This window comes from Microcaecilia unicolor, chromosome 5 (assembly GCF_901765095.1).
Source record: "Microcaecilia unicolor chromosome 5, aMicUni1.1, whole genome shotgun sequence".
In the NCBI taxonomy this organism is placed as follows: domain Eukaryota; kingdom Metazoa; phylum Chordata; class Amphibia; order Gymnophiona; family Siphonopidae; genus Microcaecilia; species Microcaecilia unicolor.
Window position 1 is genome coordinate 256390765 of NC_044035.1, and position 1127191 is coordinate 257517955.

The 1127191-nt window shown below is 43.3% G+C and overlaps 7 protein-coding genes across 14 annotated transcripts; 2 read left to right on the top strand and 5 right to left on the bottom strand.

Annotated features, from left to right (window-relative positions):
* Positions 1–129712: 129712 nt before the first annotated feature.
* On the bottom strand, positions 129713–140997 carry TENT5C (terminal nucleotidyltransferase 5C). 4 transcript variants are annotated; one of them, XM_030204023.1, is made up of 4 exons: positions 140925–140997; positions 139569–139625; positions 134807–134930; positions 129713–134157 (listed from the first exon to the last, which is right to left on the bottom strand). In XM_030204023.1, exon 4 carries the CDS (start codon positions 134138–134140, stop codon positions 132965–132967), a length of 1176 nt encoding a protein of 391 aa, XP_030059883.1. In that variant the 5' UTR covers positions 134141–134157; positions 134807–134930; positions 139569–139625; positions 140925–140997; the 3' UTR covers positions 129713–132964. The 4 variants fall into 4 exon arrangements, with proteins under 4 accessions (XP_030059883.1, XP_030059881.1, XP_030059882.1 ...); XM_030204021.1 differs by lacking the exon at positions 140925–140997 and adding an exon at positions 140681–140827; XM_030204022.1 differs by lacking the exon at positions 140925–140997 and adding an exon at positions 140677–140827.
* Positions 140998–314283: 173286 nt separating this feature from the next.
* On the bottom strand, positions 314284–803250 carry MAN1A2 (mannosidase alpha class 1A member 2). Of its 2 annotated transcripts, XM_030204024.1 has the most exons (13): positions 802245–803250; positions 622037–622292; positions 589150–589246; positions 491419–491537; positions 473377–473457; positions 448923–449017; positions 445453–445576; positions 444536–444629; positions 375386–375501; positions 359713–359932; positions 356393–356565; positions 337061–337176; positions 314284–316288 (listed from the first exon to the last, which is right to left on the bottom strand). In XM_030204024.1, exons 1-13 carry the CDS (start codon positions 802553–802555, stop codon positions 316156–316158), a joined length of 1935 nt encoding a protein of 644 aa, XP_030059884.1. In that variant the 5' UTR covers positions 802556–803250; the 3' UTR covers positions 314284–316155. The 2 variants fall into 2 exon arrangements, with proteins under 2 accessions (XP_030059884.1, XP_030059885.1); XM_030204025.1 differs by lacking the exon at positions 473377–473457.
* Positions 803251–883991: 80741 nt separating this feature from the next.
* Positions 883992–910191, top strand: VTCN1 (V-set domain containing T cell activation inhibitor 1). Its single transcript, XM_030205034.1, has 4 exons — positions 883992–884105; positions 895113–895177; positions 903378–903722; positions 909917–910191. The coding sequence occupies exons 1-4, from the start codon at positions 884074–884076 to the stop codon at positions 910189–910191; spliced, it is 717 nt and encodes a 238-aa protein (XP_030060894.1). The 5' UTR covers positions 883992–884073.
* An 85669-nt stretch (positions 910192–995860) lies between these two features.
* LOC115471335 (butyrophilin subfamily 2 member A2-like) lies at positions 995861–1022950 on the bottom strand. Its single transcript, XM_030205035.1, has 5 exons — positions 1022892–1022950; positions 1016603–1016655; positions 1013538–1013942; positions 1005530–1005811; positions 995861–996488 (listed from the first exon to the last, which is right to left on the bottom strand). The coding sequence occupies exons 1-5, from the start codon at positions 1022948–1022950 to the stop codon at positions 996454–996456; spliced, it is 834 nt and encodes a 277-aa protein (XP_030060895.1). The 3' UTR covers positions 995861–996453.
* Positions 1022951–1028047: 5097 nt separating this feature from the next.
* LOC115470666 (butyrophilin subfamily 1 member A1-like) lies at positions 1028048–1053711 on the bottom strand. The gene is made up of 5 exons (XM_030204027.1): positions 1053605–1053711; positions 1048926–1049002; positions 1045226–1045558; positions 1041486–1041767; positions 1028048–1028204 (listed from the first exon to the last, which is right to left on the bottom strand). Exons 2-5 carry the CDS (start codon positions 1048972–1048974, stop codon positions 1028170–1028172), a joined length of 699 nt encoding a protein of 232 aa, XP_030059887.1. The 5' UTR covers positions 1048975–1049002; positions 1053605–1053711; the 3' UTR covers positions 1028048–1028169.
* Positions 1053712–1067285: 13574 nt separating this feature from the next.
* LOC115470667 (butyrophilin-like protein 9) lies at positions 1067286–1093421 on the bottom strand. 4 transcript variants are annotated; one of them, XM_030204031.1, is made up of 5 exons: positions 1093368–1093421; positions 1082113–1082185; positions 1078224–1078556; positions 1072359–1072640; positions 1067286–1069329 (listed from the first exon to the last, which is right to left on the bottom strand). In XM_030204031.1, the coding sequence occupies exons 2-5, from the start codon at positions 1082159–1082161 to the stop codon at positions 1069295–1069297; spliced, it is 699 nt and encodes a 232-aa protein (XP_030059891.1). In that variant the 5' UTR covers positions 1082162–1082185; positions 1093368–1093421; the 3' UTR covers positions 1067286–1069294. The 4 variants fall into 4 exon arrangements, with proteins under 4 accessions (XP_030059891.1, XP_030059889.1, XP_030059890.1 ...); XM_030204029.1 differs by lacking the exon at positions 1093368–1093421 and adding an exon at positions 1093166–1093355; XM_030204030.1 differs by lacking the exon at positions 1093368–1093421 and adding an exon at positions 1093069–1093140.
* A 659-nt stretch (positions 1093422–1094080) lies between these two features.
* On the top strand, positions 1094081–1118415 carry TRIM45 (tripartite motif containing 45). The gene is made up of 6 exons (XM_030205102.1): positions 1094081–1094690; positions 1100085–1100818; positions 1106979–1107108; positions 1111735–1111849; positions 1114663–1114789; positions 1117229–1118415. The coding sequence occupies exons 1-6, from the start codon at positions 1094239–1094241 to the stop codon at positions 1117375–1117377; spliced, it is 1707 nt and encodes a 568-aa protein (XP_030060962.1). The 5' UTR covers positions 1094081–1094238; the 3' UTR covers positions 1117378–1118415.
* Positions 1118416–1127191: the final 8776 nt, after the last annotated feature.

The following is a 1127191-nucleotide window of genomic DNA, read 5'->3' on the forward strand; positions in this document are numbered from 1 at the left end:
TGGTTAATAAATTTAATTGCGAAATAAGGATCCCAGTAAGAATTTGACATAACTTTACAAGTTATAAGGTGGTTGCTTTGATTGGTAGACAGTTATTCTTGCTCTTATCACCTTGGTTGAACTGTTTGGTCCATCAGCTGGTGTATTGTCAAGATCTCAAAATCGGCCAAGGAAAACAATAGTATCTCTTGATATTGTATGGGTTTGTTTTCCCCAAATACTGCTTGTGTGTTTGCCAGGTTGCAGAGCAGTGCTTTGTACTTCTGTCGCTATTCTATGTGATCAAACCTACCAAAAAATGGCCTTTTTTAAAATTAAATATTTAATCCATCTAAGGTGGTTTTTTCCCCAATTTTGTTGAAAAAATCCAGTGTGATTTTTATCATTTCTTACCATTTCAAACATTATCAAAAATTGTTTCTGATTCGTTACCTGTTTTTGTGGCTGGTGTCTGTCATTCATTTCTGTTATTTTAGGGCTGGTCTTATATTGTCTGAATAATGGATGTATGTTAGTATAATGAATTTTTGTAAATGTTCCTGAAAATTGTTTTTTTTATGTGCTTTTCATGCATACGTTTTACCTGATGTAGGGGGTGGAACTGCACATGTACTTGAGAATTTAAGTGTATACATATCTAGGATCAGAAAAAGATTAGCACATGTAAATTATCTGGATACTTTTCCTGGGATAATTTTAAGTGTAAGTAAGGGTATTCATTCACTTGGAAAATCCGGCAAAGTTTGTAGAATGGAAAGCACATGTGTATTTCTCAACAGTGCATTAGTTCATGTTATCCAGAATTCTGTTAAGATAAAGAGAAAAATTGCCATGGTCTGTGCATATTAGTTTATGCAACAGATTTCTCTGAAAACAGCACAAGATACTTTCTGATAAAACTACATAGTATCAAAACTCAGCAAGGTGAGAGCAGAAGAAAGAAAACATGAAGTTTTATTTTAAAACATTTTCAATTAAAATTGTACATTTTTTCCTTTTGTAAATGAATGCATAGACTTATTTTTCTGTGTCAGCACCAGCCAATATGTATGCATCTTAGCTAATGGTGTAAAGAAAATGTTTCATGTCACAAATGATATTTGTTGGTCGATGCTTTCATGTGTCTTATTTAAAGAAAACAGATATTATGGATGATCTCATTCATTTAAATATACTATTTGTAAATAATATAGTGCATCTCTTATGAAATGAATTAGAATCTTCTATTGCCATATAATTATACATGCCCAATAATTGTATACCTAGATTTTGTACTACAGTAATGTCTAAATAAAATGTTTTTTGATTAGTCCAAGACAAAATGACATTCTTCTGACAGAAGCTGTTTTTGCAAGATTTGTATGTAGATATATATGTTTGCATATTGTTGAGAATTGAGGGGTCCCGAGCCCCCCCAAGAAGGCTAGAGTGACCTTAATCTGACTCCATCTCTAAATAGCACTAGTACTGAAATAATCGGGGAGTTGTGAAGTTCTAAGAGGAATTGCCACTGAGAGAGACGTTAGGTCTAAGGGACCCGCATTAGTCCGCCTCTCAGCACTGGCAAGGAATAGATACCAGCCTTATGACAAACTGGATTTAGGTTACAAGTTATACAATGCCGCGAAAGATAGCCTGATATAGCAAAAGCATTTATACTTACAGCCTTTCATCATTAAGTGAAGCCCACAAATCATCATTTGGAATGAGGAGTTTATTTGCTAAGGTATAAGTCAAATCAGTGATTGACAACAGGCATGTACAATCAATTAATTATAGGAATATAATAAGCTGCAAACAGGTGTTAATTATTTGCTAATCTTTTATAATTCCTTTTACCAATTAGAGGTTTTACAAGGGAAAGCAATTAGGTAATTTGTTAATTCTGCTGGACACATTGGTTTCCCTTGGAGAGAGAGTGCCAACCCTTTTCTCTCTAGCTTAAACCAGGAAATACCCTGATTTTTATAGGTGCCCTCAGGATATGGATAATATGACAGTAGATATACCTGATTGGATCTATGCTAATGTCATGGTTGTCACTGATTGGCTCATGCTAATGAGTAGCTTCTATCTTGCTAACATGGTTTTATCTTTAGCTCGCTTCTTAAGCAAGACCCTGCTCACAGGAAAGTCTCCCTCCTCTCTTGGACAGCTAGTTCCCTATTTTCTCTGCACCTGGCATGACTCACTCATTGCTCAACTTGTTTTTCTAACTTACATTAGAGAAAATTCCACTTTGTAACAGATACGGGCTTCCATTTTGTGTTGAAATCCTCCATTTTGTTTCCATATCTATTTACCTAACTTTTAGGCCTCAATCTGGGCTACAAACTAGGTCATACTTTTCCAGTAAGCTCCCAGTTATGTCAGCCATCAGATTTCTGACTCAGCCAAGGTCTGTAATGGCCTGAGCTCTATGACTGGGCCCTCCACCATTCCAGTGGGGGGGTCTCTGGCTGTACCATAATTATACAATATCAAGATTCGTAGCCTGATCTGCATGATAGCTGTGCATAAGCCCCAAGTTTTCAATTCAGGGATCCAACTGCTTCTCCCCAGGCTAGCAGAGACCAAGGATATTGTGGAAGGAGAATGGACTGAGTCTTAGCATTGCTCAATACATAGTTCTGGCTTCACTTAGAGCATATTTGTGCTAAGTTTTGGAGAAAAATGCAGTTTGTACCTTCTCAGCCAGAGGACTGCTGCTGCCACAGCTGAAGTGGATAATGTTAAGAGGGATTAAAATAAAAAAAACTTGGGTAGTTATGAATAAAAACTCAAGACACCACCTTCCTAGTAGGGAGAAATTCCAATTGAGCTTGATATTTCACAAAGATAAACAAATTCTGCCAACTGCAAGGAAATGTGTATTGGTGTTATGTTATATTGGGGGGGGGGGGGGGGGGGGGGGGGGGGGGGGGGGGGGGGGGGGTGGGGGGGGGGGGGGTGACTGAGCACATTACCACAAGTCTTTAAAAAAAAAAAAAAGTATAAAACAAAATACATGCATCCATAAAACTGCTAAGACTATGGCTGCCAAGCACTAAAAAGACTAGTTAAAAAGAAACTATGAAGCCGCAAAAGGGGCCGGTTAAGTGATAAAACTGGTTAAAACCCAAAAGAAAGAGAATAAATAAATGTAAAAACTGGATATTTAAGAAAGGCACCAGAATTACTATGAAAACTACTGAGTATATGGTACTAAACTGGCTCAAAATACTATGAACTTAAAAAATGGATGAGAGCTGTGTAGAACCATGAATGTACAAGCGATAAATACAAGTAAAAAATGCGAAAACATTTTGCCGTAGTGGCTAAGATCAAGCTGCTAAGCCTTAACTGGTGAATTTTATATATCGCACCTTAATTTCTGCATGGAAATCTAAGCATATGCTATAACATGCATAACTTTATTTAGGGGTCCTTTTACTAAGGTGCGCCAAAAAATGGCCTGCACTATTGTAGATGCATGTATTGGACGTGCGCATGTCCATTTTTCAGCGCGTCTGCAAAAGCCTTTTTTTGGCCAGAAATGGACGTGTGTCAAAATGAAAATTGGCATCTGTCCATTGTGGGTCTGAGACCTTACCGCTACCCATTCACTTAGCGGTAAGGTCTCACATGTTAACTGGGCGGTAATCATCAGCACGTGTACAATACTGATTACTGTTTGGTTAGTGCCATGCGGCAGAAAATAAATGATATTTTCTGGCACGTGTAAAAACTGAAATAACAGCCTGGGCCATGTGGTAGCTGAGCGGTAGTTCCAAGTTAGCGTGCATTGGGCGCAAATAGGTGCCTTCATGGAGTAGTAAAAGAGCCCCTTGGTTAACTACCTAATCAGCGCTGTCAATGGAGAAAAATGCAGTTTGTGCCTCTGTTAATAAGCAATTATTAGCACTAATTGGCATTAAGATTTATGTGCAGAACTTGATAAGCATATTCTGTAACGTGGTGTGCGTAAATTCTAAGTCGTATAGTTGAAAAGGGGGCAGGGTTTGGGCATTTCTAAAATTTATGCACATTGTTATAGAATACACCTGCTCTACACCTAGTTTAGGCGTCAGGATTTATGCCAAGTAAAATGTGGCATTAATGGCTGCAACTAAATTTGATTGCGAGGAGAGGCACTCGGCATAATTCTATATACCTTGTGGAAATATTCTGTAAACGTTAGGTGTAATTTAGAGAATATTCCTAGGCATATTTTTTTCCACACAGAATTTTCAGGTGCCACATATAGAATGCAGCCCTAAATGGCCGATGATGGAGACTGGTTATAGCAGGTTCTCATACCTTACGTTGAGAGTCTATGGAGTAATAAAACCATATATCAGATGGAGACAAAATAAGAAAAACTTACTACACTGGCAGTATGTTACAGCAAAAAAAAAATGAAACGCTTCCGCAGTCTGGTGAAAATAAGGAAATACGTCCTTGAACTAACATATTTAAATGCACAAAAATGAGTAATGTATGAAATAGTGATGCAATGGCCGCTTGCCATGTTCAGACATAATGCGGTATATAAACTGTCTAATAAAGTAAAACAGTTAACAACATCCAGCTAGCAAGAGGTCATATAAAATCAGCTAAAAAATATCACTGGGTAAAGAAAAAAATATTTTATATATAAATTGACCTAGAAATGAGAGTCTGAAAGAAATGGACTAGCTTAAAAAAAAAAAAAAAGAAGCCATCTAAAAAAAAAAATCCCCAATAAATGTGGAGGAGTGGTTAGAGTGGTGGACTTTGGTCCTGGGGAACTGGGTTCGATTCCCACTGCAGGCACAAGCTCCTTGTGACTCTGGGCAAGTCACTTAACCCTCCATAGCCCCAGGTACAAATAAGTACCTGTATATAATATGTAAGCCGCATTGAACCTGCTATGAGTGGGAAAGCATGGGGTACAAATGTAATAAAAATAAAATAAAGCCTGTATTAACTAAAGATAATCCGCCTGATAATTAGCACTAACTGGTCGGAACAGATGCTGACTGGTTAAATAGCGCTTAACCGGCTATCCACTGAATATCCACGGTTAGTGGTAGGCAGAAAACTGGTTATATAACCGGCTATCCGCTGATTTTAAACCAGGTTTGGCAGTCATATGTGGCAACATCAAACCCTGGTATATCTTTTGCCGGTTTAAAGATATGTCTGAATATTAGATACAAGCTTATTTATAAAAAAGGCTTTAAATCTATTTCAGAGTTCAGGCCATGTGGTAGTAAAGTATTCATGAGATACATGGTTCTCTGTTCTTAGAAGGTGCTTAGCTATATCTCCCCTTCTCCATGACACGTTAATTTATTTATTACATTTGTACCCCGCGCTTTCCCGCTCATCACAGGCTCAATGCGGCTTACATAGTAACAAGAGAATACAATCTATAGCAACAGAATCAACAAAAGGGGTATGTGATAGGACAAATGAACAAGGAGTAAATGGGATAGAAGAGGTATGAGAAAAAGGATAGGGATAGGTAAGGAGGTGGAGCGATTAAGGAGGGTAAGAAGGTTGGTAGGAGATATTTTCAGAGTCATTGTAGTTAATGGTTATTTGAACCGGTAGATACATGGTTTGCTTATGTTTGTTTATGATAGGTCAAGTCACTTGGGTAAACCTGTTTGAATAGATGGGTTTTCAATAGTTTCCTAAAAGGAAGATATTCATTAATTGACTGAATGTATCTAGGTAGAGCATTCCAGAGTTGGGATCCCAGGAAGGGGAAGTTAGATGCATGGTAGATCACTTTTTATACAAAAAAAACTTCATTGACACAGTGGTTTAATGCATTCCAGTGCTCAACTAATAGTGTAGAGAAAATGGTATGGTTGATGCAAGTTCTATGTTCAATCAAATGTGTCTTACAATTCATTTTGTTTTGCCTACATATAATAACTGGCATGGACACTTGATGATCTGTATTACTTTTGCTGTGTTACAATTGGATGAATGCCTCGGGGTATGTACTCTATCTAATTGTGGATGAATGAAGGTGGTAATTTTCAAAGTACGTGGACAAATATCCCATTGGTGCTTCTTGTGATCTTGGGCAAGTCACTTAACCCTCCATTGCCTCAGGTACAAAATTTGGGACCCTTTTACTAAGCCATGTAGGCGCCTACGTGTGCCGAATGCGCCCCAAATTGGAGTTACTGCCTGGTTACTGCATGGCCCTTGCAGTAATTTCAATTTTGGCACGCATCCACTATGCGCATCTGAAAAATATTTTTTATTTTCTGGTGCACGTAATGGATGCGCACCAAGTAGCATTTGACACTTGTAGGTCATTACCGCCCAGATTCTTTACCGCTAGGTCAATGGCTGGTGGTAAGGTCTCAGGCCCATAATGGACACATGGCAATTTTGATTTTGCCGCACGTCCATTTTCGGCAAAAAAAGCCTTTTTTTTTATAGGCACGCTAAGAAATGGATTGACACGCACCCAAAACCCACTCCTACACTACCACAAGCCATTTTTCAGCACGCCTTTGTAAAAGGACCCCTCAGTGAGCCCTCCAGGGACAGAGAAATACCCACTGTACCTGAATATAACACACCTTTGAGCTACTACTGAGAAAGGTATGATAAAAATCTATATAAATCATCTGTGTTCAAAATGAATACCTGAGAATGGGTCTCAATCAAAAGGTCTGGGGGAGCTGATAGAACAACCCTTCTAAAATGTACCAGTTTTTCCTAATGATTCTTTGTATTTTCCCTGCTATGTGAGATTATCTCAAGGTGCATGCTATATCTGAGGCCGCCTTGTCTTGTCGTGGTGTTAAAAGGTCGCTCCTTAGTTTTGTTCTGGCTTTGTCATATCCCTCTTAAGAGAAGAGCAGAGAACCCTCTATCTCATGAATACTTTAACACCACATGGCCTGAACTCTGAAATAGATTGCTTTTGATATAAATAAGCTCATACCTTTGTTGCACCTCCCCTCTTTAGTTCCTTCCCCTGGCCAGCATTCTTTATTATAATACTAGTAAAAAAGGCCCGTTTCCGAAACCAATGAAACGGGCGCTAGCATGTGGTTTTTTTTTGTGTGTGTGTGTGTATGTGTCACAGAGTTATTTTGTGTGTGAGGGTGCGGTGTGTGTGCAGGTTGTTGATGTGTGTCTTTTTTTGTTTTGTTTTGTTTTTTGCTTGGGGGTTGGGGGATGTGCTGTGCTGTCCTTGGTCGCTGTTTGCTGCTGGCTGGGTCGCGGGTAATCCTTCCAGCTGGGCCGCAGCTTGTCCTGTTCGCCCACATCCCAGATGGTGACGGGCACGTTGTTTTCCGGCTCCTCTGACTCCATGTCAAGCGATCCCAAATATAGTCTGTGCTATAGGCCCTCTGGCACTCTTCAGTACTGGCATTAGGCATTTAAAAATTTCTCCCCCCCCCCCCCCCGGTCTATTTTTGCACATACCCACAGCAGGAATATTCTTCTCTCGTTCCAGCGGTGGTTCTGTGCTCTCCGTGCTGCACAGATAATGAGCCATTCTGCTGGGGAATGCTCCTCCCTTATTGTCACGTAGTTTCCTCTGATTGGTCCGTCTTATGTTGCCTAGTGTTGCCTGGGAATGGTGTTGTGATGGTCCTTTGTGCTTTAGAATGTTGAGGGTGTTTTTTCTGATTGGTCCGTCATGCGAGGGCGGGGCAGAGAGACATGGTCAGTGTTGTGGCTTCACCACCATGAATCCATGAACCCTTCAGGGAGTGACTGAGTGACTTCAGAACGTTGTCTTCAGAACGTTGAGGGTGAGTTTTAGTATAGTAGATAGTCATCATCTTTAGTTAATACAGGCTTGCTGACATATTTATTGTGTTTTGTTTTTCAGATGGCTTCCTTTTTTCAGCTAGTCCATTTTTTTTCGGACCCTCATTTCTAGATTGGTTATATATATATATATATATATATATATATATATATATATATATATATATATATATATATATATATATAGCCACTGTGTGTTCAGGGAGGGTTGAAAATTGCTTTGAAAGTGTTGTTGGCCATGTTTGTGTACAGTTTGTTTTATTTTTGGTTGTTATTGGCTTTAATAAACTTTGTTTAAACATATGTATTTAGTCGGTTTTATATGATATCTTGCTACCCAGATGTTAACCGTTTTACTTTTTTGTCCGGTTTTTATACCGCATTACATCTGAATGTCAGGTGACCATTGCATCATCATGTCATATATTATTCATTTTTGAATGCTAGTGCAATGACATATTTCCTTCTTTTAATCTAACTGCCGTGGTGTTTCAATTTTTCACTGTAATATATTGCCATTGTAGTAAGGTTTGTTTTTTTTTTCTTATTTGGTCTCCATCCGATAACTGACTTTATTACTCCATAGACTCTCAATGTAAGGTGCGAGAACCTGATATAACCACTTTCCATAATTAGCCATTTTTTAAAGGCTTAGCAGCTTGTTTGATTTTAGCCCCATACAGCAGCATATTTTGGCATTTTTTACTTTTATTTATTGCTTGTACATTCATGGTTTTACACAGGTCTTATCCTTTTTTAAGTTCATAATGTTTGAGACAGTTTAGTACCATATACTCAGTAATTTTCACGGTAATTCTGGTGCCTTTCTTAAATATCAGTTTTTTACATTTATTTATTCTCCTTCTTATGGGTGTTAACCAGTTTTATCAATTAACTGGCTTCTTTTGTGGCTTTACAGTTTTTTAAAAATAGTCTTCTTAGTCCTTGGCGGCCATCGTCTTTTAGCGGTTTTATGGATGCATGTATTTCATTTTACACTTTTTTTTAAAGGATTGTGGTAATGTGCTCAGTCATTCCCCCCCCCCCCCCCCCAAATATAACATAATACCAATATGATGACGCGGATAAAGGGGATAGGACGACTTCCCTATGAGGAAAGGCTGAAGCGTCTAGGGCTCTTCAGCTTGGAGAAAAGATGGCTGAGGGGAGATATGATAGAGGTCTATAAAATAATGAGTGGAACAGGTAGATGTGAATCGTTTGTTCACTCTTTCCAAAAATACAAGGACTAGGGGGCATGCGAAGAAGCTACAAAGTAATACATTTAATACGAATTGGAGAAAGCTTTTCTTCACTCAACATCTAATTAAACTCTGGAATTCGTTGCCAGACAATGTGGTAAAGGCTTAGCAGGATTTAAAAAAGGTCTGAACAGCTTCCTAAAGGAAAAGTCCATAGACCGTTATTAAATTGACTTGGGAAAAATCCACTGCTTTTTTCTGGGATAAGCAGCATAAACCACCACTCCTCCTCTCTCCCTTTCAAAAGAAATCAACCTAGGGAGTGTGGCAAGGGTCCCTCCCCAACCAGGCCAGCATTATACCCTGACCACCACCTGCATGACCCTTCCGTGGTAAACCTGTTCTCTCAGCTTCCCTCGTGGGATAGCCACCTTTTCCCTTCTGCCAGCTCTCCTCCTGATTCACCTCCTTTCCTTCCAGTTTAGTCAGAGCAGCAATCTCCATCGGCTCCTCTTGCTCTAGTTCCTCCCCCTTTTCTTCCCCTTGCCAGTCCATAGGTTCCTCCCCACACCCATTGCCCAGCTGCTTTCCATTTGCATGATTGGGCAGATTCAGAACTTCTTCCCTCATCCTGGCTCTCTGGGACAGGTTTTTCCAACTCCCTTCTCTTGCCCTTCTCCTGACCTCCTCTGGGGGCTGTTGATTGAAGTTCCTGTTTCTACCATGGGACCTACTCAGGGGTTGCTGGGAATTGTAGTCTTTTCCTTTTTCTCCAATCCCCCAGGGGAAAAGACTCCTTCCTTTCTCTACCCAGATTCCCTCCCTCTCGAGCCTCCTCGTTCCTCCATGTGCCTTCATTCTCCCTCTCTCCCTCATATTCCTCACAAGTTACATGGTAAAACTTCTAAAACAAATAGGAGGAAATATTTTTTCACTCAGTGGTTAAGCTCTGGAACTCATTGCCAGAGAAAGTGGTTACAGCGGTTAGCATATCTGGGTTTAAAAAAGGTTTGGACAAGTTCCTAGAGGAAAAGTCCATAGTCTGCTATTGAGATAGACATGGGGGATGCCACTCCTTGCTCTGGGATCTAGAGGATGGAATCTTGCTATTATTTGGAATTGGCCACTATTGGAAACAGGATACTAGGCTAGATACATCTTTGGTCTGACCCAGCATATTCTTATGTTCTTATATATATTTGCCCCTCTTGTAAATCTGCCATGTAGAAGAGTACAGTACCTTCCCAGCCAATCATCCTCGTGGTCTGCTGCAGGATATGACATAAACAGGAGCATGGATGCAGCAGAGAAAAGTCTGGCCCTTTCAACTTGCTGGGATGTGGCAGAGAAAAGCCTTGCCCCTTCAAATTCACTGAACAATGAGAGTGGGGAAACAGCAGTGATAAAAATGGCATCAAAGCAAAAAAAGGCACATTTTGTCATTAAAAGACAAAATTGACATCATGGAAAAATTAAGAAAGGGAGTGTCAGGGGAAAATTGGCAAGAATATGGTGTAGGAACATCAACAATATCTGAGATAAAAAGACAAAGCGATGCTGTTGTAAACTACATCTCAGTTCTTCAAAAAGAGGGAATTGTTCCAGCAAAAAACATGAAAAGGTCACCTATTGAACAGGTAGGTACTGCTCTATATTTTTGTTCCTGCAAAAAAGATCTTTAGTTCATCCAATTTCTGGGTTGCTATTAGCCAAAAAGGAGATGTTTGTGGTTAGGGTGGTGGACTTTGGTCCTGGGGAACTGAGTTTGATTCCCGGCACAGGCAGCTCCTTGTGACTCTGGGCAAGTCACTTAACCCTCCATTGCCTGCCGCATTGAGCCTGCCATGAGTGGGAAAGCGCGGGGTACAAATGTAACAAACAAAAAAAAACAAGCAACTTCAGGGAGATTCAGACTTCAAAGCCAGCACTGTGGATGGCTTTGAAATTTTGGAGCACCACTATGGAATAAGGCACATTGAAATCCATGGTGAATAACTTTCTGACCAGCAGCTAATGACTTTCTTGTTCAATTTAATGACCTTATCAAGAACTATGACCCTGATTGTGTTTATAAATGGTAGAGGCTATTATTAAAAACAAAATTACAGAGCACATCCGAGGACATGGATTACTGAGACCAAGTCAGCATGGCTTTTGTGTGGGGAAATCTTGCCTGACCAATTTACTTCAATTCTTTGAAGGAGTGAACAAACATGTGGACAAAGGGGAGTCGGTTGATATTGAGTATCTGGATTTTCAAAAGGCGTTTGACAAGGTACCTCATGAAAGGCTACAGAGGAAATTGGAGGGTCATGGGATAGGAGGAAATGTCATATTGTGGATTAAAAACTGGTTGAAGGATAGGAAACAGAGAGTGGGGTTAAATGGGCAGTATTCACAATGGAGAAGGGTAGTTAGTGGGGTTCCTCAGGGGTCCGTGCTAGGACCGCTGCTTTTTAATATATTTATAAATGATTTAGAGATGGGAGTAACTAGCGAGGTAATTAAATTTGCTGATGACACAAAGTTATTCAAAGTCGTTAAATCGCGACAGGATTGTGAAAAATTACAAGAGGACCTTACGAGACTGGGAGACTGGGCGGCTAAATGGCAGATGATGTTTAATGTGAGCAAGTGCAAGGTGATGCATGTGGGAAAAAAGAACCCGAATTATAGCTACGTCATGCAAGGTTCCACGTTAGGAGTTACGGACCAAGAAAGGGATCTGGGTGTCGTCGTCGATAACACACTGAAACCTTCTGCTCAGTGTGTTGCTGCGGCTAAGAAAGCGAATAGAATGTTGGGTATTATTAGGAAAGGTATGGAAAACAGGTGTGAGGATGTTATAATGCCGTTGTATCGCTCCATGGTGCGACCGCACCTTGAGTATTGTGTTCAATTCTGGTCGCCGCATCTCAAGAAAGATATAGTAGAACTGGAAAGGTGCAGCGAAGGGCGACTAAAATGATAGCGGGGATGGAACGACTTCCCTATGAAGAAAGACTAAGGAGGCTAGGGCTATACAGCTTGGAGAAGAGACGGCTGAGGGGAGACATGATAGAGGTATATAAAATAGAGTGGAGTGGAACAGGTGGATGTGAAGCGTCTGTTCACGCTTTCCAAAAATACTAGGACTAGGGGGCATGTGATGAAACTACAGTGTAGTAAATTTAAAACAAATCAGAGAAAATTTTTCTTCACCCAACGTGTAATTAAACTCTGGAATTTGTTGCCGGAGAAAGTGGTGAAGGCGGTTAGCTTAGCAGAGTTTAAAAAGGGGTTGGACGGATTCCTAAAGGACAAGTCCATAAACCGCTACTAAACGGACTTGGAAAAATCCAAAATTCCAGGAATAACATGTATAGAATGTTTGTACGTTTGGGAAGCTTGCCAGGTGCCCTTGGCCTGGATTGGCCGCTGTCGTGAACAGGATGCTGGGCTCGATGGACCCTTGGTCTTTTCCCAGTATGGCATTACTTATGTACTTATGTACTTATAATGCAGATGAAATGGGTCTGAATTGGAAATCAGTTCCCAGTAAATCACTGGTTAGTCACAAGGAGCAATCTACTCCTTGAGTCAAGTCATCTAAAGAACGTGTCACACTGCTGGTTGGGGGAAATTCAATCAGTAGTCATAACTTGTAGTTATTGCTGATTGGTAAATCTAAAAATCCTTGTGCATTTAAAAATATACATAATTTTCCACAAATCCATATAGTAGTATTTTTGTATTAAAGGAAGTTTTTTTTAAATTTCAAACATGTATATTTAAGACTGGTGCTGACATACCAATCCTAGGGAATCAATCGGAGAGAAGCAGTAATCCAGAGTAAATGACTCCAAAATGTGCAGATTTTCTTTTGAATGATGTATAGTTCAAAAGCATCTCATGGTGGTGGTGGTATCCGAGTTTCTCTTCTCTATTATTCTTATTGTGATACCTGAACTCTAAAATACAAAACCAGAGCTTAAGACTTATCTTGCTAGGATGCTCAGCTTCCTCCTACTGTCCACGGCCGACTGTGGCCAAAGTTTTGAAAGCTTCGTCAGGGGCCGTGGTTAATACAGTTCACTGCTGCTGTGATTCGGTTCCACGGACCCTGACGAAGCTTTCGAAACTTTGGCCACAGTCGGCCATGGACAGTAGGAGGACGCTGAGCATCCTAGCAAGATAAGTCTTTATTTTCAATTTTTGATGTTTTAATAGTATTTGGAGGGTTTTTTGCCAATGATGACAGCAAGTGCTCCTAGAAATTAAGGAGGTGTGCCTATAACAACGGAGTCTGTTGAGGCTTTTTCCTCCAAGTTTTTTGATAACTGTGTTTGATATTGTTTCTGCAGCTAAATATGACATTACAGTGACACTTGTGTTAAGAGGATTTACTTTTTTGTTGGTGGATACCTCAACTCTGTCATATAACACTAGATTGCAAGAAATAGTTATCTGTTGTTTCTATGCATTTTCTATAGTTAGTGGAAAAAACTGCATGCTTGAGTGTTTTATAACTGCTCATACTTAAGCATAGTTACAGTAATATTTTATTGGACTTTGAGTTTGTTTGCTGATAGGTAACTGTTCACCACTTCTGTGTTACTGAGAGCAGCTAGTATGTCACCAGATGCTGTATACCTGAAGGCGAGTGATACTGATTGTATTCCAAGGAATAAGTGCTTCTTTGTATGTCACCCAATTTTGTATCTTTATTTTTTAAATACTCTATATAAATGTCAAATTGCGTTTAGTCTGATCTTCACATAATGATCAACTAGCTTAAATGTAATTTTCTTCCTCTCCTACTTCCTCTCTCCATCAGTCCGTCTTAATTCACCTTTGCTGCTGCCACTACAGCCACCCACCTTTTGCATAGATTTGAAATTCAATTAAAAGGAGTGTATGCTTTTAAAAAGTCATTTATGAGAATTAGCAGATGGTCTTGGATCAAATGACAAAGCTTAGCCTTAAGTATCAAGGTTCTGCTGCAGTTGATAAATTGTACTTGGCTGCCTGGTTTGCATTATAGTGCTGTAATCAGCTGGCTAGATTCCCTGTAATATTCCACAGCGAAACATGCTGCCTGATTTACTGAGAGCGCTATCATTTAAATTCCTTTTTTAAGTTGTAGTATGCCAGCATTGTATCAGTAGCTGTTGCTCTATCCATCATTAGAGCTGATCATCTATCAATTTTGAATGGAAAGTCAAATTTGTGCAGATGTTCAGCAAACAGTCATCTAAAAATAAAATTGCCAGATTCAACTTAAGTTGCGGCAAAATTTGTACAGTATTAAATTTGTATGGCATGGTGTGGCCTTCACAACTACAGTGAGATATCATGCTAATTTTCCTTTTACTAAAATGGCCATGTGCATAGTCTGTCCTCAGAAGCAGAGCTAAATTCTCATGCAGAATTTGGCATAGGAAATGGCAGTATCAGTCATGTATGTTCCAAAGCACATGTGTGTCTGCAGGGCCAGAAGAGGAGGAGAGGTGGCTTTCTGGGGCTGGAAGAGAAAAGTGAGCGTCACCAATATGGATGTGAAGAGCAAGAAAGTCAGCTGTGTGTCAATAGGACTAAATATGTCTGAATGATGTTAAAGGCAAGTGGGTTCAGGCCCACATGAGATGTAGATGGGGGAGCTAAAGGAAGACTTAAAGCTTGGGGGGGGGGGCGGGGAAGAATAGACTGGGTGGGAGATTCATGGGGGGAGGGTAGTAGAGAATCAGTTTGAAGGGAAAGAGCTCTGTAAGTTGAGGAGACAGGGGGGCTGTGTTGTAAATATATTATGATACAGTGGTATTTTGGGGGGGGGGGGGGTGAGATGGGGGATCCATATTCTCTGGTATAAAGTTGGGTGTGAATGGTAGTTGGGAGGCAGAAGCAGCAGAGCTATGGTCTGCTGACTGTTGTCTGGTCTCTCTGTCAGCAGAGCAGGCAGTGAAGACAGAGCATTCATTGTACTGATGCTCCTTGTAGCCCTCGCCTCTCTCCACTTGTGTGTTTTCTGTTTCAAAGCTTCAAAGCAGAACTGCACCAGTAGAAAGGTGGAAGCTTCAGGAATCAACAGCATTATCTATGCTTTGAGTTCCTGGCAATGGTGCTGCCTCAGCAACAAGGTGTAGGAGGACACTGAAAGAGAGAAGGAGCGGAAAGTAATGAGGGTGTTTGAAATAAGGGACTAGGAGCGTTATGGGATTGGGAAAGATAATGGGAGAGCAAGAAAAGGAGAGATAATATAAAGGGAAGGAAGAAAATAAAATAAAGGAAAATGTGGAAAGGAGAGAAAAAAATGTGAGTTGATTTAGGAAGGAGTGGAAGAGGAGGAAGAGTCTACTGGCCTCTTGCCTCCTTCCAACCTGACCTCTTGCCCTGCCAGATATAAATCATAAAGCCCTTATACTCTAGTGACTCCCTTCCTTCCCCAACATAATCCCCCTGCTCTACCATTATTAAAGCACAAGGGGAAAAAAAAAGCGCTTGGTATCTAATGGCACCCTCACCACCCCCCTCCCCCAGGGCATACTTACAGGAGGAATGCCTGACCCTATGTAGTGTGTCTTGGGACACACCTAAATTTAGAAGCATAAACAAATGAGTGGCAACTGGGGCAGATTTATGGTGGAGGGAAAAACTTGGGAGCATAGCATAGATTTTCAACCCTAGGCTCATTTTCCTAGGCATTTGCCTTGGGTCGGCCCTGAATCTATCAATCAAAACCTCAGCCGTGAAACTTGATGATTCATGTTCATGCCTGCAAGAATTAAGCACTCAATTTGTCATTGGTCTTCTCTTCAAATAAATAATCTTTGCAACATTACTAAGCACTGCCCATATTGTACTTTATATCTTATGGCTGTACAAAATTAAACACTTAGCTTTGTCGGCTCGGGCAAGTAGTCCGATATGACTCATGTTTCGCATATTGCTGTTTGAAGGACAAACCCCCAATAATTCAGCCAAACACATCTTACCGACCAACGTTACTATAAATTTAGTCCTGCCATTCATTCGTGTTTTCTTGGCCTTTTCAGGGACAACTTATCAGATAGGCTTGCTTGGTCTAAATAATGAGCCATAAGCTTTAAAGCCTCTGTTTGTTTCAAACAGGTTCTGAACATAATGCAGAGACACTCTTTTAGTGAAGGACAAATATGAGTGATATTCAGGGAGATTTGAGGTTACAAAGGGCAAAAGATGGATTATTGGGAAAAATACCAAAGAAGCAGAATTATGTGAAGATGACCTACAGAAAATAGTTGGTTATTGTAGAACTTACATCAAAATCTAATATCATTTAAAATCAACGTGTACAACTAGAAAAAAAAAATTCATAGCACCCCAACGACAAATATAAAGTAAATAAGGGAGGGGGAAACCATATAAATTAAAAAAAAAAAAAAAAAAGTCCTAGTCCTAGAAGTCTGCCATCTTTTGCCTCCAGAATCAATCATAGCCCCAGATAAAAGCACCTACTGTTAAACAAGATCAACGTTCCTACTCATTTACCAATTACATTTTTCTGAACTTGAATCAAAGTTTCCAATTGTAAAGGTTCCAGAAATATATCATCTTTGTCCTGAAATTTCAGGAAAAAAAAAACATGCCTAGAGACAATGCCCTGGGCTTTAACCTAGGATGTTCCCTTCGGATTGAGTCCTAGGGGAAATATCAGGAAATGCACGAATAAGCATTCAGTGATATCAGTTGCTTCCTAATAAAGTTATGGTAACTAATATTCAATTCCTTTCAGGAACATTTACAAAACTAGCCACCATTTTTGTCCTCAAAGTGAATTTCTGAAGAGATGTTTCCAGTGTAGTCAAGTCCACCTCTAAAGGTATATCAGCATCTACACCTTTCATATTTTTAATAATTCAAGAAATATAATAGGCCTTCATAATTTGTGAGAGGGGTGCTTAAGTCAAGTGTAAAATGTCTATTATGTACTGTTTCAACATCTCACTTTCAGCAATCAAACAATAAGGAAAATTTTTAAAAATGTAAATTGTTACTACAAAGCTGGTTCTCAATCCTTTCAAGTGTAGATTCAAATGTAATATCCCCCACTTGACAGTTTCAATCAGTTTGAATTTTTCAGTATATTCCTTTAACTTACTACTATGAGCAGCAATATCAGCTTACAAGGAAGTCACATTCACAGCAGCTTTCCCTGAAAAATGACAATACTGGGACAAGCAGACTGATGAAGTTGCTTCAATCTTAGTCATAATTCTCTAAAGTTCTCTGATTGTTACCTCTTGTAGCATTGTAACAGTAGTAGGACTTGCACCACCCACAAGACCTCAGAAGCTTCAGGTTTCAGTATTCATTTGTCCTTGCTTAAATGCCAATGTGGAACAGTTGTTAAATGATGTTTCAGAGCCTTCCAAACACTTTGACTGAGAGAGTAACCTCTATGCACATCCCAGTCTGGCTTTAGCAATTGCAGCCCCCCCCCCCCCCCACCCCACTCACTCACTCACTCAGGACAAGATTTCAAATGAGATGTAAAGGCTGGCTGGCTGGCTGGTGGGTGATGGATTTTGGAGGAGCATGATTACTGAGGGGGAGAGAAGGAGATGGAAAGGGAAAAGAAGCTTTAACTTTTGGTCAACTGCCAGTTGCAGAGCTGACTCAGTTAAGGGCGGGGCCCTGTGCAGCTGCCTCTTCATCCCTACTTTAAGCTGGCCCTGTTCAGATCTTATTGAACCATTTGGGTTCTGTATTACTGCATCCTGAGTTACTACACCCTGTAAGAGACTAGACTATTGAGGGGAGACAGCCTCCAGTAGGTAGCTGGAGAAGCGAGCACGAGTCTGGACTAAGGCATGGTGCTTTGGAACTATAATGTAGCTGGGGGAGAACAGGTGACACAATAGTCCCAACTGAAACAAATATATCCATTGGCTCAAGGACAAATACATAACATAACATAGTAACATAGTAGATGACGGCAGAAAAAGACCTGCATGGTCCATCCAGTCTGCCCAACAAAGTTTGCCCAACACTGTTCACTCTTCTCTTCCATTCCCTCATACTTCAACACTAACAGTACCTAAGCAAAATTAAATGCTTCAACTAAAGAGGCCTAGATGATTAATTCTTTAAAGGTGTCCTCCTGAAATAAACTTCAGGTAGCTTCTCAGGTGGCTCAGAAAGGTTAATACCTGCCCCTTTAGTATACATCTGTGGCATACCAAAGCTTTTATAGAGTTTGGCACTTTAAAGTGAAGTCTCAGGCCATGCCGGGGGATTCTCCCCTACTGGACTCTGCATTTCCAGGAAGGGCCACAATATGTCCTCCTCCACAGCTAGTCATTTTAATTAAAGTTTGAAAAGAAGGCAGCAGCAAAGTAAGCAATAGGAATAATTTAGTTCACCTCTGAATAAACTGATTCAGGCTGTGAGCAGTAGGCTGAATTCCATATACCTAATGCTACACTGTCTTTAGAGGCTGACTTTAGGCTAGATCACCCCCTTTGTGTATCAGGATTTAATACACATGGTGCAAATGATGTATGTTCTGAAGCCCTTTAAGGATGCCAGAGAGGCCCTGAGTTCAGCCACAGCCACTTTTGGATGAGGTCAATCCCTATAGTGAAGTTTCTGAAACAAACGTTGAAGTAATGTCTACTTAAACAGGAATTGTTAAAGGAAGTGTTGGTGTTAGTAGTAGAGAACTTAAAGAAGCAAGTTGAAAGTCATATTGGCTACCAAGTGTGATCCACAAGTGAAAAGGAGTACCACTGTCCAACTGAATGGAATTTGGTTCTGATATCTCAAGTCACAGAAGACTAGGGAAAGAGCAGCAATGAACAAGACAGAGAGGAAGGGCTCCCGTCACTATCATCTGCACACCAACAGCTTCAGCTACTTCTTCATCCTCCTCCTCCAACCAGTTTCTCCCCCTTGCCAGGCCAATGTCAGCTCCTCCTACAAGAGGCAACTGTAGAAACTTTGGTCAGGCATTATTTTTCTGAGCCCGTTGCAATTATGGCCACTGATCCCTTAGCCTTGTGTGCCAGGCATGCTATGATCTGGCCAGAGTTTGCCAAGCTAGCCCAACATTTCTTTTCCTATTCATCAACCAGTGTTACAAGTGCCAAGTTTTCATAATGGCAGGGGACCTTTTTTTAAACCCCGCTAATCTCTGACAACAAATTCCAGAATTTAATTACACGTTAAGTGAAGAAATATTTTCTCTGATTTTTTTTTAAATTTACTACTTTGTAGCTTCATCGCATGCCACCCTAGTCCTAGTATTTTTGGAAAGAGTAAACAAGTGATTCATGTCTACCTGTTCCACTCCTCTCATTATTTTATATACCTCAATCATATCTTCCCTCCGCCGTCTTTTCTCCAAGCTGAAGAGCCCTAGCCACATTAGCCTTTCCTTATAGGGAAGTAGTCCCATCCCCTTTATCATTTTTGCCGCCTTTCGCTATACCTTTTCTAATTCCACTATATCTTATTTGAGATGCAGTGACCAGAATTGCACATAGTATTTGAGGTGTGGTCACACCATGGAGCGATACAAAGGCATTATAATGTCCTTATTTTTGTTTTCCATTCCTTTTCTAATATACCTACCATTCTATTTGTTTTCATAGCTGCCGCTGCACACTGAGCAGAGGGTTTCAACATATCATCAATGATAACACCTAGATCCTTTTTTCTGGTCAGTGATTCCTAATGTGAAATCTTGCATCACATAGCTACAGTTTGGGTTCAGGTTCCTTTTTAGATTGTAAGCTCTTTGAGCAGGGACTGTCTTTCTTCTATGTTTGTGCAGCGCTGCGTATGCCTTGTAGCACTATAGAAATGCTAAATAGTAGTAGTAGTAGTTTTTTCCAAATGCATCAAGTTGCACTTGCTATTAAAGAAAAAATATTATTATTGTGAATTATTATTTTTTTCTTTTATTTTTCATTTTAATAAAAAATATAAACATACTCTGTAGGGAAAGGGGAATCCCATAGGTAGTAGGAAGTTAGGTCCTGACAGCCCTTGGGTGGGGGGAGGTGGTGCCTATGCAAGGGCCTGTGCTATCGTCCCTAGAGCATCAATCATTCTTTCCTGATTGGAAGCTATATGGCTGTGAAGTTCTGATGGCAGGAAATCACTATACAGAAAGGTACGTCTCATCCATTGGAAACTTTGTAAACACTACAACGTTGCTGTACTGGCAATGCATTGGGATCATGACCCTAAGAGAATCACAGAGAATGAAGATGTTATGAGGTGAAACATTACTTTTTAAGTGCAAAGCTGGCTCTATGTATTGTCCACTATCCCTCATATTCTATATATAGCGCTAAGAATTACACATATTCCCAATTTGTGTGTGCAATTTAATTGAATAATGAACTAATTAGCACTGATAATGCGGCCCTAACAATCGGTGCTAATTAAGAAGTGCCAGGATCCACAAGTAAATTTTACTTTTGGGCCCAAAAAGGGGGCACAGCCATGAGAAGGGTCATGGGTGGATTAGAGACATTCCTTCAATTTATGCATGGGGCAGTGACATAGGAGACGGGAGGAGCCTGCGAGCCAGCAGCCAATGCCTCAAGGCTGCCTAGACAGTGCCTGCCGGTGCTGCGCTTTATTTTTTTAAACATTTTTCGTTCTTAGCGTTAGCGCTTCTTCTTTTTGTAGTGCCGGCTCTGCTGCTCAACAGGAAAAGCAGCAGTGGCCGGCAATGGGAGCTGGGGCTGGCGCTGGCATGCAGGGCGGGCCTCGAGGAAAAGAGAAAAGAGGGAAAACAGATGGAAGGATGGCAGAGAAAGAGGGAAAACATGGAAGGATGGGGAGAAAAAGAGGGAAACAGATGGAAGGATGGGGAGAAAAGAGGGAAAACAGATGGAAGGATGGCAGAGAGAGGGAAAACAGATGGAAGGATGGGGAGAGAAAGAGGGAAAATGGATGGATGGGGAGAGAGACTCTGGATGGAAGGATGGGGAGAGAAAGAGGGGAGATGGATGAAAGGATGCAGAGAGAAAGGGGAGAGACTGGAAGGATGTGGAGAGAGAAGGGACACTGAACAGAAAAGGGTAGAGAGATACAGAGACACTGGTTAGAAAGAGGGAGAGAGAGACATTAGATGGAAGGATCAGGAGAGAGGGTAGATGGATGGAAGGATGGGGAGAGAAAGAGGGAAGATGCTGGATGGAAGGGTAGGGAGAAAGAGGTGACACTGGACGGAAGGATGCAGAAAGAAAGAGGGGAGACTACTGGAAGGATGGGGAGAGAGAGGGGAGACTGAAAGGATGGGGAGAGAAAGAGGAGAGCTGCTGGATGGAAAAGGGGAGGAGTGAAAGACTGGAGAATAAGAGGAAGGGGCATGGGGAGAACAAGGGTGAGAAAAAGATGAAAAGCCATAAGTAGATGAAGGAAATTAAAGAATGGATAGTAAGAATGAATTAAATCAGGACAGAGAGAGAGAAAGAGGCAGAAAAATATTGAAGAAAGCAAAGAAAAAGGAGAGAAAAATGACAAATGGCCAGGAAAACCTGGCAGAAGAGTTAAGCGAAAACGAAGGAAAGCAGAATCTAGAGACTGGGAACAACACAATGAGAAAAAGTAAATGGCCATACAAGAAAGGTAAAGAAAATAATTTTATTTTTAATTTAGGATAAAGTAATATGGTACCTGTGTTAATGAAGTTTCAGAGACCAATACTTCCTTCCTTAGGTCAGGCGAGGATACCGTAACAGCATTATACTGACCTGAGGCAGGAGGTTTTGGCCTCTGAAAGCTCACTGAAAAGGGTGTTAGGCTATTAAATTTTTTTTCTGAAATCTGATGCACTGAAAAGCAGCACTTTATCCTGTGTGACAAATGCATCTGGTTAGCGTGACTAAATTTTGCTGGGGGAGGGGGGTAGAGAGAAAATTTTGTGTCCACCCACTTTGGGTTCAGGCCCATCCAAAATTGGCAGTCTGGCTACGCCACTGCTGGGCACCCTTCTACTCATGATTCTAAAAGGAGATTGGCTATGTTCTCTGTACTTAAAGGACAATTATACCCATATACAGATACATCCAAGTCACAGGAAATATCTGAGACTCACTACCACTATCCCATACTGCTATTTGACTTCGCATTAGCACCCAGAATATGTACAATATGCCTAGCAGTCATCGCAGTGTCACTATGCAGATTGGGGAGACATGTGTTTCCTTACCTAGATGATTGCTGTTCAAGAACAGATCAGAGCAAGGAGCAAAAGAATCATTGTGCAAGACCGTTCAGGGTTCATCAAAAATTACCTCAAGACCCAGCTTGGCCCATCCCAACAATTGGAGTTTATAGGAGCCCTTCTAGACTCAACTTCTGGTATGATGATAAATATTATAAGCAAATTCACGGTGTAGCAATGGGTGCGACCCTAGCCTCATTGGTAGCTATACTCTATAGGGATTTATTTGAACCATCTTTCGTATATCCTTCAGGGAGTTTCTCGTCATCCATATTAATTTGGAAAAGATATTTGGATGACATATTTTTCATCTGGACAGGAACACAGGAACTGCTATTGCAGTTTATAGAATGGATTAACTCTCTGGATGTGAATTTAAGATTTACTACTACATCTAATCAACATTACATTAACTTTCTGGATATCCATATAGAGAAATCAGAAGGAGTGATTATTACATCACTATATAGTAAACAGACAGACCGTAATAACTATCTGCATTATAATAGCTTTCACCCGTTCCATTTGAAAAATAATCTGCCTGTAGGACAATTCTTTCGATTGCAAAGACTTTGTTCCTCCCTGGATGATTTTAAACATCATGCGAAAAACCTTACTGCTAAATTTCTAGCACATGATTATCCCTTTAGGACTGTTCGAAAAGGTTATTTGAGAGCATGATACACACAGCAGGAATTACTTCTGAAATATAGAAATAAGGAAGAACAAAACCGGTTGGTCTGCGTATTACCCTACTCTTCGCTGGCGAAATTTATCGTACAGATTATTATGTCTCACTGGGATATTTTACAAATGGATAGTGTGTTTTCAGAAAAGCCTTTAATAGCCTTCATGCATGCCAAAAGCATTGGGGAGATGTTGTCCTGGAAAAAACACTACCGGAAAACGGCTCAAGAGATACCAACTCACACCATATGTGGACACTGCCAATGGTGTCAGACTTCAATAACTGGATCAGTATGGACTGATCCTCATTCATGCTACAGTATTAAAACATGTAATGCCTCAGACTGCACCACTAAAATGGCAGTTTATATTATTTAATGTCCCTGCAATAAGGTATATGTAGGACGAAGTATGAGAGCCATAAAAGTCAATCTCACTGAACACAAATCCGGGATGCTCACCAATAAAATAGAAGCCCCTTTAGTCCAGCATTGGGTGGAACACCAGCATCAAATAACAGAATTACAATGGCGGATAATTGGTCAAGTGAAAGAGGGGTGGGAGGGAGGCGATTTAGAGAAACTGCTGAATTTCAGGGAGCAATTCTGGATTTTCACCTTAAATACCATGGAACCATATGGGCTTAACCGCAAAATTGAATGGATGACACTTATCTAAGACAATCGTCTATCTATCATGTACTACATGTGCTGGATGATTAGCTGTTCAGTCCCGGAGGGCTGATTGACGCTGACTATGACATGAAGAGTGATTGGCTATAAAGCTTCCTTTAAAAATACTGGGCGGTCATCTTAGAAGCCGCCAGTAAGAAGTAGTATTGGTCAGTAACGGTTAGGTCTTGCATCAGGGCATAATAGCTCAGTTAATAGCTGAGATTCAAGTTTGTTATTAATTTATTCTACAGGAGACTACCTTGAAACAGCTCGCAAGCGAAACATGGATCTATATCGGTGACAACGGATCTTCACCATGTATCGTCAACTGTAGCTGAAAAGCTAAGTACTAACTTGAAGATTAAGGATAAGAATGTTTGTGAAAAATCAAAAAATAATATAAATAATATAATTGACTACTATAATGAAAAAATAAGTAAAAATCATAAAATTGGATTGATGAGGATTGCGATACTGCATCTAGAAGTATGCTTGGCTCATAAAAATCATTCAGCCAATATGGAGGCAGGCACGCTGATCTGACAGATCCTATTATAGCTCTCTGATCACTTGGACCTCTGTGAAATAATAAGGATATGTATGTTGTGAAGTTGAGTATATTGAGAATGGATTGACTGTGAACTCCCTTCACTATTTAAGTTGTATATGTGCCTAGTTATTGTTGTGATAGATTTAGGTGCAGGCATGACCGATAGGCATATTCTATAAACCATGCCTAAATCTAGGTGCAATTTACAGAATATATCTAGGCTGATATATTTTCGTTACCAATTTTTCAGGCTCCATATACAGAATCTAGTCCTAAGTGTGTACAGTAAGATGCAATATGTGAAAGCTAAAATTATTTTTCTTAAATATCCTGAAACATAGAATGACTGCAATTTGCTTTATTGCAGAATGAAGCACCACCACATTCATGAGAAAGGAGATGCCATTTATCATCTAAGCATATTGTGATAAAGGATTCTTCTGAGTTTACTCTCTGGGACAAGAATTCAGCACTAAACTCCTTTATCATGAACGATAGGACACTAGTGTACTATTTATATGGTTTATTTACAAGTCTAATAGGGAGTTTCTCCACAGGCTTCTTACTAACAGCTTTCCACACTTAACATATAGCCACTTACATAGCTATTTCCACAAATTAATCCAAAGTGCTTTCTTCAAATCATAACACTTAGTAGACCCGCTATGGTCCAAACTGTAGCTTTCAGTTTTAAACAGAAATCCCAAGCTTGTGGCTTGCTACAGTAAAATCAGCGCTTGTTGCTTTAAACTGTTCATTTCCTGTTAACTTCTACCATAAGCTTACAGTTAACTTTTCTAAGTACATTTTACAGGTAGCACATAACAGTTCCACCCCGCAGGATGCTTCTTTTTAGAAAATCTTTGCTTATATGATTTACTTGCATAGTTTTTAGCCATGATGTTTATTCTAACTAGGTGATTACTTCAACTGGGCTCTCTGGCTAGCAATGTTCTGGTCTCTCACATTACTCTGGCAACACTCTAAACCGCGGTACATTTCCAGCGACCTTAGTGTCTATTGAAGCAAGGAGGTTTAATGGCAGGAGATGGCATGAGCTTATCTGGCCCATTATCTGGGCTGAAGGCAGTGGGCACAGCTTGCCACCATATTGGCTTGTCCAAACCAATAGCAAACACTATTGAAAACAACAGCAAACTTGTGAGGTTTATATTGTTTTACTAAACCTCCTTGCTCTCTGTTAGGAGGGGATCGGGAGGGAATGTAAGGGGAGTTGGGGCGGGGGAGGGGGGAGTTTTTGAGGAGTCTGTGAAGGGAGGGAGGGTTAATGTTTTGTTAGTGCTCCGCAGCTTGCTTTGTTCTTTGTAATGCTGTATTGTGGATTTCAGTGCTGTGCTATATGCCTTTATTTTTAAAATAAATTTATTAGAGAACACGAATTGCAAGTTATATGAAATTAATACACATATGCAAGTTATACAATTGATTCTCTTCTAACATGTGGCATCTAGCACATAATGAACATTCATTCCTGTCTGTCTGATGTGATTAGACTCCAACTGCCCGATGCAAAGCAATTTAACTGGGCAGGAAAGGCTCCTACCTCGTTAAATCGCTTGTGGTGCAGGTTGAATATTGACCGGCAAGTTTCCGTCTTCCTCTCTCTCCATGACTCTGCTCAATGTCTCAAACACAGAATCCCCTGGAAGCCTTTCACCGCTCCATGTGCTCTCTGACAGCTCTTTTATTTATTTGAAAGCGCTTTCCACATGTAGTTCCTCTGTGTACATCCTTATGCTACACAAGCCAGCATGTTTCAAAATATAACCGAGATATAATAACAATGCACAAGGACAATGTGGATGCAGCATCTGATAGTTTGTTTTAGGCATACCAAGATGGCGGCTGCGAAGGGAACCGGCTTTTTGATGTCATGCCGTCTCCTGTCATTAAACTCTGGAATTCATAAGATGTAAAACATATTCCCAGGTTTCTTTGAAAAATTTTCTAATAGAACAACATACATCTCAAAGAAGAGGAAATGTTTCAAAAAGATGAATTCAGCAAGAACAACAGTTCACCTGTAGATAATGTACATTGACACCTAATGGATTGAATTCAGAAATCGAACAGAGAGATTTTCTTTGAATTATTTAATTTTTTGCTGGCTAGAGATGATCATGCGGTTTCGAACTGACCTATCAAGGCTCACATGAGCTGCTTAAAAAGTATATAGTGATGCATATGTGCTGCACGTGTGCTAGTGTCTTTTAAGCAGGAGCAAAGCAGAGGGTTTTAGTGAAATGGCTGCTAAATTCGAGTAGTGGCCTTTCTCCTTGGATTTCCTAAAATCATCTGGTAAATATTCATCTGGCAGTGGTCAGTATTGTTTTGGCCACTGCCAGCTTCATGCCGGACCATGTCTGGGCATCGGCATTGAATATTCAGTTACGTGCGGCCAGCTATTAAGGTTTAGCCACCTAAGTGAAATTCGACAAAGATAGGACTGAGTTTCATGTGGTCTGATTTGTCCGGTTAACTTATCAGCACTTAACTGCATAAGTATTGACTCCACCCCTAGACTGCCAACAAAATAGCCAGCAATGGCTTAAGCGGTTACTGCTGATGTTCAGTGGCACCAATGCTTAAGTGCCACAGATAGCCCTATGCAACTGATTTAACCAGCCAAGAGCTTCTCCTGGCTGGTTAAACCACTTTGAATATTGACCCCCTATATATTTAAAGAAATTTCTTTAAAAGGCCATGATTAATTGGTTTGAATGAGTGAAGCTATAAAAGATTTAGTCTCCCTGCAGGTAGTGGCATAACTTGTCAAAGCTGAATTATTTACTGCTATGATCAACTAGTGCAGAGAGGAAATAGGAGAAGGAATGGCAAGTTGGGAGGGGGCAGGGAGAAAGAAAGGGGGAGAGGATAAGAGGTGAACAATAAAAGGAAAATTATTCCCCCTTTTATTCCTCATACATATGCACATGCGCACACACATATATATATTCACATACTCAAATAACTTTATTGGAATTACAGTTTAAATGTGTTGCAAAGTAATAATTTGAGTAGTGTCAGCTTAAAAAAAAACCCAACAAGGACAGTTTCTGGGTGTAGGTCCAAATGATCGCAAGTCAGGTTACATTTTGTTTATAATGCAACACACTTTGCTACAACTTTCTTTTGTGGGGTGGGGTCCGGCGACTTCGGGTGGGAGCGCCGTCTTGGGTGGGGGGAGCGCCATCTCGGGTGGGGGGGTGTGACCTCGGGGGGGGGGGGTTACCGGTAGTTGCAGGAGCGACGGAGGGAAGGTGGGCGGGCCAACCGTGTTTCCCCGAAATACTAAGACATCCCCTGAAATAAGACCTAGCGCCTTTTGGGTGCAAAATTAATATAAGACAGTGTCTTATATTCGGGGAAACACGGTAAAATAAGCGTGTCAGATGTGAGGGAAAGGGAGAGCGGGGCAGGCAATGCAGCAGTGCCGGAGACCAGTGCTGGACAAATGTTTCAGCTGGCATGGATTGGGGACCCCCACCAGCCAAACCAGGGGCACAGAGCCAATTTGGGGGGGTCCGGAGCCCAGGCCCTCATGGCCCCCTATAGCTACAGCACTGATGGGGACGGATTGAAAAGAAGTTAATCCATCGGCTACGTATCAGGAGAGTTATTGCTAAGAAAAACAGTAGCTGGGATGGAGAGCTCTGGGTGGGCAGTGGAGAGACCCAGCCCAGAAGTGTGCAATAGGAGCCAGTGAGTGCCCATCCCATAGTCAGGGTGAGCCAACACAAAGGTCACTCTGGGTGGAGGTCAGGCCACGGGGGCCTGGACCTGAGATGCAGAGAGGAACACAGCCTGGAACACTATCTTTGGGGATAGGCACGGACTGGAGCTGTACAAAGTGTAAATAATCCTGTTTCAGAGTACCTTCTATGCAGTTGGAATGTCCCTGTGGTTTCAAGTTGAAGAATAAACTGTTTGAGGTTTAAGCTGCTGCCTGCGGAATGGTCATTTGGATTAAAAGGTGCACAGCGGTCTCCTCACAGGCTGCCTACCTTAATTGCCAGCCTTGTTTCTCACAGAGATTTGGACCATAATTTTTGGATTCCTGAGGGAGAAGAGGGTAATCCAACTCACTAACAATTCTTTCCCCACGCGGAGGCACCACACGCCAAGAGAATGAGTGAGTGAAAGTCCGACAGAGTCTGCCTTTCACAGGGGCTCCTGCCCACTCGGACCCCGGACCCAGAAGCACACAGGCAAAGGGGCATTACAGAAGTTTACTTTTTTCTCAGTCCTGTGTACTCAGTAACACTCTGCTCATAATAGGAGCCATCATCAGTGTGACCAAGCCATTGATTTGCTGATTCTGGCCTTCTGCATGCTGAAACTGTTTGAACTGACATGACTTGTGAAGTTTCCAGAGGTGTGATCAGCTTCTGGATACGTCAAGGAAGGGATTAGTAATCACCTGCTAAAAAACAGGAGTTTATGTAAAATTAATTTGCGCGGTTCAGCTGCTCAGGAGACTGACATCAACCAATTTACCTTGCCAGATTGAAAAAGAAAGGAGGTGTATCGACTATTTTGTTAATTTAGCAGTTTAAGTCCTTCCCTTGCACAAATGCATGTCACTTAATAGTTCCCAAAACAAGCATCCTTTCTATAATATGCGAAGCATAAATATATTAGAGTGGAGGCGTAGCCTAATGGTTAGTGCAGTGGATTAAAAAACTGGGGAAGTGGGTTCAATTCCCACCATAGCTCCTTGTGACTCTGGGCAAGTTGCTTAACCCTCCATTACCACAGGTACAAAAACTTACATTGTGAGCTCTTTAGGAACAGAGAAAATACTTGCATATAAGAAATATAAACCACTTTGGTTGTACCACAGAAAGGCAGTAAATCAAATCCATGACCTTTCATCCCTTTATAATTTCTGCCTCTTAGGGAACTGGAGGGTTTTATATGGTGAATATATATCTCCAAGGTTTCAGTTTACATAGGGACTGTTTTATTAAACTGCAGTAAAGTTTAGCTGAAAATATTAACAGGCAGTAAGTGCAAAGCCTGTATGAAATCTGTTGGGGATATTCCCATACAGTTACCACAGAGAAAGGTTCTTTATCAGGGGGTAAAGTGTATTCTGTTAGTGTGGATGTGCTTTACTGCCTCCTAGTTAGAAGGTGGTAAGTGCATCAGTGACAGTTCATGCTTATAACCCACCCTGAACTGCCCATTTCCTGGCATATATCAGGTTATACCAGATTGGGTGTGAATTGGCACTCTGTCATGCTACTGCAGTAATGCACAGAAGCAAATGTGGGCACTAGAGGCCATTAGTGCCAAACCCACATTGTTAGTGAGCACAGAATGCTCAGATGATGGGAAACAGCAAGTATGCCAAAGATTACACAAATTTTATTTATTTAGATTTTGCTTACACCTTTTTCAGTAGTAGCTCAAGGTGACTCACATTCAGGTACTCTGGATATTTCTCTGTCCCAGGAGGGCTCACAATCTAAGTTTGTACCTGAGGCAATGGAGGGTTAAGTGACTTGCCCAACATCACAAGGAGCAGCAGTGCTCTAACCACTAGGCCACTCCGCCATGTTAATGAACTCATTTCCTATTCCCTCCCAATGCTCAGAGACCAGCACACAAAGCAAAGCTTACAGCCTTACTGCTGTAAAAAATAAAGCCAGAACAGAGCAGGCGTTAGGGGGTTTGAAGAGAGGATTTTTCACAATTCTTTCTCTAAAATCTGCGGATTTCTGTACAGGTTGGATGTAGAAGGAAGCCCGTGCAATTCCTTAAGTGCCAGTAGTGAGAAACAAATGTGCACGAGTCCAAGCAATCCTGAAAGTGAAAGCACACATTGGCACCTGTTTTCTGCATTTAAATATAAGCCTTCTGATTTAAATTTTTTTTTTAAAAGCTTACATTTAAAGGTGCAGAAAACAGACGCCAGTGTGTGCTTCACGTTTGGGTTTTGATTGAAGCATGCTCATGGGAGCTAGGCTTACTGTGAAACTCTTCTAAGCATGTGCCAAGCACATCCCCCCTCCTTGCTTTCGCTTTAACAGCGCACATATAATTTGCATACCATTTCCTTTTAGCATTGGCAAGCTAATTTTCTGCACTCTTCCAGCGGTATTTTTTCGGTGCTGTTGGCTTACCACAGCAGTTCTGAGCATCGGGCTGCAATTGATTAGTGCTAATTCATGTGCTAACTGCTTGGCCATTTCTTGAACCGTTAGTTCCTGGCTTCCCGCTCAACTGAAATCAGGGGTGGTGTCTCGTGTCATAAGCCTCCATTCACAACTACCTAGAGATTTATCCCTTCCAATTTACTGTAGTTCAGCCATTGCAGCAACAGTCCTCAGCCAAGGACCATGTACGAGGGTTCCTTTCAGAATCCTGCAATCACAAGTCCTATATCCAGCCATTTGATACTGCCTTGCAGATCGGCTGTCTTTTTCATTCATTCTTTCTTTTCTTTCCTTCCATCTATTTATATAGCATACATCTGGCAGCAACTGCTCTATGAATCCCCCTCCATCCATAGCCTTGACTGAGGTTAGAGAGAACAGAAGACCTGAGCTGGGAATTGAATCCAGGTCCTTCAAATGGTAGTGTGGAAGCCAAGCCAACCCTGAGGTTAATTTATTTGTAAAAACTTCAAAAATATAACTGAATGGAATAATTTGACCTCTAAAATTTTCCAATTTTATTACAAAAATGGCAAGACAATAAAGCTATGCTCTTGAAAAAGCTGTGGAGAAACAGCAGCGCTCTTCTCCACAGCTGAGCTGTTTAACTATCTGGAACAAACCGGAATGTATGAGAGTTAGCAACTATGGTGTGTACAGCAGCTGGAAGACATCTCTGTGCCAGTTAAGTAAATTACAGTCCTCTTACAGTCCTAAATATTTGAAATTATAAAAAAGTATAACATTTATAAAAAAATTATAAAAATTCTTAAATGGAGGTTTTTCTTGATCTGGGACGAAGAGCTCATCCGCAAAAACGGCAGACAAAGTTCAGCATATTGCGATCAAGAGAAGTTGAGTTTCTGAGATCTTTTCCTCTGTTTAGGTATATTATATGTGGCTCCTAGTTAACCCTTGCCTGGATTGTAATTGTAAGCTTTGGAAAATGTACATCCTTGTCTCTGCATTTTGTTCAGTACCAGTGGAAATGCAATTCTGTTTTTATTTCTCCACTGTGGCACTGCTTGTAGATTTTTGCTTTCATATCTCCATTACTGTAGTCCCTTGATCCATATTTTCTGAAGGCATGTGTACCTGAAGTGCGGTATTCTACTAATATCTAGTTTCTATGCAAAGATCAATGGGAGGACCTGCTTGTTTTGTTTTCTTAGTAGCTGTTGTATTGGTGTTCTAGGACCCAGTGTAATACAGTGCACTCCATTTAAGTGCACGTCGGATAAGTGCATGCTCTGTTTAACTGCATGCCGTACTTCGGTCCCGTTTTTGGTGCCATCAATTTCTATGGGGACAAACTTCGGTTTAGCGCACCACTGATAAGTGCAAGATTTGCTTATATGCATGATTTAAGACCGCTCCTCTGCAGGAAAGACTCCGCAAAAGCGCACGCACGGAATATGGAAGCTGATTGGCACGTGACAAAGGGGCGGTAAATTTGAAATCTCGTTGGTTAACTGCCAAAGGCAGAATAAGCAAAAGAATGTTGTTAGAGTGTACACTGGAGTAATTGTCGTCGAGCAAATGTAAGACTTTAACACTGGCTGAACGAATAGAAGTTCTTAAAAAATTAGAAAACCAAACAAAGTCAAGCATCTATTGCTAAAGAATATGGTGTCAATCCCAGTAAAATTTCACGTATCTTGAAGCAGAAAGACCAGCTTCTGGAAGACTAGCAAAACAATACAAATCCACACAGGAAATGGAAACGGGCGGGAAAAGCCGAGGATGTAGAAGATGCTCTTCTTTGGTGGTTTTCTTAAGTCAGGAACAGACAGTTTCCTGTCAGTGGTCCACTGCTTATGGAGAAAGCTAATCAGCTAGCTGAAAGTCTTGGACTAACTGAATTCAAAGCCACTGTTGGATGGTTGGAAAGATGGAAGGAGAGGAACAACATAAAATTCAAGAAACAGCATGGTGAGAAACAAGATGCTGATGACTTTGGTGCTGAAAATTGGGTCGTTTCAGTTCTTCCTACCATCTTAAATGAGTTTGCACCTCGTGACATTTTCAATGCTGATGAAAACGGTCTCTACTGGCGAGCGATTCCTGATGGAACACTTGCATTCAAACAAGCCAAAAGTACAGGAAGTAAAACGTCAAACGACTGACTGACAATCCTCCTTTGCTACAATATGGATGGGAGTGAGAAGTTGGAACCACTTGTCATTGGAAAGAGCAAACAGCCCCATTGCTTCAAGAATGTTAAGCGACTTCCTGTGTCATACGAGTTTAACGCAAATTCATGAATGACTGGGGAAATTTGGAAGCCGTGGCTAAAGAAGTTAGACACTAGAATGCGGGCATAAAAGCGTCAGATTTTGTTGTTTTGTGATAATTGTGCTGCACACAGTGATGATGTCAGGCTGTCTAACATCAAGGTGGTCTTCCTGCCACCAAACACTACCTCTCTGATCCAACCTATGGATCAGGGCATAATAGCCAATTTCAAACAACATTATCTGGCTCTTGTGCTACATCGTCTGATGAGCGTTTTGGATGACCAGACTGGCAAGGATAAATGTGCTGTTGAACTGGCTCGTAATCTATCACTGTTTGATTCCCTACATATGCAGAAAGAAGCCTGGAATCATGTTACACAGGCAACCATTGTGAACTGCTACAAGCGGGCAAGCTTTGTTAGGTATGTGGAGAGGGATGAAACAGATGCAGCTGTTGCAAATGCGTCAGATGAACAGGCTATTGACATCCAGCCGGTGTTACTGAAGAACGTCAGGAAGTATTTTTTCACAGAGAGAGTGGTGGATACTTGGAATGCCCTCCCGCGGGAGGTGGTGGAGATGAAAACAGTAACAAAATTTAAAAATGTGTGGGATAAACATAAAGGAATCCTGTTCAGAAGGAACGAAACCTCAGAAGCTTAGCAGAGATTGGGTGGCAGCACCGGTGGTTGGAAGGCAGGGCAAGCACTGGGCAGACTTCAACGGTCTAAGCCCCGAAAATGGCAAGGATAAATCAAGGTCAGGTATACATATAAAGTAGCACATATGAGTTTATCTTGTTGAGCAGACTGGATGGACCATACAGGTCTTTATCTGCTGTCATCTACTTTGTTACTATGTTACTATTGGCTCATTTTGAAAAGAGAAGGGCTCCCATCTTTCGGCACAAATCGGGAGATGGGCGTCCTTCTCCCAGGGTCGCCAAATCGGCATAATTGAAAGCTGATTTTGGGCGCCCTCAACTGCTTTCCATCGCGGGGACGACCAAAGTTCCCAGGGGTGTGTCGGAGGCAAAGCGAAGGCGGGACTGGGGCATGCTTAACACATGGGCATCCTCGGACGGTAATGGAAAAAAGAAGGGCGTCCCTCACGAACACTTGGTCGACTTTACTTGGTCCTTTTGTTTTACATCCAAGCCACAAAAATGTGCCCTAAATGACCAGATGACCACCGGAGGGAATCAGGGATGATCTCCCCCTACTCCCCCAGTGGTCACTAATCCCCTCCCACCCTAAAAATAAATGTTAAAATATTTTTCCAGCCTTTATGTCAGGCTTCTCATGGAAGCACAGGGTTTGTGAGCCCTTGGACCACTGCCGTGGAGCGGCAGTGGCAGGTAAAACCACCCTCAAACCAGAGACACAGCAGAACAGGACTGGAACCCTAGACTGGAATTGCAGCAGAGGCAAACAAGCTGGAACAGGCAGAGCAGGAACAGCTAGACTTCACCTGCGCCTGACCGCCGTTCCCCAGGAGTTGAGCCCCTGGGTGCGGGCAGTCGGCAGGACTTACAGGACAGGGTAGGAACTGGATACCAACAGGAAACACACAAAAGAGTCAGGACTAAAAGCTGCCAGGCAGCCACTAAGACAGAAACACAGACAGGTGAGAGTCAGGACTGAAAGCTGCCAAGCAGCCACTGAGAAAGAAACACAGACACAAGACAAGGAAATACAGACCAGAAATAAGACTAGGAACTAAGCAATAAAACCAAAGCTAACTACACACAAACAAACTAGAACCAGACAAGGAACTCAGACTAGAACTGGACTAGGCAGAAGTGCACAAAGCACACCCACATACCAGGGACCTTAGACGATGCAAAGGCAAACACATAAGTTTCCAGGTGGCTAATAAAGCCCACCAGCTGCTGAAGTTCAGCTGCAGGAATCACAAGGCAGCTACGGGTGCTGTTCAGGCACAAACAAGAAAAGCAAATCTGGTAGCCTGGAAGATCCGGACCGGACTGAGCTGAAGTCTGGAACGTGTGACAGTTCATAGCAGCCACCGGTTCAGGCCACCAGAGGGCGAGGTGAGCACAGACAAGGAAATAGGCACCACCGTGACACCTTTATGCCAGCCTCAGATATCATACCCATCTCCATGACAGCAGTATGCAGGTCCCTGGAGCAGTTTTAGTGGGTACTGTAGTACACTTCTGGCAGGCGGACCCAGGCCCATCCCCTCCACCTGTTAAACGTGGTGGTAAATGTGAGCCCTCCAAAACCCACCAGAAACCCAATCTACCCACATCTAGGTGCCCCCCTTCATCCCTAAGGGCTATGGTAGTGGTGTACAGTTGTGGGGAGTGGGTTTTGGGGGGTGGGGGCTCAGCACACAAAGTAAGGGAGCTTTGCACCTGGGAGCTTTTTCTGAAGGCCACTACTGTGCCCCCTAGGGTGCCCAGTTGGTGTCCTGGCATGTCAGGGGGACCAGTGCACTACGAATGCTGGCTCCTCCAATGACCAAAGGGCTTGGATTTGGTCATTTCTGAGATGGACGTCCTCGTGTTCCATTATCGCTGAAAATCAGGGACGACCATCTCTAAGGTCAACCTAAATGTGGAGATTAAGATGGCCACCCATCTTGTTTCGATAATACAGGTTTCCCTGCCCCTTCGCTGGGACGTCCTGCGAGGACAGCATCAGGAAAACTTAGGCGCCCCATTCGATTATGTCCCTCCATGTAAGGTAAGGGAACAATGGTGAGATGGTTACCTGGGAGCATTTATGAAGTCCACTGCAGTGCCCCCTAGGGTGCCCTATTGCTTTCCTGGGATGTCAGGGGGACCAGTCTACTCAAAATGCTGGCTCCTCCTACATCCTAATGTCTTGATTTTTTTTTTGAAAATGGACCAAAAAAACAAAACGTCCAAATCACAAAACCTTATTCAAAACAGTATTTTTGGGAAAAAAAATATGCTTTCTTTTTGAAAATGACCTTCCTATTCAGATTCTGGACTTAGACATATCGAAAATGCCCATCCATATATCCTTGCAACTAGAAATCTCTAACCTCTCATTTAGCAACCCTAGTTGCTGGGAACTATGCAATACTATTGACACAGGATCTAAGTCAACCTCAAATTGGTATAAATATTTTCAAAGTTGGAAGTTTACTTTAGCTTCGAGTTATGAACTTGCCTGGTCCAAAGAACTGAACAAGTCTATCTTCTCTGACTAATGGAAGTCTCTTTGGCTTGCTGTCCTTATGTTTACGAAATCAGCTTCCATAACCTAATCCGTTTACTTCTTTGTTCATAGAGCATTATAGACACCCTCTAAACTTGAAAAAATTGCCAAATCTGAGGATAGCAAATTTTGGACATGTAAATCTGAAGTAGGTAATTTGAAGTATTTATTATTTGACTGTATCTATCTGAAGAATTATTGGTTGGTAATTTGGAAAACCATCCAGCTTATAATTGAAAAAGAAAAACATCTATATTGCGACCCAAATCGGGAGATAGATGTTTATCTCACAAAAACAAATAAAGCGGTATAATCGAAAGCCGAATTTGGACGTTTTCAACTGCACTCCGTCGTGGATGCGGCCAAAGTTGATGGGGGCGTGTCGAAGGCGTGGTGAAGGCGGAACTGGGGCGTGGTTATCAGGCGATCAGAGATGGGCGCCTTTTGCCGATAATGGAAGAAAAATATGCGTTTTTAGCGAGAATTTAGGGCACTTTTCCTGGACCCTGTTTTTCCACGTATAAGGCCCCAAAAAGTGCCCTAAATGACCAGATGACCACTGGAGGGAATCGGGGATGACCTCCCCTGACTCCCCCAGTGGTCACAAACTCCCTCCCACCACAAAATATGCCGTTTCACAACTTTTTATTTTCACCCTCAAATGTCATACCCACCTCCCTGGCAGCAGTATGCAGGTCACTGGAGCAGTTATTAGGGGGTGCAGTGGACTTCAGGCAGGTGGACCCAGGCCCATCCCCCCCCATATGTTACACTTGTGCTGGTAAATGGGAGCCCTCCAAAGTGCCCCCCAAACCCACTGTACCCACATGTAGGTGCCCCCCTTCACCCCTTAGGGCTATAGTAATGGTGTAGACTTGTGGGCGGTGGGATTTGGGGGGCTCAACACCCAAGGGAAGGGTGCTATGCACCTGGGAGCTCTTTTACCTTTTTTTTTTGTTTTTGTGAAAGTGCCCCCTAGGGTGCCCGGTTGGTGTCCTGGCATGTGAGGGGGACCAGTGCACTACGACTCCTGGCCCCTCCCACGAACAAATGCCTTGGATTTATTCGTTTTTGACCTGGGCGCTTTCATTTTCCATTATCACTGAAAAACAAAAACGCCCAGCTCACAAATTGTCGAATAAAACATGGACGTCTATTTTTTTCGAAAATACGGTTCGATCCGCCCCTTCACGGACCCGTTCTCGGAGATAAACGCCCATGGAGATAGACGTTTTTGTTCAATTATGCCCCTCCATATGTCATATCCTACCCATCATTGATTCAGTAAGTTATAACCTCTTGTTGTTGGGTTCAGAATGCCTGTCATCACCCCTGGAGGATCACAAGGTGAAACCATTACACATCTTAATCCAATTAGTCATCAAACTAATACTTCAACACTGGAAGGACCTTTCCAAGCTGGATTATATTCAATGGTGGAACACTTTTATGTTTAGTTGCTAAATATGAATTTGTAAGAAGCTGAGAAAAATAGATCTATAAAGTCTTTTGATAAAATATGGGGCCATTTATGTGATTACTCTAAGCCTCCTTAACATGTAAACTCTCTTACCTACTTATTATAGTACTCCGTTATTGCTAATGTTCTGCCTATATATGCTTACCTTTGAGTTAATGATTTCATTGCAGACACTCAGGTGCTCCATTGCTTTATTGTTCTCTTGTTCTCTCTCTTATGGTACTGTTTAAGTTTCCTTTTCATCCCCCCATCCCTCCCTCCCTCCCTCTCTCCCCTTCCCCCCTCACATCCTTACTGATTGTTTAGACCAGATCCTTGTGTAATAATGATACTGTTATTGTGTTTCCTTACATTTTTATTTGTACATTTCTTGAAAATAAATACAAAACATTTTGAACTAAGAAAAATGCGGAATTACATCAAAAATAAGCAGGAAAAGAAAGTATAAGAATCCTAAAATTTATCAAACAAAAACGTTTTCAATTTCCTTTGCAATTGCATATAATTTACTTCTAATCGAATGCATGAAGGACGTTTATTCCAGATAGCAACAGCCTGGAAAGAGAACATAGCATCAAATTGATGTTTGAAATGTATTCCACTAAATGCTGTATATTTCAATAAAAGGCTCTCTCGTACTTGAGAAGAAATATAAAATGAGAATGAAGTCGAGGGTTTTTTTTTACAAAGGTGCACTAGCGTTTTTAGCGCATGATAAAAATAAGTGCGTACTAAATGTTAGAGATGCCCATATATTTCTATGGTGACTCTAGCATTCAGCATCTGTTAATCATTAGCGTGCACTAAAACCGCTAGCGTGCCTTTGTAAAAGACCTCTTGAATGAGCAATTCTGAACTGCACGTAGTGGACACATGTAAAAAATGAAATTACTGCTTAGGCCATGCGGTAGCTGGGCAGTAGTTCCCAATTGGCGCGTGTTGGGCGCTCATAGGTGCCTACGCAGCTTAGTAAAAAGGGCCCCTGAATATCACTCGTATCTGCATAACTTCTCGGTATTGCTGCTGAACTGAATATTCAATGCTGGTGCTTGGACATAGCCCAGCATTGATATCTGGGTCTAATTTATCCAATGGCAGTCAGCGTTTAAAAATACACTCACTGCCGCCAGCTGAATATTGATCTGACAGTGTCTTTTTGCTGGGTTTTGTGTTACTTCACAGTATCTCACAGTGGAAGCACCATATGTTGTCCTTATTGAAGTCACATAAAATTTTAATATAATCTTTTCTTTTTGTATTCTCTCCTCTCCTAGTCCAGCATTTCCCATCTCTCCTCCTCCGTCCTAATCCAGTGTTTCCTCTCTTTCTCTTCCTCTTCCTAGAAACATCCTAGTTCTCCTTTGCACTCATTGCACTTAATGTTCTATAATTATTGTTGTTTTATTGCAATAATATTGCTCTGTGCCTTGAACATTCTGGAAAGGAACGTATGAAATAGTACATTGGTATTTACTCTAGTGCATTATTAATTAGTTCTGATGTTTCTATAATGTATTCGTTGTTTTCTACACAATATTCTTTTTGTGTGTTTATAAACTGCAATATATAAAAAAGGAAAAGAAGACAAATTGTAGATACCTGTTTTATTAAAATAGATTAAATGAATTGTTACATAGGTGTGTATGTTATTTAGCATTGGTAAGTGCTTGAAAGAGATGAGTTCAAAATATGTAAAGTGTCACACATGATGCGTGGCAGCTGGTGCAGACTTTTACTTAGAAATCCATTTATACGAAGGCATTATTTTTCAATAACAATATAACTAATATGACTCAGACCTGGGTGCCTAATGTCCCCTCCCCCCCATGTGTGTGTGTGTGTGTGTGTGAGAGAGAGTGTGTGTGTGTAAGTTGGCCAAATGCGTGTAACTTTGTGTAAGAATTGTCACAACTGCCATCATCTAACCTTGGTAGTAGAGAGCAAACAAGCATGTAGACGGAACTGCTGTACGCACACATTGTTAGCATTGTTTCTCCAAAATAGCAGTTCAAAAACCTCACTGAGGGGCCCTTTTACTAAGCCGCGTAAGTGTCTACATATGCCCAATGCGCATCAAAATGGAGTTACCGCCCAGCTACCATGGGGCTCTTGTGGTAATTTCATTTTTGGCACGCGTCCAAAAAATATTTTTGAGTGCACATATTGGACGTGCACCAAGTGGCATTTGGTGTGCGTAGGTCACTACTGCCTGGTTACCGTGTGAGTCTTTACCGCTAGGTCAATGGCTGGCGGTAAGGTCTCAGACCCCAAATGGACGCGCAGCAATTTTCATTTTGACGCACGTCCATTTTCGGCAAAAATTTTAAAAAGGCCTTTTTTACAGGTGCACTGAAAATTAGATCGGCGCACACCAAAACCCATGCCTACACTATTGCAAGCCATTTTTCAGCGTGCCTTTGTAAAAGAACCCCTGAAACATATAAGAGGAGGAAGCACCAGGACTGTGGCAACTGAGGAGGTGGGGCTCCTGGGAAGAGCAAAGCTGTATTCAATGAACATGCTGCAGGTATACAGGGCCAGCCCTGACAGGGGCCAAAAAGCCCTTCAAGAAAGCAACATATCTTGAAAACCACCTTCTGCATTGCACTTTTATTATCTGAATGTGATAATAAATTGTGGTACTTTAATAGTTTATGGCCAGCTGGAAATAATTCTCTGGTCAACATCTGGTTGGCACTCACAGTATTATCTCTAAATGTGTTTCTATTTTCATCCTGGGCTGCTACTCTAGCAGCTGCAGCTGAAAGTGATTTAAAGCTGCTCCCCAGGATCTAGTACAAGAGTCCTGCTCTGAAAGGTTTCCTTCTGTCCAAAGATGCCCAGCCCACATCTCTCTTCTGTTTGACTATCTATGTAACCTTCCATCACTCTGCTGATCTTTAGGAAGTATAGGAGTTTATGAGGCTCAAACTATTTTCTAACCCTAGTTTATAGATAAAAAAAAAAATTAAGAAGTAAGAGTACAATTTTCATAGGCCTTTACCCAAGTAAAATGGCCTGAGTGAAAACTGCCCTCCTCAGATGGGATTAAAAGTTCACCTGGAATCTGTAGCACACGTACCATTAGTCATATGAAAAAGAGGTGTTTCTGTAGTAGGCATGTCTGGGCTAGAGGAAGAAACCCTATTTTTGCAGATAAACCCTATTTTTTTGCGGATAAACCCTATTTTACCCACAGAAAAGATTTTTTATAAAAATTACTCCAGGAGTCACTTCAATGAAATCCTCAGGCTGGCTAGATAATTTGCTCTAGGAGGCTCCTGATATCTCTTTATATTGGGGGGGGGGGGGGGGGGGGGGGGGGGGGGGGGGGGGGGGGGGGGGGGGGGTAGGGGGTGGATTGAGGGGTTGGTTTATCTGATTTGTTAGGGTGAGTTTCTGTTTTGGAGAAGGACTATAACCTATTAGATTGTAAGCTCTTTGAGCAGGGACTGTCTTTCTTCTATGTTTGTGCAGCGCTGCGTATGCCTTGTAGCGCTATAGAAATGCTAAATAGTAGTAGTAGTAGTAGTAGAACAAAGGTCCCTCTCCTGTTTGTCGTCTTTGCTATTCTTCTCACCTCCTTTTCAGATTGGAGGTTTAATCTCTGTAATTGTTTTAGATTTTTGGGATGGGGATGGGGAGGGGGAGAGTAGTAGTTGGGTTGCATTTGTGTGTTGTTTCTCTAACAGGTGTTGAATTTGTCATACTTCTCTTTGTTCCTCTGGACTGATGTAGAATATGGTATTTTGGAGGTGGAGTTTGGGAGGATGAAGGGGTGTGTTTATGGTTCACCATGTTTACTTCTTTATACTTCTGCATCTTTATTGGCCAATTGTTCCATTCTTGTTATTGTTTTATAATAAAAAAAAAAGATTTCTCATAAAAATTACTCCAGCAGTTAAGTATGTATAAAGTGGGCGCAGAGCACATTCATGCCTATTTTTAATGCACATTTGGGGAAAGAGTTTACGTGGAGTTCTGAAGTATATATGCATTTTATAAAACGTGCTTATATTTTCACCAATTTCTGAGCAGGTGTAAATGTACACAGGTCTATTTTCCTAGACTGCTGCAGGTTTTGTGAGGCTATTTTATGAAAACAAATGCGTCCTTATAAAATAGCCCCACAGGTGCCAACTTGAACTTCCTACCTAGGTGACCTTTTCTAAAATTACCCTCCATATATGTACATTAATTTTGCCCATTCTCCTCTGTCCCACCTTTCCCCTACCTTCCTCACAAATGGCAACTGCAAATGCTTTGAATGCATCACTTTGTGTTTGCTAATTTTCAAAGGGGCCCTTTTACTAAGGTGTGGGAGGGTTAACGAGCGGGTAACATGTGCCAAATCGGCACTACCACTGGGCTAGTGTATGTGCCTAGTGGTAATTCTGAGTTTGGCGCATGCTGAATCCCGCAGTTGAAAATAATTCCTCAAGTCGCTTCACTGGCTTCCTATCTGTTTTCGTATCCTGTTCAAACTTCTTCTACTAACCTATAAATGTACTTACTCTGCTGCTCCCCAGTATCTCTCCACACCAGGGGCGTAGCCACGGGTGGGCCTGGGTGGGCCCAGGCCCACCCAGTTTTGGTTCAGGCCCATCCAGCAGTGGAGGCAGCGGAGCGGTGGGAGCAGGCTGAGCTCCGTTCCCGCATCTGCCTCCCTTAATCTCACGGCAGCGCTTCCCAAACGCTGCCTCCTTCTAACCCGGAAGCGGCAGAGGAGACGCTTCCGGGTTAGAAGGAGGCAGCGTGTATGATTCGCTACCGCTGCTGCTGAGTGCTGAGACGGAGGGAGGTAAATCCGGCGATCGTGGTGGCGGTGGGCAGCGTTTGGGAAGCGCTGCCGTGAGAGTGAGAGAGGCAGATGTGGGAACGGAGCTCAGCCTGCACTGTAAATTTTTTTTTTTGGGGGGGGGAGAAGAGGGCTCTGGGCGGGCAGGTGGAATCGCAGGATATGGATGGGAGCGGGAGGGGCGAGAGGAGAATCGCTGATGGCTGGAGGGAGGGGACAAGGGAGAAAAGAGAATTGCTGGTATAAATGGATAGAGGGGGGCAGGGGCAACAACAGAATTGCTGGGTATGGCTGGATAGGGGCAGGGCAGAGAGGAGAATTGCTGGGGATGGATGAATGGAGGGGGGCAGGGGAGGGAAGAGAATTGCTGGGGATGGATGGATGGAGGGGACAAGGGGAGAGAGAAGAGAATTGCTGGGGATGGATGGATAGAGGGGGGCAGGGGAGAGAAAAGAATTGCTAGGTATGGATGGCTGGAGGGGAGAGGAGAGTTGCTGGACATGCGTGGATGGAGGGGAGGAAACAGGAGATAGGAAGGTTGCTGGACATGGGTGTATGAAGGGGAGGGCAGGGGAGAGGAGGGTTGCTGGACATAGATGGAGGGGAAGGACAGGGGAGAGGAGGGTTGCTGGACATGGATGGAAGAGAGGGAAGGGAGAGAGAAGAAATGCTGGACATGGATGGAGGGGATGGAAGAGTGAGGAAGGAGATGAGGGAAAAGGAAGAGAGGAGAAAAACTGCACATGGATGAAGAAAATAGGCAGAAGCTGGATCCACTGGACAGTCAAGTCTGCGGAGGACCCAGCTTTTACTTATGGATATAGAGCAAGAAATGAAGAAGAAAGGAGGAAAGTAAAGAAATAAATGGAAAGGAAGCCCTGGAAACGGAGTTAAGAAGACAGATAGCAGCAGAATCGGATACTGGGCCAGCATGATCAGAAAAACAGTCACCAGACAACAAAGGTAGAAAAAAATCATTTTAATTTCATTATAGTGTTTGGAATATGTCCACTTTGAGGATCAGGTGCTCAACATTAAAAGTTTATATTTATTTACTTATTTATGGCATTTTATCCAACATTAAACATGAATTAAATTGGAACCTGGGATCATTTAATTCTTTTTCCTGGAGAGAGTAATGCATTGCCCCCCCCCCCCCCCAGGCTCTCTCCCCGGCTATAGCCAGCTCTGCAATTTTGAGGAGAGGTGCACAGGTGGATGGGGGGGGGGGGGTGCAGAGGTGGACCGGGGAGAGAGCCTGTTGTTAAACATTTACCAGCACACCACTGTCTAGTGCCCACCCATCCAACCTGTTGGCCCACCCAAAAATTGACTTCTGGCTACGCCACTGCTCCACACTTGTCCTTCCCTACACCCCTTCCCGTACACTCCGCTCCATGGATAAATCCTTCTTATCTGTTCCCTTCTCCACTACTGCCAACTCCAGACTTCGCGCCTTCTGTCTCGCTGCACCCTACGCCTGGAATAAACTTCCTGAGCCCCTACGTCTTGCCCCATCCTTGGCCACCTTTAAATCTAAACTGAAAGCCCACCTCTTTAACATTGCTTTTGACTCGTAACCACTTGTAACCACTCGCCTCCACCTACCCTCCTCTCCTCCTTCCTGTACACATTAATTGATTTGATTTGCTTACTTTATTTTTTGTCTATTAGATTGTAAGCTCTTTGAGCAGGGACTGTCTTTCTTCTATGTTTGTGCAGCGCTGCGTACGCCTTGTAGTGCTACAGAAATGCTAAATAGTAGTAGTAGTAGCAATTTTCTACTGCAGGGGGAGTTCCTGGCGGTAATCAGCAGTTGGCATGCACTGTATGGTTACCACTTGGGTAGCACATGAGCCCTTACTGCTAGGTCAATGGGTGGCGGTAAGGGCTCAGGCCATAAATAGACACATGCTAGTACTAATTTCAGCACACGCCCATTTCCCATGTCCTTAAAAAAAGCCCTTTTTTCCCAGCCATGGTAAAAAAATGGCCCAGTGCGTGCCCAAAACACGCACCCACATTATCACAGGCCACTCTACCATGGCTTAGAAAAATGTTTCTTTGACAATGAGGGGCATTTTTGAATGGGGGGTGCCCATCTCTAAGGGTGTCCATCTCTGAGGACATCCTGCGAAGGAGCATCTTGTATTATCGAAACAAGATGGGCATCCATCTTTCGTTTCAATAATATTGTTGGGGACGCCCAAATCTCAACGTTTAGGTTCTCCTAAGAGATGGTCGACCTTAGAGATGGTCGTCCCCAGTTTTCGGCCATAATGGAAACCAAGGACGCTCATCTCAAAAATGACCAAATCCAAGCCCTTTGGTCGTGGGAGGAGCCAGCATTTGTAGTGCACTGGTCCCCCTCACATGCCCTAGGGGGCACTGCAGTGGACTTCATAAATAGCTCCCATGGTGCATAGCTCCCTTACCTTGGGTGCTGAGCCCCCAAAACCCGCTACCCACAACTGTACAACACTACTATAGCCCTTAAAGGGTAAAGGGGGGGCACCTGGATGTGGGTACAGTGGGTTTCTGGTGGGTTTTGGAGGGCTCACATTTACCACCACAAGTGTAACAGGTGGGGGGGGGGGAGGATGGGCCTGGGTCCGCCTGCCTGAAGTGCACTGCAGTACCCATTAAAAACTGCTCCAGAGACCTGCATACTGCTGTGATGGAGCTGGGTGTGACATTTGAGGCTGGCAAAAAAAAATTTTTAAGTTTTTTTTTCTGGGGTGGGAGCAGTGGTGTGCTGGAGCCGGCTCGCACCGGCTCGCAAGAGCCGCTTGTTAAATTTACTGGCATCTTGCGAGCCGGTTGTTGGGCAGTGCGAGCCGGCTCAGGAAATACGTCCGAAGAGGGCGGAGCCATGATGCGAGGGAAGAGAACGGAACGGAAGGCTGGAACTCAGCTGAGCCTGCTGCCTTCGCTTCAACAGCGGCGCGCCTCGAGGGAAAATAAAATTTTAAAGGCAAGCAGCGGCGCAGGAAGGAAACCAGGTCTGTCGGGGTGGGAGCAGAGGGCAGATGGATGATGGACGACCAGGGCAGCGGGGTGGGGTGGGGGGCTCGAAGAAGGCAGATGAAGGGGAGGAGGGCAGGGGGGAGACGAGGGTTGCTGGACATGGGTGGATCATGGAGGGGATGGCAGGGGGAGATGAGGGTTGCTGGATATGGGTGGATGGAGGGCAGGGGAGGGGAGGGTTGCTGGACATGGGTGGATGGAGGGGAGAGGAGGGTTGCTGGACATGGGTGGATGCAGTGCAGGGGGGAGAGGAGGGTCGCTGGACATGGGTGGATGGAGCATGGAGGGCAGGGGGGAGAGGAGGGTTGCTGGACATGGTGGATGGAGGGCAGGGGAGAGGAGGGTTGCTGGACATGGGTGGATGGAGGGGAAGAGAGGGTTGCTGGACATGGGTGGATGGAGTGGAGAGGAGGGTTGCTGGACATGGGTGGATGCAGTGCAGGGGGGAGAGGAGGGTCGCTGGACATGGGTGGATGGAGCATGGAGGGCAGGGGGGAGAGGAGGGTTGCTGGACATGGTGGATGGAGGGCATGGGGGAGAGGAGGGTTGCTGGACGGTGGATGGAGGGCAGGGGAGAGGAGGGTTGCTGGGCATAGGTGGATGGAGGGCAGGGGAGAGGAGAGGAAGGTTGCTGGACATGGGTGGGTGCAGGGCAGGGGGCAGAGGAGGTTTGCTGGACATGGTTGGATGCAGTGCAGGGGGGAGAGGAGGGTCGCTGAATATGGGTGGATGGAGGGCAGGGGGGAGGAGGGTTGCTGCTGGACATGGGTGCATGGAGGGCAGGGCAGGGGGCAGAGGAGGGTTGCTGGACATGGATGGAGGGAAGGGAAGAGTGAGGAGTGAGATGAGAAGAGGGAAAAGGAAGAGAGGAGAATAACTGCACATGGATGGAGAAAATAGGCTGAAGCTGGATCCACTGGACAGTCAAGTCTGCGGAGGACCCAGCTTTTACTTACAGATGTAGGGCAAGAAATGAAGAAGAAAGGCGGAAAGTAAAGAAATAAATGGAAAGGAAGCCCTGGAAATGGAGTTAAGAGGACAGATAGCAGAATCGGATACTGAGCCAGCATGATCAGAAAAACAAAGTCACCAGACAACAAAGGTAGAAAAAAATCATTTTATTTTCATTATAGTGTTTGGAATATGTCCACTTTGAGAATCAGGTGCTCAACATTAAAAGTTTATTTTTATTTACTTATTTATGGCATTTTATCCCACATTAAAATGAATTAGATTGCCCCCCCCAGGCTCTCTCCCCGGCTATAACCAGCTCTGCAATTTGTGGGGGGGGGGGGGGGGGGGGGGACGGGGGGGGGGGGGGGGGGGGGCGCAGAGGTGGACCGAGGAGAGAGCCTGTTGTTAAACATTTACCAGCACACCACTGGGTGGGAGGGTGTTGGTGACCACTGGGGGAGTAAGGGAAGGTCATCCCCGATTCCCTCCGGTGGTCATCTGGTCAGTTTGGGCACCTTTCGAGGCTTGGTCATGAAAAAAAAGGGACCAAGTAAAGTCGACCAAATGCTCTTTAGGGGCGCCCTTCTTTTTTCCATTATCGGCTGAGGACGCCCATCTCTTAACCATGCCTCTGTCCTGCCATCGGTACACTGCCGACACGCCCCCGGGAACTTTGGTTGTCCCTGCGATGGAAAGCAGTTGAAGGTGCCCAAAATTGGCTTTCAACCCTGAGAGAAGGACACCCATCTTCTGTTTTGTGTCGGAAGATGGGCGTCTTTCTCTTTCGATTATGCCCCTAAATGTGTGCAAATTTTAACGACATAGGTTGTTTGAAAATTGATCTCCTAAATAATGCTAATACCAGATAGAATCTCTTTAAAAGAGGGATGTTCATTGTTTTCCTGATATATTTAAAGCTTCTCAGGCAAGGCATATGGAGGATAACTTTGTATAGGTTGATAAAGTTAGATAGCAAAACAGATGTTTAGAATTATGAATGCAAAGGGAAAGCAGTATTTTAGAAAAGCGTCAGCGAATGCTGCCAAAGTTATACATAGAAATAGTGTGACATATGACTGAAAGGCTATCTTAGAGAGCTGCATGTTCAAAAAAGAGGAATGTCACACAGATGTATATGTAGTGGATTTTGGAAACCTGTATACAAGAATAGCTAATTAGAGCAACCCAAGGCACGTGGCTTTGAGCATCAGACAGGTAAGTACACACTTCGTGCTTCTCCAAGCCTCTTGAAGATTGCCAGACTGCCTACGTTGAGGATGTATTTTTAAAGGAACTCTCCTTCTTCTTGAAGGTCAATACAGCTGAATTTGTTCCACCAGGAGAAAGAGTGCTGGGTTTTTACTCAAGGTATCTTCTGAGCCCAAAGAAAACAGAACTATGTCCCATTATGGACCTGAGTACCCTGAACAACTTTCTTACAAAAGAAAAGTTCATGATGGTATCCCTAGGCAGCTGAATCCCTTTTCTTCAAAAATGAGATTGGCTATGTTTTCTAGATCTAAAAGAAGCTCACAACATATAAATATGCCCAGAGGAGATTATCTCAGATTTTTTTTTTATAGGAAACCACCACTTCCAGTATCGTATACTGCTGTTAGGTCTAGAGTCAGAGCCATGAGTTTTCAACAGAAAATCTAGTCATGGCAGATGTGCATTTATGCAAACTGGGAGTGCATGTGTTTCCCTATCTGGATAATTGTCTAATCAAGAACATCTTAGAAAAGTGCTACAGAATCAGTGAACACAAACATCTGGATGCTGGCATCACAGGTGTTCATCGTCAACTATTCCAAAACACATTTCAACCTGTCACTTCAATTGGAATTCATATGAACTCTGCTAGACATGACCTAGGTGAATGCCTTTCTTTCACAAGAAAAGATTACCAAGCTGCCCTCTGGACTGACTCCATCCTGTTTATATCTTATTGAAGATGTGGTTTCCAGAATTGTACACAAAATTTTAAATGAGGTCTCACCAGAGTCTTATACAGGGGCATCATCACCTCCTTTTTCCTATGGGCCATTCCTCTCTCTATGCACCCAAGCATCCTTTTAGCTTTCACTGTCTCCTTTTCTACCTGTTTGGCTACCTTAAGATCATCACATATGATCACACCCAAGTCCTGCTCCTCTTTTGTGCACAAAAGTTCTTCACTCCCTAAACTGTACCATTCCCTCAGGTTTTTGCAGCCCAAACTCATGACCCAGCATTTTTTAGTATTAAATTTTAGCTGCCAAATTCTGGACCATTTTTCAAGCTTTGATAGGTCCTTCCTCATTTTATCCACACCATCAGGGGTGTCTATCCTGTTGAAGATTTTAGTATCATCTGTAAAGAGGCAAACCTTACCAGACAGCCCTTCAGCAATATCACTTACAACAATGTTAAAAAGAACCAGCCAAAGAGCCAAACCTTCAATAAACCTCATGACTTCAATAAACTTGGGATTGCCATAGCACAGCATACTCTATCAAATTGGCTAGCAGATTGTATGCCTTTCATTTAAGGATAGTGAGTCCCCACATATGGGAATCCCTAGTTACCAGGCTGATTTTTAAAGGAAATGGGAGAAAAATAAAAAGTCATGTGGTAGTGATCATCAAAGAACTAGGTTTTAGTGGCAAAAATCCATTTGCATTTTTCTTACATAAATACAACCTGGAAATAAAAAAATGGACCGTAAAAGAGCAAGTCAACGTTCATAGAGGAGCCATGTCAAGCATCCATTGAAGGCAAGGTTACAATGTGAACCTTCTGTCCACACATTCACCTCTCATTATTGTTGGAGAGGGATTCACAATGTAAGTATAGTTTGTATCAATCTTTCAGGAATCTCTTTGAGGTTTAGACCTTCTAGGGCCCATTGTATTATTTCTAGGTTGTCTTCATGTAGAAAAACAAAAAAAAAAACCAACATCAAAAATGGCTTGTTGCCAACTTAAACTTGGTTCTTTGTTGTCCACTGCCACTTTGTTTTCTATTATTTTTTTCTTTTTTCTTACAGTAAGTCTGGCAGCTAGGGATTCATATATGTAGTGACTCGCTATCCTATTTGTCCTTGGAGAAAGTGACATTACTTATTTGTAATAAGTGTTCTCCAAGGACAGCAGGGTAGAAGACATCACAGTAGATGCCTACCTCCCAGAGGAACTAGCTTCTACCACCTTCCTGAGAGTTTCAGTTTAAGCTACACACAAACTGAGGTATTAATGTGGGGGTGATAAAATGTAGTAATGACCACGCATACTCAGAAGCTTTCTAAGCTAATCTTGAGCCCTGAGGGGCCAATGATAAAATTCCCCATGCTGTTATGAACAGCACTATAAAATTAGCGCCAGAACAGTGTAGGAAATAAAGCCCTGATGATCAAAACTAATAGCAAGCAAATTTATACTAGCTATTAGTTTTGATAATCGGGGTATTTCTGCGGGTGGATTATGCCTGGGCATACACCCAAGGCACAATTGTTCCACAGATGTTGTTTGACGGGTCCGGGCTGTCGAAAAAAAAAAAAAGCCCGGACCTGTCAAACCAACCTGATCAGGGGCTTGAGGTCCGGTGGACCTCCAGATTCCCCATGACACCCCCTAATACCCCCCTAAGACAAGGGGCTGACCCCTGACCACCACCACACACACAGAAGCCCCCTTCCCTCCCTCCTACCCTAGCCTGGTGGTCTAGTGACCCCCAAAAGCCCCCCTTGTACCTGGAAGCAGGAGGAGGGAGTAAGCACTCCCACCTTCTGCAAGCGCTACCTCAAAATGGCGGTGCCCTGCAATGCCTGGTGCATCCTAGGATGCACTGGGCGGGGCTTCAGTATCATATAAGGGAGCTTCTCCCCTCAGCTTCCCATCCTTGTGATGGAAAAATTTGTTGATTTTTTGTTTTTATTTATAAGTTTTAATCATAGAACCAAGAATAAAAACTTGTACAGAAAAGCTGAATAAGCTATATAAGTAAATAACAAAGAATAATATCTTCCCTAACAAAAGAAGGAAAAAAGTTCAGTTCATATCCACAAAGTAGGGGAATCCAATAGCAATCCAAGAAAACAATTTATTAACGGGAAAGAAAAGACTGCATGTAGTTTACGAAGAGCAGAATGCTCTACTAATTCCCACTAACTGTTCCACCATCAGGGGTTGCCATAGAAATTCTCCAAGTTGCCAAAAAGGTAGTCAGGTGCAAGAAGACCCAAAAAAATCCTTATTTGACTGATTACATTTACATGGAAACTTTAAGTAAAAAGCAGCTTCCATCTGAATTACTCCAGGACACAATAACAGAAGCTGTCTCTTCCTAGTCTGTGTTTTATGAGACATCTGGAAAAACAAAATCTTTGTCAATGCTAGTTGTAAAAGTCACAACCAATGTCCCATGGGAAATTCCAGATATTTCACTAAAAGAATTAAAACCTTCCAAAGTATCCACAGTAAAATCAGAACCATCAGTTACATGACACTTAGTTCAGGCAAATAATTCATATGAATAATAGATGGAATATCTTCCTGTAATAAGTGTAATACATCCAAAGAGTGCCTTTTAAACATGTCTACAAAATCCTGAGTGGTGTGGAGCGGGTGGAGGTGAATCGATTTTTCACTCATTCGAAAAGTACAAAGACCAGGGGACACGCAATGAAATTGCACGAAAATACTTTTAAAACAAATAGGAGGAAATAACAGGATCAAGTATTTTATACCATATTCATTGTTGGTTTAATCATGAATTGATAATGAGTGTGACTATTGGGCAGACTGGATAGACCATTTGGGTCTTTATCTGCTGTAATCTACTATGTTAGCAAAACTGTACATCTGCAGACATAAGAACAGCCATATTGGATCAGAAGAATGGTCCATCTAGCCCAGTATCCTGCTTCCAGCAGTGGCAAATCCAGGTCACAAGTAACTGGCAGAAATCCAATTAGTAGCACCATTCCATTATACCAATCCCAGGGCAAGCAGTGGCTTCCCCCATGTCCACCTCAATAACAGACTATGGACTTTTCTCCAGGAATTGTCCAAACCTTTTTTAAACCCAGATATGCTAACCGCTGTTACCGCATCCTCTGGCAAAATGTTCCATGGCTTAACTATTCGTTGAGTGAAAAAATATTTCCTCCTATTTGTTTTAAAAGTATTTCCATGTAACTTCCTCAAGTGTCCCCTAGTCTTTGTACTTTTGGAACGAGTTAAAAAAAATTGATTTACTTCTACTCGTTCTACATTACTCAGGATTTTATAGACCTCAGTCATATCTCCCCTCATCTGTCTCTTTTCCAAGCTGAAGAGCCCTAACCTCTTTAGCCTTTCCTCATATGAGAGGAGTTCCATCCCCTTTATCAATTTGGTCGCTCTTCTTTGAACCTTTTCTAATTTCGCTATAGCTTTTCTGAGATACCTCGCTCGTCGTTCTGATTTCCGTATCATTTATAAATACATTAAATAGCATTGGTCCCATTACACATCCCTGCAGCACTCCACTGTTCACCCTGCTCCATTGAGAGAAATGACCATTTAACCCTACCCTCGGTTTTCTGTCCAATAACCAATTTCTAATCCACACCAGAACTTTGCCTCCTATCCCATGACTCTTTAATTTTCTCAGGAGTCTCTCATGAGAAACTTTATCACAAGCTTTCTGAAAATTTAGATACACTATTGGGCTCATTTTTGAAAGAGAAGGACGTCCATCTTTTGAGATAAATCGGAAGATGGACGTCCTTCTCCTAGGGATGTGCAAATCGGTATAATGGAAACCCGATTTTGGACGTCTTCAACTGCAGTCCGTCACAAGGACATCCAAAGTTCAAGGGGGTGGTCCGGAGGCTTAGCGAAGGCGGGATTTGGGTGTGCCTAACACTTGGACATCTTTGACCCATAATCGAAAAAAACAAGGACATCCCTGACAAACACTTGGACGTTTTCACTTGGACCTGTTTTTCTTATGAATAAGGCACAAAAAGGTGCCCAAAATGACCGCATGACCCCAGTGGTTACTAACCCCCTCCCACCCTCAAAAAACATCTTTCAAAATATTTCGTGCCAGCCTCTATGCCAGCCTCAGACGTCATACTCAGGTCCATGGCAGCGCATGCAAGTCCCAGGAGCAGTTTTAGTGGGTACTGCAGTGCACTTCAGACAGGTGGACCCAGGCCCATACCCCCCTACCTGTTACATTTCTGGAGGAAACAGCGAGCCCTCCAAAACCCACCACAAACCCACTGTACCCATATATAGGTGCCCCCCTTCACCCGTAAGGGTTATGGTAGTGGTGTACAGTTGTGGGTAGTGGGTTTTGGGGGGCTCAGCACACAAGGTAAGGGAGCTGTGTATCTGGGAGCATCTTATGACGTCCACTGCAGTGCCCCCTAGGGTGCCCGGTTGGTGTCCTGGCATGTCAGGGGGACCAGTGCACTACAAATGCTGGCTCCTCCCACGCCCAAATGACTTGCATTAGGACGTTTTTGATATGGACGTCTTTGGTTTCGAAAATCGCCGAAAGTCAGAAACGTCCATGTCTAAGGACGTCCAAATTTAAGGATTTGGACATCTCTGACGGTATTTTCAAAACGAAAGATGGACGTCCATCTTGTTTTGAAAATACGGGTTTCTCCGCCCCTTGATTTCGCCATTTTGCAAGGACATCGAAATCGCAACTTGGCCGTCCCTTTCGAAAATGCTCCTCCACATCAACCAGCTAACCTTATCCACATGTTTATTCATGCCTTCAAAGAAATGAAGCAAATTGGTGAGGTCCATCAGCTATTACTGAACAGACATCCTAAATTACACCTGTTTCAGTCATGTCCAGGATACAAAAAGCAGCTGACCACTGGAGGAATTAAGGCTTGGCACCTCCTTAATCCCCCAGTAGTTGCTGTCCCCCTCCCTCTCCCCTGAAATGAAACAAAGGAGGTACTAGACTCTATGACAGCTTCAGGTATTACAGGCATTCTTAACAAAACAGGATAGCAAGTCTGAGGAGTAGCCTAGTGTTAGTACAGTGGAATTGGATGCAAGGCGGCTTGGGTCCTCTAGATCTTAAAAAACATAATTATGCTTAAGATTGGTTGTTTGATGATTTACAGGAATACATCCCCATAAATTTGGAGCGGAAACTTTTTGCTCTGTAGCATTTGTATTTTCTACTGTAGGCTGTGATGAAAAGTCTTCAGCATGAGTGCAAAAGTAGAGTGTTATTGTGGTCACTTCAAGATGCATGGTGTTATCTAGCACAGCTGTTTCATCAGCACCCTAGGCATTCAAATCTGTTACTTTTGAGATGTAACAGATTTAAATCTGGAATGTAGAGTGCGCTGAGTGCATGTTGGGCATGCGGGAGAGTTACATTATTGCATCATGTCTTTGGGGACACCGGTAGACTGTAGTCTTTTTTTTTTTAGAGCTTCAGAATAAAGGCCTAGTTGTTTGCGATGTTTTGCTTACCTCCAATTACAGCATTATGTGAGTAATTTAGATCAAGATGACCTTTCTGTGGATATAATCATACAATCCATCAACGTTTTGAAGGGTTGCTCTTCCCAAGAATAAAAAAATGTATTGTTTGAAGAAGGCAAATAGTGTAATTTTTTTTAACACAAAGAAAAGGGTAATATTTTCAAGGGTCGGAACAGCCAAAAAACCACATAAACAAAAGGAATCCACATGGTTTAAAATTACACACCATTGCCTTTTTATAATAAGAACCAAAATGTTGAAAAGCTAGGATTTTCTGTGTGAGAACTCTTAAATATATCCCAGAAAATTTTTTTTACAGCTCCTGTTATCTTTTTAATCGCTATCAAGATATTCATTGCATTTGATCTCCAAGGTGAGATTTTACCTTGAGTATTGTGTGCAATTCTGGTCACCACATCTCAAAAAAGATGTAGTGGAACTAGAAAGGGTACAGAGAAGGGCAATCAAAAAGATGCAGGGGATGGAAAGACTCATATGAGGAAAGATTAAAGAGGTTAGGACTCTTCAGCTTAGAGAAGAGACAGCTGATGAAGATATATTAGAGATCTATAAAATCCTTAATGGAGTGGAATTGGTAACCACAAACTGATTGTTTACTCTTTCAAAAAGTACAAAGACTAGGTGACACTCCATGAAGTTACATAGTAGCACATTTAAAACAAATGAGAAAAAATATTTTTCACTCAACTGGAGCTCATTACTGGAGCAAGAGGTAAAAACACTTAATCCAGCTACATTAAAAAAAAAGGTTTAGACAAATTCCTGGAGAAGTCCAAAAATCATTATTAAGGTAGACCTGGAAAGCTACTGCTTATCCCTGAGGTTAAGTAGCATGGAACCTTGTTACTTTCACTTGTGACCTGGACTGGCTACTGTTGGAAACAGGATACTGGGCTAGATGGAACCCTGATCTTAGCCTGTAGGGAAACTATTATGTTCTTATGTTCTCCTAGGACAGTTTAATCAACCGATAGTACATGCCTTCCACACTGAATAAATACATAACTTTATCAGAGTAAGTGAACTTTCTGGAGCCTTGTTTAGTAAGGGGGAATTTTTGACTCCATAATACCTAACAGGTGGTTCTTCTTGAGCAGGATTGAGGTGTAGGGGTAGGGCTGTGTTGGGGAAACTTGCACTGTTTTTGACTGTGGATAAATGGAGGACTTTGGTTTTGGTGCTGTCAATCCAGGACATTTCACAGTTGTCCAATTCAGTTTAAAAAAACCCCATTTTATTTATAATAGCCATTTTTTTCAATGCCCTACCTTCTAGGGATGTGCAGGTCAACTGAAACTCAGTTTTTGTTCCAACTTTGATACTATGAGTCCTTCCCTGCCAACCTGGGCCATTGAACTTCTCAGACTCGGGCAAAAATCCAGATCACCACTTGATTACCCCTTTCAAAAGCCATATCAGTTCCAAAAATCTGCTAATGATTTTGACACCTAGCAAGTTGCTTTTAATACGTTTGCAAATGTAAACTCTTGGGCATCCCTGTCTTCTTCAATGATTGGAACTGAATGCTTACCATTTCCTCAAAATATTTTTTAAAGGATCATTTAATTTGCTAAGCTTGTGGCTAATGGTTGCCAAAAAGAAATGCAAGGGTTTTTTTTTTTCATAGTTTTAAATCTTATCCAGGTGTCTTTACTTTGGAAAGTGATTGATTGGATTTGGGCCCAGTTGGCCTTGTCTACCATTACACTTGGTAAAGTAATTTATAAGATGTTAGTCTCTATATAATGGTTGGCCAAAGAACTGTTTGCACTTTTTATGTCATGTAATTTCATCTAATCTGTAACATTCTTCAGGCAAGAATGGAAAGTAGAAGAGAAGGGCTACCTATAAGGGCAGGACAAACGCAAAATATATGAGGGTCAGTTTTGCTTGCTTGCTCTGGTTTTCATCTATTTGATGTTACTAATGACTATAGGCCACTGATGCTGGCTTAGATAGACCATGGTTTGACTCAGCTTAGACATTCTTATGCTCGAATGTAGCAGTGAAACCGTGCACCTCTTTGCCCAAGCATTTGATTTCCTGTAGCTTCTCGAAGGCAAAGTATTCTGCAGATGAAAACTTTGCATGTAGGAGAGTAGGACTTTTGCCTTTAATGGCTACATTTAAGGGGCATCAGGCCAATAACAGATCAAGACTTGGACAGACCAGTTTATAAAGGTGGAGGGGCATTTTTGATATGACGTCTAAGTCGGAATTGAGACGTTTTGCTGAAAATGTCTCAAACCAATGTTTTTCTGATTCGATTATGGCTGTATGCTAGACAGTTTCAGGCTCAACACATCCATCAGTAAGTACCATTTTTGGGGAAAAAAATGTCCCAGGGATAAACATAGGAAAACAAGCCATAGGGAGGTCTGTCCGTCAGCATTCCTAGTGAACTAGCCACACAGACATCCCAGCAGTGCAGACGGGCAGCCTAATGGTCAGTGCAGTGGACTTCACATAAAGGAACCTAAGTACAAATCCCACCTAAACCATTCATATTGTATGGTGAGCCCTCCAGGAACAGAGAAAACCTACTCAGTGGCGTTCCGAGGGGCGCTGACACCCGGGGCAGATCGCCGATGCGCCCCGCCCCCCGGGTGCAGCGCCTCCCCTGACGAAGGGACACCCCCCACCCCGGCGAAAGAACCCCCCCAGGGTGCACGCCGGTCAGCGTAGTTCGTTTCCATGCTCCCTCTGCCCCGGAACAGGTTACTTCCTGTTCCGGGGCAGAGGGAGCATGGAAACGAACTTCGCTGACTGGCGCGCGGCACCCCCCCAGCGGCGTGCACCCGGGGCGGACCGCCCCCACTTGGTACGCCACTGAACCTATTGTACCTAAAGGTCCACCACTACAACAGCACTCAGGCTTGCAGCTCACATATATTTAGGCAAAGGAGATATTTCTATGTTCCATAAGGGCTCACATATTTGTACTGAAATGAAAGATTTAAAGAGAATTGAACCTGTGTCCTGTTCACTGTCCACTGCACTGACCACCAGGCTACTCCATTCAATTGATTGCTGCTTTCTTAGGAATGGCCATAACATCTGGAGCTATAATTGAGCCTGGTATCTACTATCACTGTCACATCTTTGGGGGGTGGGAGGTCATGTCTTAATCCTTCCAGTGGTCAGCTGATCAGTTAGGGTACCTTTTTCTGAGCCATGACTAAAACAGGTCTAGACAAAAACATGCTTCTTTTCTACCCATTATTGCAGAAAAACATCCAGATTTAGATCCTGCCCAAGTCCCACCCAAAACATGCCTCCCAACACGCCTCCTTGCTATTTGTCAAACTCAGTGAAGAATGTTCCATTTCTGCCTTTCTGACCTGGCATAAGGCCTAAATTTTGGTACACTAACTCAGCTTTGCGCTAGTATTCTTTAATGGTTTGGGTATGTCTAAGTGCTGTTATAGCATTGGCTTCTAGGTGTGCCCCATTGTGACATCTACATCTTGGTGCCAAGTTATAGATTTGCTCCTTAAGTCTGAACCTGAGGCAATTGTGGGTTAAATAACTTGCCCAGGATCACAAGAAGCATCAGTGGGAATTGTACCACTGTGTCCCTGGTTCTCAGCACACTGTCCTAATTATTAGGCTGCTACTCCATATCCAGCCATCAAGTAGAAACCTTGGAAAGGTTGTAAAATATACTTTTTTTCTACTTCTGATACAGATCTGTTTGAGTTACTGAGACCTCTCTGTCATATAGGTCTCTGCTTGAGACTAATAGGCAGACACCAAGAATTGCCCTGAAGCCACCAGCCACCCTGGAACAGTTATAAAACATACTTTTCTTTGCTTCTGGCCCAGACCTGTCTTTCTCACAGAGATGTTTGCTCTTTACAGGAGTGTCACATGCCGCAAATGCACCTTTTGTGACCCCCTCCCAAGTATCCCTGTCCCACCCCTCCCACTTCTATGATGTTAGCAAGGGAAGCCAATGGACGAGGCACAATGTTGGCACCCCAGCTTCCCGTGTGTCCAATGTGGCCTAGCTATGGCCCTGGTTCTTTGGAAACTTTGATTTTGTTTTTTGACACCTTTTCCATCAACAAATGTGTTTTGCTTTTTTGCTGAAGCACTAAAAAAGGCATAGGATCTCTTCTCTCTCTGAAAGCCTGAGAAATAGTGCACTATCCTGTCTTTCATCGGGACACTTAAAATACTTTTGATTCACATAAAAATTTAAAAATGAAGCTCTATATTTTTCTGCATCTATATGTTTTACTTGCACTGTAATGACGAGATCATCAGTAAAGAATAAGATAAAGACATCTGGCTGATATATGTGAAGTCAAAATTAAAGTCCTATTATAATTCAAAAGCTTTAAATTAAAGTGACTGTAAACATTAAAAAAAGGAATGAGTCCAAGCCTATATCATCTATACATAAATAATCATGTCATTTTTATTTCTGTTTCTAAGCTTTATAGAGCAACATCTGAGCTTGATTTTAGCCCCATGATTATTTTTTTTTAATTTTTGCAACATTGATCCAAGACCCAGATATCTTTAGCCTTCAATTTTCTTTTGCAAGCTTTTTTTTATTATTATTTAAATGTGAGAAGCCTCACAAACTTCAGGTTCCCTCCACTAAAATTATAAGTTAACCTGATATTTGGATTTGTGGTTGTAAGATGCCCAAGCAGGTTTGGGCATTATTGGAGCAATAATACAGCTGGACAGGAGATATGAGTTCAACATAAAATGAGTTTATTTACAGAACAAACAGTTTCGGTCCTGTTACCTCACAGGGCCGAGTCATAGCAAGGATAATCTTCTGCAGTTCAACAAGCAATTATTAATATTTATGATCATGTACTCTCAGGCTTATTCTTTCCAGAGCCTGAGACACAAGAGGGCGCTACCCCGGCGGTCCAACAAGCCACTTTAAGCCAGTCTCAGCTGCGGTTCAACTACAGTCCGCGGATGCAAGGTTGCCATGCCCAAACACAGTCTTTCACTTCTACTCCTTGGGTCAGGTTTACCTCCAGCTCGACCTTCAACACCTTTACACAGTTCCGTTAAGCATTAGCAATAATTCCATTGCACTTGCACAACTTAGTAAACAGTAGGTTTCATTACTTTTATACAGTTAAGTTCTTCAGTTTCTACACTTGCATTGGCTTATCACAGCTGCACAGCATTCACATGTCCTCATGGCTTGCTCCAGCCATACACCATCACTTATTCTCAAGGCTTACCTCAGCCAGCTCACAATGACTCAAATCCAGTCAGTCAATCAATCACATTCTAGTCTCCTGCGCTTCTCTTCCAAGCCCTCTCTTGCCAAGGTCTCTGTACTGGGACCTTGCTCCTCCTGGGTTCTCTCTCCTCTTGCTTTGTTCTAAGGCTTTTAGCTTCCTGCATTCTGAAGCCACACCCTCCTGGGCAGGCAGCCTCACATCCCCATACTGCACTAGATCCTGCCATGATGCCATAGTAGTTCTGCAGTTCAGACAGGGACACAGCACGTCCAGAGGCGTAGCTAGGTTTGATGTCTGGGGGAGCAGACTTTTGTAAAATAGGTGCCAGAAGGGTAGGAAGGCCATAGCATCCCACAGTAGAGAAGGTGCAACTAGACAATCTTGGAAAAGACAAGGCACTGCTAATGTGCCTCAAGCTTAGGGGACACTGGTGGCTGCTTTGGAGTCTTATTGGGATTAGCACATCTTCCAAGGCTCTGACTCTCCTATAAAGGTAACTACCAAACAGGAACTTCTCTAACCTTTTACACTATACTGCCAAGTGGCAGTCAAGTGCAAACACTAATACAAACATAGACCGAACAAATATTTTTTATACTTGCAGCCTATATTAGCATGGTAAGATGTTGGCATTTATGTACTGTGAAGTGGAATTTCATACATTAAGCAGCAGTTAGGAAAATGCTGAGGTGGATTTAGTGACAGTGCTGGTACAGTACTGAATTTGAAAGCACAAAAATACAGGTTAATAAATACAAAACAAATATATACGCTGATATCTTTTTACTGAAGTAACTTAAGACACTTTAATCAACTTACAAGTTTTGTATTATGCCTCTTAAAACCAAATTTGAATAAACAAAGTTGAACTCAACTAAATGCAGACAACCCAGCATAAAGTACCAATTATGAGCTCAATATTCAAAGAATTTATGCTCTTTACTGGGAGTTATGCCCATCTCTGTGTATTTCGATTGTCTTGCTTTCTTTTCACCAGTCTATCCTTGGTCCAATTGCGATAGAATGCATGGATATCCCTTCCCTCAGTAACAGCAACACAAAACCACTCCACTGCCAGATACTATGAAGAATCACAAAAACCAGCAAATATGCTACTCAAACTATATAGCAAACGGAATCTATGGATAGAAGACATGCAACATTATCAGTTGGGGCTGGAGGCAGCGGTTATTATTGGGGGAGGGGGGTAATGGGGAAGCAGAAATAGGGACCAGTTATGGGGATTTCAAGAACCTGACTTTCAAGATTGCTGGTCTTCCCAGCTTATAGGCATTGATGGTTGTAAAGGAAACACAAGCTTGCTATCTACACCAAATTTTATTGGCAACACCATTCCCACCTCTAGTCCGACATCAAGATTGAAGAAAACAGGAGACGGGATGACATCAAAAAGTTGAAGCCAATTAAGTTAGTCTATGTTTGCCCCTTCCCCGTGCAGCCATTCAAAACAAAGCAAGCAAACCTATGAGCTGCTACATCCTTGTCGTTCTTTATTGTTGATAGCATTTTTATTTAATCTCACTTATATTTTCAAACATGTTGGCTTGTGCAGCATATGGATGTACACAGAGGAAGTATTGTTTTCATTGGTTAGAGTACTAATTTCACTTTAAATCACTGTGTCATTTGGAGGGGCTGGCTATAGGGACTCCCCCTGTATTCGTGCAGAGATGTTTTCACCTAGTTTAGGGCCACCAAAACAGACATCGGATACAGATGTGATTCCATGTGCCCTAATGAAAGGACAGTTTAATTTTGCTTCCATTTAATTTCAGTATATTCCATCTTTATAACACCAGGCTTCCCAAAGGCAGATTACAGAAACGATTAAAATGAACAGTTAAGATCAAGAAACAGAATATTCTCATTGAAATTTTGCCATCTGTATTGTATAGAAGAGCACAAAATACAAAGGTTATCACGCTGTTTGCACCAGCTATAATCATTTTTAAGCTGTTTTAGTGATGTTCAATTTTTATTTCATGATATTTAAATCTAGATATGGGAAGCTTTCAAATAAATTAAAAGGCTGTCAAATAAGTAAAAAAGAAAACAAAATCCCACCTCCACCTTTTAAGGCACTGCCTAATGCCTATCCAACTGGAACAGCTTTAGACTTTTTACAGATGGACCATGCCTTTATTTTTAATAATCTTTTGCTATTGCTTTAGCATTTGCTATTGTTTTGGATGAACTAAAGTCCGTATAATGGACCAGATAAGAACACCCCATCTCCTGTTTTCTTCAACCTCCTTGTCCTGTGCTGTGTCGGGTCAGGTGATAGCTTCTGCAAGTGCCACGGAGGCAGAACCCACCCAATTCCATGAACCCCAGCAGCCCACAGAGTCAGCGAGCCAGAGCTCACACAGTGCATGCCATGGGAACGGTCCCTTACCTTACCCCTACTACAGCCAAGGAGCCGGCAGTCAAAGAAGAAAGAAGAACAGCTCACATAAGTCAGCTTCACACAAACAAGGCCAAGCGCTGCTGCTGCCGCCACTGAACAGCTGGGCTGAAGCATTGAGTGCAGCCTGCACCACACACCGGACGCCCCCTTCCCCTGTGCTGCTAGTGCCTGCACTGCTTGAAGCCAGGAGGAGAATGTCATCAAGAGAGCTCACCTCAGCCGCAGTGGCCTTGTGTGGTAAGTTACTTTACTACCACAATGGCTGCGGCTGAGCTCTCTGGACGATGTTCTCCTTCTACTGGCTTCTAGGGTCCGGATTTCTGCTCCTGCTCTGGGAGGGACTTTCTACTGGGGGGAATAGGGAGCCTGCTAGCATGCAAATGCATGCTGGACAGAGCTCACCATTCCTCCCCAATGGTCTGCAAACCCTAACGCCAGCTCCGAGCTGGCATAGGGTTTTCGGAGGACAGCGTGCCAATGTTTGGTGCACTGCCCACTGATCATTGGGGAGGAATATGTTTACCATGCATTTGCATGCTAGTTGCAGTCAAAGCCCACGAGCGGGTTGCTTAATGCGCTCAGGGGCTCTGATCATAGGGCGGTAGCAATCACGGTGCTGGTATGGTGCTAATAGCCTCAAGCACCTGCGTTTGCTTCTGATCATCGGCCCAGAACGCAGAAGATTTGGCATGTCTGTAATTTCATCATTATCTTCTGCAGCACTAATGTCGCTTGCAGGCTGAAAGCAAAAGACCCAGTCCCTCTCATGTGCTGTATTGTATTTCCAGGGACTGAAGCAGCCTTTGTTCATTACGACACAAACAAATATGGTCAGTAGTTAAACTGAGTTTTCTGGACCTACCTACAACTGCCTCTTCAAAAAGGTGATTGTTTATTATTTAAAACAGAGAAATGGTTTTCTACCTTGTTGGCACTCCTTAAGCAGCATTGTCCATACTGAATAATCTTGCCAAGCGTGAAAAATAATTCCCTATTGTCTACTTCAAACATTTCTTTAGAACTCCTATCACAGCTTGATGATGACAAATTTACATTTCCACTAGGTCACATACATTTGGTCATTGCTAATAAGTTGTCATTACATTTCTTGTATTTGTATATATTCTAAAGTTAATATTTTAAATTCAGCTTATGTGCATGGCAATAAAAAAATCAAATTATCGATTTTACTGTCTAGTGGTTTGGATTACAGTTTGCTTGAACATGCAAACTGAAAATGTTGCCATACATAAACTTTTTTTTAGGCCTGATATTTAAAGCCAATTATGTATTTTCTGGATGGTGGTGAACCCATAATTGGCTTATCCATATATTTTGTAAAAAATTGGTCTATTCATTTCTTTTTTAATGAAACTGAAAATGTATGTCATACAATTCTACTGTAAGAAATCCTAACACAAATCCAGTAGAGCAGCTAAGTCTGGATTCCTGCTGTCTGTGCTCAACAAACATACATGTTTTAAATACACAGTTGAAATCCAAAAATCTGGACTACCCAGGGATAGGATCAGACTGGATTTTTGCTTTTTCTGGATTCTCAGGCCCCCCACCCCCTGTGGCTATGCCTCTCCTTTCTTCCTTCCCTCTCTCCCCTCACAATCCAGCGTGTCCCCCCTACGCCCAGCCCCCACCTTGCTCCATCTCTAACCTGGAGTTTTCGCAGTAGAGTACCAGTGACAGCGGCAGTCTTACTTACTGACTGCCTCCGTCATGCACTGGGCCCTTTCCTTCTGACCCATACTGCTCCTTCTAGGTACCTGCTAATATCCTCCAGAAACTTGGCCAATGACTTTTTTAAAACCCAGCTTGATCACAATCCTCTGGCTACAAATTCCACAGGTTAGTTATGCGTTGACTGAAAATATGCCGGTCAATATTTAAAAACATGAAGTACCATTGACCTGCTTGAATATAATGCAGTTACATCTGTTCAAATAATACAATTAGTTTTTCAACGGACCTCAGTATGGGCGCTCAGTGGTTAGTGAGTTCAAATACCGCTGGTAGCATACCCAATATCGTCACCGGCCCCCTTTTTCATATATTTTCTATGAATATTTTTTTCACTTTATGCCTTAAAGAATCACAGTGGTTTCTTCTATCAGCAACTTCTAATTGCCTGAAGTTAAAATGTGATACGATAGACCATCTTTACTTATCTTAGTATTTAACAGAGTTATGTATCTCACCGCTTTTAAAAGCACTTATCCAGATAACAGCACCTGCTATCTAGATAAAGGGCATCTAACCGGAATATTTAGAGGCGCCTTCATTGGCTACCAATAGAATACAGAATTATATTTAAGATCCTCACCTTGACACATAAGGTTCTCTATACCACCACTCCTCCGTATTAGACCGCATTGACTATTCCTTACTCCCCATTCCACACTTTGTGGTTTTTAGCAGCTAACAGGTTAGTTCTGCCATACCCCTCTCGTTCCTCCGCCTTTTCCTTTTAATCACCAGCACTATGGAACTTGCTTCCCCAGACTTTCTGACTGGAGAGATCATATGTGCTCTTTAGGATTTCCATTAAGACCTACCTCTTCCAACTTGCATTTGACTCTTAGAGTTGTCCCTGGCTGGGTTCCTGTGAAGGGAAGAGAATTTTATTTGTTGATTTTATTTGGGATGCTATTTGTAAAGAGATTTTACTTGTAATGGATGAGTGAATTGACTCTCTCTTCTCTGAGTGTATGTGGGTTTGTACGGTTCCTTTCCTATCAATTTATGGAGTTCCTATTTTCCTTTTATTAGATTTGCTTTGATTGTAAACTGTTTCTATTTGCTTGGCAAATAGAAGCGGTATATAAAACTAAGAAGCAGTATATAAAACTAATAAACGATAAAGGGCTGCTAACCAGGATATTTAGAGGCACTATCTGGATAGTACTTCTGAATATCTTTACTGCCCACCTCTTCCCTATTTTACAGATCACCTCTGCCCTATGCAGATAATGCCAGAGTGGAATGGAGGCAGAGCTAGGGTGGTCCAGGAACTTAACTGGAAAGTGTCAGTATTCAATCTGCGATCCGGATACCTTAGGAAAGATAGGCTGTCCAAAGTTATCCAGATAATTTATCCAAATAGTGGAAATATCAGAAGTTCTGGCACTAACCACCTTATCCAGATATTCAGCACCAGTATATGATAATGGCTGGCACTGAATATCTGGATATTTTTGACCACCACAGCCTGCGTTTAATAACACACTGACCGCAGCTGCTGAATATTGACCTGATAGTATCTTAAATCTGTTTTAAATCTGCTACCAGCTACTTTCATGTAATGTCCTCTAAGCCTAGTGTAGCCGGTTCTCCAGGTTGTGAGGATCAGAGTGACTCCTGAAGTGGGTACAAAACAGATTCTTGGTTGTCTCTGGCTAAACACTCATTCTCTTCCACTATTCTCTTCCCATGCACAGAAGAACAAGGATAAAGGGTCCCTGGCAGTTGTCTAACAGCTTCTGAGCAGGCACATGTAGTCGAGGGGCCTAGATGGGCAGTACAGAGTTAGTTGGGATAAATAGATGGGTGACTAAACTCAAGGCAAGTTCTTTGTACAGTTAAACAAGATGTAGGGAACTGGCCTAAGTTACAGTGTGTGTAGCAAGCTAGTCCAGGTACAGAGTGGTGTATAGTCAATCACCCTATGTATTAAAGGCTTGGGGAAACAGCCAGGCTTTCACCTGCTTCCCAAAGTAGAGGTAGTCTTGAGTTAGACACAGCTCCTCTGGTTATGCATTCCAGAGTGTGTGTGTGGGGGGGGGGGGGGGGGGGGGGCTACTCCCGAGAAGGCTCACTGGTGGGTATTATATCGTGCAATTTCTTTTCATGAAAGTACAGATAGTGATGCTCCTTGAGAGGTCCTTAGAGGTCTCAAAGGTGTGTAAAGGGCTAACATCCTTTAAGTACTTTGGCCCATTTTGACTGAGGACCTTGAAAATCAAACAGAGTTTTAAATTAAGGTACTGGCAGCCAGTATAGTGTTTTGCAGTGATGTGGTCGTGCTGCAGCATTCTGAATTAGTTGGAGCTGATACAAACTCTTTTTGGTTTGACCAGTGTATAGAGCATTACAGTAGTCTAGTCATGATATTATCATGGCATGGACCACTGTGGTCAGACTCATCTTATCAATGTAAGGAGAGAGATTTTGTAGCTGCCACAGGTGATAGAGACAATTTTTAAAGGTAGGTTGAATTTGTGGGATCAGAGTGAGTGATGAGTCTAGCAGTGTCCCAAGATTCCTGACCTGTGATTTTACAGGGAGTTCATACTTCCCAAAATGTATTTTGATATCAAATATTTGTCCAAAAGAATCTCTGTTTTGCTTGGGTTGTTGTTGTTTGCCCATTTCTGAGTTTTGATTAGACAGGCAGTCAGTTTATTCAAGGCTGTGGGTAGATCTGGTTCAATGGGTATGAGTAGTTGCACAGCATCAGAACAGATACAGAATTTTGTGTTCATCAACCTAAGCAGCTCATCCAGAGGCTTGGGGTAACTATTAAATAAAATGGGAGACAGTATGGATCCTTGTGGCACTCCACAGTTCAGTGCCCAAGATAATGATGTGCTGTTGTTGAACAGAACTGATTGCTTTCTGTCTGACAAACAGGATTTGAACCATGTAAATGCTGTGCCATTGATGGCTTGTAAGCATGATATTATGATCCATAGTGTCAAATGTTGCTGAGAAATCCATCAACAGTAGTATCAAGGCAGATCCCCTGCCACGGTTTCTGTGCAGATCATCATGAAGAGATACAAGAACTGTCTCTGTTCCGTATTGAGGTCTGAAGCCAGATTGACAAGGGTCTAGCCAATTACTTTCAATTAGCCCATCGTTGGGTTGAATGCAGACTGTCTGTTCTATACGTTTTGCCAGTAAAGGAATTTAGAGACTGGTTGGTAGTTTTAGAGCTTGTCCTGGTCATGGAAGCTCTTTTTCAGTAGGAGACACACCAAAGCTCTTTTTAGTGTTTTTGGCAGCTACCTTCCAGAAGAGAGGTACTAACAATTTTACTGGCCCCTTCAATGAGGATTATGCTTGCTCACTCTATAATGTTTGCTGGGCAGGGGTCAAAAGGCCAGGTTTTAGGCCGTAGACCTTTCATAATTTTTTTAAGAGCTTCCTCTGAGACCTGGTCAAATGAATCCCAGATGGCTGTGCATGGTGGGGGAGAGGAAGCATTCTCCTCATTAGCTGGTGGGAGCTTTGATGGGACTGTCTGTGGGTCCTGATGGAGACTTTTAATTTTGTTGGCAAAGCATGCGGCAAAATCATTGCTGGTTAGTTGTGACTGGGAAGGTTGGGTCTGTTCTCCTGCATCTTTCCTCGGTATCTCTTCTCTCCTAGATTGGTCTTGCATCCCCCCCACCGGTCTCTCTGCTTCTTACACATTACCTCTAAGTGAATTGGGACCTCTAGCATCTCCAGTCTTTATGCCCTCTTGGTCTGTCAGTGCTGTCAAATGAATAAGACCTGAGGTAGACCCTGACCATTTCTCCTGCTCCTTCTTGTTCTCTTCTGTGCAGTCACCGAACAAACTGGCAAGTGCCCCCCCCCCCCCCCCAATTAGGGACTTTCTCCTCTCCTTCCATGTTACCAGAACCCCTGGTCTGCTGCAATACTGCATCCATAGGAGAAAAGCTGGAGTAAAAGTAGGGCTGTGTATATGGGAATTGAAGATACTAGATGGTTAATGGGGAGGTTACTTTTGATTGCTTAAAATTAAGCTATTGACTGAACTCTAACTAGCGTTGGTGAGGTTTGTGGATCAAATGCATGAAATAAATACATAAAACTCCAGGTTTTTATTGGATAAACACCAGAAAAACATCACTTTACCTAGTAGTCACCCCTCCCCTGGCTTGTACTGTATCCTCCACCTAGTTTTTGTGTCAAAACTGACAACTCCTAAATGACACAGATGTATATATTTGTTCCACTGGAATGAAAACATTGATAAACACTGATTTTTTGTGCACTCAAAGAACCCCTAATTAGCTGAATGACAAACACCTACATTTTACAATTCATAAACACCTAAGAATAGAAGTCCTAATTATGATGTATTAGCTTTTGTTGCAAGTATTCTATTATTTTATTTGCTAAGATCAGGGCTTCCCAAAATATTGTGGTGATTCTACAGTCAGATTATCACCAATATCCACAATGAATACACATGAGATAAATTTGCAAGGATATCCTGAAAACCCTATTGGCTATGGGGTCACCAGAACAGTTTTGGAAACCCTGTCCTAGAACCTGCTATTCTGGTAGCACATTTGTGCCATATGGCGTTCATCTCTTCCACTAAGAGATACTGTCTATTCAGTCATTACCCTCTAGATTTCTCTCTCAGAATCTGATATGTGTTTCCACTGGAAAATAAATCCAGACTTCCTGCATATCAATTGCAGTCCAGATGAAAAGAATGCCAGCCAGATGCGTTTATAGACATGATTCTGCTGGGTCCATATGGATTTACTAGTTGATTCTGGATACATTTTTTATCTGCTTTTTATTTAGCGTGTCTTTGTATAGCCGCCAGAGAGAGGTGGAGATCAAATGTTTGCCATAAACTTGTTACTAGTATTTCTGTTTTCTATAGCACATCATTAATTTACACAGACAGATCATAAAGCTGCTGCACAGTATATTGGTACTAGGGCACGAAAGCAGTGAGGTTTTCTCACTAGGATTTGCAGTACTTAAGTCTCCTGATTACAAGGATTGCAGATCTCAAATAAAAATTGAATTAAGATTTTTTTTAGTGAGCTTTATTTGTTTTATTTGTTGCATTTGTATCCCACATTTTCCCACCTATTTGCAGGCTCAATGTGGCTTACATAGTACCGAGAGGCGATCGCCTTTCTGGTATGACAAATACAGAGTGATATTATGGTATAATAAAGTGCATGTGTGACAGACACATAAGAGAATAGAAAGGAGGAAGCGTTAAGTTATGTCCAGTTCGAGTATTAGTATTGTGTTGCAGGATTCAGGCATTTAAGTTGGATTGTTAGCGTATGCCTTTTTGAATATGGCTGAAAGATACGGAAATATTCCCCAAACATGATTAAAAGGAATTTTCAAGCACGCCTAGTATTTTTGTGATTCCATTCCACTTAAAAATATTCCAGTATCACCTCAGTCATAATGCTATCAAAAACAAGAAGTTCCAGTTACATAGTATTTCTGTTCTATGACTTATAGGTTATCATTGTTTTTTAAGTGCTGTCAAGTTGGTGTTGACTCATGGTGACCCTCTGGATTGTTGCCCTGAATTGTGTTCTGTCTTCAGTCAGGAGGCTAATTGTTGATAGAATGGCATCTATAGCTTTGATTGTATCACTCCATCAAATTACTGGTCTTCCTCTTTTGCATTGACCTTCAACCTTGCCAAGCATAATGTCTTTTTCTAATGATCTTTCTCTGCACATGATGTGTCTGAAGTACGAAAGCCAAAGTCTTGTCCCAAGAAAGATTATATTTGATCCCCTCCAATACTGATTGATTTGTTCTTTAGGCAGCACCGTAATTTGAAGGCATCAATTTTCTTCCTGTCTTCTTCTTCTATCTGACGTCCCCATCCATATGACATTATTGAAAATGCCATGGGTTGGACAAGTCTCTGCATTTGAAAATCTGGTCTAGATCCTTAGTAGCTGTTCTGACGACTTGTTGTTGCTTGTTTGTTGACTCTTGTCTGCTTGTTGTTTCATTATTATTTATGCAAGCAAATTGAAGTCATCTACTATTTTTATTACTTCTTCACCAGGATCAAATTATTGATTTTATCAGTTGTCAGGATTTTTGTCTTCACATTAAAGTGAAGGCCCATTTTTAGACTATATTCCTTGATCCTGATATTCAGATGTTTTAGTTCTTCTTCACTCTCAACCAGTAATGTAGTATCATCAGCATCATGAAGGTTGTTGATGAGTCTAGCAATTTTCATACCTTGGGTTTCTTCATACAGTCCTGTTTCTCTGATGATTTGTTCTGCATATAGATTAAACAGGTAAGGGGAGCATATGAAACCTTTTTGTACACCTTTGCTGATTTTAAACTATTCTGTTTCTCCTTGTTCCATTTGAACTGTTGCTTCTTGATCAATGTGTCTTCCATTGTGATCCAGCTTTCTGCTACCTTGCACCTATTCCTTGGAAAGAAGTCCCCATAGATATTTGGTCTGAGAGATCTTATAAGGGTAATGGATTTCAGAAAACTTTCAACTTTTCCCAGTGGCAGGGACTTCTCTGTGGATCCTCCTGCCAATCGCTACCAAAACAGTCAACGTCTACCTTAGCTTTAGGAGAAAGCTAAAAACATTTATATTCCCAAAGTCTTGGGGGTATACAAGATTTTGACGAAAAATGGATGTGAAAATGATTTTTCAGCACAGATTAAACTGTGAACTAGATTTATAGGTGATATATTTGTGTTGTGGTCTGATTCTAAAGTAAAACTGATTCAATTCCATGAGTGGTTGAAGAGACATGCAAGAATCCATTTTAGTATGAATTACCATACTACTACTTTGTCCTTTCTAGATCTTCAAATTACTAAACAGAATGATAGATTTATAACAACTGTCTATAGGAAGGACACAGATAGAAATACATTTTTGCATTTTTCTAGTAATCATTCACCTACTTTGAAAAGAAGTTACTGCCAGGTTACCACGGGAGCCCTTACCACCACCTCAATAGGTAGCAGTAAGTGCTCCCTGCGCATGGCCACGTGGTAAGAGTTACCTTATCGCGTGGCCATTTTTTTTGGGGGGGGGGGGGGCATTTTACCGGCTATGGTAAAAAGGGCCCCGGCACGCAGAAAAAGCGGTCCCTGCAGCTACCGCAGGGCCCCCTTTTTCCTGCAGTTTAGTAAGAGGACCCCTCAGAGAATTGAATGGAGAAGTCTTTTTTGAGCAACATTGAAGGGCATCTTGTGGTAGTGTTTTAAGTGTGCACTAATGGCTAGAGATGTCCATAGGAACAAAGAGAAGCACAATTATTAGGGCCCAATATCCAAAATTATTTTACCATCCAAGAATGGTTCCTGGCTGGTTAAATAGCGTTTTAGCATCTAACCACGGATATTCTGCGGGAGATAACTGGTTATCTCCTGCTGAATATTTGCATTTAGCAGCTAATCGTTAACCAACTATATCATGTGACCTTGCCGATTAGGCACAGATATTCAGTGCCAAAACAGCCATGTTTAGTGGTTAAAATAAGGTGGGAGGGGATTAACCTGAGGATGAGTGCGTGGTCTATGGTTCTGAAGAAAAGGGCAATTACCCCAGAGGACAGGAATAGAGAGAGAATAGATCTGGGGGACCTTGTCTGTTGCTTAACTGCATGTGCCCCCTCCATGCATGACCTTTGCTACAGTCAGAATTGAAGACTGGAAAATGCACCATTCTGTTCATCTATGAAGCAATGGACAAGGTCCTACATCTTGCCCTTAATTCAGATGCTGGGCAGGACAACATTGAATTTTTGACTTCTAATGACCCCTGACGCAGGCGCTGTGCGCCAAAACATGGCTCGTGTCGGGTCATTGATATACAAGATTGAGGTTTTGACATATAAGGTCAATCTACGCTGTGGAATAAAAGGACGTCCCATTTTTTAAGGCTCTTGGTACTTCTTTTTGTGTTTCAGATTGTGGTTTGTGCTTTGGACCCTCTCTGTTCTGTTTCTTGGATATTTTTATTTGACAGCATTCTTTTTGTTCAGGTACTCTATTCAAAATTCAAATAAATATATATTTTGGTGTATTAGTCCTGATTTTGTACATAAAGAAATATCTATGTTTCTGTAATTAATCAAATTTCTCTTAGATTTACTATACATAGTAGGAATCGGAGTCAGAGTTGGACAGTAGAAAAATAGAGGAATTGGAGTCTGAGTCAAAGTTTTGGTGTATCAACTCCAAAACCCTGTGAGAAAACAGCAAAAAAGCCTCTAGGAGATTACGTTTTTTGCCTCACCCTGTACACTTAGCTATCCATTCATCCACCCACCAATATTTTTCTATTTAGCTGAAGCATTTTTAAAAATGTGATTACATACAGCATGTGATTAGGTTTCAATAATGTTTGTGTTCACTACTGTTTACATTCTATTGTTCTACCTTGTTCCAAATGCTGGAGATATGAAATCTCTGGTATGCAATAGTAACCCACTGCTTATATTTTGGGAGTGTTGTTTTGTTTGAATTAGCACTTAAGGCCTGGCTGATACCCTTCCTTACATGTAAGCCACATAAACTGACCTGGAACTGGTTTTCCAGGTGGGGAAAACCACAGTTCTCAGAAACTGAGGCAGTGATGACAGTCACACGAGTTCATCCCCTCTGTTTGAAAGAGCTGTGAGAAATGACTTCTCATTTTAAGAAGTCAAGTTGAAGGTAGCCTCAGAAGCACAGGCCTGTAAATCCTACACTTTGATCACTGGCCTGCTATCCCATCCACTTGAAGAGCAGTAACTTGAGACAAGTGTGGGATTATTCCAAAATACTGAGTGCAATGGATGAATAGTACATACCTGGTCTGTGACTTCTCCTTATGCTGAATCTTTTGAAACTTATTGTATCATGGCACAAAGCCCAAACTAGATTAAGCAAGAAACAAGGTATTAGAACATCTTAGAATGCCTTTTTGTTTGTTTGTTTTTTGCAATTTACAGTGTCCTGGGGGGGGGGGGGGGGGGGGGTCACATCGCCAACAACAGTTCAGAAATTACTAATTTAATTACATATTTATAACCCATTTAACCATTAACATAGGTCAAGGCAGGGCACAAAGTTAAAAATTACAGCAAACAATGGCAGAAGAATAACTTCACCTCACAAATATTCTTTTTTAAAAAGGTCTTTTACAATCACATACAGTTTCTCAAAGGACCTGAATTAGACAGAAGCATTGTCTTCCTGACAGATTATTAAGGGGGTCTTTTACTAAGCCGCAGTAGCGTTTTTAGCTCACCGTAGAAATCAGCTGGTGGTAAACGCTGAGATGCCCATTATATTCCTATGGGTGTCTCAATGTTTACTGCCAGCTGATTTCTATCATGAGCTAAGAATGCTACTGCAGCTTAGTAAAAGACCCCCTAAGAGCACTAGCTTCATAAATAGGTTAAATAATGACATTGTAGACTATAGAACTTCTTAAACAACCAAGTCTTTAAATTACGACAAAATTTCATATACTGTTGCTGTGAATGCAGATGTAAAGGTAAAGAGTACCGTCGGTGGGGAAACAGGAGATATCTACTGTAACAAAGCACCAAAACAGACAGCTAAGCAACAGTTTCTTACACTAGTTTCCTGGTTTGCCCTGAGTAAGATGATACCTTTTCCACTGACATTTTTTTAGCTTTCGAAGGCAATACCTTCCAGAAGCGTACTTCTGGTCTGTGTGCCCAAAGTAAACCTTGATACTTTCAATAATTTGTCATTGCTTCTAAGACACAACCTGCTTCTATGTGTTCTTTGCTGCAAATGGTTCTCTATTTGGCAGTTTTAGGAAACTTTTTGGCAAAAGGAAAGCTCTCCAACCCAGCCTAACCTAACACAAAGCAAACCAACCCAACACAGTGTGCACCAAAAAATCACGGTTACACAGTTTCACCCTCTCCCCTTTACAAACACTAAAGGTTACTGAGTGCTCCAGAAGCTGTAGATCTCCCGGGCAGCAAGACTATATCTGCAGAGTAAAGGTCTCTTGGCAAACAATTTAATGAAAGTAGCTACGCTATCTCAAAACATTCCTGACATTTTGGTTCTCCTAGTTCAGAGTTCTAAAACATTGGGATTGTTCTAGGACAATCTAGCTTTTTTCATTAACTCTTTGTATTTTATGAATCACAGTTCACCAATTTTTACACTGCTGTTCTATCCCAGGCATAGAAGCACAAGCGAGGTAATGATCACACCACAGGCTTCACATGATTCTAAAATGCTGGAAAAGCTGTAGCTTGCAATGTTGTTTACTGACAGACCAGCATTGGGCCTGTAATCACAGAACATTTACTTTGGCTCATATATTTCCAGACTCTAACAGCAGAGCCAGACCTCTTTAGTGTGACTTAAATTTGGCAGTAGCTCTGAATTCTTATGGCTTGCCCACCTCTCTTTATTTCTGGGTTCATGTTTTCATTCTTCAGTGTCGTGAAAGATGTGTAGATCCATCATCCCCAGCTGAGCCAGAAAGATCATTAGAAAAAGACATCATGCTTGGCAAGGTTGAAGGTCAATGCAAAAGAGTTCCTGTCTAGGTGTGGACCTGTTGCCAAAATGAACTCAGCTACTAGTATTAATTTTGCCTTTTAGACAATTATATTTGGTTGAACTTTCGCCACTGAAAGCAGTACAGCCAAAAGGGAACCCAACCACAGTTGCCCCACAAGCTCAGTGCTAATAGAACAAGCCTTCTTTTTCTGACCCTGACAAAATGTTGAGCCGATTTCTTTCAATTTGCTGATAAATTCATGATGCTGTAGTAAGATGCCAGGAAAAATACCACATTTTCTCATTTAGCAATGGAAAGATATAAAGGTTTTGGGATTCTACCAGCCTGTTTCCTCAACAAAACCTGAAACACTCGGCTGAGGTTTTTTATTTTATTTTATTTTTTCAGTTAAATTCTTTGGGAGGTTCATAAATATATTTAAACAGTTCATTCTTTCCACTAGTTTAGGTTTTAAATTGTTGCTATTATGATAAAGTTAAATTTTGAGTTGCATAGGTCTCTTTACACTAGGGAGGATCAGAACATGCTTTGTTATTCATCTAAAAGTCCACACTGGCTAAACACTTGCTAATGTGATCCACTCATTACAGCCAAAATACAAGCTTCAACTTGACCATGAATTTGATCCAGAAAAACCTCCTAGAGAATGACACGGGGACGGGGACCCGCAGTAACCGCAGGGATGGGGACGGGGACAGAGCCCGCGGGATGGGGAGGGGACAGAGCATGTGGGGACAGGGCGGGGACAGAGCCTGCAGGGACAGGGTGGGGATGGGGACAGATCCAAAGGGGACGGGGCGGGGATGGGGACACGGGGATAAACTTTGTCCTCGTGTCACTTTCTATTTTGAAACCTGTTAATGAACTGGACTGTTATTTATGATTGATTGATGCAGACGATAATATTTTTATTTTTTGGAAAAAACAAGCAAACATGCTGGCCACAGCTAGCAAAATTTGCATGGGAGATCCTGTACATCCTGCTACCAGCACATCTTCTAAGAAGACATCTTCTATTGCAGGAGGGACTGTGGAAGACAGGAAAGCTAGACTGAATCCTGAGATTGTTGATGACTTCTTATTCATCCACAGATTAAAAAAACATAACATTTATATACAACAGTTGCACAGCATATTTGTTTGAGGCTTCTGCAGATGAGAACAGAGCCCATGGGGATGGGGCGGAGATGGGGACAGAACCTGCGGGTATGGGGCAGGGACGGAGACAGGGCCTGTAGGAAAGGGACGGGGATGGAGATGCGGCCTGCAGGGACAGGGTGGGGATGGAGACGTGTAACATATTATAGTAACATAGTAGGTGATGGCAGAAAAAGACCTATATGGTCCATCCAGTCTGCCCAACAAGATAAACTCATATGCGCTACTTTATATGTATATCTGACCTTGATTTGTATCTACCATTTTCAGGGTACAGACCGTAGAAATCTGCCAGTACTAGCCCTGCCTCCCAACCACCGGCGCTGCCACCCAATCTCCACTAAGCATCTGAGGATCCATTCCTTCCGAACAGGATTCCTTTATGTTTATCCCACACAACTTGAATTCCGTTACCGTTTTCATCTCCACCACCTCCCGTGGGAGGGCATTCCAAGCATCCACCACTCTCTCTGTGAAAAAATACTTCCTGACATTTTTCCTGAGTCTGCCCCCCTTCAACCTCATTTCATGTCCTCTAGTTCTACCGCCTTCCTGTCTTCGGAACAGGTTAGTTTGCAGATTAATACCTTGCAAATATTTGAACATCTGTATCATATCATCCCTGTTTCTCCTTTCCTCCAGGGTATACATGTTCAGGTCAGCAAGACTCTCCTCATACGTTTTGTAACACAAATCCCATACCATTCTCGTAGCTTTTCTTTGCACCGCTTCAATTTCTTTTACATCCTTAGCAAGATACAGCCTCCAAAACTGAACACAATACTGCAGGTGGGACCTCACCAACGACCTGTACAGGGGCATCAACACCTCCTTTCTTCTGCTAGTCACACCTCTCTCTATACAGCCTAGCAACCTTCTGGCTACAGTCACTGCCATGTCACACTGTTTCGTTGTCTACAGATCCTCAGATACTATCACCCCAAGATCCCTCTCCCTGCCTGTACATATCAGAATCTCACCGCCTAACACATACATCTCCCGTGGATTTCTACTCCCTAAGTGCATCACTTTGCATTTCTTCGCATTGAATTTTAATTGATTGCCAAACATTAAACCATTCTTCTAGCTTCTGCAGATCCTTTTTTCATATTTTCCACTCCCTCCGGAGTGTCCACTCTGTTACAAATCTTGGTGTTATCCGCAAAAAGGCAAACTTTATCTTCTAACCCTTCGGCAATGTCACTCACAAATATATTGAAGAAAATGGGCCCCAGTACTGATCCCTGAGGCACTCCACTACTCACCTTTCCCTCATCCGAGCGAATTCCATTTACCACCAGCCTCTGGCGTCTGTCTGTCAACCAGTTCCTAATTTAGTTCATCATGTCAGGTTCTATCTTCAGCCTGCCAAGTTTATTCAAGAGCCATCTGTGGGGAACTGTGTCAAACGTTTTGCTGAAATCTAAGTAGATTACATCTATAGCACATTCCTGATTCAATTCTCTAGTCACCCAGTCAAAGAATTCAATGAGATTCGTTTGGCACGATTTACCTTTGGTAAAACCATGTTGTCTTTGATCTTGCAACTTATTGGCTTCAAGAAAATTTACTACCCTTCCTTCAGCATCGCTTCCATTACTTTTCCAATAACCGAAGTGAGGCTTACCGGCCTGTAGTTTCCAGCTTCTTCCCTATCACCATTTTTGTGAAGAGGGACCTCATCCGCTGTTCTCCAATCTCAAGGAACCTTTCCTGTCTCTAAGGATTTATTAAACAAATCTTTAAGAGGACCCGCCAGAAACTCTCTGAGCTCCCTCAATATTCTGGGGTGGGTCCTGTCCGGTCCCACGGCTTTGTCCACCTTTAGGTTTTCAAGTTGTTCATACACACTCGCTTCCATGAACGGTAATATATCCACTCTGTTCTCATATGTACTTTTGCCAATCAATCGTGGTCCTTCGCTAGGATTTTCTTCTGTGAAAACAGAACAAAAGTATTTGTTTAGCAAATTTGCTTTTCCTTCATCATTATTCACATAGCGGTTTGCAGCATCTTTCAGTCTCACAATTCCCTTTTTAGTCTTCCTCCTTTCACTAATATACCTGAAGAAATTTTTGTCGCCCTTCTTTACATTCCTAGCCATTTGTTGTTCTGCTTGCACTTTCGCCAGACGTATCTCTCTCTTGGCTTCTTTCAGTTTCATCCGGTATTCCTCTCCATGTTCCTCTTCTTGAGTTTTTCTGTATTTCATGAACGCCAACTCTTTAGCCTTTATTTTCTCAGCCACTTGCTTGGAGAACCATATCGGTTTTCTTTTTCTCATGCTTTTATTTACTCTCATTACATAAAGGCTTGTGTCCATATTTATAGCTTGTCAGGCTTCTCCCCCGAGAGCACTGGGTTCGTGAGCCCATGGGCCACTACCGTGGAGCGGCAGTGGCAGGCAAGATCACCTCCAAGGTAGAGATGAGACAAAACTGGACCGGAACCCCGGACTGGAGTTCTACACCGGAATACTCAGAACTGGAACGCACCGGAGGGGTGCGCACTGGAGTGGGGCCCGCTGGACTGGACACACTGGACCTAGGCTTCACCTACACTTGACTGCCTTCCCCCTCAGGTTGAGCCCTCGGGTTCTGGCAGCCGGTAGGACTTACAGGAACCGCAGGAATGAAGGTCCAGGAGTGCCCCCTGGCCCCTAGGCGATGGCAAGGCAGACAGGCAGGGAATGTCCGGGTTCTGGCAATAGGTAGGTTCAAAGCAATGGTCACAGAAGGGCTGGAAACCCACAGAGCAAGAACACAGAAGGGCAGGGAACCTACAGAGCAATAAACACAGAAGGGCTGGAAACCCACAAGCGATAAACACAGAAGGGCTGAAAACCCACAGCGCAATAAACACAGAAGGGCTGGAAACCCACAAAGCGATAAACACAGAAGGGCAGAAAACCCACAGCGCAATAAATACAGAAGGGCTGGAAACCCACAAAGCGATAACCACAGAAGGGCTGAACACCCACAGCGCAATAAACACAGAAGGGCAGGGAACCTACAGAGCAAAACACAGAAGGGCTGGAAACCCACAAGCGATAAACACAGAAGGGCTGAAAACCCACAGCGCAATAAACACAGAAGGGCTGGAAACCCACAAAGCGATAAACACAGAAGGGCAGAAAACCCACAGCGCAATAAATACAGAAGGGCTGGAAACCCACAAAGCGATAACCACAGAAGGGCTGAACACCCACAGCGCAATAAACACAGAAGGGCAGGGAACCTACAGAGCAATAAACACAGAAGGGCTGGAAACCCACAAGCGATAAACACAGAAGGGCTGAAAACCCACAGCGCAATAAACACAGAAGGGCTGGAAACCCACAAAGCGCTAAACACAGAAGGGCTGAAAACCCACAGAAGGGTAGGAGACCCACAGAGCAAATAACACAGAAGGGTAGGAGACCCACAGAGCAAATAACACAGAAGGGTAGGAAGCCCACAGAACAATAAACACAGAAGGGCTGAAAACCCACAGAGCAAAAGACAAGGAAAGCAAACGGTGCTAACAGCACACTAACCTCGGGACCTAAAGCACTGCGGAGGGAATGGCAATGCAAAGGCCAGGACTGTAGTCTTCAGGTGACTAATAAAGCCCATCAAGACCAGAGCCACAGCTGCAGCAATCACCTTGCAACCAAACAGAGGCTTGACACACAAAGCAGTCATTCCATAGGAAGGAACAGCGGGAGCCATCTTGGAAACTGGCAAGGAGGAAGAGGCGGCAGCCATCTTGGAAGAGGCATAGCCCACACAGGTGAGGTTCAGTAGGGCAATCAGCACACAGAGCCAGAGAGAAACTAAGACAGAGACAGACACAGAGACAAGCAGAAGCCAGCACAGCCACTGACTCCCAGAAACAGGGTAAGTATGAGGGTGGTCACGGCCACAAACGTGACAGTACCCCCTCCTCAAGACCCCCCTCTCGGTCCCCCTGAGGAGTTCTGGTGTCCAGGGGTAACTATGGTGAAACCTCCTGATGGGTCTCAAAAGCCCGACATAGATCACTGGACTGGAAGTCACAAAGAAGTTCCAAAGTGGCAGACAGGAGCGGAACTTGTCAACAGGAGGCTCCTTCCAATCCCCGCTGGGCCAACTCAGGAACTTGGAAGCATCAAGAGGAACCTCATTCAAAAGGCACCCTTCTCCGAGGGAACCCAGACTGAACTCAGGAAGCAAACCGGGACTGGGAGCCGGACTAGAGTCAAAAAGCAAACCGGGCCTGGGACCCAGGCGGGCGTCAGAAGCTTGACTAGAACTGGAACTCAGAGCAGGCTCAGCATCTTGGCTGGAAGTGGAACTAGGAACGGATTCAGCATCTTGGCTGGAACTGGAGCTCGGAGCAGGGTCAGCATCTTGGCTGGAACTGGAACTTGGAACAGACTCAGCATCTTGGCTGGAACTGGAGCTCGGAGCAGGGTCAGCATCTTGGCTGGAACTGGAGCTAGGAGCAGGCTCAGCATCTTGGCTGGAACTGGAACTTGGAACAGACTCAGCATCTTGGCTGGAACTGGGGCTCGGAGCAGGGTCAGCATCTTGGCTGGAACTGGAGCTTGGAGCAGGGTCAGCATCTTGGCTGGAACTGGAACTTTGAACAGGAGTTGAACCGGGACTGGGACCCGGACTGGAATCAGAAGCTTGACTGGCAGGGCCCCTCAAACAGGAGCTTGGCTGGGAGCGCCCCGCGAACTGGACTTTAACTGAGGCTTGGCAGAACACACCCTTTGGACAGGGATCGGAGGCTCGAGCGGAAGCACCACTCGAACTGGCCTTCGGAGCTTGATTGGAGGTACCCTCCAGACTGGAAGCGGAGGTGCCACCTGAACCACCCTGTGGACTGGCATCGGAGGCTTGGTTAGAAGCCCCCCTCGAACTGGACTCAGTGGCTTGACTGGACGGGTCACTTGAACAAGAACCGGAGACTTGACCCGAAGCGCCACTTGCACAGGAATCTGACGCTCCATCGAAGGCTTCCCTCGGACTGGACTCGGAGACTTCAAAGGGCGTGCCATTTGAAGGAGGACTGGAGGCTCGACCCGAAGCGCCACTTGCATAGGAATCTGAGGCTCCGTCAGAAGCACCCCACGGACTGGACTCCGAGACTTCAAGGGGCGTGCCACTTGAACGAGGACTGGAGGCTCGACCTGGAGCGCCACTTGCATAGGAATCTGAGGCTCCGTCAGAAGCACCCCACGGACTGGACTCGGAGACTCGAATGGAAGCGTCACCTGAACTGGCATCGGAGGCTCGGTCAGAAGCGTCCCTCGGACTGGACTCTGAAGCTTGGTTGGACGTGCTGCTCAGACTGGATTCAGAGGCTTGTCTGGGCGCGCTGCTTGAATGGGACTGGACCCCTGCTGGGCCCAGAGCATGGAATTCCCAAGACGTCTCCTCTCTGCGACAGCTTCAGGAGTATCCCACAAAGCTGGATTCAAGACCAGGCTGCGGCGATATTCAGCGAGCGTGATAAAAGGGTCCATATCTGAAACTGGGTTTTCAGCGATTCCAAGCCACCGGACACGTTTTCTCTCAGCTGCCGCTTCAGGGGTCTTCTTCAAAACAGGATGAGACAAAAGTTTCCCACGATACTGACGAAGAGTCATAGAAGGATCAAGAACAACGATAGAGCTGGACCCCAGCTGGGTCAGCTGGGTGGGGGTTCTTGCCGGGCTCATGGCCTTTGCATTCTGTCAGGTTCTGTCAGGTTCTGAGCCCACGGGACCGGGCTCTGGAGCAAACGTGAGCCCTTGGGCTGCTGACGAGGAGCGACAGCAGCAGGCAAAACCCACCAACCAACACTGGGTAAGCACAACGGCAGGGACTGCAGGCACTGCCCAGCGAACCGGAACACCTGGACTGGAATCCCCCGGACTGGAGGACACAGGACTGGAACACTGGACTGCAATCCCTCGGACTGGAACACACACCGGACCGGAACACACTGGACTGGAGCACACCAGACTGGAACACACACCGGACCGGAACACACTGGACTGGAACCCGGACTGGACCTAGGCTTCACCTACACTTGACTGCCTACCCCCTCGGGTTGAGCCTTCAGGTTCTGGCAGCCGGTAGGACTTACAGGGGCAGCAGGAATGAAGATCCAGGGGTGCCCCCTGGCACCTAAGCGATGGCAAGGCAGACAGGCAGGGAATGTCCGGGTTCTGGCAATAGGTAGGTTCAAAGCAATGGTCACAGAAGGGCTGGAAACCCACAGAGCAAGAACACAGAAGGGCAGGGAACCTACAGAGCAATAAACACAGAAGGGCTGGAAACCCACAAGCAATAAACACAGAAGGGCTGAAAACCCACAGCGCAATAAACACAGAAGGGCTGGAAACCCACAAAGCGATAAACACAGAAGGGCAGAAAACCCACAGCGCAATAAACACAGAAGGGCAGAAAACCCACAGCGCAATAAATACAGAAGGGCTGGAAACCCACAAAGCGATAACCACAGAAGGGCTGAACACCCACAGCGCAATAAACACAGAAGGGCAGGGAACCTACAGAGCAATAAACACAGAAGGGCTGGAAACCCACAAGCGATAAACACAGAAGGGCTGAAAACCCACAGCGCAATAAACACAGAAGGGCTGGAAACCCACAAAGCGCTAAACACAGAAGGGCTGAAAACCCACAGAAGGGTAGGAGACCCACAGAGCAAATAACACAGAAGGGTAGGAGACCCACAGAGCAAATAACACAGAAGGGTAGGAAGCCCACAGAACAATAACACAGAAGGGCTGAAAACCCACAGAGCAAAAGACAAGGAAAGCAAACGGTGCTAACAGCACACTAACCTCGGGACCTAAAGCACTGCGGAGGGAATGGCAATGCAAAGGCCAGGACTGTAGTCTTCAGGTGACTAATAAAGCCCATCAAGACCAGAGCCACAGCTGCAGCAATCACCTTGCAACCAAACAGAGGCTTGACACACAAAGCAGTCATTCCATAGGAAGGAACAGCGGGAGCCATCTTGGAAACTGGCAAGGAGGAAGAGGCGGCAGCCATCTTGGAAGAGGCATAGCCCACACAGGTGAGGTTCAGTAGGGCAATCAGCACACAGAGCCAGAGAGAAACTAAGACAGAGACAGACACAGAGACAAGCAGAAGCCAGCACAGCCACTGACTCCCAGAAACAGGGTAAGTATGAGGGTGGTCACGGCCACAAACGTGACATAGCTTCTTTTAGCCTGGACCACTGCCCTTCCACTTCTCGTATGTTCCCCCAGCCCATCAGCTCCTTCCTCAGGTATTTCCCCATTTTACAAAAGTCAGCATGCTTGAAATCCAGGACTTTGAGTTTTGAGTGGCCGCCCCCAACTTCAGCTGTTACATCCAACCAAACTGTTTGATGGTCACTGCTGCCCAGGTGGGCACCCACTCGGACATTTGATACACTATCCCCATTTGTGAGCACCAGATATCTCTTGTGGGTTCCATCACCATTTGTCTGAGTGGAGCACTTTGAAAAGCATCCACGATCTTTCTACTTCTTTCCGATTTCACAAATGGCAGATTGAAATCTCCCAGCAACAGCACCTCTCTTTTCTTTTCCAACTTATGGATATCTGTGACCAGATCTTTATCTAGTTCCTCCGATTGTGTCGGAGGTCTGTAGACAGCACCCAAGTGGACCGAGGTTCCATCATCTCTATTTAAGGTGATCCATATCGCTTCTTCCTTTCCCCAGGCCTCTGTCATTTCAGTCACTGCGATATCATTTCTCACATACAGAGCTACTTCTCCACCTTTACGACCATCTCTATCCTTACTAAATAGATTATAGCTTGGTTTGTTTGCATCCCATTCATGGGAATCATTGAGCCATGTCTCTGTGATTGCAACAACATCTAAGTCTGCCTCTAACATCAGGGCTTGCAGGTCATGAACTTTGTTGCTTAGACTGTGAGCATTTGTGGTCATCACTTTCCATCTACATTTCAGTGGCACTTTTGCCATCTGTTTAGTTTTTTGTTTAGTCTCACTTTCTGCTGTGCTGATAAGAAGTGATTAACTAAGATTGTTGTTTTCATTGCTTTCTTTTCTAGTGTCACATCTTGTCTTTAGCTTTAGCTGGGGGTGATCACTTGAAGTGACCTGACTCCATATGCCACCCCTGCCATCTAGTTTAAATGCCTACAAGCATATTGTCTAAATTTCTCCCCAAGGACTTTTTTTCCTGCCATAGTGAGATGCAACCCGTCATTACAATATAGTCTTTTGTTTTTCCATGTATTGCCCCATCCTCCTATGTACCTAAAACCTTCTTTGTCACACCAGGCTTTGAGCCAGCTATTGAAATTTTCAGTACTTTGCAATCTTTTCTCTCCATTTCCAAAGGTAGTACTTCAGAGAAAGCTATTGTTTGTATCAAAGGTTTTAACCCCTCTCCCAGCTCCTGAAAAGCTCTCTGCACGGCAAGTGGGGTATTACTGGACAAGTCATTTGTTCCCAGGTGAATAACAACATCAGTGTTTGACTCCTTAGTTTCTTCTCTGATTATAGAGATTATTTGCTTGGTACTCCTAGTAGCTGAGGAGCCTGGAAGGCATTTCACTTTGCATGGCCCCTTGAACTGTGTTTCAAAGTTAATGCCTCTGATAATGGAATCCCCTAGTAGCGACAGTTTCCTGGTATGAGTTTCAACATTAGTGCTTTGGGGATGTCTTTTTCTTTGGGCACCTTCATATCTTTTTGTTCCACCTTTCATCTTTTTCTTCCTCCTCAGTTCTATTTTCAGGGACATCACAGTGCTGTAATTGAGCAAAAGAATTCTGTAGGGGCAACATTTGTGAGGGCGGATGCTTCTGTGCCACATAATGTAGTGTGCCTGAGCCTACCATGAACCATCTATTCTTAGGTGGTTTTATCCTTTGAAGCAGTGGTGAGAAGTTGGTATGATTCTGTGTAGTCATAGAAGCTGCTTTAAGTGCATCCAATTCCTGCTTTACTTTACTGAGCTCCTGTTTTAAACTAGCAAGCTGAAGACAGATAGGACAAGCCTTAAGTCTCCAGATGGTTTGCCTTGGAACTAAAGCACCACAATTATTACAGAGAATAAAAATCATCTTGATTGGTTGAAATGGGTATGAACAGGTGTACTATGATAGGGTTAACAGTCTGCAAGATTGCCTGTGTGTGACTGAGGAGTAAAGTTAATGATTTTTGGCTTGTCTATATATGACTAGTTAAACCCTGAGGTGGGTGGGGTGAGGGGAGGGTGGGTGGGACTATGTCCCAGTGAGTCTGAAATGTGCTGTATCAAAAAAAAGGTTCTCTGGGTGGGGCCAGCAATGATACAGTCTGATAAATTCAATTTGATTCAACAATCAGATTCCACTAGAATATAATTTTCCTTTAGTAAATCTAAATATTCCCACTAATTACAACAGTTTCATCAATGTAAAATGCAAATTTATAACCAGTTGGGAGACTAACCAGCTTATAATTGAAAAAGAAAAATGCCTATATTTTGACCCAAATCGGGAGATGGGCGTTTTTCTTGCAAAGGTGCCCAAATCGGAATAATCGAAAGCCGATTTTGGGCGTTTCCAACTGCACTCCGTCACGGAAACGAATAAAGTTGATGGGGGCGTGTCGGAGGAGTGGTGTAGGTGGGACTGGGGCGTGGTTATCAGCTGAGGAGAGATGAGCGTCTTTAGCTGATAATCGAAAAAAAAAGGCGTTTTGATTGTGATTTTGGGTCACTTTTTTTGGACCCTTTTTTCTCACAAACAAGTTCCAAAAAAGTGCCCCAACTGCCCAGATGACCACTGGAGAGAATTGGGGATGACCTCCCCGGACTCCCCCAGTGGTCACTAACCCCCTCCCACCAAAAAACCCCCACTTTAAAAACTTTTTTTCCAGCCTGTTTGCCAGCCTCAAATGCCGTACCCACCTCCATGACAGCAGAATGTGTTTGATCCTGTCACAGCCTTTCCCTGGGTCAGATGTGGCTCTCGGGTGCAGTACAGGGTCACATAAGCATTGCATTGTGGTGGGTGTAGGGTATTGGGCTCCGTGATTTCATTAGCTTGTGTTACAGTCTCACGATGTTGGTAGTTGGTAGGCTCTTCTCCCATGGTGCTTTTCCCCCTCCCTACTGGGTCAGAGTGTGTCCTGTTGTGTTTCCTGTTGTAGTCCATGCGGTAGTGGCCATTTTTGTAAGCCAGTTTTAGTTCCCTTTCTTGTGTTAGCCACGTTAGAGAACTTAGTTATTACCTTGAATGTGGCTGAAAGAGGACATTGTACAGCATTCTGCCAGCTCTGACCTACTGCTAATCTCAGTACCAGGGAGACTCGTTGCCAGTGGGGCACAACCTCTGATCTGCAGTTAACCGTGAGTAAACGCGGTTATTCCAATAAAGGACGTTTTCGTAGAGATTAGTCTTCAGGTGTCAACTGGTGTGCCAATGTTATACAGCAGCAACAAGTCCTAGAGGCCTGCGTGTATGCAGGTCCCTGGAGCACTTTTAGTGGGTACCGCAGTGCACTTCAGCCAGGTGGCCCCAGGCCCATCCCCATCCCCCCTACCTGTAACACTTGTGCTGGTAAATGGGAGGCCTCCAAAACCCACTGTACCCACATGTAGGTGCCCCCTTCACCCCTAAGAGCTATGGTAGTGTTGTACATTTGTAGTTAGTGGGTTTTGGGGGAGGGGGGTTGGGAGCTCAGCACCCCTGGTAAGGGAGCTATGCATGTGGGAGCTTTTTCTGAAGTCCACTGCAGTGACCTAGAGTGCCCAGTTGGTGTCCTGGCATATCAGGGGGGCCAGTGTACTACAAATCCTGGCCCCTCCCATGACCAAATGGCTCGGATTAGGACGTTATTGAGCTGGCGTTTTTAGTTTCCATTATCGCTAAAAAAAACAAACGCCCAGCTCAAAAACATCCATTTTTTTGAAAATACGGTTCGGCCCGCCCTTTCACGGACCCGTTCTCGTAGATAAACGCCCATGGAGATAGGCGTTTGCATTCAATTATGCCCTTCCATGGCTGCTTTTTGTTTTTTTTTTGCCTAGGATTGGCAGAACCTGTCCACAAAGTTAGAATGCTACAGCAAGAGTTAGCAGGGTGTAGGACAAGAAACAGAAAAACCTATCCTCTCTACTTTCAGAGCTAGGCAGGAAGAGAAAGATTTTATTTTGTTGTTTTTGTCTTTTTTTTTGGGGGGGGGGGGGGGGCAGGGTTATAAGACAGAGAAGTGCACCACAATACAGATTCACAGGACAACTTAATTAAGCAATAAATTCAAGAGAATAGATATATCAGATAACTAAACCTGTAGACAGAAAGTTGATAAATTAGAATAAAATAATCAGAAATCACTTAGCAGTATTTTGGTTCAGGTCCAGCACATGGGAACGGGGACAAATTTTATCCCCATGTCATTCCCTAAAACCTCCTCAATACTTATCTGTAATTTTCAATATTTCAATTTTTCTTAACAAAACGGTACCTAATCTTAAAATTGGCTAATGCTCAACAGAGCATCTCTGTTTCACTTATTGTTTCCTCATGAGCCGTTGCCAATTGTTACCAGTCATTATTTCCTTATTGCCACCAGACTTCTTCATTTTTGGTGGAGCTAAAATGTTTTGCAATAGATAAGATCTTGGATAATATAAGGGGAGGGGATAGGGCAAAAAAACCTCTTACGATTAGAACAGTGATGGATCTTTAAATTGCAGAATGTTTTCCCAAAGGGTTTAAATATAAAGTGTAAAATATTTATATAATATGTTAGTTTGCTTCCCTCTTTTTGTGTACTTGAAGTTTTCATAGTGTCGACAAGGTCCTGATAAAATTACGGTAAATTTTGGGTGTTCAAATGATGGATGTTGGTTTAAACTATGCTAATGCACATACCATATTTATCATCCCATTTGATTGGTGCAAACTTGTTGGCAGTTTTGTTAAAAGCAAGCACCATTTTTATTAGCGTTTACCATCAAGGAATGAAGAGGTCTATGGCGATAAGGTAGGAAATAAGCTGAAAAAGCCAAATAGGAGATAGCATAAAATTAGCATGAACACTAGAATGGGGGTTTAATTTATTGTTATGTTATGCACTTAGATCAATTGCTGAAATATAGGATTAAGAACAAAATTGCTGTCCTGAGCTACGTACAAATGCAAGACATGTCCTCTGAAAGCCAGATATTTGGCAACCAGTCAGGCTCACACAATGCTCTAAGATCTCAGGGTTCATGTTGCCTTTATTAGCACTGCAGTGGCTAAGTACTGAGACTGAAAAGAATGAAAATGTTTATTTTCAAATGTGTTCCAAGGAGTCTATATGACAAGTGACATTTATTAAGAAGATCTATTAGTAATGCATAGATAGTAGAGGTATGTTTTATCTCAAAAGTGAGTTTGTTAGTCAGTCTGATACAGATTGTTTTGTATCTAGAAGATGTTCCATTTCTGTTAAGCCTTGAGCCATTGCACGTGGTGCGAGAAACCAGTTGAAATTTCCTTGTAATTATTCTCTTCAATATGAAGGTATATCATATTTGTTTTATGACCCCCAAACAGCTCCTAGAATTTATTATTTATAGAGAAGGCATGAAAGTGTTGAATGTAACTCCGCAGGCTTAATTGCTGTTAATGTCGACTGTAGGTTAACGTTGGAATTTGTCTCTGGTATTGATAATATCATTTATCTTTTATTATTTTAGGATTGTAGCCTACCCCTCATTTTTATTGTGCACGAAGGTAGTTTGTTAATTTTTACTTTTCTTGTATCTTTTTCCTTATGTATTCTTTACAATTTGCTTCTCACTTCTATTTGATATGATTGTAATTTTGAAATTATAAATGAATGTAGCATGGAAACAAAGTATCTAGTTCCACTAAGGCCTCAACCAATAGTATTTCCCCCCTAATTCTGTATATGGTGCTAAAAATTGTGTATGCAAATTTGGGCACATGTCCAATTTGCACAAGCAATTTAACTGCATAAAGAGCCAATTAGCACTGATAATTGGGTGCTATCGATTATCAGTACTAATTGACAATAATTAACATTTACGCACACATCTTTTAGTCGCTATTCTATAAAGATGCGTGTATATATTTTTACAGGTGGAATTTGTGCACAGTGTTAAAGAACTAGGCAGATATATTCCTAATTTAGGCATGAAGATTTACACCAGGTTTCAATTGGTGTAAATCCTCATGCCCATAATAGGGCGCAGATCTCGGTGCCAAATACTATACTATAAATGGCACCCAACTCAGAGCGCCATTTATAGATAATTGTTTAGCACTCATTTTTTGGGGGGTGGGGTGGGGGTACTGATTTCTCAGTGCCATATACAGAATTCAGTCCTTTGTGTTTATTTCTCTGTATTTCCTTGAGACCCCAATACCCAAGAAATGTGAATAAAGTCTAAACTGCACTGAGTCCCTGTCAGCCAAACATTTCCAAGCAATGTTCTGCTATCAATGGCTAAATTTTTATGTCCAAAACAAACTTGGGGCCCTGTTTACTAAGACGTGCTAGTGTTTTTAGCGTGTGCTAATGCCAGGGGCGTAGCCAGACTTCGGCGGGAGGGGGGTCCAGAGCCCAAGGTGAGGGGGCACATTTTAGCCCCCTGGTGCCGCCGACCCCCCCCCCCCCGCTATTGCCGACCCCCCCCGCTGCCGCCGCAGCCACCACCAACAACAACTTTGACGACCCCTGCCAACGACCCTCTCGACTCCCCCTCCTGCCGATGACCCTCTCGACCCCCCTCCTGCCCTGTCGTCACTGTGGGCTACCTTTGCTGGTGGGGGACCCCAATCCCCGCCACCCGAGGTCCTCTTCTTCCCACGAAGGCTTCGTTCTGTTTCTGACATCCTGCACTTTGTACGTGCAGGACATCAGACTCACAGAACCAGAACGAAGCCTTGCAAGATGGCTTTGTTCTGTTTCTGTGAGTCTGACGTCCTGCACGTACAATGCGCAGGACGTCAGAAACAGAACAAAGTCTTCACGGGAAGAAGAGGACCTCAGCTGGCGGGGATTGGGGTCCCCCACCAGCAAAGGTAGCCCACAGCGATGGTGATGATGGCGGCGGGGGAGGGTTGGCGGTGGGAGGGGGGTCAAGAGGGTCATCGGCAGGGGGGTCCAGGGCCAAATCTATTGGGGCACAGGCCCCCGTGGCCCCACGTAGCTACGCCACTGGCTAATGCTAGACACACCCATATATTTCTATGGGTTTCTCTAGTGTTAGCGCACGCTAAAAATGTTAGCACACCTACAGCACGGCTTAGTAAATAGGGCCCTTGGTAATTAACACTCTAAATATATAATATAACCAATTGTATTTTCTTTCTTTTGTGACTGTATTTCTACATGACCATTAAGGTCATTAAAAACTAATGGATATTGTATTTGAAATATGAAAATATTAGAACTCATTGAGAAGGCTTTCTCCTCAGTATAGTCATTATAAACCTTCATATTGGCAGAATAAAACACTTTGGGCCAGACTCAATAAATGGTGCCCAAAGTTAGGTACTGGGAAGAATTTGCATTAAGGGGCCCTGTTACTAAGCTGCGGTAAAATGTGGCCTGTGGTAGTTTGGATGCATGAAATTGGCGCATGTTGGGCCATTTTTTACCACGGCTGGGAAAAAAGGGCTTTTTAAAAAATTGGGCAGTAAAAGGCTGTGTGCTAATATTAAAAGTAGCGTGTGGCTATTTACTGCCTGAGCCCTTACCGCCACCCATTGACCTAGCGGTAAGGGCTCACATGCTACTCACGAGGTAATCATGCAGCATGCGCCAATGTAGCCGCACTGACAATTACCACCAGGAATGCCCCCGTGATAGAAAATAGAAAAATATTTTCTACCGTGGGAAACGGTGCATGCCAATTTCAAAATTATCGCCGGGCATTCACACTACCCCGGCAGTAACGTCAATTAGGTGCTCACTACCCATGTGTTAGCTCTACCACAGCTTAGAAAAAGGGCCCCTAAGTGCTGTTCTGAAAAAGGTGCTCTGGGCTGAGAATAGCACCTAGCAAGGATTCCTGCACCCAACTTTGGGCGTGAGGACTTACGCTTGCTGAAACCTGGTGTAAATGCTGGCATGCAACCAACATTATGCCCAATTTTAGGGACCGCCCCTGTACTGCCCAGGCCTCTCCCATGGCCACATCACCTTTGGAGTTGCATGCAAGACAATTTAGGCATGCAGCATTATAGAATAGCGCATAGGCAAATGCATGCTTAAGTTCAAATTAGTGCCAATTAACATCAATAACTGATTGTTCATGCCTCATTATCTAATTAATTTGGGTGTGGATCCAGAGCCCAACTTTAGGCAACCTATATAGAACCTACAGCTTTTCTTTCACCTCTGACATTCCCCACAGGCAATCATGAAGTGAGGGGCTTTATGAAAAGTCATTTCTCCTCAATTGAACTCAAATGTAGTCTGTTGACTGTGAAGCTGAATCTGTGCACACTAGACTTGTCTTGCTGCCTGCTACTGAAGAAACAGTGAAGAAATACTTTTGGCCATGTGATCTGCTTTGGCCAACCATAGCAGAGTGGCCGTTACTAGGGTTCAATAAAATAAATAAAAGTAGAGAACATGCCAAAATCCTGTCTTCTATTTGGCACTAGAAATCCTTAAGCATACCCTGTAGGAAAGGGAGCATTATTCGGACCTACAGCTAAATTCCAGTCCAAGTCAATACTATATCTTTGCTTTCCCAAATTCCCTTGAAAGACATTGTTATAGTATTTCGTCATCTTCACTTTATTCCCCAGCCCCTCTTCCTCCTCCACCAGGATGTGTATTAAGTAATATGAACTGTGGTTTGAGTTCATTTTTGAAGACATAAATAATGACATTGTAAACATGGTAAAAACATAAGACATGTGGAAGGCTGATTCACTAAACTTCCCTGGGTATATATAAATGGCTGTTTATTCTCACTAATTGCCTCTTTTACCAAACCGCGCTAGTGATTCCCATGTGGCAATGCCGACGAAGCCCATTCAAAGTGCCAGGATCGCTAGCGTGGTTTTGTAAAAGAGGCCCTAAAGCTCTTCTATGGCATTTCTACCTCATAAAGGGAAATTGATATTCATGCATTAAAACACTCTGTACTTGCATAAGTTAATGAGAAATTAATTATGCAAATAAGGAGCTCTGCATGGAATATGATTCACAAAAGTTCACAATCCTGGACAACAACGTGCACAGGGGTTTTTACTCAGAAAACTTTGCATCACCTTGGGAACGTCTGTTAGAAGGGGAAGGCCATCTTCTGTTTGTCTGCCCACAGAAAGCAGGAATTTACTCTGCTACATAAGGGAGGAGGCTGTGCTAACAATCACCACAGCAAGGAAGCCTCTGAATAAAGTAGACTAACATTAAAATGGGATAAGGGAAGATTTTATGGTCTGGTTGAGCGGGTTAGTAATTGATTGTGGCTTAAATGTCTGTATTTTGTTGGTCATTAACTCATTTTAAGTTGATTGAGAGACATAATTCATGTATTTTACTACAATTTTAATGCTTCCAGATGGCACAAAAATGACACAAGAAGTAGCAAAACTGATGCGGACAACATTGACATGGAGAGGAAAGGCAGGTGGAAGCAGGGCATAGCCATACCAGGGCAGGGGGGGCGTCCACAGCCCGAGGTGGGGGTGCACAGTATAGCCCACCTCCCCCAGCCACTTTCGACCCCTCACCACTTTCGACCCCCACCACCACTGCCGAACCCCCCAGCCACTTCAACCCCCCTCCCGCCACCGACCCTCCCCGTCGCTGCATGCGCGTAGAGCCTACCGCTGCTTAGTAAAAGGTCCCCTTAGTGTGTTGTCCTCTGCCCAACTTACCAACCATGTGTACTTCTCTTCCACCCAGGGTGTAGCTAGGTGGGGCCATGGGGGCACGGGTCCCCACTGATTTAGCCCTGGCCCCCTCTACTTTCAATCCCCCTCCCGCCGCCAACCCTCCCTCGCCACTTTCGATCCCCCCTCTACTTTCGATCCCCCCTCCCACCGCCGACTCTCCCTCACCACTTTCGATCCCCCCTCCCGCCGCTGCCGACCCTTCCCTTCCCTGCCGCCAGGTACCTTTGCTGATGGGGGTCCCCAACCTCCACCAGCTGAAGTCTTCTTTGGCGCCGGTCTCCTGCACCTTCGCCGATCTGTTTCTGTCAGTCCTGACTCCTGATGTCCTGCATGCACGTCCTGCACAGGGCTACATACAGGACGTGCATGCAGGACGTCTGGAGTATATGTATTTAAATTTGTCCCTATATGCTTTATGATGAAGACCACTGCCATTTTAGTAGGGGCCCTCTGGATCAACTCTATCCTGTTTATATGTTTTTGAAGATGTAGTCTCTAGAATTGTACACAGTGTTTTAAACAATGTCTGAACAGAAATGTATACAGAAGCACTGTTGTCTCCTTTTTCCTGCTGGCCATTCCACTTTCTATGCACTCATCATTATTCTGTCTTTCACCATCACTTTTTCTACCTGTTTAGCCTCCTTAAGATCATCAGATATGATCATTCTTTTTTCATACACAGAAGTACTTCACTCTCTATATTTTACTGCTCCCTTGGGTTTTTGCAGCCCAAATGCATGACCCTGCCTTTTTAGCATTAGATCTTAGCTGCCAAATTCTAGACCATTCCTTAGGCTTTGCTAGGTCCTTTCTCAAGTTATCCACGCCATCTGGGGTTTATACTCTAATGCAGGTTTTGGTATCATCCTCAAAAGGCAACCTTACACCAGACAGCCCTTCCATAATATTGCTTACAAAAATATTAAAAGAAACTAAACCAAAAATGGATCCATGTGGCTCTCCATCCTTTTTCTCAGGCTGTGTTCCATTTACCAGTACCCTTTCTTACCTTCCACTCAACTAGTTTCTAACCCAGTCAGTCACTTTAGAGCTCATACTGAGGACACTCAGTTTATTTATAAGTTGCCGATGTGGAACTATGTCGGTGCTGAAATGTCTAGAGCTCATCTTCTATCCAACTATCTGGTCACCCAGTAAAAGAAATTAATCAGATTCATCTGACATGACCTACCTCTAGTAAACCATGCTGCCTTAGGTCCTGCAATCTACTGGATTCCAGAAATCACACTATTCTCAGTTTTAGAAGCATTTCCTTTAATTTACTCACCTCTGAAGTCAGACTATCTAGTCTGTAGTTCTCAGGCTTCTACTTACTTATACTTGGAGAAGGACCACATCCACCCTTCTCCAGTGATTATAGCTGGATCCTACCACAGTCTCTGCTGCTGCTAGTAGCTCAGAAAGCAGGCAAGCATTCAAGCATAGGGAAAAAAAATCACAGAACTGCAGATAGAGATTTTCAACTCTGATGAATATCCAGACATAAGGGATATTATACAGATCTTTAAATACTTAGATATTAGTGAACAAATGAATGTTTTCCAAAGTAGGAGCAACTGTAGAACTAGAGGATATGATATGAAGCTACAAGGAGGTAGCCCCAGCAACATCAGGAAATATTTTTTCATGGAATGGTGGTGGATGCCTGGAATGCCATCCCAGAAAAGATGGTGCAGGCTAAAACAGTGATAGAATTCAAAAAGGGATGGGATATATAGAGTGGAGCTCTGAAAGGCAGGAGAATGGAAACCAAGCAGAGAATCAAAACAGCAGTGAAATGACCTTAGTGTATTTCTAAGAAGGCATAGAAAGGTAGCTTTGATGGAGCAGCAGTTAAATCCCCTAAAAGAAAAGCATGGGAGAGAGATTTTGCATGCAGCAGCAATTACAAGTCTAATCTTTTTACTAGGCAGACTGAATGGCCTACATTAGTCTTTATCTGCTATCATTTACTACTAGTAAAAAAAAGGCCCGTTTCTGAAAACAATGAAACGGGCGCTAGCAAGGTTTCCATTATAGTGTGTATGTTTGAGAGAGTGTGTGTGAGAGTGACTGTGTGAGAGAGAGTGACACAGTGAATGTGCGAGTGTGTGTGTGTGTGACAGAGAGTGAGGCTGTCTGTGTGACAGTGTGTGTGTGAGAATGAGAGTGAGAGAGATGCTGTCTGTGCATGGCACACTGTGTGCTTGTGTGTGTGTGTGTGTGTGTGTGTGTGTGAGTGTGAGAGATGTAGATTTTGCATTTGACAGTTTTGTGTATGAGGCAATTTGTGAGGAAGGCGGTGACTGGATTTTGGGGGGGAGGTGGGAGTTTCATGGGGTCTGTAGGTGTGTGTGGGTGTGTGAGAGAGACAGATGTTGAACTTTACTGTTACACTTTTTGTATAGAGGGTTTGGGGGAGGGAGTGGGTGTCTGTGAGTGAGAAAGACAGATGCTGTGTGTCCATGGCAGTGTGTGTATGTTGGTGTGGGGGGTTTGGTTTTTTTGGTGGGAGTTTGTGAGTTATATGAGCAATTATTGGTGCCATTTTTGTGTTGGGAGTTTGTTGGGGGGAAGGTACCAAAGGCTGCTACGTTTTTTTTTTTTTTTTGGGGGGAGGGGGGGGTGAGTCACATACGGAAAGCAGGAGCATGGGCATCAAAATGGTTTTCTTCTGTCAGCTATGTTCGGCTTCTCCGTGCTGCAGTGTAAGTGACTGGTTCTGTGTTCATTGTCCTCCCTTGTTCCGATGTAGTTGAATGTGATTGCATTCTTGCAGGTTGTTGATTGGTCCTTCGTGCGTGTTACGTATCGTTCCATCTCGTTCCATTGCCTAGCATTGTTGCAGATCGTTGATTGGTCCTCCGTGCTTCTTACATCTGGTTCCGTTGTCTACCAACATATTGGAAGTCCTTCCTTATTTCGTGCAGGTCGAAAGGGTGAGCAATTCGATTCGCTGAGTATCAGTGCTCCGCCCTCGACGTCATCACATTGTGATGCGAGGGCGGGGCAGACACTCATGGACAAAATGTGATCTACACCACTTCACATTTAGAACGTTGGGAGATTTGAGGCTTCAATAGAACGTTGGAGTTGCGAATTATGTCTGGATGGGGCGTGGCTGAGGGCAGGTCTATGAGTGAGGGTGAGTGGTGCTGACAGCCTAGCCTACCAACAGTACAGGGCTTCAGTGCCACGGAGTGAGCTTCAGAACGTTGGAGGTGAGAATTATTTATATAGATGTTGTTACGTGTTTGGACTAGCTTTTATAAAAGCATAGTGAGATTGCTCCAATCTTCTTCAGTAGGACCTTGAAATATGTGTTTTCCTTCACGCCACCCACAAAAAAGAAACCTCCAATCCACCTTATATGACCTTGGGTATTTAAGGATTACAGAAGCATAGGCATCTTTGTACAGGGTGTTTAAGACGTGCTCATAAACATGTAGTTTCAAATCAAATATGTCAGGTGAAATCCATTACTGATTTCCTCTTCTCAGATTTCATACATATTTTAAAAATATATATATTCTGCCCTCATATTGTTTCTATTAACTTTACAGCTCTAGTACTGCTTATGCCAGTAATGCAGTCCCCATCCCAGATGTTCTGTGGTTGAGAAAGAAGAGAAAACCATTCAACCAAAAAAAGGTCTGATTCTTCCCACGCTAATGCATAGTCTATACAGGCAAATGTACAAGCAGTAGGCAAGTACTGTGTAAACGGTCCTACCTAAAATTACTGAAAAGAAAACTGAGAGCACTGGGGTCAAGATGTTACATTTGTAAGGCAAACAGAAGCTTATGAATGCAAACTAAGGTCGGTTCCTCAGAGATAATCTATGGTTCCAAGGGACAGTGAGTGATGTCCTGAGGAGTTCGGTGGTGTTGGGAGCTGCATGTTAGATTAATTTATGAAATCAAGGCATGTCTCATTGAGGGAAGCATGGTTAGAAAGAGCCTTTTCATAAGAATTGGAAACACATATCCAGTGTATGCCAGCTGAAACCATATGTGCACAGCAGGCACAACACACCACTTTATGCTGCCACCTCACCCCACAGCTCACGCTAAGCACAGCTCCCTCTAAGCTGAGCAGGAGCCCTTCACCTACAGTCCTGCCAGTTGAATGTGATGTTTCACTGTCACATTTTCAATAGTGTGGGACAGGCAAACTCTGTAGGACTCCAGGGAACCTACCTGTCCCTAGTGATTGAAAACACAATATTGAAGCACTACCACCCACTGGCAGCAATGAAGTTGGAGGACTCTTGCTTAGTTTAGAGGAAACAATGCCTCTAGGGTTCCCTCAACATAGCTCCCCTCAATGTTCTCAGTCTCATGGAAACTGCTGATGTTTTAGAGGAGTCACATATCCTATGCTGTACCTTGCCCCAGTGCACTAGTGTCTCTGAAGGTATGATTGCCAATATCCTGAGAGAGCCATGGTCCTTGGGCCCAACCCCATTCCATATCAGGTCCTTATTTTCAAACCAGTAGCACCACTAGCCATTTTTATTCATTTCCACTGTTGATCAGCAAGCTGCCAGACCTTCTGGAGAATATGTCACAAGTCAGCCCCAGCTGAAGAGGTGGAGGATGAGGATGAGGCAGAAGCTGCTGGGGCTGATCGACTCCCTTCCAACTCCTCCCTCCTAACCATCCCTCACAGCTACCTCCACCCTCCATCCCATCCACCCATCTCTGGCTGTCCCACTGTATCATCCCAGGAAAAGGAGGACAACCATCAGGAGATGATACTTATTTACTTATTTCTGACAGTGCTCTAGATGCTCTGTTCTCATGCCCCTTAGCCCAGCCACCTCCTGATATGTGCCCCCCCTTGCAAAAATGTTATTTTGGAAATAAATATGGAATAACATTGGTCATCATGCACTCACAATGGTACACAGTCCCTACTCCAAAACAGAAATGATTGAGAGAGGCCATAGGAAACGAACCAGCCCAAGTGTACTGTAGGCCTGCCCTCTTCAAAGTCGTCACTCAAACCGATTACATCACTTCTTTACGGAACTCATATCTGTCCAGGTTCATATGACCATGTACCTAGGGAGAGTGACATGAAAACCAACCTCTGTACCCTCTATGATGCTAATAGTGCGCAGCTAATATCCATCACTCAGTTTCAAAGACTGATGTTTCATGTGGTGTATATCCTCATTAGCAGACATACTGCAGATTTTCCCAAGCAGCCATTTCATATGACACTAGGACATGAGGAGATGTATCTGTATAGTGAGTTCACGCCACATAATCCATATAAGGCCTGACCATTGCACCGTTGTCACCCCAGCATTCACCACAGTTCCTGATATCCCATCTTGGCCATGTAAAGTACATCCTACCCTAACTGCCACTGTACACACTCCCCTCCCTAATCAAGACCTATGCACACACAGCTGTTATCAAAGGGAGATACATAATTGACAAAGAAAAATGAGAAACAATTACATGGCTGTGCACAAAGATATAATTAATGTTAGCCTTTAAGACTGAGAACATGCATAACAGTGAGCACATGAAAGAGTCCATTCCCACATCCACTGAAATGAAATAGGAAAACACTCTGGGCCCCATGAATAAATTGGACATTGTTATATATTATTTGTGAGCAACTCCAGATCAGCATAGGATAGAAGCATATACACCTGGCAGTTTTATGAAAAGCCCACCTGAGTACATAAAAAATGGTTCTCAAGTCCCTAAAAAAATTACCCCCCAAAAGAACTTATTGGCAGCAGGAGGAAGAAAGTAAGGTATCTATGGCTGTGTAGAAGGCTTTCACAAATGGGCAGAAAGGATGAACCAGCTGATCCTTTTCTAAAACCATCTGTGTTTCAATGTTAGTATTTTTTATAAAAACAGTTTCCAAACTCACAGACTCCTAAGATAAGTGATAAGGATTCTCAACCCAGTCCTTGGGAAATACCCAGACGGACAAGTTTTCAGGATATCCTCAATGAATATGCATAAGATAGTGTTGTATGAAGATCTTCCCATACATATTTCATTGTGGGTATCCTGAAAACCTGACCCAGCTAGGTATGTCTCAAGGTCTGGTTGAGAACCACTGCTTTATATATAAAGGGCACTAGTTCCCCTTTAAAACAAAAAAAAAAGCAAAAAAAAAAAACACTGCAGTTGTCTCTGGCACACAGAACAGTCACAGTTGTTCATCTTCCCAGTAGTTCACTGTCACTTCACAATCCAGCTGGAGAGTCTGCAGATTGTAAGCCTCTAAGGAATTGGATGCAAGGTACTGACATCAGCCAGAAATGCAACTGTGTGGAGACAAATGCCATTTCTGCATATTTAGTTCTTAAAATGTTGCACAGAATTTTCCCCAGCTCCCCCAGATGTTTGTTGTATATATTCTTTGCACAGATATAATCCAGTCACCCTCCACAAATTGACAAAAGCGAGAAATGAAACTTACAGCTAGCATTTGTGTTAATAGAACATCTGTGTCTGTACTCTCTGTGTGCCTTGGCTTTATGGGACCTTGACCTTTTGTACTGCTATCTTTTTTCACTTATCCCCCTTTGTAACATATTCAGTAGCTCACCCCCCCCCCCCCCCCCCCGTTTATATAAGGTAGCAGCTGCGAAATTCTCATAGCTGTGTAATGCCTCATTTTTAGCCTACTGTTTAAGTTATAGGTTATATTTGATGGTTCAATAAATAATATATATATATATATATATGTTTTAAATTTGATGAATGAAGGAACTGTGTAATCCTACATGTGCATCTTGCTCAGGAGACTGAATTGAGAGCCTGACAGTCTGGGTGCTGAAAGTTCAGAAGAGATGCATTATCTAGTTGCACAGCTGGTCGGGCTAAAAGCAGGCTGCCGAGAGACTGAGCCGGGCCTGCCCCCGCCACCCCCCGAGGCCGCCACCCCCCCCCCCCCAATCACTACTCATCTACAGCCCCCTTCCGTCCGCCACCAGGCCCCCTGCATTCAAATCGGCAGCGCCTCACCTCCGTGTGAAAGCGGCAGATCGCCTCCCTTCGGGCCCTCCATCCCTGTGTCCCGCCCTTGTGGAAACAGGAAGTTACATAGACGAGGGCTGTCGATGGAGCCAAGGGTGGGCGGGTGAGACCGGGGATTGCAGCGCCAACGACCTGGGAGCAGGAAAGAGACCCCAGCACTGGGCCCCCCCTTGGAGACCCGGGCTCAGGGAAATTTGTCCCCCCTGCCCCCCCTCTCTCGGCGGCCCTGGATAAAAGAAGTCTGTATGTAGGTCCAATTCCAACCTTTTGAGTAGCAAAACAAAGGGGCCCTTTTACTAAGGCGCGTAGGTGCCTACCCATGTCCAACGCATGTCAAATTGGAACTAATGCCCGGCTACCACATTCCCTGGGTGGTAATTCCATTTTTGATGCGCGCCCAAAACATGCGGTAGAAATTCGTTTAATACAGAATATGGATCAGTTTATTTATTTTTTCAGGCCTTTGGTTCCCTTGATGTATGATATTATTTTATACTACACAAATCTAAACTGCTGTATGTTTTATTGTTAGAGTAATATAGTAAGGCCCCCTTTTACCGCAGCTGGTAAAAGGTAGATCTTTCTTTTTTTTAGGAAATAGCCGTGCAGCAAGTGAAGCACTTGCCATACGGCCATTTCAGGAGAAGCCCTTACTGCCACCCATTGAGGTGGTAATAAGGGCTCCCGCGCTAACCTGGCAGGTCTTCGCCAGCAGCGAGCAGCAACTTATTCCCCTTGCTCATGTCTGCTCCAAGCCTACTCTCTAATGCAATTTCCTGGTCCCACAAACAGGAAGTTGAATCACAGGGAAGGCTTGGGCTGGCGCAAGGAGGGGGAATGTGTTGCTGCTCGCTTCCGGAAAAGAACTAAAGGATTTAAAGACAGTTGGGGGGGGGGGGGATCGGGAGAATGGAGTTAAGTGATCCCCTCGATCTCCTGGAGGGCAGATGCTGATAGTCTTCAGATGGCGAGGCTTGGGGTCCCCTCCAACCACATCATGGCTGAGTGGGCTTCAGTTCATCCAGGGCTACAGCATTGAATCTGAACATGCAGTGTTAGAGCTATAGGGATGTAGCAACTGTAAATTTAGATAGGGAGGCTGGAAATCATGAAAGAAAATCCCAAGGCTGCCTCTGTGATGCATCATTTTCTATCTAGACCTTAACTTTCAATTAATCTATGGGAAATGAAAACAAATTTCACGGAATCTTGTTTTCCCAATTACAGTATCACTCTAACAGCATAGTATAAATGAGTTGGCAAAATAAATGAGAACCATACCATGGATAATATTCTCAGACAAATATTGCCTTCAGATTGTTTCTGAACTCCATTGTTCTGATCTTTTTTATGATAGGAAGGAACCAAAGAACAGACAGGGTTAGAGTGAAGAAATAATTACCTAATAGCCATAAGAGTTTCCTTGGCAGACCTGCTTGTCAGTATGTCACAACATCAAGTTGCAGACCTCCAAATGCTCACACCATCCTGGACTTGACTTTGCTTTTAAAGTTCTTGGCAGAACTAAAGGTGCAACTGTTAACACTTATTACCTCATTTATCAATTATTATTAACTGCTCTGCCATATGTTAATTAATAAAGCATATTTAGTTTTCCAACCAATCCATGATATAAATTAAGAAGGGCTTCACTAGCGCAAAACCTACTAGAGTCAGCCAGTTCTTCAAACTCTTAAATTGCCTGCACAGTCCTCTGGCTTTGGGACAGTGCAATTGTACTCCTGCCGGAAGATTACTCCTGCCGGAATTCTGCGTGACTGTGAAACACAGAATTTGTCAGAATTTTGCAGCTGCACAGAATTCTGCATTTTTATGCAGGATCTCCCCTCCCTCCCCCTCCCCTCCTCCCCCCTCTATTCTATTCTGTTTCTTATATTCTGCTCAACTTCCCTATGAATTTGCGGTGGATTACAAATTAAAGAAGCTTCAACAACACAGAAATTAATATCTCTAATTTAACATAGTGTTCATAGTATAGATGGAATAACAGTAGTTACATAGTATATAAATATGTTTTTAAAGTCTTGTGGAAAGGAGGATAAGAAGAGATCTATCTCAATTGATAAGGGAGATCATTGCACAATTTTGTCCTCTTTGATAAGCAAAAGTCAATTCAAAATGAGTCTTACAACGAAGATTTTTTACCGATGGATAACCCAAATGCTTGTTATAAAGCAACCAAGAATTATAACTATTATTCAGAATATAAAGAACATTAATTAATTCTTCAGGACCCTGAACATAAAGAGATATAGAAATTAAACATGCAAGTTTAAATGTTATCCTTTTATCAATTGAAAGCCAATAAAGGCATTCAAAGAGAGAAGAGACTCTCAAATTTTCTTTTTTTTAAAAAAAAGATCAATCTAGCTGCGGTGTTCTGCAACAATTGTAACTGCTTAAGTAATCTAGATGACAAACAATGATAAAGTGAATTGCAATAGTCTAATTGAGGTAGTAAAATAGCTTGAGTTATGATTCTGAAGCTTTGATCCATTAAAACAGAATGGATTGCTCAAAGTTGTCTAAGTTTAAAGAAATATTCCCTCAGTAGTTCATTTATTTGGTACTCAAAGCTTAATACCCAAAACTTTAGATCTATTTTCAAGTTTCACCTGAAATAACAGTAAATTCATACTTAGGAATATTATCATAATTCCCAAACCAGAGTAATCTTGTCTTCTGTTTGTTCGATGTTAAGAAGTTTCTCCTAGCCTACATATCTATTCTTGAAATATAATTTTTTATAGACAGTAACCTTATCATCAAAGCTGGAATTAACAGAAAAATGTCATCTGCGTAGGATAAAATAGAAATATCCATACTAGAGAAAAAGCTGCTCAATAATCTAAGATAAACATTGAATAATAATGGTGATAGCGGAGATATATATAATATTTTTTAATAATTGTAATTTTTTTGAAAATACATGGACTACATATCGCAGGCTTTTGCATCCAGCACAAACATTATCTTATTAGGGGATATCAATCTTCACCTCGAGGACACCGACTCCGGTACAGCTCAAGATTGTAAGGAATTCCTACAGCTCTGGGATCTCTCAACGCATATTAAAGGGCACACCTTAGACCTCTTTTCTCATAATCTTTCTGGAGATCTTGGCATAGCCATAGCTACTTCTAGATGGACACAAGTTCCATGGTCTGATCATTTTAAATTGAATCTATCCATTCACTGGTCAAAAAAGGTAACCCATCCAAAAGAACATTATACTCCATTCACCACAAGAGGTCCTATAGATGCGGTACAATTTTGGCGGACCATCTATGATACGGATTGGTTGAAACAGCCCGATTTAACTAACTTCCTAGTGGAGTGGACTTCACACTGTCACCGTGTACTAGACGACATTGTACCACTTAAAATTAGGTCTCCGCGTGTGCATTACTTCTCCCCGTGGTTCACTGATGAGCTCAATCAGTTGAAAAAACAAACTAGAAGGCACGAAAGAGCTTGGATGAAAAAGAAAAATGGGACAACATTCCTTACCTGGAAGAATATGCAGAGGAAATACAAGTTTGCTATCAGGCAAGCCAGGCGAAGGTACTATTATGTCAAAGTGGGAAAAGATAACTGTGACTCGAAGATATTATATCAACTCTTAAATAAGCTCATTAACACAAATTCAGTTGTCTCTTCGACCATTGACCACCCGTCTGCTGCTCAGCTAGCACAGTACTTTAAAGACAAAATTACAAAACTCTGTTTGTCGCTACCACCTGCCACCTCTGCTTTTGAAGATTTCCCAGCTGTTTTGGAGCCCATTGCAGATGCATTTCCGGTGGACAGATTCTGGACTACCTTTGCACCAGTCACCGTTGACACAGTTTCTAAGGTGCTCAGCAAATACTCCAGAAAACATTGTTGTCTAGACGCATGCCCGAATTATCTAATGAAAGCAGCCCCATCCTACTTTCTTGATCATCTAACATTCTATCTCAATCATATGCTTCAGTGTGGTTTATTTCCAGAGGATAATGGAAGCATTATTTTAACACCCATACTGAAAAAGGTTGCCGATGTGACTAATTATAGGCCGGTAGCATCCATTCCACTTTTAGTCAAGCTAATGGAAAATGTGGTCACCAGTCAACTCATGGATTATATCCTAAATTTCAATCTGCTTGCCTCTTCTCAATCAGGCTTCCGTGCAGGGCACAGCACTGAAACAGCACTGCTCAATCTACTAACAAAGCTCAGGCAGGAACTTGCCACCGGCAAGAACATACTGCTCCTCCAATTTGATCTGTCGAGTGCATTTGACATGGTCAATCACATATTCTTTTAAGACTGCTGGACAAAATGGGAGTAGGAGGCAACATACTCAAGTGACTGCAGGGATTTCTCACGCTTCGAACATACAAGGTCAAAGTGAATACACACTTCTCATCGGCATGGAGTGCAGACTGTGGCGTGCCTCAAGGTTCTCCCGTCGCCAATTCTTTTCAACATTATGATGACCTCATTGGCCAGCACATTAGCTCATTTGGGGCTAAATCCGTATATTTATGCCGACGATGTTGTAGTATATATTCCATTCAATTCTACAGTCTCAGAAAGTCTTCAGTCTATCAAAACCGTCCTGCAAGTCATGGACTCATGGGCAACTGCTTTTCAGTTAAAACTTAATGCTGAGAAAACACACTGCCTTGTTTTGACTTCTATTGTGGTCAATAGTCTAACCCTTCCCATCTCTGATAGTTTGAAAATTTTGGGAATAATATTTGACCATTTGTTAACATTTGAAAGTCAAGCAAAGGCGCAAGCCAAGAAGATGTTCATCACGCTGTGGAAGCTCAAGCGAGTACGTCACCTCTTCCCGAGACCACTCTTTAGAAATATGGTACAATCATTGGTGCTCTGTCATATGGACTACTGCAATGGTACATTAGCAGGGTGTAAGGGCTTTGTCTTGAGAAAGCTACAGACTGTGCAAAATACGGTGGCAAGGCTTGTCTTTAATAAAGCTCAGTTCGATAGCGCGATGCCTCTTCTTGCTAAACTTCACTGGCTTCCGATTACGGAGTGTATTGAATTCAAGGTTTGCACCATGGTCCACAAAATCATCAACGGGGAAGTCCCAAGTTATATGCTGAATATGATTGACTTGCCGGCCAGAAATGCAGACCCGTCTTCCAGATTATATCTCACCTTGCACTACCCCAGCTGGAAAGGCTGTAAGCACAGATCTATTCAGGCGTCAAGCTTTCCCTTCATCAGTGTGCAGCTATGGAATGCACTTCCTAGAGACATCACCAGTCTGAGGGACTACCTGACCTTTCGCAAGGCACTAAAAACACATCTGTTTACCAAAGCATTTTCTCCGGGAACAATGTAGGCCATTGCTTCTACCACCTGGCATACGTGGATCCTTAGTCCGAATCTTTTGTACTGTTATATGTAATGTTTCCTTTCTTTCTTGCCCTTCTACTCTACTATTCTCATTTGTATCTGATATCTCCGAAGTTCTTTCTCTCTCTCTCTCCAGTTTATATAAGCCACATTGAGCCTGCATGTCTGTGGGGATAATGTGGGGTACAAATACCTTAATAAATAAATAAAATTAGTTAGAGAGATATTCTATATTTTTGACTGGGAATAAAGTAGTTTTTTTTCCATTATTTTCCCCCTGAATATTTTGGTGTTCCTTTGCACATGCCAGGAAGCAACAAGAATTAGGGAGTTTGTGATCTGAAATTACATACAAATTCAGGTGATTTACCTCCCAGGCATTCAGCACCAGATAGCCAATAGGCTCAGCAGAGCAACTTCTTGTCCCTTCATAAGTGGGAGCTGCAGAAAGAAAGCTTCTGGGATCGGCCTGCCTTGACCACTGACACTGCTGGTGCTGAATGTGAAGGTTGGAAGAGTGTCAGGGAGGAGGAGGAAGGGAAAAAAAGAGTTGCTGGACCTTGGGGGGGAGCGCAATTGGAAGATGCCGGTTCTGGGGGAGGGCAAGTGGAAGATGCCAGTTCTAAGGGGGGATAGGTGGAAGATACCTGACCTTGGGAGGGTGTGGGACAGAGGAGAAAAAGATGCTGTAGTAGAGCAGAATGGGGGGGGGGGCAGGGAAACAAAGATGCCTGACCACGGGGCATATGGGGAGAGAGATGTTGGGGTGGGGGGAATTGGCCTGGAGAGAAAAGAGAGATTGGATAAGGCAGTACAGAAGAGAGTGGGAGAAAGGCTGGCATCATGGAGGGAAGGGGAAAGAGAGAGAGAGAGAGAGAGAGAGATGTTGGGATGGGGGGGGGGGGGGGGCAGGTGAGCAGAGGAAAGAGTTGTAAAGATGCTGGACTCAAAGCTACCTGCCCTAAGATGAGGGGGGAAAGCTGGATAGGAGGAGGGGCAGGGAAAGAGGGGGAGGGATGGAGACACAGTGGGCAGAGGGAATGCTGATGGACATGGAAAGACAAGAAATGTCAATGGACCGGAGACCCTGGAAAGAGCAGAAGATGGGACTCAGAGTTAGGGGAAAAGAGCAGAAGATGGATGGAACTAGAAGAGTGGGCTAGGGTAACAGAGCAGAAGATGACTGGGAATTGTGGATTGAGTTGGACAGTGTTTGGGGAAACTATGAATGAGATGGAGAGAGACTTTTGAAGGGATAATGAGGATCTGGCAATTAGTAGGTAAGAGTGAGGGTGTGTTGATGGGTTGGGAGAATGAGTGAGGATGTGAAGTGGTGGGGGGGGGGGAGAGTGGGGATGAAGTATGGAAAAAGGCTGAGACATAATGTGAATGACCTGGTAGACTGAAGAGAGGATGAGAGGCATTGAAAAGGGATGGTGGTCCTGAGGAGGGGCATTGGAGGAAGGGGATAGGTTTCTGATGGGGTTGAGTGAGGGTAGAAATGGGGTGGAAACGGTGGTGAAAAAGAGGCAATATGAATGGGGTACAGATTAAGGGGTCCTTTTACAAAGGCATACTAGTGTTTTTAGTGTGCGCTAAAAATAAGCTTGCACTAAACGATAGAGATGCCCATATATTCCTTGCAGAAACAGGAAATGAGGGCGGGACCAGAGCTGAGAGAGAGAGAAGGGAAAACAACTAAGCACCGAGCCAAGTCGAGCCTGCATGCTTTTTACAAATGCTGCCGTCCTAACCCCGACGAGGTAAAATAGATAACTTTTATAATTCGAAGGGAGGGGGCCTGGAACTCAAAGGGAGGAGGGAGGGGGAACGAACTTCCGGTGGGTGAAATATTGGGGGTGCTCGAGCACCCACAGCACCCACGGAGTCGGCGCCTATGGTCAGAACTTTACACTTTATACATGATTTGTGTTCATTTAACTGATATTTAACAGGTCTACTTGATCCACCTATATAAAGTAGATCACAAGGACACAAAATTGCATATACTACAGACTTAGACTCACATGTAGTTTTTCTGCAAGACCCAATAGTCTGCTGATATTTATTCAATGTCCAAATCGGTCCCTCAATAGTATTCTCGCTCCATCATTTATTATGTCCTATTTCTCCTGTCACAACTGCATAATCTCTATGTTTATATGAAAGGATTTCCCCTATTGTTTTGTCTTTCTGATAAGCAATTCAAGGACAATCTTCAAAACAAGAATGTAAAGTTAACACTTCCCAATGTTTAAAGAGGAGGGATGTTACCAAATTTACAGGAAGCATGTAAGGAAATACTGCCACTAATTTAGATATTTTAGATGTATCCTGATAACAATGCTTCACGTTGAGCAAATTTACCTCTAAGATAAACCTGATTTATAATAGATCTGGGATAGCCACAATCTCAGAACCTATTAAACAACTCTACTGTATGTCTTCCAAACTCACTCTCAGTGCAGCATATCCACCGGATTCTTAAAAACTGGCCTATAGGCAAATGTTTTCTCAGCTGATATGGATGAACACTTTTATAATGAAGGAAGAAGGTGTTATACTGTCTTTTTTATATAGTTGAACATCTAAAAAATCCAAAATAATTTTATCAGATGTCATCATGAACTAAAGATTGGGGGTCAACTCATTTATCCAAATTAGAAACTCTTTAAGATCTTGTTCAGTGCCTGAACACAAGAAAAATATATCATATATATCAAATGGACTTGGGAAAAATCCACAATTCCAGGAATAACATGTATAGAATGTTTGTACGTTGGGAAGCTCGCCAGGTGCCCTTGGCCTGGATTGGCCGCTGTCGTGGACAGGATGCTGGGCTCGATGGACCCTTGGTCTTTTCCCAGTATGGCATTACTTATGTACTTATCTAGAAATCTTTTCCAGCAACTTATTTTCTTTAACCAGATAAAAGAATATACAAAATTTTCTTCAAAAAATGCTACATATAATGTGACAACAGAGTGAGCTAACAATGCCCCCACTGCTTCCCCTTGACGCTGTTCATAAAATGTCCCTTGAAACCAAAAGTAATTTCTTGTAATAACTAGATGTGATAATTCCACTAAGAAAGGAATAGGGATGTGCTGTTTTCCATCTTTTTGGTCTAAAACTGATATTCTAATATCCAAAGCTTCTCCTTGAGAAATCTAAGGGGGTCTTTTACTAAGGTGAGCTCACGTTTTTAGCACCCACTAAAAATAGGTGAGCGCTAAACGTTAGAGACATCAATGTATTCCTATGGGCACGTTTAGTGCACACCTATTTTGAGCACGCGTTAAAACGTGAGCACGCCTTAGTAAAAAACCCAAGTATGAGACTTCACATCTAGAGATACAAAAATCATCTCTGAGGTCAATTGAATATTTTGAACCTCCTTCAAAAAGTGTGTTGTGGCTTAAATATCCACAAACTTGCTTAAAGGCTCAAGAACTATATCATTCAATGACAGGATAGGGCATCCTGGAATGTCACATTCTTGTCTATTTTAGGTACAAAGTATATTCTTGGTGTTGTGCACACAAATATGTCATTTCTTTAACTGTCAATATATTTTGTAAAAAAAGATTGTCCTACACAATTCTTTATTTCATCTTGAAGTTGAATAAATGGATTACCCTCCAACTTGTAATGAACTTCTTCATCTTGCAATTGAGACAAGGCTTCACTAATATAGGTAGCACTTGTCTGGATAGTAGTGGCACCTCCTTTGTCTGCACATAAAATTAGAATTTTCTTATTATCTTTCAAACAGTGTAATTCCTCTCTTTCTTCTCTAGTTATATTATAACAATTGTGTCTGTAGGAGAGGTCCTTTCCAACAATTTCCAAATCACGGAAAATCAACTTTTGGAAAGTCAGGATCTCTGCCACAGGGGTCTCTGGGTGAGTCCATTTAGATTTTAATTTTATAATGGATGGATAATTAATTATATTACTGTTCTCAAAATGTTTCCAAAGGTGCAACTTTCTCATAAATTTAAACAGTGCCATTTCCTCCCCTCCCCCTCCCCACTGACAGTTTGAACTTCGTGGGTGTGGCTTGGATCTCTTTCAGGGAGAGAAAACTAACAACTTATAGCAGCAGCTTCAGAGAGCATTTTCCATCTCACAGATAGGCTGCAGATAATACCTTCTCCTGCTTTAGACTTAGCCCCGCCCATCCTACCCCTCTACCCACCCACCCCTAGAGTGACATGTCTTATATAACCTCCCTATCAACCCACTCATTACTTTTACCTCACCCATTTCTATTCTTCTATCACCTTCTCCCACTACTCCAACCAGAGTTACACCTAATCACACTGACCACCCTTCAACATCTTCAGTCCTTCTGTGACTGTTCTCTTGTGCTTGATTGCTTAAATATTAAATGCTTTACTTTTTGTCTATTTAGATTGTAAGCTCTTTGAGCAGGGACTGTCTTTCTTCTGTGTTTGTACAGCGCTGCGTACACTTTGTAGCGCTCTAGAAATGTTAAATAGTAGTAGTAGTAGTACTGTTGGTACAAAATTCAAGCCTAATTCCAGCATTTTCAAATGATAGGGAGCATTTTCCAAATCCCCTATCTTTATGACTGTCAATCTTGACCCTTTCTGAAGCGGGTCTTGGGACCCATGGGTTGCTCTTGAAACCCCACTTGTCTGGATACACACCCTTGGCTCCCTAGCTTGCAATCCTGTCGGGTGTTCATTCTGTCACTCTCATTCTTTTCTGAATCTCCCGATGAATGAGTAAATTTTTTTTGATGATCCCCCCTCTGTGTGAGATCCTTATTCATCTAAGAATAAACATTATTTTATTGGTAATTTTGTTCATCACATTTATATTTTTTTAAATTTTCATCTGCTTCACTGAATCCCTAAAAGTATTCAACCTATTGAGCAGTTCTTTATGTGATTTTTCATATTCCTCCAAAACTGGTTTTCAAAGTCTCTTCAATAAATCCTATTGCCATCTTCAACTCTTGGGCAACCTTAGTGGTATTTTCAATTATCAATAGCATCAAGTCTTTGCTGCATTTATTTAAAATGCTATTCCATTTGTTCAGAAACCCAATATTATATGTAAAAATCTTAGGTTCCAACGGACTCTAAGGCTCCTTAGTATCATATGACCATGAATATATTGAGCTAAAGTGTTAGCATGCTGCTCCGCTCGAATGACTCTCGTTCTTAATTCTTCCACATAGGACCATGAAGCTTTGAAGGAGCCCAGGGATCCTTCCTCCAAATCAGTCAATCATTGAAGAATGGCTGCTTCCTGATCAGCTGTATAACTAAATTCAACTTAATCCTCAGTTGCCATGATGACAGACTGCTTTGTGATAAATCTACAACTCCACGGTGGGGTGATAGTTCAATCAATACATCATAAACCCAACACCAACACATTTTCTAAATAAAGCAGGCACAATTTGTTGAACTTGACCTCAGGAGTGACTCTTTTCACACTGAGACACAGCTCAGTGACTCACTGTAATCACAATTGGTCCATCCAATTATATCTTCAATTCTTTTAAATATTTTACAAACTTTTTATGAAATTTTATATATTTATATAAAATGCTACTTAGCTTTATTAGCAGCTTAATCTAATGCTGAAGGACCCACACTGACATGGTGCTATCAATTATAATGGTGGTTTTACCTGGTAGCTGAAACTAACTTGAGGGGGAGGGTTTCACTATGCATAGAAGTTCATGGTGTCTTCTATTGATGATTTTTAAAAGGGGGTTGGGAGAGGGGTCTGTGATATGGTGGAGGACATGATGTGTGAAAATGTTGCTTTGGCTTCCCCTCCATACCTAGCTTACCCCCCTGTTTCCACACTTAATATTTCTCCCTAGACGCCACTGTTTCAGGCACGGGGACCTGCCCCCGGCCCAGTAGACGTCTGCACATCTCTAGATCGTCTGGCAAGGGATTCACTAGCTCTAAACTAGCCTTGACCCCTCCCCTACACTTACCATCCTATTCCTTTCATAGCAAAGACTCTGTACAAGATTTTATTTTAAAAGGGCTGGCATAATGATTTTTATAGCACTCCACTGATCTCATCAGAACTGGTTCTCTCTTCTCAAAAGACTACCTGTTCTTCCTCTGTGTAGGCCTCAAATATTTCCCTCACTGATCACACAGAACAAGGGCTCTCTTTCTCATCCAAATCTCAAATTTCTAGCCCTGACAGCATGTAATTAAGCAGCATTAAGTTTTCACTCTAGGTCTCCCAACACCTGGCTGTACAGGATATATTAGTCAGTGCAAGAAAACCATCTACCAGGCATACATATGCTTTTAAATAGAGGAATTTCTCCATCTAATGTTTCACAAATGGCCACAGCCCCATTCAGTGTCATCTCAATGCCATACTGCACTTGTGCCACTTCTATCAGTTTGGGCTGCAAACATTCTCTTTTAGAGTCCATCTCCCAGCTTCACAATACCCTAGTATTATTCAGTTTATGAAAAGGCTTATTCATGTCAAACCACCAGTGCATAAACCTCCTCTGCCATGAGACCTGAGTGAGGTCCCTATATCTCTCATGAAGCTGCCTTCTTAACAGAGTCCACATCACTCAAGTTTGTCCCTGGAAAGTACTCTTTCTAGTAGTTATTCCTTCAGCTAGAAGAATATGCAAACTTCAACCTATGAACCATATATTCAGTTTCTTCAGAAAATAGTTCTTCATATTCAGCCTAAATCTTAGCAAATGTAGACATGCCTTTTTATGTCAATGAGGAAATAGTGCTTCCTATATTTTTTCCTAAACCTTATAAGAATCCCAGTGAGAAGTATTTTCATACACTTGTCTGCAAAAGGGATCTGGCTTACTACACTAAAAGAGAAAATGAATTAGAATCTATTCAGCTGATTTTCTCCGACCTCAACGGAGTTGGTATTCCAGTAGCCCAGCAAATTTTGGCAAATTGGCTGGCATCCTGCATCCAATCAAACAAATAAAAGACAAGTGACCAACTCACCTGCAAATGCGCAGTAGACACTTCCCTCTCTATCCCGCCCTCGCATCAAGACGTGATGATGTCAGAGGGCGGAATAGAGAGGGAAATGGACGCTGCCGGCCTGCCGCTGGAGAGTCTGAAGACAAAGGAAAGGAACATCACCGGCGCACCAACCTCCACCCTCCCCCCATCCCCGATGTCGTCGCTGCCGCTCCCTCCCCCCTCCGTATCGGGCCCCCTGTACTGACATGACAGCGCCTCTCACCTCCGTGTGGAAGTGCTGCAGGCAGCAGCAGAGCGATCTGCTGCTGCCTGCAGCGCTTTCACATGGAGGTGAGAGGTGCTCTCATGTCATGGCAGGGGGCCCGGCACAGAGGGGGGAGGGAGCGGTGGCGAGGAGGGTAGCTGGACATGGGGGGAAGGCAGGGGGGAGAGAGGAGGGTTGCTGGACATGAGGAGAGAGCAGGGCAGAGAGGAGGGTTGCTGGACATGGGGGAAGGGCAGGGGAGAGAACAGGGTGGGGGGAGGCCAAGGGAAAGAGGAGGGTTGCTGGATATGGGGGGACAGCAGGGGAGAGAGGATGGTTGGTGGACGGGGGGGAGGCCAGGGGATACAGGAGGGCTGCTGGACATGGGGGGAGGGCAGGGGGAGAGCAGGGTTGCTGGACATGGATCGGGAGAGGGCAGGGCAGGGGAGAGAGAAGATTTGTTGGACATGGAGGTGAGAATTACAAATCTTGCCCGTTTTAACGGGCTTAACGGCTAGTTCTATTATAAACAAACTGATACTGCTCTAACCAATAAAGTGAAACCTCATCAGAATCACTGTAGCTACTATGACTCTCTTCACTAGATATTATATGCAAAACAATTACATAGTCCTCTCTTCACTTTGCATTAGTGCTTAGGCAGTTGATAATTGGAGAAAATGCATTTGGACAAGTTGCACTGGTCAGCTTATCTTTGTAACATTAGCAACTCTTATGGCCATCTGCTCCTGGAGAATGGACAAATTATAAATGATCTGAGAAACCCAGAATATGGGCATTGTGTGCTTGACTCAGTCTGCTTGTTGATGGGAAAATACAGTTTCTCATCTATAATAGATGTTTTCCATAGAGGGCAGATGTACAATTCTTCCCATCTCTCTTAGAGTAGAATTCCTTCTTGAGCTATGGAACTAAGTGATGGGACTGAGGAGACTGCTGTGCATGGGAAGAGCGGCACATTCTCAGAATGCTACACTAGTTCTGCTCTGTAAGACAGCTGTTCTGTCCCAACTCCATGGTATGATGTCACCCATTTGTGTGTTTGATCAAACCTGTTGTCTATGCTATATCCAAAAATAGAACCTTCTTTCTGCTTTTTAAGTCAATTTTACATCACAGCCATTCAATCAATGAATGAATCCATCAAATATTTAAGAATGCCTCTCCACAATAACAGAATATTGTATATACAGAGGCACCAAAAGACCATTTAAGAAGCCTTTCTCAAAGGATCAAACATAGAGATTGGCCACATCTGGAGCCGTCGTGGCTCCCAATGCAGCACCACAAATCTGAAAATGATACTGTCCATTAAATGAAAATATTATTTTCAAGGCAATTGTCAGCCTGAACAGACAATCAGTTTGTAAGGGCCTGGGCCAAGAGGGATTAGACCAGACCAGTAGCTGAATATCATCAGCAAATAAGTATTTATTTGATTTTATTTATTTAAAAAATGCATTGTAGTAAGTGGGCAGATTATGCATTTTTTAAGAGATGATGATGCAGACTCCAGTGAGATAATCTGAGTAAGATTATGGAGGAAGGATTTGAACCAGGCTAGCACTGGACCTGCTAAATCCATGTCCTATAATGGGTAATAAGGATTTCATAGTCAAAGGTGTTGATTTTTGCAGAGAGGTTGAGGAATATAGCATGGCTGCCCGACCATCATCCAGTCCAATCTAAAGCTGGACTGGAATGGGTACAGGCCAGTTGTGCTCATACAGAAATCAGAGAGATGTACCACTATAGCTTCTTCAATGATCTTACTTGAAATAGGAAATTGAAAATTCAATACTACACATTAATTATTCAGCTCATTCAGGTTCAGGATGGTTTTTTAAAGGTTGGTCTCGCTATCATTTTTTAAGGCTGTCTGATAAGTGAGTCTAGTAACACATTTACAATGAGATGATCTAGTAGCTCTAATTTGGTCCACATGATCATCCAGGTGGGTCAGGAATCTGTAAGGCATGCTATGGCTTTAAGAAAATGGCATTGATGTTTTCCTCTATCACAGGACAAAATGTAAAGCGATTATGCAGGAGTGTAACTTTCAGATCACAAGAGAAGACAAAGTACTGTACTTCTGTTCCAGATGAAAGCAGGATAAAACCCAGGAAAATATTCAGAAATCAAAGAACACTCCTTAGATCATGGCTACCCGACACTGGATGAGCAGAAAGTGAATACATGATACTTACCCTGTTTCTTACACATGCCCTCTAAGCACACACTGGCTTGCTGCTGTTGAAAACAGGATACTGGACTGGATGAACCTTTTGCATGATTCTGTTTCTGTAAATTTTCTGTTCCTGCTAAGGTGAACTGAAAACATGAACAGTTCCTGAGGTCATGGTTTTTAGAAAACTGGAATGCATCACTTCCTCTTTTCTGCACACATGTGTAAGTATGCATCAGGCAAGTTTCATGATCGTTGTATGCTTCAGTGACATAAATGATACAATAATAACCATTAATCAAATGAGTAATCTACCATCCAGGCATTTTTTTCTGTTTATAAGCAGCATGAATTTTAGCAAAGGAAAGTCTTGTCTTACCAGTTTATTAGATATATTTGCTAGCTTGAATAAACATGTAGATAAATGCAAGTCAGTCAATGTAGTTTATTTGGATTTTCTGGAGGCATTTGACATAGTCCCTCAGGAAAGATTCCTTTGAAAATTAAAAAGTCATGGGATAGGAGACAACAATCCACTGTGCACTGGTAACTGACAGGAAACATGGAGCTGGACTAAATGGTTATTTTTCAAAAGGTAAATATTGCTAAGCCTCATGTAGTGGCATAGGTTCAAATTCTGAGACCCCAAGCAAACATTCAAAGACCCTCTCCCCCACAGTAAAAGAACTGTGGTGATGCATATGTCAAGGCCAATGGTGGCATATTAAATATGATAAAATAAATCCAAATGGGAGTCCCACCTCTGAGGATCCAGAAGCCCTATAGAAGTGGTGAGAGGAAGCAAGCTATCCTTCCCAAAACACCTAGTACTTTCCATATCCTCTTTCATCCCACCCCATGCTTCTCTGGGACTCTCTTCACCTGATTCTGGGCAAGGCATAAAGCAGTCCAATGATCCCTGCCCTGAAGCTGCTAAATCAATTCTGGCATCCTGCAGCAATCTTTAAGCTGCAGGAAATCTAAAAAGCCAAAAGATGACCTGTGAGCAGGTGGGTACTCATAGACTCTCCAGCCCACATCTACTGGCTGGGCTTTCTATTACCAAGTAAACCAATGTAGGGGGTGGGTCAATGCCAGCCTCATAGGCCTTGTGCTGGCTTTCTTTTATTGCAGTACCTCAAAGATCACAGCAGCATACCATCCTTCCTTCAGCAGCTCTGGGCAGGGACCATCAAGTTCTTTTGGGGGTAATTCTATAAAGTGGATGCTAACATTTACACATCAATTGCATGAGTAAATCATTAGAATAATGGCATATTTATGTGTAAATTCCAAAATTCCACTTAAGCACTATTCTGTAAATACGCAAATATCTTATCTGGACAGAGCATGTGCGGGACTCAACAGTTAGAAGTCTAATAAGTTACATCCGTTTCTCTAGCATTTAGGTATGATCACTTACATCAGCTCTAGGGCTGGAATAAGTACCCATGCCTAAATTATAGGCATGTATTTACTCTGTTACACTAGTATTCTATAAGGGAAAATAGGTGTCTACTATCTATAAATAGATACTGTTCTGCTCTGTCTCCTGATAGGCTCTCTATACTCAGGAGATTAGCATGCAGTTAACCAGAGTATAGATCATCACTGTAAAGACTCAGAACTCTTGAACCAAAATCTTCTTTAATGCAAATTCAAACATAAGGAAATAACTTAGAGATAGATGTGCTTGATAAGAGTCTCTGCCTTTTAGAACTTGGAGACTGTTCTCTCCCTGTTCACGCTGTATACATGGGTTGCTGGGAGTACTCAGGACCAAGCTGAAGAGTAGATGCTGTGAACATTTTTTAAACTGGTAAAAATGTGGTTATTTTACAGTAACTTGAAGGGGGAGCATTCAACAAGGTACAGCAAGTCAAGTTTTGTTGAAGACTTTCTATTCTGCCCAGAACAAGCCATCTGGGTGGCGTACAATCTAAAAAAGAGAGGAATAAAGAAGAGAGGATAGTACATACATAAAAAACATAAATACAATAGGAATGGGGGCGGGGGACTCCAATTCATATAGGAAAGATTGTAAGCTCTGTCGAGCAGGGACTGTCACTTCATGTCCAGTGTACAGCACTGCATACGTCTAGTAGCACTATAGAAATGATAAGTAGTAGTAGTAGTAAAGGTCAAAACATTAGGAAGGGGTAACTGTTTAGCTGGTATCATGCAACCCCAAGGGGGAGTCAGCAAAGGCATCTTGGAAAAGAAAGATCTTTAGCTCTATTTTGAAGGGAGAGAGAGAGGGGATTTGTTTAAGATGTGATGGCAGAGCGTTCCATAGTTTCAGACCTTGATAGGAAAACATTGTATGTCTACTGTGTTCATGAAAGATTACACAGTGACTTGGAACTGCCATGAGATTGAGTTGTGATGCTCTTATGGGGCGAGATCGAGTGTAGGGGGTAAGGTATCGTAAGAGATAGGAAGGTTCTGAGACTGTGAGAGTTTTGAAGGCTAGAAGAATCTTATAGGTGATATGGTGGGAAAGAGGAAGCCATTGAGAGTACTTGAGATAGATAGTGATGTGATCAAATTATTTTACATGAAAGAGGATTTTGATAGCAGTGTTTTGGTTCAGCTGTAAACATTGAAAATCCTAACTCTGAGGCCTAGATACAGAGAATTACAATAATCTAACTGTGAGATGATCAAAGAGTGAATTAAAATATTGCAGAGGGGTTGAGTAGTGGTTCAATGGATCGGATGGCGCGTAATTTGTAAAAAGCTCTTTGAACTACTTTACAAATTTGGTGGTGAAAGGATTAAAAAAAAAAAAATCAAAAATTAAACCTAGGATGTGGGTGGAATGTACAACACTTACTTGGGTGCTATTAAGAAGAATAGGGGTAGCTAGAGAAGTTTGTCAAGTTGGCAAGAAAATGAGCACTTTAGACTTACTTGCATTAAGGACCAAATGATTATCTGTTAGCCAGAATGTAAGAGAATGCACTCGTGAGTTAAGAGTAGAAATATCCTGAGGGTTAGAAGGGTCAATGGGGCAAAGAATTTGAATGTCACCAGTGTAAACGTACATAGTCAGATCGATTGATTGAACTAAGGTGAGTAGCAGCAACCAAGATGATTTTACAGTTCTTAGAAAAGCATGCTACAGATACTCTCTCAACTCCACTGGAGAGAGAAGGGGTGGGCTACTAGCCCTGTATACACAGGGACAATGACCAGCCAATAGGAAAAGTCTCATAAGGCATAGGGAACAGGGACATGTGCTCAGGAACAGCCTATCACAGAGCACTACAGGAAGACTAAGATTTGTAGTCCAAACTGTTACAGGCAATGCAATCTGATAAAAAATGTTTAACCTATACATATAAACAACATGCACCCTGCCTCCATGCAAATGGGGGCAGAACAGGTACCACATGTGTCCTCTGGGGGCCTAAATATAAACACAATGTTATAGAATCACATTCTTTGTTCTTGGCCCTCCTATGTTGGGTGGAAATTTCAGCCAGTGGCTTTAGGGATCTGTACCAGGATCCCTGCTATTTAACATATTCGAAAATGATCTAGAAAAGGGAGCCATGAGTGATGTAATCAAGTCAGCAGAATACACAAAATCATTCAAAGTTGTTAAGATATGAACAGACTGAAAGGAACTGTAGGAGGATCTTTCCATTTAGGGGATAATTTCATAAAAGGAAACTTAAGTGAACTGACAAAAACGGTGTCTAGTGTATGACTATTTTACAAAGACACAAGTAGCCAATCACATTTCAATATCCATCAACATTTATCATTTGATTTTTATCAATTTTTAGGACTGTCAGATGGGAGCAGAAACCAATCTATAAAACAGAAGTATACAGTTCCTTGTATTCCCATCATCCTCATGGGCCCATCTTATAAACAGTGTCCAAGAATTTACTGTTTTTCAAAATTCAAAAGATAATAGTTATTTATCTCAAATCAAACAGTGAGATGAATTTTTTTGTGTCTTTTTTTTGTTTTGTTTTCCATTCCAGAACAAATGTCATCAAGAGTGTGTACTCTTTGCAAAGATGTTGCACTATCCTTATAGTGTATGCACTATGTGAAAAAGGGTTTCACTATTACACATGCATGTGGCCTAGTGGTTAGGGTGGTGGACTCCAGTCCTGGGGAACTGAGTTTGATTCCCACTTCAGCCATGGGCAGCTCCTTGTGACTCTGGGCAACTCACTTAACCCTCCATTGCCCCAGGTACAAATAAGTACCTGTATATGTAAGCCGCATTGAGCCTGCCACAAGTGGGAAAGTACGGGGTACAAATGTAACAAAAAAAATGTACATGTGCCCACTATTGGAAAAGAGTGCACACTCTTTAAAATCTAAGCAGCATGCATGGCATTCTCACTGCTCTAAGTTTGCACTGACACTAGATGCTCCATGCAATACTACAGTGCTGTTTTCATTTGAAGCCGTCCTGTTTCTTAGAATAGGAATGTGATACAGAATCTGGCACATGTGCAATCTTAGACTCCTGATGTAAGAAGATTATGCTGAAACACAGCCATGCCAAGTTGCTGTGATTACCCAGATATATATATTGGATACTACAATAAAATGTCCACAACCACGGTGGACTCTTGAGTACTTTGTCCTCCTCCTGGTCATCACTGCTTCTTCATAGTTATTCAGTGCACACAATCTTGCTGATACTTGTATTTATAGAATAGTGCAACCAAATACACGTGTATAAACAACACTTTTCCATGTCATGTTTTACATGTGGAAGATGCTTTATAACATTTATCCCAAATGCTGTACAAACCAGAAAAGTCTCTACTTTGCTAACAAACTAGGATGTTTTTTTATTCCAAAAGATAGAACTCATTAATGTATTTTCTGCTACAATGCTTCAAATGGTTTCTTAATGAGATGTTGGCATATGGATGCTGCAACCTGTCATTTCCATGACGTAGGGAGAGAGAGAGACACATGCTATTTTATTAAAGAGAGACAATGAATTAAATACTTGTCCTTTATTAATTAGGGCTGCACCTACAATGTTTTCCATTGATGAATCATTGGCTTCTGCACTTTCTGTGGGGTTTCTGTTTGCAGACAACTGTAAGCCTCTTTTCTTGTAGCTATTATGTATAGGCACAAACAGTTTATTTTACAAGAAAATAAGCTATTTTTTAGATTGTTAAACAATATTGGTGACAAAAATCAGAGCTGTTGCTAAAATTAGAAAATGTATAAATAATGTCTTATAATCCTTCAAGCAGGCTATAGAGTAGCTATTTGAAACAGTTATGAAGATGAAAGTAGAAAAAGGGACCTGCTATTTTATTGTAGGTAGATCTGAGCAAATCTAAAGCTAATATCCATGGATAGGTTGGGGGGGGGGGAGTGAGGTGTCTGTCCTGGATTGTTGTGGAATATGTGTAGGGAAGATATTGTTGGATTGGAATTCACATGCAGAAGAGCGAGGCAGCACAACAACTGGCAGAAAGACTCCAAAGCATTGGGAAAAGGGATAAAGTTGCACCACCACTGGCAGAAAGACACCAAAGCGTTTTGGAGAGGGGTAAAGCAGCCCCACTATTGTCAGGAAGATTTTGCTTCTTTGAATTCCACTTGGTGGCAACACTCTGAGCCAGTGCACTGGTGCCACCACTGCTGCTTCCTGCCTTCTCATGCAGCTCATGTCACCCTCCTAGATCTTTTATCTAGTATCTTAATTATGTAATTTGCTTCAAACTGCTTTGTCAGCTTTAGTGGGCTATAAATAAAATAACTCTAACTCCAGTGGAAATACCCTGTATTTTTTGACACTTCTTAATCAGGGCAGGGCTGTTGCTTTCCTTGATCTACTACTACTACTACTTAGCATTTCTATAGCGCTGCCAGGGTTACGCAGCGCTGTACAAGTTTAGCATGGGGAAGGACAGTCCCTGCTCAAGAGAGCTTACAATCTAAAGGTCTAAGAAGTCTTTTACTCCTGGATGAAGTAAATATGCAAAGCATCAGATGCCATAAAAGTCCCCTTCTTTCACTGCCTTAGTGTTCTTTCTGCCATTTGTTACATATGTGAAGCATAGTTGAGGGGCTGGCAGCAAAGCAGAGAGAGACATCATTGCCCTTGTATCTGCTAAGATATGGCTTGAGGTATAACTGTCATCTGAAACCTTATTGTGCATTGTAGCGCACCATTTCCCACCTGCTTGTTTAACCTCACTATACCTACTGCTTGTCTATGCTTCCTTCAGCTCCAACTAGAGTGCCAACAACGAGAGAGAGAGGTAAATACAACTTTCTGACTACTCCAGCTGTAGCTAGTGAAATGTATGCTACTACCCTCTGCCTTAGCAAGCTATGCCAGTAGTCAAAGCACAGCACTGATAATACAGGGATTACCTATCTATTAAACGTTGGTGTGGAGGGCACTTGGTAATCGGGGGCTTTCATTTACCCTAGAATTGCCATACCGGGCGGGTTAGATAAAGATCTATGAAGTCCAGCATTCTGTTTCCAACAGTGATCAATCAGGTGACAAGTACCTGGATTTTACCTTGCTTCAAGATTAAAAAGCACAAAATAATATAGAAAAACATTCTCCTTTACTGTGGATGAATAAACAGTTCCACAGGGCGAAGTGACTAGTTATCCCCTGGAGAATCTCAACTTCCTAAGAAGTAGACACTTCAAAGTAGAGGGCAACCAAAACCAAATCTGCAGCTGAAATTTGCGACTCGGTTTCAGCTGACACTGAAACTGCCACCCCTCCCTCCTCAGCAGAAAAATGATTTCCCCAGACAACCCATCAACTCCGCCCTCCCCACACCCATAGGCCCTCACCAAACCCGCCTTCAAAGCCTGACTTTGAGGCAGGAGTGAACTCTTAATCTGTCTTGCCATGTCAGTAAGTTAAATTATTAATAAAACTAGTAAAAAAGGCCCATTTCTGTCAGAACTACTACTACTACTTAGCATTTCTATAGCGCTGCCAGGGTTACGCAGCGCTGTACAAGTTTAACATGGGGAAGGACCGTCCCTGCTCAAAAGAGCTTACAATCTAAAGGTTACAAACTATGTAGTCAGTGTAGGTATCATGAGTGGGGAAGGTGGTTATGCGCCAAAAGCAAGGGAGAAGAGATGGGCTTTGAGTAAGGACTTGAAGATGGGCAGGGAGGGCACATGACGTATGGGCTCGGGAAGGCTGTTCCAGGCATATGGTGATGTGAGGCAGAAGGGGCGGAGTCTGGAGTTAGCGGTGGTGGAGGAGGGTAAAGATAGGAGTGATTTGTCCTGAGAGCAGAAGTTACGGGTGGGAACATACGGGGAGAGGAGGGTAGAGAGGTACTGGGGGGCTGCAGATTGAGTGCATTTGAAGGTTAAAAGGAGAAGCTTGAACTGTATACGGTAGCGGATCGGGAGCCAGTGAAGTGACTTGAGGAGAGGGGTGATATGAGAGTATCGGCTCACGCGGTAGATAAGACGTGCGGCAGAATTTTGGACAGATTGAAGGGGGGATAGATGGTTAAGCGGGAGGCCAGTGAGAAGAAGGTTGCAATAGTCAAGACGAGAGGTGACGAGCGAGTGGACGAGGGTTTGGGTGGTCTGTTCAGAGAGGAATGGGCGAATTTTGCTAATATTATAGAGGAAGAAGTGACAGGTCTTAGCTGTCTGCTGGATATAGGCAGAGAAGGAGAGGGAGGAGTCGAAGATGACTCCGAGATTGCGGGCTGAAGCAACAGGGAGGATGAGGGCGTTGTCAACAGAGACGGAAAGTGGGGGAAGAGGAGAAGAGGGTTTGGGTGGAAAGACAAGGAGCTCAGTCTTTGCCATGTTCAGTTTCTGATGCCGGTTGGACATCCAGGCAGCGATGTCTGAAAGGCAGGCCGAAACTTTGACCTGGGTTTCGACCGTGATGTTGGGAGTGGAGAGATAAAGCTGGGTGTCATCAGCATAGAGATGGTACTGGAAACCATGTGATGAGATCAGCGAGCCCAGGGAAGAGGTGTAGATCGAGAAAAGAAGCGGTCCAAGGACAGAACCTTGAGGAACCCCAACAGAGAGTGGGATGGGGGTGGAAGAAGAGCCATTAGAATATACTCTGAAGGTGCATTGGGAAAGATACGAAGAGAACCAGGAGAGGACGGAGCCCTGAAACCTGAATGAGGACTGTGTGTCAAGAAGTAAATTATGATTGACGGTGTCAAAGGCGGCAGATAGGTCGAGGAGGATGAGGATGGAATAGTGACCTTTGGATTTGGCAAGGAACAAGTCATTACAGACTTTAGAGATTGCTGTTTCTGTCGAGTGTAGTGGGCGAAAGCCGGATTGGAGCGGATCGAGGACGGCCTGAGAGGAGAGGAAATCAAGGCAGCGGCTGTGGACAGCGTGTTCAAGTAATTTGGAAAGGAAGGGTAGAAGAGAGATGGGACAGTAGTTGGAGGGACAGGTGGGGTCTAGTGATGGTTTTTTGAGAAGTGGTGTGACTACAGCATGCTTGAAGGTGTCAGGGACAGTAGCAGTGGAGAGAGAGAGGTTGAGGATGTGACAGATTGAGGGGTTGACTGTAGGAGAGATGTTGTTAAGCAGTTTGGTGGGAATGGGATCAGAGGAACAGGCGGTGCACTTAGAGGAAGAGAGAAGGCGAGCAGTTTCCTCTTCGGTAATCTCAGGGAAGGAGGAGAAGGAGGAGGAGGCCAGGCTAGGTTGGTTGGGGGAGTGGGTTAAGAAGTCACAGGGAGGAGAAGGCTTGGAAGTGAATTCAAGGTTTATCTTCTGCACCTTATCGCGGAAGTAGTCAGCTAGTGTTTGAGGAGAGAGTGAGGGGGTGGGGGGGTGGGAGCGGAGGGCACTTTAAGTAGGGAGTTGAGGATGGCGAAGAGGCGACAAGGGTTGGAGCCAAGAGAATTAGTTAATTGAGAATAATATTCCTGTTTGGCAAGGAATAGGGAGGACTGGAAGGAGGATAGCATGAATTTGTAATGGGTGAAGTCTGACAGGGTGCGAGATTTCCTCCAGAGTCGTTCAGCAGATCGGGTGCAGGAGTGAAGGTAACGGATGCAAGGGGTTAACTAGGGCTGAGGATTAGTGCGCTTAGTGGGTTGAGAGACAGATGGTGCTAGGGTATCCAGAGCAGTGGAGTATCCAGAAATGAAACGGGCGCTAGCAAGGTTTTCCTCAGAGTGTATGTTTGAGAAAGAGTGTGTATGAGAGATGGAGTGTGTGTGTCAGAGAGAGAGAATGAGAGAGAGAGAGACAGAGTGTGTGTGTGTGTTTGTGAGAGAGAGTGTGTGTGAGAGAGAGTGTCTGTGTGTGTGAGACTGTGTGTGTGAAAGACAGAGAGATAGAGACTGTGTGTGTGTAACAGAGAGATAGAGTGTGATAGACAGAGAGTGTGTCAGAGACAGTGTATGTGAGAGACAGAGAGTGAGTGAGTGACTGGTCTCAGGACCCCCCCTCACCCCCTCCCTCTCCCCTGCCCCCCTGTAGCCACCCATGTCCAGCGACCCTCCTCTCCCCCTGCAGCCACGCATGTGCAGCGTCCCTCCTCTCTCCCCTGTCCCCCCATGCAGCCACCCATGACCAGCGACCCACCTCTCTCCCCTGCCCCCCATGCAGCCACCCATGTCCAGCGACCCTCCTCTCCCCCTGCAGCCACGCATGTGCAGCCTCCCTCCTGTCTCCCCTGCAGCCACCCATCTGGTCTCAGGACCCCCTCCCCACCTTCCTCTCCCCTACCCTCCCTCCAGCCATCCATGTCCAGCGACCCTCCCCTCCCCCTGCCCCCCTCGGTGCATCACCCAAGCCCCTCCCCCTGAAGCACATCAACCCCCTCGCCACCCGCAGCTGCCAATGATAACGCTGTCCAGCCACTGCTGCTTCTCCTGTTGTTGAGCAGCAGCGGCCGCTACAAAAAGAAAAAGAACCAAAAATGTTTTTAAACCTGAAGCGCGGCACGGCAGACAGCCATCAGGCATTGGCTGTCGGCTCTGCAGCCGCTTCTCCTCTCCCCTCTCACGTTGCTGCGCTCCTCTGGGATCTTACTCCAGGGGCAGTGACGTGGAGGTGAGAAGAGGAGCGGCTGCAGAGCCGACAGCCAATGCCTGATGGCTGTCTGCTGTGCTGTGCTTCAGGTTTAAAACATTTATGGGTTTTTTTCTTTTTGTAGCGGCCACTGCTGCTCAACAGGAGAAGCAGCAGCGGCCGGACAGCGTTACCACTGGCAGCTGTGGGTAGCGAAGGAGTTGATGTGCCCGGGGGGGGGGGGGGGTGTTGATGTGCTTTGGGGGAGGGGCTTGGTTGATGCACCAGGGGAGGGGCTTAGGTGATGCACCGAGGGAGGGGGGGGGTTGTCTGCGGTGCCGCGCTTGTCCTGTTGCAGGGAGCAGCACACTGCCAGCTGATTCCCAGGCAGGGGGAGGAGTAGCTGTGAGTGATATCAGCCTGGCTACGGAGCCTAGCTCAGCAACTGCAGGAGCCACGGACACAGGCAGCTACTTTAGAACGTTGGTGGTGAGAATTATTATATAGGATATCACAAACATGCATAAGTCCATGCACATTATAGGAAAGTGGCTCCTAGCTAACTGGAAGTTAAGGATGATAATTAAACTATCTCCATTTCTAAAACATGAAGCTCTAAAAACAGTGACATTAACAATGGTGATTATTTATTTATTTATTAGGATTTATTTACTGCCTTTTTGAAGGAATTCACTCAAGGCGGTGTACAGTAAGAATAGATCAAACATGAGCAGTAGGCAATTAGAGTAATAAAAATATTCAAACAACAATACTAAGTAATGCATGGCATACTACTTGCAATGACACCATATGTACTAGAACATTATAATTGGTAGTGAGGGGGTAAGGCAAAGTTGTAACATATAGATGGGTAAGAAAGTAGGAAGAGTTAGAAAGTAAGGTGACTGATTTGAAGAAAGTTGCACATGAGGTCAGAGAGATGGTTAAATATTATCTCAGTTAGGTTAGGAGTGGATAAACCTGTCCCGCTGCAGTATGTGCAGCCAGAGTCAATCCTTGTGTGTATGAATGTGACTAACAAGTTAGTTACTTCTTCCATTAAAGGCTTGGTTGAAGAGCCAAGTAGAGGTAGTCTTGTATTAAGCGGAGCCTTTCAGGCAATGCATTCCAGAGTGTGGGGGCTACTCCGGAGAAGGCTCGCTTGTGGGTATCACACCTTAGATTACTGCAACGTGCTCCATGTAGGTTTGGTTGTAAATTAATTCATAGATTGCAAATAGTACAAATTGCTGCAGTAAGATTAATGACCCATTCTGATAAAAGGGAAAGTGTTACGCCTTTATTGGAAAAACTCAACTGGCTCCCAGTTAGGGAGATATTTCTATTTAAAATGATGGTCCCAGCATTTAAGGTACTACAAAATATTAGTTCAGGTCAATTATGGGAGAGTCATAAATTATACCTGCTCAGACAATTATTACACTTGTCAGAAAAGAGCCTTCTGGTATGACCTACAGTGAAAGAAGTGAGATTAGAGAAATGGAGAAAGAAGGTTTACAGGGTTTTTGGAGCATATTAATAGAATCAACTCCCAGAGGAACTTAGAATTACGAGATTTTTTAGTGCTGTTTAGAAATACTTTTTGTTTATGCAATGACGGGTTGAAAGCTGGACTGGTGCTGTGGTGGTGTCTTTACTATTGTAAAATTTATTTCTGTTAAAATTCTGCTTTTATGTTGTTTATATTCTGTAACCCATCTTGACTGGATACTCCAAGGAGAGGTATCTATAAATTTAAATAAAGTTAATACTCCCACCTAGTATTCTCTCTTTCCAGCTGTAGTAGTTATAATATATCCAGTCAGGAAGAACTCAACCATAGTCACACAATTTGATTTTCTGTGAAGCGTTGTACCGAGTGGGAATTAGGGAAGATGAGAGGGCCAAATTTAATAAAAAAAATAAGATATGATGTGTATACAAATTTTTACTAGCTAATGGAGAGTGCAACAAAGGAAGAGTAGCCCAGGTCTTTAAATGTAATTTATTTTACTTTTTTTTTGCTTTTTAAAATGTATTTAGCTACGGAAGCCCCAGTGGCTTGCAAGACATCCTGAAACTAGTACAGCTGTATCAATGTTAACAGCAGTTAAGTTTCAATTTCTAATACTTTTTTTTGGCATTCTTTTTCTTCATTTTGAATGCCAGTAAGTTTATAAATGTGCTATCACCTGGCATGAAAATGTTGGTCTTCTATTTGTGGTTTCTCTTCCCACCCTACTAATCACACACACCTGCCTCTGCTTTTGCTAAGAGAGGTTTTGAGAAAGCTGCCTTAAAATGAAAAACAATACAGATTAAAGAATGAGGCAGGGTTTGCAAACCTCCATTCCTAGAGTGCTTAAGCAGCACAAAAGCCATGCAGCGTAGGTTTTAGAATTGCAGTGTGATAATGTAAACCTATTAATATATAAACCATTAAAAGAGAAACCACATGTAACATTAGATGGCTCTGTTTAATTACTGCCAGTTTCTGGAAGTAAGAGATTTCTGGCCAGCTATGATTTTTTAAAATTCTGTACACTGCCTCAGATGGAGGTTTTTCAGGGAACAGTATATACACTTTTTAAATTAAATCAGATCCAGAATTTTATCAGTGGTTCTCCAGACGCAGCAGCATTTTAGCACCACTGCACATTACAGATTTTGCACTGAATTCCCTTCCTGTCCATAATTCTACAAAGGGACCAGGAAGAAGCAGCTTAGTCCATTATTATCTTCACTGCTACATGCTACCACCTCCTACAGCTAGCTAGGATAACTCACCACAGAATGGGCTCAGTTTGTAATCCCTTCCCCAACACCTACTCCCTTCTCACTCCCAGAGCATAATCTGTACAAGTAGAGAAGGAAATGGCTGCATGTTAGCCCAGGCTGATTTTTTTTTTTTTTTTTTTTTGAACTGTAGAGCTCCATGCAAGCTCATGCTGTTTAAATTCAGCAATTGCCCACCACATGATAGGAGAGGTGAAGAATACAAACGCTTTCTTCTTACTTCACTTAGAATCCTGAGAGATGAAAGGTGGAGCTTCTAACCTGTACCAGCACACACCCAGGTCATGCATTCTTGAACACTGAAGTGACCTCTTATTTATTGTGAAGCGTTTCACTGAACCATTCCATGTTTCTAAAGAATATGCTGAAAACTGGGTGCTGGCTATTGAGTTGTGGTTTTAATAAAAAGATTCACTGAAAAAAGTAGTTCATAATACACTGTTCAGCACCTTGTGTGTTGTCAGGAAAAATCTTTACACCTGTTATTTTAGGTATGTTACTTGCACATGTCCATCAGAGAGGCTATATCCAACTCTCTGTTGAGAGGTATAGGTTTGCACATACATAAATTGGCTGTAACTTCAGGAGCTGGTGAAAAGTTCCCCCTATATACAGACTGCACCTCTGCAAGCAAAAAAAAAAAGACAGCCTTAGACCTTGGTGCTGCCTTGAAATGTTCATTAGCAAGAGCTACACACTATTGCACAACCACTTCAGAATCAAGTGTGTTTCCAGCCCATGGAATTAAAAGAAGGTAGCAAAAGGGACATTTTGCACTTTGACTATACCAGTCATGTACACCCTATTTCCCCACTCCCAACAACTAGAGCTATACCACAGCTCCATCCACTACTGTACTCTTGACTATGTACACCTCTGCACCTACAAAAGCCACACATACCTCACTCATCCTTACAGCCTCTATCAATGTAATCCTACTCCTACATCATTGCTGCCCAGTCTGCAAAATGCACCCATCAACTACAGTTGTAGGTAATTGTACAAAGGAGCCACCTTTACTATCACATATTGAAATTCAAGGTGGGTATAAGTAATGCAAGCTTCATCCAAACACACCATTCACTAACCTTGAGTATGCACTGAAGGGAGCCCCTCAGCTAAGAATTACTTTGTGTGACTCTTGGTAAGTAGTTTTTATCTGGGATGCAGCAGTTCTATTTGCTTTTTCTATAGTGCTATTCTACTTACTAAGGGGTCCCTTTTACTAAAGCTGTGTGTGTGCTAATGAAATAAATGTGTTAAATGCTGCATGTCCTATTTTATTCCTACAGGCCATGTGACAGTACATGCATGCTAATGTCCATTAGCACATGCTAAGCTTTAACAAAAGGGTCCAAAGTTCTTGATATAATCCTATGGAGGGATTTGTTGAGAATTTGGACATTCATGCCAGAAAAGGCCCAACTTACTTTTTTTTTTTTTTTTTAACCTACATCTTTGTTTCGATGCAGTGTTCAAAATTCAGTTCTATGAACTATTGCCTGCAGCATCCCCAAACTCATTGTGCTGCATTGAAATCTAGACCTAGAGCCTTTCCATGAGGATCTTACACAATCATGTGGCCTTGTGCAGTATCTGCTGAAGCCAGAGATAGTGAGAAACTATGGCATACTAGCCTAGAAGGGGGAGTAAGTCAGCTCTGAGCGCTCTGGCAAGGAAACAAACCACTTCTATGACAAACCCCAGTCAGGCATGGATTAAACTAATGGTTACAGCAGCAGGCTATGACCAGGGATGCCAGGGTTCAAGTCACCCAAAAGCCACAATTGGTACCTGTATCCAAGGTAATAGGTAGGGTTAAGCCTTCAAGGATCAGGCAAATGCTTATGGTACCTAAAATGTAGGTCACCTTAAGAGCCAAGAAGGCAGCAAGCTAAATCCAAGTCACCTTCCTTTCAATTAAGTTCCAGCCTACTAAATGCCATATGTAGCAGTGCATTTTACTTTTTAACTGTACCACGATCACATTACTCACATAAAAGACAATATCCATCATTAAGTGCTAACCTTTGGTGCAAATAACAGTAGTTCTGCAGATTTTAATCTGACTTCACATGGCAGCATAAAGTGTTGCCACTGTCTAGTGAGCCACAACCAGCCAATCTTCAGAGCATATCTGGATGATTTACCTCAGCATTCAGTCTTCAAATCTTACTTCTTGATCAATGAATTGCATTAGAGTAATCTCACTGGTACATGCTGTAGTCACTGTTCTGATATGTATGGACACAGTGTTTTGATTACAGTATAAAAATTAGAACACATTTGTCACTTTTAAAAATAAATCTTTATTCAAACCAAACATCACACCATTTTTCCCCAAACAAAAGAAAAAAAGTAAACCCATCTTGGTTTAAAGAAGCTTTCCTACAAGTAAGAGCCCTAATTAGGCACCAGATTTATCAATTTACAACAAAAACAAAACCCTTTTAATAGTTGTCCTATTTTTTTGCCCTTTACTCAAGGTATTACAGGTTTAAATAGCTCCTTAGTTTGTGCCACTGATCCTGGTAACTCAGTTACTTGTTGGAAAACTAGGGGCATTAGGAAGCAGTTCAATTTAAGGAAACCTATCCATTACATATAAAAATGGCAACTAGACATGGCAGTGTAGGAAGGACACCACTAAATGTCAATCCTATGTTGAACTGATCTAAGATAACATATTTGAAACTAACCAAAACACTCCCTGCCCATCGCATTTACAAGCTATCTGGAGTGTGCCAACATTTTCAAGTGAAGCCTTACCCTTGCCAATCCATTACATGGCAAGTGGAAAGTCTTTACAGTCCTTTCCACCTTCTTAGCACTGTTAGAAAAACCAAGTATTAAAAAAATGCACTGGGCAACAGATTTCGAACATTACCTACTGAATTTGAGAATACTGATGTAAAGTGTACTTGAGAAGATCCCTACATCAAATGACATAAAAACAAAAATTCCTTATCAGTACAATACAGTCTGACCCAATGTGGCAGTACACACTCATTACAGAGGGCTCTCTGACCTGGAAAGCAAGACAGGACAATGAACCCTGATATTTGACTGCAGATTGCAAACCATCATCAGGCATGCTTAGTTTCCCTTAATTATATTCATAAGAAAATGTCAAAGTACATATAGAGGTCTGAATATATGGCTGCAGATGAGGATGTCCATTGAAATATGTAATCTGGCAAAACACGTTTAGCGTGGGATTTGACGTCTTAAGACTATACTGTACTAAGACTAAGCACATTTCTGGCCGGAGCATAACCCTTAAAAGCAGCTGAACATTTGTTTGGAAAACAAAACTTTAATAAGTTTTATAACCCTGTTATTTGTGAACAGGTACACAGACTGAAGCAATGGCCCCAGTAGTTTGCTACGCTGGGTGGCACCCAGCTCCTACTCAACGTTAGGTGGCATGCTGGAAGTCTTACTGGGAGCGTATGTTTTGCTGATTTTCCGACTCACAAGCAAATAGCTGGCTAGGTATCTTACCTGTAGAAAGTTTTTTTGTCAACATGTTTGCTGAAGACCTTCTCCCATCACACTGAGGTAATTAAAATCAGTACTACTCTTACTTTTTGGCAACTGACAACCTGAAAGCCACAATGAATGTGTTAAGTGGTTGTCTGAAGCAGTTTGCCTTTAATGCAAAGTTTCAGAATTGTGCACCTGCTATAGTATGGTCAGTGACCTGTTCCTTACACACAAAAAAAAGTGAGCACACGTTTTTGTATGGAAAACTAAGGGTATACCACTTGATTGGAGAAGTTAAGGATTGTATACAGGCAGATCCTATCAGTCAAAAAAGCAAAAAAAAAACCCACCACACCACAACTTTGTATACCTAATGCATGACCCCTAACTATCACATTATATCAAAAGGCAAAGCACAAATTGGTCTATATCCCCTCAAAAAGAGAATGCGACACTGCTATACAGTAATTTTTTTTTTTTTTTACTAAATCTGAGAGATTCTTGGACACTATAGCATTTTGCTACCAGTTGGCTCAAAAGATCGAAGAAATCTGTGCACCTGCACTAATAGACTCCCATCTGTATGCCAATGGTGCCCTTGAAGCAATACAGAATTGAGTAGATTCTAGATTATCTAGCTACACATCCTGGCACCAAAACCACAACATTTCTTGCCCTATTCCTAGAATTTCTACCAAAAATTCACTCTAAGCACTCAAAAACAGTCAAAACTTAACATAAGCGTCTCTAAAATAAAATTGCTGCACCATCATAAAGACTAATACTACCATCTCACTATAACCATGGCAAATCTTTAAAAAGCAGTTTACATTAGACAGAAGACAAAGGTAATGTGAATCATGCCAACTAGTTGTGTCATTTACTATAAAATAAACTTAAAAATGGGCCTGGCTGAAGTCATATCCAGAAGTGACCCTTATTTTCTCCAAGAATCTTCAGTTTAAAAAGTGTTACACATATTCAAGCTGCTGGGAGAGATTTAAAAACAAAACAAAAAAACCCACTTTTACTGAATTTCAATGTTAAAGTACAACTGAAGAAAACAAGCTATCACTAGAAGACTTTGCATTAAGAACATTTCCTTTGTCCTATATCGTAAAGAGCGGCATATTTTTCAAACCAGCTCAAAACACAAACCATTTGAGAAGACCTAAAAAAAAAAAAAAAGTGAGTAGGCACTGTACTGTTAGCCTTAATTTTCTTCTAGAAAACAAGGAGTGTGGATCATGTATTAAGTAGTGCAGGTGACATCCCAAAGACCTTATAGCCCAAATGGCTGGAATATCTCCCATCAAAAATACCTGTTTTGAAGTCTAATGCATGCAAACCTGTCAAACTCTGCAGCTGATTGGATTTTCTAGAGGACATTTGGGAAGCCCTATCCTAAACAAGGTAGAGTGGAGAACCATGTTTTACCAACCCTGTGATCACATGCAAGGATGCTAACCTATGCATTCCAAATTTGCCTGATCAACAGTAAATAGAACCTATGCATATGCAGCTGAAATCAAAACTTTTACATCAAGCTTAAAGCTTGAACACAAAGGGCTCTGTTTACTAAAATGTGCTAGTATTTTTAGCACGTGCCATGTATGCGCCCATAGGAATATTGTGGGCACCTGCACAGCGTGTGCTAAAACACACACCTCTAGCGCAGCTTAGTAAACAGGGATCCAAGTGTCTCCTCAGCTTCTCACCAAGGGCTCCGTTTACAAAGCCATACTAGTGATTCTGGTACAGCAAGTGTAACCAAACTCATAGGAACTGAATGGGCTTTGACATTTGCTGCACAGGACTTGCTACCATGGCTTTGTAAAAGGAGCCAAAAGTGTCATAGAAACAATTTAAATGCATGTTTTATGGGGTGATCCTTGTGGCATACAGTCAGTCAATAGGCTTTTAGCAAAAAAGGAAAAGAGATCAGTTTCTGCAAGTAGGTTAAGTACAATGAGGGTATAAAATTGCTTCAGGTGGGGAATTTTAAGTATAGATCAAGGTGCTCCCTGTTTGCGGGCAGATGCTGCACACAAGACAACATCAGAGTCCTACATCAATTTGTTTGCTGCAAAGTATTAGAGATGTAGTCTTAAAATGCAAGAGGAAATGACAGCATCCAGAGACTAGACAAGTGAAGTCAGCCAATTCCCTCTCCCCCCTCCACCATAAAATCTAAAGACTGCAATTACTAGTTATGCCATAAATGCAATTCCTTACAAAGACATATTAATGCATTTTCACCTTGTATGGTATTAGATCCTACAGAAAGACAATTGTTATGTAGAGCAAGTGAAAGTTTAGACATTTTAACCAAACCATATGTATTTTGTGCTAGCTAGCAAGACTGGGTTCTTCCAGGTCACAATGCTCAATTTTGTACTCAGAAAATAGTTTGTTGCTAGAGTACACTCATTCACCATGCAAAAGTCCACAGAAGAGAATTAAGCAGCTTAACAGAAGTTGCGTGATCTCACTTTCACATCAGCATGTGTTCTGTATTAATAGTGATTACAATAGTTCTGTCTCAAATGCAGGCTGAGGAGAAGACTTTTCCACAGTATTCAGTAGATTTAGCACATCTTTAAGGGCAAGGTACAACCATTAAAAGAATTTTAAACACTAAATTTCTTTACGCTACACCCAACCACAGTGTTCTGTTTATTTTAAGTTACAAGTTTAAATTCTACAGGTGAAGAATTGAACAAAAATATTGCACTTGTGGTGAATGCTACAAGCTTTGCCATACTGATCAAGAGGAGAAAATTAAGCTTCTTGGGCATCCTAGCAGTTACCTTTCTAGTTTAACATCAATGATGGCCTTTAATGACATTCATAAGGGCCTCAGGTAGTGCACCGAAGTTACCAACTGCTGGCCTGTCCTCTAAACCCCTCAAAAAATAAATCTTTATACAAAGTAGCCAGCATGCTACTAAACCGAGCCAAGATGTGCATAGATTCAGACAAGAGACAGGTTACCAACTTTTGTGGCTTCCTAATAACAAGGAACCCAAATTCACTTCCAACATTATGTGAGAACCGCCCCCCCCCCCCCCCAACACACCCCTTTGGAGTGACCTAAAAGTCCAGGATATATTTCAAGATATGTGCTGAATGAAATCAAACTTCTGCAGCCCCTCCCACATCTCAGTGGACAAACACTGCTAATACTGATTAAGGGGCGGGGGGGGGGGGGGAGGGTCTAATCCACCTTAATTCTGCCCCTCCAATTAACATTCAAAACAGGATAGTATCCCACAACATATGAACCCCCTCCCCACTCAGCTGGACACCACCAAGATAATGTTTGAAGAGCCTTAAAAAGTTCCAAGAGTTGGAATATAATCTAGTTGCATGGCAACCAAGTGGGATACGACTGACTATACTGAACAGCAGCACTGGCAACGTAGTAATTACTGAAATTTGCATTGCTGACATAGGGGGCTGGCTGATAGTAACATGTAACATTAGTAGTATTTGGGATGATGTTCTGTTCTGCCAGCACTCGCAGAGCAAGAAGAGAAACGAGGTTGAGCGTTTGCCTCCGTTCATGTCCCATGAGGCAAACTGTGCTCTCATTGATAACACGACGCAAAATCATTAGATAATCATACTTGCTCTTTTCCTCCCCAATGAAGTGGCTTTGGAGGTAGCTCTCTAGCTTCCGTTGCTGCTCCAAGATGTCTGAGAAGTCTATGAAAAAACGGGAGCACATATAGCGCTCCAAGGATTTGATCTCTTCTTTATCCAGAGGCTTAAAGTCCCGGACTAGCAGGTTGCTGTACTTCATAAGGCCACCACCTCTGATCTCCTCAGGGTTCTTAGTTGCTATCAGCTTGTTCCGGAGGTGGTCCAAAGCAGCCTCGAAGTCACCATATACACTTTCCCCTATCACTGTAGGATGGAAGTGCTCCGACATGGGGTTTTCTGAACAATCGTAGTAAAAGAGTAAAGAGTCCAGTATTATCTGGAAGGAGTCAACACTGAACTCAAACTGACGTCGTATAGAGTTGACAAACTTGAGCTCTACGTTTCTCCCATCTTTGTTGGAGAGTGATATCAAACTCCAATGGTCAGAGTCTGTGCACACTTTCACCAGCTTCTGAACATAAGCCTCCTTCAGAGTTAAGCGGCTGATTTTCGCCTTGTTTACACCCTCTGGCAAAAAGTTCAGAAGCGACCCTAGAACAACATCTCGGACTAACTGAAATTCCCCCTCAGTGGAGAGGTCCACCTTAAAAATTAGATCAAGGTCCTTACAGCCCAAGCCATTGTCCTTGACCAAGACATGACTTGCAGCAGAACCATTGAGTCTGACATCATGCACATGGATGCCTTCGGCCTCCAGGCAATTGCGAACAGTCTGCACAATGTCCTTCAATGTAATTTCCAGGGTAGGGAAATTGCCTCGTCCATGGACTGGGACAACCTCTGTCAGAACGTCATTCAAGCGGCTGACCTGATCCCAATTCAGGACACTGCAGGATTTGCAACTACTTTCACAGCTACTGCCGTCAGCCATATTCTTGTCTTTCACAACTAGAAATAAGAAAAGATTGATAATGTGTGACAACTTCAACACTGCATAGTGCTATAGATATCTACCACCAGTCCCCAGAAGTAATGAAATGGTAATCTGCACAGTTCACCCACATATCCATAGACTTTCATTTCATTAATACTAGGGCTGTTCCAAATACTCGTATTTGATTTGGCTTCTCATAGTGCCCAGAATACATTCTTATTTGGCCAAATACTGCTTTAAATTAAACAAGTATCTGGGGCTCTACTGTACTAAATCCTACTGAAACAAACATTTAATATCCGAAGTCACATTTATTCTTTATTATTTTATGTTAAAGCTCTAGTTAACACTGTACATCCTGCTGTATCAGATCTCAGGCCAATTAGGCAAGTACATTGTTAAACTTGGCTAAAAATATACCCTTTCAGTAAATTAGAGCATGGGTTTTGAATGCTTGTATTAACCCCCCAGTAAACTCCAAAAGCAGTATGTGTGGAGAACCTGGCCAAGTAGGAGGGACTAGCAGTTTTAATAAGCAGTGAGATATGCTAGGACATGTAATTAGAGCGATTTGCATATTTGAAACTAGGATCCAGTTTACCAATACTTGGTACAAGTCAGTTAAGATGCACAAAACTGAGAAGTGGTTTAAGGACAACCTACCAAAAGAATGGAATTTGTGATGAACCTTCTCTGTAAAAGCAGGTCTCTGAATTAAAGCTGGCAAGTCACTGTGGAGGAATTTGGTAAGGAAGGGGGCAGATGGATGGTCTGGTGATCGACATACCTAAAAGAAGAATTTGGAACAGTTTAGTTCCTAGCACTGACCATCATGGCAAGTTTCACAATGGCTATGCATTCTGGTTTAGCTCCCCCACCCCCCCTTTTATATAAAACTTGACAGTGGAGAGCTTTCATAAAGCAGCAAGAATAAACATATCTTCATTTAATGTTTCCTGGAAAGTCATTTAACTCCATCTCTGATTTGGAATAGTAATGCAACAAGAAACAGAGCCTGATTGTTATCTACTACACAGTGTGTGTGAAAACAGTAACTGTCACTTCATATGATGACAGACTGACAGAGGTGCTGGCAAAAAGCCATTTGTGGTAATGGAGGTGCCTTATTATAAGACTGCCCCACAGACAAACTAGGGATCAATTCTATAATGAAATCTGGATGCCTAGATGTTATAGAATTACTACAGCCAAGTGATAACCCACCCTGTAAATAGTAAACAAATGATATTAGTTAAAATGACATCAAAATTGATATTGTGACACTTGTGCTCGGGAGCAATGCTGTTTTTGCACGCCATGGCGGATTAATGGAGGACATCTGCTCCTGATGAAGGCACCAAAACAGAGGCTGTTGATTAGTTATATACCAGGTAGGAGACAAGCCCATGCCCCACTGTGTACACCCCCTAGCAGTTACATGCTATAGCACTTATGCATGTTACAGATTAATGCGCAAGATACTTGCATGCATGTAAGTACATGAACGCAGTTACAGAAATGCCTTTAATGACACTATATTGTAGGAAAAACCCCTTGCATATAAGCAGTTAGCAGCATTTAGATTCATCATTGAATGCCCATGCTTTCCGACTCTGCTATGCAGTCTTATGGACCATATACCAGCAGCTTACAGGAGCTAGAAATGCATTGCTTTAATCAGGAAAGCAAGCTTCAATATATACATTAAGTTATGTGCATCTGAGTAGCTTGAATGCACTATTTCAGGCATTTAGATGTCTCAGCTTAGGTTACCAGCATAATATTTTTTATTTTATTTACAAAATTTGATATACCGCATAGGCCAAAGTACAGCTTCAAAGCAGTTTTCAATACAAAACAAAGTAAGCTGCTAGAGAAAGGAAAAAAAAAAAAGCGAACAATGATTTTCCACTCAATTGGAGGTGAAATTCACATTTGAAGTGTTGATTACCTGGAAGACGTTTTCAAGTGTTAAAGTGTAACCACCACCGGCATCTTTAATATCTTAGGCACCATTTTTGAATCATACCAAAAGGAATACAAAGGGCACAACAGTAAGTAGTGCTAAGTTTAACTACGTTATATTTAAAAAGAAAATTAAGCAAAATGTGCACCGTTGTGCTTCAGTTCCCTTACACCCTGAAGTAGCTCAGGCTGGGTAAACAACGAAGATTGTCTTGAACATAGCTTTGGGGGAGGGGGAAGGGAAGGCTTAACTTCAATTTTGGATGGCGTTGACTGTCCGAAAGCAAGCGTCTATGATGGAGGTCTTTCCTTCATCTGTGCAACTGCACATAAAAAAAGTCTTCATACGAGATTTTTTGCATGGTGAAAATCTATTTTTTCAGGCAATGTTTCTGGCCTTGTGAATACTACAGTATAAAAACAGTAGTTCACCTCAAAGCAGTCACACAGATGCTGGTAAAACCTTAAAGATGACCTCTATACTGTACATATATACATATAAAGCAGCAGTGGGCAGCCACAGGGCCACAATTCAATTGTGTTTTCAAGATTTTCATGATGATTATGCAAGTCACTCATGTACAATCATCATGGAAAATCCTGAAAAAAACTGGATTATGGCCCTCAAGGGCTGTGGTTGCCCACACCTGATTAGTGCAATTATAGTTCACACTACAAACATTCAATTGTAACCCCTCCTTTCTACAGAAAATAAGAAGCCAATCAATGACTAGCTTCCACAATTTGTGTATTTGGTAGCTCAAATGTCAAAACCATTTCACTTATGACTCATGAGTTCAGTACTGTATAGTTAACTTTACAGGTGCATTTGGAGATCTGTTCCACGTAGTGAAGAAAGAATATAATAGCCATACTGGATCAAACCAATGGTCCATCCAGTCCAGTATCTTGGTTTCCAACAGTGACCAATACAGGTCACAAGTACCTAGTAGAAACCCATATATTAACATTCCATGCTACCAGTCCCAGGGCAAACAGTGGCTTCCCCATGTCCATCTCAATAACAGACGATGGACTTTTCCTCCAGGAACTTGTCCAAACCTTTTTTTAAACCCAAAATACACTTACTGCTGTTACCAGATCTACGGATGTTTATCACATCCTCTGGCAAGGAGTTATTTGTTGAACGAAAAAGATTTACTCCTATTTCTTTTAAAATTATTTCCATGTAATTTCATCAAGTGTCCTTAGTCTGTACTTAGAGTAAAAAAAAAAAAAAAAATCCACTTTTACCAATGACACCACTCAGAATTTTGTAGACCCCCCCATCATAACCCCCCTAGCCATCAAGCTGAAGAGCCCTAACCTCTTTAGCCTTTTCTCATATGAGAGGAGGTCCATCATCTTTATCAATTTAGTCGCTCTTCGAGCCTTTTCTAATGCCAGTATATCTGAGATAGTGACCAAAACTGAATACAATACTCAAGGTGAGGTCCCACAATGGAGTGATACAAAGCATTATTGTAGGTTTGGGTGCCTACCCATCTTCAGTTCCAGATAAGGTTCTCCCTGGCTGATGGCATCTTGTGTGTCATGTGCTATTAGCAAAGGGCTTCAAGTTTGTTACTCACATCACAATGCATAGAAGCGTTCTGGTGTGACAGGTCATAAATATTGTGCCACTGGACAAGTACAGTTTGAATACAGCCAGGTAAGTTCTGGCAAAAAAAAAGCAGCCCACAAACAGCATGTGAAAAGCTGACGGTGATGGAAAGAACTTTACCTTTACAGTGTTGTACGAGTGTCAAGTTTTGAGTTGTAACTGGGTGTCTTGATCAAACCTAAAAGTTTCATTGAGCTTCAATGATTTCAGTCAAGAAACCTTATTGACCCTTTTAACACAGTACAGAGTATCTCAAATACAGCAGGAATATATGTTTTGGACCTAATCTGACTAAGCAGGGACATGAACTAACTGGCATGGCATGGTAGAATCAGTGTGTAGAATGAATGATGACTATTATAACTTAGTTTCTTTGAAGAATGAGCTGTTAAGATGAAAATATTCTGGATACATACCAGGATTTTTTGGAACTTTTTGAATATTGCATAAGCTCTAGATAACCCGAGGTAGCTACATGAAAACTTTGTTCAACTGCTATGATTAAGGCCAGTTTCTCTTTAGAAGAGAATCTTGAATGCTGCATTACAACTTGATTGAAAGACTTTTATATGTTTGGTATTTCCAGTCTATAAACCCCATAGGAAAAAAGTTGTTCATTACATTTACAATTAAATGCTTTATTTGCCAGATAGTGATCTGGGGCCAAGCTGCATTCTGTAAAGGCCAATTACAGTAACTGCCAGGATCCTTATCTGATTTGATCTCACCAACTACATTGAGTTTTTACTGCCTGATTAGTGGCAAGCTTTTTTTTTTGTTTGTTTAGTTTCAGTAAAAGACATGTTCATAAGACTTTTATATGCTTGGTATTTCTAGTCTTTGAACCCCATTGGGAAGCCTAAAGAAAAAAAAAAAAGTTATAGAACATATTTACAATTAAATGCTTTATTTGCCTGATAGTGCTCTGGGCCAAGCTGCATTCTGGAAAGGCCAGTTACAGTAACTGCCAGGATTCCTTATCTGATTGGATCTCACCACCTGCATTGAGTTTTATTGCTCGATTAGGTGGCAAGCTTTTTATGTTTAGCTTCAGTAAAAGCCAACATGTTCATAGAAGGTCACATGTGGGAATGTCCTAAATTCTAAACATAGAAAGAGGAACAAATTGAGGTCAAATTTGAAACCAGGCTGACATTTGCCTGGTTCAAATCAGATTAATTTCCTCTCAACTCGTCGCAAGAATTATTAAACAGCTAAGATATTTGGTGGGGGAAGGGAATGGGAATCCAAAAGTTTGCAGAAATACACTATGAAAGTTGATGTTAACAGCAGATTTATTAGAGCAAATAAATGTATTTTAACCAGAAATTGAATCTAAGAATGCTAGAGCTACTAATTTCCAAGGAGAAAAAAAAAAAGTTACAGCAAAATGTTTCGTTAAGCTGTTGCTTTATCAATATAACTAAGCAATGCTGCCAGACAAGTACTGTAACACCTAAGCAAAGGGGAAACCTATAAATCTGAGGCAAGGTGGTGGTGAGGTGGAAGAATTAATCATATTAAGTCTGTAGGCCTTAGAAAGCGTAACTCAGAAGTAAAACAGTCTGAAATCACTGGTAAACTGGCGCAACTGCTATATCCAGTTAACAGCAGCTCTTGGTCAGCTTCTACACTGACCTTTCATAATGAAGTTTAATATTTCTCTCTAGCACATTCTACTTGATTTGTTATTATAGGTAATAACAAATCAAGTAGAATGTGCTAGCGCGAATAAGTTAGCAAGTTCCTGAAAGAAAGACTTAAAAATACTTTAAGTATACAGCTCAGCATTGTGTCTTATTCAATAAATATTAATATTTTGAAATAGTTACTTACCGATTTTTAAAGTCAAATCTGCATACTTTCTCAAGACAAAGCCTTTATGAACAGCGCCTAAAAACAAAAAAAATAATTGAAGTCCAAAGAGATTAAATAACTCTAGCTCCCTTCCACTAGCCTTATAATACCTTTCCTCAACAAGATGTCAAAATGATCGGGGACCAGGGTAGGGTGCCAAACGTTTAAGTTCTTTCCCTGGACACAGTGAAGGAAGCTTACGCCATACTAAGGTTGCACAGCACCCACTAACACCGATAGAGCCCTGGCTCCCAAGCTCAGCAGGGCAAGCAAACCGAATATCTAAAACATAAGACCAATTCTGCAGAGCTACAGAAAAGTGACCCTACACAGTTGAAAACCTCAAAAAAATCATTAAATCAAGACTGCTCTAAAAGAGTTACTAAAAACCGCAAAGAACCCTGTTTAACTTCAAGTAGCCAAAACCCTATGCGCTTCGGTTCAAGGAAAGTGAAAACAATTCTTATATATTAAGAGAACCTTGACGATCTAAATATCCGCTAGATCACAAACGGGATTAAAAAAAAAATATCAACTCAGCAAGGGCTTGGTCAGCAGTTCCAGCCGATAGATTTTTTTGCTCTCTCTATTTATAACCCAAGTCAGAGGGAAATACAAGACCCGCAGAGTAGTTCTTGCTACTAGGTAGAAATGAGTTATAGCTGCTCTGTACAAGCTCAGGCTACTAACAGAAAGAGTAGTAGCCACAATTTTTCGCTGGGGAGAGGGAAGGGGTCATTGGAGTTAAGAGCCCAAGCCATGATCAGCCAAAATAATAATAGAGAGTACAATAAGGCATTAAGTATTTTGGAAAATTAAATGAGGTTCCTACTTTGTTTTTCTACACGGAGGATTCACCGCAGGTCTCAGGATAAAAGGTGCTACAAAAAAACGGGCCCCCAAACTTAAAAAACAAACAAAAACCCCAAACCACCCACCAGTCTCTGACAGCCATGAGGAAGGGGCGGCAAACTGGACTGACATGCGCGCCACCGAGGACTCACCTCAGTGAGGGAGGGGGGGGGGGGAGAAACAAACTCCAGCTTCTTCAAAGCATCCTAGTAAACCCACAGGGGTGCAAAAATACCTACTAAGACCCCGAATAAGCACTCAAGCTACGCCACCGCGACTTTTATCTGGAGCCAGACGCTTCACCAATGTATCTCTCCGCCTCGACGTGGTTGCCCCTCCCCTTTCATCTGACGCGCCGCCGCCCACCGCCCGCGAAACAGATTCAGGCAGTTGTAGAGGTGAGGGTTGAGGCGAGGATAATAGCTGCGGGCTCTACAGATGTCCCTACTACCCCTTTATTCAAGTCTCTAACTCAGGAACTACCCAGCCCACTGTTGCAGCCAGAAGAACGGAGGGTTGTGATAATGGTGGTGATAAGCCTGAAGATGTTGCTCTCCCACCATCTGATTGGCCGTCTTTCTTGAATGGTTGCTAAGGGACGAGTAAATAATGGTCGGGCTGTTCTACGACCAACACTTGGGATGGATTTAAAGGAGCTGCAGCCTATCTCTGAAGGGAGGAGGGAGGAGTCGAGTTTCGCTGGGTGGTGCAATATTATGTAGATATGAGAAAAATGAGACGGAGTGTCGTAAATGTCACCCTGAATGGGCTTGGGGGCGGAAAACAAAATGCTCACGCGTAAATTGCTGCTGAAAAAGGCCAGGTACTCTGATGTCAGCTCTCAAGTGAATTATAATGTAATCTGTGACGGCAGACATGGTAATTTTACTGTGTAACTAATGAGGTATTCCTATTGCTGCTGTAGCTTATGGTCTGTGCTGTAATAGGCACAGATTGGCTCCTACGGGACATAGGCTCTGCCAATAAAAAATTGTCAGAACAACATGGACCTAAGAGAGTATTCTTCAGGAACAGAGTTCCAATAAGCCGAATAGGCTGTGCCTAGAGTCAGCTGCCCTAGGAGCAGAAGGCTGCCTTTCATAGTCCTACTCTTATTTTAGGTGTGGATTGATGTGTGCCTAAATTTACTACATATATTCCAATTAAATCTAATTAGTTCCAATAATTGCCATAAGCCATTATTAAAATGGACTGGAAATTCCACTGCTTAGGGATAAGCAGCATGAAATGTATTGTACTGTTTTGGGATCTTGCCAGGTATTTGTGACCAGGATTGGCCACTGTTGGAAACAGGATACTGGGCTTGATGGACCCCCAGTCTGTCCCAGTATGGTTACACTTATGAAATATATCATTGGAATAAAGAGGATGAGGGGAAGGGTAAAGGCTGAAGGAGGGAGGGTGTATCCCCCCCCCCCCCCCTCCAGGAGGCCAAGGCAGTGGCTGAGGAGGGGAGAGGAGGTTCTGTAGCTAGCATCTGTGCATTTTGCCAAGTTGCAGGTCAGTGTCCTCTAGGCTTATCACCATCCTCTCCAATACAGGCTCAATTCCAGGGGCAGATATAGGGCAAGGGTCAGCTATAGCTGGAACAGCTTGAGGTCCTGCTCTGTGTATTAGAGAGGAAGAGGTTCATGGCAGGAGCCCATTGGTGTCTCCTGAGAATCTGCCAAGGCTGTCCTGGGCTGTGCCAGTAGCTTGTGGTGTGGGAAAAGGGCTCAACATACATCTCATGGGAATGAGAAAATGCAGTGAGCCAGCCCCATGCTGTCTTATCAGAAACAGGGTCTCCTATGGCAATGGACTATAAACCTTAATGTGTCCTTATTGAGGCAACAGTCTAGATAGCACCTTTGTCTCTGCATAGGTTAATTTGTGCTGTTGCCTGCTGGAAGACATATTTCACAATGTCCCTGCAATAAGACCAAAAATACTATAATGCCTTTGTATTGCTCCATGGTGCAACTGCACCTTGAGTATTGCATTCAGTTCTGGTCGCCGTATCTCAAAAAAGATATAGCGGAATTAGAAAAGGTTCAAAGAAGAGTGACCAAAATGAAAAAGGGGATGCATGGAACTCTTCTCGTATGAGAAAAGCCTAAAGAGGGTAGAGCTCTTCACTGCCTGGACAAGACACAGATGTGGGGAGATATGATTGAGGTCTACAAAATCCTGAGTGGTGAAGAATGAGAAGTAAATCAATTTTTACTCATTCCAGAAGTACAAAGACTAGGGGACACTCAAGGAAGTTACATGGAAATATTTTTAAAACAAATAGGAGGAAATATTTTTTCACTCAATGAATAGTTAAGCTTTGGAACTCTTTGACAGAAGATGTGGGAACGACGATTAGCATATCTGGGTTTTAAAAAAATTTGGACGAATTTCTGGAGGAAAAGTCCATTGCTATTGAGACAGACTTAGAAGGGCATAATCGAACGGAAACGCCTATCTCCATGGGCGTTTATCTCCGAGAACGGGTCCGTGAAGGGGCGGGCTGAACCGAATTTTTGAAAAAATGGACGTTTTTGAGCTGGGCGTTTTTAGTTTCCATTATCGCTAAAAAAACAAACGCCCAGCTCAAAAACTTCCTAATCCGAGCCATTTGGTCGTGGGAGGGGCCAGGATTGGTAGTACACTGGCCCCCCTGATATGCCAGGACACCAACTGGGCACCCTAGGTCAGTGCAGTGGACTTCAGAAAAAGCTCCCACATACATAGCTCCCTTACCACGAGTGCTGAGCTCCCAACCCCCCTCCCCCAAAACCCACTACCCACAAATGTACAACACTACCATAGCTCTTAGGGGTGAAGGGGGCACCTACATGTGGGTACAGTGGGTTTTGGAAGACTCCCATTTACCAGCACAAGTGTTACAGGTGGGGGGGGGGGATGGGCCTGGGGCCACCTGGCTGAAGTGCACTGCGGTACCCACTAAAAGTGCTCCAGGGACCTGCATACATGCAGGCTTCTAGGACTGGTTGCAGCTATATAACATTGGCACACCAGTTGACACCTGAAGACTAATCTCTCCGAAAACGTCCTTTATTGGAATAACCACCTTTACTCACAGTTAACTGCAGATCAGAGGTTGTGCCCCACTGGCAATAGGTCTCCCTGGTACTGAGCTGAGCAGTAGGTCAGAGCTGGCAGAATGCTGTACAATGCCCTCTTTCAGCCACATTCAAGGTAAGAACTAAGTTGTCTAACGTGGCTAACACAGGAAAGGGAACTAAAACTGGCTTACAAAAATGGCCACTACCGCATGGACTACAACAGGAAACACAACAGGGCACACTCTGACCCAGTAGGCAGGGGGAAAAGCATCATGGGAGAAGAGCCTACCAACTACCAACATCGTGAGACTGTAACACAAGCTAATGAAATCACGGAGCCCAATACCCTACACCCACCACAATGCAATGCTGATGTGACCCTGTACTGCACCCGAGAGCCACATCTGACCCAGGGAAAGGCTGTGACAGGATCAAACACATTCTGCTGTCATGGAGGTGGGTACGGCATTTGAGGCTGGCATACAGGCTGGAAAAAAAGTTTTTAAAGTGGGGTTTTTTTTGGTGGGAGGGGGTTAGTGACCACTGGGGGAGTCCGGGGAGGTCATCCCTGATTCCCTCCAGTGGTCATCTGGGCAGTTGGAGCACTTTTTTGGGACTTGTTCGTGAAAAAAAAGGGTCCAAAAAAAGTGACCCAAAATCGCAGTAAAAACACCTTTTTTTTCCGATTATCAGCTAAAGACACCCATCTCTCCTCGGCTGATAACCACGCCCCAGTTCCGCCTCCACCATGCCTCTGACACGCCCCCATCAACTTTATTCGTTTCCGCGACGGAGTGCAGTTGGAAACGCCCAAAATCGGCTTTCGATTATACCGATTTCAGCGCCTTTGCGAGACAAACGTCTATCTCCCGATTTAGGTCGCACTATAGGCGTTTTTCTCTTTCGAAAATACGCTGGATAGGGAAGCAACTGCTTGTCCCTGGATTAGTAGCATGGAATGTTGCTGCTAATTGGGTTTCTGCCAGGTACTTGGGTGCATGCTCACATAAATTGGGCATGCACCCAAATTTGCACTTGCGAATTTTAGCAATTTATAAAATTAGGGGGTAAATCTGATCTGCCATTTGGATGCCCAGTCTTCCAGTTTCCTAAGGTCTTCCTGCAATTTTTCACAATCCATATGCGTTTTAACAACTTTGATTAGTTTTTATTGCAAATTTAATCACCTCACTCATTCCCCTTTCCAGATCATTAATAAATAAGTTAAATAGCAGCAGTTCCAGTACAGATCCCTGGGGTACTCCACTATTCATCCTCCTCAACTGAGAGAATTGGCTATTTAACCCTACCCTCTGTTTTCTATCCATCAACCAATTCCTGATCCACAACAGAACATTGTCTCCTATCCCATGACTCTTTAATTTTCTCAGGAGTCTCTCATAAGGGACTTTGTCAAACACTTTTTGAAAATCTAGATACACTACATTAACCAGCTCGCCTTTATCCACATGTTTATTCACGCCTTCAAAGAAATGAAGCAAATTGGTGAGGCGAGACTTCCCTTGGCTGAATCCATGTTGACTCTGTCCCATTAAACCATGTTTGTCTGTATGTTCAGTGATTGCTTTAATTGGATGATATAGTTCAATTTCCTTGAGAGTTTCATTGTCGACCATCCAGGAGACTCCTGAGGCAGGTCATATTGGCCGAAACACAACTGTGTCAAGTCTTGGTTGTCATATAATAAATTCAGAAATGATGCTCCGAAGAGTCTCTGAGTCATCTCCAAAGTTTTACACAGTTTAACAAACCAGGGGAAGAGTTGTCTTAGAGAGATAAGGTAGAGTGAAACAGAATATGATGTATGATAAGTCAATACAGTCTATCCAGTCTGCCCATAGACACCAACTACTCAGCTGTACAGTATGTTGCTCATGCTTTCTTGAATTCAGATTCCTCATCTTCACTACCTCCACTCAGAGGCTACTCCACATATCTGCCACCTTCTCTATAAATAAATACTTCTTAGATTACTCCTGAGTCTATTGACTTTTACCCTCATTCTATGACCTCTTGTTCCAGAGCTTTTTTCAACTGTCTGAAAACTCATAAGCTAAAAGCTAACTGAAATATGTGTGTTTTCAACATATTCTTAATCACCCCTAGATTCTATTCTTCTTTCATGCACAGAAGGACTACATCCTCTATATTGTACCACTTCCTTGGATTTTTGAAGACCAAATGCATGATCCTGAATTTTTAGCATTAAATCTTAGCTGCCAGATTCTGTACTACTACTCAAGCTTTGCTAAATCCCTCATTCTATCTATACCTTCCAGGGTGTCTACCCTGTTGCAGATTTAGATATCACCTGCAAAGAGGAAAACATTTCCAAGTAGCCCTTCTGTAATATCACTTACAAAAATGTTGAACAGGGCTAAGGACCAATACCTATAACACACCACTAGTAAAACCTCTTTCCTAACACATGAAATTCATTTACCACCACCCTTTTCGCCTACCACTCAATCAGTTTCTGAACCAGTCACTTTAAGGCCCATACCAACAGTGCTCAGTTTATTTCTAAGTCATCTGTGTGAAGAATATCAAAAGTCTTACTGAAATCCAAGTAAACCACATCTAGTGCTCTCATCCAACTCTCTGGTCAGCCAGTCAAGAAGTTGATCAGATTCATCTGATAACCTACTTCCAATAAAAACATGCTATCTGAGATCATTTAACTGATTGGGTTGCAGAAACTGTACTGTCCTTTGTTTTAGCAGCATTTCCATTAATTTACTCACCACCGAGGTCAGACTAATAATGGGCCTATAATTACTAGTCTCCTTTTTACTTCAATTTTTGTGGTCAGAAACCACATCCACCTGTCTCCAGTCAACCACTCCCAACTCTAAATAAGCATTGAAATGGTCAGACTAGACAGAAATATTTGTTAGGCATTTCTACTTTTTTATCATAAGCTTCTACATATTGCAAATGTGATGAATGGTGGAATGTTTTGAAGTTGTTGAACTGAATGGGTGTGATCACAGATTTGGATGAACTGCCATTGTCTCTGTGAGGTAGTAGATAGTACAAGCCCAGGTTTCCTTAAGTTCACTACCTCACTGAGTAACAGTAATGGAACAGAGTTCTGGGCTTAACCAGGAGGGCCCAGTCAGAGAAGGTTAAAGCTTCAGAGAGAAAACACATCAGGGAGGTCCTCCCACTATGTGCAAAGCTGGGGCTGCAGTACATGAGGAAAGGCTCAAGGAAGCAGGGTGGCCTTTCAGCAGATGCCTGCATCACTCAGCTGTAAGCAGTAGATGCTTACTTCTGGTAAGCCAAGGTTTACCTTGGAACCTTGTGAATTATTACCTCTTGAGGCCAGGCCAGAGGCAGGCCTGGGTTTGATTAATCTTGAGTGCACACTGAGACTGTGGAGTCTGTCAGAGCCATGGCTATAGGAAGATTACAGGAACTTAAAGACTACTTTATCCAGTCTTTGAACTGAACAGGCTTATATATGTGTGAATGCTAATAAAGTGTTTGTGTTTTGCTTTCATCCCTCTGTGTGGCTGTATTTGTAAAGGCAAAGGCTCCATGCCTGGCCTCTAGCACACACTACTACAGTCCATTCCATATTTGTTCAGGATGTGTACGACACAGACACAGTGTAATCTTGCCAACTCTTTGAGGGGGAGAATGGGATGGAATGGGGACAAGCCAGAAGCCTAAGGCACTTCAGCCAATCATCTTGAAACTCTTTGACAAGCAGCCAAACAAGCCTATCCCTGCCTGATTTATCCATGTCCCATATATGATGATGTCAGCAGCTGGGCAGGAAAAGCAAGCTCAGAGAGAGAGAGAGGAGATGTAATACAAAGTGTGCAGTGACTCTAGAATACAGATGTCAAAAAAGTGTGCTTAAAAGTGGAGAAAACCCTCAGAAACCTGGGACAGACTATCACAGGTTTAGAGCTTTTCGCCACTTTACTAACTGTTTGTCAGATTACGTTGTCTATGGAATCAGCTGTCCTTGTGATAAATTATATGTGGGAATGACCACTAGAATGTTAAAAGTAAGAATATTGGAACATCGATCAAATATTCGTAGACAAGCTGTCAAAGAGCCTATGGTAGAACATTGCATTGAGAAAAATCATAGATTTGAAGATCTTCAATGCTATGCAATCGATAGAATTGATGCATCAAACAGAGGTGGAGATCGTAAGTTGAAATTACAGAGACGAGAGGCTCAGTGGATATTTGATTTAGATTCATTAGAACCTAATGGCCTTAACAGCTCTATTGACTGGCACGTTTTCTATTAGCCAATCAGTTAATTTTCACTAGCTAATCAGTCAATTGTCAGTGTAAGTCAATCTAGATTTCTATAAATGTCAGATGACACACAGATGACGCCGAGACGCCATTTTGAAATGTATGGTGCTCCGTCAAGCTGTAAGCGGATCCAAGTTTCTGTGCTTATGTGCACTTATTATACTTTTGGTTCTTTTCTGCTCAAGTTTAAATTTTCTATTTTTGCAGAATCACAACATCGCGATTCAACGCTCTGTTCCTGAGGAAGCCTTGTTGTTAGGGTGAAACGGAAGTGGCCCCCGTCGAACACAAAGATAAGAGTGTTTAACTTTGTTACTAAGTAAAGCAATGTTGGAAGCCTAATAGTGCAATAATCTAGGACCATATTTAATATGCTTGATAAAACTTTGAAATAATAAGCATACAAGTTTGACATATATAACTTTAAAAATAAACACACAGTGGAGTTTTTATACCCTATGATAGAATCTGGGCGTGTGTTACTTGTGATGTCAGTAACCTCGCTCTAAACCTGTGATAGTCTGTCCCAGGTTTCTGAGGGTTTTCTCCACTTTTAAGCACACTTTTTTGACATCTGTATTCTAGAGTCACTGCACACTTTGTATTACATTACGAGCTTTAGACTCTAGACAATACTGCAGCACGGCAATTTTTTCGAGAGAGAGAGGAGATCCCATATCTGCTTGCTACACAGCTTTGGCGCCTTCATCACAATGCATCCTCTGCTCTCTATCTCAATCCCACAGTATCTCATTACAATCAGTTCTTGTACTTCCCCCAGTCCAAAGGATCTTTTTCTGTACTTCAGGTTTTTTTTTTTTGTTACATTTGTACCCCGCGCTTTCCCACTCATGGCAGGCTCAATGCGGCTTACATGGGGCAATGGAGGGTTAAGTGACTTGCCCAGAGCCACAAGGAGCTGCCTGTGCCTGAAGTGGGAAGGTTCTTATGCTGGGACACAAGTCCTCAGTGCCAGGACTCTAAATTGGTGGCATATTAACTGACCTCACACCACTCCCACTCCTAGATTCATCCAGCCTGTGTTGCTGCTGCTTTGGTCTTCCTCAGGTGCTCTGGGCTTTTGCAAGCAGTGCTGCCACCCCATCAACTTACTCCCATTGCTTTTGGAGCCTTCATCACAGTGTATCCTCTGGCCTCTATGTAACTGCCCCAGTATCTCATTCCAAGCAGTCAGTAAACACTTCTCCCAGTCCTATTCAGGGACAAAACGCCTCTGTGCAAGGTGACCTTACCCCACTCTGATTGCCTGATGTCATCAGTCTTTCTTACTGTTGTTCTGGCCCTCCTCTGCTTTCCAGCCAATCTGGTTGCTGTATAGGCCCTTTTCCAGTGTTCCTGCACATTCCTGTTAATTTTATTACTGATCAAACCCTGCTGTATGGTCGTCCAGACTGTGCTGTTGCCACTTTACCACACTGCCAATGTCTTGGAGTCTTCTTGCCAATGCTGGTGCCATTTTACTCCTGACAAAGTGCCTTGAAATTCTCCTGCCAATTTTGGTCCTGCTTTGGGACTTCAGAACTGCACACAGTGCTCCAGGAGAGAACTTACCAGAGATTTATACACTACCTTGTGTTTATTCCACTCTTGGTACCACTCTGCCCTTCTGATGGTGATTTGTTATCTTCCTGCCACTATTAAAGAGAGTGGAACAATTCTGGAGAATAGTTACATGTTTGTCATCTATTACTGACATCAAAGGATTACCTTTTAGGTGTTGTACGATGTGGCTCTGACTTCATTGGAGTGAAGAGAGTGTGAGCAATTAATGTTTCAGCTTTGAGACCATTTATGTAGAATGTGGTAATCGGAAGGGAAATTGCATGAGATATTTGGGTATACATTGAGCAGGTGTGCTGCTGTTTGAACTATTTTCTAAAGAATTTGAACCATTCTCAAAAGAAATGTAGAGACGAATACTCCATTTTTTGGTCCCATATTTGTAAAGGATTGATTTGAGGGGGGTTGAAATGAGAGTGTTTGTTGTGAGTTGGAATTTATGTATTAGAACAACAAATTGTTACAATTTTAAGAATTTAATATTTGTATGAAGGGATGGTTTGGATATAATAAAGATTAATATTTTGAAATAGTTGTTATTATAACTGTGGTAGCTACAAACTATGCAACTATTATATAATATTTTACCTTATCATTTGTATTGTATATTACAACTTATGATCTAATTGTCAGGGTTTTGTTTCTCTTTATAGAATGACTCATTGAGCTTCACTGTAGAAAGAGAACCTGTCTTATTTCTGTCCTGGCAATTCTAATATGTGGGGAAAAAAAACCCTCAATAGAATCCACATCTTTCTATTGTCTGACTCCATCTTTGCTTGATTTATTGTACAATAACAAAAGAAACTCTGTAATTAGTGGAAAAGTACTGAATTGTCAGCTTAGAACATAAGAACATAAGTGTTGCCATACTGGGACAGACCGAAGGTCCATCAAGCCCAGTATCCAGTTTCCAACAGTGGCCAATCCAGGTTACAAGTATCTGGCAAGATCCCAAAACAGTAAAATAGATTTTATGCTACTTATCCTAGAAATAAGCAGTGGAGTTTCCCCAAGCCCATCTTAATAATGATTTATAGACTTTTCTTTTAGGAAATTAGCCAAACCTTTTTTAAACCCTGCTAAACTAACTGCTTTTACCACATTCTCTGGCAATGAATTCCAGAGTTTAATTACATGCTGAGTGAAGAAATATTTTCTCCGATTTGTTTTAAATTTACTAGTATTTTTGGAAAGAGTAAACAAGCGATACATGTCTACCCGTTCCATTCCACTCATTATTTTATAGACCTCTATCTTATCTCACCTCAGCCGTCTCTTCTCCAATGGTGTTAAATGACTTCTGCATTTAACACCAACACAGTTGACTTGAGCTTGGATCCTAGTTAATTTGGATTTTCTACACTATAGAGTAGAGGTTCTCAACGCAGTTCTCGGGACACACCTATTCAGTCAGGTTTTCAGGATATCCATAATGAATATGCATGAGGTAAATTTGTATGCACTACCTCATTTGTATGCAAATCTATCTCATACATATTCATTGTGGATATCCTGAAAAACTGACTGGCTAGGTGTCCTGAAGACTGGGTAGGTGTGTCCTGAAGACTGGGTTGAGAACCACTGCTTTAAAGGTATTCTTGGGTAAGCACTGAAGATCCCACATGGCACAGTAAGTCTGCGACTGTAGCATCTCAAAAAGGATGTAATCACGGAGACTTTCTTTGCAGAGGATGATAGATCCATAAGGGAAGGACTTTGTATGGCCATAGATAGATGTTCCATGTAAGCAGGTAAGCTGCACCAAGAAAGCTAAAGGCCGAGGGTCTCTCTAGTTCAGTGATTCCCAAACCTAGTCCTGGAGGCATCCCAGCCAGTAAGGTTTTCAGGATATCCACAATGAATATTCATGAGAGATATTTTCATGCACTGCCTCCACTGCATGCAAATCTCTCTCATGAATATTCGTTGTGGATATCCTGAAAACCTGACTGTCTGGGGTGCCTTCAGAACCAGGTTTGGGAACCACTGCTCTAGCTCATTATTTCCTAACCCTCTTCTGGAGTTCCACCCAAATTCTCTGGTTTTCAGGATACCCATAATACATATGCATGAGATAGATTTGCATGCAACTGTCTCCCAAATTAGCAAATCTATCTCATGCATGTTCACTATGGCTATCCTGAAAATTAGTCTGGATAGGTGTGCCTCCAGAAGAGGATTGAGAAACACTGCTCTAGCCCAGTCTGTGAGGCCTTTATACTTTATCCCCTATATACACTTTCCCCTGCTTTCCCATCCCTTTAAAGAGAAAACTAATTATGAATGGGATTCCTTTAAGCTTGATAAAGTAGTAATAAATACTTCTAGTTTGTAGCGCTATAGAAATGCTAAATAGTAATAGTAGTAGTAGTAGTAGTTGGGGAATTAGTTGTCTTGTCAACTTCCTGCTTGGGCACACAGAATGAATGAATTTGCAGCCTAAACATGAACTACCTGGTAATTCTCTAGTGATGCCAACCAGTTGCATCTTTTGGTATTAATAATTAGGTTCAGTTCATATGACGATATAGTGCCAGTAGGAGAGCAGATTATTCTGCCAAGTGTCATGTCCCTTTGTCTAATACTAGCAACTCTATTTTATACATGCAATGATTTGGCACTACTAATTGACAAATTTCTGATGCAGTGCAATTCCACTTTGTTGGAAGTGAAATAACATTGCTTTAACATGGTAAGCAAGTAAGAGACTAAAGGGGTTTACACTGCCCCAATATTGATGCCAGTTCCCTAGCTTATCCCTTTCTTTCTACTTGGGTGACTGTTCTTGTTCAGCAAGTGGGCAAGGAAAATAAAGGTCTGTAATTTATGAAATCTTCCATTCAAGGTTACAATGCACTCGGTGGCTCAATAGTGCACAGTACACTATCTTCTATAGTGTGTCTATTGATAAATAGTGCACATTAGTGAACATTAAGGTACACTATTGAGCTGCAGAGTACACCATTCCCAAACCTGTCCTGGGGGCTCCCCATTCAGTCAGGTTTTCAGGATATCCACAATGGATATCACATGGAGGTGAGAGGCGCTGTCAGGTCAGTGCAGGGAGCCCAGCACAGAGGGGGGAGGGAGTGGTGGCGAGGAGGGTAGCTGGAAATCTCGCCCGTTTTAACGGGCTTAACGGCTAGTGTAATATAATTTATATGAAGACATTATAGTATCCTCTGTTTTATTATTCACTCCTATTCAGATAATTAAATATTACAATAAGTTCCTGATTTTATAAGAGGACACCTGTGTGAGAAGTCCAAAAACATGCTCCTGGGCAGCATCTGAAAATGGCCTTGTATACCCCTGGAAAAAGCTAGAGAGTACCAGAAAGATCTCTACAAGTGTTTTATCAATTATTCAAAGGCATTTGATATGCTTGAGCACAACAAGCTCTGGACCTGCCTGAAGGAGATGGGCACACCACCATATCTGATTGAACTCATAAGATCACTCTATCAAGATCAAGAATCTACAGTCCGAACGCCATATGGAGACACAGATTGGTTCAAGATTAGAAAGAGCACGTGGCAAGGATGCATCTGTCACCAGCAGCTTTCAACATGTATGCTGAAACCATCATGCGACGAATAGGCCTGGATGAGTCCAAGATTGGCATGAAAATAGGTGGCAGAAACATCAACAACCTCTGATTAATACAGGAATTATTAAATGAGATTGAAGGAGGGCAGACTCAAGAAAAATGTCAGGAAGTATTTTTTCACGGAGAGGGTGGTGGATGCTTGGAATGCCCTCCCGCAGGAGGTGGTGGAGATGAAAACGGTAACGGAATTCAAGCATGCGTGGGATAAACATAAAGGAATCCTGTTCAGAAGGAAGGGATCCTCAGGAGCTTAGCCTAGAATAGGTGGCAGAGCCGGTGGTTGGGAGGCGGGGCTAGTGCTGGGCAGACTTATACGGTCTGTGCCGGGGCTGGTGGGTGGGAGGCGGGGATAGTACTGGGCAGACCTATACGGTCTGTGCCAGAGCCGGTGGTGGGAGGCAGGGCTGGTGGTTGGGAGGCGGGGATAGTACTGGGCGGACTTATATGGTCTGTGCCCTGAAAAAGACAGGTACAAATCAAGGTAAGGTATACACAAAAACTAGCACATATGAGTTTATCTTGTTGGGCAGACTGTATGGACCGTGAGGTCTTTTTCTGCCGTCACCTACTGTGTTACTATATACTGATGATACCACCTTGCTGGCTGAAAATAAGAAGGATCTGATCAGAAAAGTCAAAGAAGAAAGTACAAAGGTTGGAATGCACCTGAACATCAAAAAGACAAAGATCATGACATCAGCAAAAAATGTGAATGTTGACATCAAGATCAACAATGAAGAAATTGAAGTTGTCAAAGATTTCATCTTTCTTGGCTCCAAAATTAATCACGATGGTGAGTGCACCCCTGAGATCAAGAGATGACTGACAATTGGAAGAAGTGCAATGGTCAGCATGAACAGCATCTGGAAGAGCAAGGACATCAACCTGGCAACCAAATGTAGATTGGACAGTGCAATCATCTTCCCAATAACAATATACGGCTGTGAATCTTGGACTCTGAGAAAAGCTGACAGGTGAAAAATTGATGCATTTGAATTATGGTGTTGGAGGACTGTTACGCATTCCATGGACAGCCAAAATAACAAACCAAGCAGTTCTGGAATGTATCAAACCAAAAATCTCACTGGAGGCCAAGGTAGCAAAACAAAAGCTCTTCTATTTTGGTCACATCATGCGAAGCAAGTCCCTCGAAAAAAGGCATCATCCTTGGAATGGTTAGTGACAAAAGAAAAAGAGGCCACCCAACAATTCGCTGGATAGATACTATCAAGGCTGGACTGAACATAGCAGAACTGAAAGAAGCTGTGAGAGATCGGAAGGCATGGCGAACACTGATCCATAAAGTGAACGAGAGCCACACTCGACCGATTGAATAAGGAAGAAAGGAACCCCTGGTTCATCCCTACCTCCCCTAAAGAGCTTCCCCCCCCCCCCCCCCCAGAGAGCTTCAGCCCAGCACAGACTGCCTCTTCCTGAAGAGCTTCCCTCTACCTAAGTAGAACCCCCCTTCTTAAGACCCCCACCCCCTCTAGGCCCCCCCTCCTGAGCCCAAGTTAAGGGTTCCCTGGTGTTTAAAGGGTCAGGACAGGAGTGATCCCCTGTTGCTCCTGCCCCATTACCGATGCAAAGTTCAAAATAGCACCAGTGACCCCTAGTGGTAGTATGGTAGTATCATGGTATTACTGCTAGTGGTGAAGCTGCCATATAAGGGCAAAAGGCAGCTTGACCCCTATTGGTAGTACCACAAAACTATCTCTAGGAGCTGCTGGCACCATTTTGAACCTAGTGCCAGCAAGGGCAGGAGCAACAGGGAATCACTCCTGCCTCAAACCCACTAAACACCTAGGAACCCTTAAGCTAGGCCCAAGGGGGCCTACAAGAGGTTGAGGAGTTTTAGGATGGAGGAGCTCTTTGGAGGAAATCTGTGCTAGGGGGAAGTTCTTTAGGGGTAAGCCTTTCGGAGGGGAAATTGGAGGAGGTGCTGCCTGGGAACAAACAGGCTGTAGTTTTGTGGCCCAGTGCTCCTAGGACAGAAAAAAAAGCTGGTGATATTTTTTATAGAAAAAACACAGCTTCTGATGTTCACCTCAGGCTGCATTTTTGAATTTATATAGTAATGAGCTGTTTTGCATGCTTTGCATCTCATTACTATGTAAGCCGCTATAACTTAAACTACTGTGTTACAGTAATATAATGCATGTTATAGCCATAACACACCTTACTCCCTCAAAATGAATTGAAAGAAAGGGAGAGCAGTTCTTTTAAATGTTTTTAATTTTCTAGAAATTTTTCTCATATTTATAATGTTGCTTAGATTTCCTGTCCTTTTTTTGTATAGATTACCACATTACAGTAATTAGCAGGTGAAACAATTCACTATACTCCCACAGCTTGGAAACATTGATTAGCAGAGGCAGTTTATCTTATTGTTATGTTGGCGTGATATTTATCACCATTGTATAACAGTTGTGATAATTTATAAGCAAGAGGAGGGCAGTGGTGGGAGCTTCTTCCTGTAAGAGTCAAATGAGCTTTACAGGAATGAGTGGTGGGGGAAAATTTGCTTGGCATGTGGTGCAGAATCTTCCTTTCAGCTCGAAGAAGGAGTGAGTAGGAGAAGCAAAGGCCAAGGTGAAAGGTTTTGTAGCTGTTACCTTCAGAAACTGTGATTCACTGTAAAGCAAGTGCATTTTCTCCTACTGTGTGAATCCCATTCTCATTACATTGCTTTCTGGCATGGTAGCTGTTTTTGGATGATTAAAACTAAAACCCTATGACCCAGCTGCCCAAAGAGCTTTTTTCTACCAACAGTCAAAAGGCACAACTCTCAGTTGAGAAAGAATGGAAATCCCATGGAAGCCACCCTCTGCTAGTCAAAGGTGTCTGACACATTTATTTCTTTATTTTTATCTTTACATTTGTTACACATCTAACCACTGCATGTGTTCAAGACAGGGTTCACAAATTCCCTAATATAACAGATTAATTAAAATATATGAATAAATGCATATAATGTATAGGCATCAAACGAAAAACAGTACTAAAGTATCTTCACACAACCAATACATATAAATACAACATAGCACAATTACTGTAATTAACAGATTAGGAACTATAGATATCACATGCTAGAAGTTTACAAGAGCTGGCTCTGGCAATTTACTTACCATCTTCAAGACAGTCCTAAATATGGTATGTCCTGGGGGTTTATAGCCAAAATAGAGAGCTAGGAAATATCTAGGGAATTCTATAAATGGTACCTAAAGTTAAGCAGTAATTATGCACCCAACGTTTGGCACAGAAACCACCTCTCTGATCTCATGTGCAACTTTCTTTAAATTAGTTACCTTATTTTCTAATTCCTCTTACTCTCTTGCCTATCTATATGTTCCATCTTTGCTTATACCCTATGCTGCCTATTAAAATGTTTTAATACATAATGCCAGGGGCGACCCAAGGCAGGATGCCACCTGAGGCAGGGTCGAGATGCCATCCCCCTCCCCCGGGCTAAGTTCTGGCCAGTACTGGGCTCTTCTCTACTGCGGCTGCCTCTGAGGAAACAGGAAGTTACATCAGAGAGGCGGGCAGCAGTAAAGAGAAGAGGCAGGTGCCAGCGGCAGGACAGCATATAGGAATTGCTGCTGACGACGACTTTTTAAAAATGTAAAAAGAAGATAAACTTGGGGAATGAGGTGGAGAAAGGAGGGGGAGATGCTGCTCCTGGAAGAGTGTCACTTCAGGCCCCTGCCTTAGGTGGCCTAATGGTTGGGCCGCCCCTACATATTGTGTTGACATTGTAAGTAGTATACTATTGGGCTCATTTTCAAAAGAGAAAAACGTCCAAAAACTGGCATAAATCAGCATTTGGAGTGAGATTGAGAGCTGAATAGTGAGATTTATCATATGATGTGTCTGGGGTATAAATCTAGGAAGATGTAAATGTTATATTGCTTTGAAAATGAAAGAAACAACCTAAACTATTTGCCTTTCTTTGGTGTCTCTGAAAGAATATAGACAGGGTGGAGGCAGTATATGGGAAATTCTGAAAGGAACTTTCCCAGGAACCTAAGGGACCCTTTTACTAAAACATGTTAAAATTTGTGCTTAACGTGCATTAATTCAGGAGTTTCCCAGGTGCTAAGCCCAATATTTAGGGCATTTTAAATCTTTTTTTTTTTTATTTTGCAGGTCCCGCACTTCATTTTCCATTAGTGCACAGGACTTGCGAAAAAATTAATATGGGAGCGCTTTTCACCTTCAATTTAGGAGGCGGTAAGTGCTCCTGCATTAAGTCTGCGTTATCCAGTTAGCACATGCTAATGCGAACACACTAGCTGGATAATTCTTCCACACTTATTCTCTGCCCAAGACACACCCCTCCCAAAATATGTTAAAAAATTAACTAATATGCAATTAACGTACACAAACTGGCAAATTACTCAAAAATGCTTTAACATGTTTTGTGATAAAGCCTTTTTTCCTGCGCTAAGGGGCCCTTTTACTAAACTGTGATAAAAAGTGGCCTGCGTTAGTTTTGGTGCATGAAATTGGTGTGCGCGGGAGCCATTTTTTACCGTGGCGGGAAAAAGGCCTTTTTAAAAATGGGGCAGTAAATGGCTGAGTGCGCGGCTATTTACTGCCTGTGCCCTTACCATCACCTATTTATAAGGTGTAAGGGCTCACGCACTACTCGTGCGGTAATCAGACAGCACGCAGCAATGTGGCCACACTGCCAATTACAGCTGGGAATGCCCCCCAAGGTAGAAAACAGAAAATTATTTTCTACCACGGGAAACTGCTCGTGCCAACTTTGTAACTACCACCAGGTGCCTGCAACCCCAGCAGATGGGTCAATTTGGGGCATGCTACCTGCATGGTAGCCCTACCGTGGCTTAGTAAAAGGGCCCCTAAATGCGATTAGAGCTTAGCACCCTTTATTAAAAGGACTCCTAAGACATTACCTGGGTAAAATCTCTGGGCTAAAAATGGACCTTCACTCTGGCTAATACACAGGGATTTCACAGAACATGTACTTTTAGCTGTAGAGAAAAGAGACCTGGCAGGGAGTGACAAAATATGCAGAGAGATTTGATTCTGAAATCCCCTGGGGTTGATTCATATCTCAGGAGTTACACTGGTTAAGTCCCACTGTCTGCATTAAGCCCATATATTCAATGATGGGCCATTTTCCGGTGACTATTGAATATCTGGGTTATTTTTGGCCAGTTTGAAGATAACTGGAGTGGAGGAATCGCCCAATGGCTAGTGCAGCAGGCTCTGATCCTGGCAGCCTGGGTTTGATTCCCACTACAACTCCTTGTGACCTTGAGCAAATCACTTAACCCTCCATTACCCCAGGTACAAAAACTTAGATTGTGAGTCATCTAGGGACAGAGAAAGTACCTGCATATGTGTACAACACTGTGTATGTCTAGTAGAGCTATAAAAGGATTAGTAGTAGTAAGTTGATGTTCAGACTTAGCCTGTTATCCTCAAACCAGCAAACGATATTCCAGAGTTTGAAGTGGCCAAATATGGCTGTTATACCCGCTTTAAAAATCAGTGGCTAACTGGTTATATTGCATGATATATCTGGCTAGCCTCTATCTGGGGATATTCAGCGGTATTTAACCGGTCAGCAGCTGTTCTGACTGGTTACATAGCACTGAATATTGGGCAGCCTGTCTCTAGGTGAAAAGTCCACGGATATTTTTGTACCAGTGGACTTTGCTGGCCCAAATTGTCAAAGAGAAGCCTTTATTTGACACCAGAGAGAGACTGGAGAAACATACACACACATAGACGCTGACTCTGTAATTGCTGTGGGTGCTCCAGCACCCCCCCTGTATTTTGGGGAACAACTGTAGGCAATGGAGGCTGGCTGGAGCTCTGTATGCTACCACTGGCCCAGCACACCACTGCACCGCAAAGCTCTTCCAAAATTCATGGCCAATTGTGGCAGCAATGTTTTTGTTTGATCCTCCCTGAGACAAGTGTCCCCTGCTTGGCCTGACCCCGGCCCGAAGCTAATATAAATTTAAAAAAAATTCCAGAACAGTGAGTCACTTGATGTCGTGCACAGCTCGAGAGTGAGGCAGAAGAATGTGATGAGCCAGCCCAGGCATATAGCCAATGGGAAGAATGCAGAAGGCAGCAGCAGCTGGCATCATAATCTCTCACCTCCTAGAGGACTGGAGTCCCAATCGACTGCTCAGCGCTCCTCCTTCCACAGCCGCTCCCGACTGGCCGACGAGGTAATGTTTTTTACTTCTTGGTAGGGGGTGCGGTGACTCGTTAATATTTTAACTCTGTTGCTGACCTGCTGCTCTCCTTCCGCCTTTTCCTCTACAGCAGCCATCAGGACTCCTTTTCTCCTTCCTTGACATTCCTCATCTCCCCTGCAGGGCTGGGCTCTGCAGATACTTGAGCCATTGCCCAACTTCCTGCAGCATGGTGCAAGCACAGAAAAAAACGTTAAAACAGATAAATGCAGATTCTATTAGGCAAAACTGAAAATGGTTACACATTACACAAGAAAAGGTATGGATGAAGAACATCTGGAGAAGGCATGTATCAGGAGCAAGTTCAGAAGAATTAAACCCAAAACTGCTTGTTTAGTTTCTCAAATTTTATATGGCTTCACACATAGGAGCCAACTTTTCAAAATTATTGGGGGTGCTAAGCCCAATGAAAATAACCCCTCCTTGGACACATACAAGGAATTTTCTCAATATTGGGGGTGCTCAAGCACCCACAGCACCCACAGAATCGGCTCCAATGGCTTCACATCTGATCTGTTGATTAATGCATCATCATTATTCATGGCTCGATCTGATAGACTAGTTGCAGCACAAGACAGTGAACTAAGGCAGACACAGCTCCACGCAGCGGTGATGAGTCTTCCAGGTTTCAGCCACAACCAGCTCACACAAGGCAGGAAGCATCAGACAGAAGGCTGTGAGGTTGGCGCATCCACCATACATGATGCTGGTTGCCTGAGACCTGTGAAAGAAAAAACAACTTTTAAAAGGAGTCTGCTCATTGTGTCCAACGAGGAAGGCCACCACGAGGTGAACCTGATCCTGTGGATGTCAATTATCCCAGGAACGGATGGTGGGTGAACTGGAGAGAGCTCTACAGACCAGCACTGGGGCGTGAGTGCCCAGAGAGATGAGAAAAACGGAGGGAAAGTTGCCATCACTGGAAAATGGAAGTGTGGGCAACCCCAAGCACCACATAGTGGCTCCCTGATCCCAGGCGTGTAGACAGACACCCATTCGAACTGCGAATCCAGTTTAAAACATTTTCAATGGTTTTTATATCTCTGAGTAACAAGGTCCCTATCTCATTAGCTATTACTCTCAGAATCTAATTGCCTGCCTAGACTGTCTTTCTACCAGGTAAGACTAGATGTTTACTGCTCATTGGGTCTCTGAATGCCCCGAACGCCCTGTCTCTTGTGAAACTTGGTCGATCGTGGGGCAGGAACAACCAGTGGGCTGCACTCCGCTACCCCCAAGACTTCCTCAGCCTATTGGGCAGACAAAAGGCACCAGTCCTCACACCTGGGAACTCGGAAGAACTGCAGCCATTGAACAACCTCAAAAAGGACACCTGCAATAACCTCCAAGGTTGCCACCCTAGCAACATCCACACAGTGCCAACAAACAACCCGCCACCGAAAAGGAAACACCACCTCGGTCTGTGCCCTGAGAAAGGCAAGGACAAATCAAACTTGGATATAAATATAAAGTATCTTGTTGGGCAGACTGGATGGACCATACAGGTCTTTATCTGCCGTCATTTACTAAGTTACTACGTTACCTGACCCAGAACAGCAAACCAGCAACAACACAGTCTCAATAATAGCTACACGACCCCCTTAGAAGAATGACACCACCTCCCCCAGCTCACTCCTCCACACACCCTCTGCATAGAATACCACATGCAGTTCTACCAGACTCTAATTGAACACCAAAGAACACAGTTCACAGCCACCATGGCATCTAACCTTTGGATCTGCTTAATTTTAATCATCACTTATAGATGTCAAGGGCGTCTTATCTGACCCTTTATCCTAGCATACAACTACAATCCCCTCCCAACCATCTCCCGCTCCACTAACTGGGGACTACCTACCACCAACTTGATAGACTGCTCGCAAGTCCTCCCTCGACCCATTGACATCCTACATGGCTCGTTCAACTACAAGCACTTAAAAAACACAAAAACAAACCATATCCAGGCCCCAAAAACCAGGGTCAATTACTGAAACAGATACAAAGTCATAAAACTCACAACTCCTCGACCCCCATCCCCTGTTACTACCTCAACATTAGATCAGTGGGCAAGAAAATACCACTCATTAAAGACTAGCTAAAAGAACATCAGCTGGGATGCCTCTTCTTAACAGGGACCTAGTTATTTTCCAAAGAAGACCCCAGAATTAAAGAACTAACTCCAGCAGGATACAAATCTATAACATTATCTTGGAATGGGAAAAGGGGAGGGGGGCATTGCCCTTATATACAAGGATATATTTGATATTTCTCTCACTGACTCTCTTCTAACTCCAAACTTAGAGATCCTCACAGGTCATCTCCAAACCTCATCATCATAAGACTTTTTAACATGCATAATATGTTACAATCCCCCCCAATAAGTGGCCCAAAGCATATCTTCAATTCTGTGAATTTGTTTCAAAAATCTCTATTGATAGCCCATACAATCTACTATTAGGAGACATTAACATCCATTTAGAAAACCTGTCAGACACCAACAGGACCAATCTCTATGCTCTTTTCTCCTCCCTGAATTACACGATACCTGCCCCCCCAACCTGAAATCAAGGCCACCAACTAGATCTGGTCATCTTCAGTGATAGTGGAAACACAAATCCCACCATCAGAGTGTCAGACATCAGTTGAGAAGAATCATATGGTTTGTCCACTACCGGTGTTCTTTCACAATCAACTGGAATCACTTTAAGAAAGATTCAAAACCACAAAAACAGCAAATCACATCCAGAGGAAGAATCAACCCCAATACTTTCTGGGATTCTTTAATACAAAGACTACCTGAAGATGGAATACAGAACCTGGAAATCACCTGGCCTAAAGTAAGCCTAGAGACCCTGGATGAAATAGCACTTCTCCGCTCTAAAATCAAGCTGGTGAGGAACAGTGATAGATGGCTCACCACTGATCTATTGAAACTAAAACGAGAATGCAGAAAGCTAGAATGCAAATGGATTAGAGACAAATTTGACCCATCCAGGACCAACTGGTGATCGGCAATTCACTCCTACAAACAAGCAATAGTACTAGCCAGAAAAATATACTAAGAATTGATTCAAAGAAGGGGATTCAACAGCAAGCAACTATTCTACATTGTCAAATTGCTTACAGCACCTCCTAAAAATGAAGACACTGTGAAAAAGGATGTTCCCACTACTAACCAACAAGCCACATACTTCCAAGACAAAATCAATAAACTTAGAGCCAGTTTCTCCCCTGTAACTGACAATGATCCTGACTTGCCTTCAACCCTGCCCCCTAAAGAAGGCACCCCCGCCAACAGAAGCAGGAAAGCCTTTAAACCTACACAGTGGTCACACTTCACCAAATTCTTCTCAAAGTATGCCACCTGCCATTGCATACTAGATACATGCTCCCCCCCCCCTACTTAATGAATCCAGCTCCCTCATCATTCTGCACCATGGTACACTCATGAATTGAACAGCGACTGTCACAGGGCATCTTCCCCCAAAGATTGGCTGAAATCATCATCACATCAATATCCAAAGACCCCAATCAACCCAGACAACTGGTTTCTAACTACAGACCAGTGGCCTCCATCTCATTCTTCACTAAACTAATGGAAGGTATGTTGACTATACAGCTCAATCACTACCTAGAGAGGTATCCTTTCAGCATCCCAAACTGGATTCAGTTTTCAGCAGTTTTATGTTCCTTGCTGGACCATGTCCGACTACTGCTAAGTGAGGGGAAAAAGTGCACTCCTATGTTATGTTACTCCAATTTGATTTATCCTCAACATTTGACCTGATGGACCATCCTCTCCTACTAAGAAACTTCAAGGACATGGGGATCACAGGAAAAGTTCTAAAATGGTTTAAAGGCTTCTTGAAAAGTAGATAATACAGGGTCAAACAACAAACAAACTTATCACTGAACTGGAGTAATGGATACGGGGTCCCACAGGGCTCCCCCCTATCACTGGTACTATTTAATGTTTTTCTCCGATCCCTAAGCTCACAATTAGTCAACACTGGCTTGCTCCATTATATCTACGCGGATGACATCTCCGTGTTAATCCCCATCGAACTAACCTTCAAAATTGACATACCCAGGGTCCAGAAATGCATCACCCTACTAGAAATTTGGATATATGACCACAAACTAAAACTCAACACAGACAAAACCAAATTACTATGTTTCAACTCCAAACCAGAACAAATCCCCAAGAAGATTACCATCAAACAAGTCGACTTTACCCTTTTCATAACCATCAAAATCCTAGGTGTGCACATAGACAGTGCCCTTTCCCTAAAGACAAGTTAACACCTTAGCCAGAAAATGTTTCTTCCTAATGAGAAAGCTCTGCACCATTTGGAAATACTTTGAAATCAGCCACTCCGAGTTGCTGGTGCACGCACTGTTACTATCATCCCTAGACTACTATAACTCAATATAACTGGGCTGCACAAAGACTTTACTGAAAAGACTCCAAACCATTCAAAACACGACAGTAAGACTAATCTTCGGTCTAACAAAATTCGACAGCATCTCCCCACTGTACATCAAACTACAATGGCAGTATTCTTCAAACTGGCTTGCTTCCTTTTCAAAACATTACAAGGATTGATCCCCAGCTACCTACTAGCTCAATTCTGTTTCACAACCTCCACAAGAACGAGGAGACAAGAAACCACTATTTCACCTTCCCCTCTTCCAAGGGCAAGGAGAGACTAACACTCTTTGACAAAACTCTTGCCGTCCAAGCAGCCAAACTCTGGAAAGACATTGCCAGAATGTTCTCACCTTTACAACCATACCTCACGTTCAGAAAAAAGATCAAAACTTTACTATTTAAGAAACATATACTATAACCAGAATCCCATCTACCCCATAAGCAATCTACTGTACTTCTCAGAGGGATGTTCTGATTTTAAAAACCCTTAGATAATTGTAAACCACTTAGAACTGAACAGGTGCTAGTGGGATATAAGCCCTAATTGTAATGTAATGTAATGTAACAATTGACTCTATCCTCTCTGTTTTACAAGGGCATTGAGGTTTCAGAAGATTTTTTAGCTCTCTTTTCCCTGTATTAGGAGCTTGTCTATGGAATTCCCTTCCTCTTGTTATTAGGACAAAGAATAGCTATCTTAGCTTTAGGAAGAGGTTAAAAACTTTTTTATTTCCAAAGACTGTTACATGACTTATCATTACTGTTTTTGTATCCTTTAACTGTTTATAGGACTGCTTTTTCTTGTGTTTTCTTATTATGTAAACTGCACTGAACCCTGAAGAAGGGAATTTAGCGGTATATAAGATTTGTTTTGATTTGATCTCATTGCTGGCTATGATGTGTTGATGTCAGAAGGCTCATATACAGAAAGATATAACACAATAAGATAGCACAGCTCATTCACTGAATAGTATGGGGCCCTTTTAATTCAGTGAATTAAGCAGTTAGGTGACAGTTCTATAAAAAGGTGGCAAAAGTTAGGCACCAAGGAGGTTTCATGACAGAGATGGCATGACGTCAAAAAGTTGAAGCCGTCTTCCCCTCATAGCCACCACATTGTGTGACCCCAAATATTCACAGATGCTATTGAAAAGAATAGCAAACGTGAGGTTTATGACTGCAAAGCTGCACCAGACCAGGACTCTTTGCGTGCTGTGGCTGCTTCCTTCGGGCCGGCCCCGCCTTCTCAGATATTGGCACCCCGCCTCCTCCAAAAGAGGAGGCGGGGAATGGTGGAAACCATATGGGAGAGGGTAGGGGATGGCAAGAAAATGAATGCGAGAATAGTAATTACAAGGGGTAGAAATATGATAATGGTGAGCAAATTGAAAATGGATGGGAATGGAAGGCTGGGAAAGATGGGGAATAGAAATGCTAGTGGGTGAAAGGAGATGGAAATGTGATAGGTATCTGAAAAGTAAAAAGAAGGAAAAGGGTTAGGAAGAAGGTGAAATTTGAGTGGACAGAAAGCAGCAGAGAAAAAAATATGAAAGAGCTAAAATGGAAAGATCAATATGTCAGAGGCATGTGTAGTGAGGAAATGGTAAAAGAGGGGAGAAAAGACAAATAGCAGCTGATTGAAGGAGAATTAGCAGAAGACACAGGAAAGCGGGAAAGAGAAACTGGAACCAGCATGATGGAATAATAAAATGTCCAGACAACAAAGGTAGAAAAAGCATTTTATTTTAAATGCTTTAAATGGAATATACTAGCTTTGGAAAATGTGCATAGCGAATGTCGTACTGTGTTCAATAGAAAAGGAAATGCATTTCTATTTTTATTTCTTTAGTGTTGTAGTATATGCTGAGGTTACTCATTCAGTTTTTGTCTACATATTTTTATTTCTAATTTGTGATCCCTTGTTCTGTATTTGGTGAAGGTCTGTTGGTGTGATTATAATGGCAGATGGGGAGATTGGAGGGGAGGAGAGGGAATTGGTGGGGGGGAGAGCTTTTATTTTCTGCCCAGGGCCTCAGCATGGCTAACACCAGCCCTGACCCTGCTGTTAGCTGGTGGGGATCCCCAAGCCATGCCAGCTGAGGACTTCCTCTGAAGGTAACCAGAACTTCCTTCTACTAAGCTCGGCAGACAAGGCAATATCCTTGAGCCACCGATAACTAAGCATACATGGGGTGCCGGCATCAGTGGCTCAAGGAGTTGCTGTTGCCTGCCAAGCTTGGTAAAAGGGAGTTCTGGCCTTCTTTGGAGGAAATCTTCAGCTTGGGGATCCTCATCAGCTAAAGTATTTATATTTTGAGTTGGGAGGTGCTGGGGGGGGGGGGGGCAGAGAGAAAACTTTGTGCCCATCCACTTTGGGCTCAGGCCCATCCAAAATTGGCTGTCTGGGTACGCCACTGCTTAGTATCTTGGAGAGGAGGAGTAGGCTAATGGTTAGTGCATTGGGCTTTGATCCTAGAGACATGGGTTCAATTCCCACTGCAACTCCTTGTGACCCTGGGCAAGTCTCTTAACACCCCAGGTACATCAACCTAAACTGTGAGCCCTCTAGGGACAGAGAAGGTATGAAATGATTAGTAGCAGTAGTAGCCTTGCAATTTCATTCCTATTTTTTCTCTTTTCCCCAATATACCTAAAAAAGGTCTTGTCACCTCTCTTTACATCCTTAACCATTTTTTCTTCCGCCCACGCTTTCGCTAGCCATATTTCCCTCTTTGCTTCTTAGAGCTTAATCTGGTAATCTTTCTGTGTTCCTCTTGTTGTGTTATTCTGTATTTCTGGAACAAAGCCTCTTTTGTCCTTATTTTTTCAGCCACTTGTTTAGAGAACCATATAGGCTTCCTGTTTCTCTTGTTTTTGTTTACTTTCCTTGTGTAAAGATTGGTTGCCACATTTATAGCAGTTTTCAGCTTGGACCACTGCACTTCCACTTCTCCAATTCCTACCCCTGCCATCAGCTCCTTCTTCAAGCATTCCCCCATTTTACCAAAATCAGTACATTTGAAATCCAGTACTTTGAGTTTTGTGCTTCCGCATTCTGCTTTTGCTCTTACATCAAGCCATATCGTGTGATGATCACTATTACCTAGGTGGGCACCCACATGGACATTGGAAACACATCCTACATTTGTGAGCACTAGATCCAACGTCGACCCTCTTGGGTTCCTTCACCACAGGGGCGTAGCCATGGGTGGGCCCAGGCCCACCCATTTCCACCCAAAGCCCACCCAAAAATAATGGATCACAACTGCAACCGTGATCGCGATCGCAACCGCAGCTTCACGTGAGTCTTCTTTTCTCTCCCTCACCCCCACCGTAAAGCATCTGGGCGCAGCGTTTCAGATCCACTCCGGAGCCTTCCCTCTGTGACCTGCTGCTGAGATGAATCTCTTTCCCCTCCCTCACCCCTGCCGTAAGCATCCAGTTTAAATTAAGGGCGGGGCCAGCAGTGATTCGCTGAGCACTCCAGAGCCTTCCCTCTGCCACGATCTGCCCTCTGGGAAACAGGAAGTTGCGCTGAAGAGAGCTGATCGTGGCAGGGAAGGCTCTGGAGCAGGTCTCTTCATCTGTGATCAGCAATAGTGAGGGAGGAAAACGGAGTGAGTGGCTGTACCTGTAGGGTGGGAGAGGGACAGGCTGGGAGACAGTGGCTTCACCTGCGTGGGGGTGGGAGGTGGGGGGGCTTGAGGCCATAGGGAAGGGATTGGAGAGAGGTTCTGGACCTTCAAAGGGGGGGGGGGTTGGCTGGAGAAAAGGGAGAGAGATTCTGGACCTGCAAAAGGGGGGAGATGGCTGGCTGGAGGGAAGGGAGAGAGGTTTGGGACCTGCAAGGGGGGGGGGGGGTGGCTGGCTAGAGGGAAGGGAGCCAAGTTTGGGACCTGCAAGGGGAGAGGTTGCTGCTTGGAGGGAAGGGAGAGAGTTTTGGATCTGCAAAGGGGGGTGGTGGCTAGCTGGAAGGAAGGGAAGTTCTGGACCTGCAATGAGAGGTGGCTGGCTGGCTGGAGGCAAGGGTAAAAGGCAAGGGAGAGAGATGCTGGACCTGAAAGGGGGGGAGGAAGATGGAGGGAAGGATGAGAGGTGCTGGACCTGCAAGGGAGAGAGGCTGGGGGCTGGAGGAAAGGAAGAGAGTTGTTAGACCTGCAAGGGGGGCAGGCTGGAAGGAAGGGAGAGAGGTGCTGGACCTGTGGGGAGGGGGGCTAGAGGCTGGAGAGAAGGCCTGCAGGGGAGGCTTGAGGGAAGGGAGAGAGGTGCTGTACCAGGAGGAGAGATTAGAGGGAAGGGAAAGAGATGGCGGATCAAGGGGATGAAGGAAGAGGGAGACAAATTGTTTAACCCACAGTGGGAGAAAGAGCCAAAAGCTGGAAGAGAGAAGCAGAGTAGCTGGATAGGTGGGATCGGAGAGCAGAGAGAGACATTGGTGTGAGTGAGGAAGAAAAGGGAGATACAGAAACCGACGTGAGATGCTGTATTGGAATAACATATGAACACAGAGGGGTAATGCCTGACAGAGAGGGGGGAATGTGAGAATAGAGAGGCTATGCTGGACACTTGAAGGGAGGGGTATATGGTCACAGGGGAGAGATACTAGACATAGGGGACAATAGGAACTCAAAAGGGAGATACTGGGCATGTGAGGGCATAGGGACACAAGGGGTGATGCTGGACACAGGGGTAGGGGATAGAAGGATGGTGATGGATGCAGGAATTTGAACATAGTGGAGATACTGGACAAGGAACTATAGGGACACAGAGATGGGAGATGGATGGTGGACATGGAGAGAGAAGAAATGACAAATAGGAGACCCTGGTAAGTGAATTAAGACAGAAGAAAGCAGAAACCAGAGACTAGAACTAAGCTGATTTGAAAAATAAAATAACCAGACATCAAAAGGTAGAAAAAAAAAATCATTTTTTTTTCAATTTTGTGATTAAAATGTGTCACATTTGGAATGTACATCTTGCCAGAGCTGGTGTTAGACATGGCTGGAGCCCAGGCCATAAATTTGGGAGGGAACCCCAAAGCCCATCACCAGACTGCACTGCCTTCAGCTTCCATCATGCTTGTGGCTCTCTCTGGCCAGGCCGCCAGGGGACCAAGAGCAATTGCTCTAGTTGCACTGCAACACCATCCCTGGCACGTACTATGTTTATATTTTGCACAGGAGGAAATGCATTTCTTTCTGTATCTCTGGTATTGTATTACATGCAAGGTTTGGCTTTTTGGGGTTTTGGTTATATTTATGTTTATACATTTTAGTCAATTATTCTATATTTGGCATTTTTATTCCATGTGTGTGATCGAGGTATTCTGTTAGCATGAATTTTCTATGTAGTCTTCTGTAGTAAGTTTGGTTTGTTTAGTTTTCCCAAAAGATGTATTGATATTTTACGGCCCCACTGTAATATGTAGGGCAATGCCTTTTTCATAGATAGGATCCTTCTTTTGGAAGTTAGTGCTGGCATTGTAGATTTGCATTAGGTTATGAGTGACATTTTGTTTTAAAGATTGTTTAATTTACTATATGGCGGCTGTTGAGATTACGGTGAGTTTTATGGGGAAATGTCCTAACTCTGCTCTGTACCCATTGGGGGAGGGACAGGGGGTTCTGTGGATGCAGAATTTATTTGCCTTTAATACTAGACTATACTTTCTGGGATCATTTCTATAGCGTGTAACTGGAAAGATATGTTGAAAAGTGTTTGGTCTTGCTATACAGGCTAAGTATGTGTGTTAGGGACCCGAGGCTCAATGGAGGCGGAAGAGTGCAATCTCTTGTACTTCCCCCTGAAGCCTGCACTGCTACCCTTATTGAAGTTATTGGGAGTGGAGTAGAGCTGGAGCATGGGGTGGGGTATCAGGTGGCAAGTTTTTCAATTTCAAAAAAGTTGGCAACCCTGGTGCCCACCCATGTGACTTGTTGGCCCACCCAAAAATTGCTTTCTGGCTACGCCACAGCTTCACCAGTTGTCTGAGCAAGACACTTTGACAGGCATCCACAATCTCTCTACTTCTTTCTGATTTTGATGATGGGGAGGTTCCAATCCACATCAGGCAAGTTGAAATCTCCCAACAATAGCACCCCCCCTTTCATACCAAGCTTATGAATATCTTCTATCAAGTCTTTGTCCAGCTTCTCCATTTGTGCTGGATGTCTGTAGATAACGCCCATGTGGATATAGGTTCCATCTTCTCTTTTCAGGACAACCCATATAGCTTCTTCCTTTCCCCAAGTACCCTCCATTTCAGCCGCTCTGATATTGTTTTTCATATTCGCCACTCTACCTCTTTGGCCCTCCCTATCCTTTCTGAAAAGATTATAGCTCGTTATGGTCACATCCGATTCATGGGAATCATTGAACCATGTCTCTGTAATATCAACAATATCCAAGTTTTCCTCAAACATCAGGGCTTGCAGATCTTCAACCTTTTAACTTAGGCTATGAGCATTTGTGCTCATTGCTTTCCATGTGCTAATTGAGTTAGGATGGTTATCGTTATTTACATGACCTTTCCCTCTGCCATCATGCTTTTTTCTGGGGGTGACTTTCTGAAATCCCTTGTTTCCTTTTGTCACCCCGATCCTCTAATTTAAATGTCTAGAAATATACTGTCTGAATTTCTCCCCAAGGATCCTTTTTCCTGTCACAGAAAGATGTAGTACATCTTATGAGCGGGGTACTTGGGTCCCTATCTCCCTCTACCTGTCACACATGGTGGAAACTGTGACCCTCCCAAAGTTGCCAAAACCTTACTGTACCCACATATAGCTGCCCCCTTCACCCATAAGGACTATTGTAGCAGTGTATAGTGGGGGACAGTGTGTTTTGGCTGGGTTTTGGAGGGCTTGCGGGACAAGATAAAGGAGCAAAGATGAGATATGTACCTGGGAGCATTTTTATGAAGTGCATAGAAGTGCCCCTTAGGGTGCCCCATTGCTCTCCTGTGATGTCTGGGGGACCAGTCTGCTAAAAATGCTGGCTCCTCCTACATCCCAATGGCTTGACTTTCCACAATTTGCACTTATTTGTTTTTTTTTTTAATGAACCAAAAAACAAAACATCCAAAGTACAAAACCTTGTTTGAAATAGTATTTTCGGGGGAAAAAAAAGATAGATGTTTTTCTTTTTTGAAAATGAACTTCTTTCCTATTCAGAATTTGGATGTTTTGTGCAAAACATCCAAAGGCAGATTTAGCCATCATATCGAAAATGCCCCTCTTAGTAACCTATGGAACTTTGTAAGTTTCAGTGCTTTGAAAATGATCCCCATAGTAACTTAGAGGCTAGCACCCCTGCAAGTGAAAAGAAAGACATTTATTTTTTGGTCTTTTTTTTTTTAGATAGATGGAGATAAATTCAGCAGATAGGATATATTAAGAGAAGGAAACACAGGTAAAAGTATATTACAATCTGAATCAAACCAGACAATTTGAAAATTCTCTGATAGCTCTCTGGCAGGCACAAATCCAAGTAAAGGTGTTCTCTTGGTACATCCTGAACAAGGCTTTACAGGGAGGCGGGGATAGGGCTGGCCAGACTTATATGGTCTGTGCACTGAAGAGGACAGTACAAATAAAAAAAGTAGCATATATGAATTTATCTTCTTGGGCAGACTGGATGGAGCGTGCAGGTCTTTTTCTGCCGTCATCTACTATGTTACTATGTTATCCTGAACAAGGCTTTACAAACACGCCTTTAATGGCACACAGACTATGAGTCACCAGAAACAATTGAACCAAATTGATTAGTTGAAATCACAGGTATCTCTACAATGGCATGCAGGTACAAAACAGTTCTGATCAAAAATAGCACCTTTAAAACAAATTTTACCATAAAATGCAAAAGAGTAATTATAACTATAAGTTTTACAGAGTGCCCTTTGTAGAATAGCACGCCGTGCCGATTTTTTCCAGCACCCAAATGTGGGCACCATTTACTGAATCCAGTCCTGTGTTCCACTCATGTGTACACCCCCTTGCAGTTACCCGCTATGGGGCAGATTCTATATATGGCACCTGAAATATCCGTGCGGAAAAAATTTCCACCTAAGTGTATTCTATAAGCGGTGCCTAGATTTAGGTGTGGTATATAGAATATGCTTAGTTGATATCACAGTGCCTAAAACTATGTGCCTCCATTTACACCAACAAAAATGTGGCGTAAATCCCGGTGGGTAGATTTAGGCACAGAGGGTCATATTCTATAACTATGCACGTAAATTTCAGAACGCTCATGAAACACCCATTTCCCCAACCATAGCCATGCCCCCTTTGCATGTGTTAGAAGTTAGGCACACTACGTTACAGAATATGCTTAGTGAGTTGTGTGCGTAAATTCTAATTATTGTCAATTAGTGCTTGTTAAGTGCTGTTATCAACACTTACTGTACACCGACTTGAGTGAATTCCTTCAAAAAGGCAGTAAATAAATCCTATTAAATAAATAATTAGCTTGTTAAGCCAATTAAGCTGCATGCATTGTTATAGAATGCGCCTGGATTTCAGCACAGATCTCTAGGCACACTATATAGAATCCTGGGGTATAGCACTTGCATGCTCTCATAGTGTATAGCACACTTACTCATATGCCCAGTTATAGAATTGCCTTTATAGTGTCTTGACTTAGGAATGAGGTTCACTACTCTAATGGTATGTGCAAAACTAACAGAAGAACCAGTGCAATAAAAGGGTAAAAAGTATTTACTGTTCAGTCCATCAAAACTTCTTTTGTGGCACAAACAAGGGGACTCAAAGAACTCGATAGGCCATGTTTTGGCAACCAGTGCCTGCATTAGGAGTCATGCAGTGCTTCTAGGTGTCACAAACCACTTAAGCGATGGACAGGTGTAAGTGGACAGATATCACTGTGATTTACCAAACAGTAACAGGGATTTGAAGCAGGACTGCTGTGAAACATAAACACTATCATGTTTTGATGGACTGAACAGTAAATACTTTTTACTCTTTTATTGGACTGGTTCTTCTGTTTGATTGCCCTGCTGTTTTATCCTGTTTGTGGTTGCATGGGGCTCTATCCTTCTTCTAAATTTGACAATTACAAAACTAACCCATTTGGAGAAACAGTCCTGTGAGCATGTGTGAGTGACTTGTCTCCGTTTCTGTTGCCCTTAAAGATCTTTGGACAGTTTGCAGAAATACTATCATCTTTCTTTTCTGATTTTGCTCATTCAGCTGGGTAGATGGGGTGTGTTTCATTCATGCTCTGCCTGTTTGGTTATTACTGTTATTACGGGCTATGTACTCTCCCCTCCTCCCTTCTTACAGATAGGATTTTACAGGAAACCTTGTGGTTTACTATTATTAACTATGAAGGTTTCTGCTCTGGGGAAGACTGAGTCAACTGTTGAAGTTTTACCATTCATACATATGTAACACTGAATTCAGGCAATGACATCACTGCAATTCCAAAAAAGGAAAACCGTTACATTATGTGGTGACATCATTGCAGTGCCCTATAAGGAGCCACATTCCTGCAGTGACAAGATTTGTCCTGTTCCTACAGTTGCAGGTTCATTAAAATTCACTTCTGCCTTGACTATTGCAACCTACTCCTCACTGGCCTCCCACTTAGCCACCTACCCCCCCCCCCCCCTTCAATCCGTTCAGAACTCTGCTGCACGTCTTATCTTCTGCCTGGACTGATATGCTCATATCACCCCTCTCAAGTCACTTCTCTGGCTTCCAATCAGGTACCGCATACAGTTCAAACTTCTCCTACTAACCTACAAATGCACTCAATCTGCAGCCCCCCACTACCTCTCTACCCTTATCTCTGTTGGATTATTTGTAGTAAATAATTAGCAGATTTTAGTACACACAGCTTCAGCTTTAGAAATGTTAATTTCTTTCTTCATCTCTCTCTCATTCACCCCTGAATAATTCACTGCTGAGTCACTTTAAAGTTGAAGTAACAAAACATCTGTTTACTCACAGTTTGTAGTTAGATTATAATCAGACAGGCTTATATATACATATTACTATACATTTGTATTATCAGCTCCTTCCATGTGCTTAGATGGTAATGGATGCTCACACCACCATAGATCCTCTCAGGTTAGGAGAGAACATGAGCTCCATGTGCTCCATGTGCTGCATCTGCTGCATCTGCTGTGTCTAACCCCCACAGGAAGTTGCATAGCAGTGTGACCTCTCTAAGTAATTCACATCAGAGGTCACAGAGTAATCACAGAGAAATAATAGGTGACAGGCAATGCATGTAAAATACAATTACATTCCAACAAACCCCTTCTCATGCATAACTGTCATGCAATTATTTATTCATACAAAGTCCAAGCTTTATACGCAGATTCACAAAATGTTCTCTGGGTAACGGTTTGGTCATGATGTCAGCTGTCATCTCACTGGTGTGACAATAGTGTAGACTGATGACCCCTTCTTTTGCCAACTCTCGCACGTTGTGGTATTTCGTTGCGATGTGCTTGGTGCGTGACTGAACCTTGTCATTCTGTGACAGTCGGATGCAGCTCTGATTATCTTCCATTAACTGGATTGGTCTCTGTTCAGCTATTCCGAAATCCAGCAAAAGTTTTTCAATCCACATCAGTTCTCTGCACGCTTCCGATACGGCCACGTATTCAGCTTCTGTAGAAGACAAACTCACAATACTTTGTTTATGACTGGCCCATGAAATTTGTACATTTCCATACATAAACACATATCCACTTGTGGATTTATAATCAGAATGATCCCCTGCCCAATCTGAATCACAGTAACATATTAGTTTTGGATTACTATTGGCTGAAACCTTTAATTTACAATCAATGGTACCCTTTAAATACCTTACCATCCTTTTAACTGCAGTCCAATCTGATTTGGTAGGTGAGCTGACCCTTCTGCTCAAAATTCCTACTGCATTTGCTATATCAGCCCTGTATGTGGTAGCTAGATATAAAAGCTTACCTATGGCTGATCTATATTGGATGTTATCTGGTAAAGGTTCTCTTACTGTTTCATCCTTCAGAAAATCAGTGATCATGGGAGTGCTTACAACTTGGGCATCTTGCATACCTAAACTTTCAATAAGCTCATTTATTTTCTGCTTCTGGCTTAGAAGATAAGAACCATCATTTTGTTTCTCAATTTCTATACCAAGATAGTATGACACATTACCCAGTTCTTTTATCTCAACATTGTGGTTTAAACACTTTACAATGTCCTTGTACTCTTGCTCACTTTTGCTTGCAATGAGCAGATCATCAACAAAAGCTAAAATGTATGCATATTGTCCATTTGTGCACCTAGTGTACAAGCATTTATCTGCTTCACCTTGCTTAAATCCTAAATTTGTCAATATTTCATGCAATTTGTCATTCCAACATTTCGCACTTTGCTTTAATCCATAAAGACCTTTTTGAGTAACACAGTCTATGCATTTCTCCATTTTACCAGCACTTGCACTTATCTGAATGCCGGTGGCCAGTTGCTTACTGTAAAGATCCTGGATCACCTTAGAATCACGATGTCCCAGGCGGCGATGCCAGATTTCCAGACTACATTTACCATCATTCTTCCTTACTTGCGCCATATGTGAGGCTTCACCTGAAATGTTCAGCTTATAAACATCATTATGCATAAAAGCTTCAGCATACACTTCATCATTTTTAGAGATTGTGCACTTACTGTTTTCAAAATGAATCGCAAATCCCTTCTTATCTAATGTAGATACACTAAGCATATTGCAAACTGCTTGGGGAATATACAAGACATCACTTACAGGAATTTCTTTAACTTCATTAGACACTTTGCATTTTAAGAATCCAATACCTTTTGCTTGGATCTTAGCAGTCCCTGCGTTTGCAGTTTTAAGAATACCTTCCTCTGGACACATTTCCTGAAAGAAATCCTTACAATTGGTTAAATGGCATGTGCTCCCCGAATCCAAAATCCAAGTACTTTCATTTGAATTATTATTTACCATAGTCAAAGATTTTTCTGCCATTAGAAAGCCCTTGTGTTTATCTTTGTCCTTCATACATTTCCTGGTTTGAAAATTCTTTAGTTCCATTGGCTTAGGTGAGCTAGAGGGAGTGTTTTGTGTTTCCTTACACCATTTAGATACATGTCCCTCCTTTCCACATGAGTAGCAAATAAGCTTGCCCTTGGGTGGAGTTTTCCCATAGCTCCGCCTTCCTCTGTTCTTTGCCAAGAAATTTGTTTCATTTCTCTCTGACTTGCTTTGAGAACACATCTCCTCAGAATCATTTATTATGCATTCCTGCCTTAGTTTTGATGTTGCCTGTTCAAAAGATTGCCCTTCAATGGCCTCATTTACAGACCTAAAAACATCAAACTTCTTTGATAGTGAGGTAAAAAGAAATGCTCTTTTCAATGCATCACACATGGGAATTCCAGAAAGTTCTAGCTTTTGAAATGAAGACATAAGATGCATAATGTGATCATTACATTTACTTTTATCCCTTAATTTGGTTTCATTCAACTCTGCCAGCCAAATTGGTTGCTGCTTTGCATATGTAGTTGCATACATAGTTCTCAGTTTATATAAAATGTCCTTTGGTGTATCTTTTCCCTCCACTAATATGGCTTGTTTCTCTGAGAGAGCTTCCAAAAGCATGCACTTCACATAATAGTTTGCATTGTCCCATTCAGCCATATTTTCAGCTGTTCTGTCTTGATCTAAGCATATATTTAATCTTTTTGCTCGAAGGAGACATATGAATCTTAATTCCCACTGCTGATAATTAAACTCAGTTAATCTAGGCACCTTGAGAGAATAGAAAAATGGTGAATTTCCTCCCTCAGCCATTTTCTTAGCCTTCTGTCTGCTGTGTGGGGGGAGAGAGAGACAGACTGAATCTTTCCTTTAAAACTTAAGAGAAAAATGTGGCCTTTTTTTCTGCCTGGTAATATTTCTCTTCTTTTTCAATTCCTGGCCCTGGGCCCATAACCCTTTTGTTGGATTATTTGTAGTAAATAATTAGCAGATTTTAGTACACACAGCTTCAGCTTTAGAAATGTTAATTTCTTTCTTCATCTCTCTCTCATTCACCCCTGAATAATTCACTGCTGAGTCACTTTAAAGTTGAAGTAACAAAACATCTGTTTACTCACAGTTTGTAGTTAGATTATAATCAGACAGGCTTATATATACATATTACTATACATTTGTATTATCAGCTCCTTCCATGTGCTTAGATGGTAATGGATGCTCACACCACCATAGATCCTCTCAGGTTAGGAGAGAACATGAGCTCCATGTGCTCCATGTGCTGCATCTGCTGCATCTGCTGTGTCTAACCCCCACAGGAAGTTGCATAGCAGTGTGACCTCTCTAAGTAATTCACATCAGAGGTCACAGAGTAATCACAGAGAAATAATAGGTGACAGGCAATGCATGTAAAATACAATTACATTCCAACAATCTCCCCTTATGCTCCTACCCGAAACCTCCGCTCACAGGACAAATCCCTCCTCTCTGCTCCCTTCTCCACTATCGCCAACTCCAGGCTCCACCCTTTCTGCCTTACCTCTCCCTATGCTTGGAACAAACTCCCTGAGCCCATATGCAGAGCCCCCTCCCTGCCCATCTTCAAATCCTTACTCAAAACCCATCTCTTCAATGTCACCTTCAGCACCTAATCATTTTACCTCTATCCAGGAAATCTAGACTGCCCCAATTGACTGTCTGCACATGCTGTCCATTAGATTGTAAGCTGACTGCACATGTTGTCTTTTAGATTGTAAGCTCCTTTGAGCAGGGACTGTCCTTCTTTGTTAAACTGTACAGCGCTGCGTAACCCTAGTAGCGCTTTAGAAATGTTAAGTAGTAGTAGTAGTTCTGTCATGGTGTTAAAAGTGAGTGATTACAGGGTTCATTTCCATCAACATTCTTAAGTAGAGGAGTGTGGTAGCCGTGTTAGTCCACTCTTAAGGTTATCAATAGAAATCAAACAAAATAAAACATGGAAAAGAAAAATAAGAATCAAGAAATGTATTAAGTTATGTCCAATAAAAAAGGTATCATCTTATTTTCTTTTCCATGTTTTATTTTGTTTGATTTCTATTGATAACATCAACATTCTTAAAATATAAGTGAGCACTGGTCCCCTTCTAAAGTTTTAAAACCCACCCTTATCTCTGGCACACTGCGGAGTCCCAGTTCTTCTTCTCTGGTGGGTTCCTGAAAACCTCACACTCCAGCTGGAATCTGCAGTCCTTAAGTCACTATTACACAAAATGCAGAGATGGTGATATCAACCAGAAATGCAGTAAAGCAAAGACAAATTCCTGTAACTTTAAGGGCTATTTTTTAAAGTCCCGATGAATGGTCTAATGAAGCACATTTTCAGTCACAACTAAAATTAACCTAATCCTAGCAGGCCAATATCTGTCTTTAGGCCCTCAAGTTTAGTTTTACTCAGAATGTCCAGAATCCGAATAGCAAATATAGGGATTTTCAAAACAGCAAAATGTTTATCTTTTTTTTTTTTTTTTTTTTTAATGGCCACTTGCTAGACGTTTTTGTGCTCGTGCATTTATGTTTTTGGTCCATTTTCGGAAAAAAAAAAAAAATGTCCAAGTGAAAACCCACAAAATCAAGCCATTGGGATATAGGAGGAGCCACCATTCTTAGTACACTGGCCACATAGACATCCCAGCAGAGCAGTGGGGCACTGCAGTGGACTTCACTTAAAAGCTCCCAGGTACACACCTCACCATTGCTTCCTTACATTGAATAGTCAGCCCTTCAAAACCAACCAAAAACCTACTTTACCCAACTGTACATCACTACAATAGTGCTTATGGCTGCAGGTATCAGTAGATTTTTGGTGGTTTTGGAGGACTCATACTTTCTACCACAAGTTAACAGTTAGAGTGGATTATAGACCTGGGTTCCCTTCTCCACAGTGCACTGCACCAACCACTAGGCTACTCCAGGGACCTGCTTGCTGCTCTAATAGTACTGGCTATTAATCTGAGGCTGTCATAGAGGCTGGTTTGTCTGTTCCTTTTACATCTTTGTGGGTCAGTGACTACTGGCAGGGTTGTTTCTTTATTCCTTCAGTGGCCATCTGATCATTTAGGGCATTTTTTTGTGGCTTAGTCTTTATTAAAATAGGTCTAGCTCAAAATGTCTTAGTTTGAGGCCTGGACATTTTCCTTTTGTTCCATTATGACTGAAAACATCCAGGTCTTAGGAATGCCCAGATCCCATCCTTAACATGCCCCTGATTTGCTCCCTTGAAGTATAGATGCACTGCAGACAAGCTGCATAGAAACGCACCTGGAAAATGAGTTTCAAAATATTGATTTGGATGTTTTGGACATTTTTCTTTTTCAAAAATGAGCCCCTTAGATGTCTAAAGTGGGAAAAAAAATCAGTGCTAGTTGGCTAAGAGGGGTGTTTTCGATGTGAAATATAAATCTGATTTTGGATGTTTTGTGGAGAATGTCCAAAAGTCCAGTAGCGAACATGGCCATTCTCAAACCAGAAAAATGTCCAACTTTTTGTTTCAAAAATGGCCATTTGCTAGGTGCTTTTGTGCTCAATGAGTCTATCTTTTTGGACCATTAAAAAAAACATAACAAGGGGAAAATGCACAAAAATAAGCCATTGGGATGTATGGGAGGCCAGTATTCTTAGTAGACTGGCCACACTTAGACGCTACTTTATAACATAAGAACATAAGCGTCGCCATACTGGGACAGACCGAAGGTCTATCAAGCCCAGGCCAGCATCTGGCAAGATCCCAAAAGAGTAAAACAGATATGCTGCTTATTTTAGAAATAAGCTATAGATTTTCTGAAGTTCATCTTAATAATGGCCTATGGACTTTTCTTTTAGGAAATTATTCAAACCTTTTTTAAACCCTGCTAAGCAAACTGATTTTACTACATTCTCTGACAGTGAATTCCAGAGTTTAATTATGTTTATGTTTGTTTATGAAACTTGATTAATCACCAAAATTGGACCAGCCAAGACAAGGCAATGTACAATTAAAAACCAAAAAATACATTAAAATGATATTATCTCCCTATTGGTTTACTGTAATCTATACAAGAAGTAATGAAAGCATGATAAAGAGTGTCACGTGTTTCTGAGGTAAGAAACAGTCTCACAGTAAAAAGCTGGCACAACACCAGAAAACCTGATCTCAATACAGCAGAAATTTGTTCATTAAAGGTGAGGGAAGAGTCTATAATAACCCCTAGATATTTAAAAGAGTTCACAAGTTGCTGTGGGATGCCAAAAAAAGTAGATATAATAGGTAACTGGGGTAAATGATTTGAGATCCAGCATGTGGTAGCCCTTAGTGGAGGCTGGCTAGAGTGGCTCATTATATGGGTTTTATTCATGGTTTTCCATTATTCTAAAATGTGTAATGTCTCTTTGATAATGAATTCAATCAATAAGCGAATCTGTTTTAAGTGTCTTTTGAAATGAATCTGATGGAATGGGAAATGTAGGTGTTCTTATGCATTTTGGGACCGTGATTTCAGTGATTCTTAGTCACAGTAGTGTTTTAGGACCTGATCGGAACTAACTTACTTTCAGCTAATGAGTCATTGAACATAGAAACACAGAACAAACATGACAGCAAAAGACCACATGGCCTATCCAGTTTGCTTGGCCACGCCAATTGCTCAGATCATAAAAACATTAAGATGTATCATTATAAATTTTGTGTTACAGGGGCATAGTCAGACACCCAATTTTGGGTGGGCCTGGGCCCAAGATGGGTGGGCAGAAGAACTCCGCCTTGTCCCACAAGTGATTTGGTCTCTCCCTCTCTCGCCTGCATACCATATGGTCTCTCAAGCATTCCCCCCACCCCCACATACCTTTTAAATAGCAGATTTTCACCAGCAGCGAGCAGCAGGCGAAGATCTGCTATTTACAAGGTATGCAGGAGAGATAGTTGTTGGGAGTTTTCGGCTGGTGGGGCTTGGGAATCCCTGCCGCCCCACTAGCCTCATCATAGGTGTGCTGCTACTGGGTGGGCCTGGGCCCATCCGAGTCCACCCTTGGCTACGCCACTGGTGTAACAGTAACAGAGTTCAAGAAAGCTTGCATAAACACAGAGAATCTCCATTTGCAAAGAAGAGAAAGTTAAAGATCAACTTGGGTATATGGCATTGCACAAGGAATGGCCCTAATAATCCTTGCTTGTAGTCAAATTCTGTGTGTCTATGTAGATTTATTAAATATTCAAAAGATCTTATGCATAAGCATGAACTGTGTTTTAAAAGAGACAGAGGGAGAGCATTTGGTAAGTGCCACTGGAGCTGCACTGGTTATTCTTAGTTCAAGGCAATGAATTTTTTTTAAGTGATCTGTACTGGTAAACCATTTATATCTCAGGGAAGAGTGTGATGGTATGAGCCTGCCAGACCTTTAAGATCTAGCCAAGGTAGATTGCTAAATATTCCTTCACGTTCACAGGTCCATTTGGAATGTTGGAGGTCACAAGCATTCTCAGATGCCAGGCCCACGTGGTGGTGGTGATGGGGGGGGGGAGGGCCTAAGGAGATGCCAGACACTGTGTGTGCGTGTGTGTGGGGGGGGGGGGGGGGGAGAGATAGATCTGCAGTGGTAGGGGGAGGGAAGGAGAGAAGCTCCCACCCCCAGCCCCACTACCTTGAGAAAGATGGCCCATCTAAATTTTACCACCCAGGGCCCATTCAGTCCTAGCTACACCACTGACAATCATGATTGCTCCAATAGCACCCCTCCCAGAACAATCCTGTGAAAATGCATAATTGAACATTGTACTTTTAAATATGTGTGTGTATAGCGAGAGAGTGCATGTCAGCCCTCATGGCTTGTGCAAGAACATTAATGTCCTTTCCTATTGCTATGTATTTAGTCCAGGGTGTAAATTCTATCTCAAGTCACAAGGTGGCATTCAGGCATGTTCTAGATGAGAGCACGCTTGCAATGGCAGCATTTGGGGCCCCTTTTACTAAGCCATGTAAGCGTCTAACCGTGTTCAACGCACCCCAAAATGAACTTATCGCCCGACTACCGTGTGGCTCTTGCGGTAATTTCATTTTTGGTGCGCATCTGCTACGCGCATCTGAAAAATATTTTTTATTTTCTGGCACGTCCGCATCTGATGCGCATAGGTCATTACCGCACAAATTCTTTACCGCTAGGTCTATGACTGGTGGTAAGGTCAGAGACCCAAAATGGACGCATGGCAATTTTGATTTTACCGCATGTCCATTTTCAGGGGGGGGGGGGGGGGGGGAGGGGGAAGAGGGCTTTGTTACAGGCACGTTGAAAACCCTGTGCCTACACTACCGCAGGTCACTTTTTACCGTGGCTTAGCAAAAGGACCCCTAGATTAGGTACTCTACATACTTCAAACCTCTTGAATAAACCTGCCTCTCCTGGACAATGATACACCTCAATCTCAGTGTTTTAATGTGTGACAGAAGGATAGCAGTTGCTCCGTGCTTTTCCAGCTGCTGTTTTGAATGCTCATTTTTTTCACCCGAAATAAACAGGATCTTAACTGGCACTTCAGCAGCTGAAGCACTTGACTCATTGCCCACAAACATATCATTTTCTTCCTAGAGTCTGGCATATTTTCAGTTTAATTAAAATCCCCAGGAAGGAAGCTGTATGCCTTTACTAGATAAAGCATATCACCTAACCAGCTGTGACGATAACAATAAAAGAAGCCTGTCTTGTCTGTTCTCTAGGTCTTTTTCCATCTTATTGGTTTCTACTGTCGCCAAGAAGCAGAATAGACCTAGGGTTCCTTGTGTGACTTCCTATGGCTTCACATGCAGGAGCTGAGTTATTCTGCAGTTTAAAAAAGAGATTATTTAGTTTGTAATTTTTTTTAATTGCCTACTTGTCTGTTCTATCTAAAGCTTCAGCTGCATCTAAAACAGTTTAGTCATTGGTTAGTGCCATAGTGGTTATATAAATGAGTTTACTATTGATCACACTAGTCCAGGTCTTCCCAAATTGTGGGTTGGACCCTATATTTATTTATTTATTTATTTAACACATTTATACCCCACATTTTCCCACTAGTTGCAGGCTCAATGTGGCTTACACAGTAACATGGGTAGGCTATAGTTCAGTATAATATCATTAAACAATGTCATAGTAAAAAATTAATCGTAAACGTATCGTCTAAGACAACAAAGATAATAAAAGATAATGGAAAAACATTAGGGTCCATAAATTTTGCTGAACAGATAAGAAATGAACTAAGTAACGTCTGGATGGTACGCCTTCTTGAACAGGATGGTCTTCAATAATTTCCTGTAGTTTAGATGATTCTGAGTTGATTTTAAGAGTTTAGGCAGTGCATTCCATAGCTGAGTTCCTATTAAGGAGAAGCTTGATGCGTAGGTAGATTTGTATTTGAGGCCATTGCAATCTGGATAATGTAAAATTAAATAGGATCGGGAAAGACTGGAACTATTTCTGGGTGGTAGATCTATAAGATTTAACATGTATCCAGGAACTTCAACATAAATGATCCTATGAATCAAGGTGCAAATTTTAAAGGCAATAGGTTACTTGATGGGAAGCCAATGTAATTTTTCTCGAAGGGGCTTGGCAGATTCAAATTTAGATTTTCCAAAGATCAGTCTCACTGCTGTATTCTTTGTGGTCTGAAGTTTCTTGATTAGTTGTTCTTTGCAGCCTGTATAGATGCTGTTGCAGTAATCTAAATGGCTTAGAACCATTGATTGTAATAGGTTGCGGAAAACATCTCAAGGCAAGAAAGGTTTTATACGCTGAAGTTTCCACATTGAGTAAAACATTTTCTTTGTGGTGCATTTTACTTGGGTTTCCAGGGTCAGGTGCCGATCAATTGTGACACTAGTAGTTTTAGACTATCAGAAATAGGGAGGGAGTAGTTGGGGATATTTAAAGTTGTAGGTTTAAATTTATTATGCTGAGAAGATAAGATGAGGCAATGCATCTTCTCAGTGTTCAGTTTTAGTTGAAATGAGTTAGCCCGCTCGTCCATAGTACTCAAGCCTATCCTAATTAAATTGGTAATTTCAGTCAAGTCCTGACTAAAAGGTATATAGATAGTCACATCGTCAGCATAAATAAATGGATTTAAACCTAGGTTGGATAAAGAATTAGCCAATGGAATCATCATATTAAAGAGTGTTGGAGATAGAGGTGAACCTTGAGGGACTCTGCAGACTGCTTTCCATGAGGATGATATAATTGAATTCAATTTCACCCTATATGATCTACATGATAGAAAGCCCTTAATCCATCTGAGTACGTTTCCGCCAATCCCAAAATAGTCAAGAAGATGTAGTAAGATGGCATGGTTGACCATGTCAAATGTGCTGGACATGTCGAATTGAAGGAGAAGTATACTTTTGCCACCAGCAATTAATTGCTTGAATTTGGCCATAAGGGTAACCAATACAGTTTCTGTACTATAGCAGGAGCGAAAGCCAGATTGTGAGTCATGTAAGATGGAGAATTTGTTTAAGTATTCTGTGAGTTGTTTAGTCACCATGCTTTCCATTAATTTAATTAACAATGGGATAGATGCAACTGGACGGTAGTTTGTAAAGTCATTGGTCTTTTTTTTGGTATCCTTAGGTATAGGAGTAAGAAGGATGTTCCCGTAATCCTTATGGAAACAGCCTTGTTGAAGCATGAAGTTTAGGTGTGATGTGAGGTCTGAAATGTACCGAGTTGGAATGAATGAAGTCATGACCCACTCCAGACATACATAGGTGCGTCATTCTGAAGCACCTCAGTGGGGTCTGGACATTTCTGCAGGTGCAACAATGGGGGTTATGGCCAAAAAAGGTTTGATAAGCACTGCACTAGTCCTTTGCTTACTGGAGATTTCACATGGCCTTTTCAGAAATTCAGAACTTTTGGTAAACCATTGTCAAATATAAATGATGACAGATAAAGATCTGAATGGTCCATCCAGTCTGCCCAACAGTCACACTCATTATCAAGTCATGATTAAACCAACAATGCATGTGATATAAAATACTTGATCATTGTATCTCTTTGGCATTTCTGGGACATAGACTATAGATGTCCGTATGGCCCTGTCCTTAGGTTCCAACTACTTAGGTTGTCATCAAAGCCCACTCCAACCTATTCAAATCAGTCTTGCCATTTGCAGGTCACAGACTGTAAAAATCTGCCCAACACTGTTCTCATGTTCCAAATTACTGGAGTTTCCATCAAAGCCCTCTCCAGCCCATCCTAAACTGGATTGCCATATATGAGACCCAAACCGTACAAGCTAGCCCAGAACTGGCCTTAGTTCTTCTCAGCAGGAATCACCATCTAGGCACCACTCGACATGCAAACACAATGCAACCATTTAAGTTTTGTTTTTTATACCATCCATTTTCTAATTAGAGATCCTTCGTATTCATCCCATGCCTTTTTGAATTCCGTCACCCTTTTTTCTCCACCATCTCCCTCGGGAGGGTGTTCCAGGCATCAACCACCTTCTCCATGAAAAGTAATTTCCTGACATTACTCCTAAGTCTACCACCCTACAACTTCAATTCATGTCCTCTAATTTTACCATTTTCAAAGCTCCCAGGGAAATCTAATAAACAGTTTCCAAGCCAAAACCCAGCATATTTGTACCCTAATAATTCAGTCAGGCCAGTTCTGAGACACTCATGATTCCTTGAGAATAAATTATATCTAGTGCATGTTAACCCCCAGGGCTGGTGCAAGGATGCCAGCCTTGCTCCCTCACCCCACCCCCCCCCCCCCAATTAATTTTCCAGTTCCCAGCTCCTCTCCCACATGTTGATAATAAAACTCAACAATCATGATAGCTCTAACACTGTCCCTCCCAGAACAATCCTATAAAAATGCATAATTGCATAATGCAAATATAAAAATTGTGTGTATATGAGGAGAAAAAGATAGTGAGAGACAGGGGGGGAGGGGGAAGGGTTCCAAAAGCCATTTACACAGGTAAATGGCTATCTGAAAATTGCCATGCATCCTGTGGGGGTAAAGGTATGTGATTGTGACTGTCTAGACCTATTGTATTGTGTTAATTGCAGCTGCTCTTTGACACTCCCCATAAGCTGCCACCCTGGGCAACTGCCTAGTCTTGTCTAATGGATAAGATGTTCTTTTAGCCCATTCTACAGATTGAACATTTTGGATGACCCTTGCTAAGGCTTCTTTCTGAATTCAGTGTAACACCTGAGAGACTGGGGAAACAAGGGGTGAAGCTTCTTTACAAACAGGTACAGAATGAGTACCACTGTATAGCATAAATTGAGTCTAGTCTCTCTTTGATGCAGAGCTGAACTGACCAGTCAGTCAATAGGGTAGTACCCAAGGACCCACTCTCCCAGTTGTCAGCAGGTCACCCTTCCGCTCTTTGGCCCAGGTTGACCTTGCTTAGCAGAGCTGCTTCCAGGCTGATCTTTCTCCCAGGCTGATCTTTCTCCCTTGCAGCACTGGGTAATTCCTGTTCCCTCTCTCCCACAGCCAGGACCTCCTGGATTCACTGTTCCTTTGCCTTATACTTCTGTGATCACCCAATAAACGGACAGGTATTCAAACATTTTTATGTAAGCCACATTGAGCCTACAAATAGATGGGAAAATGTGGGATATAAATGGAACAAATAATAATAATAAATAATACATTGTAAAGATGTCCAACCAAACATCAGCCTCATGGATCTCTGAGTGTGGGGCACCACAGGGATTGCCAATATCACCAATACTATTCAATGTAATGATGGAATTAATGGGTTTCAACCCATTTATATATGCAGATGACATCACCATCTTCATACCTTTCCAAAACAATATCACAAACATACAGGACGATTTTTTTAAAGGATTGGACCTCATGGAAGAATGGGCAACAACTTTCAAACTCAAACTGAACAGAGACAAAACCAAATTCCTAGTACTATCCAGCCCACACAACCCTACATCCTACCAACAATTCACAGTCAACCAACAAACATACCATATTGAAGCACAACTTAAAATACTAGGAATCATTCTCTACAAACACCTAGCACTGGACAATCAAATATCAGCAGTAACATCAAAATGCTTTAGAACTCACAAACCCCTGTCTTGAGCGCCAACATAGATGGGAATTGTGCTCCCATCATGGTGAAATTAATTGGCTAACCTTTTGGTCTAAATCCAATAGACCCACTTTCTCTACTGGTATAACAGAATCATAATTTTATGTTCTTCATAGAGCTTATTGGACTCCTTTCAAATTGTCTAAACTAACCAGATCAACATCTCCTCCAAAATGTTAGTCTTGTTCTGCTCTTGTTGGTCACCTGAAGCATCTACTCTTTGAATGTTCCCATGTGTAACCTACTGGAATTTAATATGGAAAAGAATATGTGCAATTATTCCCTTCTCCTTGTCTGTTGGTTTGACATATGATGTGATAATACTCCAACCCCTAAACTTACACTTGAGGATCAGTATCAAAAACGTTTTGATATAATGATGGCTCTAGCCACTCATCTTATAGTATTTCATTGGAAAAATAATTTGCATTTGAACTTTTATGAATAGTGGAGTCATCTTTGTACTATTAGAAGCTATGAAGAATCTGCAGCTTTTAAATTTTGTCAATTGCCTACTTTTATGAAGCATTGAGCTCCTTTTGATCATTACATCAAAACAACAGCATCTCCTAGAGATTCGATTTTTATATTTATACTTAAATTGTCACATTAATCTGTATGTAATGCATTTGTTTCTTTCCATTTGTTCTTTGTTGTTGTATGTTTTATTGGTTTAAATTTTCTTGAAAACTCAATAAAAATTATTTTTTTAAAAATGCTTTAGAACACTATGGAAACTGAGAAGAATAAGAGTCTATTTTCCTAGACAATCTTTCTGGATATTGGTCAAATCAACAATACTGTTGCAACTAGACTACTGCAATGCAGCATATGTAGGGTGCTAGAAAAACACATTAAAATTGCTGCAAACAGTCCAAAACACAGCAGCAATTCTGATTTTCAAGAAATCGAAATATGAAAGAGCATCCCCATTGCTTGAAACATACATTGGCTACCAGTCAAGGCAAGAATATTTTTCAAAGCAAGCACCTGTTCAGAATGACACCCAAATATATGCTTAACATGATTGAACTATCCTCAAGAAATGCCAGCCCAGAAAATAGAAACTATCTACTACTACATCTACCTAACTGCAAAAACACTATCTATGAAACTATCTACACAGCAGGATTTAGCTACCTGGGTTCCAAATGGTGGAACTTGATACCAAAAACCATTAGAAGCATCACAAATCTCCTTCAATTCAGAAAAGAAATGAAAACCTACCTCTTTAAAAAATTCTACAGCTAATCACAAATTCACTCTCTGGTGATGTCATAATGCTTCATTTCACCAATGTCTAAGAGCCAGCCTCATTAGTGATGCCACAATGGCCCTATATCTGGCTCACTTTTATTACATATAGCAGTGATTTCGATTTCTAGATACATTTCTTTTTCCTTTAAGGGGGGGGGGGGGGAAGTTATCAATGTGGGCTACCATTAAGACATGTTGTTTTACTTTTAACATGGGTTATTAATAACTAGGTTCAGGGCCGTCGAGACAAAACCAGGACCAGGTGCCCCCCCCCCCCACTTGGGCTGCCACTGCCGTTGCCCCCCCCCCCTCACAGTCTCTTACTGCATCTGCTGTCTCCCTCAACCTGTCTCTCTCGTGCTCTTGTGTGCCAGGACCTGGGTTATTGTGTTAATGAAGCTCTGCCACCACAGGTCCTTCCTCCTGCCATGTCCCTTCCTACCTAAGCGGAAACAGGAAGTACTTCACACAGGAGGAGGTGGGATGAGACAAGAAGAAGGACCTATGGTGGCAGAGCATAATTAAGGCATTAACGCAATAACCCAGGTCCCACCGCACAGGATCAGGAGAGAGACAGACCGAGGGAACAGAACTTTCTGCCTGCGTGCCTGCCTGCCTACCAACCAGAAGCCTTGCCGGTGCCAGGCCCAGGGGAATCTTTCCCCCATGCTCCCCTCCTCGACAGCCCTCAGTAGGTCTCATTGCATAAACTGGTATCCGTGCTAAAATAGCACAAGTTTGTGGCAAAATAATACCACTTAACAGTAGCCCATGTTGATAACTATGCTCCTACATGAACTGGGAAACTGGTGCATGGCCCCATCTGTGCAGGTCCTTTCTGTGGGATAATATTAAAAAGAGACAGTATGCCCATACATTCCCTTTTAGAACTGGTATGCACACCTAATTACTCTTTTAGTGTGGCTGATATAACCATAGCTGTTTCTCTTTTCTCTCACTCTTTAAATGTCCTTGATTTATCAACAACAATAATGAAAAAAAAACCCCTTCCTGGAAAAGAAAGCCTTACACAATTTAATCCTTTGCAGACTTTTACCTGGAAGGCAAACTGGAGAAAGGACTATTACCATAGCATCAGCGCTGTAGATGTGTACCCTTCTGCATCCAGGCCAGGTACAGTTTATCCAAGTTCATCTAATACCGAATGAGTACACTCTCCATGGAAGCACAGTTCATCCCTGTGTTTTCTGTGGTTAGTTGAATCCAGCTACGCATTTTCTAGGTACAGTCTGTTTTATAAGATTACTTTTATAAATGCCAGGTACATTTTGTCCTCGTGTTTATTATATTGAGATTGATATGTGTGTATTATTCAGCTATGTTTCATTTGTATGCACTGCATTCGGTATTTTATCTGAGGGTCTGAGAGACTGTCTCTTCATGAAGTAGTAGTAGTGGTATGCTAATATAGATAGACAGATAGATGAATAGAAAATAATTTAGCTATATACCTAAATTCCTGAGATCTGCTGACAAAAACATTAGGCTCAGTATTTAAAAAGAGTTATACGTTTACTGGTAGCTAGTAAACAAATATAGGCACCACTATATAGTGTGCCAAAGGTTTGGCTCTTAACTTTAGGTGCTCAAACAAAAGTTAATGGTATTTAAGTGCCAAAAACGGGAGAAACAGTAGTTTTGCACCGAAGTGCATTTAAGCGCTATTGTAAAACTTGGTGCCTAAAGACAAAGCCACTCTAGTGATTCCCGTGCGGCAAATGAGAGGAAACCCATAGGAATTGAATGGGCTTCCTCTCATATGCCATGCAGGAATCACTAGCGTGGCTTTGTAAAGAAGCCCTAAGTGTTCTAACTTGTAACTGGCAAAGGGTGTTCTCACATGGGAGGGGCATAGATGAGTGATAGGTGTTCTGCCTATTTTAGCATGCGCTTTATCGAATACTGTCAGTCACCTAATAGTACATAAGTGTTGCCACACTGGGACAGACCAAAGATCCATCAAGCCCAGCATTCTGTTTCCAACAGTGGCCAATCCAGGTCACAAATACCTGGCAAGATCCCAAAAAAGTTCAATACATTTTATGCTGCTTATCCGAGAAATAAGCAGTGGATTTTCCCCAAGTCAATTTAATAATGGTCTATGGACTTTTCCTTTAGGAAGCCGTTCAGACCTTTTTTAAAACCCCGCTAAGCTAACCGCCTTTGCCACATTGATCTGGCATAAGTGTTGGTGCTTAAATCTTGGTGCCTAATTTTTGACTTACACTAATACAGTAAAAGTCCAAAAATCTAGACTGCTTGGGGATTGGGTCAGTCCGGATTTTCTAGATTCTCAGGCAATACTTTTAAAATTCAAATTCAGCATCTCTCATCCCCATGCAACATCTCTCTTCCCCAAAGGAGGGGGTCAAGGTCTTCATGGCTCCCTGTGGCTATGCCTCCCCCTCCCCCACCCCTCATGGTCCAGTGTCTCTCCCTCCCCTCCCGACCCTGCCTTCAACTCTCTGTCCCCGGTGTACAATACCTTCTCAGGAGTCTTCTGTGCTGCAGCTCCAGTGGCAGCCTTTGGCCTGCACCGGGCCTTTCCCTCTGACCCGTCCCACCCCCTTGTGATATAAATTACATTATATCTGATCTTATTTTCCTTTACTACCTTTCAGTTCTAAGAGGGTTACAAACAACAGGGAAAAAAAAGAAAACCAGAACAAACCTCTGGGAATTACAATAATCAATTCAACTAACAAGACCTAGTTATAACACATATTTATTAAATAAGAAAATGTTTATCTTCTTCCTAAACAAAAGATAAGATTGTGAAGGAGAAAACAAAGCAGCAATATCTTTCCAAAATTGGGTTGCTTGCACAGCCAAAGATTTATCAAAAAGTGCCAATCTCCTTTTACCCTTAACTTAAAGAAAAGTGAAAAAGTTATCAGTATCACATCTTCTAATTCTAGAAGATGTCACAAAACAAAGTTTCCAAGTTTATTCAAATTTGCTACCCCACCCTATGGAAAACCTTCAGAGTAGTTTATAATCTAATATAATGGAAAATGGAAAGTAACATTATAGGATAGGACAAGATATGAAAAGGTAGGAGGGGTAGAACTACAATCATGATAGTAAAGAGGATGGAGGTAGAACGACAGGGTAGCTCTGTACTGTCCAGCCAGCCCCCAGCTGCAGCCCTCTATGGAAGGGCAATTTATCAATAGGCATCTGCAAAAAGGTAGGTTTTAAAATTAGTTTTGAAATTTGTCATTGAGGGTTGTATTCTTAATGAGTTGGGGAGGGTATTCCATAATCAGGGACCTTGCACTGAGAAGATAGCTTCTCTGATGTGTTTGTGGACTATTATGCAGTAACTAGGAATGATGAGTTGGTTCTCTTGAGTGGATCTAAGGGTTCTATTAGGACAGTAAGGAATGAAATGGTGAGAAAGGTAAAGTGGTTCATTTGAAGACAAAGTCTTGAAGACAAGCAGTAGCATTTTATAAGTAGTTCAATGAGTCAATGGTAACCAGTGTGTGTCTTTTAGATAAGATGTGATATGGTCATATTTCTTAATCTTTGCTATGAGTTTAATAGCTGTGTTTTGAACAATCTGTAGTCAACAAAGATCTTTGTCTCTAATTCCCTGCTAAAGAGAGTTACTGTAATCAAGTTGTGTGATAATTAATGAGTGAATTAAAATATTGAGTGTGGAAGGCAAGATCAAAGATTGTATGGAGTGGATTAACCGGAGTTTATAGAAACAATTACAAACTCATTTGGAGATTTGAGGATGGAAAGAAAGTTTGGAATCAAGTCTAACACCTAGGATACAAATTGTATCTACCTAAGGAATCTAAATTCCTGAAAGAACGACAGGTGTTGGCAAAGGGATAGTTACTGTTAAACAGAAAAGTACAACCTTAGCTTTTAAAGGGTTCAAAACAAGTTTATGATCTTGTAGCCAATCTGAGATTGCAATGAGCTTTTGATTGAAGATAGAGAGTTCAGTAGAGGTGTAAGAGTCCATAGCATAAATTATTTGAATGTCATCAGCATAGACATACATTGTTAATTCCAGTGTTTATGCCAGTGTTTGAAGGGAGGGGGGCATGAAAATGTTGAAAAGTGTCAGTGAGAGAATGGATCCCTGGTGGACACCTACATCTGGCATGAATGGCATTGATGTGGAATCATGAAATGTGGCAGTGTAGGTCCGATTTAATAGTTAAGAAGTAAACCAGTCTAAAACAGTTCCACAAATATCAATGGACTGAAGATGACATAATAGAATAGAATGATGGACTAGATCGAAAGCAGCTGAGAGATCTAGTGAAAGAAGGACTGATTTACGCTGATCAAGTGCACAATAAATAAAAGTTGTGGTACCTAATAAAGATGTTTCAGTGCTCTTGTGCTTCCAAAATGCTGTTTGGTTAGGGTGAAGAGCTGAAATTTTGGAGATGAAATCAACAAATAACCAGGAATCTGCCCTTGTAATGTTTTAAACAGAAAACAAGCGAACATGAATAAAACTCTTGCCTCAATGGGATGTCAATGAAGCTTAATATAAAAAGAAGAAACATTATCAAATTTAGATAAACCAAAAATTAGTCTTATTGCTGTATTTTGTGTAGTCTGAAGTTTCTTCGATGACCTCTTCATGCTGACTAAATAAATCAGATTACAATAATCAAGAGAAGACAGTAATAGTGCACATACCAGCCGCTCAGATTGGTTAATTTTAAAAATTTCTGAATATTACGGAGCTTCCTCATTACAAAAAAAAAGAAACATTTTTTTTTTTACTAAAGCATTAACTTGTACTTCCAGAGAGATAGAACAATCAATTTGAACCCCTAAGATCTTAATATTTGAAGAAAGTGAAAAGTCAACCTTATTGATGGTAATCATCTTTGGAATTTGTTCTGGTCTGGAATTAAAACACAAACATTTAGTTTTTTCCATATTAAGTTTTAGCTTATGAGCGTACATCCATACTTAACTGTAGTGGAGGAGTAGCCTAGTGGTTAGTGCAGTGGTAATGGTTAGTGCAGTGGACTTCGATCCTGGGGAACTGAGTTCAATTCCCACTGCAGCTCCTTGTGACTCTGGACAAGTCACTTAACCCTCCATTGCCCCAGGTACAAAATAAGTACCTGAATATATGTAAACCACTTTGATTGTAGTTGCAAAAACCTCAGAAAGGCAGTATACCAAGTCCCATTTCCCTTTCTCTTTTTCTAACATGTCTATACACTGTTGAACTTTAGGCACATTAATATTGAAAACAGATTTAAGGGAAATCAATACCGAAATATCATTGGCACCCAAAATAAGAAATTTACAGGAATACACTAGATTCTGCAAAATCCTCAGATCGTTCATATTCAAACAAACCCTCACAAAGAACAACCATATCTCAATTAATTATTACCGGAATTGGTTATTACTTTATTTACCATTAACTTTCTCTTTGCTTCATGTACAATTTCTCATTCATCATAGATTTTCTAAATGTTAAACATCCATAGTTATCTCAGTAGGTTTATGATATTGTATTGTAAAATTGGATTCTTACAACAAATCACTTTCTTATGCATTATTCTTTGTTATGTATCCTATATTGTTTATTGTAAGCCACATTGAACTCAAACTTAATGTGGGATATAAATGTCACAAATAAATAAATAAATATAATGGAGAAAACCATTTCTATCTAATAAGGAACTTAAAGATCGCAAGAAAACATTAAACAACACCAGTGAAAGAGGGGGGCCCAGTGAGATTCCACATGTATCACTCTAATTGAAAGGTCCATGTTTAACTTAACGCTGTATGACCTACTAATCAGAAAGCCTCAAAACCACAAATTTGTCTCCTTACACTGCCAATTTTCAGAGGCACTATACAGATACCCCCAGATTCTATAAATAGTATCCAATTTAATTGAGTAATAAGCCAATTAGCGCCAATAACAATCAATTATTGGTATTAGTTGGCAACAATTTGGATTTGCATGCGCATCTTGCTAAGCGCTATTCTATAAAGATGTGCAAACAAATCCTTTTGCTCGTAACTAAAAATGGGGTGTGGCCATAGGAAGTGCACGGGTAGGTCAGGAGCATTCACTAAAGAGGCATGCACTATTATCAAATTCAGATAATCTGCGCCTAATTTAAGCATGAGGGTTTACACCAAGTTTCAGTTGTTGTAAACCTTAGGGCGCGGATCCCGACGCTATGTGCTATTCTATATTCTAGTCCATAATGTCAGCCAAAATCAGTTTATCTTCCATTCCCTCAAATAAACATTTACCTTCATATTCTATATATAATGCCTAAAGTTGTGCGTGATTTTTTTGGTAACGTGGCCAAACTGCACATGCAACTTAATCGGTTAACAAGCAGAGATTGCATGGTGCCATGCTGGTGAGTGGTTGCTGAAGCACAAAGCTCCTGCATTTACTCCCACCTTCACCTCCTGATTCAGCTATATCAGCGTTTTCCTCACTTCTTGTGCCTTCTGCCTGGTGGCCAAGTTTGATGGTGGTGAAACCAAAGCAACCAGAGAAGAAGCGGAGCTGTTATTATGCAGCTTTTGAATTATGGTCATATACAGGGTTTTTTGTAAGCTCTTAGCTTGGGTCAGTCCTTGACTTATGAAGGGCACAAAATATTATGTTTTCAGGATTAACTTCTCTCATTTAGCTGCACAAGGCATTTGTTCCTGTTTGTACTGCTCTTCATAACAAGAAAATCAAGTTCTCTTGCGTTATCCGGCCAAACTGAGGTTTATTGTGCAGGTACTGAAACATTTTATGAGGATGTAAAGTTGCTCGGATTTCCTTAATTTATTATCTCCCAGTTCTGTAGGCTGACTTTTTATTGCCAGTGTAATTTTCTACTTTTGGATTTTCGGTCATTGGATGAACAGTACCTGCATTTTTCAGCTCCAAGATTCCAAACTTGCCTTTGTGAGGCCTTGTTGATTATGCTGTGGTCTACTGTTCCTCTTTTTTTTTATTTTTTGAGTGGTATGGGACTTATCTTGGACATTGGGTCATGCTTATACTGTCGCTTTGGTTCTCTTTTACTGTCAATTATCGTGCCTGGATTTAGCAATGGGGAGTAAAGAGCACCTATATGTGATGAGTTAGGTTAGCAAATTACTGGGAGTAGAGGGTTTGGGAAATGGAAATGGTACCATCGGTTAGTTTGGGAAGGGAGAGGTTGGCAGGGGGCTCTTTTTTTTTGGAGGGGGGTGTATGCTGCTGTTGTTGTATGGTGAGATGTGGGATGTTTAACTTTCTTCTGGTGTTATGGTTTTGTTACTTTTTATGCTTTTTCTTTGCTGTTGGATTTGCTTTTACGCTTTTCCCTTTTCATTGTATTGCTCCTGTGGAACCCCTCTTGGTGATGTAGGTTGGGGGAAAGGTGTAGGCTGGGGCACCCTTCTCCCACGTAGTTTACTATGGTATTGTTACACCTTCTTTATTCTGGGAATTGGGGAGTATGGTTAAATTGGTGTCTTGGAATGTTGGGGGCTTCACTTCCCCTATTAAACATAGTAAAGTTTTGCAAGTCTTAAATAGGCAAAAAGCCAAGGTGGTGATGCTTCAATAAACACATTTGAACTCCTTGGAACACAAGAAATTGTGTCATTGGTGGGTGGAGGATTACATTGCGGGTCCTACCCAAACTAGGAAGGTAAGGGTTATTATATTATTTCATAAGGGCTTGTTGTTGGACAAAAAATGCATTATTGTGGACTATTCCGGGAGATATATTGTAGCTCATGTTATTTTGAGCTATAAGCCTTTGTTGTTGGTCAATGTTTATGCACCCAACCACTAAGATAAACTTTTTTTTAAATCACTCATCTGACATTTACATATTTTTGATAATATTCCAATCATAATGGGGGGGGGGGGGGGGTGATTTTAATACAATTTTTGATCCCCTGCTGGATAGTTCTAATCCCTCTAAGCTGGCTCCAGTAGACTATTCTAGGGGGTGCCTTTGCTGTGTACCTCACTTGACTTGCTTGACTCGGAGAGTTTTCCATCCTGGTGACAAAGACTTCACTCATCACACCAGAGCTCATGATACACTATTGCGAATTGACTATTTTCTTACTTCTGCTGCCTTGACTTCTTTTTTACAACAAGCGGAGATAGGCTCCACTCAGGTGTCATATCATGCTTTGATTTAGATACTCCTGGATTGGGGTTCAGGACCTAAGAGCGGATTTCCTTGGACATTTCCTGGAGACTTGTATTTCATACTTATTTCCTAGGACAATAATCAGGACTGCTTTTTTTAAGAATCCTGTCCTTTTCTGGGTCCACTAAGGCTGCCCTGAGAGGTACTGTTATTTCCTATTTGGTGCATAAAAAGAGAGCTAGAGAGGCAGAGTTTCTTCGCTTAGAAGCCCAAGTTAAAAAGGATCGGCAGCTATTTGGTAGTCATCCTAATGCTTCCACTAAAACTTGTTTATTGACCTCTCAGTCTGCGCTCAATCAGTTGATTCATTCCGAAGTTCAATGGTCGCAAGCTTATTATCGTTGTTGTATAAGTTTTCTAATAAGCATGGCTGTTTGTTGGCCCATTTGGTGACCCAAGTGGGTGGTCCACGTCAGGTAACTCATTTACAGGATAGTAGAGGATGTCCTGTTTGGAACGAGGAGAGTATTTGTAATATTTTTGAGGATTTCTTTGTGGATCTGTATTCCCTGGAGGCCTCCTCCTCCTCCTACCTCTCAGATCAATCACCGCCTCATTTAACATTCTTGCAACAGGATATACTTAATGCGCCTATTTTATCAGATGAGGTGCGCTGGGGCATTCAGGCTAGTCCTCTGCATAAAGCACCTGGAGTGAATGGTCTGTCATCCAAGTTTTTTAAAGATTTTGGGTCCAAAGATCATTCCTTTTTTTTTTTTCGATATTTTTATTAAAGGTTTTTTCAAACATATATTCCTTGTGTGACTGTGGTGTATAATTATTGTATCAGTAGTGGGGTTTTGCCTGACACATTGCGGAAAGCTCAGATTGCGGTCTTACTTAAACTGGGCAAGGATCCTCTCCAGGCAGACTTTCATCGACCTATCTCACTGTTCTTTTAGGCTAAACATTTTGCTAAGCTTTGGCGAACCATTTGGCTTGGATTCTTCCGAAGTTGTTAGTGGATCCTCAGGTGAGTTTCATGTGCACTCGCTTGGTGGTGAAGAATATGAGGATGATCTTTGGAACAGGTGGATTGTTGTTCTATGCCTTCTCTGTTAATCAGTTTTGATGCAGAGAAGGTGTTAGATCGTGTTCACTGGTCTTTTAAGTTTGAGGTGTTGCATACTTATGTTTTCTGGGGCTTCTTTTTGGCAGCTATTCGAGTGTTATATCACAAACTCCTTGCAGAAATTCGGGGTCAATGGAATGTCTTCCACTGCTTTTGCTATAGAGTGGGGGACCCGGCAGGATTGGCCTCTTTCTCCTCTTTTATTTGTGCTGGTTTTGGATCCTTTGCTTAGAGATATCTTGGGCACTGCTGACATCTAGGCAGCATGGTTGGGCTCGGAACATTTTAAAATTTATGCTTTTGCTGGTGATCTTTTATTTCTCATCAGTGACCCTCAGACCTCCTTACAAGTTTTGTTAGATATCTTTTCGGAATTTGGGGACTTTTCTGAGTTTTGTCTAAACCTTTCTAAATCAGAAGTTTTAACACTTCATTTATCTGACAGTGAGTGGGAACAGTTGCATTGTCCACTGTGGAGGGCTCAAGGTGCATTTACTTATTTGGGCATTCAGCTTTGTGGGGACATTACTCAATTATATGCTGCTAATGTTTCTAAATTATTCTCTTTTACTAAGGGTTTATTTTAACGATGGTCCAGTCTCCCACTCTCCCTAATGGGGAGGGTCGCTCTTTTTAGTATGATTATTTTTCCCAAATGGTTGTATTTTTTACAAACTTTTCCGCTATATTTGACTGATAGGGATTTTACATCTTTGTCTAGTCTAATTTCCCAGTTCTGTTGAGAGGGTAAAAAACCGAAAATTAAGTTTCAGACTTTAGTTGGTAATTGGCGACGTGGACGCCTTGGACTTCCTCATCACAAATTATATAACATGGCTTGTCTGCTGTGCCATCTTGGTGATGAATTTACCCCTTTACAGATGGAACGTGCTCTGTGTTTCCCAGTACATCTTCAGTTTGTGTTGCATACCCAGTTTTCTTCTTTACCAACCCATTTACATCACAGTGTCTTGGTGCGGTCAATGAGAGCAGTGTGGTGGGATTTGGTGAAACTATGGGCCTTTGATCCCCATTGTAGTGGCCTTTTGCCTATTCAGGGGAATTTGGCTCTTTCTCCTGATTCAGACAATCTTGATTGCTGAGTTGGGTGAGTAGGGGGTTTACTTCTTTGTATCATTTTTTCCTGCCTGAAGGTACATTAAAGGCTTCTGATTTTCTTTCTTCAGAAGAGCTGGGTTTTGCTGATCAGTTTGCTTATCGTCAACTCAACCATTATGTTGCTTCTTTGCACCTTCTTCTTTGCTTCTCTTGCTATTGATTTGCACACCAGATTTCAAGATTTATTTGATGTGCTGTTGAAGGACCCTATTTCCATTTCTTTATTGCATAAGCAGCTGTTGGTTTGTTGTCCTCTGTGAGACTTTTGTCTCTTCGCACAGCATTGGTTGAATGGTTTGCATTTTCCTGTCAGTTCTCTCAGGCTTTCTTAGGATATATTCACAATATTCCTCATTGGGTGTTGAGTGTGGAACTCCGAGAATGTCAGTTTTGTGTGATTCTTCGGTCTTATGTCTCCCAATCATGGTTATACAAGATGGGTTGTACTCCTCCCATGTGTTCCAAACGTGGTATACATAATCACACTTTTTTTTCATGCCTTTTGGGACTACCTGGTCATTAAATCTTTTTGGAGGTCTTTGTTTTATTTTTTTATTTTTGTTACATTTGTACCCCGCGCTTTCCCACTCATGGCAGTCTTAATGCGGCTTACATGGGGCAATGGAGGGTTAAGTGACTTGCCCAGAGTTACAAGGAGCTGCCTGTGCCTGAAGTGGGAATTGAACTCAGTTCCCCAGGACCAAAGTCCACCACCCTAACCACTAGGCCACAGATTACCCACTATCCCCTTTTCTTCTCTCCTGGGGGTATCATCTTGGGACAAATCTCTACCTTGGGGGTTCTCGATAAACACCACAGAGCTTGGGCAAGAAATGTATCTTGAAATATTGGACTGAACCAGATGCCCCATCCTATTGGTTTTGGAGGAATCAAATGCATGATCTGCTACTGTTGGAGCTTTGCGATGTACAGTATCATTTGAATTCCCAGCGGCGTTTTTATGCTGTCTGAGAGTCATATGTTCATTCTTTGGCTCCTCAGGCTTGTAACCATATCCTTAATCAATTGGGTGCTCTTTCCTGTTTTTTAATGGATGCACACTCCTAAGCCCTCAATAACATACTTGAATACATCACCGGGCATAGGGGTGGGTTAGGGGGTAGAGAAAGATTCATATTATTAACATTTTGATGTTGGTCTTTCTGCTTTTGGCTTTTATTGTGTATGTTCTGATAATTGATTTTTGCATGTCCCTATTGTTGGCCGTGCTGTTTCTGTCTGGTCCTTGATAACAATGTTGCAACCAAATTCAACTGAGCGTGGGAAAAAGTAGGAGGTTGTTCATTGGGTTAGGGCACATTATGTTGGTGCAAAGGTGTGGCTATAAGGAATCAAGCCCTCCTCTGATTTATGCTTGATTGTATTTTTATATGCCCTGATTTTAATGTGCTTGCTTGTTGTTTATGGAGTTTGTTCTTTAATGGAATTTTCTGCTAACTGAGATTCAAATATATATACACATAAAATAGGGAGTAGGGGGAGGATCACAGGTAGGGATTGGAGGAAAAAAACTGTAAAAGTTTGATGATGAACTTTATCATACTGTCTTTATTGTGTATGTTTTGATATTTGACTCTTTGTATACTCATATTTATTTATTTTAAAAATTTATATATTGCTTATGACCTAGGCTTTTTTCTTTCCATGTCATCAATAAAATGTTGAACCATAATTGGTTAACAAGCCAATTGGCACTGATAATTGGCCGCTAACAAACAATTATTGGCACTAATTAGAATTTACATGTGCAACTTTCTAAGCGTATTCTGTAAAGTGATGCATGTAAATTCTAACGTGTAGATCTCAAAAGGGCTGTGGCCATGGGAGGGGCATGGGTAGGTCATGTGCATTCTTATAAAATATGTGCACTGTTATAGAATATACCCAATCTGCAGTTTTAGTTAGTGTAAATGGTTGCACCTCGCAGGAATGGGCGCTATGCACATTTTATAGAACATCACTAAGTGTGATTTTTTTAGGCACTGCAGTTTTTTGGCACCATATATAGAATTCACCCAGTGGTGTGCTGGTAAATATTTTAACAACAGGCTCTCTCCCTGGTCCACCTCGGCGCCTCCCCCCATCCACAACTGCGCCCCTCCATCCACCTCTGTGCCCCCCGTCCACATCTGCGCCCCCCCTGTCCACCTCTGCGCCCCCCCAAAAAAATTTCAGAGCTGGCTATAGCCGGGGGGGGGGGGGGGGGCAGCAATGCATTACTTTCTCCAGGAAAAAAAATTAAATGATCCCAGGTTCCAATCTAATTCATGTTTAATATGGGATAAAATGCCATAAATAAGTAAATAAATATAAACTTTTAACGTTCAGCACCTGATTCTCAAAGTGGACATATTCCAAACACTATAATGAAAATAAAATTATTTTTTCTACCTTTGTTGTCTGGTGACTTTGTTTCTCTGATCATGCTGGCCAGTATCTGATTCTGCTGCTCTCTATCTGTTCCCTTGACTCCGTTTCCAGGGCTTCCTTTCCATTTATTTCTTTTCTTTCCTCCTTTCTTCTTCATTTCTGGTCCTCCACAGACTTTCTGCCTATTTTCTCCATCCATGTGCAGTTTCTCTCCTCACTTCCTTTTCCCTCATCTAATCTCCTTCCTCTATCTTCCCTCCATGTCCAGCATTTCTTCTCTCTCCCTTCCCTTCCCTCCATCCATGTCCAGAATTTCTCTTGCCCTCCCCTCCATCCATGTCCTGAAACTCTCCTCTCTCCCCTGCCCCCCTCTATCCATCCATACCCAGCAATTCTCTTCTCTCCCCTGCCCCCTCTACCCATCCATGCCCAGCAATTCTCTTCTCTCCCCTGCCCCCCTCTACCCATCCATGCCCAGCAATTCTCTTCTCTCCCCTGCCCCCCTCTATCCATTTATGCCCAGCAATTCTTTTCTCTCCCCTGCCCCCCTCTATCCATCCATACCCAGTGATTCTCCTCCCTCCCTTGCCCTCCCCTCCCGCTCCCATCTATGTCCAATGATTCTCCATTGCCCCTATCCTCCTCTCCTGTTCTCATCCATGTCCAGCGATTCTCTGTCGCCCCCATCCTCCCCTCCCGCTCCCATCCATTGTTTTATATTACCTCCGTTGAAGCGCTGCGTTATTTAAAGCCCTGCTACCCGTCTCTAGCCTTCCCTGTTTGCTTCTGATGAGTTTGTGCCCTCAGTCCCGCCTTCGCGGAAAAAGGAAATGATGTCAGAATGACGTCAGAAGGCAGGACTAAAGGCATGAACTCATCAGAAGCAAATAGGGAAGGCTAGAGACGGGCAGCAGGGCTTTAAATAATGCGGCGCTTCAACTGAGGTAATAGGAAAAGATGGATGGGAGCGGGAGGGGAAGGTGGAGGCGAAGAACAATCGCTGGACATGTTTGGGAGCGGGAGGGGAGGTAAGCATGGCCTGTGATGACGCCCTCCTGCCATGCTTACCTCGTGTAATGGAGCTGGCTCGCCCCGAAGAACAACCGGCTCACAAGATCTGTCAAAATTTCACAAGTGGCTCTTGCGAGCCGGTGCGAGTTGGCTCCAGCACACCACTGAATTCACCCCTTATAGGGTAATTTAATCTGTGATAGCATGTTTTTTAGATACTGGTCAGTGTAAGATAAGATTTTTTAATAGTCAAATATTCAGCATGGGGCTGTATCTAGTGGAGGCAGTTCTCTACCTTGGCCAGGGCCGGTCCTAGGGTCTCTGGTGCCCCCCTGCAGACTATCAGTTGACGCTTCCCCCTCCCCCCGTCTAGCATCTCCTTTCTCTCTTCTCCCACCATGCTTCCAGGTTCCAATCTAATTCATGTCTAATGTGGGATAAAATGCCATAAATAAGTACATAAATAAATAAATATAAACTTTTAACGTTGAGCACCTGATTCCCAAAGTGGACATATTCCAAACACTATAATGAAAATAAAATGATTTTTTTCTACCTTTGTTGTCTGGTGACTTTGTTTTTCTGTTCATGCTGGTCCAGTACCTGATTCTGCTGTTATCTGTCCTCTTAACTCCGTTTCCAGGGCTTCCTATCCATTTATTTCTTTACTTTCCTCCTTTCTTCTTCATTTCTTGCCTTACATCTGTAAGTAAAAGCTGGGTACTCTGCAGACTTGACTGTCCAGTGGATCCAGCTTCTGCCTATTTTCTCCATGTGCAGGATTTCTCCCTTTTCCCTCATCTCATCTCATCTCCTTCCTCTCTCTTCCCTGCCCTCCATCCAAGTCGAGCATTTCTTCTCTCTCCCTTCCCCTCCATTCATGTGCATCTCCTTCCTCTGCCTTCCCTCCCCTCCATGCATGTCCAGAATTTCTCCCCTTCATCCATGTGCATCTCCTTCCTGTCTTCCCTTCCCTCCCCTCCCCTCCATCCATGTCCAACAATTCTCCTCTCTCCCCTGCCCCCCATCCACCCATGTCCAGCAACCCTCCTCTCTCCCCTGCCCTCCCCTCCATCCATTCATTTCCAGCAACCCTCCTCTCACCTCTAGCCACCCATGTCCAGCAACTCTACTCTCCCCTCTATCCACCCATGTCCAGCAAATCTCCTCTTCCCTGACCTCCCCTCCATCCATGTCCAGCAACCATCCTCTCCCCCGCCCTCCATGCATATCCAGCAATTCTCTTCTCTCCCCTGCCCCCCTCCATCCATACCCAGCGATTCTCCTCTCCCCTGCTCCCTCCATCCATGTCCAGCAACCCTCCTCTCTCCCCTCCCCTCTATCCACCCATGTCCAGCAACCCTCCTTTCCCCTCTATCCACCCATGTCCAACAACTCTACTCTCCTCCATCCACCTATGTCCAGCAAATCTCCTCTCCCCTGACCTCCCCTCCATTCATGTTCAGCAACCCTCCTCTCTCCCCTGCCCTCCCATCCACCCATGTCCAGCAACCCTCCTCTCCCCTTCCCTCCATGCATATCCAGCAATTCTCTCCTCTCCCCTGCACCCTCCATCCATGTCAGCAACCCTCCTCTCTCCCCTGCCCTCCCCTCCATCCACCATGGTCAGCAACCCTCCTCTCCCCTCTAGCCACCCATGCCCAACAACCCTCCTCTCTCCCCTGCCCTCTATGCATATCCAGCAATTCTCTTCTCTCCCCTGCTCCCCTTCATCCATACCCAGCGATTCTTCTCTCCCCTGCCCCCTCCATCCATACCCAGCAATTCTTCTCTCCCCTGCCCCCTCCATCTATCCATACCCAGCAATTCTCCTCTGTCCCCTCCCCTGCCCTCCCCTCCTGCTCCCATCCATATCCAGCGAGTCTCCTTTGCCCCATCCCCCTCTCATTTATGGCCACCTGCCTGCCCTCTTCTACCCCCAACATCCCCCTTTTCCTTCTTGCCACCCTGCGTGGTTTAAGTCTTTTTTAATATACCTCTGTCCCAGCCGCCGCGTCATTTCAAAGCCCTGCCCGTCTCTAGCCTTCCCTTCGTGAGTTCATTCCCTCAGAGTCCTGCCCTCGAGGAAATGACATCAGAAGGCGGGACTCTGCGGAACAAACTCACGAAGGGAGGGAAGGCTAGAGACGGGCAGGGCTTTGAAATGACGTGGACGCTGGGACGGAGGTAAATAAAAGATTTAAACCCCCAAGGGCGGCACGGTGTGGCAGCGCAGTGCTGCAGCGGCGCCCTTGAAGGCAGGCGCCCCCTTGCGATGCTTGCCCCGCTTACCGGGTTTGACCGGCCCTGACCTTGGCACCTCAGTTTAGGCGTTAGAATGAGGTGCACTTAGTGCCAATTCTATAATAACATTTAAGCATGCCTAAGTCATTATAGATTACAAGCACAAACCTGCATTGGTGCACCAGAACTTAGGTGTGGCCCATTACACCATGTCAATGACAGATGTAAATTGTTGCATCTAGCTGCGCAAACTGATGCATATAACTGATAGTATTCTATAATTACATGTCACTTGGCAACACACCCATGGGCCACCCATGCTTCTTCCATGTTTACATCCACCTTGGAGTTATACGCTGTAGTACAGGGTTGTACAAACTTGGTCCTCAAGGGCCGCAATCCAGTCAGATTTTCAGGATTTCCTCAATGAATATGCATGAGATCTATTTGCATGCACTGTCTCCACAGTATGCAAATAGATCTCATGGATATTTGTTTGGGAAATCCTGAATCCCCTACCTGGCAAGGGCTGAGGTTGAACACATGTGCTCTAGTACATAGGCGCTACTTTATAGAACAGTGCCGTGCACTCATGCACGAAACCATCATTTAAAGGTGCCTTTGACACACAAAAGTGACACATCACTCTAGGTGTGAGCTTATAGAAATGCCCTGTTAATGTAGTAAAATGATAATAAATTTACCCCATCAAGTAGAAGATAAAGTTATAAATTAGGTGAAGTTGGTCTTTGGTAGCAGAAAGTTCATGCAATGCCTGTTGCATTACCCGAGTATCATTCCTATCATTGTGCTCTTTTTATATAGAGCTTGCACAGTGTTGTACACTGGACTTTTTAGTGGGGACCCAATGAGCATACAGCATGGATCCTTCAAAATAAAACAATATATTCTGTAACTAGGACAAAGTAACTGTATCTCTGAATGTGGAGGAGTTTGGGAAGGCTATAGTGCGATGAATTTAAAGGTCTATCCAAAGTATAAATCTCAAAGAGCTCTATTTAAACGGGCCATAAACTGATGGGCTGCCACGATCTCTCAGTGGACTCATGTTCATGAGAGAGAAGCAGGAACCATTTTGAGTTAATCTGCTAAAGCTATTGATCAAAGGTTGCTCTGGGCAGTTTCAATGCCTTCTCAGGGGCTGATGCACAAAGCTTACCGTGCTTCCAATGTTTGTTTTAGACTGTTTGCAGCTGTAGCTGTAGCAGCTACCAATAACTCTATGCAAATGTATTAGAACAAGCTCATCAGTATTAAAATGAGCATTCCGTGAGATGCACAGAAAGGTGTGCCTATTTTTAATGTGCTAGATTTTAAAACAAGTCAAGAGCTGTCGGAGTGGAGCCCTCCTCATCCATGCTGGCAACTCCGGGGCTGACCCCCCTGTCCAGTTCCTGTCTCCCTTCAGCCTCTGCCTTCCGATCATCCCCCCCCCCCCCCTCCGGCCTCATGCAGGGAGCCCTCCTCTCCTTCTGTTGCTCTGCTGACGTGTTCAGCTTCAGCTTTGTGCACCTGAGCCACCGCCACCATCTTTACAAACTGGCTGTGTAGGTTCCCCCACTGCCACAGGCAGCCACAGGAGCTCCAACATTTTGTCCTGAAGATGAAGTTTTGTGAGTGCAGAAGCTCTCTAACACCCCTCCCCCTCCCTAGACTCCTGAAAACCACTCCTGTTCTGCGCATGTGCTAGACACTTCCAGGAGCTGATGCACAAAGGTCGCCATTAAATTTCTGTGCATCTCATTTGCATGCCATCCCCTTTGTGCATCGGTTGCTGTTTGCAACTCAGTAAGTTCACTCATGTCTGCTGTATTTAACGGTGACCTTTATGCATTAACTCCTCAGTCATTCTAGAAGAACTAATTCCAACTCAACAACCTATAGAGCTAGAATGACAAAGGAAAGAATGGCATGGAGGGGAAGGAAGCAGATAAGATGAGCTATTTATCTCCCATCTTGATAGCAGACATAATTCAAACACATTATGAAAACAGTATCTCCTTCAACCATTCAAATTCTAGACCATCAAACCTATTCTTTCTGCTTCTCATCAGATGCATTGTTCCAGGCTTAGATAAATCATGGAACACGGAACAGTACCAGAGTAAAATAGTGTTCCAGTAACGTCTGCCCTAGTGCAAGTTAGCTATTGGAGTTTTGAGCCCCATTGATCACAGATTTATTTATTTATTTATTTATTGCATTTGTACCCCACATTTTTTCACCTCTTTGCAGGCTCAAAGTGGCTTACAATACATCGTGGATAGTGGAAATAAGCAGAGATTAGACATTTGGTGTTACAGAAGGATTTTGGGTTACATGGTAATAGAATACAAGATAGTAATATAACAGAAGGCATTATTAAACATTTCTGGATATATGTGTGGAGTTTTACATGTGTTGATCTTTGTGGTATATCTTGTCAAAGAGATGGGTCTTCAGTAGTTTGCGGAAGTTGGTCAGTTCATGGATCGCTTTTAGGTTGCATGGCAACGCATTCTAGAATTGCGTACTCATATAGGAAAAGGTTGATGCGTGCATTAATTTGTATTTTAGACCTTTGCAGTTGGGGAAATGAAGATTAAGGAATGTGCGAGATGATTTTTTAGCATTCCTGGGTGGTAGGTCTATCAGGTCTGACATGTAGGCTGGGGCATCACCGTGGATGATTTTGTGAACTAGGGTACATACTTTGAACGCGATGCGTTCTTTGAGTGGGACCCAGTGTAACTTCTCTCGTAGGGGTTTTGCACTTTCATATCTTGATTTTCTGAATATGAGTCTGGCTGCCGTGTTCTGGGCTGTTTGGAGTTTTTTAAGTATTTGCTCTTTGCAGCCAGCGTAGAGTGAGTTGCAGTAGTCTAGATGACTGAGTACTAATGATTGTACTAGATTATGGAAGATGGTCCTTGGAAAGAAAGGTCTTACTCTTTTTTTTTTTTTAATTTAGCGAAGTCTTTATTGAGCAAAATGAACATAACACCGATCAAGCTGTACACTGCTCATTACATCTTATTCCAAGTGAGCTGGCCAATGCACTGAACATAAAATGAGAAGAACCTTTAACAGTTATTAGTCCCACTTTTAACATATTTTAAACTTCAATTTTATCAACTTTATTAATACCCTGCCCACCCACCCACCCTCCTATTAACCTCCCTCCCCTTAGGTCTTACTCTTTTTAATTTCCACATTGATTGGAACATCTTTTTGGTTGTGTTTTTGCGTGATTCTCAAGTGTTAGATGCCGATCAATGGTAACTCCAAGAATTTTTAGGGTTTCCGAAATTGGTAGATTTAGTTTAGGTGTGTTGATGGTGGTAAATTTGTTTGTGTTGTGTTGAGAGGTGAGTATTAGGCATTGGGTTTTTTTCTGCATTAAGTTTCAGTTGAAATGCATCTGCCCAGGAGTGCATGATGTGTAGACTTTGGTTGATGTCGTTGGAAATTTCTTTTAGGTCTTGTTTGAATGGGATGTAGATCATTACATCATCAGCATATATGTATGGGTTGAGGTTTTGGTTTGATAATAGTTTGGCCAATGGTATCATCATTAGGTTGAATATAGTTGGTGAGAGGGGAGATCCCTGTGGAACTCCGCATTCAGGTGTCCATGTGGCTGATGTAATTGAATTTGTTGTCACTTGGTATGAACGCGTGGTTAGGAATCCCTTAAACCAATTAAGAACGTTGCCTCCAATACCGAAGTATTCAAGGATGTGTAGTAGAATTCCATGATCAACCATGTTGAAGGCGCTTGACATGTCGAATTGTAGAAGTAGTATGTTCTTTCCGGTTGCAATCGTTTGTTTGAATTTAGTCATGAGCGTAACTAGTACTGTTTCAGTGCTATGATTAGAACTAAATCCTGTCTGGGAGTCGTGTAGTATTGAGAACTTGTTTAAATGATCTGTGAGTTGTTTGGTCACCATCCCTTCTGTTATTTTGGTTATTAAGGGAATGGATGCTACTGGTCTATAGTTGGTTAATTCACTCGCATTTTTCTTTGCATCTTTGGGTATGGGGGTGAGTAGAATGTTTCCTTTCTCCTTTGGGAAGAGTCCATTTTGTAGCATAAAATTGATGTGTTTCGTTAGGTCTGTTATAAATTGTTGAGGGGCCGATTTCATAAGGTTATTTGGGCATATATCTAATTTGCAATGAGATTTGGCAAATCTTTTAAGCGTTTGGGAGATGAGATCTTCCGATAGTATCTCGAATTCAGTCCAAATCCTATCTGCTGGGTATACTCCAGGGTCTGGGTCTAGACAGTCTAGGAGTGCAGCATATTCGATGGGGCTGATGGGTATTTTAAGTCTTAGTTGTACGATTTTCTCTTTGAAGTACTTCGCGAGGTTGTCAGCTCCTGGTGTGTCTTTGCTGTTGTTCGTGACTGGTGTGTTATCTAGTAGTTTATTGATGAGTTGGAAGAGTTTGTGTGTGTCCTTGTAGTTTGGTCCAATTTCAGTTTTGTAATATAGTCTTTTGGTTTGTCTTATGGTGTATTTATATTTTCTTCGGAGTTGTTTCCAAGCGTTAAGTGTGGGATCGTCTTTCTTTTTTGTCCACGCATGTTCTAATTTCCTAACTTGTGTTTAAATTGTGTTTTGCTCAGTCATGCATAATCTCTAGCCCTGGATTCCTCCTTCTTGGATGTCATAAAGCACTACTGAAAATTAATATAAGGACTACTCACTGAGAGAGAGAGACTGTTGCAGGAACTGGGACTGAGTAAACTGACTGCTCATCATATCTCTTTCCAGGCACAATATGGTGTAGGATTACAGACAGGAATCCAGCCTGCTCTCAAATCGCTCCAAAGAGGCCACACGTATGAGTGACTTTCACAACTGAACCTGACGTGAGCTAAAAGCTCCTCTTCCTCAAGTTGGCAAGGCTTTCTGCCACAGTATACTCCATTACTCATCCAATGAGTGCTGAACAAAGGAAACTCAGTCCTGGATCAGTTAACAAAGCGACATTTGTTTGCTATGCACTGTACCTATAATGGTTTTAACTTTGCTTACTGCACATTTGACTATAACTCTCTGCAGCCTGCACCTTTCACCCTACATAAAGAAGGCACCCAAGGAAAATAACTAACAAAGTCAGTACTAATCCTCCGATGCCTGTGTAGTGCCAAATCGCTCTGTTTTATTCATCACCTCTATTTCAAAAGGATCATCCCAAACTGCGTTGCTTATGCTTGGAAATCAAACGTAGGAATATGCAATTTTTTATCTTGAGGAGTTTTAGAGAGATGTGTCACTCAAATTTCAGTCTTAGTTAATGATTTGTCTTCAGTGCAGTGTTTTACCCCCCCCCCCCCACCCCTTTAAACAAAGCCACGCTAGCGGCTGCTGCATGGTAATGCCAACACAGCCCATTCACTTTGAAGAAGCTGTGTCGGCATTACCGCACTGGCAGCTGCAAAGGGGTCGGGGGGGGGGGGGGGGGTTATTTTGTAATTGTATTGGTAGAAAAGATTGTTTGTGCTTACTTTTTGTATTATATTTAGGATTCTAATTTATTTTTTTTTAATGTGTTTTATTTTTATTGTGTGTGTAAATTTGTTTCCCACTTAGATTAATAGATAGTGCAAGATTTAAATGCTTTTAAAAGAATAAATAAAACTATTCTCTTAGGCCTCTGTAGCTAGAGTCATGATTGTTGTGGTTGTCCAGGTCTTGCAGTGTCTGAGAAAGTGGAACCAACATTTCAACCATTGTGCTGTGTCTTTATATATTGAGTTCTCAAACCTGATTGGTTGGGGTTTGAAGTGGTTTCCTCAGGAAGGCAGGAAATTTCAGAGGGAAAGTGAACAGGAAAGTTAGTTGGTCACAAATTTGAATTTTGGCAGGAATGTTCGTTTCACAATTTTAAATTCTGGTGGGAAATGAGACTGGAAATTTGTTGGAACAGTTCTGAGTCTGGAGGGGGGAGGCAGGGCTGCCAAGAGACAGAGCTGGGCCTGGGGCAGGAATGCTGCCGCTGCCCCTGAGCCCCCCTCCCACTCAGGATGCAGTCATAGTTGCTGCCCCTCCCTCACTCACTTGTTCGGGCCGCCCCTGCCTCCATGTGCATAGCCAGACTGGGGGGGGGGGGGGGGGCTGGAGCTGAAAGTGAGGGGGGGCACATTTTGCCCCACCTCCCTCCTGTCTCCCCATCGCAACTCCACATACCTTGGCTAGTGGGGGGTCCCCCCACCAGCAGAAGCCTTCTTCCAGTGCTGTTTTCCACCACATTGCCTGCCCTGCTCAGTGCTTCCCCTCACATTGCATATGCTCAAAACCGAGCATGCGTGACATGAGGGGAAGCATTAAGCAGGGCAGGTAATGCGGTGGAGAACAGTGCTGGAGATAGGCTCCTGCTGGCAGGGCTTAGGGACCCCTGCCAGCCAAACCAGGGGCTCAGAATCCAGTTTGGAATACTATCTGCTCTTCCCAGGCCTTTTGGGGGGGGGGGGGGCTGGTGCCTGTCTTTCTCTTGCTCCTGTCGGGACCCCGGTGATTGCATTAACATGATCACCCAGGTCCCATCAGGAGCAGGAGAGAGACAGACCCCAGCGCCGGGCCCCCCTTGGAGGCCGGACTAGAGGGAATCTTGCCCCCCCTCTCGGCAGCCCTGGGGGAGAGGAAGCTTTCCCACCAAAATTGAAATTTGTGACCAACAGACTTTCTCACCTCAGTTTCCCACCAAAATCTCCTACCTTGCTGAGGAAACCACCCACCTCAAACCCCAACCAATCAGGTTTGAGAACCCATTATATAAACACACTGACTCAGAACATGGCAAGGCCTGGACAACTGCAACAATAATAAATAAAACTGTAATGAGAATTCAGAGATATTGTAAGTTGCATCTACACAGGAGGCATTATTAATAGAAATGTGACTTCCTGAAGGTCAGGTCATCAGCAAATATGTAGACACTTATTAATGGATATTTGCTTAACAGTCTTAGAACTCAACATGAAAGAAAATGAATCATTTGAAAACGACACCAAACATTGCCAAATTACTCGTTAACATTCTTTAATAAAAAAAGGAAATACAACCTGTGGCTATAGTGAAGACAATTTTCACAGGGATCTAGATACCCACCAAGGTGTTAGGCATCTAGACCCCTCTGGTATGCAGGTAGAATTTACTATTTTTTATTTCTTTCCTGGAACTCAGCTGTACAAACAGTAAATACAATGTATGTGTGGGACTTTTGTATGCACAGTGACATAATTAAAAAAGGCATGAGATATCCATAGGATCTCTTTTTCCACTGAAAACAAAACTTAAACGATGCACAGAGCTGTGGTTACAAAAGAGATGGAGCAGCAGTTTCAACCCTAACAACATTAGTGGGCAGACTGGATGGGCTATGATGGGCTTTATGTTCTGACATTAACTATTATGCTTATTTTAGAAGAACAAAAAATATGAACCAGAAATAACAAAGAACCCCCACGCAGAGAAACATAAAAAGAAAAAAGTAGGAGCAGACAATATTATTCTACACATAAAAGAAAATTTATTGTAGAGACAATTTCTGAAAAGGCACCACACATGTGGAGACCCAACAGATTGTGCAACCCCTGAGGCAGGCAGCTCTCGACCGCCGAAACATGGTCCCGTGTCAGGTCTCTACATATGTGTTGCCTTTACAGCAATTGTCTCTACAATAAATTATAAGTACATAAGTATTGCCACACTGGGACAGACCAAAGGTCCATCAAGCCCAGCATCCTGTTTCCAACAGTGGCCAATCCAGGTCACAAATACCTGGCAAGATTGCAAAAACGTTCAATACATTTTATGCTGCTTATCCCAGAAATAAGCAATGGATTTTCCCCAAGTCATTTTAATAATGGTCTATGGACTTTTCCTTTAGAAAGCCGTCCAAACCTTTTTTAAAACCCTGCTAAGCTAACTGCCTTTACCACATTCTTTGGCAAACAATTCCAGAGTCTAATTACACATTGAGTGAAGAAATATTTTCTCTGATTCGTTTTAAATTTACTACTTTGTAGCTTCATTGCATGCCCCCTAGTTCTAGTATTTTTGGAAAGAGTAAACAAACGATTCAGTTCTACCCGTTCCACTCCACTCATTATTTTATGGGCTCCACCTTAACCAGGGTGGGACCAGGCTGCTGGCATCGGCATTTAAAATTTTCTTTTATGTGTGTAAGAACATTATATGCCCCTACTTGTTTCTTTTTTGTTTACTTAAAAAGTACCATTCTATACTATTCTGTTCCAGGGATTTGTTCCATGCCCTTCTGCACCAGAAGTTCTAGGTGACTTATTTAATAAAGAAAGCTAGCAGAAATAACTAGGAAATATAAAATAATTTTGCATTTTGGACATCTGTAAGCCAGCACTTAGAAGTCTATTGTGCATAGAAACCTAAGTTCCAATTTTACAAAGCCATGGACACCTAAAACTGGAGATCGTCCACCTGGTAAGGGGATGTGGTCTGGGTGTGCTTTGAGCAGGACTAGGGCAGGCTCAAAAAAAATAGATGCTTATTCCCCATCTTAGAAGGGAAATGAATGTTTATGTGCAAAAAAATGGACATCGGGAGTAAGACCTACTACCCAGGGTGTCCCAATTTCAGAAAAGCACTCCTATTGAGCAGCACTGGACTGAAGAGATTAGAGAAGGTCACCTTCTTCATCTCTTAGTGATTGGTTATAACCCCTCTCCTTAGAAAGTGAAACTTAAAAGAGATACTGAGCTCTGTGACAGCTTTGGGAGATGTGGAGGGGCATTTTCGATATGACACCTAAGTCTGACTTTGTACATTTTGCAAAAAACATCCAAAATCTGAGTGGGAAAGAAGGTCATTTTAAAAAAAGAAAAACGTCTATCTTTTGTTTTAAAAAATACAAGCTTTTGTGATTTGGACGTTTTGTTTTTTGGCCCATTTTCAAACAAAAATCGCCTGTGCAAAATGCACAAAATTAAGCCATTGGGATGTAGGAGGAACCAGCATTTTTAGTAGACTGGTCCCCTGACATCCCAGGAAAGCAATAGGGCACCCTAGGGGGCACTGCAGTGGACTTCATAAAATGCACCCAGGTACACATCTCACCATTGCTCCCTTATCTTGTCTGCTGAGCCTCACAAAACCCACCCCAAACCCACTACCCCCAACTGTACACCATACATAGTTCTTAAGGATGAAGGGGCACCTATATGTGGGTACAGTGGGTTTCTGGTGAGTTTTGGAGAGCTCACAGTTTCCTCCACAAGTGTAACAGGTAGGGAGAGATATGGACCTGGGTCCACCTGTGTGCAGTGAACTGCACCCACCACTAGACTATTCCAGGGACCTGCATGCTATTCTAATGGACCTGAGTATAACATCTGAGGTTGGCATAGAGGTTGGCAAGTAATGTTTTTAATTACATTTTGAGGGGTGGGAGGAAGTTAGTGACCACTGGGGGAGTAAGGGGAAGTCACCCCTGATTTCCTCTAGTGGTTATTTGGTCATTTAGGGCACCTTTTAGTGCCTTATTCGTTATAAAAACAGGTCTAGCTCAAAACGTCTTAATGTTAATCTTGGACAGTTTTGTTCTGTTCCATTATGACTGAAAAACATCTAAGTGTTAGGAATTACCAAATCCAACCCTTAACACGCCCCTGACATGCCCCCTTGTGATTTGAATGCACTTCTGGCAGATTTCATAGAAAAATGTATAAAATTGGTTTGGAAAATGCAGATTTGAACGTTTTTGTGAGAAAAATGTCCAAACGCAGATTTATGCCACTTTTTGGACGTTTTTCTCTTTTGAAAATGAGTCCAATAGACAACTATCCATTCAATATTCAGCCTGCGGTGCTCAGCATTTTTTTTAAGGCTAACCAATGCAGGAAGAATTAGCCCCAGATATTCAATATTGAACCATGTTGGGCAATGGCTTGGAGTATTCAGGCCTAATTTTGCATATGCTGGCCACCAGAGCTTATGTGGGTCCTGGCAGATATTCAATCAGGACCTACATAAGACACATACAGGCCCCAGCTAAATATCGACCCAACCCCTCTATAAGGAATGCAGATGCCCTCCCCACCTCCGATTCCACCTTCCCTCCCCTGCAATCCTGATCCTCCCTCCCTCCCTTCATCCTACCCTTGATGACACAAAGGCCCGACTGAGCATCCCCCGCCAACCCCCAAATCCCCACACCAATAGGCTCCACAGGCCTACTTTTTCTATCCCTGGTGGACCAGGGGATCCTTCAAGCAGGAGCAAAGTTTCCTTGCCCTGGTCTATCATGGCTCCTTTCTCAAAATGGCTGCCACAACTTCTAGCAGCAGCCTCACAATACTAGCTCAGTCAGGCCTTCATGTCGTCAGGGGCGGGAGGGAGGGGGTCACCAGGAATACCTTAGACCACTACCTGGGAGTTAACCAGGCACTGGCCGATATTCAGACCAGTGAACCGGACACTGGCCAATATTCAGACCAGTGCCTGGTGAGCTCTGCAAATAAAGTTAGGGCAGCCTTTTTGCTGTCCTAACTTTATCCACTCACTTAACCAGTTAGTGGTCTGCATATTTCTGCCAACTGGTTAAGTACCAGATCCTTCCAGGCTCTGCCCACCTACAATCCCAGTACTAACTAGATAGCGCAGGGGTGTTTAGAGCTGATATTCAGTAACGCTGTCCAGTTAAGTGCCGCTGAATATCAGTGGATAGGCAGGAAGAAGTGATTTAACCAGGCAGTACGTTTTTTTAAAATGTCTGACATAACTATTTATGTTTCAGCTCAAAAGGGCCCAATATTTAGACCACAGGAGTTAGCTAGGCTGACTACTACAGTCAGCTCTAAGCCTAGATATTCACAGAAATGGCTTTGTTACTTTTTTAAAGTACTTAAGTAAAAAAGTACCAGCTTCAAAAGTAGTGAAGTAAAAGTAGAAAGTCTTATCCAAAAAGAATACTCAAGAAAATGTAATGAAGTACAGCTCTTAAAACTACTTTTTACTACAAAGTAAAAAGTATTCTTAACAAGTTGGACCACAGAATCTAGTATGTTTACAAGCAAACATCCAGGGGGTCACACAAGGTCCTTCCTAGAAAGAAAAAAAAAACACCCTGAACATTGCTGTGGGCAGAAGAACATTAATACACCTATTGGAAAACAGAACAAGCTGGTTTAGTACAGAACAGTCCTACACAGACACTTGATGCTAAAAGAATATCCGGCCTTTTTCACACATGATCACAGGTAGACCTTCATGAAGTATAGAATAAGTAACCGCAAACTAAAAATAAAAATATATAGACAAAAATTAAACTGAACCACCCATCCCATCTTACCAAATTTCTGTCTCTCCCATCAACTACATTTCTGCAGCACAATCTCACTTGCTTGCTTGCTCCATCCCTCCCGTGCATCTCCATCGGGCCCGCGCTAATAAATGACCATGGGAGACAGCGGGACCTGGCTCTCTGCAACGTCACTAGTGCTTCCTGCACCAGAAGTTTATATCAGAGGAGGTGGGCCTGGCGCAAGAAGCACTAGTGGCGCTGCAGATAGCTGGGTCCCATGCGTCTCCCATGGTAGTTTATTAGCGTGAGCCCGGTAGAGGTGTAGTGGGAGGAAGCAGTGGCATTCCTAGGGGGGGCGGTGGGTGCGGTCCGCCCCAGGTGCACGCCGCTGGGGGGGTGCCGCGCGCACCTGTCCTTTGTTCGTTCCATGATCCTCTGCCCCGGAACAGGTCTGTTCCGGGGCAGAGGGAGCATGGAACGAACGAAGGACAGGCGCGCGTGGCACCCCCCAGCGGCGTGCACCCGGGGGGTTCTTTCGCGAGGTGGGGGGGTGTCCTTTCGCTGGGGGGGGGTGTCGCGCTGCATCCAGTGGGGGGGGGGGGGGGCGCTGCACCCGGGGTGCGGGGCGCATCGGCGATCTGCCCCGGCTGTCAGCCCCCCTAGGAATGCCACTGGGAGGAAGAGAGCAAGACTGTGCTGCAGGGCCATGGTGGTTGGGAGGGGAGAGGGAGCAGGCCCTGCACATGGTGAAGATGCGGTTCAGACTGAGGAGGCAGCAGAACCTGACAACAACAAAGTAATAGTCAATTAACAGCTGTGGTGTAGAGGGCAGGGACTAAGGTTTCCAAGGGGATGTCAGACCCTGGCTTGCATCTGATTGGGCCCTAACTTCCAGTCTCAGCTCAGCTGTTTTTGAGATCAGAAGTTCAGGCCCAATCAGCTGCAAGCCATGTCTGACACTGCTTGGAAAGCCTGTAGAGGGAGAGAGGCAAAGGGATGGAAAATACTTTTTTTTATAAACTACTTTCCAAGTTTGTACTTTGTTACTAAGTACAAAAGTACAGCTTAAATGTAACTCATTACAAGTAAAAAGTATTGCAAAAAAATGTAACGCATTGCAAGTAAAAGTACTGCCAATTGTACTTAAGTGCTATAACAAAGTAAAGTACTTTGTTACTACCCATCTCTGGATATTCAATGCCAGGCCATTTCTGGTGACTGACTTTGAATATCTAGGTGTTTAGGCCTGCTATTTTAGTGACTGAATTTGGCCACCAGTCTTTGCCAGTGATGTGCTAAATATTAGCTGATAGATGGTTATATCGCACGATATAACCGGTTATCCACTAACCACTAACCAGCAAAATTCAGCAGGAGATAACCGGCAATCTCCTGCTGAATATTGCTGGATAGCCAGTTAAGTGCCATTTAACTGGTCAGGAGCCATTCCTGGCTAGTTAAATGGTTTTAAATATCAGGCATTCTAAAATGGATATTCATACTGCAAGTCACTGGCACAGGAATGTTCATTTCACCATGTATTTTAGAACAGGTTCCTAAGTTGGTAGCTCCTGTACTAAGATACTAGTGGAACTTCAGATGTCCTGACTTGAACCTCTAAATTCCGATTTGGCAGTGGCGTAGCAGGGGGGGGGCTGCCACCCGGGGCAGGGCGGTTTGCCGTTGCACCCCCCCCCCCCCCCGGGTGCAGCACGATGACACCCCCCTCCCCCCCCGACCAGCTCCCGCACCGTACCTTTAAAAAGAATATCGGGAGGTGCTGCGCCCTGCACATAAAAGAAATGTGGACTGTCGGGTCTTCCCTCGCTGTCTGTCCCGCCCTTGTAGAGATAGGAAGTTGCGTCAGCGGAGGGCGAGACAGACAGCGAGGGAAGACCCGACGGTCCATATTTCTTTTATGTGCAAGGCGCAGCGCCTCCCGATATTCTTTTTAAAGGTAGGGTGCGGGAGCTGGTTGGGGGGGGGGGAGGTGTCGATTCGCCGAGGGGGGGGAGCTGACAGGGAGCACCCCCCCCCCTGAGCTGACACCTGGGGCAGACCGCCCCTCCCGCCCCCCCCCCCCCCTTGCTACGCCACTGCGATTTGGACATCCTTTCTAAAATGCCATTTCACATTACTATGTTATGCTGCATGCCTTAGGCCAAACTTTAGCTTCTCTTTGAAAACTGCTCAAAGGTACACAGGTACTTTGCCGCTATGTGGCATGCTCAGATTCAGCATACTAGCTTCATAGGATGCTAACGCTATCATTATTCATGAAGCAAACACTGAGGGAGGAAGTTATCAAGGTGCAGTAAAAAGCAAGTTTTTACCGCCCTTTGATTTACCACTGGAGTCACCAACCTACAATACCTCTGTACTGCGGACTCCTGTGGTAAAAGACTAACGTTACCTGACAGCTACCTTGCATACAGCATTAGTCCATCAGCCTTGGTGCATCAGGCTGCCAAGCCACAACCTGATGTTCTCCGAGGACAAGCAGGCTGCTTGTTCTCACTGATGGGTGACGTCCTCGGCAGCCCCTCCAATCGGAATCTTTGCTAGCTCTCGCGCGCCCGCGCGCACCGCGCATGCGCGGCCGTCTTCCCGCCCGAAACCGGCTCGAGCCGGCCAGTCTTCTTTCGTCCGCACTCGGTACGGCTGTGTTTTTTGCCGTGTTGAGCCCCGGAGAGTCGACCTCGCGCGTCCGTTATTTAATCGACGTGTTTTTTCTTCGGAAAAGTTTTCTTTCGTTCGGAAAGTGCTCCGGAAACCCCCTTGGGTTTCGTTTGCCCCTTCCCGTATTTCCAGTTTTTGCCCCGGTAAGTTTTCTTTCGTTGTCGGGGTAGGCCTCTTTTCGGCCTCGGTCGAGATTTTTCTCCCTTAAAGTTTTGGTGCTCCAAATTCGTCATTTCGGATTTTGACTTCGCCGGCGTGATTTTTCCGCCCATGACATCGAAGCCTTCCAGCGGCTTCAAGAAGTGCACCCAGTGCGCCCGGGTAATCTCGCTCACTGATAGGCACTCTTCGTGTCTTCAGTGTCTGGGGGCCGAGCACCGTCCCCAGAACTGTAGTCTGTGTTCCCTCTTACAAAGGCGGACTCAAGTAGCGAGATTGGCCCAGTGGAACGTTTTGTTCTCGGGCTCTTCGTCGGCATCGGCACCGGGGTCATCGTGTGCATCGACGTCATCAGCGTCCAGACCTTCTTCCTTGGCTGCCAGTGCATCGAGTGCATCGAGGCATCGGCCCTCTGCATCGGCGCCGAGACATCGGATAGCTGCATCGACGTTGGTGGTACCGGGACCTCGTCTCCTGATGTCGTCGGACGGTGGTGCATCGAGTGGAGTGCAGGTGAGGGCTGTCCATTCCCCTGCTGGTGGCGGTGAGCCCTCGGGTGGGTCTCCTCCTACCCTGAGGGCTCCTGCGGTACAGCCCCCCCGAGACCGACCTCCTTCGGCCTCGGCCCCGAGGAAGCGACGGATGGATTCTATGTCCTCCTCGTCGGTGCCGGGGAGCTCCGGTGACATGCTTCGGAAGAAGTCGAAGAAGCATCGACACCGGTCTCCTCCCCGCGTTGGCACCGAGAGCTCTGGGTCGCCGAGGGAGTCGGCACCCAGCAGGCATCGGCACCGAGAGGACCGCTCACCCTCTGTTCAGGATGTGTCGATGCGCTCCACTCTGGACAGCCCGGAACAGCCTCCACGCCCGGAACAGGTTCTGACGTCGACGCCTGCATCGACCTCCATGCCTTTCTCTGCAGCCGCTCTGAACGAGAGCCTCCGGGCCGTTCTCCCAGAGATTCTGGGAGAGCTGTTGCGCCCTACCCCTCCGGTACCGGCGGTGCTTGCGCCTCCGGTACCGTTGAGCGTGGCGCCGGCTGGCCCATCGCCCGGGGTGAGGTCCCCGACGTCGGTACCGCGTGCGGTGCCGACTGCAGCCACCTCCCAGGAGGGCTCCCCGACTACGTCGGCGGAGGGAGCTTCGCCGATGCGGGCGAGGGAGTCTACCTCTCGACGCCCCCATCGTGGACGTGGCTCCACGGAGTCGAGCCGGGCACGGTTGCAGACGCAGGTCCGTGAACTTGTGTCTGACACCGAGGGTGAGGCCTCGTGGGAGGAAGAAGAAGACCCCAGATATTTCTCTGACGAGGAGTCTGAGGGTCTACCTTCTGATCCCACTCCCTCTCCTGAAAGACAGCTTTCTCCTCCCGAGAGTCTGTCTTTTGCTTCCTTTGTCCGGGAGATGTCTACGGCCATCCCCTTCCCGGTGGTTGTGGAGGACGAGCCCAGGGCTGAAATGTTTGAGCTCCTGGACTATCCTTCTCCACCTAAGGAAGCGTCCACTGTTCCCCTGCACCATGTCCTCAAAAAGACATTGCTGGCGAACTGGACCAAGCCTTTAACTAATCCCCACATCCCCAAGAAGATCGAGTCCCAGTACCGGATCCATGGGGACCCAGAGCTGATGCGCACTCAGTTGCCTCACGACTCTGGAGTTGTGGATCTGGCCCTAAAGAAGGCTAAGAGTTCTAGGGAGCATGCTTCGGCGCCCCCGGGCAAAGACTCTAGAACCTTAGACTCCTTTGGGAGGAAGGCCTACCATTCCTCTATGCTCGTGGCCAAAATTCAGTCTTACCAGCTCTACACGAGCATACACATGCGGAACAATGTGCGACAGTTGGCGGGCTTGGTTGATGCTCTTCCCCCTGAGCAAGCCAAGCCTTTTCAGGAGGTGGTCAGGCAGCTGAAGGCGTGCAGAAAATTCCTGGCCAGAGGAGTTTATGACACTTTTGATGTTGCGTCCAGGGCCGCTGCTCAAGGTGTGGTGATGCGCAGGCTCTCATGGCTGCGTGCCGCCGACCTGGAGAATAGAATCCAGCAGCGGATTGCGGACTCGCCTTGCCGTGCGGACAACATTTTGGAGAAAAAGTCGAGCAGGTGGTAGAGTCTCTCCACCAGCGGGACACCGCATTCGACAAGTTCTCCCGCCGGCAGCCTTCAGCTTCTACCTCTACAGGTAGACGATTTTTCGGGGGAAGGAAGACTGTTCCCTATACTTCTGGTAAGCGTAGGTACAATCCTCCTTCCCGACAGCCTGCGGCCCAGGCTAAGCCCCAGCGCGCTCGCTTTCGTCAGCAGCGTGCGCCTCAGCAAGGCCCCGCGGCTCCCCAGCAAAAGCAAGGGGCGAGCTTTTGACTGGCTCCAGCAGAGCATAGCCGACATCCAAGTGTCAGTGTTGGGCGACCTGCCAGTCGGAGGGAGGTTGAAAGCTTTTCACCAAAGGTGGCCTCTCATAACCTCCGATCAGTGGGTTCTGCAAATAGTCCGGCAAGGATACACCCTCAATTTGGCTTCCAAACCTCCAAATTGTCCACCGGGAGCTCAGTCCTACAGCTTCCAGCACAAGCAGGTACTTGCAGAGGAACTCTCCGCCCTTCTCAGCGCCAATGCGGTCGAGCCCGTGCCATCCGGGCAAGAAGGGCTGGGATTCTATTCCAGGTACTTCCTTGTGGAAAAGAAAACAGGGGGGATGCGTCCCATCCTAGACCTAAGGGCCCTGAACAAATATCTCGTAAAAGAAAAGTTCAGGATGCTTTCCCTGGGCACCCTTCTCCCCATGATTCAGCAAAACGATTGGCTATGCTCTCTGGACTTGAAGGATGCCTACACTCACATCCCGATACTGCCAGCTCACAGGCAGTATCTGCGATTTCAGTTGGGCACACGCCACTTCCAGTACTGTGTGCTACCCTTTGGGCTCGCCTCTGCGCCCAGGGTGTTCACAAAGTGCCTAGCTGTGGTAGCAGCGGCGCTTCGCAGGCTGGGGGTGCATGTGTTCCCATATCTCGACGATTGGCTGGTGAAGAACACATCCGAGGCAGGAGCCCTGCAGTCCATGCAGATGACTATTCGCCTCCTGGAGCTACTGGGGTTTGTGATAAATTATCCAAAGTCCCATCTTCTCCCAGTGCAGAAGCTCGAATTCATAGGAGCTCTGCTGGATTCTCGGACGGCTCGCGCCTATCTCCCAGAGGCGAGGGCCAACAACTTGTTGTCCCTCGTCTCGCGGGTGCGAACGTCCCAGCAGATCACAGCTCGGCAGATGTTGAGATTGCTGGGCCACATGGCCTCCACAGTTCATGTGACTCCCATGGCCCGTCTTCACATGAGATCTGCTCAATGGACCCTAGCCTCCCAGTGGTTTCAGGCTGCTGGGGGTCTAGAAGATGTGATCCACCTGTCCACGAGTTTTCTCGAATCCCTGTATTGGTGGACAATCTGGTCCAATTTGACTCTGGGACGTCCTTTCCAAATTCCTCAGCCACAAAAAGTGCTGACAACGGATGCGTCTCTCCTGGGGTGGGGAGCTCATGTCGATGGGCTTCACACCCAAGGAAGCTGGTCCCTCCAGGAACGCGGTCTACAGATCAATCTCCTGGAGTTGCGAGCGATCTGGAACGCCCTGAAGGCTTTCAGAGATCGGCTGTCCCACCAAATTATCCAAATTCAGACAGACAACCAGGTTGCCATGTACTATGTCAACAAGCAGGGGGGCACCGGATCTCGCCCCCTGTGTCAGGAAGCCGTCAGCATGTGGCTCTGGGCTCGCCGTCAAGGCATGGTGCTCCAAGCCACATATCTGGCAGGCGTAAACAACAGTCTGGCCGACAGGTTGAGCAAGATTATGCAACCTCACGAGTGGTCGCTCAATTCCCGAGTGGTGCGCCAGATCTTCCAAGCGTGGGGCACCCCCTTGGTGGATCTCTTCGCATCTCGAGTGAACCACAAAGTCCCTCAGTTCTGTTCCAGGCTTCAGGCCAACGGCAGACTGGCATCGGATGCCTTCCTCCTGGATTGGGGGGAAGGCCTGCTGTATGCTTATCCTCCCATTCCTCTGGTGGGGAAGACTTTGTTGAAACTCAAACAAGACCGAGGCACCATGATTCTGATTGCTCCTTTTTGGCCGCGTCAGATCTGGTTCCCTCTTCTTCTGGAGTTATCCTCCGAAGAACCGTGGAGATTGGAGTGTTTTCCGACCCTCATCACGCAGAACGAAGGGGCTCTTCTGCATCCCAACCTCCAGTCTCTGGCTCTCACGGCCTGGATGTTGAGGGCGTAGACTTTGCCTCTTTGGGTCTGTCAGAGGGTGTCTCCCGCATCTTGCTTGCTTCCAGGAAAGATTCCACTAAGAGGAGTTACTTCTTCCATTGGAGGAGGTTTGCCGTCTGGTGTGACAGCAAGGCCCTAGATCCTCGCTCTTGTCCTACACAGACCCTGCTTGAATACCTTCTGCACTTGTCTGAGTCTGGTCTCAAGACCAACTCTGTAAGAGTTCACCTTAGTGCAATCAGTGCATACCATTACCGTGTGGAAGGTAAGCCGATCTCAGGACAGCCTTTAGTTGTTCGCTTCATGAGAGGTTTGCTTTTGTCAAAGCCCCCTGTCAAGCCTCCTACAGTGTCATGGGATCTCAATGTCGTTCTCACCCAGCTGATGAAACCTCCTTTTGAGCCACTGAACTCCTGCCATCTGAAGTACTTGACCTGGAAGGTCATTTTCTTGGTGGCAGTTACTTCAGCTCGTAGAGTCAGTGAGCTTCAGGCCCTGGTAGCCCAGGCCCCTTACCCCAAATTTCATCATAACAGAGTAGTCCTCCGCACTCACCCTAAGTTCCTGCCAAAGGTTGTGTCGGAGTTCCATCTGAACCAGTCAATTGTCTTGCCAACTTTCTTTCCCCGTCCTCATTCCTGCCCTGCTGAACGTCAGCTGCACACATTGGACTGCAAGAGAGCATTGGCCTTCTACCTGGAGCGGACACAGCCCCACAGACAGTCCGCCCAATTGTTTGTTTCTTTTGATCCCAATAGGAGGGGAGTGGCTGTAGGGAAACGCACCATATCCAATTGGCTAGCAGATTGCATTTCCTTCACTTACGCCCAGGCGGGGCTGGCTCTTGAGGGTCATGTCACGGCTCATAATGTTAGAGCCATGGCTGCGTCGGTAGCCCACTTGAAGTCAGCCTCCATTGAAGAAATTTGCAAAGCTGCGACGTGGTCATCTGTCCACACATTCACATCTCATTACTGCCTGCAGCAGGATACCCGACGCGACAGTCGGTTCGGGCAGTCAGTTCTTCAGAACCTGTTTGGGCTTTAGGATCCAACTCCACCCCCCGAGGGCCCTGTTTATTCTGTTCCAGGCTGCACTCTCAGTTAGTTGGTAAATTTTTTAGGTCAATCTCAGTTATGTCCTCGCCGTTGCGAGGCCCAATTGACCATGGTTGTTGTTTTGAGTGAGCCTGGGGGCTAGGGATACCCCATCAGTGAGAACAAGCAGCCTGCTTGTCCTCGGAGAAAGCGAATGCTACATACCTGTAGAAGGTATTCTCCGAGGACAGCAGGCTGATTGTTCTCACAAACCCGCCCGCCTCCCCTTTGGAGTTGTGTCTTCCCTTGAACTGTATTGTCTTGCTACATACTGGACTGGCCGGCTCGAGCCGGTTTCGGGCGGGAAGACGGCCGCGCATGCGCGGTGCGCGCGGGCGCGCGAGAGCTAGCAAAGGACTTTGCTAGGAAGATTCCGATTGGAGGGGCTGCCGAGGACGTCACCCATCAGTGAGAACAATCAGCCTGCTGTCCTCGGAGAATACCTTCTACAGGTATGTAGCATTCGCTTTCCTTGAAGGGGTCACAGTGCTGTCTCCCCAACCCACTCAGCAGTAAGCTCACTCTCTCCCAATCACACCTGCAACCCCCCCCCCCCCCCCCCCCCCGATTGGTGGGTAGGCAGCTTGATAGGGGAAGTGTGTGAATGCTGCCTAAAGGGGATGTGATCGGGGTAGGGTGCAGGTGCTAATGTGGAGGTGGAGAAACAGCATCATGGCCCAGGAGCATTGGACTGCAGTTGGAGACCTGCTGTTTCTGGGACAGTAAAATAACTCCAGCTTTTTGATGGGTTATTTTTCCAGGTATAACATGATCTGTGGTGTTCACCATAAGTTGCATTATAGAATTTACATAGTAAGAGCTGCTTTACATGCATTTGCATGTTTTGTATCTCATATGTAGCCTATGATGACTTAGTTATCACTGTGCTACAGTAATTTAAGTCACATTAGTGCCCTTTAAAATGCATTAAGGGGCAAATTACACAACCTAAAGTCCTAATACAGTTTGATAACATACTACTACTACTACTTGACATTTCTAAAGCTCTACTAGGGTTATGCAGCGCTGTACAATTTAACATAGAAGGACAGTCCCTGCTCAAAGGAGCTTACAATCTAAAGGACAAATGTACAGTCAGTCAAATAGGGGCAGTCTAGATTTCCTGAAAGGTATAAAGGTTAGGTGCCGAAAGCAACATTGAAGAGGTGGGCTTTGAGGAAGGATTTGAAGATGGGTAGGGAGGGGGCTTGGCGTAAGGGCTCAGGAAGTTTATTCCAAGCATAGGGTGAGGCGAGGCAGAATGCGCGGAGCCTGGAGTTGGCGGTGGTGGAGAAGGGTTCTGAGAGGAGGGATTTGTCCTGTGAGCGGAGGTTATGGGTGGGAACGTAAGGGGAAATGAGGGTAGAGAGGTAATGAGGGGCTGCAGACTGAGTGCATTTGTAGGTAAGAAGGAGAAGCTTGAACTGTATGCGGTATCTGATTGGAAGCCAGTGAAGTGACCTGAGAAGAGGGGTGATATGAGTATATCGGTTCAGGTGGAATATAAGACGTGCAGCAGAGTTCTGAACAGATTGAAGGGGGGATAGATGGCTAAGTGGGAGGCCAGTAAGGAGTAGGTTGCAGTAGTCAAGGCGAGAGGTAATGAGAGCATGGACGAGAGTACGGGTGGTGTGCTCAGAGAGGAAAGGGCGAATTTTGCTGATGTTAAAGAGAAAGAAGCGACAGGTCTTGGCTATCTGCTGGATATGCGCAGAGAAGGAGAGGGAGGAGTCGAAGATGACTCCGAGGTTGCGGGCAGATGAAACGGGGAGGATGAGGGTGCCATCAACTGAGATAGAGAGTGGAGGAAGAGGAGAAGTGGGTTTTGGTGGAAAGACGATAACATCCCCCCTGAGTGGTTTATAAGCAGCAGGTGAGTATAGGTTAATGTTTATATGTACTGAAAAAGGCAGTAATACAGCATGCAAGGGTTTTGTAAGCTCTTTGAGCAGGGACTGTCTTTTTTGTGTTTGGTGTACAGCGCTGCGTATGCCTTGTAGCACTATAGAAATGATAAATAGTAGTAATAATAGTTTTGACACAGCTCCTGAGTCCATTATGAGACTTGGAAACTGTTTAATGTTTTTTTTTTTTGTTACATTTGTACCCTGCACTTTCCCACTCATGGCAGGCTCAATGCGGCTTACATGGGGCAATGGAGGGTTAAGTGACTTGCCCAGAGTCACAAGGAGCTGCTTGTGCCTGAAGTGGGAATCAAACTCAGTTCCTTAGTTCCCCAGGACCAAAGTCCACCACCCTAACCACTAGGCCACTCCTCTTGCTCACACAATCAGTGATGCAGACTCCCGGATTTTGTAAGAAAAACCTTGTTCTTTGTGTCTTATATCTAGAATAAATTGTTCCCAGCTGTAGAAAAGCAGTCCGTAATGATCTCTGAGTGCTTCCAGTGACTTTATTAAGCCACAAGGCCAAAGATTTAAATGGTGCGAGAATGTCATTAGAAGCCTAAGAGGCTACTCACAGCCTTAATAACAGCACTTAATTTGCAGACCAAAGAGAAGTGGAACTGTGGAGCCAGGGGAGTGGGTGAGTCAGGGGCATAAGCAATAGGAGAAGAGTTGTATTAGGAGGCAGAATGTTCAGCTCCAGGCTCACCCCCTCCTCTTCTCCTTCTTCCAAGGGCCACAGCAGAACACCCCCTGCTGGTCTGGAATCTGAAAAGTAGTGGTGTAACCGTGTTCCAGACTGTTCCTCCAGATAGGGAAAGGAAAGAGAAATGGGACTTGATATACTGCCTTTCTGAAGTTTTTGCAACTACATTCAAAGCGGTTTACATATATTCAGGTACTTATTTTGTACCAGGGGCAATGGAGGGTTGAGTGACTTGCCCAGAGTCACAAGGAGCTGCAGTGGGAATTGAACTCAGTTCCCCAGGATCAAAGTCCACTGCACTAACCACTAGGCTACTTCTCCTGATTAATAATAATCCCTTGCTGCTAGTTTTACTATTGGCAATGCATAATATCTGAGGGATACCCACACTGTTGACTTGTGCCATCAAGGCCTTAAGGCCCGGATGGACTGGGTCCCAAATTTTATAAAATTCTTTAGTGACTTTATTGCACCCCTCCCTCTACACTTTATGTATCATAAAAATATAAGAACAGTCATCCTATCAGTCAAACCAATCAGGGCCATGCCGATGCGGTAAGCGGGGTAAGCGCCGCCGGGGGGCACTATCCTCTGGGGGGCACCGCCGCTGCGTACTTACCCTGCCCTCCCGCTCCCATGTAGGAACTGCCCGCCCTCTTCTTCCCCCCAAGATCCCGTTCCTTTTTTTTTTCTTTTAAATTTACCTTCCTCCGGCAGCGCAGCGTCAGTGAAGAAGGCGGGGCAGTGAGCAGCGAACAAGGGAAGGCTAGAGACGTCGGGACTGGGAGCGCCGCCTCCTTCACTGACGCTGCGCTGCCGGAGGAAGGTAAATTTAAAAGAAAAAAAAAAGGAACGGGATCTTGGGGGGGAGAAGAGGGCGGGCAGTTCCTACATGGGAGCGGGAGGGCAGGGGAGAGAGGGGAATCGCTGCCTTGGAGCCAGGCAGGTGCGGGGGGGGGGGGGGGGGCGCCAACTGGTAGTCTGCAGGGGGGCGCCAGAGACCCTTGGCACGGCCCTGAAACCAATGGTCCATCTAGCTCAGTATTCTGCTTCCAGCAGTGGCCAATCCAGGTCACAAGCACCTGGCAGAAAAACAATTAGTAGCAACATTCCATACTACCAATCCCAGGGCAAGAAGTGGCTTCCCCCATATCCATCTCAGTAACAGACTATGGACTTTTCCTCCACGAACTTGTCCAAACATTTTTTAAACCCAGATACGCTAACAGCTGTTACCTCTGGCAACGAGTTCCACAGCTTAACTATTCTTTGCGTGAAAATATATTTCCTCCTATTTGTTTTTAAAGTATTTCCATGTAATTTCATTGAGTGTACCCTAGTCTTTATACTGTTTGAAAGAGTGAAAAGTCGATTTAATTTTACCCAATCTATACCACTCAGGATTTTGTAGACTGCAATCATATCCCCCCTCAACCATCCCTTTTTCTAAGCTGAAGAGCCCTAACCTCTTTAGCCTTTATTCATATGAGAGGAGTTCCATTCCTTTTTCATTTTAGTCACTCTTCTTTGAACCTTTTCTAATTCCACTATGTATGTTTTGAGACACAGTGACCAGAATTGAACACAATACTCAAGGTGAGGTCGCACCATGGAGTGATACAGAGGCATTATAATATTCTTACTATGCATCCCTTTCCTAATAATTCCTAGCATCCAGTTTGTTTTTTTAGCCGCCACTGCACACTGGTACGGCATTGAATTTCCAGGTTTAATGCCAGCAGAAGTCAGTAAAACACTAATCACTGCTGGCCAAATTTCAGGCCCCATGTTTCTTTGCCTATATGTATAAATATGAGCTAATATTTTGATTCTCTAACTGAGAGAGTCATTCACTAAGTTAACACTTCTTAATGGTGTCAGCACATACGACCTTCAGCATGCACTGTAGGAATAAAATGGAACCTGTGGCAAATAGCACATTAGAACCATTAATAAATGACCTCCTAAATTACAGAAGTTGTGTCAAATTTATTCCACCAGAAACAATTCCAGATATTGGTGTACCCTGACCCAAAACATTTATTTCATAATTTGAGTCTGAGCTCATTCAACTGGTTTGTTGTGGTTTTTCTTTATTTTCCCATCATATATTTTTTAACTTCATGAATTTAAAGAACTTTTTGAATAATTCATACAAATGTCATGTGATAGGATGTTCCGGCTACATTTCCACAAACATGAAACAGCCTGATACACACTTTGGGCTCCTGAGTTTTTTCTTAAGAAAGATTTTTCAAGTTTGCTGGCTAAATCTGATAGGGTGAAATCCAGTCCCCTCCCTTGCCTCCCAAAAATGGGTATTTTGGGAGGTGAGCTTAGGTCAGGGAAGAAACCTATCCCATAGGCAAGCTTAATTTTTCCTATCTAAGTCAACCTGCAGAAGAAGGTGAAGTATATAAATACCTGCATAACACTAGATGAATTTTCAAACACAAACTTGCTGAGTACTAGCAAACAAGAATAAAAGATTTAGGATAGTGAGTAATTGTATGAGCCTTGAGCTAAACTGTTTGTCACTGACCTTTAGCTCTCTTTAAACAGATATCTGTGTATGTGTTGTTATGATTGCATAGCACATCTGTCTACAAATTCATATGTTCCATTGTGCTTTTATTTGTGTAAGTCTGTCTGTAGGTGTGTGAGTCATGTTATACCCATCCTTGTCACTCATTTCTCTTCCTTAAAGCGGAGAGCAAGTGTTTTGAATCTGGAAAGCTTTCACAGATGGCAGAAGTGACAGATTGAGTGAAAACTGAGAACCAACTGTGGATTTTCCTAAGATCAAATCAATACATATAAACTGCTTAATTTGGTGAGTGATAAATCTTTTCATTAACCATGCTTGTCAGTGCAGCTTCAGGGAAATGAGTGATGCTCAGCAGGGAACCCTTGTCTGTAATTAGGTAAAACTTACTGTGAGCCAATTCTGGTTCAAGGCCAAAGTTCAAACATAGCTCAGTGCAAAGCACTTCTTTCGTGCATCAATGCTGACTAGGAGAACCTCTGACACTAGTACTATCACTAGACCTTGCAAAGTTTTACAAGTGTTACAAAATCCAAAAAACAACCAAAAACAAAGAAAGGAATCATGCAGTGGGACAGTCAAAAATATCAATAATTTAAAGTTTGGGAGAGCTCGGTTCATTGTAAAAACAACCCATCATGTTCCTCTTACTGGTACATTTTTAACAGTATCTAAGGGGTATGATTACTAAAGTGTTCTAAACAGTCAGCACAGGTTTTAGCATGCGTGAACCATTAGCACGGGCTCATTTGTAGGGTTTTATTGTCATTAATGTTTGCACTCATGTCAGTCATGTGCTTATGCACCATAAGCATTTGGTCTCCCCCCCCCCATTTACTTTGAATGGGCTGTGTCAGTATTGCTGCACGGCTTAGTAAACAAGGGGGTCAGTTTGCATGTTTGTTATGTAAGCCACATTGAACCTGAGTTCTACTTGGGCTAATGCAGGATATAAATGTCATAAATAATAATCCTGCAGAATCCAAAAAGTTCTTGATGGTTTACAAAAATAACATACACAATTAAATCATAAAAAAGACATAAAAATAGAAACATGTTAAAACTAATTTCCCAGCTTTACTAAGCCTTGCTTTATTTTATAAATATGTTACGCAGTTTTAAATCTCAAGTTAGAACACAGGTATATACAATGCCCTACTCGAGGACACAGTTTAACACAACAAGAACTCAGATTTCACACCCTATGTTTGCCAAAATATAAAAGTCTTAAGTTCTTTCTTTAAAAAGGCCATGGTCTGTGCTTTTCTTAATAACACTGGTAAACAATTCCACCAAGTCGGGCCCACAACCCTAAAAATTGTTCTACAATATTCCTCTAATCTTATATCTCGTACAGAAGGAATTTCTAACAGAAATCAAAAAGATAATGTCAAGTTCCTTGATGGTGTATAAATTTGCCACCAAGTGGATATCAGTGGCAAAACAAAATTGGTAATAGTCTTAAACACCAACAATAACACCTTATACTTAACTTTTTGTTCAATGGGTAACCAATGAAAATGCTGCAAAATTGGTCAAATTTGATCATACCATGAGCAACCTGAGATTACGTTAGCTACTGAATTTTGCACAACAATATGTTTTGGTAAACCCGGGCACTACAGTAATCAAAATGAGGCACAAACTCTGAATTACTATATGAAAATCAGAAGTAGTTATGGCCATATGTGCACACATACACATGTATGTACCATTATTCTAAATATTTATGTGCATAATCGGTACATATATGTTGTCAACTGTTTTATAGAATTACCCCCATTCTGTGCAAGTGCAAGGGCTACTTTAGCCTATGTACTTTGCACCTGGTATTTGTGAGGGTGATGGGGTGGAGGAGTAGGAGGGGTGGGAGAAGGTTGGGGCAAAATACAGCATGCACATTTGGAAGTCAACTGTACATATGTTTTGCCTTCCATGACTTAAAAATGTCCACAGGAATGCTTCTTTTTAATGCAGCTAACAGTTTAATATCATATGAGGTGGCATATGCTGGTCCATTGTGCCCAGCATCCTGTCTCCAGGAAATCCAGATCACCTGGAAGTGGCCCATGCTTACCTATGTAATAGTGTTAATGGACCTCTTCTCCACAAACTTGTCCAAACCTTTTTTTTTTTAAACCAACCATGCTATTGACTTTGACCACATTCTGCAGCAACAAATTCTCCAACTCTGCATGCTAAGGGACCTGTATGTTCCTTAAGCTGCATTTGAGAACAGTAAATGCCATACAAAAAATGGCTTTGAAACTTTCCCGACACAGCTACGTTTTGGCATAAAGGGAGAGATTCTATATATGATGCCTAAAAAAAATCAACACTGAAATCAGTGCCGACTAAGCATATTCTATAATTGGCACCTGATTACAGAATACGCTTAGTTGATATTTCAGTGCCTAAATCCACATGCATCCATTTACACCAATGAAAATATGGCATAAATCCTGGCATGTAGATTTAGGCACACTGGGCCATATTCTATAAGTAAGCATGTAAATTTTGGAATGCCCATGGAATGCCCATTTCCCCGCCCATAACAATGCTCCTTTTTGCCTGCGTGCATTAGAAGTTTGACGCACATTGTTACAGAATACGCTTAGTGAGTTGTTCACCTAAATTCTAATCAGTACCAATTAATGCTCATTATTGCTTGTTAAGTGCTGTTATCAGTGCTTATTAGCTTATTAAGCCAATTGAGTTGTGCTCATTGTTATAAAATCCGTGCCGATTTTGGCGTGGATCTCTAGGCGCTAGTGCTGTCCAATTCAGTCAAAAATATTTTCAATTCGATACAATTTGATTCTTTTTAAAAAATTGGTTTTTGATTCAATTTGATTCGATTTAACTTGATTGAAATAATGAGGCAGAAAAAATTCTTTCTGAGGGCACAGAGGTGGCTGGCGTACACAGAAACAAAAAACATCACCGCCAGTTTCCAAAGGATCTTCGTGTGTTGTATCGATTGAATTAATCAGGTGTTCAACCAGTGGATGAACAACAGACACAGTAACATACTGTTCACCAGATGCAATTGTTGTAGTTTCCTCAAAAGCCTGCAAAACATGAACGAGTTTTTGGGCAAGATCGTAGTCACGTTTGGCAGATGCACCTTTCTCTGTGATTTTGTTGCTGCTGCTCAAAGCTAAACCAATGGGTTGCTTGCCCCTGACACACATTCAAAACAATTCATCTGTGTATCTAAAAGGTAAATTTCTACAAAATAGATGAAGATGTGATTCCATGTGCCCCAATGAAAGGAGAGTTTAATTCTACTTCCATTTAATTTCAATATATTCCATCATCTTTATAATACCAGGCTTCCCAAGGTAGATTACAACAACAAGATGAACCCATCAGGAAACAGGATATACTCACTGAAATCTGACTATCAGTATTGTATAGAAGAACAGTGAATAAAAATGGGCACAAACTACAGGGTTTATAATTGCTGTTTCTATCAGCTACAATACTCTGTGAAGCTGTTTTAGTGATATTCAATTGTTACTTCTTTTCCCCTCCACCTTTTAAGGCACTGCCTATCCAACTGAAACAGCTTTCGATTTGTTAGAGATGGACCAACAATAAAGAACGACAATGTGGAAGCAGCAGCTCATAGGTTTCCTTGCTTTGTTTTGAGTGTATGGCAAGGATGGCTGCGCGGAGGAGTGGAAACAGAGATGAACCAAATTGGCTTCCTTGCTTACAGTGGACTCGATAGGCTCACTTCCACTCCTGTCTATTAAACCTCTTTGCTTTACTCGGCTGCTGGTCCCGCCCCCTGATGTCAGTTCCTGTTCTGGCTGCACGCCAATAGAGAGACTTCCTTGCCTGCGCCAACCGCCAACAATAGAGAGACCTCGGACACTGTTATGGCGAGCAACAGCGGCTTGGGTGACAGCAGGAGGGAGGGAAGCAGTGGCTTTGGTGACAGCGGGAGGGAGGGAGGTGGGGAAATCCCGAATCGAGACTCCTGATTTTTTTTCTAAACGAATTGATTTGAATTGATTCATCCAAAACAAATCGATAAATCGATTCGAATCGTGAATTGGACAGCACTACTAGGCGCTATATAGAATCCGGGGGAAAATGCCTGTATCAGGGGACCGCACACTGCCTGTAATATGCCAAAATTATACTTTGAACAGATGAGATTCTTGATTGTTCTTAGGCTCTGCACAACAAAGGTGGTGGCTCGCAATGATGCGAGTTTTGACACAGGCAGAGATAAGACCACTCAAGAAACTCTTCTGTTCAGTGTACAATTTGGGCATATTACAGTGTGTGCACGCCTGATGCACGTTTTACATTGAAACATGGCCGTGTTGGCCCACTGTGAATGCCTTGAATTTATTTGTTGTTACATTTAGACATATAATAAACCTTGTTATCCAGCTGGACTCTTGAGTCAATTATCATCAATCCCCTTGGTTGTCACCATTCCTTTTTTCATGTGTGTTTCTGCAGAGGCTCCTCCTCTCGCTTCTCTTGACTTTTTGAAAATTTCCCTCCTCAAGTCCTTTGTTTACCATTGTAAGATGGGGCTATCAGTTCAATAGTCAGTTTCCACAGGAAAGAGCACTTGTGCTCTGTACCTTCCACTCAAACTCTGAGTCATTCTACCCAGTTTTCAGTATATCAAGGGCACACACATGCATGCAATGAGTGTTTGCACATACACCATTTCAGTGTTTGTCGAGAGAAATGTATAGTGCAGCACATCTGTCAGCCTCCTGAGTCACTGGAGGAAAGGTCCTCTGAAGGGAAAAATAAAATCTCACATCCTTTGTTTGACGTCAGAGGAACAAGATGTGGACGCCAAGGAATTTATAGCTATTACTACTGTAAAGAATACTGTCAAACACAGACATCAATACAGAACTTAAGCAAATTCACAGTGAATGTAGACATATGTACATGTGTCTCATATGCAAAGCTGTGCACATAGTTGGATATATATGTTTACATGTCTGTGCATATACACTTACTAGTCTCTACATATTAAAATAGCTGAATTCATGCAAAGACATGTCACTTATGTATAAACATATAGTCTGTGCACCAGGCTATGGAGTCACTGTACTATAAAATGCGAGTAGGAATATGCAGTAATTTTTAGCATCCCTTATACTTTATGCATATATTTTTTAAAAATCACATTAACACCCAGTCTAATAAGTAAATTACATACTAAGACAGTGAGCATTAAAAAAAAACATGCTATAAAATGGACACTAACTCCCAAATTCTATATATTTCTAAAAATTGTGCACACAAGCTGTGGCAAAAAGGGGCCTGGGCTGGTGTCAGTGCCAAGGCCCCATTTTACCACTGCGGGCAAAAGGTAGGTCTTTTTTTTTTTCAGGAAATGGCCGTGCGGCAAGTGACACATCCCTTCCTGAATGTCTCAATTCCAGCTTGTATGTTCTTTCTAAAATCTGCCTTCACTTGTAAGAAATGTTTCTAATCTTTAGATGTCAGTGTCAACAGATTTCTTATTTAAACCACTGTGTGTCACTACAACAATGAAACTACAGGATTTCAATCACTTGGTATCACTGTAATAGTAACCATTAAGAAAGCTAATACTTCAGTCAGAAGGTTCATTGTAGAACTGAACAGAGAAAATGAAAAACAGATCTGAAACACTAAGAGGGTCATCAGCAGGGAGGAACAGAGGGTGTAGCAGCTGAGAGGGAGTTGCTGGGGGGTTTCGGGGGTTGATGACAGATATAAGGTGAAGAAACATTCAGAGCATGCTATATAGAATAATGTACAATTCCTCTGTATCTGTGCACGTATTTGTGTATCTATCTGCCTCTGTGTCTGTGTATACATTTCCATGTATGCATGCGTATGCATATTTGTGTGTATGTGTTTGTGTCTATATCTGCATGTGTGTTTGTGCCCATGTGTATACAGTATATATCTATTTGTATGTGTGTGTGTGTGTGTGTATGTATGTGTCCGTAAATGTGTATGGGGGCAGTTTCTCCAAAAGGGTTAGTTGTGCGCATGCCATGAAAGGAATGAACCTTACTCCTAAGCCAGAATATGTGGAGTCTGATCTCAGTCTCTTATGGGGGTGTTTGTATCCATGTGTGTCCATGACTGGGAGAGAATAGGAAAAGCAAAATTAGCTTGAAAGGAGCAATTTTCTAGCAGCTATGTTTTAATCCATCAATTATTAGCACAATATTCAAAGTGAGCTTTGTGTTCACCAATGGGTGGCAAAAATGCATAAATCACTTGTTTGTATATTTTAATAAATTATATGGATAATATCTGGCCATTTAGCTAACTAAACAGCCAGATATTATCCATATAAAAAGGGACCAGGTTAGAGGGGAGGAGGAGGTGGCACCAGAAACTTAGTTATCAGTGATATGCATATGCTAAATGGATAAGTATCAAGTATAAAGACTGGAAGACACACCGTGAAATTACAAATAGGAGAAAATAATTTTTTCATTCAACACTTAGCTGCAGTAAGTTCTAACTCATGCTTACCACAGCAAAAGTGCTTACCGTGGGGCGCACTCAGGCTTATCACAGTAACTTTTGCATGTGTGCGCGCTTCACACTCGCTATAAAACAAACTTGACTTTTTAGTGCTGGGGCGGGTCGAGGGAGAAGTGTAGGCGTGTTCTGCTCTAATTGGTTAGTACAACTATATTGCCACATGCTAACCGATCAGTTTGTGATTAGCGCATGAGCCCTTACCGCATACAAAATAGGTGTATGTTAAGGGCTCATGTGCTAATGACCACATGCTAATGGGAAAATTGGTACATGTCCATTAATGCTGGAAATAGAAAAATTGGCCATTTTACACACGTGGTAAAAATGGCCTTAGCACACGGGAATGACACGAGTAAGCATGCGCTAAGGTCACTTTTTACCGCAGCTTAGTAAAAGGGCCCCTCATTATTGGAGGATACAGTTAAAACAGTTAATGTAGCTCTATTTAAATAAGGTTTGAACAAATTCTTGGAAGTAAAGTCCATAAACCTTTGTTAAGATAGACCCAGGGAAAGTCACTGCTTATACCTGAGGGCAAGTAGCATAGAATCTTGATATCTTTTGGGATTCTGCCAGGTATTTGTGACCTGGATACTGGACTAGATGGACCCTTGATCTGACCCAGTATGGTAGCTCATGTTTTTATCCCCAGTCTCCCACTCCTCATCCCATCCCATCCCATCCTATCCTATCCTTTGCCCCAGTCCTTCAATCTCTTCTCTATCACGTAATCACATCTCCAATACCATCCCTCCTCCACCTCTAATCTCTTTGTTCATTTGCCCCTCTGAATAGTAGTTGTATGGCCAGCACCACTGTCTCTAGACTCCAGACAGCCTAGGTCACCCATGGGCATAGTTTGCAGGGGGGGGGGGGGTGAGAGGAGGCATTACCCCCCCCCCCAACAAAAATGAGATGCCTCTACCTAGGGAGGGGTAAGGACACTGGCACCGAAATGCTAACTTCCTTCTGGAGTGCTACTGTGGCAGCTTGGAGGAACCACGAACTGCTCTGCCTCACTCAGCCTTTTGTTCGGTCTCCTCCTTCCCCCTCTCCCTCCCCCTTCCCCACCATGGCTGTTGGCTATAGCCCTGCATGCACCATGGCTGGCTTCTCTCTTCCTCCTCTCATGATGTAACTTCCTCTTTTGGGGAGGGAGGAGGAGAGAAGCTGGTAGCAGTGTGCTCAGGGCTACAGCCCCATGCATGGTTTCATTTTGTTTTGCTGCAGTGGCCAGTAGAGGGAGGGCAGAGAGTGAGCAAGAAGCAGGGCAGGGAAGCTTGCGACGCCTCCAGGTGGCTGCAGACTCCAGAGGCAAGCGGCCTGGGGAGGTTTTAATGAGTCACCAGGAGGGAGTGGGGTGGAAAGAAAAAGAGAGAGGAAGGGACAGGGAGAGAGATGGGACAATGGTGGGGGGCAAGGGGAAGACATAGTAACATAGTAACATAGTAGATGACAGCAGAAAAAGACCTGCACAGTCCATCCAGTCTGCCCAACAAGATAACTCATATTTGCTACTTTTTGTGTATACCCTACTTTGATTTGTACCTGTGCTCTTCAGGGCACAGACCATATAAGTCTGCCCAGCTCTATCCCCGCCTCCCAACTACCAGCCCCGCCTCCCAACCACCGGCTCTGGCACAGACCATATAAGTCTGCCCAGCACTATCCTCGCCTCCCAACCACCAGCCCCGCCTCCCAACCACCGGCTCTGGCACAGACCGTACAAGTCTGCCCAGCACTATCTCTGCCTCCCAACCACCAGCCCCAGACAGATGGGACTATGTTGCATGATGGGAGAAGGGACTACGCAATGAAGCTAAAAAGTAGTACATTTAAAACAAATTGGAGAAAATATTTATTCATTCAACATGTAATTAAACTCTGGAATTCTTTGCCAGATAATGTGGTAAAAACAGTTAGCTTAGCAAGGTTTAAAAAAGGTTTGGATATCTTCCTAGAAGAAAAGTCCATAAGCCATTATGAAGATGGACTTGGGAAAATCCACTGCATATTCTAGGATAAGCAGCATAAAATCAGTTTTAATGTTCTGGGATCTTGTTGCATGATGGGAGAAGGGAAAAAGAGACAGGAATATTAGGGGAGAGATGGGCCATGTTGAATGGAAGGAAGGTGAAGAGAAACAGGGTAATGCTAGATGCTGGGGGATGATAGACAGAATGGCAATCTTAGATGGGGAAGAAAGAGAGGTGATGGGGGGGGGGGTGAGAGAAACAGAGGGGGGATGTTGGATGTTGGGGGCAAAAGAGAGAAAGAGGAGATCCTGGATTCCAAGGGCAGGGAGGGGAAGAGAGAGAGAGAGAGAGAGAGAGGAGGAGATCCTGGATGATGTAGCAGGGAAGGTGAAGTGAGACAGGAGATTCAGGATTGACACTAGATAGAAGGGGGAAAGGAGAGACACTGATGGAAGAAAAGAGAGAGAGAGAGGGGAAACAGTGGATGGAAGGGGAGACAATGGAAGGGGGGAGAGAGGGTGGAGATGCTGGATGATGGGGAAGGGGATGAGAGAGAGAGATGGGAGATGCTGGGTGGAAGGGGAGGTGAAAGGGGGAGGGAGAAAGAGCTGAGATGCTGGATTGAAGGGGAAGAGAGAACATAACATAGTAACATAGTAAATTACGGCAGATAAAGACCATCCAGTCTGCCCAACAAGATAAAATCATTTTACATGGTATGTAATACTTTATATGTATACCTGAGTTTGATTTGTCCCTGCCTTTCTCAGGGCACAGACCGTAAAAGTCTGCCCAGCACTGTTTCTGTACTAAATATTCTGAAGCTAACGTCGAAGCCCCTTAAAATTTACACTCCAGCCCCTCCATATCTATTCAGTCACGATCAGGGCATAGACCGTAGAAGTCTGCCCTGCACCAGTTTTACTCTCCAAATACCAGCGTCGCCACCCAATCTCTGCTAAGACTCCATAGGTCCATTCCTTCTAAACAGGATTCCTGTGTGTTTATCCCACACATGTTTGAATTCCATTACCGCTTTCATCTCCACCACCTCTCGCGGGTATCTACCACCCTTTCCGTGAAAAAATACTTCCTGACATTACTCCTGAGTTCCTCCCTTCAACCTCAATTCATGTCCTCTAGTTCTACCACCTTCCCGTCTCCGGAAAAGGTTTGTTTGCAGATTAATACCTTTCAAATATTTAAATGTCTGTATCATGTTACCCCTGTTTCTCCTTTACTCCAAGGTATACATGTTCAGGTCGGCAAGTCTCTCCTCGTACGGTTTACAATGCAAATCCCATACCATTTTTTTTTTAGCTTTTCTTTGCACCAATTACAGTCTTTTTACATCTTTAGCAAGATATGGCCTCCAAAACTGAACACAATACTCCAAATGGGGCCTCACCAATGACTTGTAGAGGGGCATCAACACCTCCTTTCTTCTGCTGGTTATACCCCTCTCTATGCAGCCTAGCATCCTTCTGGTCACGGCTGTCGTCAAAGGAGGAGATGCTGATGGAATAGGGGGAGAGAGAGGGTAAGGAAGGTGACATGGGATAGATTGGAATAGGGAGAGAGAAGATGGAAGGAGGAGAAGACAGAGTTAGTGAAAATCTGGGAAATATGAGGAAGGGGAATGGGAGGACTGGGGTGAGGGAAAGAGATGGAAACCTGTAGGTAGATGCAGTGAAAAGAGGGAAATTGAAGACTGGTTAGTAATAATGAAACCCAGACAGAGAGGCAGAAAAATAAATGGAAAGAAACTGAAAGGAATAGATCAATGCTAGATGTAACGAGGAAGACAGGAGAGAGGAAAATGACAAATGGAAAAGGAAACCTTGGCAAGAGAGTTAAGAGATGAGAAAGGAAAGCAGAAACCAGAGACTGGAATCAACATGACTAGAAAAACTAAATGACCAGATCACACAGTTAGGAAAAAGAATTTTAATTTTTAATTTAGGATAAAGTAGTGTCATAGCCATGTACCCTACTTGAAAGGTTAATATCTAAGAAAAAAAATATGTAGACAAAAAATTAAGCTGAACCCTTAAGAAGCTTGGCACACAAAACAGCACAGAAAGAGAAACAGTGTTTTCTGTCCCCCTATACTGTGGAAAATATAAAAATAAGTATAAATTTTTTTAAAACTTTCAAACAGTATATTATAAATTAAATATAAATTAAAAATGGAAAATAAGGTGATAGCTTTCTAATGTCCTAAATTAATACATTTTTCAGTTAGCTTTCAGAGGCAAAAACCACCTTCCTCCAGTTAGGACAGAATACCATATTTAGGTGTTCTTTTACTAAGGTTTGCTAATGATTAATCGCACATGTCCAGAAAGCAAAGATACTTACCTATAGCAGGTATTCTCCAAGGACAGCAGACCATTCATTCTCACATGTGGGTGATGTCATCCACGTTGCCCAGTGTGAAGCTTAAACAAGCTATTACAGCTTTAAGAGCACATACAGCATCCCCACCATGCATGCACAAGTGCCTTCCCGCCCGCTGTGAGAGCACGGGACCATCAGTGCAATAAAATAGCATAGAATCAACTCCAAGAGGAGGTGGGAGTGTATGTGAGAATGAATGGCCTGCTGTCCTAGTAGAATACCTGCGATAGGTAAGTATCTTCGCTCTTTCCAAGGACAAGCAAACCGTATTCTCACATGTGGGAATCCCTAGCAACCAGGCTCACCGAATACAACAAACATTGGTCAATTATACCTCACAACAACAAGGGGAAAACAGTAATTAACCTGAAACTATATACAACTGTGTGTGAGTGCAATCTGGAACAGAACAAAATGGGCTGGGGGGGGGGGGGGGGGGGAGTTGGATTCTAGACCCCAAACAAATTCTGCAGAACTGGCTGAACAAAACGACTATTGTGTCGGGTATCCTGTCAAGGCAGTAGTGAGATGTGAATGTGTGGACTGAAGATCATGTCGTAGCTTTGCAGATTTCTTCAATTGACTCTGACCTCAAGTAGGCTACTTATGCAGCCATGGCTCTGACGTTGTGAGCCTTGACATGACCCTCAAGAGTCAGCCCAGCCTGGGCATAAGTGAATGAAATGCAATCTGCCACTGCCAGCCAATTGGAGATTGTGTGTTTCTCGATGGCAATCCCCATCCTGTTGAAGAAACAAAAAGCTGGGTGGACTGTCTGTGGGGCCTAGTCTGCTCCAAGTAAAAGGCCAGTGCTCACTTGCAGTCTGCCACTAGGGTCTGAAGCTCACTGACCCTGCAAGCTGAAGTAACAGCATCAAAAACAAGACCTTCCAGGTCAAGTACTTCAGATGACAGGAATCCAGTTGCTTAAAAGGAGCTTTCATTAGCTGGGTGAGGATGATGTTGAGGTCCCATGACATAGGTGGAGGTTTGATAGGGAGCTTTGTCAAAAGCAAATTTCTATATTATGCTAGGAGAACTAGCCTATTTACTACTTTACTTAGGGAACAACATTGTTGCCTGACCATCTTTGGCTCTTACTTCAAAATCCTAATTATCACAAAACTTGCCATGATCTACCAATCTGCCCCAACCTTCACTGCAGATCTTCTTGCTCTTTACGTTGTACAATGTACGCCGAGATCCTCACAGTATAACTTTCTGGTGGTTGCCTCAAGGATCTGTGGAGTCAACACATCGAATTTCATTTTCATTTCTTGCCCCCTTCTCTTTGGAACACAGTGCTTCTAAACCTGCCTTTTTTTTTTTATGTTTGGAGCGTTGTGGAGTAATTTTGCCATTTTTCATTTTGTAAACCACCTTGTTATGGCTTAAATAAGCAGTATAAAAAATTTAATAAACCAAAGATAAGATATGGTGGCAGGGACAGTTGGTTTATGTATGATAATTTGTTGCTTATCTACACAGGTTAGATAAAGAATAATATCCTAGAAAGGCTCAAGCTTCTATGGGTGGCAGCTGGGAGCACATATCCTTAGCAGAGTAAACCAGAATAACTTTGTTGGCCAGTTGGATGGGCTAACTGGTCTTTGCCATCATCTACTATGTTACTATGAGGCATATTTTCAAAGCACTTAGAGCCTTGTTTACTAAGCCGCGCTATAGGCACATTAGTGTTTTTATTGTGTGCTAAAAATTAGTGCGTGCTAATGCTAGATACACCCATAGGAATATATGGGTGTCTCTAGCATTAGCGCACACTAATGTTTAGCTTGCACTAAAAATGCTAGCGCACCGTAGTAAACAGGGCCCTAAAAATTATAACATTACTAGTAAAAAAGGCCCGTTTCTGACACAAATGAAACAGGCGCCAGCAAGGTTTTCCTCGGCTCCCCTGCAGCCACCCATGTCCAGCGACCCTCCTCTCCCCCTGCAGCCACCCATGTCCAGCGATCCTCCTCTCCCCCTGCACCCACTGCAGCCACCCATGTCCAGCAACCCTCCTCTCTCCCCTGCCCCCCCTCTAGTCACCCATGTCCAGTGACCCCCTGCCCCCCCTGCAGCCACCCATGTCCAGCGACCCTCCTCTCTCCCCTGCCCCCCTCCAGTCACCCATGTCCAGCGACCCTCCTCTGGACATGGATCAGCTGTGAGGCATGTTTTTATTTCCCACCGGGTTCTGAAGTTGACATCATAATGGCTACGGTGATGTCAGCCTGATCTACAGAGCCTAGCAGACCAACTCGGAATGAGCCACGGTCCCAGGCAAGTCAGAACGTTGGAGGTGAGAATTATTATATAGGATGTGGTAACCTATATAGGATGTGGAACTTTGTCAGTCTAAGTGCTTTGAAAATGAGCCCTATATTGCCTCTGACTTCTCAAAATTTCCTATTAACCATAATACATTTTTTATTTAGGAGCTTAAAATGTCAACTGGAGGAGCCTACTTCTTCAATAAATATTTGCTGTTCTGTGGTTAAAAGTTCAAAAGTAGTAATTTGCTTCTGGAGATATTTCCTTGTATACAAGGGCCAGCAAATATTTGTGATTTGGGTTGCACGAAGAAGGTAAAATTATGTATCATACCTGATAATTTTCTTTCCATTAATCATAGCTGATCAATCCATAGACTGGTGGGTTGTGTCCATCTACCAGCAGGTGGAGATAGAGAGCAATCCTTTTGCCTCCCTATATGTGGTCATGTGCTGCCGGAAACTCCTCAGTATGTCGATATCCAAGCTCCATCCGCAGGACTCAGCACTTAGAGAATTACACCCACAAAGGGACACTCTGCCCAGCTCACCACCGCCGAAACGGGGGAGGGGAATTAACCCAGCTCATCCCCACACAAGTGGGGGAGGGGAATCCGTCCAGCTCCTCCCCGCGGAGCGGGGGAGGGACACCACCCCGCCGATGCGGGGGGATCTGGCTTATCCTGCAACCGCGGGAGGAGCTGACTGACCCTAACACCGCCGAAGCGGGAGGGGTACAAAGCTGCCCTACAGCCGCACGAAGCGGAAGGGAGTGCCGGCAGAATTTAGGTCTCAATCCAGCCCCGTAAAACGGAGGGGAGAGGAATGCAGCAGCTCACTGTAACACAAACTCGTCTCAACTCTTGAAGAATCCAATTGAAAAAACTTGAACACGAAGTCCTCCTGAACAGGAACTGAAGACTAAACTTGAATCTGAAATGCAACCAGAATATGAACAGTACAGATATCTGGGAGGGGCTATGGATTGATCAGCTATGATTAATGGAAAGAAAATTATCAGGTATGATACATAATTTTACCTTCCATATCATCATGCTGATCAATCCATAGACTGGTGGGATGTACCGAAGCAGTACTCACCCAGGGCGGGACATTGAAATCCCTGACCGCAACACTGAAGCTCCAAACCGGGCCTCCGCCCGAGCAGCCACAGTCAAGCGGTAATGCCTGGAGAAGGTATGGGCCGATGCCCAAGTTGCCGCCTTGCAAATCTCTTCCAAGGAGACGGACCCGGCCTCTGCCATCGAGGCCGCCTGAGCTCTAGTGGAGTGAGCCTTCAGCTGGATAGGCGGCACCTTCCCCGCGGCCACATAAGCTGCTGCAATGGCTTCCTTGACCCATCTTGCCACTGTAGGCTTAGCAGCCTGCAGACCCTTACGAGGACCTGCAAACAGGACAAACAGATGATCCGATTTCCGGAAATCATTGGTCACTTCCAAGTATCTGATGATGACTCGTCTCACATCCAGATATTTGAGAGCAGAGTATTCCTCTGTGTAGTCCTCCCTACGAAAGGAAGGGAGACAGAGCTGCTGATTCACATGGAAGCGAGAAACAATCTTGGGCAGGAAGGAAGGTACTGTGCGAATAGTCACTCCTGCCTCAGTGAACTGCAGAAAAGGCTCTCGACATGAGAGTGCCTGGAGCTCGGAAACTCTTCTGGCTGAAGTGATAGCCACCAAAAAGACTGCTTTCAACGTCAGGTCTTTCAGAGATGCCCTCGACAAGGGTTCAAAAGGCGGCTTTTGCAAGGCTCTTAGCACCAGGTTGAGATTCCACGCAGGCACCACTGAGTGCAGAGGAGGGCGCAGGTGATTAACTCCCTTGAGAAAACGTACCACATCTGGCTGCGAAGCCAGGGAAGCACCCTTCAGGCGGCCCCTGAAGCAAGCCAGAGCCGCTACCTGGACTTTAAGGGAACTGAGCGACAGGCCTTTCTCCAGACCTTCTTGCAGGAACGCCAGCACTGAAGAAATTGGAGCAGTGAAGGGAGAAAGTGAGCCTGCTTCACACCACGCTGCAAAGGTACGCCAAACCCTGGCGTAAGCAGTAGAAGTAGAGCGCTTCCTCACTCTCAGCATAGTGGCGATGACCTTGTCTGAGAAGCCCTTCTTCCTCAGACGCTGCCACTCAATAGCCAGGCCGTAAGACCAAAGGGGGAGGGATCCTCCATCACCACGGGACCCTGATGCAACAGGCCCTGCTCCACTGGCAGCCGCAGAGGGTCGGCCACTGATAGCCTTATCAAGTCCGCATACCAGGGACGTCTGGGCCAGTCCGGACCCACCAGGATTATTCGGCCCGGATGCTTTGCCACCCGGTCTAGTACCCTGCCCAACATGGGCCAGGGCGGAAACACATAGAGAAGCTCCTGTGTCGGCCACTGTTGGAGAAGAGCATCTACTCCCAGAGACCAAGGGTCCCGTCCTCTGCTGAAAAAGCGCGGCACTTGGTAATTGGCCGATGACGCCATCAGATCTAGGCTCGGCTGGCCCCAGCGCTTCGTGATGTCCAAGAACGCCTGAGCCGATAACTGCCACTCTCCGGGATCCAAGGTATGGCGACTGAGAAAGTCCGCCTTGACATTCATGACTCTGGCAATGTGGGCCGCTGACAGCTGTTCCAGGTTCGCTTCCGCCCACTGGCATAGATTCATGGCTTCCTTGGCTAGAGGGGCGCTCTTGGTACCTCCCTGGCGGTTGACATAGGCCACAGCCGTGGCATTGTCCGACAGGACCCGTACTGGCTTCAACGCCAGTACCGGGAGGAACTCCAAAAGCGCCAACCGAATGGCTCTGAGTTCCAGGAGGTTGATAGACCACTTTGCCTCTGCAGGAGACCAGAGCCCCTGCGCTGTCCTTCCCAAGCAGTGGGCTCCCCAGCCCGTCAAAGAGGCGTCCGTCGTGACGACAATCCACTCCGGGGTCACAAGAGGCATCCCTGCAGACAACTTGTCTGTCTTCAACCACCAGCTCAGTGCCTTGCGCACTGCTGGGTCCAAGGGAAGGCGCACAGCATAATCCTCCGACACCGGAGTCCAGCGCTGCAGCAGAGAGTGTTGTAGTGGTCTCATATGAGCCCTGGCCCAGGGCACTACTTCCATCGTGGCCGTCATAGAGCCCAACAGCTGCACATAGTCCCAAGCCCGAAGCGGAGAGGCTACTAGGAACTGGTCCACCTGAGCCTGAAGTTTGACAATCCGATTGTCCGGCAGGAACACTCTGCCCACTTGGGTGTCGAATCGAACTCCCAGATACTCCAGGGACTGAGTCGGGCACAGCTGGCTTTTCTCCCAGTTGATGATCCACCCCAGGGAGCTCAAAAGAGCAATCACCCGGTCCACAGCTTTGCCGCACTCTGCGTAAGAGGGGGCTTGGATCAACCAGTCGTCCAGATAAGGATGGACTTGTACTCCTTCCTTTCGCAGGAAGGCCGCGATGACCACCATTACTTTGGAGAAGGTCCGCGGAGCAGTAGCCAACCCGAACGGGAGGGCTCTGAACTGGAAGTGTCGGCCCAGGACTGCAAAACGCAGAAAGCGTTGATGAGGAGGCCAGATGGGAATATGCAAGTACGCTTCCTTGATGTCCAAGGATGCCAGGAACTCCCCTGCCTTCACTGCCGCTATAACAGAGCGGAGAGTCTCCATGCGAAAGTGCCGAACTTTCAAGGCCCGATTGACCCCTTTGAGGTCGAGGATAGGCCGGACAGAACCTCCTTTCTTTGGTACCACAAAGTAAATGGAGTAACGTCCCTTGCCAAGCTGATTTTCTGGCACCGGAACGACCGCACCCAGGTGGATCAGATTGTCCAAGGTCTGCTGCACTGCCACAGCTTTGACCGGAGACTTGCAGGGAGAGAGTACAAACCCGTCTCTTAAGGGTCGGCAGAACTCTAGCTTGTAGCCGTCTCTGATGACTTCCAGCACCCAAGCGTCTGAAGTTACCCTGGTCCACTCGCCCAGAAACGAGGACAGGCGTCCTCCAATCTGCACTGGGCCATGGACCAGGACCCCGTCATTGGGTACGAGACCCTGGGGGAGGACCGGAGGGCGCACCTCCGGGACGGCGGTCTCTGCGAAAGGAATGCTGCTTGGGGGAGAAGTTCCTCTTGAAGGAAGAGGGGGCAGAGGAGCCCGACTTGCCCGGGCGGTACCAACGGGCTTCCTGAAACCGTCCTCTGGAGATACCGGGGCGACCACTGGCCCGAGCCCTGACCTCTGGTAACCTCTTGCCCTTAGACGTGCCGAGATCGGTCACAATTTTGTCCAGCTCGACCCCAAAGAGCAGCTTGCCTTTAAAAGGCAACTTAGCCAGGCGGGACTTAGAGGCGTGGTCAGCAGACCAATGTTTCAGCCAAAGCCACCACCGCGCAGAGACTGTCTGAGCCATACCTTTAGCCGAGGCTCTCAAGACATCATACAGTAAGTCTGCCAAATAAGCCAAGCCCGATTCCAGGGCCGGCCAATCAGCCCTCAAGGAAGGATCTGAGGGGGAAGCCCGCTGCACAATCATGAGGCACGCCCTGGCCATATAGGAGCCGCAAACTGAGGCCTGCAAACTTAAGGCAGCCGCCTCGAAGGACGACCTTAAGGCCGCCTCCAATCTTCTGTCTTGGGCGTCCTTTAGGGCCGTGCCACCTTCCACTGGCAACACCGTTTTCTTAGTCACCGCAGTGATTAAAGAATCCACGGTAGGCCAAAGAAAGGCCTCCCGTTCACTTTCAGGCAAAGGATAGAGGCAGGACATAGCCCTAGCCACTTTGAGGCTCGCTTCCGGGACATCCCATTGAGCCGAAATTAAGGTGTGCATGGCATCATGCACGTGGAAGGTTCTAGGCGGGCGCTTCGTCCCCAGCATAATGGCGGAGCCAACAGGGGCTGAGGGAGAGACGTCCTCTGGAGAGGAAATCTTCAAAATGCTCATGGCCTGCACTAACAGGTTGGGCAAATCCTCTGAGCGAAAGATCCGCGCTGCAGAGGGGTCATCCGCTCCATCCGAGCGGGAATCCGTCTCCTCCAAGGAATCCCCAAAGGACCGTTGGGAGAACTCAGATACGCTGCCCTCATCTACATCAGAGGAAACAGAGTCCTCTAAGGCCTGGGAATCCACCCGAGGGCGTTTACTTCCGGGGGCCTCAACCCCTTTATCGGACAAGGGAGAAGGGGCAGCGTTTTGCATAAGGAAGGCCTGATGCAGCAGCAAAATAAACTCGGGGGAGAAACCCCCCAGACTGTGCACCTCAGCAGCCTGGGCCACAGCCCTAGACGCACCCTCAACCGGCGCTCGCAAGAGCGGGGGAGAAACATGATGCGCATCCAAGATGGCGTCCGGCGCGACACTCCACGAAGGAGCCGCGCTGGAAGAACGGCGCTTAACTTTAGCCGCTTTTTTGCCGTCGCCCAAATCAAGGGCGGCCATGGCATTAACGTCTCCCAGCTCAAGGGCGGCCCAAGAAGAAGCCGTCCGAGCAGAGTGGCCGGCCAAGATGGCGGAGGTGAGCAGCGGGGGATGGGCGTTTATGGCGGGAAAAACCGCCGCACCGGAGGAAGACCCGGGACACTGACCGGCCTCCGAACTGACACCCAACAAGGGTGAATCAGACTTTAAGACCCCCGCATCCCCGCTAGAAGCGCACACGCGGTCCGGGGAGCGATTCCTCGCGCCCTCGCCCTCCGACGCCATAGACCACGTGGAGATCGATCAGGGAACCCCCTGCCCGCTATAAAAAGGTAAAAATTACCTGTTTCTCGCTCCGAGCTGTAACGACCTGGTGTCCCAGTGAGTAGCTGCAATAAATGTTTAAATAAACGTCGAAATAAACGCCTTTAAGGACATCCAAAATTTTTTTTTTTTTTAACGGAGCCAGCGGGAGGGGGGAGAAAAGGAGGGACCTGGCGCCACCAGGTTTGCACTTGGTCAAGAAGAGCCCTCAACCCCAGGTACTCAACAAAACCTAAAAATTAGGCTTGGAGACCTAGCCAGAGCTGCTGCTGTGTGTGACCACCACCTGCTGAGATAGAGAACATACTGAGGAGTTTCCGGCAGCACATGACCACATATAGGGAGGCAAAAGGATTGCTCTCTATCTCCACCTGCTGGTAGATGGACACAACCCACCAGTCTATGGATTGATCAGCATGATGATATGGAAGCTGCATTTCACCAACAAAGAGCTAAAGAGAAACCTACTGTCTGGATTTAGGATAAAGTGCTTTTGCTTAGTGTACACTATTACATGGGAATAGATGTGGGATATGGGATGTGTTGGTGGTTGTATCTGTAACAGGCAACTTCCCAACTCATTTACTTTCCTCATGTTTCCAGTACATCTGAAAATTGATCCACAGATGACTTGGTTCATTCTTTGGCAGGTGCCTAGAATTTCACCCATTTAATGCACTCTGATGAGCCCAAGGATTCCGGTGGCATTTCTCCAGCTAAAGGATGCTCCAGAGCTGGGCATGTGTGCTTCATTAAATCAATTTTAGCAGGCAGGCACAAAGAATGTAATCTCCCTGAAAACTAGTTTGAGTTTTCTCCACAGCACATTCAGCAGGAGCAAAAACTCTAGCCATGATAGATGATGCTTCTGTTTGCTTTTCTGCTCCTCCAATGATACAAATCACACTGTACCTGAAACTGTACCTTATCAACCTTTTAGTTCTAAGCACAGCCATTTTTGATTTCTAGTGACTGTATGATGCTGTGATGAAAATGGTATCTTGTTAAATATATTTAACCTAATGCTTGCAAAGAGGCATCATTCTTGGATTATGAAACCCTCCCTTTCTCAGCAGAACAGGAGGAGCTTGGGCATGACAGCTGAAGTGTCTGTAACCACAGTAAAGTTCCAACTCAGATGAGAATGGTGTCTGTGATGATAAAATATACTCTCTGCTCAACAGAGCAAAACAGTGAAAAAAAAATATGTTTGTTGGAAATTGGATTGGCACTGCAATTCATTTAACATTGGCCAGCAAATGGAAGTAATTAATCAAAGGAAAAATCTGAATTTCCATTTAAAAGGTTAAAAAAAAGTTGTACATCCACAGACCAGTCCACTGAGTCAGCTTCTATGCCTAGAGCTTGTAAAGGGTAAAGAGTCATGGATTTGATATACTGTACCACTTTTTTGTGGTACAGTATCTCAATGTAATCTTCCAATTTGCAAATCGGTTCCCAGCTTGTTACATAAGAGACAAAGGGGTCCTTTTACTAAGCTGTGTAAGGGCCTACTCGCTTACAGCACGGGCCAAATCGGCACTACCACCCAGCTAGTGTGTGAGCCAGGCAGTAATTCTGAATTTTTGGAGCAGGGACTGTCCTTTATGTCAATTTATGTTAATCTGTACAGCGCTGCGTAACCCTAGTAGCGCTCTAGAAATGTTAAGTAGTAGTAGTAGTAATTTGGCATGCGCCAAATCCTGTGGTAAACAGCAGTTGGCACATACTGCATGCTTACCGCACAGGTAGAGAGTGAGACCTTACCACTAGGTCAGTGAGTGGCGGTAAGGTCTCAGGTCAAAAATGGACGCGTGCTGGTTTCAATTTTAGTACACGTCCATTTCCAGGCCCCTTAAAAAAAGGCCCTTTTTCTAGCGAGCACCAAAAGACAATTTGCACTATCACAGGCCACTTTTTACTATGGCTTAGTAAAAGGACCCCTAAGGGGAAGTTATCAAACTGCATTAGGCTTTAAGTCATGTTATTTGCCCCTTAATGCAACTTAAAGAGCTCAAATGCAGCTTCTTTTGCCCTACCTCAGTGAATGTTAGGTCACCACAGGTTTTATAGTAATGAGATGCAAAACATGGAAATGCATGTAACGCAGCTAATTACTGCAAATGTGAGCAAGTGCAAAGTGATGCATGTGGGAAAGAGGAACCCGAATTATAGCTAGAAATACAAGGTTTCATGTTAGGAGTCACTGACCAAGAAAGGGCTCTAGACGTCATTGTTGATGATACATTGAAACCTTGTGTTCAGTGTGCTGCGGCAGCTAAGAAAGCAAATAGAATGTTAGGTAATATTAGGAAAGGAATGAAAAACAAAAATGAGAACGTTATAATGTACTAGTAAAACAGGCCCGTTTCTGACACAAATGAAACGGGCGCTAGCAAGGTTTTTCTCGGAGTGTGTATGTTTGAGAGTGTGTATGAGAGTGACTGTGTGTGAAAGAGAGAGAGAGAGAGAGAGAGAGAGTGAATGTGCAAGTGTGTGTGTGACAGAGAGAGAGTGAGACCGCTGGGTGTGAGTGTGTCTCCTCTGTCCCCTGCCCCCCTCCAGCCACCCAGCGATTCTCCTCTCTCCCCTGCCCCCCTCCAGCCACCCAGCGATTCTCCTGTCTCCCCTGCCCCCCCCTCTAGCCACCCTGCGATTCTCCTCTCTCCCCTGCCCCCACTCCAGCCACCCTGCAATTCTCCTCTCCCCTGCCCCCCACTCCAGGCACCCAGCGATTGTCCTCTCTCCCTTGCTCTCCCTCCAGCCACCCAGAGACTCTCCTCGCTCCCCTGCCCCCCCTTCAGCCACCCATCGATTCTCCTCGTTCCCCTGTTTACCTCTGTCAAAGCGGCCGTGTCTTTGAAAGCCCTACCCATCTGTAGCCTTCCCTTCGACTTCATTCCCTCTGAGTCCCGCCTACTGACGTCATTTCCTCTTTCCGTGAGGGCAGGACTCTGAGGGAACGAACTCGAAGGGAAGGCTATAGATGTTGAGGTTGTGCCTCGTGCTGCTATCCTGTGGTTGGTCAGTGCTGTTTGTGACAAACCCAGAAGTGCGTGACGTCAATTCAGGAGATGGATACAGCGTTAGAGGCAGCATGAACCCTTCAAACTTTCACTGCCATGGAGTCAGCTTCAGAACGTTGGAGGTGCTTTTTATTATATAGGATAAGTATATATAAGTATTGCCATGCTGGGACAGACCGAAGGTTCATCAAGCCCAGCATCCTGTTTCCAACAGTGGCCAATCCAGGTCACAAGTACCTGACAAGATCCCAAAAAAGTACCATACATTTTATGCTGCTTATCCTAGAAATATACACAACAAACTGTCAGTGGAGCAGCTCACACTTATTTATGCTTTAATAAGGGGATGTCTCATACTGTCACACAGGCACTTCTTTTTTGTGCTTCCTTAAAGCCTCAGCTTTAGTGACTCAGTTATAATCATCGACTACCCCCAACCACCGATAGTGCTGTCAACCACCTCAAAATAAGTGTTCTGCAATAAATTAATCCATGTTTCAACTGTGCTTATATAACAAAAAATTCTTCTTTGGTTTATATCAATTTTTTGTAAATTTTTATGCACTATCGTTTGTAGCTTATATACAGAGCTTAAACTCCTACAGAAACAATGTTTAAACTTGTCAAGCAGGATCAATGTTTTGACTTATCTGGCTGAAAACCCCCTGCTGCTTTATTATCTGTAGCTCATGCTGTGGATTCAGCTGTCCTGCATTACTTAGATCTCACTTGTCAGCATTCCATTAAACAGCTGGTGAATGTCTTATCCCGACAGGAACCTGTTTCGCGGTGCCTCGCTTTGTCAAGGGAACTTGCATGTACCTATATAAACACAAAAAGAATGCTCTTAGCTGTGTAATGCTGTCTGTGATATCAAAACAGAGTTTCAAACAAGGCAGAAGATTTCACTTCACCAGCGATGTGCAGACAAAGAGTCAGAAAAAAATGGCACCAGCATTATTTTAAAGTTTGTAGCACCTCCCTCTTTGGGATGACATCATCATCAGCTGGAAACCTTTAAAGAGACATCTACAGAAAACAGTTCCAGTGGAGATACCTATTTAACCCATTTGGTTCTATAGTGCCAAGACGGTAAATCCACTGGGTTTCTCTTTGCAACAGTAATCTGTCAATGTTCCCACCACGGGCATTGGGTATAATGCTGTCAATAACCATACATCTCAGAGATTCCATGGAGTGTTGATTGTTAACACAGTGTTGTACAAGCGGAGCCCCTGTGTTACGGCCGGCTAAACGTGATCTATGCTCGACCATCCTCGCATTAAGAGACCTATTCGATTTCCTGATATAAACCTTCTGACAGGGACAAATAATGTAATAAATGACATGAGGCGTACGGCAGGTCGTTTGATGTTTAATCTGATAAGTTTGACCGTTATGTGTAAAAGAAGCAGCTTCAATAGTCAAATCACATGTCTTGCAGCCAGTCTTCCCACATTTTGAGTGACCTGCATTAATCATGCATGGAGCTCCAACTTCATTTGAAAGATCAGCCGGACTCAATATTTCGCTCAAATTGCGAGCACGGGAAAAAGCAGTCCACAAGCGATATTGTGCAAAGACTGGGTGAGCTCGCATTATGTCCCAGTGTTGTTTAATGATCTTAGCCGCCGTCTCACTACCTGACACATATCGCATGATAAAAGTCATAACTTGATCATCAGGCATACCTCGTTTCTCATTCTGTAATAATAGATCTCTATTATTATATTTGGCCCTAGTATAAGCTTGTCTGAAGACCCTTTTTGGATAACTGCGGTGTAACAATTTTGTACCAAAGGAATGCGCCTGTTGTTTGAAATCACTGTCATCCGTACAGATTCTTTTGAAATGAAGAAATTGAGAAAAAGGTAAACTGTCACGTAGTGATTTAGGATGACAGCTCCCGTATTCTAGAATGGTATTCCTGTTCGTGGATTTCGTGTACACTTTAGTTGTGAACACCTGCTGAGTTAAACTGACTTCCACATCAAGAAAATGAATCACTGTATCTGAGAAGGTAGCCGTAAACTGGATTTTGGGATGACACCGATTCAGCCATTGTACAAAATTCTGTAACTCAATAATAGTGCCATTCCATAATGCAAAAATGTCGTCTATGTAGCGCCGCCAAACTACGAGATTTTGTCTATAAGGTGAACTGGACAGCCATTTATTTTCAAAAGCTGCCATGTATAGGTTAGCCATGGTAGGGGCAAATGTAGCACCCATAGCTACCCCAGATGTTTGCATGTACAGCTGATCACCAAATTTGAAAAAGTTCTTACATAGAGCTAATTTCAACAGGGATAGTAAAAAATCAGTAGGAACATCATGAGGCCTCTGTCTGTCTTCTAGAGTTATAGTGACCACTTCAATTAGCTCCTCCTGAGGGATTACAGTGTATAGAGATTTGATATCAAATGTTGCCATGATACACTGAGTGGTAGGTAGTTGTATATCACGTAGGATCCTCAAAAAATAGGTCGTGTCCTTAATAAAGGATGGACATTGTTGTACTGCATCTTTTAAAAAAGAGTCCAAGTATATAGAAAGAGGTTCTAACAGTGACCCCCTGGAAGACATAGTTGGTCTCCCAGGGGGATTCTGCAGATCCTTATGTACCTTGGGCAACAGATATAAAACTGGAATCAATGGAGTTTTGTTATTCAAAAACTGGTGTTCTTTTTTAGGCAAAAAACCTTGTTCCAGACCGTCTTGTGTGATATCATGTATGATCTGTTGCAAGTGTGCTGTACAATCCTGCTTTAACTCTTTATACGCTGTCGTGTCAGCCAATTGAGCATTGGCTTCTGCTAGATATTGAGTTTTATTTTGCACCACGACTGCTCCTCCCTTGTCAGCCCTCTTGATGATGATAGAAGGATCATTCTTTAATTCTTTCAATGCCCGACGTTCAAACTTTGTTAAGTTATCTTGTGTACCCCAGAATTCTTCATCATAAAATGTATGTACATCACGTAATACTAATTGTTTAAATACATTCACAATGGGGTCCAAGGGGACCGGTGGAATCCACTGCGATTTATTGAAAACCCTGGAGCGTGACTCTACTGGATCGGCTCCAGCAAAATAAATTTTCAATTGCAAACTTCTAATAAATTTCTCAAGATCCACCATAAATTGAAAAGGGTCAAAAGTATTAGCTGGTACAAACGACAACCCTTTAGCTAGTAGGGACTCTTGTGCTGCTGTTAAAGTATTACTGGAAAGATTAATAACATTATCCTTTGTTAAAATTGTGACCGGGTCCGGGGTCTGGATCTGGACTGGCCTCGGTGCCCCCCTCGCCGACCTCTTCTTCCTCTCATGCCTTGACCTTGTTTGTTGTCTAAAAAACTGTCATGGTCGCTGCCGCTAGAAGAACTATCAGAGAATTCAAAGGTCACTTGCTTCGTAGCAACCTCCGCTCTACTTGCGTCAGATTCAGTCGTATCTTTAGTAGACTTCTCTTTAGTCCACGGATAAATGTTCTGTTTGGCATAATCATTTTTTTCTCTGTTCAACTTCTTGATCTTCGTTTTTCTTATCTGGTCTTTAAACTGGTCTTTATCCTAGAAATAAGCAGTGGATTTTCCCCAAGTCTATTTTAATAATGGTCTACGGACTTTTCCTTCAGGAAGCCATCCAAACCTTTTTTAAACCTTCTATGCTAACTGCTTTTATTACATTCTCTGGCAACAAATTCCAGAGTTTAATTACATGTTGAGTGAAGAAAAATTTTCTCCGATTCATTTTAAATTTACTACTTTGTAGCTTCATTGCGTGCCCCCCCAGTCCTAGTATTTTTTGAAAGAGTAAACAAACAATTGATGTCTACCCGTTCCACTCCACTCATTATTTTATAGACCTCTATCATATTTCCCCTCAACCTTCTTTTCTCTAGGCTGAAGAGCCCTGGTCACTTTAGCTTTCCTCTTAGGGAAGTTGTCCCATCCCCTTTATCATTTCTGTCACCCTTTTCTGTACCTTTTCTAATTCCATGATATCTTTTTAAAGATGTGGTGCCCAGAATTGAACACAATATTCGAGGTGTGATCACACCATGGAGCGATACAAAGGCATTATAATATCTTCATTTTTGTTTTCCATTCCTAACAATAGGTTAGATGAGAGAAATGGGGAAAAGGAGTATGGGTGTTAAATTGCAGATGAGATTTTTGCATTGATGTCCACCCAAAGTGGACAATTTATGGCTGGTAGAATGGTTCATTTTTTTCTTTATCTGCTGTCATTTACTACGTTACTGGGTCACTAGCAGGGCAATATTTAAGCCATTGGTGTATGTAAAATCTGAGTGTATTATTGTATATGTTAGTAGGACAGTTACATTATAGATGAACATCCCTGAGAACACTGACAGGATAGAACAGTGTCTCCATGCTAAAGCTGATGATTGATTTTGTACATTTTACTTGTAGAAGAGAACAGACAGAAAGAGCTCCATGTGTTTTGCTAAATCTCAGATTGGAAGTGCTTATTGTTATACATGGATACAATTAATTAACTCATGGTGACTGATCCCTTCTTAATGAAAACAACATCTAGAGCACTGGGGCCAACACCATGTTGCTCTCTAGGTGTCCTGCCGGAACTACCTCATCTTGGGGCACAGACCAGTCCTATCTAGCTCCCCACCCCCCACCCCACCTGGCACAGCTCTCACAAGCCTCTACAGCTTATGTCTAGCAACTGTGACTTGGATGAGGTAAGCCACTTTTGATCTGTAAGCCTTGCCCTGAGGTCTGGCTAGAGCCAGATCTGGAACTCAGAGAAAGAAAGAGAAGAACTAACAGGCTGTATTTTGGTTGTGGCTGCCAACAGCCTCAGACTGTGTTTTGGGTTTTGGTCCTTGTCAGCTGCAGGCCCTAGTTAAGACTGTATTCGTTAAACCAAAGAGACTTTTCACCTTGTGTTCCTGGTCCTGTAGTGTAACAGGACTCAGGTTTTCTATTAATAAAGCACTTATTTTCAGTTTTACACCTTTGTCCAGCTTTGTTATTGTGCAGGCCCATCCTCAGTCCTCATTCCCAGTATCACATGTGTTGCCAAGAGTGGGATTTGGAGCTTATCCTGCCTGAGGAAGATGGATCCTTGACCTCCAGAGCTTTGGACCTATCAACAATACTATGCTGGAACATCGAGCAAAGGGGTTAGCCCTTCCCTAGTCGGGGGTAGGGAACATATAGTTAGTGCTGGAGAGACAGATTTTATTTTTCCTCATGCAGTGCGCATTTCTGGGTGAGGCTGCTCCAGTAAAAACATGGAGAGGCTACTCTAGGTCCTAATGGAAGGCCAGCAGCAGCTGCAGCAGGTAGTACAGAGGCAATGGAAGAATCAGCAAGTCTCTCAAAGATCTCTGAAAACCCAGCAGAGCTCCCAGACCCAGGTGACACAAGCCATGCAGTCTCCCAGATTGCACCCTCCGGTGTTACCGAAGATGGTACTGGAGGATGACCCGGATTATTTCCTGACCAATTTCAATTGAACTGCCTGCCTGGCTGGTTGGCCAGAAGAGATCTAGACAGCTTATCTAGGGAACTTACTGACAGGTAGCAGCCAGATGGCATTCCAAGACGTCAATCCCAGTGGGACAGCTACCTATTCGGAAATAAAAGACGCCATATTGGAGAGGGTAGGCTGCCCTCAAGAGGCCTTCCAGAATGGTTCTGGAAGGGGTCCCTGCAAGTTAAAGAAAACTCCCATTGTTTCTTCTACCGACTCCAGGAGGTGACCTGGAGTTGGCTGGGAGAAAAAAATAAAAACCTGGACTGGACAACCAGAGGGATTAGAAACCACCCTCCAGCCCAGAGTCTCCAAGAAAGGGGTAGGAACAATAAAAGCCCTCATCTTCATGACCTTACTGTGCACCTTTACCCCAATCACGGGACCTATACTCTCCCACCTGTTTCAGGTATGGGGGAAGAGATGATATAGCTAGAGATTGCTAGGATCGAGTTGAAGATGCCATGGATGTGTATTTGGAAGCCATACACAACTGTAATTTTGTGGAAGCTTTTTATCCGGAAAGTAGAAATTGTGTATTACAGGTTGAACTAGAAGGACACCCATACCAAGCACTAGTGGATTCTGGCAGTGTCAAGACCCTTGTTCGGAGAGAGATACTCGGCCGTCTATAACTTAATTACAAGTGGACTGTGAGCCTGGCATGCATACATGGCGACCAGAGGCAGTACCCAACAGCTCAAGTATCCTTTAAAACTCCTGTAGGGCAAGCTCAGCTAGAGGTAGCAGTCTTGCCTTGGCTTCCTTACCCAGTAGTTTTGGGTCAAGATTTCCCAAATTTTGGTGCCATCTGGGTCCAGCTGATCATGGGCCCACAGAAAGAGGAGAAGTCTTTCCCTGAGATCTTCCCACTGCAAGGACCCTGATTTGTACACCAAAAACCCAAAGTTGCCTAAGCTCCATGCCAGCAGCAGTTAGAGAAACTGCGTTGCTCTCTGAATCTAGGAGTTCCACTGGATGGAAATCCAGGGCAGGATGAAGACTGTGGTCCAGACCCTTTAGACCTACCCAAATGGAGTAGCCGGGGAGCTACGGAGAATTTTAAAAGTCAGAGGATGAGTCCCTTAGAGCAGCACAAGCTAGGATTGTTACGGTAGTTGGGAATCCCGTAGACAACCAAGACCCCTCTAAGACAGCACTCCTGTATCCTATATAATAATTCTCACCTCCAACGTTCTGACGCTGCCTGGGACCCTGGCTCCCTCGGATGTGGTCTGCTATCTGCGGTAGATAACACTGACGTCATACTGACGTCCGAGTATGCTGCTTTCCCTTCTCTTCGCTCTGACTCTGGTCCCACCCTTGCGCAAACAGGAAATGAGGGTGGGACCAAAGTCAGAGCTCAGAGCGAAGAGAAGGAAAGGCACTACACTCGCTGAGTCTGTTCGCTCTTTAATGCTGCTGATGGGACACCAGTAAGAGAGGGGAAGAGGGGGGTTGGCAATTTTAGAGGAGGGGACTGGCACTCGGAGGGAGAACAGAGTGAAGGAGAGTGAGGAAGCCATGGAAAACGGAGGGGAGGAAAGGGGGCCGTGGGACTTGGGGGGGACAGAGGGAGAGAGCGGGGGGGGGGGGGGAGGAAAACCTTGCTAGCGCCTATTTCCTTTTATACCGAAACAGGCCTTTTTTACTAGTGTTATAATAAAGAATGACTTGTTGTATAGGGTGGCCAACAGAACCCTGGAGAGGGAAGAGATAGAGCAATTGTTAGTTCCTAAACCCTATCATAGCAGGACATGCAATTAGCCCACAGTCACCTGTTAGGAGGTCACCTGGGGGAGGAGAAGACCTGGGATTGGATTTTGGCACGCTTTTTATGGCCGGGTGTATTCAAGCAAGTTGAGCTCTTTTGTCAGTCCTGCCCAACCTGCCAGCTGAGTAGTCCTGTGAGGGTTTCACCTACCCCTCTCATGCCCATGCCCCTTGTCAATACCCCATTTGAGAGAGAGTAGTGATGGACTTCATGAGAACCCTAGAACACACCACTCATGGCAACAAATATATCCTTGTTATTTTGGATTATGCCACTTGCTACCCAGAGGCCATTGCCCTGTGTAATATGGAAATTACAACAGTGGTGAATGCTCTGTGGGAAATATTTTCTCCTGGATGGAGATCCCTGCTAAAATATTGACTGACCAAGGCATCATCTTTATGCCCAGAGTTGTGAAGCAGGTGTGTGCCTTGTTAAAAGTGAAAAGCTTGAAGACATCCATTTATCTTCCACAGACAGATGGTCTAGTAGATTGCTTCAACAACACTCTCAAGCAAATGCTGAAGAAGTTTGTGACTGAAGATGGGAAAAACTGGGATTCCCTACTCCCATACGTGCTGTTTGTAATCTGGGAGGTGCCCCAGAGTTTGACAGGATTCTCTCCATTTGAACTGTTGGGAAGAGACCTAAAGGAATCCTGAATGTGATGCAAGAAGCTTGGGAAGAGGAACGCAACCTGGGAAGGAACTTGGTCGAATATGTGCTCACCATGCAGGAGATGCTGAAGAATACTGTTGAGGCTTGGAAGAGGCTCAAGCAGCTCAAGCTCAAGCTTATAATCAGAAGGCAGTACAGCAAACCTAACAGCCAGGGGACAGAGTCTTAGAGGCATATTTTCAAAGCACTTTGGGAGGCTAAGTTCCATAGGTTTCTATGGAACTTTGGGAGGCTAAGTGCTTTGAAAATGAGCCTGTTAGTCTTCTTTCCCTCATTAGACAGTAAACTATTATGCAAGTGGCAAAGTCTATATGAAGTTGTGGAAAAGACGGAACCTGTTAATTATAAGGTGGCCTAACCAGACAAGAGGAACAAGGCAAAGATCTTCCACATGATTTTGTTGAAGAAGATGGAGATGGGAGGGCGGTAGAACGAGAGGACATGATATGAGAGTGAAGGGGGGCAGACTCAAGAAAAATGTCAGGAAGTATTTTTTCACGGAGAGAGTGGTAGATACTTGGAATGCCCTCCCGCGGGAGGTGGTGAAGATGAAAACGGTAGCAGAATTCAAGCATGCGTGAGATAAACATAAAGGAATCCTGTGCAGAAGGAATGGATCCTCAGAAGCTTAGCTGAGATTGGGAGGTGGGGCTAGTGTTTGGATGGTGGGGCTAGTTCTGGGCAAGACTTCTACAGTCTGTGTCCTGAAAATGGGGCTAGTTCTGGGCAAGACTTCTACGGTCTGTGTCCTGAAAATGGCAGATACAAATCAAGGTAAGGTATACACAAGAAGTAGCACATATGAGTTTATCTTGTTGGGCAGACTAGATGGACCGTGCAGGTCTTTTTCTGCCGTCATCTACTATGTTACTATGTAAGTGGATCCCCATGACTGCAGGGCTGGTCCAAAGAGACGACTTTGGGCCAGAGGTCCTGACAGAGTAGGGTCCTCGCAGGTTCCATTTGATGACCAGCTCTCTGCCTCACGACATTCTCACTGAGCCAGGAGTAGTAGTCTGGCAACGTCCCTATAGAATTCTAGAAGCCCGGCAGCAAGCTGTGGTGAAAGAGTTTACTGAAATGCTAGAAATGGGCATCATTAAGAAGCTGACCAATAACTGGTCATCTCCTATTCTGCTAGTGCCAAAGCTGGACAGGAGTATCCAGTTTTCTGATTTCCAGAAGGTAAATGCTTTCTTCAAACTAGAGGCCAATCCAATGTCAAGGGTAGACAAATTCATCAAGCGACTGAGAGGAGCTCTATTCATCTCGACATTGGACCTAAGGGATATTGGCAGGTACCTGTCACCCCAGCTGCCAAGGAGAAGACAGCTTTTTCCAAGCCCAGGTTTTGTTTCAGTTTACGGTGTTGCTGTCACCTTCCAGCTCCTTGTTGATCGCTTACTCAAACCACATGGAGACTATGCGACTGCATACCTAGACGACATTATCATATACAGTAAGGATTGGAGAACCCATCTCATCCAGGTAGAAGTAGTACTGGATAGCCTATGGTCTACTGGGCAAAAGTGGATCCTAAAAAGTGCTTCTTGGGAGGACAAAAAGTCCAGTATCTGGGATACTCGGTCAGGAAAGGACAAGTGAGGCACCAGATCTGGAAGGCAGAGGCAATCACCCAGGTGCCAGTACTCCTGACAAAGAAACAAGTATGAGCCTTCCTCAGTCTCATTGATTATTACCACCAGTTTATTTCAGAGTTCACTGAGAAAACAGAACCGCTAACCTGCTTCCTACAGAAGGCTCCAGAACGGATATACTGGACCGAAGAACTAGATAGAGCTTTTCAAACCAATTAGAGGGATATTTGCTCAGAGCCGGTCAGCCCAGACTTCAACCAGCCCTTTATTGTGCAGACTGATGCATCAGAGGTTGGTCTCGGGGCCGTTCTGACCCAGGAAGGGCACCCAGTGGCCTATATTAGCCAGAAGCTGTTCCTGAGAGAGAAGAATTGTATGGCGATTGAGAAGGAGGCTCTGGCAGTCAAGTGGGCATTGGAAACTCCCCAATATTATCTATTGAGGAGATATATCCATAGCTATCCCAGTATATTTAAGATATTGTATTGTAAAATTGGATTCCTACAACAAATTACTTTCTTATGCATTATTCTTTGTTATGTTTCCTATATGCTGTTTACGGTAAGCCACATTGAACTCGAACTTGTTTGGGATAATGTGGGATATAAATGGCACAAATAAAGAAATACTTCCTTCTGGTCATAGACCATCAACCTCTTCAGTGGATGGCTCAACATAAAGATACAAATGCATGTATTATGTGTTGGTTCCTTAGCCTCTAGCAATTCAACTATCAGATGAGACATCAGGCAGGCCAAGACCAAGCCAAGGTAAAATTAGTTCTTACCTGATAATTTTCTTTCCATTAGTCCCAACAGATCAATCCAGAGACTTGTGGGTTATGTCCCTCTACCAGCAGGTGGAGATAGAGAGAACTTCAGTGGTTTACTATATGTGGTCATGTGCAGTGTCAGAAGGTCCCCCTTCCAGTCTTTGGTCCAGGTCATCCCTGCTTAGCCAATATGCTTCTACGCGGGCTTCTGGCCCTCTTACAGGGGCCCGCTTCACTCCTCAGCTCTCCACAACCACGGCTACCTCCAGTCACTGTGCCTTTAGTATGCACTTCCCAACAAACGGACAAACACTCCAACTGTCTTATAATAAAGGATTTTCTTTTATTTACATCAGTTCAGCTGTAATCACTTCAGCAGTACATTATATTGTTTCATCCTAGTCTCTTTGACCTTTGTTCACATTCACAATGTCAAACAGGGGCTCATCCCCTAACTGGCTGATCACAGTTCGGTGCTCTTTAACACCACCTTTCCTTCCTCAGTTAGTCACTGATTACCTTGTTAATCACCAGTTCCTTACATCACACAGCCTTTTACTCTTCCCCTAATCTGAACCTTCTGAATTACTTGCTGCCACAGGTTCCTTCCCAGCTGCATCAATCCTGTCTTATCAATTCTAGACAGTTGAGGAAGTACAGCAGCCAAGAAACCTCTCACCTTAGCACTAGCAGTCTGTACACATGCAGCCACCTCCATACTCTCCTCCTCGCTCTCCTCTATATCCTCCTTTTTATCCCATTCCATCTCTCCTTCCTCCTCCCAGAGCTCCCCCAGCTGCTCCTCATCTCCCTGATTAGAAACCATCTCCCAATCCTGCCCCTCCCCCTTCACTTCCTGTGAGCCCTGTATTGGGTCAGGTGCATTGTGGGAATGGTGGTCCCTGGGCTTATTCCTTATTCTAAACAGTCTCTTGGCCACCGGAGGGCGTGCTCCTCCTCTAAAAGAGGTTTGTGAAGGCCTCCCTATCTCCCTCCGGGGCTGCTCTCGCTTTCCTTGAGACCGTCTTCTCAGTAAACCTTCACAGCAGTCACCTTAACTTCAGTATTGTCGCTACCAAAGCAGTGGAAGACGAAAGAGGAAGTCCTCTCCTGCCTGCATAAAGCCCATGTAAGCTCCTCATCTGCTCCTGCGGGAGGGTAACAGAAGGTTTCCTTTATGTTTTGATTTGTTTTGTTTTGCCTTTTTTTTTTTGTAGCCAAAAATCAAATGAAGGAATCTGATGAAACTGAGGCAACTAGAAGAAAACACTCAACCCAGAACAACAAAGGGCGGACCTCTGGATTGATCTGTTGGGACTAATGGAAAGAAAATTATCAGGTAAGAACTAATTTTACCTTCCATAGCGTCCCACAGATCAATCCAGAGACTTGTGGGATGTACCAAAGCAGTCCTCAAGTGGGGTGGGGTACTACAACCTAAGCAGACTGGAGCAATGATCCACAGGCTGTGGTTACATGTGCTGCCACGTCAAATCTGGAATGCCTAACGCTGCCATGCCAAGCCTGCAAAGCCTGAAAAGGGAAGGACAGCAGATCAAGTGGGCGATCTGCAAAAGCCATCCACGGCAGGACAGAGGACCAAGTGGCTGAACTGCAAAGGGTAGCCCCGGAAGCCAGATGGGATACGGAAAAGGAAGTCAACTGCGCTCTGGAAAAAAGCCCTGCCACCCGCAACGGGAGAGACTGTCCCATACAGAGGCCAGCTGAAGAAATTGCCTTTCTCAGCCAATGGCCACTGCGGCTCTTGAAGCCAGATCCCCTTTCTTGTGACCAACCAGAGGACAACATGAGGGTATGCCAGGAGGCATTTCTGTTCAGCAGGTCAGGAATATGATGATCCTACCGCAGTGTGGGTGTTTCGTAAGGAGTCGCCACCTTCCTATATACCTAAGGCTCTCCAGGTTCTGAATATGTCTGCTTCTGATCCTGCCACCGCTACATCTGCTAATCTTAAAATGGTCAGCACTAGAAGACTGCTACAGTCTTTAGCAGTGCATAAGGCTATGTAGGAAGTCACTTCTGCTTAGTGGGTCATCCCAGGCACTGTCCCACTATGCAGAGGCATAGCTAGGTGGTGTGTAAGAGGAGCAGCTGCTCCCCTAAAAGGATTTTGAATAAAATGGCACTTATGCAGAACAGCTCTTCAGCTTCACACTGACTCCTATTCTACAAAAGGTCTGCTCCTCCTGACATCAAAACCGTTATGCCCACATCTGCCAATCTAAAAATGGCGAGCCTTCCTATGGTCCCGAGTAAAGCAAGAAGCAAAGAGTTGACCAACGGAACTCGGTCACTTCCAAATAGTATAGGGTGGGGTTGGGCTCTTCACTGGCTAGGGAAAAAAGATTAAATATACCTTTTTCCCCTAGGCAGTGAAGAGCCCATCACCCCCAGAAGCCCACTATCAACATTACACTCACAAAAAACATTCAGACAAAAACTGAAATGGAGACCCCCTTCCCCTCCACCCAAGAAAGCCAGTCTCTACAAGCAGGGCAATACGGGTAACAGAGAAACATAAATGTTTTTTTTCTCCTGTACTCTGCAAAATACAAAACTAAAAAAAATAAACATTTTAAAATTTTTAAAAGGTAAATTTCACAAAGCAGGCACATCTCAATCTTTAAACAATATTAAATAAAAATATTTTTTTTCTTTTCTACCTTTGTTGTCTGAACACTTTATTTTTCTGATTGGGTTAGTCCCACTCTCTTCCACTTTCCATGTGTCAGTCTTCTAAATTCTTTTCCAGGTTGGCTTTTCCATTTCTTGTCTCTCCTCTTGTCCTCATCCTTTCCCATTCAATCACCAAGTCCCACTCATCTTCTGCTCTGTTCCCCTTCCCCCCATACCCCTAGTCACATCCATCTACTGCTCCTTCTCCCTCCCTCCACCCACACCCCCTAGTCCCATCCATCTTGTGCTCCTTCTCCATCTCTCTCTCTTACTCTCTTCCCACCCCCCACCCCCGGTGGTCTCATTTTTTTTTTACCCTTTGCCAACCGGTCTCGCCCCTGTCTCTCTCTTGCTTTCCTTCCAGCACCCCCCCCCCCCCGCAGTCGCCGCCACCACCGCCACCGCAGCACTGGAGTCTTCTTTCCCTCCTTCCAGCCCCATGGCACCCGGTATTGCACCCCCCACAATCTTCCAATCCCTCGAGTCGCCAGCAGCTTCAGCGAGAAAGCAGTACACACGCTGCTTTAGACCTATCCCAGAAGCCCTTCTCTCTCCTACAGTTTCCCTCCTACACAGAAACAGGAAGTTGAAGCAGAGAGAAAGGCTTCTTTAGCAGGTCTAAAGCAGCGTGTGTACTGCTTTCTCGTTGAGGCTCCCGGCGGCTCGGGGATTGGAGGACTCGGGAGGGGGGGAGCAATGCGGGGCGCTGCGATGCTGGAAGAAGAGAAAGATGGGAGCAGTGAGCGCCTTGATCTGAGAGGAGGAGACATCAGGGGTTGACCGGGGAGGAGGAGCTGCGGCTACGTGGTGCAGGAGGAGGAGGCTGGCGGTGCTTGGAAGTGACGGTGGCCGCAGCATCACTGCAGTCTTCGGCGGGAGTGGGGAGACGGTGCCGGGGGACATGCCGAGAGCCTGAGATGGATGCTGCTGCAGTTCGTTTGGGGGGGGGGGGCAGTTGCCTCCCAAACTATGCCCATGCATTCTGCTCTTTTCCCTATCGGATACGCTGCCATGGCAGAACTGAAAGGCTGTGCACTGATTGGTTGGAGGAGTAGGGAAAACTGGGTGGGCCTGAGCTGTGATTGGGTGGGCCTGGGCCCACCCAGGCCCACCCATAGCTACGCCCCTGTCGTGTAGTCTTCTTGGAAGGGTGTCTTGCTGAATAAATGGGAGACATATGGGGTCCCAGATAAAAATTCACGTGTATTACTTAGTAACGTTTATGCAGTGGGAAAGAAGTGTATACTTAAGCATTGGCTGCAAGAGGTGCCCCCCCCCCCCCCCTCCTTTTGGTACTGGAGAAACAGATTGATGATTTCATGTTGTGGGAGATTCGGGAGGCTAGGAATTCCACAAAAGGATGAAGGGCTTTCATGCTTATCTGGAAATGCTATTTGTACTTTATTTCTCTCAAAGCAAGAAGCGCTGTACTGAATGGGCTTTAGAGTGTTTCTTAAGTGGGCACAGTTATATTAGGAGCTGTTTTGGGGTTCTCTGCCTGGGAAGGGGAGGGTGGATTGGGATTATTGAGTGCTAGTCTTTTAAGATAGCCAGGGGTCATAAGAATCCAGACGCCGGTCATCTCAGTTGCTTGTTCTGGTATGGGGTAAGGTAGGGAAGGGGAGAATGGAGTAAGATAGGGAAGGGGGAGGGGAGTAATCTTGAATATATTTGATACAGTTGAACAGCACACAGGGCTATGAGGTTAGAGGGTAGTGGGAGGTTTATCACAACAAAAAGAAGATCATGTGTTACCCAGTTGTTGCATATTATTCTGTTATGCTTGCTCATTATTTTGTAGCTGTTTGATGTTATTGCTTAGTTGTTTGATGTTCAGTATATTTTATTTTGATCCTGAATAAAAACCATTAAATCATAATACTTGTGTGTGGCTGATGAGGGGATACTGGTGGGTTTCTTTTCTAGACTACTTCTGGTTTGCGCTCTTAATGATTTGTTTTCTGTGACATATGGTGGTCTCTTGGGGGGTGGCTGGGACCCTGGGGAGTGGGAACAGATAGTATTGGGCTTCTTTGGGATTTTCTTTAGAGGTACTACCTAATGGTCATTTACAGCTTATTTCTTGGAATGTATCAGGAATCTCTTATCCTGTTAAAAGAAAGAAGATCGTGACTTTGCTAAAACATCATCATGCAGATATTGCCTGTTTGTAAGAAACAAAATTAACTGATCAAGAACATTTAAAATTGTGACAGGGCTGGGTTGGTGATGTGTTTTATTCCTTGTCGCCCCAGAAAAAAGCAGGGGTGGCGGTGTTCTGAAAAATTTACCTGGTGAGGTAAAATTGGTGTGTAAAAATATTTATGGCAGGTATATTTTATTGCAAGCTAATTATGGCAGGTACTCTTTTATTTACTGGTGGTGTATGCTCCTAATAATTATGATCACAGATATTTTGTAGAGTTGGTCATTTTGGGGGTGCGAGGTCTATCTACAGCAATGGTCTTGGCCAGTGACTTGAACTGGCTCCTGGACTATATAATTTCGGCACTGAGACACTTCGGCACAGGCAAATTTTTGCACTGGGACATTTCGGTACTGGAACAGTTCGTCACAAGCACACTTCGGAACTGGGACACTTCGGTACAGGCACATTTCAGCACTGGGACACTGGCACAGGCAAATTTCGACACTGGGAAACTTCGGCACAGGCACATTTCGACACTGGGACATTTAGGTACTGGAACAGTTCAGCACAGGCACATTTAGGCACTGGGACAGTTCGGCACTAGGACTCTTCGGCACAGGCACATTTCAGCACTGGGACATTTTGGCACTGGGACACTGGCACAGGCCCATTTCAGCACTGGTACATTTCGGCACTGGGACACTTCAGCACTGGGAAAATTCAGCACAGGCACACTTCAGCACTGGGACATTTCGGCACTGGAACACTTCAGCACAGGCACATTTCGGCACTGGGACACTTCGACACAGGCACATTTTGGCACAGGCACATTTTGGCACGAGGACACATCAGCACAGGCACATTTAGGCACTGGGACACTTCGGCACAGGCACATTTCGGCACTGGGAACCTTCGGCACAGGCACATATTGGCACAGGCACAAATTGGCACTGGGACACTATGGCACAGGCACATTTCAGCACTGAGACACTTCAGCACAGGCACATTTCGGCACTGGGACATTTCGGTACTGGGACATTTCATCAGAGGCAGAGTTCAACACTGGGACAATTCGGCACTGGGACACTTCAGCACAGGCACATATTGACACTGGGACATTTCGGTATTGGAACAGTTTGGCACAGGCACATTTCGGCACTGGGAAACGTCAGCACTGGGACACTTCAACACAGGCACATTTCAGCACTGGGACATTTCGGCACTGGGACACTGGCATAGGGACATTTTTGCACTGGGAAACTTCGGCAAAGGCATGTTTTGGCACTGGGACACTTCGGCACTGGGACATTTTGGCACTGGGAAAATTCAGCACAGGCACACTTCAGCACTGGGACATTTTGGCACTGGGACACTTCGGCACAGGCACATTTTGGCACTGGGACACTTTGGCACAGGCACACTTTGGCACAGGCAAATTTTGGCATTGGAACAATTTGGCACAGGCACATTTTGGTTCAGGCACATTTCGGCACTTGCACACTTCAACACAGGCACATTTAAAAACTGAGACAATTTGGCACTGGGACACTTCCGTACAGGCACATTTCAGCACAGGCACATTTCGGCACTGGGACTCTTCGGCACAGGCACATTTTGGCACAGGCACATTTCTGCACTGGTACACTTTGGGACTGGCACATTTCGGCACAGAGACACTTTGGCACAGGCACACTTTAGCACATGCACATTTTGGCACTGGGATACTTCGGCATTGGCACATTTCGGCACTGGGACCCTTCAGCACAGTGACATTTAGAAACTGGGACACTTTGGCACAGGGACACTTCCGTTGAGACACATTTGTCACTGGAACACATCGGCACAGACACAGTTCGGCATTGGGACATTTCGGCACTGGGATAATTTGGCACAGGCACATTTCGGGACTGGCACACTTCTGCACAGGGACATTTCAGCACTTGGACATTTCAGCACCAGGAAGCTTCGCCACAGGCACATTTTGGCACAAGCACATTTCTGCACAAGGACATTTTGGCACTGGGACAACAGCACTGGCACATTTTGGCACTCGGACACTTAGGCACAGGCAAATTTCAGCACTTGGACACTTCAGTACAAGCACATTTCGGCACAGGCACATTTTTGAAACCGGCATATTTCGGTGATGCGACACTTCGGAACAGACACATTTCAGCACAAGCACACTTCGGCACAGGCACATGTCAGGACAGGCACGTTTCGGCACTGGGACACTACGGCTCAGGCACATTTCAGCACTGGGACACTTCAGCACAGGCACGTTTTTGCACAGTCACTTCGAGACAGGCACTTTAGAGCTCAGGAACATTTCAGCACTGGGACACTTCGGAACAGGCACACTTAGGCACAGGCACTTTTCAACAGTGGGACACTTAGGCACAGGCACATTTGGGCACTGGGACACTTCAGCACAGGCACATTTCAGCACTGACACACTTCAGCACAGGTACATTTCGGCACAGGCACATTTCAGCACTGGGACACTTCAGCACAGAGACATTTAGGCACTGGGACACTTTGCTACTTGGACATTTCAGCACCAGGAAGCTTCGGCACAGGCACATTTCGGCACAGGCACACTTCAGCACAGGCACATTTCAGCACTTGGACAATTCGTCACAGGCATATTTCGGCACAGGCACATTTTGGCACTTCCACACTTCAGCACAGGGACATTTAAACACTGGGACAATTTGGCACTGGGGCACTTCTGCACAGGCACATTTTGGCACAGGCACATTTCGGCACTGGGACACGTCAGTACAGGCACATTTCATCATTAGGAACTTTGGCAGAGGCATATTTCGCACTGGGACACTTCGGAACAGGCACATTTCGGCAATGGGACATTTTGGCACAGGCACATTTTTGCACTGGAGCTCTTCGGCACAGGCACATTTTGACAAAAGCACACTTCGGCAATGGGACATTTTGGCACAGGCAAATTTCGGCACTGGGCCACATCAGAATTGGGACACTTTGGCACAGGCACATTTCGGCACAGGCACAGTTCGGCACTGGGACACTTTGGCACAGGCACATTTTTGCACAGGCTCATTTCAGCACTGGGACACGTCAGCACAGGCACATTTTGGAACTGTCACACTTTGGGAAAGGCACATTTCAGCACTGGGACACTTCGGCACAGGAACACATTGGCATACGCTCATTTTGGCACAGGCAGATTTCAGCATTGGGACACTTTGGCACAGGCACATTTCGGCACTGTGACAGTTCGGCATTGGGACATTTTGGCACTGGGACACTTCAGAATAGGCATATTTTGGCAAAGGCACATTTTGGCAAAGGCACACTTCAGCACAGGGACATTTAAACACTGAGACAATTCCTGGGAAACAGGAGGAATATGTTCATCACTAATGTCTAGTACTTCTTTAAATTAGCTCTTTAACATCTCCCTCAGAGAAATCAGAGGTTGCAAAGGAAAATTTATAAAGCACAAGTTATTGCCTCTTGAGCAATAATTCAGATTTTCTCCGGAGATTAGACAGATCTTTCACCATAGTCATTTGCAATGTCTGTATCTGTTGAATTTCTTTCTCCAAATTATTAGTTTGTACTGTCACTGATTTAATTTCATTTTCAATTTCTTTTACTTTCCCGTCCAAAACAATTATATCTTCGTTCATCTTCTTCATCTGGGGGCATAGTGCCTTCCCTAGTTCTGCAATAAGCAGCCACAAATTGTCTAGCGTTACTTCAACAGGTTTTTAAAGGAAATTTATAGACAAACAATCTTCTAAATCGCCATGTTGCTTTGTTGTCTCACTTCCAACCGCTCTTATCGTCACCTCATTAGATTTTCCTTCGATGTATGCAGTCGAAGTGGGGTTAGAAAACCTCCCATTTCTTCCAAAGTAGATAGAATTGCCTCCCATCTTGCACTGCCCACTAACACTTTGGTACTCGAGCTTGCAGACTCCGCCATCGGAGAACTACTTCCCACCAGTTGAGGAGGAGGGTCTCTTCCGTCGGGGCTTAGAGAGATTTCCAGCCCAATGTCATGCCCACTGTCTCCAGGTCTGGGCTGAACTTGCAGGCCGCTTGCCTATGGCAATTCTGATCCTGAGGCTCTCTGTAAATATAAGTCCATCGAGCCCGAAGAGATTGGGGGTCTTTGCTGCTGGGAAGCAGCAGCCACAGCCCTTCCCCTTCTCTTTGGCATTTTGAAAGGAAATAAGTCACTAAGTGGAAATTCAGAGGAGCACTAAAATGCACCCATCTCGTTCGGCGGCCATCTTGGACTCCCCTGGCACAGGACTAGACTTAATTTAACTACACTTAACTTAACTTCACTTAACTTGTCTTCGCTTAACTTAACTACACTTAACTACAATTAACTTCACTTCACTTCACTTATCTTATCAACACTTAACAACACTACACTTACATTTACTTAACTTAACTACTCTTAACTACACTTCACTTCACTTATCCTAACTACACTTAACTTAACTACAGAACTACCACCAGCAGTCACATTGGAACGCTTGGTAAAAGACCTCCTCTATTTCTTGAAAAGTCAGCTGCCTATATGACTTAAGACTTCTTGATCCCAATTTTGTGGACTAACTTAAGAGCACTTAACCTAAGAGCACTTAAACAAAAGCACATTCAACTTAGAGAACTTAACCTAAGAGTGCTTATCTTAAGAGCACTTAACCTAAGAGTGCTTAACGTAAGTGCACTTATCTTAAGAGAGCTTAACCTAAGAGGTCTTAACTTGAGAGCACTTACCCTAAAAGCACTTAACCTAAGACATCTTAACCTAAGAGTGCTTATCTTAAGAGCACTTAACCTAAAAGCACTTAACTTAAGCATGCTTAACTTAAGTGTACTTATCTTAAGAGATCTTAACTTGAGAGCAATTAACCTAAGAGCACTTTACTGTTAACTACACCTAATTTAGCTTAACTTCACTTAACTGCATCTCTTAATTACACTTAACTACAACTTAATTTAACTACACTTAATGTCACTTAACTACACATAACTACACTTAACTTATCTACACTTAATTTAACTACACTTAACTTAACTTAAGCATGCTTAACTTAAGTGTACTTATCTTAAGAGATCTTAACTTGAGAGCAATTAACCTAAGAGCACTTTACTGTTAACTACACCTAACTTAACTTAGCTTAACTTCATTTAACTGCACCTCTTAATTACACTTAACTACACTTAACATCACTTAACTACACATAACTACACTTAATTTAACTACACTTAACTTAATTTAATTACACAACTGCACTTAATTTAACTACACTTAACTTATCTACACTTAATTTAACTACACTTAACTTAATTTCACTTAACTTCACTTAACTACACTTAATTTAACTACACTTAATTTAACTTCACTTCACTTCACTTAACTTATCTACAGTTAACTACACTTAACTTTACTTAACTTAACTACACTTCTGGGTCACTTCGGCACAGGCACACTTAGGCACAGGCACAGGCACATTTCAGCAGTGGGACACTTTGGTACAAGCACCTTTCAAAATTAGGATATTTTGTCACAGGGACACCAGCACAGGCACATTTCATCACTGGGAATCTTCAGCACAGGCATATTTAACTACACTTAACAACACTTAACTTATCTACACTTAACTTCACGTAACATAACTACACTTAATGCAACTACACTTAACTACATTTAACTTCACTTAACTTTACTTAACTGCACTTAACTACACTTAACTTAACTAGACTTAATTTTACTTATCTTAACTACACTTAACTACACTTGAATTGACTACACTTAGCTTCACTTAACTACAATTAACTTCACTTAACTTGTCTTCACTTATCTACACTTAACTTCACTTATCTACACTTAACTACACTTAATTTCACACTTAACTTCACTTATCTTAACTACACTTAACTACACTACACTTAACTTTACGTAACATGACTACACTTAACTACACTTAACTTCACTACACTTAATTTCACTTAACTTAGCTACACTTAACTTCATTTATCTTATCTACACTTAACAACACTACACTTAAATTTATTGAACTTATCCACTCTTAACCACTCTTAACTACACTTAACTTCAGTTAACCACACTTAACTTCACGTAACTTGTTTTCACTTAACTTAACCACCCTTAACTTCTCTTATCATAACTACACTTAACAACAGTACACTTAACTTTACTTAACTTAACTACACTTCAGCAATAGCACATTTCAGCACAGGCACATTTTGGCATTGGGACACTTTGGCACAGGCATATTTTGGCACAGGCACCTTTCGGCACTGGGACACATCAGCACAGGCACATGTTGGCACAGGCACATTTCAGCACAGGAACATTTTGGCATTGGGACACTTTGGCACAGGCATATTTTGGCACAGGCACCTTTAGGCTCTGGGGCACTTCAGCGCAGTTACATTTCAGCACTGGGACACTTCAGCACAGGACTACACTTAACTACACTTAATTTTACTACACTTAACTTAACTACACTTATCTTCATTTAACTTGTCTTCACTTAACTTATCTACACTTTACTTATCTTACCTAGAGTTAACTACACTACACTTAACTTTACTTCACTTGACTATACTTAACTACACTTAACTTAACTACACTTCACTTAACTTAACTACACTTAACTTCACTTAACTTCATGTAACTTGACTACACTTAACTACACTTAACTTATCTACACTTAACTACATTAAACTTCTCTTTATTTCACTTAGCTGCACTTAACTACACTTAATTTCACTTAACTTAACTACACAACTTCTCTTCACTTGTCTTCACTTAACTTAACTACACTACACTTAACTTTACATAACTTGACTACACAAAACTACAATGAACTTAGCTACACTTCAGCAGTTGCACCTTTCGGCACAGGGATATTTCAGCACTGGAACATTTCGGCACTGGGACACTTCGGCACAGACATATTATGGCATTGGGACACTTTGGCACAGGCACATTTTGGCACAGGCACATATTGACACTGGGTCACTTTGGCACAGGCACTTTTCAGCACAGGAACATTTTGGCACCGGGACACTTTGGCACAGGCACATTTCGACAGTGGGACACTTAGGCACAAGCACATTTTAGCACTGGCACACTTCAGCACAGGCACGTTTCGGCATTGGGACACTTTGGCACTGGAACACTTTGGCACTGGAACACTTTAGCAAAGGCACCTTTCGGAACAAGGACATTTCTTCACTGGGACACTGGCACAGGCACATTTCGTCACTGGGAGACTTCAGTACAGGCATATTTCGGCACAGGCACATTTTGGCACAGGCACATTTCAGCACTGGGACATTTTGACCCTGGAACACTTCAGAACTGACACGTTTCAGCACTGGTACACTTAGGCACAGGCACATTTCAGCTCTGGAACTCTTTGGCACTGGCACATTTTGGCACTGAGATACTTCTGAATAGACACATTTTGGCACTGGAAAACTAAGGCACAGGCACATTTTGGCACTAAGATACTTCAGAATAGGCACATTTTGGCACTGGAAAATTTCAGCACAGGCACATTTTGGCACAGGTACATTTTGGTACTGGGACACTTCAACACAGGCACATTTTGGCACTTGCACACTTCAGCACAGGGACATTTAAACACTGGGACAATTTGGCAATGGGACTCTTCTGCACAGGCACATTTCATCACTGGGACACTTCCGCAGAGGCACATTTCGGCACAGGCACATTTCAGCACTGGAACTAGTCTGCACAGGTACATTTCGGTACTGGGACACTTTGGCACAGGCACATTTCAGCACTGTGACACTTCGATACAGGCACATTACAGCACTGGTACACTTTGGAAGACTTAGGCACAGGTACATATTGGCACTGGGACACCTCGGCACAGGTACAGTTCAGCACTGGCATATTTCAGCACTGAGGCATTTTGGCACAGGCACATTTCAGCACAGTGACACTTCGATACAGGCACACTTTGGCACACGCAAATGTTGGCACAGGAACATTTCGGCACAGGCACATTTCGACACTGGGATACTTCGGCACAGGCACATTTCAGCACAGGCACATTTAGACACTCAGAAACTTCGGCACAGTCACATTTTGGCACTGGAACACTTTGGCACAGGCACATTTCGGCAAAGGCACACTATGGCAAATGCACATTTTGGCACTGGGATACTTCAGCACAGACACATTTCAGAACAGGAAAGTTTCGCACAGTCACATTTCAGCACAGACACATTTTGGCACAGGGACACTTCAACACAGGCACATTTTAACAATGCTACATTTTGGCACAGGCACATTTCAGCAGTGGGACACTTAGGCACAGGCACATTTTAACACTGGGACATTTTGGCTCTGGGACTCTTTGGCATAGGCACATTTCTGTACTGGAATACTTCAGCACTGGGAAACTTTGTAGTGGGACAATTCCATACAGGCACATTTCAGCACTGGGACACTTTGGCACAAGCACTTTTCAGCACTGGGACACTTCAGCACAGAAACATTTTGGCACAGGAACAATTCAGAACTGGGACACTTCGGCACAAGCACTTTTCAGCACTGGAACATTTTGACCCTGGAAAACTTCTGCTCCGACATATTTCGGCACTGAGACACTGAGGCACAAACACATTCCGGCACTGGGACACTTCGGTAGTGGGACACTTCCACACAGGCACGTTTCATCCCTGGTACATTTTGGCACAGGCACTTTTCGGCACTGGGACACTTCAGCACAGGAACATTTCAGCACAGGCACATATCTGCACCGGGAAACTTTGGCACAGGCACATTTCGGTAGCAGCACATTTCGACAATAGGACACTTTGGCACAAGCACATTTCATCACAGGTACATTAGGGCACTGGCACACTGGCACAGATACATTTTGACATGGGACAGTTCGTCACAGGCACATTTGACACTTGTACACTTTGGGACTGGCACATTTCAGCACTGGTACACTTTGGCACAGGCACACAGGCACATTTCAGCACTGGTACACTTTGGGACACTTAGGCACAGGTACATATCGGCACTGGGACACCTTGGCACAGGTACAGTTCAGCACTGGCATATTTCAGCACTGAGGCATTTTGGCACAGGCACATTTCAGCACTGTGACACTTCGGTACAGGCACACTTTGGCACACACATATGTTGGCACAGGAACACTTCAGCACAGGCACATTTCGACACTGGGACACTTTGGCACAGGCACATTTCAGCACAGGCACATTTAGACACCCAGAAACTTTGGCACAGTCACATTTTGGCACTGGAACACTTTGGCACAGGCACATTTCGGCAAAGGCACACTATGGCAAATGCACATTTTGGCATTGGGATACTTCAGCACAGACACATTTCGGTACTGGGACACTTTGTCACAGGTACATTTCGGTACTGGGACTCTTCAGCACAGGCACATTTTGGCATAGGCACATTTCAGCATTGGGACACTTTGGCACAGGCACATTTCAGCACTGTGACACTTCAATACAGACACACTTTGGCACACGCATATGTTGGCACAGGAACATTTCGGCACAGGCACATTTTGACACAGGCACATGTCAACACTGGGACACTTCGGCACAGGCACCTTTCAGCTTAGGCACATTTAGACACTCAGAAACCGGCACAGTCACATTTTGGCACTGGGACACTTTGGCACTGGCACATTTCAGCAAAGGTGCACTTTGGCAAATGTGCATTTTGGCACTGGCATACTTCAGCATGGACACATTTCAGTACTGGGACACTTCGTCACAGGTACATTTCGGTACTGGGACTTTTTGGCACAGGCACATTTCAGCACTTGGCCACTTTGACACAGGCACATTTCGGCACTGGTACACTTTGGGACACTTAGGCACAGGTACATATCGGCACTGGGACACCTCGGCACAGGTACAGTTCAACACTGGCATATTTCAGCACTGAGGCATTTTGGCACAGGCACATTTCAGCACAGTGACACTTCGATACAGGCACACTTTGGCACACGCATATGTTGGCACAGGAATATTTCAGTAGCGGCACATTTCAACAATAGGACACTTTGGCACAAGCACATTTCATCACAGGTACATTAGGGCACTGGGACACTGGCACAGATACATTTTGACATGGGACACTTCGGCACAGGCACATTTTGACACTTGTACACTTTGGGACAGGCACATTTCAGCACTGGTACACTTTGGCACAGGCACATTTCGGCACTGGGACATTCCGGCACAAGCTCATATTGGCACAGGCACATTTTGGCTCAGGAAATTTTTGGCACAGGCACATTTTGGCACAAGCACACTTCGGCACAGGCACATTTTGGCACTGATACCCTTCGGCACAGGCACATTTCAGCACTGGGACACTTCTGCACAGGGACATTTAGACACTGGGACACTTCGACACTGGCATATTTCGGCATTAGGACACTTCGGCAAAAGCACACTTTCACACAGTCACATTTTGACACAGGCACACAATGACACAGGCACATTTCAGCACAGACACATGTTGGCACAGGAACACTTTGACACAGGCACATTTTAGCAACGGTACATTTTGGCACAGGCACATTATGGCACTGGGACACTTCGGCATAGGCACATTTCGGCACTTGGACACCGGCACAGGCACATTTTGGCTCTGGGACACTTTGACACAGGCACATTTCAACACTGGGACACTTTGGCACTGGCTCATATCAGCACAGGCACATTTTGGCACTGGGACTCTTCGACACAGGCACATTTCGGCACTGGAACAATTCAGCACAGGCACATTTCAGCATTGAGACACTTCGGCACAGGCACATTTCAGCACTGGGACATTGTGACCCTGGAATACTTCATCAATGCAACATTTCGGCACTGGTTCACTTAGGCACAAGCACATTTCGGCACTGGCATACTTAGGCACAGGCACATTTCGACACTGGGACATTTTGGCTCTGGGACTCTTTGGCACAGGCACATTTCTATACTAGGATATTTCGGCACTGGGACACTTCGGTAGTGGGACAATTCCGTACAGGCATATTTCAGCACTGGGACACTTTGGCACAGCCACATTTTGGTACAAGCACTTTTTGGCACTGGGACATTTTGGCACAGGCACATTTCGGAACTGGGACACTTCGGCACAGGCACTTTTCAGCACTGGGCCATTTTGACCCTGGAACACTTCTGCACCGACATATTTCGGCACAGAGACACTGAGGCACAGGCACATTTCAACACTAGCACATTTAGGCTCTGGGACTCTTCGGCACAGGCACATTTCGGCACTGGGACACTTCGGTAGTGGGACACTTCCACACAGGCACATTTCATCATTGGGACACTTCGGCACAGGCACATTTTGGTACAGGCACTTTTCTGCACCGGGACACTTCGGCACATGCACATTTCGGTAGCGGCACATTTCGGGAAAGGGACACTTTGGCACAAGCACATTTCATCACAGGTACATTACGGCACTGGGACATTGGCACAGATACATTTCGACATGGGACACTTCGGCACAGGCATTTCAGCACTGGAACACTTTCCACCTTATAATTGAAAGAGAAAAACGCCTAGATTTCGACCCAAATCGGGAGATAGACGTTTATCTCACAAAAACGAATAAATCGGTATAATGGAAAGCCGATTTTGGACGTTTTCAACTGCACTCCATCGCGGAAGCGTACAAAGTTGATGGGGGTGTGTCGGAGGCGTGGTGAAGGTGGAACTGGGGCGTGGTTATCGGCCGAGGAGAGATGGGCGCCTTTCGCCGATAATGGGAAAAAAGTATGCGTTTGTAGCTAGAATTTAGGGCACTTTTCTTGGACCCTGTTTTTTCACGAATAAGGCCCCAAAAAGTGCCCTAAATGACCAGATTACCACCAGAGGGAATCGGGGATGACTTCCCCTGACTCCCCCAGTGGTCACTAACCCCCTCCCACCACAAAACATGATGTTTCACAACTTTTTATTTTCACCCTCAAATGTCATACCCACTTCCCTGGCAGCAGTATGCAGGTCCCTGGAGCAGTTGTTACGGGGTGCAGTGGACTTCAGGCAGGTGGACCCAGGCCCATCCCCCCCCTACCTGTTACAATTGTGCTGCTTAATGCTTAGTCGTCCAACCCCCCCAAACCCACTGTACCCACATGTAGGTGCCCCCTTCACCCCTTAGGGCTATAGTAATGGTGTAGACTTGTGGGCAGTGGGTTTTGAGGGGGATTTGGGGGGCTCAACACACAAGGGAAGGGTGCTATGCACCTGGGAGCCCTTTTACCTTTTTTTTTGTTTTTGTAAAAGTGCCCCCTAGGGTGCCCGGTTGGTGTCCTGGCATGTGAGGGGGACCAGTGCACTACGAATCCTGGCCCCTCCCACGAACAAATGCCTTGGATTTATTCGTTTTTGAGCTGGGCGCTTTCATTTTCCATTATCACTGAAAAACAAAAACGCCCAGCTCACAAATTGTCGAATAAAACATGGACGTCTATTTTTTTTCGAAAATACGGTTCGGTCCGCCCCTTCACGGACCCGTTCTCGGAGATAAACGCCTATGGAGATAGACGTTTTTGTTCAATTATGCCCCTCCACGTCACCGACACATTTCAGCACTGGTTCACTTAGGCACAGGCACATTTCAACACTGAGACATTTTGGCTCTGGGACTCTTTGGCACAGGCACATTTCTGTACTGGGATACTTCGGCACTGGGACACTTCGGTAGTGGGAGACTTCCGTACAGGCACATTTCAGCACTGGGACACTTTGGCACAGAAACATTTTGGCACAGGCACATTTTGGCACTGGGACACTTCGGCACAGGCACATTTCTGCCCTGGAACACTTCAGCAGAGGCACATTTTAGCACAGGCACACGTTGGCACAGGCACATTTTGGCACTGAGACATTTCAGAAAATGCACATTTCGGCACTGGGACACTTCGGCACAGGTACATTTCAGCAAAGGCACATGTCGGCACAGGCATATTTCTGCACTGGGACACTAGGGCTCTGGGACACTTCAGCACATGCACCTTTTGGCACTAGGACATTTTGCACTGGGAAGTTGAATAGAAAAGGTTACTTACAGAAAAAGGGGAAGTTGTAATTTTCAATGCGTATGTTGAACAGACATATACTTTAACTAACTTATCCTAAAATATTCCTAAAATGAACAGAATAAAAGCAATTATTTTATAAAACAATATAAGAAGCATCAATCTATTGTTTGCTTCTAGCATACACCAATTAAATACCAGTATGTTGCAAAACAGGATTTAGGTTACTTTCGGAGCATTGCAAAGAGAGGTTGAGCACAGTTGTTAAGTCTTGTGAAAGAAATGGCCACACACTCCATTAAAATAGATGGTAACAAGCCAATTAAGCATTCTGCTGCAACGTACGAAAGATAACAGTGGCTTTTGACAAGTGACCTTGCGAGAAATTTTTCTCACCAGGACCAAGACAGTGCAGAAAGGTTGGTGAGTGCATTCCCTCCATCCTGCCAATCCAAATTCTCTACTCATGATAACTTTCTGCATCGGACCATGGTGCCTAGTTACCCCCAATCCCCATCTCCCTGGCCTGACATCCTCCCCACTACTTAACAAAAATCCCTGATGTCTAGAGGCACCCCCTCCATCTCTTACCTAACATGACCCCCCATTCCTTCCCGGAATTAAAAAAAGCATTCCCTTGTGTCTAGTGCCCCTCCCCCACCAGTGTGTATCTTAAGAGGCAGGAACAATGACCACGTGTTCTTGCCTCCGGGTTGCCATCTTGGAAAACGTCAGCTGACTAAATGCGGTCAGTCTGCCAAATAAGGAAATTTTTCTCTTATTTGGTAGTGTGCATGGAGACTACCAAATAAGGTAAAAAAAAAATTCCCTTACATGGCAGATTCATCTCACTTAGTGCATCCAGGTTCCACCATTTTCCAAGATGGCAGTGCCAGAAGCAGAAGCAAGAGCCCATCATTCCTGCCTCTTTTAAAGTATGTCCTAGGATGGATTTGGGGAAGAGTCGGATGGGTGAGGGGTGCCACTAGACACAAGGGAAGGTATTTTTAAAGTCAGGTAGAGTATTAAACCCCAAAGCAGGTAAATGATTATTGGGCTGTTTTGTCTTTGAGCTATTTTTTGCTGGGCTATGTTTTGAGGTTCTTTTGTTGTAGGTCATTTTGTTCGAGTGCCAAGCCAGCAACCCTAAACTCTTGAGTCTTGAGCACATCTCACAGGATCCTCCCTAAATTTTGGCCCTAGGCATGTGCCTAGTTTGCCTATGCCTTAATCCTCCTCTGGGGCCTGGGTTTCCAGTCAGCACCCTGTTCTCATCTTTGGATGGTGACTCCTGGGCTCTCTGCCACTTCCTGCTTCTGCTACACTGCTGCCGCCATCCCTTTTCTTTCAGTTTCAGCAGCACGTCACTGGTTATCACCACTGAAAATTAGTGGTTAATGCCTAAGTGAAAACTGGCTATGTTGGGGGCATTCTGGGGGCAGAGTTGGCACTTGGCTGGTTAAGGGCCTCTTTTACAAAGCCGTGCTACCGATTCTCGGTATGGCAAATGAGAGAAAGCCCATTCAATTCCTATGGGCTTCCTCTCAGCGTGGGAATCACTAGCGTGGCTTTGTAAAAGAAGCCCTAAGTACTGATATTCAGCACAACTGGCCAGGGAAACCATATAAATTAGACTGCATAAAACACAGTCCTATCTTTATGCGGCAACCCATGGCTGGTTAAGTTCTAAATATTGACTTAACAGGCCATGTGTTAGCCTGCCTCACGTTAACTGAATATTCAATGCTGAAGCATGGATATGACCCGGCATTGAATATCCGGTGATAACGCCAGCAGGACATGGCCCAGCATTGACTATCCAGGGATAACGCCAGAGGGACATGGCCCAGCATTGACTATCCAGGGATAACGCCAGCGGGACATGGCCCAACATTGAATATTCAGGAATAACGCCAGCGGGACATGACCCAGCAATGAATATCTGGGAATAACGACAGCGGGACATGACCTAGCAATGAATATCCGGGAATAACGCCAGCGGGACATGGCCCGGCAATGAATATCCGAGAATAACGCCAGCGGGACATGGCCCGGCATTAAATATACGGGAATACGCTCACTGCCACTGGCTGAATATTGGCCCCAGGGTGTGCATAATCCAAGGTTCACATTGACGTGGAAGGGGCACGGGCAGATCAGGATCCTGTCTAACACTTAAATAAGCAGGTAACAGAATACTAGCAGTTACATGCCTTACTAACAAGTTAGGTGTGAGCATTTACATCAGCCTTGTAGCCAATGGCATAGCTATGGGGGGCCACAGGGGTCTGTGCCCCCTCCAAATTGGTCTGGGGCCCCTGGTTTGGCTGGTGGGGGTCCCCAACCCCTCCCCAGCTGAAGCATTTGTCCCACGCTGGTCTTGCCACATTGCCTACCCTGCTCTTCTCAGTCATGCACGCTCATTTTAGTGAAATTAAGCATTCACAATACTTCATGCATGCTAAGTTTCATTACAATGAGCGTGCATGGCGCGACTGACAACAGAGCAGGGTAGGCAATGCAAGATCAGTGTGGGACAAATGCTTCAGCTGGGAAGGGGAACTTACATTAGCTTTCTGTAATGGCAGGATTTATTTACTTAACAAAATTTATAGCCCGCCCATCCGACCATCTGAGCAGATTACAATAAAACATACACAAATCAGGATTTAAAATTCACTCAGCGCACAGCATCCTGGACTTTAGGCAACCTGTAGAGCTCTAGCATACCAAAGGCAGCAAGGTGGGGGCGGTCCGCCCTGGTGCAGGCAGCAAGGGGATGCACCGAGGAGGGGGTGCGAGGAGCCGCGCAGTTGTCGGCTTTGCTGGTCCCCTGCCCTAACATCAACTTCCTGTTCCAGATCAGGGGACCGGCAGAGCCGACAGCTGCAAAGCTCCTCGGCACACCCCCTTGCTCAGAGGAGTGAGTTGCTCCGCCTGGGGGAGGGGTGCTGCACCCCAGGTGGTAACTAAGATAGGGGCAATTCTCTACAGCAGTGCTGCACCTAAGTGCCAGATTCTATATATGGTACGTAAAAAATCCACAGGGAAAACATTTCCGCCTAAGTGTATTCTATAAGCAGCGCCTAGATTTAGGCACGGTATATAGAATACGCTTAGTCGACATCGTTGCACCTAAAACTTTGTATATCCATTTACACCAATGGAAACATGACGTAAATCCCAGTGCATAGATTTAGGCGTGTAAATTTAGGAATGCCCATGTAATACCCATTTCCCTGTCCATAACCATGTCCCTTTTTGTCTACACACATTAAAATTTAAGCGCAGTGCATTACAGAATACACTTAGGGAGTTGTGTGCGAAAAATTTTAATTATTGCCAATTACTGCTCATTATTGCTTGTTAAATCAAGTCAAATCAATTCTTGTATACCGCTAATATCCCCTTTCCAGGGTTCAGTGCGGTTTATATTCTAGGTGAGACAAAGGCCCATAATGTTATTATGAGATATGAGAGCAATTAGAGACCATTGGTGTCTAATTAAGTGCTGTTAACGCTGATTGGCTTGTTAAGCCAATTAAGTTAGGCACATTGTTATAGAATTACTAGTGGCGTACTGATGGCGGGGCAGTCCGCCCTGGGTGCACGCTGCTGGAGGGGTGCAGAGAGCAGCCATGTGCCTGTCGGCTCCGCTGGTTCCCTGCTCCCTCTGCCCCAGAACAGGTAACTTCCTGTTCCGGGGCAGAGGGAGCAGGGAGCCAGCGGAGCCGACAGCTGCGCGGCTGCTCTCAACAGCTAAGAATGCACCCCTGGGGGGGGGGGGTTGATGCACCGAGGGGGGGGTCATTGTGTCAGGCAGGGTGCCGTGCTGCACCCTGGGGGGGACAGATGCTGTTGCACCTGGGGGGGGGGGGTGCAGTGGCAATCCGCCCCGGGTGACAGCAGACCTAGGATCGTCACTGAGAATTATGCTTGGATTTTGGCGCTGAACGCTAGTCACGCTATATAGAATCTGAGGAGTAAGTGCTTAATGCCCTTTAGAAGGGTCCCTAAAAATGCTATTTAAAGGAAATAGTATGAAAAAAAGAGGAGACCCTATATGGAATGTTTTCGGTAAGCAAATCAAAATCAATTTAAAACAACAAGGTGCCCCCCTTTGGAGCTCCTCATGGATCTGTGTTTTGTTATTTTCATACTAAGCATTTTCCTAATTAGTGTTTTCTCTGCGGGTGACTGGAACAGACCCTGAAACTTTTCCTGCACGCAGGAAGCAGCCACTCAAGAGGAGGATTGGTTTTTTTTAATTTACAATCTAATTAGAGAACAGTTAACTCTAGTGAATCTGTGTAAAGAGGCCTTAAGTGTCTTCCTGCTCCTGAAGCACTGTGCAGGTGTTCACATATTTATAATGATGACATGAAGCTAGAGATTCAAGGAAGAAAGTAAGCACTTCACACTTATGAGTAAATGTTTATTTGGCATCATTTTCATTTAACATTTCTATCAATTTAATTCTTAGAAAAACAAGTTATAAGCGACCACCAGAGATATCCCGCACGTTGCATAAGAAAGCCATTCTGGTGCGTTTGGGTTTGGAAAATGCAGTGCTGATGGCAATCACCGACTATATTCAAATATTTTATAAGAAGTATCGTATGTGTATCTAAACCACAATATATGAATGGTGGGAGGTCATTGATCTATAGAGCTTTTCAATTCTTCATCACTGGCAAAGAAAACCTCATCGCCAAATTTTATTTTAACCATTAGTGCAGTTCCAAAAAAAACAAGAGTGCAATCACTTAATTTAAAGTTCATAAACAAAATAATTGTGCACTTAACTAGCTTCCTTCAGCGCAACAGAACAATCACCGCACCAACGATAGCCAGTGTTTTGCACTGTTGTTTCAAGGTTGGGACTTTTCTTTAATGACGTAGCACCAACCTGGAGCTCGTTGAAACTTTTTCTTCACACCATTCATATATATATATATATATATATATTCATATATATATATATATATACTATAATCATAAAAATAACTCACGAGCATAACCTGCACCTTGCAGCATTTATAACCCTATAACTGTACCATGCTGGGATGGCTAAATGGGCCTCCACTTATAATACTTCTTATAAGATATTTGAAGATAGTTTTTTTTATGTGATTGAAAGTGTTTATCCTGTCCTCAACCCATTTTGAATAATATAGTTGAATAACTGACTATAATCATAAAAACAACTCATGAGCATATCCTGCACCTTGCAGCATTTATAACCCTATAACTGTACCATGCTGGGATGGCTAAATGGGCCTCCATTTGCCAACCCTGTACACCCTATGTTCCCCCAAGCCCTGATCAGGCCTGAAGACCCTGCCTTCAGGTTAAAAAAAAAAAAAAAAAGCTCTTGCCACACCTTGGGGGAAAATCCATGTGCCCAAGCAAATGGATTGTACTATACTTTTTATCTATTTATTTTTATTTTTAAGCAAGTTTACAAAATACTTCCAATAATAAATCTTGATAAAGAAAAGATGAATAATATTTAAATAAACTAGGTAAATACACAAATAAAATATACAAAATTCTATATTATCCAATCTCTAGTCCAAAATAAGAGGGAGAGAGCAAGGCACAATACCAAAGAAAAACAAAGTCACTAATCAATATTAGATACAAGAAGAGAATAACATAGGATTTAAATTACATTTGATTATGGAGTAGATGTAATTACTGCTATTGGCTGCAAAACTGGAGTTACAATGATCTTGGATTCCAAAAATGAACTTAAATGTGTAGGATCATAGAAAACATATTTCACTGAATTCAATTTTAGTACACACTTGCAAGGAAAATTCAACCAAAAGAGACTGCCCAGTTATAAAACCCGTGGGCGGAGATTAAGGAAAAGTTGACACCGCTTTTGGGTTGCTCTAGATACATCCGGAAATACTCTGATCTTGCAATTCATAAAAAAAGTTAATTTCTACAAAAAAAATTGCTTCAATGTCCTGATATCTCTATCAGGTTGTAATACAAAAGTTACAATCAATATTGCAGATTTTAAGCCCAACGTGTCATCTTCAATTGTCTGTGTTAGGTTTAAGTTCTCAAATGATAGTTCAGCTCCTTCAGCAACAGGCTGATCAGTTGTCTTCTTAATGTAAGACAATAAGTAATACATTTTTGAGACTGGAGGATAAGATTGCTCCGGAACCTTCAATATTTCAGACAAATAGTTTTTTAAAATAATAAGAGGAGCTATTGTAGTCTAGAAAAATTTATTAAACACAACATTCTAGACCTCGGTTGATTTTCTAAATTCTCAATCTCAAATTGGCTTGAGTTTGTTCAAGAGTTCGGATATCATTAACATTGGTCTCAATATTTTTATCCATTACTGAAATTTTATCCTCAAGTTCAGAAACTTTTTCTGAGGGAATTTGAGTTTGCTGAAACACTAACAATAATTTTTGGAAAAAAGATGTTTCCAAACCCAAAAGAGCTTCCCAAAAGATATCCAAAGTAATAGGTAGAAAAGACTTGGTGAAATATATTTAGTCAAGGAACCACAGGAAAGCTGCTTCTCCATTACAGCGGTGGTCTCACCAAAAATGCCAACTCCATATTGTGCCACGCCCATATGCGTGGTGAAACTCTGCAGTTCGTCACTTGAGCCTGACCCCGCACCAGGAAGCACTACCGCCTCTTTAGGATGTAGAGTTCCCTGGTCAGTTCTCTGCTCAACTGCCGGCATGAGCGATAGTATCCAAATCTCGGGACTTAAGGATGTTTCAACTTCAAGCTGGAGGGGTGGCTCACCTCCCACTACTCCCTCCTGTAACAAAAGATCAAATCCCGCTGATAATCCTACAGCAGTAAGGCGATCCATAGGTCCCACCACCGGTACAGCAGGCATAGCAGGGTAGACGCTTTGCTTACCCCTCCTTTTAGGAACAAGGGAGGAAAAAATACTATCAACACTCCAAAGAGTAAAGGTAGGATCGGAGTGACTTCACTGCACTCCCTTGAAGCCTTGTTCTTTTCTCGATTGTACTGTACTTTATGAACCACTATGAAGGCTATGTCATATAACAGTATATCAAATAAAGAGAAAACCTGAAACTTGATTGCTTAGACTCTGCTAATATAATATGAATGTTCTTTTTTTTTGTTAGGAGCTATATAGAGGGCTCCATTTTTTGTTTTTGCAAGACAGTGTCAGTGTGGTCTTGAAAGTGCATGTTGGTAGATATTACAAGTTACAAATTTCTAGTTTACTCCACCTGGCAGGAAAGACAGGTGACAGTTTTTAGCACATTGTGCATGTACTATTTGAAAAGTACATATATTGACTATTAATTAGTGGGTGCTCATATGGGCCAGAGGAAGTTTCTGGGTTTGGTGAATTGGTCTACATAGGCCACAGGAGGGACTCGGTGGAAGCCTTAGGTGTAGGATGGGAGAAAAAAGGATAATGCTAAGATCAGACTTTAGTGTATGTATGCAACAGAGACTGGGGGGGGGGGGGGGGGGGTCAGATTTGTTGGGGGGAGGGGGAGAGCTGAGGTTATGGAGGGGGTGAGAGAGACCTGGGTGAAGAGGGAAATAGAAGGCTGGGAAGGGGGAAGAAGAAGACTGGTGAGGGGGATAAAGGTGGTGAAAGTTGAGAGGGGAAGGGGACATGGAGGAAAGGAATAAGGGGTTTCCGATACAAATACTCATTTCACAGCAAATGTTTTGTGGGTTCAGTAAATGTTATAAATGGTCAGTTCCATTTTATTCCAACACTGAAAATCTTTAAAAAGTCATCTTCACATAGTTTGAATTCTAAAAACTGAGGAACAGAGAATTTGCCCCACAGTCAATTCACTGTTTCTGTACAGGGAACAAGGTTCATTTTGCCACATGCAGTGACTGTCCAGACATCCACCATCTGCCATGACATCCTGTAAGTCACAGACGGTAAATGGTAATGGCATAGTCAGATTTCTGAACTCATCCATTGCATGCAGGTGGCACACTTAAAATCCAAATTGCCTAACAATGAATATGCATATTAATGGCTAATTACAAGAATTAACAATGATCAGTCAAGCTTTGTTGATGAACTAAACTGCAGATATTTCAATATTTACTCTGTGTTGGACTCTTTTCTGAAACATTTGGCATCTGAGGAACGGCTGGATGCGATTTTAATCACTCATGTCTAGTACTACCTTTGGCTTAGTCTCATGTTAGGCTAACAAAAGATATCAAAAGCTAAAGAATGCAGATTTATCTGAATACAACATGGCTTTTAGAATCTACTTGCAAAATAGCACAAACAGATGAGTTTGGAGTTCAACCCTAAACCTAAATTAATTATGTGGCTCTCAGCAAGCCTCTACAACAAAGCTAGGTAAAAGTTGGAGACAGTGATTTTTCTTCTTAAAATAAATGTTGTATGGAGTTTGGACGACAGGACAGTAGAGTAAGGTTGAATTAATGTGGCCCCTAAAATGAACTGAACTGGCTCTGGTTTCTAAGAGTAGACCAGCCCACCTATCACAGAATCGTACAGTCTATAATAAATCATAAGAAACTGAAGGAACATTGGAATGTTACGCTTGTACAGACAATATCTATTTAATTCAACTATTGCAAGGGTGTGCTCCTATCCAATTTATTAACTGAGCAGTGGAAAACCAAACAGCTGCTAGAATGATTACAAATGGACTGGTTTCATGTAGGAATTTTGGAGTCAATTTATTGAGAAGGGGGCAGACCAGTGTGGTTCATTGAAGAAAACCAATAAAATGACTCAATGCAGTCCTGTGTTTCGGTGCCAAATGCGCCTGTCGGTACTTCAGATACTGTATCTTTGGAGGCTTTTGTTCTCATGTTTAAATTTGGTCACCTATGGCTGAAATCATTTATCTTACTCCTGAAGCAGGTGCTTGTGGCTCTGAAATGCAGGACTCCGTCGAATCATTGTATTGTTCTTCTTCAATAAACCACCTGTTTTGGAACTACACTGGTCTGTGCCCTTCTCATTTTTGTTGCTGTGGACTGTTGTTAGGGGAACACTTCTGCTGTTCTTTGGCTTTGTGTTCTTCTCGCTGGAGTAAATTTATTTCCATTTTAGTTAACTACTTATAGTGCAGAGGTTGTCAGCCCAGTCCTCAGAAAACACTCTCAGCCTGTTAGATTTCCAGGATACCCGTAATTAATATGCATGAGATAAATTTGCATGTTCTGCTTCCTTTGTATATAACCCAATCTCTTGCATATTCATTAAGGATATCTTGGAAAAATAAGAATGGTTTGGTGTGTCTTGAGGACTGGGATGAGAACCCCTGCTATAGTGCAATAAGAATGCTGTTCAACCTTTTTTTTTCCATTTGGAAGCAGTCAAATCAGTCACAAGTCTTATTATGTGTAACCCCCTTGTTTGTATATGTAAGCTAGGCTGCTTCTTAGTCACTGCCCAGGATGGTGGGAAGAAGGGCACATAAAGAATTTATTTGGTAGGGCCAGGGCCAACCTTAAGACTGGAGGCAAGCCAAGCATCAGACTTTCATCCACACAAAAATCAGACCACACCAAGAGATAACTTAAAATGGGAACTTTACTGTACTTTCAATTGATGCTCAGAAACAGTGAAATCAGCAAGTCAAAGCAAATACCAACATATATAAGGGATGGTGTAAAAGACAGATCTGCGGGATCCCCGGGATCTTCCGGATCTAAGTACTACCTTAAGACTGGAGCGCGTCTTTGTTTTGACAGCCGCCGCTGATTACAGTATGCAGCGACCACAAGCCATAATAACCCAGTGCTGCGGTTCTCTATTCCCCTCTTTCCGTGGCGAATCTTCAAGGAGGTTAAACCAAGGCGGTTTAATAGAGTGGAGTGGAAGACATTTGATTAATCTTTGTTTCCACTCCCCTGTGCAGCCATCATTGCCGTTCACTCAAAACATAGCAAGAAAACCTATGAGCTGCTGCATTCACGTTGTGGTTCTTTATTGTTGGTCCATCTGTAACAAGTCTAACATTGTTTTTGTTGGATAGGCAGTGCCTTATAAGGTGGAGGAGAAAAGACATAATTGAATATCACTAAAACAACTTTAAAAATTATCATAACTAGTAGAAACAACAATTATAAATTCTGTAGTTTGTGCTCATTTTCTTCACTGTGCTTCTATATAATTCAGATGGCCAGATTTCCGTGAGAATATCCTGTTTCCTGATAGGTTCATCTTAACTGTTGTTAATCTACCTTGGGAAGCCCAGAGAGTCTAGGTCTGCAGATAAATTGAAACAAAATGCTGGGACAGATTTCTGGAGAAATCCACAAACAACTCACTCCTATTGGCTGCCAGCCACCAGCTAGATACAGACACTTATGGAATATTATGATCAGCAAGGGGGAAAATACATACAGCCATATACTGTATATATATATATATATATATATATATATATATATATATATATATATATATATATATATATTAATCGTTTATAATTTTTCATTTTACAAGGGTCACTTGCAAACAGTAATACAGAGATGACTGTACATTAATACAATTTACAGGAAAACAATCTTAACTAGATAAATGGATTATATACAATCTTTCTCTTTCTTAGACCACAAAGTAAATAGGGAGAGTGAAACACGACAAGGAGATCAATTAAACAACAGTAAACAAAGAAAATGTGGTATTAACCTGATTATCCCCAGTTATTATTTATCTGAATCATTATTCCACATTGATCGTCTGGTTGGCTTCTTCAAACCCAAGATGGTGTATAGTCAATTAATTCCGTTGGAAACATACTTATTGTCCAATATTAGTGGAAATAATACACCTGATTTCATTTTTTTCTCTTTTAAAACCAGAAATTATTTAACAATACAAACACTTGAATCTCTAATCCAATTTCCATTGATTAAGGTAATCCCAGTTTCACAGGCTTCACTCCTTTTGAATTAATATACTAAGAGGAATCATTTCAAAGGAAAAGACTTTAGGAGTCATACCTGGAACTCTGGGAAAACAACAATCTCGATATTAATCATCTGTAATAATATTCATTTTGTTCAAATTTTTCTGGTCTATTATCATTTTCAAAATCTTAACCGTTTCCTACGCCTGTAGAACTTCATTTGCTGTATCAATTTTTCATTCTCAAAAGATTTGATTCGATTATCCATGTGGCTCACTAATAAGATTATATCTGAAGCAAAATTATTTACTACCACCGTTAGGTCCTGGAGCGCCTTCCAGATGATATTCAATGTAATCTCCACGGGAGCCAAAAACTCCAAGCTGTTAGCTCTTACGGGTTCAGGAGTGGCACCGCCGACACGGGTTCAGCTGTAAACGACTTCCGTTTCAGCATACACTCCTAACTCACTCCTCCACTCCTTTGGACATGGTGGTTAGATGACTCGAGAGCGATGAAGTTGTTTTCAGGTCCAAGAGCATCGATGCTCCTTCACCGGCGCTAATCAAAGGACTCATCAACCCAGTCATCTGTGGGCAGCTCGTCGCACAGCGGTCCCACACTTGCTGCACAGGGGACAAAATGCTGGTTATCGGCGGCTGACCCCCCATTGTCCTCTTCCTCTCAGTTAAGGTAACTGCAAATGCAGAGAGGAAATTTCAAGTAAACAAAGACAGAACTTCAGAGGACAGCTGGGCCGTTGAGCATACGAGCCTCAGGTCACCACAGGGGCGTAGCCAGAAAACAGATTTTGGGTGGGCCTAGGCAAGAAGTGGGTGGGCACCAAGTGTTCTTCCCCACTCAACCACCACCAAAATAAAATCTCAGCCTGCAGGAAAGCGCTTCTTTCCACCTTGGCAGTCTTAAAGCAAGCATGCGCTGAAAACTAATATGCAAGTGCTGGTATCGTGGAGAGTAGCGTTTTCATTTCCATCAGGTGGAAGTCTTCAGCTGGTGGAGCTTGGGATCCCCATCAGCTACCGCTAAATGTGTGCTACTGTTGGGTGGGCCTGAGCCCTAATTGGGTGGGCCCTGGCCCATCCAGGCCCACCTGTGGCTACGCCACTGGGTCACCATCTTTCCACTCTCCCTATTTTGGGACACTCTTTGTCTGGTTTCTCCTCAGAGGCCTGTCTGATATGGGTAACCCTTCAGCATAGCCCTCTGAGTCATTGAAACACAGAAGCCCCTCCACCACTACAAGGTGGTGTCCCTTCGGAGGGGTTGCCTTATATATTTTATTCTGAGTGTTTTATTTATAAATTACACTGGCCATTTGTTTCCATATGAAAATCAATAAAAGACACTACAAAAACTCCCCATATAACTCACCTATATAAAACAAATATAATGGATGTAATCATTAAATAATAAATAAAAGTCAACATAGATAACCTCAGTAATGCCTGCAGGTTCCTAGGTGCTAGAATTCTACTAAAATATACTAGAAAGTTATCTGAATCTTATCTGCAGGGTTTGAAAAATTCTTCCAGTATTTACTTACCATGGACAAAATGTACTTGTCATGTCCATCTGCCACTTCCATTCCCTAGTCCTACTAATTTTGATTTCAGGTAGTAAGTTGCAGGAGTGCATGGTGAATAGATATCTTCCCTGAAGCATTCACATTTCCCACCTTACTCTCATGCAGCCTTCTCCATCTCTTCCATTTCCGTTACCCAGGGGCAGTCTTCTCTCACTCCTCGATACCCTACCTCCTCTTTCTCCTCCATGGTAAGCCTGTGCTCTTCCAAACACTGATCAGGAGTGAAGACTCCATGTCATTCTCTAGTGGAGTCTGTCCCTGTCCCTTCCTACTACTACTACTACTTATCATTTCTAAAGCGCTACTAGAAGTACGCAGCGCTGTACACTTGAACATGAAGAGACAGTCCCTGCTCGACAGAGCTTACAATCTAATTAGGACAGACAAACAGGACAAACAAGAGACTCTGACTGCATCCTGTCCCAGCGGACTGTGTCCCTGTCCTGTCCCCACAGACTCTGCCCCGTCCACAGAAGCCTCAAACAGTTTATTTTATATTTAAATATTTTTATTACAGTATAAAAAGGAATAATATTCTGAACTGTCATTTATAATGCAAAAATAGAAGATACATCCCCCCATCTTCCCTCCCTCCCTCCTCCCCTTTCACAAACACCCCCTCCCCTCCATATTCCCTCCCTACCCCACTTACAAAGGTGCCAGAACTACACAATGTTGCAACATTTAGACTGACTTTCTGAACTTCTGCATGAAGGAAGCCCTTCCCTCATTACCTCTCTGTGAAATAGTAGAAATAACAAAAGACAAGTGCATTTTTATAATATACCACTGCATTCCCACAAAACAAAAGGAGCAAGTTCTCACATGCCATCTTTTTATTTTCATGTAAGCACAGGTAAATATGTTAAACTAGTAAAAAAAAAAGGCCTGTTTCTCAAAAAAATGAAACGGGCGCTAGCAAGGCTATCTTATAATGGTGATTATGTTTTTAAGGCTCTCGTCAAAGCAATTTCTCCTCTCTCCCCTGCCCTCCCCTCCATGTCCAGTGATTCTTCCCTCCCCTCCCCTCCGTGTCCCGCGATTCTGACCTCCCCTCCATGTGCAGCGATTCTCCTCTGCCCTCCTGTCCCCTGTGATTCTGGCCTCCCCTCCATGTCCACTGATTCTCCTCTGCCCTGCCCTCCCATCCGTATCCCAGGATTATGGCCTCCCCTCCATGTCCAGTGATTCTCCTCTGCCCTGCCCTCCCCTCCGTATCCCAGGATTATGGCCTCCCCTCCATGTCCAGTGATTCTCCTCTGCCCTGCCCTCCCCTCCGTATCCCAGGATTCTGGCCTTCCCTTCATGTCCAGCGATTCTCCTCTGCCCTGCCCTCCTCTCCATGTCCCGCGATTCTGCCCTCCCCTCCATGTCTAGCTATTCTCCTCTGCCCTGCCCTCCCATCCGTGTCCCGCGATTCTCTCCTCCCATCCCATCCATGTCCATCGATTCTCCTCTGCCCTGCACTCCCCTCCCCTCGATGTCCCATGATTCTGTCCTCCCCTCCATGTCCTGCGATTGTCCTGTGCCCTGCCCTCCCATCCGTGTCCCACGATTCTCTCCTCTCCTCCCATCCCCTCAATGCCCAGCAATTCTCCTCTGCCCTGCCCTCCCCTCACCTTGATGTCCCGTGATTCTTTCCTCCCCTCCATGTCCTGCGACTGTCCTGTGCCCTGCCCTCCCCATCCATGTCCCGCGATTTTGCCCTCCCCAGCGATTCTCCTCTGCCCTGCCTTCCCATCCAGCATTCCCTTGCAGGCAGGTTGGGCTCAGGTCCCCTCCCCTCCAGGGTTCCGTTGCATTCACTTGCTTACGTTCATAACATCCTGACGTCAGTTTGCCTCCAGCATTCCCTTCCCTCTCACTGTCCCGCCCTCCTCTGATATCATTTCGTCTTTACGCGAGGGTGGGACAGTGAGAAGGAAGGGAACGCTGGAGGCTTGCTGACGTCAGGATGTTACGAACCCAGCCAGCCATAGAACTTTGAGATACAAATTATATAGTAGATGCTCCCAGGCCAGGTCTCAACCTAATTAATTTTTTATTATTATTATAAATAGTGATATGTCTGATTGTTGATCACCTGAACTCATATAATGTCTGTGGTTTTGGTGGCCCTTTACCAGGTGAAAACATCTCTGCAGGGACTCAGGGAGTTCCTATAACCAGCCCCTCTAAATTAATTACTACTCTAACCAATGAAAACAATAATACTTCCTCAGTGTACATCCATATGCTGCACAAGTTGGCATGTTGGGGAGGGGGACATGGTTGGGGGGGCACATTACTGTGGTCTTTACAATGTCTGAGTGCACCAAGTGTTTCTCTGGACTCACACTTCTCATGCTGAGTCCTCCTGCCTGGGTGAGTCCTCTGGCCAAGTCTTGACTGCCAACTCCATCCTCTCTCCTCTACTGCTGTGTTGCCTGCTGCTCGCGGCCGCTACTCTCTCTCCTTAGCCTGTACTATTAAGTACTGTATGACAATGCCAGCCACCACACTGAAAAATAACCCACACAATGGTTGCTATGGTGGCACACTATTTAACAGTGTGGTGCTGATGAAAAGAGGCCAGTCAGGGTCCTCTCTTCTGGTGATGTCAGCATGGTGGGCGGAGAGGGGACTCTGATGTGCCGGTGTTCAGAGGACTGCGTGCATGTGAGTGCGCATGCATGCCTGCAAGTGCAGGTGGGGAGGAGGAGCAGAGCAGAATGAGAGGAGGCGGACGGATTACGTGTCCCAGCTGTAAAACAGCAGTAAAAGGTAGGAAGGTAGGCGTCTGCAGCAGGTATAGGGATTATCACTGCTCCGCCAGGGCAGGGAAATAATTGCAGTTTGCACCCGCGGTAAAACATGGAAACCTTTTGCTGTTCCCACAGTGTATTACCACAGTTTACCACAGCTACCTGCTGCCATGTCATTCTCTAGACTCCACCTCTGCCTCTCTGGGGGCCCTGATCAAGCCACATAGAAGCTGAATCCACTCCCAGGAGGAAAATCCATGTGTCCCAGGCAAGTTAATTTGTTCAGACCCTGCTTCTGTGACTTGACTACTCATTTTTGTTAGGATAAGTATAAAGGGATTCAGGTTTGTGTGTTTTGTTTTGGAAGATGTATAGCTGAAGGCAGTAGCAGTCTAGCCTTGGAAGTGCACATTGATAGATACCACAGCTTACTCCAGGATACCTTATTTTACTGTGTGTACTATAAAAATACTACTGTTAGCTACATATATGATTGAGTGAAATATTATGTAAAGTATTAAAAGGAAATTCTATAAACTGGTGCTAAGTTTAGGCACCAGTAGCGCATCTAGTTTAGGGGTCGTTTTACAAAGCTGCGGTAAAAAGTGGCCTGCGGTAGTATGGGAATGTGAAAATTGCCTTGTGACAAGGCCACTTTTACCGCATCAGGTATTTTAATTATTTTAAATGGAAATCGTAAATGGCCATGCACTAATAATAATATTGACGTGTGACGAATTACAGCCTGAGCCCTTACAGCCTCCTATTTAGAAAGCAGTAAGGGCTCTCGTGCTAACCTAGTGATAATTGGACAGCGTGCGCCAATGGCCTCCCTCCCCCATGCTATAAAATAGAAAACTCTTTTCTGGCACAGGAAATGCTGCATGGCAAATACAGAACTACCACAGGGTGCCACGGTGCGCCAGTGGTAGTGTTGTTTTGCCACACCATTGTAAAAGTGCCCTTTAGAGAACAGTAACATTTGCGTGCTTGATTGGCACCAATAATTGGCAGTTAGAAGCTACTTATTAAAATTATACCTAAATCTCTTAGCATGCAACTGTCAGGGGATGTACATACAGTATAGGCAGAGCACGGGCATGTAACCAAGTAATGCCCACAACTTCCTCTCAGTTGTGTGTGTTGCATGGCGCATTTAGGTATACTCTCTTATGCCGCCATAGTCCTGTCATAAGTAGGTTGCTGTTTGTATTTTCTAAGATGGGATACGTGTGGGTATATTTTTGTATTTGTGATTTTGTTAATTATGGGGTACTTTTACTAAGCCGCGGTAAAAAGTGGTCTGCGGTAGTGTAGGCACGTGTATTGGGTGTGTGCCAGGCCAGTTTTTACCGCATCTACAGGAAAAGGACCTACGGTAAAAATTAAACCAGTATCAGGGGCATAATCAAAAGAGAAGGGCGCCCATCTTTCGACACAAATCGGGAGATGGGTGTCCTTCTCTCAGGGTCGCACAAATCAACATAATTGAAAGCCGATTTTGGGTGTCCTCAACTGCTTTCCATCGCAGGGACGACCAAAGCTCATAGGGGCGTGTCGGCAGTGTACCAAAGGCGGGACTGGGGCATGCTTAAGAGATGGGCGTCCTCGGCCGATAATGGAAAAAAGAAGGGCGACCCTGACGAGCATTTGGCTGACTTTACTTGGTCCCTTTTTTTCACGACCAAGCCTCTAAAAGGTGCCTGAACTGACCAGATGACCACTGGAGGGAATCGGGGATGACCTCCCCTTACTCCCCCAGTGGTCACCAACCCCCTCCCAACCTAAAAAAAATAAAATAAAAAACATTTTTTCCAGCCTCTATGCCAGCCTCAAATGTCATACCCAGCTCCATCACAGCAGTATGCAGGTCCTTGGAGCAGTTTTTAGTGGGTGCAGTGCACTTCAAGCAAGCAGACCCAGGCACATCCCCCCCCCCCCCCTCACCTGTTACACTTGTGGTGGTAAATGTGAGCCCTTCAAAACCCACTGTACCCACATCTAGGTGCCCCCTTCACCCTTTGGGCTATGGTAGTGTTGTGCAGTTGTGGGGAGTGGGTTTTGGGGGGGGGATTGGAGGGTTCAGCACACAAGGTAAGGGAGCTATGCACCTGGGAGCAATTTGTGAAGTCCACTGCAGTGCCCCCTAGGGTGCCCGGTTGGTGTCCTGGCATGTCAGGGGGACCAGTGCACTACGAATGCTGGCTCCTCCCATGACCAAATGGCTTGGATTTGGTCGTTTTTGAGATGGGCGTCCTCGTTTTCCATTATCGGCGAAAACCGAGGTCGCCCATCTCTAAGGTCGCCCATCTCTTAGGTCAACCCAAACGCTGAGATTTGGGCGTCCCCAACCGTATTATCGAAAAGAAAGATGGACACCCATCTTGTTTCGATAATATGGGATGCCCCGCTCCTTCATGGGGACGTCCTCAGAGATGGGTGTCCTTAGAGATAGTCATCCCCGTTCGATTATGCCCCTCCACGTGCCCAAATCCGGCCTGAGCCCTTAACGCCACCCATTGATCTAGCGGTAAAGGCTCATGTACTACACGTACAGTGACCGGGCGGCATGCTCCAAGTGCCAATTACCGATAGAACCTGCACACATAGGAGAAAATAAATAATTCATCCAGGCATTATGGGTGTGTTCCAAATCTGAAATTACCTCCAGAAGGGCACACTGGCCTGGCGGTAGTCTCATTTTGACATGTGCGTAGAACCTACCGCGGCTTAGTAAAAGGGCCTCTATGTATGTTTTATTGTAAACTGCTTATGTTTAAGTGGGGCAATTTTTTTTTTACATAAATAAAGAGGTGCTTCTAACGTTTGGTATGCCAATGCAGCATTGCACTAGTATTCTATAGTGGTTTGGGTATGCTCTTAAGCTGTTATAGAATTGGCACTGTTTATTTCTGAATTTTCCTTGCATTTATGTTGTATGGATATAAATGTAAAAAATTAATAAAGAATTTAAAAAAAGAATTGGCACTGTTCGTTTCGATATGGATTTTTATACCTTGTTTTTATGCTCTGTATTTATATACATTTTTCTTATATATTTACAATATTAGTTCTTATATTTTATTTTTATGTTCTGCATTTATGTACCTTTTTGACTTTTTACATTTGTACAATTAAGATCCATAAGTATTTATCATGATGATGTACACTTGCCAATCTCATACTGTTTTATAAACTTATAACTATGCGTTTGTTTTTAACTTATAGACTCCTGAGGCAGGCGTTTTCACTGAAACACGGTGCCGTGTCGAGTCTTATCTACTATTAAATGATATTTTGCCATCTCTCATCTCCTTGGTTTTTCTTGGAAGTGTCCTGTTGATCACGCTACTCCCCCGCCTCTATAGAATTGGCACTAAGCATGCCTCTTTGGGCATCTAAAATTAAGCATCAGTTTATAGAATTGTCATCTTATTGTTCTAAACTCCAACTCCTCTGTTTACTAAGCCACACTGTGACTGCCGCGCTGCAACGCCAAAACAGCCCATTTAAAGTGAATGGGCTGTGTCAGCATTAGCGGACCACTGGACACTAGTGTGGCTTAGTAAACAGGGGAGTAAGGTTTCTCTATCTGGGAGTCACACAGTCATTTTGACAAAAATCACAAGAGTGGAGCAGAATAAAATTGCCATAAGCCAAAATGTTCCTCCGTGTGTCGATTGAGGGAGCACATTATATAGAAAGTGCACTCTCTGCAACGGTGTTTGTATAGTCATTTAGGGGTCCTTTTACAAAGCTGCGGTAAAAAGTGGCCTGCGTTAGTGTGGGTGCATGAAAGTTGCTGTGAGCTGAGGCCACTTTTACCGCAGCAGGAATGTCCATTATTTTCAATGGAAATCATAAATGACTGTGCGCTAATAAAAATATTGGTGATCACTGATTTACTGCCTGAACCCTTACCGCCTCCTATTTAGTAGGCAGTAAAGGCTCATGCGCTAACCTGGCAGTAACCGGACAGCGCATGCCGATGGTTGATTACCACTGGGCACACCTATTTCTTGCCTCCTGTGCTCAAAAATAGAAAAATCTTTTCTGGCACGGCAAACACAGAACTATTGCAAGGTGCTGCGGTGTGCCACGCAGTGGAGCTGTTTTGTTGTGCCTTTGTAAAAGGGCCACTTAGTTAGGGATGCTGAGTTTAAGAAAGACATTGCAAGAAACTGAGGGGGTCTTTTACTAAAGCTTAGCTCGAGTTATCTGCAGCAGGGCCCATAGTGTCACGAACCTGGAATATTTATTTATTTGTTACATTTGTATCCCACATTTCCCCACCTATTTGTAGGCTCAACGTGGCTTACATAGTACCGGAGAGGCCTTTGCAGGCTCCGGTGTGAACAAATACAGGGTGATGTTGTGGTAAGATCAAGTTCATGTGGCACAGCCACATTAGGGAATCGGAGAATGGAAGAGTTGTGTTATGTCCATTACGTGCTTTAGTTTGGTTGTGTTGCAGAGATTAGGCATTTAAGTTGGATCAGTAGGGTATGCCTTTTTAAACAGGTTGGTTTTTAGTGATTTCTGGAAGTTTAGGTGGTCGTACGTTGTTTTCAAGGTTTTTGGTAATGTGTTCCACAGTTGTGTGCTTATGTAGGAAAAACTAGATGCGTAAGTTGTTTTGTATTTAAGTCCTTTGCAGCTTGGGTAGTGCAGATTTAGATAAGATCGTGTTGATTCGGATGTATTTCTAATTGGTAAGTCGATCAAGTCTGTCATGTAACTCAGGGCTTCTCCGTAGATGATTTTGTGAACCAGGGTGCAGATTTTGAAGGCGATGCGTTCTTTGATTGGGAGCCAGTGTAGTTTTTCGTGGAGGGGTTTTGCGCTTTCAAATCGCGTTTTACCAAATATAAGCCTAGCTGCCGTGTTTTGAGCGATCTGAAGTTTCTTTAAGGTTTGTTCTTTACATCCCGCATAAATTCAATTGCAGTAATCTAAGTGGCTTAGTATCATTGATTGTATCAGGTTGCGAAATGTTTCCCTCGGGAAGAATTGCTTCACACGTTTGAGTTTCCACAGCAAACGTGGAGCCAGATGTACGCACCTGTGACGCACTTAATACCTCTCCAGTTTGGGCAAGTCTACAGGCTGGATGCACCTACACTTTGGACATGTCTACACTTGGACACGTGTACACTTTGGGCGCACCTACATCTGGGAGCACCTAAGTCTGGGTGCATCTACACTTTGGGTGCGCCTACACGCTGGGCGTGCCTACTCTGACATCAGATGCCTTCACTTTAAAACCAGGAACTTCTCACTACTTCATTGCCTCAGCTACTAGCTTCCTGGTGTCCGTTGTGTTTTTCTGGACCTGACTTCTGCTGGATCGCCGTCTGACCTGACTACTGCCTGGACATGATCTCTGCTGCCTGCCCTGACCACTGCCGGGTCCTGCCTTCTACCAGCTCTGAGCTCGCCTCCTCCTCTTGTCTGAACCTGAGTCCATCTCGCCGCCCGACTCCTTAAGTCCTGTTGGCCACCCGAACCCAGGGTCTCAACCACTGGGGAACGGTGGTTGCTGCAGGAGAAGTGTTGGGTTTCTGACCGCTGGTCTCCGGATCAGCACAAGGGCTCACTTACTAATCCTGATATCTGTGACACATAGGAATAAAATGGGCCCTGCTGCAAATAACTTGAGCTAAGCTTTAGTAAAAGACCCCCTGAATCCCTTGGCATTCCTGGAATTATTTTATCAGCGGCAATTATTCTTATAAAAAGTCCACAACTTCACATGAAAGTCTACTCAATTTGTAACCAGCCTGAACAGATTAATAAAATGACTGGCACAGTGCATATAGAGAGAAGATAAACGGCTTATTCAGAAGGGGGAGGGGAAGAATGTGTAATTGATAAAAGTTATTAAATGCAGATGCTTGGCTAATTGCAAATTGCAGTTGTATCAGCAGACCAAACTACATATTTTTTCTTGGAAGAAGAGCAGTTGCTGCTTTTAAACGGATCATCTATAATATTTTTCTTTCTCAAAATCAACTCAGACTGAATAATTTAAGATCTATTAAGGTGGTTCTGATGCAATTCTTCACTTTTGCATGTAATCAGGTTTTGCAAAGCTCTTTAATCATTCACAAACCCAAGAGCATTTGTTAAAAATTAGGAAACATTTTTCTTAATTGTTAACCACATGCAGAGTTGCAGACAAAAGCTCTAAAGGAAATGAGTAGAAAAGGAGAAAATTAGTTTATTCCTCTTCCCTCAAAGAGATTTCTCACAGAAGGGGAATGATAGGAGAGAAGCAGAGCACTGAATTAATTTGGTCTAAGGTAATATTGTGAAAATCAGTTGTGAAGAATAAAAAAAATCTCAGACTCAGAGTATATTTTTTTTTCTTCCCTTAAAACAAAATACTCTTTTGGACAAAATTATAATGCAATCTATTGTGTGAAAAATATACACAGGTCACAGTAATCAGCAAGGGTGCTATTCTTCTACATTCACAGTGTGAAAAGATGTGAACAGCAGAACACATCTCAGTAGGAAAGCAACAAATGTCCCATTCAGCTATCCTTATTTAGGGCTTCTTTTACAAAACCGCACTACCGATTCTCGGTGCGTCAAATGAGAGGAAGCCCATTAATTTCCTATGGGACACGCAATGAAGCTACAAAGTAGTAATTTTAAAACAAATCAGAGAAAATATTTCTTCACTCAACCAGTACAAACACTTTATACTAAAGTCTAGATTAAAGTTTGAAGCAAAAACTGCATAGATAGAGAGGCCCTTTTACTAAGTCATGTAAGCATCTACGCGCGCTCAATGCATGTCAAAATGGAGTTACCACCCGGCTACCACATGGCTCTTGCGGTAATTTCATTTTTGGGGCATGTCCGATACGCATGTCCGAAAAATAACTATTTTCGGACGCGCCAAGTGGCATTTGACACACGGTCATTACCACCTGGTTACCATGTGAGACTTTACCGCTAGGTCAACGGCTGGTGGTAAGGTCGCAGACCCAAAATGGACGTGTGGCAATTTTGATTTTGTGGCACATCCATTTTCGGCAAACTTTTTAAAAAAAAAGGCCTCTTTTACAGGCGCACTGAAAAATGGATCGTCCAATCTAGGAACATTTATTGGATGGCAGTTTCCTAGGTATGGTAATTTTTTTAGGGTTTTTCGTGTATATTTATGTACAGTTTTCTTTTCTTCTTCTTTTGATTATGTATGATGTTTAATATTTTATAGACCCCTGATGCAGGCCGGTGAGGCCGAAACATGAGTCGTGTCGGGTCAGTCTTATTTCTTTTAATAATTTAATAAAGACAATTTTGAATACCATCTGAGAGGTTCGTTTGCTCTACTGTTTTTTTTTTTTTTTTGGCTTGGTGCCTTCTGTTTGTGACAGTTTGAATTATACCCTAACATCCCTTTTTTCCACTAAAGTTAACTTCCATTTCTGAAATAATTCAGAAACCAATTAATCAACATCCAGCTTCAAGGGCTAGAATTCTTGTTTTCAACTATCTGTACACAGTAAGTTATGTTTCACTTATTTGCCATAAACAGTAGGAAATTAAGAAAGAAAGTCTTCCTTTGGATATCAGGTTGGTTTAGCTGGATACACATTGCACAACCCCCAGAAACTATACGATTCTGCATCCCAAAAATGTTGCACATAATTTATAATGATGTGCAGAATTCAATAATTCCCCTAGGACATACAGAAAAGATGAGCAGCAGCATGCGAGTGGAAGTTCAGGCACACCTAAGGAGAAGGAAGGGGGTGGCACAGGAAGAATAATGTGACAGCTTTCCCTTTGTAAAAATGAGGATTCTAGAACACTTCATGGTTGCTTTTCTGTTTTCACCCCAAAATGACAGGCCTTGTTCCTCCTGCACATCCACCTCCCAGCCTTGTAGCAGTTGCAGTCTAAAGGACCTGAAGTATGAAGTGATTTACTACTACTACTACTAATCTCTTCTATAGCGCTACAAGGCATATGCAGCGCTGTACACCATACATGAAAAGACAGTCCCTGCTCAAAGAGCTCACAATCTAAATAGGACAGACAAACAGACAGAACAACTAAGAGGTAAGGGAATTAAAGAGGTGGGGATAAAAGGGTACAGGGCAAGCGAGTAGTGGTTAGGAGTCAAAAGCAGCGTTAAAGAGGTGGGCTTTTAGCCTGGATTTGAAAACGGCCAAAGACGGGGTTAGAAGTACAAGCTCGGGAAGTCTTCCAGGCATGAAGTGCAGCGAGATAAAAGGAACGGAGTCTGGAATTAGCAGTAGAGGAGAAGGGGACAGACAAGAGAGATTTATCCCCAGAACGGAGTACCCGAGGGGGGGGGGGCGTAGGGAGAGACAAGAGTGGAGAGGTAGTGGGGAGCGGTAGAATGAATGCACTTATAGGTCATACATACTGTGAGAAGGGAGAGGCTGTCCTACCCTGGTTAGGCCCCTAGAGGGCGCTGTTCCCCTAAAATGTCCAGGGAGAAGGGCTGGGTGAGTTGCTGAAGGGAGCCAGTAAGGGGAGGTATAGCTGGAGGTCGCTAGGACCGGGGAGAGTCCTGGAGGTGGAAACAGGTGCAGCAGGTTATGGGCTGGGTCCTGTTTGGCCATTAAACACTTAATACCCCACCTGAGTGGTGAGGGGGAGAGGAGAGCTAGCAGCGGAAGAAGAGAGCTGGTGGCTGAAGCAGGAGGTCCCCATGTGAAGTACTGGCTAAGCCCTTTGGACTGGTGGTGAACTGTGTGCAAAGCAAGGAAGCTGGCTGGGGTAAGAAGGCCCTAGAGTGCCAGGTATAAGAACTGTGTGTTACAAGGACGGACTGGGTGTCTGGGTTATAAGGAAGGACTGGGGTGTTCATGTTACAAGGAAGGACTGAGTGTCCAGGTGCTTAAGCTGGAAGATTGAACTGACTAGGAAGAAATGTTTAAGCTGGAAGGACTGTTTAAGCTTGTAAAAGTGTTTTAAGCGGGAAGAAGTGTGCCCCAGGAAGGGGGAATAAAAGATTTGTAAGAGAATATCCTGTTGGTGAGACCTGACTGTGTTTGCCTTGTGAGAAGCAGGTCACCCTGAGCAGAAAGGGGTAGTAGAATAATTTGCATAAAATCTGCATACTGAGAACCAGCTCACCCTGAGTGAAAGAGGGACGTGGGATCCTGAGGTGGGAGCTTCATCTTCATAATAACCTCTTCTTGACAATACATACATAGTAGATGACCTGCACAGTCCATCTAGTCTGCCCAACAAGTTAAACTCATATGTGCTACTTTTCGTGTATACCCTACCTTGATTTGTACCTGTCCTCTTCAGGTCAGTAAGAGAAGTTTGAATTGAATGTGGAAACGGATAGGGAGCCAGTGAAGTGACTTGAGGAGAGGGCTAATGTGAGCACAGCAACTCTGGCGGAAAATGAGTTGCACAGCAGCAGATTTAGAAATCTGTGCTGTTGCAACTGCCTGTTCCTTTGTCTCTCATCTCTCATCTGTGGAGTTGGCAACAGATCTGCAATGAATGGCTGGTTCCAGCATTTATTTCTCTTCATAGGGGTTTGTGAGTAGGGGTGGCTGCTTGCCCTTTTTTTCTAGGCTAGGCAATTTAACGTCATTCCTTCCAGGGCCAGGAGACCTGGGAAAAACTTACTTAAAAAAAATGGTTTTCTTCAAATTAACCTGATTTGTCTATGCTATGTCACAGAAGTCTACTACTACCCACAATGCTTCTGCTATCTCTCTCTTTTGCATTGGGAAATGGTATAAAAGTCTTAGGGACCCCCCAACTCTGTCCCCACTAGCCTTACTCTTACCCATCCTCTCCATTCTAGTTTTCCCCCTCCCCAACCCAGCCTGTCCTCACCAGCATTTCGCTTAAGCAAGCCACTCTCCCCATCCAGTTGTCTCCCTCTCTCACCAGTAGCCTTTGCCCAGCCCACCTCCATCCTATCTTCTGTTCAACACCATTACATCCATCTCTCAACTTCCAGGCCCTTCCCATCATTCTCTCCCTTTATCCTAGCACATCTTCACTCTTTCTCACTCCAGCTTTGCCCCCCCCCCCCCCACACCCAGTCTTTCTGTGTTCAGCCTCTGTCCTTCAGCCCCTTCATCCTTTCTTACCCCCAATTTCTCTCTCTCCAAGCCCTCCTTAATAGTCTACCCCCAACTAGTAGTAGCCAAGTCAACACTCTCTCTCCAGCCTCCACCAGCAATTTTTCTCAGGTTCCAACCCACGTCTTTGTCTTTTCTGCACAGCTCGTTTTCATCACCAGCCTCTCTCACTTTTTACCCCAGCAGTTAAACATGGGCATGTAAGTGAATTTTCATTTGAAAATTCTGGGTCCAGTGTTGGTGTAGGTACTTGAATATCCAGAAGCAGAGATATCAAAATGATTCCCAGTGTTTGTTTGTCCCTCCCTCTGCTTGGATCCTTGGCAGCTGTCTCCCCCCCACCCCAAACTTCCTCAAGATTCCTCACAGTTATCTCTCTCTACTACCTTCCTACCATGAACCTTGCCCAAGTGCCTTTCTCCTGTTCTGACTTCTCCCCCTCTTGGCAGTTGAAATGTGACACAGGAAGGAACTATCTTCCTTCTATGGACCCTTGTCTGCACTGCCCCTATAGCTCCTTCCTAAAGTGCTTTTCCCCTGCCCTGTTTCCTCCACCCTTGACCCCTCTTAAATGACTTCTCTGCTGCCCTCTCCCTGTGTTCCACTTACGCCCCTTCCTAAGTACTTCCCTCCGACAGCTCTTTCTTAGGTGCCTTTCTTCCTGAGCCTCTCTCCTCTCATGGTCCCTACCTAAGTATTTTTTTTTCATCTCCTACCTCTCGCACTTCCAAACATCCACTCTTCATTTACCCCTTCTTGTCTGCATGGATTTGGGCTCCTTGAAGTCATAATCTTCTTCTCTTGGCATAGGCAACATGGGATCAAACAGCAACAGCCTTGCAGTAGCATTCCTCAGAGGTGAAGCCAGCCTGCTCTTTTTCTCAGCAGCTGTCCTTTGGTTGTCTCATCCTGGGAGGGGATCCAAGGACTCCAGGTTGGAAACCACTAATCTAGTACTTCTTTTCCATAGAAAAGTATAACCTTTTCAGCTTAAAAAAATATATTTTGGAATATGAGCTTTTAAGACTTCACAAGACCTTTCAAATGCTATTGGAGAGCAAAACCTAGGCCTAGATTTAGGCATGGATGTCATAGGCCACTGCCTATGGTGTTTAATATTAGAAGATGCCAAGTAGGCCAAAAGGAGCCTTCCTCCTCTTACTTTAGGGCCATCCACTGGCACCACTTCAAAGAGGCACCACCATGTCACTCTAAGCATATAAGAAAAGCCATGCTGAGTCAAAACAAGGTCCATTGAGGCCAATATTCTGTCTCTTGACCGTGGTCAGTCTGAGTCACAAGTGCCCAGCTGATCCCAAAAAGTAGAATATTTCCAGGGATGAAGAATGGCTCTCCAGGACCCTGTCTAATCCTCTTTTGAATCCCACTATGTTGGCCACCTTGACCACATCCTTCAGCAACACAATTTAATTATGTACGCAATAACAACAACAAAAAAATTCTATTATTTGTTTTCAGTCTGCTGCTCATTAGTTTAATGGAATATCCTCTTGTTGTTGTGTTGACAGGTTAAACAACTGTTCCCTATTTTATTGTTGAAACCTACTTGTGATTTTATAAACTTTTGTCATATCCCCTCAGTCCTCTTTTCTCCAAGCTGAAAAGTCCTCACCTGTTAGATTCTCTTCATAAAGGAGATGTTCCATCCTCTGTAATTTTTGTCATCCTTTTCTGAACCTTTTTTAGTTGCACTATATTCTTTTTGAGATGAGGAAACAAAAACTGCACACAATACTTAAGGTGTGGATACAATAGGGCAGGGGTGGAATGACCATTAGGGCAACTGGGCAATGCTAGGGGGCCCAGAGGCTCTGCTCGATTGTCCACCGCCGCTGCATATTACAGCCCCTCTCCCCCCCGGGACCCTGGTTATCTAGTGCGTGCTGCCACTATTCTAACTAGTGCCGCTGTGCTTTTAAAATGGCTGCCGAGACTCCCTTTGGCAGTCTGGTGAGACTGTCGAGACCCATGGGACTACTGCGAGAAGTCTCGGCAGCCATTTTGAAAAGACAGTGTCAGGCAGAGTAGCAGCAGCAGGTGGGCAGAAAAAAAGTGGGGCTCTTTCCTGCCCCCAAAGAAGCCAGTAGACCACCAGGGCCCTTCAAGGTAGGGGGGCAGTAGTGTGTGTGTGTGTGTGTGTGGGGGGGGGGGGGGGGCACAGTACTCTCAGTCTGCCCCTGTAACAGAGAGCTAAACAGAGGAATAATATTCTCAGTTTTGTTCTCCTGCCCTTTTCATGCAACGCTTCGCATTCTATTTACTTTTTTTTTTTTTTTAAATGCATCCACAGTACATTGGTCTGAAGATTTCAGTGTATTTTCCACAATGACTCTAGATCTTTCTCTTGGGTGTTGTCTCCTAACTCAGAACCCAGCATTTTGTACCTATAGCTGGATTATTTCCCCCTATATGCATTACTTTGTACTTTTCCACATGAAGTTTCACCTGCCATTTTAAGATATCCAGGCTACTAGTCTCACAAGATCCTTCAATAATTTCTCACAATACTCTGTCATGTTAACAACTTTGAATAATTTTGTGTCAGCCACATATCACCTCACTTGTCACTCCTATATCTAAATCTTCTATGAATGTGAATCAGCACAGGTCCAAGTACAGATCTAGGAGCCCTTTTACTAAGCCTTGTAGGCCCATTGCGCACCCAATATGCACCAATTCAGAACTATCACCCAGCTATCGTGTGGCTCGGGTGTTTTTACACGCAGCCACTGTGTGTGCTGGAAAATGTTCCGGTGCGCGGTGCTACCGGGCACTAATCAGCATTGTATGCATGCAGACAATTACCACTTGGTTAATGCATGAGACCTTACCATTGTCAATGGGTAGTGGTAAGGTCTCAGGCTCAAAATGGACGCACGCCAATTTTAATTTTGCCACATGTCCATGTTTGTCTCCCCAAAAACCGCCTTTTTTGCATGCACGTTGAAAAATTGACCTGTGTGCATCCAATACTTGCATCTACAACAGCGCAAACCATTTTTCCACACACCTTAGTAAAAGGACCCTCTAGTGAGGTAATTAAATTTGCGGACGACACAAAGTTGTTAAATCACAAGAGGACTGTAAAAAGTTGCAAGACAACCTTGTGAGACTGGGCATCCAAATGGCAGATGAGCAAGTGGGATAAGCAGTATAAAATGTTTTGTACTTTTTGGGATCTTGCCAGGTATTTGTGACCTGGATTGGCCACTATTGAAAAGAGGATGCTGGGCTTGATAGCCCTTTGGAAGGGCATTTTCGAAAGGGACATCCAAGTTTTGATTTGGACGTCTTTGCAAAACATTCTGAGCCAGGGTTGGGGAAACCTGTATTTTTGAAACAAGATGGATGTCCATCTTTCTTTTCGAAAATACCATCAGGAACATCCAAATCCTTAAATTTGGTCGTCCTTAGAGACGAACGTCCCTAGCCATGGACGTTTCTGATTTTCAGCAAGCCATTTGGTCGTGAGAGGAGCCAGCATTTGTAGTGCACTGGTCCCCCTGACATGCCAGGACACCAACTGGGCACCCTAGGGGGCACTGCAGTGGACTTCATAAATTGCTCCCAGGTACATAGCTCCCTTACCCCCCACCCAAAAAAAAAACAAAAAACCTATTACCCAAAACTGTACACCACTACCATAGCCCTTACGGGTGAAGAGGGGCACCTAGATGTGGGTACAGTGGGTTTCTGGTGGGTTTTGGAGGGCTCGCTGTTTCCTCCACAAACGTAACAGGTGTGTGAGGGGGGGGGGGGGGGGAATGGTGCTGGGTCTGCCTGTCTGAAGTGCACTCACTCACTAAAACTGCTCGAGGGACCTGCATACTGCTGTCACGGACCTGAGTATGACATCTGAGGCTGGCATAGAGGTTGGCACGACCTATTTTTAAAGATGTTTTTTGAGGGTGGGAGGGGGTTAGTGATCACTGGGGAGTAACGGGAGGTCATCCCCAATTCTCTCCGGCGTTCATCTGGTCAGTTCGGGTACCTTTTTGTGCCTTAGTCTTAATAAAAACAGGTCCGGGTGAAAACGTCTAAGTGTTCGTCAGGGACATCCCTTTTTTTTTCGATTATGGGTCAAGGACGTCCAAGTGTTAGGCACGCCCAAGTTCTGCCTTCGCTACGCCTCCGACACGACCCCTTGAACTTTGGCCATCCCTGCGACGGAGTGCAGTTGGGGACGTCCAAAATCGGCTTTCGATTATACCAATTTGGACGTCCCTGGGAGGACGTCCATCTTCTGATTTATGTCAAAAGATGGACGTTCTTCTCTTTTCAAAATGAGCCCATTGGTCTGTCCCAGTATGGCAATACTTATGTAGTTATGTAAGTGCAAAGTGATGTATGTAGGAAAGAGAAACCCGAACTATAGTTATGTGATGCAAGCGTTAGGAGTCACCAACCAGGAAAAGGATCTAGGAGTCATCATTGATGATACTTTGAAACCCTCTGCTCAGTGTGCTGAAGCAGCAAAGAAAGCAAATAGAATGTTAGGTATTATTAGGAAAGGAATGGAAAATAAAAACAAGGGTCTTATAGTGCCTTTGTATCGCTCCATGGTGTGACCGCACCTTGAATACTGTGTGCAATTCTGGTCGCCGCATCTCAAAAAACAAAGTGGAATTAGAAAAGGTACAGAGAAGGGCAATGAAAATGATAGGGATTGGATGACTTCCCTGTGAAGAAAGGCTGAAACGGCTTGAGCTCCTCAGCTTGGAGAAAAGACAGCTGAGGGGAGATATGATAGAGCTATATAAAAAAAAACTGAGTGGAGTGGAACAGGTAGACGTGAATCGCTTATTTACTCTTTCCAAAAATACTAGGACTAGGGGGCATGCAATGAAGCTACAAAGTAGTACATTTAAAATGAATCAGAGAAAATATTTCTTCACTCAATGTATAATTAAACTCTGGAATTCATTGACAGATGTGGTAAAAGCAGTTAGCTTAGCGGGGTTTAAAAAGGTTTGGTTAGCTTCCTAAAAGTCCATAAGCCATTATTAAATGGACTTGGGAAACTCCACTGCTTATTTCTGGGATAAGCAGCATAAAATGTATTGTACTGTTTTGGGATCTTGCCAGGTACTTGTGACCTGGATTGGCCACTGTTTGGAACAGGATAATGGGCTTGATGGACCTTTGGTTTGTCCCAGTATGGCAACACTTATGTACTTATGACCCTTTTCCATGTGGATAATTGGTCATTCAGTCTCATTATTTCCTCTCTTGTAGCCAGTTTATAATCCACCAAAGGGCATAGCCTCCTATTTACTGACACTGGAGATACCATCCTGCTTATAATCGAACGAGAAAAACGCCCAAGTTCCGACCTAAATCGGGAGATGGACGTTTATCTCACAAAAACGAATAACGCGGTATAATCAAAAGCCAAATTTGGACGTTTTCAACTGCACTCCGTCGCGGATGCGGACAAAGTTGATGGGGGCGTGTCGAAGGCGTGGTGAAGGCGGAACTGGGGCGTGGTTATCTGCCGATGAGAGATGGACGCCTTTCGCCGATAATGGGAAAAAAATATGCGTTTTTAGCGAGAATTTAGGGCACTTTTCCTGGACCCTGTTTTTCCACGAATAAGGCCCCAAAAAGTGCCCTAAATGACCAGATGACCACTGGAGGGAATCGGGGATGACCTCCCCTGACTCCCCCAGTGGTCACAAACCCCCTCCCACCACAAAATATGCCGTTTCACAACTTTTTATTTTCACCCTCAAATGTCATACCCACCTCCCTGGCAGCAGTATGCAGGTCACTGGAGCAGTGGACTTCAGGCAGGTGGACCCAGGCTCATCCCCCCCCCCCCCCCCACCTGTTACACTTGTGCTGGTAAATGGGAGCCCTCCAAACCGCCCCCCCAAACCCACTGTACCCACGTGTAGGTGCCCCCCTTCACCCCTTAGGGCTATAGTAATGGTGTAGACTTGTGGGCAGTGGGTTTTGAGGGGGATTTTGGGGGCTCAACACCCAAGGGAAGGGTGCTATGCACCTGGGAGCTGTTTTACCTTTTTTTTTTTTTTTGTAAAAGTGCCCCCTAGGGTGCCCGGTTGGTGTCCTGGCATGTGAGGTGGACCGATGCAGTACGAATCCTGGCCCCTCCCACAAATAAATGTCTTGGAGTTATTCGTTTTTGAGCTGGGCGTTTTCGGTTTCCATTATCGCTGAAAAACAAAAATGCCCAGCTCAAAAAAAGATAAACGTCCATGTTTTTTTCGAAAATACGATTCAGTCCGCCCCTTCACGGACCCGTTCTCGGAGATAAAAGCCCATGGAGATAGGCGTTTCTGTTCGATTATGCCCCTCCATATCATTCAGAATGCTATACAAAACCTAGATTTTATTCCTTGCAATTTCCATCTCTCAAAATCTTTTGTCAGATAAATACATTTAATAATGTAAAGAGTAACAGATCTGCTCATCATTGGAATTCTTTTCTCGATGTGACTATGGAAACAACTAATTATATAGCAGCCAGATGCTCTTATTTGCACAATACTTTATCATGAGACTAGTTATAGTGACAAAATGTTTATTTGTAAATTCTGATATCTTATTTAGTTTAATTAGTAATGCAGTTATGACTAATATTTATGAATTTATTTTATCACAGGGTCTTATTGCATTATTTAATAATGATGTGCTTAATTTTATTTAATAGTTTAATACTATCCAGTAAAAAATATCAGTTCAATAACAGCATCTGTTTTAAGATGCATGATTATGCCTGATTTATTCATTTTGGTGATTTTTTTTTATGTTGAATCCTATGCTGATTTATGGTTTGAATCCTTGGCTGGTTAAGTGGCTATATATTCCCAAATTAAATTATCTCATGACTCTTCCTAAGGAGTCTCTCAAGAAAGACTGTCAAATACATTCTGAAAGTCAAAATATACTATCAACCAGTTCACCATTATCCAGCTGTTTGTTACACCTTTGAAAAATCCAATTGGTCAGACAAAATTTGCTTTTGCTGAACCCATGCGGACTCATTCCCAGTAAGTTATGCCTGTCGATAGGGCTGACGCATAAAGCTACTGCAAGAAAAGGAACGGTTACCATGGGTGTACATACACATTACTGACCACAAAGTGCTTAAAAGGGTTGAGCATGAGAACTTGTGTGGTACAAACAAGCACACGGTGCATTAAAATGTAGTGTAATAAGGCCATTAACTATTCCTCTACAATGCCCAGAAGAAAACAGTGGTTTTTAATGTGCATACTATGTGAACAAATTTTCACCACGTTTGGGGCAGCATAGAGGGGTTGGTTCAGAGGATTTAGTGCCAGTTAACTAAGCATTAAGTGTTATTTTTCAGTGACCAGAAAAAGTGCCTGCAACTTTAAAAGATAGAAGGGAGGTAACAGCCCATATTCATGTCTGAACAAAAATGAAAGTGCCAGCACACATCTGCAGCTGCTGTTCTGCACATATCAGCCTTGCAAAAATGTCTTTTTGCGAAGCTGATATTTATGTGCAGAAGAACAGCCGCAGATGGGTGCTGGTACTTTTGTTCTGTTCAGACATGTGGACAGTGAGCCATCCTCACTGCAGAACCTTTGTGCACGTGTCTGGCAGACTCTCCCTCCCCCTCCATTATTATGCACTTGAAATTAGCATTTCACTAGTTTACTGCCATCCATGCAGTGCATGGATGCCTATTATCAGAGGTGCACACAGTCCTTGGGGGCTGAAAATAGATTGTGTTTTTGGGACATTCCTAATGAACATGCATGAGACAGATTTGCATATAATGGAGGTAAGTATGCAGATCTATGCATATTCATTAAGGTATCCTGAAATCTTGACCAGTTTGTCTGGAGGGCTGAACTTGTGCAGCACTAATCTACACAGTCAGTAATTTCGTTTCTAGTTGATCTTAAACCATTTTGCTCAGCACAGACGTCAGCCTCATAGGTCTATAGTTTCCCAGCTCAGCACTCCCAATCCTGCTTTCCAGTCTCCAGGGGACCCTCTCAGCTCTCTAAGCTACAAGAAAGGATCTGTGCCCTCACCCCTATGGGTCCTAAAATGCTCTTATAAATGCATTTAACAGGGTGTCTAACACAAATAAAAATCACATTATAATTAGGGCTTCTATTCAAGATGTTTATAAATGTAAATTTATGTGTTTATTTTTCATATAATAAGGGGTTCTTTAAGAGTACCAAAAATTGGCATTCATCAGTGTTTTCATGCTACAGGTTCTATTGCGAAGTATCTTTTCAATGAAACATACGCCTTCTGTCTGGTTAAATCGCTTGTGTCTACCTAACTGCTATCAGCGGCACTTAACTGGCCAGTGTCGCTAACCAGTTAAGGGCTCCTTTTACTAAGCGGCGGTAAGCCTACTGCTGGCATACTGCTTGCTATATAGGAAGTATCGCCGGGCTACCGCAGCAGCCCGGCAGCACTTCCCACCCCTAGCGTGCCGTCATTTCCGGTGCTACAAAAATTTATTTTTGTAGCGCTAGAGTGTATCCGGCAGTTATCGGGCAGTACTGCGTGCTACCTGGTTACCGACGTTAACGTGAGAGCCCTTAATGCTACCTCAATGGGTGGCAGTAAAGGCTCCCCTCCAAAATGGCCCTGTGGCCATTGCTGCCTGGCCATTTCCTGTAGGAAAGCGAGACTTCCCTTTTACCAGCTATGGTAAAAGGGGGCCTCGGCATGCGTGTAAAACACACACTGACGCCAGTGCCGGCCACCTTTTGCCACAGCTTGGCAAAAGGGGCCCTAAGTAAGCACAGAAAGTTAGGACAGCAAAAAGGCTGTCCTAACTTTATCTACCAAGCTAACCATGCCACAGTCTGGACATCAGCCAGTATGCGATTTAACTTCTAGCTGGCCACTGTAACTGGATATTCAATGCCGGAGCCTGAAGATGGCCTGGCGCTGAATATCCAGGTTAAATTCAGCCCATGACTTAATAACCGCTGACTGCCATGGGCTGAATACCCCCATAATCAGGGCTTTTTTGAGGGGGTACTTGGGGGTACTGAGTACCGGCACCTTTTCCATTGTCTGCTAAAATTGACCCATGGTCCCCAAGTTTTAATGAAAGAGCTCAGGCTCTACACACCAATTCTGCCTTGTCATTGGATCTGTGACTGGTTGCAGGGGGCCTGGCTATTGTGGGGTGGGTCCCTCAGTGATCACCCCACTCCTGAAGGATGGCCTATCATTTAAGAACGGCACCTTTTTTGCTAAAAAAAAAAAATGCACTGCCCATAAGATAATGCTACTGAATTAAGTAGGAAAAAAAAGTTTTCAACTTGCTTTACAATTATTCCATTCAAAGGATGCACACAATGCTAATTCTGTCAGCAGAAAATGAAACATCTGAAAATCATTTCGACTTATGGGCAAGCAGATTGTTTTCCCACCTTTCCCTATCAATTGCCGTATAGCAAGAATGATCTCCACTCTCAACCCAGGGCTGAATAAATGCAAGTTCCAATCTTCTGCCCTTTTCATTCTTTCACACTGCATATTTGTCATGCAGACAGCAATGCTGCCAAGTTACCTGGTTCCAGAAGGGAGATTTTAGGCCAGTCCTGGATTTCTGACAACCCTATGACTTGCATCAGTGATTTTAGTGGGTAGAATCAAGGACAGCAAATAAACCAGGACTGGAACTGGGTAACTTGGCAGCTCTGATACAGTACTTCTTTTTGTCAGCTGTCAACTGATGCTACTTATCCAACAACATAATAAGGCACGGAAGTTTTCAGCCTTGATACTCTCTTACAACACACCATAAAAAAAAAGTATGAAAAGAGAGAGAAAGGAAAAAAAGAGGCCAACACAGAAAGATGATTTATGTAATAATCATTTATATGATTATACATCCCAAAATAAAACAGCATTTGTGGGAAGTTCCTCTGGATTGGTGTCTTATGAGATATGCACCTTACACTGCCACACTGTTACTTCAGGGCACTATTTTCGAGCTACTCTTACAGAAGACAGGGAATGACAATTCCTACCTGTTTATGGTAAGAAGAAGGTCACTTGTGCAGCTGTGAAAATTCAGAGGTTTGGTTTAAGAAACAAAGTTAGAAAGGTGAGTGGCTTCTCTTCAGAACTGTTTTTTTTTTTTTTTTTAATAGCACAGCTATCCACATGCCATGGTAATACAAATAACCACACTTGTATGCACTTCTGTGAATACACACTCTTATTAAATGTGCAAATTCTTAAGACTCTTTCTGTATTTGCCTGTACTTCTGCTTTTGTTTGTATGCAAATCTTTAATTGTAACCACAAAAACAACTGAACTGTGGCCTTCAGCATTCAAATAACATAATTTAACATCCGCTGGAATTATAAATCCCATGTCAGAACCACTAAATTGCTGTTTTCCCCAATTTACTGTTTTTGAGCAAAAAGCTGCCAGAGCAAGGCATGTTCAGTCCCTAATAGGACTACAGAATAGAAGTTTTTATCCTGTAAATAAATACGCTACAGCTGAATATATTCAGCATGTATTCCACAGTCATCATGCACATTTCCCCTCGAGGTTCCACAGTGTATACGTACAAGAGGAATCCACTGCAGTAAAAATTTGGAAGCAAAAAACTGTTTGTGAAAACCAATTCAAAGGAACTGAGGCGTACACAGAGAAATGAACATAAAGGTGTGAAGGGTAACATGTGCCAATGACTCTGCAGTACCCTGAGGCCTAAAATAACCCTAATGTATTCAGAAAGATGACAAAATTCAGAAATGTGTCATGATTGCATTATCTTTCAAGTACAAAGCAAATACATTATCAAGTTTGACAAAATGCAGTCTTTCTGGAAAGCTTTTTCTGTGCTGCTTTTCTGAGCATCAGGTTCCTATTGACTTAAGAAACGGATACTGGATGCTCTGCTCCAAGCTCATATTGTGAATGTGTAAAGAAAGCAGAATCAATTTATATGGAAACTGATCCCTATTAATGTTTTCTGATAACCACATTGTTCAATTCTTCCAAACCCCAACCCCTTCCAAAATGACCTATGGTGAAGGGGTGGCAGAGGAGAATACAGCACCTTCAGAAAGAGGCACTATGAATGACTGCCAGTGTGGTCCATATAGTCTGGAATTCAATTAGATATTACAGTTAAAAATAAAAAATAAAAAAATGTCTTAAATGTTTTGTACATCTCAAAGTAGCTGGTACTGGTATGCTGTTGGGTTGACTTTGCCGTAATCATAGCTGCTTTGATCATGCTATTTAGATCATGAAAATAAAATAATAAAAAAAGATGACAAGATTTTGGAATCTGCTCTGTCTGAGCATGTGCGTGCATGATACACCCTCTAAAAGGCTGTCCTGTAACTCAGAGACAAACACAAATTCATGTTCAGCTTCCAGGAGGTTCCTTTGTAAAACTGTTTTGTTCCCATGCAAATGCAGCTTTGAACGCTGGACATGGTCTTTTTATAACAGCTTGAAGTAACAGGGTGTGCTATGTCATGCCTTCTCCTCTTCTTTAAAAGTCTAGTGTTGCCATGAGCTTGTCATTTTGGTCAAGTAGAAAATGGAATAATTTTTTCTCATTCTCATAATATTATCTCATTCTTATACCCAGTCAAGAGCCTGAAGTGAGCTGCCATTCCTCTCTCACCCTGTAACCCGAGAGAGTCCAGTACATACAAAAGGTTCACCTTCCACAGAGGTCCATGTAAACAAAATACAGCAGAACAGTCTCTTCACTTCTCCCCAGGGAGTCTCTACCGAGATGCAGGACTTCCTGAAAGTGTGCTATTTGCTAAACGCAAAACGGGCAGAGGGTGGGCCTCTGTGTTGAATACCCAGTTGTCAAAAGGTAGTAGGTCATCACTGGAGAAGAGAAGGTACAAATACCTGGTAACAGATAAAGAACACATGTATCAAAGAATGTCACTCATCCTTGGTGCACTTAGGTGTTCACAGTAACAGTTATGGTTAGGTATATAGGACATACTGCATTGTACAGAATACATCATATTTTCTAACAGTTATATAGATGATCCAATAGTTCAAATCGCTCTGGTGCATGCGTGACAGAAGCTGTTGGAAACTGTGGTATACTGTTTGATTCACTCCTCAAATGCCCAAAGCTTTGTTGTTACCTATGAAACAAGATGCAAGGGAGAAAGAAAGCAGGAAAAGATTTTCTGAAACAACTGCAACATTTTGAAGTACAGGCCACAATTCTTGCTGACACAACTGAGACAAGCTCCAGTTACACCAGGCAAACACAGAAATATCCCAGTTATCTATTTACCCTTTTACAGAATTTATTTATTAAGCAGGAACAGAGTGGCCTAGTGGTTAGGGTGGTGGACTTTGGTCCTGGGGAACTGAGTTCGATTCCCACTTCAGGCTGTTCACAGTTCAATTCAGCAGAGGAGTTTTTGCATGTATGGGCCTTCACTCCTGATATCTGACAACACTCACAAGTGCCATCAGCACAGGATGAGTCATGGTTTCTGCACTAAAGATATCAGCATCAGGTCAGGGAGGAAGTTTCCCCCTTCTCCTGCGCTTTGATTTTTTTTTGGAGGTGGAAGGCATTCCTGTTGGATCAATCCTGTCCCTAAAGCCCCTAAATGGTCAAGCCCTGCAATTCAGTGATAAACTATGTATAACAAAGCCTGAAAACTGGGTCACTCTTTTAACTTAGGAGTGGTCCAGTATAGAGAAGAGTGGAAGGCACAGTCCCAATACAGAAATGGGATGAGACTTGGATTACCACTGCCCATGATTTCTGTGTTATAAGGCACACAGTACTTTAGTTTGGACAACCAGACATGGTGGAATAAATTCAAAGCCTTTCTGTGTTGTGTGAATACTTCTGTCTTTACAGTACAACACAAATTTGCTTATTGTCCAGCTCTGTGCTAATCTATATCTAATAAAACTCACCCTCAACGTTTCTGAAGACAGTGACGTCAGTGAAGCCAAGCCCGACTTCCTTCAAAAAGGTTCGAATTTCGTGGTGGTGAAGCCACCAAAATCGCTCCGGGCCCCGTCCCGAGGGCAGAGCTATGGCAGAACAATGAAGGGGTTGGCAGGGAGGGAGGCAGGGAGGGGGGGAGGGAAATCGCTACGGGCCCCGCCCCTCGAGGGCGAAGCAATGGCAGAACAGACCAAGGGGTTGGCAGGGAGGGAGGCAGGGAGGCGGGGGGAATCGCTACGGGCCCCCGCCCTCGCGTCAAACGTCATGACGTTTTAGGGCGAAGCAATGCCACAACAAACGAAGGGGTTGGCGGGGGTTGTTGCTGACGAAAACCTTGCTAGTGCCCGTTTCATTTGCTCAGAAACGGGCCTCTTTTACTAGTAGCAGATAATAAATAGGGCAGGAGATGTCCTGCTTGGGCTGTGAGGTGCATTTATTCTTTGTCAGCAGAAGTGAATTAGTGACAGAATGTTGTCTTGACCCTGGTGTGAAGTACAGGGATCAGCTGAAACCACCTGTTGCTGGTATTTAACAAATACATGCTCAGCAACAAGCAGATGTTTAAACAGGGGTGTAAGCAAGGTATGTGCAGCGGCACAGGGGTCATGGGAGGTGGGGGTACCAAAATTGCAACCTGTACATTGCCTTCTCAGCTTGGCCACAAATGCTATGGGTGGTGTGGGAGCACTAGGGGGCGTTTTGTACAGGGCATATCTTTGCTCAGGACCCTCCTGTGTGTAATGGTACATCCATAAATGGAAGTCTTGCTTGATATAAACATTTCTTTACTGTACTGTAGAGCTCCCTAACCTTTAATACTCTTGTTTTAAATTCCAGTGTTGCATGAATCACTCAGGGGTGTAGCCACAGGTGGCCCTGGGACAATCCAATTTTTCCTTAAGCCCACTCAGCAGCCATGTGCACCAATTGTGTAGCTGGCAGGGATCAACAAGCCCTGCCAGATGAAGAAATCCCAGAGCCGGCCCCAAGTCAGGAAAGGCATGGCAGTCAATGGACAGCATGTTCAAACTGCTGATGCTGCACCATGAGTGTGCTCAGTTCCTGCATTGGAATTGAGCATTCTCACTATAGTGGCATCAGTAGCTGCTGTGGTTTAGCAGACTCAGGGTGGCTATAGATTTCTTTAGCTGGTGGGGCTTAGAGTTCTCCACCAACTGAGGCATTTTTAATTAGGACTGGAGGGAAGAAGAAAGGAGAGGCAGAGGAAATGGAATGCCTAGTGCCACTCATATTAACTGTTCTCCATCCCCTAATGTAGTTCTGGCTATGCTACTGACTTTGGTGTAAAGAACAGACATAGGAAAGAAGTTCATTCCTTTTCGATTAGATGATACACATCACCATAGTGAGGTGGCAATCAAGCCTTCCTTCTGTCTCAGTAGATCACTGATGTGCTTACCAGAAGCCATCCTTTAGTGCTCAAGGGTGTTTTTCACTCTTCTATGTCAATGTAACATAGATGACAAGTCATCTCCCCAGATAGAAAAGAAAATGACCCGTGTTCTTTGCCTTCCGGCCATGACAGTGCCATGGGAGCTAGTCCTGTCCTGATGTCCTGTTAAGCATTTCCGTAACAGGAAAATTAGCATGTTAGAGAATAAGACACTCACTGCTGCATTTATAGTACACACAGCGCTTTTTTTCTTAAATTAGGAATTCTTACAAAGTAAAAAACATCTTATGGATATATCTGTATTTCTGGTTCCTGCAGTTGTCCAGGTGGTGCTGTGTCCAAATTTGCTTGGCTAATGTTTCAGCCATCTTGCTTTGGCTTTCCACAGTGAAAGTTAATAGGTCTACTGTATTTTCTTCCAGGTATACTGACTTGTGTTTTTATTTGGAAAAGACAAACATCTATCAAGGTTCTTTTCTGAATAGATATCTTGAGTCAGTGAGGAGACAAGTATCCTTATAACTAACTGTTCTGTAATAGGACTTTTAGGGGCCCTTTTACCAAGCCACATAGGGCTACGTGGACTTGGGTGTGTGGCAATTTAGTCCCACTGCCAGGTTACCATGGGACCCTGTTGTTAGTGACAACTCCCACTGCGCAGCATTGCTGTCACTAAAAAATTATTTTTACATTTTTTTTAGTGGCAGGGTGTGCCTGGCGGTATGCGGCAAAACCACGAGCCGACGCCACCGCAGTGGTCCTATTACCACCACTTGTTAAAAGGACTCCCTCAGTTATGACCTTTTTCTTTGGAATCAAAGTTTTAAATTCTTCATCATGTTTTATAGGAAATTATTTTTGTCTTTCAATTTCTTGTTTTGATCAGTCCACAAACGAGGTATTATTATTATTATACACTATCCAGGATAAGTAATGTTTTTTTTTTTTGAAAATAAGTAAAACCTAAAGCTCCATTTTCTAAAGGGCTTCACATTCATTTCATTAAGGAAAGCAGCACTGCATTTTAGGGGGTAATTTTATAACAGGTTTTAAAATAGGTGTTTTCAGGGTTTTCACACAGATGCCATATTTTATAAAGTAAAGATACTTACCTGTAGCAGGCCATTAATTCTCGCATGTGGGTGACATCATCCGTGTCGCCCTGGTGCGGAACACTTTTGTAGCATATACATCTTTAAAAGCCACGCGCCAGTGTCTCCACTGTGCAAGCCATGACAGCACAGGACCAGCATTACAGTACAATAGCTATACAAAAACAACTCCAAGGTGAGGTAGGAGGGTATGTGAGAATTAATGGCCTGCTGTCCTCAGTGAATACCTGCTACAGTCAGGTAAGTATCTTCGCTTTCTCCATGGATAAGCAGGCCAAATAATTCTTACATGTGGGAATCCCTAGCTATCAGGCTCACCGAAAACAACAACAGTAGAACAATAGGAACTCGTAATGAAACCATATACAGACCTGTGTGAGAGTGCAGCCTTAAACAGAACAAAAATGGACCTAGGAGATTGGAGTTGGATTCTAGACCCAAACAATTTCTGCAGAAACTGTCTGTCCAAGCCGACCATCACGTTGGGTATTTTGCTCAAGGCAATAGTGAGATGTGAATGTGTGGACTGAAGACCATGTTGCAGACTTGCAAATTTCTTCTATAGAGGCTGACCTCAAGTGGGTTTCTGATAAAGCCATGGCTCTGACATTATAAGCCTTGAAATGACCCTCAAGAGTCAGCCCAGCTTGGGCGTAACTGAAAGAAATGCAATTTGCCAGCCAATTGGAGACTGTACGTTTCCTGGTGGTGACTCCCATCCGTGTTGGGATCAAAAGAAACATAAAGATGGGTGTACTGTCTGTAGGGCCTAGTCCGTTCCAAGTAATAGGCCAATGCTCACTTGCAGTCCAAAGTGTGCAGTGCACTTTCACCAGGATATGACTTTGAGAAAGAACGATCGACTGGTTCAGATGGAACTCCGACACAACCTTAGGCAGAAACTTAGGATGAATGCAGAGAATGCAGAGGACGACTTCCCTATGAGGACAGGCTAAAGTGGCTAGGGCTCTTCAGCTTGGATAAAAGGCGGCTGAGGGGAGATATGATAGAGGTCTATAAAATAATAAGTGGAGTGGAACGGGTAAATGTGAAGCATCTGTTTACACTTTCCAAAAATACTAGGCTTAGGGGGCATGTGATGAACCTTTGGTCTTTCCCAGTATGGCAATACTTATGTACTTATGATGAAATTTAGTGTAAGTTGGATCCGCTACTAGGGCCTGATGCTCACTGATCCTGAGAGCTGAAGTAACAGCCACCAAATACAAGACGTTCCAGGTCAAGTACTTCAGATGACAGGAATCAAGCAACTCAAAAGGAGCTTTCATCAGCTGGGTGAGGACGACGTTGAGGTCCCATGACACAGACAGAGGTTTGCTAGGGGGCTTTGTCAAAAGCAAATCTCTCATGAAGCGAACTACAGGTTGTCCAGAGATGGGCTTACCTTCCACACGGTGATGGTAAGCACTAATTGCAACAAGGTGAACCGTTACAGAGTTGGTCTTGAGATCAGACTCTGAAAGGTGCAGAAGGTATGCAAACAGGATCTAGGGCTCTGCCCTCACAGCAGACAGCAAACCTCCGCCATTTGAAAGAATAACACCTCTTAGTGGAATCTTTCCTGGAAGCCAGCAAGACCCTGGAGACACCCTCAGGAAGATGCAAGGAAGGTCGTGATGTAGAACAGATCCCTCATTCTACATTATGAGAGTTGGAAAACACTCCAATCTCCAAGGTTCTTTCGAGGATAACTCCAGAAGAGGGAGGGAACCAAATCTGCCTGGGCCAATAAGAGGTGATCAAATCATGGCTCCTCAGTCTTGCTTGAGTTTCAGCAGCAAAGGTTTCCCTATGATGGGAGGATATGAATATAGAAGACCATTCCCCCATTGGATGAGGAAGGCATCCAACACTAGTCTGTCATGACCCTGGAACAGTACTGATCCACCAAGGGGGTTCCCCACTCCCGAAAGATCTCACGGGTAACACTTGTGCTAAGCAACCACTCGTGCAGTTCCATGACTCTGCTCAGTCTGTCAGCCAAGGTGTTGGCTCTGAGAACTATCCTGTTCTGGATGGCCCATTCCTACATGCCTAGGGCCTCCTGACACAGAGGGTATACTCCGGTACCCCCCTGCTTGTTGGTGTAATACACTGCAACCTGATTGTCCATTTGAATGAGAACAATTTGGTTGAACAGCCAATCTCGGAAAGCCTTTAGAGTGTACCAGATTACCTGTAATTCCAGGAGGTTGATCTGAAGATCTGTTTCTGGAGCTTCCCACCCTAGGCAGGATGTATCCATCATCAAAACCTTCTAGAGCTAAGCAATTTGGAATGAAAGTCCCATGGTCAAATTGGATTGAATTATCCACCAGAAAGGGACTGAACTAATTCTGGTGTAACTTGGATGATATCCTCTAGGTTCCAAGAGGTCTGACACCACTGGGAGTCCACTGGACAGTCCTCATGTGTAGACATGTCAAGGGAGCGACATGCACTGTGGAGTCCATGTGGCCTAGAAACCTCAACATCTGCTGAGCTGTGACCTGCTGGCTGTCTTGAATCCGAGTGGCATGTGGTATGAGCGTCTCCCTCGGCACAGGGAGAAACGCTTGTGCCTGCTGTGTTTCTAGTGTGGCAACGCTGCAATTACTGCTAGACACGATGAAAACCCTGGGAGCTGACGCAAGGCCAAATGGCAACACACGGTCCTGGAAGTGACTTGTTCCCACCCGAAATCTGAGCTACTTCCTGTAGCTTGGAAGTTATCAGGATGTGAGTGTAGGCATCCTTTAAGTCCAGAGAGCATAGCTAATCTTAAGCCTGAATCACTGGGAGAAGGGTGCCCAAGAAAGCCATCCTGATCTTTTCATTAACCATGAATTTGTTTAGGGTCCTTAGGTCCGCATTGGGTGACATGGATGTCACCTGCATGTGAGAATTATCTGGCCTGCCTGTCCTTGGAGAATGACACCTATATAAAATAGGCACCTAGAATTATCTCTAATAGCACACAAATACAGGCACAAATTTACACCTACTCCCAAAATGCAAATGTGTGTATGGGTGTGCTCTAGCTTGTACCTCTGTATTTTAATTTTTTTTAAAAGAAAATATGTGCATACACTGCAACTCCTTCTCTGCTCCACCCAAACTCCACATCAGGAAAGCCTATCCCCCTCAGTCTATAACTTGGACCCAATATTATTTATTTATGTATTTGTTGCATTTGTATCCCACATTTTCCCACCTATTTGCAGACTCAATGTGGCTAACAAGCACCAATCAAGAGTAAATAAACAATTGGTTACATAAATAACAAGGGTAACATAATGGATATAATCATAACACATTGACCTCAGATTCTAAAATATGGTGACTAAAGTTGTACATGCAAATCAGCGCGCATAGCGATTTGTGCATGCAACTTGATTAATGAGTTGCTAACAACCAATTATACCTAGTTTCAGCAGGCATAAATGAAAGTGACTTGCGTTAGGTGTGGATTAGGCACTTAGGTGTTATTCTATAGAGTGTGGATACCCTTTATAGAATAGCGCTCAATACATAATTTTTTCCATGTCAATTTAGCAGCACAATTTACTGAATCTAATCCTGAGTGCATGCATAAGTTACAGAATACTAGCATTCAAGTGCATGACTATTACAGTTAAACGTGTAAGTACTGGTTGGATGTAAAGTGGTATTCCATAACTTTGCATGCTATTATAGGGTAATTCTATAAATTGAAGAGCTTATTTCCAAAACCCACTAAGTCCACTTTTGGCAAAAAAATGAGCTATGGTTTTTGTAATTTCCCAGTCTCGTAATTACAGAAGGACCTTACAAGACTGGGAAATTACAAAAATTACAGAAGGACCTTACGAGACTGGGAGACTAGGCGGCTAAATGGCAGATGACGTTTAATGTGAGCAAGTGCAAGGTGATGCATGTGGGGAAAAAAGAACCCGAATTATAGCTACGTCATGCAAGGTTCCACATTAGGAGTTACGGACCAAGAAAGGGATCTGGGTGTTGTCGTCGATAACACACTGAAACCTTCTGCTCAGTGTGCTGCTGCGGCTAAGAAAGCGAATAGAATGTTGGGTATTATCAGGAAAGGTATGGAACAGGTGTGAGGATGTTATAATGCCATTATATCGCTCCATGGTGCGACCGCACCTTGAGTATTGTGTTCAATTCTGGTTGCCGCATCACAAGAAAGATATAGTAGAACTGGAAAAGGTGCAGCGAAGGGCGACTAAAATGATAGCAGGGATGGGACGACTTCCCTATGAAGAAAGACTAAGGAGGCTAGGGCTTTTCAGCTTGGAGAAGAGACGGCTGAGGGGAGACATGATAGAAGTATATAAAATAATGAATGAAGTGGAACAGGTGGATGTGAAGTGTCTGTTCACGCTTTCCAAAAATACTAGGACTAGGGGGCATGCGATTAAACTACAGTGTAGTAAATTTAAAACAAATAGGAGAAAAGTTTTCTTCACCCAACATGTAATTAAACTCTGGAATTCGTTGCCGGAGAATGTAGTGAAGGCGGTTAGCTTGGCAGAGTTAGGGGTTGGATGGTTTCCTAAAGGACAAGTCCATAGACCACTACTAAATCCACAATTTCAGGAATAACTTATATAAAATGTTTGTATGTTTGGGTGGCTTGCCAGGTGCCCTTGACCTGGATCGGCCGCTGTCGGGGACAGGATGCCGGGCTCGATGGACCTTTGGTCTTTTCCCAGTATGGCATTACTTATGTACTTATGTGGACAAAGGATATTGTTATCTACCAATGTAATTAATTTTGAGATGAAAAGCATGTTTGCCATTTGTCTGAAGCCAAGTTAAAAATAAGATTTGTTTCCAAAATCATTTAAGTCCAGGTACATGTTAATTACAAAACCAGTTAAGTCTTGTATATTCTATGGCTGTAATATACCAGGTAGCATGGCATGCAGCAGCCAATAAAGTGGTATGCCAGTTCTGTCACAAGTAGTGACATATTTGAAACAAACAAGCAACTGAAAAATATTTTGCAGTTTTAATCTTAGTTCCATAGTTTTAATATGTTGAACATGTGGAGGGGCATTATCGATATGACGTCTATATCCGATTTTGGACACTTTGTGAAAAATGTCCAAAACTCCAGTACTGAAATGGCCATTTTAAAACCATAAAAATGTCCAACTTTTTGTTTTGAAAATGGTCATTTGCTAGATGTTTTTGTGCTCAGTGTGCCTATCTTTTAGGAACATTTTTGAAGGAAAAAAAAAAGTCCAAGGGAGAAATACACATAAACAAGCCATTGGGATGTACTGGGGGGGGGGGGGGGGGGGGGGGGTTGCATTCTTAGTAGACCGGCCACACAAACATCCCAACAAAGCAATGGGACACCCTAGGGAGCACTGCAGTGGCTAGTACGTACTGTTTCCTTCATAATTTTGGGGGGTGGGAGATGGTCAGTGACCACTGGGGTAGTAAGAGTGTTTATACCTTATCTGGTCATTTAGGGCAACTTTTGGTCACTTAGTCATGATTGAAACAGGTCTAGCCAAAAACGTCTTAATTTTGGCTTAAGACATTTTCGTTTTGTTCCATTTTTTGCAGAATAATGTCTATCTTTTGGTGCCACCCATGTCCTGCTGAAAACAGGCCCCCTTGAAATTTGGATGAACTGTGGAGCAAAATGTCTAAAATCGGGTTGTCGAAAATTGCAACTTGGACGTTTTTGAGAGAAAAAAAAAATCCTTATATCACCTTATGATGTCTTTAGGATGTTTTTTGTTTTAAAAATGAGCCCCTATATGATTCAATTTCAAGATTTATGTGATAAGACTGGTGTAGAATGAAATGCATAGGTTTCTCTAAAATCCAATATTTCTTTTACATATATAACACATTACTCAAGATTTTAAACACTTATAATTATCATGTTTTAGCTTTTTGAATGCATATTTCCTCCACCTCTTGTAGGAAATGAAAAATATTTATGTTTGCATGAAAAATGTATTTTTCTTTGATGAAATTAAAATGTGGATTTTAAAAATAAGCCCTTGAATTGGATCCCCAATTCTATAACTGCATCTCAGTGGCATTGGCGTGCCTATGTTTAGGCACACACTCTCTTATGCCATGTCAATGGCAGGTGTAAGTTGGCGCACCTAGATGCACCAAGTGACACGTGCAATTTATAGCTTTCTATAAACTATGCACATAACTGGTACACATGCCCACGTGTATGACCCTCCCCTGCAGTTAGGCACTTAGGTGCTACCTTATAAAATAGTGCCTAGTACACATAGAGGCTTATTTTCAAAGCACTTAGCCTTCCAAAGTTCCATAGAAACCTATGGAACTTTGGAAGGCTAAGTGCTTTGAAAATATGCCTCATAGACACCTGTCAATTAGTGTCAACTTTGCTCCCGGATTCTATATAGTGCACCTAGAGATCCACACCGAAATCCAAGCGTATTCTGTAACAACAGGCATAACTTAATTGGTTTAACAAGCTTATCAGCGTTGTTAACAGCACTTATCAAGCAATAATGAGCACTAATTGGCAATAATTAGAATTTACGTGCACAACTCCCTTAGCGTATTCTGTAACGCACTGCGCTTAAATTTTAATTCACGGAAGCAAAAAGGGGTGTGGTTACGGGTGGGCAAATGGGCGTTTCAAAACTTTATGTGCGTTGTTATACAATATGGCCCTCTATGCCTAAATCTACGTGCTGGGTTTTACACCACATTTTCGTTGGTGTAAATGGAGGCGCACAGTTTTAGGCGCTAGGATATCAACTAAATGTATTCTATATACAGTGCCTAAATTTAGGCACTGCTTATAGAATATGCTTAGGTGGAAATGTTTTCCGTGTGGATTTTCTAGGCGCCATATATAGAATCTGGCCCTTGACACACACCTCTAGGTGCCAATTTATACAGTTGCCCTGTCAGTGCATATATTATAGGGGGCGTGCAGAGGGAGGCATATGGGCCGGTCATGGGAATGTCCAACAGTTACGAATGCAATTTACAGAACACAGCAAGTTATGCGCTAATGTTACATCTAGGTATACGTATTTATGCCTGCTATTGACATGGTGTAAGTGAGCGCACCTAAATGTTGGTGCACAGATGCTGAATTATGCTAGTACTCTATAATGGAACCTGGACACTCAGATGCTGTTGTAGAATTAATACTCAGCGCATGCATCTAGGAGCCAAATTTGTGGTGCCCAGTTATAGAATTTCCCCCCAATGTTATAAAAGCCCTTTTTCATATATAAAATTGCCTTTACATGCTGAAAATTCTTTAGAAAGCATCTTTTAATGCACTGATTCACTAAGGCTGTTCTCCAATTCTATATTTATGGGAAAAACATTTAGCGCATCAGATCCAAAGAGGCAGCTGGTTATAAAATAATCCAATGTGCGAAGCAGATGCTTATTTTTTTGAAGACAAATAAGCACCTATGTGGTGCAAAGTGGCAGAAATGGTGCCTAGACTGAAGCTGTGAGACATTCACATTTGCTTGGAGGCAGGTGTAAATATTTTGAGTAAAGTATGCATGTATACCTGAACATGCAGGTTATATGAAAGTATGTGGCTTCTTGGCACCTCACATGCTTGTAACCCCTGATGTAATTTTCTACATGCTTAAAATCCTTTATAACATTACTTGTTAAGTGTGTTTGTTAAATATATATTTGGATTTTTCATATTTTTGTTTCCATAAAGCTTGATCACAGGTGTACACCATGATGTGTGTGGCTAACACCTTAACAAACCATAAAGAAATGTACTTAACAAGCACATCTTATATACATTTATTCTACTTACAGTAGACCTGCAGAGCAAGTTTATATCGGTTTCACTGCACAGAAACTTGCAAGTCAGGTCACATACTAATTGCAATTACCATCAGGGCAATATTTATGCTCTGTGGAGCAAAGAGATTTTATTATGATAATGTTGACATAGGAAGAAAGCAGCTTATCAGAGTTGACATCAGCAAAAAATTTAACTATTCACACCTACTACATTGTATACAATGATGGCTGCTGGTATGTTACTGCTCAAGATTTTGGCAGGAAAAAACTTTCCCAAATTTTATACCAAATAGTACATTATGGGGTTCATTTTTAAAACAGAAAAACATCTCAAAAATGTCATAAAGTGGCATTTGGACATTTTTCTCCAAAAACGTCCTAATCGCAATTTTCAAACCTTGGATTTCAGATGTTTTACTCTGCAGTGTGTCCAAATCACAAGAGGATGTGTTGGGGGAATGTTGGGGGTGGGATTTGGGCATTCCCAAAACTTGGACGTTTTTCTATCATAATGGAACAAAGCAAAAACATCTAGGGCTAAAAGGAGCCCCAAATGACGAGATGATCCAAACAGCATAAGAATTGTCATACTGGGTCAGACCAATGGTCCATCTAGTCTGGTATCCTGCTTCTAATATTGGCTAATCCAGGTTACAAGTACCTGGAAGAAACCCAATTGGCAGCAACATCCCATATTACCAATCCTGGCTTCCCCCATGTCCATCTCAATAACAGACTAAGGTCTAGTTCTCCAGGAACTTTTCCAAACCTTTTTTAAACAAAGATATACTAACCGCTGTTAACACATCCCCTGGCAACGAGTTCCAGAGCTTAATTATTTGTTGAGTGAAAAAATAGTTTCTCCTATTTGTTTTAAAAGTATTTCCATGTAATTTAATTGAGTGCCCCCTGGTTTTTCTACTTTAAGGAAGAGTAAAAAATCGATTCACTTCTACTCGTTCTACACCACTCAGGATTTTGTAGACCTCAATCATACCCCTCCCCCCAAGCTGTCTGTTTTCCAAACTGAAGAGGCCTAATAATCTCTTTAGTCTTTCCTCATATGGGAGGAGTTCCATCCCCTTTATCATTTTGGTCACTCTTCTTTGAACCTTTTCTAATTCCACTAGCTCTTTTTTGAGATACAGCAACCAGAATTGAATGCAATACTCAAGGTGAGGTCGTACCATGGAGCGATGCAGAGCCATTATAATATTTGGCCTTGTTTTGCATCCCTTTCCTAATAATTCCTAGCATCCTTGTTTGTTTTTTTGGTTCCTGCCACATACTAGACAGAAAATTTCAATTTGGGATTAAGGCATGACACAAGAACATAAGCATTGCTATACTGGGGCAGACTGAAAGTCCATTAACCTCAGTATCCTGTCTCAAACAGTGGCCAATTAGTTTTTGATCATCGGGGCTTTATTTCCCCGTGCTGTTCCGGCACTAATTTTACAGCATTGTTCAGAACCTCTCTTGTGTTACATTTACCCGGTCAATATCAGAGTAATTGAAATCACCCATTTGAAATCATCCATTATTGTGTTACCCAGTTTGTTAGCCTCTAATTTGTGATAACATTTCCAAATGACCCCTCTTACTCCCCCAGTGGTCAATGACCCCCTCCCAACCCCCAAAGATGTGAAAGAAACCGTACATACCAGCCTCTATGACAGATTCAGATGTTATGGTCAGTCCTAATAGAGCAGCAAGCAGGTGCCTGGAGTAGCTCAGTGGTTGGTGCATTGCACTGTAGAGAAGGGGACCTAGGCCCATATCTCACTTTAATTGGTACACTTTTGGTGGAAAGTGTGAGCCCTTCAAAACCCACCAAAAACCTACTGTACCTACATATAGGTGCCACCTGCAGGCATATGGGCTACTGTAGTGGCATACAGGTGGGTACAGTAGGTTTTTGGTAGATTTTGGAGGGCTTACCATACAATATAAGGGGGTAACAGTGAGATGTGTACCTGGGACCTTTTATGTGAAGTCCATTGCAGTGCTCCCAAGAGTGCCCCACTGCTCTGCTGGGATGTCTATGTGGCCAGTCTACTAAGAATGCTGCCACCCCCCCCATACATGCTAATGGCTTGTTTTTGTATGTTTTTCCCTGAAAATGGTCCTAAAAGATAGATGCACTGAGCACAAAATCGTCTACCAAACGGCCATTTTTGAAATGTTTTGGACATTTTTCTGGTTTGAAAATGGCCATGTTTGCTACTGCATTTTTTTTTTTTACTTTTTTTGCAAAAACATAATATAAAAAATGCCTCTCCACATTTTCATAATTTCTCTCCATCCTGATACTTAACTGTGATGTCATGAATACACATTAATCTAGTAGGAACCTGCATGAGGGATTATACCTGAGGATACCTAATAATAGGAAAGACCACCATGTTAACCTAGAAGGTATCCTCTATAAGAGAAATAGAAGAGTGTTCCACATAACAAGGGTCTGTAAAGCTACCCAATGCCCTGGGACTGAAGAATTCAACAGATTTTTTAAAACTCCACCTACAGTCTTATAGCAAAAAAAAACCCCCAAACCCACCGGCATTGCAGGTAGTGGAAGTAAAATGTTGCTCTCCCAGCCCTTCCCATAAACCAAAGGATAAAGCTCCAAAGTCAAAGTTAGGCTCTCCGTCAGAACTTAATCTACATGGGAAACTGTCAGGCACAACAAAAAAACAGAAACTAATACTATACAGGGAAGTCATTTCACTCTTGGATTAAGTTATTCCAAGAGCAACTAATGCTGGAATAAATGTTTATGAACGGGGTTTTGGCGTCAACACCAGAATCAAGTGTGAACACAAATGGAAACTATTCCACATAATCCCAGAATAGTTCCATACTGTACAAAACAGAGAAAAAAGTCAGACTAATCCAGAACAGAATATTATACCAACTGATCCAGCAAGAGAAGGGTCTGTGTATATAAATATAAATAGTACTATAGTGCTCAGTCAGTGGAGCATCATCAACTGGATCAGATTTAGGGCTGCAGGTAGTTCTGATCTTATAATAATCCTAAATGCCCTCACTTTTTGCTCAGGCAACCATCATCCATGGCAGGCCAGTCCCAATCTGCTAGTTATTTCTTTCCTAGTCTATGGGGAAATTTAAACTGGGTCACTCAGCAATGCTCCTGAAGTCACAGTGTAGCAACAGTCCCATTCCTGGCTAGTCCTTCTGCAGCAGCCTACCGCATCTGCTGATTATTTAAAAACAGAGCAAAAATGAAAATAGGGGAGGACCAATACAATTCCAACAACAACAAAAAAATACACACACGTATCTATCTATCTATGAAATGTAGCTTTGGAACAGCACAGGATGAGGACGAAAGATTCAGGAATAATCTAAAGAACTATTTCTTTACAGAAAAGGGTGATGGATACATGGAACAGATTCCTGTTGAAGCGCTGGAGTCTGAAGTGAAGAAAGCATGGAGGATTCTCTGAGGAAGAGAAGGGATTGTACAGCTGAGCAGCTGGTAGGGATGGGAGAGACTGGATAGGCTCAACGATCTTAATCTGATGTCATTTTCTCTAGTTCTGTACTTTGTCTAAAATAGGAGCCACCCAAAGCAATGTATAAATCTAAAAGAACACAGCATAACAACTTTAAAAGGAGCTGGGTCAGAAGCTGGCCCTGGCTACAAGTAAGCCCCATACCTCTGCCGTCTGGTGTTTCTAAGCTGCTCCTCCTGCTGAAGCAAGGCTCTTGTATTTAAAAAGGCAAATACAGTATCTCCCCTATGTTTAGTCCCAGCAGCACAGATGATCTCCCAGTCCTGAAGTACATTTTAAAACAATCCAGATGCTTAACTGGCACCAGGAGAAGGGGTTCTCTTATACCCACTTGTAAGGCTGATATAACAAAGCCCCGGGGGCTTAAGTGCACAGCTCAATGCAGATTCTGCATACAACTTTCTGCCCTGGTCTATATACAGAATAGTTTAGCACATAGGAAACTGTGAGCCAAGAACTGCATAGGTAACAGCATATTATTAATTTAAATCCAGTGGTAATGAAGGCATGAGCTATTACAACCGAATGTAAAGAATCATGTAAAAGAGCTGAAGTTTTCTCATGATGGGAATTTAGAATGTAGCCTTAGGTGGAGTAAAACTTGTTTTTGTGCATTTTTTCCTTAAGAGTTTTTTCCCCCCGAAAATGGTCACTAAAGTAAAACACCCTAAGCACTCTCTGGTTAGCATTAGGAAAGGTTTTGCCCTAATTTCTTTTCTTGTGCAGCATAAACTACCTGCAGCTTTCTTCCTGTTTTATTGAATGGAACGGATGGACAATCAAGTGAATGAAAAATGAAAAACAAAGCAACAACAACAAAAAAATATTAGCAGGGGACCAATTGCTGAAATTTACTTCATATCAAACCAATAATATTTTTGCAAGAAATATACATTTGGCATTCTAGATATGCATTTTCGATATGATGTCTAAATCTGGATATTTTACTGAAAACATCCAAAAATCAAGTAGCGAACATGGCCATTTTTGAATGAGAAAAACGTCTATGATTTTGTTTCGAAAATGGCTATTTCCTAGACATTTTGTAGACATTTGGTGCTTAAGGTGTTTTTACTTTTGTGACCATTTTCAGAAAAAAAAAACCTCTAAGAGAAAAATGCACAAAAACAAGTCATTGGGACATCTGGGGAGGGCCAGCATTCTTAGTACACTGGCCACACAGACATCCCAGCAAAGCAGTGGGGCACCCTAGGGGGCACTGCAGTGGACTTCAAATACAAGGTCCCAGGTATACATCTCACCATTACCCCCCCCCCCCATCTGCCACTTTGTGCCCGTTTCATTTTTTGAAAATGAGCTCCATAATCTGGTTGCCCTCTTGTGACTATGATGTTTTGAACCGGAGGGGTGACAAGGCTTGGCTTTCATTGGTGAAGTGCTGTCAAGGCTCAGCTGCAAAGGAATTTGCCGGGCTGCCTACCTAATGCCAGCTCCAAGCTGCCATAAGATTCAGGGCACTCTTCTTTGAGCATCATGATGAACGACAAATTACTTAATTTAAAAGAGATTAGCATGCTACTTGTGCTAATCTCTGCTGCGCTTGCTGTCCCCCATGCTGGAGCCCTCCAAGCATTTGGCAAAAGCGAATGTGGGCACTAGTCCAGCGTTAAGGACCTCTAGTGCCTGCATTTGATTCTATCATCTGCCCCTCAGTGACTGTGTATAGGACTTTACAGATCAGGATATCTGCATTGTTGTCCAAGTGGAAGGGATGGTATTCATCCCAGAGTACTGATAGAACTGAAAAATGAATTTGCGGAGTTATTGTTAGTAATATGTAATTTATCCTTAAAATCGAGCGTGGTACCGAAAGATTGGAGGGTGGCCAATGTAACGCTGATTTTTAAAAAAGGTTCCAGAGGAGATCCGGGAAATTATAGACCGGTGAGTCTTTATTCGGTGCCGGGCAAAATGGTAGAGACTATTATAAAGAACAAAATTACAGAGAATATTCAAAAGCATGGATTAATGAGACAAAGTCAACATGGATTTAGTGAAGGGAAATCTTGCCTCACCAATCTACTACATTTCTTTGACGGGGTGAACAAACATGTGGATAAAGGCGAGCCGGTTGATATTGTGTATCTGGATTTTAAGAAGGCGTTTGACAAAGTACCTCATGAAAGACTGCAGAGGAAATTGGAGAGTCATGGGATAGGAGGTAGTGTTCTATTGTGGATTACAAACTGGTTAAAAGATAGAAAACAGAGTAGGGTTAAACGGTCAGTATTCTCAGTGGAGAAGGGTAGTTAGTGGGGTTCCCCAGGGGTTTGTGCTGGGACCGCTGCTTTTTAACATATTTATAAATGACCAAAGATGGGAGTAACTAGTGAAGTAATTAAATTTGCTGATGACACAAAGTTATTCAAAGTCGTTAAATCGTGAGAGGATTGTGAAAAATTACAAGAGGACCTTACGAGACTGGGAGACTGGGCGTCTAAATGGCAGATGACATTTAACATGAGCAAGTGCAAAGTGATGCATGTGGGAAAGAGGAACCTGAATTATAGCTACATCATGCAAGGTTCCACGTTAGGAGTCACAGACCAAGAAAGGGATCTAGGTGTTGTCGTTGATGATACGCTGAAACCTTCTGCTCAGTGTGCTGCTGCAGCTAAGAAAACAAATAGAATGTTAGGTATTATTAGGAAAGGAATGGAAAACAAAAATGAGGATGTTATAATGCCTTTGTATTGCACCATGGTGCGACCGCACCTCGAATATTGTGTTAAATATATAGTGGAATTAGAAAAGGTGCAGAGAAGGGCAACGAAAATGATAAAGGGGATGGGACGACTTCCCTATGAGGAAAGGCTAAAGCGGCTAGGGCTCCTCAGCTTGGAGAAAAGGCGGCTGAGGGGAGATATGATAGAGGTCTATAAAATAATGAGTGGAGTGGAACGGGTAGATGTGAAGCATCTGTTTACACTTTCCAAAAATACTACGACTAGGGGGCATGCGATGAAGCTACAATGTAGTAAATTTAAACGAATCAGAGAAAAGTTTTCTTCACTCAACATGTAATTAAACTCTGGAATTCGTTGCCAGAGAATGTGGTAAAGGTGGTTAGCTTAGCGGAGTTTAAAAAAAGGTTTGGACAGCTTCCTAAAGAAAAAGTTCATAGACCATTATTAAATGGACTTGAAGAAATTCAATTATTTCTGGGATAAGAAGTATAGAATGTTTTGTACTTTTTTGGGATCTTGCCAGGTATTTGTGACCTGGATTGGCCACTGTTGGAAACAGGATGCTGGGCTTGATGGACCTTTGGTCTTTCCCAGTATGGCAATACTTATGTACTTTTGACCCTCTCTACAGCACTGCCATCACCGGGACATGAAATTGTATGTAAAGGTGACAGCACACACATGGGTAGAGTCTGTGTGGAGCATGGATGGGACCCACATTTACATGAGTATCTTATAAAATACTATAAATTATATACGAATTTCCAGCATTTAGGCATGAACACTTACATCTGCTCTTTGGACTAAGTTTGTATTTCACCTGTTATGTGTGTGTATTTCACCTGTTATGCCAGTATTCTATACAGGAAATTAGATGCCTATTTTCCTTTAGAGAATAGGTACCACATAGACACCCTCTATGTACCTATATGTAGGTGCACCATAATTGAATTAACCCCTCTATATGTGTCAACATTTAAATCCATATCAAATACTACACCGAGGTTCCAAATTTCATTACTAAATCTTAAAGGGTGACTGTAACTGGCAAAAGAAGGGTGCCTCACCCACAGAATTTCTCTTTCAGATTTTAAAACAAGTTTATTGTCCTGCATTCAATAAGTGATTATAGTTAGGTTGTGGTTCAAATGGGACACTGATTTACTTAAGACTAGACCTAAGAGAACAGACAACATAATATCATCTGCATAAATAAAATTATTTCATTTAAGCTTGATCATATTTCTCCCAATGGGGTCAAGTATTTATTAAATAATATAATGAGGTGGTGGTAATAATGACCTCTGAGGAACATCAAATTTAATCATTCTGCATTTAGAGAACTTGTCATCCAGAACCACTTTCCGGCTTTGACCTTGTAAAAAAACAAAAAGATAAGAACTAATCCAGATCCTTTTTGTAAGACTTAATTCAAAAATCATTGTTGCATTACATTATGATGGATAGTGTCAGTGTGGCAGATTTTCATTACTGGTATACTCTCTAGTACAAATGACAGGTTCCAACAACCTCCTCTCTCACAGACTTTTCAGTCAGCTACTGGATGAAAACAGATAGCACTGCTGAATAAACAAACAAACAAACAACCAGCGAATGTGTATTTGTAACATTAAGATATTCTAAAGCATTTGATCTGATTTTCTGTCAGGAATACATATACATTACACATTTCTTGATATATTTTTTATAGGTTTGCTTTTCGGATAGAATAAAGCAGGGGCATAGCCAGCAGCCCTTTTGGGGTGGGCATCCATTCCTCTCTGCTTTCCCTCCCCCATCTATTAAAATTTTTACCTTTGCCCAAGCCCCGCCCATTTGAAGAGCTCCGTGGCCTGAACTTCCCCCAGTACAAAGGATGGTGTGCTTTCCAGCTGCTGATGCCAGCACTCTTTGCTCAGGCTCAGTTCGTGCACGAACTGAGCATGTGCGAGGTGTACTAGCGTCAGCGGCTGGAAAGCACATCACCAACTTCCTCGCACCAGGGGAGATTCAGGCTACAGAGCAATTCAGCTGGCACGGCTTAGGCATCCTCGCCAGCCATTCATGGTACTGCATTTTAATGGTGTGGCAGAGCCCAAAGTGTGGTGGTGGGGGGCAGGCCCCCAAGACCCCCTCCCCTTTGTGGTTATGCCACTGGAATAAAGTACATTACTGTTTGATTTTAAAATGACACCCATTGGCATCACTCTTCTGTTCTGTAATGTGGTATTCATGCTTTGAGTGTGTAACACATTTTTATGATGTTAAACACAGCATTTATCAGAGTTTGCTTTCCCTTTCTGTACCTGATTAAATGTGACAGTGCATAAAATAGAGTAACAGGGGGAAATGCCACCACTGTACTTGTATGGTAGCTTGTTTTGCTTGCTATGACTACACACAGGGCCAGGATGTACCAAGCATTTTTCTTGTAAGCACAAAATGAGGAAAACACTTTGATACATCTGGTCTATGATGTGCTCAGCTGAAAACAGAGTTAAGATGTTTGATCTGTATTCTGTACTATACAGCATGATAAGTCAGTGAGAGTGTCTCTTTGATTATACCAGTTTATGTTCATTGGTGGCTACTTTGGGACTAGAATTGTGTAGGAAATGCTCACAGTCCAGACTGGACAGTGTGCAACAGTGACATATGTTTGCTGGTTTTAGATAATTATGGAACACTGCATGCATGGACGTGTAGTCTTACTTTGATTAGTTAAAATCAGAACTAAAACGAGGCAAACCCAGGAATGGATCAGCCTTTAGGGCTGACAACGATAAAGTGGCAACTCTACACACAGGAAGAAACAGAACCAAAAGCAGATTTCAAGTATGAGGCAAGACTAAAAGGCTTCCTTGCAATTTGTTCTTCAGAAATTAAGAATTTAAGTAGTGTGATGCTGGATCAGACCAAAGGTCCAGTGAATCCAGCATTCTTTTTGCCAAAAGTGGCCAATCTGGGTCCTTGGAAGCAGATGGAAGATCCCTTTTCTATGGCTCATTGCCAAATGTGGGAGGGTGGTGGTTCTTAATACTGCTTAACTACTAAGTGTTGATGAAAGGTTAATAGTTAGAGTAGAAGGATGGTCAAGAAAATTCGATTTACTTACTTCAGGGTCTCAGCTAGGAAAAAGCTCTGCTGTACATCATCATATGCTGGAGAAGAAGAGTACACATCTTTGACACCAGAAAAACCACCACTAACTCGGCAGTATTTATCAATGGCCTATAGATAGGTAGAAGAAACAAAAAATGATTCCTTCAATAGATCAGCAATATGAAACAATATGTCTCAAACCTTCAGCATTCTTATCACATCAGGAGCTATCTACAGGGAACTAGAAAGCCAGAGCCTTAGAATCGGCCCAAATAAATAACTCTATAAATGGTCTATGGATTAAACCAGTCCGACTAATGACTACTAAGTAAATTCTCAGGATTCCTGACTATTATACCAGACTCATGCAGGGTAGATAATAAGAAATAGGAATGTATAGAATTTTTCTTTTCCCCATGTCTATTATCACTATCAAACTGGAGAATATAAGAGTTCAATAAACTCAGCTTGGGCCATGAATTTCCATTGGGTTTCTTCTTCCAGGGCATTTTATACCTGTCTTCTGCTGCCATTGCTGATTTCTCTGAGTAGTTCAACTCAGACGAATTTGAGATGATTCTAAACAGGGGAACATTTTTACTTTAGAAACGTTTGCCCCATTGCCAACCACTATGGTTGTAAATGGTTTCTTTCTTGCTGCTTGAGCTCTTTCTGTCTTTGTATATAAGTCGCTAAAAAAATTGACTTATTTGCTGTCTTGAATAACTTTGCTCTTTTGAAAATTATAGTCTATGTAGATTTGTATTGCTTTATAGAAATTACATACCTCCTTTGCCTTTGATTTAAAAAAAAAATACAGCCCAATTTTCAGTTATTAAATAGTAGCTAAAAAAAAAAAGTCTTGGTCTGTGATTGACAATAGCAAAAGCTGGGCTCAAGAGGTCTCTGGCTGAGAAATTTAAACATACAGCTTGTTTCAATTTTTGTTTCAATAACATTTTGAAGATCCAAGCAGATTTTAGCACTTAAAATCCTACCCAGCCGCCCTATAGCTTGATTTTCTTATACATCTTCCCTGTAAACATAATCAATATTCTTCAATTAAGTGACAATCAAGTAATCTTGCTATTTGATTCATCATCATAATACAGCTGTTCTAACTAATTTATATAATATAATATAATAATATAATATAATATAATATAATATAATATAATATAATATAATATAATATAATATAATATAATATAATATAATATAATATACCACCTATGACCCTTAGGTATTAAACTGGTTTACAACCATCATGGCTATAATTCAGTGCAATTGCTGTGATGCTTTAGTCCTAAGGCAGACCATCTGGATTCTTAGAACTTGTCCCTTCTGTCTCTAATTCTTTACTTTGAAAAAGTAGCTGCCTCAACTCAAACAGGAATTGGTTATAATTAAAGAAGCCTCACAGACTACATAGTATCTAGCCAATTTACCCCCAATCCACTGTTCTCTCTAAGCTGAGATGTCCTCCACCTACAGTCCTGCTTGTGGGAGGTGCTGTATCACTATCCCATGTTCAATAGTGAGGACAGGCAAGCTCTGCAGGACTCCAGGGAACCTGTGTGTCCCTAGCAATTGAAAACACAATACTGAACTACCATCCCCAAATGGCAGCAATGCAGTTGGAGGACTCCCGATGAGCTTAGAGGGAACACTGCCCCACTCCCACATTGCAACAGATCCATTACATTGGGCTTAGGTAGGTTATCACCTGTGACAAAGAAATATTAATAGGTTGCCAGTAATATATTAGAGCTGTTTTGGCCAGAGGGTTGAATGTATCATAATGGAGGTGTTTTATTAGTCAGTCTGAATAGTACCAGTGTTAGATTTTGTGTTCGTATACTAGAATAAAGAATTGCAAAAAAAAACCCAAACAACAACAAAAAGCCTCCAATCTTAGGAATTATGTTTTCACAGAAAGAGTGGTGGAGCATGGAATGCCCTCCTGATGAAAATGGTGAGGATAAACACAGACTGTCCAAAATTCAGTCCACAAGAGTCAGTGATTTTTTTTAAAACACTGTTCACCAGAGGCAGAATTAGCCTCAGATATTCAATGCCAGGCTATGTCTGGGCACCAGAACTGAATATTAGGGGCTAATTCCTGCTGAGCTTACAGCCGGAGCTTATGTAGTTCCAGTCAATATTCAGCTGGGAATCACATAAGACACAGGTCCCGGCTGAATATCGGCCAGGATCTGAATAACTTCCATATCAGCCAGCACATTACCGATGTCCTCCCCTCCCATCCACTCCCTGATAAGGCTCAGACCCTGTCTCCCCCACCCATTCTGAACAGGCCTCCGGGACCTACCTTTATCACATCAGTGGTCCAGCAAGCTGATGGGGCAGGAGAGAAGCCCAATCACACCTGCTCCTAGTAGCTGCATCTTGAAAATGGCAGCTACAACCTCTAGCAGTAGTCTCGAAGGGTTGGAAGGGAGGGGAGGACATTGGTAACATACTGGCTCCTTCCAGACTCTGGCCGTTTTGTGCCGATACTCAGTGGCACTGCCTAGTTATATGTGCCACTGAATATTAGTGGTTAGCAAATTCCAAGCACTCCAAGAAGCCCTTCCTGCCTGCTTAAATCGCTTTGAATATGGACCAGAGTGAAAGAATTAAAAAAAGGAATGGGGAAAACACAAATGATTCCTATACAGAAAGATGGAATCAAAGTATAGGGCATTTTCACTCACAGCAAAACTTAAATGATTTTCACACTTCAAAAAAGGCACAAAGAAGAGGTAATATGCAAGGAGCAGCAGTTATAACCCTAAACAAAGGCATACAGGAGGTAACCTGCATTGAGTGGCAGTTACAATCTTAACCACTTTACTGGGCAGATTAGATGGGCCATGCTGTCATTTAATATATTACCATGATTTAGGCTTCATGCATATTTCTGCAAAGTAAATAGGTACATACAGAATGCAATTTATCTCTGCAAGCAGGCACTCAGGAAAGCATATAGATGCAAGTGCTGAAGCTTTCAAGACTATTGTAATGACTTTTTCTTCTTAAGTTGATAAGAAAGAATGATAAAAGAAAATCCGGGAGCTACAGCTTGTCGCTACCAAATTTATTATTCATCACTCAAGCATGCATGAATATTAATGGAGAAAAAAAGGAAGGGAAGACAAGTGTGGAAACACTGTAGTTAAGAACTGACTGCTAAGGTCCAAACATACAGACTGAAATTAAGGCTCAGCACGGTGCAACAGGGCCAAAAAGAGCACAGCCAATCTTTATCAAGACTATAAAGAAATGCTCTCATATGCCTTTTTTCATTAGTGGGGGAAGTTGTCAAAAATCCTCTCTCAAGTATAATAATAATAATAAAACATTTTCATGACATTGACCTTGTGGTGAGTTACTATTGACTCAGGAAACCATTAATCTTGAAAATGCCCTACACAGGAAGCACTTTGAATATACTCAGACTCCTTCATTTTTGGTGATTCTTTTACTTTTCCTGATAATTTATCAGTGTTTATTACAAAAAAATTTATTACAGAAAAATTAGTGCAAGAAAAAAAGAGCACATATTTTTCTATCTGGTTTTATTTTGATGGAGAAACATATAGGGTGTTGCTCAGTCTCACCTCCTCTGAAGGCAGAGAAAAGGGTAAAGTTGGAATTGGGAGGAGTCAGGAAACAAAGACAACAGATTATACTGAGGGCCAGGGTAATGGGGATAGCTAAGTGCTTTGGAGGGGGGAGTAGGGAAAAGTGTCCAAAGAGCTTGTGGTCTGTCACAAAGTTTTCCCACTTTCTGTTTTGAGTATTATAATATTCAGGTGAAAATTGGTTTTAAAATAGGTTTTCTAAAATCTAGGACTTTGGTGGTATTTGTTTGTTTTTTTCTTTTATAATTTTTCTTGGTAAAAAAATGTAAGGACTTATTTATTCAAATTTGACTTCATGCCTAACTCAACAAAGAGCACAATCAAGGCACAGGCTAACTAAGCATGTGCCTAGGGGCCCAAATGTTTATGAGGGGCCCTCTCAAATGTGTAATTCAATGGCTCACAAGGTAGACTTTGGCCCTGATAAGTCAGCAGCTTGCAGAAGACTTGGGGAGAAGGGTGTAGGGGGGGGGGGGGGGGGGGTGCAAGAGCCATCACTGCCCTCAGAGGTCTATTAATTCTCCCTAACTCCCACATGGCATTGTCCTCCAGTTGGCAAAAGGAGTCATGGGCAGCATTGGTGTAGTTTCCATGCTTAGTTTGGTGAAGATGAGAAATAGGGAGGCCATATTTGAAATCAGGGAGGGGAGCCAATTCCACACCAGCACCCCCTAAACTACACCTATGGTGAGCAGCACTTCTTATCTACTGTTTATGGAGGATGGGGGCATTTGTGGGAGTTTTAAAATGTAAATGTATTTTGAAGGGGGAACCCAACACGCCTCTTTGCCTAGACCCACCAAAGAGTTACTCCTGCCCTAACTCAACAAACTCTAGACGAGTTACAACTAAAAATAATTTGTAACTCATTTAAATGTACTTATCCTTGTATGCTCAAACATAATAAATACTCTCATCCCATCCAAGCTCATTAAAACTGCCCCTAAAATACAGTTAATTGAAGTATTAAATAGTCAAGCTTTTGCCAGCATTTAGAACCTCAGATATCTGCACTCTTACCACAGAAGTAGTGGCATTCCATTCTACAGTTTCAATCCAGAAGCACACTGCCTAGTCTGCTGCAATATGACCTGAAAGGGAACACTCAACAAAGAAAGCTGGGAAGACTGAAGATTCCTTTGGGGTTCATAAAAAACTAGCATATCTGATAGATACTAGCATTCAAATCCCTCAAGACCTAACAGAATGTCTTTAATTTAATTCAGTTTTCCACTGTCAGGCACTACAAAGATTGGAGAATTTAAGTGATATGGTCCTCTCAACAACCTGGCTGCCACATTGAGGCGTATTTTCAAAGCACTGTAATTTCTTTAAAGTTTCTTCCTTACATCCTGCATAGATTCCGTTACAGTAGTCAGCATGGGCAAGGACCATGGTCTGGATAAGCGAGTGGAATACATCTCTTGGAAAATAATTTTTTATACGTTTGAGTTTCCACATTGTGTTGAACATTTTCTTTGTAGTGTCTGAGGTGCGCCCCCGACCGTATTATCGAAATGAAAGATGGATGCCCATCTTGTTTCGATAATACGGGATACCCCGCCCCTTCGTGAGGACGTCCTCAGAGATGGGTGCCCCCGTTCGAAAATGCCCCTCATGGTCTCAATTTCATGGAAAGGATAGCATCATTGTGCCGCACAGTAATATCATTACATAGGGTTCAAACTATAAAATCCTTGAGTCCGTAAACAAAATCCACCTTATAAGTAGATATCATATTAATGCATCTACATAATTCTCAAAAGCCCTTTAAATACATAACATAATCCATTTGAGCTACATTAAAAAGCACCATCACACTGTATGCAACAAATCTTTTGAGTCCAAAACATAATTGAGTAGCAATAATACAACCGGAGTAAGAGTTTCTCACTCTTGTAAAAACAAACCAAATGTAATGAGAAAGGTTAGAATAAGCCAAGAGTGCAGTTATACATACCTTCTCTACTGAAAAGCAGCAACAGCGGTTGTGGTGAATCTAACAGAACCAACCTAAAACTACCTTGATATAGAGCCTGCCAGGGGTCACAGGTGACAATCTCCAAAATACAACTTTAAAACTTGTTATAGTCTTCCATTCTATCAGAACTCTATAAATCATAGATAGCAATATGCTGCTTATTTGAATTAAAAAACATATAAATCAGATTTGTCAATTAAAGTCCCAATTTTTCTACCAAATCAAATCGCTTAAGGGACAGCAGTTTGTCTCTCTGAACAGAGGACCCATTGAGGTATTATCCACAACTGAGGAGGTAATCCTCCTTCTCCATTTACCCTACTGAGTAGAACGCACAAGTACCCCAAATATCACCATGGAGAACCTGAGGTTCCATCCATGTCAGGACCTATAAAGGGCTAGGAAGGGCGCAAGGTGAAACCCCCATTCCTTCCTTTCTTTTTTAAATTATGAAATACCAGCTGCACCCCACCTTGACACTCTGAGGAGACTTTGCTTGGGTAGAGGAGCATAGATTTTTTTTAGATAGGGGGAGGGAAGGGGGTGCTGCAAGACACCGGAGCATTTTTTTTAAAATCGGGGGCAGGAGGGGGTCCTGGGGTGTCACTAAAAACTAGAAAGGGGGAAGGTCATTAGACTACTAGGGCACATTTTTTTTTTTTTTAATATCAGGGGAAGGGAGAGTTGAGAGGGGGGTTGTCTCCTCTTCCGCTCCTTCTCATACCATGATTTAGAGAACTTGTGGGATAATTTCGGAAGACCCCGAAAGTACCAAAACAGAATTTCTAAGAGGACAATTACCAGCCTGACACCTTCATGTGTGATTACAGGTAATCTATTGCTCTTCTTCCTCTGGGAGTCGATGGGCTGTGAGCTCATGAGTAGTAAATGAGAACCTTAGAACAAAGATGCTTTCATTATTGTTTCTTTCAATTTTGGTCTGATGTCAAGAAGATAAAAAGAATAGAAATAAACTAAAAATGGTCTTATAAAAGTTTTGATTTTAAGGCTTTAACTTTGTAAGAACTGATATTATGGGGCCTCTTTACTAAACTGCGGTACAAAGTGGCCTGCAGTAGTGCGAGAACGTCTTTTCAGCATGTGCTGGGACATTTTTTACCTCGTCTAAGGGCGGAAGTCTAAATTATGATTTGAATATTTATATGACGGATGGGCTCAGGGTGGGCTAGGCTTCCCCTGTATTAGGCGATACAATCAGGCGTGCCTTTTGAGACATGTGAGACATTGGATACTTAATACACATCAACACACGCCGACTAATTGAGAACGAGCGCTCTTTGGCCCATGGCATTTGAATTTTCTTCTGCAGGCAAAAACAAAGAGTTTGCCAGCTACCTGTAGAGGAAATATACTGTTGCAACCATTGCGACGTGTCTGGCAGTTCCTCATGCAACTCTGGAGACAAGACCCTAATGTTAGTGACCAACTTCCAATACAGGGGAATAGGGATTTTCCCCCCGGGTTAGAGAAAGGGATAATTGCTAGATGGTCGGAAATGGGAATCACTTTACTTGAACACTTAATGAATGAAGAGGGAAACCTGCATAGCTTTCAGGATTTGCAGCAGAGACAGGTATTAGCCCAGAAGGATTATTATACATACAGACAACTACATCATTACTGGCATAGTTTGGATCAGGCAGCCCTGGGCACAAAATTGGGTCAGAAGATACGTGAGTTCCTGGAAGGGGATGCATATGGACAGGTATCAATATCGAGCTTGCATAAACCTCTAGTCCCACTCGGACCTCCCCGAACATATGAGAAGCTTAAAGACACATGGAGTAAAGACTTGGGATATGAGCTGAAAGGAATAAATTTTGCGAAACTAATCAAAGACATAACTGGGCAGGTGGGGGGGGGGGGGGGGCCGAGCTGCAAGAGGTCAATTCAGGGTTATCCATCGAGGCTATATAACACAATCCCAAGCTGTAAGGGCGGGATGGAGCTCTGATCCCCAATGCCTTAAATGCCATAGAGAGAGGAACACATTTTTGCATGCATTTTGGAAATGTGATAGAATAAAAACATTTTGGAAAGCGATACAGGGGTACTTAGAACAAGTATTGGGGCAAAAGGTGCACCCCTCTTGGAGAGGAGTACTCTTGAACAAAAGCAATGCAAACGGGATATCGGATAAAAACCTGGAGGTATTTTTATGTAAGGCATTTGCAGTGGGCAAAAAATGCATATTGAGACATTGGATGCAGGCAGAACCACCCTCTGTATGGCTATGGAGGAATAAGCTACACGAGCTAATGTTGTGGGAGGCAAGGGAGGCCTATGACCACTTGAGGAGAAGAAAGAAATTTCTTAATGTCTGGAATTTCTATTTGCAAAACATATCTCATAAAGCTAGAAGTGCTGTACTTAATAGGTTGGGAACGCTATAATGAAGCTATAAGCCCCTCGTGTAAGTGAACTAAGGAAATGGATAAGGTATGGCAGAAATTGTCAACATGAAGTATGAAGCTCGAACTCAGAGGTTGTTGTTTTGGGTGGGGGGGAAGGGGGGGAGGGGGAGGGGTAAACGTTTAAAAAAAGCGATGGGACAGACATGATGTAAGATATGTTGCTGTAACAGAAATGTCAGTATGGATATAAATTGTAAGCATTTAATATGTCTGAATTGAAGTCTGTCCATCAATAAAAACTGTTTATACATAAAGGGGCCTGAAAATGGACATGTGCTAAAACTGAAACCAGCGCATGCCCATTTTTCGGCCTGAGATCTTACCGCCACCCATTGATCTAGCGGGTAAGGTCTCACACATTACACGGGCGATAATCATGCAGCGTGTGCCAACTGCTGTTTACCATAGGGTAGACGCCCTGCGGTAGGAAATATTTTCTCTCATGCGTTTTCGGCATAAGCCAAATTCAGAATTACCACCCAGGGCACGTGGTAGCCAGGCAGTAATGCCAATTTGGTGCGCACTGGATTTGCATAGGTCCTTACGTGCCTTTGTAAAAGGGCCTTTAAATAAATAGGGTTTGGACTTCACTCTTTCTACTGAATGTATTTTGCACAACACTAATTGCAGATTTACAGTTCTTATATTCTCATTTCCCTGTTTGGTTTATTGCTTAAAATCAAACATATAAATGGCAAGTGACCGACTCACCTGCAAATGTGCAGTAGAGACTTCCCCCTCTTTGTCCCGTCCTCGCGTCAAGACGTGATGACGTCAGAGGGCGGAACAGAGAGGGAAACGGAGTTGGACTGTCAGACGCTGCCGCCTGGAAACGAACATCGCGCGCATCAACCTCCACCCTCTCCCCCCATCCCTGCCGCCGCTCCCGCCCCCCTCCGTATCGGGCCCCCTGCACTGACCTGACAGCACCTCTCACCTCCGTGTGGAAGCGCTGCAGGCAGCAGCAGAGCGATCTGCTGCTGCCTGCAGCGCTTTCACACGGAGGTGAGAGGCGCTGTCAGGTCAGTGCAGGGGGCCCGGCACGGAGGGGGGAGGGAGCGGCGGCGAGGAGGGTTGCTGGAAATCTCGCCCGTTTTTACGGGCTTAACAGCTAGTGTATAATAAAATATAAATGGAGGTTTAGGAGAAAAGAAAGATAAAGTTGGCAAGAAGCTACAGAAAGATTTTCTCTGGACTATCATCACAATGGTCCTTTCAGAACAGGGTTCAGGCACAGTGTAGGGGAGGAAGCTTCATTGCTACTGTCCCAGCAGTAGCAGTCATGTAATTAGGTCCCACTGTTGGAATCTCTTATGAGCACTAATGAATTAAAAAATTCTCTTAAAAATGCAAATACACTGTAGCCCAGTGGAGCATGCCGATACTTTTATTAGTGAAGAGCTCAGGAATAGCCGAACATTCTGCTTTTATAAGGGTGGAAGTAACTTGGCCCCACTGAGTTCCCTTACTCATGGAAATCAATTAAAACAAACAAACAACTTTCAGACAGCTTCATAGAAGGAAATTATAATGAGAGAAATTGGGATATGAATTAAGGGGTTAAAGGTGTTACAGCATGTATCTCTTTTTGTAAACATAAAATTAAAGCTCTGGAGCAATCAGAATAACTAATCAAGTGCCCACTTCAAAATTAGCCTCCTACAAATGCACAAGTTAGCATCTGTTTCCACTTGCTGTTTTCTCCTGGCTATTTCATTTACAGCACAATAGGGAGTACTTGGTTGTAATTATCTAGGTGCCTCAGGAGAAGTGCTTAGTGTAAGGCCAAGGACAAGTTTCTATCAAGTAAAATGAAAATCCCTGGCCCAAGTTATTGCCATACTGTCTCTTCTTGCTTTTATTTTAAAAAGCAGTCTAAAGCAATAGCTCAATAAAGAAAATGGAATCTATGACATTTTAAAACATTTTTGTAGAATTTTTATGCTCAACGCCCTCCAGTAAGTTAGGAAATGGAAAAATTATCTACAAGGCTTTGTCCTGAACAGCATCTGCTTTAAACTCTTGTCAACTAATTAGATAATTTGTTTACCTTTCAGCACAAACAAATATCAAGAGTTTGCCGGACATATATCAGTGCAACAGCCCCTTGCTTCTCTCCCCCAAAACGTAGAGCCTGACTGACCCCCCTCTACCTGTAGGCCCCCCTGGTGATCTAGGGGTTTAGTTGGGGCAGAAGCGACCCCCGGCACTCCTGCCCATTCCGGTTCTGCTCTCAAAATGGCTTAGTGACTGGGACATTGCTTCTGCCCTGACTACACTACTAGAACACCATTGGCGGGGGAGGGGAGGGGGGAAAGGAGGGCACTAGTTTTTCAATTTTTTTTATTGTTTGTACTGCAATTGCAAGTAATGCAGTTATGATCTTGCACAATAGCTTATATGGTAAATACAGTGTTCCAAATATGCTTTTGATATAAAATTTTAGAAGGATATACAAGTCTGGAAATTTGGAATAAGCCCCTCTGTGGAGTTATGATAGGTGTCACTCTGAGTGTGGCGCAAAGTCAGCCACTATAAAAGCACTGTAGCTTTTGGTTTCAGTTTTCATTAGCTGCTATGTGTGTGGAGCAGTGCTGCCAAGGGGTCCTGATTTTTGAGAGGGAGATTTTAGTACATGCCACAGCCACGCCCACTCTGTCTTGGCTCCACCCACTCTACCTCATGTCATCTTGAATTTCTTTTGATGTAGGCATAGAAAAAAAAAAGATTTTAAATGCTCACAGGTTTCAACCCAATTCATGTTTAATGTGGGATATAAATTATATAAATAAGTAAATAAATAAATAAATCAAAACTCAATGTTGAGCACCTGATTCTCATAACGTGATGTCTGTTTTAGAGGTCGTTTACCTTGGATAAAAAAAAATCTCTGCACAACTATAACAGTGCTAGGGTGTCCCTATAACCAGCCTCTCCAAATGATACACTGATTACACTTTCTAACAAATGACTACTCTACCTATGAAAAGTTACTCCCTTATTATATATACTTCCTCTGTGTACATCTGTATACTGCAAAGCCAGCAATGTTTGAAAATATAAGTGAGATAAAAAAAAAATGATATCAACAATATAAGAATGACAACGTGGATGCAGCAGCTCAGAGGTTACCGTTTGTTTACTTTGTATTGAAGGAGAAACAGAGACTAACCATTGGCTTCAACTTTTCATCCCGTCTCCCTCCATGATGCAGCCTCTGTTGCAACCGCGACAAAAAAAAATCAAACGCTGGGCCGCAGAAGCCTTCAGGCATGCGCTATCAGCTCTGCTGGTCCTCAGCCCCTGCTGACGTCAACTTTGAGTTCCGGCGGGGGCAGAGGACTGGCAGAACTGACAGCGCATGCCTGAGGGCAGTGCTGCGGCTCTGTGTTTGCTTTTTTTTTTCCTGTCGCTGCTGCTGCATTGGGAGATGGAGCAGCAGCAGCAGCTGTGGCGGTAAGGAAAACCAATTCCATCTCACTGGGAGACTTTCCCGCTTTGGCGGGAGATGGCCCGCTGAATGTGGGAGACTTGGCAGGTCTGGTGGAGGCTATTTTGCTTGGAAGTAAAATATTTATATATGAACATTTATACCCCACTTTTTTCCACAACAAGCAGACTCAAAGTGGCTTACAATGTACAGGAATCAAATACAATTACATTACATAGGGTAAAAGGAACAGGGTAGGAAGGGAAAAGGGAAGAGGGTCTAAAATGGACTGTGGAAGTAGCTGTCAACGCGTAGCAGCCGGGACTGGCAATGTAGAAGACGACCCCGGCCTGGTCCGGTGACTAAGTCAGGCTGCAGGTGGCTCAGGCGGAGCTTGCAGGAAGAAGATCCAAAGGTACTCTGCCTGTCTTAAGGGAAACTTCAGAATTCTGGTGTCTGGGCTTGGCCCCGTTGACTTTGTGGCCTGTGGTCAGATCTTGATGAATGAGACCATCGTTTCATCCTCTGCAGTTGCTCCCTCGAGACTAGAGTCCATTGCATTGTTTTTTAAATAATGGATTTTTAGAACAAGCATTGTTTATTAGTGATAATATCGCCGCCATCATGATATGTTCGCTTGGTAACATGTGCCTGCCTATTTATTGCCTTCATCATGATAGTTTTTATATATATGACTCTTAGTATGTGTCTACCCTTATATTGGAATGGTACACTACATTTGTAGAAAGTAGTCCTATCTCTGTTTGTGACGATCATTTTTTTACATTTATGATTGATTTTATGTTTCTCAATATTTTAATATGTTTTTTTTATCATTTTTACATTAGCAACTTAAAGATTTAGTTGTATTTTTAAATTCCTAAGGTTTGTATATTTATTTTGATTGTGTCCTTATTTTAGTGTCTGTTGTTTGTAGATGTAAAACATGCTTTTTTATGTGTTTTAATTCAGAATATAAAGACTCCTGAGGCAGGTCGGTGGGCCGAAACACGGCTGTGTTGAGTCTCTTTGAACCATTTGGACTTTTCGTGTACATTGAGTTACACAATAAACTTGGACTTTTCCACATTGTCCCAAGACCATTTTTCTTTTGTCATCTTCTCTGCGTTCCTTGTGGTAGAACTTTTGCCCATTCTCTTTGGAAAATAACTCGCACTCTTACAAGTTGGCTGGGGATTGTCTGTGGACTGCAGCCTTCAAATCTCGTTAGAGATTTGGTTTTTTTTTTTGGATTTACATCTGGGCTTTGACTTGAGACAGTTAATAACATTAAGTTTCTTTTACTGAGCCACTTTGTTGTTGTTTTTGCATCATGCTTAGGATCACTGTCTTATTGAAAAATGAATCTTCTCCGCAAAACCAGGTACATGGCAGATGAACAAGATTTCCTCCAGGATCTGCCTTACATTGCAGATGGTGTGTGTCTGTTTCATTTATTGTATAAGTTTGTTCCTAGTATTTCTAATGTTCTTTTTTCTAGGTTGTGCAATATGTAAGTATGTTTGGACAATGTCATTTCCTGCCATGGGGCGTTTAAAAGTTTGATCACTGATCCAGTTTCTATGCTGTGTGGCCTCTTTGCTTTCTTTTTCAGTTGTGACAGCTGTACCCAAGTCCCCGAGGCAGACTGCAAAACCTGTGGTGTTGGGCGTTCAGGGAGGCTGTGAAGAATGATGAAAGATCAGTGGAGCAGTATTAAACATTGTTTTTCCAAGGTGCTATGATGGTGGAGCTGCCGGGTGGGAGTGACTCTTGCCCGGCAGCATGAACATAAGTAAGTTTCAAAATTTTTTCATTTGCAGATTTCATAGTAGTAAGATCTATAGTAAAGGGATTTTTATTTGAAGGACTGTTGCTGTATTTTGATATTTTATGTGTGCAAAAAGATTAATGTAATATTGAATTATGCTATGTTAGTGCTTTTTCACAGTGTATTCATTTAAGTTTGTTTGCTCTTCCACACTGCTTTTTGTGAAGGAAACGTTGGTTAAGGGTTTGGTTTGCAGTGCGAAGGACTGATGAATGAAAAAACTTGTCTACCCCTTTAGCTACCAGACTTCTGGTTTGCTGCACGGGTGAGTTATATTTCTGAGGGTCTTAAGTGTTTAATTTTAAATGGTTACACTATGTACGCACATCATTTTATAAGTTATGTGACTGACTGATTCTCTCCTCTCCCCATTTCTGATCTGCATAAGCCTCTCTGCCTCTGCTGTTGCACCCCCATCATCATGCTGCTACCATACTTTACTAGAGAGATGGTGTTAGCAGGTTGATGTACTGTGTTAGTTTTATGCCACATATATCCCTTAGTATGGAGATCAAAAAGTTCCAATTTGGGAACTCCTAGACAAACAAGTGAAAGGGGAATTCCTTTCCCAAAGTTTAGTGTAGACAATACTACTTGCTCCTGACTGGTTCTGAGCACTGAGATCTTTAGTTAAAGGTGCAGAGTGGTTATAGCAAATGGCAGATGTCGACAAGGAGTAAGTCAGTGGATTTAAGGGAGTTCTTTTTTGGTTCTTTGGGGTGGGTAGTCATGCAATTGGGGAGAAAATGCAGGAAGCCATAGAATGGGAGGTTTCAGTGAATCCCAATGCAGAACTCCCTAGAAAAAGAATTAACGCTGCTGCTACTTTCAAGAACTAAAGGAGGTAATTGTGGTGGTAATGGGCAATTTGAGGGAGTTGATGCATCACAACAACGTGGCAGTTGAGATGTCTCAGAAACAGATGAATATGTTGGCTGTGAGAAGGTTAGGGCAAACATTTCCCCTTCCAAAGAGTGCTGGCATAGGGGGAACACCCAATATATGATGTGGAAGTAAAACTAGATCGGGTATACTGAACATTAGGTAAATAGAGGCAAAATATGTCAAAAGACAATTGTATGCATGCATGACTACTACATTAAGGCAATGAGGCATCCAAAAAGGGGTCAATAAGAGCTTTTGACTGGGAGGGTAATAAAGTTGCTGTTTATGCAGACTTGTCCCTTATAACTCTAGAAAAAAAGAAGTGACTTTAGGCTGTGACTACCAATGTCCCCTCTAAGTTGTGCAGGAGTTTTCCAACTGCACTTCTGCCAGTAGCAGGTGGTGCTTCAATATTGTGTTTCAATCACTAGGGACATGCAGGTTCCATGGAGTCCTGGCAAAGCTTGCCTATCCTTCACTATTGAAAATGTGATACAAAAACAACCTCCTCCCCCCCCCCCCCCCCCAACTACTGGCAAGGAACTAGGTAGAGGACTCTTGCATAGCTTAGAGGGAACATCGGCGATTGCCAAGCTGCAATGAGAAAACATCTGTTACCAGTGGCTTTTCCCATCTGACTTCACTTTTATAATACAAATCTATTCAAAGTTGTTAAATCACATGTGGACTGTAAAATTTCAAAAGGACCTTTACAAGACTAGAAGACTGGGCATCTAAATGGCAGATGAAGTTTAACATGGACAAGTGCAAAGAAATGCACATTAGAACATAAGAATAGCCATACTGGGTCAGACCAATGGTCCATCTAGTCCAGTATCTTGTTTTACAAACAGTGGCCAAGCCAGGTCACAAGTACCTGGCAGAAACCCAAATCGTGGCAACACTCCATACTACAAATCCCAGGGCAAGCAGTTGCTTCCCATGTCTGTCTCAATAATAGACTATGAACTTTTCCTCCAGGAACTTGTCCAAACCTTTTTTAAACCCAAATACGCTAATCGCTGTTACCACATCCTCTGGCAAACAGTTCCAGAACTTTATTATTCGTTGAGTGAAAAAATATTTCCTCCTATTTGTTTTAAAAGTATTTCCATATAACTTCCTCGAGTGTCCCCTAGTCTTTGTACTTTTGAAATGAGTAAAAAAATCAATTTACTTCTACTTGTTCTACACCACTCAGAATTTTGTAGACCTCAATCATATCTCCCCTCAGCTGTCTCTTTTCCAAGCTGAAGAGCCCTAAGTTCTTTAGCTTTTCCTTATATGAGAGGAGTTGCATCCCCTTTATCATTTTAGCTGCTCTTCTTTGAACCTTTTCTAATTCCTAGCGGGATTTGATTGAACCATATGTAGGAAATAAGGTAGTGAGGGAATCTTTTAGCTCAGACCAGAAAGCGACCTCGTTGATTTTACCTCTGGTGGAGATGAGTTTGGAGGACATGTCCTTGGTTAAGCTTGACATACAGATATCAATGATGAAATCCAGTTGAATGTAGTCATGGCTTGCATTTGAATGAACTGATCAAGCTGTTGGGATAGGAAGTCATGAAATCTAACATATGGCCTTTTTCATGAGTTGCAACCTTGGAGAATGTAGTTAGTTTGCAGTCCTTCAGGAATGATTTGAATTGTGGACATTGGTGTTCACATCATTTTCCAAATGTAGGTTTAAGTCTCCCAGGAAGATAATTCTAGAAAATTGGGACACGGCAGAGGAAGTATTATCTATAAGTAGAGGTCCTGCATTGGACTAAGCTCCCGGAGGACGGTAAATGAGGAGTAGGGTGATTTGATTTGCGTCTTTTGAATCATCACAGAATTTGCACAGCATATATTCCAGTTCAGGGAAAACCTCATAACTAACTAAAAACACGTGGAAAAAAAAACTTCAAAATATAAGAACAAGTCCGCCACCTATTTTACCCTGTCTTTCAGAGTGAACATTACCATAACTGGGTGGATAGATGTGAGGCAATATCGGACTATCAGCTAAAGCCCAGATCTGAAGATTCTAGCAGATCCCCAAGTAAGAGAGCCTTGTTTCCCACAGACCTGGTGTTGATATAAATGACGGGGACAGGAGTGACTTGAGACTTGTGTTCCAAAGGAGAGACTTGTTTGGATAATTTCAAAAGGCAACAAGTTTTATTAGGCCGTCGAATGTTAGCCATTTGGTTCTGGTCTGTAACCATAGTAGTGTTCTGATGGTATATACTGGCACTGTCTAGCAGGCATTTGACATTACAGTTAGGATGTTTCTTAGTACAGTGTTTTCTAGACGGATTATAGATTATGGGGATAGGATTAGGCACTAAGTTATCTGGTAGGCTGCTGCCTGACATGCTCAAAAGGGCTAAGCAAATCCATGTGATCCACTTCATGGTGACAGCTTTTGGAACTAATTTAAGTCAGTCAGGTTTAGCACTCTTTATCAGTCCTAAATGGGTGCTGTTAACTTTAGTGTCCATTGTTACCGTAATAAGCCATGGGGGAACAGATTGATGGGAACATTGGACACTAAAGGGTTAAAGACTTCAGAACAGAGTCTCTCTGACAGTAGAAGCCACCGATGTTGAGGAGAGTTCATGGTGTCTCAAGAGCTCATAAGATGGGAAGGTGTGGATGTGCCATTGTGGCAGACTCCAAAATGATGCTTTGACTCGCTGTTATTAGGTATCTTTCAAGCTGCCATCCTACTACATAAATGAAGAGTGACCGACGTGCTGCTCATGGCCAGAACAGCGCAGCTGTTCTGCGCATGAGCGGCACGTCACACTCACAAGTCTCTCTGTACGTGCCGTTAAATCAGCATGGAGCCGCCGCTCACAAAACACAGCCCGACCCAGCTGCTTCCAGAGGCAGCGGAGGAGCCCGTAGTAACGGGGGGAGCACAGACCCTACGACCGCCCCTCCCCCTCCGTTCGTCGTCGCTACTCCAGCCAACCACCAAACAGGGGTTAAACAGAGGAGGTGCAGGTCCAACTGTGAAAGGTGGCAGCCGCAGGAAAATGCCGCTGGGGTGGAGAAGGCGCTCCTTCAGCTGTCTGCATTTGCTCCTGTCAGCCTTCCGATTTTAGCCTTTAGCTCTGCAGCTATGAAGGCATGCTGTTCCTTTCAGCTGCGCGAAGCCTCTAGCGTCCTGCCTCTTCTGACAGAACTTCCTGTTTTTGGGCAGGACGCTACGGCGTTTTGGGTGATTAAAAGGAGAAGCATGCCTGCAGCACTAAAGACAAAGCCGGAGGGCTGAGAGTAGCAGGTATAAGAAGAGAGAGAGCGTGGACTGGGGGGGGGGGGGGGGGGAAGAATGAGGGTTCAGGAGTGAACAGAGAGAGAGAGAAAGGGGACCACGGGGAGGGGTAGGGATTCAGGAGAGCAGGAAAAATTACTGGTAGAAGGAGGGCAGAGAGAGAGAGAGAGAGAGATGTTTGAGAGAGACAGATGTTGGAAATAAGGGATGAAAAAAACAAGGGAGACTGTGTCATGGAGTGGAAGGGAGAAATGGTGATCATGGAGGGCAGGGGAGAGAGACGGGGGACCACAGGGAGGGGTAGGGATTCAGGAGAGCAGGAAAAATTGCTGGTAGAAGGAGGGCAGAGAGAGAGAGATGTTTGAGAGGGACAGATGCTGGAAATAGGGGATGAAAAGAACAAGGGAGACTGTGGTCATACTGGAAGGAGTGGAAGGGAGAAATGGTGATCATGGAGAACTGATGGCCATGGAGGGGAAGTAAAGGGAAAAGAGGAGGAGACTGATCGGGAAGGGGAGAAATGGTGCCCATGGAGGGGAAGGGACCTGGAGAAAACAGAGCTAGGAGGAGATGGTCATACACACTCACACACTCTCTCTCTCTGAACTCACTCTCACACTCCTTCAGACAGGCGCACGCACACACACACACACTTTCTCTGTCTCTCACACACACTCTTGCTCTCACACACACACACTTTCACTGTCTCTCTCACTCTCACACTCTCTCAGACAGGCGCACACACACACACTTTCTCTTGCTATCTCTCTCACACGCGCACTCTCTCTCACACAAACACACACAAAATATTACCTCCTATACTTTTACAAGACAAACAGAAACAGGGAGAAATTTATCTTCTCCTTCCTTGACTCTCTCTCTCTCTTTCAGACAGATGCACACACACACACACACACACACACACTTTCTCTCTCTCACACACACACACACACAAAATATTACAACAATAAGGGAATTACATTTCACAAATAAAAAATGTTGCCTGTTTTAATGGGCTTAACGGCTTGCATTAACATATAAGAATCAATTGGTAACTCATCTTGAAGAATAGCAAAAAAATCGTGCCTGTTTTAATGGGCTTAACGGCTTGTTCTTCCATAGTCAGTCAAGCAACAGTAAGGGAAAGTTTAGAGCGTGCGAGAGGCCACAGTGTAGCTCTCATGTTATAGAACTGTCAATTTCCTTTGTTTGCTGTTTGAATCATGGTTATAAATTCATAGCTGAGCAGGACAGGTATTTGTAAGACAGAGGAGAATTATTGACCTTAAGCACTCCTTGGGCTCCTCTTTCAAGAAATGAGATTCAGACTCACACACTGAAGTTTTTCAGTTCTTTGTGATTCTTTTAGAACGGAAAGAAACCAGATGTAAACCTTTGCTACTTATACAAGTGGCCAACCTAACAGTAAATCATTTAAATTCTGTTCTCATTGAAAATCATTGTGATCAGAACCTTCTACTATAGTGCAAGAGCAAAGCGACCTAGAAATGCACCCTGGGTGGCAGGCCTCCAAGTGATCCTACCCTGCCCACCATGTCATGGCCGAGTAAGGGAGGCCAATAGATGAGGTGTCATTTTGGTGCCCCTGCCTCCCCCTTATGCCCTCCCTGTGTGGTTGCACTGGCTGCACATAGCTACAGGCCCTACCAAAGTGAATCCTGTTTTGTTGTGTCTGCTCATGGTGCTGTTCAGGATGGTTACTTTTACCTTATCTGCACACTTCAGGATATTTTTTAGTTCACAAACCCTGACTGGTATAACTTCAGAAAATACATGTATCTGAGAAATAAAGTTCTTGGTTCCCCTGTGGATGTACATATCTTATGCCAAACATCTTCTTTACCTACCTGTGCTGCTTCCCAGCCCCACTGCCTGTATTTGGGATCATGTGTGAATCGCCACATGTACCAATAGGTCTCTATCACCTCAGGGCGAAGTATATAATATTTCTCATTTTGTCGCACAGCCACAGCCTCTGCTCCACCATCAAATTTGAACGCTTCTGGGCCCAGTTTTAACACTAGAAGAGAGAGTTGTAAAAATGCAAATTTATAACCTGCATACGTGCTGAACAGTTCATTTTTACAGACTCTTCTTTCTCTCATATTGTTTTCTCATTAGAAAAGAGATTGGATTTTACATAGCATTTTTTCATATAAACTGAGAACAAAATGGTAAATGGAGTTCACTCGGAGGAGAGAAAGGTGAGTAGTGGAGTGCCTCAGGGATCGGTGCTGGGGCCGATTCTATTCAATATATTTGTGAGTGATATTGCCGAAGGCTTACAAGGTAAAATTTGCCTTTTTGGGATGACACTAAGATTTGCAACAGAGTGGACACCCCAGAGGGAGTGGAAAGCATGATAAAAGATCTGCGGAAGCTAGAAGAATGGTCTAACGTTTGGCAATTAAAATTCAATGCGAAGAAATGCAAAGTGATGCACTTAGGGAGTAGAAATCCACGGGAGACATATGTGTTAGGCGGGGAAAGTCTGATAGGTATGGACGGGGAGAGGGATCTTGGGGTGATAGTATCTGAGGACCTGAAGGTGACGAAACAGTGTGACAAGGCGGTGGCCGTAGCTAGAAGATTGCTAGGTTGTTTAGAGAGAGGTGTGACCAGCAGAAGAAAAGAGGTTTTAATACCCTTGTATAAGATGTTGGTGAGGCCCCACCTGGAGTATTGTGTTCAGTTTTGGAGGCCATATCTTGTGAAGGGTGTGAAAAAAATGGAAGGGGTGCAAAGAAAGGCTACGAGAATGGTATGAGATTTGCGTTGCAAGATGTATGAGGAGGGACTTGCGGACCTGAACATGTATACCCTGGAGGAGAGGAGAAACAGGGGTGATATGATACAGACGTTCAAATATTTGAAAGGTATTAATCTGCAAACGAACCTTTTCCGGAGAGGGGAAGGCGGTAGAACGAGAGGACATGAAATGAGATTGAAGGGGGGCAGACTCAAGAAAAATGTCAGGAAGTATTTTTTCACGGAGAGAGTGGTGGATGGTTGGAATGCCCTCCCGCGGGAGGTGGTGGAGAGGAAAACAGTAACAGAATTCAAACATGCGTGGGATAAACATAAAGGAATCCTCCTCAGATGGAAGGGATCCCCAGAAGCTTAGCCGGTGGTGGGAGGCAGGGCTGGTGGTTGGGAGGTGGGGATAGTGCTGGGCAGACTTATACAGTCTGTGCCAGAGCCGGTGGTGGGAGGCGGGGCGGGTGGTTGGTAGGTGGGGATAGTGCTGGGCAGACTTATACGGTCTGTGCCCTGAAAAAGACAGGCACAAATCAAGGTAAGGTATACACAAAAAATGACACGTGAGTTTATCTTGATGGGCAGACTGGGTGGACCGTGCAGGTCTTTTTCTGCCGTCATCTACTATGTTACTATGTATAAAAAGACAGAAAAGCACAGCAACCTCAGGGGTAGGAAAGAGTGAGACTATTTATGTTTTAGCATATCACAACTAAACGCAGTTAGGGGACTGATGAGGAAAACCTCTACAGGGTGACTGGTAACCACCACCAAGATTCCTGAAGCATTCAACTGGCACTAAATATTTACATTAACATTTCTTTTCTGGACTGGTATTACCCATCTCACTGTCAAAAAGACTATTTATGACATTCATATACCACAAAATAAAATGCAGGGTGATTAAGTTATTGTATGCTTTTAAGCATTATAATTAATGAGTACTGCTCAAAAAAGAAAATTGGTGAAATTATTACAATACAGAGACTGCAAGCTGAAGGAAAAAAAGGTTTCTATAGATTGCCCTATTTCTTTATTAGAAAATCCTGTATCTTGTACATATGTTCAATAAAATAAATAGCTAAAATCAAAGAGTTATGTACTCCTTTCTTATTACAAAAAAAGGAGATAAGATAAATACAGTTTTAATGATAGAAAAAGCACAGGTTTATATATTAAAATGTACATGGCAAGAGTGTTGTGAGTGACCAGAAAACACAGTTCTTTAGGTTTCATACATATCTGCTTTAATCACTAGTTCTTCTGGAGAAAGATTATCAGGAATGTCTAAAGCTCTGAGCAAGCACCATGAACAGCAGTGACACATTAATTTGTAAATACATATAGTATTCATCCAAGTAATCTTATGCATAAATTAAGTGGAAACTGCTATTTCACATACAAAGCTGACATCTGAACACGTTAAGGTTGTAGCTGCCCAACCACAGAATATCCTGCCAAGCTTGAAGTGACATGTAATTAACTCACACAGTGACTATGTGCACACAGATGACACCTGAATGCATTATGCCTTGCAAACCAAATGGAGCATTCAGGGGGACCATGGTGCATTCTGATTGGTTGCAGTAGCAGACGGTAATGATCTATTTTAGAGGTTTTCAACCTGGCCCTGAAGTATCCCCTAGTCAGTAGGGGTTTCAAGAGATCCAAAATGAAAATGCATGGAAGATACTGTTTAATTAATCTTAGCATTTAATTCCTTTTGTCAAGTATGATTACATCACTGCTTCTTGTTGTTAGTCTGCTTTGAATACTAAAACAAGCATACTTGGAATAACCAGCATGCATGAGCTATAGGGATATAGGGGGTACCACTTTTCTTTTATTAAATAAATCCATTTTGAGGCCAATAGGAAAATCTGTTCATCGAGCTTGCCCATTTGGATCTGTCACATGTTCCTTTCATTCATTTTTTATCTTTACTTTTATTCAATTTTTACAACTTTGTCTAATATATTTTGGGGAAAAAGTACACATATCCAATATACCCAATTATCAATCATCCCTTCAAGAATATTTTACAAAAGTTAGGATGGATAACCAAGTATTAACAACAATATCAGTCAACTTCATATCCAAGCATAAATTCCACTTTCCTATTACCCTTTCATGACTTGGTAGGGATATATGTTATCTGTGAGGCAATTCTGTCTGCTCTGCACATGCTTCAATTCTGCCACTGTTATGGGTTCTACCATCTCTAATGAAGTCTCTTTCAGAGATTTATACTTTCTCAGCTTCCTTTGAGCTTCCCTGCCTTTTATAAGCACAGTAGATATGCATATCGTGGGGTTTAATTTGTAAACACATGGAGCTACAATACTGAACACAATATAATTTCACTCCATTTGTTTCTAATTCACACATCTTGTAATAAGAATGCTCTAACCTGTCCTGTCATAAGATTCATGACAAGTATGTGCAATCTCTGCGCCGAGCTGCAGATAATGTCCAGCTTTATCATTTTTGGAACCATCAGCACCAAGTGCAAACATTCCACCAGCAAAGCAGGTGAGGTGACCCATCTTTCTCTCCAAGTGGCCATTCTTCCACTCCCCAACAAATACCAGACCCCCATTGGATTTCCTTATCAGGTGTCGTTCTATCGCCTGTAAGGAGAGAGGCACATATGTTTAAGCACTAGGAACATTTGGAAAGTTACTTCCCAGGTAGCAATATAATGCTGTATGGTACAGAAGCTGTGTTTTGAAATATGTATAAAGTGTGATAAAACACATGTATAGAGAGCCTAGGGTTCTACTATGAGGTGCAAAGACTGACACCTAAAGACTCTACTAAAATTATACACTTTTACCTAGCTCCGACTGGTTGCTAGAGAGGAGCATCTTCCACAGTTAGCAGTATATTAATCATGGGAGGAGACTTATTTAGAGAAGAACTTCCTGAGGTACAAAACCTTGTGCAGAATTCATATTGAGTACTGCGTTCAGTTACCTTAAGTACTGAGTTCAATTCTGGTCACTCTATCTCAGAAAAGATATAGCGGAATTAGAAAATGTTCAAAGAAGACATTTCTACATTCCTATTTCTTTTATTACTCCAATAATATTCAACTTATTTCTCTCCACCAATACTTTGTAATCCCAATTAATATGTAAGGCGCATTGAACCTGCTTTGAGAGGGAAAGCGCGGGGTACAAATGTAATAAATAAATAAATAAAATAAAAATAAAGGGGATGGAACTCCTCTCATATGAGGAAAGGTTAAAGAGGATAGGGCTCTTCAGCTTGGAAAAGAGACAGCTGAGGGGAGATATGATTGAGGTCTACAAAATCCTGAGTGATGTAGAACAAGTAGAAGTGAATCGATTTTTTACTCTTTCAAAAAGTACAAAGACTAGGGGACATTCAATTAAGTTACATGGAAACACTTTTAAAACAAATAGGAGGAAATATTTTTTCACTCAATGAATAGTTAAGCTCTGGAATTCTTTGCTGGAGGATGTAGTAACAGTTATTAACATATCTGGGTTTAAAAAGGGTTTGGACAAGTTCCTGTTGGGAAAAGTCCATAGTCTGCTATTGAGACACCTATGGGGAAGCCACTGCTTGACCTGGGATTGGTAGCATGGAATGTTGTTACTATTTGAGTTTCTGCAAGGTACTTGTGACCTGGAGTGGTCATTGTTGGAAACAGGATACTGGGCTAGATGGATCATTGATCTGACCCATTATATGTATTCAAAAGTTCTTATATTGTCTTTGTCTCCTTGCCTCCTTGGCTGAATAACCCACATGTGAGAAGAGGGCAATCTAGTCCAAAGTCTTTAGCCTTCAAAGTCCATGTAGTGATAACAGGCAAAGACACCTGATAATCCTAGTCATGATAGTTTGTAAAGAGACATCTAGGAACATTTACAGTTACAGAAGATGATTAAGCTCTGTGCTTTAAAGGAGATGGAGAAATTAGTTCTTACCTGATAATTTTCTTTCCATTAGTCCTTCCCACTATCCCCTGTGGGATAGTTGTGTCCATCACCCAGTAGATGGAGATGGAGAACTGAAAACAGAACTGAGACATATCTCTCGGTATCCAGTCCAGCTCCTCAGTATTTACGTAGACAAGCAGTAATGATAAACTCAGAATAAACATAACAACCTTAAACAACTTGTTAACCTAACACTAACCAGATGAGGAAATGTGTGTGGACCTCTTTCATCTCTGGATAACTTGCAGAGAACAAGAGATATGCAGGAAATACCACGCAAGATAACAGCCATTATTTGTTCTATTATTTTACACCAACTAAACATCTCAGAAACCTTAGGCAGGCCTCTGGAATAGTGGGAAGGACTAATGGAGAGAAAATTATCAGGTAAGACCTAATTTCTCCTTTTATTAAGTAGCTTCCCACTATCTCAGATCCTGTGGGATGTTTAAAAGTAATCTCTAGAATGGGTGAAATCCTGGCGCAGCTGTCCTGAGGACTGAAGCCCCAAAACTGGCTTCCGAGAGTGCTGCAATGTCCACCCTGTACTGCTGGGCAAAGGTATGCAGTGTCAACCACATCACTGTCTTGCAAATATCCACCAGAGACAGTAAGGTAGTCTCTGCCCAGGATGTTGCTGTACATCTCGTAGAATGAACCTGCAAGGCCTGAGGATCCTGCCTCCCTGGAAACAAATAAGCTGACGCGATAGTCTCCTTCAACGCAGCCCCATAATAATCTGGAAAAATCATGGGACTCTTTGTCCCCTGCGGACTAAGTGGTCACTTGTGCTGCTGGAAATGTCAGTGATGAGGCTATAAGGCACAGGGTGCAATGTGGCTGAGGATGTGGGTGTCGGTATGGGCAGACTTATACGGTCTGTGCCAGAGCCGGTGGCGGGAATAGTGCTGGGCAGACTTATACGGTCTGTGCCCTGAAGAGCACTGGTACAAATCAAAGTAGGGTATACACAAAAGGTAGCACATATGAGTTATCTTGTTGGGCAGACTGGATGGACCGTGCAGGTCTTTTTCTGCCGTCATCTACTATGTTACCTCCCCTCTCCCACCCTTCTTCCAAAGTTACATATATTGAGATCTTTGAGTCTGTCCTCATATACTTTATGACAAAGACCACTGACCATTTTAGTAGCTGTCCTCTAGACCAAATCTATCCTGTTAATATCTTCTTGAAGGGTGCAGTATCCAGACCATCACTTAAACCAGAGACTTACAAGAAGTACTATCATCTCCTTTTTCCTGCTCGCTATTCCTCTCCCTATGCACCCAATCAAACAGTGACCAATAGGGGTCACAAGTACCTGGCAGAATCCCAAATAGTAACAAGATTCCATGCTATCAATCGCAGGGATAGCAGTGGTTTTCCCCATTTCTATCTCAATAAAATTCACAGGGTCAACAATTTAAGAACATAAGAATAGCCATACTTGCAAAGACAAATGGTCCATTTAGCCCAGTATCCTGCTTCCAACTGTGGCCAATTCAGGTCACAATTACCTAACAGAATTCCGAATAGTGGCAAGATTCATGCTACTGATCCCAGGGAGCAGCAGTGGTTTTCCCCACAAGCAATGGCACAACATACAAATCAGAAACCAATTCTGAAAAGATTTTTAAAATAACAAGATTTTACAAAATCTCGTTTCATTGTGTGAAGTTTTCCCTCTACTTTTGCAGATTTTCTTTCTTTAAAGGTACTGTTTAGTTCAAACATTTATTATATTTTGTGCTAATGGGAAACAACAAACAGGGCTAAGACACCTAAACATACAGCAGCTTTCTGCACTACAGACAGGCTGCCCTCCCGGTTTCATTATACCAGCAGTGCAACTTTTTCAAGTACTGCTGCCCAGTACTTTTCATCCTATTAATTTCTGTGGCATTGAACTAGGACATCAAACAGAACAATCTGGTATGTGAAAGCAGTTGACCATAATTAGCTGATATGCACTACGGACAGGGTCTACTTGTGACCATAAGAATAGCTATACTGGGTCAGACCAATGGTCCATCTAACATAGTATCCTGCTTCCAACAGTGGCTGATCCAGGTCACAAGTACATGGCAGAAACCCAATTAGTAGCAACATTCCATCCTACCAATCCTAGGGCAAGCAGTGGCTTCCCTCATGTCCATCTCAATAAGAGACTATGGAATTTCCTTCAGGAACTTGTCCAAAGCTTTTTATAAACCCAGATACGCTAACTGCTGTTACCACATCCTCTGGCAACAAGTGCCAGAGCTTAACTATTCTTTAAGTGAAAAATGATTTCCTCCTTGTGACAAAACTGTGGGGTTTAAACCTATAACTTGTATTAATTATTCCTTGAAGTGTATTTCTACTACTACTACTACTACTATTTAGCATTTCTATAGTGCTACAAGGCATACGCAGCGCTGCACAAACATAGAAGAAAGACAGTCCCTGCTCAAAGAGCTTACAATCTAACAAAAAAATAAATAAAGTAAGCAAATCAAATCAATTAATGTGAACGGGAAGGAAGAGAGGAGGGTAGGTGGAGGCGAGTGGTTACAAGTGGTTACGAGTCAAAAGCAATGTTAAAGAGGTGGGCTTTCAGTCTAGATTTAAAGGTGGCCAAGGATGGGGCAAGACGTAGGGGCTCAGGAAGTTTATTCCAGGCGTAGGGTGCAGCGAGACAGAAGTTTGGCAAGCAGATGGTGCATGTTTATGTTGAAAATTGTTACAGGGAACAGACCATTCCTTCTTTTGTTAACACAGGTAAGAGGTAACCTGCAGTGAGATGTGGCCAGCTATTTTTAAAACTTGTTGTTCTGGGCTCTGATTGGCCCAGGAGCTCAATTTCATCTAGAATGTACTGGATTTTGCTCCAGTCTTAGCCAGGGAGAAAAGAGAAAAGGATATCTTTGCCGAGGCCCTGTGAAAAGTTATATTTGATAACTTGTGAGCAGCTATATGTCCTGATCTCCCCAGGTACTATTTAGATAGTAAACAAATCTTTAGTTAGTGTTATAATTGATCTATATTTCAATTATCTGTTACTGTTTGTCGACTGCACCTTTTGTTTATTGTTCTAATTTTTTTTTCATGACAATAAACATTATTAGTTTATTACTTCTGCTTGTCTGGACTGATTAAGAATCCTGGTTATTTGTGTGTTGAGTCTGTGAGTGCTTTCTGGGACCTGTGGAAGCACTGGGATTGTGGTCCCAGTAACCTAGAAATCACTGGGGATAATTTGAGAGCAGCAGACTCGCCCAGAGGTGGTTGGGACCCAGTCGGTGGGAGGAGGGCGCTAGTGTAGAGAACAAGCGGCAGGTGCAGGTGGACCTGAGCTGTGCTGGGGATAGACTCTCTAAGTGGCCACGGGGTGGTCTCAGACGGGTGGCTATGTGTTTTATGACACTTCTATTTGGTTTAAAAGTATTTCCATGTAGGGAAGAAATTACATAATCAGACAAGATGGATGCCTAAAGGCTAAGCTCTCAGCGACCCTATAAATAATCCTTCAAATATCAGAGCAATCCTAGTGAATTCAATACTTTTTTTGGTTAAGGGGAGTTTTCTTCTTGAGCAGCTTTCATAAGTATTAAATCAAAAACACCTGATTTCACTGGGTTTGCCTTCAAGGGCAACTCGGCGATGAGTCAGGTACAAGGCCCTCATCAGAGCCTCCAGCATCGCAACCTGAACTAGCTTCACGGACTTATTTACCATTCATGACTTGGCAGGTGATCTGGGGAGTGAACTGCTGGCTGAGATCCGTTCCTGGCTTAAAGAAATCAAATCAGATATGCAAGCTGTGCGGGAGAAACTTGCAGCACTTGGAGATGATCTGCATGGGGAGAAATGTGAACTTGTCCACCAAATTGAAGACGCAGAGAATCAATTAGACGAACATAAAGAAACACTTGCAGCACTGGATAAGAAGCTCTCTACGGCTTGCAATACCTCTCAACAGCTATTGGGAAAAATAAAGGATTTAGAAAATCAAAGCCGTTGATATAACTTATGCTTCAGAGGAATTCCAGAAACCTCTACCTAAAGAGATTGCGAGCTTAACTTGTTAGCACTTTGCTCAATGATGAGCAACAGAAAATCTCACTGGACTATTGGAATATGCACATTGGTCTTTAAGTGCTCCACTCACTAATCAGCCTAAGGACATTATCGCTGAAAGAAAAAGTGTTGCGTAAGGCTCGCCTGATGGACAACTTTCACTGGGATTCCTATACAATAGAAATTTATCAGTAACATCAGGACCTGAGACTGATAACCCAGTGTTTGCAAGCTCAAGGCATTTGTTACCGTTGGAAGCATCCATTTGCTTTGACCTTATACAGGGAAGGCAAGTTATGTCAACTTTGCTCCTTATGTCCCCATGCAGATCATCTCCATGAAAGAAGATCAGGACTTGGAGGTGATTGTGTCTGATGATCTTAAGGTGGACAAACAGTGTGATAAAGTCACCTCCAGGATAGTTGGGTTAAGGCAGTTTCAGTCTGAAATACAAGTCCCAGAAGGCATTGCAGGCAAGGAGCCAGAGGGGGAGATGAAGAACCCGGACTGGACTCCTAGCTGCAATCAGGGAAGACATGGGTGTAGGCTGGCAGGTTGTGTAGAGTGGCTGCCACTAGGTGGAAAGAGAGTTAGGAAACCCTGTGTGCAGGAGCTCAGCATTGGTCTCATTAGTTTAATGCTCAACTCAGCTGGTATGGGTGTGGAGAAGCTAATGAGTGGAGAATGATTGGTTGTGAAGGCGGAAGCCAGGGATTGATTAGGCAGGTGGGAAGGAGTCCCAGGGGAGTTGAGTTCAGTTCAGGAGAGAGATGCTGAAGGAGAGAAGCAGTTGCAGGCTGAAATCCCTTGGGCAGAGAGGTCCCTAAAGTATTTGCAGGCTGAAATTCCTTGGGTGAGAGAAAGTCCCAAAAGTATTGAATTCACTGTGAAGCTGATGCAGGGGAAATCCCTTGGGTAGAAGGATTCCCTAAAATATTGAACTCTCCTGAATGTAGAGGATAGAAGGTAGAAAATGCTACTTGGTGACTGAACTGTGATGATGAACTGAAAGAACTGTTTGTCTTGGGAATTGAATTACTGTTTATTGTGCATTGGATAAAGAGCCCAGACTGGAGCCTGTAAGCCTGTATTGAATCCTGGTATGTGCTATGCTGCTGTTGGAACTGTGTACTAGAAACCTTAAGATTGAAGTTACTGGTGGACATCTATTTCTTCATTGTACTGGGAGCCTGTGGCTGGAGGAGATTGTTCTATCCATGGCTGCACAAGAGAGGTACCTGGTTACAACAGGTAGAAAAGGCGACGGTAAAAGCCAGAAGGATGCTTGGGTGCATAAGTAGAGGGATGACCAGCAGGAAAAAAGAGGTGGTAGTGCCCCTATATAAGTCTCTGCTGAGGCCCCATTTAGAGTACTGTGTGCAATTCTGAAGATTGCACCTACAGAAGGATATAAAAAGGATGGAGTCGGTCCAGAGGATGGCTACAAAATTAGTAAGTGGTCTCTGTCATAAAAAAATGAAAGGACAGGCTTATGAACCTCAACATGTACATGCTGGGAGGGAGGGGATATGACAGAAACATTTAAATACCTCAGTGGTATTAATGTACAGGAGGTGAGCATTTTTCAAATGAAGGAAAACTCTGGAATGAGAGGGCATAGGATGAAGTTAAGAGAAAATAGGTTTAGGAGGAATCTAAGAAAATACTCTTTCACGGAGAGTGGTGGATGCGTGGAATGGCCTCCTGGTGGAGATCGTGGAGACAAGTACTGTGTCAGAATTTAAGAAAGCATGGGAGAGGCAAATGGAATTTGGGGGTTACTGAGGATGGGCAGACTGGATCGTGTTTTAATCTCTGCATCCCAGGCATCTATATCTGTAAATAGCATCTTTCTGAAATCACTATTTATACTTGTAACTGACCTACCCATGTAAATTCTGCTATTTATACATGTAGATTCTAAATTGTTTTTGTTAGTGTCCCGGCTTCTTAAATTTATGGTTAACTTCTTTCCACTATATATCAAGCATTAGGATGCAAACGAAAAAGTTTGTGTTATTTTCTCCGAGAGTGCTTCCATTGGGTTCAATGGACGCACTTGAGGTACTTTTTTCGGGGATAAGGGGGGGGGGGGGGGTGGGGGGGGAATATTGGATTGTTAGGGGGAGAAGCCAGGGTCTGGTTGCTATTACATGGCGAGGGAGAGGGGAGCTAGCTCTGTATCAATGTCTCCTTTTATTTCTGATTTATCATTGCTTCTTTACATTTGCTAACCCTTAATGTTAGGGGTTTAAATTTTCCATAGAAACGTCAGCTTATGTACAAAGAGATGCTGCATTGGAGGGCAGATGTGGCTCTGATTGATTCAGGAGACACATTTGCTCCCACAGCATGAACATCTTTGAATGCATCACAAGTACCTCATAGTTTACTTTTCCTCTAACACACTGCATAAGAAAACTGGGGGTGTTTGATCGCATTTTCAGCATCTCATATATGGGAAATCCGAAAAGTGGCTTGGAACAAAGGGGGCAGATACTTTTTAATCAACCTGAAACTGGGCTCCAGGGACTACACTTTGGTCATTGTTTATGCTCTCAATGAACCTACTTCTGCCTTTTGGGATGTACTTAATACACTGTTGTTAAACCATGTTGAAGGGAATGTTATTTTGGAAGGGGACCTCAACCTTACGACGGATCCAAAGCTGGATAATACTGGCCCTGCGATGCATTATGCTCGCAGTGCCAATGACCATTTGTGGAGTTTTGTAGCTTAATGGGACCTCCTTGATTTCTGGAGATGCCTTCATCCTTGCCGGAGAGACTATACTTATTACATAGTAACATAGTAGATGACGGCAGAAAAAGACCTGCATGGTCCATCCAGTCTGCCCAAGACAAACTCATATGTGTATACCTTACCTTGAATTTGTACCTGTCCTTTTCAGGGCACAGACCATATAAGTCTGCCCAGCAGTATTTCCCGCCTCCCAACCACCAGTCCCGCCTCCCATCAGCAACTCTGGTACAGACCGTATAAGTCTGCCCTCCCCTATCCTCGCCTCCCAACCACCACCCCCTCTCCCATCAGCGGCTCTGGTACAGACCATATAAGTCTGCCCTCCCCTACCCTCGCCTCCCAACCACCACCCCCTCTTCCCCCCAACTGCTCCGCCACCCAATTTCAGCTAAGCTTCTGAGGATCCATTCCTTCTGCACAGGATTCCTCTATGCATATCCCACGCATGTTTGAACTCCGTTACCGTTTTCATCCCCACCACCTCCCACGGGAGGGCATTCCAAGCGTCCACCACCCTCTCCGTGAAAAAATACTTCCTGACATCTTTCCTGAGTCTGCCCCCCTTCAATCTCATTTCATGTCCTCTCGTTCTACCGCCTTCCCATCTCCGGAAAAGATTCGTTTGCGGATTAATACCTTTCAAATATTTGAACGTCTGTATCATATCACCCCTGTTCCTCCTTTCCTCCAGGGTGTACATGTTCAGGTCAGCAAGCCTCTCTTCATACGTCTTGGAACGTATTACTCTCAGGTCTGTGGGACCTATTCCCATATAGATTACTGGAAGGGGCAGTCGTTTCTTATAAAAGAGCTGGTGTCCTCTCAAATCTATGCTCATACTTGGTCTGATCGTGCTCCTCTAACTTTAACACTGGTGCCGGACCCAGTGGGGATAAGTTATTGGAATTAAATGAAAGCCTTCTTGGGGAACCTGCTCATGTTTCTCAAAATCTGAGATCAAAGAATATCTCCAACTCAATGATATGGAGGGAATGATGTCTGATATTCTCTGGAAAGGGCTTAAATCTATATACTATGGGGCAAAATTCTCGCTCTGCAAGCCCATGTCACTCAGACAAAACTTTTAGCAGAACAGACCTTACTAGCTCACCCGGATATTCTGGAACATAAGGCTAAAATTCAAGGGTCTACCTTGTCTTTGAGAGCTCAGCTATATCGCCTATTCCTGGAAATTCAGGAGCTATGATTGTTGGAGATTGCAGAGAATCTGCAGAGGGTGCATCAATCTGATTTTGAATTTGGTTGCCACGCTAGTTGGTTATTGGCTTAAAAATTGAAGAAGCAAAAAGCGCATAACTATGTTCCTACTATCCAGGATGAGACTGGCATGGTCCATACAGAGAGGAATGTAGGGAGAAATGAGAGAGGAGAGGTAACGAGGGGTCATAGAGTGGATGCATTTAAAGGTCAGTAAGAGAAGTTTGAACTGTATATGGAAGCGGACAGGGAGCCAGTGAAGAGACTTGAGAAGTGGGCTAGTGTGGGCATAGCGATTCTGGCAGAAAATAAGTCGAGCTACAGAATTCTGGACAGATTGGAGAGGAGAAAGATGACTGAGCGGAAGACCAGTGAGAAGTAAATTGCAATAGTCCAAGCGAGAAATAACAAGGGTGTGAATAAGGGTTTTGGTGGTGTGTTCAGAAAGGAAGGGGCGAATTTTACTAATGATGAAGATAAAGCGACAGATTTTGGCGATTTGTTGAATATGAGCAGAGAAGGAGACAGAAGAGTCAAAGATGACTCCAAGGTTACGAGCCGAGGGGACAGGGAGGATATGAGAGCCATTAACAGAGATAGAGAATGGGGGAAGAGGGGAGGAGGGTTTAGGGGGAAAAATGAGAAGTTCAGTTTTAGCCATGTTTAATTTGAGATGGTGTTGAGACATCCAGGCAGCAATGTCAGACAAGCAGGCAGAGATTCTGCCTTGGATTAAGGTTGAGATTTCAGGGGTGGAGATGTAGATCTGAGAGTCATCAGCGTAAAGATGGTAATAAAAACCATGGGATGAGATCAGGGCACCAAGGGAAGATCTGTACTATTCTGTCTGGTTTCGTTTTACAATAGGTGAATTGATGTTCTAGTGCTCACTGTAGTTTTTAAGATGCTTTCCTTTTCCTTGTGTGACTCGTAGAAATGACTGCTTATGGTATGGTAGAATTGCTCTATAGGTCCTGAGTGTTTTGTATTCTCGGTATGGTTGGTTTAAGGATTGCAACATAGGTTCCGAATATGTATGTGGTTTATATTGCTGTAGGACAGCTGTTGGGCAGACTATTTATTAAAAATTATTTAGGATCCCCAAAAAAACTACTCACACCTATATATACATAGTGCCTACCCATATTAGCTCTGGGCCCACCCAAAATGTCAGGTCTGGCTACGCCACTGCTTTGAACCCTTTCTAATTCCACTACATCTTTTTTGAGATACGGCGACCAGAACTGAACTCAATATTCAAGGTGCGGACGAACCATGGAATGATACAAAGGCATTATAGTATTTTCTGTTCACCATCCCTTTCCTAATAATTCCTAGCACCCTGTTTGCTTTTTTGGCCACGCTGCACACCAAGCAGAAGATTTCAGTGTATTATCTACAACGACACCCAGATCTTTTTCTTGAGTGCTGACACCCAAGGTGGACCCTAGCATCAGGTAACTATGATTCGGATTATTCTTTCCAATGTGCATCACCTTGCATTTGTCCACATTACATTTCATCTGCCATTTGGATGCCCAGTCTTCCAATTTCCTAAGGTATTTCTGCAATATTTCACAGTCTGCAAGTGTTTTAACAACCCTGAATAGTTTTGTATCATCTGTAAATTTGATCACATCACTCATCATCCCGATTTCCATATCATTTATAAATATGTTAAACAGCACCGGTCCCAGTACAGATCTCTGCGGCACGCCACTGTTTACCTTCCTCCATTGAGAGAAATGACCATATAACCCTACCCTCTGTTTTCTGTCCAATAACCAAATCATAATCCACACCAGAACCTTGCCTCCTATCCCACGACTCTTTACATTTTCTTAGGAGTCTCTCATGAGGAACTTGATCAAAAGCTTTCTGAAAATCTACATACACTACATCAACCAGTTCACCTTTATTCACATGTTTATTCAAGCCTTCAAAGAAATGAAGCAAATTGGTGAGACAAGATTTCCCTTGGCTGAACCCATGCTTACTCTGTCCTATTAAGCCATGTTTGTCTACTTGTTCTATAATTTTATTCTTTATAATAGTTTCCACTATTTTGCCCATCACTGGTCAGGGTTACTGGTCTATAATTTCCCGGATCACCTCTTGAACCCTTTAAAAAAATCGGAATCACACTGGCCACTCTCCAATCTTCAGGTACTACAGATGATTTTAATGACAGGTTACATATTACTAACAGCAGATCAGCAATTTCATGCTTGAGTTCCTTGAGTACTCTTGGATGCAAGCCATCCGGTCCAGGTGATTTACTACTCTTTAATTTGTTAGTTTGGTTCAGTACTTCTTCCAGGTTCACAGAGATTTCTTTCAGTTCCTTCGCATCATCACCCTTGAAAACTATTTCTGGTACAGGCATATCTCTTACATCTTCTTCTGTAAAGACAGAAGCAAAGAACTCATTCAGTTTCTCCACTATGGGCTTGTCTTCCCTGAGCTCCCCTTTTGCTCCTTCGTGATCTAATGATCCCACGGATTCCCTCGCAGGCTTCCTGCTTCTGATGTACCTGAAAAAGTTGTTACTGTGAGTTTTAGCCTCTGCAGCAAGTTTCTCTTCATATTCTCTTTTAGCCTTCTTAATGCTTTGCATCTGACTTGCTAGTGCTTATGATGCTTCTTATTTTCTTCATTTGGGTACTTTTTCCATTCTTTGAAAGACAATCTTTTGGCTGTAATGGCCTCTTTTACTTCACCTTTTAACCACGCTGGCTGACATTTTCTCTACTTTCCACCATCGCATCTGGACTGGGCTTCCAAGATGGTATTTTTGAATAACGTCCACACCTGATTTAGAGCATGTTCTTTCCTGCCCGGCACCGCCATATTTTAAAAATGGAGGGCAAGACTCCTTGACTGTCCAGACTACTGTGGGAAGTCTCAGCCACCATTTTAAAAACACGGCGGTGCCAGTAGGCGAGAGAATAGCGGCAGCGGAGCGGGCAGGAAAGAACATGCTCCACCCTCCTTGCAGAGACCACTAGACTACCAGGGCCCTTCAGGTAGGACCGGGCAGCGGGGGTGTTGGCTGAAGCAGTAGGGAGGCAGCAGCATGGCATCAGGTGGGTTGGGTATGTCAGGCAGTGGCCGAGTGGGGGGCCCAGACCACTCTCAGTCCACCCCTGGGGCAACATATATTAGATATCTTGGAATCATTATTACTCCCACCTTAGCAGGTCTTTTTGCTGCTAATTTTCCTTCCAAACTGAGGGAACATTTTGCAGATCTTTTCTGCTAACCCTACTGTGTATCACACTAATAAGTGGGAGCGTTATATCTGGGTATCGTCTTGGAGCCTAGGCAATGGGAACTTTTATTTAAATATCTGTTAAAAGCCTCTATAGCCAGTAGTCTTGAGGAAAATAGTTATAAAACACTTCATGGCTGGTGCAATACTCCACAACACCTTCTTAAGATGTTTAAATATGGTACGGGGCAATGCTGGCAACACTGTAGGGTGCTTAGCGATATGTATCATATTTGGTGGTCCTGCCCTGTGGTCCAATCTTTTTGGACTGGTGCTCATCAGACCTTACACTAAATACAACTGGTTGCCTACCCCCTTAAAGTGGAGTACTGCTTGTTGCATGTTAAAACAGTGGTGTGGCTGGAATATAATAAGCTTGCTTCTTCATTTTTTTACAGCCTGCAAGACTTCACTGGCGACTTATTGGAAAAAGACTGACTTACCTACCATGGACATGGTACTCTGCAAACTAGATCATATTCATCAGATGACCAAACTCACTGCAATTAAAAATGATACTCTGGTCAATTTTCACAAAATTTTGGATATCTATCACACTTGGCGATTTACGGGTGTGCGTGGGGTTGCTCACTCGTCTTAATCCTCCCTTTTATTTTGGTCCCTTTTACTGGATCTGCCCTGTCCTTGCTCTGCTGATGCTTGCAGGATTGTTTTCTAGAATTCTTCCCCTGGCTTCTTGGGGGGGGGGGGGGGGGATGTTCCATTGGAGGTTTTCAGAAGTGTTAAATTATAGACTATGACACATAGAGGGGCATAATCAAACGGGGCACCCAAGTTTTAGGACGTCCTCGCAGGACGTCCCCGCAAAGGGGCGGGAAAACCTGTATTATCAAAACAAGATGGACGGCCATCTTTCATTTCGATAATACGGTCGGGTACGGCCAAATCTCAACATTTAGGTTGACCGTAGAGATGGTCGTCCTTAGAGATGGTGGTCCCCAATTTTTGGCGATAATGGAAACCAAGGACGCCCATCTCAGAAACAACCAAATCCAAGCCATTTGGTCATGGGAGGAGCCAGCATTCGTAGTGCACTGGTCCCCTTCACATGCCAGGACACCAACCGAGCACCCTAGGGGGCACTGCAGTGGACTTCAGAAAAAGCTCCCAGGTACATAGCTCCCTTACATTGTGTGCTGAGCCCCTCAAACCCCCCCAAAACCCCACTCCCCACAACTGTACACCACTACCATAGCCCTTAGGGATGAAGGGGGGCACCTACATGTGGGTACACTGGGTTTGTGGTGGGTTTTGGAGGGCTCACATTTACCACCACAAGTGTAACAGGTGGGGGTGGGGGAGTGGACCTGGGTCCGCCTGCCTGAAGAGCACTGCAGTACCCACTAAAACTGCTCCAGGGACCTGCACACTGCTGCTATGGAGTTGGGTATGATATTTGAAGTTGGCACAGAGGCTGCAAAAAAATATTTTTAAAGTTTTTTTTTTTAGGGTTGGAGGAGGTTAGTGACCACTGGGGGAGTAACGGGAAGTCATCCTCGATTCCCTCCGGTGGTCATCTGGTCAGTTCGGGCACCTTTTTAAAGCTTGGTCGTAAGAAAAAATGGACCAAGTAAAGTCGCCCAAGTGCTCGTCAGGGACGCCCTTCTTTTTTCCATTATCGATCGAGGACGGCCATGTGTTAGGCACGCCCCCGTCCCGCCTTCGCTATGCTTCCGACATGCCCCCATGAACTTTGGTCATCCCCGCAACAGAAAGCAGTTGAGGACACCCAAAATCAGCTTACAATTATGCCAATTTGGGTGTCCCTGTAAGAAGGACGCCCATCTTCCGATGTGTTGAAAGATGCCCTTCTCTTTCAAAAATAAGTCTGATAGTAATATACATAGTAGGTGACGGCAGAAAAAGAGCTGTACGGTCCATTCAATCTGCCCAACATGATAAACTCCAAAATGTGCTACTTTATATGTATACCTGACCTTGATTTATATCTGCCATTTTCAGGGCACAACTGCTTAGCTTTGTCTGCTCAGATAATGTTATGTATTTCTATACTTTGTTTACTGAAAAAGAAATTTAAAAAAAAGTATTTCCATGTAATTTCATTGAGTGTCCCCTTGTCTCCCTACTTTTTGAAAGAGTGAAGCTACTCATTTTAGAAGTTTAGAGCCCCTGTATAAACTGAGACATTCTGAATAATTCCGGTCAACCACTAACACTGTAGTCTCATGGCCTACAAGTACGTCTGTGACACCACTAGAGGGCACCAATACCATTATTACATAAAGGTTCATCTCTGGTTAGCAGTTGACAATTTAAGCGCCATTTCCAACCATGACAGAGCCTTTACCCACAAACAGCCCTCACTGACCTAATTTGGTATAATGGAATTAAAACGACAACAATATTCATGGTCGTAAAAGTTAATGAAATTATGTGATCTATATAATGCAGTAAATAATTCAAGTATCAGCACATTATGCTATTGTACATACATTTGATACCACCTTCCAACACTGAGTAACCTAGTAATTGACAGCAGAAAAAGACCATTTGGGAAAGCTGCAATTTTCCAGCTGGTGATTTCTGTTCTGTACCACACAGCCTTATTGTAAACTGTTGTGTTACACAGGAAGTTAGAAGACTGTTGTATTTGTTTTTTAAAAGCATGCTTAAATAACACATCTTTTTAAAACGTAAATGATAAAAAATAGTTGTGGCAATGGAGTCACCACAATCTGCCACATCTATTTTCACTCAGGACACTTCCCTTCCACCACAAAAATTTTGAAACATTACTGTTTTTTTGGTATTATAATCACCTCAATGGCATCATCATACATCCTCCTTGCCTCCGTGTCGGTTTTATCTGACATCAGCCAGGCTTTCAGTAAGTACTCATAAAAACTGTCCCCAAGTCCACCCACTGACGTGTGATCTGTGACAAGAGAAACAGGAAGTTTAATGGAACACAGATTAGAAGATATTACAGTCACTATCTGGGACATCTCATGTAATACTCGAATCCCACAAGTCCTCAAAAGCTCAGCAGGAATAGGCTGGGTTAGTATTTAGCTTGAAGACCTCCATAGCAACAGTACACAGCTTAAAGATTCTTTGGTAATTTATATGATAGTAAAGAATGATAATCTATGTCTTGAACCAGTATACTAGGTTGTATACTAGGTTGATTAACTAAACCAAAAATGGCAAGTCTCCTGTAAATGTCTTACCTTGGAACAAAAAAAGAAGCAAACTTTGATAAAGAAAATGCAGTCTTTAATGTTTCCAGGGATCACAAATAGGTCAATGTGTATCTTCTTGGGTCCGTGCAGAACCTATGTTGGTGGAATGTTAAGATTTGCACCAACTGGTACTATATGCCCCTGACGCAGTCTGTAATTTTGGTGAAACATAGCCATGTCAGGCATCTGATTGTGAACCCTGGGAGCATTAATACGATTCATTAAAGACTGCATTTCCTTTATAAAGGTCTGCTTCTTGTTTTTTGTTCCATGGTGGATATTGTGGGGTGATTTCCTTCTTTTTTCTCACCCCTGCAATGCTTTACCTCATGCTACTTACAATCTTTTTGTACATCTGCTACTTTTTTCCAATATATGGAGATGAGTTTTATCGTTTATTTTACTATACCATCACTTATTGTCAAGCAAATTAGAACAGTTTACAATTCAAACATTATAACAAAATCATAAAATAATAAATAATTTGAAAAATCCATTAAAAGATAGGAAAGGACAAACAAATCTTTCATTTCAAGAAAGCAACAAAGCAATCAGCTAATATAACAATCATACGTAACACAAAGCATACCTCCTTGGCCTCTGTTCAGGAACCTGTGCAGTCTACCATTTCAAAGTGCAACAGATTCAATTGGCAAAAGCTGCCCAATAATAAAAAGTTTTCAATACTGTGCGAAAAAGAGGGTAAGATTTTTCTAATCTAATTGGTTGTAGTAATGAATTCCACAATGCTGGGGATAGAAAATAAAAAGCTGGTTTACAGGTCGATTCCCGTTTAGACCTTGATAGTCGAGGTACTACACTATCTGTCAGTGAACGAAGAGTTTGAATAGGTGAGTATGGGATAGTTATAGCTGCTAGATAGGGTAGCATTATGAAGTGCCTTATGTGTCAACGTAAGAACTTTGAATTTTACTCTAAATTCAACAGGGATCCAATGGAGACAGTGTAAGAGTGGGGTAGCCCTGTCATAGCTTGAAGTCCAACAGATAACACGGGCCACAGTATATTGAACAGTTTCAAATTAGTCTTAGTGATACTGGCACAGACAATATTGCAGTAGTCATAGCATGTAGTAATGAAAGCATAAGATAAGATACATAAAGATTCTTGGTCTATTGAGTTTCTGATTGAATGCAGTTGACAAAGAGAATAAAAAGATTTTTTTGATAACATCAGAAATCTGACTGCTAAAGGAAAGGGTGGAATCAATGATCATGCCAAGATATCTAAAGGAGGGTACTGGAGTGATCTGTTTATCAAACAGTATCAGGATTATTGATAGTACTGGACTATGACCTGTTATCCAGGAGGCTAGTGTGTTATCTGGGTTAAGAACCAGACGACGATTGGTAAGCCATTAATTAGTGAAATCAAGTACTTTGATTTGTCAGACAGCGCTATATAAATATTAGGGACGTGCATTCATTTGAAACAACATTAATGACAGGAAAAACCAGAAGTTCGTTTTCATCCTGTATCAAAGCAAGTACACAGTCTTTCTAAAGAGTATGCACTATTTCTGATATTGTACCTGAAATGAAAAATGAACAAAACAAAAAAAAAAATCCCACAAACGACACAGGAAATTAAATAAAATGAAAAAGTTTGGCCTGTGCACCCCTAGTAAACATTGAAACCCATGAATGCATATACAATATATTATGAGGCAGTAAACAATGAGAGGACAGTCTGCCAGGAAAGAGAAGGGTGGGAGAGAGAGCGTGTCACGGTGGGGGTATAGGTCACTGGAGAAATTGGTAAGGGTGGGGAGGGGCTGGTTATAGGAGCGAGGTGAGGTGTGTGCACCATGGAGATAGGATTTGATGGAGAAAGTTGAAGATGTGTGCACTACAAGATAAGGGTCATTGGAGCTAGCTGGGGGAGTGTGCCACTGGGTTAAGAAGTCACTTGAGAAAGGTGGGGTGAGGTATGGGTCCCTGGAGGAAGCCAATGGGTGTGCTATGGGAGTGGGGATCACTGGAGCAAGCTAGATATGTGGTTGGAGAGAAGAATGAAGGAGAGGTTAGGGTATGTGTATGAAGAAACAAGGTGAGAGTGTATGCTGGGGGGGGGGGGGGTGGAGAGATGGGATTGTATGCTGGGGGAGGGGAGAAGTGGGGATATATCCTGGGGGAGAGAAAGGTGGTATAGGGGTATGTGCACTGATGGAAGAACCATGGAGACAAGTAGGATTGGGGGTTTTGATGGGAGCTGGAGGAAGACAGAGAACTGAAGGGTTAGGGGGGGCAGAGAGGGGTGGAGTGAGAAAACTGCAGTTGAAGCAAGAGAGCTGAGGAAGGTGGTGCCCTGAAAAGGTGGAGGAGATAGGGATATTAGATCTTATGATGGGAGAATTCTGCAAAAAAAAAAAAAAAAAAACCCCAAACCATTACAAATAAAGTATGCAGAATTTTGCCAAACTGTAAAATACAGTGCACAAAATTTTCAAGATTCTGCATAGAATTCTTCAGGAGTAGCAGTTTTAACAATGTTGGCTCATGTTACAATGTGCTCTGATCTTTCTGAATCTTCATGAAGGTCAGCTTAACTAATTCTTTTATTCCCTGGGTGAAGGCAGTTGTCTCGCAACACGTCTAGGGCGCGAGTCAAAAACTCTTTGAACACACACTGTTTAGTATGTTGATGCCCAATCCTCTGTTGGGATTAACCTTATCTAATTTGTCAAGGCAGCTTTAGCCATGCTCCATGACATCAATACATCGTCTAGATGCAAAAGTATTTCAGATGAGTTAGGTGACCAAACAAAAATGAAATGATTTTATATAGTAACATAGCAGATGACGGCAGAAAAAGACCTGCACGGTCCATCCAGTCTGCCCAACAAGATAACTCATATGTGCTACTTTTTGTGTATACCCTGCTTTGATTTGTACCTGTGCTCTTCAGGGCACAGACTGTATAAGTCTGCCTAGCACTATCCCTGCCTCCCAACCACCAGCCCCGCCTCCCGCCACCAGCTCTGGCACAGACCGTATAAGTCTGCCCAGCACTATCCCTGCCTCCCACCACCAGCTCTGGCACAGTTAATATTTTGCTGAATGCACTTTTCTTTTGCATCCTAATGCTTGATATATAGTGGAAAGAAGTTAACCATAATTTTAAGAAGCGGGGCACTAACTAAAACAATGCACAATCATCTACATGTATAAATAGCAGAATTTACAAGGGTAGGTCAGTTATAAGTTTAAATAGTGGTTTCAGAAAGATGCTATTTACAGACATAGATGCTCGAGATGCAGAGATTAAAACACAGAAACATGACGGCAGATAAGGGCCAAATGGCCCTTCCAGTCTGCCCTTCCTCAGTAACCACTAACTCTTCCTTTCCCTAAGGGATCCCACATGCCTGTCCCACACTTCCTTAAATTCTGACACAGTCTTCGTATCCACTACCTCCACCGGGAGGCCATTCCACACATGCACCATCCTTTCTATGAAGGAGTATTTTCTTAGATTTCTCCTAAGCATATTTCCTCTCAACTTCTTCCTATGCCCTCTCAGTCCAGGGTTTTCCTTCATTTGAAAAAGGCTCATCTCCTGTACATTGATGCCACTGAGGTATGTAAACATCTCTATCATATCCTCTCTCTCCCGCCTTTCTTCCAACGTATACATGTTGAGGATCATAAGCCTGCCCCATATGTTTTATGACGGAGACCGCTTACAATCTTGTAGCTGCCCTTTGGACCGACTCCATCCTGTTTATATCTTTCTGTAGGTGCGGTCTCCAGAATTGCACGCAGTACTCTAAATGGGGCTTCAGCAGAGACATATACACGGGCACTACCACCTCTTTTTTCCTACTGGTCATCCCTCTCCTTATGCACCCAAGTATTCTTCTGGCTTTGACCTTCGCCTTTTCTATCTGTTTGGCCACTTTAAGGTCATCAGACACAATCATCCCCAAGTCCCAAGGGATATCATGTTCATATGATTTAGATAGAACAAAACGTTATATGTTTATTTCCCATATTATATTGGGATTACATGCATGATCACAAATATTTCCCTTAGGGATGCACTTAGGGAGTAGAAACCCAAGAGAGACTTGTGTGTTAGGCGGTGAGAGTCTGATAGGTACTGAGGGGGAGAGGGATCTTGGTGTGATAGTATCCGAGGATCTGAAGGCGACGAAACAGTGTGACAAGGCGGTGGCCGTAGCGAGACGTATAGAGAGAGGTGTGATCAGCAGAAGAAAGGAAGTGTTGATGCCCCTGTACAAGTCGTTGGTGAGGCCCCACCTGGAGTATTGTGTTCAGTTTTGGAGGCCGTACCTTGCAAAGGATGTTAAAAAAATGGAAGCGGTGCAAAGAAACCCTACGAGAATGGTACGGGATTTGAGTTCCAAGACGTATGAAGAGAGACTTGATGACCTGAACATGTATACCCTGGAGGAAAGGAGGAACAGGGGTGATATGATACAGACGTTCAAATATTTGAAAGGTGTTAATCCGCAAACAAATCTTTTCTGGAGATGGGAAGGCGGCAGAACGAGAGGACATGAAATGAGATTGAAGGGGGGCAGACTCAGGAAAGATGTCAGGAAGTATTTTTTCACGGAGAGGGTGGTGGATGCTTGGAATGCCCTCCCACGTGAGGTGGTGGAGATGAAAACGGTAAACGGAATTCAAATATGCGTGGCATATGCATAAAGGAGTCCTGTGCAGAAGGAACGGATCCACAGAAGCTTAGCCGAAATTGGGTGGCAGAGCAGGTGGGGGGAAGAGGGGTTGGTGGTTGGGAGGCGAGGATAGTGGAGGGCAGACTTATACGGTCTGTGCCAAAGCCGGTGATGGGAGGCGGGTCTGGTGGTTGGAAGGCGGGAAGTACTGCTGGGCAGACTTGTACGGTCTGTGCCCTGAATAAGGCAGGTACAAATCAAGGTAAAGTATACACATATGAGTTTGTCTTGTTGGGCAGACTGGATGGACCGTGCAGGTCTTTTTCTGCCATCATCTACTATGTTACTTTTGACTTTTGTACATGAAGGACTGAGGGAATTAATGCCTTTTCCCTGTAATTCCCCATTTAGGCACTAAATGCATGCAGAGTATAGAACAGTAGCACTTACATGTGTCTGAGGTTTCACAAGTGCTAGGCACTATTTCATAAAGTATGTGCCAAAATTACTTAGCGTTTAACTACAGGGGAGCGTACACATGGGTGCAGTATGGGTGGGCAATGGGCGTGTTGCCAAGTGATATGCACAACTTATAGAATACTCTCAGTTGTGAATATTGCATGGAAAACTTAGGCGAATGAACTTACACCAACCATTTAATTGCTGTAAGTGGCAATGCCTATATGTTGGTGCACCGTGACTTTGCGTTAAGCATGGTGCCAAGTTATAGAATCCGCCCCCCCCCCCCCCCCAGAAGAGGTTCAGAGGAAGGTGACAAAAATGGTACAGGATTTGCACCAAAAGACATACGAGAAAAGTATAGATACCCTTGAGGAAAGGAGGGACAGGGGAGGTATGACACAGATGTTTAAATACCTGAAAGGTATTAATCTAAAGATCTTTTTCAGAAACAAGGAGATGGTAGAACTAAAGAACATGAACTGAGGTTGCAGGGTGGTAGACTCAGGAGTAGCATCAAGAAGTACTTTTCATGGAGATGGTGATGGGAGGCCGTGGGAAGAAACACACTGACTGAATGCAAAAACACATGGGACAAACATGGGGGATTCCTATAAACTAAGGAGGGACATTATCAACATGGGCTACCATTAAGACAGTTATTTTACTGTTAACCCATTAGTAACTAGAGGGCTCTTTTACTAAGCCATGTAGATGCCTACACATGCCAATTTGGAACTACCACCCGTCTACCACTGTTCCGGGCAATATTTTCATTTTTTACGTGCGCCGGAAAATTTCCGGCATACAGCACTAACTGGGCAGTAATTGACATTGTACGTGCACTGACAATTACCGCCCGGTTAATGCGTGAGACCTTACCGAAAAAGTCAATGGACGGCGGTAAGGTCTCAGGCCCAAAATGGATGTGAACCAATTTTCATTTTGATGCACGTCCATTTTCGGCCAAAAAACAAAAACGGCCTTATTTGCAGGTGTGCACTTTTCAAAGGACCCCTAAGTCTCACTGCATAAAATGGAACTTGTGCTAAAATAGGTTATTTTACCACTAACTTTGGCTATTTTACATGATATCTTCCTCCTTAAAGTCCTTTCAACTTTAAAGAGAGCACAGAGGCATGTAAACTGCAGAGAGCAGCAAGTAGAACTCTGGCTGCAATTAGTATAAATTGCCATTTATCTAAAGGCTAATCCACACTCAACAAAGCTGTAAGAATTTGCCAGTGGAATAGTCAGCCCACATCTTTTATGTATGAGGACCAAAAGCAGAGGATGGAGGAAAAAGCAATTGGAAGGAACAGGAGGTGTGGACAATTGCAGGCTTCGATAAGTGTCTCATTTGTGGGGTTAGCACTCAGTTAGGCAAAAATATGGCTTCGTACAGAGACTTCTATGATTAGAATGTATGCAATTATAAAAACCCTGGAAAAGAACCCAAATGTTAGCAAATTTCAGGTATTGTAACTTTGTAGCTCTAATAATTAGGCAAGGTACACGGATGGATATAATGGCACATTATTTTATAAGCTGACTTCACATAACATTGTATGATTAAGCTATGCCACAGCCAAATTGTTGGGCAGACTGAATCGATCATACAGATCTGTCACCATTTACTATGTTACTAGGTCCTCATTTTGTAAAGTGCTCCACTGGAGAGATTAGGGGAGATCACACCCTTAATCCCCCAGTGGTTGTTTTTCTTCCCCTCTCCGAATGCTAAACTAGCAAGAGATATCAAACTCACACTTCAGAACATAAACATTTGTGAGCTGGCATAAACATTTGATGTGCTTGTTTGGGCTCCACTGATATTTTAGAAGTTTTCTAAAATGAATGCTCCTGCTGCATATAACCAGTGCAAAAATCCCCTTTTCGCCATGTTTAGAACAGGCTGTGTCAGCAGATCCCAGTCTATGATACTAGAGGAAATGGACATGTCCCAACCTGGACAACTCCATTCCGATTTGTATGTCCTTTCTAAAATGTCACCGCACAGCTATGAAAATTGCATACTGTGATCTAAATTCTGAGGTTGCTTAATTTTGTCTTGGGTTCTGTAATTTTCCTATAGTTGAAAAGCACACTTTAAGGTGGATAAGTCAAGAAGGATGAGGGTAAATCTTTTTCTTCTATACTGCAGTTACACTAGGAACATAAGAAGTGCCATGTTGGGTCAGATCAAAATCCATCGAGCACAGTATCCTGTCTCAGACAAAGAACATTCAGGGTCACTTAGAAATACCAAGTAGATTTTAATGAAGAGATCCATTCTTTGTTGATTACTCCCCAAAGTAAGAAGAGTGATTCCCAAGTCTATCTGATTAAACAACTGTTAATGTGCCTGTCCTACCTGTCCTCCAGAAATTTATCCAAGATAGCCTTGTCTGCACACCCTTCCCTTTCATGTCTTTTTTCTACTGTTGTGTCTCCCAATCTAGCCATGGAACCTTAACCTGTAAGTCTGTCATTCAGAGTATCCAAAATTGTGATGGAAACAAATACTTAGAAAACTTGGGCATGAACCACAAATGTTTGGAAATCATGGGAAAATGTTTTGCATATGAATGTAATTATCATTAAATTTGATGTCTATTCTTGACATGTTTTTGATAATTTCTTTTTTTTTTTGGGGGGGGGGGGGGAGGCAATTTTCAAACTGTCTGCACTGTTGACAAATCAAGATGCCTAATTTCCTCCTTCAATCTAAACATGTCCCTGAGAACAACCCTCATGAAGGGAAAGCAAATTTCAAGTTATATGTGTAAATCTCTATCTACATAAATTGCTTTGAAAACAGGTTGAAGGAGCTATCCCAACTATGGTGCTATATACTATACCTATAACAACTCAAGAAATACATTTTAAGAAACTGTTGGTTATAAGATATTCTCATTTGTATTTTTATCATTTCTGACTCCTTTTGCCAGTATTTTTTTTTTATTGTACTTCTTTTTGCATACACTGAAGGCCCAAAATATGGAAATATAACTCACCCAGCCTACTAACTGTGAATCCCAGACTGGGCTGGAAAGCACTGCGTCACTATATTCAACTCTTAAAAATTAATTTCCTGTATTCTTCTACTATATTGCCAAGTCAAGAATGTATATACTAGATGTAGTTAAGTCTTGGGATTCTACTGCTGTCATAAACCAACAGGGGTTGAATATATCAAGGGCAACATATTATTCTATTTATATAAAGAAATCGCTTGTGCTGGCAAGCTGTGCTAGGAAAAGTGTCAAGTTCTTTTATTGGAAATAAAATAGATTTTCCAGGGGACAAAAGCAGAAATGTTTGATTGAGGTCTGTACAAGGAGGTAATTTTATAACAGTGCACCTATGTGAAAAGCCCAAAAAGACATTTACTTTTTGTCTACTTTATAAAGGCACCACAGGCATCTATGTGCCTTCAAAAGGTAGGCATTTACAATGATCCCTAGTAATAACTTCTGCATAAATTTATAGCAGCTGCAAAGGTGTCAATGTGTGCATGCACTCTACATGAGTATTTTATAAGATATGTGTGTACACTGCAGCTCAGGCAAACTACACTCCTGGTAACGCCTTTAAGTAGACCACAGAAACATGGAAAAGTGATGTCAGTCCATTCACACCAACTACTAAACTCTACAATCCCTTCCTCACTCTCATAGATTCTCTTTGCTTGTCCCTTGTTTTCTTGAATTTAGATACCCACCTCCACTGGGAGGCTGCTCCATGAATCCATCACTCTTTCTGTAAATAAACATTTCACCATTATCCTATAAATTCCCATTCCAGAACGTCCTTTCAACTGAGACCTGCCTTCTGTGCATTTATACCAGAACTTTGCAGCGTGCCTATTTTTATGCACATTTTCACAAAGGCCTGTTTCCATGTGTACAACATTCTTTACATAATAAAGACTTTTTCCTTCACCTCATCTCCCTGTCTTCTTGGAAGAGTCCTGTTGATCACGCTACTTGTTTTTTGTTGTGTGACCTACTCTGGGGCAGACGTAAATACACATGTGTATATCTGCCAGACAATTGATGCATACTTTGTGTTTTGGAAAGTACACATGCATACCCTAAATTCCACCCAGCTGTGCCTTGGGAATGTCTCCTTTATACATGCATAGGATCGCTACGTATTACTTTTGTGTGTATATATGGTGAAATTTTGCATAACCAAGGTTTATACATAGAAAGCTTCTCAAAACTTTTTTTTTTTTTGTTACATTTGTACCCCGCGCTTTCCCACTCATGGCAGGCTCAATGCGGTGGGCAATGGAGGGTTAAGTGACTTGCCCAGAGTCACAAGGAGCTGCCTGTGCCGGGAATCGAATTCAGTTCCTCAGTTCCCCAGGACCAAAGTCCAGCACCCTAACCACTAGGCCACTCCTCCACTCCTTATTCTCACCGTTTGTTTTTTTTATAAAAGAACAAAAAATACACTCTCCATGGCAGATAAAGACAAACTGGTTCATCCAGTCTGCCTAGTTTTAGCATTAAAAAAAAGAAATCCACATATAGGGGCCCTTTTACTAAGGCATGTAGGCGCCTATGCGCGTCCAATGTTCGCCAATTTGGAACAACCGCCCGGCTACCATGTGCTCCGGGTGGTAATTTCATTTTTTACATGTGCCCAATATGTGCGGCAGAAAATATTTTTTATTTTCTACCGTGTGGTGCTAACCGGGCAGTAACCGGCAATGTACATGCGCTGATGATTACCGCTCGGTTAACGTATGAGACCTTACTGCTAAGTCAATGGCCTCAGGCCCAAAATGGATGTGTGCCAATTTTTATTTTTCTGCATGTCCATTCTCGGCCCCCCAAAAGGCCTTTTTTGCAGGTGCACTGAAAAATTGACCTGTGCATGTCCAATCCATGCGCTTACAACAGCGCAGGCCATTTTTCGGCACAACTTAGTAAAAGGATTTCTAAATGATAATGGATTTTTAAAATTCAGTTGAGTATAAATCACTGTGCATTAACACACACATTCCCACCTACAAGTCCCATGTTCCCTGAGAAACATGATATTTACAATGCAGGTACAAGAGTGGAGGGGGGAGGAAAGAGAAATTTTATACATTATGAGTTGTTCAGGGTTGGGGTACAGTGGCATACTGTGAAATTAAGTGGTTTAACTCTATCAAGAAACTGCGCAATCTAATCATCAGAATCAAAATTTAGCAATCAAATGTATTCAATTTCATCCCCCCAAAAGGCTTAGAACCCCCACCCTCCCCACCAGCTGTGACATGGCATTGTTCTAATATTCAGATTGGTATCTGAAAAAAAGTGCACTCACTGGAAGAGCTTATTGACTGAAAATCCAAAACTACATTGATATCACAACTCAAGCATACTTGAACCTTAGATTATAACATCATGACTTTGAGCATGCACTTCCCAAAGCCAGAGATGGCAACCTGTACATTGTAACCATGTGTCAGAGCTTATCAGCATGGCAAAGAATAAATTTGTTTGTAAGTAAAATAATTGACAATCCTCCAGAGGCTATAAAGTTAGTTTTTGTGTATATCTTACCTTGATTTGTAACTGTCATTTTCAGGGCACAGACCGTACAAGTCTGCCCAGCACTATCCCCGCCTCCCAACCACCAGCCCCGCCTCCGGCACAGACCGTATAAGTCTGCCCAGCACTATCCCCGCCTCCCACCACCGGCTCTGACACAGACCGTATAAGTCTGCCCAGCACTATCCCCGCCTCCCAACTACCAGCCCTGCCTCCCACCACCAACTCTGCCACCCAATCTCGGCTAAGCTCCTGAGGATCCATTTCTTCTGAACAGGATTCCTTTATGTTTATCCCACGCATGTTTGAATTCCGTTACCGTTTTCCTCTCCACCACCTTCCGTGGGAGGGCATTCCAAGCTTCCACCACTCTCTCTGTGAAAAAATACTTCCTGACATTTTTTTTGAGTCTGCTCCTCTTCAATCTCATTTCATGTCCTCTAGTTCTGCCGCCTTCCCATCTCCGGAAAAGGTTCGTTTGCAGATGAATACCTTTCAAGTATTTGAACGTCTGTATCATATCACCTCTGTTTCTCCTTTCCTCCAGGGTATACATGTTCAGGTCAGCAAGTCTCTCCTCATACATCTTGTAACGCAAATCCCATACCATCCTCGTAGCTTTTCTTTGCACCGCTTCAATTCTTTTTACATCCTTAGCAAGATACGGCCTCCAAAACTGAACAAAATACTCAAGGTGGGGCCTCACCAATGATTTGTACAGGGGCATTAACACCTCTTTTCTTCTGCTGGTCACTCCCCTCTCTATACAGCCTAGCAACCTTCTACTTACAGCCACCGCCTTGTCACACTGTTTCGTCACCTTCAGATCCTCAGATACTATCACCCCAAGATCCCTCTCCCCGTCGGTACCTATCAGACTCTCACCACCTAACACATACGTCTCCCATGGATTTCTACTCCCTAAGTGCATCACTTTGCATTTCTTCGCATTGAATTTTAATTGCCAAGCCTTAGACCAATCTTCTATCTTTTGCAGATCCTTTTTCATGTTTTCTACTCCCTCCCGGGTGTCCACTCTGTTACAAATCTTAGTATCATCCGCAAAAAGGCAAACTTTACCTTCTAACCCTTCGGCAATGTCACTCACAAATATATTGAACAGAATCGGCCCCAGCACCGATCCCTGAGGCACTCCACTAGTCACCTTTCCCTCCTCCGAGCGAATTCCATTCACCACTACCCTCTGGCGTCTGTCCGTCAACCAGTTCCTTATCCAGTTCACCACTTCGGGTCCTATCTTCAGCCCGTCAAGTTTATTTAAGAGCCTCCTGTGGGGAACCGTGTCAAAAGCTTTGCTGAAATCTAGGTAGATTACGTCTATAGCACATCCCTGATTTAATTCTCCAGTCACCCAGTCATAGAATTCAATGAGATTCGTTTGGCACAATTTCCCTTTGGTAAAACCATGTTGTTTCGGATCTTCCAACTTATTTGCTTCCAGGAAATTCACTATCCTTTCCTTCAGCATCGCTTCCATTACTTTTCCAATAATCAAAGTGAGGCTTACCGGCCTGTAGTTTCCAGCTTCTTCTCTATCACCACTTTTGTGAAGAGGGACCAGCTCCGCCGTTCTCCAATCCCACGGAACCTCTCCCGTTTCCAATGATTTATTAAACAAATCTTTAAGAGGACCCGCCAGAACCTCTCTGAGCTCTTTTAATATCCTGGGGTGGATCCCGTCTGGTCCCACGGCTTTGTCCACCTTTAGCGTTTCAAGTTGTTCATACACACACTCTTCCGTGAACGGTGCTATTTCTACTCCATTTTCATTTGCACTTTTGCCAGTCCATCGCGGTCCTTCTTGTTGGATTATTTGTAGTAAATAATTAGCAGATTTTAGTACACACAGCTTCAGCTTTAGAAATGTTAATTTCTTTCTTCATCTCTCTCTCATTCACCCCTGAATAATTCACTGCTGAGTCACTTTAAAGTTGAAGTAACAAAACATCTGTTTACTCACAGTTTGTAGTTAGATTATAATCAGACAGGCTTATATATACATATTACTATACATTTGTATTATCAGCTCCTTCCATGTGCTTAGATGGTAATGGATGCTCACACCACCATAGATTCTCTCAGGTTAGGAGAGATCATGAGCTCCATGTGCTCCATGTGCTGCATGTGCTGCATCTGCTGTGTCTAACCCCCACAGGAAGTTACATAGCTGTGTGACCTCTCTAAGTAATTCACATCAGAGGTCACAGAGTAATCACAGAGAAATAATAGGTGACAGTCAATGCATGTAAAATACAATTACATTCCAACAAACCCCTTCTCATGCATAACTGTCATGCAATTATTTATTCATACAAAGTCCAAGCTTTATACGCAGATTCACAAAATGTTCTCTGGGTAACGGTTTGGTCATGATGTCAGCTGTCATCTCACTGGTGTGACAATAGTGTAGACTGATGACCCCTTCTTTCACCAACTCTCGCACGTTGTGGTATTTCGTTGCGATGTGCTTGGTGCGTGACTGAACCTTGTCATTCTGTGACAGTCGGATGCAGCTCTGATTATCTTCCATTATCTGGATTGGTCTCTTTTCAGCTATTCCGAAATCCAGCAAAAGTTTTTCAATCCACATCAGTTCTCTGCACGCTTCCGATACAGCCACATATTCAGCTTCTGTAGAAGACAAACTCACAATACTTTGTTTATGACTGGCCCATGAAATTTGTACATTTCCATACATAAACACATATCCACTTGTGGACTTATAATCAGAATGATCCCCTGCCCAATCTGAATCACAGTAACATATTAGTTTTGGATTACTATTGGCTGAAATCTTTAATTTACAATCAATGGTACCCTTTAAATACCTTACCATCCTTTTAACTGCAGTCCAATCTGATTTGGTAGGTGAGCTGACCCTTCTGCTCAAAATTCCTACTGCATTTGCTATATCAGCCCTGTATGTGGTAGTTAGATATAAAAGCTTACCTATGGCTGATCTATATTGGATGTTATCTGGTAAAGGTTCTCTTACTGTTTCATCCTTCAGAAAATCAGTGATCATAGGAGTGCTTACAACTTGGGCATCTTGCATACCTAAACTTTCAATAAGCTCATTTATTTTCTGCTTCTGGCTTAGAAGATAAGAACCATCATTTTGTTTCTCAATTTCTATACCAAGATAGTATGACACATTACCAAGTTCTTTTATCTCAACATTGTGGTTTAAACACTTTACAATGTCCTTGTACTCTTGCTCACTTTCGCTTGCAATGAGCAGATCATCAACAAAAGCTAAAATGTATGCATATTGTCCATTTGTGCACCTAGTGTACAAGCATTTATCTGCTTCACCTTGCTTAAATCCTAAATTTGTCAATATTTCATGCAATTTATCATTCCAACATTTTGCACTTTGCTTTAATCCATAAAGACCTTTGTTTAATTTACACACTAGCTGTCTTTGTTTTGTATTTATGAAACCTGTTGGCTGTTCCATATACAAGTCTTCAGTTATATCTCCGTGAAGAAACGCTGTTTTCACATCAATGTGGTTGACTTGCATGCCTTTTGAGACTGCAATGCTCAGAAGTGTTCTAATTGTCGTGTGTTTCACTACAGGTGCAAACACTTCATCAAAATCTTCTCCATATTTTTGAAGATATCCCTTTGCCACTAATCTGGCTTTATACCTTTCCACTTTTCCTTGTGCATTCCTTTTTAACTTGAATACCCATTTGCATCCTATAGCTTTCTTGCCAGGAGGTAATTCTGTAAGAATCCAAGTATTATTTTTATTCAATGCATCAATTTCTTCTTGTGCAGCTTTACGCCATTCAGCAGCTTCTTCTGCTGGCATTTTCTCAATCTCATCCCATGTTAAGGGCTCTTGAGCTTCTGCTGACTTTGTTAGGTAAGACAGTCTTGGGGGTGGAACACCTTTGTTTTCCCTGGATGAGCGTCTGACAACAGGTTGGTCTGACCTTTCTGCATCCTCTAAATCTGAGAGTCCTTCTCCAATTGATTCCCCTTCTCCAACTGTACTGTCTTCTTCAATGATCCTTTCTGTGTCTGCTTCCTCTGCCTGTTCCTCGTTAGATACAGATGAGTTGCTTTCAGACATCTGCCTTGGTATGGCATTTATATACACTGGCATGTCTATTATGGTTCTAGTTTCATATTCTGGATGATAAGGCTCATCTGGGATAATCCAGCCTTTATCAACCCTTTTGTTTTCATCAAAACATGTAACATGTCTTATGCCAACAATGCCAGTTTTCAGATTCAAAATTCTATATCCTTTGTGTCCTGGAGCATAGCCAACTAAAATGCCCCTTTCTGTTGTGGAATCCAGCTTATGCCTTCTTTGCTTTGGTACATGAGCATATGCTGTACTTCCAAATGTTCTTATGTGTGACAGGTTTGGCTTCCTACCCTGCCATGTCTCATGTGGTGTGCGCTCAGCGCCTTTAGTTGGCATTCTGTTTTGTAGGTACACTGCTGTGAGAATGGCTTCCCCCCATAGTCTTTTAGGGAGATTGCTATCTGACAGCATACATCTGGTCATTTCCACAAGTGACCTAAATTTTCTCTCTGCAACAGAATTTTGCTCTGGTGTATAAGCTACTGTTGTGATATGTTGAATGCCTTCTTGTTCTAGAAATGTGCGCATGCTTTGTGAAGTGAACTCACCACCATTGTCGGTCTGAAGAACCTTTGGTTTTCTTTCAAATTTATTGCTCACCATGGCTACGTATTTCTTCAGCATGTCTGTGACTTGACTTTTCTCTTTCAGCAAATAGGCCACACAGTATCTAGAGAAATCATCCAAGAATATCAGCACAAATCTGTTATTTCCCAATGATGGGATATTAAACGGTCCACATAAGTCACTGTGTATTAAGTCCAGTACTTTATTACTCCTATTTCCTGTGTATGCAGGAAATGAGGGTCTCACACCTTTTTGAGTAACACAGTCTATGCATTTCTCCATTTTACCAGCATCTGCACTTATCTGAATGCCGGTGGCCAGTTGCTTACTGTAAAGATCCTGGATCACCTTAGAATCACGATGTCCCAGGCGGCGGTGCCAGATTTCCAGACTACATTTACCATCATTCTTCCTTACTTGCGCCATATGTGAGGCTTCACCTGAAATGTTCAGCTTATAAACATCATTATGCATAAAAGCTTCAGCATACACTTCATCATTTTTAGAGATTGTGCACTTACTGTTTTCAAAATGAATCGCAAATCCCTTCTTATCTAATGTAGATACACTAAGCATATTGCAAACTGCTTGGGGAATATACAAGACATCACTTACAGGAATTTCTTTAACTTCATTAGACACTTTGCATTTTAAGAATCCAATACCTTTTGCTTGGATCTTAGCAGTCCCTGCGTTTGCAGTTTGAAGAATTCCTTCTTCTGGACACATTTCCTGAAAGAAATCTTTACAATTGGTTAAATGGCATGTGCTCCCCGAATCCAAAATCCAAGTACTTTCATTTGAATTATTATTTACCATAGTCAAAGATTTTTCTGCCATTAGAAAACCCTTGTGTTTATCTTTGTCCTTCATACATTTCCTGGTTTGAAAATTCTTTAGTTCCATTGGCTTAGGTGAGCTAGAGGGAGTGTTTTGTGTTTCCTTACACCATTTAGATACATGTCCCTCCTTTCCACATGAGTAGCAAATCAGCTTGCCCTTGGGTGGAGTTTTCCCATAGCTCCGCCTTCCTCTGTTCTTTGCCAAGAAATTTGTTTCATTTCTCTCTGACTGACTTTGAGAACACATCTCCTCAGAATCATTTATTATGCATTCCTGCCTTAGTTTTGATGTTGCCTGTTCAAAAGATTGCCCTTCAATGGCCTCATTTACAGACCTAAAAACATCAAACTTCTTTGATAGTGAGGTAAAAAGAAATGCTCTTTTCAATGCATCACACATGGGAATTCCAGAAAGTTCTAACTTTTGAAATGAAGACATAAGATGCATAATGTGATCATTACATTTACTTTTATCCCTTAATTTGGTTTCATTCAACTCTGCCAGCCAAATTGGTTGCTGCTTTGCATATGTAGTTGCATACATAGTTCTCAGTTTATATAAAATGTCCTTTGGTGTATCTTTTCCCTCCACTAATATGGCTTGTTTCTCTGAGAGAGCTTCCAAAAGCATGCACTTCACATAATAGTTTGCATTGTCCCATTCAGCCATATTTTCATCTGTTCTGTCTTGGTCTAAGCATATATTTAATCTTTTTGCTCGAAGGAGACATATGAATCTTAGTTCCCACTGCCGATAATTAAACTCAGTTAATTTAGGCACCTTTAGAGAATAGAACAATGGTGAATTTCTTCCCTCAGCCATTTTCTTAGCCTTCTGTCTGCTGTGTGGGGGGAGAGAGAGACAGACTGAATCTTTCCTTTAAAACTTAAGAGAAAAATGTGGCCTTTTTTTCTGCCTGGTAATATTTCTCTTCTTTTTCAATTCCTGAGCCCTGGGCCCATAACCCTTTTGTTGGATTATTTGTAGTAAATAATTAGCAGATTTTAGTACACACAGCTTCAGCTTTAGAAATGTTAATTTCTTTCTTCATCTCTCTCTCATTCACCCCTGAATAATTCACTGCTGAGTCACTTTAAAGTTGAAGTAACAAAACATCTGTTTACTCACAGTTTGTAGTTAGATTATAATCAGACAGGCTTATATATACATATTACTATACATTTGTATTATCAGCTCCTTCCATGTGCTTAGATGGTAATGGATGCTCACACCACCATAGATTCTCTCAGGTTAGGAGAGATCATGAGCTCCATGTGCTCCATGTGCTGCATGTGCTGCATCTGCTGTGTCTAACCCCCACAGGAAGTTACATAGCTGTGTGACCTCTCTAAGTAATTCACATCAGAGGTCACAGAGTAATCACAGAGAAATAATAGGTGACAGTCAATGCATGTAAAATACAATTACATTCCAACACTTCTCCAGGATTTTCTTCTGTGAAAACATAACAAAAGCTCCTTTTTTGGTGAAATTTTATATCTCCCCAGATTGGGTTTAAATTTTATTAATTATTTTGGAAACATATGGCTTTAACCAGTTAGCATCAATTTAATGGGCAAATTACAGACAATCCAGGTCCTGTTCAATTGTCCTGTATAATTTTCAGCATAAATTGCAGAACTCTCAGTTAATGGGGATAAACAGACAGGTCAAGCATCATTTCAAACAGGAATGAGAAGTATTTATGGAATGTGTGTGTGTGTACGTGTACAAACTCCAAAAAAGTCTATCCATCCATTTCAGTGCCTGGCAGGAAAAAAGTATGAGAATTATTAGCCAGAATAATGGACTTTTTTGGCTTAGATGAATCCTCCTTCACATATTTCCTGAAATCCTTGGTCTAAAGCAATTTTAACCAACTACAATGACAGCTGCAGGCAGGACAGTGAATTAAAGGCATTTCAGCAGGAGAAAAAAAAAGAAAGATGCATTTTATTAATCTGATTTCTCCTCCTTAAAAGCAACCAGATCATCACTTAAACAAGGGGGCACTGATAAGTTCTCTCACTTAAATTGTGAAAGCTGTGATTTAACGTTTCTTATTTTTAAATTCCATCTACTTACTTCCCAGACAGCTAATCTGAAAGAGGATGAGGACTGTTAATATCCTAATTCCGTTTACAAAGCTGCGTTAGTGGCTGCTGGTGCAGTAATGCCAACACAGCCCATTCACTTTCTCCCCCTGTTTACTAAGCCGCGCTAGCGTCTGATATGCGCTAATGCTGACACAGTCCATTGTCACGCGGCTTAATAAACGGGGGGGGGGGGGGGGGGTTTGAACAGGCTGCGTCAAGTCAATATTGCTGCACAGCTTTGTAAACAAGGGGGAGAAAATGATGCAGTAAAGGAAAGAGAAGACTGAACTTCTCAGTGTTTGTTTTATTTGGGGGTTATTTTGATTCTTATTGTTTCCTGTCTTCTGATACACTTATGAAAAATTATTTACAAGAAAAAAAGGAGGGGGATCTTTTTCACACAAACTCTACTACTATTTTTCACATTTTTAGATTGCATTTTTTTTTAGGTTTGCCATTTTATTTATTAAAAAAAATTATAGCCCACTGACCAACAAATCTTGGTGGAAGGCAATCATCAGAAATAATATATAAAACAAAACAAGATGTCAATGAAACAAAACAACATATTAAAACACAGAAAAATCCAAAAGCAATTTCACACCAATGAGCTGCCAGTAGTATTTGAAATAGAAAAAGATCAGCATCAGTTTACAGCTCAGGTGGAAGAGAATTTCACATCTGAAGTTATACCACTGAAAAACTAATTTTCTTGAGGAAAAGATTTAAAAGAAGGTAGCTCCATAAGTGCCTACTAGAAAGAAAGAATGTTATGGGAGATAAGGCGTCAAGGCAGGAGTGAGTTGGTCTGGTATGCCAAAGCTTTGGAAACAAAGCAACTTTGTACACCAACTATTGGAAAATAGGCAGTCAATGAAAAGAGCATAGTTCTATGTTTGTGCAGCGCTGCGTACACCTTGTAGCGCTATAGAAATGCTAAATAGTAGTAGTAGTACTATGTACAATATGATTTGGAACACAGCAACCAACTAAGACTTCAACCTTACTTCAAATTATGAAAGATTATATAACACTAGTAAAAAAGGCCTGTTTCCGAAACCAATGATACGGGCGCTAGCATGTGGCTTTTTTGTGTGTGTGTGTGTATGTGTCACAGAGTTATTTTGTGTGTGTGTGTGAGTGTGTGAGTGTGCGGTGTGTGTGCAGGTTGTTGATGTGTGTCTTTTTTGTTTTGTTTTTTCCAGCGGTGTTTCTGTGCTCTCCGTGCTGCACAGATAATGAGCCATTCTGCTGGGGAATGCTCCTCCCTTATTGTCACGTAGTTTCCTCTGATTGGTCCGTCTTACGTTGCCCAGTGTTGCCTGGGAACGGTGTTGTGATGATCCTTTGTGTTTCAGAATGTTGAGGGTGTTTTTTCTGATTGGTCCGTCATGCGAGGGCGGGGCAGAGAGACATGGTCAGTGTTGTGGCTTCACCACCATGAATCCATGAACCCTTCAGGGAGTGACTGAGTGACTTCAGAATGTTGTCTTCAGAACGTTGAGGGTGAGTTTTATTATAGTAGATTACTACTATAGCCTTGGTTCAGACTAAGTGATTGGGTAAAGTTGTCATTGCAGCGTGAACAATGCTAGATTTTTAGGTTAGGTATAGTAGAACCAGATGGTCTTGCCAACATTGAGGGGGGAAGTTATCAAGGTGCGGTAAGTGTTGGACTATTATTGCACCTTGTTTTGCTATGGGAGTTACCAACTGATGGTAGCCAGTACTGCAGATTAATGATGCCCAAGGTAAATGCTACTGAACCAGGAACATTGCTCCCAGGCTGCATCGTAAAGGGGCTGGTCACATTGCCTTTAAGGTGCCCACCAAACACCCTCCCAATTAGAAACCTGACTCCTGAAGGGCTCCTGAAATCATATTCCTTCCCGACAACCCCCATATAAGGCCTCCCATTGCAAGTTGCCCCCATGCCATGCCCCCCCCCCCCAACAGTTGACCACCTACCTCAAAGGTCCCACTCCACCCGGTAGAACTCTCCATAGTCAACCTCACCTGGAAATACACCTAATTTTAAAGGCATAGGCGCCCGGTATAAGAGGCTTGGGGAGGCCAGTCCTCTCTCATTTTTGCAGCGCCCTGTGGTTTCTCCTCACTCTTTTCCTCCCCTGCGCGGGCCACACAACTCTCACTTCAAGGCTGGCATCGAGTCCTGTCGAGTGCTCCACTGCTCCCTTAATCGCTACGCTACCAGTAGCGGCACTGTAGCGATCGATTCGATTAGCAATCTCATCTGCTTCAGTGCCTGCGCCTTCCCTACCACGGCTCCCGTCATTTGATGCATCATGCAACTTCCTGTTCCGCAAAAGAGTCGATTTATGATGATGCACAAGTAAATAAGGTAATTATGGATGTAAGCCTCACCCTTGGCATCACCCCAACCACGCCCTCTTTAGCCTCCCCAAAAGTTGGGCCACTGACCGCCTATGTTTAAAGGCCTTCATCCTTAAGCCCCTAACGGGCCTATCTGTAGGTATCCCTGGTGGTCCAGTGAGGTCTGGGCAGGAGCAATTCCAAGTCATTCCTGCCCTTGTTGGCGTCAACTCCAACATGGAGGCCCTTATATTAAAACCTGATCCCTAGTGGCAGCACTGTAAGACTACCACTAGGGGTGCAGGCATCAGCAAGGGCAGGAGCCACTGGATCACCAAGGACACCTACAGGGAGGCCCAGGGGAGGCTAAGAGAAAGTGGGAGGCCTTCCAGGGGTGGAACCTTCACAATGGTGTGGGACATTCTGGGTGGGAGGTCATTTGCTTGGGGTGGGGGCATGGAGTGAGGAGAACTTACATGAGGAGTTGTCAGGAGGAAATATGACTTCCGGGGGCCTTCTGGAGTGGGGTTTTGATTGGGGGGGGGGGGGGGGGGGAGAAATTCAGGAGGCACCTTAATGGCAATGTGGCTGGCCCCAGTATTGGGCCTCAGCTTTGTGGCCTGACGCTCGTGGGAAAGTAAAACAACCCCAGGTTTTTGCTGTGGATATATTTCTGACCATAATGCAATATTCACTGAAAGCTGCTTTATAGATTTTACACAGTAACGAGATGTTTTGAATGCATTTTCATGCTTTGCATCTCATTACTATATACTGTGGGCGGTAACCTAATTATCCCTGTGTTATGGCACCACAATCAGCATTACAGCTCTTTAACATGTGCTAAGCCATAACACAGCTTGATAACTACCCTCTGAATAGCATCATTTTTTTTTCATAATATTGCAAGAAGTTTCAAAATGTAGGATAATATAGGGCAGTTATTTATGTAGAGCAACTCAGTGAAATGGTTCTGTAAGGAATGTTTTCCACAATAATAATCATCAATAATTTATTGGGGTTTTGTGTCTGATTGGGAAAGGGTTTTATCTTACAAGAAAGTGATGAGAAATTAATATACAGGCATTATATGTAAATTGACAGTCATTTTGATTGGGAAAAATGGGAGGCAAGGATTTGTGACGCTATGAACAGAAGCAATGACAGCAGAACACCAAATACTCGCAAAGCAGCAGTAGTGATAAAAGTTTAATGCAGAAATAAAACCATAATGCCCAATGTGGCCATGTTTTGCCTACAAACTGCATCAGGGGAATAAAGCAAAGTTTGCTTCTCTCTAGAATAACAAAAGGCAAATAGCCAACACTAGTGCAAGAAAACTCTCTAAAACAGAGCTCTGTTTGAGAGCCTGCAGAGGTGCTCCGTTTTAGAGAGTTTCCCTACACAAGTGCTGGCTATTTGTTTTATATTATTCTAAAGGAAAGTAAGCTTTGCTTTATCCCCCTCTAGTTGCCTCTGATGCAGCCTTGTAGGCGAAATGTGGCCACTCAGGCTTAAAAAAAGAATGAACCAAATCCTTACAAACAAATAGATAAATACATAAATAAGAAACTCTAACGCTATCATCCTGTCTCAGAAGATAAGGTCCATCAAACCCAGCATCATGTCTCTGACAGTGGCCAGTATGGGTCACAAGTATTTAGCAGATGCCAAACGATAAACAGTAGATCTGTTTCCTATAGCTCATTTCCAGGGGAAAAGGGCAGCTTTCTCATGTCTACCTGGTTAATAATATTTTTATGGACTCTTCCTCTAGGAACTTGCCCAAACCTCTTCTGAGCCCCTCATCCTCTGGCAACAGGTTCCACAGGTTGCGGTGTAAAAAAAAACCCCCCCAATATATTTTCTATGATTTGTTTTCAGTATGTTGGTTGTTATTTTCATGGAATCTCCTCTTGTTTTACTGCTGTTTAACAGGTTAATACATCTGTTCTACCCCATTTATGTTTCTATAAATTTCTATCATATCCTGTTTGTTTTCTGCTTTCCACAATGAAGAGCTCTACCCTGCTTAGATTTTTTTTTCCATAATGGAGGTGGTTCCATCTTCTTTTTCTGAATATTTTCTAGTTCCATTGTCCTTCCTGAGATGGGGCAACCAGAACCACAACAGCTATACCTTCTCATTACTATCTCTTAGAAACCATTCTGGCAGGCAGTGGAATGCTGTGGTAGTGATCACTTGGTTTGATTATTACTAATTAAATTGAATACTTATTTAGTTCATGATTATTTTTTTTTCTGTCACATAGCTTTTTACCCAAAGCACTACATTGTTAACTTACATATAACATGGGATGAACAGTGCTTCACTGAAAACAAAGGGTTATACTTAAGGCATCTGGGGGCAGATTATGAAAAGCAAACGAGGGCGCTAGAGGTCAACAGAGCTCTTTTATTGCCCATGTTTGCTTCTGCCCAATGAACAGAGCTGGCCAGTTTATATGGAAGTTAACCCTGCCCAGCGCATCCTAGGATGCACCAGGAAGGGCGCCGCCATTTTGATGAGGCGCCCAAAGAGGAGGGAGGGAATGCTAGTCCCTCCATCTTCCAACTACTATAAAAAAGTAGGCTGCGGGGGGGGGGGGGGGGGGGGGGGGGGGTGAGGCGTCATCGGGAGAGAGGGATAGCAGTCCACTGGACCACCAGGGCATTTTAGTTGATGTTGACAGGGAGGTGGTGAAGCTACTGGTCCACTGGATCACAAGGGCATTTTTGCTCAATGTGGAAGGGGTGGGAGGGGGAGAAAGCTAGTGGTCCCATGGGGTTTTTGTGTTTAGTGGTTCACTGGATTTTCAGGGCCTTGTGTTGGGGGGGGGGGGGGGGGGAACTTAGGTTTGAGAGGTCCGGGACTGTCAAACCTCTTCTACTATTGAACAGGTCTGGGCTTTTGCCCGGAGCTGTCAAACAAGTGCGGGAGGATTGTGCCTGAGCAATCCTCCCGTACTTCACCCCTATGATCAGAATTAATAGCGTGCATAAATTTGCATGCTATTAGTTCTGATCATAGGGGCATTATAGCCCCATGCTGTTCCTGGGTTATTTTTAGAGTGCTGTTTGGAACAGAAGTAGAGCTGCACTGGCCTGTTGCTTTGCACTAATGCCTTAATTGTCTATTGCCTAAGGGTAAATCTGTCAGTAAATGCCCTCTCCTACAAACACAACCTCTTGACATCTGTATATTAAGGTTTTAACCCAACAATGCAATTAATTATGTTTCTATAACAGAAGCACCTCTTAATTAACTCTTAACTGCTCTCAAAATGCTTTGTCTCACAGCTACATTATTGTAAAAATAGGAGGGAAGAAGAAAATCCTTAAATATGTAGTTTTTCCCCCTCAAAGCAGATCTTTTTAGCTTCTCTCCACAAATCATGCCTTTGTTATGAAGCAATTTTGTTTTTGAAGAGATGTGTTACTCTGGGGAGATATTAATTTTTAAATAAACTGATGTGAAAGTACAGAGACCAAGGAAATTACCCTAATTGATTGTGACTGGTATGTCATCATGTGTACTGTTTTTAATTGCTTGTTAGCAAGAAAAATACTTCTACTAAATATTTAAATTGTATACTCTTTATTCAAGAACATTACATCTGGTCAAGTACTAATGGTTGGTTGTAGAACAAATAATACATGCGTATATGTATCACTTCAGGTTAAAAAAAGGGGGGGGGGGGCCTCAGGGCAGTGGTAGCCTTAGAGTTGGTTGGCTTTAGGACATGAGAATCATTTTGGACCCTTTCCAATCTTAACTTTGATTACATGCAAGTCAAACATTTTCTATTTCAATTTTACTGAATACTTACTTTATCAAAGAACAGTGATATGTCAATTATACTATAAATACAAGTTGAACTGCCATGGTAATAAAACTGGAGCTCTTGGGGGTCATGTGATGCACACGAGCAGAGCGGACATCTCTTTACCTGGCTCCGCTCCTACCATCCCAAAACCTTTAAATTATCTGCATAATAGCCCCCGAGCAGGCTCCAAAGTTACCTGACTGGTGCCATAAGGAACGAGTGCTTCTCACGTTGAGTCTCAATGTCTCCCAGAGTTGTTGAAAGGTGGTTATGCCCACGAAGACCCCGCGGACGAAGCACCGCACACAAAGCCTGCATTTCAAAATGGCGGCGGCGCAAGAGGGCCCCTTCTCGGTCAGTCTGCCCCCAGAAGCCATTCAGGATTTAATCCTGCAGATTTCAGAAGTTTTGGAAAAGAGCTGTCTAAGCTTCAAGCTTCCATAAACCAAATTCGGGACTCTTTGGAGAGACAAGGCGTGCATTTGCAGCAAGCCGAAGATCGCATATCGTGCCAGAAGGACCGTACTGAGGCTGCGAGCACAAGGATCGTAGCGCTGGAGCAGAAGTGTACGCAGCTAGCATAGAAAGTTGACGATCAGGAAAATAGCAGCAGGCGCAACAACCTTAGAATCATTGGGAATCCTGAATCAGTGAAGGACAAGGACCTGTGGAAACTGGTAGAGCACTGGCTGCCGGATCAACTGGGCCTACAGCTAGCCGATAATGTATTGCACATTGAGAGGGTCCACAGAGTAGGCACCATGCGTGAGAGGCAGCAGCAGCCGAGACCTGTGTTGGCCCGGATTCTTAATTATGCTGAAAAGGACAAAATATTGCAGGCGTACAGAGGAAAAAAGAACGTGGAATTTGAGGGCCACAAAATATTGCTTTTCCAGGATTACTCCGCGCTTGTCTCTGACCAAAGGAAGCAGATGGGGCGCCATTGCAAATGCCTCTTTGATAAGGGGCTGCACTTTGCATTGCTGTACCCAGCTAAAGTGTGTGTTCTATATGATAATAAGACTCTATTTCACCGACCCTAAAGATCTAAGCACTTTTGTGGATAAACTATGATTTCATGCGATGTGGCCCGTACTTTGGTGCCTCCGGCACGTCATCATGCTAACTCGCCCCATTATTAATAAAGGATCCGGGGGCCCGAACTTCTTTAACTGCAGCACCAGACGAGAGCTTTGCTGGAGGGCCTGGGCACCTTACCGGATGTTATATTGGGACAGGAAACTGTAATGTTGCAGCTAGCGAGTACCCTGCATCACATTTTTCTTGCATGTATATTAACGCTGCCATAGGGCAGGTATTCGAGAGAATGTTTTTGGAATTCTGTTTGGGGGGGGTGGGATTTGTGGTTTTGGGGGGACGGGTGGTGGGGGATGGGGGCACTGGTGGTTGGTGGTGAGGAAGAGGGAGGATGAATGTTGTGAATTGGTATGCTTTGTGTGTAGTATTTTTTACAGTTTCTATATGTGATAATTGGAAGGGGGCAGAGCTTGCACTGCCTGCTTCCCTAATGAGTGGGGGGGATGGGGGGATTGGGAGGGACTGTCCGGTTCATTCTTGTTGTGGGTTACTAAGCCACCGAGGTGGGGGCATGAATGTTCTTGTTACGGAGAGAGCATTTTGCTTGCTGCTTTACTCTAATGATCATATGACTGCCTGGGGGGCTCAGCTGCATGTTATTCACTTAGCGGAGAAGGCTCATGGCTAACAAAATTGTATCTTTAAATGTTGATGGTGTGCATTCTTCTATAAAGCGAACCAAGATATTGCAGGCCCTTAAAAGATAGCATGCTGATATAGCACTGCTGCAACAAACTCATTTAGGTAACTCAGAACATCTTAAATTGAAAAGAGATTGGGTGGATGATCTTTAATTTGCTGCTTACAATAGGAGACAAAGGGGAGTGGCTATACTGATAAAGTAGACTGTGGCGTTTACTATGCACAGCCTTTATTAGGAACCAGAGGGCCGTTTTGTGACTGTAGCAGGACTTCTGCAAGGAGTCAAGGTGGCGCTCCATAGCATTTATGCACCCAACAACTCCTCCCACAAATTCTTTACACTCCTGACAGCCTACTTAGCGACCTTTAACGACCACCCACTCATCTTGGAAGGTGACTTCAACATTACTAGTGACCCCTTGATAGAATGCCGACCCCCTAAAAGGCCTTGTAAAGACCATGATGGGCGCGGGGGGGGGGGGGGGGGGGGTGAACTTTCTGTCTAGGGAATTGGAGGTGATGGAAATCTGGCGACTTCTCCATATAGATGACCGTGACTACACCTTTTTCTCCCACCCCCATGGGGTCCTTGCACACTTAGACTATATTCTTTTGTCCCACTCTTTGATCCGGGTGACTGACCGGGCGGGAATAGGAGATCCTGATGTCTCTGACCATGCCCCTGTGTGGGCCAGCTTGTGATGGGGGGAGAGGGCAGGCACTTTTCACTGGCGCATGAATCCTGCTCTATATCAAGATAGAGATTTTCGTATGTATCTGCGCCAGGGTTGGCTTGATTATGTGGATGAGAATGACATGCAGCCTGTTGGGCTTAGAACGTTTTGGGAAGCGGCCAAGGCTGTGCTTTGTGGTAAAATCATTGCTTATACTGTGTCCTTAACCAAGCGCCGTGAGCTTAAAATTAGGGACCTCACGACTCAGCTGAGAGACACCCAGAGACTTTATTCTTACCCCTTCCAAAACAACGTGCAAAGCCTATTTTGAGATTAAGAAACAAATACAGGTATTGCTGGATGCCAGGGCACTCTATAATGTTAAACTTTATAAATACCGGCTGCACCAGTGGGGTAATAAGAACTTCTCTGGTGAAACAGAGGTCAGCAAAAAGTTTCATCAGCAGAATAAGAGATGCAAAAGGAGCTTCCCACATGGGAGTGGAAGCCATAAAACAGGGATTTGTTCGGTTTTACTCCTCTCTTAATGGCAAGGGTTCATTCTCCGCTGAAAAATGTACAGATTATTTTACCATATTTAACCTCCCCTCTCTGACAGCGGATCAGCGGGCGTACCTTAATGCACCTCTGCAGGGGAAAGAAGTGCAGCAAATTATCAAGAAATTGAAGTTAGCTAAGGCACCGGGCCTGGATGGCTTGGGTACAGAGTTTTACAAAATACTACTGGATTTGCTGGTCCCCTCCTTTGTTTCCATGTGTGATGACTTGAGGGATTCTAAGGTTATGAGCCCCTCGCTGAACCATGTTTACATTACGGTTCTCCCGAAACCAGGAAAAGATGCTGAGCTGGTAGGCTCCTACTGACCAATATCTCTGCTCAATCAGGATGTCAAGATTATGGCAGCGGAGTTGGCGTCCCGGCTAAATGTATTAATTCCCCACCTGGTCCATCGAGACCAGATGGGCTTTGTCCCGGGCAGGTTTGCCTCCGCCAGTATCCTAAAGGTGAGCCATATCCTACTTGAGGGGAGCCGACAGGCGGGAGACACAATCTTGGCTAGCTTGGACGCAGAGAAGGCCTTCGATAAAGTAGTGTGGGATTATTTGTTTTGGGTGTTACAGCGTTTTGGTATACAGGGGGAATTTCTGGAATGGATTTGGGTACTTTACAGTAACCCCACAGCCCAGATTATCATTAACAATTCCCTTACTGATGTACTTCCCTGGGTGGAGGCACTAGGCAGGGTTGCCCCGTCTCCCCTTTTATTTATCCTCACTCTGGAGCCCTTGGCAGCCAGAATCCGGCAGGACCTGGCTTTGAAAGGAATTTTCATGGGGGGAAGGGAGTACTGTATAAACTTGTTTGTCGACGACATGTTACTATTGCTAGACAATGAGTCGTTGAATTTGCCGCTGCAAACTGCAGCACTATCTTTCCTTGACAATGCGATTTCTGCATGCTATCTGAAGTTGGGACCAGAGGAAGGAAGAGTCAAAAAGCTGGAAGATGAGGCTTTATTAATTAAGGGCAAATTGGTTCCTCATAAGAAACTGGAACCAATGGGAAACTTGCCTTGGACATTTTTATTTTCTTAACTTTCCAAAACAGTTTCTTATTTAACATGTAGTCCAAGATTTTGCAGTCCTTTTGCCCATTGCTTCCAATGCTAACAGGGGAAGTGCTATGTAGCCCCATACCATTTGTGACCAGTTGATAAGATCTTGTCTTCAAAAAAGCTGAGAACCAGACCAAACATTACCATTAATACCAATGGAATTAAAGTTCTGTAATAAAATGTCATGATCCACTAGGTCAAAAGCACAACTCAGACTCACCTGCATTAGCAGTGTAGTTTTTCCTTTTTCTAAAATAAGTCTAAGGGCCCTGTTTATTGAGGTGTGCAAGTGTTTTTAGTGTGTGCTAAAAATTAGTGTGCACTAACCAGGTAAATGCCCATATGAATATTATGGGTGTCTACATGGTTAGCTAACGCGCCTCTAGCGCAGCTTAGTAATCAGGGCCCTAAGTTTTGAAACCAAACTCAACAGACAAGTCTGGGTACTAAAGTCTTTCTTAAAGCCTGACTGTCTTGAGTACAAAATGTTAAACTGCCATAAAAAGTCTTGAAGTTGGAAAGTTAGGACTGCCTCCAAACCTTTAGCTACAAAAGGGATGTTCGCAATTGGCTAACTGGAAAACGTCCCTATTTCAGAGCCACATTTATAAATAGGTAGGCACCTGCAACTGCGAATCAATCTACTGGAGTAAATTTGATGACTAATAGAAAAGGAAGTTCACTGAAGGTAATTTCTTCCCTGTTTAATCATTTTGGTGTAACAGTTCTTTTTGGCAGCCTAAATTACTAATTTATTAATTTATAACTTCTCTTTATTGATCAATGCTCAAGAAAGATAACACGGTAAACACCACAAACAGAATACAAGATATGGCAGACAAAATGAAAGATCCTCCAAACAGGCACTGATTAAGCCAAGTTTGACAAAATGTATAAACTATAATCTACACTAAAGAATTCATTCAGCTCACCCCACCAAACAAAAAACCACAACAACCCACCCCTATCCCCAACTCTAAAAGATAGAAACTCCAGGCCATTTAAGGCATTTCTAATGATTTTATAGTCAACCAATCCATATATAAAACAATAACACCCCTCCCTCTCCCCACGCTATCTCCTAGGACAATGTAGTATTAGTAGGTGGTAAACTAGGGATGTGCGTGTGTGTGTGTGGGGGGGGGGGAATACAGCATTTAACGGGAGCCCTTCAGTTTTGGTAAGCCAGGTCTCTGTAATACAAGTCAGTGCTAACAGAGTGTGCAGCCAAATCCTTGATCTTATCAGTCTTATTATAAATGGATCTTGCATTAAAGTGTGAATAGAACAGGAAGCATTTTAGATTTTTGTCAGGAAATGTTGCCTATCAACAGGTGAAATTCTAAGTTCCTTGGTTGCAAAATTTCTATGCCTTATAATTACAGGGATAGGAAATGCCTTTCTGTCCATGGAACAACTAAACAAGTTGTTTAAATAACATTTGGGATATGTAGAATGAGGAAAGTGTTGCTTTAGTTGGTGACCCCAGTGTACAGGTATAGACAAACCTGTACATCCACTACAAGAGCTAATATCTTCCTGATACATTCCCAAATCCATTCCTATGACCCCACTATAGACCCAGACACAAAATAGTTTAAATGATGCTGACATTTTCAATAATTCAATCATTCTACAATAAAGTCAATTAATTACCAGGTTCAAAACAGAGTACTCTACCAAACACTTATAAATCCCCCCCCCCCCCCCCCCAAAGGGGCACACGAAGGGCTAAATGCATCCCTTTGGCATGCCCTTCTGGAAGCATGCCTGAGAAGGTGCACCTCAAAATCCATATGCTTTAAATAACGCTGTTTCAATACATCATCTAGGTAGGTAGAGTTACCGACCTGATGGTGCAACCTAGCATGCTGGAATTACTGCACAATTTGAGAAACAATTTTCAAAGAACATGCTTTTAAAGAACAGGTGGTTCTATGGAAAAGGTATATCGATATTTTAATGATCTGGCAAGGTACTGAGAAAGATGTACATAGCTTTTATATGTGGTTTAATACTTTAGAAACCAATTTACATTTTAAGATGCAGTTTGATAAGAGATGCATACCATTTTTGGATACATGTATAAGATCAGTATAGTCCACATGGACACCGGAATGTGGAGTACCGCAAGGATCACCCCTCTCACCAACCATCTTCAACCTAATGATGATCCCCTTGGCAAAAATCCTATCGAACCATAACCTCAATCCACATATATACGCCGATGATGTAACAATATACATCCCTTTCAAACAAGACATCAAGGAAATCATCAACGAAATTAACCAAAGCCTACACATCATGAACACCTGGGCAGACGCATTTCGTCTGAAACTGAATGCAGAAAAAACTCAATGCCTGATACTCACTTCCCAATACAACACGAAGGAATTTGCCGCTATAAATACACCAAAACTAAACCTCCCAATCTCAGAAACGTTAAAAATCCTTGGAGTTACTATCGATCGCCACCTAACGCTCGAAACCCATGCAAACAACAGAACCAAAAAGATGTTCTACTGCATGTGGAAACTGAAAAGATTAAGATCATTCTTCCCAAGATCCGTTTTTCGCAGCCTAGTGCAATCCCTCATACTCAGTCATCTGGATTACTGCAACTCGCTGTACGCAGGCTGCAAAGAGCAAATCCTGAGGAAACTTCAAACAGCCCAGAACACAGCAGCCAGACTCATCTTTGGAAAACCAAAATATGAAAGTGCAAAACCCTTACGAGAGAAGTTACACTGGCTCCACTTAAGAAACGCATTACTTTTAAAGTATGCACATTAGTCCACAAAATTATTCACGGCGAAGCCCCAGCCTACATGTCTGAGTTAATTGACTTACCACCCAGAAACGCCAAAAGATCATCACGAACCTTCCTCAACCTACACTTCCCTAACTGCAAGGGCCTGAAATACAAGGCGCTACACGCGTCAACCTTTTCCTACATGAGCACGCAGTACTGGAACACACTTCCGCGCAACCTGAAAACGATTTACGAACAAACCAACTTCCGCAAATGACTGAAAACACATCTCTTTGATAAAACCTACGGAAAGAACCAAAACATATAAAATCCACAATCACTGCTCCAATATACATCAACACATCCACTTACGAATTCTCAATCCTGAAATCTCACCACACTCATACCTTTAATCACAGAAAATGTATACCATAGGTTATTCGCTTTTATATGCTATATATTGTCCTCAGACCCTCTAGTTTCTCGTTGTTTTCCTTCCAATGTTTCAATGTTCTTTTTATTCCTTAACGATACTTTGATTTGTCTCGTATAACTCTTCACAATGTAATCCATAACCGAACTGTAACAAAATGTAATTTCCATCATTCATAATGTATTGTAAGCCACTTTGAGCCCGCAAAAAGGTGGGAAAATGTGGGATACAAATGCAATAAATAAATAAATAAAGTAAAGATGTGACAAGGGTAAAACCCACACATTTCAATGTTCTTGGACTATAGAAGTTGCCACAACAGGTCAATAAAGAACTATTTACCATATAGTCAGTTTCTCAGAATTAAAAAATTATGTTCAGATTCTACAACCTTTGAAAGGTCATTGGAGATGTGCAACCATTTTCTTGATAAAGGATAACTGGTGGATTGTATTGATAGGTTCTGTATGAAAGCCCAAAGCATGGACAGACAGGAGTTACTCATACCAAGAACACAGGATAAAGAGAAGAATATAGTCTGTACGTAGCCATTCATTCATTTATCCAGAGATATTACTAAGATTCTGAGAAACATTGGACTATCCTTCAGCATCTGGACCATTTTAACAACAGATATCTCATTATTGCCCATAAAAGAGGCTGCAACCTACAGGACTATTTGGTACCATCAGCTTTACCTAAGATAAGAAAGGAGGATTCTAAAGTGCCAAGAGGACATTTCAAATGTGGAACCTGTTCTGTATGACAAGTAAACCTGCAATGCAAAGAGTTCACAGACAGCAACTCTGAAGTAAGGTATGAATTGAGACAATTCACTAACTGTAAAAGTAAAGGTTTGGTTTATGCAGGTATTTGCCCTTATAATTTGGTGTACATTGGCAAAGATAATTTAACACCAGACTTATTGAGCAAAGGAGTGTGATTAATAGGAAGATTGCTGATAAACCTTTGGTGTCACATTCTATTGAAAACTGACACCTGTTTGAGGATTACAAATTTCTGGTGCTAGCAAAGACTGAAATGACTTGGAGAGGAGGTGACCTAGATTCTCTGTTACTAAGGTTGGAACAAAGACTGATCTTTACATTTAACACAGTAAGTCTTTCTGTTTTCTTATGATTAACTTTTTTTGTGTGAACTTTATTAAATCATTCCATGTATTGCTTTATTGTATGCGGTTTTAGGGTACTTCTTGATCAGTTCCTAGTATGTTTTGTATCAAAAATGAAAGTTGTTTTTATTAGGCTCAAATTAAAGCTTCCTTTATACCCTTCTCAGTTATATAATTAATTTTTTTTAAATGACCTTTTTTTCAAGAAATATGGGTGTTTTATGTCGGCAGCCATCTTGGTTTTGCCGTTTTTAATTGTGTTTTTAAAATTTTTCCAAACTTTTTTTTTTGTTATGTGCAAATCATGTTTTGCCCTTCATGAATCTTTCTTCTTTCAAAATGAGCATTTTTGAGGGCACCTTTTTATGCGGTTATTCCACAATAAAGGGTTGCTTCTTCATCATCAAAACAGTCTCTATCCTGGTAAGACAGCTAGAGCAGGGCACAATAAAATATAAGGTGCACTGCAGTACCTGAAATGCAGTCCAGGTGCCTCAAAATCTGTATACTTTAAATAGCATTTGTCTGATGATGTCATCCAGGTAGTGGAGTTATCACCCCAATAAATAATCCTGTTCAAAAAAGTACCCTCCTGCTTTTTCATGTTTCAAACAAACAATAGGAAAAGGAGTGTAGTGACTTCTTAGACAGTTTTAACACGCACCAAGCTACAAAATGCCAGCAATAAAAATGATGGGTTTTGCGAGGTGGAAGAACAAAAGATTATCACATAACATTGTAATAGGTCTTATAGGCTGCAGCATCCATAATCAGGTTCTGTGTAGCTTACAATTAAGAAAACTTGGACAATACCAAGGAAGTATAACATTATCAAAAACAAATCTCCAAAATCAAGGTTTTTAAACTGTCTCCCTTTTGCAAAAGGCTTATTATTAAACTTGCCCAAAAAGCCCAGGAAGAATATCTATAAAATTCAATCATTTGTTAAGAAATACTTCTGAAATAGTTAAGTTTTTACTGCCTTTCTAAAGGTAGTATAATCCTTACAGTAGACGGTAGGGAGTTCCAAACTTTAACCCCTTGAAATGAGATAGATGATGACAGAATTTTATTTGATTTAACTTAATGACTGTTGAAAAGAATAGCATCGTCTCATTTCGGAGGCTATGACTATCACCCCTGAATAATAACTGCACCGTAGATATTAAACAGGCTGGAATACAGCCATATAAAATTTTAAATACATGTTGTGAATTCTATCCTTGCCTCTATCGGTAGCCAAGGCAATTTGTGAAAAATTGGTGTAATCCTTTCATGTTTATGGACCGAAAAGATTAATCTGGTCGCTAGGTTCTACACTGTTTGCAATGTCCTAAAAATTGTCTCTATGTATGTCCTATGATTCAAGAAGTGATCCCACAATGAAGAACTCACTTGCATGCTCAACCGCACAAAACATCACACCTAAGGCAATCAAAGACAGCTGAAATTAAATAATGGTTGCAGTGGTAGGGCGAAGACTCAACCCTCTGGCCTACCACATCTCAGTACAAAGACAGATTCTTTATTCACTGGGGACATCCAGTCCTTGAAAACTGTGGTCACATTTGTGTATGATGTGCTTTATGTCAAAAGCTAAGATATTTGAAAAGAAAGTATATTTTTGCACTGCACAGAGTTCTGTGAAAATGCAAGTCTTTCTTGTTCAGGAGCTTGCCCAGAACACATTAAGAATCAGTTTTTTCCAAAAGCCAATTAGAACTCTTTGTGAGCTGTGTTGCAAGGCTTTTTAGTTCTATAATATATTGGCTCAAGTATCAAGAATTGCATGCAGGAAGGAGGCAATGCCAGATGCTTTTGTCTAGGTGCCACGAGGGAAGCTTTTCAAAGTCTATTAAAGCCAGAAATATCATTCAATATGGGTTATAAATGATTCACAGCATAATACCCATTTTCAAATGGAGCTATAGTGAAAACATATCTTGAAATCAATCTCTTTACTTTTATCCGTTACCTTGTGAACTAGTGGCCAAACCTATCTCACTGCAGTCCATTCCACTGGGGAGCAGGTGCCACAAGAAAAAGCTTTTGAGTGCACTACGTCTGCCTTCTGGCTGGAAATTAAAGAAAAGCTAACAGTTTACAGTCAGTAACTATTACATTATAAAGCTGGAAGTGTTAGTTTCCAGAAGTACAGCAATTAAATGGATTAACCAGTATGTTGCTGTTTTGATAAACCTGCATCTGAAATCATCCTGGCATACTAATCAGCTGAAAATGATGCTGTAGAAGAAGACATTCTAACAGGCTTCTACTTAAAGTGTGGTAACCTATGGTAATGATATTGCAGTCTCACTAATATATCATGGGCTACCACACACCTTAATTGCCATAGCTCCATTATAATTAAGAGGACCAGTTCTGGAACTCAGTGAAATTAGCGCAAGTTACCACACTTTTGTGAATAGCCTGGAGGTACAATCTTTCAGCTGCTTGGATTTTGGAAACTGATCACTTCTACACATGAAGTGTTATGTCACATATGGATATGAAATACTCTTTATGTCGGCCTCCCTGGAAAGGACATCAGGCATCTACAGTCAATTCAGGATGTGACAGCAAGGTAAGGGTAATGGATTTGATATACTGCCTTTGTGTGGTACAACTGGTAGACAGTGGTCTAAAAGAGAACATATGTTAATACATTTAAAACTATAACATTGGCTTCCAATCCAAAGTTGGTCACAGTTTAAGGTACTACATTTGACTTGTCAAGTTCTTGGAAGGTATAGATCAAGGGTACCTGTGAAAACCAGAAATATTTTATATCCTGAATTACTCTTTGGGATCCCAAAGGGATCATTTGCTGGTTGCCCTAACAGTGTAGGAAGTCATGCATGAGGTACAGCGTATCACTACTTTCCCATAAGACTTGCTCAGAGGAGATAGTTAAACAGGTGGCTATTCCACAATGTATATAAACCATAGGTACGGGAATACAATTTTTGAATCAGCTAAATGTATTAAGGAAATTTGTATGTTAAGTTCTACATTACTTTACAGGATTTTATGTCACACTTCATCAAATGCTGAAGCATGTTACAGTAATAAAATTGTATACATACCATAAGACTATAACAGTATTATGTGCACACAGTAAAACTAAAGCAAAATAAGAATATAAAATCAATCAACTTAAAAAAAAGTCACCCATGAAAGGCTTTAAAAAAACGTTTTCCACCTTGACTTAACATCAGAAAAATAACTCTTTCACCACAGGTCTAACAGTAATTGGAAGACTGGAGGGTGGCCAATGTAACGCCGATTTTTAAAAAGGGTTCCAGAGGTGATCTGGGAAATTACAGACCGGTAAGCCTTTCGTCGGTGTCGGGCAAAATGGTGGAGACTATTATAAAGAACAAAATTGCAGATCACATTCAAAAGCCTGGATTAATCAGACAAAGAGTGGCATAATCGAAAGGGACACCCAAGTTTTGCTGAGGATGTCATCGCAAAACGTCCCGATGGAGGGGTGGGGAAACCCGTATTATCGAAACAAGATGGACGTCCATCTTTCGTTTCGATAATACGGTCGGGGGGTGCCCAAATCTTGAAATTTAGATCTTCCTTAGAGATGGTCGTCTCTAGACTTGGTCGTTTCTGATTTTTGGCGATAATGGAAACCAAGGACGCCCATCTCAGAAACGACCAAATGCAAGCCATTTGGTTATGGGAGGAGCCAGCATTCATAGTGCACTGGTCCCCGACATGCCAGGACACCAACCGGGCACCCTAGAGGGCACTGCAGTGGATTTCATAAATTGCTCCCAGGTACATAGCTCCCTTACCTCGTGTGCTGAGCCCCCCAAACCCACTCCCCACAACTGTACACCACTACCATAGCCCTTACGGGTAAAGGGGGGCACCTAGACGTAGGTACAGTGGGTTTCTGGTGGGTTTTGGAGGGCTCACATTTACCACCACAAGTGTAACAGGTAGGGGGGGATGGGCCTGGGTCCGCCTGCCTGAAGTGCACTGCATCCACTAAAACTGCTCCAGGGACCTGCATACTGCTGTCATGGACCTGAGTATGACATTTGAGGCTGGCACAAAATATTTTTAAAGATTTTTTTGAGGGTGGGAGGGGGTTAGTGACCACTGGGGGAGTAAGGGGAGGTCATCCCCGATTCTCTCCGGTGGTCATCTGGTCAGTTTGGGCACCTTTTTAAGGCTTGGTCGTAAGAAAAAATGGACCATGTAAAGTCGCCCAAGTGCTCATCAGGGAAGCCCTTTTTTTCCATTATGGGTCGAGGATGTCCATGTGTTATGCATGCCCAAGTCCTGCCTTCGCTACGCCTCCGACATACCTCCGTGAACTTTGGCTGTCCCTATGACGGAAAGCAGTTGGGGACGTCCAAAATCGGCTTTTGATTATACCGATTTGGACGACCCTGTGAAGACGACGCCCATCTTCTGATTTGTGTCAAAAGGTGGGCGTTCTTCTCTTTCGAAAATAAGACTGAAAGCCAACATGGATTTAGTGAAGGGAAATCTTGCCTCACCAAACTACTACATTTCTTTGAAAGGGTGAACAAACATGTGGAGAAAGGTGAGCTAGTCAATATTGTGTATCTGGATTTTCAAAAGGCATTTGACAAAGTACCTCATGAAAGACTCCAGAGGAAATTGGAAAGTCATGGGATAGGAGATAGTGTTCTCTTGTGGATTAAAAACTGGTTAAAGGACAGAAAATAGAGAGTAGGGTTAAATGGTCAGTATTCTCAATGGAGAAGGGTAGATAGTTGGGTTCTACTGGGGTCTGTGTTGGAACCGCTGCTTTTTAACATATTTATAAATGATCTAGATATGGGAATAACTAGTGAGGTAATTAAATTTGGCGACAAAACAAAGTTATTCAAAGTTGTTAAATCGCAAGAGGATTGTGAAAAATTGCTAGATGACCTTATGAGATTGGGAGGCTGGGCATCCAAATGGCAGATGATGTTTAATGTGAGCAAGTGCAATGTGATGCATGTGGGAAAGAGGAACTATAGCTACGTGATGCAAGGTTCCACGTTACGAGTCACTGACCAGGAAAAGGATCTAGTAGTTATCGTTGACGACACTTTGAAACCCTCTGCTCAGTGTGCTGAAGCAGCAAAGAAAGTAAATAGAACGTTAGGTATTATTTAGAAAAGAATGGAAAATAAAAACAAGGATGTTATAATGCCTTTGATTCGCTCCATGGTGTGACCATACCTTGAATGCTATGTGTAATTCTGGTTGCCACATCTCAAAAAAGATATAGTGGGATTACAAAAGGAACAGAGAAGGAAGACGAATATAATAAAGAGGATGGGATGACTTCCCTATGAGGAAAGGCTGAAATAGCTTGGGCTCTTCGGCTTGGAGAAAAGACAGCTGAGGGGAGATATGATAGAGGTCTATAAAATACTGAGTGGAGTGGAATGGGTAGACGTGAATCACTTGTTTACTCTTTCCAAAAATACTAGGACTAGGGGGCACACAATGAAGCTACAAAACAATAAATTTAAAATGAATCTGAGAAAATATTTCTTCACTCAACGTGTAATTAAACTCTGGAATTCATTGCCAGGGAATGTGGTAAAAGCAGTTAGCTTAGCGGGGTTTAAAAAAAAGGTTTGGATAGCTTCCTAAAAGAAAAGTTCATAAGTCATTATTAAAATGGACTTGGGAAACTCCACTGCTTATTTCTGGGATAAGCAGCATAAAATGTATTGTACAGTTTTGGAATCTTGCCAGGTACTTGTGACCTGGACTGGCCACTGTTGGAAACAGGATACTGGGCTTGATGGACCTTCAGTCTGTCCCAGTATGGCAAAGCTTATGTACTTATGGTTCTATAATCTGGGACCCACCAATTACCATCAAAATATGTACACAAGTAGAATGCAGTTTCTTTGTGCCTGACATGTTGCAAGGAGCATAAAGTTCTCATGCGTACATACAAAGGTAAATTCTGTAAATAACGAAGATCAACGTTCAGAAGGTCAAAGAAAGTAATTTATATTGAATACAATACTTGATCAGTAGCCAGTGGAGAGCTTTTAAAATAGGAAAATGAAAGCTTTTAAAACAAGAATAATATGATATGATGATTTTTTGGTTTTGCATTTGACTTTCAGTCAGCTATTTTGAAGATACGTGACGTCCATTTCAAAGGTCTTTTTCAAGACCATCTTACCCGATTCATTTTGAAATGCTTCATTTCTGAAGATTTTTTGAGATCTATATAAGACTCCTGAAGCAGGCTGTTCGGGCCGAGACACAGCATTGTGTCGAGTCTTTGATCAATAAATCCATTTAAGTAGATGACAAAATAATCCAAAAATTTTAATTATTTACACTTTGGACAAAGTACTATTTGAAAAATAAAGGTGTGAGGAAGACCACAAATTAATAAAGAAGCTAAGATTTCTGCCCTTAATCGTAGACCACTCAGATCCATAAGTAAAAAAAAAAAAAAAAGATGCAACCCAAGCTTAAAAGATCCAGCAAATCTTTGTAGCAGTAACTGATGATTAATTGTATCAAATACAGTAGTCAAATCCAAAAGAACAGAAAAAAAATCTATCCATATTGAGACTAACCCTTACATTGTTCACCATCACCTCGGTCCCATGCTTCTTCTGGAACCCAGATTTGACAGAGACTAAGGGAATTAGTACTGTAAAAAAAATTCAAGGTGCTGCCTATGGACAAATTTTTCAATAAATCTGTTCAAGAAAGGTGGTTGCAAAATGGATCGATAGGAGGATAAACTATATCAATCTGGAGAGTTCCTTCTTAAAATTTAGTTGGATGCTTGCTTGAGAGGCTTGAGTAATATCCTTTGTGACAAAGAAGCATTCACCCAAGATTTCAAAATTGGAATCACCTAGCTTTACCTTCCTTAAGGAAGACAGGACAGGGATAGGATCCAAGTAACAAGAAGTTGCTTTTACTTCAGTCAACATTTCCTCAACATCACTCAAAGTGACCAAAGGAAAGTGTTCTAAATGTGAATCAACATGGGAGTTTAACAGTGTTTCATCAAAATCTGCCCTAACATATTTTCAGCTGTATCTTGGACCCTATTCTAAATCTAGAGGAAGTCTGCCAGTGGAGTGGAGTGGGGAAATAGCTGGGTTTAATGGGAAATGAGGTAGAGGAATGCCACGTTTACAAGGAGGGATGGAACACTGAACTATGAATGAATGGGGTAATAATGGATGGGTTTTCTGGATTGTAAAACACGAGATCATAGCTGAACTGTTAAGTTATTTTGTTGGGTCTTGGTATGGGGATTTTATCATATAGAAGTTCCTGGTAGTTAATATCCAATATTTCTGGGGTAAGCAGTATCAAATGTTTTGTACATTTTTGGGATCTTGCCGGGTATCTGTGACCTGGATTGGCCACTGTTGGAAACAGGATGCTGGGCTCGATGGACCTTTGGTCTTTCCCAGTATGGCAATACTTATGTACTTATGACAGAAAGAGACCAAATAAATCTATAGCACACAAAAAACAAACAAACCAAAACACTCTTTCATATAAACCAAGCTAGCAGTACTTAAACAAATCAAAACCCAACAAGAAGTACAATCAAAAACTGGAAGGGAAAAAAATCTCAGTGCCCTACCTCCATCCAGCACTTTATTTTAAAAGTGGCAGAATTTAAACAGGGCCAATTATCTTCACAGGCATAAAAAAAACCTTCCAAAAAGATTGTCTTCAACTTTATTGGATCCAAAGAAACGTGAATTAGAAAACAAAAATCAAAAACTTAGCTTTTGTGAAAGGTGCTCATCCACTGTGAAACATTAATAATCCCTGGATTTATTTTTAAAAATAGAAGTTACATTGGCCACCCTCCAATCTTCAGGCATTATAGACGATTTTAACAACAGGTTACAGATTACTAACAGCAGGTCTGCAATGTCATTATTTGAGTTTTTGGTACTCTTGGGTGTAAACCATCCACTCCAGGTGATTTACTAAATTTGACAATTTGGCTCAGAACATCTTCCAGGTTCACTGAGATTTCTTTCAGTTCCTCTGCATCATCACCCTTGAAAATCATCTCTGGTACAGGTACATCTCTTAAATCTTCTTCTGTAAAGACCAAGGCAAAGAATTCATTCAGCCTCTCTGCTATGGCCGTCTTCCCTGACTGCCCTTTACTCCTTGATGAACTAATGGTCTCACAGATTCCCTCACAGGCTTACTGCTTCCGACATACTTCAAAAAGTTATTAGCATCAGTTTCTGCTTCCGAGGCATATTTCTCTTCATATTCTCATTTGGCCTTCTTTATCAATGTTTTACACCTAACTTGCCAGTGCTTGTGTTGCTTCTTATTTTCTTCATTCGGATCTTTTTTTCCATACTCTGAAAGATGTTCTTTTGGCTTGTAAACCCCCAGGGGTCTCTCACGTGTGCTGAGGTCCTCTAGTGGCTCTTGTCCTGTCTCACATACTCTCTGCCTGGCCTCACTAGCTCTTGGCTTCTTCAGAAGGATTCAGACAGTTCTCATTTACAACATCCTGTAATCCCAGCCTCAATATTTAGGCTCCCCTTTCAACTCAGGGTGACTGGTCCTTCATTCCCCCCAATTCTGGAAATTCTTCCCCACTGCATCCTCTGGTAACTGATCACCCTTTTGGTACTCCAGCTGAGTCCCTGGGACACCCTCCTTAAGAATATAACCAGGGTGTCTCCGCTTCCAGAAATATGCAAATTAGTCAAGTAAATGCAAATACAATTTATTAGTACTTGGTGCCAGTCTTGTGGGGGAACAACTTCTTTCCAGCTTATTATTCAATTGGTTTGTTCTTGACTGAGCCCACTCTCTTGGGGGACCTGGGTCTCAGTGTAAAACAGCCACCTCCCCTGGATAGGACTTTCTTCACTCTCTTTAACTCTACAGTCCTATCCTCCACTCCACGGCTGCTAGTCCATTTCAAATAATTCCCAGTGCCATTAATATGTCCACAGTCAGATAAGTACCTTCTGGGTTTTTGAGGGAACCTTCTCTCTCAGCTTCCAGGAGTTCTCCTCCAGCAGGTCTCTTCCTTCTTTTTCTTATTCTGACTTCAGGCTCCATTCATTCCAGGTCCCCATCTCCTCTCTTCCATCTTTCTCTTCTCAGAGGGACTCTTTATAGGATGGCTAATAATCCTCCTCAGCTCTTTAGGCATCTCCCCCCTGATTCCAGAAAGGTCCAGGCCCATAACTATCTCCACCTGTCCCTCACCTACTCTGAGGGCTCCCCCCGTGGACTCTTCAGGGAAGGGCCAGTCCTATACCATGAGCACCTCCTAGCTGTCCCTTCAGGTCAATACATGGATGTACCCCTCTCGGCTCCCTCTACTGACCAGATCAGGGCATTTTCCAGACTTTCTCCCTGGGACAGCGCCCTCTGGCAGCCTCCTCAGGCTAGGACAGGCCTGTGTTTATCACAGGCTAATAACCTCTTTCACTTCTCCCTTTAACCATGCTGGCTGTTTGCTCTTCTTTTCACCTTTATTAATACATGGAATACATCTGGTCTGAACTTCTAAAATGGTAATTTAAACAACGTCCACGGCTGATTAAAAGTCCTAACCTTTGTAGCTGAGCCTTTCAGCTTTTTTTTTAAACCATTTTCCATTTAACATGGATTGAAACTACTACCTACTGATCAAATTACAAAAGAAAATACAGTGGTATAGCTGCTATAGCATGCTCCTACTTTCAAAATGGGCTCAGGAGTTGTCTTAAGGGATAGTCAATTGGATACTCATCCTTAGCGCCACGCATTGGATGTAAATGAAGAAACCTGGATGAAGATGCTATGGTCTGTGTGCCTGCACAGAAGGCACTACCAGAGTGCATGGGAAGGCACATATGGCAGCCTCTCTTAAGCTGTAGCTTGTAAAACCCATACTTTTTTTTTTTTTTTTTGCAGCTGCTCCAATTGTCTAGTATTTAATTTCCAGGTCAGCTAATACAATATATATATATATATATATTTATTTTCTTAACATACCCTCTAAGAAATCTTCTAGTACTGGTTTTCTGGTCCCAAATGAACAACTCACACAGCAAAGAGTGAATTATCCCTAGATTCCCCCACCTAAAAAAAAACCTCCCAGCTCAATTTTCTTTCAGTCAGTAAGTATGTCTAATGCCAACTTCATGACTATGTCTCAACTGTATCTATATAAAAGTGCTATGACAACACAGATATCCTTCCCCATATCTACCACAGAACGTATGCTTTTTAACACTAAAAACAGAATACAAGCATCATTACTGTAACTACTCACATTCAGTTAACCACCTGCAGAAATAGTACAGATTACAAGATATTTTATTATTGTTATCAGTCATGACTCTTGAGCATATGTGGCACAGCCTATCTGGGGGTGTGTAACTGCAAGACAATCTTACCACACTGTATAGTAAAGATAGAGGCGTATTTTCAAAGCACTAAGACTTACAAAGTTCCAATGTAACCTACGGAACTTTGTAAGTCTAAGTGCTTTGAAAGTGAGCCCCATAGTGACTTAATATGGTACGAGGCATAAAAAGTCAAATTACCATAAAACACGACGCAAAACTATTTCTCAACCTCTCACCAACACTTGATTCTAAATTCTATTTCTAAATTCCCTCACCGGTTCTGTTATTATTGCTTTTAATTGATACTTTGTTAAAAATGTTTGCAGATGCTAATTACTATTAATGAAAACCTTCTCAATGCATTCCACTTGAACAAATTCAATTTTCCTCAATAAAATTAAATATATTTCCATAATTCTGCATCCTCTCTAGTTGTGTTAATCAAACCTCTTGCAATATTAGGAGCAGCAGGCCAGTAAAGTAATGGCTTTTCATTCTACTTTCTTGGAAAATAAACTGGATTAAATGCTACATTTTCTAAAACCTGCAAAACTGAAGCCATACCATGGCCAGATGATTAAAAAAAAAAGTTGCAGAGAGCCTGGTTCATTTGGCTTTGCTAATATTACTGCTGCTGGAAGACTGTCTGTTCGAATTTACAACACCAAGGTGATCTGAGTTCTATTCACTGCAGTAAACGTTGGGTGATAACACCATTATCAGGCTCCAAACGGATTATTTACCTTAAACATTAAAACCTAATTATGGTACTTCAGAGAATTCTAGTTAGGAATGATTTTTTTTTTGTTACATTTGTACCCCGCGCTTTCCCACTCATGGCAGCCTCTATGCGGCAGGCAATGGAGGGTTGTGACTTGCCCAGAGTCACAAGGAGCTGCCTGTGCCGGGAATTGAACTCAGTTACTCAGTTCCCCAGGACCAAAGTCCATCACCCTAATCACTAGGCCACTCCTCCACATGATATTGAGTTGCTATGGGATTTTACCATTTATTTTAATTTTAGTGTGTACAGTAACCTTTGTCTTGTTAACTAATTATATATGATACCATAGACTGTACTTCTGCTTATTTTTTGTATCAATACCTTTTTTTATATAATGTATTTACAAATTTATTTTACAAGGCATACTCTTGTTATTCTGAAACACAGTAGGAACCAAAAACAAATAAACTGAAATATCATAAAGGCAAATAGAATCAACTTTCTTAGACTCCAATCACTTAGGAAGCGTGACAAAATCATGGGAGATTATTCTAATACATGTATCACCTGTATATATAGCAATAAGTACAAATATAAAGGCTTCACATGATTACCTATCCTATTCTTCTATTTCCAACATTATTATTTTTTTTTTAAATCAAGAAAAGCTTTTTGTTGCTCAGAGGAGTAAAAAGTATATTTCGTCTCTCCATATCGGACCAAACATTTACACGGATAAGCAAGAAAAAATGTTTCCCCTTATATTCAATGTTTCCTGTCTCATAGCCAAAAACAATTTTCTCCGTTCTTGAGTTGACTTGGTAACATCTGGATAGATCTAAATTGTTTTCCTTCCAATAAACAAATTTGAATACCTAAAATTAAGTCTTAGAACAGCATTCAAGTCTTGTTCAAACACAAAGGAAACAAGAAGCATAGCTCTCTCAGTAGCATTTTCTATTGATTGTTCCAGGATGGGAGAAATATTCTTCACATCAATGTTTATATCCTCTCCACCTTCTCCTTCCTTTTTTCTCTGGGGATTCTTAGGCAAATATTAAATCTTGTTGAGAGGAGGAATAGCATCCTGTGGTATTTTCAACCAAATATCTTTTAAATAGATCCATAGGCAAAATCCCAGGGACTTTAGGAAAGTTCACTAGGTGGATTATTTACCTTACACATTAAAACCTAATTACGGTACTTCTGAGAATTTAAACGCCTACTAAAATTCTCTATCTGCTCAATCTTTTTATGGAGAGCTAATTTATCTTTAACCGAGGCAAATTTAAAGTCTTGAAGCAGTTTCACATCATCTTGAATTTGCTTGACCCGAGTGGAAACATCTTCTTTTACTGACTCAACAGTCTTAACAAGATCTTCAAATTTAAGATTCAAAGCTGTTACCTCACCTGAGGATTTCTGAAGTGTTGAGTTCATCCTCTGAAGCATCACTCAAATCTTTTCCAGGTTCACCTCCGCTGGTATACCAGGGACTCCAGTTACTCCTTGAGTCCCACTCTCCAGGCTCTCTCACTGCAATGCTGGACCCTTGCCTGCTATACTTCCGGAAATGCGCTGGCCACCTCCCAAGGAAGCAGTCGACGTCGGGCATGGAGGAATGTTCGAATCAGAGGGAAGAGAAAGGGATGTTTCATGTCCCAGCAGAGGCTTCGCTCCTTCGATTTCCTCCGCAGCGGAATTCACCTCCCTCAACTATAATGGAGAGGGGCTCCAGCGAAGAAGCAATCTAATCTCTGCTGAATTGGGGACGACGTTGAGGTAGGCGGGGGAACAAGCCTCACAGTCCCTTTTCTCTTTGTATGAGGCATAATTTCAGGAAAAACATAAGAAGAAATCCAGCAGATCAGCGTCTCTCACAATACTGGAATCACGCCGCCATCTTGCCACACCTCCAGGGCATGTATCAATACATTTTTATTAATATTTCTATAGATAACAAACCATATGCAACCTCCCATAACAAAACCAAAAAAAATGGTTCCTAACCCTCCCCCTAAGAAAAAGAATATCATTGTGTGTCCATTCTTCATGCTGTGGATTAAAACAGCCCTTATGCAGATCAGCCATTTGCTCCATATTACATATTACTTGCAGTCTCTGTTTCCAATTCAAAAGTGGGATCCAAAACAATCTCACACTTAGCTGCCACTAAGCACATTCACTTAAGTTTTGGTATCTGTATTAATCGAGAACTCCACAAAATATGATAAAAAGTGCCACACTTGTCTTGGCATCGCCAACAGATGTCAGATATAGAAGTAGCATACATCTTTTGTACCTTAACTGGTATATAGTACCAACTAATAACAATTTTATATACATTTTCCTTAATTAGTATACAGAGGCCTTTTTAACCTCCATAAAAACTCATTTCCATTTCCCTTTAGTGAGTTCCTCTACCAAATCCTGCTCCCAATGTACCATATATACTTTTTAAAATCAGTACCACAAAAAAATGTATATAGAAGCGAGATAGGCTCTTTCAATTTACAAAAGGCCATCCATAAATTCTCCAAATGTTGTCTATCTTCAGGGTCATCCCTAAGTCAGCTTTGTGCGGCAATAAAATGTTTAATTTGTAAGTATGGAAAGAGGTCACTTGAGGACAGTGCCGTAGCGAGGGTGCCTTACACCAGGGGCGGGTTGCCGCTGCGCACCCCCCCCCCCAGGGTGCAGAGCACAGCGCACCCCCCCCCCGCCCCCGGGTGCATGGCACTGCGCCCCCCCTCCGGAGTGCTCCCCCCCCCCGAAATGCACCGTACCTTTCAGCGGGGGGCAGGCAGGAGGGCCGATCCGTCCCCAGTGCACGTCACTGGGAGCTGCGTTGGCTCTGCTGCTTCCCTGCTTTCTCTGCCCCGGAACAGGAAGTAACCTGTTCTGGGGCAGAAAGAGCAGGGAACCAGCGAGCCGACACCCCCCCCCCCCCAGCGCGTGCACCCGGGGTGGACCGCCCCACCGCCCCCCCCCTTCCTACGCCACTGCTTGAGGACAGTACATAAGTATCCTTTAACTCAGTAAATGGAACAATTTCCTTTACGTCCAAAAATTGTTGAAATCATATCAGACCTTTCCCTTCCCATCTTATAAATGTCTGCCCCCCACCTGCTACAAATGAGGATTCATATCTGAGTAAAGCTAATTGCAGAAATATTTTGAACACCTCCAAATTTACCACATATTCGTGCCCAAACTGCAAGAAGGTTATTTCATAAATGGATTGTGTATCTGCCTAGTCCATTCTAGTGCATGCCCAGAAATCCACAATAGATGTTTTACAGAAAAGTGTGAAGAGTGTACCTGCTTCAACAGAACCCCTGCTTTGTTCGCATCAGTTTCCCAATCTAGCGTGCCAAAGAGTGGGTAAGACCTAAGATCATCCTCGAGCCCCCCTGAAACTGAAACCTTTACCCATTATCAGTGAGCCCTTTGAGAGAATAGCTGTGGATATAGTGGGGCCTCTAGCTGTCCCCTAGCCGAACTGGTAAAAGGTATATATTGACAGTGGTGAACTTTGCTACCAGATATCCTGAAGCGGTAGCCTTATCCTTAGAATCAGAGAAAACTGCCACTGCCCTGCTAGAAATATTTTCCCGGGTAGGATATCCATGAGAAATACTCTCTGACCAAGGGACACAGTTTAAGTCTGAATTGATCCAGAATCTGTGGGCACACTGTGGAGTGAAATCTGTATGCACCACACTAAATCACCCTGAAAATATGTTGGTGGAGAGATTTAATGTGACATTAAAGCATTATGTTAAAGACTTTTGTGGAATCAGGAGACCGTGACTGGGAAAAATACTTACCCTACCTACTGTTTGCATACAGAAAAGTACCTCAGGAGTCTACAGGGTTCTCCCCATTTGAGCTGCTTTATGGCCGAAGGGTGAGAGTGCCCCTTGACCTAATAAGAAAACATTGGGAGGGGAAAATTGATACCTCTGACACCCCTGTAATTGAATATGTAGCTAATATGCAGCAGAGATTTGAATAACTTGTGGGCTTTGTCAGAGATAACTTGCAGGCAGCCCAGACTAAGCAAGAGACCTGGTATGATTGTAAGGCCTGAAATAGAGTTTTATGAGGGCTACAGGTATCTGATTTAGCCCCAGTTCATCAGAATAAACTTCAGGCTAACTGGGCATGACTTTACAAGGTCATAAGGCGCCTGAATGATACAAACTATGTTATATCTATGGACTCTCAAGACAGAAAGCAGCACACCTTTCATGTAAATATGTTAAAGGCCTATGCAGATCACACAGCCTTGGTGTTAGCTGTGTGCAGCCTACCAGAAGAATGTCAGGATAGTGAACCCATACCTGACCTCTTAGCAGAGGTATTACCAGAGGGATCTGACACCGAAGAGCGACTATTTAAATGCAAAGACTAGGAAAAAACCTTCAGTCAAAAAGGGGAATTAGAAGAACAGGAAAGATGTATACAAGACACACATTTTACATGTTCTAAGTATGAGAAAGATTTCAGTATGAAGAAAGAGCTAATGCAGCACCTGAAAAATAATAAAGAAACTGGAATATGTACAAGTATAGAATATGGGAAAAGTTGTACCAATAAAGCAAACATAACATAGTATCAGAAAAACACCGATAACAAAATACCTTCATGTCTTGGTTATGACAGTAGCTTCAACCAGGAAGACGGCTCCAGAAGAAATACAAAATTTCACCCAGGAGAGAGACCAGTTTCAAGTAAGGATTGTAAGAAAAGTTTCAGTTGCAGGAAATTATTGTCAAAGCAGTATAGAAACCATTCAGGAATGAAACCGTTTACATGCACTGAATGTAGGAAAATCTTTATTCATAAATCACAGCTAACAAAGCACCAGAGAATCCAGCATTTGACCCTGATGCAGCTTGGCAAAATGCTGGCCACCGTTGGTCACGGTCAACTTGTTGGAGGAAGAAGAGACTCCACAGCTAAGTATTGCTAGCTGTTTAAAGATTTAAGTATTTTCTAAAGAGTTAAGATTGAAATCATGTTGTTGAAGCTGTTTATTAAGGAGTTTTTTTGCTGCTGATGAAGCAGTTTTGCTCCTGTGGCTTTTTGCTGGGAGCTTCTTGAGGCTTTTCCCTCATTATTTTTGGATACATTTACTGATTACTCCAGGTTTGTTATGTAGAGAATCTTTTTGTTTTGTGTTTTTTTCCTTTTTAGATTCTCTCCCTCATATATTTGTTATTCTGTAAACACACACATCTTACATAGCATGTCTTTTACAGGTAGGCGTACACATAGGTGACGTGTTGGTGAAAAATGGGTGGGACTCACATTTATATGCACTTATGACTGGCATAAGTGCTTGCACTTATTTTAAATTATAGGTGTGTATCTAAACAGCTACACTAGTATTCTATAAGGATAGCAGGTATCTATTTTCTTCTGTAGAAGAGGTGCCGCAAAAGTACCCTCTAGGCACCTATGTACAGGCACGCTATTATAGAATTACCCCCTTCATTATTTATGGGTTGGTATGAATAACTGATAGCTCTATTGCGCCTCTCAAAAACATATACAGCACTAGAAAATGATTAATAGATTGATATACTTTTGATCAGTCTGGTAGAGGACAAATTGTTTTCAGCCACAGGACTGTCCCAATTGAAACAAATTGGATTATGTTTCTTAAAACATGTCTATTGGTAGTCTTCTTCCCACCAATCAACCCATTATTTTTGTAGCCTTTGCCTTTTTTTTTTTCCCCCCCTGATGGTATCATGCTCTACAAGTCTCAAAGACAGATGTGCACAGAAAGCAAAATATGAAGAGTGACAAATTATTGCAATTAAACAAAAACATAATTTTGGTTACTTTATCTGATTATATCGGAGTAATTTTCCAGATGGTTATAATCAAAAATTTAATTATGGTCTCTCAATAGACTGTATTTTTAGGGAAAATTGGGAGCATTGTTGCAATCATGCCATTTCTCTGCTCAAAATGGATTAAGGACTGTTCTGTGTATTTTAAAAATGCCAGGCTAGGGGCCAGCCTGCTAGTTACTCTCAGGTCAAGTTTTCCATTATCCAGGTTGGTTGTAAATGCTGAAGAGGCACTACAGCCCCTGGGGGAAGTATGTCTTAGTTGTCTTATGATAGTGATACTGTACCTAACGGTCAAATTTAAGATACATGTTACCCTGGTTCAGGCGAAGCTGCATTGTGAACCTTGATGGAAAGCGGCCATTGAAGGTTGAGCCAAGATGGAAAGGGAATAGAAACAAACTGAAAATCCATGCAGTTGTGAATGAAGATTGTTGATACCGAAGCTCAACAGGCCTATTCTAACTGAGCTGGAAGATCAAAAGGGGCAGGAAAAACTGCCAGGCAAAATAAAAAAAAGATGCCATGCTAAAGGACACAGACCTGAAAGCTTTTATAAGACACTAGCCGTTAAGCCCGAAAAACGGGCGAGATGTCCAGCTACCCTCCTTGCCGCCACTCCCTCCCCACTCCGTGCCGGCCCCCTGCACTGACCTGACAGCGCCTCTCACCTCCGTGTGAAAGTGCTGCAGGCAGCAGCAGATCGCTCTGCTGCTGCCTGCAGCGCTTCCACACGGAGGTGAGAGGCGCTGTCAAGTCAGTGCAGGGGGCCCGATGCGGAGGGGGGAGGGAGCGGCGGCGGGGATGGGGGGGAGGGTGGAGGTTGGTGCACGCGATGTTCGTTTCCAGGCGGCAGCATCCGACAGTGACTCCGACTTCGTTTCCTTCTCTGTTCCACCCTCTGATGTCATCATGTCTTGACGCGAGGGAGGAACAGAGAGGGAAGTCTCTACTGCGCATTTGCAGGTGAGTCGGTCACTTGCCGTTTATATGTTTGATGTGGGAAATATTACAAGCCCCCTTAACTGATCACAAGAACTTCAGTAGCTGCACCTTACTACTGTAATAAGAATACTTACTCCCATTTCTTTGAACAGGTGGGAAAAGCACACATAGCATAGGTGATGGAATTCTTTCCTACCAATATGAATGTAAATGCATATGTGTATGTGTGTGTGTGTATGTGTAGTGGTGATGGGGAGTGTTTATCTTTATGCCCTCTCCCAGGTTAAAGGTTCTAGTTACCTGTAACCTGGAATGTCCAGCACTCCAGGGATTATGGTCCTAACATCACCAGGTGGAGAGACAGAAAGACACAGAAGGCTAAAGTAATATGAGAATAATCAGTAATTGTTTATTACACTTACCAATCAGGACTACAATTAGAATACGTAATCTAATTAATTAAACAGCAACCAGGACACAAACATGACCTCTGACATTAGCTCTCTGATTGCCTCTGTCCATGATTCTCCTTTTATACCCTTTTCTCTCTATGTCATAACAAAACTCTGTAAGCCACATTGAGACTGCAAATAGGTGGGAAAATGTGGGATACAAATGCAATAAATAAATAAATAGGCTAGTATTGGAAGTACAAAGTCAGCATAATCTAACATATTCCAGCATATTCTAGTAAATTCTATCTTACAGAAGCAAAGTTCTTCATAACATATTTGCTTATCATAACTAAGGTCAGTAAGGTTATCCAACTTTGCAAAAACCATCTTCCCAGCAACCAAAGTTGTGTCTCTTCATTTTATGCTTTCATGGACAGCAGCAAATTCCCCCTTACATTGCTACAGTATTCTCCTGCCACACATATCTCTGTTATGACTCCATATCGGCCTGTCTCTCCAACAGAAGGGCAAGCTGACATGAGATCCACATTCCGTGTAATTCTTATTATTTAGTTTCTCAGTGACTCTTAACCTGTTCATAGCCTGTTCATAGAGGCCTAGCTTTGCTCATAATTCTCAGTTACAGTTGTAAAGTTATTTTATGGTTCATGACCTGCATGTCCCAAATAAACAGTTCCTCCTCCCTTGAAGGTCTTCGTAAGCAAGACCTTCACCAAAGTTGGGAGTTACCAGTGTTTTTTTTATATGACACCTAGTCCTACTCCTAGGTGAATATTCACACCTCAAGATCTGCGTGTTCTCAGCAAGCAGATGATTAGTGCTCCAATTCCAGGCTGTCTTAGGTTGCAGGCCTGAGAATCCCGTAGTAGGGGGAAAGACTCAGTCCTGACTTACCCGTTATGGCTAGGCAATTGAATGAGCACCAGGAGGTGGATAGTAAATAGGAGAGACACTAGTGTACTATAATTGTGAGGTACGGTGGCTAGGATGTGTAACAGATAGAAGGTAATGTGTAGCAAGACAATAAGGTGTAGGTGGAACCCTTTAAAACACCCACCCATGGTCTTATTAAGTCACAAACAACGGCAAAGACATACCAGATGTAGACAACCTTGCAAAATACTTCAAGGAGAAAATTATACAATTGCGTCTCAAAATACCCGCTAGCCCTATTGAATACGCCACACTTCTAGATTGTCTAGATCCAGAAGAAGGAACATACCCAGCAGACAGAACCTGGACCGAATTCGAACTACTATCAGAAGACCTCATCTCTGAAACACTTAAAAGATTTGCCAAATCCCACTGCAAACTAGACATTTGCCCAAATAACCTCATGAAATCTGCTCCTCAACAATTCATAATAGACCTAATGAACCACGTAAACTTCATGCTACAAAACGGACTTTTCCCAAAAGAAAAAGAAAAATCTTACTCACCCCAATTCCTAAAGATACAAAGAAAAGCACGAGCGAAATAACCAATTACAGGCCAGTAGCATCCATACCACTAATAACCAAAATAACTGAAGGAATGGTAACGAAACAACTCACAAACTATCTAAACAAACACTCAATACTGCATGATGCCCAATCAGGATTCCGATCAAATCATAGCACAGAAACGGTATTAGTCACCCTTATGACTAAATTTAAACAAATAATAGCAACTGGAAACAACATACTCCTCCTACAATTTGACATGTCAAGTGCCTTCGATATGGTTGACCACGGAATCCTATTACACATACTTGAATATTTTGGCATTGGAGGAAATGTCCTGAACTGATTCAAGGGGTTCCTAACCCAGCGTTCGTATCAAGTTACATCAAATTCAACCACATCTAATGCATGGACACCTGAATGTGGAGTACCACAAGGATCACCCCTCTCACCAACCATTTTCAACCTAATGATGCTCCCTTTGGAAAAACTCCTATCAAACCATAACCTCAACCCATATATATACGCTGATGATGTAACAATATACATCCCTTTCAAACAAGACATCAAAGAAATCTACAACGAAATCAATCAAAGTCTACACATCATGAACACATGGGCTGATGCATTTCGTCTGAAATTAAATGCAGAAAAAACTCAATGCCTGATACTCACCTCCCAATACAACACAAACGAATTTACTGCTATAAACACACCAAAATTAAACCTTCCAATCTCAGAAACGCTAAAAATCCTTGGAGTCACTATCGACCGCCACTTAACACTACTACTACTACTATTTAGCATTTCTATAGCGCTACAAAGCATACGCAGCGCTGCACAAACATAGAAGAAAGACAGTCCCTGCTCAAAGAGCTTACAATCTAATAGACAAAAAATAAATAAAGTAAGCAAATCAAATCAATTAATGTGAACGGGAAGGAAGAGAGGAGGGTAGGTGGAAGCGAGTGGTTACAAGTGGTTACGAGTCAAAAGCAATGTTAAAGAGGTGGGCTTTCAGTCTAGATTTAAAGGTGGCCAAGGATGGGGCAAGACGTAGGGGCTCAGGAAGTTTATTCCAGGCGTAGGGTGCAGCGAGACAGAAGGCACGAAGTCTGGAGTTGGCAGTAGTGGAGAAGGGAACAGATAAGAAGGATTTATCCGTGGAGCGGAGTGCACGGGAAGGGGTGTAGGGAAGGACGAGTGTGGAGAGATACTGGGGAGCAGCAGAGTGAATACATTTATAGGTTAGTAGAAGAAGTTTGAACAGGATGCAAAAATGGATAGGGAGCCAGTGAAGGGTCTTGAGGAGAGGGGTAGTATGAGTAAAGCGACCCTGGCGGAAGACGAGACGGGCAGCAGAGTTTTGAACCGACTGGAGAGGGGAGAGGTGACTAAGTGGGAGGCCAGTAAGAAGCAGATTGCAGTAGTCTAAACGAGAGGTGACAAGGGTGTGGATGAGGGTTTTGGTAGAGTGCTCGGAAGGAAAGGGGCGGATTTTACGGATGTTGTAAAGAAAGAAACGACAGGTCTTGGCAATCTGCTGGATATGAGCAGAGAAGGAGAGAGAAGAGTCAAAGATGACCCCAAGGTTTCGAGCTGAGGAGACAGGGAGAATGAGAGAGCCATCAACAGAAATAGAAAACGGGGGGAGCGGGGAGGTGGGTTTGGGGGGGAAAATGAGAAGCTCAGTTTTGGTCATGCAAACAATACAACCAAAAAGATGTTCTACTGCATGTGGAAACTGAAAAGAATAAGACCATTCTTCCCAAGATCCGTCTTTCACTGCCTAGTGCAATCCCTCGTATTAAGCCATCTGGATTACTGCAACTCACTATACGCAGGTTGCAAAGAACAAATACTGAGGAAACTTCAAACAGCCCAGAATACAGCAGCCAGACTCATCTTCGGAAAACCAAAATATGAAAGTGCAAAACCCTTATGAGAGAAGCTACACTGGCTTCCACTCAAGGAACGCATTACTTTTAAAGTATGCACATTAATCCACAAATCATTCACGGCGAAGCTCCAGCCTACATGTCTGAGTTAATAGACTTACCACCCAGAAACGCCAAAAGATCATCCCGAACTTTCCTCAACCTCCACTTCCCTAATTGCAAGGGCGTAAAATACAAGACGCTACACGCGTCAACCTTTTCTCACGTGGGCACGCAGTTCTGGAACGCACTGCCGCGCAACCTGAGAACAATCTACGAGCAAACCTCCTTCCGCAAATTATTGAAGACCCATCTTTTTGAAAAAATTTACGGAAAGAACCAAAACACATAAAGTCCACACTCACTGTTCACTAATGCATTAATACATCCACTTCTGAACTCTCATCCCCCGTAATCTCACCTCACTCATACCTTGACTCACAGAAATATGTATACCATACATAATGCCCTTTTAGCTTCCCGCTATCTCCTTCTAATGTTTCAAGGTTTTGTTCCAGTGTTTATATTCCTTAACAACACTTTGATTGTCTCGCATAACTCTTCACAATGTAATCCATAACTAAGTTGTAACAAATTGTATTTCCATCATTCATATCGTATTGTAAGCCACACTGAGCCCGCAAAAAGGTGGGAAAATGTGGGATACAAATGCAATAAATAAATAAAATAAATATCCATTGGCACTTGGTTATAAGGGACGATGATCCTGCATGGATGCATTATACATCACTTTCATTAAGAGCATCATCTATAAGGTTTATATGTGCAAGATCAGCATACAGTTCAGCATATTCAAACTACAAACTGCCAAGAACACAGCAGCTAGACTCATCTTTGGTAAAAAGAGATTTGATAGTTCAAGACCACTGCGTGAGAAGCTGCATTGGCTTCCTGTGAAGGACCGAATCACTTTTAAAATTTGCACTCTGGTGCACAAAATCATCTATGGTGAAGCCCCTGCTTATATGGACACCCTAATTAACCTGCTGCCTAGGAACTCTCACAAATCAGCTCAATCGTACCTAAATCTCCATTACCCAGTTTTTTGTGGCCTCAAGTATAAGACCACCTATGCATCCTCCTTCTCCTATCTCAGCACTCAATTGTGGAACGGCCTGCCTCAATTGGTCAAACTTACTCCTGATCACCCGACCTTCAAGAAGTGCCTCAAGACCTTCCTTTTTGGTAGAGCATATGCTTCAAACCCGCCTGGCATTATCTTCCTTCTGAATTCCAACTGTCGTAGCGACATATTGTTCACCACTACTATTTCCCCTTTTCTCTCCTTAGCTATTTCCCTTTCTCTCTTGCGACATTGATTGTTTGTTTGCTGTATTGTTGTATGTTTTTATAGACCGTTGTACGCCACATTGAGCCTGCCCACGGGTGGGAATATTGTGCGATATAAATGCTATAAATAAATAAATATTCAGGTGTAACAGTACGAATCATTTTTTTCAAACACTACATATTATCCCATAGGATCTTGCTTGCTCAAAGCGGTTTCAATTAAGCGTTCCACTAAACTTCTAGCACAAGGTATAATGCAACAGCCGAGAAGTATAAAAACAACAATCACAACAATAATTGTGGTCAGTCCAGACATGAAGAAGTTTTTCCACTTTCCAAAGGCATTGTCCAACCATCCTATCCAGGAGGTATCAATGCCTGAGTTTTCTACCAACTCGTCAGCCATGCAGGTCATGAACCATAAAATAACTTTACAACAGTAACTGAGAATTATGAGCAAAGCTAGGCCTCTGTGAACAGGCTATGAACAGGTTAAGAGTCACTGAGAAGCTAAATAATAAGAATTGCACAGAATGTGAATCTCATGTCAGTTTGCCCTTCTGTTGGAGAGACAGGCCGATATGGAGTCATAAAAGAGATATGTGTGGCAGGAGACTACTGTAGTAATGTAAGGGGGAATTTGCTGCTGACCATGAAAGCAGATAATGAAGACAACTTTGGTTGCTGGGAAAATGGTTTTTGCAAAGTAGGATAACCTTACTGACCTTACTTATGATAAGCAAATATGTTATGAAGAACTTTGCTTCTGTAAGATAGAATTTACTAGAATATGCTGGAATATGTTAGATTATGCTGACTTTGTACTTCCAATACTAGCCTATCAGAGAAAAGGGTATAAAAGGAGAACCATGGACAGAGGCAATCAGAGAGCTAATGTCAGAGGTCATGTTTGTGTCCCGGTTGCTGTCTCATATGAGAATTAATTATACTAAGTATTCTAATTGTAGTCCTGATTGGTAAGTGTAATAAACAATTACTGGTTATTCTCATAATACTATAGCCTTCTGAGTCTTTGTCTCTCCACCTGGTGGCGATAGGACCATATTTCCTGGAGTGCTGGACATTCCAGGTTACAGGTAACTAGTACCTTTATACCTGGGAGAGGGCAGAAAGATAACCAGGAGTCTGTATACATTTATTTATTTGTATTTTGCTCACATCTTTTTAGTAGTAGTTCAAGGTGAGTTGCATTCAGGTACAATTGGTATTTTCCTGACCCTGGAGGACTCAAGGAGCGGCACTGGGATTTGAACCGGCCACCTCTGGATGTCAAGACCAGTGTTCTAACCACTAGGCTATTTGTATGTGTAGGCGTGTTTTCTGTGTCTGTAAATAACGTCTTTTCACAACCACATTACTACTGCGCAACATACTAGAGTATCTGTAAGCTGCCATATTCTTTACAGCACAATTTCCTAAACTGTGGGCTGCAACCCTAGAAACTTGTTTTAGGGTTTGCAATCTGGGCAGGTGCTTCTTCATAGGATGCCACTGTTCTGTGCTGCCAGGGGGTTGTGCACTTTCTGCAGCTGCGTGAATTGGGGTGGTCCTCACAAAAAAGATTGATGAACTCTGCTTTACTGGCTCAACATAAGAGGTTATTTTTAAGTTTTTATTTTCAACACAGTATAACCTTCAGGGCAGCTTGAAAGAGATTTTTTTATCACATGAGTTTGAAACCACTTAGAACCCTTTCTAGATGGAATTTTGAAAAATCACGTTACAATGCATTTCTATACCACCTTTCTGTATGTAAATTCAATCCAAAGTAGTTTACAATAGACAAAAATAATACAATAAGTATAAAAAATCATTTTCAAACTTTATTAATAAAATACAATCCATCAAAATGCAAACTAAAAAAAACAGAAATCTGAAAATACAATGGGTCTAGATGACTGATTCCAACCAACTATGGCATGGCAAAAACCACTATAGCTGCTCATGTACTGTAATATACATTTTGTTGGTTCAGAAGAAACAATCACAAACTACAATGTTTCTTTAGGAATAATACAGATACCAGAACTACATTACAAACCAAATGCTGTAAAGAATGTGTTTCATATATTGCCTATGGAAAGTCTTACTTGAATGAAAAGGGCAACAAAAATAAAAATGATAAATATGACTAACAAATCTTAAATTCTATTCACAGAAGTCCTATTTAGCTAAGATCATTTTTGGTGATTATTGCTTCTGTAGCTTTGGGGTTTGGGGGGCAATGGAAATGTGATCAGGTAAGGGGATAGAAGCGAAGGGAGAGTGAATAAAGGGATGGGGATGAGGTCGCAGATGACAGGAAGGTCACAGATGAGTGGATTGGGGCGGGGTGGGGGGGCTTAGCAGACGAGAGAGAGCAACTGAGTGGATGGGAAGATAAGGACAGGCAGGTAAACTGGTGCATGAGGCAAGGGCAAGTATGTAAAGACATGGGGATAAGGCGAGATCAAGTGAGGGGATTGAAGGAGCTGTGATGCATGAGGGAGGGGATCTAAGGGAATCTGAAGGAATGTAGAGAAAGACTGAGTAAGAGAACTGAAAGGGATGTTGATTGGAAGATAAGTTAAGCTTTAGAAAATAGAGGGGAAAGTAGACTGTCCTTCCCTCTCATGGATACCATGCTTCCCCTTAACTCTATCTATCCTCTCTTAGTTCCCCATCTCCATTTCACTCATCTGAGATCTATTCTCCCTCTGCCGAGTTTCCCCTTTCTCGTACCATCCCCCAGATCCCTTCTCCTTCCACATCTACAGTAATACCCTCCTCCCTTCCCAGCAATGATTATAAGAATCTTTCTCCCTCCCCTCCCCCCCCCCCCCCAAAAAAAAACCAGAAAGTAATGGAGCGCAAAAGAAATGCCAGAAAATGACTATTTTTAATAATTAGATGGCTTTCATGTAATATTTGAATTTATGATTGAAGGGAAGCCACAATAAAATAATAGTCACACAGATATGACACAAACAGCTTCATCTTCTCTAAAATTAGTCAGCTGCACCATTGTTAAAATGTACAAAAATCTCACAAAACAGCTTCATTGTTAAATAGATGGAATGCCCTTCAGTCCATGCATTATTATCCAACAATTTCACTTCTGAAAAGGTTAAAGCAATTTGGCCTTCAGATTTCCAACCTAGTTAAGGCAGTTAATTACAGAACAGAAATTTGCCAATAAGAGATGGTTAGAGTTCTGTAAATTCTGAATTATTTGAGGAACAGGATCCAATGGCATTTGTTTACTGCGGTGTTGTGCTTAGTCAGGAAGCACGGCTGTTGATACCAACAATAAAGTAAGTAAGAAGGGGAAATGATAAGTAGTAGTAGTAGAAGAAAGGGCCCTTTTCTTATGGAATCATGCATCAGGCAGTTGAATTGGACATAGTTGGAAACAGGATACTGGGATGATGGATCTTTGGTCTGTCTCAGAATGGCAAGACTTTTCTTATGGAATCATGCATCAGAAGTTAACAGACCTACATGCTGTTCCATTAGAAAGTAAAAGCTTGGCAATTCCTGAGTTTGGATTAGTGTGAAAATCTCTGTTTACTGTGACCCACATTATTACGGACTACTTTAGAGCAATGTCAGTTGTTACAAATTTCTGTAAACTTTATTTTTAGGTTTGTGACTCTTATTTTAAATTGTGATATATGTTTAGGTTACTGTATACCACTGAGTGGCTGTTAGGGGCTGGAAAGTTGGTTTATAATTTCTTTTTTTTTTTATTACATACATTTTACTAAGCCTGTCCATTAAAAATCCCAAAACAAACATGCCATTCTTCATTTTTGGTATCCATACAAGTTCCAGATAATGTACAGTAGTCTTGATTATTATTTATTATTATTTGTTACATTTGTATCCCACATTTTCCCACCTATTTGCAGGCTCAATGTGGCTTACATAGTACCGTAAAGGCATTCGCCAAGTCTGGTAGAGAAACAAATACAAGGGTGATATTGTGGTCGAATAAAGGTACATGTGTTTCAAGTATGGTGGGGGTTGAGGAGAGGAAAGGTTATATAGTGTCCATTACGAGCTTTGGTTTTGCTGTGTTGCAGAGTGAATGTATTTATGTTGGGTCGGTGGGGTATGCCTTTTTGAATAGGTAGGTTTTTAGTGATTTCCTGAAGTTTAGGTGGTCGTAGGTCGTTTTCACAGCTTTTCGCAATACATTCCATAGTTGTGTGCTTATGTAGGAGAAGCTGGATGCGTAGGTTGCTTTTTATTTGAGTCCTTTGCAGTTTGGATAGTGGAGGTTTAGGTATGTTCGAGATGATCTGGTTATGTTTCTGATTGGTAGGTCTATGAGGTTTGTCATGTATCCTGGGACTTGGCCGTAGATAATTTTATGGACCAGGGTGCAGATTTTGAAGGTGATACGTTCTTTGATTGAAAGCCACTAATCTGACCATCCGGCATATCTGACAGACCCCCCGTAACATTAAAAATCTTTGTTTTAAAACAATTTTTGAAAATTGGGAACTCTATGCCTTTGTTCATGCATTGTTTGAAGGGTTTACACAGTGTTTTCCTTATTATCCGACTTTTTACTTATCCGACAATGGGTCGGTCCTGTTTATGTCAGATATCGAGGCTGTATTGTAATTGTGAGAAAAATATAGATTGTGAATCCTCCATGACAGCTATATTTGATGACCATGGGCACAATTTACCAGCCTTGGATTCCCAAAGTGCTGCGATTTCAAAAAGTCACTGCCACTGACAAAAAATCACGGACAATCTTCGGACAATCTTTTTTTCTCCTAAAGACTTAATCTCTAAACAAAGGGAAAGTATTAGGCAGCATTGAGAACCCATCCTCACAGAAAGATGCTTCAGAAAGGCAGTTGAATTGGACATAGTTGGAAACAGGATACTGGGATGATGGATCTTTGGTCTGTCTCAGAATGGCAAGACTTATCTTCTTATGACAGAGTCTTCTCTTGACCATCTCCACCTTTATACTTTGCTTACCTTCTTTCTCTTTTCTCTCTGAAGTTTCCCTTGCATTTCAAGGTCATATGGTTAATTTCCAAGTTTATTTTAGATTTGAGATACTGCCCATTGGAATGACTACTACTACTACTATTACTACTATTTAACATTTCTAAAGCGCTACCAGGGTTACGCAGCGCTGTACAATCTAACAAAGAAGTACAGTCCCTGCTCAAAGGAGCTTACAACCTAAAGGACAAAAAAGTGCAGTCAATCAAATTGGGGGCAGTCTAGATTTCCTGGATAGAGGTACAATGGTTAGGTGCCGAAAGCGACATTGAAGAGGTGGGCTTTGAGCAAGGATTTGAAGATGGGTAGGGAGGGGGCTTGGAGTATGGGCTCAGGGAGTTTATTGCAAGCATAGGGTGAGGCGAGACAGAAAGGGCGGAGTCTGGAGTTGGCGGTGGTGGAGAAGGGTACTGAGAGGAGGGATTTGTCCTGTGAGCGGAGGTTACGGGTAGGAGCGTAAGGGGAGATGAGAGCAGAGAGGTAATGAGGGGCTGCAGATTGAGTGCATTTGTAGGTTAGTAGGAGAAGCTTGAACTGTATGCGGTACCTGATCGGAAGCCAGTGAAGTGACTTGAGGAGAGGGGTGATGTGAGCATATCCGTCTAGGTGGAAGATAAGACGGGCAGCAGAGTTCTGAATGGATTGAAGGGGGGATAGATGGTTAAGTGGGAGGCCAGTGAGGAGTAGGTTGCAGTAGTCAAGGCGAGAGGTGATGAGAGAGTAGATGAGAGTTCGGGTGGTGTGCTCAGAGACGAAGGGGCGAATTTTGCTGATGTTATAGAGAAAGAAGCGACAGGTCTTGGCTGTCTGCTGGATATGGACAGAGAAGGAGAGGGAGGAGTCGAAGATGACTCCGAGGTTGCGGGCAGATGAGACAGGGAGGATGAGGGTGTTGTCGACTGAAATAGAGAGTGGAGGGAGAGGAGAAGTAGGGTTTGGGTGGAAAGACATTGAGCTCGGTCTTGGCCATGTTCAGTTTCAGGTGGCGGTTGGACATCCAGGCAGCAATGTTGGATAAGCAGGCTGATACTTTGGCCTGGGTTTCCGCAGTGATTTCTGGTGTGGAGAGGTAAAGCTGGGTGTCGTCAGCATAAAGATGGTATTGGAAACCATGAGATGAGATCAGCGAGCCCAGGGAAGAGGTGTAGAGTGAAAAAAGAAGGGGTCCAAGGACAGATCCCTGAGGAACTCCAACAGAGAGCGGGATGGGGGTGGAGGAAGATCCATGAGAATGTACTCTGAAGGTATGGTGGGAGAGATGAGGAGAACCAGGAGAGGACAGAGCCCTGGAATCCAAATGAGGATAGTGCAGCAAGAAGTAAATTATGATTGACAGTGTCAAAAGCGGCAGATAGGTCGAGGAGGACGAGGATGGAATAGTGACCTTTGGATTTGGCAAGGAATAGGTCATTACAGACTTTAGTGAGTGCCGTTTCTGTCGAGTGTAGAGGGCGACATCCGAATTGAAGCGGATCGAGGATGGCATGAGAGGAGAGAAAATCAAGGCAGCGGCTGTGAACGGCGCGTTCAAGTATCTTGGAGAGGAAGGGAAGGAGGGAGATGGGGCATAGTTGGAAGGAGCAGTTTACAAAACATAACACACATTAAGAAAAGAATGCCAAAAATTAAAGGAAAGAATAAAAGCAAAAGTTAAAACAAAGGAACCACAACACACACAAACATTCAAACTGAACCAGAACTAAATATCTGGAACCCAATCAAAAACAAGCCAGTGAAGGCAAGGCGAAGATTGTAATTAGACTCGAAAAGTGGCTTGGAATAAATAGGTTTTAAGCAATCATTTGAAAACCGAAAACAATTCCTCACACTTTACTTCAAGTTCATATAGTACAGTGTGCATACAATGCGAAGTGGTCCCAGAAGAGCCTATACCCGGAAATCGTGTAATATCTGAAAAATACCAAAAGCTGGAAAAAGAAGTTGATGTCTTTTTAAATTTCAGACAGTTGGCAGATAAGCCCTGTTTTTCTTTAATGGTTGCTGAGTGCCTTGCTGAAAGTGATTACCATTGATTAGCTTCTCTGATTGCCATGTGCATATCATACACATTATCATTATTCTGATTATAAATACACTTATGCCAAAAATGGATTTATAACAGTTTCAGTTCAATGCAGCATTTGTTATTCTAGGCACTTGGAAGTATGCCACTGACAAGTCATTTTAGAAACTGTCATTTCAGATTATGTACAATTCAGTTTTCAAAAATCCAAGTTTATACATAGCATAACACAATATCTACTATAATAAAACTCACCCTCAACGTTCTGAAGACAACGTTCTGAAGTCACTCAGTCACTCTCTGAAGGGTTCATGGATTCATGGTGGTGAAGCCACAACACTGACCATGTCTCTCTGCCCCGCCCTCGCATGACGGACCAATCATAAAAAACACCCTCAACATTCTGAAACACAAAGGACCATCACAACACCGTTCCCAGGCAACACTAGGCAACGTAAGACGGACCAATCAGAGTGACAATAAGGGAGGAGCATTCCCCAGCAGAATGGCTCATTATCTGTGCAGCACGGAGAGCACAGAACCACCCCTGGAACGAGAGAAGAATATTCCTGCTGTGGGTATGTGCAAAAATAGACCCGAGGGGGGGGAGGGGAGAGAAATTTTTAAATGCCTAATGCCAGTACTGAAGAGTGCCAGAGGGCCTATAGCACAGACTATATTTGGGATCGCTTGACATGGAGTCAGAGGAGCCTGAAAACAACGTGCCCGTCACCATCTGGGACGTGGGCGAACAGGACAAGCTGCGGCCCAGCCTGAAGGATTACCCGCGACCCAGCCAGCAGCAAACAGCGACCAAGGACAGCACAGCACATCCCCCAACCCCCAAGCAAAAAACAAAACAAAACAAAACAAGACACACATCAACAACCTGCACACACACCGCATCCTCACACACACACACAAAATAACTCTGTGACACATACACACACACAAAAAAAAAGCCACATGCTAGCGCCCGTTTCATTGGTTTCGGAAACGGGCCTTTTTTACTAGTATAGGAATAATGAATTAGGAAAAGAGGGCAGATAAGGTAAAACTAGCACGCAGTAGCAGTATAGATAATGTACCACGGATGGCACCAGCAAACCTGAGTTCAATAGCGCTGACAAAGATGCAACTACTCTAAAGTGAAGTGAAGAATTAAAAGCAGTGTAAAGACTCCAAGATACCCTACAAAAAAATAAACCCAGGCAGACAAGAGAACACAGCAAAAACATGAACAACAGAGTGAGCAGACATGGCTGAGCAGGGCTGCCGAGACACTGAACCAGGGCTGCTGCCGTCGCCCCCCCCCCCCCCCCCCCCCCCCCCCCGATTGCTGCTCTTCTGTCGATTGCCTGTCCCTGTGGCTGCTTTTTTTCCCAGGGCAGCTTGATGTGTGGATGCTTTTCTCTTCCTCTGCTTTTATGCTTATTGCTATTTCTTGATATACCACAATATCTGAAGAAGCAGGTCAATGCGGTTAACAATATACTAAAAAAACAAGAAAAGAATGCCAAAAATTTGACAAGATAGTAATATGGAAACAGAAGAATAAGAGACTATTTCCCTAGTCTGGGCACCGGCATCAAATTTCCAGATTTCCAGAGCCAGCTAACACATAGACTATTTCCTTCGACAATCTTTCTGGATACTGGTCTAATCAACAACGATACTATCGCAAATAGACTACTGTAATGCAGCATATGTAGTGTGCAAGCAAAACACACTAAAATTGCTGCAAACAGTCCAAAGCACAGCAGCAAGACTGATTTTCAAGAAATTGAAATACGAAAGAGCAAACCCACTGCTTGAAACACTACATTGGCTATCAGTCAAGGCAAGAATATTTTTCAAAGCAAGCATCCTAATCTTCAAGATATTATTTGGAATGGCACTTGAATATATGCTTAAAAACCATATATAATGAAGGAGATAGGTAGAGACTCAACTGGCTTTCACTCTGATCATAAATTCATTAAATAAAGAGGTGAAGCCTCAAGAAGCCCCTGGCTCAATGATTAAAGAGCTGTCGGGAGGCTGGACTGCTTCATCATCGGCAAACACCCCACGGCATTTAAATGATCTGCTGCAAATATGTTTTCTCTATTTTTACTTAATTTTTCTTTTAAATCTTTTTTCTTTACTCTTAGAAGTCAAATATGTAAATTACTTAGCTTGTATCCCCATCCAGGCTCTCGAGACGCTAAATGCGACCATGACCAACGGTGGCCAACGTTTCGTCACCTGCCTCAGGGTCAAATGGTCTGCGTCAATCTTAGCCTAAAGAATACTCAGCACTTCTATTTATTATCCTTGTAGGGAAAGAGGGTGGAGAAGGGGTCATAATGCATTTTTTTTAAAGTTTGTATATGTGAATATGGGTTTTGGAAGAGACTTGGAAAGTGTGCTTTAACAGGATGAGCAACTGAGCATCTGCAAAGCATATAGTCAGCCTGGATCTAATGATGAAAATATTCAGTCTTTTGAAGAAAACTTTGATGCTACTTGAAATTGATGTGGCATGTCTGTGTTTCTTGAAGACTTCAATATCCATATTGATGAGGTAGATTTTCATTCAAATATTGAGGATTTTTTGATTTTTTGCAGCAATGTCTTACTTAGGTTTTATTCAGGATATCCACTAAGTCACATTATTAACCAGGTCTTTTTGGGGACGCTTTGATGGTAAATGCTTTGATCTGCAAATTAACTATTTTAATTTCACTCATCTGACCACGTTCTCATTTCTTTTGTTTTAGATGTACTCTGCTCCTCTCTACTTTCTTGAGCTGCCTCTAAGGTGAGGTGTCAAGCTCATATTTATGTTAAGGATATAATATCTGGTTGGGAGGAGCCTGGAATTTAGCTAAGAAAGAAACTGTTGATTGGGTGGTGCTTTTAAGGGCCACTAGGCTTGCTGCAACACCTAGGTACTGCAAGGAGCTAAGGTATCTCAAGATAATGATGTACCAAAGTCAACTCCACTCAGAAGAATGAGAAAACTAGAATTGTAGACAAATAACTAACTGTTCCCTTATGTTTATTAAACTTGATATACCACCTCTACTGGAATCTGAACAAAGTGGTTTACGATAAAATAATATACAGGAAAAGAAAGGAACTCCAATAAACTACAGAAAAGCAAAAGTAAATGATAGTAGAAAGGGACAGGATTATTGAAAAGAACCAGGGAAAAGACAGACTACCAGAGATGAGGAAGTCCTGGCAGTACCCAAATAGTCCCCAAAAGCACATTGAAATAGGTAAGTTTTTAAGGCCATCTTAAAATTCTGGAAACAATGGCTCAGATTGCAATATTAAAGGAAGAGTGTGCTATAAGAGAAAAGCAAAGCAAATAAAGCAGACTTCTCTGTGGGCTCATGCTGGGTGCAAGATGATGATGGAATAGTAAGACGATGGCCACGAATGCCTCATAAAACACGAGGTAATGTGTATGACATAATAAGATAGGTTAAAAAAACAGAGGAACATGAACAGAGAACTTTATGCGCCAAAACAAGAATCTTAAATTTAATACAAAAGGCCATGGAAAGCCAGTGGTGTTAGATGAGAAAAGATGATGCATTCTGAATCATTTGAAGATGTTTAAGCAATACATTTGTCACACCAGAGTACACAAAATTACAATAATTGATTCTTAAGGCTATAAGAGCCTAAAGAAGTGTTTCTCAGGAGCTGGCATCCAAACTGCAACATACCACTCAAAACTGGCGCAACGCCAGATAGCAAGTTCTAACCAAAGAATTTATTGATCAAAAACAAGCCTCAACTGTTATGACACTGATATCTGAAAACAATCAACCAAAACAATCTGGCTTCTCTTAGGGATTGGGGCCAAAGAGATTTGAAGATGATGGCCAGTCAGCCAGCAGGATGGAGTCTTAGATAGATTCAGGAGTCAAAAAGCAGCAAGGCAGGTGGTCCATCAAATCATGCAGACCTTGTAAAAAAAAGTTTTTAGTAATGGATTAAAAACTCCCAGAAATTTAACATAAAATGCCCGACATGACCATTTTTCGCCAGTATAAAACAGCTACGTCGGGGCAGTGGGTCACAGCATTTTCATGAGAGATTGATCCCAGAATCTAACTTGCTATATTTTAACAGTTACACCAGTCAGGCTATTTTTGGAATTTTATATCAGATAGTGACCCACTGCCTCTGACACAGCCATTTTATACTGGCGAAACATGGCCATGTTGGTCATGTTATGTTACATTTCTGGGAGCTATTAATCAATTAATAAAAACTGTGTTTTTTTACAAGGTAAAGTAGTAACATAGTAAATGACGGCAGATAAAGACCTGTATGGTCAATCCAATCTGCCTTGTTGTTTTATCTCGATGTAAACACAGAAGAACCCCAATCTTTGCATGCTCAAAATCACAAAAAAACAAGTGAAGATGACACAGGAAAACAGTTTCAAGACAATGTTGAAAAGTCCAAGTTTATTATGTAGTTCTAAAGACTCGACACAGCCATATTTCGGCAACTGGCCTGTTCCCTGGAGTCTTTTGAAGTCTTAAAATATTGTCTATGACTAAATCATGTGTCTGTCAATATGTTACCCAATAGAAATCTTGTGCATAAAACTCAATGCTGACACCTGAGCAAGCAGATGTGCTCTGAAAACTAAGGTGTGCTAGCTGCAAAGAGTTCCTCATTCTAAAATAGCCAGAATCTTTACTGGACTTCCTCACTGTTGTTGAACATTGCCCCGAATCCCCACCGACCTGTTAATGGTAGAATATAACATGAACCAATGATTATCCATAGCTTGCCTCTTATGATTTATGATGTAAAACTATTGACCAGTTAACCTATGACAATGCTTTTCTAATAAAAAGGGTGAAGGTGCCTGAGTGGGGAAAGCCAGTCCACTGTAATTACACTGCCGTTAAGTGGACTCTGTTGCTGTTCTGCAAAGGCCTTTGCTATCTAACGTGTGTGTGTGTGTGTGAATTTCTTTTCCTTGACCTCTCCCAGGGATGGGAGACAAGAGCTGGATAGGTAATATCCCAAGGTGGAGGTTTCAACCAAACAGTATTATAAGGGATTAGGTGAGATAAGAAAACAGAATAGAACAGAATCCATAAAGTTTCAACACTGACTGCGACAAAAACTATACTGTCCTTTATCAAGACTAAGCATTTTATAAAATCATCCTCTATATATTTAATAATTAGAAGTAATCTGCTATGAACCTCAAGGCAAATACTCTTATGTATCTCAGCCAGGATTTAAAGTAAAAAAATCTGGCTGTATGTAATATTAATATTAGATTCAATTTGGCCCCAAACAGTGCCCTGAATACATTATTTCTATTCGGCCGAATAGTGATTTAAATTCAAATAATCTGAGGCTCTACTGTGGTAAATCCTGCTGAAATACACACTTGATTAATGATTTCACATCGCTTCTTTTATTATTTGTTATGTTAAAGCTCAATGCCCATTATTCGTATTCAGCCAAATAATTTTCTTTTTTCGTTTTCAGCCGAATAGTAACATATGCTATTCGGTACCGATCTAAACAGAAGTCCAGCACTATGCAATATCAAAATAAGAACTTTGTCACACAAGTTTTTGTATAGCTATTATGAGAAATGTTTAAGGGATTTTTCATTTCTTCTATGATAACTTTACTATGAAATGGCTTTCATGTGCACATTTTACATCTGACTTTAAAGAAGATAATATTAAGGTACAAGCAATCATACAAATACTTTAAAAGCCTACATGTTTATAAACCCCCCTCCCCCCCCCCCCCCCCCGAAAAAAAAACCAAAACCCAAAAGCTTACGTTGACCCCAACGGCCTGTTCTTGGGTTCAGATAGTTTGGATAAAGACCATTGGGACGATCCATTTTTTGAAGTAACTTTCGAATGTGCATGACCTGAAGAGATGAAAATAAGCATCAATGTAAAGCAGGTTAAAAATTAGAACAAGGGTAGGTCACTTTTCCATCTCATAGGTACATTTAACATAGCCTCATTGCTGTAAACTGAGTTTTAAACAGAAAGCTTTCCCAAAAAGACTTTTCCTATTTTTCATAGTTCTTGCTGCATCTCTTCCTAACATCTTCCACATGTTATTGCTCATTTGTAGCTTCTTATTTTAAATCATATTCTATACCACTTTAAATGTAACTTCTGATGTCTCCTGAAGCAATAATTTACTCTCTTTGATTAGGTCACTGTATATAAGCAGATTGTATTGTTTCACGTGCAGGAAGCAGCAGTCATTTCTTGTCATCAGCAGCAACACAAAAGAATCTAACAAATTACTGTATTGCTTAGCTTGTCAGCCAATTATTCTCTCAGCACAGTGTGTAACACATTAGACACATTTACAGGACTTTAGTCTTCTCTATAGTCTTTATGCAGTGGTATAATGCATGAGATTTAAGGCTCCTGAAAACTAACAGATATACTTTTGTCTCCATTTCATACTGTTTTTTAAAAATTTTATATATTTTTTTTCAAATGAGACATCAGAAAATTAGCACAATACTAAGAAAACCTAAAGAAAAAGGGGAGGATTTTTTTATTTGTATCTTAAATACATTTCAAGATCTTCCTTTTACAAGGAGCAGTTTTCTGTGTGGATCATTTGCTGTTATGCTCTTTTAAACTATATCTTTAAAACATGTCTGTTTCCATCTCTTAATTAGAGAAACTTAATTGTTCCAAAATTCAATATTGTTCAAAGAGATTTACCTTGTTGTAGTAGACAGGGTCTCCAGTCAGATAACTGAGATGTACAAATTCCATGTGTAAAGTACCAAATTCAGCAAGGATGCTGCTGCCTGCAGAAGCCCAGCCCCAATTTCTGCCTACGCCACTGTGTATGAAATGCAGAACAGTACAGGAAGTAGACCAGATGAGTGGGATAATGATAGGAAATAGAATAAAGAATGAGGTTAAAAGAAGGGAAGAACAGGATATGAAAGAATGAAAATAATACAAGAACAAGCTAGTAAAATATCATTATTATAATAGAAAAGAACATTTTGAAATGGTAAAGGGACACTTTTTAAGAACTTCTTTGAAAATACATTAGTTTAAAAGTATATCAGAGCTGAACACACCATAAACAGTTAAAGAAAAGATATAAAACTCTTCGAAAAACAAGAAGTCTTCCCTGATCACTTTGAAAAATCAAAATCTTTTTGGTGCCATTTAACATAGGATATTTATCGTTTCATAGAACCTTTAATTTTTCTTCCTCTGTTGATATAAAGCTATAAGGGCCATTGACCTAAGACCCAGTCCCTCATTTTCAACAGGGCTCTTACAATCCAATGAGAGGCAGTTATTAATGCGCTAAAGATAATATTTGATATTGTTTACTGTATAAAAGGTATTTATGGAGTTTAATCCACTTAATAAGAGAATGATAAACGAAGGTAGATATGCAGAGAATACATAGAGATCAATAATTTAATATAGGTAGGATTTATATACCAATATTGGTGTTTGTGTTTTTATGAAAACAATGTGGATATTATGCTTACTGTGTTGCCTGAATGATTCTCAAAATAACCCTCTGCAACTATTAAAGGGTCATGGATTGTTATACCACCTTTTAAGTAGGTATATATCTTTTGACCACTGAAAAAGAAATACCATTGAAGTATGGGTATTGAGATTCTAACTTTGTGTCTTTATGTTTTGTTAAACAGATGCCCTGATTTATGTATGAAAAAATCCACGTATTTGTATTTTTCAGCTTACATTATGACTTTTGCAATTTTAAATTTTTGTTTTTTATATTTCCTTTAATATGCCTGATGCAGGTATAAACTGAAACGGCCACATTTTAAGTCATCATATTCTTATATTTATGTTTATTAGAAAACTGTTTATTAAAGAACTAGAGGATCACAAAAAAGCAAACAAAATAACAGTAGTTCATAGTCTTATATTTAGTTGCATTTAATAAAAATAATTCCTCTTTTTGTATGTTATTTTTAATGCACACTTTTTTGGTTTGTATAAATTATAAGATCTACAAAGTAAACTGCTACTGTTGGTTTCTGTTTTATTTGGTCTATATTTGCGCTGCCAGGTGTCATTACGAACAAACAACAAAATGAGTATAGAAAGCAGAAGCTGCTTAGGTTTAAGTATTCTTTGAGATCCATGCTACTGGAAATCTCACACTAGGGAGGAAGATGATGCAGTCTGTCTGTCATTTCCTGTTCAGGTCACTATAGAGGAAATTCTGTAAGTAGCCACATGGTTTTAGGCAGCTGGAAGTTGCATAAATGACCGTATTCTAGTCAATTAGGCAAATAAGTGGTCATCTACACATGTAAATGGCCTCATAGAAAAAACTAATGGAAAAATACGTCCCATGATTTGATGGTATGAATTTTGCCGATGGGCGTGTGCATGTGCATGGATGGAGTTTACACCAGCTATAGGTCTGGTTTAAGTAATCACACCGTTTTTTGTAGGTGCACTAAAAAATAATTCTGTGCACGCCCAAAACATGCGTCTACACTACCACAGGCCATTTTCAGTGCACCTTAGTAAAAGGAACCCTATATGCCTTGATAAAATAGTATCCTAGAACCAGGTCCAATAGTACACAAATGTTTATGCACATATTTGCACCTGTTCCAAAGAAGATATAAATATGTACATATCTCATATATTTTAAAAATATGCATGTATATTGCTCCATCCAAACTACGTACCCAGGAACACCTACAAGAAGGCTGTGCATAAGTAGATAAATACTTTCTATTAACATACTTTTTCTGAGTAAAACAAATTTTATAGGCAAGATTCAGTAAATGGCGCTGAAAAGCCAGCGCTGAAAAATATTGGCGCTCAATGCTGTTCTATAATGACCACTCAAAGATGCACACCATTACAGAATAGTTCTGAGTGCCGATTTCAGTGGCCAAATTTGGGTGCCAGGACTTATGTCTGCTAAAACCAGGTGTAATTCCTAGGGCACAATTTGTGCACACATCCCAGGTATCCTATAACACTGCGCAAATTTGAGGAATGCCCCTGACCTGCCCATGCACCTCCCAAGGTAACACCCCCTTCTAGGTTGTGTTCTATGGGATTTGGGCACACATTGTTAAAGAATAGTGCTGAGCAAGAAGTGCAAAATGTGCTCAAAAATCCAAATTGGTGCCAATTAGCACCTACTTATTGGAACTAATTTGGAACACATCTTTGATCGGCAACCAAATATCGGTGCCCAATTTTGGGCACCATACATAGAATCTAGGGGTGTGTGGAAAAAGCTTCATAAAATTATCCCTAGGGCTGCCAAACTTGAATGACAAATAAAATATTATATCCAAGAACAAAAGCATTTTTCATATATAAATCTGATTATAGCACCTTATTTTGCTAATCATATAGCATTACCAGCACCATTCTATACTACAACCCCTTATACCCCCAGCAAAGAAGCTTCAATGTGATTTTAAATAATATCTGGAAATAACTTGAAAACAGCAAATATATTTTCAACAAATAAAAAGCTCATAGCTGGATGGCAGCCAACTAAGAGGAACAAGGTGTAGAAATATGGTTTTCATCACAGTTTTCAAGTTTTAACAACATATTTCATGACCATACCAGCACAGTATAACTTCTTACAAAAGGAACAACCAATTTAAGAACTAGTGCTAACCCATGTGTGTGCTCATGGGTCTTGTTGGACTGCTTTTGAAGTTCAATTTGCAGACTGAAATACTTTGGCAGTGGTCTTGTTTACCAATCAGACATTTTGAACTACAGAAGTTGTATACATTGCATGTTTTGAGTTATTTTGGGCACCTGAAGTTTCAGTGATTATAAAGTATATGAACTTAATAGTCACAATAATAACTGCATTGATGGCAATTATATGAGAATCCTCTAATCACTTTATGTTGAATATATTAAATTGTTTTTGGTGAAGTGCTGACTAGTAAACACAGGTTATATTTTATATGTTGGCTCTGCAGTAATATCCTGTACATGGATTTGGTTTGGTTTTGGCAGATAAAGATCAGCATGGTCCATCCAGTTTGCCAGAAAGGTGGCTAGGGGTTGCACCTGCTGCTCTCCTTTGGTGTAAAAATGCATCTTGGCAGATAAGGGTGTAGTCATTTTTACAAGTTTCAAGGCTCAGGACCCCCTTTTTCAAGTCCGTTTCACTCATGCAAACCACCTACCTTTTAAGATTCACCATTGCCCAAGGGATTCCAGTAGGTGTGTTAAATGCAGGGAGGAGTTTCCCTGCTAATTGCACAGCCTTGTTTTTGAACACCTGCAACAAGTTAAAACATGAGGACTATTTAAATCTGCATTTCATCAGATAAAATAACTCTGTGTCATATGTAATACTACAGAACAAAAAACAGCAAGGAATGTATTACAACATTCGAAGAATTTGCTCCTCATTCACTGCAAATCAAGTGACTCCAGTACCAGAAGTATTACAGTGGGTAATCTAATCACAAATCAGAATGTTTTAACAGTAACAGAGATTTGTTAATGATTCACAGCAAAGCTTTCACCTCCCTATTACATGAGTCAGTTGTTAAAATCCCATGTCATCTACAATTGGGGACAGGAGAGAAAACTAGTATTTTTGTGACTTTGGCACTTTTTGAAAGCAAGACATGAAATAATGTTTCCCTGTAGATGTTCACTTTGAAAATTCAAGGGGTCAGCACCATGAGTACTTCCACAGCTGGTCAGGGTCAGCTGAAATTTCTCCTTAACATAAAGCTGGTTATCTTAGCTATTTGGTGGCTGTTTGATTATTGACCTTCTAGGTATCAACCGTTTTGAGCTAAAATTGGAAAGTTTTTGAAATTAAAAAAAAATAAAGCTGCAGTCATTTGCTTCCACCAGCTGCTTCCCCGGTACTAATTTCGGGAAGATTGTATGACAGAAGAAGGGAAGAAGAAATGTACATAAAGTTACAGCTATAAATACTTGCATTAAAACTACATAATTCTTACATAATTACTTATTTATTAGGATGTGTTTATCGTTTTTTTGAAGGAATTCACTCAGGGGGTCTTTTACAAAGGGACAATAGCATGATTAGTGCACGCTAAACACTAGAGATGCCCATATATGGGTGTCTTTAGCATTTAGAGCACGCTTATTTTTAATGCTCGCTAGCTAGCGCGCTTTTGTAACAGGACTGCTCAAGGTGGTGTGTACAGAAAGAATAAGTCAAACATAAGTAATTACAGCACTCAAAATATTCATGTAACTGTACAAAGTATGGCATAGTATGCTACATTACAATGTTAACACAATATGTAATAAAACATTTTAATAGACAGCATAGGGTGTAAGCAAAGATGGAACATATACAGTAGATAGATAAGAAAGTAACAGGAGTAAGAAAATAAGGGGACTAATTTAAAGAAAGTTACACATAATTAATAGAGCATGTACACAGAAAACGTTTTGGCTAGTTTTTGGGTTACTTTTGAATTCTCTTTCAGGTTTTTTTGGCTTTCACACTTGTTAAAAATGTGAACAAGGAAATGAACTTTATATGTGTTAAATGATTTTCTGCACACTGATGAAAGCCACCCTTACTTAAGGGGTCCTTTTACCAAGCTGCGGGAAAAACGGCCCTGAGCTAGCGGTGGGGGCCGTTTTTCCTGCGCATCAGGGTCCTTTTTACCGCAGCGGGTAAAAAGCCCCCAGACAAACATGGCCATGCGGTAAGTGAACTCTTACAGTGTGGCCATGCAGTGGGGAACCCTTACCAACACCCACTGCGGTAAACCAGTGGTAACTGGGCAGCGCGCGGTGATACCGGGTTACCACCATATCTGGGGTTTTTCTTTTTCCCCCAGAAATGGCGCAAGCTTGGGGTGGAACTACTGCCAGCAGCCACGCTGGGCTGGCAGTAGTCCCGATTTAGCATTCAGTAAGTCTGGTTAGGCTTATAGACGCTTTGTAAAAGATCCATATAGACTCTAAACCTCCAAACTCCTTTGGATTTTGTAGCAATGTTCAAGCCACTATCTGTGTGAAAATGAAATAGGAAAACTGAGAAAGAATATTTGTTGCAAAATACAACTAACCCTAAAATAAAGAGTTTGAAGATACATTTTAACTAATTGCGAGAGCTTTAATTACTCCACAAAAATTTTTAATGGTAGAGATAACTATCAATTCTAAGGACGCTTGCACCTTTAGGTCATCAAAGTTAGGCACCATTTATAGAATAGTGCTTAGCGCCGGGAACCGTGACTACTTTTATGTGTGGCCATTTACACCAGTGAAACTCTGGTGTAAATCCCCACACCTAAACTAGGATCCTTCAAAGTCTATAACACGAATAAATTAAAGGAACATTCATGATCCGCCCATGACTCTCCCACAGCCGCATCTCCTTTTTGGACCTGCGCATAAATTTTAAAGCCATTGGCACCAATAATTGCTTGATAAAATTCCAATTATCAGTGCTACTTGGCTCGTTATTCAATTAAATTGCACACACAAATGTGCGCCCAATTTGCAAGTGCAATTTAAAGCACCATTTATAGAATTTGGGGGTAAATACCTAATGTGCCCACATACAGATGACCCCTTCACCCTTAAGGGCTATTGTAATGGTGTACAGTTGAGTACAGTAGGTTTTTGGTGGGTTCTGGAGGGCTCACCATACAATAATGGTGAGATGTGTACCTGAGACCTTTTATGTGAAGTCCACTGCAGTGTCCCCTAGGCTGTCCCACTGATCTGCATGTTTTTGACGGAAGTTTGTTTTATTTTAGGGTTTCCTTGCCACACTGTGCAGCTTTTAATGAAGGAACCGTTGGCAAAGTAGCACTGGCGTCCCTGAGGACACTTTGAAACAGGGATTCCTGTTGGACGTTTGGAACAGTCAGTGAAAAAGCGAGGAAAAACACAAGTTTAGATAAGTTCCTTTCTGTTCTTTGATTTTCTGGTGCTTTTTTGTGCTGCATATTTTGCATGGACATATGATTAGATTTTTCAGTCAACGGAATTGGGAAAAAGGGTGTATACAGATTCCTACTGAAGTTTTCACATTCCTGTTTGGATATATAACCTGCATTAAGTTTTCATGTGCTTGATATATATATATATAAAGTAAAGTAAAGTAAAGTAAAACAAAATAAATAAAAATGAAGGAATCTAATACAAGGCGTACAAATGATGTATACAGCTTTCAAGTGAGCCGTTTTTCAGCTTAACTCACTGAAATTTAAGCTTGGCTGTGGTAACAGCCTATACTGAATTCTCCTTTGGTCCCTTTTTCAATTAAAACATTAAGTGCCACAGGAGTGTGTTATTCTCTTAAACACTAAATAATAACATTATACATGATCTATACAAAACCGAACTCCTATCACATGATTGATAAACCTCTTTGCTATGAATAATCAAGCTCTACCACTTTAAACCTTATATCGAATTGGATCTTTCTGTAGTCGATGACCTAATGTATGTTACAATCCAATTGATTACTCAGGAACCTTCATGCAATACCATAATGTATTCTTATTCATCATGTATATATGCACATGGTGTATATATATATATATATATATATATATATATATATACTATGATCTATTCCATATATGTTATGTTCCATGTATGTTCCAAGTATGTTACCACCACGTATGTATGCACCTTGTCGCATTACCATTTGTAATTCTGTTACCCGGAAATGGCAACCGCCATTACGGCAAATGTAAGCCACACTGAGCCTGCAAATTGGTGGTAAAATGTGGGATACAAATGCTACAAATAAGTAAAAAAAATATCTGTACTTTCTTTATATTGGGATTGACTTTTTTTTTTTTTTAAGTTTTTGAGATGTCTGTGTGGCCAGTCTACTAAGAATGCTGCCCCCCCCCCCCCCCCGCCCATATATCCCAATAGCTTGTTTTTGTGCGTTTTTCCCTTTAACTTTTTTCTTCTCAAAACTGGTCCCAAAAGGTAGACACACTGAGCACAAAAGCATCAAAGCATCTAGCAATGGCCATTTTTGAAACAAGAAGTTGGATGTTTTTCTGGTTTGAAAATGGCCACATTTACTACTGGATTTTTGGATGTTTTTTGCAAAACATCCAAACTCAGATTTAGACATTATATCAAAAATGCCCCTCTTAATGTAATAGACATTCCTACAGTATTTAGTTTAAAGCAGTGGTTCTCAACCAGTGTGCTGGGGTACACTGGTGTAGAGGTGAGTCACCAAAATGTTGTCATAGACAGCAAGTCAGGTACTTGAAAATCTTCATAACTGTTCACTATTTCTGCTTCCTCACTACCCTCAATGATAACTGCTGCCACCAGCCCCAAATGGAAATGCTGCAGGTCTGCTGTCCATAGTTTATGTTGTTACATATGCTACTCAACAAAAGAAAAGCAAAAAAGGGGCTCCAAGATTGAGACAATCAAGAGTTCTTTAATAAAAAGACCTGACATGGACTCCCGAGCAGTTCTAATACATGTCCAGAGCTGCTCACAGCATCACATGACTCACAAAATCCATTTATAAAGAACAATTATATATTTTTGGAACATTTTGACATTGTGAGATTTTTGCAATCACACTCTATTATTTCACAGAGGTTTTTTGGAAGAGTCATTTTTCTCCAATTTTTGGAGGTTTTTTGATGTTCCTTTTTTCTCCATATTTAATTGAAACTTTTGATACAACTGTCTTCTCCATATGCGAGTGTAAAGCTAAATAAAACATCTCCTGGAACTTCGAGGTTTCTTTCTTAAATATTGATTATTGAGGTGATTTATAATTCCTCTCAATGAGTGCAAACTAGTTTTTGTAGTTGTGGGATTACAGACATTCATTCTCCATCCACCTTCTATAATGAATGCAAGCAGCATCTCATCTTGAGTATAAAACATTTGTCACCTGTATTAAACAGGAGTATAGAAACAATAATGAAGAACTTCCAGAAGTATTAGTATAGTGGGGGGGGGGGGGGGGGGATGTTCACAAAACTAGATTAATGCAGATATAGAGCAGACAAAGCAGCCCTTAATTTCCATTGGTTGGAATCTGAATGCACTAGAAACAGTCAAATAAGGAGTTGAGAAAATAATAAGCAGCAGAAAATGTTGTAAGAAAAACAGATGTGATTCATTATTTGCTGCCTGCAAGGGCTGTCAAATGCAGCACATCCTACTTAATCTGAGTTCCATTGCATGTTAAACCCTCCAGCAAACGAAAATCTGGTACAATGGAAACTGTAGTCTCATCTACAGATCAGAGTTCCATGCTGAGATACTGAAATGTAATGGTTATGTAAAAGTTTATATAAAAGTGTACACTTCTCTTCTTACTCTACCCAAAGATACCTATGCTACCTAAATACTATTGTAACTTTGGCTCTATAGCAAAACCCTCATTAGGCATGACAGCTTGTTCCAGGCATAAAACTGGTCCCATCTATCCTACTGCTTCAAGTCCACATCGACACTGAGAACCATCTCCTTACAGCTACCTAAACACCACAGCAGATATTTAAAGCCTAATATCTATACAGTGGCACTACATAGAGTGTGTCGCTGAATATCCTTCCAGACCATCTCAACACTATGGGCTAGATTCAGTAAACAGCGATCAAATTAGCGCTCAATGCTATTCTACTCTTTAGCGAGTGTCCATTATAGAATACAGCTGTGCTGATTTCGGTGCCCAAATTTACGCATCAAAATTTAGACCTGCTGGAACAAGGTGTAATTCACAGCACCCAATCTGAACAAAGATCTCTGGTATTCTATAACACTGCGGACAAATTTTAGGAACGCCTCTGATCCACCCATATACCTCTCATGGCCACACCCCTTTCTGGGTACAAGGAAAACAGGATAAGTACATGAACATTAAAGAGTTTGATACTTGATTAATATCAGTATATTTTCTTTTAATCACAATAACTATATCCTATATTCAAAGCAGATGCACAACAACATGACAATGTCGTTATCTAAATTTGCTGACTAACCTCTATACATTACAAAGGAAGTGGGTCTACCTGGGAGGTTATACAGGGGACCCAAGCGACAGATGGCTAAACAATGACCATGATAGTGCTGCTGCGCATTTGGATAACTGCAGTACTTCATTTTTAGATACAGAAAAGGGGTGTCGGGAGGGAACTGAGTGGGGATTTTGTACACACACCTACAGAAAATGGTGGAGTACAAAGGAGTGAGGCAGAAGAGAACTTGTACAAGAAGAGATGTCTTGCAGGTGGTCATTATCTGTGTCTGGCACCCGGGATGTACACTGGCCAAGTGGATTGTATAGATGGGTCAGCTAGACTTAAGGACTCATTTTCAAAAGAGAAAAACATCCTAAAAGTGTCAAGGAGTAGAGGAGTAGCCTAGTGGTTAGTGCAGCAGACTTTGATCCTGGGGGAACTGGGTTCAATTCCCACTGCAGCTCCTTGTGACTCTGGGCAAGTCACTTAACCCTCCGTTGCCCTAGGTACAAAGTACCTGTATAAACTGTATTACAAAAACCACAGAAAGGTATATCAAGTCCCATTCCCATCAAAGCAGTATTTGGACAAATTTCTTCTCAAACATCCAAACTGGTATTTTCAAAACCTATTTTGTTGATGTTTATCTATGCAGTGTGTCCAAATCATAAAGGGTCATGTTGGGGGCACTTCATGGTCAGGATTTGGGCGTTCCTAACACTTGGGCATTTTACAGCTATAAAGGAACAAAAGGAAAATGTCTAGGGCTGAAACTTCAATGTTTTGGTCCTGCATGCCAGAAACAGCTCAGAGACTTCCTCTTGTTTAAGGCCGACTTCCTCTTGTTTAAGGCCTTTTTCTGTTTTTTTGATTGACTCTTGTACTTGTAATCTGTTTGATTTGTTTTTGTTGAATATTTATATGGATGTTTTATTGTAATCCGCTCTGGATAAGGGCAGACTAGAAGAAACTAATAAATCTAAATGACCAGATGACCCCCTTACTCCCCCAATGATCAATGATCCCCTCCCCCCCCCCCCCAAAAAAAAATGTGAATAAAAATAGTTTTTACCAGCTTCTATGACAGCCTCAGATGTTATAGCCAGGCTATTAGAGCAGGTCCCTGTCTAGTGGTCGGTGCAGTGCACTGTAGACAGGTGGACACAGGCCCATTCCTCCCCCTCCACATCTACCTTTGCGTTATACTATAACCCCGCAAGCTTAAATCTTCTAGCATGCAACTTAAAAAGGGGCATGGCCAGGGGTGTGATAGGGGCATTCCATACCTCCCCTTCCACATCTATCTTTATGTTATTCTATAACCCCGCATGCTTAAATGTTCTAGAACACAACTTAAAAAGGGGCATTCCAAAAATCTGCATGCAAAGATACAGAATATTATCATTCCTGTGCCGAAATGCCAAGAGATGTGTGCCAGCATTTACAGGTTTCAGCTGGTGTAAATACCATCACCTAAATTTGGGTGTGGAAATGCGCTCTGCTATTCTATTAAGAGCGCTCAATTTGGAGCATTCTTTATAGAATAGTGCTCTGTGCCAATTTTTTCCAGCACCCAAATTTGGGCATCATTTATGGAATCTGGTCCATTGTGTTTAGAGTGTAATTTATTATCGCCCCTTCACCCCAACATTGGTACCAGTATTTGAAAATGGATTTTAGATTCCATTATTTACCTTTCTAAATCAGGGGTTAATATAAGACACATACAGGGATAATAGGTATTTTTGATTAAAAGGGGGTTCATTTTTCAAAAAGGCAGTATATAAATCCTAATAAATGAAATAAACATATTCTAAGTTTTCTGTCTGAGGTAAAGAAGGATTAAATGACTTGCCCAAGGTAACAAGGAGTATCAGTGGGAGAACCAAGATTTGAATCCTGACTTTCCTAGTCCTCAACCCACTGCTTTAGCCACACACAAACATGTTGAATCGGCACAAGTTTCAGAGAAATGTTATTATGGAAGATGGGTGAAAATTAGAAACAAATCATTGTTTTAAGTAGTTAGGCAGCTGATTTGGAGAGTAATGCTAAAAACATAAAGATATAATAAGAATCAGACACCGAAATAGATTTTGGCATCTTCTCTATCTCCTCCTATATAAATAAATACTTATGGATGTGGCTATCAGATTGCCTAATTTAGCAAGAAGTTCAGATCCAGGTAATCTCTTAGTTCAGCAACAGCCTTCAGCTGTCTTGTCTGGAAAAGAGGTGAGCCCTTAGGTCCCGCAAGGCCCCGAAGGACCTCAAGAGGACAGCCGTGCAACCCCAAGTCTTCACCCGCGGCGACCGCTGTTCACTGGGGGTTGAGCCCCCAGCTGCAGGCAGCCAACGGGACTTCCGGAACCGCGGGGTTGACGAACTGACTCAGTACCAGAACCGGGAGCGGGGAGGGCAGGTGGAAATCAGAGTAGTCCAAAAACAGGCAACAGGTCAGGGCAGGCGGCTAGCAGAGTTGTCCAGAAACAGTCCAAAGATCAAACCAGGAGAGCAAGGGAATGTACTGAAAACTAGAACACACAAAGACTGGCCTTGGGAAGAAGCAACGTCCTGTTTCAGCCCCGCTCCTTAAATACTGTAAGCATTCAACCGCTCAGCCCCAGCCAACATGCCCGGCCAATCGGAACCCGGCTACTGAAGAAATCCCTCTGGTTGGTTCCGTCCGGCTTCCCAGGCGGGGCTACAGCACTAGCATCCCAATCTGGTTCCTCTGAGGCGGAGGTTCGGGTTCCCGCGCCTGAATGTGGAGAAGACGCCGGCCATCGCGTCTCGGCGCCATCCTCCCCGCTGGCGCAAGCACGGACCCCATGGTCGGCGACCAAGAGCCCGGAAGCCGCGATCGCCAGCCCACGGGCTCGGCCCCGGACAGGGCGGCCATCGACGCAGCGAGCCCCGGCTCTCAGCCGCGGCCTCAAGAAGGCCGGCCATCGCCGCAATGGACACCGGCTCAGCCCCGACTGCACCCGGAACAGGCGCCCATCCGGGAAACCGTCGGGTAAGCCCTCTCTGGCTGCGGGTCCTTCCTCCCGGCCCTTGCTTCCCGCAGAGGAGCAGCCGGAGGGAGCGATGGATGTGACATCAGCCTAAGAAAGGACCCATTATCTTGGAACATAAGCACAATATATCTTGATGCGATTATTCTTAAAATCACAAAAGCATATATGATAGGATACATGATAAAATGCACACAGAGAGGCTGGTTTAGCAGTAGCTAAGCCTGAAGCCTTGACAACTGTTGTTACCCCTTGTAAGGTTCAAACCTGTGCTAGCTTGTTTTAACATGTGTCCATTGTATGCATATATATTTTTCTCTATAACATTTCTGTAGAAACCAAGATGGCTGTGAAATATTCACTGTTTAACAGCCAGAATTAGATTGCAATAGAGTATTCACATTTCTCATCTACAGCCTTGACTTAAAGCAAAGAAAACTACTTTAGAGGAGGTGGTCTTATTAAATCATTAGAAGCTACATTTCGCTGAGAGTAAGCCTCTTTGTGGCCATTACATAAATCTAGCTTCTACAAACTGCATACCAGTATACATTTAAACTGCCTCATTGAAAAGACAAGCAAACATTTCTTTATACAGCACACACTCACTCTCTCTATGAAGCTTATTATTACAGCATGCTGTAAACCAAATGCTCTACTAGCTTTACAAGGTACTGACAAATCTAAATAAAGAATATGAAAATGAAAAATAGCAACAAGACAATATTTAATAAGGCCTGCTCAACTAATATTTGCTTGCAAAAATCCCCTTATTCAAGGTTTTGGATATTTATGATTGAATGCAGTGCTGGTATATGTAGATACTATACTGCACTGGTTTATGATTAAGGCTTCTGATTTTAGGTTTTAACTGATAAATATGCATAAAACACCTCTGATGTAAAAGGTTTAACTAGGTGTTTATTAGATAAATACTGCATAAATACCACTTCCTCTAGTACTCTGTCACCCCTCCCCACAAGTGTACCTGTCCCCAATGAGAGGAAGGCATCTGAAGTTAGACTGCTATGTGCCCCAACCCGGAACAGAACTGAGGAATTTTTTTTTTGTTGAACAGAGTGGCACAAAGTTTTATCAAGGGGTGGCCCAACTCTCACAAAATCTTGCAGGCAACATTGTTATCCAAGGATCATTCATGTAGTAGTAAGACTGGACTGTTTGCCAGGATGTTGACCTTGCTTGTCAGATAGCTGACCCCGAGGGTCATCTCATGAGAAACGGCCCAGTTCCAAATTTTGACAGGCCTCTCAATAGAGAAGGTGCAATCTTGTTCCTCCTTGCCTATTCACATAGCAGATGGTCATTTGATTGTCTGAAAAAGGATAACTTTGTTGGATAATTAATCTCTGAAAGCCTTGTTTTGTATTGCACTGAAATTTTATTTTCAGTTTAGTAAAGCGAATGATACATGTAGCAGGTGTTCTTCGAATACAGCAGGCTGATTGTTCTCACGACTGGGTGACGTCCATGGCAGCCCCCTCCAACCGGAATAAAATCTCACGGGAGGTCCCTGCGCGGGGCACGCCCACCGCACATGTGCGGCCGTCTTCCCGCCCATGCGCGACTGCTCCCGCTCAGTTATGTAAAAAGCAAAGGAAAAGAAAACACAACTCCAAAGGGGAGAAGGGAGGGTAGGTGAGAACAATCAGCCTGCTGTCCTCGGAGAATACCTGCTACAGGTATGTATCATTCGCTTTCTCTGAGGACAAGCAGGCTGCTTGTTCTCACGGCTGGGGTATCCCTAGCTCCCAGGCTCACTCAAAATAACAAAGAGGGTCAATTGGGCCTTGCAACGGCGAGGACATAATAAAGATTGACCTACGAAGAACAACTAACTGAGAGTGCAACCTGAAAAGAATAAAACTGGGCCTAGGAGGGTGGAGTTGGATTCTAAACCCCAAACAGATTCTGCAGCACCGACTGCCCGAACCGACTGTTGCGTAGGGTATCCTGCTGGAGGCAGTAATGAGATGTGAATGTGTGGACAGATGACCACGTCGTAGCCTTGCAAATCTCTTCAATAGTGGCTGACTTCAAGTGGGCCACTGACGCCGCCATGGCTCTAACACTATGAGCCGTGACATGACCCTCAAGAGTCAGCCCAGCCTGGGCATAAGTGAAGGAGATGCAATCTGCTAGCCAATTGGAGACGGTGCGTTTCCCAACAGCAACCCCCTTCCTATTGGGGTCAAAAGTAACAAACATTTGGGCGGACTGTCTGTGGGGGCTTGTCCACTCCAGGTAGAAGGCCAATGCTCTTTTGCAGTCCAATGTGTGCAACTGATCTTCAGCAGGGCGGGTATGCGGATGAGGGAAAAATGTTGGCAAGACAATTGACTGGTTCAGATGGAACTCCGACACCACCTTTGGCAGGAACTTAGGGTGAGTGCGGAGGACTACCCTGTTATGATGAAATTTGGTATAGGGAGCATGGGCTACCAAGGCTTGAAGCTCACTGACCCTCCGAGCTGGAGTGACTGCCACCAAGAAAATGACCTTCCAAGTCAAGTACTTCAGATGGCAAGAAGCCAGTGGCTCAAAAGGAGGCTTCATCAGCTGGGTGAGGACGACTCTGAAATCCCATGACACTGTAGGAGGCTTGACGGGGGGCTTTAACAAAAGCAAACCTCTCATGAACCAAACGACCAAAGGCTGTCCAGAGATAGGCTTACCCTCTACACGATAACGGTAAGCACTAATGGCACTAAGATGGTTCCTTACTGAGTTGGTTTTGAGACCAGACTCCGATAAGTATAGAAGGTATTCAAGAAGGGTCTGTGCAGGACAAGAGCGAGGTTCTAGGGCCTTGCTGTCACACCAGACGACAAACCTCCTCCACTTGAAAAAGTAACTCTTCTTAGTGGAATCTTTTCTGGAAGCAAGCAAGACTCGAGAGACACCCTCAGAAAGACCCAAGGAGGCGAAATCTACGCCCTTAACATCCAGGCCGTGAGAGCCAGAGACTGGAGGTTGGGATGCAGAAGCGCTCCCTCATTCTGAGTGATGAGGGTTGGAAAACACTCCAATCTCCACGGTTCTTCAGACGACAACTCCAGAAGAAGAGGGAACCAGATCTGATGGGGCTAAAAGGGTGCAATCAGAATCATGGTGCCGCGGTCTTGCTTAAGTTTCACCAAGGTCTTCCCCACCAAAGGTATGGGAGGATACGCGTACAGAAGTCTGTTCCCCCAATGCAGGAGGAAGGCATCTGATGCAACCTGTCGTGGGCCTGCAGCCTGGAACAGAGGCAGCTTGTGATTGGTCTGTGTGGCGAAAAGATCCACCGAGGGGGTGCCCCACTCCCGGAAGATCTTGTGAACCACACTCGAATTGAGCGACCACTCGTGCGGTTGCATGAGTCTGCTCAATCTGTCAGCCAGACTGTTGTTTACGCCTGCCAGGTACGTGGCTTGGAGAAGCATGCCATGCTGGCGATCCCAACGCCACATCCCGATGGCTTCCTGACACAGGGGGCGAGATCCGGTGCCCCCTGCTGTGTTCCCAGATGGAATCGCAGATACTGTCTGTGAGCTGGCAGTATCGGGATGTGAGTATAAGCATCCTTTAAATCCAGGGAGCATAGCCAATCGCCTTTCTGAATCATGGGGAGAAGGGTGCCCAAGGAAAGCATCCTGAACTTTTCTCGGACCAGATATTTGTTCAGGTCTCTCATGTCTATGATGGGACACATCCCCCCTGTTTTCTTTTCTACAAGTACCTGGAATAGAATCCCAGCCCTTCTTGCCCTGGTGGTTCGGGCTCGACCGCATTGGCGCTGAGAAGGGCGGAGAGTTCCTCTGCAAGTACCTGCCTGTGGTGGGAGCTGAAGGACTGAGCTCCCGGCGGGCAATTTGGCGGAGTGGAGATCAAATTGAGGGCGTACCCGCACCGCACTATTTGGAGCTGACTTCTTGTGATGCACGTCATCGGCGCTCCGCGGTACCGACGAGATGTGGAATCAACACGCCTCCTCGGGGTCAGGTCCGAAAGGGGTCGGGCACGAGGGCCCTGCATAGCAGGAGCCGCCGAGGTAGGTGGAAGCCCACTCGGCTGCCCACTGCTCCCAGCGACAGGTGGTCATCGGGCCTGTGGCACCTGTACTCCTGAGGTCGATGCCATGTCCGGTGCCAAAGTCGACGCCACCGGTGCCGATGCTGCCGACGTCGACGCCGAAGGGCCGGTACAAGCTCCAAAAAGACGGTTCCATTGAGCTTGTCTTGCTACCTGTGTCCGCTTCTTTAAGCCGAGACACAAGTTGCACGCCTTGGGATTATGTTCAGGCCAGAGGCACTGAAGGCACCAAGCGTGGGTGTCGGAAAGCGAGATCTGCCGGCTGCACCGACCACACTTTTTGAAGCTGCTGGGGATCTTCGATGTCATCGACAGAAAAATTGCGGCGGCGAGATCAAAATCGTTGATGGTGGTGGCAAAAAGGGCCACAAAAAGGGAAGAACACGAACGCGCGGCCACGAGGCCACGACAGCGCTGAAAATAACAAAGGGCCAAAAAACTAAGGAAAAGAAGGAAACTTTTTTTTTTTATTTTAGTATAAGAGAAAAGAAGGCGCAAACAGCGCCACTAAACAAAGAAAAAGCGGACGAGGCCGCTAACTCGTTTCCGAGGCTGACATGGAGAGGGACGCAACGCAGTCTCTCTTCAAGCGCGGAAAACGAAGAACTGAGCGGGAGCGCACAGGCGGGAAGATGGCCGTGCATGCGCGGTGGGCGTGCCCCACGTGCGGGACCTCCCCGCGAGATTTTTTTCTGGTTGGAGGGGGCTGCCATGGACGTCACCCAGTCGTGAGAACAAGTAGCCTGCTTGTCCTCGGAGAAATGAAATATGTCAGTTTTGAGAATTTACATCTGCTGTCTATACTTTACACTGTACAGTGGAAATGCAAGGGGGACACTTAATGTGGTTAATTGTGCGATTAAAAAAAATTGACGATGTGTAGTCCTAGTAAAAAGTAATCTGCTTTTGACAGGATAGAAGGAATGCCTCAGGAATACATGTTATTTCCCATACGTATCACCTAGAAAAAAAAGGAACACAACTAATGTGTAAGTTATACCTTTGTAATGGTCTTTAGGTAACAGGAATAGATAAAACAACACTGGTCAAAAGCAAAAAAACACTAAAAAACTGGATGGTCTCCTCAAGTTATTAATTTGGAGGTAGCACACTATAACATTCAGGAATCATAAATGAATTACAAGGGTAAATTCTTTGAAGCTCAGGAAAACTTCAGTGTGACTACTCAAACTTGTGAAGATGCACAGTTTTCTTGGGAAACAGCCACCAACCCCCCCACCCCCAAAACCCAACCTCATACCTAGTTTTGTAGCTTAAACAAAAAAGATGCCATGGAGGTAAGATAGACTGAAGAAATATCATTCTTTTGGGAGGTAAATGAATAACCTAGGTAGTAACTCTTACATGTGTGTAAATGTTTAGAATACTAGCACTTTCATGCATAAATAACAATATGCTAAGTACTATTCTACAAATACCTACTTAAAAGATAACAAGAGGGGAATTTTCAATTTTCATTAGAGTCTGAATTACATTTAATTAGTTTCTAAGAAGCAAAACCCTAAATAAATTACAAATTGCACCAGTCAAAAGGATCATTATATTCATCTGATATCCCTAGTACCTCAAGAAGTTTTAATTAAACAACTGTATAATATTAAGATGCAGTCAGTAGTCCAGCAGTGCGAGGGGTGCTATCCAGTCTTTTGCATTGAGTGTCACATGTATAATTATCTCCCATTTGGTGAAACGTCATATGTGTGTGCTCGATGCAAAGAGCTCCTAGCTCTCAGAGACGATCTTCATCCGTTCTCTTGAGGCTAGAGTAGCAGACTTGGAGGAGCTGAGGGAGAAAGAGAGGTACGTAGAGGAGGCCCACAGGGATGTTGTAGAGAAGTCCCACCTCCAATCCGGCAGCCCCTGAGCTGCCTTGGAGGAGGTAGGCCTTCTAAAAGGAGAGCATCACCCTGGTGAGGCTGGAAGTAATCCTGTAGACAGGACCAGCACACCAGGGAAAGCAATATCCTCTCGCACCAAGGATGTGTCTCCAGGAGCTACTGCCCAGGTGGGAAGGGTTAGGACGGCTGATGTAGTTGGTGATTCGATTATTAGGCATGCAGATAGCTGGGTGGCTGGTGGACGTGAGGATCGCCTGGTCACTTGCCTTCCTGATGCAAAGGTAATGGACATCAAGCGTCAACTAGATAGGATTTTAGATAGTGCTGGGGAGGAGCCAGCTGTCTTCATACATGTGGGTATCAATGACATAGGAAAATGTGGGAGAGATGTACTGAAAGCCAAATTTATGCCCTTAAATAGAAAGCTCAAATCCAAAACCTCTAGGTTAGCATTTTACGAAGTGCTCCCAATTCCACAAGCAGGACTCAAGAGACAGGCAGTGCTCCGGAGTCTCAAGGCGTGGATGAGGCGATGGTGCAGGGGGGAGAGTTTTAGATTTGTAAGGAACTGGGCAACATTCTGGAGAAGGGGCAGCCTAATCCGGAATGATGGGCTCCACCTTAACCAGGGTGGGACCAGGCTGCTGGCATCGGCATTTAAAAAGGAGATAGAGCAGCTTTTAAACTAGAACCTGGGGGGAAGGCTGACAGTCGTTTAAAGCGCATGGTTTGGAACAAGTTATCTTTCAAAGATATCACCAAAATAGGGAAGATAGGGTATCCCAATAGTGAGGCTGCAAATAGTTCAGGGGTCCTTAAACACAAATCAGACAAAAGATTGCAAATTAATACTGTCAAGTACTGAGCATGATGTAATAGGAACAACAAACATAGTTTGAAATGTCTATATGTGAATGCCAGAAGCCTAAGAAATAAGATGGGAGAGTTAGAATATATTGCACTAAATGAAAAATTAGATACAACAGGCATTTCTGAGACCTGGTGGAAGGAGGATAACAGTGGTGGATCGAATTGGTGGAGGGGTAGCATGGTAAAATTATGTATAATCATACCTGATAATTTTCTTTCCATTAATCATAGCTGATCAATCCATAGACTGGTGGGTTGTGTCCATCTACCAGCAGGTGGAGATAGAGAGCAAACTTTTGCCTCCCTATATGTGGTCATGTGCTGCCGGAAACTCCTCAGTATGTCGATATCAAAGCTCCATCTGCAGGACTCAGCACTTAAGAGAATTACACCCACAAAGGGACACTCTGCCCAGCTCACCACCGCCGAAACGGGGGAGGGGAATTAACCCAGCTCATCCCCACACAAGTGGGGGAGGGGAATTAACCCAGCTCATCCCCACACAAGTGGGGGAGGGGAATCCGTCCAGCTCATCCCCGTGGAGCGGGGGAGGGACACCACACCCGCCGATGCGGGGGGATCTGGCTTATCCTGCAACCGCAACCGCGGGAGGAGCTGACTGACCCTAGCACCGCCGAAGCGGGAGGGGTACAAAACTGCCCTACAACCGCACGAAGCGGGAGGGAGTGCCGGCAGAATTTATGTCTCAATCCAGCCCCGTAAAACGGAGGGGAGAGGAATGCAGCAGCTCACTGTAACACAAACTCGTCTCAACTCTTGAAGAATCCAAGTGAAAAAACTTGAACCCGAAGTCTTCCTGAAGTAACTGAAGACTAAACTTGAACCTGAAATGCAACCAGAATAGAAACCATACAGATATCTGGGCGGGGCTATGGATTGATCAGCTATGATTAATGGAAAGAAAATTATCAGGTATGATTATACATAATTTTACCTTCCATATCATCAAGCTGATCAATCCATAGACTGGTGGGATGTACCGAAGCAGTACTCACCCAGGGCGGGACATAGAAATCCCTGAACTCAACACTGAAGCTCCACACCGGGCCTCCGCCCGTGCCGCCACAGTCAAGCGGTAATGCTTGGAGAATGTATGGGCCGATGCCCAAGTTGCCGCCTTGCATATCTCTTCCAAGGAGACGGACCCGGCCTCTGCCATCGAGGCCGCCTGAGCTCTAGTGGAGTGAGCCTTCAGCTGGATAGGCGGCACCTTCCCCGCGGCCACCTAAGCCGCGGCAATGACTTCCTTGACCCATCTTGCCACTGGAGGCTTAGCAGCCTGCAGACCCTTACGAGGACCTGCCAACAGGACAAACAGATGATCCGATTTCCGGAAATCATTGGTCACTTCCAAGTATCTGATGATGACTCGTCTCACATCCAGATATTTAAGAGCAGAGTACTCCTCTGGGTAGTCCTCCCTACGAAAGGAAGGGAGACAGAGCTGCTGATTCACATGGAAGCGAGAAACAATCTTGGGCAGGAAGGAAGGCACTGTGCGAATAGTCACTCCTGCCTCAGTGAACTGCAGAAAAGACTCTCGACATGAGAGTGCCTGGAGCTCGGAAACTCTTCTGGCTGAAGGATAGCCACCAAAAAGACTGCTTTCAACGTCAGGTCTTTCAGAGATGCCCTCAACAAGGGTTCAAAAGGCGGCTTCTGTAATGCTCTGAGCACCAGGTTAAAATTCCACGCAGGCACCATTGAGTGCAGAGGAGGGCGCAGGTGCTTAACTCCCTTGAGAAAACGCACCACATCTGGCTACGAAGCCAGGGAAGCACCCTTCAGGCGGTCCCTGAAGCAAGCCAGGGCCGCTACCTGGACTTAAAGGGAACTGAGCGACAGGCCTTTCTCCAGACCTTCTTGCAGGAATGCCAACACTGAAGAAATTGGAGCAGCGAATGAAGAAAATGAGCCTGCTTCGCCACGCTGCAAAGGTACGCCAAACCCTGGCGCAAGCAGTAAAAGTAGAGCGCTTCCTCGCTCTCAGCATAGTGGCGATGACCTTGTCTGAGAAGTCCTTCTTCCTCAGACGCTGCCGCTCAATAGCCAGGCCGTAAACCCAAAGGGGGAGGGATCCTCCATCACCACGGGACCCTGCTGTAACAGACTCTGCTCCACTGGCAGCCCCACCAGGATTATCCAGCCCGGATGCTTTGCCAATCGGACTAGCACCCTGCCCAACATGGGCCAGGGCGGGAACACATAGAGAAGCTCTTGTGTTGGCCACTGTTAGAGGAGAGCATCGACTCCCAGAGATCGAGGGTCCCGTCCTCTGCTGAAAAAACGCGGCACTTGGCAACTGGCCGATGACGCCAATAGATCTAGGCTCGGCTGGCCCCAGCGCTTCGTGATATCCAAGAACGCCTGAGCCGATAACTGCCACTCTCCGGGATCCAAGGTATGGCGACTGAGAAAGTCCGCCTTGACATTCATGACTCCGGCAATGTGGGCTGCTGACAGCTGCTCCAGGCTCGCTACCGCCCACTGGCATAGATTCACGGCTGCCTTGGCTAGAGGGGCGCTCTTGGTACCTCCCTGGCGGTTGACATAGACCACAGCCGTGGCATTGTCCAACAGGACCCGTACTGGCTTCAACGCCAGTACCGGGATGAACTCCAAAAAACGCCAACCGAATGGCTCTGAGTTCCAGGAGGTTGATAGACCACTTTGCCTCTGCAGGAGACCAGAGCCCCTGCGCTGTCCTTCCCAAGAAGAGGGCTCCCCAGCCCGACAAAGAGGCGTCCGTCGTGACGACAATCCACTCCGGGGTCACCAGAGGCATTCCTGCAGACAACTTGTCTGTCTGCGTCCACCAGCTCAGCGCCTTGCGCACTGCTGGGTCCAAGGGAAGTCGCACAGCATAATCCTCCGACATCGGAGTCCAGCGCAGCAGCAGAGATTGTCGAAGTGGTCTCATATGAGCCCTGGCCCAGGGCACTACATCCATCGTGGCCGACATAGAGCCCAACAGCTGCACATAGTCCCAAGTCCGAATAGGAGAGGCTACTAGGAACTAGTCCACCTGAGCCTGAAGCTTGACAATCCAATTGTCTGGCAGGAACACTCTGCCCACTTGGGTGTCGAATCGAACTCCCAGATGCTCCAGGGACTGAGTCGGGCGCAGCTGGCTTTTCTCCCAGTTGATGATCCACCTCAGGGAGCTCGAAAGAGCAACCACCCGGTTCACAGCTTTGCCGCACTCTGCATAAGAGGGGCTTGGATCAACCAGTCGTCCAGATAAGAATGGACTTGAACTTCTTCCTTCCACAGGAAGGCCGCGATGACCACCATTACTTTGGAGAAGGTCCGCGGAGCAGTAGCCAACCCGAACGGGAGGGCTCTGAACTGGAAGTGTCGACCAGTACTGCAAAACGCAAAAAGCGTTGATGAGGAGGCCAGATGGGAATATGCAAGTACGCGTCCTTGAAGTCCAAGGATGCCAGGAACTCTCCTGCCTTCACTGCCGCTATAACAGAGCGGAGGGTCTCCATGCGAAAGTGCCGAACTTTCAAGGCCCAATGGACCCCTTGGGGTCGAGGATAGGCCGTACAGAACCTCCTTTCTTTGGAATCACAAAGAAAAAGAAGTAACGTCCCTTGCCAGGCTGATTCTCTGGCACCGGAACGACTGCCCCCAGGCGGAACAGATTGTCCAAGGTCTGCCGCACTACCACAGCTTTGACCGGAGACTTGCAGGGAGAGAGTACAAACCCGTCTTTTAAGGGTCGGCAGAACTCTAGCTTGTAGCCGTCTCTGATGACTTCCAGCACTCAAGCGTCTGAAGTTATTGTGGTCCACTCGCCCATAAACGAGGACAACCGTCCTCCAATCTTAACTGAGGCGTGGACCAAGGCCCCGTCATTGGGTACGAGACCCTGGGGGAGGACCGGAGGGAGCACCTCCGGGACGGCGGTCTCTGCGAAAGGAATGCTGCTTGGGGGAGAAGTTCCTCTTGAAGGAAGAGAGGGCAGAGGAGCCCGACCTGCCCGGGCGGTACCGACGGGCTTCCTGAGCCCGTCCTCTGGAGGTACCAGGGCGAGTACTAGCCCGAGCCCGAGCCCTGACCTCTGGTAACTTCTTGCCCTTAGACGTGCCGAGATCGGTCACGATTTTGTCCAGCTCGACCCCAAAGAGCAGCTTGCCTTTAAAAGGCAATCTAGCCAGGCGGGATTTAGAGGCATGGTCAGCAGACCAATGTTTCAGCCAAAGCCACCGCCGCGCAGAGATTGTCTGAGCCATGCCTTTAGCTGAGGCTCTCAAGACATCATACAGCAAGTCTGCCAAATAGGCTAAGCCCGATTCCAGGGCCGGCCAAACAGCCCTCAAGGAATGATCCGAGGGGGAAGCCCGCTGCACCATAGTCAGGCACGCCCTGGCCACATAGGAGCCGCAAACTGAGGCCTGCAAACTTAAAGCAGCCGCCTCAAAGGACGACCTTAAGGCCGCCTCCAATCCTCTGTCTTGGGCGTCCTTTAGGGCCGTGCCACCTTCCACTGGTAACGCCGTTTTCTTAGTCACCGCAGTGATTAAAGAATCCACGGTAGGCCACAGAAAGGCCTCACGTTCACCTTCCGGCAAAGGATAGCGGCGGGACATAGCCCTAGCCACTTTAAGGCTCGCTTCCGGGACATCCCATTGAGCCGAAATTAAGGAGTGCATGGCATCATGCATGTGGAAGGTTCTAGGCGGGCGCTTCGTCCCCAGCATAATGGCAGAGCCAACAGGGGCTGAGGGAGAGACGTCCTCCGGAGAGGAAATCTTCAAAATGCCCATGGCCTGCACTAACAGGTTGGGCAAAACCTCTGAGCTAAAGAGCCGCTGCAGAGGGGTCATCCGCTCCATCCGAGCGGGGATCCGTCTCCTCCAAGGAATCCGCAAAGGACCGTTGGGAGACCTCAGACACGCTGCCCTCATCTACATCGGAGGAGACAAAGTTCTCCAAGGCCTGGGAATCAACCCGAGGGCGTTTACCTCTGGGAACCTCAACCTCTTTACCAGACGAGGGAGCAGGGGCAGCGTTTTGCATGAGGAAAGCCTGATGCAGCAGCAAAACAAACACGGGGGAGAAACCCCCCAGACTGTGCACTTCCGCAGCCTGGGCAACAGCCCTAGACGCACCCTCAACCGGCGCTCGCAAGAGCGGGGGAGAGACATGCTGCGCATCAAAAATGGCGTCCGGCGTGACACTCCGCGAAGGAGCCGCGCGGGAAGAACGGCGCTTAACTTTAGCCGCTTTTGTGCCGTCGCCCAAATTAAGGGCGTTCATGGCATTAATGTCTCCAACCTCAAGGGCGGCCCACGAAGAAGCCGTCCGAGCCGCGTGGCCGGCCAAGATGGCGGAGGCGAGGAGCGGGGGATGGGCGTTTATGGCGGGAAAAACCGCCACGCCGGAGGAAGGACCGGGACATTCATCGGTCACGAAACTGTCACCCAACAAGGGCGAATCAGGCTGTAAGACCCCCGCATCCCCTCTAGAAGCTCTCAAGCGATCCGGGGAGCGACCCTTTGCGCCCTCGCCCTCCGACGCCATATGCCACGAGGAGAAGAATCGGGGAACCCCCTGCCCGCTATAAAAAGGTAAAAATTACCTGCTGTCCACTCCGAGCTGTAACGAACTGGTGTCCCAGTGAGTAGCTGCAATGAACGTTTAAATAAACGTCGAAATAAACGCCTTTAAGGACGTTTAAAAATTTTTTTTTTTTTTTTTAAACGGAGCCAGCGGGAGGGGGGAGAAAAGGAGGGACCTGGCACCACCAGGTTTGCACTTGCTCAAAAGAGCCCTCAACCCCAGGCACTCAACAAAACCTAAAAATTAGGCTTGGAGGCCTAGCCAGAGCTGCTGCTGTGTGTGACCACCACCTGCTGAGATAGAGAACATACTGAGGAGTTTCCGGCAGCACATGACCACATATAGGGAGGCAAAAGTTTGCTCTCTATCTCCACCTGCTGGTAGATGGACACAACCCACCAGTCTATGGATTGATCAGCTTGATGATATGGAATGTATATTAAGGAGAACCTTGAATCAAATAGATTGAAAATTCTGCAGGAAACAAAACACATCTTGGAATCACTATGGATTGAAATTCCATGTGTAAAGGGGAAAAGGATAGTGATAAGATTGTACTACCGTCCGCCTGGCCAGGATGAACAGATGGATGCAGAAATGTTAAAGGAAATTAGGAACGCAAACAAACTGGCCAACACATTGAGCCTACAAATAGGTTGGAAAATGTAGGATACAAATGTAACAAATGGGTGATTTCAATTACCCTGATATTGACTGGGTAAATGTAACATCGAGGCACGCTAGGGAGGTAAAATTCCTTGATGAAATCAAGGACAGCTTTATGGAGCAGCTGGTACAGGAGCCGATGAAAGAAAAATTCTAGACCTAACCCTTAGTGGCGCGCATGATCTGGTGCGGGAGGTAATGGTGATGTGGCCACTTGATAACAGTGATCATAATATGACTGGATTTGATATTAGCTTTGAAGTAAGTATACACAGGAAATCCAATATGTTAGCATTTAACTTTCAGAAAGGAGACTAAGATAAAATGAGAACGGTGAAGAAAAAAAAAAACTTACAGAAGCAGCTGCGAGGGTCAAAAATTTACATCAGGCATGGATGCTGTTCAAAAATACCATCCAAATATATTCCATGTATTAAAAAAGGTGGGAGGAAGACCAAATGACAGCCGGCATGGTTAAAAAGTGAGGTGAAGGAAGCTGTTAGAGCTAAAAGAGTAGGGTTAAATGGTCAGTATTCTCAATGGAGAAGGGTAGAAAGTGGGGTTCCCTAGGGGTCTGTGCTGGGACTGCTGCTTTTTAACATTTATAAATGATCTAGACATGGGAGTAACTAGTGAGGTAATTAAATTTGCTGACTACACAAAGTTATTCAAAGTTGTTATATCGCGAGAGGCTTGTGAAAAATTACAAGAGGACCTTATAAGACTGAGAGACTGGGCGTCTAAATGGCAGATGACGTTCAATGTGAGCAAGTGCAAAGTGATGCACGTGAGAAAGAAGAACCCAAACTATAGCTACGCAATGCAAGGTTCCATGTTAGGAGTCACCAACCAAGAAAGGGATCTCGGTGCTGTTGTTGGTGATACGTTGAAACCCTCTGCTCAGTGTGTTGTGGCGGCTAAGAAAGCAAATAGAATGTTAGGTATTATTAGGAAAGGAATGGAAAACAAAAGTGAGGACGTTATAATGCCTTTGTATCGGTCCATGGTGCGACCGAATCTCAACTATTGTGTTCAATTCGGGTCACCACATCTCAAAAAAGATATAGTGGAATTAGAAAAGGTACAGAGACGGGCGATGAAAATGATAAAGGGGATGGGACGACTTCCCTATGAGGAAAGGCTGAAGCGTCTAGGGCTCTTCAGCTTGGAGAAAAGATGGTTGAGGGGAGATATGATAGAGGTCTATAAAATAATGAGTGGCATGGAACAGGTTGACGTTAATCGTTTGTTTACTCTTTCCTAAAATACTAGGACTAGGGGGCATGCGATGAAGCTACAAAGTAGTAAATTTAATACGAACCGGAGAAATTTTTTCTTCACTCAATGTGTAATTAAACTCTGGAATTCTTTGCCAGAGAATGTGGTAAAGGTGGTTAGTCTAGCGGGGTTTAAAAAAGGTCTGGCCAGCTTCCCAAAGGAAAAGTCCATAGACCATTACTAAATTGACTTGGGGAAAATCCACTGTTTACTTCTGGGATAAGCAACATAAAATGTATTGAACTTTTTCAGGATCTTGCCAGCTATTTGTGACCTGGATTGGCCACTGTTGGATAGGATACTGGGCTTGATGGACCCTTGGTCTGTCCCAGTGTGGCAATACTTATGTAATGTCATGGCACACACAGTGATGGAGCATGGGCAGTACATAAGTGGGGCTCCCACTGATGTGTGAAACATACAGAATACTGTAAGTTATGCAGGTACCTGCCATGCTTAGGTCCTAGCAATTACGCCTCTATGAATGGTGTAAGTGCTCATGGCTAAAGTAATCTATAAAGGAAAGTAGGCACTTATATTCTTTTATAGAACAGGTGCCTACTGTGTGCCCTCTGGATGCCTAATTCTATGTGCCCTGTCATAGAATTGCCCTCTTACCCCAATTTAATTGAATATTGAGCTAATGCCAATAATGGGCATTTTAACAAGCAATTACTGGCATTAATTAGATTTAATTAGAATGTGTGCATATAAATATAGTCATGGGATCCACATCTAAATTTTAAATGCAGTAAAAAAAAAAAAAAAGGGTGGGGGTGGAAATGGGAGGGTCATGGGGATTAGGAGCATTCCTAGCATTTACGCACATTGTTATAGAATAAGGGGGGTGTGTGCCCCATTTAGGCGCATACATTTGTACCATGTTTCAGCTGGTGCAAATGGCTGTGCCTAAAGTTAGGCATGATTCCCAGGCAAAAGTGCTATTCTATGAACCACACCTAACTTTAAGTGTGCTTTATAGAACAGCGCTTTTTTCTGCACCATATATAGAATATACCCCTTAATGTCAAAAATTACATTCATTTTCTAACCAAAGAGGTTTGCTGAAAACAAATGTGAACCAATTGAACAGACTACATTTTTAGCACTGGTTTGCATATGAAATGAAGAACAAATATTTGACATCTCCATATCCTTACTAAGTAGTGGCTGGATGTTATTAATAACTCAAACAGGTAAAAACAAAATACAATTTCAAACATTTTCACAATGTTGAATGTGTCTCTGGGACTGAAGCTTTAATTTTCAAAGCACCTTTTCTCCTGCACTCACCTCCTGTCCTGAAAGATAATAAGCGGCAAGAAGGCCTCCGATAAAACGGATGTTCACTTCAAACACAGACACTTCTGAATTCTGCTCAGAGAGAGGAAAAACATCTTTCAAGTAAATGAAATGAAAATGGTTTCAACAATAGTGCTAAAAAAAATAATGTGTGTAGTGCAAACTTCTTTGAACCAGGTATATACAGTGGGGGAAATAAGTATTTGATCCCTTGCTGATTTTGTAAGTTTGCCCACTGACAAAGACATGAGCAGCCCATAATTGAAGGGTAGGTTATTGGTAACAGTGAGAGATAGCACATCACAAATTAAATCCGGAAAATCACATTGTGGAAAGTATATGAATTTATTTGCATTCTGCAGAGGGAAATAAGTATTTGATCCCCCACCAACCAGTAAGAGATCTGGCCCCTACAGACCAGGTAGATGCTCCAAATCAACTCGTTACCTGCATGACAGACAGCTGTCGGCAATGGTCACCTGTATGAAAGACACCTGTCCACAGACTCAGTGAATCAGTCAGACTCTAACCTCTACAAAATGGCCAAGAGCAAGGAGCTGTCTAAGGATGTCAGGGACAAGATCATACACCTGCACAAGGCTGGAATGGGCTACAAAACCATCAGTAAGACGCTGGGCGAGAAGGAGACAACTGTTGGTGCCATAGTAAGAAAATGGAAGAAGTACAAAATGACTGTCAATCGACAAAGATCTGGGGCTCCATGCAAAATCTCACCTCGTGGGGTATCCTTGATCATGAGGAAGGTTAGAAATCAGCCTACAACTACAAGGGGGGAACTTGTCAATGATCTCAAGGCAGCTGGGACCACTGTCACCACGAAAACCATTGGTAACACATTACGACATAACGGATTGCAATCCTGCAGTGCCCGCAAGGTCCCCCTGCTCCGGAAGGCACATGTGACGGCCCGTCTGAAGTTGCCAGTGAACACCTGGATGATGCCGAGAGTGATTGGGAGAAGGTGCTATGGTCAGATGAGACAAAAATTGAGCTCTTTGGCATGAACTCAACTCGCCGTGTTTGGAGGAAGAGAAATGCTGCCTATGACCCAAAGAACACCGTCCCCACTGTCAAGCATGGAGGTGGAAATGTTATGTTTTGGGGGTGTTTCTCTGCTAAGGGCACAGGACTACTTCACCGCATCAATGGGAGAATGGATGGGGCCATGTACCGTACAATTCTGAGTGACAACCTCCTTCCCTCCGCCAGGGCCTTAAAAATGGGTCATGGCTAGGTCTTCCAGCACGACAATGACCCAAAACATACAGCCAAGGCAACAAAGGAGTGGCTCAGGAAGAAGCACATTAGGGTCATGGAGTGTCCTAGCCAGTCACCAGACCTTAATCCCATTGAAAACTTATGGAGGGAGCTGAAGCTGCGAGTTGCCAAGCGACAGCCCAGAACTCTTAATGATTTAGAGATGATCTGCAAAGAGGAGTGGACCAAAATTCCTCCTGACATGTGTGCAAACCTCATCATCAACTACAGAAGACGTCTGACCGCTGTGCTTGCCAACAAGGGTTTTGCCACCAAGTATTAGGTCTTGTTTGCCAGAGGGATTAAATACTTATTTCCCTCTGCAGAATGCAAATAAATTCATATACTTTCCACAATGTGATTTTCCGGATTTAATTTGTGATGTGCTATCTCTCACTGTTACCAATAACCTACCCTTCAATTATGGGCTGCTCATGTCTTTGTCAGTGGGCAAACTTACAAAATCAGCAAGGGATCAAATACTTATTTCCCCCACTGTAAGTGATGAAACAGTAAAGAAACTTCCATACTCTAGTTTCAGTCTGCCTCGAGTCATAAATTTTCTTTGTAAAGAGAACAAAATCAGTGGTATTCACTTCCAATTCTTCAGGGCTACAAATGGGTCCAGTATACAAGACAACCCTAATGAAAATGCATGAGATTTGCATACAATGGAAGTCATACACATGCAAATCTCTTCCATGCATATTCATCTGGGATATCCTGAAAACTCAATCTGTTTATGGTCCTACAGAACCATCAGTGAAAATAGCACTGATGTAGTTATCTAAAGAAAAAATTTGGGTAGTTTTGAAAAAACATACACTCAGTTATCTTATATGTCAGTGTACTAATATCTATCACAATTTATGAATAATCTAGGAATCATAGCAAAATTTGTTTTACAAGAAATTGAGCATCTGCAGTTCAACAGAACTTGGATTTGAGTCTCCATGAAAAGGGTAAGCAATAATATCTACATGTATTCTGCACTGTGACTACTATTGCTTTAGTCTGGTTTCAGATACCAGCAAACTAGTGAAATATCAGGACCCCATATTTATTCATGCAACACTTCAACCTCATTAGTGAGTTAATGATTTCTCAAACATTGGCAATGCAATCTGAATAACCAGTGTAACTTAGCCCAAAGATTATAAAGTTTGATACTTCAACATCAATCCATGGATGTATTCTCTGCGAGAATCCTGTGTTTCCCATATGCAAGACACAGTGTACAGCTGACAAGTTATTACACTGGTTCTTCAATTTACAGACAGAAGCTCAGGTACAAATATGAGGCAAGTGGGAATTCATTTAATGAATGCAAATGACTGTGCAGCAGGGTTCAGAGATGGTAGGAACCATTTTAAAAAATGTGTTGCCATGGTTTCTGGCTCTGTTGCTGGGTTACATACTGGCGTATTCAGTTTCCAAAAACACTACTATAAAGTAAGCTTATCATTGTAAGAGTTAGTGAAGTGCTTGAAAATTATAGCAAACATATTAAGAACATAAAAAGCAGAAGGCGAAGAGAGTGAATGCAGAAAAGCTTCAGCAATCTCAAGTGTTGAAAGCAGCACTGAATAAGCACAGAGAATCCTTATTTACAAAATATGATGAAACAACTGTTGACTTGGAAGAGCTTTGGAGGCTCTGATTTTCCTTCAGCTCCAAGCCTCTGAATGCCTACACTGGTCTTTAGCTATATTAATAACGTTAATGACAACAAAGACCTTTATCTTCTGGGAACCTATTGCTTGGAAATATATTTGCTTTTGTAAAGACAGATTTAAAAAAAATGCTCAAGTGTATGTCATTTTGGGACCTTTTTACTAAGATGCATTAAGCAGCTAGCAGAGGATTTTCTGCATGGCAGACGTTAGTGTTGACCTGCATTAATGGCTCCCAGCCAGCAAGGTTAAAAAAAATGTTAGCTGTTTAATGTGGTTAGAGGTGGGTTGTGGGCATGCCGTGAGCAGAGCAGAGCAGTGGCCAGCTGTAACATCTAGTGTGTGGGTCAATGTCATTCTTTAGCTCTCACGACTGCTGATTAGTATAGCTGAGTAGTGTAGCCAAACCCCTGGGAAGGCTAGCCCTCTCCTTGTCACTTCTCCATGATCACCTCCCAACCCCTTCAATGCCATCTCTGATCACAATCCCCCATCACCTCAGGATAATTCTCCCATATGATTCTTTCTGACCTGCAACCTCATGATGCAAGACCCTCCCTCCCTTGCCAAGCCCTTTAGGCAATGAACCAGTCCACATTCACCCTTGCTCACTTACCTATACATTCCCTGGTAGTCTAGTAGATTAGGCAGAAGAGGTCCCCCTTTACACCTTCCTGGCTGAGTCTTGGCTTCATAATGGTGGATCTGACCCTAGTAGTAGACTGCAGTACTATTACTGTCAGTAAAGCCAAACTGTCCTATATGACAGATTGATCCCTAGTGCTGTACCACAAGCAGTGTGTTTTATCTAGCGAGAAAGGTGCCGGTACTCAAATGCCAGGACACCCTTCAGGGGTGGGGTGATCACTGAGGGACCCTCCCCACAATAGCCAGCCCCCCTGCAACCACTCACAGAATCTATGACAAGGCAGAATTGGTGTGTAGAGCCTGAGGATTTTCATTAAAACTTGGAGACCAGGGGTCAAATTTAACAGACAATGGAAAAGGTGCCGGTACTCAGTACCCCCCAAGTACCCCGTCAAAAAAAGCCCTGACCAGAAGACTACTGCAAGGGGTCAGAATCAATATTTTGAACTGGGGACTGTTCCTGCCATGTACACTAGACTACCAGGGAATGTGTGGGTAACCAACATGGGGGGAGGTTTACTCTGGGGGAGGGACTTAATAAGGGGGTTCTTGTGTTAGGGAGGGGTATCATACGTGAGGGTCGAATCTTGATCTATTTTTTTGTTAGCTTTAGGCTAGCATCACATGACATGCATTGGCAGGAAGTGTGAGTGCACCTGGCACCTGCACTATCTGTTAATGTACTTAACATTATGCCCCTTTGGTAAGTGTCCGCCATGGTAACTGCAGGACATATACTGGGCACCCCTTCTTTGCATTTACCACATAGGCTGTGCATTTTCCACAGCTAAATTTTTGCAGTATAGGTGCTGCTCTAATCACTAGGCAGGCTATACACAATTTTCAATAAATAAATATTTTTAAGATGTTTCCCTATTGGATCACAACAGAATAAGCTTCTCATCCTAAATTTCAACAAATAAGGTACCTAGACATTAGCAATATACACAAAACTAACCACAGTTGCATATAACAATTTACTGACAAACAGGAAAACATGTCCTAACTACTCTTCAGTGGAGGAGTGGCCTAGTGGGTTAGAGCATCGGTCTTGAAATCCAGAGGAGGCCTACTACTACTATTTAGCATTTCTATAGCGCTACAAGGTGTACGCAGCGCTGCACAAACATAGAAGAAAGACAGTCCCTGCTCAAAGAGCTTACAATCTAATAGACAAAATAAATAAATAAATAAATAAAGTAAGCAAATCAAATCAATTAATGTGAATGGGAAGGAAGAGAGGAGGGTAGGTGGAGGCGAGTGGTTACGAGTCAAAAGCAATGTTAAAGAGGTGGGCTTTCAGTCTAGATTTAAAGGTGGCCAAGGATGGGGCAAGACGTAGGGGCTCAGGAAGTTTATTCCAGGCGTAGGGTGCAGCGAGACAGAAGGCGCGAAGTCTGGAGTTGGCAGTAGTGAAGAAGGGAACAGATAAGAAGGATTTATCCATGGAGCGGAGTGCACGGGAAGGGGTGTAGGGAAGGACGAGTGTGGAGAGATACTGGGGAGCAGCAGAGTGAGTACATTTATAGGTTAGTAGAAGAAGTTTGAACAGGATGCGAGAACGGATAGGGAGCCAGTGAAGGGTCTTGAGGAGAGGGGTAGTATGAGTAAAGTGACCCTGGCGGAAGACGAGACGGGCAGCAGAGTTTTGAACCGACTGGAGAGGGGAGAGGTGACTAAGTGGGAGGCCAGCAAGAAGCAGATTGCAGTAGTCTAAACGAGAGGTGACAAGGGTGTGGATGAGGGTTTTGGTAGAGTGCTCGGAAAGAAAAGGGGCGGATTTTACGGATGTTGTAAAGAAAGAAACGACAGGTCTTGGCAATCTACTGGATATGAGCAGAGAAGGAGAGAGAAGAGTCAAAGATGACCCCAAGGTTTCGAGCTGAGGAGACAGGGAGAATGAGAGAGCCATCAACAGAAATAGAAAACGGGGGGAGCGGGGAGGTGGGTTTGGGGGGGGGGGGGGGAAATGAGAAGCTCGGTTTTGGTCATATTTAATTTCAGGTGGCGTTGAGACATCCAGGCAGCAATGTCAGACAAGCACGCTGAAACTTTGGTTTGGATGCAAGGTGAGATATCAGGGGTAGAAAGGTAGATTTGGGAGTCATCAGCATAGAGATGGTAGGAAAAGCCATGGGATGAGATTAATGAACCAAGGGAAGAAGTGTAGATAGAAAAGAGGAGGGGACCAAGAACAGAACCCTGAGGTACGCCGACAGGCAGAGGGATAGAAGTAGAAGAGGATCCACCAGAGTGAACACTAAAGGTGCGGAGGGAGAGGTAGGAATAGAACCAGGAAAGGACAGAGCCCTGGAATCCAAGTGAGGACAGGGTATCGAGAAGGCCGGTTCAAATCCCACTGCTGCTCCTTGTGATCTTGGGTAAGTCACTTAACCTTCCATTGCCTCAGGTACAAACTTAGATTGTGAGCCCTCCAGGGACAGGGAAATGCCCAGTGTACCTGAATGTAACTCAGCTTGAGCTACTACTGAAAAAGGTGTGAGTTAACTCCAAATAAATATTTAAATTAAAACAGATAAACAATTATATGCATAAGATAGGTAGGTAAAAAACACGGCCATTTTGTGAGACCCAAAATAATTTCCTGATGGTGTTGCTTTATCCTTAATCCAATTTGTAAGCATTTGCACTTTTTTGGCATACTTTTCATCAGAACAAAAGTCTGTACATTTGACACAGTGTTAGCATCATATCTATATTATTTGAATGCTCTAATAGTAACATAGTAAATGATGGCAGATAAAGACCTGTACGGTCCATCCAGTCTGCCCAACAAGATAAACTCATTTTACATGGTATGTGTTACTTTATATGTATACCCGAGTTTGATTTGTCCTTGCCTTTCTCAGGGCACAGACCGTAGAAGTCTGCCCAGTACTGTTCTTGTACTAAGTTCTGAAGCTAATGTCGAAGCCCCTTAAAATTTACATTCCAGCCCATCCCTATCTATTGTCACGATCAGGGCGTAGACCGTAGAAGTCTGCCCAGCTCCCGTTTTGTTTCCCTAATTACCGGCATCGCCACCCAATCTCCGCTAACATTCCATGGAACCATTCCTTCCAAACAGGATTCCTTTGTGTTTATCCCACGCATATTTGAATTCCATTACCGTTTTCATCTCCACCACCGCCATTAGCACGACAACATATAAAATGATGGAGGATCAAAGCCACCCTTGCCTTTCCCCTGGCATGCTTTACTCCCCCAATACGCCCCGGAGCCCAGATGTGGCCCAGCATTGAATTTCTGGTTTTAACGCCGGAGGTAGCCAGCAAAACACTAATTGCCGCCGTCTGAATATCGGGCCCTGATATTCAGTGCTTAACCACATAAGATAACCGCATAAAACACAGGCCTATCTTTATGCGGTTCATCTTATGCAGCTAAGTGTTGAAATACTGTATTTGACTGCCTATGTATTAGGCAATCCAGATGCCTAAATATTCAATGCCGGTGTCCAGACATGGCCTGGCATTGAATATTCAGGGATAAAGCTGGCAGTGGAAAAAATAATGCTGACTGTTGTGGGCTGAGTTTCAACCCCATTAAGATTCATGTGTATTGTGTTGACACTCATGAATATCATATTTATACTTATAAACATGTTCTTCCATGTTGCCTGTTATGTTCACTTCATATTCTACCTGATATCTAACATTTGCTGTTGTATGATGTTTTGCAGTGCTGTTAAATGTTTATATTTATTATACTGTATCATATATGTACATCCGCAGAACAATGGATATCGGGAACAGCAGACAGCAGCAAGCCCCCCCCAATGAAGACCCCTCCAAAAGCATTCCCTCTCTGAAGAGCCCCGCAAAAGAACCCCCTACCCCAATGAATAGAATCCACCACCCTCCCTGAAGACCCCAAACCCATCCCCTCTAGGCATCCTCTCCTGGGCATACTTTTATAAACCCTGCTGGACCAGCATAGAACGGGCAGCAGCTATCCCTACTTGTTCCTGCCTATGCTGGCTCCAGCTTCAAAAATGTGGCTGTGACGTCTTACGGTAGTTTCTAAGAAGGCAGAATTTCTGCCTGGTGAATGTTTCTTGCCCACCCTTGGTTTTCCCAGAAAGTATGTTTAAAAGGTATCTTATTGAGATTATGAAGGTACCACAATAAATTCCTCCCCTATCAAGGGTATATTATTTTGTCCCAGTTAAGAAAAAAATCAGTTGATACTGGTAGTGATCAACTAGAGGTATCTCAGGAGTCCCCCAGAACAGTTTGGAGTCAACAGCTTTATTTCAGTCTTCTAATGATAAAATAGCAAACCCTGAAACTTTGTTACTTATGTACTGGATCCTCATCATGATTGGATTTTATGTCTGTACTTTTGAGATAGGGTTGATTTCCTTCTTAATAAGAAATTTTATATTTTTCCTGATGTTTAAGGCTACACAGAGAAGTAAATTATTCTTAGCCATGAGGCCCACTGTATTAATAGCTTGGTGCTGTTTTTGTTTTTTTCTTAAATTTTCCTGAAAATGCTTAGTAAAGTGTAATAATGTGAATTATATATTCTAGGATCTTCTCAGCTCCCATTTTTTCCTTTCTGATAAATGATGACTTGTGCTGCCTTTTATGTTGATCGTTTAGAGAGTGACTTATAGTTTTGTAAAGATTAGACACTCCATCTAGCTGCCCTCTTTCCTTATTTTTTCACGTAGTTTTATTGCTTTGCAGATTAGGGTCTTGGATTTCTTTGCCTCCTTACTTCTTTTTACGTTAGACTGATGATACTGATGAAAAAGCATACTGTTCTCTCTGTTCTCTCATTTGTTTAATGATTTCAGTACACTGCTATCTTTTTATTTCTAGAGAATTCTTGAAAAACAAAAATAAAAGACTAACCAGTCCATCTAGACTACCCAGTTATTCCTATCCTTACTGCTAATGTTATATCCCAACTGTATGAGTTATTGTAAAGATGAAAACTTCCAGAGGGCTAGCCATGTAAAGTTTGTTGTTCTTGAAAACTCATGTATCAAAAAATTGGTTAGTGGGGGTCATAAGCCTCTTTGTCATTTTTGTTTTCATAACAAAACTGTCCTGGATAAGAAGAGATAATTCCTCATTTTAAGGAGTAACCTACTGACTAAAACAGTAGATTGAGAACCACGGAAAGCCATGGTTCAAATTCTGCTCCTTCCACTGATGCTTTTTGTGATATTTAGGCAAGTCACTTTATCCTCCATTGCCTCATGTATAAGCTTAGGACTAGATTTATTAACATATATAAATGCCATTATGTCATTGCCAGTTAGTAATTAGGCCCCATTTACAATAATGGGACCTGTGTTAATAATGCAAGTTAAATAGCAATAATGCACACTAAAGTGAAATAAAGCATGTTAATGTGTTAAAACAGATCAGTATACTTAACCTTTAAAGGAGCTCATGAATTGTACCTGAACTTATAACTTGCTTTTTGTTAACCCATTAGTGCCCAATGTTCCCATCAATTTTTAAGATCTGGAAAGGCGAATAATTAAAATGCTAAGACCTGGCTTTTCCCCCAAGCATTTTAATGGAGTTTGTTTGCTTTCCTGTTGATTTTAGTTCATAGATTTAAATTGTATTCTTTCATGTAGATTATTGGTTTAAACCAATGAAATCTGACTTTTTTGTGCCTGCACAGGATTCCTTAAAAGTAGCAATAAATTTTACACTTGAGAGTGTGTTAGCTAGGGATGAGCATTCATTTTCGTATGAATGGCAAACCATGATGTATGACATCTTTCTTTGTTCATACACCTGTAAATGAATCAAATGTACAGGAAGGTAGGATTTGTCATATCCTATTCATGTCATTCAATTTTGACAGCAAGGCACAGAACATAGGACCCAGGCATAGTGGTGCCTTTCTGGGAGGGGGAGAGGGGAGTTAAAAACGTTTTGAAAAGCAGCTATACAAGCATATCCCTACCACCCTTATCTAAAATTCCATGGGTGACATAAATAACACATTACACAAGAAGGCCCATGCAGAAAAGACATGAGGATGAGCTGTGTGTGGATGGTTCTCTACAGCAAAAATAAATGAGAAAAAAAATACCACCATGATGCTATAATGAAATCATATGTAAACTTTTAGGAATGGTCTCATTATGCTGCTGTTACATAGAGGAGGTGACTGAATGCATGCACATTTGTTCCGTGTGGTAATGGAAGCTATATTCCCCCGGATTCTATATAGTGCACTTAGACGTAGGCGCCATAATCAGCGCAGATTCTATAACACCGCACATAACTTGGCTTAAGCTAATGAGCGCTATCAGCACTTAGCAAGCAATAATGAGCACTAATTAGCACTGATTAGAATTTAAGTGTACAAGTTGCTAAGCGTATTCTGTAATGATGTGCACCGAACTTCTAATGCACGAAGGCAAAGAGGGGTGTGGTTATGGGTGGGGAAACGGGCATTTCATGGGTGTTTTCGAAATTTAGGCACCTAGTTTTAGAATATGGCCCAGTGCACCTAAATCTATGCACCGGGATTTACATCATGTTTTACTTGGTGTAAATGTATGCATGCAGATTTAGGTGCTGAAATATCAACTAAGCGTATTCTATAATCGGCGCCAAAATCTAGGTGCCAATTATAGAATACATAGTTGGCACTGATTTCAACGCTGATTTTTTTAGGCGCCATATATAGAATCTCCTCCATTGTGTGTGCAATGAAAAAAAAATGCTGTCTTCTTGCACATGCACAGTTATGGTGGGTAGCCATATGAAAAGTTTGATAAGATTTTATCTGCACCTATAATAGTCATGGTTTCCACCCTGCACATTCTGATGGCATTAAACTTAGTTCTTCATATTATATAAAAATTTATCCATCATGCTAATATGTGCACAAATGAAGAACTGTACACCACAGTGAAACTTTACTGGAAAAAACCCAGGAAAAAAAACTGCTAAAAAAAAAAAGCACTTGGATAAACTGTTTGAAAAAAAGAAAAATTGTGTGTAAGATTGGTGTATAAGACATGCACAGTCTTCTGCAGGTACTTTTCACAATTTCTATGCTGCCCCAAACCTAGTGAAAAGTTTCTTCCATTGTAGATTGTGGTTTTCTTCCCAGCATTGCAGCAGCACCATCTCTGCATTGCAGCGGGATACTTAATGGCTTCATTACCATTCATTTTTATACATTTAAACAAAGTTTGCAGCTATCTGTACCAGACATGTTAATACCAGTGCCAACTGCCTTCCAGCACTGCTCAGGCTGGAACATGCAAATAAATCCTGCAGGAAGCATGCGGTTAGACTTGTGCTAGCTTTCTGCACGGGCCCCAGGGAGAGCGAGAGCACCATTTTCTCTGAGGCACTCAAGAAAGGGAAGATGATTTTGCTGATGTGCAAATGACTGAAAAAAATGAAAAAAAAATCAAAACATCCAAACAGCATAAGTACTGTGAATCAGACAGTTATGACTGTGAAGGAGACAAAAAGTGATTTGCTGGTGCTGCAAGTAGCAGCCTCTTATTGAGAGACAGTGAGTTCTGGATAGACAGATATGTCTTTGAAGGTAAAAAAGGTGTTTAAAAAAATTCTTTCAGGGTTTCTGGCTGTGTCAGCTTGGCGGAGCTACAACAGGCTGCAGAATAGGCTAACTAGATGGGCAGCTCTGTCTGTGAAGAAGAAAAAGTGACTTTAAAAATGCAACACACTGCCTGCACTTGGCTAGTATTAAAAGCCCTCTGGAGCATCAGGCTTGGACAAATAATCAGTTCAGAAAAGTTCGGAAGTCCTTCGAGGATGCCAAGGGAGGGGAGGGGCAATAAGGACTATCCCTAGCCTTGTCATCCCAATAGCGAATACACTGGAGATGAAGTCGGAAGGTTTTTGGCAATGACAAGGACAGACAGCAGAAATTTTGCACGCTGAAGTAGAAAAAAAAAAAAAAAGCTTACACACTAGCTACTCTCTGCAACCACTGATGTAAGGAACTATCACCCTTGTAAGCAAGGTGGAGGGAAAGGAGTGTCACAGGCAGTGGGGATGAGGCAGGGGAAACAGTGAGAATGCCAGCAAGCAGTACAGACAGCATTCTACTACTTCTCCCCTCCTAAGAGATGTGGTTTTCACTTTCGGACGATCCTAGACTGAGACTGCTGTTCTCTTGGGTATACACTGTTGCATGTTCCTAGATATGGGAAACAAGGGGGTGGGTTACTTTTTCTATATGAGTTTTTTGTCAGTTACTTTGTTGGACAAGATCTCTACGCCATCTTCAGAAATTTTGAGCTGTTCTATTAGTGACTCAGTGTTTCTAGGTACACTTGGATGTATTCTTGTCTATTGCCCCCCTCCCCCCAGGTAAATGGGTGAGTTTGAAAGATCCCTTACAAGAATTTACTAAATATACTGTATATCATCAAAGTACTTTATTAGTGGTGGATATTAATTTACATCTTGAGGACAGACAGGATAATAATTCAAATTATTTCTTGGAATTCTTGGAGTCTTTAGATTTTAGATGACATAATATTCAATGTTCACATAATAAGGGCTACTTGTTAAGATATTCTTGAATTATCAAACAAACTCTAGTGTTTCTGTTTACAATCTTGTGGGTATGTTTACTAAGTTGCGTTAGCGTTTAATGCGCCTTTAAAGTTAAGGCGCATTAAACGCTAACGTGCCTATACATTTTTATGGGCGCATTAACATTTAACATGCGTAAACCATTAACACGTGTTAAAACTCCTAACACACCTATAGTGCACCTTAGTAAACATAGGCATTAATTTTAAAGTAAGTAGACAGGACTCTTGGACTGATCATTTTTACTGGATTTTACTATTTTATAGCAGGATAATGGTTCTAAAAATGTTAAGAATAAGGTTTGGTGAAAAAAAGAGGAAGAATTGATCCAACTTTGTTTTGGTAAAAATTGAGCAATTTGTGCAATTCAGGTTCAATATAAGAGATTTTTTTGAAATGGTACACCTATGCTCATACTATATTGGATGAAATAGCACCTATCAAAGTTAAAAATAAGGGCCCTGTTTACTAAGGTGCGCTAAACGATAGACACACACATATGTTCCTATGGGTGTGTCTAACGTTTAGCACGCACTAAAAATGCTAGTGCGTCTATAGCACGGCTTAGTAAACAGAGCCCTAAAGTTTTTAAGAAATCTGAAAAGTGGTTTGATTCTGAATTATTGGTTATGAAGCAAGAATGTAGAAAGACAGAAAGAAGTCGGAGAAAGTTCCATTCTCCTGATGCTAGGTAATACTGGAGATTGATGGTATTGTTATGTAAATCTACCCTAACTAAAAAGAGAAAATAATTTTATTCTAAATTGGTGAATTAATCTACTATTGAGGCAGCCATGGGCAAAGAAATTGTTAATTCTGTTTTAACTCTTCAGTCCTGTAAAGTAAAGTGAAGGAATGCCAGCTGGATTTAATTTACTCAGAAGTTAGCCTCTGCTAGACTGAAAGGTTAGAAAGGTCAGTGAGAAATTAAACACTCTTTGCCCCTTTTTGAGTTAAATGTTAGGTCATAGGTATTAGTTTACCACATATGGGTGCCATTATGAACAAGGCATGTTGCAGACATACTGTAGTTTTAAAAGGATTAGTTTTAAAATGATTAGAAGGAAACAGGTTAGATATAGATATTCTAGATATTATAGATACCATTATAAATATTTAGACTATGTCTTATAAGGAATCTGATTTCTGCTTATTTTAGAATATGTTTTATTCTGTGTAATTAATAAGTTTTGTTTCTGTGTAGAATATCTGTTCAACTCAGTGTTACTTTACAAGTAAGACTGCAGTTGAAAAGGTCATCATCTGGTTTGAATTATCCACAGTCCTAGCTAGTTCAATGTATGAAGCTAATAGGTGAAAGAGGTCAGAAAAAGTCAACTTACTTCCTTGATGGATTATAGCAAAATGTAGGACTGTATGCCATTAAGCAAGACTGGCCCCTTAGCCCCTAAATGAACCTAAGTTAGTATGAAGTTGATTGGGAAACTGATTATGTGAATAATAATAAAATGCAAGAGTTCTGGTGCCATATTGTCTAGTGTGAGGGGCCCCAGGTCATAGGTCAGTTTAGGAAATATCAAACCTATGTAACTGATATTTTGGAAATATATGTATAGAGATGATTGGTTCAGACAGGGTAATTAATCTATTCTTTACCATCTGGAAAGTAAGGGGGGCTAGGAGGGGGTTTAGAACTGTATATAACTGGGAGCAGAGGCAGCTTACGTTGGAACAGACAGAAGAAGGAGCTGAGAAGGAGAGAAGAGAACTGAAGAGGACAGACAGAAGCCACAAAGACACAGAGAGCTGAGAAAGAGAAGAAGAGACTTAATGCTGATGTCCTACTTTGTTTGCTGGCAAATAAAGAAGATTTCTCCCTCATTCTGGTGTGTGCTGTTTGACTCCTGAAGTACCACAGATTCTGCTAATACTAGTGGTAATTCCTGCAACACTATCAATGTGAACTAGGTATTCAATTTAGTTGATAATCTGACATGTATTGATGATTTGATGTCAGAACAAAATCATATGCCATTTGCGAACGATTTAGCTGTTTTTTAGGAATAAGGTTGCAAATATAAGGTCTCAGTTACAGTTGAAAAGTACTACTAGGTTTGAGGCTAATATGGAAAGTATTAGTAGATTTGAGGCAAATGTGGTGGGTCTGTTTAGATTCCTGAAGATCGTTTGTGGAATACTTTTAATCCTATGAAATTATGTGACACAAAATCATTGCTCATGGGTCCTTGCTAAAAGGGAAGTACCACTGTGTTACTGCAGCAGCCTGGTCTTATTTTCCACCCCCAGCATGCATCATATCCAGCGCTACAAAAATATTTTAATTTTTGTAGCACCGGTGTGTATCCGACAGTGCCGTGCGCTGCCAAGTTACCACCGGGTTAACGTGGGAGCCCTTACTGCCACCTCAATGGATCACGGTAAGTGCTTCCCCCTGAAATGGCAGCACAGCAAGTGCTTCACTTGCCACATGGCCATTTCCTGAAAAAAACAAAGACCTGCCTTTTACCCACTGCAATAAGAGGGGGTCTTGGCATGCATCAAAAATACAAGCTGATGCCAGCGCGGGGCCCCCTTTTGCCACAGATTCATAAAAGGGGCCCTCAGTGTGTAAAATCTCACTGCAGTTTAGACTCCTGTCTTACTTGTGTTATGAAAGCTATATCTCCATCTTTACTTGATAAACTTACAGAATGGTTTAATGAAAGTTTAGCAAGTGGTCTTTTTCAAGCATCCTGGGGGGAAATTGTTCTTACCTGAATTCCTAAGAATCCTAGGGACAACTTACAGTCTGTCAGCAACTATGTTGTAATTCACCTGGGGACAAATGACCTGGTCAACAATAGCAAGTTTACAGTACAGAGAGCGTTCCAGAAGCTTGGGAAGGGACTGAAATCTTTGATTCGGACTGTGGCTTTTTCTGAAGTAATTTCTACATGGGGGAAAGGAGAGGAAAGACTAAGCAAAACAGTGGAATTCAATAAGTGGCTTGAGCCTTGGTGTAAAGAAGAAGGTTTTAGATACATAGGAGTATGAAGTAATACGTGGAAAAATAACAGGCTGTACTGTAATGATGGGCTACATCTTTCTGTGACAGGAAAAAGGATCCTTGGGGACAAATTCAGAGGGTATATTTCTAGACATTTAAACTAGAGGGTGGGGGTGACAAAAGGAAACAAGGGAATTCAGAAAGTCACCCCCAGAATAAACATGATAGCAGAGGTAAAGGTCATCTAAATTTAGAAAACCACCTGAACTCACTAAGCACATGGAAAGCAATGAGCACAAATGTTCATAGTCTAAGTAAAAAGGTTCAAGACTTGAAAGCTCTGATGTTTTAAGACAACCTGGATATTGTTGCTATTACAGAGATGTGGTTCAATGAGTCCCATGAATGGGATGTGACTATACCAGGTTATAATCTTTTTAGGAAGGACAGAGGGCCGAAGAGGTGGAGGAGTGGCACTGTATCTGAAAGACAATATCAGAGCGGCTGAAATGCGGGAAACTGGAGAAAAAAAGAAGCTTTATGGATCATCCTGGAAAGAGTGGAGTGGACTTATCTACAGACCTCCAGCACAAACGGAGAAGCTAGAGAAGGATCTAATAGAAGATATTCAAAAGATTGGTATGAAAGGGGAGGTGCTACTGTTGGGAGATTTCAACTTGTCTGATGTGGATTGGAACGTCCCGCCTGCAGAATCGGAAAGAAGTAGGGAGATCGTGGACACCTGTCTAAGTGCTTTGCTCAGATAAATGGTGACGGAACCCACGATGGAGGGGTCAATGCTGGATCTAGTGCTCACGAATGGAGGAAGTGTTTCCAATATCCAGGTGGGTGCCCACCTATGTAATAGTGATCATCACACGATATGGTTTGATATAAGGGCAAAGGTGGAGTGCATAAAACTCAAAATACTGGATTTCAGACGTACTGATTTTGATAAAATGGGGGGAATACCTGAAGGAGCTGTTGGCATGGGAAGGCATAGGAGAAGAGGAAAATCAGTGGTAGGAGTGTGGGAGAGTGATTCACCCCCTGCGACGGCCGAACAGTGGTTTCAAATATGAACAGTTAAAAGTATGTTCTCCTGAAGACGCCATTACGGCAAAATGTGGCTCCACGCTAGGAACAACAACGGTATCTTATTTAGAATTTTAATACTTACCTGCAAGACATATTACCAAGGGTTTTCTTCTTACCTGGCTTCTAAAACGATCCCATATATGCCCACCCATTCCCTTTGCTCTTTAGATTCCAACCAATTGGTACTTCCCCACCTTAAGCAAGCCCATTATGAATCCACTAGGCATAGCACGTTTTATTTCTTGTCCACTAGACAGATACGTAATGAACAGTCTTTTAAGTCAAGTCATTTTTGAAGATGCATTTTTTTTTTTACTATAATAAGACCCACTTTGTAAAAGCACAATTTAAATTTTTTTATGATAGGTACTATTGCCGTATTGTGCTAAAAAAAGCACAATAAAGAAAAATGCATCGTGGCCATTATCTTCCAGGCATGATGCTTGATTACTGAAATCAAATTGGGACAGTTCAGGTATTATGTGGATACAAGGATATCCAGAATGCTTTCTATATTTGCACTGCTGAAATGTACAGCTGAGGCAAACCTGTTTCTGCAGTGCATTCTAAAAAGAAAGCTTTTGACAGTGAATACAGTGTTTAGTTTGCCAATATAATTGCTTTCCATTTGGAAGGAAAGATCTATCTTCGGGCCAAGTAACTTTTTCCTCTTAATACTATAAAAGATGAAACCTCGAAACTCATTTGCAGCATATATTGAGGGATACTGTGCAAAGTGTAGAGAAGCATTAAAGTGTGCTGGCACTGATTGTTCAGTTAAAGGGGTTTATCTCTCTCCTCCCAACATTGTGCCTTTGGGAAACTTTTAATGGATCCAGCAGAAGCATCCAGTGCTTCCAAATGGAAATGTTAAACTACAATTCTAAGCTGACAGCCAAAAGTATCACAAAGTGAAAATGACTTATGAAGCACATGCTGTGCATCACCTGCTCAAAATATTGACAGAAAATTATCAGAAAAAGCAAAGGGATTATAGTTTGAATATAAAAATCATCTTTTTCATTCTTCTACAAACCAATATATATATATATATATCATTGTCCTGGATCTAACGTACTTATAATATAACATATTTACCAGTACTTTATATCCAGAACAAAAACATTTATGGGCCCTTTTACTAAAGTGTTGCCGAGTGGCAACCTGGAACTACCACCTGCCCAACGTGGCTGCTGGCGGTAGTTCCACCTCAAGCGTGTGCTACTTCTGGCACTACAGAAAATTCCGTAATTTCTGGTGTGGCGCTAACCTGATGGTATTGGGCAGAGGTTACCACTGGGTTACCACGAGAGCCCTTACCACCATCTCAATGGGTAGTGGTAAGTTCTCTCCCCTGCATGGCCACATGGTAAGAATAATTGTAACACATGGCCATGTCTTTTTAAAACGGCCATGGCATGCGGCAAAAACAGCCCTCGTCACTACCGCAGGGCCCTTTTTACTGGGGCTTGGTAAAAGGACCCCTTAAAGCCTAATCTCAGTAGTAGTTGGAGTCTGAGCTGGAGTCATAGTTGGACACTAGAAAAATAGAGGAGTCAGAGTTGCTGTACCAACTCTCTATCCCTGCTGAAAGGTAAAAACAAAGTGGTAATTAAATAAACAAATATGATTGATTATATCTAAATCAATTCCATCCAAAGGATTCAGCAAAGATCTGCTTGCAATAAGAGATGAATTGGCAATTTAATTAGAGAAACATGCAATGGTTTTCTGAATGGAATCCTAGAAGACAATAAATTATAGGAGTTTGGGTAATACTCACCACACTGAAATCAAGGTGATTCTCAATCCATTCCTGTCCTTCCCTGAACTCCTCTACAAGACCCATAATGTAGAGTGTATCCAATGCATCTACTACAGTGGCACCCATCTGCGCATTCCCTATTATTGAAGAAATTTTAAAAAAGAAAAAGAGGATTCTTTAGAGCAACCATGTATTCTCTGACAGGCAAACGAAAAACAATGAAAGAGAAAAGATCATATAACAGAACAAGATTTGTATTTAATGAAGTTCTTTCAAATATCCACATCTGCTAAATAAACACAACTCTTGGACAAACACTAGCAGACGTGCTTACAGAATAAATATCTCTCATTACCATAACACAAGCAAAGTACTGATCAATTATAAACAGCCCCAGTAGCAGATAACTCTGAATAGGTTGTGGAAATCTGAATTTTTTAAAAATGTGAATAGCAACCTGGTATTCTAATTTCTATTGGTCTCCTTTTACTACATGAAATGAGAAAATGGAATGCTGAAATCAATTAATAAATCAAGCATAGATAAATACCTTAAGGGCTCTTTTACAAAGGTGTGCTGAAAAATGGCCTGCGGTAGTGTAGACGCATATTTTGCACACGCACAGAATCATTTTTCATCGCAACTGTAAAAAATGCCTTTTTAAAACTTTTTGCCAAAAATGGACGTGCGTTCAGTTGGCAGGGGGAGAGAGGGAGTTAAACAAGACAAAGCACAAATTTTCAGCTTTCACTGAATATGCACAGTCAGTTTTGGCCAAGACCAAAACAGAAACCATGGCTGTAGCCTAACCAAAACTGGGCAGAAAAAGGATTTTAGGACAGTTCCAGCACCGTAACTGAAACCGAAATTCAGTCATCCACTACTGTTTACCCATGGATATCCTTTAAAATTACCCCCACAGTAAAATAGTAAATGAGAAAAGACAAAGACTAAAGTGGTCCATATGGTCTGCCCAGTATAAGTTCATCCTTTTGGTAGATGTGTGAATTAGGTTTCTAATGCAACCTAACACCAGCTCCTCTTTTTCCCAGGTCTTTCATTTGAACTTTCACCCCTCTTCTCATAGCTGTCCCAAGGATAGCCAAAATTCACCAGCGTTGGCATCCCCATGCTTTCTGAACCTTCAGTGCAATCATACTTCTGCTGTTTAGGGCTGTAGCTGCTAATCTGTCTAGGATGTCATCACAAACACGATGCCCTGAGTCATGCCAGCCTTCATGCTCCAATGGCTACTGAGGATGTGTGTGCTGAGGCATTAAAAGCCTGGTAGGAAAACCTAATGAGACTCTTCCCGCATGCTTCAGAGTTGAATAGGTGATCCAGGAATATTTCCTGGTCTTCCTGAGCAGGCTTGTGCAAGAATATTAGGTGCCCCAGGCAAACCTTCATTCTTGTATCTCCTCGAACCTCTTCTCACCCATGGCCTTAATGCCACATCTACTTGGGCGCTGCAACAGTGAAAATGGCCATAAAACAAAAAAGAAGCCAGAGTAGGGCCTTCAAACCCATGTGCACCCTGAATGCCTAGCTATGCCCCACCTTCTCTGATGCAGGCTTCCTGTTTCCATGGGAGCAGGACATGGCTGGACTGTCAGAGTGCAGCACTCAGGGATGCAGACCCCATGCTGTGCTTTTTTTTCTGTTTTTGCTGCCATTGCTACCACCACAGGTTCAGGAAAGGTTGGAAGCCACCCCCCCCCCCCCCCCCCCCCCCCGAGTTTGGCACTCTAGGCAACCAGCTAGCTCACTTGACGATAGCACCAGCCCTTTTCCTCGAGGAAGAGTCAATAAATTGCTTTAGTCTCAGAAGCCACTTGCGCATATATTGCATTACATGAAACAGGTGAGTTGCAATCCATGAACTGAGCATTGCACCCTGAAACACCTTTGCACCAATGAGATCCAGTGTTTATACATTTTTTCTTGGTGAAGTGTTACAATGTTCTTTTGTGTACTTTGCTTTTTTCAAGATGGACTCCATAACCACCTCATTAAACCTTAGGCTTGTCAGCTGTCTACATTTGAAATTTTGTTTTCTTGCTACAGGGGCACAAGAAACTGGGTTGTCACATGCTTGTTTGAAGCTACTGCAGTAGTCTGTATATAAGTACTGCAACTAAGTTTTTAGGTACATCGATATAGTTTAACAAACCCAATATTTCTAAGCTCTTTATCCTCCTGCCATCTTCTGAATACATTTTTCCTATATGTGATGTCCTCCTGTAGTGAAGTACTTCTCGGCAAGAGGTGAAGGGTTCCTCTGCCATTTCTAAAAGAATGCGCATAAATTTCTGACCAGTTCAGAGAACTATCAGAGACACTGAGGGGCTGATGCAGAAGCAGGAATGCATAGTTAATAAGTATTCTGCATGCATATTACTGGCCATATGATGCAGAAAGGGGTTCACCAATGCAGTTAACTCATATGGTCGACATGGGCACACACTATATTAAAAGGAATGGTGATGAGGTCATTAAGTATTCCTCTGCAATGCACAGAAGTAAACAGGGGTTTTTAACATGCATACACTGTGAAAAACCTTTTGCCAGGCCTGGGACAGTATAGAAGGCTGGGTTGACAGAATTTAATGCCAGTTTTTGGGATTTAAAAGGTTTGTTTTTTCTATTTTCCTGCAACTAACCCAGTGCCTGCAACTTTAAAAGATAGAACGGGAGGTGGCAGCACTATGCGTGTGCTCAAACAAAAAAAAAACAAACCAAAGTGCCAGCACACATCTGTGCATGAACTGGAATGACGTTCTGAGCATAAATATTAGCCTTGCGAAAATGTTAAGTGAAAGAAATGTTTGAAATGTTAAGTGAAAGAAATGTTTGAAGGACTAATATTTATGTACAGAACATTTTAGTTCAAACACAGCTATGTGCTGGCACTTTTGTTTCTGCACAAACATGCTCGCAGTGTACCTTAGAACGTTTGTGTCACTGTGCCAAGCAGGTTTTCCCTCATTAGCACATAATTCATGCATGTGTTGAATTTGTGTATGTTTACCTTACAACATCATCACAGAATACTTTCTTGTTAATCTTTTAGTAACATAACATAGTAGATGACAGCAGAAAAAGACCTGCACGGTCCATCCAGTCTGCCCAACAAGTAGAAGCCATATACTTGGCCATCAGCACATGACTCTACCGTATGGCTTTTTGCATTGCCCCTGAATTACTGGGTTACTTTGTGGAAAGAGGGATAAATCACAAGAGTGAAAATATGCAACACTTGATTTATATCCACTTGGGAACTCATGGAGCCCACTGTGGAATAACTACCCCTACCCATGCCCTAAGCCTAGAGATTAAAAAGGAACAGAATCCCTTTCTCCTTGTTACAACAGTTAATGCCCACTAAAGTAACTCTGGAATTAAATCCAATGACAAACAGTAGTTGTATCCTTTGTGAACCTTCCAGGTCCACAAGAACTCAATACCTACAGAATATTTTATTTACTGTATCATAGTTTGGGGAAATCACTGCCAATTAAAATGATCATAAACTATGCCATACTGTGTACTCTTATCTGAATATTTTTAGTGCTGTAATTGTCTATTGCTTGTTTGACTTCTCCTTGCTGTACACTGCCTTACATGAATTCCTTCAAAAAGGCGGCAAACAAATCCAAATAAATACAAATTGTGCACCCCTATCTCCCTTAGACTGCTTCATGTGCATGCATAATTAAATACATTGATTTATCTGTATTTTATTTTCTATTTGTTGTCCATAGTGAGATTTAACAGCAAATCCCATTTGATCTAAAAGGATTAGGAGTCTCTTCAAGATAGATATCTAAACTCATTCATATAATACTGGTTTGTAATCTGTATCATAGTTTCTCTGCAAATTTGTATGCATCTGGCAGGGAAAGTGGTCTAGTTTCCTTTAAAAAACATTTTGCGTAATCTGAGTTACTGGAATATATGTAATCAAGCTGAGTTATTAAAATAATGCGACTGAAGGTCTGGTTTGAAAATCTAAAACTGCTCATCTCAAAATAGAAAATACTGGCTTAAGACAACTAATAAATAATGAACACTTTTAAACCCATAAAGCAGCTACGTTTAATAAAAATAAAGAGAAAAAACCAAATACATAATGAGGGGAAAACGTTAATTCTACCACCAGTTAAGAAGAAAATAGTACCTGACTATGCCCTTCAGACTTGGCTTAATTTCTCAGTGAGCGTATGAAGTTCAAATCTGAGTTTTATATTGACAGGAATAGTAAAACCAGGGATTTTAGTCCTGGCACTGAATGAATACTGCAAATTCACTTTGAAGTTTATCTTACTTTGATTCAGGGGACATAGTGAATTTTACGTAGCAACAGTTCCTGTCCTATTATCCCTACAGTAGTAAGAATCTATGGAATCTACTGCTCAGGGAGTGTAACAAACTAACACCTTCAAACAGAAGTTATAATAAAGCACTTGCTATTTCGATACCTCTTTTTTTTTTTTTTTTACTGTTACTGACCCTCCTACCAAACTTTTTTTAAATTGAAATTTCAACAAATAAGTACAATAAGCACTCAGGAAACATTTAGCCCATATCCAGAGAAGAGGGGAACTCAAATAAATCCACATATAAACAAACAAAAAGACATTCACCCCACCTGGTCTAATCGTACGGCATTGTTACATCACACCGCCACATTGATTTAACCTGACCAAAAACTTTTGGCGAGAATGTATTTCTGCACAATTTCCATAGAGTGTTGCTTAGTTCTGGGTACGGGTAATATCCCCAGACTGGTTAGTTGTACATATAATTCAATACTGGGTTGGCAAATTAAACAACACGGCACAGCAACAAACTTTCAAACTGCCTACAGCATGGTCTTAATGTGTTTCACTAGAAACCGACAACATACTCAAGGAGGAGAAAAAAAGCCTCAAACTTAAGTGACAGCTAATCAGGGTAACCCCAAAAATAACTGCTGTTACATATAAACCATAACAGGAATGAACCAAAGTCTTCAACCAGGGTTTGCTGGCTATGATTTCAGTCTCTCAGATTTACTTCTGGTGCTCTTCTTAATATGCCAAACAGTTTCTATGCATTACATATGAACTCCAGAAGAAAATAACAAAGTAAACATAGAAGTTCTTTTTAACCATGCCTCTGGTATCCAATATAATTAGGACTATTTGTGTACCTTTCTGCCATATTTTGTGTTTCTGATTGCATAATAATTCAGTTACCATTCCAATTCACTCCCTCATTTCTGCTGCAACTGGACTAATTTATTTATTTGTTACATTTGTATCCCACATTTTCCCACCTATTTGCAGGCTCAATATGGCTTACATAATGCCAATAATGTTAGATTTTTATTGTGACTTTCATGCCTACTTACTAGAAACCAGGCTCTCGACAACTGCTCAATTTCACAGATACCCCAAAATGGCCACGAGATAGAACTCCATGCCATCATCATTCAACATGACTCCACAGAAGCTAATGAAAGACTATACCAATACACTGCATCTTCTTCTTACTTTGAAATGGAGGGAAGCAAGCACTGGCATGGCAGTCTCAGAAATTCAGCCTTCTTAGCCCCAAGGGACACGTACATCTGTGTGGCAGATCCCCGACAGTCTAATCCTTACACAAGGTGGCAACACATATTGAATGAACAGAATTTGCATTATCTATATGTCATTTGAATATTCTAATACAATACCATTAGGTGCTTCATTGGTATTATGTTGACATTGTATCATATCCATGTTAATTGAATGTTCTTCTATGCTGCCTATTATGGTATCATTTGTATTGTACTCACATTTATTTCTATTACATGACTGTTCTACAGTGCAATTAAATATGTATATTTCTGATACTGTATCATGTTAGTCCTACAACTAGGTTTCAATGTGCTGTTTCCCAGTTTACCTCACTGATTGTATTTATGCTTGTATTTGGTCACTTTACTATTGTTGTGCTGTTAAGAAAATTGTAAGTTTTATGTTAAACTGCATCTGCTGTACACTGCCTTAGGTGAATCTCTCCATAAAGACGGTTAATAAATTCCAATAAATAAATAAACAAACACAGGTTTGAGTATCGCGAGTTTCCAAATTTGTCCAGTGAAGTTCCATTGTAGATATAACCCACTCTCTAGGAAGCAAAAGCCCAGGGGCCCAAACTAGATGTCCTGCCATAATGAAGGAGTGACCTTGGAGATTCAGATCAAATAGATAAACCCTGTTAAGGATATGTTCAAACATTCAGTTTAACTTGCAAATAAAATTTCCTTTTTGGTCAAGAAAAAATATCTACCTACGCTTTTTTCCAATTGTTAACTACTTAACTCACAAGAGGCAAAGTCCTGCAGTTTAAAAAGAGATTCACAATGCCAAACACAAAACCTTTAAGGTTTCAAAAAGGCACTCACAGGACTATGCCGCTTGGTTCACTTGCTGAGATGGTAACTAAGGGGAAATCGGGTTCAGGACTTCCTTCCAGTTGTCTGACCAGGCCTAAGACAGCACTCCTACCAAGTTTCTGAGGATGCTGTGTCAGCAATATTTTCCTTCTGGTTTAAAGCTCCTTATCTTACTTATACTCTATGACCAGTAGTGCCCAGAGGTCATGACTACTGGAGAGTGTAACAGAAAAAACTGTATGGTGAGATCTCTCCTTTAAACTACCGAAAAACAGAAGTAAGGAGCTATAACACTCAAACTTATGGATGGAGGAGTGGCCTAGTGGTTAGGGTGGTGGACTTTGGTCCTGGGGAACTGAGGAACTGAGTTCGATTCCCGGCACAGGTAGATCCTTGTGACTCTGGGCAAGTCACTTAACCCTCCCTTGCCTGCCCCATGAGTAGGAAAGCGCGGGGTACAAATGTAACAAACAAAAAAAAACTGTAAACATTCCAACAGCAAACTGATACTCATCAAATTATTATTTTTGTCTGTCTGCTGTAACTGGCCAAGCCAGGTAAAAGTTGAGTCCAGACCCATAGCTTTGGTTTAATCTTCCAGTTCATGACTTCTTTACAGCTAAGAACAAATGGGAGAAAAGCCTTAGTAAATCAGACTAAATCAAAGAAAAGATTCAATAATTACAGCTCCCATGGTAGGAAATAAGCCCATTACTAGAATATTTACCCTAGCTTTCCCATTAAATCACTCTTGAATGCTTTAAACAAAAGTAAAAAGGAGCCCTCACAGTGGCACTTAGGTATCTGCGGCTGAGTGCAAATCATACTTACTCTGATAACCAATTAACCCTGTGCTAGATGAGAGACTGATAAAGCTGTCAGGTTCTCATACATGTCTGCTGTAACATTGATGAGCACTTTTCTGGAGGATTATAGATCATGGTACTTCACGGTCCAATGTATTTTTGCACATTTGCAGTTTTATGCAATTAAAGCAACATGCTGCTCATGTGTACAGTACTTGGCCTGCTGTTGGGGTCTGACTATCAGTGTAATGTTTGTCAAGGGCATGATAAGGAAGGCTGATGCCTCAGTTTAACAATCCATTTTAACTTTTCTTTTGTGCTTGAAGAGCAAGTGTTACTGTTTGGTGAGATCCTGCTCTCTCTCCTGGGGCTATCAGAACTATTTCTGCAGTATTCTCAGGGGCTGATACAGAAAGCTAGCACAGATGAAAGCACAGTTAGTGTGACATCTGCGCACAATTTTATGGGTTAATGATGCAGAAAAAGGTTTTGCACAGAAGCTAACCCTATCCAAAACCTCACATTAGACACCAATACAGTAGTATCTCTGAGGATTTGATGCCTTTTTCTTCTTTTTTCTACAAACATAACAGTACCTGCAACTTTTTTTTGTCTAAACAGGGGAGGTGATAGTTCTGCACACAGGTCTGAGCAGAAAAAAACCCCTCAAAAACTATCTGCGTATGTGCTGGAATGTTATTCTGTACATAAATATTAGAATCACAAAAATTTTCTATTTAGAAATTTTTGTGATGTGATGCTGATATGTGCAGAATAACATTCCAGCACATGCGCAGAGGTGTGCTGATATATTTTTATTTTTTTGCTCAGACATGCGCTGCTTTTAGAACAGAACCTTGTACACACATGTCCAGTGTGTCTCCCCGATTTGCATATGATTAGCTTACTACATTGGTGAGCCAAACTTTAGCGTTCTGTTTGCTTTAGACTAGGCTGTGTGCTTAGCCATCACATGGCTCTAATGCAAGCATTCCTGCATCAGCCTCTCAGTTCCAGCAGGCCTAAGTGAACCCAGGTCATTCTCATGTCAGTGCACAGCACTGAACTTCCAGGATTCAAATCCTGCTTCACACACTGACACACCCTATGACCTCAGGCAAGCCACTTCACTCTCCATTGCCTCAGGTACAACATAGATGGTAAGCTCTCTTATATAGAAGTCCCTGAGCAAGTATATAAACATGCCTTGCTTGTGAATTTGGAGAAGGTGAGTAATTAAATCTAAAATCCAAATTATGTCACTGTTTAATAAAAGCTTCTACAGGACTTCTAAAGTACTCAGATTATATAGGAAAATAAACTGTTAAGAATCAGCAAACTGATTAAACAAAATGCAAATCTGTGCAATATCCAAATATCTAAGAAAACTAAATTATTCCAGGTTACTGAGAAAGCAAATAAGCAAAGGGAGATGTATAAACTAGTTAACAAATATTAGGAGAAAGAAAATTTTCTTCCAATGAACCTATTGAAAGCATGAATGCAAATTCCCTGGTAGACATTTTTGTAAACCAGGATCAAAGAAAAGAGAGATTTGGATAAAGTCTGAGGAAGGTCTGGTGGATCACATATGACCCTTTACTGGACAGCTTTAATATCTGAAAAGGATTAAGCAGCTGTTGAGTTTGCTGAAGGTGACCTACACAGTTTTAGACCTAGTATCAGTTTCTGTCTACAAAAACTGTTCAAATTTGAAAACATGGCTTTTACATTGTGAATGCTTTTGTCGAGGAAGGAGCTTTACCACAGCCATTGAAGGAATCTGTGGTGACCCCAGTTTTAAAAAAAGGAGAGCTTCTTTAGATGGAACGTGTGCTGACTTTAGGCCTATTTTAAAAATTGCCTTTTGTATCAAAATTGATGAAAAAAGTGGTAGCACAGGTCAGGACAGGATTATGCTAAGAAGGATAAAGGATAGACAAATTTTAAACCTGGATGTGACACACAGAATCTGTATACAGCTATCTGGATAACGGTCAAGCAGTTATATTGGCCTTTCTTGAACTTTCATCAGCATTTGAATTCATAAATGCATATCTTAGTCAGGAATGTGCCAGCTTAGATTTATCTAGTACAGTGTTGAAGTGAATCATTTATTTAGAGAAGGAAAGAGATTTAGGGTACAATTTAAAATGACATGGTTGGTCTCTCAACTCTCGGGTGTGCCATAGGGCTCCCCCATTATTAAACATTCTTTTTCCAACCTCTGGGAGAGACTGACTGGGAAACTGTCATCTAGTTTCTTGCATATGCTGATGACATACAGCTACATGTTTCTTTGGGTTCAGATCCTGTCCATGCTGTCATGTGTCTTATTACTTATTTGATACAGATTCAAAATTTGATAAGGTCTAACAGTCTTGTCTTGAATGCTCAAAAAACCAAAAACACCATGCTTTGGCACCACAGAGTGGAGAGATTTGGGGCATACACCTTTAACTGATAATTCAATTATTTCGAAGAAAACTTCCTTACAAGTGGGGTGGAGTGGGGGTCTTATCAACATGTAGTTGGACAGACTCATATTTCCAACTCAAACCTTATTTGGAGAACAAGGCCTCAGGATCTGTAATGCAAGTGCTGGGAATGAGTATACTGGACTATTACAATGTATTCCTATATAAGCTTGCCAGCTAAAATATTGTGTTTATTGCAAATAGTCTAGAATATCACAGTATGAGTCATGGCTGGGGTAAGAATGGAAGTGTGTGTACCTTCTTTGCTAGACTTCACTGGCTTCCAGTCAAGAAGACAGTCCAATTTAATGGTGACAACATTCACCATCTTAAGTAATTAGAAGCCAGAGTATTTATCAGAACACCTATAGATGTATATTCTGTGCAGGTGCTTGTGTTCAATTCAAGGCAATTTATTAAGTGCACCATCTGTGTATGTGATCAAAATGGAGAGAAAGGACTTTTTCAAATGCTGCACTTGAACTGTGGAATATAATTCTGTGGGAATTACAGACAGAAGACAGCTTACTTGTCCTTCAAGAAGTAGTTGAAAATGTTTCTTTTCTCATGGTAATCAAGTTATGGCAGATAGAGTGTTCAGCTAATTGGGATATTGTAACAATAATGGGAAGTAATCAAGAATAGGAAACGTTTTATAATATCAGATACTGGACTAGTGAATTTATGAGCTTCTGTCTGAGGAGAATGGGAATTAAGTTAGATTGATATAGTTAGAGTTTTAGTTTTTATTGAATTGCATACTACATTTAGTGACTGATAAAATCCTATATAATGCCAGATCTGACCAATCAATCACATAGAAAGCCTACAGAGAGATCTGAAAAGATTAACTTGATACTGCAATTTATCAAAAATTATATTAAACGTAATCAATTCAAACAGTGTAGACAATTAAAGTATATGAACACAATATATTCTCAGGTGAAAATACCCTTAAAGATAAACATAAAATGATTTTGTATTCTTTGAATAGCTGCCTTCTAACCTCAATGTTAACACTATTATTTACACAGCATATAAAAGATAAATTCATTGTTATTTACCTGCCACAGGAGTTTCTATTGTGAGGGGCTAATGTAATAAGAGAAGACAGCTAGGAGAGACGAAATGTATCAGATGTGTGTGTTTCACTGCAGAGAAGGAGGGCTGCTCATATGCCACATTTACAAAAAGCACCTCAAGCTGTATAGAAAGAAGATATCATCATTACTGAAGGCCATGATATAGGACAACATCTGGATGGATGCTAGGAGTCTCAATCTCTGCAACAGAACACTGCAGAAAGTGCAACACTACTTCCAGAACACCTATCAGAAAGCAAGGCAAAGGTGGTGAAGATTGCCAAAGCCCAACAACAGACTAGGGGCCCTGTTTACTAAGCCACGCTAACATTTTTAGCATTTTCTAAAAATTAGTGCGCATTAATGCTAGAGACACCCATAGGAATACATGGGTGTCTGTAGCATTAGAGCGTGCTAAAAATGCTACCGCGCCTTAGTAAACAGGGCCTTAGAGGTGGTCCACCATCCATTATCAAGTTGATACCGCTGTAGGACTTGGTGTGGGCAACACTTATTCTGAATCAGTATCAGATCTGCCTGTGAGCACAGACACAGGTCTTGTAGGTAAATATACCTATTTATAGCACAGTCTCACCTTTTACTAAAAACACACATGCACGTATATCTCTCTATATAGTGTTAAAGTGTTATGTCAATACTAATAATTAATGCTATTTTTCCTTTTTCTCCAGGTGATGTATTCAGTTAACAGCAGCAAGATGTTGTTCCAACAACCACAGCTGACTTTAAAGAGGCACCCCACACTGGTCCATCTTAGGACAAACTAGTGGCATCACATCTTTTGCTCTCTATTCATGTCATTCCAAGAGGAGGACAATAATAATGACAATGAAAATGCACTTAATTCCTTTGATGGGTTACAAGTACATGAACTTGACTACAAATCAGAGCTACCTATCCCAGATAGCAGCACCTACCACCCCAGAAACCACCCAGTCGGAAGAACAAATTTTGGAGGTAATCCTAGAATGACAACAGGACAAGAGAGTGATGAAAATATGGAGGTCTCAAAAAAACAAAAAAAGATGTCTCTTATGTAGCAAAAATAGAAAGAGAATTGTTAGATAGGCATGAGGCTATGGAGATGCTGTTTGAGGGTCACAGATGTCATCCCACCAGACTCAGAGAAACCACAAATAGGTGCAGCTCTCTAAATCAATCCATTAACAGAGTCATCTCCTGCATGTATCCACTGGAAGTAGCCATACTATTCTCATCGACACTGATAGACAGATACCACTGCTTGAAAAGATGCAACATCAGGATGAGAGATGGAAGAGAAGGTAGGGTAAGTAGAGATTTTGGATTTAGCCAACACCTTTTTTCAGTTCAAAGCAAGTTACATTCAGGTAGAGTAGGTATTTTCCTGTTGCTGAATGAGTTTCTACATGATGGCTAAGTAACTTGCCCATGAAGCATCAGAGGCAGGAGCATGAAATTCCTTCCTGGTTGAAAACTGTTTCTTGAGCCAAATCCCAGATAAAAATCCTGCTCAACAGTGCTAGTCTGTGTCAAGTCCCTGGTGAATATCCTGTCTGATGATGATGGTCTATGTCAGGTCCACAGTGCGGATCCTGTCTGAAGCTCCCTTCCTATAGTCACTTCTGTGGGACATGATAAAATCAGAAATAAGGACCATGGTGAAGATAAGGAAAACAAGAACGTTTATGCCACATCAAGGGTCACCTACATCACTAACAACTTGTAAGCAACTGATGTGCTGCAGCACCTTAGATCAATGTCAAATTTGTTGAAAATGCTGCTGCCTATGAAGGGTAGCATTGACTGAAGTTTTCCTAGTGTTATGAGAACAAGATGCCCAAGTGCATTTTCTTAAATAAAAGACTTGAAGGGAAAGGAGGTATGATGTACAGTGTCCTTGAGAGAAGAAGCCACAGTTGTGTCACATGGCTTCTTCAATAGTTGCCGGTTAAGGACTTCTCTGCTGTTGTCATGACATCCTTTGGAACTGATCTCAGACTCCTTTCCACAAAGGTGCCTTCTCAACTCAAGTCAGCATATTTTTTTGCTGCTACTGGAATACTTCTACTTCACATCTGTACCCCTCTGTTGCTGATTCTTCTCATCTTTTATGTCCCACTGTTGGTGGTGCCTCTCTGCATCTCATTGCTAGTGTTTTATATCTGGGTCCTGCTGCTATTTTTTTTGCAGCACAGTAAGCTTTTCCTTGTTCAGTGCTGGACCTGCTTTTTTTTTATTTCATTCCTGGATTGGACCTATTCTCACTGATTTCTCTGTGTTCCTGTGTTCTTTGATAGCCTTCGTGCTGTTCATTGGTAAAGATGACTGAATCTTTAATCCAGCCAAGTCCAGGCTTGGATCTGCCCTATTAACAGATAGCTGAATTGGAGTCAGGGAGTAAGACTTCAGATTTGCTCATATCTTTGAAAATCCTGAAAGACAAGTTTACCCATTCTCAACATTTAATTAGATATTAAACTAAGTTGCTACCTATGTGGCGCACATGACCACACTCGTGGTTCTAGTCAAAAGAGCAGCAATGATTAAACTGCAATTCATGTTTTATAATTACACATATCTACGTTCCTCTGGCCAGAAACATACAGATGGACAGTGAAGATGAGTTCATACATTCATACAACACTAATTAAAAATATTTTACAGGATGTTGTAAGAATTATGATCATGAAGAAATCGGCCTCAATACTGACACTGCTCTTGAAATTTCTCAAACTATGTATCAATGAGACGTATCCAGTACTGTGTCATAACACAACATTAAAAGGTAACTATTTCTATAGACTAATGAATTGCCCTTTACTAAAATGTTTCTTTTATCAGACACATGAGGAGACTTATGAAACTCAAGGCAGTCTGTGACCTACCTTTGGGAGAAGGCCAATTAACAATTTTTCTGGACTAATTTTATTCTTAAATGTGTTACAGCTGAAATCAGATGACAAAATAGAGGGGGATTAGAGTAGTTCACAGTTCCTTAATTGCAGAAATGTCAGAAGCTAGGGTAGGGTGCAAATCAATGATTTTATTGCCTGTACTGCTGACACACCATATTATTTTGATGAAGTTCAGAACAATTTATGACTACGGTGTTCAAAGACTTTTAACAGAACATTAAACAACAATTAGGAACCCTCTAACAACAACAACAAAAACATAAGTAAGCAATTTCCATATCTACAGAAGCAATGAGACATTAATCAAAAGCATTGGCTCAAGACTGGTGCAGAGCATCTAAAATCCATCCATTTTACATATTCTACAACATTTCTACAACACACCTAAGGGAGCAGACAGCATAAGAGGGGATCTACAAGAACCAGAAGACCGGTTGAATTCTTAGCAGTTAAGCTTTAATGTGAAGAAGTACTGAGTGAGGCATTTGGGGTGCAGAAATCAAAAGGAAATGTTTGCAGAAAGAAAGGGGAGGCTGATGACCATAGACACAGTAACACACACAGTAAATAATGGCAGCTGAAAACCCTCATGGTCCATCTAGTCTGCCCAACAAGATGGCCAGAGTCACGTTCACCACTCTGTGCGGCCCAGTCACCCATGCTTAAATGCTGGTTGTCAAGTCTCTACCATGCCAAAGGAATCGGAAAGAAGTAGGGACATTGTGGACACCTGTCAAAGTGCCTTGCTCAGACAAATGGTGACGGAACTCATGAGGGAAGGGTCAATGCTGGATCTAGTGCTCACGAATGGAGGAAGTGTTTCTAATATCCGGGTGGGTGCCCACCTATGTAAAGATCATCACACAATATGGTTTGATATAAGGGCGAAGGCGGAATGTGGACACACAAAACTAAAAGTACTGGATTTCAGACGTACTGATTTTGATAAAATGGGGGAATACCTGAAAAAGGAGCTGCTGAAGTGGGAAGGTGTAGGAGAAGTGGAACATCAGTGGTCAAAGCTGAAGGATGCTATAAATATGGCGACTGATCTTTACGCGAGGAGAGTAAACAAAACCAAGACAAACAGGAAGCCTATATGGTTCTCCAAACAAGTAGCTGAAAAAATAAGAGCAAAAGAGGCTTTCTTCAAGAAATACAAAAGAACGCAACGAGAAGATCATGGAAAAGATTATCGGATTAAACTCAAAGAAGCAAAGAGGGAAATACAGCTAGCAAAAGCCCGAGCGGAAGAAAAAAATGGCTAAAGATGTAAAGCGAGGTGACAAGACCTTTTTCAGATATTTTGGAGAAAGGAGAAAAGATAGGAATGGAATTGCAAGACTGAAAGATAATGAGAATGGTTATGTGGAAAGTGAGGAGGATAAAGCGAAAGTGCTAAACAATTACTTCTCTTCGGTGTTCACGGAGGGAAATCCTGGTGAAGGACCGAGGTTGGCTGTTGAAGGAATATTTGGGAATGAAGTGGATACTGCGCCGTTTACTGAAGAAAAAGTTTATAAACAGCTGGAGAATCTGAAGGTGGACAAAGTTATGGGGCCAGATGGGATACATCCCAGGATACTGAGAGAGCTCAGGGAGGTCCTGGTGGGACCTCTTAAAGATTTATTTAATAGATCTTTAGAGACGGGAGAGGTTCCGTGAGATTGGAGACGAGCGGATGTGGTCCCTCTTCACAAAAGTGGAGACAGGGAAGAAGTGGGAAACTACAGATCAGTAAGTCTCATGTCAGTGGTAGGAAAAATAATGGAGTTGCTGCTGAAAGAAAGGATAGTTAACTTTCTAGAAGACAACAGGTTACAGGACTGAGGCAACATGGCTTTACCAAAGGAAAATCCTGCCAAATGAATCTCATTGACTTCTTTGACTGGGTGACAAAAGAAATAGATGAAGGCCATGCGCTAGATGTAATCTACTTGGATTTCAGCAAAGCCTTTGATACTGCACCCCACAGAAGACTCATTAATAAGCTGAAAGGGTTGAACTTAGGACCGAAATTGATGAACTGGATAGAAAACTGGTTGACCGACAAGTGGCAGAGGGTGAAGGTAAATGGAATCCGCTCAGAGGAAAGGATGGTGAGCAGTGGGGTTCCTCAGGAGTCGGTGCTGGGGCCCATTTTGTTTAATATATTTGTGAGAGATATTGCTGAAGGGTTGGAAGGAAAGGTTTGCCTTTTTGTGGATGACACGAAGATAGCCAATAGAGTGAATACCCTGGAGGGACTAGAAACGATGAGAAGAGATCTCCGAAAGTTAGAAGAATGGTCGAGGGTCTGGCAGTTAAAATTATATATATATATATATATATATATATATTTGAATTAAAATTTAATAACAATTACTATACCACAGGGGATATATACTACCCCTGAGTACCATTAACCTTACAATGTCAATATTCAAAGTACTCCTTACACAGATATACCTTTTACATATCTTATTTTATTATAAACTATTTGTGTATACTCTATGCAAAAAAGTTACGTATAATCCCAAACATTTTATCGCAGCACTCCTTACATCCACTGCACACGCGCTCACAATCAATCCATACTTCACTATAATTCATTCAATCCCATCAATTTAACATTGTTAGCACCAGTCCTATCAGCTATATAAGATCCAGAATCTTCACAGGTGTGGCAGTTCCATGCCACTACGTGCAGCCACCACAATTGTGACGCGACAATGTCCAAAAAGTCAGTATGAAGCAGATGGCAATACAACCATATGTGTAAGTACGAACTCCTCCACTCCCCGAGTCGAGGGCTATCGATTGGCAACTTTAATGTTTCTGGCTGGATAATGGCTACTGCGACAACGCTAAATTTTCATTCACCAACACATCCTTAACCACCGCTGTTCCTCAATGCGAGACCGCATTTCGGAATAACCTTCTTCAGGAGAACCAAATCACCCATTCTGTGGATAAGTACATAAGTACATAAGTAATGCCATACTGGGAAAAGACCAAGGGTCCATCGAGCCCAGCATCTTGTCCACGACAGCGACCAATCCAGGCCAAGGGCACCTGGCAAGCTTCCCAAACGTACAAACATTCTATACATGTTATTCCTGGGATTTTGGATTTTTCTAAGTCTGTTTAGTAGCGGTTTATGGACTTGTCCTTTAGGAAACCGTCCAACCCCTTTTTAAACTCTGCTAAGCTAACCGCCTTCACCACATTTTCCAGCAATGAATTCCAGAGTTTAATTACACGTTGGGTGAAGAAACATTTTCTCCTATTTGTTTTAAATTTACTACACTGTAGTTTAATCGCATGCCCCCTAGTCCTAGTATTTTTGGAAAGCGTGAACAGACGCTTCACATCCACCTGTTCCACTCCACTCATTATTTTATATACCTCTATCATGTCTCCCCTCAGCCGTCTCTTCTCCAAGCTGAATAGCCCTAGCCTCCTTAGTCTTTCTTCATAGGGAAGTCGTCCCATCCCCGCTATCATTTTAGTCGCCCTTCGCTGCACCTTTCCCAATTCTACTATATCTTTCTTGAGATGCGGCGACCAGAATTGAACACAATACTCAAGGTGCGGTCGCACCATGGAGCGATACAACGGCATTATAACATCCTCACACCTGTTTTCCATACCTTTCCTAATAATACCCAACATTCTATTCGCTTTCCTAGCCACAGCAGCACACTGAGCAGAAGGTTTCAGTGTGTTATCGACGACGACACCCAGATCCCTTTCTTGGTCCATAACTCCTAACGTGGAACCTTGCATGACGTAGCTATAATTCGGGTTCTTTTTCCCCACATGCATCACCTTGCACTTGCTCACATTAAACGTCATCTGCCATTTAGCCGCCCAGTCTCCCAGTCTCGTAAGGTCCTCTTGTAATTTTTCACAATCCTGTCGCGAGTTAACGACTTTGAATAACTTTGTGTCATCAGCAAATTTAATTACCTCGCTAGTTAATCCCATCTCTAAATCATTTATAAATATATTAAAAAGCAGCGGTCCTAGCACAGACCCCTGAGGAACCCCACTAACTACCCTTCTCCATTGTGAATACTGCCCATTTAACCCTACTCTATGTTTTCTATCTTTTAACCAGTTTTTAATTCACAATAGAACACTACCTCCTAACCCATGACTCTCCAATTTCCTCTGGAGTCTTTCATGAGATACTTTGTCAAACGCCTTCTGAAAATCCAAATACACAAGGAGGCATATTTTCAAAGCACTTAGCTTTCCAAAGTTCCATAGGTTTCTATGGAACTTTGGAAGGCTAAGTGTTTTGAAAATGAGCCCCAATATCAACCGGCTCACCTTTATCCACATGTTTGTCCATCCCTTCAAAGAAATGTAGTAGATTGGTGAGGCAAGATTTCCCTTCACTAAATCCATGTTGACCCCACTCTCTGTTTCCTATCCTTCAACCAGTTTTTAATCCACAATAGGACATTTCCTCCTATCCCATGACCCTCCAATTTCCTCTGTAGCCTTTCATGAATATATATAAATATATGAATATATATAAATATATGTATCGCTTTCTAGCATACACTAATAATTTAACTATCATCACTTTAACATTCCATTGTTAATATTTTCCACTTTACTTACAGCTGCTTGCCCACGGGATTCGTGTCCCCGCCAGGGTTACCGGATATGATGTCAAATCGTAAAGACATGCTAGAATCAGCATGGTTTAAATAGCCCTAGCCACTCCCTCTCAAACCTACGTCACCCACCCTTTTTACAACCATTCAACTTCTACGGTATCCTACTGGAATATGTAACGTTGCTCTAAATTAAACATGTGGCGGTGCGATTTGTATTAATGCCAAACATCTAAGGTCATCAATGTTATGATTATTACTTATCCAATGCAAAACCAATGGATTATCTTTTTTTTTTTTTTTTGGTTTCTCAAATTGCTGACATGCTCCACCAGTCTATTTTTTAACTTTCTTTTAGTGTGTCCAATATAATACTTTAGACAAAGGCATATTATACAGTATACTACCATCTCACTGTCACAAGTAGTGGAAGACTGGAGATAAAAATCCCGATTAGACCCTGGGGTTTTAATACTCCTAGTAGTAACCGCATACTTACAGTATACGTACCTACCACACGGGGAGTGCTGTCCTTCATATCTGAGAGAGGAAGATCTTTTTAATAACTCACTTAAATTAGCCTTACAGCGATAAGCTACCTTAGGGTGCTCCTGAAACTCCGGGTGGACTGACAGCACATACCAAAATTTATGAATCAATTGACCTATACTAGGGGCTTGGTGCGAAAATGGTAAAACGCATGCTAAAGGTCTGGTAATCGAAGCACCTCTGAGGGACAACAACCAGGTACGATGGGCATATTGTGCTCTTTTGTATGCTTTTTTAATAATACTAATAGGATACCCCCTTTGTTGGAACCTACTACTCATAACATCAGCTTGGATCTTAAACTCCTCCAATGATGAACAATGTTAAATTGATGGGATTGAATGAGTTATAGTGAAGTATGGATTGATTGTGAGCGTGTGTGCGGTGGATGTAAGGAGTGCAGAGATAAAATGTTTGGGATTATATGTAACTGTTTCGCATAGAGTATACACAAATAGTTTATAATAAAATAAAATATGTAAAAGGTATCTGTGTAAGAAGTACTTTGAAGATTGACATTGTAAAGTTAAAATTTAATGTCAATAAGTGCAGAGTGATGTATTTGGGGTGTAGAAACCCAAAAGAGAGATACCGAACAGGAGGGGAGAGATTAGTAAGCTCGACTCAGGAGGCTTGGGGTGTTGGTGTCGGAGGCTATGAAGGTGAAGAAACAATGTGACAAGGCGACGGCTGTGGCTAGAAGGATGCTAGGCTGCATAGAGAGGGGTATAACTAGCAGAAGAAAGGAGGTGTTGATGCCCCTCTACAAGTCGTTGGTGAGGCCCCACTTCAAGTATTGTGTTCAGTTTTGGAGGCCGTATCTGGCTAAGGATGTAAAAAGACTGGAAGCGGTGCAAAGAAAAGCTACAAAAATGGTATGGGATTTGCATTGCAAACTGTACGAGGAGAGACTTGCCGACCTGAATATGTATACCTTGGAGGAAAGGAGAAACAGGGGTGACATGATACAGACGTTCAAATATTTGAAAGGCATTAATCCGCATACAAACCTTTTCCAGAGGCGGGAAGGTGGTAGAACAAGAGGACATGAATTGAGGTTGAAGGGGGGCAGACTCAGGAGTAACGTCAGGAAGTATTTTTTCACGGAGAGGGTGGTGGATACGTGGAATGTGGTGGAGATGAAAACGGTAATGGAATTCAAACATGCATGGGATAAACACAAAGGAATCCTCTTTAGAAGGAATGGATCTATGGAATCTTAGCGGACATTGGGTGGCGACGCCGGTATTTGGAGAATAAAACCAGTGCAGGGCGGACTTCTACGGTCTGTGCCCTGAGAAAGGCAGGGACAAATCAAACTCGGATATACATATAAAGTATTACACACCATGTTTATCTTATTGGGCAGACTGGATGGACCGTTCAGGTCTTTATCTGCCGTCATTTACTATATAGGCAGCCAAACATGATGGCGTCTTGGTTGCAACCAGTGAAAAAAGTATTGCGACCAGCAGGGTTCTCTCATGAAGAAATAGCTGGACGAGGAATATAGTAAATAAAACCCTTATTCTTCAGGACCTGACACAGCACTGTGTTTCGGCGTAAAGCCTACATCAGGGGTCTGTACACAATATCACTGAAAAGTACAGGAAACTGTAATCACTGGAAAACAGTCTTGGTAAAGATGTGATCCAAGAACGTAGGGTCAGTATTGCTGACAGTATTCAACTTAGCAATCAAGATGTCTTCCTTTTCCCCTTGAGTTGCACAGCACCCTCACTCGCTGCATATGACAATAAACTGATATACAACACTGGAGTTGCAAAAGTGTCACCTTTCTTTTGCCATTTGCCGGACACAGTCTGTAGAGGTCTGTCTGGCATTGGCCTCAGTTCCCCCAGGCTGGATTTGGCTAATCTGCATTTAGTCTTTTCCCATTTGCGGGACACAGACCATAGAAGTCTGTCCAGCATTGGCCTCGGCTCCAACTACTCCTTCCAAAGATAACACCTCAATAGCCATGTTGTGTTTCTATCCTCTTTCTATTTAGGCATCCCTGTGTCTATCCCATGTATTTTTTAATTTGCTGTTTTTGACTCTACAACTCTCTTGGAAGGCATCCACTACCCTGTCTGTGAAAAAGTATTTCCTGATGTTACCCCTAAGTCTACCTCCCCCTGCAACCTCCATTCATGTCCTCTAGTTCTACAGCTCCTACATCTCTGGAAGAGGTTTGTTTGAATATTAATACATTTCAAGTACTTAAATGTCTGTAAGTCACCACTCTCTCTCCTTTTCTCTAGGGTATATATATTCAAGTCCTCCAGACTCTTCTCATATGTCTAATGGCACAAACCTCGTACCATTTTTGTTGCCTTCCTCTAAACTGCTGCAAGTCTTTATGTCTTTGACGAGATAAGGCCTCCAAAACTGGACACAATATTCCACGTGGGGCCTCATCAATGACCTGTACAGGGGCATTATGCAACAAAGAGAGGGAGCTAAGTACAAAAAAAGTCCAAGCAGAAAAAACAGCACAAAGGGCCTTTAAAAACACAGGGAACACAATTCTTTCATAAATAAATCCTTTAATAATGGAATTTGATTGGAGGGAAAACTCTGGAAAAACATCAGACAGTTGAAACTAGTCTGTTGAAAGTTTTTTTAGTCATTGGTGTGACCCCTGACGCAGGTGCGGTAGCACCGAAACACGGTCCGTGTCGGGTCTTCCTCCAATCAAATTCCATTATTAAAGGATTTTTTTTAATTTAAGAATTGTGTTCCCTGTGTTTTTAAAGGTCCTTTGTGCTGTTTTTTCTGCTGTACAGGGACATTAACATCACCTTTCTTCTGCTGGTTATGCCTCTCTCTATGCAGCCCAGCATTCTCTGGGCAACATCCACCGCCTTGTCACATTATTTTGCCAGCTTAGGATCCTCAGACACCATCACCCCAAGGTCTCTCACCTGATCTGTGCATGTCAGTCTCTCACTCACTAGCACATACTGCTCTTTTAGATTTCTACACCCCAAGTATATCACTTTGCACATCTTTGCATTAAATGTTAATTGCCAAACATTCAACTATTCTTCTAAGTTTTGCAGATCTCATCTCATGTTGTCCAGTTCCTCCGGGGGAGTCCATTCTGTTGCAAATCTTGGTGTCATCTAGAAAAAGGCAAGCTTTTCCTTCTAACCCTTTAACGATGTTGCTCACAAGTACATTGAATAGAATCGGTCTCAGTACTAATCCCTGAAGCACTCCACTACCTATATCTCTAGCCTTTGAGTGGACTCTATTTACCACCATCCTCTGCCATCAGTCAACTAGTTCCCAATCCAGTTCACCACTTTATGTCCTAACTTGACTGCTGAGTTTATGAGCCTCTTATGAGTGAACGTGTCAAAGGCCTTACTGAAATCCAAGTCAACCACATCCAGCATACGTCCACTATTCAATTCTTTGGTCACTTAGTCAAAGAAATTGATCAGATTCATTTGGCATGATTTTTCTTTGGTGAAATCATGTTGCTTGGCTCTTCTAACCTGTTAGATTCCAGGAAACTCACAAAATGACCACAAAATGAGAGGTGACAATGCCGCTGTACAGGTCATTGCTGAGGCCTCATTTGTCATAGTATATGGCCATATCTCAGTAAGGCTATAAAAAGCCTAAAAACTGTCCAACAAAGAGCAGTCAAAATGCAGGGTCTATGCCGGAAGAAACATTTGAGTCGGAATTTGGACATCTTTGTAAGACGTCCAAATTCGGAGGCGGGGAAAAGGTCATTTTAGAAAAAAGATGGGCATCCATCCTTCGTTTCGAAAATACCAAGGACATCTTTAGATTTGGACGTCTTTGATTTTCAGTGATTTTCGAAACCAAAGACGTCCAAAGTCTAAAACATCCAAATGCAAGTCATTTGGATGTGGGAGGAGCCAGCATTAGTAGTACACTGGTCCCCCTGACATGCCAGGACAGCAATGGGGCACCCTAGGGGGCACTGCAGTGGACTTCATAAAATGCTCCCAGGTATATGGCTCCCTTACCTTGTGTGCTGAGCCTGCATACTGCTGTCATGGACCTGAGTATGACATCTGAAACTGGCAAGCAATATTTTTAATGATGTTTTTTGAGGATGGGAGGGGGTTAGTGACCACTGGGGGAGTAAGGGGAGGTCATCCCCGATTCCCTCCAGTGGTCATAAGTATTGCCATACTGGGAAGGACCAAAGGTCCATCGAGCCCAGCATCCTGCTTCCAACAGTGGCCAATCCAGGTCACAGATATCCGGCAAGATCCCCAAAATGTACAAAGCATTTTATACTGCTTATCCTAGAAATAGTGGATTTCCCCAAGTCCATTTAATAACGGTCTATGGGCTTTTCCTTTAGGAAGCCATCCAAACCTTTTTAAAACTCCGCTAAGCTAACCGCCTTTACCATATTCTCTGGCAACGAATTCCAGAGTTTAATTACACGTTGAGTGAAGAAAAGGTTTCTCCGATTCGTTTTTAATTTACTACATTGTAGCTTCATCGCATGCCCCCAGTCCTAGTATTTTTGGAAAGCGTGGACACTTCACATCTACTCGTTCAACTCCACTCAATATTTTATAGACCTCTATCATATCTCCTCTCAGCTGCCTTTTCTCCAAGCTGAAGAGCCCTAGCTGCTTTAGCCTTTCCTCATAGGGAAGTCGTCCAATCCCCTTTATCATTTTCATCGCCCTTCTCTGCACCTTTTCTAATTCCACTATATCTTTTTTGAGATGCGGCGACCAGAATTGAACACAATATTCGAGGTGCACTTGCAGCATGGAGCGATACAAAGGCATTATAACATCCTCATTTTTGTTTTCCATTCCTTTCCTAATAATACCTAACATTCTATTTGCTTTCTTTGCCGTAGCAGCACACTGAGCAGAAGGTTTCAGTGTATCATCAACGACGACACCTAGATCTCTTTCTTGGTCCGTGAGTCCTAACGTGGAGCCTTGCATGGCATAGCTATGATTCGGGTTCCTCTTTCCCACATGCATCACTTTGCACTTGCTCACATTAAACGTCATCTGCCATTTAGATGCCAGGTCTCCTAGTCTTGTAAGGTCCGCTTGTAATTTATCACAATCCTCCCGTGATTTAATGACTTTGAATAACTTTGTGTCATCAGCAAATTTAATTACCTCGCTAGTTACTCCCATCTCTAGGTCATTTATAAATATGTTAAAAAGCAGCAGTCCCAGCACAGACCCCTGGGGAACCCCACTAGCTACCCTTCTCCATTGAGAATACTGACCATTTAACCCTACTCTATGTTTTCTATCTTTTAACCAGATTTTAATTCACAATAGAACACTACCTCCTAACCCATGACTCTCCAATTTCCTCTGGAGTCTTTCATGAGATACTTTGTCAAACGCCTTCTGAAAATCCAAATACACAAGGAGGCATATTTTCAAAGCACTTAGCTTTCCAAAGTTCCATAGGTTTCTATGGAACTTTGGAAGGCTAAGTCTTTTGAAAATGAGCCCCAATATCAACCGGCTCACCTTTATCCACATGTTTGTCCATCCCTTCAAACAAAAGTAGTAGATTGGTGAGGCAAGATTTCCCTTCACTAAATCCATGTTGACTTTGTCTCATTAATCCATGCTTTTGAATATGCTCTGTAATTTTGTTCTTAATAATAGGCTCTACCATTTTGCCTGGCACCAACGTCAGACTCACCGGTCTATAATTTTCCGGATCGCCTCTGGAACCTTTTTAAAAAATCGGCGTTACATTGGCCACCCTCCAATCTTCCGGTACCACGCTCGTTTTTAAGGATAAATTACATATTTCTAACAATAGCTCCGCAAGCTCATTTTTCAGTTCTATCAGTACTCTGGGATGAATACCATCCGGTCCAGGAGATTTGCTACTCTTCAGTTTGCAGAACTGCCCCATTACATCCTCCAGGTTTATAGAGAATTCATTAAGTTTCTCCGACTCGTCAGCTTCGAATACCATTTCCGGCACTGGTATCCCACCCAAATCTTCCTCGGGGAAGACTGAAGCAAAGAATTCATTTAATCTCTCTGCTATGGCTTTGTCTTCCCTGATTGCCCCTTTTACCTCTTGGCCCTCTAGCGGTCCAATTCTTTTGCCGGCTTCTTGCTTTTAATATACCTAAAAAAATTTTTACTATGTGTTTTTGCCTCCAACGCAATCTTTTTTCAAAGTCCCTCTTAGTTTTCCTTATCAGCGCTTTGCATTTGACTTGACATTCCTTATGCTGTTTCTTATTTTCAGTCGGTTCCTTCTTCCATTTTCTGAAGGATTTTCTTTTAGCTCTAATAGCTTCCTTCACCTCACTGTTTAACCACGCCAGCTGTCATTTGGTCTTCCGTTCTCCTTTTTTAATATGCGGAATATATTTGGCCTGGGCTTCCAGGATAATGTTTTTGAACAGCATCCACGCCTGATGTAAATTTTTGACCCTCGCAGTCGCTCCTCTAAGTTTTCTTTTCACCGTTCTTCTCATTTTATCACAGTCTCCTTTTTATCATGGTCATTTCAGGCACCTTTTTGTACCTTATTCACAATAAAAACAGGTCTGGGTGAAAACGTCCAAGTTTTAGTCTTGTACGTCTCTGCTTTTTTCCATTATGGCTCAAAGACGTACAAGTCTTAGGAACGCCCAAGTCCCGCCTTCACCACGCCTCCAATAAGCCCCCTCACATTTAGACGTCCTTGCGACAGACTTTCACTAGAGACATCCAAAATTGGGTTTCGATTATACTGCTTTGGATGTCTCTGAGAGATGGACGTCCAAGTGCCGATTTACGTCGGAAGATGGACGCCCATCTCTTTTGAAAATGAGCCTGTTAATGACCTGAACTGCCAAGGTTATTTCCAGGATGTAATATCAATTCTGAAATGGAGGGCAAAAGTCCATAACCTGATTGGTGAAAACCAGGTCATAGTCATGATAAAAATCTCTGCATAATAGGTTGAACCTAGTTCTTCCAATTAGAGATATGCTACTATAATCCAAGTCTCTGTCCCACAACAAATATGTATTAATCTCGCCTCTTCCATATAGTTAGAGACTAGGAGAAAATACATTTCAGTACGTTTTAAGATTCCTGATTCTGAGGCTGTAGCTTTTACAATCCTGGTTCACAGAAGTGTGTCCATACAACATGAGCTAATAGTATACAAACAATGGAGAAAGAGGAAAGGAGTGACACAAATGTAGTTGCAACCGCCAGTTACTGTGGCAGATTTTTCAAAATTCTGTGGCAATTACATAACACGTTTTTATAAATTTTCATTCTTAAAAACTTTGTCATTTTCTGGTATTTCTTGTATGACCAGTTACATTTGTTTGGTCTTTATTGTGTGTAAGGAGGAGGGGATAGGAATGTCAGGAAGTATTTTTTCACGGAGAGAGTAGTGGTTGCTTGGAATGCCCTCCCGCGGGAGGTGGTGGAAATGAAAACGGTAACGGAATTCAAACATGTGTGGGATAAGCATAAAGGAATCCTGTGCCGAAGGAATGGATCCTCAGGAGCTTAGTCAAGATCGGGAGGCGGGGCTGGTGGTTGGGAGGCGGGGATAGGGCTGGGCAGACTTATACGGTCTGTGCCAGAGCCGGTGGTGGGAAGTGGGACTGGTGGTTGGGAGGCGGGGATAGTGCTGGACATACTTGTACGGTCTGTGCCAGAGCCGGTGGTTGGGAGGCAGGGCTGGTGGTGGGGAGGTGAGGATAGTGCTGGGCAGACTTATACGGTCTGTGCCTGTGCCAGAGCCGGTGGTTGGGAGGTGGGGCTGGTGGTTGGGAGGCGGGGATAGTGCGGGGCAGACTTATACGGTCTGTGCCCTGAAGAGCACAGGTACAAATCAAAGTAGGGTATACACAAAAAGCAGCAAATATGAGTTATCTTGTTGGGCAGACTGGATGGACCGTGCAGGTCTTTTTCTGCCGTCATCTACTATGTTACTATGTTACTATGAGTGGTTAGTGCGGGGAAGAGAGGAGGGAGATTAAGAATGAAGGGATTGAGAAGAGATTTGTTTAATGGGGAAGGGAGAATTTCAGTAAAGAGAAAGTGAATCTTAAGGGAAATTGAGATGAGATCTCAGGTAAGAAGAGGAAAGGAGGGGGGGTAAAGGTGAGGATAAGGAAATCAGAGTAAAGGAAGGTGGGGGAAAGACAGAGAGAAGGGGAGAAGGAATCAGGGCAGAAAGGAAAAGGAGAAGAAGGATAGGAAGAGAAGGGAAGGAATTAAAGCATAAAGAGAAAAGAAGATCCAGGATCTGAGATAGGTCAGGCATCAGGAGATGAAATCCACTAACACCCTTGCAAAACTGGTCCCTTCCATTAGTCACACTTTATACCCCTTTCAACTCTTCACAGACTCTCTTCCAGCAAATCCCCCTCCAGTACCTGCCATTCTCTCTCTTTTCTTCCCTCTCTATCCCCTTGCTCACCCTCACATCTCATGCCTCCCCATCCATTTATTCCTTTCCCCTTGTCTTGTCTGTTTATTCACTTACCCTCTCCCTTGTATTTCTCACATGCTCTTCCTTGTGCAACACTGGGACTAATTCAGCAGAGTAGCTGTATGAATTTATCCCTTCTGTTCCTAAGTTTTTGGGGGGTTTTTCTGCCTGTGTGCCTATTCCTATGCAGCCTTTTTTTTCTGTTTTAGGTGTCCAGCCATGAGACCAGGCTACCTGCAGATTATGGCAGCATTTTGTTCATTTTTTTAAGCAACCAAAGAGATCCTAGGTTTTGCTTTTGTTTCTTGCATCTGCTTGGAATCTTGGACCTTCTGGCACCAGAACCATCCACAGATTTGGGGAAGTCAAATGGAAGAGAACAGAAGTGAAAGAGAGTTTTGATGCTTGAGGGATGTTCCTGGTGACAGCAGTGAACTTCCCCCAAAGTAATCTAAGCTCCTGTTTTGCACACCAAAATCGTCTTTGGTCATTTCCACCTCTGACTGTTCATCCCATAGGGACGGCCACTATTTTTCTTGCCATGCCTGTACCATAATTCTGAACTGCAAGGAATCAGCATGCCTACATCCCCACAGGAAGGCATCACAGGTATTTGTTTTTTGAACAAGGATTCAGGAGTTTCTGGGACCATAACCACAAACTTGAAAAGTTGCTGACTGACACTGTGTGGTGTTGAGGAGGGAAAGGGGGAAATGGGACTTAATATACTGCCTTTCTGAGGTTTTTCCAACTACATTCAAAGCAGTTTACATATATTCAGGTACTTATTTTGTACCTGGGGCAATGGAGGGTTAAGTGACTTGTCCAGAGTCACAAGGAGCGGCAGTGGGAATCAAACTCAGTTCCCCAGGATCAAAGTCCACTGCACTAACCACTAGGCTACTCCTCCACTCCTGCACCCTAGAAGGATCCAGAGAGGGAGATTGTTTGGAACTGTGTATACCATCCAGGCTACAATCCTGTACCAGCTAAGGGACTGTTTACATCTCAGACAGAGGGGGATTTTATTGTAAAAATGTTTAAAAAGCCTTATGCAGGTTGCAGGACATACATGACTGACTGATGTGAACTGTCATCAATCTGGCTGCTATTTTTCCACCAAGGTACTGAAACAGAATTAGAACATCTATAAAGAGGGGAACAGTAATCTATTTCAATAAATGAATCCTTTGTATTGAAGAGGAGAAGCAGAGGACTGAAGTATATAAGTTGGTCATCTGTATATGACCTGTTATGATATTTTTGGTTTCATCATTTGGAACTAAAGTAAAGTTGTGTTTTGGTTCAAGTTGACAACTAGTGTGGACTAATTTATTTGTAGAGCTATTAAGTCTGATGCTGTGCTTGCCTGGTCTGCCAAGATATTCCTGAGTCTGGCTCTGATCCTGAACAAAAATTCTTTCTGTGCCCTTCTTTCCCACCATCCCAGGTAGTGACTAGGCAGCCATCTAGACCAACAACCAGTGGATTACACTTGGATTCACCCCCTCACTCAAACTCCCATTGGCCTCCATATCCCTTCTCCCTCATATCCCTTACAATCTCTCTTGTTGCAATTTTTGTGATTTTTCCTTACAGTGCTCTGACTGAATCAATCCACTTACCGGAAATATACACTTTTAGAGCTCATACGATGTGTGGTATACGTACTTATCTGCCCATGTGATAAGATATATATGGGACTTACTCAAAGGACAGTCACAACACATTTCATCTAATACAGTCGTCTGCACATAAAATGTCTTTCAGCTCCTATGATTCCCCACTGTATTAAACATCAACATAAGTTTCATCAATTTTATTGGTTTATAACTGAACACATTCCATAATTTTTCCAGATAAGCAGGGTTTTTTTTTTTCCAATTATCACTTTGAGAGCAGTTTTGGATTTTTGAATTACAATCACAAAGACCAAAGGGTTTAAATGATATGATTGAATGGAACACCATTATGTAGTTGTTTTTACTGATGTTTAATACAGTTGTTCAATGAGACTTTATCATTTTCTAAATTTTTTATGGGCAATGAAACTGTACAACGTTCTAGGTTGTCCACCATGTTACATAGTAGTTGAACACACTGAATGTAGAGAGAATGTTATTCTGTTGATTGACTACAACGGTTCCTGAGAAAGGACTATCCGAAATGGGGTACTCTGCTTGATCAAAGAATACTGTCTGGCACAAATATTCATTTATTTGTGAAATCACATGTTGACAGATTATTTCACTACCAGAATCAGCCATACTTTATTTTGATTTTGCTATCCTTTGATTGACAGAGTTTGCAGATTGTATTTTTAAAAAGTGGCATCATATAAATCCAGTACACAAACCAGGATTTGTAAAAGGTTTTAGGATATATGCAGTTATACATACACTTAGTTGCCACCTGGAGTGGATCACACATGCTGTCGGCTCTGCTGGTCCCCTGCCCCAAAACAGGAAGTTGATATCAGAGACAGCAGGGAACTGGTAGAGCCAAGAGCTGCGCACATGCTCGATGCACTCCTGTACTGACTGCACCAAGGGTGGACCATACTCACTGCCCCACATTTGGTAAGCCACTGCATATACTAGTGGTGTCTGGGATATTATGATGCTTGTTGAGCAGTGAAATTCTTGCCAGGAATTACAGGCTTGTTTCATTATTATAGCTCTGAGAACTAATGGAAGCTATTATGGTTCTCTAACAGATATATATCCCAGTCCACATGCTCATAGTGTCACATATATGATATGCAGTTTTGGTGGTTAGGGTTAAAATTTTATTTCATTTATTCTGATTTTGTTTTCATCTTTTTTTTTTACTCCTGATTGAGTGAATATTATAAAAAGTCAGATGGGCAAGGGAAAGGTAATAAAAAAGATGCAAAAGTGTGCATGTGTATTTTACAAAATACATGTCTACACTGCAACTCTGCCCCAGCTACACCCAAACTTTGTCCCCAGGAATACCTTTGTACAGCATATGTAGATGTGTGCACTGTCTTGCCAACATATGCACTTACATATGCATATTGGGCCACACAACTTAAGAGGTCTATAAAATCCTGAGTGGTATAGAATGGATAAAAGTGAATTGATTTTTCACTCTTTCAAAAAGTACAAAAACCAGGGAACACTCAATGAAATTACACGGAAATACTTTTAAAACAGATAGGAGGAAATATTTTTTCACTCAAAGAATAATTAAGCTCTGGAACTCACTGCCAGAGGATGTGGTAACAGGAGTAGAGGAGTAGCCTAGTGGTTAGAACACCAGCTTTGACATCCAGAGGTGCACTGTTCAAATTCTACTGCTGCTCTTTTCGATCTTGGACAAGTCACTTAACCCTCTACTGTTTCAGGTACAGAATTAGATTGTGAGCTTTTCAGGGACAGGGAAATACCAAGTGTACCTGTATGTTACTCACCTTGAGCTACTACTGGAAAAGGTATAAGCAAAATTTAAATAAATAAAATAAATTTATTTAACTTGATATACCGCTTCTACTGCCACTGATTATCTAAGCGATGTACAATACAGCCACATTGAGCCTGACACTGTTGGGAAACTGTGGGGTAAAAATGAGATAGATAAATAAATAAAAAGAAATTCCATTTAGGAAAGGGCCAACATGCAAAACCTATAAAACAAACATAAAAGTATACCTCCAGGTCACTGGTCATTCAATCTGCCAACCCAAAAAACGGTTATGAAGAAAATGCCAAAGTAAAAAAAATAGTTTTTAAGCCAGTCTTGAATTTGGGGAATGACATTTCCCCTTGCAACTGAAGTGGAAGGTCATTCTATAATTTGGGTGTCAAAAAGAACAATGTTGATTGATGAATGGACTCAAAGTGCAAATTTTGGACTGGGAAGAACTAGTCTATTTGCATCAAAGGAACCAATGAAGATAAGTATGCTGGTTCACCGGAATAAGTTTTGTAAGTAAGAATTAAAATTTTAAACCAGATGTGATATGGAAACAGGAGCCAATGAAGGCATGTCAACAGTGGGGTGACGATCGTATTTTTTTTTTTTGCTTTACACAGTACTCTAGCCACAGTGTTATGTAATGTCTGGAGCCAACGTATTTAGGCAGACCAGCACATATCACATTACAGTAATCTATGCGAGAAATTAGAAATGCAGTATGAAGAGCGGGAAAATCTAGATAGCTACATAAATAACAAAGAGTTGTAAGAACAAAAAATCAGTTTTGACAACCTCCTAGATTTGTTTCTTAAAAGATAGTTGCGAGTCAAACCAGACAGAACAGGGACGATGTCTGGCTGAGATAAAGAGCCAATGACCCAGCATGTAACGGTCTTATCTGGGTTTAAAACTAGAATCTAAGATGCTAACCAATCTGCAATGCCCAACAGACAAGACTGCAGTAGAGAAAGATCAATATTTAAAGGCGGTGTTAGAAAAATCAGAAAAATGTCATCTGCACAGAAGAGGGATTTGACATCAAAAGATTGAATAAGCGTGGCTAAGGAACCCACATAATACTGAATAGCAATGAGGACAAAATAGAGCCCTGTGGGACCCCACAAACGAAAGACTGAGTGCAAGAGATACCAGACCCTGCATGAACTGAAAAAGATCTATCCTGCAAAAAAGAAAACCACTGAAGTGCTAAACCCGTGAGCCCTATCACTGTCAAAGTAGTACAGAGTGATCCACCAGGTTGAAAGCGACTGATAGGTCAAGGGATACCACTAAAGCAATAATTCAGAATTGCATGCAAATCACTTAAAAGAGAAGCACTTCCAGTCCCGGTCATCTGGAGCCACCGCCCGAACTGATACTCTCCTCAAGTACACTGCCCAGAGGGTCATTCCATGCCAAGTGGTCTAAACCTTCCCACCATCATGTCTCCAATTTTGTTCAAATTTTATCTGTTGCGCGAGTCAGGTGTTAAACGAAGTTTCCTAAAATTTGAGGTCTCTAACTGCAATAGTTGCAGATCTAGACCCCCTTTTCTGATAGGTTGTCAGTCCATGAGCGCGTGACATTTACCAAAATGCCATTTTGGGGGTCTAATAAAATCCAAACACATTTATAAGAATGGCTAAAAAATTCAAATCCTGTACAGTTTTTGATGCTAATTCCAATGAAATACATTTTAACATTATGGATGCAAAATCCAGTCAAACAAGTTGACTCATAGTGTGCATCAAAATTGGTCACGACTCATCGGAACATATTTGGACCAATATTCAGACCGCAACAACTTCCATGCAAACAAAGATACGGACTTGAAATTTTGAACAAGCATTATGCTTGTGCTGGACATAATACTGCCAGATTTGCAACTAACCAGCATCTATAACCGCCCTGCAGGATCTCTTCAAAGTTGGCAGTCAGCACAAATGGTAAAATGTACCAAAGTTCAAAGCCAATTTTTAAAAAAGAGTCTGCCTGAATCAGCTTGTGAACAGTATCATCTGAAAGAGAAATTTGTGCTCTACAACACTGATATGTTTTTGTGTTTCAGTAAACAGCGCCTGAGTCAGGGGGTCTTCAAACACGCAAATAGCGAACAGGTGCTCTGGCTCACGCTACTGCTGCTCTGGCTAGTGCACCTGCTTGTGCTGCTGCTCGTGGTGGTGGGGTAATGTTACTCTTTTGTGCACCACCTGACTCCCTCCTCCTCACCCTAGCACTCCTCTGGTACTATGTTCTTGTGGCAGCCTTCAAAAAAAAATTGTGCCTACTTTGTTTCATATTTACCTGTAGAGTGTCTTTGCATTTCTGTATAGCATAGACATTTTTTCTTATATCCTCATTTTTCCTGTGCATTTTAAGTCCTATTTAACATGCACACAGAAAATCTGTTGCACAGTACTTTACAGAATGAAATTAATGCAGCATAACAGCTGTTAAATAACACGTCCTTCCTACTGACGCAGCAATTCACATACTAACTGCACTTAATTTATTGCCCATTATTCTAAACTCACATTCTGTTCTGCTTATATTGCCAAGAAAAGCTATAATAAATGAATCTGAATTTTTTCACTTTCCAAAATACAGGTAAACATTCTAGAAGCCCGAGATTTCAGATGCATGCACATTTATAAAGCTTAATTTTTTTTTATATTCAATCTCTTTATTTGAAAGTACAAAATGGAATCAAACAAAAACAATGGACACCATAATAACAATACCCCTTAATACTAAACACAATTCAATCCTTGAAATAAAGTTTGTACATTCTGGGTCACGTATTTAAACCTTGACATTAAGGATTTTGTTTTGAAATTTAGGGGAAACTGATGTAACAAATAAATAAGAACATAAGAATAGCTATACTCAGTCAGACCGATGGTCCATCTAGCTCAGTATCCTCCTTCCAGCAGTGGCCAATCATATCCCCCTTCAATCGTCTCTTTTCCAAACTCAAGAAGCCTAACCTCTTTAGCTTTTCCTCATATGGGAGCAGTTCCATCCCCTCTATCATTCTGGTCACTCTTCTTTGAGCCTTTTCTAATTCCACTATATCTTTTCTGAGATATGACGACCAGAATTGAACACAATACTCAAGATGAAGTCGCACCATGGAGCGATACAGAAGCATTATATTTTTGGTCTTATTTTGCATCCCTCTCCTAATAATTCCTAGCATCCTGTTTGCTTTTTTTGGCTGCCGCCACACACTGGACAAAAGATTTTATCATATTGTTTATAATGACACCTAGGTCTTTCTCTTGAGTGCTCAGTGGACCCTCGCGTCAGATAACTATGATTTGGATTATTCTTCCTCATGTGCATTACTTTGCATTTGTCTAGATTAAATTTCATCTGCCATTTGGATGCCCAGTCTTCCAGTTTCTTAAGGTCTTCCTGCAATTTTTCACAATCCGCATGCATTTTGACAACTTTGAATAGTTTGGTGTCATCTGCAAATTTAATCACCTCACTCACTGTTCTGATTTCCAGATCATTTATAAATATGTTAAATAGTACCGGTCCCAGAACAGATCATAGTAACATAACAACATAGTAGATGATGGCAAGGTCCATCCAGTCTGCCTGAAGAGATACTCATTACATAAGGTATGAGGTGATGCAAGGTGATACAATATATGTATAACTGAACTTGATTTGTCCATGCTATTTTCAGGGCACAGACCTTACGTAGAAGTCTGCCTGGCACTGTCCTTGTTCAAAACTTTTGAAGCTGTTATCAAGGCTCTTGATCAGCTCCATCCCAGGCCATCCAAATCTGTCCAGCCAGGATCAAGGAACAGACCATACTGGCTTTGCTTCCCAATTACCAGTGTTGCCACCTAGTCTCTGCTAAGCTCCTTTGAACTGATTCCTTCTAAACAGGATTCCTATGTGTTTATCCCATGCATTTTTGAATTCTGTTACAGTTTTCATTTCCACTATCTGTCACGGTAGGGCATTCCAAGCATCCATAGTAACATAGTAACATAGTAGATGACGGCAGAAAAAGACCTGCACAATCCATCCAGTCTGCCCAACAAGATAAACTCATATGTGTATCCTTACCTTGATTTGTACCTGCCTTTTTCAGGGCACAGACCGTACAAGTCTGCCCAGGAGTATTTCCCGCCTCCGAACCACCAGTCCCACCTCCCATCACTGGCTCTGGCACAGACCGTATAAGTCAGCCCTCCACTATCCTCACCTCCCAACCACCAACCCCTCTTCCCCCACCTGCTCCACCACCCAATTTCAGCTAAGCTGCTGAGGATCCAATCCTACTGCACAGGATTCCTTTATGCATATCCCACGCATGTTTGAATCCCGTTACCGTTTTCAGCTCCACCACCTCCCGCGGGAGGGCATTCCAAGCGTCCACCACCCTCTCTGTGAAAAAATACTTCCTGACATCTTTCCTGAGTCTGCCCCCCTTCAATCTCATTTCATGTCCTCTCGTTCTGCCGCCTTCCCATCTCCAGAAAAGATTTGTTTGCGGATTAACACCTTTCAAATATTTGAACGTCTGTATCATATCACCCCTGTTCCTCCTTTCCTCCAGGGTATACATGTTCAGGTCAGCAAGTCTCTCTTCATACGTCTTGGTACGCAAATCCCATACCATTCTCGTAGCTTTTCTTTGCACCGCTTCCATTTTTTTAACATCCTTCGCAAGGTACGGCCTCCAAAACTGAACAAAATACTCCAGGTGGGGCCTCACCAACGACTTATACAGGGGCATCAACACTTCCTTTCTTCTGCTGATCACACCTCTCTCTATACAGCCTAGCAACCTTCTCGCTACGGCCACCGCCTTGTCATACTGTTTCGTCTCCTTCAGATCCTCGGATACTATCACCCCAAGATCCCTCTCCCCCTCAGTACCTATCAGACTCTCACCGCCTAACACATGTCTCTCGTGGGTTTCTACTCCCTAAATGCATCACTTTGCATTTCTTCGCATTGAATTTTAATTGCCAAACCTTAGACCATTCTTCTTTCTTCCTCAGATCCTTTTTCATGCTTTCCACTCCCTCCCGGGTGTCCACTCTGTTGCAAATCTTAGTATCATCCGCAAAAAGGCAAACTTTACCTTCTAACCCTTCGGCAATGTCACTCACAAATATATTGAACAGAATCGGCCCCAGCACCGATCCCTGAGGTACTCCACTACTCACCTTTCCCTCCTCAGAGCGAACTCCATTTAACACCACCCTCTGGCTTCTGTCCGTCAACCAGTTCCTAATCCAGTTCACCACTTTGGGACCTATCTTCAGCCCATCGAGTTTATTTAAGAGCCTCCTGTGGGGTACCGTGTCAAAAGCTTTGCTAAAATCTAAGTAGATTACGTCTATAGCACGTCGATGATTCAATTCTCCAGTTACCCAATCAAAGAATTCAATGAGATTAGTTTGGCACGATTTCCCTTTGGTAAAACCATGTTGTCTCGGATCTTGTAACTTATTGGCTTCCAGGAAATTCACTATCCTTTCCTTCAGCATTGCTTCCATTACTTTTCCAATAACCGAAGTGAGGCTTCCCGGCCTGTAGTTTCCAGCTTCTTCCCTATCACCACTTTTGTGAAGAGGGACCACCTCCGCCGTTTTCCAATCCCTCGGCACCTCTCCTGTCTCCAAGGATTTATTAAACAAATCTTTAAGAGGACCCGCCAGAACCTCTCTGAGCTCCCTCAACATTCTGGGGTGGATCCCGTCCGGTCCCATGGCTTTGTCCACCTTTAGCTTTCCAAGTTGTTGATACACACTCTCTTCCATGAACGGTGCTATATCCATTCCATTCTCAGGTGTACTTTTGCCAGTCCCTCACGGTCCTTCCCCAGGATTTTCTTCAGTAAAAACAGAACAAAAGTATCTATTTAGCAAATTGGCTTTTTCTTCATCATTATCTACATAGCAGTTCACAGTATCTTTTAGTCTCACAATTCCCTTTTTAGTCATTCTCCTTTCACTAATATACCTAAAGAAATTTTTGTCACCCCTCCTTACATTTCTAGCCATTTGTTCTTCCGCTTGCGCCTTCGCCAGACATACCTCTCTCTTGGCTTCTTTCAGTTTCATCCGGTATTCCTCCCCGTGTTCCTGTTCTTGAGATTTTCTATATTTCTGGAATGCTAATTCTTTAGCCTTTATTTTGTCAGCCACTTGCTTGGAGAACCATATCGGTTTCCTTTTTCTCCTGCTTTTATTTACTCGCCTTACATAAAGGTCTGTGGCCCTATTTATTACTTCTCGTACGTCCTCCCAGCCAATCAGCTCCTTCCTCAGGTATTCCCCCATTTTACTAAAGTCAGCACGCTTGAAATCCAGGACTTTGAGTTTAGAGTGGCCGCCCTTCACTTCAGCCGTCCCAAAATGTCAGCTAACTACTGTTGTTATCAAGGCAATTCTCTAGATGGGGACCAGAAATGGTACAGTCTGATCAAAGAATTTTCAAATTTCCACCACCCTCTTGATGAAAAAATACTTCCTGACATTATTCCTGAGTCTTCCTCCCTTCAATCTCAATTCATGTTCTCTAGTTCTACCATATTCCTGTTTCTGGAAAAGTTTTGTTTGCAGATTAATACCTGTCAACTATTTGAATGTCTGTATCAAATCACCCCTGGTTCTCCTTTCCTCCAAGGTATACATGTTCAGGTCATCAAGTCTCTCCTCGTATGTCTTACTCCACAAAAAGCATATCTATTTTCATCCCTGCGGCTCTTCCTATTCACCCTCCTCCATTGAGAAAAATCGCCATTTAACCCTACCCTTTGTTTTCTGTCCAATAACCAATTCTTAATCTACCAGAAGGACATTGCCTCCTATCCTTTGACTCCTTAATTTTCTCAGGAGTCGCTCATGAGGTACTTTGTCAAAAGCTTTCAGAAAATCTAGGAAAATCTAGAGATGCTACATCAACTGGCTCACCTTTATTGACATGTTTATTCATGCCTTCAAAGAAATGAAGCAAATTGAAAAGGCAAGACTTTCCTTGGCTGAACTCAGGATGACTCTGTCCCATTAAACCATGTTTGTCTACATGTTCTGTAATTTTATTCTTTATAATAGTTGCCAATACTTTGCCTGGCACTGAAGTCAGGTTTACTGGTTTGTAACTTCCTGGATCGTCTCTGGAACCCTTTTTAAAAATCTGCGTCACATTGGCCACCCTCCAAGTCTTCAGATACTACGGACGATTTTAACAACCTGTTACAGATCACTAGCAGCAGATCAGCAATTTCATGTTTGAGTTTTTTTCAATACCCTGGGATGTATACCATCTGGTCTAAGTGATTTATCACTCTTTAACTTGTCAATTTAGCTCAGTACATCTTCCAAGTTCACCGAGATTTCATTCAGTTCCTCTGCATTGTTACCCATGAAAACCATTTCCAGAATAGGTAAATCTCTTACAGCTTCTTCCATATAGACCGAAGCAAGGAATTCATTCAATCTCTTCGCTATGGCCTTGTCCTTCCTGTCATACCTTCAGGAATTGTTTCTTCCTCATCCTCCTCACTGATTTAAAAGAACTGCCTACATGGTGAATTGGATGATGGAGGCTTATTTATTAAATATGAAATACCATCTTATCTGGACTAGGCTCTCTGATTTTCATGGGCATTTCATTTGCATTTTTGACACCTTGAATCATTTCATTCTTTTTTATCTTTGGGAATAGATTTCATTGTTTAAATATTTTTAAATTGGATAGTGTCCAAGAAATACAGGTAGGTAATGAACTATACTGGATGGTGGATGATGACTTAATCGGTGGTTCCAAAGGATCAACATTATTGCGTGATTTAATTTCTACCTGTATCTTAGTTAGATAATTAAGAAGTTTGGCATTTCATATAGAATATAAAAGTGATGACATCCAACTCTTCCTGCCATCTGGATTTAATCCAGCTGAAGCCACAAATCCATGTCTGACAGTCTTTAGGCTACAGGTGACACATTAAGCAGCTCCTGGTGAACTGGAAGGAGTCCTAGTAGAAGCAAAACTATGTTTTGAAATCACAGGCAAAAGCAGCTATTACTCATGCAAATTCTTAAGCCTTTCTTAGATCAATCTTACTTGGATCTCCCTACCTAAGGAAATCTATAGAATTCCGTGACCAATCTCACCGTTGAAAGAGCTACAAGCTATCCAGAATGCTGCAGCATGTCTTATTGTCAGGTGTGGGTTATCAGGTCAGCTATATTGTTGTTACAGAGTTACATTTGCTCCTGATTGTTTGAAGTATGAAATTTAAGGTAGCGTTGATGATCTTTTAGCAATGGCTGCACATCGATTAAAAATTGTAATCACACGATTTATCGCATAAAATGTCCCTCCTCACACTTCCCCTATACGGTGCAAAATATAGACATCAGATGTAAATTCTCAAAACTGACATATTTCAATTACTAAACTGAAAATAAAATCATTTTTTCTACCTTGGTTATCTGGTGATTTTACTTTTTTAATCATGTTGTTCCCTGTCTCTAGTTCTGCTTCCTTCTCTCTGTGCTCTGAATGTTTCCAGAGCATCCTGTCCATTCACTATTTCTGTTCTCTCTTTTCTTCTTCATTCCCTGCCCTTTACCCATCTTTCACATTCAACTTCCTTCCATTTTCTGCCTCCTTCTCAAATCTAAATAGTTTACAGCTCTTCACTTTTCCTCCATCCATGGGCAGCATCTCCCCCTTCTCACTTCCCTTTCATTTCTTGCATCTGTGAATTTCCTCTCTCTCTTCCCTTCTCCTGCCCTCTGTTCATGTCCACCATCACCCCTCTGTCCATCTCTTCCCCACCAACCAAAATTATCCGTCTCCTCCCTCTCACACACCACCACCATCCAACATTACCCAGTCTCTCTGTCCTGACCAATATCTCTTCCCTTTCACACACCATCACTACTGCCCCATCTCTCTGACCCGCCCCCCAAACATCCAGCATCATTCCATTTCTCTCCCTTTCCTCACCACCACTACCACAAAAACAAAAACATCATCCCTCATTGCGCCACCTTTCTAACTCACCCCAAGCCCTCTAGTATTGCCTTACATAAGTACATAAGTATTGCCACTTGGACAGACCAAAGGTCCATCAAGCCCAGCATCCTGTTTCCAAAAGTATCCAATCTAGGTCACAAATACCTGGCAAGATCCCCAAAAAGTACAAAATATTTTATACTGCTTATCCCAGAAATAGTGGATTTTCCCAAAGTCCATTTAATAATGGTCTATCGAATTTTCCTTTAGGAAGCTGTCCAAACCTTTTTTAAACTGTGCTAAGCTAACTGCCTTTACCACATTCTCTGGCAATGAATTCCAGAGTTTAATTACACGTTGAGTGAAGAAACATTTTCTCTGATTCATTTTAAATTTACTACTTTGTAGCTTCATCGCATGCCCCCTAGTCCTAGTATTTTTGGAAAGTGTAAACAGACGCTTTACATCTACCCACTCCACTCATTATTTTATAGACCTCTCCCATATCTCCCCTCAGCCGCCTTTTCTCCAAGCTGTAGAGCCCTAGTCGCTTTAACCTTTCCTCATAGGGAAGTCGTCCCATCCCCTATATCATTTTCATCACCCTTCTCTGCATCTTTTCTAATTCCACTATATCTTTTTTGAGATGCGGTGACCAGAATTGCACACAATATTTGATGTGCGGTCGCACCATGGACCGATACAAAGGCATTATAACATCCTCATTTTTGGTTTTCTATTCCTTTCCTAATAATATCTAACATTCTATTTGCTTTCTTAGCTGCAGCAGCACACTGAGCAGAAGGTTTCAACGTATCATCAATGACGACACCTAGATCCCTTTCTTGGTCGGTGACTCCTAACGTGGAACCTTGCCTCGTAAGGTCCTCTTGTAATTTTTCACAATCCTCCCGCGATTTAATGACTTTGAATAACTTTGTGTCATCAGCATATTTAATTACCTCACTAGTTACTCCCATCTCTAGGTCATTTATAAATATGTTAAAAAGCAGCAGTCCCAGCGCAGACCCCTGGGGAACCCCACTATCTACCCTTCTCCATTGAGAATACTGACCATTTAACTCTACTCCTATCCCATGACTCTCCAATTTCCTCTGGAGTTTTTCAACAGGTACATTGTCAAATGCCTTCTGAAAATCCAGATACACAATATCAACCAGCTCACCTTTATCCACATGTTTGTTCACCCTTTCAAAGAAATGTAATAGATTGGTGAGGCAAGATTTCCCTTCACTAAATCCATGTTGGCTTTGTCTCATTAATCCATGCTTTTGAATATGCTCTGTAATTTTATTCTTTATAATAGTCTCTACCATTTTGCCTGGCACTGACATCAGACTCACCGGTCTATAATTTCCCAGATCTGCTCTGGAACCTTTAAAAAATAAAATCGGTGTTACATTGGCCACCCTCCAATTTTCCGGTACCACGCTCGATTTTAAGGATAAATTACATATTATTAACAATCGCTCCACAAGTTCATTTTTCAGTTCTATCAGTACTCTGGGATGAATACCATCTGGTTCAGGAGATTTGCTACTCTTCAATTTGTAGAACTGCCCCATTACATCCTCCAGGTTTATAGAGAATTCAATCAGTTTCTCTGACTCGTCAGCTTCAAATACCATTTCTGACACCGGTATCTCTCCCAAATCTTCCTCGATAAAGATCGAAGCAAAGAATTCATTTAATCTCTCCGCTATGGCTTTGTCTTCCCTGATTGCCCCTTTTACCCCTTGGCCATCTAGCAGTCCAATTCTTTTGCCGGCTTCTTGCTTTTATTATACCTAAAAAAAATGTTACTATGTGTTTTTGCCTCCAATGCAATCTTTTTTTCAAAGTCCCTCTTAGCCTTCTTTACCAGTGCTTTGCATTTGACTTGACATTCCTTATGCTGTTTCTTATTATTTTCAGTTGGTTCCTTCTTCCATTTTCTGAAGGATTTTCTTTTAGTTCTAATAGCTTTCTTCACCTCACTTTTTAACCATGCCGGCTGTCGTTTGGTTTTCCGTCCTCCTTTCTTAATACAAGGAATATATTTGGACTGGGCTTCGAGGATGGTGTGTTTAACAGCATCCATGCCTGATGTATATTTTGGACCCTTGCAGCTGCTCCTTTAAGTTTTTTTTTCCACCGTTCTTCTCATTTTGTCATAGTCTCCTTTTTTAAAGTTAAACGCTAATGTATTTGATTTCCTATGTATACTTACTTCAAAGCTAATATCAAATCCGATCATATTATGATCACTGTTATCAAGTGGCCCCAGCACCATTACCTCCTGGCACCAGTTCATGCGCTCCACTAAGGACTAGGTCTAGAATTTTTCCTTCTTTCGTCGGCTCCTGTATCAGCTGCTCCATAAAGCAGTCCTTGATTTTATCAAGGAATTTTACCTCTCTAGCATGCCCTGATGTTACACTTACCCAGTCAATATCGGGGTAATTGAAATCACCCATTATTATTGTGTTGCCCAGTTTGTTTGCGTCCCTAATTTCCTTTAACATATCTGCATCCATCTGTTCATCCTGGCCAGGAGGACGGTAGTACATTCCTATCACTATCCTTTTCCCCTTTACACATGGAATTTCAATTCATAGTGATTCCAAGATGTGTTTTGTTTCCTGCAGAATTTTTAATCTATTTGATTGAAGGTGCTCCTTAATATACAATGCTACCCCTCCACCAATTCAATCCACCCTATCACTACGATATAATTTCTACCCTGGTATGACAGTGTCCCACTGGTTATCCTCTTTCCACCAGGTCTCAGAGATGCCTATTATATCTAATTGTCCTTCCCATGTCAGGCATTGCTTCATCTCTCCTCCCCCCCACCAAAATATTCTACATTGCCACATCTCCTCCCCCTCATATTCTGCATTGCCACATCTCCTCCCCCTCATATTCTGCATCGCTCTGTCTTTCCCCACCCCCATAATAACACTGCTCCATCTTTCCCTACCCTCCATAGCCCAAATTGTCCCATCTTTCCTCCTCCCTATAGTCTGCACTGCTCTATCTCTCCCCACCTCCATATCCTGCATTGCTCCATCTCTTCTGCCCCCTTCCCTCCGTATTCCACATTGCCCCATCTATCTCCCTGTCATCTCCCCCACCTGTTGGGTCACTAATTTTATGTGGTCTCCTGCACCGGCCCCGCTGCTCCTGTCTGTCTTCATGTGACTGAGTGTAGCAACAAGCAGAAGGTAGGAGTGGGGATGTTCCCCTGTACATGCTGACACTATCTCTGCTGGGTATCTCTGCTGGACCTTTGCTGTCTGATGATTTTAGTTTTCTAATGGCCTCCTGTCCATTCACTATTTCTTTTCTCTCCTCTTCTTTATCACTTCCTGCCCTATATCCATCTTTCATGTTCATCTTTTTTCCAGTTTTCTGCCTCCTCCAAATCTATCTAGTTTTCATTTCTGCTCTTCCCTTCCCCTCCATCTGTGAGCAGCATCTTCCTCCCTCCTCATTTCCCTTCCCTTCTATCTGTGGGCAGCAAATTCCTCCCTTTTCTTCTCCGCCATCCGTGGGCAGCAAATTCCTCCTTTTTCTTCTCCGCCATCCGTGGGCAGCATCATCCTCCCTTCTCACTTCCTTTCCCTTCCATCCATAGACAGCATCTTCCTCCCTCCCCTTTTATCCATGAGCCAGCATTTTCTTCTTCTCTCTTCTCTTCCTCACCAAACATATGCACTTCCCCTCTATCCTCCCCCTCCTTCCTCTGTTCATATCTAGCATCTACCTTCTATTCTTCTTTCATCTCCTATTTCCATCCAGCATCACCTCTTTCTTGGTCTCTCTCTTCTGCCATTCTACATTGCCCTTCTCTCTATCTTCCCCCCACCATCTCTGTCTCTTTTCCCAGACCTCAACACAGCCCCCTTTCTCCTTTCCTGAGCTTATCCAGAAGTCCCAGCCTCATTCCCCATGGCCAAGCCTGTTGCCTGGTTTTCCTCCAATGATGCCTTCCCCTGCTGCAGAACTGTGACTCCCAGGCAGCATTGCCCACCTCTACACCCCTGCCCCCTTCCATTGCCTATCTCTTCCCCTTCCTCCTTCCCATTACCATTGCCAGTCTCACCCCCTATCTCTACTTTTAAATGTTAATTGCTGCAATTTCCTTCCACTTTGTGGTGTGCTATAAGACTGCATTTTTATTAAGGTTCATGTATCAGGCAGCAAAATGGCGGAATTTATTACCACCTTTTTTCATTTTGAATCCAATTTAAGGATTTTTTGTAAATTGCTAAAAACCTGGTTGTTTTCAAAAAATTTAATATTTTATAAGCTTTTTATTATCCATGTCTGTGTAAATTCAGGAATCTGCTCTACTTTATTCTTTTGTAAGTCACGCTGAACTATTTTTATTGTATGTGCGGTCTATAAGCCTTAACTGCATTGTGTTGTATCGTACTGCATTCTTTTCCTGCACTCACTCTGTCCTGGCTCCTCGTCTGGACTGCTTCTTCTTGAGTCTGTATATCAAACAAATGCTCAGCACTAGTGACTCTTTGTATAGTTATGACCTCAGCAGCGACTTGTTTCACATGAGTATACAACTCATGATTCGCCTGCCTCTTCATCTGCCAGAATTATTTTTTAACAGGCTTCACTTAGTTATTTAAACTTCTATTAAAATTGCTTATACTACTTAGCTTTTATGTTGACTTTTCAAATCCACTGCCTACACGGACCATGTTTCGCAGGGTATTAAGAGTGATTTTCCCATGTACTCAGGCCACCTCTTAGAACGTCTGCATAAATGCCGAAATTCTATTTATCACCTAGATCTGAACAATATTAATTAAGGCTGTGCGGGGATTAACATAAATCCAAACCTTCCTATATCTCCCAAGCACACATCAAACTATAAATGTGACGTGTCAATTGTGTTCCTCGACTAATGAGGGGTTCGATTGGGAGCATCAGGTCTCACAGCGGCGTATTACAGCATGTACAAAAACTAACTGTACAATGAAGGATATGATTTATTTTATCATTTGCCCATGTCAATTAATCTACATTGGGCGATTAGTGAGGTCTATTTAAACACGTCTTAATGAACATAAATCACGAGTGAAGAATAAAGTGTTGACCGCTCCCCTAACACAGCATTGGCTGGAGAATGATCATCAATTGACTGACATCAAATGGAGAATTCTTGACAGTGCCCAGTTGGGGTGGGAGGGAGATAATCTGGAATATTATCAGGCTTAATTTTGAACGGGAAGGACGCCCATCTTCCGACACAAATCGGGAGATGGGCATCCTTCTCCCGAGGTTGCCCAAATCGGCATAATCGAAAGCCGATTTTTTTGCGTCCTCAACTGCTTTCCGTCGCAGGGACGACCAAAGTTCACAGGGGTGTGTCGGCAGTGTACCGAAGGCGGGACAGGGGCGTGGTTAAGAGATGGGCGTCCTTCGCTGATAATGGAAAAAAGAAGGGCGCCCCTCACGAGCATTTGCTCGACTTTACTTGGTCCCTTTTTTTCACGACCAAGCCTCGAAAAGGTGCCTGAACTGACCAGATGACCACCGAAGGGAATCAGGGATCACCTCCCCTTACTCCCAGTGGTCACCAACCCCCTCCCACCTAAAAAAAATATTAAAAAACATTTTCCCAGCCTCTATGCCAGCCTCAAATGTCATACCCAGCTCCATCACAGCAGTATGCAGGTCCCTGGAGCAGTTTTAGTGGGTGCAGTGCACTTCAGGCAGGCGGACCCAGGTCCATCCCCCCCCTACCTATTACACTTGTGGTGGTAAATGGAAACCCTCCAAAACCCACCACAAACTCACTATACCCACATGTAGGTGCCCCCTTTCATCCCTAAGGGCTATGGTAGTAGTGTACAGTTGTGGGTAGTGGGTGTTTTGGGGGGGGGGGGTTGGGGGGCTCAGCACCACAGGTAAGGGATGTGGGTGTGGCTTGGATCTCTTTCAGGGAGAGAAAACTAACAACTTATAGCAGCAGCTTCAGAGAGCATTTTCCATCTCACAGATAGGCTGCAGAGAATACCTTCTCCTGCTTTAGACTTAGCCTGGCCTCAGAATGACATCCTATAGTATATCTCCTATCACCTTCTCCCACTACTCCAACCAGAGTTACACCTAATCACACTGACCACCCTTCAACATCTTCTGTCCTTCTGTGACTGTTCTCTTGTGCTTGACTGCTTAAATATTTTAAATTTAAATGCTTTACTTTTTGTCTATTAGATTGTAAGCTCTTTGAGCAGGGACTGTCTTTCTTCTGTGTTTGTACAGCGCTGCGTACACTTTGTAGCGCTCTAGAAATGTTAAATAGTAGTAGTAGTATGTACCTGGGAGCAAATTCTGAAGTCTACTGCAGTGCCCCCTAGGGTGCACGGCTGGTGTCCTGGCATGTGAGGAGGACCAGTGCACTACGAATGCTGGCTCCTCCCACAACCAAATGGCTTGGATTTGGTAGTTTTTGAGATGGGTGTCCTCGATTTCCATTATAGCCGAAAACCAGGGTCAACCATCTCAACAAAATGTTGAGATTTTGGCGTCCCCGACCCTATTATCGAAATGAAAGATGGACACCCATCTTGTTTCGATAATACGGGTTTCCCCGCCCCTTCGCCAGAGCGTCCTTAGAGATGGACGCCCTTAGAGATGGTCGTCCCCGTTTGATTATGCCCCTCTATCTCAACTTTAAAGAGCAAAAATGGATTTTCAGTCTAAATACATTGCACCCTGCAGGGCTGAATTCGGAACTAGATTGGTGGTCTGTAATCTGATTGGTCAGAGTTAGTTGTCTTGCTGGTAGTTTCAATCAGCTGACAGAGATTTAAGGGTCAGCGTGCTGGCAAGACACCGCAGCCATTTTGTTCTATAAGAAGATGGAAACAGGAGAGTGAAAAGTACGTTATGGAGGGAGCTGTGCTAAAGAAACTGAATGTAAGTATGTGTGGACTTGTATGCAACATGAGTTGTAACTAATATGAACATTGTTGTTTGCAGAGAATCTCCGCCCTGATGAAGTCGCGAAACCTGGCCAAGTTGGTTGAGGTTCCGATTGTTTGCACTTTGCTGCCAGTTAAGTAGCTGAATATGCCTAATATTAGTTTGCGATAAACAAGAAATGAGTTTTGAAGTGAAACATGAGACTGCTGAAGAACTGAGTACTAAAAGTATTAAATTGGTTCAAAGAAAATATACATTAAAAAAATATACACACCAAAGGATCAATGAGGATCTGCACCTGACTGCTTGAAAAACTGCATGTTTAGCAGCCAGGATGCATAAAGTCTGAAGATCCTTCACAACACTTTATATCCATTAACAAGCTTGATGTGTGCTTGGGAGATATAGGAAGGTTTGAAATTCTATTTATGGCATTAATGGCCAGGTGTTAAAGTTCAAAATTAGCGCCTAGTCATTTACTATGTGAGACTGTACCGGCTCCTATTTAAATGTAAATAAGGGCTCATGTGCTAACCCCACAGTAATCAGGCAGCACACGGCAATATGGCCATGCTGCCAATTACCACGAGGAACAGCCCCCCCCCCCCCCTCCCCGTGCGCCAACTTTGGAACTACTGCCGGGCTCATGTGCTACCCCACTGGTAGGGCCAATTTGACGCACGGTAACCCTACTGCACCTTTGTTAAAGGGCCCCTAAATGTACAGCAACTTACTGCGCACTCTCACTGAAGCACATGAGATTTATTTTTCTGTGTGGTAATTGTAGGAAGATGTTGAAAACAAACCCAACAATTACCACACAGGCTCTGCATTTACCACATTAGTACTGCACAATAGTAAACGGGTCCCTAAAATTACGTTTATACTGAAACCTATAAGGTCATATAAATGTACTTAGCAAAGAGTGTGTAACAGCATGCTTTTTGCAAAGCAGCAGGCCAGTGGGATTACAAAGCAGAGACGCTAGAACTATAGAAAAGAGGCAGGGATGGCAGTTCTCAGGGCTGGAGAGAGGAACAACATCACATCTTAAAAGGGTAGGAGGAGAAGAGTGCTCTAGTTAGGTTGAGGGAAGTGATGAGAGTCCTGCAGTTGAGCAGGGACAAAGATTTCAGTATCACTGTTCCACAAGTGTTTCTGTGTGTCAACCAGTTTACCTAAAAACTGCAACACCTACATTTGATATTTTGGCATCTTCTACTGTAGATTTCAACATCATGTTCAACTAGTACAGTAAAATGAAACAGTGTAAACATACTGATTATGTTACTCATTTCTGACTTTATCACAAGGGAAATGAGTTTGTATGTGACATCCACACACAAAAAAAGTCTATGATTGTGAGTTGGACACCTGCTGGAAGCTGCAATCTGTAACAAAAACAGCTGAGAAAGAAAACACTGCAAGAGGAAAGACATTAAGGGATGTTCAAACAGTACAATTATTTTTATTCTTTATGGTCTATTATCAGACGCTCTTCTAATCCAACCACAGAGCAATAGAGTTTATTGAAGCAATTTCTCCTTAAGATGTGCTGAATGAACATATAAATATTTATACTGCAACATTATTCTCTCAGTGTAGCAGCATCATATTAATAAGCCATAAACTGATAGAATATAACCACAATAATATTACAATCTATACCTGACAGCCTTGATTTCTTATACACCAGCTTCCATTAACAGTTTTCTCTCCCTTTTTTTTCTGCAATTTTTCTCCTCATATATGCTCTTGTCTTTTCCGCCAATCATGGCTGTAGCTGAACAAGGGCTAGAGATTACTATAAATTGATTTATATTTCCAAATATAGGTGATCAACCGTTTGCTAAAAAAAAAAAAAATGGATTCTGCTCACTCATGTTAGACGTATGGCACAGTCCTTCATTGCTGACTGGCATGGGTTTAATAAAGGAAGTCTCACCTTGCCAATTTATTATAGTTTTTTTTTGAGGGTGAAATATACCAGTTGCTATAGGCCAAGGCAATTATGGTCAACTAAACTCTGTTAGATAGAAATATGCCTTCTGTACTTAGGTTGATTAGGCATGCTCCTTTATCTTCTTCTCTATTTCATAAATGCTTGTTCTATCAAGAGTTGGATATCCTTTGTATTATTGAGGTTTGGGGGATAGATCCTGATATTAATTTATTTCAACAATGATATATATGGGAACTGCAAACAAGAGAAGTAAGGAGGGAAGGAGGGGTAATGATTATTTATAGGATGACTAACTTTTTGTTAACTAGTTTTGCTGTAAACAGAGATGACTGTTTTGACTTCCACTTTTCTAACTTTGTGTCTGGTATATTGTTCTCCTAAGTTGCTGAATATGATCATTCTTTTGTAGCTGAGAACATACTTTCCTCAAACATCAATCTGGACAATGCTAAATAATTCTTGTCAATTTTAATATGCATATAAATCAGACTCCTATTAACCCCTAATGTGTTGAGTTTTGGTTGAACATTTCTCTTAGATTGATCATTTTGGTTTAAATTTTATTGTGACCACGAAAGATTCCATTTTATGATGAGGTAAGAGAGGTTAGTTGTTCTCCCATAGGAAACCATATGATATTCAAGTTCTTAAAGAGAAATGGTTACCATCTTTGGAAGCTATCAAGTTTTATGATCTCGAGGTTACTCTTGATGCTTGGAACAACTCTCTGCTTTGGATCAAATAGCTCCTACTCAGAGCTACGACAAGGTCAAGAGTTGCCTCATGGTTTACTTCTGACATGGTTTATTCGGAGTTTTGCACGTCACTTTATTTGCAGGACCAATGCAGCGAAAGAAATTGGTGTGTGTTGCTGAACAATAATGGAGGAGGAGATTATTGTGTACTTTTATTGAGTAATTATAGGTTTCAGGTTGATGCTGAAAGATCACTTAAAAGGACTCAGGTACACTTCTTACCATTAGTCTCTTATATTATAAGGGAGCCCTCCAAAACCCAACAAAAACCTACTGCACCCAACTGTACACAACTGAATAGCCCTTATCTCTGCAGGTGTCACCTATATATGGATAGGTTTTTGGTGGGCTCACACTTTCCACCACAAGTGTAACTGAGTAGGATACAGGCCTGGGTCTCCTTCTCTACAGTGCACTGCACCAACCACTAGGCTACTCCAGGGACCTGTTTGATGCTCTAATAGGACTAGCCATAACATCCAAAACTGTCGGAGAGGCTGGTATGTACTGCTTCATTCACATCACTGGGGGGTGGGAGGGGGTAATGCCTTAATTCCTCCAGTGATCATCCGGTCATTTAGGACACCTGTTTATGACTTAGTTGTGACTGAAGTAGGCCTAGACCAAACTGTCTTTTAGCCCTGGATGTTTTTGCTTTGTTCCATTTGGTCACACTGCATATGAACTGCATAGAAAAAGTCTTAAAAATGGGTTTTGAAAATAGCAATTTGGACTTTTTTGCATAAAAAATGATCATCTGCCACTTTGTGCCACTTTTTGGAAGTCTTTCTGCTTTGAAAATGAGCCCCTTAGTCAACTGGAAACACTTGGGTTAGAAAGGACATATTGGACTAGATTCAATCATATTTGACTGGTCAAACCCAAAAGGCTGTTTTAAATGATTGTTCAATCGATTTGTATCCCATATGGGAGTGCCTCAAGGATTCTGTCTTTCAGCTACTTTATTTAATATTTACATGCCGCCTATTTGTCAGTTGTTTAAGGGAGACTGATATAGCTGACAGATTGTATGCAAATGGCATGGTTTTGTTTTGGTTTTTTTCCCTTTTAGAGGAGACTTGTCTAAAGCCCTTTAAACAGCTAGGGCTTGTTTATTAAAAATTCAAGACTGGATGTCATCTAATCACATGGCAATTAATCTTAATAAGACTGATATTCTTGAATGTAGTTGAACTGTTCTATCGGATCTTCCTCGGTTTAGTTTGTTCGGCAAAATTCAATACCACTTGATACTCAAATTAAAAGTCTAGGGGTCACCTGAGACTTAGCTCTTACCATGCAACTATATATAATTCATATTTTAGATTAAGACTGTGTAGGCATTTAAAGATGATTTTAAAACCTGATGATTTTAGAAGAGTTCTTCAAGAATTTATCTTGGTGATATTGGATTATTGCAATTTACAGTTATTAGGGCTACCTTCTCTACTGTATTTAAGGATGTTCAGAATTCTGCAGCTCGACTGTTGACTGGTCTATCTCATTTTGAACATATAAGCCCTGTCTATTTCTTTACATTGGCTGCCAGTATATTGACATATTAAGTTCAAGTTGCTCTGTTTTGTTTTTAAAGTGCTTTCTGGTGAGCACTTTCTTATTATCTCACCGGATCTCTGAGATTACATATCCCTTAGAGCTCTATGATCTAGTGGCACCAGAATGCTGCAAATAGCTGGTGCCAATTCTTGACTGATAGTGACTAGAAAAAAACATTTAGTCTTTTCTATACTATTCGAATGGAATAACTTAGCAATTAGACTGATGACAAATTTCTGTTCTATTAGGAGGCAGATAAAACGATATCTGTTTTGAAAGACATTTTGTAAATGAATAGCAGTTATTAAATATGTAATAAGATGATTGGCTGTATAGATATGATTATTTTTGTCTCAGCTGTATGATCCATTTTAACTGTTTTTACTGTACCCTGCCTAGAACTGTGGATAGTTGCAGGTTATAAATATTTTAAATAAATAAAAAGCAAATAAAAATGGTGGCAAAGGTGAACTGGCTAATAGCGTGTATTTGAATTTTCAGAAAGCATTTCACAAGTCCCTCACAAGAGACTTCTCAAAATGTTAACAAGTGGAGCATATATACAGAGCATGGCTCATGACATTCTTTCAAACCGAGAGACAGTACATATATTTTATGTATATGTATGTGTGAGAGACAGTATATATTTTGTGCATGTGTGAGAGACAGACAGAGCGTACATCTATGTTTTGTATATTTATCAGTTTGTGTGTGCATGTATTTGCCTTTATGGGCTGGAATGTCTATGCGTGTTTGTTATGTACAGTGGGGGAAATAAGTATTTGATCCCTTGCTGATTTTGTAAGTTTGCCCACTGACAAAGACATGAGCAGCCCATAATTGAAGGGTAGGTTATTGGTAACAGTGAGAGATAGCACATCACAAATTAAATCCGGAAAATCACATTGTGGAAAGTATATGAATTTATTTGCATTCTGCAGAGGGAAATAAGTATTTAATCCCTCTGGCAAACAAGACCTAATACTTGGTGGCAAAACCCTTGTTGGCAAGCACAGCGGTCAGACGTCTTCTGTAGTTGATGATGAGGTTTGCACACATGTCAGGAGGAATTTTGGTCCACTCCTCTTTGCAGATCATCTCTAAATCATTAAGAGTTCTGGGCTGTCGCTTGGCAACTCGCAGCTTCAGCTCCCTCCATAAGTTTTCAATGGGATTAAGGTCTGGTGACTGGCTAGGCCACTCCATGACCCTAATGTGCTTCTTCCTGAGCCACTCCTTTGTTGCCTTGGCTGTATGTTTTGGGTCATTGTCGTGCTGGAAGACCCAGCCACGACCCATTTTTAAGGCCCTGGCGGAGGGAAGGAGGTTGTCACTCAGAATTGTACGGTACATGGCCCCATCCATTCTCCCATTGATGCGGTGAAGTAGTCCTGTGCCCTTAGCAGAGAAACACCCCCAAAACATAACATTTCCACCTCCATGCTTGACAGTGGGGACGGTGTTCTTTGGGTCATAGGCAGCATTTCTCTTCCTCCAAGCACGGCGAGTTGAGTTCATGCCAAAGAGCTCAATTTTTGTCTCATCTGACCACAGCACCTTCTCCCAATCACTCTCGGCATCATCCAGGTGTTCACTGGCAAACTTCAGACGGGCCGTCACATGTGCCTTCCGGAGCAGGGGGACCTTGCGGGCACTGCAGGATTGCAATCCGTTATGTCGTAATGTGTTACCAATGGTTTTCGTGGTGACAGTGGTCCCAGCTGCCTTGAGATCATTGACAAGTTCCCCCCTTGTAGTTGTAGGCTGATTTCTAACCTTCCTCATGATCAAGGATACCCCACGAGGTGAGATTTTGCGTGGAGCCTCAGATCTTTGTCGATTGACAGTCATTTTGTACTTCTTCCATTTTCTTACTATGGCACCAACAGTTGTCTCCTTCTCGCCCAGCGTCTTACTGATGGTTTTGTAGCCCATTCCAGCCTTGTGCAGGTGTATGATCTTGTCCCTGACATCCTTAGACAGCTCCTTGCTCTTGGCCATTTTGTAGAGGTTAGAGTCTGACTGATTCACTGAGTCTGTGGACAGGTGTCTTTCATACAGGTGACCATTGCCGACAGCTGTCTGTCATGCAGGTAACGAGTTGATTTGGAGCATCTACCTGGTCTGTAGGGGCCAGATCTCTTACTGGTTGGTGGGGGATCAAATACTTATTTCCCTCTGCAGAATGCAAATAAATTCATATACTTTCCACAATGTGATTTTCCGGATTTAATTTGTGATGTGCTATCTCTCACTGTTACCAATAACCTACCCTTCAATTATGGGCTGCTCATGTCTTTGTCAGTGGGCAAACTTACAAAATCAGCAAGGGATCAAATACTTATTTCCCCCACTGTATATGTGGGCTAGGGTGTCAGTACATGCTTGTGTGTGTGTGTGTGTGTGTGTGTGTGTGTGTGTGTGTGTGTGTGTGTGTGTATTTATTTTGGTGTTGGTTCTTTGTACATCTGCAACCAGGAGGGAAGAACTGTATCACTGCATTTCCGTAATTGCTATTTTAATGTGATCCAGTGTTTGAATGCTGCAGATGTTGGAACTGCTTTTCTCATTTAGGGGTGATTTCATTTCTCTTCCAGCTCCCAGCACATGCCGACACTTCATTTCTACAGCACAGGGATTCTAAGCGTATCTCCTCCTTTTCTGTGACTACAGCAGCATTCCATAGCTCCACCCCCACAACCATCCCATTGGCTGGATCTTAACTACAATCTCTGTTTCTAGAAACCATGGGGGGAGACAGGACAGGCTCCCTCACGAAAGGGAGGACTGGAGATCTCCAGACATAATTTTTTTGTGTTCTTTATTTCAAGAACTCTTTACTCAAAGGTATATATCAACTACATAAAGAGATGTATCTCTTATCTTACAACCGTATAGTCACTCTACCATCTACCAACAAGACACATCTATTAACAAAACTAGAAATATGTGAAAAGTGGGGCAGTTTGTAGAGGAAGGGGGGGTTGTGTTTTCAGGGTAGGTGCTAAAGTCGAGGAGTGCTGATGACAGGGGGAGGCAGTTTGTTATCACAGGTGAAACGTGTATGGGTTTGAAAGATTGTTGCTTTACATGGGTATGTTCTGCTATATATAAGTATAGGTTGCTATTTTGCAAACTACATGTGTATGTGGCAACACACGTGTATAACCCTGTGTTTTCCCCATGTCCATTTCCCATGTTTAAATATGTAAAATCAGTCCTCCTCCCACACGTAGCTGCCACTTAATCTACCTGTGTAGAACCAACCCTTGCCAGCACCTATTTGTGTAGTCCTAGGGATAGGGATATGTCGATTTTAGAAGGAACCTACATATGGCACACCTGCCTTTCTAAAATAATAATTAAATTCTACACATGGTCACTTCCATGTGTATTTTTGGGGACAGACGTACTTTCTAAAATGTGCCTGCACATCTTTATTAAGATTCAGCAAATGAAATTATACGCAGTACTCAAGGTGTGGTTGCACCAAGGAATGATACAGAAGCATTGATATTCTCCATTCCTCTCCTAATAATTCCTAAAATTGTTTGTTTTTTGACTGCTGCCACACATGAAATGAGGTTTTCAGCATATAGACCACAATGGTATCTCAATCCTTTTCCTGGGTGAACCTAGCATTGAATAACTACAGTTTGGATTATTTTTCCCTAAGTGCAGCACTGTACTTGTCCACATTAAATTTAATCCATCATTTAGATGCCCAGTCTTGCAACATCCTTCTGTAATTTCACAATCTGCTTGTGATTTAACAGCTTTGAATAACTTTATATCTGCAAATTTCATCACCTCACTCATTGTTCCACCAACCCACCGCCAATCCCAGTACAGATCCCTGGGGTTCTCCACTATTTACCTTTTTCCATTAAGAAAGCTGACTACTTAGCCCTACTCTCTGTTTCTTATCTTTCAGTTGGTTCCCAATCCACAATAGGGCAATGCCTTCTATTCCATGACTTTTTAATTTTCTTATTAGTCTTTAATTAGGGATTTTTTCAAACTTCATCAGAAAATCAAGACCATCTATATTAACTGGCTTATCTTTACCAACATACTTATTAATGTCTCCAGAAAATATTGAAGACTGGTGAGGCAAGACTGTCTCTTTGCTTAATCCATGTTGGCTCTGTTTCATGTCTATCTACATGTTCAGAAATTTGTACTGAAATTAGAATCAGCCGTCTACTGTTTCTCAGATCACGTCTGGATTCCTTTTTTAAAAACTGATGCTCCATTGTTCACTCTTTAATTCTACTACTATATCACTTCTATAGCGCTACAAGGTATCACGATTGTGGTCGTGACCCCTCTTAGACTCACCTTATTTCTGGTGGTCAGCTTCTGAGCGGGCTTCTGTCTGTTCTTCCTGAGTTAGCTCTGTCTCTGTGTGCTGGCTGCTTCCAGCATGGCTCTAATTACTCCACTATACTGCACATGTGTGTGTTAAGCCTCTCTGTGCTTCAGTATGCTTTCTGTCTGTGTCCTGGAGTTGTGACATCATCAGTCAGGGCCTTGATAAGGAACTGGTGTTCTTCTATTCAGGGCCCTTGCATCGTCAAAGGTCTGCAGGTCAGTTTTGTTTGCAGTTTGCATTTCTGCCTAGCTTTGCCTTGTTTTTGGTTGGTGTGCCTGTGGCACTTCTGTTTGTTCTTGTCTAAAGTTCTGTTGTGTGTTTTGTGTAACCTTGTGGCTATCTTCTAGCTTCCTGCCTGGTTCTGTTGTTTGTCTTCCTTGAGTTCTGCCTCCATTTTGCCCATTACCTTTTGCTATGGTTCTTGTCCTGTCTAAGCTTAGTCCTGTGTTTGTTTTCTGCTTTAGTCCTCCTCTGCTCTTGCTCTCTACCTGTAGCTTTAGTTCCAGCCCTGCCTGTGTATCTTATACCCTGTTTCTGTCCAGCTTGTCTGTCTATCTTGAGCCTGGCTTCTGCCAAGCTTGGAGGTATTCCTTGGCTCTGTTTCTGTCTGCCTGTGAATCCTTCACCCTGTTTTAGTCAAGCTGGTTTTGAATCATGTTGTCTCAGTCTGTCTGTAAGCCCTGCCGGCTGCCTGCACCCAGAGGCTCAACCCCTGGGGAACGGCAGCCAAGTGTAGGTGAAGCCTAGTTCCAGTCCAGTGTGTTCCAGTCCGTGTGTTCTGGCTTGCTTGTCTGCGTCTGCAGTCCTTGCCTTGCCGGTGTGCTAGCCCAGTGTTGGTTGGAGGGGGTTTGCCTGCTGCTGCCGCTCCTCAGCAGGGGTCCAAGGGCTCACGTTATCCCTTAATCCCTGACACAAGGCATACGCAGCTCAGATACCACAGACACTTTTAATGATAGGTTATGAATGACTATGACTGCAATTTCATTTTTGAGTTCTGTCAGTACTGTGGAGTATATACCATCTGGTTCAGGTGACTTGCTATTCTTTAGTTGTCAATCCATCCTTTAACATCTTCCAGATTCAACATGATTTATTATAATACCTCCAAATCTTCACCACTGAATACCATTTCCAATATGGGTGTCTCCCCCCAACAACTTCCTAAGTAAAGACCATGCAAAGAATTAATGTAGGGGTCATTTTACTAAGGTGTGCTAACTGATTTAGCATGTGCTAATGATTAGTGTACGCTAAATGCTAAGCAGCCCCTTTTAACCCTATGAACACCTTAGTATTTGGTACATGCTAATTGATTTAGCAAGTGCAAACAATTAGCTTGCGCTAAATGCTAAGAAGCCCATTTTATCCCTGTGGGTGTCTTAGCATTTAGCACATGCTAATATAGTAACATAGTAACATAGTAGATGACGGCAGAAAAAGACCTGCACGGTCCATCCAGTCTGCCCAACAAGATAACTCATATTTGCTGCTTTTTGTGTATACCCTACTTTGATTTGTACCTGTGCTCTTCAGGGCACAGACCGTATAAGTCTGCCCAGCACTATCCCCGCCTCCCAACCACCCGCCCCTCCTCCCAACCACCGGCTCCGGCACAGACCGCACAAGTCTGCCCAGCACCATCCCCACCTCCCAACCACCAGCCCCGCCTCCCAACCCTGGCTCCGGCACAGACCGTACAAGTCTGTCCAGCACTATCCCCGCCTCCCAACCACCAGTCCCGCTGCCCACCACCGGCCCTGGCACAGACCGTACAAGTCTGTCCAGCACTATCCCCGCCTCCCAACCACCAGCCCCACCTCCCGATCCTCAGGAGCTTAGTCAGGATCGGGAGGCGGGGCTGGTGGTAAGGGTGGCTGTAGGTAAATATCTTTTAAAAAGCAGCAGCAAGAGTGGTGGAGGCAATTGATTGTGAACCAATCTCATTCTGCACAGCTACATAAGTTTTCTCAGCCAAACTGTTCTAAACCATGGCAAGACTATCTTACCTAGTCCTACACCAGCAAGATGAGATAACAGGTCTAGTAGCGCTATAGAAATGATAAGTAGTAGTAGTAAATGCAACAAATAGAGCAGAAAAGTCCAAGAGGACCAATAGGTCTACCTTCCCCCTCATCAAAAGTCCTAAACTTTTCATCAATTACCACCAGATCAGTTTCCATGCTATAACCTGCACAGAAACCAGAATGAGCATCATCCAGTCCATTTATACATTCCAAAGGACTTTTAAACTGTTTCATCTAGAAACTTTACCCTCCACTCTCCATCTTTAAAATATAGTGCTGCCCTCTGGAGGTGTGGCCAAGATGGCGACCAAGCAGGTAGCAGCATTGTAGTGCTCCTACTAGATGGAGAGATTTTCTTCACTTACTTTCTTTCCTTAGTGCTACTGTGCCCCATAAGAAGAGGAAGGGGATGTGCTGCTGCTAATCACGGTATTCCCCCCTATCCAGCAAACCCTCCAACAGACATTCAAGCACTATGCTGTTCACTCCTAGCAGGAAGGCCGGGGTGAGAGCCCTAAACTGAGGGATAGCGGAGGAGAGCCAGTCTCTTTGGAGCACAACATTTTGATTTGTGTCGGAAGATGAGCGTCCTTCTCTTTCGAAAATGAGCCTGTGAAAATCTTAAATTTTCCCAAAGTGTTGAGTGTGACCTTAGTGGATATGTTTACGAAAATTCTTGTTGAAAATTTGAAAAAGTCCTACAGACGCTATTCCTCCTTTGAACAAAGTGTATTATTTGCCAGTTGTATCAAAAAAAAGCGTTGGCTATGGGCCAGCCCTTAGAAGATCAGACTTTTGTAGATCATTTTCCACCTGGATCCCAAGTTCCAGCTCAGTTTCAATTGGAAGTAAATGGCTTAAATATCATCACTGCCATTTTTAAAAGTTCTTTTTCTGAAGTTCAAGAAAGAGCTACTTTGATTATAAACTTTGTCTTTGAACAGGACTTAAATTCAATAAAGTGATTATATTTTAGAAATTCAGGTTCATAATTTTGTGGTCAACGGATTTGGTTGTATCCACATGTAACAAAATCTACCCAGGAGAGGTGGAAAGCATTTTTGGCTATGCAAGAAGAGACAAAAGGTAGGCGCAACCTTCTGGCTGGTATATCCATGCAATTGTATTGCAAATATCTTGGTCTAAAATATGCTTTTTTTTGTACCTGACCAACTGAGATCCTTTTTAGGACCTACAGAAGTTGACCAGTGGTGGAACATCTTGATTTGGCTTTTGGACATTTAGGGGCCCATTTACTAAGCCACGTAGGCTCCCAACTCACGTCAATTCGAGTTACCATATGGCCCTTGTGGTAATTTCATTTTTGATGTGCGTCCATTTTCGGTAAAAATTTTAAAAATGCATTTTTTTTTACAGGTGCGCTGAAAAATGATTCTGCGTGTGTCTAAAACAAGCGTCTACACTACCACAGGCCATTTTTCAGGATGCCTTTGTAACCTAGGTTATGTCTTTCCTTTGACAGTTCCTTATTTCATCTCCTTATTTTTATATATCCACCCCTCTCTCCCTTGTAGTAGTCTGAGGAAGTTGTTAAGCTTCTTTACTATATTGTTTCTTCTTTTGTTATATAATTAAGCAACTTGTTTGCTTTATTATAAATGTGATCTAATTTGTAAGAAGCTTTCACTGTGTTTCTTGTGCAAGTGGTGTACTTGTAATATATATTTAAAGTTTATAAATACATAATTTAAAAATGTATATATATACATACTTATATATACAGATACACACATATACACAGTGTTGCCCACCCCTCCCCACCAATTTGATCCACTGCTTGTCCTACTGCATTGTCTCTCTTACATGCACGAACCAGATAACACTGTGATATGAAAGTATGTAACAAAGCCCGGGTGGCAGCTCTGCAAATGTTTTATATGGAAGATTTCCTTAAGTGGGCTAAAGACACTAACATAGCTTCCATTTGATGGACCTTTACTCTGGAAGTTGGGAAGAAGTAACGTACTGCAATTTTCAGTATCGAGTTCTGGAAAGATCTCATGTCTTATGGGCTTCTGTATAGAAAGTTCTAAACTGGAGAGGAAACCATATCTGTCTAAGCCAATATGGTGCTATTAGGATCACAGAGCTGTACTGTTGAGCTTGAAGAAGACTCTATTGATTAAAGGACCCTTTCATAATTTTAAAACATTTTATGTATCTCCATGACCTCAGCGGCGACTCTTTTCACATAAGCTGTCAGCCCATGATTTGCCCGCCTCTTCATCGGTCAAAGACTACAAAGATTTAGCCTGGCATGTGGATTATAGATCCGCACCCTGATGCAGCTGGGGTTTAATACTCTGCGAAACATGGTCCTTGTAGGCAGCGGAACTGGACACCAAATATAAAAGCTAAGTAGCTAAATAAGTTTTAATCATTATTTGAATACATGAGAATAGTTAAATAGTAAATAAATAGAGCCTGCAAAAAGAGTGTCTTTGATCAAAAAAAGTCAGATGAGTCATGGGCCGATAGCTCATGTGAAGAGAGTCGCTGCTGAGGTCATGGATATATATAAAATATTTTTAAAATTATGAAAATGCTGAGCTTTTGTGTGGTCTGGGTAGTACAGCTCCCACTCATTTGCTAAAGAAGTGTGTGATCTTTTAAATTGATTCATCTATTGATTAAAGGAAGCAGAAGATACATTTATATAAACTCCTATTTCCACAGTACAGGTAGTTCATAATGGGCTACTCTGTTTTTTTGCTGTTATTTTGTAAAAGAAAATATTCAAGCTGGAAGCAAACAAGTACACTTGAGGTGTTTCCCATCTGAAAAAAAAAGTTTGACATACTATCATTTAGGGACTGCTTGTAAGGTTAAAACACTAATCCACTTCACCAACCCATTCAGTTATGAAAGCCCACCTTCTATAAATATCCTTATAAATCCCGTCCTTCTTCTTTCTTCCCCTAATTAACCTCTACAAAATACTAACTATACCTAATATACTGGAACAACTATGTTAACAATACTATGTAAGCCACATTGAGCCTGCAAATAGGTGGGAAAATGTGGGATACAAATGCAATAAAATAAAATAAAAAAATAAAATAAAATAAACACTAGACTGAGTTTGTCTGCCAACTAATTTTGTCCCCCTGGTATGTATACAGCTTTCATAAAAATTCCCATGAAAACTGCTCATTCTCAAATTCTTGTTGTTTCCTGGCACAGTGATAAGGACCCCATGCCTCTCTGCTTGTAGATAAACTACATTGCTACTTGACCATCTGTCTGTATGAACACTATTTTTCTTTTCAAAGATGAAGGTACTCAGATCATTGTACATTGTTCTTAGTTTTAACTGCCTGATGAGTAAGAACTTCTTTGCTAACCAGAAAGCCTGAGCATGTTTCATGCTGAAATGTGTTCCCCAACCTATGCTGGAGGCATCTGTTGTCAGAACACACTGATAGTGAGATTCCTGGAATGAAGTCCTTTCATAAAATCGGGTTGGAGGAGTGGCCTAGTGGTTAGGGTGGTGGACTTTGGTCCTGGGGAACTGAGGAACTGAGTTCGATTCCCACTTCAGGCACAGGCAGCTCCTTGTGACTCTGGGCAAGTCACTTAACCCTCCATTGCCCCATGTAAGCTGCATTGAGCCTGCCATGAGTGGAAAAGCGCGGGATACAAATGTAACAATGAAAAGATAGGTTTAGGTGAGAACTGATATTTCCAGAAAGAAAATGTACAGATTGGTTCCTTTGGAATTTCATATACCATTCCACCCATCTCATATAGTAACATACATAGTAACACAGTAGATGACGGCAGAGAAAGACCTGCATGGTCCATCCAGTCTGCCCAACAAGATAAACTCATATGTGTATACCTTACCTTGATTTGTACCTGCCTTTTTCAGGGCACAGACCATACAAGTCTGCCCAGCAGTATTTCCCGCCTCCCAACCACCAGTCCCGCCTCCCATCACCGGCTCTGGCACAGACCGTATAAGTCTGCCCTCCACTATCCTTGCCTCCCAACCACCAACCTCTCTTCCCCCACCTGCTCCGCCACCCAATTTTGGCTAAGCTTCTGAGGATCCATTCCTACTGCACAGGACTCCTTTATGCATATCCCACGCATGTTTGAATTCCGTTACCGTTTTCATCTCCACCACCTCCCGCACTGAAAGGATATCATATGCAAAATTGACACCATCTAACCAAGCTTTTTCATGTAGCTTCTTGCTGTTGTAGTGGCAACAGATGCAACATATTGAATGCTTTCTAGGTGGTACCGGTAGAAAAGCTCCTCCGGAGGGGATGTTCTACTTCTGTGTACAGGGAAGGGATCTGAGGAAAGGCCAAGGGACCCCTTCTCTGAGAAGACCTCTGGTACATCCTCAGACACCCAGGAGCAGTCAGAATCAGACTCATAAAAATACACCCCTGGAGATGCCTGAGTATCTGCGTGCCTCACATGACAAGTGAGGCCTGGGATGAGGGGTGTTGAGGCTCCCTACCCCCCCCCCCCCCCCCCAAGAAGATGAAGGTTGACATCAGTTAGATGCAGAACAGCTTCAAGGCCCTTTGAGGTCTCAATGCCAATGTGCTCCCTGCAGGCAATGCACGGGCTTCTAAGACATGCAGCTCCTGGGAAGCTAGTAATGATGCCCTCAATGCCATAGTCTTCTTCTGGGCAAATGGGCACTCCATCTGCTCTTGTCTGTCTGTGATACTGTACAAGATTCTCCTTCAAATGCTACTCGTCAAAGTTCATGTTATCATGAAATGAAATGTCAGTCCAAAACCAGCTTGTACCACACAAAAAGATTTTTTCATTCTATCCTGCAGAATGGGTGTCTGAAAAATAGAACTGACTCTGTGTAGCTCATGATGACACAAAGTTTGACAGGCAACACTGCAAATTCCAAAAACATTATGGCCTCATCGGAGTAAACTTATTACCAGAATGCTCTGGGGGACAACAGGAGCTCTTCTTGAAATGAAGCCAAGCATGTTTTAGGAGAAGAAAATTAAAGTCTAAATACCACTGCAGACAAAAATCCATTTTACAGGCTGCACAAGGTACATAAAATAGAAGGAAAACACTGTTGTGTTACTACCACTTTAAAGCAATTATTTTTCTAAGGTCAACGGAACATAATTAACTACTGAAGCCATATGTTTACTGATTTGTGCCCCACTTAGTGTGGAGCTATTTTCTGTAGCAAGCTGTTACTAAGGCAACCCTGCTTTATAAGCTTAAGGTCCAAGAGCTTCTTAATTGAAGAAGCATCCCACATCAGCTGAAAACTACACCAAATATAAGTACATATGGTTAAGTGATACTCTTAACTTATGTTACTGAAGGTTGGCTCTACAGTATCAGTGAAGCTTTACAAGCCCTGCACTGTAACTATTGTCATGAAAGAATTATGGGTATTGGAAAAATTTGGATTCTTTGTAGGCTGAGACACCCTAGAAGTGGCCCAACATAGGAATGCTCAAAAATTAATGATTATAATGAGCTCTTGAGACCATATAGGTTGACTTTTTCAAATATGACAGAAAAAAATGTATATTCTCTCTGATATTACTACATTTATAAAATGTACAGCTTTTTAACATACTCAAGCAAGACTACACCACAGAAAAAGTGTCTTCTTCTTGACTGTGTCAGCTTCATTGGTCAACAGAAAACCTAATGACAATCGCTAAGTCCTCTGTTCTAATTTTCACCTTTTATGTATATAAAGAAATCCATCATATGTAACAAAACCATATGGCACCATGAGATATGCTCTGACCCAAAAGATAAATACCTCAAAACACTAATGAAATATTTCATACAAAACGGATATAAGTAAAAATCCTCAAGGAAAAACATCATCTTCTCTTAAAATGCCAAGGGAGGCCTTGTTATAGTACAAATGGAAACAACCCACAAATGTACCTCTTGTAATGTAAAATATAAAAGATCTACTGCCATTACTACCAGATGATGACTCACTGAAATATTCTATTCCTCCAGTCCTAGCTTTCTGGCAGCTATTTAATGTAAAAACAACTGATGAGAAATAAAATTCACAATCAATGGATCAACAAATGAACTTTGTAAGAAGCAAAGGGTGCCTGAGTTCAGGGACTTCCATGAATTCCAAGAACCACATCTTCAGTGATGTAAAATGTGGTTTCTGAGGACCAAATGTTCAGAACATAGGGAGGGACTGCTTATTTTCAAGGACAAACCTCCAGCAGAATCATATAAGCAGCAGCGCTGGAAACCAAGGTAGCTGGGTTTTCCATTTAACCTGAATTACCACCGTTTTAGGTTTCTACCCGCCATCTTCTCTGCTGCAACTGCCTGCACCTGTCAGGGATCATCTGCATCCAGCTGTTTATCAGGTGCCATGCACTGACAACATCTGCTACCCTCATCTACATCCAGGTTGTATGCCAGCTCTGTTGTTGCTAAAGGGTAATAATAGCAGGCGTGACTTCAGGGCCTAGTCCAGAGCTTAGTGTGCGTTCACTCTAATTATCTGATAAAAACATCAGTCTTTTACTTTCCTGAGCCACCTTGCATTTGCATATAATTCTTAGTTGTGTTTTCACTTTCAGTTGTTTTACTTGCTTGTAAATAAATAGTCTTTATTATTATTTTTTTATAATAATTGGTCTGCCTGTTTCCTTGCTTGTCAGCTCCAGGAGCGATAGAACTTGGATTCATATAATTTGTGGGATGGGGTTTTAGAACATCCTGATAGCTACCATTACACAAATTGCCTGTTCCACTCCTACAGTGCATACAGAACACACTATACTTTAACATTAACCATGTAACTTATATTCTGCTAACACCTCACGGTTCTAAGCGGATCACAAATTCACAAGAAGCTGGACATATCCAGGACGTTACAATAGTAGTTAACACAATTTAAATTCTCATTTAAAATCTACTAGTCCATACAACATTATAGGCCTGACTATAATCCAGGGAGCTGTCTATGGCCTGCAGCCCAGTAGTAGAGTCCCTTGACTAGTGTTGACTTCCAGGGATCAGTCTATGGAATTTCTCCTAGAGATGACTGTTCCTCTGTACCCAAGCCTTAGTCTACAGGCTCTCATTCAGTGTGGCTGGCTGGCACAGGTTCTCTCTCTTGGGAAGATCTGGACCAGCTTCTTTGTGTCCTTAAGGTTGCTGCATTGGTGACAGTGGTGACAAAAAAATAAATAAAAAAAAGACCATAATCCTAATGTTCAGCCTTCAAAGATTTCTATGACAGAAAGATGGAATTACTCCTCAAGCAGGTGTTTGGCACTTCAGCACAGGGGGTGCAAATGGCAGTATGCTGAGGCTATGTGGCGAGAGCTGTACTACCCTGAAATCTCAATAATGGTAGCTTGGCTGGAGTTGGGCACAGCCTTCATGGCTGATATCCTTTAAGATTTGATCCACATTGGCTCTTGCAATGTATCCTCAGTAGCAGTCACCTGCAGGTGGCTCTGGTTCTGGTCATTATATTCACATTTCAATTTTTTGATATATACTGCCAATAAAAATATATCTATTTTTACCTAATGCTAGGGTCCACCTTAGGAGTCAGCACTCAAAAAAAAGATCTAGGGGCCCAGCTTACTAAGGTGTGCTAGTGCGCCTACAGCACAGCTTAGTAAACAAGGTCCTAGGTGTCACTGTAAACAATATACTGAAATCTTCTGCCCAGTGTGTAGTGGCAGCCAAAAAAGCAAATAGGATGCTAGGAATTATTAGGAAAGGGATGCAAAATAAGACTAGGAATATTATAATGCCTCTGTATCGCTCTATGGTGCATCCTCACCTTAAGCACTGCATTGAATTCTGGTCATTGTATGTAAAAAAAAAAACATAGCAGAATTAGAAAAGGTTCAACGAAGAGTGACCAAAATGATAAAGGGGATGGAAATCCTCCCATATGAGGACAGGCTAAAGAGGTTAGGGCTCTTCAGGTTGGAAAAGAGATGGTTGAGGGGGGAGATAATTGAGGTCTATAAAATCCTGAGTGGTGTAGAATGTGTAGAAGTGAATCGATTTTTCACTCTTTCAAAAAGTACAAAGACTAAGGGCCACTCCTGGAATTACTTTTAAAACAGATAGGAGGAAATATTTTTTTCACTCAAAGAATAATTAAGCTCTGAACTTGCTGCTGGAGGATGTGGTAATAGAGGTTAGCGTTATCTGGGTTTAAAAAAAGATTTGGACAAGTTCCTGGAGGAAAAGTCCATAGTCTGTTATTGAGATGGACATGGGGGAAGTCACTGCTTGCCCCAGGACTGGAGGCATGGAATGTTCTTACTAATTTGGTTTCTGCCAGGTACTTGTGACCTGGATTGGCCACTGTTAGAAGCAGGATACTGAGCCAGATGGACCATTGGTCTGACCCAGTATGGCTATTCTTATGTTCTTTTGTCCTACGCCGGTCATTGCAAAACTTTTAAACTGGGCTAAGAAAGGGCATATCATACATGCTTTTCGTCAACCTGGCTCCTTGGAATATAATGGCCATACAATGTTGTTATTTTATTCAGAACAAGTGGTGCAAAATAGAAGGAAAGATGGTGCCTATCTCTTCAGAGCTTCACATTACTTTATCCTGCTAAGTTGCACATTCGATATGAAGGGAAAATATTATGTCTCAACTCAGCAGAAGAAGCGTGCAGCTTTCTGGAGTGGAATTCTGCTGCTAATTAAGAGAATGGAGTTGGTGCAGATGCAATATGACTTAAAGTTAGGCTTAAGGATGCGCTTGTCTTCTACTCTCTTGCCACGCAGACAATTCAAGTGAAGTTATGGTTATTATACAGCTCAGCTAACACTGAAGGAGCATCAGACGACTCGGACTCCATAGAGTGCCTTAATTTGAGTTTTCAATATGAAAAGCTATAACATTTGTTTACCTGCCTTGTGACTTCTCGAGGACAGCTGAGCAAAGATGCAATGAGTCTGGTTTTGTCTTCTAATTGCATTCTAATTGCATTTTTTCTTCTTCAATAGAATGCCTTACTTTCAGTTTTGAACTGGAAAACCAGAATATATACTAAATGACGAGGCTTGGTTACCCATCATGTACCTTCTCGAACAGCAATGAGCAAAGCTGTGGGTCAGGCTTTTCGTCTTCTACTTGCATTTGTTTTTATAATTTTAATCTCATTCTCACTCCCATGGATGGTGATCACACAAATGCTCACAGAATGGTTTAGGAGAGTGGGGGTTACAGACGCTAAGCCACTGTCACATAACAACAAACTAGTTTTTCTATTCATCTGCTTTGTGCTCTGGTAGTGCATACCAACTATGGTGCTGCCTTAGAAGACACAGACGAGAAGACCATGGTATGGGGGGGGGGGGGGGGGAGAATATGATATCTGTGGGTATGTTATATATGCGGAGGAACTGTTCTTGTGTTGGTTGATGGATGGATGGATGGATGAATGTTTGTCTGGGTGATAATTAGGTTTGTAGGGGAATGCTTGAGGGTTTTCTTCAATAGTTTGGGGGGGGGGGGCACCATGGGCATCTGGGAGTTGAGGCATACTGGTATAATGTTACAGGAGTTAGGGGTTGGGCAAGAGGGGGAGGGGTAAATTAGCTAAGGGGAAGGGTAGAGGATGGGATGAGGTTATGGCAATGACAAAGTGGTTGGGAATGAGTGAAGGTACTGTATATGGGGGAGCATACTTGTTTCTGGAACATTTAGTACAGCATGGGTGTCTAGGCTGGGAGACATTGCAATGACTAATATACTGTCAAATGTTTCTTTTATTTTTATGGTCTGAATATTGGGCTCATTGAGGGTTTGGGCACGCGACAATCCATTTTTTAGCACGCCTATAAAACCGCCTTTTTAAAATTTTTGCCGAAATTGCCACGTGTCCATTTTGGGTTGGCGACCATACCACCAGCTAGTCAGCCATTGACCTCATGTGGTAACTGGACGGTAATGACCTTTGCGCGCCAGTTGGCATGCTACACGCGTCTGAAAATAAAAAATATTTTTCAGACGCAAGTATTGGATGCGCGGCAAAAATGAAATTATCGCAAGGGCCACGAGGTAACTCCATTTTGGCGCATGTTGGGCGTATGAAGATGCTTACGTGGCTTCGTAAAAGGACCCCTGAGTTCTTTAAGTTGGTTCTCATAAGCTTTATGACAAAGATCACTGACTATTTTTAGTAGCCGCCCTCTGGACCAACTAAATCATGTTTATATCTTTTTGAAGGTGCAGTCTCCAGAATTCTATACAATACTCTAAATGAGATCTCACCAGAATATTACACAGGGGCATCATCACCTCCTTTTTCCTACTGGTCATTCCTCTGCCAATTCATCCAAGCATCCTTCTAGCTGTTGCTCTTTCTACCTGTTTGGCCATCTTAAGATCATCACATATGATCACACCCAAGTCTCGTCTCGTTCCTCTGTCATGCACAAAAGTTCTTCACCCCCTGAGCTGTACTGCATGACCCTGTATTTTTTAGCATTAAATCTTACAGTAGCTGCCAAATTCCAGACCTTCTTCAAGCTTTCCTAGGTCCTTCCTCATGCTACCCACACCATCAGGGGTGTCTACCCTACTGCAGCTTTTGGTATCATCCTCAAAGAAGCCAACCTTAACAGACAACCCTTCAGCAGTATCGCTTACAAAAATGTTAAAAAGAACTGGCCCAAGAACAGAACCTTGTGGCACACCACTGGTAACATCCTTGTCTTCAAAGTGAGTTCCATTTACCACTACTCTCTTGTCACCTTCCACTCAATCAATTCCTAAGCCAGTAGGTCACTTTAGGGCCCATACTGAGGGCACTCAGTTTATTTATTAATCATCAGGCTTATTTTCGAAGGAGAAGGGTGGGCATATTCCGACCCAAATCGGGAGATGGCTGCCCTTCTCCCTTGGGTGCCCAAATGGGCATGCTTAAGAGATGGCCGCCCTCGGCCGTAGCAAAAATTTGGTCCGCTTTTTTTGGACCCTTTTTTTTTCACGACCAAGTCCCAAAAAAATGCCCGAACTGCCCAGATGACCTCCCCTGACTCCCCCAGTGGTCACCAACCCCCTCCCACAAAAAAAAAGCAACTTTAAAAACTTTTTTTGCCAGCCTGTATGCCAGCCTCAAATGTCATACCCAGCTCCATCACAGCAGTATGCAGGTCCCTGGAGCAGTTTTTAGTGGGTGCAGTGCACTTCAGGCAGGGGGACCCAGGCCCAACCCCCCCCCCCCCCCACCTGTTACACTTGTGGTGGTAAATGGGAGCCCTCTAACCCCCCCACACACACACACACACACACACACACACACACAAAAAAAAAAAAAAACCCACTGTACAAAACTCACATCTAGGTGCCCCCCTTCACCCATAAATGCTATGGTAATGGTGTAGAGTTGTGGGGAGTGGGTTTTGGGGAGGATTTGGGGGGCTCAGCACCCAAGATAAGGGAGCTATGAACCTGGGAGGTATTTTAATATTTTGTTTTTATTTTTAAAAGTGCCTCCTAGGGTGCCCAGTTGGTGTCCTGGCATGTGAGGGGGACCAGTGCACTACGAATCCTGGCCCCTCCCACGACCAAATGCCTTGGATGTGTTCGTTTTTGAGATGGCCGCCTTCAGTTTCCATTATTGCCAAAAAGCGAGGCCGGCCATCTCAAATCCACCCAAATCCTAGGCATTTGGCCGGCCCCAACCGTATTATCGAAAGAAAAGATGGCCGCCCATCTTTTTCGATAATACGGTTGGGACCGCCCCTTCTCGTAGCATTTCCCGGAGATGGGCGCCCTTAGAGATGGGCGGCCCCTTTCGATTATGCCCCTCTATGTGGAACAATGTCAAAGGCTTTGCTTAAAACTAAATACACCACATCTAGTGCTCTCCCTCGATCCAACTCTCTGGTCACACAGGTCAAAGAAATTAATCAGGTTTGTCTGACAAGACCTGCTGCTAGTGAAACCACGTTGCCTCAGGTGGTAAATTAAGCCAAAAATAAACAAACAAACATGGCTGCAATTGTGAAAAATGAGCAGAATATATTAAAATACATGTTAAAAGGATTGTCTTCTTGAGAGTCTTCCTCTGGTTGCAGTAAAGGTTCATGATTAAAGTACACCGCTCATTTATATGTTTTGTTATTTTAACAGCGTAGATAATGGCAGATACAGACCTGGGCAGACTGGATGGACTGTTCAGGTCTTTGTCTGCCATCATTTATTTTACTATTATACAACAGACAAAGGATAACCACATTGTACTGATTTCTCACGTAACACTTTCAATTGATTTTTACATTCTTTTTGGGCAGAACAAATCCTTCTATGCCATAAAACATGAGAGTAAGGTAAATTATCTTTTACATCTATTTTACAACAGACAAAGGATAACCACACATTATTAATTTCTCAGGTAACACTTTCAATTGATTTTTACATTCTTCTTGGGCATAACAAATCCCTCTAAGCCATAAAACTTATGAATAAGGTAAATTATCTTTTAAATGGGTAGGATGTGAATTATATCTTAAAAGAGTATTTCAGTCTGTCTTTTGAAAAATGTGGTAATAAAACCCCTAGCCTGTATTACATAGAAAATGTAGTATGTTCACTACAAATATTGAGTTAATTTAAAAAACAAACCTGTTTAGCTCCTGTTTTGCTCCTGTGTATAACACAGAAATATCATCTATGTAATGGCCTCATAGATACAGTGGGGGAAATAAGTATTTGATCCCTTGCTGATTTTGTAAGTTTGCCCACTGACAAAGACATGAGCAGCCCATAATTGAAGGGTAGGTTATTGGTAACAGTGAGAGATAGCACATCACAAATTAAATCCGGAAAATCACATTGTGGAAAGTATATGAATTTATTTGCATTCTGCAGAGGGAAATAAGTATTTGATCCCCCACCAACCAGTAAGAGATCTGGCCCCTACAGACCAGGTAGATGCTCCAAATCAACTCGTTACCTGCATGACAGACAGCTGTCGGCAATGGTCACCTGTATGAAAGACACCTGTCCACAGACTCAGTGAATCAGTCAGACTCTAACCTCTACAAAATGGCCAAGAGCAAGGAGCTGTCTAAGGATGTCAGGGACAAGATCATACACCTGCACAAGGCTGGAATGGGCTACAAAACCATCAGTAAGACGCTGGGCGAGAAGGAGACAACTGTTGGTGCCATAGTAAGAAAATGGAAGAAGTACAAAATGACTGTCAATCGACAAAGATCTGGGGCTCCACGCAAAATCTCACCTCGTGGGGTATCCTTGATCATGAGGAAGGTTAGAAATCAGCCTACAACTACAAGGGTGGAACTTGTCAATGATCTCAAGGCAGCTGGGACCACTGTCACCACGAAAACCATTGGTAACACATTACGACATAACGGATTGCAATCCTGCAGTGCCCGCAAGGTCCCCCTGCTCCGGAAGGCACATGTGACGGCCCGTCTGAAGTTTGCCAGTGAACACCTGGATGATGCCGAGAGTGATTGGGAGAAGGTGCTGTGGTCAGATGAGACAAAAATTGAGCTCTTTGGCATGAACTCAACTCGCCGTGTTTGGAGGAAGAGAAATGCTGCCTATGACCCAAAGAACACCGTCCCCACTGTCAAGCATGGAGGTGGAAATGTTATGTTTTGGGGGTGTTTCTCTGCTAAGGGCACAGGACTACTTCACCGCATCAATGGGAGAATGGATGGGGCCATGTACCGTACAATTCTGAGTGACAACCTCCTTCCCTCCGCCAGGGCCTTAAAAATGGGTCGTGGCTGGGTCTTCCAGCACGACAATGACCCAAAACATACAGCCAAGGCAACAAAGGAGTGGCTCAGGAAGAAGCACATTAGGGTCATGGAGTGGCCTAGCCAGTCACCAGACCTTAATCCCATTGAAAACTTATGGAGGGAGCTGAAGCTGCGAGTTGCCAAGCGACAGCCCAGAACTCTTAATGATTTAGAGATGATCTGCAAAGAGGAGTGGACCAAAATTCCTCCTGACATGTGTGCAAACCTCATCATCAACTACAGAAGACGTCTGACCGCTGTGCTTGCCAACAAGGGTTTTGCCACCAAGTATTAGGTCTTGTTTGCCAGAGGGATCAAATACTTATTTCCCTCTGCAGAATGCAAATAAATTCATATACTTTCCACAATGTGATTTTCCGGATTTAATTTGTGATGTGCTATCTCTCACTGTTACCAATAACCTACCCTTCAATTATGGGCTGCTCATGTCTTTGTCAGTGGGCAAACTTACAAAATCAGCAAGGGATCAAATACTTATTTCCCCCACTGTAAATGGCGAATGTATATAATCCTGTTCGAATTTTGCCATGAACAGCTGATATTAGCAAATATAATTGCTCCTGGAAAAATTTTTCTTCAATGCTAATCTTGTTAAAGATATCAATAAATCCATAAGCACAGTATGTGCTCTTGGTCAATTTTTTAATACTTGTATAATAACAATCATATCTTGAGAAATAGAAGTATATATTATTACAATCAAAGACATTATTAAAAATAGAGATTGTGTTCTATCTCTGATAATTTAGTCAAAAAATGAGTTGTCTCTCTCATATGAAGGAATATAAAAACTAGAAATTGAAAAAATACATCTGTATAAAGATGCACCCTTTTAAGAAAAGGATACAATCAATAAGCTAGAGGACACTAATAAGCATTTGCTTTAATTTGATAAGAGGCTCCAGAAAGTGGATCCTCAAATTGCAGCTCTTCGGGCAGCTGGCTCTATTGCAATTAAGGACAGTCTCTCGATCCATAATGGTTTGAAGAGGCTGGAAAATCTGCATAGGGCCAAAAACCTTTGAATTTTGAATTTTCCAATTATAAGATTGCCATCACCAGAAACACTGTTTTCTAAATACCTTAAAGAAATATTGCTTCTAAAGGACGATGTAAATATTTCTCAATGTTACTATCTTCCTACAAAATCCAGCTTTTGATTCTTTAGAGAGTAGTCAGTTTAATTTAACAAAATTTTTTTATTAACATCTACCGATGATATTTCAACAAGGGCTACACTCTTAGGGGGTCTTTTACAAAGCAGCCTTAAGCCCAACGCAGGCTTACCACTCGCTAATCCGGAACTACCTCTGGCCGAACGCAGCCGCTGATGTAGTTCCGGCTGGAGTGTGCTCCATTTCTGGCACTCCAGAAATGTATTTTTTCTGTAGTGTGGCACTAATTGAGCATCGCTGCGCACTGTCTGGTTACTTCCAGGTTACTGCAGGAGTCCTTATTGCCACCTCAATAGATAGCAGTAAGTGCTCCCCACCACATGGCTGTGCAGTAAGAGTTATTTTACTGTGTGGCCATTTTTTGGGAGGGCATTTTACTGGCTTGCAGTAAAAAGGGCCCTGGAGTGTGGAAAAACGGCCCCCACCACTACCACAGGGCCCTTTTCCCCGCAGGTTAGTAAAAGGATACCTTAGTAACTTTTTCTGTTGAAAAGGATAAAATTATGGTTCTAAGCAAATTATAGTTCTAAAGGCTTACTTTAAGAAAAAAGACCTTGCCTTTTATTGTCAAAAGATTTAACTGTTTCCTGATATAGTGCAAGCCAGGCAGCTCCGGAAGAAGTTATTTCTACAACTGAAACAGAAAATTGGGGGGGGGGGGGGGGGGGGGGGGGGTTGTATATTCCCCTGTACATGCTTAATCTCCTGGAAAGAGAATTTTCTTACTGACAAAGCTGTCAAATAAATAGGTAAAGGTTCCCTTGAGGTATAGGGTTAGAATGGGTCAATTACAGTAATTGGATTGCTGACTATATATTCATTTGAATCAGTTTTGCATTTATGGGATTTCTTTTATTTTCTCCAGGTTCTCCTGTGATGTGGGCTAATTCTCCTAGTTTATGTACTTTTTTTCTATAGTACTATTTGGTAGGATATTGTTTCCTTTTAGCAAGAATTGTTTCCTTTTTGTGTTCTAAATGTAATGCAATAAAACATTTTCAATTGAAAAAATGATTTATATGCATGTAAAACTGGCTTTACACACAGGGTGTAAATCATTTTGAATATTGACCAGAGGAAAACCATTTTTACCTCTTACTGTGCAAACACTGTCAATTGGAACAAAGTGATACAACTTGAAGTACTTTTGATCCAAGGTAACAGTGCAATTAGGAAGGCATCAATATACTCATGCAGATGTCTGCAGATGTCATCATTTTAGATAAGTTTCACCATCCCAGCCATGGAAGAGAACCAGACTACGTAACAAATTAAGGGGCCCTTTTAATAAAGTTTAGTGTGTGCGAATGGAAATAGTGAGCACTAAATGATGTTGTGTCCTTTTTTATACCTATGGACCTCCAAGTGGCAGCACATGCTAATATCCATGTAAAAGGTCCCCAAAGGCACTATATTGAACCTGCCACTGCTTTTCTTAAAATGTATCTACACTTAAACTTGTATGAATCTATTATGAAAACTGGTAGCAGCCCAGCCTGTCTCATGTGCAAAAATAAGAACTGAAACTGAATTGAAGGAGAGTAAGAGTACATCAGTTGGAATGATAGAGCTAATATGTTTTTTTTCTTATTTAATCTCAGTGACCTGCTGTCAGAACAGTGATAAAAGCACATGCTAACCTACACATGTGGTTCTCAGAAGAAGCCAGTATATCATGCCCAGACACGCCCCAGCATCCAGGCCTAATTCTCCACACAGCAGCCAGTGTTTCAAAAACAAACCACTGACTGCTGCCAGCTTAATACTGAGGAGAGGAAAGGGTCTCTCTCTCTCTTTTTTTTTTTTTTTTTTGTTAGAACTGGAGAAAAACACTGTAATTAGTTAGGCAAGGAGAAATACTGTTAAGTGGACAACCATATGGAGTAATTTCCCATTCAGTTCTAGCATAACAGGGCCGACCTACTGGCAGCACTGTGATCAGCTCCGTGTGCCCGTCCGCCCGGATCCCTTTCCTGCTGGTCCCACCGCCGACTTCATCCATCCCCGCATTGTGGGAGGCTCTGGGCGTCGGATCGGTATCGGATCGGCATCCGACAGTGTCCAACCGTGACCTCTCCATTGGTCTCGGCTGGGCTGGCCTGGCCTGGGCAGTCTGTGGAACTTTGCTCCTGCGCTTCCTGCGTATCGTCGCTGGCTGGATCAGGCAGTGAGGCCGAGCGGTAGGACTTGATCGGGCAGGGGTGCGGAGAGGCGAGAGGCAAGCGGTGCGGGGCGAGAGGTCGTGAGCAGCGGAAGCGGGGTGATCGACGAAAGGCTGTGCGCCACGGCACCGCACGTCCATGTGGCAGCCGTTCGTCCCTCGTTTCCGCTGCCTGGTAACCGGAGCAGCATGGGCCAGGAGATTGAGGTGGGAGTGAGGCAGCGGGTGATCGGCGAGGTGGGGGCGAGGCAGCGGGTGATCGGCGCCTGGGAGTGCTGCTCCTCAATTGCAGCTCTGTTCCTTTGACGTGGGGAGCCAGGAGACCTGAGGAAACTGACCCATAGGCCCTGATGTTGATCCTTCTGAGAGGAGCTTGGGGAGCCAGGTGACCTGGGGCAGCTTATCCCTAGGCCCTTGTGCTGATCCTCTCCCTCAGATCCATTTTCATGTCTTTGTGATACCTGCTGGCTCTGGTCCTTGCCTTGCCCTGCCGCCAGCTTGCTCCGATCCTTCGGCCCCGGCCTGTTCCAGTCCGCTGCTCTGCTCTCCTCTGCTTCTGCTCCTGCTTCTCTCAATCCGTCTATTCCGGCTTGCTCTGGTCCTGCTGCTCCGCTGTCTTCTGCTCCAACTCGTCCCAGCTTATCTGTTCCAGCTTGTTCCTGACCTACTGTCCAGCCTGTCCCAGTCCCAGTCTGTTCCAGCTTGTCCCAGTCCGTCCGTTCCAGCATGTTCCAGTCCGTCCGTTCCAGCATGTTCCAGTCCGTCCGTTCCAGCATGTCCCAGCCCTACTGCTCCGCTGTCTTCTGCTCCAACTTGTTCCAGTCCATCTGTTCCAGCTTGTTCCAGGCCGCCCGTTCCAGCTTGTTCCAGTCCATCTATTCCAGCCTGTTCCTGTCCGTCTGTTCCAGATTGTTCCAGTCCATCTATTCCAGCTTGTTCCCGTCCGTGTGTTCCAGATTGTTCCAGTCAGTCTATTCCAGCTTGTTCCAGTCCGTCTGTTCCTAACTGAAACCTGGCTCTCCCCTGACGACTCTGCCTCAGTCACGGCCCTATGCCATGGAGGTTATCTTTTCTCCCATTCTCCCCGCCCAGTTGGCTGCGGTGGCGGCGTCGGGTTACTACTTTCGCCCTCCTGCAGTTTTCAACCTCTCCTCATACCACAGTCTCACTGCTTCTCATCCTTTGAAGTTCACTCCATCCGTCTATTCTACCCGATGCCACTCAGAGTTGCAGTCATTTACCGCCCCCCTGACAAATCCCTCCCCTCCTTCCTTACCGACTTCGATGCATGGCTCTCTGTTTTTCTTGAGCCCTCATCCCCATCCCTCATTCTTGGAGATTTTAACATACACACTGATAACCCATCCGACTTATATGCTTCTCAGTTCCTCACTCTGACATCCTTCTTCAACCTCCAGCTGAGCTCCACCACCCCTACTCAACAATCTGGCCACTGTCTTGATCTCGTCCTCTCTTCTACCTGCTCACCCTCCAATTTCTGCGCCTCAGCTCTTCCTCTTTCTGACCATCACCTGATCACCTTCACACTTCATCACCCTCCCCCTCAGTCCCGCCCAACACTAACCACTACTTCCAGGAATCTCCAGGCTGTCGACCCTCCCACCTTATCCTCTAGTATCTCTGATCTCCTCCCTTCCATCTTGTCCTCCAAGTCTGTTGACAAGGCTGTCTCCACTTACAATGCCACTCTCTCCTCTGCGCTGGACGCCCTTGCACCATCCATCTCCCGTCCCACAAGCATACTAATCCCCAGCCCTGGCCGACCCCTTGCACCCAATACCTTCGTTCCTGCGCCCGATCGGCTGAACGCCTCTGGAGGAAATCTCGCACCCATACTGATTTCATTCACTACAAATTCATGCTATCCTCCCTTCCAGTCCTCCCTATTCCTCGCCAAACAGGACTATTACACCCAATTGACTAATTCCCTCAGCTCTAACCCTCGTCGTCTCTTTGCCATCCTTAACTCCCTCCTCAAAGTGCCCTCCGCTCCCACCCCCCCCCCCCTCACTCTCTCCTCAATCACTGGCTGACTACTTCCGTGACAAGGTGCAGAAGATCAACCTCGAATTCACCACCAAACCATCTCCTCCTCTTCACCCTATAGCCCACTCCCTCAACCAACCAACCCATACCTCCTTCTCCTCTTTTCCTGACATCACCGAAGAGGAAACCGCCCATCTTCTTTCCTCCTCGAAATGCACCACCTGTTCCTCGGACCCCATCCCCACCAACTTACTTAACACCATCTCTCCTACTGTCACCCCCCCCCCCCCCATCTGTCATATCTTCAACCTCTCTCTCTCCACTGCAACTGTCCCTGACACCTTCAAGCATGCTGTAGTCACTCCTCTGCTCAAAAAAACATCACTTGACCCTACCTGTCCCTCCAACTACCGCCCGATTTCCCTCCTACCCTTCCTCTCCAAGATACTTGAACCACAGCCGTTGCCTTGATTTTCTTCTCCTCTCATGCCATCCTCGATCCGCTTCAATCCGGCTTTTGCCCCCTAAACTCGACAGAAACGGCACTATCTAAAATCTGCAATGACCTGTTCCTTGCCAAATCCAAAGGCCACTACTCCATCCTCATCCTCCTCGACCTATCTGCCGCTTTTGACACTGTCAATCACAATTTACTTCTTGCCACACTGTCCTCATTTGGATTCCAGGGCTCTGTCCTCTCCTGGTTCTCCTCTTATCTCTCCCACTGTACCTTCAGAGTACATTCTCATGGCTCTTCCTCCACCCCTATCCCGCTCTCTGTTGGAGTTCCTCAAGGCTCTGTCCTTGGACCCCTTCTTTTTTCACTCTACACCTCTTCCCTGGGCTCCCTGATCTCATCTCATGGTTTCCAGTATCATCTTTATGCTGATGACACCCAGCTTTATCTCTCCACACTAGACATCACTGCGGAAACCCAGGCCAAAGTATCGGCCTGCTTGTCCGACATTGCTGCCTGGATGTCCAACCGCCACCTGAAGCTGAACATGGCCAAGACCGAGCTTATTGTCTTCCCACCCAAACCCACTTCTCCTCTCCCTCCACTCTCTATCTCAGTTGACAACACCCTCATCGTCCCCGTCTCATCTGCCTGCAACCTCTGAGTCATCTTCGACTCCTCCCTCTCCTCTGCACATATCCAGCAGATAGCCAAGACCTGTCGCTTCTTCCTCTACAACATTAGCAAAATTCGCCCTTTCCTCTCTGAGCACACCACCCGAACTCTCATCCACTCTCTCATTAACTCTCGCCTTGACTACTGCAACCTACTCCTCACTGGCCTCCCACTTTGCCACCTATCCCCCCTTCAGTCCGTTCAGAACTCTGCTGCACGTCTTATCTTCCGCCTGGACCGATATACTCACATCACCCCTCTCCTCAAATCACTTCACTGGCTTCCGATCATGTACCGCATACAGTTCAAGCTTCTCCTTCTAACCTACAAATGCACTCGATCTGCAGCCCCTCCTTACCTCTCTACCCTCATCTCCCCTTACGTTCCTACCCGTAACCTCTGTTCTCAAGACAAATCCCTCCTTTCAATACCCTTCTCCACCACCGCCATCTCCAGGCCCCGCCCTTTCTGCCTCGCCTCACCCCATGCTTGGAATAAACTCCCTGAGCCCATATGCCGGGCCCCTCCCTGCCCATCTTCAAATCCTTGCTCAAAGCCCACCTCTTCAATGTCGCCTTTGGCACCTAACCACTTTACCTCTATTCCAGAAATCTAGGCTGCCCGAACTTGTCATTTCGTCCTTTAGATTGTAAGCTCTTTTGAGCAGGGACTGTCCTTTTTTGTTAAACTATATAGCGCTGCGTAACCCTAGTAGCGCTCTAGAAATGTCAAGTAGTAGTAGTAGTAGTACTTGTAGGTTCACTAACTATAGGATATACTTTAGATATGTATAGCTTAAAAAAAATCCTTTCCATCACATACTCAGGACTACTGCAGCTTATTTCTGTTATTCCAAGAAATATATAACTTACAATTTATATTTTTTATTTTGTGAGGAAATACAAAGTAGTAATGGGACCTTATTGTACACTGATTTTCATTCTCACTGTACCAAGCCCTAATCCCCAGAAATTTGTTCGACTAATCCATCATATTCTTCTAACCATTCACGTGGTAAGACAGCATTTGTGAAAGTATTTTCCATTAACCACTGGGTCAATCATTATGCTTGTGACAAGCATGCTTTTATTTCAGACCATCAACATTATAAACCAAATTATTTAGAAATTGCCATTTTCGGTCCAGTCCTTTTATTAGAACTGTTCTGTCTATTTTAAGTATTAATTTCTGGCAAGAAGCAGCAGTATGGAAAACTTGGCTATTTTAATTTTTCATAAACACACTGTACTACAACAGATTATTAATAATAAAACAAGAAGGGCAGGTATGTGGAGCATTACTCTTGGAATTCTTTCTGATCCCTCTCTGCCCATGTGCATACCTGTGTGCGCTCATCACAAATTAGCCTACTAGAACTGCGGAATAGGATTAGAGCCCCTATTGGGAGGGAAAACCCCAACTGGCATCCCACAGAGGAGAGAAGATTCCAGAATCCTAAGAGACAAAATCCTATAGGGAGGAACGCTTGAGTGGAAGGAGGAATGGCAAACAGCAAAATGTCAGTATATAATGACCCTATAAGACATGGAGGCAAGGAAGGAAAAAGGAGAAGCCCACAGCCCCAGGAAAGAAGCTGCCAGTCCCAGAGAGGATACTGAGGTCAGCTGAACTGAGAATAATGCCAAAGAAGCTCATATAAGAAAAGGCTGAAGAAGACTCTAGACGTCTACTGGCATGTGTGGACAATGCAAAGTAAAAGGTACATGATGTTTGTTTCTCTGAGAACATTGTGGAAGATAGTAGCCAATGAAAGGAAGAGGCAGAAAACTACCAAGAAGGTGATTCTTGCTAATAAAGTCTTAGAAGCATGTGTTAAAACTGGATGGAAGAAAATACTGATTGCACTTTATGTTAACACTGAGCTGGGGAGAAAGCCTTGTGTTTGAGGTAATAACCTGAGGGGTCCTTTAACTAAGCTGTGGTAAAAAGGGGCCTGCGCTAGTGTCAGCACATGTTTTTGATGTGTGCCATGCTCCCCTTTTACTGCAGTGGGTAAAAGGCTGTCCCTTATTTTTGAAAAGAGATGGCCATGTGGTAAGTGACAAACAAATTGGGAGAAAAAGCTAAGATTCTAAACAATCCACTAAGATGTGAGCAGCAATGCTATTTGTTTCATTAGAATGAATAGAACCTAAAGTTATGACCAGATTGTCGAGATACAACCCCTGAAGAAGCCAGAGTGAAACGGGTCTGGCCACTGTTGGGTGTCAGTTAAGTACTCGACTTCTATAAAGAATTCAGGCATACTAGCCATGTTACATTGTTTGCTGCATCAAAGATATGATGTTTTATGGAATGAATTAATGAAAAATCATAAAATTAAAATAACATTAAAAATTTTAAAAATTTTCATGAGGTTTTTCTGACCAATGATGAAAATCACTACCCCAGTGAAAGGCGCTGAATACCTAGTAAGTGTTTGGGTGTTTTGAGGTCTTTCCCTCGTGTTTATACAATGTATATGTTTGAATACTAAGTGCTGGATTCTTCTACTGTTTATTATTCATGTGGTAAGTGAACTACTTACTGCACAGCCAATTCAAGGGGGAGCACTTATTGCCACCCATTGAGGTGGCATTAAGGGCTTCTGAGCTAACCCGGCAGTAACTGGGCAGCACACAGCACTACCCGATTACCGCTGGGTAAACACCGGCACTATAAAATAGAAAAGCTTTTGTAGCGCCGGAAATGGTGCGCACTGGGGGTGGGAACTACCACCGGGCTGCTGCGGTAGCCTGGCAGTAGTTCCTGTTTTGCATACAGAAAGCCCATGGTTGGCTTTTCAACTCTTAGTAAAAGGGCCCCTGAGTGAATAAGAGGCAGTGCTCCTGGTAAAGTGCTGTATTACAAACACTGAAGAAACAGCTGCACTGCTGTGGACTGTTAGAGGAGTTACCAAATGGCAGGAAAAGTTACTAAAGAAAGATGCATAAATGTTGCCCTGAAATAAAAGGCTATTGTTTGATTTGAACCTGAACAAATTTGCTGCTGTGGAAAAAGAATGTGGAACTTTGTTTAGTATTCAAACGTAGTGTTCTGAAAGCAAAATCCTAAAGGTGAACTGGAATAAAACCTCAAGCGCATTTAACTACGGAAAGAATTAAGTGGTTAGCCAGAGGGAACAAGAATCCCAGTGTTATGCTCCTCATTACCCTCATGACAATATGAAACCATGAGATTAGAGATGTGGGCGGGGATGGGGACATCAGAAAATCAACAGAAATCTACAGGGATGGGGACAAAAAAGTCATTACTACCACAGGGATGGGAGTTGACAGATTAAAAGTGAATAGGGAGGGGAGGGGATAAGGACCAGATTATGTCTCCATGCACACCTCTACTCAGAAACTTGACACCAACACCTCAGCTTTAAAAAAAAAAATGAAAGAGGGGATCACCTTGATGAAAACCAGTACATGTGTTTAGCAATTCTGGCAACAAGGGAGACCACTGATAAACTGGTGAGAATATTTATTACTTTGTTTGGAGCATTTTGGCAGAGTATAATCTTCATTAAACTAGTCTCATTTATGTGACTGATAATGCAGCTAATATGAAAGCAGCATTTCAAGATGATGTTTGGATAGGCTGCGCACATCATAATCTCAGTCTTGTACTCCTCTCATGAACTCCAGCCATCAAAAACTGAAGTTGATCCAAATGACCTCCTCAGTAAGGGAAGCCAGCTTATAACAATGTGCAAGCAGGTGGCTACAATCACTAAAGGGCCCTTTTACTAAGCTGCGGTAAAAGGGGCCCTGCGCCAGCGGTGGTGGCTGTTTTTGCTGCGTGCAAGGGTCCATTTTACAGTAGCAAAAATGGTCATATGGTAAATTCATGCTTCCCGCGTGGCAATTTCAGGGGAAACACTTACCGCCACCCATTGAGATGGCGGTAGGGGCTCCCAGATTAACTCATCAGTAACCAAGCAGCGCATGATACTGCCCGATTACCGCTGTGTAATCCCCGGAGGAAATATTTTGTAAATATTTCCGCTAGCGTTAGGGATGGAACTACTGCCGGTATCTGCGTTGGGCTAATCTGTGGCAGAAAATATGGAAGAGCAGTGTGCAATTGCCATTAAACCAAGTGAAAACAAGCAATTCTTCAACAAATTGTGTGCAATTGATGACTCCTCGCTGGCAGAAGTTGTTTTGGTGTTGGAACTATTTAACAGGGTACAAAAGAACTGTCGACAGATACTAAGCCTTTACTACATCTGGTGATCCCAACAAAACATCAGTTGAATTGGCATCTGACAACTGCAAGCTCAGACAGCCATGTGATAGCATCCTTAAAGAATCATCATGAAGATCACCTGGATTTTATTTTACGGTTACATAGACAAACTTGGCAGCACTGTTGCTAGATCCAAAGCTGAAGGGTCATTTAGATCTATGAGTCAAAACAGAGAAAAACGAAGGCAGATAAGGACCACATGGCCTATGCAGACAGCCCATACATGGATTCTACTGGTCCCAAGCTTTCTTGAATCCAGATACAGTTTTCATTTCCACTACCTCCATTGAAGGCCATTCAATTAATTCACCACCCTGTCTGTGAAGTATTTCCTCAGGTTACCTCCGAGTCTGTCTCTTTCAACTTCATCCTATGCCCTCTCATTCCAGAGTTTCCTTTCAATTGAAAGAGACTCACTTCCTGTGTATTTATGCCAGGTAGATATTTAAATGTCTCTATCAAACCTCTCCTCTCCTGTCTTTCTTCCAAAGTATATATATATTGAGATTTTTAAGTCTGTCCCCATACACTTTATAATGAAGATCACTGACCATTTTAGGAGAGTGCCCTCTAGACCGACTCCATCCTGTTTATATCTTTTTGAAGGTATGGTCTCCAAAATTGTGCACAATGTTCTAAGTGAGGTCTCATCTCCTTTTTCCTACTGGCCATTCCTCTCCTTATGCCCTCAAACATCTTTGTAGATTTCACCATCGCCTTTTCTACCTGTTTGACCACCTTAAGATCATCACATAATAGGATCACACCCAAGTTCCACTCCTATTTTGTGCACAAAAGTCCTGCACCCCCTAGACTGTACCATTCCCTTGGATTTTTATAGCCGAAATGCAGGACCCCGTATATTTTAGCATAAATCTTAGCAGTCAAATTCTGGACTATTTTTCAAGATTCACTAGGTCCTTACTCATGCTATCCACTATCAGGGGTGTCTACGCTATTACTGATTTTGGTATCATCCACCAAGAGACAAACCTTACAAGACAGCCCTATGAACACTGACAGCAGATCAAGCTGCAGTCAAGGTGTAGCCAATTGCCAAATCACCCCAAAAAAAACCATCCAAACTGCCTTCCCTTAAAATGCTGAAGGGCATACCCGACAGCTCTGGTTGCCAACTTGTTGATGTGCCATACCTGTGTCTAGAGAACTTTGAACTACTTGACTCATGCAATGTGCTTTCCATCCCCTAGATCTTGCACCAATGAACACCAGGACCAAGTTTGTCCAAATTGTCCTATTGATCCACTACCAAAGATTACTTCTGACCCATTTCACCATTACATTTTTAATTGTAAACTTTCTCCTCAGGATACTCCTCTACAGTACTCATGGTAGTCTTGATTGTGGGGGTCGCAATAAATTATTCTGGTTTCCAACATTTGTGGCTTCAGTCTGGTCCTTCTGGATAGCTTCCGCTTGTTTTGTTGTAGTCTTGATTGTGGGACAGCCATCAAGGACCCTAACTGCATGCTGTACCAGGCAGTGGGGGCATCCACTTGTAACAAGGCTCTCACTTGATTCTGGAGCTTGCCAACTCAAGAACTTGGGAGACGAGCTTTGGCCTGATGGGTGTTGCCTTAGGACATATGACGGTATTAGACAACTTTTGGCCAAGTTCACAATTCATCCCTGGTAGTAACTTGCCTGCTCTTCTCGTCCAACTTTGCTCAAATAAGCCAATCATCCATACAAGGATAAACCAATACCCCCACACTCCTGTGTCATGCTGTTAGTATCATCATGACTTTGGTAAATGTTTTAGGGACCACAGCCAGCTGAAAAGGCAATGCTGTAATTGAAAAGGTTTCCACAAGATAAAAAAATGTGAGAATTCTTTGGAAATCTGACCTCACTGGGACTTCCAATGAAGAACAGCCTAAGTTACATAGCCTCCACAGATGGAGGTCTCCATTAACATTCCTGCATCTAGCCCTACTTTAGGACCACATCCAACCTTTTGTCCTTCTCAGCATAATGCCTTCTTCCATCAGAATAGCTGTGAGTTGCACAACAGCTGATATTAGCCTATCTGGCCTATCTAATAATTTTTCTCCCATAAATCAAGACTCTAATATTGCTTAGGCCGCCTGAATTATATCCATAATTGCCTGATGAATCAGGAAGGCTTCTGGTAGTGTACAGGTCCCTGATAAGATAGTAACACCCCCCCCCCCCCCCTCCTTAGCAAAGGAGGCTCTAGGTCCTGATTCTCTCCCATCCTGAGAACTTGGTCAATATGGGAAGACTTGCCCCACTGAAGCCACCTCCTCCCTTTGCATGGGGCTAGTAGTCAATCCTCATTGCTCACTGAAAATGGCTCCTCCTAGCACTCCAATTCAGGATACGGGAAAATAAGGAAGGATCCCATTTTCTACTCTGACCCTTTTAACAACAATGTCCTCCAGTGGTCTGGTCATCGCTGTTCCCAGTGAGAAACTCCCAGGGAAAGATCAGGTCTGGAAGACAGGCCGCTTAAATAGAGAGGAGCACCTGATATCTCAGTTGCTCAGTGACCCTCCTAACTCTGTGGATTTGTCTCCAGCTCTTTCTAGTGGCCCAATCCCAGTGGGCTAGCCCCATGCCCGGCACAGTCTTGCTGGATAATCCCACAACTCAAGCACATTGATCCTGCCACCAAATTCTGTTTTTCTCCCCACGGCTAGCAAATCTCCTGCCCCTCTTCTGGGCCCCCATGGGCAGTGTTTCTTTTGTCACCAGTTCTTCAATCTGTCCTGGTGACTTCAATGGCCCTATCATGGAGGTTAACCCTTGCCTCCAGAGTCTTTCAAGGCCTGAAAAAGAACTAAAGACTCATTGCTGCTCTCTCCTTTGCTTTTATTTTTTCTCCCCTTAATAGGCTTTACCAATCCCAGGTAGGCAGGCAGGTCCAAGGCAAGAGAGTTCTTCCCTGGTCTACAAGGGACCCCATTCCAGAGATACCAAGGTGGTTGTGGGGGAGGGAGTTAGAAAAAGGGAAAAGAACCCCATGTGGCCCTGGGCCTTTGGAACTGCAGAGCAGATATAAAAATTAACCTGCCCTGCCACAGCCTTCTTTGGCCTTGCTACTCCAGTCAGTTGTTTCCTGCTTTTGGAGAAGCATTTACAGGGTAAGTGAGCAGATTTGTTCTCTCTCCACTTGCTGGGAGAAAAGCAACCCTACTGATCTGAACTGGTCTGACAAGGACAAAGAGGAACATACAGAGCAAATATTAAGAAAGCTATATTGTTACAACCTGGGGAATTACATGATTATATGGGTGTATGATTTTGTGCATAATTAATGACTGCAAGCATAATCACTCCAAACAACATAATTTAGAGGCAGGCTGCAAGACTCAACAGGAGAATGCCAGTAGGATGCCACATAGAAAGCCAACAGGTATAGTGGTAACAGGCAATCATGTCTGGCACTCATCCAGATCTAATCAGCCCATCACATGTTTCCATGAAGGTCAGAAGAGGGATTAGCATGCAACACTGCTGCAGTCAGAGGAGACCTGTAGAGTATGTCGGGGAAAATCAACATTGGGCCTGCCTGGACTAGCTATATCAGAAAGGTCTCGCTGACAATCAGAAAAGGGAGAGTTGCACTGGAAAACTGCTATACCTTGCTTGCCTGCCATGGATACTCACAGAGCAATTGAGGGAAAGCAGCTGGGTTGGCTGGTATGGTACAAGGTGACTGAATGGGAAGGAGCAGTGAGCCTGGTCAGGAGGAATGAGGGACAGAAGTCTGGAGACACCCTCTGAGAGACCCAAGGAGGCAAAATCTACGCTCTCAACATCCAGGCCGTGAGAGCCAGGGACCGGAGGTTGGGATGCAGAAGCGCCCCCTCGTTCTGAGTAATGAGGTTCAGAAAACACTCCAATCTCTACGGTTCTTCGGAAGACAATTCCAGAAGAAGAGGGAACTATATCTGACGTGGCCAAAAGAGAGCGATCAGGATCATGGTGCCCGAATCTTGCTTGAGTTTCAACAAAGTCTTCTCCACCAAAGGTATGGGAGGATAAGCATACAGGATGCCGTCCCCCCAATCCAGGAGAAAGGCATCTGACGCTAGCCTGCCGTGGGCCTGAAGTCTGGAACAGAACTGAGGGACCTTGTGATTGACTTGAGTGGCAAAGAGATCCACCAAGGGGGTGCCCCACACTTGGAAGATCTTGCGTACCACTCTGGAATTGAGCGACCACTTGTGAGGTTGCATTATCCTGATCAACCTGTAGGCCAGACTGTTGTTTACGCCTGCCAGATACGTGGCTTGAAGAAACATGCCATACTGGCGAGCCCAAAGCCACATTCTGACCCCCCGCTTGTTGATGTAATACATGTCAACCTGATTGTCTGTCTGAATTTTAATAATTTGATGCGACAGCCGATCTCTGAAGGCCTTTAGAGCGTTCCAGACCGCTCATAACTCCAGGAGGTTGATCTGTAAACCTTTCTCCTGGAGGGACCAACTCCCTTGGGTGTGAAGACCATCGACATGAGCTCCCCACCCCAGGAGAGACGCATCCGTGGTCAGCACCCTTTTGAGGCTGAGGAATTTGGAAAGGACGTCCCAGAGTAAAATTGGACCGAATTGTCCACCAATGGAGGGACTGAAGAAAACTCGTGGACAGCAGGACTACGTCCTCTAGGTCCCCAGCAGCTGGGTACCACTGAGACGCTAAGGTCTATTGAGCTGATCTCATGTGGAAGCGAGCCATGGGAGTCACATGGACCGTGGAGGCCATGTGGCCGAGCAATCTCAACATCTGCTGAGCTGTGATCTGCAGAGACGCTCATACCCAAGAAACAAGGGACAGCAGATTGACGGCCCTCGCTTCCGGAAGGTAGACACGAGCTGTCTGAGAATCCAGCAGAGCCCCTATGAATTTGAGTTTCTGAACAGGAAGAAGGTGGGACTTTGGATAATTTATCACAAACCCTAGTAGCTCCAGGAGTCGAATAGTCATCTGCATGGAATGTAGAGCTCCTGCCTCGGAGGTGTTCTTCACCAGCCAATCGTCGAGGTAAGGGAACACGTGCACTCCCAGTCTGCGTAGAGACGCCGCTACCACAGCCAGGCACTTTGTGAACACCCTGGGTGCAGAGGCAAGACCAAAAGGTAGCACTTAGTACTGAAAGTGACGTGTTCCCAGATGGAATCGAAGATACTGTCTGTGAGCTGGCAGTATCGGGATGTGTGTGTAGGCATCCTTCAAGTCCAGAGAGCATAGCCAATCGTTTTCCTGAATCATGGGAAGAAGGGTGCCCAGGGAAAGCATCCTGAACTTTTCTCGGACCAGATATTTGTTCAGGGCCCTTAGGTCTTGGATGAGACGCATCCCCCCTGTTTTCTTTTCCACAAGGAAGTACCTGGAATAGAATCCCAGCCCTTCCTGCCCCAGTGGCACGGGCTCGACCACATTGGCGCTGAGAAGGGCGGAGAGTTCCTCTGCAAGTACCTGCTTGTGCTGGAAGCTGAAGGATTGAGCTCCCGGTAGGCAATTTGGAGGCTTGTACATCAAATTGAGGGCTTATCCTAGCCGGACTATTTGAAGAACCCACTGGTCGGAGGTTATGAGAGGCCAACTTTGGTGAAAAAAAGTTTATCCTCCCCCCAACCGGCAGATCGTCCGGCACAGACACTTTGATTCCGGCTATGCTCTGCTGGAGCCAGTCAAAAGCCCGTCGCTTGCTTTTGCTGGGGAGCTGCAGGGGCCTGCTGAGTCGCACGCTGTTGATGAGAACGAGCGCGCTGGGGCTTGGCCTGGGCAGCAGGCTGGCGAGAGGGAGGATTGTACCTATGCCAATTAGAAGTATAGGTAACAGTCCTTCGTCCACCATAAAAACGTCTACCAGTTGAGGTAGATGCTGAAGGCGCCCGGCGGGAGAATGTGTCGAATGCAGTGTCCCACTGGTGGAGCTGCTCTACCACCTGTTCGACTTTTTCACCAAAAATATTATCCCCCCTGGCACGGAGAATTCGCAATCTGCTGCTGAATCCTATTCTCTAGGTCGGAGGCACGCAGCCATGAGAGTCTGTGCATCACCACATCTTGAGCAGCGGCCCTGGACGCGACATCAAAAGTATCAACACCCCTGGCCAGGAATTTACGACACGCCTTCAGCTGCGTGACCACCTGCTGAAAAGGCTTGGCTTGCTCAGAAGGGAGCTTATCCACCAAGTCCACCAACTGCCACACATTGTTCTGCATATGAATGCTCGTGTAGAGCTGGTAAGATTGGATTTTGGCACGAGCATTGAGGAATGGTAGGCCTTCCTCCCAAAAGAATCCAAGGTTTTAGAGTCTCTGCCCGGGGGCGCCGAAGCATACTCTCTAGAACTCTTGACCTTCTTAAGGACCAGATCCACAACCCCAGAGTCGTGAGGCAACTGAGTCCACATCAACTCAGGGTCTCCATGGATCCGATACTGTGACTTGATCTTCTTGGGAATGTGGGGATTAGTTAGCGGCTTTGCCCAGTTCTCCAGCAGTGTCTTTTTGAAGACATGATGCATGGGTACTGTGGACGATTCCTTAGGTGGTGAAGGATAGTCCAAAAGCTCAAACATTTCAGCCCTTGGCTCATCCTCCGTAACCACAGGGAAGGGAATTGCCGTAGACATTTCCCGGACAAAGGCAGCGAAAGATAGACTTTCGGGAGGAGAAAGCTGTCTTTCAGGGAAGGGAGTGGGAATCAGATGGAAGACCGTCATCTGAGAAATATCTGACGTCTTCCTCTGCCTCCCACGAGGCCTCACCATCGATATCGGACACCAGTTCATGAACCACTGTCCGAAGCCGTGCCCGCCTCGACTCCGTAGACACATGGCCACGGTGGGAACATCGAGAAGTAGACTCCCGCATCGGCGGTGATGAAGCTCCCTCTATCGACGTCGTCGGAGAGTCTGCTTGGGAGGCAGCCGACGCGGGCACCGCAAGCAGTACCGGCATCGGAGACCTCATGACGGGCAAGGGGCCAGCCGTTGCCTCACTTGACGGCATCGGCGGTGCAAGCACCCCCGGTACCAGAGAAGGTCGCAACAGCTCCTCCAGGATCCCTGGAAGGATGGCCCGGAGGCTCTCGCTTAGAGCGGCTGTCAAGGAAGGCTGGGAGCCCGGTACAGGCGACGAACTCAGAATCCGTTCGGGGCGTGGAGGCGGTACCGGGCTGTCCAGGGTAGAGAGCATCGACACCTCCTGAATGGAGGGTGAGCGGTCCTCCCGGCGTCGATGCCTAGTGGGTGCCGACTCCCTCGGCGACCCAGAGCTCTTGGTACCACGTCGGGAAGGTGACCAGTGCCGATGCTTCTTTGCCTTCACATGAAGCATGTCACCGGAACCTCTCGGTACCGACGAGGAGAACGTCGAATCCAAGCACCTCTTCCTCGGGGCCGGGTCCGAAGAAGGTCGATCCCGGGGGGGGGGGGGGGGGGAGGGCTGTACTGCAGGAGCCCTCGAGGCAGGGGGAGACCTACTCGAGGGCTCACCGCCACCAGCAGGGGAATGGACAGCCCTCACCTGCACTCCTGACGAAGAAGCACCCTCCGATGACATCAGTACCAACAATGATCTCGGTACCGTAGACGCTGGAGCACCGGTCGATGACCTCGGTAGCACAGATGTCGATGCACCGGCCGATGACCTCGATACTGAGACCGTTGAAACACCAGGCGAGACCCCGAACAAAACGTTCCACTGGGCCAATCTCGCCGCCTGAGTTCTCTTTTTCAACAAACAACAGAGAGTACAGGCCTGAGGACGGTGCCCAGCCCCGAGACACTGAAGGCACGAAGTGTGCCTAATCAGTGAGCAAGATAGCCCGGTTGCACTGGGTGCACTTCTTGAAGCCGCTGGGAGGTTTCGATAACATGGGCGGAAAAATCACGCCGGCAAAGTCAAAATTCGCGATGATGGCAAAGGCACCAAAAATAAGAAGGGAGAAAACCCGCACGGGCGGCCAACAGGGCCACTTTCGAAAGCGAAAGGAAACTTGACGGGAAAAAACAAACTCGAAAATAAAGGTAAAATTATGTATCATACCTGATAATTTTCTTTCCATTAATCATAGCTGATCAATCCATAGACTGGTGGGTTGTGTCCATCTACCAGCAGGTGGAGATAGAGAGCAAACTTTTGCCTCCCTATATGTGGTCATGTGCTGCCGGAAACTCCTCAGTATGTCGATATCCAAGCTCCATCCGCAGGACTCAGCACTTAGAGAATTACACCCACGAAGGGACACTCTGCCCAGCTCACCACCGCCGAAACGGGGGAGAGGAATTAACCCAGCTCATCCCCACACAAGTGGGGGAGGGGAATCCGTCCAGCTCATCCCCGCGGAGCGGGGGAGGGACACCACACCCGCCGATGCGGGGGGATCTGGCTTATCCTGCAACCGCGGGAGGAGCTGACTGACCCTAACACCGCCGAAGCGGGAGGGGTACAAAGCTGCCCTACAGCCGCACGAAGCGGGAGGGAGTGCCGGCAGAATTTAAAGCTCAATCCAGCCCCGTAAAACGGAGGGGAGAGGAATGCAGCAGCTCACTGTAACACAAACTCGTCTCAACTCTTGAAGAATCCAAGTGAAAGAAGAACTTGAACACGAAGTCCTCCTGAAGTAACTGAAGGCTAAACTTGAACCTAAAATTCAACCAGAATATAAACAGTACAGATATCTGGGAGGGGCTATGGATTGATCAGCTATGATTAATGGAAAGAAAATTATCAGGTATGATACATAATTTTACCTTCCATATCATCAAGCTGATCAATCCATAGACTGGTGGGATGTACCGAAGCAGTACTCACCCAGGGCGGGACATAGAAATCCCTGACCGCAACACTGAAGCTCCAAACCGGGCCTCCGCCCGAGCAGCCACAGTCAAGCGGTAATGCCTGACAAAGATATGGGCCTTCCCCGCGGCCACCCAAGCTGCTGCAATGGCTTCCTTGCCCATCTTGCCACTGTAGGCTTAGAATCCTGCAGACCCTTACGAGTACCTGTAAACAGGACAAACAGATGATCCGATTTCCGGAAATCATTGGTCACTTCCAAGTATCTGATGATGACTCGTCTCACATCCAGAAATTGAGAGCAGAGTATTCCTCTGGGTAGACCTCCCTACGAAAGGAAGGGAGACAGAGCTGCTGAATCACATGGAAGCGAAAAACAATCTTGGGCAGGAAGGAAGGCACTGTGCGAATAGTCACTCCTGCCTCAGTGAACTGCAGAAAAGGCTCTCGACATGAGAGTGCCTGGAGCTCGGAAACTCTTCTGGTTGAAGAGGTAGCCACCAAAAAGACTGCTTGCAACGTCAGGTCTTTCAGAGATGCCCTCGACAAGGGTTCAAAAGGCGGCTTCTGCAATGCTCTTAGCACCAGGTTGAGATTCCACGCAGGCACCACTGAGTGCAGAGGAGGGTGCAGGTGATTAACTCCCTTGAGAAAGCGCACCACATCTGGCTGCGAAGCCAGGGAAGCACCCTTCAGGCGGCCCCTGAAGCAAGCCAGAGCCGCTACCTGAACTTTCAGGGAACTGAGCGACAGGCCTTTGTCCAGACCTTCTTGCAGGAACGCCAACACTGAAGAAATTGGAGCAGTGAAGGGAGAAAGTGAGCCTGCTTCACACCACGCTGCAAAGATACGCCAAACCCTGGCGTAAGCAGTAGAAGTAGAGCGCTTCCTCGCTCTCAGCATAGTGGCGATGACCTTGTCTGAGAAGCCCTTCTGTCTCAGACGCTGCCGCTCAATAGCCAGGCCGTAAGACCAAAGGGGGAGGGATCCTCCATCACCACGGGACCCTGATGTAACAGGCCCTGCTCCACTGGCAGCCGCAGAGGATCGCCGAGGAGAGCCTGATCAAGTCCGCATACCAGGGACGTCTGGGCCAATCCGGACCCACCAGGATTACCCTGCCGGGATGCTTTGCCACCCAGTCTAGCACCCTGCCCAACAAGGGCCAGGGCGGGAACACATAGAGAAGCTCTTGTGTCGGCCACCGTTGGAGAAGAGCATCTACTCCCAGGGATCGAGGGTCCCGTCCTCTGCTGAAAAAGCGCGGCACTTGGCAACTGGCCGATGACGCCATCAGATCTAGGCTCGGCTGGCCCCAGCGCTTCGTGATGCCCAAGAACGCCTGAGCAGATAGCTGCCACTCTCCGGGCTCCAAGGTATGGCTACTGAGAAAGTCCGCCTTGACATTCATGACTCCGGCAACGTGGGCCGCTGACAGCTGTTCCAGGTTCGCTTCCGCCCACTGGCATAGATTCATGGCCTCCTTGGCTAGAGGAGCGCTCTTGGTACCTCCCTGGCGGTTGACATAGGCCACAGCCGTGGCATTGTCCGACAGGACCCGTACAGGCTTCAACACCAGTACCGGGATGAACTCCAACAACACCAACCGAATGGCTCTGAGTTCCAGGAGGTTGATAGACCACTTGCCTCTGCAGGAGAGCAGAGCCCCTGCGCTGTCCTTCCCAAGCAGTGGGCTCCCCAGCCCATCAAAGAGGCGTCTGTCGTGACGACAATCCACTCCGGGGTCACCAGAGGCATTCCTGCAGACAACTTGTCTGTCTGCGTCCACCAGCTCAGCGCCTTGCGCACTGCTGGGTCCAAGGGAAGGCGCACAGCATAATCCTCCGACATCGGAGTCCAGCGCAGCAGCAGAGATTGTTGTAGTGGTCTCATATGAGCCCTGCCCAGGGCACTACTTCCATCGTGGCCGGCATAGAGCCCAACAGCTGCACGTAGTCCCAAGCCCGAATAGGAGAGGCTACTAGGAACTAGTCCACCTGAGCCTGAAACTTGACAATCCGATTGTCTGGCAGGAACACTCTGCCCACTTGGGTGTCGAATCGAACTCCCAGATACTCCAGGGACTGAGTCGGGCGCAGCTGGCTTTACTCCCAGTTGATGATCCAACCCAGGGAGCTCAAAAGAGCAACCACCCGGTTCACAGCTTTGCCGCACTCTGCATAAGAGGGGGCTTGGATCAACCAGTCGTCCAGATAAGGATGGACTTGAACTCCTTCCTTCCTCAGGAAGGCCGCGAAGACCACCATTACTTTGGAGAAGGTTCGCGGAGCAGTAGCCAACCCGAACGGGAGGGCTCTGAACTGGAAGTGTCGGCCCATTACTGCAAAACGCAGAAAGCGTTGATGAGGAGGCCAGATGGGAATATGCAAGTACGCTTCCTTGATGTCCAAGGATGCCAGGAACTCTCCTGCCTTCACTGCCGCTATAACAGAGCGGAGGGTCTCCATGCGAAAGTGCCGAACTTTCAAGGCCCAATTGACCCCTTTGAGGTCGAGGATAGGCCGTACAGAACCTCCTTTCTTTGGAATCACAAAGAAAAAGGAGTAACATCCCTTGCCAAGCTGAGTTTCTGGCACCGGAACGACCGCCCCCAGGCGGATCAGATTGTTCAAGGTCTGCTGCACTACCACAGCTTTGACCGGAGACTTGCAGGGAGAGAGTACAAACCCGTCTTTTAAGGGTCGGCAGAACTCTAGCTTGTAGCCGTCTCTGATGACTTCCAGCGCCCAAGCGTCTGAAGTTATTGTGGTCCACTCGCCCAGAAACGAGGACAGCCGTCCTCCAATCTGCACTGGGGCGTGGACCCAGGCCCCGTCATTGGGTACGAGACCCTGGGGGAGGACCGGAGGGAGCACCTCCGGGACGGCGGTCTCTGCGAAAGGAATGCTGCTTGGGGGAGAAGTTCCTCTTGAAGGAAGAGGGGGCAGAGGAGCCCGACCTGCCCGGGCGGTACCGACGGGTTTCCTGAAACCGTCCTCTGGAGGTACCAGGGCAAGTACTAGCCCGAGCCCTGACCTCTGGTAACTTCTTGCCCTTAGACGTGCCGAGATCGGTCACGATTTTGTCCAGCTCGACCCCAAAGAGCAGCTTGCCTTTAAAAGGCAATCTAGCCAGGCGGGATTTAGAGGCGTGGTCAGCAGACCAATGTTTCAGCCAAAGCCACCGCCGCGCAGAGATTGTCTGAGCCATGCCTTTCGCTGAGGCCCTCAAGACATCATACAGCAAGTCTGCCAAATAGGCTAAGCCCAATTCCAGGGCCAGCCAATCAGCCCTCAAGGAAAGATCCGAGGGGAAAGCCCGCTGCACCATAGTCAGGCACGCCCTGGCCACATAGGAGCCGCAAATTGAGGCCTGCAAACTTAAAGCAGCTGCCTCAAAGGACGACCTTAAGGCCGCCTCCAATCTTCTGTCTTGGGCGTCCTTTAGGGCCGTGCCACCTTCCACTGGCAACGCCGTTTTCTTAGTCACCGCAGTGATTAAAGAATCCACGGTAGGCCACAGATAGGCCTCACGTTCACTTTCAGTCAAAGGATAGAGGCGGGACATAGCCCTAGCCACTTTAAGGCTCGCTTCCGGGACATCCCATTGAGCTGCAATTAAGGTGTGCATTGCATCATGCACGTGGAAGGTTCTAGGCGGGCGCTTCGTCCCCAGCATAATGGCAGAGCCAACAGGGGCTGAGGGAGAGACGTCCTCCGGAGAGGAAATCTTCAAAGTGTCCATGGCCTGTACCAACAGGTTGGACAAATCCTCTGAGCTAAAAAGCCGCGCTGCAGAGGGGTCATCCGCTCCAACCGAGCGGGGATCCGTCTCCTCCAAGGAATCCGCAAAGGACCGTTGGGAGACCTCAGATACGCTGCCCTCATCTACCTCGGAGGAGACAAAGTCCTCCAAGGCCTGTGAATCAACCCGAGGGCGTTTACCTCTGGGAACCTCAACCTCTTTACCAGACGAGGGAGCAGGGGCAGCGTTTTGCATAAGGAAGGCCTGATGCAGCAGCAAAACAAACTCGGGGGAGAACCCCCCCAGACTGTGTACTTCCGCAGCCTGGGCAACAGCCCTAGACGCACCCTCAACCGGCGCTCGCAAGAGCGGGGGAGAGACATGCTGCGCATCCAAAATGGCGTCCGGCGCGACACTCCGCGAAGGAGCCGCGCGGGAAGAACGGCGCTTAACTTTAGCCGCTTTTGTGCCGTCGCCCAAATTAAGGGCGTTTATGGCATTAATGTCTCCAACCTCAAGGGCGGCCCAAGAAGAAGCCGTCCGAGCCGCGTGGCCGGCCAAGATGGCGGAGGCGAGGAGCGGGGGATGGGCGTTTATGGCGGGAAAAATCGCCACGCCGGAGGAAGGACCGGGACATTCATCGGCCACGAAACTGTCACCCAACAAGGGCGAATCAGGCTTTAAGACCCCGGCATCCCCTCCAGAAGCGCCCAAGCGATCCGGGGAGCGACTCTTTACGCCCTCGCCCTCCGACGCCATATGCCACGTGGAGATAAATCGGGGAACCCCCTGCCCGCTATAAAAAGGTAAAATTACCTGCTGTCCGCTCCGAGCTGTAACGACCTGGTGTCCCAGTGAGTAGCTGCAATAAACGTTTAAATAAACGTCGAAATAAACGCCTTTAAGGACGTTCAAAAATTTTTTTTTTTTTTTTTTTTTTAAACGGAGCCAGCGGGAGGGGGGAGAAAAGGAGGGACCTGGCACCACCAGGTTTGCACTTGCTCAAAAGAGCCCTCAACCCCAGGCACTCAACAAAACCTAAAAATTAGGCTTGGAGGCCTAGCCAGAGCTGCTGCTGTGTGTGACCACCACCTGCTGAGATAGAGAACATACAGAGGAGTTTCCGGCAGCACATGACCACATATAGGGAGGCAAAAGTTTGCTTTCTATCTCCACCTGCTGGTAGATGGACACAACCCACCAGTCTATGGATTGATCAGCTTGATGATATGGAAGGAGCTCTTTCTTTTTTTTTTTTTTAAGGAACACGCAAACTAGAAATAAAAGAAGACTTCCGAAGTGGAAGAACGCAGGAAAAGCGCGAGGGTCTCCTCAGGGCACAGAACGACAATAAACACAGCCAGAAAAAAAGAAGACTGATGAACATGAGCGAGTTCGGGCGGGAAGACGGTCGTGCATGCGCGGTGTGCATGCGCGCACGAGGGCTAGCAAACGTCTTTGCTAGAGAAGATCTCCGATTGAAGGGGCTGCCGTGGACGTCACCCATCAGTGAGAACAAGCAGCCTGCTTGTCCTCGGAGAATAGGGTCTTTGATGACTGGAAGCAAATAGAATTTTCTTAGGGGGCAAATCAAAATCTTGGGGTAGCAAGGTACTGAAAAAAAGAAAGGAAACCATACAAGGGGAGAGAGGCAGAAGGGCAAGGGGGAAAGAGAGAGAGAGGCTACAAAAAAAATAAAGAAAAACCATCAACACAGGCGATCTTTCTCTCACACACATATGTGTGCAACTAAATCTGCACTCTGTAACAGAAGACACCCACCTATTCAATCATTCACAAATACCACACCATGCAAATATACCAGGCTCTAAGCACATATTTATAGACTTCTCCCGCAACCAGCTCCTATCAGCAAAGTACTCTCCACCCATTCATTTAACCCACTCCGCCATGGACAAGCACACGAAGCCCTCTACTACAAACTTAAAGATAACACCCTAACTCATTCAAAAACACAGCAAACTCAGAAGTTGCTCACTCTCACAAACATACCTATCCCATTCTATTTAATCTACAGAGTGATTAAATAAAAGCATTTACTTCTGCATACCTTGCATACCTTCACATTTTTTGACACATAATTCTCTGAGGTGTATACGGTTTCGTCACTCATTTCATAGTAGAATTTAAAACAAAGAAAATTAAATATACATCTTACTTACTGACAGCCATATCAGCAGACAAAAAAAGTGTGGCAGCAGTGGGGGGCTGCATTGAGGGGGAAACTCATAAAGCATGTCTGATCGACTTCCAATCCCTTTGCATGCATATGTACATATGTACACATGCGTATATGTGTCTGTGTGTTTTATTTCTCCGTGTTTTCATTTTCCATTGTTGTGTTTTGAGTGTTTATGTCTGTTTGTAAGTATATGCATTTTGTATGTGGAACTATGCAAATTTGGGTAGATTTATCAGTTTACAACAGCTTTGCCCTGTTGTCTAGATTTATCAGAAAAACAATTACAGCTGTAAAATTGATACAGATTTTTTTACATAGTGAAACAAAACAAATTCACCCCCTGGATTTTTTTCTATTTAAAGGGCAACATTTCAATCAATAAGGTATGTAAATATGCACTTTAATATCCACACACTTAATGAAAAAATATCCAAACACAGCAAATAACTGGGAAAAAGGACCGCCAATAATTTCTGCCCATACTACTAAGAATATATCCCAGCTATCAGACATAAACTGTGACCTCTTTGAAATATCACTCCTTATTCAAGGTATCTTTTTTCATCTTCCTCCTTTTTGCTCTAGCCCCTTAGGGCAGATTTAGCAGGCAAGAAGCCCTAGCTGGAACACACCCAGCACACTTCCCTTCCCAAGTCTAACACAAAGCTTTGTAATAATCTAAATAGCCACTAATACTAACATGGGCTCTTGTTTGAACATCTGGACTTCTAGGTCCTTTCTGTTGCCTACCAGATAGATCCAGTTATATGACTTTGTAAATTTCACTAGGATTTCTACTTATTAATGTATTTCCACCATGTCTTACAGAGTTAGCTGCTAGTTAAGTTTGAAGCTGTGGCCTGCCAGGCAGACCTGGCTGTGTTTGTGCTAGAGCTTCTAACATTTCATATTTCTGACTGAGTCATTCATTCTGGCAACACCAATTGTTGATTTCAGTAGGACATTTTAAAAACCAGAATACATCACACAAACATAATGTGAACAGTGGAGAACAGGTATAAGGTACTGTTTAATATCAACAAATAAATAAACAAACATACCAAAGATGTTGGTAGTATGTCCTTTCCTGGCGATAGGTTTGAGCTCATTGTGCCCCCATCCATACTGCCTGTAATTATCCCAAGCATGTTTCATCATCTAAGAGGAGGAGAAAAAAATGCATATAAATTATCCTGTAAATACAACAACATACGCAGTAAATGACGACAGATAAAGACCAACCAATACATCCAGTGTGCCATTCTGCTATTCTGCTAAGGGAGCTCAGAAAGGTTTTGGGAGGTCAGCTGAAAGATATATTTAATAGATCTCTGGAAACAGGAAAGGTTCAATGGGATTGGAGAAGGGAAGATTTTATTTGTAGCATTTGTATCCCACACTTTCCCACCAATTTGCAGGCTCAATGTGGCTTACATTTGCCGTAGCGGCGATTGCCATTTCCAGCTAACAGAATTACAAATGGTATTGCATTAAGGTGCGTGCATACATGGTAAAGAAGAATACATTATGGTAATGCATATAGGTTCCTGAGTGATATATTGGATTGTAAAGCGAAAGCTACATACCTGTAGAGGGTATTCTCCGAGGATAGCAGGCCGATTATTCTCACGTGTGGGTGACGTCCAACGGCAGCCCCAGGACTGGAGAATCTCCCAAACAACAAAAGTTTGCTAGCCTCACGCTCCCGTGCGCATGCACAACCATCTTCCCGCCCGCAGCGCGAGCGTGCTCCTCAGTCCAGTAAAAAGCAAAGAAAAGGAAGACACAACTCCGAAGGGGAGGAGGGCGGGTTTGTGAGAACAATCAGCCTGCTGTCCTCAGAGAATACCCTCTACAGGTATGTAACTTTCGCTTTCTCCAAGGACAAGCAGGCTGCTTGTTCTCACATGTGGGGTATCCCTAGCCCCCAGGCTCACTCAAAACAATAAACATGGTCAATTGGGCCTCGCAACGGTGAGGACATAACTGAGATTGACCTAACAACTTAACCAACTAACTGAGAGTGCAGCCTAGAACGGAATAAAAATGGGCCTGGGGGGAGGAGTTGGATTCTAAACCGCAAACAGATTCTGCAGCATCGACTGCCCAAACCGACTGTCGCATCGGGTATTCTGCTGTAGGCAGTAATGAGATGTGAATGTGTGGATGGAAGACCACATTGCAGCCTTGCAAATCTCTTCAATAGTGGCTGAATTCAAGTGGGCCACTGACGCTGCCATGGCTCTAACAGAATGAGCCGTGACATGACCCTCAAGAGTCAGCCCAGCCTTGGCATAAGTGAAGGAAATGCAATCTGCTAGCCAATTGGATAAGGTGCGTTTCCCAACAGCCACACCCCTCTTGTTGGGATCAAAAGAAACAAACAATTGGGCGGACTGTCTGTGGGGGCTTGTCCGCTCCAGATAGAAGGCCAATGCTCGCTTGCAGTCCAATGTGTGCAGTTGATGCTCAGCAGAGCGGGTATGAGGACGGGGAAAGTATGCTGGCAAGACAACTGACTGGTTCAGATGGAACTCCGACGCCACCTTTGGCAAGAACTTAGGGTGAGTGCGGAGGACTACTCTGTTATGATGAAATTTGGTGTGTGGGGCATGGGCTGAAGTAACTGCCACCAAGAAAATGACCTTCCAGGTCAAGTACTTCAGATGGCAAGAATTCAGTGGCTCAAAAGGAGGTTTCATCAGCTGGGTGAGAACGACATTGAGATCCCATGACACTGTAGGAGGTTTGAAGGGGGGCTTTGACAAAAGCAAACCTCTCATGAAGCGAACAACTAAAGGCTACCCTGAGATCGGCTTACCCTCTACACGGTAATGATAAGCACTAATTGCACTAAGATGAACCCTTACAGAGTTGGTCTTGAGACCACTCAGACAAGTGTAGAAGGTATTCAAGCAGGGTCTGTGTAGGACAAGAGCGAGGATCTAGGGCCTTGCTGTCACACCAGACGGTAAACCTCCTTGATAAAAAGAAATAACTCCTCTTAGTAGAATCTTTCCTGGAAGCAAGCAAGACACCCTCTGACAGACCCAAGGAGGCAAAATCTACGCTCTCAACATCCAGGCCGAGAGAGCCAGAGACTGGAGGTTGGGATGCAGAAGCGGCCCCCTCGTTCTGAGTGATGAGGGTTGGAAAACACTCCAATCTCCACGGTTCTTTGGAGGACAACTCCAGAAGAAGAGGGAAACAGATCTGACGGGGCCAAAAGAGCGCAATCAGAATCATGGTTCCGTGATCTTGCTTGAGTTTCAGTAAAGTCTTCCCCACCAAGGGTATGGGAGGATAAGAATACACGAGGCCCTCCCCCCAATAAAGGAGAAAGGCATCCGACGCTAGCCTGCCTTGGGCGTGAAGTCTGGCATTTTATCCCACATTAAATATGAATTAGATTGGAACCTGGGATCATTTAATTTTTTTTTCCTGGGGAGAGTAATGCATTGCCCCCCCCCCCCCCCCCCCCGGCTATAGCCAGCTCTGCAATTTTTGGGGGGCGCAGAGGTGGACAGGGGGGGCACAGAGGTGGATTGGGGGGGGGGGGGACGCCGAGGTGGACCGGGGAGAGAGCCTGTTAAAAATTTACCAGCAGACCACTGCATACACGTGTAATTTAGATGTGTAAATTGAAACACCAATCTGTATGTCAAAGTTACACATCTGAGAGAGATTATTAAGAAACACTACAGCCCTAACGTGTGTTATTTGCCCTTTAATGTGTGTTATATTACTATAACATACGCTAATATGCGGTACTGCAGTTACATAGTAATGAGACACAAAGCATGCAAATTATTATTATTAATTTGTACCGCGCTTTCCCACACATAGCAGGTTCAATGCGGCTTACATAGTAAATAGAATTACAAAGTCTTGAAGGAGAATGTTACAAGTTGTAGTAAACATAGTAGTAGTGGGGTTTTGAGGATATGTAAATTGAGCATGGAGAGGTAAACAAAAATAGGATGAGCAAAAGGAGAAGAGATTGGGAGGGGTAAGGAGTAGGAAGGATGGAGAGGAAGAGATTGAGGAATGAGCATAAGGAGATTGTGAGACATGGTCAAAGGTATAATAATCGTCGGAGCAGGAATCGTGTGGGTGGGCTTAAAAGTTAAGTTGGGTCATTAGGGTAAGCTTTCTTGAAGAGATGGGTCTTCAACATTTTTCTGAATGGTAGATGGTCGTTGATTGTTCGGATGGATCTTGGCAGAGCGTTCCAAAGCTGGCTCCCCAAAAAGGAGAAACTGGATGCATAGGAGGTCTTGTATTTAATACCTTTGCAGTTGGGAAGGTGTAAATTGAGGTAAGTACGAGAAGACGATGATCTATTTCTGGTTGGGAGGTCGATGAGGTTATTCATGTAGTTAGGGGATTCTCCATATATAATCAGAGTGTGGACTTTAAAATTTATTCTCTCTCTGATGGGGAGCCAATGAAGCTTCTCTCGAAGAGGTGTTGCACTATTGAATCTTGACTTGCCACAGATAAGTCTGGCTGCCGTGTTTTGGGTAGTCTGAAGTTTCTTCAGGATTAGAGTCTTACATCCTAAGAAAACACTGTTACAGTAATCTGCGTGCGTGAGTACTGTGGATTGTACTAGGTTCCGAAAGGTGTCCAGGGGAAGGTATGACTTCACTCGTTTCAAAATCCACATCATATTAAACATTTTTTTGTGATGAATGTAGCATGGTTTTCGAATGATAAATGGTTATCAATCGTTACTCCAAGTATTTTTAGGTTGTCAGATATGGAGAGTTTAATGTCTGGGGTGCTAAGAGTAGTCAGGAGAAGTGGAGAGTATTGAGATGAAAGGACTAGACACTGTGTTTTCTCTTTGTTTAATTTCATCTTGAAAGCGTTAGCCCAAGAGGTTATGGTGGTCATGCCTATATTTATTTTATCAGAGATTTCAGATAGATTGGATTTAAAGGGGATAAATATAGTGACGTCGTCAGCACAGATGAAGGGATTAAGGCCATGCTTGGCTAGTAACTTGGCTAGGGGAATCATCATGAGGTTGAAGAGTATCGGGGAATGCGGAGATCCCTGCGGTTCCCCACATTCAGATGACCATGGGGAAGATATGTTTGTAGTTCCTTTGACTTGGTAAGATCTTGTGGTAAATGCTTGCAAAACAGCACATTACTATGTAAATTGAGTAATGCATCTTGTCAGATAATGCACAGATATACAAAATGTATCAACAGTATGTTATTTCTTATATATACAGAAAAATAAAAATCACACCAGACCCCAACTATGCAGATATGCACAACACACCAAACATAATTATGTTAAGAATGGGTGCATAGTTAGGGTAAGAGCTCATCAAAAATAAACAAAGATTGATCATATTAATTTTTTTTTGTTTCTAAATTATAATGTGGACTGTCACAATAATGTTGCTAGGCACGTAACTTTTAAGAGAGTAATAAAAATCCACTTCACATTCATTTGCAATTTATACTGTGGATTGAATAATATAAAACGTAGCAAAGGGTATTTGCCAAGTAAAATAGAGAAAGAATAAAATGGATGGTCAAACAAAGAGAAGTAAAGTGTTCTACTGACAATTCCTAACCATCTGTGAGCTACTTAATTTTTTTCTAAAATAAAACTAATGTTCAATAACTGTTTGGATTCAGTTTAATATACACAAGTCCACTGGTTGAAATTATTAGCGGCATCTTTGGATTCAACTTGTACTTGTCTGCTGATGATATTCAGCTGTTCCAGCCACTGACATGAACAGGGTAAAATCAGTAGCTGCTACATAGTAAATCAAAGTTTGCAAGCCATAGTAGTATTTGTTTATGTTTATTTTCAGTTTGCTATAATATGTTTTATTAAGAAGTTTACAAGCATACATAAAAAGATAAAGAAAATAATCAAAGAATAAGAAGAGATAAGTATAAAGAATGTTTACTGTTTAAAATGAACTTGATATACCGCCTTTCAAAATGAGAATCAAAGCAGTTTACAAATAATAATAAATCCATCAACTATAGAAAAGAACTTCAACTTTTGACAGGAAAGAGAAAGAGAACAGAAGGGCATGGAATAGAAGAGAGGGAGAACACACAACTGAATGGCAACCAACCTGCTCATGGGATGCTCAAATGCCACAGTAAATAGGTAGGCTTTAATAGAAGCCCTAAATCTAAGGTAAGAGGGTTCAGCTCTAAATTCAGAGCTAAGTAAATTCCAAAGAATGGTTGCAGAGAAGAAAAACATGGAATGACATGTCAATTCTAATCTTGAACAAAGGTTGGCAGGAATGGATAGACGATGTCCTCTGGAAGATGCAAAGTACAAGAAGGTCTATAAGGGACAACAACATAAGAAAGGAATGGGGGGAGGGGGTTACCAGATCTGAGTTTGACCAATAAAATTCTTCATTCTGGTACCCCCCCCCCCCTCACCTTTTCCCCATTACTGTCCCTTATAGACCTTCTTGAACTTTGCAATCTTCCAAAGGACATCATCTATCTATTCCTCCCATCCATTGCTCAAGATTAGAATCAACACATCATTCCGACAGTCATAACATGGTCCTCCATCATCACTGAAGACCTTAGACCAGCTCAAAGGCCAGTTTTCAATATGCAATTTATATAATTATGTTTCATTGGTGATAGCATTAATTATTAGTTTTGTTTGTTGCTTTTTGAGGGCATGAAATGAGATTGAAGGGGGGCAGACTCAAGAAAAATGTTAGGAAGTATTTTTTCACCAAGAGAATGGTGGATACTTGGAATGCCCTCCCGCGGGAGGTGGTGGAGATGAAAACGGTAATGGAATTCAAACATGCGAGGGATAAACATAAAGGAATCCTGTTCAGAAGAAATGGATCCTCAGAAACTTAGCCAAGATCGGGTGGCAGAGCCGGTGGGGGGAGGCGGGGATGGTGGTTTGGAGGCGGGGCTAGTGCTGGGCAAGACTTCTACGGTCTGTGCCCTGAAAATGGGAGATACAAATCAAGGAAAGGTATATACAAAAAGTAGAACAATTTATCTTGTTGGGCAGACTGGATGGACCGTGGTCTTTTTCTGCCGTCATCTACTTTGTTACTATCAGGCTTATTTTCGAAAGTGATAGCCGGCGATCTTCCGACATAAATCGGGAGAAGGCCGGTGATCTCGCAAAAGCGGTGAAATCGGTATAATCGAAAGATGCTTTTTTGACACCATCGCCGCGCTGGCGAAAATTCAAGAGGGCGTGTCAGCGGCGAAGCAAATGCGTGACATGGGCGGGCATGGGTGTGGTTACCAGATGGCCGGCTTTTGCGGATAATGGAAAAAAATTGGCATTAATCAGTATTTCACCGCTTTTACTTGGTCCTTTTATTTTCATGACCATGCCTCAAAAAGGTGCCCGAACTGACCAGATGACCACCAGAGGGAATGGGGGATGACCTCCCCGTACCCCCCCTAATGGTCACCAACCCCCTCCCACACTAAAACAATAAAAATAAAAACCTTTTTTGCCAGCCTCAAATGTCATACCCAGCTCCCTGACAGCAGTATGCAGGTCCCTGGAACAGTTTATGTTGGTTGCAGTGGACTTCAGGCCCACCCCCCCCTACCCTGTTACACTTGTGGTGGTAAGTGTTGAGCCCTCCAAACCCCCCCCCAAACCCACATGTAGGTGCCCTCCTTCACCCATAAGGACTATGGTAGTGGTGAAGAGTTGTGGGGAGTGGGTTTTGAGGGAATTTGGGGAGCTCAGCACCCAAGGTAAGGGAGCTATGCACCTGGGAGGTATTTGTATATATATATTTTTTTAATTTTTAGAAGTGCCCCCTAGGGTGCCCGGTTGGTGTCCTGACATGTGAGGGGGACCAGTGCACTACAAATGCTGGCTCCTCCCACGACCAAATGCCTTGGATGTCGCTGGGTTGGAGATTGCCGGCATTTTTTTCCATTATCGCTGAAAAACAAAACTGGCCATCTCAAACCCAGCGAACTCTGGCATTTGGCCGGGCTAAACCGTATTATCGAAAAAAAAAGATGGCCAGCCATCTTTTTCGATAATACGGTTCCGGCCAGCTGTAGCGCCGCCGCCAAAATAGATCGCCGGCGATCTATTTCACCAGCAACATTCGATTATGCCCCTCCATGTTACTTTGTGTATTTTAATGCTGTTCTAATTTTACTGAACATCACTTTGGTTAAGTGATTATTACATAGACAGATGAAGACAAATATGGAACAGCATTGCTTCTGTGGACAAGAGCACAACCACACACACATCTTACATGTTGCATCTGAAGCTTAACATTTAACATTACTTGTTTCCTTCTGACTTAAAAGTCAGTGGTGTAGTCTATGGAGGTGTTCTGAATTAATTATATGGCACTAGAGCTCCCAGGAACCCTAAGTGGCTTCATGACTCTCTTCCCCTATACATCCCCTCTCCTTCTCTGGAGGCTTTCTGCTGGCGCTGCAGCTCTCAGAACCCCATTCTGCCTTAATTCCTGTACCATTGTTATGAGACTATGAGAACAATCTGTGATGAGGTTCTGAAGTATTTCCATAGTTTTTTAAAGGCCAGATCCTACCAGGTGAAATTAGCTGCTTCCAAATCTTCCCCTTGATCTTCTGATTGTGGGGTGCCTCAGGGCTCTCCCCTGTCTCCCATTTTGTTTAATGTTAGTATGGCACCTTTAGGCAGTCTTTTAGAGGGCCATGGGTTTCACCCCTTTATCTGTGCAGATGATATGATTTATATCCCTTTTATGCGTAACTTTCATTCTGCTTTTGGTTAAATGTGGCTTAGATCTGATGGAAGCATGGGCATATGCTTTCAAATTAAAATTAAAAAAAGACAAAACCAAATTCTTGGTTCTCACTAATCCTTTTGATTGCACCTCTTTAGAGTTTTGCTATTGAGCAGGTATCTTACCCTCTGGAGTCAATATTTATTTTATTTATTTTATTTAACACACATTTATACCCCACATTTTCCCACTTAGTTGCAGGCTCAATGTGGCTTACATAATACTGTAGAGGCAGGCTCCGGTTCGGTAAAATACAAATACACAAAATAGTAGTAAACCTAAAAATAACATGAGTATAAGGCAACAAATATATGATAAAAAGTCCAATATTGAGACTACTGGGGGGGGGGGGTAGATCTGCACCTATCTTTTGAGCCCCAGATCACATTTGTTGTGGACAAGTCCTCTAAAACCCTTTGGCAGTTAAGGAAGTTACGATCTTTCTTCTCTGCTGCAATCTTCAGACTCCTGGTCCACACACTTGTTCTGTCTCAGTTTGACTACTGCAATGCAATCTATGCTGGGTGTAGGGAACAGTTGCTGAAGAAACTCCAAACTGCCCAAAACACTACAGCTAGGCTTGTCTGTACAGTTTCTTATTTTGATAGGGCATCACCATTGTTATCTAAACTGCATGGACTCCCAATTAAAGCTAGGATCACTTTCAAACTTTGTGTTCTTATCTACCAGATATTGTTTGGTATGTCCCCTGTTTATATGCAACCTCTTGTTGATCTTCCACCATGTAATGCTGTACTAGAGGCTAGGAATTATTTATAGATACACTATCCAAGCAGTAAGAAAATTAAATATACGTCAGTTCTTGAAGCGGGATTTGCTTATCAGGGTGCTAAATGTTGGAACTCCTTACCTAAATCTGTCTGTGGTCAATGTGATTATATGACATTTTGAGGTAATAAACAGAAATGAATGAAAACACAGAAAATAAGATGATAGTCCAATAAAAAAGGTATCTATCTTATTTTCTTTTCTATGTTTTGATTTATTTCTATTTATTACCTTTAAAAGTGAACTAACATGGTTACCATACCACTTTACTCATCACACTTCAAAAAATGTTAAAGACCTTCCTCTTTAACAGATTTCCAGAAGCGGTCTCTGATCTTCCTGTTTAGGTTGATCTGATTGCTCTTACCTTTCTGTCTCCCTGTCTGATCTAGGCATTGTAGTGTTTTTATTCTCTGTAATATTGTAAGACTAGTAAAAAAAAAAGGCCCGTTTCGTAAACAAATGAAACGGGTGCTAGCAAGGTTTTAGAGAGAGTGAGAGTGTGTATATATGTGTATGTGTGTGTGTGTGTGTGTGTGTGTGTGTGTGTGTGTGTGTGTGTGTGTGTGTGTGTGTGTGTGTGTGTGTGTGTGTGTGTGTGTGTGTGTGTGTGTGTGTGTGTGTGTGTGTGTGTGAAAGAGAGTGTGCAAGGGTAGTGTGAAAATGAAGAGTCAGCAGTGAAATTGTACATAGGGCAGCTGAACCATTTGAAGCATGTTTGTGTGTCTGTGTGAGAGTGTGTATATGTGTGTGTGATTTACAGACAGTGTAAGTGTGTGTCTGTGTGAAAGAGAGTGTGAAAGGGTAGGGTCAAAATGAAGAGTCTGCATTATAACTGTACATAGCACAGCAAAAAACGTTTGTGGCAGTTCTTGCCTTATCTCCCCTGCCGCCCCCTCCATACCCAACGATTCTTTCCTTGTCTTCCATTCCCTGCGTGTGTGTGAGAGAGAGAGAGAGAGAGAGAGGTGCTAGCAGTCCCTGTGATAGTGGCAGGTCATTTGCTCATTATAGCCAGGTAAGAGTGTGAGTGAGTGTGTATGTGCTGTTTTTTTCTTTCCTTCCAATGCCCTCCCTGTCCGTTGTTTGTGTGGAGAGCAGAGATCTATATGGTGCATTTCGTCCCACAATGTGAAAGCTACGGACGTATTATTGACTGCAGTGTTTGTTTTTCTTTGGTTTTTGTTGTATGCTACTTCTTAGCAGTTGGAGTTTTGTACTCCCGTTGTTGAATGTTTTTTGGTTTTTTTTTGTTATGGTAGGGCGTTTTGTCTGGGGAAAGCACATACCGTGATCTTAAGCATGGTTTTCCAAATTAGCGAATGCTACATACCTGTAGAAGGTATTCTCCGAGGACAGCAGGCTGATTGTTCTCACTGATGGGTGACGTCCTCGGCAGCCCCTCCAATCGGAATCTTCCTAGCAAAGACCTTTGCTAGCTCTCGCGCGGCCGTCTTCCCGCCCGAAACCGGCTCGAGCCGGCCAGTCCAGTATGTAGCAAGACAATACATTTCAAGGGAAGACACAACTCCAAAGGGGAGGCGGGCGGGTTTGTGAGAACAATCAGCCTGCTGTCCTCGGAGAATACCTTCTACAGGTATGTAGCATTCGCTTTCTCCGAGGACAAGCAGGCTGCTTGTTCTCACTGATGGGGTATCCCTAGCCCCCAGGCTCACTCAAAACAACAACCATGGTCAATTGGGCCTCGCAACGGCGAGGACATAACTGAGATTGACCTAAAAAATTTACCAACTAACTGAGAGTGCAGCCTGGAACAGAACAAACAGGGCCCTCGGGGGGTGGAGTTGGATCCTAAAGCCCAAACAGGTTCTGAAGAACTGACTGCCCGAACCGACTGTCGCGTCGGGTATCCTGCTGCAGGCAGTAATGAGATGTGAATGTGTGGACAGATGACCACGTCGCAGCTTTGCAAATTTCTTCAATGGAGGCTGACTTCAAGTGGGCTACCGACGCAGCCATGGCTCTGACATTATGAGCCGTGACATGACCCTCAAGAGCCAGCCCCGCCTGGGCGTAAGTGAAGGAAATGCAATCTGCTAGCCAATTGGATATGGTGCGTTTCCCTACAGCCACTCCCCTCCTATTGGGGTCAAAGAAACAAACAATTGGGCGGACTGTCTGTGGGGCTGTGTCCGCTCCAGGTAGAAGGCCAATGCTCTCTTGCAGTCCAATGTGTGCAGCTGACGTTCAGCAGGGCAGGAATGAGGACGGGGAAAGAATGTTGGCAAGACAATTGACTGGTTCAGATGGAACTCCGACACGAACCTTCGGCAAGAACTTAGGGTGAGTGCGGAGGACTACTCTGTTATGATGAAATTTGGTGTAAGGGGCCTGGGCTACCAGGGCCTGAAGCTCACTGACTCTACGAGCTGAAGTAACTGCCACCAAGAAAATGACCTTCCAGGTCAAGTACTTCAGATGGCAGGAATTCAGTGGCTCAAAAGGAGGTTTCATCAGCTGGGTGAGAACGACATTGAGATCCCATGACACTGTAGGAGGCTTGACAGGGGGCTTTGACAAAAGCAAACCTCTCATGAAGCGAACAACTAAAGGCTGTCCTGAGATCGGCTTACCTTCCACATGGTAATGGTATGCACTGATTGCGCTAAGGTGAACTCTTACAGAGTTGGTCTTGAGACCAGACTCAGACAAGTGCAGAAGGTATTCAAGCAGGGTCTGTGTAGGACAAGAGCGAGGAGCTAGGGCCTTGCTGTCACACCAGACGACAAACCTCCTCCACAGAAAGAAGTAACTCCTCTTAGTGGAATCTTTCCTGGAAGCAAGCAAGACGCGGGAGACACCCTCTGACAGACCCAAAGAGGCAAAGTCTACGCTCTCAACATCCAGGCCGTGAGAGCCAGGGACCGGAGGCTGGGATGCAGAAGAGCCCCTTCGTCCTGCGTGATGAGGGTCGGAAAACACTCCAATCTCCACGGTTCTTCGGAGGATAACTCCAGAAGAAGAGGGAACCAGATCTGACGCGGCCAAAAAGGAGCAATCAGAATCATGGTGCCTCGGTCTTGCTTGAGTTTCAACAAAGTCTTTCCCACCAGAGGAATGGGAGGATAAGCATACAGCAGGCCCTCCCCCCAATCCAGGAGGAAGGCATCCGATGCTAGTCTGCCGGGGGCCTGAAGCCTGGAACAGAACTGAGGGACTTTGTGGTTCACTCGAGATGCGAAGAGATCCACCAAGGGGGTGCCCCACGCTTGGAAGATCTGGCGCACCACTCGGGAGTTGAGCGACCACTCGTGAGGTTGCATAATCCGGCTCAGTCTGTCGGCCAGACTGTTGTTTACGCCTGCCAGATATGTGGCTTGGAGTACCATGCCGAGACGGCGAGCCCAAAGCCACATGCTGACGGCTTCCTGACACAGGGGGCGAGATCCGGTGCCCCCCTGCTTGTTGACATAGTACATGGCAACCTGGTTGTCTGTCTGAATTTGGATAATTTGATGGGACAGCCGATCTCTGAAAGCCTTCAGAGCGTTCCAGATCGCTCGCAACTCCAGGAGATTGATCTGTAGACCGCGTTCCTGGAGGGACCAGCTTCCTTGGGTGTGAAGCCCATCGACATGAGCTCCCCATCCCAGGAGAGACGCATCCGTTGTCAGCACTTTTTGTGGCTGAGGAATTTGGAAAGGACGTCCCAGAGTCAAATTGGACCAGATTGTCCACCAATACAGGGATTCGAGAAAACTCGTGGACAGGTGGATCACGTCTTCTAGACCCCCCGCAGCCTGATACCACTGGGAGGCTAGGGTCCATTGAGCAGATCTCATGTGAAGACGGGCCATGGGAGTCACATGAACTGTGGAGGCCATGTGGCCCAGCAATCTCAACATCTGCCGAGCTGTGATCTGCTGGGACGCTCGCACCCGCGAGACGAGGGACAACAAGTTGTTGGCTCTCGCCTCTGGGAGATAGGCACGAGCCGTCCGAGAATCCAGCAGAGCTCCTATGAATTCGAGTTTCTGTACTGGGAGAAGATGGGACTTTGGGTAATTTATCACAAACCCCAGTAGCTCCAGGAGGCAAATAGTCATCTGCATGGACTGCAGGGCTCCTGCCTCGGATGTGTTCTTCACCAGCCAATCGTCGAGATATGGGAACACGTGCACCCCCAGCCTGCGAAGCGCCGCTGCTACCACAGCTAGGCACTTTGTGAACACCCTGGGCGCAGAGGCAAGACCAAAGGGTAGCACACAGTACTGGAAGTGGCGTGTGCCCAACTGAAATCGCAGATACTGTCTGTGAGCTGGCAGTATCGGGATGTGTGTGTAGGCATCCTTCAAGTCCAGAGAGCATAGCCAATCGTTTTGCTGAATCATGGGGAGAAGGGTGCCCAGGGAAAGCATCCTGAACTTTTCTTTTACGAGATATCTGTTCAGGGCCCTTAGGTCTAGGATGGGACGCATCCCCCCTGTTTTCTTTTCCACAAGGAAGTACCTGGAATAGAATCCCAGCCCTTCTTGCCCGGATGGCACGGGCTCGACCGCATTGGCGCTGAGAAGGGCGGAGAGTTCCTCTGCAAGTACCTGCTTGTGCTGGAAGCTGTAAGACTGAGCTCCCGGTGGACAATTTGGAGGTTTGGAGGCCAAATTGAGGGTGTATCCTTGCCGGACTATTTGCAGAACCCACTGATCGGAGGTTATGAGAGGCCACCTTTGGTGAAAAGCTTTCAACCTCCCTCCGACTGGCAGGTCGCCCGTCACTGACACTTGGATGTCGGCTATGCTCTGCTGGAGCCAGTCAAAAGCTCGCCCCTTGCTTTTGCTGGGGAGCCGCGGGGCCTTGCTGAGGCGCACGCTGCTGACGAGAGCGAGCGCGCTGGGGCTTAGCCTGGGCCACAGGCTGTCGGGAAGGAGGATTGTACCTACGCTTACCAGAAGTATAGGGAACAGTCTTCCTTCCCCCGAAAAATCGTCTACCTGTAGAGGTAGAAGCTGAAGGCTGCCGGCGGGAGAACTTGTCGAATGCGGTGTCCCGCTGGTGGAGAGACTCTACCACCTGCTCGACTTTTTCTCCAAAAATGTTGTCCGCCCGGCAAGGCGAGTCCGCAATCCGCTGCTGGATTCTATTCTCCAGGTCGGCGGCACGCAGCCATGAGAGCCTGCGCATCACCACACCTTGAGCAGCGGCCCTGGACGCAACATCAAAAGTGTCATAAACTCCTCTGGCCAGGAATTTTCTGCACGCCTTCAGCTGCCTGACCACCTCCTGAAAAGGCTTGGCTTGCTCAGGGGGAAGAGCATCAACCAAGCCCGCCAACTGTCGCACATTATTCCGCATGTGTATGCTCGTGTAGAGCTGGTAAGACTGAATTTTGGCCACGAGCATAGAGGAATGGTAGGCCTTCCTCCCAAAGGAGTCTAAGGTTCTAGAGTCCTTGCCCGGGGGCGCCGAAGCATGCTCCCTAGAACTCTTAGCCTTCTTTAGGGCCAGATCCACAACTCCAGAGTCGTGAGGCAACTGAGTGCGCATCAGCTCTGGGTCCCCATGGATCCGGTACTGGGACTCGATCTTCTTGGGGATGTGGGGATTAGTTAAAGGCTTGGTCCAGTTCGCCAGCAATGTCTTTTTGAGGACATGGTGCAGGGGAACAGTGGACGCTTCCTTAGGTGGAGAAGGATAGTCCAGGAGCTCAAACATTTCAGCCCTGGGCTCGTCCTCCACAACCACCGGGAAGGGGATGGCCGTAGACATCTCCCGGACAAAGGAAGCAAAAGACAGACTCTCGGGAGGAGAAAGCTGTCTTTCAGGAGAGGGAGTGGGATCAGAAGGTAGACCCTCAGACTCCTCGTCAGAGAAATATCTGGGGTCTTCTTCTTCCTCCCACGAGGCCTCACCCTCGGTGTCAGACACAAGTTCACGGACCTGCGTCTGCAACCGTGCCCGGCTCGACTCCGTGGAGCCACGTCCACGATGGGGGCGTCGAGAGGTAGACTCCCTCGCCCGCATCGGCGAAGCTCCCTCCGCCGACGTAGTCGGGGAGCCCTCCTGGGAGGTGGCCGCAGTCGGCACCGCACGCGGTACCGACGTCGGGGACCTCAACCCGGGCGATGGGCCAGCCGGCGCCACGCTCGACGGTACCGGAGGCGCAAGCACCGCCGGTACCGGAGGGGTAGGGCGCAACAGCTCCCCCAGAATCTCTGGGAGAACGGCCCGGAGGCTCTCGTTCAGAGCGGCTGCAGAGAAAGGCATGGAGGTCGATGCAGGCGTCGACGTCAGAACCTGTTCCGGGCGTGGAGGCTGTTCCGGGCTGTCCAGAGTGGAGCGCATCGACACCTCCTGAACAGAGGGTGAGCGGTCCTCTCGGTGCCGATGCCTGCTGGGTGCCGACTCCCTCGGCGACCCAGAGCTCTCGGTGCCGACGCGGGGAGGGGACCGGTGTCGATGCTTCTTCGACTTCTTCCGAAGCATGTCACCGGAGCTCCCCGGCACCGACGAGGAGGACGTGGAATCCAGCCGTCGCTTCCTCGGGGCCGAGGCCGAAGGAGGTCGGTCTCGGGGGGGCTGTACCGCAGGAGCCCTCAGGGTAGGAGGAGACCCACCCGAGGGCTCACCGCCACCAGCAGGGGAATGGACAGCCCTCACCTGCACTCCACACGATGCACCACCGTCCGACGACATCAGGAGACGAGGTCCCGGTACCACCGACGTCGATGCAGCTATCCGATGTCTCGGCGCCGATGCAGAGGGCCGATGCACTCGATGCACTGGCAGCCAAGGAAGAAGGTCTGGACGCTGATGACGTCGATGCACACGATGACCCCGGTGCCGATGCCGACGAAGAGCCCGAGAACAAAACGTTCCACTGGGCCAATCTCGCTACTTGAGTCCGCCTTTGTAAGAGGGAACACAGACTACAGTTCTGGGGACGGTGCTCGGCCCCCAGACACTGAAGACACGAAGAGTGCCTATCAGTGAGCGAGATTACCCGGGCGCACTGGGTGCACTTCTTGAAGCCGCTGGAAGGCTTCGATGTCATGGGCGGAAAAATCACGCCGGCGAAGTCAAAATCCGAAATGACTAATTTGGAGCACCAAAACTTTAAGGGAGAAAAATCTCGACCGAGGCCGAAAAGAGGCCTACCCCGACAACGAAAGAAAACTTACCGGGGCAAAAACTGGAAATACGGGAAGAGGCAAACGAAACCCAAGAGGGTTTCCGGAGCACTTTCCGAACGAAAAGAAACTTTTCCGAAGAAAAAACACGTCGAGTAAATAACGGACGCGCGAGGTCGACTCTCCGGGGCTCACCACGGCAAAAAACACAGCCGTACCGAGTGCGGACGAAAGAAGACTGGCCGGCTCGAGCCGGTTTCGGGCGGGAAGACGGCCGCGCATGCGCGGTGCGCGCGTGCGCGCGAGAGCTAGCAAAGGTCTTTGCTAGGAAGATTCCGATTGGAGGGGCTGCCGAGGACGTCACCCATCAGTGAGAACAAGCAGCCTGCTTGTCCTCGGAGAATGCATCGGCTTCCAGCGAGTTTCGTCAACTCCTTGTTGTTTTTGAAGTTCACGGTTTGTGTTCTTCCTTCTGCTCCCTTGTTCGGTAGCCTTGTTGCGTGTTTGGTCCTTGTAGTGTTGCTGTTGTTGTTGCGTAGCAACTGTGTGCTGCTGGTTCTCTTTGTTCCGCGATGCATCGTTCGTCACGTGCCATCGCTTAGTAATGTGTTCGCGATGTGATTGGTTGTTTGTCATTGGTCCGCCCTCGACGTCATGACGTTTGATGCGGTTGGCGGGGCAAACACTCCTGGGCGAATTCTGGGTTTCTCCACCATGCATTTGGAATGTTGGAACTTGTGGAGGCTTCAGAACGTTGGAGGTGCGTTTTATATAAAGAGATATAGTTGTATTCACTTTGTTTTGTGTACTTGAGCCTTGATTAACAGTATTGATAGCCACATTGAACTCAGGTTGCTGCGATAATGTGAAGTATAAATGTCATAAATAAATAAATAAAACTGCTAACAGCCACAAAGACCTGGAGGTAGTGCTGAGGGAAAACCTCTGAAAAAGGTGAGAGAGTATTAGCAACAACAACAAAAAAAAATGGGGGAGGGGGGAAGAAAGACAGGTTGGTTGGGCAGGAGGTAAAAACATGATGGTGAGGATTCAGACTAGTTGGGATGGGGTTAAGAGACAGTATATACAGGAGAAGAGTGTTGAGGGAGAAGAGCTGAAGGGAGGGAGTATAATGGAGAGTAAAATCTGGGGAAGAGTAGGGGACAGGGGAGAGATGAAGTTGGGGAAAAAGAGACAAGCAGAGAGAATGTGAGGAACAAACTTCACTTTAGTTACACCAGTCATTCTGACTGCGCCTGAGCAGACAGATTAGCTGTAGAATCTGAGAGGGTCTCCCTGCACCTGGACTTCACATTGAAGTATTTTGTCAAAATGGCCCAAGCATGAAAAAAGTGAAGATCACAGTCTACGTTCTGTTTTAAACTGGATTACTACAATGGTCTTTACATTGGATTACCAGTTAAGAGCATTCATAAACTTCAGTTGGTTGAAAATTATACTGCTCATTTAATTTCAAGTTTCCTATTTAGAGAGTGTAAGGTCTCCACCACCGGGAGACTCTTGGAAAAGTCTCCTGCACCAGGAGACTCTTGAGTCCCTAGGCCCTTTAGCTGAGCGGTGTGCTGTAATCCACTGTTAAAGAGCACATGGCAATCCACAAGGTCAGATTATTATACTTTATTGTAAACCTTTTGTGTCAACAGCTCCTCAAGAAGCATAGCTGTTCAACAGCATAGTATTCAAAACAAAACAAAAAAGCCAAAAGGTTCCAAAATCTCAGCAGTTCATATAAAGCAGTTATGCAAAGCAATTCTTCAAACAAAGTAGCTCAAAAAGGGCTCAAACTCCCAGCAGTTCATGTATAGCAAGTATGCAAAGTAATTCTCCAAACACGGTAACTCCAGAAAGGGTTCAAACCCTCCCCAGCAGTTCATGTCAGCAGTCAGGCAAAACAATTCCCCAAACACAGCAGTTCAGAAAGGGTTCAAACTCCCAGCAGTTCATGTATAGCAGTTATGCCCAAAACCACCACTCCTCCTCTCTCCCTTTCAAAAGAAATCAACCTAGGGAGAGTGGCAAGGGTCCCTCCACAACCAGGCCAGCATTATACCCTGACCACTACCCGCATGACCCTTCCGTGGTAAACCTGTTCTCTCAGCTCCCCTCGAGGGATAGCCACCTTTTCCCTTCTTCTACCAGGCTCTCCTCCCAAGCAGTCCTCTGCTGTTTCACCTCCTTTCCTTCCAGTTTAGTCAGAGCAGCAATCTCCATCAGCTCCTCTTACTCTAGTTCTTCCTCCTTTTCTTCCCCTTGCCAGTCCATAGGTTCCTCCCCACACCCATTGCTCAGCTGCTCTCCATTTGATTGATTGGGCAGGTTCAGAACTCCTTCCCTCAACCTGGCTCTCTGGGACAGGTTTTTCCAACTCCCTTCTCTTGCCCTTCTCCTGACCTCCTCTGGGGGCTGTTGGGGATTGAAGTCCCTGTTTCTACCATGGGACCTACTCAGGGGTTGCTGGGAATCATAGTCTCTTCCTTTTCTCCAATCCCCCAGGGGAAAAGACTCCTTCCTTTCTCTACCCAGTCTCCCTCCCTCTCGAGCCTCCTCATTCCTCCATGTGCCTTCATTCTCCCTCTCATCCTCATATTCCTCACAAGAGTTATTAAGAAATAGTTTCCTGGGCCTATATATCCTATGGTAAAGATGTGGCCTATTGGCCCTCCTCTCCTCCCAGCGTGCCTGATGTAGCATGACCTCAACAGCCCATATTTTTAACCAGTTAGCGGACTGAATATTGCCATTAACTGGTAAAATACCAGCTCTGCCCACAGGCTGCCCCAGAACTAACCAGACAGTGCAGGTGTGGTTAGTGGTGATATTTCTGTCTGGTTAAGTGCTGCTGAATTTCAGTGTTTAGGTAGCCACACACGATTTAACTGGGCAGAAACCTCACCTGCCCAGTTAAATTGCTTTGAATATTGGGCAGAATATACTTACTTCTGCCATGGAGCCAAAGGCCAGTAATCTGATATGGATTATATCAATAGTTCAATGCAGGCCTCAAGAGGCACTAACAGAGCTATTTTTTAGAATAAACAAATCAAATTAGCCTGTTCCACAGAGCAGCAAACAGAGTTCATAAATATTCAATGCAATGTCTCATGAGGATACCATTTGGGGACTACAGGGCTGAGCAGAGACTGGAGATGAGCAAGAGGCCCTTGCCAGCTGAAGTCATTCATCCATCTATTCTAAATATAACGCTTTAAAAGCAACCATTAAAAATACAACTGTCAGCTGTAGTATTTTCAATGCTCTTAAACAAAGCACTATTCCCTTCCAATAGGCATCTAGCATAAAAAAATATTTTTCTCTATGCCCCTTAAAATCCTTATCCCCATTTAGTCCATTTGTGTCTCATCATCATCAGTAATATTTCTGATCTCAAACTACTTATGTACCACCATCAAATCTGGAGTTTCAGGTAAAACCTGGAAAGCATAAATCAATGATGACACTTTATTCCTCTCAATCAATTTTTTCCAGTCTGAACTCTGTAATTATTTTAGTATTCATTTAAATGAAAAGTGAGGAAAAAACACTAAGAAGATAAACCACTGAAAACTAACAAAAGAAAACGTTATATGCTTTAAGGAATGAATTTAATAAACAAGGACATATTTTTCTTTTAGCTCTAATAGAAAGCAAATTAACTGACGCTAAACGGAAACAAAAAATGTCCACTAACAAGAACCACTGAGAAATTAAACAAAATAAAACCCATACATATGCCATTAAAGAACTCCCAGGGGGCTCTTTCCACTTTTCTTTCAAAAAAAAAAAAATAAGAACTACTCCAGAGTACAATAGCTCTTATGATTCTGTACTAGAGCTCAAAGAAAACATGAAAAGCTGTTATTTAGGGCTGATCCCAATGGTTAAATAGTAATACTGAGTACAACATCCACTCAGAAGTGTGCAGAAGCCTGCTACTTCATTCCGACAATCAGCGATGGTGCAGCAACATGGCGACTTCAATTGCAAGGAGAAGGAAAGGTCCCCTGGGAATTCCCCAGAATTTATTTGGCCCTTGAGATTAACAACAAAATATTTACATATCATCACCAATCGCAGGAACATCAATGGTGGACTGCAGTGAAGTATATCGTAAGTATATAAGCACATAAGTATTGCCATACTGGGAAAGACCAAAGGTCCATCAAGCCCAGCATCCTGTTTCCAACAGAGGCCAATCCAGATCACAAATAGCTGGCAAGATCCCAAAAAAGTACAAAACATTTTATACTGTTATCCCAGAAATAATGGATTTTCCCCGTCCATTTAATAACAGTCTATGGACTTTTCCTTTAGGAAGCCGTCAAAACCTTTTTTTAAACTCCACTAAGCTAACGGCCTTTACCACATTCTCTGGCAACGAATTCCAGAGTTTAATTACACGTTGAGTGAAGAAAAATTTTCTCTGATTCGTTTTAAATGTACTACATTGTAGCTTCATCGCATGCCCCCTAGTCCTAGTATTTTTGGAAAGCGTGAACAGACACTTCACATCTACCCATTCCACTACACTCATTATTTTATAGACCTCTATCATATCTCCCCTCAGCTGCCTTTTCGCCAAGCTGAAGAGCCCTAGCTGCTTTAGCCTTTCCTCATAGGGAAGTTGTCTCATCCCCTTTATCATTTTTGTCGCCTTTCTCTGCACCTTTTCTAATTCCACTATATCTTTTTTGAGATACAGCGACCAGAATTGAACACAATATTCGAGGTGCGGTTGCACCATGGAGCGATACAAAGGCATTATTAACAACCTCATTTTTGTTTTCCATTCCTTTCCTAATAATACCTAACATTCTATTTGCTTTCTTAGCCGCAGCAGCACACTGAGCAGAAGGTTTTAATGTATCATCAACGACGACACCTAGATCCCTTTCTTAGTCCGTGACTCCTAACGTGGAACCTTGCATGACATAGCTATAATTCGGGTTCCTCTTTCCCACATGCATCACTTTGCACTTGCTCACAATAAACATCATCAGCCATTTAGACACCCAGTCTCCCAGTCTCATAAGGTCCTCTTGTAATTTTTCACAATCCAACCGTGATTTAACGACTTTGAATAACTTTGTGTCATCAGCAAATTTAATTACCTCACTAGTTACTCCCATCTCTAGGTCATTTATAAATATGTTAAAAAGCAGCGGTCCCAGCACAGGTCCCTGGGGAACCCCACTAACTACCCTTTTCCATTGAGAATAATGACCATTTAACTCTACCCTGTTTTCTATCTTTTAACCAGTTTTTAATCCACAATAGAACACTACCTCCTGTTCCATGACTCTCCAATTTCCTCTGGAGTCTTTCATGAGGTACTTTGTCAAACGCCTTCTGAAAATCCAGATACACAATATCAACTGGCTCACTCTTTATCCACATGTTTGTTCACCCCTTCAAAGAAATGTAGTAGATTGGTGAGGCAAGATATCCCTTCACTAAATCCATGTTGACTTTGTCTCATTAATCCATGCTTTTGAATATGCTCAGTAATTTTGTTCTTAATAATAGTCTCTACCATTTTGCCATGGTTACAAAATGCGGGGAACAACAGGATGGTAAGTCTTTTTTTGGTGATTGGAAAAGTAATGTGATTTCCTGGAACCCAATGAGTTTCAAGATTCGAGGAAACATGGTTTTACCAAAGGAAAATCATGCCAAATGAATCTGATTGAAAATTGGATCATGGACATGTACTAGACGTAGTCTACTTGGATTTCAGCAAAGTCTTTGACACGATTCCCTATAGGCTCTTGAATAAACTTAGTGGGCAAAAGATAGGACCAAAGTGATGGACTGGATTGCTGATGCCCTTGTACAAGTCATTGGTGAGGCCCCACTTGGAGTATTGTGTTCAGTTTTGGAGGCCATCTCTCTCTCCAAGGACATAAAAGGATTTGAAGCAGTTCAGAGGAAGATGAGAAAAATGGTACAGGATTTGTGCCAAAAGACGAATGAGAAAAAAACCTGTACATGCACACCTTATAGCAGGGCTACTCACTTCCAGTCTTCGAGGTCCACAGGCCAGCCAGATTTTCAGGATATCCACAATGAATATGCATGAGAGAGATCTGTAAGCACTGCCTCCTTGCTATGCCTGTGAACCTAGAGGAATGGAAATGAGTAGCCCTGCCTTAGAGGAAAGGAAAGATAGGGGAGATATGGTGTAAACATTTAAGTACTTGAAAGGTATTAGCATACAAACAAATCTCTTCCAGAGATGGGGAAACAGTAGAACTAGAGGACATAAATTGAAGTTGTAGGGTGGTAGACATAGGTGTAATGTCAGAAACTACTTCTTCACAGAGAGGGTAATGGATGCCTAGAATGCTCTCCTGGTAAAGGTGATGGAGACAAAAATGGTGAGGGAATTCAAAAATGCGTGGGATAAACACAGGGGATGCCAAAACAGAAAGCAGATTGAAGCAAAACATGGATGTTAAGGTGTTATGTTGGGCAATAGTAGTTGAGAAATAGGCCAATGCCAGACAGACTTGTACGGTCTGCGTCTCACAAATGGCAAAAGACAGATGAAGAAAAGTTTGCGTATTGTATGTCACTTTAATGTTATATGCTCTGAGTAAAACCTTTTTAAAGTAAGTTCTTTTTCAAGGTGCAGTCTCCAGAATTGTGCACAATATTCTAAATGAGATCTCACCAGAATCTTATACAGGGGCATCATCACCTTCTTTTTCCTAATGGCCATTCCACTCCTTATGCACCAAGCATCCTTCTAGCTTTCACTGTTGCCTTTTCTACCTGTTCGGCCACCTTAAGATCAACACATACGATCACACCCAAGTTCCGCTCCTCTATCACACACAAAAGTTCTTCACCTCCTGAACTATACTGTTCCCGCGGGTTTTTGAAACCCAAACACATGACCCTGCATTTTTTAGCGTTAAATCTTAGCTGCCAAATTCCAGACCATTCCTCTAGCTTTGCTAAGTCCTTCTTCATGTTATCCACACCGTCAGGGGTGTATATGCTATTGCAGATTTTGGTATCATCTGCAAAGAGGCAAACCTTACCAGACAGCCATTCAGCAAATGTAAAAAAGATTGGCCCAAGAACTGAACCTTGCGGCACACCACGAGGGACTGTTATATACACTGTCAGCTAACACATTTGCTTATTTCTGATCTGATGAAGAAGGGCAACCTTCGAAAGCTAATCAAGAAATATATTAAGTTATGTCCAATAAAAAAGGTATCATCTTATTTTCTTTTCCATGTTTTAATTTTGTTTGATTTCTATTGATTACCTTTAAGAGTGGACTAACACGGCTAACACACCTCTATGCTTATTGGCTGAAATAGCAACAGCAGAGGTAGCACTCACAACTGGGAGAAGGAACCTTAATCATCATGCAATGACAACACCTAGTAGTCAGATTTTGGGCACATGGATTGAGCTCTTCTGCATAGTTCCCTGTGGAAGACAATTGTTGCAGTCATTGAATTAAGTGAATTATATCAATTACAGAAGTGGAGGAGTGGCCTAAAGGTTGGTGCTGTGGGTTGCAGATCTGAGGAGCCGGGTTAAATTCCTGCTGCTGCCTAATGGTTGGCAGTGAGTTGCGATTCTGAGGAAACTGATTCAATTCCCTCTGCAGCTCCATGTGACCCTAGACAGGTCACTTAGGGCCCTGTTTACTAAGCTACACTATAGGCGTGCTAGCATTTTCAGCATGCGCTAACGCAAGAGATACCCACAGAAATATATAGGAATCGGTAGTGTTAGCATCCACTAATTTTTAGAGCATGCTAAAATCACTAGCGTATCTTAGTAAACAGGGCCCATAGCCCTCCATTGCCCCAGGTACAATATATACTACTTAGATTGTGAGTCCATTAAGGACAGTACTAGTACCTGTATATAAAATTGTACTCGTTAATCGCTGTATATCTATGTGAAGGTCTCAGCTGTATATCAAATATGCTAAAATAAATAAAAATAAAGTATATTGACTAAAAGCAAATTAATAAAATAGCTTCAGATTAACAAAATAAACACTCCTTATCAAATAAAAAAAGTTTTCAGTTTCCTTCAAAACTGAAGATAATTAAATTCAGTTCTGATACACTGTGGTAAATCATTCCATATTGAGATAGCATGGTAGGAAAACAATAAATCTGACTTTTATCATCATAAACCTTTAACAATAGGATACCTTAGTAAAACTGGATTGAATATCTGAGATGAAGAAAAAAACGAATGAGAAAAAAAAAAGGTGGGGGGGGGGGGAGTTCTTGGGAGTTACAAATAAAGGCTCACTACACCACAGCCCAACAATAAAATACAATACATCTACATTTCGCTACTTTCAAGTTCGCTTTTATTTGATATATTGCCTTTAGAGACAAGCCAACAAAGTGGTGCTAACAAGACTGAACTACAAATTTAAAAGGAAAGGAAAGAGAAAGAGAAAGAAAAAAGAAATAGTCTCTGCTGCTATGCTCTCATGCTCACACATATCTATCTCTATGAACCCACAGAACTGGTGAATGAATCATACTAATAAAATCAAAGGCGTTTGAAACAGATATGCTTTAAGAGTTCTTTGAACCTCTGTTGAGATGTTTCCAAAGGTAATGATAGAGGAAGGCTGTTACACAGAGTGGGACCAGTAATGCTAAATGTAGAGTCCCCAAAAATGTCTACAGAGACATATTGGAAATATGGGATGACTAAGAGCTTCTGCTCAGCAAAACGTAGGGGATGTGAGGCAGAATAGGGGATCAGACAATGTGACAAGAAGAGTGCCAGTCCAGAATGATAAATTTTATGTACTAATATCAAGACTTTATATATATTATATGATATTCAATGGGAAACCAGTACTCTACGTTTAAAAGTGGAGTCACATGATCAAACTTTCTGGCACCTGAAATTAATTTGATTGCAATATTTCGTATTATTTGTTAAGTTCAGTGCGGATATCAATTTAAGAAGCTAGACATTACCAGGATCTACATTAAAAAAAAAATTACAACAAACAAAGATAAAAGCCAGTCCTGATTGAATTGAAGGAAAAAGATAACTGTTTAGGCAGAAAAAAGTCCAAACTAGAAAAGAACCAATGGGTATCTCAAATATTTGACTAAACAACTACTCTGGGACTAATGGAAGCACAGTTTTCACAAGAATACCTAGATGTTTAAACATGGTAAAATGATATGAGCTTATCTTACTCAACAAAGAAAATACACTGTCAGATTGTTCTAGGAAATAAATAGGACGAATGCGATACCGCAAAGCTTTTTGACAGCTATATTCCAAGAACATATTGTAGTTTTCATCAGAGAAAGCAGCAGCATTGAACTTAGCAATACAGAATATGAACTACATTAAAATGGGTATGTCCTGAAGAGAGGTGCCAGTATTATAAAGGAAGTAAGGGGTAGGAAACGTCTTAGGCCTTAATGCTCAGGTTTTCAGAATATTCCTAAAAAATATGTTCCAATGCAAGCAGAAGAAAAGAGGTATTAATACCCCTGTATAAGACGTTGGTGAGGCCCCACCTGGAGTATTGTGTTCAGTTTTGGAGGCCGTATCTTGTGAAGGATGTGAAAAAAATGGAAGGGGTGCAAAGAAAAGCTACGAGAATGGTATGGGATTTGCGTTACAAGACGTATGAGGAGAGGCTTGCGGACCTGACCATGTATACCCTGGAGGAAAGGAGAAACAGGGGTGATATGATACAGACGTTCAAATATTTGAAAGGTATTAATCTGCAAACGAACCTTTTCCGGAGAGGGGAAGGTGGTAGAACGAGAGGACATGAAATGAGATTGAAGGGGGGCAGACTCAAGAAAAATGTCAGGAAGTATTTTTTCACGGAGAGAGTGGTGGATGCCTGGAATGCCCTCCCGCGGGAGGTGGTGGAGAGGAAAACGGTAACGGAATTCAAACATGCGTGGGATAAACATAAAGGAATCTTCCTCAGAAGGAAAGGATCCCCAGAAGCTTAGCCGGCGGTGGGAGGTGGGGATAGTGCTGGGCAGACTTATACGGTCTGTGCCAGAGCCGGTGGTTGGGAGGTGGGGATAGTGCTGGGCAGACTTATACGGTCTGTGCCCTAAAAAAAGACAGGTACAAATCAAGGTAAGGTATACACAAAAATGACACTGAGTTTATCTTGTTGGGCAGACTGGGTGGACCGTGCAGGTCTTTTTCTGCCGTCATCTACTATGTTACTATGTAGATTTAATTGGGATACCCTGAAAATCCCACTAGTTTATGGGCCTCAAGAACCAAAGGCTCTTCACTCCCTTCCAATAGTGTGATGTTAAAAATCACAATGAAATGCTCTATAATTCAGGAGACCAAAGTCCTCCTACATTCTAAACCCTGCAAGCCTCTGCTTTTTATTACCTTTTAGAGGTTAGCACTGGAGAGCACAGGCATCTTCTCAGTTCCAGATCCCTGTAAATTGCTTCTCTGATTAAGCCCTTGTAACCTGGATTGGCCACTCTTGGAAACAGGACACTGGGCTTGATGGACCATTGGTCTGTCCCGTTAAGACAATGATTATGTTCTTAAGTCTACGCTTAATGGTAACAGGCTCCTACTACTACACATTTAATGGATATTCTGCTCCTGTACAAAGGCTTACAGATCAGAGGAACACCATACCACCTATATGTCCTACAACCCCTGTCTATTTCTTATTTAACAACATTTATCTTTGAAAGCACTGTACTATTACTATAAATTAAGCTTTTCAAAGAACTGACCATAGGTTATTCATTTTGCTAGTTGGCATGAACATAAAGCTGTATATCACTAAGAACAGAAATCGGGCAATATTCATGGCAAAAATATGAAAACTGAAGGCAAGGTAAGTATCCTGAAAATTAGAGCTATTCCAACAGGATAAAATGGTGATGTGAGGCTCTTTTGAGATGTTATAAGTATTGCTCTCTGATATATTAAGAAGTATCTTTGTTTATTTTTCTTGTTTTATGTTTTGTGCCATTTTAATTTATTCTATTTTAAAGTTTGATAATTGTAATCATCATTGTAATCATCAAAGGCCAGGAAGGCAGTTTGTAAGTATTTTAAATAAAGACTAATGTCTTTACATTACAAAACAGGAAAATAAAGTAAAATTCCAAAATATGTGGGCATGTATGACCCCATTTCACCTAGTGAGAATGTGGTGACTCGGAACTCAAAAATCAAAGCTGAACCAAGAAATTCTACAGTCAGAGAAAATGAAGAATGTGGGTACAATTTAATAAGGGAATATTAGGTTCTTACCTTGGTAATTTTCTTTCCTTTAGTCATAGCAGATGAAGCCATTACGTATGGGTTATGTCCATCAACCAGCAGGGGAGATAGAGAGCACTCAAACTTTCACAGTGCCCTCTTGGCCAGCTAGCTCCACTGCCTCTTCAGTATTTGAAGCTTCCAAAGCAGTATGGCAAACCGCAATGGGAATCACAAGAGCTTTCCTCACAGCGAACGATGGCCCATCACAAGGGCATGAACTCATAAAGGAGGGAATGCACATCCTCCTGGAGGGAATAAACTCATCCTCCTTATTGTATAAGTGGAGGGGAACACACGCGCCTCCTGGAGGGAATCACACATCCTCCCAACACACTGGAGGGAATGAACTCATCCTCCTATTTATAGAACTGGAGGGGAACACACGCGCCTCCTGGAGAGAATCAACACATCCTCCAAAAAAAAACATGCTGGAGGGAATGAACACATCCTCCTAAATTTAAACTGAACACGAATCCTGAAGATTGTTTTCCAACTTTCTCCCAAGGAAGGAACTTCAGGAAATTAGAACAGAACCTGAAAAACAGATTCACAGCATACAGACAATCATACAGGGAGGGCTCATGGCTTCATCTGCTATGACTAAAGGAAAGAAAATTACCAAGGTAAGAACCTAATTTTCCCTTCCTTGTCATCAAGCAGATGAAGCCATTACGTATGGGATGTAACAAAGCAATCCCTAGATTGGGGTGGGAACAAGCCACACCACGCGCTAGCACTTGTGCACCAAAACGCGCATCCCTCCTGGCAGCCACATCCAGCCTGTAATGTCGGGCAAAGGAGAGCTTAGAAGCCCATGTTGCTGCACTGCATATCTCTTGAAGAGAGAGTGCTCCAGTTTCAGCCCAAGAGGAAGAAATCGCTCTAGTAGAATGTGCCTTAAAGGCTACAGGCGGAACCCTGCTGGCCAGCAGATAAGCTGAAAAGATAGTTTCTTTGATCCAGCGGGCAATAGTGGCTTTAGACGCTGGAGACCCTCTGCGAGAACCGGATAGCAAAACAAACAGATGATCAGAAGTCCTGAAAGAGTTAGTAACTCGCAGATACTGCAGCAGAGTCCTGCGCACATCTAAAAGGTGCAGCTGCCCAAAAGATTCTGGAAACTCTTCCTCTGAAAAAGAGGGCAAGAAAATAGGCTGGTTTAAGTGAAAGGCTGAAACCACCTTAGGCATAAAGGAAGGCACGGTCCGAACCGTGACTCCGGACTCTGAAAATTGCAGAAATGGGTCTCTACAGGACAGCGCCTGGAGCTCTGACACCCGTCTCACCGAGGTAATGGCCACCAGAAAAACGGCCTTCAGTGTCAAGTCTTTCTCCGAAGCTCGCCGAAGTGGCTCAAAAGGAGATGCCTGCAGGGTTTTCAAAACTAGCCCCAGGTTCCAAGCTGGACAGGGTGCTCGCACTGGAGGTCGGAGCCGAAGCACCCCTCTAAGAAACCGTGCCACATCTGGGTGAGCAGCCAAAGACACGCCTTCCACCTTACCACGAAGGGAGGCCAACGCTGCCACCTGCACCCGCAGGGAATTATAGGCCAAGCCTTTTTGTACACCTTCCTGCAAAAAGTCCAGAATCGGCGAGACAGGAGCCCGCATTGGAACAATGGCTCTGGAAGCACACCAAGACTCAAACAGGCACCAAATCCTGGCATAAGCCACAGAAGTGGACCGCTTGCGGGCTTGCAGGAGAGTGGAAATAACTTTATTGGAATAACCTTTATCCCTCAATTGCGCCCTCTCAATAGCCATGCCGTAAGACCAAAGCAGCCGGCGTCCTCCATGGCTACCGGTCCCTGAGTCAACAGGTTCGGTACCAGAGGTAACAGCAGAGGAGCCTCCAGGAGCATCTGTCGGAGGTCTGCATACCAAGGTCTCCTTGGCCAATCCGGGGCGATGAGGACCACTTCTCCTGGGTGCAGCCGAATCCGCAAGAGCAGGCGCCCTATCAAGGGCCATGGGGGAAACATAAAGTAGACCCGGAGGCCAGGGTTGAGCCAAGGCATCCAACCCCGCCGAGCGAGGATCTCTCTGTCTGCTGAAGAAGCACGGGACTTTGGTATTGGCACTTGTCGCCATTAGATCCATCACGGGCTTGCCCCATTTGGCACAGATCTGCAGGAATACTTCGTCTGCCAGATTCCATTCTGCTGGATCGATGTGATGCCTGCTCAGATAATCGGCCTGCACATTGCTCTGACCTGCAATATGAGCTGCCGACAGACACTGAAGATGCAGCTCGGCCCAGTGGCAAATCAGTTCGGCCTGCGCGGCTAGTGCTCTGCACCTTGTTCTGCCTTGTCGATTTATATAGGCCACCGTTGTCGTGTTGTCCGACATCACTCTGACAGCCAATCCTTCCAGGGTCACTTGAAAGGCCAGAAGCGCCTGAAACACCGCTTTCAACTCTAGGTGGTTGATGGACCACTCCGACTCCTCGGGTGTCCATAGACCCTGGGCATGCTTCCCCTTGCAGTGTGCGCCCCAGCCCTTCAGGCTGGCATCTGTTACCAGTAGGCACCAAACGGGGAGCGTCAGCGGCATTCCTCGCCGCAGCATGCTGTCCGAGAGCCACCACTCCATGCTGAGACGGGCCGCAGGGAGCCAAGTAAGTCTGCATTGGTAATCCTGAGAAATAGGAGACCATCTCCGGAGTAGGGAATACTGTAGAGGTCTCAGGTGCGCTCTCGCCCAGGGTACCACTTCCATCGTGGCTGTCATCGATCCCAGCAGCTGGACAATATCCCAAGCTCGCGGGCGGGGCATCCTCAGGAGCAGACGGACCTGATTCTGAAGCTTGCACCGCCTTAGCTCGGGTAGGAACACATAGCCCGAGACTGTGTCGAACCTGGCCCCCAAAAACTCTAGAGATTGTGAAGGGGACAGGTGACTTTTGGCCATATTGACGACCCAGCCTAGAGATTGCAGTACTGAGACCACTCTGGCTGTAGCTTGTAAGCTCTCTGTTACAGAGTCTGCTCTGAGGAGCCAGTCGTCTAGGTACGGGTGAACCCTGATACCTTCTCGCCTGAGAAAAGCAGCTACTACCACCATTACCTTCGAAAAGGTTCGGTGAGCTGTGGCGAGGCCAAAAGGCAAGGCCCTGAACTGGAAATGTTTTCCCAACACCGCAAACCTCAGAAACTTCTGGTGCGGGGGCCAAATCGGAATGTGCAAGTAAGCTTCTTTCAGGTCTAGAGACGTGAGAAACTCTCCTGGCTGAACCGCCGCAATGACGGAGCGCAGGGATTCCATGTGGAAATACCGCACTCTCAAGGACTTGTTCACTTCTTTTAAGTCCAGAATAGGGCGAAAGGACCCACCTTTTCGCAGCACCACAAAGTAGATGGAGAATCGGCCGCAGTCTTGCTCGGCGGGAGGCACCGGGGTCACTGCCCCTAACTGAATCAGACCTTGTAAAGTCTCCTCCACCGCCGCCCTCATTGGGACTCCACAAACACGTCTCTTACTGGGGCGTTGAATTCTATTCTGTATCCATCTCTGATCAGGTCCAGAACCCACTGATCTGAGGAAATCTTGGCCCACTCCTCGACAAAGAGGGAAAGCCGTCCTCCGATGACAGGCATCGAAGAGAGGGCCGGCGCACCATCATTGAGAGGGTCGCCCCTGAACTCCTGGTCTTGAGCCACCGGCTGCGGAACGCTTGTCCGAGCGAAAGGAGATCCTCTGCTGACCACGGGTACGAGAAGTGAACCCAGCAGAACGCCCCGGGCAGTACCTTCTAGCTTCACGGAAGCGAGGTCTGTACGAGGAGTGGACCGCCTGGCCCTTAGAGGAAGGCCTCTGCCTATCTTCGGGCAAGCGCTGGGGTTTTGGATCACCCAGGCCTTTCACAATTTTCTCTAACTCCTCACCAAATAGAAGTCCTTGAAAAAGGCAACTTCACCAACCTTTGCTTAGAGGCCATGTCCGCTGCCCAGTGTCGTAGCCACAGACGACGGCGAGCCGCCACTGCTACTGCCATTTGTTTAGCCGAAGCTCTGAGAAGGTCATAAAGGGCATCAGCCAGAAAGGACAAGGCCACCTCCATCCGCGGAGCCACATCCAAGAAGGGCTCCACTCCATCTCCGGGCTGAGCCACTGCCTGTTGCAGCCAAGCTAGGCAGGCTCTCACAGCATAACAGCTGCATGCAGACGCCCGAACAGTGAGACCTGCAATTTCAAAGGACCGTTTCAACGCTGTTTCCAGCCTACGGTCTTGAACATCCTTCAGGGCAACACCTCCTTCAACAGGGAGGGTAGTTCTCTGTGTCACCGCAGTGACTAGGGCATCCACTGTAGGCATTTGAAAACGAGCCATATGTCCCTCACACAGAGGGTATAACTGCCCCATAGCCCTGGAAACTCTCAAAGGTCCCTCGGGGTCAGCCCACTGAGCCGAAACAAGCTCTAGGATGGAGTCATGCAAAGGGAAGGCCCGAGCAGCTTTCTTGGTACTAGCCATCCTGGGATTACCCGAGGAGGCCATGCCACTGTCAGGATCTTCAATCGAGAGGGCCTGCAGGGTATCTGAAATAAGCGCTGGCAGCTCATCACGGTGGAAAATCCTCACCGCGGAGGGATCATCCAGATCCTGTGGTAAATCCGCACCTGACTCTGGTTCCTCAGACCAAGAACGTCTGTCAGAGTTCTCCGAATCCTCACACCCCGACCACGGGGGGGAAAAAGGTGCACCACAATCTGAAGGGGAATTAACCCTTCTGCGCTTATCTTTAGGCCAAGCATCCGGGAAAAAAGCCTCACTGGGCAGACCCAGGCCAGAATCCATCGGGGGGGCAATCAGAGGAGCCTCAGGCGACCCTTGAGGAAGGGCTCTTTTCATCATGTATGCTTTATGCAGCAAAAGCACAAAATCCGGGGAGAAAATCTCACCCTGGGCACCCAAATCCTGTCCGGTGCTAGCCACTCCTGAAATAACCTCATCTCGAGGTGCCCCACCCGGCTCAGGTCTCTCCGTGTCCACGGAGGCCGCGCCATGCGGTGTAAGCAAAATGGCGCCCGCTGCCAGCTCAGAGTGGGAAGAAACATCGCTCGCCATGCTCGGGCCGGCTCCTACGCCAATACAGCACGATTTACAGAGCCCTGCTGCTGATTTGCGCTTGCCACAAGTGGAACAGCGCTTTACATTGTCCACAGCCATCGCCGAAAAACGGCGGTAAAATCCAAAATGGCGGTTTCGCGCCAAAATCGCCCCGATCGCGGGCCCACCCCAGAGGAGTTGGAAAACACTCTTACGTCAAAGGATCTAGTGTACAACTACGATCCTGCTGAAAATCAGGTCAAAAACCTCTGTTCCAGCGTCTCTGCGTTTAAAAACGCGACGCAACTTTTTTTTAATTTTTTTTTTTAAGCTGTGAGGAAAGCAGAGGTATTGAAGACTCCGGAGGCTCAGATGAGTGGGAAAGGCAGGGAAAGGGCGAACCTATATGCCTGCATCCACTGTTGGTGGGTAAGGACAGGGAAAACAAGGCAATATGTCCACATCCACAGAGGTATGGGTAAGGCAGGGAAAGGGCTAACCTATGTGCCTTTAAAGTGAAGCTGCTATAGCCTCCAACACCCCGGTTAACAACTGGCAAGCCAGGAACCACCTCCCGGCAGATTTTTCTGGAGCTCGAACAAGCTGCAGCCACCCTGCTAAGGGAGATAGAGAATACTGAAGAGGCAGCGGAGCTAGCTGGCCAAGAGGGCACTGTGAAAGTTTGAGTGCTCTCTATCTCCCCTGCTGGTTGATGGACATAACCCATACGTAATGGCTTCATCTGCTTGATGACAAGGAAACTTCTGATATGCCTTAATGAACTAAAAATGGAATTACTACATGTTATGCAATATTCATGGCAATGTCAGTGGAACATTTCAATATAAGGATTGCAATTAGATTACATACAACTTTACAGATTCCTCCCCCAAATCGGTCAAACCATATCCATACCTCTTTAATCTTGTCTCGTTTCTCTCGGATGTCCGGATCTCCTGGGTCTCCAGTCTTTATGCCAACAAGTTTGGGTACTGGTACTGGTGGCAATTGCTTATTGTCTTTTTTCTTCATCTCTTGGATTACTTTGTTCTTCTCTGTTTGGATCTCAGCTCGGATTTGATCACGAGACTTTTTTAGCTTCTCTTTTGCTTCCTCTAATGCTTTCTCATGGTCTGCACGGATTTTGTTTCTCAAGCGTTCCTCTTCTTCCCTGCAGAAAAACATCAGAATTTTAATTTTTGAAACCTACAATCTAATAAATACCCTTGCAAAACTAGTTTTAAAAATCCCAATACAAAACATAAAATGCTTCTTCTTGTAATGTCACGTACCTCATCTGAACTCTCACATTGCAATTAAAGATCCTCTGGAGATCATTTTAGAAACCTCGCATCGTATCCACATGGGTAAATTACATACACATGCAAATTCTGATTTTAAAATGCTTTTTAGGGTCAACTGTTTAAAAGATGTCAATGCAATAAGGCCAACTGGTTTCTTCTTTATGTGTCTCAAGTAATTGTTCTGGTACTTTTATATATCTGGAGCTATTTTTGTCCTGTGCGTCCTTTTCTTGTTGTTCACTGTTATTACTTATCCTTGCTCTGACCTCCCGTATTGTCTGGCATAGAATTATGTTATTGTGTAGACTGCCATAATGTCAGTACTTCTGCTGATATCATAATATATCAAATCAAATTATGTAATGCAATGTAGGATTACCCGAAAACCAAGAAAACAAATGGGCAAATGATTTGCAAGATACAAGATAGGCAAGAAGGATCCAATTTTATTCACCACATAACAGCTAACACATGTAAAACTCAGATGCCTGATATGACTATGTTTCGCTCTATCAAGGGCTGCATCAGGGGCTTCATAAAACTGTTCATACATACATACATATATATATAAAATGAGTCAGTAAAACGATAACAATATCAATTAAATAGTCAAATCATAAAACTACAATAATTTTTATGTATGAACAGTTTTATGAAGCCCCTGATGCAGTCCTTGAGAAACTCAAAAGGAGCTTTCCTAGCCTGAAACAAAAAAGTTGAAATCCCAAAACTTAGTAGGTGACTTGATGAAAGATTGTAATATAATTAAATTCCATATAAATTGAACTAAAAACTGTAAAGAGATGGGGTTACGTCTACAATGTGATACGCACCAGCTAAACCAAGGTAAATCCCAAGCTGGTCTTCAAGCCCAACTCAGGGCAGCCTTGCAATTACACCAAACCTGCACCACTTAAAATTATAAAATTGACTAGTGGAGACTCTCATAGAAGCCAGGGTTTGTGACATGGAATCATGAACGGCACCTACTGTTATCTCTTCAACATCTAAGCTGTGAAAACTAGGTCCTGATGATTGCATGGTTAATACTGTAGAACCCTGCAGCTTGACTGGCCTCTTTATGGACAATTTTTGAAGAAAGCCAGATTATCCAATAAGAAGCTATGAGAATCAATGTACCTTCATCTCATTTAAATTTTAGGAGAGTTGCACCAAGAACACAATTGGAGAATTTACATTTAGGCTCTCCGAATTCAGGAAGAAGGAATTCCACGCAAAATTTGTCATAAGTCACAATCCTGGAACAGAACTGAGGAACTTTCTTGTTCTGATGAGATAGAAACAGGTAAACTGCAGATACTCCCCTAGCCCATCCCCCTCCCAAGTCCAGGGATCACTCATGTGCCTTAAGAAGTCAACTCAGCTTGCGCTCTAGGACAATACTTTTCCCTGTTATGTCATAGCTCAGAGGGTCATCCTTTCAGAGATAACCATTTCCACAATGTGCCAATTTCTCAACAAAGGAGGGAGAGATCTGTTCTCCCCTACTTGTTGATACAATACATCACTATCTGGTTGTCTGTTTAGACTATGATATTTTTGCTAGCCAATCAGTCCTTGAAAACCTTGAGAACTTTGCTCTTTCATATTCAGAAACCCACGATTACTCCAATTCGGACTTGGACAAATACTCTTCTGAAAAAGTGCAAGTCTGTGCTGGACCCGAAGTCAAGTGCCTCAGGGAGAGTATTCCTTGACTGTTAGCATCTAGACTTTGATGTTGTTTAATACCTCAATGAAACTTCTTTCCGCGATACAGTCTAGTGACATTCAAGTGTCGTTGATTTCGGCCCACAAAATCAACAATCCTCTAGGCAGAGTGTGAACCCTGAGAATTGATATAATTTCTACATGCTTTGGCATCAGTGCTGCCAGTGGTGGAACACCAATTTCAGCCAGGGGGCAGGCAAAACAATCCATGATTCTATTAAGACTGTGGTGAGATCAGTAGGATAGGTCAAACCTTCTGAGTTACCTAAACTGTAATGGTCGTCTGATCCTGGACCCTTGGTGTCTGTCGAATACTTTGCATAAATGGCCACCACCATCTAGATACTGCCATCATCATACTCCAATTTAGTGTGAAGTTACTGCTTCCTTGCCTCTATTTAATGCAGAACACTGAAAATCCTTGATGCTGATGCCATAGTGAGAGAAACTTTTAAATTCTTCAGATGGCTATCAGTCAATGCTTGATCCCAAGGAATTCTATTGACACTTGATTTTGAGGGTCTCTTCAATATCAATGCACCTACAGATTTTGGTACAGTTCAAGGGCCCTTTGGGTCCAATGCTGATGAAATGTGGAACTCATGGCCACAAAAACCTCTTTATGTTATCTGTAGGCACATTACACTGACATCTAATTATCTGGACCCAGGTATTACAAGCACCAATTGTGGGTATATGCACTGAATATAATCTTGCTGACTAGCCTAATGGTTAGTGTAGTCACCTATGAACCAGGGGAAGTGGGTTTGGTTCCCATTGCAGCTCTTTGTGACTCTGGGCAAGTCAGTTAACTCTCCATTGTCCTAGGTACAAAATAATTATCTGTATATAATATGTAAACTGTTTTGATAGTAATCTCAGCAGGGTGGTATATCATATACCATCTCTTTTCAAACCACTAGATGCTTTCTTCTAAGGCATATTACTGAAGAAAACAGCCTAAGCAGAATCAAATGACTCAGTTTTGGGGGAAAAAAAAGTTCTGATTCGTCAAGAGCACCAGAAAAAATGATGGAGAGATGGGAATGAAATCCCACTCCTCCCTCCCCCCCCCCCCCCCCCCAAAAAAAAAAAAACCTTTCAAACTGTTAAAAACCTAAATAAATAGACCAAGGAGAGAAGAAAAAAAGATGACCCACATATAAAAATGAAGAGAATAATAAAATTAATCTCAAAAGGCTGCAAAGGGAGAGATGTTTATTCAGCTCTGTGGAAAAGAATGAACCAAGGTGGTCCTTGAGAGAGCTTGAACACATGGGCAGTACAGCTAAAAACTTAAGTTACAGAAAAGATGGCGAGATCTTTTCAGCATGTGGGCTGTGTTGGTGACATTACATATCTGTGAGGACTTTCCATTTTGTTTGTCCTCAGAAGAAAAGAATTATGCCTAGTAAAATTATGAGAGACACCCTTTTTTGGATTTAGTTATCTTTTTCCAAGCTCAAGGCAAGTTACATACTCAAGTATAGCAGGTATTCACCTGTCCCTAGCGAAATTATTTACAAGATGTAATTGTGAAACTAACAAAAAGAAAACATCAGAAATCCATATTTACCAACCAGTCCCATCCTCAGAAGTACCTCGTCAACTCCTTGGTCAACCCTCCATATTAACCAGAAGACAGTGCTCACTCTCTGAACAGTCCATGGAAAACAGTCTCAAGTTTTCTTTGTTTTATTACTATTTATTACCTTTAAAAGTGAATTAACAAGGCTACCCTACCACTTTACTCAAGTTTAATTCCAAACACTAACAAAACTATCCCTTCCTGTTTACTAAGCTGCATGTTAATGCTGACGCAGCGTCAACATTGCCAAGCAGCTTAGCAAACAGGGGGGTAAATGAATCATTTTAATAATATTATATAATATTTATACAATGCAAATAGACAAATACAGTATTACTCTATGTGCTGTATCTATTCATGAAACTATATAATGTACTGACAGCAGGCTAAATAAAAGAATAACATTTTGGGAGGGTAATTACTAACCTGGACTAAGAAAATACTGCATGATGTACATCACTGTACAGGCAATAAATGGCAAAATCATACATTATTTTGCCATAATACATGTTTTGTTCACTGCATTGCACATTACATAATAATGAGATGCAAAGTATCTCATTATTATGCAAGTCGAATAGCACAACTTGCATTAAACTTCAGAAGTTGTGTTATTAGCAGAAAAATAATGCCAGCTTTGAGTTGACATTTTTCATCCCCAGAAGCACCGGCATGGGAGCTTTCTTAAAAGGGACCAATGCAAAAGATGCATTAAATAAGATCCCCCCTCCTCACCAAAGACATCCTAACCCTCCCCATTAAAGACTCTCCCAACCCCCTGACAAGAAACTCCATGACCCTCCCTCAGCAAGGACCCTCACTCTACCTCTGCAGTTCCTGGTATCTAGCAGTCTGAGATAAGAGTGATCCCCAGTTGCTCCTGCTCCATTGGGTGCCAAGTTCAAAATGGTGCTTTTTTTCCCCCTGCTGGTAGTCTTGCTATACTACCGCCATGGGACAAGCTTCCAAATAAGGAGTCTGATTCCTAGTGGTAGTACTGCAACACTACTGCTAGGGGTTTACCTGCACCATTTTGAACACTTCTAAATCAGGTATTGCTCCTTGTGGTAGTATGGATTAGTGGCTGTCTCCCATAGTGTGTCCCCAGCAGCACACAGGTTGCAGGTAAAAGTCAAAGCACTCTAGTACAGAAAAGGAAATAGCCAGACCTGTTTCCTCACAGGCTTAGTACTTCTATCAAGTCTCTTCAAGCACAGTCATAGTTTCAGTAGCCTGTCCCTGACATGGCTCCACTGTAAAACAGCCAAGGAATAAGTGGTCTACCATGGCAGTCTTCAGTTACCTCATATGCAATCCCTGGAGGCATAGACTTGAGGGTTCTTACAACACAGGGTGCAAACATCTGAGCTAGGCCACTCCTCTTCCCTGGAACTCCCCTCAGTCACTGCAGCCAAGCCAGAACACTCTGAGAAGATCTTCAATCAGGGCCTCCCTGTTCTGTTCTATAATAGGGTTTTTAACTTCCTGCTGTCTGCTTGAACCTCACTCTCCTGGCCAGACAGGCTAACACAGTGATTCCCAAACCTGATACTAGAGGCACACCCGTCAGTCAGGTTTTTGGGATATCCACAATGAATATTCACGAGAGATATTTGCATGCACTGCCTCCACTGCATGCAGATCGCTCTCATGAATATTTATTGTGGATATCCCAAAACCCTGACTGGCTGGGGTGCCTCCAGGATCAGATTTGGGAACCACTGGGCTAACATATCAATTCTCTGCCTTTAGGTAGCTCAGTTCCATTATCAGGGGCCCTTTTACTAAGCTGCAGTAAAATATGGCCTGCGGTAGTGTAGGCACGTGTATTGGGCATGCGCAGGGCCAGTTTTTACCGCATTTACAAAAAAAAATGGCTTTTTTTTTTTTAATGGGACGGGAAAAGGGCCTACAGTAAAAATGAAACCAGAATGTGCCCAAAAATGGCCTGAGCCCTTAACAGTACCCATTGATCTAGCGCACGTGCAGTGACCGGTCAGCACACTCCAAGTACCAATTACCATTGGAACCAGCAAATGTAGGCAGAAATAAATAAATAATTCATCCACACATTATGGGCCAGCCAAATTTGAAATTACCGCCAGGAGGGTGTGCTGGCCTGGCGGTAGTCTCATTTGAGCGCACGCTGCACACGTGTAGAGCCTACTGTGGCTTAGTAAAAGGGCCCCTCAGTGAGGGAGTTTCCTTAAGGAAACTCGGGTCATATACCACCTGCTCTCTCACATTCCTAAATATAGTGCTTCTCTAACACACTAGATGAAGGCAAAGTGTAATTTTTTTTAATCAGCACAAATGACCAATGCCTTGGTTTTCTGAAATTAATTGAAAACATATTTGACCTCAATTAGTAGATAATCTGAGAAAAACCTACCAAATGTCTGGCAGAAGTAATACTTTCTTCTAATGAAAAAAGGACACACATTAAAATGTCAACATATACTGTATTTAAAAAGGAAGCAGATCGCGGAAGAATGTGTAAAAAGTCCAATTTTTATTCACCACAAAGATAAAAACACTTGTCTAAAAGCCCGACTTGGCCACGTTTCATCCTAACAAGGGCTGCATCAGGGGCTTTAAGTACCAGCAGTGTTGCACAAAAAATTCCTCTTACAGGTCACACAATACTCCTTCTCCAGGCAGCAGTTCTCCATGGTGAATCTGCCGTGTTGGGCTTTTAGACAAGTATTTTATCTTTGTGGTGATTAAAATTTTGACTTTTTATACACTCTTCCGTGATCTGCTTCCTTTTTATGCTATCCGGTCTGGATTTGGCAGATCACCTGCTCATTTGTTTTTTGGGACCTCATCTGACAGGCGCAATGTCAACCATATATTAACAGCACAGAAAGGGTTCAAAGTACAGAACAAAGTCCAAATGCAAAAGAAAGCACCAGGAGCCTTCAAAATCAGGACAAAGTTCCTTTAATCACACAACTTGGACAACAGCGCCTGTGTCAGGGGTCTGCCTCAAACACAACTTAACCCTCCATTGCCCCAGGTACAAATAAGTACCTGTATATAATATGTAAGCCGCATTGAGCCTGCCATGAGTGGGAAAGCGCGGGGTACAAATGTAATTAAAAAAAATAATACAATTATAACTGTAACTAATAAAATGTATTAAGAAACCAACAATAAAATACAGTGAAAAAGATGACATAAGAAAAAATAAACATTAAAAAAATTATTTATAAAATGTGTACATATATATAAAATAAATGAAACATATAAAATGTGTGTGTATAAAATGGACATGAATGTATAATATTCTTAATGAAATGCATCTAGTGTGCCAAATGAAAGTCAAACAACCTGTAAGTATTATCTGATCAAGACAATCATATTCAAGTATGGTGACGTAAATATATTTGTCTATTAATTAGTGTAAAAGCATATAACTTTGCAGTGAAAATGTCTAACAAACAAACAAAATAAATAAATAAATAATCCTACAGACAGCATTATGTACTTATAAAAACTCACCATAAAGGTTGTAGTGTCTAAATGTGCAGTATCGAGACTTGCTCCTTTGGAAATAAAAGCAGAGCATGCTTAAGCAAAAGCTAAACTAAATATGTGATTACTTAAGAGTAGATTTTCAAAAAGGTGCCAGGGACAGCTACATATCTCAGATACTACATTATTGGCACATGAAAAGAAAAACACAACAGATACATATCTTATTTGTAAGAACACTGGATAGAACACACCAAACCAGCTGTGTGTCTCAAAATAGTTAATATTAGCATATGGAGAAGATGACCGAACGTCTGTGCTAGAGAGCGTCTAGTCTAAGGTGAAAGAATCGAGCTGCAGGCTGAGCAATAAAAAGTATGTTAAAATGTGCATAGGAAAACATGGAGACTGTGAATTATTTTTAAAAAACTGCCGAGAAGGGCTCTGCTACAAAAATGCCAGTGAAGATGATAATTAACTGTTAAGAGAAAAGGCACCAAAATGACCGCTTGTCGGTGGTATATAAATAAATAAATATTTTATTTGTTATGATTATAATTGTATTGTTGTTTGTGTTTGATGCAGACCCCTGACGAAGATGCTGTGCGCTGAAACACTGCCTATGTCAGGTCATTTTTGGAAGATTCTTGTCCAAGTTGTGTGAAGGAACTTTGTCTCAATTTTGAAGGCTCCTGGTGCTTGCTTTTGTCATTTAATCATATATTAAGCCAAAATCTCGGGGATATGCATGCCAGTAAAACCTACAGTATGGAATTTCAGGAAGGTCTACCAATTAAGTAAAACTGACTTGACAAATATTGAGAACTGAACAATTCACTACATGTAGAAAAAAAAACAAAGCAGAAGGCTAAGAACGTTTTTAAAGCCTATAACAAGCAATTAATTGAAAGGCTGAAGCCATTCCACAGTATATGAAATGTCCAAGTTCAACGGAGAAACTAAATGAATGGCTCCTGATATAATTTATCAGATTTCATGAGTGCCAGTACATATTTATTTTATACTAATCCCTCCTGCTCACCTTATTTCATTTGTTTTCACAAGATGGAACAAGTCCTCTTTGTTCCTATTTAGCGCCTCAGTACTTTAGAAATAGTTGGGATAATGTGGGGTACAAATGCAATAAATAGAATGGTTCTGCATTCATTTGTCGTCAGTCAGATGCACTATTGTAATGTTATAGGGCTTCTCCAGAAACATTTATCTAGGCTAGTGCATGTTCAGAATTTTGATGTAGGGTTGTGATCAAGGCCCAGATGCACAAAGGTCCCCGTTAAGAATCAGTCTGTATTGCCAAATCGGTAAACATTACCGAAATGGAAATACAGAGGGATTCCCAAAGAGAATGCAAATGAATGCTTGCAAATGAGCTGCTTGCTGCTTTTGTGATCCAGCTCATTTGCATGCAATATTGGAAAAGCCAGTTGGCGAGCTGAGAATGCGCAGAACAGGCAATCGCTAAGTGTGGTTGCTCTGCGCATGCTACAGATGGCTCTCATACACACAGACAAGTTGGATGTATGAAAGCTGGCATAGCTTTTTTTGTTTGTTTGTTTTTTTAATAACTGCCATGGTGTGCTGATGCCGGGAGCCTGCACTCACTCTCCTGTCTGGGGGGAGGGGCAGTAGATTCCAAAACGTCCCCACCTCTGTGAAAAGGCAAGCTCAGCAGCAGCAATGACAGCCTGGAGAGGGCTAGCAGACATTTTAGCTTTTTTTTTTTTTGTGCTCAGAGCTGCGGAGACTGCTCGCACATAGCCTACAGGAAGGGCAGCCGGCTGTAGGGCAAAGACTTTTCTGCTCTCTCGTTCCCTCTTCCCCTCTCCCTCATCCTCTTGCTTTTCTCTCAAGGTGTGCTGTAGGCATGAATTGCTGGGCTCTTTCAATAATGTGTTGCAGCCTTTGCTGACAAAAGCGCTTTGCTCTCACGTCTTCTGCACAAGAGGACCCTGCAGCTGTAGAGTACTAGCAAGCACTGTCAGAACAGACAGCTCCAGACCTCCCATTAAATTTTCAATGGTAAAGGTAGGGGTTGCTTCTGTTTATCGGGTCGGAAAACGGCTATGCATCGCTTTGCATGCAAATTTGTATAGCAATGAGTTCATTAAAATAGCTTTATATTGTAAAGAGTATGTAGGACAGGCCCCAAAGGAACCCTGGGATAGGCCAGAATACCCCCGTTATAGGCAGGCATTCCCCAGGAAAAACCTAGAAATAAAGAACTACAACTCCCAGCATGCCCCAAGGGAGACCGGGGATAAGAGAAACTATGTGCATTCCCAGGAGTCTCCAGAGGAGGGCCGCAGGGGAAGGAATAAAGCTGATTCTCCAACCTGGTGGAAGAGGTGGTGGAACAGGTGGGTGGAGAAAGAAGAGCCACCAAAGAGCTTTAATGAAAGAAAGGGGGAGCAGCTGGGAGAAGGGCGGGGCGAGGAGAATATGGATTGGGCTCCTGAGGAGAGAGAGGCAGAGAGTGAGCCTTGCCCTATGGAGTTGACTGAACCGGAGAACACCCTGGAAGAGCCGATGGACTTTTCGGCTCTGGCTCAGCGAAAGCCAAGGAAGTAGCGGGGCCAAGCCGGGTCAAGCGGGAGGAGGTCAGGTAGGAGTATGACTGACCAAGAGGGTGGGACCCTAGGCTTTGAGCCCGCGCAAAGCCATTACTGTGTTTTTTGAAAGCCTGGCTAAATTGAGCTGTGTTTTTGGAAGCTTGGCTAGAACTGAACTGTATTTTGAAAGCCTGGCTAAATTGAGCTGTGTTTTGCAAGCTTGGCTAGAACTGAACTGTGTTTTGAAAGCCTGGCTAAACTGAGCTGTGTTTTGAAGCTTGGCTAGAACTGAACTGTGTTTTGGAAAACCCCGCTACACTGAACAGGGTATTTTTTTCTTTTTTTTTTTTTTATTATTTGCTGCTACTCTTCCCCAGGAGGGAGGGAGAGGAAGCAGTTGTGGAAGCCGGGACTGGGCAACTAACCGGCTGGAAAAAGGTGAATGATAACTGTGCTTTGTTTTGTGTTTTGGGTGCCACAACTGAGGGAAGGAGGGAAGCCCCTCCTAGGCAATAAAAAGCTTCATTGTTCTGAGGGAAAAAGGAGCAGTACTGGAAGGTGTTCTTCAGGTGGTGGAGAGCTGCAACCGCTGAGAAAAGAGGATCCACTTTACAATATTCATTTTCGTTAGCTGCTACAATGATAGGAAAAGAGCATGGAGAACCCTTTTGTGCATGTCTCATTTTACTCCTTGCTCGCTAAACCAGCTAGAACTGGTACAAAACCATGTTGCCGGCTCATTAGGCTTAGTGTATCTGGGCCTAAGTGTTCTTTTTTTTTTTTTTTTTTTGTATTATTTGTTTATTGAATTTTACAACTTATACAGACATAAGAACTGCTAAGTGAAATACAGCTTTAGAAACAAAAAATAAACGAAACAGGAATTACTTTCCTCAAAATCATAACATTTAGCTTCATTAGACCACAATAAAAGAGGGAGGTAGGAATTTGTGAAGATTATACTATATTATTTCTAAATTATTAAAGAATTGATGGCCCCACCATTCTCGTGTGCTCCTACAAATTCTCTATTGTTGTTTAGAGTCTAGGAAAGATTTAAGTTGATCTGGGTTAAAAAACACATATTTTGTTTGATTTAACCTTACAAAACATTTGCATGGATATACAAGAAGGAAGGATCCTCCTAATTCTATTATTTTAGACCTCACAGAAAGAAACAATTTTCTTTTTTGTTGAGTAGTCTTAGTCACATCTGGATAAATCCAGATTTTTTGTCCTCCAAATATACGATTTGTAGATTTAAAGTAAAGTCTCATCACTGAGTTCAAATCTTGCTGGAAGACGAAAGAAACAAGCAACGTCGCTCTTTCCGTAGCCTCTTCTAAGGTTTGTTCCAAAATGGCTGTAATATTATCTAAGTCCAGGGCCTAAGTGTTCTTGAAGAGGCAGGGTCTCTCCTATATTTCAGGCCCTGAATTGGCTCCCAGTAAAGACTAGAATAACTTTTAAATTGTTTGTATGGCATGTTGGGCATTGTGTAATATTCAACATGAATTTTTAAAGGAGAGGTTACAAGGTACATACCAAATGAATATTTACATTCAGGGGCGATGCTTAATTTGGTCATTGTTGGTGCATAAGACTGTAAATTGTTTTCTAGTACAAGCCAGGCCTTTGGGTGGACTGCTTCAGTTGTTTGGAACCAATGGCTTGGTAAGTAAAAAAAAAAAAAAAAAAAGTTAAAGGGGTTACATATCTGATTTTCCATCACTCTTTAAAAACCTGTTTTTTAAAAGCAATATTTTGAGGTTATGTAAGAGTGGAAGGTGTGGTTAGTGGAGTTAAGATAACAGGGATAATTTGTAGGGGTTGTATGCTGTTTTTACAATTATGGGACAGGGTTTGGTATGGAAGAATTAGGAAAAATTAAGTCTTACATGATAATTTTCTTTAGTCAACAACGCTGTTCTGAACCAATAGGTGTTGTCCCTTCCTACCAGTATGTGGAGGTAGAGAAAACTGAATTCTGTCAGTGACATCACCAGGATAATCAGAGGTGCTCCTTGGAACAGTCCACTATGCATCTGCCCAAGCAGCAGAAGATCCCTTTATAAACACACCCATGCCCCATCAACCACTGCAGCTACAATGATAATCAAGCAAGCAAACACCACAGAGTGAAACTCACTACCCTGCTTATACCAGAACACAGCCGTATCACGGGAACCTGTATAGCTGCCAATCCCAAAATGAAAATTTTTTTGAAGCACTGAAAAGGAAGCACAGAGTACAACCAGAACCCTGGGCTAAGGTTTTTCAAGGGCAGGACTTCAGAACCTATCACTAACTAAAGAAAAATATATTATTAGGTAAAACAATTGCTCCTTTCTTCACGTCAGCACCACTGTTTTGAATCAATGGGATGTACCAAAGCAGATCTATTGGGCAGGGAAGACAAGGCCACCCGAATGACAGCTCTGCCAAAGTCCAAGCGAGCTCTGACCAACATGTCCAATCTGTAGTACTTAGCAAAGGAATGAAGCAATGACCAAGTCGCTGCCCTAGAGATCTCCTCAGGGGATACCACCTAGGCCTCCGCCCAAGAAGCAGCCTGAGCCCTAGTAGAGTGGGTTTGAGCCCAAGGCACTGGACAATTCTTGCCGATGTAAGCAAACTCAACAGCCGCCTTAATTCACCTCACAATGGAGACCTTCAAGGCTGCCTGGTCCTTCTGACAGCCTTGGAAAAGTACAAAGAGGTGGTCCAAGACAAGAAACTTGTTTGTCTCATTGAGGTACTTGAGCAGCATCCTCTGGACATCCAGCATGTAAAGCCTTCGACCCTCCAGCAATGATTCCTGCGCATCACCTAGAGGGCAAACAAACCTCCCAATTCAGATGGAATGGAGACACCACTTTCAGAAGAAAGAATGGTACCATGTGCAAGGATACAGAATAGGAGAGATAGAGATCCCAACAAGACAAGACTTGCAATTCACCTCTAGCAGAGATGATGGCCACCAAAAACACTGTCTTGAGGGTAAGATCCTTGCTGGAAGCTAAGCGCAGGGACTAAAATGGAGTCTCTGAGAGTGCCTGGACCACAAGACTGAGGTCCCAAGAAGAAAAGAAAGGACAAAAAGGGGGGTGCAAGATTTACAAGTCAAGATGGCGTCAGGAACGGAAGTGAGGCACCTTAGCTCCTGAAACTCGAAAACGCTCTGGCGCGAGGACTGATCTTCCCGATTTTATTATGGGGAAGAGAAAGGGGAAAACGACGGCTCCTTCCTCCGCGGTTCCGCCGTCAACCCCCGCCACTCGCCAGATGACCTTGGAGAGCTTTCGAGTGGTGCGTCTTGGAGAACAAATGCCCACTTCGATTGGCTCGGTCTCTCACGGTACCGAGCACAGCATAGAAGGAGTGACGCTAAGTTCTCCTTCCTTCACTGCACCTCCGCGACCCGGAGGCGATTCTTTGCTCGTGGGGTCACGACAACCTGAGGTTCTGGATTTACCCAGACCGGTGGTACTCGTAGAGGGAGGACCTATGAGCACTTCAACCCCGGGAAAGGAAACAACATTACAGGACTCAGTGCAGGCCGCTGTTCCTGTCTCTCGGGAGATTGCAGCCGCGTCTATCGGAGTTCTAAAGAGACCAGCAGTGGTAACTATGAATACACTTTGGAATGCCATTCAGGCAATGAACAATACTTTACTCTTGATGAATAACTCAGTTAAAAGTGATATAACGGACCTGAAACAGGCCAATCAAACATTGTTAGCTCAAACTCAGGAGCAGCAAGTTAAAATTATGAAAATAGAAGGAGAGGTTGAAAAACTACAGAATATTTCCTCAGTTTTAATTAAAGAAAGAGAAATCCAAGATAGAAAAATGGAATACCTTGATAACAATGCACGCAGGAACAATATGAGACTTTTGAATTTTCCGAAATCACCATTGATAAATCCTACAGATATGCTTAAGAAATATTGTACTGAGGTATTGGGGATTCCAGTGGAGGGGTTTCCCCCCATAACGAGAACCCAATACATAACTGGTAGATCTGCTCAATTAAATGAACAACCTCAAACAGCTCCTGGCACTACATTAAATTTAACAGAATTCTTGGAGAACTCTCTCGAACTGATATCTGAAAGAACTACATTGTTGGTAACTTTTGCCCTAGAGTTTGACCGAAACAATATTCTTCGGTTATATTTTCGACATATTAACGATTCTTTCATGGGACAAAAGATTCAAGTGTTCCCAGATTTAGCAAGGGTCACACAGAAGAGGAGAAAAGAATTTCTTTTGTATAAATCTAGGGTGTTAAAATTAGGAGGCACATTGGTGCTGAGATTTCCTTGTAAATGTTGTATTTCAATTGATCTGGTGAACTATGTCTTCTTTACTCCCAAGAAGTTATTGGAGTTTATTGAATCAAGGGAAAAGGCTGATCCTACCGTGGAGGCACTCCCTTAGTTTAAATATGCTGAATATCGGCTGTGTACATTTGTTGCTCCCATCTGTTGGTAAATTGTTAATTTACCATAATTTTCCATTTGAACTATTTCTTAGTATCTTGACCAAATAATTGTGGACAAATTATATAACACTTTTTTTCCTTATTTTGTTGAATGATATAAAGTATTATGTCATACATTTTATTATATTTCTGATATTTCAATGCATTTATGTTTGATGATATGTTAAAACTTATAAAGAATTTAAAAAAAAAAGGGGGGGGTGCAGATGCACCACCCCCTTCAGAAACTGAGCTACCTCTCTAAGCAAAGCCAGAGAGATGCCCTTCCCCTTCCCCAGAAAGCTAGACACCGCTGCCACCTGGACCCTCAGGGAGCTCAAGGTGAGTCCCTGCTTCAGGCCCTTCTGTAGGACTCCAAAACGTTGAGAACCTGAACCATCCAGAGCCTGACATCAGCCAGGGACACGGAAGTCTTCCTGGACTGCAGCAGGGCAGCAATCACTATGGGAAAAAATCCACGCTTTTTTTTTCTACTGCTGTTCAATGGCCACACTGTGAGCCAAACAGGATCCAGATCCTCCATGTCTACCAGCTCCTGCCAAAGGAGCCTCCAACTCCTGGGCACAGAAAGAGCGTCGCCTACTTAGCAGCCGCTGGAGATCCACGTACCAAGGTCTGCAGGGCCAATCTGACACCACCAGCAAGACCAAATGAGGATGATGTGCAATACTGCGAAACAAGTGACCAATGAGAGGCCATGGAAGAAGACTTGGAGGGGTTCACTACCAGCCAAGGCTATTCCAGGGCATCAATCCCATGAAAAGCTGGGTCTCCCTGGCGACTGAAAAGTGTTGTGCTTTCACATTGGCTCTGGACACCAAATTGAACTGAGATGGCCCCCAGCGGTCCACAAGGAGCTGTAAGGCCTGAAGCGCAGCTCCCATTCTCCTAGATCCAGGAGAGAGTGACTGAGAAAGTCTGCCTGCACATTGTCTTTCCCTGCAATTTGGGCCACTGAAAGCGCCTACAGATGCATCTCTGTCCACCAACAGAGACTCTCCACCTCCAGGGTCACTGCCAGACTCCAGGTTCTGCCATTTGTTGATGTACGACACCGCCATGGCATTGCACTCTGACCACTTTCCCTTCCAAAAGCTGCTGAAACTCTTGCAGAGCCAGACAGACCACCCAGGCCTCCCAGCGGTTGATGAACCAGAATGCTTCAAGACTTGACCAGGTGCCCTGTGCTACACACCCAAGACAGAGAGCGCCCATGGTGACCAGCTGAGAAGGATCCAGCGGGACCCATCACGAATGGTTCACCAGACTGTCCCACCAGGCCAGACTGATCCTCACCTTGGATGTGAGCAGGAGAGAACAATGGAAGTCCTGAAAGGGCAGTGCCCACTGGGACAAGTGGGCTTGCTGTAGTGGACATGTGAGCCCTCTCCCACAGCACCACCTCCAGAATCACAGCTAAGAAGCCCAACAGCTGCAAGTAATCCCAAAATGTAGGCTCTGCAAGATCTCACAACCGGTGTAACTGTGCCCGGAGCTTCCCTGCCTGCTCCTCCAGCAGAAAAAATGTCTCTCTGGCCATGTCAAAGCAGACCCCAAGACAGGGCCAAATGTCTCTTGGGCAGGTTCACTACCCAGCCCAGGGATTCCAGGATGGAAATGATCTGTGAGGAAGCCAACCTGGCCTCTGAAGCTGAGTCATCCCGAAATAGCCAGTAATCCAGGTGGGCATGAAGCCGAATACCCTGAGGTGCACAGCTACGATTCCTAACATCTTGGAAAACATGTGGGGCACCTCCTCCTACCCAAAGGGCAAGGCCTGAAACTGAAAGTGCCATCCCAACCCACGGAAGCGCAAATATCTCTTGTGATGATCTGCAATGTGGAAGTGGACAGCAGAACAGGGAGCTAGGCCAGGGACATGAGCACTATCAGCACAACCTACCAACTGCTGAAGGTAAAGAAAAATACTGGATTGTTCCAGGGAGCACCTCTGCTTAGGCTGGTGATGTCACTGGCAGAATTCAGGTTTTCTCTATCTCCACCTTCTGGTAGGAAGGGATAATACCCATTGGTTCAGAATAGTGGAGCTGATGCTAAGAAATAAGAATTGTAGAGCTTTACCTTTATTATTTCATATGCCATATTGGGCTGTATGTTTGTTATTTTTTAATTGATTATTTCTGTCTGTGCCCTGAAAAAGACAGGAACAAATCAAGATAAGGTATACACATGAGTTCATCTTGCTTGGGCAGACTAGATGGACCGTGCAGGTCTTTTGCTGCCATCATCTACTATGTTACTATGTATTGTGTGCACTGCTTTGCACTGCCTTTTAGTGGGGAAAGGCAGAACTATAATCATGTGAATTAAAATTAAACTACCTCTTTTTCCTTCCTTAAAGACAGGATAAGAAGAAGAAATAATTCCCTTTTGCAAAGCTGAGAAAATACAGCAGTGTCCTACAACGAATGCTTTAGTTATCTTTCGGTAAGTCCAACCAAACATGAAATGGCAATCCTCAGTCATGAAAACATTTAGATTTTCAGAATGTTTTCTCCTGATTCATCTACAGGTTTTGTAGGGAATAAATTAGAAATGCATAGTGGACTAAAACCAATTATCTAGTTTAATAGGGGGATAGCTGTTTTTAATTTTAAATCGAAATGTATTAAGGGATCAAAGGAGATAATGCAGCTTCAATGTACAGTACGTTTTGTCACGTACATCAAACTGAAAGTGAATTTTCTAACAAGTGCCCAATGTAATAAAGCATAAGTTAGACTGTATGCTACACTTTTTTTAGGCACTCACAACACACAAAAAAATAAATAAATATATATATATATATATATATATATATATATATATATATATATATATAAGTGCATAGGTATTACCTGCATACAAAATGTGCATTAAGATTAGTCTATATTTTAATATAGGGTAGCATGTTAAAAACAATAAGACACTAAGGCACTCATTTTCAAAGCAGATGGATGACTCAAAATGCTCAAAAAAACATCCATCTGCTCAAAACATCCAAATTGTGATTTTGGAATGGCAGAATTTGGGCATCCTACACTGCAGTGTGTCCAAATAGCAAGGGAGTGTGTTTTGGGCGGGACTAGGGAGAGACCAAAAGTAGGATGTCCAACAGTGATAATCGAACAAGAAGAAACATCCATGTCTAAAAAGAAAGATGTTTTTATTTAGATCTGTTTCAATTACATCCAGGGCACAAACAGGTTCTCTGATTGAGCAGCTGACCACTGGAGGGATTAAGGCGCAACCCTCTCATGAATCCCCCAGTTGTCACTGTCCCTCCTCCCTCACCCCTGAAAGTGACAACGGAAAGAGAAACTAGGCTCCCTGGCATCATCATGTATTATAGGCATTCTGAACACAGCAACAAGCAGGTCTGAAGTTTAGCCTGTAAACCAGGGGACCCTGGTTCAAATCCCACTTCAACTCTTTACTTACCTTTAAATTGTGAGTTCTCCAGAAACAGATATATCTACTGAACCTAAATATTAAAGACACCTGCATGCCTGAGGGTTATTGAGATGGTAAAGTCTTTGGTGCAGTAGGAACTTCCCTGTCTCTGGAGGGCTCATCATTTAAAATAGTGTTGCAGTAAAATATGAACCTGGGTATCCTGGATTAAAGTCCACCAAATGGAGCAGGGACATCTGTGTGGCTATTTTCATATAAATGCTGCCAGACATCCTTGTCCCTGGTTTTTTGACGTTCATAGTTTGGACATTTTATTTCAGAAAACTGAAGTTTTTTGGACATTCTCACGCATTTTTGAACAGGAAACCCCAATGTTTTTGACCTAAGATGTAATTTTGAAAATACCCTTTCAACTCTTACCACCATTTTTAAACAAATAACTAAGCTCTACAGTCCAGCTCATGCCCCACAACCAAACAAGAACGTTCATGCTCCAGAACTAGACAGACTCCAACCTTACCCTCCCTCACCTCCTAACTCCTACCTGCTCACTGCCATTTTTAAAATATGAGGGTTCAGCTAACGTCACCAACTTTCAACTTAAGCAGTGGTATTTAAAAAATGGCAACAAGCAGGCATCGATAGAAGAGGAAAAAGAGAAGGCACTCAAATTGATAGGTAAATATGGAGTAACCATGGGGGGGGGGGGGGGGGACAACACATGGGTGGGGACAGGTGGATGGCTTGGGCACCCCGGGTCAGAGTTTCTCTGGCCTGGGGGAGCCCAAGCTTAGGTCTCCTGAGTCGTAGGATTCTTAATTATTCCCATCTTATTAAGTTTTAGCTTATATGTATGTTTTATTCTACCATGTTTAGAACCGTGAATATGGAGGCTATAAATGTTTTTAAATTAATAATAAACTTGGGGAGGCCAGATCTCAGGATTTATTCCTCTAATTTCCATTTACTTCCATTGAGTCAAATAGATGTTATAAACTTTACTTCACCTCTAAGGCTGGCATTAAAAATCAACCTTGAGAGGTAGGATACATACGTTTAGTACATATTCCTGCACTGGAAGTAACTCCATATATAGATCCTGTATTTGAAGTACGGTAATTCCACATATATAGAAAAGGCCCACAGAAAGTCAAGGGCCCGATATTCAGATGGTAGCACTCAGCATTTTGTTGACCGCCACCAATGTTATGCCTGGAAATTCAATGCCAGGCCGTGTCCAAGATCTGGCATTGAATTTTCATGTTTCCAGAGCTGGCTAAACCATAGCCGGTTAAGTGCAATACTCAGCAGTTAACTGGCTATGGGGCACCACATAAAGATAGGACTGACTTTTATGCAGTGATCTTGGCTGGTTAAGTGCTGAATGTTGGTACTTAACCGGCCAAGTATCAACTCTGTCCCCAGAACACCCCTAAAATAGCTGGTTCTGCTTTAGATGCTAACCACCAATGTTATGTTCTACTTCAGGAAGCAGGTGAAAGCTGGGTTCTTCAACCAGGCCTTTAATAAAAGAAGTAACTAACTTGATAGTCTCACTCACACACACAAGGAGTGAATCGGGCTACACATACTGCAGCAGGACCCAGCTCAGAAGGAAGGGATTCCCAGAAGCTTAGCCAGTTGTGGGAGGCAGGGCTGGTGGTTGGGAGGTGGGGATAGTGCTGGGCAGACTTATACGGTCTGTGCCAGAGCCGGTGGTGGGAGGCGGGGCTGGTGGTTGGGAGGCGGGGATAGTGCTGGGCAGACTTATACAGTCTGCGCCCTGGAAAAGACAGGTACAAATCAAGGTAAGGTATAAACAAAAAATGGCACATGTGAGTTTATCTTGTTGGGCAGACTGGGTGGACCGTGCAGTTCTTTTTCTGCCGTCATCTACTATGTTAGGACATGTTTATCCACTAGATATTTACAGTCATAGGTTACCATTTCACAATATCCTAAACCACATCCAAAGTGTGCCCATAATAGGAGTAAATTGTATTCATTTTACTGATCCATATTGTTTGGATGTGTAACCTTGTAGTTGCTTACTATGTATCCTAAAGTTTTTATAGTTATAAACCAGAAGAAATCAAAAGTGGCAGCTGTATCTCTGCATAAGACAATGGTAAAACCTAACCTGGAGTTCTGTTTAATATTCTGTAGATTTTATCTTCAAAAGAATACAAAGTCATAGAAATTTAGAGGTGTAAAACATGTATCATCAATAATGAGGGAACCTAAATATGTACACTGAAGAAGGGCAGGAAGAGCGGTATAACAATGTCTGAAAAATGTGAATTGTTAAAAACAAAGAGAACCAAGCACTTGTTATGGAAATGCAATCCTAGAAGTAGTAGTAACGGCTGTTAACAAGAAACTTGTAGACTAAGAAGCAATAAAGGAAACATTTCATCACGGAAAAGGAAAAGGTAACAGGTACAAGGACAGTCTCCCAGTGGTAACAATGAATGCAAAAACAATATCAAAATTTAAAAACAAACTGGACAAAGCCAAGGGAACTTTTATAAGACATACCTGTTTCACAAGGCCTACCCTATTGATTCTACTTAATTACCTCAACCCTACAATGCATCTATATATACATTGCAATGACTATTTTATTTCTAACCTTCTTGTACTTATTTGTATCCATTTACCCCTACCTTACCTGACCCTTTTTATTATTGTACTTGTTTAAAACCTACCGTACTTGGCGTTCGCCATTATGGTATTTTGTAAGCCACATTGAGCCTGCTAATATGTGGGAAAATGCAGGATACAAATGTTACAAATAAATAAATAAATGGAGAAGCTGGAAATCAAGATGGGTCTGCAGTATTGCAATTGATTTGGAAAATTTTTAAACCACAGATTTTGCATCATAATCTATGTTAAAATTATTACAACCTTTTAAAAAGAAATGAATTATTCACTGCAATAAATATGAGACTACTATTCCTCCCAGCTAGTTAGCATCAAATGCTCCTAATGTATTCCATGTTCAGAAACTACGGAAGATTGTCCTTGTATTGCTCTTCAGTATAAAATAGCCCTTTTCAATTTAAATGTAACCATAAGTTAGCAAACATCAATATGTTCTTGTAAAGATTTCTCAGATAGTACAAGACAAAGAATCAAAACTACATGATACAACAGAAAGCTATTCTGGAGAAAATGTCACTTCCAATATATATTGTTTCATCACTGGGAAATTGCATTGCTTGTTCTTGTTATTTTGTTGATGAAGTGCTTACAGTTTTTACCACTAATCCTCCCCCCCCCCCCCCCCAAATAATTTCATGTCAGAATTTGGATACCATCTTTGAAGCAACCTTTGAAAATTGTTTTTTCTCTGTTTCAAATTTTATTCAATTAAACTTGGCAAACACTGGATGTGTTTTTCTATAATATAGATATATATAGATATAGATATATATACATAATAGAAAAACACATAAAGATAGGAGTCCAGTGAACTCCATTTAAGTGCACGTCGGATAAGCGCATGCTCTGTTTAACTGAATGCCGTACTTCGGACCCGTTTTTGGTGCCATCAATTTCTATGGGGACAAACTTCGGTTTAGCACACCACTGATAAGTGCAAGATTCGCTTACAAGCATGGTTTAAGACCGTTCCTCTGCAGGGAAGACTCCGCATAAGCACACACAGAATATGGAAGCCGATTGGCGCGTGACAACCAATGAGATTTCAAATTTACCGCCCCTTTAACTGCCACAGGCAGATTAAGCGAAAGAATGTTGTTAGAGTGTACACTAGGGTCGTCGTCATCGTCGTTGTGGTGGAACTGTAAGACTTTAACACTGGCTAAACAAATAGAAGTTCTTTAAAAATTAGAAAACAAACAAAGTCAAGCATCTATTGGTAAAGAATATGGTGTCAATCCCAGTCAAATTTCACGTGTCTTGAAACATAAAGACCAGCTTCTGGAAGACTGGCAAAACAATACAACTCCACAACGGAAACGAAAATGGGCAGGAAAAGCTGAGGAGGTAGAAGATGCTCTTCTTTGGTGGTTTTCTCGAGTCAGGAGCAGACAGTTTCCTGTCAGTGGTCCACTGCTTATGGAGAAAGCTAACCAGCTAGCTGAAAGTCTAAGACTAACTGAATTCAAAGCCACTGTTGGATGGTTGGAAAGATGGAAGGAGAGGAACAACATGGTGAGAAACAAGACGCTGATGACTTTGGTGCTGAAAATTGGGTTATTTCAGTTCTTCCTACCATCTTGAACGAGTTTGCACCTCATGACATTTTCAATGCTGACGAAAAGAGTCTCTACTGGCGAGCGATTCCTGATGGAACACTTGCATTCAAACATGCCGAAACTACTGGAGGTAAAACGTCGAAGGACCAACTGACGATCCTCCTTTGCTGCAATATGGATGGGAGTGAGAAGTTGGAACCCTTCGTTATTGGAAAGAGCAAACAGCCCCATTGCTTCAAGAAAGTTAAGCGACTTCCTGAGTCATACGAGGCTAATGCAAATTCATGGATGACTAGGGAAATTTGGAAGCAGTGGCTAAAGAAGTTAGACACTAGAATGCGAGCACAAAAGCTTCAGATTTTGTTGCTTTGTGATAATTGTGCTGCACACAGGGATGATGTCAGGCTGTCTAACGTCAAGGTGGTCTTCCTGCCACCAAACACTACCTCTCTGATCCAACCTATGGATCAGGGCATAATAGCCAATTTCAAACAACATTATAGGGCTCTTGTGCTATGTCGTCTGATGAGCGTTATGGATGACCAGACTGGCAAGGATAAACGTGCTGTTGAACTGGCTCGTAATCTATCACTGTTGGATTCCCTACATATGCAGAAAGAAGCCTGGAATCATGTTACACAGGCAACCATTATGAACTGCTACAAGTGGGCAAGCTTTGTTAAGGATGTGGAGAGGGACGAAACAGATGCAGCTATTGCAAACACGTCAGATGAACAGGTTATTGACATCCCAGCCGGTGTTACTGAAGAGGAGTTCCATCGCTAAGTAGCTGTTGATTATGATCTACAAAGATCTGAAGACAGCTGGAAGAAGGCAGGAAATGTCTGGCGTTGAGTAGGAGAGGGGCTATAAGGAAGATGGTTGACATGGGCTGTTGGGGGGGAGGCTGGAAGGAGATGGTTGACATGGGCTGCTGGGGGGGAGGGCAGGGGGGAGAGGAGGGTTGCTGGACATGGATGGAGGGGAGAGGAGGGTTGCTGGACATGGGTGGGTGGAGGGGAGGGCTGCTGGACATAGGTGGATGGAGGAGAGGGCAGGGGGGAGAGGAGGGTTGCTGGACATGGATGGAGGAGAGGGAAGGGAGAGAGAAGAAATGCTGGACATGGATGGAGGGGAGGGAAGACTGAGGAAGGAGATGAGATGTGGGAAAAGGAAGAGGAGAAAAACTGCACAGGGATGAAGAAAATAGGCAGAAGCTGGATCCACTGGACAGTCAAGTCTGCGGGGGACCCAGCTTTTACTTACGGATGTAGGGCAAGAAATGAAGAAGAAAGGCGGAAAGTAAAGAAATAAATGGAAAGGAAGCCCTGGAAACGGAGTTAAGAGGACAGATAGCAGCAGAATCGGATAATGGGCCAGCATGATCAGAAAAACAAAGTCACCAGACAACAAAGGTAGAAAAAAATTATTTTATTTTCATTATAGTGTTTGGAATATGTCCACTTTGAGAATCCGGTGCTCAACATTAAAAGTTTATATTTATTTACTTATTTATGGCATTTTATCCCACTTTAATTAGACTGGTACCTGGGATCACTTAATTTTTTTTTTCCTGGAGTAATGCATTGCCCCCCCCCCCCCCCAGGCTCACTCCCCGGCTATAGCTAGCTGTGCAATTTGGGGGGGGGGAGTGCGCAAAGGTGGACCGGGGAGAGAGCCTGTTGTTAGACATTTACCAGCACACCACTGGTTGACCCCCTGCAACCTTAATTCATGTCCTCTAGTTCTACCACCCTCCCATCTCTGGAAAAGTTCTGTTTGTAGATTAATCCTTTCAAGTATTTGCATGCATGTATCATATCACCTCTATCTATCCTTTCCTCCAGGCTATACATATGTTCAGGTCTTCAAGTCTCTCCTCATACTTCTTGTGACAGAAACCCTATACGATTGTCACTTTTCTCTGAACTGCTTCAACTCTTTTTACATCCTTAGCAAGATACGGCCTCCAAAACTGAACACAATACTCCAAGTGGGGCCTCACCAATGTCTTGTACAGGGGCATCAACACCTCTTTTGTTCTGCTGGTTATACCTCTCTCTCTATGCAAGCTAGCATCTTTCTGGCCATGGCCACCGCATTGTCGCATTGTTTCATCACCTTGATATCCTCAGACACCATCACTCCAAGGTCCCTCTCCTAAGTTGTGCTTATCAATCTTTCTTCTCCTATCTGGTACATCTCCTTTGGATTTCTGCACCCCAAGTGCATCACTCTGCACTTATTGATATTAAATTTTTACTGCCAGACTTTTGACCATTCTTCTAATTTTTGGAGATCCCTTCTCATAGTTTCTATTCCCTCTATTGGCTATCTTCCATCAATTCAGTACAGCATAGAACTCCTTAGGAGAGCTTAGATTGCAAGAAACACAGAACAGCCAGTAATAGCAGAATTGGCAAATGGAGCTGCAATGGTTTAGGTTGGAAGCATTTCCTTATTGAAGTCCTCAGTTCCTTTTCCTGAGATAGTCCTAGGGACCTGTGGAAGGCACCTTAGATAGTCCAGGTCCAAGCAGGTAGCCCTTGAAGACAGCTGAGAGAGAACTGTATGGATTGTGGCAACACATTGTGATTCAGTTATTGCTACTCTGTCTATATCAAACAAGCAGTGGCAAAATTGGGAGACAAAGAGGGGCATAATCGAACGGGGATGACCATCTCTAAGGGCGCCCATCTCTAAGGACGTCCCGGTGAAGGGGCGGGGAAACCTGTATTATCGAAACAAGATGGGCGACCATCTTTCGTTTCGATAATACGGTCAGGGACGCCCAACTCTCAACATTTAGGTCGACCTTAGAGATGGTTGACCTAAATGTTGAGATGGTCGACCTTAGAGATGGTCGTCCCCGGTTTTCGGTCTTAATGGAAACCGGGACGCCCATCTCAAAAACGACCAAATTGAAGGCATTTAGTCATGGGAGGAGCCAGCATTCGTAGTGCACTGGTCCCCCCTCACATGCTAGGACACCAACCGGGCACCCTAGGGGGCACTGCAGTGGACTTCACAAATTGCTCCCAGGTGCATAGCTCCCTTACCTTCGGTGCTGAGCCCCCCCCCAAAAAAAACCCACTCCCCACAACTGTACAGCACTACCATAGTCCTAAGGGGTGAAGGGGGGCACCTACAAGTGGGTACAGTGGGTTTCGGGTGGGTTTTGAAGGGCTCACATTTACCATAACAAGTGTAACAGGTAGGGGGGGGATGGGCCTGGGCCCGCCTGCCTGAAGTGCACTGTGCCCACTAAAACTGCTCCAGGGACCTGCATACTGCTGTGATGGAGCTGGGTATGACATTTGAGGCTGGCATAGAGGCTGGAAAAAATGTTTTTTAATATTTTTTTTAGGGTGGGAGGGGGTTGGTGACCACTGGGGGAGTAAGGGGAGGTCATCCCCGATTCCCTCCGGTGGTCATCTGGTCAGTTCGGGCACCTTTTTGAGGCCTGGTCGTAAAATAAAATGGGACAAGTCGACCAAATGCTCGTCAGGGACGCCCTTCTTTTTTCCATTATCGGCCGAGGACGCCCATCTCTTAAGCATGCCCCAGTCCCGCCTTTGCTACGCCTCTGACACGCCCCCATGGACTTTGGTCGTCCCCGCAACCGACTGCAGTTGAGGGCGCCCAAAATCAGCTTTCGATTATGCCGATTTGGGCGACCCTGAGAGAAGGAAGCCCATCTCCCGATTTGTGTCGGAAGATGGGCACCCTTCTCTTTCGAAAATGCCCCTGCAAGAGAATTAGTTGGAAAGCATTGAGAAGTGGCTAAAGAAAAGTAATTCATATTTAATGAAAATACAAGACTCTGGGGTAGCATTTGTCAAAGACAGTTTGATGTTACATCTAAAGTTGGAACCTTTGGAGAACATGTTGCACTCTAAGAATATGAAACTGTTAAACTTTCCTCATACTAGACACTTAGCTCCTCATGAGCTTTGGATTATTTGGATTATATATTTAACAGATAATTTGAAAATTAGAACTCTGGAAGGAACTGGAGTCTCTAAAATGTTTTATGTATCAGCTGAGAAAAAAGAGGAGCATTTGGAGGAAAGGGTGATGGACTTAGTATCTGCAGATAGTCTGGACCTTTCAAGTCTTTCTGGATTCATCAAATGGAAATATCCCAACTACAGCCACTATGGTGGTGGTTTTATGTTCAGACTGATAAATGTTTGCTTTTTAAGAATTACATTAAATTTAAAGATATTTTGTTGTTTTATATCCAGAAAGTTACTCTTTTCTATTATTTTCTATTGAGTTCCAGAAAAATTCATTTCAATATCAAATCCTTCCCGACACTAAACAATTTGATAGATGAGACACTTCATCCACAATGACTTACAGCCACTACCTTTCACAATACTGTATCTTAGCAGTTAGAAAAAAAATCTATACATAATATCCATCTTGGCTTCTAGGTCCGAGATGTGCAAATTTTGTCCTCAAAAGTAGAACACCAGTCTGCTTTACAGATTAACCAGAATAAGCAAATTGAATATTTTAGATGCAGTGTAAGGAGACTTCATAAATATTCATTACAGATAGGATTTGCATGCCCTTGCTGTAGACCTTTATATGCAATACTATCTTTATGCTATATTGTTTTCCTTTAGTATTCATAAAGGAACACACTACTGTATAAAAGATCAGAACTGCAGCTAGAGCAGGAAACAAAAGACAACTAAATAAAAGTTTAGCAACCCCTCAGTATATCTTAAATGCATCAATTCGGCTCTGCTCTGAAGAGTCAAGCAATATTGAAGGCCTCTTCTTTTCAAATCAAAATTTATTCACTGTACCAAATCCAGCTGGCCAAGCCTTTGATTAATACTAAAAAGCAGAGCAGGTGCAGAAGTACTGGGCATCCAAGGCAAACCTTCAACCTTATGCCATAACCCCCCCCCCCCCCCCCCCCCCAATACACACACATTAATTTTCAGGTTCTATCTCATCATCCCCCCCCCCCCCCCCCCCCCAAGATTTTGAGAATCAAACTCCATAATTATGATCATCCTACAACAATTCTACATGACCAACTGCTCAGTGTGCTGCTGCGGCTAGGAAAGCGAATAGAATGTTGGGTGTTATTAGGAAGGGTATGGAGTCCAGGTGTGCGGATGTTATAATGCCGTTGTATCGCTCCATGGTGCGACCGCACCTGGAGTATTGTGTTCAGTACTGGTCTCCGTATCTCAAAAAAGATATAGTAGAATTGGAAAAGGTACAGCGAAGGGCGACGAAAATGATAGTGGGGATGGGACGACTTTCCTATGAAGAGAGGCTGAGAAGGCTAGGGCTTTTCAGCTTGGAGAAGAGACGGCTGAGGGGAGATATGATAGAAGTGTATAAAATAATGAGTGGAATGGATCGGGTGGATGTGAAGCGACTGTTCACGCTATCCAAAAATACTAGGACTAGAGGGCATGAGTTGAAGCTACAGTGTGGTAAATTTAAAACGAATCGGAGAAAATTTTTCTTCACCCAACGTGTAATTAGACTCTGGAATTCGTTGCCGGAGAACGTGGTACGGGCGGTTAGCTTGACGGAGTTTAAAAAGGGGTTAGATAGATTCCTAAAGGACAAGTCCATAGACCGCTATTAAATGGACTGGAAAAATTCCTCATTTTTAGGTATAACTTGTCTGGAATGTTTTTACGTTTGGGGAGCGTGCCAGGTGCCCTTGACCTGGATTGGCCACTGTCGGTGACAGGATGCTGGGCTAGATGGACCTTTGGTCTTTCCCAGTATGGCACTACTTATGTACTTATGTACTTATGTACCACATAATTGGAACTCACATTTTTTTTGTTATATTGTGTGTGTGTGTGTATATCTATATCTATCTAGATATATAGATAGATATATAGATAGATATAGATATATATATATATAGATAGATATATACACACACACACACACACACACACAATAAAGCATATTTCTAAAAGTAATTTGCCCAAGTAAATAGGCTATTTGAAAACTGGCAAAAGAAAAGTACACACTGATGATTATTTGAGTTAGTGGAGCTGTCAGGACTTAATTGTTTTCCTCTGACCCCCAAGAAGCTGCTGCTCTAGGCAAATGCCTTGTCTTGCCCAACATTATGCTGGCTCTGTTAAAAAGGCTATATGGTTTTATAGAAGTTTTCCATATTATTTTGTTTACAACTATGATACTACCATTTTTTTAGTTGCATATGACTAAGAACTAGCTAACGTGAAAATTTATTTAAGTACATCAACATAAATATGAAGCAGTAAGGAAAAGCAGCCTATGACTAAAAAATGTCTGACCTACTTTGCTAAAACCCAAAAGCTTAGCACACATACAGTTTTCAGAAAAGGGATGTACATGAGGAACTACAAATTCACTTAACATTTCATATAGGTTGAAGCTGCTGAGAGGCTATTAATTTTTAAATGTGTTCAATCTTACTGTGGCTCATATAAAAATACCATTAATATTTTATGTTGAGGAGAAAGCACTGCAATAAATATAAATAAAAATAAGCTTGTGGCTGCCATGGTATATCAGCTCTCCGGTGAGCTTTAGTTCTGATCTTTAGTCTCCTTTTCCTAGCAAGAGTTTTCCCACAGGCACAAATTAAGTGAATGTTGTACTGACTGAATTGTGCCTTGGTTTACTTCAAGCACTGAAGTCCTCAGAATTCGGATTTCAAGCACATACCAGTATAGGGCACCACTTTAATGCAGTGTTCCAAAGTAACCTATAGCTGTAATGGTCTCTATTCATGCAATGAAATTGCTCAAACATCCAACATACAGATATGCTAGCGCACATATCTATCCTAAATATGTTTATAGCAATTTTTTCCTCAACTGTTTAGTGGCTATTAGTTTCACTATATTCTGAAATAGAATTTATTCAACATAATCAATATAGGGATCAAGAAAGGGATCTGGGTGTCGTCGTCGATAATACACTGAAACCTTCTGCTCAGTGTGCTGCTGCGGCTAGGAAAGCGAATAGAATGTTGGGTATTATTAGGAAAGGTATGGAAAACAGGTGTGAGGATGTTATAATGCCGTTGTATCGCTCCATGGTGCGACCGCACCTTGAGTATTGTGTTCAATTCTGGTTGCCGCATCTCAAGAAAGATATAGTAGAATTTGAAAAGGTGCAGCGAAGGGCGACTAAAATGATAGCGGGGATGGGACGACTTCCCTATAAAAAAAGACTAAGGAAGCTAGGGCTTTTCAGCTTGGAGAAGAGACAGCTGAGGGGAGACATGATAGAGGTATATAAAATAATGAGTGGAGTGGAACAGGTGGATGTGAAGCGTCTGTTCACGCTTTCCAAAAATACTAGGACTAGGGGGCATGCGATGAAACTACAGTGTAGTAAATTTAAAACAAACTGGAGAAAAGTTTTCTTCACCCAACGCATAATTAAACTCTGGAATTCGTTGCCGGAGAACGTGGTGAAGGCGGTTAGCTTAGCAGAGTTTAAAAAGGGGTTAGACGGTTTCCTAAAGAACAAGTCCATAAACCACTACTAAATGGACTTGGAAAAAATCTACAATTCCAGGATTAACATGTATAGAATATTTGTACGTTTGGGAAGCTCGCCAGGTGCCCTTGGCCTGGATTGGCCGCTGTCGTGGACAGGATGCTGGGCTCGATGGATCCTTGGTCTTTTCCCAGTGTGGCATTATTTTTTTTTTTTATGTTAATTTATATACCGTATCTTATTGCATCTGCAAAACAGAACGGTTTACATATATATAAAAATTGGTATATACAAATAAACAGACATAGGAATTCCATTCATGACAGGAAAGCACAGCAATCAAGATAAACTACATAATAAATCAATACAAGTTAAAAATCTAATATCCAGTTAAGCTATCCCATTTTTCTTTGTCTTTTTGACCTTATCTCATTATGCTAAGTTCTGTTCTACGTAGCTTATAAAGAGAAAGGTTTTCAGAAGTTTTCGGTAATGGAGATAAGATTTCTCTAATCTGATCTCCTTTGGAAGGCTATTCCAAAGGGAGGGTGACAGGTAGAAAAAAGCCGATCTCCGTGTAGATTCCCACCTAGCCTTAGTAAGAGGGGGAATGACTAACCTGTTATCTGTTAGGGATCTGAGAGTTCGCATAGCGGTGTAGGGGATTGTTAAATTCGACAAGTAGCTAGGGTTTAATGTGTGAAAGGCTTTGTGTGTCAGGACAAGAGCCTTAAACTTTATTCTTGCTTCGACCGGGAGCCAGTGCAGATGATGCAATAAAGGTGTTGCTCGATCATCCCTCCGGGCCCTACAGATCATACGTGCTGCTGTATTTTGAATTCTTTGTAATCGCTTTAAGTTTGCTTGAGTAATCCCCGTGAAGTAATATATGCCGATGTCAGCGTTTTAAGAGAGTCCTTACTTATTGAATTTCTGACTGACCGAAGCCGTCTCAGATGAAAGAAAGATTTTTTCACTACATCGGATACTTGTTCCTCAAAGGTCAATGCGGAATCAATAATGACCCCGAGATATCTAAAAGACTTAACTGTTGGGATATTCTGACCAAATAGCATAGGTACCACAGAGGGATATGTGCCTTGCCCTACTATCCAAGATGTTATAGTCTTATCCGGGTTCAGTTCCAGCTGATGTGTTGTCAACCAGTCTGCTACTTTATCCAAGCATATTTGAATGGGTGTAAGATCTATGTTCGATGGTCTAACATAATGGATAAGCAGAAAATCATCTGCATATGAGTAAAAACTGATACCCATTGTTTGAATGAGGAGCGCCAGGGGACTGATGTATAGATTGAACAGTAGTGGAGATAAGACCGAGCCCTGAGGAACTCCACATGATAAGTTGTAGGATCTAGAACAGGATTGCTGCTGAACTACTTTAAATGAACGATTCGTTAGGAAGGATATAAACCATTTCATAGTTGTCCCTGAAATACCAATCTCACTCAATCTATCAATGAGTAAGTTGTGATTGATTAGGTCGAAGGCCGCAGACAAATCTATTGAAACTACCAGGGCAATATAACCGAGTTCTAATTTTGCATGGATTTCACTTAACAGTGAAGTCAGAATAGTCTCTGTACTGTGACCTTTCCTGAAACCCGATTGTCTGGGATGTAACAAATTTTTTGAATCTACATAAGTTTGCAACTGTCTAAATACTACTGTCTCTATAACTTTGGATAGAAAAGGAAGATTAGAGACTGGTCTATAGTTAGAAGGTAATAAGGGATCCAATGAGGCTTTCTTTAGACTAGGTTTTACTAGCGCTTCTTTCAAAATAGTGGGAACTATCCCATCAGAAAGGCTCAACATGACAATTGAGTACATAAACTGCTGGACTTCTAGCGAGTGTTTTTTCAACCATGCAGAAGGTATAGGATCCAACGAACTATAAGTAGGAGATAAACCTGCAACCAAGGTATATAATGATTACTTATGTACTTACTAGTAAAAGAGGCCCATTTCAGAGCAAATGAAACGGGCGCTAGCAAGGTGTTCGTCGCCAACACCCCTCCCTCCCTGGCCAACCCCTTCGTTATTCTTCCATTGCTCCACCCCCAACGTCATGACGTTTGACGAGAGGGCGGGGCCTGGAGCAATTTCCTCTCCCCCCCCCCGCCTCCCTCCCTGCCAACCCCTTTGTTGTTCTGCCATTGCTCCGCACTCGAGGGCGGGGCTCTGAGCAATTTCCCACCCCCCACGCCTCCCTGCCTCCCTCCCTGCCAACCCCTTCGTTGTTCTGCCATTGCTCCGCCCTCGAGGGCGGGGCCCGGAGCGATTTTGGTGGCTTCACCACAACGAACCTTCGAACCTTTTTGAAGTAAGTCAGGGCTTGGCTTCACTGACGTCAGTGTCCTCAGAACGTTGAGGGTGAGTTTTATTATAGTAGATGTACTTATGTAGGGTAGTCGTAGTAGAGAATATTTGCACCTACTGCCTAGATACTTTGATTTTTTTTTTCACAGAAAGTTTTCCAAGGGTGGAGTAGCAGTTTAATGGTTAGGAGTACTGGGCTGAGAGCCAGGGAAGCCAGTATTGTGTTTAAACCCCACTCTCCTACAAATGCTGCTTCACCCTCCACTGCAGTGTACAACTTGAGAGGTCTATTCATTTCAGTTCTTTACATTTTAATGTTTTTATACTGCTCTAAACAACTTTGAATATTTTGTGAAAATGATAAATGGGATACAAGTGTTTAAAAGAATTTACTAAGCCACTTTATAGCAATAATGCATGCTAAAACCTTATAATTTATGAAAACCTGATCTAAGGATATTAGAAAGTTAGCTGCACCACATGCAAATGCATATGAAGAAGTTCATTATGCAAAATTGATAAAGTAGCTTATGTTAAATTTCTTAAGATACATTATTCATGGTACATTAATACCACCACCAGAGATTGTGTTTTTTGTCCAGAAACAACTTAAAAGGGATGGCCAGTGGCTTGAAATTCACCCCCTACCATCCTGGCCAACATCAGTGGAGATGGAGGAGAGGATAGGAAATATGATGGACCATGTTGGTGGGGGGGGGGGGGGGTAGGGAAGAGACAGGAGATGCTACATACAGAAAGGAGATAATAGGAAGATAAAGAAGAGATTAAGGCTTGTGGGGAACAGAGAGACAAAGAGTAGAGAAGGAAGATGGGGGTGCGGTGGTGTGGACTAGCAGCTGGCTAGCTTTCTCAAGCATAATTCCAATTCCAACAGACTGTCTCAGACATGCTTCCACAGTTCCAACAGCCAAGGGATGTCTATCTTAGCTGGTTTCAGTTACCTCACATACAATCCCTGGAGGCACAGACGCACAGGTTTCTTCACAGTACTTGATGCAAGTGATTGAGCTAGGGCCACTCCTCTTCCCTGAAACTCTTCTCAGGCTGATCGGAGGGGTCTGGCGCGAGCACACCAGGGAATTCAGCAGAGCTCATGTAAATTATATTTAAATATAGCTCTTCGGTATGCCACCCGGTATGCCACTGCGCTCTGATCTTACGGGTGGAATAGCACCTGAATCCTATTCCAGCTTGGAACTGGCATTAGGGTTAAGGTGCTATTCCACCCCCCTTCTATGCCAGGCAGCCTGGCCTGTCACTGTCTCCTTTTCCTAGCAAACGTTTTCCCACAGGAACGAATGGCTGCCACTGTTCAGTCCTGGGGGGTCAAGAGGACCCCCAGAGGCAAGGCCCTGGTGGCCTAGTGCCCCCCAAGCCCCCTGGACACTGACATGGGGGGCTGGAGGTCCAGTGGACATCCATCCTCCCTAACACCCTCCCCCAACAGAAGTGAGGGCTGGAGGTCACTGGAAATCCAGTCCACATCTGGTGATCTAGCGCCCCTGCCATACCTTTAGATGCTGGAGGAGGGAGTAGCACTCCCTCCTCCTTCCAATGCCACCTCCAAAATGGTAGCACCCTGCCCTGACTAGTGCATCCTGGCATTAAGGTTTTTTTTTTAATTTTATTTACTTATGAATTTTAAACTTTACATTTATGCAAAATACATAAATCATAGAATATACAGAAAAATATAATGAGATGAAAAGTAATATTTTTATCCAGGCACTATAAAGTAGATATCAGTTAGTCCACATTAAGAAGATCCAAGAACTAGGAACTTAGAACATTTATAACACAGTTACATTTGTGTAGGAAAACATTTTCTAAGGGATGGAAGGGATTAGAGTTAGCGCAGCCGATTTAGCGTATAAGCCAGGGGTAATACCAAGTTACTTTTTACTAACAATAAATTCTAACAGCTTTCCCAGATCAAAGAATATATAATTGTTGGATTCCAAAGAAATATAGCATTTACAGGTCCCTCCCAAATGAAGGACCCTTCCCTTCATCGCTAAAAAGTTTTTTCTTTGTTTTTGAGTATCTCTGGAGAGATCAGGGAAAACTTGTATCTTAGACCCAAGGAAAGGAGTATTGATGTGGCGAAAAAAAAGTCTAAATACGTTATTTGGGTCCAGCTCTAGAGCAAAAGACACCAGCAATGTTATCCTTTCAGTAATAACTTCCAAAGAGCTCTTGAGGAATTCCGTTAAATTTAAATCAGGTTGAACAGTTCTTCCCGTTCCAGCTCCAGAAATATACTGCATTTTAGTTAATGGAGGAAAACTTTCTGAGGGTAAACCCAGACCTTCAACAAAATATTTCTTTAACATTTCTTTAGCAGGAACAAGAGGAGACTTAGGGAAATTCAAAAATCGTAGATTACTCCTTCTTAATTGATTTTCCATATACTCAATTTTTCTTTTTTGGAAGTTATTGTCCTTGATAACAGCTATCACAGAAGTTTTAGCTAATAGTACCTCATTTTCTATGGAGTCCATCCTGGTTTTCTGCTCCGTCACCTTTCCCGATAAAGCATTATGGGCCTGTGATATTTCTCCTCGCAAGGAACCTGCTACTTGCTGTAACGTGGCATTTAAACCCTGGATCGCTTCCCAAATGGAGTCCATTGTGACAACTGGTGGTCTTGTAATCTCTCCAAGATACACGGAGGGTTCGCCCCGACTTCCCACAGGCAGGGGAGATTGTACCGCCAAACCTGACCAGTTCGATGTTTCTACAGGCAATGAAGTAGCTACGGGGTCTCCACTCACAGCCACTGGGGCTCCACTTCCGGGATTCACAGCCGGCTGTATCCCCCGGGCCATCATATCTCCTCCTGGTCTTGGAGGTGTTGCCGTCGGAGGGGGACTCAACGTCACCCCCTCTATGCTGAGGTCCGATGTTTCCACAGGGCCCCTCAAAGCGTCAACTCGAATCCCCGGAGGCAGCATACCCGACTCTTCTAAAGTCAACTGTTGGGTGGAAGAGGGGTTTACCCTGCCTGTGGAGGTAGACAAATTAGGTTTCCCCTTTCTCTTCCCCATAGCGAATTGGGGAAGTTTCACACTCGCAGGAAACAATAGTTGGTCGGGAGCTGCTGCTCACACGTCCTTCCCAACCGCCATCTTGGATCCCTGGCATTAAGGTTAAGGCATTATTCTTTACATGGTATCGAAGCCCCACCCCAGCGCATCCCAGAATACAAAATGGTAGGGCAGGGTGCCACCATTTTGGAGGCGGTGCTGGAAGGAGAAGAGCGTGCTATTCTCTCCTCCAGCATCTAAATGTATGGTGGCCGGGGGGGTGGGGGGGGGAGAGGTTCAGGGCTGCTAGACCACCAAGCGTGTGCTAGAGGTCCAGTAAACTCCAGCCCTCTCTTCTGTTGGAGGGTGGTGTTAGGGGGGTTGGAGGGCCACTGGACCTCCAGCACTCCCTCTGTCAGTGTCTGGGGGGGGGGGGGAGATTGGGGGGCCACTAGACCACCAGGGCCTTGCCTTTGGGGGGAAGGGTCCGAGGTCCACCGGACCTCCAGCCTCTTGGAATGTTTGACAGGTCCAGGCTTTTTTTGTTTGAGAGAGCCCTGACCTATCAAACAAGTGCAGAAGGTCTGTTGCTTGACTGCATGTCCAGGCACAATCCTCTCACGCTTTCCCGCGATGATCAACACTAATAATGCACCTAAATTTGCATGTTATTAGCGTTTATCATTGGGGAGTTAATTCCCTGCACTGTTCTGGCACTATTTTGGAACAGCACGAGGAACTGATCATCAGGTCCTCAATGAGAGAGTGTTCTTAAGGAAGCACAGCCTTATATCACCCACCTTATATCACACTTTAGAAAAGACAAACATGTACAGCTATTATAATTACATAGCAAACACATAACTATGAAAGTAATGAATTACATTTAGAATTCTTTATCCTTCATATAATTAATCAATATGTGAAGGGAATGGGATTTTGGATTTAGTTTGCAGCTTATTCAGTTGTAGCACAAGGTAAGTTACATTCAGATACAGTACATATTTTCTTGTACCAAGAGGGCTTAAGATTTCAGTTTACACTTGAAGCAATGGAGGGTTAAGTCATAAGGAGCTATAGTGGAACATTAACTGGGCTTCATTGGTTCTCAGCATACTGCACTAACCATTAGGCTACTCCTCAAGCCCTTTCAATCCAGAAATCTTTTTCAATATTTTCAAATTAACCAGTCCATTCTCCAGATACCACATGTTTTCAAATACTGATGTGTTCTAGGACACTTTTTTATGGTAAGGAACTACAAAGCCTATAATCCTCCTCCTATTACTTCCAGATAATGAAACTGGGAAATACCCATCTAATAAAGTATCAAAACCTATGGCAAGATTGCTTTCATGAAACAATGGGGCCCTTTTACTAAGTGGCAGTAATCAATAACGCATGCTTATCACACACTGAAGAGTGTCCCACAGTTCTGGGATTAGCACATCCCATGCTAAAAAATATATAATATTTTTTTAGCGTGGGGGCAGAGAGTAGGTGTGCCCTGCAAACTACCTTGGCCTCTCTGAGTTGTGCTGAGGGTTTTTATCCTGCTTTGACCACTCTCTCTCTCTGCTCTTTCAGTATATCAATGTGGTATCAACACTATGGAAACCGGGTCACCTTTTCTCTAAATAACTTTCATCACAATAGAAAAGAGAGTAGCAACATACTTCGGAGGAAAAAGACTCTGTATGTCTGCAGTCAAATCTTGTTTATACTTTCAACTTTGAGATTCACAGAACCACAATCTTCATCTGCTCTAAAAAAAAAAAAAAACTCCAGCTTTTTTGCTGCTTTAATTCTCCTTTTATTTTTTTTTACAATTTTACCTTATTTTCATAACTCTATATTTTAAAATCTGCATAGCACTGGTATAGCACTTATCTTTAAAGTACACGTCTGACGTTTCACCAATCTCTTCCTTCTGGCTTTTTCAAGGAACGTATCGTACCATACTCCTGAAAATATTTCACTCAGTGTTTTTCTTCCTCGGGAAGCTTTTTATTTTCTAAATGTATTATCAACTTTTTACATGTTAACTATGGGCCCTGTTTACTAAGGCGCATTACTGTTTTTAACGCACCTACAATTAGCATGCGCGCTAACCAAGTAGACGCCTATAGAGACATTATAGACGTGTACACGGTTAACAAGCTTACATGGTTAACGTGCGTTAAAGATGTTAACATATCTATAACACGGCATAGTAAACAGGGCCCTATGTTTTCTTTGAACTAGATCAGCTAGAAAGACTGTCAGTAGATAGGGAAGCGAAGTGATGTGATCATAGGTGGAGGAATAATAGATTGCCTTTGTTTAGACCAGGTTATACTATGACGCATCTAGATTTCTTAGGTTACTTTTCTTTTTAATGCCTCCTCTTTCCATGATGTGGGTTGTAACTGACTGCTTGACATGGTGTTTATTGTATTGAGTTTGCAAAATTGAAATAAAAAAAAAAAAGGACAGAGTGTGGGCTGTGCTCTGGGAAGCTAAGCTAAAAACCAACTGCACCATTCCAGGCAACCTTACTATCTGCTGGAGGTAGAGAAATACTGGAGAGTTCCAGTCCTTATACCGGTGATATCACTGGAAGAGTACTTTTTATCTACCTTGCATCTGCTGGTAGTAGACAGTCATAACCCACTTATATGATCTAGCAACAATAATAAAGAATGCTATTTCTTGTTGTCTTACATTTTGAGGAAGGAGGAAGGGGAAGGGGGGAGAAAGCTGCTTTCTTAAGCTCAGTCTTCAGCCAACATACTCTTCAACTACAGTTTTCACTGTGATGCCTACATAAGAATGGTGATAAAATATCAAATATAAGAATCCAAATTTGCATAGATTCTCAGAGGGCAATTTTCAAAGCTATTTATATAAGTAAAAAGTGTTTTACCCATGTAAAAATCAATCAGTTGCTTTCAGCCATATTAAGTAGCATTTCTGGTGCATATTTTAGTTCAGTTAAAAAGTACATGCACAAAAAGCAGGAGCAAATTTCTACTGGTAATTTGGATGTTGAGCAATTTTCAGCATTTTTATTCCTTATTATCCTGTTAGAACATAAGCTCTAACTAGCAGGATAATAAGTTACTTATATTCAATTTTTCACATTTTCCTAGGGTAACACACAAGATAGATTAGATGGAAGAGATGAAGCATACTTGGGGGGGGGGGGGGGGGGAGTTATCAAGTTGCATTAGGGCTAAAAGTCATATTGTTTGCCCTTTACTGTGCCTTAAAGTCGCTGTGGGTTGCACAGTAATGAGTTGCAAAACATACAAATGCTTGTTTTGCATCTCACTACTATGTAAAAATCCCTAACATGACTTGTGGTATGCGCCGGGGATTTTAGCTGGACCGCAAAGCCACTACCCAATGTGCATGAGGCCGCGTGGTTGCTCATAATGGCCCCCAACCATTCAACCACTGATCCTGACCCCAGCCCCTCCAAGGCAGCATTCCCTCCTCCCGATCCCAACCCCCCACAGCAACATCCCCTTCCCGCTTCCAGCCCCTCCTGAAACTTCCCTCTACCCCTCAAGGCCTCCTCTGCCTCTCCCCCTGCGAGGGCTTGGCCGTTACCTGGTGGTCCAGTGGTTGCTGAGCAGGAGTGATACCCCTTTTCTCCTGTGCTGCATCCAAAATGGAGAGTAGTGAGAGACTAAAAACATAGAAAAACAATCTTCCATACAAAGTGTAAAGCAGGAAAAGACAGTGGAGATGACAAAAGAAACGAAGATGCTTCAAAATCCTTGATTAAGATCATCACTCAAATTTCCACCTTCCTGTGGAGTAAAATTCTTGACCTCAATTCTTCAATTGTGGATTATGTTATAACTGAATTATTTTATTCCAGTAGGTCTGGGTTATTATTTTCCTCTGGAACTAATTCTGTATTTCTTTACAAAGTTCATTCTGGATCTGTAATTTCAACTTATTTATAAAAAAATATGATAAAATAAAATTTATTTCAATGTTTAAATTTGTTTATCCACTTTAGGGGTGTAGTTATCAACATGGGCTATCACGAAGACATGTTATTTTACCACTAACATGCTATTTTAGCACAGATTTTATTTTATGCAATGAGACCTACAGTGGGGGAAATAAGTATTTGATCCCTTGCTGATTTTGTAAGTTTGCCCACTGACAAAGACATGAGCAGCCCATAATTGAAGGGTAGGTTATTGGTAACAGTGAGAGATAGCACATCACAAATTAAATCCGGAAAATCACATTGTGGAAAGTATATGAATTTATTTGCATTCTGCAGAGGGAAATAAGTATTTGATCCCCCACCAACCAGTAAGAGATCTGGCCCCTACAGACCAGGTAGATGCTCCAAATCAACTCGTTACCTGCATGACAGACAGCTGTCGGCAATGGTCACCTGTATGAAAGACACCTGTCCACAGACTCAGTGAATCAGTCAGACTCTAACCTCTACAAATGGCCAAGAGCAAGGAGCTGTCTAAGGATGTCAGGGACAAGATCATACACCTGCACAAGGCTGGAATGGGCTACAAAACCATCAGTAAGACGCTGGGCGAGAAGGAGACAACTGTTGGTGCCATAGTAAGAAAATGGAAGAAGTACAAAATGACTGTCAATCGACAAAGATCTGGGGCTCCACGCAAAATCTCACCTCGTGGGGTATCCTTGATCATGAGGAAGGTTAGAAATCAGCCTACAACTACAAGGGGGGAACTTGTCAATGATCTCAAGGCAGCTGGGACCACTGTCACCACGAAAACCATTGGTAACACATTACGACATAACGGATTGCAATCCTGCAGTGCCCGCAAGGTCCCCCTGCTCCGGAAGGCACATGTGACGGCCCGTCTGAAGTTTGCCAGTGAACACCTGGATGATGCCGAGAGTGATTGGAAGAAGGTGCTGTGGTCAGATGAGACAAAAATTGAGCTCTTTGGCATGAACTCAACTCGCCGTGTTTGGAGGAAGAGAAATGCTGCCTATGACCCAAAGAACACCGTCCCCACTGTCAAGCATGGAGGTGGAAATGTTATGTTTTGGGGGTGTTTCTCTGCTAAGGGCACAGGACTACTTCACCGCATCAATGGGAGAATGGATGGGGCCATGTACCGTACAATTCTGAGTGACAACCTCCTTCCCTCCGCCAGGGCCTTAAAATGGGTCGTGGCTGGGTCTTCCAGCACGACAATGACCCAAAACATACAGCCAAGGCAACAAAGGAGTGGCTCAGGAAGAAGCACATTAGGGTCATGGAGTGGCCTAGCCAGTCACCAGACCTTAATCCCATTGAAAACTTATGGAGGGAGCTGAAGATGCGAGTTGCCAAGCGACAGCCCAGAACTCTTAATGATTTAGAGATGATCTGCAAAGAGGAGTGGACCAAAATTCCTCCTGACATGTGTGCAAACCTCATCATCAACTACAGAAGACGTCTGACCGCTGTGCTTGCCAACAAGGGTTTTGCCACCAAGTATTAGGTCTTGTTTGCCAGAGGGATTAAATACTTATTTCCCTCTGCAGAATGCAAATAAATTCATATACTTTCCACAATGTGATTTTCCGGATTTAATTTGTGATGTGCTATCTCTCACTGTTACCAATAACCTACCCTTCAATTATGGGCTGCTCATGTCTTTGTCAGTGGGCAAACTTACAAAATCAGCAAGGGATCAAATACTTATTTCCCCCACTGTATTTACTAATAATAACTGAGGTTAACAGTAAAGTCACACATTTTAACGGTAGCCCATGTTGATAACTTCTCCTCATAATCACATTTTTTTTCTCTTTCACCTTGGAACTTGGCCCTTTGCTTTCCCAAATGACCTCAATGTATTTTTATCTTATTAAAGAGGAAGTTATCAAGGTGCTGTAACAGGTGATCTTTTACTGCAGCTTCATATGCCATGGGATGCAACAACTTGTAGTATCTCAGTCTCACAGGCTGCTGAATCCTGTGGTAATAGAAATGCTGTGTTAATAGAACAGGCTGCTGAATCCTGTGGTAACAGAGCAATGCTACTCTATGTGCCTGGGAGCACTGGGCAGCAAAGCCGTGGCTCGATGATTCTGGGCCCAATGTGTATGGAGCCGTTGGGGCTGCTCCCCAGGGAGGGGAGCTGCCACAAATGTCAGCCACCCCTCCAAAGTTCCCTCTCCCCCCAAGGTCTTCCCCTGCCCCCCCCCCCCCAAGTGAGAGCCTCAGGGCCCTTACATGGTGATCCAGTGGTTGACAGGCCAAAATGATCCCCCTTCACTCATGCCCGGCTGGCACCGCTTCCAAAATGGCACCTCTAGTGCTAGTCTTGTGCTACTCAGCAGAAAAAGACAGTGGAGATGACAAAAGAAAAGAAGGTGCTTCAATATCCTTTAATAAGATCATCAATCAACTCAACATGGGCCATGTTTTGGCTAAACAGAGTCTGAAATCATGCATATTCTAACAGATTTCAAAATGAAGCACCAATGCACCTAATGGTGTAGATCCACAGCTAGGGCGGCATAGAAAGTTTTAATCAGTGATGTTAAATGTGCATATTTTTGATCTTGTTCATTTTACTATTATTATGCTATTAATACAATTGTAAGTTTGATGTTAAACTGTACCTACTGTACACCACCTTGGGTGAATCTCTTCATAAAGTTGGTTAATAAATCCCAATAAATAAAACAAAAAACATATTAATCGAAGAGATAAATAGGTTTGTGGATCTACGTCATTAGGTATGTTGGTACTGAGCTTTGATTGGTAAAATGTGTAACAATACCAATAGTGTTCTTGAGGAATTTGTTGAGAATGCATTCACTTTTTCAAAATAGGATTTATTTTTGCTAGCTTCACCTGAGTTATAAATGTTACGGTGATATCTATAGGTTTGAGTGAGGTTTGAGTGTTTTTTCAAAAGTCTCTCTACTCAGCGATCCTGCCTTTTCAATAACTGTAACCCATGATGCTACCAAGGTTGTTTTTGACTAGTGACAGAATAAGTGGTGAAACTCATAGTAACTGCAAGTCTCCCATTCGATTTACTAAAACACCTTCAACTTATAGCTAATACTGTTGTGAAACCAATTTATAATGCAAAAACATTTGATCATATTACTCTGCTTCTGTTATAACATTGGTTACTAGTTTAATTTTTTATTTTTGTTACATTTGTACCCCGCGCTTTCCCACTCATGGCAGGCTCAATGCGGCTAGTTAATACAGAATACAGTTTAAAATTATGTTGCTAACACACAGGACATATTACATAGGATAGCTATTATATTTACCTTCTATGCTAATTTCCATCACCCTTCCTACTCATTATGATTCTCAAATACTGAAGTCTCTGTGTTCTCTGCCTTATCTGCTGGTTGAGGAGTATAACCCACTAGTGTGGACTAGTCTAGCAGGATGATAAAGAACATTAAAATTTTAATACATTTTCACATAAAATGCATTTCTCTTAAAATTGGCTTTAGGTTTTATTTTGTGCCTAGGGACAGCCAGGATTTTTACAAGCTCTGTCTTTCCTCTTCCAAATATTCTCTCAGAAGGATCCTTTTGAGATCCCAGCAGCATTATGCATGGTATGGTTAATTCCTACATCTCATTTTCAACTATTTTACATTTACCTAATTTCTCTCTCCTCTAATAAATTTTAATGAGATCAAAGTGAAAAGATGCTATAAATGTAGAGAGCATAATTATGAATGCAATTCTACTTTCAAACCATGTTTTACATTTTCTGAAAATTAGGTTCAAAGTGATAGTTTCTTCAAGTATTCTGTCAAGCTTGCCAAGTGCAGTCAAACTGACTCACTAGATAGGGTGATCTGCAAAAGTCTTCACACCCTTGAACATTTTTTACATTATGCCATCTAAGCAATATAATTCAAAATACAGTGATCGGAATTTGTTTCACTAATTTACACAATATACTCTACAATTTCAATTTGAAAGAACAATTACAGAAATATTCAGAAAGTAATTATGAAAAGAAATCAAAAGTCTTGACTGTGTTAGTCTTCACACCCCTGAACCCCAATATTGGTGGAAGCTTCTGCAGCAACAACAGATATGATTTGTTCAGTGTCTACCATCTTAAACAGCTAAGTGATGCAGTTTTCTTAGCAGAACAGCTCAAAATCTATTCAAGTTTATTTTAAGATGTATTAACTGCCTTTTTCAAAAGAATCAGACAGTAAACAGCAGGAGAAGTTGGACATAGCCAACTTAGGGGTCCTTTTACAAAGGCGCACTAGCATTTTTAGTGTGTGCTAATGATGAGCGCATGCTAAACGCTTGATGTCCATAGAAATATATGGGTGTGTTCAACGTTTAGCACGTACTTATTTTTAGCGTGCACTAAAAATGCTAGTGCGCCTTTGTAAAAGGACCCTTCATTGCATTACATTTTGGGCTTATATCCCACTAATACCTTTTCAGTTCTAAGTGGTTTACAAACATCGTAAAGGGATATAGAGATCTGAACATTCCTCTGAGAATTACAATGGTTGCTTTGGAGACAAGCAGAAATCTAATTATAATACATATTTCTTAAATAAGGGAGTTTTTTATCTTCTTTCAAAACATGAAATATGATTGTGAAGGAGAAAATGTTCCGGCAATATCTTTCCAAAATCTGGCTGCTTGCAACGGCAAGAAATTTGTCAAACAGCGCTAGTCTCTTCTTACCCTTAGATAAGGGGAAAGTGAAACAAATTACCAGCTTCTTGGTACCACTGTAGTTCTGGTAGAGATTGCGAAGCAGAAATGAGCTTCAGCAGTTTCCATAACCCATGACTGACTTTGGAGGAAGGGCCTGATCGAAGCAGCATCGTGGTGGTACCAAAATGCTTCCCTTTACAGTGATGGACCTGACAGTGCCCCAAGAGATATTCAAGCACACTAAAATTCTTGTATACTTCTCATCCAATGTATACCTTTGAACAACTACACTAAAATTCTTTTGGCAGCTCCATGTTCAGTACGTTTAGACCTTTACTTTAAATTTGTTTCATGAAACAGAAACAGGTTTATTCTTCATCCGGGCATATTCAAATTGGTTCAATCATCGTAACTGAACAAAGGTAGGTTCTATTTAATAATATATTATAGGCCTTAAGGTACCTATTTGGAAAGGGATCTAATTTGGGTCTGCTACAGGAAGTAAAGACTTCTGCAATTAAGACTTTTTTTTATTTCTTATTCTTAATAACTTTTAAAATATTAAGTTTTTAATGTTTTTATTTTTTATTTATAAGAATTTTCAGAAGGTATATTTCAAGAATAATTCTTGATAGAAGAAAGGGTACCGCAAAACAAAATAAATAGTTCGCAAAAAGAGGACAACACACACATTATTTCCCAATTTGGACAGAGAGAGCTAAAGAAAAACAAAAGGGTCCTTTCACTAAGCTGTGGTAAGCACTAGTGTATGTTTACTGTGACTTAAAATGGCATACCGCAGGATACGCTCAGTCAATACACAGTCATTTCCTGATCAGCGAGCATAAACCACGCGCTGAAAAGTTTTTAATTTTATCACGAAAGGTTGTGTCTGGGGGCCGGAGAGTGGGTGTTTGTGCTAATCAATTAGCACAGCTATATTATCTGATGCTAGCTGATTAGCGCGCAAGCCTTTAACACCTACAAAATAGGTGCCAATAAGTGCTCACATGCTAATTTCTTTTTTAAATGGCTGTGCACTAACAGCAACATTAGCACATGGCTATTAATTGAAAACATGGAAAAATAAGCCCTTTTACAGCTGAAGTAATAATGGCCTTGGAATGCAGGAAAAACTCACATAATGCACATTAAGGCCACCTTTTAATGCAGCTTAGTAAAAGGACCCCAGGGTGATTCAAATTTGACATAAAAAAGGACAAAGGGACTGACATTCATGCGTAAGACAGCTATATATTACATGCAAGCATTTATCCTTCCTGTAGCGAGGAAAGTAACGAGACAAGAGTAGAGACAATAAGAAGTAATTTATCAGTGAGGAAAAAAAGACAATTAAGAAGGACCATAGAAAACATGCTTTACATCCTTATACTTCACAATCTATTTATATTTAAATCTGTTTATTGATGTAGTATATAAAACATGTATACATAATATCCAACAAATAACCTTCAACTACAACAGTCAGCTTGCAATCCGTCCACATACATCAAATCATTTTCTTCTTTTATCCCCGACCCCCCCTCCCCCCGCCCTCCCTTCCTTTTGGTTTATATATCAACATTTTATTGATCGTAATTATGTGCTTATTGCAGACAACAAACAAATCTATAATACAAGGTGTATATGTATAATTCCTTATACAGTGTAACTTATCTACCATCAAACTTTCTAGTTTCTCCCCCCACCCTCCCATCCTCCCTCTTACAACACATAACTTCTTGTGTATATCCGTTACCGTTACATATCACAGAAACCAGAACTACACCCTCAGCTTACAACAGAAATATATCATCTATAACTTCTCCCGTTATTGTAGTCACTAACCGTTGTATACCTTCCTCCTCAACTTGCTCCCCCCCCCCCCACCCCCCACCCCATCTGAGAGCCCAAAATTGCTGTTTTACTTATTTTGGCTTGCATCCCTCCTCATGTGACCCCTTGTGCCTCCTCTCTCCCATATATGCCTTTTGAGTTCCCCTCAGAGCTTGTTGAATATTAAGCTGCGAGCTTTTGGTGCCAGTGATTGTATATAAGGCTCCCAAACAGCTAGAAATGCCTTTCGCCTCTTGGGGGAAGACCCTACTCCCCTACGTTCCATCAGGACGAGATCGTGGAGCTTGTTCCTCCAATGCCAAAAGTCTGGTGGAGACTCATTCGTCCAGACGCCCATTATGATCTTTTTCCCCACCAGGCTTGCCTTGCGAACGAGCTGCTGGGTCCCCTTACCATGAAGCCTGAATACCTCATATTTGTCCAGTAATATTCCCTGGGGCGAGAATGGGATCCGCATGCGCACCAGAGATTCAAGATATTGGAATATCTGCTTCCAGAAAGCTTGAGTCTTGTGGCACGTCCAGAGAGCGTGCCCCAACGTGCCTTCCCCCTGCCCGCATTTCTGACATAACGGGTCTGGGACCCCCCCAAACCTAAATAATTGGTTTTTGGTCATATATGCCCTGTACATGATTCTGTATTGGCATTCCCGTAAGCCCGCATTTACTGAGATCTGAGGGACACGAGCTATCAGTTTGCGAAAATCTAGTTTTAAGTGCGGTTGCCCCAGATCTCCTGCCCATCTTTGACAGACAGCAGACGTGTCTCTCTCTCCTTCCAGCTCCCCGAAAGCTCTTTGCAAACTTGAAACTGTCAGCCTGTCTCCTGTAATCTTTCCAAAGAAGGCCCTAAGCTTCCTGCCGTGACCACTCCCTAATTTACTGTGGTCCAAGGACCAAACATAGTGCGCTAGCTGATTGTATGCAAATATGTGGTTCATACTTATACCTACTCCCAAAGCACCCAAGGACAGGATCTTCCCTCCTGCGTCTAGCACATGCTCCAGTCTCGTGATCCCCAGCATCGCCCATCTATGAAATATTTTGTTCTCTGTACCGGGGCCGAATTGTGGGTTATCCTGCAACGGCAATAAATCCGAAATATCTGCCTCCAAGCCCCATTTCTTATTCAAATCTCTCCACACCTCCCTCAAAGGGCCCAGAAGTACACTGTGACGAATATGGGCCGGTACCATTTTCCCATCCCCATGCAATAGGTAGTGCGGGTGGAATGGTTTAAAGAAATCATACTCCATACTACGTGGTGTATAGTCTTGCCTACCTAGCAACCAGTCCCCAAATGTCTCAACAGGCAGGCCTGATTGTATCTACGAATATTTGGAAGGCCCAAACCTCCCTCTTTCCAGGAACCCATGAGTAAATTCAGTGGCATTTTTGGTTTCGCATTCTTCCACACAAATCTCCTCAGGTGTCCGTGTATCTGTTTTAGATCTCTGCATCTAAGTCGCAAGGGGAGTACCTGGAGCGTGTATAGCCACCTCGGAAATTCCACCATGCGAAATAAATGTATCCGCCCGTGCAATGTTAGTGGTAGCGCCCCCCACCTAATTAGTCTACTTTTCATTTTATCTAGCAAGTTAGTGAAGTTTAGGTGGTATAACAGGGAGGTTTTCATAGCAATCTTAACTCCCAAGTATGGAATAAATTCCGAAGCCCACTTGAGTGGGAATCCGGCTCCCCATTCTGTCTTTACACTTTCATGAGCTGTGAGTGCCACCGATTTAGAGTAATTTATTTTAAACCCTGCAAAGTCACCGTACTCCTGAAACAGTTCCAATAGGGCACGTAGCGATCGACCGGGATGAGTAATATGTACCAATATGTCGTCCGCAAATGCAGACACTTTAAACATGGAAGATCCCCATCTTACCCCCTCCACCTCCGGGTGAGACACGATTTCCCTAATCAATGGGTCCAGGGCGAGCACAAACAGCAACGGGGACAGGGGGCACCCTTGTCGGGTGCCTCTTCTAATCTTAAACTGCGCCGACTGTTCCCCGTTAATCCACATGAATGCCTGTGGGTTTGAATAGAGTGCCCCCACTGCCATTCGAAAGTGACCTTCCACCCCTACTTTTTCCATTAGTGTAAACACAAAATTCCATACGACACGATCAAAGGCCTTCTCTGCATCAAAGCTGACCAGCATAGAAGGCCTTTTTTGCCTTTCCATAATCTCTAGGGATGCCAAGAGTGCCCGGACATTGCTCCCAACCGATCTTCCTTTTACAAATCCCACCTGCGGGGCTGCGATCAAGTCTGGCAGAACCCTTGCCAGACGATTAGCCAGGATTTTTGCGTAAATTTTTACATCACAGTTTAATAGGGAGATGGGCCTGTATGACCCTACCTCTGTGCTGTCCTTCCCTGGCTTTGGTAGCACTATCACTTTTGCTACATTCAATGCTTCAGACATTACCCCAGTGGTTGCCATCTCATTATAGAGTTTTAACAATGGTGGTGTCACCTGTTCCTGGACTAACTTGTAGTAGGCTATAGTGTACCCATCTGGCCCTGGTGCTTTTTGAATTTTGCTCTGCTGGAGTGCCAGCATCAGTTCGCCTTCCATTATGGGGCCGTTTAGGTACTCTTTCTGAGACTCTGATATCTGTGGCAGGGCTTGATTGCTTAAATAAAGCGTACTATCTTGCATAATCTCTGTGGGCTCCCTATATAATTTTTCATAATACCTCTTGAAACAATTTGCAATGTCTTTTGATTCCCTGAGAGGTCGGCCATCCTCGTCCTTGACTTCCAAAATACCCTGACACCCCCGTTTTCCCCGTATCAGTCTCCCTAATAATGCCCCAGCTTTATTGCCATGAATGAAATATTGGTATTGGTAATATTTGTGTGACTTTACCGCCCTCTGGTGCAGTAATTCATTCAGCGCTTTTTGGGATGCTAGTAGTGCTCCCTTCTCCTCCGATGACATGCGTGCCCCACACCTAACCCTCTGGTAACGAACTTCTTTCTCCAGTCTGATGATCTCCTTATCTCTCATTTTCTTAGCTCTGGCCCTATATGCAATGATTTCCCCCCGTATCACCGCCTTAGATGTTTCCCAATACAAACTGGGCTGGCACTGATGTTGTTTATTGTATTCCGCATATTCCATCCATTTTTCATGTAGGTATGCCTTAAAGTGTGGGTCCCAAAATAACTCAAAAGGGAATCTCCAACTGCCCCCTCCCTCCCTCTTCCCTGGTCTCTCCAGCAGTATCCAAATGATAGAGTGGTCTGATACTTCACTCGGCCCTATTTCTGCTGTTGTTACCTTTGGGAATAGGTTCCTAGAGATAAAGAAATAATCTATCCGTGACTGTGTGAGGTGCGCCCTGGACAGATGTGTGTAGTCCCTCATACTTGGGTGTAACACTCTCCACACGTCTATCAAGTCCAATGTGGAGCAGAGGAAGGGCAGACCCCCCACCCCCTGTACCCTACTATTTGCTGTGGGACCCGTCTTATCCATCTGAGCGTCATATACTAAATTGAAGTCCCCTCCCAATATCACATTGCTCCCCTGATAGGGACCCAGCAGCTCTATAAGGGCTTGATGGAACTTACGGTCATACACATTCGGTGCATACACATTGCATAAAATATACCTGAAGCTCCCTAATTCCACTTCTACCAGGACATATCTCCCCTCTGAACCTTGTTTAACCCGCTTAATCTGAGTTTGCAAGCCTTTACGTATCAAGATCACTACTCCCCCTTTCTTGCCTGCCGCCGGGGAGCCCACCACATGTTCTACCCATCCCTTCTGAAATTTATTATGTTCCTGCGAGGTCAGGTGCGTCTCCTGCAAAAACGCAAGGTCTGCTTTATGTCGCTTAAGTGCTTGTAAGACCTTCGTGCGTTTAATGGGAGAGGATATCCCCCCCACATTCCAAGACACTAATTTAAGTGGTCTCATTTTCCTGCAGGAATGACTTAAATTTTGTTCTTTTAACTTTCATTCTGGGGACACCCCCCCCAGCTCCTGGGAGTGGCCCTCTCTCGCCCCCTTGTTTCAGGCACCTTGCTCTATATCTCGTGTTCCACTTTGCTCTGAGGAGGAACGCATTGCAATAAAGTGTGAATACCATCCAGTATATAAGATATATAGGCTCACTCTCAGATTTCCCATCCCTCGTCCCCTCCCCCTTCCCATCCCACCCAGTCCCTCCCCCCCCCCCATCTCCCCCCCTTCCCAAAAACTGAAATTGAGTCCTCACTCGAGAACTGGTCACGTCTAAGCCCCTCCCCTCACCCTGCGACATCATAGAACATTATAACATTTAATACCCCACTTTCTCTCTTCATGGGTAAATAGTCTATGTTTCTTCGTCCTGCTCACCTCCCGGCTGCAGCAGTCAGCCTCTTCAATTTTACTGTCCAGTGCTGCATTGTACAATACCTCTCAGCAATTTTCCCCTTAGGTTGCATGCTCTTCTCTCCCGGTGCCTTCCATTCTCTTCACAAATTGTTTCGCTTCCGCCGGGGATGTAAAGAAGTGGGGTTTGCCTTCAAACTGTATGCGCAATTTTGCTGGAAAAAGCAATGCAAAACTTTCTTTCTTCTCATAAAGTTGCTTGCAGACTTCTGTGAATTGTCTGCGCTGTGCCGCCACCGCAGCTGAAAAGTCCTGAAAGCACAGCACTGTTGATTCTTCATATTGAATTTTACCTCTCTGTCGCCATGTATGTAGTATTTCCTGCTTGTGGGTATAATTTAGGACCCTACAGATCACTACTCTCGGTCTGTCCTTCCCTTGTCTGGGCGGCCCGATTCGATGTGCTCGTTCTATCTTCAAACCGCTCTCCGTCTGTTTCATGCCCAACACCTGGGGCAGCCACTTCTCCAAGAACTGCCGAAGGTCCACCTCCCTGATGGACTCCGGCAGCCCCACTAGTCTTAGATTGTTACGACGGGAGCGGTTTTCCAAGTCCTCAATTTTAGCCTCTAGGTTCTCCATTTTCTTTAACATTTCCTTCTGCTGATTTTCCCGCTGTATACCTTGGTCTTCCACGTCAGATAAGCGTTGCTGGAAGCTGGATAACTCCGTTTTCAGTCCTTCCAATTTACCATCTAGTTTTTCAATTTGGTCTGAAATCCGCTGCAGCTTTTTTTCTACTGAGATTTCTAGTAGGCTGGAAACTTCTCCCGCGATCTCAGCTGCCCAAAGCGAACTCGGCGTTTCACCCGAGGAGCCTGCGTCGGCCATCTTGCCTTCCCCCACGCGGCTCCTCGTGCCTTCTTTGCGGCTCGTTTTTGTGGTCATTCCGACCCGGTTTTCGCGGCGCTTTTTACTGGGTTTTGCTCTTGCGAGTTTACCGCTTCTTTCCTGCCGTTTCTCAGGGTTTCCCCCCGATTTGGATGCCGCTATGGGTAGATGTTGTTCGAGGGGCCGCGGAGCTGTTACGTGCGGCGTCCTCCCCCTAGCCTAGCATCACGTGACCTCTTCACAATCTATTTAAAATGGTACTTAAGAAAGGATATCCACAATGAATATTCATGAGAGAGATTAGCATGCAGTGAAGGCAGTGCATGCAAATCTCTCTCATGAATATTCATTGTGGTTATCCTGAGAACCTGACTGGCTAGGGTGCCTCCAGGACCAGGTTTGGGAACCACTGCCATATAGCCTATCTATTCTGGCCATCTATACCATTTACTATCTCATCCTCTCTCTTAGAGATCCTATATGATTGTCCCATGCTCTCTTGAATTCAGATACAGTCTTTATCTCCACCACCTCCACAGATCCACCACCCCTTCCATAAAAAAGTATTTCTTTATGTTACACCCGAGATTACCCCTTTTTACCTTCCTCTATAACCCCTCATTCTAGAGTTTCCTTTCATCTCCTGTGCATTTATGCCACAGAGGTTTTTAAATATCAAATCTCCCCTCTTCCGCCTTTCTCCTCTACCGCCGCCCGTTTGGCAGCAGAACTACATTGACACTCCACAAACACGTCTCTCACCGGGGCATCGAATTCTATTCGGTATCCGTCTCTGATCAGGTCCAAGACCCACTGATCTGCAGAGATTTTGGCCCACTCCTCGAAAAAGAGGGAAAGTCTTCCTCCGATGACAGGAAATGAGGAGGGGGCCGGCGCACCATCATTGAGAGGGTCGCCCCTGAACTCCAGGCCTTGAACTGGCAGCTGCGGAACGTTTGTCCGAGCGAAAGGAGTTTCTCTGCTGAAAGCGGGCATGCGAAGTGAACCCAGCAGCATGCCCCGGGCAGTACCTTCTAGCTTCACGGAAGCGAGGTCTGTAAGAGGAGCGGACTGCTTGACCCTTAGAGGAAGGCTTCGGCCTATCTTCGGGCAAGCGCTGAGGTTTGGAATTCCCCAGGCCTTTTACAATGTTTTCCAGCTCCTCACCAAACAGGAGAAGGCCTTGAAAGGGCAACTTCACCAACCTTTGCTTAGAGGCCATGTCCGCCACCCAATGACGTAGCCAAAGAGTGCGGCGAGCCGCCACTGCTACAGCCATTTGTTTAGCCAAAGCTCTGACCATATCATAAAGGGCGTCAGCCAAAAAGGACAAGGCCGACTCCATCCGCGGAGCCACTTCAGATAAGGTCTCCGCTCCATCACCGGGCTGTTCCACTGCCTGCTGTAACCAAGCCAGGCAGACTCTAGCAGCATAACAACTGCATGCAGACGCCCGAACAGTGAGACCTGCCAAATCAAAGCACCACTTCAGAGCTGAATCAAGCCTGCGGTCTTGAATATCCTTCAGGGCAACACCTCCTTCAACAGGGAGGGTAGTTCTCTTTGTCACAGCTGTGACCAGGGCATCGACTTTAGGCATTGCAAAGCGAGCCAAATGTTCCTCACTCAGAGGGTATAATTGCCCCATAGCCCTGGCAACCTTCAAAGGTCCCTCCATTGAAAGCAATGGAAGTAAAACACGGCTGGCTCAATCCGTCCTCCTTTTTCTGCAGCCATATGGTAACCCTACTCGGGGTCAGCCCATTGAGCCGAAATAAGTTCTTGGATGGAGTCATGCAAAGGAAAGGCTCGAGCAGGCTTTCTGGTACTAGCCATCCTTGGATTAACAGAGGAGGCTGTGCCACTCCCAGGATCTTCAATCGAGAGGGCTTGTAAGGCATCTGAAATGAGCGCTGGCAGCTCCTCGCGGTGGAAAATCCTCACCGCAGACAGATCATCAAGCTCCTGTGGCAATTCTGCACCCGACTCTGGCTCCTCAGCCCAAGAAGTTCTGCAAGACCCCTCAGAATCCTCATAGCCCGACCACAGGGGGGAAAAGGGGGGGGGCTCACTCAGAAGGGGAATTAGCCCTTCTGCGTTTATCAGGAGGATAAGAAACAGGCAAAGCCAACTCCAAAAGGCCAGGACCCACCGGGGGGGGGGGGGGGGGGGGGGGGAGGGGCAGGCAGAGGGTCCGAAGATCCCTGTGGAAGAGCTCTTTTAAGCATGTACGCCCTATGCAGCATTAAAACAAAATCAGGGGAGAAAACCGCTCCCTGACCGCCCGGATCCTGCCCAGGGCTATCAGCTCTATTATTAGCCTCACTCAGAGGACCCCCCTCCCCCCCCGGATTCAGGGCTCTCCATCGCAACGGAGGCCGCGCCATGTGGAAAATCCAAAATGGCGTCCGCTGCCAGCTCAGAGCGCAACAGATCACCACTCGCCATGCTCGGGCCACCTCCACTGTCTGTACAGCACGAATTACAGAGCCCCGCTGCTGATTTGCACTTGCCACATTTAGAACAGCGCTTTACAGTCTCCGCAGCCATTGCCGAAACACGGCGGTAAAATTCAAAAATGGCAGTTCGCGCCAAAAACGTCCCGATCGCGGGCCCACCCCGGAGGAGTCAGAAAGCACTCTTACCTCACTAGACAGAGTATCACAGCTCCGGTCCTGCAGAAGAATCTCAAGGAAAAAAAACCTCTTTTCCAAGATCGCTGCACTAAAGCGCGACGCGACTTTAATTAATTATTTATTTATTTTTAAAGCTGTGAGGAAAGCTAGGCAAAAGAGGTAAATAAAAACACTCCGGAGGCTCAGATAAGTGGGAAAGGCAGGGAAAGGCGAACCAATGTGCCTGCATCCACTGAGTGGGAAAGGACAGGGAAAAGCAAGCTAATATGTCCACATCCATGGGGGCATGGGTAAGGCAGGGAAAGGGCTGACCTATGTGCCTTCAAAGTGAAGCTGCTATAGCCTCTAACACCCCGGCTAACAACTGGCAAGCCAGGAGCCACCCCCAGGCAGATTTTTGATGGAGCTCGAAGAAGCTGCAGCCACCCTGCTTGGGGAGATAGAGAATACTGAAGAGGCAGTGGAGCTGGCTGGCCATGAGGCACTGTGAAAAGTTGAGTGCTCTCTATCTCCCCCTGCTGGTTGATGGACACAACCCATACGTAATGGCTTCATCTGCTTGATGACAAGGAAACAAGATTTTCTACTTCCCAGTTTCTTCAAAAAAACATCCAAGGTGGAACAGGAGAGAATTTAGTTCTTGAACAATCTCTGAACTTGAATAATATTTCAGCTATCCTTGAAAAATCTATTAGTGAAATATCTCAGTGAATGACCCTATTAGTATCATTCCTCAGGATTTATCTTTTGGTTATAAAATGTGGATATTTCCTGATGTGACAAAGGTAACACAGGAATGTAGAAAGGCTTTTCATACTATGAGGCAAGATGTGAAAGATCTAGGCGCTACCTTTTTGTTAGTCTATCCCTGTAAATATAGGATCAGATGGGAAAATTAGGTTCTTACCTTGGTAATTTTCTTTCCTTTAGTCATAGCAGATGAATCCATTACGAGTGGGTTGGGTCCATCAACCAGCAGGGGAGCACTGAAAAACCATAGTGCCTCATGGCCAGCTAGCTCCATCTGCCTCTTCATTATTTGAAGCTTCCAAAGCAGTGTTACACCGCAAAGCGTAATAACATGAACTTTACTCACAGTGGATGAACGCCCCAAAACTGGAGCTATAAGCCAAAGGAGGGAATGGACTCATCCTCCTGGAAGGAATGAACTCATCCTCCTGTAACTGAACAGAAATCCTGAAGACTGTTTTCCAACTTTTCCCAATGAGGGAACGTATCTACAGGAAAAACTGAACATAAAAGTAACATGAATCGCATAATGAACTACTGAGGGAGGGCTAATGGATTCATCTGCTATGACTAAAGGAAAGAAAATTACCAAGGTAAGAACCTAATTTTCCCTTCCTTGTCATCAAGCAGATGAATCCATTACGAGTGGGATGTATCAAAGCGCTTGTGCTCCAAAATGCGCATCCCTCCTGGCAGCCACATCCAGCCTGTAATGTTGGGCAAACGAGAGCTTAGAAGCCCAAGCAGATGCACTACATATCTCTTGAAGAGAGAGTGTTCCAGTTTCAGCCCAAGAAGAGGAAATTGCTCTTGTGCAATGTGCCTTAAAGGCTTCAGGCGGAGGCCGGCCAGATAGCAGATATGCTGAAAAGATAGCTTCTTTGAGCCAATGGGCTATAGTGGCCTTAGACGCTGGAGACCCTCTGCGCGGACCTGACAAAAGAATAAAATGATGTTCAGAGGTCCTGAAGGCATTTGACATGCGCAGATATTGCAACAGAGCCCTTCACACATCCAGAAGGTGCAACTGCCCATAGGCTTCTGGAAACTCCTCTTTAGAAAAGGAGGGCAGGAAAATAGGCTGGTTTAGGTGAAACGCTGAAACCACCTTAGGCATAAAGGAAGGCACCGTACGTACCATTACTCCGGACTCTGAGAATTGCAGAAATGGGTCTCAACAGGACAGCGCCTGGAGCTCAGATACCCCTCTCGCCAATGTCACGGCCACCAAAAAGACCGTCTTTAAGGTCACATCCTTCTCCGAAGCTCGCCTAAGCGGCTCGAAGGGCTAAAAAACTGAAGGGCCTTTAAAACTAACCCCAGGTTCCAGGCCGGACACGGAGCCCGCATGGGAGGACAGAGCGGAAGCACCCCTCTAAGAAACCGTGTCACATCTGGGCAAGCAGCAGGAGAGAGGCCAGAGACCTTCCCTCGAAAACATGCTAAAGGCTGCCACTTGAACACACAGGGAATTATAGGCCAAGCCTTTTTGTAAACCATCCTGCAAAAAGTCAAGTATCGACGAGACAGAAACCCGCATGGGTGTGATCGCTTTAGAAGCACACCAAACCTCAAATTGGCGCCAAATCCTGGCATAACCCATGGAAGTGGAAATCTTACGGGCCTGTAGGAGAGTGGAATTGACTTTACTGGAATATCCCTTGTCTCTCAATTGCGCCCTCTCAATAGCCATGCCGTAAGACCAAAGCGGCAGGCGTCCTCCATGGTCACCGGACCCTGTGACAACAGGTTCGGTACCAGAGGTAACGGCAGGGGATCCTCTACCACCATCCGCCGGAGGTCCGCATACCACGGCCTCCTGGGCCAATCCAGGGCAATGAGAACCACCTCTTCGTGGTGGAGCCGAATCCGCAAGAGTACTCGCCCTATCAAGGGCCATGGAGGCAAAACATACAGGAGGCCCTGAGGCCAGGTTTGAGCCAAGGCATCCAACCCTGCCGAACGAGGATCTCTCCGTCTGCTGTAGAAGCACGGGACTTTGGCATTTGTGCTTGACACCATAAGATCCATTACGGGCTTTCCCCATTTGGCACATATCTGCAGGAATACTTCGTCTGCAAGTTCCCATTCCGCTGGGTCGATTTGATTCCTGCTCAGATAATCGGCTTACACGTTGCTCTGACCTGCAATATGAGCTGCTGACAGAAACTGCAGATGAAGCTCGGCCCAGTGGCAAATCTGCGCGGCCTGCGCGGCAAGTGCTTGACACTGAGTGCCTCCTTGGTGATTTATGTAGGCCACTGCTGTCGGGTTGTCCGACAGAACTCTGACAGCCAATCCTTCCAGGGTCAATTGAAAGGCCAGAAGCGTCTGGAAAATCGCTTTCAACTCCAAGCGATTGATGGACCACTCCAACTCCTCGGGTGTCCAAAGACCCTGGGCATGCCTTCCCCGGCAATGTGCACCCCAGCCCTTCAGGCTGGCATCTGTTATCACCAGGCACCAATCGGGGAGCGCTAGCGGCATTCCTCGCCGCAGCATGCTGTCTGAGAGCCACCACTCCTACTACTACTACTACTACTATTTAGCATTTCTATAGCGCTACAAGGCATACTCCATGCTGAGTCGGGCCGCAGGGAGCCACACGAGTCTGCATTGATAATCCTGAGATATTGGAGACCACCATTGAAGCAGGGAGTCTCAGGTGCGCTCTCGCCCAAGGCACCACTTCCAAAGTGGCAGTCATCGACCCCAACAGCTGGACAATGTCCCAAGCTCGCAGGCGAGGCATCCTCAGCAGCAGACGGACCTGGTTCTGAAGCTTGCACCGCCTTTGCTCGGGGTAGGAAGACCATCCCCGAGGCTGTGTCGAACCGGACCCCCAAATATTCTAGAGATTGAGAGGGGGTCAGGTGACTTTTGGCTATATTGACGACCCAGCCCAGAGATTGCAGTACTAAGACCACTCTGGCTGTAACCTGATGACTCTCTTCTGCAGAGTCTGCTCTGATGAGCCAGTCGTCTAGGTACGGGTGAAACCGGATACCCTCTCACCTAAGAAAAGCAGCTTCTACCACCATTACCTTGTAAAAGGTTCGGGGAGCTGTGGAGAAGCCAAAAGGCAAGGCCCGGAACTGGAAATGTTTTCCCATCACCGCAAAACGCAGAAACCTCTGGTGCGGGGGCCAAATTGGTATGTGCAAGTAAGCTTCTTTCAGGTCCAGAGACGTGAGAAACTCTCCTGGCTGTACCGCCGCTATGACAGAGCGCAGGGTTTCCATGTGAAAATGCCGCACGTTCAGAGACTTGTTGACTTGCCGAAAAGACTCCTTTTCGCGGCACCACGAAGTAAATGGAGTAACGGCCAGAGCCGCATTCGGCGGGAGGCACGGGGGAGGCCGCCCCAATGTGAATCAAGCCTTGCAAGGTCTCCTCTACCGCCGCCCTTTTGGCGGCAGAACCGCATCGGGACTCCACCAACACGTCTCTTATCGGGGCATTGAATTCTATTCTGTAGCCTTCTCTGATCAGGTCCAAGACCCACTGATCTGAGGCAATCTTTGCCCACTCCTCGGCAAAGAGGAAAAGTCATCCTCCTATCACAGGAATCGAGGAGGGGGCCGGCGCACCATCATTGAGAGGGTCGCCCATGAACCTTTGTCCGAGCGAAAGGAGTTCGTCTGCTGAAAACGGGCACGCGAAGTGAACCCAGCAGAACACCCCAGGCAGTACCTTCTAGCTTCACGGAAGCAAGGTCTGTAAGAGGAGTGAACCGCCTGACCCCTGGAAGAAGGCCGCGGCCTATCCTCAGGTAAGGGCTGGGGTTTGGCATCCCCCAGGCCCTTCACAATTTTCTCCAGCTCCTCACCAAACAGAAGGCCTTGAAAGGGCAACTTCACCAACCTTTGCTTAGAGGCCATGTCAGCTGCCCAATGCCATAGCCACAGAAGATGGTGAGCCGCCACTGCTACAGCCATCTGTTTAGCCGAAGCTCTGACCAAATTATAAACGGCGTTAGCCAAAAATGACAAGGCCGACTCCATAAGGGGCTCAGCTCCATCTCCGGGCTGTTCCACTGCCTTTTGTAACCAAGCGAAGCAGGCTCGGGCAGTGTAGCAGCTGCATGCAAACGCCCATAAGGATAGGTCTGAAATTTCAAAGGACCGTTTCATAGCTGCCTCCAGGCGACGGTCCTGCATGTCCTTCAAGGCAACTCCTCCTTCCACTGGGAGGGTAGTTTTCTTTGTCACAGCCGTGACTAGGGCATCCACTTTAGGCATTGCTAGGCACGTCAAATGCTCCTCACTTAGAGGGTATAATTGCCCCATAGCCCTGGCGACTTTCAAAGGCCCCTCGGGGTCAGCCCATTGAGCCGTGATAAGCTCTTGGATGGAGTCATGCAAAGGAAAGGCTCGAGCAAGCTTCTTAGTACTTGCCATCCTCGGATTACCGGAGGAGGTCTCAGTACTCCCAGGGTCTTCTACAGAGAGGACCTGCAAGGCATCAGTAATAAGCGCTGGCAGCTCATCGAGGTGGAAAATCCTCACCGCAGAAGGATCATCTGGATCTGGTGGCAATCCTGCACCTTCTTCTGGCTCTCCAGACCTCGGCCTGCCAGACCCCTCAATCCCGACCATGGGGGGGAGGGGGGGCGCCACTCTCTGAAGGGGAATCCACCCTTCTGCGATTTTCTTGCGGCCATCTGTCAGGGGAAAACGCGCCCGACGGTAATCCAAGGCCAGACTCCACTGGAGGGGATACAGAAAGCAGGGCCGCAGAGGACCCCTGTGGAAGAGCTCTTTTTAACATGTATGCATTATGCAGCAATAAAACAAATTCAGGGGAAAATGGCTCACCCTGGCCTCCCGGTTGCAGTCCGGGGGAAACAGCTCTTTTATTAGCCTCTACACGAGGCGCCCCTCCAAGCTCAAAACCCTCCGCCTCAGCGGGGGTCGCGCCATGCTGTTCCAAAATGGCGCCTGCTGCCAGCTCCACGGAGCGGGAAGGAACATCGCTCGCCATGCTCGGGCCGGCTCTACCGTCTGAAAAGCACGCCTTAAAGAGCCCCGCTGCAGATTTGCGCTTGCCACAAACGGAACAGCGCTTTACTTTCTCAGCAGTCATCGCCGAAAGCGGCGGAAATTCAAAATGGCGGATTTGCGCCGAAATCATCCCAAATGCGGGCCCTCCCCGGAGGAGCTACAAAATGCTCTTACCTCACCAGAACAAGTCTCCTAGCTCCGGTCACGCTGCACAATCAGAAGAAAACCTCTTTTCTGGGATCGCAGTGCCAAAGCGCAACGCAACTTTTTTTTTTTTTAACACTGTAAGGAAAGTTTGAGGCAACAGCGAAAGAGGTAAATTTCCAACTCCGGAGGATCAGTAGCGTGGGAAAGGCAGGGAAAGGGCGAACCTATGTGCCTGCATCCACAGTGTGGGCAAAGACAGGGACAGGGCTTGCCTATTTGTCTTTAAAGTGGGCACCATCAGCCACAACACCCCTGCTACAACTGGCAAAAGCACAGGAGCCACCCCAGGCAGATTTTCTGAAGGAGCTTGAACAAGCTGCAACCACCCTGCTGGGGAGATAGAGAATACTGAAGAGGCAGATGGAGCTAGCTGAGGCACTATGGTTTTTCAGTGCTCTCTATCTCCCCCTGCTGGTTGATGGACACAACCCACTCGTAATGGATTCATCTGCTTGATGACAAGGAAATGGGCAATCAAAGTATGTCTTCTTCACCCCAGAACAGTGGAGGGAATTCCTGAATCTGAAGAAATTAGTATGATACAATCTTGGTTGCATTATGAGTAATTAACCGTAAGGGATAGCCTGCTAAGCTATGCTCGTAAGTCCCGACAGGTGCCTGTTTCGCAATTTGAGCTTTGTCAAGGAGGAGCCATAGCACCGGGTCTATCAAAACTATTTAAAGAGTCCTCTTGCTGCCTCACGCGTTTTGATAGATCCAGTGCTATGGCTCCACCTTGACAAAGCTCAAACTGCGAAACAGGCACCTGTCGGGACTTACGAGCACAGTGGTTCAAACAGATAAGTGTAACGTAGCCACTGATGATACATGCTCATGCAAGGTTAAGAGTAAATGTGATAGATATTGTAGCATAGGCAGGTTGGGGGAAGAGTCTATGATCAGTAATATATACGGGCAGAGGTTCACCGTGGGAGTGAAGTGAAACCAGCCGTGGTGATTATGAGACTCCATCCTATACAATATATGAATGGAATAAAGTTACTCCAAGAGAATTCTCTACTACATTTTTTTTGTTTTGTATTGTACAAATTTAGTAGAGTAGTGCAAGGGTAATTTGGTATTTCTAAGATAAGCAGCATAAAATGTATTGTACTTTATTTGAGGTCTTGCCAGGTAACTGTGATCTGGATTAGCCACTATTGGAAACAGGATGCTGGGCTTGATGGACCTTCAATCTGTACTAGTATGGCAATACTTATGGACTTATGTACCTCCGTTACCACCAGTTTCCTGGGGCAGATAGATTCTGTGGCACATTTGCACATAACTGGATTTTTATAAAGCCAATGTGTGACTTTTCGTAGGTGTATTGTTAATTTATTTGATCCTAATTTGGAGGAAAGGCATCGTATTGACTGGTGTTAGGAATAAAGGGGAAGAGAGAAAAGTAGAAAGGGAAAGGATCTGGGAGATAGGATCTCAAAACAGGGCAATGGATCTCAAGCGAGAAGGAATATATGTTTGAAGGTAGTATGGGGTGCAGAGGGACTGTTGGAAATGTATTTATTTAAACATTTCTAACCCGCTTATACTCTAAAACATAAAAACATGCATAAACATCAACATGCTGCCGTTATAAATTCTCCATCAGTACACTGCCCATCAAACTGCCAAGTAAACAAAGGAACACCACCAAAATGCGGACAACCACCACAGAATGCAAAGAAGGGTCCAAACAAACTCACCTCAACAAATAAACGACAACTAATAAAAGTCCACACAACACCAGACACTGAAGACCCATTTCAAAAAATCCAAGTGGGCTACACCAACGCCAACTTACACCCTGAACCTTTGCTAAACCCCTCAATTTCCCCTTCATTCAACAGCAATACTAACAGACTGGATCATGGCAGAAGACCTTGACCTATTCTTCATCACTGAAACCTGGATCCACAACCAAACGGACCCCATAATCCTAGACCTGTGCCTTCCAGGATACAAAATCACACACTGGACCAGAAAGGAAGAGAGAGGCAGAGGCATAGCACTAATCTAGCGATCCCACTTTACCACCGAAACCACTGCCGAGTCCATGACATCTCAACTTCAAATTGCCTCAATCAGAATCCACAACAAAACCCTACGTGATCACTTGAATTGTGTCTTGTTTTACAGACCTCCAGGTAACAGGAATGAAGGCCAGACTAACTTCATGGACTTCATTTCAAACACATGTGTAACCAACTCCAATGTACTAGTATTAGGAGACATCAACCTTCACCTAGAAGACCTAAACTCAATCAACGCATGAGAACATAAGGAATTCCTCCACCTATGGGATCTCAAATGGCCACAAATGCAAGCAACCCACGCCAAAGGGCACACACTTGATCTTATCTCACACAAACTTTCAACACACCAGAACCTAATTATAACCGATATTAAGTGGACAGAAACACCCTGGTCTCATCATTACAAATTAAACTTATCCCTACACTGGCGAAACAAGGGATTACACCAAATACAAGAACACACATCCTACAGCACAAGAGGTCAAGTAGACTTGAAAACATTCTGGCAACAGATATACAACAATGAATGGACAGCACAAACAGGCTCCATATATTACTTCGTGGAATGGGATAAAAGATGCAAAAGCATACTAGATGAAATAGCACCCTTACGAACAAGAACTTCACGTAAGCATAACTCGATACCTTGAATCAATGATGAACTGAAAAAGCTAAAAACACAATCCAGGAAACTCGAACGCGCATGGAAAAAACAAAAGACGAACACACACTCAACACATGGAAACAATCACAAAGAAAATACAAATACGCAATAAGACAGACCAAAAGATCATACTATAAAACCAAAATAGGAACAGATTACAAAGACACGAAGAAATAATACCAACTTGTGAACAAACTCCTAGACACCAACTTGGTCACTACAGACATCCCATCTGCAGACAAACTTGCTAAGTATTTCAATGAAAAAATTGCAAACCTATGCAACACGCTACCTCAGCACAACACTGACATCGAAATCTTCCTTTATGAGTTGGACCCAAACACTGGAGAATACCCAGCTGACCGAACCTGGTTAAAATTTGCCCTCCTTACCGTCGATGCAGTTGCACAGGCGATCAGCAAGTTCCCCAACACTCATTGTAAACTAGATACCTGTCCCAACTACCTAATGAAATCTGCCCCTGACCACTTCATAGCAGACCTCACATTCCACCTAAACTACATGCTTCAGCAAGGTCTCTTCCCTAAGGAAAATGGCAATATCCTACTCACTCCGAAACCAAAAGACACCAAGAAAAAAAAAAACAAATGAAATCACTAACTTCCGTCCAGTAGCATCCATTCCATTGTCAGTCAAACTGATGGAAAGCATGGTATCCAAACAACTCACAGATTATATAAACAAATGCTCAATATTATACAAATCACAGTCAGGTTTTTGCCCCCTCCACAGCACAGAAACAGTACTACTCACTCTCCTAGCCAAATTCAAGCAGGAAATAGCAATAGGCAAAAACATCCTCCTCCTCCAATTCCACATGTCTAGTGCATTCGACATGGTAAACCATAATATATTAATAAGACTACTAGATAAATTCGGGATTGGTGGAAACATACTTAGCTGGATCAAGGGTTTCCTAACCACAAGAACATATCAAGTAAAATCAAACTCAAACATATCACCGTGGAAAGCAGACTGTGGAGTACCACAAGAATCACCGCTATCACCGATCCTCTTCAACCTAATGATGACCCCACTAGCCAAGTCCTTATCCAACCAAGGCCCTTTCATTTATGCAGACGATGTCACAATATTCATTCCTTACAAATCTAAATTGACAGAAATCACCAACGAAATCAAGATCAGCTTGATCATCATGGACTCTTGGGCAAATGCATTTCAACTAAAACTAAATAAAGAAAAAAACACACTGTCTCATCCTCTCGTCCCTACACAGCGCAGATAACCCCACAATTATCAACACCCCAGATTACACCCTCCCTATCACAGACAGCCTGAAAATCCTCGGTATTACGATGGACTGCAACTTAACACTAGAGAGCCAAGTGACATCCACAACAAAGAAAATGTTCCACTCAATGTGGAAACTCAAACGCATGAAACAATTCTTCCCGAGGGGAATATTTTGCAACCTGATACAATCAAAGATACTAAGCCATGTAGACTACTGCAATGGAATTTATGTGAGATGCAAAGAACAAACATTAAAGAAACTTCAGACTGCTCAAAACACAGCAGCTAGGCTTATCTTCGGAAAAACGCAATTTGAAAGTGCAAAACCCCTTCGCGAAAAACTACACTGGCTCCCAATCAAAGAATGCATTGCTTTCAAAATCTGCACTCTGGTTCACAAAATTATCTACGGTGAAGCTCCGGGATACATGACAGACTCGATCGACCTACCAACTAGAAACACATCCAAATCAAAACGAGCGTACCTAAATCTGCACTACCCAAGCTGCAAAGGACTCAAATACAAATCAACTTACGCGTCCAGGTTTTCCTACATAAGCACACAACTGTGGAACGCATTACCAAAAGTCTTGAAAAGTACAAATGACCACCTAAACTTCCGGAAAACACTAAAAACTAACCTGATTAAAAAGGCATACCCTACCGATCCAACATAAATGCCTGATCTCTGCAACACAACAAAACTAAAGAACGTAATGGACATAACACAACTCTTTCGTTGTAAGATTCCCTAGTGTGGCTAGGCAACATGAACTTTATCTTACCACATCACTTTGTATTTGTTTACACTGGAGTCTGTAACACCTCTCCAGTACTATGTAAGCCACATTGAGCCTACAAACAGGTGGGAAAATGTGGGATATAAATGTAACATAGAAAGAAAGAAAGAAAGAAAGAAAGAAAGAAAGAAAGAAAGAAAGAAAGAAAGAAAGAAAGAAAGAAAGAAAGAAAGAAAGAAAGAAAGAAAGAAAGAAAGAAAGAAAGAAAGAAAGAAAGAAAGAAAGAAAGAAAGAAAGAAAGAAAGAATGAATTAGGAGCAGAGGAAGTAGTAGGAGGGAAGGAGGTAGGAAAAGAGGCAATCCTGGATCAGGAGAGGGAACAAGACACTCCCATCACCCCTCTTCAAACCCGTCATGCTGCATGTTTCCTACTTCTGATGCCCTCTCACATTCACACAATACCTCTGATCCGACACACATACTCTCTCAACCCTCCTACACTCCAATTTAACTAACACCCTGAACCTTCACTAAACCCCTCAAATTCCCCTTCATTCACTAATCTTTTTCCCCACAATCCCACACATACCTGCTCTTCCAAGTGTGTGTGAAGGAGGACAGTATCAATGCAGATGCTCTGGCCAGACTCACCTGTTTTGCTAGGCCCTATCTGTGATGGCCAAGGCCAGCGTTAAACATGCTGGGGCCCAGTACATAAATTTATCAAGGGGCCCCTAAGCCCACCACAAGCTATTAATCTTCTTCAGTTTCAGATAAGCATGGGGTCCCCTGTAGTACTGGGACCCAGGGCAACTGCCTTGTTTGCATTCCCCCTTCCTAGCACCAGCCCCGATGGTGGCCCTCTTCCTCTTCCCCCTGGATGTATACCCAACTCTTTAAATGGATGACAGCAGTGCTGTGTCATCCATTGCTACCTCAGCTAAGTGTCATTCTTTGAACTGTGCAACACTACAAAGTCCCACGCAGTTCAAAGTACAACACTGAGCCCAGATAGTAGGAGAAGGAAGAAATGGCCATAAGCGCTGCATTGCTGCTGTCCAACTGCACCTAGAGTGGGACAGGCACCAGGTAAGGAGGAAGCAGCAAAAGAAGGACTATCAGTACTGCCACTTCCACTTAGCACTTGCCACTTTTCACTGCTACCCTTGCACATGTTCTAGCTCAGGGGTGTCCATCCTCAGTCCAGTCGGGTTTTCAGGATTTCCCCAATGAATATGCATGAGATCTATATGCATACACTGCCTCCAATGTATGCAAATAGATCTCATGCATATTCATTGCGGAAATCCTGAAAACCCAACATGGCGAGGGCAGAGGTTGGACACCCCTGCTCTAGCTCATGGTCTCCTTCAGCAATTTTGAAGGAAAAGGCAGCCTTTCTGGGGGAACTACACACACCCTATCCCCTGAACTCAAAGACATAACAAGTGGATCTTTCTAGGCATTGGTCTCCTTTTGAAGATCTCTGTACTAAGCTGAATAAGTGCAAGTGTGGTTTCAATGCTTTGCATACTTTTAAATTCACTTTTTGATAAAAGTGGTGTGGTAGCCATGTTATTCCACTTTTAAGGGTAATAAATAGAAATAAATCAAAACATAGAAAAGAAAATAAGATACCTTTTTTATTGGACTAAATACATCTTTTGATTAGCTTTCAAAGAGACTTCTTCAGATAAGCAAATGTTGGCAAATATCAGAATATATAAGTAAAGCATAAAAGCATTCCAATGAGGTCTCACAGGAAGAGGGTGGGGGCTGGATAGATGAGAGTCAGGGAGAGATGGATGGTTGATAAGAGGGTGACAAAGCAGCAGAAATTTATGGTTTATAACTGGCTAGGAAACCCAGATTTTTGTTGGAGTCCTGTCTGGTGGGTGTCAAAATATTTCATCATTTTGACTTCAAAGGTCTTACGTTCCTAAATAGTCTTAAAATTTCCTTTTAGTATTCTTACAATAAGATCATTGATGCAGTGTTCTGGTTTTGTGAAGTGCTGTCCCGCAGAGGTGGTATCCTGGTTGGCACTGGAATGTTTAATATTGCATCTATGTAAATTGAGCCATGTCTTTAGCATCTGGCTTGTTTCTCCAATATAACACCCTTCTTCACACTTTTTGCATTGAATGATATATACCACAGTTGAGGATGAGAATGTAACAGAATGTGTTTCTCATGTGAGTAACTGTAGGATCCTGTGAGATGTGTTGGCACAGTTTGCAACTAGGCATATTGCAGAGACATGTGTCATGCTCTTCTTTTTGAGCTTGTATTGGGAGTTTGCTTTTCACTAATTTCTTTTTCAAATTAGGTGGCTGTCGGAAGGCCAGCACCGGTGGGGCTGGGAATTTCTCTTTCAGTAATTCATCCTCCTAGAGTAGTAGCTGTAGATCTTTTATGATTCTACTCTGTTTTTTTTAATGGAAGAACATTATTTCCTGCTATTATTGCTCCTGGAGAATAATGGTGTGGCCAGAATGATCCAATAAAAACTATAAATAAATACAAAAACACTACCATATTGGGTTGGATAAAAAAAAAAAAAAACGTCAATTCCAGTAGCCAAACTAGGTCACAAGTTCTTGGTAGGACTATCAATAGAAATAAAACAAAATAAAACATGGAAAAGAAAATAAGATGATACCTTTTTTATTGGACATAATACATTTCTTGATTAGCTTTCGAAGGTTGCCCTTCTTTGTCAGATCGGAAATAAGCAAGTGTTGGTAGATGACAGATATATAAGTGAAACATCAAAGCATTTCAGTGACAGTCTAACAGGATGGGGGGTGGATAGGTGAGAGACCAGGAGATATGCATGGGAACATCAAAGCATTTCAGTCTAACAGGATGGGGGTGGATAGGAAAGAGGAGGGTGACAAACAGAGCAATACAACTTTATGATTTATAATGGGCTAGAAAACCCAGATCTTTGTTAAGTCCTGTCTGGTGGGTGTCAAAATATTCAATCATTTTGACTTCAAAGGTCTTACGTTCCTGTATTGTTTTAAAGTTACCTTTCAGGATTCTTATTATGAAATCACTGGTACAGTGTAAAGTGCTGCCCCACAGGAGTAGAATCCTGGCTGGCACTGGCATTTTTCATGTAATGTCTATGTAAAATAAATTTTGTCTTTAGCATCTGGCTTGTTTCTCCAATATAGCATCCTTCGTCACATTTCTTTACATTGAATGATGTATACCACATTAGAAGATGAGCATGTAAAGGATTCCTTTATGTTGAATAGTTTTCCTTTGTGAATGATTGTGGGGTCCTGTGAAATGTTTTGGCATAGCTTGCAGCTGGATATATTGCAAGGATGTGTGCCATTCTCTTCTTTTTGAGTCTGTGTTGGGTGCTTACTTCTGATAAGCTTGTGTTTGAAGGTGGGTGGCTGTCGGAAAGCCAGCACTTGTGGGGATGGGAATATCTCTTTCAGTAATTCATCCTCCTGGAGTAGAGGCTGAAGATCTTTTATGATTTTTCTTAATTTTTCCAGCTCTGGGTTGTATGTCACTATAAGGGGGATTCTGTCTGTGGCTTTTTTTTCTTTGTACTGTAGCAGATTTTCCATGGGTGTTTTGAGGGAGGAGGCAATATTCTTGGAGATTATTTTGGGGTTGTAGCCTTTCTGTTCGAAGGATGCAGTCAGGATTTCAACGTGACTGCCTCTGTCCCTTGGGTCAGAGCGGATACGATGGTATCTTGTGGCTTGGCAGTAAATAATGGATCTCTTTGTATGTGAAGGGTGGAAGCTGGAGTTGTGAAGGTAGCTGTATCTGTCTGTGGGTTTCTTGTATATAGATGTTTGTATTTAGCCATCACTGATTGAGACCTTGGTGTCCAAAAAATTGACTTTTTCTGGGGAGTAGTCAATTTTGAATCTGATTGTAGGATGGTATGTATTGAAGGAACTGTAAAATCGTTTCAGAGTTTCTTCCCCCTCAGTCCAAACAAATCATAAAAATGTCATCGGTGTACCGGTAGTATTTTAGGGGTTTGGTCTGGTATTTTATTTTTTGTTACATTTGTACCCCGCACGTTTTCCCACTCATGGCAGGCTCAATGCGGCAGGCAATGGAGGGTTAAGTGACTTGCCCAGAGTCACAAGGAGCTGCCTGTGCCGGGAATCGAACTCAGTTCCTCAGTTCCCCAGGACCAAAGTCCACCACCCTAACCACTAGGCCACTCCTCTCTTCCAACTCAGCCATAAAAAGGTTGGCATATTGGGGTGCTGTCCTGGTGCCCATCGCAGTGCTCATTATCGGTAGATAGATATCATTGTTAAAGCTGAAGTAGTTGTGAGTTAAAATAAATTTGATTAATTTTGTAATAGTTTCTGATGAGTATTGATGGTTCAGTGTGGATGTTTTTAGGAGCCTCCCACATGCAGCTATGCTATCCGCATGGGGAATGTTGCTGTATAGTGATTCTACATCCATCGTGACCAGAAAGTCTGTGGTGTCTTGTTCACGGTGTTCACAGAAGACAGTGTGTATGAACAACTTGAAAATCTAAAGGTGGACAAAGCCGTGGGACCGGACGGGATCCACCCCAGGATATTGAGGGAGCTCAGAGAGGTTCTGGCAGGTCCTCTTAAAGATTTGTTTAATAAATCCTTGGAGACGGGAGAGGTTCCATGGGATTGGAGAAGGTGGATGTGGTCCCTCTTCACAAAAGGGAAGAAGCTGGAAACTACAGGCTGGTAAGCCTCACTTCGGTTATTGGAAAAGTAATGGAAGCGATGCTGAAGGAAAGGATAGTGAATTTCCTGGAAGCCACTAAGTTGAAACAACATGGTTTTACCAAAGGTAAATCGTGCCAAACAAATCTCATTGAATTCTTTGACTGGGTGACTGGAGAATTAAATCAAGGATGTGCTATAGATGTAATCTACCTAGATTTCAGCAAAGCTTTTGACACGGTTCCCCACAGGAGGCTCTTCAACAAACTGGACGGGCTGAAGATAGGACCCGAAGTGGTGAACTGGATTAGGAACTGGTTGACGGACAGAGGGTGGTGGTAAATGGAATTCGCTCGGATGAGGGAAAGGTGAGTAGTGGAGTGCCTCAGGGATCGGGTGCTGGGGCCGATTCTGTTCAATATATTTGTGAGTGACATTGACAAAGGGTTAGAAGGTAAAGTTTGCCTTTTTGTGGATGATACTAAGATTTGTAACAGAGTGGACACCCGGGAGGGAGTGGAAAACATGAAAAAGGATCTGCAGAAGCTAGAAGAATGGTCTAAGGTTTGGCAATTAAAATTCAATGCGAAGAAATGCAAAGTGATGCACTTAGGGTGTAGAAATCCACGGGATAGGTGGGAGCCTATGTGTTAGGCTGTGAGAGTCTGATATGTACAGACGGGGAGAGGGATCTTGGGGTGATAGTATCTGAGGATCTGAAGGCGACGAAACAGTGTGACAAAGCGGTGGCCACAGCTAGAAGGTTGCTAGGCTGTATAGAGAGAGGTGTGACCTGCAGAAGAAAGGAGGTGTTGATGCCCCTGTATAAGTCATTGGCGAGGCCCCACCTGGAGTATTGTGTTCAGTTTTGGAGGCCTTGTCTTGCTAAGGATGTAAAAAGAATTGAAGCAGTGCAAAGAAAAGCTACAAAAATAGTGTGGGATTTGCGTTACAAGACGTATGAGGAGAGACTTGCTGACCTGAACATGTATACTCTGGAGGAAAGGAGAAACGGGTGATATGATACAGACGTTCAAATATTTGAAAGGTATTAATCCGCAAACGAACCTTTTCTGTAGATGGGAAGGCGGTAGAACTAGAGGACATGAAATAAGATTGAAGGGGGGCAGACTCAAGAAAAATGTCAGGAAGTATTTTTTCACAGAGAGAGTGGTGGATACTTGGAATGCCCTCCCACAGGAGGTGGTGGAGATGAAAAAGGTAACAGAATTCAAAAATGCGTGGGATAAACATAAAGGAATCCTGTTAAGAAGGAATGGATCCTCAGAAGCTTAGCCGAGATTGGGTGGCAGAGCCGGTGGGGGGAGGCAGGGCTAGTGGCTGGGACACGGGGCTAGTGCTGGGCAGACTGCTACGGTCTGTGCCCTGAAAATGGCAGAAACAAATCAAGGTCAGGTATACACAAAAAGTAGCACATATGAGTTTATCTTGTTGGGCAGACTGGATGGACCATGAAGGTCTTTTTCTGACATCATCTACTATGTTACTATGTTTGTATGAAGCTGTTTGTTTTGTGCACGAGAGGTTTCAGACTTCCCTCTATGAGCCCAGATATTTCTTCCGTGAGTATGCCAATACCCAATATGATTGGTCTGCCCGGGTTTCCAGGTTTGTGGATTTTGGGTAGCATGTAGAATGTGCTCACAGAAGGCTGGTTTGGTATGAGTTTCTTCAGATATGGCTGTACTTGTTTAGGAAATGTTCTGATAAGGTCTTTTAGCTGCTTTGTATAATCCTGTGTGGGGTCCTCAGTTAGTTTCCTGTAGTATGTATTATCTGAGAGCTGCCTTTGCCCTTCTTCAATGTATTTTTGTGTCCATAATTACCACTGCACCTCCTTGGTCTGCGGGTTTGATGATAATGCGTTCGTTAGTTTGTAGAGTTCTTATGGCCGCTCTTTCTGGTGGGGTAAGATTGTACAGAATTCTCTTTTGTTTGTTGGAAAGTTGTGATTTTACCCTATGTCTGAAGCTTTCTATGTAGTTGTCCAGCTTGTAGTTTTGTCCATCCAGGGGGTTGAAATAAGTGTTCTTTTGTGTAAAACTGTATTCCAGTCTGTTGGGGGTCCCTTTGTTGTGGAAATGTGCCTTCAGGCGCATTTTTCTAAAGAACTCTTCTAGGTCTGAGTATAATTGGATTTCATCCAGCTTGCTGGATGGGCAAAATGAAAGTCCTTTGGAGAGTACAGAGACTTCATGCTGTGATAATTGATGGTTCGAGAGGTTTATTATCCCCATCTGATCTGCATCTCCAAAGGTGTGATCAGTGTTTCTTGGTTTGTTTGGGCTCTGATTTTCACATACCTCAGATGTATATCCAAGTGTCTCCAAGGTGTCTGGGGATGTTGGTTTTGCAGAGCTGTTTCTGTTCCAGGATAAGCTGTTTTTCTCTCTGTGATTCTGCAGGAGAGAAGACAGCTTTATTTCTTTTTTGCGGACAGCAATGTATTGTTTTTCTCCTTGGATGCTATGCAGGTCCTCCTTAAGTTGGCTCATACGGTGTGCATATCTCCTGGTCTCTCACCTATCCACCCCCATCCTGTTAGATTGTCACTGAAATGCTTTGATGTTTCACTTATATATACTGTCATCTACCAACACTTGCTTATTTCCAATCTGACGAAGAAAGGCAACCTTCGAAAGCTAATCAAGAAATGTATTAAGTTGTGTCCAATAAAAAAGGTGTCATCTTATTTTCTTTTCCATGTCTTATTTTGTTTTATTTCTATGGATTACCTTTAAAAGTGGACTAACACGGCTACCACACTTCTCTACTCAAGATGGAAGATACCGCATACAGTCACATGAAAAAGCAAATGAACAAACTTGGTAAGACTACAAAGAGAAGATAGATTTCATACTGCTTTGGCCTAGGAATAAGCAGTAGCTTCCTGCTGCTTAATAAATGTTTATGAACCTTCCTCCAAAAGCAGCAGATATTGCAGCTACAGAAATCACAGATGATTAGGGCCACTGTGTATAAGAATCTCATAATTCAAAAAAGAGTGGTATCAGTGATGGACCAAAATGCATAAAATGACAAATAACAATGTATATCAAAATTCATGAAGAGTGAAGTTCAAAAATCCATTACATGAAATACACTTCACTAGAAATGTGTCACAAAAATTTTAATGCTCAAAACTACCAGTCTCAACAGATCCTTAGGGTATACAAAAGGAAAAGCCTCAGAAGCTCTATCGGCATTCAAACAAATCTGTGCAATTTATGCCCATGTTTCCTGATTCAGAGGTGCTGACACTGTGAAACGCTGGCCACTGCTGCACTGAACAACAAGGGCTTATACAGTGCTGTTCTAACAACAAAGTTATTTTTTTTATATCTATCTAGCTATTTATTTATTTAAATCTGTTTTTTTAAAAGGTCTTCTATTATTGATATTACTTCCTTGGAGAGCAGAACGTTTTTATGCCCATGACTGAATGAATGAACTGAGAGCCCTTTTTGAGTGTCATTAGAGCTTCTGAGGTTTTTCCTTCTGTGCACCCCTAAGGATCTGTTGAGATTGGTAGTTTTGTAAATTAAAATTTTGTGACACGTTTCCGATGACGTGTAATGCATGTAATAAATTTGATAAATCCCAGGTATTACATCGCCAAGATGACTGGAATTTTATGCCCTTCTTTTTTTTCTTTTTTACATTCTTTACAGCCCAATGGGAAGTGTAAAGAATTATACATAACAGGACAAAACTGTTTCCCTTCCTCTCTCTCTATCTGGCGAGAAAATAACTTCAAAAAATTAATGAAGCAAGATCAAATCTGGCTAGTGAAAAGACACATTAGTTTTGAAAATGGACCAAATGGAAATAGGGGTTCCTGCGAAATAAGTTCCCCCCACCTACCAAAATAGCCCAATACATTTCTATGAAAGTACTACTTCCAGTTTGTACAACATAGTGCTGATCAGGCAGCTAGATTTGATACCACATTGGCTAACAGGAAGATCACTTCTATTTCCAAAGGGAGAGGCTCCTTTCCACAATTTACAAACTGATAACTTGTCTGCCTATACCCAAAATCTATAAGTTCATTGCTTGTCTGCCTATACCAAAAATCTACTGTTCACTGCAATACATGCTGACAGAAAATAACATCATACTGACTCTACCATCATCATGAAGGGAGCATATGGAACAGAAGATCAGCTCATGCTAAATAAAGCCTTTATGGCTATTGCTAAGAAAAGGTGAAATCTCAATGTAGCATGGATCGATTATAAGAAAGCCTCTGATGGCGTCCCACACTCCTGGATAATATATTGCCTTGAGCAGTACAAAATAAACACTACATTGATCAAGTACATTTACTTACTATGTTACTTCACCATGAAAATGTAGCAAACCACACTCCACCTATGGTATGAAAATGGACAAAATGTCATTCCTAATATCAGAACCCAGAAAGGAAAATATGAGAGAGATTCTCTGTCACCACTCTTGTTCTGTATTGCACTCAATCCTTTAAGTGTACTTCTTAACTCTTTTGGTTATGGATTTAGCCTTAATCCTAAAACTGGCAAAGACCCAGAGGATACATCACACCTGCTGTTTGTAGATGACTTGAAGCTCTACAATTCCAGCAATCACTCCATTTAGTAAAAACCTTTTCAAATGATATCAGGATGACTTTTGGTCTACACAAACATGCTAAGACTACCTTCCTAGAAGGAAAAACTGAGTAAAACAGAAAACATTTCTCTGACTGATGATTGTGCTATCAATGAACTTGAAGAGGAAGGGGTATGTAAATATCTTGAAGTAGAGGAAGGAGAGAAAAGACCAAAAAATGGTATTACAGGAACTTAAAATTGATACTGAAAAGTGCTCTAACAACAAAGCACAAGATACAGGCCATCAACCAGTTTGCAATTCCTGTACTTTCATATAGCTTTGGAATCCTGGACTGGCCTCTTAAATACCTTTAAAAAATTGGATGAATAAGAAAACTCCTCAAAGCTTATGGGGCATGTCTTTAAGAATCTGTGTATGCCAAAGCCGTACATTCCTAGAGCTGGAGAATGAATGGGCCTCATAGAAATAGAGTGTACATACAGAGCTTCCATCAAAGCGCTCCAGGCCTATTTCATAACATCGATTCAAATGCACAAAGAGTGTTGAAGTAAGAGGGCAAGATTCATGAATTTACTTTCATCATTAAGCATGGATGGGCATTCTGATGAGAAGAAGTAAGAATCCACATTTAAGTACAGGAATGGAACCAACAGAATATGCAAAGCAGGAAAGAAAACTTTCTTAAAGTAGAATACAAAGCAAGGAAAAACAAATGACAAATACCCAAATACAGTGGAAAAATATAAATTGTTTCTATAAGAACATAAGTGTTTTGCCATACTGACACAGATCGAAGGTACATCAAGCCCAGCATCCCATTTCCAACAGTGGCCAATCCAGGTTACAAGTACCTGGCAAGATCCCAAAACAGTACAATACATTTTATTCTGCTTATCCTAGAAATAAGCAGTGGATTTTCTCAAGTCCACCTTAATAATGGCTTATGGAAATTTTGTTTAAGAAGCTATCCAAACCTTTTTTAAAACCCGCTAACTGCTTTTACTACATTCTCTGGCAGCAAATTCCAGAGTTTAATTACTGTACATGTTGAGTGAAGAAATATTTTCTCCAATTTGTTTTAAATGTACTACTTTGTAGCTTCATTGCATGCCCCCGAGTCCTAGTATTTTTGGAAAGAGTAAACAAGCGATTCACGTCTACCTGTTCCACTCCACTCATTATTTTATAGACCTCTTATCATATCTCCCCTCAGCTGCCTTTTCTTGAAGCTGAAGAGCCCTAGCTGCTTTAGCCTTTCCTTATAGGGAAGTCATCCCATCCCCTTTATCATTTTCGTCGCCCTTCTCTGTACCTTTTCTAATTCCACTATATCTTTTTTGAGATGTGATGACCAGAATTGCACACAGTATTCAAAGTGTGGTCACACCATGTAGCGATACAAGGGCATTATAACGACCTCACATTTGTTTTCCATTCCTTTGTTTTCTAATTATACCTAACATCCTATTTGCTTTCTTAGCCACCGCCATACACTGAGCAGAGGGTTTCAATGTATCATCAACGATAACACCTAGATCCCTTTTTCCTGGTCTGTGACTCCTAATGTGGAACCTTGCATCAAGTAACTATAGTTCGGGTTCCTCTTTCCCACATACATCCAGGAACTGTACGTAGATCAAGTCCAGACACAAGAATGGTTAACGAGAGGAGAACTGAAACCTATAGATGAATGATTGAGAATTGCAGGACAGCAGACTATGGACAAGATGGTTCACAGCAAGCATAGAAAAAACTGGTACAACAGAGATTTGTAGATTCTGTAAGAAAGAGCTGAAAATGTTTACTCATCTCGTAGCTGGCTGTGAGTGGTTGAAAAGATTTTTACCAGCCATACTCCACATGCTTTCCCTATAGTTTTATTCTTCATTTCCCACTACATAAGAAATCAGGGTTCCGCTGCCATCTGAACCACAAAGTGCAGGAACTCCTACACTTGTCTCAAGTTTCATGAGACTTGAAATATAAGACCAGCACAAGAGGTCCTGCACCACATAGCTCACACTTCCTGACAACTACAAAGAACAGACTGCAGAGGAGCCCCAGTTTCTTCAGCAGCATTAGTATTAGTAGAGTGCAACATGAGTAAGAGGTCCATTTAGCCACTGGCTGACTGAGAAGAAAGGTGTTGAGGTTAGGAGAGGATGGATAGGGGTGGTGAGCAGTGTTCCCTCTAAGCTGTGCATATGTAACTGGGTCAGAAAGGGAGCGGACACACGTAGCCACAGATACAACTATCAAGGGTCTCTGTCATGCTGCTGACAGCACACTTGGGATAGGATGGTAGGACTCAGCAGCTGCACAACTGTGCACTTCTTCATTAAGGAGCTGATGTACTAAGTTTTATTTTAATATGGAATAAGAAAAAAAAATCCTTAAAGGAAAACAGGCCCTAAAGCACCTGTAGTCAAATGGTGGGACTTAGCAACTAGCTTCTGCCAGCACTATGCATTTGTTCATAATCCGCAAATGAATCTTTTCTGGAGATGGGAAGGTGGTAGAACTAGAGGACAAGAATTGAGGTTGAAGGGGGGCAGACTCAGGAGTAATGTCAGGAAATATTTTTTCACGGAAAGGGTGGTAGATACGTGGAATGCCCTCCCGCGGGAGGTGGTGGAGATGAAAACGGTAACAAAATTCAAACATGCGTGGGATAAACACAAAGGAATCCTGTTTAGAAGGAATGGATCGACAGAATCTTAGCGGAGATTGGGTGGCGACGCTGGTATTTGGAGAGTAAAACTGGTGCAGGGCGGACTTCTACGGTCAGTGCCCTGATTGTGACTGAATAGATATGGATGGGCTGGAGTGTAAATTTTAAGGGGCTTCGATGTTAGCTTCAGAACTTGCGGAGCTACTGTTAGAAATATGCAATCTGTCCCTAAAATCGAGTGTAATACCGGAAGACTGGAGGGTAGCCAATGTTACTCCGATTTTTAAGAAGGGTTCCAGAGGAGATCCGGGAAATTATAGACCGGTGAGTCTGACGTCGGTGCCGGGCAAGATGGTGGAGGCTATTATTAAGAATAAAATTGCAGAGCATATACAAAAACATGGACTGATGAGACAAAGTCAGCACGGATTTAGTGAAGGGAAGTCTTGCCTCACCAATCTAATGCATTTTTTTGAGGGGGTAAGCAAACATGTGGACAATGGGGAGCCGGTTGATATTGTATATCTGGATTTTCAGAAGGCGTTTGACAAAGTGCCGCACGAAAGACTCCTGAAGAAATTGCAGAGTCATGGAATCGGAGGTAGGGTATTATTATGGATTAAGAACTGGTTGAAAGATAGGAAGCAGAGAGTAGGATTGCGTGGCCAGTATTCTCAGTGGAGGAGGGTAGTTAGTGGGGTCCCGCAGGGGTCTGTGCTGGGTCCGTTGCTTTTTAATGTATTTATAAATGACCTAGAGATGGGAATAACTAGTGAGGTAATTAAATTCGCCGATGACACAAAATTATTCAGGGTCGTCAAGTCGCAGGAGGAATGTGAACGATTACAGGAGGACCTTGCGAGACTGGGAGAATGGGCGTGCAAGTGGCAGATGAAGTTCAATGTTGACAAGTGCAAAGTGATGCATGTGGGTAAGAGGAACCCGAATTATAGCTACGTCTTGCAAGGTTCCGCGTTAGGAGTTACGGATCAAGAAAGGGATCTGGGTGTCGTCGTCGATGATACGCTGAAACCTTCTGCTCAGTGTGCTGCTGCGGCTAGGAAAGCGAATAGAATGTTGGGTGTTATTAAGAAGGGTATGGAGTCCAGGTGTGCGGATGTTATAATGCCGTTGTATCGCTCCATGGTGCGACCGCACCTGGAGTATTGTGTTCAGTACTGGTCTCCGTATCTCAAAAAAGATATAGTAGAATTGGAAAAGGTACAGCGAAGGGCGACGAAAATGATAGTGGGGATGGGACGACTTTCCTATGAAGAGAGGCTGAGAAGGCTAGGGCTTTTCAGCTTGGAGAAGAGACGGCTGAGGGGAGATATGATAGAAGTGTATAAAATAATGAGTGGAATGGATCGGGTGGATGTGAAGCGACTGTTCACGCTATCCAAAAATACTAGGACTAGAGGGCATGAGTTGAAGCTACAGTGTGGTAAATTTAAAACGAATCGGAGAAAATTTTTCTTCACCCAACGTGTAATTAGACTCTGGAATTCATTGCCGGAGAACGTGGTACGGGCGGTTAGCTTGACGGAGTTTAAAAAGGGGTTAGATAGATTCCTAAAGGACAAGTCCATAGACCGCTATTAAATGGACTGGAAAAATTCCTCATTTTTAGGTACAACTTGTCTGGAATGTTTTTACGTTTGGGGAGCGTGCCAGGTGCCCTTGACCTGGATTGGCCACTGTCGGTGACAGGATGCTGGGCTAGATGGACCTTTGGTCTTTCCCAGTATGGCACTACTTATGTACTTATGTACTTATGTACTTATTACAGGAACAGTGCTGGGCACTGAGAAAGGCAGAGACAAATCAAACTTGAGCATACATATAAAGTATTACATACCATGTAAAATGAGTTTATCTTGTTGGGCAGACTGGATGGACCGTTGAGGTCTTTACTGCAGTCATTTACTGTGTTTACTATGTCATATTAAGGGCATGATGTACTAAGTTTTCTTTTTCTATTGATACATAATTAGAAAACAGTCTTAGAAAGCAGATGCCGTATAGACCCTGGAGGGGCTGCCTCCCAGCTCTTGATTTTTAATTTTTTCTTTATTTCAGCAGCAGTTGGAGGTGAGTAATATTCAGGTGACCCTGTGGGGGATTACAGTCTGACTTCATACCTAAGGCAAGTAATCAGGATATGAACCCTGGCTTCCCTGGTTTTCAGCCCACTGCTCTAACCACTAGGCTACTCCTCCACTCCACTGGAAGGAAAGAGGTCTCAGCCAATGGCACTTATGTTTTTGGGATGGCTCCTAGTTTAAAACAAAGGGCCCTGTTTACTAGGTGCAACAGCATTTTTAGCATGTGCTAAAAATGCTAGCACACCTACAAAGCTGCTTAGTAAAATTTGTTAAGCTCTGTTTTTGAATTAAAAGTAATTACAAAAATAGTTTTGGTAAGAATAGTGAGAGAGATGAGAAAGAGTTTATATAAAGATAAATGGTATGATGTGAACTGCCATATGCAAATAAAGTCCAGTAACTAAATTATAAAGCTGTATAATGTTGAAATGTATGTATTTATTCTAGGTCAATTCTATAAAAATGCAATTAAGACATATTCAGTATTTAAAAAACGGTGTGTATATGTGAACATATATAGGTATATGAATCCTAAGATTTCTGAGAGGTTTGAAATTCATTCACAGAAAACTGTATGATAAAAAAAAAACAAGCTGCTTGAGTTATTGTCATCTTGTAAGGCAGCACACAATGGCTCACTGCCGAGAGAAGCAACAAGAGATACACCTAAACATTAGGAACGTGCATTATTTTTTCCTGTATTGTAAATAATGAGCATGCTTTTGTAAAAGTGCACCGTGTTCATGAAGAGTGTGCCACTGTTGCTAGTAATATGTAATTTATCTTTAACATCGAGTGTGGTACCAGAAGATTGGAGGGTAGCTCATGAAACGCCGATATTTTAAAAAGGTTCCAGAGGGGATACGGGAAATTATAGACCGGTGAGCCTGACATCGGTGCCGGGCAAAATGGTAGAGACTATTATAAAGAACAAAATTACAAAGCATATTCAAAAGCATGGATTAATGAGACAAAGTCAACATGGATTTAATGAAGGGAAATCTTGCCTCACCAATCTATTACATTTCTTTGAAGGCGTGAACAAACATGTGGATAAAGGCGAGCCAGTTGATATTGTGTAGCTGGATTTTCAAAAGGCGTTTGACAAGTACCTCATGAAAGAAGAAATTGGAGAGTCATGGGATAAGAGGTAGTGTCCTATTGTGGATTATAAACCAGTTAAAAGATAGAAAACAGAAAGTAGGGTTAAATACTACTACTACTACTTGATATTTCTAAAGCGCTGCTAGGGTTACGCAGCGCTGTACAATTTAACATAGAAAGACAATCCCTGCTCAAAGAGCTTACAATCTAAAGGACAAATGAACAGTCAGTCCGATAGAGGCCGTCAAATTGGGCAGTCTGGATTTCCTGAAAGGTAAGAGTTAGGTGCTGAAAGCAGCACTGAAGAGGTGGGCTTTCAGCAAAGACTTGAATATGGGTAGGGAGGGGGCTTGGCGTAAGGGCTCAGGAAGGTTGTTCCAAGTATAGGGTGAGGCGAGGCAGAATGAGCGGAGCCTGGAGTTGGCAGTGGTGGAGAAGGGCACTGAGAGGGATTTGTCTTGTGAGCGGAGGTTTCAGGCGGGAACGTAAGGGGAGATGAGGGTAGAGAGGTAGCGAGGGGCAGCAGACTGAGTGCATTTGTAGGTAAGTAGGAGGAGCTTGAACTGAATGCGGTATCTGATTGGAAGCCAGTGAAGTGACCTGAGGAGGGGGGTGATATGAGAATAACGGTTCTGGCGGAATATAAGACGTGTGGCAGAGCTCTGAACAGATTGAAGGGGGGATAGATGGCTAAATGGGAGGCCGGTGAGGAGTAAGTTGCAGCAGTCAAGGCGAGAGGTAATGAGAGCGTGGACGAGAGTTCAGGTGGTGTGTTCAGAGAGGAGAGGGCGAATTTTGCTGATGTTAAAGAGGAAGAAGTGACAGGTCTTGGCTATCTGCTGGATATGCGCAGAGAAGGAGAGGGAGCAGTCAAAGATGATTCCGAGGTTGCGGGCAGATGAGACGGGGAGGATGAGGGTGTTATCAACGGAGATAGAAAGTGGGGGAAGAGGAGAAGTGGGTTTTGGTGGAAAGACGATGAGCTCGGTCTTGGACATGTTCAGTTTCAGGTGGCGGTTGGACATCCAGGCAGCAATGTCGGATAAGCAGGCCGATACCTTTGCCTGGGTCTCTGCGGTGATCAGTGGTCAGTATTCTCAATGGGGAAGGGTAGATAGTGGGGTTCCCCAGGGGTCTGTGCTGGGACTGCTGCTTTTTAACATATTTATAAATGATCTAGAGATGAGAGTAACTAGTGAGGTAATTAAATTTGCTATTGACACAAAGTTATTCAAAGTTGTTAAATCATGAGAGGATTGTGAAAAATTACAAGAGGACCTTACGAGACTGGGAGACTGGGCATCTAAATGGCAGATGACAATTAATGTGAGCAAGTGCAAAGTGAATCATGTGGGAAAGAGGAACCCGAACTATAGCTATGCAATGCAAGGTTCCACATTAGGAGTCACCAAACAAAAAACAGATCTCGGCGGCGTCGTTGTTGATGATACATTGAAACCCCCCTGTGCTCAGTGTGCTGCTGTGGCTAAGAAAACAAACAGATTGTTAGGTACTATTAGGAAAGGAATGGAAAATAAAAGTGAGGACATTATAATGCCTTTGTATCGGTCCATGCTGTGACCGCACCTCGAATATTGTGATCATTTCAGGTCACCGCATCTCAAAAAAGATATAGTGGAATTTGAAAAGGTACAGAGAAAGCCGACGAAAATGATAAAGGGGATGGGACGAGTTCCCTATGAGAAAAGGCTGAAGCGTCTAGGGCTCTTCAGGTTGGAGAAAAGACTGCTGAGGGGAGATATAATAGAGGTCTATAAAATAACGAGTGGAGTGGAACGGGTAGACGTGAATTGTTTGTTTACTCTTTCCAAAAATACTAGGACTCGGGGACATGTGATGAACCTACAAAGTAGTAAATTTAATATGAATCGGAGAAAATGTTTCTTCACTCAACGTGTAATTAAACTCTGGAATTCGTTGCCAGAGAATGTGGTAAAGGCGGTTAGCTTAGTGGGGTTTTAAAAAGGTCTGGACGGCTTCCTAAAGGAAAAGTCCATTGACTTGGGAAAAATCCACTGCTATTTCTGGGATAAGCAGTATAAAATGTTTTGTACTTTTTTGGGACCTTGCCAGGTATTTGTGACCTGGATTGGCCACTGTTGGAAACAGGATGCTGGGCTTGATTGACCTTTGGTCTGTCCCAGTATGGCAATACTTATGTAGGACACTGGGCTAGATGGACCATTGGGCACTCTCATGCTCTTATGCAATACAAATGATATTTGCTCCCAAAATGGAAAAAAAAAAAACTTTTTACATGAAAATTCCTGTAAACAATATGGGAAACACTAAATTAGATGAAAATTTTGTGCTGCACTCCTACTAAACATCACTCTGACCTTGGACTACAATGAATTAGGATATATCTTCATCCTTTCTTCACCCTTATTCCATGAAGCAATGGCAAGGACCTGTGATTTCTTATGCCAAATCTCTCTATCCTTTCCTGGTACAAAATAGCACAGGTGGAAATCTTTGCCAATCAGAATTATAGTTAAGCAAAGCCATGGCCTGACCTTGAACACTAGAAGAACTAAAAGGATATAAGCCCCTAAACTGTAAACAATGAACCTACTGTAATCGTAAGCCAGGAGAAAAGAACACGAGAAAGGCCATACATAAATTTATAAACACTGTAATTATGCTGTCAGTGTAGTTGACATCAAGGTCTAGAAAATTAAGCTTTTTTTTATTTTTAAACTTTTCAGCTATGTGAGCTTACATTCGTTAGAGAGTACCACACACTATGAGATGAGTATAACAGCTACCAATCCATTTTAGACCCATGTAGTGATGTCATAGGATAAGAGCATAGTTATTAACATTAACTTACCCTCCTGTTTACAAAGCCGCGCAGCGATGCCAACACAGCCCATTCAAAGTGAATGGGCTGTGTCGGCATTTGCGCATGGCAGCCGCTAGCACGACTTTGTAAACGGGGGTTAGTAAGTTATTTTAACTCAAAATGTAGTAATTATTCAAGAATCAGCCCATTACTATATTTTTCACCATTGCAGAGTTAATCTTTTACTTAATTACACACTTACTACATAAGAAGAGCCATACTGGATCAGACTAATGGTCCATCTAGCCCAGTATCCTGGGTTGGTCAAAGTACTTAAGTAAAAATAACTATATTTTACTACTTAAGTAAAAGTACAGTGATGAACACATTTAAAAAATCTACTTAAGTGAAAGTAAAAAAGTTATTGCTTAATATAATATTTTTTGAGTAAAACGTAGAAGTACTGCAGCTACAATGAATGCAATAATTGTTAATGGTTTTATTCCAACAACTTTATTGCTCTACAATTCAATACACTTTGCTTTCAGTAAAAATAATTTTTTGAAAATGACTGTCACTCATGGAAATACATTTGTGAGTCATTAATCCAGCAAAACTAAACTACACTAGCAGAGATTGATCAGTTTGATAAAATGTTTCTTCAAATCAGGTCAGGTTGTAGTTTTACTGATGTCTTCTAATTGGGTCTGCAAGTTTTGATCAAAGGAATCTCTGAAATACTTGACTTCTGTATAGCAAAAAATACTTTATCACCATTAATGTCATTTTATCATCAGCATTAGTAGTGCTGTCTAATTCATCACTTGCATCTTCATCTTTACCTTTGTTATAATCACCATGCTGTTCAATTACAAAGAAGGTATTGACAAAGTTGGAATCATTGTCTGTTGTTCTAATAATTTTTCACCTGATGGCAAACTGAATATTTTCAAGAACTGATGCAAGAATGTCAAATGTGTTAGAACCCTTCAGTCTCATGGCTAGACGAGCAGACTTCCTCTATAATGACTATCAATCCAGTGGATAGTCACCCAATGTAAAATTTTTCCACTGGATAATCAGTAGTCTGTTCTGATATAGACAGATGTCTGTTCACCAAGAATTGCTACCAGCTCCAGCTTCATCTCTGCTTTAAAGTGACCTAACTCATCACTGTTCTGTTTGGCTGGAGACCAGTAATCAGTTCAACAAACACAAGCAACGCCACTGTTCTTATAGGCTATATTCACTGAACAGCATAACTTAAGATGCGAAAATCCACTGTTTCAACCACTGTGATCAGGTTTGCAATAGCAAAATCCTGTCCCCAGTTTTGCTGTTTCATTTAGTTTACAAAGGAATTATCATTTACATCTGTTTCTACTTTTTACTGCAATTATCAGATGTAACTGACTAAAAGTAGTAAAAACTGGCAAAATAATTACTTCAGTAAAAGCAGAAGTAGAGCATGTTATCCTGTACTTCTTTACAAGTAAAAGTGACACAACCTTACTTAAGAACAGTAACTAGTTACATTAACTTAGTTACTATAAAACACTGCCAGTATCCTGTTTCCAACAGTGGCCAATACAGGCACCTGGCGGAAACCTGAATAGTAGCAACATTCCATGCTACCAATCCCAGGGCAAGCAGTGGCTTCCCCCATATCTATCTCAATAGCAGATTATGGACTTCTCTTTCAGGAACTTGTCCAAACCTTTTTTAAACTTAGATACGCTAGCCGCTGTTATACATACTCCTGCACACTATAGCCCCCCAGTACCTTGAAAAACCCTGGTAGTCTAGTGGCTTCTCCGGGGAGCAGGAAAAAACCCTACTCTTTCCTGCCCACTGTCGCTGTTCTACCTGGCACCACCACTTCTTAATGGATGCCGAGACTCTGCAACTCTTGCCACTTCTAGAAACCTGCAACATCATGCACACAGCTCCCCTCTTATTTATTGCTCCATAGGTAGTGTCTCCTGTGCGGGCTTGGTGCTTCAATCTTTCCTGGCAGCTATAAAGATCCTATAATTAAGAAGGATTCTACTTTTGGGATACCCCAGTGCCTTTGCCTTTTTTTTCCAGCCTCTGGATTTTTTTTTTTCAATAACTTTCAATCTGAGGGAGGAAATTCTAAGGCCAAAGGGATTCAGCCTGGTCTCAAGGAACCACTGGAGTTCAAAAAGTGGAAGAAGGAATTCACCTCACCACCAGCTGAGAAGATCCAGAAAATCTCCTAAGGCCCTGGGCCCCTGGAAGCAAAGCAGGCACACAAGTCAGCCTGCCCTGCCAGGAACCTCCTTGCTTGAAGCCCCAGCAAACACGCCCACCTGCTGGAGACACAACAATATTGATGGGCTTCCCAGCTGCACCAGCATATATAGGGATTTACTCGGTCTCCACCTGCTGGCAGGAGGGCTACATCCACAGGTCTGGCAGGGGCCAAGATGATTTTTTCTCTTTTCACTGCTTTATAATGCATATAGCTCAAATGCTAACATGCACAGAGCACCAGTATTTGCTATAGCCTGATTCTGTCTTCCTTCTCTTACCTTTTTTCAGATCATCTTCTACTACCTACTACATACTCAAAAAAATATATATACATATTATGTATCAATGAAAGAAACTATGTACTCTCAAGCAAGTGATCTTTTATAACCTTTTAGATATGCAAGCCTCATTCTATGGAACTCTAATTTGAAATTAAAAAGCACCAAAATTTGTGTTTGTCTAATCTCTTATCTAATAAACTCTTTCAGCTTACATAGAGGCATATTTTCAAAGCACTTTGGGAGGCTAAGTTCCATAGGTTTCTATGGAACTTTGGGAGGCTAAGTGCTTTGAAAATGAGCTTGATAGTGTCAATCCACACTTACCTCTAGCATAGCAGTTCTGTCCTAGGGTCTGATCATTTCTCATTTAAGGGATATGTATAATTCAAAATTTCTTTCCTTCCATTAAGTTTAATAAAAGAAACACTAGCTCAGGTTCTCTGTTGATAAATGCTTTTATAATTTTACTTTACATAAACTTGTAAAAATTTAAACACAAAACTGGAAGAATACCTCTTCTCTGTTAATGTTTTTCAACACACTAGCAACTTCTGCCAGTTCTATTTTTTCACTATGCATTGCAAATAAGCTTCAGGTTTTTTTTAACTTTGCCTCCCAAATTGACAGTTAGATTTTGTTTATATTTTCAGCATACAGAGGACAATTCTATAATTGGGAGCCTCTGTTTAGGTGGTAAGACCCTAATTCTGTAACAAAATCTAGGTGCCTAGGTTCCATTAAAGAATACTAGTGTAATCCATTATTAGCACACCTAACATTTAGGCACCCGCAGTTACACCAACCTTAGAGCTGGCTTAAGTGCAAGTGCCTAAATGCAGCCGGGATGCATGTAACAAAGTATTACTCTCATCAGTGGAAGACACACCTCTGTGCCATCCATGCTTTGCCCCTGTGTACACTCCCTTGCAAATACACTCTAAATAAGTTAAGTGGGTATTTGCAGAATAGCACCTAGGTGCCCGATGAGCACTTATATGGGTGCATGCAAATATATGTGCATTAAGTGGTAGTATTCTAAACATTTACACACATATGGGCAGATGATTGAAAGCCCCGCGCTGTTCCAAACACTCTAAAAATAATGCTAGAACAGTGCAAGGCTTCAAAGGGGGAGAATGGCAGGCCTGCTAGCATGCAAATGCATGCTGCACAGGGCTCACCATTCCTCCCCAATGGTCTGCAAACTCTAATGCCAGCTCTGAGCTGGCATAGGGTTTGCCGCAGACAGCATGCCAATGTTTGGCGCGCTGCTCACTAATCACTGGGGAGGAATACATTTAGCATGCATTTGCATGCTACTTGCGCTAAGAGCCCTGTTTTGCATGCATTTGCATGCTAGTTGCGTTTAGAGCCCACAAGCGCATTGTTTCACACACTCGGGGGCTCTGATCATGGGGCAGTAGCAAATGCAGGCGCTAACAGCCTTTAGCGTCTGCGTTTGCTTCTGATCATTGGCCCAATAGCATGAATGTAAATATGGGTTCCTAGATCACAGAATTGCCCTTTTGGTGCACAAAACAGAATAAGAGTATTTTTCTCTGTCAGTTTAAAACAAACTTACTTCCGTCAGCCTTGTCTAGGTTCCACAGATATCTCACTTCCTGCTATTTTTGTCTGTCCAGCAGAACAGAGAAACAAAGTTTGAGATTTAGGGGTCCTTTCACTAAAGCAAATTATGGACTTAGTGCAAGAATTAGCACACAGCCTTGCTAACAGTTATTAAGCTGCCTTAACACCACCGCTATTGCATAGCATGAATGGGGTGGAACTAGATGGAGACTACACCTTGTACTTTAGTGCATGGTAACTTATCATGCATTCATTTTACCACAAATAATGATGTAGATTGCTCACCACCTCAATACATGGTGTTAATTGTCTCTGCATTGTCTGAAATGCAATTAACGCATGGTAAAAAATTTAAACTACATTAACTCTATGGAAAGATGCTTGGGGGCCTTTTTGCTACCTGGTAGTAGGGCTACCGCCAGGTTTGTGCAGTAGTTCTGTCTTCCAGCATGCGCTGTTTCCGGGGCTTGGGGTTTGTTTGTTTTTTTCAAGCGCCAGGGGCGTGCCCAGCAGTAATCGGGAAGCGCTGTCCACTGCCCAGTTACCATCAAGTTAGCAGCAGAGCCCTCACTGCCTCTTAAATGGGAGGTGGTAAGGGCTCCCCCCCCCCCAGAAAATGGCTGGGTGCCAACATGTTTCATTAGCACATGGCCATTGACTGGCCCTTTAAAATCACCTTTTATCCATGGCAGTAAAAGGTGACCTCAGTGCATGCCAATGCCACCACAGGCCACCTTTTACTGCCATTTGATAAAAGGACCCCTTGGTTCACCCCCCCCCCCCCCCCAACAGTTCATAGAGAGGGTTTGCAATTAATTTTTCTAATGTGAAGTAACTGGGGGGTTTTTTAATTGCACTTTAGTAAAATGGCCACTTAAGTTTCTTCAATGAACATTCAAAATTTCCCTAAAATTTGCCAGTGCATCCAGAAGGAGAAAAGATACATTTTTCTGTCAGTTTTATTCTTAACATAAACTGTCCTTGATAAAATGTCTCACCTCATTTAAGGCTGCAGTGTTTTCTTCTCTCATATTCTCTCTCTCATCCACATTAATTACCTGGAGATTATTATTTTTTATTTTTATTTTTAATAGTAACATTTTCAGACCTTATCTTGACCACAGACTAACCAGCCTCATCTCATTCAACCATGCATTTACAATATGTTATATAGATTTTAGAACCTGAAACAGTTCCCCAGTTAATTAAAATCAGTTCCCTGCTCACACACAGTTGCATAGGCCATGATCAACAGCTGTGTCACAACCCAAACATTTCTAGGTTTGTGAGCTGTCAATCGCACCCCAGAGCCTTTCTGCCACATTCACTTTAGAACCTGTGAGCAGTTCCTCTCGCACACAGTACCTCTCTCCTCTGCCAACTCCTTCCTGCTCACAACACTCAGCACCTAGCCCCTAGTCTTATGCTCAAGCAGCTACAGTACTGCAAGCCCCAGAAGTCTCCTCTTATCTATTTCTACAGCCGTCTGCCCCTTAACCACCATAAGCAGCAATAACCAACTCAGGCTCCCAGAATCAATCCCAACTCAGACCTCCACACTCCCTGGCTACCAATGTCAGTTACTCTTTATATTATTTTATTAATACCCATTTAAACTGAAGTTCATTAAACCCCGATTCTACAAAGGTCGCCAAAAATTGGGCACAAAAATTAGGCCCTTTCCCGATTTCCAAGCACAATTTAATAAAATGAGCCAATTAGTGCCAATAATTGTCTTAACTATTGGCACTAATAAGAATTAATTAGGACTTACCCGCATAAAGTTAGGCATGGGATCTGTGGTGCAAAAAAGGGGTCGTGGAAATGGGAAGTCATGGGTGTTTGGGGACAAATCAGGGGACTGGTTTTGAGTTACGCATGTAATTGTAGAATAATGGTGCTCCACATGTAAAATTTAGGCATGGGAATTTGCACCATGTTTTCATTGGTGCAAATGGCCACACCTAAATTTACACATGACCATTCCGCTTAAGCATTAATTCTATAAACTGTGCTGAATTTTAGGCACAGCTTATATTATACTGTTTAAGTGGGTATTTTTCGGCACTGATTTTTTAGCCACCAAATATAGAATCTAGACTTAAATGTATAGCACACATGTAAATGTATGATCACATTTCACATTACAAAAAAATATCAAACAAGAAAATTTATTTAGATTTTGCTTACACCTTTTTCAGTAGTAGCTCAAGGTGAGTTACATTCAGGTACTCTGGATATTTCTCTGTCCCAGGAGGGCTCACAATCTAAGTTTGTACCTGAGGCAATGGAGGGTTAAGTGACTTGCCCAAGATCACAAGGAGCAGCAGCTAGATCTGAACTGGCCACCTCTGGATTGCAAGACCAGTGCTCTAACCACTAGGCCACTCCTCCACTCCATTGTTTTCTAACACAATTAAAAAACATAAGGGACCAAAAGAATGAATGTTAATGAGTCATCATCCAAAGGTGGCTTCATAAATGTCAATGTAGTAATATTTAGTAAACATTTGCACAGTCACTCACAAGATCCTCACTTTTTCTTTGCCTATGTGACAATATCTCTAAAATATTGGAAGTCTGACCTTTAAAAAGGTAGGCAATGGCCTACAAGTGGTACAGCCTCATGTACAGGCTTGATCCATTTGGCTAAAAAAAAAAAAAAAAAAATTAGAAGCTTTACAGCCTCTTTTTACATCAGCAAAATGAATATCTTATCAACCTTTACAAAGCTCTGAAACCCACACAACCAGAATTCTAGAGACCCACTGGGATCCCAATTGTGCCAAAACCTTTTCTACACAACAGAATGAGTCTTATATCCTAATTAATGTGGCATGTTGACAGCATAAACTTGAGAGAAGGCATACAAAAAAAACCTGTATACTAACATAAAAATCCTGTACAAACATGCAAAATATAAAACTGGCTTAACTACTCAGTGAGCAATGCAATTTAAAGCAGCCCTAAATATTAAAAAGGGAAAGTAGATAAAGGCTGAATGGAAAGTTTGCATAAGAAAATATAAACTAAATTAAAAATTTTAATATGAAGAGGATCTTTGCAGCAAAAAGTATCAGTTGAGGGTGGCAAGTGATCAAGGGTCAAAGGTCATGGATTTGATATACTGCCTTTCAGCAGTATGATTAAAAAAAGTGTACTGGGTCTTTTCAACCCCTCTGCAGAAGCAGCCTATGGAAAAAGGTGGATCCTAGTTCTCGGTGTGGAAGCGGTGGCAGCAGAAGCTACTGCTTGTGAGCTAGCATGGTGACTGTACAACTGCATGTTTTGAATACAGTGCCCTAACCAGGAATGTTAAAGTCATTTTCATCCCCCACTGCATTTGGTGCAATCCAGAAAGGCCATGCCAAGAGTGGACCATCCCAAAGAATGAGAGTTACAGGTAATGTGCCCAAGGTAAAAAAACCTAGAAAGATTTAAGTGCCAAAAAGGTTTCATAAATGAAAGAAACAACAGAAAACTATATTGAGGTTGGGTTTTTTTGTTTGTTTTTTTAATGCCATTGAAAGAACATAGAATGGAGGCAGTATTAACACAGTTTTACAAGGAATTTGACTAGATAATTAAGGGCCTCTTTTACTAAACCTCCGAGAAGGCTCCTGGCTCCTCTTCAGAAACCCAGGAACGCTCAGTCAGACTCACAGAACTACTCTGTAGGAGATAGAGTCTCAAATGACTGACCTCCTGGTCAGGGCCTAGGCCAAGGGTATGGAGACACTAGGGATCTTGGTGCACCAGGGAAGCTTCTTCTCCTGATGGACTGGAGATTGACACTATTGCAGTCCACAACAACTCTGAGCCCCTTCGAGGCTTCAGTGTCAATGTGTCTCCAAGTAGACAGTGCGCAGAACTGAAACAATGGCTGGATTACCTTGAGCCAAAGCTTCACATCATGAAAAGAAGCACTCCACGCGATCCTTGAACTTCTTCATGAATAGTTCCTTGAAGGCTACCATCAACAAAGGCAGAGACATCACAGCCAGAATGTCCACTTCCTCCTGAATCACATAAATTGTATCAGAAGCAAGGTCTCAGCTGTTATGCCTTCTCCAATACCGCAGAGGATGAACAGCACTCATGTTGGAAGAGCTTTGAGGACACCAGTGATCTCGATGCTCTAGGTGCAACACTCAGAAGGGGCTCAGTTGGTGTGCTCCAGCCTCTGGTTGATGTCCAGCAACCAGCACTGATGAGGACAAGAACAAATCCTTCTTCTTCCTTGGATAAGGGATCAGATGATGACCTATCCTGATATCCTTCCATCAATGCTTGAGGTCAAGGGTGATCGAGTCACTCTTGATGTTGATGCTTCCTCAGTGTCCAGTGCAGCTTCTGGAGCTATGGAGACCAATGATTCTGATGCCAAAGTCAACAAACCAGTCTTACTGATGCCAACTATTTGTGCAGCGGTCCCAGCACAGACCCCTGGGGAACCCCACTAACTACCCTTTTCCATTGAGAATACTGACCATTTAACCCTACTCTATGTTTTCTATCTTTTAACCAGTTTTTAATCCACAATAGAACACTACCTCCTATGCCATGACTCTCCAATTTCCTCTGGAGTCTTTCATGAGCTACTTTGTCAAACGCATTCTGAAAATCCAGATACACAATATCAACCGGCTCACCTTTATCCACATGTTTGTGCACCCCTTCAAAGAAATGTAGTAGATTGGTGAGGCAAGATTTCCATTCACTAAATCCATGTTGGCTTTGTCTCATTAATCCATGCTTTTGAATATGCTCTGTAATTTTGTTCTTAATAATAGTCTCTACCATTTTGCCTGGCATCGACGTCAGGCTCACCAGTCTATAATTTCCCAGATCTCCTCTGGAATCTTTTTAAAAACTCGGCGTTACATTGGCCACCCTCCAATCTTCCGGTACTACGCTCGATTTTAAGGATAAATTACATATTACTGACAATAGCTCTGCAAGCTCATTTTTCAATTCTATCAGTACTCTGGGATGAATACCATCCAGTCCAGATTTGCTATTCTTCAGTTTGTAGAAGTGCACCATTACATCCTCCAGGTTTACAGAGAATTCATTAAGTTTCTCCGACTCATCAGCTTTGAATACCATTTCTGGCACAGGTATCCCACCCAAATCTTCCTCGGTGGAGACCGAAGCAAAGAATTCATTTAATCTCTCCGCTACAGCTTTATCTTACCTGGTCGCCTCTTTTACTCCTGGGTCATCTAGCGGTCCAACCGATTATTTTGCCGGCTTCCTGCTTTTCATATACCTAAAAAAAATGTACTATGAGTTTTTGCCTCAGACGCAATCTTTTTTTCGAAGTCCCTCTTAGCTTTCCTTATCAGCGCTTTGCATTTGACTTGACATTCCTTATGCTGTTTCTTATTATTTTCAGTCGATTCCTTCTTCCATTTTCTGAAGGATTTTCTTTTAGCTCTAATAGCTTCCTTCACCTCACTTTTTTACCCACACCGGCTGTCGTTTGGTCTTCCGTCCTCCTTTTTTAATAAGCGGAATATATTTGACCTGGGCTTCCAGGCATACATGGGTCTCCACTTCAGTTTAGTACAGCTATTCAGAAGTCACTTTTAAATGTTTAACATTTCAGTCACAAATGTATACACATGGTTGACCCCCTTTCAAAGTGGCCCCCAATTATTAATTTTTCAAATTTTCATCATATGTAAAAGTCAGTATTCAGCAGTGGGCCACCATTTAAATGGACAAAATATCCATTTAATATTAGATGTATTTTCAACAATGCTGTCCACATAAGTGCTACAGCTGAAAATTCACTTATAATTTAAATGAATATGTATCTGTTTAAAGTTTAACCTGCTATTTATTCATTGCCATTTGGACAGAGAAAAGTCCCTATTCATAAGGGCAGGAGAGGTTCTGTTTACAGCCACTGAATATCCCCTCTGCCCACCAAAGCACTAACCAGCTAGGTAAGGGGTGGCCCAGGGCAGAGCATGAGTGGAACCAGCACTTAACTGGTTAGCGACAATATTCAGTCCGCTAACTGGTTAAGTGAGTGAATAAAATTAAAACAGCTGAAAGGCTGTCCTATCTTTATCTGCTGAGTTAGCCAAGCATCAATTTCAATATTGGCCAGTGCCCAGTTAAATTCAAGGTTGCCATACTATCCCGAATATTCAGTACCAGAGATTGGACATGCCCTAGCATTGAATATCTGGGGTTAACTGAGCCCACAACTATAAGCAGCTTACAAGCCACTTACTAATACAGACTGAATATTCACTCCATAGTTTATACCAATAGTTCCCAAACCTGTACTGGGGGCTCCACAACCAGTCAGCGTTCAGGATATCCACAATTAATATTTATGAGATAGATTTGCTGGCAATGAATACAAATCTCTCTCATGAATATTCAGTGTGGATATTCTGAAAACCTAACTGGTCTGGGAACCACTAGTTTATATGTTCAGTGGCTGAAATTTCCCCACTACACATTAAGGGCCCTGTTTACTAAGGCGCGCTAATGTTTTTAGTGTGTGCTAACACTAGAAACACCCACATATTCCTATGGGTGTCGCTAGTGTTTGCATGCGTTAATTTTTAGTGCGTGCTAAAAACATTAACGCGCCTACAGCGAAGCTTAGTAAACAGGGCCCCCCACCTTTTACACCATCCACAGCCCACCCCTTATGAAAATACATAACTTTGTCCATTTTGAGATTTAAGAAGCCAAAGTTATACAGATATCTGGTGCAATTTATTTTAAAGCATAAGCAGTTTTGAAAATCAGCCACTTGAAAAAAACAACATGTAACAGATAAATGCATGTGGCAAACTCTGTATTTCCAAACAGATCACCTTAACTATTCAATTATTTAAAAGATCAATGTTGTCCAATGGCTTCAAGGTTAGGCTTCTGTTTTGGCTAGAGGCAGAAAGTGCTGCTGAAGCAGAACTCTAAAGCTCTCATTTTAGGACTTATTCAGTTAAGCGTCAAGGCATCACAGCTTGTTTACAATACAGCTGTAAGACTGCTGACATATGCACCATGTTACTATCACATTACACGCTCTCTTAAGTCATTGCATTAGTTGCCTATTCAATTCAAGTTAGATTTTAAATTGTTGTATTATCTATAAGGCTCTGTAGAATGATGCTCCATAATACAGTATCTACCTCAGTTTTAAAAAATCTACAGACCAAGCAGATTTCTTCATTCAGAAGGCATATAACAATTATCTATACTGTCCTTGTGGAAAGCACACTTCATGGAAACAAGAACTTGCTTCTTTTCCAACACAGGCCCTGAAGAATGGAATAAACTTCCTATCCAACAAAGGTTAATTTCAGACAATACAAGTAATTTTCTTTTAATCAGGAACTTTGATGGATTATAACAGTAGACCAGTTACTGTTTCAGTAGTTCTGTCTGTATATGATGTGGTTTTAACATTATTTTTTATTATGGTGATTTATGTGGCTGTATGTTTTACCTGGTGTTAACTGTTATGATTTGATTATGCATGGGAAAATTAGGTTCTTACCTTGGTAATTTTCTTTCCTTTAGTCATAGCAGATGAATCCATTACGAGTGGGTTGTGTCCATCAACCAGCAGGGGGAGATAGAGAGCACTGAAAAACCATAGTGCCTCCTGGCCAGCTAGCTCCATCTGCCTCTTCAGTATTTGAAGCTTCCAAATCAGTGTTACACCACAAAGCATAATAACATGAACTTTCCTCACAACGGATGAACGCCCCAGAACAGGAGCAACAATTCAAAGGAGGGACGAACTCAACCTCCTGTAACAGAACAGAAATCCTGAAGACTGTTTTCCAACTTCTCCCAATGAGGGAACATATCTACAGGAAAAACTGAACATAAAATAAACATCAATCACATAATGAACCACTGAGGGAGGGCTCATGGATTCATCTGCTATGACTAAAGGAAAGAAAATTACCAAGGTAAGAACCTAATTTTCCCTTCCTTGTCATCAAACAGATGAATCCATTACGAGTGGGATGTATCAAAGCAATCCCTAGATAGGGTGGGAACAAGCCACACCACGCGCCAGCACTTGTGCTCCAAAATGCGCGTCTCTCCTGGCAGCCACATCCAGCCTGTAATGTCGGGCAAAAGAGAGCTTAGAAGCCCATGACGCTGCACTGCATATCTCTTGAAGAGAAAGTGCTCCAGTTTGAGCCCAGGAAGAGGAAATCACTCTTGTGGAATGTGCCTTAAAGGCTTCAGGCGGAGGCTGGCCAGACAGCAAATATGCTGAAAAATAGCTTCCTGGGGCAAACGAGCTATAGTGGCCTTAGACGCTGGAGACCCTCTGCGCGGACCTGACAATAGAACAAAAAGATGGTCAGAGGTCCTGAAGGCATTTGACATGCGCAGATATTGCAACAGAGCCCTTCGCACATCCAGAAGGTGCAACTGCCCAAATGATTCTGGAAATTCCTCTTTAGAAAAGGAAGGCAGGAAATTAGGCTGGTTTAGGTGAAACGCTGAAACCACCTTAGGCATGAAGGAAGGCACCGTACGTACCATAACTCCAGACTCTGAGAATTGCAGAAATGGGTCTCAACAGGACAGTGCCTGGAGCTAAGATACCCATCTCGCCGATGTAATGGCCACCAAAAAGACTGTTTTTAAGGTCACATCCTTCTCCGAAGCTCGCCTAAGCGGCTCGAAGGGTGAACACTGAAGGGCCTTTAAAACTAACCCCAGGTTCCAGGGCGGACAGGGAGCCCGCACGGGAGGATGGAGCCGAAGCACCCCTCTGAGAAACCGTGCCACATCCGGGCAAGCAGCCAGAGAGAGGTCAGTGACCTTCCCTCGAAAACATGCTAAGGCTGCCACTTGAACACGAAGGGAATTTATAGGCCAAGCCTTTTTGTAAACCATCCTGCAAAAAGTCAAGTATCGGCGAGACAGAAGCCTGCATGGGTGTGATCGCTTTAGAAGCATACCAAGCCTCAAATTGGCGCCAAATCCTGGCATAAGCCACGGAAGTGGAACGTTTGCGGGCCTGTAGGAGAGTGGAAATGACTTTACTGGAATAGCCCTTGTCTCTCAATTGCACCCTCTCAATAGCCATGCCATAAGACCAAAGCGGCAGGCGTCCTCCATGGTTACCGGCCCCTTTGACAACAGATTCGGTACCAGAGGTAACGGCCAGGGAGCCTCCACCAGCATCCGCTGGAGGTCCGAATACCAATCCGCGGCGATGAGAACCACCTCTCCTTGATGTAGCCGAATCCGCAGGAGAACTCGCCCTATCAAGGGCCATGGAGGGAACACATACAGGAGGCCCAGAGGCCAGGGTTGAGCCAGGGCATCCAACCCTGCCGAGCGAGGATCTCTCCGTCTGCTGTAAAGCATGGGACTTTGGCATTTGCACTTGAGGCCATAAGATCTGCTATGGGCGTCCCCCATTTGGCACAGATCTGCAGGAATACTTCGTCTGCAAGTTCCCACTCCGCTGGGTCGATTTGATTCCTGCTCAGATAATCGGCTTGCACGTTGCTCTGACCTGCAATGTGAGCTGATGACAGAAACTGCAGATGAAGCTCAGCCCAGTGGCATATCTGAGCGACCTCTGTGGCCAGTGCTTGACACTGAGTGCCGCCTTGTCGATTTATGTAGGCCACTGCTATCGTGTTGTCCGACAGAACTCTGACAGCCAATCCTTCCAGGGTCAATTGAAAGGCCAGAAGCGCCTGAAATATCGCTTTCAACTCCAAGCAATTGATGGACCATGCCAACTCCTCGGGTGTCCAGAGACCCTGGGCATGCCTTCCCCGGCAATGTGCACCCCAGCCCTTCAGGCTGCTATTGGTAACCACTGGGCACCAATCGGGGAGCGCTAGCAGCATTCCTCGCCGCAGCATGCTGTCTAAGAGCCACCACTCCATACTGAGTCAGGCCGCAGGGAGCCACGTGAGTCTGCATTGGTAATCCTGAGATACTGGAGACAATCGTTGAAACAGGGAACACTGCAGCAGTCTCAGGTGCACTCTTGCCCATGGCACCACTTCTAAGGTTGCCGCCATCAACCCCCAACAGCTGCACAATATCCCAAGCTCGCGGGCGAGGCATCCTCAGGAGCAGACGGACCTGGTTCTGAAGCTTGCACTGCCTTTGCTCGGGTAGGCATACATACCCCGAGGCTGTGTCGATCCAGACCCCCAAATATTCTAGAGATTGAGAGGGGGTCAGGTGACATTTGGCTATATTGACGACCCAAGCCCAGAGATTGCAGTACTGAGACCACTCTGGCTGTAACCTGATGACTCTCTTCTGCAGAGTCTGCTCTGATGAGCCAGTCGTCTAGGTACGGGTGAACCAGGATACCCTCTCGCCTGAGAAAGGCAGCTACTACCACCATTACCTTTGAAAAGGTTCGGGGAGCTGAGGCGAGGCCAAAAGGCAAGGCCCGAAACTGGAAATGTTTTCCCATCACCGCAAAACGCAGAAACCTCTGGTGAGGGGGCCAAATTGGTATGTGCAAGTAAGCTTCTTTCAGGTCCAGAGACGTGAGAAACTCTCCTGGCTGTACCGCCGCCAATGACGGAGCGCAGGGTTTCCATGTGAAAATGCCATACTCTCAGAGACTTGTTGACTTCTTTTAAATCTATGATTGGCCGAAAAGACCCTCCTTTTCGTGGCACCACAAAATAAATGGAGTAACGGCCAGAGCCGAGCTCGGCGGGAGGCACCAGGCATACCGCCCCTAGGTGAATCAAGCCTTGTAAGGTCTCCTCTACTGCCGCCCGTTTGGCGGCAGAACCGCATCGGGACTCAACAAACATGGCTCTTATCAGGGCATTGAATTCTATTCTGTAGCCATCTCTGATCAGGTCCAAGACCCACTGATCTGAGGAAATCTTGGCCCACTCCTCGGCAAAGAGGGAAAGTCGTCCTCCTATAACAGGGAGCGAGGAGAGGGACGGCGCACCATCATTGAGAGGGTCGCCCTTGAACTCCAGGCCTTGAGCCTGCTGCTGCGGAACGTTTGTCTGAGCGAAAGGAGTTCCTCTGTGAAAACGGGCATGAGAAGTGAACCCAGCAGAAAGCCCCGGGAGGTACCTTCAAGCTTCTCTGAAGCGAGGTCTGTAAGAGGAGGGAACCGCCTGACCCTTGGAGGAAGGCCTCGGCCTGTCCTCGGGTAAGCGCTGGGGTTTAGAATCCCCCAGGCCTTTAACAATGATCTCCAACTCCTCACCAAATAGGAGAAGGCCTTGAAATGGCAACTTCACCAACCTTTGCTTAGAGGACATGTCAGCCGCCCAATGCCGTAGCCGCAACAGGCGGCGAGCCGCCATCACCACAGCCATCTGTTTAGCCGAAGCTCTGACCAGATCATAAAGGGCGTCAGCCAAGAAAGACATGGCCGACTCCATCCGCGGTGCCACCTCCGCAAGGGGCTCCGCTCCATCTCCGGGCTGTTCCACTGCCTGTTGTAACCAAGCAAGGCAGGCTCAGGCAGCGTAACAGCTGCATGCAGACGCCCGTAAGGATAGGCCTGAAATCTCAAAGGACCGCTTTATAGCTGATTCAAGGCGTCGGTCCTGCATGTCCTTCAGGGCAACTCCTCCTTCAACTAGGAGGGTAGTTCTCTTTGTCACAACTGTGACTAGGGCATCCACTTTAGGCACAGCTAGGCGCGCCAAATTCTCCTCACTTAGAGGGTATAATTGCCCCATAGCCCTGGCAACTTTCAAAGGCCCCTCGGGATCAGCCCATTGAGCTGAAATAAGCTCTTGGATGAAGTATGCAAAGGAAAGGCTCGAGCAGGCTTCTTAGTACTTGTCATCCTCGGATTAGCAGAGGAGAGCTCAGCACTTGCAGGATCTTTGATAGAGAAGGCCTACAGTGCATTAGAAATCAGCGCTGGCAGCTCATCGCGGAGGAAAATCCTCACCGCGGAAAGATCATCCGGATCCAGTGGCAATCCTGCACCTTCCTCTGGCTCTCCAGACCACGAGGGCCTGCCAGACCCCTCAGACTCCTCACATCCCGACCACGGGGGGGAAAACAGGGGTGCGCCACTCTCTGAAGGGGAATCCACCCTTCTGCGCTTGTCCTGCGGCCATCTGTCAGGGGAAAACGCACCTGACGGTAATTCAAGGCCAGACTCTACTAGAGGGGACACAGGCAGCCAGGCCGATTGAGACCCCTGCGGGAGAGCTCTTTTTAACATAAATGCTTTATGCAGCAGTAAAACAAATTCAGGGGAGAATGGCTCACCCTGGCCTCCCGGTTCCAGTCCGGGGGAAATGGCTCTCATATTAGCCTCCATTCGAGGCTCCCCTCCAGGCTCACACCCCTCCGCCTCAGCGGGGGTCGCACCATGCTGTTTCAAAATGGCGCCCGCTGCCAGCTCCACAGAGCAGGAAGAAATCTCGCTCGTCATACTCGGGCCAGCTCTGACGTCAGAAGAGCACGATTTCCAGAGGCCTGCTGCTGATCTGCGCTTGCCACAACGGGAACAGCGCTTTACAACCTCCGCAGCCATCGCCGAAAACGGCGGGAAATTCATAATGGCGGATTCGCGCCAAAATCGCCCCGAACGCGGGCCCTCCCCGGAGGAGCTCCAAAATGCTCTTACCTCTCCGGATTGAGTCAACAGAGCTCCGATCCACTGCACGAACTGAAGGAAAGCCTCTTTTCTTGGATCGCAGCACTACAGCGTGAAGCGGCTTTTTTTTTTTTTTTGACGCTGTGAGGAAAGTTAGATGGAACAGCGCAAGAGGCAACTTTTTCCACTCCGGAGGATCAGTAGCATGGGAAAGGAAGTGAAAGGGCGAACCTATGTGCCTGCATCCACAGCGTGGGCAAAGACAGGGACAAGGCTTGCCTATGTGTCTAAATCCACATCGGGGGCCGGGTAAGGCAGGGAAAGAGCATACCTATGTGCCTTTAAAGTGGGCACCATCAGCCACAACACCCCTGCTACAACTGGCAACAGCACAGGAGCCACCCCAGGCAGATTTCTGAAGGAGCTTGAACAAGCTGCGTCCACCCTGCTGGGGAGATAGAGAATACTAAAGAGGCAGATGGAGCTAGCTGGCCATGAGGCACTATGGTTTTTCAGTGCTCTCTATCTCCCCCTGCTGGTTGATGGACACAACCCACTCGTAATGGATTCATCTGCTTGATGACAAGGAAGTTTTAGTTATACTGTGCTTAGCATATTATAGGTGGAATACAAATGCCTGAAATAAATATTCAAATAAATGTTCAAATATCATGCAGAGGATTAAAAGGTTGCACCAGAGACCTCATTTATATTCTTATGCTGATTTGAAAAACTTTCACTGTAAATTAAGTCCTAAGCATCAACAAAACACAACATGACCTTTCAATTTAAATATTAAAGCCATTTGTTGCAATTTTTTCTTAACTGAGCAGGTAAAGGGCTACTATCATAGGGGCCAAGACAGACTGAAGAAACTAAGGTGCCCTTTTACAATGCTGGGGTAGAGTTACCATGGCATTGTCAAGCGCAAAATCAGGACTACCACCTGGCTACCACAGGAGCCCAGCAGTCATTCCCATCCCCAGCACACGCTATTTCCAGCATGAAAAAAATATTTTTTATTTTTCTAGTGCCGGGGCTTACCCACCAGTAATTGGTTAGCAAAGGAGCCCTTACCATCACTTAAACAGGTGACAGTAAGGGCTCCCCCCGAAAATGACCATGCTCCATTTCTTTTTTCTTTATGGCTGCAAACAACCTTTTACCTGCTGCAGCAAAAAGGGCCTCGGCGCACGGTTAATTCACATGCCGTGTGGAGGAGTGGCCTAGTGGTCAGAGCACCAGTCTTGCAATCCAGTGGTGGCTGGTTCAAATCCCAGTGCTGCTCCTTGTGATCTTGGGCAAGTCACTTAACCCTCCATTGCCTCAGGCACAAACTTAGATTGTGAGCCCTCCTGGGACAGAGAAATATCCAGTGTACCTGAATGTAACTCACCTTGAGCTACTTCTGAAAAAGGTGTGAGCAAAATTTAAATAAATAAACCACCACATGCCCATTTTACTGCAACTTGGTAAAAGGGGCCCTAACTCTCAAGCTATGCAACACTTTTAAAGAAGGTATTTGGATATCCTGCTGGATAGACAAAGAGGACAGAATAAGGAGCCATTTGACTAACTTGCAGCCAATTCTTTTAGATTCAGAGCACTTTAATTACTTGTAAGGGAAAATTAGGTTCTTACCTTGGTAATTTTCTTTCCTTTAGTCATAGCAGATGAAGCCATTACATATGGGTTGTGTCCATCAACCAGCAGGGGGAGATAGAGAGCACTCAACTTTTCACAGTGCCTCATGGCCAGCCAGCTCCACTGCCTCTTCAGTATTTGAAGCTTCCAAAGCAGTATGGCAAACCACAATGGGAATAACATGAACTTTCCTCACAGCGAACGATGGCCCCTTAACAAGGGCATGAACTCAAAAGGAAATAATGAACACATCCTCCTGGAGGGAATAAACTCGTCCTCCAAAACATAAACTGAAGGGAATGGACTCATCCTTCTATAAGTGAACATGAATCCTGAAGACTGTTTTGCAACTTTCTCTCAAGGAAGGAACTTCAGGAAACAAGAACAGAACCTGAAACAGATTCACAGCATACAGACAATCATACAGGGAGGGCTCATGACTTCATCTGCTATGACTAAATGAAAGAAAATTACCAAGGTAAGAACCTAATTTTCCCTTCCTTGTCATCAAGCAGATGAAGCCATTACGTTTGGGATGTAACAAAGCAATCCCTAGATAGGGTGGGAACAGGTCACACCACGCGCTAGCACTTGTGCTCCAAAACGCGCATCCCTCCTAGCAGCCACATCCAGCCTGTAATGTCGGGCAAAAGAGCTTAGAAGCCCATGTTGCTGCACTGCATATCTCTTGACGAGAGAGTGCTCCAGTTTCAGCCCAAGAGGAAGAAATCGCTCTGGTAGAATGTGCCTTAAAGACTACAGGCGGAGACTGGCCGGCAGGCAGATAAGTTGAAAAGATAGTTTCTTTGAGCCAGCGGGCAATAGTGGCTTTAGACGCAGGAGACCCTCTGCAAGGACCTGATAGCAAAACAAACAGATGATCATAGATCCTGAAAGAGATAGTAACTCGCAGATACTGCAGCAGAGTCCTGCACACATCCAATAGGTGCAACTGCCCAAAATATTCTGGAAACTCCTCCTTATCAAAGGAGGGCAAGAAAATAGGCTGGTTTAGGTGAAACGCTGAAACCAGGCACGGTCCGAACCATGACCCCGGACTCTGAGAATTGCAGAAATGGGTCTCTACAGGACAGCGCCTGGAGCTCTGACACCCGTCTTGCCGAAGTAATGGCCACAAGAAAAATGGCCTTTAGTGTCAAATCTTTCTCCGATGCTCGCCGAAGCGGCTCAAAAGGAGAAGCCTGCAGGGCCTTCAAATCTAACCCCAGGTTCCAAGCTGGACAGGGTGCTCGCACGGAAGGCCGAGGCCGAAGCACCCCACTAAGAAACCGTGCCACATCTGGATGAGCAGCTAAAGACACGCCTTCAACCTTACCATGAAGGGAGGCCAATGCTGCCACTTGCACCCGCGGGGAATTATAGGCCAAGCCTATTTTTACACCATCCTGCAACAAAAAGTCCAGAATCGGAGAGATAGGAGCCCGCATGGGTGTGATCGCTTTTGAAGCACACCAAGACTCAAACTGGCGCCAAATCCTTGCAAAAGCCACGGAAGTGGAACGCTTGCGGGCCTACAGGAGAGTGGAAATGACTGTGTTTGAATAGCCTTTGTCCCTCAATTGCGCCCTCTCAATCGCCATGCCATAAGACCAAAGCGGCAGGCGTCCATGGCTACCGGGCCCTGTGACAACAGGTTCGGTACCAGAGGTAAAGGAAGGGGAGCCCTCCACTAGCATCTGTCAGAGGTCCGCATACCAAGACCTCCTGGGCCAATCCGGGGCGATGAGGACCACTTCTCCTGGGTGCAGCCGAATCCACAGGAGCACGCACCCTATCAAGGGCCACAGAGGGAACACATATAGTAGGCCCGGAAGCCAGGGCTGAGTCAAGGCATCCAACCCTGCTGAGCGAGGATCTCTCCGTCTGCTGAAGAAGCACGGGACTTTGGCATTTGAACTTGTCGCCATAAGATCCATCACGGGCTTGCCCCATTTGGCACATATCTGCAGGAATACGTCGTCTGCTAGTTCCCATTCTGCTGGATCGATCTGATGCCTGCTTAGATAATCGGCTTGCACGTTGCTCTGACCTGCAATGTGAGCTGCCGACAGAAACTGAAGATGCAGCTCGGCCCAGTGGCAAATCTGTTCAGCCTGTGCGGCCAGTGCTCTGCACTGAGTGCCGCCTTGTCGATTTATGTAGGCCACTGCTGTCGTGTTGTCCGACATCACTCTGACAGCCAATCCTTCCAGGGTCACTTGAAAGGCCAGAAGCGCCTGAAACACCGCTTTCAACTCCAGGCGGTTGATGGACCACTCCGACTCCTCGGGTGTCCATAGACCCTGGGCATGCTTCCTCTTGCAATGTGCGCCCCAGCCCTTCAGGCTGGCATCTGTCACTACTAGACACCAATTGGGGAGCGCCAGCGGCATTCCTCGCCACAGCATGCTGTCTGAGAGCCACCACTCCATGCTGAGTCGGGCCGCAGGGAGCCAAGAAAGTCTGCATTAATAATCCTGAGAAACTGGAGACCATCTTTGAAGTAGGGAATACTGTAGAGGTCTCAAGTGCGCTCTCGCCCAGGGCACACTTCCAATGTGGCTGTCATCGATCCCAGCAGCTGGACAATGTCCCAAGCTCGCGGGTGGGGCACCCTCAGGAGCAGACGGACCTGATTCTGAAGCTTGCACCGCCTTAGCTCGGATAGGTATAGATAGCCCGAGTCTGTGTCGAACCTGGCCCCCAAATATTCTAGAGATTGCGAGGGGGTCAGGTGACTTTTGGCCATATTGACGACCCAGCCTAGAGATTGAAGTACTGAGACCACTCTGGCTGTAGCTTGATAGCTCTCTGTTACAGAGTCTGCTCTGATGAGCCAGTCGTCTAGGTACAGGTGAACCCTGATACCTTCTCGCCTGAGCAAAGCAGCTACTACCACCATTACCTTCGAAAAGGTTCGGGGAGCTGTGGCGAGGTCAAAAGGCAACGCCCAAAACTGGAAATGTTTTCCCATCACCGCAAACCTCAGAAACTTCTGGTGCTGGGGCCAAATTGGTATGTGCAAGTAAGCTTCTTTCAGGTCTAGAGAGATGAGAAACTCTCCTGGCTGCACCACAGCAATGACGGAGCGCAGGGTTTCCATGTGGAAATGCCGCACTCTCAGGGACCTGTTTAATTCTTTTAAGTCCAGAATAGGGCGAAAAGACCCACCTTTTCGCGGCACCACAAAGTAGATGTATCGGCAGTAGACTTGTTCGGCAGGAGGTACCGGGGACACGGCCCCTAACTGAATCAGACCTTGCAAAGTCTCCTCTACCGCCACCCGTTTGGCGGCAGAACCGCATCGGGACTCCACAAACACGTCTCTTACTGGGGCGTTGAATTCTATTCTGTAGTCATCTCTGATCAGGTCCAGAACCCACTGATCTGAGGAAATATTGGCCCACTCCTCGGCAAAGAGGGAAAGACGTCCTCCGATGACAGGAAGAGAGGAGGGGGCCGGCGCACTCTCATTGAGAGGGTCGCCCCTGAACTCCAGGCCTAGAGCCGGTGGCTGCGGAATGCTTGTCCGAGCGAAAGGAGTTCCTCTGCTGAAAAACGGGCACGAGAAGTGAACCCAGAACGCCCCGGGCGGTACCTTCTAGCTTCACGGAAGCGAGGTCTATAAGAGGAGTGGACCGCCTGGCCCTTGGAGGAAGGCCTCAGCCTATCTTCGGGCAAGCGCTGGGGTTTAGGATCTCCCAGGCCTTTAACAATTTTTTTTCCAACTCCTCACCAAATAGGAGAAGGCCTTGAAAGGGCAACTTCACCAACCTTTGCTTAGAGGCCATGTCCGCCGCCCAATGTCGTAGCCAAATAAGACTGCATGCCGCCACTGCTACTGCCATTTGTTTAGCCGAAGCTCTGACAATATCATAAAGGGCATCAGCCAAAAAGGACAAGGCCGACTCCAGCCGCGGAGCCACATCCGAGAAGGGCTCCGCTCCATCTCCGGGTTGTTCCACTGCCTGTTGCAACCACGCCAGGCAGGCTCTAGCAGCATAACAACTGCATGCAGATGTCTGAACAGTAAGACCTGCAATTTCAAAGGACCGTTTAAGTGCTGCTTCCAGCCTACGGTCTTGTATATCCTTCAGGGCAACTCCTCCTTCAAAGAGGGTAGTTCTCTTTGTCACCGCAGTGAATAGGGCATCTACTTTAGGCATTGCAAAGCGAACCAAATGCTCCTCACGCAGAGGGTATAATTGCCCTATAGCCATGGAAACTTTCAAAGGTCCCTCGGGATCAGCCCACTGAGCGGAAATAAGGTCTTGGATGGAGTCATGCAAAGGAAAGGCTCGAGCAGGCTTTTTGGTACTAGCTATCCTAGGATTCACAGAGGAGGCCGTGCCACTGTCAGGCTCTTCAATAGAAAGGACCTGTAGGGCATCTGAAATAAGCGCTGGCAGCTCATCACAGTGGAAAAGCCTCATCGCGGAGGGATCATCCAGATTCTGTGGTAATTCTGCACCTGACTCTGGCTCCTCAGACCACAAAGGCCTGCCAGAACTCTCCGAACCCTCACAGCCCGACCACGGGGGGGAAAAAGGAGGTGCCCCACAATCTGAAGGGGAATGTATAATTATATGTAATTTGGATTGAAGTTGACATTGCTCAGATACAAGGGTAACATCAAACCCTAATACTGGCTATGATATCATAATGTAGATGTAAACCCTGTTAGTATCAACCTGTTATGCAATTGTTTAACTTTGGTGTAGGCTTACTTAAGTTGCATGTCTTTCTGTAGGTTTGACTAAGCTCCAAGTGGGGTAAAGGATATATAAAATGCTTCCCATACTTCCAGGTCATTATACATATGTCAAGTTCCATGCATGACCTTTGTTAAATATAAATTTTCCTAGGATTGACCCTTTTTGCTGTATAAGACAACCTCATACCTGTTTAAGGATTCTGAATACCTACAACCTTAAACAGCCTACAATCTGAATACTAACCGTATATTTGTTGAGCCCATAACAATGCTTAATCAAAACCACTGTTCCTTCCCAAGACCACTGAGACAGATACAGTGGGGGAAATAAGTATTTGATCCCTTGCTGATTTTGTAAGTTTGCCCACTGACAAAGACATGAGCAGCCCATAATTGAAGGGTAGGTTATTGGTAACAGTGAGAGATAGCACATCACAAATTAAATCCGGAAAATCACATTGTGGAAAGTATATGAATTTATTTGCATTCTGCAGAGGGAAATAAGTATTTGATCCCCCACCAACCAGTAAGAGATCTGGCCCCTACAGACCAGGTAGATGCTCCAAATCAACTCGTTACCTGCATGACAGACAGCTGTCGGCAATGGTCACCTGTATGAAAGACACCTGTCCACAGACTCAGTGAATCAGTCAGACTCTAACCTCTACAAAATGGCCAAGAGCAAGGAGCTGTCTAAGGATGTCAGGGACAAGATCATACACCTGCACAAGGCTGGAATGGGCTACAAAACCATCAGTAAGACGCTGGGCGAGAAGGAGACAACTGTTGGTGCCATAGTAAGAAAATGGAAGAAGTACAAAATGACTGTCAATCGACAAAGATCTGGGGCTCCACGCAAAATCTCACCTCGTGGGGTATCCTTGATCATGAGGAAGGTTAGAAATCAGCCTACAACTACAAGGGGGGAACTTGTCAATGATCTCAAGGCAGCTGGGACCACTGTCACCACGAAAACCATTGGTAACACATTACGACATAACAGATTGCAATCCTGCAGTGCCCGCAAGGTCCCCCTGCTCCGGAAGGCACATGTGACGGCCCGTCTGAAGTTTGCCAGTGAACACCTGGATGATGCCGAGAGTGATTGGGAGAAGGTGCTGTGGTCAGATGAGACAAAAATTGAGCTCTTTGGCATGAACTCAACTCGCCGTGTTTGGAGGAAGAGAAATGCTGCCTATGACCCAAAGAACACCGTCCCCACTGTCAAGCATGGAGGTGGAAATGTTATGGTTTGGGGGTGTTTCTCTGCTAAGGGCACAGGACTACTTCACCGCATCAATGGGAGAATGGATGGGGCCATGTACCGTACAATTCTGAGTGACAACCTCCTTCCCTCCGCCAGGGCCTTAAAAATGGGTCGTGGCTGGGTCTTCCAGCACGACAATGACCCAAAACATACAGCCAAGGCAACAAAGGAGTGGCTCAGGAAGAAGCACATTAGGGTCATGGAGTGGCCTAGCCAGTCACCAGACCTTAATCCCATTGAAAACTTATGGAGGGAGCTGAAGCTGCGAGTTGCCAAGCGACAGCCCAGAACTCTTAATGATTTAGAGATGATCTGCAAAGAGGAGTGGACCAAAATTCCTCCTGACATGTGTGCAAACCTCATCATCAACTACAGAAGACGTCTGACCGCTGTGCTTGCCAACAAGGGTTTTGCCACCAAGTATTAGGTCTTGTTTGCCAGAGGGATTAAATACTTATTTCCCTCTGCAGAATGCAAATAAATTCATATACTTTCCACAATGTGATTTTCCGGATTTAATTTGTGATGTGCTATCTCTCACTGTTACCAATAACCTACCCTTCAATTATGGGCTGCTCATGTCTTTGTCAGTGGGCAAACTTACAAAATCAGCAAGGGATCAAATACTTATTTCCCCCACTGTACATTAGATTATCTCCCCATGCGCTATGCAACAGATATAATAGAAGCCATAGAAAGACCTGAAAGTATTTATTAGTATGATCCACCTGAAATTGCTATTACCCGCATACCTATACTTCATGGGATTTTGTAGATGAACTCATGGATTTGTTCCATTCATAAAACCTTTCTCACTACAGGTTTGAGTAAGTCTCAAGAGAGGTAACATCAAGATCAAGGCCCAAGGGGTTGGGTAATATAAAGGGAATTCCATATGCCCAAAAATATACCACCTAAGAATGAAGTTTCCTGTCTTGCACCATACCTTCTATCAATTTGTAAGACCAAAACTCCCCCTCTCGTTTGATAGCTTGCCACCTTCTGGAATGGATGATGACGAGCTTGACGAGCTTTGTGTCACCCCTCCTCAGAGGGGGTGACAAGTGGGGAATGTATAATTATACTACAGCAAGAGGCCCTCACTGGATGCCCACCGGAAGGGTGGAAGGCTAGATTTTAGGACTCAGGCTGTAAAAATACCAGCTAGGTTTAAAAATCTATGACTGGCTGAGCAAGGACTTGCTTTTCCTGCAAGTTAATATGCGTTCTAGTTTAAGATCTATCCACTGGAATAGTGGTGGGCCAAGCTACATAGCTTTGTACTGCTGAAAAGCACTAACTAGGCCTGATAACCTACTAATGGCCTTATAGATGAGTCTTAATAAAATCAGGTACAAATTGAATGTAGCACTTATTAAAATGGAGTTTGTCTTTCTATAAGATGAAACTTAGATCATAAGATAATAGAAAAAGGGGAAGTGAAACTGATATGCTAAGAATAAGATGTTCTGGCAGAGGAGAAAACATGTTGACAAAAGAGGAAGTTGCACAATAATTTGCAATAGCTAGAACAGATATTTTTGGTATTAAGGAACAAGTTGTTTACAAGAACGGAAGCAGATGGCAGGACGTGAAAGTATAACCGCAGAAATTGAGAAATAACTGAAAAAAATTGTACCTCACCATAGACTTCTATGGAGAGGTAAGGGTATAAAAGAAGAGAGATTTTGGCTTAATTTGAGAAGTCGTCCTCAGCACGTCTCAGACGGCGGAACGCTGTGCTATTGAACCCAGAATCTGTCCGATGTCTGTACTTGATTGAACACTTGGTAAGATTAAAGCCTTCTTTCTGAAACCTATCTCTGTCTTTATTTCCAATTACTCTTTACCTGTCATTTTAACTAGAAACTAAGACACACACACACTTTTTACACTAAATTTTATAGATTTCTAATACCATATATTTATAGACACTTAAATGTACAAGTATCTACTTAGATCCTGATAGACAGAAGACTATGGTCATGGACAGTATCCTAGAATTATGCCTTCTGGTATCTACACAAGAGACATATCACTGGAATGGAATATCAAAAGGATTTAGGCAGGCGGCCCAACACATAGTGGAAGAACAGACCCTTTGGCCCTACAGAAGGGTATTCCTGGGGCACAAAGAGGGCCCCTAGAATTTACATTTGGTGACCCCGGATCGCTGATGTAACACAATAGCCCCCCAATACTGTCCTTCTTTCCCTAATTTTTGAACGCAGTGGGGATGAATATTTGCGTTCAAACTTTCGTTTCTGTCTTTCAATATTCTGTTCTGTTCTTTCTCACCCTCTTTTCTTTCTTCTATCCTGTCTATCTTTTTTGATTTGCGTGATGTGCGCAAGAGTGTGCTTGACTGTGTGATTGGTGCATAACAACGAATCCAGGCGACTGCGATTTGGAGTTTGCTGACTGTTTATATCACGCTCAATTCTTTGGATTGGTCTTGATGCGAGCATTCTGGCTCAACGATCCTTAGAGGTTGCGCGTTCTCTTTTTCTCTTTCCTGTTCTCTTCTCTCCTCTTTTATACCCCTACATTCTCTGTATGCTTTCTGCCTCACTACAGATGTTCTGCCTGCTTCAGACGCGTTTCTGTTCCCTTCCCATTCTATTCTCGGTTTTCCTTTCCCTTCTGACTTCCTTTGTTCTTTTCCCTTGTGCGGTTCCTTCGCCGCCTCCTTTCTGTTCTTATTTCACTTTTTCCTGTGGTTATCTCCTCGCCACTTGCTCTTCCGTTATACTTTTCTATTACTGTCAGTGAACTCTATAACCTTCGCATCTCCTGCAGTGCACTCTATGCTTTCTCCGCTCCTTTCTTCGTACTTGGTTTTGTCATTGTCATTTTTGACCCGGTGGTTTTACCCTGGTCTGCACCACTAAAATTTCTTGAAACACTATGCCTGTTTCTCTGTTCTTCAAAACTGACAACAGCCCCCACCTTTTCACTTCTGCTTTCACTTGCCTATTTTGTGTAGTTATCTTATGAATGTCTACTAACCCTATTCTTCTGCTTTAATTTCACTGGACTGGCATATACCCTGGTGAAAAGTGCCCATTTGAGGGGTACTGGGAACTGGTATTCAGTCCGCTCCTTTTCTAACCCCTTCCTCTGGTACTCCTCTGTTTTTTCTGCCTTCTTCCTCTGTTCTCTTATCGCTTTCTCCTTCTGCCCTGAGCTGGCACATTTGTTTTTCTGTTCTTGTCCTTTTGTGAGTCTGTCTAACGATTGTTCTTTTAGGCTATTCGGTGTATGTTGAAGTTGATCCCTGTCATGTTTCCCTCCATCCCTACCTGTGTTCCTACTTTTGTCTGCGCTCCTATTCACTGCAGTTCCCTGAAATCCTAAAATCATTCTGTGTGTTTTCTAAACTACTCTTCAAAACTGACAGCCCACAGAACCCCCCCCTTCCTTCCTGTTATACAGCTTTAGGCTTCATAAACCACACTTTTTTCTATGCCCGTCTGCATTGGAAACTCCCGTCTGAAACTTTCATGATATTATAAATCCCCACTTCAGAAGTCCCGGTCTGTATTCTGTCTCTGTTCCCCGTAACCACCTTAGTTGTACTTCCAGGGTTTATTTTTGCTTCCTAAAAACTGTTTCTGAGACTTTCAGAATTAAGTTCGTTTAAACTCAGAGACAGGTTTTTGTTCTGTGATATTCTGTTGATCGTGGGCTAACTGCGATCCAGAAGTTTTTCCCTGGTGTCTCATGTCCCTAATTGATCTGTCACTTTTTCTCTATCTTTAAAGCATTCTGCTTTCTCTTTCTATGTCTCACTCTTTCCTGTGGTTTGCTCTTCTAGCCGCAGCTTCTAAGTTGCGTCCCAGAACGGATGCCCACTCTCTCTCCTGTCATATTTCTCTGTTGCTCTGTCCCTTTTGTGATATGGTCTATTAATTATTACTGGTCCCTATACTGTTCTCCTATTTGCTATCCCTTTTTGATTTGCATGGTGTGTGTAACTGCACGATTGCTGAGTGATTGACGCATACCGGCTGGGCCACGCGAGTGCGTCCCAACGGCTGCTGTTTGTTTAAATCGGGTGTTGAACCTCCGTTGTGGTCTTCATGTGACCCCCCCCCCCTTCTGGGTCAATGCTGTTAGATAAGACACCTTTTCTAATTCCACACTTTTATTATACTTTTCTCCTTGTATATTCCTGTGTTTCTGTGTCACCTGAATTTACACCTTTTGTGATCTGTTTTGTATAAGTTTCAACGGTGTAATGAATCCCTTTTTAGATTTTGGTTGTGGCCAGACCTCTCTTAAGAGAAATGCAGCTGTTTCAAATGCCTCTCTTTCTCTCCACTTCCTCACTTCTATCTTTTGGATTATGTCACAGTTTCCGTTCATCCCTAGACCTTTGCTTTCTAACCCTTTGGATAAGGTACCGAATTCTATAATGCTATAGTGTCTGTCCTTTTAATACATTTTCCTTCTAAAAATGGGTTTTAAATTGTGCTAAGTTTGATTGTTCTGCTTCTATAACAGAGGAAGGCTCAAGAGAGTGCCAAAACAAAATACTTCTTAGCACATAAATTCAGTTGTAATCGTCTAGGAAGCCTTAGTCCGGAAACTTAAAATTAACCCTTACTTAACAGAATCAAGCGATATGCTGGTAGTAATGAAATTTAGATTGCCGTTATTTTAAAGACACAATAGAAGACATTAACATTTTTGCTTTGAAGGAGCTGCCGTATCAAGTGTAGAATTAACAGTTTCAGCTTTCATATGAACACATAATGATTACGGCTGTCTATCTGAGTAAGTAAAGTAATAACGCAGTTAGAATTGTCATACTTTCTCAAACATTAACTCCCTGGTTCCTTACACAATAGTTCCTAAGAACTGCAATACGTTTGATCTGATAAAATCCTATCCTGATTAATTATAACAGCAGAAAGTTTTAATATGAAAAATTAAACTTACAGTTTTTATGTGCTGTATAGTTCTATTTTCAGTAGCCGTAATGTCCAATGCTTGCAGTGAGCAGTAAACTCAAATTAAGCACAGGAAGCACACTTCCCTTCTGGTTTTTATTTTCCTTTTCCTATAACATCTACGTCAACAGGAATTAGCCCTTCTACGCTTTTCTTTATGCCAATTATCAGGGAAAATAGCCTCAGCGGGCAGTTCCAGGCCAGAATCCACCAGGGGGGACAATAGAAGGGGCCTCAGACGACCCTTGAGGGAGCATGTATGCTTTATGCAATAACACAAAATCAGGGGAGAAAAACTTGCCCTGAGCACCCAGATCCCGTCCGGGGCTAGCCGCTCCCTGAATAGCCTCAATTCGAGGTCCCCCCCCTCCCCCCGGGCTCAAGGCTCTCCGTCTCTACGGAGGCCACACCATGAGGAGAATTCAAAATGGCGTCCGCTGCCAGCTCTGAGCGGGAAGAATCATCGCTCGCCATGCTTGGGCCGGCTCTTACACTTGTACAGCACGATTTACAGAGCCCCGCTGCTGATTTGCGCTTGCCACACCGGGAACAACGCTTTACATTCTCTGCAGCCATCGCCGAAAACGGCGGGAAAATTCAAAATGGCGGTTTCGAGCCAAAAACGCCCCAATCGCGGGCCCACCCCGGAGGAGTTAGAAAACACTCTTACCTCACTGGACCGAGTATCACAGCTCCGGTCCCATAGAAGAATCAAAGGAAAACCTCTGTTCCATTTTTTTTTTTTTTTAAACGCTGTGAGGAAAGCAGAGGTAATAAGAACTCCGGAGGCTCAGATGAGTGGGAAAGGCAGGGAAAGACGAACCAATGTGCCTGCATCCATTGAGTGGGAAAGGACAGGGAAAAGCAAGCTAATATGTCCACATCCACGGGGGCATGGGTAAGGCAGGGAAAGAGCTAACATGTGCCTTCAAAGTGAAGCTGTTATAGCCTCTAACACCCCAGCTAACAACTGGCAAGCCAGGAGCCACCCCCAGGCAGATTTTTGATGGAGCTCGAAGAAGCTGCAGCCACCCTGCTTGGGGAGATAGAGAATACTGAAGAGGCAGTGGAGCTGGCTGGCCATGAGGCACTGTGAAAAGTTGAGTGCTCTCTATCTCCCCCTGCTGGTTGATGGACACAACCCATACGTAATGGCTTCATCTGCTTGATGACAAGGAAAAGTGGTTTGTAAAAATCTTCAATCATTTGTACATTGTTCACATTCTGCTAAGAAATACAATTCATTCTGCTAAGAAACACAATTCCAAATGCTTTAATGTAGGAGTTTGTTTCATTGATCTGAGCAGCATACTCTACACATTCAATGTGAAAGAACAATTATAGAAAGATTTTTAAAGTATTTAAGAATACAAAATCAAAAAGTCTTGGAAGCCTCTTTTGCAGCATTAATATCTGTGAATCATTTAAGGTAAATGTCTATCAATTTTGCATAGTGAGATGGGCAGTTCTTGCCCATTCTACTTGACAGACTGGCTGGAGATCATCTGTGGAAATTTTCTATTGGATTCACCTCAGAGCTTTGAGAGAATCACTCAAGAACATTAACTTTCTTCCTACTAACCCACTCTTTACTTAGGAGCACTGCCCCAGCTCTGGGTTTATGGAAGAATGGAACAGGTTTTCCTCCATGATCTGTCTATACTTTGTACAATCCATCTTTTCTTCAATCTTCACAAGCCTCCCTGTCCCCTACTGCTGCAAGCATCCCCACAACATACTGCGACCACCACCATGTTTTAAAAGGATGGTATTAGTACAGTATATGCTTGCTTCTTCTACAAAACAACACTGTTTAGTGTTAGGACCACAAAATTCTGCTTTGGTTTCATCAGACCACAAAACCTCCACAAGCAAGCAGTGTCTTCTAAGTATTTCTTTAAGAACACTATGCATACCATATAGCTTTCTGTCAGCACTGGCTTCCTTTTTGCTATCATTCGATACAGGTCACAGTTTGAGGAGTAATCTTGAAACTGATGAACAGGCAAACTTTCTCCCAGTCTCACCCAGACATCTCTACACTTCTTTTAATGTAATCTTGGGCCTCAGCAATTTCCTTAAGTTACATGCTGAATGAGGCAGTATCTTGGTGATGGACAACATGTTTAGACTTTACAGCCATGGACACAACAGTGTCTCATGGATATTCAAACACACTGGAGTTTTCTTATAGATTTCTTCAATCTGTACCTTTGAATAATTTATCCCAGAGTTCTTTTGGCAGCTCCATGCTTGGCATATTTAATCCTTTGCTTCAAATTTATTTCATAGAACCGAAACAGCTTGATTCTTCATCCAGGAGTATTTGAATCTGCTTCTTAAATAATAGAAATGTTCCTGGGGGTTATATTACTCAAGCTTAGGAGACAGTGTATATAATTTAGGTGGGTACAGCCCAGATGTAAAATATTAATAAACCAGAACAGATCAAAACATCCATATCATGTCACTAACAGCAAACTGTGAACCGATGATCCATTTTGTTTTCACTTACAAGAATGGATGATGTAGTAAATGAACCTGACTTTAATGAAACAAACTGACAGCTCTGGACAGTTGACATAGGCCTACATAACTACAGACAAAGGTATAAAGACAGAGGTATGCCAATTATAGAATAAACCCAGCAAGCTAATTCCAAAACAGAACTACCAGAACCCCATAGCTCATCACAAGCAAGAAAATTTGCAGAACTGCCTTTTGACTAAAAGAACATACGTTATATAGACTGAAAGAAGAACTGCTTTTAATGTACTTTTCTTACAAGGGAAAGAAGGGCAGTGACAAGAGCAAGGGCTGAGTTTGGAGCCCTTAAAATATATTATCAATAGAGAACCCTTCCAAAGTGTAATCAGTGTATGTCTTGATGCTAGTTTGTCCTTAAAGCCCTGGGAACAGATATTGCAAGTGTCTGGCATAGATAGAGAAATTTGGGTAACAACATCATTTTGCACACCGCCACCCTCCCCAGCCAACTGTGGGTCAGACCATGCCACCTGTCCAGATCCAAGGATAATTCCTGCAGCACTGCATGAAAATTGAACCAACATAGATCCGAGAACTTAGGACAGATGTTAACTCCCAAATAGCGAATAAAACGCTTAACCCACCCAAAAGGTGGAGCTTCCTTCAAAGCCTGTGCCCAGTGGCGCAGCTAGGTGGGGCTCCAGGGGAGCGGCCGCTCCCCCAAATGGAGTTCTGCTGGCACCGGCGCCTATTTTTTTTTTGTTGTGTAGCACTTCAGCAGCCATCACCCGACTGGACGGAAATATAGAATAAAATGGCGGCTTCGCACCAAAACTTACCCCGTTCAGAACACTGTCTGCGGGACCTCCCCGGAGGAGCTGGGCACCACTCCACCTCAGAAGACCGAGTCAACGAGCTCCAGTGAAGCTGCACAGAACCAGAATCTCTGGAGAAAACCTCAGAACAGCCACACAGTAAAAGCGCGCTCTTTTTTGTTTTTACACTGTGAGGAAAGTTGGAGGCAGGCAGCAACAGAGAGACTCTGGGAGGAGGGGGGAATGGATAAGGCAGGGAAAGGGCGAACCTATATGCCTTTAAAGTGGACACCACCAGCCACAACACCCCTGCTCAACTGGCAAAGCACAGGAGCCACCCCAGGCAGAAATCCAGAAGCTGATCAAGCTACGTCTACACCTGCTGGGAGATGTCAAGTGTTCAGCACTGCATGCGGCTGGTAGCGCTATATAAATGTTATTAGTAGTAGTAGTAGATAGAGAAATACTGAAGGCAGATGGGGCTCGGTTAATTACAATAGATAATATGATCACATTACTGCTTCTTTGATAGGTTTTTCATTGGTATTGATTTTAAGTTAACTCTGTTTGGTATAGAGGAATATCGAGAAAGTAGGCATCAATCAATTGAGTTTTGTATTGCAACAGGACATCTCCAGACATAACAAATTTTGTTGCACTAACTGCAAGCTAATATGTCCTTCACTAAAAAGGCTCAGCTATCTACAACACGATCTTTCATCTTCTCAGTTGCAGGGCCTTCGGCTTGGAACCACCTGCCAAAGGAAATTCAGAGAGAAACAAATTGTGTTACCTTCAGGAAAAAGCTGAGAAACTTGTTTATTAAGGTCCTCTGGGCTGAGTTATAATGTAATTATAGAAGGCCAAGGGTTTTGGATTTAGCTAGTTTACATTAGGATTGTTTTAATATTTTATTAGATGTTGAGAATATTTTTAACATTTTAATGCAGGGGTTTTTTTACTCAGTGGCGTACCAAGGGGGGGGTCGGTGGGGGCGGTCCGCCCCGGGTGCACGCCGCGGCGCGCGCTTGCTCCGAGTTCGCTAAACTTCTTTGCTCGTTCGCTGCAGCTCCCTCTGCCCCGGAACAGGTTACTTCCTGTTCCGGGGTAGAGGGAGCTGCAGCGAACGAGCAAAGAAGTTTAGCGAACTCGGAGCAGGCGCGCGCAGCGGCACCCCCCCCCCCCAGCGGCGTGCACCCGGGGGGGGTGTCATTTCGCCGGAGGGGGGGAAGGTGTAATCTAGTGGGGGGGGGGCGCTGCACCCGGGGGGGGGGGGGGGCGCATCGGCGCTCCACCCCGGGTACCATCCAGGCAAGGAACGCCACTGTTTTTACTACAGAATAAACACGTAACTAAAAATTGAGCTCACTATTCTGTGATCCCTAGAGTCTTAACAGATGGATTTAAAGGGATCAAAGATCCCAAAATGAAAAGTTTACCTGACAAAAAAAGTGCCTCAGATTTCCAAGGCTTTATTTTAAACCCATTGGTTAAAAGCTATTCAGCAATAGTATCTAGTTTAGGTGAGATTTCATCCATGGCATTGTAATTCTGAAGATTAACAGTTTTTAATTTAAAAAAAAAAAAAAGATGATTGTACAAAGAGTAGCCAATAGTGTCAGAAAAATGTTTAAAAGCATGGGTGTCAGAATGGATTTTTGTGGAACTCCACAAGGGAAAAAGGGTAGAATGATGTTACAGTTACTATTCAACAGTAGTACTTCATAGGCTGAAGGAAAACAAATCAACATAACAGTATTTCATGATTAAATCAAATGCAGATGACAAATCAAGAAATAAGAGTTTATTTTCACCTGAATCAAGCTGCCTCCTAATATGGCGGGCGTTTACTAAAGTGCACTAGCGTTTTTAGTTCATGCTAATTTGTCTCTTCTTGCAATAAGTGAATACTTTCATTATTTCATTGACTTTTTAAACAATTTATTTCTTTATTGAAAAGAAAAAATTAACACAACATATTGACCCTGTGCTTCCTTCAGGGCCAGCAATACTTACTCTCCTACTTTCAAACATATTTTTCCTTCACATTTCTAGCCCATCATCTTATTTTCTTCTTAGGTAGCAGATTTGCTTCTACTGCAGCTCTCTTTCATTGTTTAAATCTCAAAAGATGCTCTTTTAGCCATTTCCTCAAACATGAACAATTTCTAGGAACATGTAGGTACTGGTCAGCAAATATTCTTTCAGAGCACCATCTGCTCTCACTCTGTTAAATCTTGTGCTTACAGCATTGAATCAGTATTAGAAGCTATTTTCTAAGCAACTCATATATATGCATTATGGGCAGCCTAAAGCATAGGGGAATGGGTTTTGATTAAAACACACACACACAGAGTACAGCTGCTGCTTCACATACTTTAACAGCCCTTGAGTTGCAAAGTTTCATTTGAAAAATGTGAATAAAACTGGAATTTAGAAACCATTCAAAAACCTATGAGGTATGGCAAATATCAGTAATCCCAATCCAAGTGTTGCTACTACCTACAACCTCCAAATTATGAAGAAAAATATACCCATAATGTCTAAGATGTAGAAAAGTAGCTGACAGCATCACTTCTTCACGCTGATGTTTACACAGCAACCAACAAACTGCTTTCAATATTTTATTATGGAGACACTGCTGGGCAAAATTGATGCTGAGCAAACCAGACACACAAAACCTGTGACCAACTAAATGTATTGCTGAATGAAACAATTTAAGCTCTCCAGACTCATTCCAGCTGTTTTGCCACAGACATATTTCCAGATGAGAAAACAAATAAATAGTGATGGTGAACATCTTAAAAGGAAAGCATAAAATCTAAGTGTGTTTACATAAAAGGCTTAAGAAAGTAATACCACTTTTCAGCATAATGGATTTTGATTATAGAGAATTATGCTGAATGCAAAATAAGTTTACTGGAGACATAATGATGGTTATTATAGAAGCTCTATTCCTGTTCTGGACATCTGAAAACTGGCATTGAGATGTCCATGTTGCATGGATGTCCACATCTCAATTTGATAAAGTCAGGATATGGACATCTAAAACTGCCCATCGTGTTTTGAGTGGGACTAGAGAGGAGCCAAAAGATGGAAATCAGACTCTAATTGCAGAAACAGAAGGGATATCCGTGTCTAAAAAGATGGATGTCTGTATTTAGACTTGGTACGTGGCATGTTTTACAGAAAGTGGTCCAAATAAGCAGCTCTCCACTGGAAGGATTAGGGAAGTCATAACAGATATTTTTTCTATCCCTGAAGGGCTCACAATTTAAAACTTTATAATCTTCTTTTCCTTTTTTTTTTTTTTTTTTAAACAGCTACAGTGGGATCTGAATACCAAGGAAGAAGTGAATGCAAATCTCTCTCATGCATATTCATTGTGGATATCCTGAAAACCTGACTGGCTGGATGTGCCCTGAGGATTGGGTTGAGAACCAATGCACTAATGCATACTATACATATAAAAAAAATTCCACTGAACATTTTGCTGTCCTTTTTCATTATCTTCAAAGTGTTTTCTAATGGCTCCCAATCAATCGAGGATGAGCTGTTCTGTTAGTGTCGAGCACATTTTGTAAGGTTGAGATCTGTTTGTATAAATGATACTTTGCTACAGTGAATTTTATTATTGTTCCTCTTTTGCTAAGAGTGGAAATGTGATAAAGGCTGAAATTTGTGTGTCAGGTAATGGTTTCTGATTTAGAGTGTGCCAACCTGCTCTTTAATATAAAAATGCAAGCTCTGTATTGAGTGCCACTGTGTGGGTCTAAGAAGGTCAACAGTGGTGTTTATAGTGCAAGAAGTTTAGTTTTAACTGCTCTAAAATACTGCTGTTTATAACAATTAACTAGCAAACTGAACTCCACACTATTTACTCTGTCAACCTCAATTTAAGCTCTACAATCATATTTAAAAATTTGAGCACTCAGAAGATAGCTCGGATTGACTGCTATGAATACCAATTACCAGAGAGACAACAGCCTTAAGAATACAGGAAAACTTAGCACACAGACCACTGAAAAAGAAAATGACCATCTCCTCCATAAGAAATAGCTAAAATATACTCTTAATTTTCCACTGTCAATCTGCAATTTAGAAAATAACTATTCAAGTATCATGACAATTAAAAACATCTCTGAGCACTGCATGGCAAAGCTGGAAACCTGGATTCAACTCATTGCATTAGGCTCCTGTTCACAGTAGCTGGGGAGAAGACTTGAAAACTGCACACCTCTTACAGTTACACCTATCAGCTGGCTGGTGGTGCTGAGAATAGGACAGCAAGCATTTGAAGAACCGTCATCTTGCCATTTCAACAACAGCTTATTCCTTCAGTATTTATGTGTTACCTGATAATTTTCTTTCCTTAAGTCATAGCAGACGAGTCCAAATTAATGGGTTATGTCTATCCACCAGCAGAAGGAGACAGAGAAAAACAAACTGTTCCAAGTACATCGTTCTTAAGGACATTGTACAGCATGGAATGTTCAGTATTTCAAATAGCCAAGCAGTGGTGCCAAAAGAAAGCAACTGACCACAGTAACGAAGACTGTCAATTCAGGAAAGGAGGCAAATTCAACTGAAAAGCAGGGAAAAAAAACCTCCCTGAGCCAGGAGGTGTGGAACTCTGTAGTATAGGAAACCAAAACTTGCAATACAGAAGGAGGAAATAAAAAGAAATAACGGTACCATGATAGGGAGGGTCTCTGGACTGGTATGACTAAAGGAAAGAAAATTATCACGTAGGACATAATTTTACCTTCCTTGTCATCTATACCAGACCAGTTCAGACGAATGGGATGTAACAAAGAAATGCTCCCCGTTGGGCAGGAACCTCAAAATACCTGCATACCTACAAGAAAAAAGAACCACTATGGCATAAAGGTGTAGGAAACAAACAGAACCCTTGACTAAAAACACCATGCTAGCCGGCTAGACTCTGCAAAGAAAGGACATGTCCGTGGGAACCACAGAGAAATGCCACCGAGTCAAGAGACAGAAAGCCTCCCTGTGCCAACGCCCCAAGGGCAACATCTGATGACAACAAAAAGACACTCCAATGCAGCCATGTAATGGCCAGGCAAGACCGCACCAGAGACTACACAACACCGACAGGGTGCTGACAATGTACAACAGTACAGCTTGAAACCCATTCCAGACGATAATAGGAAATCAAAGAAGGTAGCAAGTTCCAAAGAATAAGCTGCCAACTAAGCTGGAGCACAACAGGAGGAACAGCACCAGGTTTGAGAAGTACCCAAGAACATACACCAAAGGTTCTGAGCCTATGGGGAAGAAAGGTATAACAGGACTCAGGAAACAAATCTACTGGCAGGCTGCAAGGGTCCTCGACTTGCAACCGTCCAGAGCTCACAGAATCCGTTCAGTAAACAGAAATCAAAGGACTGGCAATCCCTTAAGGACAGAAAGAAACCAGTAGGAGCACCCCATATCGGATGCAGTGAGGAGAAGGAGAGGCTGAAAACCAAGTATCACAGAATGGGAAAAAACCTGACTTGAAGAACCAAGGCATGGACCATCCTCAGATACGGAACAGAATGGAAGAAGTCTTCCTGAGAACAGAAAAAGAAACTCATTCCATGCCAGGGTAGAGCCTTACAAAAGAATCAAAGCAAAAGAGGTGGAACAGAGCCATGCTGGAGCCACTGAGCACAGAATGGGCAGAGAGAAACAGAAGCACGCATGTCATGGATAGACAAAGGCCTAGGCCCTCGACAGAAACAGAGTTGAGCAGGCATGAGAAAAAAACTCAACCCTCTCCTAGGGAGGACATCCCAGAGAGCTGCCACATCATACCACGTCCAGACGCGCTGTACTGACAAGTGGAAAATGAAAACTCAAAAGAAGATGTGCTGTACATGCAGTGAGGGAAACAAACTACATTCAAAGACTGAAAAGTGCACTAGATGCAAAGACTGAGTGATGGTCTACGGCAAGAAACAGATACATGCTCTGTACGCAGAGGAGAAGAAGAGGTTACAGTTGAAGCCAGAGATGCCCACTACACCTATAGATGGAGATATGCTCCCATTCAGGAATAGAGAAGTGGTCTTCCTTCAAAAGTGGGTCCATACCGAAGCCCAGTAGAGGGACCCATACTGCTCCACCAGACAAGAATCCTGCTGTATCTCCAGAGGAGAAGACTTGCTACCCAGCCAGAGATGGAGGTAGTGTCCACAGCCTAAGGAGGAGATAATCTCCCTCGAACGATGGAGCTGCACTCTACAGCCAGAAACGGAGCTGTGCTCTACCGCCAGAAACGGAGCTGTGCTCTACAGGCAAGGAGGGAGCTCTGTGCTCTACCGCCAGAAACGGAGCTGTGCTCTACAGGCAAGGAGGGAACTCTGTGCTCCAGCGCAAAAGATGGAGCTGCTCCCTACAGCCAGAGGTGGGGCTGCGCTCTACATCAAAAGCCAGAATTGTACTCCACATGAGAAGAAAGAGTATGCTGCACATGAAAAGAAAGAGCTGAGCTCTAAAACAAAATATGAAGCAACGCTCTACATTGAAAAAGGAACTGCAGTCAATATTGAAAGATGCAGCTGTATTTGGCAATGAAAAATTGAGCTGCGCTCGACACCAAAAGATGGGGCAGCACTCAACATTGCCCTAGAGCCATAGATGGGCCCGAGTTCTACAGCAAGAGATGGAGCCGAGCTCCTGAAGGAGAGTCTGCAGTGAGAGAAGATGCTATGGCTAGATCTAGAGAAGAGGTTGCGCTCTACCGAGATGGAGCCGTGCTGTATATTCAAAGATGAAGTCGTGCCATACATCCAGACATTCAGAGATGGAGATGTGCTCCACAATTAGAGAAGGAGCTGAGCACTACATCCAGAAAGGGTAAATTAGACCTTACCTGCTAATTTGCTTTCCTTTAGTCCCTCCGGACCGGCCCAGAATGTGACTGATGGGTTGTGTAAGCCTTCCAGCAGGTGGAGACGGAGAAAAAAGTTGTGACTCTAGCCAGCCAATAAGAGCCCTTGCCAACTAGAGAAAGATCCAGTAATAGAGTACCAAAGCAGAAGGAAAACCATAGTAAAAACACAGAACCTGTGCATCCAAAAACCTGAGCAGCCACCGGCACATTGCCAACAACGGGTGAGTGCCTTCAAATATATCATTGTCCTTCATAGAGGACATTTCAGAAAGATTTTTCTTCTTTGTTTTTTTTTTTCTTTTTTACTATATAGATCAAGAAACTAACAACACAGCTCCGAACAAACACCGATATCTGAAGGGAGGGATCTGGGCAGGTCCAGAGGGACTAAAGGAAAGCAAATTAGCAGGTAAGGTCTAATTTACCCTTCCTTAACGTCCCTCCGGAACGGCCCAGAATGTGACTGATGGGAAGTATCAAAGCAGTGAAAATATGGGAGGGACCAATGCGCGGTCTATAACAACTTGACAACGACCGAGAACGTCCAAACGGTAATGCTCAGAAAAAAGAATGCAGAGACGACCAAGACACCGCCTTACAAATATCTTCTAAAGGCAGCAGACAACCCTCTGCCGACGAGACTGTCTGATCTCTTGTAAAGCGAACCTTGAAATGCCCTGGAACAGGCGTCCCAGAAAAAGAATAAGCTGAAGTAATCATTACTTAGAGCCATCAAGAAATAGAGAGGCTAGAGGTCCTGAACCCGTTACGTGCACCTCCAATCAGAAGAAAGAAATGATCAAAATACCGGAAGTCATCAGTAAACCTAATATCGGGTTACTACACCCATCTGACACCCAAATACCTCAAAAGCCGCAGCTCTTCAGATCCAGAAAGAGAACTGAAGACAGGCAATAGCACCAGCTGAGAAATATGAAAACCGAGGCACCACCTAAGGAAGAAAGAAAAAGGGCAGTCCGGACCACTACTCGATTGGACCCGAACTGTAAAAACGGAAAACTACCCGACAGCGCCTGCAACTCCGAAAACTCGCCTAACCGAAACAACAGCCACCAAAAATACTGTCTTCATAAACAAGTCCTTCAAGAAGAGGACAACAAAAGCTCCAAGGGAGACTTTGCAAGAACAGTAAGCAGAACAAAAAAAAAATCAGATCCCAACAAGTAAAGGAAAATTGCGAGGAGGGACGAAGAATATTAACCTTCCACAACAACAAATGGACCACATCCGGATGACTAGCTAGAGACCTCCCTTGGATATGACCACGGAAAGGCAGCAAAGCTGGAAACTGCACCTTAAGAGAGGCCAAAGGAAGACTTTGTCACAGCCCTGCTGCGAAAAATCCCAAATTTGTGGAAGCAAAACACTAAAAAGATATAGGCCAAAGCCTTTACCCCTGTACTCAAATATGCTCCTAATGCACATAACCCTCAATGACATAGAACGTTGATGAGAGCGAAGCATAAACTCAATGACCTGCTCAGAATAACCTTACTTAACCAGTTTAGCACGAACCAGAGCCAGGTCGTAAGACAATCAATCCGAATGCGGATGAACGACAGAACTCTAAGACACGAGATGTCGCCGGACCGGAAGTCTGAAGAGAAGGTCATCCAGACGACGTCGAAGATCGGTTCACCACGTGCTTTGAGACCAGTCCGGTTCCACCAAAGACAGACATCCCCTGTGTGTCTGTACCTTCTCACGAAAATGCTTTATCAGAAGCATACCTTAGACCGGCTGAGCAGGATTGTAGAAGATCGTCCACGCCCTGCACTAAGGGATCCTTTCGATGACCGAAGCATACAGGAAATTTTGCATTGGCGGAGAAGGCAAACCAATCCATTCAGGGAGCCCCCCCCCCCCCCAACAATCGACTAACAGCCTAGACGCCACCTCACTGAGTGACCACTCTGTAGAATCGAGTATGTGATGAGAGAGACAAAATTGCCTGAACATTTAGGATCCCTGCTACCTGAGCCGCTGAAAGAACCAACAGATGGACCTCCACGCATTGAAACAGTAGCAGCACCTCTCGCTCCAACGGGAGACTCCCTGTTCCTCCTTAGCAATTGAAAATTGCGACCGCTGTGGCTTTGTCCAACCGTATTGGAAATGCGCGGCCTCTGAGAAGAAGAAAAACACCTCTGTAAATCCAGAAGAATGTTTGTGGTCCCGAAAAGGTTGACTGAAAACAATGTATTCTGACGAGATCAAAAAGTGAGAGCAAACTGCCTCTAAGTGAGCTCTGCAGGCGAGGAGACTGGCAACTGTTGGCACTACAGAACAGCTGGACTGAGCTAGAGGAATACATTTGGATCAATTGGACTCCCGAAGCCACCAACGTAGACTGGTCTTCACTTGGAGCGAAAGAGGCAAAGTTTGATGTGGGGAAAAAAACTTCTGAGATGAGCACCTCGACCAACAGTGAGCTCTGACAATATGTCACTTGAGTCCAGGTCCAGTCACCGCCTAGATCGCTACTAACATAGCTACCAAAACCTGCTGAGAACCTACTGCTGGCAGGCTGGAAATCAGCCCAAAATGACAAATTTGAGTCTGCAACCTGCTGACTGGAGCCGACAGAAGAGCATGCGAACCTGCCTCGTGTCGAACCTGACCCCAAAATACTCAATGAACTGAGAAAGTAGAAGACTGCTTTTCTGCACATTGACTACCAACCTAGGGACTGCAAGGACTATACCAGCAACCAATCGTCCGAATAAAGATGCACTACAATGGGCTCCGTTGAGAGAACCGCCACAACAACTACCCTGACATTAGTAAAAGCACGAGGAACAGACGCCAACTGAAAATGGTGGACTAGCCCTGCAAAACAAAAAGAACGAAGGAAACGTTGATGTGCAGGACGAACAGGAATGTGAAAGTAGGCCTCTGTAAGATCGAGAGAGGTCAGAAACTCCCCTGACTGCACTAAAATAATAAACGAGCCATAAAGGTACCAACCGATAAGAGAGCACCTAAAGGGCTAGCTTAACCGCCTTGAGGTCTAAAATTGGACGGAAAGAACCCTCTTTCTTGTGAACTAGAAAGCAAATGGAGTAAAGATCGGACACTGATCCTCCCAAGAGACAGGAGAAATGGCTTGAAAGTGCAGAACCCTGCAGAGAGAAGCTCTGACGGCCCCGGCATTTGCTGCTAACACGGTAAGGAGATTCTGCAGAAAACCACCAGCAAAGGGAGAGCGAATAACGCGTACCCTACTTGAATAATCTCCAAGACCCACTGAGCCGAAGCAGTCTGTTCTCATTGCTGAGAGCAGGAGTACTAATTAGCATGCATGTGACAGCAGTAAGACATATAAAAACAGAGGTATGCCAAAATGCTATAACACCTGAAATTGCGTCAATACAGAACCTTACTGGTAGGCGACTTGTTGGGGAAAACCCCCCAAAGGAATCAGAATTCAAAGAGAATTAACTGGATAGTGCTGCAAATATCAGCACTAAGTGCCTAAACCAAAACCAGACATTCAGTGGACCATCTGGGAGCAGAAGTGGCTACTATTGGAGGCGGGACTCTGAGCGTGATGGACCTACTGTCTGTCCAAGAATGACAACCTGTTATGCTCTTATATTCCCATTCAGCTTCTAGCACATTAATCTGATCATACAAAAAAAAGACTACAAGCCCTACCTATGGCTGAAACGAACTGGCTAGTTAGAAGTGAGTGTTGACACTAAAACAGGTAGGAGACAGCTGTGCACACCCCCTAGAAATCTAATGTTGCTGCTGTTTACTGGAGCTAGCCCAGCATTGGACTAAGGTTATACGAAAAAAAATTGTAAAGTGAAGCTTGAAAAGACTGCCTTAAAAGTTACGTATTCCAGACCTATTCCACTGAAAGGTGGAAAAAAAGGAGGGGGAGGGGGGAAAGAGAGAACAGCAAAGGTGAGCTTGAAACCATCTGAATATATATAGTGCTCCCCACAAAAGAATCGCTGACAGTGGACAACCAAACTGGTTGTACCCCCAAACTAGCCATCTGTAGAACTGCATGACATTACAGATCTCAGCAGCATAAAAATAACATAGCCACAGCATTTATTTATCTGCTGCATTTGTATCACACATTTTCTCACATATTTGCTGGCTCAATGTGGCTGACAGCATTGAGAAGGAAATATAGAAACCATTTTAAAATTGAGGAAGCCATGCAAAACATGCTGCAGAGCAAACCTTGGCTGATAGCATAGATTGAATGGGCAACCGAAAATATTTTTATCCAGGAAGCTAGAGACATGAGCTTAGCCTGCTTATCTGAGATGTTTCCCTTGCTGTTTTGCCCAGAGAGGGTAAAGACAGCAGCTGGTTCATGCATTACATCATGTGCCATGCCTAGAGCTGAATGACTTGCCAGGTAATGAGCAATGTAGTGAATATATGTGTCAAAAAACACCCAATAGAAGAAACATAGGAAGAGTAAACCCCCACCTAGCCAACATGCTCCCGTCTGAAATACCAAGCACTAGGCTCTCCGCATGAGACAACTGTCTCTCTCGCTGCGTTCCACCGTTCTCTTCCCTCCTATATAAAACCATTCAAAATGGTGGCGTTTCCCGCCGAAATTGGCACCAGAGAGGAAACCGCGACCCCCGCCCCGACGGCACCCACGATACACCGAAAAAACCAGCACCCTGGTAGTCCTTCAGATTTGAACAGAAAACGGACCACACAGCAGCCCCTAAACCTCGCCACTGCAACTGAATAGCAACGGAGTTCCCTTACATCCGGAAAACAAATTAAACAAGAAACAGCTGATCAGTTAACAGCTGATCGCTAGGAGCTGCCTTGCTCCTTCTTACTGCCCAGAAACGGCTCTGCTTACACAGACGACCGGGAGGCTCTCTTTTTTTTTTTTTTTTAAACAGCAGCTGCCTCTCCCTCTTCTAAAGCTTCCCTCCTTGAGGGGCTTTAGGAAACGCTTAAATTTCTTGAGAAAGCAAACAGGCTAGCAGAAAACAAATGAGCCAGCACCAGGGAGGATAGGGGGGGGAGGGACTCGGCCTTCCGAGTGCCGCACCCCCAAGGCTCTGAGGGACCCACAGGGGTTTCAGGCATCAAATAGCAGTTGTTGTTTTTTTAACAAAAGCACAGGGACACAGAACAAAAAGCATACCAACACTTAAAAGTTAACCAAAAGACAAAAAAGTATAGAAAAGACAGACTGAAGGGTTCACAACCTTCCACCTGCTGGAGACTGAGATTACTGGATCTTTCTCTAGCTGGCAAGGGCTCTTATTGGCTGGCTAGAGTCACAACTTTTTTCTCAGTCTCCACCTGCTGGAAGGTGTACACAACCCATCAGTCACATTCTGGGCCGGTCCGGAGGGACGTTAAGGAATGGAGCCACGCTGCACCCCCACAGATGGAGTCATGCTCTGCGTCAAGAGATGTAGCTAAGTACTACCTCGAGAGCTGGACCTGAATCAACCCTCCAGAGATGGAGGCAAACTCAACAAATAGAGAATGGAGTCGAGAACTACACTCAGAGCAGGAACAATGCAGTACTTTCAGAATGGAGTCCTGCTCTACATTTAGAGATGGCTTGTAGCTGGACCAGCCCGAAACTCCACAGAGAAAGTCGGCAACAGCATCCACATGAGGCAGACAACTGGAACTAAGAAGGCGCGAAAATGGACAGTTGGAAAGAAAAAAAAACCGTGTAGCGCCATGAGGCTCTCCTGTAAAGAAACAGTCGCCAAACTGAGAGAATAGAAAGAAAAACATGGCGGTGAGAGAGCGGGACAAAAAACGCTGACCCACAAATAAGCCACCAGATCACAAGAGGGAACACCCCAGAAAGTTAAACAGAAACCAGACCTAAAAGGAACCCTAGCTCACTGAAAACCAACAAACTGACTGACAAACAAAGGATTTCTGTGAAAACTGAAAGAAACTGAGCAGGAAGGTAGCAGTAGCTCTGTAAAGGAAAAAGAAGACATATACTTGCTTTGGTTACAGTCATTCCAGGAATCCAGTAGAACTGAAAATGATTAGTGTCATATTCACAACACTCTCCAAGATGCCACACAGGGCTGAAGTTGAGCTGGAACAGGAGGCAGGGGAGAGAGACAGTATCACTGGGTGTCACCCCAGCTGAGAGATGAGGGACCTGGACAAACTGAGTATCTATTCCATCCAGAACTGCAGGCAATCAGCTATAACCCCCACTCAACTGCCACCTAGGAAACCCAGGGAGGGCAAGAGCAACCAGCCAGGCACCAGATAGGAGCTGCACAATCCATCCACCATCCACTAGGAGACAAGAGAAAAATACTGAACATTCCAGGCTGCACAAGGCCCTTAAGGGCGAAGAACTTGGAACTATTTATTTTTCTCTGTCTCCTTCCACTGGTGGATGGACATAACCCATTCATCTGGAATGGTCTGATATAGATGACAAGGAACTTAGATTCTATAAATGGTGCCCAAATTTGTGCATGATCCAGAGTTCCACATGCAAATAAATTAGTTAACAAGCCATTAATCAATAATTGGCTATCAATTATTGATAATTAATATTAATTTGGATTTCTGCTTTGATCTGGCTGCACGTGATTCCATCATGATCTGCATCCAAACCCTCTTACTTGTAAGCCAAAAGGGGTATGTCCATGGAAGAACACTGACGGGTCAGGGGCAAGCTAATGAATTATGCGTAGTGTTATAGAATTTGGGGGAAGCACACCCAAGTTGAAGGCCAGGATTTACACCAGGTTTCAGTTGGCGTAAATCTTTATGCCCAAAGTTGGATGAGCGCTGATTTTTCCCTGCATCTATTTTTTGGCACCATTTACTGAATCTAGCCCTACTTCCACCTCAATCTCACTGTTTTTCCTCCTTTGAAGTCCACTCTATCCGCCTTTTCTCCTCTGCCTCTTCGAATAGCGGTCATTTATCGTCCCCCTGATAAGTCCCTTTCATCCTCTCTCAGTGACTTTGATGCCTGGCTTGCCTTCTTCCATGATCCTTCCTCTCTCATCCTTGGTGACTTTAATATTCCTGCTAATGATCCTTCCAACTCTTATATTTCCAAGTTACTCGCTTTAACGTCCTCCTTTAATCTCCAACTATGCTCCACCTCCCCCACTCATCAAAATGGTCACTGTCTTGATCTTATCTTCTCCTCCAACTGTTCACCCTCTAGTTTCCTTGCCTCTGATCTTCCCTCCTCTGATCACCATCTTATAACTTTCACACTTAAATCTCCTCCCTCCCAGTCCCGTCCTATCTTATCTAATTTATCTAGGAATCTTCACAATATTGACCCTTCATCTCTATCCTCCCATGTTTCAAACCTCCTCTCTACTGTGGCACCATCCACGTCTGTCAACGAGGCTGTTTCTTCTTACAACAATACTCTATCCTCTGCCTTAGACACTCTTGCACCTTTGATGACCCGTCCTGTAAGGCGTACAAAACCCCAACCTTGGCTGACTTCTAATATCCGCTACCTACGTTCCCGTACCCGCTCCGCCGAACGCCTCTGGCGGAAATCTCGGGCCCTTGCTGATTTCTTACACTTTAAGTTCATGCTGACCTCCTTCCAATCTGCTCTTTTACATGCCAAACAGGATTATTATATCCAACTGACCAACTCTCTTGGCTCTAATCCTCGACTTCTCTTCACCACATTGAACTCTCTCCTCAAGGTGCCCCCTCCCCCTTCATTATCTCCTCAGACCCTTGCTGAATTCTTTCACAACAAGGTTCAAAAGATAAACCTTGCTTTCTCTACCTCACCACCTCTCCCTCCACTAGTCCGTTCCCTTCTCTCTCCTTCCCCTCATTCCCTTTCCTCCTTTCCTGAAGTTACTATTGAGGAAACTACACTTCTCCTTTCTTCCTCAAAATGTACCACCTGTTCCTCTGATCCCATTCCCACCCACCTTCTTAATGCCATCTCTCCTGCTCTTATTCCTTTTATCTGTCACATTCTCAACCTCTCACTTTCCACTGCAACTGTCCCTGCTGCCTTTAAGCATGCTGTGGTCACACCTCTCCTTAAGAAGCCTTCACTCAACCCTACTTGTCCCTCTAATTACCGACCCATCTCCCTCCTTCCTTTTCTCTCCAAATTACTTGAGCGTGCTGTTCACCGCCACTGCCTTGATTTTCTCTCCTCACATGCTATTCTTGACCCACTACAATCTGGTTTTCGCCCTCTCCACTCAACCGAAACTGCGCTTACTAAAGTCTCCAATGACCTATTACTGGCTAAATCCAGAGGTCAATATTCCATCCTCATTCTTCTTGATCTTTCCGCTGCTTTTGACACTGTCGATCACAGCATACTTCTCGATATCCTGTTCTCACTTGGATTCCAGGGCTCTGTCCTTTCCTGGTTCTCTTCCTACCTCTCCCTCCGCACCTTTAGTGTTCACTCTGGTGGATCCTCTTCTACTTCTATCCCTTTGCCTGTCGGCGTACCTCAGGGTTCTGTTCTTGGTCCCCTCCTCTTTGCTATCTACACTTCTTCCCTTGGTTCATTAATCTCATCCCATGGCTTTTCCTACCATCTCTATGCTGATGACTCCCAAATCTACCTTTCTACCCCTGATATCTTACCTTGCATCCAAACCAAAGTTTCAGCGTGCTTGTCTGACATTGCTGTCTGGATGTCTCAACGCCACCTGAAATTAAGTATGACCAAAACCGAGCTTCTCATTTTCCCCCCCAAACCCACCTCCCCCGCTCCCCCCGTTTTCTATTTCTGTTGATGGCTCTCTCATTCTCCCTGTCTCCTCAGCTCGAAGCCTTGGGGTCATCTTTGACTCTTCTCTCTCCTTCTCTGCTCATATCTAGCAGATTGCCAAGACTTGTCGTTTCTTTCTTTACAACATCCGTAAAATCCGCCCCTTTCTTTCCGAGCACTCTACTAAAACCCTCATCCACACCCGTCACCTCTCGTTTAGACTACTGCAATCTGCTTCTTGCTGGCCTCCCACTTAGTCACCTCTCCCCTCTCCAGTCGGTTCAAAACTCTGCTGCCCGTCTCGTCTTCCGCCAGGGTCGCTTTACTCATACTACCCCTCTCTCCTCAAGACCCTTCACTGGCTCCCTATCTGTTTTTGCATCCTGTTCAAACTTCTTCTACTAACCTATAAATGTACTCACTCTGCTGCTCCCCAGGATCTCTCCACACTCGTCCTTCCCTACACCCCTTCCCGTGCACTCCGCTCCATGGATAAATCCTTCTTATCTGTTCCCTTCTCCACTACTGCCAACTCCAGACTTCGCGCCTTCTGTCTCGCTGCACCCTATGCCTGGAATAAACTTCCTGAGCCCCTACGTCTTGCCCCATCCTTGGCCACCTTTAAATCTAGACTGAAAGCCCACCTCTTTAACATTGCTTTTGACTCGTAACCACTTGTAACCACTCGCCTCCACCTACCCTCCTCTCTTCCTTCCCGTTCACATTAATTGATTTGATTTGCTTACTTTATTTATATTTTTGTCTATTAGATTGTAAGCTCTTTGAGCAGGGACTGTCTTTCTTCTATGTTTGTGCAGCGCTGCGTACGCCTTGTAGCGCTATAGAAATGCTAAATAGTAGTAGTAGTAGTAGTAGTAAGTAAGTCTGTGTTACCAGTTAACGAATGCTAATCAGAATGCAGTAAATGCACTTAGCGCGCAGGAAATGCAGAAGTACCACAGAACACTTTATAGTGTTTTGCAGTAAGTGTTTTCCTGTGCACTAAGCAAGAGTTAGGGTTTAACGCCCTTTAGTAAAAGGGCCCCTAAATGAAACCATATGGCCTTTTATAGCATTCCCAAATCTGGAAAATAGTAATGGTTTTCAAAAACCTATCGTATATGAGTACTCCAACAAGACAGGATTTTTGTGGACTGTGCGTGCATCAATTCCATGAACACTTAAATAGCAGGTAAAAAGGTTTATCAAAGAAACACATTATGATGGATAGAGAGTGCAAAGGCTATGCTGTCTGCCTATTTCCCTTCCTGTTCAAATTCTCTAGTTCCTACTTCAACTCCAACTTCATCCTCACTTCCATGCAAGCAAGGACCTCTGTGTTTCACACCTTCTTGAATTCTGATGCTATTTTTCTCCCATGTATTTAATGCCATTTCCATAGAGAAACTTAAACTGTATATTACTCCTGAGTCTAACCACCAATAAGTCAGTGAGAATGTGTCATGTTATTGTTTCTTAAAATGTGACAGTATTTTAGTGGGGTGTGCTATTTTATTTTACAGAAATATCTACAGGTCCATGTGAAATGTTGATTACTATTTGTTATGTGGAAATTATCATAACCAGTGTCTGAATAGTTCATATGAAACCAATTTAATGCTTGTACTGATTTTATATTGCATGGAAATAATTACAATGTTTGCTTTGATTTTAAGTCAAATTGTTTCTCACTTTGTATGGCAGTTGGGTTGAAAAAGAGGGTTATGAAATCTCAAATTAAACTCAGCTGATGCTTACAGCGAGTATCCTTTGACAAATCATCTGAACACTTATTGTAATATATTCAATACTGAATTCTCCCACTTCTTCAAATATTCTTTTTAAATTTAACTTTTGCCTATGTGACTTTATCAAGTTTATAACATTTTGAAATTAGTTTTGGAGATACCTGAGTAATTTTATTTGTGCTGAAATTTCAAGAGTTATTATAGTACCATTTGTTTTTCTAAATATACAGTATTTTTGTTATTTTGTGGCCCTGGTACCACTGTACCCTCTTTGCTTCCTTGCACGGCATGAAGTGTATGAATTTATACACAATACTAAACAAACATGGCATTAAAAAGAGTAAACTCTTAATGGCAGTAGCTCTGAGTGCTGCAAGGATCTATGCTAGGAGTCTGTCTGCTATGAGGATTTTTGCAATGCTCCAAGCTCTAGCATTCCCGAGACTAATATTTTTCAAGGATAAGTGGCAGGTGGGGCTACCTAGTTACTATAATATTTCAATTTTTTTCCTCTCATAGGGCCCTGTTTACTAAGGCACGTTAGCATTTTTAACGCACCTACAGTTAGTGCGCACACTAACCATTTAGGCGCCTATAGGGATATTGTAGGCGCTTAAACAGTTAACGCGTGTACATGGTTAACATGCATTAATAATGCAGCTTAGTAAACAGGGCCCATATTGACATAAGTAGTGACGGCAGATAAAGACCTGAATGGTCAATCCAGTCTGCCCAACAGTCACATTTATTCTCATTTCAAGATTAAGTCAACAATGAACGTGATATTACCGTATTTTTCGGACTATAAGACGCACTTTTTTCCCCCAAAATTTGGGAGGAAAATGGGGTGTGCGTCTTATAGTCCGAAGGTAGCGTTTTTGGACCTCCGTCCCGTACTTACACGATTCCATGTTCCCTGGTGGTCTAGTGACGTCGGGGCAGGAAAGAGCCCCCTCTTTCCTGCCCATCGCGCTGCTCTCCGTGCTCCTCAATGCTTTCTGACGGTCTCGGCGAGATTCAAAATGGCCGCCGAGACGCCGAGACGGCGGCCATTTTGAATCTCGCCGAGACCGTCAGAAAGCATTGAGGAGCACGGAGAGCAGCGCGATGGGCAGGAAAGAGGGGGCTCTTTCCTGCCCCGACGTCACTAGACCACCAGGGAACATGGAATCGTGTAAGTACGGGAAGGAGGTCCAAAACTCGGACAAGACGCACCGGAGCACCTAGGTTTTAGAGGAGGGAAAAAGGAAAAAAAAATTTTTCCTATTTCCCTCCTCTGAAACCTAGGTGCGTCTTATGGTCCGGTGCGTCTTATAGTCCGAAAAATACGGTATATACTTGGGGTCTTTCTTTGTTGTTTCTGGGACACAGACTGCAGAAGTCTGCTCGGCTCTGTCCTTATGTTCCAACGACTGGAGCTGCTGACAAAGCGCAGTCTAGCCTAGGCGAATCTGTCTTGTCATTTGCAGGACACAAACCATAGAAGTCTTCCCAGCACCGTCCTTATGTTCCAAATTACTGGAGTTTCCGTCGGAGCTCCCTACAGCCCATCCTCTCACTCAAAGCATCAGCTGAATTTTATTTGAGATTTCATAACCCTCTTCTTTTTTAAAAAAATGCAGACTTCTGTCTTGAGAATAAAGTTCAGCTGGGTTATTTGAAGGGTCCGAGTCCCTAGACTTCTCTTGTCTATCCTGTCTACATCCAATCTTTCAGCTTTATTGTAGTGAAGTTGACAATATTGAACACATTAAAAGGACTAAAACATATATAAAAATGTCAACTAACATTTCATTCCCCTGAACACAGCTAAAAAACAGAAAACAAGATAATTTGGAGTTGCAGAACATACTATTACAATTCAAATACTGAAATATTTTTGGGGGCAGGAAGTTTCTTCTGCTCCTTTATACTTCCAGCTCAATTAGATCCAGGGCAACTACTCAGGAGTTTTCTCTCTATTTTATATCTCCCTCATACCTAAAAAAAGACTAAGGGCCCTGTTTACAAAGGCACGCTGTGTAGGCACTTGCAATATTCCTATGGGCGCCTGCACAGTTAACACATGCTAATTTTTAGCACTCGCTAAAGAACACTAGCGTGCCTTTGTAAACTGGGCCCTATGTACTAAAATGCTAAAGTTTTTCACAATGGGGGCCAATAAACAAAAAGTGGACAAACACACCCCAAAACATTAACAAACACTGAAATTCTGGTATTTTTGCATGTTTTTCATAAATAGCACACAAACAGCTTAACAACCACCATGTGAAGACATCTTTGGATGTCAAATTTCACCATGAAAAGAGAAAATAATAGACCTCAAAAAGTTATATTTTACTGCCAGGCACTATAGCAAAGTTTCTCATGCAAGTGTGCTATACAGAGAGCATTTGTATATGTATAGCAAACATATGCAGGAAGCTGACTGCTAACGTGTAAAATCCACAGGTTAAATACATTAGCCTCCTAGTCTGGTCATTACATTGATGTTCCCAGACTGGAGCCATGTTCCAGGGCTGCTTCTGAAGCTTAATGTTGCCTTCACTGTTTTTCTAGCTCACCCAGGAAGCAGAATACCTCACAAAAGGATCAAACCAGGGGCTTTCCACATACTGGTACAAAGCACTTACCACCTGAGTGACCACTCTGTGCATAATTATATTACCAACAAATGCAATGAGGTAAGAAATATCATAAAGCTTCAGATAAGTTTGAAATAAATTCCACCTTTGTAGGTTATCAAAATAAGTGAGAGCTTTTCAGTTAAGGAGACCTACATTTCATATATGAAATCAAATAATTTTGCTTTCCTTAACAACATGTCTGGAGGTTTTATGTTGAGCTGTTTAATTAAGCTACATCATCTAGCAATTAAGTATCACTTATGCAAGGACTGCCATCAAATAGTTCCACAAAGTATTCCAAAATACAAAATGAAGGAGACTACACAAAATGCTTTAAGAACAGGCACTTAAAGCATGCACAATAGTTCTCCAAATATGTTGTGCTTTTTTTCAACAAAAACAGTGAGATAAGGTACCAATTACCAAACTGCAAATTTGTCAGATGTTATCAAAATTGCTTTACAAGTTCTAAGGCAGAAAATATAGCTCTATGTAGAATGTGAAATTAATGTTCTAATTTAAAATTAACCAATATTTTCAAATTATTTATTAAACATCTGAAGAGGACATCCCCATTTCATCAAATTTTCAGTTTCATATTCAGATTGCAAAATCAGACACAATAAGAGAAAAAATATTCAAATAAAAATTATTTTAGGGGTAATTACAAAAAGAGTGTGTGTGTGAAATGGCTCATTATAAAAAAATTCCTGGAATATATGTGGATAAAAAGTATGGCTGCAATGCCACATGAATACTTTTCTCTCTCCTGGGACAGAGCTGGACTTGTGTGCATATTTTTGGATTTTCTCAACTATGGGATACATCTACTAAAGTACACTACGCGTGTGCTAACACAGGACTTTTAAACTCATTTTCTAGCACACCCAGGATGGGAAAATTAGGTTCTTACCATGATAATTTTCTTTCCTTTAGTCATAGCAGATGAAGCCATTACATATGGGTTGTGTCCATCAACCAGCAGGGGGAGATAGAGAGCACTCAACTTTTCACAGTGCCTCATTGCCAGCTAGCTCCACTGCCTCTTCAGTATTTGAAGCTTCCAAAGCAGTATGGCAAACTGCAATGGGAATAACATGAACTTTCCTCACAGCGAACGATGGCCCCTTAACAAGGGCATAAACTCAACAAAAGGAGGGAATGAACTCATCCTCCTGGAGGGAATAAACTCGTCCTCCACTTTGTATAAACGGAGGGAATACTTGCATCCTCCTGGAGGGAATAAACTCATCCTCCGAAAACGAACTGGAGGGAATGAACTCATCCTCCTATCACTGTAACAAGAATCCTGAAGACTGTTTTCCGACTCCCCAAGGAAGGAATATAACTTCAGGAAACAAGAACAGCACCTAAAATCAGAATAACTGCAATACAGACAATCATACAGGGAGGGCTCATGGCTTCATCTGCTATGACTAAAGGAAAGAAAATTATCATGGTAAGAACCTAATTTTCCCTTCCTTGTCATCAAGCAGATGAAGCCATTACGTATGGGATGTAACAAAGCAATCCCTAAATAGGGTGGGAACAAGCCACACCACGCACTAGCACCTGTGCTCCAAAACGCGCATCCCTCCTGGCAGCCACATCCAGCCTGTAATGTCGGGCGAAAGAGAGCTTAGAAGCCCATGTTGCAGCACTACAAATCTCATGAAGAGATAGTGCTCCAGTTTCCGCCCAGGAAGAGGAAATCGCTCTTGTGGAATGTGCCTTAAAGGCTTCAGGCGGAGCCCGGCCAGACAGCAGATATGCTGAAAAGATAGTTTCTTTGAGCCAGCGGGCAATAGTGGCTTTAGACGCTGGAGACCCTCTGCGAGAACCGGATAGCAAAACAAACAGAAGTCCTGAAAGAGTTAGTAACTCGCAGATACTGCAGCAGAGTCCTGCTCACATCTAAAAGGTGCAGCTGCCCAAAAGATTCTGGAAACTCTTCCTCTGAAAAAGAGGGCAAGAAAATAGGCTGGTTTAAGTGAAAGGCTGAAACCACCTTAGGCATAAAGGAAGGCACGGTCCGAACCGTGACTGCGGACTCTGAAAATTGCAGAAATGGGTCTCTACAGGACAGCGCCTGGAGCTCTGATACCCGTCTCGCCGAGGTAATGGCCACCAGAAAAAACGGCCTTCAGTGTCAAGTCTTTCTCCGATGCTCGCCGAAGCGGCTCAAAAGGAGATGCCTGCAGGGTTTTCAAAACTAGCCCCAGGTTCCAAGCTGGACAGGGTGCTCGCACTGGAGGTCGGAGCCGAAGCACCCCTCTAAGAAACCGTACCACATCTGGGTGAGCAGCCAAAGACACGCCTTCCACCTTACCACGAAGGGAGGCCAACGCTGCCACCTGCACCCGCAGGGAATTATAGGCCAAGCCTTTTTGTACACCATCCTGCAAAAAGTCCAGAATCGGCGAGACAGGAGCCCGCATTGGAACAATGGCTCTGGAAGCACACCAAGACTCAAACAGGCACCAAATCCTGGCATAAGCCACAGAAGTGGACCGCTTGCGGGCTTGCAGGAGAGTGGAAATAACTTTATTAGAATAACCTTTATCCCTCAATTGCTCCCTCTCAATAGCCATGCCGTAAGACCAAAGCGGCCGGCGTCCTCCATGGCTACCGGTCCCTGAGTCAAGAGGTTCGGTACCAGAGGTAATGGCAGAGGAGCCTCCAGGAGCATCTGTCGGAGGTCTGCATACCAAGGTCTCCTTGGCCAATCCGGGGCGATGAGGACCACTTCTCCTGGGTGCAGCCGAATCCGCAAGAGCAGGCGCCCTATCAAGGGCCATGGGGGAAACACATAAAGTAGACCCGGAGGCCAGGATTGAGCCAAGGCATCCAACCCCGCCGAGCGAGGATCTCTCCGTCTGCTGAAGAAGCACGGGACTTTGGTATTGGCACTTGTCGCCATTAGATCCATCACGGGCTTGCCCCATTTGGCACATATCTGCAGGAATACTTCGTCTGCCAGATTCCATTCTGCTGGATCGATCTGATACCTGCTCAGATAATCGGCCTGCACATTGCTCTGACCTGCAATATGAGCTGCCGACAGACACTGAAGATGCAGCTCGGCCCAGTGGCAAATCAGTTCGGCCTGCGCGGCTAGTGCTCTGCACCTTGTTCCGCCTTGTCGATTTATATAGGCCACCGTTGTCGTGTTGTCCGACATCACTCTGACAGCCAATCCTTCCAGGGTCACTTGAAAGGCCAGAAGCGCCTGAAACACCGCTTTCAACTCTAGGCAGTTGATGGACCACTCCGACTCCTCGGGTGTCCATAGACCCTGGGCATGCTTCCCCTTGCAGTGTGCGCCCCAGCCCTTCAGGCTGGCATCTGTTACCACTAGGCACCAAACGGGGAGCGTCAGCGGCATTCCTCGCCGCAGCATGCTGTCCGAGAGCCACCACTCCATGCTGAGACGGGCCGCAGGGAGCCAAGTAAGTCTGCATTGGTAATCCTGAGAAATAGGAGACCATCTCCGGAGTAGGGAATACTGTAGAGGTCTCAGGTGCGCTCTCGCCCAGGGTACCACTTCCATCGTGGCTGTCATCGATCCCAGCAGCTGGACAATGTCCCAAGCTCGCGGGCGGGGCATCCTCAGGAGCAGACGGACCTGATTCTGAAGCTTGCACCGCCTTAGCTCGGGTAGGAACACATAGCCCGAGACTGTGTCAAACCTGGCCCCCAAAAACTCTAGAGATTGTGAAGGGGACAGGTGACTTTTGGCCATATTGACGACCCAGCCTAGAGATTGCAGTACTGAGACCACTCTGGCTGTAGCTTGTAAGCTCTCTGTTGCAGAGTCTGCTCTGATGAGCCAGTTGTCTAGGTACGGGTGAACCCTGATACCTTCTCGCCTGAGAAAAGCAGCTACTACCACCATTACCTTTGAAAAGGTTAGGGGAGCTGTGGCGAGGCCAAAAGGCAAGGCCTTGAATTGGAAATGTTTTCCCAACACCGCAAACCTCAGAAACTTCTGGTGCGGGGGCCAAATCGGAATGTGCAAGTAAGCTTCTTTCAGGTCTAGAGACGTGAGAAACTCTCCTGGCTGAACCGCCGCAATGACGGAGCGCAGGGATTCCATGTGGAAATGCCGCACTCTCAAGGACTTGTTCACTTCTTTTAAGTTCAGAATAGGGCGAAAGGACCCACCTTTTCGCGGCACCACAAAGTAGATGGAGTATCGGCCCGCAGCCTTGCTCGGCGGGAGGCACCGGGGTCACTGCCCCTAACTGAATCAGACCTTGTTAAAGTCTCCTCCACCGCCGCCCGTTTGACGACAGAACCGCATCGGGACTCCACAAACACGTCTCTTACTGGGGCGTTGAATTCTATTCTGTATCCATCTCTGATCAGGTCCAGAACCCACTGATCTGAGGAAATCTTGGCCCACTCCTCGACAAAGAGGGAAAGCCGTCCTCCGATGACAGGCATCGAGGAGAGGGCCGGCGCACCATCATTGAGAGGGTCGCCCCTGAACTCCTGGTCTTGAGCCACCAGCTGCGGAACGCTTGTCCGAGCGAAAGGAGTTCCTCTGCTGACCACGGGCACGAGAAGTGAACCCAGCAGAACGCCCCGGGCGGTACCTTCTAGCTTCACGGAAGCGAGGTCTGTACGAGGAGTGGACCGCCTGGCCCTTAGAGGAAGGCCTCTGCCTATCTTCGGGCAAGCGCTAGGGTTTTGGATCACCCAGGCCTTTCACAATTTTCTCTAACTCCTCACCAAATAGGAGAAGTCCTTGAAAAGGCAATTTCACCAACCTTTGCTTAGAGGCCATGTCCGCTGCCCAGTGTTGTAGCCACAGACGACGGCGAGCCGCCACTGCTACTGCCATTTGATTAGCCGAAGCTCTGACAAAGTCAGAAAAGGAATCAGCCAGAAAGGACAAGGCCACCTCCATCCGCGGAGCCACATCCAAGAAGGGCTCCGCTCCATCTCCGGGCTGAGCCACTGCCTGTTGCAGCCAAGCTAGGCAGGCTCTCACAGCATAACAGCTGCATGCAGACGCCCGAACAGTGAGACCTGCAATTTCAAAGGACCGTTTCAACGCTGTTTCCAGCCTACGGTCTTGAACATCCTTCAGGGCAACACCTCCTTCAACAGGGAGGGTAGTTCTCTTTGTCACCGCAGTGACTAGGGCATCCACTGTAGCCATATGTCCCTCACGCAGAGGGTATAACTGCCCCATAGCCCTGGAAACTCTCAAAGGTCCCTCGGGGTCATCCCACTGAGCTGAAACAAGCTCTAGGATGGAGTCATGCAAAGGGAAGGCCCGAGCAGCTTTCTTGGTACTAGCCATCCTGGGATTACCCGAGGAGGCCATGCCACTGTCAGGATCTTCAATCGAGAGGGCCTGCAGGGTATCTGAAATAAGCGCTGGCAGCTCATCACGGTGGAAAATCCTCACCGCGGAGGGATCATCCAGATCCTGTGGTAAATCCGCACCTGACTCTGGGTCCTCAGACCAAGAACGTCTGTCAGAGTTCTCCGAATCCTCACACCCCGACCACGGGGGGGGGGGGGGGGGGGGGGGGGGGGGGAAGGTGCACCACAATCTGAAGGGGAATTAACCCTTCTGCGCTTATCATTAGGCCAAGCATCCGGGACGTCAGACTCAGAAACAGAACGAAGGAAGAAGGGTCATTCCATGCCAAGTGGTCTAAACCTTCCCACCATCATGTCTCCAATTTTGTTCAAATTTTATCTGTTGCGCGAGTCAGGTGTTAAACGAAGTTTCCCAAAATTTGAGGTCTCTAACTACAATAGTTGCAGATCTAGACCCCCTTTTCTGAAAGGTCAGTCCATGAGCGCGCGACATTTACCAAAATGCCATTTTGGGGGTCTAATAAAATCCAAACACATTTATAAGAATGGCCAAAAATTTCAAATCCTGTACAGTTTTTGATGCTAATTCCAATGAAATACATTTTAACATTATGGATGCAAAATCCAGTCAAACAAGTTGACTCAAAGTGTGCATCAAAATTGGTTGCGACTCATCGGAACACATTTGTTTTTTTTTAATCTTTATTTATATCATTTTCAATTTATATTCCCAAAGTCAAACTCTGTCAAGAAATATTTAAAAATTTTAAAGAAATATACATAACATTATGGAAATTTCCATAAATCAAGAAAACGTTTCTTTTATACATAGTCCTCAAATGTGGGAGGCTGATATTATATAAACCTTATATAGAGGACAAGGATATATTATAAAGAAACATATATCAATGGAAAACAAAGAGTCGAGAGTGTTACAACTTCCTAATTCAAAGTCCTACGTTAGATTCCTAAGGGTGTTTTGGAACTCTCGCATTCAAAAAAGATCTAAGCTGTATTGGATCAAAAAAATGGTATGTCTTATTCTCAAAAAATATAACACATTTGCAAGGAAATCGTAACTGAAATTTAGCCCCCAGTTGTATTGTCTCTCATCTTAAAAGCAGAAATTTCTTCCTCCTTTCTTGCGTAGTCCTGGACACATCCGGGAATACCTGAATCTTCTCCCCCATATATACCAATGAGGAAATTTGCCAAAAATATTGTCTCACTAATGCCTCTTTATCCATAAGAAAAACAAAGGACACCAACAAAGTAGATCTATATTCAACTTCTTCCTGTGACTGTTCCAATTGAGCAGAAACATCCAAAGACTCATGAGCTGGTTCCTTTGATTTTAAACCACGATTAGGCAACATATATAATTTTTGTATTGGGGGAAGATTATCTTCAGCGTAATTAAAAACTTCTTTAAGAAGTCTCAATGGGGAAAATTTAAGAAAAGGAAAGTTCAAAATTCTCAAATTTAAATTTCTTGCCCCATTCTCTATGTTTTCGATTTTTCTGTGTACCAGGTCTGCGTTCTGGAATAATTTAGTCTCTTGTTCTTTTAGCTGATTTACAGAATGTTCCAATTGTTTCAAATTTGTCCCTTGTGAGGCTAATTCGGATTGAAGACAATCAGTTTTAGCAATGTTCGCATTAGAAGTCATAACAAAGTTAAGGCATACCTTATGCAATGATTCCATTGCCCCCCCATAGGGATTCCAGCGTCACCATTGTTGGTTTCTCCAGGGGCAGTTGGAGCACTGGAACTGGCTGCACTTCAGCCATTTGCTGTACAGCAGATTTTTGCTCAGGATTAATTCCACTACTGTTCCTGGGAGTAGAGGTAAGGCTCGGTTCTTCCGGAGTTATCTCAAGTTGAGGTACTTACAGATCGCCGGAGGAGTTCTCCTCTCCTCGCTGCACAGCTTCGCGCTCTGGCTGCTGGGTGGGACTTCCCCCGGTGCTGCTTCCCACCTCACGAGCCTGCCTAGGACTTCTGGGGCTGAGTGATATTTCACCCTCCAAGCCCGAGCTCCTCTCTGTATCGGGCAGCGGAATGCCCTGAGTTGTTGTTTGGACAGTAAAGTCCGTAATCGGAAGCTGCCGCTGGTTGGGGTCTGTCGACGGTAGGGAGAAACCCCCTCTAACTTTCCCCTTCCTTTTAGGCATAGTAAACGAAGCACAAGTTAAACAGGTAACTTTATCGGAACATATTTGGACCAATATTCAGACCGCAACAACTTCCATGCAAAGATACGGACTTGAAATTTTGAACAAGCATTATGCTTGTGCTGGACATATTACTGCCAGATTTGCAACTAACCAGCATCTATAACCGCCCTGCAGGATCTCTTCAAAGTTGGCACTCTCAGCGCAAATGGTAAAATATACCAAAGTTCAAAGCCAATTATTAAAAAAGAGTCTGCCTGAATCAGCTTGTGAACAGTATCATCTGAAAGAGAAAATTGTGCTCTACAACACTGATATGTTTTTGTTTTGCAATGCCACCATTAAGTAGCCATTTACTCAGATCAAAGTATGTTATATTTAGTACGCTTGATGCGTTAATTTTTCTTCATTTCTAGGAAATTGAGTCTTAATAGTCGCTTAAAAGTATTCATATAATTATTTATTCATTCGTATTTTATTCGTTGATTGTGCAATCGTTTATTGTGCACTGTTATGGTGGATTGGAAACATTTGTGAAACCTCAGTTGAACAGAAAGATGCTTTCATAAGCTTTATGCATCCTCATGGTCCCGCTACTTCATTTTATTGGCCGGTAAGACGCGATACTTGCTGGATCCCAGAACAACTTATCAATGCTGTTATTCCAGCTCCATCAGTGACATCATCTGGTCAGCAATATAGTTTCCCTGAAACCGTTCTCTTGCAGATCAATGATGCTTTCAGAATGATGAAGTAACTGAAGAAGGCAGGCTTGGGAACCTGCAGTTCAAACATGATTTAAAGGAAATCACCAATGACATCAACCAAAGCTTCCACATTATGCACTCATGGGCGGATGCATTTCAGCTGAAACTTAATGCAGAAAACACACAATGAGGCATATTTTCAAAGCACTTTGGGAGGCTAAGTTCCATAGGTTTCTATGGAACTTTGGGAGGCTAAGTGCTTTGAAAATGAGCCTGATTGTCTTATACTTGCATCGCAACACAATACAAGCAAATTCACCACAATAACCACACCAAACTTTTCCCTTCCCGTCTCAGACACCCTAAAAATTCTCGGAGTTACCATAGATCGAAATCTCACACTAGAAAATCATGTAAAAAACACAACCAAGAAGATGTTCTACTCAATGTGGAAGCTTAAGAGAGTAAGACCTTTCTTCCCAAGGACCATCTTCCACAACCTGGTACAGTCAATGGTACTGAGTCACCTAGACTACTGCAATGCACTCTATGCTGGCTGTAAAGAGCAAACCATCAAGAAACTTCAAACAGCCCAGAACACCGCCGCTAGACTTATATTTGGGAAAGCAAAGTATGAAAATGCAAACCCCTAAGAGAAAAACTACACTGGCTTCCACTCAAAGAGCATATTGCGTTCAAGGTCTGCACTCTGGTCCATAAAATCATTCACGGAGAAGCCCCGGCATACATGTCAGACCTGACTGACTTACCACCCAGGAACGCTAAAAGATCATCCCGCACATTCCTCAATCTACACTTCCCCAACTGTAAAGGAATAAAATACAAACTAACACATGCGTCCAGCTTTTCCTACCTAAGCGCGCAGATGTGGAATGCATTACCACTCAACCTAAAAACAATGTACGAACTAACCAACTTTCGTATATCCCTGAAGACCTACTTCTTCAACAAGGTATACCACAATGAGCAATAATTATAATTGTAACATATCGCTTCTGTACCTTATATTCTAAACAGATTTCTTCCAAGATTTGTTTGCATAACTGCTTAACTCTATTAAGTTCTTCCTATGTTCTCTATATAACACCAGTTTGTATTCTTCTCAATCTGGAACGGCGAAAGCCATAACGGAGCATTGTAAGCCACATTGAGCCTGCAAATAGGTGGGAAAACGTGAGATACAAATGCAACAAATAAAATAAAATAAAAAGTAACTGAAGAAGGCAGGCTTGGGAACCTGCAGTAAAGAAACACAAAATCAGGCTTGGGATCCTGCAGTAAAGATACCCACCCGTGACTGTTACTGCATGGCTATCGGGCGTGGCCCCTATGGCGATGGGGATGCTGCTTTCAATGTGATAATCAGTAATGGCTCAGCCATCATGGACCAACGCAATACATCGCGCACACAAATATAACATACTTTGACCTGAGTAAATGGCTACTTAATGGTGGCATTGCAAAACAAAAACATATCAGTGTTGTAGAGCACAATTTTCTCTTTCAGATGATACTGTTCACAAGCTGATTCAGGCAGACTCTTTTTTAATAATTGGCTTTGAACTTTGGTACATTTTACCATTTGCGCTGACAGTACCAACTTTGAAGAGATCCTGCAGGGCGGTTATAGATGCTGGTTAGTTGCAAATCTGGCAGTATTATGTCCAGTACAAGCATAATGCTTGTTCAAAATTTCAAGTCCGTATCTTTGTTTGCATGGAAGTTGTTGCGGTCTGAATATTGGTCAAAATATGTTCCGATGAGTCACGACCAATTTTGATGTACACTTTGAGTCAACTTGTTTGACTGGATTTTGCATCCATAATGTTAAAATGTATTTCATCGGAATTAGCATCAAAAACTGTACAGGATTTGAATTTTTTAGCCATTCTTATAAATGTGTTTGGATTTTATTAGACCCGAAAAATGGCATTTTGGTAAATGTCGCGCACTCATGGACTGACCATCTTTCAGAAAAGGGGGTCTAGATCTGCAACTATTGCAGTTACAGACCTCAAATTTTGGTAAACTTCGTTTAACACCTGACTCGCGCAAGAGATAAAATTTGAACAAAATTGGAGAACATGATGGTGGGAACTTTTTTTAATTTTAGACCACTTGGCATGGAATGACCCAGAAGAGGACCTCGGCTGGTGGGGGTTGGGGTCCCCTGCCAGCAAAAGTAGGCGATGTCGGGGGAGGGTTGGCGGCAGGAGGGGGGGTCAAGAGGGTCGTCAGCAGGGGGGTCCAGGGACAAATCTATGGGGGCCCAGGCCCCCATGGCCCCACATAGCTACACCCCTGCTGTGCTCTGTCTGCATCTTGTACCACACCCTTGGTTCCACTCCATGCAGCAAAGCCTGGTGGACACCAGTTAGGCTGAAAAGAAGGCAGCAGCTGCTGCAGTCAGAAAACCATAAAAACAGCCATACTGGGTCAGACCAATGGTCCATCTAGCCCAGTATCCTGCTTCCAACAGTGACCAATCCAGGTCACAAGTACCTGGCAGAAACTCAATTAGTAGCAACATTCCATGCTACCAAACCCGGGGCAAGCAGTGGCTTCCCCCATGTTCGTCTCAATAACAGAGTATGGACTTTTCCTCCAGGAACCTGTCCAAACCTTTTTAAACCCATATACACTAACCACTGTTATCACATCCTCTGGCACTGAGTTCCAGAGCGTAATCATTCTTTGAGTGAAAAAATATTTCCTCCTACTTGTTTTAAAAGTATTTCCATCTAATTTCAATGAGTTTCCCTAGTCTTTGTACTTTTTGAAAGAATGAAACACTTCTACTCTTTCTACACCACTCAGGATTTTATAGACAATTTCCTTGTTCCTGTACCTGGCAGCTCTGTCCTGCAATCCTTCCTGCTTCAAGGCCAGCCCATTCTTCATCCTAAGGTCTCCATTGCTGACAAGATCATCACAACTGCCTCCTATGCCATGACTTTTTAATTTCATGCTATCTCATGATAGTGTATCTGGATTTTCAGAAGGCATGTGTCAGTCTATGTTAGAGAGCTGCACGGCTTCCGTCCCCGCGGGAATCCCGCAGAACCCGCTGGATTCCCGCAGGGACGGAGGCAGTTCCTGCGGGGTTCCCGCGGGGATGGAAGCAGTTCTGCGGGGTTCCCGTGGGGACGGAGGCAGTTCCTGCGGGGTTCCCGCAGGGATGGAACCAGTTCTGTGGGCTTCCCGTGGAAGTGTAAGCTGCACCTGCACCAGCCTCTCATCTACCGAATACCAATTTATTTGAGTGCTGTCTCCTCCTCCTCTTCTTCCTTGCTTTAACAGCATAAATGTGGAAAGTCTTCCATTAAGGAGGTGGCAGAGTCACAAATGATGACGGAATTCAAAAAGGCGTGCTAACCTTAAATGGCTGCATGTGTGTGGATGTGTCAAGTGACGCTTAGATGGCGACTCTGGCTGTGATGAACTAGGGCTGATACCTGGCAGACTTGTATGGTCTGTGTCTCATACATGGCAATCTGGTGTAGGATGGGCTGGAAAGGGCTTAGACAGCAACTTCAGTGGCTGGAACATGAGGACAGTGCTGGACAGACTTTTACGGTCTGTGTCCCACAAATGAGAACATGAATAGGCTGGAGTGGGCTTCGATGGCAACTCCAGCAGTTGGAACATAAGGATGGGGCCAGATAGACTTCTGTGGTCTTTGTTCCAGAAACATGAAAGAAAGACCATAATCAAGTATATAATATCACACTCGTTGATTTAATGATGAATTGATCATGAGTGTGACTATTGGCAGAGTGGATGGACCGTTCAGGTCTATTTGCTGTCACTTACTATGTTACTATTAATCCTCTTTGCTCCCAGGCTGGTGCACAGACCTCAGCTCTGACACAGGCACGAGAATCAGATGTCACCTGACCTACTGGCACTTGCATGTGGCGGCCTCTCAGCACCCACTGCCAGTGGATCAGAGACAAATCTTACATGTGCACACCAGAGTGTTCCAAGTTCCAACTTCCGTTCCTTCCTTGCCTACAGTGCTGTGGCTCAAATCCAGAAAGAGACTGAGGGAGCTGACTGGAACTTTCTTTTATGTACTTTTAAATTCTTACGGGGATGGGTTAAATTCTTGCGGGGACGGGTGGGGACGGGTTGGGATGGTTTAAATTTTTGCGGGGATGGGTGGGGATGGGTAAGATTCCAGTGGGGATGGGTGGGGACGGGTAAGATTCCAGCAGGGACGGGCGGGGATGGGTAAGATTTCTGTCCCGGTGCAACTCTCTAGTCTATGTCAAACATGAATATGAGAGGTGTTATCAACACCTTCTTACTAATCACAGGAAAAAGTAAACTACGACAAAGTTAAACAGCCAAGTACCAAATACAGCAGTTAAAACTGCTTTTGTTTTAACTTTAACAGTAGAAAAAAGAATGGGGAAAAGTTACTGAGCTGTAGTAAAAAAAACCAAACAAACAAAAGCATTTTACCACAGTTTAACGACTCATGTGGAAAGGAAAGATGCAACTTTCAACCATGTTATCTCTACAGAAAAGCTGTTCTCCATGATACCACCCACCAAAGATACCTCTAACATCCACCTCCCTCCCTCTAAAATCAGCTCCACCCAAAATCACAGTGTAGAAGGGATGCAGACTGGTCCCCCTCCTGGCTCACTTATACCCCTCCCCCCAAGACCCCTCATCTCACCACAGCCCCCCCCCCCCCACACACACACACACATATACCTAGTGATCCAGAGGTTCTGGAGCAATCACCCCTGCCGGCATCAAGTTCAAAATAGCACCTGCGACCCCTAGCAGTAATTTTATGGTATTACAATTGGGGTCAGTTTGCAGAGGTCCTTCTATAGCAGCAGAACCCTTAGAGTTGTAGTACAAAAGACTATCACTAGCAGTCATAGGCAGTATTTTGAACCTGGCACTGGCAAAGGCAGGGGTTGCTTTTCTCCCAGGACTCCTGGACCACCAGGTAGGCCTATGAAGCTTACAGTAAGATAAGACATCATGAGATGTGGGGGATCCTGGAGGACAGGCTTGACCCCCTTCTATACTGCCCCTCATTCTATAATATTGCACACACATTTTTGTGCTTAGAGTGCAAAACTGTACACTTAGGCTATAGAATACTGCCAGTTATGTGCATATCTTAATCACCTAATTAGGTGCAAATTGACACTACCAATAATCAATGATTAGACTTAACTGATACTAACTGGCAGTTATGTGCTATTATACAATGTCAGCGTCTATGTTCTATACCATTTAACTGCAAGACGGGTGTGAATGTGAGAGAGACAAAGGAAGGCCATGGGCAGGGGAGGGGCACGCCAAACTAGAGCAAAAAACAATCATAGGGAACAATTGTTAATTCCGAAACACAAAAACCTTCAAGTAAATGAAGCAGAGTTGCAAACCTGTGTGCTTAGGTATTCGCAAGGCACTCAGCGGTTACTAAAGTGATTAGACAACATTGGAGATTGATACAAGCCCACCCAGTGTTTCTAAACCATAAATTACGAATAGCTTATACCCGTGATAGGAATTTGAAAGAACTTTTGCAAGAACATGGAAAACCAGTAGAGAGGGACAAAGGTCACACTTATTGTGGGAAATGCAGTTTTTGTTCTAATATGTTAACCACTCATCGATTTATGAATCCGATCGATAACAAATGTCATGAATTAAAGTTTAATACAACTTGTGAGTCTACTTATGTTGTGTATATTATGATGTGCACCTGCCCTAAATTGTATGTAGGAAAAACTACTCGCCAACTTAAACTGCGGTTAACTGATCATAAACATAATTTAAAGGTGTCACGTATGGAAGCTCCTTTAGTTAGACATAGTATAGATAAGACCCACAAATTTGAGGACTACAAATGCCTAGCGATAGATCATGTCCCTATGTCTTGCCGAGGCGGAGATAGGGACAAGTTACTTATCTGCAAAGAACAAAGATGGATACATAGATTACAAACTTTGAGTCCCAGGGGGCTAAATACAAGAGTAGACTGGAAAGTTTTTTTCTAGTTTTTTCTAGTTTTCTCCAGCCTAATTGATAACTTAGCTCTTTAAATAGTAAAGAGCATATGATTGGATAGACGTTGATGGCGTCATGATAAATAGCATCCGCCATTTTAGAAAGGCAGGACGCTGCATCTTTTCAGTACAGGAAGATCTCAAGTAAGTTTCCTAGCAGTTGTTATATGATTTTCTCTACCCTCTTTGGGATTATAATAATCTGCTTGTTATATATTCTTAGAGATAAACGGTACTGCTCCTTAAGAAGCTGTTGGTGAAACGGGAGCTCGCTGTAGGGCGTGCCGGGAGTCCTGTATAAGAAAGCAGCAGAAGGTAAGTGTACCTTTTAAGTTAAAAGGAATAAAGTGACACTACTAAGGATTAAAAAGTTAAATAATTATGCAGAGGTTTTTTGGCTAATGAGGATGCTCGTGGTAGGCTAAGCTTTGCAGAGAAATCGAAGCGCCACCAAACGAGTCAGTGAGCCTATAAATTTAAAAGATCGGCTCACTGAGCGTCTGAAGCCTTTTTATTCTATAATTAGCAATTAAGCACTTGCCATTATTAGAATTCACAATTAGCACACAAACTTTAGGCGAAGTACAGAATTAGCCCCTTGATGTGTATTCAAGGGTTGGGAAGGTGAGACACCCCCCCCCCCCCCCCCACCAGCTTGTCATTTTTATCACACCAGCATCTTCAGAATGATACTGGGAAATATCGAACTGTGTTCTGGTGGCCAGATGCTCCAAGTAGGAAAAAAAAAATACTGCCAGCTTTAAGCTAAGGTTATGTTTCTTGAAATACATAGTAACATAGTAGATGACGGCAGAAAAAGACCTGCACGGTCCATCCAGTCTGCCCAACAAGATAAACTCATATGTGTATACCTTACCTTGATTTGTACCTGCCTTTTTCAGGGCACAGACCGTACAAGTCTGCCCAGCAGTATTTCCCGCCTCCCAACCACCAGTCCCGCCTCCCATCTCCGGCTCTGGCACAGACCGTATAAGTCTGCCCTCCACTATCCTCGCCTCCCTCCCAACTACCAACCTCTCTTCCCCCACCTGCTCCGCCACACAGCTTGCAAAGTTCAGTGCAAGCTGTTATTCAATTTATATAATAATGAGGTGATTTACATGCATTTCCATACTTTATATCTCATTATGAACCCATAGTCTCAAACTTAATATGCATTAGTGTAAAATAATGCATGATTTTTCAATTTAGTGGGAAAGAAATCAAAGTGTATTAAAAGGCGGGCTTTTACCAAGTCTTAATTTACCACAAGAACCATCAACCCACGGTTGTTTTACCCATTTCAGAACCACAGCACAACTTACGGTGTGCACCTAATGTTCACTGTTAAGTCATGTTATAACATTTACATAGTGATGAGCTGCTTTACATATCTCTCTATAAAAAAAACGCACCGCCAACGATCTATGAGGCAAACTTACCCAGCATTCCAAGAAGTTGTCATGGTCCAGATCAGTTTTCCACCATGAGTGCTTGCCCCACCTTCGCATCACAACATGACGACGTTCGGGGCGGGGCAATGACACAACGAATCCCCAGTTCCACCGCCCTCCGACGCTCCCCCCCCCCCCCCCCCAACGCACACAGAAAAACAACGACCTACGCAGATCCTCCACCCCCCACGGAGTGCCGTCCGAACAGCTGATCCGCCCCGATCAACACGGAGGGTAAGTCCAGCAACAAGGGGAGGGGGATGGTAAGGAAAGCGCCTTGCTAGCGCCCGTTTCATTGGCCTCAGAAACGGGCCTTTCTTACTAGTGTTTGCATGTTTCTTCACCCACAGTGACTAAAATATCATTGCATTAGGGCAAGACAATCTGTGTCAGTGTCCTTTAAGTCACGTTAAGAGCAAATAACGTGGGTTACCACCATAATGCAACTTAATAACTCAACCCCTTAATATCCATTGAGAGACCTAAATTGTGCATTATTCCCTTAACACGTTAGTAACTACTCCTCTTAATGGCAAATATTTGAGACTATAAAATGAGGATTTATATTTCTTGGCTTAATACTAATACAAGTAATTGCCAAGAAACTGATAATTATCAAGTTGAAAACAGCGATTGTAGTTAAAATGCCTCACTTTTTTTGTGGCCGAAAATGGACGTGCAGCAAAATTAAAACCAGAGCGCGTCCATTTTTGGCCCGAGACCTTACCGCCACCTATTGACTTATTGGTAAGGTCTCACGCGTTGACCAGGTGGTAATAGTCAGCGCGCGTACACTGCCGATTACCACCGGATAAGCACTACACAGTAGAAAATTTCTACCGTGTGTTTTGGACATGCATCAAAAATGGAATTACCGCCCAGGGCACGAGGTAGCCGGGCGGTAGATCCAATTTGACACGTGTTGGATGCACATAGGTGCCTATCCACCTTAGTAAAAGGGTCACTCTGGATTTATTTTTCCCTAAAGCAAGGGGCTTGGTTCCTCACATTTTTATTCTTTCCCCCTTAACCATCAAATCAAGTATCCAAGAGACACATTATAATCTTACCTTCTATTTTTAAAGGCAATATTGCATCATCCTCTGTGAAATGTTCCACAAAGACACACCATGATAAAATATAGTTCTAAACTTCTGCAAAAGCATAACATGGTCTTTACATAAAAAGTAATTTCCAGAGTTACTACAGATGCTGCACAGCCAGCTCCTTCTATCCCATTCTGACGCCCACCAGGGAGTCCACAAAGCCCATAATTTCAATTCCTTCTATTTGAGGGCACATGTCACTGTAATTTTCCTATATACTGTTTCATTTAAAAAAAAATTTTTTAGTCAGTCAATTTCAAATGCCTCTGATGTTTATATTCCATTTAATTCTGTGATTTTCAAAAAATGTGTTGTGAAAGAGCCACACTATCAGCTCTGAAGCTTAACATTATTACAAGCTTTGGATTTATTCAGATGCTTTCTAGGCTGACTTAAAGGAAACAACTGTCTTGTCTTTTGTTGGTGAGCCCTTAGGTCCCGCAAGGCCCAAAAGGACCTCAGAGGACAGCCGTGCAACCCCGAATCTTCACCCGCGGCGGCCGCCGTTCACCAAGGGTTGAGCCCCCAGCTGCAGGCGGCCAGCAGGACTGCTAGAACCACAGGGTTGACGGACTGACCTGGCTAGTAGTCCACACACACAGTCTTTGGATAGCGGCTAGCGAGGGCGGCTAGCAATCCTGTAGAATATCAGCACAGTCTGAGGATAGCGGCTAGCAAGGGCGGCTAGCAATCCTGTAGAATATCAGCACAGTCTTAGGATAGCGGCTAGCAAGGGCGGCTAGCAAGGCACTGGTCCTGCATTGGCAACAGAACCGGAAGCAAGGAGGTTCCTTGGTTCCTAAGTTTAAATATCGCGCCATCCCGCCCTCAGAACGAAAAGCCACCAATCCGGCCCCGGGAAGTCAGCAGCGTCCCTGGATAGGCTCTGCCCGAACTACAGGCGGAGTCATCCCCCGTGTTCGCCAATCAGGGGCGCCATAGGTGGAGCGTCAGAGCCTCCTGGCTCTGACGCGAGGGAGACGTCGGCTCCGGCGCCGCAATGTTGGCCGGCGCGAACCCGACCGCCCCTCCTATGAAACCGGCATTCCCTCCAGCGGCCTCCGATCCCGGTCCGACCTGCCAGGCCCGCGGCCATGCCGGCTCCTCCGCGGGACCTCTCCGGTGCTGTGGAGGCCGTGTGCTCCCGCTCCCCACCGCGGGAGCGCAGGTATGGGTGCGGGACGCGACAACAACATAGGAAATGAACAAAATAAAACTAAGTTAGTAACTCCTTTAAAAGTTCTAGAAACGTGTTCATTAAAAAAAAAGCAATATACAGTACAAATATGGTACTAGGGATGGGAAAATTAGGTTCTTACCGTGATAATTTTCTTTCCTTTAGTCATAGCAGATGCAGCCATGATCCCTCCCTGTCTGATTGCTATCTGCTGTAAATCTATTTCAGGTTCTGTTCATGTTTCCTGGAGATTCCGTCCTTGGGAGAAAGTCGGAAACCAGTCTTCAGGATTCTCGTTCAATTAAAGGAGGATGACTTAATTCCCTTCAGTTTCATGTTTTGGAGGCTGAGTTTATTCCCTCCGGGAGGATGAGTTTATTCCCTCCAGTTATGTCTCAGTGGAGGCTGAGTTTATGCCCTCCGGGAGGATGTTTCATTCCCTCTACTCTGAGTTAATGCCCTTTGTTGTAGGGCCATCTTTTGCTGTGAGGAAAGCTCATATTATTCCCATTGCGGTTTGCCATACTGCTTTGGAAGCTTCAAATACTGAAGTTAGGCAGTGGAGCAAGCTGGTATGAGGCACTGAAAAAAGTGTGCTCTCTATCTCCCTCTGCTGGTTGATGGACACAACCCATCTGTAATGGCTGCATCTGCTATGACTAAAGGAAAGAAAATTATCACGTAAGAACCTAATTTTCCCTTCCTTGTCATCAAGCAGATGCAGCCATTACAGATGGGATGTATCAAAGCAATCCCTAGATAGGGTTGGAACAAGCCACACCATGAGCCCGCACTTGCGCTCCAAAATGTGCGTCCCTCCTGGCAGCCACATCCAGCCTGTAATGTCGGGCAAAAGAGCTTAGAAGCCCATGTTGCTGCACTACAAATCTTTTGAAGAGAGAGTGCTCCAGTTTCAGCCCAAGAAGAGGAAATTCCTCTAGTGGAATGCGCCTTAAAGGCATCAGGCGGAGGCCGGCAGGCAAGCAAATAAGCTGAAAAGATAGATTCTTTAAGCCAGCGGGCAATAGTGGCTTTAGGCGCTGGAGACCCTCTGCGAGGACCTGATAGCAAAACAAACAGATGATCAGAGGTCCTGAAAGAGTTAGTAACTCACAGATACTGCAGCAGAGTCCTGCACACGCCCAACAGGTGCAATTGCCCAAAAGATTCTGGAAACTCCTCCTTGACAAAGGAGGGCAAGAAAATAGGTTGGTTTAGGTGAAACGCTGAAACCACCTTAGGCAAGAAGGAAGGCACAGTCCAAACCGTGACCCCGGACTCTGAAAACTGCAGAAAAGGGTCTCTACAGAACAGCGCCTGGAGCTCTGACACCCGTCTCGCCGAAGTAATGGCCACTAAAAAGATGGCCTTCAGTGTCAAATCTGTCTCTGAAGCAAGCCGAAGCGGTTCAAAGGGAGCACCCTGAAGGGCTTTCAGCACTAGCCCCAGGTTCCAAGCTGGACAAGGTGCACGCACGGGAGGACGGAGCCGAAGCACCCCTCTAAGAAACCGTGCCACATCCGGATGAGCAGCTAAAGACACGCTTTCAACCTTGCCACTCAGGGAGGCCAACGCTGCCACTTGCACCCGCAGGGAATTATAGTCCAAGCCTTTTTGTACACCATCCTGCAAAAAGTCCAGAATCGGCGAGACAGGAGCCCGCAGGGGTATGATCTCTCTCGAAGCACACCAGACTTCAAACTGGCACCAAATCCTGGCATAAGCCATGGAAGTGGAACGCTTGCAGGCTTGCAGGAGAGTGGTAATTACTTTATTGGCCTCTGCCTCTCAATTGCGCCCTCTCAATCGCCAGGCCATAAGACCAAATCGGCCGGCATCCTCCATGGTCACCGGACCCTGTGACAACAGGTTGGGAACCAGAGGTAACTGAAGGGGATACTCTACGAGCATCTGTCGGAGGTCCGCATACCAAGGCCTCCTGGGCCAATTCGGGGCGACGAGAACCACTTCTCCTGGATACAGTCGAATCCGCAGGAGCACTCGCCCTATCAAGGGCCACGGAGGGAGCACATACAGTAGGCCCAGAGGCCAGGGTTGAGCTAAGGCATCCAACCCCACCGAGCGAGGATCTCTCCGTCTGCTAAAAAAGCACGGGACTTTGGCATTGGTACTTGTCGCCATTAGATCCATCATGGGCTTACCTCACTTGGCACATATCTGCAGGAATACTTCGTCTGCAAGCTCCCACTCCGCTGGATCGATCTGATGCTTGCTTAGATAATCGGCTTGCATGTTGCTCTGACCTGCGATGTGAGCTGCCCACAGAAACTGTAGATGCAGCTCAGCCCAGTGGCAAATTTGTTTGGCCTGCGCGGCTAGAGCTCTGCACTGAGTGCCGCCTTGTTGATTTATGTAGGCCACTGCTGTCGTGTTGTCCGACATCATTCTCACAGCCAATCCTTCCAGGGTCACTTGAAAAGCCAGAAACGCCTGAAACACCACTTTCAACTCTAGGCGGTTGATGGACCACTCCGACTCCTCGGGTGTCCATAGACCCTGGGCATGCTTCCACTTGCAATGTGCGCCTCAGCCTTTCAGGCTGGCATCTGTCACCACTAGGCACCCATCGGGGAGCGCCAGCAGCATTCCTCGCCGCAGCATGCTGTCAGTGCCACCACTCCATACTGAGTCGGGCCGCAGGGAGCCAAGAGAGTCTGCACTGGTAATCCTGAGATACTGGAGACCATCTTTGGAGTAGAGCATACTGTAGAGGTCTCAGCTGCGCTCTCGCCCAGGGCACCAGTTCCATGGTGGCTGTCATCGATCCAAGCAGCTGGACAATGTCCCAAGCTCGCGGGCGGGGCATCCTCAGGAGCAGACGGACCTGATTCTGAAGCTTGCACCGCCTTTGCTCGGGTAGGTACACATACCCCGAGGCTGTGTCGAACCTGGCCCCCAAATATTCTAGAGACTGCGAGGGGGTCAGGTGACTTTTGGCCAAATTGACGACCCAGCCCAGAGATTGAAGTACTGAGACCACTCTGGCTGTTACATGCTGACTCTCTGCAGCAGAGTTTGCTCAAATGAGCCAGTCGTCCAGGTACGGGTGAACCCGAATACCCTCTCGCCTTAGAAAGGCAGCTACTACCACTATAACCTTCGAAAAGGTGCGGGGAGCTGTGGCGAGGCCAAAAGGCAAGGCCCGGAATTGGAAATGCTTTCCCATCACCGCAAACCTCAGAAACTTCTGGTGCGGGGGCCAAATTGGTATGTGCAAGTAAGCTTCTTTCAGGTCCAGAGACGTGAGAAATTCTCCTGGCTGTACCGCCGCAATGACGGAGCGCAGGGTTTCCATGTGAAAATGCCGCACTCTCAGGGACTTGTTTAATTCTTTTAAGTCCAGAATAGGGCGAAAAGACCCTCCTTTTCGTGCCACCACAAAGTAGATGGAGTAGCGGCCACAGCCATGTTCGGCAGGAGGTACCGGGGACACGGCCCCTATCTGAATCAGACCTTGCAAAGTCTCCTCTACCGCCACCCGTTTGGCAGCAGAACCGCATCGGGACTCCACAAACATGTCTCTTACAGGGGCGTCAAATTCTATTCTGTAACCGTCTCTGATCAGGCCCAAGACCCACTGATCTGAGGAAATGTTGGCCCACTCCTTGGCAAAGAGGGAAAGACGTCCTCCGATGACAGGACTCGAGGAGAGGGCCGGCGCACCATCATTGAGAGGGTCGCCCCGGAACTCCAGGCCTTGAGTCAGTGGCTGTGGAACGTTTGTACGAGCGAAAGGAGTTCCTCTGCTGAAAACGGGCACGAGAAGTGAACCCAGCAGAACGCCCCGGGCGGTACCTTCGAGCTTCACGGAAGCGAGGTCTGTAAGAGTGGACCGCCGCACCCTTAGAGGAAGGCCGAGGCCTATCTTCGGGCAAGCGCTGGGGTTTAGCCTCACCCAGGCCCTTCACAATTTTCTCCAACTCCTCACCAAACAGGAGAAGGCCTTGAAAGGGCAACTTCACCAACCTTTGCTTAGAGGCCATGTCCGCCGCCCAATGCCGTAGCCAAAGAAGACGGCGAGCCGCCACTGCTACTGCCATGTGTTTAGCCGAAGCTCTGACAATATCATAAAGGGCGTCAGCAAGAAAGGACAAGGCCGACTCCATCCGCGGAGCCACATCTGAAAAGGGCTCTGCTCCATCACCGGGCTGTTCCTGCCTGTTGCAACCAACCCAGGCAGGCTCTAGCAGCATAACAACTGCATGCAGACACCCGAATAGTGAGACCTGCAATTTCAAATGACCGTTTAAGTGCAGATTCCAGTCTACGGTCTTGAATATCCTTCAGGACAACACCTCCGTCAACAGGGAGGGTAGTTCTCTTTGTCACAGCTGTGACTAGGGCATCCACTTTAGGCATAGCAAAGCGAGCCTTATGCTCCTCACTCAGAGGGTATAATTGCCCCATAGCCCTGGAAACTTTCAAAGGTCCCTCGGGGTCAGCCCATTGAGCCGAAATAAGCTCTTGGATGGAGTCATGCAAAGGAAAGGCTCGAGCAGGCTTTTTGGTACTAGCCATCCTAGGATTCACAGAGGAGGCTGTGCCTCTGGCAGGGTCCTCAATAGAGAGAGCCTGCAGGGCATCAGAAATAAGCGCTGGCAGCTCATCACGGTAGAAAATCCTCACCGCGGAGAGATCGTCCAGATCCTGAGTCACTTCTGTACCAGAATCTGGCTCCTCAGACCATGAAGGCCTGCCAGAGTCCTCCGAATCCTCGCAGCTCGACCACGAGGGGGGGGGGGGGAATGGAGGTGCAGCACTCTCTGAAGGGGAAAGAGCCCTTCTGCGCTTCATATTCTGCCAATGATCAGGGAATAACGCCTCAGAGGGCATACCCAGGCTAGAATCCACCGGGGGGGGGGGGGCATTAGAAGAGGCCCCTGCAGGGCTTTGTGGGAGAGCTCTTTTAAGCATGTATGCTTTATGCATTAATAAGACAAAATCAGGGGAGAAAAACTCACCCTGGGCACCCGGATCTCTGCCGGGGCTAGTAGCTCTCATATCAGCCTCACTCCGAGGCCTCCCCCCGGGCTCAGGACTCTCCGTCTCAGCGGAGATCACGCCATGTGGTAAATTCAAAATGGCGTCCGCTGCCAGCTCAGAGCGCGAAGAATCGTCGCTCGCCATGCTCGGGCCGGCTCTAACGTCTGTACAGCACGATTTACAGAGCCCCGCTGCTGATCTGCGCTTGCCACACTTGGAACAGCACTTTACTGTCTCCGCAGCCATCGCCGAAAACGGCGGTAAAATTCAAAATGGCGGTTCGCGCCAAATCGCCCCGATCATGGGCCCACCCCGGAGGAGTCAGAAAACACTCTTACCTCACAGGACCGAGTATCACAGCTCCGGTCCCACAGAAAAAGGCAAGGAAAAACCTCTGTTCCTTTTTTTTTTTTTTTTTTTAACGCTGTGAGGAAAGCAGAGGTAAATAGAACTCCGGAGGCTCAGGTGAGTGGGAAAGGCAGGGAAAGGGCGAACCTATGTGCCTGCATCCACTGTCGGTGGGGAAGGACAAGGAAAGCTAAGCAATGTGTCCACATCCACGGAGGTATGGGTAAGGCAGGGAAAGGGCGAACCTATGTGTCTTTAAAGTAAAGCTGCTATAGCCTCCAACACCCCTGCTAACAACTGGCAAAAGCACAGGAGCAACCTCCAGGCAGATTTTAGATGGAGCTCGAAGAAGCTGCAGCCACTCTGCTAGGGGAGATAGAGAATACTGAAGAGAGGCAGTGGAGCAAGCTGGTATGAGGCACTGAAAAAAGTGTGCTCTCTATCTTCCTCTGCTGGTTGATGGACACAACCCATCTGTAATGGCTGCATCTGCTTGATGACAAGGAAATGCCTTGTGTGTGTTCAGAGATGGGTTATTTCAACTGGGCTTAGCACCCCCAATAATTTTAAAAAGTTGGCTCCTATGGATGCAGATGTGGGGATATGAGCACAGGGGTGTATAAGGACACACAAGGGGTATGCTGAATTTTGGGGACGATAGGGACATATAAATGGAAGATGGATGGTGGACATGGAGAGAGAAGAGAAGTCAAAACGGACAGGAGAACCTGGTGCATGAGTTAAGAGAAGACAGAGAGAAGCAGAAAGCAGAGCCCAAGACCATCATGATTTTAAAAATACAATGACCAGACAACCAAAGGTAGAAAAAAAATTTATTTTCCGGTTTGTGATTAGAATACGTCAAATCTGTAATGTACATCTTGCCAGAGCTAGTGTTAGACATGGCTGGGGCCAAGGGCAGAAATTTAGGACGATACCCCAAAGCCCACTACCAGGCTGCATTTTCTTCAGCTTTCAACAGGCTTGGACATTTCTCTTATCAGGTGCTTTGGCAGTTGCTCTAGTCGCACTCCCCTAACACCATTCCTGGTATGCACTATCTTTATATTTTGCACAGTACAGGAGTACATGCATCTCTTCCTGTATCTCTGGCATTGAACTAAATAACTGTTTAAGGCTTGTGCAGATGGGGGTCAGAGCTCATGGGGACAGGGCAGGGACAAACTTTGTCCCAGTGTCATTTTCTACCCCAGATACATCAGATGTTTTAGAAGGATTTTATTGTTTTAATGTTGTAAAATGCTAATATTCTGCTAGGTTTTTTTTGTTTACTATGGTTTGTCTAATATTGGCATTATGTATGCAAGATAATTCTAGGCGGAGAACAATGAAGACAGTGCAGAATATAACTCTTGTGAAATAAATAAAATAAATAAGATATTTAACATTTAGCTAAGTCATCCTAATAATGCTTTTAAATAATGTTGTGAACAAAGTCAGAATGTTAGATACAAACATGAAACTTGATTATTTGCATTTCCTATAGTTTTATACTATATGGTATATTGGCATTAACTTAATTGTGACACTGGTTTGAAAAACACTGGCAAATTTACACTAATACATCAAACCCAATTTTATACACTGCAGCAAAAGACTGAGGGCAGTATGACAGCTATATGCTGCTCTAAACTGCATCTAAAACAGAAAAATCAAGTAAACTGTTCTGCATACGGTAACTGCAGCAGAAAACACATCTCAACTGACCTAATTTCTGTATCAGCTCCTTCTGGGAAAATCAACAAAAGTGTACAACAACCCAGGGTACATAGCGCACAATGAATATTCAATGAAGATATAATTCCTCTCCAGTGAAGATGAATGCATGGCCAAACTGCAGGATGAGAGAGCAGCAGCAGCAGCACACAAGCAAACAGTTCTAAAACATCTGGGCTTTGAGAGTTCAGTTCTCATCATCAAAAAGTTCCATATACCATCATCACACCACATTTGGAACATATGGAGCTTTTCAGGAAGCTATTAAAATAAATCCAGGGGCTCATTTTCAAAACAAAAAAGCATCCAAAAAAACATGATAAAGTGGCAGAAGAACATTTTTCTCTCAAAAAAGTCCAAGTTGCAGTTTTCAATATCCCAATTTTAGACGTTTTGCTCCACAGTTCATCAAAATTTTAAGAGGGCGTGTTGGGGGCATGTTTTTGGCGGGGCATGGTTGGCACCAAAAAAAGATGTTTTTCTGCAATAATAGAACACAATTAAAACATGTAGGGCCAAAATGTTTGGCAAGATCTGCTTCAATCGCAAGTGTCCAAAAGGTGCCCTAAATGACCACTGGAGGGATTAAAGCATAACTCCTCTTACTTCCCCAGTGGTCACTGACCTCCTCACAGTCCCCTAAGATGCGATGACAATACATACCAGGCTCTATGATAGGAATGGCCATCATATCTAAAGCTATTAAAGCAGCAAGCAGGTCTCAGGAGTGCTTAGTGGTCAGTGCAGTGGACAGTAGAGAAGGCAACCCAGCCTGTATCCCACTCTAACTGGTACACTTCTGGAAAACACTAAATAGATACTGTACCTAAATATAGGTGACACCTGCAGACATAAGGGCTGTTGTAGTGGTGTAAAGCTGGGTACAGCAGATTTTTGGTAGGTTTTAGAGGGTTCTCCATACAATATAATGGGATAACGGTGAGATGTGTACCTGGAGCCTTTTATGTGAAATCCACTGCAGTGCCCCCTAGGGTACCCCAGTGCTCTGCTGGGATACCTGTGTGGCCAGTCTACTAATAATGCTGACCCCCCCCCCCCCCCCCCCACCAAAAAAAATACATCCCAATGGCTTGTTTTTGTGTGTTTTTCCCTTGGACATTTTTTTTAATAGTCCTAAAAGAAAGACGCACTGAGCACAAAAACATCTAGCAAATGGCCATTTTCAAAAACAAAAAGCTGGACATTTTTCTGGTTTGAAAATGGCCATGTTCACTATTGGATTTTTGGACTTTTTTCATAAAATGTCCAAAATCAGATTTAGACGTCATATTGAAAATGCCCTTCCACATGTGATACAATTTTTTAAAGCATTTAAACTGACCAGAGGGCTGCCACATTATGGGAAAATTAGGTTCTTACCGTGATAATTTTCTTTCCTTTAGTCATAGCAGATGCAGCCATTACAGATGGGTTGTGTCCATCAACCAGCAGAGGGAGATAGAGAGCACACTTTTTTCAGTGCCTTATACCAGCTTGCTCCACTGCCTCTCTTCAGTATTTGAAGCTTCCAAAGCAGTATGGCAAACCGCAATGGGAATAACATGAGCTTTCCTCACAGCGAACGATGGCCCTACAACAAAGGGCATTAACTCAGAATGGAGGGAATGAAATATCCTCCCGGAGGGCATAAACTCATCCTCCACTGAGACATAACTGGAGGGAATAAACTCATCCTCCTGGAGGGAATAAACTCATCCTCCAAAACATGAAACTGGAGAGAATTAAGTCATCCTCCTTTAATTGAACAAGAATCCTGAAGACTGTTTTCCGACTTTCTCCCAAGGACGGAATCTCCAGGAAACACAAACAGAACCTGAAATAGATTTACAGCAGATAGCATCAGACAGGGAGGGACCATGGCTGCATCTGCTATGACTAAAGGAAAGAAAATTATCACGGTAAGAACCTAATTTTCCCTTCCTTGTCATCAAGCAGATGCAGCCATTACAGATGGGATGTATCAAAGCAATCCCTAGATAGGGTGGGAACAAGCCACACCACGCGCCAGCACTTGTGCTCCAAAATGTGCTTCCCTCCTGGCAGCCACATCCAGCCTGTAATGTCGGGCAAAAGAGCTCAGAAGCCCATGTTGCTGCACTACAAATCTCTTGAAGAGAGAGTGCTCCAGTTTCAGCCCAAGAAGAGGAAATTCCTCTAGTGGAATGCGCCTTAAAGGCATCAGGCGGAGGCCGGCCGGCAAGCAAATAAGCTGAAAAAATAGATTCTTTAAGCCAGCGGGCAATAGTGGCTTTAGACGCTGGAGACCCTCTGCGAGGACCTGATAGCAAAACAAACAGATGATCAGAGGTCCTGAAAGAGTTAGTAACTCACAGATACTGCAGCAGAGTCCTGCGCATGTCCAACAGGTGCAATTGCCCAAAAGATTCTGGAAACTCCTCCTCGACAAAGGAGGGCAAGAAAATAGGTTGGTTTAGGTGAAACGCTGAAACCACCTTAGGCAAGAAGGAAGGCACGGTCCAAACCGTGACCCCGGACTCTGAAAACTGCAGAAAAGGGTCTCTACAGGACAGCGCCTGGAGCTCTGACACCCGTCTCGCCGAAGTAATGGCCACTAACAAGACGGCCTTCAGTGTCAAATCTGTCTCTGAAGCACGCCGAAGCGGTTCAAAGGGAGCACCCTGAAGGGCTTTCAGCACTAGCCCCAGGTTCCAAGCTGGACAAGGTGCATGCACGGAAGGACGGAGCCGAAGCACCCCTCTAAGAAACCGTGCCACATCCGGATGAGCAGCTAAAGACACACCTTCAACCTTGCCACGCAGGGAGGCCAACGCTGTCACTTGCACCCGCAGGGAATTATAGGCCAAGCCTTTTTGTACACCATCCTGCAAAAAGTCCAGAATCGGCAAGACAGGAGCCCGCAGGGGTGTGATCTCTCTGGAAGCACACCAGAATTCAAACTGGCGCCAAATCCTGGCATAAGCCATGGAAGTGGAACGCTTGCGGGCTTGCAGGAGAGTGGTAATTACTTTATTGGCCTCTGCCTCTCAATTGCGCCCTCTCAATCGCCAGGCCATAAGACCAAATCGGCCGGCGTCCTCCATGGTCACCGGACCCTGTGACAACAGGTTGGGAACCAGAGGAAACTGAAGGGGATCCTCTACGAGCATCTGTCGGAGGTCCGCATACCAAGGCCTCCTGGGCCAATCCGGGGCGATGAGAACCACTTCACCTGGATGCAGCCGAACGAGGATCTCTCCGACTGCTGAAGAAGCACGGGACTTTGGCATTGGTACTTGTCGCCATTAGATCCATCACGGGCTTGCCCCACTTGGCACATATCTGCAGGAACACTTCGTCAGCAAGTTCCCACTCCACTGGATCGATCTGATGCCTGCTTAGATAATCGGCTTGCACGTTGCTCTGACCTGCGATGGGAGCTGCCGACAGAAACTGTAGATGCAGCTCGGCCCAGTGACAAATTTGTTCGGCCTGCGCGTCTAGAGCTCTGCACTGCGTGCCGCCTTGTCGATTTATGTAGGCCACTGCTGTCGTGTTGTCCAACATCACTCTGACAGTCAATCCTTCCAGGGTCACTTGAAAGGCCAGAAGCGCCTGAAACACCCCTTTCAACTCCAGGCGGTTGATGGACCACTCCGACTCCTCGGGTGTCCATAGACCCTGGGCATGCTTCCCCTTGCAATGTGCGCCCCAGCCTTTCAGACTGGCATCTGTCACCACTAGGCACCAATCGGGGAGCGCCAGCAGCATTCCTCGCCGCAGCATGCTGTCTGAGAGCCACCACTCCATGCTGAGTCGGGCCGCAGGGAGCCAAGAGAGTCTGCATTGGTAATCCTGAGATACTGGAGACCATCTTTGGAGTAGAACATACTGTAGAGGTCTCAGCTGCGCTCTCGCCCAGGGCACCAGTTCCATGGTGGCTGTCATCGATCCAAGCAGCTGGACAATGTCCCAAGCTCGCGGGCGGGGCTTCCTCAGGAGCAGACGGACCTGATTCTGAAGCTTGCACCGCCTTTGCTCGGGTAGTTACACATACCCCGAGGCTGTGTCGAACCTGGCCCCCAAATATTCTAGAGACTGCGAGGGGGTCAGGTGACTTTTGGCCAAATTAACGACCCAGCCCAGAGATTGAAGTACTGAGACCACTCTGGCTGTTACATGCTGACTCTCTGCAGCAGAATTTGCTCAAATGAGCCAGTCGTCCAGGTACGGGTGAACCCGAATACCCTCTCGCCTTAGAAAGGCAGCTACTACCACCATAACCTTCGAAAAGGTGCGGGGAGCTGTGGCGAGGCCAAAAGGCAAGGCCCGGAATTGGAAATACTTTCCCATCACCGCAAACCTCAGAAACGTCTGGTGCGGGGGCCAAATTGGAATGTGCAAGTAAGCTTCTTTCAGGTCCAGAGACGTGAGAAACTCTCCTGGCTGTACCGCCGCAATGACGGAGCGCAGGGTTTCCATGTGAAAATGCCGCACTCTCAGGGACTTGTTTAATTCTTTTAAGTCCAGAATAGGGCGAAAAGACCCTCCTTTTCGCGGCACCACAAAGTAGATGGAGTAGCAGCCACAGTCATGTTCGGCGGGAGGTACCGGGGACACGGCCCCTATCTGAATCAGACCTTGTAAAGTCTCCTCTACCGCCGCCCGTTTGGCGGCAGAACCGCATCGGGACTCCACAAACACATCTCTTACAGGGGCGTCAAATTCTATTCTGTAACCGTCTCTGATCAGGTCCAAGACCCACTGATCTGAGGAAATGTTGGCCCACTCCTTGGCAAAGAGGGAAAGACGTCCTCCGATGACAGGACTCGAGGAGAGGGCCAGCGCACCATCATTGAGAGGGTCGCCCCGGAACTCCAGGCCTTGAGTCAGTGGCTGTGGAACGTTTGTCCGAGCGAAAGGAGTTCCTCTGCTGAAAACGGACACGAGAAGTGAACCCAGCAGAACGCCCCGGGCGGTACCTTCGAGCTTCACAGAAGCGAGGCCTGTAAGAGGAGTGGACCGCCGCACCCTTAGAGGAAGGCCGAGGCCTATCTTCGGGCAAGCGCTGGGGTTTAGCCTCACCCAGGCCCTTCACAATTTTCTCTAACTCCTCACCAAACAGGAGAAGGCCTTGAAAGGGCAACTTCACCAACCTTTGCTTAGAGGCCATGTCCGCCGCCCAATGCCGTAGCCAAAGAAGACGGCGAGCCGCCACTGCTACTGCCATGTGTTTAGCCGAAGCTCTGACAATATCATAAAGGGCGTCAGCAAGAAAGGACAAGGCCGACTCCATCCGCGGAGCCACATCTGAAAAGGGCTCCGCTCCATCACCGGGCTGTTCCACTGCCTGTTGCAACCAAGCCACGCAGGCTCTAGCAGCATAACAACTGCATGCAGACGCCCGAATAGTGAGACCTGCAATTTCAAATGACCATTTAAATGCAGATTCCAGTCTACGGTCTTGAATATCCTTCAGGGCAACACCTCCTTCAATAGGGAGGGTAGTTCTCTTTGTCACAGCTGTGACTAGGGCATCCACTTTAGGCATAGCAAAGCGAGCCTTATGCTCCTCACTCAGAGGGTATAATTGCCCCATAGCCCTGGAAACTTTCAAAGGTCCCTCGGGGTCAGCCCATTGAGCCGAAATAAGCTCTTGGATGGAGTCATGCAAAGGAAAGGCTCGAGCAGGCTTTTTGGTACTAGCCATCCTAGGATTCACAGAGGAGGCTGTGCCACTGGCAGGGTCCTCAATAGAGAGAGCCTGCAGGGCATCAGAAATAGCTGGCAGCTCATCACGGTGGAAAATCCTCATCGTGGAGGGATCGTCCAGATCCTGAGTCACTTCTGCACCAGACTCTGGCTCCTCAGACCATGAAGGCCTGCCAGAGTCCTCCGAATCCTCGCAGCCCGACCACGGGGGGGAAAAATGGAGGTGCAGAAGTCTCTAAAGGGGAATGAGCCCTTCTGCGCTTCATATTCTGCCAATGATCAGGGAATAACGCCTCAGAGGGCATACCCAGGCTAGAATCCACCGGGGGGGGGGGGGGGGGGGGGGAGGCATTAGAAGAGGCCCATGCTGGGCTTTGTGGGAGAGCTCTTTTAAGCATGTGTGCTTTATGCATTAATAAGACAAAATCAGGGGAGAAAAACTCACCCTGGGCACCCGGATCTCTGCCGGGGCTAGTAGCTCCCATATCAGCCTCACTCAGAGGCCTCCCCCCGGGCTCAGGACTCTCCGTCTCAGCGGAGGTCGCGCCATGTGGTAAATTCAAAATGCCGCCCGCTGCCAGCTCAGAGCGTGAAGAATGGTTGCTCGCCATGCTCGGGCCGGCTCTAACGTCTGTACAGCACGATTTACAGAGCCCCGCTGCTGATCTGCGCTTGCCACACTTGGAACAGCGCTTTATTGTCTCCGCAGCCATCGCCGAAAACGGCAGTAAAATTCAAAATGGCGGTTCACGCCAAATCGCCCCGATCATGGGCCCACCCCGGAGGAGTCAGAAAACACTCTTACCTCACTGGACCGAGTATTACAGCTCCGGTCCCACAGAAAAAGGCAAGGAAAAACCTCTGTTCCAGCGTCTAAGCGCTTTTTTTTTTTTTTTTTTTTTTAACGCTGTGAGGAAAGCAGAGGTAAATAGAACTCCGGAGGCTCAGGTGAGTGGGAAAGGCAGGGAAAGGGTGAACCTATGTGCCTGCATCCAATGTTGGTGGGGAAGGACAGGGAAAGCTAAGCAATGTGTCCACATCCACGGAGGTATGGGTAAGGCAGGGAAAGGGCGAACCTATGTGTCTTTAAAGTAAAGCTGCTATAGCCTCCAACACCCCTGCTAACAACTGGCAAAAGCACAGGAGCAACCTCCAGGCAGATTTTAGATGGAGCTCGAAGAAGCTGCAGCCACTCTGCTAGGGGAGATAGAGAATACTGAAGAGAGGCAGTGGAGCAAGCTGGTATAAGGCACTGAAAAAAGTGTGCTCTCTATCTCCCTCTGCTGGTTGATGGACACAACCCATCTGTAATGGCTGCATCTGCTTGATGACAAGGAAGGAGACTATTTTACAACAGGGGTTCTCAACCCTCTCCTCATGACACACCCAAGGGATGTCTACAATGAATATGCATGAATAAGACTTGCATACATTGTAGGTAGTGCATGTAAATTTATTTCATGCATATTCATGTGGACATTCTAAAACCTGACTAATTGGGTGTGTCCCAAGTACTGGGCTGAGAACCACTGTTTTAGAAGTATCTCCACATGTAAATAGTGGCATTTACAAGTGAAGATCCACATTAGGCAGAGATGTCACGGAAGCCTGGGCAGACTAAAGATCTACAATGCATTCTCCATTGTAATATGGGAATACGCATACATGGGGAAAAGAATTCCATGTCAGTTTTGGTCCAGCTCAAAAGCAAACACAGATTTTTAAGAAGAGCTCATTTTGGCCAGGGTCTTTACACAAAGGATTAAGAGTGTAATTCTCCTTAATCCTTTGTGGTTTATTTACGTCTCCAAATAGAAAAAATGTGGCCTCGGTATTTAATTGGCAGCATCTCTATGCATAGATTTGTAAAATGGGCCAGCTATACGTGGAAGCAGTGTCATTTACACATGAAAATTGCAAACTCACTGCTTCCTTGAGAAAGTTACTAACTTCCTGCTGCTCATTTTTAACATGTTACATTTATAAATTGCTGCTCCCACTGTGCATGCTGGGAAATACATATGCAGTCATGCACATCCTTCTATGTATTTTATAGAAGGCTCAATGCTCAGCGGAGCCTTTTGTAAAATACTGCCAGAACTGAGCATGTCCAGACCTGGAAGGCTCAATTCCAATCTCAACATTCTGTGCAGAATGGGCCTTTAATCTGCTATAAAAACAGAAAACTACCCAATTCGCTGAAAGCTTAATAATAGCTCCTCTCCACTTTATCTTCTTAGAAATGTTGTGTTCCTATCAATCCTAAGTGGACAAATTTGGTCCTCAAGAGCCTCAACCCAATTAAGGTTTTCCGGATTTTCACAATGAATATACATGAGATTTGATTGAACTACCCCCACTGTGTGCAACTGTGGAAATCCTAAAAATCTTAAGTGGGTTGCAACCCTCAAGGACTGAATCTGTCTACCCCTATCAATGGACGTTAATAGGTTTAAGAAGCTTACCAAATAATTTATCAGATATATCTATACTAACGACTTGATACTCTCTAAACACCTCACTCATGTTCGCTGCACAAGAAAGCAGCACTTATGTTTTGGGCTTTAGCGATATTCACTTTCAGTCCTTGAAAGATGGTTCAATGAAGAAAAAAGCCTGAATAGTTTTTTTTTTTTGCTCTAAACAGTTAGCCTCAATTTGCAAAGAATAAAACTTTTATAATGGCAATTTTATCATGTTCAAAAGCCACCCTTCATTTTAATCTATCAGTCTTATCCTATGATCTTCACCAAATGTGTTCCAACTAAAAAAATGTTTTTTTAGTTTTGCTAGCTCAGTACTATACCATGGTAATTGATGTGTATTTGGTCTAATCTTAATGATCAAAGGAGCTGTCTTATCAATTGTCGTAGACAGAGAACTATGCCATAACGCCAGAGAATTTAAATTTGAGACATTAAAATGTACCCAAGTATACACACTCAGGCTCATTTTCGAAAGAGAAGGACACCCATCTTTCGACACAAATCAGAAGATGGGCGTCCTTCTCACAGGGTTGCCCAAATCGACATAATCGAAAGCTGATTTTGGGCGTCCCCAACTGCTTTCCGTCACGGGGATGACCAAAGTGCACAGGGGCATGTCGGAGGCGTAGCGAAGGCGGGACTTGGGAGTGCCTAACACATGGGAGTTCTCGACCCATAATGGAAAAAAAGGGGCATCCCTGACGAGCACTTGCACTACTTTACCTGGTCCTGTTTTTCTTACGACCAAGGCACAAAAAGGTGCCCGAACTGATCAGATGACCATCGGAGAGAATCGGCGATGACCTCCCCTTACTCCCCCAGTGATCACTAACCCCCCTCCCACCCTCAAAAAACATCTTTAAAAATATTTTGTGCCAGCCTCTATGCTAGCCTCAAATGTAATACTCAGGTCCATCACAGCAGTATGCAGGTCCCTGGAGCAGGGGGACCCAGGCCCGTCCCCCCTCCACACCTGTTACACTTTTGGTGGTAAATGTGAGCCCTCCAAAACCCACCACAAACCCACTGTATCCACATATAGGTGCCCCCCTTCACCCGTAAGGGCTATAGTAGTGGTGTACAGTTGTGGGTAGTGGGTTTTGGAGAGGGGGGGGGTTGGGGGCTCAGCACACAAAGTAAGGAAGCTATGTACCTCGGAGCAATTTATGAAGTCCACTGCAGTGCCCCCTAGGGTGCCCGGTTGGTGTCCTGGCATGTCAGGGGGACCAGTGCACTATGAATGCTGGCTCCTCCAAAGACCAAAGGGCATTTGGTCATTTCTGAGATGAGCGTCCTTGGTTTCCATTATCGCCGAAAATCAGAAACGACCAAGCCTAGGGAAGACCATCTCTAAGGACGACCTAAAATGTCAAGATTTGGGCGTCCCCGACCATATTATCAAAACGAAAGATGGATGTCCATCTTGTTTCGATAATACGGGTTTCCCCACCCCTCCACCGTGACGTCTTGCGAGAACGTCCTGAGCAAAACTTGGGCGTCCCTTTCAATTATGCCCCTCACTGTGTCCCAAAACAAAGAAGGATAAACTTTTCTGTAGCTACCGCCAGCCCAACACAGGTGCCGGCAGTAGTTCCACCCCCAGCATGTGACATTTCTGGCACTAAATATTTCCACAAGGGCTAACACGGCAGTAATCAAGCAATGTGCAGCAAGCTAACTAGTTACAGCTAGGTTAGCGCGGGAGCCCTTACCACAACCTCAACGGGTGGCGGTACGTGTTCCCCCTCTCTTGGACACACGGAAAGTGAAGTCTTACCGCATGGCCATTTCTTTTTTTGGCCTAATCTGCTGTGGTAAAAAGGGCCTCAATGAGCAGAAAAAACAGCCCCCACCGCTAGCGCAGGGCCCCTTTTACCACACCTTGGTGAAAGGACCCCTAAGTCATTAATACCTAAATGTGCCAAAGAGCTTGTACAAACTGATAATAAATCCAAACCACATCCCTTCTCAGGCGTAGGAAGATAAGAAAATAACAAAAGAGAAAAAAGAAGATATTATACAAAGAAAGTCAACAGTCTCCAGATTAGACCTATCCTCCACATGGAGATTTATATCACCCACCAACAATAAAGAATCAATACTAACACTATGCTGAGACAAAAAGTCAATTAATGACTGCCTTATTTCTTTCCAAGGACCAGGAGGTCTATAATCAAAATGAAACCTACTGAACCAGAGAAAGCTGAATCTAAAAATTGGTAAAATGACAATTCCAATCCAGGAATACATGAGTCTATAATAACAATATTAAAAAACTACAGCAACACCATCTTTTTCCCCCACTCTAGGAACACTCAAGATCTTATAGCCTGGAGAACACAACTCATTTGAGACAACATTATCTCCTTCAATAATCCAAGTCTAAGTAATGAAAGCAAACCCTATCTGCAATTTCTCAATTAGCTCCTTTATAATAATGCTCTTCATTACATACTGAAGAACAAAAAAACATCTGTACAGGTCAATGCAAAAGGATAAAGACAGCAAAGGTGACACAAAGGTGGTGTAGAACAAACGTCCAACGGACTCAAAGAGTTCACATCAGAAGTTTTATTCGAAAAATATATAATGGACTCGATATGAATCGTGTTTCGGCCGTGAGGGCCTGCCTCAGGAATCCCTGTTTAGTACACAAGTTAAACTTTTCTGAATTCTAAGTCATATGCGAAAGATAACCTCATATCTGGTTTTCCGAACATCAGAGAACGCACTTCTAAACTAAAGCAAAGTGTAGCAGACTCTATTATGCGCACTACTGTAGTCTGCTACACTTTGCTTTAGTTTTTACCACATCTGGGAGAAAGGGCTTTTTTCAATGGACCAGGAAAAGGGACTGCGCTAAAATTGAAACCAGCGTGTGCTTATTTATGGCCTGAGCCCTTAACACCACCCAGCAGTAAGGGCTCACACACCAACTGCCAATTAATGCCAGAAACGCTGCATGTGGTAAGAAATAGAAAAGTAATTTGTCCTGGCAGTAATCCAAAATTACCACCAGGAGGCACACTAGCCTAGTGGTAGTCTCGTTTTGGAACGCGTGCGCCTACCACACCTTTGTAAAAGGCCCCTAACTGCCCTGGACAGGAGCATGATCAAAAGCTGATTTCAGCTGCATGCATAGTCATAGTTCTCTGAATTCATATGCTCACAATATTTTTCAATTGTTATCACATATATAACCAAAGGTAAATTTATGCCTGTTCAAAATGTACTGGAGACATGTGAAGTTGGCAACAAACCAAGGTATTTCCTTAAAAAATATTTTTCCCCATAGAAATAAAGATTAACAAATAAAGGGGCTTTTTTTTTTACTAAAGCTTAGCACGCACTAAATGCTAGGAAGCCCATATATATAAGGTAATATCTTTTTAAACAGACTAGCTTTCAAGAACTCACATTCTCTTTCCTTAAGTCAGAACAAAATGATCAAGAAATGTCATCCCGAAACAGGAAAACAGCAGGAAAATGAGCAAAGTAAACAATCTGTCATCAACTTTGAAGCTTTGACAATTCAATTTCTTTCTAAAGCTTTGCTTCTGAAAATAGGTGTAAAACATTACAGGCTGTTGTAATCAGGACCTGTGGTCCCATTTCATTCTAATCTACCTTTGTCTTCTAGGCTTCATTAGGTTTAAACTGCCTGCCAGAATTCAGTGAGCTTAATTAGCTCACATCAAAGCTGTACCAACCTGAAAGTAGATTAAAGTAACTCACTTCAGCTTAAGTCCATCTCTGCTGAACAACTGGAATAAATGAGTCAACTCAATCTTAAAAGCTGAAAAATCAAAAGGTCAATAATTAAATCATTTAATTTCCAGTGTTATTAATATGACTCATATTCATTAAAATTAATGTATATCTCATTAATGGATTTCTAAGTGGTTGTCATATACCTGTAAGTATCCCTTGATTTCTGTAAAGCTCTATAAAAATAACCCCCTATTATCATTATGGAATAAACCAAAACTTAACTGCATTAAACACGTAAATCAATATGTCAGTTTTGAAATATTTACATTTTGATTCCTGTAATAGAATGCATTTAAGTCTAACAAAAATTGAAATAAATGTAATTAATGTTATCCAACATGAGGTTTGTTTAAACCGATTGATGCCTGTAAATTGAGGATCCTATCCAAATCATAAAAACCTAAAAAAATTGTTTAGACAAACTAGTACGAACAAAATATTGTTCAAGTGATTTGGCAAATAAAGCTATAAATCCTGAACGTGTTCATAACTCAGCTACTGCCTCTTTTTAGATTGCTCTTAAAATAGTGAGATTTGTTTTGGACTGGGAAAGTTGGCACAGTAGAATTCATGAATGTGAAAAACGGGCAACAGCAAGAAGCATCAGTTCCATAGAGATGCACGATACATAAATGCACTAACCACAAGCAACCTTCCACTATACCACCACAAGGAACCCCTAACATTTCTGTCTTGGTATCCTTATAGCTCTGCCAATACATCTCAGTAATGTTTGAACGTGTCTCCTAGCTACTTCAACCTTGATACCACCCCCCCCCCCCCCCCAAAAAAAAAAAAAATAAACAAATGCATACAAGATTAGGTTTGTTCTTGAACTATAAACACTTGCTATTCCAGTACAGAGCTGTAGTCCATCTCTTGCAATTGATCTACATCCTAAACAGAAGTACGGTTTAGGTATGCGGGTCATATTTTGTTATGTTCTGAGGGAAGAGTTGGGAGGAGGGGAATTTGAGATTCTGGTTTTCACTTTGATAAAATCATTTTTCTGTATTCAGTTTTAACTGAAGCATTTTCTAATAGTAGATCAAGGCAAGTTACATGTGGGTAGAGTGGACATTTCCCTATTCCCAGAGGGTAGCTAGATTTACTGACATGCCATGCCATGCCATGCCATGTATTAACCTACTTTATTTACTGAAGGTCCCATTTTAAGCAATGGAGCCAATTATCTATATAAATAAATCCCACCTCAAACGTTCTGAAGCTCACTCCAAGGCACTGAAGCGCTGAACTCCTGTAGTCTTCATAGGCTAGGCTACCAGGACCACTCACCCTCACTCATAGACTCGCCCTCAGCCACGCCCCATCTATATAAATAATTCTCACCTCCAACGTTCTGAAGCTCACTGTGTGGCAGGGAAACACTGAAGCCCTGTACTGTTGGTAGGCTAGGCTGTCAGCACCACTCACTCACACTCATAGACCCGCCCTCAGCCACGCCCCATCCAGACATAATTCACAACCCCAACGTTCTAATGAAGCCTCCACAAGTCCCAACGTTCTAAATTTATGGTGGTGTAGATCGAAATTTGCCCATGAGTGTTTGCTTCGCCCTCGCATCAAACGTGATGACGTCAAGGGCGGAGCAATGGCACTCTACACATCGCATCGCTCCGCCCTTGACGTCATCACGTTTGACGCGAGGGCGTGGCGGACATCGATCTACACCACTAAGAGCCAGCCTCCCTCTGTCCTACATCAGCTCGCGCCCCCCCCCCCAAAGTCAACGCCCCTCACCCCTACAACCCCCCCCCAAGTTACCACCACTACCACCCTCCACCCCCCCCCCACATGTTGCTACCGCTCCCCCTCCACCCACCCTCCCCAAGGTCGCAAGACCCACTGCTCCACCCTCCCCCCCCCCCCACAGTCCCAGCCACTGCTCCACCCTCCCCTCCCCCCACACAGGTCGCCGCTGCTAACCCCCCCCCCCCCCCCCTCCGTTCGATACAAAAAAAAAAACCTGCAAAAATGCTTATAAAAAGGAAGTGGGGCACTGCAGGCAGCCATCGGCTGTCAGCTGTGCATCCGCTCCTCCTCCCACCTCTGACGTCGCTGCGCACTACGCTCCTCCGGGGTTCTTCTCCAAGGCAGTGACGTCAAAGGTGAGAAGAGGAGCGGATGCACAGCTGACAGCCAATGGCTGCCTGCGGTGCCCTGCTTCCTTTTTAAAAGCATTTGCGAAGACGGGCTGGCGCCGGGAAGGGGGTCTCCAGAGGCTCGCAACGCGGGGAGTCAGAAACTCCGAGGGGGGATGCAAATCGGAGGAAGGCAGGGAGGTTGGGTCTGCAACTCGGAGCGGGAGGGAGGGGTCTGGAACTGGGGGGGGGGGGGGGGGAGAGACCTTGCTAGCGCCCGTTTCATTTCTGCCTGAAACGGGCCTTTTCTACTAGTCTGTACATAAAACGCTACCTCAACGTTCTGAAGACAAAACTGGATGAGGCCATCTGCACACTCCCTCAAGGGTTCGTTAGTTCATGGTGGTGAAGCCATGAAACTCACCATGTCTGTGTTCCCTGCCCTCACGTCAAACGTCATGATGTCGAGGGCGCAACACAGACGGACATCAACACACCAACCCCCACCCACCCACATCTCACTCCCTCCATCCCTCCTACTTCACGGCCCGTCATGCCCCTAACAACCACTTACACACTCCCCCCTCCCTGCGATCCCAACACGCCCTCTCCGCGTCACTGCCCCCTGGACCCCCCCCCCCGCCGCGACCCTCTGCACACCACCCCCATTATGTCGAGGGCGCAACACAGACGGACATCAACACACCAGCCCCCACCCACCCACCCACATCTCACTCCCTCCATCCCTTCCACTTCAAGGCCCGTCATGCCCCTAACAACCACTTACACACTCCCCCCTCCCTGCGATCCCAACACGCCCTCTCCGCGTCACTGCCCCCTGGACCCCCCCTCCCGCCGCGACCCTCTGCACACCACCCCTCCCTCCCAAATCCCCCCGAACCCTTACCCTACCTCCACTAACGCCAACGAACTTCTCCTCTCGCCTGGGAGGCTTGGCTTGATGAAGGAGCATCTGTCGTCTCTGTGCGTGCGTCTGACATTAGAGGCACGCACAAACACGTCAACAGACACTGCGTCAGCAAGGAGCGCCCCGCAGCCCTGAAAACAACTTCACCCCGCTCAGCACAGGTATACAGAGGCTTCAGGCCACGCCTTCCAGAGCCAAAGGTGGCGCCCACAGGATCGCGCCTCGGGGGGGGGGGGGGCAGGCAGCAACGCGAAGAGAGGGGGCTGCAATCGGAGGCAGGAGGGAGTCCAAAACTCGGTGGGATGGCCGTGAAGGTTCAATTGCCAGCGACGGGGTTTGCAACTCGGGACGGAGGGGGGCCTTGCTAGCGCCCGTTTCATTGCGTTTTGAAACGAGCCTTCTTTACTAGTTTACTAATAATATGCACTAGCAGAGTGATGCTCTCTAATATAGTTCTAAGTTTGTACCTGAGACCACAAGAAGGTGAAGTGATGTGCCAAGGTCACAGGGAGTGTCAGTGGGATTTAAACTCTAGATTCCTTAGTTCTCGGCCTACTATTCTAACCACTAGGCCAGTTTTGCAAGTAACATGCGACAAAAGAAAACAAAAAATACTGTTGTTATTTTTTGATACCTTTGAAATAAAACAAATCTTGTTCATTTTGTTTCAAAATTAACACATGTCCCTAATCTGCACCACACCTGTATGAGTTTCAGTTATCCCATGTAGTGCAATACTTTTGTAATACAGTTACACTCCCAACCAGCAAGCCTGCAAGACCATAGCAAGAGACAGGACTTCCAACTGTCACTAAAGTATTTATTGGAGAAAAAAAAAAAAAGAAAAGAAAAATGTGTAAATTCATTTCATATTTGTAAAACAAATGTCACAAGCTGCAGGTTTATCTCAGGTTCAGAGTGTGAGCCTGCATTACACAAGGCTTGAGGACTAAGAAGCCTGCTTACTATATGAGGTCCTTTTACTAATCACTACTAGTAAAAAGTAGCTTCAGCACGCCTTTATGCAGGTTTTTCACTTGTGCTAAGGCCATTTTTACTATGGCCATAAAAATGTTTTTTTCCCTTATTTCTTCTATTAATGGCCACACGCTAATTTTGCTATTAGCATGCGGCCATTTTGTCAAGTTATCACATATGCACTTACTGTCACCCATTTTGTAGGTGGTAAGGGCTCATGCAATATTCAGGTGCTAACCAGTTAATGCATGGTAATATAGCCATGCTAACTGGTTATTACAGGAGTGCCCATTCTCCACCCCCAATAGACCCCTTCAAAAAAAATATATGCCTTTTTTAGTTGCTTGCAGATTTGGCAATAATCGCAGGATGCCTGAACACATCATGCGGTATGCCATTTAAACTGTTAGTGCCCAAGGCATACTAGTAAAAGTGCCCTAGGGTACAAATTTGGCACAGTGAATCCATGCAGTACTACTCTTTGCATATCCTCTAGCCACAGTTTTGTACCCAAGCAGCAAGCCGATGGATATTGCTCCTGCCCTGCACATTAGACTAACAGGGATACCTTTGGTAAGTGATTGGGGGGGGGGGGGGAGTCAGGAGTGTGTTGAGTTGAGGGAGGGGTAACAGCTTGCCATTTTGGGGAGGGGAAGTTATGTTTGAGCAGTGCTGGGACACAAATTAATGGCACTGGCAGCTAGGCTTGATGCACAGGCCCACGTGACATCAGCCCTGTGCAGTGTCAGGGGAGTTACCAGAACCTGTCCTGCATTTACCACACAGGCTTTGCACTTTTGCACTTACCGCGCCTTAAAGGGTTCTTTGACAAAGCTGCAGTAAGCACTAATGTGTGATTACCACAGTGTTAAAGTGCTTACCATGGGGCATGCTGAGGCATCCCACAGTAATTTGAAATATACGCTTGAAAACGGTGTGTAACAAAAAAAAAAAATAATAATAATTGTTTTTTGCCAAGGGAGCAGGTCTGGGGTGGAGAGTGGGTGTGGCTTTGTTGATCAACACGTCAACATTCCCACGCACTAAGAGAGTCTTTTACAAAGATGCATTACTGTTTTTAGTGCGCACTAAACACTAGAGAAGCACACAGGAATATATGGGTGTCTCTAACGTTTGGTGCATGCTTATATTTAGTGCACCTTTGTAAAAGGTGCCCTAACGTATTAGTGCATGATTATTGCCTACAAAATGGATGGCGGTAAAGGCCCACAAACTAATGGCCATATGCTAATGACATTAGTATGTGGACATTAATGCCAAACATACAAAATTGGCCATATTCCAACCACAGAATAAGTGGCCTTAGCGCACGGAAAAGACCTGCAAAAGGGTGGCCATTTTTGCCACAGGTTTGTAAAAAGGGCCCTTGAGTTGGCAAAATTTTAAAACACTTTCATAAAAAGCGTTCAACATATGAAGCCCAACTATGGTCAAAATGGTAATGGTAAAACATATATCCAGAAAACAAACTGATGGTAAAAGTTTGGCAAACTATCACAAAAAGAAAACAACAGGCTGATATTCAAAACTATTTAACCAGGATAGGCTACTGACCGGTCAAATACCACCTACCTGCAGGTATTCAGTGAGAGATAATCGGTTATCTCTGCTGAATATTTGCAGCTAATCACTAACTGGCTATATTGCACGACATAGCTGGTAGGCACGGTATTCAGCGCTAAACCGGCTATGTGGGCACCCCCCCACACACAACCCATATACACATACACATACACACATATTTCTGGCAGGAAATGGCACAAGGTGAGGGCCAGAACTACCATCAAGCTCCCACAGCAGCCCTGCAGTAGTTCCAAACTGCTGCGAAGCAAGCCTGTGGTAGACTTGCCACGTTTTAGTAAAAGGGCCCCTTAACTGGTTAGCGCTGAATATCGGCTTAGCTGGTTAATATGCCGCAGTCAAAAATGAATCTGGATATTGGATAGAAATGGCCCAGCACTGAATATCTGGTCTGACCGCTGACGATAATAGGAAGTCACTACACAGTCTGATGCTGGCTGAATATCGGTGGGCATGACGTTTTTTGTTTTGTTTTTTTGGAGAATACATTTCTATTCTATTATTACAAACAATTTCTCACAGCAATTTCTTATAGTTAACAACCCTGGCAAGAATGTTGTCTCTCTCCCTCTCCCAGAAACAATGAGGACAAATATATTTTTATTTTCTGTACGTTTTCATTTAATAAAGTAGACAAATCATGTAAATTTCATTATGCACAAACAAGTTATGAACATCATATTTAAGCCTCTCTTTTTTTCAGTTCAGTTTATTGCCTTAATGTATTTCCTTCAATTTATCTCTGCCCATCTAACTAGCTCAGGGTGATTGCAACAACAAACTATAAAATACAGTTTACAAGGAGCATCACAAAGCAAAGCATTATACAATCAGACATACTGAAACATAAATCAAAATACCACCTTTAAAATAAATAACTAATGAACTCTTATGCTACTGGAAAGGCTTGGGTCAAAAAAATAATTAAGAATTCACAGCTCCTAAGTTATGTGGAATCCCTTTACACAAGGATGGAGTAATGCAAGACAACACCCTTTTTATGGCCCTATTCAAGTACACATCTTTAAAACCAGGAACCCGTAACAAATTCCAAATCCTGTAAAATATGCAAGGAATGGGCTGAAGGACATACAGATGTTTCACATAGTGGGGGGACATTGAATTTCAATATTTTAAACACCATGGTCAGAATCTGAAAAATCAACCCTAAAGTTCATGGTCCCAGGACTTCAAACCATGAATGATCCAAGCTACAATATTTGGATTAATTGCAGGCAATTTAATATACCACCTTTCATTTCTACAGAACAAGGAGGTTTACAAAATTAAATTCAGTAAATTAAAAAGCAGGAAGCAGAGATCATAACAATGAAGATGAAAGATGGAATACAAAGAAAAAAAAACACATTACAGAAGGCAGGGAGAGGGGCCTTGGTTTACAACCTAGCACAGAATAGGAGCTAAGCAAGGGGGTGGGTTGAATGACAGGGGGGTTTGGACGGCATATAACACCAAAGAAAAGAGGGTCTCGGTCCCAGCAGTTAATCCACCTGCTGCTAAAGGCCAATTTTAAACCAGAAAGGATTCTGTTCACAGGTCAAGCAAGAGGTAGCTGAATGGGGAGGGGACTGGAAGGAATGGATAGTAAATTTTGCTGGGCAAATCTACCGTGAAAAGGAAGAGATGTTGGACTGACAAAATACTTCTCAGATCTACCTACCCCAAGATTTAACACATCATGTTTCAGCATAAGAATCTTAAATTTAAGCCTAAAAAGAAAAGAAAGACACATGCTGCTCTGATAATAGAGAGGAACATGATTAAATTTCTATGTGCCCTAAAGGACATGGACTGCAGTATTCTGGATTAGTTGAAGATGCTTGATAGAGATTTTGAGAGCACAGTAGGGGGGGTAGGGGGGACCTGCAGTAATTCAAATGATTTAGGATTAGAATGTAGTCATCAGCTTCTAATAGGTAACAGATTGAGAACGACTTTCTGTTTAAGGGGTTCTTTTTTCTACGGTGCACCAACGGATTTAGCATTTGCTAAATGTCACGCAGTCTTTGTATACCTAATTTGTTAGCACTCCTTAATAAAAAGGACCCTTAAGAGAGCAAGATGGGATCCAAAATGTGATTTGGCAAATGCCGAGAGGTGTTTCAGGGAAAGTGCCAGGGTAACAAAATGTAATAATCATCAGATTATTTCAGATCCAGCTTACATTTTGAGTGCAATTACAGTCCTCAGCACAGAAAAGCTCACTAACCAACAATTTTAAAACCTGGAAGGTAATTACACACAGTTCAAAAACTCCAACCAGTCCATGCTACTATTATACACCAACATACACTACTTCCCTCACATGCAAAAGTTTATGCCAGTAACACTTGTCCATAGCCATTAAACCCTTCTACCTCTTTTACAGCATAGCCACTTTGCACATATCAATTCCCAGCCTTTTACAACATGAATTTTTTTTCTAGTTCCTGGACATACACACTCCTATCCTCAGAAGGATATTGCTGTAATTCGGGTTATAAGTTTCTAGTAGCACAAGACTGCAATTTCCTGGTTCCACCAGTAAACTGTCAAAAAAAAAAAAAAGGTCCAGCCCAAAGCCTTTTATGCTTAGAGGAAAAAGGTGCTGTTGTACACCTTTCTCTTGAAGTTTGTTCATGCTTTAAGGCTTCTTCATCCTACGGTGTTTCCAGACCACCTAGCAATTAAAGTATAGGCATCAAATTAATATGTATATCTGACTAAATAAATTACTCAGTTTACCACCAAGTCAAGACATTGCAGCTTAAAGATCTACTGGCAATTCCAATACTTAAAACTTAGTAATTCATAAATAAAAATTAAAAACTAGATCAGGACTGAAAAATGATCACAAGCAGCAATGCTCATACCTGCACAAATACTGTTAGGCTCAAAATAAAACAAACGCTCTGAATTACAAACAAAATTCTCTCCTATCTGCACACACACACAAAAAAAAAAATTAGTCTCTCTATTCCCAATAAATTAAAGGTTTTGTGAAGCAGAAGGTGCTCAATTATTTTTCCTTCGGCTAAATAACTGCAAAATATCATCTGTAAATAAATAATACCTGTGCCTGTGTTCATCGTGGCCCTGTCCATGGATCAGGTAGTTTCCTGGGTTTTTACCTCCTTTATTAGCATCAATGTGTGGAATTAGCACATCCTCTAAACCTAGGTCAAAGCGTTTGTGTTTTGAAGAGTCAGGCAGGAAAAAGAATGCCCCAAAACACAAGGTAATGAAGGCACTAAGAATGAGGAGCAGGATAAATTTCTCAGACAGTCTCAGAGTCGCCCTGTGATGTGGGAAGGAGGCCGTACCCAGACTCAGAGTGGGTATTCTACGGCCAGACAGAGGCAACAAAGCCGGAGTGGTCATCATTCACAAAAATATTCTAGATTTTAAAAAAGTGTTTTATCATCATATGTGACATATACAAAACATTAAGAAAAAATATCCTCCAGGATTTTCTAAACGAAGCCAGTAAGTCATTCCGAGCCTTTCAACTCTTTACCAAACAAGGTTGTGCTTAATTTGTTTTAAAAATAAACGTAGTTTCCAAATGACATTCAACAGATATCAGCATTCAGCAGGATTTGTATATAGCCTTCTTTCACCATCCTCTTCGTTACAACACTGTAACTATTATGTATGCACACAAAAAAAATTATCTGTAGAATCTGTACACAGTAATGTCCCGTCCTCTTGACTGCAGGTGGCAAGGCTACAGCTCGTATGGGAGTCGAAACCGAGTGAGCCACCCGAACCCCGGCTAGACCAACTTTTCTGCAGCTCTCCGATGTGCTGTTCCAAAAAGCTGACAAGATGTGCAGCACCGCACGGATACCTGCACTCTACCACTGATCTCGCGAGACCAGAACTGTCGGATTCGTGTGAGGATACAGCAACGTTACCCAGTGAACAACTACCCTATCAAATTAGGTTCTTCTTTGCTTTTTTTATTTTTTTTTCCTCTTCACTGCAGTTGACAATAAACCACAACACCACTCCTTTCCCCCTCGTTTCTGCATTCAGCTCCTCCTGCGACTAAGGAGAACGGAATATGCAGCCACTAACAATCTCCGCGCATGCGCGCCAACGCAGAAAACGTCACATCTTGTAAACCAATCGCGACTTACACTGCTTTTGCGCATGCTCCTTCCCTCCCAGTGTCTCGAAGGCGCGGGAGTTTGTTATGTTAGCAAGGGGGGGGGGGTAGGTGGGTGTTGGTGAGTTTGTTAACAAGATAAGAGCTAGCTGTGCTTGTGTGGCTGGTTGTCGTACTTAGCTTCTTGTATTAACGAAAAGGCATTTTGTATTGTGTTTGGTTGGTACTCCTACTACTACTACTACTACTATTTAGCATTTCTATAGCGCTACAAGGCATACGCAGCGCTGCACAAACATAGAAGAAAGACAGTCCCTGCTCAAAGAGCTTACAAGCTAATAGACAAAAAATAAATAAAGTAAGCAAATCAAATCAATTAATGTGAACGGGAAGGAAGAGAGGAGGGTAGGTGGAGGCGAGTGGTTACGAGTCAAAAGCAATGTTAAAGAGGTGGGCTTTCAGTCTAGATTTAAAGGTGGCCAAGGATGGGGCAAGACGTAGGGGCTCAGGAAGTTTATTCCAGGCGTAGGGTGCAGCGAGACAGAAGGCGCGAAGTCTGGAGTTGGCAGTAGTGGAGAAGGGAACAGATAAGAAGGATTTATCCATGGAGCGGAGTGCACGGGAAGGGGTGTAGGGAAGGACGAGTGTGGAGAGATACTGGGGAGCAGCAGAGTGAGTACATTTATAGGTTAGTAGAAGAAGTTTGAACAGGATGCAAAAACGGATAGGGAGCCAGTGAAGGGTCTTGAGGAGAGGGGTAGTATGAGTAAAGCGACCCTGGCGGAAGACGAGACGGGCAGCAGAGTTTTGAACCGACTGGAGAGGGGAGAGGTGACTAAGTGGGAGGCCAGCAAGAAGCAGATTGCAGTAGTTTAAATGAGAGGTGACAAGGGTGTGGATGACAGTTTTGGTAGAGTGCTCGGAAAGAAAGGGGCGGATTTTACGGATGTTGTAAAGAAAGAAACGACAGGTCTTGGCGATCTGCTGGATATGAGCAGAGAAGGAGAGAGAAGAGTCAAAGATGACCCCAAGGTTTCAAGCTGAGGAGACAGGGAGAATGAGAGAGCCATCAACAGAAATAGAAAACGGGGGGAGCGGGGAGGTGGATTTGGGCGGGAAAATGAGAAGCTCGGTTTTGGTCATAATTAATTTCAGGTGGCGTTGAGACATCCAGACAGCAATGTCAGACAAGCACGCTGAAACTTTGGTTTGGATGCAAGGTGAGATATCAGGGGTAGAAAGGTAGATTTGGGAGTCATCAGCATAGAGATGGTAGGAAAAGCCATGAGATGAGATTAATGAACCAAGGGAAGAAGTGTAGATAGAAAAGAGAAGGGGACCAAGAACAGAACCCTGAGGTACGCCGACAGGCAGAGGGATAGAAGTAGAAGAGGATCCACCAGAGTAAACACTAAAGGTGCGGAGGGAGAGGTAGGAAGAGAACCAGGAAAGGACAGAGCCCTGGAATCCAAGTGAGGACATATTGCTTAGCCGTTTGTTCAGTAAGCAGATGTGCCTGTTAAAGGGGCTGATGACGGCATGGAAAAAAAACACGAAAAGGTCCATTACTACTACTACACTACTATTACTTATTTCTACTTCTTGTTCTGTAAAAACTACGACCTCCAGCCGGCTAGTAGCATTGCCAGAATTGGGTGGGTTCCTATAAAACTATGACTACCCGTCTTTACAGGCTTAATTTGTTTGCTTTGGAGGGAGGCAAGGGTAAGAAGAAGCTCATTTTAGCGGACAGGTAAGTGAACTTTCTCCTTCTCCTTCAGATTGGTAGTAATTACCTTTCTTTTTTGTTCTCCCCCCCCCCCCCCCCAAAAAAAAAAAAAAAAATCAGCATTCGCACTGATACTTTCTCATTTTTCCTTTTTCATATTTTCTCTCCTCTTATTTATAAGAAGTCAACATTTAAACTCCATGCACTGAATATGTAGGTATGACAGCAAATACCACCATTACTTAGATAACTATCTGGATAACTTAGAAAGCTTTTTCTAATCGCCTGAATTATTTGTAGACTGGTCCTGAATAGCTCTATTTAGATAATTAGCTGCTGTACCTTGGCTTGTCTCTGCTCCCAGACTGCCCTGGTGCTTATTTTGCCTGCAAGGATTTATATTTGGATAATGCTGATTGAAAATATGGGGATGGACCTTGTCATTGGTATTTCTCTGAGGACAAGCAGGCCTTCGTACTATCACAGATAGGTGACATCATCTGGTGCAAACAGTGACTAGTTAAAAGTAGACTTTTCTAGCAGCGTTCCACCACACCTACGCAAGTGTCTTCCTGCCCAAAGCATAAGCGTAGGTGGCTTAATCTTCATTTTTCTGCAGAGCTGCGAGAAAGTCTCTTCGCAACGAGGCACAACTTGTTTGCTTTTTCAGTGTCTTGTGCCTTCCCATGCAGTCCCTTCATTATTTTTTTCAGTTTTCTTCATAATTTTGTTTCCTTTGTTCTTCCATTAAGTTCTTAGTCTTTTTCAGCCTTTTTAAGTTTTCTTTATTTTTTCACAACTGGCTAGGTCTGGTTGTTTAGCCAGAGCCCTGACCTCGATTTGGCCACTGCCCCCTTTTGGTCAATATTGAGGAGTTTAATTTGGTCTTGATTCTTTTTTCAATATCTCAGAAGACCCCTAGTGGCTTCTAGAGGTGTGTGCCCAGTGTAACTGAGTAAATTTCTATAACAGACCTGCACTCATGGTGCCTTGGACCTGACCATGTCCCTAATACTTACTTACTCTCTTCATTTGAAAATGCAGTTAAGGATACAGAGAGCGCAGCAAGAGAAACTTCTTGACTCCTTGAAGTCCAGTCCATCAACATTGGCACCGGAAACATCAACTGCATGAGCCTCAATATCCACTGGGAGTTCACCAGTATTGAGAAGGTCTCTGCCTCCCTTGACATCGGGCACTGATAGCAGGCCCTGGGATTGATCATCATCAGACCCAGCACAGAGGGCACTTTCAAATTCGGCATCATCCTCATGGGCAGTGAAGGACCATGATGAAGTGCATCGGGCGATGCCCAAGAAGCAGAGGCACTGGCCCTTCTTGACACACGGTGTAAGGAGCACTGGGGCATTGGCATTGCTGGTATTCGTGAAACACTGGTACTGAGGGGAGCACTCCCTCTCTTTGGAAGAGTTACCAGTATGCGAGGCTTGAAGCAACCAGGTCCCCGCTACTGGCTCGACATCAACAACTTCTGTTGACTTTAGTAAAATGGGGGAATACCTGAGGAAGGAGCTGATGGGCTGGGAGGACGTACGAGAAGTGGAAGGACAGTGGTCCAGGCTGAAAGAAGCTATAAATATGGCCACAAACCTTTATGTAAGGAGAGTAAATAAAAGCAAGAGAAAAAGGAAACCGATATGGTTCTCCAAGCAAGTGGCTGAGAAAATAAAGGCTAAAGAGTCGGCATTCCTGAAATACAGAAAAACTCAAGAAAAGGAACACGGAGAAGAATACCGGTTGAAACTGAAAGAAGCCAAAAGAGAGAGACGTCTGGCGAAAGCAGAAGAACAAATGGGTAGAAATGTAAGGAGCGGTGACAAAAATTTCTTCAGGTATATTAGTGAAAGGAGGAAGACTAAAAAGGGAATTCTGAGACTGAAAGATGCTGCGAACCACTATGTAGATAATGATGAAGAAAAAGCAAATTTGCTCAATAGATACTTTTGTTCTGTTTTCACACGGTTCCCCACAGGAGGCTCTTGAATAAACTTGACAGGCTGAAGATAGGACACGGCGGGTGGTGAACTGGATTAGGAACTGGTTGACAGACACCAGAGGTTGGTGGTTAATGGAATTCGCTCGGATGAGGGAAAGGTGAGTAGTGGAGTGCCTCAGAGATCGGTGCTGGGGCCGATTCTGTTCAATATCTTTGTGAGTGGCATTGCCGAAGGGTTAGAAGGTAAAATTTGCTTTTTTGCGGATGATACTAAGATTTGTAACAGAGTGGACACCCAGGAGGGAGTGGAAAACATGAAAAAGGATCTGCAGAAGCTAGAAGAATGGTCTAAAGTTTGGCAATTAAAATTCAATACGAAGAAATGCAAAGTGATACACTTAGGGAGTAGAAATCCACGGGAGACGTATGTGTTAGGCTGTGAGAGTCTGATATGTACAGACAAGGAGAGGGATCTTGGGGTGATAGTATCTGAGGATCAGAAGGCGACGAAACAGTGTGACAAGGCGGTGGCCGTAGCTAGAAGGTTGCTAGGCTGTTTAGAGAGAGGTGTGACCAGCAGAAGAAAGGAGGTGTTGATGCCCCTGTATATATACATAAGTCATTGGTGAGGCCCCACCTGGAGTATTGTGTTCAATTTTGGAGCCCGTCTCTTCCTAAGGATGTAAAAAGAATTGAAGCGGTGCAAAGAAAAGCTACAAAAATGGTATGGGATTTGCGTTACAAGACGTATGAGGAGAGACTTGCTGACCTGAACATGTATACCCGGGCGGAAAGCAGAAACGGATGATATGATACAGACGTTCAAATATTTGAAAGGTATTAATCCGCAAACAAACCTTTTCTGTAGGTGGGAAGGCTGTAGAACTAGAGGACATGAAATGAGATTGAAGGGGGGCAGACTCAAGAAAAATGTCAGGAAGTATTTTTTTCACGGAGAGAGTGGTGGATACTTGGAATGCCCTCCCGCAGGAGGTGGTGGAGATGAAAATGGTAACTGAATTAAAAAATGCGTGGGATAAAAATAAAGGAATCTTGTTCAGAAGGAATGGATCCTCAGCAGCTTAGCAGAGATTGGGTGGCAGAGCTGGTGGTGGGAGGCGGGGCTAGTGGTTGGGAGGCGGGTCTAGTGCTGGGCAGACTTCTACGGTTTGTGCCCTGAAAATGGCAGATACAAGTCAAGGTCAGGTATACACATAAAGTAGCACATATGAGTTTATCTTGTTGGGCAGACTAGATAGACCATACAGGTCTTTCTCTGCTGTCATCTACTATGTTACTATGTAACTTCTGAGGCTGCCTCTCAACTGGCTCTCCCATCTTTGCCGATGCCATCCTTCGATGAGTGGTTCCGAGCCATGCTCAGAGAGGAGCTAGCGCAGATGCAGCTGCAACTTGCTCAGGCATCGAGAGTGCTTTGCTCCAGCTGCGGATCAGCCCCAGCATACTCCTAAGGCTTCTCTCATGTCTGTGCAGAAACCCTTGACGGTGGCACCTCAAAGGGTGTCAATATTGATGCATATGGTACTGCTCTCAATGTCAGGGGAGGAAGCTTCACCGGAATTGGTGAGTAGGGCTGTATCTCAGCACTTGTCAGGTCAAGAACAGGTTTCCACTAAGCCGAGTCAGACACTGACTCATCAAGCCCAATATGATTATGGGGAAGAGTGTGACTGGGATTCAGAGGAAGATCCACATTACTTCTCGGAGGAGGAGTCGTATAGTATTCCCTCTGATCCCTCCCACTTAAAGAGAGATGAAAATCTCTACTTGAGGGTATCTCAACAGTTTCTTGAGGGAGATGGCTTTGGCCATCCCATTTAAGTTGGAAATGTAGTCCAGGACAGTCAATAATTGGGCTCTTCCTCCAAGTCTCCGCCTAAGGAAGGTGTCACAGTACTCTTGCACCCTATCCTTAGAGATGTACTGATGAGGAACTGGGAATCTTCCTTCTCAGTGCAGGTGACACCAAAGAAGGTGGATACACAATACCATATCCAGAAAAGCCCAGCTACTGCACCATTCTCTGGTGGTCAAATCCGCCCTCAAACGAGCTAGAAGGTCCAGGACTCATGCCTCGGCTCCCCCAGGTAGAGAAGTCCAGACTCTAGTTTTTTGGGGGGAGAAAAGCTTATCAGGCCTCAATGCTCATTACCCGCATCCAGTCCTTTCAGCCCTAAACAAGCCTGTACTTACGGTCCCTGGTCCACAGTACACTCAGTCTGTGACCTGGAACCAATGGTTCAGGAGAGGCCAGCAGACATTCCATGCCAACTTGTTTGGAGACAAAGTAGAAGAGGTCACTGACCCCATTAAGAAACACACGGATATAATCCAGACTCTTATCTCGACATCCTCCACTTACTCCTTTTGGAGGTTTTCTAGTGCGCTTCGGTGGCGACCTTACTACATCCCCAGGCCTACCAACCTCATCCCCCCAAAATTTAGCCATCTCCCCAGCCTGAGCAATGGATGAGCTTTTGATTGGCACCAGGCAAGCATAGTTGCACTCCAAGTATCTGTCCCGGAAAACCTACAGGTAGAGGAAGACTGAATTTTTGTCTATGAAAGGTTGCTTCTTGTAACCTCTAACCAGTGGGTTCTTCAAATAGTCTGTAATGGTCACGGCCTTCATTGGCATCAATCTCCTCCCCAAAAAGTTCAGCTGGCTCCCCGATCCGAGCAAGAGATGAGCTTTTGATTGTCTCCAAACATGCATAGTCGCGCTGAAAGTATCCGTCCCAGACAACCTACAGGTAGAGGAATGCTGAATGTTTTTTCCATGAAAGGTGGCCCCTTGTAACCTCTGACCAGTGGGTTCTTCAAATAGCCTGTAATGGTCATGCCCTTCATTGGCATCAACCACCACCAACGTGCCCACTGAGTGTGTCTCAGCACAAGCAGGTACTTGTAGAGAAGATCCCTGCCCTTTTACAGGCCAGTGCAGTCAAACCTGTGCCACCGGAGAACAAGGGAAGGGATTCTATTCCAGGTACTTCCTTGTACCCAAGAAAACAGGAGGGGAGGATATCGTCCCATCCTAGACCTAAGGGCCCTGCACAAATTCCTATCAAAGAAAAATTCTGGATGCTTTCTCTTGGCACCCTCCTACCCATGATTCAGAAAAAACAATTGGCAGTGCTCTCTGGACTTAAAAGGATGCCTACACCCGCATTTCCCAGTCACAGAGGTATCTCAGATTTCAAATGGGGAAATAACACTATCAGTATCACATACAGCCCTTTGGCCTTTCTTCAGCTTCCCACAGGGTTCACCAAATGTCTAGCAATAGTAGCAGCGTACTTAACACAGACAGGGAAGCACATACACTGTATCTTGACGATTGGCTGGTTGAGCATATCTCAGGAAGGGGCGTCAGAGTCACTGTGCCTAACTATTTGGGTGTTGGAGCTACTAGGGTTCGTCATAAACTACCCCAAGTCCCACCTTCTCTTGGTCCAGTGATTGGAATTTATTGGAACCCTGCTCGATACATTGCAGGCTGAGGCAAGCAAGAGTGGAGACCTAATTGACTTTGGCCTTGTAGGTCTGAAGCAGCAAGCAGGTCACAGCTTGGCAAATGTTCACATTAATGGACCACATGGCCTCAACAGTGCACGTCACACCCTGGACACGTCTCCAGTGGACCCTAGCTTCCCAGTGATCTCGGGTGGCTGGGAGTCTAACAGATGTCATCAGTGGTGTGCTGGTAAATTTTTAACAACAGGCTCTCTCCCTGGTCCACCTCGGCACCCCCCCCCCCCCCCCCGTCCACCGCTGTGCCCCCACCCACCCACCTCTGCGCCCCCCCCCCCAAAAAAAAAAAAAAATTGCAGAGCTGGCCATAGCCGGGGGGAGGGGGCAATGCATTCCTCTCTCCAGGAAAAAAAATTAAATGATCCCAGGTTCCAATCTAATTCATGTTTAATATGGGATAAAATGCCATAAATAAGTAAATAAATATAAACTTTTAACGTTCAGCACCTGATTCTCAAAGTGGACATATTCCAAACACTATAATGAAAATAAAATTATGTTTTTCTACCTTTGTTGTCTGGTGACTTTGTTTCTCTGATCATGCTGGTCCAATATCTGATTCTGCTGCTCTCTATCTGTTTCCTTGACTCCGTTTCCAGGGCTTCCTTTCCATTTATTTCTTTTCTTTCCTCCTTTCTTCTTCATTTCTGGTCCTCCGCAGACTTGACTGTCCAGTGGATCTAGCTTCTTCCTATTTTCTCCATCCATGTGCAGTTTCTCTCAATTCCTTTTCCCTCATCTAATCTCCTTCCTCTATCTTCCCTCCATGTCCAGCATTTCTTCTCTCTCCCTTCCCTGCCCTCCATCCATGTCCAGAATTTCTCTTGCTCTCCCCTCCATCCATGTCCTGAAACTCTCCTCTCTCCCCTGCCCCCGTCTACCCATCCATGCCCAGCAAGTCTCTCCCCTGCCCCCCTCCCCATCCATGCCCAGCAAGTCTCTCCCCTGCCACCTCTCCCCATCCATGCCCAGCAATGTCTCTCCCCTGCCCCCTCTCCCCATCCATGCCCAGCAATGTCTCTCCCCTGCCCCCCTCTCCCCATCCATGCCCAGCAAATCTCTCCCCTGCCCCCCTCTACCCATCCATGTCCAGCAAATCTCTCCCCTGCCCCCCTCCCCATCCATACCAGGTGATTCTCCTCCCTCCCCTGCCCTTCCCTCCCGCTCCCAAACATGTCCAGCGAACGATGTCCTTCGCCCCCACCCTCCCCTCCCCTCCCGCTCCCATCTGTCTTTTTTAATTACCTCCGGTCGAAGCCCGCGCTATTTAAAGCCCTGCTGCGTGCAGGCTGTCTCTCCAGGCTTCCCCTGCTTTCTTCGGTGATGTTCGTGCCCTTAGTCCCGCCTTCGCGGAAAAAGGAAATTACGTCAGAATGACGTCAGAAGGCGGGACTAAGGGCGCGAACGTCACCGAAGCAAGCAGGGGAAGCCTGGAGAGACGGCCTGCACGCAGCAGGGCTTTAAATAGCGGTTTTGACGGAGGTAATTTAAAAAGTCAGATGGGAGCGGCAGCGGGAGGGTGAGGGCGAAGGACATCGTTTACCATGTTTCGGAGCAGCAGGGGAGGTAAGCATGGCCTGTGATGGCGCCCTCCTGCCATGCTTACCTCCCCTAATGGAGCCGGCTCGCCCCCAACAACAACCGGCTCGCAAGAGCTGTCAAAATTTAACAAGCAGCTCTTGCGAGCCGGACAGAGCCAGCTCCAGCACACCGCTGGATGTCATCCATGTTCCTCCAGAGTTGGTGCATTCTTTTCTCTAGCGGACAGTTCAGACGAATTCAACTGTAGGGACTACCATTCCAGATTTCACCTCCTCAGAAGGTGCTAACAAGGGGTGCATCAAACATGGGATGGGGAGTTCATGTAGATGGGCTTCACAGCCAGAGAATTTGGTCAGCTCTGGAAACAACTTCATGTCATCCTCCTTGAGCTGAGGGCCATTTGGAATGCTCCAAAGCTACAGAACCAAATTATGCTGATTCAAGCGGACAACCAGGTTGCGATGTTGTACATCAACAAGCAAGGGGGGGTATGGGATCCCAGTCCCTTATGTTAGGTGGCAGTGAGCCCTCCTTCACAGGATGGACCTTTGAGCCACATATGTGCTGTTTTCCAAAAAGAAAAGGTGCGTGCTGCACTACTGTTGGATTTCTTTTTAACTATTTGGGGAAAGCTGTTCCTGTTCCCCTGAAGCAGCCTGTGGGCAAAACGTGGCCACGTCTGGTATTTGTACTTAATAAAGCAGTACATCTTTTAGACTGCTGATCTGCTTGTCTTCTTTAACCCCGGATAACACCTGCCACAGGTGAGTTACTTTGCTTTGTCTGGGTAGCAGTTACTACTACCTGGAGATAAATGTTTTTACTGGGCTCTAAGTTTATTTCTGTTCCAGGAGACATAATTTGGCCCTCTTTTTTCATAATATTTATTGGGTAGAAATGTATAGATATTTTGGAAATTCTTCAGGATCTTGAATTTAAAAATCTTCCCAACACATTTAATGAAAGATGCACTGATTAGTTTTGAAAGGGCCAGTTTAACTTGTTTGAGGTGGAGGGGCATAATTGAACGAAAACGTCTATCTCCATGGGCGTTTATCTCCGAGAACAGGTCCGTGAAGGGGCGGACCGAACCGTATTTTCGAAAAAAAATAGACATCCATGTTTTATTCGACAATTTGTGAGCTGGGCGTTTTTGTTTTTCAGCGATAATGGAAAATGAAAGCGCCCAGCTCAAAAATGAATAAATCCAAGGCATTTCTTCGTGGGAGGGGCCAGGATTCGTAGTGCACTGTCCCCCCTCACATGCCAGGACATCAACCGGGCACCCTAGGGGACACTTTTACAAAAACAAAAAAAAAGGTAAAAGAGCTCCCAGGTGCATAGCACCCTTCCTTTGTGTGTTGAGCCCCCCAAATCCCCCTCAAAACCCACTGCCCACAAGTCTACACCATTACTATAGCCCTAAGGGGTGAAGGGGGGCACCTACATGTGGGTACAGTGGGTTTGGGGGGTTGGACGACTAATAAGCATTAAGCAGCACAATTGTAACAGGTAGGGGAGGGATGGGCCTGGGTCCACCTGCCTGAAGTCCACTGCACCCCCTAATAACTGCTCTAGTGACCTGCATACTGCTGCCAGGGAGGTGGGTATGACATTTGAGGGTGAAAATAAACAGTTGTGAAACGGCATATTTTGTGGTGGGAGGGGGTTTGTGACCACTGGGAGAGTCAGGGGAGGTCATCCCCGATTCCCTCCAGTGGTTATCTGGTCATTTAGGGCACTTTTTGGGGCCTTATTCGTGGAAAAACAGGGTCCAGGAAAAGTGCCCTAAATTCTCGCTAAAAACGCATATTTTTTTCCCATTATCGGCGAAAGGCGCCCATCTCTGATCAGCCGATAACCACGCCCCAGTTCCGCCTTCACCACGCCTTCGACACGCCCCCGTCAACTTTGTACGCTTCCGCGATGGAGTGCAGTTGAAAACGTCCAAGTTCGGCTTTCGATTATACCGCGTTATTCGTTTTTGGGAGATAAACGCCTATCTCCCGATTTAGGTCACAATATAGGCGTTTTTGTCTTTCGATTATAAGCTGGATAGTCCTTGTCATTAGGGAAGTTTCCTACTTCCTTTGGTGAAATAGGTTTTACTCCAATATTAAAAAATTCAAATGCCTCAAGACAAGATATTTCGAATTATAGACAAGTAGCGTCATTCCTTTTTTGCCAAACTTTGGTGGCAGCACAATTTGTAGAATGTCTGGAACAGTTTAATATCTTACATTATTCACAGTCTTGTTTCCATGCTAACTTTAGTACTAATTCAGCAATGGGGACATTATTAGCTGAAATTTGATTATTAATGAATTCTGGGAAGCAAGGTGGTTGATCATGATTTATTGTTACAGATTGTGAGGCAAATTGGATTGGTTGGTAATGTACTGAATTGGTTTAAGCCGGCTTCTTACCGCTAGATTTTACAGAGTTAAGATGGATAGGAAGTTTTCAGAGAATTGACTTGTAGTCTGTGGAGTTCCACAGAGTACCCCTTTGTCCTCTGTCCTTTTCAATGTTTTCTTTGGGAGCTGAATTGGAGAAAGCAGGGTACCAGGTCTGTATTCATGTGGATGATATTATTTTTCAAACTGTGAATTCTAGTTTTAATGGGGCAAGATCAAGAATATCAGAATGTATCTGTTTAATTAGTACATGAATGAATATTAACCGCCTTAAATTGTGAGAGGACCAAATTTCTTTTAATTGGTAATAAGTTTGACATTGATTTTGTGACTTCTTTTGTTATTGATAGTATAACCTTAAAACTTGAATCCTCTTGGAGGTCACGTGATGCCGTGCTAGAAAGCGGGGTAGGGGGGTGAATACCAGGAACCCTTAACTTGCCCTCGGAGCACGAATTTTTCACGATACCCTCCAGTCTGAGTAGCACTTAGTGTTAGTGATAGAAGACCCCCTCGTTTGGCCCAGTTATCACTTGCAAGTGACTGCCAGATCCCAGAAGATGGGGAGAGGGAAGCTGCGGTCATCTGAAACCAGGATGGCTGACGGAGATACTGCTGGGTCGTCTTCACTATAGGTGATGAAAGTGGATCGCAGTAGTGCCCGTCACTTCTGGTTTGTGCTCTGGTTTGTGCTTTGCGTGGGCCCATTGTTTTTTTCAGGAGTACAGGGTACCTGGGGGACTAATCCTTCCTGGACCACTGAATGCATGTTCTTGACATTAGTGCTGTCCTTGTTTATGGAACTCGGTCATACGAGCCCTGATCTATACTACAAATTTTGAGCCCAGGGTCTGAGTGAGTTCACTCTGTACGTTCACTCTTTATCTTACTTGAGTTGCATTGATGACCCTGGAAGTATCCTGTCTGGGCATGTTTCTGCCTTCAGCGGTATGCTGGTTGGTAAGAGGTTATATATTTTCAGTGCCCTGTGAGAATTATTTCCATTCTGTTGGAACTAGTTATTATTTGGTCATTTATAAATGACCCCTTCTTAGCTGGCGAAGTATAATGTTTTCAGTATTCTCCGGGGGTGGGGGAGGGTTCAGGGGGTAGGGTAGGAGTTTCACTGTGGCCAAGTCCATCTTTGGATATAGTAAAAGTATAGGAATGAGGAGTATTCAACTTGGGGTAAGGGAGGGTGGGGCACAGCAGGGAACTGGGAATGGGAGGGGTTGGGAGTTAGGAGTTAGTTTTTAGGCTTTATGGTGAGGTGTTTTTTTTTTCTTTTTCCAGTGTGTTTTGTGGCGCGTGTGGTGACAGCACCTCCCTCTGAGAGGAGGGGGGGGGGTGTTGTTTTTTTTTCCTAGAATTGTGGGGGAGGACTACAGACTGAGACAGACCTCTGTGGCGTTTTTTGTTGCATGGATTATAGTTTTTTGCCATCCTCATAGCTAATTTGGATGCTGGTTAAATTTATTATTGGAATGTTAATGGAGTTACGTCTCCTATTAAGAGACAAAAAATATTACAAAAAATTTAAATTGCCATAAAGCAGACCTGGCTTTTCTGCAGGAGACCCATTTATCTACTTTAGAGCGTGGTAAATTTAAAACTGGGTGGGTGATTTTGTGGAGGCGCCAGCAATGAATCGGAAGGCCGGAGTAGTGATCTTGTTCCGTAAAGGCATGAGCATAAATATACACCAGGTTTGGAGGGATCCCCTTGGGCGTTTTCTCATTGCTTATGTTATCTTTTTTATAGACGGATGCAATTGTTATGCAGTGTTCATGCACCAAATGTTTACAATAAAAGATCCCTCGTTCATACTTTGCTCCAGCGGCCTGATGTCCCAATCATTATGGGAAGGGATTTTAATACATTTCCAGACCCACATCTGGACAAGTCTCAAACTTCGAGCGAGGGCCTTGATTTGACTAAGGTGTCCCCTTAGTGTGTTTTGCTTTGGACTTAATGGACGTTTGGTGAACTTTGCACCCTGGTGAGAGTTCTTTTTCTGATAATAAAAAATTGTGGGTTTAGCTATCTGAATATACACAGCAAGGAATGCTTTGTAGAGTTGAGAATATAAAGTAGACACAAATGCATAGCCACCTACAAGTGTGCACCTAATTGTACAGTAGGTACTTTTACATGTGAGGAAATATTATTTATGAGGTCTTCTGTATGCATATACTGGCATATACATGCAAAAACAATCTTTATAAAATTACTTCCTTAAAGTAGTTAAATAGAATCCAATAATAATGTGTACAGCACATTCTCAATTTCCGTTTTCCTTGCTACCTTATGAGTTACAAGCTTTTGACAACTGCTTATCTCTTGTCAGTCCTTGGAAATTTTAATTTTGTGAGTAGAAGGAAAAATGTCAACCAGTGGCAGCTAAAGCTTGGATACATGTTGGACTGCATTAAACTAAATACAGAAGCAAGGAAGGAGATATTATCTTAGAACTGTGTTTTAAGTTGTATAAGGCATTTTTTTCAGACTTCATTTGAGATGTGGAGCTTCATCAAAAATGATAGCCAAATGTCAGAAAAGGTGCTTACATATACTGAAAAACTGTTCTTGTTTAAATTAAAAATTAAGTTTCAAGTTTATTATACTTGATATTCTGTATATCAGAGATTATCTATGTGGTTTACAATAAGATGTAACAATGAAGATGTATAAGAGAAAGTCTAATTACACTGGGGAAGGGGGGCATCTCTAGTTTTCAAAAGCCCCAAACAGGATTGGTTTTATAGGAAAACACACTGTGCAAATGAATCTTACTTATATGTGATATATACTTGTAAATACACCTGATGAATACTGTGGCAGTCTTGACAACCCTACTCTTTAGTGGCCCTCACTGAGAAGCCCTGTATTATACCAAACAAGTTTATGGTTTATTTACTTGATATACCGCAAATACTATATATATATAAATTGCATATATAATCAAAGTACACTGCAGGGATCTGGTTGACAACCTTTTTTCCCCTCAGTTTCTAGAGAAAATACAAGAGGTCATCTGCTAAGATTGGGGGACAATACATTTCATCTTCAAAAAGCGGTAAACTTATGGAATATTTTTATCCGCACAAAGAATAAGACATTGGTGGGGGGGGGGGGGGGGGAAGTTTAAGATACCAAGTAAAGGAAAATGCTAATCCAGCAATTCTGAGATGACTGCCATAGTTGGCTTTATCTATTTTGCTGTGATGGAATTGGTTACAGCTGTAGAATTTTTATTTTCACCTTTCCCTGGATTACCCTGCATGGAGAGTGGCAGGTAAGATCTCTCTGGTTTTCTTTCCACCTAAATAACTTTATGACAAAAAATGAAAGTGGTGAAAGATTTCTGGCTAACAAACTGAAGATAACATTTTGTCTATTAAAATCTGGGCCATCATATTGCAATTACATTTGGCAGTGGTTCTGCAGTTAAATGCTGGCAACGTTTTATCAAGAAACTAGTAAAAAAAAGCCCGTTTCTCATTGAAATGAAACGGGTGCTAGCAAGGTAATGTTTTTAAGGGCTCTCCACTTGCCTCCTCCTTTGATGTCTGTACCTTGGAGTTCATTTTCAGAGAGTGGAAGAGAGATACACATGGAGGGGCATAATCGAACGGCGCTGGCCATCTATGTGGCCGGCGCGGCAAAGAGCGGTCCCGAGCCGTATTATCGAAAAAGATGGCCGGCCATCTTTTGTTTCGATAATATGGTTGGGGCTGGCCAAATGTCAGAGATGGCCAGGTTTTCGCCGATAATGGAAACTGATGCCGGCCATCTCAAACCTGGCCAAATCCAAGGCATTTGGTCATGGTAGGGGCCAGCATTTGTAGTGCACTGTCTGTACCTCGGAGTTCAACTTTCTTTAAAGTGAAAGTCCTGTCAGGTGGTTTGTGTGCTTCCCGCCACCGTGGTCCTCTGGTTGTGGCATTACTATGTAGCCTTCCTTTCCCTCCGAGGGTGGGGCAGTGAGAGCGAGTGTGATTGCCTGTGGTTGGTCCCTTCTCCTCCTGACGTCGCGTTACCATGCAGCCTTCCTTGCCCTCAGAGAGCGGGGCACTGACAGCGATTGCCTGTGGTTGGTCCCGTCTCCTTCTGACATCACGTTTGTTTCCCTGGAAACTATACAGAGTTCCCTCGAGGGCGGGGTGATTATGAACACTACACGGCTTCACTGCCACGCTGCCACGGAGTCAGCTTCAGAACGTTGGAGGTGCGAATTATTATATTAGATGTTGGTATTCTTTCTGCAAACTTAAACATCTTTTGCTCACACCGTTATTTCTTTAGAAGAATAACTTTGCCAAATGGAATCAGTTTCCTCAGGTTTTTGTGCATGGAGGCTTAGGTTGAATATCGACTCCATTTGGTCAGTCTAGTGCCAGTTCACAAATTCAGTTTTAACTGTAGCTATTTTTTAATATGAAAACAAATAACAGAATTTGTGATATAAGCATCTGTCATGGGCTAAAGAAAGGATGGCAGAATACATGTTCATTTCTCCCACCCTTTACCAAATTAGAATATTCAACAATTTCTTCAGTCTCCTGAATTATAACATCATAGAAGGACATAAATAAAAAGGGTTTTTTTTTCTTTTTTTGCCTTTAGGTGCTGATCCAAAGGAACTCCATTTAGGACATGATGAAGGCAATTCTTCTGCTAAGACACAATTGGATGGAGTGTATAGTTAAAGGACGATTTCTATAAACTGGGTGCATAACTGCTTACATTGACATTTACCTACAACCTCCTGTGTCCACTCCCACCTCCACCCAATATCCTATCTTGAGTATTGTATTTTTCCCCTTCATTCCTCCTTTATCTTGGTTGTCAGTCTCCCTATACTATCATTTTTTGATTGTAAGCCACCCAGATGGCCCATCTGATGAGCAGGGTAGTCAATTAAAAATAAACTTGAATAATATCATATATGTGCATAAATAGCAATTTTTTGCCTAAGCACTGGTCTGTAAATACCTGCTTAAGATACATAACAGATATTTGCAAGGGAGTGTAAATGGGAAGAGCATAGCTGTGACATATGCATGACTTCCATTTACACAGTTAACTTACAGAATACTGTAAGTTATGCATATTGATCCTGCATTTAGGTGCCTGTGCTTACATCAACTCTATGGGCACGCTTGTATTCATTATGGAATAGATTCCTATCGCACGGCCTTGGAGCACCCAAATGGAGGCATCCAGTTGTAGAATTGCCCCCTGCCTGAGTTTTTTTTTTGTCTTTTGCCTTGCTCTTGCTCAATATTCAGCACCCTTATCCATATAGATAGGACTGATGAATATGCAACCTAAGTTAATTGGCCACCGTTTCTGTTTATACATAGGACTGCTATATGTTTGGTCCTCCTAAATTTAAAAATTATCTGGATAGCGGCTGAATATCACTGTTATTTGCATAAATTTATGTCCTTCTCGAAAGCCCAAGCTCATCCTGAATGTAAACAAGTAAACTTTGACTGAATATTGAGCTATCCTGTTAAAAGTTAGTTGTTAGCTGGGCCTGAATTTTTTAAAAAGGGGCTTACATGGTTAACAACTGATGCTAAATGCGTAAGTGCTTCTGAATATCATTGAGAGACCTCAAGGCCTCGCAATGAAATGGTTGTCAAATGTAACCAATCAGCCAATCGGGATATGCTTAAATTGCAAAGATGACATGATATTAAAGAAGAGAAGAGGCAGAAAGTCATAGAAAGTGCACGGGAAACATTTATCAGAGAAATGTACTTTGATCCATAAATCTGAAGGGCACTGTGTAGCAGGAGAGCTAAGAAACACTTAGCAGAAAATAATGACTAGAAAGAGAAATGGGTTTGGCTGACGCATTTGTTCAGTCTACAACAGAGTTCTTTTCCAAGAAAAAAAAATGTTTCTGTGCAGGCACTGTAGCTTTGAACCATGAAACTAAGGCCACAGTGTCCTCTCTACCTCAGTGGTAATGATCTAGCTTTAAGCTAGTTAGCAGTATTAGAACCCTTAATCTAGAGCATTTTTTTCTATCATAGATTTTGAACATTCATTCAAGAGGTCTAGGTATATCTCTTGGATATTTAAAATATAATACTTTATTATTCATGTAGAAATCTTTACATGTAGAACATATGCATTATTGACTTATTAATTGGGCTATTTACACATAGGCATTAAATATACTGGGATCAATATTCAAAGGTTTGTATGGCATCAGTACAACAACTGGCAATTTTTCCAATCCCTCTGTATTTGTGGAAGAGAGATGTTGAATGGAGCAGTTCCTAAACTTTCTGTTGGTTTGGAAATGAAACCAAGTGTGATAGTGTGTCTAACAATCAGATGTCACTGTCAACAAACTTCAGAGTTTAACCACAGAGTGCCGCTGTCTCAAGGCGACAGGTATTGCCATGCTTTTTCAACAGTAGGCCATACACATACTCCTGTTTACTGAGCTGTGCGGCAATGCCGACACAGCCCATTCAAAGTGAATGGATTTTGTTGGCATTAGCGTACCGGCAGCCGCTGGTGCGGCTTAGTAAGTGGGGGTGATAGTAAATAGCAGCAACTTAAATGGTTCAGTCACTAGGTGTCACCATACATAGCAACAGAGATGGTGGTCTTTCTTCATCCACTCCCCTCCACCACTAAAGGTCCTCAATGAGGAGATGCAGGTCCTCTCTTAGGAGGTGCAGGTGCGCTGTTGGCTCTGCCTGTTCACCTTGAATGGGTCCTCATGACCTGAGTGGTTTTGGAGGTTAGGAAGAGAGATTATACCCTGGAGTTGGCAGAGCCTGTTTCAGGCACCTTTATAGTGCCTTCTGTAGTTCAGCTCAAAAAATGTGTGCGCTGTCAGAGACACTGCAACATTTGCTCTCCTTGGGAGCAGTCAAGCTCATACCACCTGCCAAACAACATATAGGCCATTACTCCATCTATTTCACAGTGCTTCAAATGGGAGGGTTGTTTTAATCTATTTTCGATCTTAAAGGGGTGAATGTCTCCTTGCAGGTGCCCCCCTTTGGCATGGAGACTTTATGTTCAGTACTTGCCTCAGTGCAGCCTGAAGAGTTTCTCACTTCTCTGGATCAGTCGGAGATGTACTTTCACGTAATCAAAGAACTATGCAAAAAGGTTCTGTGTAATCAGCCAGCATTTTCAGTTTAGAACTCTTCCCTTTGGTCTGGCCATGGCATCGTGGACCTTCTCCAAGGTCATGTTATCAATGGTGGCCTTCCTTCACAAAGAGGGTATCTGTGTGTAACCTTACCTGGCAATTGGCTCATTTGAGCTGTCTTAGAAATGGACTCTTAGTTGACAATGGCAAGAGCAATGTAGTTATTGGAGAGCCTTTGCTGGGTAGTAAATTGTCAAGAGTCACTTGATTCCAACTCACGTCTTGGAGTACATAGAGGTCTGCTTCAGCATTCTGCATGGTGTGGTCTTTCTGACGCAAGATAGAGTGGACAATCTTCTGTCCTAGTAATTTCTGTTCTCCCTTTGTATTCTGAGGGTCTAAGATTGCCTGCAACTGTTCGGGTTTATCGGATCAGGTTATATCTGAATTCTATGTGCTACCTAAAATACATCAGTCCCTTGAACATTCTCCCAACTGCCCTATAGTGGCAGATATTGGTTCCTAATTGGAGCCTGTGTTCCAATATTGTGATCAGTTTTTCCACCCTTTGGTTCAACAGCAAAATCTTATGTGAAAGATTCTGTCTTAGTTGGTCGAGGTACAACCGTCTTGGTTTCTGATGTGGGGTGAGGGAAGAAGAAGGTGGAGAGGTAGGATATAACAAGAGAATGTCATCAGCGTAAAAGTTTACCTAAATTCCAAAGGTTTGGATAAGAACAGCAAAGGAGCTCAAGAATAGATTAAAGAGAAGAGGAGAATGTTGCCCCATACATGTTTAAGTACCAGATTTGACAACCAGTGCCATATTCAAATCTATCCAATAGAGCTCCTTGCCAGGGTCCACTGTATTCAGGGCAGCCAGATAAACATTTTGTGTATATAATTTCATCCATACATGTATGCATTTTTTATTAATATATTGATAATTAGTCCCTTTTATGAATATTTCTGACTTTTTCTCAGTGCCTGTATTTATATGGATTTCTCACTGGTCCCAGCAGAGGTTGTTAAAATAAGGACAGCATCTGAATTCAAGAAAGTATGGGACAAGCACAGAGGGAAAGGAAGGGATTATAGAATTGAGCAGTTGGTGAGAATGGGCAGACTGGCAGGTTATATGGTCTGTAACTTCTGTCATTTTCTATGTCTCTCTGATCTTATGAGGTCTACACAGGACAAAGAGGCATTTCTAGTGAATGCACCACAAGGCTAGGGTTCTAAGGACGGAAAGTTATCAAGCATTAGGGCAATAATCTGCATTAATTGCCCCTAATGTGACTTAAAGGGCAGCCATGCATGCTTTCTTGCCCTAACACAGCACTATTTAAGTTGCTGCACGTTACATAATAATGAGATTCAAAACATGCTAATACACGTAAAGAAGTTCATTACTATGTGAATACTGCACTACAACTTGTGGTATGTACATGGTGCACACAGCAAGCCACAGTATAGCCAGCGAAATAACCCTATCTAAAAACCCAAGCTGCGACCTGATGCTTCCAGGCTATCTCTTAAAGGGGCTGGCATCTTTAACTGAAAGAGGTGTGTAAATATCGGCTAGGACCTGCATTAAAAAAAAATATTGCATTTCCCTTCACACCCCACTCCCTCCCGTGGTCCATAGCCCCCTTCCCAACCCACCAGTTAATAGTGAAGATTCTCCATCGCCATCCCTCTGCAGATCCTTATCCCCTTCTGTTCCAACACCTGGTCCTACCTGAGGTTCATAGTGGGGCATTGGGGGCAGCAGTGAAGCCCACTCACGCCTGATCCTAGCAGCAGAAAATCCAAAATGGCTGCCATGACCTCTGATAGCCTCACGGTACTGCAATGTTCCCATTGTCCTGGGTTAGAGGTGGGGTTGGGAGGGGCTAGAACCCCCTCCCCTCCCCCTATGCCTACCATTTGTAGAATCCCTGGTGTCTTTGGGCAGAATCAACTAAACAAATGTGTTTGGTGGTGTGGAGATAAGAACAGATTCTAAATACAAAAACTTCCACCCAATACAAAATTACAGAATTACAATCGTGTATGGGGAAAAGCCTCAAAGAGCTCCCAGATCCAATATCGATCTGTCGGAGCTAAAACAGACCAACTGGTCTTCTCTTCATCATAGGCAAAAACCCCTTTCAAGCAGCCCTAGAAAAATTTCTTCTGGGACCGCAGTAAATTTTCTAAATTTTTTGTTTTTTAAAGATAAAGTCTTTGGGCAGAAGCAATCCCCAGTTGTTCCTCGCCAGCGTCACTATCCAAAATGGTGCCAGTGATCCCTAGTGGTAGTCTTGCAGTATTACTGCTAGGGGACAGGTTTCCATTTCAGGGCAATACGGAAACTTGAGGTTGCAAGTGCCATTTTGGATGATGGCATTTGCAAGGACAGGAGCAACTGGGTATTGCTCCAAACCGCTAGACACTGGGGATTCTACAGTTGTAGGCCGGGGGGGGGGGGGTACCTTCAGAAGAAAGGGGGGCTTCTGTTTGGGAGTGGTGAGGCTTTCAGAGGGACCTTCCATATATGTGGGCCTTTTAGATGAGGGGGTGGTTGGGGGTTTCACTTTCAGGGAGGCTTGATTTGGGGGTGCCTAGAAGGACTTAAGGCTGGGGGAGGGGGCTCTAGCTACCTCTTCCAGTTAAAGATCCATCACTTTTGAGGAAGTAACGTCACTGCTGCGAGATGGCCGCTTGATCGTGGAGCTCCGCTGGTGCCTAAGAATAACTATTGGATACACCTGGGAAACCTAACTTGATTCCTTCCCAAACCAATTTTCAAAGTCTACGAAAAGTATGGCGGCACAAAAGAAGCTTGCCAAATGTAAATATAATGCTGACAAGCCGGTGACAGGATCAAGCACAGTGCTGAAGGTGGTGACACGAGGTGCCAAAATGGCAGCCGAGAACTCAGATACAGACCCGGACCCTAAGGAGCAATCCAAAAGTGATACAGAACAATGCCCAGGGATATCATCGCATGCTTCCATGAATTTACAGCGAAAAAAACAGTTTGGAAAAAGACCAGGGCCCTGAGCGATATCACCTGGAAGAACTGCAAGATTAAGGTTTTCCAGGACCTGGCCCAGATTACTCTACAAAGGCAGAGAGACTTCAGAGAGGTAACGGCTTACCTACAAAAAGCGGGCCTGCGATATCGATGGCTTTTCCCATTTGGATTACAATTGTCAGTTGGAACCCAGACTCAGAAGATTCATACTACAACAGGAGCTTGGAAAATTCTCTCAGATCTAGGATGTACAGACCTGCCTTCAGAAGGGGCAGTCACTCAGAATCAGAACCCAGGTTCCCCTTCTAAAGTGCAAAGTGGATGGGAAAGGGTGCGGGGGGGGGGGGGGGAGGAAGCGTACCCCTCCCCATCTGAACCCAAATCCGAGATGGGAGAAACAACTTGACCCACAGAGACAATATATGAACTGGGGAACTGTGGACGGAATCTTGGGGGAGTTCTGGTAAATGATGGAAAGTTCTGTGAAACCCTTGGGGAGTGAAGGTTGAAAAGAAAGTCAGGGTGAGCCGGGATATGGAGTTTGCATGGGGGCCTCCGGCGCTGGCTCACTTCCTCAGGGAGTTAACTGGCTGGAGGCGGCGATGGCTGGTTGTTGGGAGAATCGGGGGAGGGGGGTAAGGGTGGGTTCTTGGAATGTAAATGGTTTAAATAGTCCAGGAAAGAGAAGTATTATTTTTTGTGAATTGAGGTGCCTGAAATGGGATGTTATGCTTCAGGAAACTTATATACAGAAGAAAGATACACCATTGCTTAGCTATAAAGGATTTGGTGACTGTTTTCCCTTAGCGGACCCCAGGGGAGGCAATACAGGGGGACTGGTAGTTTGTTCGAGAAGGGGTACTCTTTATTAAAGAAAGCGTGTATACAGAGGCTCAGGGGAGATGCCTAGCTGTAAAAGGGAAGCTATACAACCAACAAGTAACGTTCATTAATCTGTATTCTCCCAATGTGGGCCAGGGTAACTTTTTTGAATCCTTACGGGAAGAGCTGACACAGTTTACCTAGGGTAGAGTGATCATGGGAAGAGATTTAATTTGACTGTGGCTGGTTTAGACCATTCAAAAGGAGAGGCGGGAGGCACCCAGGGCCCTAGGGGTAAGCTTTTACAATTGATCAAGGAGTTGGACTTACTTAGACGTGTGGTGGCTGCAACATCCAGGGCAAAGAACTTTCTCCTATTCACATTCACAGCAGACATACACAAGAATAGATGTAATATGGTATAGTTGCTCCCTATGGGGGCAGGTATGGGACACTGAAATAGAGAATATTCATGCTTCTGATCACGTCCCGGTCTGGGTGTCCCTTCTTGGGTTTGAGAAGGAAAGTAGAAGCACTTACTGGAGAATGAACAAATCTCTATTAGGTGAAGTGAAGGTTTGCCAAGAGGTACGGGGGGGGGGGGGGGGGCATAAAAGATTACTTAGAACTTAATGATGGTGGGGAAGTATCAGATGGTATTCTCTGGGATGCCCTCAAGTCTGTAATACGGGGGCACCTTATTAAATGGGGGGGCTATCCATAAGTGTGAACGTTGTGCCCAGGAGTTGGATACTCGTTTGCAGTTGGACCACCTGGATGCATTACACCGGGGGGGGGGGGGGGGGATCCTGAAATTTTACCTAAACTATTAGCGTGCAGATCTGAATTGCAAAGGATCCAAGTAGGAAAGATGGAATTCTGTAGACGCTTGGCACAACAAACATTTTTTGAGTTTAGCAACAAGGCAGGAAGCATGTTGGCGCGCTTTATTCGCCAGCGTCAGACTAAATGTTCTATAACTAAAATAAAAGGGGCTGGGGATGTCCTCCACCAAGACAAGGAAATCAGAGAACAATTTGTGCAATTCTACACCACTTTATACTCCAGGGGTAAAGGAGCCTCGAAACCGGAGATACAAAAGTACTTGACTGAGCTGGGACTCAAGAGACTTTCCGATAAGCAAAATGAAGAGTTAGAATCCCCCATATCCTTGGATGAAGTGTTAAGAGTGATAAAAGGTCTCAAGAGGGGGAAGGCCCCTGGGATGGATGGGTATACTGCCAAATTCTATAAAATATGTGCTTCAGAGTTAGCTCCTCTCTTAAGGAGGGTGGGAAACAATTGCTTTTCGGGACACTCTCTCCCTCCTAGCATGCATGAGGCGGGGATATTGGTTCTTTTAAAGCCAGGACGAGACCCAACTGATTGCGGTTCTTACAGGCCAATATCCCTACTAAATGTAGATGTAAAAAGTTTAGCTAAAATAATGGCGGATCACCTAGGTAGAGTGCTGCCACAGCTTGTCCATGAAGACCAGTCAGGCTTTGTACCCAAATGGCAAGTAGTAGATAATATCAGGCTATCCTTGAATATAGTTTGGGGAGCCCAGAACCAGAGGGTTTCATTGGCCTTGTTAACCACAGATGCAGAGAAGGCCTTCGACAGGGTAGAATGGTCCTACCTTTTGGAAGTCCTGCAGTCAATGGGTTTTGGGACCAAATTTGTGGGATGGCTTTAATGTTTGTATGAATCCCCGGTAGCCAGAATGAAAGTAAATGGAGGATATTCTGCCCAGTTCAATATCCAAAGGGGCACTCGTCAGGGATGCCCTCTCTCTCCCCTGCTATTTGCTCTCTCTATTGAGCCCGTGGCACAAAGGGTTCGTTCTCTACCTGACATTAGAGGGGTACAACTTGGAGGGAGAGAACACAAAATAGCATTATTTACAGATATCTTATTTTACCTGGGCGCCCCTTTGCTGACACTGCCTATCATTTTTAGGGAGCTTAAGTTTGGGGGGCTTTCAGGCTTTAAAAATTATGATAAATCTGAATTAATTGGGGGTAACTATCTCGGACAAGGAGATGGATAGAATGTTTCAGTCTTTTGCATTCAAAAAAGCAGGAACATGCTTCCGGTACTTAGGAATTCAAATTCCCAGAGACTTGTCCCAATTATATTCCTTAAATTACATTCCTCTGTTTAAGGAACTCTGCAGAGACCTGAGTAGATGGGAAAATGGGTGGCTATCATGGTGGGGACGAATATCAGCAATTAAAATTAACCTTTTACCCAGGTTGTTATTTCTATTCCAGTCTCTGCCTCTAATGGTTCCAAAGGGGGAGATCATGCGTTTTCAGTCGGAAATTTCCGGATTTGTATGGGGAGGGCGCTCGGCTAGACTATCAAGGAAGGTGATGTGGGGGACAGCAGAGCAAGGGGGCAGAGGCATGCCTAATCTGCTGTGGTACTACTGGGCTGCCCAACTGAAACTGATATAAGACTGAAGCAGGGGCGAGCAGTCACCGGTAACGATTTTGGAACAGTATTTTGTCCCGGGATATTCTCCAGATGCAGTCCTCTGGGCCTCAGTTCCAGCCAAAACTTATAAACAATTGACATCCAACCCATTTATTTCATACTTATTGACACTGTGGAGTACCTTAAAATACAAATTGCGCGGAACCTGAACCCTATCGACCTATGCGCAGATTACACAGGAGCCTGGCTTTCCAGCTGGTCGGCAGGGAGCGGTCTTTGCAGTCTGGGCCCGTCGAGGTCTTGTTAGATTTCGGGACTTAATGGATATGGGTGAAATAAGGACTTTTGGGTAATTACAGGTGTCCCATACCTTGCCTGCGTCAGATTTCTATGCTTATTTACAGATTAAACATTTCATCCTTAAGCATATTCCTCCACTTCACCTTTAACTCTCACAATGCCACTTTTGCACTTCATCCCATTACAAACATATCTAAAGCATATTCCCGTTATACTGTATTGGCCATTTTTATTTCTTACCTTTGCTTCTTTGCATTCCTGACTACCAGCTTCTCTTAGCTGTTCCAGATATTGTCACTTGTCTTCCTCTTTCTGTGCTTTCTGTGATCTCTTGTAGTTTATAAAGGCTAACCTCTTTTTCCTTAACCTTTCAGATACTACTTTTGAGAACCAAAGCAACCTCCTTTTCCTCTCACTTTTATTTACTTTCCTTACAAAAAGGTTTGTTTCCTTACAATAGCTCCTTTCAGTTTTGCACACTGCTTTTCAGCTTCTTCCAGATGTTCCCATCGAATCAGCAATTCCTTGAGGTAATCCTCCTTCTGAATAAAGTTAGTTGCTCTATTTCCGTTATTGTGCTTTTTTTTTGGGGGGGGGGGGGGGTAACGTCTGTCGATGGACGTCCATTTTCTGACTTGGCCGACCTTTTGAAATGGCTTTCCACATGCGTTTTATGACTTGAAAAAATATATTATGGTCATTTCAGTGTCTAGAATTGACATTAAGGAGTGAAACAGTGACCATGTATCATATTAACTGTGGAGCTAGGCATTTTTATGCACTGAGTTATATATTTTGGAATTCTTTTAATATTTCACTATAGTATTGTATACATTTAAATGTGCTTTAATTCTTGACTCTAATATTTGTGTCTTATGAACATGTCTTATTTAATTGTTGGGTTTTATGTAGCAAATTGTTCCAATAAATTTATTTTTAACACACAGCTCATTTGGTTTGTTTTTGTTTTTTATGTTATTGAGTGCACACTCCCCCATTTTTACTGTTTGTTTTTTGGTGATGCACCTGCCTCTCTTTTCTGTGCTGCAATGGTAATATAGGGAGATGTGAAGCTGAAGGGAAATTTAACTCACTTTTGCACCAACTCTAGTAAGGGAGTAGACTGAAATACAGTATTGAATAGTCTTGGGGAAAAACGATCTAAGATGAATTTTTGCATGAAATTAGACAGACATGTTTCAATACATTTTGTAACTTCTGAAGGGCTGTATCTCAAGTGAAAAATTAAAATTTGATATATTATTGGTGATATATAATAAGCACCTTTTAAACTTCACCTTCTCTATTTCACATCAAACACACATACACATACAACCTAAATTGCAAGATCCGAGACAACATGGTTTTACCAAAGGGAAATCGTGCCAAACGAATCTCATTGAGTTCTTTGATTGGGTGACAGGAGAATTGAATCAGGGACGAGCTATGGACATAATCTACTTAGATTTCAGCAAAGCTTTTGACACGGTTCCCCACAGGAGGCTCTTAAATAAACTGGATGGGCTGAAGATAGGACCTGAAGTGGTGAACTGGATTAGGAACTGGTTGACGGACAGACGCCAGAGGTGATGAATGCAATTCGCTCGGAGGAGGGAAAGGTGAGTAGTGGAGTGCCTCAGGGATCGGTGCTGGGGCCAATTCTGTTCAATATATTTGTGAGTGACATTGCCGAAGGGTTAGAAGGTAAAGTTTGCCTATTTGCGGATGATACTAAGATCTGTAACAGAGTGGACACCCGGGAGGGAGTGGAAAACATGAAAAAGGATCTGAGGAAGCTAGAAGAATGGTCTAAGGTTTGGCCATTAAAATTCAATGCAAAGAAATGCAAAGTGATGCACTTAGGGAATAGAAATCCACGGGAGACGTATGTGTTAGGCGGGGAGAGTCTGATAGGTACGAGCGGAGAGAGGGATCTTGGGGTGATAGTATCTGAGGATTTGAAGGCGACGAAACAGTGTGACAAGGCGGTGGCCTTAGCTAGAAAGTTGTTAGGCTGTATAGAGAGAGGTGTGACCAGCAGAAGAAAGGGGGTGTTGATGCCCCTGTATAAGTCGTTGGTGAGGCCCCACCTGGAGTATTGTGTTCAGTTTTGGAGGCCGTATCTTGTTAAGGATGTAAAAAGAATTGAAGCGGTGCAAAGAAAAGCTAAGAGAATGGTATGGGATTTGCGTACCAAGACGTATGAGAAGAGACTTGCTGAACTAAACATTTATACTCTGGAGGAAAGGAGAAACGGGTGATATGATACAGACGTTCAAATATTTGAAAGGTATTAATCCGCAAACGAACCTTTTCTGGAGATGGGAAGGTGGTAGAACGAGAGGACATGAAATGAGATTGAAGGGGGGGCAGACTCAAGAAAAATGTCAGGAAGTATTTTTTCACGGAGAGAGTAGTGGATGCTTGGAATGCCCTCCCACGGGAGGTGGTGGAAATGAAAACGGTTACGGAATTCAAACATGCGTGGGATAAGCATAAAGTAATCCTGTGCAGAAGGAATGGATCCTCAGGAGCTTAGTCAAGATCGGGAGGCGGGGCTGGTGGTTGGGAGGCGGGGATAGTGCTGGGCAGACTTAAACGGTCTATGCCAGAGCCAGTGGTGGGAAGCGGGACTGATGGTTGGGAGGCGGGGATAGTGCTGGGCAGACTTATACGGTCTGTGCCAGAGCCGGTGGTTGGGAGGCGGGGCTGGTGGTTGGGAGGTGGGGATAGTGCTGGGCAGACTTATACGGTCTGTGCCCTCAAGAGCACATTTAAAAATCAAAGTAGGGTATACACAAAAAGTAGCACATGTGAGTTGTCTTGTTGGGCAGACTGGATGGACCGTGCGGGTCTTTTTCTGCCATCATCTACTATGTTACTATGTTACTCAGCCTACTTTTTATCTCATCTAGGATGGTGTCAGCCTTTGCAACCAGTTCTAGAAGGAACCAGTTCCTAAGATGAATGTTCTTTAGGCCACCCACTCACCGTAACTTTACAACAAAAAATCAATTCCAATTACCCAAATCTAAATTAAATATGCTACAAAATCTGTCAGTCATCTGTCATAGGAAGTGTTTTGTTGAATACAAACGATTTCTTGCCTCCTTCTCTCTCTTTAGAGTATTTTTTACTCATACATATCTAAACAATATGCCCCCTTCAAATCATAAAAAAACAAAGATTGTTAATTTAATTTAAACCTTTCAATGCTTTGCAATATGGTATTATCTTTTTGTAAACTCCAAGGAGTAGGTACTGTCCATTATACGTCTCTCTACAACATTGTTTATATTTAGAATGCTGCAGAAGAAACCCTGCACTTGAGTGGTTTCAAGTTGAGGCTTTGAAAATTGGAGGGAGACAAAGAAGATCACCTTTTTATGTTTAAATCAAAGTTTCATTTAGCATATGTAATATTGTGTTGGTCACTGGTAAATCTTTTACATTATATATGCCATGGTATAGAAGAGTTTGCTATGCTGTCCCCTCATGTGCTCCAAATATTTATAGACAACTTCACCAGTTAGGGAAACTTATAAAAGTAAGAGGACCCTAATGCAAAAGTACAGAAATATTTAATTGGCCGAAGCCCTTATTATAATCTTATGCTTCCTTGCAGTGGATGTTCACTTTTACTGCACTGAGATGATGATGGACTTTTTGATCTAACTTTACATATTATATTAAATTACAATCATATGTAAAGATAACAGATGCTGTGCGTCTCTCTTTGGAATTGAAAGATATGCACACTTGCTTAGTCTGGGGTATCCAAAGGTACTTTTTGCATTCTAAATAAAAGGCATTGCACTCTCAGTATCACTTGCCAGAAATATTTCTTATTTCTGGCAGGCACAGTGCAGGGACAAAAGTTTATTGTATGCAGGTCTGAAAATTCCTGGAAATCCTCTATTTGTCTTTGATATGTGTTTCAATTATTAGACATCACAGAGTTAAAAGCTTGGACTGTGTTGGCGCTGAATGTGAACCACATAACAAGGAGCTAGCAACCTATCTAACCACTTAATTGGCTGAAGGTTGTTCCAAGCCTTCTAATAGTCCCATAAAGTTCTATTACAATGACAGCTTCTAGAGTTTAGCGGTGTCAGCATATTCTACAGGCATTTCTTTTTCAGCTTCATAATTAGTTTTTACAGAGTGAAGGACTATAGAAGGAATCATTCTGAACCAAGAGGTTGATTTTGTAATGTCATAAAGAAGAAACCTTGATAAATACCTCAGCTCCTAAAAGCCTAATACTGACGGATAATGTAATTATCTAGAAGGTGGAAGCTAAAATCAAGCAAGGTGAACAATTGCTGGGAAAAAGAACTGTGCTAAAACTACCTGTTCCAAAAATCAATGTGAATATCTTGAATGAGGGACAGGCTGTGATGCCCACCCATTTCCCTGGCTCATATTCCTGACTCTTATGATACATGCATTTCAACTACTGGAGGCTGGGATGAAATCAGATACAAGATAACACAGCACAAGACAATGATATGATTCAATGAGCCTCCCTCCGTCTCTCCCAAATTGTCTATTTTGAATTAAGAAAGACTCAAAGATCTGGAGGTAAAAAAAACCTTATCATGGAGCTATGAGTCAAAATAAGATGCACCAGTGAAATACAGAAATATTTCACAATTTTGCTAACCTGAAATCTTTTCTAGATTTTTCCCGTTCTTGCATTTATGTTCAGTATAGCTGAATTTTTGTTCAATTCCTTTGTTGCAACCGAACAAAATGTTTCTCCCTCTTCTTGCATTAATAAACAGAAGCAATGTGTTCTAGGGAGTTGCAGGTGGTAAAGAAACCAAGGAAAGAATGTCAGTGAACGGAAGAAGACGGAGAGGAAAGAGAGATGTGCAAGAACATAATGGGAGCAATGTAGATGCAGTAAGAAACCCATTTAAAAATACAGCAGTGACTCTTTCCATTGACAAGTGTGCCCTTTCTTCAAGTGATTTATGTACGTGACCAGTCTTAACAGCTGAAGAGTTGCTTTGTTCTTTGTTCTGTGTCTTTAGACGTACAATCACATAAGCAAAATTGGGTCTCTGGGAGCCATGTATGCACTGAATGCTGGCAATGATGTTTCTGGACAGTATTCTGAAGGCATAAAAATGAGACGCGGCCAGATTCACTAAAGTTTTTCTGTCATTCTGTCTATATAGAGGGAAGAAAAGCTTACTAAATCACGGTCTAAATTCCCATACTCACTGTGCAGGTGGAACTGCATTGCCAGTTACTGTATGAGATAAAAAATAACAAGGTTCCTGCCAGGACACCAGGGAAATTGGTTCCTTCTAGAACAGGTTGCAAAGGCTGACACCATCCTAGATGAGATAAAAAGTAGGCTGAGTATGTAATTTATGTTGTATATGTGTTTGATGTGAAATAGAGAAAGTGAAGTTTAAGGTGTGGCCTAGTGGTTAGGGTGGTGGACTCTGGTCCTGGGGAACTGAGTTCGCTTCCCACTTCAGGCACAGGCAGCTCCTTGTGACTCTGGGCAAGTCACTTAACCCTCCATTGCCCCAGGTACAAATAAGTACCTGTATATGTAAGCCGCATTGAGCCTGCCATGAGTGGGAAAGCGCAGGGTACAAATGTAACTAAAATAATATATCAAATTTTAATTTTTCACTTGAGATACAGCCCTTCAGAAGTTACAAAATGTATTGAAACATGTCTGTCTAATTTCATGCAAAAATTGCACATATGACACTTGCTTTCAGGGGATGATAAGATTAAGTAAGCATTTCCTCATTCCAACAGAAAGTTCTGTTGAATTAGGATCCAAATGTAGCCTTGCTAACAAGGTGCATGTGAATTGGATCAAATCATGCAAAAATCAATACATGTGGCAAAAATAATATTGAAAGACGGCTCTGCAGGGACTGTCTTTTGCATATTTTGTTTTTGAATAGATTGTAAGCTCTGTCGATAGGGACTGTCTGTTGCGTGTTTTGTGTACAACATTGCATACATCTAATAGTGCTATAGAAATGATAAGTAGTAGTAGTTAGTAGGAATAAGAGAGTGACTGGAATGGGTAAAAAAAAAAAAAAGTCGATTTGTTTTTCATTGTTGATCAGTGAAATGTGGAATTGTTGCAGTGTGAAAAGAAAGGGATAGTGGAATTTTGAAACCACAAATAAAGCCCTATATATTAGGATAACCAGATGGCTCCATGCCATCAAGGACCAAGTAAGCCTCTTCACATATGTCTGGGTATTTCTTAATGGGGAAAAAAGGAGGGTATGCTCAATTGAATTACAACAAGGGTAACTGATTTAATAATAACCAAACAATTAAAACTGCAACAGAGATATACAGTCTTCCTTGTTGACAGTACATCAATAAACTTCATTATTGACACTATTTCATTAAACTTCCACTTGATGCAGTCCTGCATTTTGGCACAAGGAGCACTTGCTTCAGGAGTCACAAGCAGTTCAGTCTAGGATATCATCAATGCAAGGATACCAGTCAATAATACAAAGCACAAAGGTAGAACTGTGGCACCATCAGGAGAGCTGTAGTACAGCAGAACCGAGTCGAGTCGAAGCCTAGTGAAACATTGTCGGTAAGGAAGTTTATTGATGTGAGGAAAATATGGCTGATAACGCCAAAAGGTTTTCGCCAGGCCACAGGCAGGGTATAAGGTTTTGAGGAGAGGATTCCTTGTCAATTTTCACATTGAATTACTGGTTTTCACCTCCAGATACAAGTGGAAAGAGGCTCCTGCAAGTTTTAAAGACAGATGGGAAGGAACAAACATGTACACATGTCAAATCAAAACCGAAAGTAAAAGCACACATCTGTGTCTATTCTGTGCCTAAATATGAGCCTTGCAAAAATTCCATGTGCTAGTAATATTTGTGAGGCTTATATTAAGGGCTAAAGAATAAGCACTGATGTGTGCCGAGGCTTCTGTTTTTGAATGGGTATGTGCACAAGAGCCTCACTTACCGCAAAACCTTTGTGCGCATGTGTCAGGCATGTTCCTTCTACCACTTTGTTTAACAGCGTGATTTAACAGTGCATAAAATTTAGATGTCAGATGAGAGCATAATTTTGAAATTTCAGAAATCCTTAAAAACCTTTCTTTTTAAGAAATGTTTTACTGATGGACCCCCCTATAAGGAAGAATCCTAATACAGTCCATTTCCATTCTTTTTTACTTCATAACTTTATTCTTTCAAATTATCACATTATAAGGTTGAATTAAACAATGATTAAATATGTCTTTTATACATGTGTTTACTAATTTGTACTGTCCTATATAATAAAACACACCTCCAACATTCGGAAGCCGAGAAAGTGAAGCCTTCAAACCTTGAAGCATTCCTGCAATGTTCCGGAACTACGTGTCGTCAATTGAGGAAATGGAGCCTTACAGCGTGCACGAATGCTTCAAGGCTTCACTTTGTCAGACACACACACACTCTCTCTCTCTCTCTGTCTCTCACATACACTCTCTCTCACACACTCTCTCTCATACACAGACTCACACACACACACTCTCTCACACACACTCTGTCTCTCTGACACAAACACACATACTGTCTGTCTGTCTCTCTCACATACACACTCCATCTCTCACCCACACACTCTCTCGCAAACATACACACTCCAAGGAAAGGGGGGCATGGAACACGCTGGGGAGGAGAGGGAGGGGGACATGGAACTCGGAGGGAAGGGGGGCCAAGAATTCAGAAGAGAGGAGGGAGAGGAGAGGGAGGTAGGGGGGCCTGCACCTTGGACGGAAGGGGGGCCTGAAACTCGGAGGAGAGGGAGGGTGGGAAGGAGGGGGTCATGGAACTTGGAGCCCCCCCCCACACACACTCACTCTCTGTCTCTCACATACTATCTCACACACACACTCTATCTTTCTTTCACACACTCACTCTCACACAAACTCACTCTCACACACACTCACTCTCTCTCTGACACAAACACACACACACACACTCTGTCTCTCACTCATTCTCTCTCTCACACACACACTCTCTCTCTCTCTCTCTCTCTCTCTCTCTCAAACATACACACTCCAAGGAAAACCTTGCTAGCGCCCGTTTCATTTGTGTCAGAAACGGGCCTGTTTTACTAGTTAGTTTAATAATATGTTAGATACATTGAATCCAATTTGTTAGTATTGATTTGAACCCAATTTGATTAGAAAAAATTAGGATATAAATTAAATAAATAAATGAGTTGTTTCAAGCATCACTTTGCTATTTTTTATTTTTGCATCACTGTTGTTTTGTGAGCTCTCCACATACTGCTTTGAGCATTGGCCCAGAATCAGCATGTTATTTCTAGCAAAAAAAGGTGCTGGTACTGAAATACTAGGCCAATCTTCATGAGTGAGGTGATCACTGAGGGATCACCCCCACAATAGCCAGGCCCCTTGCAATCAGCCACAGAATTGGTGTGCAGAGCCTGGACTTTTTCATTGATACTCGAGGAACATGGGTCAATTTTAATAGGCAATGGAAAAGGTGCTGGTACTCAATACCTCTGAGTACCCCTGGAAAAAAAAAGTCCTGCCCAGAGTAATGGAAGAAACAGGAATTTAGTATACGATGAAGTGGAATTAAGGGTAGCTATGTAGGAGTGGAACACTGTACTACTGGACCAACAGAACAACCTCAAGCTTTGTGCATACTGATGGACTTTACTACCTCTGTTTCTGCCTTTTTGGGCATACTCCATACTCGAATGTATTGGACATTTAAGCTCTCCTGTACTGTGCCTTAACCACAACTTGTCAGTTTGCGCTGCCTTGCTGCCTATTAGTGTAAGACAGAATGCAGGTGCATTAGATATACAGCTTGTAACAGTAGTAGCAAGGCTTGCACACAAAGACCAGCTTGCACGTAGGCGTCACATGAATAGATGGCCTTGGAAGGTGTTGCCACCCCCACCCTGCATCTCTGAGCCTAACGAACCTTATCTCCTTTGCTAGAAAGGAGCATTGTGTGTACAGCAAGATACTAAGTTTCGTTTCCCTTGCCAGTATCATTTCAGTATTATGACGTGTGTATGTACTGTGAACTACAAATGTGTACTGTAAGAACTACAAATGTTTACTGCGCATGTCCACTGTGATGTATAAGGGGCCTAATGCGCAGGCCCAGCAGGGAAGTATAAATGTAAGTGTCAGATGATTTGTGACACACAGTATCCTGAGAGAACTCAGTGCTGTTCATTGCTAGCAATAAAGTTGCATTGCTTTGGAACCAATTTGGCCTTTTGTCTCCTGATTCACTAGCCTGTTTCAGCTACATGGAGCTGAACTGATTGAAATTCACAGTGAAAGGAAATGTGCGCTTAAAGTCCCAGTAAGATGCCTGCTGCAAAGATAGCTCAAGATATTGTCTGCAATGGAGACTGGAGCTAGGAACAGCCAGCTTCCCCCAGAATTCCCTGTTTCCATGGTGACCAATTGCAAGAGAGATTCTGTCCTTCCTAGAGAGGGGAAGGGGCGTTAGCCACCAGTATCTCTCTAACTTGTTGAATCAAAAGGTTAGAAACATAGTAACACATAATAACACAAATATACAGAATCTGGGATATGCACAGACAGAATAATCTCGGTTTTTATTTTTTTGAGAAACTCAAAAGCAGGGTTCCTAACTGACTCTATTCAGTGAAGAACAATTTGAGTCAGCCTATGTTGGCTTTTTGTTTGTTTGTTTTTTAGGCTTTTTGTAGGCTTTTACATTGAAGAGAAAAAAAAAAGATTTGGAAAGGGAAATTAAATGACAGGAATAGGTTATATGTCATTTTGGGATAAATTTTCAATAAACCACTTGACAAAGATGTGCCCTCTTTTCAACCCACACAAACTAATCTGATCACATATATACTTCCCACACAGTTTGAGTTGAAGATTGAGAGGTTATGGGAATCAAATGTACAAATGCATTTATAAGTCATTTCTAGTGGGAGCATAAATTGCATGCGTTAGCCAAGCATGTACCTCATTTAAACTTTGTTGTATGTGATTTTTTTATTTTTTGCCCTTACCAGTTTATATCCTTAGGATTTTTTTTTCTGCATTGTGAAATTCTCAGTGTACTCTTAACCACGGAAAAATCCACGCAGGTGGATTCTGACATTCTGCACATTTAGGAGGTGCCTAAAATTATGTGGCATGCATGCACGCACTTAAAATACCAATATTCTAGTAGTTTATGCACATATGTGAACACATATACATGTAAATAGCAATAATCTGGTCTTATGTTATTCTGTAAGTACTAGGGCTTGATTTAATCATGATTTAAATGCTTTAATTTCAAGAGTAATTAAATAATATTGATTCTAGTTTCCTTAAAAATCTTCCCTTTCTCCCACACCATACCACTCTGCACCACCACCCCCTTCCCTGGCCAACATCTCTCTCTCTCTTCCTTCCCTCTTATCTAGGGTTAACATATGGCTCCAGAAAAAGGAGGACAGATTGAGCCAGTCTGGGTTTTACTTCCATTGCTTTCAATGGAAGCAAAACCTGGACTGGATCAATGTGTCCTCTTTTTTCTGGAGCCATATGATAACCCTACTCTTGTCTCCCCTCCTGCCTAGCTAGCATCTTTCTATTCTTCTCTCCCTCTGCCCCTCCCCCCAAGGTCCAGCATCTCTCCCTCTTCCTCCTTCCTTTGTAGATCCCAGCATCTCTTCCTCTCTCTTCTGTCTCTGGATCCAGCATACCTCTCCTTCTCCCCCCTCTTGCAGTCCGCCAGACTTGTCTTTGTAGCTAGCAGCACTAAAGACAGGTTGCCTCCAGCGGGCTCAGAGCTGTTCCGCTGGAAACAGGAAATATCTGCATATAATAGTAAATGTAAACTGCCTTGATTGTGCCACAGAAAGGTGGTATATCAAATCCATGACCTTTACCTTAGTGCCAGTGGAAGTGGGGCACAGCAGAGGGAAGGCTCTGAGCTGGTTGGAGTCAGAATGTCTCATGTTCTGTCTACCACAAAGTCGAGTTTGGGGGGCCATGGAAGAGGTGAGAGGGTAGGAGGAAGGGAAACTGAGAGATGTTGGATCACAGGATGGTGGGAGTAAAGGGGGGGGGAGACAGTTGGCAGAGGAAGGGAAACTGAGAGATGTTGGATCACAGGATGGCGGGGGTAAAGGGGGGAGACAGTTGGCAGGCTGCAGGAGCAGGGAGAAAGTCTTGAACCATGTGTCCCAGTCTTTCCATGGAAAGAACCCTAGCTAACCCCCATCAGGGCACCTAAGACCAAAAGGGCTACATTTGCTTCTGATATTCCAATGATTGCTTGTCTTTAAAAATAAACTGAAGACGTGAAAGAGGTATCTGAAGGGCATGCTCACACCAGATAAATATGCCTTCCAAATGTTAATCAAAGATGACTCTGTTCTGCATATTTCACTATGGCAAACTCTAGGTAGTCTCCAGGCTTAAAACTTTATTTTTTTTTTAAGCTTTCTCTAAAAGGCCATGAATCGTTGAGAACTCTGCTTCAGTCTGATGGAAGTTAATGCTATTTGACCTACCACCATGCAACTTGAATCGCTTTATAACATCTTTCCCATTTCCTGCTGTTTGCCTTCTGTCTATGAATGTACTATTTGAGACACAGGGAAGTTTATACATCCTTTTCTAAGCCTTATGATCTTGCCTATCTGTGTCCAAACTCATCAATCATATCAGACTGAAATATAGATTAATTTGACCACATCTCTTATTCTCCTCTAACATAAATCCCTATTTGGGCTCCTATTATTTTATTTTTTATTACATTTGTACCCCGCGCTTCCCACTCATGGCAGGCTCAATGCGGCTTACATATTATATACAGGTACTTATTTGTACCTGGGGCAATGGAGGGTTAAGTGACTTGCCCAGAGTCACAAGGAGCTGCCTGTGCCTGCAGTGGGAATCAAATCCAGTTCCCCAGGACCAAAGTCCACCACTCTAACCACTAGGCCACTCCTCCACATTATTAGGTGGCCTTTCAGTGATTAGGACATGTTTGAAAGCCTGTCTATTTTAACCCTGCTTTTAAACTTAGGCTGATTTCCTTACATCATGATAGGATTTTCACAGTCACCACCCCTGTCACATACCACAATATAGAAAGGAAGTACATATACATTTAGCTCGTGCCTTTTTCCAAGGCAAGTTACATTCAGGTACAGGAGGTATTTTATTTTGTTTGTACCTGAAGCCATAGGAGCCAACTTTTCAAAATTATTGGGGGTGCTAAGCCCAATGGAAATAACCCCTCCTTGGACACATACAAGGAATGTTCTCAATATTGGGGGTGCTCAAGCACCCACAGAGTCGGCTCCTATGCCTGAAGCACTGGATGGTTAAGTGACTTGCCCAAGATTTCAAGAAGTCATAGTTGGATTTAAACTAGCTCCTTTGGTTCTTAGCCCACTGCTCTAATCATTAGGCTACTCCTTCACTTTATACAAGGACCCTCAATCTGCCTAGTAGGCCCGGGAGTCACTGCCTGCTAGAGTTCAATCATCTCCCTCTTTTGGTCATACTTGCTCATGTATCATACTGGTGTATGATTTGTGAGTTTTCAGTATTTGTTTGTAGACTGTTTATGATTTGTTAACTACTAGTTTATGATGCCTTACATGTATTTATTGTGGATGTAAACTTTGTATTCTGCTCAGAATTGAAATAATGGGTGGATTATAAATGTATTAAGGAAAAAAGAAATACCAGCACCTTCATTTACTGTCCCAAAAAGGAGGGGCCACAAAGAGAGAGGCTTCAATGTGCCAGCATGTAGCAATTCAGTGTCCTCCGTTATTCACCTTGAGCATTTTATTGAAAAGGTGAGAGAGAAATCAAATAAAAGAAATGTGTTTATAGAAAATCTCTTTGCAAATCATAGTCTTCTGTCTGGTAGCCATGCTCCACTGCAATGTTAATAGTCAGTGACCCACTGGGAGATAACATTGCATCTGTAATCTAGAAGCATATGTTTTGTGTTATTCCAATCAGCCCATCCTTTTACTGGTTCTTCACTGGAATGAAACTAAACAGCTGTTAGGCATCGTGTGTGTTATGACAGGGCAGCATTATACATCTGAAACAAGCCTCAGATTTCATATTTCAGCAACTTAATAGAGCATGCCTTGCATTCTGACTGGTGAAATATTGTATGTCAAACTGCCTGTGAATTGTTACTTTTCCAACTCAGGCTTTTGATGGCATTATACAAATTTTAGATGCTGGCTTTCTGAAAATGAAAATACATTTTCCCCCTGTATAACTGGCATGTGCTTCCTTATTTTCTACCATGCATCACTCTTGAGTTGAAATAGCATTATCTTTCTTTTTGTATGTATTCTACATGAAGGCAAAGGCCTTAAGTCTATGGTTGTGTTCGTCTGTCTGTCTGTGATCCCCTTTGTTGCAGTATTCTGGAGTGTGCTATATGGGCATGCTGTAACAGTAAGGACAGCAATGGCAGCCAGAGCATTTGAGCCTGCACCTAGCCATAGCCATCCAACTGACCCAGCAAATCAGTTGCCAGAGTGGGCTGTGGCAGCTGTAGGCACAAGGTTCAGCAATACAGAAGTGGGTAGCCTGGAATGTAGAACTGTACCAAATGGAGCCTGGGGAAAAAGGAAAGAATACTGGTTTCATCTGTAAATACCCACATGCACACCAGCTTCTTATTCTTGTTCATGCTGGTTTCTTTCAATGGTTAATATGTTAAAGAGAGAGACAAAACATAAATAAAATGCTGCTCAATGGGTTTATAATGAATTATATATTAGTGACATCATTGCTAAACAAAATGGCTGTCTTTATATTAGCTGGGTAATATATTAAAGTATAATATGGATTAAAGGCAAATTTTCTAGTTCAAGGCACGTTGCTGTTGCCTTTAGGAAGGCACACATTCACAGCCTGAGGAGAAAAAAAGAATTTTATTCCTGCATTACAGCAAATAATGATGCTACTTATCATTTCTTCAATACTACAAGATGTGCATAGTGTTGTACACATACTGTACATATAAGAGAGAGTCCCTGCTTTACAGAGCCTCTAATCTATTCAAGACAGATAAGTATTACAAATAGATCAAATAATTTAATTTGTTATGGGAAATGTTTAAAAACAACATGGATATGAACAAGAGAGTAAGGGCTTAAGATTTAAAAGCAACCTCAAAAGGTAGGCTTTTAGCCTGCATTTGGGTAAGACCAGAGAGGAAGCATGACATAAATTCAGGAAGTCAGTGTCAGGTGTACAATACAGCAGGGTGCTAGGATCGGGGTCTGAAGAGGGCAGTGGAGGAGAAGTAGAGAATAACTCGGGGATTAGGACACATAGAGGGGCATAATCGAACGAAAACGTCTATCTCCATGGGCGTTTATCTCCGAGAACGGGTCCGAGAACGGGTCCGTGAAGGGGCAGACCGAACCGTATTTTCGAAAAAAATAGACGTCCATGTTTTATTCGACAATTTGTGAGCTGGACGTTTTTGTTTTTCAGTGATAATGGAAAATGAAAGCGCCCAGCTCAAAAACGAATAAATCCAAGGCATTTGTTCGTGGGAGGGGCCAGGAGTCGTAGTGCACTGGTCCCCCTCACATGCCAGGACACCAATCGGGCACCCTAGGGGGCACTTTTACAAAAAAAAAAAAAGGTAAAAGAGCTCCCAGGTGCATAGCACCCTTCCCTTGGGTGTTGAGCCCCCAAATCCCCCTTAAAACCCACCGCCCACAAGTCTACACCATTACTATAGCCCTAAGGGGTGAAGGGGGGCACCTACATGTGGGTACAGTGGGTTTGGGGGGCGGTGTGGAGGGCTCCCATTTACCAGCACAAGTGTAACAGGTAGGGGGGGATGGGCCTGGGTCTACCTGCCTGACGTCCATTGCACCCCCTAATAACTGCTCCAGTGACCTGCATACTGCTGCCAGGGAGGTGGGTATGACATTTGAGGGTGAACATTAAAAGTTGTGAAACGGCATATTTTTGTGGTGGGATGGGGTTTGTGACCACTGGGGGAGTCAGGGGAGGTCATCCCCGACTCCCTCCAGTGGTCATCTGGTCATTTAGGGCACTTTTTGGGGCCCTATTCGTGGAAAAACAGGGTCCAGGAAAAGTGCCCTAAATTCTCGCTAAAAACGCATATTTTTTTCCATTATCGGCGAAAGGCGCCTATCTCTGATCGGCCGATAACCACGCCCCAGTTCCGCCTTCACCACGCCTTTGACATGCCCCCATCAACTTTGTCCGCATCCGCGACGGAGTGGTTGAAAACGTCCAAATTCGGCTTTCGATTATACCGCTTTATTCGTTTTTGTGAGATAAACGTCTATCTCCCGATTTGGGTCGCAATATAGGCGTTTTTCTTTTTCAATTATAAGCTGGATAGTTAATCACAAGGATGGGGACAGAGCCTGCAGGGATGGGAACAAACTTTGTCCCCTTGTCATTCTCTAAAAGCAAGAGACTAGCCTTAAACAGGCTGTTTCAACTAGATAGAATAGCATCTATAAAATGCTAGTTTCAATATATAAAAACTTAACACATCTTAGACAACTGGCAACTGAATTCAATGATAAAAAAACTGCAGAAGCTGCTTTTGGATTTAAATGAAGCACTGTTAAATGGCATCATTTGTGTCTTGTCTGCCTTTGATATGGCAACAAGAATCTTGTCTGCTGATTAGACTCCTACCATCTGCAACGTCCTTCCATAACATGCCCAGTTGCTCAAGCATCTCACTGTTACTGCAACAGATTCATCCATTCTTGCTGGCATCAAAGAGCATTTCCAACACTTAACTGACACTTGTTTTCCTGTTTATCCACTACAGGGGCATAGCCATGTGTGGGCCTACCCCACCCAATTTGGACTCAGGCCCACCCAGCAGTGGGTGTACCTTAGCACCAGCTTCTGCGGTCCTACGTCGCTCACTTCAGTGGGTCCTGGTTAGTGCCAGGCAGCGTATGGGAATTACTGCCACTACTAGGTACCTGTTGAAGTGAGAAGAAGTTGTGGGTGGGATGAGAGAAGGAATGAAGGACAGATGCTTCCCTGTGGCGGGGGGGGGGGGGGGATGAGAGAGGGAGAATTGTTGGATATAGGGTGGAGGAAGAAAGATGCAGCAAAGAGGTGGATAGGGGTAACAAAGGGAGGGAGAGATACTGCATGGAGAGGGGCAAGGGGCAAGAGAGGGAGAAATGTTGGACATAGAGGTGGAGAGAAGGAAAAGATGGTTCATGGGGGAGAGAGGGAGAAAGATTGGGCATGATTGTGGAGGGGAGGAAGGGAGAGATGTTGGACCTGGGGCACGAGAGAGGGAGGGATGTTGGACAAGGTGGGGGGTGAGAAGGAGGAAGAGATACACAAGAGGTGGAGAGATGTTGGACCTGGGGCACGAGAGAGGGAGGGATGTTGGACAAGGTGGGGGGGGGGGGGGTGAGAAGGAGGAAGAGATACACAAGAGGTGGAGAAAGAGGGAGATGTTGGGTCCAGGAGCAGAAAGGAGTAATGGAGAGATGCCGGACAATGGGAGTGAGGGAAGAGAGGGAGAAATGCTGGATCATGGGGGAGAGGGCAGAAGGGAAGAGAGAAGGGACAGGGAGATAAGAGGCTATGAAGATGGGGAGGGGAGAAAGAAGGAGCAAATGCTGGGCTAGTAGGGTAGAGGAAGAAGCTGGGAATGGTGAAACCATGTGGGAGAATCCAGGAGGGAGAGGAGGAGGTGGCAAGCAAATAAATGAGGATAGTGTTTACAGAGGGTAGAAATATGGTAATGACTATGGAGGGCTGAGGAAGGAGTGAGCTAGGGAATGGGCACCTAGTGGGTGAGAGAAGAAGATCTAAATTTGATAGGTAGCTGAAAAGTAAAAAGGAGGAGAAGGGTGAGAAAGTGGGTGAAATTTGAGTTGACAGGCAGCAAAAAAAAAGAGGAAAGCGCTAACAAGGACTGAACAATATGTCAAGAGGCAGATATAGTGAGGGAATAGACCGGAGAGAGGAAAAAAAGACAAATCGACAGCAGCTGCTTGAAAGAGAATTAGCAGATGACAGACAGGAAAGTGGAAAAGAAAACCTGGGACCAACATGATGGAAAAATAAAATGTCAAGACAACAAAGATAGAAAAAAAACATTTTATTTTGAATATTTTAAATGGAACATGTTAGCTTTGTGCATAGCAAATGTTTTGTATTGTGTTCAGTAGAAAGGAAATGTATTTCTGCTTTGTCAAAATATTTTTATTTCTAATTTATGATCTGTATTTGTTGAGGGTTTGTTAGTATGGTAGTAATAGCAGGTGGGGAAATCAGAGTGGGAGAACGTATTGGGGATAGGGGCCCTCCTTTATGTTTTTATTTTCTGATCTGGGCCATAGCCTTAACCCTTGCTGTATAGCTTGGTGGGGATCCTCAGCTGAGGACCTCCTCCAAAGATTGCCAGAACTTTCTTCTACCAAGCTCTACTGTCAGCGACAGCATCCTTGAGCCACAATCAAGTACGCATGCATGTGTGGTGCCGACATTAGTGGCTTAGGGACATTGCTGCTGCCTGCCAAGTTTGGCAAAAGGGAGTTCTGGCCACCTTCAGATAAAGTCTTCAGCTGACAGAGCTTGGGGGTCCTCATTAGCTAAAGTATTTATATTTTCAGGTTGGGGGTAGGGTAAAGCAGAGAAAATTTTGTGCCCACCCACTTTGGGTTCAGGCCCACCCAAAACTGGTTGTCTGGCTACGCCACTGCCGTCATGCACACTGTCAGTGTTTGTGTACTATTGAACCCTCTCTTCTGTTACCTGAGGATATGTTTAAATCACTTTCTTGCAGGATTGATCTGAAGTTTCAATGCTTCGGTGCTATTCGCTTGTCGCCTTATTCCTTACGGCTGGGATCTTAGTCCCTTCATTTTATATATGACATCAAATGCCAAGGCTGAAAGGAGCATTTCGAGGAGTGCTGTTTTTTTTCCTAATTTTTTATCCCCACATTGAACTTCCTTCTCCAGATAGCATGCTCAGGTGCCTTTGAGCCATCCTTACTATCTCAACAGCTGAAAGGACACCTCTTCTAAGATGCACATTTATTACTTTTTGGCCAGCAGGACTACCATAATAGTGTCAGTCATCTTTCCTCCTTCAGTAACTTGAGTATGCCACATCTATGGTGCATCTAAAGTGGACTGACCCCCATTTAGGTCAGTCCACTTTGTTTCTGCCAGTTATGTGAATTAGGCCTCAATGGGGGCCTAATTCACATAACTGGCAGAAACAAATTTAGGGGTCCTTTTACAAAGGCGTGCTGAAAAATGGCCTGCGGTAGTGTAGGCGTGGGTTTTGGGCGCGTGCAGAATCATTTCTCCCCCTGAAAAATTGTTGTGTGTCCATTTTGGTTCTGAGACCTTACCGCCAGCCATAGACCTAGAGGTAAAGAATTTGGGCGGTAATGACCTATGCGTGTCAGATGCCACTTGGCGTGCATCCACCACGCACGCCAGAAAATAAAAAATAATTTTCATTCTATCTATCCCTTGCCAAAGAAGCAGGGACTGACTGTTTTGGATGTGTTTGTATGGTTTTCTTAGATCATATGCTTATTCTCAAACCTGATGCCACTAGGAGTTTGTCTATTTTCAGATCTTCGGCACCTAACCATTATACCTCTATTCAGGAAATCTAGACTGCCCCAATTTGTTTGACTGCACATTTTGTCCATTAGATTGTAAGCTCCTTTGAGCAGGGACTGTCCTTCTTTGTTAAACTGTACAGTGCTGCGTAACCCTTGTAGCGCTTTAGACGTGTTAAGTAGTAGTAGATCTTAACAGCATCCATCATTCTCTCTCCTACCAATCCTGATGATGAGATACTCTCAAAGAGCAGCTACTTTTATAGTGCTCTGGCTCCATGAGACACATTGCATCAAAAATTCCTCAGATGCTCTCACTGAGTCTTTCTGGTAACTTAGACTGTGAGTCCACTAGGGACCACAACAAGGCAATATATCAAGACTCTAATAAACATAAACCTAGATTCCATGATGTTCAGGTCTGAGAGTTGCTGTATTCCATTGTCATCAATAATTTAAAGCTGAGATTTCCAAGTTACATTCTGCAGTCCCAGTGATCAGGCACTAAGGTGGTGAATTTTTGTTGTTGTTTTTCTTGTACATTAGAAGTCTAACACAGGAGGGTTCTGAACATTTGACTGTCACGGGGAAGCAGCGTGGTGTTATTGAATTGCACTCCACTGACACTAGGAATCAAATGTTAGTTTTCTGAATGTATTATATTACTCTTGCCAAGTTCTCCAATCACAGAAAACTGCAGGAGCTTTCTAAGAAGAACACAACAGCATTCATTCCACTCCTTTTTGTGCTTATTCATGTCATCTTGGCAGGCAAAATTTAAATTTTTCCAGGTTGAATTTCATCTTCATTTAAAAGGCTTTCTAAATGCAAAAGCACTTAACAGAGATTGGATGGCATAAAGATTTATGAAGCTTCAGTAATCTTTAAACTTTTCTCATGAGAATTTTCCTGTGTAATTTCTTTGGCTATATTGTCTGTTCTTTCAGATTTTCTTGCACCACATAACATATTCATAGAAGATAGGGCATGCTTTTATAGTGTTTTGTTTGGGGTCCTTTTACTAAAGTTTAGCACGCACTAAATTCTAAGAAGCCCATAGGTATAAAATGGCTTCTTAGCATCTAGCGCACATTAATTCCATTAGTGTGTACTAAGCTTTAGTAAAAGGGCCCCTTTTTTTCCAGTGCTGTTCATGAAGCTTCTTTACATCCTCGAACTTTACCTACAACAGTGATTTGACTGTGAGACTGGATACTGTACCAAAATCCTCAAAAGATACAGGACCTGATTTAGGGGCCCTTTTACTAAGGCATGTCAATTTGGAACTACCACCCGGTTACCGCGAGCCCCGGGCAGTAATTCCATTTTTACGCATGTCCGATATGCACGGCACGTGGTGCTAACCGGGTGGTAATCAGCAGTGTATGTGCACTGACGATTACTGCCCAGTTAATGTCCGAGACCTTACCACTAAGTGAATGGGTGTTGGTAAGGTGTTAGGCCCAAAACGGACACGCTCCAATTTTTATTTTGCCACACATCCATTTTCAGCCAAATTTTAAAAAAAAAGGTCTTTTTTGCAACTGTGCTGAAAAATGGACCTGTGTGCGTCCAATACACACGTCTACATCATCACAGGCCATTTTTTGGTGCACCTTAGTAAAAGGACCCCTTAGGAAGATACAAAAAGAGAACTCTTTCAACTCTTTCTAAACCTCAGAAGTGGACTTAGCCCAGGGTAATTAAATAATTTTGGTACCTCCAACTTGAGAAAAACAGACACTACATGGTTCATACCAGGGATGAGGAATATCTATTTTAAATCAAGGCTGAAGTGCATCAGCAGAGCTGTGTGTGCACTCTGGACTGAAATGGCAGGGGCTACGGCTGAGCCTTAGGACCATGGGCATTAGAATCAGGGGCGTAGCCAGACCTCACGGTGGGAGGGGACCAGAGCCCGAGGCTGGGGGCACATTTTGAGTGCCGCCCCCTTCTGCCTCGCCTCACCTCCTCGTCACTCCCCCTCACCTCCTTGCCACTTCCCCTCACTGCCTCGTCGCTCCCCGGGCAAAAACAAATACCTTTGCTAGCAGGGGTCCCCAACCCCCACCAGCCAAAGCCTTCTTCAGCGCCGGTCTCCGGGGCAGCCGCGTTCACTACCCTGCTCTTCTTTCTTCTTGCTCCTCCTGTGCACGCTGACGCTCCTTTACGTAAAGGAGCATCAGCGTGCACAGGAGGAGCAAGAAGAAAGAAGAGCAGGGCAGTGAACACTGCTGCGCCGGAGACCGGAGCTGAAGAAGGCTTCAGCTGGCGGGGGTTGGGGACCCCCACCAGCCAAACCAGGGGCCTGGACAAAATTTGCAGGGGCCCAGGCCCCTGTGGCCCCCCGTAGCTACGCCACTGGCCTGAATAGCCAGGGAATACATTCCGTTCTTGTCACAGCATCAGTTTGGTAGCAGGACAGGTGCGTTAAAATGGCAGGCAGAAAGGTTTGCCCATCAGATAAGCTCCTGAGCTCCAGTGTGGTATGTGTACTTGTACCCTGCCTTAGGCAACCTTGATCCTGGAAAGATGGAGGATATAGATTTGGTCTGAATTTTACATTTTGTTACTTGTTTGTTCCAAATCCATCTTAAGCTGAGTTGCAGTCAGGGGCAGTAGGTAATTCCCTGATTTAGATGATTTACAATCTCCTAGCCTCATTTACCAACTCGCATTAATCTGTTAGTGCATTAATGTGAATTAATGCTACTTATTCTACTCAAATCCTATTCTTCTTAGTGGGTTCTATTTGCTAGCTAAGCACAACTGAAATTAACATGCTTTATCATGGAGAGGAGAAATAGTCTAATGGTTAAAGGTAGAGTTCAAATCCTGCTGCTGTTCCTTATGACCTTGGGCAAGTCGCATAACCTCCATTACCTCAGGTACAAACTTAAGAGCCTTTTTACTATGCTGCGCTAAAAGGTGACCTGCATGATTAACGCATGGGTTTTCCCATGCGCTGAGGCCACTTTTAGTGCAGCTGTAAAATGGCTGCATTTTCTTTCCCCTTGCTAACATCTATTTTATAGGTGGGAAGGGCTCACGTGCTAATCATTTGCCGAGCTGCAATATAGTTGCACTAACCAATTCATGCCGGGCACGCGTATTCTCTACCCCTAGTGCTAAAAAATGGAAAGCATGCACAGATCTCAAAACTACCACAGGACACCTGTGCATGCCCCATGGTAATGCATTTTACTGCAAGGTAAGCACCGCTTAGTAAGAATACCCCTCGGACTGTAAGCCCTCTAGGGATAGGGACATATCTACTGTACCTGAATGTAAATCACCTTGCGCTTCCAATGAAAAGGCATGAAGTAAATCTACATTAATATACATTAATGAAGATTAGTTGATGAGGCCCTATGTTTGTATCTGAGGAAATGGAGGGTAAAGAGACTTGCCCAGTGTAAGAAGTGGATTTGAACCCTGGCTGCTCCAGCTACCAAGCTGCTCAAATTTGACTAAATAACAAAATAATATAGAAGGAGGCCACTTTATGAAGAATGAGGCTGAACAGTGTTTAAACCCCAAAGAAGAGTTACTGAAAAAAGAACTGCTGAAGATGTAGATAACCCAGAAACTCACCTTGGAGATGGCAGGGAAATTTATGGGTAACAAGTTAATAACTGGCAGGATAACACCAGCAGCAGCTCTCTGCACACAGTATATATACATTTCTCTCTCTATCTATCTATCTATCTATCTATCTATCTATCTATACACACATGTTAAGCTGGTGATATGGGGGCAGCTGCTAAACCCTCTTGCTGTGACACAGGCACATTTGTGAATTTCAGAAGTCACTAAGGGGCCCTTTTACTAAGGTGCGTAGGCATCTACGCATGTCCAACATGTGTCAAATTAGAACTAACACCTGGCTACCGTGTGCCCCGGGCGGTAATTCTATTTTTGATGGGCATCCAAAATGCGCGGCAGAAAATATATTTTTATTTTCTACTGCATGGCACTAACCGTGCGATAATCGGCAGTGTATGCGTGTTGATGATTACCGCCTGGTTAACATGCGAGATCCTACCGCTAAGTCAATGGGTGGCGGTAAGGTCCCAGGCACAAAATGGACGTGCGGTCATTTTAATTTAGCTGCACGTCCATTTTCAGCTACAAAAAGAGGCGTTTTTTTTTGCAGCCATGGTGTAAAATGGACATTCATGTGTCCAGTACACGTGCTTACACCAGTGCAGGCCATTTTTCAGCGCGTCTTAGTAAAAGGGCCCCTGAAACCTTTCTCCCTTGTGAGAGATGCATTTTTGTCTCTGTTCTACTTACTTTGTTTTAAAATTTCAATGAGAAACTGGTGGACCCTTCATTGCTTCTCTAGTTCTTGCATTTATGTCTCTGTTCCACTTTGGTGGACCCTTCATTGCTTTTTTAGTTCTTCTTCAGCGATATGATTCTTCTCCATGTCTGCACTCTGCACTGGACAGAGATTGGTATGCTAGACAGTGAAAATTAGAGAAGCACTGGAATAGACCAAGTTTCTAACTTTTATTTCCAGAAATATGTGGAGCAGGCCTGGAGTTTGGGAGACCTGAGAGTTATTATGGAAAGATTAGATTGTAACACAGTTGTGTGAGTTCTAAATGTCATTGCATCCCTTGAGTTTAATCAGTGCCAGCAAATCCATTTTGCAGTCAATCAATATTGTGCCAGCTCTGGTGTTACAGGAAAACTGGAAAGACTGATGAAGTGCTTTGATTACATTCCTTTTTTCTTTTCATATCAAAAGTTTGTAAGTGGTAATAAAATACTGAGCTTCTCATTCATGGGCTCTGCTATTGATGTCATGGTCAATTCCTACAAAGATTAGAATAGAAAGTAATTTTCATTCAATCACTTCCTCAAGTTATTTTTATTCTTTAGTGATATGTACACTATGGGGCTCATTTTTGAAAAAGAAAAACATCTAAAAAGTTGCATAAAGCGGCATTTGGACATTTTTCTTACAAAAACGGCCAAGTCGGTATTTTTGAAACCTATTGTTTAGATGTTTTTCTATGCTGTTTGTCTTCAGTGTGTCCAAATCTCAAGGGAGCATGTTGGGAGCGTGTTGAGTGGGATTTGGGCGTTACTAAGACTTGGACATTTTTCAGCCATAAAGGAACAAAACAAAACTGCCCAGGACTAAAACTAAGACATTTTGAGCTAGACCCATTTTTAAAATAAATAAGGCACAAAAAGGTGCCCTAAATGACCACTGGAGGTCATCAGGGATGACCTCCCTTTACTACTCCAGTGGTCACTGGCCCCCTCCCACCCTCCAAAAATATGATTAAAAACATTACTTACCAGCCTCTATTCCAGCCTCAGGTGTCATACTCAGGTCCATTAGAGCAGCTTGCAGGTCCCTGGAGTAGTCTAGTGGTGGGTGCAGTGCACTGTAGACAGATGGATTCAGGCCCATATTTCCTCCTACCTGTTCCACTTGTGCTGGAAACTGTGAGCCCACCAAAACTCACCATATAGGTGCCCCCTTCACCCATAAGGGCTGTTGTAGTGGTGTACAGTTGGGAGTAGTAGGTTTTGGGGGGGGGGGGGGGGCTCAGCAGACAAGATAAGGGAGCAATGGTGATTTTCTATGTTGTTCACTTGGGCGGGTTTTTTTGTAAATGGGTAAAAATAAAACCCCGTACAAAGCAGAAAACTTTGTTTGAAGCTGTATTTTTGAAAAAAAGACATTCCTTTTTTTGAAAAATGACATTTCCTATTCAGATTTTGGCTGTTTTATGCAAAATGTCCAAAGTCGGACTTAGATATCATATCAAAAATGACCCTTCATGTGACCTACTCACGAAAACTTGGCTAATCGCAAAGTACAAAGAATATCAGTTAAAGCTGAGAGACAAAGAGAAATCAGGAAGGCAAAAACATGGGCAGAAGGAAAGATTTCTAAAGATGTAAAGTGAGGTGATAAGACTTTCAGATATGTTGGCGAAAGTAGGAAGACACTTAATCCAAAAAATGGCAAACAAAAAAAAAAAGCAGTCCACTATTGAACAAAAAGTAACTACTTGAGACTAAATAGAGATAAATGAGATCATTTGAGATAAATGTGGCACTTATCTTAAAAAGAAGATTCTTGACAAGCGCCTGTTTCACCCCACATTGTTTCTTCAGAGGATCTTCTTTAGCTCATTATTTCACAACTACCATCCATGTATATTTCTGGATAGTTGGGCATGGACCCCGCATCTGGACAACTTGTAGCTTGTGGTGTGTTAGAGGAAGCTAGACAGGCTCTTGTGAATATGGGAGAAATTCTGAAAGCTGCAGGTTGTAATTACTGCAATGTTGTGAAAACTACCGTCTTGCTGGTTTCAGTGGTGTTAATGAAGTCTACAAGCAGTTTTTCCAGAATAACTTCCCAGCCAGGGCAGCATACCAGGTTGCTGCTTTGCCCAAAGGAGGGTGTGTTGAAATTGAAGCAGTAGCAGTGTTGGGCCCCATCGTGGATGCAGCAGCACTATAAAAATTTAACCCACAATCTCTGATTTTGGAATGTTTATCTTTATGTTCTTTGTGGTCCTAGAAAGATGCCAATACATTTTTTCGAGCAATGGGTTGAATTTGGCTCACACTCCCAAAAAAAGGCAAAATCCCTGAAAAACGGCAGGATCATATTCAACTCATCTCTACAATTTTTTTTCTAACACAACAGAAATCTAATGTGCCTTTCAATCCCATATTTTGAGGGCAGTCTCTGTTCTGATTGCTTGAACAGTGTGAAAGTGCCTGTAAACATTGGTTCTGGCCTCTGCCCATCACTGAGGCTAATTACTAAGCAAGCATAATATGGAAAATGATGACCTGCCATTTTTTGGCTCCATTTCTTTCCTATTCTATAAGTAAAGAGGTGTGTTAGCCGTGTTAGTCCACTCTTAAAGGTAATCAATAGAAATCAAACAAAATTAAAACATGGAAAAGAAAATAAGATGATACCTTTTTTATTGGACATAACTTAATACATTTCTTGATTAGCTTTCGAAGGTTGCCCTTCTTCATCAGATCAGAAATAAGCAAATGTGTTAGCTGGCAGTGTATATAACAGTCCCTCCCCACAAACATCCTGCTAGACTATGGAATGCTTTGAAGTCCCCATACACATCTCCTACCCACCCTGCTAGACCATCTATGAGGGACTGTTATATACACTGCCAGCTAACGCATTTGAGTATTCCAAGCCTCAGTCTGGTGTTCTGGCTGCCTCTCTGGGCATTCCAAGCCTCATTCTGGTGCTCCAACTGCTTCTCTCCTTATGTTTCAAACCTCATTCTGGAGTCACCGTAGATTTTGACTACACTCCGGCAGGAATCCCATGGCAACTTCATCCATCCCCACCAGAATCTCATGGTAACTTCTTCCATCCCCATGGGAATCCTGCGGAACTTCTTCCATACCTGTGGGATTCCTGCATTCCCCATTCCCATGCAGCTTTCTAGTCTCTGGCTCTGTTTTTGTATTTCTCAATTCTCATTTGTCCTTGATAATTAACTAATTAACCTCTCATGGCAGTCTTTCTGCTTTGCAAACGAGAATGTCTATCATAACTAACAATGACAATTCCTAAATTCTGCCACTTGCAGTGGGCATAAATGTCATGACTTGAGCTATCCATTGATTTTTATGTAATGCTGACAGAAGTGGGTCTGTATAAGTTGAACATTTCAGTAGGCATTTTTATGTCTGAAAAGGGTAAGGTGAACATGACTAATGTGCACCTATGCTTCAAATGTGTCCTCAGTTTTGCAACTTGAGTGGTGTTACCTGGCTTTCATTTTACAAGAATGTCATATTTCTAACATCACTGACTGCTACTGCTGCTGCCAGACCCTTCTTCATGGTGATTTCCAAAAGCTTGTGATCTGATTCCACCAACACTCTTTGTTCATAGATAGGTTGAAGAAAATGTTCACAGCAAAAGATAATGGCATACATTTCTGTTTCAATTTGAGCATAGAGGATGCATCAACCTGAAGTCACTTCTTTTTATGTGATGTTTGCATGCCATTGTTTAAAATTAGCTTTTTCATCTTGTCAAATGTGTCATTTTGCTTTGCTTTCCATTGATAATCTGAGCTTTATTTAAAAGAGCTCTCAGGGGTGCTAGAGTATCATCAAGGTACGGAATAAACCTTCCTAGTTAATTTGGTATACCCCAAATTGTTTCCAGTTCAGACTTTAAATGTTACTATCAAGGTGCTCAAATTCGACAAGTCTGGGATTGAAGGAATGATCAGTCCCTTAAGAAGTATGTAGTTGTAGAGCAACACTGTCTAGGCTGGCCTTTTTGTTTTTTAGACAGCTTGTCTGGGCTTGTAGAGAGCTTCCAAAAGGAACTCCAGTGGATAACCTGCATACCAAACATATCCAGCAACTATGGTAAATTATACAGGAAAAATTCCCATATCTTTAGAACTTCAACAAGGGGATACAGGAGGAGAGAAGGGCCTAAAAGTGTGGCAGGCGGTAATGAGAAAGAAGAAACACTTAAATCCTCTGAAAAATTATGGACAGCGTTTCAGTTACCCACTGTAGGGTTTTACAGTTATCTTAGGATATGTCACTGTTTATAGCAATCAGTGTGGAGGGAAAGATGTGGGAAGGATCTCACATAATAGGAACAGCTGTAGTTAACTTATAATGAGGTTAGGGGCCTGATTTCACAGATTTGTATATTACTTCAAAAAAGGGCCTTACTAAATTGGACTTTCATGAAGGCATGGCAATAACTCTGGGGGAAACTTTGATGTAAGGAATGGGAGATAATTATAGCAGAAGCTCATAAATGTTAAATTGCAGCAAGTGTGAAAGAATCTAATAGTATTATTGCAATGGTATATGACTTCAGAGCACCTTCACAAGGTTCAGCCAGCTTCCCTGGTGGACTGCTAGAGGAAGGGGGTGGGGGAGAGGTGTAGAAAACCAAGCTTGTTATATCATGTTTGGAGAGTGTGCTGCAATAGCCTCCTTCTGGAAAAAAGTCATAGGAGAGTTTCAGAAATTATTGGGGAGAGACATAATGAGGAATCCGGTGATGCATTTGTTAAGAGGGAAGTGCAATAATTATGTATGATAAGCAAGAGTTACTCTGTTACTTGGCTGTGAGGGAGGAGATTGCTAGCCAATGGAAATCTGTGACTCCTCCATCCTGGGGGGTTGATGTAAGAGACTTTGGAAAGTAATTCTTTTTAGAACTGTTGATAGTAGCATGGTGCCAGAAGAAGGCTAAAGTTTTAGAACAATGGACTCACTTCCATAACTATTTAAACTATGAAGAATCAGTGGCTTAGCTACGGGTGGGCCTGGGTGGGCACAGACCCACCCATTCTTGGCTCAGGCCCACCCAGGGTGGCACCCCACATCAATATCTCTCCTCTGCAGCATCCCAGCATCTGCCCGCCTGTCACTGAACCCCATCCCTGCCTGGTGTACCTTACCCGGCACCTGCAGTGATTCAATTATTGCTGCTTGCACTGGCCCTGCAGGCTTCCATCGACCGGGTCCCGCCCTCGCTTTCATCATTTCCTGTCTGGTGGGATCCGGCCGATGGAAGCCTGCAGGGACGCCTGTAAGGTACACCAGGAAGGAACGGGGCTCAGCGACGGGTGGGCAGATGCTGGGATGCCACGGAAGAGGAGAGATGTTGATGTGGAGTAGGTGAAAAAATCTATAATTTTTTAATATCTCCAGGGTGGGGGGCTGTGGAGTGCCGTGCCGTGGAAGGGCCCATCTAAGTTAGGTCTGGGCCCATCAAAAATACTGGGTCTAGCTATGCCACTGTGAGCAATAGGGGGAGGGGTTACATTTAACTGTTAATATTTGGTGTTTATGGTTATGCTTAGTTGTTAAAGTAGATATGTTATGAGTGTACCTGAGTATTAGTGTTTCAGTTGCTAACCTTGAAAATCATTTTAAAAAATAAAAATTGCAAAAAAAAAAAAAAGTGTTTCCAGTTCTGATCTATGTTTTTGGTAGTTTCATATTAGAGACTGATGCGGTTCTTTTCTGGGTCTGGCTTAAGGCCTTTTGATGAGTGTACGTGACTGAAGCACTTTACTTCATTAGCCCTTAATGTGCACTTCTCAAAGTTTAGTTTGACACCCTTTTCTCTGCATCTTTGAAAAATGGCTTTTAAGTTGACCTCCATGCTTCTGTCATACACTAGGATGCCATCCACATATGCTGCAATACCATGAAGACCTGTGTGTGTCTTATCCAACTTTTCTCTGAAATCTTTTCCGAGCTGAGTGGATAGCAAATGGTAGGAATGCATGAGGAATGGGGAATCCCCCTAGCTGTATTAGTATCAGATCCAGAAAATCTCTCAGTCCCAACACTAGGTTGGTCATAATCTTTATAATGTAAAAGCCCAGATTTTGTTTGTTGCATGTATATTTACAGTCTACATACATTTCACATCCAGTTTACCTTTATATTTATAAAACTTGCAGTTGGTGGCTTTTACTGGTTTTCAGAACTTTAAAAACAATTAATCAGAAAAAGTTTTTCTTAGAACCAGTGAAAGCCATCAGCTGTAAGCTAAATTATTCCTGTGTGCCCAGCTGAAATATATTTAAGGTTTCTGACTTTCAGTTTTAACTAGAAAACCCAATAAAGAACTCCCAATGCACAAATCAGCAGTTAAAACCCCTCCTTCCCAAGAAAATGCATGTGGAAGGTAATTTTCATGGAGCAAAAGTTACAACTCCATCTATCTTAGGGGTCCTTTTACAAAGCCACGGTAAAAAGTGGTCTGCAGTAGTGTGAGTGCGTCTTTTGGGCGCGCTGTGGACCACTTTTTACCATGGCTTGGAAAAAGGCCATTTTTTAATGGGCCGGGAAATGGGCATGCGCAAAAATTAAAACTAGCGTGTGCAGGGATGCCACTTTGGCGCATGCTACCAGTGCATTAGCCCTCCCGCAGCTTTGTAAAAGGGCTCTTTACTGAGTGGACTGGATGGGACAATTTGGTCTCAGTCTGTTGTCATGTGTTACTAAGTTACTAACAGTTCTTAACATTCAGTTGATATAAATCTTACTCTACATGCTAATATATCATACTGATACATTCTTATATATTTTTTTTATTTTTGTTACATTTGTACCCCACGCTTTCCCACTCATGGCAGGCTCAATGCGGCTTACATGGGGCAATGGAGGGTTAAGTGACTTGCCCAGAGTCACAAGGAGCTGCCTGTGCCTGAAGTGGGAATCGAACTCAGTTCCCCAGGACCAAAATCCACCAATCTAACCACTAGGCCACTCCTGCACTTCAACCTTGCAGTTACTACTACTACTACTACTTAACATTTCTAGAGCGCTACTAGGGTTACGCAGCGCTGTACAAATTAACAAATAAGGACAGTCCCTGCTCAGGAGAGCTTACAATCTAAAGGACGAAATGTCAAGTTGGGGTAGTTTAGATTTCCTGAGAAAAGGTGTAGTGATTAGGTGCCGAAGGCGACATTGAAGAGGTGGGCTTTGAGCAATGATTTGAAGATGGGTAGGGAGGGGGCCCGGCGTATGGGCTCAGGGAGTTTGTTCCAAGCATGGGGTGAAGCGAGGCAGAAAGGGCGAAGCCTAGAGTTGGCGGTGGTGGAGAAGGGTACTGAAAGGAGGGATTTGTCAAGAGAGCGGAGGTTACGGGTGGGGACATAAGGGGAGATGAGAGTAGAGAGATAAGGAGGGGCTGCAGATCGAGTGCATTTGTAGGTGAGTAGGAGAAGCTTGAACTGTATGCGGTATCTGATCGGAAGCCAGTGAAGTGACTTGAGGAGAGGGGTGATATGAGTATATCGGTTGAGGCGGAAGATAAGACGTGCGGCCGAGTTCTGGATGGACTGAAGGGGGGATAGATGGCTAAGTGGGAGGCCGGTGAGGAGTAGGTTGCAGTAGTCAAGGCGAGAGGTAATGAGAGAGTGGATGAGAGTTCGAGTGGTGTGCTCGGAGAGGAGGGGGCAAATTTTGCTAATGTTATAGAGGAAGAAGCGACATGTCTTGGCTATCTGCTGGATATGCGCAGAGAAGGAGAGGGAGGAGTCGAAGATGACACCAAGGTTGAGGGCAGATGAGACAGGGACGATGAGGGTGTTATCAATTGAGATAGAGAGTGAAGGGAGAGGAGAAGTGGGTTTGGGTGGGAACACAATAAGTTCCGTCTTGGCCATGTTCAGTTTCAGGTGACGGTTGGACATCCAGGCAGCAATGTCGGATAGGCAGGCCAGTACTTTGGCCTGGGTTTCCGCAGTGATTTCTGGTGTGGAGAGATAAAGCTGGGTGTCGTCAGCATAAAGATGATAGTGGAAACCATGAGAAGAGATTAGGGAGCCTAAGGAAGAGGTGTAGATTGAAAAAAGAAGGGGCCCAAGGACAGAACCCTGGGGAACTCCGACAGAGAGCGGGATAGGGGAGGAGGATGAGCCATGAGAGTGCACTCTGAAGGTACGATGGGAGAGATAAGAGGACAACCAGGAGAGGACAGAGCCCTGGAACCCAAAGGAGGACAGTGTGTCGAGAAGTAGGTTGTGATTGACAGTGTCAAAAGCGGCGGATAGGTCGAGGAGGATGAGGATTGAATAGTGACCTTTAGATTTGGCGAGGAACAGGTCATTGCAGACTTTAGATAGTACTGTTTCTGTCGAGTGTAGGGGGCGAAAGCCGGATTGAAGCGGATCGAGGATGGCATGAGAGGAGAGGAAATCAATGCAGCGGCTGTGAATGGCGCGTTCAAGTATCTTGGAGAGGAAGGGTAGGAGGGAAATGGGGCGGTAGTTGGAGGGGCAGGTAGGGTCAAGTGATGGTTTTTTGAGGAGTGGTGTAACCATGGCATGCTTGAAGGTGTCTGGGACAGTTGCAGTGGAGAGAGAGAGGTTGAGGATATGACAGATGGTGGGGGTGATAGTAGGAGTGACGGTGTTAAGTAAGTTGGTGGGGATGGGGTCTGAGGAACAGGTGGTGGATTTTGAGGAGGAGAGGAGATGGGCGGTTTCCTCTTCGGTGATAACAGGAAAAGAGGAGACGGAGGCCTGGGTAGGTTGGTTGAGAGAGTGGGTTATAGGAGGAGGAGAAGGTTTAGTGGTGAATTCAAGGTTGATCTTCTGGACCTTGTCACGGAAGTAGTCGGCCAGAGATTGCGGAGAGAGTGAGGGGGGAGTGGGAGCGGAGGGCACTTTGAGGAGGGAGTTGAAGGTGGCAAAGAGACGACGAGGGTTAGAGCTGAGGGAATTAGTCAATTGGGTGTAATAGTCCTGTTTAGCGAGGAATAGGGAGGATTGGAAGGAGGATAGCATGAATTTGAAATGAATGAAGTCATTATGGGCGCAAGATTTCCTCCAGTGGCGTTCAGCCGAACGGGCGCAGGAGCGAAGGTATCGGGTGCAAGGGGTCAGCCAGGGCTGGGGATTGGTACGCCTTGTGGGACGGGAGATGGGCAGCGCAAGGTTGTCAAGAGCAGAGGAGAGAGTGGCATTGTAAATGGAGACAGCTTTGTCAACAGATTTGGAGGACAAGATGGAAGGGAGGAGGTCAGAGATACAAGAGGATAAGGTGGGGGGGTCAACAGCCTGGAGATTTCTGGACGTAGTAGTTAGTGTGGGGCGAGATTGAGGGGGATGCTGAAGTGTGAATGTGATTAGGTGATGGTCAGAGAGAGGAAGAGTTGAAACGCAGAAATTGGAGGGAGAGCAGGTGGAAGAGAGGACGAGATCAAGACAGTGGCCAGATTTATGAGTAGGGGTGGTGGGGCTCAGTTGGAGGTTGAAGGAGGAGGTAAGAGTGAGGAACTGAGAAACATATGAGTCGGATGGGTTATCAGTGTGAATATTGAAGTCACCAAGAATGAGGGATGGGGATGAGGGCTCGAGAAAAACGGTGAGCCAGGCATCGAAGTCGGTACTACTACTACTACTAATCATTTCTATAGCGCTACTAGACGTACGCAGCGCTGTACACATTATATACAGGTACGTTCTCTGTTCCTAGAGGGCTCACAATCTAAGTTTTTGTACCTGGGGCAATGGAGGGTTAAATGACTTGCCCAAGGTCACAAGGAGCTGCAGTGGGAATTGAACCCAAGTTGCCAGGACCAAAGCCTGCTGCACTAACCATTAGGCCACTCCCCCAGCACGGATTACACATAATTAAGAGTTCAGACAAATCTGATCAATTGGTTTGTAAAAGAATTCATCATTCAACTACACATATGTATGTGAAATTCTAAACAGATTAAAAAAATATTTCTTAAAAAAGTACACTTTTATCTTTTTCCTAAAACGCAAATAGTCTGAAATTGTACGAATCATGTAATGTAGAGAGCATTAATTTATTATAAGTGAAGTGAATGCTAGCTTAAAAAATAAAAAGCCTGAAACACACATGCACCCTATTATTGTAATTACCAGCATGTAGAGACCTCTAGTGGCCCTATCAGGTATATCGGGTAAAGGATTAACATTGAGGCTTATTTTCAAAGCACATAGACTTACAAAGTTGCGTGAGTAACCTATGGAATTTTGTAAGTCTAAGTGCTTTGAAAATGAGCCCCACAGTCTAAAATAATGAACTTGGAAAGGTTCACCACTAATGAGGTCATAGTAGGAGGACCCCCATCAAAAAAGCGAGAGAAGTATGAATCTATAGGCTTATTTTATAAAGGCAACACATGCACCTGTGTGCCTTTATAAAATATCTTACCCAGAAGCTCCTGCTCAGTTACACTTGCTCTAAAGCAGGAGTAACTTTTGTATATGTGTATGATGGTAGAGATCAGCACACATGCACATATTTTATAAAATACATGCAATAGTGCCAATTCCATCTCTATTCTACCTGCTTTCTGTCCAGACAAATACCTATAATGTCGTAAAAAAAAAAGCAGTGTTTTCTGAGCACTTTTATTGTGTAAGCACAGGGTGATTTTATAACTTCCTACTTGAGTGTATAGAAGAGTGTTTTACATACTCAAGTTGCTTACAAAATTAACCCTTTAATGTTTGTCTGAATAAGTTCTAGCTAAAACCCATCATTTATTATCTAGCCTTCCCAGAAAGGTGGCTAGGGCTGTACCTGCCACTCTGTGCACTGTTTGAGTGTGGAAGTCATGTAAGTTTTGCTATGAGTGGAAATACTCTATTACTGTGATTCCATCCTCTTGCACTATAGAGATCCTCTGTGTTTATCCCACACTTTTTTGAATTCTGTCACTATTTTTGTCCTGGCACCTCTGTACCATGACAACATGAAAGAAGCAGTGATGAATTGATCTAACCTAAAGATAATCTGAAATGGTCCCAGAGAACTGGAGAAGGGTAGATGTGGTCCCTCTCCACAAAAGCAGAAGTAAGGAGGAGGTTGGGAACTTAAGGCTAGTCAATGTGACCTCTGTGGTAAGTTAATTAATGGAAACACTTCTAAAACATAGAATAATGAAGTTTCTGGAATCCAATGGATTGCAGAACCCGAAGCAGCATAGTTTCACTATAGGTAGGTCTTGTCAGACAAATCTGATTCATTTCTTTGACTGGGTGACCAGAGATTTGGATCAAGGGAGAGTGCTAGATGTGATGTACTAGGATGTTAGCAAAGATTTTGACATGGTTCTGTATAGACATAGAGGGTGCTTAGTATGGACCCTAAAGTGACTGACTGAGTTAGTTGCTGGGTGAGTGGAAGATGGCAGAGGATAATGGTAAATGGAGCGCACTCTGAGGAAAGGGATGTTACTAGTAGTGTGTCGCAAGATTTGGTTCGTGGGCTGGTTCTTTTTAACATTTTTGTAAGCGATATTGCCGAAGGGCTGTCTGGTAAGATTTAGCTCTTTGTGGATGATATCAAAATCTGTAATAGGGTAAACACTCCTGACTATGTAAATAGCATGAAGATGAACTTAGTAAAGCTTGAACAATGGTCCAGAATTTGACAGCTAAGATTTAATGCGAACAAATGTACAGTCATGTATTTGGGCTGCAAAAACTTGGGGGGGGGGGGGGGGGTACTGTTTAGGAGGTGAAGTACTTCTGTGCACAAAAGAGGAGCGGAACTTGGGTGTGATCGTATATGATGATCTTATGGTACAAATATCTAGAGAAGGCAAAGATCAAAGCTAGAAGAATGCCTTAATGCATAGGGAGATGAATAGACAGCAGGAAAAAGAAGGAATTAATGCCTCTGTATAAGTCTCTGTTGAGACCTAATTTAGAATATTGTGTAGAATTTTGGAGACTACACCTTCTAAAAGATATAAACAACATTGAGTATGTCCAGAAGGTGTCTACTAATATGGTCAGTGGTCTTCATCATAAAGCTTATGGGGACAGACTTATAGATTGCAATATGTATACTTTGGAAGAAAGGCGGGAGAGCTTCTCCTATTGACCTTCAAGTGCACTCAATCTGCAGCCCCCCATTACCTCTCTACCCTCCTCTCCCCGTACGTTCCCACCCGTAACCTCCGCTCTCAGAACAAATCACTCCTATCTGTACCCTTCTCCACCACCGCCAACTCCAGACTCCGCCCCTTCTGCCTCGCATCACCTTATGCCTGGAACAGACTTCCCAAGCCCATACGCCATGCACCCTCCCTGCCCATTTTCAAGTCCTTACTCAAAGCCCATCTCTTCTCCCTTGCTTTTGCTGCCTAACCACCTTCCCCATTCATGATACCTACACTGACTACATAGTTTGTTACCTTTAGATTGTAAGCTCTCTTGAGCAGGGACCGTCCTTCCCCATGTTTAAACTTGTACAGCGCAGCTTAACCCTGGCAGCGCTATAGAAATGCTAAGTAGTAGTAGTAGTAGTAGTAGTAGTATAAAGCTGTTTAAATACCTCCGTGGCATAAGTGCACAGCAGGTGAGCCTCTTTTAGTTGAAAGGAAGCTCTGGAACAAGCGGGCATAGGATGAAGGTGAAAGGGAATAGACTCAGGGTGGTGAATTAGTGGAACAGCCTCCCAGTGGAGGTGGTGGAGACAAAGCCTGTATCTGAACACCAACATTTTGAAGTGGGGGAAGAGAAGAAGAGAAGGAGAAACAATTATTGTTTGTTTGTTTATTGTTTATTATAGACTTGATACCGCCTTTGCTGACAAGCAGTTCAGAGCGGTTTAAATCAGACACAGACTGTGAAAGTACAATTAAAAAAAAAATACAACAAGTATTACTACAGGCAAAGGTACAGGACAGAAAACCTCTACTTAGTGTTTGTTATAGTTACACCTATTCCTACACTTTTGATGACAAATATTTCACAGATACAGCACAGGCTATACACATACAAGGGAGATATTGATATGGGGAGATCTAATCTTGCACGATATACTTTGAGCCTGGTTGCTTACATGCAAGCTCTTCTTAAATAAGATGATTTGATTAGCACTTAGTGCTGTTTAGCATCTCCTTGCTACCTACTGTTGTGCGACCTAAATAGCGCTGTGTTAGGGCACTGCAACCAGCATTGGGGCCCATTAATGCAGGGTTAGTGCCCTAAATCGGCTTGATCACCACCCACCTATGTGAATTGAGAAGAGAGGTTATGTGACCATAGCAACACTAACGAAATATGAGTTGTGTAGCTGAGTTTTGAATTAGACTGGAGAGAGATGACTCAGTGGGAGACTTGTGAGGAACAGGTTAACGTGAGTAACATAGTAAATGACGGCGCAGTATCCACTCCATTCCCAGATGTTCCCTCGGCAGCGAACCGTGGTCCTTCTCCAGGATTCTCCTCCATGAACACCGAAGAGAAATAATTGTTTAGCACGTTCGTTTTATCTTCATCACTCTCCACATAGTCATTCTCATTATCTTTCAGTCTCGCAATTCCATTCCTATCTCTTCTCCTTTCTCCAATATATCTGAAAAAAGTCTTGTCACCTCTCTTTACATCTTTAGCCATTTCTTCTTCCGCTCGCGCTTTCGCTAGCCGTATTTCCCCTCTTCGCTTCTTTCAGTTTAATCCTATAATCTTTTCTGTGATCCTCTCGTTGCGTTCTTTTGTATTTCTTGAACAAAGCCTCTTTTGCTCTTATTTTTTCAGCTACTTGTTTGGAGAACCATATAGGCTTCCTGCTTCTGTTGTTTTTGTTGACTTTCCTCACAAAAAGATCGGTCACCATATTTATAGCAGCCTTTAGCTTGGACCACTGTTTTCCACTTCTCCTACACCTTCCCACGCCAACAGCTCCTTCTTCAGGTATTCCCCCATTTTATCAAAATCAGTACGTCTGAAATCCAGTACTTATAAACAGCATTGAGGTTGCAGGTTGCAGTAGTCTAAGCAGTAGGTCAAGGGAGTTTGGGTAATGCAGTGGCATACCTACCTTACATGGAACCTGAGGCAGAGTGACCACCCCTCTGGACAGCGCGCACACCCTACCCCCGGGCAGCGCACACCCCCTTCCTCCAAACAAGGGTTTGCACAGAGCAGGCATAAGAAACAATTAAGTTTTAGCAGTGTGTTGGATAAGGGTAGAGAAAAAAAGAAGAGTCAAAGATGAGTCCAAGATTACAAACTGAGGGGATTAATGGTGAAAATATTATCTACAGAAATAGAGAAAGAGGTAATGGGGAGATGGGATAAAGGGGAAAGAAGCTCTGTCTTAACCATTTTCAGATGGTGGTTGGATATCCAAGTGGCATTGTCAAATAGGCAAAGATTTGGGCCTGAAAGGCCATGGGAGAAGATCAGATCACCAAGGAAACAAGTATAGGTGATAGCCAGTTACCCCAAAGGTCTCAGGAAAGCAGGTGGGGTGTGCTGTATGTATGTGAGAGATATACAGGGCAGCTGGGGATCCCTGAATCCTCCGGTCAAAGGTCTCCCAGCATTGGTTGCTCTCAGTCTCCAAACTAATTTCCAGAACCTGAGGCACTCAGCAGCTGAGAGCTTCAAAGGCCTGAAAGTTTCAGGGTCTTGTCTTTATTGGTGGTGGGGGGGGGGGGGGTGCCTTTGCCAGGTGAAGAGGTAAGGCTAAGCATTTTAACCAGAAGACAAACAAACAAAACCTCAGCTATCCAAAGAACAAGAACAGGTATTTTCACTTTATTATTTTTTCCCTCTTATTTGCCCCCTGGTGCTCACACTGGCCAGCTAGTAAGATGTTAATAACTTCTGTTGTCCTTACATAGATTGATTATTGTAAATCTATTTTGACTGGCATACCAAACGGCAATCTAAGACGCATTTAACACCTTCAAAATACAGCAGTCTGATTTTTGATGTGCATCATTTTGATCATGTGACCAGGGGTGTGCTGGTAAATTTTTAACAACAGGCTCTTTCTCCGGACGTAGCCAGCTCTGCAGTTGGAAGGGCCAGGGGTGGCTGGGGGGGGGAGGGGGGAGCAACACTTGTCTCTCTCTCCTCCCTCCCTTCGTGCGGGCATGCTAGGCATATCTTTGCTGGCAGCCAATAAATGGACTGCCACCACTCCCAACGTCTTGCTCTGAGCAGCATGCTGAAACTTCTCACACATGCTGGAGAAGTCCTAGCCTGCTGCTCAGAGCTGGAAACAAGGAGCGGGCAGCAGCAGCAGTCCATTTACTTGGCTGGCAGGGCTCAGCATCCCCACCAGCAAAGTAAAAGAGAATTCAGCAGGGGGCCCAAGCCCACATTTTGGGAGCCAGTTGTTAAAGTAGCCATGGAGGGCCCTACTTTAACAACCGGCTCCCAAAATTCTTAAAAACTTAACAACCGGCTCTTGCGAGCCTGTGAGAGCCTGCTCCAGCACACCACTGCATGTGACCCTTCTATTGATACAACAATATTGGTTGCCAGTTTCAAATAGAATCCAATATAAAGATTCTTTTATTCACTCATAAAGACTATTTTAAGGGCCAACCTCCTTATTTAGCAAAAATGCTCCCTTCATATCATCCTTTCTGACTGTGTGCTCTAGTAACATTCACCTGCAGGTAGTTCCATCATATAAAGTTATCTTGACTAGCCACATTTTCAGATATGGCATTCAGCTTTCTCACCCCTACTTTATGCAATCAGTTGCCTGAGTCCTTATGGTCAGATCCATCTTTACTTCATTTTAAATCTGGTTTCAAGACTTGGCTTACCCCCTCCCCCATTTTGTATTCCACACAGATCTCCTATTCTTAATGTATTCTGATTTATTTGTTAAAGGTTTTTTTTTTAAATATTTGTCTTTAAAGAAACGATTGTTATGCTGTGCATTCCCTTACCTGTTGTTTCTGTCTTTGTCCTTTAATGTGTTGTTTGGTAATTAGTTGTTTCACACAACTTTGTATTTCTGTGTGGAATATCATCTTGATACTATGGGGATAGTGCGATCTATCAAATCCATTAATAAAAAGAAAATGTTAAAAGCACCTAGAGCTTCAACTATTTTACATGTACCTCATTCTACTACAATATCACTTTGTATTCATTCATACCATGTATTTGTTCAGACCGTAATCGGCTAACGCCGTTAACGGTTATATGTAAGCCACATTGAGCCTGCAAAAGGTGGGAAAATGTGGGATACAAATGTAACTACCAAAGTAACACAAACTTATGGGAATCACTCCGCTGGATTATAGATCATAACAACCAAACCACAGCGGGTATTATACATCAATTGTGAAACAGTGGATTAATAACGGAGGGGAAGAGGACCTCAGACCAGTGACACCTCTTTAATCAATAAGATTATATCAGTGTGGTCACAAACATGTAATCACTGGTCTTCTACCAACCTCCTCCCTCAATGCTCGTTTATGTGCTTCTAATATTTATCAGTGCTAAATATCGATTATGGTTGTGATATTTAGCACTGATAAATATTAGAAGCACATAAACGAGCATTGAGGGAGGAGGTTGGTAGAGGACCAGTGATTACATGTTTGTGACCACACTGATATAATCTTATTGATTAAAGAGGTGTCACTGGTCTGAGGTCCTCTCCCCCTCCGTTATTAATCCACTGTTTCACAATTGATGTATAATACCCGCTGTGTTTTGGTTGTTATGGGATACAAATGTAACAAATAATAATAATAATAACTTTTCACCCTAGTCATCACCAGTGTGTGGCCAAGCAGAACATGTTATGCCTTTACACTAGCAGGAGGAGAAAGGAAGTAATTTTTGCTATACTCAGCTTTTTAAAAATGCTTTCATAATTGTATTTTTCAGAATAGTGAGCAAGCCACCTGCTGGTAATGAATCTGTCTGATAAAAGCACGTTTCTGGTACAACTGTCTCATTTCATAATCCTGAAAAGCTGTTTGTGTTTGTTCTTGTCAAGAGCAGATCGTCTTGGGAGAAGACACCAAGGGAAGACCTCTGAACCCAGTATGAATATTTTTGTTACTGCCCAACCAATTATACATGTTCGATTGGTGACCTGTGGCCTGCGCTGCTCAAGACTTGATGTCTCAGCGCTGACTGTCCTTTCAATGTGTTCTCTCAGAAACCTTCCCAGATGATTACAGGAATCTAGTATAGCGAAAAAGTCTTTTACATTCCTGTTTAATGTATGAAAATAAGGTCAATAAATTATGTATCTATATCAATATATAAATTCTGCCAGCAGGTGCAAATTTTGCAAGTTTTTTTTCCAGTTTTCAAAGGCTTTTCCTTTGAAATTTGCCCAGAAAAACATAGCCACTGATATCTGTGCCAGATTTTTCTGTGGTTCTTTCTTCCATGAAAAATAATCTTAGTTTAAAAAATGCAAGACTTTATGCATTATTGCCTCCCCTGACTAAGTCCCATCCTAAGCTCACATTCTTTTTCCAGGGAAAATGTGGGTAATTGTCAGACATCCAATGTACCCAGGTAAATGACTCTTGAAAATTGCCCTCTCTCTCATTTTCCTATATATATAGATATAGATAGATATAGGTTGGGAAGATTGTGTGGTATCTATGCATTTGTGCATACCCCACTCTGGTAATGCTCCCAATGCTGACAACTCAGACAACATACTGGGTGATGCATCTGTAACATCTGAGAAAAATACCAAGGTGCTAAAGCATACAGAACTTGATGAATGAGCGCCAACATGTTAAATTTCACTCTACAAGCCACCGGCAACCAGTGCAGTTGTTTCAAAATGGGAGTTACATGGGCAAACTTCTAAACACCAACAACCATCCTCACTGCAGGGTTCTGTACCACTTGCATTGTGTGGCTGACAAGCCCAGATATAGAGCATTGCAGTAGTCTAACTTGGTTAACACCAAACATTGCACAACAACCCTAAAATCATAATGGGCAAGAATAGGTTGTAGCTTTTGCAACATATGCAACTGAAAGAACGAGGACTGAATCATGTGATCAACCTGATATTGCATATTGAGTCGTGCATTTAGCACTACACCTAGACTCTTCACCTGTGATATGCAGGCATGGCCAATAGTCAGTGCCATACTCACATAGCTAAACCGGGAAAGGCAGAACCACTGTATAAGTAGTCCTACTTGCCCAGTTAGCTATGCAGGCACTGGCACTGCATATTGCCAGTTCCACATAACTTCCAGGACCACTCTGGTACTGCCCAGACAGTACTGCTGTAGTCAGAGGAGATACTCAGCAGCACTGCCCAGTTATGTGCCACTGAAAATCCCCTCCCAGCTTAGCTTTCTTTTACATCCCAAGAGAGAGTCCCTAGCCTGAAGGGCTTTGGGGCAAGTTTTCCCTTACTAGTAAAATCCATGCATGCCTCAGCAGCTCACAGATGTACACACTTGTCCAATTCAGGTGTGGGAGGTTAAATGACATAGGCTTTGCCATACTGGGACAGAACAAAGGTCTACCAAGGCCAGTATCCTATTTTCAACAGTGACCAATCCAGGTCACAAGTACCTGGTGATCCCAAAAGAATGAAATAGATTTTATGCTGCTTATCCCAGGAATAAGGAGTGGATTTTCCCAAGTCCAACTTAATAATGGTTTATGGACTTCTAGGAACTTGTCCAAACCTTTTAAAACCCTGCTACACTAACCACTTTTACCACATTCGCTGGCAATGAATTCCAGAGCTTAATTAATGTTGAGTGAAAAAAATATCTTCTCTGATTTGTTCTAAATGTACTACATAGTAACTTCATTGCTTGCCCCCTAGTCCTTGTACTTTCAGAAAGAGTAAACCAGTGATTCACATACCGTATACCTATTACACTCCAAACATGATTTTATAGATCTCTATCATATCTCCCCTCAGCCGTCTCTTCTCCAAGCTGAAGAGCCCTAGTCACTTAAGCCTTTCCTCATAGGGGAGTCATTCCATCCCCTTTATCATTTTGGGGCCCTTTTACAAAGCGGTGGTAGGGCTACCATGCATGTAGCGTGTGTCAAATCGACACTACTGCCCAATTATCAATTATACATGTTCGATTGGTGACTTGTAGCCTGCACTGCTCAAGACCCAGCAGTAATTTTGAGGTTGGTGTACACTGTTTCCTGTGGTAGAAAATATTTTCCTATTTTCTACCATGGAGGGTGGGGGGGGGGCATTCTTAGTGGTAATTGGCAGCATGGCCACATTGGTGCACGCTGCACACTGAGCAAAGAATTTTAGGTGGTCATCAATAATGACATGTAAATCCTTTCCTGGGTGGTGAGTCCTAATGTGGAATTTTGCATCATGTAGCTATAGTTTGGGTTGCCCTTCCTTATGTGCATCACTTTGTACTTCCTCATATTTAAATTTCATCTACTATTTGATGCCCGGTCTCCTAGTCTTGTAAGGTCTTCTTGCAATTTCTCACAAACATAGTCTATAGATGATGGCAGATAAAGACCTATACAGTCCATCCAGTCTGCCCAACAAAATAAACTCATAGCATGCGGTATGATGTAATACTACATATGCATATTTGATCTTGATTTGTCCTTGCCATTTCAGGACACAGAACACAGAAGTCTGCCCAGCACTGGCCTTCTTCTTCAACATCTTAACCAGAGTGGGACCAGGCTGCTGGCATCAGCGTTTAAGAAGGAGATAGAGCAGCTTTTAAACTAGAAATGGGGGGAAGGCCGACAGTCGCTCAAAAGAGCATGGTTCGGGATAAGGTATCTTTCAAAGATATCACCATAACAGGGAAGATAGAGTATCCTGATAGTGAGGTTGCAAAAGAGATTGTAGTAGATCGGGTATCTTTAAATAACAATAAAAATCAGACAAAAGATTGCCAATTAATACTGTCAAGTACTAAGCATGATGTACTTAGGAACAACAAACATAGTTTGAAATGTCTATATGCGAATGCCAGGAGCCTAAGAAATAAGATGGGGGAGTTAGAATATATTGCACTAAATGAAAAATTAGATATAATAGGCATCTCTGAGACCTGGTGGAAGGAGGATAACCAGTGGGACACTGTCATACCGGGGTACAAATTATATCGTAGTGATAGGGTGAATCGGATTGGTGGAGGGGTAGCATTGTATATTAACGAGAGCCTTGAATCAAATAGATTGAAAATTCTGCAGGAAGCAAAACACTCCTTGGAATCACTGTGGATTGAAATTCCATGTGCAAAGGGGAAAAGGATAGTGATAGGAGTGTACTACCGTCCGCCTGGCCAGGACGAACAGACGGATGCGGAAATGTTAAAGGAAATCAGGGACGCAAACAAACTGGGCAACACAATAATAATGGGGGATTTCAATTACCCGCATATAGACTGGGGTAATGTAACATCTGTACACGCAAGGGACATAAGATTTCTTGATGAAATCAAGGACAGCTTCATGGAACAGCTAGTTCAGGAGCCGACAAGAGAAGGAAAAATACTAGACTTAGTCCTTAGTGGTGCTCATGATCTAGTGCAGGGGGTAACGATACGAGGGCCGCTTGATAACAGTGATCATAATATGATCGGTTTTGATATTGGCATTGAAGGAAGTGAAACTAGGAAATCAAGTACGCTAGCGTTTAACTATAGAAAAGGTGATTACGACAAAATGAGAAAAATGGTGAAAAAAAAGACTGAAAGGAGCAGCTCGCAGAGTAAAAAACTTGCATCAGGCGTGGATGCTGTTTAAAAACACCATCCTGGAGGTTCAGGACAAATATATTCCACGTATTAGGAAAAAGGGAAAAAAGACTAAACGTCAGCCGGCGTGGCTAAACAGTAAGATAAAGGAAATCATTAGAGCCAAAAAACAATCCTTCAGAAAGTGGAGAAGAGAACCAACTGAAAGTAACAGGATAGATCATAAGGAATGCCAAGCCAAATGCAAAGCGGAGATAAGGAGGGCAAAAAAGGACTTTGAGAAGAAATTAGCGTTGGAAGCAAAAATACATAGTAAAAACTTTTTTAGATACATTAAAAGCAGGAAACCGGCCAAAGAGTCGGTTGGGCCGCTGGACGAAAATGGTGTTAAAGGGGCGATCAAGGAGGACAAAGCCGTAGCGGAGAAATTAAATGAATTCTTTGCTTCGGTCTTCACCGAGGAGGATTTGGGGGGGACACCGGTGCCGGAAAGAATATTTGAAGCGGGGGAGTCGGAGAAACTAAACAAATTCTCTGTAACCTTGGAGGATGTAATGGGTCAGTTCAGCAAGCTGAAGAGTAGTAAATCACCGGGACCTGATGGTATTCATCCCAGAGTATTAATAGAACTAAAAAATGAACTTGCGGAGCTACTGTTAGAAATATGCAATCTGTCCCTAAAATCGAGTGTAATACCGGAAGACTGGAGGGTAGCCAATGTTACTCCGATTTTAAGAAAGGTTCCAGAGGAGATCCGGGAAATTATAGACCGGTGAGTCTGACGTCGGTGCCGGGCAAGATGGTGGAGGCTATTATTAAGAATAAAATTGCAGAGCATATACAAAAACATGGACTGATGAGACAAAGTCAGCACGGATTTAGTGAAGGGAAGTCTTGCCTCACCAATCTAATGCATTTTTTTGAGGGGGTAAGCAAACATGTGGACAATGGGGAGCCGGTTGATATTGTATATCTGGATTTTCAGAAGGCGTTTGACAAAGTGCCGCACGAAAGACTCCTGAAGAAATTGCAGAGTCATGGAATCGGAGGTAGGGTATTATTATGGATTAAGAACTGGTTGAAAGATAGGAAGCAGAGAGTAGGATTGCGTGGCCAGTATTCTCAGTGGAGGAGGGTAGTTAGTGGGGTCCCGCAGGGGTCTGTGCTGGGTCCGTTGCTTTTTAATGTATTTATAAATGACCTAGAGATGGGAATAACTAGTGAGGTAATTAAATTCGCCGATGACACAAAATTATTCAGGGTCGTCAAGTCGCAGGAGGAATGTGAACGATTACAGGAGGACCTTGCGAGACTGGGAGAATGGGCGTGCAAGTGGCAGATGAAGTTCAATGTTGACAAGTGCAAAGTGATGCATGTGGGTAAGAGGAACCCGAATTATAGCTACGTCTTGCAAGGTTCCGCGTTAGGAGTTACGGATCAAGAAAGGGATCTGGGTGTCGTCGTCGATGATACGCTGAAACCTTCTGCTCAGTGTGCTGCTGCGGCTAGGAAAGCGAATAGAATGTTGGGTGTTATTAAGAAGGGTATGGAGTCCAGGTGTGCGGATGTTATAATGCCGTTGTATCGCTCCATGGTGCGACCGCACCTGGAGTATTGTGTTCAGTACTGGTCTCCGTATCTCAAAAAAGATATAGTAGAATTGGAAAAGGTACAGCGAAGGGCGACGAAAATGATAGTGGGGATGGGACGACTTTCCTATGAAGAGAGGCTGAGAAGGCTAGGGCTTTTCAGCTTGGAGAAGAGACGGCTGAGGGGAGATATGATAGAAGTGTATAAAATAATGAGTGGAATGGATCGGGTGGATGTGAAGCGACTGTTCACGCTATCCAAAAATACTAGGACTAGAGGGCATGAGTTGAAGCTACAGTGTGGTAAATTTAAAACGAATCGGAGAAAATTTTTCTTCACCCAACGTGTAATTAGACTCTGGAATTCATTGCCGGAGAACGTGGTACGGGCGGTTAGCTTGACGGAGTTTAAAAAGGGGTTAGATAGATTCCTAAAGGACAAGTCCATAGACCGCTATTAAATGGACTGGAAAAATTCCTCATTTTTAGGTATAACTTGTCTGGAATGTTTTTACGTTTGGGGAGCGTGCCAGGTGCCCTTGACCTGGATTGGCCACTGTCGGTGACAGGATGCTGGGCTAGATGGACCTTTGGTCTTTCCCAGTATGGCACTACTTATGTACTTATGTACTTATGTCATTGAAGCCCCATCCAAATCTGTCCTTACATGATCAGGGCACAGGCCCTAGAAGTCTGCCTAACTGACTTTGCTTCCTAATTATTTGAGTTGCCATCCAAGAACTGCTAAGTTTGTTTGATTTCATTCTTTCCATACAGGATTCCTTTATGCTTTTCCCTCTCATTTTTGAATTCCATTACTGTTTTCATCTCCACCACCTCCCAAGGAAGGGCATTCCAGGTATCTACCACCCTCTCCATGAAAAAATACTTCCTGACATTATTCCTAAGTTGCCCCCCTTACAACCTAAATTCATGTCCTCTAGTTCTACTGCCTTCCTGTCTCTGGAAAAGGTTTGTTTGTATATTAATACTGTTCACATATTTGAATATCTGTAATTCAGTTATCTTTTGAACTGCACATCTCTTCACTTGTAAAATCTTTCACTCTCAGACAGCTCTGATCTGTTCGTAAGTACTTTCACTATGATGCATTTCATACTCTTATTTTCTCATTATTCACAACTAAGCTTGACTATTGTAATGTCATTTATGCTGGCTCCACACTATCGGCTATAAAGAAACTTAAATCATTACAGAATATAGCTATTCGGGTTCTCTGCCACGCTGGAAAACTTGATCGGGTCTCCCGCCTTCTTAAAGATCACCACTGGCTTCCAGTTTCTTTCCAGGTACAATATAAGATTTTTGTCTTAGCTTCCAAAGCTTTCCATTAAGGCCTCCCCCTTATTTAGCATCCCTTACTATCCCTTACGCGTCGCTTCACACTCTGTGGTCTCTAAATCACCACCGCATAATTTTACCTGGCCCTAGAATAGTTGGCATGAATATACCCAACATAGCGCCTTTTATATTCTTGCCCCTGCTATGTGGAACAGTCTTCCTTTGGGTATCCGAGCACAATTGTCCCTTTCCAAATTTAAGGTTGCCATTAAAACTTGGCTTTTTTGGCAGGCCTTCGGCGATCAGTAGTTGAATATTAAGTCCTACCCCAACCTTCCCTTCCCTTTTCTTGCTCTGTTTCCCTCCTCTTTTTACATACTGATCTACTCCTACATATTTTAGGTTTGGTTGAATGTCTGTTTCCTTTCCTTTTCTATCAATATATTGTAGTTCCTTTCCATCTGATTTTTAGTCTATAAACCGTTTAATTCCATTCTCAGTTGTAGTGGTATATTAAGTTTGAATAAAGAATGTCACTCCTGATTTAACAACTTTGAATAAGTTTGGATGATCATCACCCTTGCTACCATTCCTAACAAGCTTGGAGGCTTTGACTAGCTTTCAGAAGCTAACAAATCAGCAGGTGAGAGCAAAACATGGCGTTACTTTGAAATGTGTGATATTGTGATTGAGACATGGAGGGCAATTCTGTAACTGTGCACCTATATTTAGAGGCCTAGTGGGCACCTATGTGGCACCAATTCTAGAAAGGAAAGTAGGTGTCTACTAATGAGTTAAGATGATCAGTTTTTATCTGGAGATGTTGAAATGATTTGTATTTGTGTTTGTTTTGTGATTGCTTTTTATTATGCATGTTTATTTGTAAGATGCCCGGAACATTGTGCATTAAGCGGGTTATAATTTTTTTAAATACATAAAATATTATAAAATACTAGCATAACATTTTAAAATAGGCACCTATAATTAAAGCATGAGCATTTATGCCACTCATAGAGCTGCACTTAAATGCCAAAGTTACACAAGTAACTTATAATAATCTAGAAGCTACATGAGTGTGAGTCCTGCCCATGCTCTGCCCAAACTCATCCCATGTATATGCCCACCTGTCAAATATGTGCTGTGTAAGACATATGCATATTTATAGAATAGTGCTTAGCTGGATTTTCAGCATTTACCTGCATATATCCACACATGCGCATGTATATGCTGGTATTCTAATCCTTTATGCAAATATTCTGCACAACAAATATTGACAATGTATTTATAGAATTACTACAAACTCACTTAGGTAATTAGCTTCTTTAAATGATCTATTATCACCAAATTATAGCTAATTCCCCTTCCTATACTACTGCTCAATTAATTTTAATTATTTCCAACAACTAAATTTATTTGTGGAGGAAAAGACTTCAGTATTATTAACAGTGCCTTATAGCCGTATTTAAAGGTTACTGTGGATTTTACTGCATCTATTTCAACATAACCCCACAGTAAGGTTTGCCCTGACTAATTGTAATAATATTACTGCGGGTTTATGTTGAAATAGATGCATTAACCTTGGCGTCGCAGTTCTTGAAGAAGCAGATCATAGCAGTACGACAGTGCTTAAAAGAGAACGAGAAATAGCACAAGAGGAGGCACTTCTGTTGTTGTATGTGTCAGAGGCTCCTGAAGAAGCATATTTTGTGAAACTAAGAGGCTCCGCTGAACATAGCTGAGATAAGTCAAGTTTAGAGTGTCAATAAGAATTATGGGCCCCTTTTACCAAGCTGCGGCAAAAGGGGGCTGGTGTTGGCATTGACGTGTGTTTTACACACGTGCCAAAGCCCCCTTTTACCACAGCTGGTAAAAGGGAAGTCTCGACTTCCTGCAAGAAATGGCCATGTGGCAAGTAAAGCACTTGCCGTGTGGCCATTTTGGGGGAGAGCCCTGTAAGGGATCCTGCATTAACCTGACGGTAAGCAGGCAGCAAGAGGCACTGCCCGATTACCACCAGGTACACTTTGGTGCTACAAAAATAAATTAATTTTTGTAGCGCCGGAAATGACGGTGCACCAGGGGCGTGAAGTACTGCTGGGCCACTGTGGTAGCCCAGCGGTACTTCCTGTGTAGCGAGCGGTAAGCCCTATAACTGCTATTTGAAGTGAACTGAAGTTTAGATTAAAGATGGTATATTGATCTCAAGAAGCACTATTATTTTTATTACTAACAGAAAGAGATGATTTAAATAAATAAAAATACATGACAAAGAAAATTTAGAAAAGATTATTTAGAAAATAAGGAGGTGAAGGTTTTTCAGACTGATGATGGAAAATTTAGAGTAACCTTTAAATATAGCTATAAGGCATATAAGTTACTGTTAATAACACTGAAGTCTTTTCCTCCACAAAAATATTTAGTTGTTGGAAATAATAAACTTACACACCAAATGAGTAAAACTTTACAATCCTGCTGTGGATTTTAGGCTGTGAAATGAAACATAATATAACAAGATCAGTAAGAGCTTTCTTTTTTTTTTCAGAATTGCGTATGTTAAGTTGGCAGAATTCACAAGACAGAGAGGCAGAATTCCTTCCCCCCCCCCCCCCCCCCCCCCCCCCCCAGGTAAGTTCTCTGAAAAACAAGTTGAGAGGGTCCATGCTTTTATACCCCTAAAACTGACATGTCATTCTGGTTAAACTAAAATATGAGAAACTAAAACATAGAAGGCAAAGGTGTGAACAACATATCTTTAGAACACAGAAGTTGGTGAGGGTCATGTTGTCATGTAGATACTTGATGGGGCACTTAGTGGATTCTCAGAATATCTGTGGTACCACCCTTGTATTCTCAACTGTTCTAATCAGAAATTGACAGACAGGGGTTACTTCTGTTTCTACAATTTCAGAAAGAGCTATGGGCACAGAAAAGCTGCATGATCAAGCTTGTAATTTCTGCTAGTCCTACATTTATTATAAGCAGAAGTTCTCAGATATTTTTTCATGAAATTTTAACTCTCTCTTCAGTTCCTCAATTTCCTCCTCTTGTCAATTAATCCTATCTGTGATCAAACAGGCAACATTCATCAATATTCATTAAGGTTTGTAACTCCTGTGTTATTTCCATGTAATCTCTTTCATCAAGATTCATCTTAACAACTTCATTCCATTCATTGATAGGTTGGCTATTTGAGTACATTACTTGAGCTGTCATACTAGAAGATAATTCAGATGTTCATTTCTTTGTACAGCACTAAAGGCAGTGGATGCAACTTTGTGATCCTATACAAGTCATTAGTATTACTACAACAACTACAATTATAACTTGCATAATCATTGTTTCCCAAGAGCCAAAGTCTGGTACCAGGAGGCTAGCCAGGATAAATCCAAGAGATACTAGGGTCAGAGCATAGTTTTGAAATTATTTTTCTAGCTTTGTTTATGTTGTTTTGCTGTGCATCGTCTGCACAGTCAAGGATATAGGTGGAGCATTTTTCTGCAATTAAAGCACAAACCTCTTAAAAGCCAATGCAGAGTCTAATGCAGCCCCAGTTTTGTCAGTCCCAGCTATCTTTAGTGTTAGGGACATGCATGTAGGTGTTTTGTATTTCTCTGTGCAGTTGGTTTTGATAGCAGGGTGGGTAAAATTCCCATTTAATGGGATTTCACCCCCATAGTATAAGGCAGTGCTTCCCAAGTCCAGTCATGGAGTACCCCCTCGCCAGTCAGGGTTTCAGAATATCCACAATAAATATGCATGTACTTGATTTGTATGTACTGCCTCCATTATATACAAATCTCTTTCATGCATATTCATTGTGGACATCCTGGAGACCTGACTGGCAAGAGGTACTCCAGGATTGGACTTGGGAAACACTGGATTAAGGGGTCCTTTTACTACGCCATGCTAGAAAGTGGCTGGTGCTGCACGCTCCAGCCACTTCTAACATAGCTGAAAAATGGCTGTGCGCTAATTTTCCCTTTAGCGAGTGGCCATTGCCGCCGGTAGCCCTTATTGCCACCTATTTAGGAGGCGGTAAGGGCTCCTGTGCTACCTCTTTGCTGATCTGTTAGTGCACAGTAATGTGCTCAAGCTACCCAATTAGCACAGGGCACACCTACTCCTCACCCCCTTTGCTAGAAAATAATTTCTATTTTCTACCATGGGGGATTGGTGCGCACAGATCACAGCAATACCGTGGGATGCCTCAGCGTGCCCCATCCTACCACCCTTTATTAAAAGGGCCCCTAAGTAAAGCAAGAAAACAGATAATATGATGCCTTCTACTGTTAGTATAGCTCTCAGGAGATAATCAGTTCCCTCCAATCCTCTTTCACAAGTCCTTCAGGATGTAGTCCTGCACCAGTTGCAGTTCTTCAGGACTTTACTGAATGCTTTGCCTATCTCTTAAAGGTGACCTTCAAACAAATGCTACTTCCTGGTAAGTTTGAGCCATAAACTTCCAGCAGGTATCATTGTCCACAGCAATAATGATAGTGATACTTTCTTGCAGTGGGATAGGTGGATCCAGGAAGGGAATCCTTCACATTTGTCAGCTGTATGGTTGGTCAGGAGCATTTGATATCATCCTCTCCTCCTTGGTTCAAGGCAATTCTTTCTCTGGAACATTTTCACATAGGCCCCGTCTCAGGGCTTCAACTAGTGGTACAGCTTCCAGTGTTGTATAGTAACTAAGTAAATGTATCTAGTTACTGTACTTAAGTAAACGTTTTGTTAGTTTTACTTGTAAAGAAGTACAGGATAACATTTGTTACTTTTACTTTTACTGAAGTAATAATTTCACCAGTTTTTACTACTTTTACTCAGTTACATCTGATGCTTGTAGTTAAAAGTAAAAGCGGAAGTGAGATGTAAATGATGATTCCTCTCTCCAAACTATCGGCATAATAATCTAATAAAGGACCAAACAAAGAAGGGGAGAGCATCTTGTAAAAATCTGAAGAAAACCCGTCCAGTCCAGGAGCTGTATTAGGCATGAGTGGCTTAATGGCCTTCTGCAGCTCTTTCACCTGTAGACTATTTTGCTGTTCCGGAATTAACACTAGTAACCCAGAGTCCTCCAAGTAATCAGAAAGCGATGGTCCTTCATTGAAAGAGGGGCTGCATAAAAGTTCTTTTATGCATCCCCTCTTGGCAATGAAGTTCTTAAAATGCCTATAAAACTGGTTAGCAATAGCCTGTGGATTACTGAGAACTCGACCATCTGTAGTAATAAGACAAAAAAACATATGGAGTGGATGAGTAGCCTAGTGGTTAGAGCACCAATGTTGACATCCAAAGATGGTTGATTCAAATCCCACTGCTGCTCCTTGTGATCTTGGGCAAGTCACTTAACCCTTCATTGCCTCAGGTACAAAATTAGATTGTGACCCTTCCAGGGGCAGAAAAAACCCAGTGTACCTGAGTGTAACTCACCTTGAGCTATTACCGAAAAAGGTGTGAGCAAATTCCAAATAAAAAATAAAATATCTAGACCTCTGGCACTGCTTGGTTACCTGAGCCAACAATCTCCATGGGTGATTTCCAAAACAATATTGGTATTTCTGGCATAGCAGCTTGTGGTTTGCACTGGGTGTACACCGTAAACCTTGGCATAATCAGTAAAAAAAAAAAGGCTGAGGTTATGTCACCGACCAGAATCATCAGGCTGCCAAGCTGCGCATGCTCCTGGGCCCTACTGGAGTATCCCACCCCCACCAAGACTGAAGCCTCTCTTGAGCTCCCCAAAACCCATAACTCTCCATTATTCTATTTCTCCCAACCACTTCCTTTAACAAATAAATTGCATCAAAGTGGGTCATAATTCAAAAACATAAAACATGCAAAGCATAAATGATTAAAATCCTAAAATAAATAGCAGATAATCCTGAATAAAGAACAAACCTTTCAATTTCTTGATTTCGTAATTAGTAGACTGGCATGGCTCTCATATAACTGATTTGAGAAACTCGTCCCTCTCATAAGCAATTCCTGCCAAATTAATCTCTGCCCATTAATTCCAAATTCTCCCAGATTACTACTTTATTGTGTCCAGAAGGCCTAAAAGAAAGCAAAGTTACTTATTGCTTCTGTAATCACCTTCATGCTAATTAAGGCTAATCAGGGATGCCAGTGCCCAGATGGTATCTAGTCACAAATTCCATGGAAGGTAATGTCCACAATACTTCTGGCCTGTTCATCAGTTTACAGGCAGCCTCTATCTTGTTGCTTAGAATTGCAGTTGGTTTGAAAATATTACACAAAAGAGCAAATTATGGGGTTGTCCAGAACTCCCATATTTATTTGGTGCCCTTAGTTTCTGAAAACACAGCAGTAATGATAAATAGTAGTAGTAGTACTCTTCCTTTGTGCTGAGCAAAAGCAGTAGCTTTCTCCCACTTTTCTGGAGAAGTTTCTAGAATTTTCCCAAGGACTTCACTACACCCCTGTGCCAGGAAGTCTTTAGGATTCTGACACTTTCCCTTGATAACACTCCCTCACAGTGTCAAAACCACCTTAAAACTCACAGTCCTATCCAGGAGGGAAGTGACACGGGATGGGTGGAACCAGGAGGGCATGGTCCATGAAGCATAAAAACTCAGGGCACAGCTAGGTTAAAGAGTCCCAGATGGAAGCAACAACACCTGACTGCATATGCCTCAACCACGTATATATGAACTGCAACCACCAAAGAGAGAAAAACAACCCACACAGTAGCAATATACAGTGGGAAACACCAGGCAGATGAGCAAATAGACCAAACCGAACAGCTCTTTATTGTAAAAACTTAAAAATAGGACTTGATACAGCATTAATATTGAACCTAGATGGAAAAGCACAGCATCACTGTGTTGGGAAATAATCCACTAACAAGCAGAGCTTCCAATTAGTATATACTGCACTGGTATCACTGCACAGTCAGGGAGTCTTTTGCTAAGCTATGGTAGCATTTTTAGCTCATGGTAGAAATCAGCTGGCAGTAAATGCCGAGACACCAATTATATTCCTACTAGTAAAAAAGGCCCGTTTCTGACACAAATGAAACGGGCGCTAGCAAGGTTTTCCTCGGAGTGTGTATGTTTGAGAGACAGTGTGTGAGAGTGACTCTGTGAGAGAGAGAGAGAGAGAGAGAGAGAGAGAGAGAGAGAGAGAGTGAATGTACAAGTGTGTGTGTGTGACAGCGAGAGAGTGAGACTGGGTGTGAGTGTGTCTGTGAGAGAGAGAGAGTGTGTGTGTGAGAATGAGAGTGTGTGCCAGGGGCCCCCCTCCCTCCCTCCTTCCCAGTTCCAGGGTCCCCCCTCCCTCCCTCCGAGTTCCAGGGTCGTCCCCCCCTCCCTCCGAGTTCCAGGGTCATCCCCTCCCTCCCTCCCTCCCTCTGAGTTCCAGGGTCGTCCCCTCCCTCCCTCCGAGTTTCAGGGTCCCCCCTCTCTTCTTCCGAGTTTCAGGGTCTCCCTTCCTCCCTCCGAGTGCGGCACAGGGTATTTTTTTTCCTCGCTAACGGTCTGTCTTTATGGCAGCACAGGTGCTTGCAGGACCTTTTTTTTCCTCTCACTGGTATGTGTGGAGATTGTTTTTGCAGCGTGGTTCTCGGTCGTTTTGTCGTTATTTATTCTCTGTTGCTTTTCGCTCTCGTGTCTCGTCACTCATTAACCGGGAGGGCGGCTAATTCGCGAGGCAGGCAGGCTTGAGCCAATGCGGTAAATCGGGAGGGCGGCTGTTGAGCCCGTCAGTGGCGTCAGGCAGACTTGAGCCACTTTTTTTTTCTTTTGCTGTCAAGCTGTATGGTGGTTAAAATATGCGTGAGTCAGTTTTGGGGGGGTGGATGGATCAGCTGTGAGGCATGCATGTGTTTTTTTTTCTTTTTTCACGGGTTCTGATGTTGACATCATAATGGCTATGGTGACGTCAGCCTGTGCTACGGAGCCTAGCACACCAACTCCGAAGAAGTCACAAACACAGGCAGCAAGACCCATAGAACGTTGGAGGTGAGAATTATTATATAGGATGTGCATTTCGGTGTTTACCAACAACTGATTTCTACCACAAGCTAAAAACGCTATCGCAGCTTAATAAAAGACCCCCTCACTGATTTATCCTTTCTCTTTTACTTGGTTGGATAATTTCATCACTTGGCCCTTTGTTCTAAAGTGTATCATACAGCTCCCACTGGGGAGACTTGGGGAGGTGAAATGACTTGCCTGAGATTACGAAGAATGGACCACAGGGTCAGTGCTAAAAGTCAAGAATCCTGGCTCTCAGGGCTTCTTATGTCTTTATACATACGAGTGGCGTAGCCAAGGGTGGGCTGGAGTGGGCCCAGGCCCACCCACTTTAGGTTCAGGCCCACCAAGTAGCAGCACACCTATAATGTGGCTAGCAGGGACCCCAAGCCCCACCAGCCAAAAACTCCCAACAACTGTTTGCTGCCGGTGAAAATCTGCTATTTAAAAGGTATACGGGGAGAGGGGATGTTTGAAAGGCCATATGGCATGCAGGTGAGAGAGGGAGAAACCAAATCACTTGTAGGACAAGGCGGAGTTCTGCCCACCCACCTTGGGTCCAGGCCCACCCAACCTTGGGTGTCTGGCTACGCCCCTGATACATACAGACATATGGTGTCATGTTAGGTCAGACTATTGGTCCACTGAGCCCAGTATCTTGTGTTTGACAGTGGCCAATCTGAGTAACTTGGAAGTACCCAACAGATCCTAATGGAAATGAGGAAAAGGAAAAGGATCTTTCTAAGTATAGAAGGTGGTAATTCTCGCCCTAATTGACCTGTCCTCCAGAGGCTTCTCCAAACCTCTTTTCAGATCCAGCCATGCTGTTCATTTTGACCACACCCCCCCAGCAACAAATTGCACAGTTTAAATGTGCATTGAAAAACTACTTTCATAGATTTGCCCTAAATTAGTTTTATGGAATGTTTCCTAGTACTAGTTCTGTTTAAAAGGATAAGTAGCTATTCCCCTTTTAAGTTGCTCTGTACCATTCAAGATTTTATAACCATCTCCACTATTTTTCTCCATTCATTTGCTGTGTTCCCACATCCTGGCCAGAATGATATCATGCAATCCTGCACAATAGGGAGACGTTACTTCCAAAGAAAGCCTTAGAGGCTAATTTCTCTTGCTATACTACACTTGCCGCAAGATGTTGTGTCTGCAGGGGAGGTATGATTTAATACCTTCCTCATTCTTCAGTTTCCACCACGCCTTGCTCAAGAAGGGTACCTGTTCAAGGAGGATACCACGAAGTCCACATCATGTTCCCATGAGGAGACCAGAGCACTCTCAGTAACAAAAAGAAAACCAAGACTGAACAGGGGATTTTTTCTTTAGTTTCCTGCCACGTTGACTGTGACATACAGAATGGCCTCTGTGGGACAGATTATATTTTGGAGGTATGGTTTTCACTGAATTCTGTGGGGCGTGGATTGCTTGGGATTGTGTATTGCAGAATGCACAATCTTAGAAAGCTATTTAAAAAAACAGATTTTAAGCTGAGCTGCAGAAGAAGGGAAGTTTTTGTTTTGCTACAGGAGTAGGATGTAAAGAGTATATGCTGCATTTCCTGATTACACACAGACACTAATACCTAATTGCTGCATTGTTGATTGTGAATTGAATTCCATCCTTGCTCAACACGGAAAACTATGGGAGACATTTATATCTGGTATATTTTGTAGAATACATTTTAAGGGACCTTCAGTTTTCAAGTGAATTGCTTTTGAGAGACTTCATTTGGCAAACATTTTAAGCAACAGAATGCAGTAAAGGACAAACAAAACAAGTTATTTTCTGCCAAACAGTTTTCCCACGTAGGTGACAATTAGGCATCTTTTCACATGACACTGCATTGATTTGTCTGGGTGAATAAAATATTCTGCAATTGGCAAGAGACAGAGAGGGGAACTTAGAATCATTCTCTCTCTGTCTCTTGCCAATTGCAAGACAGGACAGTAAAACTCTTTGCCCTCCAGCACACACCATACTCAGGACCAGCACACAGCAACAGCCTGCCCAGTGCAGTGTACATAACATAATCCCATCAGTTAAACATTCACTATATGTGCTATGCTACACAGTTCTTCTATTCCGCAATACCAAAAATAGTTCAATGCAGATCACAAATCTAAGATAACTAGATAAAAAAAATCTGGGAATTTACAGAAAAGATAATTACAACTGCTTTAAGGAAAATATTCATTGAATAGATAAGTTTTAATTTCCTTTTGAAAAATTAGATAATTCTGCAAAACGCGAATCTGCATTGGTAACGAATTCCACATGGACACTATCTGATAATATAAAGAAGAGTCAAATATCATTTTTTGACTTGTTTGACTGAGGGAAAACAGAGTAGCATTTGACTGCGAGTTCTACTAGTAACTGCATTAGAGAGGAATGCCACCCAATCAATTTAAGTATATGGAGCATTTCTGTACATAATCTTAAAAACTAGGGTACAGAGTTTAAACTGCAGTCTAGCCTGTACAGGCAACCAGTGCAGTTTCTTTAATAACAGAGATGCCAAATCAACCTAGTGGCTGCATTCTGAACAGAATAGAAAAAGAAGTTTTTCCTAATTATTTCAGAGACCGCCAGGATGGGGAGGCACACCACATAATTCGACAGTGTATCTGACTGACTTCTTTTGGGTGGTCCAGCTAAAGATATCCCCTCTGGCAAAGCATTCAACAAGGCCTGGACAAATCAAGATGCTTTTCCTAGTACTGGTTGAATTGGACTATGTACCTACACTCTGCTGCGACTCTGCTTTTCTGGCACCTCCCTAGTCCTATTGTACCCCCTCTATTTTCCCTTTTTATTTTCTTTTTCCTATTGTGATTGTAGTTATTTTCTTTGCTTTACTATTTTGTAAATTTGTGGCCCGCCTCGACGGTTTGTACCTTTGATGCAGTATATTAAATACATTCAAACTTGATTCAAACATTGATTAATACATTGCCACAAAACCTGAAAAATGAATATTCACAAGTGAAGAAAAACAGAAAAAAAAAGATTTATTTGAAATAAGTTGTTTAAAGCAATTAGTGGAAGAGCTGCTGAGGGACCCCCCCCCCCCCCCCCCCATGAGGGTAGGATATCCGTTCCTCTTTGAAACAGATGTATAGCAAAGTCCATCAGAAACATTAGGGTATATGTTTCTAGGCTTATGTGCAGGTGGTCTCGGTGTTCAGATTTCAATTATTGTCCATAAGAACTGCAATACTGGGTCAGACCAAAGGTCCATCAATACCCAGTATCCTGTTTCCAGTAGTGGCCAATCCAAATCACAAATATCTGGCAGGATCCCCCCCCCCCCCCCCCCCCACACACTTAAAAAAAAACTAGCAGTGGTTTTCCCTGGATCTAACTTAATAATGGTCTATGAACTTATCCTCCAGGAAATTGTTAGAACCTTTTTCAAACATAGCTATGCTAACTGCTTTTACTACATCATTTGGCAATGTGTTCCAAAGCCAAATATGCAGTGAGTGAATAAGTATTTTCCTCTATTTGTTTTATATGTTCTACTTTGTAGCCTCAATGCATGTCCCCTAGTCTTTGTACTTGTTGAAAGAGTAAAAAATCAATTTGTGTTTACCTATTCCATTCCATTCAGGATTTTATAGATCTCTATGATATCCCCCTCTCTCTCCTTGAATGTATGAATACAGTCAATAGAGTAATTTGTTTATTTAAGATAGAAACTCTTAACAGAAGCTGGGTGTTCTTTGCTGACATGCAAGATTGAATAAAGTTTTTCAAGGTCTGGCCTGGCGGTGCAGTGGCAGTGTTATATATTATCTCTGTCAAACAATTAAATCTGCATAGAGCTGACTATAATTAGAAACTAAACAATAAGCTCTAGATAGCTCTATAGAGTAACCATGTTAATGTCCATATAGTAAAAGGTTTAAATACTTTTAAATAAAGAGGCCTCAATAGCCCAGGGTACCAGCTCAGTGGACACACTTGATAAGGCTTTTATCATAGGCCAACAACCCTCTGAAAAAACCTACAGAGTGAAATACTTCAAACAATCTGTAGTAAAAAACAGAGAAGTTGTGATATTAGTAATAATAATTCAAATATTGGACCACATTATTAACATAGTCAACAATATAAGAACATGGAGATGACAAAATACCAATCGGAAGGGAGAAAAAATAACAATATCAAGAGAAAAAAGACAAAAAATGTTGTAAAACACTTCGATAATAACTGGAGTACTTAGCTTCAAATCCCAGGAGAAAAACAAATGGGAGGCGCCTCCACATGCAAAGAAATACAAACAATCAGTCTCTCTGAGAGAGAGAGAAATTCTAAGAGATTAAGAGACTGATTGTTTGTATTTCTTTGCATGTGGAGGCGCCTCCCATTTGTTTTTCTCCTGGGATTTGAAGCTAAGTACTCCAGTTATTATCGAAGTGTTTTACAAAAGTTTTTGTCTTTTTTCTCTTGATGTTGTTATTTTTTCTCCCTTCCGATTGGTATTTTGTCCACTGAGTTGGTACCCTGGGCTATTGAGGCCTCTTTATTTAAAAGTATTTAAACCTTTTACTATATGGACATTAACATGGTTACTCTATAGAGTTATCTAGAGCTTATTGTTTAGTTTCCAGTGCTATATATTGTCATGCGAGAGACCTGAATTTGCAAATCCAGATTTTGCTTCTTGAGCAGGTCTGGACTGTAGATGTTACACAAGTGCCATTCATGTTTCTGGAAAGGGGAAGAACCTGCCATCTCAGAACATCAGCAACTCTTGATGGCCAAATTCAGGGTACACATGAACTAGATTTCACTTTTGGTCCCTGGTCCAAAACTGTTGCTATGATGGCTGGGTTAAGTGGAAGGGGATATCCTGGGTGGTTAGAAATGAATGCTGATTCCAATTGAGGTGAATGCTCCAATGAGCAGCAGGAAACTGCTGGGCCAAATCTTTAAAAGGTTTATGGTTTCACACCAATATAAAAGAGAACTAGAAATTATCAACAGGAGAAGATTGTGCTGAAAACTTTAACAGGTTCTCTTGCATCTCACCTTTATCACATCTGTAGTCACGTAGTTACGCATGTGGTTCACATTTGCAGAATTCATATCATTGCTTTCTGAAATCTCTCTTCTCTGAATCACTCGCCTCCATAGACTTCAACAGTATCATTCTCTGAAATGCCCCTATCAGGGGCATTTTCGAAAGAGAAGGACGCCCATCTTCCGACATAAAACGGGAGATGGGCGTCCTTCTCCCAGGGTTGCCCAAATCGGCATAATCGAAAGCCGATTTTGGACACCCTCAACTGCTTTCCGTCGTGGACACGACCAAAGTTCACGGGGGCATGTCAGCACCGTACCGAAGGCGAGACTGGGGCATGATTAAGAGATGGGCGTCCTCGGCCAATAATGGAAAAAAGAAGGGCGTCCCTGACGAGCATTTGACTGACTTTACTTGGTCCATTTTTTTTCACGACCAAGCCTCGAAAAGGTGTCTGAACTGACCAGATAACCACCGGAGGGAATTGGGGATGACCTCGCCTGACTCCCCCAGTGGTCACCAACCCCTTCCCACCCAAAAAAAAATTTTTAAACATTTTTTGCCAGTCTCTATGCCTCAAATGTCATACCCAGCTCCATGACAGCAGTATTCAGGTCCCTGGAGCAGTTTTTAGTGGGTGCAGTGCACTTCAGGCAGGCAGACCCAGGCCCATCCCCCCTACCTGTTACACTTGTGCTGGTAAATGTGAGCCCTTCAAAACCCACCCGAAACCCACTGTACCCACATGTAGGTGCCCCCTTCACCCCTTAGGGCTATGGTAGTGGTGTACAGTTGTGGGGTTTGGGGGGCTCAGCACACAAGGCAAGGGAACTATGTACCTGGGAGCAATTTATGAAGTCCACTGCAGTGCCCCCTAGGGTGCCCGGTTGGTGTCCTGGCATGTGAGGGGACCAGTGCACTACGAATGCTGGCTCCTCCCACGCCCAAAGGGCTTGCATTTGGTCGTTTTTGAGATGGGCGTCCTTTGTTTCCATTATGGCCGAAAACCAGGGATGATCTCTAAGGACGATCATCTCTAAGGTCGACCTAAATGTTGAGATTTGGGCGTTCCCCACCGTATTATCAAAACGAAAGGTGGACGGCCATCTTTCGTTTCAATAATACAAGTTTCCCTGCCCCTTCGCCAGGACGTCCTTAGAGATGGGCGCCCTTAGAGATGGGCTTCCCAATTCGAAAATGCCCCTCCACGGCTCTTGAACTTGTACTAATTCAGCCCCTTTGTACATCTGTCACTACATGTCCAATATATGCACACTTACTTATCTGTGTCATGACAACTGTTGAAAGACATGAGACGCTTACTCCTTAATGATGGAAAATGTTGAGAATTATAGGAATAACACAGCAAAACAGCACAGAAGGAATACCCAGCAGTAAGTCTGAAGTACTAAAATCTCTTAATACTTCAAGTGCTTCATAGCCCCTTTAATCTCATGATACTCTTCCAAGCTGCTTTCTGATCCAGGAACTGAGACAATAAACTCCTTGTTACTGGAATGCTAAATAAATCCATTCTGTTTAAAAACAGGAGTAAGATGAGAAGTCATCCAGGTATGCAATCAGGGCACTTTGTTAGCAGCAGTTGTGTGGGTGCATGCACGAAGTACTGGAACCAGCTAGACTGGTCTGATCACCAAAATAAATAATGTGGCTTTTTAAATAAGATGTGCATCACAATCCCACACCTTAAGACTGTGAAAGAAAGCTATGATGTGTCGTGCTTGTACTTTGATAAGGGCATCTGCATCCAGACAGGCACCTGAAGGATGACCTGCCACTTGCCAAAATGTGCATAACTGTCTAGTACTTATTGCACCATGCCAGGGGTATTCAACGTCAGCCCTCGCCCAGTCGGGTTTTCTGGATTTCCCCAAAGAGTATACATGAGATCTATTTGCATACAATGATGAGGCAATACATGAAAATAGATCTCATGCATATTAATTGGGGAAATCCTGAAAACTCATCTGGACAAGGGCTTATATTGGATACCCCTGCCCTATGCTAAGGCATTTTGGATTTCAAGTGGATACTATAAAAACATCATATAAGCTTACTTTTTGGCATAGATTTTCAACCTAGTTTTTGAGGCTTCTTTTTCCATTTCCAGTTCCTACCCCCAGCCTCAAGCAGATCTGATATTCTCAGTGAATCTGCAAGTGCTTGTAAAAATCTTTACACCCATGTTTTTTACATTCTGCTATCTTACTAATACCAATACCAAAACATCTCTTATATACCACTATATCCTCACAACAGGGTCCAATGCCGTTTACATCAGGAAGAAAAACAAGTACAATATAATTTCATAAATACAGCATTGGATGATTCCATTTAACATCAAGTATAAATATACAGAATAAACCCGAGTCGTCATCTATCAAATAAAAACGTTTTTTTTATGAAGAGCAAAATAATTTGTCTCCAACCTAATACTTAAAGGAAGAAAGTTCCACTAGGAAACTGCAGGAAAACCCCCCACTCTTTCCTGCCTGCTGCTGCTGCTCTATCCTGCGCTGTCACTTCTTTTTAATGAATGCCGAGACTTCCTGCGATTGTCTCGCGGGCCTTGGCAGTCTCAGCAGCCATTTTGAAGATTCGGCAGCACCAGGAAGAGTAGCAGCAGTAGGGAGGTAAGAGTGGGGTTCCGTCCTGCCTCCAAAGAGGCCACTAGACCACCAGAGCCCTTCAAGGTAGGCCGGGGAAGGTTCACCAAGGTTTGTGGAAGCTGTACTGCGTAGAGGGGGACAGTGGCACTGGGCCCCCCCAGAGCATCTGGGCTCTTGGGCACTGCCCAGTTGCCCATATGGTCAGTCCACCCCTGGCCTAGCCGCAGTGTTTTGAATGAGCTGAAGCTTCCTTAATAGTTTGACTGATAAACCTAAATGCAATAATTACAGTAATCTAAGTGTGTCAATACCAGCATCTGAACTAGTATAGTAAAGGCAAATTATTCAAAATATGATTTGGCCAATCTGTTTGAAATTTTCAAAAGAGTTTTTATTTCACCTACCTACACAACATACTCTATACTTTCAAGATGAAAGACAAATTGTAAAAATATCCAAAGAGTAATTAAGGATAAGAAACCAAAAAGTCTTGAATGCAGAAATATTTACACCCTTTGACTCAGTACTTGGTAGAAGTCCTTTTTGCAGCAATAACAGCTATGAACATAAGTGAATACAAACGTTGCACATTGGGATGAAGCGATTTTTGCTCATTCTTCTTGGAAGGATAGCTCATGCTCTTTCAAGTTGACTGGGGTTCATCTGTAGACCAGGGGCATAGCCACGGGTGGGCCTGGACGGGCCCAGGCCCACCCATTTTCCCTCCAGGCCCGCCCATCCTTCGCACGCTGTCGCTGCTGCGGAGGCAGCGTTCAGTGTTTCCTTCCTACCCTGTCTTTTCCCCAAGCTCCGCTGCATCGTCCCTGCAAGTGGAATCCTTCTTCTTTTCGGCCGTCACGCTGCGCTGCCGTTCACACAGGCAGCTTTGCTCCTCCCCCGCGTCCATTCTGGCCCTCTCTGATGCACTTCCTGTAAGGGCCGGATGAACGCGGTGGGGGAGGAGCGAAGCTGCCTGTGTGAATGGCAGCGCAGCGTGACAGCCGAAAAGAAGAAGGATTCCACTTGGGGCGATGCAGCGGAGCTTGGGGAAAAGACAGGGCAGGAAGGAAATGCTGCCTCCGCGGGACAAAAGGGCAGCGGGAAGGTTGTGGATGGGCGGGCTGGAGGGAAAATGGCTGAGCTACTGGGACATGGGAGGGAGAGGAGGAAGGGAGAGAGCTACTGGGACATGGGAGGGAGAGGAATAAGGGACTGGAGGGGAGAGAGCTGCTGGACATGGGATGGAGAGGAGGAGGGGATTGGATGGGAGAGAGCTACTGGACATGGGAGGGAGAGGAAGAAGAGACTGGAGGGAAGGGAGAGAGCTGCTGGGACATGGGAGGGAGAGGAAGAAGGGACTTGAGGGAAGAGAGAGAGCTACTGGAAATGGGAGGGAGAGGAATAAGGGACTGGAGGGAAGGGAGAGAGCTGCTGGACATGGGATGGAGAGGAGGAGGGGATTGGATGGGAGAGAGCTACTGGACATGGGAGGGAGAGGAAGAAGGGACTGACGGGAAGGGAGAGCTGCTGGGACATGGGAGGGACTGGCGGGAAGGGAGAGAGCTACTGGACATGGGAGGGAGAGGAGGAAGGGGCTGGAGAGCTGCTGGACAAAGAAGGAAGAGGAAGAAGGGACTAGAGGGAAGAGAGCTGCTGGACATGGGAGGATAGGGAGAGAAAGAGGGGAGATGGATGAAAGGATGCAGAGAGAAAGGGGAGAAACTAGAAGGATGTGGATAGAGGGAGGAGACTGAACAGAAAAGGGTAGAGAGATAGACACTGGATAGAAAGAGAGGGGAGATAGAGACACTTAGTGGAAGGATCAGGAGAGAGGGTAGATGAGTGGAAGGATAAGGAGAGAAAGAGGGAAGACACTGGATGGAAGGGTAGGGAGAAAAAGGAGACGCTGGATGCAAAAGAAAGAGGGGAGACACTGGAAGGATGGGGAGAGAAAGAGGGGAGCTGCTGGATGGAAAGAGGGAGAGGACAGAGTAGGGAAAGACTGGAGAATAAGAGGAAGGGGCATGTGGAGAACAAGGGTGAGGAAAAGATGAAAAGCCATAGGTGATGAACGGACAGGAAAACCCTGGCAAGAGAAAGACGAAGGAAAGCAGAATCTAGAGACTGGGAGCAACACAATGAGAAAAAGTAAATGGCCATACAACAAAGGTAAAGAAAATAATTTTATTTTTAATTTAGGATAAAGTAATATGGTACCTGTGTTAATAAAGTTTCAGAGACCAATACTTCCTTCCTTAGGTCAGGAGAGGATATCGTAACAGCATTATACTGACCTGAGGCAGGAGGTTTTGGCCTCTGAAAGCTCACTGAAAAGTGTGACTAAATTTTGCTGGGGGAGGGGGGTAGAGAGAAAATTTTGTGCCCACCCACTTTGGGTTCAGGCCCACCCAAAATTGGCAGTCTGGCTACGCCACTGCTGTAGACTGCAAATGTTGCTACATATTTTCAGCTGGGTTCAGGTTTGGGCCATGACTGTGCCACTTTCTTCCCGCTGAGCCTCTCCATTGTTGCTTTTGTATTTGCTTAGAATCATTGTCCTGCTGAAAGATGAATCTTCTCTTCAGTTCCAAGTCTGTGGGAGAGGTTTTCCTTCAGGATCTGCCTGTACTTGGCACCATTCATCTTTCTCTCAATCTTCACAACCCTCCCTGTCTCTACTGCGAAGGCGGTAGAACGAGAGGACATGAAATGAGATTGAAGGGGGGCAGACTCAAGAAAAATGTCAGGAAGTATTTTTTCACGGAGAGAGTAGTGGATGCTTGGAATGCCCTCCCGCGGGAGGTGGTGGAAATGAAAACGGTAACGGAATTCAAACATGCGTGGGATAAGCATAACGGAATCCTGTGCAGAAGGAATGGATCCTCAGGAGCTTAGTCGAGATCGGGTGGCAGAGCCGGTGGTTGGAGGCAGGGCTGGTGGTTGGGAGGCGGGGATAGTGCTGGGCAGACTTATACGGTCTGTGCCAGAGCCGGTGGCGGGAGGCGGGGCTGGTGGTTGGGAGGCGGGGATAGTGCTGGGCAGACTTATACGGTCTGTGCCAGAGCCGGTGGCGGGAGGCGGGGCTGATGGTTGGTGCTGGGCAGACTTATACGATCTGTGCCAGAGCCGGTGATTGGGAGGCGGGGAATCCTGCTGGGCAGACTTATATGGTCTGTGCCCTGAAGAGCACAGGTACAAATCAAAGTAGGGTATACACAAAAAGTAGCACATATGAGTTATCTTGTTGGGCAGACTGGATGGACCGTGCAGGTCTTTTTCTGCCGTCATCTACTATGTTACTATGGGCTGAGAGCCATGGAAGCCAGGGTTTAAATCCTGCTTCTACCACTGATATTCCATATGACCTTGGACAAATACTATTGCCTTAGGTATTCACTTAGACTGTGAACTCTTTTGCACAGGGATATATTGTAGCTGAAAACTTATCACCACTGTACAGCATTGTGTATGTTCAGTAGTGCTATAAACATTATAAGTAGTATTAGTATAATGCTGCCACTACCATGGTTTACTGTAGAGATGATGTTATGAGAGTTAAGTGCTGTGTTTACTTTATGCCACACATATCATTTAGCATTAAAATCCAAACTTTCCAGCTCGGTTTATCAGACCACATGACTTCCTTCTTGCCACCCTCCCATACAAGCCATGTTTAGAGAAGTAGTCAACATTTTCCCCAGTCTTTGCCCATTGACTTCTGTAGCTCTTTTAAAGTAATCTTCAGCTTTAAGGTGACTGACCTCAGCAGTTTTCATAATCCATGGGAGCAGTCTGAATGAGGCAATGTCTTGGTGGCACCAAACTGTTTTCATATTGCAATGTGGACCTGGTTGGGCCATAACAGATTTTCAAACACATCAAAACTTTCATTCAGCATTTTCCTGACGTGTACTTTTGAATAACTTTATCTTAAAGGTTTTTCTTTTTTGCTTCAGTTTAATTCTTACAGAAACAGTTTGAGTCTTCCTTTAGGAGTATTTGAATCAACTCAACTTCTTTTTAAAGTTTTTTTGAAAGAGCTAATTTAGATTTCCGATGAGAATATGTGTAAAGACTTATGTAATCAAAACCTTTTGGCTTTTTATTCCTAATTACTTCTGGAATATTTCTGTAATAGTTCTTTCATGTTGAAAGTGTAGAGAATATTGTGTAGATAAGTGAAACAGACGCCTACTTTAATGCAATTTGAGCTTATTTTATAGAAAACAAATCTGGAAAATATTGTTTCTCTCCTTAGCTATAAGTTCTTGGTCATAACATTATACATCTAAAACACATACTGAACTATGAATCCTGTGCAGAAGGAATGGATCCTCAGAAGCTTAGCCGAAATTGGGTGGCGGAGGGGTAGGTGGGGGGAAGAGGGGTTGGTGGTTGGGAGGCGAGGATAGTGGAGGGCAGACTTATACGGTCTGTGCCAGAGCTGGTGATGGGAGGTGGGACTGGTGGTTGGGAGGCGGGAAGTACTGCTGGGCAGACTTGTACGGTCTGTGCCAGAGCCGGTGATGGGAGGCGGGACTGGTGGTTGGGAGGTGGGGAATCCTGCTGGGCAGACTTATACGGTCTGTGCCCTGAAAAAGACAGGTACAAATCAAGGTAAGGTATACACATATGAATTTATCTTGTTGGGCAGACTGGATGGACCATGCAGGTCTTTTTCTGCCATCATCTACTATGTTACTATGTTACTATGTATTTCTCTTTTTTTTTTTCAGCATGATTGCCATAATAATCATTCTTGCTGGGGCAATTGCATTGATTATAGGGCTTGCTGTCTCAGGTATGTTATGCATATACAGGAAGAATGGACCTGTAATTTTCATTTAGTTCTTAGGAATATTTACCATTATCATCATAATCTCTCGGTAGGTGCATTTCTGCTCAAGATGCCTTCCTAGACTTTGCTCTGGCACAGCAGGTCCATTAATGGAGAGGGCTGTGAAGGTTCTGGGACTGTCATAGGTGGTGATGGTAAAGATTTTGGCAGATCTATATGGGTCATGTACTGAAATATATCAGGCTAGGATATTAGATGGACACTCTATAAATGTATAAATTAATAAAGGTATATAGGAGCCTACCACAAGAACAGCAGGATTGATTCAGTCAGAAATTAATCATTTAGAGGACAATTTTCAACAACATTTTTGCAGGTAAAAGTAGTGTTTTACCTGCAGAAATGGGCTATTTGAAAATTGTCTACTGGCAAGTAAAAGTAAGTGTTTCAAATAAAGCTGTACCGAACAGCATATTTTATTATTCAACTGAATATGGAATATGAGTAATGAAAAATATTATTTGGCCGAATATGAATAACGGGCATTGAACCTTACATAACAAATAATAAAAGAAACAATGTGAAATCAGAGATCAAGTGTTTATTTCGGTAGGATTTAGCACAGTACAGGCCTGGTTTATTCGTATTCAAATTTAAATCACTATTCAGCCAAATATAAATATACTCAGGACCGAATCAAATCAAATACAAATATTCTGTATAGCCCTATTTTTAAACACTCTCTTATCCTTGTCTAGCTCAGTTAATGAGGTAATAATCCTTGGCCAGAACCTTTGGCTTCCTCCTAAACCTGGTTTGTGTGCAGTCTGAGTCTGTCCAGTAGGTATCACCTTTGAGCACTGGCTAACACTTTCTCCTTAATTCTAAAACGTTGTGCACCCAAATTTCTGACTAGTGTGCAAAGTTGCACACGGAACTCATAGTTGGGGGTCAGTTACATGCGTAACTTAATTTAATAATTAGATGCAGTAATTGGTGTTAGTTGTCTCTAATTGGCAGTTACATTGTCAGTGGCGTAACTATGGGGGTCCCCAAATTGGTTCTGGAGCCTCTAGTTTGGCTGGCAGGGGTCTCCAACCCCCACCAGCTGAAGCATTTGTCCTGCACTGGTCTCACTGCATTGCCTACCCTACTCTTCTCAGTCGCACCGTGCACACTCATTTTAGTGAAACTGAACGTGCGCGACACTTCACGCATGTTCAGTTTCAATAAAACCAGTGTGCAAGGCATGAATGAGAACAGGACAGGCAATGCGAGACCAGTGTGAGACAAATGCTTCAGCTGGTGGGGGTTTGGGACTCTCGCCAGCCAAGGTACCTTCATGCAACGGCGGTGGGGAAGCAGCAACGGCAGGGGGGTGGCAGCAGGGAGGCGGGCCAAAATGTGCCCCCCCCCCACCTTGGGCTCTGGCTCCCCCTACCATTGAGATCTGGCTACGCCCCTGCCTCCAGGAATTTGTCCAAACCTTTTTTAAACCCGGATACACTAACCGCTGTTACCACATCTGCTGGCAAAGAGTTCCAGAGTCAACTTAAGTGTTCGTGTCTAAAGTTAGGCACATAGATGTGGACTTAAGCCAGCATTCTATTACAGTAATTCTGTGCACAGCTGCCATTATAGAATTTGGCACCTAACTTTAGGCAATCTATAGAGAATTCCCCTCTATATGGGGCTGTGGCCATTACCTCTGTGACTACCAGGCTGGTCTAAGGAACAGAAACTCACATATTGAACACAATTCTCTTGCATGGCAGGTTTCTGCACTGTCGATGAATCATAGGCTGGTTCATAACCATACCTTATTTCTGGTTTTATCACTAAGGGGCCCTTTTACTAAGTCTCGGTAGGGCTACCGCATGGGTAACACCCACCAAATTGACCCTACTGTGCGAGACATTCCTGGTGATAATCGGCAGCATAGCCACTTAGCCGTGCACTGCCTGATTACCACACGAGTAACACGTGATCCCTTACTGCTAAGTAAATAGGTGGCAGTAAGGGCTTAGACTGTAAATAGCCAAGTACTAATTTTAATATTAGTGCACAGCCATTTACAGCCCCACTTTAAAAAAAGGCTTTTCCCCCACCGCAGTAAAAATTGGCACAGCGCACGTCAATTTCACCTGACCAAACTAACACAGGCCACTTTTTTCTGCGGCTTAGTAAAACGGCCCTTATAGAACAGCATGATCATTCAGTCTAAGCAGTAAAAATACATTTTATTGTGTCTTTGTGTTGACAAAAGTTTTGTTTATACTATATACAAAGATTACACATTTTAAAAAAAATCTATTCAGAGTTCTGGTGTTTTTCATCCTCTGCAGTGGACAACTATATGGCAGCTGTTTATGTTTGTGTGTTCATAAGAGTATTCTTCTAAATTAAAGTTAATATGCTATATAGTATAATTTGTCATTTTGTTTGGATCTGTCTCATCATGGCAGTAGAAAATAAACTGAGCAGATTGAATGGGCCCTATGGGCCCTATCTGACATCATACCCTATATTGACAGGAATTATATGAGATACAACCAGATGCCCTCCTCTCACAGTAGCCAACAGGGATCCACTTATATATTTTTTTATTTGAAGAGGAGATTTATAAATATGTTAATTAAATTCAATTAGATGTTAAGTCTTAAAAGTTGAAATGATGCCATACATCTAAGATTGGGCATGTATTTGCATTTTTTGGAAATCATTATAGCATAAGAGTGCTTCCAGGGTATTCCTGGAAATTAGACTGGTGAACCTAATACTGGTACCAGGTAAAATGATAGGAATGTGGCTAACAACTAAATTATTGGGTAGATAAAATAAACATGGCTCATGTCATGCCTCAGTACTCTATTAGAATTCTTTGACAGTATAGACATATGGACAAAAGCATATTGGCTTAGAGTGTATTTGCATTTTCAGACAGCATTTGTTAAAGTATCTTTAGAAATGGGATAGGAGATTATTTCCTACTATGAACTGCTAACTGGTAAAAGATAGGAAACAAAGTGTAGTGCTAAATGATCAGTTTTCCCAATCAAAATAAGTAAAAAGTGCGAGGCCCTCAGTGATCTGTGCTATGAACAGTGTTTAACTTACTCATTAAAGACCTGGAAACAATGAGTAAGATGATCAAACTATATTCAAGCAGACTGTGAGGAATTGTAGAGATCCCTGTGAAACTTGGGGGTCTGAGCGTCTAAATGACAGATGGAATATGGACAAATGCAAAGTGATTTACATAGGGAAAAAATCTTAGCTATATGTCATGGGCCCCCAAACTATGGCCTGTGGGCCAAAACCAGCCCACAGATTAATTTCCCCCATATGTTTTGTGCTTGCTATGCTACACGATTCCTGACCTGTTCAAATTTGAACCTCTTTCCCATCACCATATTCATCATCTCTCCCTCTCTGTTCCTTCTCTTCTCCCATAGTTCTGCATCATCCTTTTCCCTGCTGTTTCTGCTGCCACATCGTGCCAGACCCACAGTAATGATTAAAGATGTTACCAAACACACAGTGGTGCCTTCCCTGTGCTGTGTCCTGCCCTGAGCCGGAAACAAAAAGATGAGTAACAGGGGGTGGGATATGGCAGAGAGAAGACACTGAGGTGCGCAAGGTATACATTTCTTTAATTAGTGATGTAGGCACAGTATGGTGTAGCAGCAGTGGTAGCAAGGAGAGAGGGGCTTCAGGCCCACAGGGTGAGGTAGGTAAGAGAGAGTGAGAGATGCTGGACAATGGGGAAGGAAGGGAAAAGAGAGGGAGAGATGCTGGACCATAGGGAGGGGGAGGAAAGATGCTAGACTATAGGTAGGAAGAAAGAAAGCAGGAGAGACACTGGACCACAGGACAAGACATGCAAGACTACAGGCAGGCAGAGAGAACAGAGAGGAAAAAATACAGGACAATGGGGAAGGAAAGGAAAAGAGAGGGAGAGATGCTGGACCACAAGGGAGGGGGAGGGTGGATGCTAGACTATATAAGTGGGAGGGAAGGAAGAAGAAGAGACACTGGACCACAGGAGAAGACATGCAAGACTACAGGCTGGCAGAGGGAAGAGAGAGAGGACCTTGGGGAGAGGGAGAGATGCTTGACTATTTGGCAGGGAGGGGTAGGGAAGAGAGAAGGATGGAAAGAAGGAAGGATATCCCCAAACTATGGCCAGGAGCCTAAGCAACATCTGCTGCATCAGTCCACAGGACAAGAGATAGAAGGAGGTACATTTTTTAGAGGGTGGGGAGGTGGGTATGATGGTAGGCCGGGGACTCCCCGTCAATCTGGACACTCCCCAGCTCTTAAGAGTAAAGGTCCAATATGGCCCTTGGCCCATAAACTTTGAGAACCTCTGCTAAATGTGTACAATGCTGGGTTCCACATTACAAGTTATCAAGAAAAGGATCTTGGAGTCACACTGTTGACAAGATGTTGAAATCCTCAGTTTAATGTGTGATGGTGTTTTAAAAAAAGCAATAAAAATGTTAGGAATTTTTCAAGAAGGAACTGAGAATAAAATTGGGAATTTAATAATCCTTCTATATATTCTATGGTGAAATTATATCTTGAGAACTGTGTATATTTCTGGTTACCCTATCTCAAAAAATTGTAATGGAGCTAGAAAAGGTGCAGAGAAGAGCAACCAAAATAATAAAAAGGGTGGAACTGCTTCCCATCAAGAAGGGCTAACAGGAGTAGTTACTAAACTGTGGTAAAATAGCACATTTTACTGACAAGATATTTACCGCCAGAGTCACTAACTTGAGATACCTCAATACCTCAAGTTAGTGGATCCCACAGAGTATGTCCAACTCAGCACATTTTCCATTACACCTCTAAATTTTCTGTATTGTTGTTTTGCCTTTTCAAAGAAAATAAAGCTAAAAATACAGATAAATATATGTTGCTGCAGCTTTGATCAAAGATAGCAGTAACAAAGATAACAGAAACCATGTCAGCCCTTCTGTCTTTTAAAGGGGCCAGTACAAGATGAAACCCCCCATCATTTGATATCCATGATTATCTTTCCCAACCCCAGATCCCTCAATATTGCATAGAGGAAGCCCCCCCAATACCTGAACCCCTAACATCTCCAGATCCGAAAGTCCAATATTCACTCTCCTCTTCCCCTTCCCCCTCCCCTCGGTCACCTACAAGAGTTTCTGTAGTATCTACTTGCTAGGAAGGAATGATCCCTAGTCGCTCAGGGTTTAGATGGTACCAGTAAAACTCCTAGCAGTCATCTCACAGTACTACCGCTAGGGATCAAGTACTGAAAAAGGGTTGAGGAGCATGGGAAGGTGGGGGGGGGGGGGGGGTTATTTTTCCATTTTTTGCTATGGCCTCTTTTTTTTTTGTTACATTTGTACCCCGTGCTTTCCTACTCATGGCAGGCTCAATGCAGCTTACATGGGGCAATGGAGGGTTAAGTGACTTGCCCAGAGTCACAAGGAGCTGCCTGTGCCTGCAGTGGGAATTTAACTCAGTTCCTCAGTTCCCCAGGACCAAAGTCCACCACCCTAACCACTAGGCCACTCCTCCACTATCTAATACTGCACAAACTGATTAACAGCCAGTCACAGTCCTCAAGAGTTGTGTAAGGTGAGTGACTAATAATGGAAGAATGGGAAAACCCTCAGAAACCAAGGCATTTACCAAGGTCTGACCAACAGAACATTAACATCTATATAAGATTTTTTTGTCTGTGGTCTAGTCTCTTTCATAGGGTTTACATTCCCACTTCCTTGCAATCAAAAACCATGCCCATAATAGAGCCTTTTGTTTTGAAAAAACATTTCTGAGTATACAAACTTTAAACTAGCCAAAACTAAGGCATAAATTAACTTAGCTTATAGTATGGATGGCTTAATAATCCCACTTCAACTGCACATTTTTTTCTTCAACGGGGCCCAGTTAATTCTGAGGTGTATTTATACATGAAAGTTTGGTGAACGTTTGTGATTGACGCCATTTTCTAAGTGAAGCTTCATGAGCAGGAAGTAAGTGCTAAGAGTTGGGTGGGTTTTGTATGCTAGCTTTTGTATTTTGTATTTTGTTTATCTTAAGAAGTGTGTGAATGCATTAAGGTTTGAGTGAGTGTTCTGGCAGGAAAAGTTTATCTGAGTTTTACATTTGTTTCTTATTTAGATCAATGCACCTACTACGATTAAACTGGTGGTCCCTGATGAAGCCCTGAAGTGGGTGAAACGTTTTGGGCCCCGTTGAAGAAAAAATGTGCAGTTGAAGTGGGGTTATTAAGTCATCCATACTATAAGCTAAGTTAATTTATGCCTTAGTTTTGGCTGGTTTAAAGTTTGTATACTCAGAAATGTTTTTTCAAAACAAAAGGCTCTATTATGGGCATGGTTTTTGATTGCAAGGAAGTGGGAATGTAAATCCTATGAAAGAGACTAGACCACAGACAAAAAAATCTTATACAGTATACATGTTAATGTTCTGTTGGTCAGACCTTGGTAAATGCCTTGGTTTCTGAGGGTTTTCCCGTTCTTCCATTATTAGTCACTCACCTTACACAACTCTTGAGGACTGTGACTGGCTGTTAATCAGTTCCCTATTGAGATTAACAGCTCATACTGTTTTTTGACACTATTCTCCCTTTAAGTATCTCCCTGGGATCATCAGGCTAAATGTTAGTGGCCCAAATGCTGCTACAGAGGAAAGATAATGACAATTTAAAGCTGGCTTTAGTCTTCTATGAATAATGCAGTTTGATAGGTTAAACACAAGCAGTGTATTCCATCTGTATAATAATGAGGTGATCTGAATGCATTTGTATGTTTTGCCGCTCATTATTTAGTTTACATTACAGTAAAATAACAAGTGTTAAGGGCAAATGATTCACAATTTTGTGATTTAATATGCATTATTTGGCCTAAAGCATACATTTGTTTTCCTTTAACACTCATTAGTAACTACCCCACTAACATAAGCATTCTACAGAAGAGGCTTGGAGAGGTTGAACCTTCTCACCCTGAGTTCTGCAGCTTTGCTATATTTGTTTCAGGCCGCAGAAGCCAACCGCATCCTCTCCTGCTCTGTGTACTCTCCCATTGTGCCACCACCACGATTAAGACAGTTGCAACCAAAGCTGATGAGAGGCAGGGGCAGCTAAGACAGAAGGCATAATGCATAGAGGAAGCCCCCCCCCCAATACCTGTACCCCTAACATCTCCAGATTGAACTCAAAGTCCAATATTCACTTCCCCCCCCAAACTCCCCCCCCCCCCCCGGTCACCTACAAGAGTTTCTGTAGTATCTAGTGGCCAGGCAGGAGTGATCCCTAGTCACTCTGGGTTTAGATGGTACCAGTAAAACTCCTAGCAGTCATCTCACAGTACTACTGCTAGGGGTCAAGTCAGGGGCATAGCCAGACAGCCAACTTTGAGTGGGCCTGGACTCAAGATGGGTGGGCAGAAGAACCCCTCCCTGTCCCACAGGTGATTTGGTCTCTCCTTGTCTCACCTGCATGCCATCTGCTATTTACAAGGTATGCAGGAGGGACAGTTGTTGGGAGTTTTCAGCTGGTGGGGCTTGGGAATTCCTGCCAGCCACACTGCTACTGGGTGGGCCTGAGCCCAAAGTGGGTGGGCCTGGGCCCACCCAGGCACACCCTTGGCTACGCCACTGGGTCAAGTACCAAATAAAGATTGAGGAGCATGGGCTGCTTGGCTCAAAGAGCCATTGATCTGACCTATATACTTTTTGTTAGGTTCTTAAATTAGAACATTTTAAAAACTTTCTTTGAAATGTTTGAATTTTAGAAGTAAAATATTTCCAAAAATAGCCTCATGTATATTGTAAAGATAGCAGCCGAGCATTTTCCTTTATGATGGTCTCTCTTTATCATGAAAGGGGACATACCAAGGGGGCAGAGTATAGTGAGCTTCATCACTATATTGCTGCAGCTACCCCCAGGCTCTCATTCATAGGAAAAAGTACCTGGCAGATCGCAAAGAGTAGATCCATTACGTTTTACTCACTCCCAGGGAAAAGTCAAGGCTTCCCCTAAATCTACCTGACTAATAATTGTTTATAGAATTTGTCCAAACCCCTTTGGAACTCAGCTATGCTAAATTTATTGACTACATCTTCCAGCAACAAATTTCACAGATTAATTGTGAGTTGAGTGGCAAAATACTTCCATCAATTTTACCTTGCTTTGCAGGGAATAACTCGGCCACGGTCAGCACCTCAACATCTGTGGGGAGGATTGGTGATGATGGTGTCCTGTACTGCAGTTTTGTGGCTGATATTAAACAGAACAGCATAATAGAGTGGGAGAAGGAAGGCTTGAGCGGGTTGGTGCTCAAGTATGATAAGGGCAAGGAAGACAAATCCAACCAGAATCCCATCTTCAATGGACGGACACAGTTCTTTCTGAACCAGGTGGTGATTGGCAACGCATCACTCTTATTGAAGAATGTAAAGCTGTCTGACACTGGCATCTACAAGTGTACAGTGACCACATCAGCAGGCAGAGGACAAGCTACAATGGACTTCAGGGTTGGAGGTAAGGCAAAAGCACAGATTTGCAGAAAATTCATGTTTAAAAAGACATCTATGTGATTTCATTGCCATCATTTAGACTAGGCACAGTACAATATTTCAAATAAAATTACAAGGATCAGAAGTGAATAGAACATGTATATGCATTTCTTTATGCAGTCAATATGCATTTATCGTGATCAATGTCAATCTGTTTCATACACAAACTGAGGGAGCATGCTGCAAAATGGCTTTAGGCCTTGTAGCGCTATAGAAATGCTAAATAGTAGTAGTAGTAGTAGTAGTGTAGGCACAGGTTTTGGGCATGCGCCGATCCATTTTTTAGTGCGCCTGTAAAAAAGGCCTTTTTTTTCTGAAAATGGACATGCGGCAAAATCAAAATTGACGCACATCCATTTTGGGTCTGAGACCTTACCGCCAGCCATTGATCTAGCGGTAAAGAATCCGGGCGGTAATGGACCTACGCATGTCAAATGCCACTTGGTACGCGTCCGTTACGCACCCCCGAAAATAAAAAATATTTTTCAGATACACATATCAGACATGTGCCAAAAAAGAAATTACCGCAAGACCCACGCGGTAGTCGGGCGGTAACTCCATTTTGGTGCAAGTTGGGCACGCGAAGCTGCTTACCTGCTTGAAATGATTTAGATAATACTAACTGGATGTTTATTTAGCACTGTGATACAATTATGTTGCCTTTTAGATTTTCATTTAAAAGAATAATATTTTAAAAAGTCACATGTCACCATTGATCATGAAACGCTCCTAGTTGTTGCATTGCTCATCTGCCATGCTAAGTGATTGATAATATAAGTTGGCTGTTGGGGCATGCACGGATGTTTATGCATGCATATCGCTTGTGAGTCCTTCCCGCTGTTTGTTTGGGTCACAGTGGGGATTCTGGTTATGCTACTGGGCAGAATGCTCTGTAGATCCTGCTGCCTCACCCACAGGTGTATATATAAGAAAAGGCCTCCTACCACAGACCCTGCAATACCACCTTTCTACCATGTTATAAAGAACGCCATAAATAGTCTTAGAGGCTGTGCTGTGGTCAAAGTGACAAATTCAAACAAGCAGTGTGGGGCCTCTGACCAAATGTACTCTCTCTTTCTCAAGGCCCTGTCAGATCCTACCCCCTCTGTCAATAGATTTCAAGGGCATCCTGGGTTTTATCTCCCAGAAGTACCATTTAGCTTTTCAGGATGGGTGTGGATGAAGACAAACTGTTGCTCAGGTGGTTCCTACGTTGTATCTGTTTGGGACCCTCTGGACACCTGCAAAGAGAACACAGAACTCACCCTCAATTACCACGACATCCATATCCAGAAAAAATTAATTGGCATCACACTGGAACTGCAGCCTGTCCTTTGAAGCACAAGCAAAGAATGTAGTAACCAAAATGTTCCACGCATTGTGGAAATTAAGGTGCATTAGAAGCTACTTTCCAAAAGAGGCCTTCCGGATGCTTGTACAGACCCCCTAACATTGCCACACATTGACTACTGTAATGGTGTGTATGCCAGCTGCAATGATTTTATTCTAAAAAAAACTTCAAACAGCACAAAACACCTCCGCACGATTGATTTACGAAAATCATGCTTCGAGATGGACAGCCCACTGCTACAAGCCTTGCACTGGCTCCTGATCCAGGCGAGGATAACCTTCAAGCTCTGCACATTTTGCATACAGAATCATTTTTGGACTTCTTCCAGAATACATGACAGGTCTAATAACCCTACCACTACACAACATCCACACAGAAGCAAGGAACTATCTCAAACTCCACTTCCCCAACTGCCAGTCTACTCATCTGGCTTCACATACCTATGCACTAAGAGTTGGAACACACTCCCTAAAGCCTTAAGGAGCTCAGACAACTAACTGATATTTCGAAGGCAACTCAAAGCCTACTTCTTCAAAAATTCCTTTCACGAAGCCCCGCTATGATCAGCTCATCTCTCCAACTTGTTAGCGTCCACTCCCCCACTAGTCCAGTCTCAACCTCTTCTTAACTTCGGTTAGCAAGTCTACCACCCAAGCCTGACCCCAGCCCCCCCCCCCCCTCCACATACCATGCACAAACTGCCTAACACAGAATTAATGTGTAACCACTTACCATCTCTTAAATAGGAGACTCTCAGGCTCATTTTCGAAAGAGAAGGGCGCCCATCTTTTGACACAAATCGAGAGATGGGCCTCCCTCTCCCAGGTCGCCCAAATCAGCATAATCGAAAGCCGATTTTGGGCATCCTCAACTGCTTTCCGTCGTGGGGACGACCAAAGTTCACGGGGGCATCAGAAGCATAGTGAGGGTGGGACTGGGGCGTGCTTAACACATGGGCGTCCTCGGCCAATAATAGAAAAAAGAAGGGCATCCCTGACGAACAGTTGGCCGACTTTACTTGATCCTTTTTTTTTTATGACCAAGCCACAAAAATGTGCCCTAAATGACCAGATGACCACCGGAGGGAATCGGGGATGACCTCTCCCTACTCCCCCAGTGGTCACTAACCCCCCCACCCAAAAAAAAATTAATATCTTTTCCAGCCTCTCTGCCAGCCTCAAATATCATACCCAGCTCCATGACAGCAGTATGCAGGTCCCTGCAGCAGTTTTAGTGGGTACTGCAGTGCAGGTGGACCCAGGCCCATCCCCCCCTCCTGTTAAACTTGTGGTGGTGAATGTGAGCCCTCCAGAACCCATCACAAACCCATTGTACCCACATGTAGGTGTCCCCCTTCATCCCTAAGTGCTATGGTAGTGGTGTACAGTTGTGGGGAGTGGGTTTTGGGGGGCTAAGCACACAAGGTAAGGGAGCTATGCACCTGAGAGCTTTTTCTGAAGTCCACTGCAGTGCCCCCTAGGGTGCCCGGTTGGTGTCTTGGCATGTGAGCGGGACCAGTGCACTACGAATGCTGACTCCTCCTACGACCAAATGGCTTGGATTTGGTCGTTTCTGAGATGGGCGTCCTCGGTTTCCATTATCAGCGAAAATCGGGGATGACCATCTCTAGGGACTACCATCTCTAAGGGCGACCTAAATGTTGAGATTTGGGCGTCCCCGACCGTATTATCGAAACAAAAGATGGCCGCCCATCTTGTTTCGATAATACGTGTTTCCCTGCCCCTTCTCGGGTGACATCCTATGATGACACCCTCAGGAAAACTTGGGCGCCCCGTTCGATTATGCCCCTCCACAAGTTCTTTTGCATTAATGGTGAACAGGTACCTTAACCTACAGTGGAAAATGCAGGAAACGACCCCATTAGAGGCTGTGTTAGTTGCGTACTTGATGCGCATTAATTTCCTGTGTTAAAGTGCATTAAGTGCAAAATTTATCGTACTTAGCTGGAAGGGACCCTTCTTTACTTCAGACTTGATATTTAGGGGACTATTTACCGAAAGTGGTCTTAGCACATCCTTAACGTGGGTTTTCTCATTCTCTAAGGCCATTTCTACCACAGCCAGAAAATGGTTGCTTTTCCATTTTCCAAATTACTAACTATTGCTAATGTTGCATTTTGATTTTTTGTTTAACATACACCCCTGACACAGGCACTGTGCTCTGAAACACGGCCCATGTCGGGTCAATGATAAAAGATTGATATACAAGATTCTGTATTTTTTAGGATATATTTATCCCTCCCAAATAAGATGGTTAACCCACCAATACCTAGGAAAAAATAAATCACACACCCAAGGCTGCATCGGTTTGCTTTTTATTAGATACCTTATTTCTTATCAAGTATTTGTACAATTAACAGATCAGTGATATCTCACTGGGAGTATAGAACATTGCTACACAAAATTTACCTTTATATCTGAGACTCCAAAGAATATACAAGCAACATGTACAATCAATTGCTTATGGGAATAGAGTACCACAGCTACACATAGGTGTTCTCTGTGTCTGAGTTTATAATGCTTTATTTTATGGGTTTTTTTCACCCTCACCCCAAATTACCAGCTAAAGCCAATTTACAGATATAAAAGACTCAAGGATACTTATGAGAAAGCAATAGGGTTACTGCCAATTCAGATACAATAGGATTACTTCCCAATTGATTGGTTTCTCATGGGAGAGCAGCCCTGCTTGCACAAAGATGCTGGCTGTGACTGTCTCACTCTAAAGAAATAGGAAGTACAATCACTTATATACGCTCATTAACATAACAGGTCATTCTGACAATAATCCAATTTATTGGATATATGCTAATGTAATGGTTAACACTGTTTGGCTATGGTAATGAATTGATTAGTATTTACTGGAAAAGCTTAATAATAGACTAGCTTTTACTGGAAGACTAACCAGCTCATTTTCGAAAGTGATCGCCTGCCATCTTCCGACACAAATTGGGAGATGGCCGGTGATCTCATGAACCCGGCCAAATCAGTATAATCGAAAGCCAATTTTGGCAGGGTTCAACTGCTTTCCGTCGTGGAGCCGGCGAAACATCAAGGGGGTGTGCCGGTAAGATAGTGAAGGCGGGACGGGGGCATGCTCACGAGATGGCCGGCTTCGCCTGATAATGGAAAAAAAAAGCCAGGCTTGACGAGCATTTCAGCAGCTTTACTTGGTCCCTTTTTTTTCACAACCAAGCTTCAAAAAGGAGCCCCAACTGACCAAATGACCACCGAAGGGAATCGGGGATGGCCTCCCCTTACTCCCCCAGTGGTCACCAACCCCCTCCCACCCAAAAAAACCCCCAAAAAACCCTTTTTTACCAGCCTGTATGCCAGCCTCAAATGTCATATCCAGCTTCCTGATAGCAGTATGCAAGTCCCTGGAGCAGTTTTCAGTGGATGCAGTGCACTTCAGACAGGTGGACCCAGGCCCATCCCTCCCCCTACCTGATACACTTGTGGTGGTAAATGGGAGCCCTCCAAAACCCACCCAAAACCCACTGTACCCACATGTAGGTGCTCCCCTTCACCCCTTAGGGCTATGGTAATGGTCTAGAGTTGTAGGGAGTTGGTTTTGGGGGGATTTGGAGGGCTAAACAACCAAGGGAAGGGAGCAATGCACCTGGGAGCTATTTTTTTTTTATTTTTAGAAGTGCCCCCTAGGGTGCCCGGTTGGTGTCCTGGCATGTGAGAGGGGGCCAGTGCACTACTAATGCTGGCTCCTCCCATGACCAAATGCCTTGGATTTCGCCGGGTTTGAGATCACCAGCATTATTTTCCATTATGGCCGAAAACCGATGCCGGCCATCTCAAACCCGGCGAACTCTGACATTTGGCCGGGCCCAACCATATTAGCAAAGAAAAAGATGGCCAGCCATCTTTTTCAAAAATACGGTTGGCTCCACCCACTTACGGCGCCGGCCCTGAAGATGGCCGGCGCCGTTCGATTATGCCCCTCTAAGTCATTTTCCTGAGGAGTTATCTTGTTCTGTTTTTCACCAAAACATCTGTGACCACCAAGTTGCTAAACGATGCTACTCTGTTTTTCCACCTACGCCCGTTCCTCTTTCTGCTGCAGGAATGTCACAACAGATCATGAGTTCTGCAGTCACACTTGAAGTTCAGGTTAAAGTCATGGGCCTGTAAGATTTTTTCTCATTTTAGATCCTGAACCAAAGTCTCAGGCCTTGAATCAAAGCTCATAGCTGTAATAATAATAGACAATTCATACAATTAAAGGCTCCTAGTACCTTTTTCTGTTTCTTGGGCTTTGTTCTGTACTTCGGACCCTTTCTGTGTTGTTTCTTGGCCATTAGCACATGACCATTAACATTAATTAGCGTGAGTCCTTACTGCCACCTGCTTTGTAAGTGGTAAGGGCTCGTGTGCTAATCCTGTGTTAATCAGTTAGTGTGCAGCAATGCCAATGCACAAACTCAGCACAGAAATGCCCACTTTCTGCCCCTAGATATGCCCCCTTGGCCAAAAACTAAAAAAATATATTTTAGCGCGTGGATAGAGTGCACATTTAAAACTTACTGCGGGATGCCTCAGCACACCCCATGGTAAACCCTTTTAAGCTGTGGTATGCACGCATTAGTGCTTAAGATAGCTTAGTAAAAGGACCCCTTAGTGACACAGGTACGGCAATAACAGTTTATTTTTCTTATATAAATCAAAACATCTGCACACTTTTTTTTATCACTCTCTTGCCCTGCTTACATTTGCTTTTCTTACAGAAACAATATAGATGCAAATTCTCAGTTGAAATGTTTTATTTCTTCTCAGCTTATAGTTATGTGGATGTGAAAAACAGCACAGGCAACACGTTGCAGTGTACAGCTGAAAGCTGGTATCCAAAACCCTCAGTAAGATGGTTCAATATATCCTCTGGCGAAGACCTCACCGAATTCTCAGAGACCACTTTTGAGAAAGGTTTCGATCCGGTTCTGGCGGTGGTGTCGCTCCTGAAGAACGTGACACACAATACCCCTTACTCGTGTGTGATTGAAAACCAGATTGCCAGAGGGAATAGCGATATTATTATCAGTGGTAAGCAATGATCCCTTTTACCAGTGGATATTAGCATGATGAAGCACGTTCTGCACAAATTATGGACTATACTAAAGGATCCAGGATAGAAAAATGGCATCTCTTTTTTCAGAAATACTTGTTTTGGAGGAGATTTTATAAGCTGTAGGCACTGTATCAAAAAGCCAGTTAAACATACACATATGATTCTATATATGACACCTGAAAAATCCACACCAAAAAAAATATGCCTAAGCGTGTTACATTTAGGCGTACTTTATAGAATAAGCCTAAATTTCTGCATGGATAATAGAATATGCAAGCGCTCATCTGCGCAACTAAAGTTGTGGGCAGTTATGCCAAGTAAAACTTGGTGTAAATCCTGATGCCTGATGCGGACTAGATGTATTCTATAACAACGCACATAGATTTGAGAAACACCCATGACCTGCCCATTCCATGCCCATGGCCACACCCCCTCTTCAATGATACGACTTAGAATTTACACGCATCACATTGCAGAATACACTTAGACAGTTGTGCGCGGAAATTTTAATTAATGCCAATTAGTGTCTAATTGCTTGTTAATTGGCAATTATTGACACTGATTGGCTTGTTAACTAATTAAGTTGAGCACACAAATCTAGAATATGATTGGAATTGCGCACGCAACTTAAGTTGCACTATATATAGTAACATAGTAACATAGTAAATGACGGCAGATAAAGAGACCTGTACGGTCCATCCAGTCTGCTCAACAAGATAAACTCATTTTTCATGGTATGTGATACTTTATATGCATACCCGAGTTTGATTTGTCGTGATGCATCAGGCATCAGGTCTATAAAATAATGAGTGGAGTTGAACGGGTAGATGTGAAGCGTCTGTTCACGCTTTCCAAAAATGCTAGGACTAGGGGGCATGCGATGAAGCTACAATGTAGTAAATTTAAAATGAATCAGAGAAAATATTTCTTCACTCAATGTGTAATTAAACTCTGGAATTCGTTGCCAGAGAATGTGGTAAAGGCGGATAGCTTAGCGGAGTTTAAAAAAGGTTTGGATGGCTTCCTAAAGGAAAAGTCCATAGACCATTATTAAATGGAGTTGGGGAAAATCCACTATTTCTGGGATAAGCAATATAAAATGTTTTGTACATTTTTGGGATCTTACTGGGTATTTGTGACCTGGATTGGCCACTGTTGGAAACAGGATGCTGGGCTTGATGGACCTTTGGTCTTTCCCAGTATGGTAATACTTATGTACTTATGTACTTGCCTTTCTCAGGGCACAGACCATAGAAGTCTGCCCAGTACTGTTCTTGTACTAAGTTCTGAAGCTAACGTTGAAGCCCCTTAAAATTTACACTCCAGCCCATCCCTATCTAACCAATAAAACACAAAAGTAAAGGGCACAATTTATTTGTGTACTCTGCAAAAAGCAGAAAGCCATATTTTATAACTGCAATACACGTTTACCTTTGGCACTTTTACCTTTCAGTATTTACATCTGCTGAAAATTGTACATAACCCCCAACTAACCCTCTTTTTCTGAGACCAGAGGCTTGAAGAAGTGCTTGATGGTGGACATTTGTTCATCTCTCTAACTAGCAAATACATCTCCCCTACAGTAAACTTTGCCTTTCTGAAAAAGGTTCTCTTATTTCCTGAGCACAGTTAGAAAATTTGGCATATATATATTTGTGCAAATAGAGTGGATAAGTTCCTACTATACAATAAACATGGATTCGTTGGGTGGGTTTGTTTATAAAATCAGTTTCATTTTTGTATGCTTGCAACATACACATGTATCTTCGACCAGTGCTCTATGTCCTATATAATAATTTGCACCTCCAACGTTCCATGTCTGGCTGCCTGGGTTCGTAACATCTCCTGACTTCAGCCAGCCTCCAGCATTCCATTCCCCCTCACTGTCCCGCCCTCGTGTCAAGACGTAATGACATCAGAGGGCGGAGCAGTGAGAGGGAATGGAACGTTGGAGGCTGGCTGACGTCAGGAGATGTTACGAGTGGAACGGAAGCCAGCGCCAGCCAGCCAGAGAACGTTCAGGTACAAATCGAGGGGAGAAGAGAATCATAGGACATCGAGGGGAGGGAGGAAGGGAAGGGGAGTGCAAGGGAGGACAGGGCAGGGGAGAATTGATGGACATGGATGGGATGGGAGAACAGAATCGCGGGACACGGATGGGAGGGCAGGGAAGAGGAGAATTGCTGGACATGGAGGGGAGAGGAGGGGAGGGCAGAATCGCTGGACATGGAGGGGAGGGCAGGGGAGAGAGAAAAAAAAACTTACATGACAGCCTTCCTAGGGCCCGTTTCATTGTTAAGGAAACGGGCATGGTTCCACTAGTATTTAATAAAAGGCTCAGTATTTTACATCTGCCTACTGTGCAGTGCTCTACCAGAGGGACCTAATGTGCCCTTCATCAAAAGAAGGCCCAATGGAGCTTGAACCTGCCACCCCCAGGAAGCCATATCACAACCCAAACCATTATGCATGTCTTCAGTAGCTAGAAAAAAAGGTGACAGGGAATGTGTAATGGACTGCCCCAGCCAGTAATAACTTTTGAACCTAGGTTGCCCACTCCAGCACCTGACACAGGTGTAAGGTATATGGAAGCTGCTACCAAGTTCCACACTAGGGAGGAAACACACATGACTGCAGTCTCCCTTTCCACTCCCTTCTCCCAAATCATGAGTGTAGGACATTTGTGAATGGGGCCTCTCCTGAGACGAGACCTTTGAACAGATATACCCCTGCCAGTTCCTGGGGGCACCCCAGCCCCTCAGGTATTGAGGAGATGGCAAAACTCTGTCTGAGAGAGATATGCTGGGCATGAGGGGAGGGGTGGTATTGTGGTGATGGTGGCTGTGACAGTCATTTTGAAAGGCAGCCACAAGGGGGCTGTGCTCCTGCCCTCAAAGACCCCCGCTGGACCACCAAGGAGACAGGTAAGCCCAGGGGGGCTACCTAGACATCATGGAGGGGACGGGGGTTTTGTTCAGCAGGGAGGGGAGGAAGGGACTTAGGAAATTGCAGGGGTGTAGGAAGGGGGTATTAGAGATGCTAGGAGGGGGAACAGGAGGGTTTAAAAAAAACAGTTATGTGAGTCCTGGCCCAATATCCAGCCAGGTATCGCATAACTTTCTTATGCAGACCCAGATGAATATAGGCTGAGCCTGCATAAGCTCTGGCACCCTGCCCACCCACATTTAGCCCCCAATATTCAGTGCGGTGCCCGTACATGGCCCAGCATTGAATATTGGGGGTTAATTCAGCCAGTGACAGTAAGCATTTAAAAAAAGAACTGATCACCACCAACTGACTATTGGGGGGGGGGGGGGGGGGGTAGAGTTTCTAGACTTCCACTAAGCTTCCCTCCCTCATTTTGATTCTGAAATTGGGGGAGTAGAGCTGGTCAGGCCATGAGGGCCTGAAGGAAAGCCAAATTTCTGTCCATTCATAGCATCTTTTAGTAAGAGTGAACAAAAAGCTGTGGTCATTTTATACTGAGGAACACATCATGCTGAAAGCTAGATTTCATCTTTTTATTCCAGGATCTAAGGGAATTTTAAAGAGGTTCAGTAGCTATAAATGTATCAGTTCTTTTCAGTATGTTGGCAGGGAATTGATGATGTATGTTTGATCATCAGACTAATATATCATTCTTTTGTAGACTCTGGTATAAAGAAAAGGGCTCAGTTATATATCCTGAGTGGAGTATCTCAATCTTTCTACCATATTCCGTTCCACTGCTCGCTGGTGCCTCTTCTGACCTACTACCTAACACTATCATAAATCATCCTCCCCTTGCATGGTAATGCTACAACTCAAGGTAAGGCTGAAAAGTGTTTCTTTAAATATCTATCTGTGTTTATGGCAACCGATAACTTTAATATTTTTAAGTAGTCTGCCTGAGCACATGATATTTAGGTAAACAGCTGCAGGTTTTTACTGAAACTGAAAAGATTTTAAGTGGCATGTGCTGTGATTTGGAGAACAAGCCTGCCCAAATAAAGAAATTTCTGTTAAAAGGATTATAATTAAGTCTAGAAAATGAAATTCAGATATCAAAGTCCCACTATTTTTATAAATCCTTCTCCAATTCAATTCCTTTTTCCAGAGGACGGAAGAGTTATATGTGATTGTAACAATTCTGGCAAAAGATTAATCAAAGCAATTATCCTAAATCTCTTCTTGTGCTAAAATAGAAACCTTAAGATTTATTTCTTTCACAACAAATAGGCCTATCCTTGTAATATCCAGGACTATTTTCAAACACCATGGGAAACTTGTAGGTCCACACTTACCTTGAACCTTGTACCTGTAGATCTGCGGGCAACTTTTCAAAGAGAAATTCACCATGTGCCTGCTTTACAGCAGGCCCAGATATCAAAATTAAATCTGTATACTTCTTTATTTCCCTTGCCTTTCTCTAGCACCACCCCTTTATTCCTTATTCTCATTATTGCACCTTGAAATCAAAATTGTTTATGGGTACCCTAACTATGTACTACTACTACTTAACACTTCTAAAGCGCTACTAGAGTTACGCAGCGCTGTAAGATTCATCTCTAGAGTCCACACTCTGATTAGCTTTTACATATTGAGCTCCAGCCCTCTGGAATTTGATTTCAAATTAAATTAAAAGAAGTGTAACCTTTTCCTAATTTAGGTGGAAACTGGTCATGGATCTTATTGTGGGCATTTACCCCCCAGAGGTGTAGCTAGGTAGGGCACCAAATGGACTTCAGTGGTCCCTAGCAGCTATGCACCAATGAGCATGCCTCTCTGCTCCCCCTGGCATCACCGCCTGGCTATGCTTCTGTTACCCACCTCCCCTGATTCTGTATAGGTAGCCGAAATTTGGGCATGGATCCTAGATCCATGCGTAATCTAATTAGTCGGTTAAGTACTAACAATCAATTATTGGAGATAACAGCACTTAACTGGCAGTAATTAGGAATTATGTGTGGCTCTGCCCTACACCCTATTCTATAACATGCGTACCTAAATTTTGCAGCATGTAACTCAAAATGGGGCGTGGCTATGGGAGGGGCATGGGCGGGACAATGGGATTTCCAGAAATTATGCACAATGTTATTGAATACCTGCATTTGTGTACCTAACTATCATCAGTTGGACGTGAGCATGTATACCAGCTATTGGCAAGGGTAAGTTCTCACGCCCAAAGGTAGCTGTGAAAAGCATGCTAAGCTACTAATCTGTAAAAGGCACTCTGCGTAGAGGACCCTTTACAGAATACTAGCGGATCATGACGGTGCCTAATGTTGAGCACTATTTACCGAATCTGGCCCTTAGAGGGTAAAATAGGCTACAGTGTCTTAACAAAGTTTCGTCCTGTTTTCCCTTTCCTGTACTTTTGCTCTTCACTTGATTATACTTCCATTGTGGCTGTTTCTGGATTTTCTATGAGCTTGTCATTTTGTTATTTATTGTCTTTCTCTTTGTCCTACTCATAAGTATGCAGATGATGATTTAGAAAACTATTGAAGGCTTTTTTGTTTTGTAAGACATTTTCTGGTTTTAGATGTGAGGTTTGGGATTATGGGGTTTTCTGTGATTGGGTATGTTGTTGTTTTAATTGTGTTTATGATTATGACTATGTTTGTTTTATTGTAACATGCTCAGATGCTTGGATGTGCAGGCTATAAATTTTGTTAAATAAATAAATATTAATAGTGTTTCATGTTTTCTCCGAGGGCAAGTAGGATACTATAGTCTTATATGTGGTTGATGTCATCCGATGGAGTCCTCACTGGAATATTCTTGTTTACAACAACCTTTTAGAATGTTGCACCACATATGTGCATGTCCTCCCACCAGTGGCGTTCCTAGGGGCGCTGACACCCGGGGCGGATCGCCGATGCGCCCCGCCCCCCCAGGTGCAGCGCCCCCCCCCCGTGCAGCGTGACCCCCCCACCCTGGCGAAAGAATCCCCTCACCCCCAGGTGCACGCCGCTGGGGGGGGGGTGCTGCGCGCCGGTCAGCGTCATTCGTTTCCATGCTCCCTCTGCCCCGGGCAGAGGGAGCATGGAAACGAACAATGCTGACCGGCGCGCAGCACCCCCCAGTGGCATGCACCCGGGGCGGACCACCCCCACCGCCCCCCCCTTGGTACGCCACTGCCTCCCACTTACTACTGTCATGCAGGACCCAACCAGTTGGTCGCTAACATGGTGATGCAAGGGGAAAGTGTAGCCTACACTAGTCATCATAAAAAGGCTAGGGACAGGGAACTGCTCTGCTTAGAAAAGGAGGTTACTAGATTGAGGCACTTATTTGGGAAATCTCATGATGCACAGGTGAAATCACAACTTTTTAAAATTACAACAAACTTTAAATGAACTAATATATTAGAATACACAGAAATTTGATTAATTACTTTAAATACAAACAGAACAAATATGCTAACAAAAGTGGTAGATTATTGGCAAGCTTGGCCTCTCCAAGGCAGTGTCATCTAAAAATTGATGCTTTCTATTCTCCTCAAGGAGATTTGGAACATAGGGACACAACTATTAACAGTTTATTGAAAGGTTATTATGCTCATTTGTATTCAAGACCGGATCCTCCTCCACTGGAGAATGAGGTGTATTTATCGAGTTTAGATCTGTTTGTTTTGGATTCTGCATGTCTAGCTAAGTTGAATGCTCCCTTTATAGAGGAGGAGGTGCCTGGGGCTATCCAAAGAAGCCCCTTTGGAAAGACTTCTGGGCCAGATGGCTATAGGGGAGAATTTTATAAGATGATGAGATCTGAGGTTGTTCCCCTGCTGACAAATACGTTTAATACCATAGTATGCCAGAGTCATTGCAAATGGCCCAAATAATTGTTCTTCAGAAACCTGGTCAAGACCCGAGGAAGTCTCAATCCTACCAACTGATCTCCTTGATTAACTATGAGGCAAAGTTGTTTGCGAAAATCCTGACTAATCGTCTATCTCGAGTTCTCCTTGATTTAGTTGCCAAACCTCAGGTGGGGTTTGTGCAAGGTTACTAAGAATGTGTGGAAGATCATTGCTCCTTTGGAGCTGGCATATAGGTGCTCTACCCCTTCCATGTTGATAAGTTTTGACGCTGAAAAGGCTTTTTACTGGATGGTATGGGTTTTTTTTTTAATTTGGTGTGTTAGAAGTATAGTATAAGAGACAGAGGGTCTCTTCCAAGGTATTTATGGGCCTTATATAATGACCCTCAAGCTTGCATATGTTAAATGGCATGCTTTCTTCTCCTTTCTCAATAATGCATGGTACACAATAGGGTTACCCTCTTTCACCCTTGCTGTTTGCTCTTACTTTGGACCCGCTAATTCGAGGTATTCAGAATAACCCTGATATACAGGGATTTGTGCTGGGTAGGGGCACCTTCAACATTGCAGCATTTGCTGATGACCTATTGGTCCATATTACACATCTACCTACTTCAGTACCAGCATTATTAGTGTTTGACTGATTATGGTGACTTCTCAGGATTTAAATTAAATTTGGGTAAATGGGAAACCATGGTGCAGGAGGAGGCGCAGAGATTAGGTTGGTGGGAGCCTTTCCCACAACAGTGGGAGGGCAAGTCCTTCGGTTATCTTGAATTGTTGCTATCTTTGGAAACGCATCATTTATATCATTTGAATGTGGATAAACTTTTACATGATGCTAAACTTCAGTTGGAAAAATAGAGCCATCTCCCTATACTCTTCATGGGTAGGATAATCACTGTTTTTAAAATGGTGCTATTCCCTGCTGACTTTACGTTTTGCAGACTTTACCAATTCATCTTTTGAGGAAAGATCTACAGCTTTTAACTAGGCTTTGTAGGAAATTCTTCTGGGGGGAGGGAAAAAAATCTAAGATACGTGTTGATTGCTTTTATGGTAATTGGTCACAGGTGAGTGTGGATTTGACCTCCCTTAAATGGTATAATCAAGCTTGTTTGAGACTTCTTCGGGATTGAGTATTGGGCTCCGATCAATTTACACCTACAGAATGGGAGCAGGCCTCAGTCTTTGTCGATGGGAAAATGGAAAATCAGCCATTTTCCAGCTGTAGTAAAAATGGCCTTAGTGGGAGGGAAAGACCCATGTAAGAGCACGTTAAAGCCACTTAAAGCAGCTTAGTACAAGGTCCCCTAAATGAAATGAAAAATGGAGGATGAGAAACAGAAAAACTATCCAGAATTCACATATTGCTCAAGTTGCATTAGAAATGTTCTTCTAGAATATATGAGAATCAATTCTTTTTTATCTGTTTTCCAGAACTCTTGAAAACCGGTGTCTCAGGTAAATCCAAGAAGACCATTTGGCTCTCAGCTGTTTCTGAAATGAATGTCTGGCTTCTTCTTTGAAGAATGCAGTTTTTCTGTGTGGGGTTTACCTTTTTATAGAAGGAGTTCATGCTATCCTAGCATAGGTCAAAGAGATGAGGGGTGGGAGTATTATTGGATATTGCTGTTACACCGGAAGTGTAAATGTCATAGAGTATGAAGTCAGTTGAAGTCTCTGCATCCTCAGCTTTTTTTTCTGATTAGTCTTGTGGGGAGAACAGAAGAGAACAAAATCATCAAAGATAATGAAGCTGAAATAAACCTCAAAATTGAGTATAATGTTTCCAACTCAAAAGGATATTTTTTGTGCCATCAGAGAAAATAATGACTAAATAAGTTGTAGGCATAAAAAATGTGGAGAAAAAAGACCTAAGTAAAAAGTGCTAAAGCTCGATATCACAGGTAAAAAATAAATAAATAAATAAATAAAAACAATTTAACAATAATATTTATAATTTCAAAATAAGCACCATAATCTTCGAAACACTATTGTTCAAAATTCAAAATAGTCCCCTTCAACATAAAAATCAAAATGATGGCTACAGGTGTATCATGTAGACACCAGTTAAACCACACAAAGAGGCATAACCACAATTTATATTTCATCAACATAATAAATGCATTATCTCAGAAAAATTGTACTTAGGGGCTGATGTTCAAAAGGGTTTAACTGAGCAGGAGTGGCTCCCAGATAATGCCATTGAATATCCCCTCTGACTGCCAAAGCACCAAGGGCCAGAAGCTGTATATGGCACAAAAAGCCATATACAGAGTGGAGGAGTGGCCTAGTGGTTAGAGTACCAGTCTTGTAATCCAGAGGTGGCTGGTTCAAATCCCACTGCTGCTCCTTGTGATGTTGGGCAAGTCACTTAACTTTCCATTGCCTCAGGTACAAACCTAGATTGTGAGCCCTCCTGGGACAGAGAAATATCCAGTATACTTGAATGTAACTCACCTTGATCTACTACAGAAAAAGGTGTGAGCAAAATCTAAATAAATAAAATAACAAAAAATTGGTGTCAAAGAAACCTGCACTTAGCAGTATTCCATAAACCTTGCCTATAGTTAGGCACAGTTTATAAAATACAGCTGTCCTATGACTAAGATTTAGGTGCAGCCATTTATGCCAACTAAAACCTGGTGTAAATGTCCATGTTTTATTTAGGCACGGATTGGGCATATTCAGTAACAGTGCGTGTAATTTTCAGGAATGTCCACAATCATCCCATGCCCCTCCCATGGCCATATCCCCTTTTCTGATCCATACATTAGAATTTACACGCGCCACTTTATAGAATACACTTAGAAAGTTGCATGCATAAATTTTGATTAGTGCTAATTAGTGTCAAAATTAATTTGCGCATACAAATCAGTTACACATGCAGATTTGCATGTGCAACTTTAGCCATCATTTATAGAATCTGGAGGTAACTGGCTAGGTTAGGCGCAGTCTGGAGATGGAGCATAGACAGAGTCAGCACTTAACCAGCTAGGAGCAATATTTAGTCCACTAACTGTTAATAAATAACTGTTAATAAAATTAGGACAGCCTTTCAGGTGTCCCAACTTAATCTGCTCACTTAAAGTTGGGATACCTGAAAGGCTGTCCTAATTTTATCCACCAAGCTAACCACACCCTGTTCTGAATATCGGCCAGTATATGGTTAGCTTCTATGTTGCCACTAACTCGGATATCAAATCCCAGAGATTGGACATGCCCCAACATTGAATATCTGAGATTAACTCTGCCCTTTATCTTTGAGTGACTTATAAGCTGCTTTCCATCACGAACTGAATAGCAAACTCTTTTCTTTCAAACATCTGATCCATGCTAATGGAACATATCTATACAAGAGCCCCTAAAAACACACAGCAAATATTCTTTTGAGCTCTAAACATTACATTTATTTATTTATTTATTTATTTATTAGGATTTATTTACCGCCTTTTTGAAGGAATTCACTCAAGGCTGTGTATAGTAAGAATAGATCAAACATGAGCAATAGACAATTACAGCAGTAAAAATATTCAAAAACAATACAAAGTATGGCATGGTATACTATTTACAATGTCATTACAATACGTAATAAAACATTATAAGTGATAGCGAAGGGTAAAGCAAAGATGTAACACATAGAAGGGTAAGAAAGTAGGAAGAGTTAGAAAGTAAGGTGACTGAGTTAAAGAAAGTTGCACATGAGGTCAGAGAAATGGTTAAATGTTATCTCAGCAAGGGTAGGAGTGGATAAACATGTTCTGCTGCAGTATATGTAGCCTGAGTACTCCTTGTGTGTGTGAGTGAGACTAGCGAGTTAGTTACTTCTTCCAGTAAAGGCCTGGTTTCACCTGCTTCCTGAAGTAGAGATAGTCTTATGTTAAGCGCAGCCTTTCTGGCAGTGCATTCCAGAGTGTGGGGGCTACTCCGGAGAAGGCTCGCTTGCGGGTATCACATTGTGTAATGTCTTTTGGAAAGGGTGTGGTTAGTGAAAGTCCTTGGGAGGATCTTAGTGTCCTTGGCGGTGTGTGGAGGATCATCCTATATATAGATTTTTGTGAGTCAAAAGGAACCCAAGAATAAAGAAACATAAGACTCTAGAGACACATCTTGATATTTTTAAAATCTTCTCTTCTGGAAAAAAACAAAATACAGTAGCTGACAAGAATTCTTGGCCCACTCAATCTGCCTGTGTTACTGCAAACCACTCAAGTGTCCAGTCATTTTTCTACCTCATGCCTTTAGCATCCAGCATGCTTAGCATCTCAAGTTTGGTTACTCCCACCCCTTTTGAAATGCGATTATAGACATCCTCTGTCATCTCAGTAAAGTGTTATTCCCTCTTACCCATGGCACTACACATATCTTCTGGCACCCTCACAGCAATACAGACTGAAGCTATGATGAACTACATATTTCAATTCAAACCCATTTTGTTCCCAAATGTAGCACATTGTTGAGAGCCCAGGGATACCTTGCAATACTAATTGCATGCACTTTATGGAATATGGGCCATGGAACTCATACATAACTTATTTCTTATAAAGTGGTTGCATGAAATATTTTTCAAAACACTTAGGGGGTCTTTTACTAAGCCATGGCAGCGTTTTTAACTTGCTGTAGAAATCAGCTAGCAGTAAACACCAAGATGCCCATAGGAATATAATGGGCATCTCACCGTTTACCAACTGATTTCTACCGTGAGATAAAAGCACTACTGCGACAGTACTCAATGGAAACTCAAACGCATAAAACATTTCTTCCCACAAAACGTATTTCGCAACCTAATACAATTTATGGTACTAAGCCATTTAGATTACTGCAATGGAATCTATGCAGGTTGCAAGGAACAACTAACAAAGAAACTTTAGACTGCACAGAACACAGCAGCCAGACTGATATTCGGAAAACCAAAATTTGAAAGTGCCAGACCACTTCGGGAAAAACTGCATTGGCTTCCCACCAAGGAATGTATTGCCTTTAAGGTGTGCACTCTTGTCCACAGGATTATTTATGGTGAAGTTCTGGGATACATGTTGGACCTCATAAAATTACCACCCAGAAACAGTACCAGCCTATCCCGAACTTATTTAAATCTGCATTATCCAGACTGTAGTGGACTTAGATACAAATCAACTTCTGCACGGTCCATCCAGTCTGCCCAACAAGATAAACTCATATGTGCTAGTTTTTGTGTATACCTTACCTTGATTTGTACCTGTCTTTTTCAGGGCACAGACCGTATAAGTCCGCCCAGTACTATCCCCGCCTCCCAACCATCTTAACTTCAGGAAACTACTGAAAACCAACTTGTTTAAGAAGGCCTACCTCCCTCATCCAAATTAAGTTCTCACTTCATGCGACACAACAAAATATGAACCGTACTAGATTTTTATAATTTCCCTCTTTTATTTCCTTGTTGTTTTATACTGATGTTTATTACATGCTTTCTAATGTACTATGTATTTGCATTATTGAACTGGAGTCTTCCTCTACAGTATTGTGTAAGCCACATTGAGCCTGCAACTAAGTGGGATAATGTGGGATATAAATGTGTTAAATAAATACAAGACCCCCCCCCCCTTAAAAGGGAATAGCACTATAATTACAGTATAAAATGTTCTAGATAAAATCCAGTTTAGCACACAATGCCTTCCTTCTCTCTTTCATAACCAGTGATTCTTGGTTAATATAGAATGCTGATTGTGTTACACAAAAGGTACTTTCTTCTTCTGCCCAGTAAATAAGGTTTTTGGTTACAGGGCTTGAAGAAAACAAGGATTTATTGATATAGAATCTACTGGATAGTACTCATCATCCCCCCAGTATGAAAAGCAATATGTTCAAATCTCCTTCCGTCACATGACGTATTTCATGCCCATCTTGCGCTAAAGATCATTTCCTTTTACAATAGAAGTCTGCTTTCTCTCCCCCTCCTGCTAAGGTTGCAGCAGACTACAGTTTGAATTTGACCTTTTATTTTAAATGACCCATTATCTCTGATTTAGCAGATAACTTTAAAGTAAGATAGTAGCATAGTAACATAGTAGATGACGGCAGAAAAAGACCTGCACGGTCCATCTAGTCTGCCCAACAAGATAAACTCTTGTGTATACTTTACCTTGATTTGTATCTGCCATTTTCAGGACACAGACCGTAGAAGTCTTGCCCAGAACTAGCCTCACCACCCAAACACCAGCCCCGCCTCCCAATCTCGGCTAAGCTTCTGAGGATCCATTCCTTCTGCACAGGATTCCTTTATGTTTATCCCACGCATGCTTTATGTTTATGTTTAAGATGATTTATTCTATTCACAAAGTGGCATTTGATGGTGACAGAGTGCAAGTTATACTACCTACTCCTGCTACAATAGTAGAGAATAATTAATGTAGGATCAGGGACAGGGACGGGCCAGCAAGGGATACCCTATATAAAAAGATGATCTGAACGGTGATATTTTCGACTGCTTTATCAGAAGTACGGACATCAGTACATCTTAAGACCCTGCATGCATGAATGGTCATCATGAGGCCATGGTTAACTTTTGATTTTCATGGACTGATCCATGCAATACAATACAGTAAGTCCTAAAATATCATAGGATCAAAAATAGGACATGACTGCTGTGCTGCCCCCAGTCAGGGCCGGTCTTAGGCAGAGGCAAACAAGGCAGCCGCATAGGGCCCCGCGCCTAAGGGGGCCCCGCTCAGTGTGCCTCAACTCTGCCTCGTGCCTCCGCTCTGACCCGGACTGGGACCGCATCGAGTCACTCAACCTCTCTCCAGCCATAGGCAGATAAAGCATTCCTGGCATACCTTGTACACTGTAGCACTGTGCTGGAACTTTTCTTAATATTTTTCCTTATTTTCTCCTTTGTTATGAGAATTGGAACTACTAATTGTAGTGGGCTTGAACTGAATAATTTCTGGGGAGGGGAGGTTTCATGATGATAGCATTGTGCTTATTATTTCAATCAGTTTTTTTGTACAAGTTTAGCTTCATTTGTCTTTATTTGAAATTTCATAAATAAAAAAAAATTCTAAAAATGGAATAATCTTATCAATGGGGTGGAGCTATGGTAGGGGCGGGGCTAGGATGGGGCCCCACCAAATTGGTCTGCACAGGGCCCCGCACTTGCTAAGACCGGCCCTGCCCCCAGTAACACTGAGCACTGACCTGGACAGTAACAACTGCAGGCTACAAGACCTTTTGGAAGCATACCTCTATGGCTGTACTGAATATCCTGAGCTATGTCAGAACAACTGGAATTAATGGAAATATTTCAGATATCAGCATATTCCTATACATGAGGTTTGCTTCCACCATGGGATACTGTAGAATGCAGGAGGAAGCGGTCAGATATACACAAGCGTATGAGCCAGCTCTGTGGGTGCCAGGGGCGGACTGAGATTGGTCTGGGACCCCGGGCACAGAGTGGCCTGGGCCCCCCACCTGGCCACTGCCCGATGCCCCCTCTTCCACGGCAGTTGACGCCCCCACCATCCCGGTTCTTTCTTGCCCGCTGCGCTGCTGCTATTCCCCTACTCGAAGGTGCAAATTTCAAATAAAACAAAAAATGGAAAATATGATGATACCATTTTATTGAACTAAATACATTTTTCAGTTAGCTTTCAGAGGCCAAAACCTCTTTCCTCAGGTCAGGACAGTATACTCCTGTTAAGGTATTCTGTTCTGACATGAGAAAGGAGGGTTGGGTCTCCAAACATTAGTCAAAAATGTATTAAAATTAGTCCAATAAAGGTATCACCTTATTTCCATTCTCTATATTTATTAACACAGCTACCACACTACTTTATCCTAAACAAAAAATAAAATTCATGTTTTCCTACCTTTGTTGTCTGGCCGTTTACGATTTCTAATTGTGTTGGTCCCAGTCTCTTGTTTCTTCATTCCTTGATCTCTTCTTAACTCTGGTCAGTATCTGCCCCTCCTCTTTCTATCCAGAATTTGCTCCCTCTCTCTGTCTCCCCTTTTCATCCAGCATCTGCCCCTCTCTCTCCCCTTTCCATCCAGCGTCTGCCCCCTCTCTCCCCCTTTTCATCCACCATCTGCCCCTCTCCCCCTTTCCATCCAGTTTCTGACCCTTCTCTCTTCTCACTTCCATTCAGTCTCTCCTCTTTTTCTCCCTCCTCCATCCAGCATCTGGCCCCTCTCTCTCTCTCCTCACTTCCATCCATTCAGGCTCCTCTCTCTCCCCTGTTCCATCCAACATCTGCATCCTCTCTCCCCCTTCCATCATCTATCCCCTCTCTTCCCCTCATCCAGTGTCTGTCCCTCCTCTCCCTCTTTCCATCTGACATCTGTCCCCTCTCCTCATCCTGCATCTGTCCTTCCTCCCCACTCCATCCAGCATCTGTCCCATCTCTCCTTCTTTCCATCTGGCATCTGTTCCCCCTCCCCACTCCATTCTCCATCCAGCATCTGTCCTCCTCCCCCCTCCATCCAGTGTCTCATTCTGTCTTTTTTCAGCCCCCCCAACACCCAACCCCTCCCCCGCACCGGACACCCTCACTGTCACTGACGCACCAGGCTCTCCCCACTTCCACCCAATACCCCTCTGCCATGACCACCACTACTGCTGCTGCTGTTTCAGCAGTGGCAGCAAAAACAGAAAAAAAGATCACGAGGCTGCACTGTTCTTGCTCGAGACTGATCGGTTCTGCCCCGGAACAGGAAATTGTCAGAGGAAGACAGGACCGGCAGCCGCGAGCAGGAACAGTGCGGCTCCACAATCTTTTTTCTGTTTTTGCCGCCACTGCTTACAGCAGCAGGAGCAGTGGTGGCCACTGCAGGAGGGTATTGGGTGGGAGTGGGGAGAGTGGCGGGCATCCGGGCAGAGCCTCTGGGCCCTTGGGTACTGCCCAGTTTCCCAAATGGCCAGTCTGCCCCTGGTGAGTGCTTTAAGGACTTGAGCACCCCCAATATTGAACAAATTCCTTGACTGCATCCACAGAGAGGTTATTTTCATTGCGTTTACCACCCCCAATATTTTTGAAAAGTTGGCAAATGCAATAAAATAAATAAATAAATAAACAGCCACTTTGAAACCTGTATGAAACAAGCAATGTCTCAGCTTCTCCAGGAAATTCAAATGGCAGAAATGGGCCTGATCTGAATTGGCTCCTACAGGACACCTTGGGAATTCTGGACAGTGGAAAGACTCCCAGGACAACAGCTGTAAGGCAGTGGCCTACTTGCTTTTACAAGAAAGTGCTCGGCATTACTTTTATGTGAAATATACTCCTTGGCAGGAGTAGCAGTGTCTTTAATTACTGTGCACTCCTCATTAAACATTCCTTGTAAGGAGTGTAAAGTTTCATACACACTTGAAAAGAATGAATCTCAAACTTTTTTAAAGAAAGACAGAATTAGGCTTGTACAGTGCTATGTTCTTCTGGGTGATCAGCTCTTGAGGTTGTTTTCCACCTCCTCCTCCTCCCCCTCCCCTTGAGATCTGCGCCCAATTTTGGGTGTGAGAATTTAGCAGTGCTTTTTTGTAGGGAAAAAAGGTACCGGTACTCATTATGGGCGAAACCATCAAATATGGCTCCACCCCTATGATAGCCACACCCATGTTGGCCACACCCCTTATACCAACCATGTCACATATAAACAGGCATCACTGAAAATATTATACTAGTATAGTAGAAAAAATAACTTGAATTTTTTTCATTATAAATAATTTCTGTAAGATGTTACAGCTCCAGTATATTTTATTTAATTTTTTATTACATTTGTATCCCACATTTTCCCACCTATTTGCAGGCTCAATGTGGCTTACAAAGCTCCGTCCTAGCATTCACCATTCCAGAGTGGAAGTTACAGTTGGTGTTACATAGGAAATAGGATGATATTGTAGAATTAGGCAAAAAGAAATAGAAAGAGTCAGTCAGAATTTAAGGTAATGGGGTGATGTGTTATGGTTTCAATTATTGATTGTTGTGGTATGCTTTGTTGAAGAGATAGGTCTTCAGAGATTTGCGAAAGTTGATTAGTTCATAGATTGTTTTTAGGTGACATGGTAGTACATTCCACAACTACGTGCCCATGTAGGAAAAGCTGGACACATGTGTTAATTTGTATTTTATGCCTTTGCAGCTGAGGAAGTGTAGATTAAGGAATGTGCGGGCTGATCTTTTGGCATTCCTGGGTGGCAAGTCGACAAGGACTTGCATATAGACCGGGGCATCTCCGTGAATGATTTTGTGAACTAGAGTGCAAATCTTGAACACGGTTCGGTCTTTAAGTGTAAGCCAGTAAAGTTTTTCTCTTAGGGGCTTTGCACTTTCGTATTTTGTTTTTCTGAAAATGAGTCTGGCTGCAGTGTTCTGGGCTGTCTGAAGTTTCTTGATTACTTGCTCTTTACAGCCAGCATACCCAGTGCAAAATAAGATAGCAGATGTAAATTCTCAAATCGGACATATTCCAAACACTAAAATGAAAATAAAATTATTTTTTCTACCTTTGTTGTCTGGTGACTTTGTTTTTCTGATCATGTCGGTCCCAGTCTCTGATTCTGCTGCTCTCTATCTGTTCCCTTAACTCCGTTTCCAGGGATTCCTTTCCATTTATTTCTTTACTTTTCTCCTTCCTTCTTCATTTCTTACTCTACATCCATAGGTAAAAGCTGGGTCCTCCGCAGACATGGCTGGAGGAGGTATAGAGTAGATCCAGTTCGTGCCTATTTTCTCCATCCATGTGCAGTTTTTCTCTTCTTTTCCCTTTCCCTCATCTCTGTCAGTATGCATCTCCTTCCTATTCTTCCTTCCCCTCCATTCATATGCATCTCCTGTCCTTCCTCTCTCTTCCCTCTCATCCATCCATGTCCAGCATTTCTCCTCTCTCCTCCCCTCCATCCATGTTCATCTCACTTCCTCTCTCTTCCCTCTCCTCCATCCATGTTCATCTCACTTCCTCTCTCTTCGCTTCCCTCCATCCATGTCCAGAATTTCTCGTCTCCCCTAATTCCATGTGCATCTCTTCCTCTGTCATAGGCGGTCGGTGGCCCAACTGTTTGGGGAGGCTAAAGGTGGCGGGGTTAGGGGTGGGGCCAGGGGTGGAGCTTAAATCCATAATTGATAACACACAGAAAAAATAAATAAAAATAAAAGTCACAATTAATATCTTTTATTAAATTTAGATATTAGATATGTATCATATGTCAAAGAATAAAGTGGTTGCTCAAAGCATATTCTAAGCACAATCGCTCAACTGCAAAACACTATGCACAACTTTGTGCAAAAACACGCTCAGAACCTTAATGTACCATAAATATTACACTGGGCAGAACCTAATACACTAATATACCACCCGTTACGAAAATGCAGACCGTCAACAATATGAAACAAGGGATCATATCATCACAATTCTCATGTAGAACCACAAAACACCCTAATTCATATTTATTGTGGGATAAAATGCCATAAATAAGTAAATAAATATAAACTTTTAATGTTGAGCACCTGATTCTCAAAGTGGACATATTCCAAATACTATAATGACAATAAAATGATCTTTTCTACCTTTGTTGTCTGGTGACTTTTTCTGATCATGCTGGCCCAGTATCCGATTCTGCTGCTATCTGTCCTCAGTGCAGGTCAGGAAGTCATCCTCATTAAATATCTCCCTGGCAACCCAGGACACCTCCAGCCAACCCCCCTTGCTCTCCCAGCAGTAAGGTAAACAAACCATAAACCAATTTCTACAACTGGTTACACAAGGCTAGAGGGCTTTCACTGCAGCTCCTGCTGTGAGGATGGAGGTAAATCAACAATTTAAACCCCTCAGAGCACAGCAGGGGAGGCTTAGCCTCTCCAAGCCTCTTATACCGGGCGCCTATGTCCTCTGTCTTCCCTCCCCTCCATCCAGGTACAGCATTTCTCCTCTCCCCCTCCCCTCCATCCATGTTCATCTCACTTCTTCTCTCTTTCCTCCTCTCCATCCATGTCCAGCATTTCAACTCTCTCTCCTCCCCATCATCCATGTGCATCTCCTTCCTCTGTCTTCCCTCCCCTCCATCCAGGTACAGCATTTCTCCTCTCCCCCTCCCCTCCATCCATGTTCATCTCACTTCTTCTCTCTTTCCTCCTCTCCATCCATGTCCAGCATTTCAACTCTCTCTCCTCCCCATCATCCATGTGCATCTCCTTCCTCTGTCTTCCCTCTCCTCCATCCAAGTCCATCATTTCTCCTCTCTCTCTTCCCCTCCATCATTGTGTATCTCCTTCCTCTGCCTTTCCTTCCCTCCAACATTTCTCTTCCCTGCCCTCCACTCCATCCATGTCCAGCATTTTTTCCTCTGTCCCCTCCCCTCCCCTCCATCCATGTGCATCTCCTTCCTGTCTTCCCTCTCCTCCATCCATGTCCAGCAACTTTCCTTTCTCCCCTGCCCTCCCCTCCCATCCATGTCTAGGGTAAACTTCTACAAAACAGATGAAGATGTGATTCCATGTGCCCCAATGAAAGAAGAGTTTAATTCTACTTCCATTTAATTTTAATATATTCCATTGTCTTTATAAACACCAGGCTTCCCAAGGCAGATTACAAAATGAACCCATCAGGAAACAGAATATTCTCACTGACATCTGCCCATCTGAATTGTACAGAAGCACAGTGAAGAAAAATAAGCACAAACTACAGAATTTATAATTGCTCTTTCTACTAGCTACAATAATTTTTGAAGTTGTTTTAGTGATATTCAATTACGTCTTTTTTCCTCCACCTTATAACGCACTGCCTATCCAACAAAAACAGTGTTAGACTTGTTAAAGATGGACCAACAATAAAGAACGACAACGTGGATGCAGCAGCTCACAGGTTTGCTTGCTGTGTTTTGAGTGAATGGCAATGACGGCTGCGCGGGGGAGTAGAAACAGAGATTAATCAAATGTCTTCCTTACAGTGGACTAGATAGGCTCACTTCCACTCCACTCTCTATTTACCCGAAGTCGCAGCGGAGAACCGGCAGGTGGCGGCAGTGAAAGCAGCAAACAGGCAGGCTCGCCTTCGTCCTTCACTTCCCTGCCCTCTCAGCGTCCTGCCCTCGCGGAAAGGAATTGACACCAGAGGAAGGTGGGATGCTGAGAGGGCAGGGAAGCGAAGGACGGAGGTGAGCCTGCCTGCTTGCAGCTTTCACTGCTGCCGGTTTGCCACTGCGACTTTGGGTAAATAGATTTCCAGGGGGCAGAATGGAAAGTAGGAAAAAAGGTGCTGGTACGCTGTACCGGCACAAAAAAAGCACTGGAATTTACCCCAACTGAAACCTGGTGTAAATGCTTATGCCTAAATTCAATGTGGATCTCCCATATTCTATAATATTGCACATATTTGAAGTGAATGCCCCTGACATGCCCATACTACTCCCATGGTCACACCGTCTTTTCAGTTGCACACTAAAATATTTACACACGCATTTTTATAGAATAGCACCTAGCTAGATATGTGTATAATTTCCAATTATTGCCAATTAGCACTAATAATTGATTGTGCCCAATTATTGGCACTAATTGACTCATTATTCATTGAAATTGCATGCACAAATTGGATGCACTTCAAATTTGTGCATGCAATTTTGAGCACCATTTATAGAATTTGGGGGATTATATCAGAGCTGCCAAGTTATTGTGACATCAGAGGAAAAGATGTGGGAACAGAGGGGTAGAATGTATGTGGGACATATATCTAAAAACTGTCTTTACAAATGCTGAGGGGAATGAGATGTTAATTTCTTTCTCCTGTGTTAGTTATTTCATTTCCTATATACCATACAGTTAAGCTGTTTCACATTTTTAGGCCAGTTTTGGATATAACAAGCCCATCCTAGTGCATTATAAGGACCTGCAGCACTAAGTCCAATGGGCAGAATCAGAGACTAACAATCACAAACTGCTTTACAATGTAAAGTTCAAAGCCAGGAATTGTCAAGGAGTCTCTTTGCTGAAACTGGGTAACTTAACAGCTCTGGTACATCCATAACTGTCTTTTTGAAGTTCTGTGCTTTCTTTAGATCCAGTAATGCTTGTCTAAGACTGGTCAAATGACCTGCTGATATCCAATCAGGTAAACTGGTCTATGCATAATTATATTTATTTATACACCGTAGGGTTGATAACACAAATTGTGATATGAAGCAGAAAAAACCTGCTTTAGAGTACAGGAGAACAGTTCAAATGATTTGTACATTTGAAATGTGTATTTTGAAGATTATTAACCTTACTCAATAAAGTTTGTTTTGATAAGCACAGAATGGGCCAGCATTCTTTCTAAATAAGGCTGGGTGTGTCTTCTCTTTTATTCTTATTGTATTGTTTTTCTTCATTATCAGAATGTCTGCAGCTTAATTTTTTGATTGCTTTCATATGTGGCTGAAACCTGTAAAATATTTGCAGTGAAATTTCTCTCTTTGTAGCATTATCTGAAAGTAGATCTGGCTAAAGATTGATAGTATGCTCCAGTGTAACAGGGAGAAAATGCTTCAGTTACGGCCCATTTTACCTAGCAGTGGTAAAAGGGGGCCTGCAGTAGCGTTGGCACGTGTTTTTGATGTGTGCCAAGGCCCCTTTGTATCGTAGTGGGTAAAAGGCTGTTTAAAAAAAATGGCTATACGTTAAATCACAGGGATTGGCGCATGGCCATTTCTAGGGAGGAGACCTTACCGCCACCTATTTAGATGATGGTAACAGCTCCTGTGCTAACACGAAAGTATAAAATACAAAATATTTCTGTCGTGCCAGAAATGGCGCATGCTGGGGGTGGGATTTGGCACACAGCAACGTGGCAGTAGCTCTACCGCTGCTTTGTAAAAGGGCCCTTTAATTAGCTCTGTGGGCTCCAAAATGCCTGGTGGGAGGAGACTAGATTCAGTTAAGATGATCATGAGTCCTCAGATAAATTCTGTTAAGTGTGTCCCTTTTCCTGTTCCCCAGGAATTTCTATAGCAAATGTGAAAAAACCTTGTCAAGATTTCTGTGAAGTAAACATAGGAAGCGACTACAGATAAAAGACCATATGCCCTATCCAGAGCTCCACAAATGTCTGGGAGAAAATGTTTTATTTATTTTATTAATTTATTATCAAATCAGTTCTTGTATACCGCTAATATCCCCTTTCCAGGGTTCAGTGTGGTTTATATTCTAGGTGAGACAATAGCCGATAATGTTAGTGTGAGGTATGAAAACAATTACAAAACTTTTATTCCGCTTAATCCATAGTTCTTAGCGGATTACAAAGTCACATGCATAATATAAAATAGAACAGACATACGCAAAACATTACACCATTACAAATAAAATCAATCTGGCATTATACCAACAGGGACCAAATCCTTACTCATTCCCCCAGCTGTAAGCTTGCATAAACAGCAATGTTTTGAGCTACTTTTTAAATTCTTTAAAATCTGTGATGTTTCTAAGTCTTAAAGGTACATTCCACTAAACTGGACCAGCAATGTAAAAAAAATCCTATGCCTGCATTTCATCAGACCAAATAATACGATGGGATGGAATATCTAATACATTTTTGGTACCTGATCTCAATGATCGATTCAACTGATAAGTATGCCATCTAGCTGCCCATATCTCTGAAACTTGCTGTTTTAAAATCTTAAATACCAGACAAAGAATTTTAAATTGGACCCTTTGCTCTATCCGCAGCCAGTGCAAACTCTTTAAAGCAGGAGTAATATGTTCTGACCGACTGGTCCCTATCACTGCTCTAGACAGGGGTGGCCCAACCATTAGGCCACCAGGCGGTACTCTTCAGGAGTGGCATCTCGGGGAGCGGCATCTCTCCCATTGCGGCATTTTACCTCATCAGGTTCCAAACCCGGCAGCAGCAGCGATTCCCATATGCTGCCCTGCCACCGGCACCCACCTCTTCCCTTTATTGTGGCCACCTCTCTGATGTAACTTCCTGTTTTGTCAGAGGCTCAGGCAGCCACAGTAAAGGGAAGAGGCAGGTGCCGGCGGCAGGGCAGCATATGGGAATCACTGCCCCTGCTGGGTTTGGAACGTGACGAGGTAAATGCTGCCTGGGGGGGGGCAATTTATAACGCTTTTATTTGAGTTCTCTGAAGTCCTAATAACAATGCATTAGCATAATCAAAACATGGAGTGATTAATCTCTGTACAACAGTTATAAAATTATATGGTTTCAATAGATTCTTGAACCTCCTCATCAACCGCAATTTAAAGTAAATATCAATGACAATTTTACTTACATGAAATTTCATTGTTAAGCCTTCATCGAGCATCACACCCAAATTCCTCAGATTTTGCACAATAGATATTAAATCATTCACAAATTGGAAGTTATTCGGAACGCCATCTGAATCATAAGTGGCAAACAGCAAGATCTGAGTCTTATTGATATTAAGTTTAAGGCCATTTGCAGACATCCAACAATTAATATAACACAATATTAATTTCAGTCTGTTAAATGTATCATCAATACCTTTCTCAAAGGGAACAAGAAACTGAGGGAACAAGAAACTGTATATCGTCTGCATATAGCCTGAACTGAATTCCAAAACAGTTCAACAGTCGGCAAAAAGGTTCTAAAAAACATTTAAAAGAACAGCAGACAAGCACGAACCTTGTGGGACACCCATTAACAACAAATGAGATCCTGATACATCATTTCCTTGTACAACACTAAGGGCCCTGTTTACTAAGCCATGCTAAGGGCGCGCTAGTGTTTTTAACATGTGCTAATGAATAGCATGTGCTAAATGCTGAAGTCAAGGAGAAGGTAATCCACCCGAGTGGATGAACACTAACTCCCATGTAAAAGTAACAGTGTAGAGAGAGTGGGAAGTGGACCAATGACTCCAGGGAGACGGGATACAAGATTTCTAAGTACCACTTTATTCAATGACTCGACACAGAAACTGTGTTTCGGCCACAGTTTCTGTGTCGAGTCATTGAATAAAGTGGTACTTAGAAATCTTGTATCCCATCTCCCTGGAGTCTACTGTCCACTTCCCACTCTCTCTACACACCCACATAAATGCTGAAGTCACCCATAGGAACATATAGAGGGGCATAATCGAACAGAAACGCCTATCTCCATGGGCGTTTATCTCCGAGAATGGGTCCGTGAAGGGGTGGGCCGAACTGTATTTTCGAAAAAATGGACGTTTTTGAGCTGGGCGTTTGTTTTTTTTTAGTGATAATGAAAACTAAAAACGCCCAGCTCAAAAGCGTCCTAATCCGAGCCATTTGATCATGGGAGGGGCCAGGATTCGTAGTACACTGGCCCCCCTGATATGCCAGGACACCAACTGGGCACCCTAGAGGTCAGTGCGGTGGACTTCAGACAACGCTCCCACATGCATAGCTCCCTTACCATGGGTGCTGAGCACCCAAGCCCCTCCCCCCAAACCCACTACCCACAAATGTACAACACTACCATAGCTCTTAGGGGTGAAGGGGGCACCTACATATGGGTACAGTGAGTTTTGGAGGCCTCCCATTTACCAGTACAAGTGTTACAGGTGGGGAGGGGGGGGATGGGCCTGGGGCCACCTGGCTGAAGTGCACTGCGGTACCCACTAAAAGTGCTCCAGGGACCTGCATACACACAGGCCTCTAGGACTGGTTGCTGCTATATAACATTGGCACACCAGTTGACACCTGAAGACTAATCTCTCCGAAAACATCCTTTATTGGAATAACTGCATTTACTCACAGTTAACTGCAGATCAGAGGTTGTGCACCACTGGCAACGAGTCTCCCTGGTACTGAGATGAGTAGTAGGTCAGAGCTGGCAGAATGCTGTACAATGCCCTCTTTCAGCCACATTCAAGGTAAGAACTAAGTTCTGTAACGTGGCTAACATAGGAAAGGGAACTAAAACTGGCTTACAAAAATGGCCACTACCGCATGGACTACAACAGGAAACACAACAGGGTACACTCTGACCCAGTAGGCAGGGGGAAAAGCACCATGGGAGAAGAGCCTACCAACTACCAACATCGTGAGACTGTAACACAAGCTAATGAAATCACGGAGCCCAATACCCTACACCCACCACAATGCAATGCTGATGTGACCCTGTACTGCACCCGAGAGCCACATCTGACCCAGGGAAAGGCTATCACAGGATCAAACACATTCTGCTGTCATGGAGGTGTGTACGGCATTTGAGGCTGGCATAGAGGCTGGAAAAAAAGTTTGTAAAGTGGGGTTTTTTTGGTGGGAGGGGGTTAGTGACCACTGGGGGAGTCCGGGGAGGTCATCCCCGATTCTCTCCAGTGGTTATCTGGGCAGTTGGGGCACTTTTTTGGGACTTGTTCGTGAAAAAAAAGGGTCCAAAAAAAGTGACCCAAAATTGCGGTAAAAATGCCTTTTTTTTTCGATTATCAGCTAAAGACGCCCATCTCTCCTCGGCCGATAACCACGCCCCAGTTCCGCCTCCGACACGCCCCCATCAACTTTATTCATTTCCGCGACGGAGTGCAGTTGGAAACGCCCAAAATCGGCTTTCAATTATACCGATTTGGGCACATTTGCAAGATAAACGTTTATCTCCCGATTTAGGTCGCACTATAGGCATTTTTCTCTTTCGAAAATAAGCTGCATAGGCGACTTTAGCGTACGCTAATTTTAGCACACGCTAAAAATGCTAGCGCACCTTAGTAAACAGGGCCCTACAACTCCTTCCTTCTAGGAAAGATGTAAACCACTTTAATACTATACTGTTTATACCCATTGATTGTAATCTGTTTATCAGAATAGTATGGTTTATAGTGTCAAACGCAGCAGACACAACAAGAAATACCAATAAAAAATGTTGTCTGTTACTAAAAAGCGAATTGGGATGGGAATAAGTCTCCCAGACTTATACCATTGGTCTTTTATATTGTGGCTTGATCCCCCTGACTGTGCAGAGGTGTAGAATTGAGAAAAGACACAAGTCTTGTACCACTTGATAGGAGTAACTTAGTGATTAGAGCACCAGCCTTGATATCCAAAGGTGCCTGGTTAAAATCTCATTGCTGCTCCTTGTGGTCTTGGGCAAATCACTTAACCCTCCATTGCCCTACAGGGACAGGGAAATACCAAGTGTACCTGAATGTGATTCACCTTGAGCTACTACTGAAAAAGGTGTCAGAAAAATCTAAATAAATAAGTACAATTGATGTGTTATGGGGTGTGCAGCTTTCCAAAGGCCTTATATGTAATCGCAAGCACTTACAGAGCGCTGAAGGAGGTAGACAACCTATTTAAGAGCAAACGGACCAGCAGTAGCTATGGGGGGAATTGTAAAAAATGGTGCTCAAAATTCAGTGCTGGAAAAACAATCAGAGCTAAGTGCAATTCTATAAAGGGTGCACACCCTGTATTAAATTGGCTTACTGCCGACTCCAGCACCTAACTTTAGGCACCAGCATTTATGCTTGCTTAAACCCAGTGTAAATGCTGGCGCCCAAGTTAGGCGCACTGAGGCCGTATTCTGTAAATACGCACAAAACATTTCAGAACGCTTCAACATGCCCATTGCCATGTCCTCTTCTGAGTTATACATTAGTAGGGTTAGGCACCATACCTTATAGCGAATAGCCAGATACACGCACACATTTTAATGAGTGCCAATTAATACCAATAATTGGTTGTTACCACCAGTTACTCAACTAATTTGCACGCACTTCATGGGTGCATGCCCAAATTTGAGTGCCATATATAGAATCCAGGGGTATGCCTATTTGGCAGAATCAACGTTTTAAGATTGGGAACAAGGTGATAAGTTGGTATTCTAGGAGTATCTGATCCATTAGGGACATTCTCAAAGAATCAAAACTTATTTCATTAGCCATGAGAGATAAATATGAGCTTTTGGCATTGAAATGCTTCCAGTGCCCCACCAGCCACCTCATAGCTGTGTCATTGCTGGGTGGACTTGTGCCCACCTGTGGCTATGCCACTGCATGCCAGGCCTCCACACTGTACCCAAAACATAATGTGGCATTAACACTGCAGCCATCAAGACACCAAATTTCTCACAGCTGCTACTGCACCAAAAGCCCCAACACTGCCACCCAAAGCAGGACACTACTTCACTACTACTACTACTACTACTACAAATCATTTCTATAGCGCTACCAGTCAATACGCAGCGCTTCACAATTGAACATGAAGAAAAGACAGTCCCTGCTCAAAAGAGCTTACAATCTAAATCAGGACAGGCAGACAGGACAAATAAGGGATAAGGGACTATTGAAGAGAGGAAGACAAGATTTGGTTACGAGCAGGTGACAAGTTAGGAATTAAAAGCAGCATCAAACAGGTAGGCCTTTAGCCCGGATTTGAAGGTGGCCAGGGATGGAGCTTGACGTAAAGGACACCTGATGTAGCTTGCCTCTACTGATGCCATCTCTACTGCCACTGTTGTGACCCACTTCCCCATTAATGTGGTCCATTACTCACTTTCTCCATCATATATTACAGATGATCTTGCCTCTGATGCAGAGCTCTCCAGTGCCACAACTCTGCAGCTCTACTTTATGGTTGCACCCTAAGACACAATTCTGCATGTGCATGCATGTTCAAAAAAGATAAAAATGTCCTATTATGATACTAAATTTTTATCTGTTTGGGAAACAACATCAGCAATCAAACAGTGGCCACAAAATGTTGGTATTATTAGAGACTGCACTAACAGCACAAACCACCAGGTGTCACTGTTTGCCATATAGATATCAAGTGAATATTCTTAAAAGAGATGGTTTGCTGTGATTTCTATTCTCCAGCTACTGTATTACAGCTTTTAATAAAGTGCAATAATAAGTACAATAAGCATTTAATAAGTACAATAGTTGCTGTAAAGTATAATAAAAGTTTCCTTAAGAAATGTACTTGAGATTTACCTTTTGCACTATATTCTGTTTATAATAAATTGACAGGCACACTTAGCAGTCTACTGCACCTGCATTGCCTACTAGAACAACTGCCCCAAAATGGTATTTCTTGCTAGTCAATGGCTCAGTGGGTAGCAGTCCCTGAGAATGAACCAGTCACTACCTCTTGTGTTCAGATTGCATACACAGCAGGCATTTATCCATCTCCTAATTACTTCTTCCCATTTATGATCCCTGGCAGTCCTGGTTTCCATGGACAGACCAGAAACTCAGCCTCAGACATAATAACCAGTTCTTTCACCAAATTATGTGACTGTTAAAGTATTACCTTACTGAGGTTTTATAATGACAGAACTGCTTAATTGCTTCACCATGTGGTCTTCTTGCCACAAGTTACACAAGGCATCATTCATAATAATAAATAAATAATAATAATAATAATAATAAAACTTTATTTATAACCCGCTGTATCTATAGAAGTCTAAGAGGGGAACAAGCCACATACAAATTATAGGACATAACAATAAAAATTATTTCTTTGCTCAACAAACTATACAAAAATTGCTATATTACTCTTAAAATAAAACATACATGGTAATAAAATTATATTATACATGAAAGGAACCAAAAGCCTGAAGAACTAAATGAGTTTTTTAAACTGACCATCAAGAAATGTGGGTCAAGATGTTAACTACTATGCTGACAAGTTAAGAGGGTAAAAGCCCTTTTCCAATATTTCTTTTATAACTTTCTTACGCCAGAGGATGTGATAACAGCGGTTAGAGTATCTGGGTTTAAAAAAGGTTTGGACAAGTTTATGGAGGAAAAGTCCACAGTCTGTCATTGAGATGGACATGGGGGAAGCCACTGTTTTCGCTGGAATTAGTAGCACGGGATGTTGCTACTAATTGGGTTTCTGCCAGGTACTTGTGACCTGGATTAGCAACTGTTGGAAGCAGGATACTGGGCTAGATGGACTATTGGTCTGACCCAGTATGGTTATTCTTATGTTCTTATCTTTTGGGAGCTAAAACTTCCTTCCTCAGGTCAGCACAGAATGAGCATGAGCAAAAGACAATATTAGAAAATATAAGTGAATCATAAAATGTATGAAATAATTTGAAATGGAAAAGGAGGGGAGATGAATGAGTGATCAGAAGGTGACAGGCAATAAAGTTTTATAGTTTGTAATGCATTAGAAGTTCCCAAATCTTCATTAGTTCTAAAGTATATGAACATTTTCAATTCAAACATCTTAGGTTCTTGGATTGTTTTAAAGTTTCCTTTGAGTATCTTGATTATAAGGTCATTGCTGTAGTGCTCCCTGAAAAGTGCTCCCAAGCAGAGTCACCTTGATTTGCATTGTGATACCTAATCTTATGTTTATAGGATCTCATAAGACTGAGCAAGAGATAGTAGATGTTATGGATGGGCAGACTGGATATGCCATATGGTCATTATCTGCTGTCAGTTTTCTAGGTTTCTATGTAGAAATGGATTACTCTGTGGGAACACCTGAGGTACATACTTCACGGCAGATAACACTGTTCATGTAGGTTTTTCACCTGTAGTATTTAGATCAGCTGGACCTGGGAGGCTATTTGCCCCTGAGATCCCTCTCTCTACCACTTAATTCCACTTTTAAAAACTCCTAGTCCAGTCCAAGGTTTGTTCTGAACCAATAAGGATTACTGCTTTGCAAATAAAAAAAAAAGACTTGATCTATAGTTTTCTGACATTCTTTAGTAGTTAAACTCAATCAGAACGAAGAATATCAAAATAGTAAAAGTTAAGAGTTCACCTTGTTCTTTTCCCTCTACACTAAGGTATAAAAAAAAAGCTCCTCTTTACCTCTTCAGATGCTCATTCCTTTAAATTCTGCCCATTTTGGATCCCCCTCCTTTCAGATATCTCACCTCATCTGGATACTGGACTCAGAACTTGTCAGAAGTGGAAGCAGCACTTTCCTTCTTGTAGAACAGCCCCTATCACCAAACAAGTTCTGCTTTTGAAGGTTCAGTATTTATACCATTTGGTTTTCCTTCAACATGTGTCCTATCATTTCTGGAAAACACTGGGTGGCATCAAAAAGCCACAAGAACCACTAGAGGTCTCTATCCTCTAAACATGGTAGAACCTTAGAGGCTTCTACATTAATGTGAGTTGATAATTTCCTTTAACATTAGGCCTGGTTCACCAACTATTATAACCTTTTTTTTTTAAATCCTACGTTTATCTGGGCAGTTACCTGGTTAGCTGTCTGAATATACTGCTAAACAAATAACTCCTGGCTTTACCCAAACTCCAGATTAACAGGACTTATTCAGGTAAGAGCTGTTCCTTCCTGTATAAGTCCCACTGAATAAACTCCTTTTGCTTTTTAATAACTTTTGCTTCAGAGTAGGTGGTAAGGCCAGTATTGGTGAAAAAGAGAATAGCTTTTCAGATGTGAAACAACAAATGACATGATTTCCCTGTCAAGTTTTAAAATGACAGCACATCCTACTGAAAGCCAGACCTGGTTTGCATCTTTCAAGGGTTTAATATGTGCACCCTTGCAGTAGGGTTACAAACTATAACTATATTGCAAAGGCTTCTTCAGAAATATGCAATGCTCATCATCCAGTAGTGGCCGTAAATCTTTCATGATTTTTCTCAGTTTTTTTCAGCTCTAGGTTGTATATCATCACAAAGGGTACTCTGTGGGTTTCTTTTCTTTGTGTTGCACTAGGTGAAGCATCAGACTTCCTGCACATAAGATTAGCATTGTAGCCTTTTCCAGTCAAGACTTTGTGGTGTTCCTCCCTGTCTCTTGGGTCACAGCATGTGGTTTGGCCGTGTATAATGAGCTTTTCTGCATGTGATGGACAGAAGCTGGATCTGTGAAGGTAACTGCATCTGTCAGTCAGTTTGCTATAAGCAGATATTTGTTGATGGCCATTATTGACAGAGAACTGGGGTGTCGGGGGAGTAGTTGATTATGAATCTGATTGAACAATGGGATGCATTAAAAAAAGTAGTGAAATTGTTTGAGGGTCTCTTCAGTGTAAATCATAAATTGAAAAGAGCATGCTCTAAACGTTGCACAACGGCATGTGTTGCTAACAGAGCTTGAGCAAGAGAGAGAGAGAGAGTGTCATGCATGTGTGAATGAGTGGATGAGGACTTAGTGCAGGGCTCGAGAAACCACATGCGCCAGGTCACAATAGTACCTAAAAATCAGACCTGGCACCTAGATTTCGTATTCCAAAAAGTGTTTCTTGGCCCTGCCTGCAGTCTCTTTCTCTCCCCCACCCAGGACCAGTGAGGATCTCTCTCCTTCTTGTCACCTCCACGCTCCCATCTCTCACTCACCTCGCTCTGCTCCACTTGCCCCACCCCCACCCCCAGTCTTCTAAGCGCACTTCGATCACCAGCAGCGATTAAGACAAGCTGCTCTGGCTGGCGGTAGGGCCTTCCCGCTGTCGGGTCATGCCTGTGTGGAAGCAGGAAGTTACAAATAGGCAGGAACCCATCAGAGGGAAGGCCCAGCAGAGGGAAGGCAGTGATTAAGGCCAGTCAGAGCAGCTTGCCTTATCACTGCCACTGCCAGCAATTGAGGTGAGTTTAAAGTACTGGGAAAGGGGGTAAGGGACACTGAGATGTACTGGAACCTGGAATGGGGAGCTGGAGGGAAGAGGGACAATGTTGCTGGACCCTGGAGGAAGGTGGGGCTGGAGGGAAATATGGTGGATCCTGGAGGAAGAATGGAGGGGGAGTGCAGTTGCCCTAGTTGCACTCCCTAACACCATCCTTTGCATGTGTGATCTTTATATTTTGCACAGTATAGGAGGAAATGCATCCGTTTCTATTTCTTTGATGTTGTACTACATACAAGGTGTGACTTCTTGGGATTGTGGTTTAATCTATGCTTATCATTTTTGGTCAGCTATTATCTATTTGGTGTTTGTGTTCTGTGTGTGTGTGTGACCAAGGTATTCTGTTAGCATGAATTTTCTATGTAGCATTCTGTAGTAATTTGGCTTGTTCAGTTTTCTTGATAGTGGAGGGAATATTTGTGGGGGAGGGGTGGGGGGGGAGAGAGGGGCTTTGTTGATCCTTGTTCTGTATTGTTTGTGATTTATAAAATGACAGTTGTATAGAATATTGTTTTTTTTATACTTTAATAAATTGATTTAAATATAAAATTATAACTGTTCAAGGCTTGTGTGGATGGGATCAGACAGAGCTCATGGGGATGCGGCAGGGATGGGGACAGAGTTCACGGGGACGGGAACAGAGCTTGCGAGGAAGGGGACAAACTTTGTCCCTTTGCCATTCTGTAGATGTGCTCCCCTTCCTGGCAAGTCCAGCCCAAGAGGGGGGAGAGACAGACCGGATTGGGATTTGGAAGGGGTGGAACAAATGTAAGTGGACTCATCATCAGAAAAAGCAAATCTTACTAATTACCAATTCTAACTTTAAAGCGTCACAGTGTCCAATTGCCTCAGCTTTCAATTTCTGAATTGGGTCTTTATACTAAAAAAAGAACCTCCTCCTTCTGCCTCAAAGAAAGAATAGGAAATAGAATATTAATAAAGAAATAGGATTACCGGATGTATGCAGAGAAATGATTAGGAATTTTTCATTAAGTAACATAGGTTATAAGGTAGCTATTTTCCTTTGATTACGTTTCAATTAGGTAGGAACAGGCACCTTGGAGGGTAAACAAGCTGATAAACAATTCTTATCATTTGAAACTGGAAATGTATTTTTTTGTAATGTGTTTAAATTCAGCTGAATTTTTACATTAACTGATGTTAAACTTTTCCTTTAAAGACAATTCTCTTAAACCAACTTTAACTCTTCTAGAAGAGAAAATTTCTTCAAACAGTACAAGGATCAGATAAGTAGTACAATTTATTAACCTTTGAGAGTATATCTCTCAGTACAGATAGTCTAGAATGCATTTGGTAGTGGGAGGAGCCAGCATTTGTAGTGCAGTGGTCCCTCTCAAATGCCAGGACACCAACCGGGCACCCTAGGGGGCACTACAGTGGACTTCACAAATTGCTCCCAGATGCATAGCTCCCTTACTTTGGGTGCTGAGCCCCCCCCAAAACCCCCAACACCCACTACCCACAACTGTACAACACTACCATAGCCCTAAGGGGTGAAGGGGGGCACCTAGATGTGAGTACAGTGGGTTTCGGGTGAGTTTTGGAGGGCTCCCATTTACCACCACAAGTGTAACAGGTAGGGGGGATGGGCCTGGGTCCACTTGCCTGAAGTCCTGAAGTCCACTGCAACACCCACTAAAACTGCTCCAGGGACCTGCATACTGCTGTCTTGGAGCTGGGTATGACATTTGAGGCTGGCATAGAGGCTGGCACAAAATGTTTACAATTTGTTTTGGGGGGTGGGAGGGGGTTGGTGACCACTGGGGGAGTAAGGGGAGGTGATTCCCGATTCCCTCCGGTGGTCATCTGGTCAGTTGGGGCACTTTTTTGAGGCTTGGATCTAAAAATAAATGGACCAAGTGAAGCCGGCCAAGTGCTCGTCAGAGCCGGCCTTCTTTTTTCCATTATCGGCCGAAGCCGGCCATCTCGTAACCACGTCCCCATCCCACCTTCCGTACCCTGCCGAAACGCCCCCTTTAACTTTGGTCGGCCCTGCGACAGAAAGCAGTTGAAGCCGGCCAAAATCGGCTTTCGATTATACCGATTTGCCCGGGTTTAGGAGATGGCCGGCCATCTCCCGATTTGTGTCCAAAGATGGCCGGCCTTCTCCTTCGAAAATAAGCAGGATAGTAACATAGTAATATAAGTAACCCCTATCAAATATTGCCCCATGTAAGCCGCATTGAGCCTGCCATGAGTGGGAAAGCGCGGGGTACAAATGTAACAAAAAATAAAATAAAATTTATCCAAGGATTTACTCTCAGTCTTAGAGACACTAACCTTTGAAGTTCAGGTAAGAACCACCCTTTCCCTGCTACACACTTTTCTTAACACAAATTTAACTCTCGAAGGGCCCTGTTTACTAAGCCCCGCTGTAGGCGCACAAACGTTTTAGCATGCGCTAAAAATTAGCGTGCACTAATGCTAGAGATACCCATAGCAATAGCACACACTAAAATGTTTACGCGCCTGCAGGGTGGCTTAGTAAACAGGGCCCTTATTTCTGTTCTCCATATAAGTTTTACAACTTACTTTTATTCAAATTTCCTTAGACCAAACACACAGACAGCAGTCACACAAACTCCTTCTTCTTCCCAGTTCCAAGGTCTTCTCCCAGGAGGCTCTAAAACTCAGCTTAGAATTAGAAATAGGTTCCTTCTCAGACCACTGCAGCCAATCAACCACCAACTTTCTGTGAGCTGTGCAGTAAATCAAAACTCTCCTTTCATACACTCAAACACTTAGGAGAGCTGTGTGTGCAGCCAATCAGAGTCTAGGTACGCTAGGTTCTTTGTGTGAGCTGTGCAGCAAATCAGAGCTCTCCTTTCATACATACAAATACTTCTGAACATTCTAAATCTCTAATTAATATATAAAATAACCTATAAAACCCTTGTTTTTTTATTTTTAATAATAAAAATCAAGTCAGCAACGCCTTTCTCTGTTTTAAGTATGAATCTGCATTTTTAGACCTCAATAAACCCCCAAATGAGCACTTTAAATTGACAGTGTTTTACATAAAAATAGGGCTTAAATAAAATTATTGCACACGTCTGGTGGGTCTACACGCTTAAATTCTCTAATTTATAACATTGCAAATACCTTTACAATCATTTAGACATTTATTTAAAGTTTTGAGTATCAGTGCAGGTCTCACTGCACCTCACTGTGCAAGCACAAATTTTCACACTGTTTCTTGCTGTCGCTGGGCTGCCCTGAGCCCCCCTTCAGGACCCACAGATGAAGAGAAGGAGTTATGCCAGACCATGAGGGGGACAGGGGAGAGAGGGAGATATTCTGGACCCAGGGTATGGGAGGAAGGGAAGAGAGAGGGGAGGGACAGGGCACAGATACTGGGAATGAATAGAGACAGGGACACGCTAGAAAAATAGTGGGATAGAAACACAGAGGGGTGTTGATCACAGGGGGAAGGATCGGGATACGAACATAGAGAGAAAATGGATGGCATACATGAAGAGACTACTCAAAATCCAAAAACTAGAGCTAAAGAGCAAAAAATATAGAAACTACAAACAAAATAAATGCTCTCACTGCTATGTTATAGACAAATGACTTCACCTTATAATCAATTAATTCAATTTAAACAAAAGAAACCTCAAGAGTCTAGGGTGCCTACAGAGATGGTCTAACCTTTAACAGACTCATCATCATAGGTTTCAATGTAACCTCTGAAACCAACAACAGTGTAAAAAAACTCCCTAATGGAGAAAAAACACTGTAGCAAAAAAACAGAGGAACTTTTATATTCACTAATGAAGTCCTAAGTCTATAACATTTCTCTTACAAAAAGTGGAATAATTCAATAACACTAAAGAGTGTGTGCACCGCCAAAGCATGTAAAAAATACAGTCACTTAGCTTCTTCCGCTGGATAGGAAATAAACTTCTTTCATCCAACCAAGGAAAGCGCTGACTTCAAATCTGAAGCTCGGGCTGTAGTACATAAGTAGTCACACGCCATTTCCCCGACAGAGGGATCCCCTGTTTCGATACTGCCTCAGGAGGAGTTAGCAAATCATATCTACCTGTCATTAAAACAGAATATAAGGCAGAAAATGGCTACCGGCTAAATAAAACGCCAGCAGATGAAATGCCCACTCAATGTGACATCACTTCTTCAGGTCCAATCAGCAGTCAAACCAAACGTCACACATCCAGCCAATCAGTAAAAGGCTTCCCACTCTGGCAGACCACTAAGCCCTCTAGGGGCCATAGTTTGAATCTTAAAGATCCATTTCTGTTCTTTTTGATGAAGACAGCGGGAAATATCCCCCCGACGTCCATTATCTATCTAACAGTTATTTTATTTAGCCGGTAGCCATTTTCTGCCTTATACTCTGTTTTAATGACTGGTAGATATGATATGCTAACTCCTCCTGAGGCAGTATCGAAACAGGGGATCCCTCTGTCGGGGAAATGGCGTGTGACTACAGCCCGAGCTTCAGATTTGAAGTCAGTGCTTTTCTTGGTTGGATGAAAGAAGTTTATTTCCTATCCAGCGGAAGAAGCTAAGTGACTGTATTTTTTACATGCTTTGGCGGTGCACACGCTCTTTAGTGTTATTGAATAATTCCACTTTTTGTAAGAGAAATGTAATAGACTTAGGACTTCATATTGAATATAAAAGTTCCTCCATTTTTTTGCTACAGTGTTTTTTCTCCATTAGGGAGTTTTTTACACTGTGGTTGGTTTCGGAGGTTACATTGAAACCTATGATGATGAGGATACATGAAGAGAGAAATGTCAAATAGACAGGAGAACCAGGAAAAGCAGAAAAGACACAGATCAGATTGAATGGAAAAATAAAACGCTCAGACTACAAAAGGTAGAAAAAAATATTTTATTTTGAATTTATCAATTGGACCGTGTCTGCTTTGTTAAAGAAACAAGAAGGCAATTGGTCTACAATATCCACTGTGAAACAAAAGAAAGAAGCAGACCTTATTGAAGAAAATACAGTCTTCTTTAATGAGTTGTTTCAAAGCTCCCAGGACTTACAAACAGGTGCCTGATATGGCCACGTTTCGCCAAAAGTACAGGCTGCAACAGGGGCAATAAGAAACAGCTGGTGCTAACCTAAAAACTCCATCAACACTGATTAATGTGTGTCTTCCTGGGTCCATTTGAAAAAAAAAAACAGACCCAGGAAGACACATGTTGGGCACCTGTTTGTAAATTCTGGGAGCTTCAAAACAACTCATTCAAGAATGTGTTTTCTTCAATAAGGTCTGCTTCTTTCTTTTGTTCCATGACTGCTTTGGGAAATGTGCATCTCTGATATCTTGCATTTCCGTTTCCATTTCTGGTTTTCTAGTATTGCTGTGTATGCAGAGTCTGACTCCTTGAGGTTTCCAGTTCAGTATTTTGCCTTCATAGCTCCATTAGTAGTCTGTGGTTCCCGATTTCATATTTGTTCGGGATCTGTCTGTGTTTTGCATGTGTGAGCAAGGTGCAGTATTCTGCTAGCTTGTAGAGATTTGTAGCCCATTTATTCTGTTTTCTCCCTAGATGGTGTATTGGTACTTTAGGCCCGGTGTAATATTTATGGTGCTGTCTTTTCATGGATACGGTTGTGGAAGTTCATGCTATTATGGTACAGTAAGGTTCTGAGTGCATTTGCACTTAGGGCCCTGTTTACTAAGGCACGTTAGCATTTGTAACACACCTACAATTAGCACACACACTAACTGTGTAGGCGCATATAAGGGTATCGTAGGTGCACACACTGTTAACGCGCGTAAATTGTTAACACGCATTAAAAATGCTAACGCGCCTATAACGTGGCTTAGTAAACAGGGCCCTTAGTGTTTTGCAGTGGAGGTATTGTGTGTTGACTTTACTGAGGTGGCTTCAGAACTTTAATTTAATTTTCGTTTGTCATAACATCAGGCAAGGTTTGTGAAATAATCATAGAATGTGCATACATGTGTCATTTCTTTTCTTCTGAGATGGCAATCCTAGTGTGGACAGTTGGTTGTAGAGGATAAGAGTACTTAAAAGGTGCAACAGAGCTGGAGGTGGGGTTGAGGGAATGAGAGGTTTGGGGCCTCAGATGGTGAAGCTGAGCTACCCAGATACCTGATTGCTGATTAGGGAATGAGGTCATCTATTTGTGCAAAAAAAAAAAAAAAAAAACAGGTATTGTAAAGAGAAATGAGTGATATCCACTTTGGCCAGCCTGAACAGCTGTATTTGCCACCATTCATTCACAAGAAGAATGACTCTGTGGATGCACACACCAAACAACAACAAAAAAAGGTTGTGCAGGTGACAAAGATAAAAGGCTGGAGAGCAGTACTGAGAAATCAGTCTGGGGTGGGGGAGAAGTCATCATGGGGAGACAGCTACCATGGTGGGGAGTGAATACTACAGCAGGGTATTTGGGATGGTGATTGACAGTGATCTGGGGAGGGGTGTTTTGGCAGGAGGCAGAGAGAGGGAGAGCTGTGGGTGTGCGTGTGCACATGTGCTGAGGGGAGGCAGAGAAAGAGAGCTATGGGTGGGTGTGTGCTTTATAGGTGCCAGCTCTGTGGATGCTTGCGCACCCCCAATATTGAGCAAATGTCTTCACTTTGTCCAAGGAGGGATAATTTGTAATGGTCTGTAGGTGGGTGGGCAAAGGGAAAGTTGCCTCCTATCTGCTCCTTCCCTGCTACTGTTAAATAACTTGCTGTGCATCATCTTGAGGACATTATGAATGTGCAATTTATAAATGTGCATAAAATTAATAAAAATTCCAGTCGTTCCAAGTCTGGCGCCTAGATTTTCAGGCTGGCTCCTAGATGCTAAGAAACTTTGTGAAGCCCTGGCTTAGTGAGTGCATTATGAGTGCATAGGGAGATTATGAGTAACACAGGGCTTGAGTACATGAGTGAGTGGATGATGGGGTGGGGGGAAGCCAAATGAATGGATAGAGCTTATGAAAGTGGGGGGAGGGCTTTTTGAGTAAATGGGGTTTATGAGTGGCAGGGGTGGAATGGTGCAAAGGAAGTTGATAAGACTTCAGGGGAAGTACTAGCAAATATAGGGGGGAGAGATGATTTTGGTGCTTGGGTTTTTAAGTTAAATCCTTCTCTTTCCTTGCCTTTTCCAGTGGCAGTGTTGTGTGCTGAACATCAGTTTTTATTTTCAGGCCAACCTTTTTCTTACTGTCAAGGAGAAGGTGGGGATGCTGCAAAGGCTGGGTTCACATCCTTTGGGGAAAAGGAGCTTCAGCCATAGGCTAACAATAGTACTCACTGGCCAGAACCAGGGTGCAGGTTTAGCCAAGTTCTAGAAGGAGACACAGAGGGGCATAATTGAACGAAAACGCCTATCTCCATGGGCGTTTATCTCCGAGAACGGGTCCGTGAAGGGGCGGACCGAACCGTATTTTGGGAAAAAATAGGCGCCCATGTTTTATTCAACAATGTGTGAGCTGGGCGTTTTTGTTTTTCAGCGATAATGGAAAATGAAAGCGCCCAGCTCAAAAACGAATAAATCCAAGACATTTATTCGTGGGAGGGGCCAGGATTCGTAGTGCACTGGTCCCCCTCACATGCCAGGACATCAACCGGGCACCCTAGGGGGCACTTTTACAAAACCAAAAAAAACAGGTAAAAGAGCTCCCAGGTGCATAGCACCCTTCCCTTGTGTGTTGAGCCCCCCAAATCCCCCTCAAAACCCACTGCCCACAAGTCTACACCATTACTATAGCCCTAAGGGGTGAAGGGGGGCACCTACATGTGGGTACAGTGGGTTTGGGGGGGTTGGACGACTAATAAGCATTAAGCAGCACAAGTGTAACAGGTAGGGGGGATGGGCCTGGGTCCACCTGCCTGAAGTCCACTGCACCCCCTAACAACTCCTCCAGTGACCTGCATACTGCTGCCAGGGAGCTGGGTATGACATTTGAGGGTGAAAATAAAAATTTGTGAAACATCATTTTTTTGTGGTGGGAGGGGGTTAGTGACCACTGGGGGAGTCAGGGGAGGTCATCCCCGATTCCCTCCAGTGGTCATCTGGTCATTTAGGGCACTTTTTAGGGCCTTATTCGTGAAAAAACAGGGTCCAGGAAAAGTGTCCTAAATTCTAGCTAAAAACGCATACTTTTTTCCCATTATCAGTGAAATGCACCCATCTTTGTTCGGCAGATAACCACGCCCCAGTTCCGCCTTCGCCACACCTCTGACACGCCCCCATCAACTTTGTCCGCATCCGCGACGGAGTGCAGTTGAAAACGTCCAAAAATCGGCTTTCGATTATACCGCTTTATTCGTTTTTGTGAGATAAACGTCCATCTCCCGATTTAGGTCGGAACTTGGGCGTTTTTCTCGTTCGATTATAAGCAGGACAGTCTGTGGCTCCTAGTCAAAGACCATCAATGGTACAGACGGGATGGGTGTAAGTTCACAGAATAGGGAGGAAACCCTAGGTAATTGTGAATGAAGGTTTATGGCTCCATAGCACAGTAGAGACTTGTTCTGATTAAGCTGGAAGACCAAAAAAGCCGGAGGAAACTTCCAAACCAACTAAAAGCAAAATGCGATTTCTATGATGGGTCACATCTCTGGTATTGTATGTGAAATAAACACTTTTTTTTAGGCTTGTGGCTTTAGTGGTGAAAGAATGTGAGATCAGTGAATTATAAATAATTTGTTTCACCTACAGGAACTGCATTTTCCATCAACATGTGTTTGTATATGTGTGCATGAATTCAGCGTATGCTTGTGTTAATAAACCAGATGGAAAATTACAGGTTACAGAGATATTTGGTAATAGATTATTTTATCTTTATCAGTTGAGATTTACATTATTAGGTGCCTAAGTACATATTGAGATGTACAGTATGTATAATGATTTCAGCATTATACTTCTATATCACAGACGTATAAAAAGGACTGAAAAGTTATTATATGAATACCAGTGTCCCCCTCACCTCACCACAAGCCTATATATAAAGATATAGATATATACATACAGTGTCCCCTCCCCAAAAAACCCAAAGGTCGCTGATCAGTATCAAATAGCTTCTGAAAAACCTGTTCATGTCTATATATAAGTTTGTTTACTTTTAGTGAATATGGTGTTAACATTTTGCTTAAATTGAGCTGCTACTGCTGAAAGTTTCTGGCTGAAGTGTGAGTTTCTGCCTTGGATGTGAAGTCTACGAGACCCTGCCATGCGTCATCGATATGAAACAAATGCAGGAGGAGGCACAAGGCCTTAATTAATGCAGTGGTGCTGAAAAGACTTCGATTTAGTGTTGAAGCACAACCCCCCCCCCCCCCCCCACAAACATATTTTTAAAAAGGGGGAGACAGCACTGTTCTCCATTAACCACCATAAACTTCCTTGATATAATAATAGAATAGATGATGACAGGAAAAAAAACAATGGGCCCATCCAGTCTATTTGTACTGCTAAGGAGATATCAGCAGCCAGTACAAGATTGACCTGTTGCAGGACATCACTTCTTTGACAAGTTATTTTGCTTACTGGGTCTCTAACATCCTGGTTACATGATCATACAAGATCCATCCTCAGTCTAACACCAAGCACACCAATCTGTTTCCCCACTTCTGACCACGTCTGAACAGGGGTGTGCTGGTAAATTTTTAACAACAGGCTCTTTCTCCGGACGTAGCCAGCTCTGCAGTTGGAAGGGCCGGGGGGGGGGGGGGGGGGGGAAACAACACTCGCCTCTCTCTCCTCCCTCCCTTCGTGCGGGCACGCTAGGCGTACCTTTGCTGGCAGCCAATAAATGGACTGCCACCACTCCCAACGTCTTGCTCTGAGCAGCATGCTGGAACTTCTCTCACATGCTCGAGAAGTCCCAGCCTGCTGCCCAGAGCTGGAAACAAGGAGCAGGGAGCAGCAGTAGTCTATTTACTTGGCTGGCAGGACTCAGCATCCCCACCAGTAAAGTAAAAGATAATTCAGCAGGGGGCCCAAGCCCACATTTTGGGAGCCACTTGTTAAAGTAGCCATGGAGGGCCCTACTTAACAACCGGCTCCCAAAATTCTTAAAAACTTAACAACTGGCTCTTGCGAGCCTGTGAGAGCCTGCTCCAGCACACCACTGCATCTGACCCACAAGCTCTACAACAACCTGAAATATCTACCAAAATCATTTTGCTCCATATTTTAAAATTTGGATTTTGGATACTGCTATGTGGCTGCTGTGTTAGCACATGGGGTACAGGGAGTCAACAAACAAGTTTCAGATGATATTTTTTCATTGGACTCAGCTAACTTATGGCTAGTTAATTACTTGATGTGGTCTCCATGTTAATCCACTTAAGCATGGAGAAATAAGTAAACAAACAATTTGCAGATGATACCTGTTTACCGGAAGAATCTAATGCCTTTGTGACTGGTTTGATCCTTCATCAATAAGCAAAGGCCACTGCTGCCTAAGTGTAACATTAATTGTTGGATGCATAGGGAAAGGTGGACATACATGCTCTGTTCTTTAGTTAACTCTATGTACAACCTTTGATTAAACTTAATTCTCCATATATCTTTCTCTCATTGTTTCAGGGATCATTTTCATTGAAGGTGTACTGCAGTGCCAAGCATTGTTATGAACATTATTTCAGAAAAGGTCAAACCTATGTTGGCCCCACCTTATCACACGCCTAAACTTGTGATTCTGCCAAAATAGCATAGATGGAGAAATGATCTTGCTTTCTTGTAGGACCTCGTACTGCATGAACAGTAGTATAACATAACTCCTCCTCCTCCTCCTCGACAGCACGAGACGACTGTTTGCTGCTGAGATGTTTCAGGGCAGCATATGTGGTCTGTTCAGGTTGATCTTTCCTTCGCTGGTCCGGAAGTTTTCTTTTCCATCCTTGCTGGGGCTTTATGCATGCATAGTGTATATCTGGGTCAGTGGCCGTGCTATCAACCTGCTGATCAAAATACAGGAAACCACAGCATCATGCTCCGGCTCATTAACCTTTGAAGTCCTTCAGTAGAAGAGCATTGGGAAAATGGATGCAGAATGAACACATGAAAATAGTTTACCTGGTTGACTTTGAGCATATTCATAGCAAAATGGCTACATAAATTTAAATAAGTAAATTATGTGGTTAAGGATCAAAGTGACCAAAATATCGACCACCAATAATATGATATTTAAGTGCAACAGAAGTTAATGGTTTAGCTAGTAATAATAGTTTCATAGCAAAGAAGGCTAAGAGTTATTAATGAGTGCATACTCATGGAAAAGTAGCTATATAAATTTTAAAATTAAGGTAATTATATGGAAAGAAAAGAGATGGTAAAGGAAAGAGGAGACGGGGAAAGAGAGGGGTAAAAGAAGAAAAAAGAAGGGAAGAGGAGAAGAAATAAGTGGGGAGGGGCAGAAGTGGTGAAAGGTGGAAAGGGTAATGTGGAGGAAAAGGAAGCAGGGGTTAGAGGAAAAGATGACAAGAAAAGTTAATGAAAGATGAGAGAATCATGGAGAGGTGGGGAAAAGTTAGTGGAAAGGTGAAGACCAAAGCTGTGTGTGTACGAGCAGAAGGGGAAGGAGAAGAGAATGGAAGAGTAGAGAAAGGAAAAAGAAAATTGCAAGAAAAAGGGAAACAAAAGAAATAAAAAGATTAACAAGAATACATTGACAAAAGGATGGACAAATCTAGAAGAAATGCTGAGAGAATAAAATAGATAACAGAAGAAAGAAACTTAAAAATCAGAGGGAAGAAGAAATGTGGAAATAGATAAAATGAATTAATAAGGAAAGGTTAGAGATACCTTAATAATCTTAATAAAAAAGAAACAATAAGATTAGATTATGAAATACAAAGATTTGAAAATATTTTATTGGGTCACCCTGCTGCACGTACAACTGAACAAGTGGGAAGGTTGAGGTGGTTTGGTAGACCTTCTAGGAAGGTGTGTAGTGGGGAGAGGGGAGAGAATGATATTGTGTGAGTGTGAATGTGTGCAGGGGTGTGCTGGTAAATTTTTAACAACAGGCTCTTTCTTCGGACATAGCCAGCTCTGCAGTTGGAAGGGCCAGGGGTGGCCGTGGGGGGGGGGGGGGGGGGGGGGGAGCAAAACTTGCCTCTCTCTCTTCTCTCCCTTCGTGTGGGCACGCTAGGCATACCTTTGCTGGCAGCCAATAAATGGACTGCCACCACTCCCAACGTCTTGCTCTGAGCAGCATACTGGAACTTCTCTCACATGCTGGAGAAGTCCCAGCCTGCTGCTCAGAGCTGGAAACAAAGAGCGGGGAGCAGTAACAGTCTATTTACTTGGCTGGCAGGGCTCAGCATCCCCACCAGTAAAGTAAAAGAGAATTCAGCAGGGGGCCCAAGCCCACATTTTGGGAGCCAGTTGTTAAAGTAGCCATGGAGGGCTCTACTTTAACAACCAGCTCCCAAAATTCTTAAAAACTTAACAACCGGCTCTTGTGAGCCTGTGAGAGCCTGCTCCAGCACACCACTGAATGTGTGACTTTCTTGAACATGCTATGACTGGGATAAGTCATTGAGCTTAAGATACCAACATCTCTATGGCATGGATAAAATTCAGGTCTGCCTATCCCATAAAGATTTCCGCTCTGGAATTTGATTACCAACCCCCCCCCCCCCCCCCCCCCCCCAGTTTACTAAGCTTCACTAGTGGCTGCTATATGCTAATGCTGACATAGCCTATTCACTTTGAATGGGCTGTGTCGGCATTGCCGCGCGGCTTAGTAAACAGGGCGGCAAGGCTTATATACACTGGGGCATAGAACCTTCCAGCTTCTTCCCTTCTTTTCTCTGTTTACCTTCATATCTGTTTTGCTTTGCCTTTCTTGTGGCATGTGGCAGTTTTGTTTCTTATTGATTTGATCCATTTTTTTTGGTAAATACTTAAAAATTCCCAGGGTTTTCCATATATGTACCTGAGTGTGTCTTCTCTTCTTTCTCTGAGCAGTTTTGTCTGGTTGTAGAATAGAAAATTTAACCATTAGTTAAGCAATATGAGGCATCAGGGTTTTCCAAATGATACACATCAGTAACTTATGCAAATAGTTAAGTAGCTGTAATAGAAAGAGGAGCTCAATGTTCTGCAGCAAGTGATACCTTGAATTCTTTTTAAATTCTTTAAAAATACAAAACTTTTATTATTAATTTTGTCCGGCTTTCTAATTGTAGCTCAAGATAATATACAATTGTAACTCCTGCCAGTCTGGAGACCCTCACAGTAGCTGCTTTTCTGCAGTTTGGTAAACTGGGGGCACAACTTCAGGGAGAAAACACTGTAAATTGCAAGTTTAGCTTTATAGGAACTTAGGGGCTCTTGTACTAAGCTGCAACACATGGTTAGCGTGAGCCAAATCAACACTACCACCCGGGTAGCATGGGCACCCAGAGATAATTTTGAAGTTAGTGCATGCTATTTCCAGTGGTAGAAAATATTTTTCTAATTTCTAACGCAGGGGGTGTTCCCAGCAGTAATGAGCAGTGCAGACACGTTAGCGCTCGCTAACTAATTACCGCATGAGTAGCGTGTCAGTCCTTATTGCTAGGTCAATGGTTGGTGATAAGTGCTCATGCAATAAATAGCTGCGGGCTACTTTTAAGTTTAGCGCACAGCCATTTACCGCCCCACTAAAAAAATCCCTTTTTCCCAGCTGCGGTAAAAAATGGCCTTGCACACGCCAAATTCACGCATCCAGACTACTGCAGGCCACTTTTTACCACAGCTTAGTAAAAGTGCCCCTTAGGGTTCCAATTCAGGACCAGTTTAACTGGGAGACCATTGGCACAATAATCCATTCAGTTCACCCTTTCACTTCCAATAACTCGGTCCAAACTGGAGTTTGTTCTGACCCAAACAGTGCTGTGTTTCGGCAGTATTGCCTGCTTCAGGAGTCCACAATACACATAGATCTCAAAAGGAAACTAAAACAGCTTTTCTGTCTTAAAACTGTATGTATCTCACCTTCAAACTGGTAAAGTGCTGCTGTTGCTGCTCCTGCCAGTGACTCCAAAGACAAGTTTGAAGGTGAGATACATATATTTTCAAGGGTAAAAAGCTGTTTTTGTCTTCTTATGAGATGTATGTGTATTGTGGACTCCTGAAACAGGCACTACCATCAAAACATGGCCCGTGTCGAGTCCTTTCTAAGGGTCATGTATTTTATTCCATGATTTTAAATCAACTTGCTCATGAAAGGTTTTTAAGAAACGATATTGGCTACACCCTGGTGCTTGGTCATCTCCTCTGTGGTAGAGCAAATAATAGAGTATATGTAATGATTAAATGTAAACAGGAAATGTTATTTATGTTGCTGATTTTGTGTGGTTTTGTGTTTTTTTAATGACTTTTTAATTTTTGATTTGATTTTATGTTTATATATGTACAATGTATGAGCTGTTTAATAAACCATAAACCATATTCTATTGGATTTGGACAAACTGGTAAACAGTTCTGTTATTTAGAGTATTCTGATATCCACTTTTTATTTAAACCACTTCTAGTCTGGAGCCTCCTTTTTGCACATACTGGTGATTTTTTGCCCTGTCACTAACCTGGAACCTATTGTCATCAACTGAAGCTTTTTGGAATTTTTTTCCTTTTCCCCATTCTAGACAGAGCAGAAAGTGGGGTTTGCTGCTGGTCCCAATTTGGTAATTGTTTTTTTGTAAGAAAATAAACTTTGCTTGTAGCTATATATTGCTGGGCATAATAAGCACAGGGTTAATGTGTACTATTTCTCCTTGCCCATCAAAAAGCAGATGGTATCTGCTGCTGCATGCTGACCACTGACCACTTCATTATTCTGTTAAAATTGGCAGGGCAGGGCAACCCATCTCGCATCTCTCCACCCAGGCGTGAACATCCCTTACCTTGTCTGGTCTGACAGAGGCCACCGCATCCTCTTCTCATCAAGATAAGAAATGGGAGCAAAACCACAAGGACGCATAATGCATAAACGTTGCTGCCCTTGGTAGTCCCTGCAATATCAAAAGTAAGGTTTATCAGCACAGAATATCTGCATAGCACCAATACTATATTTGGCTACGCCATCCTTTGTTTTAAACCCTGCACAGTAAAAATGTTCTGTGCTTTATAAAAAGGCTTGATTTCTTTTTTTGTGCATCATTTTAATGTATATAGATAGTGTTCGACCTGAGTAGACATAAAAGCTTTTATCCTTATACATGTGTTATTCTGTACACCAGTGATTCCCAAACCTGTCCTGGGGGAACCCCAGCCAGTCGGGTTTTCAGAATATCCACAATGAATATGCATGAGATAGATTTGCATATCAAGGAGGCAATGTATGCAAATCTATCTCATGTAATATTCATTGTGGATGTCCTGAAAACCTGACTGGCTGGGGCAGGGGAGGACTGACAGGGATCTGAACCCCCGGGCATTAAGAGGGTCTTTGGCCCTCTCCCCCTGGGTCCCACATCTCTTCCCCCTCCCCAGATCCAACATCTTTCTTCCCCTCCAGATGCAACATTTCTCCCTATCATTCTTTCTCTCTTCTCTCGATGCAACCATCTCTGCCCCCTCTCTTCCTTCCCCAGGTCCAACATCTCCCCCTCTCTACTCTGTGTCCCTAGATCTTGCTCTCTCTCCTCGCGTTTACCTCAAATGTCCCTTTCTCCGTACAGGGCCCTGGCTGTCTGCCGCTGACCGGAACTTCTCTGCTGCAGCCCATCCTCGTGAAAGCAGGAAGTTACGTCAGAAAGGGGCAAGCCATAGCAGAGAGAAAGTTCCAGACTCAGCAGCAAACAGTACTTTTGAGGTACATGGGGTTGAGAGAGATGGAGTGCCGGACCCGGGGACAGAGGGGAGAGAGATGTCAGACATGTGGGGAGGAGGTACTGGGCCCCCCCAACCGCACTGGGCCCTCGGGTACTGCTCAGTTGCTCGAATGGTCAGTCCACCCCTGGGCTAGGGTTCCCCCAGGACAAGGTGGGAATTACTGCTGTCCACTGTGTTGACATTCAGAAGCTGCAGATTGATATCATCCAGCACACTAGGGAGAATCTGGGGGAGTCTCCTAGCATGTAGGGGGTAATTATATAGGTGGGTGCCTCCTTTTAGGTGCCCCAAAGCAGCACGGTGAGAGCCTATTCAGTAATGGCATCAGGGTGCCCAGATTCTATTATAGAATACTAGAGCAACCCCGTATGGGAGTGCCAAAAATCTAGGCACCTACATGTACAGCAGCCATACACCTGATGTAAATCTGGGCACCTAAATGCAATGAGTGTGCAGAACTTACAATATTCTGAAAGGGGTATGTGTAAGTGGCAGCACCGCCCATGCCCTTCTATGTTAACCCCATGTGAATGCCTTCTTGCATTTAGGTGCTGTGCCATTGACACAGACTATTATAGAACAGCTCTTAGCTGCTTTGCTGAGACTTTTGCGTGTTAAGTGTGCACGTACCCACAAAAGTGACAGTAATCCATGCATTTATGTGCACAAGTGGTGTCTAAATGCGGATGTTTAAGTATAGAATTTCTCTTCACTTGGCTTAAAGATTGCTTGCATCTATCCACCTAAAACACAGAAATTCCCATTCCTATCTACAGCCTGGTGTTGCCCTGTTGTATCCATGAACCCCTAGCAGGACCACACTAAGCTAGAGGTGCTCCATGTGGAACTCACCTACTGGCAACCCTCCTAACCCTGCCCCACCCTGCCTGCTTTGCCACTGCCAATGTGATGGAAGCTAATTTTGCACCCCTCTTACAATATCTACACCTTGAGCAGCTACCAATTGCACAGCACGGCACCAACACAAAGCATGTCTACAAGTCTGTAGATGAACTGGGGCAAACCCTGGTATGACTCAGTCTGTAATGAAACAGTGTCATCTATTTAATGTCCTGTTGTAGAAGAGATCCTACCAGGTGGTTAGGTACCCAGTTAATATGTCAACATCAGTGCATGTGCAAGAATGATTAGCCATAGGTTTGACAAAACTAGGTAAGATAAAGTTACTGAAAGAACATGAGAGAGGTTATTATTCCAGCAATGATAAAGCGTAACACCTGATGCTTCTGCTTCTGGAAATTTTTAAAACACATTTTAATTATAATGAAAACTTTCAGAGTGGAAGTCTAATTAGTCTGTAGTAGCAACCAATTTATTGACGCATGATCTTTCAAGGGCAAAAGTCCACTTTATGCATCTGAAGAAGCTCTGCCTGAAGATATGGTAAAAACAGTTAGTGTGTTTCAAATATCTTCTGCACCTGAATATAACTCACCTTGAACTACAACTGAAAAGATATGAGTTAAATCCAAATTCCCTACCTTCCCCCAAATAAGTTTGTAAAAAAAATGGTTTGGACAAATTCCTGGAGGAAAAATTCATAAACTATTAATAAGGTGGATTTGGGGAAATTCATTGCTGGTCCCTGGGGCCAAACAACATGGAATTTATCTACTTTTTCAGATCCTGCCAAGGCACCGCCAGCTGCAATTAAAAGTGTGCCCTGCACCACCAGTTAGAGACAAGAGACCATCTGTACTCTGTACATGAAAGAGTAGAGAAGCAAGTACATTGGTGCAGGTGCAGTATCTACTGACCTGGGAGCAGGAACTGCGTGAGAAGCCAGAAGTAACCAGTGTGCACTGCATGTCTGCACCCAAGGATGATTCTGCTTGCTTGCTGTGCCCCGGAATCTACTGCTACCTGCCCCTGTTTTTCATGCTCATGCATTGAGACTTTGCTGCATCCAATCTATAACTGCTTCACAACATCTGCCCCTGTTGCTCTAGTCTACAGCTTAGGTTCTAGGCTCCAGCTGACCGGTGGTATGGAGTCTAGACCATGCCAAGCTCAGCCAGCAGGGCAGGAAGTGCAGGAGGATTGGAACTCTGAAGCAGTGTGCCTCAGGGTGGACAGTCATCCATGTCCATGATCCGGCCCAATGCAGCCACAGCCACAAGCACGCCACAGCTATGAATCAGTAATGCGACAGAGATTGGTTCCTGCTGTATTGCCACCTGCTTGGATAACTTCTCTCCTGCTGCTGGTAAGAGTCACTACAAACAAGGTACTGCTGGCTTTGCTTGGCGAGGTGTGGGGCAGAAATGGGGATATCAAATGTGCTAGCCTAGAGGAGAGGGGATGGGGGAAGGCAATACTGTGTTTGCTGGCCTGGGGGGGGGGAGGTTGAAGAAAGATATAGTGACTGAGTATCCCCTTTTCTCACCACCTTCTCTAGGCTAACATAATCTCCTTCCACCCCCTCCCCCAGACCAGCACCCTCAGGATGAAGGGGATACTGACGGTGCTGCTGGCCTGGAGGAAGGAGGGGAGGGGAGGGGGAGAATGAGATATTGAATGTGCTAACCTGGGGAAGGGAGGGTGGGAGAAAGGGATACAGTGTTTGCTGGCCTGGGGGAACATGTGAGAGAAGAGGATATTGCATGTGCTAACCTTGGAGAGGGGGTAGGAAAAGAGGATACTTGCTGGCCAGGGGTGGGGACAGCAGGTGTAGTCTATACTGACTTTGTTGGCCTTGGGGGAAAGAATTGGGGCAAGATGATACTAAAGGTGCTGGCTTGGGGGGAGGGGGTGAAAGAAGGAGATACTGAGGCTACTGACCCAAAGGGAGAAGATGGGAGAAGGGGATATTGAGGGTACTGACCTGTGTGTGGGGATGAGGGGGTGGGAGAATGGGAAGGTTATATACTGGGTTTGATGGCCTAGAAGAGGGGGTTGGGAGAAAGGGAGACTGAGAATGTTGGCCTGGGAAAGGCTAGAGATGAGGATGTAGTTTGCATTTTATATCTAATTTGTGGATACTCTGGTTTTTTAAAATTCTTTATTTATCATTTTTAAATAAATTACAAGCCTTCATCATGCTTGAAAAGGAAAATCAGATTTAAATAAAACAAAGTTACAGAAAATGTTCTAGTTCAAGAAACATAATTATGCATCCTATATTAGACCACAAATTAGAGGGGACAAGAGCCGTTTTCACACGGGAGATCTATATACAACAAAAGCTAAAGAAATGCTTAACAGTTTTATCCACTTATAATTATTCCATTTCACTTTAAGGTCAATACTGCTACTATCCAACAGATTTCATGACAATTTTTTCAAGTCTATAAATTGCTTCAAGTGAACAGAATTAAAGAAAACATATTTTACACCCAAATATTTTATGTTGCATTTACATGGGTAACTTAAATTAAAGGTAGCCCCCAGCGCCAAGGTAGCTGGTCTCAATGCTAGAAAGTCTTTTCTTCTAATTTGTGTAGATTTAGTAACATCTGGGAAAACCCAGATCTTCTGTCCATAAAATGGAAGCTGTAAGTTTCTTAAAGCTAGTTTCCTAACCAATTCCAAATCCTGCTGGAATACAAATGAGACCAACAATGTTTGCCTATTTGTTATTGAAGTCAAAGATGTTTCCAACAGTTCTGAAACCTTGAGATCCCCTTGAGGCTGTTGAGGAGTTTGTGAAGGTCCACTTGATTTTTTTGTAGGTAGGTAATATATTTTATTAAGAGGAGGAATATTCTCAGAGGTAAGTTTTAAATTTTCCATCAAATATCTCTTAAATATGTCCAAGGGGGAATACACCTCAGTACAAGGAAAGTTTAACAATCGAAGATTTAATCTTCGGTTATAATTTTCAAAATATTCCAACCTATTATATATCTGTGCGTTGTCCTGAATCAATTTCGATGTTATCTCTTTCATTTTGACGGAATCGGCTTCTAAGAGATTTACTAGTTAACTCATTACTCATAGTTGTAAATGCAACTTTTAAATTCTGTAAATTTTCAGATAAAGTGTCAATCTTGCCTGTTGAAGTCTTCACAGAGTTGTCTAAGCGCTGGAGCACCTCCCATATTGCCTCCAGCGTCACCTTTGCAGTTGAAGCCTTAGATGTTTGGGGCTTCCCTTGCAGGGGCTCAATGCCCTTCGACTCCGTTGTCATGGGAGATCCAGGAAGAGCTCCAATTTGCTGCCCCAGTGGCAGATTCGTTTCCCCGACTTCCGAGGTCGACAATCCACCCGCAAATTCGAGTACAATCGGCTGCAAAGGCGGGAGTTGCGTCGGGGGAGACAACGATGTGTCAATTCCCTGGATCTCGGTGCCTCCCTGCGTCGAAAGATCAGCGGGACCTCCTGATGCTATAGAAGTGGATTGCCACGTAAGGAACTGCTCCATAGACTGCTGGACGGGCGTTGAAGTTAGGGAGGGCTGGGTCCCCACCCTTACGGTTCCTTTTCTCTTGCTATGAGGCATTTCAGCAAAAGATTATAAGGCAAAATTTTTTCGGGGAAATTATACCAAGAGAGGTTATAAATTTCCAGCAGCAGTGGGCTACTCACTGACGCGAGCAGTTGGTACCGCCGCCATCTTGCTCCGCCCCCTGTGATCTAATTTGTGGATACTCTGTATTTGGTGACAATCTGTGTTTTGTATATGTGCCTGAGATAAGGTATTCTGCTGCTGTTTACTGCTGTTCTTATTACTTTCTCCTTCTCTGTTTTTAATCGGTTTTTTTTTCTCTCTTTGGTTTTTTTTTTTACCTTAACTGCTAATAAAGTTATCTGAATTGGTGTGCTTTCTCTGTAGAGTTCTGCAGTAATCTGATTTGTTCTATTTTCCCAATAGGAGGTGTATTGGTATTCAGGTAGGACTGGTGTAATATTTGAGTACTGTCTTCATACTGGATATGCTTTCTGAAGTCTAACAGTTAGTATTCTTTGGATATTGTTTGGCATGTATTAAGTGCTGCCAGGCTTGAAGTTCACTTTGGTACCTGCCCATTGTGTAAGGCTGCTGGTATTGTGCTCACTCCTGTATCATGAGCAGGGGTGTACACTAACTGCTTTTGCACATTGTAGAGCATCCCTACATAATCATTCTATTCCCGTTCTTAGTATCTTCTTACATTGTTATTTTCTAGAATGCATAAAATAGTTGGCACTGAGATTTTAAGTCACAGAGAGGGGCATAATCGAACGCGAACGCCTATCTCCATGGGCGTTTATCTCTGAGAACAGGTCCGTGAAGGGGCGGGCCGAACCATATTTTCAAAAAAATGGACGTTTTTGAGCTGGGCGTTTGTTTTTTTTAGCGATAATGGAAACTAAAAACGCCCAGCTCAAAAACGTCCTAATCCGAGCCATTTGGTCGTGGGAGGGGCCAGGATTGGTAGTACACTGGCCCCCCTGATATGCCAGGACACCAACTGGGCACCCTAGGTCAGTGCGGTGGACTTCAGAAAAAGCTCCCACATGCATAGCTCCCTTACCACGGGTGCTGAGCTCCCAACCCCCCTCCCCCAAAATCCACTACCCACAAATGTACAACACTACCATAGCTCTTAGGGGTGAAGGGGCCACCTACATGTGGGTACAGTGGGTTTTGGAGGCCTCCCATTTACCAGCACAAGTGTTACAGGTGGGAGGGATGGGCCTGGGTCCACCTACCTGAAGTGCACTGCGGTACCCACTAAAAGTGCTCCAGGGACCTGCATACACGCAGGCCTCTAGGACTTGTTGCTGCTGTATAACATTGGCACACCAGTTGACACCTGAAGACTAATCTCTCTGAAAACGTCCTTTATAGGAATAAGCACGTTTACTCACAGTTAACTGCAGCGGTTGTGCCCCACTGGCAACGAGTCTCCCTGGTACTGAGATTAGCAGTAGGTCAGAGCTGGCAGAATACTGTACAATGCCCTCTTTCAGCCACATTCAAGGTAAGAACTAAGTTGTCTAACGTGGCTAACACAGGAAAGGAAACTAAAACCTACCAACTACCAACATCATGAGACTGTAACACAAGCTAATGAAATCACGGAGCCCAATACCCTACACCCACCACAATGCAATGCTGATGTGACCCTGTAGTGCACCCGAGAGCCACATCTGACCCAGGGAAAGGCTGTGAGAGGAACAAACACATTCTGCTGTCATGGAGGTGGGTACGGCATTTGAGGCTGGCATAGAGGCTGGGAAAAAAGTTTTTAAAGTGGGGCTTTTTTTTGGTGGGAGGGGGTTAGTGACCACTGGGGGAGTCTGGGGACGTCATCCCCGATTCCCTCCAGTGGTCATCTGGGCAGTTGGGGCACTTTTTTGGGACTTGTTCGTGAAAAAAAAGGGTCCAAAAAAGTGACCCAAAATTGCGGTCAAAACGCCTTTTTTTTTCGATTATCAGCTCCAGACGCCCATCTCTCCTCGGCTGATAACCATGCCCCAGTCCCGCCTCCGACACGTCCCATCAACTTTATTCATTTCCGCGACAGAGTGCAGTTGGAAACGCCCAAAATCGGCTTTTGATTATACCGATTTGGGCGCCTTTGCGAGAAAAACGCCCATCTCCCGATTTGGGTCGAAATATAGGCGTTTTTCTCTTTAGATTATAAACTGGAGAGATAGTTAAATTCAGGGGCATAACTACCTTTGAGCAATCCTGGCAAAAAGCCAGGGGTTGCCCAATGGTAAGGAATGCCATGCTGCTTGGCCAGCCCTACTTGAATAAAAGATGAGGTAGCCGTGGTGGTGCTTGAAGGAAGTGAGCACGACAAACACTGAACTTAACTCCAGTTGTGAGAAAACAACAAGGCAAATGGCCCACAAAATCCAATGTGGACGATAAAAGCAAGAGGCAGACATTATAAGAAGGCAGACAGTCATTATTTAAAATCCAAAGGCTCCCAGAGATGAGAAGTGGCCTAGTGGTTAGGGTGGTGGACTTTGGTCCTGAGGAACTGAGTTTGATTCCCACTTCAGGCACAGGCAGCTCCTTGTGACTCTGGGCAAGTCACTTAACCCTCCATTGCCCCATGTAAGCCGCATTGAGCCTGCCATGAGTGGGAAAGCGCGGGGTACAAATGTAACAAAATAAATAAACATCTGTGCCCGACATGGCCATATTTCACCTGGAAACGGCTGTGTCAGGGGCTATGTTACTAAAAAATCAAACAAAAACACACATATAAATATATGTAAAAACAAATGCAAAACTGCAAGAGTTACATATAAAAGATTAAAACCATATCTCATTTAGAAATGACTCCAAAACTGTATAAAATGAAAGATCACATGAGTGAATGAAATAAATAAGAGCTGCATATAAGTAACAGTTAAAAAACATCTGAAAATGAAAAATGACAAAGGCTTACCCACTTGGTGGAAAATTACAAACTTCACCATGACTGGTCCAACAGATAAAAAGATTAAAAGAACCGAAGTGTAAAACATAAGACTGCATGTGTATCTAAAATTTTTTAATCATGGGGTAGCCAGGCGGTAGTTCAAAATTGACACATGTAGAATGCACATAGGTGCCTATGCAGCTTAGTAAAAGGGCACCTCAGTTTTGCATTTGTTTTTATATATATTCATATCTGTGTTTTTGTTTGATTTTTTAGTAACATAGCCCCTGATGCAGCTGTTTCCTGGTGAAATATGGCCATGTTTATTAATAATTTCATGGTTTATCTGCAGGGCTTTGCTTTATCCTTCCTGTGTTGTACTTGTTCATATGCTCAGCTAATTGTTGCAGGCTGGTATTTACAATAAAGTACCTCTTTGAAACTTTAAGAAAAAAAAATGAGCTTAACACACGGCATGTCCCTATTTCCTATCACCCTTTAGTAGACATACCCTTTAGTGCTGCATAAAAAACTTAGGGCCCCTTTTACAAAGGCACAATAGCGTTTTTAGCGAGTGCTAAAAATAAGCATGCACTAAATACTAGAGACGTCCATATAGTTCCATGGGCATCTCTAGTGTTTAGCGCGCACTAAAAATACTTGTGCACCTTTGTAAAAGACCCCTGTAGAAAATATTTCAAGGAATAAAAATTTAAAATTTATCAATTTTCCAAAGAAAGAAGGTAAATCTGCATTTGAAATGTTGAATAATTTTTTGATACAGAATTTAGGTTTTATCAAAGAGTCTCTGCTGGTTTTGACTAAGGTTTGTTATTTTCCATATTCTGTTTTTGAGATAAAACCATATGATTATTTGGTTTCACTAGAGTTTGGATGGCTCACAAAATCAGGAGACTCAAAAGACATATTTACAGGGAATTACACTCATTAAAACTTTTTCGTTGCTGGTGGATCATGGCTTAGCATTGAAGAAATATTTCAGTGCTAGATTTAAAATATATTCTGGATTGAAGCTGTGGGTGTTTCCTGACGTTTCAAGAGCTACTCAAAAAAGAAGAAAGCAGTTATAGTTAATGCACTAATGGGTATATCATAACATAACATAACAGTTTAGTTTTATAGACCGCAATGCCTCACGATTCGATACGGCTTACAAACAATACATCTGCACAATCCAGAAATACAAAATTACATGGATACAAAAGCTAACAATCACTTCCTATTAAAATTCAAAAACAAGCGAGTCTTGAGCAAACGTCTAAAATGTCCATAGCTTGATGCCTGTACTATTAAAGAAGAAATATCTTTACCCAGTTTGGCAGCCTGGTAAGATATTAAAGAATTTATCATTTTCTTCCTTATTTTTCCCTTTCAAGATGGAAAAGAAAACAGATTAGATGATTGGGTCTTACGCATTAAAATGGACAAAACAATGCTGATGTCCCGTTAGATATGAAGGAGCTAAAGTTAAATATTTCGTACATCAAACAGGCTAATTTAAAAACAACACCAGCTGCCACTGGCAACCAATGAACTCTGGAATAATACATTGTTAAACGATTAGAGCATCTTAAAGAATAAATCAGCCAGTTTGTCTGTAACTTAACAGTGCTTGAACCAACAATCGAAACTGATGAACTTCAAAATAATTACAAATATAACGCAATTTGCTAATAAGGAATAAAGTTTTCTGTACTACCTTATTGACATGAAACTCCATGGTACCTGCTGAATTCAAATATACCCCCAAAATCTTTACAAAGAGGGAGAAAATATAATTCCGATGTTAATAACAATATTGGATTCTGCAGTACCGCTGAGCCTGTAGTCAACTTTGCTTTTTCAGTATTCAGTTTCAATCTATGGACCGTCATCCAGCATTCAACAGTATTAAACACCATCTGCAAAACTGGCAACTCCTTGGAAACTTCTGAGTAAATTGGAAGAGCAGTTATCATCTGCATAACTGAAAGACACAATCCCTCCAATGCAAATCCCAAAGAATGTATATATAAATTAAACACTAAAGGGGATAATTGAGAACCTTGAGGGGCTCAATTTCTTTTGAAGTTTCCATGTAAATGTATTGTTATTTATAATGCTGTGAAATGTGTGTGTTTTTGAGCCTTCACAATTATTTTTCTTTCTAAGTTATAAGACCCCAACTGAAGCTGTACCTAGTGTCACAACCTTATGCCTCCTGTCAAAAACCAACCAGTTTAAAGTCTGCCAGTAAATATAGGATGAACTGTTATTCTAGTTTTTGCCTTTTGTTTTCTTTGGACATTTATACTGCAGAATAGTATATAACTTTCTTTGATCAATCTTGTTTTATTTTTCCAGAAGATTGTTCTGGCTTCCTTATTTATCATTGCCTGCTTTGAACTGCAAGGTGTAAGCGGGATATAAGACTGGATGTTATATTACGTTATATTATTATTAAGAATTTATTGTCCTCTCTATGATGCTCCATTCCTCATATAGGACTAGATTCTATATACTATGCCTAAAAAAAATTGGCGCCGATAAAAAAAATATGCATAGATATATTCTATAAAGTACACCTAAATTTCCACATGGTTTATAGAGTACACCAAGCGCCTGTCTGCACGACTAAATTTAGCTGTGGGCAGTTATGCCAAGTAAAACTTGGTGTAAATGCTGACGCTTAAATTAGACACGGACCGGATGTATTCTATAACAACGCACCTAGATTTGAGAAGTGCCAATGACCTGCTTATTCCACGCACATGGCCACACCCCATTTTCAACTATGCAACTTAGAATTTAAACGTATCACATTACAGACTACGCTTAAAACAGTTGTGGGTGTAAATTCTAATTAATGCCAATTAGTGTCAATAATTGCTTGTTAATTGGCAATCATCAGCACCGATTGGCTTGTTAACTAATTAAGTTGCATGTGCAAATCCATAATACAACTGGATTTGTGCACGCAACTTAACCGGGAGATAGTGGACTTTGTTAGAGCTGTATTGTATTTCCTTATTTTATTTTTGATTTATTTTATGTAAATATTTTCAGTTTGTTCAGCTCTATTTTTTAATCAGTATTTACTGAGATGCATTACAGTTACATTTCATAAATAAAAGTTTAAAAACCTCATGCCTCAATAACTCCTGCCACTGTCACAGTTAGTTGTATTATTATTTACTCAAGTAGATTCTGACCCATAGCTCCCTCTATAGAAGCCAACTTTTCAAAATGATTGGGGGTGGTAAACCCAATCCAAATTATTCCTCCCTGGATAAGGTGAAGGAGTTTGCTCAAGCACCCGCAAAGCTGCATCTGTGCTTTTTCCCCCACACTTAATTCCACAGGCTACTTTTTGATACTGAAACAGTATTAATAACCAGAAAATTAAAACAAATGGGGCTGATTCTAGTTGTGAGAGCTGCCATTTACAGTATTCCTAAGAATAGTAATCTTAAATTTTCTCACCTTCGGGTTGTATGGTGTCAGAAAGGAAAGTTTGGGTGCTGGCGTGGTTGACTTGGCAAGTGACCCCAGCTTTCTGCTCTTCCCAAAGAGTCTTTGAAATGTTTAAGAAGGAGGTTTTGGTAAAAGTGCCATCCTCCCAATTCTCAGTTATTTCCTCTCTTGGGGTGGCTATCCAGTCAAAGGACGGGAGCCAGGAAATGTTCAGAACTTCTGGATAAAACCTGAGAGCTTGGCAGATCAGGAACACATACCCTGAAGAGCCACTGCTTGTGTTAACTGAGAGATGAATTTTAGGAGCAGCTGTGAAAATAATAAATAATTGTCATACTGAATTATAGATATAGACATGAAATCTGCAGTAGCCCTAGTAAACAAGAATTTATATAAATTGTTTAACAAATACATCTCAAAGTAGAAGGGATAGATCTTTCTATAGCCTCTGACTATAATATAAGTGTGGAAAACAGAAACAAGAAAATGGACCAACCAGAAATATGTAAAAAAGTAATTACAACTTGTAATAAAACCTCATAAGAAATAAACAATGTATTAATAAATAAACAATACATCACAATAGGTATATATGTATAGAGGGTAAATCTAAAAGAGAGTTCCCACCTTTTTTTCACAGAATACTAGCAGAAGTGGCAGAAAATGCGCTTACATTTATGGTGCAGTTACACTAGCCACTTAGCTGGTATAAATACCTGTGCCTAGATGTTAGCCAAACATATGTAAATTCTAAAATGCTATCATTTGTGTGCCTACTTTCACTCTCTGAGCCAGATTCTGTAAATGGCGTCTAAAATCTAGGACACATCTGATTAACGCACCTGGTGCTATTCTATATAATGCACCTAAAGTTAGGCGCGGTATATAGAATAGAGCATAGGACCAGGTAACACGCCTACAATAGACACAGCCATTTACGCCACTGAAAACCTGGTGTAAATATCACACCTAAATGGAGGAGCATTCCCCGAAATTCATTTAACGCCCCCAACATGCCCACACCCCTCCCATGGTCGCACACCTTTTCAGCTATGCACATTGGAATTTAAGCACGCCTCTTTTTAGAATATAGTAATTGTTTTTTATCAGCCAATTATTATCACAGATGGGCTCATTACTCAATTGAGTAGCACACATAAATTGGCTGCATCCACAATTTAACGCACGCTACTCACCACGTTTTATATAGAATGCAGTCCTCTGCCTATATTCCACCCAAATTCTATCGTGTGCATGGTCATAAGAAAAGTAAACATCATCAAGACATAGCCCGTACTTTTCCACTTAGTAGTGTTCTACACGAGGTTATTTACATGTGCAAATGGCCACTTATGCTTATAAATGATTAGAAAAAATAGTCATTAATTTGTGTTCCTCATGCATAAAACTAGGAGGCTCCTTTTAGAATTACCCCCATAAAGCTGAACATAGCCAGGGGTTGAAATCTAAAATCAAAAATAAAATAAAAATGTAAATAACCTGATACTGTCAATTAATAAATCATAATAACTCATACCTTAATAGCTACTTATACAGAAATTGAACTTCTCCCTTTCCAATTAAACAACTAAATAAAATACAATTCAATCATTTTTGTTTAGCAAAAAAAAAAACCAAAACAAAATAAAACAACAAATATCAAAAAAATATTTTTAAACCAAACATCATGCTTTGTTTTGAAATATACTAGTTTGCTTACCACAATCACAGTGAAAAGGTTTTGTTATTATATTAATCTCAAAACATCAACTCTTACAACATTCCAGTCTATAAAGGAGAAATTCTACTCTATAAAAGAAAATAATCCTAAATACAATTGATATGAAAATCTTATATATTTAATAAAATAATAGACTCATGCTTTGAAATAATGACCTACTTTTAAATACATTAAAAATCTCATGGTATTGTAAACCCAACCTCAGTACTTCTAATTTATCACTCCGTCAAAATGGCAGGAAGTATTGCTCATAGCTGACACTGACAGCCATCTAAGAATCGCTTAGGACACATAAATATAATTGAAGAAAAGAACAATCATTTTCAATATATGATTCTACTGTTTTATTGAATTCATAAAATGTCATATCAGTGGTGAAGACTGTAATTAAGAATCTCTTTTCTTTTATAGAGTGGGATTTCTTCTTTATAGACTGGAAAGCTGTTGGAGTTGATATTTTGAGATTAATATTGCAGCAAAACCTTTTCACTGTATGGTAAGAAGACTAATGTATTTTAAAAATGGAACGATATGTAATTTAAAATTTGGGGGATAATATTGTTGTTCCTTTTGATAATTTTTGAATACTAGATTATATATATATGGTTTATACACTTATGGATACAGATAACTGGGGTAATTTGATATGAATACATGACTTTAGGGACAGACTGGTGGCATTCCTGTGAGCTTTTTGTTTGATTGATTGAAAAAGTCTACTTTTGTATCCATTCTCATGTACATTTTTTTAATATATTTTTTACATATCTTTAATTTCCTTATTTGCTCATTTTCTATTACCAAATTTTTTTTCGTGGCCATCTATAGTTTTGACAGTCAAATTCTGTGTGACTGATTTGAGTAGTGAAGTATGTAAGACAACCATTTATCCTGTTATTTTTTTTTCTTATATTATTTTTGTGTCTAATTTTGATGGATCTTTATTTTAATTTTTAATTTTTAGGCTTATTTCCATTTTGTTGCTATGTCCTTTTAAAGAACACTGTATTAGGCATTTTAGGCATTAATGACAACTCATCTAAAGTCCAAAAAGGTTCTTAAGAACATAAGAATACCCATACTGGGTCAGACCAATGATCCATGTAGTCCAGTATCCTGCTTCCAGCAGTGGCCAATCCTGGCAGAAAACCAATTAGTAGCAACGTTCCATGTTAACCAATCCCAGGGCAAACAATTGCTTCCCTCAAGTCCATCTAAATAACAGACTATGGACTTTTCCTCCAGGAACTTGTCCAACCCTTTTTTTAATCCAGATACGCTAACCACTGTTATCATGTCCTCCATATAACTTCACATATTTCCATATAACTTCATTGATTGTCCCCTGGATCTTTGTACTTTTTGAAAGAGTGAAAAACTATTCACTTTTACCCATTCTACACCATTCAGGATTTTGTAGACCTCAATCATATTCCCTCTCAGCCATCTCTTTTCCAACTTGAAGAGCCCAAACCTCTTTAGCCTTTCCTCCTCTTTATCATTTTGGTCGCTCTTCTTTGAACCTTTTCTAATTTCGCTGTATCTTTTTTGAGATATGGCAACCAGAACTGAATGCATTACTCGAGAGGTTGCACCATGCAGCAATACAGAGGCATTATAATATTCTTGGTCTTATTTTGCATCCCTTTCCTGATAATTCCTAGCATCCTGGGTGCTTTTTTGGATGGACAGTGTGACATGCTCGTCATTTCAGATAAGATAAAGGAGTTCAAGCAAACCTTGGCAGCCTTTCTGTTCTCTTTCAGTGCTGTCAGTGAGACAGTCCCAGTTCTGTCTCACTGACAGTACCAAAACAGAACAAAAAGACTGCTGAGGTTTGCTTTAACTCCTCTCATTGATGCCTAATGCAGTGTTCTTTAAAAGAACATAGCTTGGGTTTCCATTTCTGCTTTGGTAATAGCATGCTGAGGTTCACTAGCTTACAGCAATCCTCATACCGGTGATGTCACTAGTTTGATTCTGAATCTCTACTTTATTTTACTGGTCGGGAAGGGACACAACCCATTTGTCTGGAATAATGCAGCAAGATTCAAGGAAAGGAAATTAACAGCTGGTGATACCATTATGCTCGCTCATGATTTATTTTGTCTAGGATAGACACCTTTTTGTTACATCATTTTGCAGCTTCGAAAACAATTATCAACTAACCAGTGTTGTTCACCACTTTATCGTTCAGCTTATCTAGATTCCACAAGTTTTTAGCATATCAACATCATCTGTTGAGTTGCATGACTTTAGACTACTGAAGCAGGCCTAATCAGCTGAAACATTGCCTGTGCCAAGTTCAATAGAAGAATAATTAAAGTGATTTTGAATCCAATTAAGGCTGAATCAAAGTTTTTTTCTATGTAAAACTGTATTTGGTTGATGATTGATCTTTAATTTAAAAAAATATTTAAAGGGTCTGATTAATCATATGACTTGGCATCTTAATACCTGAACTAGGTGTAATCATTTGACTGATTTATATCTTAATCAATTTATCTTATAGAATATCTTTTGCTTTCAGTTCTCCAGTGTATTCTTTAATCAGATGGTTCTGTTTATATGGTACATTTATATATTTATCAATATCAAATTCCAAGGAACTTCCTTATATTCCAGCATGCACTGTATTAAGACGTTACAGAAGGTGAATATTTTCCTTTTATAGACATGCTTTTAAAATAATTCTGCTATCTACAGATGCCTAGAAAATAATTCATTGTTAATGTAATTGAAAAACTTGTATTCTGACTTTCCAGGCAAATAACCTGTGCCCAGTATGGGTTACATGCTTACAAAACAGAAAGGCGCATGAATAATGCCATATTTTTATATATAACAAATCACTTATGTCGGTGCTGCCAAGAATCATTTATCTGCTATTGTACCGTTTAAAGTGCTGAATCCAGAACAGAAACTTCAAACACTTACATACAGTGGCTTCACCCTGCATTTGTCAAAGCTTTAGTAAATGTTAAATCTGAATTTTCTGTCTGTACTCAGGGGCACCGATTTAAACAAGCAATATTATAAGCATGTAGCTACATAGAGAGGGAGTCAAGGTGACTTTGTACTGTTTTGAAGCTATTCTTAAATTCATCATATTTATTGACTCTCTCTTGTCTGTATGTATTAAAAGTGCAGCTATGAAGTGCTGTAGATCATTGCCCTTCTTTCACCTGGCATGTAAATATATAATATGTTTCTCCGTATGAAAATTCATACAACAGAAATTTGTTACAACAGCTTCATTCTTTCCCCCGCTACAGTGATTGAGACACTGAGGCTCTGACTCCTATAAATATATATTGGATACAGCAGTTTGGTTTTTGTATTAGTCCTCTTGAATGTACACAAATAAAGATAAATAAATAAATGTAAGGTGATACCTTTTTATTGAACTAGCAATATATTTCTTGACTAGTTTTGGATCTATTAATCTGTATTTCTATGAATGTATATTATGTTCATGAAAGAGGAATGTGAATTTTACAATTTCTTCCTTTACAAATTTTCCGCTTGGTTTTCTTATTATGATATTCCTGATATTTGAATCATATTGCAATGTGATGTGCATGTCATGACATATATGTCAGATGCCACATTTTGAAAGAGGTTTTGTTGAATGTCTTGGTAACACCTTCAATTAGATGTGATTATTAACGTTTTGTGAGAATAGGAGGAATGAAAATTTGCCAGGAGCCTTTCTATAGAATATTTATTTTTCCTTTTGGGTAGGTTATTTTGTCCCTTTATTCTGTAATTTGTTTCAATTAAGTTCTCTTCAGCTTTCATTAATAACTGATCTTTTAATGACAACTTCAAAGCAGAGGAATCTAGATCATGTATTAATTTTTCAACAGAAAAAAATTCATTTTTAATAATCAGCATTTGCAAGCTTTCGAAAAACAAAATGTGGAACCGTTATAGAAAAAAATTGTACTTCATTATAGTCACTCCCTTGAGTCTGTAGGATTTTGTTGATCAATTATTGATTACCACCAAACTGTTGAAATGCTTTAAGAGAGATGCAAAATAAAACAACTCTATTAAATTAATTAAGTTAATAAGAAGGCCTTGTTAAAAGCTTTGATTGCAAGTTGTGGGACCCTTTTACTAAAGTACAGTAAACTTTGCACTTACTGCGTATTAGTATTTGCTGTTAACGCACAGTAAGTGCAAAGGCTGTGCGGTAACATTTTAGAGTGTGTCCAGCATGTCCTTCACAATTAGTTACTGCACATTGTGTCTATTCACAATTAGCACTAACTGCACATATGATAGTGCATGGTAAGTATTCTACGCTACCTGCAATGTGCAGTCCATGTCCATTCTCTGTGCATAATCTACCCTGTTCCTGCCACAACACAGCATGCTGTTAATGCACAAATTAGTTCGTGCTCTCATGACAGCATGGTAACAGTTGCAGTACTCTGTGAGGTAATAGGACACTCTAATTTGTGCATTAACTGTGTAATGCATTTTAGGAAAAAGGCTCCTGTGTTTGTGTGTTTACACTTATTCTTTAGCTGCAAATTCTCATCTATTTATTATTCTTAAGTCATCTGTGGCACATCAGGTTTTAACTCCACTAATTCCGATCCTTCCCGAGGACCTGGGAATCAAATCTTGTTGATATTAAGGACTTGAGCACTCTTACAAATTCTTATCTATTTATAATTATTCTTATCTATTTAGCTATTCTTATCTATTTATAATTATCATGGTTTCGTACAGCCTGCCAAATGCTCTTGCCTTGGCTTGGCACTCTAAATATCCTTCCCAAGAACCTAGGATATTCAGAGGTACTGGCATAGAATGTGGGCATTTCCAAACAGCGCACTCTTCTGCAGTTGATAGACAGTGATCTTATTAATGCCAATGTGTTCAAATGTCATTCCAGGTCTTTTTATTTTGCTTTGATACTATTAGGATTATTAGGATTATTATTTCTAGAAAAACATCATCACCGTACATAAAAGCAGGATTGTAAAGCATCTTCCGCATGCAGCCAATGCAAATACCTCTGGTGTGAAACATGGCAGCTAAGTACGTACGTTCCTATGTATTTCAGGGATGCATAGGGATTAAGCTCCTCTCCTTAATATCGATTGACTAGAAAGGTGGAAGGCTGAATCTCCACTACTTTAATTAATCCCCAAGTCCTGTGTCTCAGAGTGAGTATAGGATGTGAGCCCAAGGTCTGCATGTGGAAACTGAACCTAAGACCTTGCGCTGGAAAACAAAGATGCTACCAACTGAGAAATACAATCTATTTTTAGGTTAAAGTTAATTGCAACTTGTAAGCACTGAATAATGTGACAGTTTGATGGGTGACTATACCTTGAACCATTAGAGATGTTCCATTGCCCCCATAATCCTTATGAGGTGGAGGGACTAGTATGCTGACCGTGCAGTGATAACTCCCAATGTCCTTGGGAGTTACAGCAGGAATGGTTCGAATGCTGAATGGCTGGCTGAAATTTTGAGGCACAGAGTTATTGTGATTCTCATAGTTCTGTTGTGAATGGGAAGAGGAGTGATTCCAGTAAAAATTCCATGTCATTGAATTGTTTTGGCCTTTCAGAGTACAGTTCATGTCTGCCCTCTGGCCCATCTTTAAAACAAGCAAGGAAGGTTCCTGGAAGATTTCTATGTACACCGCTGCTGTACCTGGGAAAGGGAACAAGACAGTTCAATTTGTAGATCACAATTGCAAGTAAAAAAACATGGATATGGTGCAATAATAATAATAATCTTGTCAATATACCTGTAAGTAGAAACCCCCAAATCTGAAGCATAATAGTCATGTTCTACAAAAAAAGTAGACAGATATTTGCCCCGGACTGCTGTATTGCTTATTTAATTTGAGAATGGATAGCTACTTTAGAAGAAACCCACAACTTACGTCACAGGCTCACATTGAAATAGGTTTGGTTGAAATGTGTGACATATGTGGTGATTTCTGAGCGTCCACTTGAACGCTGAGGGCTGGTCACTCTGCTTTCACACTTTTTATAATCACTTAATTCAGTTTCACTCTGCGAACAGAAGGCACGGTAATGTGGAGTGCAGAAAGAGAGTGAAGTTATCAGAATGCAAAACAACTATTCAGGGAACTGAAACTGAAAGGTAGTAGGCAGGCATCAAAGTAGAAAACTGAAAGATGTTCCAAGTATTGTGAAAGGTAAACGATCTTCAGGCTGAAATGGGCCCTTGTCTTCCTCCTTGAACTTACCAGTCAGTGTACTGAAGCCAATAGATGTGGGAAGGTAAAGAAAGGGGCAGCTCCTTTTTTCCTCTAGTAAGGAAAGCAGAATGACAAATACCGCAATGAAATTTAAAATGTAATAGGTTGGGAGGTAATCGGATTGCTGCCGGCACTAACATTTAAAAAGGAGATAGATTTTCTGTGAACTTTTCCAGTTTCTGGACAAGTAATATTTGAGTGTATATAATTGTGAAATTCTTAATAAAAAGAAAAGTTTAAAAAAAACACCAAAACAGATAGAGCAGCTTTTAAACTAAAATGGGGGGAGGGGGAATGCCGACACTCACCCAGGTGCGCATGGTTCGGTGTAAAGTATCCTTGAAGGATACTTTTGAAACAGGTCATTTAGGGAATCTCAATAGAGAGGTTTCAACAACTGTGAAAGAAAGCTAGGAGTGTTTAAAGGGAGGGCAGCGTATCCCCGTCAACTTCTAAGCAGCTTGTAGATACAACGAAAAGAAATCTTTGATGTGTCTGTTACAAATGCTAGAAGCCTAAAAAATAAAATGGGAGAGTCAGAGTATACAGCACTATATGAAGAGGTAGATATAATAGGCATCTCAGAGACCTGGTGGAAGGAGGACAATCAATGGGATACTGTGTTAAAATGGCACTAATTCTATCGCAGCATGGAATCTTTATGGATAGAAATTCCATGTGTGAAGGGAAGGAGTATTCTGGTAAGGCTGTACTACCATCTGCCAGGATAGAATGGACAGAAGAAGAATGTTTACAGAAATTAGGCTGGCAAATTGGGTATAATAATGGGTGATTTCAATTACCAACCACATGCCAGGGAAATATGGATACCTAATCACTCCTTTCTAAATGCTATCCAAATATTATGGATTGATACTCACTGTAGAACAACAAGGGCCAATATTATTGCCCAAACGGATGAAAAAAATGGAGAAAAAGACCTCAGTCAAAAAAAAGCATGGCCTTCAAAACATGAAATAGCCAGCTCTATATTCTTTCATTGGTGGAGTGGAGTTTGTTTTTTTTTTTTGACTAATGAAAGAATATAGAGCTGGCTATTTCATGTTTTGAAGGCCATGCTTTTTTTTGACTGAGGTCTTTTTCTCCATTTTTTTTCAAGAGTTTGGGCAGTGAATATCAATCCATAATATGTGGATAGCATTTAGAAAGGAGTGATTTAAATTATCTCAATATTGATTGGATAAATGTTACATCAGGGAGTGCCCGGGAGGTAAAATTCCTAGATCTAATCCTAAGTGGAATGCAGGACATAGTACAAGCAGTAACAGTGTTGGGTCCACTGGGAAACAATGATCATAAAATGATCAAATTTGAGCTGATATCTGGAGTGAAGTCACAAACGGCCTTATTTTCGAAAGTGATGGGCACCCATATTTCGACCCAAATCGGGAGATGGGCGCCTATCTCGCAAAGGCGCCCAAATCAGTATAATCGAAAGCCGAGTTTGGGCGTCTTCAACTGCACTCCGTCACGGGAACGAACAAAGTTGACAGGGGCATATCGGAGGCGTGGTGAAGGCGGGACTGGGACGTGTTTATCGGCCGAGGAGAGATGGGCGCCTTTGGCCGATAATCAAAAAAAAGGGCGGCAGAAGCGAGAATTTGGGTCGCTTTTGCTGGACCCTTTTTTTTCACGACCCAAGTCCCAAAAAAGTGCCCCAACTGGCCAGATGACCACCGGAGGGAATCGGGGATGACCTCCCCTGACTCCCCCAGTGATCATTAACCTCCTCCCACTACAAAAAAAGAACTTTATAAACTTTTGCTGACCTCCTTCTAGTCTGCTCTTTCACTTGCCAAACATAAGTACATAAGTAATGCCACACTGGGAAAAGACCAAGGGTCCATCGAGCCCAGCATCCTGTCCACGACAGCGGCCAATCAAAGCCAATGGCACATGGCAAGCTTCCCAAACGTACAAACATTCTATACATGTTATTCCTAGAATTGTGGATTTTTCCCAAGTCCATTTAGTAGTGGTTTATGGACTTGTCCTTTAGGAAACCGTCTAACCCCTTTTTAAACTGTGCCAAGCTAAACACCTTCACCACATTCTCCGGCAATGAATTCCAGAGTTTAATTATGCGTTGGGTGAAGACAAATTTTCTCTGATTTGTTTTAAATTTACTACACTGTAGTTTCATCGCATGCCCCCTAGTCCTAGTATTTTTGGAAAGCGTGAACAGACGCTTCATATCCACCTGTTCCACTCCACTCATTATTTTATATACCTCTATCATGTCTCCCCTCAGCTGTCTGTTCTCCAAGCTGAAAAGCCCTAGCCTCCTTAGTCTTTCTTCATAGGGAAGTCGTCCCATCCCCGCTATCATTTTAGTCGCCCTTCGCTGCACCTTTTCCAATTCTACTATATCTTTCTTGAGATGCGGCGACCACAACTGAACACAATACTCAAGGTGCGGTCGCACCATGGAGCGATACAGCGGCATTATAACATCCTCACACCTGTTTTCCATAGCTTTCCTAATAATACCCAACATTTTATTTGCTTTTCTACCCACAGCAGCACACTGAGCAGAAGGTTTCAGTGTATTATCGACAACGACACCCAGATCCCTTTCTTGGTCCGTAACTCCTAACGTGGAACCTTGCATGACGTAGCTGTAATTCGGGTTCTTTTTTCCCACATGCATCATCTTGCACTTGCTCACATTAAACATCATCTGCCATATAGCCGCCCAGTCTCCCAGTCTCGTAAGGTTCTTCTGTAATTTTTCACAATCCTGTCGCGAGTTAACAACTTTGAATAACTTTGTGTCATCAGCAAATTTAATTACCTCGCTAGTTACTCCCATCTCTAAATCATTTATAAATATAATAAAAAGCAGCGGTCCTAGCACAGACCCCTGAGGAACCCCACTAACTACCCTTCTCTATTGTGAATACTGCCCATTTCACCCCACTTTCTGTTTCCTATCCTTCAACCAGTTTTTAATCCACAATAGGACATTTCCTCCTATCCCATGACCCTCCAATTTCCTCTGTAGCCTTTCATGAGGTACCTTGTCAAATGCCTTTTGAAAATCCAGATACACAATATCAACTGGCTCCCCTTTGTCCACATGTTTGTTTACTCCTTCAAAGATTTGAAGTAAATTGGTCAGGCAAGATTTCCCCACACAAAAGCCGTGCTGACTTGGTCTCAGTAATCCATGTCCTTGGATGTGCTCTGTAATTTTGTTTTTGATAATAGCCTCTACCATTTTCCCTGGCACCGACATCAGACTCACCGGTCTATAATTTCCCGGATCTCCCCTGGAACCTTTTTTTAAAAATCGGCGTTACATTGGCCACCCTCCAATCTTCCGGTACCACGCTCGATTTTAAGGAAAAATTGCATATCACTAACAGTAACTCCGCAAGCTCATTTTTCAGTTCTATCAGTACTCTAGGATGAATACCATCTGGTCCAGGAGATTTGCTACTCTTCAGTTTGCTGAACTGCCCCATTACGTCCACCAGGTTTACCGTGAAGTCAGTAAGTTTCTCCAACTCGTCCGCTTGAAATACCATTTCCGACACCGGTATCCCACCCAAATCTTCCTCGGTGAAGACCGAAGCAAAGAATTCATTCAATCTCTTCGCTACGTCTTTATCTTTCTTGATCGCCCCTTTTATCCCTCGGTCATCCAGCGGCCCAACCGATTCTTTTGCCGGCTTCCTGCTTTTAATGTACCGAAAAAAAATTTTGCTATGTTTTTTTGCCTCTAATGCTATCTTTTTTTCGTAATCCCTCTTGGCCTTCTTTATCTGCGCCTTGCATTTGCTTTGACACTCCTTATGCTGCTTCTTGTTATTTTCAGACGGTTCCTTCTTCCATTTTCTGAAGGTGTTTCTTTTAGCCATAATAGCTTCCTTCACCTCACTTTTCAACCATGCCGGCTGTCTTTTGGACTTCCGTCTTTTTTTTTTCTAATTCGCGGAATATGTTTGGCCTGGGCCTCCAGGATGGTATTTTTGAACAACGTTCATGCCTGTTGTACAGTTTTTACCCTCTCAGTTGCCCCTTAAGTTTTTTTTTAACTGTTCTTCTCATTTTATCATAGTCTCCTTTTTTAAAGTTAAACGCTAACGTATTTGATTTCCTGTGTATAGTTACTTCAAGGTTGATATCAAAACTGATCATATTATGATCACTGTTATCAAGCGGCCCCAGTACCATAACGTCCCTCACCAGATCATGTGCTCCACTAAGGACCAAGTCTAGAATTTTTCCTTCTCTCGTCGGCTCCTGCACCAGCAGCTCCATAAAGCTGTCCTTGATTTCATCAAGGAATTGTACCTCTCTAGCGTGTCCCGATGTTACAGTCTATATTTAGATAATTGAAGTCACCCATTATTATCACATTGCCCATTTTGTTTGCATCTCTGATTTCTTTTATCATTTCTGCGTCTACCTGCTCATCCTGGCGATGAGCAGGTAGTACACTCCTATCACCGTCCTTTTCCCTTTTATACATGGAATTTCAACCCACAATGATTCAAAGGTGTGATTTGTGTCCTGCTGAATTTGTAATCTATCTGAGTCAAGGCTCTCGATAATATACAATGCTACCCCTCCACCAGTCCGGTCCACCCTATCTCTATGATATACTTTGTACCCCAGTATGACAGTGTCCCGCCCTCGCGGAAACAGGAAATACATCATCGCAGAAGGCGGGACACTGTGTGAGGGAAGGGAGAAGCTGGAGGTGAGCCCGCTGTGTTGTCTTCTTCACTGCCGTCACTGCGCCTGAAAGTAAAAGGGTTAAACATGCAGGGGGGGCAGGAAGGAACGGAGAGGAGGCTGTCGGGGAGCTGAGGGAGAGCAGGGAGAATCACTGGACATGGATGGGAGGGGGCAGGAAGGAACGGAGAAGAGGGCTGTCGGGGAGTTGAAGGAGGGCAGGGAGAATCGCTGGACATGGATGGGAGGGGAGGGCAGGGGGAGAGAAGTACAGTACAATATCTTTGATATACAGAATAAATTCACTTATGTACTATATTGAAAAGCTGAATTTAATTTGGGGAATCAGGTTACAGATGGATAGACTTGATGCATCTCAGATTCCCTAAAGCTAGCAGAACACTAGGGAGCACCAGAGTACACAAAATTTCACAGCAAGATCCTGGATTAGATGCTGTATGACAAAGCAGGAATGACAGATAAACCAGAATGTTTATGCAGATTCCTGAATTCTAGGAAACAAATGACACAAAGACTGGTGGCACATTATGGCCAATATTTAACAGCTGTGGTCAGCAATCCTACACATCATAAGAACATCAGAAAAGCCTTACTGGGTCAGACCAATGGTCCATCTAGCCCAGTATCCTGCTTCCAATAGTGGCCAATACAGGTCACAAGTACCTGGCAGAAACCCAAGTAGTAGCAACATTCCATGCTACCAATCCCAGGGCAAGCAACAGCTTCCCCATGTCTATCTCAAAAGTAGACTATGGTCTTTTCCTCCAGAAACTTGTCCAAACCTTTTTTAAACTGCTGTCAGCACGTCCTCCAGTAATGAGATCCAGAGCTTAACTGTTCATTGAATGAAAAAACAATTCCTCCTATTTGTTTTAAAAGTATTTCCATGTAATTTCATTGAGAGTTCCCTAATCTTTGTACTTTTTGAAAAAGTATAAAATCAATTCACTTTTACCCGTTCTACACCACTCAGGATTTTGTAGACCTCAATCATATCCCCCCTCAGCGATCTCTTTTCCAAGCTAAAGAGCCCTAACCTCTTCAGCCTTTCCTCCTGTGAGAGGAGTTCCATTCCCTTCATTTTGGCTACTCTCTTTAAAATCTTTTCTAATTCCATTATATCTTTTTGAGATATGGCGACCAGAATTGAACGCAATACTGAAGGTGAGGTCGCACCATGGTTGTAATATAAAACATGTATATTTTGTGCCGATTTCTAGACAGCAAGGGGGCATTCAGTAAAGGTTACCAAAAGTTAGGTGCTGCAATGATATGTGCTATGTACAAATTCTATAAAGGCAGTTAAATTCATAAGTACATAAACATTGCCATACTGGGACAGACCAAAGGTCCATCAAGCCCACTATCCTGTTTCCAACAGTGGCCAGTCCAGGTCACAAGTACCTGGCAAGATCCCAGAACAGTAAAACTAGTGGTACAGCTAGACCGGTTATTTTAGGAGAGCCCACTGTTATTTTGGGTGGGCCTTCCAACCACAACACACTCCCTTTGTCCTGCATCTCTTTCTGTCTCCTCCACCCCCAGATTCGGTATTTGTCCCCTGCCTGCGACCCGGCAACTTCCCTTCCCCTGTGTACCTCTCCATGTTCACGAGCGGCAACATCAAATATCCTCGGCAGAAACGCAAAACTGCTCTCTGCGCATGTCTCTGCAGGCTTCCCTCTGCTGTGTCCTGCCAGAAAAAACAGGAAGTGGCATCAGTGAGGGTAGGGCATAGCAGAGACCAAAGCAGGCAGCAGATGTGCGTTGTTGCTGCCGCTCGCAAACATGGTGAGGTCGGTAGAGAGGGAGTTGCCAGGCCATGGATGGATCCGTGGAAGGAAGAGAGGAAGCAAGGGAAGCCAGGAGGCCACCCCAGAAGTGTGTTGGGGGGCCAGACAGGGTGGGCTTGAGCCAAGAATGGGTGGGCCTCTCAGGCCCACCTGTAGGCTGTAGCTAAGCCACAGAGTAAAATAGATTTTATGCTGCTTATCCTAGAAATATGCAGTGATTTTCTGAAGTCCATCTTAATAATGACTTGTGGACTTTTCTTTTAGGAAATTATCCAAACCTTTTTTTTAACCCCGCTAAGCTAACTGCTTTTACCACATTCTCTGGCAACAAATTCAAAAGTTTAATTGCATGTTGAGTGAAGAAATATTTTCTCCGATTCATTTTAAATTTACTACTTATTAGCGTCTTTGCATGCCTCCTAGTCCTAGTATTTTTGGAAAGAGTAAACAAGCGATTCACATCTACCTGTTCCACTCCACTCTGTATTTTATAGACCTCTATCACATCTCCCCTCAGCTGTCTCTGCTCCAAGCTAAAGAGCCCTAGTCACAATATTCAGTCCTCTTGCTGGATAACTATAAAATTAGGATAGCAAAAACCTGTTCTAATGTTATCCAGATAGTTATCTGGACTGAATATTGCTGCTCTCTATATAACTTGGCACCAGTGGCGTAGCTACGTGGGGCCACGGGGGCATGGGCCCCCACAGATTATGCCCTGGCCCCCTCTACATCTGACCCGCCGTCACCGTCGCCGCCGCCCACCACGCCACGCCGCCGCATCAGGTACCTTGTTTGTTGGCAGGGGTCCCCAATCCCTGCCAACCGAAGAGTTTTCTTCAGCGCCAGTCAACTCCAGCGCCTTCGTTGTGGGATCATCTGTTTTTGACTCCTTACGTCCTGCACGGGGCTACATGCACTGTGCAGGACGTAAGGCGTCAGAAACAGATGATCCCACAACGAAGGCACCGGAGTCGACCGGCGCTGAAGAAGACTCTTCAGCTGGCGAGGATTGGGGACCCCTGGCAGCAAACAAGGTACCTGATGCAGCAGCGGGGCAGGGATTGGGCGGCGGCAGCGGAGGGGGGGTTTGCAGCGACGGGGTGTTGCGGTTGCGGCAGCGGCAGTCCAAAGTGGTGGGGGGGGGGGGGTTGTGGTGGAGGGGTCCAAAGTGGTGGCGGCAAGGGGGGGGTCGGCGGCAGGGGGAGGTGGCTAAACAGTGCCCCCACACCTTGGACTCTGGCCCCCCCTCCTACCGAGGTCTGGCTACGCCCCTGCGTGGCGCTCTACCCAAGCAATGTCACACAGCAGTATCTTGCTAGTGATGAGGTGGTCTGAAAATTCACAGCACCGGCTAGGAAATGTATGTGGATAGCAACTTCCATTATCTGAATAATTCCCTTTGAATATCGCCCCCCCCCCCCCCAATTGAATTATTTCGGGACAAGCTTTCAAGGGTAAGACTGCACTTCACTGGAGGCAGGTTTATGAGGGAGATTGATTTAGACTGGGGCCCAGCAGTAAGTCTGAGCTACCCCAGAAATTAGTACAAAAGTATAAGTGGCCGGTCAAAGATACAAACAGCATCATGATTTCAAGAGGTAGAGGCCTGGGTTTCATTTTTTTTGTTTGTTTCATTGCCATTTGTTTCATTTCATTTCTGTGTTTTTACAAATACTAAACCATTTAAGCGTGAGTGAAAACACAAAAATGGGCAAAATCTAAATGGGTTTTTTCCCCTGTTGTTTCAAATTTAAAACAAGAAACAAAGCATATTGTCTGTATCCTTTTAAACAACTGTACATCCCTACGTAAGCCTCCTGAGTCCTGGGTCTGCGGGGTCTCTGCAGGGTCCTCCTGTCTGGAAACACAGTACAGCAGGAAACTGTCACGCAGAGCAGGACCGACCATAGCTGCTGGGATCAAACTGAAACTTGTAATTTCTCACCCTTTCCTTTCGTCTCTGGTATATCAATGCTGCCCTGGTGGGCGCCACACATCAGGAAGTAGACTTTATCTTAATCATGGTCACAATGAGCAAAGGGTGCTTGGGTGTGGGTGAGGTTTCAGATAAGATTGCGGTTAAGTATACTAAGGGGCACGGACTGTGAGTAGTTTACAGGTAGCACTGAGACATTTTACATGAAATATAAATGTTCTAAATGACTTATATGAGCACTACACCCGCCCACCCATGCATATAGGATTATTAAATATGGTTAGTTTCATGCACACTCAGAGACATGCACACATGCACACACAGAGAACGTGTATTTATGGGCTGGGAAAGGGAACTCCAAAACTCTGGTACTTATTTGCCTGATTGCTATTCAGCAACTTTTGTTTTTACATTGTCCTTATAGGATACTTCTGTGATGCCTAAGCAGAACCAAGCCCACCAAGCAGGTAAAGTTAGACCGGCAGCAGGACTAGCACTAGGGAATTCTCATCTTGCTAAATGCAATGACTAGAATAAAAGCAGTTTCAGGGCTGAAGGAATTTGGAGGTGAATGCTTTCTGGCTGGTTCTGATTTTCTTTCTTACTCTGGGCTGACTTCACCTGGCCCTGGAATGCTGGCTGAACCAGGAATGCAGGGAGTATTCTGTACCTATAGGCACTGATGTGCACAGGGCTGGTGTTAGACATTCAGATACAAGGGCAGAAATCGGGGAGAGGGCCCCAAAGCCTGCCTGCAGGCTATGCCTTCTTCAGCTTGAGGCAGGCTTGGAGCCACCAATGGAATGGCACCCCCCTAACACCAGACTTTCCATAGTAAATGCTCTGGCACTGGCCAAGTTCTAGGGGTGGCTACAGTTTCTCTAGGTTTCTGACACATCTGATCTGAAAAACCCACAGACATCCCAGGCAGTAATCCAGACAGGAAAGAAGTGTTTAGATAAAGAGTCTTTTCTCAAGACTGGTCAAGGAAAGAGGAGAACTGTGCAGAATTATCTCAAACTGGTCTTTACCAGATTAAAATTAATGATATTTACTGACCATCCTTGAAGACCACAAACAGGTTGGGTTTTCAGGATACTACTAATGAATATGCATGAGGCAACTGCATATAAAAGAGGTTTTATATATATATATATATATATATATATATATATATATATATATATATATATATATATATATATATATATATATACAGTGGGGGAAATAAGTATTTGATCCCTTGCTGATTTTGTAAGTTTGCCCACTGACAAAGACATGAGCAGCCCATAATTGAAGGGTAGGTTATTGGTAACAGTGAGAGATAGCACATCACAAATTAAATCCGGAAAATCACATTGTGGAAAGTATATGAATTTATTTGCATTCTGCAGAGGGAAATAAGTATTTGATCCCCCACCAACCAGTAAGAGATCTGGCCCCTACAGACCAGGTAGATGCTCCAAATCAACTCGTTACCTGCATGACAGACAGCTGTCGGCAATGGTCACCTGTATGAAAGACACCTGTCCACAGACTCAGTGAATCAGTCAGACTCTAACCTCTACAAAATGGCCAAGAGCAAGGAGCTGTCTAAGGATGTCAGGGACAAGATCATACACCTGCACAAGGCTGGAATGGGCTACAAAACCATCAGTAAGACGCTGGGCGAGAAGGAGACAACTGTTGGTGCCATAGTAAGAAAATGGAAGAAGTACAAAATGACTGTCAATCGACAAAGATCTGGGGCTCCACGCAAAATCTCACCTCGTGGGGTATCCTTGATCATGAGGAAGGTTAGAAATCAGCCTACAACTACAAGGGGGGAACTTGTCAATGATCTCAAGGCAGCTGGGACCACTGTCACCACGAAAACCATTGGTAACACATTACGACATAACGGATTGCAATCCTGCAGTGCCCGCAAGGTCCCCCTGCTCCGGAAGGCACATGTGACGGCCCGTCTGAAGTTTGCCAGTGAACACCTGGATGATGCCGAGAGTGATTGGGAGAAGGTGCTGTGGTCAGATGAGACAAAAATTGAGCTCTTTGGCATGAACTCAACTCGCCGTGTTTGGAGGAAGAGAAATGCTGCCTATGACCCAAAGAACACCGTCCCCACTGTCAAGCATGGAGGTGGAAATGTTATGTTTTGGGGGTGTTTCTCTGCTAAGGGCACAGGACTACTTCACCGCATCAATGGGAGAATGGATGGGGCCATGTACCGTACAATTCTGAGTGACAACCTCCTTCCCTCCGCCAGGGCCTTAAAAATGGGTCGTGGCTGGGTCTTCCAGCACGACAATGACCCAAACATACAGCCAAGGCAACAAAGGAGTGGCTCAGGAAGAAGCACATTAGGGTCATGGAGTGGCCTAGCCAGTCACCAGACCTTAATCCCATTGAAAACTTATGGAGGGAGCTGAAGCTGCGAGTTGCCAAGCGACAGCCCAGAACTCTTAATGATTTAGAGATGATCTGCAAAGAGGAGTGGACCAAAATTCCTCCTGACATGTGTGCAAACCTCATCATCAACTACAGAAGACGTCTGACCGCTGTGCTTGCCAACAAGGGTTTTGCCACCAAGTATTAGGTCTTGTTTGCCAGAGGGATTAAATACTTATTTCCCTCTGCAGAATGCAAATAAATTCATATACTTTCCACAATGTGATTTTCCGGATTTAATTTGTGATGTGCTATCTCTCACTGTTACCAATAACCTACCCTTCAATTAAGGGCTGCTCATGTCTTTGTCAGTGGGCAAACTTACAAAATCAGCAAGGGATCAAATACTTATTTCCCCCACTGTATATATATACATACACACAGTGCACTCCATTTAAGTATTTAAGTGCACGTCAGATAAGCATATGCTCTGTTTAACTGCATGCCGTACTTTGGTCCCGTTTTTGGCACCATCAATTTCTATGGGGACAAACTTCGGTTTAGCGCACCACTGATAAGTGCAAGATTCGCTTATATGCATGGTTCAAGACCGCTCCTCTGCAGGAAAGACTTTGCATAAGCGCACGCATGGAATATGGAAGCCAATTAGCGCGTGACAACCAACGAGATTTCAAATCTACTGCCTCTTTAACTGCCACAGGCAGAATAAGCAAAGGAATGTTGTTAGAGCATACACCGGGGTCGTCGTCGTGGCGGAACTGTAAGACTTTAACACTGGCTGAACGAATAGAAGTTCTTTAAAAATTAGAAAACAGGCAAAGTCAAGAATATGGTGTCAATCCCAGTCAAATTTCACATGTCTTGAAGCAGAAAGTCCAGCTTCTGGAAGACTGGCAAAACAATACAAATCCATAACGGAAACGAAAACGGGCGGGAAAAGCTGAGGAGGTAAAAGATGCTCTTCTTTGGTGGTTTTCTCAAGTCAGGAACAGACAGTTTCCTGTCAGTGGTCCATTGCTTATGGAGAAAGCTAACCAGCTAGCTGAAAGTCTTGGACTAACTGAATTCAAAGCTACTGTTGGATGGTTGGAAAGATGGAAGGACAGGAACAGCATAAAATTCAAGAAACAGCATGGTGAGAAACAAGACGCTGATGACTTTGGTGCTGAAAATTGGGTTGTTTCAGTTCTTCCTACCATCTTGAACGAGTTTGCACCTCGTGACATTTTCAATGCTGACAAAAATGATCTCTACTGGCGAGTGATTCCTGATGGAACACTTGCATTCAAACATGCTGAAACTACTGGAGGTAAAACATCGAAGGACCAACTGACAATCCTCCTTTGCTGCAATATGGATGGGAGTGAGAAATTGGAACCCCTCGTCACTGGAAAGAGCAAACAGCCCTGTTGCTTCAAGAAAGTTAAGCGACTTCCTGTGTCATACGAGGCTAATGCAAATTCATGGATGACTGGGGAAATTTGGAAGCAGTGGCTAAAGAAGTTAGACACTAGAATGCAGGCACAAAAGCATCAGATTTTGCTGCTTTGTGATAATTGTGCTGTACACAGGGATGATGTCAGGCTGTCTAACGTCAAGGTGGTCTTCCTGCCACCAAACACTATCTCTCTGATCCAACCTATGGATCAGGGCATAATAGCCAATTTCAAAGAACATAATCGGGCTCTTGTGCTACGTCGTCTGATGAGCGTTATGGATGACCAGACTGGCAAGGATAAACGTGCTGTTGAACTGACTCGTAATCTATCACTATTGGATTCCCTACATATGCAGAAAGAAGCCTGGAATCATGTTACACAGGCAACCATTGTGAACTGCTACAAGTGGGCAAGCTTTGTTAAGGATGTGGAGAGGGACAAAACAGATGCAGCTGTTGCAAACACGTCAGATGAAGAGGTTATTGACATCCCAGCCGGTGTTACTGAAGAGGAGTTCCATCGCTACGTAGCTGTTGATTACGATCTACAAACAGCTGAAGACAGCACTGATGTCAAGATATGCGCCTACACGCAGGCAACAACAGCTGATGATGGAACAGATGAAGAAATGAGCAGCGAGGCACATGCTGACAAAATTCAACAACCTCCTCCTGTCACTTTTGCAAGAGCGCTGGAGTGTCTCAATACCGTACTGGCCTATCTGGAGGCCACTGGATGTCAGTGCTATGACAGTTTTTACCATCTGGCAGACGTAGTCTATGGAACTCACAGACCCAAGAGTGTACAGAGGACTATAACTGAGTACTTCAAGTAAACCTAATGTCAGTTAACTGAGACTGTATACTGTACGTATAATAATAAACAGTACTGTACATATGTTTATCAGATGTCAAGCTTCTTTGGGTCACAACAATTAAGTGCACACTCTGGTTAACTGCATGCATTTCCTTGGTCCCAGACCCTTGCACTTAAGCGGATTGCACTGTATATATACATACATACATAAATACATACATACATACAAATATATCTCATGCATATTCATTAGGGATATCCTGAAAGCTCAACACATTTGAAGTGAATACTTCAAGCTTAGGTTTCAAAGACACTTGAAAGTAGAGAGCTGCGTGGGAATGGGGATAGCAGGAATCTTGTGGAACTCATGGAAATCCGACTCTGTCTCTGGAATCTGAAAACAAGTGGTGTGTAGTAGGCCATTTTCCACGAAATCAAGCCCTTCTACTAGATCATGCTTCTGCTATTAGTTTAACTTTTGCATGTAAGGATCATCTAAGTTTATCCCCTAATTTTTTAAAATCTATTACCATTTTGGCTTTCACTACCTGTCCTATGAGGACATTTTAAACATCCACCACCCTTTCTCTGAAAAATAGCTCCTGATGTTCCTGTGTCTCTTCCCTTGGACCTTTATATCATTGTCCATAGTTGAACTTCTTTTCAACTGATAAAAAAAAAGCTTCTTGTGCATTATTAATACCTTTAAGTTCTCATGGGTGAATCTGGGACACCTGCAGTTCATTTGGGGGGAGGGGGGATTGTCTAGTGGAAGTGTAGAAAAACGAGCAAACGTAAATCCATTTTTACTCTTTCAAAAAGTACAAAGACTAGGGGACATTCAAGGAAGTTACAAGGTATTACTTTTAAAACGAACAGGAGGAAATATTTTTTCACTCAACTCATTGCCAGAGGATGAAATATTTTTTCACTCAACTCATTGCCAGAGGATGTGGTATCCGCGCTTAGTGTATCTGGTTTTAAAAAAGGGTTGGACAAGTTCCTGGAGGAAAACTCCATAGTCTGCTATTGAGATAGACACGGAGAAAGCCACTGCTTGTCCCTGGGATTAGTAGCATGAATCTTGCTACTATTTGGGTTTCTGCCAGGTACTTGTGACCTGGATTGGCCACTGTTAGAAGCAGGATACTGGGCTAGATGGACCATTGGTCTGACCCAGTATAGCTATTCTTATGTTCTTAAGTTGTCATGGAATTCCTACAGAAATGGAGGAAGTTGCACAGTATTCCTGCAGGAGTTTACTAGAATCTCTGACAATGCCAGAATGATGCTTGGAGCACCCCGAGAGAGGCAATTGGAGCACCTTACTAAGGCTTGGAATGCCCAGAGAGGCAGCTGGATCACCAGACTGAGGCCTGGAACAATCATTGGTTGAATATCACCCCCAAAAATGCAGAAGGTTGTTGGGGTCCAAAGGAAACAAAGGACTGAGAGAGAGTAAGTAATAAGATTGACTCCTGCAGGTATGGGTGTGGATGGAGGAGATTAATTGCGGGAATAGGTGGGGTGGTATGGATCTCTACAGGTATGGTTGAGTATGGGTTTGACTGCAGTGGGGATAAGCAGGGATGGATGAAATTTCTGTCCCCATGCAACTGTCTCCTTGAAACTGGTGGGCTCTGCAATTTTTGTTTCAGTTTCCAAGAGGATGGGAAATAAAAGTCTGGAAATGGAAAGCGTGAGAATTACACCACTAAGTCACAGCCTTTATTACTCAGTAGTTCTCAACCCGGCCCTCAGGATGCACTCAGCCGGTCGAATTTTCAGGATTACCACAAAGAATATGCATGAGAGAGATTAGCACACAATGTAGTGCCTTGATACTAATTATCCTGGATCACAAACTATCTTTTGAACATCAGGTGGCAGCCCTGGTAAAGATCTGTTTCTTGAGTGTGAGACAATTCCACACAGTTCACTCTTTCCTTGATCAATCTTCACAAATGACCCTTTGCGTCACCATTAGTGGCCTATTCAATATTGCATTCAGTACAAGATACTGTACGCTTTGTTTATCTGTATAGCCCCCCCGGCCCATAGTGTGCTTATGCACTTAGGTTGAGTATGCAGTTAACAGAAGTGCATGTTTATCAATGGTACTTATATACAGGGCTTATATAACTGCAATACGTTGAAGTCACACATTTTCATTTATTTCAATATAAATAAATAAATAACCAGCAAATCACAGTCAAAAGATAGCCATAGCCCACAGGCAGCTGACGTTTTAATAACATGTGACTGGAAGTGAATACTTCAAGCTTAGGTTTCAAAGACACTTGAAAGTAGAGAGCTGCACGGGAATGAGGATCACTCTTTCAAAAAGTACAAAGACTAGGGGACACTCAAGGAAGGTACAAGGTACTACTTTTAAAATGAACAGGAGGAAATATTTTTTCACTCAACGAATAGTTAAGCTCTGGAACTCATTGCCGGAGGATGTGGTATCAGCGGTTAGTGTATCTGGGTTTTAAAAAGTTTTGAACAAGTTCCTGGAGGAAAAGTCCATAGTCTGCTATTGGGCAAGAGTACGTCATATGCTAAATAGACCAAGGTATGTACTTAACCGGTGTGGGGTTACATGCTACAGTGCACACTTTCCCTGATGTTCAGTGCTATTTAGTGAGCCAGGAATAGCTCCTTGTTCGTTAATTAGCACTTAACTGGCTATTTGCGAATATTCAGCAGGATTTAACTGGTTATCTCCTGCTGAATATTCCCGGTTAGTGCTTAGCAGTTAACCAGTTATATTGCACGTTAATATTCAGCACATTGCTGGCTAAGTTTAGCAGCCAAATCAGACCACCAAAATCACAGGCCTATCTTTGGCTGATTTAAAATTAACCAACCAGTGCTTGATATTGGCTTGGCCGGTTAACTTTAAACTGGCTAAAAATAGACCAGATATTCAATGCTAATCACCGGCAACAACCTGGCATTAATATGCAGTCTCGTCGCCAACTGCTGGAGTTAGCTGTTCTGCTTCCCGCTGTCTGAATATCAGCCCCTTTGTGTATTATATGCCATGCAGATAACCGATTTATGTAGATAAGTGATATGCAGTTAAGGGTTATTGGCATCTATTCAAATTCATTGTTTTAAAACAGGACCAACTGCAGTTAACCAGATTATGCAATTAAGCGTTATGCACTTAGGAGGAGTTGAATGTACTTACATAAACTCATAAGAGCTTGCATATAGGCAATCTTTCCTATTTTTCCTCATATATTATTCCTTATATCCCTGCCAGAGATCTACGCTCCATCAATGATTGGCATCTGCACATCCTATAAGTATACATTGCAAGGTTGGAAACCACCAGCCAAAGTGCCTTTTATTGCATTGCATCCTCCACCATCCCTTTGACTCAAGCCTACTTTTGTAAAATTTAAATCAGCCCTAAAAAGCCATCTATTCACTAAATTTTGCCTAAATGTGGCAAGCTACATGCTTAATTTATAGTATTCTCTAAGTTATGCATACAAGTTGTAGATACCCTCATGCCCCGCCCATGCTCTGCCCATGTGACTGCCCCATTGTGGCTACTTACCAAGCAAATTGCATGCCCATATTATACAACAGTGTTGAGCATGTGGATGTCATTTACGCTGATACGTGTACAATGGTGCTTATGTTTAGGGCACCAGTTGTAGAATGAGGGGGAAAGGAGGCAGTGAATGCAAATCTCTCTCATGCATATTCATTTTGGACATCCTGAAAACCAGATTGGCTGAATGCGTCCTGAGGACTGAGCTGATAGCCATGAATGGTTTTGTCTTGGGAGGCTTTGGAGAGGTCACAGAGGACAAATGAACCATATTATAGTGTAGACATGTAACCAAAAAGATCTTTATTGGCTGATAATTACTGTTACTATGTATGTTACTACATTTAAAACTCTCTAAGTGTAAGATCCAATTAGTAGTACAATTATTAAAATTTGAGAGCATGGAAGCAGCTTACGATACAGTCGGATGTCATTCAAGTATCTCTGTTCCTAATGGGTACAGCCAGATATGCAAATTACTTGTTCACAGCATCTCTTGCAGCTGGGCACACTTTCAGATCTATGACTTTTTCTGATGTCTAGCTTCATATACATCAGACAACAACATGTTGGAAAGATTCACTATAATAGTTGAGATGCAAGTTGTGTGAACATATATATGTATACATCAACCACCCACATCTTGGGTTAGGCATAGTTCAAAACAGCTCATCCTTTCAACTACTACTTCTACTTAACTCACAAAATCTCTCTCTCTCTCTCTCTCTCTCTCTCTCTCTCTCTGTTTTTGCTTGATAAATTATTTCCACTTCTGCATGTTGTAAACAAAAATGGGGCTCTCTTTGTGGCTACTGCAATGTCATCATATGGAAAACAGCTTAAGATAATAATTTGTAATAAATCCTACACCCAAAAAAAGCAGCACATGTGCCCACTGTTTGCAGATGTCACAGGAATTAATAGTAACACAATCTATGATGATAGAGGATAACATAGTAACATAGTAAATGATGGATAAGGCCCTTCCAACTGCCCAGTTTTCTCTCTCTTTGGTTTTCATCCACTTTGGCTTGATCAGCACATAATTGACCCTACCTACACCCACATCAGTTCCTTTCCCTACCTTCATGCCTTTCACCTGATCCCTCAACCCATTTGTTCCTACCACCACCCTGTATATGAGTCCTAAGTATTTTTGAATTCTATGACAATGATGTCCTCTACCTCTCCTGCAGATTGGCTTTTTAAAACCTTATGCTCTTCCTTTTTCATTCTCCCAACTCTTCCTATACATGATTCACCACCTAGAGATCTTCCCAGCTTACTTTGTTTTCATGCCAGCTGACCTGTGATTTGAACTGTGAACTTCTGCAAGTCAGTGCAGTGTACTTACCACTTGTCTTACCACCAAGTTTTGTGGTCATCCAAACAGCCACTGAAATTAGTGAGGCTGTTGTCAGAAATATCCAGTGACCTTGTTATAACCATTGTCATTCTATGCCAAATCTTTTTAGTACACAGATGCAGCCATACTGAGGCTGTTAATCTTGAAACCATTGCAATGTGTGAGGTCAGCACAATTGTCTAGCAAATTTAGAAAATATTGTATTGTTCCTAATAAAGGCCCACCTCCAATAATCGCCCCCCCCCCTGCTTAAGAACCCCAAACCACTGGAAAATTTGGTCTTCAGATCACATCAAGATTCCCCCAATAACCACCCATCCCCACCTCGGCACTACTCCCCTCCACTCTATACCAACCCCCCTCCCCCCAAGCAACGAACAAATCTCTCTTCTTACCTCATCTCAAGCTTATGGTGTTGGGCCGGTGCATGGCCTTGAGCATCTGCACATGCGCCAAGCCCTGAGGCTTGGGGTCTGGAGCATGTGCAGATCCTCGAGGCCCTGTACTGGCCTAGCGACCAGCCCAGCACCATAACCTGAAGATGAAGTAAGAGAGATCCAGTTATAGTGATGGGGGGGATGTGGAGGACAGCAATGCCAGATACCACGGGGGGCATGATGGAGGAGAGAAATGCAGGTTAATGTGGGAGCAAGGTGGAAGAGAGAAATGGTGGTTATCATGGGGGTTCTAACAGCTAATAAGAATAGATTATTATTCATCAAAATGTTTGTTACAAAAACAAGCAAAACAAACCCGTTTCACGAAAAATGAAATGGGCCCTAGGAAGGCTATCGTCTAAGCGAGTTCTCCTCTCTCCCCTGCCCTCCCCTCCATGTCCAGCGATTCTCCCCTCCCATCCCATCCCATCCATGTCCAGCGATTCTCCCCTCCCCTCCATGTCCACTGACTCTCTTCTAAGTGATTGCTTCTCTCACCCCTGCCCTCCCCTCCATGTCGAGCTAGTCTCCCCTCTCATCCCATCCCATCCATGTCCAGCGATTCTCCTCTGCCCTCCCATTCCATTACATAATACAGGACATTCAGGATTTATTCATCACTCTTCAGATGATTACTTGCCGTATAAGTGGTTGCAAAAGTCTAGCAAACATTATTGTCTATTGACTGATATAAGAAAATCAGTAGATTGTGAATATCTAGTTGGGAAGACTGGGTCAATGTTAAGGTATGGTATTATATGATCCGTGTGGAGGGTGATGTAATGGGTGGTTTTATGTAATGGATTGAGTGTCATTTTTGTAATAAACATTTTGATTAATAATAATCTATTCTTATTAGTTGTTAGAGTTTTCAGTTGAAGAATAGTTATAATGGTATATTCCCTCATTTAGTCTTTTTGGATTGGTTATCATGGGGGGCCTGGTGGAGGACAGAAATGGACATCGAAGGGAGGAGGGCTAGATGAAATAAATGGTGCCTCCATTAATAGTCCATAGGTTTCACAAAACCTTGTGTTTCTAATAAGAGCATGGGCAATTATTACAGACAATATGGTACTTATAGGATGGTAGTAAGCTTGCAGTCTTCAGCTCAACACCAGGTCCATGGACATTACTAACCACTCTGTGTCTTCCCCCTTATCTCACACCATCTAACATTTTGTAATAGTTTGGGCTGAGGCATTTAACAAATTATTTTAGGGAGACCTGGCCTTTGTTTTAATTATAGGCTGCTTTTACTTGTTCTCTGAAACAGATAAAACACAGTGAGATGCCTTTTCTATAGGTTTAATGTCAATATGCTCTCAGCTGAGTTGGCTACAAAGAAATTCTCCCGGCCCTTCAACAAGAGAACACACAGAACCTAGAGAGTGTGTAGGGTTTTTGTGTGTGTTTATTGTTTTTTGTTGTGTCTTGAGGTTTTTGGTGCATGTTGTCTTCCAAATCTAGGCCTGGAATTCCTGCATGCCATAAACTACTTTTCAGTGTAGCCATATACACAAATTGGTTTGCTTCTTAAGCCAAATGCATATTCACTGTGGATATCCTGAAAACCAGATCACTTAGGGAACGGTGTGGGGTCATTAGCACATGGATTTGGGACAAACTGCATACCAAGACACAATCTGACTGTAAATTTCCACAAGAAAGGCATTGCAGGGGGACAGGGTATCCTCAAGCTTGCTCTAGCCCATCTTAGTTCTAGTTCATTCTACTTAATTGGGACAGATGGGCATGACATCTAATGAGTACGTAGAAGACTGGATTTTCTTGTCATTGGTGTGCTCAGGCCCGGGATGCTTTCCAAACCTTCCATATGTTATTAAAATTCACCATATTCACGTGAAAGACCTTTACCTGCAAATGAAGAGAAACACAAAGTTGAGCAGCTATTGGATGGTTTATAGAGTATCCTGACATCCCCTATTATACATATACACAAAAATGACAGCATTGTTTTCCTACTCCCTATTCTAAATAGGGGTGTACACCCTGAAAATATTTGTTTTGTATCATTTCCCATGTTGTTTATGGGAATTTTTGTTTTGTCTGGGGTTTTTTTTCTTGTTAGATTTGTTTATTACTGGGAGCAATATTGTCAAGAGGGAGCATGTTTTCCTGATAATATGCTCATGCACAATGATTCACATATGTGGACGGTATCAGAAAACAGTGCACACTCTTTCTGAAATAGTGTGCACTCTTTGCTAAAAGTGCACACTTTCAGCAAAGTATGCACTCTTTCAGAACAATGCATACTATTAGTGATACACAAAAACAAAACCCGCCAGATAGTCAGTGCTATTTAACTGGCTAGGAACAGCTCCTGGCTGGTTAAATAGTCTTAAGTCAGCTAAGCACTACAAGATAGCCAGCTATCCCCCCCCCCCCCCCCCCCCAGAAATTCAATGCTGGTCACCGATTATGGCCTGGCACTGAATCTCAGGGTTCGCCTCTGGTCATGGGAGGCAACCTGGCTAACTCCCACAGTCCGAATATTGGCCCTAATGTTTTCTTTCCTGTCATTTGGAGGGGGGTGGAATGTCACAAAATGACATAGGAAATGCCATTAATAATATCCATGTTGTTTCAAACAAATGCACATGCCTAATTCTGAAGGTTCAGCCATGAAGGCGATGAAACAGTGTAACAAGGCGGTGGCCGTAGCTAGAAGGTTGTTAGGCTGTATAGAGAGAGGTGTGACCAGCAGAAGAAAGGGGGTGTTGATGCCCCTGTATAAGTCATTGGTGAGGCCCCACCTGGAGTATTGTGTTCAGTTTTGGAGGCCGTATCTTGTTAAGGATGTAAAAAGAATTGAAGCGGTGCAAAGAAAAGCTACAAGAATGGTGTGGGATTTGCGTTACAAGACGTATGAGGAGAGACTTGCTGAACTAAACATGTATACTCTGGAGGAAAGGAGAAACAGGGGTGATATGATACAGACGTTCAAATATTTGAAAGGTATTAATCCGCAAACGAACCTTTTCCGGAGATGGGAAGGTGGTAGAACGAGAGGACATGAAATGAGATTGAAGGGGGGCAGACTCAAGAAAAATGTCAGGAAGTATTTTTTCACGGAGAGAGTAGTGGATGCTTGGAATGCCCTCCCGCGGGAGGTGGTGGAAATGAAAACGGTAACGGAATTCAAACATGCGTGGGATAAGCATAAAGGAATCCTGTGCCGAAGGAATGGATCCTCAGGAGCTTAGTCAGGATCGGGAGGCGGGGCTGGTGGTTGGGAGGCGGGGATAGTGCTGGACAGACTTGTACGGTCTGTGCCAGGGCCGGTGGTGGGCAGCACTGGTGGTTGGGAGGCGGGGATAGTGCTGGACAGACTTGTACGGTCTGTGCCGGAGCCGGGGTTGGGAGGTGGGGCTGGTGGTTGGGAGGTGGGGATGGTGCTGGGCAGACTTGTGCGGTCTGTGCCGGAGCCGGTGGTTGGGAGGAGGGGCGGGTGGTTGGGAGGCGGGGATAGTGCTGGGCAGACTTATACAGTCTGTGCCCTGAAGAGCACAGGTACAAATCAAAGTAGGGTATACACAAAAAGCAGCAAATATGAGTTATCTTGTTGGGCAGACTGGATGGACCGTGCAGGTCTTTTTCTGCCGTCATCTACTATGTTACTATGTTACTAGTCATCAGTTTATGCAGCCTGCATTCTTCCACTAGCACCAAAGGGTCCAATCTAGCATAACAGCTCCCAAATTCGTTCTTCAAAAACGTTTCCAACTGCGCACTATGAATATTTGTGGGATAGACTTTCTACGTTAGGGCTAGGAATCAAGTTGATTTGGATGTTTTACCTGAAAAATAAGCTTTGTGCAGGGGTGACTAAGGGTTTCTAGAAGACAAGATTGGGAAATCCTTTTGGAAAGGAAATATTTTGTTAGAGCAGTAAAAATCTATTGCCAGCAGGGTGCTTGCTGACTTTTCTGTTATTTGTACAGGCACCTTTTGTCCAAACAAGATCTTAGCACTCTTCCTCTATCACAAAACCTGGAGGCAATTCTCTGATTCTGAAGGCATGAGAAGGAGGCATACTTGTCAAAGATCATATCAAGCCAATGACAGCAATGAAACAAGAACCCAGGATTCTTGGACATGTTTTTTTTTTTTAATAATCTTTATTGAGGATCAACAGAGCACAATTACTATCAGTCCTGTGCTATAATCAAGAGCAGATGCTCTTCCTCTTCCTGAGAGGTGAAAGAGTGAAAAAAAAACCCAAGTTACTTACCTATGGCAAGAGTTTGCTGTTGGCAACAGGATACAAGTCCTCACAGAGGGGTGACACCATCTGATGTAGCCTGGATGGAGAGCCTTCCCCAGCTCAGATTTCTCTGGAAGCTTTGGAGAAGTCCTACCACACATGTGCACAAATTCCTACCCATTGTTGTCAAACGGGACTCAACCTCCCTCAGTCTTTACGAAAGTTTATAGTAGAAAATAACCCATAGGGGAAGTTAGGGATATGTGAGGACTTGTATTCTGCTGTCCATGGAGACCATCTGCTACAGGTATATAACTTGGTTTTCTTTGAGGACAATCAGGATAGCAAGTCTTCATCAATAGGACTCTCTAGCCATAGGCTGCCTTCAACAGAAAAGGGGAAAAATTGGAAGAAAATGGATGCAGGACCCAAGGCAGGTCTTGTCAGACAAATCTGATTATTTATTTGACTGGGTGACCAGAAAATTGGATCAAAGGAGAGCACTATATGTGGTATACCTAGATTTTAGCAAAGCTCTTGAAACAGTTCTGCATAGACAACATATAAATAAACTGAGTGCCCTTGGTAATGGCCCTAAAGTGACTGACTAGGCTAGGAACTGGTTGAGGGGAAAGTGACAGAGGGTAGTGGTAAATGAAGGTCATTCTGAGGAAAGTGATGTGACTAATAGTGTGCCACAAGGTTCAGTTCTTGGGCAAATTTTTAAAAACATTTTTATAAGCAATATTACCAAAGGGCTGTCTGGTAAAGTTTGCCTCTTCGCGGATGATACCAATATTTTCAATAGTATAGACACCTCTGATGGTATGGAAAATATGCAGAGGGATCTAGTGAAGCTTGATGAACAGTCCAGAATCTGACATTTAAGATTTAATGCTAAAAATTCAGAGTTATGCATTTGGACTGCAAAAATATGAGGGAGTGGTACAGTTTAGGGGGAGAAGAACTTTTCTGCACAAAAGAGGAACAGGACTTGGGTGTATTCGTAAGTGATGACCTTAAGATGTCCAATCAGGTAAGATGGCCAAACAGGTAGAAAAGGCAACAGTGAGAGCTAGAAGGATGCATGGGTGCATAGAGAGAGGAATGGCCAGCAGGAAAAAGGAGGTGCTAAGAAGCTTCTGCTGAGACCTCATTTAGTGTACAATTCTGGAGACCGCACCTTCAAAAATATATAAATAGGATGGAGTCAGTCCAGAGAGTGGCTACTAAAATGGTTAGTGGTCATTGACATAAAGTGTATGGAGACAAACTTAAAGATCTCAATATGTATTCTTTGGAAGGAAGGCAGGAGAGGGGAGATAAAATAGATATGTTTAAATACCTCTGTGGCATAAATGAAAGTAAAGAGACTCAGAAGTAACCTGAGGAAATACTTTTTCATGGAAAGGGTGGTGAATTCATGGAATGATGACAGAGGTAGTCGAGATGAAGACTGTATCTTAATTCTAGCAAGCTTGGGACAAGTACATAGGATCTCTAAGGGAGAGGTAGGAATAGTAGATGGGATGAATGAGCAGAGTGGATAGGTCATATGTTCTTTATCTGCCTTCATTTTTCTGTCTGTGTAAGAAAGACACTGCAAGAGGCAGCCATCAAACACATTTTTGGTGGCAACTAGTCTTTCCAATTTTTATGTTTTTGTCTTTGTAAGGCAGCCTAGAAACGAAAAACAGGCCTAAGGGGGTACATAGTCAGATTCTAATCCCCAAAGAGATTTTGGAGGGATAACTGGCCAAACCTACTGTTGAACTGGGAATCCCTTTCCAAACAATAATGAATGTTTGGCTGAAGTCAATGTTGCAGCCCTGTATATCTACACCATAGAGGCTGACATCAAGTAGGCTGCCGACACAGTCATGGCACATTATGAGCCTTGACATAACCCTCAAGGGTCGCGCCTGCTTGAGCATAAGCAGAGAAATGCAGTTTGCTAGTCAATTGTATAGAGCTTGTTTGGCAGTGGCAATTCCAGGTTTATTGGGATCAAAAGAAACAAAAAGCTGGGTGGCCTATCTACTACTACTACTACTACTTAACATTTCTAAAGCGCTACTAGGGTTACGCAGCGCTGTACAATTTAACATAAAAGGACAGTCCCTGCTCAAAGAGCTTAAAATCTAAGGGACAAGTGAATAGTCAGTTCGATAGGGGCAGTCAAATTGGGGCAGTCTGGATATCCTGAAGGTAAGAGTTAGGTGCCGAAGGCAGCATTGAAGAGGTGGGCTTTAAGCAAAGACTTGAAGATGGGCAGGGAGGGGGCTTGACGTAAGGGCTCAGGAAGGTTGTTCCAGGCATAGGGTGAGGCGAGGCAGAATAGGCGGAGCCTGGAGTTGGCAGTGGTGGAGAAGGGTACTGAGAGGAGGGATTTGTCCTGTGAACGGAGGTTTCGGGTGGGAACATAAGGGGAGATGAGGGTAGAGAGGTAGTGAGGGGCAGCAGACTGAGTACATTTGTAGGTAAGAAGGAGAAGCTTGAACTGAATGCGGTATCGGATTGGAAGCCAGTGAAGTGACCTGAGAAGAGGGGTGATATGAGTATATCGGTTCTGGCGGAATATAAGACGTGCAGCAGAGTTCTGAACAGATTGAAGGGGGGATAGATGGCTAAGTGGGAGTCCGGTGAGGAGTAAGTTGCAGTAGTCAAGGCGAGAGGTAATGAGAGCGTGGACGAGAGTTCGGGTGGTGTGTTCAGAGAGGAAAGGGCGAATTTTGCTGATGTTGAAGAGGAAGAAGCGACAGGTCTTGGCTATCTGCTGGATGTGTGCCGAGAAGGAGAGGGAGGAGTCGAAGATGACTCCGAGGTTGCGGGCAGATGAGACGGGGAGGATGAGGGTGTTATCAACTGAGATAGAAAGTGGAGGAAGAGGAGAAGTGGGTTTTGGTGGAAAGACGATGAGCTCAGTCTTGGACATGTTCAGTATCAGGTGGCGGTTGGACATCCATGTAGCAATGTCGGTTAAGCAGGCCGATACCTTTGCCTGGGTCTCGGCGGTGATGTCTGGTGTGGAGAGATACAGCTAGGGTGTCGTCCGCATAGAGATGATACTGGAAGCCATGAGATGAGATGAGGGAGCCCAGGGAAGAGGTGCAGATTGAGAAGAGAAGGGGTCCAAGGACAGATCCCTAGGGAACACCAACAGATAGCGGGATGGGGTGGAGGAAGATCCATGAGAGTGAACTCTGAAGGTGCGGTGGGAGAGATAGGAGGAGAACCAGGAGAGGACAGAGCCCTGGAACCCGAATGAGGACAGTGTGGCAAGGAGTAAATCATGATTGACAGTGTCAAAAGCGGCGGATAGATCGAGGAGGATGAAGATGGAGTAGTGGCCTCTGGATTTGGCAAGGAACAGGTCATTACAGACTTTAGAGAGTGCTGTTTCTGTCGAGTGTAGAGGGCGAAAACCGGATTGAAGTGGATCGAGGTTTGCATGAGAGGAGAGAAAATCAAGGCAGTGGCTGTGAACGGCATGCTCAAGTATTTTGGAGAGGAAGGGTAGGAGGGAGATGGGGCGGTAATTGGAGGGACAGGTAGGGTCAAGTGATGGTTTTTTGAGGAGAGGTGTGACTATGGCGTGCTTGAAGGTGTCATGGACAGTTGCAGTGGAGAGAGAGAGGTTGAGGATATGACAGATGGAGAGGGTGACAGTATGAGAGATGGTGTTAAGTAAGTTGGTGGGGATGGGATCAGAGGAACAGGTGGTACTTTTCGAGGAGGAAAGAAGGCGAGCGGTTTCCTCCTCTGTGATGTCAGGAAAGGAGGAGAAAGAGGTCTGGGTTGGTTGGTCGAGGGAGAGGGTTGAAGGGTGAAGAGGAGGAGATGGTTTGGTAGTGAACTCAAGGTTGATCTTGAGTTTTAGTCCCCTCCGGGTAGAAAACTAAAGCTGTTTGCTGACACTTTCAGCTTTGCGGGCATGAAGCTGAGGGGAAAATGTTGGCAGGATAATCGATTAAGGTTGAAGTCTGACACCATCTTAGGAAGGAACTTTGGATGGGTATGCAGAACTACCCTATTGTTGAAAAATTTGGTGTAGAATGGATCAATTACTAGAGCCTACAGCCCACCAACTCTGGGTACCAAAATTAAGACCTTACAGGAGTCTAGACTACCACTAGAGACCACAGCTGCCAATTTTAGTGGGAGCCATCAGGGGACAGGAGCGAGTGGAGTCACCAGGGATGGTCATGTTGGGAGGGGGGACATGGAAAGCTACAGGACGGTACTCAGGAGCTATGCAGGTGCCAGGCGATATTCAGTGCCACCATCCACACAGCTAAGTGTACATAGTTAGGACTGCCTTATGTGTGGTCCTATCTTCCTGCTTAGTTATGAGACATGGAGGGGTATTTTCAATATGACTTCTAAGTCCGACTTTGTACGTTTTGCAAAAAATGTCCAGAATCTGAATAGGAAAGAAGGTCATTTTCAAAAAAGAAAAATGTCTGTCTTTTTTTTTTTTTTTTAATACTGTTTTGAACAAGGTTTTGTGATTTGGATGTTTTGTATTTTGGTCCATTTTCAAAAAAAAAAACCAACCCAAAACATCCAAGTGCAAAACGTACAAAATCAAGCCATTGGAATGTAGGAGAAGCCAGCATTTTTAGTAGACTGGTTCCCCTGACATTCCAGGAAAGCAATAAGGTACCCTAGGGCACTGCAGTGGACTTCATAAAATGCTCCCAGGTATACATCTCACCATTGCTCCCTTACCTTGTCTGCTGAGCCCCCCCAAAACCCACCCCAAACCCACTACCCCCAACTGTGCACCACTACCATAGCCCTTTCGGGTGAAGGGGGCACCTATATGTTGGTACAGTGGGTTTCTGGTGAGTTTTGGAGGGCTTACAATTTCCTCCACAAGTGTAACAGGTAGGGGGAGGTATGGGCCTGCGCCCACCTGTCTGCAGTGCACTGCACTCACCACTAGACTACTCCATGGACCTGCATGCTGTTCTAATGGACCTGAGTATAACATCTGAGGCTGGCAAGTAATGTTTTTAATCATATTTTTGGGAGGTGGAAGGGGGTCAGTGACCACTGGGGGAGTAAGGGGGGTCATCCCTGATTCCCTCCAGTGGCCATTTAGGGCACCTTTTTGTGCCTTATTCATTATAAGAACAGGTCTAGCTTGTAAATAATACTGAGCAATGTGTAAGATCTAAGCAGAACAGCTTAGATCTATAGAAAATTACAGGTTGGCAATAACACAGAGTTATGAGGCAAATGACCTATGGGTCAGTAACATGTGCAAACAATATGTAACCTACGGGGTTATAAGGGTGGTGAGAAAAGGAGACAGAAGGTCTGAGAAAAAGTGGAAAGAATGTAGCTGACACCTGCAGATAAGAAAAAGCCTTAAGGGATAAGCTGTGTGGAGGTACAATAACTGGGTGCAGCAGATGTAAAAAAGTATATAAGAAGCTTGACTGAGAACAGACCTAAGCAAAGACTTAGCATTGTCTGTTTTGATATTGTAAGTATACTTTGCTTCCTGTATAATGTTCTTATACAGCCTCTGTCCAAGGGAGGACAGTTGAAAGAATAAAAATTTTGGAAAATTCTTCATAGTTTGTCTTGCCAATTTCAAGCTCAAAACTTAGTTTTAGTCCTAGACAGTTTTTGTTTTGTTCTGTTATGGCTGAAAAACGTTCAAGAGTTAGGAATGCCCAGATCCCCCCCTTAACACGACCCTGACACTCCCCCATGTGATTTGAACACACTTCTGACAGACTTCATAGAAAAATGTCTAAAAATTGGTTTTGAAAATACCAATTTGGAAGTGTGAGAAAAACATCCAAATGTAGATTTATGCCACTTTTTTAAATGTTTTTCTCTTTTAAAAATGAGCGTCATCAGCACTGAATATTGCTGGTAATCACATAATTGCTAGCGCCTCCTCAACTCCATACCCAGAATGCCCCTTCACTACTCAGATTCAAGATGGCTGGTTAGAGCAGATGTTCAATGGCACTACCTGGTTAAATGCTGCTGAATATCAGCGGCTGGTCCTCCAAGCGTGATTTAAGCAGGCAGGAGCCTCAGCTGCTCGCTTAAATTGCTTTGAATATTGACACCTAAAATTCCAGATGATCAGCAATTGGAGAATATGTATAAATTGTCTCACAGTCAGAATGAAGGCAGCAATCTGTTCATATTTGCCCATAGTGGATGCACTATTATTTGGATTTTATTTTTTACCATATAATAACATTTTCTTTTCTGAGTTACTATCTATGCTGGCTATTGTGTAACTGTGCTAATTCTATAACAAAACCTATATAGAGAAACTAACAGGAGAATACCTGAAATGGCTTCGCATAACAATGATAGAAAATGGTGAAAACATTTTGGAGTAAAATCTGTGGCAGGTCTCACACAACAGTGAAGAGCAGGAATTCCGGATAAATCTGAGCTGGAAAAGCTTCTTCAGTTTGGCTTCATTGGATGATATGCCCCATCTGCAAGGCCTTGCTATCCTGTGTGTTCTTGGGAAAATATCAACCCTGGATAAAAATGAGGTTGCCACAGCAGTGCAAAAACGGCAAGTGTGCCCTATTCTCTTTTCATCCCTCCTTCGCACTCTCCGGCCACTCACAAACAAAAACATACACATACACAGAAAAACAGATTTAAGAAAAAACCCACAACAGGCCAAAGAGGAACATACTCAGTTTCCTGTACACAGTGCGGGGCCGGCGCTCCTTCTTGGCATCCCTGATGTAACAGTAGTACTTCTCGAAGGTTTTCACTTCATAGTTCAAGATGGTGGTCACTCGGTAGGACCCGTCCTCCCGCTCCTCCAGGATCTCCATCGTGGAGTTGGCAGTTATGTCTCGTTCTGCCCGGTTACGCCAGGTGATGATGGGGGTTTTGTACCAGCCACTGGAGATGCACTTGGCAACCAATGTGTCATTCACAGTAACAAACTGCACCTGGGGCTCCTCAGCATCTGCAGGGAATTGCAAGGTAAGGGAAGGGAGGAGAGAAAGAAAGTAATGAGCCATCCTTTCTGTTTACAGCTTCAGACATAATTGCCCAGTGAGCAGCAGAGTTTAACACTCGAAGCTGATACAGCTTGGAAGGGCTATGGCAGGCAGATTGTTTCTTTTTCCTTCACAATAGTTTTGATTTGCTGTGGAAAGAAATTGCTTCACAGCAAGAGAAAGAAAAAACAAGGGCAAAGACACCTAACCCACTGTCTTACAGTCCCACTATTAATTGGATTTCCTTTGTATCATAAAATAAAAACCAGAAAGTCTAACTAATTAAGGAACAGGGAGACAAACACCCAGACTAGTTTCAAAAAGAACATCAGGGAAAGGAGACCGGAGGAATGACAATTAAGGGAAATTCAAGACTGTAGAGGAGAAGAGAAGGCAGGAATGAGGAGGTGAAGGACTCAGAGAATGGAATGAGCATTGTGCCATAGGGGTTATGGAGGGTGTCAGAGAAGGACCCAAAGGCCAAATATAACACAAAAGTCATCCACTGGCTACAGGTTTTAAAAGTGACCCTATCGCTGGTTATGCCTTCCTTGGGGCTTTGGGGCAAAAGGTCATTTATGAGGGAGGAGAGATGACTATGTGGTTGGATTATTATTATGAAGAAGACAGCTGTAAGATAAATTGTACTTTTAGAATTACACACCACTGAATAGGGGTTTTTTTTTAAGATGCTTATTTGTACAGATTCATTTTTTAAGACTGTTTTAAGGCATATGTGTCCATCTTTTCTCTTTAAAAATGACTAGATGTTGTTGTGCTTAGTACGTCTAAGTGAAAAATGCACAAAATCAAGCCATTGGGACGTCGGAGGAGCCAGCTTTCCTAGTAGACTGGCCACACAGGCAATCCAGCAGAGCAGTGGGGCACAGCAGTGGACTTCACATAAAAGGTCCTAGGTACACATCTCACCATTATCCCCTTATATTGTATGGTGAACCCTCCAAAACCCATGAAAAACCTACTGTACCCAACTGTATACCACTACTAATTTATTTATTTGGATTTGCTTACACTTTTTCAGTTATATTCAGGTACACTGGGTATTTTTGTGGTATATTTTGTGGGTACAGTAGGTTTTGGGGGTGCTGACACTTTCCACCAAAAGTTTAATAGAGTGGATTATGGACCTGGGTCACCTTCTGTATAGTGCACTGCACTGCCCACTGCATGCTGTTCTGGCTATAACATCTGAAGCTGTCATAGAGGCTGGCATGTACTGTTTCATTTACATTTTTAAGGGGTGGGAGGGGGGTCAGTGACCACTGAAGGAGTAAGGAGATGTTATTCCTTTATTCCTGCAGTGGTCATCTGGTCACTTAGAGCACTTTTTGTGGCTCATTCATTAATGAAACAGATCTAGACCAAAATGTCCAACTTATAGCCCTGGTTGTTTTTGTGTTGTTTCATTATGGCAGAAAAACATCCAAGTGTTATGAATGCCCAGATCCCATCCTTAACACTCCCCTGACATGCTCCCTTGTGATTTGAATGCACTTGTGACAGACTTCATAGAAAAATGTCTAAAAATTGGTTTCAAAAATACCAATTTGGACGTTTTGTGAGAAAAACGTCCAAATGCAGATTTATGCCTCTTAAAAATGAGCCCCATTGTGTGTTTAGCCAAGAAAGGTTGAAGACCTAATTACCATAGATCTTGTCTATTTTTAGACCTATATTCACCATTTTTTAAAATGTGGCCATTTTTAAAATTTATCGCGGCAGCACTTACCTCCATCTAATTTGTAAGCATTAAGGGATTCTGTGTTATCCATGCACTACAGAAGCCAAACAGAAGCTGGAAATACAACCGGAAGGCCAAAGTCTTCAAATCAATGTTTATTCTCCAATAAAAATGACAGTCATATATACCGTTCAGATCCTACACGGTCCGGGTTTCGGCGTTGTGCCTTCCTCAGGGGATCACAACTTGACAGGTAGTTATCAACAATATGGAGAATAACCGTATTGTCAGTAACAAGTACAACGAAGTAATATCTGCTTATGCAGCGATTCCATAAAACAAGTTGAAACACGGACCATGTAGGGTCCGAACAGTGTATGTGACTGTCATTTTTATTGGAGAATAAACTTTGATTTGAAGATTTTGGACTTCCGGTTGTACTTGGAAACTACTTTTTTCACCCTTGTTTTCTTATCCATGCAAAAGCCAGTTAGTGTGCAATAATGTGCTGATTGGTTAGCTTAGGAATGCCCACTCTCTGCTCCTAGTACACCTCCTCAGAAAAAAAAGGGTACAAAAAAAATAATGAGTGCATGGTTAGCACAAGCACATCCCAAAACTAGCACATTCTGTGTTAGGCTTTGTTCTATAACTTAGAAACATGTAGTAATGTTCTCTGTAAATATTACTATCTGTAAAGCACATGGCACCATGGAACATTTCATATTGTTCATTGTCACATTAGTTTGCTATATACGCTCAATGAAGTTACATAAAAATACTTTTAAAACAAATAGGAGGAAATATATTTTTACTCAATGAATAGTTAAGCTCTGGAACTTGTTGCCAGAGGATGTGGTAACAGCGGTTAATGTATCTGGGTTTTAAAAAGATTTGGACAAGTTCCTGGAGGCAAAGTCCATAGTCTGTAATTAAGATGGACATTGGGGAAGCCATTGCTTGCCCTGGGATTGGTAGCATGGAATGTTGGTACTATTTGGGTTTCTGCCAGGTACTCGTGACCTGCATTGGCCACTGTTGGAAACAGGATACTGGACTAGATGGACTGGTCTGACCGAGTATGGCTATTCTTATGTTCTTGTCACACTCTGGATGAATTCTCTATCGTAAGTAATATATAAATCAGGAAAATAAGCAAAGGGTTAAGCAATGCACCGTTTATTAGGGAATTAAAGCATGCCTTTCCCTTTGAGAAGAATAAGCCCATAGGGAATTCATATTTTTCAAAACTACCTAGTGGAGTTGTTTATATTTCACCAGGAGGAGCGTGATGTTCCTAACAGACCTCACTGTACCACAGGGTCATAATCTGTATGACTTTAATAAGGACACGCACCTATATAAATCCTTTGTTAAATGGTGACTCATATAATATAATTTCGCTATAAGGGAATCTATATTTTAGAACCTGAATTTGATCTATGGACAGCAGATATTCACTATACCAGAAAATTGTCCTATTCTGTTTAATGTTTCATGTTGAAGTTGATTTTGCTAACTCTTCAATTAGTATATTTATATCAAGTTCAAAAGTTGCAAGGAATACTATTCTTTATACAATGGAAGTACCTCCCCAGTTATACAGTACACAGGAACACATCTCCAGGTTACAATGGACACCAGTGTGAACATAGCTTTCGATACGTAGCATTTTGATATAGGGAAAATATTACAGAAGTATCTCTTTTCCCTATAATAATTGATTGCGATCATTTCTATTGAGCGGGCGGTTCTGCTTAAACACTTCTATAACTGTCATATTTAATACCCAATTTAAGTTTTGTCCCCTCCCCCCCCCCCCCCCCCCCCCAAAAAAAAAAAAAAATAAATAAAAACTAGATTGCTTGCACGGTTGTGAAATGGCACAACTTTTGACCAAGGCCATAATTTTCTGCAAATTGTGAAAGGGAAAAATCAAAGGCCAATAGACAAAACTGTGTGACTAGGTATTTGAGCAAACACTGCTGTGTGGTGTCTGGTCCATCTGCTTCTTAAGGTGTGTGGACATTGATTTTTTACGGACGCTTCTGCTTTCCCTTTTGTTGTTTCTTGTTCATATTTTAGCCTACTTTCTCAAGGGAAGAAGGGTTATGAGCTCACCCTGTATGTGTCTACCTGTTTCCTCCTCCCGTACACTAAACTTTCAGGAGATTTCAGGGGCCCAAAAGGATCCTGATGGGGCCTTTCTTTTTCTTATCCAGGTACACGTCTAGATATGTGTGTATACACATGTTCCTATCTATTTGTAATCCCCTGTTAGGCTGGGATTACTTGTAGAGTAAGTCCTTGTAGAGAGTCCTCACTGGGGGGAGTGACTGGGAGGTCCCTGGGTGGGAAGAAGCCCAGTCCAAGGGGAGTAGTTTTGAAATAAAATGCAGAGAAATAGTGGCCTGAGACTGAAGAGTGATTGTGGGGGGGGGGGGGGGGGGGGGGGGGGGAGGAGATTGGAAACAGATAAAGAGGAGTGTTTGCCCTTTAGGGGGTCTTTGGTTGCCTGATGGTCCCCTGTCACTGACCTAGAGGAGTAAGGGGAATTCCAAATAGGAGAACTAAAACCATTGAATGTAAATAGGAGTTGTGGCTCAGCAAAGCTACAATTGTGAATGAGGAGACGCTACAGGTGGGCAGAGAAGAGACCCAGCCTGGGAGTGTGGGATAGGAGTCAGGGAGTGCCCATCCCAAGGCCAGGGTGAGTCACCTTGGAGGGAGGTCAGGTCATGGAGGGTTTGGACCTACGAAGTGAGAGGAGCACAGTCTTTGGGATATTATTCTCTGGGATAGGCATGGACAGAAGTCTGTAAAAAGTGTAAATAGTCCTGCTGAAAAGCCTCTGTACAAGGAAGAAGAGCATAGGAGTTCCCTGGATGGAATACCAGAATGATTGTGGTTTTAAAAGACTTGCCTTAAGTGTTGGAGAGTTGATCCTGGTTGATGTTCCTGATTTTTCAGAGCTGAAGAATAAACAGTTTGAGTTTGTATGAACTACTGATTCTAGAGTGGATTTTGGACTTGAGAGAATATAAAAGTCTCCCAAGCCCGCCTAATTTAACAGCCAGCCTTGATTCCCACAGTTTGCATTTGGACTTGTTTTGGGGTTTCCTAGGGAAGAAGAGAGTGATCTCACTCACTAATGCTTCTTTCCCCAGGTGGAGGCACCGAGCACCAAGTGAGAAAAGGGTCCGACGGAGACTGCCTTCAGGAGGCTCCAGAAGAGTTGGATCCCAAACCCAGAAGTGCCCAGGTCAAGGATGTTACATATTGTTTCTGCATGGAACTTCCCTTCCTTTCCTGACTGCAGGAAATGAAATCCTTGAAGAAAAATGCACCATTTGAAAACCAGCCAAGGAACCTGATATGCAGGGCCTTCTTTTGGGATCATTTTCAACTACTTTGGCCCAGAACTTAAATTTGACCTTTGGTTCATTTGGCCATTTTTGTTGATTTTCAGAGGTTTGTTTGTTTTTTCTTCAGATTGTTTCACACATCCATTTTAATAAAATTTTTAATGTGCATTAAAACATTTTCGCATGTGTTAATTTGTAGGTCAACATGCATTAAAACGATTTAGTGTGCTCTAAGGAGGAGATTCTATATATGGCACATAAAATATCGGCGCCAAAATCAGTGCTGACTAAGCGTATTCTATAATCAGTGCCTAGATTTAGGCGCCGATTATAGAATACACTTAATTCATATTTCAGCACCTAAATCTACGTGCATCCCTTTACACCAACGAAAATTTGGTGTAAATCCCAGAGTGTAGATTTAGGCGCACTAGGCCATTTTCTATAACTAGGCACATAAATTTTGGAATGCCCATGAAATGACCATTTCCCCCACCCATAACCATGCCCCTTTTTGCCTGTGCACATATCGTTACAGAATATGCTTAGGAAGCTGTGCGCCTAAATTCTAATCAGTGCCAATTAATGCTCATTGTTGCTTGTGAATTGCTGTTATTAGCACTCATTAGCTTGTTAAGTTATGCGCAATGTTCTAGAATCCACACTGATTTTGGCACAGATCACTAGGCACAATATATAGAATCCGGGGGTAAGTGGGTAATATTCAGCCCATAGCAATAAGTGGCTTTCAAGACACTCCCAGTTGAGGACTAAATTAACCCTATTTATTCAATGCCAGGACAAGTTAACTGGGCACCAACTGATATTCTGACCAGTGCCTGGTTAACCGGATACATAAAGGGGTCCTTTTACCAAGTCCCGGTAAAAAGTGGCTGGCGCTGTTGTCAGCGGGTGGGTTTTCCTTGCACTGTAGCCACTTTTAGCATGGAGGTAAAATGGCCACTTTCCATAATTTTTTTAAACAAAGATCTGGGTTTTCTTGCCCATTATAAACCATACAATTTTACTGCTTTGTCACCCTCTTATCGCTATGCATTATCTCCCTGTCCCTCATCCACCCAGCTCTTCCTTGTCTCTCACCTAACCTACTCCACCCTCTTCCTGTGAGACTGTCATTGGAATGCTTTCATGTTTCACTTATATATGCTGTTATTTATCAACATTTGCTTATTTCTGATCAATGAAGAAAGGTTACCTTCGAAAGCTAATCAAAAAATGTACATTAGTCCCATTTAAAGAGGTATCATCTTATTTTCTTTTTTATGTTTTATTCTATTTTATTTCTATTGATTGCCATAGTTTTTTTGTAATGCTTTCACTAATTTCCCAATTAGTTTGTGGCCATTACCGCAGAAGCCCTTGCACCACCTCTTTAGCAGGTGGTAAGGGCTCCCACACTACTCCCGACTATTTGGGTACATAAGTATTGCCACACTGGGACAGACCAAAGGTCCATCAAGCCCAGCATCCTGTTTCCAACAGTGGCCAATCCAGGTCACAAATACCTGACAAGATCATTGGGTAGTAACTGGTAATGTGCCCACACTACCCAATTAGCACAGGCACGCCTACTCTGCACCCCAGACACACCTCCCGTGCCAAAAAAAATAATTTTTTTAAACACGAGTAGTGCGCGCTGATGGCCAAACTACCACAGGATGCCTCAGCGTGTCCCGTGGCAGTGCTCTTTTATCATGCAGTAGGCACATGCTAGTGCCTACCACAGCTTAGTAAAAGCTCCCCAAAGTTAGGGGAGCCTTTTTTCTGTCCTAACTTTATGTGCTTACTAAGCAGGACTGAATATCGCTGTCAGTGGCATAGCTAGGTGGGGCCACGGGGGCCTGGGCTCCCCCAAATTTCATCCGGGCCCCTGATTTTGCTGGCGAGGGTCCCCAACCCCCGCCAGCCAAAGCCTTCTTCAGCACACCGCGTTCCCTGCCCTGTGCACTTTCTTCCTCCTAACGTCCTGCACGTTCCTTTAAGTGAAACTGAGCATGCTCGGTTTCACGTAAAGGAGTGTGCACAGGACGTCAGCAAGAATAAAGAGCAGGGCAGCGAACATGGATGCGCCGGAGACCGGCGCTGAAGAAGGCTTCAGCTGGTGGGGGTTGGGGACCCCTGCCAGCAAAGGTATTTGCTTTTTCACTGGGAGCGATGAGGCGGTGAGGGGAAGCGGCAAGGAGGTGAGGGGGAGCAGCGAGGCGGTGGGGGGGGCAAGGCGGCAGGGTGGCAGACTAAAATGTGCCCCCCACCTCGGGCTCTGGCCCCCTCCCACCGCGAAGTCTGTCTACACCCCTGATCGCTGTTATTGGCTAAGTGCTGGCTCCAACCAAGCTCCACCCCGGTCCACCCTTAATCTAGCCAATTAGCATTGGCACTACCTGGTTAAGTGTCACTGAATATCAGAGGCCAGCCAGCCACCTCAGAGGGGCTTAACCGGGCAGGAGCTTCTACCCAGTTAAACCCTTTTGAATATCAATCCCCAAATTTTTAAAGACACACTAACAAGCCAAATGTGCACTAATGATGCACGCCCCTTTGGAATATTAACCAGATCATCATCATCACGCCAAAGCATAGAAGACAGAATTATTCTAATCTTACCATTCACTAGTAGCTTCATCACTCTTTCCCCTTTGCCATGTGGGTTCAAGGCACTGCATTTATAGATCCCTTCATCCTGAAAGCCGACGTTTTCCAGGTGAAGTGAAAACACTCCGTCCGGGATCCCATCCTTCTCAATTTTGATGCGCCCCTGGTAGTCCCAGCTCTGGTCCTCCAGCAGGTCCTTCTTATGGTTGAACTTATAGAGGAGTTCTGGCTCTTTAAAGTCAAATTGCTGCTGTACATATGCATAAATGTCATCGACTTCTACCTCCTCTATAATTTGTTCCTTTTCCCAGGCAAAATACAGATCATCTGTATCGTCCACAAAGTAGAACTCACAGGGCAGGATCACAGTTTGAAAGGGACGAGCCTTGACTACAGGAACATTTGCATATGGGACAGCTAAGAAGAGACAGGTAAGCCAAGAAAATAGTGAATAACAAGGAGCAGTATTCGGATGGAAGGCAAAATGGTTTCAATAACAGGAATTTCCTGCCAGATAAAATGTGTTTCTCTAAAGTTCCTGAGGCAGTTCAATTATGCAGTGAGCACAGATGCCAAGTAACCCAGTTCCGGGCTGGAGATTTTGGGCAGTCCTAGATTTCTGACCACCCCCATCCCGATGGATTATGGGGCTTGCAGCACTGATTTCAATGGGCAGGATCAGCCACTACCAGTGTGTTTTTCCTAGCAAAAAAGGTGCCGTACTCAAATGCCAGGCCATCCTTCAGGAATGGGGTGGTCACTGAGAGACCCACCCCACAATAGCCAGGCCCCCTGCAACCACAGAATCTATGACAAGGCAGAATTGGTGTGTAGAGCCTGAGATCTTTCATTAAAACTTGGGGACCATGAGTCAACTTTAGCAGGCAATGGAAAAGGTGCCGGTACTCAGTACCCCCTCAAAAAAAGCTCTGGACACTACAAATCCCACACTGCTTTGGGATGAAAGTTCAAAACCAGGACTGGCCAAAATGACTCCAGCCTGGAACTGGGTAACTTGCATCTCTGCGTGAGTTGTTCTGAAGATGAGAAACATGATCAGAGCTTCTGAGTTACACAGCTTTTAAACCTATACCCCAAAGCAATGTGGTATTTGTAGTCCCTGATTCTACCCTTTGAAATTTAAATGCAGAGCACAGCAGGTAGTACACACTGTAAGAACTAGGGAAGTGCTGAATGTCCCACCAGCCTCTCTTCCTCTCTAACCCCAACTCATCCCCAACATTTTACTCCACCTCACTTTTCTTCTCCTCCCTCCCCCCTCAGCCCATCTATACCACAATCATATCCTTTCCAGGGGCTGATGCACAAAAGTCTCCAGAAACAACCACCTTGGTGGAAATACTGAGTGATTCTCAAAGAAAATCGCGGTATTTCCACCTCGGTAAAAATTATCATGGTACAAATACCAAGCTATTCTCAAAGAAAATTGCATGCAAATGAGCTGCTCGCAAAAACAGCAAGCATTTCAGGAAAGAAAATGCAATTGCTAAGCTGCGCATGCATAGAACAGTCAATCGCTAAGTGTGGCTGCTCTGCACATGTTCAGAACAGGGTTTCACGGCTTTCATACATGCATACAAACTGGAACTAGCAATCGGTGCTTTACCGGGACTTTGATGAATCTGCCCCTAGGTATTGTCACTGCAGGATGACAGAGACTTCTCCCCAAGGACTGTAAGTCAGGTATTGAGTCCAGGTCCCTCTGCACAGCAGGGTGTAGCCTTACCACAAACCCTTTGGGCCAGCCCCAGGCCCTTAAGTATTTAAAGCTTATCTCTGAAGTAACAATAAGAGAGTGGAACTGTTGCAGAACTGGCTGACACTGTTTATCTCCTTCATGCATTTAAACAAAAATAATCATAATGTTGCTTGTCAGTATGGTCCAATTTAGTTACGAGGTGGGGACACAAATCCAATGTGATTAATATTCAGCATTAAATACAGTTTTTATCTTGATATGCAGGAAAGATAGAGTCTACTCTGAAACAGTGTTGTAGCCAGACAGCCAATTATGGGTACGCCTGAGCCCAAAGTGGGTGAGCACAACATCTTCTCTGCCCCCCCCCCCCCCCCTGGCATCATGCAACTGCTAAATAGTTTAGCTAATTAGGATCTTCACGCTCCATCAGCTGATGACTTCTTCCTAAGATGGCCAAAACTCCTTTTTACCAAGTTTGGTAGGCAGCAGCTGAAGCACTGATGCCAGCACCCCATGCATGATTAGTTGTTGGAGACTCAAGGATGCTCCTTACTTAATCTGAGTACGTATTAATATATATTTCAAAAAGAGGAAAATCTTCAACAGGCTCAAAAACAGTTCAATAACTTGATAGAGCTTTCACTTGTCATCATTGACATTAAAAAAGCCTCCTATTGTCTTTCACAAAAATTCTCACAGTGAATATAGTCTTCAAACATCTTATAATGAAATTTATCTAAACACACTGTGCAGAGAAGCCTTCCAGTAACTTGAGCCCACGACCAACGATGGTCAGCTGAGTGGTTCTACCTGCCCCCTGCTCTGTTTCCTCTCCATTGTCCTGAGACCAGTGGTGTAGCTAGGTGGGGCCATGAGGGCCTGGGCCCCCCCAAATTTGCTCTGGGCCCCTGGTTGGCTGGCGGGGGTCCCCAACCCCCGCCAGCTGAAGACTTCGTCCAGCGCTGGTCTGTGGTGGCGCCGCCACGTTGCCTGCCCTGCTTTCTCTTCCCCTCACATCAGGCATGCTCCTTTTAGTGAAATTGAGAGTTTCACTAAAAAGAGCGTGCCGGACATGAGGGAAAGAGAGAGCAGGGCAGGCAATGCAATGGTGCCAGAGACCAGCGCTGGACGAAGTCTTCAGCTGGCGGGGGTTGGGGAACCCCGCCAGCCAAGATGTACAGCGGCGGCAGTGGGCGGAAGAGGGGGCTGTGGGGCAGTGACCAAAATGTGCCCCCCCCACCTTGGACTCTGGCCCCCTCCCACCTCGAGGTCTGGCTACACCCCTGTCTGAGACCACCACACATCAGTGCCAAAGTGATCTATAAAGATATGACAGAAAACACACAGGGTCACTCACTTGCCGTGCAGATCAGCATCAAGTTACTGAGAAAGATCGCCAGCTGTATCATCCTACAAAACAAACTGGATTTGCGTTAAATCTCTTCCACAAGTGATGAGAAAACGTTTTTGGCCTTACTCAGCAAAGTTTATAAAATGTAGTGTACAGTATCCCGTGCTATAATGTGAAATAATATTTATTTGGTGAGCTTGATCTGTTTAGTTTGGGCTTTGTTTAAAATGCCTTTTCTCACAGGGCAGTTGTCTTTCACATGCAGTTCTTACCTCTTAACACTAGAGGGGGCCAATTGCAGTGTTAAATTCCATCTGACCAATGGGTTATGAAAGACTAATTAGGGTTTCAATTTTTAGGTGTTTCTACACTGTAAATTTAGGTAACATACATAGAGAGGCATAATCGAAAGGGACACCCAAGTTTTGTTGAGGACGTCCTCGCAAAACGTCCCGATGGAGGGACGGGGAAACCCATATTATTGAAACAAGATGGACAGCCATCTTTTGTTTCGATAATACGGTCGGGGACGCCCAAATCTTGACATTTAGTTCGTCCTTAGAGATGGTTGTCCCTGGACTTGGTTGTTTCTGATTTTCAGCGATAATGGAAACCAAGGATGCCCATCTCAGAAACGTCCAAATGCAAGTCCTTTGGTCGTGGGAGGAGCCAGCATTTCTAGTGCACTGGTCCCCCTGACATGCCAGGACATCAATCGGGCACCCTAGGGGGAAATGCAGTGAACTTCATAAAATGCTCCCAGGAACATAGCTCCCTTACCTTGTCTGCTGAGCCCCCCAAACCCCCCTAAAACCCACTACCCACAACTGTACACCACTACCATAGCCCTTACGGGTGAAGGGGGGGGCACCTAGATATGGGTACAGTAGGTTTCTGGTGGGTTTTGGAGGGCTCGCTGTTTCCTCCACAAACGTAAAAGGTAGGGAGGGGCATGGGTTTGGGTCCGCCTGCCTGAAGTGCACTGCATCCACTAAAACTGCTCCAGGGACCTGCATACTGCTGTGATGGACCTGAGTATGACATCTGAGGCTGGCAGGGCATATTTTTAAAGATGTTTTCTGAGGGTGGGAGGGGGTTAGTGACCACTAGGGGAGTAAGGGGAGGTCATCCCCGATTCTCTCCGGTGGTCATCTGGTCATTTAGGCCACCTTTTTGTGCCTTGGTCGTAAGAAAAACAGGACCAGGTAAAGTCATCCAAGTGCTCTTCAGGGACGCCCTTTTCTTTCCATTATGGGTCAAGGACATCCATTTGTTAGGCACACCCAATTCCTGCCTTCACTACGCCTCCGATATGCCCCCTTGAACTTTGGCTGTCCCTATGATGGAAAGCAGTTGGGGACATCCAAAATCGGCTTTCGATTATACCGATTTGGACGACCCTGTGAGAAGGATGCCCATCTTCCGATTTGTGTCGAAAGATGGGCATCCTTCTCTTTCAAAAATGAGCCTGATAGTAACAAAGTACATGTTGGCAGATAAAGATCTGCACAGTCTTTGAGGATAGAAGGAAATCAGTATTTTTGCTGCGTAGATACTATTACTGGGTAGCTTTCCCAGTGGATTAAAATCAGGGGCGGACTGACAAAGATCTAGGCCCTTCACCTCCCACCTCTGGGTCCCACATCCCTCCCCCTCTGCCCCTGGGTCCCACATCTCTCACCCACCCTCCGTCCCCAGGTCTGGCACTCTCCCCTCCCATTTACCTCAAAAATCCTTTTCTCTGTACAGGGCCCTGGCTGTCTGCCACTGACTGGAACATCTCTGCTACAGCCCACCCTTGCGGAAGCAGGAAAGGGGTGGGCCACAGCACAGAGAAGTTTCCAGTCAGTGGCAAACAGCTGGGGCTCTGTACGGAAAAAGGAGGTAAATGGGGGGGTGGAGGTGAGTGAGAGAGAGAATGCTGGACCTGGGGATGGAGGGGAGATAGATGTCAGATATGTGGGGAGGAAGTGCTGGGCCCTCCAACTGCACTGGGTCCTCGGAACTAGTCTGTTTTATGGGTTAAAACCTAAACTCAGAATCACTATTTACAATATGAGAGTGATTTTCAGACAGCCCATATACCTTGTTGTACCTAATGTACCTTCCCTTTCAAAACTGCCATGGGTACAAGGTAGCCACAGACGTTTGCACCTGCTTTTTCTGCAGAAAATAATGTGCATAGATTTGAAAATAAAGTTGGCACGTTATGTTCCAATCCTATCCAAAACACATTCCTAGGAATGCCTCCCCTCAATCTAGCTAATAACAGAAATGCACTTTTAACCAGAGAGTGAGGCAGATTTTCAGTCAATTTAGCCAAGCAAATAACCATTTACGAGTGGCTTTGAAAATTTCTCTCAGTAGAAATACACCACTTTAGAAAAGAGAGCAGAAATAAGATTTCACTGCATCAGGAGAGTGGCTTTGACAGTGATAGGCTCTTCAAAGAACAGACCAAGGACATCCAATATTGAAATCAAGTTTATTAAGAGAAGACTCTACATGGTACCATGCTTCGGCACAGGGGGTGCCTTCTTCAGGAGTCTACATAAATATAAAGGAAGATAAAAACATCTTAACATAAAAGCATTGAAAACATAAGTGATAAATAATAAAAATTGAAAAGCAGATATAAAACGACAAATGACAGTTAATAAAGCCTGACACAGCCATGTTGGGAATTCATTTGAAACTAAAAAGAAAAACAATTGTATTTCATAAGCGAATTGCTGCATTGTAAAAGTCACTAATATTCATAAGCTAAAGGTTAAATATAACCTTTAAATATATACAGAGACTGTAGAAAAGAGATCTGAGTGTGAATTCCTAAAATAAAGCAGGGCAGCAGCGAATGAACAGTTCATGTTAAAAGCACTTGGTGGAAATTCTATAAGGAAGCTCACAAATTATGGCATATTAGCAGGACCGGTCTTAGCAATTGTGGGTCCCTATGCAGACCCATCCGCACCCATCCGTGCCCACCACCATAAGTCATAAGGCGGTTTAGAACTCTCGGAACCCCACATCACCCCATACCTTCATATGCATCCACTATGTTTCAGTAGAGAGTGGCAGACAGCAGCAGCAATTTTCATATCCCATCAGCTGCCGAGCCCAGAGCCTCCTTGCTGCTACATCCCACCCTTGTGGAACCAGGAAGTGACATCAAAAGGGGGCAGGACACAGCATCGAGGAAGCTCTGGGCTCGACAGCTGACAGGATATGAAAATCGCTGCTGCTGCCTGATGCTCTCTACTGAAATGTGGATGCACATTAAGGTATGGAGCAGGGAGGTGTTCCAAGACAGGAGGACAGACGTGCCAGAAATGCGGGGCCCCTAGGAGCGTGAGGCCCTGTGAAACCGCCCCTGTCGCCCCTGCCTAAGACCGGCCCTGCATATTAGTTATTTACATGCATAAGTGGGCCCTTGCATGCGTAGATGACCTCTTATAGAATACCAAACAGTGGAAGAATACATGCCATGATTTGATGGTGCATACTTTGTCAGTGGGTGTATGCATGGATAGAATGGAGGTGGGGCATACGGCTATGCATGTAAATGATAGAATACCATCACTTACGCATGTTGCAGCTCACAACTAAGCACAGGCATTTACAACAGCTATAGAGCTGGTGTAAGTGCTCATGCCACTTGAGCTAGTATTCTATAAAGCACTGTTTCCCAAATCCAGTCTGGATTACCCCTTGCCAGGTTTTCAAGATATCCACAATAAATATGCATGAACTTGATTTGCATTCACTGTCTCCATTATATGCAAATCTCTTTCATATCCTGAAAACCTGACTGGCAAGGGGGTACTCCAGGACTGGACTTGGGAAACACTGCTATAACCATTGCTTTCAGTATTCATCCTTTTAACCCTCCACATGCCAAGATTTCAGTCTCTCTGTGAGAATTTTAGCAGGCACAATAACGTGCACATACCAAACTGTGTGTTCCCTGGGAGAATCAGTCCTCACCTAGAAAAAAAACTCAATGGGTCCTGCTTAGCCCAAACATCTGTAGAACTCAATACTAAATGGAAAACAAGAAATCAGTATGGACTTCAAATCGTATCCTAAGGAATCTATTATTATAATATTGAGGTGCTTGTGAGCTCAGTTGGCCTCACAGTAACTGTCTACATACTACAGAGCAAACCTGGAACAGGTGCTGATATTAAGATTGTGCCACAGGTCAGGCATAACATGCACTCTCACAGTAAGAGCTGGTTCTCTCCTAGCCAGTGGGTTGTGGAGAGCACCCTAGCTGCTTGTCCAGTCAGTGCCATCATGTGTGAGCACCAGAGATAGAGTAGTCCCACAGTTTATGCCCTGGGAAAATGAGTTTCATTTCACATCATCAGCCTAAAAGTTCATCCAACACCGTTCAGATTTGCCAAATAAAATCATGACCATGACATGAGCCAGAATGCTATGTGGTGGCTTCTCCTACCAGTCCATAAGCAAGATACCATGGACTCTTTAGCAGTTCTCGGATGAATGGATTTCATTAGCTTAGAGAAATATTGGCTCAGTTATTTGACTTTCCCTGGGAGGTCTCCCTGAATGTCCCCACCTAACATGAAAACTGAAGTCACCATCTCAAAGACCTTTCCTAGAGCTTCATTGATTTCATTCCAGAATCCCTTAAAGATAATGCTACCATATACAGAGAAAGGATCCCACCATGCCACAGTTATGCTAGCACAGCAGAGGAAATGTTCTACTTCTTAAGATCTCAACTAGCCACTTGCTAGATTTAATTAAATGCAACATTTGAACTTGCACCTTCAGACTGCCAGCCAAAACCTTTCAGGATACTTTTATATTCATGAAAGATAAGTGCCACCCACTTCAGAAAGTCATGGAGTCAAACCCCTACTGTCTGTGTTCACTGTTATTTATTATTCCTCGCTTTGGAGAAAAGCAGATTATAAATTGAAAACATTAAAAATAGAGCAAAACGTTATTTGGGCAATTTTTGGCTCGGGTCTCTATACAGGGGGGCCCAACCTTTCCTAGGTAAGGCTAGTGTTCTAGGTTGGAAGTGTATTTTACAATACTGGACCTCTGAGTCTCCTCTGACATTTTGGCACTGGAGAAATGCACATCATTCCTACATGACACTGGAGGCTTTGCACACTAGGGATTCCCCTAAACTTAAAAGGAGATTTCTTGATATCTGGGAGTATTATTTACAATCTTCACCCCACAGAGCCCGTAGTTTGTTAATCAATTGTAATGTTGCTTCTCTAACTTCTCTACCGTTTCTTGGGGTATGAGGGTAATTGCTGGGAGGGTGGGTGAGATGGGTGAGTGTTGGGAGGGTAGGTAGGGTGGGTACTAATGGTTTTGGTTTTGGCTCTGAGAGGGGTTTTGCTGTTCTTTAGCGATTTTGTTGCATATTCATTTGCTCCTGTTTCTTGTATCCTCATTAAAGCTGTTTATTCTAACTATAGTAACATAGTAACATATAGTAACATAGTAAAGGACAGCAGATAAAGACCTGTACGGCCCATCCAGTCTGCCCAACAAGATAAACTCATTTTACATGGTATGTGATACTTTATATGTATACCCGAGTTTGATTTGTCCTTGCTATTCTAAGGGCATAGACTGTAGAAGTCTGCCCAGCACTCTTCTTGTACTAACAGTTCTGAAGCTATTGTCGAAGCCCCTTAAAATTTACACTCAAGCCCATCCATATCTATTCAGTCACGATCAAGGCATAGACCATAGAAATCTGCCCAGCACTGGTTTTGCTTCCCAATTACTGGCATTGCCACACAATCTCCATTAAGATTCCGTGGATCCATTCCTTCTAAGCAGGATTCCTTTGTGTTTGTCCCACGCATGGTTTGAATTCCATTACCGTTTTCATCTCCACCACCTCCCGCGGAAGGGCATTCCACGTATCCACCACCCTCTCTGTGAAAAAAATACTTCTTGACTTTACTCCTGAGTCTGCCCCCTTCAACCTCAATTCAGGTCCTCTAGTTCTACCGCCTAATTATGATGGGGAGAGGGGAGGGTTGGGGAAAGTTTTGAAAATCAAGTTGGTCATTTGTACATTTTCATACGTATGTGATGTTCCTGTTTCTATTAATTTGACCAATAAACATATCTACATTAAAAAAAAAAAGAACAAAAATGAACAATGAGAGAAAGTTCCTAGGGATCAGTGCTAAAGACATAATAGGTAACAAATAAATGTTGTGTCTCTATTCAAACATTTATCTATATAGTGTATGTGTGTGTACGTTGCAGAGTATAAAACTCATTGACTCACCTGAGTGAGCTCTTCACCTGTGCTGGTCCTTTGCTCCTGGCCTGGCTGCAGAACGACATGGATTCAGGTAAGGAGGCTTCAGAAACCGGTTAAGGAGAACACAGATGATGATAAAGAAATCACACCTGCACTGTGCATAGCAAAATAACACTGCACGCAAGGGAGCACTGGTTTGCTCAGAGAAAATTGACAGCTGAGAATAGCAGGGGGCAGGGAGCTCTCTCTCTCTCTCCCCACCCCACCTCAGTAGAGGTGTTTTGGACCAGTAGCGTTCACATAGCAGCTGTGGCTGCCAGCTGAGCCTCCAAGAGCCAGATATTTCTTTCCTTTTGACCTTTCTGAGTTCCCTGTACTCCAGTTTATAAAAAAGTCTCCTGCATTTGTATCAAAGCATCTTCACAGTGTACCCACAAATATCTGTATTCGGCAGCAGTAACCAGTAGCAAACCAAACACCAGAAATTTGCAAAGATTACAATTAGCTTCCTGAAGCTCCAGAGTACCTTAATTTCTTGCCAGAGTTTGTGGCATGTCTCACTTTAATCTTAACATTTGATGTTAGTTACTTTTATTCTGCCATACAAATTTCTCTGGTTAAGTTTAGTTGCAGCTGCTTTTCCCAAGCATTAACCTATTATAAACCCAAAGAAGTCACATAGATATCCTTTCAGGTCAACCCCATTGATCCCTACTTAAAAGGCCACATTTCTCTGACTGAAAACTCAGGTCTTGCAGCCTCAGAATATTTATTTTTGGAGTGGCTTCCTGTGAAGCAGATATAGATAGGGGATAACAATTAAAAGATGTCAAAGAAGAGCAGAATTGCTTCACATAGAGAAGGAACTAAGTCAGGATTTCCCAAATCTGTGCTGCTTTCAGGGCTGGTATTAGGGCAGTGGTTCCCATCCCAAACCTGAGGTTTTCAGGATATCAACAATGAATATTCATGAGAGATTTACATGCACTGCCTCCACTGAATGCACATCTATCTCATGAATATTCATTGTGGATATCCTGAAATTCTGACTGGCTGGGGTACCTCCAGGATCATGTTTGGGAACCACTGCATTTGGGGATGCAAACAGGGTTGAGTGCCCTTGGTTCCTATTCTACAGGGGCCACCAAGCCTTTCTGGTGCTGAAGAAAATACAGCCTGTTCACAGTCTTTATGGCCCCCTTCCTAATTTCTGCCCTGGGCCCCAGTATGTTTAAAAATGGCTCTGCCTACTTCTTAGGGTATCCACAAAGAATATGCATGAAATAAATCTGCATACATTGGACACCCACTGTATGTAAATGCATCTCATGCATGTTCATTGGGGATATCCTAAGAAGCTGACTGGCTGTGGGGTCACCAAGACAGGGTTGGGAAACCCTGATCTAATCTTGAGCAGAAGAGAGGTATGCTGATTGGGGCGTAGCTGCTATGGGGCCACGGGGGCCTGGGCCCCTGTAAATTTGGCCCTGGACCCCCCTGCCGACGCCCCTCTCAACCCCCACCCCCGCCAACCCACCTTCGCCGTCTGTACCTTTGCTGGCGGGGGACCCCAACCCCCGCCAGCCGAAGTCTTCTTCCTGCGTTTGGTTTCTTCTGAGTCTGACGTCCTGCTGCACGTACAGGTTAATTCCTGTTCCGGGGCAGAGAGAGCAGGGAACCAGCAGAGCCGACGCAGCTCCCAGCAACGTGCACTCGGGGCAGACCGGCCCTCCCACCCCCTTTCCTACGTCAGTGGTAAGAATGCGCTCCGGGGGGGTGCACGCGCCGAGGGGGGTGCGCCGCTGTGCGTCAGACTCAGAAGAAACCAAACACAGGAAGAAGACTTCGGCTGGCAGGGGGTGTCGGCGATAGCAGCAGGGGGAGGTGTCGGCGATGGCGGCGGGGGGGGGGTCGGCGGCGCTGGGGGGGGCTAAAATGTGCCCCCTCACCTCGGCTCTGGCCCCCCTACCGCTGAAGTCCAGATACGCCCCTGAAGGCCTGTTTGGGAAGAGTTGATCATAAGTAGCATGGGTGTAGTTTGGGGGGGTGAGGGGGAGCAGTGCCCCCCCCAAACGGCTTGCCACCTCCTGACCCAAGTGGTGCGGCATCACCCTCTCTCCTTCCACCCCCTTCCCTGTAGGTTCTGGTAATAGCAATCCCTCTCCCATCCTCTCCTCCTCTCCCCTACCCCTCCTCCAGTCTTCAAGGTGTCCGGACCGGTTCAGGGCCGCCAGCAGCATTAGCAATGTAAGCACCCTGCCTTCAGCCTGCCCCGGAAGCCTTCTCTCTTGCAGCATCCTGCCTTTGCGGGAACAGGAAGTTGCCACAGAGATTTGTCCTACCAAAACCCTCATCCACACTCTTTATCACCTCTTGCTTAGACTATTGCAACTTGCTTCTCACAGGTCTCCCACTAAGCCATCTTTCGCCACTTCAATCTGTTCAAAATTCTGCTGCATGATTTATATTCTGCCAGTGTCACTATGTTCATATTCTCCTCCTCCTCCTCCTCTCCTTGAGACTTTGGCTTTGACTATCTTCACTGAGTATGATTAGAGTAGGGTTATGTCATGTGTCAACCAGACAGTAGCACATGTTCCCCCTACCCCTGATGCCCCCTCTGACAGCAAAAAGACCCCCCCCCAACAGTAAGAAGACCCTCCTGACAGCAATAATCCTCAACATCCCCTGACAGCAAGATGACTCTCAGCAACCGCCCCCCCCCCCACCTGTGATTGGTCCCTTCCCCTAGCAGACAAGGGTGTGTGGCAGCTTGACCCCCAGAAGTGGTAGTGATAGGGGTCGAGTGCTATTTTTGAACCCAGGCTTGAACAGAGGAGCAACTGGACCAGTAGACCACTAGAGACCCCCAATAATAGCTGGAGGTGACATCAGGGGATGGGGGCTTGTCTGCTAGAGTGTCAGTCAAGGAGGTTTTGCTACCCAGAATGTGAAGGGGAGTCTTCTTGCTGTCGGAGGAGGATCTGGAGAATCTTCTTGCTTTTGGGGGATGCCATAGGGGCTGGGGGAACATGTGCTGTTGTTGGGGGTTGTGGAATACAGCATGCTTGCACAGGAAGAGATAGAGTGAGGGTGTGTGTGTATGTCAGGAGCAGTGATTTTAAAAAGCTGCTCCCACATACAATTTGGAGAGAGCAGGACTCTTTCTTCCTATGTGCAGAATTTTTAAATTGCTGCTCCCACTGGACCTGCCACCAAATATATGTGCAGTCCTTATAGGATTTTATAGGCTCTATGTTTGGTGGCAGAGGTACAATACAGATATAAAACACACACACACGCAAATGTTGGAAGAGAATTCATTGAGCCATGTACTGTATGTTTTCAAACTTGTTTTTAATTCTGTGAGATAAAGCAAAATATATATCCAAATTAGTGCAATCTGGTGTCTTGTTTGGTACACGGAGAGTGATATATAGAAGCATGCAAGGCAAAACTAGATCTATATTTGATTATGTATTACAGTACAGTAATAGAATGATACCACTGAAAATTGGGTGTTCATAGCCTTGAGCATTACCAATTAGCAAACATGTAATAAGTTTAAATGCATAGATTATTATTTATTGCATTTGTATCCCACCTTATCCCACCTTATCCCACCTATTTGCAGGCTCAAAGTGGCTTACATGGAGGGGCATAATTGAACGAAAACGCCTATCTCCATGGGCGTTTATCTCCAAGAACGGGTCCGTGAAGGGGTGGACCGAACCGTATTTTGGGAAAAAATAGACGCCCATGTTTTATTCAACAATGTGTGAGCTGGGCGTTTTTGTTTTTCAGCGATAATGGAAAATGAAAGCGCCCAGCTCAAAAACGAATAAATCCAAGGCATTTGTTCGTGGGAGGGGCCAGGATTCGTAGTGCACTGGTCCCCCTCACATGCCAGGACATCAACCGGGCACCCTAGGGGGCACTTTTACAAAACCAAAAAAAAAGGTAAAAGAGCTCCCAGGTGCATAGCACCCTTCCCTTGTGTGTTGAGCCCCCCAAATCCCCCTCAAAACCCACTGCCCACAAGTCTACACCATTACTATAGCCCTAAGGGGTGAAGGGGGGCACCTACATGTGGGTACAGTGGGTTTGGGAGGGTTGGACGACTAATAAGCATTAAGCAGCACAATTGTAACAGGTAGGGGGGATGGGCCTGGGTCCACCTGCCTGAAGTCCACTGCACCCCCTAACAACTCTTCCAGTGACCTGCATACTGCTGTCAGGGAGCTGGGTATGACATTTGAGGGTGAAAATAAAAAGTTGTGAAACTTCATTTTTTGTGGTGGGAGGGGGTTAGTGACCACTGGGGGAGTCAGGGGAGGTCATCCCCGATTCCCTCTGGGGGTAATCTGGTCATTTAGGGCACTTTTTGGGGCCTTATTCGTGAAAAAACAGGGTCCAGGAAAAGTGTCCTAAATTCTAGGTAAAAACGCATACTTTTTTCCCATTATCGGTGAAATGCGCCCATCTTTGTTCGGCAGATAACCACGCCCCAGTTCCGCCTTCACCACACCTCTGACACGCCCCCATCAACTTTGTCCGCATCCGCGACGGAGTGCAGTTGAAAACGTCCAAAAATCGGCTTTCGATTATACCGCTTTATTCGTTTTTGTGAGATAAACGTCCATCTCCCGATTTAGGTCGGAACTTGGGCGTTTTTCTCGTTCGATTATAAGGTGGATAGTATTATTAACATGGTTTTCCAGTGTATCAAGTATTGTGTACACATTAATTAAGGGAAGAACGAGAAGGAAGGGATTTATTATGGTATTTATAGAAGGTGGGCTTTCATATCTGAATGGGTTGGTGAAGTGGATTAGTGGGGCTGTAGGTTCTCTTTGTAGGCTTTGTTGAAGAAATATGTCTTCAGAGATTTGCAAAAGGTAGTTGTTTCGTTGATTGTTTTCAGTTCTGCAGGTAATGCATTCCATAACTGCGTGCTCATGTAAGAGAAGGTGGTGGCATGCATCAGCTTGTATTTTAGTCCTTTACAGCTGGGGAAGTGTAGGTTGAGAAATTTGTGAGATGATCTTGTGGCGTTTCTGGGAGGTAGGTCCACGAGGTTTAGCATGTAGGTTGGGGCGTCTGCGTGAATGATTTTGTGTACAATCGTGCAGATCTTGAATGCAATGCGTTCCTTAAGTGAAGATGGAGGAGTGGCCTAGTGGTTAGGGTGGTGCATTTAGCGTGCCATGAGTGGGAAAGCGCGGGGTACAAATGTAAAAAAAAATAAAAGATAAATGAACTTTCCAGAAAACATTAAAATGGTGCACGCTGCTCCTTATTCTTACAGCTCATCATTCAGCTCAACAAGTTGACCATCTGCAAGGTATAAGAGGAAATATATTAAAACTTTGGCTAGGATGATTACTTTTCAGAGGTCTTTTAATTTAAAGCATCAGGAAGTTACAGCAATTCATCATAACAACAGTTCACAACAATGCTACGCATGCAGTTCTCAATCTCCAGGGTATTACTTTAACTTCATGCTTAGCTGGGCCTGGCTTCTTTAATATTGTAGCTGTATCTGGGTTCTATCTTTTTCACAGGGTAGTTTTGGGCATAGCTGGACCTACCAATAAGCAACTGTGTCTCTCACACAGATGATCCCACTTATTGGCTCTTGTGACTTATACAAAGGAGGCCCCACAATGAGTCTCTGGACATGGACCGCATCCCTCTGCTGCCACCCCAGGGTTTGGGTTTTATGATTGATTCCGTTTTAGCCTGACAGGACTGGTTTCTGTTAGTGTAAGGTTAATAGTGAGTGGGATGGATTAAGCTACAGTTCTTTTATAGTTGATTATAGCTAGAGGTATTCTAGGTTTGGATAGATTCTACCATGGTGGGATTTGGTTAGGGTGTGGCTCAAGCATGTAGTAGGCCCCTGCCTCTGGATTGCCCTCCCCAATTACATACAACTACAAGATTCTTTAATCAAATTCAAAACTGCTATAAAGATCTATAAAGACACATTTTCACGAGTTACTCATTACCCCCCCCCCCCCCCAAAAAAAAAAAGTCAAGGATTGCAGAAGCGGTGGAACGTCCTGGGCAGCACTACTATAACTCTATCCTTTGTACTTTTTCTAGCTTTCTTGTCCTAATGGAATTCCTTTCATTGGTTCCATATTATAAATTTATACATATATGTAAACCACTCAGACTGATCCTGATGGGTGGTATAACAAATAATAAAAAATTGGAAACTTTGGCTTTGACTATCTTCACTGAGTATGATTAGAGTAGGGTTATGTCATGTTGTGGTGATTACAGAGCAGTCCCGATTTTACCTATTCCACTTCTCCCACTTGAGTAGCATAATGGAGCCTCAGGAGGGGAAGAAACCCAGAGCAGAATCCCAATGATTGAAAGGGATTTAAGTGTCCTCAGAGAAGAGCTTCCAGCTGCCAATCAGAGAAGGGAGTGGTCCCATGGGAGGGATTTGAGAACTCTTGCAGTTAGAGAGAAAGAAGCAGAAGGGCAGGGACAAGCAGAGAGCAAGAGGAAGGGCCTCAGCCCAGAGAGACAGAGAAACAGAGGCCCCAAACCCCTGCTGAGCCAGGCCCAGTGTTGCAAGGGTTCCCTGAGAAGGAAGCCCTAATGAAAGAGGCTATATGGATAAGGTGTCGAAAATCCCTAGCCGGATTTCTGCATGAGTAAATTGTCTATCTAAGCCAAGATTATGTTTACTATTGGAAACCATAATAAAGTGCTATGTTATTGCTGAAAAGAGGTTGGCTCACAAGCTCTGTTTTGATGAGATGTGGCTACTGGAGAGAAACACAGCGGAAAGAAGCTAAACCGTGCCAAGAGATGTCCTGCCCGTGACAATGTCTATCATGTTCGGTAGAGTTATAGAATGGTTAAGTTTGGTTACAGGTGAATTATGATTAGAGTTCTAACATACTTAGGGTAAATGTCTACCACACTTGGATATTTTGAAAACATTATTACCAGTTGTGCTTCTGTTATTTTTGGATTCGTTCATATTTGAGTCATGGTTGGATAGCGCGTCTTTCAGAGTAGATTCTGATTCTGTTCTACACAGCCACTTTCTTAAACACAGAGAGACACCTAAAATCACTCAGCCCATAACAGCTGTCTCATGTTGGACAATGGCCTTTGCATTAAATACCATACAATATAGTACTGACTACATATACAGTAAGTATTTCTTTATGGGCTCCATCTTTCCCTAGTTCTCCTCTAGGTAAAATTTAAAGTTTGACGGCGGCGTAAATGGTTGGTCTATGAAACGCTCTCGCGAAGCTGGGGCTGAAATTTCCTCGACACTTTGCCACATACAAAATGAAAGGGGATGGTGAGATCAGTGCCTCCTCCTTTCACAACATCCTCGCCTATTCAGCCAAGCATAGAACGCTTCCTTACCTCCACCTCCCAAACATTGAGAGAGACGGATCCCATAGAGGGGAGGATCGGAGAAGGTGAGCCCTCACTGGGAGAGGAAGTTTCTCTATCTCCACCAACTCTATTATTGCCTCCGTGTCCGGCGACGGCTTCAACTCTCGAGACAACTCAAGAAACCGCCGGAAGAGCAGTTGTCGAGTGGGGATCCAGAGCTCTTGCAAAAGACGCTGAGATTCGAGGTTAAAACCTCGGAGAAAGTACCGGAGGGATTCTTGGAGATGATTTGGCAAAAGCTGAATAAAATGGACCAGACGCTTCAAAAATCTTCAGGTGAAGTTATCACTTTGAATCAAAAGTTTGATGAGCTGAAATCTACTGTAGATTCAGTTAAATCAGATCTTGCATTAAAAGTTGTTGAAATTCAAAAAGAAGTTAAACAATTACATGAGTTTAAAACTACAATGGTTATCAATAGAAATCAAACAAAATAAAACATGGAAAAGAAAATAAGATGATACCTTTTTTATTGGACATAACTTAATACATTTCCAATGTATGTCCAATAAAAAAGGTATCATCTTATTTTCTTTTCCATGTTTTATTTTGTTTGATTTCTATTGATAACCTTAAGAGTGGACTAACACGGCTACCACACTCCTCTACTTAAACTACAATGGTAAAAGACAATATTGACTTACGTCGGAGAATCGAACAGATAGAAAACTTTAATCGATGATTAAATTTACGTCTCTTGAATTTCCCCAGACTTCTTGGGAATTCCCCCTTACAATTATTTAAAAGATACCTAAATGAATCTTTGAAAATACCTCTGGAAGCTATGCCTCCTATAAATAAAATATATTATATTGCTAACCCAAGGAAAGAGGAAGGAAAGACTGGAGATGTGCAAAAAAAAAAAACAGCTGTTGATTTGAGTAATGTATCTGAACTGTTGGAACAATCTTTGGATGAATCTACAGAAAGAACAACTTTGATAGTCATTTGTTTTTGAACAAGACCTTAATTCGGTTATGAGGCTTTACTTTAAATGCTAATCATAACCTGAAAACAATTAACGAAATAACTAACTTTCGCAAATCTCTGAAAACATATCTCTTCAACAAAGCCTACCTCGAGAATCCATAGCTTAACTACAACACTTCATCACTCCACCCTTCCCTAAAAGTCTTCTTGCTATAACTATTTGATCAGTTATTTTTGTTATCCTTGATCTTTTGTAACACCAATTGTATCTTTTACCCTGGAATGGCAATGCCATAACAGGCCTGTGTAAGCCACATTGAGCCTACAAATAGGTGGGAAAATGTGGGATACAAGTGCAATAAATAAAAAGTCTGGATATTTCCAGACGTTACAAAACAGACACAGCAGAAAAGAAAAGCTTTTTAGCTATGAAGAAAAGAACTATAGAAATGGGTGGCTCCTTCTTTTTAGCTTATCCATGCAAGTATATAGTTAAAATTAGTATGACAAAATATGTATTTTATTCAGCAGAACAGCTTAAATCATTCGTAGATATGAAACAATTGTAATAACATCTAATATAATTGATAGGGAGTTTTACTTAGCCAAGTTTGGAATGTTATATAATACAAAAACTTCTCTATTCATTAGCGCCCTCCTGTTGAATAGTGGTCTGAGGAAGTAGAAAAGATGTTTTATACTCAATACAATACTTTTTTCTTTTCTTCTATTTGATTTTTGTTCTTCTTTCAGTATTGGATTGTTCATAATTTGAATACTTACAAATGATTTATTGGCTGTATTTCATAACAAGTGTATTCTTGTTAAATAATTGAAATATAATAAATAAATATATATATATTTTTTAAATTAAAGTTCACTGTATAGCAGTGGTTCCCAAACCTGGTCCTGGAGTCACCCCAGAAAGTCAGGTTTTCAGGATACCCACAATGAATATTCATGAGAAACATTTGCATGCATTGCTTCCACTGCATGCAAATCTATCGATTCTACGCCAAGCTAGGAGGTTTTGAACAGTTTTGGGATACGTTTCATATCTCCAGATGTGATGCTGGACCTTTAATATTTAAAAAAACCCTGACACAGGTGCTGTGCACTGAAACACGGCCAGTGTGGGGTCATTAACGTGCAAAATTGAGTTATTGATGTACCAGATTGATCCATGCTGTGGAATAAAAGGACTTGTCTCATTTGTGAAGGCTCTTGGTACTTTTTTTGTGCTTTGAACTGTGTTCTGCGCTTTTAACCTTTTCTGTGTTGCTCTGGGGTGCCTCCAGGACCAGGTTTTGGAACCACTGCTGTATAGTTTAATCATACAGCTAACCTAATACAGCATATCATTAGTTTTAGTTCTCAAGGTTGCTCATAAATTTCTTTGGTTTACTTATTATACAATGGAGACAATGTTCAGGCTCCACATCATAACAACATCTAACTTCACATTATGCTCTTCTCCAGAGAGGATGAGAACAAATTTATAAATGCACCCAATGGTGATTCAATGCACCTTCTATACTAAACATCATGGGAATAACTAAGACCAAAGGAACATATAACAAACCTTACCCCACTCATTTCTATAGTGATCTAATCAGGACCAAGCTAACTATTAGGCCAACTAGGCTGTCTCCTAGGGTGGCAGTTACTGGGGTGGGGGTGGGATAGAAAAAACCAGCTGCAGTCAAACCAGAACACTAGGTCTGGAATAGCAACAGAGAACCATTAGCCTGGACTTTTACCCACAAGGAGTGTGGCAGTTTCCTCACAGCCCGTTGACCCATATAAATGGCTTTTGGGAAGTGTCTTCATCATATATAGAGATTAGATTACATAGATATCTTACTGCTCTTGCCAATACTACAAAATCAATATCAAGATCCCACAAAAACCATCATGATGGACCTAACTGCTATTCAAGACAAAGTACTCACAGTCACTTCCGAGACCAGAATGCTTTGCATATTCCTTGACCCTTCACTGTCTTTTCCCTTCCACATTAATCATATCTGGAAAGCAACCCTACTCAAAATGAGACAGCTCCGACTAATAAGGTCACAGTTCAACCAGACTGCTTTCTCCCTCCTAGTAAAAATGCTGGTCTTGCCACACATTGATTACTGCGACATTTTCTTCCTCGGCATCAAATCACACTACCTAAGGAAACTTCAAATAATTCAAAACACTGTGGCAAGACTCATTTTCAGACTTAACAGACATGACAGTGTCCAGGGCCGCCGAGAGACTGAGCTGGGCCCGAGGCAAGGCCGCCCCTAGGGCCCCCACCGCCACCCCCCCCCCAATCGCTACTACTGTCACCTCCTGCTCGCAGGCCGCTGGTGCTGCAGTCCCCAGTCTCTACCTGCCTACCCTCAACTCCATCGACAGCCCCCTTCTGTCTGCCACCAGGCCCCCTGCCTTAAAAAAAATCTCTATATCGGCAGCGCAGCGCCAGTGAGCAGCGCCTCACGTCTGTGTGAAAGCGGCAGATCGCCTCTCCTCGGGCCTTCCCTCACTGTGCCCCGCCCTTGCAGAAATAGGAAGTTACATCAGACGAGGGTGGGACACAGTGAAGGAAAGCCCGAGGCGATCTGCCGCTTTCACACAGATGCAAGGCGCTGCGCTGCTGATTAGAGATATTTTTTTTAATGCCGGGGGCCCAGTCGCAGACAGACGGGGGGCTGTCGACGGAGCTAAGGGTAGACAGGTGGAGACTGGGGACTATGGCGCCGGCAGCCTGGGAGCAGGAGAAGGAGAGAGACCCCAGTGCCGGGCCCCTCTTGGAGGCCCGGGCCCGGGGAATTTTGGCCCCCTGCCCCCCCCCCCCCCCCCCCCACTCTCTGCAGCCCTGACAGTGTCTCTGCTTACCTTCCCAAACTATACTGGCTCCCAGGTGCTGACAGAATTAGGCTCAAAGCTGCATCATCTACCAGATCCTTCATGGTATCATATCCAACCTACTGATTAGCGTTTCAATGCTGCATCTAGCCCATTCTAAGTGTCTGAGAGAGCAACTATTCTTAACCTCTCTGTCATTCAAAGGGCTTCAGATTCCGCAATCTTCTGTGTAGCTGGTACAGTACTCTGGAACCTACTTCCAACTGACATTAAAATGGACATCTACCTCAGCTTTAGGAGGAAGCTGAAAACATTTCTTTTCCCAAAAATTCCTCCCTGGTCACCCCCCACAACACCATCTATGAATCCTCACACCAACCACCTAGCCCTTCCTTTCCCTACCTACCTAATCCCTCAGTTATCACCTCTCCCCACCTCTTTCTGATCCTAAAGTCTGACTCTAAATGGATTCTCCCACCTGTTTGTAAACCTCATCAAACTCTTTTGGGGATTTTAGCAGTATACAAGACCAACTTTGAATTTTAATTGAATTATCTTTAACCCCCAAATTCTATATATGGCACCCAACTAAATTGGCTTAGGCGCCAATTAATACCAATAATTGGGGCTAATTGGCACTAATTGGCACCAATTTGGATTCTATAGAAATGTGCGCCCAAATCCAATGACGCACAACTCAAAAGGGGGTGTGAACATGGGAGGTATATGGCGGATCAAGAGCGTTCATCTTTGAGTGCCCACTGTAGAATAGCATTGAGTGCCAATTTTTTTTTCTTTTGCATCAGTTTTTGAGCACCATTTACTGACTGTGTGATCTCCAATTATATATTTTTATAGGATCATTGTCATAGGTATGATCATTACTGCTGAGTTTAGTTATCAAAATCTCAGTACAGGGGATCTAGGAACCTGCAAGTTAATGGGGGAGGGGTCACAAAGCTGGAAGTTCATCTAGGGCATCATACACTCACCCACTGGCACTGCTCAGTACTACCTACACAGCAAGGTAAAAAAAGGTTACGTAAGTGCAATAAATCTTCCACCAAAAGGCTCAACTTTGGTGACAGCCCCCTATATTTGCAAAAACTAAAATGTGGAATTTCATCAGGGTTTCTGAGATATTCAAGATATTTTAGTGGCTCTGTGGTACCGTCAGAATGTTGTGGCAATACAGTGTGCTTTGATTTTTCAGACACAATTATCAGTTTACTCTTTTGTCTGATTTATGAAGAGAGTGTTTCAGAGGCTAGCAAAAAAGCTCAAGAGCAGAAATAAACACAGAAACTTTAGAATTAGTTGAATGGTTGCCCATTAAGACATCAATAATTTCAGTTTATAAGATTTGTCAACTAAAAAAAAAAAATAATAGAAATCCTGGCCATTGATCAATGGGGACACCTAGTGGCCAGACTTAGGATGAACATGTACTGCATTCTGGAAGGAATCATGATCATCTGTGGCTCCCGGACAGGAAACATTATGGACAGGATGGTTCACAGCGAGCACAGAAAAAAACTGTGAAAATTACATATTGAGATTCTATAAGGAAAAGCTGGAGCAGATACACATCTCATAGCTGGCAGCTAAGTTCTCAGATGGAAGAAGGTTTATATACAGAAAGGTACAACAAGGTGACATGTCTCATCCATTAGAAGCTTTGTAAGCACTCTCATTGCTGTATCAGAAAAGCATTGTGATCATGTCCCTATGAGAATTATAGTAAATGAAGAGGTTATGGTCACCTGGGACATTCCAATTCCAACTTATAAAAAGCTTGATACAAGAAAACTGGACACTGTGGTAAAGGGAAAAAACATCGAGAACAGTGTTGATAATAGAGGTATTAATGCCAAGTGATTATTCTGTGCATCCAGGGGAGAAAGAGAAGGTCTTCATATGCCAAGCAATATAAAGAGAGTCAAAAGAAAATGTGGCAGAAACATACCAAAATATTTCCTATTGTATTGGGTACCTGAATGTAACTCACCATAAGATACAACTGGAAAACAAAATAAGACATGAGCTAAATCCAAAATTCCTTCCTTTCCTCTGCTGCTGCTAACACAAAATAGATGCTCCTAACAATGGTAAAAAGCCCTCACCAAGACAAGATGGCAAATTCAACTGGGTTTTAATGTACTGTTCTGCCATGGGGAGATGCTTTTACCAGTCTATAGTTTCTATGCATGTGTATCTCTTTTCATGATTATTCAGATACAGATATTCCAGACTCCTGCAGCGTAGGACGCTGTCAGCATGCTTTGGATGTTATCTTCCCAGGATTTTATTTGCTTCTCCTGAAGAAGATACACAGAATGCGGTCTCGCATCGTGGAGCAGAAGAGCAGTTATGTAATGTACTGAACAGCTGGCCCAATGGCAGTCTAATGTTTGCGGTGCAGCTTCGATGAGTGTGAAGATTTTGAGTCCATCTGAAGGATCTGCTGTATATCTGGAGAGTTGATGTTTGACAATATCGGCAGTCACAGAGTGGAGTATTAATTCATCTTTGGATTTGTGATATTCCATAAGTGATCTCTTTATCTTCCTGTGGTGCTTCCTTACTTGGTAGACAAGAGGATATTGAAGAACACATTTTTTCCTCAGAAAGGTCTTTCTTTGGACAAAAGTTCTATTTGATTGCATATTCATCTGAAGGATTGTTATACTTAATGCTTCTACTGGTTCAAGCTGTTAATAATATGTTGGTGAAGTATGAATGAGATGCAGTGATTGTGAATGTATTAATAAATATTTTGAGTATCTGTATCTGAAGTATATATACTCCAGTTTTTGTTTATGGTATCCCCAACTTTATGATCTAATAATATCTCTTTTCATGGCAAACAAAAACGAGCAGAAAAAAATATGAAAATTTCAGAAAAAGCATGCACTGTCCCAGAAGTGTGCACTGTTTGGGGGGAGCCACTGTTCCCTGTAAACTGAGCGGGAGTCCTCCTACTGCATTTCTGCCAGTGGGGAGTGGTGTTTCATTACTGCAGGGGCAGACTAACAGTGGTCTGGGCACCAGGCAGTGAAGGTCATTGGGGGCCCCCTGGCCACTGCCTGCCTCCCCACCATCCCCTCCTGCACTACTGCTGCCCTCCTACCTTGAAGGGCCTGGTGGTCTAGTGGCTTCTTCGGGGGCAGGAAAGAATCCCACTCTTTCCTGCCTGCTGCAGCAGTGCCGCAGTGTTTTTCAAAATGGCTGTCGAGACTTACTGCGTTGGTCTCAGAAGTCTCAGCAGCCATTTTTAAAATACAGCAGCGCTGTTGCCACCATGCAGAGTAGCAGGAGTGGGCAGGAAAGAGTTGGGATTCTTTCCTGCCCCTGCAGAGGTCACTAGACCACCAGGCCCTTCAAGGTAGGACCGGTGAGGGTTGCAATGTGCTGTGGCAGGCAACCGGGCAGAGCCTCTGGGCCCTCGGGCACTGCACATTTGCCCAAATGGTCAGATTGCCCCTATAATACTGTAATTTCAATGGCTAGAGACAGGTAGGTTCCTGTCACGATGGTGACTGCTTTCCTTAGCTGTGCTCACCTCGCCCTCTGGTGGCAAGAACCGGTGGCTGCCATAGACTATCTTGCTGTCTCCCTACACATTCCAGACTTTCATTCAAGTCCAGTACAGATATTCTAGCCCTCCAGACTTGGTTGGAAGTTTGGCAGCTAGCCTCACCCTTAGCTGCCTTGTGATTCCTGCAGCTGAACTTCTGCTGCTCATAGGCTTATTAACCACCTGGAAACTTTCTCTCTTTGCCTTTGCATTGCCTAAGGTCTCTGGGTTTGTTGGTGTGCTCTGTTGCACTTCTGCCTAGGCTATTTCTTGTCTGAGTTCCTTGTCTGGTTCTAGTTAGTCTGTGTGTAGTTTAGCTTTGGTTTTATTGCTTATTTCCTAGACTTGTTTTTGGTCTGTAGTACTTGTCTAGTTCTTGGTTGTCTGTGTTTCTTTCTTAGTGGCTGCTTGGCAGCTTTCAGTCCTGACTCTTTCCTGTCTGTGTTTCTTTCTTAGTGGCTGCTTTGCAGCTTTCAGGCCTTATTCTAGAGCCTGTCTGCTTTCTACCTAGTGTGGTATTGTTTGTCTGAGAGTCCTAGTCTAGTATTCTGCCTAGCCTCCCTTGTGTATTCTAGACCCTGTGTGTATCCTGTAGGTATCTAGTTCCTGCCCTGCCCTGTCCTGTAAGTCCTGCCGGCCGCCTGCACCCAGGGGCTCAACCCCTGGGGAACGGTGGTCAAGCGCAGGTGAAGTCTAGCTGTTCCTGCTCTGCCTGTTCCAGCTTGTTTGCCTTGGCTATGTCAGGCTCACTGAGAGGGAATGTAAGCCCTTGTGCTCGATGGAGGAGGATTCCTCCCTGAGCTGTCAGTCAACCCCGAGTTCCCCCTGTGTCAACCTCCGTTCCCCAGGGGTTGGGCCCCCGGGTGCGGGAAGCCAACTGCAGGAAGAACTGAGTCCAGAACAAAGTCCACGGGGCACGGCCTAGCAAAGGGCAAAAGGAGGTCCAGGAGCAGACAGTAGTCAGTAAAAGACGGAAGACAAAAGCAAAATCAGCAACGGGCCGAGGTCAAGACCAGGCCGCAGGCAATAGAAGAGTCAGAAATAGGCAGAGGTCAGTACCAGGCAGCAAACAATGGCGAATCCAGGATCAGGCAGAGGTCAAGACCAGGCAGCAGGCAACAGAAGAGTCAGGAACAAGCAGAGGTTAGTACCAGGCAGCAAACAATAGTGAATCCAGGCTCAGGCAGAGGTCAAGACCAAGAAGCAGACGTGAAGGAATCCAGAAGCACTGCAACTACCCAAGGAACTGAGTAGAAACCAAAGCGTGGAAGGACTGGTAGTCAGGCTTTAAATAGATCAGGAATTAGGCCCAAACATGTGCAGCTGTCAACAAGATGGCTGCCCCAACTGGAGACGCCCTTATGCCCAAATATGGCCTTCCTTCCTGAAACTGCCCAACTCCAAGATGGCTGCCACAACTAATGATGCCCACCTCTAAGATGGTCACCCTATCCTGAAGATACCCAAATCCAAGATGGCCGCCAAATCCTCAGATGCCCATATCCTGAATGGTCAGGGAACATGACAGGCTGCAACTCCAGTCCAGGGTTCCAGTCCTATTTCTACCAGGCCATCAGAGTTCTGCCCTGTTTCTGGTTTAGGGTGGTTTTGCCTGCCACTGCCGCTCCTCGGCAGGGGTCCAAGGGCTCACGAATCCAGTTCTGCCTTGAAAGCCTAACAGTTCCCTGGAGTCCTGCAGGGCTTGCCTATCCCTCATTATTGAAAATGGGATAGTGAAACCGCACCACCCACTGGCAGGACTGTAGATGGAGGATTCCCGCAGAGCTTAGAGGGAACAGTGGGGAGGGGGGGCATGCATTCTCTCTCTTGATGGTGTGCATATGCATGAACCATAACACATATGCGCGCTGTTGGGAGGGAGTATATGCGTTCTTCATTCAAAGTTATAGAGTATTACTCTCCCATTTTATATTTTAAACCTCTGATATATATGTTTTTTGTTTTGTATTTTCAGCCTGCTTATCGGTTGAGTGAAGTAATTGGAATCTTCCACTTCTGTCTGCTCTTTACTTAAAGGCAGCTGGTCTACTTTTGAATTTATTGCAAACTTATTAGTATGCCCTAACTTTCCTGTGTTGTTAGTATAATCCCCTGGTAAACTGGGAATAAGAAAATATGTGGGTTTTCCCAGGGGAGTACTAGAACTGATTTAGAGAACTCTCCAGAATCACTGGGGCGAGGAATAGTGTCAGTGGGAGGGTAAAGAATCCAGCCCAGAGGGAGCTATTGGGAGAAAAGTGACAAAGGATATCATGCAGGGAGTTTGAATGTTATAAACGTTGTAGTACTAGAAAGCACGTGGTCTTTGGTTGCCTTCACCCCTGCCAGGACCCATGAGGAGAGAGGTATCCTGATCAGGCCCAATAACCTAAAGCTGAACCAAGGGGTAGTTTCTGCTAACAAGAACAGTAACTGTGAGGACAGCTCTGGATGGGTAGAAAGGGTTACTTCCCCCCCCCCCCCCCCCCAGGAGCAGAACAGGAAGAAGCCTGTTCAGTGCCAGAGGCAGCAGCTCTGGAGGTAAAGGATGGACAAGGAGGTCTGATCCTGAGTGAGTCTGGCAGCTCAGTAAAAGACCAGTGGGATCAACTTGCCGTGGAAGGAGCGCCAAGCCACAGACTTGAATTGTTCTGCCTGAAAAGGATGAGTATTGCAGGACTGGATGATGTTGTAAATATGTAAATACCCTAGGATTTATCAAGAGATTATCAATTCAATTATTAGAACTTTTGCCAATAGTCTTGGACTGTTATAAAAGCCTCTACTAATAATGTGAACTGTTTGCTAAAAGAAAAGTGTGAAGTTTGAATATCTGCCAGCTGCAGAGTTCCAGTAAAGTTGCTGCATTTTCTATAAACCCTGGAGTGGAGAATTTCTTTGGAGTGCAAGTGAAGTCAATTTGCTTATGAACTATTAGAGAAATGATAAAGAGAGTGGCTTAAAACCCTACAGCCTACTGGGATCAAGCCCAGGCTCAGCCTGCGCCCAACTCATGATAACAGAACTTTTGTTTATGGCCCTGGTTTGGGTACCTGACCCAAGAGCTTAGCCAGAGCCTAGAACTTGTGCGAGAGACCAGGATTACATTAGCATCCTTCAAAAATACAGCACTGTGGAGTGGAGGAATATCCTAATGGTTAGAGAAGCAGGCTGTGAACCAGAGAGACCAAGGTTTGAATCTCACTGATACTCCTTGTGGCCTTGGGCAAGTCATTTAACCCTTCATCACCTCAGGTGCAAGCTTATATTGTAAGCCCTCTGGATATGGAAATACCTGAATGTAACTCACTTTGAACTACCACTGGTGTGAGCTAAATACTAAGGGGTCAATAGTCAGCTGGTAGCGGTCACCACTTTATACCAGGCCATATCCAGGCTCCGACATTAAATATCCAAGTATGAGCGGATGGCCAGTCTGATATTCAACACAGATAAATGAAACTGGACAAACATAGGACCGCATAAAACAAGAACTAGTTGACCTGTTAATTTGTCCGGGTAAATGCTGAATATCGGGCATTTAACCGCATAAGTGCTGACTCTTCCCTGAGATCTCCCACAGTAGAAAACTAGTTAGAGGATCTATTCAGCAACATTATCCAGTTAAATGCCACTGAATATCCCCGGATAACCCCGCTTTGAATATCAACCCCTAAATAAATAAACTCAGTGAATATATAATCCCCTAGAAATGGTTCTTCTTCAGAACTTTGGTTATTTTTTTATATTCTCACCTCTGAATAGCTGTCTGAAAGCTCCAAGGCTTATAACCTTTGCTTATTGTTAGGACATACCTGAGGGGACGGCTCGAACTGATCTCTTCAGGTGCTCCTCATGGATGTGGCAGAAGTAGTGCTCATTTGTTGTGATGGGAAGGTTTAGAACAGACTCCACTGTTCTGGTGCCGTCACTTTGTGCCTCACTTACATTAGTTTCAGCATGGCTGGTCAAATCATTCATCTTTCTGTCATGCCACTCAACCTGAGGATTCTTATATCGCCCAGAGGAGACACATTTCAGAACCTTCATCCCATTTCTCTGTTCCACAGTCACTTTTGGATCATCAGCCTCCAGCTCTACAGCAAACAAAGAATAAACTAGTAAGATCATCCAAAATAGGAAATCATTTCATTTTGGTATTTAAACTACTATAAGAATAACAACCAGGTAGCCTTCTTTTCATCCTCTATAATTGTGGACTGGTATAGAATAATAGAGGGAGTTAGGAAGTAACATACGTCAGCACCCACTTAGGGTAAGAGCTGCATGAGAAAAGTAAGAAACAGGTACCAAAAAAAAAACCCCAAAACAAGAGAGTTTCTAGCACAGAACCTGAACATCCCATAAAATTGGGGCATTCACCACTGTATATATACAGGGAAACTACTCTGTTCTAGTTGTTAGGAGCAGGGCCGCCTAGAGACTGAGCCGGGCCAGGGGCAGGCATTGATTATCTGAGTCGAATTTAGCCAGCTAAGTCAGTGCATAAAAAATATGCTGACCACTGCTGGTTGAATATTGACTGGTATATTTTCATCCTCAGAAGCAATAACATTAGACGCAGTATGCAGTTGTGTACCAAGGGCAGGGCGGTTGGAGCAGTCCATCCCAGGGGCAGGCAATAAGCAGGTGCATCAAGTAGTCACTGGCTGCAATCTCCATGAGCACGCTATCACCTCTGCCGGTTGCCTGTCCCCTCTGATGTCAACTCTAGGGGCAGGGGACTGGCAGAGCCAACAGTGCACGCATATGATCCAACACCTTACCCCAGGTGTTAAAAACTCTAGGTATGCCACTTGACAGAGAGTCTCTGTCAGCAAGAGGCATTCTTCCTTCAAGGTAAATTAAGAGCTAATCAACAGGAAAACGGTAACGGAATTCAAACATGCGTGGGATAAACATAAAGGAATCCTGTTCAGAAGAAATGGATCCTCAGGAGCTTAGCTGAGATTGGGTGGCAGAGCTGGTGGTGGGAGGCGGGGCTGGTGGTTGGGAGGCGGGGATAGTGCTGGCCAGACTTATACGGTCTGTGCCAGAGCCGATGATGGGAGGTGGGGCTGGTGGTTGGGAGGCGGGGATAGTGCTGGGCAGACTTATACAGTCTGTGCCAGAGCCGGTGGTGGGAGGCAGGGATAGTGCTGGGCAGACTTATACGGTCTGTGCCAGAGCCGATGGTGGGAGGCGGGGCTGGTGGTTGGGAGGCGGGGATAGTGCTGGGCAGACTTGTATGGTCTGTGCCCTGAAAATGACAGTTACAAATCAAGGTAAGATATACACAAAAAGTAGCACATATGAGTTTGTCTTGTTGGGCAGACTGGATGGACCGTGCAGGTCTTTTTCTGCCTTCATCTACTATGTTACTATGTTACAGCAAGTTTTGTCTGGCTGGAGAGCTACATGCAAGATTTCAAGGTGCTGTAGGGACTATGAACCTTTTCATCTGAGATGGATTTATTACATGAGGGGGACAGGAAGACCCCAAGGCAATACACAAGTGGTGGAGACCTCTAGGATCTACTGTCATCCACAGTACTACCAGAGGATGTGCTGACAGCATTGAGGGGGTCAGGCAGATATCAACCTGGGTGACCACCCCCCTGAGAGTCAATGGAGGAGCAGATGTTTTTGAAGCTGTAAAGTAGAGACAGGCATTTAACTTTGAAGACTTTTGGTTATGGATGGGTGGGAATCTTGGACTTGAGGTAATTTGACTCTCCTTCTTCTGCAGGCACAAGGTGTGGGTATAATATGATTGGCAGATTGCACAGAAAGATGTGTGATTCTGAGAATGGGTGCAAGGGGAAGGGGGTTTGCGGAGCAGGAAGTAGGGAAAAGAAGAAATGGGGACAACATACAGGTGTGAGGGAGGAATGAGTCTGGATGGGAAGGGGATGAGAAATATAAAGGGCTGAAGGTTTGCAGACCTGTTTATTTCTTTTGAGAAATAGCTGGATACCATGGACTGATTTTGAGTACTTGGACAACACACTATCCTCTGTAGGAAATGCCTAAAGGTTTGAGTGGGTTAAGCAATGTTCATCAAGACCAAGTTGATGGAGTGGGGATTAGGAGGGGGATTCTCAGGGCTATACTGTTGTTGTGGATCAGTTCTCTTACGGTTGCTATCACATCAAGGAGAGAGTCCAAAACAGACGGAGAAAGGGTACCCTCACCTGGATATCCTTTTTATGCAAGATACTCACTTGTGCTGTAAATATGGGTGGTTATTGACCCAAAAGAAATTTTCTACTTTCTTGACCTCTTTTACCCCATGGATGTTGTTAAAAAATGTTAGTTTTGGGTGAAAAAAGTGATCTGGGATAAGGAAGGTAGATTTATTGGCCTCCTGGGATAGCTAAGATGGAAAAAAAAGTGGTACTAGTATTGTATAAACCTAATGAGGAGCAGAGAACCTTCTTCGAGCATATCATTTCTGACTTTTTGGAGTATGATTGATTATGAGGCTATTATCACAGGGGGAACTTTAACCTGACATTAAACCTCAGAGTGAGTAATACCAGCAGGAAAGCTATGGGGATACCAGCAGGAAAGCTATGGGGGATTGAAACAAAAAGATACAATGGCGATCTATGAAGAGCTAGGTTTGGAGGATCCCTAGAGGAAAAGAAACCCCTGAGTTCAGGATTATATTTTTTATGTGGATGGATCATACTTCGGAATAGATTATTTTCTGCTGAACGTGGAGAGGGGTAGGATGGTTTCACAAGCGGAGACTGGTAATAGACAGTGGTCAGACCATGCTTTAGTGAGCATGCATTTTCAGCCACAGTCCCTGTGAAAGGCAGTAAAAGCCAGATGCTAAATAACTCCATCTTGGAGGATGAGTTCCACTTGCAAGATGTGAAGAAAGCAGCCCTGGTCTATTTTATTCTGTATAGAGAAACATCTTTTTCAGTGGTATGGGATGAGTTTAAAGCTTTTATTAGAGGAAAATTGATTAAGGATGTGGGGGGATGCAACGTTTGGGAGAAGGCAGATTTAAAGGGGAAATTATAAGTGGCTGAGGCAAAATCTATGACAACTCGAAACCCCATAGCTTTGCATGAATTGAAGAGATTGCAGCGAAACTACAAGACACTCATATTAGGGTTTAGTCTTTCATCTGCAACAGGTGCAGCAGATATACCATATGAAGGGGGATAAGCTGGATAGGTTACTGGTCTATAGATTAAAAATGAAGCAGGTTTAAATTACATGTCAAGAAGCAGTCTAGGGAGAGGAAAATGGTGTATGACTCAAAATAAGTGCATATCTATTTTGCTAGAATGTAGGTCACCTTGAACTACGAATGAAAAGTTGTAAGCTATATATATAAATAGAACAATGGAAACTCATTAAGAAAAAGCATACCAAAGGGTGGGGGGAATAGGGGGGATAAAAGGGTTATAAGCATAATGTTAAAATAAAAATTAAATTGTTGCATTGTCATGTACTGGAGCCAATGGCTCGTTGTTATGTTTGAGATGTTATTTCAATAAAAATTCAAAGTTTAAAAAAAAAGGAAAAAGCATACCATCAATAGTTAGAAGAATCAGTTTGCTACCCCTGTTGTTTAGATTTGCTGCTTTGCACATGTATATTCCTGCATCTGACGAAGTCACCTCTGTCAGTTCCAAGGATATCACTCCTCTGGAAAGCTCCTTGGTCAAGCTTGTTCTTCCCCTGTACTGGGCTGCCTGCTCTTCAGGATGATCTATATTGTCGTGGAAGCTGTGCACTGCGATGTCGCGTCCTTTATCTTCCTTTTCCCATGAGATAAACAAATTTTCTGGCCCCTGGACAAAAGGGAACTCACATGGCAGGACAACTTTGGTATAGAGGCGTGCTTTCACCTCCTGCGATCCACCTGCAAAAATTCGATCACAGCATTAATTCACTCAAAGATGGAGGAAGAGAAAAGTTAATAAGCTAATAAGGTATTTTAGAGAAGCTACTAGGAAGAAAGACTTGCCTGTGGTTGTTGATTACAAGAGTTTTGAGCTGCAGAATTTTTTTGAAAGATATACTGGCCCTGAAATTCAGCGGTGAGAAGCAACAACTAAAGATAAGCAGAGTTCTCTGTTTAACTAGCATCCTTGACTATATATATGTCCAGTGACCTCACCGGCCAGAGCTGGCCTGACACTAGACAGACTAGACATCGGCCTAGGTGGCACAGTTCAGGGGGTGGCATAGTTGCATCAATCAACATGCCTATGTTGAACATCTCCCCATCCTAAAGAGTTTAGCAGCTTCCCTTCCTTCTTTATTCCCTTTGCAGCAGCACCAGCATGTCAATCAGCCTGTCGACACAACACTCCTCACAGCCATGCAAGGCCTTGAGAATCTGTGCATGTTCAAGGTCTGATGATTCCTGCCCCCTCCAAAGTTCCTGTTTCAGAAGGGGAGGGATCTGTCAAGCATTGAGCATGAACATAAGCCCTACCCCGAGCATAATGAGTTCTGTGATGGAAAGATGACAGAAATCCAGGGGCAGGGAAATCCGTATTATCGAAACAAGACCATCTTTTGTTTCGATAATACGGTCAGGGACATCCAAATCATGAAATTTGGTCATCCCTAGATTTGGTCGTCCCAAGACTTGATCGTTTCTGTTTCTCGACGATAATGGAAACCAAGGACCTCCATCTCAGAAATGACCAAATCTAAGCCCCTTGGTCATGGGAGGAGCCAGCATTTCTAGTGCACTGGTCCCCCAGACATGCCAGGACACCAACCAGGCACCCTAGGGTACACTGCAGTGGACTTCATAAATTGCTCCCAGGTTCATAGCTCCCTTACCTTCTGTGCTGAGCCCCCCAACCCCCCCCCCAAACCCACTACCCCCAACTGTACACCACTACCATAGTCCTTACGGGTGAAGGGGGGCACCTAGATGTGGGTACAGTGGGTTTGTGGTGGGTTTGGAGGGCTCGTTGTATCCTCCACAAATATAACAGATAGGGGGGGATGGGCCCGGGTCCACCTGCCTGAAGTGCACTGCCCACTAAAACTGCTCCAAGGACCTGCATACTGCTGTGATGGACCTGAGTATGACATAAGGCTGGCACAAAATATTTTTAAAGATGTTTTTTGAGGGTGGGAGGGGGTTAGTGACCACTGGGGGAGTAAGGAGGTCATCCCCGATTCTCTCCGGTGGTCATCTAGTCATTTCAGGCACGTTTTTGAGGCTTGGTTGTAAGAAAAACACGACCAGGTAAAGTCTTCAAGTGTTCGTCAGGGATGTCCTTTTTTTTCCATTATGGGTCGAGGACATCTAAGTGTTAGGCACGTCCAAGTCCCGACTTTGCTACACCTGACATGCCCCTGTGAATTTTGGCCGTCCCTGCGACGGAAAGCAGTTGGGGACGTCCAAAATCGGCTTTCGATTATACCAATTTGGACGTTTCTGTGAGAAGGACGTCCATCTTCCTATTTGTGTCGAAAGATGGGCGTCGTCCTCTTTCAAAAATGAGCCCAATGGTCTTAGTGCTTAAAATGAGGCAGTTCCTTACATAATTACCTTCCTAGAGAAACATTTTTTGTTAAAAGTATAAGTGCCAGTATTGCCTTTACCCTATCGCAATGCCAACTGTTAGGATTTATCTTACTGCAATTGGAGCTTCTCCAGGTAAAGGCAGACTGAATTTTCATCTGAAAATGCCAGTGCATTTTTGGCTAAAAACCAAAGCTTTCTTCTATGCCCCATAGGTCACTGCTGCCACCCCCCTTGGGCTAACCCATAGGCTGCCAACCCCCCACCCCCCACTAGGCCCATTCATAGACCAAAGCTGACGCTCGCCCCACCCATGTAGCTGACACCAATGCCATTCCCCGGGCCTAACTTATCACCTGGTGGTCTAATGGCTAGTAGGGGAAGGAGTGATCTCCAGTTGCTCCTGCCCATCCCGTGTCTTCACTGAAAATGGCTGCCAAAACTTCCATCAGCAGTCGTGAGATTGCCACTAGAGGTCGCAGCAGCCATTTTGAGATTGGAACTGGTATGTGTAAGAGCGTCTGCAGACTGCTCTTTCCTGTGCCGGTTCAAATGTCAAAACAGCTGCCGCAACCTCCAGCAGCAATCTCGTGAGACTGTCACTAGAAGTCAGAGTGAAGGAGTGGCCTAGTGGTTAGAGCACTGATCTTGACATCCAGAGATGGCTGGTTCAAATCCCACTGCTGCTCCTTGTGATCTTGGGCAAATCACTTAATCCTCCATTGCCTCAGGTGCAAACTTAGATTGTGAGTCCTCCAGGGACAGGGAAATACCCAGTGTATCTAAAGAAAGATGTGAGCAAAATCCAAATAAAGTAGTGCTAGCCATTTTGACTGAGGACACATGATGGGCAGGAGTGACTAGGGATTGCTGCCTCAACTAGCCACTAACCAGGTACCAAGGTAGATCCAGGGGTGGGTGATGTTGGCAGCGGTGGCAACCTACAGGGGGCGGTGGCCTACAGGTGGGCATGAGGGGGTTAGCGGTAGTGGAGAAGTTGGAGGGAAGGAATAGGGGCTGTTCTGGTCAGGGGAGGGGTGGTTGGTCCAGCTTTGGCTTTGGCAAAAAAAACGAGCGACAAATTTCGGCCACAGATTCATTTCCAACTGACACAAAAAAATTTGTTTTGGTCATCCTCTGCTCTTAGGAGAGCAAGACATAAAGCCTCACAACCCCCCCCCCCCCCCCCCACTTCCCCAAGGAGTTGTATTCTTCTAGCTGAGGGGGTCTTATGCAGCAGCGTAACAATGGCAGGCAGGAACAGGCACTTATAGGTGCTAGGCCAGCTCAAAGGGTAGAATAATGTTTCCTCCACCACGCTCCATCAATGATGTTACCCATTAGTGATGATTTATACCCTGCAGTACTTGGAGAACACTTGCTACAGGTAAGTAACTCTGTTTTTACTCCAATCCTTTCTGATAAAGTACAAATTACTTTAGGCCAAAGAGCTGTGCATAACAAATACTGAAGTGGATCCAATATAGAGACTGCCCAGTTATTGATTTCAGTTTATTTATTTGGATTTTGCTCACACCTTTTTCAATAGTAGCTCAAGGTGAGTTACATTCAGGTACAGTGAGGCTCTCTAATTCTGTCTATCCCACCACCAGATGCATTCAGATGGTGATTCTGCTGCCTTCTAGGTTTATGGTAACAATTTCTAGTCCTTGAATCACTACTCCGACAAAATAAAACAACTCATTCTCAGTGATATTCAAGTCAGTCTTCAGCTTACCGACTCCAAGAACAGAAAGGAGGAAGATGAAAGCAAAGTAAGTCGCCATCCTCGGAGGGAAAAAACCTTTTGTGAAACTAAAATGCCAAAAGAAATGCTTACATTAGTTATCAGTTCAATTTTTTATCTATATTTTAACCAAATACAGAATACAAAATACTAAAACTACCCCCCCCCCCCACACACACACACAAACAGGACATGACCCTCCAGCAACTGAGACCCAATTAGATACACACATTTACAACTGACAAAAAAACATCCAATAGAGACCCCACTTTTTTAAACTGTCGAATTCTTTGCATCTTAAGTGCAGCAACTTCCTCACACTTCCCAACCAAACAACATCCCACCAATCGTTCATTGACAGTGCAGTATTTATCTCTCCATTCTGATAGAATATATTGAATGGCTACCCCCATAAGCATATCAAACAGCTGTGCTCTATCCTTATTCAAAAGATGGGAAAGAGCAGATGAATGCAGAACAACAATTTTATAAGTAAGTTCCAGTGGCTAGCTACGGGTGGGCCAGGGCCCACCCACTTTGGGCTGAGGCTCATCCAAAATTTGTACTCCATTGGTGTGACTGGCAGCGATCCCCAAATCTCACCAGCCAAAGATCTTCTCCATGCCAATTGAACGTACACCTTGTGTGATGAGCGACAGTATCCTTAAGTTGCTGCTGCTTGCTCCCTTGCTGCCCCCCCAAACGCAATTTTCATGCATGCATGAAACTGAGCATGCGTGGAGACCGGCGGCAGGGGCAGCAAAAGGACACTGGTGCTGCTCACCACACAATGTATAAGTTTGTTTGCTTGGTGGGGCTAGTTAGGGAGAGTGGTGCTGGAAAGGGAGAGGGGGCAGAGATGAAATTTTGGTATTTCTTACTGTTTGAGGGGATGGGCTGGGAGAGGAGGTGGAGATGAAATATTGGGCCCACCCACTTTGGTCTCAGGCCCTCCCTAAATCAGCTGTCTGGCGACTCCCCTGAAGTTCAACCTGAATAGTTAACACATTTGCAATCCTCTCCCAAACTGGACCCCAGGACTGCCTTAAATTCAGGTAAGCAAACAACTTATGCTAAAAGGTTCCCACAGCTGACTGACAGGACCAGCACAAACTGGGCCCTTTCTCAGATAATTCTGACACCGTAAAAAGAATCCATAATGCCCTGGGCGTAACATAAAATAAAGACTGAGCAATTGATGCTGACAAAAAAGCCTGAAAACTCTCGCCCCAAAATTCTCCCACACTGCCTCCGGAAATTCCTCCTCCAAATCATGCTCCCAAACTTTCTCCAAAGCAGCTGCAGCACACCTATATTCACTCTTGAATTTTACCTTTCTATACACTGCAGATGCTATCTTAGCCTGCCCTATTAATTCAACACAAAAATCCCTCAAGCAAACCTAAACTCTGAAGACAATGCTTCACTTGCAACCACTGGAAGTAATACTTTGGCTCTAAACCACTCTCTTCCAAACTCCTCAAAAGATTTAAACCCACTACCCTGCAGGAGCTGATGCATATACCAATCGCAAAAATTCTGCCAGACAGGCCAATTAAGAAACTTATTTTGTATTCTAATATCCAGATTACACCTCATTGAAATATACTGCGAACGAGGCTATGACAAACCCACACACCGAGCTACAAACTAATACTCTCGGCACACTCCATACAATGAAAGAATGAAGCACAACCTTCTTAAACTGCGCAGTAAACGAAGTACCCAATGGAAATGGAGCAGCAAATGCTCTCTCAAGTAGCAGGCCACCTTGGCACCAACTCATCCACCTCAGAAATAAACTAAAAAAACAGCAGCAGCAACCAAATAAGCACAATAATAGAGCTTAAAATTTGGAAAGTTAACACCCCCCTCTTTCCTTAAGCATCTTAAGCTTCCACAACGTAATCCGTGGTGTCTTCTCACAGCATAAAAAAAAGCGTGACCTTATTCTCCAGATTCTTATCAAAGAGATCAGGGAAAGGTAGCGGTGCCATACTCAAGATATAATTTATTTTTGATGCCAGCACCATCTTGACGGCATCTAATTACCCACACCAGGACAAATGCAACAGTGACCATTTAGTAAAAACATCATCAACTATATCTATGCCTAGTTTTCACCATTTTCAACCTTTCTCATTTCTTCTCAGGTTTCTTTGTGGCATCTTTATCCATTCCATTTGCACCTTCACATTTTTACTTCTCCCCGTGTCCCCCCAACCGCCTTCCCCCTTATCTCGGTCCCTATCTCCCTTACCCTTCCAAACCTACCCCCCCCACATACACACACTATTACAAGTGTGCAGCCTCAGTCAATGCTATCAGCCCCCAGCTTGACTGCTGTGATCTCCTATTTTGCTCAACAACACAGCTTTGCACTTTTGCACTACTGTTAAAGGTCAGTTTTGTTTGATGCTATTCAAATGTATTCATTTAATATGCACATTGCAGTTCAAAGATACATTTTTAAACATTGATTTTATTTCACCTCCTTTTCTACTACAAAATAGCCTACCCTCCTGACGATCCCACAACCATGCAACCACTCAGACAACACCCCCACAATCATGAACCTCAAAACGAAGAAAAAGCGGAAAGGAAAAAAAGAAAAAGTGAAACTGGTCCTGACACAATCACTCTGCAAGTCTCAAAACACTTGATCCCCCAAAGAAAACACACCTCATCCCTTCCTTCTATGCCTCAGAACCTGCTAACTGTTATTCTCTTTAATATCTGTAAGGCACATTGAACCTACCACTAGGAAGGAAAATGTGGGGTACAAATGCAATAAATAAATAAATCTTTTATGTCTTGACTTTGTTCATACTATTAATGATATCCCTTACATTTGGTGATTAGAAAATTTGTTTCTGACAAGCATGTTATTTATTATACGCCTCTCTGTTATCCCCTTTTTTATATATGAACATTCTATATTTATATTTATCATGTATTGTTTATATTTTTAATATATATACTTTTTCAATTCTCTTACCTTTGTATTTAAATATTTCTTTTATATATACATATTTTTAATGGATTTTAGTTTATTTTGTGAACCCTTTTTCATTATTTTTTGTCTTATTATAAATATATTTATTGTTTTAGACTCCTGAGGCAGGCTTTTAAGCCAAAACACAGTGCCGTGTCAAGTCTTCAAATATATATAAGTGCATCGACGACCAATAAAGACTGTATACCACTGATTTGTTGTCACTCGGTTCCTTGTCAAGAGCCACCCACTTTCCTTGGATTGTTTCTGTGGGGTTACCTGTGTTCCTCAACTCTGGTGGTTTTCCTCCATGGTGGTTACCCTCTATGTAATAGTAATCTAAAAAGGTCACACAAGTTTTGGCTAAATGTAGGCTGGACAACTGTTACGTTTCGTTCCAATTCTTAAGACTTGTTTGTGACAACAGCATTAGGGTGTGGTAACATGTATTATTTGTGCTTTGTTTTCAATACATTTCTCCATAGTTACTGAAAATTTGACTGAAATAGATGCACAGTAACTCATGTTATGAAGTAAAATATGCGAGTTCCCTTTTTTTGTGCTCACTATGGTATTTATTTTTATTATGACCTTTTGCTCTCTGAAATTGCAGTTTTAAAAAATTACCTCATTAGAGTTCACAGTTGTTTCCCCCGTTGATTGTAATGGAACTTTGTGAAACAAACAGTTTTCTGGGACCAGAAAACTAATGCAATGGAAATTGATTCAATAATGAATTTAAACAGAAATGTTCCCCGTGCACATCCCTACTGCTTCTTGTCCATTTGTCCTCAGTCTTCATCTGTCCTCAGTGTCTGTTAACTAAATTGTAAAATGAATCAACACAGATTGTGTCTTTTATGTGTCTGCAAAGCACTGCATACACCTTGTAGCACTATATAAAATTTGAAGAGTAGGAGTGGTAAAGCAGGGTGGAAGCCCAATACCAACCTGTTTCTGTCACATCTACCTAGCAACTGATGATGACCACAGCATCCGGTTTTTGTTATTGGACAAAACATTTTAAGTTACAGTAATCAGACACTTTAACATCAATAAAAAGGGAATTAATAAGCAGGTTATTTTCCTCATCCATTCCCAGATATAGACTTACATGTACCTGAGAATTCTGCTAGATATCTGTCAGTTTCCCCTCGCCCATTTTCACCATTGTCTGCTTTATTCTGTCACACTTCCTGCTTGGGACATCACCACAGCTATAGCTACACAACAAGCCAGTGTATTTGTGATCCCCCAGCTCTCACTCTGATCCCTCTCTTTCTTCCTCCAGCCCCTCCACTTTGATCTTCAGTCCTTTTTCACTCTTTCCTCTCTTCCTCCACAACCTGGATGGTAGTTGTTCATTTGATGCTAGTCACATTTCAGTCATTTTCCCTCCCCTATAGGGCTTTGTGCCCCTGTTACTCACTCCCAATTATGTTCCTGCTCATCATCACACAAACCATCCCTGATCTCTGTTTACCCTCACTTCACTGCAGTTAAAGCGTGGTTACTATATGCATTGCTAAAGCATAAAAAAAACATACGCTGTTTGAAATCAATCACTTGTGACCCAGCAGCTCTTGAGAACTCACAATCTAAGGATCCATCTCGTACCTGAGTACCCCCTGGACACCTCCCCTCATGAAAAACAACATTTCCCTGATAAACTTACATGAATGGCAAGTTTTCCGTGTGCCAGCACCAGAGAATGAGGACGTTTGTAGGGCACCAAAACAGAAACAAAAACTGTGCAGTGAAAGTTTCTGTTTCATTCTGACAAATCCAGGAAGGAAGGCAGATTTCAGTAGCGCTATAGAAATGATAAGTAGTAGTAGGAGGAGGAGAGAATCACGAAGGTAAAGTGTTTCATCTGCTTTCATTTACTGAAAATTACCCTCTCGTAATGGAGCCATGTTGAGAAGGGCTTTCCAGGACCGTGTTTGTCAAGGGCAAAAAGTAAGTGCATAGATGGTATTTTCAAACCTTTTCATCAAATATCTACCCATAGAAAAATCAAGTGCAAATATTTTAAAATAAATAACAGAACATACTTACAAATTTACAGCAAAACTGCATGTGTACTTTTGCTTTGCACTCATAAATATCCCAATGTGAATAGCTTGAAAGTTGCCCCTTCTATCCTCCAGTTTTTAGACTTGAAGAGAAGGTTTATGAGATGGCGTTCTCCTAATACTTTCTATGATATTGCCCAATCTACACAAAATCTTAGGACATTTCAGGGGTGGGGGCCAAGACAATCCTGATAAGGGGCTGGGGATCCACATACAGGGGCACTTTTACTAAGTCGTGTAGGTGTCTACACGTGCCCAGTGCTATCGCGTGGCTCTTGCATAATTTCATTTTCAGCATGTGTCCGATATGCATGTCTGAAAAATAATTTTTATTTTCTGGCGCACATAGCGGACTCGCCAGAAAAAAATTATTTTTGGAGGCACTTATCAGATGCACCAAAAATGAAATTACTGCAAGTGGCATTGGACTTGCGTAGGTCATTACTGCCCGATTAACGCGTGAGACCTTACTGCTAAGTCAATGGCTGACGGTAAGGTCTCAGACCCAAAATGGATGCGCGCCAATTTTTATTTTGCTTTCGTCCATTCCTTCCGAGGGCGGGACCAGAGGCAGAGGTGACACATGCGAAGGCAGTCTGAATTGCCACTCGCCTTCACTGTGGACGCTGCACCCCAAGGTAACAATTTTTAAAATACAGCCAGCACTTAGGAAGGCGAGGGGCTGCCGGAGGACAGGTCGTGCTTGGAGGGCAGAGAGAGAGAGGGAGGCGCGGGGGCATGGACTTCAGAGAGGGGGCGTGGACCTCGGAGGGAGGGAGGGAGGGGGTGTCACCCTGCAAGTCGAAGAGAGGGGAGGCCTGGAACTCAAAGGGGAGGGGGGTTCTGGAACTCGAAGGGGAGGGGGTCCTGAAACTCAAAGTGGAGGGGGGAGGGGGTTCTGCGAGGGGCTGCCGGAGGACAGGTCGTGCTTGTAGAGCAGAGAGAGGGAGGGAAGCGCGGGGCGTGGACCTCAGAGAGGGGGGCGTAGACCTCGGAGGGAGGGGGCGTCGGTGTGTTCCTCTATGTCCAGGGGCAAGACATCATAATGGCTGCAGTGACATCAGCCTGTGCTACGGAACCTAGCAGACCAACTCCGAAGAAGTCACAAACAAAGGCAGCCACACCAATAGAACGTTGGAGGTGAGAATTATTATATAGGATTATTTCTAATCCACCCTTATCCAGGGCAGAGTACAACCCATCATACATAAAATAGTGGGCCCAGGTAAGGTATTAATGGCCAATGCTGTCTCCCTGGTGGGTCTGGAGGCAGATTGGGGGCTTCTGGGAGGAGGTTGCACCAGCCACAACCTTCCCGGACACTGTCCAGCCGAAAAATGAAGTTCTTTGGGCTGGGTGCGGTTAGGAAAATGGCCAGTCTGGGCTTAGTTTTGGTCTCTGGAGCATGCACAGCTTTCCACTCATACGCAGTAGCACTCCGGAGCCACGACTAGACCCAAACCGAAGCCAGGCCTCGATTTTTGGGCCTGCCGGCTTTAGCTCCACAGCATATCACGGCATTTTCCCAGACATTTGTGAAGGTCAAGTGAGGACCCTCTGGGGGACAAGGTAAGGGATCTGGTGGCCCAAGGTTTTATTTAGTTTGTTTTAAAATTCCATTTTTTGGTCCTGATGGGCTGTGGTTTAAGGGGTTACAGTTTGGTGAGATGTGTAGTTATGGGTTCCTTAGAACCTCCTTATGTGGTTAGTGCATTGAAGTTTTTGGGCAAAAAATAATTTTGGGGGTGAAATGAGGTTTTAGTTTGGAGCAGCTCTAGCCTTTAAATTAGTTGGGTTTTTTTTCTGGGCAGAGGTGTGCATGAGGCAATGATAAATTTGTTAAAGTGGATGTCTTTGGTTCTTTGGGGGTGTGAGGTAATTTTTGATGAAAATGTATGAACGTTTTCAAATCTGTGTTAAAATGTATGAGAAAAGTACAGTATATGTAGTTTGACAGGATTAAGGGCTACAGGACATTATGAACAAATTTTATAGTACTTTTTGAGATAATGTTAGTAAAAAGGTAATTTTCCTATTATGTTCTATGGGGTCAAAATGGAGACCGTGGACCTTACAGTTAGGTTCTATACCTTTGAAAATTGTGTGTGATTTGGTTGATCAGTTAAAGGAGATCAGCTGGTGACTCAGAGTCACTGTCACCCTTAGCAACAGCTGGCTATTCTCAGAAGGGCTGAAGTTGTCAGAGAGGTTGGATACAAGAGAAAGGTTTTGAGCAAAACAGCTGATAGTTAATTCCAAAAATAATATTTTTAAATACTGGGTTTAAGGGAGGACCTGACCTTAGTCATAGAGGTGGGTTGGGGTTTTTTTTTTTTTTGGGGGGGGGGGGGTTAAAAAGAAAAGCAATTTTATGTTTTGTGACTTCACTGAAATGCTGTATTAGAGAGGAAGGTGATAGAATTGAGGTCTGAGAGTTTCAAGGAAAAAATTATTTGTGTGTAATTTTTCACAGCACAGCTATTTTGGAGGTGGGCCTGCAAGGCCTGAGCGCTGGTTTACTTGTCCAGTGTGATGATGTATGTGTGTGTGGGAGCGAGAGAGAGAGAGAGAGAGAGAGAGAGAAAGAGATGAAAAATAACTATGCCCTTCCCAGTTTAGGAACAAAAGTTAGGTGTCTGAGTTACAGACCATAATTATTTGCTTCTTTTAAAAGATAGCTGGCCCAAGTATTCCCTTCCCTCGCAGAAAGAATAAATTGAAGGAACGACAGGAAGACACTAGTTTTTTGATTTATTGAAATTTAGATTACTAGGTCATGGTTCCACTCTACATCCAAAAGATGACATAATGCACTGGGCCCCACCATTCAAACAAGGTGAAGAGTGAAGACTCAAGAGAGACCAAAGTTACCACAGATAACTAAACACGTACACCTGAGAAAGAAGGAAAGGCTACTGAGACATACAGGACAGTGAAATACTTACCTGATAGAAGAGGTTCAAGTCCTTTAGGGTTTGAAAGACAAAATTTGAACACACAGGGTCATTTCTTAGAGAAAAATAATTTCTTTTAGAGAGAGTTAATAGTATAAGAGAAATTATTTGAATAGTAATATCTGATATTCTGGTTCACTGCTCAATGTCAGGAATATCTAGTTGCACATGTAAGTGAAAAAGAGTTAAATATAAAAAACAAAGTGAAATTCTTCAAACAAATTATCAATTTGACCAATTTAATAACCTCAGACTTGTTAGTAATAAACTTGCATTTATTGTTGTAACACCCTGTTTACTAATCCACGTTATAGGCACGTTAACATTTTTAACGTGTGGTAACCAGGTACGCGGCAGGGCCGCCGAGAGACTGGGCCGGGCCCGGGACAAGGCCGCCCCTGGGCCCCCCCCCCCCCCCCCACTGCCGGGCCCTTGCACTATATGTAGATCCTTCAAGAGGTAGTGTGTCATGATTTAGGCTCTACACCTTTTCTGATGTTTTGGTGCCACCTCAGTAAAGCCAAAACACAATCTCTCCACTGCAAAACACTATACACAAACTTATGCTGTTATGGTTTGGTAAGGTTATGAGTGGGTTTTTGCACAACAGCACTAATTCCAAGGACAGGACAAACTACAACCTTGTGTGTAGAAAGGCAGCACTATAATTACACCGGGCTCTAAAACACCAGTACACAACCTAATGAAAAACAAAACAAAAAGGGCTGCAAATACTACACACTAGCAGAATACTGTACCTTGATCACACATGAAAAACACATGGCAACAGATATGACACAAGGAACTAGAAATAAAAAAATATGAAGGCAAAATACTGAACTAGAAAGTTACCTCAAGAAGTCAGACTCAGCATGCAGCAATACTAGAAAAATTGAAACTTGCATGAAAAATATCACAGATACACATTTCCAAAAGCTGACATATTCCAATTAATAAATTCTGAATAAAATACTTTTTTCTACCTTTGATGTCTGATCATAGTTTTTCTATTTGCTTTGGTCCCATCTTCTGTTTTATGCAGTGTCTTCTTTCCATTTGATATTTTTTCTCTCACCATCCTCCTGTGTCCTTATGCGTCCTGTCTACCATCTGTAACCCTGTCCCTATCCTTCCTCAAGTTTTGACATCTGTCCTGAAAGTGTTCCGATCCAGCCCTTAAATTGAGCATTTCTCCTCACTCTCCTCCCCTCCATCCATGTACATGTATTTCCTGTCTTCCCTCCCCTCCATCCATATCCAGCATTTCTCTTCTCTTCCTTTTCCCTCCATCTGTGTGCATCTCCTTCCTTTGTCTTTCCTTCCCTTCATCCTTGTCCATAATTTCTTCTCTCTTCCCTGCCCTCCACTCCAGCCATCCATGTTCAGCATTTCTCCTCTCTTCCCTTCCCTCCATCCATGTGCATCTCCTTCCTGACTTCCCTCCCTTCCATCTATCCATGTCCAGCAACTCCTCATTCTCTCCTGGCCTCTCCTCCATCCAACCATATCCAGTAAATTTCCTCTCTCCCCTGCCCCCTCCAATCATCCATCCATGTTCAGCAGTTCTCCTCTCCCCTCTGCCCTGCCCAGCAATCTCTTCTCTCTCCCCCCCTGCCCTCTTGTCCAGCGATCTCTTCTCTCTCCCCCTGCCCTCTTGTCCAGCGATCTCTTCTCTCTCCCCCTGCCCTCTTGTCCAGCGATCTCTTCTCTCTCCCCCTGCCCTCTTGTCCAGCAATCTCTTCTCTCTCCCCCCTGCCCAGCAATCTCTTCTCTCTCCCCCCTGCCCTGCCCTCTTGTCCAGCAATCTCTTCTTTCTCCCCCCCCCCTCTGAGATCCAAGGCCTGCCCCCCTCCGAGATCCAAGGCCTACCCCCTCCCTCCAAGATCCAAGGCCCTTCTACTACTGCTTATCATTTCTATAGCGCTACTAAACTCCCTCCCTCCCAGATCCAAGGCCCCCCTCTTCTTCGTCCATCCGACTGAATTCCAAGGCCCCCCTCCGTCCCTCCCTCCGAATTGCAAAAGCGATCTTGTTCTTACTTCGTTGGGGGTTGGCGAGAGCAGCATGCAGAAGAGAACGCAGGGAAAAGCGTGCAGGCTCCCGCTTCAGCCTTCCCTCGTTGTCTGTGGTCCCGCCCTCACAGGCGGGACCAGAGCTGAGAGACAGACAACGAGGGAAGGCTGAAGCGGGAGCCTGCACGCTTTTCACTGCGTCTGCGTGCTGCTCTCGCCGTAACCCCCGCCGAAGAAGTAAGAAGAAGATCGCTTTTGCAATTCGGAGGGAGGGACGGAGGTGGGCCCTGGGAGTCGGACGGAGGGAGGGAGGGACCTAGGAGTCGCACGGTGGGGCGAGCACCCACGGACTCGGCGCCGGGCCCCCCTGGAGGCCCGGGCCCGGGGACTTTTGTCCCCCCCTCTCGGCAGCCCTGGGTACGCGTGTTAACTGTGTATGCGCCTTCAATATCCCTATAGGCACCTACACGGTTAGCACACACACTAATTATAGGCGCATTAAAAACGCTAACACACCTTGGTAAATAGGGCCCTTAATCTTTTAGAACATTTCCTTCTCTTTATTTTGAACTAAGAGAATAAGGTTAGTTTAATGTACTTGAGGTAAGCGGCCAACTGAGACTACAGCTCAGTTATCAATACAAGACTGAAGCAGCAGCGATTTACAACAGCAATCACAAACATTTAACATATATAAATAGCCAAAAAGCAGAAATACAGTTCCAGCAAGCACAGCTCAGAAAACGTACGGTCCTACACAAGACAGTTTTATTATTTGTGGAAACTGAGAGAGCTGGTAGCTGTACCTAAGTCACAGATCCAACGTGTAGAGAGCCTGAGCTCTCCATGTTGATTGAGTAAACTGCTGCTTGCTTTTTCCTCTCAGAGTAGTAATGCATAGTGATTTTTTTTTACCTGTGCGGCTGCTGTATGATGTTGATTTCAGTATCCAGATTACCAGTTACTGACAGTTCTTCCTCTCGAGGGGCTAATCATAGACACAGACACACTCTGTATGTACAGAATCTCTAATCTGTCACAACACAACTGCAAGTGAATGATTTATCTTGTCATCAAATGTACTAAAGAATGTGATCAAGGATTGGAGTTTATTCTTGGTAACTAGAAGCCTAGGTTTAAGCCTCTGAATGGACTCAGTACCAGGGGCGTAGCTACGCCTCCTTAACAGGAAGTTACATCAGTGTGGAAGGCCCCGGAGCAGGACGTCAGCGCTGCATCTGTAGCGTTGCTGTCAGGTAAAGTGTAAAGCGCCGCCGCGGGGGTGGGAAATTGTAACTGCAGCGCCGACAACATTAAATGAAGCGCTGCGGCAGGGGTGGGAGAGGGTGAGGAAGTCAGTGGGGTGCTGCGTGTTGGCCCAGAAGTAAGGGGAGGCAGGGAGGGGAGGGAACAGAAGGGTGCTGGACTTGCCAGGGGCAGAGGGTTGGAGGGAAGGGAGAGAGGTTTTGGGATTTGCAGAGGGGAGGTTGGACGGAAGGAGAGAGGTTTTGGATTTGCAGAGGGGAGGTTGGAAAGAAGGGGAGAGGTTTTGGATTTGCAGAGGGGAGGTTGGAAGGAAGGAGAGAGGTTTTGGATTTGCAGAGGGGAGGTTGGAAGGAAGGAGAGAAGTTTTGATATTTGCAGAGGGGAGATTGGAAGGAAGGGGAGAGGTTTTGGAATTTGCAGAGGGGAGGTTGGAGGGAAGGGAAGAGGTTTTGGATTTGCAGAGGGGAGGTTGGAAGGAAGGGAAGAGGTTTTGGATTTGCAGAGGGGAGGTTGGAAGGAAGGAGAGAGGTTTTGGGATTTGCAGAGGGGAGGTTGGAAGGAAGGAGAGAGGTTTTGGGATTTGCAGAGGGGAGGTTGGAAGGAAGGGGAGAGGTTTTGGAATTTGCAGAGGGAAGGGAAGAGGTTTTGGATTTGCAGAGGGGAGGTTGGAAGGAAGGAGAGAGGTTTTGGGATTGGAAGGAGAGAAGTTGGAAGGAAGGGGAGAGGTTTTGGATATATAGGGGGTGGAAGGAAGGGGAGAGGTGCTGGATATGCAGGGGGGGTGGAGGGAAAGGGGAGAAGTGCTGGATATGCAGAGGGTTGAAGTGAAGGGGAGAGGTGCTGGACATGTATGGGGGCTGGATGAAAGGGAAAGAGGTGCTGAACATGTAGGGGGGCCTGGATGAAAGGGAGACAGATGCTGGACGTGTGGGGGGGGGGGGGGGGCTGAAGGAGAGGTGCTGGATATGCAGATGATGATATGCAGAGGGAAGGGAGAGAGATGCAGGGAGAAAGAGCCAGATGCATAAGGGGAAGGAAAGAGAGGAAGAGAAGCTGGTTGGGGGGTGGGATCAGAGAGGAGAGGGACACATTGGTGTGGAGGAGGGAGAAAGGGGACATAGGGAAGTATACAGATACAGAAGGGAGTTGATGGGCATTAGGTGGGAGCATGGGGACAGGGACACAAATATGAGATGCTGTATGGAGATGGCACATGGGCACAGAGGGGTAATGCTTGACCAAGGGGGGGGGGGAACGGGGATATGGAATAGAGTTAAAATGCTGGACACTGGAGAGGGGGGGGGGGTATATGGACACGGGGGGGGGGGGGGGAGATACCAGACAAGGGAGAGAATAGGAACACAGAAGGGATATGCTGGGCATGGGGTGCTTAGGTGCACATAGGAATGATGATGGATGAGGGGATATAAACACAGGGGAGATACTGAACAAGGAAATATAGGAAAACAGAGATGGGAGATGGATGATGGACATGAAGAAAGAAGAAATGTCAAATAGGAGACCCTGCCAAGTGAGTTAAGAGAAGACAGAGGGAAGAAGAAACCAGAGACTGGGACCAATATGATTTGAGAAAAAATGACCAGACAACAAAAAGGTATAAAAAAAATATTTTATTTTCAATGTTGTGAATATAATATGTTGGATTTGGAATGTACATCTTGCCAAAGTTGATGGTAAACATGGCTGGGGTCCAGGACAGAAATCTAGGAAAGGACCCCAAAGTCCATTACCAGGCTGTGCCTTCAGCTTCCAGCATGCAGGCTTTCTCTGGCCAAGGAACCAAGCACAATTGCCCTAGTTGCATCCCCTAACACCATCCCTGGCATGTGCCATCTTTATATTTTGCACAGGAGCAAATGCCTTTCTTTCTTGTTTCTCTGGTGTTGTACTACATGCAAGGTCTAGATTCTTGGGGTTTCCGTTTAATTTATATTTCTACAGTTTGTGGTCACTTATTCTGTATTTGGCATTTGTGTCTTGTGTGTGTGACTGAGGTATTCTGTTAGCATGAAGTTTCTATGTAGCATTCTGTAGTAATTTGGCTTGTTCAGCTTTCCTGATAAATGTATTTGTATTTTAGGGCCCTACTATAATATTTAAGGCACTTCTTTTTCATAGGTAGGCTCTTTGTTTTTGGAAGTTAGTGTTGGCATGGTAGATTTGCTCTAGGTTCTGAGTGACTTTTGTTTTATAGATTTTTTTAAAGTTAATTTATAATATGTCTGTAATTGAGATTACACTAGAAAACAAAATTTCTTTATATGATGAGTTTTATGGAGAATTGTCCTTGCTGTGCTCTGTATCCATTGTTAGGTGGACAGCCAGGAGGTTCTCTGGATGCAGAATGTGTTTGGCTTCAATACTATATATGTGTTGGAGGACCATGGCTCAGTGGGGCTGAATAGTGCAATCTATTGTACTTCCCTTAGCTCTCAATTGGCCTGCAGCCACTGAAACCTGCACTGCAACCCTCATTGAAGTTATGGGGAGTGGGGTAGGGACAGAGCATGGGTGCATCAGGTTTGCTGTTTTTTTCTTTTTCAAAAAAGTTGGCAACTCTAGTGCCCACCCATCCAACCTGTTGGCCCACCCAAAAATTGCCTTCTGGCTACGCCACTGCTCAGTACATGACACTGAATTAGAAATATACTCAGTACATAACACTAAGTTCCAAAGAATCCCCTTCTTTCTCCTCCATTCTCTACCCAGCTGTGTTGGCATTGCCACGTGGCTTTCTAAACAGGGGCCAAGACAGGTATGGAAAGCCCTGCTCTAAGCCTACGCAAAAGAGAGGTATGCTGCCTACGATCAGCTCTTTCCAAACAAAATGTTTGAAAAGCTTTTTGGAATGGAAGGCACTTTATACTGTTAAATCCACATCTTGAATCAATTCAGGAGAAACAATAATACAGGGCAAAAATGTTTATTTATTTATGTTTCATTTTGAAAGCAATGTACAGAGAATAGAAAACCTCAGTTTAACACTCCATCAGAAACACAGCATCCTTGGCAGTGGCATAACACCGTATCACACTTTGCTTATTTTTGGTTTACCAAAAGATTATAAAGTATATTGCAAAATAATACGAACTCAGTATCACTATCAAGTCACAGCTTATATAAAATTGCTTGAAAATATATTCAGCCATACTACAAGGTCAAATATATGAAAAATACATTAAATATACACATGCAATGAGAAACAGAAGTAAGGTAAGTTCTTGTCAGTCCCATCCTGGTGTTTATTCTTTTCTGAACAGTTCACCTCAGAAGCTGGTAGACAGAGGTGAGATCCCAGGCCTTAGCTTCTTTTCTCAGGCACACAAGAACACCCAAAGTTATCTTCCCTTGGACATGGTGTTTGTGAGTGGCTGGCTAATGTCCATCTGTTACTTACTACCAGTTACAAACAATAAAATCAATCCTGTAACAAACAAACTTTAAGGGAACAGGAAACAACAGGAAAAGGTTAGTGAAGGCGGGGGGGGGGGGGGGGGGGGGGGGGGGGAAATACGGAAAAGCACACCAAAAAATCCTTGTGTCTTGCAAATCCTGAATCTTTTGCCTTGTGCATTACTTTAACTTCAATTACAGTTCTGTTCCAAGACCAACTCTACAATCCTTACAATTCTACTATCCTGTTAATTGAACATATGCCAATAAAATGTTTGGGAATAGATAGACCAGGTATACCAAGGTCCACACTGGAATATTTCTCACAGCAGCACAGAGGCTGAAAGCAAATAGCACTGCCGCCTCAGTTCCATAGAAAAACATGGTTCTGGCAAGTTCTTTTTCATTGTAAGATTTTTTTCTAAATATAAAATATGTTCTTGGGTATATGATTATGAAATGCACTTGTGCTGTAGTTTTCTCATTGCGCAGTATACACAGCCTTGACACATAAGCAGCCTGTTAGAAATTTACTGTTATGAAATCTTACTGTTTACTTTTATCATTCATTTCGAGCCTTTATTCCTTTCTTGGTTTGCACGTGGCTTTTGGCTTCTGCTTTTTTAATTCTATACAAACAGAAATTTTGAAAGGTATACTGAAAGCACAGACATCAAAACTAAAAATTGCCATTATCCCAGGAACTCTTGAGACAAACTCTGCTTGTCTATTCCAGCGCTTCTCAAACCTGTCCTCTGCCCACACCCCAGTGGCATAGCTATGGGTAGGATAAGGCCCATCCAAAATCAGTTGTCTCCCCTGTGTAGCTGGTGGAGATCCTCAAGTCACAACAACTAAAGACATCTTCCTCATCCAGTCCAGTGGCAGTGTTCCCATCTGCTGCTGCCCTCCCCTCCCACATATGGTCAGTTTTTATGCATGCGCGGGAGGGGAGGGCATCAGCGTCAACAGCAGCAACTCAGGGACACTGTCACCAGCTGCAGAGCTTGGAGGGTAATCCCCACCATCTCAGGTACTTATATTTTGCATCAGGTGGGAGTACAGTGTGAATATTTGGTGCTCACCCAATTTGGGCTCCAGCCCACCCAAAATCAGCCATCAGGCTATGCCAGTCAAAATGAATATGAATGCATTGCCTCATTTCAATGCACATATATCATGCATAGTCATTAAAAATATCCTGACAATCCAACAATGTGGGATAGTGGTGTGAAGCTTAAGGATAAGTTTGAGAACACTTGATCTATTATTTTATTTTAGCTTTATTTTTACTATGTTACAAACTGTCAATTACAACTGTCCACAATCACAATCCTAACAAGAAACTCCTCTGCCATAATCGACTTCTTTACCTCATACCCACCATCACCTCCATCTTACGTACTCACCTATATATATACATCATGTCTTATTTCAGAAACATAATTTCTAGTATAATCCAACATTTTTCTACCCCCATCTGCCCTCCTCCCACTCAATTCCAGAGAAACTGATCTATGGCTTAGACTATTCTACAGCAATCTGAATATTATGGTTATGTTATCTATGATCAATATAACAAAGTAAAAACACCAAAGTGCTCATTTTCAAAGCACCTAGACTTACAAAGTTCCACAGTAACATATGTAACTTTATAAGTCTAGGTACTTTGAAAATGAGCCTCAAAGTATACTGTCCACAAAAGCAGAGTAAAATGCATAGAGAAATTATGAAAAAAAATTACCTGCTATGTTACTTTGGCTTCCTTTTACTAAGCTGCGGTAAGAAGTGGCCTGCGATAGCATACATGCCTGTATTGGGCATGCACCGGGACAGTTTTTACCGCATCTACAAAAAATGGCTTTTTTTTAATGGGATGAGAAAAGGACCTGCGGTAAAAATGAAACCAGCACATTCGCAGTGACCGGTCGGCACGCGCCAAGTGCCGATTACCGTCAGAACCGAAACAAGAAGGTGGAAATAAATAAATAATTCATCCAGGTGTTATGGGAGTGCGCCAAATCTGAAATTACTGCCAGGAGGGTGTACTGGCCTGGCGGTAGTCTCATTTGGGCGTGCGCTGCATGTACATAGAGCCTACCACGGCTTAGTAAAAGGGCCCTTTATTTGCAAAAGCAGCATAGAATCAGGCTGATATTCGACAGCACTTAACTGGGTAGCAGTATCCACTACCTGGATAAGAATCGCTAACAAATGGAAAGTTGGGAATGGTGGAAGGCATCATTGTTTAGGAGAGGACTATAAGACCCAAAGCCCTTCTCTGATCTTTGACTTATCTTGTTGGGCTGATTTATGCCTTGCATTGTGTTGTCTTGTTCTGGTGTTGGAAGTGTTTAAATTTATTTATTGAAATTTCAGCTATAACAAAGTGTTTGTTATAGCTGAAATTTCAATAAACAAATTTAAATATTAAGAACCGCTAACCAGGACCATCCACTGTTTTTCCAGAGGCGTTATCCAGGAAATACCTCTGAAAATCATTGCAGGCTGCCCTGGTGGAGCGAGGATGGTATCTGGAGTTATCCGTTTAGCATTAATATTCAGTCCACTAACCAGATAACTATCCCGATAAAGTTAGGACAGCAAAAAAGGCTGCCTGAATATTTCTGATTTATTTAAGCTCTGATGGCTGGTGTTTTAAAAATATACCATCTTCCCTGACTGAACACAGTGCAAAATTTATTTGGGTCAACTTCGGCCTCAAAGATTGTTATTTGGAGAAACAGGCAAAACTGCCATGCGTTCGTTTCAAAAACCTGGGAAATCGACTTTCCCCATGTCGTTTCATATTGGGGTTTTTTTTTTACCTGAAATGACAGGGCAAAGGCAGAAATGGGGTTTTTTCCTGTGTTGTTAACAGTGAGCACTTTTGTACTGAAGTACTAAAAAGACACCTATTGCTTCAAACAAACTAAACAAAATGATTTTCTCTTTGCTTGCACGTGTCTACCAGGGGCGTATCTGCGTGGGGCCTCAGGGGCCTGGGCCCCCGCAGATTTTGCCCTGGACCCCCCTACCGCCATCAACCCTCCCCCGCTGCCGTTGCTTACTTTTGCTGGCGGGGGACCCCAACCCCCGCCAGCCGAGGTCTGCTTCCACCTGCCGCTGCCGTAAAAACTTCTTCTTCAGCCGGCGGGGGACCCCAAACCCCCGCCAGCCGCCCCGCGGTGTTTAAAATTCATCTTCGGCCTCCGTGGCCGTGCTGCTGTGATAGGCGCTGCTGAAATCCACTTCGGAGTCTGACGCCGCAGCACGTACAACGATGTCAGACTCCGAAGTGGATTTCAAAAGCGCCTATCACAGCAGCACGGCCACGGAGGCCGAAAATGAATTTTAAACACCGCGGGGCGGCTGGCGGGGGTTTGGGGTCCCCCGCCGGCTGAAGAAGTTTTTACGGCAGCGGCAGGTAGAAGCAGACCTCGGCTGGCGGGGGTTGGGGTCCCCCGCCAGCAAAAGTAAGCAACGGCAGCGGGGGAGGGTTGGCGGCGGGAGGGGGGTGGAGAGAGTCATTGGTGGCGGTGGGGGCTCGGCGGCGGGCGGGGGGGGGCTAAAATGTACCCCCTCCCTCTGGCTCTGGCCCCCCCTACCGCCGGAGTCCAGATACGCCCCTGGTGTCTACAATCCCTTTGTAACAATTAAATTGGTCTCTTGTAGGAAAGGGCCGTTGATTTAAACATTTGGCCTATCATTGGTCCAGTTATTCTGTTCCCGCTAGAAAGGATATATCCCAGTTGCCAGATATAGGCTTAACATAAAAGCAGGCCTGGGAAGAAAAGCAGCTAGAGAGTGGCTGATTTGCATACCCCCTTTCCCTTCTTCCAAAAATCTATGCCTGTCACACACTGCCACCCAATTTAGTCCAGGGTTAGACAGTATGAAGCACTTTCACTGTTAATGGGAGGGGGGAAAGGGAGGAGGTAGGAATGAAAATATACCAGTTGTTCTCCCACTCAAATGCTGGTTGGTCCTACAGAGCAGATTACATATCCTTAACTGTCACCAAACAAAAGGAAATGCAGCACAGCACATTGCACTCCAATGAGTCTCAGCTCCAGTTCTCAGAGTCTCCAGCAGGCCTGGTTTCCAGAATAGCCACAGTGAAAATGTATGAGATATACCTGCATATGTTTGGTCTCTGAACCAGCTTAATTTGTATATTATGACTACCCTGGCAACCTGACCTGTTTAGAAACCACAGCAACCACTGTTTTAATCCACTAAGGCGATCATTTTACAAAGAACTTTTTGCACGTAAAGGCCTTTTTACAGGTATATAATTTCAGGAGTGGAGTCAGGGCAGAGCACAGATGGAGTCAGAATTTATAAAATATGCATAAGTCCAGGCTTCAATCTAAGCCGAAATTCTGCTGCTTTGCCCTTAGTATTTTGACTTTATAAAAAAAAAACTCACATTAGATGTCTACTTAGCTTTGACATATACAAGGGCCTCTCATGTATTATTTAAAATTGAATGTATTTATAGGTTTATTATTTATTCATTAATTTATTTATTTTTATTAGGTATTTATATATTAAGGAGTCCTTTTATCAAATGGTGGTAAAAGATGGCCCACGGTGGCATTGGTGCACAGAATCGCCATATATCGAGGCCACTTTTTACCAGCGCAGGTAAAAGGTTTTTTTTTTTTAAAGGGGCAGTAAATGGCCATGCGACAATTAAAAAATTGCTGTGCAGCCATTTACTGCTGGAGCCCTAACAGCCTCCAGTTTAGGAGACGTGAGGGCGCCAGTGCTAACCCGGCAGTAACCAGGCATCATGTGGCACTGCCCGATTGCTACCAGGTATGCCCCTGGTGCTAGGAAATAAACATTTCCTAGCCCTTACTGACACCTATTTAGGTGATAGTAAAGGCTCCCGTGCTAACTGGGCTAACCTGGTGCTACAAAAATACACAATATTTCTGTAGCGCTGGAAATGGCGCACACTGGTGGTGGGAACTCCTGCGGTAGTCCAGCAGTAGTTCTGGACCGGTGTGCGGCAAGGCCATTGCTGCACACCAACCCTTTAGTAAAAGGACCCCTAAGTGCAGAATTTAATGCACTTTAGTAAAAGATCCCCCTTAGTCACTGTTCCTGTTCTGCAATACAGTTCTATATAAAGTTTAATCTTAAGATTTTTTTTGTCCTTGTCTTGAGAGTATGATTGAGTTCTTTGCAGTCTCAATGGAATTCCTTTCCTATTTTTATTCATAATTTATGGTTTTAAAATTGTATTTCGCTTTAACCTTCACCAAAGAAAAGACGGTATATCAAGTCTTGATTGAACTTAAACCTTGTTCCCTCTAAGCTGAGCAGGAGTCCTCCAACTGCACTGCTACCAGTGAGGGGTGCTCCTTCAATATTAATGGTCAAGCATTAAGGTTGCAACAGAAATTAACTACAGATCATAATGAAAAATAGCATCCTGCTAGTTTTGTTCCCCTTAACTTCCTAGTGTACCTCTACCGAAAATCTTTCTGGCTCTCCACTTTATGGAGACTCCCTAATACAATCACAATGCTGCCATAACTACCATGTTTTTGCAGCAAACCATCACTTAGCCTGGCCTATTAGCATATTTACAAATGCATGCTAAACAGTTCCATGATGATGCTCCTTACTCTTACAGCTCATCATTCAGCTCAATAGTTTTACCATCTGCAAGGCAAAAACAAACATAATTATGCTTTTGGCCAGGGTGATTAATGCTTATTACCTAAAAAGTAGTATAGCAAAGAGAGGGAGCAAAGTACAAACAAAAGTCCAAACAGCAAAACAAAAAGTACCAGGAGCCTTCAAAAAAAGGGGATAAAAACTTTAATCAAATGTTGGATGAAACAATCCTAGAATGGATCCGACACGGTCCGTGTTTCGGCGCACAGCGCCTGCCTCAGGGGTCACGAAGTGTAGCACAACGCGTACGGCTGTAGGCTGGAAGCAATATGCTGCGCCACCCTGCTATCGAGTCAGGGTGCACGGAGATCTGCTTGCCTTCGTACAATATCAAGCACAGCGATATTCTCACAAACCAACTTTATCTGGTCATGAGATCAGTGAAAGATCTTTCACTGATCTCGTAACCAGAAAAAGTTGGTTTGTGAAAGTATCGCACGGTGGCGCAGCATATTGCTTCCAGCCTACAGCCGTAAGCATTGTGCTACACTTTGTGACCCCTGAGGCAGGCGCTGTGCGCCGAAACACGGACCGTGTGGGGTCCATTCTAGGATTGTTTCATCCAACATTTGATTAAAGTTTTTATCCCCTTTTTTTGAAGGCTCCTGGTACTTTTTTGGGCTCATTTTCAAAGCACTTAGACTTACAAAGTTCCATAGGTTACTATGCAACTTTGTAAGTCTAAGTGCTTTGAAAATACACCTCTTTGTATTACCTAAAAAGTAGCATGCATTTCTCAGTCTCCAGGGTATTAGTTTAGCCGTATGCTTAGCTGGGTTTGCTTTCTTTATTCTGTACATCTATCTGGGTTCTATCATCTTTCACAGGGAGGGTTTGGATTCTGTGATTTTATATCATAGCAGATTGTAAATACTACCATGTTAGGATTTGCACTAATATAAGGGGGTCCTTTTACTAAGGTGTGCTGAAAAATGGCTTGCGGTAGTGTAGGCGCGGGTTTTGGGCGTGCGCCGATCCATTTTTCAGCACGCCTGTAAAAAAGGCCTTTTTAAAACTTTTGCCGAAAATGGACGTGCGGCAAAATGAAAATTGCTGCGTGTCCATTTTGGGTCTGAGACCTTACCACCAGCCATTGACCTAGTGGTAAAGTCCCTGGCAGTAATAACCTATGCACGTCAAATGGCACTTGGCTTGCGTCTGATACGCGTGTTCGAAAATAAAAATTATTTTTTGGACACGTGTATCAGATGTGCGCCAAAAATGAAATTACTGCAAGAGCCACACGGTAGCTGGGTGGTAACTCCATTTTGGCGTGTGTTGGGCAGACAAAGACGCTTCTGCAGCTTAGTAAAAGGGCCCCCAAGGTTAATTATCATGGATAAAGTGAACATAGGGTCCCATCATAGAGTGACTAGATGGCATTCTATCCTGACTAGGGGGCTCTTTTACTAAGCTGCCTTAAAGCAGCTAGCCCATATTTTACTGCAAGGTAGACATTACAAGCACTTTTTAAAATCCTATACATGTCAAGGAGCAGCTGGAAACCCTAATGTGGAAACAGGTCATACACATACATTCCCCTGAGGAAACAGGGAATACACATGTAGATTAATTGACTTGCTCAGGTCACTTCCCAAACCATGTCCCCAACATGCTCCCTTCCAAATTTTTCTATGCATTATAGACATCCACATGAAAAGCCCTTTCTATGATTGACATTTACATATGGATGTCATTTCCATGTGTAAATGCTGGAATTTTTCACATGGAAATTGAAATAAGGATTCTAAAATAACCCCCTAAGGACTAGGTTCTATATATCAGGACTAAAACTCCGGCGCCGAAATGAAATTTGTTTAAGCGTATTCTATAAAGTATGTCTTAATTTAGGTATACTTTATAAAATAAGCTTACATTTCCATACAAGTTTATAATTACACCGAGCGCTGGTCCACGTGACTAAATTTAGCGGCGGCCAATTACGCCAAGTAAAACCAGGTGCAAATCCTGATGCATAAATTACACGCTGAGCGGGTGTATTCTATTAAAAAGCGCATACATTTTAGAAATGCCCACAGTCCGCCAATAGCCACATCCACTTTCCAACTATGCAACTTAGAATTTACCCGCAGCACATTATAGAATACGCTTACACATTCCTGTGCATAAATTCTAATTAATGCCAATTAGTGCTGATAAATAGTTGTTAAAATCCAATTTTCAGCGCTGGTTAGATAGTTAACCAATTGGCTTATGCGCATTATTTTGGAATATGCTTCGATTTCCACATGGAAATCTCAATGTGATATATAGAATCTCACAGTAAATGTGTTGTTCTTTGAGGAACAGTATATCACGTTTAATAAACATTAAGGGGTCCTTTTACTAAGGTGCGCTGAAAAATGGGCTGCGCTAGTGTAGGTGCGTCTTTTGGATGTGCAAAGATCCACCTTTCAGTGTGCCTGTAAAAAAGCCCTTTTTTTTCACTTTGCCGAAAATGGACATGCGTCCATTTTGGGTCGGAGACCTTACCGCCACCCATTCACTTAGCGGTAAAGTCTCACACGTTAACCGGGTGGTAATTGTCAACACATATACAATACTAATTACTGCCTGGTTTTCACCATGCGGTAAAGTCTCACACATTAACCGGGTGGTAATTGTCAACACATATACAATACTAATTACTGCCTGGTTTTCACCATGCGCAGGAAAATATATTTTCTGACACATGTAAAAAATTACATTACCGCCCAGGCCAAGTGGTAGCCGGGCGTAGGCGCTTACACGGCTTAGTAAAAGGCCTCTTAAATGTTCAGCTAGGGGGATACTTTCAGTTCACGCAGCTTAAACTTAAAAGCACGGGCGTTCCTCTTTAATGTCCTGGGAAAGGTGCTCTGAGTTAAAAGAGCTGCAGTTTTTTTTCGACTCAATGAACATATTGTCCCCTACAAATGGCTCTTTCTCAGAACTTTTATTTTTTTATATTCTCATCTCTGAATACTTGTCTGAAAGCTCCAAGGCTTGCAAACTACACTATTGTAAGGACATACCTGAGGGGATGGCTCGAACTGATCTCTTCAGGTGCTCCTCATGGATGTGGCAGAAGTAGTGCTCATTTGTTGTGAAGGGAAGGTTTAGAACAGACTCCACTGTTCTGGTGCCGTCACTTTGCGCCTCACTTACATTAGTTTCAGCATGGCTGGTCAAATCATTCAGCTTTCTGTCATGCCACTCAACCCGAGGCTTCTTATATCGCCCAGAGGAGACACATTTCAGAACCTTCTCCCCATTTCTCTGTTCCACAGTCACCTTTGGATCATCAGCCTCCAGCTCTAAAGGAAAAGAGCAACAGGTCATTTTGTTTTGTTATTTGAATGACTACACAAGTAATAATATAGTAATTTTATTAGTGAACCATGGCTGCAGAGAAGCCTACCACAGTCTAATTGTTTGAACATAAAGAAGGGAATGAAGGTTTATGTAGCTTTTTCTTCTAATTCTTACACCTGGAAATGTTCTATATGCGCCAGGGGAGAAGCTTAAGGTTCTCAAAGGTAACAACAGTACCTTTTTTCATTGACAGAAGATAGGTAATGTGGAAGTGTGTGCTGGGTACACTTCATGCAGTGTACAGAACACAGACGGTAATGTATGTAAGAAGCCTCAAACAAGAACCCCCCCCCCCCCCCCAATATATGCCAAACATGGGTCTCCAACTAACAGCCAAACAAAGTCCAATTTTGGAATAAGGCTTGATGCATCTGTTTCTGCATATCCTAGATGCTAGCAGAGTCCCCCACAGCCCATGAGTTACACTTCCCTGGCACTAGCAGAGTCCCCCACAGCCCATGAGTTACACTTCCCTGGCAGTGCCATTCTCCTGTTCTAGTTGGACTATGACTTGGGGGAGAAAACCTGGAGGAAAAGATTCAATGAGAAACAATTGTGAAGAATACCCAGACATTTCCCATGACATAGGCAATCTTGATGAAACACAGACCATGTAGGCCTCGCGAGGATAATATGACTTCATAGTCAACTATTTCTCAAAGGGTACTAGAAGGTTACAGTATTCTACGAGATTCTTTAAAAATTAGAACATATTGTATGATCAAATGAGAAGAACGGTTTAAAAAAAAAAAAAAAAAACTTAGGGGGGCAACTGAGAGGGTAAAAACTGTACAACAGGCATGGACGCTGTTCAAAAATACCATCCTGGAGGACCAGGCCAAACATATTCCGCGAATTAGAAAAGAAAGACTGAAGTCCAAAAGACAGCCGGCATGGTTGAAAAGTGAGGTGAAGGAAGATATTAGGGCTAAAAGAAACGCCTTCAGAAAATGGAAGAAGAAACCGTCTGAAAATAACAAGAAGCAGCATAAGGAGTGTCAAAGCAAATGCAAGGCACAGATAAAGAAGGCCAAGAGGGATTATGAAAAAAAGATAGCATTAGAGGCAAAAAAACATAGCAAAAAAATTTTTTGGTACTTTAAAAGGAGGAAGCCAGCAAAAGAATCGGTTGGGCCGCTGGATGACCGAGGGGTAAAAGGGGCGATCAAGGAAGATAAAGATGTAGCGGAGAGATTGAATGAATTCTTTGCTTCGGTCTTCACCGAGGAAGATTTGGGTGAGATACCGGTGTCGGAAATGGTATTTCAAGCGGACGAGCTGGGGAAACTTACTGACTTCATGGTAAACCTGGAGGACGTAATGGGGCAGTTCAGCAAACTGAAAAGTAGCAAATCTCCTGGACCGGACGGTATTCATCCTAGAGTACTGATAGAACTGAAAAATGAGCTTGCGGAGCTACTGTTAGTGATATGCAATTTATCCTTAAAATCGAGCATGGTACCGGAAGATTGGAGGGTGGCCAATGTAACGCCGATTTTTAAAAAAGGTTCCAGGGGAGATCCGGGAAATTATAGACTGGTGATTCTGACGTCGGTGCCGGGGAAAATGGTAGAGGCTATTATCAAAAACAAAATTACAGAGCACATCCAAGGACATGGATTACTGAGATCAAGTCAGCACGGCTTTTGTGTGGGTAAATCTTGCCTGACCAATTTACTTCAATTCTTTCAAGGAGTAAACAAACATGTGGACAAAGGGGAGCTGGTTGATATTGTGTATCTGGATTTTCAAAAGGCGTTTGACAAGGTACCTCATGAAAGGCTACAGAGGAAATAGGAGGGTCATGGGATAGGAGGAAATGTCCTAACTGGTTGAAGGATAGGAAACAGAGAGCGGGGTTAAATGGGCAGTATTTACAATGAAGAAGGGTAGTTAGTGGGGTTCCTCAGGTGTCTGTGCTAGGACCGCTGCTTTTTAATATATTTATAAATGATTTAGAGATTGGAGTAACTAGCGAAGTAATTAAATTTGCTGATGACACAGTTATTCAAAGTCGTTAACTCGTGACAGGATTGTGAAAAATTACAGAAGGACCTTACGAGACTGGGAGACTGGGCGGCTAAATGGCAGATGACGTTTAATGTGAGCAAGTGCAAGGTGATGCATGTGGGAAATAAGAACCCGAATTATAGCTATGTCATGCAAGGTTCCACGTTAGGAATTATGGACCAAGAAAGGGATCTGGGTGTCGTCGTCGATAATACACTGAAACCTTCTGCTCAGTGTGCTGCTGCGGCTAGGAAAGTGAATAGAATGTTGGGTATTATTAGGAAAGGTATGCAAAACAGGTGTGAGGATGTTATAATGCCGTTGTATCACTCCATGGTGCAACCGCACCTTGAGTATTGTGTTCAATTCTGGTCGCCGCATCTCAAGAAAGATATAGTAGAATTGGAAAAGGTGCAGCGAAGGGTGACTAAAATGATAGCGGGGATGGGATGACTTCCCTATGAAGAAAGACTAAGGAGGCTAGGGCTTTTCAGCTTGGAGAAGAGAAGGCTGAGGGGAGATGATAGAGGTATATAAAATAATGAGTGGAGTGGAACAGGTGGATGTGAAGCGTCAGTTCACGCTTTCCAAAAATACTAGGAATAGGGGGCATGCGATGAAACTACAGTGTAGTAAATTTAAAACAAATCAGAGAAAGTTTTTCTTCACCCAACACATAATTAAACTCTGGAATTCGTTGCCGGAGAACGTGGTGAAGGCAGTTAGCTTGGCAGAGTTTTAAAAGGGGTTAGATGGTTTCCTAAAGGACAAGTCCATAAACCACTACTAAATGGACTTGGGAAAAATCCACAATTCCAGGAATAACATGTATTGAATGTTTGTACGTTTGGGAAGCTTGCCAGGTGCCCTTGGCCTGGATTGGCCGCTGTTGTGGACAGGATGCTGGGCTTGATGGACCCTTGGTCTTTTCCCAGTGTGGCATTACTTATGTACCATTATTTCTAACTGCATTTCAACAATTGAAACTCCCCCCTCCCTTGTACTCCCCTGAGCACTTATTTTCAACATTAATACATACAGGACCAAATTCTATATATATGGTGCCAAAAAATCGGCACCAAAAAAAATGAGCACTAAGTGTTATTCAATAAATGGTGCTCCAAGTTGGGGGTTGTTTATAGAATAGCACCTAGTGCCGGGATTCGCACGAGGATTTACACTAACTGAAACCTGGTATCAACCCTTGTGCCTGAATTAGATGTAGATCTGCCATATTCTGTAACACTGCGCACAAATTCCTGGAATGCCCATGACATTTTCATGTCCCTTCCATGGCCACATGCTCTTTTCAGATCCACGCACAAAAATTTATACTCACATCTTTATAGAATATCGCCTAGCACCGATTGGTTTATTACTCAATTAAATTCCCCTATTCACAAGATTGGGTGGCAGAGCCGTTGGTGGGAGGCATGGCTGGTGGTTGGGAGGCGGGGATAGCGCTGGGCAGACTTATACAGTCTGTGCCAGAGCCGGTGGTGGGAGGCGGGGCTGGTGGTTGGGAGGCGGGGATACTGCTGGGCGGGGATAGTGCTGGGCAGATTTGTACGGTCTGTGCCCTGAAAATGACAGTTACAAATCAAGGTAAGATATACACCCCATTACCAGTCTCCACCCTGTCCCCCATTTCCCTCCTTTTTATCATTTATTTGTTTACTATACTGTCACTTATTGCATGGCAAATCAGAATGGTTTACATTTCAAAAAGTATATAATTAACATGCAATAAAATCAACAACTATAAAACTAGGAAATTCATTTTATGATAGGACAGCACAAACAAAACATCCATACCAAGAAGGATAAAAACATTCGATTACATCAGTCTTATAAATCACATCAATCATACTATTGTCTCTAATGATTTTACCTCCTATATAGTAGAGACATTTTTCTTACCTGAGTGGTTACCTAATCAAATAATGTTATAATGCAAAAGCTTTTAAAAAAAAAAAAAAAAAGGTTTTCAGGGCCTTACGAAAGAGCGTATATGATTCTTCCACCCTAATAAATTTTGGGAGGGAATTCCACAGTGATGGAGACAAAAAGAAAAAACCCGAAGTGCGGGATGACTCCCACCTGGCTCTAGAAGGAGGTGGAAATCACCAATCTATTGTCTGTGAGTGAATGTAAGGTTCGCGATGGTGTGTAGGGAATAGTTAAGGTCGCAAGATAAGACGGTATGGCTGAATAAAGCGCTTTATATGTTAGAACAAAAACTTTAAATGAAACTCTTAAATACATATATAAAAATAATGGGACCCAAGATGATAAAAAAATCTGAGGTGAAAATATGTGAAGATCCTGATTTTGGAAGAAACGATGCAACAACTTTCCGAGCTTTACTAGCACTTTACAGCTAGTTTACTATTTCTTCTAAACCTCTTTTGTAACATTTCTAAATTCTTCAGCTGGGACTGGCTCCCTTTACACCAGGGCTTCCCTGTGCTGATGACCTCACAGAAAATTTGGATTTTCATGATATAAATAATATAGGCATATTTTGGCGTGGACAATGAGGAGCAGACCCTGCCCTCCAAATGTTGCAGGTGCTAATGCTAAATTGGTTCCTTCGTACACTTTGCTCCTCCCCCCCCTAAAGTAAGCAGACAAATTACACAAATGCAGAATTAATATGCATGAGATAAATGTGTATGCATTGGAGATCCAGTATTTGAAAACTTATCTCAGTCATATTCATTGTTGATGACCTGGAGATCAAACTAGTTGTAGGAAGCTCTGCTTATCGAATTAAAACTTCCAAGTTGAAAAGAAAAATTGGTCTGGCCCAGTGGACCTAGGTTTGATTTCTAGGTCATGGGTTCCCTGCCCAGGCCAGATGTTTATTTTTTTTTTAAATCTTTTCTGTTTTATTTACGAGTTGGGTATCTGTGGAGGGCTACCCAGGCCAGATTCAAGGCCTATGACTACAGGGTTCCAAGAGTCCTGGTGCATGATCCCAGGCCAAGAACTGTTGCTGTGCTAAGTGAGTTGAGAAAGGATATTAAATAAAAAGAAATTTCTTAAAACAGTTGCAAATGGAGGTTCGTGGTTCCAGACCCCCGCCCCATAGTGTGTATTTGAATCATATGATGAGATCCACATGACCTTCATCCCATATTTGCACCTATCACACAGGACTGAATACATATAAATATAAAACAGTCTTAGTACTTGAAAGCTGTGTTATCCCTCTGGCTGTTGGTGCTCTTCCAATGCTAACTGCAGAGGTGTTCATTGTGGTGGATGGCACACTGCGTAAATACGGCATATGCCGTAGGGAAAGCCATGTAGGAGTGAAAGAACCACCACAGGGCTGAAGACAGGCAGTGGGACCAATAAGAGGTAGAAAGTGGAAGTGTGCACGATTTGCGATTGGGAGATGGGTGACAGAGTGCTCACGTTGGCTTAGGAAGGTGGTCCAGATTAATGTCTACAACACTGCAGCAAGTCATTAAGAAAATGAACTGGACACTCATTAAGAGAAAACATACCATCTATTGTCAAATGAATCTCCTTGCTGCCTCTGTTATTCAGATTTGCTGCTTTGCACATGTATATTCCTGCATCTGACGAAGTCACTTCTGTCAGTTCCAAGGATATCACTCCTCTGGAGAGCTCCTTGCTCAAGCGTGTTCTTCCCCTGTATTGGGCCGTCTGCTCTTCAGGATGATCTGTACTATCGTGGAAGCTGTGCACTGCGATGATATCTCTGTTGTCTTCCTTTTCCCATGAGATAAACAAATTTTCTGATCCCTGGACAAAGGGGAATTCACATGGCAAGACAACGCTGGTGTAAAGGCGTGCTTTCATCTCATGCGATCCACCTGTTAAAATTCGATCAAGGCATTAATTCACTCAAAGATGGAAGGAGAGAAAAGAAAAGTCAAACAGAAATCAGACCAGTTATATCCTTCAAAAAACTCCTCAAAACCCATTTCTTTACAGAATCTTTTACGCCTATCACCCCCATGATCTCTTTCTCCTTCTAGTCCTCATCCTCTCTTTCTTCTACCCCCTACCTCTGCTATTTCTGGGGTCCTTTTACTAAGCCACAGTAAAAAGTGGCCTGCGGTAGTGTAGGCGCGGGTTTTGGTTGCACACAGCATTCTTTTTCAGCGCACCTACAAAAAAATGGCTTTTTAAAATATTTTTGCTGAAAATGGACGTTTGGCAAAATCAAAATTGGCACGCGTCCATTTTGGGTCTGAGACATTACTGCCAGCCATAGACCTAGCGGTAAAGAATTTGTGCGGTAATAACCTTCGTGCGTCAGATGCCACTTGGCGCGTGTCTGCTAAGCACGTCTGAAAGTAGAAAGTATTTTCCAGACGTGCATAGTGGATGCATGCCAAAAATGAAATTACCACAAGAGGCACACAGTAGTCGGGCAGTCCATTTTGGTGTGCCTTGAGCCGTTATGCGGCTTAGTAAAAGGGGCCCTCTATTTGTTAACCGATTAGATACCTACTGAAGTTATATCAAAAGCTGTAAAATAAACAAATAAGTTAATGGGGTGTTTTAGAGAAGCTACTAGGCTTCTGGTCAAGAGCGGCCTGCTTGCCTGTGGCCGTCGACTCCATTGAATTCCTGGGGCATGCCCGGTACAGTGTGGTAACTGCATTTGTTCAATCAGAGAGAGGGCAAAGAGAAATATCAACAAACAAGTAGAAAGCGCCAGGGCCAGAGAACTTAGGCTGGCCTCAAAGCAGTGGATTTTTAGGGTGATAGGCTGGAGCTCTGCCTTCAAGTCACTGTGGGGGCAATTCTAGAACTGGGTGCCTCCTTTTAGGCAAACCAATGCGGCATGGGGAGAGCCCATTCCACAACAGATCTGGGTGCCCTATTTCATTGCAGTATACTATCGCATCCTGGTACTATTGCGCTTTAAATGTACATGCCTGCAGCTACACCAGCCAAAGACCTCAATGCAGCAAAGACACGTGTAACTTACACAAAACAGTAAGTTGCGTCTTTACAGGGTAGATCTACCCATGTGAACACCCCCTTGCATTTACTGGCTACACCATTTACATGTATCCTTACAGCACAGAACTCAGTCGATTTTCTACCACACACAAAAGTGATGGTTTTGTGTACATTTACATGTATCCAAAAACACCCTGTTAAAAGAACTGCACTTCATGTGGCTCTGCTAAATGGGAGAGTTTGCGCACATACTGAAAGCAAGATCTGTCGCCTTGTTCCAGAAAATCCAAATTGGTCCTCTAGACTTCTAGAAGAGTGCTGGGACTCTGGGATGGCACACCAGCAATTTGAAGAAGAGAGGGCCAAGAGAGACCTGCGGGTCTTGTACTTGTGAAATAAGTGTCTTTGTGGCTGTGGGGTGAAGTGTTGAATTGTTATTTAACTCAATAAGCTGGCCTGGACTGGACCAGACTACATACCAGCTATCACCGACCAAGAAAGGGATCTAGGTGTCATCGTTGATGATATGTTGAAACCTTCTGCTCAGTGCGGCGGCTAAGAAAGCAAATATAATGTCAGGTATTATTAGAAAAGGAATGGAAAACAAAAATGAGGATGTTATAATGCCTTTGTATCGCTCCATGATGCAACCACACCTTGAATATTGTGTTCAATTCTGGTCGCCGCATCTCAAAAACTATATAGTGGAATTAGAAATGGTGCAGAGAAGGGTGATGAAAATGATAAAAGGAATGGGACAACTTCCCTATGAGGAAAGGCTAAAGTGGCTGGGGTTCTTCGGCTTGCAGAAAAGACAGCTGAGGAGAGATATGATAGAGGTCTATAAAATAATGAGTGGAATGGAATGGGTAGACGTGAAGTGTCTGTTTACGCTTTCCAAAAATACTAGGACTAGGGGGCATGTGATGAAGATACAAAGTAGTAAATTTAAAATGAATCGGAGAAAATATTTCTTCACTCAAAGTGTAATTTAACTCTGGAATTCGTTGCTAGAGAATGTGGTAAAGGCGGTTAGCTTAGCAGCCAGAGATTTAAAAAGGTTTGGACGGCTTCCTAAAGGAAATGTCCATAAACCATTATTAAACTGGACTTGGGGAAAATCCACTATTTCTGGGATAAGCAGCATAAAATGTTTTGTACTTTTTTGGGATCTTGCCAGGTATTTGAGACCTGGATTGGCCACTGTTGGAAACAGGATACTGGGCTGGATGGACCTTTGGTCTGTTTCAGTATGGCAATACTTATATATATCTGTGAATTCTCACAGATATATAAAAATTAATTCACTGACTTAATCGTTCCTCACTCAGACTGCATTTTAAATCATTGATATTTTACAATGAACAAATTCTAAAGATTTGGTAAAGTAGCTTTTATAATTACAATTAGGCTCTATCCAGGAAGAAAACAGAGGGCAAGCGGGGTACTTCTTTGGTAGAAGCCATGAATGGACACTGACCACTTCAATGTTTTCAATGCCACAGATCAATACAGTTATCAACCCTAGTAATATTCCAAAAGTGACCTCTGGATACTCAGTGGATTACAGGAGAAATCTTATATACATGTGCAAAATTTACATTTCTTGCAAGGAGTCTGGTAGGGAAACTGCTTCTTTAAATGCCAAAGAGCTGTACTTGGGAAATACTGCAATGGATGCACTTTAAAGCCTGCCCAGGTCTTGATCCTGCTTTCTGTGTCTCTTTAACCGCATCTATCAGGAGGTGGGACTGAATGTTTTTGCGGCCTTCTAGATTTATAATACAGTGATATACGGTAACAGTTTCTAGTCCTTGAATCACTATTCTAACAAAATAAAACAACTCATTCTCTGTTGTTTTTAATTAAGCTAGTCTTTTTACCACCACCCCAAATTACTATGCACCAGCCACCCACAATTTGAGGTGATAAAAGACTAGGAAGGCCACGTTTGAGAAAAGCAATTTTTATTACTTACCAAATACAGATACAATTAATAATTTCTCATGGGAGAACAGCTCTGCTATACATAAGTACTATCTGAAACTGTCTCTCCGAAAACAATGCTCTGATACAGCTGCTTATACTAAAATTGACAAGCTAAAAATAAATTTACTTCTACAGGTTATTTTCCACTTTTACTGAGTACTTTCCACAGAGGTCCATACAGTTCTCTTTTTCCCAGGATCTAGTTCCCTTATGTTATTCCCCTTAGGTTGTTAAACCACGTTGTCCTGTTTATGAGGTTTTTATGACTTCTTTTTTCTCTGAAATGCCTGCACCCTTTTGGAGCTTCTCTTTTCCCAGAACAACGGGTGTCCTCAGCATCTCATAAATTTCTAGGTCACACAGGCTAGTTAACCTTTTTACTCTTTTAGGCCTTGATCTTAAGGCTCATGGCTGAGCCCATATTCTACACTGTGAAATTCAAGCCAGTGTAGTCTATCAACTTACCAGTTCCAAGAATGGATAGGAGAAGGAGAAGAGCACAGAAAGACGCCATCCTCAAGCAGAAAACAATTCTGTTCTAAAATAACAAAAAATAATGCTTCTATTAGTTTTAACAAAATATTTATTCTTTGGTAGTGGATCTCAAATCACGATTCTATGCTTGTTGTGAAGTATACCCTACAGACCTATCACAAGGTAAATGACTGTTATGGAGCACAGGTTGTGAATTAATTTTGTGTCCTTGCCTCAGTGATACACTTGGAATAAGGAAGGGAAGGGGTTAATAATACTGCGGTCCTTTTACTAAGCTGCGGCGAAAAACTGGCCTTAGCACACCTTTGCACAGGTTTTTCTCGCATTCTAAGGCCATTTTTACTGCAATAGTATAATGGCAGATTTTCTATTTTTTGTATTAATGGCCGTGCGCTAAAGTATATGACAAGAAAAATTTATAACTCATATATACAACACAGAAGAGAGCTTGTCAAGGAGGCAATGGCCCTATGATGCTGCAACTGGAGAGAGGATTAGGGGGGAAAATAGTTGAATTACATTAACAAAGGGTTAAATTCAATAATAGGTTTCTGGACCTCTAAGAACAATCTTTTTTTTTTAATCATTTTTATTGAGTTTTCAAGAAAATTTAAACCAATATAACATGCATCAACAAAACCAAATGCATTACATATAGATAAATGTGACAATTTAAGTATAAATATAAAAATCTAATCTCTAGGAGATGCTGATGTTTTGATGTAATGATCAAAAGGAGCCCAATGCTTCTTAAAAGTAGGCAATTGATGAAATTTAAAAGCTGCAGATTCTTCATAGTTTCTAATACAAAGATGACTCCACCATTCACGAAAGTTCAAATGCAAATTATTTTCCCAATGAAATACTATAAGATGCGTGGCTAGAGCCATCATTATATCAAAAAGATTTTGATAATGATCCTCAAGTGTAAGTTTAGGGGTTGAAGAATGAAGTATTATCACATCATTTGTCAAATCAACAGGCGAGGAGAAAGGAACTATTTTACATATTCTTTTCCATATTAAATTCCAGTAGGTTACACATGGGAACATTCAAAGAGTAGATGCTTCAGGTGACCAACAGGAGCAGAACAAGGCCAACATTTTGGAGGGGATCTTGATCTGGTTAGTTTAGACACTTTGAAAGGAGTCCAATAAGCTCTATGAAGAACAAAAAATGATGATTGTGTTATACCAGCAGAGAGAGTGGGTCTATTGGATTTAGACCAAAAGGTTAGCCAATCAATTTCATCATGACAGAACAATTCCAACTCCCATCTATGTTGGAGCTCAAGACAGGGGTTTGTGAAAGAGTCATGTATACATTTGTATATTCTCGATGCTTTCCTATTACCCATTAGCATAGTACAACAAAAGGTAGTAAGATTAGCAGCATCTGACTGATCCCCCGTGGCTTGTAACAAAGTTTGATAGACATTAGAGAGGGAACGCCAAGAATCAGCATCAAGTGTAGTTAAATTACATTGTAGACAATCTTAATTGAACTACTTAACCAGAATACAGCATAAAATTAATAAAATGGCCTAGTGGTTAGAGTGGTGGACTTTGGTCCTAGGGAACTGGGTTCGATTCCCACTGCAGGCGTAGGCAGCTCCTTGTGACTCTGGGCAAGTCACTTAACCCTCCATTGCCCCAGGTACAAATAAGTACCTGTATATAATATGTAAGCCGCATTGAACCTGCTATGAGTGGGAAAGCACGGGGTACAAATGTAATAAAAAAAAAAATAATTTGTCTCTATAAAGTAGTGTGGGGTTCATGATGCTAGGGATACAGAAAGAACTACGCTGACCAATCCCGGGTGCATAACGTGAGCTGTCAGTAAAGAACAGGGAAGATAATGGGAATAATTTTGCCCACTTTTAGCAATTAATTTACCCCTGATAAAACAAAAAAGAATTTTGTAGTAAGAATAGCAACTGTAGGATAGACTGTCTTTCTTTGTTTTTATCCCCATTTTCCCCCTCTTTTTTAAATCTGTCTTCCCTCACTAGATAACTTAAGTTGAGCAATAGGCTCCTTCCACTGGCCAAAAGCTATAGGCAAAATTTCACCCTCAGAATTGCCGTTCTGTCAACATAAAATGAAAAGAACAAAATAAAAATGTGAAATGCAAAAGGGGGGGGGGGGGGGGGGGACTGGTCTGATACCTTGAGCAGAGCGCTTGGATTTAGAGCACACTATTTTGTTCCAGCTCTTCCCACCCTCAGTGTGACCCAGGGCAAAGCATAAACATACATGACGGCAGATACAGACCACACGGTCCATCCACTCCATCATCCACACCAAATGCTCAAGCTACACAAACACTTCCTCTCCATTACAGATCCTCTGTGCTCATCCCATGCTTCCTTGAATTCACATAGTCCTCATCTCCACCACCTCCACTGGGAAGCTATTCCACACATCCACCACCCTTTCTGTACATATTTCCTTAAATTATTTCTGAGTCTATCCCCTTTCACTTTTCTCCCTTGGTTTCCTCACATGAACTTGGACAATAACAATTGTTTATTGTTTAAAAGCACTTAAGATACCACTAAACAAGGGTACGCTCAAAGCGGTTTACAATCTGATAGAGAAAGAAAGAAAAAAACACCATTAGAAGATAGAAGTTAAAAAAAAAAAAAAGGAAATTGTAAAAAAATGTTCTAAGCCAGGTCCAGCGCAGCGAAGAAAATAAAACAGACCTCTGAATCACTACGAGCCAGCCTAGCAAAGATACAGGACTGGCAGCAGTGGGTGGGAGAGGGGAGAAGGCATTTTTGGGCAGTCTGGATGGACCGTGCAGGTCTTTTTCTGCCGTCATCTACTATGTTACTATGCCTCATGTCTTTATGTATTTGTGCCAGCTATGTGTGTGTATCTCTGTGACCAGGGGCAGAGAAGAAACGGTAGGGGAGGGCTGGAAAGAATAAAAAGCAAGTAATGCTGAGTCACATCTGAATCCAGAGGGAGATTCAAAGCAGAATATGAAAATTCTCTCACCCACTCCACTGATTATTTTCTTAAATCTACCACTAAGTTACCTCAATTCTTATAGCTTTACTCAATAAAAAGTGGCCCCTTCTTCAATTAGCCACAGCTATTGCCCTTACTTTAGATCTTCTCAGTTGTAGCCCTTGTTATTTATTATAACTTTGAGCCTCTTTGTTTTTGTTTGTCTTCTCTATCTTGATTAGTCTGTAAGCTCCAAGAAGCCAGGATTGTATTTTCATTGATTGTGAAGGGCTACATAAACCTTGTAGCACTATTCAAATGACAACTGAGAACCAGAGTGCTGTGTTAAGGGGACAATTTTTAATACCCAGATGGCTGCAAAAATCTGCCTTTTCTTTCACCTACAGCCTGCACTCGTTTTCAAAGTAAAAAAAAAAAAGTGCATGCACTTCTACTTAAGTGTCTATGAAAAAGTACCTGCACACACTTACACCTCTTTTTGTGTAGGTATGATTTCTTTTGACTAAAAAATACAGTATGTATGTACTTTTGAAAATACAAAAAGCATGTGCCTTGTTTCAGTCCCTGTCCCTAGCAGCACCTCTCCCAAATATAGATGAAGGCATGTGCATAGTTGCAGAGAGAATGGGGACTTTTCAGTCAATTTAGGTAGGTAAAATGCTTTTTATCCATGGAAAACGCTTTGAAAATTGCCCTTTCACTGTTTGTTTCTCTGCTCTTTTTATTGCTCTGGATAGAACAAAGAAGTTTCCAAAATTAAACTGACTTACACCCCATCACTTTTTCACCCAGCTTCATACTACCCCTGTTCTCGGAACTGCTCTCTGTATTTGGCCTACGCATGCCTCTGCTTTCAGTACTGCAGGCCTGCCCTGTTCTGATCCTCTGGGCTTATCCTTTGGTGGGGGATACCTTTTTCTCCAAGAGAAGCTCATGGACTACTTTTCTACCCAAAATGTCCACTCATTGCCATGCAATAGGCTTCAGACAGACTCTCTCTTTCTCTCTAGGAAATATACACTTGTTTGATACTCCGTGAGAAACACACACATTTTCTGACTCGCTAAGAGAAACACACACTCACATCTCTCTCTCTCCCCCCCCCATCCCTCAGAGGCACACATTTTCCTTTTCTCACTTTTTAAGAAACACACACAGATTCGCCCCTCTCTCTCTCATAAAGGTCAAAAGAGTCACTTAAGGTAGCAGGTATTAACCTAGGGACTTCTTGCTTTTCTCATGGCTATCTTTATGAGCATGCTCAAGAGTTGGAACTGGGAAAAATTTGTATGTTTGCCCTTAACTGTTAAAACAACATTGTATATCTGCAATAAAAAAAAAATCTTATCTAATATATATTTTACATAGTTTGACTTTGTGTTCTGATAAGTCAACCATTAGGTACTGAACTTTTCAAGCAACTCATCTAGGGGCTCTTTCACTAAAGGGTTAGCACGTGCAACAGGCTTGCCGCGCACCATTCCAAAACTAACGCAGCAGCCCGGTAGTAGTTCCCACCCCCGGCGCGTACCATTTCCACTCTACAATTTTCTATTTTTGTAGCTCCAATGCTTACCGGCAGTAACCAGGAAGCGCTATACGCTGTCTGGTTACCTCCGAGTTAGCGTGAGAGCCCTTACCACCACCTCAATGGGTGGTGGTAAATGCTCTCCCCGGTCACATGGCAAGGGTACCATAGTTTAATGCACAACCATTTCTTTTCCAGAACAGACAGCCTTTTACCTGTTGCGGTAAAAGGGGGTCTTAGCACGTGTCAAAAACATGCACTGACGCTAGCACAGGCCCCCTTTTTAGCATAGCTTACTAAAAGGACCCCTTAATGTATTATATACACACTAGTAAAGGCCCGTTTCTGACTGTAATGAAACGGGCGCTAGCAAGGTTTTCCTCTGATTGTGTATGTTTGATAGAGTGTGTGTGAGAGCGACTGTGTGATAGGGAGAGAGTGAATGTGTGAGTGTGTGTGTTTGACAGAGAGAGTGAGACAGAGTGTGACAGGGTTGATGCTGCTTTAGTGGGAGTGGGTGGCAGGCGGTTTAGAGGATGGTCAGCGTTGTTGTGGTGTGTGGGCTGTTTGTAAGAGTGCTGTTTTTGTTTTTTTAAGTTTAGAGGAGAGGTGCAATGAGTGTGTGTGAGGAACTTAGGGGTGGAGGGGTTACTATTGCTGGGGGGGGTGAGGTGTCAGTGATTGAATGTGTAATACATAGAGTGTGAGTGTCCATGTATCTATGTCCTGCATCAGAGTGAGTGTGTGTGTGTGTGAAAGTTTGGGGTGGGGGAGGGGTGTTAACTGGGATCATGTATCAGTGAGTGTGTGTCACATAGAGAGTGTGATAGGGTTGCTGCTGCTTTACTGGTAGGGGGTGGCAGGGGGGTTGAAGGTTGTTTAGTGTTGCAGGGTTGGTAGGATTTTGCCTTCAAAACAATCAAACTATTAAATGTATGCTGGACTGATCATTTAGAGCAGCAATGTTTTTTTTTTTTTTAAACACCCTCTCGCCGGTGTAGAAAAAAAATAGCAGCTTCGGAGAAGCTAAAAGCCTTTTTTTCCTTTTGGTTTGCAGACAACCAAGAGAAAACTGACTGAACTTAGGATCTGTTGAGCCTTTCATAATTAATAAGACCACGCAGCAGAGAGGGCTAGGAGACAGGTCCTATTGATTTGGCAGCTGTAACCTTTTCTATTTATAGCATCCCCCACTTCTTGATAAAGACTGGAAATCCTATAAATAGAAAGCACAGATGAAAGAACTAATAGATCAGGACTTTAAAGCGCAGGAGCTTTGTGCTGGGAAGAGGGCAGGAAGGAGAGAAAAGGAGAAATGGGGGAGGGGGAGAGCTGTTTCAGTGTGTTTACATCATAAAACACAGTGGGTTGCAGCTCAATCTACATTTCCCAAATGGATTGAGGGCAAGATGCATTACACTTTAACGACCCATTAACTAGGAAATTTTGAAACGTAGCATGCATTAAAGGCCATTTTCCGACGACGGTAGCAGCTAACGAAAACGGAATGCAAACGAGTAACTACCATTGAAATGTGGGCGATTCGGAATGCATTAACCATACCGACGAGTGCACCGATTCATTTACCGTGAAATATTTAACGTCAGGTCAGAGCTGTCGTTAAGGCCTGAGCTGTCATCTCCCCGCTTCCAAGCTGGCATGTAGTAGTAGTTGAAAAACAAAATAAACAACACAAACGTGGCTCCCCGCTTCCCTCTGCATACAATAGAAATGAAACGAAAACAAAATAAAAAAAGGACAGGGAGGGGGCAAGGGCGCTCGTCAGGAGCGTCCTGTATGGACAACCTTGCCCCCGCCCCCCTCCCAAGGTCGCCGCTGCTCCCTGCTTCTGCATGTATTAAATAAAAAATAAAAACAAAACCCCAAAGTTTAGCAGCCCCAGTCCCCCTCCCTTCCTCTCTGTTTTTCTCCTTCTCCCACAGCTCCGCCTCCCGCCATCCTCCGCCCCCGTGCCCCGCCCCCCTGAGCTCATCGTTGCCGCTCTCCCCTCTACCGGACCCCCCCCTCTGCTTTACCGGCCCGCGCAGCGCCTCTCACCTCTGTGTGAAGGCACTGCACGGGCAAGAACAGCTGATCGGCGATCAGCGCTGCCTTCTCCAACATCCTTCTGTTCTTCCTGGGCCCGCCCTCCTCTGACTGTGTGTGTGTGTGTGTATATATATATATATATATATATAGGTAAATAATATATATACACACACACTCTATGTGATACAAGAAACTCTGCGCTCATGATTCAGCAGCTCTTCAGTCCTCATTATTTGAGGAACTAACTAATCTTCTAATAGCCTCAATTAGAGGAAACCCACCCCCTCAAAAAAAAACACTGCCCAGAGGAACTCACCTCAAGGTGCCAACCTCAGAGAATGAAGACCTTCACTGAAAGTCTATGGGTCACTAAGCAGAACAGAAACACAAACTGTAGGAGGGAAAAGCTTCTGTTTCATTTTGATGATTCCAAGAAAACATCCAGTTTTTCTTTCACATTTAGGGGCCCTTTTGCTAAGTTGTGGTACACACTAATGCGTGCTTAAGGCAGGGTAAAAGGCACTATCACGAGGCGCGTTCAGGTGTCTGGCGGTAGTTTTGGGATCAGCACGCGCTAAAAAAAACAGAAATTATTTTTTAGCACTTGGGGGAGTCTGGGGGCGGACAGTAGGCATGTTCTACAGTAATCGGTTAGAGCAAGCTTTATTTTGGTTATGTCATATCTGAGTTCCTGAGGAAGTGTATACGAAACCCTGCAGAGTCGGACTCGCTATGATTTACTAGAGGCGCAGGAGTGCTTTGAAATCGGGAGTATAACATTGGACCCGTTCCTGAGGGAAACGATTCCACTTGACCGGATTCAACATCGTATATTGGATCAAGTTACATCCAGGAGTGGATCACCTTATTAACTTATGCTAAGTGCCCAATTGATTATATTGTATAGTATAGTTTTGTGACAAGTAATACATCATCAAGTATTTTAAAGACATTATTACAGCATACAGATACTTTATTGAGAAAGCAAGAAGGGGGTTATACCTTCTTCATAAATACAAAACGTTTTTTTCCCACGTGTATGAGGTTGGACTGAGCAAAGGTTGAGACATATTTAATCGAAGTAGTTTATTAATTATATTGTAAAGAGAGCACGGGTGTGTATTTTGTTCACACATAAAATTGAAAACTGTGGAGAAGTTCCATGATCGAGAAGCTTATCCACCCTTAGAGATATAAATCACTTCGGTGTAGTCTTGCTTGAGTGAGTCTATACTCTGAGAACTCTCCATTATCTATAAAATATTTTTTTGCAATGTTATGAGTTAAATACTTGGGTGTCTGATCTATCTCCTTTGGCTCTCTCTGATTATACTCTGTTTTTTTGATAGCCAGTCTAAATGTGCCAACATTGTCCAGTTCAGCATACTATTAGCTGCCAAGTTCATACAAAATTAATTACGTTCAGTGGAAAATAAATCTGTTGACTCAGGCTGCCTGCTATGTGAATATTCCATCATTGCTACCAATTATTATGGGCATTTGCTTTAAACTTTGATTGTTTTACTTTGTTTATCCAGACCTTATATGCACATGGATTTGTTTTCTAAACCCAAAGGTGTATCCTAAGGGTGGTTGAACAATTAGGGATAAACTGTCATTTCTGACTTTACTTGTTTTGGAGTGCTTTAACTCCTGCTGATCTGTACATGTGCTATCTGAAATTTTGGAAGATGGAAATGAGAAAATAAAAATAACATTTTGCATGTACTCTACTGAAGTTGTTGTTTACTTTTGCAATGTGATGGATGCCTGTTCTGGTGTGTACAAAACACATGCAGATGTGATTCTATGTGCCCCAATGAAATGAGTTTCATTTTACTTCCATTTAATTTCAGTACATCCCATCTTTATAACACAAGGCTTCCCAGGGCAGATTACAACAGTTAACATGAACCCATCAGTAAACAGGATATCCTCACTGAAATTTGGTTATGTATTACTGTATTGTATAGAACACTGTAGAAAAATGAGCACAAAATATAGACTTTATTAGAGCTATTTCTACCAGCTACAATAATTTTTAAGCTGTTTTATTGATATTCAATTGTTATTTCATGATATTTATATCTATATACAGGAAGCTTTCAAATAAATTAAAAAGCTGTCAAATAAGTAAAAAAAAAAGAAAACAAAAACTTTTGTCCTCCACCTTTTAAGGCACTACCTATTCTACTGGAACAGCTTTAGACTTTTTACAGATGGAGCACGCATAGGCAGTCCCTTATTTCTAATAATCTTTTTGCTGTTGTTTTCAATAGCATTTACTATTGTTTTGGGTAAACCGCTGCATCAACAATCTCCACCTACTGCCAGTAAGCTCCGCCTTTCTGGCTTCAGTTCATATAGGGACTCTTTTACTAAGGCGTGCCCAAAAGTGGCCTGCACTGGTGTAGGCGCGTGGTTTGGACATGCGCTGGGCCATTTCCTGAGTGCGCCTGGAAAAAAGTGGATTTTTAAAAATGTGCTGGAAAATGAATGTGCGGCAAAATGAAAATCAGTGTGCACCATTTTCAGCCAAGACCTTAATGCCACCCATTAACTTTGTGGTAAGGTCTTGTGTGCTAACTGCGCAGTAAGCATGCAGCACGTGCCAACTGCCAATTACCACCAGGTAAGGGCCCTGCAGTATATTTTCTACCGCGTGTTTTGGGCACACACCAAAAATAGAATTACCGCGGGGCACGTGGTAGCCAGGCAGCAGGGCAAATTTGATGTGCGTAGGTGCCTATGCACCTTTGTAAAAGGGCCCCATAATGGGCTAGCTAGGCTCACTCCCATCTCCTGTTTTATCCAACCTCCTTGAAAAACATCTATATACCAGATGGAAGAGATTGTAACAAAAGATCTCTGTACCAGACTTTATAAAAACATTTACAAAAAAAACCTCACAATCTTTGTTATACTAATGTGATTACTGTAGTCATTTTTGATAGGCTTGACTGGTAGTCAGCCTCTGAACAAGGCAGATAAGAGTGTGTGTTTTGAAGACAATTGGGGAGCTACTATACCGGCCCTAAACTTGGTGGCGTAGCCACAGGTGGGCCTGGGCCTACCCATTTTGGAGTCAGGCCCGCCCAAAATTGTGACACTCTTGCTGTGGCTGGTGGGGATCCCCAAACCTTGCCAGCTTAAGATTTTCTCTCCTTGGGCACCAGCGCTCTTCCAAATGTCAGCCAGCGGCACTTGCCTGGAGACCGGCCCTTCTGCATATGCTCAGTTTTCACGCATGTGTAAGCACTGAGCATGCACCACAAGCTGGTAGCAGCCAGTGTTGCCAGGTGGGCGGTTTTACCGCCCAATTGGGCGGTTTTCCGCGACCCGCCACAGGAAATTTTTGCCCGCAGCGGGTTGCGGTTTTTTGGGCTTCTTTTTTTTCTTTTGGGTGGTTTTCAGGCGGTTTTTTCGGCCGCGGGGGGCGGGGTTAGTGACGTTCTGGGCGGGGCCGATGACGAGGGAGGCGGGGCAGATGACGGTGGGGGCGGGGTTGATGACGGCGGGGGCGGGGGTGTCAGGGGCGGGGTTTGAGTTTGGGCGGGTTTTGGTCTGTTTTTAGGCTGGATTGGGTGGGAAAAAAAATTTTCCACCTGGCGACCCTGGTAGCAGCATCAGTTTGTGGCAAGTGCTGCCAGCTGCCGTTTGGAAGAGTGCTGAGTGCTCGAGGAGGAGGAAATCTTCAGGAAGCAGGGTTGGGGGATCCCCGCCTGCTCAAGTATTTAATATTTGGGGTCTGTGGGCAGGAAAGGGTGGAGCTAGGAGCAAACCAGAGGGGGATTGGGGGGGATGTAAATTCCATGCCCACCCAAATTTGACCATCTGGCTACACCCCAACAACAAAGAATATGGCAACAGCTACGGAAGAAAGCTACGATTACGTCTTCCTGAACCAGAGACAAGCCCTGGTAGTCTCTGCAAATACTAACCTGCTTCTGTTCACCTAGCAATTGCTGATTCACAGCTATCCGGTTTTTCTATTGGAGAAGATCACACTCTCCAATATTTAGTGGTTCATAAAAAGTTACCAAAAGACAAAAAGTCTTTGCTATAGCAGTGTGGTTATTGTAGCCGTTTTTTTTTTTTTGAGAGGCTTGAGGCAAAAGGGCTTATTGACGCTGTTCCACTAAAAAAACTTGCAAAGATAAAATGAGACATTAGGTAGCGACTACATAACGAACAGCAGTGAATAAACATGTTAAGCTAGTTCAATAAAATGGCATCACTTTATAACTTTTCAGTGGTTTCTATTTCCGTGGAAGTCTTAAAAGAGGTGTAAACGACGTGCAGTGCAATGGTTGTCAGTCTTACAACACTAACGAAAGTATGGCGACTTTTCTATACGTATGTACTAACATTTTCTAAAACATCGTAATCGATCCTAAAATAAAAAGTCTATTTAATATTAGATTTATTTTCAGTTACTTTCACGCGGACGTCTAAAGATACTTACGAGAGTCCTGCGCAACAACGTTTAAGAAAAACGAAACTGAAAGTGTAATGTAAATGTAACATCCTTGTTATGATCAAAAATTTTACCCAATGGCATCGCAGCATTTAGTGGGAATGCTAACGGTCTCACATCTTTTTGTGGGGGATTTATTATGGAATAATAAATAATATTTGTCTCCTTGTCTACGAGAGCTTCTACGCACTTGATCCTCCTCCACTGCAGGGTGCGCTCAGTCTTTCAATAAACCCACCTCCCGTCCCTTCCCTGGCCCAGGCGACCCACCTACTCCTAGCCGTAGCCACTTTTGCCAACCGCAGGTTACTTCCTCAGAATCCCGCTTCTGCACTCCTATTGGCGAAAGCTCAGAGTGCCAGCCCTCTGATTGGCTGCTTCTACTGCTCATCCAGCAGAATTCTGTGCTGTTACAAAGTATTCGCGGAAGTTGTGCAAAGTTTCGCCTTTTTGACTGGGGGATTATTGTACCACAATGGCGGGTTAGGCTGGGTGTCTGTTTTATGCTGCTGGTTAATAGGGACATATAATTCTTCTGATCTCACACCGGACTACATAAAGACACGTTGATTCAGTGCACAGGTTGTAAACCTTCCGTGCTGTACCGGGACAATTTGCTGTTTAAATAACTATCATGATTAAAAAAAAATGTCTGGTTTATTAATTTTTGGGATAGAATCCAAGCAGGCATCTGATGCTTTAAGTTTGCCAAAAGTATTTTACAAAAATTCTTAGGGAATTCCACTGTAGGGGATGTTTCAAGGCTTCTGTTTTCAACCCCCATACCCCGAATTTAAGATTGGATTAATTGCCAGAGGAACCAAATACTGAAGGTTTATATTTTATGTTTTAATTATTTATGTGGTTTTATAATTATGTTTGCATTGTTGTGACTCGCCCAGAGTGCTTACGTGGATGGGAGAGTAAGACATTTTTATAAAATGAATAAAGAAAGCTGTTTTTCAATAATAAACTTGCTATAGTCTATATCACATTTCTGAAGCTGTTATAGTAGCGAAGGCAAGGATGAAAAAGATGATTTGGTGATCTGATTTTGGAGGATGTCAGAGCATATGGAAAGGGTAGAGGGCTCCTTAAGCACAGCTGGGATCTCTTTGCCCAGCAGGACTAAGTGCCCCCTGTGTAAAGAGCTTTTCTCAGATCCCAAAATCCTGCCATGCTTACACACTTTCTGCACAGGGTGCATCCAGCAGCTTGAACCACTTTCTGTACTGGGTTCACGGGGAAGGCAATCAGCAGACCCCAGGTCTTGGCTATTGGATCAGTTGCCCCTGAGCCTCCTCTGCCCTGTGTGTGATTCAGAGGTCAATCTGCCCCCAGGAGGTGCCGGAGCCTTGACTACAGACCACCTGGCAGTTAATGAAGTGCTGCTGGAGAGGATGAAGAAGGAAGGCCTAGGGCTGCTGTGTGACCTGTGTAACGAGGGCAAAGCAGAGAGGAGCTGTAACACATGCAGAGTCAGCCTCTGTGAATTCTGCTGCCAGGCACACAGGTAAGAATGTGACCACCACACAGGAACAGAGGGGCCAGCCAAGCAGAACTGCTTTTCAGGGTAGCCAAAATATTCCACGTAACCTAATTCATAGTAAATGACCCATTCTTCTTGCACTTGGAATAGATACTGTAGATGTTAAGCAAGGTGGGGGGGGGGGGGGGGGGGGGGGAGAAAGAGATGATGTTGGGTTTCATATGAGAATTTGTCTTGGTAGACCTGACATGTGTTGCCCTACTAGGTCAGCCCCTTTCATATCCATTCCAAGTGTGCCCAGAATGTAGGATGTTGAAAGCCAGCAACAATACAAACAGAAAAACAGGAATTCTTGCAGTCTCAAAGACACACCAAACTCAGCGAAGGTGACAAAAAAGTAGAAGCTGGACGATGTTCAAGGTGTGCAAAATGTTTATTAAAACGTCCAGTGACTCAACATCAGTTGTGTTTCAGTCTCAGTGGCCTGCATCAGGAGTCTAAAAATAAGAACAGTGAAATCCAACATAACAGATAACTAAAAATGACACAGTTAAAATACATACAAACATTCATTAATCATAAAAGGGAGAAACATATGTCCATTTATCAATATATAAAATTAATAAATCATACAATGAAAGTTCATAACAACCTAATTTTTAAAAAAACATGTAAATTGGCAAATAGCAGTAAATACAGAATCTTAAAACATCATTAAAAAATAATAAAATTATACGCTCCTCAAGAATACTGTGTAAGCTATCGCAACGTAAAAACGTAAATGTAAGTAAGTAAATATTATGTCATAAGTAAAAAGCTTATATGATACACACATTGGGTAAATTGCTATGGAAAAGGAAAACGAGCCTCTTCTAAATGATCTAGGCCCAGATGCACAAAACTTAATGAACCAGCAACATGCTTTTTATACTGGTTGTAGCCGGTTTAGTGAGCACGGAGTTCAGCGAGACATGTACAAAGGGGTTCTGCCGGCTCTTTTCCTGTCACGTTATTATCTAACGATAATTGTATACAAATGTGCATTCTGATTGATGCACAGAAAAGACCACCTACCTTTATGATGAAATTTTATGGATGGGAGCTGTCAGTACTGCTGTTCCTTTCCATTACCGCTGAAATAGCAGCTGCCTGATGGTTGAGGAGAGCTGTGGCATCTCTATAGCCTGCTTCCTGCCCGCTGGCCAAGCATGCATCACGTACGCATGCAGCCCGTCACACTTTCACTCTCCCTTGCTTCCTTCCCTGCCTGCTTGCAGTGTTGATACCGGCTCCCTGGCTGTACTGCTGCCAAGGGTCAGATCAGATCGGGTAGGTCTGGCTGTAGGAAAGTGAGTGCTGCCATCACCAGAGGAGACAGCTGGCTGATTAAAAAAAAACAGTTTGAAAAAAAAAAAAAACCTACTCGCTGCTTTCAAACACGTAGTATGTAGCATGCGCAGAGTGATGAAAAATGTCTGTAGTATGTGCAGAGCAGCCACACTTAGTGATTGGCTGTTCTTCGCATGCTCAGGTGATCGATTGGCTTCCCCATTGCCGAGCGAGCAGCTGATGTGCATTCCGTTTCTTTTGAGCATCCCGCGTTATTTCCAACTCAGTAATTTTACCAAGGTGGAAATAGCGATCAGTGCTTTACTGGGACTTTGGTGCATCTGCCTTCTAGTGAGAAAATCCATGTCCCTTTCCTCTATATCGCTAAATGGCTTAAAATACAGGGGGCAAAAAACTAAGGGGGGGCTTTTACTAAGCTGCGGTAGAAATCAGCTGTCAGTAAATTCTGTAGTCAATAAATTAAAATAGGGGTGTGTGTTTTTTATCAAAACAACACAGTGATGTGTAATGACAATGGAAACCACTACCTTATGTGTCATATGGCAGCCACACATAATGTGAAGTACTGTGCTGTATAGATGACGAAACAAGCGCATATTTTAGACAGAGCTACTGACCAAATGAACGTGAATAAGCTGTGAGAAAGTATTGCCAAATAACTGTGAAAGTGAGCAGTTGGTAAAGATGAGAGAACAACATTATTATAAAACCTTAAAAAGTGGATACAATTGGTTGCTATAAGGTAGTGAGGCTAGTCAAAAGAACACAGAGATGTGAAGATGTGACTATTCACAATATGACGTGCTATATATATGACGTAAATCCCCACACCCAGCAACAGAGCATAACCAATGATCGTACTGGACAATACACAATCTTCACTCCCTCCAAACTTCATGGTTGGTACCTGATACACAACTACCTCATTCGACCACAACATAACCTTGTATCAACCGACTGGCGAACGCCTTTACGGTAGTATGTAAGCCACATTGAGCCTGCAAATAGGTGGGAAAATGTGGGGTACAAATGTAACATAAATAAATAAATACGGCAAACATACATAATCACAAGTCAGGAACCTTGGAATACAGTTAGATTCAACACTTACTCTGATTCCCCAAATCCAAGCAACCATCAAGAACTGCCTCTACTATTTGCGACAGCTACGCTATCTCAGACTACACCTCCCAAATTGCAAAAAGTGATCTACAAAACTGTCCACTCTGCAGACTTCACTTAGCTAGGAACCAAATGGTGGAACTCCTTACCACCCTATCAGGCTTATTTTCAAAGCACTTTGGGAGGCTAAGTTCCATAGGTTTCTATGGAACTTTGGGAGGCTAAGTGCTTTGAAAATATGCCTCAAAGTATACAGGAATATACTAGATTTTGCAAAATCCTCAAATCGTTTTTGGTCAAACAAACCCTCACAACTACCATATCTCAAACAACTAATTATTACATGAATTGCTTATTACTGTATTTACCATTAACCTTCTCTTTGCTTCATGTAAAATTTCTCATTCATAATAGATTTTCTAAATGTTAAACATCCATAGCTATCCCAGTACGTTTATGATACTATATTGTAAAATTGGATTCTTACAACAAATTACTTTCTTATGCTTTATGTATCCTGTACTGTTTATTGTAAGCCACATTGAACTCAAATTTGTTTGGGATAATGTGAGCTATAAATGTCACAAATAAATAAATATACTGGGAAATGTAGACAAAAATAGAGCCCTTATAAAATTTCTCGCGGCCAAGTTCTAACACGCGATCATTCAAAATTGTAAACAAATCATCCACCGTGTTGGCGGGCAATTTGAAACACATTGCAAATAAACCTCTCTAATGTCACAACGTATAGCTAAAACGATTGCTGTGATATAGGGTCCCTTTTACAAAGCGGTGGTAGGGCTACCGTGCGCCAAATCAACACTACCACCTGACCAGTGCGCCCATCCAGTGGTAATTTCGAAGTTGGTGCGTGCTCTTTCCTGTAGTAGAAAATATGTTTCTATTTTGTACCGCGGTGGGGCATTCTCGATGGTAATCGGCACCGTGGCCACATTGGCGCGTGCTGCATCAGTACCGCACGTGTAGCGTTTGAGCCCTTACAACTGAGTCAGTGGGTGGCGGTAAGGACTCAGGCAGTAAATATCTTCCCCCATTAACCAAGCCTTTTTTCCCAGCCGCAGTAACAAAATGGCCCAGCACACGCCAAAAACACACACCCACACTACCACAGGCCACTTTTTACCATGGCTTAGTAAAAGGACCTCATAATAAAAGGAAGGGTGCCTTTGTTTTCTACAGTAATAAAAAATAACACGTGAGCTCGATATAGCTACATAGGCTATAACTAGCTACCCAAACCATAAAAAAACATATAGGCACCTGTGTCGGTAATGCTGTTCGGCTTTGTAAACAGGGGGCATAATGCATTCCATCATAGGCAGACAACATAGTCTAACATAAGACATAGTTGATATTTAACATTATCGTTTACCAATTGGAAATTTAGTTATACCTATTTTTTACTAACTAAAACAGACTCTTAAGAAACATTGGAATTAATTAGGTATGCAAACAATGTTATGTTTATGCAAACATTACTTTTTTAATAGAAGCAAACACCTATAGTGGAGGAGTAGCCTAGTGGTTAGTGCAGTGGACTTTGATCCTGGGGAACTGAGTTCGATTCTCACTGCAGCTCCTTGTGACTCTGGGCAAGTCACTTAACCCCCCATTGCCCCAGGTACAAAATAAGTACCTGAATATATGTAAACTGCTTTGAATGTAGTTGCAAAAACCTCAGAAAGGCAGTATATCAAGTCCCATTTCCCCTTTCCCCATTTGAGATTCTACGTGGAATGTTGCTACTATTGGAGATTTTAGATGGAATGTTGCTACTATTTGAGATTGTACATGGAATGTTGCTATTCCACTAGCAACATTCCATGTAGAAGCCTGCCCTTGCAGATCAGCAATGCGGCTGCGCAGGCTTCTGTTTCTGTGAGTCTGACGTCCTGCACGTATGTGCAGGACGTCAGACTCACAGAAACAGAAGCCTGCGCAGCCGCATTGCTGATCTGCAAGGGTAGGCTTCTACATGGAATGTTGCTAGTGGAGGAGTAGCCTAGTGGTTAGTGCAGTGAATTTTGATCCTGGGGAACTGAGTTCGATTCCCACTGCAGCTCCTTGTGACTCTGGGCAAGTCACTTAACCCCCCATTGCCCCTGGTACAAAATAAGTGTCTGAATATATGTAAACCGCTTTGAATGTAGTTGCAAAAACCTCATAAAGGCGGTATATCAAGTCCCATTTCCCTTTCCCTATATAAAATATAATGCAATAAGTAACAGGTATCTTGATTAAAAAAACATATTCATATGGCTGTAAAATATAATTTGTATAAGTGAAAATCATACATTAATTAAAAACAAACAAGAAATATGTAAAAATGAAACCTTGTGTACAATCATAAGAACAAAGGGGAGGAAATAATATAAAATACATTTTAAAAATAGAAAAATTAAAAATAACCCCATCAGACTTCTGTAGACCAGACCACTTTGGGCTCTAGTATTAAATCCAGGAACCACTAGGATGAAGCAAAAAGTATCCAGGGGCAGGAACCCAGGAATGCCCACGCTCTACCGCTTAATATTTTTAAATAGGTTACGCGCGAGTTACCACATGCAAAATACCTATTCATGTGCACTAACCTTGCATTAAGGGCTTAGCACCCTTCAGTAAAATGGCGCCTTTGTTCTTTAATTGGCTTAATCTGGATGTCTAGTTATGTTCCAAAATGTCTATTCCCGCTAGACATGTGTGCATTTCTCAGTATCCTTGTATTTTACAAAAGGCTCTGTGTTCGTTGAGCCTTTTGTAAATGGTGTACACCCTGACCTGGTTGGCTCAAACTCTGCCTGAATATCCTATGCAAAATTGGCCTTCAGGGGATTAAAGAGGGGCAGATTTCATTGTGGGGGAGGAGAGAGAAGAAAATATGAAAACCATGTTGAAGAATTAAGTGGACATTGTGTTTTTTAGGCGACAGAAGAAAACTGCTAGCCATGTGATGATAGCCCTGAAGGACATGAAGGGATGCAACAGGATTGTTAAGCCTGTCCACTGTTCTGCACACCCCTCAGAGGAACTTTGGCTGTTCTGCGAGGTGTGCGATCACCCAGTGTGCCGAGATTGTGTTGTTGGTGAGCACCGTGAGCATGCCTACGATTTCACCAGCAATGTCATCCACAAACATGGGGACTATATGAGGGAGCTCTTAAAATCCACTGAGCCCCATGTGGGAGCACTAGAGGGGATGTTGCATGAAATTGAGAATGTCAGTAAAGGAATTGGAGAGTGTGTGAAGACAGTAGCGCTGGAGGTAGAAAACTTCGCAGCTGGATACATCAGGGCAGTGGAGCAGCACAAGGACAGGCTCTTGAAGCACTTGGAAGAAGTGAAGCTCCAGAAAGAGACCGCACTACACTTGCAAAAGGTGCAGCTGGAGCAGCTGCTGGCAGACATGCGGATGGGGGTGGACTTCACGGAATACCTGCTGGCCAATGGGTCTGACCTGGAGATACTTCTGACCAAAAGGGTCGTGATCAGTCGGCTGAGGAGACTGAATAAATCAAATTACAATGTTCATGCTGTCATGGATGATAGCATCAGCTTCTATCCCCAGGAAAAAGCGGGCCAGTACCATGGCTATGAGATGTTTGGGGCCATAGTCACTAACAGTGTGGATCCCGCCAAGTGTGTCATACAAGGAGAAGGTACGGAGAAGGTCCTGAATGCGATCTATTAAGAATGCACAAAAGGTTGTTAATTGGACAAGTAGTTAGCAGTAAGGGCCTCTTTTATCAAGCCGTGCTAGCAGCTCCCAGTGCAGTAATGCCGACAAAGCACGGCTTGATAAAAGAGGCCCTACATTGTATAAACTGGGTCCTCAGAAATGGCAATATAGTTTGAAACCTTATGTACAAGTCAACAACGTTTAGGCACCAGAGAATATTTTTTCTTCCCCCACCCTTTTCACTGCTTTGTTGTTCCTGTGTGCTTATTATATGGTTTGGCTTTTTTTCTCATTTAACTTTTTATTTTGTCTTTCTCAAATTGTATGGGTTTTTTTTTTTTTTTTTTTTTGGGGGGGGGGGGGGGTTGTTTAGGTTTTGTATTTTTCCCCTTTTTATATGCTTTTCTCAGTTCCAAGCACCAGAACTGACGTTTCCTCACAACTGCTCCATTATGTAATCTATTTTTGTGTGTATTCACCCCTCAGTTACTACAGGCCTCATGGATGCCATCATTGTGAAGGGAGCTGCTCCTTGTCTGGTCATATAAGAGTTTCTAACACAGAGGCAGGTATATGACTCATTTACCCTAAGGCAGTGGTTCCCAAACCTGATCCTAGAGGCACCCCAGCCAGTCAGGTTTTCAGGATACCCACACTGGATATTCATTGTGGGTATCCTGAAGACCTGGCTGGCTGGGGTGCCTCCAGGACCAGGTTTGGGAACCACTGCCCTAAGGAGTAATTAACTGAGCAACTGTAGCTTGTTTCATGTAGAACACGCAGCCAGTAACGTCACTTCCTTGTCATCTGTACCAGACCAGTCCATACTAATGGGTTGTGTCCATCTACCAGCGGAAGGAGACAGAGAAAATAGTTCCAAGTAAACCGCCCCTTAAGGGTATCATGCAGTCTGGGAATGTTCAGTATTTTCTCTGTCTCCTAGTGGATAGTGGACGGATCATGCAGCTGCTCTGGATTGCTGGCTGGTAGCTCCTGTCCCAGATTCTTCTGGTGACAGTGGAGCCAGGGGTGTGCTGGTAGCCATGTTGGAGCTAGTTTTAGATGATACTCAGTGGTCATGAGTTCCTCATCTGCCAGCTAGGGTGATATCCAGTGACCCTGGTTCCCTTCCCTACCTCCCCTGGCTGTCTTTCCAGCAGGGTTATGGTTGATTGTGGCATGGAGAAACTTGTCTCCCCTGTGGGGTTCCGTTCTTCTCTTCTGTGGTGGTAGGTATATCTGAATTTCTGCCTCTGAGGTAAGCCATTATTTATTCCTGTCACTAGTGGAGAAGGTTGTTTAAAAAAAAAAAAAAGGAAGAAGAAGAAACTTTGTTTTTCCTTCTTTTTCTGCCTCTGAGGTAAACCTGTCATTAGTGAAGAAGATTGTTTAAAAAGAAAAAGAAACTTTGTTTTTCCTTCTTTCTCTTGCCTGTTACCTGATTTATTTTCCCGCCTTTGGTAATGTATTCTAGGGGGCCGCTTGCAAAGTTTCTTTGAATTTCACTGGCCGGCATCTGATTCTGATCTTGGACCCTTCCGAGCTGGTACCAGTTGCTTTGATTTTTTTTTTTTGTGAGGCACGGCTCGTATCTAGATCATGAAACTACAGACCGTTCGGTCACTGCTGCTTCAGGCATCTTGCTTGAGATGCCCCTGCTATTTGATTCTTGTTTTGACAGTAGTTTTTCCTCCCTTCCTTATGGAGGTTCTGGTTCTCTCGTCCCCATGGATCCCTCCTGTCTGCTCTGGTTTGTCTGCAGGGTACTTTCCTTCTTGCAGGGGTTGCCCTTGGTGTGCAACTGCTAGCTCAAATCCCTCTTCTGAGTACCCTCGGGAGCACCATTCTTGCCAGTCTTTTGCTTGGACTCAGTTCAGTGTCTCTTTATGGAAATGTGCCTTTTTAGGACTAGTTTGCCACAGCTCTTCCTTGCTTCCCTTGCTTTCGGGCGGGAGTTTTAACCTGGCACAGGTGGATTTTGCCTTTTCTAGTTTCAGGTGCCGCTCTCCTGGCACATTTGACACTCCTTCCTTTTTCTGTAAGGAGCGCAGTTCTTTCCTGCTGAGCAGATCTATTTCTGTGCATCTGGATTATCACCTCTTCGCTCTGCGCTTTTCTCTACTTTTCTGCAGGGAAGTGGTTCTATTTAAGGTCTGGAGTTTGACTCTCCCTTAGCTGGTTCTTCCTCAGTTTGGTGTTAGTAGCCAGCTTCCTCTTTGTTCCTGGCCTGGCGAGAGTTGTTTCTTCTTCATTTCCTTACGGCTGCATTTTGCTCCCTATGGTCTGAGGAGTCCAGCTCTGTGATGCTTACCTCCCACTTGGCGGGAGTTCTTTCTCTACGTTGACTGCTGTTCCGTATCGGTTGCCTAGGAGAGCGGTCATTGTGGCTCAGAGACCACTTAGGGGCCAAGAGTGTCTCTTGGGGCACGGGGCTTTCTCTTCTTGTAGTTTTAGTCCCTCTGGGCCAGGGGAGTGCAGCGCCAGGTCTGCATTTCCACAAGTTGTGCTCCTTTCCTGTTGGCCTCCTGGCAGCACCTTCTTCTCTGGCTCTTCCCTGGGGCTCCATCTATGCATTTTGCTTGTTGAGCATGGCTCCATCGCTGCATGTTGAGCACGGCTCCTTCGCTGCATGTTAAGCACGGCTCCATCACAGCATGTTGAGTGCATGTTGAGCACGGCTCCATTGCTGCATGTTGAGCACGGCTCCATCGCTGCATGTTGAGCACGGCTCCATTACTGCATGTTGAGCATGGCTCCATCGCTGCATGTTGAGCACGGCTCCATCGCTGCATGTTAAGCACGGCTCCATCACAGCATGTTGAGTGCATGTTGAGCACGGCTCCATCGCTGCATGTTGAGCACAGCTTCATTATTCCATGCAGTTCCACCATTCCATGTTGGGCATGGCTCCATCACTGCATATTGGGCACAGTTCCACAGTTCCAGGTTGGCTTTAGCTCCATCGCTGTATGTTGAGGACAGCTCTATCATGGCATGTTGAGTGAAGTTCCTTTGCTGCTTATTCTGCAACCTTTCATCTCTGCATGTTGAACGCAGCTCTGTTGTCACATGTTGAGTGTAGTTCTTTCTCTGTAGGTCTCAGTGTGGGGCACAGTCCTGTGTCTGCATGTAGAACATGGCTCTGTGTCTGCGTGTGGAACACGGCTCTGTGTCTGCGTGTGGAACACAGCTCCTTGTCTGTGTGTGGCATGCAGCTCTCTCTTTGCGTATGGAACGCAGCTCCCTGTCTGCATGCAGAGCGCAGCTCCACCACCTGTTGAGTGTAGCTCCATCTCTGTGTGTTTAGCACAATTCTTCTCTGCAAATTGGGCGAAGTTCCAGGGTGGTATGTGGAGCACAGCTCTGTGACTGCAGGTGCTACACAGCTTCATGTCTGCGTAGGAAGCATAGCTCCTTGTCGGCATCTGGAGCACTGCTCCTTGTCGGCATCTGGAGCACTGCTCCTTGTCGGCATCTGAAGCACTGCTCCTTGCCGGCGTCTGGAGCGCAGCTCATTGCTGGCATCCGGAGCGCAGCTCCTTGTTTGCTTGTGGAAAGTAGCTCCTTGTCTGCGTTTTATACACAGTTCCATTGCTACCGCAGCTTCAGTTCTGCAGGTACCTCTAACATTCAGCTCTTTCAGTGGGGCACTGCTCATCCTCTGTCTGTTACTCTCAGCTTTTTCTCTGCTTGTTCAGTGCATTTCTGTCTTTGCCAGAGGTGTGCAACTCTTTCTCTGCCCATAGTGCGTGGCTCGCTTTGAGTGCAAATCCGTTTGTTCTTGTTGAGCACGGATCCTACTCTGCCTGATGAGTGCAGCTTCGTTTCTGTCCCTTGTTCACAGTTCAGTCTCTGTGGAGCGTATTTTCACCTTTGCCTGTTGGACACTTTTTCACCTTGTCGGTCAACCCCAGCTCTTTTCTGTGGGTTGCATACAGTAACTTCTCGGCAACTGTGGCATACCGCAGTTTAGATTGCTAGACAAGGCTGTCTTGTCTCCTGTTAGCTACCATCCCTGTGGCACCTTTTCTTGCCATAGTCTCTTGGTGGCTGGTGAGAAGCTTCTGCATTGCTGGAGTTTGAATTCGTCTCTGCTCCTTTTGTGGCAACTTGGCACCTTGGGGGTCTTTTCTCCACAGTGTGGCTCTCGACTCTTTCTTTTTGTCTCCTTTTGTTCTCACGGCTCTGTTCTTTCATCCCTAAGTCCAGAGTGAGCTGGTTGAGGAGTACTCTCTTTCTACGGTTGTACCCTAGTATGCTTCCCTTTTCTTCATGGTTCTCCTGAAGAGACTAGCGCTCCAGTTAGTTGGTTCTCTATTGTTGAGTTTGATTCTCTCACTAGGCGTGGGTCTAGGTGGTTCCTGGGCCTTGCTTCCTTTCTTCTATGAAGTGTGGCGCACTGTTTGGGGTTGCGTACTCCTAGTACTTGTTAGGGTCGCTTCATCCGACCATCTTGGACTCAAGGCAGACTGGTAGGTTTGGGAGTTAGTCCTTCCAGGGTTCGGAGAAGTGAATCCTGGTCTAGGAGAGACAGTTCTTCTCCTTGTTGCTCGGATACGACTGTTGCTTTCCTATCAAGGGAAGTCCTTTGACATGAGTATCTTTTGCTGCTTCATTTGCTACTCTCGGGACAGGGGTGTGTAATTTTTCTTTTGCTCAGGACGTTTGTTTTACGTCCTACGGCTTCAGTTCCTTTTCTAGTGTCTAACTCTGTTCCATTTTGGTAGCCTGGTGGTTTGGATATACGAATCCCTTTCTGCTGATCAGTTGCTTGCTGTGTGTATAGCTTTGTTGATTTTTCAACCTTCTGCATTCTTCTTTTCTCCCCCCCCCCCCCCCCCCCCTCTTTGGGAAACTGCTTTGCTACATCCCATTAGTCTGGACTGGTCTGGTATAGACGACAAGGAAGGAAAATTGTGTTCTTACCTGATAATTTTCTTTCCTTTAATCATACCAGACCAGTCCAGATGCCCTCCCTGGCTAAAGTCTGTCAGAGTGTTGTTTCCTTTAGGTATTCCTGGCTGTTCCACAACGCTTCAATACGGTGGGATGCCCTACAGCACTGCCTACTTCATCTTCTCTATTCAATCTCCTGCCATTTGTTGTGCCAGCTCTGTATGACTCCTGTTACTTGGGATCACGGGGTTCTTTCCCCGGATTCAGTGGTAGATCTCTCTGTGCTTGCGCAAGCTCAGTATGGACCATTCCCTCCCGCTTACTTGACTGTGAGGGGAGGTTGCAGTTGCCTTTGGCTAAGCAGGAACAGTGAGGTTCTGCATATTGGCTCCAAGAGTTTGCCTGTTTGGTATTAACTGTGTTTTCTTCTAGACTTCAGAGCACCATTGCTTGGCTATTCGAAATACTGAACATTCCAGGCTGCACGATACCCTTAAGGGGCGGTTTACTTGAAACTATTTTCTCTGTCTCCTTCCGCTTGTAGATGGACACAACCCATTAGTTTGGACTGGTCTGGTATGATTAAAGGAAAGAAAATTATCAGGTAAGAACATAATCTTTCCATAACACTGCCCTGTTTGTTTTCTTACTTGTCCACATACTCAGATAGTTAGGGAAACAGAGCACTGATGTAGTACTTTTATACTGTTAGAGCTCTCATGATGAGATATCTAGCACTATAGATGGACACAGAATTAATGTATTCTTTGTTTTATGATGTATTTCATGAAGATCAAATTGTATACTGTATACCTTTACATAAAAATGCTAATTGAAACATGTAGACACCAAGGGCTCGATATTCAGCTCCTAAATTGGTAGCCTATTTTCAGCCAAACTGAGGAGGCTTTCAGCAGAAAATTCATCTTAGTTTAGGAGCATAAAAGTTGTGCTTACAAACTTAGCCTGCCATTTCTTTGCCTAGATTTTTTCCTCCATCCTAAATCCAATTTATGCTCCTAAGTTTGGCAGTTAAGTTTTTGGCATAAATTTAGGCTCTGGGCCCTAGAAAATTTTCAGAGAGGCCAATTTAGGAGCATAACTCAAAATTGTTTGAATATTGGAACTCAAATTGTCAGCGCTCGGTTCACAACTCTATGGCTATCAAAATCTATTTTCACATTCTTCTGAAACCAGCAGTCAATTTAACTTGAACTGCAAGTTTTGGTTTTGCTTGTTTTAAGGTCTCCACACAGTGCGACAGGAGCAGGAGGCTGCCTTCACCCTTCTATGTAAAAATAACATAGGTGAGCAGGTGGAACGGGGAGGTGAACAAATTCGGATCAGGGTTGTCCACAAGGACAGGAAGGACTGGTAGGTTATTGTTGCTACAGTACTGACCTGACTAAACTCTGCTCTGGCCTGTGATATTCAAATAAGCCTTTTACTAAAGTGCATAAGCAGTTTGTATGTGAATTAATGTGCAGTAACTTACACATGGCCACGGTAGCCATCACTGTGCTGGCTTGACAGTGCATGCGCATATGTATTTTATTTCTTTAAACATATTTATAATGCACGTATTTCAAATCATAGAACTTTGTTTGCTCTTCCTTGGAATTAGAAGAAACTGCAAAGGACAAACTTTAAACATCATTCAAGGAGCACAGACCTCAGATTCAGATCTGTACCACATGCCTTCAGGGCCGCTTGTTAGCAGAGGGCATGTGGTGGAGATCTGAATCTGATGTCCTTCCTCCTTGAATGATGTTTAAAGTGTGGAACTAAGGAGTCAGAACTTTATAGACCTCTTCCTTTGTTTAGTGACCTTTGATGATACATTATTTTTGAGAAGACGCTGCATATTATCAGATTTTGGAATTTTTTCATTTTGTTTGGTTTTTTTTGAGAGATTGTTGTGCTTTGGATATGAGAACTGACTGTAACCTACCTGTTTACTAAGCTGCGCGGCAATGCCAACACAGCCCATTCTAAATGAGTGGGCTGTGTCGGCATTAGCGGGCGGCTTAGTACACGGGGGGGGGGGGGGGTAATTAGCTTTAATTATACCAGGGTTTTTTTGTGAACAGTTTGTTTTTCTCTATAGTGGGTGGTGTTATTTTCACTGTTCTCTTTTTGCTGGTTTAGAAAGAAGCCTATGATGATTTAAGGGATTCCATTAAGAGCAGTTAATGGCCTGTAGGCTATAGTGTGCTCTTAGAGCTTTGAGGCTTCGTTTATTTTGTAACTTTTGGATGAAAGTTTGCCCTTTGCAGTTTCTTCTAATTTCAAGGAATAGCAAACAAAGTTCTGTGATTTATTATTGTTTGCTCCCCTCGGTATTGATTCTAATCCACATATTCTAAAAACTATGTGGATTACACAAAACATACATTATTAAAATCCATCATTACATTAGACACTTTATATTATTTGTAGTATTTATTAGGATTTTTATGCCACCTTTTTGAATAAATTCACCATCTCAATCTATTCTCTCAACATTTTATAACATATCAGTAACATATTATTGTCCTCAAATTCAAGTCAAATTAGGTCTTCTATACCGCTAATATCCACAATTAGGGTTCAGTGCGGATTCTAACATTTAGGACACTTCAAATGGAACATGGCATGAAGAAGCTAGTTAGAAGGTTGAATGAGAGAGAGAAATGAACGGAAGAGTGGTAAAAAATGGGTAGGAAGACTCATAAGTACTGTGTGGTGACTAGTGGCGAACTGACCTTTCGGGCAACCAAGCAATGCCCGAGGGCCCAGAGGCTCTGCCCGGATGCCCGGCATGTCGCTGGTGATCTAGTGGCCTCAGCAGGAGGGAACATGTTCTTTCCTGCCCAGCCTGCTAGACTGCCGCTCTTCCTCCCCCCCCCCCCCCCCCCCCCCCCGCCCGGCACCACTGTATTTTAACAATGGGAGCCTGGGAGCCTGCGGAAGTCTCGGCCACCATTTTGAAAACACTGCAGCGCCGGCAGACAAGGGAATAGCGGCAGTGCAGCAGGCAGGAAAGAACACGCCCTTCCCCCCGCAGAGGCCACCAGACTACCAGTAGGACCAGGACAGCGGGGGCATTGGCTGCGGTGGAAGGGGGTGTTGGGCAGTGGCTGGGTGGGGAGCAAAGACCACCCTCAGTCCGCCCCTGGTGGTGACCGGGTTCATTGAGAAGTTTTTGGGAACAGAAGTGTGTTAGCTTCCTCCTAAAGCTAAGGTAGGCATTGTCTGTTCTTGTAGCGATTGGCAAGAGGTTCCATAGAGAAGTCCCTGCCACTGGGGAAAAGCGAGTTGAAAGTTTTCTGAAATCTATTGCCTTATAAGACCTAGAGAATAAGAACAGCTGCTCTTTCGGTCGCATAGATTGAACAAGATATAGTGATGATATTCTGATCAGTAAACCGGATGTGATGCCATGTAGAATTTGAAAAATAATGCAGGCGGCTTTGAATTTAATTCTACCAGCTACAAGGAGCCAGTGTAATTTTGTCAAATATAATGAAACACTATTGTGTTTATTTAGTTTGAAACGTCTTGCTGCTGTGTTTTGTATTTATAGCTTAATTCACATCAAATCAATTTTTGTATACCCCTAATATCCCTTTTCCAGGGTTCATTGCGGTTTGCATTCACGGGGAGACAAAAGCCGATAATTTTAGTGTGAGGTATGAGAACAATTTGAGACCCCTGGTGTAATTCATGAAACCAAAATCCTTATAGGAAAGGATAATGGATGATACTAGGAGGTAGAAGTCAATGGACTGTAATGAAGCAGTCTTTGGGAAGAGAAAGGTTTTTAGCCTCATCCTGAAGCTAAGATAGCTGTTTTCTATTCTGATGGCAATAGGTAGAGAGTTACATATTTTAACTCCAAGTACAGGGAATAGAGAGCTGAAAATCTTCTGATTTCAAATTGTCTTTTGAAACGGTGACGCTAGCATCAGTTGTTCTTTCAGTCTGTTAGACTGGACCAAATATAGCGAAGTGGTCTTAATCAGCAGTTCAGAGGTGAAACCCTGTAAGATTTTATGCTAACTGCATCACCTGTAATAGCAGAAAAAAACCAGCAGACCACTGAGTGAAGACTGGAGTAGTAGAAAAGGCTTTTTTCCATATCATCATGCTGATCAATCCATAGACTGGTGGGTTGTGTCCATCTACCAGCAGGTGGAGATAGAGAGCAATCCTTTTGCCTCCCTATATGTGGTCATGTGCTGCCGGAAACTCCTCAGTATATTCTCTATCTCAGCAGGTGGTGATCACACACAGCAGCAGCTCTGGCTAGGTCTCCAAGCCTAATTTTTAGGTTTTGTTGAGGATGCAGGGGAATGCTAGAGGGGGATGTAGAAATACACGCTTCCCTCTAGAACTAACAAACACTGACAACTAGCGACCTATTATTGTCTTCAAATATAGAGGCCCTTTTACTGATCTGAGGCCACTTTTAGCACGACAGTAAACATGGCTGATTTTCTATATTTTTCCCATTAATGGCTACATGCTAATTTCCCAATTAGTACATGGCCGTTACCGGAGGAGCCCTTACCGCCACATTCTTAGGAGGCGCTAAGGGCTCCCACGCTAATCTGGCAGTGCGCAGTAATGTACCTGATTTATCCAATTAGCGCAGGCACACCTACTCTCCGCCCATAGACACACCTCCACACCAATAAAATATAAATTATTTTTTAGCGCAGGATTAGCACTCGCTGATGGGCACACTACCACTGCTTAGTAAAAGGGACCCATAGTTTAATTCGTCTCAATAACTCCATATTTTCCCATAGTTAAGCATGCGTTACTTAAAAGATTTCATGATAGTTCATTCAGTTACCAATCTAGTAGTTTATGGAACAGTATTCTGGTATTTATACTGATAATGACTAATTGTTATTCCGCAAATCATCAAAGACCTATTTGTTTAACAAATATTTTGAGTGATTTTAGATATGTCTTAATTATTAGATTGTTTTTTGTTTGTTTGTTTGTTTAATTTTTGTGACCTGCTAACTTCATCATCTGTAATAGGGCATGAAATAGGCATATCGCCTGTATTTCACTGCATGCGATCACTGGTACAAATAGCACAGATGCACTTACCACCTATTCAGGAAGTAGTAAATGCATCTGTCTAATCTGTGTAGAGCATTTTTCTATGGTAACTGTATGGTAACATGCTGGCACTGTCTCCTACTGTTAGTGCACAGGTATTGTGCTAACCAGTGGCGTAGCTACAGGGGGGGCAGAGGGGCCTGGGCCTCCCCAAAACTGGATCTGTACCCCTGGTTTTGCTGGTGGGGGTCCCCAACCCCTGCCAGCTGAAGCGTTTTTTCCAGCGCTGTCTCTTGTACCACCGCATTTTCTGCCCTGCTCTCTCTTCTCCTCACAACCGGCATGCTCGTTTTAGTGAAAGTGAGTGGGCGCGCATGCTCAATTTCATTAAAACGAGCATGTCGGACATGATATGAAGGGGAAGAGAGGACAGGACAGGAAATGCAGTGGCGCCAGCCAAGTTATGTGCAGCAGCAGTGGCGGTGGGTGGGTGGGGGGCGGCAGGGCGGCGGTGGGGGAGATGGCAGGGAGGTGGACCAGAATGTGCCCCCTCACTTTGGGCTCTGGCCCCCTCCCACCTCGAGGTCTGACTATGCCCCTGACGCTAACTGAGTGGTAAGTGAAAACTACTACACTGCCTTCCCAGTAGGAGCAGAATAACACATGGAAGAACCAGGTAATACCAGAGCCTTCTACAAAAACAAATTTTCTCTAAGGAGATTGATTTCTTTAATAGTTGTCTTGAGCTTCGGTTTGCCTTCTCTTTTAAAGGGAAAAGGGAGATGCTTTGCTGTAGAACCGTATTGGCACCATCCTGTGTCTATTCCATTTAGCTATTTTGTCTTGAAGTAAAGAGGCAACAAATAAATGGTTTAATTTGTTTTTTTAATGTTATTGTTTGTTACTGAACATGAATTTTAAAACTTTTTTTTCCCACTGTAGTGTTATCGAGCCGAGAGTTCAGGACAATAATGATGGAACTTACCAGGTTTCCTTCACCCCCCCGGAGCCCGGCACATATACTGTGTGGGCACGTATTAAAGGGCAACATGTCCAGGTGAGCCATGGGGCATAGTTTTCCTGGGAATATGAGGAAAAGTAGAATGGTTATAGAAGTTTAAGGCATTAAGGATAAAGCTGAACACACACTAAAAGATATTAACATGTGCTATCTACTTCCATGGCCCATTTTATTCCTATGGGTCGCAGCAGATAGCACGTATACTAAATTTTAGTAACCATAGTCCTAAATATGGTATTAACAAAAGTTTTACCAATGACTGCTTCTATTTTCAGAGCTGCCTCCTGTCAGCATTGCACAGTGCTGTTCAATACCCATAATCCAGCTAATCTAAGTTGACCGCCCGCACAGTTCATTACAGCCCTGTTGGTCATATCAGTGTAGGCTGGATGTGTCCAAAGCTTTTGGTTTGTAATATACATGCTAGAAGAATAGTGTGGTGAATTAACATTTTTGTAAGTGATATTGCTGAAGAGCTGTCTGGTAAGGTTTGCCTTTTTGCAGATGATACCAAAATTTGCAATAGGGAAGACACCCCTGATGGTGTGGATAACATGAGGAAGGACTTAGCGAAGCTAGAGGAATGGTCTGCAATTTGACAGCTCAGATTTAATGCTAAAAAATGCAGGGTCATGCATTTGGGCTTCAAAAACCCGAGGGAACGGTACAGTTTAGGGGATGAAGAACTTTTATGCATGAAAGAGGAGCGGGACTTGGGATGATTGTATGTGATGATCTTAAGGTGGCCAAATAGAAAAAGCGACGGTGGCTTGGGTGCTTAGGGAGAAGAATGGTCAGTAGGGAAAAGAAGGTGATGAGGTCTCACCAGTCTTATACAGGGGCATCATTTAGAATATTGTATATAATTCTGAAGACCACACCTTCAAAAAGATATAAACAAGATGGAGTCAGTCTAGAGGGTGGCTACTAAAATGGTCAGTGGTCTTCATCATAAAGTGTATGAGGACAGAAGTTCTCAATACTTTGTAAGAAAGGTGGGAGATATATGACAAAGACATTTAAATACCTATGTGACATAAAGGAGGCGAGTCAATTGAAAGGAAGCTCTGGAACGAGGGGGCATAGGATGAAGGTGAAAGGGGATAGACTCAGAAGTAACCTGAGGAAATACTTCTTCATGGAAGGAGTGGCCGACTTTTAAAAAAAATTTCCAGAGGTGATTCGGGGAAGTATAGACCGGTGAGCCTGACGGTGCCAGAGAATGTAGTAAAAGCAGTTAGCAGGTTTTAAAAAAGGTTTGGATGGCATCCTAAAGAAAAAGTCCGTAGACCATTATTAAAATGGATTCGTGGAAAATCCACTGCTTATTTCTAGAATAAGCAGCATAGAATGTATTGTACTGTTTTGGGATCTTGCCAGGTACTTGTGACCTGGATTGGCCACTGTTAGAAACAGGATGCTGGGCTTGATGGACTTTAGGTCTGTCCCAGTATAGCAATACTTATGTACTTATGCAGTGGAGTTGAAAGCAGGATCTGAATTCAAGACAGCTTGGGACAAGTTCATAGGATCTCTAAGGTAGAGATAGGGAGAGTAGATGGCATTGATGAGCAGACTGGATAGTTCATATGGTCTTTATCTGCCTACATTTTTGTATGTTTCTATGTAATAACAACAACAGTACAGACAGGCAGACTCCTGAAGCTTGGGTTTTCAAAACAATTCACACCTACTTGCAAAGAGGTGTCTCCAGGTCAAAAGATCCTATACAGACCAACTGGTAGGAAACAAGAAGATGCTGAAAAAAGTAATTCCTTCATGTATAAAAACAGGCACCTTGATTATACAGAAGGAGTAAATACAGTTTCCATGCCATAGACAACTTTTCTAGAGAGTAGATTTCAGATACTACCTGAATACTGCACTGTCAATAGAAACTGATAAACACACGTTACCCACATGGTTTCAACTGAGCGATATGTTTCCAGCACTGCAGGTTATCTAGCGTTAAGATCTTACACAGTGCTGTTCACTGTCTTTTCAACTTTCTGCATGGTATATCCCATTGAAAGCCAGTGCCCTTGAAAGCAGCATACACTTAAAACTGACCTGTAAAGCAATGGAAAGCATACAGCAAAACCCCAAAACTGTGGTTTCTTTATGCATTTTAATAAGAGTTTCATCAATCACTGAGTCAGAATGTTCTCTCATAATACAGAGGCGTAGCCAGACAGCAGATCTTGGGTGGGCCTAGGCAAGAAGTGGTTGGGCCCACCTGTGGCTAGTCCACTGTCCTAACATCATCCTTTATTTCCTGTGCAGTCCTGGGAGTACGTGAATGGCAGATTAGATTATACAGTGGCACTAGCTCTCTCATAGTCATATTATCTAGGTGTTTGTATAAGCAGTAATAGTAATCATTCTGTATAGAACTGCAGTTTTCCCTTTCTTCTGAAGATGTGGTTGCTGTTGCTTTCTAGCTGTGATTGTTGAGGATGGGTGGAGTTAGTTTGCAGTGTCTGTCTTTCCAGATCCACTGACATCTCCCACCCAATGTCTTTCAGACCTCCATTTCTCCAAGTCCAAAATTCTTCTGACAAAATCTTGTTTTTCCATGTGATAGCCATTTTATTGAAAATAAAAAGGATTTAATACTGCTGCTGTCAGAGTCTAAATTAATTTGTTTTCTCAAAGGAAGGAGGTCAGGAAGCAGAGCGTTAGCTCTCACTTTCCCATGGTAAAGCCTTTCAGAATTTTCATGGACCCATGCAGTAGCCATTAAGTGAAATCTGTCACAATTGACTTTTTATTCAGTAGTCCATAGCGTCACAGTTAAATTTAATAAATGTGTATTGTTTCAAAGAAGGTGCTTTTATTTACTCCTTAAGGGTTCTCCATTCACACTGACTGTGAAGAATAAATTCCGCAAGCATCAGGGCGTGTTTCACTGCTGTACCTTCTGTTCCAGTGGTGGGCAGAAAGATGCGCGCTGCGCCTGTGGGGGGACCATGCCAGGTATGTGCTCGCCTCCCTGTGTGTGTCTCTCTCTCCAGCAATCCATCCCCTCTCTCTCCAGAGACAAAGTTCAGCACTACTTCAGGTAGTCCTGTAATTACTGAGGGTGAAGAAATATTAATCATTACAGCAGTGTTTGCATTTTTCTTCTTGCTATGTTGCTTTATACAGTGGTGCTCAATGACCATTAAGAAAAGCACAGGGTACATAGGCAAAACATAGAAAGCACATGCTTTTCCAAGTGCATAATGGTTATTTGCAACTTTAGTTAAAGTGCTACCATTCTTCACCTGGGCTTCCTGATGTCATATTTGGAAGGTACATGCTTCCAAAAGGGAAATTCACAAAACAGTTGAGAATTTGTGAAAAATACACTAAGGGTTCTCTCTGGGACCTGTCTGTTGAAGCATCTGCCATTGCAACTCTGGCCTTGAGGGGACACCATGTGTGATCAATCACATCACATGCACGTTGCAAAATGCAGTGCTGCGGGATCACAGGAACAAGAGGAAAGAGAAGAGAGGACAGCGCTTGCCCTGGTGCAAGGGACTGGAGGGAGCCAGAAGTTAGCACTGGAAGGTGTTGTGAATTTCTCTGGATATATGCTAGGATGATACAAAGCATTCTCTTAGAGCAGTGGTTCTCAACTTTTCTTCCACTTTGACACACATCTGACAGATGATGCTCACCTCCGTGACACACTGAACACTACCATACATGGCTGAACAAAAAAAAAAAAAATCCCTTGTATATCATTCATTATTGCTGAAAATAATGCTAAGAAAGGTGGTGAATGCTGGGTGGGAAGAGCAGATTTGCAACATTTCCAGTGGGGGCTCGTGGAAGCAGTGAGCATTATGGGTAATGGTGAAGCAGAAAGGACTAGTTATGTTCATTTTAAGTATCTGATTCCCTGCTCTGCTCTCCCCAGCACAAAGGCACCCATGATAGTTAAGGAAAGCAAGGGCTTGCTCTCTCACATTTTTGGTGACACACCTCTTAGTTCTTGATGACAAACGAGTGTGTTCCGACACACTGGTTGAAAACCACTGTCTTAGAGTTATATTTTAATGCAATTCTGTAAAATAGTCAGCTTGAAAGGTTGAAAGATTGTCTTCAGAGGCAGAGAGGATCCAGCTATCATACTTAAAGAATAAGTTAGCCCTCTGCACACATTTGAGACCTCTAAGGTCCTCTCAAGGAACATTACTATCTGTATTCTCATCAAAATAAATTGTACAATGTGATACCTGCCAGCGAGCCTTCTCAGGAGTAGCTCCCACACTCTGGAACTTACTCCCAGAGGGGCTACGTCTACCTCTACTTCAAAAAGAAGGTGAAAGCCTGGCTCTTTACACAAACTTTTAATACATGTGATGACTGACTGACTATACATGCACTCTGCACCTGCACTAGCTTGCTGCACACCCTGTGACTTAAACCAGTTCTTCATATCTTGTTTAACTGTATAAAGATTTTGCCTTTTTAGAAACCCATCTACCTATCCCAATTAATTCTGTACTGCTTGGCCCCTCAACTACATAGAAAAGCATTAGTATCATGTCAGTGCTATTTGAATGTTCTATTACATTGCTTATTAGGTGTTTCATTGGTATTATGCTGACATATTGTATTTATGTTATTTGAATATTCTTCCATGCTGTCTATTATGGTATTGCTTTTATTGTACTGCCATCATATTTCCAAGTTTACCTCACTAAGCTGGGCTCAAGTAGCTATGCTCTAGGAATACTTGCCCCTTTTAAATGAAAGGCAAAAATGGAGTCAGCTGTAATTCTATAACTTTTTTTTAAATGTTTGATGACTCCTGATTTTGTCAAAGTGGCACAATACATGCAATACTGTCTTCCCTGGTACATTAAAGGGTGATATGCCCTGGATGTTGCTTAAGGTCCTGGCAAGTTAGACCCCATGCTCCCAAGGGCTGAGGGAGGCAGTCATCTGGTATTTTGAAATGTATCTTATGGATGGGTGGAACCTGAGCCCTGTCAGAGGAAAGAAAGAGATCATGGGAGTGGGGACTTATTTTTCTACAACTGACTAGCTTAGTGACTTTTAAAGGCTGGGTGTGTACTTCTTGTATAATAAAAGATGACTGTGTATATAACAACCAGATGATTAAAATATGTAAATTGAATGACATAATTGAAGCCCTTTTAGCACTTTATATTTATTTGGGATTTATTAACCGCCTTTATGAACAGATTCACTCGAGGTAGTCTACAGCAGGTCCAGTTTAACATAAAACTCACAATTTTGTTAACAACAATATGAAAATAAGCAAATATAAGAATAAAAACAATAAATGAGATAAACTTGGAAATATGATGTATAAAAAGATGGAAGAAGTTCTTGTCCCTTTAGGAGCAAAGGGTTGGGCCTCTTCATGTGCTTTTTTTTTTCTTTTTCTGCCTCTAGGAGGGTATCAAGGCTGTGGTCATGGGCACAAAGGTCACCCCAGCCGTCCACACTGGTCCTGCTGTGGCCAAACCTCTGAGAACTCAGAGTGCTCAGGACCGATCGAGCTTAGCTCACCACGGAGTCTGCTGAGGACTGTGGCCATCTGAGGTCTCCACAGGAGATTATGTGATCTGGAAGATGTTGCAGATACTATAAACCAGTTACATATTGCAAGACTACACCAAAGCAAAGCACTGTTCCTTCCTCCTGTCCATATACCAGATGCATCCATACACGCCCACAGAAGAGTTAACACCACATGAATTTCAATTACCCTTTAGCACATCTGAATTTTCGTTTATAGTAGAATTTAGATGTCCAGTTCCATAGAAATATCAGATGGACAGATAGAAAGAAGACTATGACCAACTTAATTCTTGCTATTTTGGACATTTATTGTGTAATAAAATATTGTAGCTTGATTACACAGCACAAATGTTGTGTAATATTGAATACTAGAAGTGTAGCTTTGGAGCTAGCTTGGAGTCTTTGCCTCAGAACATTAACAGTAGATACCTAACACCCCCATGGGTGTTGTGGATCTATAGGGAGAGGGTTTTTAAATTTAATAATATAGAGTTGATTAAACAGTAGTTTTCTTGCCTTCCTTTAGTATATTTGATTGAGGAAGTAAATAAGATGTTAGGGGCCATGTATTTTTCCTACCTCATTATATCTAATTCGAGACTTCTGTTATTACAGATTTCCTTTGTGTACAATTTTGGGACTATAAGCAAGCGTGCCTAGCTGAAATTGTACACAGTGGAATGAAGTTAAGTTGCAACATGCGTGCAACTTATTGCATGACAAACTGAACTCACTGGTTTTTAATTCAGATGGAATTGAAGTTTGATTTTAAAAGTTTTTAATGAGGAACGTTAATCTATGCATAACAACTAATTTTGTACTTGTTTGTAATGATATGTGTTCTGTAGAACTTGTATACCTCACCATTTTTAACCTGTGTATATATATGTTGAAAGTGTGAGTTCTTGCACACGTTCACTGTATTTATCTTATGGGCCCTTTTACTAAGTCACTGTAAAAAGTGTCCTGCGGTAGTGCAGGTGTGTGTATTAGGCGTTCACTGGGACAGTTTTTACCACATCTACAAAAAAGGACTTTTTTTAAAAAATGGGATGGGAAAAGGGCCTACAGTAAAAATAAAACCAGTGCTCCCAAAACTGGCCTGAGCCCTTAATGCCACCCATTGATCTAGCGGTGAAGGCTTATGCACTCCACGCTCAGTGACTGGTCGGCGCGTGCCAACTGCCGATTACCGCATAGGAGGAAATAAATAATTCACCTATGCATTATGGGCGTGCACCAAATCTGAAATTACCGCCAGGAGAGCACGCTGGCCTGGCGGTAGTCTCATTTGGGCGCGCTGCACGCACATAGAGCCTACCGTGGCTTAGTAAAAGGGCCCCTAAGTTAGGCTTGGACACGCATGCACAAACGTATAGGCAATTACCATTTAACATAAAGGATACCTTCGGAAACTGTGTGCTGGGTGGAGTACACCCTTGTTCAATAGCTGTTATGGTATTTTGACTGTTACAGTATTAATGGGATGGATTTATATATATAATATAGTTATATATAAAATCAATATCATATGCATATTAAATATTAATAAAAAAAGCTAAGAACAATTTTATTCTAATAAGTGATATTTGTAAATCAACTTGAGTGGAAAGGAGTGGCAATACAAAAATATGAATCCTTAAATAAACCTGTGTATAACAACCACTATAAGAAAACTGAACATATCTAAATTAAGCTGATAGGTAAGCGAGAGAGATGCTACGTAGGGAGACGATCACCCTAGTAAGGTGATATTTAGTCTTGCATCCCATCCCAGGCTTCTCTCTATTTATTTTAAGCCTTTTCGAATGAGGGCTTAGCTGAGGCTTTGTGTAGGAAAGAATAAAGGCAGGTGGAGAGACTATCCCTTGTGCCTAGTCCTTGCTGCCACCAAATCCTTTCTCCACAAGTTATACAGGCTTTGGGATTCATGGAATACCAAATTTTAAACATATGATACAGCCAAATATTATCTGTAAAGATGCACAGAGGCCATCATATGGAGAAATTAGGTCTTACCTGATAAGATAGTTGCGTCCATCAAGCAGCAGGTGGAGATAGAGAACTGGTAACTGAGATGAGATCTATCTCGGCAATCAGTCCAGCTTCTTAGTATTTTCGTAGACAAGCAGTAAGGAGGAAACTCAAAATAAAAACACAACAACCATAAACAACTTGTTAACCTACCACTAACCAGATGAGCAAACATGTAGACCTGTCTCATCTCTAGACAACTTGTAGAGAACAAGAGAAGTGCAGGAAGCACCATGCAAGGTGATGGTTGTTATTTGACCCTTTGCCTCGACTAAACATCTCAGAAGCCGTGGGTGGGCTTCTGGAAAAGTTGGAAGGACTAATAGAAAATTATCAGTAAGACCTAACTTCTCCTTCTATTACGTAGCTTCCCACTATTCCAGAACCTGTGGGATGTTCAAAAGCGATCCCTAGAATGAGTGGGATCCTGGCACTGCCGCCGCTCTGAGGACTGAAGCCCCAAAACTGGCTTCCAATCTCACCGCAACATCCACCCCTGTAGTGCTTGGCAAAGGTACGCAGCGTTGACCACATCACCACCTTGAAAATATCCACCAGAAACAGTAAACTAGTCTCTGCCCAGGATGGCACTGTACACCTCATGGAATGAGCCCACAAGGTCTAAGGAGCCAGCTTCCCCATAAGCAAATAAGCTGATGCGATGGTCTTCAGCCATATAGCAGTTGTGGCCTTGGGGGCCATGAGGTCAAGCCTCTATATACCAAAGGTGGAACCTGAGGAGGGAAACTGCTCTGGTGGTGAGGGTGGTGGTATTTCATGCTGGGGTGAGGAGGGGGAGAAGAAGCCAGCTCTTAAAATAGGGGAATTCTGCACAAGAAAATTACAAATAAAGTGTGCAGAATTCTGCACACAGTGTTTGAAAATTCTGCACAATTCCCCCAGGAGTAAGTGATGCCTTTTCATGGATAAGGTTGTTACTCATTGAGTTCTGACAGTTGGTGCTGTTATGGTACAGAAAATGTCTGAGTGTGTTTTTGTACTAATTTGTGCATAGTGCTTTGCAGTGGAGGGATTGTGTATTGGTCTTACTGAGATGACATAAAAACATTAATATGATTCTAGTTTGTCATAATAGGGTTTTAGAACATTTTGCAGGATATTACCACCTGAACTTCAGGAAATCACGAAAAACTAACCTCTTCAAAAAGGCCTACCCCAACGATCCCACGTAAACCTCTTCACCCAGGAACATAACATGACTAATGATCGTACTGGACATCATGCAAACTTCATCCCTTCCTATCCTCCACATATACCTCATTCGATCACTATACAACCTGTATTCATTATCAACCGACTGGGCAAACGACTTTGACGGTACTATGTAAGCCACATTGAGCCTGCAAATAGGTGGAAAAGGGGGGGTACAAATGCAACAAATAAAAAAATAAAAAGCACAAACAATCTGTCCCATTTGCGAAACTCATTCATGACTTCCAGATATCTAATTAGGACTTTATGCACATTGAGAAGCTTCAAAGAAGAATCCTGAGCCTCTTCATCCTCTCTACAAAAGGATGGAAGCGCCACAGATTGGTTGAGATGAAATGCTGATACCACTTTCAGAAGAAAGGAAGGAACCGTGCGCAAGGAGACCCCCACCTCCAAAAAGGAAAGAAAGGGATCCCAACAAGAGAGAGCCTGAAGTTCCGAAACCATATGTGCCAACTCAGCCACCAAGAACACTGTCTCTAGTGTAAGATCTTTCAAGGAGGCCTTCTAGTGGCTCAAAAGGAGGCTTCTGAAGAATTCAAAGGACTAAATTAAGGTTCCACTCTGGACCCGGCATACAAAAGGAAGGCTTCAAGCGGCCTGCTCCCCAGAAGAAGCAAAGGATATCCAGGTGAGCTGTAAGAGACATCTTCTGTAGTGGTGGCTCCTGAAACAGGCCAAAGCTGCAATCTGAACTTTTAGAGAATCCAACGCAAATCATTTCTGAAGACCTGCTTGGAGAAATGCTAGGATGTGTGCAATCTGAGCGGAGAAGGGAGATAGTCTGCACTCAGAACACCAGCCCTCGAATATCCTCCACAACCTTGCCTACACCATGGATGTAGAGCGTTTCCAGAAACAAGGTAGCAATGACTGCATCAGAATAAGCTTTTCATCTCAACTGAGCTCTTTTAATGGCCAAGCCTTAAGACCAAAGAGGCAAGGGTCCTCCATGAGCACCAGACTTTGTTTTAGTAGGCCTTGTACCTGCAGAAGACAGAGAGAACCTCCATTGAGCAGTTGAATCAGGTCCACGTACCACAGCCTCTGTGGCTATGAGAACTATTTGACCCAGATGCAATGCAAACCTTTTCAACATGTAGCCTACCTTTGACCAAGAAGGGATGACAAAGAGTAGATGTGTCTTCAGCCAAGGCTGCTGTAGGGCATCGATCCTCATTGAGCCTAGTTCTTTCCGATGACTGAAGAACTTGGGTAAATTGGTATTCCTTTTCATCGCCATTAAGTCCAGAAACGGAGAACCCCATCAGTCCACTATCAGCTGAAACCTCTGGCTGGATATTTCCCATTCTTGCGGGTCCAAGGAATGCCTACTAAGAAAGTCCACCTCCACATTCAAGGACTCAATGATGTAAGCTGCTGACAAGCAGAGATTTGTCTCCGCCCAAGTCATGAGGAAAGCCACCTCTACTGCCATTGGACGACTGTGGGTCTCACCTTGCTTGTTGATATAAGCCACTGCCATCACATTATTGGAGAAAACTCAGACCGCCCCCCCCCCCCCCACCAGAAAGGGAGCACCGCACTGCCCTGAGTTCTAAGCGATTCATCAACCACTGAGATTCCTGTTCCATCCAAGTGCCCTGTGCCAGATGGAACTTGCAGTGAGCTCCCCGGACTTGCTGGCATCCATTGTCAAATCTCCCATTGTATTACTGGAAAAATGAGCTCCAGCGGTCAAATTCCTGGGCGACAACCAGCATTCAAGGAAGATGAAGGTCATACTTTTGTAACATTGGAGACCAGTGGCTGAGAAGAGATTCTTGTAATGGCCGCATATGAGCCCTTACCCATGGTACCACTTCTATTGATGCAGTCAGTGACTCTAGATCCTGGACATAGTCCCAGACCCTGGGCCTGTCTTCCCTGAAAAGACAAATCTGTTGAACCAGCTTCGACTTCCTGCGCTTTCTGAGAAAGATCCTCTCTCATGCAGTGTTGAATATAACGCCCAATACTCCAGCATCTGAGATGGAGTTAGTCTGCTCCTCTCGAAATTGATCACCCAACCTGACTGCAGAAGACGGACAACTTTGTCCATTGCTACCACGCTGTCCAAATAGGATGAGATTGAATGAGATAGTTGTCGAGACACATGTGAACTCTGATTGCCTAGTGCTGAAGGAAGGATGCCGCTATCACGACCACAACCTTGGCAAACATTCTTGGAGCTGTGGTGAGTCTGAAGGGCAAAGCCCTGAACTAGAAATGATGCCTAGCACCGCAAAATGTAGAAACCTCTGTTACGGTGGCCATATGGGTATATGCAAATATGCCTACTTGAGATAGAGGGCGAAGAGAAATTCTCCCTCATGAACCAGTTATGATTGCTCTTAGTGGCTTCATGCGAAAACACTAAGACCAGAAAGGTGCGTTACTTCTTTGGGACAACGAAGTAGACAGAGTATCGACCTGGAGAACTGGAACAGTGGCCCAAAGTGCCAGCAAGGAATCTACAGTGGCCTGAACCTCAACTGTCTTGATTCCCTTTCTACAAGGAGACTACAAAAAGAGAAGAGTGACCGGGTGGGAGAACTCTAACTTGTAACCTTCTGTAAGAATATCCAGAACCTACTGGTCTGACATGAATTTGGCCCACATCTCCTGAAACTCCAGAAGATGTCCTCCCATTAGAGGAAGAGGACCAGCCACGCATGTTTGTGATGCTCTGGAGCCATTGGGCCCTCTAACTGACTGAGAGGAAAACTTCCTGTCCACACAAAAGGAAGATTGGTGTGCCTGAATTCAGGACATCTGACCATATTGCTGACAACCAGGCTGGTACAGTCTGCTGTCTCAAAATCGAGAACTTCCTAAAGACAGAAGACCACAGCTTTCAGCTTTATCCTCCAGCAACACAGTTCTTTCACCAAGTTACTAAGATCTTCTCCAAATAACCACTGGTCTCGAAAGGGCAGTTTAACTAGATGTGACTTTGATACTGTATCCTCTGCCCAATGTTGCAACCAGAATTGCCAACGTGTCATGACAGCTAAAGACATACTGTGGCCTGTAACCCACATCCTCCAAGTATTATTTATCATATATTAATTTAATATTCCACTTCTAGATATGCATATATCGAACTGGTTTACAATACAATTAACAAAAATAAATAAGAAAAGAATTCCATTATTTGATAGGAAAGAAGACGCAAGCTGAAGACTCAATCATGCCAACAGAACAAAGATATTCATACAATCCCTCTTCCGACTGGGTGTTATGGTGCCCTTCTTGTGTTGCAGATTGCTAATGCCATTTCAGGTATGCTCATGCCATGAACGAGCTGTACCAAAGAGGACACTTCAAATGCTTGTTTCAGCGAGCTTTCTATGTGTTAGGTCATTTAGGATCAATGCCCCCCATGCCACTGGGTCAGCCGAGCCCCTATTTGAGGCCGGGCCCTGAGAAATCGTACCCCCCCCCCCCCCCCCTTGGTGGGTCTGACACCAGGCTCTGCACTGAGGGCAGCTAATAGTGTGTGTGTGTCTCTGAGCAAAACAAAAGTGTCAACACACATCTGTGCTTGTGGCAAAATGTTATTCTGTGGACATATCAGCATCACTAAAATGTCTTGCACATAAAATTTCTGTGATGGTGATATGTATATGCAGAACAACCTCCAGCATATGGCCAATACAGTTTTTTCTTGCACAGTACCATCAGTCTTGAAAGTTGCAGATATTGTTATGCTCACATTAAATCCTCACAGATCCTGTTGCAGAAGAATGAACTTCCTCAGAGCTGGAGTTCAAGTTCTAATACTGTGCTCGCCTTAAAATGTTCTGCATATTTCTCTGCATTGGGACTGAATAGCTAACAGCCTCATTACCATTCATTTAATATGCTGTAGGATGTTGTCTGCAAGCTTAACTTCTGCATAAAACCCCTTTCTGTATCATGCACCCAGATAAATCTAACAAAGATCTTAAGCCGCCCCTGGCAATTCGCTGCCAACCAGTGTAAATGTTACATAATGCAACACTGTGGAACATTACATCTCAAAAAGGATTTTTAACATTTATGAAGAATATTAAGACAATGTTTTAATATGTACATGGAAACATTTACAGTGTTAAGTTGACTTTGCGGTATTTATGATACTTTACTTAGAACATTATTTAGCGTTTAAGTTAATTTTAGTTTATATGGTGTTGTATTTTAGAGTAATTTGTGCATGTATTGTTTACTACAAAAACTTGTTTGCTTGCAACTAATGCTAGAAGAACAGCAACCCTTATAGCTTTGCAAACAAAACAGTCACAACAAGGGCGATGAAAAAAACGAAGGGGGGAACAGGAGATGATGTAAAAACTTGCACTTTGAGGAAGTGACGTCATCAACCGAGATGGCTGCTTGAGCTCTGACCAGCCCAGAGCAATCAGTGAACCTGCCGCGATCATCCAGGGTAATTAGAGCTATCCGCTGGAAGTAAATTAAGCAGCGCCAGTATTAAGCTACTTTTGAATGAATTCCAGAGCCTCTGCGATAGATCTGGCGGCATTTGCTTACTCGGGCCCAGCCACATGCATGTGCACGGACGCCCCGGAGGCCCAACCGTCTGATCCTCAGCCAATGTGCCCATCTCAGCACTCGCCACCCTTGTGAGTCGGGGAATGGCTTGGCATAGGAAGAGATGCCACTGCAAGAAATCCACTTGTGGATGATGGAAATAAAGTCAGACATAAAAGCAGTGCACACAGAAATTGCTACGCTGGGGGTGGACCTGAGGGGAGAGATTGGCGCGTTGGGCAATCACGTAGCGGAGGCAGAGGAGTGTCTAGATGACCAGGCTGAAACTCTAAAAATTCTAGCCATGCAGGCTAAGGAGGCTTGGCAGGAAACCCAGCAGTTATGGGACAAGCTAGATTTGGAAAATAGGAGTCGCCGGTGTAATGTGCGGTTCCGCGGTCTCCCGGATTCACCACTATATGCAGACTGCGAGATGGTGGTACAGAAAATTGCATGCGCCTTACTCATGGAAGTACAGATTAATAACCCTCTGAGATCCAGTTGGTGCGAGCTCATCGATCCCTGGGAGCCCCAAGGGCAAATCGACCGCCAGACCTAATTACCTACTTCAGTGATTTTAAACTGAAAGAGAAAATAATGCATGCCTCTCGGATGGTACCAGACTTTAAGTGGGATTCATATCATACAGAATGTTACCAAGACTTGGCAGTGACCACTTTAAAGAGGAGGGCTGAGCTCAAACCCTTCACGCAATTTTTGAACTCAGAGGGAATTCACTACAGATGGGGCCATCCCTTTGTGCTGCTGTTCTACAAAGAGGGCAAATTACATCAAATCCGGGAACTGGTGGAGGCGGCGATCTTTCCAGAAGGAATTACCACCAAAGAAGACAGCTCCACACGGCAAACTGCAACATCAAAGATGGCTAGGGTTACCTCAGGCAAGGGCTGCCTTCAGCGCCAGCAATCTGACTCTCGTCTGAAGAGACTTGAAGATACAGCCAAGAAGTAAAGTAGCGTAGAGACAGCTTGGGTGATTTCTATACTTAGGAAAATTGGCTAAGGCTTGGAATTTTCAGGGTTGAGCTTAATAGAATGTCTAGTAATGTATTTAATATGTTTGCATGTTAATGTTATCAACCCATTTCAATGTTTCTTATAACAGGTGGTGTATAAGCTAATATTGCATCTCTATAAATGGGGTGGGGTCATTTCCTCCTAGGTCACCCCTATGTTCTTGCAGGTGTGTCTAATGGCTGGGAGGGGGTGGGGAGATTTAAAGGTTGGGAGGGGGGGGGGGGGGTAGAAGAATTATCGATGGGAATATGGGAACCGAAGGGCCTTAGCTCTTTGGGTCAAATCTGGGGAAAAGGGCCGATGGTGTCATTTGCTGACCTTCAGGAGGAGTTTGGCCTACCACCGTATCACTTGTTTCATTATAATCGGATACAAGATTATATCTATCAACAAGTCAAGGAGTTGGCTCTAGAGGACACAGCTTTGGAGAGTGCTCTTAGGGGAAGGTGCTACAAGGGATGTTTCTCACATATATGCTGCTCTGCTGTCATACCACAGACCTATATTGCGCTACATTCAGCGCTGGGAGACCTCAAGACTAGCTATGAACTTAAGCAATGGGAGAGGGCTATGGGATATATGTTAAAGGTTTCTGTCTCCAGCTCCCTGATTGAAGAGTTATAAAGTGCTATATTGCTGGTATTTTACACCTAATAGGTTAGCAAAAATGTATGGCAGAGTTGGTCAGTGTTGGAGGGGGTGTACAGAAATGGGTATGTTACATATATGGTGGGCATGTTCCAAGATACAGGTTTATTGGTCAGAATTACTAGATATACTCACTGAAATCACGGGAGTGCATTACCCCATTAAAGCAGACTTGCCTTTTGCACTTTTGTCCTGTTGGAGTCCAGCTGACAGTGCACTGCCTGGCCTCAGTGTGGCTGGTGGCAGGAAAATGGCATCGGCTTGGAGGAGCCCCCTTCCGTCACCAGTGGTAAAGGTCATTTATAAAATGGACTAATGGACTATTTATATCAAATGTCAAAAAAATGAC

What these genes read in the sequence shown, in the direction of transcription:
- TENT5C (XM_030204023.1), bottom strand. Translation starts at nt 134,140, where the DNA reads ATGGCTGACGGCAGTAGCTGTGAAAGTAGTTGCAAATCCTGCAGTGTC.
- MAN1A2 (XM_030204024.1), bottom strand. Translation starts at nt 802,555, where the DNA reads ATGATGACCACTCCGGCTTTGTTGCCTCTGTCTGGCCGTAGAATACCC. An exon ending in GCAATGGTGAATCTTAAAAG is followed by an intron (nt 445,577 to 448,922) that starts GTAGGTGGTTTG and finishes TTTCATACACAG; the next exon opens with TGGCGTAGGCAGAAATTGGG. An exon ending in ACCCTGTCTACTACAACAAG is followed by an intron (nt 444,630 to 445,452) that starts GTAAATCTCTTT and finishes TCATCTCTTCAG; the next exon opens with GTCATGCACATTCGAAAGTT.
- VTCN1 (XM_030205034.1), top strand. Translation starts at nt 884,074, where the DNA reads ATGGCCTCTGTGGGACAGATTATATTTTGGAG. An exon ending in TATAGGGCTTGCTGTCTCAG is followed by an intron (nt 895,178 to 903,377) that starts GTATGTTATGCA and finishes CTTGCTTTGCAG; the next exon opens with GGAATAACTCGGCCACGGTC. An exon ending in AATGGACTTCAGGGTTGGAG is followed by an intron (nt 903,723 to 909,916) that starts GTAAGGCAAAAG and finishes ATTTCTTCTCAG; the next exon opens with CTTATAGTTATGTGGATGTG.
- LOC115471335 (XM_030205035.1), bottom strand. Translation starts at nt 1,022,950, where the DNA reads ATGTCGTTCTGCAGCCAGGCCAGGAGCAAAGGACCAGCACAGGTGAAG. An exon ending in GATGCTGATCTGCACGGCAA is followed by an intron (nt 1,013,943 to 1,016,602) that starts GTGAGTGACCCT and finishes GTCTCTTCTTAG; the next exon opens with CTGTCCCATATGCAAATGTT. An exon ending in CACTGTGTACAGGAAACTGA is followed by an intron (nt 996,489 to 1,005,529) that starts GTATGTTCCTCT and finishes CTTCATTTGCAG; the next exon opens with GTAAAGGTCTTTCACGTGAA.
- LOC115470666 (XM_030204027.1), bottom strand. Translation starts at nt 1,048,974, where the DNA reads ATGGCGACTTACTTTGCTTTCATCTTCCTCCTTTCTGTTCTTGGAGTC. An exon ending in GATTCTTCTAACTATTGATG is followed by an intron (nt 1,041,768 to 1,045,225) that starts GTATGCTTTTTC and finishes TGTTTGCTGTAG; the next exon opens with AGCTGGAGGCTGATGATCCA. An exon ending in AGTTCGAGCCGTCCCCTCAG is followed by an intron (nt 1,028,205 to 1,041,485) that starts GTATGTCCTAAC and finishes TATACCTTGCAG; the next exon opens with ATGGTCAACTTGTTGAGCTG.
- LOC115470667 (XM_030204031.1), bottom strand. Translation starts at nt 1,082,161, where the DNA reads ATGGCGTCTTTCTGTGCTCTTCTCCTTCTCCTATCCATTCTTGGAACT. An exon ending in CCTATCCATTCTTGGAACTG is followed by an intron (nt 1,078,557 to 1,082,112) that starts GTAAGTTGATAG and finishes GAATTTTAACAG; the next exon opens with GTGGATCGCATGAGATGAAA. An exon ending in AGTTCGAGCCATCCCCTCAG is followed by an intron (nt 1,069,330 to 1,072,358) that starts GTATGTCCTTAC and finishes TTTGCCTTGCAG; the next exon opens with ATGGTAAAACTATTGAGCTG.
- TRIM45 (XM_030205102.1), top strand. Translation starts at nt 1,094,239, where the DNA reads ATGTCAGAGCATATGGAAAGGGTAGAGGGCTCCTTAAGCACAGCTGGG. An exon ending in TTAAAGGGCAACATGTCCAG is followed by an intron (nt 1,111,850 to 1,114,662) that starts GTGAGCCATGGG and finishes TTACTCCTTAAG; the next exon opens with GGTTCTCCATTCACACTGAC. An exon ending in CTGTGGGGGGACCATGCCAG is followed by an intron (nt 1,114,790 to 1,117,228) that starts GTATGTGCTCGC and finishes TTCTGCCTCTAG; the next exon opens with GAGGGTATCAAGGCTGTGGT.